General features: G+C 40.4%; 6 protein-coding genes, 1 non-coding gene and 1 pseudogene across 33 annotated transcripts in view; 4 read left to right on the top strand and 4 right to left on the bottom strand.

Annotated features, from left to right (window-relative positions):
• Positions 1–32483: 32483 nt before the first annotated feature.
• Positions 32484–148793, bottom strand: LMBRD1 (LMBR1 domain containing 1). 2 transcript variants are annotated; one of them, XM_067011390.1, is made up of 17 exons: positions 148483–148757; positions 143102–143293; positions 140983–141159; positions 133311–133371; positions 110071–110168; positions 107972–108039; positions 98008–98096; positions 95294–95367; positions 86121–86246; positions 81103–81255; positions 65923–65987; positions 65468–65570; positions 64819–64923; positions 62811–62960; positions 61124–61202; positions 33181–33272; positions 32484–33042 (listed from the first exon to the last, which is right to left on the bottom strand). In XM_067011390.1, exons 3-17 carry the CDS (start codon positions 141007–141009, stop codon positions 32926–32928), a joined length of 1407 nt encoding a protein of 468 aa, XP_066867491.1. In that variant the 5' UTR covers positions 141010–141159; positions 143102–143293; positions 148483–148757; the 3' UTR covers positions 32484–32925. The 2 variants fall into 2 exon arrangements, with proteins under 2 accessions (XP_066867491.1, XP_058939813.1); XM_059083830.2 differs by lacking the exon at positions 143102–143293 and having other exon boundaries at positions 148483–148793.
• A 13650-nt stretch (positions 148794–162443) lies between these two features.
• On the bottom strand, positions 162444–162515 carry TRNAE-UUC (transfer RNA glutamic acid (anticodon UUC)). Its single transcript has one exon. It is a non-coding gene; the product is annotated as a tRNA-Glu (tRNA).
• Positions 162516–226667: 64152 nt separating this feature from the next.
• On the top strand, positions 226668–590401 carry COL19A1 (collagen type XIX alpha 1 chain). 2 transcript variants are annotated; one of them, XM_067011388.1, is made up of 52 exons: positions 226684–226748; positions 238882–239008; positions 252225–252299; positions 253153–253252; positions 283250–283373; positions 285416–285691; positions 289556–289636; positions 294081–294206; positions 295269–295331; positions 303299–303352; positions 325688–325732; positions 328323–328367; positions 378137–378190; positions 387819–387872; positions 389794–389829; positions 429816–429869; positions 476470–476523; positions 495072–495125; positions 507777–507821; positions 513602–513664; positions 518816–518851; positions 519769–519804; positions 519896–519949; positions 520617–520670; positions 525606–525659; positions 526358–526447; positions 527218–527262; positions 527369–527446; positions 529016–529051; positions 529170–529223; positions 529325–529378; positions 530434–530475; positions 534532–534636; positions 534718–534771; positions 535020–535073; positions 540052–540105; positions 541952–542005; positions 544225–544269; positions 547462–547512; positions 547598–547642; positions 548081–548107; positions 551157–551210; positions 556519–556563; positions 559694–559738; positions 559842–559904; positions 564076–564111; positions 564247–564291; positions 567131–567301; positions 568995–569061; positions 579814–579942; positions 587499–587576; positions 587754–590401. In XM_067011388.1, exons 2-52 carry the CDS (start codon positions 238918–238920, stop codon positions 587879–587881), a joined length of 3477 nt encoding a protein of 1158 aa, XP_066867489.1. In that variant the 5' UTR covers positions 226684–226748; positions 238882–238917; the 3' UTR covers positions 587882–590401. The 2 variants fall into 2 exon arrangements, with proteins under 2 accessions (XP_066867490.1, XP_066867489.1); XM_067011389.1 differs by lacking the exon at positions 579814–579942 and having other exon boundaries at positions 226668–226748.
• A 4695-nt stretch (positions 590402–595096) lies between these two features.
• COL9A1 (collagen type IX alpha 1 chain) lies at positions 595097–701306 on the bottom strand. Of its 3 annotated transcripts, none has more exons than XM_059083832.2 (38): positions 701172–701306; positions 680193–680266; positions 678935–679012; positions 678671–678803; positions 671993–672389; positions 657878–657955; positions 657144–657164; positions 655695–655769; positions 655397–655432; positions 655199–655261; positions 648812–648865; positions 648512–648547; positions 646344–646367; positions 645924–645977; positions 644486–644539; positions 643808–643840; positions 643002–643058; positions 641545–641598; positions 637246–637299; positions 635862–635915; positions 633201–633254; positions 631748–631801; positions 631574–631627; positions 631397–631450; positions 630529–630582; positions 629456–629500; positions 628480–628533; positions 628322–628375; positions 620450–620503; positions 619766–619837; positions 619223–619258; positions 618483–618527; positions 616894–616926; positions 613639–613785; positions 613367–613421; positions 611724–611912; positions 605621–605698; positions 595097–597235 (listed from the first exon to the last, which is right to left on the bottom strand). In XM_059083832.2, exons 5-38 carry the CDS (start codon positions 672332–672334, stop codon positions 597039–597041), a joined length of 2418 nt encoding a protein of 805 aa, XP_058939815.2. In that variant the 5' UTR covers positions 672335–672389; positions 678671–678803; positions 678935–679012; positions 680193–680266; positions 701172–701306; the 3' UTR covers positions 595097–597038. The 3 variants fall into 3 exon arrangements, with proteins under 3 accessions (XP_058939815.2, XP_066867486.1, XP_066867487.1); XM_067011385.1 differs by lacking the exon at positions 701172–701306 and adding an exon at positions 680749–680907; XM_067011386.1 differs by lacking the exons at positions 657144–657164; positions 657878–657955; positions 671993–672389; ... (2 more) ...; positions 680193–680266; positions 701172–701306 and adding an exon at positions 657227–657423.
• A 66102-nt stretch (positions 701307–767408) lies between these two features.
• On the top strand, positions 767409–769793 carry LOC131768226 (glycine cleavage system H protein, mitochondrial-like; annotated as a pseudogene).
• Positions 769794–779183: 9390 nt separating this feature from the next.
• FAM135A (family with sequence similarity 135 member A) lies at positions 779184–901604 on the top strand. 15 transcript variants are annotated; one of them, XM_067011381.1, is made up of 23 exons: positions 779184–779474; positions 794376–794465; positions 795879–795994; positions 805427–805620; positions 812717–812796; positions 836158–836297; positions 836409–836479; positions 837910–838083; positions 840983–841109; positions 841715–841868; positions 845627–845704; positions 850184–850233; positions 856000–856155; positions 870498–870571; positions 871902–872056; positions 872862–874635; positions 876100–876266; positions 877387–877478; positions 877977–878074; positions 880357–880508; positions 882103–882213; positions 893696–893809; positions 900211–901603. In XM_067011381.1, exons 4-23 carry the CDS (start codon positions 805523–805525, stop codon positions 900414–900416), a joined length of 4071 nt encoding a protein of 1356 aa, XP_066867482.1. In that variant the 5' UTR covers positions 779184–779474; positions 794376–794465; positions 795879–795994; positions 805427–805522; the 3' UTR covers positions 900417–901603. The 15 variants fall into 15 exon arrangements, with proteins under 15 accessions (XP_066867482.1, XP_066867475.1, XP_066867483.1 ...); XM_067011374.1 differs by having other exon boundaries at positions 872274–874635; positions 900211–901596; XM_067011375.1 differs by lacking the exon at positions 805427–805620 and adding an exon at positions 785089–785162 and having other exon boundaries at positions 779402–779474; positions 872274–874635; positions 900211–901596.
• A 5079-nt stretch (positions 901605–906683) lies between these two features.
• On the top strand, positions 906684–1127536 carry SMAP1 (small ArfGAP 1). 8 transcript variants are annotated; one of them, XM_067011368.1, is made up of 12 exons: positions 906684–906800; positions 924711–924860; positions 1032103–1032236; positions 1050786–1050871; positions 1062099–1062174; positions 1077373–1077453; positions 1081671–1081751; positions 1102350–1102440; positions 1116420–1116547; positions 1122246–1122417; positions 1123323–1123630; positions 1125758–1127536. In XM_067011368.1, exons 1-12 carry the CDS (start codon positions 906737–906739, stop codon positions 1125899–1125901), a joined length of 1515 nt encoding a protein of 504 aa, XP_066867469.1. In that variant the 5' UTR covers positions 906684–906736; the 3' UTR covers positions 1125902–1127536. The 8 variants fall into 8 exon arrangements, with proteins under 8 accessions (XP_066867469.1, XP_066867472.1, XP_066867471.1 ...); XM_067011371.1 differs by lacking the exon at positions 924711–924860; XM_067011370.1 differs by lacking the exon at positions 1077373–1077453.
• B3GAT2 (beta-1,3-glucuronyltransferase 2) overlaps positions 1126754–1153433 on the bottom strand; it is a 185501-nt gene continuing 158821 nt past the window's right edge. The window contains exons 3-4 of one of the 2 annotated variants that reach the window (XM_059083838.2): positions 1127343–1127491; positions 1126754–1127262 (exon numbers count right to left, since the gene is read on the bottom strand). In XM_059083838.2, coding sequence (XP_058939821.1) covers positions 1127176–1127262; positions 1127343–1127491 — 236 coding nt within the window. In that variant the 3' untranslated portion in view covers positions 1126754–1127175. Of the gene's footprint in view, positions 1127492–1153433 lie in introns of both variants that reach the window. The other variant, XM_059083836.2, reaches the window with a different exon arrangement.

The following is a 1153433-nucleotide window of genomic DNA, read 5'->3' as shown; positions in this document are numbered from 1 at the left end:
AACTGCTCTGAAGACAATAAATCAGTATAGTGGTAGAGAGCACCCGCTGGGTGAAGGGATGCTACTTTCAACAGGCTGGTCAGAGAAGCCTCTTTGAATCCTACCTGATAGGAGGGACCTAGTTGTGAGAAGAACTGGAGAGAGAGCATTTCAAGCAAAAGGGAATGCAAGTACAAAGACCAGGAAGGAATGACATTTTCAAGGAAAGGAAAGAAAGCTATGGTAAGGAATGAAGTGGGAGAAGTGGGGAGGAGCAAAATCACCCAGAGTTTTCTAACTCTATAGTAACTATCAAGTCTATAAGAAAAGTCTGAGGTTCTCCTGCCACCAGTTTTTTGTTTTGTTTTGTTTTGTTTCTTTCTGGCTGTGTTGGGTCTTTGTTGCTGTGCGCGGGCTTTCTCTAGTTGTGGTGCACAGGCTTCTCATTATGGTGGCTTCTCTTGTTGCAGAGCACAGGGTCTAGGCGCAAGGGCTTCAGTAGTTGTGACACGTGGGCTCAGTAGTTATGGCACGCGGGCTCAGTAATTGTTGCTCACAGCCACTAGAGTGCAGGCTTCAGTAGATGTGGCACATGGGCTCAGTAGTTGAGGCTGGCGAGCTCTAGAGCACAGGCTCAGTAGTTGTGGCGCATGGGCTTAGTTGCTCCGTGGCATGTGGGATCTTCCCAGACCAGGGAATGAGCCCATGTCCCCTGCATTGGCAGGTGGATTCTTAACTGCTGTGCCACCAGTGAAGTCCTGCCATCAATTTTATACAGGAGATTAGTGGAAGAAATCCCCCTCGGAAGAACCCAGCTAAGGGGAGTGATCCAAGGGAGAGCCTGAGGACTCCGGGCAGGAAGAATCAGTGCTTTTTTCAAGGGCAGCAAAAATATTGTTTCTAGCTTCTTTTTTTTTTTTTTTTTTTTTTTTTTTTTTTTTTTTTTTTGCAGTACGGTGTCCCCTGCATCGGCAGGCAGAATCTCAACCACTGCGCCACCAGGGAAGCCCTGTTTCTAGCTTCTCATAGACCAGACTGATGATGCGGATTTGGAGGACAAGAGCAATGGTTTCCCCCAAGAGTATCACTCCATGGTCCTGAGAGTTCAATATGGGGCTTTGGGCATTTGGGAGGCAGAGAAAACCCTACAACTCATATGTTTTTCATCTTTTTTAAAAAAATTTGGATCTAAGATAGGTCGGAATCCAAATTTGAGAGAAGATGCATCCCGAGAGAGATTTTTTTCTGTGTCTAGTCCTATATCCAAATCTGCAATGCCTTTCTGATTAGATGTCTCAGCTGTAAATTCACTTCTCCTGTCCCCAAACTCAGTATCCAAGATGCAGAGATGCAGAAATGCAGTGACTTCCAACTGACCAGGAAGAGGGGAGATTTCAGGCTATAACTCTGGTCAAGAGAAATAAAGATGCTGCAAAAACTGAAAATGGTTGACCAAATCTTAATGAGCTCAGAAACTGGAAACTGATTTGAAAGCAAGAGCAAGTGGTCAAGGGCTAAAAGGGCCTGTGAGATTTCTGTTACTGGCACTGATTTTTATTCATTTACTGACATGTTTAGGGGGTGGAGAGGGCTTGTTCTAGTGGTCACATGTGTGGTACCTCTGGGCAATGGACAAGCTGCAGATGTTTGGGGTAACTTTTTAGATGTTTGGGATATTTTGAGAGTTATTTCTCAAGGGTCTTCTCCAAACCACAGAGGTATGTATCTTAGCTGTCTCCATTATGATGACCTACCAGTGCTGTTAAATCTCAACTGAGTCCTGATAGGACCCCCAGTTTCCTTTCTTTTGCCAAGACTTTGTTCAAGAATTTTTTTTTCCTCTCTGCCCTTTGCTTCACTTCCATTTTCTATTCACAAACTTTCACTCCTCTTTTTCAATTCATTCCCAAAGTGTGATGAACAACAGCCAATACTGTTCAAGCTTGGGCATAATTTAAGGAAGCTGCACATACTGGAATTTTGTACAGGAAAACCCACTCCTGTGAGGAAGGTAATTTTTAGCTCCTCACAAATTATAAGGTCAAACTTCCTCTAACAGACCTTCTTCCCCATTAATTCCGTGTTTAAGGATTCCTCAGTTTTGTGGAGTCTTGCCGTCCCATCTAAGCTGCCCTCTTCAGTGTACTTAAGTGCCAGAGGTTTCTGAATAACTTGTTGACACTTGATGTCTGTGATATTGTGCACCTCGATTTCGATGGGGCCCATTTGCTCGGGCCTAATGCAGTGACTCGCAAGGCAAGCTCCCCTGGGGTTGAGACAGGAGAGACTCTCTAGACATTGTTATTAATGAACAGGCTATCAATCACTTCCTTCCCATTCAGAGGTGTGTCACTCTTCGTTACTCAGCTCTTCAGACCTTTCTTGCTATTTTTCCCTTGCTTTTCATCACATCACATGCCTGTCATGTCTGCCCAACTAGGCGATTGCTTTTTGTTCTTAGCAGGTAATGGAGCTTAGTAGATTTGGTGAACCTGTATTTCACTGCTTAAATAATCTTTCCGGAAGGAAGGAGAGAGGAATCTAAATACCAAAATTGGATCTTGGTTAAAAACCTATTTAAATGAATTATCGGAATGTTGTTTATAAGTACAAATATAACTAAAAAGGGCTTGATCACCTTTGAATTACTTTGTTGAAAATTGCTCACTCTGAAGGTTTGACCCCTTTATTCACCGTTGAAATATACCTAAGAGATTATAAATGCAAACTGCAAAGATGTCATTTTGGGGCTTCCCTGGTGGCGCAGTGGTTGAGAATCCGCCTGCCGATGCAGGGGACACGGGTTCGTGCCCCGGTCTGGGAAGATCCCACGTGCCGCGGAGCGGCTGGGCCCGTGAGCCATGGCCGCTGAGCCTGCGCGTCCGGAGCCTGTGCTCCGCAACGGGAGAGGCCACAACAGTGAGAGGCCCGCGTACCGCAAAAAAAAAAAAAAAAAAAAAAAGATGTCATTTTGAACTATTCTGAACTATTTTTATCAGAATGGTTTCACAGCAGAAACTGGGGCCTAAGCTACGTTATAAACCAACCATGATTGGGAACAGTAGATAAATATTTTCTTTTCTTTATATATTTAGCCAAAGTAAATTTTCACATGTGGAGTTTATTTCCATAACAAGAACGAAGACCACATCATTAATCTCATTTCACATAAGTCACTGGACAGGAACATGTAACCCAGATGAATTTAGTTTCTTTTTAGCTCCAAGCTAAACACTTCAAAACAGCGTAGTTTTAATGAAAAAAAATGGAATATTCCTCAAGTGTTATCAGACAATCAGGACATCTAATAAAATAAACCCATATCTGCTTTGAAGAGATGTCAGGTAAGTGGATATTTTTCAGGTTCTGAGCAGTTTTTATTCATGGTAACTTGAGAACATCTACTGAGAAAATCTAGTTTCCAAAATAAGTTAATCCCCATATTTTGAAGAGGAGTTTTAGAAGGTAGAATTAAAGTAATAATAATAAAAATAGAAAGAACGTGTTGGAAATCACAGGATGCTAATTGTGATGTGGGAAACTGGCCCTACTTTACAAGAAGTTGGGCAATTTGAGGGATAGGCAACAAAAAGAATACAGTATTGTTTCTTCAAGGAGCAAATATCCCTTTCAAACACATTGGACTGTTAATATAAGCTCACAGATTTGTCATGTTATGCCAGTGTGTGTTTCTCAAAGGCAAATAAGAAAGCAAAGAAGGAAAAACTATAGATAGCTACATCTCAATTCATATGCATATATATATATATAAAACAAACTGCCAGATATTTCTCCAGCAAAGATGGGTTTATTTGGGATCAACAGAGAATTGCAGTTCGGGGTCTGCAACCATGGTGAGTCACATGCAAGTCCCCTCATGGCAAGGGGAAGAAGAACACCTTTATAGAGGGAAAGGAAGGTGGGAGGGCTGTCCATGGCTTTTCACTGGCTGAGTCCTTGCCAGGAAAGAAGAGGAGTCTTTCTCCTTCCTTTTGGGCTCTGCTATCTTCACAGGGTGTGAGAGCAACCCCTGCTGGTCTCCAGACTCTATTTCATGAGGTTTCTGTTTGTTTGTTTGTTTATGAAATAGTTCACACATAGATCATTTTCAGCAGAAACACAAAGCCCCACAGGTTAAATTCAAGATAGGGTGAGTAAACAGAAGAAAACCAATCTGGATCACTGAAAAATTTTGTAGCACTAAAATGGAACGAAACTGTGAGAGCTCAGAGATAAACATAACCCCAAATTAGATTTGCTGCAAGAAGATTTTAGAAAAGAGATAAAATCTATTCTCAAAGAGATAAAAAAGGACAGGACATCTATTAAAGAAGGACAGTCCAGAATAAAATAAAAAACAAAATGAAATCTGCAATAGACCAAATAAAATCACTGTTGGAAGCAGACAAGAGCTCGTTATTATGGGAAGCTGCTGTGTGATGGAGTGGAGAGAGAGTGAGATTTGGCGTCTGAGGATCTGGGATTAAAACTGCTTTGGTTATTTCCTCACTATGTGATCATGAGAAAATCACTCACCCTCTCTGAGCAGAAGTTTCTTCATATGTAAAATGAGGTTCATGGTACATTCTAGGCTAGTCAGAAACATCCCATTTACAACCCTGGGGGATATAATGGAAACGGTGCCCCTGGAGTTACAGATCACAGCATATGCTAAGTGTCTGCAATAAAATGATGTCACTGCATCTATTCCTAGCACATGGTAGGCAGTTCATACATGTTAATTCTACCTAAAATCATAGCAAAGCAGACCTCATGACAAAATGCTGAATCAGCAAGGTAGACAATGAAAGTGACAACCACATCCTTGTCACCAAAGGTATAAATGTTAATATTAAAACATCTGCAAAAAGATGACAATCAGGGATAATAGATCTAACCTGCAAATGACAGCATTTTCCAAAGAAGAACACAGGATGAATGCATGTGGACATTGGTATTTAAAAAATGTAAATTAAGAAGTTCCAAACATAAGTAAAATAGTAATTAAGCTTAGGAATAGGCATCACCGTGCCTCAGGTTTAAAAAAATAATGGCTAGGGCTTCCCTGGTGGCGCAGTGGTTGAGAATCCGCCTGCCGATGCAGGGGACACGGGTTCGTGCCCCGGTCTGGGAGGATCCCACGTGCCGCGGAGCGGCTGGGCCCGTGAGCCATGGCCGCTGAGCCTGCGCGTCCGGAGCCTGTGCTCCGCAACGGGAGAGGCCACAACAATGAGGCCCGCATACCACAAAAAAAAAAAATAATAATGGCTACAGGTAAAAACAATTTTGCAGGGACTTCCCTGGCAGTCCAGCTTTTAGGAATCCGTGCTTCCACTGCAGGGGGCACAGGTTCTATCCTTGGTCGGGGAACTAAGATCTCACATGCCACACGGTGCAGCCAAAAAAAAAAAAAAAAAAAAACTGTAAAAAAAATAATAGTAATTTTGCAAACATGCAGTTTGAAAAGTGTTATACTAAAGGGATAGAAAATAAAAATTCAGAGAAATATTTTTCCCCTCTGGATGAACCCAGGCCAGGACAAAAGAGTTACATCTGAAGAAATCTCGCTTATAAAGATTCATTCTTAAAAAGAATGAATCAAGGCGTTGCTTGTGTGGAAAGTCACCAAAATGACATTCCCAGATATGCAAATATATTCACCTTTTTAGAGGAGTCAGGTGAAGACATACTCCAGAACGCTAGATATGAAGATAAATTTCTGAATAGAGATGACACCATTAAAAATCTTAAAATTAGTGCTGATATATGTTAAGTTTAATGGAAAAATGGGACATATGAAGAATATTCCAAAGGATTAAAAAATATCCAGGACCCTGGGATCCCAGGAAGATAACGACCTGCTTTTCCAGCATCAATTTCAATCATTCTGCCCTATTTGAGCCAAATCGCTGTTGGTCCTGACAGGAAACCAAATCCAAGTAAAGCCATGGGCTCCGTGAAAGACATAAGGTGAGGTTAACCCCCTGGGACTAGGTCAGCACCTGGAGATCAGGCTGAGGATCACAGCCAGGCTGTTAGGAATCTCAGGTGGAAAGGAGACTTCCTGTGGAGACTTCCTGTCCCTGAGGATACCAACAAGAAGCTGGAATAATGGTCAGGTGCTCCTTGGCCTGGAGCCTGGGAGAGAAGAAAGAGACCAGAAAGCAGGGCGGCTTCCTCCAGGTGTCTTGGTTAAGAGACTGACAGCCTATCTGCTTCTGCACAGTTGGACCAGGTGGAGACAGATGTATGCCCCACCACTGGAGGAATTCCCAGAGAGCTGGCAAAGAAAAATAACATCACATAGGGCCCAGCAACCAGGAGAAATATATCAGTCAGGACAGAATGCTCAACAGCAAAGGAGGCACATGACAAAATGAATAAAGCAATAATAGGCACACGTAAGGATACTCAAGAGTGCAAGGAATAGTTTCTGGAGTTACCGAAAAACCACAATTTTTTTCAACTAAATATTTTTGGAGGAGAACTGAAAGAGAGGCTAATAGTTGTGATACTTGAATTACAGGCATGGACAATCAATGCAAGAAATATCTCAAGCCACGGTTTAAAATATAAGAAGATGGTGTATTGATTTCCTATTGCTGCTCTAACAAATTACCACATACCCAGTGGCTTAAAACAACACAGATTCATTATCTTGCGGTTCCAGACATCACAAGCCTAAACTAGGTCTCTAGCGCTGCTTTTCTTCAGGAGGCTCTGGGGGATGGGTTTCCTTCCTTTTCTAGATTCTAGAGTCACGTGCCCTCCTTGGCTCATGGTCCCTTGCTCTGCCTCCAAAGTCAGCAGCCAAGCATCCTCTCTCTGCTCTGACATCCTGCTTCCATGTAAAAAGGAAAAGCCCTATGAAAGGACCCTTGTGGTTACCTTGGCCCACCAGGATCATCCAGGATAATCTCCCGATGTTGAGATCCTTAATTATATCTGCAAGGTAACATATCCACAGGTTCCAGGGATTCGGAAGTAGACATCTTTGAGGGGAGGCATTGTCCAGAGTACCCCAAGTAGAATGATGGAAAAAATAAGAGTTGGATGATAGAGCCAGGATATGTAACATGAAAATCACTGTCATTTCAAGCAAGAGAAAAAAGAACACATGGAGCATAAACATTTGCTTAAACATGTACTAGGAAAAGAATTACCTAAAGTGAAGAAATCTTGAACCTGGAGCTTTAAATGACTTCATGAGTTCAGGCAGGATTAGTGGGAAAAGACACATCTAGGCATTCTCTGGTGTAATTTTCAAGCTCTTAGGACAAAGGGAAAAAAAATCAAACCTTTAAACAAAATAGCAAGTTATTTAGATAAAAGAAGACTCGTGTTAATATTGGACTTCTCATATATAACACTGGTAGTAGAAGAATGCAGTGGAATAAATCTAGACTCTGAGAGTCCACACCTTTCCTGTCACCAGTGTTACTGATGAAAATCTAATGATAAACTGAGACTTATTTTTCCCAGATAAACTATGGGAGACTAATGGGAGAAAAGTATTGCAATCCAAGAATCCTATACCCAGCCAAAAATTACTCACCAGCAAGCCAGAAAGATACTTATATACATGCAAAAATTTAGAGAGCATATCACATACCTGAGTGGAGAGAAATACTCTAGAAAGGACTTTATTCAAACTAAAAAATGGAGCAAAACGGAACGCTCAAAATGTGTGTCCCTGAGGAAGAAAGAAATAATGGAGAATGTGGATAAGTCTGAATGGCTTTATCTCTTAGACCTTCTGAAAAAATGCTTTTATTTTTATTTATTTATTAAAATTTGAACAGCACTTTTTAAAAAAAATTTATTATTTTTGGCTGTGTTGGGTCTTTGTTGCTGTGCGTGGGCTTTCTCTAGTTGCGGTGAGCTGGGGCTACTCTTCATTGTGGTGTGCAGGCTTCTCATTACAGTGGCTTCCCTTGTTGTGGAGCATGGGCTCTAGGAATGCAGGTTTCAGTAGTTGTAGCACAAGGGCTCAGTAGTTGTGGCACAGGGGCTCAGTAGTTGTGGCTTGCGGGCTCTAGAGCACAGACTCAATAGTAGTGGTGCATGGGCTTAGTTACTCCGTGGCATGTGGGATCTTCCCAGACCAGGGCTCGAACCCATGTCCCCTGTGTTGGCAGGCAGGTTCTTAACCACTGCGACACCAGGGAAGCCCAAAAATGCTTTTAAATATGTCATGTTAGTATATGTTGTATATATGACATTAAATCATATAGTATTAATGTTAAGGTTATTTAAATGTTAAATAAGTAACCTAAAACAAAGTCATTTCTGAAAAGGAAATTCAATGGAAATTTTAATTATGATCTAGAACTAAAATACTAAATTAATTCAGCAGAACCTAAGAATTCATACAGTGGAAAGGACACAGGAAAGTAAAAATTTTCTAAACGTCTCATGTAGTTAGTTGGGAGTGAGGTAGACAGACAAGAGAGGAGGAAAGTTAAGATGTTGTAAAGGTCTCATCTAATAAGAGTTGGGAGCAGGGAGAGATAGAACAAATGGGTGGGAAAATAGAACATCTTTTTAAAATATTTTTATTCAAGTATATTTGATTTACAGTGTTGCAGGTGTACAGCAAAGTGATTCAGATATATATATATTATATACATATATATACATAAATATATTATATATATATATACATATATATTATATATATATGCTTTTTCAGATTCTTTTCCATTATAGGTTATTACAAGATATTGAAGATAGTTCTCTGTGCTATACTGTAGGTCCTTGCTGTTTATTTTATATATAGTAGTTTGTATCTGCTAATCCCAAACTTCTAATTTACACCCCCATCCTTTCCCCTTTGGTAACCATAAGGTTATTTTATATGTCTGTGAGTCTCTTTCTGTTTTGTAAATAAGTTCATTTGTGTCATATTTTAGATTACACATATAAGCAATGTCATATGGTATTTGTCTTTCTCTTCCTGACTTACTTCACTTAGTCTGATAATCTCTAGGTCCATCCATGTTGCTGCAAACTGCATTATTTCATTCTTTTTATTTTCTTCTTTTATCTTTAAAAAAAAACAAGTTTCTTTTAGTTTCATTGATCTTTTCTTTGTCTCTGCTTCATTTATTTCTGCTCTGATCTTTATGATTTCTTTCCTTCTATTAACTTTGGGTTTCATTTATTCTTATTTCTCTTGTTGCTTTAGGTGTAAGGTTAGGTTGTTTGAGATTTTTCTTATTTCCTGAGGTAAGATTGTATGGCTATAAAATTCCTTCTTAGAACTGCTTTTGCTGCATCCCATAGGTTTGGGATTGTCCTGTTTTCATTTTCATTTATTGCTAGGCATTTTTTAATTTCCTCTTTGATTATTTCAGAGATCTATTGGTTGCTTAGTAGCATATTGTTTAGCCTCCACATGTTTGCGGTTTTTGCAGTTTTTTTCTTATAGTTGATTTTTAGTCTCATAGTGTTATGGTCAGAAAAGATGCTTGATATGATTTCAGTTTTCTTGAATTTACTGAGGCTCACTTTGTGGCCCAGCATATGATCTATCCTGGAGAATGTTCCATGTGCACTTGAAAAGAATGTGTATTCTGCTGTTTTCAGGTGGAATGTTCTCTCTATATGTTAATTAAGTCCATTTGGTCTAATGTGTCACTTAAGACCTGTGTTTCCTTATTTATTTTCTGAATGGATGATCTGTCCATTGATGTAAGTGGGGTGTTAAAGTCCCCCACTAAAATTGTGTTACTGTCGATTTCTCCTTCTATGTCTATTAGCATTTGCCTTATGTATTGAGGTGCTCCTATGTTGGGTGCATATATATTTACAATTGTTGTATCTTCTTGGATTGATGCCATGATCATTATGTAGCTTCCTTCTTTGTCTCTTGTAACAGTCTTTATTTTAAAGTCTATTTTTTCTGATATGAGTATTGCTACTCTGGTTTTCTTTTGATTTACATTTGCATGGAATATCTTTTTCCATCCTCTCACATCAGTCTGTATGTGTCTCTAGATCTGAAGTGGGTCTCTTGTAGGCAGCATATATATAGGTCTTGTTTTTTAATCCATTCAACTGGTCTGTGTCTTTTGCTTGGAGAATTTAGTCCATTTACATTTAAGGTAATTATACACATGTATGTTCTTATTGCCATTTTGTTAATTGTTTTGGATTCGTTTTTGTAAGTCTTTTTTTCCTTTTCTTTTCTTCTCTTCTCTTGTGACTTGATGGCTATCTGTAGTGTTATGTTTGGATTCCTTTTTCTTTTTGTGTATATATCTAATATAGATTTTTGGTTTCAGTTGACTATGAGTTTTTTGTATAGCATCTATACATATATGTAATTATTTTAAGAGGCTGATCTATTAATGTTTAATTTTATTTATTTATTTATGCCTGTGCCACGTGGCATGTGGGATCTTATTTTCCTGACCAGGGATTGGACCTTGGCCCTCAGCAGTGAAAGCACAGAGTCCTAAGCACTGGACTGCCAGGGAATTACCCTGATCTCCTAATTTTAAATGCATTTTAGATATCCTGCATTTGTACCCTCTTCCCCTCATGATATCTTATTTTACATCTTATTGTTTTGTGTATCCTTTAACTGCTTATTGTAGATACAGATGATTTTACTACTTTCGTCTTTTATCCTCTCTACTAGTTTTGTGTATGGATGATTTCCTACCTTTATTGTGTGTTTGCCTTTACTGATGAGCTTTTCCATTTTGTAATTTTAAAATTTCTAGTTGTGGCCTTTTCTTTTTTGTCCAGAGATATTCCTTTAGCACTTGTTGTAAAGCTGTTTGGTGGTACTGAATTCTTTTAGCTTTTGCTTGTCTCTAAAGCTTTTGATTTCTCCATTAAATCTGAACAAGAGCCTTGCTGGGTAGAGTATTCTTGGTTGTAGTTTTTTCTCTTTCATCACTTTAAATATATCATTCCACTCCCTTCTGGCCTACAGAGTTTCTGCTGAAAAAAATAGTTGATAGCATTATGGCAGTTCCAGAAAATAGCTGACAGCCTTATGGGAGTTCCTTTGTACAATATTTTTTGCTCTTCACTTGCTGCTTTTAGTATTCTCTCTTATTTAAATTTTGTCATTTTGATTACAATGTATCTTGGTGTGTTCTTCTTTGGGCTAATCCTGTATGGGACTCTGCCTTTCCTGGACTTGAGTGATGGTTTTCTTTCCCAGGTTTTGGGATTTTTCAGCTGTTAACTCTGCAAATATTTTCTCAGGCCCTTTCTCTTTCTTTTCTCCTTTTGGGACCCCTATAATGCAAATATTAGTGCAATAGATGTTGTCCCAGAGGTTTCTTAAACTGTCCTCATTTCTTTTTATTTATTTATTTTTCTGTTTAGCAGGAGTGATTTCCACTACTCTGTCTTCCAGCTCACTGATCAACTGCCTCAATTCGTCTACTACTGATTCCTTCTAGTGTATTTTTCTTTTTGGTTATTACATTCTTCATTTCTATTTGTTTGTTCTTTATATTTTCTAGCTCTTTGTTTAAAATGTCTAACTTCTTGCTCTGTGCATCCATCCTCCTCCTTTGAACATCTTTACAAAAATTGCTCTGAACTCTTTCTCAGTTAGATGGCATATCTGCACATCACTTAGTTTGTTTCTCAGGTTTTATCTGGTTCCTTTTTCTGTAACATATTCATCTGCTGCCTCATATAGTCTAATTTGGGGGGGGTGGTTTTTGTTTTTTTTGTTTTTTTGGTACTTTTATGTATGTGGTAGGTTAGTTGTGTTCCTGACCTTTGGAGAAGTGGCTGTCTGTATGAGGCATCCTGTTGTCCTGGCAGTGCACTCCCCTCTCATCACCCGAGGCTCCAGGTCTCTAGGGGTTCCCCCTAAGAGGGCTACATGTGTCCTTCTATTGTGACAGGCTACATGGGCAGTCTTGTCAGCTTGGTTTGTCTCTAGCCCCGTTGGTTGCCAGGCCCTGCCTTGTGCAGATGCTGCTGTTTAGTGGGGCCTGGTCACAAGGTAGCTGGTTGTGGCATCCTAGGGGATCCCTGAGGCTACTGCTGGTTCACTAGTGGGCAGAGTCATGGTCCTGAAGACTCTGGGGCTGTTGCCCACCACTGGCATGTGCAGCTAGATCCTGGGGTTAATGCCAGACTGCAGTCAGGCAGAGCTGGGTCCTGAATATATACATATAACCAAATCGCTTTGCTGTACACCTGAAACTAACACAACACTGTAAATCATCTATACTTCAATTTAAAAAAAAAATTTAAAAAAGAGATCAGAGACGGAAAAAAAGTGTGTAAAGAAAAATGATAAATCTAAATATATATTAATATAAAACAGAAAATAACAATAATAAAAAACAATAAAATAATATCCACTTTGTAGAATTTTTTTTAAAGGATATAGCTAGATTGCCTGTCAACGTTTGAATGTAACCTACAAACAGATGGGGCAACTAGAGTTGAAGCATTCTAAGGTACTTGATGTTTATGACAGAGGTTGACAAACTACGTCCTTTGGCTGAAAACTCATTTGCCTCCTATTTTCTTTATTTTGGAAAATAGAAATTTATTCTCTCTATTTTGGAGGCTAGAAATCCAAAATCAAGGAGTTAGCAGGGCCCCATTTCCTCTGAAGTTTCTAGGGAAGTATTCTTTCTTGTCTCTTCTCAGATTCTGATGATTGCCAGCAATTCTTGGAGTTCCTTTTTATGGAAAAACAAAGGACCAAAAATGTTTTTAAAAGAGGATCAAAGTGGAGAACTTACAGTACCTTACTTCAAGACTATTATAAAGTAATTAATACAGGGTAGTTTTGGCAAAAAATGGACAAATAGTTCAATAGAAAAGAATAGAGAATACAGAAATACATCCAAGCACCCAAAGGACAACTGATCTTTTGCAAAGATGCAAAGGCAAGTTTGTGGCAATAGGATAACCTTTTGAACAAATGGTACTGGAACAATTGAATATCCATATGCAAAATAAGGGACCTCAATCCATACCTTGTACCATATATAAAAATTAACTGGAAATGGATCATAAACTTGAATGTAACATCTCAAGTCATAAAACCCTTACAAGAAAACGTAGGAGAAATCTTGTGAAATTTGTTTAGACAAAGATTTCTTAGATATGACACAAAACATAAAAGAATTGTCCTATAAATGAGATTTCACCAAAATTATGAAGTACTGCTGATTACAAGACACTGAGAAGAAAATGAAAAGTCAAGCCACAGCCTGGGGGAAAATATCTGTCAATCTCATAAAGGACACATATCTAGAATATGTAAAGAATTCTCAGATGGCAAATAAAGACATTAAAATTTACATCATTAGTCATTAGGGAAAAAAATGAAAATCACCATCTAAGTATTAAAAATAGCTAAAACTGGAAAAGACTGACCACACCAAGTGCTGGTGAGAAAGCAGATGCAACTGGAGCTGTCATGTGCCACCCATGAGAATGAATTTGGTGCAGCCACTTTGGAAAACAGGTTGACTGCTCTTAAAAAGTTAAAGACAGTACAGAATGACCCTGCCATTCCACCACCAGCTGGAACTGAATGAAATGGCCACATACGTCCAAGTCAAATGAATCCGCTCACCCACACAAAGACGTGTACACAAATGTTCCTAGCAGTCTTATCAATGATAGGCAAAAATCAGACATGAAGTCACCACTAGGAACTTTCCAAGGAGATGGAAATGTTTCATGTCTTAATTGGGGTGTTGGTTACAGGAGTATGCATATTTATCAAGTCATTAAATTATATGCTTAAGTTCACAGAATGAACATTTTATTTTAAAAATAATTATAAACTTAAGAATAAACAAAAAGTTTTTTAAAAAGGAAATAAATCAGAGATATGTCAGATGATTTGCTGAGATCTGTACAACAAATAAGGACATAAGGAAAGCAAGACATAGAAACAGACATTTACTATCGCTTGTGAAACAAAGGTTTTAAAAAATTCTGTAGATTCATATAATTATTTAAATGTGGTATAAACATGATTATATAAGCTTGGAAAAATATAGGAGTGTATTGGGTTATCAGGTTTTTAATGTGGTGAGTAATTATATGGTTCACAGATTGCAGAGGTAGGGAAAGGTATAAGAAAGAGATGAAAGAGGGGAGAGAATCCAGAAAGAGAGAGAACGAGAGGGAGAGAAACTGAGAATTCACTAACTTGAGATCAGTACATTCATATGATCTCATGTATGCATTTACTATACACGGGCAGGGCTGCTACAGAGCCCACCCCAAGAAGGAACATTTCACATGAGTGGTTATATAATGCAGCAGAACTTCATATAGTTGTATACATGTAAAAACAAATTTGAAGACCTAGAAAAAAAAGAAATGAAATAAAATAAGAAGCTATTAATTCTATAATGATCCAATCCAATAAATTTTTAGTAGGAAGCTACTCCTAGTGGAAAGTATTTGTTTCTTACCTAACAATGAGGTATTTAAAATTTTATTTATGCCTTCTGAATTGGATCTAAATCTCCTAAAATATATCTTAAGCTTTTCTGATTCTTAGGCTTAAATATGATGCCTACCCAGAAATACAATAAAATGTCTCCATTTTCTTCATAGTGTAATGATGAGGTTAAGCTGGATTCAAAGCTTGAGTTTAAGGTAGTTTGTATAGAACCAATAGCTACAGTTGTTTTATTTTTTTAATTGAAGTAATAGTTGATTTATTGCAGCAAAGTGATTCAGTTATACATATATATACATTCTTTTTAAAAAATATTCTTTTCCATTATGGTTTATCATAGGATATTGAATATAGTTCTCTATGCTATACAGTAGGAACTTGTTTACCTATTCTATATCTAAAAGCTTACATCTGCTCAACCCAAACTCCCACTCCATCCCTCCCCCAACCCCCTCCCCCTTGGCAACCACCAGTCTGTTCTCTATGTCCGTGATTCTGTTTCTGTCTTTTTTGGTGTGTGTTTTTTAAAAATAAATTTATTTAGTTAGTTTTGGCTGTGTTGGGTCTTTGTTTCTGTGCGAGGGCTTTCTCCAGTTGCGGTGAGTGGGGGCCACTCTTCATCGCGGTGCGCGGACCTCTCACTGTCACGGCCTCTCCCATTGCGGAGCACAGGTTCCAGATGCTCAGGCTCAGTAGTTGTGGCTCACGGGCTTAGTTGCTCCGCGGCATGTGGGATCTTCCCAGACCAGGGCTCGAACCTGTGTCCCCTGCATTGGCAGGCAGATTCTTAACCACTGTGCCACCAGGGAAGCCCTGTTTCTGTTTTATAGATAGGTTCACTTGTGTCATATTTTAGATTCCGCATATAAAGCCATGGTTGCTTTGGAAAAGTAATAAAATGAAAGACTCAGCCTTTGTTCATAAAAAGGAATAAACATATTACATGTAGAGTATATGTCTGCATACGTAGGAAATATAAAATAATCTGCTATAAGAGCTATTAGAATTAGAGAAGTCATCTAACATAGGCTCTCCTAGTGATCTGAGCACCTCTCCATCCCATTTCTTCTCTGGAGCCCTCGATCAGGCAGGGCAGTCAAACTGGTCTAGGTGGCAGGTATATCCAAGGTGGCATGATCCCCAATGGAGCAGGCACAGAGATTGCTGTCTTTCTTTAGATTGAAGTCGAGCTGATGTACAAGGTTGTGTTAGTTTCTGCCGTACAGCAGAGTGATTCAGTTACACACATATATGCATATCCTTTTTCATGTTCTTTTCCATTATCATTTATTGCAGGATATTGAGCACAGTTCCCTGTGCTATACAGCAGGGTTTTGTTGTTTATCTGTTTTTTGTTTTGTTTTGGTTTTGGGTTTTGGTTTTGGTTTTTTTCTGCACTACGTGGGCCTCTCACTGTTGTGGCCTCTCCCGTTGCGGAGCACAGGCTCCGGACGCGCAGGTTCACAGGCCCAGCCGCTCCGTGGCACGTGGGATCCTCCCGGACCGGGGCACGAGCCCGCGTCCCCTGCATCGGCAGGTGGACTCGCAACCACTGCGCCACCAGGGAAGCCCTGTTTATCTGTTTTATATATAGTAGTGTGTATCAGCTAACCCCAAACTCCTAATCTATCCCTTTCCCCAACTACCCCTTTGGTAACCATAAGTTTGTTTTCTACATCTGTGAAAGTGATCATGTAAGTGATATCACATGGTATTTGTCTTTCTCTGTCTGACTTACTTCACTTAGTATAATCTCTAGGTCCATTCATGTTTTTGAAAATTTCATCTTTTTTATGGCTGAGTAACATTCCATTGTGTATATGCACCACATCTTCTTTATCCATTCCTCTGTTGATGGACATTTAGGTTGCTTCCATGTCTTGACTATTGTAAATACTGCTGCAATGGTGCCGCACCCACTGGGGTGCACGCATCTTTTCCAATAAGAGTTTTTCTCTTTTCCAGTTATATGCTCTGGAGTGGGATTGCCGGATCATATGACAACTCTGTTTTTAGTTTCTTGAGAAACCTCCATACTGTTCTCCATAGTGGCTGCACCAGTTTACATTCCCATCAACAGTGTAGGAGGGTTTTTCTTCTCCACACCCTCTCCAGTATTTGTTATTTTGAGACTTTTTGACGATGGCCACTCTGACTGGAATGAGGTAACACGTCATTGTAGTTTTGACTCACGTTGCTCTGATAAGGAATTGTTATCTTGATGCTTAAGACAGCTGATGTACAAGAGGTGGTTTGAGGCCTCATCTTCCTGTTATGAAACCAAAACTTGGGTCCACTGACCCACGTGCAGTAAAGCCAATCTGCTGACCCCGGGTCGTGGTGAAGGAAAGTGCAGCGTTTCTTGTACGGCACCAGACAAGGAGTCCAGGGAAGCTAATGCTCAAAAAGCCTGAACTCCCCGATGGGTTTCAGGGAAGCCTTTTTAAAGGCCAGGTGAGGGAGGGGAGTCCCAGGGTGTGTGATCCGTTTGTGCACAGTCCTCTGGTTGGTTGACGGTGAGGTAACAGGGTGGGGTCACAGGGGTTAAGATGACCAGTCCTCAGGCTCCAGTAGGTCTGGGGGCTACGCGCTCATGGTCTTCGAGTAGTTAATTTCTTCTGTTTCGTGGGGGTCTGTAAAACAGCTCAGGAATGTGTATCAGACTCTATTATCTAGGTATTTCAGGGAGGAGCTAAAGCAGAGGATATGGGGGAGGAGTTTGTCCTGGGAGGCCTGAAGGATCCTGCTCCATACATTTCTCCAGGACTCAGGCAGGTCAGAGCTCCTGTGGTTCTCAGAGCAGGCACAGGATGCAGGGAGGGGCTGAATTTGCTTGCTTGCTACCTCTGGTCTTATGGGGGCTTGTTGGATCATAACAGCCTTGGCTGAGGGGGAGCTAAGGGCAGGGACTGCATGGTGGGCTTAACTGCCCCCTTTCCTCGCGTGCTGGTAGCGAGTCCCTCTTTCCCAGAACTGGCAGTGATTGGTCAGCTCATTTACCACTGACCCACAAGGACAGACACTGCTGACAAGGACGGAGAGTCCAAAACCACCTGAATGTTGAGGGGACGTAGCCTGAGCAAGCGAGCAAAGCAAAATCAGAATACACTTAAGGGGGCAGGTAACCCGAAAAAGGAAGGCCAAATGGATCTCACGGAGCAGAACATTCCCTTTGAGGAAAAAGAGAAGACATAAAGGAATTAAAAATAAATCTTAAAGAGATGACATTAGAGCACAAAAATAGACTTGCTGGAAAAAATATGTGTACATAATTTAATTAAATGATTTTAATATATTTGCCATATGATCATTTAATTAAAAGCATATAATTATTATGTAACACATATGTATAATAAGTAGTTAAAATATCAATGGACAAACTAAAAAAAAGAAGATGGTCACAGCTGAGAACAGGGTTACCAATCAGGAAAATAAAAAATGGTCCAGAATACAGAGGAAAAACACAGAGAGCTGGAGGGTACAGAGTCCCCAAAAGATGCCACAAAGTTGCTCTTCTGCCTTGTCTCCCTAACTCAGTTCTTCATAACAGAAACTTCACAAAAAAATCCATATGTAAAAAGTAAACATTTAAAGATTTTTAAATCGAGTAAAATCATAACTAATTTCACCATACCAACCAAACTTTACACTTTTTCCAAAAGGGAAAACACAGTACAAGAATTGTGACATGAAAGGCTATTATCCAAGCTGGCAAGATTCTATTACTTTTTAAGTCAAACACACAACCTGACGCCGATATGTCCACCAGGCCTATCTCCCTGAAGAGCTTAAAACAAACTTTCGAAGACTCGAGTCTATAGTGAATTTCTGAAAACTAAGGTATATTTTCCCTAATGACCCTTTTCACTTTTAACTGGAGATGCTTTCCTTTCAAAACTGTTGTTTTCAAGTCTTAATAAGAATGAAAATACAAGATTGAACACTTGAGTAAAAAGTATGTTTTCGAAAAGTGGATTTGAGTAATACTTTGGGCATTATTTATAATAAAGCACAAATGACACTGAAACCAAATCACAAAGACTTGGGGCTTGAGGAACAAGAGAGAGAGAAACACAGAGGTCCCAGCACTGTTTGTAAGTTCTACAGGTAAAAGACAGAGCAGCTTTCTCCTCTCTGGTATGAAACAATCCATTTGTTGTCTGTAAATATTTATTTTCAAAATCTTAACATCATAAATCAAAGCCCAGCGTTAATATTTCCTAATCCTTTACTTTTGACAGGATGTTTACCTAAAGCTTTTGTACTTAAAAGGATCCTCACTCCTTCAATTTATTTGTAAAAATCCTGACTTCTTCCATGCTTCATTATCAGTGAAGTGGAATAGCTACAGTTGATATTCTGCCCAGAAAAAAAAAAAAGATCAGGAGTACCAATTACTAGCTTGTTGGGTACAGATGGGAGTATAAACAGAGGCCTACACACATGCTTCCCAAGGTGCGTCTAGAATGCCTGTTGATTGCTAGAAAATGCCATCCAGTGACTCACAAGCAGATAAAGAAATTTTTTGGAGTAAAGGTCATAAATTATGTATGGAGAAGCTGCCCAAGGATTTTGGCAACAATACTTACAGCCACCAACCCAAGGTGGACAGGAGCCTTGGTGATGAAGGCTGTTGATATTATTGGCCTCACACACTGTCAGAGTCATACAATCTGCTTTTCTGAAAGCTCCTGAGTAAGCCCGTTTATGAAATGAGACTTTCTCGAAGGTGTGAGAGGATTCTGTCTTGCAGGCTGTATTTGTCTCTGTAATCTCAGCATCTCCTGGAGTCTGGCACACGGTGAACATTCACATGTTTCTGACTGAAAGCGTGCTGCGTTTGTGAAGTCACCACGACTCATAATAATTGCTGCTCTCAGGCAAATAATGTCAAAGGAATGCTGCTATAAATGTAAAGAGAGATTTCTCTTGAAATGTTAACGTAGTCACAGCTATGTTACCTCCTCAGTATCTCTTAATTGCAGGTTGAATATGAGACTGCCTAAGTAAAAGGTCCCTATGCTCTCAGAAATCATATAACACGTAAAACAATTGCAAAAGTTTCCTTTCGCGTCTGCTGTGCCTTAATGCCTCAACATTCCCAACAGTGATGATTTTATCCAGGGAGGCGAGGGAACATGGCTGCATGAAATCAAGTAGCAAGCCATTATCCCAACTAAAAAGACAGAGAGGTGGTTGGAAGACTTCGTTCTGTTGGTAGGAACACCAGTGTACAAAGTAGTAGCAACTACCTCTCACTGAATGTCTACTACAAGCCAAGTGTCACCCTAGGCACTTAGTTGAGCTCTTTGGGTTGTTGTGTAAATGGCCACACACGCCTGGGAAGTCCTGGAGGGGGAGGGTAACTGAGGCTACAGACAGGGCATGCCCCCTTGATGCCACGCTATTTTATGGGGTCTTTTGGAAATTTCTATAGAGTTTATTTTTCTTTTCTCTGATGATTCTAAAAGTGCTTACTCTTATAAATATATGATATTTATATCTCGATTTCAAAAGGACAGTCAGGACAAAAATGTAACTTTGAAGTTGCTGTGATTTTTATGGAGTGAGAGCAAAGCTTGGCTTTTTTTTTTTTTTTGGTTTTCGATTACTTCATTTAAAAAATGTGTGGTAGGGAGACACGTTCACATCTAGGTTTAAAACGTGCTGAATTGTTGAGATGAGCTTTTCAATATTGTTTTAATATATGTTGGGGGAAAGTCTGGCTTTTGCATGTGAACAAGTTGGATCAGGGAAGAATGTTCAACAGCTACAAAGAAATTCAGGAGAAGGAGAGGATTAAATGGGACTTAGAAAAAAGTGAGAAATTGCTTTTACTGAGTAGAAAAGTGGAGTCATGCTGGGAAATGTGGAGCCTCCATGGTCAAAATTTCTTCTTTTTCTGTCAAACCAAAGGGAAGAGAAAGATAGTTTTGAAAGAGAGAAACGCACAATTCTCTGAGGAAATTACTTCAACAACTAAATAGGGAGAGGCTGAGGTAACAGACAGCTACCACGTCCAGAAGGGTTCCTGGAGGTCATTTGTCTTTGACAGTGTGAAACTGTATTTTACACTGAAAATTGGCACCTGAAGTAGCATAGATGAAAAATTAGAGGTTCCATTTTTAAAGCTTTAGGAAAAAGATGTAAGGCTGAGAAGGGTTAAAGGTAAAACAGAAAATTAATTCATTAAATTATGATATTTATATGCCTTTCAATTTTGCCATACTTATTTGCCCTGATCATAATATACTATGTAATTTTAATTCCAACTATTAAAAAAAAAATCATCGAATGGAAAAGTTCCTTGGATAGGAGTGTCAGGAGGGGGAAATTTCCCCCTCTACCTCTTTTAAACTCTTATGGCTGGATTAAGAATAAAATTGACACAAGACAGATTAACAGGAGAAAAAACAATTTAATTTTGTGTGCACGGGAGATAATAAAATGACACTCAGAGACTGACCAAAAGCAGGCAGCTTTTATACTTTTTAGACAAAGAAACAATAAACTTGGGAGGAATTGACAGGATAAAGAAACTTAGGCTTTGGATGCTTAATTAGTGAAGAATCTAAACAGAGTGTGGGCTTGGGATACTAAATTGAAGCAGCAAGGTTTCTTTATACAGGCTTCTCAGCCCAAATTCCCTGTCCCTGGTGACGAGTGTCCCTCTCCTTCCAGAAGCAGGAAGCGTACTTTTCACATGAGAGATTTATTTCCTGTTTTCAGGGAGACAAACAGGAGAGTCAGTGTCCCTTTTGCACTGGCCATTTCTTAAGTAGATTTAATTCAAAATAATCAATATACTACCGAGGCACATTTTAGGGCAGCCGGCCCTGGGCCCCAACAGGGGCTATGCTTTATACATCTTTGTAGGTCTCCACGTCTGCTCAGTCAGCCCACAGGAATAGTTGTGAAATGAATGGGGAGAGAAACCTGTGTTTTCAGTTTACTCCTTTGGGAAGCTTATCCATTTGAACTCTAGGGACAGAATCCACTGCCGAGGGCCAAACTCAGAAGCCTTCTCGGAGCATGTATTTGCAAATGCGTGACGCTATTGGATTGGAAGTGTGGCCACCTGGAGAATATACACCGCACCCAAAGCACTCAAATCCATTTTGGTTTGAAACCATGTGCCTTCTTAAGGCTTGTACGTATGTAGACTGGTCCTTGGTGATAATTGGCTGAGTGCCTGCTATGTTCTGAGTGCTTTGATAACAGGGTAGGCAATGCGAGCCCATTTTACAGATGAAGAAATAGGCTTACAGAAGTAAAATGAACTTGCCTAAATTCACCCAGCTACTAAGCACCTCAGGTCAGATTTTGATATAGGTCTTTCTTCTCTTTTTACTTTTATCACACTGCTGATGGAAGCAAGCTTGGTGGAGGTGTATGAGGAAACAGAAGCTTAGGTAATAAATGGCAAATTCTAGCCTCTAAAGTGACAAATGTTTCACTTAATTTTACTTTGTTTTTGAACTCCACAATGATGGTACGTGTACAATTTTTATTCACTCTGAAAGAGAAAAAAGCTTTACAAATTTTTTGAATTCACAATGTTCCCAGGAGGAACTGAAGAGAAATTCTCCACTCTGTACATTTAAGTAAACAGAAACACAAAAACCTAGAAGACAAAGAGTGGCTAGTCTTTTCCTAGCCACCCAGCAAGGGAGCCTGTGAGGGAGGAGAAACACAATGGCTGTGCTTCATAATTAGCGCTCTGACTATATAACTCACTGCTCCTTTGCTTGAAGTAATTGGGAGGTTTCACTCTTGCATTTCATTATTTGGAGTTTTGAAATACAATTTGAGAAAATGAGGTCTCTAAACAGAAAAAACAAAGACATTAATAGCCATGATTTACATTACAAAAGTTTACATCTCAAGGATATTTCCTCTCTAGGGTTTCTTACACTCTGAGCTCTCATAATATGATTAAATGTTTGTTTTTAATCTACCAGGTAATTAAAGTAGAGGTGGGATTACAGGAATATTTCTTAAATATAAAGTTTTTGGAGCCCTGTTTATTAAAGAGCATTATTAAATAAAGGAAAGCACCTTAGAAATAACAACAAAAATAGCTAATAAATATTGAGAATTTATCACCTAACAGACACTAAACTGAGCATTTTATACTGATTTTTTGTCTCCAGTAATCCCATGAAGGGGATAATATTATTATTCCAATTTTAGAAATGAAGAAACTGTGACACAGAGTGGAATAATCACTAGTAGAGTTGGCCCTCCATATCCAAGGGTCTCACATCCACAGATTCAACCAACCAGGGGTTAAAAATGTTCAGAAAGAAAATATTCCAGAAAGTTCCAAAAAAGCAAAAATTGAATTTCCAGTGCACTAGCAATTGTTTACATAGCATTTACAGTGTATTAGGTATTATAAGTAATCCAGAAATGATTTAAAGGAAATGGAAGGATGTGGGTAGGTTATATGCAAACATTCCACCATTTTACACATGGGACTTGAACATCCATAAATTTTGGTATCCACTGGGGGTGTCCTGGATCCAATCCCCTGCAGATATCAAGCGACAACTGTATTCACAATTTTCAACTCCGGAGTCACATTTATAATTCTCTTTGACCAAAAGAGAGAAACAGGACACAAATATTGGAAGTGGAAGGTAGCATAGACAAAATTTTGTCCATAATTTCTCCCACTGGGCTCCATATGAGAAGATACAGGACAAACAAATCCTTGATCAAATAAATTCAGAGACCACTCCATATTCTATTTATTATTTCTCTAGGTCAGTTACAACCTCTGAATTGCTTGAATTCTTTACAAGTTCATATCACCTTTAAGCTGAAAAAGTTATGTTTAATCATGAAAAAACTATGAAACAACATGCTAAAAGCATTTGAAGAAAATTCTTTTTCACATAGTTTACCAGTCCCCCTTCTGTAGTTTTATAAATTTTATGTCATTAGCCAACCTTTCTTTGTTTAGTAAAACTACCTTTAGCAAAATGATTTTTTTTTAATTGAAGTATATAGTTGACTTACAATGTTGTGTTAGTTTCAGGTGTACAGCAAAGTAATTCAGTTAAACATATGCATATTTTTTTCAGATTCTTTTCCATTATAGGTTATTACAAGATACTGAATATGGCTCCCTGTGCTATGTAGTAGGACCTTGTTGTTTACCTATATTATATATAGTAGTGTGTATCTGTTCATTGCAAGCTCCTAACTTATCTCCTCCCCCTCTCACTATCCTGTTTGGTAACCATAAGTTTGCTTTCTATGTCTGTGATACTATTTCTGTTTTATAAATTTGTTCATTTATATCATTTTTCTTAGATTCCACATATGTTATATCATATATTTGTCTTTGCCTGATTTACTTCACTTAATATGATAATCTCTAAGTCCATCTATGTTCCTGCAAATTGCATTATTTTATTCTTTTTTAGGGCTGAATAATATTCCATTGTATATACATACCATATCTTCTTAATCCATTCATCTGTCTATGGACACTTGGGTTGCTTCCATGTCTTGGCTATTGTAAATAATGCTGCTATGAACACTGGGGTGCCTGTATCTTTTCAAATTAGAGTTTTCTCCAGAATATGCCCAGGAGTGGGAGTGCTGGATCATAGGGTAACTCTATTTTTAGTTTTTTAAAAAAATAAATTCCATACCATTCTCCATAGTGGTTGCACCAATTTACATTTCCACCAACAGTGTGGTAGAGTTCCTTTTTCTCCACATCCTCTGCAGCATTTATTTCTTCTATATTTTTTAATGATGGCCATTCTGACTGGTGTGAGGTGATACCTCATGGTAGTTTTGATTTGCATTTCTCTAATACTAAGTGATACTGAGCATCTTTTTCATGTGCCTGTTGGCTAACAGTGTGTATTCTTTGGAAAAATGTATATTTAGGCCTTCTGTCCATTTTTTGATTGGGTTTTTTTTTTTGATGTTAAGCTGTATGAGCTATTTATATATATAGGAAATTAATCTGTTGTTTGTAGCATGATTTGCAAATATTTTCTCCCATTCTGTGGGTTGTCTTTTTGTTTTGTTTATGGTTTCCTTTGCTGTGCAAAAGCTTTTAGGTTTAATTAGGTCCCACTTCTTTATTTTTGCTTTTATTTTCATTACTCTAGGAGACGGATCCAGAAAAAAATTGTTGCAATTTATGTCAGAGTGTTCTGCCTCTAGCAGTTTTATGTACCCAGTCTTACAAACGTAAGTCTTTAATCCACGTTGTGTTTATTTTTCTGTATGGTGTTAGAGAATGTTGTAATTTCATGTTTTTACATGAAGCTGTCCAGTTTTCCCAGCACCATTACTGAAGAGACTATCTTTTCTCCATTGTATATTTTTGCCTCCTTTGTCATAGATTAATTGATCATAAGTGTGTGGGTTTATTTCTGGGCTTCCTATCCTGTTCCATTATCTATGTGTCTGTTTGTGCCAGTACCATACAGTTTTGATGACTAGCTTTATACTGTAGTCTGAAGTCAGCAAGCATGATTCCTCCAGCTCTGTTCTACTTTCTCAAGATTGTTTTAGTGATCTGGGGTCTTTGTGTTTCCATACAAATGAAAAATATTTTTGTTCTAGTTCTATGAAAAATGCCGTTGGTAATTTGATGGGAATTGCATTGAATCTGTAGACGGCCTTTGGTATTATAGTCATCTTAATAATATTGATTCTTCTAATCCAAGAACATGGTATATCAAACCATCTGTTTGTGTCATCTTCAAATTCTTTCATCAGTGACTTATAGTTTTTGGAGTACAGGTCTTTTGCCTCATTAGGTAGTTTTATTACTAGTTATTTTATTCTTTTTCATGAGTGGTAAATGAGATTTTTTCCTTAATTTCTCTTTCTGATAACAGAAATTGGCAGTTTATACAAATGCCACAGACTTCTGTATGTTAATTTTGTATCCAGTAACTTTAACAAGTTCATTGATGAGCTCTAGTATTTACCTGGTTGTGTCTTTAGGATTTTCTATGTATTGCATGACATTATCTGCAAACATTGACAGTTTTACTTCTTCTTTTCCAATTTGGATTCCTTTTATTTCTTTTTCTTGTCTGATTGCTGTGTCTAGGACTTCCAGAACTATGTTGAATAAAAGTGGTGAGTGTGGGCATCCTGTCTTGTTACAGATTTTAGCAAGAAGGCTTTCAGCTTTTCACCACTGATTATTATGTTGGCTGTGGGTTTGTCATAAATAGCTTTTATGATGTTGAGATATGTTCCCTCTATGCCTACTTTGGTAAGAGTTTCTATCATGAATGGATGTTGAATTTTATCAAATACTTTTTCTGCATCTATTGAGATGATCATGTGATTTTTGTCTTTTCTTTTGCTGACGTGGTGTATCACATTGATTGAATTGCATATGTTGAACCATCCTGTGACCCTGGGATGAATCTAACTTGCTTGTGGTATATTATCTGTTTTATGTGTTGTTGGATTCAGTTTACTAATACTTTGTTGAGAATTTTTGCATCTACATTCATCAAAGATATTGGCGTGTAATTTTCTTTCTTGGTAGTGTTTTTGTCTGGTTTTGGTATCAGGGTGATGGTGGCTTCATAGAATGTCTTTGGGAGTGTTCCTTCCTCCTCAATCTTTTGGAAGAGTTTGAGAAGGATTGGTATAAGTTCTTCTTTGTATTTTTGGTAGGATTGGTCTGTGAAGCCATCTGATCCTGGACTTTTGTTTGTAGGCATATGATTTTTTGTTTGTTTGTTTTTGTTTTTGGGGTTTTTTTTTTTACAGATTCTATTTCACCTCCAGTTATCGGTCTGTTCAAACTACTTTTTTTTTCCTTTATTCAGTTTTGGTGGAGCATATGTTTCTAGAAACTTGTCCATTTCTTCTAGGTTGTCTAATTTGTTGGCATATAATTGTTCATAATATTCTCTTTTGGTTTTAGGTATTTTTGTGGTATCGGTTGTTATTTCTCTTCTTTCATTCTTATTTTGTTTATTTGGGTCTTGTCTCTTTTCTCTTGGTGAGCCTGGCCAGAGGTTGTCAATTTTGTTTACGCTTTCAAAGAACCAGATCTGGATTTTACTGATTTTTTTCTATTAAAAAAAAAATCTCTATTTCTTCTCTGATTGTTATTATTTCCTTCCTTCTGATTTTAGGTTTTGTTTGTTCTTCTTTCTCTAATTCTTTTAGGTGGTAGGTTTGTTTATTTGAGGTTTTTCTTGTTTCTTGAAAAAGGCCTGTATGGCTATGAACTTCCCTCTAAGAACTGCTTTTGCTACATCCCATAGATTTTGTATGGTTGTTTTCATTGCCATTTGTCTCACGGTATTTTTAAATTTCCTCTTTGATGTCATTGTTTACCCATTGGTTTTTTAGTGGCATATTGTTTAGACTCCTTGTAATTGTTTTTTTCTTATTCCTTTCTCTGTCATTGATTTCTAGTTTCATGCAATTGTGGTCAGAAAAGATGCTTGAAATAATTTCTATCCTCTTAAATTTGTTGAGGCTTGTTTTGTGCTCTGTTATGTGCTCAATCTTAGAGAATGTTCTATGTACACTTGAAGAGAATGTGTATTCTGTTTTGGGGGGATGTAATGTGCTGAAAATATCAATTAAGTCTAGCTGTTCTATTAGATAATTTAGGATCTCTGTTCCTTTATTGATTTTCTGTCTAGAAGATCTGTCAATTGATGTGAGTGGGGTGTTAAAGTCTCCTACTATTATTGTATTCCTGTCAATTTCTTTATGTCTGCTAGTGTTTGTTTTATGTATTTGGGTGCATATATTTTAATGAGTGTAATATCCTCTTCTTCTATTGATCCTGTTATCATTATATATTGTCCTTCTTTATCTTTATGGCCTTTGTTTTAAAGTCTATTTTGTCTGATATGAGTATTGCGACCCCCGCTTTCTTGTCATTTCCATTTCCATGAAAGTTCTTTTTCTATTCTGATACTTTCAACCTGTGTGTGCTTTGCCCTAAAGTGGGTCTCATGTAGGCAGCATACTGTAGGCTCTAGTTTTTTTATCTGTCACTTTATGACTTTTGATTGGAACATTTAGTCCACTGACATTTAAAGTAATTATTGTATTTATTGTATACGTATTTATTGCCATTTTAAACCTTGTTTACCAGGTGACTTTGTATTCTTCTTCCTTTTTTTTTTTTTTGTTATTCCTATTGTGGTTTGATGATTTTTTTTTGTATTATGCTTGTTTTCTTCTTTTTGTGATTCTATTGCATGCCTTTGATTTCTGATTACTGTTTTTCAAGTATGTCAAGCCCTTCTTATATCTACTTGCTTTAGACTGGTAGTCATATAGGCTCAAACACATTCTAAAAAAAATCTACAGGTTCTTACTCTCCTCCCCCACATTTTATGACATCCTCTTTTACATCTTCGTGTTTATCCTTCTGCTGTTCATTGAGGTTATCATCACTTTAGCAAAAAGTTTTTTTTAATTTTTTAATCTGTGTACTGGCTTATTTAAGTGATTTACTTTCCAATTGTGATTTTTCTCTTTGCTATAGATTCTTGCTTCTTTTTTATTTAGAAAAGACCTTCCAAGATTTTTTTTAGGATAGGTTTAGTATTGCTGTATTCTTTTAGTTTTTGCTGGTCTGAGAAATTATTTGTCTCTTCTTCTATTCTAAGTGATAATCTTACTGGGTTGAGTATCCTAGGTTGCAGATTTTTTCCTTTCAGGACTCTGAATATATCATGCCACTCCCTTCTGGCCTGCAAAGTTTCTGTAGAGAAATCAGTTGGTAGCCTTATAGGGGTTCCCTTGCAATTAACTCTGTTTTTCTCTTTCTGCCTTTAGAATCCTCTCTTCATCTTTAAACTTTTGCTGTTTTGATTACAGTATGTCTTGGTGTTTGGGACCCTCTGTACGCCTTGTACTTGGACATGTTTCCTTCTTTAGGTTTGGGAAGTTTTCAGCCATGTCTTCAAATACATTTTTGAACCCCTTTTCTCTTTCTTCGCCTTCTGGGATCCCTATTATGCATAGATTGGCTCACTTTATATTATCCCATAGGTCTCTTGTATTGCTTTCATTTTTTTTTCCATTTGTCTTTCTTTCTGTTATTTTGATTGGATTTCCATTATTCTATCTTCCAGATCACTTATTCATTCTTCTGCATTATTCAATCTGCTATTCATTGCCTTTAGCTCAGCTTTTGTGTCAGAAATGAGTTTTCTAATTTTTCTAGGCTCTTTATAGTTTCTAGTTCCTTTTTACAGTAATTTGCATTTCTATCGATATATATATATATATATTTTGGCTGCACCACGTGGCTTGTGGGATCTTAGATCCCTGCATTGAACCTGGACCCTCAGTACTGAAAGCATGCAGAGGCCTAACCACTGGACCGCCAGGGAATTCCCTCAATAAACTTTAATTCCTTCTGTAGTTTCATAATCTTTTTAAAACTTGGTGTCTGAAGAGGTCTGTTTCATTGTTTGTTCTTTCAGGGGAATTTTCTTGATCTTTTAATTGGGAGTGGTTCCTCTGCTTCTTCATTTTACTTATACTTCTGATTCTATGAGTTTAGGAGAAACTGTGTTCTTGGAGGGTTGTTTTTATGAGGGAACATCCCTTTGTAGCCTGTGTGGTTTTAATATTTTTGGTGTGAGGGCTGTTTTTTGTATGGATGCCTGCCATGTCTTTCTTCAGTGTGTGCTGGCCGTTATCCCCTTGATAGGGGGTGTGACTGGTGTTGTGGTGACCAGAGCCTGCACTGAATGTTGAGTGGGGCCTCCTCTTTGTTCTGTGGCTGTCACTGCCCTATTGCAGGGCAGGGTCTGCTCCCTAGTTGTTGGAGCAGAAGCCACCAGATCCGTTTCTGAGCTGTGGTGTGAATAGGTGGATTGGAGCATGCCCACTGGGAGATGAGCCACTGAGTATTCCTTTGCTGGAGTTGTCCACCAGGGAGTGCGCTCTGTGGCATCACCTGAAACCTGTTGTGAGGGCTCACAAGTATGCTATTGTTGGCACTGCCCTTGGCCCTGGCTCAATTGTGGGAATGCTGGCAATCGTCCCTGGTGTCCCTCAGGTGCTCTGTTCACAAAGCCACCAGTGCAGATCCACTGAAGGTCAGGTACCAGGATCACAGCAGTCATGCACTTGGACCTGCCATGGGAACCATGGAGGCAGTCCAGACCCTGGCCCTGCCTCTGCATGCATGTCCCAACAGAGCCCACAGCTGCTAAGGCCAGACCTGACCCAGCTGTGGGAGTACCCATCGTCCACTTGGAAGTCCTGTAGGCACTGAGCTTACAAAGCGTGTGGTGGTGGCGTAAATCTGCAGAACACACGGCTGTGAGGGGAAGGCTCAGATTTCATCCCTGCTTCCTAAGTCATGCGGCCCCTGGAGAACAGCTCTGATTTCAACCCCACCTCTGTGTGTGGGCAATCTGCTGGCACTTACGAGCTCCCAGAGCTTGTAGAGGTGGCACCGAGCCAGTTGAGAGTGCACCAAGAAAGAGTCTGCTATGGAGGCCCCGCCCCTCCCTTCCCTCATGCATGTTAACAGTGGGGCTTCAATGGCAGCACCAGGACCACTGTGAGCACACAAAGAGTGAGGCTGCTATGGAGGCCCAGCCTCTCCCTTCATGCACCACTTAATGAAGGAGCTTCACTTCTATGGCAGGCCCAGGCTTCTTCCGTGTACAGCCCTGGCTGCAGCCATACCACACTCCAGCCCCTTCAAGCTGTCTCTGCACAGCCAACACCAGCCCTCTCCCTGGGTCTGTCCTCTAAGGTCCGAGTTTAGCACCCGGACCCACACCCAACAGCGAACAAGTCTCAGGCTGGCATGTGCAGGGCATGGCATGGACCATCTATGCAGCTCTCTTTCTGTTCTGCCTGCTGCCAACTTGCGGTTGTGCTCTCCTCCAAGCCTCTGAAGCTCCCTTTCTGTCCTGGCTGATCTCTCTGCCAGTGAAGGGGCTTCCCAGGATGTGGGAACTTCTGCTCTTTCACAGCTGCCACCTAGGGGCGCAGGTCCCATCCCAATTTCGTTTTTCTTTCGTCCTACCCAGTTATGTGGAGATCTTTCTTGCCATTTTGGGTGTCTGAGATATTCTGCCACCGTTCAGTAGGTATTCTGTGAGAACTGTCCACATGTATGAGTATTTTTGATGTATTTGTGGGAGGAGGTGAACTCCACATCCTGCTATTCCGGCATCTTCATTCTTCTCCCATAAAGCTTTGAATTAGCAAATTCACCTGCCAACTGAGTGCTTTCCAAGTGCAGGGAGCTGCTCTGGCACCAGGGTCGAAGTTGAATGACCAGATATGTGTTCAAGGACTTGCAGCCCAGAGGAAGCAGCCCTGAAGGTAACAGTCACAACACACTGTACAGGGAGCCACGTGAGCAGGGAAAAGACAGCACCTAACTGTGCCTAGGAGACTAGGGAGGGTAACTGACCAGATAACGTCATGGCTGAGATCTGAAGAGTAAGGATCCTCTTAGGAGACAAGAGGAGGGGAAGTGTGTCACAGGCAGAAGGGACAGGTCAGCAGAGTGGGGAGGGGAGAAATCAGAGCCGCTTGGATAATGGTGAGACATCTGTGGGGATGGCAGTGAAAACTGGATAGGTAGCTGGGACACACACCAGAACGGCCTTAGATGTCACATGAAAGTTATGAATTTCATTCTGAAATAATGGAAAGCTTTTCACAGTGAAGAAATGTCACCATCTGATTTGTGTTTTCACTGTCGAGGAAAGACCGAAAGGAGCTGGGACTCAGCAGAAAGCCCAGTGAGGAAATTAAGAAGCAGTGTGTGTTAGAAGGCTTGGGCTGCTATAACAAAATACCACAGACTGGGGGGCATAAACAACTGAAACCTATTTTCTCACAGTTCTGGAGGCTGGAAGTCCACGATCAAGGGGCCGGCAGGGTCGGGTTCTCCCAAGGCCTCTCTCCTTGGCCTGCAGGTCCTCACGTGGCCTCTTCTCTATGCACACACATCCCCGATGTCTCCACCTCTTCTTATAAGGGCACCCGTCATACTGGATTAGGGTGCCACCTAACTACCTCTTTAAAGACCCAATCTCCAGATATAGTCAGAGTCTCAGTTACTAGGGGTTAGGACTTCAATACGGAAATTTTTCTGTGGTGGCAGGGGGGGAACACAACTCAGTCCGTAACACAGTAAGAATGGAGAAGAGGGAAAATGGAAAGACAGTTAAGCAGAGATCAACATGGCCTGATTAGTGATGGGCCAGGTACACATAGGAGATAAGGAGGTCTGCTTGAGTTTTGGTTTTGGCAACCAGGTATGTGCTGGTGCTATCTGTCAAAAAAATGAATAAAGAAGGAGGCTTGGTATGACCAGAAAAATGAAGAGTTCAATTATCAACATGCTGCAACTGAAGTAGTAATTTCTAGTTAACAGGTAAGTATAAAAGTTTGGAAACTGAGGGTATATGAGATTGTCCAAAAAGAAAATGTGAAATAAGAACAGAAGGGAATGGAGTCTTGGTGAATAACATCAAAGGTGCCAAACATTAAGGGTGTGGAGGTCTATCCAGAGCGACAAAGAATGAGAGCAAAGTGACACAAAAATTAAGAGAGAGATGAACCGAATGGGAGATGGTTGTTAATTCCTAAGTCTTTTTCAGAAACTAAATGGTATTCTACTTCAAGGATCATAATATGTGCTTTTCATGAGTTCTAATTTTCCTGTGTTCGTAAACTAGGATCTCAGTATCCAGAATGCCTTCAAAATACCCTATCAATAGTATATAGCTTTCCCTATATCTTTTGCAAATTCTAAATCTTTAGAATGAGAAAATATCTTTAAAGCTAAAATATGATGTCATATATCTTAAACTGATCAGTACACTGATTTTTTTCGGGATTACTTACTCTTGACAATATTCCCATTTATGCTGGAATACAACTTTCGAGGTTATTTACAATGTATATGCCTTAAATACTGTAGAGGTGATAAGACATCTAATGGACTAATGTCTGAACGATATAATACATCTTGGCACACCAAGCAGCCTGAAATCTGTTCATGAAATCTATATCAACGGCGCTAGTGATTTAATGTAGAAAATAGAAAACAAGCTGCACAACGGAATAACATTTATCAGCTGTACTGTGAATATTATTTTTTCAACAGATACAGACACTTGAAAATTCCACAGTACTCCAGAGACCCAAAGGCACAGGATACAAGTGATTTATTATGTTTTTAAAAAGTGACCAAAGGGAATATTAATTCTGGAAGATTCTTAATCAATTCAACACTATTATACACTAGAGGAAAAAAAAATTTCCACAAACATTCCCTCACAAGGCCAGTAGTTTTATATTTACATAGTATTGTTATAGCAATTTAAAATGTTAATCTATGATACAATAATGTTACTTCAGGAAACATAAAAAATATAGTTTTTTTTTTTTAATAGCCATGCTCCCATTTTTGATGAAAGCTAGTCAGTTCATCCTAATGTTAGTTTGACACTTTACAAATGCACGAGAGATGCAGTCGGCTTAGTAAACCTGTATAACAGCAGCCATCAGACAGAGTAGACAGGGGGCTCCTCATCACTCAGGTCTGAGTCATCCTCATCTACCCCTTCAATGACCGACTTCTTCCCTTTACAGCAGGAGACAATCAACCCAATCACAAACACCTGCAAATGTAAACAAGCTGTATGTTATTTCTCAAACCTGAAGTCATCCAGAAAGCACCAAATTTAAAACCCAATAGCATTGCTGTGACACAAACAGGCCACCAGTGGTCACAGCATCCCTGGGACACCTGTACTTACCCCAAGAAAGGCCCAGTTACCAAAGTAGTAGGCGGCACTAAAGAACCAGAACTTGTGAAGGAACAGGTAGGTCCGGGTGACAGTACACTGATCTATAAAAACAAATAAAGGACTAGGGTAAAGTAGTTTCTCTCTTGAAATAGACTATTAATACTTGACCTAAAAGGTTATTAACCAAGACTAATTATCAGTGTTAAGAGACAGGATTGAAATCTAGGCCTATCTCCAAAGCCCACTCTTTCAATCACCTTAATATAAATTATCAACTAATATGACATATTTTTAAAAGTGAATGCCACCAATGTAACCCCAGCTCCTAGGTATAAAAAATTATATGGGCTAGTTTCAATTACTAGTGTAATTGAAATAGAAAAAGCATTTTAACCTGGAATGCCAGACACATCCTAAAACGAAATATACAAAGTTTTCCTGATGAAGAATGAAGAAAAGAAATGAAGAAAGTAATCACATGTGGTTAGCATTCTTTTCTAAGAATCCAACTGAGAGATTTTTTTGAGTTTTCTTTTCTTTTTAAGAATGCTATTGAAAAAATGGCTGCTGCTTAAAAAGAAATACAGAAAAATCATTATTTACTGATTTGCTTACTGTCTGAATTTTAGACAGCATTATAGCTTGAATTTAAAAAGAAATCCCTTACTTTTCTCCTTCAAAAAAAAAAAAAAAGTAACTTTTAAAGAGAAATTGGCAGACCAGTTACTTGGTATTTGTGTGAGACTCTGTACTATTTCACCCAAATACATTGTTTCCCTTAGTTTACAAAGTCCTTTATACATATATCTAGTAAAGGAAGTCTAAGGAAATACTTGTTTATGAAAACCACTTGTCCCATGGATTTCTGAAAAGTAGCATTAGGTTCTATTTTATCCCAACCCTCCCCCCGCTTCCCCTACAGTTCAGCACGTCCTTTGGGATGGCTCAATGCCCAGCTGGACAGACAGCCTCTGCTTCTGGCAGGAAAACATGCCATTTAACAGAGAAGCACCTTCCTCTCACAGGCAGGACAGCAATTTGATGCGGAGCCTCTAACCCCCAAGGGCCCCCTTCGTATTCCTTGTTCTCTTTCTTAGCACAAAAGTCTCAGAGGAATATTCCAAGCTTCCTAAGAAAACCCAAAAAGGTATCGGGCAGCAGGGGAGGGACAAATGTTTCTCTCCTGTCCTACAGCCCCTGGCCCCCCGGATCATGGCCTCACACCAGGCGCCAGAGCTCAGGCAGCAGAGACGCCTCCCTACAGAAAAAGCCACTCGTCAGCCACTCTGCCCCAGAGCAAATTCGCCCCTCGACCAACAGAAGGTGCTTCACAGTAATATAACGTACTCAATTTGCCACTTTTTCCACTGGATTGGCCTGAATATTCCCCAGTACCCATCAGAATACCTGGCATTCATATTCGGTATGACTGCTGAAAACCTCAACTTTTGAAAAAGGGGGTATTTTACTTTAAAATCCTATTGCTAAATAATACATTTTCTAATTTCTTTTGACTAAAATCTGACAAGATTCCAAGGACGTCAAAACAAGATGCTCTGAATGTGACTCGAAAATGAAAAGTATAACTTCAATGCCCAGCACGACAAAGCAAGTCCAGGCCCTGGTCTTGACAGACCTGGCGTCAGGTATCATTTGGTCACTTCTCTGCCATGTGAACGGGCAAGTCTGAACCACGAGACTCTGCTTGTCACCACACTTCCTGACAGGGTCACCCTGAAGACCAAACGAGGGTTGCAAAGTGGCAGTTAATGTCCACTTTCTTCTTCAAGATATACCAAGACCATGGTAAAGAATAAAAGTTTCAAGAGCTGCTCAAATGGTGCCAATAAAAACTCATCTTAAGAGTTTAGAAGGTTACGTGCACACTAGTAGTGAGGAAAATACTCGCTTCGGTATCAGTATCATGACTACTCTGTACATGTTCATTATTTTTCTGTCTCTACAGTCAAAACAGATACAAATGAATTTGGTGAAATTTAAATGTGTATAATTCAGTAAAAGGATACCAGCTGCACAGTAATATACCTTAAAATAAAAATAACCAATTTGAAATGAAGAACGGAAGGGGCTGTAAAAAATGCCTGTTCACAGTTATTTTAAAAACATCAACAGTATCTTTCATGGCTTAAGCATTACATGAGCTCTACTGCACAAGTACAAACCTGGTTTTTTAAAAAATAAATTTATTTATTTATTCATTTATTTATTTTTGGCTGAGTGGGGTCTTTGTTGCTGCGCAAGGGCTTTCTCTAGTTGCGGCGAGCGGGGGGTACTCTTCATTGCGATGCGTGGGCTTCTCATTGCAGTGGTTTCTCTTGATGCAGAGCACGGCCTCTAGGCGTGTGGGCTTCAGTAGTTGTGGCTCACGGGCTCCAGAGCGCAGGCTCAGTAGTTGTGGCGCACGGGCTTAGTTGCTCCGCGGCATGTGGGATCCTCCCAGACCGGGGCTCGAACCCGTGTCCCCTGCATTGGCAGGCGGATTCTAAACCACTGAGCCACCAGGGAAGCCCACAAACCTGTTTGTAAAGTTATTCAATCTTCTCAACATTGCTAATGCTCTGAACTTAAAAAATAAAAAGTTCTATGACTCATTTCCATACCTAAAGGTATTTGGGGGGTCAGAACTTGCGTGAACTAGAAATTTCAAGGCCAGAACAGGGATTAGAAGACAAAGGCTGAGCTGGCAAAAGCAGGTAGAACCAAATCACTTTTCCCAGGGGGTCTAATAATCCACTCAGTGACATTTTAAATTGGCTATACCGGCTGATTATTTTCCCCACCACAAAAAAAAAAAAATCCTAAATATTTTGCCGATCACGTTATTTTACATGTTTACCACTTTCAAAGGCTGGAGATTTGATGCAAGCCTTCTAAAATAAGAAAAAAATGTATGTTAGTGTTCTGCTTTGTTGTTGAAAAAGTATGTAACAGCTTTTATAGTTATCTTTATATGTATATATCATTATATTTATATGTGTATAAAGTGGCTGGCATATGTCCACAGAGGAATGTTAGTTAATAATCCCCATGCATATATTTTATGTTCGAGCAATAACTCCACATTGGATACACCATCCGCCACCTCCCAGATGCCCACCTGAATCATAGATATCTAGGAGATCTAGAGAGGTGTTTCTACTGCTATCTAAAAAAACTACAGTAAGTATTTCAAACTGGGTTTGGCCTTCAAAGTAAATGCGAATTCCTCAATTTAGGGAGTACATTCTAAAACCGGAATTGTTCAGGAGACTTCTGGCTGTTATTCCTCACAGGGACACATAAACTTCCAATTACACCAAAGAGTGCATGTTTACGATGAAAAACTAAAAACAGGGGTTCACACAAAAGGGCCATACAGTAAAGATCACGATTAAAGGAGCCAAGAAAGAACACCTGGAGCATATGAATAGAATCAAACTCCTGCCTCTACCCTCTCCCCCCATCTGTCCTCACTTATCATCAAACTAGATGAGTAACTACAAGAGAGTGCAAGTAAACCTCTGTTTCTCATGTAACAGCCGCCTTTATAAATATACCTGATAGATTTTATACTACTTATTTCTTGTTTCCTTTTAGACCACTGGTTATGTCATTGTTAATGTATGCTGACTGCCACTAACATAACTCTGCTCATTGACTACAATAAACAGCACCTTCTACTTTAAATATATTTTGAAAAACAATACTTAGAGCTGATTTAAGCCACCATTAGGTCATCACCATGTTACACCTTCACTTGAAATCAGCTTAGAATTAATTAACTCTATTTTTGTACTTTACTTATAAAACAAATCCTTATGTTACATGTGCATACAAAGAGAGGGCATTTGGGAAAATTCATGTACCACAGAGATTTTTAAAGCAATTTCTTTGTTTGACTAGTGACCAAAATACAGGGAGAAGACTGGACTATTTAGAACACCACTTCCTTCCTCATGGTTGCCCGTGATCACGCTAACTTCGGTTTCTGATTAGGGTCTTGCTACTATTGAACACCACAGACATACAAATCTTAACTGTAAACAGGCTAAGGATCTCAGGCTTTATTGTGATATGATTAGGAATTATTTATCAAATGGTTTTAACAAAACAAAGGGGATAATATGAGTGCACTGCAGGCTGGCAGAGGGAAATGAGAGTAGGAAGAGGTTCATCAAACCAGGAAACAAGGGTTCTCTGGTGGCACAGTGGTTGAGAGTCCGCCTGCCGATGCAGGGGACGCGGGTTCGTGCCCCGGTCCGGGAGGATCCCACATGCCGCGGAGCGGCTGGGCCCGTGAACCGTGGCCGCTGAGCCTGCACGTCCGGAGCCTGTGCTCCGCAACGGGAGAGGCCACAACAGTGAAAGGCCAGCGTACTGCAAAAAAACCCCCCAAAAACAGAACAAAAACACCCCCAAAAAACAAGCAAAAAATACCCAGGAAACAATCCAAGTGAAAACACAATCTGTCGGGATGAAAGGAAGGCTGGATCTGAGGTTCTGGGGAGTAAAATGCCAGTGAATAACTACTGTCAAATGGATTTACAGCATGTGAAATATATACGCACAAAAAGATTTGAGCAACTAGCAACATATATCCAAATAAGGGAGGGCAGAAAAAATTTAAATATGTAATAAAACCCAAAATTGTACGCTCATCTGAAACTTAACAAATGGCATACAGTTTAATAATGTTTTGTTAAATCTCACTGCAGGAGCTGGGCAAAAGGGAAAGAAGGAATTGGTGAACATCAAAAATCATAGAAATTCTAAAGGAAATTGATTTATTGTATTTTATGGATATATAAATTGTACCAGGCTAATAAAGATAGCACTTGCCACATGTTTTGTACTAAAGAGTAACTTTTTATAGTGACTCTTTTAAGAATCAGTATCATCTGTGTTGAGCTCTGATTACATTTTAGTAAGTTTAATGTATTTCAAAGATGCTAAAATATGTATTGCTCCTTTAAGAAAGAATGCACCTTATTTCATTTGTCTTGACCATATAAAAATTGGCTATATACAACTTATAAAGGAGAGTTTACAAAGGTAAGCATTAGCATAACATGTAGACACAATCTTAAACTGTATTAGTAAACTCTAAATTAATTAGATTTACTATTACTCTTAATTGTCCAAGACAGTAAAATATAAAACAACTGCTTTCTATTACTTTATCTTTTTCATAAAATGAGAGTAATTTAAGGGGTACAGCAGAAAATATTAGAGATAGAAAATTGAGATTTGGTTCTTGAGTCTGCCACTTATATTTACTGTGAGATTCTGGAATCATTTAACTTCTAAGTTATCAGTTTCTTTCTAAGTGTCATTGAGGTAATATCTACTTCTGATGGATAGTGATAAGATAAACTGAACTTCTGAGAATTAAATTAGAGAATTCTACATGTGCTTTAAAAAAAAAAAAAGGTTGATGTTTTAGGAGACAGCATCCTTAAGCAAGGATCTGTAAAAAGTGGTTGAGAAGTTTTACAAAATCACCTGGGCTGTCTTCAGAGTGGACTCCAAAGAACTGAGAAACCTTACAACCTAGTTAACTTCAGTGTACCGTCCTAGCTGAACTTTCATCAACACAATCAAAATGTCACCTAGAAAAAGAACTTCGACAGTAAGAGACTTTCTGGATCTCAAGCAAAACCCAAGAAAAATATGCTCTGATCAATACTTAATTTTCTGGTCTGCACGGCAACCTCACTTGACAACGGACACAATACATAAGGCTTTCTCAGCTGGATGATACCAGCCAATGTCAGTGAGGCCCTCTTCTAACTCCAGGCCCACCTAGAAACTATATGACTATAAATGTGGTTTTCCAGATTCCTTCCTCCATTGAGAATTCACTAGCCCTGAGCCTCTAGTTTCTTTAATGGTTATACTTCCTATGGTAAATTAATAAACTGCCATCTGGCCAAAACTTTGGTTTCCTCTCCACTTATCTGGAGTCAAATACAGATGCTGGAGATCAAGCAGGATTCTTAAATAATAATTCTATCTCCTCACTCTAACTTCAATATTGCTCTGCCCATTTGATGGGCAGAATTAAATCGAATGAGGCTATCAACACAGAGTTATTATTTGTCAGGTGAAAGATTATAAGTTTATAGTACTTAACCATGAAGGACTATTTTAACTTGCTGAACACAAAGCCTTCTGGTTCAAGAGGGTAGACTGAGCACAGTCATTTGTTTCCTGTCCTGTTTCCCAGGACCTCATTAAAGTTATGGAGCAGGAATAAAGCCAGGAGCAAACTTTAACAGTGAAGAGAATGGGTGGAAGGCCACCCGGTGATGGGAGACCTCAGCAATATTCTGGACGATGGAAAGCCACATTTGAAAGGTCTCCAGTTAAACAGCTGGTTTCCTTCTCATTTACTTTAAAATGTAACTTAAAATGTAACTTAAAATGTAACTCAGTCATAGAGTCCCCAGTGATGAGGCTTCCCAGGTTCCTGATACTTAAATACAAACTAGCATAAATATGAATGAATCATCAGATATATACAGAAAACGATCAGCAAGAGGGGAAAGAACAAGATAAACAGAAATGCTCCAAGATGAACTGAATTGTAATTTACTTAAAGGAAACAAGGAAACAATTAAGAAAAATGTTTAGTATCTTCACACATTGACAAAGATATTTCATCCATAAAACAAAGATGCTTGAAAAAGAAAAATGAGACACATAAAGTACCTCAAGGAAAGTACAAATTTGTTACATGAGATAAAAAATTCAGGGTATAGTTTGAAGATAAAGCTGAATACATATCCAAGAATCTAGAGCAGAATGGTAGGCTGAAAATACGAAATATGAGAGGAGACAGATGATGAACTGAAGATATCCAGCAACTAATGAACAAGAGCTCCCCAAGGGGAAAATGGAGAAAACAGAAACTATCAAGTTAACTTCAAAAGAAGAAACAGACTGGCGCTGGATTTCTCACCAGTCAAAAATGAAACACAGATGGTGCAATGCCTTTAAAATTCTAAAAGAAGTGAAGTCTTCCGTAGAATTCTAAGCACAAACCCATCAATTCTATCAATTGTGAGGATATAATACTTTTCAGATACACATTTTGCGCAAAGCATTTCTTTTCTTTAACTCTAGGTAAACTAAGAGCTTTGGGAAGGAAATCAAGAAAGAAGATACGGTTTCTAATGCAACAGAAGTCCAATGAACAGAAATTATAACATTAGAGCTGAACAGCACAATTAGAAAGCAATTAATCCAAAGAAAAGGGGTCAGTAGGTACTTAGAAGGAAGTAAATACAATGGGCTTCCTCGAACAGATAAAGTGAGCAAGAAGCGACAAGACACTAGGTAGATATCAATCTTATGATAGTTTAAGAACATTTTTTAACAAGAGAAAGAAAAAAAGGAACAAATTTAAAAAGTGGTTCAATTCTACAAATGCTGGTTGAACAAGGCAGAAAAATATACTCATATATATCTATGTTTTCTTATCCTCAAGGAGTTTACACGTTCCTATAAAAGGGTAGGACAGAGATAAGACACACAAATGACGATAGATTAAGACAGAGTAAGGTCATGTCATCAGAAGTATAAATGCTATGGGGATTCAAATGAAAAAAAAAAGAGGAATGGCACACGTGTTTGGAGATTCAAAAAAGAAGGTCAGGTTTGAAAGAAACCTTGTAAGATGGCCAGGATTCTGACTGACAAAGATGGGAGGAGATGAGTAGAAATTGGCTGTGACATTCCAAGAACAAACCGTTGAAAAGCAAAGGCGGAAAACATGGCCACGTTCAGGAAGTGTATGAAAAAAGGCTGGAAACATGCAGGACGGATTAAAGAGTGGAATCCTTCAATCCTCAGCTGAATTTATCAGATGGTACAGGGCAGCACTTAAGGTTCCTGGTGGAGGAATGACATTGTCAGAGGACTTGAGGACAGCGGTTTCCACAGTGTGGTTTCCAGACCAAAACCGTCAGAAAATTCTAGGGTCCCTCCTCAGATCCACTGAATCAAAACTTGTGCGATGTATTTCACAAGCGTTCCAAGTGATTCTGATGCACACGAAACTTCGATAACCACTGACTGCTTCAGAACAATTAGGCTAGCAGCACTGTGTAGCGTGGATCAGAGTGGAGCACTAATTAAAAGGCTCAGCAATTCGTGTGACATGTCATTTAGGTGAGATGTGAGGGTCACTATGGCAACAGGCTCTGCATCCCTTAGCAACTGATTAGCTGAAGAGAAAGTGAATGAAGATAACTGTGCATTGAAGAATGATGGTAGTAAAAGAAATAGTGAAGTAGGACATACGGTCCAAGACCTTATCTAATAGTTGGTACTTCCCCAATAATTATTCATTTTAAACATTTATATATATATAAAAGCACATTACCAAAGTAAGAAGGCTCTGTATATTATTTTCATATGGTTGATAAGTCTCATTTAGGACTACCCACAGATTAAGCTGACACGCTAACATCTTAATTTCGCTTTCTTCCTTGACCCCGCACACCACACCTCAACTACACACGTGCTTTCAGCCATAAGGGAAACCTAATGAAAAACTGTGCGGTAACCAAAGGGAGACGGAAGTTATCAGGTTCCTTATTAGTTCTCAGTTTATGATGGAATACCAAGAACAAAACAAAGTCAAACAGGTTCAAAGGGAAAAAAAGGACAGCCTTGAAAGTTGCAAATAGATGTTAAAAGAAAATTATTCTAGATATTATTAAATATAGAATATAAAATATTAAGCAATGTTTTCTAATTAAAACTCTAAAAACACAGACATAACCCCTTTCCTTTCTCTCTCATATGCTATACTCGACTCCTCAGCAAATCGCACTGGCTCTACCTTCAGAATCTATCCAGAATCTGACCACTTCCTGCCACTTCCACCACCACCAGAAGCTCTGCCTTGGATTCCTGCAAAAGTTCTCTCAACTTGCCTTTGCCCTTGGTTTATTATGGTCTATCTCAGGGGCTGGTAAACTTTACCCCCAAAGGATACATTTAGACCATTCCTTGTTTTTGTTAAGTTTTGCTGGAACACGGCCACGGCATCCGTGACGCACCGTGTACTGCAGCTTCTGTGCTGGTGGGGCAGAGCTGAGCAGTGTGGACCCTACTGTGGGTCCCACGGAGCCTAAAATATTGACTATCCGGTCCTTTAGAGAAAAAGGTTGCCAGGCCCCGGTCTACATATCACATCAAGTCATCTGCTCACACCCTTCTAGACTTTGCATCTGAGCATAAAACCTGAAGTCCTGAACCTTGATGACTTGCCCTTCCTCTTCCTCGTCCAGCCCCCCTCCCCCGCCCCACTCTGCACCTGCTGCCACCTTGGTCTGCAGGGCTTCTCCCCAGGAATCTCACTTCCTGAAGGTCGTTTTGCCCAGATGTCAGCTTCTCAGTAACGATTTCCTTTCTACTCTACTCTACTCAGCATTTCAAACCGTCCCTCCTCCTGTGCACCACTTACCCTCCTTGGGCACTTTATTTTTCTCCATAAAAATATGCTTACTCAGTAAGCTCCATGGGGACAGGAATGTTTGAGCTTTGTTCACTGTTGCGTCACTAGTACCTGGAATAGTGCCTGGCACATACTAGATATCAATATAAACATTTGTTACATGAAAAAGCAAGGAAGAATAGATAAGAAAAACTCAATGATCATGTGGAATCCTGGAAATTAAGACATTTATAAATTTATTTTAGAATTTCAAGACACACAGTCTTTGATTCTCAGTATTAGAAAAAATGATATGTCAATATCTTCCAAAGGTGTTCAAATTGCAAAGGCTGTTATTATTGTTGTATTCCTCAAATAAATAGGATAACTCTCTAAACAAGGCTATCAAAATTATCACAATTCTAGGTGACCTGACTTCCCCTCATCTTTAGACTAAATCTAACTGTCCTTAACTTTCCCATCCCCACCTCCAAATTTGCAGACTATAAGACAAAAACACCATATAGTGTTTTTTTTTAAAGGCCCCATGTGCTTGAGTCTGAGGGAAAGGGTTACATATATTGTCCTGAAGTGGATCTTCTTGTTACAAAATTCCAGAAAGCTAAAATTAATTAGCTTCACTTAACGTGGGGTAGGAGGTATTAAATTTAAAGTCCATATTCAAACCTGTCTTTTAAATCCACACAGAAAGAGTCTGGTACCATTTTCACTTAAATTACATTTATGGACCACCCACTTGGGCACACAGCACCACAGGAGACGTTAACAAATACTGTCACTGTCATCACAAAGCATCAGTGTCCCTTTTTAACCTCAGGCCATACAGCTAAGTTTCTAAGGAAATCTCCTTGACCAGCTTCATTTTCAGCCTCTTAAAATTGGCTTTCCTTAAAATGAGCTTTTTATTTATAACTGTATACCAAACATCAAATGTGAACTAGTGAAGCAACTCCTTTAATAAAACTAGTTTTAAACAGAAGTCTCTCCTGCAAAATACATTTTTCAATTAAAAAAAATTTTTATTTTATTTTTTTTTATTTTTAAATTTTGTTTACAGGCGAAAGTATTGGTAGGTAAAAAAAAGTCACCTGAATCCATTGTTAGTGATTATGTAAGTACTTGAGCACTACTCCTTAGTTACCTTGACTTATAAAATCTCCTGGAAGCTCAGAAGTTCAAGTAGAAAGAAATATTTCATATTCTGGGAAAAAGATGTTACCAAGAATTCGAGAAATACATTTTTTCAGGGAATTCCCTGGCGGTCTAGTGGTTAGGACTCTGTGCTTTCGCTGCTGAGAGTGCGGGTTCACTCCCTGGTTGGGGAACTAAGATCCCACAAAGCCCTGCGGCATGGTCAAAAGAAAAAAAATACATTTTTTTCAAAGTCTCAGTAACTATCCTCCCCACTGCTACCTTTCAACAAACTGGAAGGAAAAAAAGTCTTCTCTATAATCGATAGCTACTGGGCAGACACATGCCACTATCTGGTCTCTCACTGTTTTCATCCTTTAAAAGGCTTAACAGTGTTTTTTCGTTAGTTACAGAATAAAAGCTATTTATCAACAACAACAAAAAACAGTGAATATTTATTTCTTTATTCCACATCGTGTTTCCCGAAGGTACAGCCCGACTTTTTAATATATATTATATATATTATACATATATATATAATATATATATATATATATATATATATATATACACACACACACACATTTTTTCTTACTCAAGTAGAGCTGATTTACAAAGTTGGGTTAATTACTGCTGTACAGCAAAGCGATTCAGTTATGCATATATATATATATATACATTCTTTTCTTATATTCTTTTCCATTATGGTTTATCACAGGATATTGAATGTAGTTCCCTGTGCTGTACCGTAGGACCTTGTTGTTCAGCCATCCTGTGTGTGACAGTTTACATCTGCTAACCCCAAACTCCCACTCCATCCCTCCCCCACCCCCCTCCCCTTGGCAACCACAGGTCTGTTCTCTAGTCTGTGAGTCTGTTTCCGTTTCATAGATAAGTTCACTTGTGTCATATTTTAGATTCCACATGTAAGTGATATCATATGGTATTTGTCTTGCTATTTCTGATTTATCTTCACATAGTGTGATAATCTCTAAGTCCATCCATGTTGGTGCAAATGGCATTATTTCATTCTCTTTTATGGCTGAGGAGTATGCCATTGTATATATGTACCACATCTTCTTTATCCATTCATCTGTCGGTGGACATTTGGATTGTTTCCATGTCTTGGCTACTGTACACAGTGCTGCTATGAACATAGGGGTGCATGTATCTTTCTAAATTATAGTTTTATCTGAATATATGCCCAGGAGTGGGACTGCTGGATCATATGGTAATTCTATTTTTAGTTTTCTGAGGAACCTCCATACTGTTCTCCATAGTGGCTGCACCAGTTTATATTTCCACAAACAGTGTAGGAGGGTTCCCTTTCCTCCACATGCTCTCCAGCATTTGTTATTTGTAGACTTTTTAATGATGGTCATTCTGACCTGTGTGAGGTGGAACTTCCTTGTAGTTTTGATTTGCATTTCTCTAGTAATTAGCAACATTGAGAATCTTTTCATGGCCTGTATGTCTTCTTTGGAGAAATGTCTGTTTAGGTCTTCTGCCCATTTTTCAATTGGGTTGTTTTTTGTTGTTGTTGAATTGTATGAGCTGTTTGTGTATGTTGGAAAATAATTCCTTGTTGGTCGCATCATTTGCAGATATTTTCTCCCATTCTGCAGGCTGTCTTTTCGTTTTGTCTACGGTTTCCTTTGGTGAGCAAAATCTTGTAAGTTTGATTAGGTCCCATTTGTTTATTTTTGTTTTTATTTCTACTGCCTTAGGAGACTGACCTAAGAAAACACTGGTACAATTTATGCCAGAGAATGTATTGCCTATGATCTCTTCTAGGAGTTATATGGTATGTCTTTTGTTCAAGTATTTAAGCCATTTTGAGTTTTTGTGTTACGTGAGGGAATGTTCTAACTTCACTGATTTACATGCAGCTGTCCAGCTTTCCCAATACCACTTGATAAACAGACTGTCTTTTCTCCATTGTATGTTCCTGCTGAAGATTAACTGATCACAGGTGTGGTGGGTTTATTTCTGGGCTCTCTATTCTGCTCCACTGATCCATATTCTGTTTTTGTGCCAATACCACGCCATTTTGATTATTGTAGCTTTGTAGTATTGTCTGAAGTCTGGGAGGGTTACAGCTCCTGCTTTGTTCTTTCTCTTCAGGATTGCTTTGGCAATTCTGGGTCTTTTATGGTTCCATATAAATTTTAGGATTACTTGTTGTTTTACTTATGTGAAAAATGTCATGGGTAATTTGATAGGGATTGCATTAAATCTGTAGATTTCTTTGGGTAGTATGTCCATTTTAACATTATTAATTCTGCCAAGCATGGGATATCTTTCCATTTCTTTGAATCATCTTCAATTTCCTTTATTAATGTTTTATGGTTTTCACCACGTAAGTCTTTCACCTCCTTGGTCAGGTCTTCCTAAGTATTTTATTTTGGGGGATGTGATTTTTAAGGTATTGTTTGTTTACATTCCCTTTCTGATATTTCATTGTTAGTGTAAAGAAATGCAACCTATTTCTGTATGTTAATATTGTATACTGCTACCTTGCTATATTCATTTGTCAGTTCTAGTTGTTTTTGTGTGGAGTCTCTACGGTTTTCTAAATATAGTATCGTGTCATCTGCATATAATGACAACTTTACCTCTTACCTACCAATGTGAGTAACTTTTATTTCTTTTTTTTGTCTGATTGCTGTGGCTAGGACTTCCAATACTATGTTGAATAGAAGAGGTGACAGTGGGCATACCAGTCTTGTGCCAAATTTTCGTGGGAAGGCTTTCAGCATTTCACTGTTGAGCATTATTTTGGCTGTGAGTTTGTCATAAATAGTTTTTATTAGGTTGAGATATGTTCCCTCTATAACCACTTTGGTAAGAGTTTTTATCGTGAATGGATGTTGCATTTCTTTTCCTGCATCTACTGAGATGTTCATGTGGTTTCATCTTCTGTTTATGCAGTGTATCACATTGATTGATGTTAAGTATGCTGAACCATCCTTGTGAACTTGCAGACTGACTGCTACACAGTTTATGCACAAAAGCATAAAACATGAGATAATACATACATTCTTCCATCATCAAAAATATGGTAAATATTTTTCTGTCAAAACATATAAAGCTGTATCATTACCTTGTATGTAATGTTATTTCAAGTATCCTCATTGATGGGTAAATACCCAAGTTGTTTCTTTTTGTTTGCCATTTTTTTATTTAACCTTGGTGGGATGTGGAAACTGGTTAGTATTGGAGGAGCAAGAAAATGCAAATATGACTTCAAGATTTCCTTCTGAGTAAATAGTTTAGGGCACACAAAAGGCAGAGGACAACTCCTGCTACCCTATGAGATGAGGGTGACAGGTGGAAACTAAGTGGAAGAGGGAAGGAAAGGAGTTCAACCTTGGAATTGAGGTTTGAGGGGTTGGCAGGACATGCATTTTGGTATAGATAATCCAGATAGCGGTTAGAAGATAGGAATGGAAATCTAAGATTCTGAATTTATTGATTAAATTATTAATACCCCTTAAATTATCCAGAATAACTAGGCTTATTTATTGTCAACTGTCAAGTCTCCAAAACATGACTTAGAAAACCTCATTGATCTAGTAAAGCTACATTTATTAGACTAACTGCAGTGAGGGAGATCAAGGAGGGCAAAGGCAAACAGTATCTATAAGGTTTAAGGGGCTGGGTTGGACCACTTTAATCAAGGTCTTAGACACTGTGGGAAACAGGCTAGAATTGGGCTACGTTTGTGACATAGGTTTTGACGCAGTGAAATGAGAAAATCCGAAGCAAGTCTTCTTGGGCAATTCATCTTGGTAAGTAAGCTATTGGAGTTGTTTCACAGTAGGAATTGTCAACCATTTGTGTTTGTCCTCGGTGGTACTTAACTGGTACTTAACGCAGGGGCAGGGAAATGCGTCTGTGCCCAGAATTGTTGAGCATTAGCAACACAATGTTGGTGTCAGTTCCCCACATCTTATGGGATTAAAAAGCTTTTAAAACTTACAGAGCAGCATTTGGGAATGGTTTAAACTTTAGTCTACTATGAATTGTTAACAAGAGAGTGCCCTGGAATGGATAAGATGCTAGAGTTGGAGTACGTATGGAAAATATCCAGAGAGAAGGCACTAGGTTTCTGACACTATCATAAGGAGTGACTTTGACTAGAAAATCCTCCTGTTTCACTCACAGCTTTCTGAGCAAATGCTTAACATAAGAAAGTGTAAAAATTGCTCTATCTTTAAAAATAGGTGAGAAATTTATAGAAATATCTTAAATTGTTTAAGTAAGTTGGATTATATAACCAAACATAGAATACCATCTTTGCATGTAAATTGGTGGGTTATTTAAATATATGAAAAAATTCTTCAACAAGTTTTCAAGTATTATGTGCCCTTAGAGGTTTAATTTCTGAAGAGTTTTTATTATGTTCTTTGTGGATTTAAACTGTCCTTTTGCAGAGCCTCAAAAGGAAAAGATTCTGTAAACCTAGTCAAAGAATGACCCATTTTCCACAGCTTAATATTCCTATAATTAAACCAAGGTTTATTTGATGCTAGAAATTTATACCAGAAATGACAGGAAAATGTGAGAGACAAATTATTTTGTAGCAGATTCAAATCTAAAAGTAAACACAAAAGATCAACTCACTTGCACAAGAAAGTATACTTTTTAATCTAAATTGCTTAGGGAATTACCAGATAGCATACACTGTATTCACTAATTCTTATGTTCACAATATGTTCTGTCATTTTGTGGGGCAAAATTCATCATGTTGAACCACTGGGCATATCAATTTAAATTTTTTGGAATTTAAGAAAAATAATATATAGAAGTGTAAATTTTTAAAAGGATGCAAGTAATGTATAACTATATAAATAATGTAATTATAATACCCCCCAAATGGTAATTAGAAGTGGTTATCTTTAGTAATTCTGTATCGTGGCCTACATTTGATACTGTCAGTTTTAAAAATACTAGCCATCTGGTGGTGTACAGTGGTTCTCATGTGTTCTTTTCCCTCCCTTTTATCAGAAAACACTTATGTTTTCTGAACCATATATCATGTGATTTAACCTCTTAACAACAGAGCACTTTTTTTTTTTGCGGTACGCAGGCCTCTCACTGCTGCGGCCTCTCCCGTTGCAGAGCACAGGCTCCGGACGCGCAGGCCCAGGGGCCACAGTTCACAGGCCCAGCCACTCCGCGGCATGTGGGATCCTCCCGGACCGGGGCACGAACCCGTGTCCCCTGCATCGGCAGGCGGACTCTCAACCGCTGCGCCACCAGGGAAGCCCCAGAGCACTTTTTAATAGCTGGATGTTCTCTTACATAACCAGAGAACAGCTATTAAATTTAGGAATTTTAATAATGATTCTATTTTAAAAAATGTGCTGTACAGTCCATTCTTCGACATGTCATTTATCCCAGTGTATTTTTCACAGTGCATTTACCCTCTAGTGCAAGATCCAATCCAGGACCACGTATTCCATTGCGTTCTGGGGTCGGCTGACTACCCTGAACCTGTGAGTCCCTCAGCCTCTGGTCTTTGACAACGCTGACAGTTCTGAAGCACACAGCCAGTATGCCATGTTTGTCAGTCGTCAGTCTGGGTTTGTCTACTGTTTCCTCGGGATCTGGTTCTTGTTCCCCGTTCTTCCCAGGGTGTCACATCCTGAGGCACAGGCCGTGCTGCCCCTGGATGATGTTACTTTTGTTCACCCGGTACGGCGTGTGCCCATTTTCCTCTGAGATGTGCTATGACACCTACTACTTTTCCTCTTACAGCTAAGAAACAGTAAGTGGAGATGCCTCATTGTGGTTTTAATCTGCAGTTTTCTAAACAGAGTTTAATTTCAATTACTGTTATCTTCATTTTTAAACATTGTATTTGGTTCATTTACAAATCTGCTAGGGTTTCATTCATTCTTTTTTAATACTTTGTTGTTCCCTGCCAATATTTTGATCTGGTCTTATTCCTTTCATCATAGTTAGCTGTTCCATAATCTGTGTTGGTGATTCCAATATCAGGGCTTTGCAAGTCTCTTTCTGCTGTCTGCTATTTCTTCTAGCTCTCTTACATGGTGTTGTGATTCCTTGTGTGCTTGTATATTTGACTCTGATGTCTTCACTTGCACTCCTCTGTGGGAATTCCGTGAAGCCAAGAATTATGGTACTTTCCTCTAAGGAGGATTAAATTTACTTGCACCATGTGCCTACCGCACTGCCAGAAATTTCAATGAAACAAATTCACTCTGGTGATGTGCATTTGGCCTGCAAATCTCCAACGAGCTAGTCTGCGGCTACAATTTCTTAGGAATGTGATTCCTTCCTTCCTGTTCTTGACACTAAGGCCAACTTTGTTTTCGGTTTTCTGCAAGTAATATGTTTAACTTTACTTGTGGTTCACCCTCACACGATGTTGCCATCCTTAGGAGAGGGAGGGGCTTAGCTTTGTAAGAGGCTGCATTTCCTATGAGATGCCAACCACTCACGTGGGCCCTAGACCTTCACTGTCAAATATAATAGCCACTGGTAACATGGCTGAGACTGAAACTAGGGAACTGAATTTCTAATTGTATTTAATTTTAATTAATTTAATTTAAACTAAAAACTGAAGCAGTGTAAAATATTCTTTCATTAAACAACTTCAGTGCTTTGGTAGAACTATACTTCACTTTAACCAATATACGTTCTCATTTAGATAATGAAAATTTAGTGTTTGAATTAAGATGTTCCTTAAGTATAAAATACAAACCAGGTTTTGAGGACTTAGTATGAAAAAGGATATAATGTATGACACAGAGAAGACTCGTGGACACCTCCCTTGTTTACCTGGGACGAAGCCAGACCGCAGCCCTCTATACTCTGTCTCTCCTTCATGAAAGATCTGCTAAGCTGTTTGTCCCCACTGATCAATCAGAACAAAAGGTTTTGTTGATTTGACCTGAGTAACCTTTAGTTTGATTTCCCTCCCTCGCCAGGCCCCCAAAGGACCTCTTTCTGCCCTACCCTCAGCCTGAGCCAGCAGACAGCCCTCCCTAAGCCAGCCCTCCTGGCTGACCTCAGGAAAAACATCCCATGTCAGCCCACTCTTACAGCTGGTTCCTTCTGGCCTTGCTTACTCCTCCCTAGAAAAGAAAAGCCCTTTCATGCCTGGTCTCTGAAATGCCTGCAAATATCTCACAGTCAGCTCCTCTTTTTGCAGCATCCCCTCTTCCTACTGTAATAATCTGTTTAAATATGTCTCTCCTTTTGATTGCTTGAAATGGTTGATCACTCTTCCCTTGGCTTACAGGAAACTACCTTCACCTCATCTTCCTTCTTCTTAGTTCTCTGTTGCTGGTTGCTCTTCTTTCAGCGGGACGGCCACAGAGCTCCACCCTCGCACCTCTTCTCTGTTTGAGTTCACGTTCTAGGTGATCTCACATCCAGCCTCACAGCTTTCCTTCCCACCTGCCCCAGCCAGCCCGGAATAAACTTCTCCAGATCTCCAGACCCAACTCAACTGCCAACTCAAGATCTGTACTTGGATGTTCAACAAAGGACTCAACCCACAATATTCAAACCAGAACCCCATGTTCTCCCTCACTGCATGAATGAGGGAAACAGATCTGTGGAATTAAGAATATACTCAGGCTTCCCTGGTGGCGCAGTGGTTGAGAGTCGGCCTGCCGATGCGGGGGACACGGGTTCGTGCCCCGGTCCGGGAAGATCCCACATGCCACGGAGCGGCTGGGCCCGTGAGCCATGGCCTCTGGGCCTGCACGTCTGGAGCCTGTGCCCCGCAACGGGAGAGGCCACAGCAGTGAGAGACCCGTGTACCGCAAAAAAAAAAAAAAGAGAATATACTCACTTTGCAAAAAGAGTCAAGAGGCATTAGCCAACGGCAAGCTCCTGAATGTACTTCTGTATGGTATCATATTAAAAATTAGATTCATATACAACTTTCAGCAATATCCTCATGCTTTCAGTCCATGTGCCACTTATATGTGGGATTTTTAAGGCTATTTAGAAAGCATGGTAAAAATCCCAAACAAAAAACAAATTCAGAAAGGAGTTTTCTTCATAGTTAAATCTTTTCACTTAATTCTCTAATACTTCAGCCCATGCTACCCTAACTGAAATTGCATCCTCAAAGGTTTAAGATTGGCTAGTTGGTAAATATCTCTCTGAAGCATCCACACGAACGATCTCTGCACACAGCAGTATCTTGGATCCTGTAATGCTTTAGTATTCTGTTTATCTCTCATTGTCCAGACCCATGTTTCCTTCTCAAATAACCTAGATTTAAGCTCTTTGACCTCTGATTTTCTTTTGTATCGCCTGTGACTTTTATTTCCTCGTGACTTCAAATGACTGTCTCCATTATACTAAAAAAGCAGTAACACCCTTTTGTTTTTAAAATTAAAGGACAGATGATGCAAACAAAACACAAAAATGTGAAATGTAGAAAAAACGAGACTTGGAATCCAGACACTTCCATTATAGTCCCAAGTCTCATACTATCGACTTTTAACTTATCTCTTAGGGCCTTAGTAACTGTATCTGCAAAAAAGGGGTATTAAACCAGTTAGATGGATGGCTTCACTAAAGTTCCCTTTTTTTGCTTTAACATTCTAGTTTATATTTTAAAAATTGTTTACAACTTAAGTGTCTTTTTGTAGCCTGTATTTCCATTTCTATACTTCTAATACAGAAAACGAGCGGGAAAAGATTCTCTACCTCCAACTGACGTAATATCTTAGATAAAAGTTTGCAGAAGGATAGGTACTTGAGGTTCTGAGAAAACAAGTCAACCTGCTTTTATCATTGACAAAAGCAAAACAGCCTGGTAAACACGTTTTATTTACAGAGAATGTATTTTGAGTCACTCCTTGATAATCGGCTTGTTTACTCCAGAACTTAGTGTTCAACTACTTTCTAAAGTAAGATATCAGTGCACATTTACTTTATTGATTTTCCTCTAACATTATCTTTAGTTATTCAAAATAATTCTTACTTTTCTCTTTGTACTTAACATATGTAATTTTAGCCCTGCTTTAGCTCTTTAATTTTATTTATTTATTTATTTTTTTGGTGGTACGTGGGCCTCTCACTGTTGTGGCCTCTCCCGTTGCGGGGCACAGGCTCCGGACGCGCAGGCTCAGCGGCCATGGTTCACTGGCCCAGCCGCTCCACGGCACGTGGGATCCTCCCGGACCGGGGCACGAACCCGTGTCCCCTGCATCGGCAGGCGGACTCTCAACCACTGCGCCATCAGGGAAGCCCTAGCTCTTTAATTTTAAATGAGTTTTTTGTAATTCACGTAGTTTAAAGTTTAACACATCAGTTTCTATTTTAGCATCATCAGCTAACTCGAGTCATCTTAACCATTTGTCCTAGTAAAATTATATCCTAAAGCTAAAATCTAAAGCCATAGATCGTTTGATGATTTTTTAAGGCTGGCTATATATATTAACAAATATACTTAACCAGAATAATCCACAAAAATCCAGTTTGATTTATACAGATCATCCCATTTCCAGTTGCTTTAATGTCCAAATAAGACAACACAAGTTTACTCCAAGGAAAGATAAAGTAATTAAATAGGATGGCAGAAATAAGACTTTGGGTTCATAGATTTTAAAAAATGATCATTTGGAAATATATTATCTTGCTTCATCCCTTACTGTACTTCCCAAATAGTCAATGCTCCTGCCACAATTTATTTTTTCTGTAAGATGCCACGTAGATTTGTTTTTATGCCTTATTAATGCAGGTTCCTTCTCTGCTTGGAATAGCCTGCAGTTTTTTTGTTTGTTCATTTGGATTTAACTTATGCTTTGGGGCCCAGTTAAAAAGTTACACTGCAGAGAAAACCATTAGCCCCTTTTGCCTTCCCATAACATTTTGTCTATAATTTCATTATAGCTTGCTATTTACTTTTCTATTACAATTATTTATTTTCATATCCAAATCCATTAGGCTGTTTGCTTTCCAAAGGCAGGGACTGTGGTATATGTGTCTCCTCTGATGCTTTCTCTCCTTCCCAGAATCTACCCCAGTACTCTATTCTGTTTGACCACAAAGGGGCACTGATCATTCATCTTCCTATTGGGGCTCAAATATTTCTGTGTATTTATGTTACTCTTCATAATTCTGTGTCTGTTTTAACTATTTTATTCACACTGACATATAAGTTGTCTGTGTATTAATGCTTATTTGATTAAGCAGCAATTAAAGAACGTGAAACTAAGAATGTAAATAAAAGTCCTTTTGTCATATTAGCATATAAAATTTAAAACTTGATTTCTAATTTGTTCAGCTGACTCACTTTGAACTTATAAACAATGCATTACCTGTAAGGGTAAATTAAGTAATATTGTTTTAAGGTAACTTTGTGAACATAGTATGATAGGCATTCTTTATAAATCTGCTAAATCATCCTATTCTTTAAGGGATCATTTTAAACACAAAAACCCTTAACTATTTTTAGATGACTCTCAAACATTATAACATTTAATAAATGCCAGACCACCTCATATATGAATGCAATATTACTTAAGAAAAACAAGTCTATAAAATGCACTTAATAATGGTAAGAGATCAATATATGTATTTTTAGAAATCACTGCCTTAACATCTTTCTAGGGAGATTACCTTTCCTCAAAAATAATTTTAAGTATAACACTCTAAACTGTAATTTTTGTTTCATAATCTAAAAATCATTCTCCAAAATTCTGTTACTTGCAAAAGGGACATAACGAAGGTGACATCAAGTACCTTATGGGCTATTTCTATTACAGTATTATCTACTCTAGTCAGTGTGCCCACTAAAATGTCACAAGTAATAGTATTGCGTTTCTCCTCTGCATGCTGACGTTTCCTAGTGTGCAGTAAATGGACTCTGTCACCACACTTGACACCCTATCCCCACCCGTATGCATCAAATCTCACGTTCTAACCTGCTCCTTCATCTTTCTCCATCATTTCAAAAATTTTTTAACATTTAAAACTCAATAATTTTCATCTCCTTCTATATGAATTAGTAGGATTAATATCTTCTTTATGAGCAGCAGTCCCCAAAGCCATCTTAATTTTGAATCTGGGGGAGGAGAGTTCTCTTAGAGTCCCTCATCATTTTTATGTAACGTATTCTCTTAAAGACTCTACCCGCCACCCCAAATTCAATGGTCATATTTCTGCCATCCTCTTCCAAGTATGCACAGGCAGATTTGACATTCAGAGATTAGCTGGAGAACCAAAAAAATACTGGGAAAAATAAAGCCATAAACCTAAAGGGTCTGTTTTTGTACTGCAAGGTAAAATTTCAAAGAATAAGTCAACTAAAATGTTTTACAAAAACATTTGACAGTTCAAAGGAGGTCAATTTAGCCAGTGGTCCCCAACCTTTTTGGCACCAAGGACCGGTTTCGGGGAAGACAATTTTTCCATGGACTGGTGGGGGGGTGGTCTGGGGATGATTCAAGCGCGTTACATTTGTTGTGCACTTTATTTCTATTAGTATTACACTGTAATATATAATGAACTAATTATACAACGCACCATAATGCAGAATCAGTGGGAGCCCTGAGCTTGTTTTCCTGCAACTAGACGGTCCCATCCGGGGCTGATGGGAGACAGTGACACCCGACGTGTGTAGCTATGTCCAGTCTCCTCCGTGATCTCGTTTTGGTGGCTGTCACTGCAGAAAACCGTGCTTCACAGAGATGGGATGTTGGAAATGGAAGCAGGCTTTTCAGTGCTTTTGTGGCAACCTCAGGATATTCGGCCTTGACTTTCATCCAGAACGTATGGAGATTTGAAGTTGTCTCAAAAATACTTTTGAGGCCACCCTCATTTGTGACCTCAAGCAGTTGATCCTCTTCTAGCATGCACAAAGTCAATTCACCTGGCTTATTCACAAATGGTTCACGGATCTATTCCTTCCCAGTTCGGGGGTCTTCTGTGGTTGGGAAGTAATGCTCAAACTCTTCTGAAAGGTGAGATAGGTGATCACGCACCAGCTGGGAGCAAGAAGGCCCTGGCTCAGTCTTTCAAAACCTCCGCGAATGTTTGAAACATGTCAAAATTCCCGATGTTCGCTCATCGTCCCCATAATTCCAGTCTGGCTTTGAATGCAGCCACTTTATCTGCCGACTTGAACACAGCTGTCATTCTCCCCTGAAGTGACAGGTTGAGTTCGTTGAGCAGGTTGAATATATGTCACACAGGTAAGCAAGTTTTGCGACCCCTTCTGTGTCACTGAAATGTGCTGCCAGTGGTGACTGTTTTTCTAAAAGAAATCTCTGGAGAGGCTCTCGTAACTCATGAACTCTGGCCAGTGATCTACCTTTAGAAAGCCATCTCACTTCTGTGTATCAGAGAAGATGTGTGTGCTCTGCGTCCATCACCTCACAGAGCTGCGTGAACAGATGTGAGTTAAGGGCATGTACTTTAATGTGTTTGATAATTTTAATCACATCCTGCAAAATGTTGTTAAGTTCAGGTGACATTTTTCGGCTAGCCAGAAGTTCTCTGTGGATGACACAGTGTATGGACTCACATTCAGAAGCGACCTCTTTGACCCAAGGAGCGAAACCAGAAAGCCATCCAGTCATGGCAGCCACTCCACCCATGCATATACACCAACACAAAATGACCAATTCAGCTTTCCTGATACGTAATCATTCAAAGACTTGAAGAGCTCTGCAGCTGTGGTGTTGGTTGGTAACAAAAGTGCACATAACATATTCTCACGCACACTCTGCTGAAAAATATATCACACAAAAACAAGCATTGTTGCCTTGTCAACAGCAGTAGACTCGTCAACCTGGATTGTGTACTACGCTGACTCATTAATCCTCTCTAACTATTGTGCCTCAGTAGCCTCTGCTATTTCATCAACTCATCTAGTTATGGTGCTAGCCAAAAGAGAAACATGTGTCACCTTTTGAACTGCAGCTGCTCCTAAAAGTTCATGGCAAATGGCCTTAGCAGCTGGCAGGATCGACTCTTCACCCAATATAAAGGGCTTCTTAGCTTCAGCAATGCAGTCAGCCGCTAAGAATGACGCTCTCAGTGCAGACACATTTGATGAGGTGGTGGCCTTCAATAATTGCTTTTCTTTGTGTTCATGTTTTTTCCTTCTGAAAAACTCCAAAGGCTTGTCTTTTAATGCAGGGTGCTTGGTCTCCGTGTGGCGAAGCAGATTTGAAGGTTTCATGGCTTTGCTGGATGGCCAGTCACCACACATTATACAAAGCGGGCTTGGAGAATGTGACTCACCTGTTGCAATGAACCCGTAACTTAAGTAGGACTCTTGGTATTTTCTTTTAAATGCAGCTTTCTTTTTGTTGGCCGTCTTGAGTGTCTTCTGCCTCACCACTGGGTCTTTCCCCTCTTTCAAAGAAGCTCTCCAGCGACGTCTGTGTTTTACCCATTGTGCCCAGCGTTTATCTTGTGGGCTTACCGAAAACTGTGACTGAGACAAGGACGCAGTGCAGGAAGGAGGCGTGGATGGAAGTGGTAAACAAAATAATGGGCAGGCCAGGCACAGACTAAAATAAGTGTCGGATTCCAACTTAAAGCCCGCCACCAGATGCAGCTTGTCACTTGCCACTCACAGATCGGGTTTTGATACGAGTCTGCAAGCACTTGATTTATGATGGTCCCTGTGCAGTCAAACCTCTCTGCTAATGATCATCTGTATTTGCAGCCACGCCCTGGCTGGCGCTGGCATCACCGCCTCGGCTCCACCTCAGATCATCAGGCGTTAGATTCTCACAAGGAGCGCGCGACCTAGATCGCTCGAATGCACAGTTCACGGTAGGGTTCGCGCTCCTATGAGAATCTAATGCCGCCGCTGGTCTGACAGGAGGCGGAGTTCAGGCGGTTACGTGAGCCATGGGGAGCGGCTGTAAATACAGACGAACCTTCGCTCCACTTGCCTGCTGCTCGCCTCCTGCTGTGCGGCCCAGTTCCTAACGGGCCATGAACCAATACCAGTTCGTGGCCTGGGGGCTGGGGACCCCTGATTTAAGCCACTATAAATTAGACTGAAAAAGAAAAATACTGAATGTGATTCATAAAAAAGTTATGGCCAAGGGTATGATTTAACTAAACTTACTGATCTATAACATAAAAATTCACTCAGTTCAGCAATATAAGGGCATTTTAAAGCCCTTTACCAGTGCAACTTAGTTTTGAAATTTTGATGTTTTTCTGCTAAGGTTTCAATACTACTATAAGAATTTAAGAAACAGAACCTATTTTAGATCTTCAAGATCAGTGCCCTCTTAAAAAAAATTACAAATCAACTCAACAGTAATTTTTCATTCTACTTTCACTGAGCTAAAAATGACAACCCAAAGCATTTCAACTATCAACCCTACTGTGACGTGTGTATGTACATTTCAAAGTAAAAACCCTGGGACTAAACTCATTACAAAAGTAGGGCTGGAAAATCAAGTCACATTTATTTATAATAGAAACCTGTAATAGAATCTAAAGAAAGAATGGTTCTAATGAACCTAGGGGCAGGACAGGAATAAAGATGCAGACGTAGAGAATGGACTTGAGGACACGGGAAGGGGGAAGGGTAAGCTGGGACGAAGTGAGAGAGTGGCATGGACATACATATACTACCAAATGTAGAATAGATAGCTAGTGGGAAGCAGCCGCATAGCACAGGGAGATCAGCTTGGTGCTTTGTGACCACCTAGAGGGGTGGGATAGGGAGGGTGGGAGGGAGACGCAAGAGGGAGGAGATATGGGGATATATGTAAACATACAGCTGATTCACTTTGTTGTAGAGCAGAAACTAACACACCATTGTAAGGCAATTATACTCCAATAAAGATGTTAAAAAAAAAAAAGAAACCTTTTACTATTATTTCTTCTTCATGTCTGTTTTCCCATCTCATCTCTTGATTTATTCTTTTCTCCCAGCTTTAGTCTCTTCCCTTCTTTCCCTTACACCCTGGACTCTGCGGCAGGTCTCATTCTCTCACTCTTAGCTTGTCCTTGGCTTACCATTCTACTTCAGTCCTTCAACCCACCTTCCCAGACAGCCTAGGCAATGATGGAGAACGGTACCAGCTGTAGAGATTTGCTCAACAAAGATATAGAAAGATAACTTCATCCCTGGCCCTTGACACGCTCATCTATCACTAGCTTATCTTCAGTCAGGTCCTTTTTCTCCTCACCAGTCAAAACTTTTGCCGCTTTCTTCAGTTCTGTACCCAATGGCCCACACGGTTCTCAGCAGACAGCTGAACTTAAACTTCATGGCAAAATGAGACCATCATGTAGAACTTCCCGTTCACCCTAAGAAATTACTACTGAGTCCATATTGTTGCTTACTTCCTTGCTCTAGAGAAAGAGGTATCCCTCCTTCTACCTAAAGCATTCAGTCTCTGATGTTCTAAATACCATCTCCTCCAGAACTGGATGGTACTGGCCCATCACTCATCCTTTCTGTTATTTTTCTTCAACTGTTCCTGCTCCATTAATTCCATTCCAGCATCCCTGAAGTCTCTCCTCATTTAAAAAGAAAAAAACAAAGATTCTCCCCTGACCCCGCACGCCTGCTCTAGTTTCCATCCAATCCCTCTCAATCGCCACAAATAATTTCTGCGAAGAATATAAACTCAGTCACGGCTTTAGATCGCTTTTTATTCACTGCACTTGGCTTTCGCCTCCACTGCCTCTGTGCAGTCTCCTTCCCCACACCTGCTTCACCCGTCTGCCCCTGGGTAGCCATCCTCCTCCGAGCTCCGGTCTCCTCACTCCACACTCTACCTTCTGAGTTCATTATGTAAATATCCAAGTGCCCACGAAACCTCCGCCTCAAGGTCTGTGAGACATCTCAAGTCAACTAATCATTTCTTACATTTCTTCTGTAATCTTAGTATCCATTTTTAACTCAGCTTGCTGATACCAAAATCTACCCCCTTCCTCAGTAAGTGGAGGGCCATTCTAGAATATTCTGTGGCCTTGCCACTGCTTCAGACCCAAGCAAGCAGAAATCCTCTTGCTTCTCTCTGCATCTCACACCCTCCAGACCACTGTTTACTCCAGGCTCTCACCATCTCTCCTGCATGACTGCACACAGCCCCTGCCGGCAGCCTCTCCCAGCCGATTTCTACGCTCTGCTCTCAACTTTTCCAACCCGTTCTCTCTGTTATAATAAAGTTACTGAAAACAAACCAGATCACAGGTTCAACTTCCTTGCTTAGAACACTTCCAAGGCCTTCTGGGTCTTGAGTCCTAACTCTGCAATCCCATTTTCTCCCTCCCTCTAACCCACACCCCTCCAGAATCAAAACAACAAAACAGTAACAGTGCTTTACACTTGCTGGAACACAAAACTTTACAGTTGAAGCGAATTACGTTTGAGCATTTTGTTCCTCTGCCTAGAACAGCCTCCCCTTGATGCACGTACCAGGTAAATTCTTCATTCACCTTGAGAGGCAGCTCTGCTCTCCCTTTTCTGAAGCCGTGCTTTCTGAAGACCACCACCCCACAGTGATCTCCACGTAGAGCTCCTTACTTCTTCCACTGGGCTACCCCGGACTCTGTACCTATTCCTGTTACTCTACCACATTCCAGAGGTGACCCTGGTAAAAAACTCCAAATTTATCTTTTCCATAAAAGTACCCCTGAATGATTTATCAAGAAATATACTACATTTGCCATATTATTTTACCCTGAAATAAAAGCATTTTGAAGACAAATGTAGAAAATTTTTTTTGCGAATCCTGAAAGAATCCATTTAGGATCCTTAATCAGGACAGCATACTATAGTATTCAAAGGGAAAACATCTTAGCACACAGAAAACAGAAAACAAAAAAGATTGTCTCAAAATTCACAGAGGTTAAGAGCACAGGATCTCAGAGCTTTTGTCAGAATACACACGGAATACTTAGCACAGCGTCTGAAACACAATTACATGTTCTTAATAGTTAATCACTGTCATCATTAACATTATTATTATTAACTAAAGTAACTAGAGTTGGATGGATCAAAAGTTGTTCTAGGTCATAGGTACTTTTGGTCTCAGTCCTAAAAAGTGCAGATACCACCAAAACTCTCCCGAAATTTTTAAGAACAATGAAAAAAGACATTTAGAATGTTTCTCAATATACTAGTACACGTGATAAATAATAACTACGTTTTGTTCTTCAAAAATAACTACTTTGTAATGACACTTTCCCTAATGGAAATCATTAAATTACCAAGATATTCTACTGAAGAGACCAAGGTCTTCTTGCTAGAAGTTCCTTTGTCACCACATATTAAAACAAATGCATCAAATGATTAAGACACCAAAATGCAAGACACATCTTTTCTTACAGAGCTATAAGTTCTAAGATGGGTGATAAAAGCTACTTTACCTTCAGGGGCATCTGCATCACATCTCTTTGGTACAGGAAGGGTCAAATTGCCTTTACGGGCATCATAAGTTATATTGCTCTGAAAGATGAAAATATAGTTAAAATACAAATCGTATATTAATAAATATATTCTGATTAAAAAGTAATCACTTTATGAACTTTATACTGTTTTCTATTCAACTACATCTAGCTAATATTCTAAAATGTAAATTACATAAAATTGCAACTAGACAAAAAAGATTTAGGGTAAATTTAACATTAGGGCTTTCCGACAACAATCTTTAGGCCCTGTGTTGAACAACAGAGCTTCTGCCCAGAGAAACAGCCTACTTATTCTTCCACTGTGGAACAAGAATATCATTCATCCATGCAAAAGTATGACGTTATTTCATTCATTCATAGAAGAATGTTTTATAAGCACGACCTAGTGAACCAGGTGCAGGAGATAAGGCAAGAAGATAATAAAAGGTATAAGAAATGAAAAAAATGACTAAGGTGAACTTCTAGCACTGTTTCCCAAACTTGTGTCATTCGTTACCTCCACTATGATCGTGCCTTATCTTTGATCCACTGGCACTGTTACTTAGTATTTTTCAATGAACTAACTTTTCGATCCTTAGCAATATTATGGATGGTATTAAGGGTCTGATGTGCTTACTAGATTTTGTTTGTTTGTTCCTAATTACATATTAAAGTAAAGAAAGAATGGAGGAAGTACAGGATAAAGGAGTAACCCGGGCAGACTGGATTAATAATGAAAAACTCCATTAAAGTAAGGCTTGAACTGGGCCCTGAAACACAGATTTGATTTGACTTGTTAGAAGGTAGAGCAAGAGATATTTTAGGAAAAGGAAACTAAACAAAGGCTGAATTAGATATGGTCAAAATATTTTAAGCTGTCAAAATATTCAAACTAGCTCTCCAGGTAAAACTGGGAATCACAGCTGGCTTTTGAAAGATCAACACCAAGGAATCATTGTGACAGGTAAGAGGATCCCTGTCATATTAAGAGAAAGCATAGTTATGTACAAATAAAATAGTTATAAAGTCTCTCCTATGGGATTCATGGTACCAATGAGCAGACATAATTTTCTGCACACCAAAACTTTTTGGGGAGCCATATTAATAAACTTACTTAAAATATTATTTTAGAGTAAATATTAGGAGTTTTAGCAAAGTGCTGAGATACAGCTCAGTAGCTTGGCACCGTGGGATCCATTTAAGGAACTACTGTAATGAAATTCAGTGTTATTTTTATTTTTTATTATTTAATTTAATTTTATTTATTTTTTTTTGCGGTACGCGGGCCTCTCACTGTTTGTGGCCTCTCCCGTTGCGGAGCACAGGCTCCGGACACACAGGCTCAGCGGCCATGACTCACGGGCCCAGCCGCTCCGCGGCATGTGGGATCTTCCCGGACCGGGGCACGAACCTGTGTCCCCTGCATCGGCTGGCAGACTCTCAACCACTGCGCCACCAGGGAAGCCCTCAGTGTTAGTTTTTAAAAGAACTTGTATGAAACAAATATAAACATGCTGAAAAATGGAATGAAAAACTAGTTTTAGCAATATTAAGTTTAACCTGATGAGCTAATATTTTATGTTAGCTTTCACAAATTAGAATTTGATTTTAGATTTCACTATGTTTAAAATATCAACATAATGACTTTTTAAAAGTCTGCACTTACCTCTATTAGGTAGTTTTGGCTTCCGTACATAACATACTGGGGAGCAAGACTGTAGATCATGTAGCTAGTATGAAGGACAATAAGCAGAAGTATCATGCAGAGAAATAAGAGCGCCTGGGGCCTGGTTCTACCCCTTCTGATTTTATACAACTGGAACGAAAGAACACAGTGATGGCATTTCAGCAACATGTTTCATGTAAAGGGACTGAGTCCCACTCCTTTGTTAGGGGGTAATGAACACAGTTCAATCCACCATTTCTTTTTCCCAAAATAAATGCTAAGAATTCTTAATCTTTCTAGATAATTATAAGAATAACAAAGCTTTCCCTGTAAAGCTTTTAGGTTTAGATTCATGTTTATTTTAAAAACTCAAGACCTAGAGAATATATTTGTATTCACACAGTCTGTTTCAGAAAAATCTTCTAAACTTATTATGTAATAGCATCTGTTAGAAGTTCCTAGAGCTAAGAAGAACTGAGAACTACTTCTAATTCTATCTAAAGATTAGAGGAGTTTCAACTATAAGTATTAGTAATATATATGAATTTTATATAATATTACTTCCCAAGGACAGACATGTCACATGTTTTAAATACTCATTTGTATGAAATACAATATCCTCACGTTATACTCTACTATAAAATTATAATAGTTTATGGTAATTTATGTTCATCTGACTACAGCTATTTTCACATGTATCCATACAGGAGGGAAACTAAAACATGTGGTAACAGAAGGAGCCTGGTGATGGGCTTCATTTCAACGGCAGAGCACACTTTTATTCTAGCAACTAAAATAGCACCTCCCTGCTTTCTTACTAGATTGTAGTACAGTATAGAGGAATAGGACTCCAATACTGGATGGGATATGATCACCTAAAAATGTACATTTCCCAGCTTCCCTATGCCTAGTAGTGGCTGGTAGTGATAGAACATTAAATGTCAAAAGGAAAGCAGTCTGCTGGAAATTGCTGGGAAAGCCTTGCTTTTTGATATAGGTGTCACCACTTCTCCTAGCTACCTTTTCCTTACGGAACACGGACAGTATAAATGGGGTTGAAGCAGCCATATCACAATCAGGAGGGAGAAGCCAAGAGGAATCCAGAGATATTAGACTTGATTTTTGAGCTACTGAAGGAATGCTAGATTTTAGACATTTTCCACAGCAAGAAGTCTTTCGTTAGTTCAAGCCACTATTTAACTGAATTTTACCCACTGCTGGAAGTATGAAGACGATGTATCGCGTTTTAAAATTCTTAATTTATATCAAGATGACTCTAAGAAGAAAATAACCCTTTCTCCAAACATACAGTAGTCTTTCACTCCCAGTAGTAAGGGCCATCTTTTTTTTTTTTTTTGCGGTACGCGGGCCTCTCACTGCTGTGGCCTCTCCCGTTGCGGAGCACAGGCTCCGGACGCGCAGGCCCAGCGGCCATGGCCCACGGTCCCAGCCGCCCCGCGGCACGCGGGATCCTCCCGGACTGGGGCACGAACCCGCGACCCCCGCATCAGCAGGCGGACTCCCAACCACTGCGCCACCAGGGAAGCCCAAGGGCCATCTTTTGAGCTACTATGCATCCAGTTGTGCTTCAGTGTGTTTCCATGCAGCCTAACACTAAGGAAAATAATAGAACTTCTAGCCCAGGGCTTCTCAACCTCGGCACTACTGATGTTTTCGTCTGGATAAGTCTTTGCTGTGGGAGGCTGCCCCGTGCAATGCGAGGTGTTTAACTGAATCCCTGTACTCTAACCAACAGATGCCAGTAGTGCCTCCTAGTTATAACAACTGAAAACATCTCCAGACTTTGCCAAATGTATCCGGGAGGGCAAAATCATCCCTGTAGACGAAGAGCACTTTTATGTTAACATGAAGTGAAAAAGCTAGTATTTCCATTTTTGGTATCAAGATATTTACAACTTCTCTATTATAAGTCTAAGATAATTTGCAATAATGGAGATTATACACAAAATGATGACAAAATCAAAATGATATTGTAACATATACTCACTCTAATCCAAAAGAACCATATGCCAATATTTCGAATCCCCGCCATTGAAGTAAAAATAAAGTACATAATAATAATTGTTATAAGAATATAATCAAGAGGAAACACCTGAAAAAAGATAAAATTAAACTTAATACGCAAACAATAAGGGCTTTAGAAGTCATGTAAAATTAACTGAAAATTCATTGTTCACATTACGCAATGTTTAAAATAACAACCCTGATCAGGTTACTATGATAATGCAAAAAAACCCCCCCAAAACCTCCAAGAAACAATTACCAAACTATTACCAAATTGTTCAGTATCATTATCCTAAGAAAAATCCTATAACAAATTAAACTAAAAATGACATTTATATATGGAATAAAAGACTTCGTTAAAAAGTAAAAACGGGAAGTGCTTGGAAAAATTCACCGTAAGTCTTATAACGTATCCCCAAATCAAGTTATGTATAACATGAGAGTTCAGTAATACATCAATACAATAATTTTTAAAGCAACATATCAACATAGAAGTTATATGTAAATAAAAAGCCAAATCAGCAGAGGGCACAAGCATATACTTCCAAGTACTAATAGGTTTGTCAACATAATAATTTGACAGAGTGTGACAATGTTTGTTAGAGTATAAAACGGATGATTCTTTTACTTACTGTTTGTAGTAAAGGCAAAAGCATATTCAGTGGATTACTCAGGTTAGTTCCAAAAATTATGAAACCAGAATCTATTCCAGCTGAATGAAGAGCTTTATCCAAACTATAACAAAAAAATGTATAAAGAGTGAATTTATATATTGCACCACATTTTCAGTTACTTAAGAATATCATCATAACTTAAGCATGCAAACTCAATGGAGTCAAAGAAAACCATAGATAACAAATTAAACCTCACTTAAATATCTTACAGATATTGTTCAATTGATATAGAATAAAGAAGTACTGTCTATTATTGGGGCTTTTTAGTCATTCTTTGAGTTAATGCTATAGAACACTTCAAGTAAAATAGCTACTTAAGATGAACAGGCTACACTAATGGAATTCAGCGTGGAAAATGTATAATATCATAGGATGTGTGTAAGTGCTTTAGAAAATGTGTCTATTGTACTTACTTGGACAGGAAGAGAGAAATTATAAACAGCAATGCAACTAAGATGAAAAATATTCCCCAAATGATCTAAAAAGCAAAAAAAAAAAAAAAAAAAATTGTTAAAATATACTCCTGAAGTTGATATTAAAAGCACAAAACCATTATGCTCAATATGAGTTACTAGCATATGACAATGATCTGAAAAAAATGACCTAAGATAAATTTTAATTTAATATGTAATCATTTAGTATATAATCCTAGGCACGCATCATCTAAATTTTCATTATGAGACTATTTGAGAACAAAAACACAAAAGAGACAATGCATTTGAAAGTTTTCATTGGTAAGTAAACAAATGAGACTCTTTGCTACATCCAATAATAGGTTTATATTCAGTTATACTCAAATATAAAAAATTAACTGAAAACTACATTAAGACTAATACACATACACAAAAAACCCAAACCAAGAAACTCATCAGGTTATGTAAACCTGTTGTTAAAACAGAGAACCTGGAACATTTTCTCACAGAAGTAATGAGATACTATATAGCTGACCCTTGGACTACGCAGGGGTTAGAGGCACTGACCCTCTGCCCAGTCAAAAATCTGCATAGAACTTACAGTCGGCCCACTGCAATACCCACAGATTCAACCTACTGCGGATGGCATGGTCCTGCAATATGTACTACTGAAAATTATCCATGTGTAAGTGGACCTGAGCAGTTCAAACCATGCTGTTCACGGGTCAGCTGTGTATATCTTATAAATAAATTATACCACAGCCTAGAAAAATCTATATAACTGATAATATTCTTGAAATAGCGTACTAACAGCACTGAAGAAACTGTCAGAGAGAGAGAGTAGAACTCTCTCTGTGGAAGAATGTGGTAATAAGCATTGTACACTTCCTTGTACTCAAGTATGAAAGGAGCAACTAAGCCCGTGCACCACAACTACTGAGCCTGTTTTCTAGAGACCACGAGCCGCAACAAAGAGTAGCCCCTGCTCTCTGCAACTAGACAAAGCCTGCGCACAGCAACGAAGACCCAATGCAGCCAAAAATAAACAAATAAATAAATAAATTTATTTTTAAAAAAAATACGAGTATAGGCATCATTTGAAATAAAAACCCCTGCATGTATCCATTTTACATACGGGGTTTCACATGAGCATTCATTTATTTTTAAAAAGTTTCATTGCTAAATAAGTTTGAAGTGACTGCTTTATAGTAACAGAAGTTTATTAGTAAGCAGGTGAAGGAGCATACACAATCTTTTTCTACTAGGTTTGAGCACGGCACTTGATGCCTAAGTGAACTGGAGACAATATCCTTACACTGAGGAAACGTATTACTTCCCAGTAGCCTGTCAATAAGAAATAGCTTGTAGCATGAGGTAGTACAGCTGCCAACTACCAGTGAGCAGTAGAGGAATGTGACCCAGAGATAGCAGGAGGAATTAACATGCCCCTCCCCTGATCCCCATTTAGGGGGAGGAAAAGAAAAGAAAAGCCTTAACTGCTTTCCCAGTCTGTTGAGATGAATGACCCAGAGTTAGACTGTGTAATCACAGCTACTTACAAAACAAAGAAAACAATATTAAAAAGATAAATGTCTTATAAAGACCAAGGAAACTGTATATATTTATACATAAGAACTTAAGTTAGTACTTCCAGAGTCATGTCAGTGGTGACCACCCTGGCCTGACCTAAATGCTACATATTCCACACTAGCTATAGCGTCAGTTTTAAAATAAAAATTAAGCCAAAGAGATGACATCAGTAAAGGTAACAGAATAAGAACCTCTGAAAATCCTTTCCACCCTGAAAGCAATGAGAAAACTGGCATAAATGGTCAGAATCAACTTTTTCAACGCTCTGGAAATTAACCAGAGGCATGCAATAATCTAGGAGCATTTATTCAAGAAAAACGGCTGAATCTCAGCGAGGGCACAGAGCACTGTGGCATTCCGACTTGCTCTAGTACCAATCCCTCCTCTCTCGTGCATGGTAGATGGCCTGTAAAAGCCATAACCCTGGTAGCCACCTGCGAAAGCAGAAAGGGGCTGAAGTTCTTTCAGAGTCTCCTTCCCAGAGAACTGCCATTACTCGACCCACCTGGTAATGCCATGGAAGATCCCATTCGCAAGACTGTGTTTGGCCTGAATGGGAGTTCACACAGTGCAAAAATTCCTTTTCCGCAGGAGTGTCTCTCAAAAAATTACAGGCAGCCAATGAACTTCATGGCCACAAGAGCTAGTCAATATCAGGCAAAAAATAAACTAACTAAAAAGATTAAAATGGAAACCTAGGGAATGAGATGTCCATAGGTGCTCTGAAAAGTTTCCACACATTCCTGGTAATGAAGAAGGCCCTGTGCATGCTCAGGTAACACAGGGGAGGCCTAAATGTCCACTTGTGGTTGACCCTGAAGCTCTGTCTGCGTGAGCAGGAAGTACAGGCGAAGGCAGCACTGTAAGTGCCAGCCTGGGTGCTGAAGTCATGTCTCCACTCACACACAGCCCCTCAGCAAAGACTGGGAGACTTACTGGTTCTAGGTGTTTAAGAAAATCTTCGTCCAGTTATGAACTAAAGTAACCAAGCAGAAACTTGGGTGACTACACACAACAAAGGATACAGACTTTACAGAATTAATTCACAAGTCACTAAACAAACAACAACAAAGAGTAATAACAGCAAATCCAGGGGAGATTCTGATCTCCAGAGTTACCACATTATATTATTTAAAATTTCCCAGGTTTTAACCAAAAAAAGAAAAAAAAAATTAAAGAGACATGCAAAGCAGCAAGAAAGTATGACTAATAGAAGAAAAAAAATCAATAGGCACTGTCCTTGAGGAAGTCCTTGAGGATGCTGAACTTACTCGACAAAAACTTTAAAGCCACTATTTTAAATATGTTCAAGGAATTAAAGAAAAGCATGTCTTAAGAACTAAAACAAATTATGAGAAGAACAATTTCTCACCAAATACAGAATATCAACAAAGAAAGGGAAATTATAAAAAAAAGAAGTGCATTGAAATTCTCGAGATGAAAAATATAAAAACTGAAACAAAAATCTCACTAGGAAACAAAGTGAAAAGTTCATCAGATCTGATCAGTCAGGAGAAAAGAATCATTAAACTTGAAGATAAATCAATTGAGATGATCAAGTCTGAGGAACAGAATACAGCTCCTTGAGGTCACAGGGCTGAGGTCTTCATCTCTTTGCTGGTTATCAGCTGGGAGGCTCTCAGTTCCTTGAGGGCATTCATTTCCTGCATTCCTTTTCACATCCCCTCCATCCTCAAATCAGTAATGGCAGCTCAAGTCTTACATTCTGAATGTCTCTTTCTTACACTTTACTTTAGCACATCTCTCTGACTCTAGCCATGGAAGTTCTCTGCTTTTAAGAACTTGTGCTCCTAGGTTGGGCCCATCAAGATAATCCAGGGTCAGCTCCATATTTTAAAGTCTGTAACATTAATCGCATCTGCAAAGTCCCTTTTGACATTTCATGTATATTATACTCACAGGTTTCAGGGATTAGGACGTGGACATCACTGGGGGAAGACAGAGGCATTCTGTCTATCACAAAAAGTGATACTGATTCTTTGTTGGATTTAACGTTTTTTGGCATGAATCCTACTTTGTCTAATATAGCACGATCATTACCTGCTTTCTTATGGTTTCCATTTGCTCAGTATGTCTTTCAATACACATTTTTAGCCTTTGTGGATCACTGTTTTAGGATATAGTTATATCCTGCTTTCTGAGAAAATTAAACATTTTTCTTTTAATAGTGAGTAGGTCCATTCACATTTACTGATATGACTAACACATTTCATCTCAAAAATATCTTGTTGTTTGATAACTGTATGTATATTTCCCGTGTTTCTTTCTCTAGTTAATGTTAATTCCTTGCTCTTTGATTCTTAGTTCTTTGTTAAGAGGGTTTATATTTTTAGTCTAGTGTACTTAAATTTTCAAGTGCCCTTAGCCCCCATTTCCTTATTCATTTCTTTACTAAACAATTTATTAGTTTTTACGTGTCCAACTCCTACCTATTGCCTACACAGTAATCTATGAGAAATTCTACTTTTCCTTCTCTCCCTTCTTAATTACATTATTTCTATTCATCAGCACATATGTTTGTGCCTTATTCTCTGCCCTAGCCCACACCTTCTCTCCACAGACTTACAATATTACATGTTCACCACTTTTTCCCTTCGCTGATGTTTACATTCTCACCTCTTAATTGGTCAAAGCTTGGCAACGAGTGGATTTCTCAAAAGAGCTCATGGGTACAGAATTCCGTAACTGCTTTTCTAAAGGCTACTTTGGCTAAATATAAATTCCTTGGTTCTGCCAACTAAAAACTGGCACTTGCCATCTGCCTCTACAAGGACTAAGTCACAAACCACTGCAGTCGCTGACCTTCAACAAACCCTGAAAGGAGTTCAAGGTGGAGATCAGGAGTGAGGCCCTCTGTGCTCTGGGAAAAAACGGCAGAACAGACCTTCATTTAGTTAGATACTTTCCGAGATGTTATGAGCCCGATTCTTGCATCTCCTCGTATCTAGAAGCGCACTAATCATCAATGGTGATGTCTGCCCCTCGTGACCAGCAGCAAGCCTCTGCCTAAGTGTGTGCTTGACTGCACCTGCCCCCTTCACTAAGATCGTACAGAATACTGCCTTTCCCCCCGCCTCCTCCGAGCAGTTCCTCAGAGCTACCCAAGAGGCTGTCTCCAGGGCTACAGTCCGCATTTTGCCCCAAATGAAACTTAACTCACAACTCTCACGTTGTGTGTGTGTGGTTTTCTTCAGTCGACAGTTCATACATTTTCATTGAGGTTTTTTTGTTTGTTTTTAATGTTCCTCCATTCCTGCCTTGCTTTGTATGTTTTTTTAAAAAGTCTAACAATGTTGCCCTCATGAGTTGATATTTTTTTCTTAGAAATTTTGAGGATTTTTCTTTAATTTTGAAGTCAGTTTTACTAGAAAATTGCACATAAACTTTCCCAGGTACAACGTGTCTATTTCATGTTTATTCATGAAATAGAATATGTGATGCTCCAAAGACAATGGTGCCTCAAGGACAAAGGAAGACCCTGCCTGAAAAAGTGTCAGCACTACACCCCCTACCAGACTCTTACTCCCCCCACCCCCATGTTGCCATGGTTATGAAATTCCTAAGCCCACCTGGACGACACCCCCCTGGGCAATGGGACCTGTCCCAAATAAGGAAAGGCATCTATCTGCCCTGCCCCACTCCCACCCTATAGAAGGAAGGTATATGTGTCTCCACCAACCAGTAAACGCAATTTTCACCTCGGACCATTCCTTTGTTTTCTGGCTATAAAAACTGATCAACAGCACATGTTCGGGCTGGACTCTCCCAGCCTACTAGGAAGTCGGCCCTTTGTTCTGGCAGTGACCCTTCCCTCTAATAAATCCTGTCTTTACATTCTGCCTTGTGTCTAGAAATTCTTTTCCAACCCGTGCTTCGACCACGACAGAATATTCATGACACGTGGATTCAGGTCTATTTATTTTTCAGTGTTTTGCAGGAGATTATGCATTTCAATATTCTGCTAATTTGTTCTGTTTTGCTACTGCATGGAAACCACTACACACAGGTAGTTTTTCTTTCTCTTTCATTTCAACACTCTTTTTCTGATCCTTTTTACTTCATCTTGTTTTCCTTCTCTTGGTTATCTTTCTGGCTTTCTTCAAAGCCTCCCCTTACTGAATTTTATTTGATTCTATTCTCCTTTGGACACCTGTAATTTTGTTTTCATTTCTGAAATTAAGTGTATTTTCCTCCCATTTTCCCCTCTGAGTTCAACTCTCTTCATTTCTACCTGCTTTTTGGCCATTTCTGTTTTTGGTTTTTTAAATAGTAGTAAAATACAAATAACATAAAATTACCATCTTAACCACTCTTAAGTGTACAGTTTAGTTGTGTTAACTACATTCACGCTGTTGTGCAACCAATCTCCAGAATTATTTTCATCTTGCAAAACTGAAACTCTGTACCCATTAAACAACAACTCCCCATACCTGCCTGCCCCCAACCCCTGGAGACCACCATTCCACTTTCTGTCTCTGTGAATCTGACTGCTCTAGGTACCTCATATACAGTATTTGTCTTCCTGTGACTGGCTTATTTCACCTAATTTTGGGGGTTTAAGATCAACCTTAGGCCCACCTCCAAATCTTCTCTCTACCATGCAATTTTTCCCAGACTGTCTTTGCTTAACACAAAGTTTTGCAGTAAGAGCTGGAGAGAAAACTTGCTGGACTTGGGGATTTTTGTTGTTGTTGTTTTTTCTTTTTTTTTTTTTTTTAACATCTTTATTGGAGTATAATTGCTTTACAATGGTGTGTCAGTTTCTGCTCTACAACAAAGTGAATCAGCCATAGGGTTGATTCTCATTTGCAGACGTGGCACTTGCAAGCCCACTGCTCACTCAAACTTATTTATGACCTTAAAATCAATACATGTGGCTCTTGGCAGTCTTTTGCAGATACATGCAGAGCGGTAAAAATTCAAAGTCACCCGATGCTCAAGTTCCTAGCTGAGGCTGAACCAGGCCACACTCTGCTTTCTTGTTTCAGCTCTCACACTGTAAACAAGTACCCTGTAAGTGGTCTATTTAGTGCTACATTCTTTGCATATTTTGTGCTTTTTGTTGGTAACTTTCTTGTTTAAAATGGCCCCTAAGCATAGCGCTGAAGTGCCCTTTGGTTCCTAAGACTAAGAAGGCTATGATTACTGAGAAAACACATGTGTTAGTTTTGTTCAGGCATGAGTTATACTGCTGTTGGTCCTAAGTTCAATGTTAATGAATCGACATTATGTCAGTGGTTCTTAAACACAAACACATAACAAACAAGGTTATGTACTGATCAGTCACTGATATCCAAGACCCAGTCCAAGCCTGTCTATGCACTTGAGGCTGACTGCTACCACCAGTGTAAATAAAGATGGGGCAGGTCATTTACAAGTGGGTTTATGCTTACATGAACTTCAATATCCATACCATGATGTTACTGGTAAACAGGAGCAGAATTCTCCACACTAAAATATGCCTCTTTGGCATAAGAATTATTTTAAGCTATTTTTAAGAAACAGCAGAAACAAAAGCTCTGAAAACTGACAGTTACCCTTTTTAAAGAAATATTTACATTTATAAGGGATATCTCCATTTGTAAAGGTGGAAAAGGGTGATGACCAGATCTTTAGAATCTCTTATCAATGCAGAAGGCAACTACTTAAATCTCATCCTGTAAACAAGTATCTAGAAGAATAAAACACTTAGGGAGAAATTTAAACAAGGAGGCAAATGACTGATATACTCTACTTATATACAGTTCTGGGGGGTGGGAAATTTTGCCACCAGAAAATGTGTCCCTCTGGCATGAGAATTAATCTCAGCTAATTATTTTTAGGAAACAGAAGACTCAGAGTATTTCTTATTACCACCACACCCACCCCACTGCCCAGCTGCCTAAAGAATTGAGATAAAGGGCCTGTTCCCAGAATAGAGTTGTCACCAGAGATGTCTGCAAGGAATAAGGGCCAGGTGTGGGGGGAAACTTGGTAGGGCCTAGAGCTCAGAGTCCACTCTGTGTTCCTTTTTCTCTCCTGATCTAGCAAGCACTTGTCTACCAAACATTTGCTTTTCCATCTCCATGTGAGTTGCCTTCCTCCCCTTTGAAGTCTCAAACCACTACCTGCAACATCCTCCTTTGTCTTTAGCTGAAGGTGGTATTTAAGGAGAGGGTTTCGGCTGTTTGAGAAGGTTTCAGCTGTTTTGGCGAGTTATTCAGTTCTCCCGGGTCTCTCCCATGTGTACATGTTATCAAACTTTTGTTTGAATTTCTCCTGTTAATCTGTCTCTTGTCAATTTAATTCTTAGAGCAGACAGAAGAACCCAGAAGGGAAGAAGAAAATTTCTTCCTCCCCTACAACTGAAAACTATAAAACACTTCTGACAGAAATTAAAAGGAGCCATAAATAAATGGAAAGACATCCCATATTTATGGTTTGAAAGACTTAATACATTAAAAATGACAATACTACTGAAAATGATATACAGATTCAATGCAATCCCTATGAAAATCACAATGATGTTCTTTGCAGAAACAAGAAAATCCATCATGAAATTCATGTGGAATTTCAAGGAACCCTGAATAGCCAAAACAATCTTGAAAAAGAAGAACAAAGTTACAGGACTCACACTTACTTATTTCGAAATTTACTACAAAGCCACAGTGATCAAAACAGTATGGTGGGCTTCCCTGGTGGTGCAGTGGTTAATGCAGGGGACATGGGTTCGAGCACTGGTCCAGGAAGATCCCGCATGCTGCAGAGCAACTAAGCCTGTGCGCCACAACTACTGAAGCCCACGCACCTAGAGCCCATGCTCTGCAACAAGAGAAGCCACCGCAGCAAGAAGCCCTCGCACCACAATGATGAGCAGCCCCCGCTTGCTGCAACTAGAGAAAGCCCATGAGCAGCAACGAAGATCCAATGCAGCCAAATATTAAAAAAAAAAAAAAATATATATATATATATATATATATATGTATATATATAAAACAGTATGGTACTGGCCTAAAGACAGACATAAAGAATGAAATCAGACCCTTGTCCTTCACTATATATAAAAATTAAAACAGATCAAAGATCTAAATGTAAGAGCTAAAACTATTAAACTCTTAGGGAAAAAATCTTCATGGCATTGGATTGGGCAGTTATTTTTTGTATATGACACAAAAAACACAGGTAACAAAAGAAAAAATAAACTGGACATCATCAAAATTTTAAAAACTTTGTGTATCAAAGGACATTATCAACAGAATTGAGAAGACAAGCCAAGAATAGAATATTTACAAATCATGTATCTGATAAGGAGTAACATTCAGAATGATACTGAGCAAGGCCCTGTGGGTCTCCAGGGAACAAAGCCTTTCTGTGTCCCCCATTTCTCTGATTACAGGAAATAGGCTTCATTCAGCTTCCATGACCTTCCCCAACTTCCAACAGGCAGATTCAAGCAGTTGGTAATTAGGGAAGGGAGGGGATGGGAGACAAGGGAGAAACAAACAGTCAAGAGAAACAATAGTGCAGCCTTGGGGCAAGGTCCTGGTGCCCCAATCAATGGATACACACAAAGGTATCTGTCAGCTGTTCTGTAGATACTGAAACTCCCTCCAGGTGGGAGAAGTTAATGATTAATGATGGTATGCTGCCCACAAGCATGCAGACCCCAGGCCAGTTGGAACCTGAAGGCTGAAGATGCTGACTCCTGCTTATCTCACCACCAACCCATCAGAAGAATGCAAGCCCATCACTGCATTGATCCTTTTCACCTACCCCCAAGCAGGAGCCCTGACTATAAGACCTCTCCCTGTTCCCCAGGGAACACAGTGCTAGCCTGCTGTGTTCCCTCTTTGCCTGTCAAAAGATAAAGCTACTGTTTCTCTTTTCTCCAAAACTCTGTCTCTGAATTTCTAGTCAGCACCAGAGCACAGAGGGCCAATATTTCAGCAACAAGAATATTAAAAACAAACAAACAAAAAAACCCCCAATAAACATTTCTCCAAAGTAAAGATACAAAGCCAACAATCAAGTGAAAAGATGCTCAATGTCACTAATCATTAAGGAAATGAAAGTGAAAACCACAACGAGATATCACTTCCCAACAATAAGGTTGGCTATTATCAAAACAAAGGGAAATAAGTGTTGACAATGATATGGATAAACTGGAACGCTGTGCCTTACTGGTGGGCATGTAAAATGGTGCAGCCACTGTGGAAAACAATTTGTAGGTTCTTCAAAAAGTTATACCAGGACTGACACAAGACCTCGCAACTCCATTTCTAGGTATAGACTCAAAAGAACTGAAAGCAGGGACTCAAACAGATACTTGTATACCAGTTACCTTGGAAGCATTATTCACAATAGCCAGAAGTTGGAAATAACCCCAAATGTCCACCAACAGACGGATGAACAAAAAAGATGAATGGAAAAACAAAATTGATATTATTCAGCCTTAAAAAGGAATGGAATTTTGATACATCAAAAATATGGATGAACTTTGAAGACATTATGTGAAGTCAAATAAGCCAGACACAAAAGGACATATAATTCACTTATATGAGGTAACTAGAATAGGAAAATTCAGAGAGACGGAAAAGACAATAGAGGTCATTAGTGGATGTGAGCTGGGCAGGAGTGAAACAGGAGGGAACGGGGCAGGGCACAACCTTTCAAAGAATGACAAGAGCTATTGGATGTGTGACATAACCTGGTTAGAACCAACTAGGTTCAAGATGGCGGAAGATTCAAGTTCCAGTGGACAGTGAGCCTCATTATATGCTCAACGCTCAAGGTAATATATTAGCTAAATGACATATCCACAGGTGCCATGATGGTGCTGAGGCTGACCAAAAAAGGTCAACAAGTGGGCGGGGGCCCAATTCCTGGAAATCTCCACCCCTTCTCCAAGATAGTTGGAATAACCCTCCCACTCCTTTCCTTATGAAATTACCCAGCCCATAAAAACTAACCACGCCATACTTCAGGGCCTCTCACCTTCTGAGATGGCCCACACTCTGTCTGTGGAGTGTGTTTCTCCCAGGGCATGCTCACCTTTTAAGATGGACTGCATTCTGTCTACGGACTGTGTATCTCTCTAAATAAATGCACCTCTTACCTGTCACTTTGTCTCTCACTGAATTCTTTCTGCGACGAGACATCAAGAACCTGAGCTTCATTAGGTCCTGAGACCAGGTGTGTGATCTCAACTAAAAGACAGTGAGTTCAAGTCCCAGTCTGAGTCGTGTGGTTTCACGGGTATGGGGGGTGGAGGTGCAGAATGGAGAGTTACTGTTGCATGTTCTGTTTGGGAGGATGAAAGGTTCTGGAAATGGAGAGTGGTGACAGTTGCACAAGACTGTGCATGTAAGTAATGCCACACCAACAAATAGTTTAAATGGTAAATTGTATGTTAGGTATGTTTTACCACAATTTTTAAAAAAAGTCTGAAAAACTATGTGATATAATTATGGACATGAATTTATATCTCTTTATAAATATAAGAGGTATCAATATACAATAATAGGTGTACATATAGTAAAATCTCAAGTTTTATTTAAAACCTAATGGATCTGTAGGTTACCCAGGCCAATTAGTTGTACACACTCAAAGGATGCCCATCTGTCAGGGGCAAGTTTAATCAAGTGTCTAATGAAGGTTAGACTCTATGCTTAGAAATGTGCTCGGTATTATATACAAATGCTGTGTGAAGGACCCATTAACGTATTCTAATTAGATGCTTATTTTTATAAGTGTCTTCAACTCAAAACTAATTTTCTTCCTTGAGTTCCATGGCAGTATTCAAGAAGTTGAAAAATCCTATATATAGAACTATAACAATAGCAGCTGCAATTTTCTGAGCTGCTTACATCCAAAGGCACAGCATACATTATTTCATTTAATTCCCGTAACAAAAACAAGTACATAACTCCATTACATGAAGGAGAAAAATGAGGTGTAGCAAGGTGAAGTAACGAGAATGTATACGGCTGGTGAGGGGTAGAGCAAGGACTCAACCCTAAATGTATGTGACAGAAAAGCCATGCTCTGGACCCCTGTGCCTCTGACGTGAGACACATACGCTAGGCAGTCATGGAAGTGTGAAATCACATGATCAACTGCATCTCGGGGGGTGGGGGGTGGGGGGGAGCTACTCTTATGAAAAATAATTATAACATTTTCTTATAAAAAATGGCAGGTTGCGGTATAATTTAATACACTTTATAATAAAGCAAACATGGATTATATACAGCACCGAACACTTCTACCACCAAATTTTGAGACAGACATAACTTTAAAGAAATTCTGCACCAGGAGCTTCTCGGAGGTGTTCAGCGACCTCCAGCACGGCTGCGCAGTGCAGAGCAGGGGAGCGGCCCTGTCTGCCTGCTCCCACTAGGACCAGCGGGATGCTAATGTGTGAGACGCACAAAGACAGCGGCTTCCCACTTTCTGAGTTATAGCTGTGTAATAAACCGTTTTCATACTTCATGTGAGAAAAATTCATGTTAAAGCCTCAATTACGTAACAGTAAGTTTGCATCCTCAGATTTTTCCATCAGGCATGACTACTACTAACTAATCCTAAGTGTTTCCTATTATTCCTAACTTAAAACCAGATCATAGAAAGATAGGTAAGAATTCCAATCAGTATTTGAGAATATTGATTTATTTCTATAACAAAAGGGATAAATGGTAAACTGACGGTACTGGAAGTTTCAGTCCGTGAAATAAGGAGAAAAAAAATCGGAAATCTTATATTTGAAAGGAAGAAGTAAAACTGTCTTCTAGCACTGACATAATTATGCATATAAAAGTTCCTTGGGAATCTATAAGAAAGCTACTAGAACTAATAATTTAGCCAGGTTGCATGATACAAGGCCAATGTACAGAAATGAATTTCTACATACTAGCGATAATTGAGAACTGAAATTAAACAAAATAATGCATAATATTATAAATGTATACTTATAGATAAATTTATCAAAATACCTGCAAGACCTCTATACTGAGAACTACAAAACACTGCTGAGAGAAATTTACGATAAAATAAATAAATGGAAAGACATCACGTTCATGGATTAGAAGATTCAATAGTAAGATAACAATTCTCCCCAAATTTACCTACTGATTCAAAGTAATCCAAATAGAAATTCCACTGGGTGTTTTGTGGAGTTACGAGTCAATTCTAAATTTACATGGAAATGCAAAGGATCTAGCAGAGCCAATACAATATTGAAAAAGGAAAACAAAACTGAAGAACTGACACTGCTTGATTTCATGACTGATTATAAAGCTCTAGTAATCAAGTTTTAGCATAAGAACATATAGATCAACAGAACAGAAGAGAGTCCAGAAACAGACCCACACATATATACAATCAATTTGACAAAAGTACCAAGGAAATTCAATAAGCAAAGGATAGTCTTGTCAAAAAAAAAAAAAAAAAAAAAAGGTGCTGAAACAACTAGCTATCCATATGGAAAATAAAATAAACTCTGACCCCTAAGTCACATCATTTCACAAAATTAACTTAAAATGGACCACAAACCTAAAATATAAGAACTAAAACTATCATCTAGAAGAAACTCAGGAGAAAATGCTCTCTATAAAAACTTAAGAAACATCTCTTTGAATGAGAGTGTTGAGACAACATAAAAGCAAGGCATCAACTAGGGGACAACATTAAGAATACACAAATTTGACAAAGTACTTGATTCAGAATATACAAAGAAGTCTCATAACTCACTCATAAAACAAAAACCTAACTTTAAAAGTGGCCAGGGCTTCCCTGGTGGCGCAGTGGTTGAGAATCCGCCTGCCGATGCAGGGGACGCAGGTTCGTGCCCCGGTCCGGGAAGATCCCACATGCCGCCGAGCGGCTGGGCCCGTGAGCCATGGCCGCTGAGCCTGCGCGTCCGGAGCCTGTGCTCCGCAACGGGAGAGGCCACAACAGTGAGAGGCCCGCGTACCACAAAAAAAAAATAAAATAAAAATAAAAGTGGCCAAAGATTTAAACAGGCCTTTGAGAAAAGATAAACAAATGGCCAATAAGAATACAAAAAGATGCTTAATATCATTAGTCACCAGGGAAATGCAAATCAAAACCATGAGATAAGATTATACACCCATTAGAACAACTATCACAAACAGTTACAATATGAGTTGACAAGGATGTGATGCAACTGGAAATCTCATGCTGCTGTGGGAATGCAGAATGGTGCAACCACTTTGAAAAATACTTCACTTATTATAAGGTGAAATGTATATTAAACATTAGACCCAGCAATTCTACTCCTAGGCATTTACTCAAGAAACATGAATGAATGTGCAGATGTCTACACAAAGATTTGTACACAAATGTTCACATCAGCATTAATCATAACAGCCTCAAACTGGAATCAACTCGAATCCCCACTCACAGGTGAGTGGATAAACAAGTTGTGATACAGACACACTGGAATATTACTCAGCAAGAAGACAAAATGAACCACTGAAGAGAAATGCAGTAACATGGATGAAATCTCAAAAGCAGTGTGCTGAGCCAAAGAAGCCAGACAAAAGCCTATATATGCCATGACTCCACAGAACACATAAAAGTAAACCTCCATGACAGAAGGGCTTCAGTGGGTGGTTGGAGTCTGAGCTCAGTGGCACAGGGGAAGATATAAAGGAGCTTTCTGTAATGATGCAGATCTTCTGTACCTGCATTTGGCGAAATCAATCCGCACACTTAATAAAGTTGATTTGAAAGTCCCTCTAAACACAGGTACAGTGAAATGGCACAAAGCACTTTTAAAACAGGGCAGCTAATGTTAGCGACCAAGTTATAAATATTTATAAAGAAGCTATATAAACAGTTTAGAAGTTAAGGGGGAGCAGGGTTTTTTCATACCCTTGGTGCTATGAAGACAGTCACCTTGGGAAAAGGGACTGAGGTCAGTCTTAAGAAAGGTTTTAAAGTGATACACAGTAGATCTAACTGATTGTGGAATGTTTTTGAAGAAGTCTTTCAAAAGAGAAGCTTTTTAGGGTGAGCAGTCAGTGCATTTCCTCATTTCCTTTTGAATTATAAGAGAAAGACCACAGTCTGAAGAATTCAAGGCTAGCTAATGATGGTTCAAAAAATAAAGGGGGAAATTAATGGTTTTCCATCTTTAATAATACCTTTTTACATACTTTTAGGAACATGCCACCTCACAACGAAGCAAATTTTATTGAAAATTTCAGTCTGAATATTGATATCTGCCTATCTGAGAAAGGTCTAGTATGGGTCCCAGATCTCCTCCAGAAAAGTACAACCTTGTAAAACCAGGAGAATACCACACGACTTACCTGTATTTTAATTTAAATTCCCCAAACCCTCTGTTATAATACTTACATTACACATGAGTAAATGAAGCTCAGAGAGGTTACGTACCTTGCCCAAACTACCAAATATCAGAGCTGTGATTTAAAACCAGATTACTTTAACTGCAAAACCCATGCTCTTAAGTTCCACGCTGCAATGCCTCACAAGGAGAACTCAACCTCTCTGAGAGGTACTACAGAAACTTGGACGAGTGACAGCGTAATTTTGTAAAACTCCATTTACCTTCAGGGGACGCAGAGCACCACAGAATTTAGTCCACCAGCTATTTTCAATGAATTCTAAGTGCCTCTCTCTTTTCTTAAGTGTTCGTAACCTTTCTTCAAATTGTTTTAAGGCGCGTTTATCCCTTGCTGGCAAAGGCCGACCATCTTTGCTCTGCAAATAACAGAACCAAAATAAAAGTTTTTTTACCATTAAGGTCTTTATAAAGTACCCACCAGATTTAGCAGATCAGGTAACAAAATCTTTTTTAGGTTTGATTTGACTCCTTTGGCAAATTTACAAATTGGAAAAAAAAAAAAAAAAAAAAAAAAAAAGGAACCCAACAACTTCTATGTGACAATACACATCTCTGAACCAAGATCAGTGTCGAAATGTGATGTGAATGTGTGTACATTTAATGCTGAACTTCCTCTTGCTCCCTATTTTCCAAATACCGTATATGGTAAAGTTATGTGGAGACAGATAAATATTTTTAAAAACACCCTTTTTATGAGGCACTTTATGTTCTTTGCTCAATTATTCTCCTTCATCTCCAAATTCCTCACCCTATCCCTTATCTTAACATATTCGGTCCTACGCTCTCGTTTTGGTCAAGTGATTGTGTTACAATGTATCTGACAGTCCCTGATTCAAACACAGCAGAGTGATGCAGTTACTAGTATGTGGTGTGCACAGGGTTTTATAACAATTGCTAAGAACCAGCACTTTCTTATTCTCCGTTTACATTTGCAAATGAGTCCTGTTTTCTTTGGCTGACCTATCTGACAGATAATTCTCATCTATTTTCATCTGATACTTACTGTAACCAAGAGCAGTACCTTTCTGTGGTGTCTGAGTGACACTTTCCCACTTGAACTCCCCCCTGCCCATAAGTGTCTTCAGCTCGGTACAATAATAAACCACAATAACAAGACAACTGCTAAATGCTAAAAAGGTGAAATATAAATTTGTTTGCTTTTATTGGAAGGACCAAGAAAATATTTACATGGGACAATGTTTTTCTTTTCTTTTTTTTTTTTAAGTTTTCGGCCACGCCATGCGGCTTGTGGGATCTTAGTTTCCCAACCAGGGATTGAACCCCCAGGCCCTCAGCAGTGAAAGCGTTGCGTCCTAACTACTCGACTGCCAGGGAATTCCCGGGACATTTTTAAACTGTAAAAGCGTTAGATAATTAAGAGTGTTAAAATCCCTATCAGGGTTGAAATAGGATGCTGGGGGACACACCAGCACAGCCACAATGTGAAATAACGGAGACATGCAAACAGCCTGGATACCCTTTCATAAGGGGATGTACAGGGGGGTCACGACGATCTCTTTACACAACGGCAACTGCCATGCTCTTCCTCATCGTGTTGCTTCCCTAACTTTACATGCATAACAATCAACAGGACAGTCGTTCAACACAGGTTTCTAGACCCTAACCCAAGAGAACAGGACTTACTTAGGTCTCCGGTGGGGCCCGGAATTTGCATTTCTGCCAAATTCCCAGGAGATGCTGACGCTACTGGCCCAGAGACCATACTTTGCATACATGGGACTATTATTATCATTTAACTATCTTCACTGCTTTAGGTACACTGGTTATTATCAAATTGTATCCCCTAAAGAGGAACCTTACAGGAGGGTATTTTCTGAAGACCAGAGGAATAAGACACCTCCCTCCAGAAGACAGATCCAGGCCACGACACTTCAAGCGTGTGGTACTTTTATATCTTAACTGCACAATTTTCCTCAAAACTGCCATTCTAATATCAAAAGGATACCAACAAGGTAGATTTATTTCACTGCTGGTGTTCCCTACTTCAGGAAAAAAATTTTTTAGTAAGCTGATTTAAGGGTCCACTGAAAACACGCTCAAATTCTCTGCCCATTTGCAGAAGCATCAGTGGGATGAATGGAGGCCCACTCTGCTGCACCAACCGTCTAAACCGACGTACGAACAACTGTGGTCAGACAGACACCAGGAGAGACACCCAGCAGTCAACCAATTATTTCACTTGGGAAAAATAAAATGAAGTTACATAGCATATAAACAATATCCTTTGTTGGAAAAACAGTAAAACGTGAAAGCTGCCCTTCCCATGGTCCCCAAGGACCACCCCCTCTTCTGCGGTCATCGCTGCCACAGAGACTATGTACATCTATGTGTCCCTCTGTGTAAACACACTTATGGTTTTTGTTTTACGTTATAGCTAACATTTCCTGTGCCTTATTCTCCTTAAATCTTCCGAATAAAACGTTGAGGTTGATAACAGCATTTTGTTCATTTATTAGATGAGGAAAATAAGGCACAGATATTACCTGCATAATCAGGAGAGCCAGAATATAAACTGAGAAAGTCTAACTTAATTTCATAAGATACGTTCTCTAAGCTATATAAATCTACCTCATTCCTTTTCATCATTGCACAGCACATTATACCATGAGATTTTAATTTAACAAAGATCTTATTTTTGAATATTTAAATTATTTTCTTTTTTGAGGGGGCAGGGACATGAATATCCTTATTCACCTGGGTACAAGCACACACATACAATCCAGTAAGATAGGTTCCTAGGCATCTGTTGGATTAAAATTTAATTATTAAAAGGTACGTTGTTTGTGCATTTGTATGTACAGGCGCATGTGACATTCAGTTTTCTTTAAAAAGCTGTATATTTTATATTCCCTCAAACAGTATTCCTATCCCCAAATTCTTATCAACCCCTGACGAAGGTAAAAATTTTAAAGACTTCTAAAGGATAAAAAAATACTGAGTTGCTCTAATTACCAGCCAACATGGTTCAGCAGTAAAAGTCCCCCCATGTTCTGGAAAACTCCTCAGGTCCCACACAAACTGGGATCTTAGTCGACCTCCTCATTACTAGTGAGCTGAAGCATCATTTCATATTTTCACTGAAGAGTTTAATTTCTCCTTCAGTAAACTGTCTATTTAGGTCTTTTGTTCATTATTTCTATGTATTTCTTGTCTTTTTTTCTTCTTGACTTAAAGATGCCCAGCATATATCAGCTATATTGCAGATTATTTCCTCTCAAATTATTGTTGGTTCTTTAAATTCCTTTTTGGTGCCACTTTTTTTGGTACATAAATTTAAAAACATAAAAATTTAAAGCTCACCAGTTGCTCAATTTGCACTCGAGCTCTGAGTCTTATTTTAGAAAGGTTTTCTACATACCAAAATAAAATTTTACTTTCACTTTCTCCTAATGTTTTGTAAATGTTATACTGGATTTAAATGCTGAATTTGTTTAGTATATGGTAGGACGTTTATAAAGATTTCATTTTGGCGGCTTCCCTGGTGGCGCAGTGGTTGAGAGTCCGCCTGCCAATGCAGGGGACACGGGTTCGTGCCCTGGTCTGGGAAGATCCCACATGCCGCGGAGCGGCTGGGCCCGTGAGCCATGGCCGCTGGGCCTGCGTGTCCGGAACCTGTGCTCTGCAACGGGAGAGGCCAAAAAAGATTTTTTATCTTTTATAGACTGTATTGAATTTCCACCTAAACGTATGAAAACTGTCGTCTCTACAATATTGAACCTTCCCAAGTAGGAATGGATGAAGTTCTCCATTTATTTCAGTCTTCTATTACGTATTTCAATAAAGTTTGTAATTTCCACCAGGAAGATTCTGACATTTCTTATTATTTTATAGTTCACAGTTATCAGAAATGAGGTCATTTTCTATTACATCCTCTAACTGGTGAATGATCCTGTACATTTGTATCTGGACACCTTGATGAACTCTTGTTAGGTCTATTAATTTGCCAGTTGGCTCTTTTAGATTTTCTTGGTAGAGGCTATCTGCAAATAACAGAAGTTACTTCCCCTTTTCTCTCCTCTCCCTTCCACAGTTACCCCTATGTTCTTTTCTATCTGACTAGGAATAGGATATGAACATCCCTGTCGTATATGTGCCTTCAGTGAGACTGTTTCTTTCATTAGGTATGATGTGCATGGTAGGCTTCCTTTGCTAAACAGCTTATCTTCCAATTTGGTAAGAATTTTCTCTAAACATCGTTAACTACAAATTGACTCTTACCAAATACTCTTTGGCATCTATTAAGACGTTTATGTTTCTCATTTATTCTCAATATATTAAACTACTTTATTTTCTAACATATCATCCTCGCATTCCTGGGATAAACCTAATTTTATAATTATGAAATATTCTCTTATTACAGCACAGTTTTTGAATTGCTAACATTTTTATTTATATTAAATAATTTGCCTGTACTTTCATAAGAGAGCCCAGTCAACAGTTTTCTTTTTGGTGTGCTATTACCATCTGGTTTCTGCCTCAGGATTATGATAGTTTAATAGAATAATTCAGAAAAATTTCCATTTTTTCCTATGTTCTTAAATAAGATTTATCTGTTACTTGAAGGTGACAGAGGAAGAAAAACTTTATTGTGTTTTTGGAAGTACATTTAATTGGCAAGTGGTTACACATAATCTTATCTTCTTCAACTAGCACATAAAACTGTAACATAAGTGATACAGTGAAATCTGATATTACACATGGAATCAGCATACCTGGGAACTAGCAAGGTCTTCATCATATGTAAGCAGAAATTTTGTGTTTTAGTTGTTAGAACACTGATAAAAATTCTCATACTGTCAGTGTCCTACATTTCACAGAAGACAATTTTTAAAAAATATGGTTCTTTAAGGATACATTGAACAAAAACTCAAACAATGTCAAAATATGGGCTCACCAATGTCTAAGTGTCACAACACAGAGCAGCTCAAAGACAAAGTACTGGGGCTTCCCTGGTGGCGCAGTGGTTGAGAGTCCGCCTGCCAATGCAGGTGACACGGGTTCGTGCCCCGGTCTGGGAAGATCCCACGTGCCGCGGAGCGGCTGGGCCCGTGAGCCATGGCCGCTGAGCCTGCGCGTCCGCAGCCTGTGCTCCGCAACGGGAGAGGCCACAACAGTGAGAGGCCCGCGAACCGTCAAAAAAAAAAAAAAAAAAAGACAAAGTACTGTTATGCTCCCCGATTACAATAAAATATCAACTCACCTTTGATTTAATCGTTTGGATGTGCTGCTCCACTTCTTCAATGTCTTCCGTGTTTTCTAGACGTTCATAAGCAGCACTTCTGGTGCCTTTTATCAAATTTAAAGGTAATGCTGACATGCCATAGGCCTGAAAGAAACAAAAGTAAAACACGTTTTAATAATATTAGTTTATTTTTTTATTTTTTGGCTGCGCCATGAGGCTTGCGGGATCTTAGTTCCCCAACCAGGGATCAAACCTGGTCCCCTGGCAGTGAGAGCGCCAACTCCTATCCACTGAACCACCACGGAATTCCCTAGTAATACTATTTTAAACATATCATACAGAACTTTCAGGTAAAAAATGTCCTTTTAAGTAATAACAAAATGAGTAAGCAGTTGTGAAGGGGACAGTCACTGAAGAACAGGGTATATGGGAGTGAATCATGATTATATTGCCTCATAATTCTGTTTATTTCATATTTAGTTACATAGAGTTACGTCTGTAATACTATTCCTAGAAGAGATAATATCTACTTTTCAAAGGACAAGTGATAAAATTAATGTAAATATAATACTTTATCAAAGTAATAAGCCACAATTTCAGGCTAATCAGGGGTTAAGATAGTATGAATCACTAGAAATAATTATAAAATTATTTTCTATGGAAAAAACCAATTTTACCCAAGTGTATATAGCAAACCCTTAGTGAAATGTAAGTATTTTAATATACATGGTATTTGATTAGCATACCAATGATCTGTATGTAGTTTATTTGTAAGTTCTAAATATTTATAGTCTTTTCACTAAGTATTTTAAATATAATTCTTACAGGAAATTTTAAAATATTAATCGGCATTAAAAAGAAACATATTATATTACCCAATTCTATATTAGCCAGTCCCAAATGTGAAATTTTATTGTAACTATTAAAAACACTTAATGGCAACTGCCATGTGACCATCATTCAAAATCGTTACTGCCCTTAAATCCTTAGAAGCAAAACTGACAACTATGACGTCTTGGTTGCAGCAATGGGCTCTAAGGTAGATACAACATCACGTATTTAAATCTTTCCATTTTCTTCCTGAGAACACGGCCAAACCGCTTCAGCCAGCCTCCCTGAAGTTAGGTAGGGCCACGAGATTGAGTTCAAGCAATGCACGTGGGCAGGGGTGATGAACGCTACCTCTTAGGCTCAGCCCCCAACTCCAAAATATCCTGAGTGATCCTACATATTTTCTCTGACGCTCTCTGCCACCTGGCTGTCAACTCCCAGGATGACCTCAAATATGTTTAGTGTCGATTTTAATCACTTCAATATTCTCACTGAGTCTCCTTTAGACATTGATTAAATATTGATTAAACCACAATTCATATAGGGAAGCATAAATTCGGACACATCAGGGTTGTTTTTTAATTAAGGGAGAATAGGAACAAAGAACATGATGGAAATCCCAGAAATCAGCCAGTTCTATCAGGTAGTATATCAACTCTATATAGCATGTTGTATTTAGATAATTAAGTAGCTGAAATTATTACCCCATATGCAAATCCTTGCATTTTCTAAAGGAGAGATACTTAACATCTTGCATTTTAAATATTGTTAAACATAAGTGAACGTTCCCATGATTTCCCCATCATCTGAAAACAAAAACAACAAGGAGAGGTTGGGGAAAGGTTCTATTTGTATTAGAAGAAAATATAATTTGGACAGAGTAGAATAATTTTCTTTTAACTAACTAAATTCTTATCTAACTTATACTGCTAATGACCCTGGTAAAATATAAAAAGGAAAAACATAATCAGGTTTATTTTTTGAACAGTACATTTTATATCCTCAAAATACTGACAATGTAAAGAAAAAAGTGTATGGAAGCAAAGGTGTCCCAGAGATGGTTACCCTTCCCTCGCAGAGTGTCCTATCCCTATTATCACTCTGACCTATCTGTTGTTCTAGTAGTTCCACACCTTTGAAACGGTAATAAAAAAAAAAGTAACATAGCACTTTAAGACTCTGATGAGTATATACGGTACGACATGATGATTATTCACGGATTCTCCACCCTCACATATCATTTTACCACAAGTCCACGCTGCTTTTTACAACCAACTGCCGAGGCAACATTATTTTGCTAAACCCAGTTTACGCCCAAGTATATTTTCCTGTCTTTCCAACCACCTCCGAACTAGGCGTATTTTACCCCAAATCTTGCTATTCTGCTTGATGGATCTGGGTCTCGAAATATACTAACCTCAGGACTCAATACTATCGGGCTGGCCATAAAGTTCGCTCGGGTGTTTCCATGCGATGTGACGGAAACACCCGAAAGAACTTTTTGGCCAGCCCAATTATTTCCCAAGGAATCTGTACTCCAGTCAGTACTAAAAACGTGGCCACTGCTTGGAGTTTACCGTCAAAGACAAGGTCGTCTAAATTCTCCTCACTGGTCTCACTTTCTACAAATCCATCCTTCACACGGTTTCCAACGTGATGTTGCTCTAACCCTCAGGTCGGATTATGTCCTTCCTCTGATTAGCACCCACTGAGATTCCCCAGGACCAAGTGCTCTGGCGGGAGCCCCCAGGATTCTGCGTCGGGGCCATCAGGACCACACAGGAGACAAGAAGGCAGGGAGCCGGGGAGGGTCGGTCTGCTGCTGCTGCTGCTTTAGCCAGAGCCACACTACTCAGTTCACCTCTTTCTGTATGTATCAGAATTTCATGAATGACTGTTTGAAAATGTCACTCTACATTTTTTTTTTTTTTTTTTTTTCCCAATGAGAGGTACAATTACTAGTCTTGTGAATAGACGCCAGTATCTAACCCTGGCCTACGAAGCCCTTCGTGACCTGATCCCTACCACCCAACCTCATGCCTCGAAATGGTTCACACTGTTCCTCAGTCACTGCAGTTTCCGCATCCAGCCCTGTGTACGTGCAGTGCCTCATCTGGAACACCCACCTCTCACCCTACCTCATTAGCCCAGTCCAGTGCCCTTCAGGTCTCAGCTTAATTACACCGCATCTGAGAAACCTTCCTTGCTTCGTAAATGTGCCTTGTTTATAACTCAATTACGGTACAGAACACTGGACATTAACATTATATGTCTGCATGCCTGTTTTATCACTAGATCTGCCAAAAATCAGCTAATTAGAATCATGTGGAAAGTTCCTAACAATATAGATTTCTCAGCCAGACTAGTAATAACTGCAGTAGACTGTCTGGTATGTAAGGACTAGGTCTCAATTCTTCTTTTACCTACCCTTATTCCAAGAACAAACATGTGTTCGATTAATAAAATAACTTCTCTAAGAAAATAATATTCAAACAAAAAAATTTTTTTCAGTGCCCTTTATTCACATGAACTTATTTCCTTACATGGAATTTACACATTTATTCGAACAGTTAAACTGCATTCCTATAGCTTAAATAAATAGCTTAAAGTAAAAATTTTAGAAAATAAAATTATGTCCTTGGTAACACCTTGTGGTAACATGGGACCAGAATACAACATCTTTTTGTGAATTATTAATTGTCTGAAGAGAACAAGTAAAAGAAGGTAATCATTGTTTTGGTTACCTAGCTTTTAGCTTATTTTTGGATTACATGCTTAAATTTCAATGATTATCAGGAAATTTAAGTATAATATTTAGATTAAGATAAACTTGACATAACACAGTATACAAAATATTTAATCACTACAACTTTAAGATCTTTAAACAACAATATTTTGAATTTAACCTCAGATTTCTTTGAAAAAAATGTATGAAGGCTATCATTTTTCAGAAACACAAAACTTTTATTGCTGACTACTGCCCTCTAGTGAATTACCAGAAAATCAACAAGGCTAAAGAGATCATATCATTTTAAATGCTTCCACGTCAGCCACAATTGCTTCCAATTTTATTTGTTTCAACTTCCAAGAATAAATCACTACCTGTATTTTAAAAGCCAAATGTTTTGAAAGAATATATACAAACTACAAACATTTCTAATACCTTCTTGCCCCTATAAGAACAGCACTTTTCCCCGTACCTCTCTCTTCTGTGAAGGATGAGTTTCCAACCTATTAACCTTGGATTAGAAAGGTCAGCGCCAAGCACTGCCTGTAAACTGAATACATGTCCTGCATATACTTATAACACCTATTATTCAAGGACAAGGATGCTGTCACGACTAATGAAACAACTCACTTAACATGTATTCAGTGAAGATTTCCCTCTTAAATATTCATTGATTCTAAAATATACATATATTTTTTCACACTTAACATCCGTGAAATTTGGATGCATCTTACAAACACTGGCAGAAGTCATGACGTAGCTGTCATTACCTGCACATTCACAAATTTGGTCACAGCTGGTTACATTATAGTTACTTCTCCAGTGGAGTTACCTGCATTCTTGGTACAACTCTTGAGTTTAACTGCCACTTACCATGTCTTATAAGATAGTACTACCATTTGACATTGAAGCAAAAAGTTAATGTGTAAGGAAAGACAGAACAAAGGAGCAGGCAGTGAAGCAAAACGTAAGTGGAACAATGAGCCTGAGTCTATAGTTTCCTGCAAAGCAAGCGTCGAAGGCTTTATAAGCTTAAGAAAGGAAGATGCCCAAAGCAGAAGACATTTTGTACTTCGCTACTTAGGTAGCAAAAGAAGAAACAACAACAACACAACAACAAAAACAGCTTAAATTTACACAACAGGTGTGTCAGCAGCTTCAAAGAAAATCCCAGAGACAAGAATGGAGCACCCAAGAAAAGCCGTTAGCATCAATTCTCTTGATAGCATAAAACCACCCTGTAGAGTGAAACATGGACACGAACAGCCAATTCAAAAAAGTGATCCAGAAGACTCACATTCCAAATGTGAAGTTTTAAGAATACCTTTACAACTTATTTCACTTATATTTTCCTTATCTCGCATGCAGAAGATTGATATGACTTTTTTTTTCTTTTTTTACGTAGGTAAGGCTAAAACACTTCTCTCATTAATATAAAACAAAAACGATAAATGATTAGAGAGCATGGGCAGGGCCTTTTCCTTACAGTGGTGCATAAGGTGCATCTTTACAAATCAGGTCACAGACTCAACGAAGCATACGATCACACAGAAGGCTGAGAAATTTAATTTTTAAAGTGGAGCTCTGTCTTCAAAGATTATTGAGAACCACTGCTCTATTTATTTCTATTTTCAAATCCTTAATTTAGCACTCTAGTTTTCTTTAATACATCAGTCTACATTTACAGTAAATATTAGCATAAATATATATATAATTCATAAACTCCTCGAAGACATGTTCAATTTTTTTACTGATAAGTGTACATAATAAAAAATTCAGCAGTCGCTGTCTTTATAGGCACTTCAGTGCTCCATATGATACATTTTTTATGAAAATAGCACACTATTCAACATTTCCCCACTTGGTGGCACCAAAAAATTAAAATGTCTGCATAAATATTTGTGTCTAGAGGTTTTTTTGTTTGTTTGTTTTTAATTTAAAAAGTAGCAGGTTCCCTTTCAATTTAAGCTGAAAACAACAGGCAAGATAACATGTCATTTGACATTCTTCTCTTAACACTGAGCGCCCAATTATTTGGCTATTCCTTGAGATGTGGTACAGTGGATATAATCTTGGTAAAATTTAAATAATCAACTAGTTTCTAAACTAAACAACAACGCATACCTAAGAAATTCACATTCAACTGACACATACATTACAAAAACTTCTGTAGTCTCAATACTGATAGCTACAGATTCAATAACAGACATAATCTTACCTTTAATAATTAATTCCTTATACTCAGGGTCAAAGTACTCTAAGCATTAACTTCCCACTTTCAGTACATATTAAAATTAAACCTCTTCTATTCCCCATACGTTATCTATCATACCCTCATTCATGTTCTGCGCCAATTCTTGAGTTTTCCCTAACTACTTAGGAGAAAATTTTGCTTTCACAAGCAAATATGATAATTAGTACCATTAGCCACCTACCAATAATAAAACCACTTATCAATAAACAGCTGATATTCAACTAGTTTTTAATAAAGTCTGAATAAGTATTATTGGCCCATTTTTCGGATGGGGAAGCTAGGACTCAGAAATTACATTTTACATAAAGACTCACACTCACGGCTAGTCTTTCAGCTATGCATACCACGCTCCCCCCTCAACCAGGGTCTTCTCTATCCCACCCAGGTAGTAAAACTGGCGAGACTGTGGCTTGGTAGCAAAACATTCTTCCACCCGGTTCTGAGCACATTTTGTAGCGCTATTTAAATGATGTTTATCTGTCTATCCACACACCCAAGAGTAACACCATCCGACTGTGAATGTCTCTCTGACTTACTTATCTCTTCATAATCCACCTTCTCACTGACCACGACACAACTGCTGTTAACACCTGGTTTACTTTCACTGCGAGAGGAAAGCGGTGGAATCTGTAGCTTGAACCACATGAAACTGAATATTCCACAGTTTGAGCTCCTAGTGATTACTGACTGAGGGGCCAACAGATTCCAAGACTTCATGAATTGTTTAATTAAATCCTCACAACCTTATTAAATATTACTCCCACTTTAGATGGGAAAGTAGTTCAAGAGACCCATGGACTTAAAAGGGACCCACATTTAAGCCTCTCCCCCAAGGATCATAACGGTACTGCTCATGCTACTTAAAGAAAACACACACGGTAACTCCTAGGTAGGTAACCCCTAGGCAGTCTCACCTGGTGCCTATGACACTGGACCCTCCCCCTTGGGCTCAGGCCTTTGGTGGCCCCTCCTACCTACTCAGCATCGTGTCTCTCTGGTTCCCGCCATCAGGTCCTCTGATTGTTTTATCAGTGGACTTCAGCCCAGCCCTCTGCATTCTAGAAAAAGTAAAGCTCTTCTAAGACTATCTTAACTAAGTCAGTATGATTATTATATTTGGTTTCATTGCATAAATGATAATTTTCAGTTTCCATTTGAATATAAACTACATTAGTTTGAAATATTTATCTTTACAGTCTCGTTCCTACAGGGACGCTCTCTTTCAACGAGTTTTAATAATTTCACACATTTTTCCCACGCCCACTCATCGGCCCCAGGGCTTACTGAATTCAGACCCACCAGAGTAATACTGTTAAAATGATAGTCAGATCCTATTACTTTCCATTTAGAACCTTCCAGGAGCTTCTAGTCTCAGTCAGAATGAAATCCAAAATCCTAACCAGGGTCCATGAGGCGCTATACAACGTGCCCTCTGGCTACTTCGCACCCGCGCCCGCCACCCTCCCCAGTTACCTGAGCTCCCGCACGCCAGCGCTGCCTCCTGCTGCCTGTCCGAGCACAGCACAGGGCGCTCACCCCAGGACGTCTGCGCTCACCTCCCCTCGTGGCCGGCTGTCCTTCCCCCTCACTCAGGTCTCTGCCCAAAGGTCAGAGAAGCTACTCCCGACCTGTCACTACTGTCTGTCCCCCACACTGCGCTGTGTGAGCATCTTCACAGCATCCACCACTCGGCCGTCAGAAGACAATCCTCCGTGGGTCTCTCATTTCTGCACATCTGGCAAGCCAGGCACGAACTGCCCTTTTTTTTTTCTGTACCGCCTTTTCAAGAACGTTTGTGCAGCAAATAGCCTGGGAAGACAAAGACAGTGTTCCTCTGGAGCGAGAGCGGGCACGTTTCCGGTCCGTTAATGAAGAGCCAGCTTCCCTGCACTCCAAGGTCCTCAGCTTTGTGTCAGTCTCGATGGGTGGTCTTCACGTCGCCCCCTGGGAGTCGGGACTCAGAAAACGGGCGCAAGACAACGTGCTCCCACGGCTGCTGCCGCTGCTGTGCAACAGAAAGTTCTTCTCTGACCGGAAGTCTTGCATCTTTGACCAACATCCATGGAAGAGCAGCAGGCTACAAGCTACAAGCAGGGTAAACCTGCTGACCCTTCATGCTTCCTGAGGATGACCTTACATGTTGGTTTCCTCTTTCTCTGTTCATTTCTCCTGACTCATCATCTTTCATTGACTGTTATGTCCTCATCTCCCTACACTTCTCGAAGCACTTTTACAAAAAGCATCGTTTGACCTTCAAAAATCCCTAAGAGGCATTTTTTATTCCCATCTAATGGGGAAAACACTGAGCCAGGACGGGTAAAAGACAAACCCAAGATCAGCAATCAAATCAGTCACAGAACAGCAATGAGAGTCCAGGTCTAACTCCTAATGTGTTATTAACTTGTGAATGTTTCCTAAAAGACAATTCACATGTAGTATATATATTCTCTGAGATGGGAAGATAGTTACCCACCGATATATTCCTTGTGTAGTAATACATGAAAAAAGCAAAAATGGCAATGAATAATAAAACTGAATACTCAAGCACCTGAAAGATACTAAAATGCATGATTTTAGACTTCTTTTATTATACATTATGACACTTGAATGATTATGCAACAAAACCAGATTCTGCTGTCACACTAATAGCCCATTTCTTTTATGTTTAAAGGGAGACACGGGAACAATACCCCAAATGTTTTCTTTATAACCAGCATTTTTCATCTTTGCACCAATCAAGAATGCTCTAAACATAAACTCCATTAATCGGAAAAAGGTTCCATATAATTTAAAGCTTCTTGCACAACTCTCTTTTGGGAGGCAAGTAAGAAGCATTTTTACTGGCTTTTCCTCTATAATTTGAGCAAAAAACTCAAAAGGCACTCTGCATGCAAGTTTGTCAGGCTATTATAAGTCATATCGTACCATGCCCAGAGAGACCAGAAAAAAAAAAATCAAAGTCTCTTAGAGTATAAGATTAGATTCTTTATACTAGAGAAATATCAAGTGATGTAAAATATCTAATTTTAAAAGCCCTATATCCCCTTATAGTATAAATCTACTGAATCCATAACAGGTACTGATCTATGGTTCAGGGTTCTAATATGCTTATAAATCACTAAATCTATAATTGCATAGTATATAACCACTTCAAGGTTGACAAGTTATAAAGTTTCTTTCTGAATATTAAATTTCACAAATACAGATAACATGATTATGACCAAGTAGTTAAAAATCTACCCTCCTCTTAAGAAAAATGAAGAAAGCACTAGATATTAAAGAGGAAAACAGAGCTAAACTGAATATACCAATAAGGTAACAAAGTTGCATCATAAAGTGATTCTTTAATTTTAACTCAATTATTATCATTATACTTACTGTGTAGATTATAGCTGCCAACATTCCAATCAAGGTCAGAGAACTAATGGAAAATGACAAGGCAGCTAAACCATCTGCAAAAGAAGAAAAACACTGTTAAAAATGTACAGGTATTCAAATGTTTACATTCAACAAATCAACAGAAATATAAAAATTGGGTTTCTTACACATTCCAAAGGAATAAACCCAATATGCATTACCTCATTCTTGAAGTGCTAACTCCAAGTGGAAAGGAGTTTTCAAATAGCTCTTCATAAATGGATTTGTTAAAGATCTTTCAGACTAAGACTTTCTTTCTTCCACCTCTTAAAATTAAAGAGGGAAATTACTGCCTAATTATTGAGCCTAAAAAGAAATCAGCAAAATACTAGATGCTCAAAAGTTGGCCAAAAAAATGCCCTGGCCTTTCTCAAAGGCAGCCCTTGAGAAATAACATGATAGGAACGCCACTGACCTTGGCCCTGTCTACCCTCTCCACTCAAACTCCTAGTTCCTCTGTTCTTAAATTTCAAGTAAGTTTTTAAAACACAGCCTAGAACTAAAATCGTAAAGAGTTTACTTCCCTCTTTAACTTGAAAGGAGCTAGCATGCTCCCTTAGTGAGGGGGGGAGAAGCAAACAAACAGAAAATAGATTCAAACATAATACCAAAACAGGAATACTATGCTAACAAGTTAGATCTAGGAAACTTTTTAAAGGAGGGCCAATGAGTGAGTAGTGAGAGTGACACTTTCAAATAAACATACCAGATAATACAATGAAATATGCAAATTTGAATATTCTTAAATTGGAGTAATATTAATTGTTCTAGTTTTACTACAGGTTCTATTGGACCTGTATTGATCTAGTTTAAATGCAGGTACTGTGGAACCAAATATAATTTTTAAATTAATTTAATGTATAATATTAAATAATAATAGAATGACCCATCTAATTTTTTTTTATGTACAGCTTTTTTTTTAACATCTTTGAGTATAACTCAATAGTTATAGTTACACTATTTACAATAGTGTGTTAGTTTCTCCTTTACAACAAAGTGAATCAGTTATACATATACATATGTTCCCATATCTCTTCCCTCTTGTGTCACCCTCCCTATCCCACCCCTCTAGGTGGTCACAAAGCACAGAGGTGAACTCCCTGTGCTATCTTATTAAAACTCACATCTCAGTTTTAAAATATAACACTTAGAGAGAGCATATTATTAACAAGTTCAGAAACTATTCAAGACAAATTTTTAAGCCTTAATTTTATTAACTGTAATACTACATTTTATTAAATCAAAGACCATTGTGCTATTATTTTCTTGATCTTACTAGAAGTATCAACAGAAAGTACTCATACAACTAGGAGAGGTCTGCCATTTGGCTGATAGCAATTTTAAGGTACCTCCACTTATAAAATACATCACAAAATCAGAGATATGAAAAATGTATAAAAATATGCATCTTAGAATTGATAAAGTGGAGTGTTCTGCTAAGATATCTGGCTAATCAAAAAGTTGATATTACTAATAGTGATAAGCAAAATGTACTCTAAAATATGGTGTTTAAGATGTGAGGTTTTTTAAATGTTAAGACTAAGGAGATTACAGCAAGTACAGTAATGCTACCTATTATAATCACTGATTCAAGTTATGCTAACACTCAAAGACTAGCCAAACTTATAGAATAATGTTTAGGGCAGAAGAGTAGTTACTAAAGAGACCTAAAGGAGTTAACTGCAGGAAAAGAAGCAATTTATTTCTCAGCAACAGGCTCAGGTACATAAATCCTGACATGCAGTGTCAGTTTATGCCAGACCTGCTATCCATATTCTTGCTGGTATCAGCAAGATATGAATGGACCACAATTTACAAGATGAAATCTTAAGTGGAAAGCAAGAAAATTAAGAAGTCGTACAGCAAAGACTCCAAGACCTAATTTAACCATCATTTAATATTGTATCTGGGTAAAGAGAAAGTGCTGATCAAAGAATGTACAGTACCTAATAAAAAGAATAAATACAAAAGCAACACGAATTTTCAGCATGTTTATAAAATAAGTTCTCTAGCTTTCACATGAAATTCTCAGTAATAAAATACACAGTCTTATTTGATATCAGTTTCTAACACCAACTATATTTTTCAATGATTAAGCAACTTTCTTAAGCTAACTTCCTAAACCGGCTTTTTTGTTCCTCTCTAAAAACCAAGGTCATGTTGATTAAGAGAAGGAAAACTTAGATCTTTTGGTGAGGTAAATTTATAACAAACTATTATTTCATCCACATAAAACCTCTGTAATTTATATTCCACAAAAAGATTACTTAATCATGATCAAATAGCAATATAGGGTTCTCTCAGTTAAAAATTAAAAATAAACACCAATATATCTAACACATTTCTTTAACATATTATTCTACATTATCCTAAGTGAATTAAAGACCACATAGAAATTATAAGACCTTTACCGTTAAAATACTTTGAAGATTACATTGTCTTTTCAACATGGTAATTTTATGAAGAAGTCAAGAGACTGGGCTATAGAACAGCTAGACGGCTAGAAGTCTCAGTAACACAAAGTTCCTAATTTGTCTAACATCCTTTTAACCACAGGTTAAAAGAATTATGAAGTTAAATTTTTAACAGTGTAAAAACAGACTATTTATGAAAAAAGTTGCAGGAGTCATGAAATATGAATTATTATGGATTTTATTTTTTAAAAGAATGCTTACGACTACTTCCAAGTTCTTCAAACAGGAACTTCACCTTTTCCCACTCTGTAGAATTTTTGTTATCAGGAAGATTCAATGGAACAAAAGCACTATGAAGGAGAAAATAATTGTTTAATGGTTTTATGGACAAAATGTCAAATAAAAGGAAATGACTTGACACTCAATTTTTAGTAATTTTTTAAACCAAGATCAACTTTCCCCCCAAAAGAATTAGCAAATCAAATCTGCACCAAGTACAGAGAGGTGTGAGAAGTTGCTTATCTATGTGTTTACCATATCACAAATTTGTTTTAATGGCTTAATTACTGTATTCAGCATAATTAGTTTCCTTTGTAATCCTGTGTATTTTATTTTTTGCATTTAAAACTATTTTGAGAAGGAGCCGTAGGTTCAAGATGGTCAAAAAGGTCCACAGCACAAAACAGGTTAAGAATTCCTTTGTTAAATCAGGAGAACAGAATATAAATATTAAGTAATGATTTCACTATATTTATATGCATAAAAAAGAACAGAAAAGAAATACACCAGAATTAGCAGTAAATATCTCATTGTAGAATCAGGGGTGCTTTTTACCTTCTTCTTAGTATTTTCCTGTATCCTTCAAGATTCTACCTAATATACATAATGAAAGTAAGTAGTTTCTATTTATTTTTCAATCAACAGCTGAGAGAAAGACAGACAGACAGACAGAAAGGCGCTTTATTATCTAGCTCAGAAGCAAGAAGACAAGAGATTAAAGTAGAAGGCTCAGTATCCCTTACATTGTGTATATGGAGAATCAAACAGGAATGTTAAGAAGTAACTAATACCACCTCCTTTCCAACCTAATTTTAATTGTAAGCAAAGCAGTAACATCTACCCTTTTTTGTGATGAAGAAATACTGCATGAGCTCACCAATTATATTTAAGTACCTGTCCTGATAATGTAAGCAAGTAAAATAAAGTAATTATTCTAATTTTTTGAAATTTCAAAAACCTTTACTCCTTGGTACTACCAATACTTTTTATTCTTATAAAAAGATGAATCATCAGACATGTCATGAGATTATTTAAATTTCTAACTACTTGCACTGACATCAGTTTACTACACTCTTCTCAATCTTGGAGATTTACTTCTCACTACTTTTAGAAAGAAAAGTGATTACTCACAGGGATAGAGCAATAAATGTAAAGAGCTCATTATCTGCTGCCCTGGTTATAAAATCAAAAACAAGTAAATAAAAGCAGAGGGTAGAATCAAAAAACAAACTCTTGCATACTATATACTTCTATAATGATATTAACTTATACATCAGCATTTCAACAAAAAGATAAGTCAAGTTTTTCCCAGATATATATATATATATATTTTTTTTTAAGTATATTTTGAACTTGTTCATTGGAATAACCACTTCTGTGAATATGCGGAAAAACTTCTATGTTGTATAAAATAACATCTAAAGTCTATTAAAATAGAAATATGTGTCACAAATACGTAAAAATAGCGTTCCTACTTAGAACATTCAGTATCTATGTCAGTTTTAGGTAATCAGACGTTCTGTCCAGTGGTAGAAGAAAAGCAGTTAGCTCTCTCGATCTTGACACTTTCATGTTCTAGTGGCTGAGCAGGGCTCTTGAGCAGTTCAAATATTTAATGAAGAATAACACCAGAGGAAACTTGACATGACCAAAAACTTAAAAATAATAATAATAATAATAATAATGAAAGGTTAAATGGCCCAAACTACGGTCAGAACGACTTCAGGAAAATACCTATTCTGAAGCAATCCAGCAGAGCGCTAACATCTCAGCACTATTATTTAGGTACAACTAAATAATAGCAAAAGCACAAACCCAAAGCAGGTTCCGCAGCCACCTGGCCACCAGTGCTGCATAATCCAAGAAACAGACATAAAATTTCTTCTCGTAAGCTAAGAGTAACATCCATAAGCAGAGTTCAAACGAGTTACAACTAAGTACGTCTATATGTCCTGGGCAATAATACTCAAAAACATTTAACCACCAATACGGCAAAGGCACTAACCAATCAACGGACGCTGGCCTTGGTCCTGAAGACCCTGCTAAGCCAGGCTTTACCCCTTGACTGGGCTGAGGGTGAGGTAAGAGACTCAGGAAGGCGGAGCATTTCAACCTGTTAACAACCAGAAGGGCCCAAGCAATGTTCGTGGCCAAATACCAGCCCTGCAGACAAAGACCTGCCGGGAGCACCTCCTAACAGATGCAGAGGCTGCTTCAGCCAGACGAGCCTGGACCACAGCCAGAGTCATTTCGAAGGGGAGGCAGCAGTTGTAAGACTCTCAGGCCTTTACCAAATGGTGACGGTCCTCAAGTAACCGAGAGTGTAATGGGATCTGTGTGGTAGAAAGGTACAGACACTTTCTTCATCTCAGTCCCTCTCAAAAAACTGGATACACAGAACCTCAGCTTTCACAGACACACAATGCTAGATCAAGATACGAACCGGAATCTCCGTGAGATTATAAATTTCCCTTAGGCTCTTAATAGTAAAACTGCTTAGAAAAAATATTTTACATTCCATCTGAGTGAGTTAGCTTAATACAGATTATCTCTTCAGGAAGAGACAAAGGAAAGGCTAATGAATTTCAGTGGATATGGAACTGAAATGATGAATTCAGCAGAACTGAAAATAAGATTTTCACCTCCTACCCTCAAATGCCAAGTCCTATTTATCTTCCAAATAGCCTGTTTCTTCCCCTCTGCTCTCCGTAACTACTCTAGTTCAGGCCCTCACCTCTCACCTGAACTACGACAGTGGTCACTAAGTGGCCTTCCCAGCTACCATTTCTATTTCACTCCCTGACCAACTCCCAAATGCCCCCTTTGACGCATCCTTCAGAGTTAGAGCCAATTCACACGTATTTGCTTTCCCATCTTCACACACCAACACATACACATCTGCCCTGCCTTTCAGTTGCTCAGCAGGATAAAATGCAACGTCTTAAACACTGTAAGTAAGACCCAGAGTCCACCTGTGTGGCTAAGGTCATGGTCTGTCACTTGCCACCACAAACACTTGAAATGTCACATCTTCATTTTATTTTCTTGTACTGAGGGAGGGAGGATTTAAATTTACATTGTAGTTTTTATATCATTCTTTAACGATTCCATGCTAACTTCAGTCTCTCAGTTACCAAATGTCATAGACTCAACTGTAAGTTGAGTCCCTCCAAAACTACTATGTTGAAGCGCTGACCCCCAATGGGAACAGTACTTGGATACAGGGCCTTTCGTAAGGTAATTAAGATTAAATAAGGCCCTAAGGGTGAGGCTCTGATCCGATGGGATTGGTGTCCTTGTAAGAAGAGGAAGAGACACCGGTGCTCTCTCTCTCCGCTGCCATCAGAGAGGAAAAGCCATGTGAGGACACCGTGAGAAGGTGGCCGTCCACAAGCCAAGGAGAGAGCTCCCACCAGAAACCAAACTCACTGACACCTTGATTGTAGACTTTTAGCCTCCAGAACTGTGAGAAAACAAGTGTCCACTGTTTAAGCTAGCCAGCCTGTGGTATTTTGTTTAGGTAGCACAAGTAGACTAATACAGATTGTGGTACCATGAAGCGGGTTGCTGCTACTTTGTAACAAATACCTAAAACATGTGCATGTGACTTTGGTACTCAGTGATAGGGAGAGGCCTAAAGAGTTTTGAGGGTGCATGCCAGAAAAAGCCTAAGCTGCCTTGAAGGGGCTATTGATAAAAACGTGAATGCTAAAGGCAGTTCTGTTGAGGACTCAGAAAGAAAAGAGGAGCGCTCTAGAGAACACTTCTGTCATCTTGGAGAAGACATACATCACCATGAATGGAAAGCTGGTAGCAATACGGACACTAAAGGTCATTCTGGGGAACTCTCAGCTGGAAATGAGGAACATGTTAATGGAAACTGAAAAGAAAGGAGATCCTTATTAGAAAGCGACAGAGAGCTTGGTTGAATTGTTTTGTAGTGTTTTACGGAAGGCAGAACCTTTAAGAGATAAAATGGGATATTTATTTAGCTGAGGAGAATTCTAAGCAAAGTGCTGGAAGAAGCTGGTTGGTTTCTCCTTACCATTTATAGTAAAGAGAGAGAGCAGAGAGATAGGTTAAGCAAAAAGGAAGCAGCCTATCCATATTGCAAAAAACGAGAAAGGGTGTTCTAAGAGTGTGGCTGAACACCCATCTGACAAGGAGGTTAGCATAGGTGGAAACCATGGATTTAATCAGCTACCTCAGCAGAAGACAGGAAGAGAGGCAGGGTGACGCTAGCAGAGACACGGCCAACTTGAACTACGGGAAGAGAGATGAGACAAAATAAAGGAAGGCTATGAGACTCTGGGGACCCTACAGGACAGGCTGATGGTTATCTAGTCGAGAACAAGCTTTACCCATCAAGAGAACCCAAGAGTGACCCCAGAGGCAATTCAGTTATCACCAGGGCTGCCACTTCTACTGCCCCAAGGAGGCAAGGCTGTTTCCTCCTCAATTTTAGAGGACAGGGTACCCCCCCCCCCCCGACCGCTCCGCTCAGCTGGCTGCCAGGGAGCTGATGCAGAGTCAAGGGGGCAGGCGGGGCCGCTGCCTAGGGCCATGGCAGTGACCTGCCCCTCGGGGGCCTGCAGGGCACAGCGTCCATCCAAGATGCTTAGTCTTGAGCCTTAAGGTCTGAGGGAATTTGCCTTGCTAGGTTTTGAACACGCTTGGCTCCCATCACTTCTTCTTTCCGATTTCTCCCTTTTAGAATGGAAATGCCTATCCTATGCCTGTCCCACCTTGTATCTTGGAAGCACATAACTTGTCCAGTTGCACAGGTTCTCTGCTGGGGAAGAATTCTGACTCAGGTGGAATCAGTCCCACCCGTACCTGATCTAGATGATGTTAGATGAGACTTAGGACTCCGACTGGATGCTGAGTTAAGACTTTGGGGGCTTGTTGGGATGAAGTAAATGCATTTTTTTGTGTGTGAGAAGATCATGAATTTTGGGGGGCCAGAGAACAGAGTATAGACTGAACTTGCCCTCACAAAATTAATGCTGAAGCGCTAATGGGATGGTATTTGGATACAGGGCCTTCAGGGAGGTAATTAAAGTTGAATGAAGTCATAACGATGGGACCCTAGCCCAACGGGATTGGTGTCCCTACAAGAAGAAGAGGAGACCCTGGAGATACTCTCTCGCCTGCGAAGCAGAGGAAAGACCAGGTGAGGACACAGTGAGAATGACACCGTCCCTGAGCCAGGAGGAGAGTCCTCACCAGAAACCAAACTTGCCCACACCCTAATCAGGACTTCAAGCCTCTACAACTGTGAGAAGATAAACACCTGCTGTTCACGGCAGTGTGAGCAGACTAATACAGGTGACCCTTGGACAACACGGGGGTTAGTGGCACCAACCCTCCACGCGGTCAAAACTCTGAGCATCGACGTATACTCGGCCCCCCAGACATGGTCCCACCATGTCCACAGTTCCTCAGCATCCACAGTTCCACATCCACACACTCCACCAGTCATGTAGTACTGTAGGGTTTACTACTGAAAAACACCCACGCATAAGTGGACCCGCACAGTTCAAACCCATGTTGTTCAGGGGTGAAGCACACACTACACCTGCTGTTCGTCTTTTTTCTAGTCTGCTGACCAACTTCCACTCCAGCAAATTTTGATTCCAAGATTACTTCCTCTCATGTCTTACACCTCATTCTGCAAGGCAGAACCTGCTACTCTACCATCAACACCTGGCGTCTATCTCTTATTAGAGCCCTTAAATATTGTAACTCAGGTTATCTATTTGCATCTCTCCCCATGTGAACCTTGAGGACAAACATCACGACCCTCCAACCTTATTCCCAAGACTGTCCAACCCACAGGAGTTCCAAGTGTTAGCTGCGTGAATTAGTTAAACCGAGACCACGTTTTTGCCATAGAATTATCTACTGTTTTATCAGAAAAAAAGACATCACTTAACAAAAACTAGAAGTGTGGCACCTTCAAGAAAGTTTCAGGAAATGCAGTCAATCAGTTAACCTAAATGTACCTCATTCAAATACTCATACACGGTAATGAGAAGAACACTGCCCTAGATAGCCAAACACTACTTGTCTTTTAGTCACAAACTTCTGGCTTGTGAAATAGAGGAGTCCACACATTCTCCCCTACATCAGCGTCCTGGGCGGATGCCTTCACCTCAAATACGGAGGAGAAAATAAAGGCGATCAGAGAGGAACTCCTTCACCTGCCCCCCAAACCTAAGCACCCACCTGGAACTCTTCTAATTCTTATCCCTCTCAGAACCACGGAGGAAACGTCCCTCCCCCTGACCGGAGCCTCCCATTGCCTGAGTGCTTTGGACGCCCTTCCTGCTCTCTTGTTACCCCCCAACAGCCAACGCCATCAACTCCACCAAAAAAGGGCCCCGGTACTAAGAAAGGCAGGAGGCGACACAGGGAGTACCGCACAGCAGTCATTTAGCTTACTGCCCACGCTTTACACAAGATAGAGCTCATTTTCTTCGTTGGAAGTTGCCACTGGAAAAGAGCAGAGACTAAAACTTGCGTTTCCTAATGCCTGACCTGGGGGCTTACACTCCGAATCTCCTCCTGAGCGCTCCTAAGACCTACCCATGAACCAAGCTGAGCTTCTGATGTTCCTTCCCTCTCCAAACCGGCTCCTCCTTCAGATTTGCCTGTTGATGATAACGTCACCCTTCCCGTGTAGTAAAGAGTTCGGCCTTGCCCCAAAACGAGGCCTGACTTTTGCCCATGATTCTGGGATTGATGGGGGTGTCCGTGTTCAGGACAGGGGATGGCCACACCCAACCTTAGGTGGTGGCCAGAAAGACCAACATGTGGTTTAGGGTGGGGCTTTGGGCCAGTGGCATCAGTGGGGGCTGATATAACCAGGCGGGCCGTCAGTCACTCAGACACACCTGCATGAGAGGGTCTCAATAAAAACGCCAAGTACCAAGGCTCACATGAGCCTCCCTGGCTGGCAATACAAATATCCCCCCAGCTTTCTGAAGGTCCATTTTATACCGCTTCACTTTTACTAAAGGCCTACAATAGCACCTATTTTCAAAAGAAATCTGAAGGATCGTCACTTTTACGAAAAAGGCAAAAAGCGAAGACATCGTCAGCGCTGGTCCTGGACTGAGCTGCCACAGAGGCGGCGTGCAGTGCACCCAGGGCAAAGAGCGAGGCCCCGCCAAGCTCCCTGCCGGGGGCCACGCCCAGCATCTGAGCACCGGCCACCACGGCTCTGACCTTTGTCTGTGGGCATCTGTGCTTTACCCGATTTATCTTGCGCGTCCGTGAACCAGATGTGTCCTAAGGTAATTGCTTCTTCCCTTTTCAGCTCAGGAAAGCTTTCACAGGAACCGTCTACTTTTGGATGGCAGGGGAAACCTGTACTCCACGCACACTGTCATACATGGAAGCCAGAAGGGGAATGTGTCCCGAGGACTACACACGCTTCACATCTGGAATCTTCCCAGACTGTCCTATGCATCTCTTAAAAGGTTGATTTTAGTCTGTATTCTTTACCTGTAATAGATGGTAACCATGAATGTAACTGCTTTTGGTGAGTTCTGTGAGTCCTTCCAGAGAATTATCAAAGCTGAGGGTGGTTTTAGGAACTCCCCAAAGCTTGCGGTTGGCTTCAAAAGTGAGAGAAGTGCTCCTAGGACTCTGCAGCTGGGCTAACTCCAGGGGTATCCTCCATCCCTTTCTCTCTCGTACCCCCCATACCTGACCTACCAGAAGATCCTGCCGGCTCTCTCTCCAAAAGACAGGCAGGATCCAGTCACTGCTGCCGCCATCCTGTCTTGCCTGCGTTACTGAACAGACCTCGTGTCTCCTGCCTTACCCCCCGCAAAGCCAACCCTCAAAACACCACCCGGAGATCTCTGCAAAATGTCGCTCGTGTCACTCCACGACCAGAGCCCCAGAACTGCTTCCCGCTCCTCGAGAAGAGAGGCCAGAGTCCTGGCAACAGCCCCGGATGCCCCGCTCGGGTCGGCAGCTCCGGCCCCGCTGACCGCACCTTCAGCTACTCCCGCCTCCGCTCCAGCCACTCCTCCACTCCAGCCGCCCTGCTTTCCTCACTTTGTCTCGAACATGCCAGACGCTCTCCTGCTTCGGGGCTTTTTACCCGCTTTTGCTCTGACAACGACGCTCTTCCCTCCACGTGTTCACGGCTCCTGCACCTCCTTCAAGCATCTTCTCACCCTACCTTCTCAGCAGTGCCTTCCCCGAAAATGTCATGCCCCCAACACAAGCTATTTTCTTCGTCCGCTCCCCTAACCCCTACTGAACGTACGCTCTGTGAGAAGGAACTGTCCTTTCTATTAATCGCTGCTTCCCCAGCGCCTTGTACAGTATCTGGAACACATCAGGAGCACAGTAAGTATTTGGAAAATAAGTGAATATTTTATCATTCAAAATATCTGGTCAAACCGTCACTTCTCGTTATTAGTGGATTTACAAGGAGCTGTTTGCTTCACTTTTAATACACTGCTTCTAAATAAATAAATATCATGCAGACAAGCAGTTAAAGCTTATTAAAATCATACAAAATGTAAACTCTCTAGGACTGAAGATGATCTTCCATGCAAAGAACCCACAAACTTCAGAAGAAACTTCAGGAACCCTTTTGTCTGGGAAAGATATTCTGGCTGTTGTAAAGATATATGGTTTTACGGATAGGTTCTCAGCCATGTTCTAAATCAGGAGCTGGCCAGCTATCAACTGCCTGTGTCTGTAAAGTTTTCCTGGCACTCAGTCACATCCTTTGGTTTATGTATTGTCTGTGATTCGAGCTACAGGAAGAGAGCTGAGCAGTGCCACATGGACCCCTAGCCTGAAATATTTACTATCTACCCTTTAAGAAAAGTTTGCTGATCTCTATTTAGATTTACAGATAAGGGACCCGAACACTGACAAAGCAAACTCACCTAACTATATCTGGCTTAATTTAAAAAGGCAAAAAAGACTTTAAAAAATATATTTAAGAGCTAAAATAAATAGCAAAACCACTAAAATGTGTCTTTTCAGCAAGTACTCTCTTTCATAACATTATCAAGGCAAGAAAGGGACCTAAAAATATAGTTTGACTATAGAACATGTGCATTCTAAGAACTCCTAGAACTACAAAAAGTTACTGACCGATTTTATTCCCACCACAAACTGTATTTGATAATTTATTTTTATTTATTGAAAATTCTGAGACCAAATCACAAGCAGAAACTTTAAAAAACTTATTAGCACCTCATATATTTCCTAACATAAAAAACAAAATTATCAAGATCTATTTTAACAAAGATAAATGTCTTCCATTAAACAGGGACAAATGTTTTCCAAAAAGAAAACTTTAAATGTATAAAAAGTGTGCAAAATTTTATTGCCATTACTTTATAAAAACTTAAGGAAGAAGAATTAAGAATGAACTCATTGACAGAGTTTAATTCAAAGATTTAAAGACTGATGCATCAAATCTGAAAAGATATCCAGACAAGGATTTTTCATCAAAGTGTTGTTTATAAAAATGGAAAAACTGCTAACATCATAAGAATCAAAGTAGTCATAACTAGAAGATCAAATAAATTGTTGTATCCTAAGAAGGAAATGCAATACAGACAAAATTGATGGATATACATTCACTATACTGAAGAGATGTCAACCAGTGGATTACCAAGAATCCCATAAAATATAATCACATTTGTGTAAAATTATAACATGGAAGGTTATGTGGGAGAAGGGCCTTTCCGCACGTATTTGAGCATATAAAAAATGTCTAGACAGAACATTGTAGAAAAAAAGGTTAATTATGGTTACTGCTTGTTGGTGATGTAAAAGGTAGTTTGTTCTTTTTTTAAAGATTTTCTTAATCTTCTTTCCTAGACTTTTATGAATGAGTCCTTATTATTATTATTGTTAAAATAATGCTATTTCCATTTTCAGGAAAACAAAAATCAAGACTTACCCAACTAAAAGAAGTAGTGCACAAATCACAACAAATCCGAAAGTATACTTGAATGCTGTTTTAATTTGCTAGATGTCAAGGGAGAAAAAATATTCCATTTAGTAAGACTTTTAAAACATAAAATATTCTCAGCTATAGTGTAACAGCACTTTCATATCCTATGCACATTTATATTCAACTGTGTAAAGCTCCCCTTGTTGAAAAATAAATCTTAAAATTTAAAGAAAAACAATGTATATACCAGATCTTAAGTATCTATCAAACTACACTAGATTTTTAAAATCTTTTCAATCGTTAGACCTTGTGAAAAGCAGAACACCTAAAGCATAATTAACTCTCCAGTGGGAGAATTAATAGTAACTAACTTACTTTAATAAAATTACAATGTTTAATAAAATATTTCTCAAAACAGGGAGCATTCAGAATCCACAATGCCCCTACCCCAATTCACCAAAATGAGTTAAGTAATAATTAATAATTACAATAAATATTTAATTTACATATGTTTGTATGTATATATCATATATAAAACATATACTTATGTATACTTATTATATAAGATCCCACATGCCACGAGGCATGGCCAATAAATAAATAAATAAATCAATGTCACGAGACGGATGATGGTATCATTAAAAAAAAAAGTTAACTTTATGCTTTTATATGATGAATTCTTATTCACAAATACCTAAAGTAAAAGTAAGGAGGGTCAACCAAAAGGGATGGGGAAGATATGCTTTAGAAGAAGTGAAGAGAAGAGAAAGCATTTATATCTCATTCGGTTTTGAACAGTAAACTGGCGCCCAGACACTTTACCTTACATAACCTTGGGTTTTCAAATGTAGAGTTACATAGGATCTGCAAACAATAATTCGACTTTCTTTATAAATACTTCAGCATAGTATTTTTTTTCTCTAACAAATTGCACTGATTGCCACTCTGGGAATCATTTAAAATACTGTTGAAGTACTATGCTCATGATCTGAATGCAAATGCTTTAAGGTTTTAATAAACACGGCTATGCATAATGCTGGCTTTTGAGTGAATATATTTGTGTATTTAAATACAAAACAAAAACAAGGTGTAAAACAAATTCCTATAACTCAATAAAAAGACAAAAGAAACTTATTCCTTTTCTGCTGCTTTTTTCCCCTGAAATCAGAAATAGTGTTCGATTTTCGCAAATACCCTTCAACATACAATTTCTTCGAGGACCTATTAAATTACTATCTATTAACAGATGTGCTGATTCTAAACCACCAACGCAATCTAGAGATAGGCCCAACTCGGTTATACTGCATTAATGTACTTTTAAGATGCTCCTAAATTCTATCTGCTAATGTTTTAGTGAAGATTTTTATACCAAGACTTAAGTGACCTTGATCTGCAGTTTGGGGCGTGCACGTGTGCTCTACTAATCAGGTTTCTGTATTGGCGTTACCATGGACTAGTAAGACCAGTCTGCAAATGTTCCTCCTTTATGCCCTAGAACAGGGGTCAGCAAACTACATCCTGTGGGCCACACGCAGCCCCTTCCTACTTCACATCACACTCGCTGAGTCCTGTGTCTCTGGCTACTTTCACATTATGACCACAGGGCTGAGTGGCTGAGACAGAGTCTGTAAGGCCTACAAAGCCTAAGATATTTACAACCTGGCCTTTTACAGAAACAAGCCTGCTGACCCCTGCTCTAGAACTGCTCTAAAACAACAGTCACAAGTCCCGTGTGGTTCCTGAGCACCTGGGATATGGCTGGCTGGAACTGGAGTGTGCTGTAAGTGTAAAATGCACTCTAAATTTCAAAGACAGAGTGTGACAAAATGTAATGTCTCATTACTAACATGTTTTTGACTATTTGAAATAATGATGCTTGCGACATATTACATTAAATAAAATGTGTCATGAGAAATAATTTCAACTGCTCTTTCTACTTATTTTAATGTGGCTACTAGAAAATTTAAAATTTCACATGTGGATTACATTATATTTCTATTAGACAACACTGCTCTAGAATAAATTCAAAGTCACATCACTCTCTGAAAAAGAAGGAAATAATCTTTTTCCCCCTAAACTGAGACCTCTAAATTAAAGCTACTCACAGTGCATTTACCAGTATCATCATCATCCTTTTCTTCATAGTAGAAGTAGACAAAAGGGATCCAGAAGAACACACAGAATAATATAACAGAATATAAGGCTGTGGAAAGAAATAAGCTGAGTTAAGATAAAACACATGGACTTAATAACTGTTTCATATATATATATACACACACACACACACACACACACACACACACACACACACACACACACATACTCCCCATCTGATCCCTAGAACCGTAACTCTATAGGTATATGTAATATCCAAAATCAGCCTTTTCTGATCCCCATTCCAAGAAATCAACACCACTATTACGTAACAAATCATAATTCAAGTTAACTATGGGGCAATTTTTAGCAATAATCATGATAGTAACTGTGCCGATAAATTGTGGCAGCTAACATCTCAGGTCTCATTATGTACTCACCAGTGCTAAGAACTTTCTGTGAACCATCTCATTTAAATAAACTTTAACTTTTGTCTTCCTTCTACCTTAATACTGAGTACAGCTGACACATTTGCCAGTCACTCAAGTTAAAGAAACAACTATAACTGATACTGCATTTTTGATACAAATGATTTCCCTAATCTAAGTTTAAAATATGCAGTGTTATGAAACTGATCTTATAACAAATCAAGATAAAGTAAAAACAGTAAAACAGTAAAACCAGATTCAAAGTTAACTAACATGAATTTCTATTTATCTGCTTTAAAATAACATTAGATTTGAGATACTTTCAACCAGTAGTCAGTCAATCAAAATATTTCTTTTAATTCAATACAGAACTTAAAATTTGAACAGCAAAAGATACAGTATTTAAAGTAAAAACAACATAAATAACTTTTTGAGACTTAACAAACCTACCTAAGAAACCTGGCCTTAAAACCTCCTGTGTATTTACATTTATTTGCATATACATAAGTTCATGGAAAATAGTGACAACATAATTATATAAAGCAACCACAGGATGATAATCATTATACTCCTTTATTTTTAAAAAAGTATTTGTTAGTAATGTATAATAAACTCCAAATTACTTATTCTCTTGGAAGGAACAACTGTATGAGTTACAGAGTTTTTTTTTAAACATGATCTATATACCTGCTAGCACCATCTCATTTATCTGGAGGCCACTTATGAAACAGCCTCCACTAACTGCAACAGAGTTAAAAAAAAAAAAACTCAGAACAGGGCCCTAAATAACTGACAGAAAAATCAGAGTTAATTTATACTGACCAATCACAAAATGACTGTCAGCATACTGAATTTTGGCACTACAGATATTCAGTGAAATTTATGCAATCTTTTAATACTATGATAAACTAATAATGACAGTAAATCTTTAAGGGTAATGAATATTGGTGTTTCTACTACAAACCAGAGACAAGTCAGTATTAACATTTCTATTACAAATCTAAGAGCCAGTGGAAATAAACAAGTACTGAAAAAAGTAACAAAAATAAGTATTCTAAAAGCTTCAAAAAATTAAACACGGGCTTCCCTGGTGGCGCAGTGGTTGAGAGTCCGCCTGCATCGGTCCGGGAAGATCCCACATGCTGCGGAGCGGCTAGGCCCGTGAGCCATGGCCGCTGAGCCTGTGCGTCCGGAGCCTGTGCTCCGCAACTAGAGAGGCCACAGCAGTGAGAGGCCAGCGTACCGCAAAAAAAAAAAAAAAAAAAATTAAACACAAAGGGAAAGTACTATAGATCACCATACCAATATTATGATTGAAATAATCAAATAATCGTACAGAAGAGGAAAAACCCTAAATTAGGACAACAGAGTATAGTGGGCTGACAACCACATGCCAGAAACTTTGATGAACTGACAGACGCAGTAAGATTTGGCTTCAGCCTCACTACATCATTTGTGTCTACTACTTGGTGGCCTAGGACGTCACACAGCCAAAGAGCCTAATGACTATTTCATAAGCATTCCTGGTATTCCTGAACTTGTGTGATCAATGACCTTGTAAATGCCTAAGTTACCATTATAGTCATTTAGCATAACAAGGTATAAAATTAACTCCTATAAATAAAATACAAATAACCCACTTTTAAAAATAGACAAAAGACAGATACTTCATCACAGAAGATATACAAAATGGCCAAAAAGCACTTTTAACAGGTGCTCATCATCATTAGTCATCAGGAAGATGCAAACTAAACCTGTAATGAGATACTACAGACCCACTAGGATGGCTAAAATGAAACTGACAATACCAAGTGTTGTCAAAAATGCAGAACAACAGACATTCCCATACTTTGCTAGAGGGAGTATAAAACAGCACAACATTGTAGAAAACTGTTCAGTAGTTTCTTACCAAGTTAAACATATACCTACCATATGACTGAACAATTCTATTCCCCCGGCAATGAAGTGCAGCAACATATGCAAAGTCCTTCTGACCAGAGAAGGCTGCCTGAGTTGCAGAGTCCAGGACTCTTACTGGGGATTTAGAATATAGGCACATTTGCCTGAGTGACCAGCTATGATGACCAAATACAGACCCCAAGAAGGAAAGCAAGTATTCACCATAAATCACGCACACAAACAAGCTAAACAAGTTGGACTGTGTGGTTCCATGCCGTATTCAGCTGTACAGAACCATTTAGCAATTAGTAACATTAGGGAACACCCAAGGGCCAGATTCCCAGGTATTGGTCAAGTGTCAGCCACACAAGCAGGTCCTCCTGAAGATACGTGAGAATTAAACAATATCGGGTCTGATTCACAACAAAAAAGTTGACAGCCACATTACTAACAGTGATCAAAAACTGGAATGGACCCAAATGTCCACCACCAACAGGTGAACGGATACACTGAGTGGTACAGTCCCACAAATGACTACTATACAGCAATAAGAAAGACTAAACTATGAACACACGTGATGAGGATGAACCTCACAGACCGTAAACTGAATAAAAGCAGCACAGACACAAGAATACGTCTTCTATGGTTGAACTTGTGGAAGTTCGAGAACTAGCAAAACCGGTTTATTATGACCCAAACCAAAAACGTGGTTGGGCAGCTACTGACTATAAAGAGACATGAGGATGTACAGCAACCAAAAATCTCCTATGTTGCTGGTAGGAATATCCAGAAAAGACAATTTCTAGGAACCAACACGTGGAGGAAGGAAGGGGGGAAGACACAATTCTGAAGAGACTCTTAACATCCCCTCAGCCTGGCACTGCTCTAAGTCTTTGTTTCCCTGACACCACATTCTAAGCTACCTTCTGGTTATCTGACTGTTCTTTCTCAGTGTCCTTCAAAAAGATTTCTTCCTGTAGCCTGTAAATGTTAAACTGTGAAGAAGGAATTAAATTAACATTTTTATGTGTTTTGGATCAGTTCTAATGCCAAGTTGGACTTATATCAATAGATCTGTAAATGGAAAAAAAAATGCTGCTACCACTATCATCAAACAGAGACATTGCTTCATTTAAAGATCTACTTCAGCCTCACGGGCTTCCTCCCTGCATAGCCTGGGAGCGACAGCCCTCCCCTCGTACCTGACTGGGCCTCTGGGGTGAGGAGGTGCTACACGAAAGGAAATCTGAAGCACAGAGAGGTACACTGCCTGGTCAAAGATCACAGAACTACCGTGTGGCTGACAGGGTCTCTGCTCCGGCCGAGTGTCAAGTCTGAGCCTCTGAGGTGGGAGAGCCGAGTCCAGGACATTGGACCACTGGAGACCTCCCATCCCCATGTGATATCAATCAGCGAGAGTTCTCCCAGAGATCTCCATCTCAACGCTAAGACCCAGCTCCACTCAACGACCAGCAAGCTCCAGTACTGCACACCCCTTGCCAAACACCTAGCAAGTCAGGAACCCCACCCATTAGCAGAGAGGCTGCCTAAAATCATACTAAGTTCACAGACACCCCAAAACACACCACCAGACGCGGTCCTTCCCCCCAGAAAGACAAGATCCAGCCTCATCATCAGAACACAGGCACCAGTCCCCTCCACCTGGAAGCCTACACAACCCACTGAACCAACCTAAACCACTGGGGACAGACACCAAAAACAACAGAACTACGAACCTGCAGCCTGCGAAAAGGAGACCCCAAACACAGTAAGTTAAGCAAAATGAGAAGACAGAGAAATACACAGCAGATGAAGGAGCAAGGTAAAAACCCACCAGACCAAACAATGAAGAGGAAATAGGTAGCCTACCTGAGAAAGAATTCAGAGTAATGATAATAAGGATGATCCAAAATCTTGGAAAGACAATGGAGAAAATACAAGAAATGTTGAACAAGGACCTAGAAGAACTAAAGAGCAAACAAACAGTGATGAACAGCACAATAAATGAAATTTAAAATTCTCTAGAAAGAATCAATAGCAGAATAACTGAGGTAAAACAACGGATAAGTGACCTGGAAGAAAAAATAGTGGAAATAACTACTGCAGAGGAGAATAAAGAATAAAGAATGAAAAGAATTAAGTAGCATCTCAGAGACCTCTGGGACAACATTAAACACACCAACATTTGAATTACAAGGGTCCCAGAAGAAGAACAGAAAAAAAAAAGGGACTGAGAAAATATTTGAAGAGATTATATTGGAAGACTTCCCAAATATGGGAAAGGAAACAGTCAATCAACTCCAGGAAGCGCAGAGAGTCCCACAAAGGATAAAACCAAGGAGAAACACGCCAAGACACATAACAATCAAAGTATCAAGTATAAAATACAAAGAAAAATTATTAAAAGCAGCAAGGGAAAAACAACAAATACCATAACCCATAAGTTTAAGAGCCGATCTTTCAGCAGAAACTCTGCAGGCCAGAAGGGACTAACAGGACATATTTAAAGTGATGAAAGGGAAAAACCTACAACCAAGATTACTCGACCCAGCAAGGATCTCATTCAGATTTGACAGAGAAATTAAAACCTTTACAGACAAGCAAAAGCTAAGAGAATTCAGCACCACCAAACCAGCTTTACAACAAACGCTAAAGGCGCTTCTCTAGGAAAGAAACACAAGAGAAGGGAAAGACCTACAAAAACAAACCCCAAACAATTAAGAAAATGGTAATGGGAACATACATATCGATAGCTACCTTAAATGTAAGTGGATAAAATGACTCAATCAAAAGAAACAGACAGGCTGAATGTATACAAAAACAAGACCCATATATATGCTGTCTACAAGAGACCCACTTCAGATCTAGGGACACTCAGAGACTGAAAGTGAGGGGATGGAAAAAGATATTCCATGCAAATGGAAATCAAAAGACAGCTGGAGTAGCAATTCTAATATCAGACAAAATAAACTTTAAAACAAAGACTATTACAAGAGACAAAGAAGGACACTACATTATGATCAAGGGATCAACCCAAGAAGAAGATATAACAATTGTAAATACTTATGAACCCAACATAGGAGCACCTCAATACATAAGGCAAATGCTAACAGCCATAAAAGGGGAAACCGACAGTAACACAATAATAATAGGGGACTTTAACAACCCACTTGCACCAACAGACAGATCAACCAAAATGAAAATAAATAAGGAAACACAAGCTTTAAATGACACATTAAACAAGATGGATCTAGTTAATATTTATAGGACATTCCATCAAAAACAACAAAATACACTTTTTGCTCAAGTGCTCGTGGAACATTTCTCCAGGATAGATCATATCTTGGGTCACAAATCAAGCCTTGGAAAATTTAACAAAATTGAAATCATATCAAGTATCTTTTCAGACTACACTTCGAGACTAGATATCAATTATAGGAAATCTGTAAAAAATACAAACACATGGAGGCTAAACAATACTAAATAACCAAGAGATGAAAACCAACAAATGACAAAGAAACAAATGACAATGAATACATGACGACCCAAAACCTATGGGATGTAGCAAAAGCAGTTGTAACAGGGAAGTTTATAGCAATACAATCCTACCTCAAGAAACAAGAAACATCTCAAATAACCTAACCTCAGACCTAAAGCAATTAGAGAAAGAAGAACAAAAAAAACCCCAAAGTTAGCAGAAGGAAAGAAATCATAAAGATCAGATCAGAAATCAATGAAAAAGAAATGAAGGAAACGACAGCAAAGATCAATAAAACTAAAAGCTGGTTCTCTGAGAAGATAAACAAAATTGATAAACCATTAGCCAGACTCATCAAGAAAATAAGGGAGAAGACTCAAATCAACAGAATTAGAAATGCAAAAGGAAAAGTAACAACTGACACTGCAGAATACAAAGGATCATGAGAGATTACTAGAAGCAACTATATGCCAATAAAATGGACAACCTGGAAGAAGTGGACAAATTCTTAGAAAAGCACAACCTTCTGAGACTGAACCAGGAAGAAACAGAAAATATAAACAGACCAATCACAAGCACTGAAATTGAAACTGTGATTTAAAATCTTCCAACAAGGGCTTCCCTGGTGGCGCAGTGGTTGAGAATCCGCCTGCCGATGCAGGAGACACGGGTTCGTGCCCTGGTCCGGGAAGATCCCACATGCCGCGGAGCAACTAAGCCCGTGAGCCATGGCCGCTGAGCCTGTGCGTCCGGAACCTGTGCTCCGCAACGGGAGAGGCCACAACAGTGAGAGGCCCGCGTACCGCAAAAAAATAAAAATAAAAAAAAAAAAAAAAAAAAAAAAAAAAAAAAAAAAAAAAAATCTTCCAACAAACAAAAGCCCAGGACCAGATGGCTTCACAGGCAATTTTTATCAAACATTTAGAGGAGAGCTAACACCTATCCTTCTCAAACTCTTCCAAAATATAGTAGAGGGAGGAACACTCCCAAACTCATTCTACGAGGCCACCATCACCCTGATACCAAAACCAGACAAAGATGTCACAAAAAAAGAAAACTCCAGGCCAATATCACTGATGAACATAGATGCCAAAAATCCTCAACAAAATACTAGCAAACAGAATCCAACAGCACATGAAAAGGATCATACACCATGATCAAGTGGGGTTTATCCCAGGAACGCAAGGAGTCTTCAATATATGCAAATCAATCAATGTGATACACCATATTAACAAGTTGAAGGAGAAAAACCATATGATAATCTCAATAGATGCAGAAAAAGTTTTTGACAAACTTCAACACCCACTGATGATAAAAACTCTCCAGAAAGTAGGCACAGAGGGAACTTACCTCAACATAATGAAGGCCACATATGACAAATCCACAGCCAACATTGTTCTCAATGGTGAAACACTGAAACCATTTCCACTAAGATCAGAAAAAGACAAGGTTGCCCACTCTTACCATTATTAGTGAACACAGTTTTGGAAGTTTTAGCCACAGCAATCAGAGAAGAAAAAGAAATAAAAGGAATCCACATGGGAAAAGAAGAAGTAAAGCTGTCACTGTTTGCAGATGACATGATAGTATATGGAGAGAATCCTAAAGATGCTACTAGAAAACTATTAGGACTAATAAATGAATTAGGTAAAGTAGCAGGATACCAAATGAATGCACAGAAGTCTCTTGCATTCCTATACACTAATGATGAAAAATCTGAAAGAGAAATTGAGGAAACACTCCCAGTTACCATTGCAACAAAAAGAATAAAACACCTAGGAATAAACCTACCTAAGGAGACAAAAGACCTGTATGCAAAAAACTATAAGACACTGATGAAAGAAATTGAACATGATAGAGACAGATGGAGAGATATACCATGTTATTGAATTGGAAGAATCAACACTGTGAAAATGACTATACTACCCAAAGCAATCTACAGATTCAATGCAATCCCTATCAAACTACCAATGGCATTTTTCACAGAACTAGAACAAAAAATTTCACAATTTGTATGCAAACACAAAAGACCCTGAAGAGCCAAAGCAATCTGGAGGAAGAAAAACGGAGCTGGAGGAATCAGGCTCCCTGACTTCAGACTATACTACAAAGCTACAGTAAGCAAGAGAGTATGGTAGTGGCACAAAAACAGAAACATAGATCAGTGGAACAGGATAGAAAGCCCAGAGATAAACCCATGCACATATGGTCACTTTACCTTTGATAAAGGAGGCAAGAATATACAATGGAGAAAAGACAGCCTCTTCAATAAGTGGTGCTGGGAAAACTGGACAGCTACATGTAAAAGAATGAAATTAGAACACTCCCTTAACACCATACACAAAAATAAACCCAAAATGGATTAGAGACCTAAATGTAAGACTGGACCCTATAAAACTCTTAGAGGAAAACATAGGCAGAACACTCTATGACATAAATCACAGCAAGATCCTTTTTAACCCAGCTCCTAGAGAAATGGAAATAAAACAAATGCGACCTAATGAAACTTAAAAGCTTTTGAACAGCAAAGGAAACCATAAACAGGACCAAAAGACAACCCTCAGAATGGGAAAGAATATTTGCAAACGAAGCAACGGACAAAGGATTAATCTCCAAAATATACAAGGAGCTCACAGAGCTCAATATCAAAAGCACAAACAACCCAATTAAACAATGGGCAGAAGACCTAAATAGACATTTCACCAAAGACATACAGATGGCCAAGATGCACATGAAAAGATTCTCAACATCACTAACTATTAGAGAAATGCAAATCAAAACTACAAGGTATCACCTCACACCAGTCAGAATGGCCACCATCAAAAAACCCACAAACAATAAATACTGGAGAGGGTGTGGAGAAAAGGGAACCCTCTTGCACTGTTGGTGGGAATGTAAATTGATACAGCCACTATGGGGAACAGTATGAAGCTTCCTTAAAAAACTTCAAATAGAGCTACCATATGACCCAGCAATCCCACTACTGGGCATATACCCTGAGAAAACCATAATTCACAAAGAGACATGTACCACAATGTTCACTAGAGCACTATTTATAATAGCCAGGACATGGAAGCAATCTAAATGTCCATCAACAGATGAATGGATGAAGAAGATATGGCACATATATACAATGTCATATTACTCAGCCATAACAAGAAATGAAATTGAGTTATTTGTAGTGAGGTGGATGGACCTAGAGTCCGTCATACAGAGTGTAGTATGTCAGAAAGAGAAAAACAAATACCATATGCTAACACATACACATGGAATCTAAAAAAAGGAAAATGGCTCTGAGGAACCTAGGGGCAGGACAGGAATAAAACACAGACCTACTAGAGAATGGATTTGAGGACATGCGGAAGGGGAAGGGTAAGCTGGGACAAAGTGAGAGAGCGGCATGGACATATATACACTACCAAATGTAAAATAGATAGCCAGTGGGAAGCAGCCACATAGCACAGGGAGGTCAGCTCGGTGCTTTGTGACCACCTAGAGGGGTGGGATAGGGAGGGTGGGATCGAGATTCAAGACGGAGGGGATATGGAGATATATGTATACTTGTAGCTGATTCACTGTGTTATACAGCAGAAACTGACACAACAATGTAAAGCAATTATACTCCAATAAAGATGTTTAAAAAAGAAAAACACTGTTCCATGCAAAATAAATAAATAAAACTAATAAAATTCTACTTCAAACTGATAGCTATTTTCAAAGTAAAATTATTCTTAACTCCAACAGGGATGACACTCTTATATCCTGACGTCTTTATATTTACTTGTAAATGTTTTTGTTTAAAGACTGCTACCAGCAAGTAAAAGATAAACAGACTACTTGGTTTAATAGTCCCACTAACATCAAAGAAAACAGACTGATAAAAAAATTTTAAACCTCACCGTCCAAAAGAAAGGGGAAAAAAAGAAACAAAGAAACACACAAAAAAACAAAGAAAAATAAATAAGTTTTAAAAACCTCATGCCCAGAGAAACTGGCAAAAATTAAACTCATAAAACGAGTTCTTTTTTTAAAACAAAACTAACAAAAACAAGTGAACAGAAAGCCATCAACTCTCAAAAGGCCACAGACAAAAACTGTAGCAAAGAATACATGATAATTCTTATGATTTTTTAAATATATGCAATCTACCTTTTCCAAACTGTATCATTAATTATAACTCACATAAGAATTAACTTGGATAAATTAGACTTCTGAATTTTTAGACATTCTTTATCCCTCCCAACTACCAGTGAAAACACTAAAACAAAGAATAACTTAGTCAATATTACAGTAGTACAGTTAATCATTACAAAGCATTTTGTTTTAGAGGGTCAAAGTATAAAGATATTCTGTGAACTCTAAAAGCCTTCTAAAATTATCCCATTGTCCCAGCTGAAACAATCTGGGGTCAAGGCTACTAGCTGCATACACAATACTCATTTTCCTTTCAGCTCCCACTCCCTTTTTTGTCTTTCTCCCCTCCTTTGACTTTCTGCCTGAAATGGACACATCATAGCTTAAACTCCAGCTACTCTCTTGGACTTTGTGGTGACCTTAAAGTAGAAATCAGGTACTAAGGATGGAGAGCAGAGAGGAGAGGAGCTTAGGCCCCTCCGGATGCTGCCTTACCAGCCTTGGATAGCCTCTCTCCAGACTTATTTTAAGTAAGACTGAAAAACCACTATACTATTTAAGCCATGCATTTCCGATCTGTTCACAGCAGCCAGCTGTAATTCCTGAGGCAGAATTTTGTAGGAGAAATGTGGGACCCCAAACATTCACTCCTGAGCCATCCTGAGTCCCTGGTGGTGCTCGTGAGGGGTGAGTGGAATAGATTTGTTTTTGCCACCGAACATGGCAGCATCATGAGGTGCCACAGAGTCCCCTGGGTTCAAGATATACTTCTCCTTCCCTCCTTCCCCTAATAATCAGCACCAGTCCCTCCAGCTGATACAGTAACTATTAGGGCCTGTTCACTCAGTGGAATAAGGAGACCAAAATGGTCAGGTAGAAATCACACCTCCTAATTCAATGAAATCATTGTTTCATCCCTGCTGGTGAAGACGTGGCTTCCATACTCCATACTTTCATCCCATACTCCCACATGGCTGGTAAGAATTCGAAAACAGAGGAACTCAGCTGCACGGTGAAAAGCAAAAATTTTGTGAATGGTTCATTAGGAATATTAGTACAAAGTGCCATGCTCACTTCTACCCCTTAGTCACCAGTCACATGTAAACAGATGATGGGAGAAAAGAACCATATGGTAATGCTCAGTGGTTCACAGCATTCTCTAACACACAGAAAGAGCACTTCTTAATTCATTTTGGGAAGCTGGCAGAGCCTTGATACTCAAACCTGATGAGAGTAAGATAAAGGAAAATTACGGACCAGTTTCACCTCTGAATCAATTTTTAAAAGAATCCTAAACAAGACAGAAGCAATCAAATCCAGCAGAAGATTTTAAAACAAACCCCAAAAGCCACGGTTATGACCAGTCTGGGTTTATCCTAGGAATGCAAAGTTGGTTTAATAGCAATTTATCCAGGTAACACATCACTTGGAGGAACTAAAACCAAAAAACTTCATATGATTATCTCCCCTGACAAATGTATTCAATTCAACAAACATCTACTGAGTACTTTCCAGGCATCATTCTAGGGGGTCACAGACATGGTTAAATCAAAACTCAGAGTCCCCTACTCTCACATCGCTTAATTCTAGTGGGAAAAAGAGAGAATATTTAGAATCGCTGTATGAACTACTCAGAGTACATTAAAAAATTTCTTATATCAGTAAGGAAAACACAACCCAACTGCAAAAAGGCACTTGAAGCAGAAAACTGAAAAAGCCAATAAATCTTAAAAGACATGCAACTTCATTTCCAAATAAGTGAAATGCAGATTAGTGAACGATCATTTCACACTCAACAGACTGGCAAAAACTAAAAATACACGGCAATGTTCAAAGTTTAGGGTATAGAGCAACTAGAAGGCTATATCCTCCTAACAAGACTTAAACTGGTACATTTAGAAAAATGATGTCATTATTTAGACTGTTGAAGATGAACATAACTTACGACCCATCGACTCCATTATATGTATATATTTTGCACACATGCAACAAGAAACGTGTACAAACATGTTCACTGCACAATTTTTAATAGCAAAAAGTCCAAATGTCCAGACGGACCAACATGCAGTATATAGTCATACACAATGAAAATAAACTACGCTTTATGCAATAACATGTTTGAATCCCGCGAACGTGTGGTTGAATGAAAACAAGCAAGTAATTTCATATAAAGTTCAAAAAATGTAAAACTAAGGACAGAGGATGGTAACACTATAAGGCACACAAGGAATTAACACAGACAATTTAAGTAGTGGTTATTTCTAAGGGGGTTGGGGAGGAGATGGCGTCAGGGAAAGACACACACGGAACTTCAAAATGCTGACTTCAAACCTCAAACTTCGCATGCTTAATAAATACTGTGCAAGTATAAAAGTACTTTGCGTCGAGTAAATATCAAAACTGTCAACATTTGCAAGACAGCTGTGGTGGGCAGCCTCTAAAATGCTCCTGATGAGCCCAGCACTTCCAATATTCACGCCCTGCCTTTCAGTGTGGGCTGGACCAGTAAATCACTGCTGATAAGACAGTATGACGACAGTCAGGGAACAAGTTACTGAAAGACTGGTTTCCAGCTTGCTCGCAGGCCTGTTGTGAACTGCTTTATGGAAGGTGCATGTGGCCAGGAACCGACACTGCTGAGGACACACAGACAAGACCTGAGGCCGCCCATGCCCACAAGGGGGAGCTCGGGAGCCAGGTCCCCCCTGGCGGAGCCTTGAGACACTGCTTCTGGACTCCTGACCCACAGAAATGGTGACACAATGTTTGTTGTTTTCAACTGCTAAATTTGGGGGTCATTTGTTACGTGACAATAGATAACTAGTACCATTGCTGACAGTAGAGCAAAGTGATTGAAACACTGGTGCATGATCTGACAGTATAGAACTTGGAGAATAAAATCGTTTACAGGTTTTAATTTAGAATATGTCATCCGAAGAACAGTCATTTACCTTAAGGACCATTTTCACTGGTTGTTGCCTCTCTCTATGGTATTTATTTCAAGTTTTACACTGCAATGCCACTTTTATAACAAGAAATTGTTAAACTACATGGTCAGAGAAAAAGCTGAGCAATTTATAGTGTAATTCAGTTGCGTGGCAATTAATGATAACTAGACTGTTATCATTAACTGTTGACTCCAAAGCTATTCATAGAAATATTAGCTGAAATAACAGTACATAAAAAAGACATAATGCAAATTAGCATTACTACCTGACTATTCTTGGAAGCCATGTTGTGTGATATACAAAGAATCAAATTCCAATTTATAAACCTTAGTACTCCATAACTTTTCAGCCTCATTTTTTTTCCATCTGTAAATTAGGATAAGATTCCAACTCTAGAAAATAAAAAATCATAATAATGCAAGTCCCCTCAAGTTTTAAGTCATAATACTAACAGCTATACTGTGCTGACAGCCTGTCATATATCCAGCTCTGTGCTACACTCTTGACTTACGTTTGCCCATTGAATATTTCTCCCAACAACTTTGTAATACAATTTACACATCACAAGATGCACAAACTGTAGGTCTACAATTCAATGATTTTTAGTAAATGTATACAGTTGGGTAACTATCACCATGATTCATTTTTAGAACATTTCTGTTACCTCAGACAAGCTGCTCTGTGCCTGTTTGCAATTAATCGCACTCCAAACCCCAGTTTGAGGCAACCACTGATCTGCTTTCTGTCTCTAGAGATTTTGCCTTTTCTGGACATTTCATATAGATGTAATTATACAAGATGCAGTCTTTCGTCTCCAGCTTCTTTCACTAAGCACAGGGGTTGGGAGATTTTTTTCTGTAAAGGGTCAGATCATATTTTCAGCTTTGCAGCCTATACACCTCTGTCACAACCACTCAACTCTGATGTTACAGCATGAAAGTAGCCACAGACAACAGGTAAACAAATAGGTATCTAGATTTAGGGGCCCATGGGCCAAGCCACAATTTGCTGATCTCTGAGTCAGATTGCTGAACACACATCCCATTGTATGGACAGAACACATTTCACTTAAATATTCATCAGTTGTCAAACATGTGGATTCTTTCCAGTTCTGTGCTATTACGAAAAAAGCTGCTGTGGAATTTGCATACATCTTCATGTGGACATTATGTTCAGCTGGATCATACAGTAAGTTTAACTTTTTAGCAAAGTTGAAGACTGCTTTCCAACACAATGCACCACCCTGCATTCCCAACAGCAGCGTTTGAACTTTCCAGTTTCTCCGGATCTGTCAATACTTGGATAGTGTCTGGTTTTTACTACAGCCGTTACGGACTGAATGTTTCTTCACCCCAAAATGTACAGGTTAGAGCCCTAACCTCTAGTGTGATGGTATTTGGAGGTCGGAACTTTGGTAGGTAATTAGGTTTAGATGAAGTCATGAGTGGGACCCCCATGACATGATTTGGGTCCTCAGGATAAAGGGAAGAGAAGCCAGATCTCTCTCTCTCCCCGTCCCTCTGCCACGTGAGGACACAGCAAGAAGGCAGCCCTCTGCAAGCCAAGAGAGGAACTGAATCTGCTGACACCTTGATCTTACACTTCCCAGTCTCTACAACCATGAGAAATACGTGTCTGTTGTTTAAGCCACCCAGTCTGCGGTATTCTGTAACAGCAGCCTAAGCTGACACCATTCTGGTGGCTGTGTAGTAGCATCTCACCGGGGATTTAATCTACATTTCCCTAATGATTAACAATGTTGTACATCTTTTTATGTGCTTACAAGCGATTTAGAGATCGTTAATTTTTTAAAATAAATTTATGTATTTATTTTTGGCTGCGTTGGGTCTTTGTTGCTGCGCGTGGGCTTTCTCTAGTTGCAGTGCGTGGCTTCCCTGCTGCAGAGCACAGGCTCTAGGCTCGCAGGCTTCAGTAGTTGTGGCACATGGGCTCAGTAGTTGTGGTTGGTGGGCTCTAGAATGCAGGCTCAGTAGTTGCAGCGCACGGGCTTAGTTGCTCCGTGGCATCTTCCCGGACCAGGGCTCGAACCCATGTCCCCTGCATTGGCAGGCGGATGCTTAACCACCGTGCCACCAGGGAAGTCCCTAGAGATTATTACTGATGAAGGTTTGCTCAAATATTTTGCTCATTTTTTAACTGTTTGTATACTCAGTGATTGGTAAGAACTGTTTATACATTCTGAATACAAGCCCTTTATGAGATACATGATTTGCTAATATCTTCTCCTTGTCTGTGGCTTACCTTCATTTTTTAAATTACGTCTTTTGAAGGACAAAGTTTTTAATTTTGATAAAGTAGAATTTATCAAGGTTTCTCTCATGAATACAGCTTTTGTGTCATATCTAAGAACTCTCTCTATAACCCATCATGAACGTATGTCCTTGAATTTCTTCTAGAAGTTTTAAACTTTTATAGGTTAGGTCTCTGACTTTTGAGTTAATTTTTGTATATGTCGGGTAAGGCTCAACGTTGTTGGCTGTTATTGTGGAATGTGGTTATCCAATTTACCCGACAATTATTGAAACTGAAAAGGATGAAACTGAATGGCCACAGCTGTTTAAAATCAATTGATCATGAATGTAAGGGTTTTTCTCTAGTCTCTGAATTCTATGGCTCTATGTATCTATCCCTCTTCAATATCACACTGTCTTGTTTATTGTGTTTTATGGTAAGTTTTGAAATCTAATAGTATAATTCTCTAACATTAATCTTTTTCAAAATTGTTTTTGGCTGCTCTAGATCCTCTGCATTTCCATGTAAATTTCAGGAACCATTTGTCAATTTCTAAAAAAAAAAAGAAAAAAGAAAAACACTGTCAATTTGAGGGAAAATTGCTATAACTGCCATCCTTACAATATTATGTTTTCAAATCCATTAATAACAAACGTCTATTTATTTAGATCTTTAATTTCTATCAACAATATTTTGTTGTTTTCAGTGTGTAAGTCTTACACTTTTGTTAAATGTATTCTCAGGTGTTTCTTTTTTTCCTTCTGATGCTTTGTGAATGGAATCGTTTTCTTCATTTCATTTGAATTGTAGATTTCTAGTCTTCATATTAATCTTGCATCCTGTAGCCCTGCTAAACTTGTTTATTAGTTCTATTTGACTTTATATAATTCCTTGAGATTTTGCACCTATTGGATCTCATGTCAGCTGAGAAAATAAGAGTCTTAATTCTTCCTCTCCAGTTTATTTATCTATTTATCTATGGGCATGAGCAGCACTGGCGAGAGCACACATTCTTGCCTTGTTCCTAATCTTAGAGGAAAAGCATTCAGTCTTTCACCTGTCAGGAGTAGGTTATCCATAGATGCCCTTTACCAAGTTGAGGAAGCTCCCTTCTGTGACCAGACAGCTGAGAGTTTCTACCAGCAGTGGATTTTGTAAAATTCACGCTTTTTTTCGTATCTATTGAGATTTTGTATCTGTTGTGGGTTTTGTCCTTTATTCCATTAATATGGTATGTTACATGACTTGATTTTGGGATATTAAACCAGCCTTGCTTGCATTCTTGTCATGGTGCATAATATGTGATTTCTATTTCATTGATTTCCCTCTAACCTTTATTTCCTTTCTTGTGGTCGCTTAGAGTTCAGTTGGCTTTTCTTTTTCTAGTTCATAAGGCAGCAGTTTAGGCAACTGAGACGACTTTTTTTTGTTGTTTTTTATTTGGCTGCACCAGGTCTTAGTTGCGGCAGGCAGGATCCTTAGTTGCAGCATGCAAACTCTTAGCTGCTCCGCGGCATGTAGGATCTAGTTCCCTGACCAGGGATCGAACCGGGGTCCCCTGCATTGGGAGCGTGAAGTCTTATCCACTGTGCCACCAGGGAAGTCCCAACTGAGACTTCTTTTCTCAAGAGAAATTTAAAGCTGCAAGTCATCCCCTGAGCACTTCTTTAGCCGCACTTCATAAATTTTGGTATGTTGTATTTTTATCTTCATTCAGTTCAGAACATAACCAGGCTGAAGAGGGGAGAGCTGGTTAGAGGGGAGGCAACAGACCCAGTCTAAAACATTACACACGACCACTGTCCTTACCAGTTTGCAAGTACAAACAGTCTTGTATTTGGGTGATTTCCAAAGCACCGAAGTTGTTCTTCTGTAAGTCCTGTATTGCTTTTTTGAGGAGAGGCTCTGCCAACCTTCTTACTTGGCCATGTGTGAAGTCACACCCCAGATCATGCAACCTTAACAACATGGAAGTATCCATTATCCCTTCGCATTTACACAGCGTTATGGACTAACGGTGTCTCCCCAAAATTCATACACTGAAGTCTAATCTCCAATGAGCTGGGGTTTCAAGGTGGGAGGTAATTAGGTCATGAGAGTGGAGCCCTCATGAACGGGATTAGTGCTTGTAAGAAGGGACCCGAGAGCTTGCTCGCTCTCTCGCTCTCTCTCTCTCTCTCTGCCATGTCAGGACACAACAAGAAGACAGCCATCTGCAAACCAGGAAGCAGGTCCTCGCCAGACACCAGATCGTCAGCACCTTGATCTTGGACTTCTCAGCCTCCAGAACTCAGAGAAATAAATGTTTGCTGCTTAAACCACCTCGTCTACGATGTTTTTGTTACAGCAGTCCCAACTGACTAAAACAGCAGTGGGAACTGGTCAGATTCTGGATGAACTTTGTTTTTATTTTTGTTTTGCCGGACTGCAAGGCTTGCAGGATCTCAGTTCCCCAACCAGGGTTGAACCCGGGGCCACAGCGGTGAAAGCCCAAAATCCTAACCACTAGGCCACCAGGGAACTCCCAGATTATGGATAAATTCTGAAAGTCAAACACGAGAGAACGTACTGCCATATGTGATACACAGTGTGAAAAAACAGAGTCAAGGATGACTCCAAGGTTTCTGGCCTGAGCAGCTGTATTCTCCCGGTGGCTGTTCACTGAAACCCGCAGATTTATAGAGTATAACCGACTGAGGATCAGCTGCTCTAGAAATGTTAAGTTAAAGAAGTTAACTTCTCGGTAGAAGTTGACAAATGGACCACTGGACACAGGGATATGAAGTTCGAGAGACATCTGCCCGGCATTGACACCTACTCAGCACTAACACTCCTGCTACGACAAAGAGGCACCCCTCCAGTATCATCTCGCGGGTGGAGAAGTCAGAGAGAAGCTAAGCTGACCTCCAGGTCCCGTGGCACTCTTCACAAATTAGATACTGAGTTCCAAATGATTGTACAATTTTTCAGCAATTAACCAATAGGGAGTGAGGAGAAACTTCCTAAAAACTCTCTCAGGTGCTCTAAAATGCCTGGCATAGAAACTGGAGTTTGAAACCTTCTTGGTCCATCTTATTCTTCCTCAGTTCCATTACGTAACTCCTCTAAATACGCACACACTTTGGCAAAGCCTCCTATTTTCACTATAGAATTGCTTAACAGCAAAAAGTAAGAACGTACGAAATCTCTAATTATCTGGGATTATTTGAAAAAGAGTATCCATACAATGGAAAACAATGCAGTGTATCTCTCTCTATATATATATGCATACGCGTCTATCTATATGTATACGCAGACACATACACACACCACACACACATATATACAAGAGCCTCACAGCAGCAACATCCGAAATAGCCAAAAGCTGAACCACCCAGCTGATCATCAATACGAGGGTGGATAAACTATGGTTTGCTGTTACAATGGAATATTATACAGTAATGAGAATCAACAAAGTACTGTTACCCACAACAATACAGGTAAGTCTCAAATGTAATGCTGAGCACTAAAGAGGCCAAACAGAAAACAATACATAGTATATGACTCAAGTTATACGTAGACAAAAAATGACAGCCCGAAAAATCAGCATCAAGAGGAGGAAGCCTTGAACAATCCCTGCTCTTGGTTTGGGCTCTCCCCATCTCTACAACCTCTGCACTCACTACAAAATCAAAACAAGGGTTAGGAAAAATGATTAAATAAAAGGAAAATTCACTTAAAAGAAATTAAACCAAAGTAGATGGTGAAAGAATTAAAATGAAAAATTTCAAGAATAGTCAGAGAAAACAGAATAAACATTTACAATAGATTACAATAAATAAAAGGAAAGAATTTAAAGGTAAAAATAAATTCGAAATCAAAAATAGAGCTCAGATAAAAGGCTGAACATATACAGAAGAGATAAAAGATTTCATAAGAGGTCCAAATATGAGATTCAAACAGAAGTGAGAGCCGAAATGTCAAACAAGAGATGCTTTTTCAAAGAAATTTGAAGACACAGATGAAGAAATAAACAAAAACTTTCAAAACGAGAGAAAAAAAAAGTCCTTAATGTTTCTGGGGTGGGCACAACATCCTCAGATGAGGAAGTCTCCTCCTGTGTACTGGGCCCCCACGAGTACAGGGCAAAGGGGTAGAAACAAACTCTACCCTCTCAGCCTTCCACGAGCTCCAGGAAACTGTACCTTTGTAGGCAGCTTCAGTTAATGAAGACTGGTAATAACCAACCAACCTGGAGGTACCCAGCGGGTAGAAGCAGCTGGCCTCACTTTCACAAACTTTCCAGAAAAAACACCCAAAGTTCCATGAACGTAACAGAAGTTTCTTAAAAATGTCGTTTTGAGACCTTAGGATCAGCAAGACCCTTGCAGGGGATCCGCAATGTGAAGCTATTTTCATGACAATGTTAACATGTTGCTTCCCTTCCCACTAGCACTTACTATACTCTTCACCCTCCAAGCGCTCACCAGCGGGGGGCACTTTTATTCAGCAAAGTCCCTCTAAGCAGAAATAATTCTGAGATGTCCACCCTTGAGTGCACATCTTTTCAGTGTTCTGTGTTTGCAGAAGTACACATACAGTGTACCTGTGAGAAGCACCTGCGCTATTTCAATTGTGAGCTACACTAGGCACTTTTTTTCAAAGAATGTCATTTTTACTTGAAAGAACACGGACAGAAAAACTACAGCTATCCAGACTGGAGTATTAGGCAGATTCTCTCAAAAAAGGATAAAGTGAGTCTGTCACTTTAAAGAAAATAAGTAACAGTATTTGTTATGAATGATAAAAATTGAGGTCTCAAGAGAAAACCGGAATTTTTGGAAAACTTGAATCCAGCACCTGGAGTCTTACCTCCTTCCAATACATAAACACCTCTCTGATAAGAATAGTGGTGATATTAACTGAATGCCAAAGTAAATCAGAATCTCTGAGGATGTAATCTACATTCCGTACTATTTAAAGGGTCTCCAGATGATGTCTGAAGCGGCCCCAGGGGTTCAGGGCTGGCTAAGCATTCCCACAGGTAACAAATATCCCCAGAACAATTTATTAAAAGGCAGCTCACTTAACGGTAAGCAGCTCCAGCTTAGGAAATAATATCTACTCTGGGCTACATCACTCACTAACAAGGTGATCTTTAACATCTCTAGGTAAAATTTCTTCACCTGTAAAATGTAGAAAATACCTCTACAAAATGACGTTCATGAAGATCAAAGAAAGTGTTGAATATGAAAGCCCTGCACAATGCCTGGGAAGGTCAGACAACGAAAATGTGTCGATATGTTAGGAGAGACTAGATGAACTACAGAATCTCACACAAGGGAAGGGATAAAAATAGTGCTTCGGATTCTCTGGAGTCTGCTTAGTCGTCAGCAGGCAGAATCAGAGATGTAATATGTAATTAGATAACAGCCAGCATTTCTGGGAAACAGCTGGGCTTGAGGATGATAACCATCTCAGAAGCTATGGTTCCTAGCTGGAGGGCGTTATCTGAGTCAAAGTCAAAGGCCTAGCAGCCATAGCTAAAATGGATATAACTAACTTTATGACAACCATTAATATTGTTGAATTAAATCTTCTTGCTTCAATTCCATAGTCATCAAGAAATCTTCTATTCATAATTTGGCTTCTCATGCAGATTTCTTCCCTAGAACAGTGACTCAACTATCCTATCCCAAGGCAGTTATTATTTCTCACTACAACCCAAGTTATACAGAGGATCAAACCCTAAATCCCTAAGTCATCTTGTTTATAATGATTAATTTTCTCCCATGCATTTAAAATGATACTAGAAACACACTATCCTTGGGAGGATTAAGAAAAATAATCACAGATCACTTCCTGTAGGCTTAATTCTCTCTATGAAACCAACTGGAAAGACTGCTGAAATTAACATTCCAGGGTAGAAGTCTCTGTAACCTTGGTTACAATGGATCAATCCACTAGCCTCTAGGTTCATTGATAAGATAAGGTTCATAAACCTGGACTGCACTAAGATAAAAGCTGGCTTATCTTGTCACATGTTCTACAGCACAAATACACTGTAGTGTTACACAGGAGACAGGCCCCATCCCACAAAACTGGTTTTGAAGAAGTGATTTATATCCTGCCAATAAGTTTGTATTCTGCTTAATATACCGCCATTTCAAAAGTTTTCATTTAACAGGTCAAATCTAGATTTTATGATATGCATTTAATTTATTCATTAGAAATAATAAATTCTATATTAAAATACCATAAAAATATTTCTGAAATCTAAACCAAAGAAATGGAATTTCATAGGTCCTGTAGATTTTAGATCAGGAGACAAAACTTGGAGCCAAAGCAGCTAAGTTAAAATCCAATGAAACCCCTGAAAAATTTACCCCATCAACAGAAACTTCTATAGATTTTTTTTTCAGTGTTCTACTGAAATTTTATTCAACCTCTTGATTCATTGCTGGAAAAAAAAAATGACATCCCTTTCCTAACTCAGCACTTACACATTTTTATAAAAGCACGAGTCATATTTATTCAGAGACAATTTCGAAAACATTTAGGTGGTTATTATAAATAGCTTCTCGAATCCAACACTAGGGAAGGAAGAGAGAGGAAAGGAGAGAAGGAGGGGCCAATCCACCACCACCCCCGGATTAATCGGTTCTATAGAGTACAAAACACACCAATCCACCATGACCCCCAGGTTAAACTGGCTGATTCTGCAAACTCCCAGACAGTACACTCTACTAGTGCCAATACTTAGGAGAAATTTCTAGAAAACTGAGATTTTCAAAATCAAGAGTGCAAATGGGAAAGTGGTAACAAAGTTACCAAACAATGGTATCAGAGGAAGAGAGCCCAGATTTAAGGGAACTTGACTGAACCTCCACAAAGAAGGGCTGAAAGTGAAACAAAGTATGTAACAAAAGTTTCAGGAGGAACAGATGAGTTCTATACTACTTATTCATGGTGTTGAAACAGTCATCTCAGATGTGATATAAAAGGAAACCATAAACAAGACAAAAAGGCAACCCTCAGAATGGGAGAAAATATTTGCAAATGAAGCAACCAACAAGGGATTAACCTCCCATATATACAAACAGCTCATGCAGCTCAATATCAAAAAAACAAACAACCCTATCCAAAAATGGGTGGAAGACCTAAATAGACATTTCCCCGAAGAAGACATACAAATGGCCAAGAGGCACATGAAAAGATGCTCAACTTCACTAATTATTAGAGAAATGAAAATCAAAACTACGACATACCACTGCACACCAGTCAGAATGACCATATCAAAAAATCTACAAACAATAAATGCTGGAGAGGGTGTGGAGAAAAGGGAACCCTCCTACACTGTGGGAACATAAACTGGTACAGCCACTATGGAGAAGAGTATGGAAGTTCCTTAAAAAACTAAAAATAGAACTATATTATGAACCAGCAATCCCACTACTGGGCATATACCAAGAGAAAACCATAATTCCGAAAGATACATGCACCCCAGTGTTCACTGCAGCACTATTTACAATAGCCATGGAAGCAACCTAAACACCCATCGACAGATGAATGGATATGGTACCTATATATAATGGAACATTACTCAGCCATAAAGAGGAACGAAATTGGGTCATTTGTAGAGACGTGGATGGACCTAGAGACTGTCATACAGAGTGAAGTAAGTCAGAAAGAGAAAAACAAATACCGTCTATTAACGCACACATGTGGAATCTAGAAAAATGGTGCCGATGAACCTATTTGCAAAACAGAAATAGAGACACATAAGTAGAGAACAAATGTTATGGACTCCAAGGCGGGAAAGGGGGCTTGGGATGAATTGGGAGAAGGGGATTGACACATAAACAATAAAATTTATAAAACAGATAACTAAGGAGAACCTACTATATAGCACAGAACTCTACTCAATGCTCTGTGGTGACCTAAATGAGAAGGAAATCCAAAAAAGAGGGGACATATGTATACATACAGCTGATTCACTTTGCTGTACAGCAGAAACTAACACAACATTGTAAAGCAACTATACTCCAATTTAAAAAGAAAAGTCTATATGTAGCTTTATTCTACATTTTGGCGAGCAGCCCAGACAGGCAATGAAATGGAAATATACTTACTGTAGTAACCGTACAATACGGTGTCCTCGATCCGTCTGCTGACATTAGCGTTGGCCCAGTCCTAGGATCAAAAGGAAACAATAGAAATATTAATGAAACAGCCATTTGCTTAACAATTATACTTAAATTTTAATATGATTGAATATCACTTATAAATGTATCATCGACTCTGACAGGTATGGTCTGTGCCCTCAATAAGTGACAGACAGACAAGTAAACAGGCAATTTCAGCAGGTGAATCCTGAGCTAATGTGACGACATGGTTCTGGGGAAGCATGTGAAGGACAGGCAGCTACGGGCCAGGGCCACTACACTGGGGCTGGAACAACACAGTGGGAAGGAGGGAAGAGAATGAAGGAACATGCATGGAGACTTTGAAAAACCTGCAGGAAACAAAATACAGATTCACTCGAGCTTTTGGGAAGGGAAGAGAAAGCGGGTGGAATGAGGGAGGGAAAGGCGTTAGGTTTGAGGGTCTGTGAGTCACGCCAAGTATTCTGGCCTCTGTCCTCAAGGCAATGGAATACAGTGATGCAGTTTTGTGCAGAGTGACAGGTAAGATTTGTATTTTAGAAACAAGATATTTTCAAATACCTAAAAGAACAGTCAATATAAACTTCTTTGCATTCAACCCACATTTTCTTTAAATTAGTCATTTAAATTTAGTACTTTAAATTAGAAAATTAATTCTAATTTATCTTTTCAAATAAAAAAATCTATACATTAATGAAATAGAACTGGGGTATAACAGCAAGTCTTTTTGACTATCCTAATTGTATGCATATGCAAAATTAAGCCTGAAGCGTCAATGTGACTGGTCATTGCGATTAAGTACCAAGGCTCAAATTAGTATCCAGGTCAATTTTGTTCTATCAATACTTCAAGAACTCAAGTCAGTATCAACATCCCACTTACAAGGTCTCTTAAGGAAGAGTGGAAACATTTAACTCTCCTAAAATAATTCAGGTTTTTCCTTTTTTTTCCTTTTTCACCTACAAACACCTCTAGCAATGAATATCTATGAATTTCTAATTGACAAATGCCTAAAAGAACAAAAATGTGGAAACCCCAAATTTAGCACTACAAATGCAAACCTTGACACACAGCGCACAATGAAAAAAGTATTTTTCCGATAGCAATTAAGACTATGAAAAACTTAAGAGGACTTCCCCGGTGGTGCAGTGGTTAAGAGTCCATCTGCCAATGCAGGGGACAAGGGTTTGATCTCTGGTCCAGGAAGATCCCACATGCCGCAGAGTGCCATAATTACTGAGCCTGCACTCTAGAGCCCATGAGCCACAACTACTGAGCCCACGTGCCACAACTACTGAAGCCCGCGTGCCTAGAGCCCATGCTCCACAGCAAGAGAAGCCACCGCAATGAGAAGCCCACACACCACAACGAAGAGTGGCCCCCACTCGCCACAACTAGAGAAAGCCCGTGCAGCGAAGAAGACCCAACACAGCCAAAAATAAATAAATAAAAAACAAAAATAAATTTTTTTAAAAAGAAAAACTTAATGGCCTAAATTTTAAAATTATGTTAACTATATAAAGAAACAAATAATTACAGAATATAAAAAAGATCCAAATAAATGAAAAGTCACACGTTCCTACATGAAAAGACTGTAAATACCAAATCCCTCCAAATTAATCTATAAAAACTATATATTGCCTATCAAAATCCCAATAGTGGGGCTTCCCTGGTGGCGCAGTGGTTGAGAGTCCGCCTGCTCATGCAGGGGACACGGGTTCGTGCCCCGGTCCGGGAAGATCCCACGTGCCGCGGAGCGGCTGGGCCCGTGAGCCATGGCCGCTGAGCCTGCGCGTCCGGAGCCTGTGCTCCGCAACGGGAGACGCCACAACAGTGTGAGGCCCGCGTACAGCCAAAAAAAAAAAAGTCCCAATAGTGGGTAGAGTATTTTGCCATGCTGATTCTAAAAGTCATCTGAAACACATACAGGCGTATATGGATATCCATAAAGTACTTTTGAGTGCGGGTAAACAGAACAAGTTGCAACCAATAGTTTTAACAACATACTCAATCTTTGTCTAAAAAATGTAATGAAAGAAACACTGTACATATACTACAGAAAAATGGAAAGAACATTAAGCAGTGCTTACCACACAGGACTGGAAAAGCACTGGGAAGAATTCTAGCCAATGACTGGAAATTTCTTCATCAACGACTCAAGTATCCAAATGAATATACACACAACCAAAGCTTCTACTCTCCAAAGCTGTGTTTCTTTGGTGATTGTTTATACATCAAAACAGACATTTTAAAAGATTTTTCAAACTTGAAGATGTTTTGAAACAGAGGATAATTACATCTATCCTTATGCAAGCTCCCTACCAATTTCCAAGAGAACCCCACGAGGTATTAACGTACCCATTGAGGAGCACATAAAAGTTAAACTTCAAAATTGAAGAAGACCCCAACCTCAGAAAAAGATTAAATGTAGAAAGTCTGAAGGTAATTAAAGCCAAAGGTTCATTGAAATTTAGCATCTTTTACCCACCAACGTTCTTTAGTTTAACCAAATCTTGTGGCAGTTAGAGAGCATTACTGTTACTATTTTAAAGCAAAAATATGTGTAAAATATACAACATCACTCAAGTACTATTTGTGTATTTGGCTTTTATATACAGTCTTGCCTCCAAGGTATCTGATGTACTGTCAAAAGAGCTTAGTTTATGAAACTTCCTTCTTCTACATTTTGAGAAACGCTGTGCCCTTGATACATTTCACAAGCTACTGCCTCCCAAAGTAGAGACCGAAATGAACCTCAGAAGCCCCACAGGAACGTGAGACAAACAAGAACTAATACTAAGTAAAGAATACGAAGGAAGAACATTTTAGAAGACAGGAAAAGGATATAAAGTCCACAGAACAGAGGTAGCGGTTTGTGGATGTAAAACCCCCTCTCCCATTCTGCAAGATGACTTTCTGAAATGCTCGGTCCAATCCCAAACCACACTTGACTCTTCTTAATTTTACCAGATAACCACCTCACCTTAGACCAATGGTTCTCACTCAGGGGTGACTCCGCCCCCATGGACACCCGGCAACGTCCCGGAGACGCTGGAGGGTGGAGGCGGGCTCTGTATGCTACCGGCATCAAATGGCAGAGGCCAGGACCTGCTCAACACCTGCAATGCACAGGACGGCCCTCACAAGGGTCACCCAGCACAGAAGCCGATGGCTGACAAACACTGACGTAAAGGTCTCTCAAATCATGAGGACCAAAAAGAGCTACTCAATTCACTCCCAAATCCAGAACCGACGGCCATCTGTACTCGAATGCTAGCCCTCCCTTCTGCGGAGCACCCGCGCTATTTACAGCCAACACTTTCCCTTCGGGTTCCCACCCCTCTGCCTTTGCAGGGACACTGCACCTGCACTGATACCCTTTCTCTCCTCCCAGACACCTCTCCCACTCTACTGAACCCTAAAGTATACACGCTCTAGTAGTTTCCATGAAAGGACCCACCACCACCACAGATAAACACACCCCACCCCACCTCCTACGCCCCTGGAGGACAGAGGTTCCTGAAAAGCTGTCAGCATCCCTCGTCACTGCTCCCTCACCTTCCGGCCCACACTCAGCCACTGCCACCTAACTGCCCCGCAGCTCCATGGAAACCGCGCTTCCCCAAAGCCACCGTCGCTCCCCTCCCTCTCTCCCTCCATCTCTCAGCATCACTCTTCCTGAAACACATTCTTCTCCTGAGAAGCCCCCTCCTTCATTTTCCTTCCCGCCTCCCAGGCTGCAGCGCCTCCCCTTGGGCCAGCCTCCAGGTAACTAACGCAGCTCTCGAATCCAAGCCCATCCAAGCCTTCTCTGACCACTCGGTCTCCCCAGCTGCTGGACAGTGTGTAGCTCTAAATACCATGCACGTGCCGAGGACTTCCAGATACTTCTCTCCAACCATAAGGTTCCCCTGGAGCTTCAACTCCCCGCTCGACGCCGCACTTGAATACGTATGATAGGCACCTTGAAGGTAACTTGTCCAAACTACAGCTCTGTTTTCTACATCCCTCACTTGTCCGTGTGCACACACAGGTCTAATTATTCCCCCAGGCTGCCCTACGTCTCTAAGGTGTACTAGGCTGCAGTGCTTCGTTAATCTCGAGTTTTCATTTTCCTTCCACCCCCATATCTAATCCAGCAGCCAATCCAAGCAGTTCTAGCTCCAGAATCCACACCGCCTTTAATCACTTTTCTCCACTAGTACCCCTCTAACCCACACCACCTTTATTTTTTACCTTCGCGAACTTCCCATTGCCCTTGGAAATCTAAACCCATTAACAGGGCCTAGAAGTCACAAATAATCTGTCCCCACCTTCTTCTTCATCTCAGCTCCTACCACAGCACGGCCCCCAATGCCACACCCCGGCCAGCTGGGCCAAAGCATGTCTGCCTGAGGGCCTCTGTACCTGCTGCTTCTCCCTGAGGCGGCCCTCACTCAGTTCTCACCCCCAGGACGGCGGCAGCCTGGTCCTCCTCGGCCCGTCCTCCTGCCTCCACACCCACAGCCGAGCTGACCCTCACACCACTCTGTTCTGCACCCTCACAGAAGTCAGCACTAGGAAGCTAGCCTGTTTTGTTTGTTGACTGCTGGTCTGCTCGCACAGAATGTAAGCCCCCTGAGAGCAGCGGCCTCACTGGCTGTGCTCGTTAATCTCTAGCACCCACATCGCTGTCAGGCACACGTTACACACTTAGAAGATATTAACTGCATGAATATATTTAAGGTGTAGTGAAGAGCACAGAGTTCTAAGATAAAATTACCAGCATCTGAGAGTAGGAATGAGGCAGTAGTAGAGTTCAACCCAGACACCTCATAATTATGGGCCATAAAGAGACCAATCATTGACGGAGGGAAGGAAGAGTTGAACATTTTAGCTACCAAAACAAACGCTGCGATGCCATATCTTAACTACTGATTTTATTTTAATTTTACACACTGTATAAAATAAAGAATATTTGTTCACGTTAGTGGCCATTTCTGATTTTTATGATTGGTATACTCTGTGTATATCACTAGCTAAAGTTATTGGTCAACTAGACACTATAATAGAACACTTCTCGCTATACTTTAAGGTTTTCTTTTTTTTTCTTTAATCTATAAAGTTAATTATTTCACAAAAACTAGAAACAAAGAAATTATCTGGCTGAAATTATTCACAGTGTCATGTGTTTAAAAAAAGGTGAATGGAAACAGTTCAGACATTATTACAATATACCCTTGGCCAAAAGAAGGCAGAAACAGCTAGGAAGGCAAATAAGACAAAACAGAGAAAGTATGTTGACTGACTGCCTGCCACCCTCAGTTCCTAAGCCAAATGCTAGCAGTCCTTGATATCTCGAGTTTCCAAACAATTATACCTCATAAGGCAGGTCGCTAATCGGTTTAGAGGCTTCAATATTTGAGGTGGAAATGGAGAAAGACGATACTTATATTCATTTAGGAATAAATGCACGTTGTAAAACTTCGGATACAACGTAATTCATCATGGGAAACAACGTCAGCTTGCACATTCATCCTGACTCATATGGACGGAAGAGATTAAAGACACTGTGGACACTTCTACCCGAAGACAGCTAAATTTACAGCTGCAGGATGAAGTCTGAAAACTAATTCTTAAATACTTACTCTTGTCTTTCACTAAGCACCCCAAGAAAATTCACTAATAACATTTTGGAGAAAATACTCTCTACGGTTTACTGGGAAAGTGTCCTTTGAAAGTCTTTTCAGTTCTCCTTTGAGTGTTAGCACATGCCAGCTTCAAATGACAACTCTCATGAATTTCACTAGTCCCCCATCCAGCCCTCCCAGAAAAAGACAGAAAGGGAAACAAAGAATGTTTAAAATATCAAGAAAGGTATCCAAGTATTGGAAAAAAAAACTGGTACATTAGCTGTTTTTAGCTGAGTTAGCTAAAAACAAACAGAACTAAACAGAGACAACTAAGTAAATGAACAGTAGAAAAAAAAACCATACAATTGCTGAATAAATAATCCCTCAATAATGACAGAAAACATTTTTTTTAATTAGGGGAAAAAACACTAACATGGAATTTTTCCCTTCTAATTATTGGTGCACATTCAGATTTAGCAACCATAAAATAAGCACATTAACTACAGTTATACATTTTCTTCTCTTTTGGGCCATATTATTAATAAAATAAATGCCCTAAGTTTTTATGGGTAATACTTTTGCTTCTTTAGGTGGGTGAATTCCTTAAGTCTTGTTTAAACAAGTATAAATGCAATCTCACGAATTAAAAAAAAAAAAGGAAAACAAAAAACTAGTACCCAGAAAGTGACTACTAAATTAAGCATGGTCCCAGAACAACTACATAATCTCAGGGGAAGTTCATAATATCATGAAAATACTTACTTTAGAAATTTCAAGATGAAAACATAATCCCACAAAATCTAAACAAATCAAATATTCTAAATTTAAAACTTAAAAAATCTCCTACTCAAACAACAATTATACAAGGGATAACACTACCTCCCCACTGTATCAGATGGACAGATACAGATAGAGGTACAGATCCAGATCCCAGTGAGCAAGGAGCCTTGGAGCCAGACTGCAGAACTTCAAATCCCAGCAACAGCACTAACAAACCCCAAGACCCAAGATGGGTCACATCCCCTCTCTGAACCCTGGCGTCCTGCCCATAAAAACATGGATAACACTATCTACCTCACAGAGTTGTTGGGACACTAATGGCACGAAGACATGTAAACCATTTAGGAAAGAGTCTGACACATAGTAAATACTCAACAAACGTTAGTTACTATCTCTGTACAGTGTTCGGCACTTACTAAGTGGTCAATTGATACTCGCTAAACGAATGACTGACCTACAGAAAATAACTGTAGTTTTCACAGCAATCAGAATCTATCCAAACCTACCCACAAAAAATTATCAAATTATTTCAGCCCAGTTGGCCCAATTCAGGAACTTATTTTGCAACCATGCATTTACTGAGATAACTGAAATAATATTTCATTCAAATATTTAAGTACCTACTGCCTGTCAGACACTGGGCTCACAGAAACAAACAAGACACAGTTCCTGCCTCATAGAAGGTTACACTAATAAGAAATGTAAAAGTGACTTGCATAATTGAAAGGGAACTCAGAAATTTTCCAGTCCAACACCATGCATTTTTAAAATGAGGAACTTGAAGTCCAGAAAAGTTCAGTTTGGCCAAAGACACAAGTTAGACAGTGAGAATCAAGACTAGAACTCAGGTCCGATAATCCGCAGCCTACATCACAGTGACTCCATATGACACAGAGATGAAGACCCTAATCTGCCACTAACAAAATCCCCTCTAAATTATCTGTGTGCCGCATTGATGCGGACCAAGCCAAGGGAGCTGCAAGAGGCACAAAACTAACCCTATTATGATTACTTAGCACATTTTCCGATTAACAAAAGGCATTCTTCACACTTGGATCGTAGTAAGCCAGAGAACAGTCTGTTCCATGCAGTTGTCACATACTCGGCCTCTATGTGCATTTCCATTCCCGCTGATTCCCAGAGACGACAATAAAACACACCATACACTGCACTGCTAAACATTTCAGTAAATACTTAATTGCCAAGAATATGAAAGGAAAAAACTCCCATAGTATGATGATAATTACCTTAAATGTACCATTTTGGTTTTTCATGTAGGAAACCAAAAATATATCCACTGGTAGAAGTGCTGATGTGATCAGAGCAATCGCCAGAGAAAAGATCGCTGTTATGGTGGAGACAACTTCACTTTCCCGCTGACTTTGATATTTGCGAACATATACCCAGCAGAATGCCAAAATAGCCTGAAATAGAACAGAAAGAAATGTTTTGTTACTGCCCTACGTATTCTCTAAAACTGATTTTAAGTCTGTGTTTGGAAGTTCCCAACGGGAAACATTATGTCAAGTAGAGATTCTTCCGGATGTGCAAGCAACATCCACTACCCCTTATACATTTATTCAAGATTTACAACTTTCAAAGCTGAGTTCTTGAAAGCAGTACGACTTCACCTGGGTGCCCAGACACCAAAAAGAACAAGCAAAAGTTATCAATAACAGTGCTCACTGAACACAGTATAACCATTCGTGGTTTCACACAACATTACAGTTCTAACTAGCTCTGAATACTTTTCCCTATAGATCTCCCCAACCTAAAGAAGACATAACTAGAAGTTATTCTATCCTATTCTTACTGTTGAAGCAACACAGAATACCACTTGAATTAAAATTCACTTCTGTCCCATTATGACAGTTCAAGAGTACCATTCAACTCAAGATTAACTGCCAATAATCACCATGCAACTGACACATTATACTATAATTCGCATTTCAAAGGGCATTAAGTGAAGAAAAGTGAACACTGACAATGGATGCACGTGCACTGCAGGGAACTTTTCAGGGAAAACATACACTCGGAGGTACTGAGGTTGACATCTCAACGGGGTACTCTTAACAGGAATCAACATCTTCCTAGAAACTAACAGAGGGTATAGGACTGCACTCTCACAATCCTCTAACTTCCGATTCCAGCATCAGAATCCCCTGGAGGGCTGCTAAAGCACAGAGCCCCAGATCCAACTGGTCTGGAGAAGGTCCAGAAAACCTGTGTTTGTCACAAGCTCCCAGGTGAGACTGACGCTGGTCCAAGGACTACACTTCGAGAACCTCCGCCCTAATCCTAGGGGAAGCAGACAGATTCTGAATCAGTGAGTGATTCTCAAACTTGGCTGTGTTAGAAGCCCTTGGGTAAAAACTTAAATGCCTACCTGTACACCCACCTCGCTAACCACTTCGATCAGAGAGTGAGGCTCCTCCAGGCATCAGCGCTTCAAATGCCTGAGGATTCCAATCTGAGGTGAACCTGAAAACCAGGGTTTTAACTAAGCTCTATCAAAGCCCTGGGACACAGGCTTAGTTTTGGCCTGTCACGCTTTTCAACAGATTTAACTGTCACTGTAAGCAGACAGGGCAGGGCTTCCCTAGAGAAAGAGAACCAGGCTTGGCCTTCTTGACATAAGAGAAGCAACTTTTGGCCCAAGCCATTTAGTGATCTAAGACTGGCTACAGCGCACATGCTTGAATGGGTCTCAGTAATTAAAGATATTAAAGGAACAAAAGACTTACCAGGCGAGAGAAGTAACAACAGTAAAGATAATATATCAGTTGTAAACTCCCAATTCTGTTTCAATGGTGGTAAGGATTAGCCTGAAGCACTTTCTTGAGCTATTTTGCAGAAGTTAACCCCACCTCCCATGCTCAACCACTAGATCAACTGGAACCTAAGGGGTGATGATGTTGACCTTTTCTGACCCTACTGACTCCAATCAAATAAAGCTTGGACTCTGTGGACTTTGCCCCAATTCGATTCCTCTGCTCAAGCCCCTTAATAACATGCACACACCCTTAGCTTAAAACTCCCCCCATCTTGCTGTCGAGGAGACACTGCTTTGGGAAAGGTCCCCAGCGTTCTCCCCACTCCTGCTTTTTGGCTTGATTGTGTCTTTTGGTTCAACACCCATCAACAGGCAAATCCAGTTCTTCATGTAACGTTACTTCCCTTCTAGTTCAGGAACCAGAACTGACCTAAGCACCACCTAACTAGTTTCAGTTTCCAAATTCTCCAACCATAGTCAATATATAATCACAGTTCCATCATCGCAGAAAAATCCCCTTTGCCCCTCCAGAGTTAACCCGTCTCTCTACTCCCCAGCCCTCGACAACCACTCTCTGTTATCTGTCCCCATACCTTCTGCTTTTTCTAGAATGTCATCATGTCCTTATACAGTATGTCTTTTGAGTCTGGCTTCTTTTGCTTAGCATAATGAATCTGAAATCCATCCAAGTCGTTGCATGTAATTTCTTTACATTATTAGCATTTCAGTTGGTATCAGAAAAGCAGGAAAAAATAAGGTGAAAAGGAAAATGTGCTCCTGGGAACCTGGTTGTTGGAGAGAAAGAAAGGAGGAAAGGAAGGAAGGAAAGAAGGGAGGGAGGGAGGAAGGAAAGAAGAGAAAGAGAGAAAGAGAGGGAGGAAGGGAGGGGGGGAGAGAGAGAGAGAGAGGGAGAGAGAGAGAAAGAAAGAAAGAGAGAAAGAAAGAAAGAGAAAGAAAGGGAGAAAGAAAGCTTCGAAGGGAGAAAAAGGAGAGGGAGGGAGGGAGGGAGAGAGAGAAAGAAAGAAAGAAAGAAAGGAAGGGAGGGAGGGGGAGAGAGAGAAAGAAAGAAAGAAAGAGGGAGAAAGAAAGGGAGAGAGAACGAAGACCTTCATTCAAATTCTGGCTTAACAACTTACTAATTTCTTTTTGTTCTGGAAAATATTCTTTCATAAAATGTTACTTATATTAATATTTAATGGGTTTGTTTCTAAATTAATTGACAGATATTTAAAATATTCCCCAACTATTTTGGAAGTCACTGGAAGATGAGCCTTTTCTTTCTATCCTTAGCAGTACTTGACACAAAGTGCTCAATAACTTTTTTGTTGGACTTCAAGGAGACCTGCACTTTTACAGAGTTCAGAGCGACAGGTATTACTGCAAAGGAAGGAGTTTGCCAATTAACAAGCAGGGAAAGGGCAATGCAGGCAAAACAGTTAAGCTAGAGGTTCCCAAACTTTTTGGTCTCAAGATTCCTTTACAGTTTTAAAACAGAACCCCAAACAGTTGTTTACAGGTTAAATCTGTAACAGGGAAGAGCTAAATTGGACTCCAAGTTGGATCTGTTTCTTTGACTTTAACCTTTGCTTTTCGTTGCTTTTGTTATTATAACCATACCTCAGGGAACCCTGTCCACCTGTGAATGGCTGCAAGGAAAAAGAAACTAACACGTCCCCTCCCCAAGGCCGGCCATTCCAGGAAGTGTTTTGAGAGACTGATGGCCCTTTTACTTTACTTCCTCGAGGCCTCTCCCTCTCTGATTCTGCAAAAGAAACTGGCGTCCAGACCCCGCTAAGATGGTTTTTCAGAAACACTAGTCTGCCACCTTCTCGGTCTGCCGGCTTTCCGAGTGAAGTCGTATTCCTTGCCCTGATACCTCGTCTCGGGTTCACTGGCCTGTCGTGCAGCAAGCAGAGCGAGCTTGGACTCGTAACAAATCTATCAATAGTTACTACATTGTAAAATAAACCAAATGTCCTCAACTGTAAGATAGAAATAAGAACACCTCTTTCGTAGCAGGTTATTAAAACTGAATGAAGAGTTTAGCACAGTGCTACAAACAGCAGCAATTATTATGAAATGTCATATGAAATAACATCTTAGAGGATTTCATAAAAGAAACCAATACATAATTTTGCTAACAATTATAAGGAAAGGTTCAGAGCAGTCCCCAACCCCTCCCAAGAGATTGTGATTTCACCTGTCTGGGCATTAGGGCTTTCAATACTCCCCAGGTGGCTTTAATGAGCAATCAAGGTGGAGAAGCACCTGGGCAGAGGCAGGCACGAGAACAGATAAACTTTTGTTAAATGAACGCGCACACACACTGCCTGGGATCTTGTCGAACTGCAGATTCTGATTCGGTGGGGCTGGGGTCTTATATTTTGTATTTCTCATAAGTTCCCAGGTGATCCCCTCACTTTGAGAAACAAGAGTAAACCTGCTTTACAGAAGCGGAGACTCAATCTTGTACAGTGACGGGAACTGCAACTGGAGAGCTGGTGTAAACCAAATTACTGAGCATCTTGCAGGGGGAGGGGTCGGGGGAGGGGCTCAGATTGGTACAGTAAACGTAGTAGACAGTGAGATGATAGGCTTTGGAGGGGCCAAGTCTCACCTTTCCGTATGTGGCAGAAGAAAATGAAGTCCATCCTGTTTGCCCAAGGTTACAAAAGTAGTCCATCTCAGTGTTCTGACCCTTTAGAAGATGACTGGCAGCAGTGCTCAAAGTGTTAAGCCCCCAGACCCCTGGCAGCCCCACAACCCTTTCCGGGGATTGGCAGATTGCAACTAACCCCATAATAATACTAAGACGTCACCCGCCTTTGTCACTATGTTGATATATGCACTGATGGTGCAAAAGCCTTGGTGGGGAAAACTGCTGGCGATTTAAGCAAGAATTAAGACAATGGCACCAAACGTGCCAGTAGTAATCTTATTCTTTACCACCACACCACACTCACAGAAGGGGAAAAAAATTTTTTTTAAGACATTTAACTTAAAACTACAGTTGACAAGCAGTAAATGTTAACTTTATTAAACTTCAACACTTGCCTCTTTTAATACTCCTTGGGGAAAGGCATACTGGAAGTATGTACTCAACCTGCGATGGCTGGCTGTCCCCAGGAAAAGCACCTCAAGATTTAAGAGTCAAAAGCCAAACTAGGCACTATTTCCAAGAAACATCATTTTCACTTGAAAGCACAAGTGACTAACTATGGTCATGCAGACTTGGATATTTGGCAGATTTTGTCTAAATGAACAAAGGAAGCCGATCAGTTCAAGAAAAACAACTGACAGCATTTGTTACCAGTGATAAAATTCAAGCTTTCATATGAAAACCAGAATTTTGGAAAACCTGTATCCACGACTGTGAGCTTGACAATTCTCAATACTTATTTCTGAGACATTTCTTCTGACAAGATCAGTAGTGATACTGATGTGATATTTTGATTTATATAATGAAAGGTATCCATATTTGGAAGATCTGCATAACTCAGTGAACCAGTATTTTCTAAATGATCAAATGCATCACATTATAAAACCACGCATGGGGAAAGATCCATTCAAAGTACAACGTGGACTTTAATACAACGGAATAAAAGTTCATTGACAGGGTTTCAGAATCCGTATTTCATATTAAGAAGCTTCTACTTACTGAGTTTGGGTGTAGTATTACAGAACAAGGTCCACAATGACCTAAAAGATACTCTGCTTCCAACTACGTATCACTAAAACTTCATATACTTCAACCAAAACCATCTCTGAAAAGGCTGAATGCAGAAGCAGACATGAGAATTCAGCTCTCTTCTAATAATCCAGGGACTAAAGAGACTTGCACAAAATTAAACAATGGCCCTCATTACTAATTTCTTTTCCTACATCTAATTTCAGACCTTTAATTCCCTTCTCCTTTTTATCTTGTTCCCACTGTAAAATCACCAACTTAAATGCCTTCCCTTCATTATCTATCCAAAGTTTGCCTCAATTCCACTTTCTCCCAATACTGTTCTCTATTCTCTGAAGTCCTATTTAATTCATAAAACCATACTTTGGTTTTCAGTACTTAAAATAACCTTTTACAAGAATTTTTGTTTTCCCACCTATCTTCAGGCCCTCCTAAAGGTCACATTTTGTTTTGTTTGCATCCTCCTACAATTTACAGCACAACTGCTGTACCTTACATGTTTTTCACTGATAACTGCCAAGAGATTCCCCCCTGGACCTTGATACAGGTTACATGCTCCTTTGTTTTCCTCTATCAGGGAGGAAGAAATGTACCTTTCGTTCTTCAGATCTTCTGACTGGTCTAACAGTTAAACTGACATGAGATAGATCAACAGGAGAAAATCAAACAAACGCTTGAGAACATGTATACAGGGAAGATATCCAAGAAAACTTGCCAAAATGGCCAAAGCCCTCACCTTAAATACCACTTTCAGCTGTAGACAGAGGATCCTGGCTGGGGGTGGTTTGGGACTTCAAAAAGGAGGAAGGCAATTTACATGCAGACAGAAAAGCAAAAGGTTGGCAAACACACTTTTGCTGAGCCAGGCAGAGACAACAGGACAGAGGGGCTAGGATCTCTAGACCCAGCAGAGTACCACCACCACCACCACCACGCCTAGCCCACATCCTCTGCAGTTATCTCAGGTGATGACTCTATTTTGGGAACAAGCCCCTTTCCTAATTCTCCCAGCAGCTAAGACAGAGGTAAAAAAGAAAGATTTCCCGAGTCTTCTGTTTCTTACATATAATCAGCCTGAACTAACCATCAAGCCAGAGAGCCATTTTGGGGCGCCAAATTTTGCTCCCCTACAAAGTGGGGAGTGAATACGAGGGTATGGAAAAGCCAGTGAAGTCTCCAAGTACAGGCTTTGGAAACCACAGCCAACCTTCACGGTTTCCACTTTTCTCCAAGCAGAATAAAGTGTGTTCCGGGGTAAACGCATTATTACTTTCCGGGCGAGGGGTAAAGGCGACAAAAGAAGTCTTTTCAAGTTTTCGCACTTTGGAGGGGAGAGTAGTTTCCGCTGCAACACCTACTGGAAAAACAGACTATAACACAGAGGTTGCAGACACGGTAGTGGAATCAAGAAAGCGAAGTAAAATGAGACAAGTCTTTATTTCAACAAGTGAAGTAAACAGTTTTTTGGGTTGATTTTGTTGTTTTCCTAATGCAAAGTGGCAAAATACTTTGGGGCGGATAGTTGTCCTGTTGAAGCAACAACAGGATGGGCTGGAGACCGCGAGGGAAGAGTGAGACTGGGAAAGGGTACGAAGAGAAATAAACTGAATTCCCAAATAAAAGGGTTTTAATATGGGTTAGGGAAGTACAACATAGGCCATTTGGCCCATTAAGGCCCACGTTTTGCTCACTGGAGAAGCAGGAATCAGGGGGCTGGGAAGGAGGAACCTGAAGTCAGACAGGTGGGTACACAGACCCTGACGCTGGCAGTGACCGGGGCCCCAGTTCCGCCCTGCACAGGTTTTCGCCCATCAGAGACCGGGAAGGAAAACGAAACCCGGCGTCAGAACGAAAACCGCAAGTCACCAAGACAGGGTCTCACAATGAGGAGAGAAGACTGCAGACCCCCCATCCTAAGGGAAGGGACAAGGTGGACCACTCAGAGGGGCAGAGACACCCCCCTCCCGGGGCGACGACGCGGCGCCCACGGGACTCGCGCAGGCGGGCGCTCCCGGCTGCCAGGGCCCCTCCTCTCCCCGGGCCCCTATACCCAGGTGCGCCAGCGCGGAGTCCGGGTCAAGACGCAGCCACCAGCCGGGGGGACCACCCCGCGCGGGCAACGAGGGGCCGGCGCGCCCCTCCCCGCGGCCCTGCCCAGGGCCCCCGCAGCCCCCGCATGAGCGGGCGGGGCGGGGCGGGGCGAGGAGGGTCCAGGCCCCGGAGGCCAACAGCGGGGCTGCCCCCTCCCCCGTCCAGGCTCTGGGGAACTCCAAGCATCTCTCCTACCAGGAGCAGGAGGCCGAAGATGCACCAGCCGATCACCAGCTCGGCTGACGCCGCGCCCGTTGCCGCCGCCGCCATCTTCGCTTCCGGCCGGGACAGCCCCGGCGAAGGGGTGAAAGGGAGGGGAGAAGGGAGCGAGCGCAGGACGCGGCCCCGCGCACCCTAAAGGTTAAAGGGGCGGAGGGGCGGAGCGCCTGGTTGTCTAGGAGATCGGGCCCGCGAGCGGCCCCTGGCGACCAGCGGCCGGGAGCGGGGCGCGGCCGCGACGCCGTGACGTCACACGCTGCCGGCTGCGGGGCGGGGCGGAACTCTGAAGGGGCGTGATCTCCCGGCAACGTCACCTCTGTGGAATACTTAATTAGGTCCTGGCTGCTGAACCGGAAAAGGTAGGAGCCCACGCGCGCAGCAGCAGTTGTTTCTGCGGAGCCTGGCCGCCTTGGGGCCTTCCACTGCCGCTGTAAAGGAGGAGGCTCCCTAGTGTTCAAGGCAGAAGGCCTCCCCAGGTTGCAGGCATGGCGGACTATTAAGGGAACGTTTCCCAGCTGCCCAAATGACCTTCTGATTTGCTGGCACGGGGGCCCAGCCTGAGTAGCTGCTGGGCTGGACGCTGCCTTATCATGTGATGTTCTGGCCTTTATATTTAGATCTCTACATGCCTGTAAATTTCCATGATGACTTTATACCCTAAAGGTACTTGACTTTGTGAACATATCAGAATGAAATCGCAGCTTCTCGTGATGTTCATAAGTAAGTGAGCAAGGTACCGCCATAGGCCTATAGTGAAGCCCACGGAATGGTTCCGGGATGGCTTGCCTGGGTCCATGGAGCGTGGGTACTGTTAACCACTTAATTGAGCAAACGTATTTGTAGTCACAACACAACTTTATGGATGAAGCCCACATCTCTTGACAATGCATTATGTGGTTATGTTACCCCCGACCTGTTTCGGGCTGGAATCCTGCTGAAGGGAAGGGCAAATGAGGAGGGAAGAAGAAAATCGAGAAGAGAGTTTTACTGTGAATTGTACCATCCAAGGTGGTTTCCTGCTGTCTGAACTTGCGAGTGTTTGAATGTGACTTTTTCTCCTGTGGGCCATTCACTTATGGAGAGGCCTCTCTCCTATCGTTTCCAGTTTCCTCAAAGTGAATAGAGACATCTCTACTCCAACTAGCCACTTAGAATTCCCTCACCTGCTGCAGGGCATACTGTGGTCACTTAAACTTCTGCCTCTTCCTGCTAAGGTCTCCTAATCCTCTCCTGAAGGCCCGCTGGCTTGGAGGAGAGATTTTAAGACAACGGCAGGCCAGTTTTCCCCCTTCTCCAACACCACCCAAATCCCCTGTACACGACATGATCCGTATGGCTTGCACCAATAACCTTTGAGAGCGCAGGCCATTCCCAATGTAGCTGCCTTGTCCTAGTTCTAATATTAAAGCTATCAGCTCTTCTTGGATATCCCAGAGGGAGTCAGCCGAACTCCAGAGTTGGCTGAAGTTCTCCCACGCCTAAGTTGGGTACCAGTCCTCTCTCAGATGCAAGGGCCATATGTCAGATTTCCCAAATAGCTCCCTCGAGGCCTCCCTTACTAGGCTAGGGATTAGATGGCAACATGTCACCTCAGCCTTCCACACACACACCACTTCTTGGAGTTAGAGGTGGGAATTCATAGACCAACACCAATTTTCAGAGAAGAAATCTCTTCAATTTCTCTTCTCCCCCTCCAGTCCATTTATTACTATTTTATTTGGCTGAAGGGCCAAGAATTTAAACTCCTCTTTCATCCCTTTTTAACTCTGTATGTGAAGGAGAATTTATGGTTAGGAGGGGAGTTAAAGAATTAAAGATCATAATCTCCCTACCACTTTAAATTTTATGTGAAGTTGGTGATTTTTTTTCAAGACTAGAATGAACCATTTTTAATAGCTGATGTACTGGGTTGGCCAAAAGTTTCGTTCAGAAACTTTTCCAGAAGATGGCTCTAGTAGCACTTAGTTGTCCTTAACTTCATTCGAAACAATTTTGTTAGGTTGTATGTGACAGCTGTCACATCAGCATGCATTTTAAAAAAAGACATCAAAATTGGTAAATTTTTATGTAGCCATTTTAATATTGAATATGGAAGAAAAACAACATTTTCGGCAAATTATGCTTTATTATTTCAAGAAAGGTGAAAACACAACTGAAACACAAAAAACGATTTGTGCAGTGTATGGAGAAGGTGCTATGACTGATCGAACATGTCAAAAGTGGTTTGAGAAGTTTCGTGCTGGAGATTTCTCACTGGATGATGCTCCATGATCGGGTAGACCAGTTGAAGTTGATAGCGATCAAATCGAGACATTAATTGAGAACAAACAATATTATACCGCGCGGGAGACAGCCGACATACTCAAAATATACAAATCAATTGTTGAAAATCATTTGCACCAGCGTGGTTATGTTAATCGCTTTGACGTTTGGCTTCCATGTAAGTTAAGCAAAAAAAACCTTCTTGACCATATTTTCGCATGCGATTCTCTATTGAAACATAATGAAAAGTTTCCATTTTTAAAAGAAATGGTGATGGGCAATGAAAAGTGGACACTGCACGACAATGTGAAATGGAAGACATTGTGGGGCAAGGGAAATGAACCACCACCAACCACACCAAAGGCCGGTCTTCATCCAAAGAAGGTGATGTTGTGTATATGGTGGACTGGAAGGGAGTCCCCTATTATGAGCTCCTTCCAGAAAACCAAACGAATCATTCCAACAAGTACTGCTCCTAATTAGACCAACTGAAAGCAGCACTTGACGAAAAGCGTCCAGAATTAGTCAACAGAAAACGCATAATCTTCCATCAGGAAAGCACAAGACCACATGTTTCTTTGATAACCAGACAAAAACTGTTACAGCTTGGCTAGGAAGTTCTGATTCATCCACCGTATTCACCAGACATTGAACCTTCGGATTTCCATTTATCTCAGTCTTTACAAAATTCTCTTAATGGAAAAAATTTCAATTCCCTGGAAGACTGTAAAAGGCACCTGGAACAGTTCTTTGCTCAAAAAGATAAAAAGGTTTTGGAAGATGGAATTATGAAGTTGCATGAAAAATAACAGAATGTAGTGGAACAAAAGGGTGACTATGTTGTTCAATAAAGTTCTTGGTGAAAATGAAAAATGTGTCTTTTATTTTTACTTTAAAACCGAAGGCACTTCTTGGCCAACCCAATACCTTCCATTGAGTTAAGCTTATTTAATAAACTGGGTTCACTCTTTTGCTGACTCTGAACCCCTAAGTATTGGGGTAGCATTGGGCACTAGCTTGACTTTCAAGTTGGAAAAGCCTTGTAAACCTGTGTTGCTGATGAGAGAGTGACTAGTTACAAAGATTAGTGGTTTGAATCAGGAAGATTGGGAGAAAGGGAAAGGAGAAAGTGACTCACCTGAACAGGTAGAAAAGGGCACGTCAGCCCATCTCTCCATTCTTCCACCCGGTCAGGATGTACTATTCATTCAGCATATGATCAGACCAGCGAGGACTGAACACACTCTCCTGAATGATGTTCTTAAACCTAGGAAGCCTTACATTTCAGATCAGAGTTCTTCAATAAACATGGTTATTATTTTTAAAGAACTCTGGTTATTATTTTGAGTTGTTGATAATTACAAAAGGAATACATGCTCATTAATAAAATTCCAAACATGAATAATTTAGAAAGTGAAAAGGTCCTAATAAATGAACACAATCTTCCTCACCCCAAGATACTTGCCTTTAAGAGTTTCAAGGCTTCTTGTGTGTACATTGTAATATACTCCATGAGGATGTAAAAACCCAATAGACAGTCCTTTCCTGCTCTCCTGATGCTATAGATTGAATATTTGAATATGTGCTCCCCCGCCCCACATCCATATATTAAATTCTAAGACTCAAGGTGATGCTATTTGGAGGTAGGGCCTGTAGGAGGTGCTTATGTCAGGAGGGCGAAGCCCTCAGGAATGGTCAGTGCCCAACTCCAGAGAGCTCTTTAGCCCCTTCTGCTGTGTGGAGTTAAATGAGAACATAGCCCCAGCCAAACACTGAATCTGTCACCACTTTGATCTTGGACTTTCCAGCCTCCAGAACTGTAAGAAAAAATTTCTGCTGTCTCTAAGCCACCCAGTTCATGGTATTTTTGTCAAAGCAGCACAAATGGACTCAAGACACTTGAAATTACTGTAGAAGCCCTTGCCGTACCCCACACCCAACAAATCATGGGAAGGTACCAGGATTTCTGTGGATACTGTTCCATTTTAAGGTCAAAGAAATGGCCATGTGTAGCTCATCACTCCCAAGGGGTTTAATAAGAGGAGATGTTGCAGTAAAACATAGGCAGAGCCTCTTGACTATATGAAGAGGGCTAGAGGCCTTTGGAAGAAGGCAATGTGTGCAAGGGAGCAATTCTCCTTCCCCTCGTTCCTCTGTCTCCTGGATTTTGAATAGTCTTTCCCTAAAGCCAGTGGGATGAGATTACACAAGAGAATCACCCATCAGGTTGAAGGGTGTGACCTGAATTTTGGGAGAGGCCCGGCATCACTGCAGGTGCGGAGGGTGACTGACTCACAGGGGTGCCTGGTGCTGAGCTGCCATAAAGAGATTGCTGAGGAGCATCTTGGTGCAGAAAGAGTGTCTGTGAGCTTCTTCCCATCCACCCTCTGCCCTCAGACTAGCTCATTCAACTCACCCTGAAGGCTTTGGTGGACACCCCTGAGAACTACGCTCTGCCATGTGCTTATTTGTTTGGAAGGCTAAGGAGAGCTGCAACAACCTGCCCTGGTGGAGGCCTTCCAGAGAATTCTCTTGGCAAGACAGGAGCCCGTGGACAGCAGGAAGCTGGTGGAGTGGCCCAAGTGAGAAACCAGACCAGGCCGTGACAACCTATAGAACGGTTATCTTGACACCAAAACCAGACAAAGACAGAAGGAAAGAAGAAAACTACAGTGAACATAGATGCCAAAACTCTCAACAAAAGAGCTCATGAAGCACAAACCATCACTCCTCTCAGCCCAATCCCAATGGCACTCAGGAGCCTCCCCTCCTCGAGCTGGGGGGTGCGGGGTAGGTATGGGAAACAGGAGGCATGAGAATGGTTTCTCATTCATTCCCTTTACAAGGTCCTTTTGGAAAACCAAAGATAGGATTATGATCAAGTGACAAGTACTGTGATCAACAAGGTCCTACTGTACAGCACAAGGAACTATAGTCAATATCCTTAATAAACCATAACAGAAAAGAATCTGAAAAAGGATATATATGGATATATATATGTATTACTGAATCACTTTACTGTACACCAGAAACTAACACAACATTGTAAATTAACTATACCTCAATTTTTAAAAAAAATTAATGATGAAAACAAAACAAAACGAAAAAACATGTATTGTGAGGTAGAATTTATAGAAATAATCTTACATAGGAATTGGTAGAAAGAAGAAAAGAAAATTGAAAGTTTTTGGCCTCTCCCATTGCGGAGCACAGGCTCCGGACGCGCAGGCTCAACGGCCATGGCTCACGGGCCCAGCCGCTCTGCGGCATGTGGGATCCTCCCACACCGGGGCACGAACCCGCGTCCCCTGGATCGGCAGGCGGACTCTCAACCACTGCTCCACCGGGGAAGCCCCAAAAGTTTTAATTAAAAGGAAAGAAGAACAGGCTGGAAGAAAAATTTATTCCAATGGGACAGAAAGAAAAAAAGTAGGATATAGAAGCTTAACTTGGCCTAGAATTGAAGAGTAGAAGGGTGAATGAGTCAGAAACACATGAGGGTCATGGGCTGTGGAGGGGTCAGCAATGCCAAAGAGTCCCATCGCAATGACTGCAGACCTTAGGCCCAGCAGACAGTCAACCTACCCGCATAATGGTAACTGTACAGGTTGCTATGGCTTGCACCCTGAAATTACATTTAGACCGTAGCGATATCTAGTTATGTATCCAGGTTAACTGTGTGTATTACATCACTGGATTTTAACATGTCATGTTTCAAAAATAGCTGCTTTTTACACATCACTGCAAAAATTTTTATTACCTTGTTGGAAATTTAAAATATCAGACTGTCCTTCCAAATAAGGTGCTTGAAAACCCTCAAAATTTGTCTTCTTGTCATATTTTCTGTCCCTCTCTTGCTAACCGATAATCTTCCTTCTGACTGACAGATACTTCTCTGGCTATTTTAATACCTACAGTCAGGTTACAGTGAAACCTTTCTGGCCTCAGATCCCAGTGACTGTGCACATGTCTGTCCTGCTCCATTGCGTGCTGATTTAGAATTGATCTCTCTGTTGTCCTCTGTGTGGTGCCTACACGTAATCTTCCATCCAAAGGATTTAACAATGATCCAGGGGGAACTTTTCCGTGGACCTGAGGAAGTTTGATCAAGCCTTTTCCTCCCAATGCTAGGAATCTCCTTCCACTGTCATTCAACTGAATTGGTCATCGCAACCCTGAGAAGTTCTTTTCTTTGTGGAAGTGCTTACAGTGTGTTTATAAGGTAATTGGCACCTATGCTTGAGAGCCCATTTGGTTCTGCAAGAACATTTGCTCATTTGTATGTAAACCAGTGGGGGACCAGAGGTTTTTGCACAAGAGCCAATTCATGAAAAATTAAATGTCTATGCTCTCCGTTTCTTCATTTAAAATCAAAAGAGCTTTTCTTTGAGTCCCGAAGTATATGTTATACTCAAAAACATGGTTCACCTATTTCACTGTGTAGAAAACTGCCAAAAACGAAAATGACACTGAAATGTTAATACCTGAGTGTTTTTGATTTGTGGACACAGAGGCAATTTTCCAATTTCTCATTCTAAAATTAGACTGCACACAGTATCATAATGTGAATTGTGAAATTCACATTTCCATATTTCTGCAATTATAAACTCTTAATGGATACCATTTGTGTACTTCTCCTAATGGAACAAACATTCTCACATGAACTGGTGACCCAAGTTACTTTTCTTCTTAAGCTTTTTCTTCTGGCGATGCAAGAAATGATTTATTCATAGTGTAGACATGTTAAAATATCATGTAATATCAATACCTTCCAGTGTTTTTCATTGTGTCAATTCCCAAGCCTGGTGTTTATGTACTTTAAGGTATAAAAAATAAATTTAGTTATACAATTTAAACATAAAGTAATGTCAAAGTCAGTTTATGAGTGGAAATTACGATAAAAACCGATTTTAAATTTATGATATTTAAAAATGATCCATAGCACTGTCAATAATTTTAACAAAGGAAGCATGTATTTTTTCATTTGTAGCATATGTTGCTCCTTTTTCTAATAATAGGGCTCCTCTCCCGACTCCAGCATCTATTCTTTTCCATCATGGGATTCCATTTGCCTCATTTCTGGGCTTCTCAGATTATATTTGAAATCAGAGTGCTGTGTGCTTTTTGCCAAGAGATTTAATTTTACTAAGTAACCTTAACATTGGATTTAACAGTACATTTTAGACATTGTTAAACAGAAACCAATCTAAAAAAACTAATATTCTGTAGTTCAATCCTGTGAATAAAGCCATTTTTTTCCTAAATGAAAAGCACCTCCTACTTCATGACAGCATGGTCTCTTCACTGACGCCTAACTATTTTCATTGAAATATCGATGACGTACAATATTATGTTAGTTCAGGTGTACTACATAATGATTTGGCATTTGCATACATTATGAAATGATCACCACCATAAGTCTAGTATCCATCTGTCCCCATACAAAGTAATTACAATATAATTGACCATATCCCTTATGCTGTGTGTTACATCCCCGTGGCTTATTTATTTTAATCCCCTTAACCTATTTCACTCAATGCCCACACCCCTCCCCTCTGGCAACTACCCGTTTGTTCTCTGTATTTATGAGTCTGTTTTCATTTTGTTTTGTTTGTTTTTTTGTTTGTTTGAGGTTTTTTTTTTGTTTTTTTGTTTTTTTGTTTTTTTGCGGTACGTGGGTCTCTCGCTGTTGTGGCCTCTCCCGTTGCGGAGCACAGGCTCCGGACGTGCAGACTCAGCGGCCATGGCTCACGGGCCCAGCCGCTCTGCAGCATGTGGGATCCTCCCGGACTGGGGCACGAACCCGTGTCCCCTGCATCGGCATGCGGACTCTCAATCACTGCGCCACCAGGGAAGCCCATGTTTGAGTTTTAGATTCCACATATAAGTGAGATATTTGTCTTTCTCTGGTGGACTTATTTCACTTAGAATAACACCTTCTAGATTCATCCATGTTGTCGCTGATGATAAGATTTCATCCGTTTTATAGTTCCATTGTCTATATACACCACATCTTCTTTATCCATTCATCTGATGATGGACACAGGATGTTTACATATCTCGGCTATTGTAAACAATGCTATGAACATTAGAGTGCATATATCCTCTCAAATTAGTGTTTTTCTTTTCTTCAGGTAAATACCCAGAAGTGGAATTGCTGGATCATATGGCAGTTTTATTTTTCATTTTTTGAGGAACAGCCATACTGTTCTCCATAGTGGCTGCACCAAGCTACAATCTTCCCAACAGTGCATGTGTGTTCCATTTTCTCCACATAAGTGCCAACACCTATTTTTCTTACTTTTGGTAGTATATCATTGTGGTTTTGATTTGCATTTCTCTGATGATTAGGGATGTTGAGCATCTTTTCATGTGTCTGTTGACCGTCTGTGTGTCTTCTTTAGAAAAATGTCTATTCCAGTCCTCTGACCTTTTATTTAAGTGGGTTGTTTGCTTTGTTGATGTTGAGTTGTATGAGCTCTTTGTATGTTTTGGGTATTAACCCCTTATTGGATATATCATTTGCAAATATCTTCTCCCATTCATTAGGCTGCCTTTTCATTTTGTTGATAGTTTCATTCACTGTGCAAAAGCTTTTTAGTTTGATGTAGTCCCATTTGTTTATTTTTACTTTTGTTGCCCTTGCCTGAGGAGACATGACCAAAAAATATTGTTAAGACCCATGTCAAAGAGAGTACTGCCTGTTTTCTTTTAGGAGTTTTATGGTTTCAGGTCTTGCATTTAAGTTTTTAATCCATTTGAGTTTATTTTTGTATATGGTGTGAGAAAGTAGTCCACTTTGATTCTTTTGCATATAACTGTCCAGTTTTCCCAGCACTATTTATTGAAGTGCCTATCTTTTTCCACATTGTACATTCTTGCCTCCTTTGTCATAGATTAATTGACCATGATAAGGTGGATTTACCTCTGGGTTCTCTATCTTGTTCCATTGATCTATGTGTCTGTTTTTGTGCCAATACCATATTGTTTTGTTTACTGTAGATTTGTAGTATAGCATGAAATCAGGGGCCATGATACCTTCAGCTTCATTCTTCTCTCTCAAGAGTGTTTTGACTATTCAGGGTTTTTGTGTTTCCATACAAATTTTAGAATAATTTTTTTCTAGTTCTGTCAAAAATGTCATAGGTATTTTGATAGGAATTGCGTTGAATGTACATTGCCTTGGGTAGTATGAGCAATTTAACAATATTAATTCTTCCAATCCATGAGTACAGTATATCTTTCCATTTATTTGGGTCATCTTCAATTTCTTTTTTTAAAAATATTTAAAGTAAATTTAATTTATTTTTTATACAGCAGGTTCTTATTAGTCATCAGTTTTATACACATCAGTGTATACATGTCAATTCCAATCTCCCAATTCATCACACACCCCCCCACCCCCCACAGCTTTCCCCCCTTGGTGTCCATATGTTTGTTCTCTACATCTGTGTCTCAATTTCTGCCCTGCAAACAAGTACATCTGTACCACTTTTCTAGGTTCCACATATATGTATTAATATACAATATTTGTTTTTCTCTTTCTGACTTACCTCATTCTGTAGGACAGTCTCTAGATCCATCCACATCTCAACAAATGACCCAATTTCGTTCCTTTATATGGCTGAGTAATATTCCATTGTATATATGTACCACATTTTCTTTATCCATTCATCTGTCAAAGGGCATTTAGGTTGCTTCCATGACCTGGCTACTGTAAATAGAGCTGCAATGAACATTGGGGTACATATGTCTTTTTGAATTATGGTTTTCTCTGGGTATATGCCCAGTAGTGGGATTGCTGGATCATATGGTAATTCTATTTTTAGTTTTTTAAGGAACCTCCATACTGTTCTCCATAGTGGCTGTATCAATTTACATTCCCACCAACAATGCAAGAGGGCTCCCTTTTCTCCACACCTCTCCAGCATTTGTTGTTTGTAGATTTTCTGATGATGCCCATTCTAACCGGTGTGAGGTGATACCTCATTGTAGTTTTGATTTGCATTTCTCTAATAATTAGTGATGTGGAGCAGCTTTTCATGTGCTTCTTGGCTATCTGTATGTCTTCTTCGTAGAAATGTCTATTTAGGTCTTCTGCCCATTTTTGGATTGGGTTGTTTTTTTAATATTAATAAAAATATTAATTAAATTTTTTTTTTAATATTGAGCTGCATGAACTGTTTATATGTTTTGGAGATTAATCCTTTGTCTGTTGATTTGTTTGCAAATATTTTCTCCCATTCTGAGGGTTGCCTTTTCATCTTGTTTATGGCTTCCTTTGCTGTACAAAAGCTTTGAAATTTCCATTAAGTCCCATTTGTTTATTTTTGTTTTTATTTCCATTACTCTAGGATGTGCATCAAAAAGGATCTTGCTGTGATTTATGTCAAAGAGTGTTCTTCCTATGTTTTCCTCTAAGAGTTTTATAGTGTCCAGTCTTACATTTAGGTCTCTAATCCATTTTGAGTTTATTTTTGGTGTTAGGGAGTGTTCTAATTTCATACTTTTACATGCAGCTGTACAGTTTTCACAGCACCACGTGTTGAAGAGACTGTCTTTTCTCCATTGAATATCCTTGCCTCCTTTGTCATAGATTAGTAGTTGACCATAGGTGCGTGGGTTTATCTCTGGGTTTTCGATCCTGTTCCATTGATCTATATTTCTGTTTTTGTGCCAGTACCATATTTTCCTGATTACTGTAGCTTTGTAGTATAGTCTGAAGTCAGGGAGTCTGATTCATCCAGCTCCGTTTTTTACCCTCAAGACTGCTTTGGCTATTCGGGGTCTTTTGTGTCTCCATACAAATTTTAAGATTTCTTGTTCTAGTTCCGTAAAAAATGCCATTGGTAATTTGATAAGGATTGCATAGAATCTGTAGATTGCTTTGGGTAGTATAGGCATTTTCACAATATTGATTCTTCCAATCCAAGAACATGGTATATCTCTGCATCTGTTGGTATCATCTTTAATTTCTTTCATCAATGTCTTATAGTTTTCAGAGTACAAGTTTTTTCCCCCTTGGTTGGATTTATTCCTAGGTATTTTTAGTCTTTTTGATGAAATTGTAAATGGTATTATTTTCTTAATTTCTTTTTCAGATAGTTTTTTTTTTTTTTGAGTGTATAGAAACTTCACAGGTTTCTGTATACTAATTTTGTATCCTGCAACTTAACTGAATTCATTTATTAGTTCTAATAGTTTTAGTGGCACCTTTAGGATTTTATATGTATATTATCATGTCATTTGCAAACAGTGACAGTACTACGTCTTCCTCTCCGGTGTGTATTCCTTTTATTTCTTTTTCTTCTCTGATTGCTGTGGCTGGGACTTCCAAAACTATGTTGAATAAAAGTGGCAGGAATGGGCATCCTTGTCTTGTTCCTGATCTTAGAGGAAATGCTTTCAGATTTTCAACATTGAATATGATGTGACTATGGGCTTGTCATATATAGCCTTTATTGGGTTGAGGTATGTTCTCTCTACACCCACTTTTTTGAGAGTTTTTATTATAAATGAATATTGAATTTTGTCTAATGCCTTTTCTGTGTCTATTGAGATGATCATATGATTTTCATTCTTCAGTATGTTAACATGGTGTATTACATTGATTTGCAGATATTGAACCATCCATACATCCCTGGGATAAATGCCACTTGATCGTGGGGTATGATTCTTTTAATGTACTGTTGAATTTGGTTTGTTGATATTTTGCAGAGGATTTTTGCATCTATGTTCATCAGTGATATTGACCTGTAATTTTTCTGTTGTTATTCCTTTCTTCTTTTGCTTTCTTCCCTTTTTTATTTGGTGACTATATTTAGTGGTAAGTTTGGATTCCTTTCTCTTTTGTGTGTGTGTATCTTTTATAGGTTTTTGGTTTGAAATTTTCATGATGTTCTTATATAACAACCTATGAACATTTAACCCTTGAACAACATGGGTTTGAACTACACAGGTCCACTTACACATGGATTTTTCTCAATAAACATACAGTCGACCATCTGTATCTGCTGATGCAGAACCTGTGGATATAGAGGATCAACTGTAAGGGACTTGAGTATCTGTGGATCTTGGTAATGCAGTGGGTCCTGGAAACAATACCCCCATGGTCCCTAGGGACAGCTGTATGTATGCATGTGATAATTTTAAGTTGATGACCTCTTAAGTTTGAATGCATTCTAACAATTCTACATTTTACTCCCTCTCCAATGTTTAATGTTGTTGATATCATATCTTACATCTTTTTGTTTTGTGTATCCCTTAACTACTTATTGTGGATGTAGATGATTTTACTACTTTTGTCTTTTAACATTTCTATTAGCTTTATACATATTTGATCTACCTTAACTGTATGTTTGCCTTTACCAGAGATATTTTTTTCTCTCATACTTTTCATGTTTCTAATTGTGGCCTTTTCTTTTTTGCTTAGAGAAGTCCCTTTAACATTTTGCGTAAAACTGGTTTAGTGGTGCTGAATTCTTCTATCTTTTGCTTTTCTGTAAAACTCTTTCTTTCCTTCACATATGAATGATAACCTTGATGAGTATAATATTCTTAGTTGTAGCTGTTTTCCTTTTACCCCTTTGAATATATCATGCCACTCCCTTCTGTACTGAAAAATTTCTGCTGAGAAGTCATCTGATAGTCTTTATTTATTTATTTATTTTTTGTTACACTGGATCTTAGTTGCGGCATGCGTGCTCCTTAGTTGTGGCTTGCAGGCTCCTTAGTTGTGGCATGCATGTGGAATATAGTTCCTTGACAAGGGATTGAACCCACGTCCCCTGCATTATGAGGTGGATTCTTAACCACTGCACCACCAGAGAAGTCCTGTCATATTATAGTCTTGTGGGAGTTCCCTTATATATAACTAGCTGCTTTTTCTCTTCCTACTTTTAAGAGTCTCTCTTTAATTTTTGCCATTAGTTATAATGTGTTTTGTTGTGGACCTCTTTTTTTCTTTTTTTTTTGTGGTACTCGGGCCTCTCACTGTTGTGGCCTCTCCCACTGCGGAGCATAGGCTCCGGATGCGCAGGCCCAGTGGCCATGGCTTATGGGCCTAGCTGCTCCGCAGCATGTGGGATCTTCCCGGACCGGGGCACGAACCCCTATCCCTTGCATCGGCAGGCAGACTCTCAACCACTGTGCCACCAGGGAAGCCCTGTTGTGGACCTCTTTGAGTTCATCATTTTTGAGATTCTCTGTGCTTCCTGGACGTGAATTCTTTTTTTCCTTTCCCAAGTTAGGGAAGTTTTCAGCTATTATTTCTTCAAATAAATTCTCTGACCCTTTCTCTCTCTCTTCTCTTTCTGGGACGCCTATATGGGAATGTTAGTATTGCTGATGTTGTCCCAGTGATTTCTTAAATTATTTTCAGTTCTTTTTTTCCTATTTTCTTTTCTTCTGCTCAGCTTGGGTACTTTCTGCTACTCTGTCTTCTGGTTCACTGATCTGTTACTCTGCTATTATCTAATCTACTCTCAATTCCTCCTCATGTAGCTTTTATTTTAGTCATTGTATTTTTCAGCTCTGTTTGACTCTTCTTTATATTTTCTAACTCTTTGTTGAAATTCTTGCTGTGTTCATTCATTCTTCTCATGTGTTTGTTGATCGTCTTTATGGTCATTACCTTTTTTTTTTTTTGGCTGTGCTTCGAGGCTTTGGGATCTTAGTTCCCTGACCAGGGATTGAACCTGGGCCACAGCAGTGAAAGCACTGAGTCCTAACCACTGGACCACCAAGGAACTTCCAGTGGTCCTTACCTTGAACTCTTCATGAGGTAGATCGCTTATGTCCACTTTGTTTATTTTTCCTGAGGTTTTGTCTTGTTCCTTCATTTGGAACATTTTCCTCTATCTCCTCATTTTTGCTTAACTTTCTGTGTTTATTTCTATGCATTAGGTAGGTTGGTTCCATTTCCCAATCTTGAAGAAGTGGACTTATGTAGGAGACGTCCCATGGGCCCCAGCAGCACACTCCCCTCTGGTTACCAGATCAATAGGTTCTCAGAGTGCCCCCTATGTAGGCTGTGTGCCCCCTTCTGTTGTGGCATGGCTGACTACTGTAGGTAGTAGGTGATAGGTGGGGCTGGCCTCTGGCTTGATTGCCTACAAGGCCGTGCCTCCTTCTATGACTTTGGGTCTGCTGGAGGGTTGGACTCAATCCTGGCATGGCTGGCTGCATGGGCTGGGGGGGTTGGTGCCTGCCTGCTGGTGGATGGACCCCAGTCTCCACACAGCTTCCTGAATTGGCTGGTGCTGTCCCAGTAGTGAGTGGGTAAGCCCTGGTGTTATTAGGTTAGAGTGAGAATTCTAAAATAGTGCTTGGGGCTTCCCTGGTGGCGCAGTGGTTGAGAATCCGCCTGCCGATGCAGGGGTCACGGGTTCGTGCCCTGGTCCGGGAAGATCCCACATGCCACGGAGCAACTAAGCCCGTGAGCCATGGCCGCTAGGCCTGCGCGTCCGGAGCCTGTGCTCCGCAACGGGAGAGGCCACAGCAGTGAGAGGCCCGCATACCGCAAAAAAAAAAATAAAAAAAATAAAAAAAAAAATAAAATAGTGCTTGCCAGCACTGGTGTTATTGTGGTAAAGCTCCCCAAAATGAATGCTGCCAGGTCTCTGTCCCCAGAGGTAGTCCCAGTTGCCTCCTGCCTCAGCAAGAGGGTCTCTAAGATCAGCAAGTGGGTCTGACCCAGGGTCCTTTCAAATTACTGCCTCTGCACTGGGACCTGGAGCTTGTGAGATTTTGCATGTGCCCTTCAAGAGTAGGGTCTCTGTTTCCTAGAGCTCTGTGGCTCTCCTGAAAGCAAGCCCTGCTGTTTCTCAAAGCCTGACATTCTAGAGGCTCATCTCCCAGTGCAGGACCCTTGGATTGAGGAGGCTGATGTGGGGCTCAGACCCCTCCCTGGCTTGGGGAGCACTCCTGCATTTGTGATGTTCCTCCTCTTTGTGGTTCCCCAGCCCAGGAGTGTGGGACCTGACTAGACCATGTCTCTGACCCTCTTACCTGTCTCCTTCTTTATGTGTTGAATTGTGAAAAATCTTTTCTGCTAATCTTCAGATCATTCTCATTGAGAGTTGCTCTGTAATTAGCTGTAAATTTGGTATTCCTGAGGGAGGAGTGAAAATAAATAAAATAAAAGAAGTGTTTCACATCATGAAGGTAATGCTAAGTTTAATGTTTTATCCACCATTTGAAGTCATCCCAGGTCCAGGTAGAGGGTCTTCCTACTCTGCCATCTGGGCCACACCCCTCAACTCCTAAGTATTGATGTCAGTTATAACGCATACTTAAAATGCCTATTTCATTCATTTTGGAGGGAGCAAGTTTCCTGTTACCACTATACTCTGGACTGGCTGCATAATTTGCAGGACCCAGAGAAAAATAAAAATGAGGTGCTCTTTATTCTAAAAGCAAGACAAAAGTGCCTTTAAAGGCACTAAAGTAGAAAGGTTTTTTTGTTTCTTCCACTTCTCTCCTCTCCTAATGCATACTCTCCACTTCCCCATTGGACATCACTTTAAAAATTCAAAAATACATAAAGAAGATGTGGCACATATATACAATGGAATATTACTCAGCCATAAAAAGAAATGAAACTGAGTTATTGTAATGAGGTGGATAGATCTGGAGTCTGTCATACAGAGTGAAGTAAGTCAGAAGGAGAAAAACAAATATCGTATGCTAACACATATATATGGACTCTAAGGAAAAAAAAACGTCATGAAGAGATTAGTGGTAGGACGGGAATAAAACACAGACCTACTAGAGCATGGACTTGAGGATATGGGGAAGGGGAAGGGGAAGCGGTGACGATGTGAGAGAGTGGCAGGGACATATACACACTACCAAATGTAAATTAGATAGCTAGTGGGAAGCTGCCGCATAGCACAGGGAGATCACCTCTGTGCTTTGTGACCACCTAGAGGGGTGGGATAGGGAGGGTGGGAGGGAGGGTGATGCAAGAGGGAAGAGATATGGGAACATATGTATATGTATAACTGATTCACTTTGTTGTAAAGGAGAAACTAACACACTATTGTAAAACAGTTATACTCAAATAAAGATGTTAAAATAAATTTTTTAAAAAAATTCAAAAATACAATTTTTGAATCGAACTTCAAATAACTTAAAAGTATAAGTATTTATAATTGCAGAATACTAACAATAGGTCATTAGACCAAGCATGGTGTCATCCATATGATTACATTCCCATGAAGCTGACCCTTTAGCAGCATTTTGCTTGTCCATTCATCCACCTGGCAGAAGTTACAAGTCTCTCTCTATCAAAGCAGATTAACAGATAAAATACGTTGTTGGCGCTTCCCTGGTGGCACAGTGGTTGAGAGTCCGCCTGTCGATGCAAGGGACATGGGTTCGTGCCCCGGTCCGGGAAGATCCCACGTTCCGCGGAGCGGCTGGGCCCGTGAGCCATGGCCGCTGAGCCTGTGTGTCTGGAGCCTGTGCTCTGCAACGGGAGAGGCCACAACAGTGAGAGGCCCATGTACTGCAAAAAAAGCCAAAAAAACAAAAACTTTGTTGTCCTCTGGTAATCCTGTCCATCCAAACACAAGTCCAAGGACAAGTCGGTAGCTCCATGAATGGCCTCTCTTTGCCAGTAGTGTTTGGAGATCATTCCACTTTCTGCCTGCTATGGTCTGAAGGGCTGGTCCCGCCACAATGCACAAACTGGAAACTCAGTGCCCAATGAGGTAGTGTTAGGATGTGGTTGCCTTTGGGAGGTGGTTAGGTCATGATGGTGGAGCTCTCAAGAATGGAATAAGTGACCTTATGAAAGGGATCCCACAGAAAGAAACTTGTGCACTCTTGGTGGGATTATAAATTGGTGCAGCCTCAATGGAAAACGGTACAGAGGATGCCTCCCTCCAGAAATAAATATCAAAGTCCCATATGATCCAGCAATTCCACTTCTGGGAATATATCCAAAGGAAACAAAAACAGTAACTCAGAAAGGTATCTGCACCCCCATGTTCATAGCAGCACTATTTACAATAGCCAAGACATGGAAACAATCGCAATGTCCATCCGTGGATGAAGGGGTAAAGAAGTTGTGAGATTATACACACACACACACAAAATGGAATAAGGGACTTATTCAGCCATAAACAATGAGGAATTCCTACAATTTGTGACTACATGGATGGAGGTTGAAGGCATTTTGTTAAGACAGAAAAAGACAAATATGGTATAATCTCACTTATATGTGGAATCTTAAATAGAAAAAGAAATCAGACATCTTATTACCAGAGGCAAAGGGTGGGGAGAGGGAGAACTGAAGGGGGTTGTTAAAAGATACACATTTCCAGGTATAAGATAAATAAGTACTAAGGTTGTAATGTACAACATGATGACTGTAGTTAACAGTACTGTATGATATATAGGAAAGCTGTGAAGGGAGCAGACCCTAAAAGTTCTCATCACAAGGAGAACATTTGTATTCTTTTTTCTTTTCCTCTTTCTTTTCTTTTTGTTGTGTCTATATGAGATGATGGATGTCAGCTAAACCTATTGCAATAATCATTTCACAAGTCAAACCATCATACTGTATGCCTTAAACTTATACAGTGATGTATGTGAAATATTTCTCAGTAAAAGCGGGGGAAAAAAATCAAAAGACTTTACACACAAAAGAGATCCCACAGAGCCCCCTAGCCCCTTCCACCCTGTGAGGGTACAACAAGAAGTCTTCCACCCAGAAGGGGACACTCACCTGACCATGCTAGCACCCTGATCTAGGACATCCAGCCTCCCGAGCTTCAAGAATAAATGCTTAGGGCTTCCCTGGTGGTGCAGTGGTTGAGAATCCGCCTGCCGATGCAGGAGACACGGGTTCGTGCCCTGGTCCGGGAAGATCCCACATGCCGCGGAGCGGCTGGGCCCGTGAGCCATGGCCGCTGAGCCTGCGCGTCCGGAGCCTGTGCTCCGCAATGGGAGAGGCCACAACAGTGAGAGGCCCGCATACGGCAAAAAAAAAAAAAAAAAAAAAAAAGAATAAATGCTTATTGTTTATAAGCCACTCAGGTGGTGGTATTTGTTACAGCAGCCTGGGCGCCCTCATACCTCAATGGTGGCTCCAGGAACAAAGAGCAGAGATGGCACAGGTCTCTCTCCTGTGAGAGCTGCAGCTGGCTCTCCAGCATCTTCATTGGCAGCATTTCCAATCACATCTCATCAATTTTGCTACATGTCTACCCACACAAGCAAGGTATGCATTCCACTATGTGTAGGCATGATTATACACAAAGAAAGGGCCTCCATGTACAGGTCTTTTCATCCGCACCTGTGTATAGCCAGTCCTGGGTAAAACTTTGAGTATAACATACCAGAAAGAACACCAGCTTTGGAATCGAATAGCATACAGCCCAGGTGCAGCGGGCTCTTGCATACAAAACTAAAACCTTCAGAGGCTCCGTTTACCATTTGTGGTCTCGTACTGTGTTGCCTTTGTTAGACTGGAATTACACCTCCTCAAATCCCCTAACCTTCAGAGTTCCAGCTAGGGTCGGCCACAGAAGACAGTTTGCATAAGATTTGGAGGTCAGAAGTGAAATAACAGCTGTATTTCTTGCACTCTCAAGTTCAGTGCAAGGCACCAACTTGCCTCTGGAGGGACCTCCCCTACAGTCCAGTGGTTAAGACTCCGCCTTCCAATGCAGGGGACACGGGTTTGATCCCTGGTCGGGGAACTAAGATGGGACATGCTGCAAAGTGTGGCCAAAAATAAGAAAAGATATATACTGTGGATATTCTGTTTGGAGCATCTCCATCTCAAGATTACATATTTGAATTTGAATCTGAACTCATCATCTTCTCTCAGAACTCTGCTCCTTATTCTCAATGAGTTAATGGCATTACTATTCATTCATTCACAGATAATGCTATGATGAATAACCTTGTACATATGCTGTTATATATTTGTAGGAGTTAATTAATCTTCACAGTAAATTCCCAAAGTGGAACTTTTGGGGTCATAAAATATATTTATTTTTTGAAAAACTTTAATGTTTAAAGTTTCTCATATTTCTTGTTGAGTTTACGTCTCATCCATATGCAGTTTTCCTTAAATAATAACAAATTTCTCTCCAGAGGGAATTTACCATTTTGCACACCCACCAGCAATGAGAGTACTTTATCAACAGAATGAGCAGTCAAGCTTCTTTGAATGCTTACAAATCTAAGAAATATATCAATACAATTTTCATTAGCATTTCCCTTAGTATGACTGAGATTGAGCCTTCTTTTTATATGTTTAGAGTCATTATAATTTCTCTGAGATCTATTTGGGTTTTGCTTTGTTTTGATTGGTACCCATTTTCTATTGATTTTGGTCTTTTTTCCCTGTTAATTTTTGTTTTATTTAATTAATTTATTTATTTATATTTTTTGGCTACACCATGTGGCATGCAGGATCTTAGATCCTGACCAGGGATCAAACCTTCACCCTATGCTGTGGAAGCATGGAGTCTTAACCACTGGACTGCCAGGGAAGTCCCTAAATTTTTATTTTATAAAGGAGTATAATTGATTTAGGGAAGTCCCTAAATTTTTATTTTACATTGGAGTATAATTGATTAACAATGTTGTGTTACTTTCAGGTGTATAGCAAACATGTATATATTCTTTTTCAAGTTCTTTTCCCATTTATGTTATTACAGAATATTGAGCAGAGTTCCCTGTGCTGTACAGTAGGTCCTTGTTGATTATCTATTTTAAATATAACGGTGTGTACATGACAATCACAAACTCCCAATCTATCCCTTCCCCCACCCTTCCCACTGGTAACCATAAATTCATTTTCTAAGTCTGTGAGTCTGTTTCTGTTTTGTAAATAACAGATCTTTCGTTTTTTTGATTCCACATATAAGTGATATCATATGATATTTGTCTTTCTCTGTCTGACTTACTTCACTTAGGATGATAATCTCCAGGCCCACCCACATTGCTGCAAATGGCATTATTTCGTTCTTTTTAATGGCTGAGTAATATTCCATTGTATCCCCATTGATTTTTTAAATTGATATATAATTGACATATAAAATTGTATTAATTTTAGGAGTACAACATAATGATTTGATATTTAGGATATTGGCCAAACTGTAATATATGTAATACTTTTCTCTTCTTCAGGTCTGTTGGGTTTTTTCTTCTTTTTGGCCTTGCCTATTATGCTCTTTAGCCAAGTAAATTTTACAAAATATTATAGAGTTGCATTATCAGTCTTTTTTTTTTAAGAAAGTCAGAATTAAAAGGGTTTTGGCACACTCTGGTTATAAAAGAATTCCCCCATGTTTTTCCCTATTATTGGTACAGTTTTGGTTTTTACATTTACATCTCAGATCCCTTTGTAGTTTATTCTGGTATATGGTGTGAGATATAAGTTCAGTTTTACCTTTTTCCATGGCTATCAGCTGTCCAATATCAATTATTGAAAAGACCACTGTTTCCTTTGTGACTTGAGATGCCACCTTTTATCATATACTAAATTTTCTTGCATACCTGGGTCTATTTCTCTACTTAGTATTCTGTTGTACAGGTCAGTCTATTCTAATCAGCATCATATGTAATGTGTGTAACATGTAATGAAAGCAGCAATGGTAGTTCCCACTTGTTATGGTTTGAGCTGTGTCTTCCCAAGATTCTTATGTTGAAGTCCTAATCCCCAGGGGCTCAGAGTATGACCTTATAGGGATATAGGGACTTTACAGAGAAATCAAGTTAAAATGAAGTCATTAGTATCAGTCCTAATCCAATATAACTAGCGTATTTATAGAAATGAGAAATTTGGCCACAGAGGCATGCAAAGCGGGAAGGCGATGAGGAGAAGACGGTCATCTACAAGCCAAGGAAAGAGCCTGCCACAGATCCTTCCTTGCAGCCATCAGAAAGAACTCACCCTGCTGACACCTTGATTTTGGACTTCTACCCTCCAGACCTGAGACAATACATTTCTATTTTGTAAGCCATCCAGTCTGTGGTACTTTGTTACAATAGTCCTAGCAAACAAATACAGCCCTCATTGACCTCCTTCTGCAGGATTATTCTAGATATTCTTGCATATTTAATTTTCTATACAAATTTTAAAATCGAGAACTTAAAATTGACTTCAGAAAATAGAACTTGTTGGTAATTATATAGATATACAACATTTCTGTGTGTTCAGCTTTCAAGTCTACTCGATATTCTAGGAATGTTTAAAGTTTCTCATATTTCTTGATGAGTTTACATCTCAGTATTTTTATCTTTTTTGTCTTGATTATAATTTGGATTTTCTCTTACATTATATATTCTAACTGGTTATGGTGTGTGCATTTTAAGGCTATTTCTTAATTTTATACCTTCTTCATTAAAAATAATTTTAAAGTTTTCTCTATTTTTTCTAAGTTCTATAATAAATATCCCTCAATTATTAACTTCAAAGATTTTGTAGAATTGCCTTATGAAAAGAACACTATATTTTTTGTGGTAGTTTTTTTTTTTTTTTAACAAGTACTTGATCTCATGGTACATTATGTCTACCTTTAGTAGAGACAGCTAAAACAACTTCTCTATGCCATGGAAAATAGCATGTTAAAGCTTTCTATATAAACTGGTTTATGACCAATGCTGGTCATTTGCATTTTCCTTGAAAATTATCCATTAATCCATATTTTAAAAATTATTTGCAAAGTTATCTGCAAAGTAGCCTCATTTAAAAAAAATACCTCTCTTTCAGTGGTTATTTTCTCCTAGCTATTTTTATTTTGTGTTCTTGATATTTGTGTATTTTGCTGATTTTTTTTTTTTTTTTTTTGGCCTTGCTGCTCAGCTTGCAGGATATTTGTAACCTGGGCCACTAGCAGTGAAAGCACCAAGTCCAAACCACTTGACTGCCATGGAATTCCCTATTTTGCTGATTTTTAAAGAACCAATATTCTTTTTTATTTAACATCTTTATTGGAGTATGATTGCTTTACAATGTTGTGTTAGTTTCTGCTGTATAACAAAGTGAATCAGCTATACGTATACATATATCCCCATATCCCCTCCGTCTTGCGTCTCCCTCCCACCCTCCCTATCCCACCCCTCTAGGTGGACACAGAGCACCGAGCTGATCTCCCTGTGCTATGTGGCTGCTTCCCACTAGCTATCTATTTTACATTCGGTAGTGTATATACGTCCATGCCACTCTCTCCGTCCAGCTTCCCCTTCCCCTTCCCTGTGTCCTCAGGTCCGTTCTCTACGTCTGCGTCTTTATTCCTGTCCTGAACCTAGTTTCATCAGAACCTTTTTTTTTTTTTTAGATTCCATATATACGTGTTAGCATACGGTATTTTTTTTTTCTCTTTCTGACTTACTTCACTTTGTATGACAGACTCTATGTCCATCTACCGCACTACAAATAACTCAATTTCGTTTCCTTTTATGGATGAGTAATATTCCATTGTATATATGTACCACATCTTCTTTATCCATTCATCTGTCGATGGACACTTAGGTTGCTTCCATGTCCTGGCTATTGTAAATAGAGCTGCAGTGAACATTGTGGTACATGACTCTTTTTGAATTATGGTTTTATCAGGGTATATGCCCAGGAGTGGGATTGCTGCGTTGTATGGTAGTTCTATTTTTAGTTTTTTAAGGAACCTCCAATACTGTTCACTGTAGTTGCTGTATCAATTTACATTCCCACCGACAGTGCAAGAGGGTTCCCTTTTCTCCACACCCTCTCCAGCATTTTTTGTTTGTAGATATTTTTGATCATGGCCATTCTGACTGGTGTGAGGTGATACCTCACTGTAGTTTTGATTTGCATTTCTCTAATGATTAGCAATGGTGAGCATCCTTTCATGTGTTTGTTGGTAATCTGTATATCTTCTTTGGAGGAATGTCTATTTAGGTCTTCTGCCCATTTGGGGGTTGGGTTGTTTGTTTTTTTGGTATTGAGCTGCATGAACTGCTGGTATATTTTGGAGATTAATCCTTTGTCAGTTGCTTCATTTGCAAATATTTTCTCCCATTCTGAGGGTTGTCTTTTCATCTTGTTTATGGTTCCCTTTGCTGTGCAAAGGCTTTTAAGTTTCATTAGGTCCCATTTGTTTATTTTTGTTTTTCTTCCCATTTCTCTAGGAGGTGGGTCAAAAAGGATCTTGCTGTGATTTATGTCATAGAGTGTTCTGCCTATGTAAAGAACCAATATTTTGATTGATTATTAGTTTCATTGTTTTTCCATTTCATTAATTTTTGCTTTTACCTTTCTTGTTTATTTTTCTATGATATACTTTAAGATTATAATTTTTGCCTCAAACTGCTATTTTAATTGTACCTTAAAGATTCTTTTATGTAATACTTTCATTATTGTTTTAGAAATTTCTGTAGTTACATGTACATTTCCCCTTTCACTGGAGATTTTTCATTTTTATTGCTATATAACATCTATAGTACAGTGCACAAATTTTAAGTTTATATGTTGATGATTTTTTACTTAAGACGACCCCTTGTAACCACCACCCAGATTATGCTGCAGAATGTATATGGTGCCTCAAAAAGCTTCGATGGTCTCTACCAATCAGCAACCACCCATCTCCTCATCACTATGGTCATTATTAATCTAACCTCTGTCACCACAGGTTAATCTTGCCTATTTTTGACCTTATTATATGAAGACCCACAGAGTAAATATGGCCAGTAACATATGAAAGGATGCTCAGACTCTTTAGTAATCAGGGAAATACAAATTAAACCAACAATTGAGAAACTATTCACATCACCCAATGGGAAGCATCTTAGAGGCTGAAGAGTGAAGTGGTGGCAGGGACATGAAGCAGTGAATACTGTTGTAGAGGTATCTTGGGAAATACGACCATCTTGGAAAATAAAATGTCATTATTATGCAAAGTTAAACATGCACATATGATACAGCCCAGCACTGTAACTTTGAGACTTACATCTGAGAGACATTCCTGCATGTGTTCAAGGCACATTCCAGAATGTTTCAGCAGCATTTTAAAAATAATAACAACATTAATAATAATAACATTTGATGGAAACAACCCAATCTTTCTCCCCTCACACAGATATGTTGTAGAGCATTTATACAATGAAATAATACATGTGGTAATAAAAGTAAACTACGGTCGTGTGTCACTTTGAAAAGATCTCAATTTATGTTGGGCAAAAAAGCAAGTTATCAGAGAATACATACAGTATAATTCTGTCACTATAATACTTTAAAATGGGTAAGATTATGCAATATATTCTTTAGGGTTACAAATGTGGTAAAGCTGCCAAGAAAGCCAAGGCATGGTAAATATAAAAACAGTGGTTTCCTTTGTTGTGGAGAAAGAAAACTGTTGTGAGGGGTGGCACCCAGGAAGCTTCAACAGAGTTTCAAAGCTTTATCTCATAGGCTCAGGAATGTTGCAGTGCTAATTTTACTATCATTCTTTAAAATGTACTTAGACAATACACATACTCACCTACATCTGATATATTTCATAATTATAAAAAATATTAATAGTTTAAAAAAGACACAGCATCTACTGAAGTAATATTTACAAACAACTATGTGAACACATAAGTAACATTACCAGTTATGTTAGAAAAAGTGTCAAATATCAGATAAATATAAAGTGTTGTAAATCTTGGTATTACCTGTATTATTTGTGAAGAGAGTAAAAATATTCATGAACACTTTGAGAAGTAATACATAATTGTAATTTCTAGGATAATCTTGAAAAGGAAAAAACAGAGTATATAATTTTCAAACTAGTAGTAAGAAAAAAATGAAATGCTAAAAATAATTCAAAAGAACAAGAGGAGAGAAACATGGACCAGGCTACAAAAAAAAGGAGAAAATACGATGGAGGATTAAAGTCCAACTATTCTTTTTTGTACACAGGCCAAATGCTTCAGTAAAAGACAAATGTTGTCAGATTGGATTTTGTGTGTGTGTGTGTGTGTGTGTGTGTGCACGTGTGTGTGCAGTTTGTGGGATCTTGGTTCTCCCACCAGAGATTGAACCCGGGACCACAACTGTGAAAGTGCCAAGTCCTAATCACTGGACCACCATGGAATTCCCGGATTGTATTTTTAATTTTTTTTTTTTTTTTTTTTTTTCGGTACGCGGGCCTCTCACCGTTGTGGCCTCTCCCGTTGCGGAGCACAGGCTCCGGACGCGCAGGCTCAGCGGCCATGGCTCACGGGCCCAGCCGCTCCGCGGCATGTGGGATCTTCCCGGACCGGGGCACGAACCCGTGTCCCCCGCATCGGCAGGCGGACTCTCAACCACTGCGCCACCAGGGAAGCTCCGGATTGTATTTTTTAAATTCTAATTATATGCTCTTTACATCAGACATATATAAAAACTAAAGGTGCACATAGGTTTAAAGTGAAAAATGAAGAAAAAAAATCCATCAACAGGCACAATCTAAATGAAAGAGAGGTAGTAATACTGTAAACTTAATATGTAAAATGTATGCTTATATATATTTAATATCATTAATATTGTATATTAATATAAAAGGTAGACATTAATTCTAAAATATTTACTGAGGATAAGGAGAATAACTTCATAATGGTAAATGTTTAATATCTAAACAAGATATCAAATATTAAATTTGTATACACTTCATAGAGCTTAAAATTTATAAGTCAAAATTGGTAGAATCGCAAGAAGCTATAAACAGTATCTAAATAAATCATCAAATCTCTCTAAGAAATTCTTATAAAATGCAGGCAGAAAATCAATAAGGATACAGAAGTTTAAAGAATGTAGGAAACACACTTGAACAAATGGACACGTACAGAACATGGTGACCAATAAACACAAAATATATTTCTTTCGAAATACATAGGTAACATTCACAAAACTGTGTCTTCTGAGAACTTATAGCTTTCCATTCATCTCAAGAGGTGTTCGACTTTAACTCAGTGAAGAGGGTTCTAACTGCTACTGCAAGGTTTTGCCTGATGATTCCAACATTTAGATCATCTTGGAGTTTCCGTCTGTTGATTGTCTTTTCTCTTGAAAATGCAACATACTTTTGGGATGTCAAGTAATTTTTTACTTTATCCTGGACATTTTTAACATTAAGTTTGAAATTCTGGACCCTCTTAAAATTCTCTGAAGAATGTTGATTTTGTTTGTTTGTTGTTTTCACAGGTGATCGAAGTTCCAGCTCATCTTCTGTATTGTTGGAGGAGGTCACTGAGAGGGCGTGATCAGTGGTTGACCCTTGAGTTGGACCAGGTGATCAGAGGCTCCTCACCCCTCCCCCGTCCATAGGATGTGCATTCCACCCACCATTCCCATATTAGGAGCCGTTTCAAGGATGCAGCCTTGGGACAGAAATGTGGTGTTGAGACTCCCTGGATGATATATGTGATTGACCCCGCTCAGGCCTCTGTACAAACTTCTGCGATTCAGGCGGTGGGTGCAGAGTTCTACTGGTCTTAACAGCCGCCCAAGACAAGCGTTGGAAGTAAGTTCCCTTGCTCAGTAAACCTGCCACCTGCCCATCCGGGGTGGTCAGCTTCTTTCTTTGGTCTCTCCTTGCCCTCTGTGTACAGGCACCAGTTTCAGATTTCACCAGGAGGCTCCTGAGGTTGTAAACCAACACGGATGCAATGTAGGTTCAGTTGCAAAGCTCTGCCCCACATCTGAGCCACTCAGAGGCTAGTCTGGGATGTGAACGGTGGCTTAGCTCGTAATTTAGTTCTTAAAGCTCTTGTTACTCTTCTTTGGCTGTGCTCTGTACAAGCTCAGTTTGGGGGAACCTGCAAATGACATTAGTTAGCTCTCTACTCTCTGGAATTCGTCCCTTGCTCTCTGGCTCCCAGACATCCCTGGTTTTTCTGGGCAAAATATTTGGATTCTCTCAGAGTTTTAGTCCCCCGTGCTATTGTGCAACCTGTGTGTACCCTTGGTGTGAGGTTTCAAGGGAACAGAGAAAGGAAAATAACCAGGATGTTCACCCTCTGTTCTTTGCACCACAGGTGGCTTTCCTGCCCTTCACCCAGTTCCTCTATCCAGATTCTCAGGGTGCGTGGTACCTGCCATGAGCACAGGTGTATCGCTTCACAGTGACAGGAAGTTCATTGTCATCGATTCCTTAGTAACGGCAATTCAGTTCTGCAACTAGCGCTGGTCTCAGGAGACTTTGCTGGCCCTTAGGGTAGAAGGACTGTTTCTCTTGAAGTTTTTAGTTTTGCTTCCGCCTGATTCTGCCTGTCCCAGCATCAACACCAGGAGATAAGGGAGGAAAGAAAGAGAAAGAGAGAGCAAGGGAGGGAGGGAGGGAGGGAGAAGAAAACCAGAAAACTTATCTTCACTACCCCAGCCATTCCTCAGATGTTGTCTTTCTTCCCCAATCCGCTTGCCGTTCAGTATTCAAGTCGTTTCTGTAGTATTTTGTCCAGTGCCTGGTTCTAATCTATGAGAGATGCGAGTGCCAGCGGCTCCATCTGGCGGGCACTGGTGTCTGGCACAGGGTCCGAAATGACGCCTCCCTCCAGACTGTGCCACAGAACCCACGTTCCCGAGGACACCGTGCAAACACCACACCCAGAGCCTTCGGGAGCTGAGGGAGGTGTGCAGATTTAATGGCCCCCGAGAGCCAGGGCACTGGCTGAAGATGAGCAGCACTGATGGTTCCTGGAGGCCGACCACCTGCCCCTTCAGTGGCGCATCAGACAGCAGGTTCTGCAGGGAGAGTGAGTGCAGCCGATACCAACCCCTCGGCTCCGAGGTCACTCCGTTCTCCCAAGGCCACTTGTTCAAACAGGAGCCTCCACAGTTACGTGATCAAGGAGAGGTCTCCTGACCCCTACCTTATTAAATATGCACAAAGCCAAGCAGGAGAGTCTCATCTGGACTGTTAGGCCTGGTGCCTGCAAACTGCACCCAGCCCAGGCCTTGGGATAAGCAGAGCTCAGTGGTGTGTGCTCTCTGCTACTTCTTTATCGGTACGTTTCCCCCTAATAAGCCCTATTTTATGTCTGTACACATGGCTTGGGTGGTGTGTGTTTGTGACCGCTTTGCATAAAGCAGATTGAAGATAGTGATCTTTTCATCTTCTATGGAGAGCCTCCATGTTTCCTTTCTCTAATACTATTGCTAGGACTTTATAGACTTCAGCGTGCTCCCAAGTTCTGCCTGGTATCTAACCATCAGTCTTCCTGCTGAAGCTTCCTTAATTCTTTCTTGAATGACTCCAGTGGAAATCTTTGCTCATTATCAGAGGATGTATCTGCATACATCTGCATATTTCCAGAAATTGTCAAATCCCTTGACAGCCTCCTATCTGCAGGCTAAACTTCAGACAGATTTCTTAAAATACTTTGATATAAAACATGATCTCTTTTGGCATTTTCGCACTTCAGAACTCAATGTAATTAACTTACATGTGTTAACTTCTTTCAAATCAAGCCTTTTCTTTGCTAACATTGCATTGCCCTTTATTTATTATGCATATTAAGGAACCACTAGAATCATAAACACACGGAGCTATCAAAACGCTTCTGAAGGGAACTTAAAAATGTCACTTCTTGGGCTTCCCTGGTGGCGCAGTGGTTGGGAGTCCGCCTGTCGATGCAGGGAACGCGAGGTCGTGACCCGGTCTGGGAGGATCCCACATGCCGCAGAGCGGCTGGGCCCGTGAGCCATGGCCGCTGAGCCTGCGCGTCCGGAGCCTGTGCTCCGCAACGGGAGAGGCCACAACAGTGAGAAGCCCGCGTACCGCAAAAAAAATAAATAAATACATACATAAATAAATACTAAATAATTTAATTTTTGGAAGGAATTCAGATTCATTCTTGTTATAAATCAAGTATATATGCCTAAATTATTATAGTCAAGGCAGGAAAATCCAGGATACAAAAGCATAGCAAAAGTTTAAATATCTGTTTACCTCCTTGAAATGCAATGCAATGAATGTTATTTTTTGAATGTCACCTGTGTGGCAAGAAAATTACAAAGCAGTGCAGGGCATGGATAGGAACAGATGGAGTTTTTATTCTTAAGACCTTTATAGGGGCTTCCCTGGTGGCGCAGTGGTTGAGAATCCGCCTGCCGATGCAGGAGACACGGGTTCGTGCCCTGGTCCGGGAAGATCCCACATGCCGCGGAGCAACTAAGCCCGTGAGCCATGGCCGCTAGGCCTGCGTGTCCGGAGCCTGTGCTCCGCAACGGGAGAGGCCACAACAGTGAGAGGCCCGCATACCGCAAAAAAAAAAAATAAAATAAAAAAATAAAAAAGACCTTTATAGTATAAAGGTGAAAAGACAAGTATAAAAATAACATTAGACAGATTATGATAAGCATCAAAAGAAATGTAAGAATAGGAACGATAATTTAGAGGGTTCCCATTTCTCTTGTTAAACACATTCTTCTTGACACTGAAGCAATTGTGACTCAGAGAAGCTGAGGAACTTGCCAAGAAGGAAAGTCACGTATTTGTTGACTTATAGTAAATATATCTATTGACCTGTTCCCCTACCCTGAGCCTGGCATGTGGTATGCATACTTCTCAAAGAATGGGTAAGATTTCATAGATAGAGTTTGGAAGGAAGAGGGCATTCGGAAAGAGGGCGGAGCGTGAACAAGAGAAAGAGGCAAGAATGCACAGTCAATGCAAAGAGTTAATTTAGTCTGAATTTTGGACAATGATTCTAAAACTTTAGAATATGTAACAAGATTTTTAAACCTGAAAAGTCCAGGCCTGTACTCCTAGAGATTTAGCTTCCGTAAGTAGACTGGGCCCCAGCAATACAAATTTTGGCAAAACATCCAAGGATTTGAGTGCAAGTGCTACAGAGACATCATCACTCAATCTCTGGGATGAATGGTGGAAGATAAAGTCAAAAGTCAGGAAGAGGGGACCCGAAAAAACCAAAACACTAATTTGAAAAGATACACGTACCCCAATGTTCATTGCAGCACTATTTACAATAGCCAAGACATGGAAAGCAACCTAAGTGTCTATTGACAGCTAAATGGATAAAGGAGATGTGGTACCTATATACAAGGGAATATTACTCAGCCATAAAAAAGAATGAAATTTTGCCATTTGCAGCAACATGGATGGACCTGTAGAGTATTATGCTAAGTGAAATAAGTCAGACAAAGACAAATACTGTATGATATCACTTATATGTGGATTCCAAAAAATACAACAAACCAGTGAATATAACAAAAAAGGAGCAGACTTACAGATATAGAGAACAAACTAGTGGTTACCAGTGGGAATGGGGGGAAGGGGTGAAATAGGGGTAAGGGAGTAAGAGGTACAAATTATTAGGTGTAAAATAAGCTACAAGGATATATTGTACATGGGAAATATAGCTAATATTTTGTAATAACTGTAAATGGAAAGTAACCTTTAAAACTTGTATAAAAAGTTTAAAAGAATTTTTTTAAACAGTAGGATAAGGGGAGCTGTCAAGATGTCAGATGATTTTATGTTGAATTTGTAAACTATGAGGAGGCATTCAGAGTTATAAGTAGGAAAGTGACATGATTATCCCTATGCTTTTTTAAATTTATTTTTTTATATTTTTTATAGTTTGATTTGGTGCATCAGATGAAGGCACCAGAGGTAACTATAATAGGTGAAGAAGAGTAGCTGAACATTTCTTCAGCTTCTTTATCTTTTTTTTTTTAAGGCTATTTCTTTAATGAATTTATTTATTTATTTATTTTTGGCTGCACTGGGTCTTCATTGCCGTGCCAGGCTTTCTCTAGTTGCGGCGAGCAGGCACTATTCTTCGTCGCGGTGCGCAGGCTTCTTATTGCGGTGGCTTCTCTTGTTGCACAGCACAGGCTCTAGGCGCGCGGACTTCAGTAGTTGTGGCATGTGGGCTCGGTAGTTGTGGCGCATGGGCTTAGTTGCTCTGTGGCACGTGGGATCTTCCCGGACCAGGGCTCAACCCGTGTCCTCTGCATTCGCAGGCGGATTCACTGCACCACCAGGGAAGCCCCTTAGCCTTAATATTGTGATTTTTTAAAATTAATTTTTATTGGAGTATAGTTGCTTTACAATGTTGTGTTAGTTTCTGCTGTACATCAAAGTGAATCAGCTATACTTACACACATATCCCCTGTTTTTTGGATTTCCTTCCCATTTAGGTCACCACAGAGCATTGAGTAGAGTTCCCTGTGCTATACAGTAGGTTCTCATTAGTTATCTATTTTATACACAGAATCAATAGTGTATATATGTCAATCCCAATCTCCCAATTCATTCCAACCCCCCGCCTTGGTGTCCATACATTTGTTCTCTACGTCTATGTCTCTATTTCTGCTTTGCAAATAGGTTCATCTGTACCATTTTTCTAGATTCCACATATATGTGTTAATATACTATATTTGTTTTTCTCTTTCTGACTTACTTTATTCTGTATGACTGTCTCTAGGTCCATCTGTGTCTCTGCAAATGACCCAGTTTCATTCCTTTTTATGGCTGGGTAATATTCCATTGTATATATATATATATATATATATATATATATATATATATATATACACCACATCTTCTTTATCCATTCATCTGTTGATGAACATTTAGGTTGCTTCCATGTCCTGCCTATTGTAAATAGTGCTGCAATGAACATTAAGGTGTATGTGTCTTTTTGAATTATGGTTTTCTCTGGGTATATGCCCAGTAGTTGGATTGCTGGGTCATATGGTATTTCTATTTTTAGTTTTTTAAGGAACTTCCATACTGTTCTCCATAGTGGCTGCACCAATTTACATCCCCACCAACAGCGTAGGAGCGTTCCCTTTTCTCCACACCCTCTCCAGCGTTTTTTGTTTGTAGATATTTTGATGATGGCCATTCTGACTGGTGTGAAGTGATACTTCATTGTAGTTTTGATTTGCATATCCCTATGCTTTAAGAATCTGTGTTGCAACAATATGTAGCATGCCTTCTAGGTGGGAATCCAGTGGAAAACTATTGAAATAGTCTAAGCAAAATGAGCCTGAACTACAGAGTACCTTTAGAATAAACATGAAGAGGCAGATATATATATATACACACAAATTATTAAAGTAAAATGTATTATTGTAGGCAACATAGTCTACAACAAAGAAGTTTAAAAAAAGACCTGAGCTTTCATGATTAATGCATGGGAATATAGTATTAGTGATGGCATTTCTAACATTTTTTTCGCTGTAAAAGCAATTTTTTTTTTTAATGAGAAATGAAAGTCTGGGAGTAAAGAATAATTTTTGGAAATGTTAAGTTGGATATTCTATAAAGCTACCCAGGCATTCACACTGTAAATTTGGAGATTAGGAGAGGTCGGGGCTAGAAAAGAGAGTTGAGATTCATTCTCACAGAGGAGATGGTAGGAAACAGTAGATTAGACAAGACCATCAAAGCAGAGGGTTGGCCAGTAGGAAAAATGAAACCAAAGGACAGTTCCTGGGGGCAGGCCCACCTTTTAGGAGATTGGAAAGCAAGAGTAACAAAAGTTTCAGAAAGCCCCACGCACCAAAGATTCTGTATTCCAGATTCACTTCTCAAGATACATGTCTGCACATCAAAGCAAGAGGAGCAACTGGGTCACAAACCATCTACAGAAATAGAGAAGTTGCTATCAAGGTTCATTCTTATCAGAACCTGTAAAAAGAGAAAGCAGATATCCCCAGGTGGTCCTGTTTTCAGAGGAGGAATTTCATGATGTTGGAAAAACTGTTATCCATTATATCGCATCTAACAAGGAGAACACAGGGTGCCATGAAATGCAGGCCAAGGCAAGATAAAAACCTCAATTCCATCTGATTCTCCCCCATCAAATCCTACTTGACAGAACTAACTGTGATGAAGATGTGAAAATTTTGAAAAAATGGGAAAATATGGAGTTATTTGATGATTATATATACTTTTAAATTCATTGCATTAACTCTATCTTAGGCCTTGTGACCTAAGCTATATTTCCATGAAAAATTAAAAAATTAATATCCTTAATATTTGAGGACACTTACTAGTCAGAAAAAATGTTTCAACTTCATATCCAATGTGTAGCATCTTTCCAAACAAGTTACACTGTAAATATTTACACTATTACTCAATTGACATGTCATCATCTTTTCTATGGACCTATCAAGAAAGGTTTAAATCAAATACTTTGGCTCAGTTCAAGGTACACTGTACATTTGGTTCTTTATTTACCACCAGTCTAGAAACCCTATTTTTTTTTAAAGGAAATTATATTCTCTTGGTATATCTTATCTAAGTGACTCACTAATTCATTTCGTATTTACTACACAACTTTCCCAAAGTTCATAATTCCTCTATTTAATGACCCAAATGAACTTTTTTCCCCCAGGCAGCAAGGTCTACCTCTATTGTTTTTTCAAGATTTACTTTAAACATCTTTCTTTTTACAACTTTTTTTTTTGAGTTTTAGGTTCACAGCAAAATTGAGTGGAAAGTACAGAGATTTCCCATAAACTTCCTGTCCCCATGTGTATAGCGTCCCTCATTATCAACATCTCCCAGCAGATGGTACAATTTCATAATTTTACAATGAAGAACCTATACTGATATACCATTATCACTCAAAGTCCATAGTTTACATTAGAGTTCACTTTTGATGTTGTACGTCTTACAGATTTGGACAAAGCTATAATGACATGTACCCATTATTATGGTACCATACAGAGAATTTTCACTGCCCTAAAAATCCTCTGTGCTCTACCTATTCATCCCTCCCCCAACCCCCAAATCCTAATATTTTTACTGTCTCTATACTTTTTCCTTTTCCAAAATGTCAAATAGTTGGAATCATACAGTATGTAGCCTTTTCAGATTGCTTTCTTTCACTTAGTCATATATATTTCAGGTTCTTCCATGTCTTTTCATGGCTTGAGAGCTCATTTCCTTCTATCTGGATACTATTCCATTGTCTAGATGGACCACAGTTTATCCATTCACCTTCCAAAGGACATCTTGTTTTGACAATTATGAATAAAGTTTTGACAATTATGAATAAAACAGGTTTTTGGGTGGACAAAATTGTCATCTCCTTTGGGTAAATTCCAAGGGGCACAATTCCTGCATTGCTCATGGTAAGAGTATATTTAGTTTTGTAAGACTGCCAAACTTTCAGTGGTTGCACCATTTTGCATCCTACCAGCAATGAATGAGAGTTCCTGTTGCCCCACATCCTTGTCAGCACTTGGTGTTGTCAGTATTCTGAATTTTAGTGATTCTAATAGGTGTGTAGTGGTATCCACAGTTGTTTTAATTTGCATTTCCCTGGTGACATATGATGTGAAGCATATTTCCATATGCTCACTTGCCTTCTGTATATTTTTTGTGGTAAGGTGTCTGTTGAGGACTTTGACCAGTTTTTTTTTTTTTTTTTGGTAGTACGCGGGCCTCTCACTGTTGTAGCCTCTCCTGTTGTGGAGCACAGGCTCCAGACGCGCAGGCTCAGAGGCCATGGCTCGGCTCACAGGCCCAGCTGCTCCGTGGCATGTGGGATCTTTTCAGATCGGGGCACAAACCCGCATCCCCCGCATTGGCAGGCGGACTCTCAACCACTGCGCCACCAGGGAAGCCCTTGACCAGTTTTTAATTAGGCTGTTTGTCTTCTTATTGTCAAACTTTAAGAGTTGTGTATTTTGAATTACAGTTCTTTATGAGATGTGTCTTTTACAAATATTTTCTCCCAATATGTGGCTTGTCTTTTCATTCTCTTGATACCTCTATTTTTAAATCTACTTTAAAAATTTTTAAGTGATTTATCTATTTTTCTTTTTTGGAAATTGAGGCTGTACTTACTCACCTCTGTTCTTCTGCATCACTCCCGTTTCCCGTGATCTCTAAAACACGTTGACAAAGTCTCCAGGCTTTATCTCTGAGGTAGTTTTTCAAACCTTGTCTTGTTTTGTTTTCTTCAGTCATCTTGATGCCACACAATTTTAAAAATCAGTATCAATCTACCTCCTGAAGAGTCCATTTTTACAGCCGAGCCAGGGAATTTTGTCATCTGGGGCTTTGAAAATAGCCTTGCTTTCTGTATCAGGAATCTGATTGCACTGCCATAACTCCAGTGCTGTTCTGAGACTGTGTTATCAGTTACCTGTGGTAATATTAAATCTTTATATTCCCCGCTCAGCTTCCATACAGGTCTGGATTACCAGGCTGGGTTCCCACCTTCATATCTTGTATATTAACCTTAGGTGTTTTAGTTCTCTTGTTTTCTTAACTAATACAGCCTCTTGAGACGTCAGCTTGAACACAGCTAATTACTGTAAGCCCTCCTTCCCTAGGGAATGTCAAGGGGTGGGGATTCTGCTTACTTCTGAATTGGACAACTAACTTACTTTACCCTGCCTCTGAAATTAAATCTTCTGTGTCAACTTTGGCTGGAGCCTTCCCCGGGCCAACTTTGAACACTTATTCCTCTCCCTGGGGCTAATCTTGGTGGTCAGGTGGGCTTCCTCCAGTGTTCAAACCTTGAATACTCAAATTCAGCTTCCTACTCACTCCTTCCTCCTAAGTGCTCTGTCCCACCCTGCATTTTCAGAGACTGAAACCTGCCTTGTACCTTAACCCGCCTAATAAATGACTTAATTCACTTATCAGGACATGGATATTTGAACACAGGTAAAGGTTACATGTGTTCTTACTTCCTCACCTATGTTTGATTTAATTATTATTTAATGGTATCAGTTAACTTTCCAATGTAGGGAAACATAATGCAAAATTCATGTTAAAGGTCTTGTGAAAGGAGTTGACTTTAGTCAATATTAGTGCTTTATCAGGTACCCATCCCACTGTGAATTTCCTTGAAGAAAATACATGTCCAGGGAGCAAAGTCAGGCAAATGCATAAATTTGCTCCATAAATAAGGAGCAGAATTATCCTTGGCTAACTGCTTTGACCTTGTCATTCTCTTTATGTAAAAACTTTATGGTGCTGTTAGAAATAACGGTCCCTTCCATAGCCCTTTAATTCTTTACACCCTTCACTCTGCTCCAGAAGACTGGTCACTTAGTTCCCCAAAGCCTTGTCTTCAGTGGGTATTTCATCTCAATAACCTAGTAAATAATTTGATATTCTGAGTTCCTGAGGCTCCATCAATTAATATAAGCGAGATTTTCACTGCTCTCAATTCCAGCCAGGCCCTCCTATTCCCATGATGGATCGTGGTCTGCAACCATGTCTCCTCATTCACTCTGTCATTCAGCAAATGAAACAAACTCGGCTTGATGGAAGCAGAAAATGGTCTTGTTAAACGGATACAGGGTAACTCACCCAACTTCTTCATGCCTATACAACAAGGAACAGTGACTAAATCACAGCACAGAAATAGTCTGGTGAAAACCCCCACTGCTTCCTTGATTGTGCATTTAGCTGGGAGAGAGAGTATCTCATATTTTCAGCTTTTACAGTGGGAGGAGTTCAGCCTGGTGTGGTGAGAATTCCCCAAACATGGAAAAGGAATTCACGTGTTGGACGGCCAAAGAGAATAAAAATGTCCACAACATTATCTTCAGCTTATACTGTGGCAGACAAAAGAAACTATACTAGGTCTACAGTCTTTAAGAGTATACATTAGTATGCATATTAATTTTGAATTATTTATATCTTATAATTAATGGAAAACTCCATTTGTTGTATAAATTTATAACAGAACAAAATGAGAAAATGTGGTCTCTAGTTTTAAAACGACAGAGGAATGGGTCAAAAATATCGTAGAGATGATGTGGCAATTTGATCAATCTTTTCATCATTGTTAGGTCAGCCTAAATTCTGGACCCACTGAACATTCCAATCATTACAAGAGGAATATAAATCAAGGAAGGATTAAATTTCACTTGATAGATTTGACTTTTTCCATTAACGTCAATGTTTTGGGACTATTTTTTATGTTTGATTGAACTTATTTTCATGACAAATATAAATATAATATGGAAAATGTTTGATCAAATACCACAGCTTCATTCTAGATAAGTTCATTTGTATCTTTGATACAAATTCTGCATATAAGTGATATCATATGATATTTGGCTTTCTCTGTCTGACTTACTTCACTTAGTATGATAATCTCTAGGTCCATGCATGTTGCCTCAAATGGCATTATTTCATTCTTTTTAATGTCTGAGCACTAGTCCATTGTATATATGTACCACATCTTCTTTATCCATTCCTCTATTTATGGACATTTAGGTCACTTCCACATCTTGGTTATTGTGAAGAATGTTGCTATGAACATTGGGGTGCATGTATACTTTTGAACCAAGTTTTTCTCTGGATATATGTCCAAGAGTGAGATTGCTGAATCATATGGTAGCTCTATTTTTAGTTTTTTTAAAGGACCTCCATACTGTCTCCATAGTGGCTGCACCAATTTACATTTCCACCAACAGTGTAGGAGGGTTTCCTTTTCTCCACACCCTCTCCAGCATTTATTGTTTCTAGACTTTTTGAGGATGGCCATTCTGACCGGTGTGAGGTGATATCTCATTGTAGTTTTGATTTGCATTTCTCTAATAACTAGCAAGGTTGAACATATTTTCACGTGCCTCTTAGCCAACTCTATTCTAGGTGAAGGGAAAAAATAGAGCCAATGGGAAACTGATATTACAACTATGGGACTGTTGTATTTCTCAAGAGATGTGAGAGGCGTGTCAGCTCCTGCCAAGCCAGCACTCTACCCATTCTGTCAGCCCTGCCCTGCTGCTCAGGTCGGCCACTGTGTCGCATAAAACTCTAACTATTTCTTCCTTCCCGATTTTACCTCTTCCTCTTCCCACTGTCTGGTCGCTTTCCGATAGCAAGTCAACACTAAATGACAAGATTCCATATAACTGAAGACTTGACTGGTGATGTGGTTATAAAATTCACACAGTCATCACGGAACCTGCTTAGTTTCAAGATACCATTGGCAATTAATTGACATTTTTATTAATAGAATGTTGCTATCCCCGGGGAAATTTTGGATTAGAGAAAAGCTCCTTACAGCAATAACCAGACATGATCCAACTTACAAATACAAAGCAAGAGGAAGAAGTTCCTAAAACATAATACTTGCTTTAGGATTCTTTCTGGTGAGATGACATAAGCTTACTCGGCATGATCCCAAGAGACTCAGTCTTAGATAACTGATCAAAGCCCATGCCTTTGTGCCTTTGGTTCTAATGATGGATCTTTATTGTCTTATAGGACTGCTGCTGCAGTCCTTCCATAAAGATGATAATTTTTTCCCAAATTTCTTAGAGAAGCCTTAAAAAGCTTTGTATTTCGGGCTTCCCTGGTGGCGCAGTGGTTGAGAGTCCGCCTGCCGATGCAGGGGACGCGGGTTCGTGCCCCGGTCCGGGAAGATCCCACGTGCCGCGGAGCGGCTGGGCCCGTGAGCCATGGCCGCTGAGCCTGCGCGTCCGGAGCCTGTGCAAGTTTTGTATTTCTACTGATTCTGAGAAATACACTCTTTCGGAGCACTTATTACACAGGTGGGCTCTCGTATAGTTCCAAGTATCATTTTTGAATTTTCTATCTATACGAATAAAATTTTTAAATAATAATTTTTAGGCAGTTATGTGTTCAAAGACAGTTCCTGAATTGCAGGAAAGCATAAGAATAGAGCAATTCTATTTTGGAGAGAAGAATATTTACAAATTAAATTATCTTTTCCAAAACTGGACAATTCTTTGCAAAGGTAAGATATACGTGCATGCTTGTAAATCGGTTACAAATACTTTTAGTCCTTGACATTTCACATATTTGCTTTGGGTAACAAAAACTAACTTGCAAATAAAAATGTAACTATATCTGCAAATTTCATTCAGAGGTCCAAAGCATTCTGATTTTATTTTGACAAACTTGATCACTCCACAGTTTGTCCCTTACTAAATCTAGAGTTTTGTCCTATTTGGAAAGCCAGCGATTTGACCATTTTCCTCTTACCTGTCCCCCTGAATTTACTTCGGATCATTGTTATGTAGAATTCTTTTACCCAAAACGGACTCAGTAATACTTGCTTTGGGTTAGAACCCTAAGCAATATTTGGGAGAAGATGGGAAATATGATTTCCATGGAAACGAAAAATATGATATGATCTTGAAGGGTTGGCTTTAAATCAAGGCGATTATTTAAGAAAAACTGACCGAAGCGTTGAATCCTCTTTAGAGCACTGCGTGCTTGGGTCAGGAGGTGGGGAACCAATTCATCAGGGCTGTAGAAGCTGCTACACTGAGGAGGATTCATTTTGCCTCTCATCAGGATCAGTTTTACCTGATTGTTTCAGCTTCTGAGAAGCTTCAAAGCTGCGTAACTTGAACACTGGGACCTCACTTCGCCCCATATCCACTGAACCCCAGCACCAGGTCGTTAAATATTTTCCTGGAGTAACAAACACGTTTTTAACTCCAATAACAAAAAAATGACATCCGGAAGTTTCATTAATTGTATATAGAATAACTGAAGAATAGAAAGGATAAAGGTTAAAGTGGTCTCTCGCATAAAGCATGTTGTTCTGTCAGAGAAACAATCCTTCCCCTTTGATGAGTGATTTATTAAATATTGTTTAATTACTTAATTTATTTTATTTTTGGCTGCGTTGGGTCTTCGTTGCTGCACGCGGGCTTTCTCTAGTTGTGGCGAGCGGGGGCTACTCTTCGTTGTGGTGCGCGGGATTCTCACTGCAGTGACTTCTCTTGTTGCGGAGCATGGGCTCTAGACACACGGGCTTCAGTAGTTGTGGTGCACTGGCTCAGTAGTTGTGGCTCGCGGGCTCTAGAGCGCAGGCTCAGTAGTTGTGGCGCACCGGCTTAGTTGCTCTGCGGCATGTGGGATCTTCCTGGACCAGAGATCAAACCCATGTCCCCTGCATTGGCAGGTGGATTCTTAATCACTGGTGCCACCAGGGAAGCCAATGCTATATCAATTCAAACTATTATGGTTTTGAAGCACTGATTGTCATATTTTTTCCTATAGTAATCTTTCTTTTTGAAAGATTTTTGTCAGACTATAGATGATTAACCTCACTGTAGCTAATGGATATTTTTAAAGCTTATGAATGCCATGGTGAATTGCCAATACAAGGGACATTTTTTATAAATGGAATTCATCTTAGTTAAATCAACCTGTATTCTGATTCTTTAAAAAGAAATCCTTCTTTTAAAAAGATTTCTTCTTTTAAAAATCCTTCTTTTAAAATGACATTTAAAAAATGTCATTCCATTTCTTTAAATTATTTCCAACTAGTTACATATGCACAATAAACCCAAATGAATGAGATGCAAGAGGGAGAGGATATGGGGATATATGTATACATATAGCTGATTCACTTTGTTATACAGCAGAAACTAACACAACATTGTAAAGCAATTATACTCCAATAAAGATGTTAAACAAATACAATAAATATAATTTTTCACTTTCACATTTTTCAATAAAAATAATTGTTTCTTAAAAAAAAAAACTAATTGAGGAGTGTTTAAGTTGGCCTTAAAGTAATATATATTATTAGCCAAAATGAATTATGTAATCTCTAAGCCATGGAAAAATGAAGACAGCAAGAGCATTCTGTTTTAAAACATTTTCAGAGAACCATAACTTAATTTTTCATTCAAGATTAAAATATATGCTATTGAAACCAAAACTGCTGAGTTAAGTGAAATCTTGTTCTTTTTATAAAATATTGATTTAATTAAAAATTTGACTGTTTCTAAAATATGCTTAAGTTCATTATACACTAGATTACACTCACTGTAAATTTATGCAGCTTATCCATAAGCTGTGGAAAAAAACGTTCATATTGGAAGCACTGACATTGTCTAAAATACACATAAATCTTTGATATTATGACCTGTTTGGTATCATATTTACCTATGGATCATTTATTTTTTCCTTAGAAACTCTAGTATGTCAACAAACAGCTGTTGCAAAGCATGCTTATTTTTCTGAGCTGATAGGGAATCCATGGATGTAATTTAGAATTTTAATAATTAAAAAATTCAAAACACGAAAATGTTTCTCTGTCCCCACCCCCCAGAAAATTTATTTCACATGCCTTAGGGAAATCAGAAGACTCAGTTGCAGTTCTAGTAGCCAATACTAGATGGCGCTCTACAATTATCAGTGCTTCAAGTCAATTTCCAGGGGCTTACTGTTATTGGAATCAAGAGTTTAATTAAGGATGTATTTTATGACTTAATTAAGGATGAATTCAGGTTTGACCATCTCCTATTCTTCTTCTATAGACTATAGACTTTTTAAACTTTGTATTTAATTGTTTATTGAAGTGTAGTTGATTTACAATGTGGTGTTAGTTTCAGGTGTACAGCAAAGTGATCCAGTTACACATACATATACATCAAATTTTTTTCAGATTATTTTCCCTTATAGGTTATTACAAAATATTGAGTATAGTTCCCTCTATAGACTTTTTTAGAGAGTATGAGACACGCTTTCCTTCTGTTTATTGCCTTAGTTATTCTTTGCCCCACTTCTTAGTCCTTACTCAACACCTGTAAAATCATCAGACATATTGATAAAGAAATTAAGCCCTACAGTAATATTTAAGGGAAAAATCTGTGTTGCACAGCTAGCCAAACTCTTGGCTAGAATTAATGTTCTTGCCTTTGCAGTATCAAGACTAGCAACCTCCCTAACAAGAAGAGAAAGTATGGGCAGGAAGACCGAATTCATTTATGGGAAGGAGTTAGAAAAGTCAGGGTGAGACCTGGTTGCTGTTTCTTCCATCATCACAGTAGTTTTGACTCCCTTCCTGAATAACCTCAGTGTCCCCTGTCCTGCACCCCGAGGATCTGTTGTAGAAGCAGCAGAGGGACGGACTATGAAAAGCTCGCAGAGAAGCACGTTCTGTGTGCCAGACAATGAGCTAAGCTCTTGACATGTGTTTCCGTACTTATTTTTTGAAGCAATCCGAGGAAGTGGGAATGAATGATCTCTCCTTTACGTCTGAGGAATCTGGCGCTCGGGTGAACAACTCCCCACGGTCAATAAATGGCAGATCAAGGATTATCAGTGGGGTTTGCCACAACTGTAATTAAGGCATCCAAGAAAACTGGTAATTGTCTCTTTTCTAGACTCTGTCTACAGTGAGCATGCCACAATTCCAGGTCAATAGCGTGCAATGTACAATCCTATCTATTATCTCATTTAATAACCAACTCTGTTGCACTATGAATAGAAAGTGAAATTTCCAAGTTCAGATCGCCAGTAAGTGGCAATGCCAGATAAGAATATAAGTCCTCTGATAATTAATTTCTGTTTTAAGGTAAAACTTAAGTACATGAAAATGGTCAACTCATATATTTTTGCTGTTTGCTTTATTTCATATAATTGCCATAAACTATCTTGTTTCACAGTTTTGCTAATCAATGAGCAATCAATAATGTTTTTATGACCATAGAGTAATTCCCTAAGAATACAAATAGGACTCTTCATTAAATTGTTTTTCTTTGTTTTAATTGAAGTATAGTTGATTTACAATGTTGTGTTAGTTTCCATTTCAGGTGTACAGCAGAGTGATTCAGTTACACACACACACATACACACATATATATTCTTTTTTTTTTTTTTTTTTGCGGTACGCGGGCTCCTCACCGTTGTGGCCTCTCCCGTTGCGGAGCACAGGCTCCGGACGCGCAGGCTCAGCGGCCATGGCTCACGGGCCCAGCCGCTCCGCGGCACGTGGGATCCTCCCGGACCGGGGCACGAACCCGCGCCCCCTGCATCGGCAGGCAGGCTCCCAACCACTGCGCCACCAGGGAAGCCCCATATATATTCTTTTTAAGATTCTTTTCCTTTTTAGTTTATTACAAAATATTCAGTATAGTTCCTTGCGTAGTCCTTGCTGGTCTTCAATTAAATTTTAACAATTACCTACAATTATGTTTAATTATGCCAAATACACTATAAAGAATATAAATAGAAGACATGATTCCTTCCTTTATGTTCTTAATAAATTACTGGGTAAAACATATATAAAGATTTATTCAGTACACATTTATTTACTGACAGCTACATCCAAAATAAGTACTGCAAGTGGTCAGGGCCCCTGACCAAGAGGATTGTGGGACAGGACCCACCAGGTACCACCACAACCAGTCATGGGTGCGTTTGTCTGGACACAATTCTGGGGAAATCACTTACCATGTGGAAGAAATGCCATTGGCCTTGGGATGAGACTTTCATCTCCTGCCTGATTTAGAGGAAACCCATATCTGTATAAGGACCCTTAAAATGGCCCCTTCAGATGTCAAGCTGTGTTCCTTTTCCTCCTCAATCTTTCACCCACTTCTGCCTGGCTTGTCACGATTGCCTTGTATTTGGAGACTTGAAGAAAGTGTCTATCCTCAAAGTGTAAACCTTTATTGTTCATGTTGCATAGCTGAAAGTCTTGAGGTTCTCCACTGATTTCTGATTACTATTCACTTTCTGATTCATGATAATTCAGAAGCTTAGCAGCCAACCTCAATGTGACCTCAGTCATGCTCAGTGAGCCTTTTTCTGGTGGCTAATTATCAGGATGAACTCACTCCCAACCAACTTCCCTTTTCTAATTCTCAAATTTGACCCACGAAAATTAATTTTACTGTTGACATTTTGTAGGATTTCATTAGCTTTCCTCAACATTTGATCACACAAATTGTTTGATTACACGTCTGTCTCGTAAGTGGGAATGATGCCACTAAAATGAAAAGCTACGGTCATTGTGTAAGAGGTGAAACTTTTACTAGTTTCATTTCCTATGGTAGGTGCGGCTTTGATAGCCTGATGGATTGGGATCAATTTTACATGCGTGTATTACCAGCCCGGTCTGGACTTCATCCCCGAAGTCAGAGTCTGCAAACAGGCTGTCTAGTTCGGTCAGCATCACGTGTGGACATTTGATTTCTGACACCGAAACTCCTCAACTGTCTTGGTCAGTTTTTAGTCTTACAGATTACAAAGAGCTGTGACACATTTTATCCCCTTAAATCTTCACGACACCTCTGTGAGATTTTATTTTAGTTTGTAACCTCCAAACTACCCACGAGGAAATCAAGGGTCAGAAGAATAAAGGGACTTTTCCCAGGGTACACAGCCAGTGGGTCCCATGATACTGGGATTCACGATTAGGCCTGACTCTAAATCAAGTACAAATAGCTCATGTGTGTTTAGCACCTATTACGTGCCAGGTGGGACTCTAAGCACTTTACATGTACATATTAACTAATTTTAACCTCACAACAACCCTTTGAGGGAGGTACTATTTTTGTCCCCATTTCACAGATGAATAGACTGAGGCACAGAGAGGATAAGTGACTTCTCAAATTCCCACAGCTACTAAGGGACAGAACCTGGCTGCAAACTCGGGCTGAACTCTGCTGACTCTCTTTGTAGAGCACAACGGGTTTGATGACCTCTTTGGCATCTCACAGAGGTTTTCAGATTTAATAGGATAAAATATATCATGGCTCTTTGTAAGGAATCAAAGCTATCTTCTCCTCAGGAGAGCTGAGAAATTCAGGGTCAGAAAGGAAGTGTGCATATATTGTATTGGTGAGGCATGTCCCAGACAGGTAAAAGTATGAGTATAAGGCTATGTATTCAACAGAGAATATGTGCCGTCAGTAGCTTTCCCTGCATTTACCACCTTCCTATTTGGAATTTCCTCTAGATGGTTAAGGAATCAAGATCAGAAAGTTAAGGGCAGGAAACATAAATAATTTAGGTCATAGGTCCATTCCATGGCATTTTTATTCTACTCTACTCCTGTCTTTGTTTTTAAATTATCACCTTCTCATCAAGATTGGCTCTACAAGTTGCCTACTTGGAAATTCAAGAGGCTTATAATGAAACTTAAAGAAAAAACTTTTTTCCACTCAATTCCATAAAGCTTAAAGTTTCACCAAGAGATTCATTTTTCTCTTTATGTTAGAGGTTTTTCGTATCATCTCCCAAAACACTCGTGTGTCACTGCAACTTTTAACAATACTTTTGCATCAAGTTTTTTAGGATATTTAGTTCTGATCAACTCCATTATGAATTATTAGGTGGGTCCCACAGCAGAAAACTCATTTATTTTTGCCCTGGGTAAGGGGAATTGGGTGATTACCTGGTGAATCTGATCAATATAAACAACCAAAGTAGATAATAAAGGCTAAAATAACTTTAAAAAATTAAACTGTTATTGCTCAGTCTATCCAGATCCTTGTCTTTATTCAGCACTGAGTTTCTCTGTGGATGGAGCTTCACGGCTCTTAATAAACAGTCTCAGAGAAAGTGTCCCTTTTTCTCACTGTATTCTTGGAACACCTATGCTGTGCTTTGTCTGTATGTAAGCCGAGGACACAGAGGTTGCTTGGCTATTGTGTTTAGAAACTCCCAGCTGAGCCCACCAAGTCTCACCAGGCTGGTGAAACCCTTCAGTCCAAATTCACAGCTGACTGCATTTTCTTCCATTTCCTGACGCTATTTGCTCTGAAATACTTAGAACTTGAACTCAAAACTTTTTCGACAAGACACTGTATCTTAACAGTAGGCATTAATAAGATGTCGTTGTTACTGAGACACTGACCATAGATCATGCTTATACAATGAATTTGCAGTATAGAAAGTATCCTCCAAATACCATAGAAGGTTGGGCAAAGCAGATATAAGGAGTAAAAAGAAAAGACCCTTAGAAATCTCAGAACCATTAAAAGTATAAATCATAAGTAGATTTTCTTCCTAATCCCAGCAGTATACCCTAAAGGATAAAGATTTACAGTCCTTGTAATTTTATTTAGGGTACTGTAACTGCTATTTCTATTCTTAGCTAAATAAATGTGTTATTGTTTTTTCACTCTCACGAAACTATTTCCTTCAGTATCTTCTTGCTGGTAAATTCCACTTGTGTTTTAAGATTTAAAAGGCAAGAGAGATTTTTAAAGTTGCTTGCTTGTGCTGACTTTTAGAATTTTTTTCCATCGTGGTCATTTAATATTTCTTTTTGTTTATTTATCTTCTTCATGGATTTATTTTGCATTAACATTTTCTCATCCCCAGCACAAATCTCAAGTTCTCTTTGGCACTATAAGGAACTTAGCTGAGAACTTAAAAAGAACATACATGATTAAAACTATACTCACATTTGAAAAATTGCCCTGTCTCCTAGGGAAGATGATACGCAAATAGACGTGACGTAACTACCAGAATGGCATGGTGTCTCCTCCCTGGGACAAAAGGTGGGTCTCAAATGGTTCTCAAATCAGCAAGTTCTGCCTACTCCAGTTACTTAGGGTTGCATAAACTTCTGCAGTGAAGGGGAAAGGATTCCTCTCCCTGAGTACCCCTAGAAGCTCCTTACAAGTTAGAGCAAAACCTTAGCTCCTAGTGGTTTTCAAATGCCAGTGTGTACCAGGATCAGCCAGAGAGCTTGTTAAACCACCTAGTGCTGGACCCACACCCCAGAGCTTCTGATTCAGTAAGTCTGAGGTGAGGCAAGAGAATTTACATCTCTAATAAGGCCCAGGTGATTTTATTGCTGCTGATTTGGGGACCACGTGTCAAGAATCACTGCTTTCATACATGCAGAAAGGGCTATTTATTTACTTGCTTGCTCTTGATCAAAAAAATATATATATATATATATCCGAATAATATATATTTAAATTCTTGATTTTTTTTGCTTTTCTTGACGAGAAATCAAGATGCTAAAAGTGATAGAAAAGCAATTATAGATGATATCTCATTGTGGTTTTGATTCACACTTCCCCAGTGATTAATGATAGTGACCATCTTTTCATGTACCTGTGGGCCATTTGGACCTGTGGTTCTTTTTCTTTGGAAAAATGTCTATACAGTTCCTCTGTCCATTTAAAATGTTTGTTTGCTTGTTTGTTTTTGCTATTGAGTTGTATGAGTTTTTTATATATTTCGAATATTAACTACTTGTTGGATATACAATTTGTAAATATTTTCTCCCATTCTTACACTGTCTTTTCATTTTATGGATTATTTCTTTTGCTGTAGCTTTTCAGTTTGACGTAGTCCTATTTATAGATTTTTTGCTTTTGTTGCTTCTGCTTTTGGTGTCATATCCAAAAAAATCATTGCCAAGACCAATGTCAAGCAGCTGTTTCTTTATATTTTTGTCTAGAAGTTTTACAGTATCAAGGGTTACGTTTAAGTCTTTAATCCATTTCAAGTTAATTTTTGTGAGTGGTGTAAGAAAGGGGCCCAATTTCATTTTTCTGCATATGGTTATCCAGTTTTTCCACCGCCATTTGTTAGAGAGAATATCCTTTCCCCATTGAGTGTCCTTGGCTCCCTTGTCAAGTTTTAGTTCACCATATATGTAGGAGTTTATTTCTGGGCCTTTTATTCTGTTCCATTGGTCTATGTGTCTGTTTTTCTGCCAGTATCATACTGGTTTTTTGTTTGTTTGTTTGTTTTTTGTTTTTTTTTTTTTTTTGCGGTACGCGGGCCTCTCACTGTTGTGGCCTCTCCGGTTGCGGAGCACAGGCTCCGGACACGCAGGCTCAGCGGCCATGGCTCACGGGCCCAGCCGCTCCGCGGCACATGGGATCTTCCCGGACCGGGGCACGAACCCGTGTCCCCTGCATCGGCAGGCAGGCTCTCAACCACTGCGCCACCAGGGAAGCCCTATCATACTGTTTTAATTACTAGAGGTTTGTACTTTGAAATCAGCAAGTGTGATGCCTCTGACTTTATTCATCTTTCTCAGAATTGCTTTCGCTATTCAGTCTTTGTTGGTTCCATATAAATTTTAGGATTTTTTTTTCTATTTCTGTGAAAAATAGAATTTCAATTTTGATAGGGTTTGCACTGAATCTAGAGATGGCTTTGGGTAGACCAAATTTTAACAATATTACTTTTTCCAATTCATGAACACAGGATATCTTTCCATTTGTTCATGTCTTCTTCAATTTCTTTCACTAAAGTCCTCTAGTTTTCATTGTACAAATCTTTCATTTCCTTTGTCAAACTTGTCCCTAAGTATTTTGTTATTTTTGAAGCTGTTGTGAATGAGATTTTTAAAAATTTCTTCTCAGCTATTTCATTGTCAGTGTGTAGAAGCACAACTTATTTCTATATGTTGATTTTTTTTTTTTTTGTGGTACGCGGGCCTCTCACTGTTGTGGCCTCTCCCGTTGCGGAGCACAGGCTCCGGACGTGCAGGCTCAGCGGCCATGGCTCACGGGCCCAGCCGCTCCACGGCATGTGGGATCCTCCCGGACCGGGACACGAACCTGTGTCCCCTGCATCTGCAGGCGGACTCTCAAGCACTGCGTCACCAGGGAAGCCCTATATGTTGATTTTTACATTCTGCAATGTTACAGAATTCATTGATTAACCCCAGTGGGCTTTTTCACTTGCACATGACCTTCATTATTCCTTCTCTCTTTCATATCATTGTGATGGTCATTGTGTTTCCTTTCATACAGCCTACGGTTGTGGAATGATTGCTATATGCCATGCACATGTATCTTATAGGTGAAGAAACTGAGACAGAGAGGGATAAAGTAACACGCCCAATTCGTACAGCTAATAAGTGGCAGATGTGAGATGTGAACCCAAGTGTCTAACTCTGGAGTTTACCCTGAAACAATGTGCTATATTAACTTTCAATTTGTAAATGGCCACACAATTATTTAAAAGGCCTTTGAAATAGCTAGTGACACACATTTAGCTGTTGAAATAGCCAATTTTGAGAAATATTTTTGAGATTAATGGTTAGATCAGATTATACATGGTGAAAAAAATTTGTAGTTGCAGTCAGTTGCCAAAAGATCAAAACATGACATTTCTTGCAAGGCCCAAATCTCTAACAACTTTCCAGACTCATCTGCACTACAACCCACACTGCAGTTGACACCAGTCTGCTCATGAGCCCTGAAATGACGTTCAGCCTTTGCTTATGCTATATTTTAAGCCAGTTTTAAACTTTTCTCTCCTGCTCCCCAAAGGGAGAATTAATTGTTTCTTTTCTCAAGACTCACAGTGTGTTAGTTAACACTCAATCTTTCTCTTCTGAACCAGAAAGCCCTTTTGTCTATTCCTCTAGAATCTAAGCTCCCTGAGGGCAAAGTCAGACCTCACTCACAGCCGTGCCTCTCCCACTCCTGGCTGTGCCTGGCTCAGAACTGAGTCAATGCAAGCTGAAGTGTATACCACTGAATGATCCTAGATAAGAAATACCTTGCCTGTGGTCACTCAGCTATTTTGGTTTGGGGCTGAGACTTCAAAACCAGGCCCTCTGAATTCCCATGAGAGCTGAGGCCTTTCCACAAGGTCATTTTGGTGATACTGTGCTTGAAAACTCTCTATTACGTTGACACCTATTTTTACTAGGATGAATTCTTTCTTGTTTCTTCTGTGTGTTTGTTCTATTTCCATAATGTAAGCAGGCTGCCACATCCACTCTGTAGTTCTCTCTCTTTCTCTCTCTCTCTTGCATCCGCCAGGCTCTGAATTACTTAGATTTAAAACTGCTATTCACAGAACTACCTCCTCTCCAATCTCAGTTTTCTAAATATGTCCAAAGCATTCTTATCCTTCCATATGCTTGACTTTGAGGTCATGTACTTTGAACTTCTCCATATACCCTGAAAGCTCCTAGTCTTAGTCTTCTAGCTCACTTTTTTTCCTCAATTAGTCAGTAGTTCCATTAACAGGATGTCCTAGTACGTTTTTTCCATTCTAATTAAGAACCTGTGTTTAGAGGCATTTCAAAATCATTGACTACTAATTAATCCAAAATATTGTCACATCCTCTGATTGCTTTGATACATGAAAAGAAATGTAAAAAATATTGGACTAAGGTAAGTATTTCCAATAGAAATATCTACCTAGATTTCTAGGGTTGGACCTGAGAAACATTTTTATCATATCCTTTCTCACAGAGTCCATTTTTTTTCTGTAGTATCTTTCTCTCTTTACTATATGTGTCTTTTTATGCCTTTCAATCTTAAAAGAAAACTGCCAAAGTTGTCTTAATTCTCTTGATTGAATTTCTTCTCAGATTGTTTTTTCTTGATTTCCTCACTCTTATTTTTAATCATTTTCTATATTTTCATCTGTGAGTAGCAGATGTGGGTAGGCTCAGTTATGCTAAAGCAAGAATTAGTTACCAAAATATAATTACTCACCCTATGTTGGTATACTTGATTTAGGAAAGTAGATAATGATTATTTACAAGGCTCATGAGTCAATATTTATCTGGATTAAAATTTTAAAATTTTATATTACTGATAAAGATATAGATTCAGCATGCAGGACCCTTGTATAGTTGGAATCAGTGGAAAAGGGAAAATGGAAAAAGGTTAAAACATTAAAAAATAAGTAAGAAAAAAGGTTAAAGATCAGCATTCTTTAACAACTTACTCAATAAACAGGTGTTGAATCCATATTATTTGCAATCACTAAGGAAGATATAAAAACCTGAATGAAATCTGCCTTTCCAGAGCTCACAATGATATTAAATTTATTTATTACTGGCATCACATAGATGTGGAAGAAAAATATAGAGGATATTGATAGATTTTATTTTATTTTTTTTTTCTAATTTAACTCCATTATGGTCAGAGTATATACTCTAGCATTTCAATCTTTTCAAATTTTTTTTTTCTTTATTGGAGTATAATTGTTTTACAATAGTGTGTTAGTTTTTCCTTTACAACAAACTGAATCAGTCATACATATACATATGTTCCCACAATTGATAGATTTTAAACAGGACAGAAAAGATATTAAGTTCAGGGAGTTTTATCTTCTTATAGCTATAACACATTAGAATAGGGTATACATTTAGGAATGTTTGTCCCAAAGGTGTCTAGACAGTAGCCCTCTCAGAGGTTCATAGAACTTTTAGGTCAGGAAAAGCTCAGATATTATCGAGTCCGACCCTATCACTTTACCATTTAGGAAACTGAGACCCAGAGAGCTGAAATGCTTTATCCAATGTTGGTGACATGTAAGTGACAGAGGGAAGAGTGTAAACCTGGACTCTACATTTTTGTTCACCTTTCTATTTCTATTTCTAACCTTTGTTACCTATTCATTCCTTTTACAAATACTAAAATAGACCTGGGAATACAAAATATTGGGAATGCAAAGTAAACAAACTATTTTTTGTTCTCAAATTAGTTCTTGTGCAACAAACTAAAAAGGATGGGATAGAGGCGAGGGTGGAGGTGGCCAGCTGGGAAAGAGGCAGGAGAAGCCTGCTCAGAAGTGGTTGGTGAGACTGGATATGTTGCCTCTGGGGTTCACAGTTCCAGACATTTACAGGGCACTTCTGTCCTTAGTCTGTGCCATGCATGTCTTCCCAGTAAGTTCAACTTGAAAATTAATATTGAATTGTGAAATTAAAACAAATCTGGAGAGGGAGATGATGGTGGAATAGAAGGACTTGAGCTCATCTCCTCTAATGAAAACACTAAAATCACAACTAACTGCTGAACAACCAAAAAAGACTGGAAGCTGCTAAAAAAGTTATTCTACATACATACTAAGAAGACGTCACAGTGAAATGGTAAGAGAGGCACATTCGTGATGCAATCAAATTGTATGCCCTCTGGGTGGGTGACCCACAAACTGGAAACTAATTATATCACAGAGTTTCTCCCACAGGAGTAAGAGTTCTGAGCCCCACGTCAGGCTCTCCAACCTGGGGGTCTGGCATCGGGATGAGGAGTTCCTAGAGCATTTGGCTTTGAAAGCCAGTGGAGCTTGAATGCAGGAGCTCAACAGGACTGGAGGAAACAGAGACTCCACTCTTGGAGGGCGCACAAAGATTTCACACATTCTGGGACCAGGGAAAAGCAGCGACTCCATAGGACACTGGGACAGACCTACCTGCGGATAGTGGAGGGTCTCCTGGGGAAGCAGGGGTTAGCTGTGGCTCACTGTACAGGCAAGGACACAGGTGGTGGAAGACCCAGGGAATATTCATCAATGTGAGCTCTCCTGGAGGTCACCACATTGACATCAAGACCTGGACCCACCCAAACCCTGTAGCCTCCAGTGCTGGTACGCCTCAGCCCAAACAACCAACAGGGTGAGAACACAGCCCCACTCATCAGCAGACAGGCTGCATAAAGTCATCCTGAGTGCACAGCCACCTCTAAACACACCTCTTAACATGGCCCTGCCCACCAGAGGGACAAGACCCAGCCCCACGCACCAGTGGGCAGGCACCAGTCCCTCCCACCAGGAAGCCTGCACAGTCCCTGGGTCAACCTCACTCACTAGGGGCCAGACACAAGAAGCAAGAGAAACTACAAACCTACAGCTTGAGAAATGACAACCACAAACACAGAAATTTAGACAAAATGAGATGACAGAGTAATATGTTCCAGATGAAGGAAAAAGAAACAATCCTAAAGGAACAACTAAGTGAAGTGGACATAGGCAATCTGCATGAAAGAGATTCAGAGTAATGGTAGTAAAGATGATCCAAGATCTTGAAAAAAGAATGGAAGCACAGACTGAGAAGATACAAGAACTGTTTAATAAAGAGCTAGAAGTTTTAAAGAATAAACAAACAGAGATGAACAATACCATAACTGAAATGAAAAATACACTAGAAGGAATCAATAGCAGAGTAAATGAGGCAGAAGAATGAATAAGTGAGCTGGAAGACAGATTGGTAGAAATCACTGCTGCAGAACATAATAAAGAAAAATGACTGAAAAAAAAATGAGGACTGTCTTAGAGACTTTGGGGATAACACTAAAACACAAACATTTGCATTATAGTGGTCCCAAAAAGAGAAGAGAGAGAGAAAGAGACTGAGAAAATATTTGAAGAGATTATAGCTGAAAACTTACCTAACATGGGAAAGGAAACAGTTACCCAAGTGCAGGAAACAAAGAGAGTCCCATACAGGATAAACCCAAGGAGGAACATGCAAAGACACATAGTAATCAAACTGACAAAAATCAAAGACAGAGAGAAAATATTGAAAGCAACAAAGGAAAAGCAATAAGTAACATACAGGGGAATCCCCATAAGGTTATCAGCTGATTTTTCAGCAGAAATTCTGCAGGCCAGAAGGGAATGACACAGTATACTTAAACCCATGAAAGGGAAAAACCTACAACCAGGAATACTGTACCAAGCAAGGTTCTTGTTCAGATTCAACGGAGAAATCAAAAGATTTAGAGAAAAGCAAAAGCTAAGAGAATTCAGCACCACCAAACCAGCTTTACAATGAATACTAAAGGAACTTCTCTAGACAGAAAAGAAAAGGCCACAACTAGAAACAAGAAACTTACAAATGGGAGAGCTCACCAGTAAAGGTAGGAAATCATCCACCCACAAATATGATATCAAACCCAGCAATCATGAGAAGAGGAGAGTACAAATGCAGGATATTGGAAATGCATTTGAAATTAAAAGACCAGCAACTTAAAACAATCATATATATATAATATATATATAGACTGCTATGTCAAAACCTCATGGTAACTGCAAACCAAAAATCTACAATAGATACACACACAAAAAAAGAAAAAGCAATTCAAACCCAGCTCTACAGATAGTCATCAAATCACAAGGGAAGAGAACAAAAGAGGAAGGGAAGAAAAAAGACCTGCAAAAACAAATCCTAAACAATTAACAAACTATCAGTAAGAACATACATATCAATAATTATCTTAAATGTAAATAGATTAAATGCTCCAACCAAGACATAGACTGGCGGGATGGATACAAAAACAAGACCCATATATATGTTGTCTACAAGAGACCCACTTCAGATCTAGGTAAACATACAGACTGAAAGTGAGGGTATGAAAAAAGGTATTCCATGCACATGGAAATCAAAAGAAAGCTGGAGTAGCAATACTTACATCAGACAAAATAGACTTTAAAATAAAGACTGTTACAAGAGACAAAGAAGGACACTACATAATGATGAAGGGATCAATCTAAGAAAAGATATAACAAGTGTAAATATATGTGCACCCAACATAAGAACACCTCAATATATAACAAATGCTAAGAGCCATAAAAAGAGAAATCGACAGTAACACAATAATAATGAGGAACTTTAACACCCCACTTACATCAATGGACAGATCATCCGGACAGAAAATCAATAAGGAAATACAGGCCTTAGATGACACACTAGACCAGATGAACTTAATTCATATTTATAGAACATTCTATCTGAAAGCAGCAGAATACACATTCTTCTCAAGTGCATATGGAACATTCTTCAGAACAGATCACATGCTGTGCCACAAAGCAAACCTCTGTTAATTTAAGAAAACTGAAATCATATCAAGCATCTTTTTCGACCAAAACACTGAGATTAGAAATCAAGAGAAACTGAAAACAAAAGGAAAAAACTGTAAAAAACACAAACAAGGGATGGCTAAAAAATATGCTACCAATCAACAAATGCATCATTGAAGAAATCAAAGAGGAAATTAAAAAATACCTAGAGACAACTGAAAATGAAAACATGATGATCCAAAACCTTTGGGATGCTGTAAAAGCTGCTCTAAGAGGGAAGTTTATAGCACTACAACCTTACACAGGAAACAAGAAAAATCACCTAACATTACACTGAAAGCAACTAGAGAAAGAGGAACAAACAAAACCCAAAGTTAGTAGAATGAAAGAGATCATAAAGATCAAAGCAGAAATAAATAGAGATGAAGAAAACAATAGAAATGATCAATGGAATTAAAAGCTGGTTTTTCGAAAAGATAAACAAAATTGATAAACTTTTTTCAGACTCATCAAGAAAAAAAGCAAAAGAGCTCAAATCAATAAAATTAGAAATGAAAAAGGAGAAGTCACAACTGATACCACAGAAATACAAAGAATCATGAGAGACTACTAAAAGGAACTATATGCAAATAAGATTGCCAATCTAGAAGAAATGGACAAATTCTTAGATAGTTACAATCTTCCAAGACAGAACCATGAAGAAATAGCAAATATGAGCAGACCAATCACAAGTACTGAAAGTAAAACTGTGATTAAAAAACTTCCAGCAAACAAAATCCAGGACCAAATGGCTTCACAGTTAAATTCTATCAAACATTTATAGAAGAGTTAACACCTGTCCTTCTGAAACTATTTCAAAAAACTGCAGAGGAAGGAACACTTCCAAACTCATTCTATGAGGCCACCATCACCCTGATACCTAAGCCAGACAAAGATACCACAAAAAGAAAATTACAGGTCAATATCACAGATGAACATAGGTGCAAAAATCCTCAAGAAAATATTAACAAATGAAAGCCAACAATACATTAAAAGGATCATATACCATGATCAAGTGGGATTTATCCCAGGGATGCAAGGATTTTTCAATATCTGCAAATCAATCAGTGTGATACACCACATTAACAAACTGAAGTTAAAAACCATATGATCGCCTCAATAGATGCATTCAACACTCATTTATCATAAAAACTCTCCAGAAAGTGGGCATGGAGGAAACCTACCTCAACATAATGAAGGTTATATATGACAAACCAACATCTAACATCATACTCAACTGTTAAAAGCTGAAACCATTTCCTCTAAGATTAGGAACAAGACAAGGATGTCCACTCTCACCACTTCTATCCAAAATAGTTTTGGAAGTCCTAGCTACAGCAACCAGAGAAGAAAATGAAATAAAAGGAATCCACGTGGGTAAAAAGGAAGTAAAATTGTCACTGTTTGCAGATGACATGATACTATACATAGAAAATCCTAAAGATGCTACTTGAAAACTACTAGAGCTCATTAAAGAATTTGGTAAGGTTGCAGGATAAAAAATAAATACACAGAAATCTGTTGCATTTCCATACACTAACAATGAAAGATCAGAAAGAGAAATTAAGAAAACACTCCCATTCACCATCGCAATAAAAAAATAACATACTTAGGGTTAAACCTACCTAAAGATGCAAAATAGCTGTACTCTGAAAACTATAAGATGCTGATGAAAGAAATCAAAGATGACACAAACAGATGGAGAGGTATACCATGTTCTTGGATTGGAAGAATCAATATTGTGAAAATGACTATACTACCTAAAGCAATCTACAGATTCAATGCAATCCCTATCAAATTACCAATGGCATTTTTCACAGAACAAGAGCAAAAAAAGTTTAACTACTTTGTATGGAGACACAAAAGACACTGAAGAGCCAAAACAATCCTGAGAAAGAAAAACAGAGTTGGAGGAAACAGGCTCCTTGACTTCAAACTAAACTAAAAAGCTGCAGTAATCAAGACAATATGGTACTGGCATAAAAACAGAAATATTGGTCAATGGAACAGTATAGAAACCCAGAAATAAAACCACACACCTATGGTCAATTAATCTACGACAAGGGAGGCAAGAATATACAATGGAGAAAAGACAGTCTCTTCAATAAACAGTTCTGGGAAACCTGAACAGCTACATGTAAAAGAATGAAATTAGAACATTCTCTAACACCATACACAAAAATAAACTCAAAATGGATTAGAAACCTAAATGTAAGACTGGATACTATAAAACTCTTAGAGGAAAACCTAGGCAGAACACTCTGTGACATAAACAGCAACAATATCTTTTCGGATCCACTTTCGTGAGTAATGAAAATAAAAACAAAAGTAAACAAATCGTACCTAATTAAACTTAAAAGCTTTTGCACAGCAAAGTAAACCATGAAGAAAATGAAAAGACAACCCACAGAATGGGAGAAAATATTTGCAAACTAAGCAACTGACAGAAGATTAATCTCCAAAATAGACAAACAGCTCATGCAGCTCAATATCAAATAAACAAGCAACCCATTCAAAAAATGGGCAGAAGACCTAAATAGACATTTCTCCAAAGAAGATATACAGGTGGCCAACAGGCACATGAAAAGATGCTTAACATTACTAATTATTAGCAACATGTAAATCAAAACTATAATGAGGTATCACCTCACACTAGTCAGAATGGCCATCATCAAAAAATCTACAAACAATAAATGCTGGAGAGGGTGTGGAGAAAAGGGAACCCTCCTACACTGTTGGTGGGAATGTAAATTGGTACAACCACTATGAAGAACAGTATGAAGGTTCCTTAAGAAACTAAAAATAGAGCTACGATATGATCCAGCAATCCCACTCCTGGACATATATCCAGAGGAAAACATGGTTTGATAGGATATATGCACCCCAATGTTTATTGCAGCACTATTTGCAATAGCCAAGACGTGGAACAACCTAAATGTCCATCAACAGAGGAATGGTTAAAGAAGATGTGATACATATATACAATGGAATACTACTCAACCATAAAAAAGAATGAAATAATGCTATTTGCAGCAATATTGATGGATCTAGAGATTATCATACTGATGGAAGTAAGTCAGTGAAAGCCAAATATCATATGATATCACTTATATGTGGAATCTAAAAAGATGATATAAATGAACTTATTTACAAAACAGAAACAGACTTCACAGACTTGGAAAACAAACTTACGGTTATTAAAGGGGAAACGTGGGAAGGAGGGATACATTAGTAGTTTGGGAATGACATGTACACACTACTGTATATAAAATAGATAATCAACAAGTTCCTACTGTATAGCACAGGGAACTCTACTCAATATTCTGTAATAACCTATAAGGGAAAAGAATCTGAAAAAGAGTGAATATGTGTACACATATAACTGAATCACTTTGCTGTACACCTGAAACTAGGACAACATTGTAAATGAACTATACCCCAATATAAAATAAAAATTAATTTTAAAAAATAAATAAAAAGGATGCGATAACATTACAAAAGAAAGTAAACATAATACCAAGAGGGTACATAGGGAAGAGAGCAGTCGTGTCAGTGAGGGAGGATCCCCAGATCCCTGCTCTTAATGCATTGACAGAGAGCTTCCTGTAAGTCAAAGAGGTTTGGGTGACATCAGGAAAATTTCTGTAGACTGAAAAAAAAAAAAAAATTCTGTCAACAACATCTTAGACAAATAGATAAAGATTCTCACTTTACACTTCTGCTAAAAGTGCAGCCAAAGAAACAAGTTTTGCTTGAAATGTTTTACTTCATTTAACATTTTCACTTGGATATAAACCAATCGGGTAGATTTATTTTTATTAAAAGTTTCAGGATAGTGTTTAGAACACACACACCAAAAAACCCATACAACTAAAAATGCTATATTTTATTGTGTCTTCTAAATTTTTTCCTATTAAAGAAAGCTTAAAATTTGAGGTAGTATTAATTTTGCTGCATCAATAGCATATAACTTGTAAGTCACAAAGAGTGCTTTATGTCAATTATTCATGAAAAGAAAGTTCCAACTCTGACAGTTAATTTTTATTAAAGAAAGATACAAGGCTATTGTTGATCATAAATTGCCAACTGAATTACATGAAGTAAAAAGAAAGCAGTGTGTTTCTTTCTTAATGGATTCAGACATTCAGTGTTTAGTCCAAGTTTATATATATACTTCTTGAAATAATAAAAGACTGAGTTTCAAACTTGGTTTATTTTTATAAAGCTACTAGCTTTCTCATATTAAAATTTTGGTGATAGCATACTCAGTCTCCATTTCATTAAAACTTTGATTTCTTTGGTTAATTTCAATAATATAAATAGCAATAAGGAGCTATGAAAATTTCTCTTTTTTGTTCCTAACGAGACTACTCAGAATTGTTTTGCACAAAGCAGACTTTGAAAAGGTCAAGCATAACTAATTTTCAAAGCAGAGTGTACGTGGTTCAATACATAATGTACACGTTACAATTACATGGTGAATGCAAAAAAAATTTTGGTAATGATACACTATCTCCCCAACCCACTCTGACAAAAAACAAACCCCAAAGGTAGAAGGCATTGTCTATTTTTAAGATAAATATAATTATTTCTGAGATACTCCAGAACCCTAACATTTTGCTCATAGTTATGTCTATGATCTGGAAGGCCCACGTGTCTTTATGATGGTATTATTGAAAATGAAAATCTTGACTTCTGCAGAATCTGTAGAAACTCTAATATAGACAAAGGCCATTTTTATAATAGTTAAAAGTTGTTTCTGCTGTTAAAAGTTAATAAGTTTGGTCCATAGTCTTCTAGGAATATATAAAAATGCTCTAGAATAATATTTAAAATAATTTGTCAGCAAAATATTACTAAAGGCTTTCAAGTCATCCATCAGCCTGCAATCACGTATTTTAGGTATAATTTACATTTTACCATCATATTTAAAATATTGTAGTTAATTATTCCTGGCAATGTTGGAATTTCTCTCCCTAGACTTTCATTTACATTTGAAGTGGAAAAAATATTGCCTTTTGGCACTTGAAATGACACGGCTGGCAGAGGTTATTATGTAATTTCTGGTCAAATTGTTACTGCTTGCTTTTTTCTTTGTTTGTTTTTAATTGTTATACATGCACAGTTTGCAAGGCACTATTCTTTACCAAATTACAATGATATCTCTTGAGAGATAGTAAACAGAAACTCTACTTCTCTTACATGGAGCAACGGCATATAAAATATTTCCTTATAAATCTAAATTTAGTCCTCTGGAAAGAACTTAAACTATAAGAGAGGCAGATAAATTCTTGGCAATGGTGTGGTATAAAGTAGAAGCATTGCAGTTCTACATGATTCAGCAGGGTTTTTTGTTTATTTGTTTATGAGTAATAAAAATTTAAATTCAAATTGACTAAAACAGAAAAGGGAATTCATTGACTAACATCACGGAAAACTTGAGGGTTAGGTTCTGCTTTGGGGACTGCTAAATTCAGATGCTCAAGAGATCTCCCACTCATTTCCCAGATGTCATTTGCCTTGTCTTGGTTATAAACTTCAGGCAAGTCATCGACATAAGGTGGCCTCCAGAAGCGCTAAGCTCACTGTTAAAACTAGAGTTCTCTCCTCAATAGTTCCAATAAAAGTCCAGCTCTAGGTATCCTGGGGTGGCTTGGGCCACGCACACATCCTTGAAGGAAGGGAGGAGAAATACTCTCGCTGCGTCCGGGGCGGTCACAAAGCTGTCAGTTCCAGCCAAGCCACATAGACGGTCCATGAACAAGGGGTGGCTCCTAGGAGGAAAACCATACGATATTAGTGAAGAAAGATGCTAAATAGGAAAAATCAATAAATGTCTATCTTACTCTCAAAGGTAGGGCATTTTGGTCCACTTACTGCTTGATGACTTCTGCTGACCCATTGTCTTTTCCTAATAGGATACTTGATTTGAGTGTGAAATGACTAGCAGTAAGAATGTTGGTTCCTTCTGATTTTTATGGTCTCCGAATGAAAGACAGATAGAGCATCTGGAAGCAAGCTTACAAGGAATTATCTCTTGCTTCGGGTCAACGTGAAGGAAGCAAGGATTTGAAGTACCTTAATCCATTATTTTAAAGCATACCTTAAGCTCTATTATTGCAGTATTTCTAGAAAACCCTTTCCTTATTTTGTCATTGCATATGATACAAGTATAACCTATTTTTAAAACAAATTCCTGAGTTTTTTCCTTATTGGTAAGCTGGTTTTCTCTCCCAACATGAAGGCCGCCATTATGGTTCCAGGCAAAGAGGTAGAGGAAGGGAGAGGCCTTCTCTGGAAGGAAGAGGTTAGGATGTAGTGGAAGCCTGCCCCTTGGTCCAGGGCTGTGCGGGGAACTGGGGAGTCAAAGGCAGGACAGTGATCTCTAGTACCAGACTGGAGAGACCTAGTCAGCTGGAAGAAGCCAAAGGATCCTGAGTGAGCTGAGAGGGGATAGACGGGTTTATTAGCATTAGACACAGCAGGTGCAGAGCTGTGATTCATCTGGCGTGCGTAGTATGACTGTACTTGTTGTTTATAGCCAGCGTCTGTTTTCTTAGGTGTCCTTGCTGTGCCGGTTTTTAAAAAGATTTTACTATCACAATCAATAAATGACAATCAAACGTTCGTGGTTGGCCAATCAGTGCATATCCCAGGACCAGCGTGAGGCTGGCCCTCCCTCTCCCCCAATGCCATGCAGTGATTTACGCTTCCCTCCTACACATCCAAATGCCACCTTGAAGAGAAATAGGGGATGGAGGCATTGTTGCAGGGTTACTTTAGGATTATGCTAATAATCTGTCCAGATCATTGGATGCCCTAATATTTGAGTCAGATGGGGATAAATTTGGTATTTCAATCCTTCTTCCTAGTGAGTGAGTAGGTAGGGTCATGAAGATTAGATCAGTTACGGAGAAGTGGAGTTACATTTATATGCACATCCAAATTGTGGAATATATAAATTTGCAAGCCTGATGCACAAAAAAAGGAATTAGCTTTCGGACCAGTTAATTTCCCCATGGACATTTGCCTGGGATCTCTGTGTGATGTTAAAACCATAGAAGGCTAAACTTGAGCCTCATAAACCCTACTATGACCCAATTGAAGAATGATACCTTCATAATGAAAAGGAGCACTCAAAAACACCTTCAGATCACTGTCTAAAAGAAGAAAAAGATCCGCCTGCCGATGCAGGGGACACGGGTTCGTGCCCCGGTCCGGGAAGATCCCACATGCTGCAGAGCGGCTGGGACCGTGAGCCATGGCCGCTGGGCCTGCGCGTCCGGAGCCTGCGCTCCGCAATGGGAGAGGCCACAACAGTGAGAGGCCCGCGTACCACAAAAAAAAAAGAAGAAAAAGAAGGAAAATCTACTAGCCGTATGAGCGATTAGTTACCCTTTCTTCTCAGTAGATTTAGGAAGGCTTATAATTTTTTAAATAACTCAATTATTTTATAATGGAAATAGTAGTAGAGGCTAAAGAAGAAAGTAGAAAAAAATTTTAGCAGCTATAACAGACACAGAATCAATATCCTATTTATAGAAGATAGGTTGATCGATTGATCCATTGATCAATAGGCAGGTAATACATGAGGCACAAAAAACGCTAAAGTACATATTTACAAAGGAAAAGGATAAGGACAGAAAATGTACAAAAAAGGAAAAACAAAAAAAAATGTGGAAAATGTTTATTTTCAGTGAAGACGAATCATATAAATGATTTGTATAAATTAAAAAAGGACCCCTTCTCACTATTGAAGCAGCATGTTATATACTGCTGGTGATTTTGTAAGCTTTCTAGTAATTTTGCAGTATATATCAAGAGTCATGGGGCTTCCCTGCTGGCGCAGTGGTTGAGTCCGCCTGCCGATTCAGGGGACACGGGTTCGTGCCCCGGTCCGGGAGGATCCCACGTGCCGCAGAGCGGCTGGGCCCGTGAGCCGTGGCCGCTGAGCCTGTGCGTCCGGAGCCTGTGCTCTGCAACGAGAGAGGCCACAGCAGTGAGAGGCCCGCGTACCGCAAAAAAAAAAAAAAAAAAAAAAGAGAGTCATAAGAAGGTTGAAATTTGGGAACCAATAACCTAAGAAAATACATAACCTCAAATGTAGAAAACTCTAGATTCATAAACGTCTTCCTCATGGTTTTTAGCCCTAAAAAGATGAAACCACCTAAACATTCCAAAGTGGGAGAATGATTAACTACATCTAATCATAATCATCTGAATATTATGCAGGCTTTGTGAATACAGGTTATTAGAACCAAAACAAAATGTTAGTCTTCAGGCTTAAAGAATAAAATCCACTTAAAGATTTTAGGTATGTTATTATTATATCTAATAACAAGTATATATCGAAAATATGCTTATGTCAGAATAGTAGGAGTCTCAGGCATTATTTTTCTGTTTTCCAAATACACACTATGTAGTTCGGAATTTTTATTAATGGCTAAAACGTATAAAGAAAGAAAGCATCATTCTGGGTGAGAAAAACCCTGCCTACTTTCTTGACTGTGACAGTAATTGTGTTGCTGATGGATTTGAACATCTCTGGATTCTAGTTTTCTTCACTGCAGACATTATCCAGTGCAATCCATTTATTCCAGTCGTTCAAACTCCAAAATTCTGTGACCTACAGTTTATAAATAATGAGCATAAAAAGATAATTAGTTTCAGATTTCTTTCAAAATATTGTTGCCATTATGATATGGAAATGGACCATTACTATCCAGCAGGGGAGCTTCTAAAAAAGAATATAAATAATGCATTTTAAAAGTTTTTACATGCTTAAAATATTTCATGAGTTATGGAAAAGTTATAGAAAAAAGAGTCACTAAACAAAAGCATAAGATTAACTAATCAACACTCAACAAGATTTTCAACAGTATATATTTTGTGCAAAGCACTGTGTAGTAAAAAATATAGAGAAACTAATTAGAGAGAAAAAATTTTTAATGAAAAGTTACATTAAATAGAAAGCAAATTCACTCATTTTATGATTAACATTTTTTGGGGTTCTATTTTTAAATGTTTTTTTAATCATCAGTTAATGAGTATATTTTGCTATATTATATTGTAAAGTTGTGCTTTTATGTTTACTTTTACATCAGTAATCCGGTTGGAATTGAGTTTTTAAAAAAATATGGTGTCATGTAGGACATGCACCTTTGCATTATTTATTGAAAATAAATTGAAAAATTTTGGAATCTACTTGTTGATTGATACATACTTTAAAAATAACTTCTGATATTTTGATTGGTATAGCATTGAAAGGGATTAATCTGTGGGAAACTGGTACCTTTACAATAGCAAATTTACCAGATCACAAACATAGTAAATGCCTCCACTTACTTAGGTTTTTTTATTTTTTTAATGGTACGCGGGCTTCTCACTACCGTGGCCTCTCCCGCCGCGGAGCACAGGCTCCGGACGCGCAGGCTCAGCGGCCATGGCTCACGGGCCCAGCCGCTCCGCGGCATGTGGGATCCTCCCGGACCGGGGCACGAACCCGCGCCCCCCGCATCGGCAGGCGGACTCTCAACCACTGCGCCACCAGGGAAGCCCTATTTAGTTATTTTAAATGACCTCTATAATGCTTTATACTTTTCTGTGTAGAATTCACACAACCTTATTAAAATTATTCCTTTTATTTTGTTTTATTGCTGTTGTATATGATTTTTTAAAAAAGAAAATTTCATTTTCTAATTAAACATTGCTAGTAAAAAAAAAAAAAGAAATACAGATAAAGTGATAAAACTCAGCCTTTCTCTTGAAGGGTGACAAATGGTGATTGACTGAACATAGGAACCGAAAGAAGAGGGAGGAGTTAAGAAGTGAGAATCCCTACGCTCAACTGAGCAATTCCTGCATGTTAGATACTGTTCTGAATGTTCCATACATATTACGTCAGATAACACGTACAGTTTCTCTGTGAGGCAGGCATTTAGAGTGAGATTAGGTTCCCTACCTGAACGTGGCAAAGATGGAATCCAGACTCAGGTATGTCTGACCCCAAGGCCTTTAATCATTACACTATGATGCCCAAGCATCATAAGGACAAAAAAAGCATAAGGACAGAACAAATGTCTTTTCATAGGCAATTAAAAATATATGAACCTAGTTATAGACACATAGATAGATAGATGAAGATATATATATTAACATACCTAAAAGAGAGAACTATTCCTTGCTTCTGGATGTTTTTATTTTTTTCCTCTTCTTTGCTATTGATACTTTTCCTAAACTTGTAAGAAAGTATCCAATATCTTCCCCATCAATCCATAACCCACCTGCCAATGAGAGTGTTTAAAGATTTTATACAATTTGAGTTAGGGCTAGGTTCTTCATGTACTAGAAATAGATTTTTTTTTTTTTTTTTTTTTTTTGCAGTACATGGGCCTCTCACTGCTGTGGCCTCTCCCGTTGCGGAGCACAGGCTCCGGACGCGTAGGCTCAGCGGCCATGGCTCACGGGCCCAGCCACTCCGTGGCACGTGGGATCTTCCCGGACCGGGGCACGAACCCGCGTCCCCTGCATCGGCAAGTGGACTCTCAACCACTGCGCCACCAGGGAAGCCCTAGAAATAGATTTTTAAATATACAAATATACATATTACATATCCACAGCTACACATACAGAAGATGGGCCAGAAAATCTTTCATTTGTCTAGTAACTTAACAGACCATTGATTTCCAGAATTGGGAATAAATCTTCTTGCTTTATTTTTCATAAATTATTTTTTTGAATGACACTTCAGTGAGTGGATGCTGTATTGTTTGCCAAAAAAAATGCCCTCAGGAGAGCAAAGTTATTTCAGAAATCTCACTTTATGCCCGTAGCCCTGAAACTGACATCCTTTTATCACAAAGATGAGAAAGGAAAAGCCTAGAAAGAATTTAATAGGATAAACAGAGTAAGAGAGAGTCGAGCAGTTGCTTTTAACGTGTCCGCTGTTCTTCAGATGAGCACCTTTCTATTGCCAGCGTCTCCTGTCTAGGTTGGCTACACGCAGCAGTTAGAGGCAGCCCAGCTCTCAGACTCCACCCCCCACCTCCCTCCTCGTCCCTAGCATCTCTGGCAATTGTGGTTTTCTTGAATACATTAAACACATTCCTAACTCAGGACTCTTGCACAAACTTTTCCTTCTGCCTGAATGTCTCCAGTCTACCTGCTGTGTCTCCATAATTCACTCCCTTCCTTCTTTCAGGTTTCTGTTCAAATGTCACCGTTCCAGTGAGGCCTCTGACCCCTCTTTATAAAAGAGTAACACGCGCCCTGCCTTACCCTCAGCACCCACCCTGGCAATATCTCCTTCCTAGCTTTATTTTCTTCCATCCCATGTGTCACCATCTGACATATCTTAGTCACTAATTTCTGAAGTAACTATCCATCACTTCCCTTGGGATAGAAATCCTATGAGAGAAGAGAATTCATTTTGTTCACTTGTATCTCGACAGTGCCTCAGACGTGGTAGCACTCTATAAGTCTTTGTTGAATCAATGAGTATTGAATACACAATATTTTGTGAAGAATTTTCAAAGGTTTTCAATCCAGCTAAGCCATTAGGAGATAATTATTCACAGAAATTAAATCTAATCTTCCGGTTAGAACATAGCATTGGCCCATGAAAAATTGCTATGCATTCATCTCATCTCATCTAGAAGAATCCTTAAACATATCTGCAGCTGGTTAAACCAGAAGTATTGATGGAAATATTTGGAGCTATCTCCATCTCAATTAACTTTTCCATCACAATTCATGCAAGGAACATGGAATCTTATCTGTCTTGTTAATGGTTGTTTCCCAAGAAGTAAAAACAGTGTGAGAGGCTCAATAAATATTTTTTGTGTTAAAAAATATATTTATTAGAATATATATATGTGTGTGTTTTTATACATATATATTGTGTATTATCCTACAGTGTATAAAGCTCTAGGTCTTCAGAATCTCTTGATTATCTGATGAAGAAAGATTCTATTTTCTCTTGCATCTTCAAATAAAACACAAAGCCAAATGCTCCAACCTTGTAAATTACCAAGATACTAAGCGAAGCCAGCTGCAACTTGTCCCTTTTTATAAGAAGTCAATTTGGGCATGCATTCTCCTTAGCGTTACATAGCATTTGATCTCTCTAGGTCATACATCCATCTTTTAATCTATCTTTACGAGGACTCCTAAGGCCCAACATGCTTTCAACATTCTCTGAAGCTCACACACACGCACACGTATTCATTTTAAAATTCCATTATGATTACACAGCATGAGGCTACATATTGCAGGATTGAAGTTTTCTATTTTATTTATGAAAAGATACCTGTGATACTAATTAATTCATTTATATGGGGACCAATATAAAACCATGAAGAAATTGGACAACAGTATTAGGAAGTATAACCTTACCTTAAATATGTCACAAACAGATGTTGAAACAGGAGACTCAGTTTTGCTTAGAACACAGCACAAGTCACGCTCTGGTTAAAGGCGCTTCGAGAAGCACATTAACTCCTACAAGCATCCCGAGAGTTATTTTGGAACGAGAAGATACACAGCTCAGGCACTGAGGGAGCCTCAGGCCCTGAAGATAAGGTGGCCAATTAACACTGCCCTTAGGAAAGCTTACAGTGTTGCAGCAGTGATAGGGCTTTCACTGGGCCGTAGTTACATGGGTCCCAATCTGATTCCTAGGAATCAATCCTAAATATAAAGGATCTATATGTAAAGTCCTGTCCTTCTATCGACACTTTGTTTGTTTACTGTATGCGCTAAATATGGGGCTGTCCCACAGGCGTTTATACCCATTGTCTTGTTAAAATAGTCATAGAGCCTCCTTTCACTCTTGAAAATGTGCCTGCTTGGAAAGAAATGATCTGGGCGTCCTATTCAAACCCATCTGTGTAAAGTGAAAAGATTCCTTGTTATAGGCAGTATCTATCTGGAGTCTTCTTTGCAGACCATCATTAAGATGAAAGGAACAGAAAAACCTAAGAATTAATTTACTTTTGATCATTTAAAGAATACATCTTGCTGTTTGTCAATAATTTCGAAATTATGTTTTCACGTGCATATATAAATTAGATTAAATATGAATAATTTTTACTTTACATTCGATCTTGCTCATATGAACCTAATGGGACTCCAATTATTTTTTTTAATTACATGATACCAGTTTTTCATAACAGGGTTATTATTTCCTTCTTTGTTCCCAAAATAAATCCTCCAAAATATTGAAAGATTATTAAATAAAGGAGGAAATGTTAGGAAATCGCGTCCTACTGTTTTTTCCCACTGACCACAACATGACATGGTAGGGGTTCCTGTCCTTCTAAGATGACCAAGGGTGCTGTGTTGAGCAGTAGCCTGCCCTCAGCCACTCACATACTTAACTTCCCTGCTTCATTAGGGAATTATGTGAGTGTATGTGGTCATTTACATAGCCAAAAAAACAGATTCAAGATTTAAATCACTGGATTATTAAAATAGTGTTTTGCCAAGTCTTATGCAATGCAACCTAAACACTAGCTCAACACAGAATTTTTAAGTTTGATTTATTTCACCAAGTCCATAAAATACAGTGTTTAATTTTGCCTTTCACTGCTGCATATCTGCAAGTGTCTCTGCTGCACAATGATAATTAGGGTTCATGAAAAGAACACAGTCTGTTTCTGGGCTCTCTCTCTCTCTGGCACCCCCTCCTCTTCCCCACTGCCTCTTTTTCTTCTTTTTCCCTCAATTTCCCCAAGGTGGCTGGACAAGGGTCATCCAGGTCTATAGCAACTCCTGTCCAGGTTCAAGGACCAAAACAGCTACTAATGTAGTGGGGAAAATCTGGCTTCATGTGCAGAACTTGCTGCTTCAATCTGTTGAATCTTGGAGAAGCTCACGTGATTCTCGGTCGCCTCCTCCCACCCCTGGCCCCCTTCTCCCCGGCAATGTGACAGGGGATCGCTTAGGAGGGCTTATGCCCCTCCTCCGCACTCAAACACAAACTGCGACACACAGGGCTTGTCTGTCATTTATTACGTAGTTCTCCCTTTCCCCCTTTTGCCTAAAGGATGAGCTTTTGAAAACAAAGCAACTTTGCATTTAATTGTCTTGATTAAAATGAATATAGAAACATGATTGGTCCAAGTGATGTTTAAGGTCTCTTGTGTTCCTGAAATACAGGCTTGTTCTCTGTTTCTCTGTTTACCTCAGCCCCTACATCCAACCCTTCAGCAAGTCTTGTCAAGTTCACCTCTAAAACGTGCCTTGAATTTGTTTACTTCTTTCCTTTTACAACCACCATCCTCATCATAGCCACTGTCATCCTTTGCCTGGATACCACAGCCTCAGAACTGGTGTCTTCATTTCTACTCTCCCATTCTCCACGGGGAAGCCAGAGTGATCTTTGCAAAACAAAAATCAGTTCGTATCATTCCCATGCTCAAACCATTTTTACTGGGGCCTAAGAGGTCCTGAAGGACTTGGCCCTGGACCCCAGCATCTCTGACCACACCCTCTTTTGCCACCCGTGCCAGGCAAGAAGGCCTTTGTAAGTTCATGAACAGGCCCAGTTCTGCCCACCCAGAGCCTCTGCACGGGCTGCTCCTGTTTCTGATCTTTGCAGAGGTGGCATTCATGTCTCAGCTCTAATATCACCCCTTAGAGATGCTTTCTAGGGCTATCCCACCTATATTTGTCTTTTGCACTCTCGCCTAGTAATTTTTTTTTTTATCACATCACCTCCACATTATTATAGAGAGAGCAAACAGTTAAAAAAAAAAAAAAAGATGCCAAATTCCCAAGGCCAGGTGCAAAAGGAGAAAGGCCCTGGTCCCTTAGCTTCCCAGGTCCTTCTCAGTTTGAAGAAGGTTCACCCGGCTTGATAGTTTGTCACCAACAAAGCCGTGGGAGCTACAGAAGAAAGAAGGCTTCCTCTGCAAGAAAGAGAACAAAGAGCTACCAAATTGTTCCCCCTCACCTTATTGGGGTGCTGAGTAGATCTCCCTGGAGGTGTGGTGAGACTTTCTGAAGAAGATCCCAAGTGAGAGGGCCTGGGTTGGCTGAGTGAGGGACAGGGCCTGCAGAGCTGCAAGGGTAGATGGTTAGTGGCAGTTCTAGAGGCAACAAAGATCCAGGGGAAGATGTGGGATGTCGCCCTGGTGGGGCTGAGTGAATGAAGATGCCCTTTGTGCATCCTCCTAACCACGGAAAATTACCGGTGACCCACCTGCTTCGCCCTCTTATGGCGGTGCTCTTGGAAATGTGACTTGGAAGCTTCTCCCATCAAGGGATGGAACCTTGACTCTTATCTGGCTGTGTGACTTGCTTTGGCCAATAAAATATGGTAGAAGTGATGGAGGCCAGTTGTGGGTTTAAGCTCAAGAGGCTTTGCAGCTTCACTTGGTCCCAAACCCCTGCGACCTCCTGGATCAGGCCAGCCTGTTGGAGGGTGCACAGAGAGGAGAGATGACCTCTCCCAGCTGAAACACCTACTACCAGCCAATCTTCCTCTGACCCGCCGGCTGACGACAGACACAGGGGAGAGCCCAGCTGAGAGCAGTCACACCAAGCCCAGACAAATGAACTTCAATCAGCAGACCCGTGAGCAATGCCAATTGGTTATGCTTCCAGCTACTGATTTTGGGGAGCCATTATTATAGCTGAAGATACGTGGAGTAAAGAAGCTGAATACTGCTTGTGACCATTTGTGTCACCTACCGTGAGATTGTCATTCTGACAGAAACCACTGACATGAGACTGACCTTGATGGAGAAAACAGACCCTTCCATGGCTTCAGATAGTCCCTGTCTCCTGACGGAACGAGCATCCCTAGGTTGGGACCAAAACTGGGTGGTAGCACCCACAGCAGAACCAGCTGAGCAGTGATCTCGTTTAGGGAGAGGGTCATCACGAAGCATCTGTGTGGCAGCCCATGCAAGCAAGTCTTTAGAGACAAGATAGTGGGTTTTCACATGACTATCAAAACATTAGAAGTTATTGTGAGATTTTTATAAAAATAAAGAACTATCCTGTATAGGAAAAGAGAAAAAATATTCTGTAGAGCTTGGTTAACACCTGACGTGCTTGAAAATGAGTGTAGATTTATGAACTACCATTATTTCCTTCACTAGCTATGTTTTCTGACTTCTCATAATTACTTGAAAGGGGCTTTGAAAACATACGAGTTTACCTTCAAGATGGATAAAAATTATACTCCAATAAAGATGTTAAAAAAAAGAGGGATAAAAATGGGTTTATGGTAAAATAATTTGACAGCAAGAATGTCGAGTATCAGAAAAGCGGGGAGATCTGTCACCTTTGATAGGAAACAGAATCTAGTCAAATTCAACTTACTTTGTCTTAGTTGACTATGACTTTGCCTAGTTCACTATCTTGGAATTTCTTTTCAAGTCAGCATAGACTAAAGCGTGTTGCAACACAGCATCTGAATAAAGTAGTTTTAAGACCAACCAATTTAGTTCATGGTTTTCTCTTAGTTAAAATTGATTCTGGTCTTACAACAGAGACTTGTAGGTTTATTTCACATTGTCTTGTAAGGGGATTATGTTTTCACTATGTACCTTTGAGGACTCTGCTTTGTCTTGAGTTCCCCTTTAGCCTGTCTATTGGGTGATGTAGGGCTGCAAATAGGTGTTTGCAGAAGAAAAGTTGCCAGAGCAGAATGGCTGAGAGCCTGGGCTGTGGAATGAGACAGTATTGGGGTGCAAATACGGGCTCTGTCAGGGATTGGTTCAGAGCCTTAGTCCTAAGCTGTAAAAATAGGGCAATAGGGTTATTGAATGATTTTAGAAAGATAAAACACGTAAAGCACTTAGTACCCTTCCTAGCACATGATGACTTTTAAAATTAATTAATTAATTAATTTTCGCTGTGCTGGGTCTTAATTGTGGCTCACAGGATCTTCACTGAGGCATGCAAGCTTCTTAGTTGCAGCATGCGGACTTCTTAGTTGCGGCGTGCGAACTCTTAGTTGTGGCGTGCGAACTCTTAGTTGCGTCATGCATGCGGGATCTATTTCCCTGATCAGGGATTGAACCCAGGCCCCCTGCATTGGGAGCGTGGAGTCTTACCCACTAGACCACCAGGGAAGTCCCACACATGGTGATTATTTTTTAAAATTTATTTTGTTTTTGGCTGCATTGGGTCTTTGTTGCTGTGCGCGGGCTTTCTCTAGCTTCAGTGAGCCGGGGCTACTCTTCGTTGCGCTGTGCAGGCTTCTCATTGTGTTGGCTTCTCTTATTGTGGAGCACAGGCTCTAGGTGCACGGGCTTCAGTAGTTGTGGTGCACAGGCTCAGTAGTTGCGGCACACGGGCTTAGTTGCTCTGCGGCATGTGGGATCTCCCCGGACCAGGGATCGAACCCTTGTCCCCTGCATTGGCAGGCGGACTCTCAACCACTGCGTCACCAGGGAAGCCCACATGGTGATTTTTTAAAGAATCATAAGCTAAATAAATTCTAAATTGAAAATAAATATTCTAGAAAGAGGTTACAATGAAAAGAATCACAATTTTATAGACATAAATCTGACATAATGTTCTAGGCAACCTTCATTTATGACGTGCCAGCACTGAATTTTTTTTTTTTAGATGTATATAAGATTGGTTCTTTAAAAACATTCAGGAGTTAGTACGAAGTTTAATTAGAGATTCTTGTTCTAAGAATAATAAGAGATTAAACAGAGTTGTGTTCTCAATTTCAATAATGAACATTTCCCTTAGGTTTGGAAAAGGAGTGAAGAGGACATTTTCAACTAATAAGAATCTGTTGTCTTGATATGTTGCTGTCCTCAGAGCCTCTGCGCTGGGGTCTTTTACAGATGAGAGCAAGTTATCCTGTGATTATTTTGGCAATATGGTAATTTAATTTCCTTAGACATAAATACCAAACAAACCTACCATTTTTCCATACCAACTCTGAGATTCAGTCTATACAATGTCATTAGAAAATTGTCTGTCCTTAGTTACTTAACCCCCCAAGGCCTCATTTCAACAAATACTTGAAGATTATACTAAGAAAAAATAATTGAGTGTCTTAGATGCTCTGGGTATTCTTAAAAACGGAAAAGACACAGTTCCAGCCCTGAAGGAGTTTACAATTAAGTCAGGGCCAAATACAGAAATGTGTGTGAAACAAGGTGTCAAGTAGACTGTCATTAAAAAGTGCAAATTGCGCTCCACTGTACAGAGGCAGGGAGGGTCTGTTAGGTGGGAAGAGGCCAGGGAAGGAACTGTGTGGTAGAAAACACCTCAAATAAGCAGGATTTCAAGAGCCACCTGGCATTTCAGTTGGCGGCTACAACAAGAGAGTGTGAGAAAGCATTGGCTGTTCATTCTGTGGTCACAGGTCATTAGCTGGTTATGGCATCACGTGCATTTAAGGGAACTGAGGTGAGGGGTGGAGGTTACATGGTTTAGGGCCTCGAATTCCAGGGAAAGGATTTAGTTCAGTAGGAAACGAGACAATTCACTTTCCTCTTCTGAATAAGGGGAGAAGTGAGCTTGTTCCCTGTTGATTCTTTCAACAAATCTTTATTACAGAAATAGTAAACTCATCATTTCACATGTAATTATTTAGTGAAAGTGCCCACTAGGATGGTCTGATGATTTGTAAATATATTTATTGAGTCGACAAAAAATGGACCCTTGAACCATGTGTGTGTTGGGATGTGAGGGACTTAGGGGCACTGAACCTCTACGCCGTGGAAAATCAGAGTATAACTTTACAGTCAGCTCTCTGTGGTTCTGCAACCACGGATTCACCAAGTATGGGATTTTGTAGTACTGTAGTACGTATTTAGTGGGAAAAAAATCCATGTATAATTGGACCTACACAGTTCAAAGCCGTGTTATTCAAGGGTCAACTGAAGTTTGTTCACTGAAATCTTTTGATCCTGTTGCTTTCAAGTATGAATACAGTTTCCCCCTCTTTTGAACTCCCCCAGCATTTTATATCGACTTTGCTTATTACATTCTGTATTTTTATTTCAGATCGTCATTATACACATATACATCTCTTTCTTACCAAAGATTAAACTGCAGGAGGTGGGTCCCATGTCTAACCTATCTGTGTATACCCTACAGTGCTTAGTTTAAGAAGCGTTCAACAATACATATAAAATGATTAAACGGTTTAATTAGTATTTGCTTCCTAGAGAAACCGCTAGGCTAAGTTCAAATGTTTTAAGTTGCATCCTAATTTTTATCTGGAAGATTCCTTCTGGTAATCATTGAAAGGGGTGCCTGAAGGCCAATTTCTCAGTTCTCTTAAACCCACTGCTTTGTTAATTTTTTGGCGATATATAAAACACCATACTTGTTCATGTTTGTTGTACTTTTTATTACAACAGCAATACATGTTCACTGTAGAAAATTTATATATTACAGACAAGCAGAAGGAAGAAATCAGAATCTCCTATATCCTAACTCAGAAGTAACCACAGCTACTGTTTCAGAGGAGTTTATGAAGCGGACTCAACATGCATTTTTTTGTTTTGTTTTGTTTTTTTGGGTTTTTTTTTTAAACATCTTTATTGGAGTATAATTCCTTTACAAATGGTGTGTTAGTTTCTGCTTTATAACAAAGTGAAGCAGCTATACATATACATATATCCCCATATCTCCTCCCTCTTGTGTCTCCCTCCCACCCTCCCTATCCCACCCCTCTAGGTGGTCACAAAGCACCCAGCTGATCTCCCTGTGCTATGCGGCTGCTTCCCACTAGCTACCTATTTTACATTTGGTAGTGTATCTACGTCCATGCCACTCTCTCACTTTGTCCCAGCTTACCCTTCCCCCTCCCCGTGTCCTCAAGTCCATTCTCTACATCTGTGTCTTTATTCCTGTCCTGCCCTTAGGTTCTTCAGAACCATTTTTATTTTTTAGATTCCACATACACGTGTTAGCATATGTTATTTATTTTTCTCTTTCTGACTTACTTCACTCTGTATGACAGTCTCTAGATGCATCCACCTCACTCCAAATAACTCAATTTCATTTCTTTTTATGGCTGAGTAATATTCCATTGTATATATATATATGTACCACATCTTCTTTATCCATTCATCTGTCGATGGACACTTAGGTTGCTTCCATGTCCTGGCTATTGTAAATAGAGTTGCAGTGAACATTTTGGATGAATCTTTCTGAATTATGGTTTTCTCCGGGTATATACCCAGGAGTGGGATTGCTGGGTCGTATGATAATTCTATCTTTAGTTTTTCAAGGAACCTCCGTACTGTTCTCCACAGTGGCTGTATCAATTTACATTTCCACCAACAGTGCAAGAGGCTTCCATTTTCTCTACACCCTCTCTAGCTTTTATTGTTTGTAGATTTTTTTTTAATGATGGCCATTCTGACTGGTGTGAGGTGATAGCTCATTGTGATTTTGATTTGCATTTCTCTAATGATTAGTGATTCAACATGCATTTTTTAAAGTGTTTAATACTCTTGGCTAATTTGCCCTTTACAATGGGCAACTATTTGGTGTCCCTTCTTTTGATGTCAAGAATATTAATCCTGTCAAAGTGGGTGGAGGAAAAAATCACCCCTTTATCAATCTGCATTTCTTTGCATAGTAATTGAGTTGAATATTTTTTCATGTGTTCACTGACCATTTGTATTTCCTTTGTGAATTGCCTCTTTACATTTATGCCTATTTTTTTTTTAATTGGGATACATATCTCTCTCCTTTTTAAAAAAAATGATTTTTGAGAGCTGGGTGTGTAGTAATAAACATTTTCTCCAGTCAGGCGTTTGTCTTTTAACATATTTCCTTTCAGCGTCAGCAATCCCTAGGAAAAGGGTCTAATAAACCAAGTGAAAGTCAGATCCATGATCACCTCTTCCTCTCATTTCTAAGCTGAGTCAATGTCAGGAGCTAAATGTCTTCCAGGAATGGAAGCAAACATAGCAACCACCAGTGGAATATTATTTTCTCTATGAGGACAATTATTTTTTGAGACAATGGTAAAAATAGCATTTAAAAATTTTAAATGCCCTAACTTACTTTTGCCAATTACTGAACATTTTGAACTAACAGGACTACTTTCTTTTTACCCTTACTTGTACCATACGAATACGAGACACAGTACCGGCCTAAAAAGGAATAGAAAGGGAAGTACGTGCTCTCGATGACAAGTCAGAGTTGGTAACTACAGCTGACAGGGACGTCTGTTCCTCCTCTATGGATGCACTGAAGAATTTCCATGGGGTCTGTATGGGAGTCATGTATGCCTGTGCCCCTCCATTCAATAGAGAGTGAGCGCTCTTATGGCTTGTTAACTAAGAAGTTAGCTGGGGGCAATGCTGAAATTCTTTCTTCTTGGAAAATGGAAACTCTGAAGGGGAGAAAAAGTGAAAGAAATTACAAAAGGGAAAAGGTAAAGCAACATGGCTGGGAGTACAGAAGTACACGAAAACGAAGAAAAGGTAAAAGAAATTGCCATGTTAAAACAGAAGCGATTGAGAAGTGAGGCTTAGAAAACACGCATTCTTTAAATTTATTATGGGGCAATTATCAAAATATGGTTCAGTGTTAATTTCAATGTTTAAATTATGTAGGTGGGGCATTAAAAATACGGAACAGTTTTTTTTTAAATGCATTTCAAACGGAATTTAGCCCTCTTAAGGCATAAAAAATTCTAGTTAAACATGTCTCCCATGAGCCATAAATGTTGAAAACTGTCTTCGAAACCTTAAAAAAATTTTTTTGTCACACATGCGTACAGCTAAACTGGGCGTTAGAAGCCCTCCAAGCTGTTTGCCAGAATTCAAAGTCGTGTCACATTCCCCCGTAATTTTCAGATGTTCCTTCACCAGCGGTAGCTTCAGAAGCAAGTGGGAAAATGCATAGTTTATAACAGTATTGGGGTTAGAATTGGATAAAGGACCAAATCCCAGGGGTCTGAGAGTTCGCGATCATGAAGCCAGCCCACATTCGAACACTTTCCTGAAAGCAAAACACAGCGGGATCTACTGATCTGGAGATGCTGGCGTATCTGGGGACAAAGGAAGCAGCAGATAATAATTTTTAATTGTATTTCTTTATTTTTCACTTTCTCCCAAACTCTTATCTAATTCAATACTTTGAGTAGGAAAATGACCAATTCAAGAGAAACAAAAATATTACAGTGTTTGGCTGGTTCCAAAACCTCTTAAAGACTATGAAATTATTAAAATATTTATGAAAATAACACTAACATGAAGATTATTTACTTGTATTAAAGCACAAACTAGAAGCAAAATTGCAGGCTTCCTGTTAGGTAGTTTTAAAGGCTTATTTTAAATAGTACTAATTAAATGTCAATGTAAAGTTAATTGTCTACGGGAGAAATAAAACCCGGATGCTTTCATTTCAATTAAAAGGTAAAGTACAATTGCTTTGAGAGGAAAAAATATTCAAAGAGGGGTAATGCTATTTAAAAAATTAGAGAAAGGTCACCACAGTCTGACGCAGGTACGGGAACCCTGGTTTTCGGACGGCCATCTGAGCGACATGACTCGTGTAACATCCTCCCTCCTTGGCCTCTTTCCACAGTCAGCCAAAAACCAGTGATGCCAATCACAGGGGAAGAGAACACATCAGGAGGTTTTAAGTCCTGACATGTAAACACGGTTTGCATCACTATGGACGCAAGACTCTAAAACTACAGGGATTTGATCAGGATGAAAGACAGGTTTAAAAACTACCAGTCGACTCTTTCACAGTTTCACTTCAATGAAATGAGCTGTCTGCTAACAATTTTTTTTAACACTTAAAATTTTTTGCCAGCCTGAATTTTATTTCCTGATCTGTGAGCGCAGACATTTGTGAAGCCTATTGCTATGGCTTAAGATAACTTTTAAGCTTAATGATTTTCACCAGTATGGATCAATAGTATAATTTATCCTATTTCGCCAACTGTGGCAATACTGAACATTAAACCAAGTTACCTGTTTTCTAATGCCTGACTTACTTTTCCGAATTCTATAATGGATCTAGTTTTCTTTCAAATATATATATGTATATATGTCTATACAATATGTATATATACCTACAAGTATACGTACAAACCGCCTACATATACTCTCTCTACACACACGTGTCCCCACACACTGATCTGCAGTAAAATGTCACCTTCACAGGTTCTAAGGGATCCCAAAGCGTTCAAAACCCAGGATCTGCAGTACCAATCCACAGAAAGATATAATATTTAAAATCACAAAATAGTTTTGGGGACTCTGAGACAAAACCGTGTCACGCAAGCCTGTATGCATGAGCCTGACTAGAAGGCTGGCGGGCTCTGCTGACCAAATTCATCTAAACTGACAGAAAAGCGCAAACTGAAACGTAAATGATGTCCTTCCTTCTTTAGCTCAACTGTTAAAAAGCCAATTATCTCCCTGTGCGTGCTCGCCGCATGCAATACTTTGATGACACTTCGCAATCAGGAGTGAGAAACTCTGAAGCCTTTGCATCCACCCGTCCTTCTATCTGGGAACCAGCGAATAAAACAGAAACCCGAAAGGCATAACTCCTGGCTGTAGGGCAACGTGGCTGTAATGCAGGAAAACCTGGGCCTGAGTTGGCGGAGTCCTCGGTCCTCGCCGAGTGGGAGGGTCACACGGGGAGAGACTAATAAGGGCAGCGAGGCGTCCCCCGTCCCCACTCGCAGGGCGCTCAGTGCTCGCGCTGCTGCAGCCGCGCGCGGTCTCCGCTGCGCCTCCGAGGGCCCCGCGCGCGGCCAAGGTAAGTGCGCGACGCCGCGACCCTGCCCGTCGCCCGCTCCCTCGCACGCACGCGGCTCCGGGTGGCCGCTCGCGTTCGGGCTCCTTCGCGTGCATCCGCTTCTCCAGAAAATCTGAAAACGGCGCTCCCCTCGTGGGTGGGTTTGGGTGGATAAATAACGCACACGTGCAGTTGCGCATTCCCATAGGTAGCTTAACCCTGGTACCGGCAGCGTTTGGCACGATCTGGCCACTGGAGCACGCTGAGTAGACCGTAGGTCGTGTTCCTGTGTTCCCATAACGCAGGCTGCGGGCTGTACACTTTAGTTCTAGGTGGTTCTGCCGGCTCCGTGTGTTTGCAGAGCGGAACCAGGACCCCTGCCGATGCGGTGAGAACAGGCACCGAACACAGAGGAAACAAAGATCCCTGGGGTGGAATGCGCAAAACAAACCCACTCCATAGAAATTCAGGCCGTTGGCGCTTATATATTTTGATCCCTGTCTAGAAGCGAGGAGACAGTTACGGGACATAAATTGGGAGACGCGGGGTTGCGGCGCCTCCTCCCCTACCCGTTCGGACCCGAGGCTGCTTCTCCGAGCGCGGCTCCCGGGGGTGCGGCGCGGGCGGGGGTCCCGGGACTCGGCCTCCCCGGCCCCGCTCGTCCCGGCGCGCCCTGTCCTGCGCGCTGATCGCCCCGCAGCCGGAGCCGCGAGGCCGGGCCGAGCGCCGAGGTCCTCGCCGTCCCCTGCCGCTGCCAGATCCGCCGCGGCCGCGGGGAGGAGGCGGGCACTGCAGGGTCCCGGAGAAGTTTGTTGGCCCGGAATCAAGCCTGCCGCGGCCGCGGGCTCTCCAGCTCCTGCGGGGCGCGCGGCGTGGCAGCGAAAGCTGCCTCAAGCCGGTTACGGAGGGAGGGGGAGAAAAGCGAGGAGAGTCGGTGGGCAGACGAGCCGGTGGACTGGCAGGGCTGCAGCAGCCTCAGAGGCGCAGAGACGCGGATTGGGAGAGGGTGGGGAGGAGAAGAGTTCCAGAACGCAGGGCCAGCCAGCCTCAGGGCACAGCAGGCTGGAGGGGAAAAGGGGAGGACCTAGATTCCCGCAAACGCATAGCTGTAATCGAACCATCCCGGAACTGTAGCAGCTGGGCGACCTGAGCCACAGCTGGAGTCTGGGAAATGGGAGCTTAAAGGACATCATGGAGCTGCCTCCCCCTACCCCCGGTTCCAGGACGACTTGGTTCCATCTTCTGCTTGGAGGAGGAGGCCGAGGAGAAGCCAGATTCCCGGGAGGATGGTCCGGGCGCGCAAAAGGGTTTTGTATCTGTCTGTTAATGGAGCGGAGGAGATAAAACCTCTCCAACAGCCCCCTTCCCAGCCATCCCGACAAAAAAGAAAGAGAGGGAGAGAGCAATGGTGCTTCTTCTGCCCCGAAACAAGTGCCACTGTCATTCCTTAAGGGTTTTCATAAACCTCTTCAACTGAGTGACAGTCTTTCAGCATCTCCTTCTGGTCCGTGGGGAAAAAAAAACGGTGGGACCCTCTCTAAGTAGAGATCTTTGACATGTGCCTGCAGAAGAGGAGCAGAGATGTTTAGGTCTTCAGATGGTGCAAAACGTCCCTAAAACCCCTTCCTGAGGAATAGCTCTTCAGGATGGAAAAGAGGATGGTGATGCCCTGGGTGGAAAGTTCATTCTCTCCCTGGGTGTTAGGAAATGGAGAAAGTTACAGGCAGGTGCTTCTATGAGGTGTTGTGCAGCCTGATCTCTAGAACTGGTCAGGGATCTAAGTGGGGTTTCCTGAGAAAGGAGGGAGAAGGTGGGCGATAGAGCAGGGGAGAGAGCCTGAACCTGATTAAAAAAAAAAAAAAAAAAAGGTCAAAGAAAGAGCAAAAAAATGACGGAAAACCAAGTGTGATTATTTATTCTCACAGCTGGGACGTGATCTCTGTGCTTGAATCATCCTCATCCAAGGAAACCACCTAAAACAGATGGAAACCCGTGGTATTCTCCAGAAATAGAAAGTTCCCATCTACTTTCTGGTCCTTCAGTTTAATCTCTCCTGCTGCAATTTTAGTTCATTTTTTTTCCCCCAGCAGACAGCAATGCCCAGTGGGTACACAGAATGGATGGTTTAAAGGCAGGAGAAGATATGCAGATAGAGACCATGGTTGTTTGGCCAATTAGCAACGTAAATACAAGTTCAAGTGAAGAATGAAAAATTAGCAGGAATATGAGCTAGCAGAGCTGGAGAGATGCAATATATAACCTGGAGAGGATGCTGGAAAAAATATTTGGGGTGGGCCACGTTGAGGAGTATATCTTCAAGAGACAGAGAATAAGGAGGCTTAGCAGAACAGAGCAGGAGAGAGGACCTTCCAGCCAGAAGGCAAGGCACGTGTGGAGGCTTAGAGGTGGGCGTGAGCTGTCATGTGCCTGGTAAGTTGGAGAATCCAAGCTGGGGTGAAACCAGAGATGAGGAGATCAGATAGCACCTGCCCAGGAGAGATTGGAGAGGAGAGCTGAAGGGCCAGGGGCTCTATAGAGTGTGATTCTGCAGGCCACGAGTGAGGTAACCAGGTGAGGAAGTTGCACATCGAATTTGGAAATGATAGGAAGGTGGGAAATGCAAGCATGGTATAAAAAAAAAAAAAAAAAGTGGAACAATAGGCCTCTCTTATCCATGCAGAGGTTGTGAGGCGCAAAACGCCTCTGATCCGTCTCGGAGAGAAAGCAAAGATAATCCTGAGATTGCAAGGTTATTCGATCAGAACATTAGTAGAGGCTTCCAAATGGGAACATCAGGAAAAGTTGATAGATTAGGCAAAAAGACACAATATTGGTTTAAAATTTGAAGCGGCAGTGGGTCATTGATTAGAAATACCTGTGGGGGCCGAGCTAGAGAATTAAAATCTGACAAAATACAGGTCGGTCATGGTGATTGAAAGTGAGAATAGTATCCAGCAAGAAAGTTGATGGTGACAGCTGTCTCTTAGGGAAGTGAGTCAATAAAAGAAACAGGTTGTTGAGGGTGGAGACAGTTGATTAAACCTGATAAAGGGGAACCTAAGCCTGGTGACCCCCTGGGAAGTCGACACTAGTTTTGAAGTGACAGGAGAAATAACAGAACTTTGTGGAAATGTGATAGAGTTGATCAGTTTTAGAGAACTATAGACATTAAGAACCAGGAAGTATGCTTTTGGTAAAAGAAGAAAAGTTCAATAGTATTTTTTTGGTCTCACTAAATAACTGAAATTATGTTCCCTGAGGCTTCTTTTAGTAGTTTTTCCGCTATTTCTCTATAACTCTTCACTTCCTCCATATTTTTTTGTAATTGTTAAGTCCCCCCTATCTGAATCTATTACTTGGTTTCAACCTTTCATTTGCTCAATTTTAGTCCAAATAGGATTGCCTTAAGCTATATTCATCCTACAAATTGATCAAATGAGGATCTATTAAATGCCAAGTTGAAACAAAATGCAAATATCAGATACAACCTGTTTTCTCCAAGATATTCAGTATAGAGAGGACACAGGATGCATACAAGTTACTACAATGCAGTGTAGACCAAGCTGAAGCAGGGCTGGATCCTGAGCGCTGGCGGATCCCAAGGCAGTGAGTAATGAATTCTGAGAAGCGGCTTGCAGACTTCACAGAGGACACAGCATCTGAACTACATGTGGAGAGCAGATTCGATGGAAGAGAGTTGGAAGGGCATTCCAGCGTGCGCAGAAGCCTGGCATGTTTGGGGACTTGGGAAGAGTTTGATGGAGTAGAGTTTGTTTGGACATGACCCCGGTCAGATGAGTGGAGGCCCTGACGTAACACAGCCTTGAGTGCCTGCTGCCCTAAGGAGCGGCATGGAAAACACCAGGAGGCTTTGAGAAGGCAGAAAAGGAAAGCCAGGTCTGTGCTTTAGAAATAGAATTCCTGGGCAGTAGGGAGATGGAGCTCCAGGAGGAACTCCAGCTCCTGGAGGAGAGGAGATTATCGGAGTCAATCGCACTTTTCCAGATTCAAAATTGTAGGGAAGTGAACTAAGGCAGCTTTTGTGAGGATGGGGAAGTTGGTATGGATTCAAAACACATTTCAAAAGTAGATTTGACAGATTTTGAAAGAGATTTTATACGGGGGATGAAGAATGGATTCAAGATGATTTTGAAATTTCTAGCCTGGATTCCTAAGTTAAAGATGATGCCTGTAATTAAAAGATAAAAATCAAGAGGGGGGCTTCCCTGGTGGCGCAGTGGTTGAGAATCCGCCTGCCGATGCAGGGGACACGGGTTCGTGCCCTGGTCCGGGAAGATCCCACATGCCACGGAGCGGCTGGGCCCGTGAGCCGTGGCCGCTGAGCCTGCGCGTCCGGAGCCTGTGCTCCTCAACGGGAGAGGCCACAACAGTGAGAGGCCCGCATACCGCAAAAAAAAAAAAAAAAAAAAAATCGAGGTTTCTGCAGAATATAACAAGGGCAGAAACATTGCCGAAGCTGCAAAAGACCTTGCAGAATAACTTCAGTTTCATGACTACAGTCAATAGCAAAATTATAAAATAATGCTAGATGGAGTCTTAAGCTCTTGAGGATTTTTTTTTCCCGTCGTGGGCTCGGATTTTTAACTGCATGACTTTCTAGCCAATTGTTTACAATAGTTTATAGACTCTACTATAGCTTCACTAAAGATAGATTCTGAAGATTGGTAAAAGAACAGATGTGTAACACCTGTTGCTTTTGCTTATTTCCAAGATGTGTCACTTCATAACAGTATGGCCAGATTTCCTTGGTGGAGTTATGTACAGGCACATTGGAGGGCAGTCCAGAAGGTTTGATTTAAAAATCAACCCTCTACCCACTCACATGGCATTTCTTTTTCTAATGAATGTTCTGAAAACATGGGTTCTTTCAGCCATTCAACAACTCAAGCCTATTTTTTAAAGTCGACATGAGTTGCTCATTTAACAGCTTACATAAAGCGAATCAATGTTACCTTTCTATTTTCTCCTTTCACTTATCTTTTGCATGTTATTTTCTATTTGGTATTAGATCTAATGCTCTGCCCCTTTACCTAAGACCAAATTTCAGAGATGCAGGATGAGCATTGTTAACTATGTGATGGCATAGAGTAAAATTATTCATGTTCTGTAGGCAGATTTGGCTTGGTTTCCTTTGAGATGGCCCCTGACCATCTTATCTAGGCAGCCCCCATTCCGTCATTCTGTCTACTGATTCTGTGTCCCTTTGCTTCCTAGTGTCTGTCTCTAAAAGATGACGTATGTGTCTGTTCGTTTGCCATCTCCCTGACCAGAGTGACCCAGGGACTGTTTGGCTCACTGCTTTGGTGTCCACGGTGCACATAGTAGGACCACATCCTGTCGATGGGGTGAAAGATTAAGATTTCCCGATATTCCTTTCTGTGTCCTCTTTGTGGTCACTGTACACAAATATATAGTAATAAGAAAATTTTTAAAATCTATATCCTAATTCAAATATTCTCAGTTTTTATAGTTGCCATCTAAGATTTCAAGAACTGGATTAAAGAAGTTTAAAGGACAGTGGCTCTTTAAAATTCCCTAAGCCCAACCAGTCTCCACAGATATTCTGGTTGGCAAAGGATGGTGAGAGTAATAGGTCTCGGTAGAGGTCAGAGGCCAGCCTTCAGGCAGCCGACTTCTCTTTGCTGTTAAGACAATGAGAAACCAGCTGCAGGCAGGGCTGTCTGGATGACCTTAGAGGGTTCCTGGTCTCCAGGAGTGTTGTCTGCTCAAGACGGCCAGTGCTGGGCACACTCACGACTGTGACTTTCGTACTGGGAAGGAACTGTGGAGGGTCTGGCCCGAATCTTGTTGGAGATTAGCTGAAATTTGAAAAGGAAGCTTATAGGGATGTGATAGGTCTGTCCCACATCCTGATAGTAAACGTCATGGGGAAACAGCAGAGGATTTTTAGTCAAGCACACCTAAACTTGAACCGCAGGCTCTGCGATCCTCTCTATGAGCTTTAATGTCTCATGTCTGTACCAGGCAAGAAGGTCCCTGCTCTGGGCTCTACATTTTAGAAACGTCTTGCTCTGTCTGTGCACCTGCTCTCAGTGCGAAGAGTCCACAGAGGTAAGGGGACCTGCCCACCCAAAGCCAGAGCTTCTGAACTAGTGGGAATCCAAGATGCTGACATTCCCTGACCAAATGACCTTTAGTCATCTTGCAGGATCTGGACACCTCTTCCTTGGGTCCATCTTCCCAGGGACAGACCAAGCCACTGGTGTGAACGATCCTAAGTGCAAGGGGTGGTCAAGGAGAGATGTTTGCAGGTGCTGTGGACAAAGCTTGGGCTTACCGGCATGTTCCCACGTGTGTGAGTGAGGCCTCCTCCCCATGCTGCAGGTGGAACCAGGCATGGGAAACAGCAAGGGAGGAGCTTTGTCTAGGCCGGGGGCCACTGCATCCCTTGCAGCCTGCTCTGTTCCATTTTAAACGTGACCTTGGCTTTGAGGTCTTTGTGAAAGTTTATCTGTCAAGATGAAAGGAGAAAATATATACTTCTTATCAGTTTTATTAGCTTTATTTTTAACTTTTAAATATTTAGACATATGGAGTGCAGATCTCTTGCTCTGTACCCTGCTAACGTTAGGAGCAGGCATGCCTGCCTCTCCACTTATTATGAATATTAAATAAAATATCATATATAAAAGAAATTCTGCTTCAGAAAATGAGACCAACTATGTTGCCAGTAATCTCCATGTCCTTCTTAAAATGCATCAAGAGCCATCTTTGTATGAGTCTGGAAAAAAGTGATTTTGGGGCCCTAAGAAACCTCAGCATCTATATATATTGTCCTGAGGTTCTATATCAGTCACTCAGTTGGTAAAGTGTTGAAGGCTAAAGTGTAAATCTTACCTGGAAAGAACAACACAGTACACTGTGATAACACTGGCTTGGATTCATTTGTAAAACTACCTTGATAGTCACGAGCTGGGATATGAGGAGACAGGGGAGAAAACAGGCACGTTTCAATGAGGAAGGAGATTTTTGGATGGTGGACAAAGCCCAGAATTGAGAAATCCAGGGAGGGCACCACAGGTGGGTGGAGAACAGCTAGAAGCAGCCTGAGGACAGCAGGTATCCGGGAGCCGTGGGAATGATCTGGGAGAGAGGTTCAGGAAGACCTCAAGGGAAGTTTTGCCCTTGACACTTCTGTTGGGGTCAACCCTGAAATTGCCTGCAGTAGAGGGAAAATACCTGGGAAAGGTGTCTTTTTTTTTTTTTTTTTAACACAAACAAGACTTCATTTTGAGACCCTGTAAAAAGTGTTTTTCAGATATTCGTAGCTGTGTACATGTCTAATCAGGATTGAAACAACAGAAACTTCCAATAGCAAACACGTTTTTCGAAACATACCAAAAGAAACGCTGTACATTACAATGACCCTTAAAATATTATAAGATTCTGAAATGCCCAAAGAATTCTGAAAGATTAAACTATTGTCACTACAGATTCAAACCTAAGTAGACTTCACTGTGTCTCAAGATTTAAAAATTGGCAGTTTCCTCTCTTTCAATTCAAAGAATATTTACTGAGTCCTGCTTTTCCAGGTACTATGCCAGGCACCACGATACAGTGATGGACAAGACACACAGCGCCTGCCCTCAGGAGCTTAGAGTTGAGTGAGGGCCATAAACATGTGTACAGACAGAAAAGTCTGAGCTAGAGAAGAGCGGGGCCAGGGCGTCTATTGGTCAGGGAAGGGCTCTTCCACATAGTAACATTTACATGGAAAGACGCAGGATGAACAGGACCCAGCATGTTCCTGGATGAGGAAACAGCATATGCAAAAGCCCTGAGGCTGGAAGGAGTTCAGGGAATTTGAGGAATAGGACATCAGCAGGAGAGGTGGGTAGGAGCCAGTTTACTCTGGCCTTCTAGGCCATAGAAAGCCTTTTGGATTATATTCGAAGTTCAGTGGGAAACCATTAAAGGGTTAGAAATAGGGGGTGACATGATCCAACCTTGACTTTTTTTTTTTTTTTTTTTTTTTTTTTGTGGTATGCGGGCCTCACTGTTGTGGCCTCTCTCGTTGTGGAGCACAGGCTCCGGACGCTCAGGCTCAGCGGCCATGGCTCACGGGCCCAGCCGCTCCGCGGCATGTGGGATCTTCCCAGACCGGGGCACGAACCCGTGTCCCCTACATTGGCAGGTGGATTCTCAACCACTGCGCCACCAGGGAAGCCCCAACCTTGACTTTAAGGAAAGCTGTCTAGTGCTATGTAGAGTGTGAACTTGGTCAGGAGCCCATCGTGGATGGGGAATCAGTTAGGAAGTTTTGGAGGAGTCTACACCAGGACAACCCGAGCTAGGCTGGTGGCAGAGGAGTGGAGAGCAATGGTTAGTGGGTTTGAGATGTGTTTGGGGTAACACATGCGACTTGTTGATGGGGATGTGTGAGATGGTGGTACAGAAGGCGAAGGAATCCATACGATGCTTGGGTGTCTAGTTGGAGCACTTTGATGGGGGCTAGTCATGGCTACTGGGAAGGGTGCTAGAGGAGCAAGGTGTGGTTAAGAACCAAGCATTGGATTTGCATGAAGTGATAGATGTCTCTGTGACGTCTGAGAGGGAATAGTGGGTAGGCTGCTGGATGCAAAGTCTCAAGTTCGGAGACCAGGATTAGACTGGAGAGGTAAATTTTAGACCCATCATCTGACAGATACTGCTTAAAGCCGAGAGGATTGGTAAGATTACCTAAGAGACATTACAAAGAGAGAGGAGAGGAGGACCCACAGATCCCACCATTAAGAAATCAGGTAGAAAAAATATCTAAGTAGGGGAATTAGAAGGAAATACCGGAGAGTGTGAGGGCAGGGAGGCCAATGACAGTGAGGGTTTCAAGAAGGAGGGCGTGATCAGCTGTTGGAAATGCCACGGAGAGTTGAATTAGATGCAAAGAGAAAAGGATCCTTCTTTCAAGTTTTGCTGAACTTGGCTGGAGACATTTCAGTAGAATGGTGGCATGGCCATTCTTTTGTAACTAGAACATTTAGTCAACTAACCATAACATCAATTCTTCAAACATTTTGAGGAAATGAGTGTGAGATTAAGTACTTTTATCCTCTAAGGGACTCAAAGAAATAGTTGGGAAACCTCAAGTTTGAATTCATATGCTTATGGCTATATAGCTCTCTGGTTCTTTGTTGCTGAAACAGGGACCAAAGCTTCAATGAACATAAAGTTTGAGGATGCTTTGGCATTTCTCCATTGTTCAAACATCACTATCAATCTCAGGATGAATAGATAAATATAACTAAGTTTTTACTAATTATTTTTTATTAATATGTGGAGCAAACAATTATAATAGCAGATACTTTTTTGAACACTTACTCTATTCAGTGCCCTGTGCTATACTCTTTCCAGGTATTAAACAATTCATTGCTAGTATTATTCTCAATTTTCAGATGAATAAATGAAGTCTTGGTGAAATCATGTAACTCAGTCATAAGTGGTGGAACGTAGGCATGAAGTTTTAACCACTGGGCTATACTGCTAACTTATCAACTCATAAAAACCATTTTGGTTAAAGATGCAAACAATCAAGGATCTCTTTGAAAGTTAGATCCCTGTTTGTGAGTTCATTTATTTGAAATAGATTTAATTACTTTAACAGTTACCAACGGCCTTGAAATAACAGCTAGGATAAGTTTCCACAGTCGTATGAGGATTACGACCGTAGCTGGATGAGAGAGTTCAAAAGAAATAAGGCATAAAACCAGCTGTTTGATTTTTAGAACCACACATGTGGTTTTAATATTGCAATTTCTGCTTCTAGCTATTCATCCAGAAATATCTAAATCTTGAATTAATTAAAAAATGCTGATTTTAGGGTATTTGGCACATACAGAATATCAAAGATGGTGGCTTTAGTTTTTTCTAAACAGTGTCTATTGACAACCTCTAGGCTTTGGTGTGATGCATTCTTTCTTTGAATTATGGCAAAAAATAATATAATATTACTTGTATATTTAATACTCTTACAATAGCTAGTCTAATAATACTGCAATTGTTAAATACACAGAGAGGGCCATTTTATATTTTTACTTGCAGTTTGTTTCCACGTTAGTTACTTCAATATAAAAAATAAATTTAAGTAATTTAAGTTTTTCATTACTGGGATTCTTTTTAATAAATCTTTTATTGTAATACCTGCAAAGTAGTAATCTACATTCAGAAAGACAAATAATTATGGGAGGTAACAAACTGAAGTTAAAAATGATGCCAATGGCAGGCTCAGATGAGGTAGGCATTGGACATATCTGTTTTTTTCTTTAAATAGAAGGAAAGATTACTTTTCACGTGTGCAGTAATCACTCCAGTAGCAGTGACTATTCAATCCAGTAACAAACATAGTTAGGTTTATAGAAAATGTAATGATATAAGTTAAGCCAAAATATGTAACACTAATATTCAGAAGAGAAAATAGAATTGTGAATAATATAATTCTATTTTAAAAATACAAATCATTTTATATGACCAAAAGAATGGGCAACAAAAGAAAAAAAGAGAAATTAAACTACATAAAAATAAAAAAAATTCTGTGTAGCAAAGGACACAATTAACAGAGTGAAAAAACAACCCACAACATGAAAAAAAATGTTTGCAAATCATTATGTCTGATAAGGGGTTAATATCCAAAATATATAAAGAATTCCTACAGTGCAACAAAAACAAAACAAACAACCAGCTTTAAAAAATGGGCAAAAAAAGGGGACTTCTCTGGTGGTCCAATGGTTAAGACTCCGTGCTGCCAATGCAGGGGGCACAGGTTCAATCCCTGGTCAGGGAGCTAAGATCCCACATGCCGTGAGGCCAAAAAAAAAAAAAAAAAAATGGGCAAAGGATTTTGATAGACATTTGTCCAAAGAAGATATACAAATAGTTAAAAAAAGATGCTCAACATCACTAATCCTTAGGGAAATAAAAATCAAAACCAGAATGAGATACCATCTTACACCCATTAGGATGGCTGCTGTTAAAAAACAAACAAACAAACAAAGAAACAAAACAAAAAAATCAGAATAAAGAATCTTGACAAGGATTGGAGAAATTGGAACCATGGTGCATTGTTGGTGGGAATATAGAATGTTGCAGCTGCTATGGAAAACAGTATGGCGGTCCCTCAGAAAATTAAAAGTAGAATTAGCATATGACCCAGCAATTCCATAAGCATTGAAAGCAGGGACTTGAACGGATTTTTGTACATTCATGTTCATAGCATCATTATTCACAATAGCCAAAAGGTGGGAGCAAACAGTGTCCATCAATGGAGGAGGAATGGATGAACACAACGTGGCATGTATGTACAGTGGAATGTTATTCAGTCTTAAAAAGAAAGAAAATACTGACACATGCTACAGGATGGTTGAACCTCGAGGACATTATGACAGGCGAATAAAGTCACAAGAGAATAAATACAGTGTGACTCCACGTGCATGTGACCTAGAGCAGTCAAATTTGTAGAGATGGGAGACAGAAGGGTGGTTGCCAGGGGCTGGGGTGGGAGAAATGGGGAGTTACTGTTTAATAGATACAGAGTTTTAGTTTTGCAGGATGAAAAGTGACGGGTGGTGGTGGTGATTCTATAGCGTGAAGATACTGAATGCCACCGAGCTGTACACTTAAAAACGGTTAAGATGGTAAACTTTGTTATGCGTATTTTACCAGGATTAAAAATATATACAAATCTAATTGATTCACTTTGATGTAAAGGAGAAACTAACACACTATTGTAAAACAGTTATACTCCAATAAAGATGTTAAAAAAAGAAGAGTTTGGTACACTTTAAAAAATAATTTAAAAAAAAATATATATATATACAAATCATCGTAAGTAGCGTGGTTTTAAAAAAATTTAGAAGAAGAGAAATTTAAGTTATATGAGGCTGTATGGACATTGATAATTAATTAGGAACTAATCTGAAAATATTTTCAGAGGCTTTCATGCATAATAAGGTATATATTAATATATAACGTCTAATTGCATGTATAATCAGATATCCAATTATATAATTATATATATTGTAAAAATCTGTTGTGTTCTCTTTGGTGACGAAGATTTTCTGGAGATAATGATGAAGGGAACTGTATGCAATAAGCTCAATTCAGATATTTTGTTCTGTTGCAGGTCTGTGGCCACTGGATTCCATGGTTTTGAGGCGCCATGAGACCCGCTGGCTCTTGGAAGCTTTGGTTCTGGGCAGCGATGCTCCTGCTTCCTGCTTCCGCTTCCGTGGTGAGCAGGGACAAGCCAGGTATCCAGGCCACCTCTTGTCCAGTCTCCAAATGTTATTTATAGTCTTTACTTTAAAAAATTATTAAAAGAAATCTTATTAGGGTTGAAGAGTCCATAGATTAAATCTACTAGCACAAAATAGACAATAATTTATTGTTTTCCCCATTGACCTTCACATTGCACATCGAGAATGTCTAAAATTACATTTTTTTATATGTGTATTATATTAGTCTAAATAGGCTTTTCTTTCTCTCACTGATATTTACAAATATAAATATGTATGTACATCTCTGTGTGTGTCTATTTTTCCCTTTCCCCTTTAAATGAAGTTTTTCAAGTTATTCAAATTGTAAGTACAGAAACCCATCCCCAGTTAGGATTAACCAAGGACATAGCTAATGTTAATTATGAAAAAGTGAAAAACATAATAAGAAATAGAAAAGGAAATGTAGTTTAATTATATATCAATTTTGTAGTATCTCAGATGAGGCAAACAAAAGATTAACAGTCGTGAGAGCACTTTTTGAACTAAATAGATAATATTTATTTACAACTGTTCAGTTATCAACCTCATAAATATTTCCAAAGGACTTGAAGGCAATTTGAAACATTCACTTCCACCTCTGATTTTTTTTTTTTTTTTTTTTGCGGTACACGGGCCTCTCACTGTCGTGGCCTCTCCCGTTGCGGAGCACAGGCTCCGGACGCGCAGGCTCAGCGGCCATGGCTCACGGGCTCAGCTGCTCCACGGCATGTGGGATCTTCCCGGACCGGGGCATGAACCTGTGTCCCCTGCATCAGCAGGCGGACTCTCAACCACTGCGCCACCAGGGAAGCCCTCTGATTTTTAAAAATGATCCGGTGGCTAATTTGGAAGGCTTTTCTTGCACATTGAGTGAGTGTAAGTTACTGACCTCGATGTACTTTGCATTACAAAGTTGAACCGGACACATTGAAAAGCCGTTTGCTGAGCAAAGAGAAACTTCAACTCACCTTCTATGCAAAGGATCACATATGATATATTCTGACCACGGTCACATGTGATGATGTGTCCTGAGACTATGAGTCTTATTGTGCTTATTCTTTTGAATGTTTCTTTCAGAATTTTTGCTAAACAGGTATAAACTTACCCTAGTAGAGACTTTTGAGTTTGAAGCACTCATAAAATAAAAACAGTCTCTTATAAAGATATAACACATCTGAGTCTCTCAGAGTGTTTTGTAAGTCTTTATGATTTTTTACTAATTTGGCAGGAGGTACATTTCATAAAATAATCTACATGAAAGTTTGAATATTCTAACACTGTACAAATGACATCCTGTGGCTATCATACTTTTTTTGGGGGAAACACTTTTTTCAGAAAAATCGGGCATGACTCATGGCAAAAAGAAGTCCATAGGGCAGGGAGTTTATTCTGATAATGTTGCTACTCTTCTGAATTAAAAAATATATATATTTATTTTGGCTACGCCAGTTCTTAGTTACAGCATGCGGGCTCTTAGTTGTGGCATGCAGACTTCTTAGTTGAAGCATGCATGCGGGATCTAGTTCCCTGACCAGGGATCGAGTCCCAAGCCCCCTACATTGGGAGCGCAGAGTCTTACCCACCGTACCACCAGGGAAGTCCCTCTTCTGAATCTTTTTTATAGCTCTTCCTTTTAAGAGACATAGCAGGAAATGCAGTTTGCTACTTAATCAGAGGGGATAGGACTTTCTTGGTTCCCAAGGAGAATGAATCAGTTTCTAGGCACGTGCTAGTGTGTAATAAATAAATGTTCCTGATGATAATGATTTGAAAGATCTACATAAATGGTTTTCCAATTTTAGTGTGAGCAAGACTCATCTGGGATACTGATTCTGGAGTCCCCACTCCCAGAGATTCCTATGATGCGGGACAGCCTGGGGTGGGATTCAGTAATTTACATCTTTAACTAGCTCCCCAGGTGAATCTAATGCCGTGTGTTTGCGGAAAACAGAGGAACACTCACCTTTGGGATGATTAACTATTTCTTTTATTATTATTATTTTTTTCTGCGCTGGTTGTCTTGCACCTTACACTACCAGGTTGCATTTATTTATTTATTTAGACTTTAATAACTTTTTGGGGAGGGGTAAGAGCACTTAGCATGAGCTCCTCTCTGGTAACACATTTCTAGGTGTATAATACAGTACCGTTCGCTACAGATCTTGCAAACAGTACTGATCATCTTGCATAACTGAAACTTCTCCATCTTGGGATTCCCCTGAATGTTTTGCTCTTGTAACTTGGCTATCTCAATTCTTTAATCAGGTTATATTGTATGTAGGAAGACTGAAATGCATATATTCTGGCCAGTTTACCCTACCAAATTAATCTTTCTGAAATATTTTCCTAAGAGTGTGAATTCCAAATTAATTGGAACTCTCGTAAGATTCATGTAACCTGAAGCACTAAGGGACATTCCTAAAGAAAGAAAAAGGAGAGTTGTTTTTTATCGGGGCATTTGGTAGGAGATGCTTGTGAAACAGCCCATACTAAACGTGCCATGGAAATTGCTTAACTGCAAGTATCATTTGCTTTCATTGAAAATGTCAGCACAGCCCCATCATGAGTATTATTGAAGAGTATAATATTTCGGGCCTGGCCTGACAGGGGCTCTTCTCACGTCTTGTGTGTCTGATTCACAGCACAAAGTTCCCTTTTTAGTTTCCTCATGTGCAGACCTGCGCCTGTGGTCACTAACCATTTACCGGAGGGAAGTGATTACAGCCTAAAAATAAAATATAACAAATCTGAGGGAGAGGCTAGGGTTTCAGCTCTGGAGTCTGTGAAGTTGTCAACAATCTGCTGTTAAACTTAAATATACGAAGGATGAATCGAGTCTTTTAATTGCTTTACTTAACTCAATGGGGTGCCTAACGATTGCTTGCAATATTGGCCCAGTTGGGATGAAATTCAAGAGTAATATGGAGGGATTCGATAACACCTTTAATATTAAAATCTTGAAGCTTTTCAGAATTAGCTCTTCCATATTCTTTCATCAGTTTTACTATTATGTTGAGATTATGATGTAAGGCATGTTTGTATATTTTCACACTGTGGATAATTTGAATGTGGCCGTTTCAGTTTAGTTGTCAAAAGAGGGTGGGGAAGAGAGTTGTATTAATAAATATACATCACAGAGATCATCTCAAAACTTGCTTTAATTACTTTCTTAAAACTTTTCTCTATGATAGAAGCTTATGTCTCATAATGGTTCCTCTTTCTCCTGCATTTCCCTTAATCTGTTCTAAGGCAAAAGTACTGTTATCATCAAAAGTAATAAAAACAGAAAATGAGGTAAGAAAGACCATTAAAAAAAGCCAGACTCAATAAAGAGATAATAGAATGCCATCCCTTTCACTTATGGTAAAACTTCAGGGCTTCCCTGGTGGCGCAGTGGTTGAGAGTCTGCCTGCCAATGCAGGGGACGCGGGTTCGTGCCCCGGTCCGGGAAGATCCCACATGCCGCGGAGCGGCTGGGCCCGTGAGCCATGGCCGCTGAGCCTGCGCGTCCGGAGCCTGTGCTCCGCAACGGGAGAGGCCACAACAGTGAGAGGCCCGCGTACCGCAAAAAAAAAAAAAAAACCTTCAGGTTAAGTGTCTTGATGGAATTGACTATAAACTTAGGCCCCAAACTATACACATACACCGTTTTAAACTAGTTTTCTATTGATTATAAGGAAAAACTATTCTTCTGAAATTTGGCTTTTACTAATTGACACACGCTGCACTCTTAAACTCAAAGTAGAAGTATGCTATTATATAGAGAATTTTATTTTGTGTTTTGAAGAATTCGTCATGTTCAGTGTGGTACCAGGTAAGAGTCCTACTGCTGACAAATGTACTTTGTAACTCCTAAATTTTTAAAGTGCAGGAAAGCTTCACAAGTATTAAATAAAGATTATAGCTCCTAACCTGGTATACTCCTCTGGGTGAATGGTTTTGGATAAAAAATTAGCAGTGAAGTTTCTGTGACCCCTCGTTACCTCTTCGTTAAAATAGCTGTGTTCCCATTTTTTTCTCGTTTGGTCACTTTTCCATATTTTTTTGTTATATTCTGGTCCAATGTGCTAACCTCTTTTTTTTTTTTTTTTTTTTTTTTTTTTTGCGGTATGCGGGCCTCTCACTGTTGTGGCCTCTCCCATTGCGGAGCACAGGCTCCGGATGCGCAGGCCCGGCGGCCATGGCTCACGGGCTTAGTTGCTCCGCGGCATGTGGGATCTTCCCGGACCGGGGCACGAACCCGTGTCTCCTGCATCGGCAGGCGGATTCTCAACCACTGCGCCACCAGGGAAGCCCTGTGCTAACCTCTTATTGTTAACCTGTGTTTTTCTCCCAACCTAGGATACTCTGTAATCCTTCATCAGACATATTAGCAAAGTATGAAGTGTACAGGAGTCCCCAGGGCAACTAGTAACAATTAAATGAAAGGCCTCTGTCAATGGGAAGCCTGTCAGCCTTTAAAAAAAAAAGCAAAACAACTAAAGGCTGTTATTTTGATCCATTTATGAAAAGAAAACAAACTAGTTCTATGTCTGTGGTAAATTACTGCTCTTCAACTTCCCCAACCCTGATCTTGGACAAATGCTGTATCATGATCTTTGTCACTAAAGGTAAAGAAAACAATTTTCCTAATGCATGTTAGAAAACAAGAGTGATAGCTGTGAGAGTGGCCATCATCAAAACAAACACCAATAACAAATGCTGGAGAGGGTGTGGAGAAAAGGGAACCTCGTGCACTGTTGATGGGAATGTAAATTGGTGCAGTCACTGTGGAGCAGTGTATGGAGGTTCCTCAAAAAACAAAAAATAGAACTACTGCATGACCCAGCAATCCCACTCCTGGATATATATCCCCAAAGAAACAAAAACACTAATCTGAACAGATACATGCACCCCAGTGTTCACAGCAGCACTATTTACAATAGCCAAGATATGGAAGCAACCTAAGTGTCCATCAACAGATGAATGGACAAAGAAGATGTGGTACATATATACAATGGAATATTACTCGGCCATAAAAAAGAATGAAATTTTGCCATTTGCAGCAACATGGACAGACTTGGAGGGAGTTATGCTTAGTGAAAAAAGTCAGAGAAAGAAAAATACTGTAGGTTATCGCTTATATGTGGAACTAAATAATAAAATGAACTAGTGATATAAGAAAAAAGAAACAGACTCACAGATGTAGAGAACAAACTAGTGGTTACCAGTGGGGAGAGGAAAGGGGAGGGGCAGGATAGGGGTAGGGGATTAAGAGATACAAATTATTATGTATAAAATAAACCAGAAGGATATACTGTACAATACAGGGAATACAGCCAATATTTTATAATAACTATAAATGCACTATAACCTTTAAAATTTTTGAATCACTATGTTGTACACCTGAAACGTATAATATTGTACATCAAATATACCTCGATAAAAAAAAGAGTGATAAATAGAACTCCTGTGCAACTGGGCAGATTTAACTGTGATTTTACAGGTAATAATAATTCCATAATATGTTACATGGACTCCAGAGGATATGAAGAAATAGAAAAAATAAAGCAGGTGGAATGGACAAGACAGAGAAATATTGCAATTTCTCAGGAGATAGCTGTTGCCCTTCTTCCCTTCTGGCCTTACCTCCTGTGTAATGCCATCCATCCCTGTGGCTTTAAGTATGGTTTGTATGTCAATCACTCCCAAATTTACCTCACAGCCTGCCCCTCTTTTGCATTCCATGCCCGTATTTCCTAATGGCACCTCGAACTTGACATTTCTAACTCGGTCTCTTTTCCACCGCAGCTGACTTCACTCCTCGTCAAATCTCCTTTTCTTCCTCTAGTGGGATTCATTGAAGTAAACTCACCTATTACCCAGCTGAGCAAGGCAGCTGCCCCTCTTCTCTACGTTCAGTCTGTTATCACGTCCTGTTGATTATTTTTTTTTTACAAGAAAATTTTTTTTAATTCATTTTTTTTTGGCTGCCTTGGGTCTTTGTTTTGGGTGCTGGCTTTCTCTAGTTGCAGAGAGCGTGGGCTCCATGGCACGTGGGATCTTCCCAGACCAGGGCTCGAACCCGTGTCCCCTGCATTGGCAGGCGGATTCTTAACCACTGCGCCACCAGGGAAGTCCCCATCCTGTTCATTCTTGTATCTCAGTTCCTTCCCCCTTGTCCATCTTCAGTGTCACCTCTTTAAGTTACCACCTTATCTGGCCTCCAAGAGTAAGACCATGTGGGTGAGGTTGCCAGATGAAATACCGGCCGCCTAGTTAAGTTTGAAGTGGGACAAATAATGAAAACATTTTAGTATAAGTGTGCTCCATATATTGCATCAGAAATACGTATACTAAAAATATTTTTGTTCTTTATCTGACATTCAAATTTCATTGGGCACCTGTGTTTTTATTTGCTGTATTTGGCAATCCTACATGGTATGAAGGGAGGAGAGGCTGTTTCATGATTTAGAGGGTGGTCAAGGAAGGAGGACCTCATGTGGGGGCAGTTAAGCAGAGACAGGAAGGTAGTGAGAGAGTGAAGCAAGTGATCACCTGGAAAGAGCACATGCCAAGGCCCTGAGGCAGGGGCGTGCTCAGCGTGTAGGAGAAACGAGAAAGAGCAGGAGACTGGAGTCCAGTGAGTTAGGAGGAGGAGGAGACGGGGCACATGCTCCTCGGAAATGCATCTGTGCTTTATGTGTTGTCAGCACCTGATTTCTGAGCCTGCAAGCTCAAAGGGTAGACCTTGGACTCTGGTAAAATTCACCAGAGCAGTAGACACTGCCCTGTGAGACCTCTTGGGAGATGCTAAAACCTTGCCGTCTAGGACTACCAACGGCTAGGCTTCTGAATTTATATCTTTCAGTCACATATCTTCCCTAAAGACCTCTCAACAAGCCTTAATTCACAGGTAGTTTAATATTGTAATACTGAGTTATTCATGATGCATTTAAGTACAAATGTGTGGAAACGTGTACCTTAGCAAAGTTAAAATGTAAATTATATATCCACTAGACAAATGATATATTTCCTTTCTTTGTAATCAGTAAAGTGATATATTAATAGCTTAAGTAATGCTAAGAACCCTCTACAAATTGTAAAGGTGTAATAGATCATGTATACATTTATTTTTCAGGATGCCTCTAATTTTGACTTTTCCCTTTGTCTTTGTGGTATGCAAGGAATGTCTTCACTCCTGGTTTTTCCTAAGGCCAGAGGCCTCTGGGGCCACAGAGAGTGACTGGTCCATTTTCTGTATGGGCATAAGCAAAATACACACATCTTTTAGGTATTCAATCAGCAGGGAAAAAACGGAAAGTTAAAAAAAATGGATTTAACTGTTCTGGGCTTTTTAGCTATTTGAGAGGAGAAAGAAGGAATTGAACATGACTTCCGTGATTGAACTGAAGACTTTTATATATGAGTGGGTATAGAAAGACCAGAACAATGATAGGAAAAATATGTGTTAAAAGCCATGTGATCTAATCTCCAGACTAGGATGCTTAGCAGTATAATAGGAGGCCCAGTCAGCAGTTGAAAACAAGCATAAGGATTTAGTGATGAAGGGAACGAGTGATTTTTTTTTTTTTTGCGGTACGCAGGCCTCTCTCTGTTGTGGCCTCTCCCGTTGCGGAGCACAGGCTCCGGACGCGCAGGCTCAGCGGCCATGGCTCACGGGCCCAGCTGCTCCGCGGCACGTGGGATCCTCCCGGACCGGGGCACGAACCCGTGTCCCCGGCTTCGGCAGGTGGATTCTCAACCACTGCGCCACCAGGGAAGCCCCCCAAGTGATTTTTTTTTTTTTTTTTTTTTTTTTCGGTACGCGGGCCTCTCACTGTTGTGGCCTCTCCCATTGCGGAGCACAGGCTGCGGACGCGCAGGCTCAGCGGCCATGGCTCACGGGCCCAGCTGCTCCGCGGCACGTGGGATCCTCCCGGACCGGGGCACGAACCCGTGTCCCCGGCTTCGGCAGGCGGATTCTCAACCACTGCGCCACCAGGGAAGCCCCCCAAGTGATTTTTTTTAAGCATGTGTTTCAGGCTGAGACTGGGAACAAAGTATATTTCCACTAGAGAATGAGGAGAGTATCATAGGTACTCTATTATTTTGTTTAGAACATATTTTTGAGAAGGGTGTTCAGTATCGAGAGAAAAGCTGGACTATGGGAGACGAGTTGTATTTCAGCTTTGCTATTGAGTCACTATGTGATCTGGGGGAATATCACCTAAGTTCTCTTGAATGATTTGTTCTTAGGTCCTCAGGTTTTTAATTTTTAGAGGGAGAGAAGCGTAAAATGTATGTAATTTTTTGTAGATAATCTAGATAAAATCTAGATAATCTTCCCCAAATCTGACCTACTTGTCTTCTTTTCTGGTTCCTTTACCCCCTTTCAGTATCCTTCCAACCCTATAAGCTGCCCAGATCCTTCAAGCTAAGTCAGGAGGAAAGTGGGTCTGAAAAGCACTGACAGCATCTTAGCATGAATTTGTCAAAAACTTCTGCATTTATGTTTCAAAAGGTCTGTCGATTAAGGGCCTCTAAATAGTTCATCTTTTGCGGTGAAATTTTAGTAATTACTTTGAAAGGTTCCCAAGAGCCTTTGAAATGACACTGCTGCCTGGATTCTCCTCACTACCTGACAGGATGCTTGGATATTTGGGTCTTATCAGTAGTTCTTCAAGATAACACGCACATTTACGCAAAAAGTATGCTTTACTTTATATTAAAATGCAAGTGTCAATGCTTAGAGAAATTAACATATCCAACTTTTAATAGCCACTTCTACTGTGTTGTCATTTTTATGCAATGGACCATGAGACTCACGCATTCAGCTTATTGTGCCTTGAGCTTCCCCCAAAGAATTAACATTTAGTTGTTTTCTTAAACTTTAAATTGAAGTTGAATAAAATTGAGTTAAAATTGAATATATATATATTCTTTTTCAGATTCTTTTCCATTATAGGTTATTACAAGATTTTGAGCATAGCTCCCTGTGCTATATAGTAGGTCCTTGCTGTTTACCTATTATATATATAGTAGTGTGTATATGTTAATCCCAAACTTCTAATTTATCCCTCCCCCCATTTCCCCGTTGGTAACCATAAGCTCATTTTCGATGTCTGTGAGTCTATTTCTGTTTTGTAAATAAGTTCATTTGTATCATTTTTTAGATTCCACATATAAAGTGATATCATATTTGTCTTTGTCTGACTTACTTCACTTAAATTAACATTTAGTTTTCATTTGTTTTGTTCAGCTTTTCATAACAGAGCACATATTCTAGAGATATAAAGCTGTATTTGATTTTCATAAACTAAAGACTTTAGTGAAGAAATACTTTCACAAATATTGCTGGAAATGTTCAATTTTCTTCACTTCAAAGTGACAGGTTTATTACTTTGACATCATCATATATTCATTAGATCCTCAGAAGAATTTAAATAAGATATATACTGTTTCCAACTTGGCAATAAGCTAACATAGCTTCCTCTCATTACCGAAGTGTCACAGTAGGAAGTTCCTTCTGCAGTCTGGATATTTGCTTTGCCAATCATCTATTGGGGTTTCCCTATATGTGTTGTGAAGAATTTAAAGTTAACCTCATTTTCTACAGTCATATAGTTATTCAAAGCCATTGTAAAAAATTGATCAGAATTTTGGTGTTTTGTTTTGCAAAAATTATTCTTAGCTTAAAGTGTTTTCTCACAGACATGCTGTTTTGTATGACACACACCGAGGTCCACAAATCTTAGGTGCACAGCGTTATGAATTTTTGCATGTGTATTTACACATCTGTGAAACTGCCACTCAGATCCAAATATAGAACTTTCCATAACCCCAGAAGGCTTTCCTGTAACTACTCCCAGTTGACACCCCAGCAAGCTAGTCAGTACTCTGACATAGATCAGTCATGCAATCTCTTGAACTTCATATAAATGGAAATCTGCAGTTTGTGTTCTTTGGGGAATGGTATTTTTTTCCCACTTAACATTGTATCTCTGAGATCCATCCAGGTCATTGCATATAGCAGTAGTTCATTCTTTTTTCTATACTTTTTTTATTGTATTTACCACAATTTGTTCATTTATCCTCTTGTCAATGGACATTTGGGTTGTTTCTAGCTTTAGATTATTATGAGTTATGCTGCAAGGAAGATTCTCTTCTAAAAGAGCCATTTACACCATTTTTGGACTCATTTCTCTTGGGTCATTGAATTTCCAGGTCATAGAGTTCATGAATACTTAGCCTTAGGAAATGCTGCCAAACAATTTTCTAAAGTGGTGGTACTGATTTTCACTCCCACGAGCAACGTAGAGGAGTCTTCCTTTTGCTCCACTCCTCATCAGTATTTGATGCTGTCAGTTCTTTAATTTTTAGCCATTTAGTGGTATATCATTGTGGTTTTACTTTGCGTTTCCCTGATCACTAATGATGTTAAGCACTATTTCATATGCGGGTTGGCATTTTGGATATTCTCTTTTGTGAAGTGCTTAGTTCTTTGGCACATTTTCAAAATAGGGTTTTCAATCTTTTCCTCATTGATTTGTGAGAATTCTTTGTATGTTCTGGATACGGTGCTTTATTGGATATACGTATTGCAATAGTCTGTGGCTAGCCTTTTCACTCTTGTAATGTTGTCTTGTGATTATTAAGATTTTAATGAAGTCCAGTTTATCAACCTTTCGTGTTTTCTGCGTCCCTATCAAGAAATATTTGCTACCCTCTGTTCATGAAGATTTTATGCTTTTCTGTAGTTCGTTATTGTTTTACCTTTCATGTTTAGGTCTAAGATCATCTCTAATTTCTGTGCATGGTTTGAGGTAAGGGTTTCAGTCCAGTGTTTTTCTACATGGACATTCAGTTGATCCAGAATCACTGACTGAAAAGACCATTCTTTTCCCATCGAATTGCAGTGGCCCTTCTGTGGTAAATAAGGAGACCACATGTGCACAGGCCTGTGTTTGGACTCTCTGTCCAATCAATCTATTTATATGTGCACCAAAATCACGTTATAAAAATCCCTGGTGTCCAATAGTACATGTTCTCAGGCTCGTTCTTCTTCAGTTTTGCCTTAGCTGTTCTAGATTTTTTGGAGTTCACCTTAAATTTGAGAATCAGCCTGTCAGTTTTCACAGACACAGACACACACACACACACAACCTGTTGGGATTTTAATTGTTATTGCACTACATCTAGGTATAAAATTGAGAATTGACATCTTAACAATACCAAGTCTTCCGGTCTAAATACTTGGTTAATTCACTCAGTCATTTAGGACTTTAATTTCTCTCTGCAAAATTCTCTAGTTTTCAGTGCAGAGAACTTGATGAGATGCTTGGTTTTTATAAAGATGATGATGAACTCAGATAAAAAATGGGTATGATTTCAATTTTCTCAAAAAATGGGTAGTGTTTACAAAAGACCCAATTTTATTATTATTTAGGACCTGCAGTCATGTTAAGATTTCTGAGACGGGAATTTCCAAAGTAACTAAGTAATCTCTAAAATATTCAGTGCTATATATTTTAATTGTGTGGATTGCAGCTTTTAAATCTAAGTGGTAGCACTATCTATAATCCGATTTATTCTTCTGGTTAAATATATTAAGCTGATGCCCTGTCACCACCCTTGAACTCTTTGACACATTTGTTAAATGAAGGGCTGAGAAGCTGAGAAGTTGACCAGGAGAACTGATAGCTTCCACTTCCCATAGAGCAGGAGATCAGTTTGGTTTTCAGCAGTTTATCTCCTCTCTGTCATAAAAAGTTTGAGGTCATTATACCCAAACATGAATTTTAGACATTTTAGAAAATTAAGGTTGTGATTGCATGATGCCAAAATAGTTCATCAATTTAGCTTAAGAACTGTCCAGTTGTACAGTTGGCATATTATAAAAACTAGCTGCAATTTTGTCTGGATTGGCTATTAATTTCCTAGAATCTAGCCTGAATTAAATTTAAACAAACCCCAGATAATAAGAAATTAGTGTATGTATGTACATTACTATATTACTGTGTCGTGGTGCAGTGGATACATAAATTCACTGTAAGTGGAGGCAAACTTTATCTTTTGTTTCTTTGAACATCGTTAATTGCCTTAGCATATAATTAACACTTTCTCAATGATTTTTATCTCATTTATTTTTCATTATAGGACACTTTGGTATGGCAGCGGTCTTTGCTTTTGCTTTTTAGTTTTGTTTTAAAAACTTAGTTCAGGCTGCTCTAACAAGAATACCATAGGCTTGGAGGCTTAAACTACAAACGTTTATGTCACACAGTTCTGGAGGCTAAGAAGTCCGAGATCAGGCTGCCAGCCTGACCAAGTTCTGATGCGAACCCTCTTCCTGGTTTCCTCACAAGGCAGAGAGAGAGAGAAAGAGCTCCTGTTCCTCCACCCTCTTGTAAGGACATCCATCCCATCACCAGGGCTCCACCTCTATGGCCTCATCCAAACCTGATTACCTCCCAAAAGCCCCATCTCCAGATAGCACCACAGTGGGAATTAAGACCTCAGCACATGAATTTAGGGAGGGATACATTTAGTCCAGTGCAGTCTCCTCCTGCTCTAAAGTTTAATATCGGGCTTCCCTGGTGGCGCAGTGGTTGAGAGTCGGCCTGCCGATGCGGGGGACGTGGGTTCGTGCCCCGGTCCGGGAAGATCCCATATGCCGCGGAGCGGCTGGGCCCGTGAGCCATGGCCGCTGAGCCTGCGCGTCCGGAGCCTGTGCTCCGCAATGGGAGAGGCCACAGCGGTGAGAGGCCTGCGTACCGCAAAAAAATAAAAAATAATAAAAATAAAAATAAAGTTTCACTAATATCACTAATACCTAAACCTGAATCCAAGGTGTGTGAAAATAGTAGTAGGTCACTTCTTCTAACATTAGAATATACTTTGATTATGAAAATTTAACGATATTAAAGCTAGCTAATTTCCTAATGTCAAGTATAGAGCAACAATTAGAACATTAGAGCAAACAGTAGCTAACACTTGCAAGAGTTTCCTGTGTACCAGGGACTTCACATACATAACCACGTGTATCCCTCACGAACATACTGTGAGGTGGGTAATACTCTTATCCTTATTTTTTAAAAAAATTAGTAAAGCGGTTTAATTTCTTTCCATTTTATCTTACACTTCTGATTGTATTGTATGATTCAAATTTATTTGAAAAAAATGATAGACAATGTAGTGAAAATTCTCAATACCTTTTTTTTTTTAATAGAGAAACAATGTCCTATACTGAGGAAAGAGGGACACCAGTTTACGCCAGACTACAGAGATAGAGTTGAAGTTTCAGGTAAGCGTTACAGTTCTTCACAAAGAAACATTTTTGTGTAAAATTATCACCACCAAACACGTAGTGTATTGTAGGTGACTCCTTCACATTGTAATTTAAGATAACACAATACTAAAAAATTAAAAGCAAAGAAGTCAAAAAGAAGTACAAAAATTTCTGAGTGCAGAATTCTACATCATTTAACCTAGGACCACCAACAACTCAACCTCTCGGAGAACAAAAGTTATTTAAAATTTTAAAAGTTGTATCCATTGTAGAAAATTTGAAAAAAGAGAAGAAAATGTACAAGAAAGAAGATCTCACTACCCAAATACAGTCATGATTCCCTTTTTGTAACATTCTTACCTTTCTCTTTCTCTTTTTTCCTTTCATCCTCCATTTTCTCTCTCCACCCTTCCCCCACCCACATATGCACACGTAATCACAATACATATACTGCATTTGAAATTCGAGCATTTCCCCACATCAACATATATTTTTCTAAAGCACCATTTCTTTTAAAAGGCTGCTTAGATTTCAATTGAATGGCTGTAGTATTTTTTACTTAACTAATTTTCTGTCTTTAGCTATCAGAGCTGCTCCAATAAACTACTCTGATTACTTATTTAGAATAATTCCTAGGTCAAAGAAAATTAATACTTGAATCTTTGGACATATATTTCATCCTCCTGTATCCTAAACAGAGGAAAAATAAATCAAGAAATTTTGCTGATCCCATAAAGAGCAGATTTAATTTGAAATAAGTCAGTCTACAGATAAGGACTACAAAAAATCCTATTTAAAAGTCAGTATCTCTGTGAATTTACTAAATTTAATAAAACTGCTGGATTAAATCATTTGTCACATTTCACAGGTTTTGACCTAGGAGAGCGCTTTTCTCTGAGACGTGTGTTTTGTGAAGGTGATAAAACTTGTATAAAATTGGGAAGTTCACTTCTTATTAGAGACACCATGTAAGTAAAATAATAATTTTTCTTTACTTTTTAAAAAAATTATTTATTTTTATTTAATTAATTTATTTTGGGCTGTGTTGGGCCTTTGTTGCTGCGAGCGGGCTTTCTCTAGTTGCGGCGAGCAGGGGCTACTCTTTGTTGTGGTGCGCAGGCTTCTCACTGCGGTGGCTTCTCTTGTTGCGGAGAATGGGCTGTAGGTGCGTGGACTTCAGTAGTTGTGGCTCGCGGGCTCAGTAGTTGTGGCACACGGGCTTAGTTGCTCCGCGGCACATGAGATCTTCCTGGGCCAGGGATCAAACCCATGTCCCCTGCATTGGCAGGTGGTTTCTTAACCACTGCACCACCAGGTTAGCCCTTTCTTTACATTTTAATAATGCAACATAAACTACTTTCTAAAGAGATTCCAAATAATTTGTTTAAAAATAAAAAGTCTTGTCGACAGTAACACAATCACTTGAATGCTGTGGTAAATGTGTTGTTTGATTATTTGTGGTTTTTAGTAATCTTTACAAACTGATCTTGTTCTATAGCGTAAATTTACATGTATAGATAGCGGCATAATCTTTAGAGAAGAGTAAGTGAATTTGTTTTTGAAGAAATATTATTTATGTTTAAATAGACATAACCAAAATTAGATTTTTGAATGTAAATTTTAAACATAAGACACAATTTAGACTTAGAGACAAAAGAGTGATATTTATTATATTTATTTCCACATGCTTCATGAATATAGATAAGCTCCATGGTAAATTAAAATAAAAGAACTTAGCCCTTACTGTATATTCATTTTATATATTGTACAGAGTATATAGTAAAGAAAAGCTTTTTTTTTTGGTCTTGTTACTCATTTCATTTCAAAATGAATTTACTGAAGGTTTTTTTTTTAAATTGTTGGTTTGTTATCTTTACTATACTTTTTCTTCTGATAAATATGAGATTAAAAGGAATGACTTGCCATTTTAATACTGACAATTTGTCATCAATTATACAAGGCAATAATAATTCCCCATATGGTGGGCTATATGTAATTGGAGGATGGATCAATAGTAATTCAGAAAGCTTGAGTCATCAGGAAGGCAAATATAGCATATATGGTCCTGATATTCAGCCTTTGAGTCCAAGATGAACATTCCAGGGTGTGAATACACTGCAATGAATAAAGCATCAAATTCTGTTTGGTTTAATATGCAACACAGATGTTTTTGTGTGAAAACATGCATGGTTGTTTTCACTTCCTGATGGGTATTCTAATATTTAAGTTACCAGACAGGGTTGTTGAGAATCTCAGCACTGAATTTCTCAAAGGGAAATAGCATTAATTACCTCGTTGCCTATCCTCAGTTGCACAGTATGAACCAAGTTTCTAACTCCCTGAGCAAAGTTTCTTTTAAACTTCCTATTTTGTGATACTTTAGATACTTTTAGTTTAATGATATGGTTCCTTAAAAGTAAACTGCTCATTAATTGGTAAGAAATCAGAGGGCTAAGGAAGAGGGTAATTTGATACCAGGGGATGTAATGGGCGATTTGTCTGGTGGAGAACTTCACCAGATGTCACTGTACAGACCTATGCTATTGTGGGCGTCTTAAGCCTGAAGGTGGCTTCACTTGCAGGCATTAAACCCTCAGGGCTTGACAGCTTCCTATTTGGGTATTCATATGCAGCAAAGAAAAGTCAATATGTATCTCATCTATATTTCATATATATTGGTTTAGATGTTTCTTAACTACCAGTAGATAACTTTAATTAATGAATTTAAGCAAGGCAATAAATTCCCTTCCAAAAATTAAAACGCATTTTCTCTCTCGCCCTTTTCCTGATGATTTAAACCCCTCTAAGTCTGGCCAGGTGGCCAGAGTACTGGAGAGACAATCTTTGAAAATTCATTGAGCCTGTGTATAAGAAGACGTAGCCAATTTTAAGTAGCTACATTGGAAAACTTCCTGCCACATTTAGACATTGCCATTCTCTTTTGAATATGTGTGATAATAAATATTAGGTACTACTTGAAATTTATTTTCCAACCTCTGGCTCTAAATCACGGTGCAACTGCTGGGCAATTGCTGTGCATGAAGTCTCAAGCTCTGCCAGCAGAACCCGGTCCCTCCACTGCAGGAAACTGGAGGGCATCTGGTTAAGCTGACTAGCGAGTGTCAAGTAGCTTGGCTCAGCTCCACTTACATTTCGCTCCATGAGCCAAGGATGCTAGGATGCTTCTCTCACATGATGCCGTTCTGATTTTTCAATGAGACTGGAGTAAAGTTGCAGCTATTTATATATTTGTAAATGAGCCATCTTGTAGAATCAGCATGGGAAAAGGCAGATGCTAGTTTATATGGAAATTGGGACTCTTTCTGTGCCTGAGCTTGTTTTTATTGTTCTGGCATCTTCCAGGTGAGGTTTACGAGTGGTGAGATCTCATGAGTTGTTGGTCAGGTACTCACTGGGCAGACTTAGTGCCTTGAGCCTGGCTTAATGTGAGGACCCAAAGGCAGCTCTTGCAAGGGTCCTTCAGATAAACACTGTTGTACACAAAAAGGTGGCACAGGCTCAGGGAACATCTGACAAGGTTTCTATGTTTAGTTTTCTTTTCTTTTCATGTCCATTCTTTAGTATTCCTTAGGATAGGAAATGGTAAGTATTTGGGTGCTTTGAAAGATTCTGGGTGGCATGCTACCCAGTTTTCTAGAATTTTCTAACATCTCTTTAGAGGAAATTTTCTCAGCTTCTTGTATCTACAAGTATCTCTCGTTATGTGAAAGAAATAATTATTTCTCTACAGATTGAGAGCAATATCCCAGATGATCACACTCTGATTATCTTTAAATTGTCTTTTGGCAATTATCAGGGCAAAATGGTGAAGTTTTGAGAGAAAACATACGCAGAACATGCATATGGTATGGAGCACCTTATTTTCTTGGTATAACATAATTCTTATGTTTCATTGGTTGCTTGTATATAAACATGTTTTTAAATGAAAATGTGTTAGTAGTTGAATAAATAAATTTAAAATGTCACAGAAAAGTGAATTCCTGATTTATTATTGAATTCAAGGATGGTAAAGAGCCATCTCTCAGGTTCTATGTCTATCTGGAATACTGTGTTGAGAAGGCTTCTGAGGCCCTGTTGAGTTCAGCAGATTGGAGTGCTATGGCCCATTCGCGGAAAGAGGGGGGGAAGGGAGGGCTGTAGTCTGTAGTCTAGTCTGTAGCCTCTCTGGTTTAGGATGACACCTGTGACCGGGTGGCTTTTGCAGCTGAAGCAGTTCCCAAGAATGGGGGGAAGTGAGACTATGTGTGAAAAAATAATCAGCACAGATTACTAAGATTTTATGAGCTTGGATAGGGTAGCTAGAAACAGTGACATAGCTGATAGATATGGCCCTCTTTGCTTTTGTTACAAACAAATAAATCTCCAGGGAAGAGGAGTTGTCTCTCTGTCCCTTTCATTAAATTGGTGGTTGGAGCTCTTTAGTTTCATGGCTTTACATGGAAGAAAAGAGTTGGTAGAAGCCCTTTTCATTTGTGTTTTGCAATACATAATAATCCTCAGCAATCCTTCTAAACATTTAGAAGATGCATAGCGTTTTTTAGGAGACTTTAAAGTTCCCTTGGAAATATTCCAAAATATGGGCAAAGCTGTTGTGTGTATCACAGCATCCTCAGCCCTGGTCTTTGCTCCTGTTGAATGATTCACCCCGTGGGTATGTCTTTTCTACATGGACCTTCACACTACCTTCAGCTTTTTATTATTATAAATAACACTACAACATAGAGGAAAGTTGCTCCCTCTCTTTTTCTGGCCAGTTAAGACTCACCACTTACTCATCACCTCCTTTGTTTATTTTTCACGTGTCCGTTCATTCAGTAAACATTTGTTGAGCCAAAAAAATTCATAAGATTGATTTTTTTCAAAGTAGAATTACAAGTTCATTTTTAGAGATCTTGGTAATATACTTCTAGTTATGCTCCAACATTGTTTTATCCACCTCTTCTGCATATTACCCAATTTCTTTAGTAGCATTGGATATTATACTTAAACATTTTGTTATTAAATTTTGTGTTTTTAACTGAAAACTTGTAACAATTACAAATAAAAGTTGTGGCTTACTATATAAGTATTTTGTGGGTTCCCGGAATTTTCTGTTCCGCTTAGGGTGAATAAGAGGTAGCATTCAATAAGTCACTGAAATGAATTCAGTCTAGTCCAGAGCTCACCCTTCTATTCAACATTTACTGAGCTTCCTATGGACTGAGCACTTTATTAAGCTCTGGGATTTCACTGGTGGAAAAGTGTGGGTGTCATCTTGCCTTCCTGAAGCCAGCCGGAGAGATACACAGTGCAAGGGAAAGCTACACTTTGCTCTTGCCTTGACCCAAGAAGAAACTGAGCTGTGTCCCTCCTATCATTCGAGCGTAGGCTGCAAGACTCAAAGGCCACAGCTCCTCTCATAAAAGCTACACTTTCTGAGCACGTGGGCTCAGTAGTTGTGGCACGTGGGCTTCAGTAGTTGCGGCTTGCAGGCTCTGGAGCGCAGGCTCAGTAGTTGTGGTGCACAGGCTTAGTTGCTCTGTGGCACGTGGGATCTTCCCGGACCAGGGCTCCAACCCATGTCCCCTGCATTGGCAGGCGGATTCTTAACCACTGTGCCACCAGGGAAGCCCTAAAATTTTAAAATCATACAATTAAGCCAAGTTTCATTTTATTTTTTAACATTTATTTTATTGAAGTATAGTTGATTTACAATGTTGTGTTAACTTCTGCTGTACAGCAGAGTGATTCAATTTTACATATGTACATTCTTTTTCCATTATGGTTTATCACGGGATGTTGAATATAGTTCCCTGTGCTATACAGTAGGACCTTGTTGTTTATCTATTCTACATATAATAGTTTGCATCTGCTCACCCCAAACTCCCAACCCATCCCTCCCTCACCCCCTCCTCCTTGGCAACCACAAGTCTATTCTGTATGCCTGTGAGTCTGTTTCTGTTTTGTAGATATGTTCATTTGTGTCATATTTTAGATTCCACATATAAGTGATATCATATGGTATTTGTCTTTCTATTTCTGACTTCATTTAGTATGATAATCTCTAGGTCCATCCATGTTGCTGCAAATGGCATCATTTCATTCTTTTTTATTCAATTTAGCCAAACTTTATATATTAGATAGAAAAGAATTTTAAGAGTATTATACAGTTTTAAGAATGCACAGAAATATTTACTTCTCTATCACAAGAACCTCTCTTATATTTTTCTAGAAAATTAAGAGATGTTAATATGTTCCAATAATAAATCGCTTTAGGTTGAAATGGCTACTTGTTTGTTCATAACCACGGGCGTTCCCCTGGTGAAACCTGAAATTGGCCCCTGTACACAGAGGGCAAGGAGAGACTGAAGAAAGAGTCACAGCCCCCCAGATTGGTAGGTGGCAGGTTTACTGAGCAAGGGAATGTACATACAAGGCTTGTCTTGGGCACGGCAAGAGCAGTAAATCTCTGCACCCACCCGCCACAATCATAGAAGTTTATGTAGAGGCCTTAATGGGGGTCAGTCATGTACACTGTCCAGATGGTCTCAGCTACACATTACTCTCTCAAGGCTGCAACCTTGAAACAACTCCTACCGTGGAGTGGTGGGCAAAAAGTACATCCCAAGGACAGGGGAGGAGGTTTGGAATCTGTGGTTGCCCAGGTCCAGCTCACAGGTCAACCGGTGGGCAAATCCTCTCAATGACTTCCTCCAATACTTCTAAAATGTAACATAATATGAAATATTACCAGTTCAGTAGTTTCATTTAACAGTTTTGGAAACATTTAATATTATCAACAATTTTAAGCAAGTTGTGATTTTCCTCCTTCAGATTTCATATAATTCAGTATTTTGGAGGGAGAAGTAAAAAGTGTCAGTAATTGATCTTATGTGTATAGATTCTACAACATTCATATCTATGTTATTTTGTTTTATTTTATTTTGGAAACATCACTCAACCTATCTACCATCTTAACAAACGTTTACGTGAATAATATGTCATTGTTGACTGTAAGTGCAATGTTATACAGCAGATCTCTTTTTTATTATGGCTAATTACATGTAAATTATCTTCTCTTAAAATGTCCTGATGCCATTTACCTTGAGAGAAGTGAAGTACCAGTTAAGTCTACTACTTAGGAGTCATAATAATGCAGATGTCATCATAAAGTAATAAAATTAAGGCGTCCTATTTTGGTAATTACTCAGGTCAGCTTGACAGGCATTAATTAATCTACTTCTACCATTGGATTATATATTACATTTTTTTTCTCTCTTCGCTTGTCTTTTTATCCTATGAATCAAATCTCATAAGAGACAACAGAGGTTTTGCTTGGGTGCGGGTTATATGTATGCATCTGTGGAATGTGCACTGCAGGTTTCCAGAATATACAAAAGAAAGAAAGCATGGAGCCACATACTTCAGTCATCTTTAATCTTATTTGCCCCATAAAAATGCTATGAGGATTAATTAGCTATTGACCTTCAGCAAATGTGCTGCTTTTATAATGGTTGTAAACCTAAATTTAAGCATGACCTTAAATTTATGAATTAACCAGAGCATCAACTGTAGTAATATATGATGTTTCGTTATATTAGTGCTTAAGAATAGCTTTATAACAACTCTACAGATTTTCTTGTGGATTGACAGGACTCCATGTTTCATAAAATAGCATTGGATAGTCTAATCCGCATTCTCAGACACAGAATCAGATAGGAAGGGCTTCCCTGGTGGCGTGGTGGTTGAGAGTCCGCCTGCCGATGCAGGGGACGCGGGTTCGTGCCCCGGTCCGGGAAGATCCCACGTGCCGCGGAGCGGCTGGGCCCGTGAGCCATGGCCGCTGAGCCTGCGCGTCCGGAGCCTGTGCTCCGCAACGGGAGAGGCCACAACAGTGAGAGGCCCGCGTAACACACACACACACACAAACACACACACACACACACACACAAGAATCAGATAGGAAGATGCAATTATGATTTCACTGACAAACTTTGAAGTGTCTGTGAATCCAAGAAGAATAGTGTCACCTAATAAATCATTAATTTATTATCATTTCAATTCTTTCAACTTAGCCATCAAGGCTAATCAGAAAATAAGCATGGTAGCCATAAAGCTGCTTATGTGACTGTACGTGACTCACATCCGCTTGGTAATGCCTCGTCCATTGCCTCATTTTGGTCAGTACTACAACCAGCCCCCGACAATCACCCTTCTGTCTTCTGTGTATGTGATTTGACTCTTCTAGGGACCTCGTATATAAGTGGACCATACAATACTTGTCCTTCTGTGTCTGGCTTATTTCAGTTAGTACGCTTCTGCTCTTGTGTTCTAATCTCCTTGTCAGTGCACGCCACTCCGGCCTTTGCTGTGGGTTCCCTCCATGAAAACACTTCTTCCTGAGACCCAGCCAACCTCTGCCCAAGGCTGCTTACCCTCAGCCTTCAAGGCCAAAGTTGCTCTGTGTGTGTGGGCTTTGGAGGGTGGTGGCATGGGTTCAGTGACCCTCTAGCTATCCCGTGGATTCCAAAGCACTGCTGCTTGGGTACAGAGCCTCGCAGTGTAATTTTTTTTAATTTATTTTTTTGACTGCGCCATGAGGCTTGCAAGATCTTAGTTTCCTGACTAGGGATTGAACCCGGGCCACGGCAGTGAAAGTGCTGAGTCCTAACCACTGGACCGCCAGGGAATTCCCTCTCACAGTGTATTTAACAACTAACTCTTGGCACTCCTTCCTCTGTCGAGCTCTAAAGCCCGTCGATACGGATACGAGGCAATCCTCTCTACTATCTTCACAGACAATAGCTCTCTTCTGGTTTACCCATGATAAGAAAATAAAATTCCCTTTGCTTAGGAGAGATACGTAGGAAAAATTATTTCATGATATAGTCACCATTATTTCTAAGTTCAGCTTTGATGCCAATGAAAGAAGAAATTCTGACAAAGTATTTCGCTCAATTCCCAAATGACATTGAATACTCACTATGTGCCAGGCACTGAGGACTTAAGAATAAATAAAGATAGCGTCCTAGTTATTTCTGTCTGGGAATTATGGAATTTGTAGCAATCTTTAGATATGAGTTCTGATGGACTCTGGAAGAATGGACGAACCCTTCCAGGAACCAGGAAAAGCTTCACAGGGGATGTGAAAAAAGGCTTGAAGGATAAGCACAAATTTGCCAGGTGGTAGTTGGAGGGGGCACCTGGTGGTTTTCAAGGTCAATGTAATTTGCAGACTGGTGAGAAATCCCGTGTGGTTAGTAAACAGAGGGGAGAGACTGTCTGGTGGTGAAGGAAGCTGAAGGGGAAGCTGAGGTGCTGTTCTGAAAGGCCTTACGTGCCAAGCTAAGGGGTTAGAACTTTATTCATATAAAAAAGGAAAGTAAAAGGTGAAAGATTTCTGGGCTCCGAAGAGAAACCCAAGTGTATCAATTATACCACAAGAAAGCCATGTTCCAGAGTGTGAAGGTGTGGGAGCAATAACGTTCCATGCTAGAAAAAAAAAAGAAAAAAGAAAAAATTTTTAAAAGCTGAGTATATGCCATTGGGAAAATCACAGCTTTGGGTAGCGACCCGGGACTCCCAGGCCGACCCTGAAGCAGAAGCCAAGCCCCCAGACTCAGAAGGACACTTCACAATTCAGAGGACTTCTTGGGGGTGGAGCGGGTATTGACCCACGATTTTTTTTACCTTTTCTTTGGTGTGGGGGGGAAGACAGTGAAAAAACCTTTCTGAAGAGCAGCTTCTCTGGTCCATCCTCGATTTTTGTTATCAGAATGCCATCTAGTAGGAGGGCTCATTTTCAAGGGGAAGTCATTTACAGCATCACAATGAACAAATGCTAATCGTAACAGGCGTAAGATTATTAGAGAGCCATCCAAGCTTTGTTTTCCCATTAGCAACCTATGTGTCTGAATCCGCCCACAAACACAGAAAGGCTAAGATTTCAGAGTCTCTGTGACTGTGGAACTCAGACATCATCCCCCCAGCCCCCCACGGCGGCGGGGGGAAGGCATTTCAGACAAACCCTTCAGGCCCTGTGAGCCAAACTGCTTGTAATGTGACAGCTGATGGTGAATGTCAGCTGGGCAAGAAATGACTTACTATAAACTCCAAGCATCTCTCACTTCACTCTCAGGAAATGTAACTTGTATCAGATTTCTCTTCCTGGAAGATATTCAGCAAGTCAGGGGCCCCAGTGATACTTGTAAATACGGAAGTTCTTCATAAAGCCTGCCTCATGCTTATTTAGAATGGAAGAATTAATTTGGAAGCCAGTTCTTGATATTTAAAAATAGATTTTTTTCCATTTAGCCATTTCGTTTTTAAAGCAGAAAACGAAAGGTTGGTCTTGCTAAATATGATCTGGAAAACTCACTTTGGCTCTACCAAAATAGACTTTTAAAAAAAGGGCTTTGCTTCAAGGCTTGTGCTATGAGCTGGTGGAATTAGCCCTGGAATCACTGTAATTAGTAACTGAACTTTTTAAACATTTTGTTCTCTAAGTGTATATCACACTTGGTTTTGGGAACACCACTTACAAAAGGAAATTTCTCCAGAATAATTGTGTCATCTTGTTTTTCAGTCTCTAAGGACTGTAATAGTGAAAGTTTGTTCATCTTTGTTTTTTTCCTTTTTACATTGCACTCCTTGCCTCACTTTCCTTATTATTTAGTTAAGCAAAAGAACAGAAGAGAAACTGGTAGTCATGGATTTTTCTTTCTAATCCTCTCTTATTCTGTAGTTTGGTTTTGTTCTTTACTTTTCTATACATGAAACAGAGATATTACTTGCCACCTGACAAACTAAGGTTCTTTTAGGAACACTGAACAGATACATCCAATTGAACTTGTTGTACAATGAAATTGCCAATTGCTTAATATACTAAGGAGTAAACAAATTTGTGAGCTTCAGTATGGTCTTTATTTTTCTTGACACACTTCTAGGGCATAGTGGGGAAAAAATGAGATCCACTCCCTAATTCCATCTCCCCATAAAACAACTTTATCAATAAATACTTGCATGTGCTTACTTTAAAAGAGTGCATTACTATTATTTTTAAAAATTAATTAGTTTATTTTTTTGGCTGCATTGGGTCTTTGTTGCTGTGTGCAGGCATCTTATTGCAGTGGCTTCTCTTGTTGTGGAACACGTGTTCCAGGCACGTGGTTTCAGTAGTTGTGGCACATGGGCTCAATAGTTGTGGCTTGCAGGCTCAGTAGTTGTGGCGCAAGGGCTTAGTTGCTTCATGGTATGTGGGATCTTTCTAGACCAGGGTTCGAACCCGTGTCCCCTGCATTGGCAGGTGGATTCTTAACCACTGAGCCACGAGGGAAGTCCAAGAGTGCATTATTTTTAAGTTTTATGATTTTCCCTGGATTTTCCATGCTTGCAGTGCTCCCTATCTGGAAGGGAGTGTGGAAAAGCAGAGTTTATCCTCTTAAGGCAGTGCTTATAGGTTTCTCATTAATTGGACAGCCAGGAATGCCCATAATTTGTTCAGTTGCCATTGTTCTGTCCCTGAGAGACTAGACACCTCCCCTTCATTAAGGTAACTTGTGTATAGCTATGTTAGTCATGGATTCCACAGCTCAAGGGGTGAATGGAATGAAAGCTTCCACTGACCCCTGGGCCAGGGTCAGTGCTAAGGGTTCTCTTTCTTTCCATAATCACTTGAAAGAGTCACATTTATGATCATTATTTTCACATCTCAGGGAATTACCTGTCTTTTTAGTTAGGTAACCATTCTATTGCTGTTCTTCCTTCGGCATTAAAATCCCAACATATAACTTCTCACCAGTAGGATAGTAAAAACTGAGGCAGTTTTTATCAGAACACTTCATACTTTTCTTCACATTACATAGTTATTAGTATATACACTGTTCTCATATTTTTCACTACATCCCCCAAATTGTACTCATTTTAAAGGAAATGCTTGGTGAAAAATTCTATTTTTTTTTTCTCTAATAAGTGATCTCTAAGGAATACAGGGCAAATATTCCTGATTGGTTATTACCTTCTATAGCATACATTTCTTTCCTAAAACCCAACAGACTCTATCCCCATTTTAAAGATATTACTATGTGGTTTGTAATCCTTCCTGATCTGTGCTCAAAATATCATTAGAAGAAGGAACTGTAATAATCTACCCCTCAGGGCTACTGGTCACCTAGGATGTGCAAATGTCATCATGAATCCTTTGCTCAGAGCCCAAAATGTGGTTTACTGTTGTTGTTAATATTATAGTATGATGTTAAACATTTTAATTTTTCTTTTTTTTTTTTTTTTTTTTTTTTTTTTTTGTGGTACACGGGCCTCTCACTGTTGTGGCCTCTCCCGTTGAGGAGCACAGGCTCCGGACGCGCAGGCCCAGCGGCCATGGCTCACGGGCCCAGCCGCTCTGCAGCACGTGGGATCTTCCCTGACCGGGGCACGAACCTGTGTCCCCTGCATTAGCAGGTGGACTCTCAACCACTGCGCCACCAGGGAAGCCCTATTTTTTCATTTCTTGACGTTAATATTTTATATTTATTTACACCGACCCTGCCCCACCCAGTACTCAGAAAATAGTTTTTTCTCCCTTACAGTCCTAAAGCATTACTTTTAAGTCAGGTTAGTAACGATGAGGGAAACTTTATCTTCAGCCCAGAGGACACAAGCAATTTGATATACTGGAAAAATCTGACCTTGGAACTAAGAGTCCTGAGTTCAAGTCCCATCCTGACCTCTGTTATCTAACAGAGGCAGTTATTTCACTTCTGTGGCTTTAATTTCTCATTTATCCAGGGAGATGGTTTCTCAAAATCACTGTTAAGGTCCCTTTCAGCTTTAGGAGTGTAGGACTACAGGAAATTGTCATGTGTCAAAAGTTTCTTATAACGGAAACATCTCCAAGGATAGGGAGACTTCTGCTCAAAGACACTTTTGGAGAAATCTTCTTGGAGCAGAGACTCTATTTTGCTAGAGTCTGTAGAGATTTTAAACTTCTTTTTGAAAGTAAGAATACTGATTGTATTTGTTCCTGGAATTGTTTTGTGTCAAACGTTTTGATTAACCTGCTTTAGACTTGCATAGGGCTTGGTTTTTCCTTCTGCTTTTGTCATGATGAATGTGATGTAGCCCAGTCTCATAAGGCCTTGACTTTTAAGGCATTGTGCAAAGTGACACAGACTTCATACTGAATACAAGTGTTTGATATCTACCAGGACCGGTCATAGGCATCATCATGGATTTTCCATGAATGGAACACATTTTTATGAGCACCTCCTATATGCCAGGGACTGGTCTAGATGCTTGATTTAGAGCAACAAGTCTGGCAGAGCCCCTGTTGTCACGGAAATCACATTCTAGTGGTTGGGAACAGGCAATACATGTGTAAACGAATACATTTTTTTTTAAAGTTGGGTTTTTATAAACCTATGAAGGAAATAAAACAGAGCAAGTGTTGTATTACTATAGACCTTTCAGAGAAGGGACATTAGAGCTGAGACCTGAATAGCGAGGAGAAGCATCCATGTGACGACTCCTGGGAACAACCTTTCCAGGAGGGAATCAGGAAGTACAAAGGCCCAAGACCTCAATAGGATGAGGTGTTCAAGGAACAAAATTCAGGTCACTGCCACTGGAGCGTGGGTGCCACACAGAGACTGGAATAGGACACAATGTGGCAAACTAAGGCAGGGCTCACAGCACTAGGCCTTGTGAGCCGTGATCAGTGATGTGCATTTCATTCTAGGAGCCGCGGGGCCCTGTAGGAAGGTGATAAGTAAGGGAGAGACCTGGTCTGATTTTCACTTAAAAAGCTCACTCTCACCGCTGTGTGCAGGCTATACTTCAAGGGAGGGAAAAGAGGGAGAGCGATCAGGACATGTAACAAGAGTCCGGGGCGAGACGTGGCAGCTTGGGATGGGGAGTGAAGGTGGAGCTGGAGAGAAGTGGACAGAGTCGGCATGCATTTGGTGGTAGAAACGGTAAGACTTGCCGATGAGTTGGATGGGTTTGGAGTTCGTAAAGGAAAGGCAAGAATCAGGTATGACTTTTAGGTATTTGGCTGGAGCACCTGGGTGAATGGTCATGTCTTTTACTGAGATGTGGAATCCTTGTAAAGGGATGTGTTTGGTAGGAAGCAAAAAGTTCAATTTCAGGTATTTATTTAGACATGCCTTTAACATCCAAGTAGAGATGACAAGTAGGAATTTAGGTGTGTGAGTCCACAGTACAGGTAAGGTTTATCTTGGTTGCCTCTCCCCTCTTCACCTCCTTCTTTTTGGAACCTTCCTCCCAAACTTTCAGTGCCTTCACAGGACACATTTGCTGTCCAGGGCTCACAACAGTGGCATCTCATCTTGGTCTGCCTGACTTAGGGGTGCTTCCTGCACTGGACTTAGTCCTTTCCCCTGGGCCTTCCCCATTTAAACTTCCATGCTTTACAGCAATCCCCATAGATTCCCTGTTCTTTGCTCTCCAAGGAGAGAATTAATTATTAGACAATTTGTTAGGAATGCATGACTGGTTTCTAGGGACTATTTCAATGGTAACAGAGCTGGTGTTTATAAAATGCATTTTCCAGAGAGGAAGAAAGCTCTCTCATAGTAGAGTATTAAGCATTTTGGCTTGTCAGTGAAATACTTCATAGTTAGGGAGAATGTGATTATCTCTGAGTCCATACCACATATACAAAAGACAGTAGATGCAGAGTTCCATTGAGTATTTAATAACAAGTATACACACACAGAGTGATTAAATACTTCATCTTAGGCCATGATCTTTCCTGTAATATAGACATCATCATTTTATTTGTATTTTCTATTGCTTTTATTTATTTATTTATTTATTGGCTGTACCATGTGGCATGTGGGATCTTAGTTCCTTGACCAGGGATTGAACCCATGCCCCCTGCAGTGGAAGTGTGGATTCTTAACCACTGGACCACCAGGGAAATCCTTGTATTTTCTAATGAGTTTAAATAAATTCTGACCAGGCAAGTGTTTTTCGTTAGTCAAGTGGGAAAAAAGATCTAGAGAATGTAGTTATTCTGCTATTTAGACAAATACAATCCATTCTTAGAGTCCTATACAGTAAATCCCTTATGGTTAATAAGATGTTAATTTTTATCTGACTCCACGAATATAGTTACTAGTACTTTGTAATTAAATATTCTGTTTGAAGCATGTGGAGAAAGTATTGGAAAAAGTGTATTTACATTTGAAGTTTCTCATCTTCTCTTCATAGCTCGGTGACTTATTATGAAGGCTATAGGCTGGGACTTGTAGATTTTATGACTTATTTTTAACCTCCCATAGTAGCAAAAATAATGTTTTTAGTGTTACTTCTCCCTCATCTCTGTCCTTTAAAAATATACGGTTAATTTATAGATTGTTTTAAAGGTTAGGATTATTTATTCCTAAACTGAAAATAGTAGTGCTTTCAAAAAAAAAAAAAAAAGATCACTCCTACAATTTATGCTGATTGTATAAAAACCTCTTAATTTTAATACCAAGAGGGAAGCACTATAATGTAAAGATCTTTATGAAATTTTGTATTGAGGTCAAAGTCTCAGATCTGGGCATTCTTCCATAGCTGGTCATTATAAGGAGCCCCACTTTTGATCCTCTACCACTTCCTCTATAATTTTTTTTTTTTTTTTGCGGTACACGGGCCTCTCACTGTCGTGGCCTCTCCCGTTGCGGAGCACAGGCTCCAGACGCGCAGGCTCAGCGGCCACGGCTCACGGGCCCAGCTGCTCCGCGGCACGTGGGATCTTCCCAGACCGGGGCACGAACCCATGTCAGACGGACTCTCAACCACTGCACCACCAGGGAAGCCCCTCCTCTATAGTTTTATAGCATTTCCTTCTACTTTACGATTGAACTGAGGGTTGCTATACATAGAGAATATCAGAGAGCAGGTGAAAACTAAATTTTAGATTTTTCTTAACATTGAAATAAATTACGGGCTCAAAAGAGTCTAAAATTGTGAATTACAAGGCTTCAGAGACACTCCAGATTATATCTAGAACTCTCAGGCGGCTAGTGTAAGGAGGACTCCAGAGGCAGTAAGTTTTTTGGGCTCCTGTGGGTAATTTGGAATGACTTTATTTTGGCTCTCTATGACTTTTACTTAGTCATATTTTGTAAAAATTGTTTCTAGATTGAACATTTTGTTGATTTGGCATATCTCTCTTCTTACCTGTCCATGAATATTTAGGTGACTTTCATTAATGTGAAGAAAAGTAGACAATGGGAAATAAAGGATTAACTATCCTTATATTTCACTAAACTTTGAGCTCTTCAAATGTAGGTTAATATTAATTTCTGTGGATGAACTTCTCATTTACAGTCTTGAACTAGGTACAATGTGTATAAAATGGAGGGAAGGTAGGAAATATCCCATTGAGAATTTCTAGCCCAATATACCTATGAATGACTTTGGCAAGTAAGTCTCAACAGTATTTTTCTTAATGGGAGTGTCACTGAATAAGCAAAGGATAGAATTTCTTATAGGAAATTACACTCCATTCAAAAATATTCAAGCATGGATATCTTAGACACTGCAAGCTGTCATTTTATCTCTCTGGTAACAAACCAGTAATCCAATATGGTGTCTTTTATAATAGAAACTTTGGCAAGATGCAGAGAAATTATTCTGTGTCATGTTAAGTGTTTGTGCTTGTGTGATATAAACAAAAAACATAGTCTGTAAGAGTAGATATATTTTGTAATGTATTATTTTTAAAATATAAAATGTTTTCTTCAAAAATTACAGTCTAGGCAAGCAAAATCATTTTTGGCCTCGAAAGCAGAATATCAATTTCTGAAAGGGAAATATAGTAATTATAAGGATTTTCATCCATTATAAACTTAGACTAAGAAAAAATGATTTTTCTTTAAACATAACTAAATTTATTTCAATGTATTATTTTAAGACTATGTTTATTATAAACATTATTAATATTAATAACATTATTTTGTTTTATTATTTTTGTCACAGAAGAAACCTTTCATGGAATATAAAATATTTTCAATATTTGAGTTAGATTTTAAATTTTTAAAAATAATTATATTTAGTTTTATTTATGAAGTATTAAAGAATCATATCAAAATGTTTCATTTGCTGGATCACTCACTCCACTCATTTAACAAATACTTATAGACTGCCCTGTTGGGACTGTACTTGGGCTTTGTGGGTGGTACAAAGATAGATTAAAGGTTGTGTTTGTCTTCAAAGAGCTTGCAATCTCATGATGAAATGTGACAGGTACCTATATGACTATAATCCTAAGTAGAAAGTGAGGAAAAAGGTGTTTTCATTATTTTTTGCTTTGTAACAAACCACTGCAAAACTTAGTGGCTTAAAACAACAATTTATTATTTCTCATGATTTTCTGAGTTAGAAAAAGGCACAGGATTTATCCACATGGTTCTGCTTCATGAGATGTTCACTCAGGTCACTGAGTTGCATTAAGCTTGCAGTCAGGCTGAACTGCAAGATCCAGGAAGATATTACTGATGATGTCAGAAGGAATGGCAAAGTAAGAAGCCCAGAAAATGTACCCATCCATAAAAACAGTAAGAACACAGGATAAACGGTCAAAATCAATATTTCAGAACTCTGGAAATTAACCAAGGGCTTGCAACAATTAATGGGTGTTTATTCAAGAAAAAGACTGACTCTTGGTAAGAATAGCTAGCTTTGTGGCCTTTTAAACTTGTCCTATTCACATCCCTCTCTCTCCCACAATGATTGACTTGAAAACCAACAGCTCTATAATCACAAGTGCAAACTAGCAGCCTAGCAGCCATTGAAGGGAGGAGAATGGGTTTAGAGGTCAACAAAAACCCTATTTCTAGAAAGTTGTCATTATTTTACCTGACTGGTAGTTCCTTGGAAACCCCAACTCACAGAGCTTGTCTTTATTTGACCTGACTCAGCTCACTCAATAAGTACAGCCATTTTGCCCCTGGCATTTGTTGAAAATAATCAATAGTAATTGTTTAACATTGCAGCTACCCAAGACAGCAATTACAATGGGGACACATGAGAAGATGACCAAAAACATTTAAAAGGAAAAGTTGGGGGAGGAGATGTCCATAGAAAGCATTAGAAACCTCCAGTGTATTTGTGTGATCTACACCCATGTGTAGGCACAGGGACATGTGGAAACCCAGGAAACCTCCACAAAGGCCCTACGCTCATTGCCCTGGCCAACTGTGAAACTCTGCACAAGCAAAACGAGAAGGCTAAGGAGAGTTGTAAACTGCCTGCCTGAGCATTGAAGCCATTCTCCAACATGCACATAGTGTCTCAGCAGAGGCTTGGATGCTTATAGGTCAAAGGCACTTAACTGTTCAATCATTAACTGACCACTAAACTAACTGAGCAGAGACTCCAGTGGTCACACATGACAAAGAAAGCACACTTTACAAAATTAGTTCAGGAAAGTGATTAAGAAAACAAATAACGCAGCAACAATTATGATAAAAATAACAAACAGCAACAACAGCAAACCACTGAGGAATGGAGAATAATCTGATTCCCAGAGTTGCCACATTATATTATCTAAAATTTCTACTTTTCAATCAAAAAATTACAAGATGCAAAGAAACAAAGTATGGCCCCCATACAGAGAAAAGAGCAGTTAATAGAAACTGTTACTGAGGAAATCTAGTTATTGGACTTACTAGGTAAAGACTTTAAATCAGCTATTTAAATTATGTTCAAATAACGAAAGGAAGCTGTCTAATGGACTAAAGGAAATTATAAAAATGGAGTCTCACCTAAAAGAGCAAAGGATATACAATGGAGAAGGATAATCCCTTCAATAATTAGTGTTGAGAAAACAGGACAGCCACCTGCCAAAGAATGAAATGACCACTACCTCACTACATACACAAAAATCAACTCAAAGTGGATTAAAGACTTGAATATGAGACCTGAAACCATAAAATTTCTGGAGGAAAACACAGGCAGTATGTTCTTTGCCATTGGTCTTAGCAATAACTTTCTGGTTGTGTTTCTTCAGGGAAGGGGAACAAAAATTAAAATAAACAAATGGCAATCTGTATATCTTCTTTGGAAAAATGTCTGTTTAGGTCTTCTGCCCATTTTTGGATTGGGTTGTTTGTTTTTTGATATTGAGCTGCACGAGCTGCTTGTATATTTTAGAGATTAATCCTTTGTCACTTGCTTCATTTGCAAATATTTTCTCCCATTCTGAGGGTTGTCTTTTCGTCTTGTTTATGGATTCCTTTGCTGTGCAAAAGCTTTTAAGTTTCATTAGGTCCCATTTGTTTATTTTTGTTTTTCTTCCCATTTCTCTAGGAGGTGGGTCAAAAAGGATCTTGCTGTGATTTATGTCATAGAGTCTTCTGCCTATGTTTTCCTCTAAGAGTTTTATAGTGCCTGGCCTTACATTTAGGTCTTTAATCCATTTGGAGTTTATTTTTGTGTATGGTGTTAGGGAGTATTCTAATTTCATTCTTTTACATGTAGCCGTCCAGTTTGATTGCCAACAAACACGTGAAAGGATGCTCAACATCACTAATCGTTAGAGAAATGCAATCAAAACTACAATGAGGTATCACCCCACACTGGTCAGAATAGCCATCACCAAAAAATCTACAAACAATAAATGCTGGAGAGGGTGTGGAGAAAAGGGAACACTCTTGCACTGTTAATGGGAGTGTAAATTGATACAGTCACTATGGAGAATAGTATGGAGGTTCCTTGAAAAACTAAAAGTAGAACTACCATATGACCCGGCAATCCCACTACTGGGCATATACCGTGAGAAAACCATAATTCAAAAAGAGTCATGTACCACAATGTTCATTGCAGCTCTATTTACAATAGCCAGGACATGAAAGCAACCTAAGTGTCCATCGATAGATGAATGGATAAAGAAGATGTGGCACATATATACAATGGAATATTACTCAGCCATAAAAAGAAACGAAATTGAGTTATTTGCAGTGAGGTGGATGGACCTAGAGACTGTCATACAGAATGAAGTAAGTCAGAAAGAGAAAAACAAATATATGCTAACACATATATATATGGAATCTAAAAAAAAAAGAAAATGATCAGAAGAACCTAGGGGCAAGATGGGAATAAAGACACAGACCCACTAGAGAATGGACTTGAGGATACGGGCAGGGGGAAGGGTAAGCTGTGACAAAGTGAGAGAGTGGCATGGACATATATACACTACCAAACGTAAAATAGATAGCTAGTGGGAAGCAGCCGTATAGCACGGGGAGATCAGCTAGGTGGTTTGTGACCACCTTGAGGGGTGGGATAGGGAGGGTGGGAGGGAGATGCAAGAGGGAAAAGATATGGGAACATATGTAAATGTAAAACTGATTCACTTTGTTATAAAGCAGAAACTAACACACCATTGTAAAGCAATTATACTCCAATAAAGATGTTGAAAAAAAAAGGAAAATGTATTTGAAGAAATTATGGCTGAAAACTTCCCAAACCTAAAAAAGGAAACACATATTCAGATACAGAAAACACAGAGGATCCCAAACAAGATAAATCCAAACAGACTTTCACCAAGACATATTATAATAAAAATGGCAAAAGTTAAAGAGAGGATTCTAAAGGCAGCAAGAGAAAAACAAAGAGTTAATTACAGGGGAACCCTTCATAAGGCTATCAGCTGATTTCTCTACAAAAATGATGCAGGCCAGAAGGGAGTGGCAAGATATATTCAAAGTCCTGAAAGGGAAAAATCTGCAACCTAGGATACTACCCAGCAAGATTATCATTTAGAATAGAAGGAGAGAAAAAGAATTTCTCAGAAAAGCAAAAACTAAAAGAATACAGCAATACTAAACCTATCCTAAAGGAAATATAGAAAGGTCTTCTCTAAATAGAAAAGAAGTAAGAATCTATAGGAAAGAGAAAATCACAATTGGAAACTTAAATAAGCCAGTACACAGATTTTTAAAAAAACAAAAAACAAAAATTTATGGAAAAGTGATGATAACTACAGTGAACAGCAAAAAGGTGAACATGTAGATGCAAAAGAGGATATCAAAATCATAAAATGTAGGGGAGGAGAGTAAAAAAAATGTAGATTTTTTTTCTAGAATGTGTTTGAGTCTATATGACTACCACTCTAAAGCAAGTAGATATAGGAAGGGGTTGACATACGTGAAAAACAGGGCAACTGCAAATCAAAAACAGACAATAGAGTCACAAAAGATAAAAATAAGAGAACGTAAGCATAATACAAAAGAAAATCATCAAACCACAAAAGGAAAAACAAAAATAAAAAGAAAAGGACAAGAAGAAATATAAAATCAATGGCAAAACAAGGCTTAAAATGGAAATAAATGCATATCTATCAATAATTACCTTAAATGTCAATGGACTAAATGCTCCAATCAAAAGACACAGAATGGCAAGTTGGATTAAAAAACAAGAGCCTACAACATGCTGCCTACAAGAGACCCACTTTAAGGCAAAGGGCACATATAGGTTAAAAGTGAGGGGATGGAAAAAGATATTTCACGCAAGTGGAAATGACGAGAAACGGGGGTTGCAATAGTCATAGCAGGCCAAACAGACTTTAAAACAAAGGCTATAAAGAAAGATAAAGAACATTATATACTGCTAAAAGGATGAATACAGGAGAGGATATTACACTTGTCAACATATATGCACCCAATATAGGAGCACCCAGATACATAAAACAAATACTAAGACATAAAGGGAGAAATTGACAGGAACACAATAACAGTAGAAGACTTTAACACCACTCTCACATCAATGGACAGATCTTCAAGACAGAAAATCAATAAGGCAACAAAGATCCTAAATGATACAATAGAATAGTTAGACTTAATTGATATCTGCAGGACATTACATCCACAAAAAGCAGAATACACATTCTTTTTAAGTAGACATGAAACATTCTCTAGGATTGACCATATACTAGGGCACAAAACAAGCCTGAACAAATTTAAGAGTATAGAAATTATTTCAAGCATCTTTTCTGACCACAATTGCATGACAAGAAGTCAACCACAGAAAAAGAAACAAGAAAAAAACAATTGCATGGAGACTAAACAACATGCTGTTAAAAAAACAGTGGGTCAGTGATGAAATCAAAAAAGAAATTAAAATATACCTTCAGGCAAATAACAATGAAAACACAACCATACAAATTCTATGGCATGCAGCAAAAGCAGTTCTTAGAGGGAATTTCATAGTGATACAGGCCTTCTTTAAGAAACAAGAAAAATCTCAAATAAACAACCTAAACTACCACTTAAAAATCAGAAAAAGAAAAACAAACAAAACCTAAAGTCTGCAGAAAGAAGGAGGTAATAAAAATCAGAGAGGAAATAAATAGAGATTTAAAAATTAGGAAAAGTCAATAAAACCAAGAGCTGGTTCTTTGAAAACATAAGTAAAATTGACAGATCTCTGGCCAGGCTCACCAAGAAAAAGAGAGACAAGACCCAAATAAACAAAATAAGAAATGAAAGAGGAGAAATCACAACTGATACCACGGAAATACAAAAAAACATAAGGGAATACTATGAACAATTCTATACCAACACATTTGACAACCTAGAAGAAATTGAAAACTTTCTAGAAACATACAGCCCATCAAAACTGAATCAAGAAGAAATAGATAACTTGAACAGACAGATCACTAGAAATGAAATAGTATCTGTAATAAAAAAAACTCCCTACAAACAAAAGTCCAGCACCCAATGTCTTCACTGGGGAATTCTACCAAACATACAAAGGAGAACTTATACTGATCCTTCTCAAACTCTTCTGAAAGACTGAAGAGGAAGGAACACTCCCAAAGACATTCTATGAAGCCACCATCATCCTGATACCAAAACCAGACAAAAACATTACCAAAAAAGAAAATTACAGGCCAATATCTTTGATGATTATAGACTGAAAAGTTCTCAACAAAATATTAGCAAACTGAATCCAACAACACATAAAAAAGTTCATACACCATGACCAAGTTGGATTCACCCAAGGGTCACAAGGATGGTTCAACATATGCAAATCAGTCAATGGGATACACCACATCAACAAATGAGAGGACGAAAACCACAAGATCATCTCAATAGATGCAGAAAAAGCATTTGATAAAATTCAACATCCATTCATGATAAAAATCGCTATGAAAGTGAGTATAGAGGTAACATATCTCAGCATAATAAAAGCTATTTACAATAAACCCACAGCCAATATAATACTCAATGGTGAAAAGTTGAAAGCCTTCCTGATAAAATCTGGAACAAGACAAGCATGCCCACTCTCACTACTTCTCTTCAGCATAGTATTGGAAGTCCTAGCCACAGTAATCAGACAAGAAAAAGAAATAAAAGGTATTCAAATTGGTAGGGAAGAGGTAAAATTGTCACTATATGCAGATGATATAATAATATATATAGGAAACCCTAAAGACTCAACACAATAACTATTAGAACTGATAAATGAATTCATCAAGGTAGCAAGATACAAGATTAACATATAGAATTTGGTTGCATTTCTTTACACTAACAATGAAATATAAGAAAGGGAAAGTAAAAAAGCATTACCTTTTAAAATCGTACCCCCCAAAATAAAATACTTAGACATAAACCTCACCAAGGAAGTGAAAGACTTATATGCTGAGAACTACAAAATATTAATAAAGGAAATTACAGATGACTCAAAGAAATGGAAAGATATCCCATGCTCTTGGATTGGAAGAATTAATATTGTTAAAATGACCATACTATCCAAAGCAATCTACAGATTTAGTGTGATCCCTATTAAATTACCCATGACATGTTTCACAAAAATAGAAAACTTATCCTAAAATTTATATGGAACCATAAAAGACCCAGAGTTACCAAAGCAACTCTGAAGAAAGAGAACAAAGAAGGAGGCATAACCTTCCCGGACTTCAGACAATACTACAGCGCTACAGTAATCAAAACAGCATGGTACAGGCACGAAAACAGACATATGGATCAATGGAACCGAATAGAGAGTCCAGAAATAAACCTACACACCTACCGCCAATTAATCTTCAACAAAGGAGGCACAAATATACAATGAAGAAAAGAAAATCTCTTCAGCAAGTGGTGTTGGGAAAGCTGGACAACCACATGTAAATCAATGAAGTTAGGACACACCCTCACACTATACACAAAAATAAACTCAAAACGGCTTACAGGCCTAAATATAAGACAAGACACCATAAAACTCCTAGAAAAGAACATAGGCAAAACATTCTCTGAAATAAATCATACCAATGTTTTCTTAGGTCAGTCTCCCAAGGTAATGGAAATAAAAGCAAAAATAAACAAATGGGACCTAATCAAACTTATAAGCTTTCGCACAGCAAAGGAAACCATAAATAAAATGCAAAGACAACCTACAGACTGGGAGAAATTATTTGCAAATGATGCAACTGTCAAGGGCTTAATTTCTAAAATATACAAACAGCTCATACAACTCAATAAGAAGAAAGCAAACAACCCAATCAAAAAATGGGCAGAAGGCCTAAACAGAGATTTATCCAAAGAAGATATACAGATGGCCAATAGGCACCTGAAAAGATGCTCAACATCGCTAATTATTAGAGAATTGCAAATCAAAACTACAGTGAGGTACCACCCCACACCAGGCAGAATGGCCATCATTAAAAGTCTACAAGTAACAAATGCTGGAGAGGGGGTGGAGAAAAGGGAACCCTCTTACACTATTGGTGGGAATGTAAATTGATGCAGCCACTATGGAAAACAGTATGGAGGTTCCTCAAAAATCTAAAAATAGAGTTGCAATATAATCCAACAATCCCACCCAGACAAAACTATAATTCAAAAGGATACATGCATCCCTATGTTCATAGCAGTACTATTTACAATAGTCAAGACATAGAAACAACCTAAATGTTCATCAACAGATGAATGGATAAAGAAGATGTGGTATATATGTGTATAATGGAATATTACTGAGCCATCAAACAGAATGAAATAATGCCATTTTCAGCAACATGGATGGACCTAGAGATTATCATACTAATTGAAGTCAGAAAGAGAAAGACAAATACCATATGATATCACTTATATGTGGAATCTAAAATATGACACAAATCAATGTATCTATGAAATATAAATAGAATCACAGATATAGAGAACAGATTTGTGATTGCCAAGGGGAATGGGTGGTAGGGGAGGGAAGGACTGGGAGACTGGGACTAGCAGATGCAAACTATTATATATAGGATGGATAAACAACAAGGTCCTATTGTATACCACAGGGAACTACATTCAATATCCTGTGACAAACCATAATGGAAAAGACTATGAAAAAGAATATATATATATATATAAATATATATATATATATATACACACACACACATATGTATAACTGAATAACTTTACTGTACAGAAGAAATGAACACATTGTAAATCAAGTATACTTCAATAAAATTAAAAAAATAAAGATGGCAATGGAAAAAAATGTTACAAGGCTAAGCACAACATGGGGAATATAACCAATACCTTATAATAACTATAAAAGAAGTATAAGCTTTAAAAATTGTGAATCACTATATTGTACATCTGTAACATATAATATTGTACATCAACTATACTTCAATTAAAAAAATTTAAAAAGAGTGTCAATACATCAAGACAATAGAGCAATCACAAATATGTACCCCAAAACAAAGCCCCCAAATTCATGAAGCAAAAACTCACAGAATTGAAGGGAGAAGTAGACAATTCAACAGTAATAGTTGGAGAATTCAGTACCCCATTTTCAAAATAGATAGAACATTAGACAGAAGATCAGTAAGGAAATAGAAGACATGCACAAATCTACAAGCTATTTAGACCTAACAGACTGTAGAACATTCCACCTAACAACAGCAGAATACACATTCTTCTCAACTGCATGTGGAACATTCTCCAGGGTAGGCCATATGTTATGTCATAAAGCAAGTCTCAACAAATTTAAAAGGACTGAAACTTTCCTGCTGTTATAGGATTTTAAAAGCAGTCCCATTCCTAATACTAGGTTTTTCGTTCATAACCTTGAGTTCTAATTTTCCTCTCCTAACTGATTTTAAGAACTGATTAGGACAGGAATCTTCCTTTCTCCATCTTTGTAAGCCTCTGTGGGTATTCAGCAAATATTTGTGTAGATCCAGCTTTGCTAACTAGCAGTCACTGATTTGTTTGCTTTTGCACAGTGTTGGTCTGGACAGTGTTTATGAAAAATCTGAAATAGTTGCCAAAATTAAAACTCTAAACTTTTCAGATAAAAATCTGGGTATTTGGCTTGTCTTGAAAAATGGGATGAACTGGCAACCCTGGACCCACTTCGCCATACGGTTAAGAGTTGGCCGGAGCTAATTAGCAGCTGCTGCTGTAGATGGGCTGGGCTCTGCATTTCCCTTAGTCTACGTGTGTGTCCTCTACATGAGAATGGGTAACAGTGCTGTTATTAACTCACTTGCTCTATTTGTTTTTACTATAGAATTCTTAAGAGGAAAGTGAACATTTCTTACATGCACATTTCTATCCAAGACAGAAAAACTAAAGCTAGACTTATAGGGGGCCATGTATTATTTTTCTTTCGGTTTACAGAGTTTTTACATCCGAATTCAGCTCATTAATTGATTGCTTTAATAATATTTATTGAGTGGCTACCTGTGCAGGCACTGCTGTAGATGCTGGTGAATAGGATAGACAAAGAACCTTAGGAAGCTTACATTCCAGTTTCCTGGCTGGGACCTAGAGCCATGCGGTTGTGACTCTTGGTTTATATCAATGAAGACGGGATGTCTTCAGTGTTAAAACCTTCAGAAGGACCAAGGGGAGTGAGGATTTAGCAGAGGCCACGGGATGAAGTGACTGGGAATACTTTTATTTTACTTTACATTTTATATTATTTCATTTCATTTTATTTTATTTTGACTGCTTTTATCAGTTTTACCCACAGGACCTTAATAACAGATGAGCACAAGAGACATCTGTCATTGTGCTGATCAGAAGCCAGTAACAAAAACAGACATTTCCAAAGTCACCCTCTGGGTTCTTAAACATGGTGCCAGGTCTCTCCTGTCCTCACTCTGGGTGAGGTTTCCAAGTCTGGCGGCCATGCTGACCAGAGCTGAACCTACAGAGTGCCCCCTTTTATTCTTCCCACTGTCTTTGGGGGGGGTCTCTTCACCAACCTTACTGCTTACCAGTGACATCCCTGGAGTGTCTGTTAGAACAGGAGGTGGGCAGGGAGCTAAAGGCTGACCCAAGGGTTCCAGCCGCCCACTGACACCCAACAGTCACTACGTGGCTAAGGTGACCAGCACTGTTAAGTAGGCGTGAACAAGGCTCCCAGGGTGGCAGTGACACACCAGAACTTCTCGGAACCACCAGCAAATCACAGGGTACGCGGGACTGAATACCCCTAACGGCTTTCTATACTGGAAAGAATTCTGCATCGGAAGTCACAGGACCTGGCCCGCAGCCCAACTCACTCGCCATTAGCCATCTGGGTGATGGTGTCCCTGGGTGAGGAGTGAAGGGCCGGATGCAGAGGCCTCTGGATTCCAGCAGCACTGGTTCTGGGGAGATACTCCCCCTGGGATGGCATGGAGGTGGGAGGGGCTATGCGGGAGCACAGGTGGGGGAGGAGGAGCTCGGAGACAGTGGCTCAGGACACAGTCCTCTGGGGCTGGACTCCGGGGACAGTGGCCTGGGACACAGTCCTCTGGGGCTGGACTCTGGGGACAGTGGCCTGGGACACAGTCCTCTGGGGCTGGACACCAGGGACAGTGGCCCGGGACATAGTCCTCAGGGGCTGGACCCTGTGTCCCACTCGCGGATGGCCCGACCTGGCCCGGAGGTGTGGCGGGAGGAGACGGGCCTGGGTTTGGCCCCAGGAGATCCTGCAGGGCGACCGCGGGCACCATCCCTTGGACAGGATGCCGGCCCCGCTGAGGCCTGTCCCCTGCGAGCACGGTCTCTGCCCCCGTCAGCCCAGGCAGCCCCCGCACGACCACACCTGTCTGCGGCCCGGGCTCAGCGCCCCCTCCTCGTTCGGCGCAGAGTGTCCGAAAGGGCCTCCCCAGGACTTTCCAGCTCGGTCTTTGGACCGGCCTCCAGCTGCCCCGTCTACTCCGGCCTCTTCTGTGACCCGGTTACATCCTCCTGCAGAATTCAGTTCACTGTAGCCACCATGCCACCTGGTGGGTCACTTGAGCCCTCTGTCTAGATGATGATGACCATGGCCTGGCCCATAGCGGTTTCCACTCACCTTCTTCAAGAGGTACCCAAGGGGCCCTTCCCATCACCAAGTTTCGGCCTAAAATCTACGTCGGAACCCATTTGACAATTTTCCTACAAGTGGTCCAAAGGGGTTCCGAACTCGGGGACTTGTCTCGGCGCAGGCGCGCTTTGAGAGCCCCTAGTGTCGTGGGTTTTCTCCCTCGGGACAAGATTCAGGCTCATGAAGTACGGAAACCGAAAGAGAGGGAGGCCGTCTTTTTAGGGTGAGGGTGAAGAGTGACCGTCGGTACTTCAACATTCCAGATGCTCCAGAAATGATCGACCTTGCAGTGCTTGGCGGAGGGGGAGGGGGGAACTCCTGAAGTTTAAAAAGGGGTTATCTTTTCATTATTTTCCAACATCCTAATTAAAAGCAAAAGCCAAAAAAACTGACAAGCTTCCACAGCAGGGATATTGCCTGAATTCCGAAGGACACATTTTCTGATCTGCTCGCCATCCCCAGTATAAATCCCGCAGTTATTCATTATGGGTGGAAATCCCATTTGGAGATAAGGCCATCTGATTCTTGTATTAACTTCTTGACTGGGTAAGCTAGGTTGTTTTTGCCATCGTGGCTGTGGCCGCTGCCCGGGATCCTCCAACACTGCCCTGTGGCGTCTCCGGCGGCCGTTGCTGTTTCCCCTGCCGCCTACAGCGGCTCGCTCCTTTCTGGCGGAAACAGCGGCTCCCCTACCCCCGCCCCAGGCCCCGTCGCCAATTGGGTGAGGCCGCTCACGTGACGGCCCGCCTCGGGAAGAGGGGCGAACCGTGAGCGTCCTCGCGAGAGCGCACGGGACTGCTTTTAAAATGCAGGACGGCTCAGGGCGGAGGCCAGTGACAGTGTGACGTTCAGAGTCTTCATTTAAGAGACTTGGTGGAGGGCTTCCCTGGTGGCGCAGTGGTTGAGAGTCCGCCTGCCAATGGAGGAAACACGGGTTCGTGCCCCGGTCCGGGAGGATCCCACGTGCCGCGGAGCGGCTGGGCTCGTGAGCCATGGCCGCTGAGCCTGCGCGTCCGGGGCCTGTGCTCCGCAGCGGGAGAGGCCACAACAGTGAGAGGCCCGCGTACCACCAAAAAAAAAAAAAAAGAGAGACTTGGTGGATACCTGGAAGGGTAATATAATGCTGTAGCGAGGATGGAGGGAGTTTTGTCTGTTTTACAGCAGGGGAGAGGGTGAAGATATGCATACGTTTGTAAACCGAGATAAGAGGGGCGTCGGTGAGTGAGGGATTGGAGATGGAAATGGAGTTTTAGCCTCTAAAGTGCAAAAATGACTGTAGAGGGAGATGAAGCCACAGAGACAGACATAATACATTCTTAGAAGACGGGAAGCAGTGGGGTCACAGGCAGCAGAGAGGAGGAAGTTAGAACCTCGGAACCGCAGGGCGGGGTGTTGCTGGCACGTGGGCAGGGGTACCTCCCCGGGCACGGGAGAGGCTCATCCCGTGTGTGTGTGTGTGTGTGTGTGTGTGTGTGTGTGTGTGTGTGTACATGCGCACGTGCATGAGTTTAACCAACTAAGACCACCAGCATAGCTTTTTTTTTTTTTTTCATATTTGTTCCCGATTTCCCTACCACTTGTGACTTTTTCTCTAACACAAAATATAAAACCAAAGTTTCAGAATTCTCCATGAGTTTGGTCGTCAGTTTCAGTGGACCTTGGTGTAATATTCCCAGTGAGTAGTTACCATCTCAACGTATGATGTTTTATTTATATAAACAACTTCTGGCTATGTTAGTCCTTAAGAGAATTCTTACCTACTACTCCTCATGATTTTTGAAAAGAAAAGCAAGATTCCTGCCTTGCAGAGTTTTTACATACAATGCAGATAACTTCAAAAGTCAACTTGGAGGAATGTATCTCTCCATGTTTTCCAATGAAAGTCTAAATATGATTTATGTTCATGGTGAATTTTTTTCCCCAAGTTTCTTCATGGATCCCGTGAGACTAGTATTTCGAAACAAGGTTGAGGCAGAAGCATATTTGGGCTGTCTTTAGGCTTCTCTCTGCTACCTAGAAATAATTTACTTATTTTCTGTAAGAATAAAAAAATAAGCTAAAATGTCTTTATTATATTTAGTTTCAGTCCTAAATTGATACCTACTAGGAAATCAGAATTAGGAGTTCATTTTGCAAGGGTTTAATATGACAAAAGTTCTTTGGAAGTATACATTTGATTGCTAGCAGTGTTCTTGGAAATGCTCTGTACTTCTGTCTACCGATAAAGCCTAGGGGTACTATTTATTTCCTTTATAAATGTCTACTGTTTGCCAGACTGCAGTGAATTCTGAGATTCTGTTGGAACATCTTGTTCAGTAAATGAATATCGCCCCATAGTACTATAGTCTAGTCACTTGCTTTTACACACCTCAAGCTTTAACAACACCTTCCCGGGAAATTTTTTAAAAGGGAAAGAACAAGGATACAAATTCCATAGGTAAAAGTAGACGTGGATGCGTCCATGAATGCATTTGGTAGAATGCTATCAACATGCATAATGAATGCTAAATGTAGAATGCTATAAACATGCATAATGAATGCTAAATTCATTGAGAAAGTCTGACTAAGATGTTGTGTTGCAGAGACCTTCATACCAAGATTTTCTGTCCTTGCCTTCAGTTTTCCCACGATGGTTCTTTGTTTTTCTCCCACAGTAAGGTGTTTCCCAAAGGCCTTCCTGAGGAGTTTGCCATAGCAGCCGTGTTTCGGGTACGAAGAAGCACCAAAAAGGAACGGTGGTTTCTGTGGCAGGTTTTAAACCAGCAGAATATGCCACAGGTAAGGAACCAGAGAGATGTGCTGATCTGTGTCCTCTGGTGGGATTAGACCAGGTGAATCTTGGAACTGTGGGCATAAATTTGGGAGCAGACCTCATGCACGACTATTCTGTCTTTTAGAGGAATCATCCACAGGGAAATGCAAGTATTCTCAGAGTTAGAAGGATCTTGCTGAGATTTGTAATGGGAGAGCCTGGTGGGTGAGGCAAGATTAGTCTGTTTTCTGTTTTTGTTTTGTTTTTCTGTTTTTTTTCCTACTAGATTCCTATTTTTGTCTGAAGATCCTCTAACTACCCTTCCTTTACAACTGCTTCATTGACACCAAGACCATGTCACTGACGACTTCTTCATTTCCTATTATTTCTGATATTATACATCATTTTAAAGCTGTTCATTGTTTCCTCTGAAAATGTTAGTGAATTAAGAGATGAGATACAAATATTGATTCCATCAGTAAAAATAATTGAACACATGCTAGATGCTAGTTAGTGACAAAGATAAGAGACTGGCAAAGCGTGATTCCTTTTCTCAGGGAGCACGTAGGTCTGGGGATGCCATGTATGAGAACAGCCTACTGGAGCATGACCACAAGGTGACAAGTGTGGTGGCCGAGGACAGCTCGGAGTTGGGTGGGGACTGTGCGAGCATGGAAAGGATGGTTCCCCCAGATGGGGCACGAGAAGAGCAGGGGTCTAGGAATACTTGTGGGAGATGTGGCATTTGGGCAGAAAGGAGGGGACACAGGTGCTCCAGGGAGGGGAGGTAAACATCACAATTACTTATGGGCACCATCCATCTGTGTTTATTTCCATACATATCCATTGAAATGTTTTTCATTTCACTGGTCTTTTAATATGTTATTGTATAGTCACAGTATTAAGATGGAAATATGACTTGAACAGAAAGAACGTGTTCTCTATGAAAATGTGTTTTCTTTGCACCATGCAAATCATCAAAGGTTAAAGAAGTTGACCTCAGTTTCCATGCTAAGAGAAGTGATTGTTTCTTATTGTTTTAAAATTAGTAACATTTAATTCTTGAATCACTCATACAGAAATATATATATACTTAGATACACACACACACACACATACGCACACACACACACACACTCCTAGATGTCCTCTCAATAAAGGAGCATATTACATTCACCAGATATCCCGTATTTAAACCATTTTTGTAGCTGGATGTTTGCTGTTCGTATATGTTAACAAATGCAATGGACACAAGTATCATCTAAAACATTTTACTGAGTGCCTCAGTTCTGCTAACATGCAGCTTGAGTTATTTTTCAATTCTTTTATTTTATTTTTTTATTGGAGTATAATTGCTTTACAGTGTTGTGTTAGTTTCTGCTGTACAACAAAGTGAATCAGCTATATGTGTACATATATCCCCATATCTCCTCCCTCTTGAGCCTCCCTATCCCACCCCCGTAGGTGGTCACAAAGCAACTAGCTGATCTCCCTGTGTTATGTACCTGCTTCCCACTAGCTATCTATTTTACACATGGTAGTGTATATATGTCCATGCTACTCTCTCAATTCATCCCACCCTCCACTTCCCCCCTGTGTCTACAAGTTTGTTCTCTACGTCTGCGTCTCTTCCTGCCCTGCAAATAGGTTCATCTGTATCATCTTTCTAGATTCCATATATATGCGTTAATATTCGATATTTGTTTTTCTCTTTCTGACTTACTTCACTCTGTATGACAACCTTAAGTTTCTTCCACATCACTACAAATGACCCAATTTTGTTCCTTTTTATGGCTGAGTAATATTCCATTGTATATATGTGTCACATCTCCTTTATCCATTCATCTGTTGATGGGCACTTAGGTTGATTCCATGTCCTGGCTATTGTAAATAGTGCTGCAGTGAACATTGTGGTACATGTATCTTTTTGAATTATGCTTTTCTCAGGGTATATGCCCTGTAGTGGGATTGCTGGGTCATATGGTAGCACCTTGAGTTTTGATTTGTGTGCTTTAATAATTTTTAGAACTGAATTTCAAACATTTAAAGATCATTTGCATTTTTGCAGGTTTCTATAGTAGTTGATGGTGGAAAGAAGATGGTGGAATTTATGTTCCGAGCTGTGGAGGGAGATGTGTTGAACTACATTTTTAAAAATCGAGAACTCCGTCCTTTGTTTGATCGTCAGTGGCATAAACTTGGCTTCAGTATACAATCCCGGGCCATTTCGGTCTATATGGACTGTAACTTAGTTGCAAGCAGGCATATTGATGGAAAGGGCACTGTGGACTTCCACGGAAGGACTGTTATTGCGACCCGAGCTTCAGATGGCAAGCCTGTGGACGTGAGTTGTGAACTAGTAACATTTATAAATTAAAATGAAATATCTTATTAAAACCTTTTTCCTTTAATAACTGTATAAGATATTCCCTTCTCAACACTGTTTAAATTAATTTGCTATCAGATGTGTGAAGCATGGCTATGTATTTCCAACTATATTTTTACATATATTATTTTCTGTCTGTTTTCACCCATTTTTTTCTAGCCTGTGAATTTAAAAGAACTAGGTTATGGCTTAGAAAATAAGGTTATTAAAATTAAATGTTAGTAAAAATTGAAAATATTATACAAAAGTAAGCTTGGTCTAAGTTCTTATGTCTTGAATAGAAAGAACTGGAAAAAGATGAAATTTAAGTTAAATGGTTCTAGGTTATCTGGTGTTTTCATTCAAGAACAATAGGCTATTTATTCATCCTCAGAATCACAAGTGTTTGTATTGCAGACTATTTTTCATTAGCTTATAATGTTTTTTTAGAGTTCTGTTGGACTGAAACACAACAGTAGGTCATTTGGATGAGAACAATTGTCTAGTAAAACCCTTTCAGATGAAAAGTTTCTTTAAAAATTATATTTGATGCTCACATGGTACAGATTTATTATTAATTTCCCAAAGACCTATAATCTTTAAAAAGGGGGATATATCTAAATTTGATGACTTCACATTTTCTTATGGGTGGAATGTTGGGAAAACCCATAAAAATAATCTGAATGCAGGACACCAATAGGAATTGTTAACGCAAAGCCCTTAACAGTTCAGTTTTGTTTCAAAAGTACGGTTCTGTGCACATACATGTTTGGCCAGCATATTATTTCTAAAGGCCCCTGTGGAAGGCATCAGAGATAGATGGCAGATGGATAGATAGATATTATATATGTGTGTGATATTATATATGTATATATATTATATATGTATATATATATTATATATGTGTATATATATATACACATATATATATATCTCCAGTAAAATATTATTTTTAAACTGTCTTCTCTTAGACACAATGAACAAATCAGTGAGAATGTCATAACTAAGGTTCAGTGATGATTATCAAAATACCCCAGAGCAGGAGAAGCCAACTCTGGACATAAGACATCATGGCATCAGGGAGAGTGAGCTTGCTCGGGGATCAGACAGATGTGATTGTAAATCCTAGCTCATCCACTTAACTCTTATGATCTGCTAATTTATTTTGCTCACTCTTAATTTATCTGAGTCTCGGTATCCTAAATTATAAAATAATATTGGTAGACTCACTGGTTATAATTGCATAGCGTATGTGCCATAGTGCATACATAGTATGTGGTCAGTTTTCTGTGTATTCATTTATTTATTTAGGGCCAGACATGCCGTTTTACACTGTCATAAAAGAGTGGAAAACAACAACAAAATCTGCTCCTCTCTCAAAGATCTTTAAGGCTCAGTCTGTGTCAGAAAGATGGATCAAGTCTGTGTCAGTAAATGGTGGCTGCCAATAATAATCACAGTATTAATTGTAATGACAACAGTCCTAGACAGACCTTTCAGAAAGGTCTCTCCAGAGTCAAGGGAGGAAGTGGAGTCCAGCAGCTAAACCTCAGAGGTGTGACTTCCAGCAGTGGGTGGAGTGTAGCTAGACGGGAAGTGATCTTCAGGGAATTCTAGTAGCAGTAGTAGGGGTGGCGGTAGCCCTTGCTAGAGCACTGGTGTTGATTGGAATCTGATCTCCTGTAGGACTAGCAAGGGCAAATTGGGGAATGGCAAGAACCAAAGAACATTAGGATTAAGATATAAATTCACAACCTTTGAGGGAGAGATGACAATGAGAGAGGAGCAAGTTATTCCAAGAGTGGGGTCCTGGCTCCAAGCTCGCCTCTGAAGGTTAAGTGTTGTGTCCTGTGTCTCATTAACTTTTTACTCAAGGGGATAACCTGAGGCTGAAGAATATCTCTGTGAGTCCTGATGAAAAGCCACAATGGGAAAATTATAGTCTTACAACACTTTCATAGTTTAATGTGGAATCTTAGTTCACTTACAAAATAATATTAAAGCCATGTCACGATGATGGAGCTTTTAGAGGAGAGAGTCACTGTTTAAGTTAAACAAACAAATAAAATACATATTTTATTTTTTAAAGATTCTTGGTCCTACTAAAACTCTAAACTAATTTTTTATCATCTCCATACAAGCTCTGTGATTTATAAGATCTGTTGTAATGTGAAAATGTTTTGTTTATTCAGAACATTAAGTTATCAAAAAAAACCTTCTAATGATTAGGTTTTATTTTACATATACTACCCCTGTGCTTTCATGCAGAGAAATAGGTGAAAAAACTGATAGAAGGATTTTTTTTTTTAACAAATTCTGTGTGACAGGGTCAGTGCATTCTCATTCTAAAGCACTATGTCAGTGAAGGATTCTGAAGCAACTAATGAATTTAAAAAGCTTAATTAAACTAGGCTGATTGTAGTTTCAGTGTCATGGGTACTTTATTAGGTTCTAATCCATGAAAAATTGATCATCTAACTTCAGTTAAGTAAAATAATTCATATGAAGGCCCTAGCACAGTGGATGATACATAATAGAAATTCAGTATTTATTAACTATTTATATAACAGTGTTGATGATAAATTAGTTTTAGTTAAGGAGAATATTAATTAATTGGAGTCTCTACATTCTTCATTCTACATAATGGGTATGTTACTGCCTGGTGTTTCATTAGACTATGTAAGACAGTGTATTTAAACTTTATAAATAAAAGTTTACTTCAATAACCTTGCAAAAAGTTATAGAAGAGAAATCATTAAGTTTCATTTCATCTCAGAATTTTGCATTGGCTGCAAATCTTAGGCTGCTCATGAATCCAAAAGATGTCTGAAATTCTTAATGCTTTCTATGAGCTGAATTGATTTTGTTCATCTCAGTGTAGAGTAATAGTTACAGCTTTTCCCCTCCTTTCTTGCTTTTTTGGTGTTGGGTTAGATATTCAGAGCTAACCTCAGATATCTGCTTTCTATTATCATAAGATTATTATATTATTATAGTTGAGTCTTACTATAGAAAGTACTTACCTCAAAGAAATACATAATCTAGCGCTGTTATGTTAGGAGACAGAGAAAGATAGGGAAAGAGGAGAGAGAGAGAAAGAGAGAAAGGTGGGGAGGAGAAGGAGGGGAAGGAAAGAGGTTGTTCCTGATCTAAGTTATATGTCAAATCATCATAAGATTATTAATTAAATTATTAAATTTACAGCCACAAACTAATTTGAAGCAGCCTCTCTGTGCATCTGTCATATTGAAATTTTGTCAATAGTCTGTACCATTCACTTTCTCTGATGTGGTTGTTTGATCTTGCACTTGAAGACATGATTGTACTTTCCTGAAACTACTTTTAATTTCATGTCCAAATGCCAACAAATGTGGATTTGCTGAGCAAATAGAAGAATCAACTATTTTTGTAAAAATACTGTGAGTCTTGCTCAGGAGTATGCCGTGTAACATAAAATCCATAGGTATTAGACAGTATCTGTGAAAAATAGATAAAAGCTAAATACCTCTTTTTTTCTTATCATAGTGCATTACCTCTCTTTAATTAAATACTTCTTTTTGATGGTTTGAAACAAGGAGCAAAGATCTGCAATTGCTCTATTACTTGATTTCCTTTACATATAGATTTATTGCAACAGCCGAATCCATTTCTGTTTCTCAAATGGTCCATAAAATCATGAATCCTAAATTAAATAAAAACCAAAATTCTGCCAGTGATTTATTTGTAGAAATATTAGCTTCTTTTCTTCTTTCCAGTTAAATTACCATTGTTCTCAAATGCCTAAATGTGATTTTCAAAAAGAAAAAAAACTAATGATATATCTTATTACTAATTTTTTAATAGGTTGAAATTCACCAACTTCAAATCTACTGTAACTCGAACTTCATAGCTCAAGAAACGTGTTGTGAGATATCAGACCCTAAGGTAAGCTCAGTTTTTGGTGTGTCAAGACTGTGGGAGGCCAGTTGCCTGGGCTGTAGAGTCAAGTGTAGGGCAGCACTGAACGTCTTCGCTTGAAGCCAGGCGAGCAAACAGTTCCAAGCAAGAGACCCCTCATGGGGCTGTCCCATCGTCTCTTGTCACAATTTTAATCCCAGTGCTTCATCTTGAACTTCAGGAAAGATATGGCCTCACTTTGGACTCCACCTGAGTAAAAGAGAATTTATGCCTTTCTCGCTAAACGACGCTCTGATGGTAGCATCAGCATTTTCCAGTTACAGGGGTTTTACGTCTGTAATCATACATTATTCTCACTCACTTCCCTCTCCTAGCCGTCACCCTTCCTGGCCAGTTTTCCCTTGTGAGAGATTTTTTTGCTCAGCGGCCATGGCTCACGGGCCCAGCCGCTCTGCGGCATGTGGGATCTTCCCGGACCGGGGCACGAACCCGTGTCCCCTGCATCGGCAGGCGGATTCTCAACCACTGCGCCACCAGGGAAGCCCCCTTGTGAGAGATTTTTCACCTGCATCTTCCCCTCTCCTGTTACCACTGTGGTCCACCTTTATCTCGTGCCTGGATCGTCAAATTATTTTGTCATCCGCCTTCCCTGTCCCCACATAGCCAGAATAAGTCTCTGCATCACTGCTTTGTAGGTTCATTTACCTTCTTCCACTAAACATCTGTTATTCAGAAATACTGATCTCCTAGATATTGTGCTAAGGAACAAGGCTGGCCGATGTGAATAAAGCACATTCCAGGTCCTCTGCTCATCTCACCCTCAAAGCCTTTGGTTACTTCCTGTTTGCAACAAATTAGAAATTTAGTTTCTTAGTCTCTCATTCTTAATATTCTCAAACTAACTCCACAACTATTACTTTCTTGTACCAACCTTCCATTAAAAAAACCCCACTAAATTCAGTACTTTCTGTATCTCCTATTGCAATGGTCATATGTGTGTCTTATATTATTAGATATAGTTGTATTTGTTTTTAATTTATTCAGCTACCTTTTAAACTCATTGAGGGGAATTACACTTTTGTACCCTTCTTTTATGATTAGTTCTTTGTTTGTAAAAGATGTCAAAACATTGTTTCTTGACTTGTTGACTGGTGTTTGAAAGGGATTAATTCTGAAAAGTCTTACAAAAGAACATATGAAAAGTAAAAGGTGAAAATGTTATTCTTTGGGTCAGATTTCCCAGAAGTTTTAAACTTACCATTGAAAATTGTAAGAAGATTTATCCATAGTTTAGTAGTTCAAAAATATTTTCAACTTCTATCACTTACTCTGGGTAGTAGAATAATAATGTGATCAACTGACTCAAAGCATAGCTAAATCTGTAAAAATTATATGTTTTGCTAACGTAACTTGGTTTTATAAACCCTATCTCCAACCCAGTTTACGGCTCTCATTGCAAGAAAGCCAGCCAAATATCTTTCTATAAATATCTGAAAAGGTAATTTAGAATGCCAATCTACAGACTTGAAATACCTAGACTTCCTGGAGGCACACATTCAAATCTTGAAGATGTGAATTCTCCAGAAGTTTTTCTTTAGTTAATTATGCTCCTTTTATGTGAGAGCTTTTAAAATACGAATTTTCCCTGATTGAAAAGTAACAAAATGATGTTTTGAGGTACCTAAATATTATACCCTTGACCAGTAGTCACTCCAACTTGAATTATGAGAAAACTGTTTAAGGAAATAGGTGATGAATTCTATGGAGTGGTTTGATAATTAAAAGCGGTGACATGACCCCACACATCATGAAAAACAATTTAAAATCATGTTTGAAAAAGATTTGGTTTTAAGGAGTAGAAAATAAGGTAGGAAATCATCTCCAACCTTGGAAAAAAATAACAAAAGACTGCTTATTTTCCTGCTGACAAGTATTTGGGGGTGGACATCACCATTCTGTTAATCATTAACAGGAAATTGATATGTTCTATATTTACACATAATGGAAATATATATTTTGGAAGGTAAATAGTTATATAAAAGATACTTTAGTGCATCTGCTATAATTTTGGAATCAATTATATTTTTTGAAAAATATTTGAACTCAGCAAATTTTAATGTACTCGCTTAAAAATCAATTTTGTCCTGTAATTTCAAATCAGACATCCTTTCTGTTAATAATATTTTGTAGCATATTTCAAAAGTGAAATTTATTCAGGATAATCTACAAATATACTTCTTGGGCTTCCCTGGTGGCACAGTGGTTGAGAATCCGCCTGCCGATGCAGGGGACGCGGGTTCGTGCCCTGGTCCGGGAAGATCCCACGTGCCGCAGAGCGGCTGGGCCCGTGAGCCATGGCCGCTGAGCCTGCGCGTCCGGAGCCTGTGCTCCGCAACGGGAGAGGCCACAACAGTGAGAGGCCCACGTACCGCAAACAACAACAACAACAACAACAACAACAAAAACCTTCTTTGCTGCTATTAATTAGGGTTTCTCTTTCTGAAGCAGTCAGATTTCATAACTACAGACCTAGACAGAGAGAATGAAGAATAAATAGGAAGAGAGGATAAAATCAGCAACATTTGTTGAAAATAAAGGAGAAAAATGATTAAAATTTGAGGGCTAATTAACTAAATTTGTGTCATATCAAAACCAGAGGTTTTATGAAGCAGGGGATCCTTACTTGTACATCTTATGTTCTCTGTAGGCACTTTTTGGAAAGTGTGGGCAGTTTTATAGTGAAGGCTGAGACATGCTTTTAAAGTCTTAAAGTAGTGAATCAGTTATCCAGAGCAAAACTGTGAGCTCGGAATAGGTCTTGATTATCTAACTGAACCCATGGGGCACGGGGCAGGGACTGGCTGGAAAATCATATCAAATCATATGAGATAAATGTATCGTTTTGGTGATAATCTTGTGTGTTTCATTCTAATGTAATTTTTAGACTTGTGGACTTGGAAACTTACGACGATAACTAAACAGCTACTCATTAAATCTGCAGAGAGTAAATGTGATAGAACTAGTGGTAAAGACAGGAAACTAGTCCCAGTTTTTCTGGGAGCTATTTTTCTTCCCGTGTTTACTGTGCTCACAACATTAGAATGCTACACAGTTTTTCAAAATACTATTTTGTTTGAAAAGTTATGTATGTTTACTATATAAAATTTGGAAAATACAGCCAACTTCATAGAAGAAAATAAATATCAACCATGATCTCATCACAATAAATAACCACAGACAATATTTTAATTTTGTATCCTGACAGTATTTTTTCAGGCATATATAATTTGTAGTATATAAAGTAATATGTGAACGCTTCCCCCTAAAATGCAAATTCAAAGATACGAAATTACAGATTCATGAAACTGCAAATTCAGAGTTACAAACTGTGGTAAGGACTCTGGTAAATGATGTTTAGAGGAAAGGATGCATTTATCTTCTTCAGATGGCCATCTGGATTTATTTTTTGACAGAAAAAATGTTCATTGCTTTGTAACCAAATTTCACTTCATGTGGCCATCCCCACATGTTCTGAACACACTGGATAAGTTATAAAAGTCATCACTTGTCTGTTACAGTGGAGACTTTTGAATAAAGACCAATGGACTGGAATAAGATATACATACTTTGATTTAATACATACTGCCTTAGAGCATCTACTTTTACATGCTTTTATAATCATCTTCTTGAAGTAAACGATGTTTTAAAAGTTCAAATTACGTTCTTTTATTTTAAAATTTGTTCCCAAAACACATCTACCAATGTTATTTGTGTGAAGTATTTTATTGTAACAATTGTAATTCTTGTAAACGTTCGATATTACTGTACTTGTCATAAAGTCACCTATAATAGCTTTAGAATTTCTCATCAAAACCAACAATTTAATGCATTGCTAGTGTGTTGTCAGCGTAATAAAAATGAAGAGATTAGTGGTAGGACGGGAATAAAACACAGACCTACTAGAGCATGGACTTGAGGATATGGGGAGGGGGAAGGGTAAGTTGTGACGAAGAGAGAGAGTGGCATGGACATATATACACTACCAAATGTAGAATACATAGCTAGTGGGAAGCAGCCACATAGCACAGGGAGATCAGCTTGGTGCTTTGTGACCACCTAGAGGAGGGGTGGGGTGGGGAGGGTGGGAGGGAGGGAGATGCAAGAGGGAAGAGATATGGGAACGTATGTATATGTATAACTGCTTCACTTTGTTGTAAAGCAGAAACTAACACACCATTGTAAAACAGTTATACTCCAATAAAGATGTTAAAAAAACAAAAACAAAAATGTAGGGGGCTAGTGAAAGGGCAAAGTCATTATGGACTTTCACAGGTTGGTGTCAGCCTTTGGTTATTAGAAGGAAGTTCTTGAAAGAAACTCCAGTCATGTCTAGTTTGGTGAGAGTCAGGGCTGGGAATGTCGCAATGTTTGGAATTGACCCCATATCCTAAAGCCTCTTTCTGGATTTTAGTGCCCAGAGCAGCATGGCTTTGGAAGTACTGCAGCATCGTTGGTACCCGCTCATGCCAGTAGAGTGTCTGCATTTCTGCCAGCAAAGCAGGATCTTACAGACCAGTGCCAGTGCATTCCAAACAAGGTATGCTCCCTTTCACCCATGCCCACGGAAAAGCCATGCCACACAGTGAGCCAGGCCCTGCGGGTGTGGCCCTGACCTTGCCCTTTAGTGCTGGTTGAATCAGGTGCCTGGGCCTCTCAGTCGCTGGATGGGTTAAGAGAAGGGGGTTGGGGATAAGTTCTCCTGGATTTCAATCTGAAGAGTTCTGAGGCCATCTGACCTTCTTTCCTGGGTAGGAAGTAGAAGAAAATAAAGGGAGGAACCACCTGTACAACAACTAAGTACAAGGGCATAACACATGCCAGGAATAGGCTTCAATTCTTCGAATTCACAGATGAAGGAAACGCAGTGCCTGCCCTTCAACACATACCCAAAGATACTCTACGTAGTGTGGAGACCGTGTCTGTCCAGTATCCCAAATATCCACCCAGCTCTCCTTTCTGCAGTGAGTTGTACAGGAAGTGCAGAGGAGCTCTGCTATTGCCCAAAGAATTCGTTTTGCTTGCCCCTTCCTGGTCAGGAAGCCTGGGCCCGTTGGGCTACACAAACGTCTTTTGTGGATGTTAGTGGCACTCAGAGGCCTGAGTGATCTCTGGACGGCTTTCCTCTACACCAGTACAAAGGGAAGGGAAACCTGCCCCAGCTTCTAGAGCAGAAGGTCCCCGGCACCATGACTTGATGCATGCTTAGGCTTGGAGCATCCTGCACCACTTCCTTTCCTGGCTGGAGTAGTGGGGAGGAGGGTGAGGTGGGAGTTTAGAGGAAGCTTACATTTCCTCAAGTGAATAGCACTGCACAGGAAGCTCCGTGCGAAAGGCAGGTACGAGGTGCGGGGGGCGTGGAGGAGAGCGCATGTTCCAGCCCATGGAAGGTCTCGGGGAGGAGATGATGCTGGTAGGTGTTTAGAATAGTGGGTAGTGAGCCTTATGATGAGGGGAGAAGGGCCTCTCAGCGGAGGGACCTGCATCAGCTCCCAGGAAAGCAAAGCTTTGTCTTACTATTGTCAGCTTCTTATTTATAAACTATGTGTTTTTAGTTCAATGTGACAGAATATTGGATAACACAAAATTCATTTCTGTTCAGGGAGAAGCAGGATTACTGGGAGTTCCAGGCTCACCTGGACAGAAGGGGGACAAAGGAGAGCAGGTAAGACACCAGCCAACGCTGTCGGGACAAAAGAGGATTTGTCCAAAAGTGACTTCACAATTGTGTCCACCTCATTTTTCTGTGTCCCATACGAATGCACATATCTGTGAAAGGCTATCGAGGGCTGTATTTAAGCGCTGATCACTGAAATAAGGAAGACCATATCGGCATGTAAGTCTGCTTTTGCGTTCCGACTGGAAGCCTGGCCTAAAATGTACCTGTAAACCACAAACAAAATTGTGAAGCAAGAAAGTGTCTTTTAGTTGGGCTCTAGCCTTGTTTAGCATTTTCTTCTCCAAATACATGACGAACTCCTGTTTCTCTGTCTGCTGATAGGTCTCCACTGAAGATTCTTCCCCACCCTTTATTCATACAGCTCACCTTTGTTGAGCACCTGCTCTGTATAAGGCCTAGTGCTGGGTGTTAGAGCGGATCGAAGGAATAGGCTGTGTTCCAGGATTTTACATCTGGAAGGAGATAGAAGACCTTACAAGGCCACACCTGTTAGGTGCTGTAGGAGGGTTGCAGGGGCCCTGAGGTAACAGGCTTGGGGAGACTGGGGAGTGAGTTTGCTGGAGAAGATGGTGGGTGAGCTGGACATGTGCGAATCTGATTCTAGGCAGGATCCATGCTTAGAGACTTGCCTTTCCTTTCTCCCTGTCCTTCTCAAAATGGAACTGTCTATTCCCCACTCTTTGAGTCATGTCTTTTTATTAACCATTTTTTAAATTGAAATATAGTTAATTTACAGTGTTGTGTTAGCTTCAGGAGTACAGCAAAGTTATTCAGTGATATATATATATATATATATATAACTGAATCTATACTTATTTATTTATTTATTCTTTTTCAGATTCTTTTCAATTATAGATGATTACAAGACATTAAGTATAGTTCCCTGTGCTATACAGTAGGTCCTTGTTGGCTATCTGTTTTATATGTAGTAGTGTGTATATGTTAATACCAAACTCCTAATTTGTCTCCCCCTCCATCTCCCTCTGGTAACTATAAGTTTGTTTTCTATGAGTCACATCTTTTGTTAGCTAACTAGGTAGATTAATTCCTGCTAAGATTAGGAGTTGATTATGTTCTTACTATCTTTCCAAGGTAGAACAGATTTAAATTCTTTTCATGCCTTAACTTGGAAGTCCATGGTTCTAGATTATTTATATAATCTACATGGACTCCTTATTTTAAAAGGTAAGAGACTGAAGTTTGTGAAATGACTGATCCCTCAAAGTTGCACAGCAAGCTTCAGCCAAGCCATCCTTGGTCTTTTGACTCCCAAAGGAGGGTCCACCATTGTACCTTCCATGGGAACTTCTGGCATCTAAACAAGTGCTTGAGAAGAAATGTTTGGGTTTGGGATGGGCATTTATTTTTGCCCTTGAGATCACACTTGTTTATTTTTGCTTTTGTTATTTTTGCTTTTGGAGACATATTCAAAAAAATTATCACCAAGATGTATGTTGAGGGGCTTACCGCCTATGTTTTCTTCTAGGAGTTCTTTGGTTTCAGATGTTACGTTCAAGTCTTTAATCCATTTTGGGTTAATTTTTTGGTATGGTATAAGATAGTGGTCAAGTTTCATTCTTCTTTGCATGTGGCTCTGCAGTTTTCTCAGCACTATTTATTTATTTAAAAAATTTTATTTTTTATTGAAGTATAGTTGATTTACAGTGGTGTGTTAGTTTCAGGTGTACAGCAAAGTGATTCAGTTATCTATATATATTCTTTTTCAGATTCATTTCCCATATAGATTATTACAAAATATTGAGTATAGTTCCGCATGCTATACAGTAGGTCCTTGTTGGTTATCTGTTTTATATATAGTAGGGTGTATATATTAATCCCAAACTCTTAATTTATCACTCCCTCCTTTCCCCTTTGGTAACATAAGTTTGTTTTCTATGTCTGTGGGTCTATTTCTATATTGCATATAAGTTCATTTGTATCATTCTTTTTTAGATTCCATATATAAGCAATATCATATGATATTTGTCATTCTCTGATAATCTCTAGGTCCATCCATGTTGCTTCAAATGGCATTATTGCATTCTTTTTTATGGGTATTATTCCATTGTATATATGTACCACATCTTCTTTATCCATTCATCTGTCAATGGACATTTAGGTTGCTTCCATGTCTTGGCTATTGTAAATAGCCAACACTATTTATTGAAGAGGCTATCCTTTCCCCACTATATATTTTGACTCCTTTGTCATAAATTAATTGACCATATATGTGTGGGTTTATTTTTGGGTTCTCTGTTCTGTTCCATTGATCTGTGTGTCTGTTTTTATGCCAATACCACACTGTTTTAATTACTATAAATTTATAATATAGTTTGAAAAAAAGGTCCATCTATATGCTACCTATAAAATACTCACTTTATATGTAAGGACACACACAAACTGAAAGTGAAGGGATTCGAAAAGATAGTCCATGCAAATGGAAATCAAAAGAAAGCTGAGGGCTTCCCTGGTGGCGCAGTGGTTGAGAGTCCGCTTGCCGATGCAGGGGACACGGGTTTGTGCCCCGGTCCGGGAAGATCCGACATGTCACGGAGTGGCTGGGCCAGTGGGCCATGGCCACTGGGCCTGCATGTCTGGAGCCTGTGCTCCGCAATGGGAGAGGCCACAACAGTGAGAGGCCCATGTACCGCAAAAAAAAAAAAAACCCAAAAAACAAAAAAAAGAAAGCTGAGTAGCTATACTTATATCAGACAAAATAGATTTTAAACAAGGAGTGTAATAAGAGCCAAAGGTGGGTTTTATATAATGATAAAGGGGTCAGTCCAATAAGAGGATGTAACATTTGTAAGTATTTATGCACTTAACCCAGAAGTGCCTAAATATATAAAGCAAATATTAACACTCCTAAAGGGAGAAGTAGTCAGTAATACAATAATAATAGGAAACTTTAATACCCCACTACATCAAAGGATACATCATCCAGACAGAAAATCAATAAGGAAACACTAGCCTTAAGTGACAGATGAACCAGATGAACTTAAGAGATATATACAGAACATTCCCTCTGAAAGCAATAGAATATATTCTTCTCAAATATATATATGGAACATTTTCTAGAACAGACCATATTTTTAGGCCATGAACCAAGTCTTAATGAATTTAAAAGGATTTAAATTATATCAAGCATATTTTTCTGACCACAGTGGTATGAAACTAGAAATTAATTACACGAAGGAAACTGGAAAATTCACAGATGTAGAGATTAAACAACATGCTACTGGGCAACCAGTGGGTGAAAGAAGAAATCAAAAAACAAATTAAAAATTACCTTGAGACAAATGAAAATGGAAATATAACATACCAAAATTTGTGGGATGCAACAAAAGCAGTTTTAAGAGAGGAGTTCATAGAGATAAGTGCCCATCTCAAGAAACAATCAGAGGCTTGAATAAACAACCTAACTTTACACCTTAACGAACTAGCGAAAGAAGAACAAGTGAAGTCCAAAGTTAGTAGAAGGAAGGAAATAAAAATTGGAACAGAAATGAATGAAATAGAGACTAAAAATACAATGAAGAAGATCAGTGAAACTAAGAGCTGGTTTTCTGAAGAGAGAAACAAATTGACAAGCCTATAGCTAGCTAGACTCACCAAGAAAAAAAGAGAGGACTGAAATAAACAATAAAAAATGAAAGAGGGCGTGGTACAACTGATACCACAGAAATACAAAAGATCATAATTATTAGCAAATTTATTGTATGCCAAATCTATGAAATATACAAATGTATCTTAGAGTTATAATGTATTACATAATTTCCCATTTATGATACATTTAAAAAATAATAACATTTGTTTTAACTTCCAGACTACACAAAATTCATAATGGCAAGAGATTTTAGTGGCAAGGCAATGACAGCTGGGATAAAATAAATTGATAATCTGCAAAAGAAGGCAAATAATCACTATACTTCCTTTATTGTTTCAGTACATGCACCAGCATTTAATTAAACCAGCAAAATCCTTCATGTGCAAATACGACTTCAGATGACCATGGCCATGAATGTGATCAGCTTTTTTTAATAAACATGAATGTATTTTTCCTTTTGAGGAGTTGATGAGTACATTTCTGTTCTTTTTGTACTATGTGATCCTGCAACTTTAATGGGCAGTAAATAAAGATGGCTTTCCATCTGTGTTTGAGTCTTGTATATAAGTTTCATTATTAGAGCAGGTGCACAAAATAGTGCCTGCATAGTTTGACGATCAAAAGTCATTTTTGCTCTAAGGCATATTGAATAGTTGATTTTGTGAAATGATCAGAAGTGCAGTGTTACTAAGGCAACCAGATGTTGTTCTCAAGGTTTTTCTTTTGGTGTGTAAGACCAGTTGAGTATATTTAGGGGCTGTAGGACAGTATATTAGAAGGAGTATCTCTTTGGAGCCTGAATCATTTGGGATTGAATCCTGTCCACCTCTTACTTGCTTTGAAAATGATGCTTAATAACACTGAGTCAACAGCTTATTGTGAAGAAGGAATACTTAGTACCAGGAACTGGCACATAGTAGATACTTAGCAAATGTATGTTTCCTCTCCTTTTCTATCCACAGTGTAACTGTTCACGTGTTGAAGGAGAGGTAGAGGTACTCCTTTTAGATTGAGTTTAGGTTCATACGTGGTTTGATCAAAACAAAACGCATCTTCATTTTGTGAAATAATTCCTTAGAATTTTCAATTGATTAAATGTTTTAGGTTATAAAAACCTTGAGTTGTTATATGCCACTTGTAGTAAATGTAATAATTTAATAATAGTCATTTCTTCAAAAGTTCACTCAGTGATTTAAGTATTTCATTCAAATCTGTGTGTCTTTTGTTCCCAATCTTATTTGACAAGACTTCTTTTAGATATTGCTAGTTTTTGAAATTTAATTTTTCTCATTCTCATTTTTCTCATTTTACTTTTGGCCCAATGAGATAAAATGAGAAAAGTTTTGAGAATACAGTTCCCAAATCTCTTTCCAAATTATGTATTACTCATTACAGTATTTCTGAAGGTCTTAATGTTTTGAAAATCCATACTGTCATCTGTGGCAGCTTTATAAAGAGCAAATTTTACTTTATTTATGCCTGTACACTATGAGTTAGACAGCTGTTAGGAATAATCCTGTAAGAAAATCTTGTCCCACCTGGATCAAAACCCACCAATGGCTTCCTGTTTCCCTCAAGGTAACACTGAAGCTCTAACCACGGGCCACAAGGTTTCCCATAATGTGTAGAGCTGCTCTCTCTACCCCACTACCCCTCCCTATAGTGGCTGCTACACTCTCCCCTTGTTCATGTCTGTTCCAAGGTCTTTGCACCAGGCTACATAAACTTGGAATGTTCTTCTAGATACTCACATTTCTCTTTCCTTTACATCATTTAGGCTCTCTCTCATAAATCACTTTAAAATGGAAAGGCCTCTTCTGACATCTCTGTGTAAAAAGCATCCCTTCATTCCACCTCTATCTTCTTTCTTTTCTAGCACTTTTATTGTCACTTGACATGTTATCATTATACCTCTATTCATTCCCCCACTAGACTATGAGTTCTGTGAGTGCCATGCATAAAACAGCACATAATAGGAGCTAAAAATACGTTGAATGAATGGACATTCTACCACAAGGAAAGTCTAAGTCATCAACTCAGCTGTTTCTAGAACCTGTGAATTCTCTGCCCCAGTTGCCCAGTGGACCTTGCCAAGCAGGGCGAAGAGTCAGTTTGCAGAGGAGCTAGATGAGCTAAACCGTTAAGAACTGGTATATTATTCACTAATGTTCTACTACACTTTTTACTTTACAAACAAAAGCGTTTAAAAGAATTTACATAGTGACCTGATTAGTTTTAGCTTGATGTTACCCACTAGTTAATGATGAATCAGAAACATTTGGAGAAAAACCACAAGTTTTGGCATGACTTAGTGTTTATTTGCCTATTTTCTCATCTGCACTGTGATGCTTCATTAATCTGATTTACTGCTTCTCTTTTCCTCATAAAGCTTATGACCCCCTCTCATGGAGAAGGATAGTTTGAGATTCAACCACTGCTTATAAACACATAGCTGTGATGAATATTCTGTATCAGGCCACCCAATCAGACCATCCTAACCATGCCCTCTGTCCAAGACTAAACTCTGGATGACATTATTTGAAATAATAATTAATACTTTTCTTTCATTTAGACTCAATTATTGTAATTTTCTGAATCTTTTATTTCCCTTTTCTTAGCAAATGTGGTTAGCAGTCTAATTACTTAGCAACCACATTACTTTCTCAGTTCTTTAATACCCTTGCTAATACCTTCACCCACTTCAGAGTTGAAATTCCCTCAGTTTTATAAAATAGCAGCTCAATTTCAATGTTCCTGAACCTAAGGGGGAGTATGATCTGAGGTCTATTTGGGGAATAATTTTCCAGTTTAGTTTTGTATTATTACCTTCTATATCAAGTTAATTTCCCAAAAAGTGTAGGCTTTATGAAATGATTGCTTTGTAGGTATACTTTTAGAGAAAATAAAAATAATTTAACATGAAATGTTAACTTACTTGACTCTATAGTCAAAAACTTTGGTATTGTTTTTTTTCTACTACCCCTATTCTCTAATCTCACTGTATGGAAGTTTGCATTTTGAGTGGTCTAGTGTGTTAACCCAGAGATTACTAGTGAATTTCCCTTTTATTTTGTTTCCAATGTGACGTTATTCATGTGCCCGTTCTGAAGACACACCACACCAATAAAAAATAATTGAATCAAAATATGTTCATAATTTTTTAGAAGAAGGAATATTTTTCCCTTAGTAATAACCTCAAAGCAGCAAGATTTAATATTTATGGTTTTGAATTTTTGTCTATGTCAATATGAGAAATAAAGAATATTTCTTGAGTTTTTGATGATGGCCAATCTGACCGGTGTGAGATGATATCTCATTGTAGTTTTGATTTGCTCTGTGCTTTGTGACCACCTAGAGGGGTGGGATAGGGAGGGTGGGAGAGAGGGTGATGCAAGAGGGAAGAGATATGGGAACATATGTATATGTATAACTGATTCAGTTTATTGTAAAGGAAAAACTAACACACTATTGTAAAACAATTATACTCCAATAAAGATGTTAAAAAAAAAAAAAAAGAATATTTCTTCATCCTTTCTAATTCAATATTGAGCATATTGGATTAATTGACAGGTTCTTTTTTGTTTTTGTAATTTTACTCCATCTGATATAATCTCATCTAATCTATAGGAACTTGAAGTTGACATTTATTTGTATGCCTTAAATCTGAAATTAACATGTAATATCAGGGTAATAATGGTATTATATACTCATAGAATTCTAATGTGTTTATTAATCTCTACCAAGCATTAGTGATAGAGAAATTCATTCAGAAAGTTTACATTATTGTCCACTGTCTCAAGGATAAATTTATTAGACTGAATTTGTGAAAGAGCCATCAGGCAGATAAAGGTAGCCCATCAGCTTCACTGAGCAGATTTTTCCAGTTACATGGATGAGCAAGGAAACTGACAGAAGGATTGACCCAGCTTTGGAGTGTTTTCCTGGAGGATGTAATGGAAGGTCAGGCACACTAAATATAAAAATGTGGGTACCTTGGAGTCTGAAATTTCATGACTTATTTGAATTGAAAGTACCAGGTACTAGTTGAAGTAACAACAATAGAATCATTCCTTAACCTCTGATAAATATAAAAGAAATGAGAAAGCTGTACTGCATATGTCTGTGTGGAGAATGTCTAGTTTGAGTTTTGATTAGCATTCTGTTATTATTAACTTTCTGATAATTTATTAATTGTCAAAAGCATAGTTTAATGACTTGTGAATAATAGGAAGAAAGAACTTAACGGCACACACTTTGGTGTGAGCAAAAGCAATTCATCTATGACAACCTTAATACAATTAATACATGTTTGAAAAAACTCCTAATGAGCATTTCTATATTTCAGGGTGCAGTTGGTCTTAAAGGTGAATTGGGTGCTCCTGGAATTCCTGGGGAAAAGGTATGTGGATCTGATCCTTGATTAAGCTTTGTAGCTATTTTACCAGGTTGTATCAGAGAGGAAGGGAAAATACACGGAACAAGTCTGGTATTTCGGGGGGCGGGGGGCAGTCAGCAAACTGTGGCCCTGCAGGAGGGCTGCCAAAAATTCCTGCTCTGTGATTTAGTAAATCAGGTTTTACTGGAACACAGCCATGCTCATGTGTCTTCATAATGGCTAAGGCTGCTTTTGTGCTACACAGCAGTGTCTGGTAATTGTGGCAGAGATTCTAAAACATTTACTGTCTGGCCCTTTGCACAAAACACTTGCTTCAGAACATTAGTCATTATTCTAAGAGACCCAGGTCTTCTTAATTTCACTATTTTATGTTTGGTATTGTATCTTTCTTGTGGGGGAGGGTTACTTATTGATATGTTTTATCTTTTTTCTTTTTCTTTTTAAATTGAAGTCTAGTTGATTTACAGGGTTGTGTTAGTTTCAGCTGTACAGCAAAGTGATTCAGCTATACATATATATATATATATATATATATAAATCTATTCTTTCTCAGATTCTTTTCCCTTATAGTTTATTACAAGATATTGAATATAGTTCCCTGTGTTACACAGTAGGCCCTTGTTGTTTACCTATTTTATTTATAGTAGTGTGTATCTGTTAATCCCAAGCTCCTAATTTATCCCTCCTCCACTTTCCCCTTTGGTAACCGTAGGTCTGGTTTCTATGTCTGTGAGTCTGTTTCTGTTTTGTAGATAAGTTCATTTGTATCATTTTTTAAGATTCCACAAATAAGCCACCATATGATATAGGATCTTTTAATATGTATTTCACTGCAGACATAAATTAAATAAACATTTAAAAATATAGGGCTTCCCTGGTGGCACAGTGGTTGAGTGTCCACCTGCCGATGCAGGGGACACGGGTTCATGCCCCGGTCTGGGAAGATCCCACATGCCGCGGAGTGGCCTGGCCCGTGAGCCATGGCTGCTGAGCTTGCGCGTCCAGAGCCTGTGCTCCACAATGGGAGAGGCCACAACAGTGAGAGGCCCGCCTACCGCAATAAAAAAAAATAAAAATGTAGTACCACATGAAATATGATAAATAAAAATACAAGAAATATATTTCAGTCCATCAATAAAATGATTTTCACATTGTCTTCTCTAATACTGTAAAGATGATTCTAAATAGTGAATCCACTCACAAGAGGTTAGCATACTTATTCAGGAAACTTAAAAAAAATTGTTATATTTGTAAATTAGACTGTAATTATCTTGTCTTATGTTTCACTTAAATTGCTGAATTATTAGAGTTTCACATGTTGATGCTAAGAAAATTCTCTTCTTCACTAAAATAAATTTAACGTAAATTTCCGTAGCTGTTCTAGCTGCACTAATTATCAAGTGAGTCCATTTTGCCTCATTATCTAGAGGGTCATGACCCCTGTGGTTATGAAGCTATCATTGTCACGAGGAGAACTGAAGCTGAAGTGGTAGGAGGTTCAGAACTTATTTTCTGAGTCCTTCTTTAACGTGTCTCTGATATCTGACTGCTTCACTGATGTTGCTCTGTTTCTTTTAGAAATTATTCAGCCTGTTATGCAAATTCTTTACTCCTGTAAATGTTAGACTCAGTAAAACCCAACAGACTTTGTAAACAATGATACCTTGCTGCAAGCTAATGATTATTTGGGCTGCTGTCCTCTTGCTTAATCTTTCTGATGACATTAAACGAAGACAGTTCAATAAGTAAAAGTCCTTGAGACACTGTTTAAAGGTCTGATTCCTTCAAAATGCCGTTACCACAAGAGAATACTACTTAATCACCTAACTCTTGAAGAGATTGCCCAGTCCATATTTGCCTTATATATCCATTTCACCAATCTCTTCCTAAAATATATTATTCAGATTGTTTAGATTTCAGATCATTGGGATTTTTGTTTTTGCGGTACGCAGGCCTCTCACCATTGTGGCCTCTCCCGCAGCAGAGTACAGGCTCTGGACGCGCAGGCCCAGCGGCCACGGCCCACAGGCCCAGCCGCTCGGCAGCACGTGGGATCCTCCCAAACCGTGGCACCAACCCGTGTCCCCTGCATTGGCAGGCAGACTCTCAACCACTGCACTACCAGGGAAGCCCAGGTCATTGGGATTTAAAAAATTACTCGAATATGGGAACTCTTTTTTTCTTTGCCAAGTACAGAATCACTGGAGAACTTGGACTATAAAATAGATTATTAGACTTCTTTTTTTTTCTTCATGTATCTTATAGCTGAGTTATGCTTTTTTAAAAATCAAATCATACATATGATTATAGAAACAGTAAAATGCCAGGCAAAATAGAAAAGACAAATTGAGGAAAGATAATTACAACATACATACAAGAGAGGGATTACTTATACCACCATATGAACAAATCCTTTTTTTTTTAATATAGCAGGTTCTTATTAGTCATCCATTTTATACACATCAGTGTATACATGTCAATCCCAATCACCCGATTCAGCACACCCCCCCACCACCGCTTTCCCCCCTTGGTGTCCATACGTTTGTTCTCTACATCTGTGTCTCAATTTCTGCCCCCAAAACTGGTTCATCTGTACGATTTTTCGAGGTTCCACATATATGCGTTAATATACGGTATTTGTTTTTCTCTTTCTGACTTACTTTACTCTGTATGACAGTCTCTAGATCCATCCACGTCTACAAATGACCCAATTTTGTTCCCTTTTGTGGCTGAGTAATATTCCATTGTATACATGTACCATATCTTTATCAATTTGTCTGTCGATGGGCATTTAGGTTGCTTCCATGTCCTGGCTATTGTAAATAGTGCTGCAGTGAACATTGTGGTACATGACTCTTTTTGAATTATGGTTTTCTCTGGGTATATGCCCAGTAGTGGGATTGCTGGATCATATGGTAATTCTATTTTTAGTTTTTTAAGGAACCTCCATACTGTTCTCCATAGTGGCTGTATCAATTTACATTCCCACCAACAGTGCAAGAGGGTTCCCTGTTCTCCACACCCCTCCAGCATTTGTTGTTTGTAGATTTTCTGATGATGCCCATTCTAACTGGTGTGAGGTGATACCTCATTGTAGTTTTGATTTGCATTTCTCTAATAATTAGTGATGTTGACCAGCTTTTCATGTGCTCCTTGGTCATCTGTATGTCTTCTTTGGAGAAATGTCTATTTAGGTCTTCTGCCCATTTTTGGATCGGGATGTTTGTTTTTTTAATATTGAACTGCATGAGCTGTTTATATATTTTGGAGATTAATCCTTTGTCTGTTGATTCACTTGCAAATATTCTCTCCCATTCTGAGGGTTGTCTTTTCGTCTTGTTTATGGTTTCCCTTGCCATGCAAAAGCTTTGATGTTTCATTAGGTCCCATTTGTTTATTTTTGTTTTTATTTCCATTACTCTAGGAGGTGGAACAAAAAAGATCTTGCTGTGATTTATGTCAAAAAGTGTTCTTCCTATGTTTTCCTCTAAGGGTTTTATAGTGTCTGGTCTTACATTTAGGTCTCTAATCCATTGAGTTTATTTTTGTGTATGGTGTTAGGGAGTGTTCTAATTTCATTCTTTTACATGTAGCTGTCCAGTTTTCCCAGCACCACTTATTGAAGAGACTGTCTTTTCTCCATTGAATATCCTTGCCTCCTTTGTCATAGATTAGTTGACCATAGTTGCGTGGGTTTATCTCTGGGCTCTCTATCTTGTTCCATTGATGTATATTTCTGTTTTTGTGCCAGTACCATATTGTCTTAATTACGGTAGCTTTGTAGTATAGTCTGAAGTCAGGGAGTCTGATTCCTCCAGCTCTGTTTTTTTCCCTCAAGACTGCTTTGGCTATTCGGGGTCTTTTGTGTCTCCATATAAATTTTAAGATTTTTTGTTCTACTTCTGTAAAAAATGCCATTGGTAATTTGATAGGGATTGCATTGAATCTGTATATTGCTTTGGGTAGTATAGTCATTTTTACAATACTGATTCTTCCAATCAAACAACATGGTATATCTCTCCATCTGTTGGTATCATCTTTAATTTCTTTCATCAGTGTCTTATAGTTTTCTGCATACAGGTCTTTTGTCTCCCTAGGTAGGTTTATTCCTAGGTATTTTATTCTTTTTGTTGCAGTGGTATCATTCAGATTTTTCATCATTATTGTATAGGAATGCAGGAGATTTCTGTGCATTCATTTTGTATCCTGCTACTTTACCAGATTCATTGATGAGCTCTAGTAGTTTTCTGGTGGCATCTTTAGGATTCTCTATGTATAGTATCAAGTCATCTGCACACAGTGACAGTTTTACTTCTTCTTTTCCAATTCGTAGTCCTTTTATTTCTTTTTCTTCTCTGATTGCCGTGACGATGACTTCCAAAACTATGTTGAATAATAGTGGTGAGACTGGACATCATTGTCTTGTTCCTGATCTTAGAGGAAATGCTTTCAGCTTTTCTCCATTGACATTGATGTGTGCTGTGGGTTTGTCATATATGGCCTTTATTACGTTGAGGTAGGTTCCCTCTGTGCCCACTTTCTGGAGAGTTTTTATCATAAATGGGTGTTGAATTTTGTCAAAAGCGTTTTCTGCATCTACTGAGTTGATCATATGGTTTTTATTCTTCAGTGTGTTAATATGGTTTATCACATTGATTGATTTGCATATATTGAAGAATCCTTGCATCCCTGGGGTAAATCTCACTTGATCATGGTGTATGATCCTTTTAATGTGCTGATGGATTCTGTTTGCTTGTATTTTGTTGAAGATCTTTGCATCTATATTCATGAGTGATATTGGTCGGTAATTTTCTTTTTTTGTAGCATCTTTGTCTGGTTTTGCTATCAGGGTTATGGTGGCCTCATAGAATGAGTTTGAGAGTGTTCCTTCATCTGCAATTTTTTGGAAGAATTTGAGAAGGATGGGTGTTAGCTCTTCTCTAAATGTTTGATACAATTCACCTGTGAAGCCATCTGGTCCTGGACTTTTGTTTGTTGGAAGATTTTTAATCAGTTTCAATTTCATTACTTGTGATTCGTCTGTTCATATTTTCTATTTCTTCCGGGTTCAGTCTTGGAAGGTTATACCTTTCTAAGGACTTGTCCATTTCTTCCACACTGTCTATTTTATTGGCATAGAGTTGCTTGTAGTAGTCTCTTAGGATGCTTTATGTTTCTGCGGTGTCTGTTGTAACTTCTCTTTTTCATTTCTAATTTTATTGATTTGAGTCCTCTCCCTCTTTTTCTTGATGAGTCTGGTTAATGGTTTATCAATTTTGTTTGTCTTCTCAAAGAACCAGGTTTTAGTTTTATTGATCATTGCTACTGTTTTCTTTGTTTCTATTTCTGCTCGGATCTTTATCATTTCTTTCCTTCTGCTAACTTTGGGTTTTGTTTGTTTTTCTTTCTCTGGTTCCTTTAGGTGTAAGGTTATATTGTTTATTTGAGATTTTTCTTGTTTCTTGAGGTAGGCTTGTACTGCTATAAACTTCCCTCTTAGAATTGCTTTTGCTGCATCCCATAGGTTTTGGATCATCGTGGTTTCATTGTCATTTGTCTGTAGGTGTTTTTTGATTTCCTCTTTGATTTCTTCAGTGATCTGTTGGTATTTAGTAACGTACTGTTTAGCCTCCATGTGTTTGTGTTTTTTACATTTTTTTCCCTGTGATTGATTTTTAACTTCATAGTGTTGTGGGCAGAAAAGATGCTTGATATGATTTCAGTTTTCTTAAATTTACTATGGCTTGATTTGTGACCCAAGATGTGATCTATTCTGGAGAATGTTCTGTGTGTACTCGAGAAGAAAGTGTAATCTGCTGTTTTTGGATGGAATGTCTGATAAATATCAGTTAAATCTGTCTGGCCTGTTGTGTCATTTAAAGCTTCTGTTTCCTTATTTATTTTCACTTTGGATGATCTGTCCATTGATGCAAGTGAGGTGTTAAAGTCCCCCACTATTATTGTGTTACTGTCAATTTCCTCTTTCATAGCTGTTAGCAGTTGCCTTATGTATTGACGTGCTCTGATGTTGGGTGCATATGTATTTATTATTATTATATCTTCTTCTTGGATTGATCCCTTGATCATTATGTAGTGTCCTTCCTTGTCTCTTGTAACATTTTTTATTTTAAAGTCTATTTTATCTGATATGAGTATTGCTACTCCAGCTTTCTTTTGATTTCCATTTGCATGGAATATCTTTTTCCATCGCCTCAGTTTCAGTCTGTATGCGTCCCTAGGTCTGAAGTGGGTCTGACAGCATATATGTGGGTCTTGTTTTTGTGTCCATTCAGCAAGCCTGTGTCTTTTGGTTGGAGCATTTAATCCATTCACGTTTAAGGTAATTATCGATATGTATGTTCCTATGATCATTTTCTTAATTGTTTTGGGTTTGTTTTTGTAGGTCCTTTTATTCCCTTGTGTTTCCCACTTAGAGAAGTTCCATTAGCATTGTTGTAGAGCTTGTTTGGTGGTGCTGAATTCTCTTAGCTTTTGCTTGTCTGTAAAGCTTTTGATTTCTCCATCGAATCTGAATGAGATCCTTGCTGGGTAGAGTAATCTTGGTTGTAGGTTCTTCCCTTTTATCACTTTAAGTATATCATGCCACTCCCTTCTGGCTTGTAGTGTTTCTGCTGAGAAATCAGCTGTTACCCTTTTGGGAGTCCCCTTGTATGTTATTTGTCATTTTTCCCTTGCTGCTTTCAATAATTTTTCTTGGTTTTTAATTTTTGCCAGTTTGAGTACTATGTGTCTCGGCGTGTTTCTCCTTGGGTTTATCCTGTATGGGACTTGCTGCACTTCCTGGACTTCGGTGTCTATTTCCTTTCCCATGTTAGGGAAGTTTTCTACTATAGTCTCTTCAAATGTTTTCTTGGGTCCTTTCTTTCTCTCTTCTCCTTCTGGGACCCCTATAATGCGAATGTTGTTGCGTTTAATGTTGTCCCAGCGGTGTCTTAGGCTGTCTTCAGTTCTTTTCATTCTTTTTTCTCTATTCTGTTCCACAGCAGTGAATTCCACCATTCTGTCTTCCAGGTCACTTATCTGTTCTTCTGCCTTAGTTATTCTGCTATTGATTCTTTCTAGTGTAGTTTTCATTTCAGTTATTGTATTGTTCATCTCTTTTTGTTTGTTCTTTAATTCTTCTAGCTCTCTGTTAAACATTTTTTTGCACCTTCTCAATCTTTGCTTCCATTATTTTTCCGAGGTCCTGGATTATCTTCACTATCATTATTCTGAATTCTTTTTCTGGAAGGTTGCCTATCTCCACTTCATTTAGTTGTTTTCCTGGGGTTTTATCTTGTTCCTTTATCTGGTACATAGCCCTCTGCCTTTTCATCTTGTCTGTCTTTCTGTGAATGTCGTTTTTGTTCCACAGGCTGCAGGATTGTAGTTCTTCTTGCTTCTGCTGTCTGCCCTCTGGTCTAGACTTCTTTATTGTGGGGTGTAAAGTAAGATTTAATTGGGTTTACACAATGAATAAAGGGAAAGTGGATAAAATTCCCCTGTTATATTTTAAAACAGAATTTACTAAGATTGGTGTAAAATACTGTTAATTGGGGCTTCCCTGGTGGCAAAGTGGTTAAGAGTCCACCTGTCAATGCAGGAGACATGGGTTCGAGCCCTGGTCCGGGAAGTTGCTCCCATGTGCTGTGGAGCAACTAAGCCCATGCGCCGCAACTACTGAGCCTGTGTTCTAGAGCCCACGAGCCACAACTACTGAGCCTGCATGCCATAACTACTGAAGCCCGTGCACCTAGAGCCCCTGCTCAGCAACAAGAGAAGCCACCACAATGAAAAGCTGGAGCACCACAACAAAGAGTAGCCCTGGCTCCCTGCAACTAGAGAAAGCCCGCGCACAGCAACGAAGACCCAACACAGCCAATAAATAAAGAAAATGTCTAAAAAAAATACTGTTAATTGTATTCGGTGCAACAAGGTGACATCTCTTGTATCCTATTTGTGGAAACCAGGCATAAGGTACTGGCTGTGGAGGAGACTCTTAGCTCTGAAAAGGAGTTCTCAGCAGGTGGGACTCAGTACAGGAGCTAGAGAGTAATCAAGAGGCTCAACCGCTGCAGAAGTTGATCAAATCAAACTTTATCTAGGACCGTGAGAGTAAGAAAGAAGCAGGCTGGGAAGTTAAGCATGCAAGCCAAGAAATTCTCCGGAAAAAAATAGAGTTTCTTAGAAAAGCAAGGGCATTTTGATCTGAGTGAAGGAACTGGAGCAAGATGTGGTGTTCCAGGCAAACACAACTCAGAATTAAAGATGCTGTTGCATTTCCTAGAAGCCCAGATCTGTAGGAAGAATTTCATGAGATGATTCATCCAACACTCCACTTAAAGTAAAAGTGCAGTAGATATAAGGGAATATACTAGCTAGCAGTGAATCATTTGGATGCAGTAATTCTGGGAATGGAAAGCCTCAGCCCTTTGGGCTCATTTGGTCAAACTGGTGACAAGAGTGAGTCTCATAAGATCTGTGGAAGACACTGTCTCCAGGGAACTTAAAAGCTGAAATGTCCATCGACAGATCAATGGATAAAGAAGATGTGGCACATATATTCAATGGACTATTACTCAGCCATAAAAAGAAATGAAATTGAGTTATTTGTAGTGAGGTGGATGGACCTAGAGTCTTTCATACAGAGTGAAGTAAGTCAGAAAGAGAAAAACAAATACTATATGCTAACACATATATATGGAATGTTAAGAAAAATGGTTCTGATGAAACTCGGGACAGGATAGGAATAAAGACACAGATGTAGAGAATGGACTTGAGGACACGGGGAGGGGGAAGGGTAAGCTGGGACAAAGTGAGAGAGTGGCATGGACATAGATACACTACCAAATGTAAAATAGATATCCAGTGGGAAGTAGCTGCATAGCACAGGGGGATCAGCTTGGTGCTTTGTGACCACCTAGAGGGGTAGGATCGGGAGGGTTGGAGGGAGATGCAAGAGGGAAGGGATATGGGGATATATGTATATGTGTAGCTGATTCACTTTGTTATACAGCAGAAACTAACACACCATTGTAAAGCAATTATACTCCAATAAAGATGTTAAAAAAAAAAAAAAAAAGCTAACATGGTGAAGAGGAGGCCGTATCCATGGTACTCTAAAACCAACGCACACTGTCCTGGCAAACTCTCTCTCATGTTTCCCCAAGCAGTCTCCACAGGTTTAATTTACTTGAGTCGCTCTCAGAGAGCCTCACAGACAATCAGAGAATTTGTTCAGCTTCTTGTGGTGCTAACCATGGTATCAGGCTGCACTTAGCTCTTGGGTCCTGGTTTCAGGCATCTTCAGGGACCTTCCCAATATCTGTAGAATCACCAAGTCTTTGACCATATCCTCTCTTCAAGGGCACAGTCACTGGTGGTGCCAGGTCTGCTTCTAAGTTGTCCCTTTATTTAGCTGTTAAAGGTATATAACACTCATCAGTGAAGAAATGTCACCTCAAGAGTGTTTTTGTCACTTCTATAATCCACAGGTTACCATTTATTTAAAATATCTCTAATGAATATACACAAAATGAAAATAACAAGAAAGCTACTATGTTATTGCTTTATAAGTTTTAAATATTTGACTCCAATGAAGATACAAAAATTTTTTTTGTTTTTTAAATTTCAGATATTTTAAATTATAGTTGTAAAGATGGGCACTTATGTTTGGGGTACAGTACTTCCGTTATTTTATAATGAAAATAACAATTGATTTTTCTAATTTCCAAAGAAAAATTATTATTATTATTTTTTTTTCTGTGGTACATGGGCCTCTCACTGTTGTGGCCTCTCGTGTTGCGGAGCACAGGCTCCGGACGCGCAGGCTTAGCGGCCATGGCTCACGGGCCCAGCCGCTCCGTGGCATGTGGGATCTTCCCAGACCGGGGCACGAACCCATGTCCCCTGCATCGTCAGGCGGATTCTCAACCACTGTGCCACCAGGGAAGCGCAGAAAAATTATTCTTAAAGTGTTATGTATCCTCAGAGCCATGTCTCCCACAGGGTCTATTAATGCATCTCCCAGAGTATGCATACAGCATCCCCGAGCTTGGCCTGGATTCTGCTTCTCAACGGTTGTGATTCTTTGGGGTTCTTTTCTTAGAAGTACTTAAGAGTTCTGTTAAAAGACAAAATAAAAAGAGATGAATTTGCTCACTGAGAGCAAGAACATATGCAAAGTGCCATAGAACCTATATCTCAGGTATAGTATTCTCAAAGTGAAGTTTTCTTTTAAGGTTTAATATTTAAACTAGAAAACTGATTTATATGAATGGAGGGAAGCCTATTCTGAGCAGAGTAGAGTAGAATTTGTATATTAATTGCACTTTATACATACATACAATGTGATACAGTAATAAATTAAGTGATTTGCATATAAATCCCATTATCCTAAAATAAAGCTACACTTCGAAGTTTGGCAAGGTGATAGCAGTAAATTCTTTTAAGTCAAGGCACTGGACAAAGTATTAGTTTCTTGAGGTGGCATTTTTCTCCTGAGGCCCAGGAGACTTTATGCAATGTGGAATCATGGAGACTTTGAAGATGAAGAACTATAGCATTTAATTATGTTCTTTTGTAATTATAATACGCATCACCTTGTACAGACTTGCATAGGCCTTCTAACCTGATAGATATATAGCCTTAGTGCCAACACACCACAGAAAAATAACTGTCCCCTTTACGTGTACTCAGCACAGCTAGGATTTTGCCTAAGATATTTGGTAAGTTTTCTGTTCTGGGTTCAAATAAGAACATCTACTCTATGTAGCAAGTGTTCTTAGATATTAGTCACTGGTGACTTCTGGTCAGCTTGGTTGGACAGAAGCCACTGTCAGTCAAAACAAGCAAATTGGATGGTTAAGTTTCCAAGAGAACTGAGTGGCTTAATGCATGAGATCACACAAGGGCGTACACACATATGTCATACACATACACACATATGTCATACACATACACACACACACACACGTGTTCACAACTCACATCCACATGATATGCAGTGGGAAAATGAGATTGGGCCGCTGGAGCAAATCCTGCCTACTGTCCTACCTCCAGACTTCACACTCAAAGCATGCTTGCATTTGCTGCTTGAATATTGCAAATAAAACATTGCCTCACTCCCTGTTTCACTTGTGTATGTCATGTATCAGATATGTTTTTTGAGAAGTAGGGATAGTTTTTTAAAATAGGAATAACTATCTTCCAATCATCTTAATCCTAATAATGTGATAGAAAAAATTAAATAAATATAGAGCCTAATTTATGCTAAAACCAATTTTCTATCTGCTGAATTACCTAGGATTTGCCCTAAAGTGTTTATTTTAGTGGGAAATAATTTATTTATCAATAGATAAATTTATTTCACTTTTCGTGGGGTAGGTGTGCAGTTAAGTGATAGCCCTCAATATTCTGTCATTCAGTTACTAAATACCCAGAGTTACAAACATCTTGGGTTTGAATCCCAGCTCAAATCCTTGCTCTGTGTAATTTGGGACATGTCTCTTACAGTTTCTAAGTTTTCTTTTTATGAAATGGGAATTATATTGTACCTTCTAGTAGACAAAACTTCTAGTTTTGATGAAATAATTCATGAGATTGCCAGCTCAGTGCTTGATAAATAAATATTTGGTAAACAATAGATATAATTTTAAAAGAAAACAGTTTAATGATTCTATTATTCTAAACTCTAGCTTACTAAGAGACTAAACTAGAACTCATTTGAGGGAATTTATATGATTTATTCAAAATGTATTGAGTGGAAAAGTTAAAATAAAAGTCACATATCTTAGAAAACTTTGACTTCTTAAAACAAACTGGATATTAGGAATCTAATGAATTTTCAACCTAACCAAAAAATATGTGTACAAACTTTTACAATAATAATAATAGTGGCCATTTACTTTATAATTATTATGTGCTAAATACTATCAAGAGACTTCTTTACATTATTTCATTCATTCCCCACGGTATCTCTATGAGGTACGATTTATCATCACTGTTTCACAGGTGGAGAAACTTCCCCAGAGTTTCATTGCTAACTACTAGTGAAGTCAAGATTTGAATCTCTACCCACATGAACCCATGGCTCTGGCACCTTTACCGTATTACCTCGTCTGAAGCATCCCTCAAGTGCTCACATTTCCTTTGCAGACAGTTCTGAATTAGATGTTAAATTCATTTATCTGCAGGCTAGAGAGGGAACTGCACAGGGGACTTCCTTCCTTCCTACTTCAGGGAGGGCTGTGTCCCTTGTCGTGAAATCTGTGGACTCTTTTAAAGTCTGCCTATCCTTAGAGATAATTCTCCCAGCCTCAGAAAATTGTGTCCATCTCTTGAAAATCATCATCATATGTTTTTCACCAAATGAAAGGATTGTGTCTAGCTTTACTTTCTGAAATAAGTATTATGAAAACAATGCAGTTTTATATTATCTGGTTTCCAAATTCCAAAATTATATTTAAAATATGCTTCCAAACTTCCCAAACCTGACTCTCTGGAGATCCTGTCTGACCTCCAGGCAGGCCCATCATGGCCACACTGTCCAGATAAACCTTACCTCAGTGTCTAATCTAGAAACTTCTCTAATTTATGCTCTTCTCCAAATATGCTTTTGATATTATATATATGTGTAAATTTTATATTCATTTGATCAAATATATCTATAAATTGTATATTTACTTGATCAAAAATACAAGTGTTTCACCTAGTACTATGATGTTCTTTTTTAAAAAAAATCAAACTTCTAGAGGTAAAAAGCCACATGCATTAAGGCGCTTAAGAAGTATATCTGATAGTGTGGTGAGAGAGTTGCCAAGTTGCATGTCTTAAAAATAGCTGGGCTAACTGTCCTCATTAAGAGCTGCTTTGTGTACTGGGTCTTTTCACCATCAACCCTGAAGCCCCAGCTCTTTGCAGGAGGGTGAGACCAAACTGGACAGATCCATTGTTCCCTAGCTGTCTTTATATTTTTTTTCTGTTGGAAAATGAAATGACTGTGATGTTTGAATCTTGGTTTTCCCTTAAAAAGACATTTTATGAGAAGACTGCAGCTTCAGGAAATAAAGGCAGATGCTGTTAGAGTTTATGAAAGCGCAGACAAGGCCGGTAGCTGTTGTGAATTATAATGAACTCTGCAACAGCCCTGGTCCAGATGTAGCATTAATGCCTCAGATACTCCGAAACTTACAGGCATTTATTGAGAAAGCTAAAGAATTTTTTTTTTTGTCATTTGGCTTTCTCTCTGCATTATCTAGTTTCATCCAGATTGCCAGTGAAATTCAGAATTAAGATTAATTTCAGAGTTCTTCCCAAGATAAAAAAAATTAAAATATCTTGGTATGTGACAACTTATTGTCCAAATCGCAACACTAAATGAGGAGAAAAAAAAGTACAATACAGCTTCATTGTAAAAATGGGATATTTCCTTTCTGTGAAATTGTCAAGGTTTATAAAACAAGTATGAGCTCCATGTTAGGAGAAAATACCTCTTAAACAGAATCACACACATACTCCTGTATTTCAGAAAATCCTGCAGTGAATAAAGGTACAGTCAAATCTGGACATAGGATTGAACTTTTTATCATAACCAATTTCTATTCATGGTATAAATGACCACAAAGAAAACAGTTTTGTCAGCCTGCTTCTTGACCTCACTTACTAAAGTTATAAGAATGATACTTGAATTATCAGTGAAAAATGACTGCCTTTACCTGGAGTAAGTCTCATTTAATTGTCTTATCTATGGGCAGTATATTGATACAAGATAGCATTAAAATAAGCAGAAACCCGAGAAGGACAGAGGTAATAGAAGGATAGGAAAACGAAAAGGAGACTTGCTCACTCTGCAGTTGATTTTATTTCTTAATGGTTTCTTATCCCCTCCTAATGCCTTCCACTCGCACCCCAAGTGGAGCAGTTGGCAGAGAACACAACAGATGGATGACAGGCTCAGCACATGCAGTGGATCTGGCACCCCGGCACTCGACTTTTATTTGCTAAACGGTTAGCCAGATTTTAAGAAGCTAGTCTGCTAATGTTCCTATTTGGTTTAATGCACTGTGAGCATCTAGCACACAAATATTAAAATATTGCCATAAAAAAAGATCACACTGTTTCTCTGCATAGTTTAGTGGCTAATTATTTTAATCTTTAAAAAAAATTTTATTGCAGTAGAGTTGATTTACAATGTTGTGTTAATTTCTGCTGTACAGCAAAGTGATTCAATTACACATATATATACATTCTTTTTCATATTCTTTTCCATTATGGTTTATCACAGGATATTGAGTATAGTTCCCTGTGCTGTACAGTAGGACCTTGTTGTTTATCCATCCTATATACAGTAGTTTGCATCTGCTAATCCCAACCTCCCAGTCCTTCCCTCCCTCCCCCTCCTTCCCCCTCCCTCCCCCTTGGCAACCACAAGTCTGTTTTCTATGTCTGTGGATCTATGTCTGTTTTGTATATAAATTCATTTGTATCATTTTTTTAGATTCCACATATGTGATATTATATGATATTTATCTTTCACTCTCTGACTTACTTCACTTAGTATGATCATATCTAGGTCCATCCATGTTGCTGCAAATGGCATTATTTCATTCTCTTTTATGGCTGAGTAATATTCCAGTGTGTGTGTGTGTGTGTGTGTGTGTGTGCGCGCGCGCGCGCATGCATACACACACACACACACACACACACACATACCACATCTTCTTTATCCATTCATCTGTTGATGGACATCTAGGTTGCTTCCATGCCTTGGCGCTATTGTGAATAGTGCTGCTATGAAAATATGGGTGCATGTATCTTTTCTAATTATAGTTTTGTCCTAATTATTTTATTTCTGGTGTAGATTACTGAGATACTCAATAGGCAATTTAGAGGTGTAATTGATATTTTATATAGGTGTCTACAAGTTCAGATAATAGAATTTTCTTAATGTGGCTGTGTCTAAAGGAGCTTTTTCCAGCCTAGGCAGGGTTGTCATAGCCTGTGGAAGGTCACGCATGAACTAGTTGGGTAAGAGAAGAAGATTCGAGAGGATGACCACAGTCAGTATCTTTCTTTCCTCCCACCATCACTGCATTTGCACAGATCACTGACTTCACAGCTCAAGAAAAATTGCATCTATTTCATGAATTCTCCTTGACCACCAGGTAGACTTAGCAGCCCTGCACTCTTCTCGTGTAGCACTTTGTTTCCATTACCCACATAGTCTGTGTGTCTTGGTCCCCACTGTGACCTCCTGGAGAGCAAGGGCTGGGGATCCCTCTCACACCGTCACCCCAGCGCCTGGCACCTCCTTGGTTCTGCATAATGTTTGTTGAGCTGTTCAGAGCTCAAGTTAGTAGAGAAGAGAAACAGAGGATGATTGTTAGAAAACCATGCCGAGGGAGGATTGGAAAGGCCCCCAAAGGCTGCGAGGCTTCGGTCCAAATCTCCTGTACTATCTGCAGAAGCGCACTTCAGGGAATAGGAGGGCCAGAGACTCTCCCGTGTCTGGTGAAGCTGACAGGGGTGCTTCCGGGGGTGAAACAGAAATAGAGGGAAGAGTGTGCAGCCCCAGAACTGGCTTTCCATTTCCCTTGGAGACAACATGCTCTCCCTCCTCTCTCTAGCATAAATCTGTAGGTGATTTTGCTGCCTTGTCCTCCGTGCTAGGTTTGGAAATCTCCTGACTTTCTTACAACGTTGCTAAGGCATGTTCTTCCTCCAGACCTTCACAGCCATTTATCTCAGGTCTAAAGATAAGTAACCAATGGCTTCAGTGCATTGAAGCTCCAGGAGAAGTAATTGATACAGAGTAGAACTCTGAATTACTCAGCACGAGGAGTACTTCGGACCAGAAATAGTTTGCAGTTACTGGTGTCTCACTGTCTCCAAGTAGGAGCTTACTGATGACACCGTCCTTCTCTTTATATCTTCAATTATCTCGTGTTAGAATACTTGATACAGATGTCAGTTACTCCCCTCTAGATAGTTCAGTGGATGATTTACACTAACTGTCTTCTGTTTCCCTGCTACTTTTGTGAAGCTTCAAGTTTACTTAAAGACTGCCTTCCAGCTAGTCTCACAAGAAAGTGAAAAGCCCACACACTCATTCTTAACAGATCCACTTAAAGAAAACCGTACTGATGACATAGGAGCCTAGATTTTGTAATGGGGTCTTACAACATTGGCCAAGGCTCAATTCCCTAACTTTGCTGTAAGTGGAAAGAAACGTTTACGTCCCCAAACCATTTCAAAATTACTTGTTTTTTATTTGAATAACTCTGCGTATTTTGCACTCCAGTAATTTGAAAAAGGATTGTGAAAATATCCTCTTTGAAAGGAAAACTTAATGGTTTTAGTTGACTACAAGTTCAATGTATGCACAAGCAATTTAGCTTTAAAAAAGCAAGTTGGGGCTTCCCCGGTGGCGCAGTGATTGAGAGTCCGCCTGCCGATGCAGGGACACGGGTTCGTGCCCCAGTCTGGGAAGATCCCACATGCCGCGGAGCGGCTGGGCCCGTGAGCCATGGCCACTGAGCCTGCGCGTCCGGAGCCTGTGCTCCGCAGCGGGAGAGGCCACAATGGTGAGAGGCCCGCGTACCGCAAAAAAAAAAAAAAAAAAAAAAAAAAAGCAAGTTGTAGTAATGCAGGTATTGTATAGTATCCAGAACAAGGTGTGTGTGTGTGTGTGTGTGTGTGTGTGTGTGTATTTGTATGCCAGTCCTCGTCTCTGTGTGGTTGAGACCATATCTGGAGTGATGTGCTGAATTCTCAGTGCCACATTTTAAAGGACAGTGGAACAGTTACTATAATATTAAGGGACTCCAAACTATCATTTGAAAAATGATTGGATTACTGAGTGGGCTTGGTGGTGACACAAAGGGGTGTCATGTATAAGTCCCATATGATATTTGTCCTGTGTGAAATAAGACCAATGGGCAGAAATTTGGGAAAGGTTAATTTGGGTTCAGAAGGCATTGTTTCAATATCCATACATCAAATTGCTTTGTTTTGCTCTCCACAATGCAAATTCAACAGCAAACTAGCCTGACTTTAAGAAGCTTTCAATAGGGTCAGTGCCTTAGCAGGATTCTTTGGTGGAGCTGGTGGATACAAATGTATAAATGTACACCTGTCCCTGTATTTAAGAATACCCACCCTGCTTGTTTCCTAGGTGTGTGCCCTTGCATGTATTTGTGTGCACACAGATACACTCAGGTTAATAGTTCTTGAGAAAGTAGATGTTGGGTTAAGCTGCTACTAACTCCCCACGTTTATATTACTATGATTAAAACATGTATTGAGGGCTTCCCTGGTGGCGCAGTGGTTGAGAATCCGCCTGCCGATGCAGGGGACACGGGTTCGTGCCCCGGTCCGGGAAGATCCCACATGCTGCGGAGCAGCTGGGCCCGTGAGCCATGGCCGCTGAGCCTGCGCGTCCGGAGCCTGTGCGCCACAACGGGAGAGGCCACAACAGTGAGAGGCCCGTGTACCACAAAAAAAACCCAAACAAACAAACAAAAAAAAACCATGTATTGACCATGTACTGCCGATGGTGGGCTGGCTTTCTCTTCTTTGAAATGACCATAAGAATAAGTAATAATCGGGTCTCATTCATTTTTGTTTTAAATTTGCCTTATTCTGAGCATTCATGTGATAATATATCCCCATGTGTTAGCTGCATGAAGGATCCAGCAAATACAAAGAATTCAAAAAGTTTGAAGTTTTAAACCCTATGAAGTACATAGTTGTTTTACTTAACAATTTATTTATTGGAATGAAGTCCCAGAACATAGAAGGAGAAAGTACTCTTCCCTGAAATAAAAGGACTCTGATTGGACCATCAGAAAATATATAGGAGTTATATGCTTTATTTCCTGAAATACTTCGTTGAGTCGCTGGAATTTAGAACCATATAAAAATTAAATCCCGAAAGATTATGGCCTGAGTACAGCAGGACTGTTGTTGGAATTGTAGAGGTCAAGTTAGTGATATACAAAATCATAATCAGATTTACTTTTGGCTGCTTCCTTTATTGGTTTTCATGCTAGGATTCTGGCATTCCACTTCAGATATTTGTTCCAGCTATTTCACTCAAAACTCAATTTAAGTAAATTTACTCTTAATGAATATGAATTAATTAGTGGGAAAATATTATATACTTCCAAGTGTACAGTAAATTCAAACAGAAGATTGTGTTCCTGGGAAACTTGCTCTAAGTAAAATGATAGGTCAAATTACATTTTTAAATATGGAAACAGTGTTATAAATAGGATCTCAGACCTTTTTTTTAAACATCTTTATTGGAGTATAATTGCTTTACAATGGTGTGTTAGTTTCTGCTTTATAACACAGTGAATCAGCTATGCATATACATATATCCCCATATCTCCTCCCTTTTGCATCTCTCTCCCACCCTCCCTATCCCACCCCTCTAGGTGGTCACAAAGCACCGAGCTGATCTCCCTGTGCTATGTGGCTGCTTCCCACTAGCTATCTATTCTACATTTGGTAGTGTATATATGTCCATGCCACTCTCTCACTTTGTCCCAGCTTACCCTTCCCCCTCCCCATATCCTCAAGTCCATTCTCTACATCTGCAGGATCTCAGGCTTTTTAATCAAAGTCTGAATGCCTAACTTTTTAAAGAGAAAAAATCACCAAAACATAGTATATAACTTTCTGTTTTCCAGGCTTAGGTCTAGTTATAAGGGAATTTTCGTTTTCCTGCTTAATCTGCCTTTCTTTGCTTGGTCTTATTGGTACTAGATTTGCAAACTACAGCCCTAGGGAGTGTGATTCTTTATTAAATGTCTTTCAGACAACATGTATTTCCTGCATAAGAAAAGACATTGATTCCAATGTCAAAGAAATTAGGAAAACTAATAATTTATCTTGTATGCCTAGCTGTGCTTACTTCTGGGAAATGAGCAGTGATAAAAAGAAGGTAATTGAAATCCTTTGATCAGCTTTTCAGAAAGCCACCAGCTGCTCCTAAATCACACCTAAGTTTTCTCCAATTCTGGAAAGGTTTTTTTAGGTTGCTCTGTGAAGTTGAAGACACGCTTTGTATTACACTAATAACATGGCATCGATGCTATCAGCAGCAGTGTTAGATTTTACCCTGCTTTATATTACACATATTCGTACATTGCCCATCTGGAGCTTGAATTTGTAATACGAAAGGGATGCATGGAAAAACCTGTAATAGATGGAAAAACCTGTAATAGAAAGTATATGCCAGAGAAACAAATTTTGAAAGTTATAGTAGATACAGGAAACATTGATTATAATTTTCTTTCAATAATGGGCTAAAGGGCTTCCCTGGTGGCGCAGTGGTTGAGAATCCGCCTGCCAATGCAGGGGACGTGGGTTTGAGCCCTGGTCTGGGAAGATCCCACATGCCACGGAGCAACTGGGCCTGTGAGTCACAACTACTGAACCTGCGCATCTGGAGCCTGTGCTCCGCAACAAGAGAGGCCACGATAGTGAGGGGCCCGCGCACCGCGATGAAGAGTGGCCCCCGCTCGCCGCAAATAGAGAAAGCCCTCGCACAGAAACAAAGACCCAACACAGCAAAAATAAATAAATTAATTAATAAACGCCTACCCCCAACATCTTCTTTAAAAAAAAATAAAATAAAATAATGGGCTAACGTATTGATGGGAAGCCAAAAAAGAAGCTTCTTATTTCCTCCTGTGCTGAGACTGGCAGCACCGAGGGACAGCAAGAATGTAGAAAACCCAGCTAATGTCTGTTCATCCAGTAATTTTAGGCAGGCATTTATTTGTTGGGTAGAATTCAATTTGACCCCAAGCTGCATGGCCACCAGAGCTTTGAAACTGTGATTCAGAGTAAAGAAGGGCTCATTCTGTTGACATAAATTAGGCTTTAGATAAAGTCCTGACAGGAGAAACATAGTCTGTTAATCTGTTAAACAAAATTTTGCTCTTTAAGACTATTTTCTTCTTTAGTTGTTATGCTACTTAGTAGGTTTTTTTTTTTTTTTTGAGATATAATCAGAAACAAATATGCTAAGTTATCCCTCAGGGACTGGAAAAATGACAAATGATTTTACATGATTATAAGTTTCTGTGTCAGACATCTCTGGTAACTTTGAGAAAATCTGTGAGAAGAAAATAAATTGGTTTCTGAATACCAAAGTTACAGACTTTAAGCTACAAAAGTTTCCCAGCATCTCAAAATCTTTCATATGTTGTTGTGTCACGTGAAGCCAGCTCGTTTCCTGGAAGAGTAATCAGTGGTGTCCATTGGGCTATCATGGAGCTTAGAATTATGTTTACAAAACAAATTTTTGGTCAGGAAAGAGCAGAGACCAATTAACACTGGCCATAGGAAAACATTTTAATTGCAACACTCGTAAAACCAGTGTCCATTAAAGAGAGAAACATTCTTCCTGTCAAGGAAGAATGGTACCCAGTTGACAGTGCATCTGGGTGTGACCCTAACCTGATATGTGCCAGAGGTGGGCAATTAGGTGTGTCAGTCTTTGGAGCACATGACACATAGGAGTGAGCTGTGAGCAAAGAAAAAGGGAAGGAGCTACTGACATTTCTTTTTTCCAAAAAGTATTTTTGGCAGTGTAGACTGTGCCAGTGTACCTTACCAGATTATAAACCATATCGTGTTATCGTGTGTAACTTGTAATATGATGTAAAACATTATATTGGACCAACCAATGAAAATAATTCTGCTCTTCATGGACAAGTGGACATACTTCTGTGATGAGTAACAGCTCAGGTTCCATAGAATGTTCCCTGGTGTCAAAAACTTAATGTGCTTTGACTATCACTTTATTAAATGAAATGGGAAGTTTCTAATATATTTGTGGGATGCCTCAGGTCTAGAACTATAACAACTTTTTAAATGATGGAAATATATTTATTACATAGATAAGTACATTGTATTTTATTGATGCCTCAACACTTGGCCACAAAGTTTTGCCTTTAGTGTTTAGTATATTCTGTGATGATAGCAGTTACACTGTGAAGCACAGATAATTTAATCTAGTCAAAGAAAAGCCTTAGTCTTTAAAATATGTTGTGTATATAGCAGTACACTGCTGGCAGAAATGACTAAGCCTTTCCAAAAATGTATTAATTGATGAAACGATAATGATCTCTTTAGGCTTAAACAGAGCATATTATTGCTATTTTAAAATTTGAAGATATGATTTTTTTCTTCATATATTTGAATTTTATTTTAAAAACTCTAAGAAGTGATATCTAACTTCATTTTAGGTAATACTTTAAAAAAACCTGTTGTTTCATAAATGTTTGCTAGAAATAAAGCGGGTCAGTAGGATTGTTAGTTTATTTTGAGCTTTCTAAACCTGGAAACTGGGGAGCCCAAGTCACACCCTTGAAGCAGCAGAATTCCTGAGGCTCCACTGGGAACGTGCACACCCTCCCAGGAGTATCTCGTTCTAGCTTGTGTGCCATTTACAAACCAGACTCGTCAAAGAGATGGCCCATGAATTCCAGTAATGGAAACTGAGAGGCATCTGCTGAAAACCTTTGTACCCAACACTGGAACCAGATGGATGGAAAGAACTCAAAATTCTCCCGAGGAACTGTTTCAAGTAGAACGGCGTTGGGCACGTCTTCAAAACTGATCTAAAGGCAGTCAGCGGGAATGAGAAAGAAAGTAGATATGCTTTATATGTATATAAATATTTTAAATAAATAAATATATATAAATATAAATAAATAAATATATATATGTGTATATTTAGTTGTTAGATAAGAGGTCACTTACAAGCCAGAATGAAATCTTTTCCATGAGACAGTGCAGGTGGGTGATTAGGTGCACAGAGATGAAGTAGGTGAACTTGAATTCCAGGTATATCCTGATTGTGTATTCATCTGTAAGAAGATGGTCATAATAGTTGTATCTACCTGACAGGTTTGTTGCGAGAACAGTGCCTGGCCCATAGACAGCCGGTGTCAGAATTTAGTGTTATGTCCAGAGGTTTGAAAGAGAGAAAATAAAACAAAGGGCACTAAGTAGCACGTGGGAAAGCGCGGGCTGTGCAGTCTGAGAGGCCTCCATTCACATCTTAGGTGATGCTCCTAGTTGGTGACCTTGAGCGCGCTACTGAACCGCTCAGAGCCTCTATCTTCTTATTTTCTGAATGCAAGCACTAGTCCTGGAGTTGGGAGATGAGGGATGGGAGCAAAGCCCCCTGTACTTGACACACGCTCAGCATTAGGCTGCCTTTCCTCCCAGCCTAGAACAAGTTGTTAAAAAACACAAAAATTTCTTTATTCACTTGTTTTTTTTGTGGCTAACAAAATTTATTCTGTGTATTTCTTTTAGGGCGAAAATGGTTTACATGGAGCTCCAGGCTTACCTGGTCAAAAGGTAAAGAGATTTGTAATGTTTCCTATTAGTTAAGAACTTTAACATCTTGCAAGTTGAATGTGCACATAATATAGTGAAGATTTAGAAAGTGCGTTTGACGAAACTGAATTCCCTGAGTCAACCAGCACTTGAACTTCCTTTCCAAAGAGAACCCGCGGAAGCGATCCCTTCTCAAAGGACCTACTTTGGGAAGGAGTTTTATCAGAGACGTTTAGCCACATGCTTCTCCGGAGAAGTGGGCAATGATGCTTCATGGGGGCCCGAGGGGTGAGCACAGCTGCTCTGGGAATGTTTTCACTGTTGAGTCTAAAATGAAGACTGGAACAGGCTTTACTACCTTTGACGGTGTGTGGTTACTTCTTTTCCTTTTTGTATTTCCCAGATTGAGCTAAATATAATGGTTACAGTGATATAAAACATTAAATATTACAAAGATGCTACAACTAATCTCTTCAAAAAATGCTTTCAGAATGATATACTCATAATCAGTAGGGATTTTTGCATTGGCTAGGGTGCTTCTTTCTGGGCCTACAATCTTTCTCCTTAGCGAGGTAAACTTCATTTCACCCCTGTATTGTCCATGGGCTGATTTTTCCTCCTGGGAAGAAATATGATTGTAGATGACCAGCATTATTGGAAACACAGAGACCGGTTTATTCCAGTTTCCTGAAGGGACGGGGAGCCCCTTCAGGTGGCGCCAGCTGTCGTGATACCACCCAGAGAATCCCGCCACAGGGGAGAGCATTACTGCTACAATATTAGACGCCCACCAAAGCCAAGCGTATCATTTCTATGCACTGGAGAAGTTTTACGGATCTTAGCAACAGGAAGTCAGAAGTTACTATTGCATCTAGGTTTTGCTCTGTAGCAAAAAATTACCATTAAAAAGATATGCACGTATTTATAGTTACAGCTTTTGAAAAATCTTCCTTTACTTGCTTGATGAAGATACTAAGATTGAACTGGCAGTGATGAAATGGCAAGTTTCTGCATTTCTTCACAGCAGTTCTAGACAAAACCCATTGATACAGCGGGTGCTGCATCTGTGAGTTGAGCTGCCAGCCAAGGGATGTGTAGATTTATCTTCTGGGAAACAGTTTTGGACCTTCCAGCAGCTGTGTATGGTGGCTGCCTCATGCTGGCATCGAGGCCGATGTACTGCAGCGTTCAGCAGCTTTGTGTCAGCTTGAATTAACAGATCAAGTTAAAGTCTATATTTTAGGAAAAAATGATAGGGAAGAGATAGGCCACACATTCAGTGGCAAATATACCCAAATACTAACTTACTTTCTTTCCTGTACCTTTTTTGAAAGTAGATAAAGCAGAAGTAATTATTATTATTATTTTTAATTTTCTTTATTTTTTTGCTGCGTTGGGTCTTCATTGCTGCACGCAGGCTTTCTCAAGCTGCAGCAAGCAGGGGCTACTCTTCATTGCAGTGTGTGGGCTTCTCATTTCAGTGTCTTCTCTTGTTGCGGCGCACGGGCTGTAGAGTGCAGGCTCAGTAGTTGTGGTGCACGGGCTTAGTTGCTCCAAGGCATGTGAGGTCTTCCCTGGCCAGGGCTCGAACCTGTGTCCCCTGCATTGGCAGGCAGCTTCGTAACCACTGCGCCACCAGAAGCCCCAGAAGTAATGATTTAATCGGGTGTGTGTGTATGTGTCATCGGGTGTATGAGTATATGTATAATATACACATAGTAAAAAGCAGGCATTCCTTTTCTTACATACAAATTTTAATTACATTAAGTGTCACCTCGTTTGAAGCACTGCAGATAAAAACTGGAGATAAGAAACCCTCCATCCCTCGTCTCCGTTTACTGAGTGCTTCCTGTGGGTGGAGGGCTGGGTATGACCCACCCGCAGCATTCCCTTGCCGGCTACGCTGTTGTGAGTGCCTGATGTATATTTGCCGTTCAATGAATATTTGTTGATCATATGAATGAAACATCAGTACTCTAAATATCTGTGCAGAGTTAAGTGGGGAAATAAGCTTGTCAGATCAGAGAGGTTTTACTTGAAGAACAGGGGTTTATACCTCTCAGAATCAACATGGTGAGTGAGAGCCCACACCCGTTCTGTGCTGGAGAGGCGGGCCATCTGGGTGGGAAAGAGCCTGGCTCCGGTGTCAGAGCCAGAGCCTGAACGCTGGCCTCGTTCATGACACACCTCTCCCTGGGACAGTCTTCCGTGGAAGTCAGCTTGAGGAGGATGTTTCTACTGGATCTGGTGGAATAAATAGTGGTAGTAATAACAACAGTAATGGCTAAATGAGTCTGTGCCAGGCACACTATTTGATGCATTCAGTTCTCAAAACTCCTATGAGAAAGGTACTTTGGTTGCAGAAATTCTGATTTGGGGAGATTAAATTGCATTGCAAGTAGTGAAGCTATAGGTTTTACCCTAGAAAATTATTCCTTCAGTGTTTAGAAGTGTTTAAATTTTGTATAAGTTAATATTGGCTTCGCGCTTACATTTTTAAAATGGTTTTAATATATACAATTATAGATTTTTCAATATTAAAAACTATTATTATTACTTGTGTTAAAAGTAGTGTGCCTGTTATTATACACATCATATTCCTCTTCTACAGGGAGAGCAAGGTTTTGAAGGTAGCAAAGGAGAAATTGGTGGAAAGGTAAAGATCACTTTTCATACTCATTTGTAAAAATAGTGTTCTTGAAAATATTTTGAAGTAGAATATTTAACTTGTTTTTGTGCTTTCCATAAAAGCAATTCAGTGATTTTATAGAGATAATTTAAAATATGTGCTTCCCTTAAGGTAGACTTTCCATATCGATGACTGTCATAAATCTTTCTACACTTGTTTAGGTGGTAGTTATTTCTACATATTTCTAGTTAAATCATTCCATTGATACATAAGTAATTCAAACATTTATTAAGCATTATATTTTTGTGCTGTAACACCATTGATGTGCTCATGAAATGTCCAAGTCTAAATAAATGCTTTGTTTATATGTACACCTAGTTTATCAGTGGAATTTTTCCTGAGGAAATAAATAAGTAGAACTGATTGTAATAGTCAAGGTCCAACAGAAAAGGGATGGCACATTCAAATTGAATAGTGTGGAAGAGTTGAATAAAGGGAATGTTTAAAAGGCAGGGGCAACATTTAGGAAAACCGTAAGGATTGTGCAGTATTCCAGACTGGGTAATAGGGAACTCCTTAAACCCTGCCAGGTTACTGGTTACCAGACTTAGAGGTAAAGAAAGCCATGTGGAGAGGGCTGCAGGTTGCAGCTGAGAGAAGCTGGTAACCCCTCCATTCTAGCAGTCGTTTCACACATTCACAGCTTTGTACTCAAAGTGTAGAGGATAGAAGTGTCTTAGTCATCCAAAATTTCCCTTCACACAATCATTTGCATTCTTCTGCATTTCATATGTCTAGTTTTATTTTCAAATAGGACAAAAACAGCACCATTCCTTTGTTTCATAAACTGCCATGTAATTGGACAGCCAGAAGGGAGGCTGGAAAGGGGAAGAGATAATCTCAAATTAGAGTGTGTGGCCTGTGTTGAGTTTTCTGAGCAGTTATCAGTTATTTGCTTCTTCAGTAAGTATTTATAGATAGAATGAGCATCTATTATAATTATAAGACAAATTACACATGTAAGCTACTTGCTAATTACGTTTCCTCACAGAACAGTGAGGGGGAAGGAAGGATAGCCATATAATTATCGTATAATTGAAGAGAAGTCCATTGAGTGGTGACTGTTTTTGAAGTGGATCCTCCTTCCTAGGAGTCTCTTGAATATTTTTGCTTTAGAATAACCGGCATTGCAAGACCATGGATTTAAATAAATGCTTTACATATTCCTGTTTTATTAATGGTACTTTACCTGTAGGAATAAGTAAGAATAAGCAAGGAAAACAGGTATATTCTCTGTAATTTGAAGTCGCCATCTCACTAAAATCTTAGTGGCTATTTTGATATTTTAGATATACGGTTGGTATTGCTTAGTCATAAACAGATTCTCACAGGCTATGAGGTATTGAAAAACATTCAGTACATCTGGCTTCAAAGACTTCCCTTCTAATTCCTCGTATCTGTTAACTGTTGCCTTCAAATTGTCCATGTCACCAAGAGGTGAAACTATTTGTGGGGAATATGATTGAGTTATCAGGAAGAAATAAAGCACCAAGTAGAAAAGACAATGTCTTGAATGAGAATTACAACTGAAATGGTTTATAGTCAAATGTAAGATTCACATAACAACGCTTATGTTAAAAACATATCCTGCTTTGATTTTTATTTACCATATATGGGATGTTTGAGTTTCTTCAGTGTTACATGCTGTGTATTATGATACATGACCACACATATTTTTCCATAAGATAAATAGTTGATATCCAAGTATTCGTTTCTAGATTAGAAACTTTTTGTTTCTAGATTAAGCAAGAAACGTATGTGAGGCACTCATTTCTGTGTGACACCAGAATGAGATTCTTGGACTTCCTGCAACACAATATGTTTTCTGAATAAAGACAATCTCATTTGAATTTCAATTCTTTGTGGAAAACTGAATATATCGGGGAAATAAGACTCACCTTTCTTCTTTAATTACCTTAATGTGGCCTCTACTGTGTTTAAAATTTGACTGTTATAAATGACAAAATTCACTAGTTGCAAAATGAAATAATTCAGGAAGTTGCTGTTGTTCAGAGATATCATATCTACCAAAGCCACATGGCTACTGACCAAAAAAGTTTATCAACTGTCAAAGAGAAAATACCATATGATGGTTTTCAGGTGCTATTTCTATAATCCAGTATAAACCACGTAGAGAAATCTGCTTCTTTTCTTTATGGCTAGAAAACTAGCTTTCAGGCCAGCTTAACCCAAGCTGGACTATCACGGGGTTCCTCAGTGTATTGAAGATGCTGCCCTCAGTCCAGAAAAGAACCCATGGAACTTGAGCAAGTATAGAGGACCTCATTTGAAAGCATATTCCTGAGTCTGTCTATAGCAACTTATAACAGGGCAGAAACTCACGCCTCATTACCTAAGCAAACACAGTTCAGCCAAGTCAGTCCTAAAGTGAAAATTATTTGAAGGGGTGGTTCTTTCTCTCAAAGATTAGTTTCTGATGCTGGCAAGACTTTCCCAGAGGACAGCTCTCGTCAGGTTTGCCACGTTCTGGTTTATCTTAGGAATGACCTCGCCCCACTGACCTGTTACTGGCTGGAGCATCATTCAAGGATCCCTGGATCCCTGACAGCATAGCCCATGAGGCAGGAGAGGGGATGTCTATATTCTGGCTGAGGAATAGACCCCCAGCTGAGGTCTACATTCTGATTTCTCTGTTTCTATAGGAGTGGTCTTAAACATCCCCTCTTTGGGGGATTTTCCTTAGGTTCCTTCAGTATTACTGTAGATGTTATATGGCTACTACTAGCAGTAAACAAAATGAAGAGTTCACTCTTCTTTTTTTAAAAATTTATTTTATGGAAGTATAGTCGATTTACAATGTTGTGTTAGTTTTTGCTGTATAGCAAAGTGATTCAGTTATACATATATGTACAATCTTTTTCATATTCTTTTCCATTATGGTTTATTACAGGATGTTGAATATAGTTCCCTGTGCTATACAGTAGGACCTTGTTGTTTATCATCCCATATATAATAGTTTGCACCTGCTAACCCCAAACTCCTACTCCATCCCTCTCCCCAACCTTGGCAACCACAAATCTGTTCTCTGTGTTTGTGAGTCTGTTTCTATTTTGTAGATAAGTTCATTTCTGTCATATTTTAGATTCCACATATAAGTGATATATGATATTTGTCTTTCTCTGTCTGACTTACTTCACTCAGTATGATCATCTCTAGGTCCATCCATGTTGCTGCAAATGGCATTATTTCATTCTTTTTTATGGCTGAGTAGTATTCCACTGTATATATGTACCACATCTTCTTTATCCATTCATCTGTCGATGGACATTTAGGTTGCTTCCATGTCTTGGCTGTTGTAAATAGTGATGCTATGAACATAGGGGTGCATGTATCTTTTAGAATTATAGTTTTGTCCAGATATATGCCCAGGAGTGGGATTGTTGGGTCATAGGATAGTTCTATGTTTAATTTTTCGAGGACATTCCATTTTGTTTTCCCTAGTAGCTGCACCAATTTACATTCCCACCAACAGTGTAGGAGGGTTCCCTTTTCCCCACACCCCCTCCAGCATTTATTATTTGTAGATTTTTTAATGATGGCCATTCTGACTCGTGTGAGGTGGTGAAGAGTCCACTCTTGATGACAGTTATCCCCACTGTCAGCCTTCCTCGTAATGACATAGCCAAATCAACTCTTGTTACACGACCAAGGTAGATGCAAGAGCTAGGCTCTGAATATCACTTTAGAAAAAGGCCATCTGGCAGGGGTTCAATGAAGTGATTATCATTCCTAAACACTGAGCCCAGATCTTTACTTTAGATCTTTGTGAAAATAGGAGTATTACTTGGTTGCATTCATGAAAAGGAGCAAATAGAAAAGCAAATGTAAACATCTGCTTCATAATAGAATTCAATATTTTAAGTAATTGCTTCAGGTGATGTAATTTAGTTTGCTTTTAAAATTCTCATTCTTGTATGGTGTCAATCAAACCCTACCTGACTTAAAGTTTAAAAACTAATTTCTTCAGCATTACACTTGATTCTGCTGCACTTTACTGTTAACATATCATTTAATTGTGAGAGAGAAACATCCAGTGGCAACTGTTACTCTCGCCACAGTGTTCCTGACATTTTCTAGCTACAACGTTGTCGATTTTGGTTCATTCAAGAGTGACATTTAAGATAATATGGGCACACATGGCAGCAAATCTTTACTGGGATCTAAGATGTTTCAGCAACTGTGAAACTTTTCCATTTGATATTGCGATTATCTGGTCTCTTCGAGATCCCTTAAGTTTAATGAAAATAAAAGAGAACAATCAAATTGATTTTTGTCATGAACCATGTGGCTCCAGGAGATGTGGACAGTGTGCAACAGTTCACATGTTCTATAGTCTAGAGTGTTCATGGTTTAACAGTTTCTGACTTACGGGCATTACCTACTTTCATCATCTTGATCAATGATCTTTTCTTTCACCCTGAGTTAAACTAATAACAATAACCATAACCATAACACTTAACAAATGCATATGATTCCTGCTTTAATTTGTCTCTGAAAACTTTGGAAAACTGGTTGCTATAAATTTCCAGTGACTTGTGATTTTTATTGTCTTCTTACCAGAGTGTTGTCTAGGTCCTGAAATGCCATATATTTATTTAAATCAGAAAATTATATTTAAATATTTATTACTCTGGTTTTATAGATGTTGCAAATACTTTACCTGACAGAATCCACTGGAAAAACATCTAACTGATGCCTATTTGGTTGATTTATTTAACCACGTATTATTGTATTGTATTACTGCAATATAAGGTAGTATAATCTGTAATATAATTTTGTAGAAAATGTGATATTCAAATGAATAAAATTATTAAAATGTCTATTGTAATGTATGGTTAAGTACAAGTACGCTTTACTAATCCAAAACTATCTCGGTTATTTATAATTAAGGCATGCATCCGATCATTTGTATTTCTTAATTTTCAGATGACATAACTCAAATTTTCATTGGCCATCCTAGAATAAAATATACATTTAGGCTTAGTGTTGATTTTAAGAATGATGTGCAGGGCTTCCCTGGTGGCGCAGTGGTTGAGAATCCGCCTGCCGATGCAGGGGACACGGGTTCGTGCCCCGGTCTGGGAAGATCCCACATGCCGCGGAGCGGCTGGGCCCGTGAGCCATGGCCGCTCAGCCTGCGCGTCCGGAGCCTGTGCTCCGCAACGGGAGAGGCCACAACAGTGAGGCCCGCATACCACAAAAAAAAAAAAAAAAAAAAAAAGATGTGCAGCCTTTTGCCTTCTAGCATTAAATATCATGAGATTATAGTCAATAAGGCAATCAGTAGTAATCATTTGCTACTAGAAACAACAATCATGGCTTCAAATAAATCAAGACCTTTTACACTGGAAGATACTTTCACTTTTTGTTACTCAATTTTCCATCCAATTGTTGTTATGGTAATTGCACATAGAACTTGAGTTGAGAATTTGAAGGCATAGCTATGGTATTTTTGCCATTTAAAATTTTGTTGGAGAGTGAGAAAAAGCCTAAGTGAGTATGCCTATATAATATGCATAAATTATTCTTCAGAACCTTCTGGGGTAGCATCTTGGTCATTTGGCAGGGAACACGCATTCCTAGTTTCTGGAGAACCACTCCAAGGAGAGCCTAGACTTAACAATTCATTGTGGAACTGATGGTGACCTTTGTAGGGTAAATGGATTCACATTCCTGTGTCCTGTGTTCTAATCCAGCTCTGCCATGCCAGCTGTGTGAACCTGGACATGTTCCTTGCTGTCTTTACCTTACTCTCCTTTTCTATAAGATAAAGATAATTCATACTTATGGGATTTTTGTAGGAGTAAAACAAGTGCTTAGTAACTAAAAAGGTACTCAGTTAATGTTAATATCCCCAACAGCCAAAATGTGAAAAAAATATAAATATTGATATTTTGAGGAAAATAGATTTGATATAATTACTATGTCTAATTTTTTATTTGCCTAGTATTACTTCCTAATTTTACTTCTAAATAAGTAAGCAAAAGACGAGAGGATATATTAGTTAGCTACTGGCGTGTAACAAATCACCCCAAACTTCAGTGGCTTAACACACTCATTTGTCTAGCTTGTTCTCCTGTGGTTTAGCAGTTTAGACTGGGCTTATTAGCTCAGTGACTTTGCTCCCAGCTGGTCTTGTCTAGGTTTGCTCTGTATCTGTGCTCAGCTGGTGGGTTGGCTGAGGGTGGCTGGTCTAGGTCAGGCTCTGATGGACAGCATGTCTACTCAGATGGTCTCCCATCCTCCAACAATTATCCTGGTCCTGTTCTCAAGGTAACGGCAGGGGTCCAAAGAGAGCAGGCAGAAGCACATAAGGCCTCTTGAGGCCCCTGGTTCAGAGCCAGCATGCCATCAACTCTGCCACATTGTGTTGGCCAAAGCAAGTCCCAACCCCAGCCCTGATTCAAGGGGTTGGAAAACAGATGCCACCTCTTGATAGCGACAAAGTCGCATTGCAAGGGGTATGGCTACATAGGGGGGTGAAAAAACAGACCATTTTTGTAATAAATTGAACACAAATGAGATAAAATCACCTTATTTTAGTATAACAGTTGAACTCTACTTCAGAGCGAAAAGGGTCAATAGATTTAGCAACTTCATTTCCCTTCTCCTTCTCCCATGACTTGCATAGTAATCGTTAAAGTTATGTTTACATAGTGGGACTCGAGAAACTGGGTCAAAAGATATTTCCATATTTGAAATGGTAGAGATGCTTTATGTGTAGTAGGAGAATATTATAGAAAGATGAAATTCTCAATTAGAATGGGAAGGGAGAGATACAAGGTGACATATAGCTAAACCAAGGAATGACTTAGTACTTTTACATAGTCCCATGTGCTTATTAATTTTAGCTAAAGTAATACTGAGACCAGAACAACTGGGAAAAGCAGGTCAGAGTTGAAATGTATTTTTAGGATTTCACTATTAAAGCTTTCTTGGCAATTATGCTTAGCATTCAGAATGAATGCAAGAATGTTAAATACTGTTATTATAAATATAGCACTTTCCCATCATCACTTTAAAACAACTGTTGACATGTCACCTCACTTCCTGTGAATTCTCTCTTGGTTCCCCTTGTAGAATTTGCTGAACACATCAGCATGTTGGACAAGTGTTTCATTTACCCTGGTAACATGTAACACTCCTGCAACTTTTAGGAAGGGCTTACTTGTTTAATTTGACAGTTGACTTGAAAAATGAAGAGAACAGATGGAGTAGAATAATAACTATGATTTCAAAATACACAGCAGTTTATCTGTGGCCAATGCCAATTGGTATGGGAGCAACCGTGCCAACTTTCAATTAGCCGTGGTAGCAGGCAGCGGGGAAGTGTAATGGTAATCCCACAGCCAAGCTGGAGGCTTAACGTTAGTCTTCACTGACTGTGTGTCGTTTTCTTCATTCTTTACGGGGCTAGTGAATAACTCTAGATTATGTCAAATATGTTGCTACATCTTTTAATAGTGGTTATAGAAAAAGTGAAATGTCAAAAACAGAGACATGAAAAAGAGGAGAATAACCATCAAGGGCTGTACTATTTCATGGATATTAGTCTTTTAAAGTATTATTTTTAATAATTGCTTAATATTTCACTGTATGGATATATATTTTATTTGACCATTCCCTTGTTGGAAATTTAATTCCTTCTTATTTGTTTTAGTTTCTGTTTTTTTAAATGTTTTAGCTAGTACGCGTAATGCAGACTCAGCATACTTTGATAAGCATCTTTAAATATATCTCTTGTTCTTCCTTTAAACTAGATTTCTGGAATTAGAGTTATTGGGTTGATGATTATTGAGAGTTTTAAGATTCTTGATACATATACTCAAATTACTTTCTCCAAAGTTTTTTTTCAATCGGTTTATACATTCAGAAGTAGTGGTTGCATCCTTATTCCACCCTCACTACCTTTAAGTATTGTTTTTCAAATGTTTACAATTTTTAATCAATAAACATTATTTCCCTTTAAAATTTTATTTCTTTAATTTCTTTAACTACATCACATTAAACATTTATACACACAATTCTGTCATATATATTATAAATATTTTCACCTTAAGGTTTGTCTTTAATGTTTACTGTGAGTTGATATACAGAAATTCTAAATTTCTTTGTTGACAGTTGGTGTTTCTTTAATGATTTCCTTAATTCCTTCTGTATTTTGATATCCTGTGCTTTCAAGAAATCAGTTAAATATTCACTCACATTTTCTTCTAGTTTTGCTTTTACACATTGTAACCCTTTCTTCCACCTAAATGTATTTTGATGACTGATATGAGATGAAGATGAAACTTGACTTTTCCTTCAAAACTGTGTCTGATAATAATTTCCTTACATGTGTGTTCATGATGCTTTCTTTATCATATATTAATTCTTATATACTAAGATTATTTTAGCGGTATGTATTCTGTCTATTGATTACTGTATTGCTGCCACATTATTTTAATTATTTTAGCTCTTATAATACATTTTAACATCTAGCACTGGAAACACAGTTTCATTACTCTTCTTTTAAAATGTTTTCTTGCATACTTTTACCCACTTATAGTGCTACTTGCTACTTGTTTAAATTTGGATGGTTACCCACTCTTTGATTTCCTCATCCTTGAACCGAGAATAGTAATGATACTGATTTTATTGGGTTTGTGTCAAACTGAAATGATGTTGTCATCAAAGGATCCAAACCAGTGCCTGGCATAGAGTAAGATGTTGAAAAAGTGTTTGCTTTTATTTTTGTCTTCTTTATGAATTTAGTTTAGTTCTCCTAGTTCCAAAATATCAATATTACTGTTGGTATAACTACCAGTTGGTTTTATGTTGACTCTACACATTGCTTTGGGATAGAGCAGAGTGTGGCTGAGCCTCAGAGGAGTGGAGGCAGGAACTAGGACGCCTCTGCGTCCTCTCTTTTCTTCTCTGGCTACGTGATCTCTCTTTTCTGTGAAACCGCTCTGTTCTCTTGTGTTACGTCTTGACTCTCCTTGCTCGTCGGTAAACTTAGTATTAGATGGCCACACCCGAGTGGCAGCCTTGTCCCCAGCTTGCACACCTTCATAATCCCAATGCCAATAACACACTGCCATCACGAGGTGTCATACCCACATTCCGAGTATAGAGAATCTAGTTGACTCACCTCTGGCTCCATCACCTGAGTCTGGAAAGCCCTGCAGCCAACTCCGCTGACTTACAGAGAGTGCATGGGATTTATAAGAAGGGGTATGGGGGTGAGAAAAAAGAAAAAAAAAAAAAAGCAGCCGTAAATCTGTGAGTATTGCTGATATATGGGAAAGCTCTTGATTTTTGTACCTCCATTTAATATCTAGTCACTTTACACAATTCTTTTCTTGAATCTAGTTCCTAATTTTATGAATTCTGTTAGTTTTTCCATTGAAAGCGGTGAGCTGTATACAACAGTGTCATAGGAAATGTGCATCCTGGCTTCTTCATTCCAATTGTTTTAGCTCCCTTCATGTTTCACGTCTTGCTGTAGGGTGCCTACTAGGAGACTCTGCAGTAGTCAAGCAAGAGATGATTGCAGCTTGTAATTTTCCTGGAGGTCGAGAGAAGTGGCTAGATTTCAGATATAACTTGGAGATAGCACCAACTGATTTTAGTGATGTAGGTGTAAGAGAGAAGGTGGTGATAAGAGATAACTGTCACATTCTGGCCACTGTACATTGGAAGAGGAACAAATTAGGGTAGGGGTTTATACCATGAGTTGGAGGTGAGTGTGAGGCATCTAATTAGGTCTGAGCCTGGAGTTCAGAAAAAAAAGTCCGTACTCCAGTTACAAGTGAGGGGTGGTCGGCACATAGCAATGGGAGTGGGCGAGACTGCATAAGGAGAGGGGTTGGAAGTAGAAGGCCTGTGCCTGTGAACGGAGGAACTTAAACATTCAGAAGTTGAGTAGAGGAAGAAGAACGTAGAGAAGATGCATCTGGAGAAGTAGAGGGAAAATCAGTAGAATGTGTTGCCAAGTAGAAGAAAGTGAGTGTTTAAAAGTTCAAAATGTGCTTAGCAGTCAAATGAGATCACGATATCAGTAGCTAATATTTGTTGAATGTTTACTATGCTCGGCCATTTTTCTTCTATGAGCTTCATATGAATTACCTCCTTTAATCTCCCAATAACTCTCTGCTGTGATTATCCCCACTCTGTAGATGAGGAAACAGGGGCAGATGGTGAAAAAGTAAGAAGGAACACCAGAGCTCTAACTCACTGCCTCCCTAGATGAGCAAGTAAAATTGTTGCTATGGGTCACCAGTGACTTTGGCAAAGGTCATTTTGGTGGAATAATAAGGGTAGACATCAAGTGCAGTATGTTGAAGAGTGATGAACAAGTAAGGAGAGCAAGCACATAACCCTCTCAAGAGCCATCTGTGAGGGCTGAGGGGGCACAGCAATAGCCGAGGGGTGTGGATTGTAGAAGAAGAAACTTTAATGCACCAACATCCAAAGCAAGCTTGAGTCCTTGAGAGCAAAATCTTCTTGATTAAGGTAGAACCCCAAAGAATAGTACAGACCAAGCTCACTTACACAGAGAGCTGCAGATGTCTAACATTTCATAAGGAATGTCAGACTTATGCCAATGGTAATGTAATATTTAAGAAATTCCCATTAAAATCAAGAACAAGACAAGTGTATCACCATTATTATTTAACAGTGTTCTGAAATTTCCGGCCAGTGTCAAATTTTACTTCCAGATTATAGTTTGCATCTCTCTGTTTCTCTCCAGAGCCCCCAATACCACCAAGCTGTAATCATTTATTATCAACTCCTGACTAATCTTCCTGTTTTCGCTCTCTGTCTTCTCTCATCCATCCTCCAATTATAGAGCTGGATCTTTACAAAACTACTCATGGGCTCTTTGTGCTTGAAACGTGTAGTTGCTTCCCATTCAGTGAAAATCCCCAATCCCTGTAGTTGCCTCTCATCTCCCATTCACTCCCCTTCTCTCCTTTTGCCCCTGCCGCAGTTCCCTGATCTCGCCAGCCTGTCTTCTGCCTCAAAACTGTCCGTTGGTTCTGTTTGGAACACTCTTTCCCTTCTGTTGGCTAACCTCTATCTGCATCTACAAAGTCGTTTTCTCAGGGGAGGCTTTCTCCAATCAAATTCAGTTCCTTTTGGTTAATTTCTCATTGTACCGTTAATACTACACTTCACCTGTATACCACTTATCACAATTTATAATTATAAATTTACTGACATGGGGTTTTTTTTTTCTACTTCCCCCAGTAGAACAGTACCTTCCTAAGAGCAGGGACCGTATCTGTTTACGTCTTTATCTCAGACAACCAACATAATGCCAAGCACATAGAAGAATTCAATTGGTTAATTCAGTGCTGAAGGAGATTCGTGTAGACAAGGCTTAGTGTTTCTTTTCAACCTTCTGAAGTATTCAATAATTGTTATTTTGATTTATTCAACTCAGTCTCAACCCTGTTTTTTCAGATTCCGGCTATTGAATTTGTGAGGTGGAGTGAGAGATCAAACTTAGTTTCACATGTATGATCCTTGAAATTCTGTTTAATATGGTATTTGTCTTTAAAAGATGTCACTTATACGTGGAATCTAAAATGTGACACGGATGAACTTATCTATGAAATAGGAACAGACTCACAGATGTAGAGAACAGACTTGTGGTTGCCAAGGGGGGCGATAGGGGGAGGTATAGATTGGGAGTTTGGGGTTAGCAGATGCAAACTATAATATAGAGAACGGATAAATAACAAGTTCCTACTGTATAGGGCAGAGAACTGTAGTCAATATCCTGTGATAAACCATAAGGGAAAAGAATGTGTGTGTGTGTGTGTGTATATATATATATATATATATATATATATATATATATATATATATATAATATATATATATATAACTGAATCAGTTTTCTGTACACCAGAAGCTAACACAACATTGTAAATCAACTATACTTCAATAAAATAAATTTTAAAAAATAAATTTTGTTTCAAAAAAAGACAATATATAAAGCATATATTTAATAGTAAACTATATTTAATAGTATACTAAAATGTGCAGAGAAGTAATCGGTTAACATAGTTCCATTTTTCATTACTTGTGAAGGACCTTGCCTTTGGCAAGCCACTATTCAGTTCCTTACTCTAAAAAACAAAATAATACAGTTCTTTTAATACCAGATATTACACAATGTCTTTTTAACTTTGTGGTAGTTGTTAAGGGTCGTCTATTGAGTCTTGTGTCATAATTTTTAGTTGCAATTACAGTGGAATTTTTGGAACTATTGACAGCAGTAACCTTAGGTTGGTTTCGCATGGAAATTTATTCAGTAACTATTTTATGTAATTTAAGGACAAAGAAATATGGAAATTTGGGGCACATAATGAGAGATAAGTAGAAGAGTCACGATCCTCATTCACATGATGATTAAGACAACTTGACTTTGGATAGTTTTTCTCTTTAGTAGGGGCTGAGTATTCTCAAAGGGTGGTTTACAGTTTGTCTGAATTTTGCTCTTATTTTGACCTTTATTCCAGTCACTCTATTTCTTCATTCCAGGCTCCGGCGCTGTCTCGGGTGCCCACTCCTGTGCTTCAGTCCCTCTGCCTTGCTCAGGGTCACCCTCTGCTATAGACTTCGTCTCCTCCACTTTTTTCCACAGCCTCTTGGTAATCCCACCACCCCTCCAGCTTTCTCTCCCAGCTATTTTGCTTTCATCCCATCCAAGCCTAGTTCCCTTTCGAGTTACTTTCCTTCCGTTTTTATTTCAGGTAGCTCTGAGGAGGAAAGATAAATTTTAATATAAACATAAACATTCCTGAACAGGTGACTTGAGTATTTTGTGGACTCAATAACAAGGAAGAGATCTGTTATGCAGTTCCCCTCTCACATGAGAGCATTCCTGAATCAGACTGGGTTTTAAATTAAGAGGAAGGTAAAGGCAACCCTCACATTTGGTGACAGAGATTTTAGTGTATGAAAAAGATGTGGTTTTAAAAAATTATAAAAAGAAGTGGACTTAAAAATTTATCTGGGAATTGCTTCTGCTTCAGATAATCATCAAATACTCATTATATCTCACTGTCTTCACTAAATCTCAGTTAATAAATATACCTCACATAACCGCATCTCTTTGTTGGAGATGATTCCAGATGGTAGGAGAATCATTAATTCATGGTCACCAAATATTAGATGACAGGTGCATCATTTTTATTTAGAGCCCAGTGGCATGTGAGCTTCTTTCACAGTCAATGTAAAAGCAATTCACTGTATATTCATTGCTGAACAAGTGTCCCGCCAGACTTACATAGCAAAATTCCACTGCTCAGAAAACAGAGGTGTGATGCAGCTGCTGTCCTAGTGGACATTGTAGAAACAACTGCCTGTGTGACAAGTTATTGTCTGGACTTAGGATCGTCTATTGCTTCTTAGTTTAATATCTTAAAGAATTTATTTTGGGGTCTTATTTTGCTTGCTAATCTTCTCAATCTTCTTTAAGCCATAAAAGTAACTCCCATCACCTGTTCTAATAGCAACAGAGGATGAACGAGGCGAGACACAGAAAGCAATTAATATTGGCCTTGTCTTTTCTGCATTCTTCCTTGATGTTCTTCATGTTCTGCTGATCATGAGATCGATCATCGTACCATGAGATCAAAAATAATGACAAAATGGTAAAACACAAATGCTCTGGGCAAACATTTTGTGGAATGTTATTTCAAGTCCCCGCACTTGTCCAGCCCTGGGGCGGAGTGCGGTGATGCAGATGATGTCACCTGCCGTCTGTGTCCCAGGGCTCACTGGCGGTGGTCCTTTCTCCCACGTAAGGTTTACTTGTGTGTACAGATGATTCATGGCGTTGACGTCCCGGTGAAAATCGAGGGCTGAGTCACGCAGGAGCACCCAGGAGACAGAGGTCAAGCCCAGGCCCCTTCCTGTTAGAGGGAACTCAGGAGGCCCTCTCCGTTGACCCTCATCCGTTATTTGGATTTTGACAGCTTCCAGGCCCTGCTCACTAATGCTAATATCAGACAATTCTAAGTTCTTCATTTTAGGTCAAAATCTATTCCCTGTTATTTTGACCAGTTTATCCCAGTTTGACCAGTTTATCCCCTTGGGAAGAATACATTCTCGGCTTGTTCCTTCTTCAAGTGACTGACAAGCTTTTGGAGAGTTGGCAATGGCAGATGTCTTCTCCTGAACATTTGCACGTTAGGATCTCAGGTTTTTCTGTTGTGCCTCATGGATGCAGAGGCCCCTGCCGGTCCTCACAGCTTTGTCTTGTGATGCTACAGCTTATCAGGGTGCTGTTAGTGTGATGCTCACAAGTGGCCAAGATCTTCTGGTGTGTTTGAGGCGTGGATAATACAGGCGGTATAATAGAGTGGAGGGGGGTTTAGTGGGGCTGAGCCCTAATCCTGGCTCCAGCTTAGCTGATTGCATGGCTGTTTCAGAATCTCCATCTGTAAAAGGAGAGGGCAAGGCTAGATTACCTCTGGAAGCACAAATGTTCAGAGCTAGAATGAATCTCAAAATATAAAAGGTCTGTACTATTGTCAGGCAGTTGTTTCCTTGAATCAGAATGTAAGCGTTGACATTTATACGTGGCAGCTTTTATTGTGGGGTTTTTCCCCTAGTGTTTCTGCTTGGAAACTTTAACCCTTGAGTCTGACATCTGTTACAATAGTTACTTTTAAGCTTTCTAACAGCCACAAATTTTGTATATATAAATTCTGAGTCTTTGAGTAACTGATATAAATATTGAATAAGACAAGGCCTAGGGCACAGCTCTGTGGCACACCCTTGGAGAAATCTTTCTATGACAACTAAACATAAATGGATATAAAATTAGCATATTTAACCACTTACTTCACTGCAGTTTAAGCCGCATTTATCTAACACATGCTAAGACATTTTCTTAAATGCCTTACTGAGTGAAATAAACCAATCTCATAACATTTGTATGATTTTTGTTTTTTGACATGATGTACCTTCTTGATAATCATCTTATTCTTTACAAAGAGCATAAAACCAATTTGCTTAATAAGTAATTGTAGAATTTTTCCAAGGATCAATATTCAACTTGCTCATTACTCATGTGTATTCTTTAAATGAGGAAACATTGTTGGATCTCGGCCTTTTCTTCTCCGAGATTCTCAGAAATTCATGTTAGTGGCTAATTTCCATGAGCTCTTAGTTATCTGTGCTTAATCTGTCCTCTCCTATCTTAATGTCTGTCTTTGTCTCAAGGGTAGTTAACTAGAATCAATGAATTAAAAAGCCTTGAATTTATTTTCAAAGCAGTTTGGTGCCAACTAGAACCCAACTTGATACTGAAGTTTCCTTCTGAACGCATGCTAGGTTTTAGAACACGCTTGTTCAAGCATCCATTTACTTGAACATTTACTATCTACTCTGTACCAGACACTGTGCAGCACTAGTGTAACAGAGATGAAAGGGAAAACATTCTTTCAGACAGCATGTGTGAAGGGTTGGATGGTTTGTAAAGGATGCTGTGGAAAAGAAGAGGAGGGAGTGGAAACTCTGCCTGGCAGAGAGAAGTGAGCTGGGAAAGGGCTCCTTAGCGAGTCTTGAAGCATAAGTAGGAGTTCTCCAGAACAAGGGAGAAGCAAATGGAATAGTCCACTTATAAAGGCACGGCGTGAGACAAGCATGAGCTGTACGGGGAACCAGACGGAGTGGATTGTACAACAAAATGAAAAGCAGGGACCACCAGAGGGAAAAAGAAGGAAAGAACTTTCAAAAAACTGACTAAAGTACAGCTTCAGGCAGAGTACCCTTCAGGAGAACTGCCAGGAAGGAATAGCAAGAGGTTCCCTCTGAGCAGCCAGTCCAGCTCGCTCTCGCCTGGTAGGGGCACCACCTGACCCCCAAGCAAGCAGTCAGTAAGGTGGAGAACCTTGATATTCTGGAAGAATCATCCCACAAAAAAAACCCATCTGAAGGCCAGTGTTCCTATGAAAGACTCAGGCTGGCTTAAGTAAGACTTTTTAGTTCAGCCTTTTGCTTGGCATTTACTAGGAATTTCTGAAGCTCTCTATTTTCTTTATTCTTGCAGTTTATAGAAACTGAAAATTTTAGCCTAAGAGGGAGAATAGTTTTGAGCTGTAGTCTTGGTTTATTCTGCTAGTTGCTGTCCTAAGGCTACTTAATCTAAATTAGTTCATGCTTTATTCAATTAAAGAAAGAAAAGAGCATGAGATATAGCCACGTCTTTTATGAGTCAAATGAGATTTAGAATCTGATCATAAAGTCTAAGGGGTGAATTCCTGGCTTTATGTGGTAATAAATAGCCATGGTCATATTTATAGAAGAACCCAATTTACTGATTTGAATTCCAATCATTACTAGCCAGATGTTGAGTCTTTTCCTGTAATCTCCCTCCTCAAGTTGTCGCAAGAATTCTCAGGGATTCTGTGTGTGTTACCTCTGATCAGTGTGTGTGTCAGCAGTAGGCCTTGCTGCTGCCATTCCTGCTCTTTTGGTTCTCGAGAAGAAGAGGAAGAAATTCCAGGTCTAATTTGAGCTGGCACCTGCAGATTTTGCTGTATCTCCATTCACTTAGGTTGATTGCTGGTATCTATATATCTATAAAGAGAGAGTGAGAGACAGAGACAGAGACAGAAGACAGAGGGGGAGAGTCAGTTATCCAATAGACAGCTATTTTGTATGTTCATAGAATATTTAGAAAAAATTATGATTCCTTGGGAAAAAAATAAGTTTAAAAAGCAAACCTTTTGCAAGACACATTCCTAGATATAAACAATAATAAAGAAATCAGGAAATGAAGAAAAATACTCCTAAATATAACCCTTGAGCCAAAGAGTAAATAAAAGGGGAATTCATAGAAATTAATGAACAAGAAAATACTTTATATCAAAGTAAATGGAGCATGAAAAAGCTATACTGTGGGTGAAAAATATACAGTGCAAAACATGTTTAAGTATAAAGGAGAAAATATAAAAAGAAAGGGAATAAGTTTTTATCTCATATAATAATAGAGCAACAAATAAACCAAAATAAAATAGTAGAAGAGAATTAATAAGTATAGTCACTAAAATTGTTTAACAGAATTTTTTAATTGATGTATAGTTGACTTACAATATTACATTAGTTTCAGGTGTACAGCCTACTGGTTCAGTATTTTTACAGGTTATATGCCATTAAAAGTTATTACAGGACAATGGCTATAATTCCCTGTGCTATATAATATATCATTGTTGCTTATCTAATTTATAGATAGTAATTTTTATCTCTTAATCCCATACCCCTAACTGGCCCCTTCCCCCCTGCCCTCTCCCCACTGGTAACCACTAGTTTGCTCTCTATGTCTGTTAGTCTTCTGTTTTGCTGTATACATTCATTTATATTATATTTTAGATTCCACATATAAGTGATACCATAAAGTATTTGTCTTTCTCTGACTTATTTCACTAAGTATAATATCCTCTAGGACCGTCCCCACTGCTGCAAATGGCAGAATTTCATTCCAACAGAATTTTTTTAAAAAATTGTTGGGAGGGTGGGAGGGAGGGAGACGCAAGAGGGAAGAGATATGGGAACATATGTATATGTACAACTGATTCACTTGGTTGTAAAGCAGAAACTAACACACCATTGTAAAGCAATTACACTCCAATAAAGATGTTAAAATAAACTGTTAAAAGAATAAACAAATCCAAAATCTGGTTTAATAAAATGGCCAATAAAATAAATAAAATTCAGTTAAGGAAACAGAAAATAAAAATTAGAAATGAGACAAATTATAAAGTAGAAAGAAATTTATAAACATAAATTTGACCACAGATAATGTGTGGGCTAAAAGATTCCGAGAGACTGCTATGTGTGATTCTAAAGAAAGGATTTTGATGACCTAGAAAGTTGGATGATTTCCTCCCCAAAATGTAAAACATAGACAAAGAATCATTGGAAAATATGACTTCACTACTTATGTGGAAGAAATTGAAGAGATGATTCAAGGTCTACCACTGAATAAAGGACAAGGACTAAGTGGTTTCTCAGCAGGGTTTACCTAGCTCATGTTATTTAAAGTATTTTAAACCAAAGAAAAGATGGACAGCTTCTAAGATGTCAGCACAATTTTAATGCTAAGTCTAATAAAAAACAAAGAAAACTGTAAGCGAATTTTGTTAGTGAATATAGATATATTAAAAAAATAAAATATTAGTAAATAGAATTCAGCAGTTCAGCAAAAGGAAGTTCAATACTAGGAAGTCGAGGAAGATTCAAGTTAAGGGATTTTTATCATCATACTACATGACATCAACCATGTGAAGTGTAAAATTTTTGTGATCATATAGATAGATGCATAAGCTTTTGATAATACACGATAATACAATGAGCATTCATAATCAAATCTCCAAGGAAAACAGGAATTGATGGAATATTTTTACTAAAATCCAACCACAAATATTATTCTTAAAAAAGGCAAAACTGTGTTAGAAATTGTTAAATAAGCAAAATTAAGACCTAAGGAGGTAAAATTGCCATCACCATTGCATCACAAGAAAATTAAATAACTTGTATGAATTGGAAAAAAGAGGTAAACCTATACCTTTTTTTGGATTGCATACGTAGAAAGCCTAAGAGACTTTTGTAGGAAAAAATTTTCAATTTCTAAGAGATTTGAGGAATTGGGTTAGATATCAGAGATGTATTGAACTATAGATTTTCTTTATTAGCCATAAACATCTAGAAAGGTAAATAGGAAATATTCTATGAATATTGAATGTAAGTTATAAAAGCAATAAGAATTGGGGGAATTTTGAATAAGAAAGGAATATGGTGTATACAAAGAAAGTCAAAGCATATGAAGAAGATCTAAATGAATATACAAACCATTTCCTTAAAAGCTTCAATATTAAAAGTTCGGTAATTCAAAATCAATATGTAAATTTAATGCAATACAAATAAAAATGCTGAGCTGTTTTAAAATTTGTTTTGGAGTTGGATGAGATTGCTTAAAATTTATAGGGCCAAATAAATACCTGAAAAGAGTCAAAAATGTTTCAAGAACAATAGTAAAGGTTGACTTGCTTTGCCAGACATACCATCCTCTAAAGTAACCATAATAATATAAATGTTATAACATGTAGTATAACGATAGGTAGAACAAAACTGAGAATCTAGAAATTGACCCCTGAATTTATGAGAATTTAATAAATACTGTATTTCAATTCAGTGGAAATGGATGGATTATTCCATAGATGTTCTGGTACCACTGACTCTATACATATGAAAAATACCCTATACAAAAATAAATCCCAGATGGACAAAGGATTTATGTAAAAATCAAAACAAAACAATAAACATTTTGTATTTGTACAACTTAGGGACAAGGGTGTATCTAACCAAGATTTTAAACCCAGAAACGATAAAGTAAAAGGCAAATATATTAGACATAAAGATTAAACATTTCAATGGTGAAGGACTATAGTCAAAATCAATTAGAAAATGATGGTTCTGGTAATATTATAATGTAATTAACAGGCAGCCAGTTAACATTTGTACTTTTCAGAGAGTTTTAAAAAATGGACAAGAAAGGATGAACAGTTTAATTTTTTAAAGTGAACAAAATGTATGAACAGGTCGTTTAGTAAAGAGAAAACTCAAAATACTAACAAACATATAAAAGGCTCAGATACACCAGTAGGCAGTGATATGTAATTTAAAGCAATTATGAATTATGACTTTACACCATCAGCCTGACACCTGTTGCTGTATGTGATTCAAGGACAAAGCATTCCCATACATTGCTGGTGGGATGTTTAGAGCTACAGACTCTTGTGGAAAGCAATTTGGCAACATCTATTTAAAACAAAATTTTAATGCATAATCTTAAGACTCTGATCTATGTAAAGTAGATTGCATGCATGATGTTTATTGCAGCATAATTTGTGGAAAAGTGGAAACAGAATAGTCATTAACAGAAAAATACGAGCAAATTATGGTACATCTATGCTATAGAATATTATGGAACTATTGAAGAGAATAAAGTAGGACTATACTGGGTAATCTAAATTGGTTTATGGAAAGTAATGTTGGGGGAGAAAATAAAAATGCAGAAAAATGTATATAATGTAACCAATTTTTTTTCCTTTGTAACATCCTTTTATTTTATTTTATTTTTTTAACATCTTTATTGGAGTATAATTGCTTTACAGTGGTATGTTAGTTTATGCTTTATAACAAAGTGAATCAGTTATACATATACATATGCCCCCATATCTCTTCCCTTTTGCATCTCCCTCCCTCCCACCCTCCCTATCCCACCCTCTAGGTGGTCACAAAGCACCGAGCTGATCTCCCTGTGCTATGCGGCTGCTTCCCACTAGCTATCTATTTTATGTTTGGTAGTGTATATATGTCCATGCCACTCTCTCACTTTGTCCCAGCTTACCCTTCCTCCTCCCCGTATCCTCAAGTCCATTCTCTAGTAGGTCTGCATCTTTACTCCCGTCTTGCCCCTAGGTTCTTCTGACCATTGTTTTTTTCTTTTTTTTTTTTTAGATTCCATATATATGTGTGTTAGCATACGGTATTTGTTTTTCTCTTTCTGACTTACTTCACTATGACAGTCTCTAGGTCCATCCACCTCACTAAAGATAACTCAGTTTCGTTTCTTTCTATGGCTGAGTAATATTCCATTGTATATATGTGCCACATCTTCTTTATCCATTCATCTGTTGATGGACATGTAGGTTGCTTCCATGTCCTGGCTATTGTAAATAGAGCTGCAGTGAACATTTTGGTACATGACTCTTTCTGAATTATGGTTTTCTCAGGGTATATGCCATGTAGTGGGATTGCTGGGTCATATGGTAGTTCTATTTGTAGTTTTTAAGGAACCTCCATACTGTTCTCCATAGTGGCTGTATCAATTTACATTCCCACCGACAGTGCAAGAGTGTTCCCTTTTCTCCACACCCTTTCCAGCATTTATTGTTTCTAGATTTTTTGATGATGGCCATTCTGACCGGTGTGAGATGACATCTCATTGTAGTTTTGATTTGCATTTCTCTAATGATTAATGATGTCGAGCATTCTTTCATATGTTTGTTGGCAATCTGTATATCTTCTTTGGAGAAATGTCTATGTAGGTCTTCTGCCCATTTTTGGATTGAGTTGTTTGTTTTTTTGATATTGAGCTGCATGAGTTGCTTGTATATTTTGGAGATTAATCCTTTGTCAGTTGCTTCATTTGTAAATATTTTCTCCCATTCTGAGGGTTGTCTTTTCATCTTGTTTATGGTTTCCTTTGCTGTGCAAAAGCTTTGAAGTTTCATTAGGTCCCATTTGTTTATTTTTGGTTTTATTACCATTTCTCTAGGAGGTGGGTCAAAAAGGATCTTGCTGTGATTTATGTCATAGAGTCTTCTGCCTATGTTTTCCTCTAAGAGTTTGATGGTGTCTGGCCTTACATGTAGGTCTTTAATCCATTTTGTGTTTATTTTTGTGTATGGTGTTAGGGCGTGTTCAAATTTCATTCTTTTATATGTAGCTGTCCAGTTTTCCCAGCACCACTTATTGAAGAGGCTGTCTTTTCTCCACTGTATATTCTTGCCTCCTTTATCAAAGATAAGATGACCATATGTGTGTGGGTTTATCTCTGGGCTTTCTGTCCTGTTCCACTGATCTGTACTTCTGTTTTTGTGCCAGTACCATACTGTCTTGATTACTGTAGCAGCCAACATCGTCCTCAATGGTGAAAAACTGAAACCATTTCCACTAAGATCAGGAACAAGACAAGATTGCCCACTGTCACCATTATTATTCAACATAGTTTTGGAAGTTTTAGCCATAGCAATCAGAGAAGAAAAAGAAACAAAAGGAATCCAAATTGGTAAAGAAGAAGTAAAGCTGTCACTGTTTGCAGATGACATGATACTATACATAGAGAATCCTAAAGATGCTACCAGAAAACTACTAGATAGCTCATTAATGAATTTGGTAAAGTAGCAGGATGCAAAATTAATTCATAGAAATCTCTTGTGTTCCTATATACTAATTATGAAAAATCTGAAAGTGAAATTAAGAAAACACTTCCATTTACCATTGCAATAAAAAGAATAAAATATTTAGGAATAAACCTACCTAAGGAGACAAGAGGCCTGTATGCAGAAAATTATAAGACACTGATGAAAGAAAGTAAAGATGATACAAATAGATGGAGCGATATACCATGTTCTTGGATTGGAAGAATCAATATTGTGAAAATGACTCTACTACCCAAAGCAATCTACAGATTCAATGCAATCCATATCAAACTACCACTGGCATTATTCACAGAACTAGAACAAAAAATTTCACAGTTTGTATGGAAATACAAAAGACCCTGAATAGCCAAAGCAATCTTGAGAAAGAAAAATGGAGCTGGAGGAATCAGGCTCCCTGACTTCAGACTATAATATAACCAATTTTTAAAGCAAAAAAAAAAAAAAGAAATCCATAGTGTGTGTGTGACTCTGTGTGTGTGTGCATGTGTGTGTGTGCATGTGTCTGTGTGTGTGTGTGTGTATGTATCCATATCCAGCAGTGATTATATGAATCTGGAGAAAAAAATTGGAAGAATACCTACAAAGTTGATAACAAAGGTCTGGCATTCAGAGAAGGGGTTAAAAAAAAATGTATGGGAGAAAGTATGATTTATTCTTATGCTCATTACTTACATTATATATATTTATATTAAATTTTTTTCTATATGAAATATTTTGTATTTATGAATTTAATATATCATATTCATAAATTTTACATTCATAAGATATATTTATAAATATATTCATATACTATATAAATCCACAGATACATATATTCTTGAGAATGTATCAAATATTTTATAAGACAACATTTAAAAATCTAAAATATATATTTTATGTGATCGTGTTTAGGAATTTATGTAAAATTTCTGTAAGTTTTAGGTGATTTTTTTAATTTTAAAAAACAAGTACAAGAGAGATGGATTGAAGAATGAAACACATCTAGCTAACTGCTACAATAATACATAAATGAGATTGAACTAGGATTATGATAATGGTAATGGCAGGATCAGGCAGAGAAGGGGCAATTTAACAAGAATAAAGACGAAAATACAAGAAGAAAGAAGAGTGGGGGAAGGGAGGAAGGATTCTCTTCTGATCCATTGGTCTGTTTGTCTACCCTTGTACCAGTACAACACTGCCTAAATTACTGACATTTTATATTAAGTATTGCACTGAAAGCACCAGTAGTGTGAGTCCTTCAACTTGCTTATTAAGATTGTCTTGGGCGCACACATAGAGAATGGACTTGATGACACGGGGAGGGGGAAGGGTAAGCTGGGACAAAGTGAGAGAGTGGCATGGACATAGATACACTACCAAATGTAAAATAGATAGCTAGTGGGAAGCAGCCACATAGCACAGGGAGATCAGCTCTGTGCTTTGTGTCCACCTAGAGGGGTGGGATAGAGAGGGTGGGAGGGAGATGCAAGAGGGAAGGGATATGGGGATATATGTATACATATAGCTGATTCACTTTGTTATACAGCAGAAACTAACACAACATTGTAAAGCAGTTATACTCCAATAAAGCTGTTAAAAATAAAAAGATTGTCTTGTATAACCTAGGACCTTGGCATCTTCACATTAATTTTTAAATTGACATGTCAATTTCCACACTCTCATACATACAACCTGCTGAGGTTTTGACTTAGTTTTCTTTCAATCTATAGATTGTTTGGGAGGAGTTTACCTTTTGATAATAGAGTCATCAAATCTATGGTATATCTGTTTATTTAGGTTTTTCAAATCATCTCGTAGTAATTAATTTTCACTGTAGGCTTCTTACATAATTTTTATTATCACTAGGTATTTGATGTTTTTAATACTATTTTTGATAATTTTAGATTTTTAACTTCCAATTGATAGTTGCTAGAATATTGAAATACACTGAGCTTTGTTTATTGACCTTGTATCCAGCAACCTTGCTTAATTAACTAAATTCTATTCGTTTGTAGATTATTATATTGTGTGTGAATAAATAGTTCTATTTCTTCCATTCCAGTTCTTATTGCTTGGATTTCTTTTTCTTGTCATATTGTACTGGCTAGGACTTTTAGTACACTATTGAATAGAAGTGGTTATAGTGGACAACCTTGTCTTTTTTTCTGAATGCATGGGGAAATAATTCAATATTTTATCATTAAGTATGCTTTAGGTTTTTGTAGAGACCCTTTAGCATAATAAGGATATCAAGAATATAGTTTTCTGAGCTTATTCCTGAATACCCATTCAGATAGTTGATTTTTAGAATGTTTTTTCAGCAGCTGGTGAGATGATACTATGATTTTCCTTATTTTCTATTTCCTTCTTTTCTACACTGATTGATTTTTAAATGTTAAGCCAGACTTGGATTACTAGAATAAAACTCACTTGTTCATGATATATTATCCCATTTTGTATATCACTGGATTCAGTTAACTAATATGTTTTTTAGGATTTTTGAAGCAGTGTTTATGAAAACTTGAGAGTTTTTTCCTTGTAATTTCCCTGTCAGATTTTGGTATTAGATTTATGCTGGGTTCATAAAATGAGATGAAAACTGTGACCTCTATTTCTGTTCTCTGAAGGAGTATTTATACTATTTGTGTTAATTCTTCCTAAATGTTTCTAAGAATTCAACAGAAAAGCCAACAGGATCTGGAGGTTTCTTTGTGAAATACTAATTTATGGGTTTAGTTATTTTGTATTACTTAATTGCTTTGTTTTGCATGTCTCCTCAAAATTTGGAAAACTTTTGTTCCAGTGGTTATATTCGTAAACTATGATATCTATTTTTCCACTCAGTATCTATTGATTTCCTTCTCTGGAATGGCAGAACTAATATATTTCCACTTCCATCCCTGCCACTGTCTGACTTCAATGAATTATTATTTTTCTTAGTTTTTACATTGGTATTATTGATTTGCTTACTTCTGTTAATTTTTTAGCTTTAAAGACAGTTTTTAATACCTCATCACAAAAGGTAAAGGAATTATTACACCCACGTTACCATTCTCTTTCTATCTCTCTTCTTCTAATTTTTGTTAGATGTACAATTTAAACATTTTTCAACATGTATGTATAGTAATTACATGTTGTTCTTTAATCACAATTCATAATTTTTCTTTTTTTATTTCAGTCCTGCAGCTAAATGGAATCTGTGTTCATTGTTAGTCCTTTACCTACAGCTTCTGTATTCTTTCGGTTGGGTGATGTCTGTCTTCTAGTAGTTGCTTCTCAAAAAGTTTATGAAAAAACACATATGGAGTTTGTGGTGATAACCACAAATTTTCTTTTACTTTATACTTAAATGACAATTTAGTTGGGTTTATAGTTCTTGGGACACTCTTTGTTTCCTTGGAGGACATTTTAGCCATTGCTACTAACATTGAATTTTGAATGCTGCTGTGGAGTTATATGTGACCAGCCTAAATCCTTTTGTAGGAGATTGATAATTTTCTTCACTTTAAAGAAGGAGTAAATGCAAATACAGTAATCAAATGTGTAATATAAGGGCTTCATTTAAGAGCTGGTAGCATTTGAGGGAAATTGATTTTTTTAGACTTAATTCGGCTAAGTACAAAAAGTCTCCCTACCTGAGTAGTTGGGGTCAGAACATAAAGTATACCTCAGACATGTCTTTTAGGGAAGATATTTTTTTTTCCCTGGGCATTATAATACTTGAAAAAGAACTCCTCACTATTAAAATTTTGATAGTACAAGGTTAAAAGATATATTTAACCTGAGTTTTGCTGTGTAGGATTGTCTTGGAATCTTGAGCTTACTGATTCCACTTGTAGCCAGGTTTTAGCTTTCAGTGGAAGAGCCTCCAAGTGAATCAGTGGGGAAGGACTAAAGCCAAATATGTAGGCATGACAGTCACTGCTTTACTCCTTCCTCTGAGTAGAAACACCTTTCCGGATACCCATGGTTCGATGGTCCAGTGTGAGTTCAGCACTGTTAGAAAAGAAGAGGAGGATGAGAGGATATGCAGAGACTTTGCAGTTAGGTCGGTTGGAGAGAGAGCTTAATCAGAAAAACCCAGACCACTGGTAAGTGAGTGCAGACAGTGGAGAGTGGAGACAGAGGCCCTGGAGCCTGCATTCCCTTCACCATCACGGAACATCATCAAAAGTTCCTGAAACGTTTCTTTGTCCACAAAATTGTAAAAATTTACCTTATTTCAAAAACTTCACTCAAAAAAGTCACTTCTGGGAGTCTTTGAAAGTTCAGGCTATTTAAAAATGCATATTATTAATTTTACTGAGTTAATAGCCATTAGGGTCTAGCAGAGTGTATAATATATATCAGGGGAAATCTTAAAATGCATATTACCATAAAATGCATATTTAAGGAGCTTCTACTTACATAAATTGAATTTAATAGATTGTAACAACTAAAGTGGGACCATTAGGGTCTTTGGAAAACATAGTTCAGGGTCTTGTTAAAACATATATTCTCTTGGTGTCATATTCTACTTAGGGAATTTGCTTTAGTAACCTAGAGCTTGAATGTGTTTGTCTTGCTTAATTAAAAATAAAAATCGAAAAGTAGGTTTTTTTCAGTGAGTCTACTAAGTCAGGAAGAAAGCAAATTTTGCAATTACTTGAATTGTTTTTAGTTTCAAATCATGTACAGAGAAAAGTGTCATTTAAGAATAATAGCTGCCAGTAGAACTTTTTAATGACTTAAAAATTACTGTGTATAAAAAATCTTCCTTTTTGTGTCAGAAATGTGAAGGTATATGTGTTTCTGGTTAAGCTGAGGTTATTAATTGTTAGTTATCAACAGATATATTTAATGAAAAGCACTGAGTGTAAATTATATCCAGTGTTTTCCAGAATGTGGTCTGCAAACTGCCTACATCAGAATCTCCTAGGTGCTTAAAATGCCTGCTTCTGAGTCCCACCCTAGGGTTTTGCATTTTAATCAGCTCCCTCACGGATTCTTGCACACCAAGAAAACTTTGAGAGCAGTAGTAATTTTCATCTATAAACCTATAACGTAATCAAATCCTGGAGTCCTATCTAGACTGAACCCTGCTGTCTGGGTGTACACTCGGACAGCACGGTGTATGCTGTAACTCCTTAAACGTTCTTCAAGGAATACGTATCATGTTGACTGTTCAAAATCTAAAGGCATCACCCACTCAGGGCCTGGGGATGCTCAGTGATGGTAACTGACCCTCGCCTACAGCACAACACTGGACCCACCAACACCAAAACCACAACGAAACAAAATCCTCTGTCGTGTTGTCTCGTTGTCTTCCTTAAAAACGGAACTATATTAATAATGAATAACCCTATCTCTAAACGTTTTCACTATTTTCTCTTCTTTTAGAAGTACAAACAATAGCCTCTCGAGCCAATGAAAATTGCATTTATCTGTGGCCCAGTTACAAGGCTACATTGAAGGAAAATTCTTCATTTGCTGCTGAGAAGGATCAACTCTGATGGTTGAAATAAATTCGAAACGAATCTCACACTAATGGCTTAAAGTCCTTAAAAGGATTGCCTGGTTACTGGTTTCACTCACAGCAAAGTGGTTATAACACACAGAATCATCTAGAGGTGCTTATGTGCATGAGAAGTTTTCTAAAAGTTAGAGTTGCAAGCACCACCGTTGGTATCAAAGCTCTTCAGTTCATAGGCTTCCAGGACTTGGATGGAACAAAATGCCTCCCGGCGGTGCTTAGTGGCCTTGGGGGGGGCTTGGTTCTTGATTGTGGAGAAGGATTCCCAGCTGTGCTTACGTAGGAGCCCTCTGACTAATACTCTTCGTTCCCCTGTAGAGAACCCCTACCGGAATGTAGTTATTACTACCATAAAAGTGCCCTATAAAATCTTGTGAAGTCGTGGGCTTTCTTAGCCCAAGGTTGCAGTAAATGGAAAATGTGAAAAGTTTGAAATTAAGTATGAACATCAAGTTCTGACATGGGAAGAATAAACTGAATAAGTGAAAAATATGACAGGATAATTATTTGGATCTTTAAACCTTTAAACTAAATTATCTGACTCATAGGTTCTGGGAAACACTCAGAAGTGATATGCTGTTGGCCTTGCTGTTAGAAACAACTTTATTTTAGTTTTTAGTGTTTTTAACCTTAAATTAGAAATGATTTAAATGTGCAAAAGTATAGAGTTCTTACAGTTTTCTCTCATTCCTGTAGTTTCGCTCTCAACTGACTGCAGTCTTATTTGTGAGTGATTTGTTACATTAGAGACAGGTGAAGATGTACATCATTTCATCTACTTCTCCCACTGGCTGGACTTGACTAACAATTCAGTAGTGAATCCTGACAGGAACGGTTTTTGAGTAATAAAGGCCGGAGGATAAAGATCTAGATCCTCAGTCTAGAGCAGAGTTGTGTGTCTGAATGATTTGGAAAGGGTTCCTAGTCCTCCACTACAAATTTGCTTTGGGGATTTGGCCTTTCCCTATTAGTTTGTTCCCAGAGGAGACAGGAAGGAAAAAACCATCCTCACTACCAATAAATAAATGCTGTATTGGGATCATTTGGGAGAACAGAATTCTGATTATGAGAAGACTCCTAGCACCTCCCATATCTCCTCATGAATCAGACAAGAGAGTTTGCTTAGTCCTATGCTAGGTGATTTGGAGGAACTTTTTAAGATATATGTGTTATGGAGACATTCTCAGTGTCCATCAATAGATGAATGGATAAAGAAGATGTAATTAATACACATACACACACACACACACAATGGAATGGTTTCAGCCATAAAAAACAATGAAATTTTGCCATTTGCAGCAGCATGGGTGGACTTGGAGGATATTATCAGGCAGAGAAGACAAATACTGTATGATTTCACTTATATGGAATCTAAAAAAATACAACAAACTAGTGAAAAAAACAAAAAAGAAGCAGACTCACAGATGCAGAGAACAAACTAGTGGTTACCAGTGGGGAGAGGGAAGGATGGAGGGGCAGGATAGGGGTAGGAAAAATGATTATTATGGAATTATATGAAATCACGTGTGTGAAACTTTTGAAAACTATAAAACACTATATAATTTAAAGACTCATTCAATAAAAACAACTGAAGGAGAAAGACCCATGTGTTAAGAGACTCAGAACACTGCCGGAGACTCAAACCAGCCTACCTCCTGTCCCCCTCGGCAGACTCAATTTGTCGTCAGTTCAGCCATCACCCCTCACAAGGCTGATTCCCAAACCTGTGTCCTGCACCTGAGTTCTCTCCTGGAGTTTGCGTCACTTCCCAAACTACCCGAGACCTGTCCTCCTGGATGTCAGTGTCTCAAACGAAACCCACCCCCCTTCCCTCTTTCCTCTGCTGTCTGCTCCTCTTCCTCCACTTGCTCTTTCCTGCTTGTCGTGATGACCTCGCCATCCCCCTGAGCTTTGCATAGGCCCAAACCTGTAGTTTCTGTTAACTCTTATTTCTCTTTCTTCGGTTGCATCTCAGTTCTCGTAGCTGCCCTGCTTTTTCACTCCCGTGCCGTTGTCCCGCGTTCCCGTCCTCCTCTCCCTTGCTAGACTGCTGGGATAGCCTCCTAGCTGAATCCTACCTCTGACCTCTCCCCTCCCCAAAAGGTGTCCTACAGGCCTCGTCCTGTTCACTTCCAAAAAGCACAGTGCCCACCTTCTGCTCAGAAGGAGCCAGCGCCTCCGCCATGGCTCCACGGAGACGTCCTCGCCCCCTAGCTTACCCATCACGGACCTTCACGCCTAACCCTCCCCGTTGGCCGACTTCTTTTCATAGCATTGATCTTGTGCAGAATCCTGTGCTTCACTGAAACCAAGTAACTCGCTGGTCCTTCAGATTTGTGCCTTTACTTCTACCTTTTCCTTGTTCTGCAATAGCCTCCCCTCATTTCTGTTGATCTAGACTGTGCCTAGAACATGAGAACTTGCCCAGGAACTAGGGACAGAGTTAAATACAGACGAAAGTTGAAGAGCCTGAGCCCTAGAATGAAACTGCCAGGGTTCAAACCCTGGCTCTCCCACTTATTGGTGTGTCAAGATACTCTTTCTCTACCTCAAGTCTCCTCATCTAGAAAATGGAGGAAACAATAGTACCTAATGCATGGTGCTGTGGTGAAGTTTATTTATTTGAAGTTAAGGCTCTGAGAATCGTGTCTCATGCATGTAAGATCTTATATAAATGCTAGACACCAGTTGTGAATGAGTAGCTGTTTTCTTCATTTCTAGGGCTTTACCCTTGAAGCAAATTCTTATATAGGTATTAGAAAGTTTAATAATGAATATGTGTATATTACTTATCTCTATAATTGTGGGCATGAAAAATACACTTCACTTACCTTCAGGTAAAATAAAGAACTAGTGCTCAGGCATATTAAAGAAATTATTAAGGACAATTTCACACCAACACAAAAGTCAATAAAGGAGGCTTGTGAATACCTACGTGTGCATAGCTGACTTCGACTCCCGGCCGATCTTGTCTCCACTCGACCCCATCCGTGTTATTGTGGAAGTGATCCCTATTCATCTATGAACAGAAGTTCAGTATGTGTCTCCAAATAAGAAGAACTTTTTAAAAACATAACCACTATACCAATTTCACACTTAAAATTTTAAGCAGTAACTTCTTAACGTCATTCGGTAATCATATGGTGTTCATATTTCAAGAATGGTATAAAAATCGTAACTTTTTTTTTTTTTAAGATTTTGCTTTAGTCAGGATCCAAATAAAGGCTCACACGTTCCAGTTGGTTGCTGTGCTTTTAGGTGTGTTAATCTGTTATTTCCCCTCTATCTCTCTGTTATTTTGTTTGTTTTCATTATATTATTTGTTAAGGAAGCAGGGCTGTTCGTACCGAAGGGTTTGCCAGGGTGGATTTGATTACATCTCCGTGGTGTAATTTAATATGTTCCTCTCTCCTCTGTGTTCCCTTTAAATGGGGAGTTAGATAAGCCTTAGGTATGCTGTTCTGGGCACGATCGCTTCATAAGTGGTGTGGTATTCTTCTATCAGAAGGGACCTAATGTCCAGAAATCTCTCTTTTTGTGATGATAGCAGCCATTGATCATCAATACCTACACCCATTAATTCATTTAGGGTTGTAAAATGGTAATATTTTAATTTCCTCATCCCCTCTACATTTATTGGCTGGAATATTTCTATAGGGAAGAACCTCCCCTCATCTGCTCTCTGATTACTCAGTGGTATGGTTCACATAGGAAAGTCCTGCTAAATGCTTGATTCCTTCCATTTATATACCATTTTTCAAAATAATGAGTTGATTCTCTAGTATCTTACAGTGGTTACCCCTTATGTTTTATTTTGTTTTTGTTTTTGTTTTCAGTTTTGTGAACCTGTTTTTCTTCCATTGTAGTTGCCCTTATTGATTCTCAAATTGTCCTCTTCATGGTCAGTAGGAACCTCTCCAGTTAGCCTCCTAGTCCGTCTGATGTGAATCAGGCATCTTTGACAGCTTCCATGGATAACATGGTCCATGCCCCTGCGTATGATTTAAGTCCTAACCGCGCTGCAGGGCCGTAGTTTTTACCTCCAACCTGAAGGCTTCCTGCACGCATCCGCTTACAGTACTCACCCCACCACTGAAGCCCTGCAGCCTCAAAGTTGTAGGGTCTTTGCCAGTCTTCAGAGGCTGGTTTCCCCAGACGTCCACGTTCAGTCTTCACATCCCCAGTGGTTGGAAGAAGGCCTCACATCGGTCCAGATGAAATCGGTTTGTTTGATTACTTAATGTTGCTTTTGTTAAGTAGACTTAACGTTATGTAACCCTTCAAGAATTTAATGGGAATAATCTTGCGTGTTGTGGGGTTTGAGAATCAAGTAGTTTTCTGATCTTGTGTGTATTATTGGATGTGCTTTCTTCAGTCAAGATTCAATGAGTAAAATTAAACCACAAACTTTATAAAATATCAGCAAAATTATAAAAAACAATAGTACAGAAAACACCCATATATCTTTCACCTCATATGGTAGGTCATTTGTGTTCTCGTCCTCTCTCTCTCTTCATATCTATCTACCTACCTATCTATAAAATATACATATAATATATATCTCTATAAAATATGTATAACATATTTAATATCATATATTACATTATATAATATACATAATACATTACATATAATATATAGCTAATAGATTATGTGTTTTATATTATATATTTATACATAACATACATATTTGTATATTATACATATTTATATTATATAATAATATTTGCATATAGCTTTTTTCATATGATTTGATAATAAGTTACTTAAATCATGGCCTCTTAACTCTAAATATTTGATTGTGTATTTTCTAAGAATAGGGATATTCTCTTATATAACCACAGTACAAGTAACAGTTTCATAAGTTTACACTAATTTATTACATGTTTAGACTTTAAGAAAACTAAGTAACATTTACTGGCAGTTTGTAAGCACCTTTTGCCGGCAGCAGCTCAACATCATGCCAAGAGGTAGAAGATATTATTAGGTTGTTTGTTGATAAGGAAACAAGCTCAGAAAGGTTATAATTTTGCTGATGTTTAGTACTTTGCTCTTTATGTCTTGCTAACTCCAGTTAAATGAGACTTCCTAGAAAAGTTTATAGAAGATCTACTTCCAAAACAAGCCAAGAAGGGTTGCATCCTAGTCAGACCAAGATTAGGTTAGAGACAGCCATGGGAGCAGTGATTCATTGGTCTGGTTGAGATTTGCCTGTGATGAATGTGGAGGGTTTCCTTGTAGATCTGTCATTCTCACTGGATTCCCAGGAAGCAGCTGCAGTGGACTGAGCTGTCTCTCCCAGATGAGTGTAAAGTTTCAGCTCTTTTCCTCATCAGCAAAATGAAATGAAATGCAGCATTTTGAAAAGGCCTGTAATATTATTGCAGACATTGCTGTAATTTGGAAATTTTCATGCTAACACACAGATGATGTGGCAGTTTTGAGAATTCATTCTACTTGAATGCCAAATCAGTTTTAGAGACTGTCATTTAAAATGCCATTATTTTACTCAGAATTCTTCCTGATGATACTTCATTTGGGAGACATTTGTGGGAGACCCACTGTGTGCCTCCGCCCATGGGCATCTGAGACAAGACCGTTCAGTTTGGGCCCGTCTCCCATCCCACCCATCCTCATGTTCCGCCCAGGCTCTATCCACCTGATCACACATGACCTCATGCCTGGCTTCCCCAAAGATGCACCTCTTGGTGTGTCACATCACCCAGGATTATTCCCGCTGTGGTGCCTCCCTCCTCTTTATAATCAAATTCATTCATATTCCCCCCTCCCCCTCCCCCTCCCCCCCTGTCAGTCAATATGAGAATAACTTGTGTCTTCTTAATGGAATGGTCATTCCTAATGAAGTCACCACAATTTTAGGCACAGTGGGAAGGGTGGGCTGTGGCTTACCATCTTGTCATCATGATACACTGGGACCATTTCTACAGATACTTTACTGTCATAGTTAGTATCTGTAGAAGTCATGACAATGGTTCTTTGAACGTTTCCTTTGTTCCTGTACCACAGAATCAGTTTCTAAGAAACTTGGAAATTCAGAGGCTACATTAGCAAACATAAAACACCACTGCCTAGTAGTGGATTTTCCAAAGATTTAGCTTTCAAGAAGAGAGTCTTGAATTTAGACCTCATACAAACGTCAGTTGGGTGGCTTTCCTACCATAAGGCAACTTAATAATGGATGACTTAAGCTTGTGTAAAACCATGTGTTTGTTTAACCAGAATTATGCCATTGTTTTGTTAGTAAATCAAAGCATAGACCACTTCTTGCTATTTTGAACTCCAAGGACCATCTAGATTCTTTAATTATATTAACATTTTGTGTTTAAAATTATTTGAAATAGTGGACTGTCAACTAGACCTTGGAAATGGTTTGTGATACATCAGTGAGAGTGTTTCTTGAAAGAGGATTTGCTCTTCTTATATGAAATATGAACCAAATTAAATTTACAATATAATTATCAATAGATCTGCATTTTTAGTTATTAAAGGAAATTGATATAAGCTGATTTTATAAAAGTTATTTTGTTAGATTAAGTTCTTTCTCCTCCTTGGAGAGATAACATAATTAGGTTTGTGTGACAAATGCAGTTAGGTGAGTAATCTTGGCTCCTATCCATTTAGATAAAAGAATTTTGAACAATTTGTGACGTAACAAGTTTATCAAGACACAGACTCTTTTTGAGACTTTGAAAAGCAGGGGGTATTTGTCTCCGACTGCGAAGTTGTCTCAGCCTTTATCTCTATTCATTCTTAGAGCCCCAGGAAGTCATTATTTTAAAAGAATCTTGGGAATGTAATTCATAATGTAACACTTTCCATATACATTCTTTCATCTCAGCGTTGCAACAGTAGTATTCAGGTAGGTTTAGAAGTTATTTGCTTTTCCTAGTTAAAAACCCCAAAGCCAATAATGGTAAAGACTTTACCCAGCTGTAGGGACACGTGTAATTAGACTCAGGCCTCCTGTTTCCTAGCACCAGACTCACTTCACTAGATCACAATTGGAACATTAAGCTCTGGCTTGGCAGTTTCTGAGAATCTATCACGTTTCTCAGTATATATTTAGCTGCTAGAGACATAATCAGTCGCATCTTTATCATCCTCATTATCCCTAATAACAAAGCACTAAATTAGTACTGATTGTAAGCTATATTAAGATGGTAAGTCACAGATATCTTTAAGTTAGAAAAGCATTTCTTATTTGGAAAAGAAAAGTTCTTTTTTGTAACTGACTTTCATTAACTATATATATGTGAGTTAGTAGTGCAGTTGACCCTTGAACTGTGTGGGTCCACTTACTTGCAGAGTTTTCCAACAGTAAATACTACGGTACTATGCCATCTGTGGTTGGTTGAGTCCACAGAGGCGGAAACTCAGATATGGAGGAACAGCAGATACGGGGAGCCAACTCGAAGTTATACGTGGATTTCCCACTGCTCAGAGGATCGGTGCCCCTACCCCCTCGTTGTTCAAGAGTCAGGTGAATACTGCAGGTGTATTCTTTTAATTTTCAAATTTACAACATTTAGGCAAAGGGGTTTTGCTTAAAGTGATATTTCTTAACTTATTGATTCTTAATAGTGAATGGAAAACAAGATATTTTAATGGTTTAAATAACTGAAAAATTAATTATATTGAAAATTTATTTGAAACCTTTGAGCCCTAACAATTCACAAAAGAAGTGTGTTTTAATTGTTTCTGATCTCCTATATTGAGTAGATTTATCTCCATTTCAATAGACCAGATAATAACACAAATCAGAGAGTCCCCGTATTAAGTTTATTTTGTTAAAGGTTTACACTGATGCACACACACAGAGTTGACCCTTGAACAACTAACTCTAGGGGTTAAGGGTGCCGACTGTCTGTGCAGTTGAAAATTCTGGTATAAATTTATAGTCAGCCTTCTGTAGCTGCAGTTCCTCAGTCACAGATTCAACCAACCACAGATTTTGTAGTATTGTACATATTTACAATTGAAAAAAGTTTGCGTATAAGTGGACCCAGGCAGTTCAAACCTGTGCTGTTCAAGGTTATGCTATATGAAACACAAAATACATCTATAGGGTAGAAGGATGTAATTATTGATAATTACATTAAACATGATCTAAAAGTCATACAGAAATACAAATGACCTGGTATAGCCGATGGGAAAAAAAAAACTGAATGACTAAAACTACCTGGTTTCAACATTTATGATAAAGTAATTAAGAAAGTGTAGTGTTAGTGTAATGACCGACAAATAGACCAATGGCAAAGTATAGAATCCAAAACTAACTCCACGTATATATGTACAAGTTATTTTCAACACAGGTACAAAAACAATTCAGCAGGTAATGTGGACAGTTTTTTCAACAAAAACCTTTGGAACAATTAGATATTCATGTCAAAAAGGAAGAATTTCAATCCATATCGTCCATGTTATCTATTACATTTATCCATTTATTTATAAATAAGTTTCTAAACTCTTGGATATGACACTAAAAGTCCAATCCATAAGAGGTAAAGTTGTTACATTAGAGTTTATCAAAATTAAAACTGTCTCTTAGGGCTTCCCTGGTGGCGCAGTGGTTGGGAGTCCACCTGCCGATGCAGGGGACGCGGGTTCGTGCCCCGGTCCGGGAAGGTCCCACGTGCCGCGGAGCGGCTGGGCCCGTGAGCCATGGCCGCTGAGCCTGCGCGTCCGGAGCCTGTGCTCTGCAACGGGAGAGGCCACAACAGTGAGAGGCTCGCGTACCGCAAGAAAAAAAAAAAAAAAAAAAAAAAAAACTGTCTCTTAGACTCCGCTCAGAGAATGAAAAGACAAGCCACACACTGGAGAAAATCTTTGCAGATTACATATAAGATAAAGGGCTTTTATCCAAAATATATAAATAACACTAAACAATCCACATTTTAAAATGAATAAATGATTTGAGTAGAACACTCAAAAAATAAAGATCACAAATAAACACATGAAAAAATGCTCAACATAGTCACTAACGAAATGCAAAAACAAAAAACAAATTTTAAAAGACCACACAAATGTTTGTTATTTTAATTGTTGTGATGGTTTCATGGCTGTATACATACGTCAATATGTGCAGTATGTTAATTATACCTCAATCAAGATGTTAAAATTTTTTAAATTTAAAAATGCCTTGGGCTTCCCTGGTGGCGCAGTGGTTGAGAATCCGCTTGCCGATGCGGGGGATACGGGTTCGTGCCCCGGTACGGGAAGATCCCACATGCCGCGGAGCGGCTGGGCCCGTGAGCCATGGCCGCTGAGCCTGCGCGTCCGGAGCCTGTGCCCCGCAACGGGAGAGGCCACAACAGTGAGAGGCCCGCGTAACACCAAAAAAAAAAAAAAAAAAAAAAAAAATGCCTTGACAAAAATAAAAAGCCAAACCACATCCTGGGAGCAAATATTTGCGAATTGTATCTGATAAATGACTTGCATATGTAACATTCAAAGAACTTTTAAAACGCAGTAATAAGACAGGCAAACATTAAAAATGGGCAAAATATTTGAATGGTTACTTCATTAAAGAAGATATGTGAATGGCTAATTAGCACATGAAAAAAAATAGTTATTAAGAAAATGCAAGTCAAAACCACATGAGATAACTGTATGCACTGACTAGAATGGCTGTAATTAAAAAGACTGACAATACCAACTACTGGTGAGGAGTAGTCGTAATTTGACAGCTTTACACTGAGGATGGGAATGGCAGGTGATACAGGCTCTTTGGAAATTGGTTTGGAAGTTTCCTAAAAAGTTACACATACACTTAACCATGTGACCTGGCTATTATACTTTTAGGTATTTACCCAAGAGAAGTAAAAACCATGTCCACACAAAGCCGTTTATGCCATTGTCCATAGCAGAATTATTTAGAATAGCTAAAAATGGGAAACTGGTGAGAGGATAAACAAAATGTGATATATGCATACAAAGAACACTACTCAGAAATAAGAAATGTACTGCTTATCTACGTAGCAGCAGAATTATGCTGTGTCAAAGAAGCCAGACCAAAAAATAAAAAACCTCCATATTGTATTGTTCTATTTGTATGAAATTGCTCGAAAAAAAGCAAAGATACAGACAAAAAGCACATCAGTGGTTGTCTGGGCTGTAGCTGTGGTGGGCAGCTGACTACAAATGGGTACAAGGGAACTTTTCCGGGTGAGGGTATTTTAATGCTGAATTGTGGTGGTGATGGCACAACTATATAAATTTACCAAAATTCAGTGAACTGAGCATGTCAATATTATTATACCTTAATAAATCTGTTAAAAAGATATTTAGGCTGAGAGTAGAAATTTGGGGCTCATCAGCATATAGATAGATGGTGACTCTAGCTATAAAAGTAGAGATGATACCGGGAGAGTCTGCTGAAAAGGAAAACAAGAAGCTGTTTTCTCTAGATCCCTGTGGAAGAGCAACATTTAGACGATGCAGCAAAAAAAGAAAACGAGGAAATGCGGCTACTGAAGTAGAATAAAAACCAAACAAATATGGTGTCTCAGCAAGCAGTTATTTCTAGGAGGGTGTGGTCAAAAAGATAGCAAATGCTACCGATGGGTCAAAGGAGAAAAAAGACTGTACAGCGTCTGATGGTCACCTGAGACCTTGGCGTGAGCGGTTTTTGAGTGACAGGGAGGGTCCAAGTCAATCTGGAGTGGCCTGCAAAGTGAATGAGAAGTAACAGAATGCAGACAAGAAGTATCAGAGCCTGTTTCCAAAGCTGATCTGAAAATAGAAGGAGCAGACGAGGCAGAGACAACAGGAGAGGGAAGTGAGAGGTTTTGTTTCGATAGACGATTCAACCACCTCTTTCAGTGGGAGCAGGGGGTGAAACAGAGGGTGAAGCAGTTCTTCCATGCTTTAGAATAGAGGACAGGGCAGTATGGATGTAGGTGAATTCGTAGATTTCAAGGCATTAAGGGAAGGTTGGTGTGACAGCATCTGTTTTCTCCGTGGGAACCACGCTCACCCGAGGGTAGGAGCAGGAGCCTTAATGCCGAGGGTTTGAAGGAAACAGTCTTGTAAGGACCTAGAATGAGGTTAGTGATCATGATTTTATAATGGCATTATCGGCCCAGTTATGTGACTTTCTCTAGGATTGGTCAGCAGCTGAGGAACAAGAGAGGAGGTGGACAGTTGTTGGACTCCTTGAGGTTGGCTCCGTCAGAGAGACAGAAGAACAAGTGTGTTCAGAGCAGTGGTAAAAGAGTGGATGAAGTAAGAATGTGGACAAAAATGAAGACACTGGGGTCTGAGGGACACTGTTTTCACTTGGGTTCTCTTGACTTAGAAGCAGGTAGTTTATTTAACAGGGGTCTCAAGAAGCAGGAGTAAAGGGATGGGGAAAATCTAATAAAAAAAGGCACATTTTTGGCCGCTTATCATTGTAGGCAACTGAGGCTGAGATGTGCTGGGGATCCCTGAGGAACCCTGTAGAATGTGCTTTACAGTTGTCTCTCTATAGGACAGGAAGCTGACACATTAATCCATCAACTCCAGTTACCCTTTAGTGGAGGATTGCTTCAAGGGCTCTTGAATTCCCCCCACCCGCTTAGATGTTGACAGTATCTAAGAGTTCATAGGAACTGAACACAGCTTCAGCTGAGAGTTGAGCCTAGTGCATGTGGTACAAGGTAAATTACACCAAGTGAAGGAAAGTCCCTATGAGGTCAAAGTAACAGCAAATAACTTGGGATAGTAGGAGGAGTTCTTTGGGTGTGTGAAAGTTATATATGTCCTCGGAGCTACTGATGTCTCATCAGTAAAAGGGGATGAGAACATGCAACTCACAGAGTTACTGCTACAAGTATCATGAGCCCTTTCTATGTAAAGTGCGCTGCACAGAGCCTGGCATATAGTAAAGCACACAGACTAGAAGCCAGTGTATTATTGCTACTATCTATTGAAATATCAGTAATGTTAGTAACTACCTGCATTGTGGATAATAATAGATTAATCCAAACTCTGTAAAAGAGTTTCACTGCTTACCTGAACACAATATTTTGCATACCAAGGCATTGTGATTTTGTTTTGAAAGGTATTAAATTTTGGTATAGTTTTTTAAAACCATTTTTTAATGAAGTATAGTTAATTTACAGTATTGTGTTAGCTTCAGGTATACAGTAAAGTGATTCAGTTATATATACATTCTTTTTCAGATTCTTTTCCATCATAGGTTATTACAAGACATTGAATATAGTTCCCTGTGCTATACAGTAGGTCCTTGTGGTTTATCTGTTTTATGCATAATAGTGTGTATATGTTAATCCCAAACTCCTAATGTATCTATTCCCGGTATCCACCCCCTTCCCCTCTGGTAACTGTAAGTTTGTTTTCTATGTCTGTGAATCTGTTTCTGTTTTATAAATAAATTCATTTGTATCATTTTTTTAAATTCCACATATAAGTGATATCATATGATATTTGTCTCTCTCTGTCTGACTTACTTCACTTATTATGATAATCTAGGTCCATCCATGTTGCTGCAAATGGCATTATTTCATAAATTTTGCTATAGTTTTGAAAATAGTTTCATTAAAGAATGGGTATGGGAAAAATCTTAAATGTAATCTGATTTCCATTTATCCTCTTTCCTTTGGTTGGGATTGCATTTAAGTTTTGTCAGACTAGAATGATTGTATTTTCAAAGAAATCTCCAGAGATGTTCTACTGATTTTGTTTTTGAATCTTCTGCATTTGAATTTATCCAAACACTGAGAAACAATCTAAATGCAACTACTCTCTAACAACCTCTGATGTCAAATAATTTTCTTTAATTCTGGCTTATTAATGCTGTAGTTTTATTTTCAATCATTTTCTTCTCAATGGACAAAAAAGGAACAGCTGGTTACTATTGTCAACTTTGTTTGGGATTTATTAAGTATGCAATGCTTGAATATCTTTTTTTTTCTGTCTGGATATAGAACTGCTTTCAAAGAATGATAGAATTTACAATAACGAAGCTTTAGAGCTCACCTAGTCCCAGCATATAACCTGATGAATTAATACAAGTTAAAATATTAGTAATTGTCATCTAACATTTCTTTTGTATTCCTCGTGGGTAATTGCCTGATGTGTCCTTTGCTCAATCACCAGTTGGTATATTATTCTTTTTCTTACGAATGATAAAACCTCTGTGTATTAATGATGTTAACCATTAAGCCACCATATGATGCTTTTTTTTTTCCGATTTTGTGACTTGCCCTTTAGTTTATATTTTTGCCTTACAAGTTTATAATTGGTATTTTGTCAAATATATTATTTTTTATGAATTTCTTTTTTTTGTTTCTATACTTAGAGACACCTTACTCACCATGAGTTCTAAGCTATGTTTCACTTATATTTTCTTCTGCTCCTTTAACATTTTTATTTTTAAGTGGGCTATGTAACCCATCCAGAATTCACTTTAATGCAAGATTGCACTTACTCCTAATAAAGTCCATGTTGTTTATGTAGCATATTGTTTCAGTCTAACATTTCATATCATGAATATGAAATGAAATGTTCATAATATATATCAGTGGTTCTCAGCTGAAGACAGTTTTGCCCTCTGGGAAATTTGGCAATATCTGGAGATATTTTAATATTGGAGATATTTTATTTGTTAAGACTGAAGGTAGGTAGGGTGCAGGAGAGGCTGGCTACTGGCCTTTAGTGAATAGAGTCCAGGATGATGCTAAACATCCTATAATGTACAGGAGAGCCCTCGCAAGGAGAATTGTCAGTGATGCCAAGAGTAAGAGATATTGATAGGAGAGAGGAGAGAGAGAGAGAGAGAGGGAAGGAGGGAGGGAGGGAGGGAGGGAGAGGGAGGGAGGGAGAGAGAGAGAGAGATTGATTGGGAGGTCCTCTGCCAGTTACAAGCTCATCATTTGTTTCCTAGTCTGAGGGGCATTGTCAGAGACTTTGCCTCCTGATTTGCAGAAAACCAGATTTCTACATTGTATTTTTGCTTATCACCAGTCTGTTTTAAAAACAAATGAGCTTAATAGTTTTAGAGCACAGATTGTGGAGCCATAGTGCCTGGGTTGAATCAGGATCCTGCCCCTTTTAAATTGTGTGACATTGGGCAAGTTACTTAACCTCTCTGTCTTCAGTTCCCTTATCTGTAAAATAAGGGTAATAATCGTATCTTTACCCCAGATTGTCATAGATTGCAGGATGCTTAAAGCAGTGATTGGCACATAGTAAACATTATAGAAGGGTTGGTGACAGTGATAATAATAAAGTAAATGACTTTTTTTTAATGAACCTTATTTGATCACCATGGCCTCTACTTCTTATATTAAAAGTAATACTTTTTAAAATTGACTGCAGATTTTTGCCACTGATCAATTTGAAGTGGCATGTTTCTTCTTTAGCCATCGGCCACATTTCTTATGCCCTTGCCATGCCGCATAAACCCCATCAGACTACCAGCTCTGTTCTCTATATTGTTATTATTATTTAACTTTTATAACTGACAAGTTGCAGGTTTCCTTGTAGGTACATATCTCTTTAATATTTAGAGTTGCTTATGCCTTCTGTCTATGAGAACCATTAATTTTGAGTAAAGATTGTATTCATTTTTAGTTACATTCTGAAAGTCAATGATGATATCTATGGAATTATATTTGTCTTCTTGTGTCAAAGAATTCAGTTTATTCTATTAACTTGTGCAGAATACATTTTATATTGATATCTAGACACTGTTTTTTTGGATCCCCTTACTAGATATTTTCTTCTGGGTATTTCTGAACCTCTTAATTTCTATTTTGCTTTCGTCATATATGCCACTCTCTGGATTAGTACGGTCCAGTGGAATTTTCTGTGGTGATGTAAATATTCTGTCCCGCACAGTCCAATATAGTCGGGCACTACTGAGCACTTGAAATGTGGCTAGGGAAACTGAAAAACTGAATTTTAAATTTTATTAAATAGCCATGTGTAGCCAGTGGCTACGAGCCTGGAGAGCCTAGCTCTGCAGCATCTCCTTACCCTCCATTTCCAGTTTAACATCTTCAGTTTCATTATATCTTTAATGTATTTCACTGAATATGTTTGTGTGGCCTTTTGTTTATCCTATATATTATATATATTTCTTGTATTACAAGTAGTCAAACTATTTTTACTTCATTTCCTGTGTTTTCAATATGGTAATAATGCATAGTCTTAGATGATTGCGTAGGGGTAGAGAACTTTTCCCTTCTTCCCTTCTAGGTTCTTTGACTGGTCTAATAATTAAACTGACATACGATAGACTAACAGGAGAAAAAGAAAGTTTTAGTACCAGAGCCCCATAAAAATGTGACACCCAAAGGCAGTCAGGCAGTTGAGGCTTATCTGCCATCAGACCTAAGGAGTGGGATGGGCCAGGCTTGGAAGGGGAGGAAGGCAACTCACAGAAGGGTGAGAAGGGCATATGTGTGGTAATCAGATGTTTGCCTGTCATGTAGACAATTCTTTAGATACAGAGTCATCTCTGGTAATAGTTCTGTTTCTGGGCCAAGCCCCCTATTAAATTCTTTTAGGCAATGAAGGGAGAGGGAAAAAAGCTATTTCTGAGTCTTCTGGGGCTTAATTGCCTTTAGCTCAATGCAGTCCACATGCCAAAGTGGCACATTTTGGGGTGGTTTGTGCTGCTGGCACTTAATTGGGACTGTACATGTGTATTTCTACTTGTAAAATATTTAAAATATTATCTCTTAGAACCAGGTGCTTGCTTTTCTTTTTCTTTTTTTTAATTGAAGTATAATTGATTTATAGTATTATGTTAGTTTCAGGTGTACAGCATAGTGATTCAATATTTTTATAGATTATACTCCATTTAAAGTCATTACAAAATAATGGCTGTATATCTCTGTGCTGTATAATATATCTTTGTAGTTATTTTGTTCTATACATAGTAGTTGGTACCTCTTAATCCCATAGCCCTATGGTGACCTTACTTCCTCTCTCTCTCTCTCCACTGATAACCATTCGTTTGTTTTCTAGTTCTGTTTTGTTATATTCATTCGTTTTATTTTTTTAGATTCCACATATAGGTGATAACATATAGTATTTGTCTTTCATCTGACTTATTTAACTAAGTGTAATGCCCTCCAGACCTCTCCATATTGCTGCAAATGGCAAAATGTCATTCTTTTTATGGCTGAGTAGTATTCCAGTGTGTGTGTGTGTGTGTGTGTGTGTGTGTGTGTGTGTGTGTACACCACATCTTCTATATCTGTTCATCTGTTCATGGACACTTACGTTGCTTCCATATCTCGGCTATTGCAAATAATGCTGTGAACATTGGGGTGTGTGCATCTTTTCAAATTAGTGTTTTTGTTTTCTTTAGATATATGCCCAGGAGTGGAATTGCTGGCTCATATGGTAGTTCTATTTTTAGTTTTTTGAGGAACCTCCATACAGTCACTGTTTTTCACAGTGACTGCACCAATTTACATTCCCACCAACAGTGTACAAGGGCTCCCTTTTCTTCACATCCTTGCCAACCTTTATTATTTGTGGTCTTTCAGATGATAGCTCTTCTCACAGGTGTGAGGTGATATCTCATTGTAGTTTTGATTTGCATTTCTCTAACATCTTTTCGTTGAAAGATGAACATCTTTTCATTGCCTGTTGGCCATCTGTGTGTCTTCTTTGGAAAAATGTCTATTCAGGTCTTCTGTCCATTTTTTAATTGGGTTGTTTTTTTATTTGATATTAAGTTATATGAACTGTTTATGTATTTTGGATATTAACTCCTTATCAGTCATATCATTTGCAAATATTTTCTCCCATTCATTATGTTGTTGTTTTGTCTTTGTTGCTGTACAAAAGTTTTTAAGTTTAATTAGTTCCAATTAGTTTACTCTTGCTTTTGTTTCCTTTGCCTTAGGAGACAGATCCATACAGATATTGTTATTATTTATGTAACTGATCTGCCTATGTTTTCTTCTAGGAGTTTTATGATTTCCAGGGTTACATTTAGGTCTTTAATCCATTTTGAGTTTATTTTTCTATACGATGTGGGAGGAATGTTCTAACTTTATTCTTTTACATATACAATAGCTGTCCAGGTTTCCCAGCATCACTTATTGAAAAGACTGTCTTTTCTCCATTGTATATTCCTGCCTCCTTTGTCATAGATTAATTAACTATCAGTTAGTGGGTTTGTTTCTGGGCTTTTTGTCCTGTTCCATTGATCTATGTGTCTGTTTTTGTGGCATTGCCATGCTGTTTTGATTACTGTAGCTTTGTAGTATAGTCTGAAGTCAGGGAATGTGATATGTGTAGCTTTTTTTTTTTGGAAGCTTTCTTTGGCAATTTGGGGTCTTTTCTGATTCCATATAAATTTGGGGGTTAGGTGTTCTAGTTCTGTGAAAAATATCCTGGGTATTTTGATAGGGATTGCATTGAATCTGTAGATTGTCTTGGGTAGTATGGTCATTTTAACAATATTAACTTTACCAATCCATGAACATGGTATATCTTTCCATCTGTTTATGTCATCTTCAATTTCTTTCATCAGTGTTTTATAGTTTTCAGAGTACAGATCTTTTACCTCCTTAGTTATATTTATTCCTAGGTATTCTAGTCTTTCTGATGCACCTGTAAATGAGATTGTTTCCTTAATTTCTTTTTCTGATAGTTCGTTGTTAGTGTATAGAAATGCAACAGATTTCTGTGTATTAATTTTGTATCCTGAAATTTTACTGAATTCATTGATGAGATCTAGTAGTTTTTTGGTGGTGTCTTTAGGGTTTTCTACGTATAGTATCAGGTCATGTGCAAACAGTGACAGTTTTACTTCTTCCTTTCCAATTAGGATGATTTTATTTCTTTTTCTGTCTGATTGCTTTGGGTAGGACTTCCGATACTACTTGAATAAAAGTCGTGATAGAAGACATCCTTGGCTTTTTCCTTATCTTAGAGGAAATGTTTTCAGCTTTTCACTGTTGAGTATGATTTGAGCTGTGGACCTATTATATATGGCCTTCATTATGTTGAAGTATGTTCCCTCTGTTCCCACTTTGTGGAGAGTTTTTGTCATAAATGGATGTTGAATTTGAAAATTTTTTTCTGCATCTATTAAGATGATTATATGATTTCTATTCTTCAATTTGTTAATGTGGTGTGTCACACTGATTTGCAAATACTGAACCATCCTTGCATCTGCGATAAATCCCACTTGATCATGATGTATGATCCTTTTGATCTATGGTTGGATTCAGTTTGCTAATATTTTGTTGAGGATTTTTGCATCAGTGATACTGGCCTGTAGTTTTCTTTCTTTTTTGTGATATCTTTATCTGGTGATGCTAGCTTTATAGAATGAGTTTGGAAGTATTCCTTCCTCTACAAGTTTTTGGACTAGTTTGAGAAGGATAGATGTTACCTCTTCTCTAAATGCTTGGTAGCATTCACCTGTGAAGATATTTGGTCCTGGACTTGAGTTTTGTTTTGTTTTGTTACTTATTCAATTTCATTACTGGTAACTGGTCTGTTCATATTTTCTATTTCTTCCAGGTTCAGTCTTGGGAGATTATACACATTTCTTGGAATTTGTCCATTTCTTCTAGGTTTTCCATTGTATTGGCATATAGTTGTTCATAGTAATCTTTTATGATCCTTTTTATATTTCTGTAGTGTTGGTTGTAACTTTTCCTTTTCCATTTCTGATTTTATTGATTTAGACCCTCCCTCTTTTTTTTTATGAGTCTGGCCAAAGGTTTATCAATTTTGTTTATCTTTTCAAAGAACCAGCTCTTATTTCATTGATATTTTCTATTGTTTTTTATTCTCTATTTCATTTATTTCTCCTCTGATCTTTATGATTTATTTTCTTCTACTAATTTTGGATTTTGGTCAGTTTTCTTTTCCCAGTTCCTTTAGGTATAAGGTTAGGTTGTTTATTTAAGCTTTTTCTTATTTCTTGAGGTAGGCTTGTATCACTTTAAACTTCCCCATTAGAACTGCTTTTGATGCATCCCATAGATTTTTGGATTGTTGTGTTTTCATTTTCATTTGTCGCCATGTATCTTTTCATTTCTTCTTTGATTTCTTCAGTGATTCATTGGTTGTTTAGTAGCATATTGTTTCTCTTCTATGTGTTTGTGGTTTCTTTGTATTTTTTTCTTGTAGTTAATTTCTAGTCTCAGACTATTGTCATCAGAAAAGATGCTTGATATAATTTCAATATTCTTAAAATTGTTGAGACTTGTTTTGTGGCCTAGAATGTGATTTATCTTGGAGAATGTTCTATGTGCACTTGAAAATAATGTGTATTCCTTTTCTTGGTGAATGGAATGTCCTGAATATATCTGTTTAATTCATCTGATCTAATGTGTCATTTAAGGCCAGTGTTTCCTCCTTGATTTTCTGTCTGGGTGATCTGCCCATGGATATAAGTGGGTGTTAATGTCCCCTACTATTATTGTGTTAGTTACAATTCTCCCTCTATGTCTGTTAATATTTGTTTTACGTATATAGGTGTTCCTATGTTGAGTTCATATATATTTACAATTGTTATATCTTCTTCTTTGCTTGATCCCTTGATCATTAAGTTATGTCCTTCTTTGTCTCTTGTTTACAGCTTTAAAGTCTGTTTTGTCTGAAAAATTATTGCCACCCCAGCTTTCCTTTTTGTTAATTGAAGTATAGTTGATTTACAATATTATATTAGTTTCAGGTGTACAACATAGTGATTCCTATTCTCCTTAAAGTTATTACAAAACAATAGCTATATTTCCCTGTACTGTACACTATATTCTTGTTGCTTTTCTGTTTTACCCATAGTAGTTTGTATCTCTTAATCCCATACCCTTGTCTTGCCCACTGGCAGGCAGGTCCAGGTCTTGGGGTCTCTAGGTGCAGAGCCCAGGCGTCCCAGAGTGGGCCAGTTCCTGACACAGCTGGCTTTAGGGTCTGGGGTGTCCTGAAGCTTGTTTCAGCCTGCTGGTGAGTGGGGTCAGATCCTGGGGCAGCTGACTGAGTGTCCCATGGTGTCTCACAGCTGGTGTTGGCCTGCTGGTGAGTGGGGTTGGATCCCAGGGTGTCCTGTAACTGGTCTGCCCACTGGTGGGTGAGGCTGGTCCTGAAGCTAGAGCAGGCTGGCTAGTAGGCGGGGCCAGGCCCCAGGTCTCTGGCTGCAGGGCCCTGGGAGCCCCAGGTCTAGCGCCTGCACACTGGTGTGTGGAGCTGGATCTTCAGCCCTCTGGTGGGCAGGGATGTGTCCAGGGGTAGCTGTGGGCTCAGGGGGTCTTAAGGCAGCCTGCTTGCTGGTGAGCTTTGCCCCCACCCAGTTAGTTGTTTGTCCTGAGACGTCCCAGCACTGGCAACTGCAGGCTGTTGAGCCAGTGTGGGTATGGGTCCTGGGGCTAATAAGCTAGAAGGAGGATTCCACAATTGTGCTTCCCAGTGCCAGTGTCAACACGGTAGAATGAGCTCCTCCAAATGGCTGCTGCCGGTGTCTGTGTCCCCAGGGTGAGCTCCACTTGCCTTCTTCTCCTCTGGGAGACTCTTCAAGGTCAGCAGGTAGGTCTGACCCAGGGTCCTTTCAAGTTACTGCTTCTGTCCTGGGTCCCAGACCATGTGAGATTTTGTGTGCACCCTTTAAGAGTGGAGTCTCTATTTGCCAAAGCCCCCATGGCTCTCCCCGCAGTGATCCCCACTGGCCTTCAAAGCCAAATGTTCTGGGGCTCGTCTGCCCAGTGCAGGACCACCAGGCTGGGGAGCCCAATGGGGGGCTCAGAGCCCTTGCTCCTTGGGGAGAATCTCTGCAATTGTAAGTATTCTCCCATTTGTGGGTCACTTACCCAGGGGTATGGTCTGGGTCTCCACCCCTTCTATCTGTCCTGTTGTGGTTCCTTCTTTATGTCTTAGTTGTAGAAGATCCTTTCTGCTAGTCTTCATTGGTAGCTGCTCTGTAAATAGCTGTAAATTTGTTGCACCCAGGAGAGGAGGTGAGCTCAGATTCCTACCCCACCATCTTGGCCCAGGAGGTGCTTGCGTTTCTTTTTTTGCAAATAAAAATAATACTGTTTATTGCCTTAAAAAATGAAGAGCAAAGGAATATATAAAGAAGGGAATAAAATCACCCTAGTGGCACAAAGCAGAGGTAACTACTACTACTACTATTGCTACTATACACACACAGAGTGATGTGTGACCCACTTGGAACTTGAATGAGTTCTTTCTACACATAATATGTTCTTTTATTTTTAAACACTTTACAAATTATACAAATAATACATGCTTATTGTTTAAAAATTGAAAAACACTGAAGAGTATACTGAAGGAAATAAAATCATCCATAGTCACTGCATGCATAGATTATTTTTATTTTTCTGATTTGTTTTCTTCCAGTAGCGTTTCTAAGACCCATAGGTAGATTTATACACAGGTAGGTAGGTGGATGTTCAGGTAGACAAGCATTTTTAAAAATTTTTTTGAATTATACTATAGCTATGCAGGGTGTACCAATAAAAGTATATACCTTTCAGATAGTAATCAGACAAAAATATATGCAGCTATGAGATGTGTCATCAACAATGGTATTAGTGGCCATTCTGAACATTTGTAACTTTACAGTAATAAAAATAGATGTTGATTAACATTAATTCACTAAATTTGGTAATCAAATACTTGTATCTTACTTTTTTATATTGTGAGAGCTTTCTTATAGTATAAAATAAAATTCATAAACATAATTTTAATGGTTGCAGCTTATTCCACTGTATCTATATACCATAATTTATCTACCCAGTTCCCTATTATTGGATATTTAGTATGTTTCTCTTTTTACTACTATAAATAGCATTGCACTTACATCTTACTGCCTAAAACTTTTTATCTCTGATTATTTCCTTAGGATACATTCTTAGCAAAATCACTGGGCCCAATGACATGAGCAGATTTAAGACCCTTGATATATATTGCCAAATTGCCCTCCAGGAAATTCTTTGTTGGTTCTAGAAAAAAAAAAATCCTTGTTCTATTTATACTCTTTAATCATTTTTATGCAGCTTATTTTGAACCTTTAAACTTCTCTTGGTTTTAGGACTCAGAATTGTTTTTTAATAAATGTTTCTTTCAAGGGATTAGAGAAGTAATCATGTTGTTATAAATAGCCAAAGGACCCAACTCCCTTGTTTTTTTCTTAGTAAAGGTTTTCAGATGTAACATTTTTCATTGTATAAATTGTTTCTTTCTAGGGTGCACAAGGAGAAAAAGGAGATCCAGGTTTGGCCGGAGTGAATGGGCAAGATGTAAGCCTAACTTCTTTTTTTCTAACATTGTGTTAACATTTTGCCGCTGAGATATGCTAACTATCTAATGCTGTTGAGACTTGACTATGCATGGAAGAACTAGCCACAGTCATTGCGAAGTCAAGAATCAAGGTCGTTTTTTACGTGGCTCAGTGGAGCCCCAGTATTTTTTTTTTTAAAGGCCACTGACTTTATTGATTTAAAAAACTTTACAGAGACAGTGAGTATCCTGCCCAAAAGAGGGCCAAAGAGCATGAAACAGATTGGGTCGGGGGAACGATGTGGTCCTCGGCCAGCTTCTGGTGCTAAAGAAACATGAGGACCTTCTTAGGAAACGGCTGAGGGACACGTGCGGCACCAGTATTTTTAGTTTTGTAATGACCAGGTAGTTCCCTGGCTTTAGATGCCTCGAACGTGTACTCACCCTTCACAGCCCTTTCTTCCTTGCTATTTCTGGCTTGCATTTCTTCCGTCTTCCTCTCTCTTTCTTTTTTCTTCTTGCCTGTATTCTGCTGTGACCTGTGTTCTTACCCAGGTTACTTTTCATTTTACCCCCAGTCTCCATCTACTGAGGGGTCTGCAGAGGTCGATCTCAGTGATGAGAAGAAAGTGCAGAAGGGAGGGGAACCATGTGTGTCTGTGTCGCTCCCCGTCCGTTGCACCTATTCCCCAACCTCAGGGCTCCTGTCCTTGTCCCAGGGAACATCCTTGAGTCCTCCCCTGCCCCCGACCCCCGACCCCCGCCCAGGACAGCTGTACCCCCGGAGCTGCACTTGGGTTCTTATGATGGAGTTCGGAGGACAGACCACATCTGGGCTTCCCTCTAAATGTAGATTACTCCCCCTTCAGGACATCAGATGTACCGTTTACTGTAGATATACTAACTTTACTAAGGCAGGTATCCACAATGAAAATTATTATTTTGTCACAGTTTCCGTTATTCATTTGCATAAAAGTGTTTCAGAAAGGTGCTGAAGGACCATACTACTTACTTTCTGGATAAACGAATAAGGAAGCTAGATCCAGTTCCCTAATGCCCTAGAGGTGCTATGAAATCCATCGGGTCTGCAGCAGGTGGTTGCACCCAGTGGGAAGGGAGGCTTTTGTTCTTTCTCTCATACTCCTTATGAGAGCAAAGACCATTTCTTGGAGTTGCTAGTACTTAGTAGATGTTTGGAGTAAGTTCTCAATAATTAGTTGCTAAATTTTCATGTTAAAACTTGAGAGATTATTATAATAGTCTAAAATATAAGTAATTAGAACCTAAACTAGGAAAACAGAGGTGAAAGGGAGTGCACAGTGATATTGCAGAGGTAATATACATGCAACTTGGTGCTTGATTGCAGTGAAAACTCAAAAAGAGCCCAAGGTTTTGACCATTCATCATAGGAAGGATATTATCTCATGATATATGTAGGAGTGTTGCGAGAGATTAACTACAGCATTGCAAAAGATAACCAAGCTGCATGCATGCCACTCCCCGAGATACAGGAGCAAAACAGGGATTTTTATTTTATTTTATTTTATTTGCCGCACCTCACGGCATGTGGGATCCTAGTTCCCCAACCAGGGATCGAACCCGTGCCCCCTGCAGTGGAAGCACGGTTTCTCAACCACTGGACCACCAGGGAATTCCCAAAACAAAGATTTTTAGAAGTTCATTAAGATAGTGTTAGAATTGAAATAGAGAAAGGATTTATCCAAACACTCGAGTAAAACTGGAAGGAGATTTGAGGGGTTGGAGCCTGAAATATAGTCACATTAACTTAGAGATTTGGAAACTTTTCTTATGGTGTCTGAAAGTAAGGTGATTTGGCTTTCTAGAATGAATCAGTTTGTACACCCATGGATGTGAGTGCCTTCTCCTTGCCCAGATCTAAAGACCGTCTTGCTGAGAGAGCCCCCAGCCTAGTGGGCAGCGTGACCTTTCCTCTTTGACAAGGGTCTGGGAAGAGTCTTTCACAGCCCCCCCACCCACGGGTGTGTTATTCCTTTAGCACCACCACTGTCTCACATAGCTCATTAGGTACATGATAAAGTGTGACAAAGCACATTAAGTTTTCTCACTTGGTTACTTAATTAATATTCCTTCCCTTAATTTTGCCAAAGGTATTCAGAGGTCATGACTAAGGAGAAATAAGAAAAAGTAATGAAAGTTCTCTTTTTACCCCTCTACTCTTACTAGGGGTAAAGAATCACATGCTCTGTTATTTATTCCATCGGTGGTGGTTTTAATATTGTGCCATAGTCCAGAAAACTGTTTTCATGATGAATTTGAAATTCAGTCTTTACCCCAACTTTATGGGGTAGAGGTGCAAGGGGTGATAGCATCCCTATTTTTAGAGGCAAGAAATAAGAGCTTATGAAATTAAGAAATTTTCTTTTAGAAAATGGTAAAATCAGCCTTTATCCCTTGTTGTTTGACTGAAAAGTCTCTTAATTTTCCCACTAAGTCATGCCGCATTTCTCATTGTCTATTTTTCAATGGTAAAATAATCTGACTCCATGAACCAAAATCATTCAGCATTCATGACAGTTTGCTCTGCCTTTCTTTTTTTTTTTTTTTTTTTTTTTTGTGGTACGTGGGCCTCTCACTGCTGTGGCCTCTCCCTTTGCAGGGCACAGGCTCCAGACGCGCAGGCTCAGTGGCCACGGCTCACAGGCCCAGCCGCTCCGCGGCATGTGGGATCCTCCCGGACTGGGGCACGAACCCACGTCCTCAGCTTCACACATTCTAGTTTATAATTAAGTGATTTTGACTGTGACCTACTATGAGATGCATTCAACAATGGCACCCTAAAACAGACTTGAGGGGGAATCTGAGAAAGTTGTTACCATGATCTTCGAAGCCAGACCACCTGGGCTCAAGTCCCAGCTCTACCACTGTCCAGCTGGCATACTAATTAGTACATTATTTATTGTCTCCGTACCTGTTTCTTCATCTGCACAATAGGATGATAATATTAATAACACTAACTCATAGTCTTTTTTTATGATTAAAGGAGTCATCATACATAAAGCATTTAGGTCAGTGCCTTGCATACAGTAAGAGCTATATAAACATTTGCTATTATTAGAAACTTAAATAAAGCACATTTTCTCTAATATAGAGATAGGTAGATAGATAGATCTTTTTATTTGTTTTTTGTGGGGTTATGTAATCTTGGAAAAGTAGATTTCAATTATTTAGTCTTCTCCTTTGCATCTCTGTTATTGTCTTTCAAACAACTCTTATCAGAATTACAGCATCTGATGTTTCTAAAATGGTCACGTTAATCTCCTTACACCAATGCAATCTGTATACTGAATACAAAAATACTGAAATCACAGATCCGCGGTATCGCCTGGCGACAGCTGTGGTGCCATTGCTAGGGAACAAGATGCAGTGGGTGGAAGATGGTGAAAATAATGAATAAATGGGTTAAAAATTTTAACAAATAACATTACCTTGTATCAAATGATGTTTAAAGATGCTACATACCACCAGTAAGTAGGTCATCCAATAAAAGTTAATTCGTGGTCTACCTGCTTTTATAATTTTAGTTGTGATACTGTCCTTCAGCTTTCAGCTTGCTTTTTTTTTTTTTTTTTTTTTTTGCGGTACGCGGGCCTCTCACCGCTGTGGTCTCTCCCGCTGCGGAGCACAGGCTCCGGACGCGCAGGCTCAGCGGCCATGGCTCACGGGCCCAGCCGCTCCATGGCATGTGGGATCTTCCCGGGCCGGGGCACGAACCCGCGTCCCCTGCATCGGCAGGCGGACTCTCAACCACTGCGCCACCAGGGAAGCCAAAAAAATTTTTTATTAAGATATAGTTGATTCACAATGTTGTGTTAGCTTTAGGTGTACAGCAAAGTGAGCCATATATATAGATAGATAGATGATAGATAGATATAGATATAGATATTCTTTTCTAGATTCATTTCTATTATAGGTTATTACAAGATATTGAGTATAGTTTCCTGTGCTATACAGTAGGTCCTTGTTGGCTATCTATTTTATATTTAGTGGTGGTATATTTTAATCCCAAACTTCTAATTTATTACTTCCCCCCTTCCCCTTTGGTAACTGTAAGTTTGTTTTCTATGTCTGTGAGTCTGTTTCTGGTTTGTAAATAAGTTCATTTTGCATTTGGATAAGAGTGCCTGTCTCTCATAACATACAGAGCCCACTACTGTGATTTTTGAGCATCTTTATATACACAGATTTTATTAAGAACCTTGATAATAGATGCCCATCTTATTCAGTATTAAATTCAGAGTCTGTTCCATTTTATTCTCACTCACTTATGGTGAGTGCTGTGTCTTTTTCTCCCTAGTAATCAATATCCATTGATAGCAACACTAATGTCACATGAGGAGAAAAATTGCACTTGAGGAAAGCATTACTGATCTACTTCTTGGAGTGTATTATGATGCCATGGCCTTAACAACATAGTACTTGATCACAGGAGGACATGAGCTCCATTGTCCCACGTCACTGGCCAATAAAAGTAGAAGCTCGATGAGTGCAGTACTTCCCAATTGCATTTTATTCTATGTGAGTTAAAGAACAGGTGTTACATATCCATCAAACTGAGTACAGAACTGGACAGAACAATTAACTAGCCCTTAGACTTGGGCTTGAAAAGTAAAAGCAACATTTATTAAGTGTCTGCGCTGTGCTAAGTAATTTTACAACATGTGAGTCTCAGAACAACTCTTCAAGACAACTATTTTTTATTTTTTTTGTTGAAATATATTTGATTTACGATGTGATAATTACTGCTATACAACAAATTGATTCAGTTATACATATATATATATATATATATACACACACTATCTTTTTTATATGTATTCTTTTCCATATGGTTTATCATAGGATATTCAATATAGTTCTCTGTGCTATACAGTAGGACCTTGTTTTTTATCCATTCCATATATAAAAGCTTACATCTGCTAACCCCAACCTCCCATTCCCTCCCTCTCCCAAACCCCTCCCCATTGACCACCACCAGTCTGTTCTCTGTGTCCTTGATTCTATTTCACAGATAGGTTCATTTGCATCATATTTTAGATTCCACATAGGAGCACTATCATATGATGTTTGTCTTTGTCTGGTTTACTTCACCTAGTATGATAATCTCTAGGTTCATCCATGTAGCTGCAGATGGCATTATTTCATTCTTTTTTATGGCTGAGTAATATTCCATTGTATACATGTACCACTTCTTTTTTTTTAACATCTTTATTGGAGTATAATTGCTTTACAATGGTGTGTTAGTTTCTGCTTTATAACAAAGCAAATCAGTTATACACATACACATGTTCCCATATCTTCCCTCTTGTGTCTCCCTCCCTCCCACCCTCCCTATCCCACGCCTCTAGGTGGTCACAAAGCACTGAGCTGATCTCCCTGTGCTATGCGGCTGCTTCCTACCAGCTATCTATTCCATGCTTGGTAGTGTATATATGTCCATGCCACTCTCTCACTTTGTCACAGCTTACCCTTCCCCCTACCCGTGTCCTCAAGTCCATGCTGTAGTCAGTCTGTGTCTCCATTCCCGTCCTACCCCTAGGATCTTCATGACATTTTTTTTTTCTTAGATTCCATATATATGTGTTAGCACACAGTATTTGTTTTTCTCTTTCTGACTTACTTCACTCTGTATGACAGACTCTAGGTCCATCCACCTCACTACAAATAACTCAATTTCGTTTCTTTTTATGGCTGGTAATATTCCATTGTATATATGTGCCTCAGCTTTTTTTTTTTTTTTGCTGTACTTGAGCCTCTTACAGTTGTGGCCTCTCCCGTTGTGGAGCAAGGCTCTGGAGATGCAGGCCCAGTGGCCATGGCTCACAGGCCCAGCCACTCTGCAGCATGTGGGATCCTCCTGGACCGGGACATGAACGCGTGTCCCCTGCATCAGCAGGCAGACTCTCAACCACTGTGCCAGCAGAGAAGCCCTGTGCCACATCTTCTTTATCCATTCATCCGATGATGGATACTTAGGTTGCTTCCATCTCCTGGCTATTGTAAATAGAGCTGCAATGAACATTTTGGTACATGACTCTTTTTGAATTATGGTTTTCTCAGGGTATATGCCCAGTAGTAGGATTGCTGGGTCGTATGGTAGTTCTATTTGTAGTTTTTGAAGGAACCTCCATACTGTTCTCCATAGTGGCTGTATCAATTTACATTCCCACCAACAGTGCAAGAGTGTTCCCTTTTTTGCACACCCTCTCCAGCATTTATTGTTTCTAGATTTTTTGATGATGGCCATTCTGACCAGTGTGAGATGATATCTCATTGTAGTTTTGATATGCATTTCTCTAATAATTAGTGATGTTGAGCATCCTTTCATGTGTTTGTTGGCAATCTGTATATCTTCTTTGGAGAAATGTCTATGTAGGTCTTCTGCCGATTTTTGGATTGGGTTGTTTGTTTTTTTGATATTGAGCTGCATGAGCTGCTTGTAAATTTTGGAGATTAATTCTTTGTCAGTTGCTTCATTTGCAAATATTTTCTCCTGTTCTGAGGGTTTTTAAAAATGGTAAAGAAGGCTTTTAATTGAAGATTATCCCAATTTGAGTATTGCAATAGGGAAGAGAGATTGGGCTCAACTCTGAATACAAGGATGAGTGGGGATTTATGGCCAAGGAACAGAGAGATATGGTCAGTGAGTGGAATAGCCAGTCGCTTAAGCCAAATACACATCAGCCTTGGTACCTCCCTTTCCCTGGCCCTACACCAGCGTTTCTTCAAGTCCATCCGCACCCTCAGCCATCTTGCTCTCTTGCCTGCATTGCTGTGAGACCCCCTTTTCTGCTTCTGCTCTTGCTGTGTACAATCTACTTCCATGTTGCAGCTAAAACTATCTTTTTTTGGAAACATAGTCAAATCATGCCATTTCTAGGCTAAAACCCTAAATGGCTTCCCCTTGCACTTAAAACAAAACCCATCCTTCTCTCCATGGCCTACAGTTCTCTATGTGCTCTGACCCTTGACTAACCTTGACCTCACCTCCTGCTCTTTCCCCCTTACCTGCTCATGACACTCCTTCCACCTAGAGGGCTTTTGTGCTTGCTGTTGCCTCACCCACGGGTCCCTCCGCTTGCCCCAACACTTTTTTCCAGGATCACTGCATGACTGGATCCTGTGAAACAAACATCCCCTCTACCCCGAGGCCGTTTTCCACCACTACCCTCACTGAAATAGCAGCCTCTGCCCCGCACCCATCACATTCAGCCCGTGGACCTGTTCATTGTCAGTCACCCTCCTCTATAACGTGAATTCCATTGGGTCAGGAATCCTGACTTTGTTATTGAAAAAGTTATAATGATACTTGTTAAAATGGTAAAGAAGGTTTTTTATTCAAGATTATTGCAGTATGAGTATTGCAATAGGAAAGAGAGATTGGGCTCAACTCTGAATGCAACAAGGAAGAGTGGGAATTTATAGCAAAGGAGTTAGAGCGACGTAGTCAGCGAATGGAATATTACTAAGAGCAGACATCAAGGCTGGGGGATTTTCTCTAAACTGCCTTAACACGATTCTTGCTAAAGGCACACCAAAGACTTATGCATCGAAGAGGGCGATGAGGGACTTGATCAGATATCAGGGCTGGGGAATTCTTTCTAAACTGACTGAACAAGATTCTTGCTAAAACTGGGCCAAGCAAGCCAAGGACAGACAGGATGGGGCCGAAGTTGAGGCCTGGCTCAAGTTTCGTTAAGGAGGGAGTCTTTGTCAACTTCCTGTTCTTTCTTGTGTCTCTCAATAACACTCTCTAGTACAAATAAAGTATAATATATTATATTTTAAAATCTAATATTACAATTTCAAGACAAAGGTAAGTATACTATACTTTCTTATGGTCACATTTTAAAAAGTAAAAATAAACAGGTGAAACTAATTTTAATAATATATCTTATTTAATTCCATATCCACAATGTTATCTTTTCAATACATAATCAACAGAAAAATCAGAAAAATTATTAATGAGCTACTGTACATTCTTTTTTGTACCAAATATCGAAAACCCAATGGTATTGCACACTCACTGCACATTTCCATTCAGACTAGCCACCTAGTCTGGGTGAAAAGCTACATGAGGCCCAGGGCCACCTATTGGGCAGTACAGATCTGACAACTGTAGGGGTGACTGCACAAAGGGTATCCAGCAAATGTCTACTGAATAAATGCATGAGCGAACTAAGAATAAACCGTAATCACAGAAATAGCCATTTTCTTTCCACAAGTGTTCAGAATATGTTGATGCCAAGTTTCACTCCAGAGGCATGTATAAATAGAGTATGTGTTGCTTGATTTGGGAAAGAATGGGTATTTTAAATAATAAGGAGAATATCACATCTCAGATATGATTTAATTTTTCACTCATCCTTGTTCTATAAATATGTGGAGGTAATGATAGAAGGAACATAGCTATGAATTTTATCCACAAAGTTGTTTATGCACCACAAAGGTGTTTGTTTTAACCAATGATTGAATAGATGTTTTCACCCATTAAATTTTTTTCTTAAAGTATAAGGCTACAGTTTTCACATATTCTTTGTAACAAGATTATTTAAAATATCTCATTTACTTTTGTTCCTTTAAATTCATCCTCAGCTTCTACATCGAGTAGCTACAGTGATGGCATTTGGCATTGTTTATTCACTACAAAATGTCAGAGCAGTAAGAGCTGGATGCCTCAGCTAGGAACAGGAAGATGCTTGGATTTACTGTGCATTCTGTGGCTTCAGAATATTTCTTTTTTCCATTATTGTTCTTCCCTCACCCAATGTGTTAAATTAAGGATGAGAAAAGATATTTTTTCCTATTTACCATACAGTTGGGACGTGTCTATTTAATTTTCTTTCTGTTTACACTATGAATACATTCAACTGTAGCACTGATCTCCTCCAGTGAAATCTATTGTGTTCCTGACAGCTGTCATTTCTGAATCAGATCAACCAAATACCTACTGAAACACCCAAGAGTCCAGAAGACTCATGAATATATTTATCTGATATGCTGTCTATGTCTTATATAGTTTTATTTGATAGCTTTATAAATCCAGGTAAAAAAAGAAATAGGAGTTAGAGAACTAAACCAGACTTTAAAACAGGAGAGAGATTGCATTTTAGCTCCAGCTTTGTGAGGGATGGGAAAAGAATACATCCTTCATCCCTTTCCCCCCCACACACTATTAGATTTCTCGATAGAGATGAAAAAATGTTTTTGATTTAAATCTTGAATTTGGGGGGCAAGCTTTATAAAGGCCAAATCAATGCTAAATCAGAGGTATTTACAACATCTACAAATTTAAGCCAAAGTGGATACTTAGAAGCTCATATAGATCTAAATGATGTTCTCCCAGATGGTGAATTAATGTAATTTTAGCAGGAAGCAAAGTTGCACAAATATGCAGTATTGCGGCCTCACACTGATTTAATGTATCTGTACCCACCACAGCGCAGATGTTGTACATCATTTTAGAGCCAGTTTTTCTATACTACACACTGAAAATGGGATTTGAGAGTTCAGTAAATTATGATTTATTTTGCGACCAATGACTTGTTAGAAATTCAAGCTTTCTGTGAACTGTATATGGAAATCACATTAGCTGTGTTCTTTGCACAGGGTTTGAAAGGTGACGTGGGTCCTCATGGTCCACCCGGCCCCAAAGGAGAAAAGGTACCGTATTCACCCAGGAAAGTGCCAATCTTTTCTTAAGAAAACCCTGAGAACCTATGAAGTGACTTTTCATTGACACTGTTTAACTGCCATAAGTTAATTTTGTTAAAATTCACCAAAGGCTATTATGTTAAAAGCATCTGAACAAGAAGAAAAGCCTTTTGGTTCATTTAACTAGTTTGAGGAGATTAAATGCACAATTGCGAGTCAGCATTAATTTGTGTTTATAAGATTTCCCTTTTCTCTCCCTTGCTTAACAGCATTAAGTATTGCATCACCAAATTAGTAGCCATGTCCTGTACTAGGGACCTTTGCCAATAGCACTGAGCTGCTACCACGATGGTGAAGCAGGCGGCCTTTGGGGGGAAGGAGGCTAACTGTGCATCTCAGTCTTAATCTAAATGCCCCATTTCCTAACACCCTTTCTCATATGTCATTTTATAGTGGCCTATTGGCAGGGACCTTGAAAAGAGAATTAAAAGATAGTAAAAGCAAAAGTTGTTTTGAGTAAGGTCCTTGGATGATACTAGTTTGATGACAATTGTACGTGTAGACGTTTTGCACTGTATTTTGTTCTCCATTCTCAGCACATTTAGAAATCTTTGTCTACCTTCAATATTTACCTCTACATTAAAATTGACTTTGCAAATTGGTCCCCAATGACTGATTTAAGCTACATCAATGTTCTTTAACAGCTATCGGTTATTTTTATTCAGGTGTTCCCAAAATAATGATTACACAAGGCTAAGTCCTCACTTTTGAGGTGATAATGTTCGATCAAAAAAGAGAACGTCATAGAGATACTCCCAACACGAGAATACAGCATGCCAGTGCCCCATGCCACATGGTGTTGGTTCCACCGTGTCCATTTGAAGGGGGATTATGGCAGTGATGCTTGACATTTTTTTAAGCAGTGACTTTATTCAGTTCACCAAAGGCACTTTATTTGTCTGCAAAATGAGGGGTTTTGATGAGATGGAGGGTCCCTAAGAGTCTGTCAAATTTAACGTTCTAACACTTACCTTTTAAAAAAAACTTAATTTCTTTTATTGAGGTGCAGTTAATTTACAATATTATATTAGTTTCAGTTGTACAGCATAGTGATTCAAAATTTTTATAGATTATACTCCATTTAAAGTTATTGTAAAATATTGGCTACATTCCCTGTGCTGAACAGTATATCCTTGTAGCTTATTTATTTCATGCCTAGTAGTTTGTACTTCTTAATCCTTTACCTCTATCTTGCCTTTCTCATTGATGCTTGATCTTAATGACTAAGAGTTCTCATGAAATAAATAGGGATGCCGATACAATAAAGCATATAGGTGACATATTTATAAATTGGAAAATGATAAACTTTCAGGTTAACCATATTTTTTAGATTTTGAATAGTTTGTCAGTATATCCACCTGGTAATTTGTATTCACATAGGTCAGCAAAGCAACGTTAGTATTTAAAAATACATGAATATAGGCAAAGCCTCATACAACTGTTGGCAAGTGCAAGGCCAGTTCAGCAAAGCTTTCAAAGAGGCAGTGGGGCTGCTTCTCGCAGCTGGAAGGCATGAAGTGGGGAGACCCACTTATTATTTCTGCTGCTCCCTTGGCAAGTAACCATATTTGAAGAGATATTCTTTCTAATTTTGGATTCGTAGACAAAAGAATGGAAACTAGATTATTTTAGCTTTTCAAAACAAGTTCTGCCTCTGCAGAAAGCATGGGGATGCACAAGGCGATATTTATATCATGAGAGCTAAAAGCACATGATCAGTTTTTCACTGTGCAGAGACCTTTATCAAGGTAAAATTCTCCTTTTCTTCCAGATTTATCTAGATATTGCTTCGATCCATTCAGAAAATTTATAAACAACATGAGCAAAAAGGGACTGTTGGTAATTGCAGCTTTTCTTTCATCTATTTTAGGGAGATCTGGGACCTCCAGGACCACCAGCCTTAACTGTAAGTATTCTTGAAATCAGAATTCAAAACTGAAATACGTTAAACCTGTTTATTATTCACATTACATCATGATTAAACCAGAATTTAAGCCACTGGATATTTTGAGAACTGAAAGTGACTTGAGTAGATCTAGGCAAACCTCCAGATTTTAAAGATGGGGCATCTGCCCACAACACTGAAGGGCTTAACCCGAGGTCATGCAGGTAGTTCTAGAAAAGCCTGGAAGCAGTACCTAACCTAAGCAATTTTCTCCACCCTCCATGTGGTTCATAATTTTGCCCCTTAAAAGTTTGATTGTACATCCTTAACATGACATTTAAAGTTACTGGAAGCAGAGACAGTTCTGTTTACTCTAAAAACTGTAAAAGAACAAAATAAACTCTAATCACCCAATGTATACATATAGCTACGTATTTAAACTGTTACATTCTCCAAAACCTGTTCAAGACTGTCGTTTTTTCCTATGTGAGTTGCTTCTAAGATTTGCACATGATAAAATGGAAGTATTTCAGAAACAGATTTATGAGAAAAGTTTATAATGTGCGCATAATGGGATTGTTCTCAATTAAATGGTTCATCACTTATTAAACATTTAATCATACGTATGTAATGCTTTTATATTTGGATACAATTTGCTGTTACTGATTTTCTTCATCGTCCATTAGGGTTTCTCATTTAACTTAAAGATTTGGTCTGAGAATGACACTAAGCCTAATGGAAAAGAGGAAAGGCTTTTAAATAAGATCATGTGTAGCCTGAGGTCTCTTGAATTTTATGTTGCTATCATCTAATGACATAAATTAAGAATTTAAATCATCAGTTTTCCGAGACCTGTCGTGATCATAGAAGGTTAGGTGTAAAGAAGTCTTCTAGCGTCTGGATGGGGGTCTTCCAGTGGAGCAGCACAGGACTCACAAAGGCTGTGTGACTTGGATAACATTCCTATTTATCTTTGTACTTGAAAATGTCATTATGAACACTATGTTAATAATGTCTTACACAGATCATCTTTGCAATGCTCACTTGAAGGGCAAATATTCTTCATAATTGGAAAATCTAAGGAACCAAACAAATGACTTCCTTAGGACTATCCAAGTTCAATTCACAGTGGAATTTTCTGTTTGAAGCTTTGATTTTCAAGACGGAAATAAAAACTATTTGAGAGGAGACCTTAAATGCATATTATTCAATTTTTATAATTTGTGGAGTTTATTTCTTAAATTATTTGATAGTGATTTCGAGTTAAGCCTGCTCATTTTATGTAAATCACATGCTTGCTTTTCTTCAACTGAGTTATGTGTTCAATCATTCCACGTAGTTATCTGATTACCTAGTTGTTTTCAACTTGTGTTTGAAGACCAAAATGCAATCTCTATCTGTATCATTTCACCCGATAAGCAAATTTGACCCCTCAGCCAGAATATTATATTGGACTATATCTATCTTGTGGATTTTTAGTGGCAGCTGACATCTTTCTGCCCGGTAGCACCTTGTAGATGTCTCTTTGCACTATTCATCTGGCAGACACCAAAGGAGTACAAGCTGAGTTTTACACTTATCTAAAGATATGAGAGAGACGCTAAAGCAGGAGGTCAAGATGGCAGATTAGGAGGACGTGGAGCTCACCTCCCCCCACAAACACATCAAAAATACATCTACATGTGGAATAATTCTCACAGAAAACCAGCTGAAAGCCAGCAGAACATCTCTTATACAGCCAAAGCTGGAAGAAAGATTCCTGCATAACTGGGTAGGACAAAAAAAAAAAAAAAAAAAAAGGTATTGGGACAGGACCGGTGCCCCTGGGAAGGAGCTGTGAAAGAGGAAAGGCCCGCATGGGCAGCCTCTCACCCTTGGAAACCCTTCACTAGCTGGGAGGTCCATCAGGACAGATGGAGGAGCCGGAGGGGGCCTGGATTCTGCCCATGAGGAGTCTGTGTGTGCTGGCTCGTTAGCAGTCAGGGCACAGAGAGACTGGCAGTGATGGTTGCCACCTTACCGACTTCCCAGCCTGAAACGCACTTTGGGTGGAGCTGCCAGTACACAGAGGAGGTAGGAGCTGAAACTTGGGCTTCTGTGGACGAGCCCTGGGGGAGGACTCGGTCTAGCTGTGCATAGACAGACCCCAGGACCTGGAGTGTAGTCCAGGCGTAACCTCAGAGCCTGTTGTTAGTGCACACATGGCAGGGTGTGCGCCCACCATAGGGACCCTCCACTATTAGGCTGCCCACGTGGGGCACTGCTCCATTGGCAGGCTTTGTGCGTGCACACGCTGTGGGGCTGGGGCTGACACCTGAGCCCATAATCAGCACTCCCACAGTGGGGGCAGGTGGGAGGTGGGCCGTGCAGCAGCAGACTTCATTGGTGTGCACACCAGTGGGGGCCACCTTCCACAGAATCGTACATCTCCAGCAGACAGGCCCTGGCGAGAAGTGTGCAGAGGTTCCTTTCCCAGCAGGAGTGCTCCAGTTCCACCCACCTCACACAAAGCTTGGAGCTGGAATCTGGGGGGAGAGGCCCTGGGAGAGCCCTACCACAGAGGAGGCCTAGGTCTCAGGTGGCAGCACACCACTTCAGTTCCTGCAGCTACAATGCCCTGATCCCCAGGGCCAGCCTTACACTAGGTCTGGGACAAACACAACCGAGAAAGGGATATGACCTTGGGCTGCTTCTGAGCAGAACTGTGGATGCCTGAATAGGTGGTACATAGGTTCACTGACCACATGGGCCTCTCTTGCTTCAGCACTCACCTCCTTGGGACAGAGCACACACTTAAGGGCAGCAGAGCCTTATCAAACCCAACCTTCAGGGCTTCTACTGAAACAACTGGGGAGCAGACCCCACCCCCAACAGGGTTGTGACAGCCAAGGAGCAAAGAGGAGGCCCCGCCCAACATGCAGGGCAGGAATTGGACACCACGACACCAGTCATACCCTCTATCAAGGGGATAACAGCCATCACACTCTTGAGGAAAGATGTGGTAGGCATCCATTATAAAAACAGCCCTCACAGCAAAAATATTAGACTTACATAGTCTACAAAGGGATGCTCCGACATAAAAACAGCCCTCCAAGACCACAGTAGATAACTGTTTCTCCTAACTTCATAGAGTCAGAGAAATATAAGTAAAATGAAGAAACAGAGGAGCTACTCTCAATAAAAAGAACAAGTGAAATCCCCTAAAAAACAATTAATGAAACATACCTCTTCAGTCTACTAGACCTCTGAGTTCAAAAAGGAGGGAATTAAAATGCAAAAGGAATTATGAAAGATTTTCAATAGAAATGCAGATCACTGTAACAAGGAACTAGAAACTATAAAGAAGAAACAATCAAAATTAGACAACTCAATTGCTGAGATAAAAAATGAGCTAAAAGCAGACTGCATAATTCAGAAGAACAAATTAGTGATTTGGAAGATAGAATAATGGAAATCACCCAATCAGAACAGCAGACAGAAAGACAAATGAAAAAACAAATGAGGGCTTCCCTGGTGGCACAGTGGTTAAGAATCCACCTGCCAATGTAGGGGACATGGGCTCGAGCCCTGGTCCAGGAAGATCCCACATGCCACGGAGCAACTAAGCCCTTGCGCCACAACTACTGAGCCTGTGCTCTAGAGCCCACAAGGCACAACTACTGAGCCCACGTTCCACAACTACTGAAACCCACACGCCTAGAGCCCGTGCTCCACAACAAGAGAAGCCACTGTAACGAGAAGCCCGCACACCACAATGAAGAGTACCCCAGTCCACCGCAACTAGAGAAAGCCCACGCACAGCGATGAATACCCAATGCAGCCAAAAATAAATAAAATAAATAAATTTTTTTTAAATGAAAGAAACATATGAGATCTATAGGATTATATGAAGTGTGCTAACCTACACGTAATAGGAGTTCCAGAAGGAAAAAAAAGAGAAATGGATCAAAAATGTATTTGAAGAAATTATGTCTGAACACTTCCCAAACCTAAATAAAGAAAGATATTCAGGTACAGGGAGCACAGAGGGTTCTGAACAAGATGAACCCAAACAGACCCACATCAAGACATCATAATTAAAATGGCAAACGTTAAAGAGAGGATTCTAAAGTCAGCAAGAGAAAAAGAGTCAGTTACAAGGGAACCCTCATAGGCTGATTTCTCTACAGAAACTTTGCAGGCCAGAAGGGAGTGGCAATATATATTCAAAGTCCTGAAAGGGGAAAACCTGTAACCTAGGATACTCTACCCAGCAATATTATCATTTAAAATAGAAGGAGAAACAAATAATTTCTCTGACAGAAACTAAAAGAATACAGCAATACTAAAGCTAACCTAAAAGAAATATTGAAAGATCTTCTCTAAATAGAAAAGAAGCAAGAATCTATAGGAAAGGGAAAAACACAATAGGAAAGGCCAATATATAAAGTGATTAAACATCACTTAAATAAGCCAGTGCAAAGATAAAGAAACAATAAAAATATGTTGTTAAAGCAATTATTACTAAAATTAACAGCAAAAAGATAAATATGAAGATGTAAAATAGGACATCAAAATCACAAAATGCAGAAGAGGGGAGTAAAAAAAATGTATATATTTTTTAGAATGTGTCTGAACTTACATGACTATCAGTCTAAAGCAAGCAGATATAGTTCTGGGTTAACATACTTGAAAACCGGAGTAACCACAAATCAAAAACATACAACAGATTCACAAAAACCAAAAAGAAAGGAACTCAAGCATAATACAAAAGAAAACCATCAAACCACAAAAGGAAAACCAAAAAGAAAGGAACAAAGAAGAACTACAAAATCAGCTGGAAAATAAGGTTTAAAATGGTAATAAATACATCTTATCAATAATTATTTTAAATGTCAATGGACTAAATGCGCCAATTAAAAGACATTGAGGACTTCCCTGGTGGTGCAGTGGTTGAGTCTGCCTGCTGATGCAGGGGACACGGGTTCGTGCCCCGGTCCGGGAAGATCCCCCATGCCGTGGAGTGGCTGGTCCCATGAGCCATGGCCACTGAGCCTGTGCGTCCAGAGCCTGTGCTCCGCAATGGGAGAGACCTGCGTACCACAAAAAAAAAAAAAAAAAAAGACGTTGAGTGGCAGATTGGATAAAAAAACACAAGAATCTATAATATGCTGCTACAGAAGACTGACTTTAGGGTGAAAGACGCACATAGATTGAAAGCAAGGGGGTGGAAAAAGATATTTCATGCAAATGAAAACAACAAAAAAGCAGGGGTAGCAATACTCATATCAGACAAAATAGACTTTAAAACAAAGTCTATAACAAAGGACAAAGAATGGCATTAGATATTGATAAGGGGGTCAATACAAGAAGAAGATATTATACTCATTAACATATATGCACCCAATATAGGAGCATCTAAATGTATAAAACAAATGCTAATAGACATAAAAGGAGAAATTGACAGGAATACAATAATAGTGGCATACTTTAACACCATATTGACATCAAGGGACCAATCTTCCATACAGGAAATCAGTAAGGCAACAGAGATCCTAAATGACACAACAGAACAGTTGGACTTAATTGATATCTACAGGAAACTACATCCAAAAACCCCAGAATACACATTCTTTTCAAACGCGCATGGAACATTCTCTAGGATAGACCACATACTAAGACACAAAACAAGCCTCAACACATTTAAGAGGATAGAAGTTATTTCAAGCATCTTTTCTCACCACAATGGTAAGAAACTAGTAATCAACCACAGAAAGAAAAACAGGAAAAAAAAAATTACATGGGAACTAATCAGTCATGCTATTAAAAAAACAATGGGTCAATGATAAAATCAAAGAGGAAATCAGAAAATACTTTGAGACAAACAACAACGAAAACATAGCCTTACAAAAATCTATGGGATGGGGACAAATGTATATGTATAACTGATTAACTTTGTTATAAAGCAGAAACTAACATCATTGTAAAGCAATTATACTCCAATAAAGATGTTAAAAAAAAATCTATGGGATGCAGCAAAGGCAGTTTTAATAGGGAAGTCTGTAGTGATACAGGCCTTCTTCAAGAAACAAGAAAAACATCAAATAAACAACCTAACCTATCACCTAAAAGAATTAGAAAAAGAACAAACAAAACCCAAAATCAGCAGAAGGAAGGAAATAATAAAGATCAGAAGGGAAATAAATAAAATTGAGATTAAAAACAATTAAAAAATCAATAAAACTAAGAGCTGGTTTTTTGAAAGGATAAATAAAATTGACAAACCTCTATCCAGGTTCACCAAGAAGGAAAGAGAGAGGACCCAAGTAAGCAAAATGAGAAATGAAAGAGGACAGATAACTACCAATACCACAGAAATACAAAACATCATAAGAGAATACAATGAACAGTTATATACCAACAGATTGGACAACCTGGAAGAAATGAACAAGTTTCTAGAAACATATAGCCTGCCAAAACTGAGTCAAGAAGAAACAGATCATTTGAACAGACTGATTACTAGAAGTGAAATAGAATCTGTAATTAAAAAAAAACAAAACAAAACTCCCTGTAAACAAAAGCCCAGGACCAGATGGCTCACTGGGGAATTCTACCAAATATACAAATAAGAATTTATATCTATCCTTCATAAACTATTCCAAAAGAATGAAGATGAGGGATCACTCCCAAAGTCATTCTATGAAGCCATTATCACCCTGAAACCAAAATTAGAGAAAGACACTGCAAAAAAAGAAAATTATGGAGGAATATCCTTGATGAATATAGATGCAAAAATCCTCAACAGAATATTAGCAAATGAATCTAACAGTACATGAAAAGGATCATACACCATGATCAAGTTGGATTCATTCCAGGGTCACAAGGATGGTTCAACATACTCAAATCAACCAGTTGAGTTACATCACATCAACAAAAGAGAAGACAAAAACCGCATGATCATCTCAATAGACACAGAAAAAGCATTTGATAAAATTCAATGTTCATTCATGATAAAAACTCTCACAAAAGTGGGTATAGAGGAAACATATCTCAGCATAATAAGAGCCATTTATGACAAACCAACTATTGAGAGGTTTTATTTTTAAAACAACTGGCTATAAGTTATAGCCAACTTATAACTTATTGGTGAAAAGCTGAAACCCTTCCTGTTAATTTCCAGAACAAGCAAGGATGCCCACTCTTACTACTTCTATTTAACATAGAATTGGAAGACTTAGCCACAGCAGTCAGACAAAAAAAAGAAATAAAGGTATCCAAGTTGGAAGGGAAGAAATTAAATTGTCATTATATGTAGATGACATGATACTCTATATAGAAAACCCTAAAGACTTCATGCAAAAACTATTAGAATTAATAAAAGAATTCAGCAAGGCTGCAGGATACAAGATTAATATACAGAAATATATTGCATTTCTTTATGCTAACAATGAAATACCAGAAAGAGAAAGGAAAAAAAACCCCCAAAATCCCATTTAAAATCACATCAAAAAATAAAAATAAAATATTTAGATATAAACCTAACTAAGGAGGTGAAGGACCTATACAGTGAAAGCTATAAGACATTGATAAAGGAAATTGAAGATGATTCAAAGAAATGGAAAGATATCTATTTCTCTTGGACTAAAAGAATTAGTATTGTTAAGATGGCCATACTACCCAAAGCAATATATGAATTTAATGCAATCCCTATCAAATTACCCATGACATTTTTCACAGAACTAAAACAAATAATCCTAAAATTCATATGGAGCCACAAAAGGCCCAGAATTGCCAGAGCAATCCTGAGGAAAAATAATAAAACTGGAGGCCTAAGCCTCCCAGACTTCAGATAATACTACAAAGCTTCAGTAATCAAAACATCATGGTATTGGCACAAAAGCAGACATATAGGCAAATGGAACAGAATAAAGAACCCAGAAATAAAACCACACACCTACAGTCAGTCTACAAAAAAGGAGGCAAGAATATACAACGGAGAAAAGACAGTCTGAAACTAAAATCAATAAAAATAGAAAAGCTGGAAAATTAAAAAATATGTGGAAATTAAGCAACACACTCCTGAACAGCCAGTGGGTCAAAAATTAAGTCAAAAGGGAAATATAAAAATATCTTAAATGAAAATGGAAACAAAACGTACCAAAATTTATGGGATGCAGCAAAGGCAATTCTGAGAGATGTTTATAGCTATAAATGCCTACGTTAAGAAAAAGAAAGGTCTCAAGTAAACAACCTAACTTTACACCTAAATGTACTAGGAAAGGAAGAACAAACAAAGTCCAAAGTTAGCAGAATCAAAAAAATAACAATGATCAGAGCAGGGATAAATGAAATGGAGACCAGGAAAACAATAGAAAAGATCAATTAAACTAAGAGCTGAGTTTTGACAAACTTTTAGCTAGAGTAACTAAGAAAAAAGAGAAAAGACTAAATAAATAAAATCAGAAATAAAAGAGGAGACATTACAAATAATATAATAGAAATACAAAGGATCATAAGAGAGTACTATGAATAATTATACACCAACAAATCAGACAGCCTAGGAGAAATGGATAAATTCCTACCAAGACTGAATCATGAAGAGATAGAAAATTTGAATGGACTAATAATGAGTGAAAAAATTGTATCAGTAATAAAAACCTCTCAATAAAGAAAAGTCCAGGACCAGATATTTCACTGGCGAATTATACCAGACATTTAAAGAATTCCACTTCTTCTCAAACTGTTCCAAAAAATGTAAGAGGAAACACTTCCAAACTCCTAACATGAAGCAAGCATTACCCTGATACCAAAGCCAGATAGGGACACTATAAGAAAACTCCAGACCAATATCCGGGATGATTATAAATGCAGAAATTTTCAAAAAACTACTAGCAAATCGAATTCAACATCATATTTAAAGGATTATACACTGTGATCCCTGCAATGCAAGGATGTTTCAACACTCAAAAATCAAATAGTGTGATATACCACATTAATAAAATGAAAGTCGAAAATCATATGATCATCTCAATAGATAAAGAAACAGCATTTGATACAATTCAACAACCTTTCATGATAAAAACTCTCAACAAATTGGCTATAGAAGGAACATACCTCAACATAATAAAGGGCATGTATGACAAGCCCAGAGCAAACATCATACTCAACAGTGGAAGGTTGAAAGCTTTTCCTCTAAGATCAGGAACAAGACAAGTGTGCCCACTCTTCCCGCTCTTATTCAACATAGTACTGGAAGTCTTAGCCAGAGAAATTAGGGAAGAAAAAAGAAATAAAATGCATTCAAATCAGAAAGGAAAAAGTAAAATTGTCTTTATTTGCAGATGTCAAGATCTTACATATAGAAAAATATAAAGACTCCACCAAAAAACTGTTAGGAATAATCAACAAATTCAGTAAAGCTGCAGGATACAAAATCAACACACAGAAATCAGTTTCATTTCTATACACTAACAAATATCTGAAAAAGAAATAAAGAAATCAATCCTGTTCACAATAGCATCAACAACAATAACATTTTAGGAATAAATTTAACCAAAGAAGGAAGAAGATATGTGCAGTGAAAACTATAAGACTTTGGTGAAAGACATGGAAGAAAACACAAACAAATAGAAATATATGCTGTGTTCATGGATTGGAAGAAATAATATTGTTAAAATTTTCATACTACCCAAAACCATCTATAGATTCAGTGCAATCCCTATCAAAATTCTAATGGCATTTTTTTACAGAAATAGAAAAGAACTCCTAACATTCTTATGAAATCATGAAAGACCCTAAAGAGCCAAAGCAATCCTGATAAGGAAGAACAAAGCTGGAGGCATCACACTTCTTGACCTCTTAACTATATTACAAAGTTGTATTAATCAAAACAGTATGGTACTGTCACATAAATAGACACATACACCACTGGAACATAACTGGGAGCCCAGAAATAAATCCATGCATATACAGTCAACTAATATTTGATGAGGGAACCAACAACACTCACTGGAGAAAATACAGTCTCTTCAATAAATGATTTGGGGGAAAACTGGATAATCACATGCCAAAGACTGAATTGGACCCCTGTCTTACACCACTCACAAAAATTAACTTGAAATGATTTAAAGACTTAAATGTAAGAAGAGCTGAAACTATAAAACTCCTAGAAGAAAACATAAGGAAAATCTACTTGACATGGGTCTTGGCAATGAATTTTTGGCTATGACTCCATAAGTACAGCAACAAAAGAAAAAATAAAAATGTGGGACTACATCAAACTCAAAAGTTTCTGTACAGCAAAAGAAACAGTCGACAAAATGAAAAGGCAACTATGGAATGGGAGAAATATTTACAACCGTATATCTGACAAAGGGTTAATATACAAAATATATTAGGAACTCATTTAACTCAACAGCAAAAAGCCCAAATTAATCACATTTTAAAATGAGCAAAGGACCTGAATAGATATTTTCCCAAAGAAGACATTCATTTCGCCAACAGGTACATGAAAAGACGTTCAACATTGCCAGTCATCAGGAAAATGCAAATCAAAACCACAGTGAGATATCACCTCACCCCTGTCAGAAGGACTATTATCAAAAAGACAAGAGATAACAAGTGTTGGTGAGGATGTGGAGAAAAGGGAGCCCTGTGCCCTGTTGGTGGGAATGTAAATTGGTGCAGCCTCTATGGAAAACAGTATGGAGGATCCTTAAAAAAATTAAAAATATGACTACCGTATGATTTAGCAATCCGAATTCTGAGTATATATCCCAAAGAAATGCAGTCAGTACAGTTGACCCTTGAACAACCCAGGTTTGAATTGCATGAATTCCCATTTATATGTGAATTCACTATACGAGCCATGGTTGGTAGAATCCAAGGATATGGAACCATGGATACTGAGGGTCGGCTGTAAAGTTATACACTGATATTTGACTGCAGTCCTAACCCCTGTGTTGTTAAAGTGTCAACTGTATTTCAAAGGAATATCTGCATTGCCATGCTCATTGCAGCACTATTCACAATAGCCAGACATGGAAACAACCTAACAAGTGTCCATCAAGGGATGAATGGATAAAGAACATGGAGATACACACACACACACACACACACACACACACACTTACAAAATTATTCAGCCATAAAAAGAAAGAAATCCTGTCACTTGTGACAGTATGAATGGTCCTTCAGAGCATTATACTAAATGAAATAAGTCAGAAGGACGAATACTATATGTTCCCACTTGTATGCAGAAGATAAAAAAGCTGAATTCATAGAAACAGATAGTAGAATAGTGGTTGGGAGGGGTGGAGGGTGGGGGAAATAGGGAAATGTTGGTCAAAATGTACAAACTTCTAGTTTTATGATGAATAAGTTCTGGAGCTCTAATATACAGCATGGTGACTCTAGTTAACAATGTTGTATTATATACTTGAAAGTGGGTAAAAGACTAGATCTTAAATGTTATCACCACACGTGCAAAAGAAGGGTGTCTGTGTGAGATGATGGAGCTATTAACTAACCTTATTGTGGTAATCATTTCACTGTAGATACGCATCTCAAATCATCACATTGTGCACCTTAAACTTACACAGTGTGATATGTCAATTATATCCCAGTAAATCTGGGGGGAAAAGTGAGTTACTTATGAATTTGAAATGTCTCTTCTGTTGGTATTTATAACTTACAAAGAAAATACGTATTTATGTGAGTTAAAACCAACACTGAATAAGGAAAACTTATTATAATATTCAAACTTGTTTGATCAAAATATAGTTTATTCTAAGAGCATAATGCAAATTTATGTTAAAAATAGATTCTGATAAATTATGCTGAAATCACCAAGATTTTGACCTAATAATCCTCTGTTAAAGGTAGTATTTTTTGGTTTATTCATGTTATTTGAATTATGACATTTTACCTTAGCTTTTTCTTTACATTTAAATATTAGATATAAACCCTTACATTTAAATAATCAGGTATAATAAGTACATTTTCTTTATTCTTCATCATTTGTTGTTAAAATCTTAATTTTGTGTAAATGTATTACGTCTTTATATATATAACTTTAAAAAATTGTTGTGTATGTTTTATATCCTTACTATTACCAACTCTCCTCCACTAGATAATATACTACTGTTTTTTCAGTAAAGTTTTGCTGAAGCTCCAGAAGCAAGGCAGCGACTGTTACTGAAATGAAGCAGTCGGCTGACACCTCTGTCTCCTTCCTTCTTGTCTCTTCTGGCCTTTGCACCTCATGTCAGAAGCGACAGGTGAAGGAAGGTGCAGCACTGCTACTTCAGTGTATCCACTTATTTTAGTTCCCAGGAAAATGCCTGTGTGGCTCTGGCCATGTCCCTTTGGGGAGTCATTAAATTCTCACCCAGATGGCACCAAATGTTTACACAGAAGCCAAAGGTTAAGTCAATCAACAGCAGAAGTGTCTTAGGCATGCTCACTAAATGATACTTTAAATGCAGTCCTGGGGCCCAGATAAATCCAGCTTATGTGAGTTATAGGCATGGGGAGGGGGGCGCAGGCTTCACCCTATAAAAACTACCTTAAATACCAAAAGTAACTGAGAGACAGTCTCAGCTGGTCATTTATAGATCAAATGAGACAAATTAACAGATGGCCCTAATGCACAAGAGATCATATAGTATTCACCTAAGGGGAGCCTTGAAATAAGGCTTTTTTCTAAATTAGTGTGTGCAAGATACAAAATCAGTTCAGTAGGTGACCTGCTCCCTTCCCTAGCTTCTCCTTCCCTTTTACCTACTTTTACTTATTCGAATGCCAATTATATATTAGACACTAGAAATCTGGGGACACAGAAATACTCATTGTCACTGCCCTCTTGGGACCTATTTGGTTTAAGAAAAAGCAACCATATGGTTAAAGCTGATCATTTTATAAACTGATTGTTTGCAATTAATATACAAATAGTGTACAAGTATTGGTACACAACAGAACAGTAGTTCTGTTGGCCCTACACAAAAACATTATTTCAGAGAAAATCTTTTTTTTACTAGAATTCTCATGCTGTAATTTAAACAGTTATTTACTTTGAATACCTTTAAATCACAGCCTCAACTACTAAATGATGCTTTCTTATTAAAATTGCTAAGGAACTAAAACTTATTCTTTTTAGGTGAATGAAGTAGAAAAATTCTTGTTAAATGCCCATAGAACATAATTTTTCTTTCTGTTCTTATCAGAATAAATACATGTTCTATGGCATTTATAAATTATACATATTTATATTTACCTATTAAAATATGTACTATAGCGTAGTAATTGACAGGCAATTCAATTTAAGATTATTTCGAATTCCTTACATTTCAAAATCTGTTATTTATGTGGTCTTTCTATGGATTGCCTGAATTTGAATTAATAATATTAATCTAGTAAAGTTACATAATTCGTAGTTAATTCTTATTAACTTTCTGAAACTGGTGATCCAGGCCAATATTGGGATTTTTAGGGTACTAGTGGATCAGGAGAAAGAAGGCAGTTGAAATATTTTTTTTAATTAATGCTTTTTTAAATTTGTGGGCAAAAGGCTTACATAAATAAGTTAGTTGATTTAAAATAGAGGGTGTTTCTGTACTATAAATCTGTTTTTATTGACTGTGCAGAAATGTAGGGGAGTTGATGCTTAAGGCCCTAGGAAGATTTATGTTTAGCCTCGGAGAAGATTTATGTTTTGGAAAAACCTACCTCAGCTCATTTGACAAGGAGGTGATTTATGTATTTTTCATTAGATGAATGGTTTGAGAATAGCTCCTTCTGCGCTGCTGTTTATAGTTTGCTTCTGTTTCAAAAGACATTTCAAATTGTTTTCACCAAAATTCTAAATTATACATTTTAACACTCAACAGTAAAACTTTCTTTCCTAAAAGTGCTATACACTGGCAATTTAGAACTGTTATGAAAGAGCTATTTTATTTCAAGTTGAGATGCTCAGCAACCTAGAAAAATACCTTAAAATGTATCTCAAATGCCATTCGAAAATTATAAAATGGATAAGACTTTTGAAAAATTATATGCAGAAAAACATGTACTTAAGTCATAAATCTACACAAATTAGTTTAATTCAATACTACTCTGTTTAAACATTTAAAAAAATGTGGTAGAAACTTTACATTGATCTATAAAGTGGTATTTTAAAATGATTGTTCTCTAAAAGGATTTGAATTATATTCATTACAGTGAACGATTCCATTGATTTTAGCAAACAAAAAATCCATGCATTATAGCTTAAGAGTTATGCAGACCCTGGATCCAGACAGTAGCTTTGAACCTCACCATGTTACTTGAATTTTCTGTGCCCTAGTTTCATCCTCTAAAAATGAGATAATATTTCTTGTTGCATAGTGTTGCAGTGATGATTAGATTAAATGGTATATGTAAAATCTTCTGAATAATGACTGGCTCTTAGTAAGTACTATTTAACTTTTAGCAGGTATTCTTATCACTATTATATTACTATTCAGTGGCAAAAATATCAATAGGAATGAACATCAATGGGAATGAGGCCTTTATGAAGTACTTGCTGAGAAATGTTCAAAGAGAACTTTTGTATAGTCGTCTTTATGGGTAGAATTCTTTCATCTTGAGAAAACTAGTAAATGTAAACTAAATTAAACTATTTTCTTTTTTACCTCTAGTATAACCTCCATGAGGACAGAGCCTTGTCTAACTTATATACAACTGTAACCCCAGAGACTAAAAGTACTTGGTGCAGTGTAGGGACCCAATAAATATTTCCTCTTCATAGGTAGAGGAAACAAATATTTTTCATCGACAGACATATTATGAAAACAAAATATCACCAAATCCTACAGTTAAAATATCTATAGGAAAATATAAAATCACCAACTTGAACATCATAATGAAGAGTAGATTCTCTCTTTCCAGCCGAAGCTAATTACTTTAGGGCAGGGATTCTCCTTCTCCCATGTTGAAATTTTTCAATTTCAGAATGGCGGTTCTGATATCACTTATTGTCCCTGATTTTTTTTTTAATTCAGTTTGAGAAACATGTTGTTTGTGGGCAATTGGAATTATCGCCTTAGTTGAAGAATCCTACCTTCTGTTCACTATACTGCAGACATGAACAGAAGCTTTATATATTCTAGTCCATTATTAAAGTCAACTTTTGAGAAGTAAAGAAACACTGGATGTGGAGCCTAGAAACCCTAATCTATCCTGAAAGGTGCAATTGTTTTTGTTTAATTATTTACTTGTTTGTTTATTTTACCTTGGGCATGTCACTTACTAATATTTAGGGATTTTAAAGGTCATTTCCCACTCCAGAATTCTATTATGTCCTCTTTTACATTTCCTAAGGGATTCTCATTTGTTTAGCTACATATGATCTACTATCTATCCCTGTAATAATGTTTTTCTTTAAATCCTATTTTGTCACATTATTTTTAAAAGGATACAGACTAAATATGAAGAGTAGTTTAGTCAAGTCAGATATATCCTCAGTGTGGAGAAAGGGTTTGACTTGCCAGTCTCAAGAACTATGAAAGTTATGAAATTTTACCCTACTTGCAAGGTAACAGTTTCATGGGTCCTGGCAGTAGAAATGAGACTCCTGGGTCAGAGACAAAGGTATTACGGCTCATGGCATCAGGCAGCATGAGCTTCGTGTTTGCATGGGTTGTCCTTGCAGCCAGGCTTCAGGAGTAGGTGCTGCACATGCAGCAGGTTTGTGTCACAATGGAGGAACTCAAGCTTAGGGAATCCAAATCCTCTGTAATGGACTGCAAGAAAACTGGCCCTTTGCCTCAGAGGAAGGGCTTTCCTATACAAACATCCTTAAAAAGATAGTTCAGAATGAAAGGGCAATTAGTACTTCCCTCACAAGATACACAGAAACATGCAAGACCCATGGGAAGACCCATAGTCTCCCCAAAACAGCCACTCCTCTTGCTCTACTGTCTGAGTTTCTGGCAAATTTTCCTATGAGTGTGCCACTCATTCAGCCTCTTGGATTGACCTCACCAAAAGAGGCTGGGACCAAACTTTCAATCTGTCTCAGATAGCATTTAACAAGGGCTACTATTAACAGGACTCCAAGCAAATAGATGAGGCCAACCTGTAGTGTTGATCTCAACCATGTTCCCCAGAATCCCACACTCAACCAGCTAAGCAAATCCCCTGTAGCATCCAAGTCTATCTTAGGAGACCAGATGATTTTCCCAAGTTTCTGAACTGACCTTTCCCCTTGACTTGAAGAATCAATTCAGGTACATCAGGCAGGACACACACATTTTTAATAAAACTTACAGAGACTCATTGTGTGTGTCACTTTAGCTGGGCGGGCTGTCATAAGGGTGCTGAGTGATCAGTGTCCTAAACCAAGTGGCCATTATCTTTCTGATCTAGAACCACATCAAGCCAACAAGAGCGTCTAGGTGGCTGAGCCAGAATTAAATCTGAATTCTCTAGGTCGCCTTCTGGTTAGGCCACCACCTGAAGGGTGAAAAGGTAGTTCAGAACATAGAGCGGTTAGCATCTCACTCACAACACAAGCAGAAATGCACAAGCTTCATGGAGAGTTTTCTCCAACAACCAGCCCTGGTGTATTGCATCTTTTTTTAGGCAAGTCCTGGCAGATGATTGCTCTTTTATTTACCACAGCACTGATAACTGTATAGCTGACTCCTCCAGCTTCTGACCAGTTCTAATCCCTAGATGCCTTTTGGGGCTTTGCTGTTCTTAACTTCCCTTCAGTCTATGCTGTTGGCTTTTCATTCTGTTTTTTTAATAGCGTGCCATCCTGTTTCACAACCACTCTCAGTTTCCCAGTATAATATATTCTGGAAAGTTTAATATCTTCATATATCAAAAATGTTGCGGGTCTTAAATATGATACGATTTACCCGAAACACAATTTATGGATTAAGATTATGTGTATTCAAATAAATCTTATGCTCCAAATAATTCTTTGGAAGTAAAAGTAGAATGTATTAGAAGTAGAACAGGGTTTTGGGGTCAGACGTACTTAAGTTTAGAGCTCAGGTCCCTCACTTATTTGCAGTGTTATCTCTAGGAAGTTTTTTTTTTCTCATCTATAAAAGGGCGAAATTATATTTCTTAGGGATGTTAGAATTAAATAAAATCACTTAAAGTGGCTAGTGGAATTCCTGGTGAAAGATCAGGTACTCTTCCTAATTTATGATTGTCAGTGTGTGGAGGTCATCAAAGCATTTGTTGAAATGATGCTGAAATATTGCACTCGCACATCTGCCTTTTGGTTCTGTGCAAACAGGAGAGTCTTTTTCTATCCTGTTCACCTTGTCCTTTTACTTACTATAGTTTGCTTGTTACAGCTTTATATTAGTATATCGACTCAAATTATCTTGATTTGTTCACTTGATACACTAGTTACTCTTTATCAGAAGCTTGAAAATAACTTCTTTCGTGCTCCATTTCATTGAAATATTAAGAAAACATTAATTATAATTAACTTTCATGCCAACTTTCTATCTAGTGTTTGATTGGTAGTTTGAAAATTAAGGGGTTTGTTCCTGGCTTTGATAGTTTCACAATCTGGTTATTTAGAAGACACATCATGTTACTAACCCAGAAGATTAAAAAGTGGCATGGGAACAACATCCTGGGGGGTTTATGTGACACATCACAACTAATCTCGATGTTGCTTGCACTGAATTGGAGTTACACTGACACAGCCTTAATTAATTCACGCTATAAAATAAATGTGATTAGGTAAGGTAAGTGTTTGACCCCATTTCTAAAAGGTTGTGTTTTAAACAGTATTTATATATAGACTGATTCGTCTATTGAATTGCAGTATAATTTCCACAGAGTTAGCTCTCAAATGTATTTAAATACTCAGATTCTAATATTTTTCAAGGATAAGTCTTTTTTGTCAATATAAAAACTGCTAGCACACATTTTCTCATTTAACATTCACAAAAAAACCAATAAATAGACAATGCAACTACTTTACTCATTAGTGCACAAATTACTAAAATGCACCATATACTAATTCTTAATTCCCAGGGAGTTCTCACTGATTTTCTGAATTAAGAATTAACCATTCAATATTACAGCAACCACCCTGGTATTTTTCAAGTGTTCTGCAGAAATAACAAGGCTTGTTTAATCTGTAAAGGCCACTCCTTTGTTTTGTCATCAGTAAGTACAAAGTTGAATCTAAAGACAAAGTGATGATTAAAGAAAGGATGTAAACAGAGTTCATAGAAAAGAAAGAATAAGATCACTTTTAAACATATTAAAAGACATCTAAATTCACTTATAATAAATGTAAACTAAAATGGCTCTGAGGTACTACTTTTCACTTGCAAGATTGGCAATGCTCTCAATTCTTTTGGATATATATTCAGAAGTATGATTTCTGGATCATATGATAATTCTATTTCTAATTTTTCTAGTAACCTTTATACTGTTTTTCATAGCAGCTGCACCATTTTATATTCCCACCAACAGTGTACAAGGGTTCCAATTTTTCTACATTTTTGCTAACACTTGTTATTTTTTTAAAACAGTAGTCATTCTAACAGGTTTGAGGTGATATCTCATTGTGGTTTTTCACCTGCATTTCCCTGATGTTTGATGATGTTAAGGATCTTTTCATATGTCTGTGACAAAATTACCAAGATATGGAAACAACCTAAATGTCCATTGATGGATACATGGATAAAAAATGTGGTATATTTATAAAATGGAATATTATTCAGCCTTAGAAAAAGAAGGAAACCCTGCCCTATGCAGCAACATGAATGAACCTGAAGGACATTAACTAAGTGAGATAAGCCGGTCACAAAAGGACAAATACTGCATGATTCCACTTGTATCTAGTCAAGCTTATAGAAACAGAAAGTAGAATAGTGATTGCCAGGAGCTGGGAGTAGGGGAAATTACGGAGCTGCTGTAAAAACTATAAAGTTTCTGTTATACAGGATTAATAAGGTCTAAAGGTCTACTGGAAAACTTTATGCTTATAGTTAACAATACTATATTGTGCAATTAAAAATTTGTTAAGAGGGTAGACCTCATGTTAAAAATTCTCACCACAATAAGAAAAATAGATAAGCAAAAGTCTAAAAGTTTGACAGTATAGTACATGGGCAAAAATGTAGAGAAACACACTCATACATTCTGAGGGAAAAATGCCTAGATACAATCTCTGTGGAGGATAATTTGATACTGTCTATCAGTATTTCATTTCTTTGCACCAGAAAATATAGCTAGAGATATTGTCACTCGTTTATGAAATTATGCACATACAAGGCTAAAATTTTAGCATTGTTTGAAATAGTAAAAGAATGGAAACAATCTCGGTGCCAATTGCAGGTGAATGATGAATGGAGTTGTAGTATTATTCTTATTTTAAAAATAGAAAATGTTCACTTTTTTATGACTGCGTAACTATTACTTTTTGCAGACCCAAGTGGTGTACTTTCCTTTATTGAATAGGTTTGTTGTTATTGTTGTTTTGTTTTGTGGTGTTTCTCATTGTCTTTCTGTTTTCCCTGCAGTTATCTTCCATGTTTTTCAAATTCTCTCACTGAGTCACTTATGCTGGGGGAGTACCTTTCAGACCTCTTACTCCATCCTTTAATACAAGCTTTCTAAGCCAACTACAAATTTCTAATTCTGTGACTCCCTTTATTTTTTGTCTTGGGTTGATTCCAGTGCTTCTTTTCTTTGTCATCTCCTTTCTTGGTTTTATTCTTTCCTCTATGTGAACACATCCTCAAGCAAATTATTAAGAAAATGTGAAAAGGAGGTAAATTTTTCGAGAGTGTACATATCTAAAAATGTTTCTGACACATGCCTCTTAGAGAGCCTCATCCACCAGAGGGCAGACAGCAGAAGAAAGAAGAACTACAATCCTGCAGCCTGTGGAAGGAAAACCACATTCACAGAAAGATAGACAAAATGAAAAGGCAGAGGACTTTGTACCAGATGAAGGAACAAGATAAAACCCCAGAAAAACAACTAAATGAAATGGAGATAGGAAACCTTCCAGGAAAAGAACTCAGAATAATGATAGTGAAGATGATCCAGGACCTCCGAAAAAGAATGGGGGCAAAGATCTAGAAGAGGCAATAAATGTTTAACAAAGACCTAGAAAATTAAAGAACAAACACCTAGATGAATTACAGAACAAACACAGATGAACTAAACACAGTAACTAAAATGAAAAATACACTAGAAGGAATCAATAGCAGAATAACTGAGGCAGAAGAACGGATAAGTGACCTGGAAGACAGAATGGTGGAATTCACTGCCATGGAACAGAATAAAGAGAATAGGAAAAGAAATGAAGCCAGCCTAAGAGACCTCTGGGACACCATTAACCACAACAACATTCGGATTATAGGGGTCCCAGAAGGAGAAGACAGAAAGGACCCGAGAAAATATTTTAAGAGATTATAGTTGAAATATTCCCTAACATGGGAAAAGAAATAGCCACCCAAGTCCAGGAAGCACAGACAGTCCCAGGCAAGATAAACCCAAGGAGAAACACGCCAAGACACATAGTAATCAAATTGACAAAAATTAAAGACAAAGAAAAATTATTGAAAGAAACAAGGAAAAAAATGGCAAATAATATACAAGGAAATGCCCATAAGGTTAACAGCTGATTTCTCAGCAGAAACTCTGCAAACCAGGACGGCGTGACATGATATATTCAAAGTGCTGAAAGGGAAGAATCTACAACCAAGATTACTCTACCTGGCAAGGATCTCATTCAGATTCGACAGAGAAATCAAAAGCTTTACAGCCAAGCAAAAGCTAAGAGAATTCAGCAACACCAAACCAGCTCTACAACAAATGCTAAAGGAACTTCTGTAAGTGGGAAACAGAAGGAAAGGACCTACAAAAACAAAACCATAACAATTTAGAAAATGGTAATAGGAACATACATATTGATAATTACCTTAAACGTCAATGTACTGAATACTCCAACCAAAAGACACAACTCGCTGAATGGATACAAAAACAAGACCCATATATATGCTGTCTACAAGAGACCCACTTCAGACCTAGGGACACATACAGACTGAAATTGAGGGGATGGGAAAAGATATTCCATGCAAATGGAAATCAAAAGAAAGCTGGAGTAGCAATACTCATATCAGATAAAATAGACTTTAAAATAAAGAATGTTACAAGAGACAAGGAAGGACGCTACATAATGATCAAGGGATCAATCCAAGAAGAAGATACAACAATTATAAATATCTGTGTACCCAACATAGGAGCACCTCAATACATAAGGCAACTGCTAACAGCTCTAAAAGAGCAAATTGACAATAACACAATAATAGTGGGGGACATTTAACACCTCACTTACACCAATGGACAGAACATCCAGACAGAAAATTAATAAGGAAACACAAGCTTTAAATGACACAATAGACCAGATAGATTTAACTGATATTTATAGGACGTTCCATCCAAAAACAGCTGATTACACTTTCTTCTCAAGTGCGCATGGAACATTCTCCAGGATAGATCACATCTTGGGTCACAAATCAAAGCTCAGTAAATTTAAGAAAACTGAAATCATATCAAGCATCTTTTCTGACCACAACACTATGAGATTAGAAATCAATTACAGCGGAGCCAAGATATCACTGAAGAAATCAATGATGAAATCACAAAATACCTAGACACAAATTACAATCAAAACATGATGATCCAAAACCTATGGGATGCAGCAGAAGCAGTTCTAAGAGGGAAGTTTATAGCAGTACAAGCCTACCTCAAGAAACAAGTAAAATCTCAAATAAACAATCTAACCTTACACCTAAAGGAACTAGAGAAAGAAGAACAAACAAAACCCAAAGTTAGCAGAAGGAAAGAAATCATAAAAATCAGAGCAGAATTGAATGAAATACAAACAAAACAGTAACAAAGATCAATAAAACTAAAAGCTGGTTCTTTGAGAAGATAAACAAAACTGATAAACCATTAGCCAGACTCATCAAGAAAAAGAGGGAGAGGACTCAAATCAATAAAATTAGAAATGAAAAAGGAGAAGATACAATGGACACCACAGGAATACAAAGCATCCTAAGACACTACTGCAAGCAACTCTCTGCCAATAAAATGGACAACCTTGAAGAAATGCACAAATTCTTAGAGAGGTATAACCTTCCAAGAATGAACCAGGAAGAAATAGAAAATATGAACTGACCAATCACAAGTAATGAAACTGAAACTGTGATTTAAAATCTTCCAACAAACAAAAGTCCAGGTGGCTTCACAGGTGAATTGTATCAAATACTTAGAGAAGAGCTAACACGCATTCTTCTCAAACTCTTCCAAAAAATTGCAGAGGAAGGAACACTCCCAAACTCATTCTTTGAGGCCACTATCACCCTGTTACCAAAACCAGACAAAGATACTACTTAAAAGAAAATTACAGACCAATTTCACTGATGAATATAGATGCAAAAATCCTCAGCAAAATAGTAGCAGACAGACTCCAGCAACACATTAAAAGGCTCATACACCATGATCAAGTGGGATTTATCCCAGGGATGTAAGGATTCTTCAATATATGCAAATCAATCAATGTGATACACCATATTAAACTGAAGAATAAAAACCATATGATCATCTCAATAGATGCAGAAAAAGCTTTTGACAAAATTCAACACCCATGTATGATAAAAACCCTCCAGAAAGTGGGCAGAGAGGGAACCACCTCAACATAATAAAGGCCATATATGACAAACCCACAGCAAACATCATTCTCAGTGGTGAAAAACTGAAAGCATTTCCTCTAAGATCAGGAACAAGACAATGATGTCCACTCTCACCACTATTATTCAAAATAGTTTTGGAAGTCCTAGCCATGACAATCAGAGAAGAAAAAGAAATAAAAAGAATACAAATTCGAAAAGAAGAAGTAAAACTGTCACTGTTTGCAGATGACATGAAACAGTGCATAGAGAATCCTAAAGATACCACCAGAAAACTACTAGAGCTCGTCAATGAATCTGGTAAAGTAGCAGGATACAAAATGAATGCACAGAAATCTCTTGCATTCCTATACACCAATGATGAAAAATCTGAATGAGAAATTAAGGAAACACTCCCATTTACCATTGCAACAAAAAGAATAAAATACCTAGGAATAAACCTACCTAAGGAGGTAAAAGACCTGTACTCAGAAAAGTATAAGACACTGATGACAGAAATCAAAGATGACACTAACAGATGGAGAGAGTTCTTGATTGTTCTTGGATTGGAAGAATCAGTATTGTGAAAATGACTATACTACCCAAAGCAATCTACAGATTCAATGCAATCCCTATTAAATTGCTAGTGGCATTTTTTACGGAACTAGAATAAAAAATCTTAAAATTTGTATGGAGACACAAAAGACCCTATATAGCCAAAGCAGTCTTGAGGGAAAAAAACGGAGCTGGAGGAATCAGATTTCCTGAATTCAGACTATACTACAAAGGTACAGTAATCAAGACAATATGGTACTGGCACAAAAACAGAAATATAGATCAATGGAACAGAATAAAAAGCCCAGAGATAAACCGATGCACCTATAGTCAACTAAGGCAAGGATACACAATGGAGAAAAGACAGTCTCTTCAATAAGTGGTGCTTCAAAAACTATACAGCTACATGTAAAAGAATGAAATTAAAAAACTCCCCAACACCATACACAAAAATAAACTCAAAATGTATTAGAGACCTAAATGTAAGACCAGACACTATAAAACTCTCAGAGGAAAACATAGGAAGAACACTCTTTCACATAAATCACAGCAAGATTTTTTTTGATCCACCCCTAGAGTAATGGAAATAAAAACAAAAATAAACAAATGGGACCTAATGAAACTTCAACGTTTTTGCAAAGCAAAGTAAACTACAAACAAGACAAAAAGACACCCCTCAGAATGGGAGAAAATATTTGCAGACGAATCAACAGACAAAGGATTAATCTCCAAAATATATAAACAGCTCATGCAGCTCAATATTAAAAAAACAAACAACCCAATTCAAAAATGGGCAGAAGAACTAAATAGACATTTCTCCAAAGAAGACATACAGATGGCCAAGAGGCATATGGAAAGCTGCTCAACATCACTAACTATTAGAGAAATGCAAATCAAAATACAGTGAGGTATCACCTCACACCAGTTAGAATGGGCATCATCAGAAAATCTACAAACAACAAATGTTGGAGAGGTTGTGGAGAGAAGGGAACCCTCTTGGCACTGTGGGAATGTAAATTGATACAGCCACTATGGAGAACGGTATGGAGGTTCCTTAAAAAGCTAAAAATAGAATTACCATATGACTCAGCAATCTCACTACTGGGCATATACCCAGAGAAAAACATAATTTAAAAAGACACATGCACCCCAATGTTCATTGCAGCTCTATTTACAGTAGCCAGGTCATGGAAGCAACCTAAATGCCCATTGACAGATGAATGGATAAAGAAGACGTGGTACATATATACAATGGAATATTACTCATCCATAAAAAGGAGCGGAATTGGGTCATTTGTAGAGACGTGGATGGATCTAGAGACTGTCATAGAGTGAATTAAGAAAGAGAAAAACAAATATCGCATATTAACGCATATATGTGGAACCTAGAAAAATGGTACAGATGAACCGGTTTGCAGGGCAGAAATAGAGACACAGATGTAGAGAACAAATGTATGGACACCAAGGGGGGAAAGTGGCGGGGAGGGGGATGTTGGTGTTGGGATGAACTGGGAGATTCGGATTGACATGGATACACTAATACGTATAAAATATATAACTAATAAGAACCTGCTGTATAAAAATTAAATAAAATTCAAGAAAAAGAAAAAAATGGAAACAAACCAACCCTGGAACTGAAGATTAATTGTACTTTTAACAGTCAAGATGACACTAGTCAGACCGCTGATGACCAATTTCAAGTGACTGTCAGAGCTGACTGTGCTGTACTGCATGTAGCCCCCTCCCTTCACCTATAAAAGCTCTTATCCCCGGATTGTCACAGGAGTGGGATGGGGGGGGAGTTGCCCTTTGGACAGGCATCCGCCTCCTCCACCCCCATCCCTGGTTGCCAGCATCCAAAACAAAGCAAGGGTTCCTTTCCACCAAAAAAATAAATATAAAAATGTTTCTATTCTACTCTCACATTTGATTGGTAGCTTGTCTTGGTATAGAATTCTAGGTTCAAAACTCTTTCCATCAGAATTATAATGGTTTTGCATCATTGTCTTTTAGCATCAGTGTTGCTCCTGAGAAATCTAATGCCTTATGAATTCTAGAGAAAGCAAGGATTCTAGTACCTGATTAATTCACCATTCTTCTCCCGAAATTCTTCATTCAGGGAAACAGAGGGGAGCTACATTTTTTTTCCATTCCCTTTCCGGTTGGGTTAGAATTACCCTTGCATTTGCTTCTTCCTCTGTGCCATGTGATTCATAGTTAAACTTTATGATCTATGGGAACATCTCCCGATATACGGTGATAAGGTATTTGACATTTAGAAACACTTTTCTGTTAATAAAGCCTAATTTCCAGCCCCCTGTCTGTGTCTGTGCTGACTCTTCCGTTGCCTTTACACTTTTGCTATTATTATCTTAATCTTCCTGAGGAAAATGGATACCTCTGACAGGTAGAAAGAGGCCAGTAGAAAGAGGTTAAAAAGTGAAAAGTCTTCAATATATATTTTTAATATTTTTAAAAATGTTTTTATTACCATATGGAGCATTTCCCCCCCTTGGAAGTTTGGTTTTCACCACCTTACTCAATTTTCACTCACTTAACCTGATACTGTATAAACCGTCTTCAGTTATCTGATTAAATACCTAGGTCTCTCACGTGGTGTGTGAATACCTCTGTTCCGATTTACATTTTAATCCTAAGGTTACTAGCTTGTTTCCTTCCGTCTGGTTGCATAGCCCAAATACACACATTATTAATGCTGTTACATTTGGAATTACATCTCTATCAGGTTGTCCATTCTTCAGAAGACAGTGGAAGAGGTTTAAAGACAACCTATGTATAGATTATCCCTCATTCTGCAGTGGAACCATGTTCCACTGACCTATGGCAAAGCCAATCCAAAATACAGACTGTTATGATGATCAGACTAATCATTAAAACTGAAACAATCATATTCTCCTTCACATAAGTCATTAAGACAGATGATACAAATGGATTTGACAGACCGTGGCCCAAAGATTTTTTACTTGTCGGCAGAGCCTGGAGTTAACTGAAATCAAACTATTTCATTTATTAAGTTTGGGTCGACAATAAGCAAATCTACGTAAAGATTTTCATAGTCAAGAATAATTACAAATATGAAATTGCTTAAGACAAATAAATGAAAGTGAGTCAAGAATAATTGCCAAATAGGAAACTACATTATTTTAGGTGATATAAGCATTTTAAATAATTTGATTGGATCTATTTCTTTGTAATTAATGGTTTACATAGATACTTGAATCACTGCAGTTCATGTTGTTTTTTTAAAAGTAAGTATTTGGGCTTCCCTGGTGGCGCAGTGGTTGAGAATCCGCCTGCCGATGCAGGAGACACGGGTTCGTGCCCCGGTCCGGGAAGATCCCACATGCCGCGGAGCAACTAAGCCCGTGAGCCATGGCCGCTAGGCCTGCGCGTCCGGAGCCTGTGCTCCGCAACGGGAGAGGCCACAACAGTGAGAGGCCCGCATACCGCAAAAAAAAAAATAAATAAAAAAAATAAAAAATAAAAAAAATAAAAGTAAGTATTTAATCCTCATCAGTGTGAGATAAAGACAGAAACTTATATTTCTTCTTCTGATGAAGGGCAAAGTCCTCCAGATAGAGGTGTAGCATCGATTCTGCAGTACTACCACGTAAGAATTTTAAATAACTTGGATTATTTTGGTATCAAGTGGGATTTGTGGATGAAGAATATAGGTTTCTAAACTGGAATTTCTGTAGCTATGGCAATTAATATTCTTACTACAGCAGAAGTACCGGGAAAAGTGTAAAGAATCAGAATCTTAGCAGCCATTCGTCCATTCAGCACCTACTAAATGCAGTCCATTTTGCTAGATAAGATGCAAAGGGGAACGAAACTGAGGATATATATAACTTGTGAAGTGGAATGCCTCATCATAGGAGGAAAAGTCATTGTTAGAGGAAACTTTGTGGGACTTATGGATGTCCCACAGCGTTCTAGAGTCACAGACTGTGTTCTGTTATTTAATTTACAATATTTCTAGTTTTATTGGTTAAATCAATGGTGACTGAGAACACGCTATTTCAGAAGCTATATAATAAAAAGAAATGTGATTTCTGAGTTCAGAAAACATAGAAAAAGATTAGTATTAAAATTTATCCCTGCACCCACAAGGAACAATCATAATTCATTATGTCTCATGTCTAAAATACTGCCAGGGCTTTTGAGTGAAGTTGTTAAATTTTGAAAGCACTATGAATGACCTCTATTTTTTAAATTGTTGAAAGTAAGATAAAATTGTCCATCCAATTATGGGACTTGTTTACTGTAACTGAGAATGATTGAAACATTCCTGTTCACACAAATATTTCATAGACTTTTCTTTCTGGTGACAGCTCTTCTTATCCTCTTGTCAGTGTTACTGCAAAGGTTTGCAAGGGCTTTTTTAGTGTATGGAAGAGATTCTATTGTTTTTTATTTCAAAAACATCTATTTCTTAGTGTGTGATGACAACTGCTTATGATAAAATGATAGGCTTTTTATGTATGGCATAGAATTTCTTTTCCAGATACTTACACCCCCTAAGGGAAATTACTTCTTGCATCCTGACAATTTTGTGAAATAATATAAAACTGGTCACTCCTTTAATTTCTCATCATAAATATTCTTAAATGCCGCTTCTCAGAACTAACATGAAAATCGCTTCCCATAACTGTGGACTATATGTCTGTTATATTTTTTACTTATTTGTTTTTTTGTGTTTTGTTCTGATACCTCCAACTTATAAAATTTGTTCGATTTGTTCTCATGTTAAAGGCATGAAATTTTCTATAAAGACAGATAAACTTTTCTGTCTTAATTTTCTACATGCTATTTGAAACACAGAAAACGCCCTAGTGGTATTCTAAGAATTTATGCAGATTCTGCTTAATCTTATGTTTCAAGCCTATGAAGCATATTCTAAAGCAATAATCATAACACTTAAAATACACTTACTTGCATAACATTTTTGCTATAGTGGGTTTTAGGGATCATATGTTCTGCAACATTCCTGGCAAGGGAGTACAAAGGATACTTCAAAGTGAAACTTCCATCTTTTACTTCAGTTCCTTTCTTTGAGAAGTTATGAATATATCTTGCCTTCATTTCACAAATGAAAATGTGTTCAAATGCAATTAATCTACCCTATTAACTCTACTAAACATCTGCTGTATTTGTTAGACACTTCAAAACCTTGCTCTGAACCAGTTAATTCTAAGTAATTTCTCAGATAAATATTTACATGGGCTTCCATGATGATAAGCTCTCGCCTGTCTTAAACAATCAGCAGATTGTCCAGAGAGAGCTGTGTGCAGTGTAACACACTGTAATAGCGATCCACTGGGACTTAAAATGGTTTAGCTGGCTGGGACTATTTTTTGCATATTTTTATCCTAGCTAAAAGGGGTAACAGCCTTAGGAATTCCTTTCCTTGTCAATGTTTTTAATGTCCAGAAATCTGTGCTCCGCAACGGGAGAGGCTGCAATGATGAGAGGCCCGCGCACTGCGATGAAGAGTGGCCCGCGCTTGCCGCAACTAGAGAGGGCCCTCGCACAGAAACGAAGACCCAACAAACCATAAATAAATAAATAAATAAATTAGTTAATTAAATAAAAATGAATGCTTGTATAGACGTATGCAGATTTTTACATCGTGAATATCCTAAATACATTCTTAAGCTTCTCTTTCAGAAAAGCAATAAATCTTCATGTTTGTGAAATTTTAGGAATAAAACAATTTAGAGTTATTTTCATAGCAGCAGAAGTAGATGGAAAAAGAAGAAAAAATGGTTTTAGGCATTATTCTTCACCACATTAAACTGAATAAGAAAATAATGCACAGATTATGCAAAGATGTCATGTGCACAAAGATACTTAAGTATGATTCTCTAACTAGAAAAATGGTATAAACCTGTGAAACATCAAATAGTGGTCAAAGATTTAAGTAAGTTCCATAATGGAGATGATGTCAAAAATGGTAGATGATTAATTGTTTTTCATTTGCGCTTTCACAGACTTTAGGGTTTTTTTCTTTACTGAAATATAACATATATACAGAGAAGTATGTATCACAAGTTGTAGTTCAAAGGAGTTTTTACAAATTTAATATATCCACTTTACCAACATATAGATCAAGAATCAGAGCAATTGAACACCACCGTGATACCAAAATCCAGATCAAGAATCAGGACAAACTCTCCTGGTTTTTCGATTCTGTATTACAATAAGAGTAGATGATTAATTCTTCAATGAACTGTAAGGCAATTTTACTCTTAGACATCAGGGAGTGGAATGATCACTTTAGATGAGAAATACAGACAAAACTGAAAGTCCACCAATGTGGTATTTAAGTCCAAGGCCAAGTTTTGAAAATAAGTATAATTACATGTAGACCAGAAACCTTTTCCTACCACTACCACCGCTCAGTATTATTCTATCTCCGTTTAGTTCCTTATGAGCCAACTTTGTAAGTACTTATCGAGTCTCTTCTGTAAGTGTGGTAAAGGATAGAAAAAAAGGATTCTTTATTCTTTAGAACTCATAATCAACTGAGAGGATGAGTAAAGCACACACATATGGCATTTACAGGTCAGAGTAGGAAGGAATTACGGGAAGTGTTCTGACACAAAATGCTGGGCTCTACCCAAGTTTAATTTGAGGAACATCAGCCTAGGTATATCTACAATTTTTATGCTAAGTGGTAGCTTAATCCATTGTTTGACTTTACTAAATGAGAGGAGTAGTTAGCTGGAGAATTGTAAATAATGTATCATCCCGAAATTTTAACTTATTTCTGGAAAAAATATGATTTTTCCACAGTTGGTTGACCTGTGTTTTACTCATGACAATATTGATATCATTTTTCTTTGTAAATGTCAACTAGTAATATTCAATAAAGTCAGATCAAAAATATTCTGAATATTAATGTAATATAGCTAGGATTAAAACCTGGTCATGGATAATTCAAATAGTGAATAATCCATTGGAGATTAAGAATAATCCCACTTTTTCATCAAATTCCTTTCTGGGTCCCAGATTTAGCAAAGGGGTGGAGGAGGATTATTCAGAATCATGACCGTACAGGAGGCAGATTAGTGGATTTATGTGTGTGAGTCTATCATATCTTACTTTTGGACTTTTCACACAAAAGGTTCTCATAAATTTTTTTTGAATCCATCAAATACATTCCAAATCAAGTTTAATATTTTCATCTTATGTACGCTCTTGCTATATAATTTCTCCAACTAGTAAAGAGAATGGAATTTTGATTACATGTGGCTCAGAACTAATTGTACTCCCTTGATGAATGTTTGGTGTGTGTAAGTTTCAGTAGCTCGTGTTTAAAAACACTGAAAGAACTGTCAACATTTGGATGAATATCAAAAATGTTAATGTATAAATTTGACTATTCATGAAATGAAAATAGTTTCCTAAGGGTAAAGGGGAAGAGTTTAATCTAGAGCCAAGATTGTGTCAATCTTATTAAAAATGACACAACTCCCTGTAATTACCTTGTAATTAATATTTGGTATATTTGGATTTCAAAATTTATTTTTCTTATACACGTTAGGAATTTACCATCCTAAAGTTGACCTAATTAGCCAACTTTCCTTGGTTATATAGCATTTGGCAGGTGTTTTTGGTAAAAACAAACAGAACTGATCACCTTTTTCATTTCCTGGTTTTTATTCCTACTTAAATCAATAAAACATAGGTTCTACATGCCCCTGTAACATTAAAGTGTTCCAAAAATAGGTAAAAGAAATTAATAAATACATATATTTTATGAATATTTTGTGGAGAAAGACTCAGAAAGATTTGGGGAACACTGAGGATGGGTGATACATACAGGATTTCTTGTACTAATGCTTTTTCAAAATTACTTATAGTAGTTTACACTAAATTCTTACAATTTTAATCAAAGGAAAGCTGTCTGAGTGAAAAATTAAAGTTTATAACATTTTTATCTATTCTAAATAAAATTAGATGGTGAACTTAATGTTATGACATTTATGAAAATTTAGTTTCTATGAAAAACCAAAAAAATGTATTCATAAATAATTATAGGTCATCACAAACACACCTGTTGTTTTAGTTTAAAGGTGGTCATGACTTTTAAAGGAAACACAGTATTAAAAAAAATCCTAATTTTCTAAAATTAGGTAATAAAAGAATGTTTCTCCTGGAATGAAGGTGAATTCAGATATGTTTGAATAGCTTTCTCATATTCCAAAGCGTTTAAGGCATTTAATATATAGTAGGTTGACCATACATATTTTTTTAAACATCTTTATTGGAGTATATTGCTTTACAATGGTGTGTTAGTTTCTGCTTTATAACAAAGTGAATCCGCTCTACATATACGTATATCCCCATATCTCTTCCCTCTTGCATCTCCCTTCCTCCCACCCTCCCAGTCCTACCCCTCTAGGTGATCACAAAGCACCGAACTGATCTCCCTGTGCTATGCAGCTGTTTCCCACCAGCTATCTATTTTACATTTGCTAGTGTATATATGTCCATGCCACTCTCTCACTTTGTCCCAGCTTACCTTTCCCCCTCCCCATATCCTCAAGTCCATTCTCTAGTAGGTCTGCGTCTTTATTCCCATCTTGCCCCTAGGTTCTTCATGACCATTATTTTTTTAGATTCCATATATATATGTGTTAGCATACGGTATTTGTTTTTCTCTTTCTGACTTACTTCACTCTGTATGACAGACTCTAGCTCCATCCACCTCACTACAAATAACTCAATTTCGTTTCTTTTTATGGCTGAGTAATCCTCCTGTATTAAGATGTGTGCCACGTCTTTATCCATTCATCTGTCGATGGACACTTAGGTTGTTTCCGTGTCCTGGCTATTGTCAGTAGAGCTGCAATGAACATTGTGGTACATGACAAAATCTTTTTCAATTATGGTTTTCTCAGGGTATATGCCCAGTAGTGGGATTGCTGGGTCATATGGTAGTTCTATTTTTAGTTTTTGAAGGAACCTCCATACTGTTCTCCATAGTGGCTGTATCAATTTACATTCCCACCAACAGTGCAAGATGGTTCCCTTTTCTCCACACACTCTCCAGCATTTATTGTTTGTAGATTTTTTGGTGATGGCCATTCTGACCAGTGTGAGATGATATCTCTTTGTAGTTGCATTTCTCTAATGATTAATGATGCTAAGCATTCTTTCATGTGTTTGTTGGCAGTCTGTGTATCTTCTTTGGATAAATATCTATTTAGGTCTTCTGCCCATTTTTGGACTGGGTTGTTTGTTTTTTGCTATTGAGCTGCATGAGCTGCTTGTAAATTTTGGAGATTAATCCTTTGTCAGTTGCTTTGTTTGCAAATATTTTCTCCCATTCTGAGGGTTGTCTTTTCGTCTTATTTATGGTTTCCTTTCCTGTACAAAAGCTTTTAAGATTCATTAGGTCCCATTTGTTTATTTTTGGTTTTATTTCCATTCCTCTAGCAGGTGGGTTAAAAAGGATCTTGCTCTGATTTATGTCATAGAGTGTTCTGCCTATGTTTTCCTCTAAGAGTTTAATAGTGTCTAGCCTTACATTTAGGTCTTTAATCCATTTTGAGTTTATTTTTGTGTATGGTGTTAGGGAGTGTTCTAATTTCATTCTTTTACATGTAGCTGTCCAGTTTTCCCAGCACCACTTATCGAAGAGGCTGTCTTCACTGTATATTCTTGTCTCCTTTATCAAAGATAAGGTGACCATATGTGCATGGGTTTATCTCTGGGCTTTCTATCCTGTTCCATTGATCTATATTTCTGTTTTTTTTGCCAGTACCATACTGTCTTGATTACTGTAGCTTTGTAGTGTAGTCTGAAGTCCAGGAGCCTGATTCCTCCAGCTCCGTTGTTCTGTTCTTTCTCAAGATTGCTTTGGCTATTCGGGGTCTTTTGTGTTTCCATAGTAATGTGAATTTTTTTGTTCTAGCTCTGTGAAAAATGCCAGTGGTAGTTTGATAGGGATTTCATTGAATCTGTAGATAGCTTTGGGTAGTAGAGTCATTTTCACAATGTTGATTCTTCCAATCCAAGAACATGGTATATCTCTCCATCTCTTTGTATCATCATTAATTTCTTTCCTCAGTGTCTTATAATTTTCTGCATACAGGTCTTTTGTCTCCTTAGGTAGTTTTATTCCTAGATATTTTATTCTTTTTGTTGCAATGGTAAATGGGAGTGTTTTCTTAATTTCACTTTCAGATTTTTCACTTTTCAGATTTTAGTGTATACAAGAGATTTCTGTGCATTAATTTTGTATCCTGCTACTTTACCAAATTCATTGCTTAGCTCTAGTTGTTTTCTGGGAGCATCTTCATGATTTTCTGTGTATAGTATCATTTCATCTGCAAACAGGGACAGCTTTACTTCTTTTCTGATTTGGATTCCTTTTATTTCTTTTTCTTCTCTGATTGCTGTGGCCAAAACTTCCAAACCTATGTTGAATAATAGTGGTGAGAGTGGACAACCGTGTCTTGTTCCTGATCTTAGAGGAAATGTTTTCAGTTTTTCACCATTGAGAATGACGTTGACTGTGGGTTTGTCATATATGACCTTTATTATGTTGAGGTAAGTTCCCTCTATGCCTACTTTCTGGAGGGTTTTTATCATAAATGGGTGTTGAATTTTGTCAAAAGATTTCTCTGCATCTATTGAGATGATCATATGGTTTTCTCCTTCAGTTTATTAATATGATTTATCACATTGATTGAGTTGCGTATACTGAAGAATCCCCGCACTCCTGGGATTAACCCCACTTGATCATGGTGTATGATCCTTTTAATGTACTGTTGGATTCTGTTTGCTAGTATTTTGCTGAGGATTTTTGCATCTATGTTCATCAGTGATATTGGCCTGTAGTTTTCTTTCTTTGTGACATCTTTGTCTGGTTTTGGTATCAGGGTGATGGTGGGTGCATTTCTAAGAATTTGTCCATTTCTTCCAGGTTGTCCATTTTATTGGCATATAGTTGCTTGTAGTAATCTCTCATGATCCTTTGTATTTCTGCAGTGTCAGTTTTTACTTCTTTTTCATTTCTAATTCTATTGATTTGAGTCTTTCCCATTTTTTCTTGATGAGTCTGGCTGATGGTTTATCAATTTTGTTTATCTTCTCAAAGAACCAGCCTTTATTGATCTTTACTATAGTTTCTTTCTTTTCTTTTTCATTTATTTCTGATCTGATCTTTATGATTTATTTCCTTCTGCTAACTTCGGGATTTTTTTGTTCTTCTTTCTCTAATTGCTTCAGGGGTAAGGTTAGGTTGTTTATTTGAGATGTTTCTTCTTTCTTAATTAAGAGAGCATTGTATTGCTATAAACTTCCCTCTTAGAACTGCTTTTGTTGCATCCCATAGGTTTTGGGTCATTGTGTTTTCATTGTCATTTGTTTCTAGGTATTTTTTGATTTCCTCTTTGATTTCTTCAATGATCTCTTGGTTAGTAAGTAGTTTTTTGTTTAGCTTCCATGTGTTTGTATTTTTTACAGATTTCTTTTCCTGTAATTGATATCTAGTCTTATAGTGCTGTGATTGGAAAAGATACTTGATACGATTTCAATTTTCTTAAATTTACCAAGGCTTGATATGTGACCCAAGATATGATCTATCCTGGAGAATGTTCCGTGAGCACTTGAGAAGAAACACAATTCTGTTGTTTTTGGATGGACTGTCCTATAAATATCAAGTCTATCTTGTTTAATGTGTCTTTTAAAGCTTGTGTTTCCTTATTTATTTTCATAATTGGATGATCTGTCCATTTGTGAAAGCGGGGTGTTCAAGTCACCTACTATGATTGTATTACTGTTGATTTCCCCTTTTATGGCTGTTGGTATTTGCCTTATGTATTGAGGCGCTCCTGTGTTGGGTGCATAAATATTTACAATTGTTATATCTTCTTCTTGGATTGATCCCTTGATCGTTATGTAGTGTCCTTCCTTGTCTCTTGTAACATTCTTTGTTTTAAAGTCTATTTTGTCTGATATGAGAATTGCTACTCCAGCTTTCTTCTGATTTCCGTTTGCATGGAATATCTTTTTCCATCCCCTTACTTTCAGTCTGTATGTGTCCCTAGCTCTGAAGTGGGTCTCTTGTAGCCAGCATATATACGGGTCTTGTTTTTGTATCCATTTAACCAGTCTGTGTCTTTTGGTTGGAGCATTTAATCCATTTACATTTTAGGTAATTATCGATATGTATGTTCCTATTGCCATTTTCTTACTTGTTTTGGGTTTGTTATTGTAGGTCTTTTTCTTCTCTTGTGTTTCCTGCCTAGAGAAGTTTCTTTAGCATTTCTTTTAAAGCTGGTTTCGTGGTGCTGAATTCTCTTAGCTTTTGCTTGTCTGGAAAGGTTGTAATTTCTCTGTCAATTCTGAATGAGATCCTTGCTGGGTAGAGTAATCTTGGTTGTAGGTTTTTCCCCCTTCATCACGTTAAATATTTCCTGCCACTCCCTTCTGGCTTGCAAAGTTTCTGCTGAAAGATCAGCTGTTAACCTTATGGGGATTCCCTTGTATGTTATTTGTTATTTTTCCCTTGCTGCTTTTAATATTTTTTCGTTGTATTTAATTGTTGATAGTTTGATTAATATGTGTCTTGGCGTGTTTCTCCTTGGATTTATCCTGTATGGGACTCTGTGTGCTTCCTGGACTTGATTATCTACTTTCTCATATTAGGGAAATTTTCAACTATATTCTCTTCAAATATTTTCTCAGTCCCTTTCTTTTTCTCTTCTTCTTCTGGGACCCCTATAATTCGAATGTTGGTGCGTTTAATGTTGTCCCAGATGTCTCTGAGACTGTCCTCAATTCTTTTCATTCTTTTTTCTTTCTTCTGCTCTGCAGTAGTTATTTCTACTATTTCATCTTCAAGGTTACTTATCCGTTCTTCTACCTCAGTTATTTTGCTATTGACCCCTTCTAGAGAAGTTTTAATTTCATTTATTGTGTTGTTCATCACTGTTTGTTTGCTCTTTCGTTCTTCTAGGTCCTTGTTAAATGTTTCTTGTATTTTCTCCACTCTATTTCCAAGATTTTGCATCATCTTTACTGTCATTATTCTCAATTCTTTTTCAGGTAGACTGCCTATTTCCTCTTCATTTGTTAGGTCAGGTGGGTTTTTACCTTGCTCCTTCATCTGCTGTGTGTTTCTCTGTCTTCTCATTTTGCTTAACTTACTGTGTTTGGGGTCTCCTTTTCACAGGCTGCAAGTTCGTAGTTCCTGTTGTTTTTGGTGTCTGCCTCCAATGGCTAAGGTTGGTTCAGTGGGTTGTGTATGCTTCCTGGTGGAGGGGACTAGTGTCTCTGTGTTCTGGTGGATGAGGCTGGATCTTGTCTTTCTTGTGAGCAGGTCCACGTCTGGTGGTGTGTTTTGGGGTGTCTGTGGCCTTATTATGATTTTAGGCAGCCTCTCTGCTAATGGTTGGGGTGTGTTCCTGTCTTGCTAATTGTTTGGCTTAGGGTGTCCAGCACTGTAGCTTGCTGGTCGTTGAGTGGAGCTGGGTCTTGGCAATGAGATGGAGATCTCTGGGAGATTTTTGCCATTTGATGTTATGTGGAGCTGGGAGGTCTCTAGTGGACCAGTGTCCTGAAGTTGGCTCTCTGACCTCAGAGGCACAGGCCTGACACCTGGCTAGAGTACCAAGAGCCTGTCATCCACAAGGCTCAGAATCAAAGGGAGAAAAAAAAGAAAGAGAGAAAGAAGAAGATAAAATAAAGTTATTAAAAGAAAAAATAAATGATAATTATTTTTTAAAAATTGTTTAGAAAAAAAGAAAGAGTGCAACCAAACCAAAAAATAAATCTACCAATGATAACAAGCACTGAAAACTATACTAAAAAAAGAAAAATAAACAGGACAGACAGAACTCTAGGACACATGATAAAAGCAAAGCTACACAGACAAAAATCACACACAGAAGCATAGACCTACACACTCACAAAAAGAGAAAAAGGGAAATATATATATATCTTTGCTCCCAAAGTCTACCTCCTCAATTTGGGATGATTACTTGTCTATTCAGGTATTCCAGAGATGCAGGTACGTCAAGTTGATGGTGGAGCTTTAATCCGCTGCTCCTAAGGCTGCTGGGAGAGACCTCCCCCTCTCTTCTTTGTTGGTACAGCTCCCGGGGTTCAGCTTTGGATTTGGCCCCGCCTCTGCACGTAGGTCGCCTGAGGGCGTCTGCTCTTCGCTCAGACAGGACGGGGTTAAAGGAGCCGCTGATTCGGAGGCTCTGGCTCACTCAGGCGGGGGTAGGGGGGGAGGGAGGGGCACGGATGTGGGGCAAGTCTGCAGCAGCAGAGGCCGGCGTGATATTGCACCAACCTGAGGTGCGCCATGCATTCTCCCAGGGAAGCTGTCCCTGGATCCCGGGACCCCAGCAGTGGTGGGCTGCACAGGCTCCCAGGAGGGGAGGTGTGGAGAGTGACCTGGGCTCGCACACAGGCTTCTTGGTGGCAGCAGCAGTGGCCTAGCGTCTCACACCCGTCTCTGGGGTCCTCGCTGATAGCCGCGGCTCGTGCCCGTCTCTGGAGCTCCTTTAAGCTCCGCTCTGAATCCCCTCTCCTCGCGCACCAGGAAGCAAAGAGGGAAGAAAATGTCTCTTGTCTGTTAGGCAGGTCCAGACTTTTTCCCGGACTCCCTCCCGGCCAGCCGTGGCGCACTAGCCCCTTCAGGCTGTGTTCACGCCTCCAACCCCAGTCCTCTCCCTGCGATCCGACCGAAGCCCGAGGCTCAGCTCCCAGCCCCCACCCACCCCAGCGGTGAGCAGACAAGCCCCTCGGGCTGGTGAGTGCTGGACGGCACCCATCCTCTGTGCGGGAATCTCTCCGCTTTGCCCTTCGCACCCTGTGGCTGCGCTCTCCTCTGTGGCTCCGAAGCTTCCCCCTCCACCACCCGCAGTCTCCGCCCGCGAAGGGGCTTCTGGTGTGTGGAAACCTTTCCTCCTTCACAGCTCCCTCCCACTGGCAGGTCCTGTCCCTATTCTTTTGTCTCTGTTTTTTCTTTTTTCTTGTGCCCTACCCAGGTACGTGGGGAGTTTCTTGCCTTTTGGGAGGTCTGAGGTCTTCTGCCAGCGTTCAGTGGGTGTTCTGTAGTTGTTCCACGTGTAGATGTATTTCTGATGTATCTGTGGGGAGGAAGGTGATCTCCGCGTCTTACTCTTCTGCCATCTTGAACCATACATATTTTTAAAACCCTTTGAACAGTACTGGCTTTACCAAAAAGCTTTTTTTTTTTTAAAGTGAATTGATTTCCCATTATGATTTTTCTTTTTACTCAGACATTAACAGGCACCTAAGTGTTGAATAAGACACTGATTCCACCTGTTATCCTTAGAGCCTGGTGAATCATTACCTGAATAATCTTCTAAATAACCTTATGATAAGTACTTTAAAGAACAAGTACAAGGCACCCTACGACTGATGAAACAAGACATTCATCTCTTCAGTGGACAAACAGAGGAGGTCACGCTGGGTTTTCGGGTTTGGCTGTGCTGTGTAGGATGGAGAGGTCCATGTCTAGTGTCACCAAGGAGGCTGTCATAGATGAGCAGAAGAGGGGTGATGGAGTAGAAGGATGAAGGGAGATGATAGGTGGATGCAGATCTATGGTGGAGCTACAGCAATTGGACTTGATGACTGGATGTGAAAGAGGAGTGAGAGAGGCAGGTACGGAGGACGAGTTATAGATTCCTGGCAGGAGCCCTAGCAGGATGGTGCGTGGGCTTACAGAGCTGGGAGGTGCTGGAAGAGGACCCAGTTTTGGTGGGAGGGTCCTAGATGTGGTGTCACTGTGCTAAATTCAAATGCTGGTGAGAGAGCGGAGTGGGCGTGTCAGGCAGGCAGTTGGCTGTGTGGACCTGCAACTCAGAGATAAACTGAGTTATAAATCTTGGCAGCATTGGCCTGGAGAATCCAAAGCCCATGGTATACGAGACCATGGTGGGAGAGTGTAGACTGGGAAGAAAACGGGCCTAAACCCTCACACTGAAAGGTTGAACATGGAAGGAGGAAGCAGCAGGGGAGACTAAGAAGCTTTCAGAGAGGTAACAACTAGCAATCAATGCCAGAGACTTTAAAGTCAGCAGTGTCATCATTTTGCTTTTCATGCTGAGTGAGAATTCCTGTGTAATAGTAACTGTCTGTGAGAACCAGGGGATTGGCTTTCAGATTTGTGTACCTGGGATTTCCTGGGCCTTTGGTATAACTGAAAAAAAAAAAAAAAGGTTATTTTTTCTACCACTTGACAATGTTATGAGAAAGTATTAAATAATGTCTATGATGCTAAAAATTAACTGTTAGGAGTAGATGAATGTTGAAGCCAACATCATAACTAGGTGGATAGTCACAGAAATAGTCACAGAGCCACTGTCAACCAAAAATGCCATTGCATTTATAGAGTTTAAATATATGAAGCAGTATTTTTTTCTGCCTGCAAATATTGTTACCATTTATTGATGGCAGTTTGATAAAACATGGTTCCAATCATATGGGAGTCAGCACTGGGGGTGAACACTGAGCCTCACACGTGGTTAGGAATCACCTTTTTTTTCTTTTCTGGTGTTAACTCCAAAGATAAATCAGTCAAAGGACAATTCATCGTTATTAATGTATTAGGAAGCCTAGGCTTGGAAGAGTTCGAATCACTTTAAAAGTTTTCTATAATCAATAAAATAGGTATTAATTTTCACAACATTCTTTGCAAGACAGGTATACTTGAAACAATCTATTGATATGTGTTGTTTTTCCTCCTAGGGCTCCCTGGGGATCCAAGGCCCCCAAGGTCCACCTGGAAAAGAGGGTCAGAGGGTAAGTAAACACAGAACGACTGGCAGGCATTACTAACTCAGGAGTTACTTATTTCTGAACACTTATAAAAATAAAATGAAAATACAGCAAGCAGATGGGCGTGAGGAGAATATCAACTACCTGAAAGCCGAAATTTGAGATTTGAGATTTTGACAGCGCTTTTACAATCCAGAAAATTCTATATATTTTCCAGATTGGCAGCACAAATGTGGAAATACAATTTGGGTGAAGTGAATTAACCATAATTTGATCTGGAGCACGTTGGTCCTGTTTTGGGGTTTTTGAGTTAAGCTCATCTTTGCAGAGTTAAGTTTGATGGGTTATATTTGTGGAGTTCTAGCCTGTTCATGAATTCTGTAAAGACTGTGGATATTAACTACATTCTTTAGCCAAATTAAATTGTTGACATCAGTGACTGTTTGTAGTTACTTTCCTGCCTTTGAGATAAAGTATGTAGTACGTGGATACATTGTACTTGCCGTGGGAGTATAGCAATCACCTTCCAGGGCAGTTAGGCTTACTGGCTCCCCCTAAAAGGAACCCCTGCAGTGACAGGTAACTTGGTCAGCTCTGCATGAACACTTTCTGCAAGGGGGCACCCCATTCTTGTCGCTAATTGTTATTAACTGTTTTCAAATCATGTTAAAGTCGCCAAACATTTTATGTGTGCTTTCTTATATGAGTAGTATTTTGAACTTTTGTTACTTTATGGATGAGAGTTGTGTGACTCACAGAGTGTAGATGACTTGCCTAAAGTCATAGAACTACTAAAAAGTCGAGCCAGGACTTGAATTTGGGGCTTCTGGCTTTGGATGACATATTCTCTTTTACTGCCCCAGTCTGTTAACCCCAAATCTCTTTTCAGTCATTTAAATTTATTATTCTCAGTTCTGCCCACTGGACCAGATGGTGTCTAAGTTTTCTCAGAACATTTCTATGTCCAGTTTTTATTCCCAGTGGCTATTTCAGTGAACAAAAAAAGGCTTAATAAGTTTTGATGGCTAAGAAAATAAAAGGGAAAATGTTGTGAATAATAGCTAACATTTATCAGCTGCCTACAATGTGCTAAATGATTCGTATTTCACTTATTTCTCACAATAGCTCTGTGAAGTAAGTTCTACTATAGCCCTCACAGAGAAAACTGAGTTTGAACACTTTGCTAGTAAGTGGACTATGCTGATATTTTAAAATTATTTACAAAATAGTCACATTTGGGTTCTAGTCTCAACACCTATGTGTACAATTATAGTTTCCCCTTTTAGCTCAGCTCTCCAGCCCCTCTCTATCCAAGAGTTCATTAATCCACATGATCAATGTTTTAAATAGTCTTGGGGAAACATAGACGATTACTTCCCTAGATCTGTGTTTTTGAGGCTGCCTTAAGCGTTTTCACCCACTGAGGGCAGAGGACTAGATGAAATGATCATGTGAAGTTAATTTCCAAGCTTATTTTGTTTTCTCACAGTAATGACCAAGATGTCTGTTGTATCTAGGATCATGTTTCTGAATTAATTTCTGTCTGCAGCATGCAGGGAACATTTTCCTTCTAGTTAATTACCCCTTCCTGGAAACTGAGTGATAAATTATACTCCCTAGTTAATATCCAAAATACATAAGGAACTCATGCAACTCAATAGCAAAAAAACCCGATAACCCCATTTAGAAATGGGCAAAGGACCTGAATAGACACTTCTCAAAAGAAGATGTACACATGGACAACAGGTTTATGAAAAGGCAGCTAATCATCAAGGAAATGCAAATCAAAACCACAGTGAGCTATCACCTCACACCAGCTAGAATGGCTAGTATCAGAAAGACAAGAGATAAGAAGTGTTGGCCAGGGTGTGGGGAATGGGGAACCCTCGTGCACTGTTGGTGGGAATGTAAACTGGTACAGCCAGTGTGGAAAAGAGTATGGAGTTCCTCCAAAAAAGTAAAAATAGAACTACCTTATGACCCAGCACTCCCACTTCTGGGTGTATATCTAAAGGGAGGAAATCAGTATTTCGAAGAGATATGCGTACTCCCGTGATATGGAAACAACCTAAAGGTCTATTGACAGATGAATGGATAAAGAAGATGTGATTACACACACACACACACACACACACACACACACACACACACACACACAGAGTGGAATATTATTCAGCCTTAATAAAGAAGGAGATCTTGCCACTTGTGATAACCTGGAGGAACCTGGAGGACTTTATACTACATGAAAGAAGCCAGACACAGAAAGACAAATATGCCTTTGCATGTGGAATCTGAGAATGTAAAATTCATAGAAACAGAGAGTAGGCTGGTGGTTACTGGAGGCTGGGGGGAGAAGGGGGTAAGAGAAGATGTCAGTCAAGGAATACGATTTTTAGTTATACAAGATGGATAAGTTCTGGGGACTTAATATACAACAATGAGACTGTAGTTAATATTGTGTTGTATACTTGAAATTGGCTAAAAGGGTAGATCTTACGTGTTTTCACCACACAAAAATGTAACTATTTGTGAGGTGATGGATATGTTAATTAGCTTGATTGTGGTGACTTTCAAAATGTGTAAGTATATCAGATCAAGTTGTATACCTTAAATATATAAAATTTTAATTGTCAGCAATAACTCAGTAAAGTACAATGATAAGTAGGTTTTTAATTTCAACTCCAAAAAAATCCCTAAGTGGTTTGAGGTGGAAATTATGGAGTGAGGGGGGTGAAGCTAGGCAGTATGTGTGAATTCTTCCCCCTGTGGCAGAGCTTTTTTTTGTTTGTTTAAATTTTGTGTGGTAAGAACATTTAATATGAGATCATCTCCCTTAACGAATTTTAAGCATACAAGGAAATTGTACTTCTGACTTGTACTGACATGTGGTCAATTCAAGGTGCCTCCTCCTTTATTTTAATGAAAATTTCTTCCCCGTCAGATCTTCATCCATCCTGCGATTGTGCAGTTGCCTTTCTTTATCACAGAGTAGGAGTTGACCCTTGTGATTGTTAAATTTCATCTTCTGGATTTTAGTTTCTAATACCATTCTATTGTGGTTTTTCCAGTGAAATAGCTCCCAGATTTACATCACCTTAAATTTTGATAAGCCTACCCGTTGAGTCTTCATTCATATCACTAATAAATCCTGAGCAGAACAGGGCCTGAAAACTCTTGAGTAACACCAGCAAAGCTGCCATCTATTCTACCATTGATAATTCGTGTGACATGATACAAGTCATGTACAAATACATTCAGGCTCTCCCTCCTTCCAACCCACATTTCTTAATTTGGCTTGTAAGATAATTATGAGAGTCTTTGTAAGACTAGCTGAAATGAAAAATATCCAGATGAGGCTCTTTGAAAATAGTGATGCTTCAAATTGAAATTGTACCCTAGCGAAGCTTACACTTCAGAAGAAGGTGAGTTAAAGAATAAATTAAACTTATGTACTCTTCATGACGATTTTGGAGGAACGTATTCAAATTGTAAAGTTCAACCACTATATTATGCACATTTACTCCATTTATAAATATGTATAGTTCAGATAATTTTATATTACTTTTATTCTAACTTATCAACGAGTAACAGTGTCAGAAACTAAGGAATGTAATAGAATTTTGTAGATAATGTTAGGCAACCTTTATCATTATTACTACTGCTCTTTCACAAATGCCATATTTATAGAGGAGAGCGTTTAGATCAGGTATTATTGATGTTATACACATTTACAAATGATTATTTCCAAATGTACTCAGGGATTTATTCTGCTTTTTCAGCTACTTAAAAGTGAAGCAGATTAAAGAAAAACATATTTACATGTAGACCCATCTTAGTGCCACCATTTCTTCTCTGCTCAAGAGTTAGGCAGCACTCACCTCCTTTGGACATGCAAACGTGCATGTATATGCATGTGTGTGTGCATACATACAGACACACACACACACACACTGAAAGCTAAGACCTGTAATTTTTCATTTCACTGAACTTTGCAATAGAAAACAACAGAAAAATCTAGGAATTTAAAATTCTTTTCTATTGACCCATTGTCAAGAAAACTCATATTTTGATTACATGTGTTTGATCAGGAATGAATTGACTATCACTAAGTTGATTGAAATGAAATATAAAATATGTGCAAGTTTATACACCGTACTCCTAGGCATAATGTCTTTAAGTAGAAGAAATCATTGATTTGTTGGTTTTCCTCAATGATTAAATAGAGACTAGCCTGTATTTTACAAGTATCTCTCTATTATGGTGAGTTTCAAACATAATTGTCACATATAAGCATACCAAACATTATAGTAAATGTTAATAATACTAATAATACTACTGTTATTTTATTAAGGCTTAAATAAATATGATAAATATAAAAATTTTTTCTCTTTAACTCTTTGTGTAGAGTTTTCTATAAGCACAATAAGAACATTATTTTTTCCCAAGTACCACACCAAAATTCTCTTTGAAATTTTCATTAGTTGACTTTATTCTCTTTATTGTCTTGTAAGCTACTAAATTTTAGATAAGTATTCATTTCATAAAACATAGTAGTAGTATGCTTCTTGTACTTAAAAGCTGCTGTATATCTGAGATTTGTGACCTTTTTTTTTTTTTCTTAACCTCCTTATTTCTTATTTGAATCTCATATGCCATTGTTTTTTCCATTTGTTATCTTTTTGAAGTCCTACAAGTGAAACATTTGGCTGGCATATTTTGGGATCTCACATCCTTTACAGATGAACACAATTTTAAAAATTCAGCTAATGTTGAATATTGACCCTGAGCCGCGGTGAGAGTGTGTCAGGGAGCAGTAAGGGAAAGCAGCATGGGAACCACCTGCCTGGACACCAAGGGGATGCCCAGCCCACGATGGCAGAGAAAGACCAGGAGGGGGACCGGGATACGGCAGGGCCAGGAAGTCAACAGAAGAGCGTTTCAAGATGCATGGAGGGTTCAACAGCATTAAAATTTGGAACAAATTTGGGGGAGAGATACTGGATAAAAGGAGAGGTGGCTGGAATTGGTACCAGCTGAGAGAGAAGTTTTAGTTGAATAAATAAATGGGAGAACGTTAGAAACAAAAATTGCAAGAAAAGATGTGAGGGAATTAGGGGGTGAATTTTGAGGAAGGAGAGGCAGCAATGGGGAGTCTGGGAGAGAGAGAAGGACAGGAATTGGATGTGAGCCCAAGAAGGTGTCTTGATGAAAAGTGGAATATTTCAGACAGCTGAACATGTTCGTGGAAGTTTACATGAGACGTCTCAAAAGAACTGGCGTTTATAAAAATCCCCTCTAAGATGGAGATTCCTTATAGGATTTCCTAATATTCCTAATACCCAAAACATAAAAAATAAGTATCATTTTAATGTAACCTTGGATTTCTCCTTTATAGTCACGTTAAAGTGCATGTCTGAACAATCTCAGGGCCTTTTGTCAAAGTCCCTCTGGGTCTCTGAAAGAACATTTATTGGTGAATGAATCAGCTAGTGACTGCCCCGACCAGAAGTTCATTCGGCTGGACCAAGATGACACCACACTCTTTCATTCTTTGTTGCTGGATCATAATTTTGATCCTGAATAGAAATTTTATGTTTTAAATGCCTTACAAGCCACCCCATGTCTTTTATTTTAATTAATTTTTATTGGAGTATAGTTGCTTTACAATATTGTGTTAGTTTCTACTCTACAGCAAAATGAATCAGCTATACATATACATATATCCCCTCCTTTTTGGATTTCCTTCCCATTCAGGTCACCACAGTGCGTTAAGTTGAGTTCCCTGTGCTATACAGTAGGTTCTCATTAGTTATCTATTTTATACATCGTATCAATAGTGTATATGTGTCAATCCCAATCTCCCAGTTCCTCCCACCTCCCCCTTGGTATCTGTACAGTTTTTTCTCTATGTCTGTGTCTTTGTTTCTGCCTTGCAAATAAGGTCATGTATACCATTTTTCTGGATACCACATGTATGCCTTTAAATACAATATTTGTCTTTCTCTTTCTGACTGACTTCACTCTGTATGACACTCTCTAGGTCCATCCACGTCTCTACAAATGATGCAATCTCATCCCTTTTAATGGTTGAGTAAAATATTCCATTGTTTATATGTGCCACATCTTCTTTGTCCATTCCTCTGTTGATGAATATTTAGATTGCTTCCATGTACTGGCTACTGTAAATAGTGCTGCTATGTCAATTTAGCTTCTCTGCCTGTGCTTGTCCTTTTTTTTTTTTTATCATTTTTATTCCTTCCAGGCAGCCATCTATTTAATTGCCTCCTTTTAACATTTTTGTGCAGATTCTACTTTTTTTTACTCTCCCTTGAAGTGCTTTCTCCAAGCCACCCTGAATCCTGCGTCTGGGGTCAGGGTTCCTTGTGTCCTAAACAGCATGGAGAACTCACCCTACTTAGAGCGTGTCCCATCAGGGTGTGAACTTCCACACCAGCCCAGACTTGATGGCAAAGGAACTGAGTCATATTTCCTTCACGAGGGGGGCGTCTGATGGTCAGTCCTGCAGAGGCACAGAGGACAGGGCAGGCCATGTGTCTGCTGGCTTCTTAGTGTGTAAGCAACATAGGGGATTATGTGGAGGCGATTCAGATCCCCTGGATTTAAACCCCAGCCTCACCACCTCTTAGCTTTGTGATCTTGGGCAAGTTCCTCAGCCTCTCTGCCCCTCAGTTTCCTCTCTTAGAAGATGGAGATTCTAATAACCCCTACCTACCTGGCAGAGTTGTTGTAAGGGGCATGCCAGGTAAGGGTTAGCTGTTGTCATAATTCTCACCTGCAGCCTGCTGATCTGAAGCTGTGTGCAGATGGGAAAGTAAGTATGTGAACTCAGAGTATTAGGACTTGATTAAAGAGAATGTCTAATTGGTCAAGAAAAACTACTGAAAGTAAAATGACTGCTTTACCTACCACTCCATTGAACTCATTTTATTTAACTTCTACTTGAATTCTTACTTTATCTGCATGTCCATGCTCATGTTCTAATGCCCCAGAAGCTTTATGAAGCCCAATGTTTATCCAGTTTCACAATAAACTTAAGTATATTAACAAGTTTGGAAATGTCGAGTAGATTAAGTCGTTTTCCTTGAAGAAGCAGAGATGAGTGTCCTCATTGTGGAGTAGCTAAGACCTTAATGTTTGTTTTGTGAATGCTGATTGTGTATAAATTCACTAAGGCATTCATGGAAAAACAACTTGTTCTTCTTTTGGCTTGTTTGTTTCTGCACTGGTTTATATGCATTATCTAAGGGGACACAAGTAACAAATTATGTTCTCGTAATTAGTAAGTTATATCCATCTCCTTAGGAAAAAAGACATCAAAATCACTGCTTCTGTGAAATCAATGCACACCATAGGACTCATCCAAGTAAAATTTTCCTTAAGCTGAATTGTTTTTATGCGGCTTGATGTATTTTTCAAGTGAAATTATGCCATTATGGCCTCGCCATGACCAGTGGCAGCTTAAATAGAACACATACGAAGCCAGTAAAGCAAGTCAGAACTGCCTCGCAGTGTGTAAACACAAGCATCTCTTCTTACTTAGGAGGTGCTGACTTCAGAGCTGTAGAATGACCTCAGAGTTTCAATGAAGTGAGTTCAGGGCCTGGTAGAAACCACTATGATTTTCTGTAGTTGTAATTCCACTATTTTACATGTGCTTGAACATGGGAGAGGAGACTTACAAAGAATGAATAGTGATGAACTTTCAGTTTCGGGAAGTAATTTGGTTAGATGCACATTAAGGTGAGAGGAGAATATAAGATTGTCTTCTTATCTTTATGTGTTGAAACCGACAGTGCCCTTTAGAATGCATAGTGAGTGTATCCATAATTCTGCTCAGTCCCCAAATCAGTGCGTGGTATCCTTGTACCAAGAATTAGTATTGCTAAGAGAAAAAAGTCAGCACATTATTTTAAATAATAGTTTTAACCCTGGTCCCATGTAGAACATAAATATGGAGGGAAAGCATCTTTTTTGCTTGGGATCCATGTATAAATATGTAAACATACATGTTGTAAATAGCAACTTAGAGGTTTTGCATTCTGTAACTAGTGGTTTGTGTTTATTGCATGTCTTAAACTCCCTGGCATTCAGGTGACATCTTTTTCCACTAACTTCCTGTGATATTTCCTGAGGATTTCTTCTTAAGGATTAGAGAGTCTCGGAGAAATACCATCCATCTTTGACGCCATCTGCCATTTAGATGGGAAACTGGGAAAGTGTGCACCCTGTTTAGGTCCAGAGAGCTATGCTGCTTTCCCCCGACGCCTTTTGTGATTGTGCAAAACCAACATGAGACTCAGAGGACAGAAATAATCAAATCTCCATACCTGACTCCTGTATGCAGAGTTCTGTACCTGAGTTGGGGAACTGTTACTATTATTTCAGTACCTGATATTGCCAGCTTTGCCTTTATTTGGCTTTCTTTCTAGAAACTCACTTATCATTTAGGATTATCTAGTTATCCACAGTTTATCTATAAGACTATTAAAAATAACACTTATAAAAGGTCAGTATTACATAATTGAGAAAACACTGAGTTAAATTAACCACTTAGTGAGAAAAATATACTGTGGTATAATTTCTATGATATAATCATATGTTGTTTTATGTTTTTTATTGAAGTGTAGTTGATTTACAATATTATATCAGTTTCAGGTGTACGATATAGTGATTGGATGTTTTTATAGATTGTACTCCATTTAAGTTATTACAAAATAGGGCTGTATTCCCCTGTGCTGTACAATATATCCTTGTTGCTTATTATTTTATACATTATAGTTTGTATCCCTTAATCCCCTACCCCAATCTTGTGGTTCCCCCATCCCTTTCCCCACTGGTAACCACTAGTTTGTTCTCTATACCTGTGAGTCTGTTTGTTTTGTTATACTCATTCGTTTGTTTTATTTTTTAGATTCCACATATGAGCGGTAACATACAATATTTGTCTTTCTCTGTCCTACTTATTTCACTAAGCATAATAATCTCTAGGCCCATCTATGTTGCTGCAAATGGCAGAATTTCATTCATTTTTATTCCTCAGTAATTCCAATGTATATATATATATACCACACCTTCTTTATCTATTCATCTGTTGATGGACACTTAGGTTGCTTCCATATCTCGGTTATTGTAAATAATGCTGCTATGAACATTGAGTTGCATGTATCTCTTCAAATTAGTGTTTTCATTTTCTTTGGATGTATACCCAGGAATGGAATTGTAGGATCATATGGTAGTTCTATTTTTGGTTTTTTGAGGAACCTCCATACTGTTTTCCACAGTGGCTGCACCAATTTACATTTCCACTGACAGCCTACAAGGGCTCCCTTTTCTCCACATCCTCACCAACATTTATTATTTGTGATCTTTTAGATGACAGCTATTCTCACAGGTGTGAGGCGATGTTTATTTGATTTGCATTTCTCCAGTGACTGTAACGTTGAGCATCTTTTCATGTGCCTGTTGGCCATCCATATGCCTTGTTTAGAAAAATATCTATTCAGGTCTTTTGCCCACTTTTTAATTGAGTTGTTTGGATTTTTTTGATATTTAGTTGTATGAGCTGTATTTATATTTTGGATATTAACCCCTTATCAGTCATATCATTTGCAAATATTTTCTCCCATTCAGTAGGTTGTCTTTTTGTTTTGTCTATGGTTTTATTTGATGTGCCAAAGCTTTTACGTTTAATTAGGTCCAATTTGTTTACTTTTGATTTTGTTTCCTTTGCCTTAGGAGATAGATCCAAAAAATATTGCTATAATTTATGTCAAAAGAGTATTCTGCTGTTCTCTTCCAGAAGTTTTATGGTCTCCAGGCTTACATTTAGGTCTTTAATACATTTTGAGCTTAATTTTGTGTCTGGTATGAGAAAATGTTCTGATGTCATTCTTTTACATGCAGCTGTCCCGTTTTCCCAGCAACACTTTTTGGAAAGACAGTCTTTTATCCATTGCATAGTCTTGCCTCCATTGTCATTGATTAATTGACCATAAGTGTGTGGGTTTATTTCTGGGTTCTCTATTCTGTTCCATTGATCTATGTGTTTGTTTTTGTGCCAGTACCATACTGTTTTGATGACTGTAGCTTTATAGTAGAGTGTGAAGTCAAGGAGTGTGGTACCTCCAGCTTTGTTCTTTTTCCTCAAAATTGCTTTGTCAATTAGGGGTCTTTTGTGGGTCAATATAAATTTTAGGATTATTTGTTCTAATTCTGTGAAAAATGTCACAGATATTTTGATAGGGATTACATTAAATCTATAGATTGTTTTGGGTAGTATGGACATTTAAGCAATATTAATTCTTCCAGTTAAAGAACATGGAATATCTTCCATTTCTTGCTATCTTTTTCTGCATCTATTGAAACCAACATGCGATTTTTATTCTACAATTTGTTAATATGGTGTATCACATTGATTTGTGGATATTGAACTATCCTTGCTCCCTTGGAATAAATCACACTTGAGCATAGTGTAGAGTATTCATAGTGATTCTTTTTATATATTGTGGAATTGGTTTGCTAATATTTTGTTCAGGATTTTTGCATCTATAGTCATCAGAGATATTGGCATGTTATTTTCTTTTTTTGTAGTGTCTTTGTCTGGTTTTGATATCAGAGTAATGGTGGGCTCATAGAATGAATCTGGGAGTGTTCCCTCCTCTTCAGTTTTTTGCAGTAGTTGGAGAAAGATAGGTATTAGCTCTTCTTTGTATGTTTGGTAGAATTCCCATGTGAAGCCATCCAGTCCTGGACTTTTGTTTGCTGGGAGATTTTTTTATTACAAATTCAATCTCACTACTAGTGATCAGTCTGTTCACATTGTCTATTTCTTCCTTATTCAGTCTTTGAAGGTTGTGTGTTTCTAGAAATTTGTCCATTTCTTCTAGGTTGTCCAATCTGTTGGCACATAACTGTAGTATTCTCAAGAATTTTTGTGTCTCTATGATATCAGTTGTTATTTCTCTTTTTTTATTTCTTATTTCATTTATTTGAGTCTTCTCTTTCTTTTTGATGAGCCTGGTTAAAGTTTTATTGATTTTGATTATTTTAAAAGAAGAAAAATAGCCCTTGGTCTCTTAGAATTTTTCTGTTGATTGTTGGTCCCTATTTTATTTATTTCCTGTTTGATCTTTATTATTTCCATCCTTCTTCTGACTTTGGGAAGAAGTTTGTTCTTCTTTTTCTAATTCCTTTAGATGGTGGATTAGGTTGTTTATTTGAGACTTTTCTTATTTCTTGAGGTAGGCCTGTATTTCATCCCATAGATTTTGGAGTGTTGTGTTTCCATTTTCATTTGCCTTGAGGTATTTTCTTATTTCCTTTTTGATTTCTTCATTGACCCACTGCTTTTTCTTAGTAGCATGTTGTTTAGTCTCCACTTGTTTGTGTTTCTCCAATATTTCTTCCTGTAATTGATTTCTAGTTTCATACCATTGTGGTCACAAAAATATTCTTGTTATAATTTCTGTCCTTTAAATGTATTTAGATTTGTTTTGTAGCCTAGCATGTGATCTATCCTAGAGAAGTTTCATGTGCACTTGAGAAGAATGTGTACTCTTCTGCTTTTGGACGGTATGTCCTCTAGATATCTATAAATCCATTTGGTCTGTTGTGGACCATGGCTGCCTTATTGACTTTATGTCTGGATGATCTGTCCATTGATATAAGTAGGATATTAAAGTCCTCTACTATTATTGTATTTTTGTCAATGTCTCCCTTTATGTCAGTTAATATTTGCTTTATATATTTAAGTGCTCCTGTTTTGGTTGCCTGTATATTAACACGTGTGATATCCTCTTCTTGTATTGATCCCTTTATCATTATATAATATCCTTGTTTTTTGTTATAGACTTCACTTTAAAGTCTATTTTATCTGATATGACTCTTGCTATCCTCACTTTCTTGTCATTTCCATTTTCATGAAATATCTTTTTCCATCCCCTCATTTTCAGTCTGTGTTTTTCTCTCTGAAGTAAGTCTCTTATAAGCACCATATAGATGGGTCTTGTTTTTCATCTAACCAGCCACCCGATGACTTTACTGGATCATTTAGTGCATTGACATTTAAAGTGCCTATTGGTAGGTATGTACTTATTGCCATTCTGTTATTTGTTTTCTCGTTGTTTTTGTACTTCTCTCTGTTCTTTTCTTCTTTTAGTTTTTTCTCTTGTGGTTTGATAATTTTCTTCAGTGGTATGCTTGTGTTCCTTTCTTTCTAGTTTTTGTGTATCTATTGTAGGTCCCTTTGTTTGTTTGTTTGTTTCATGGGATTTTTAACCCTCAGTCTTTCCCCAGAGTAAAAGGGAAAGTAGAGATGGTCCTTCCCAAAGTTCAGTTGCTGTAGGCAGCACCTTTCAGTGTTTTCCCTAGGGATTCCTCACCCTGGGTCTTCCCTGGAGGGCTGGAGGGCAAGGAGTGCAGAGAGGATGCTCCCTTAACTTAACTTAGCTGTGGGCAGCTCCTCCTAGCTGGTTTCAAGGGATTTCTCACCCAGGGTAGAGATGATGGGGGTTTCCCTTGCACCTTCCTCCCCATCCCAGTCCTTGTTAGGATATGAGGGTGGGATGACGGGTGCTCTGGGAATCTGGGGTTTGCCTCCCCAGAGCTGCGGTGGGTACAGACAAAGAGATGGTGGCAGGTGGGGGGCTTGGGCCTGGCACCGGATGCAGGGTGCAGGCTGCAGGGCTCAGGTTGTAGGTTCTTTTTTGTTTTTAATTATAAGCTTTTTCCTTTATTAATTTATATATCAACATTATTTAACATATGCCACAACATACCCAGTATTAACACACTTGCAAAATGGGCTTTTGGAGGCATGAAAAATATTTAATAAGATTGTAGACACACTTCTCATTCTGACAGTTTGCATGCATATAGTTGTGCAATAAACTGCTAAAGGTTTGTTTTACAAAAATTACCCTAATTACTATTTTAAGTATATATATATATTTTTTTAGATGTTGGGGGTAGGAATTTATTAATTAATTTATTTATTTTTGCTGTGTTGGGTCTTCGTTTCTGTGCGAGGGCTTTCTCTAGTTGCGGCAAGGGGGGCCACTCTTCATCGCAGTGTGTGGACCTCTCACTATCGTGGCCTCTCTTGTTGCAGAGCACAGGCTCCAGACGCGGAGGCTCGGTAGTTGTGGCTCACGGGCCTAGTTGCTCCGCAGCATGTGGGATCCTCCCAGACCAGGGCTCGAACCCATGTCCCCTGCATTAGCAGGCAGATTCTCAACCACTGCACCACCAGGGAAGCCCTCAAGTATTTTAAAATATTGCCTATACTATATAATTCCATAGAATATCTTGAAATTATATGTTGTAGGTTCTTGATTTGTGGTCACCATGTGGTTCACATATGTTGACCTATAACGAATCTACTTATTTTACACTGATACACATTTAAGTTTAAACACATTCTAATGACATTTTTTACTCCTCTTTCCCATGTTTTGTGTTTTTTATGTTATATTTTACATCTTAATATCTATCCCTTAACTGTTAGTTAGCTACAGTTGATTTTACAATTTTTGTCTTTTAATCTTCATACTTGTTTACTTAAGTGGTTGATCCATAGCCTTTACCATATATTTGTCTTTACCAGTGAGTTTTTCCTTTCTTCTAAATTCTCACTTTTTGTAGTAGTCTTTTCTTTTCCACTTAGAGCAGACCCTTTAACATTTCTTGTAGGGTCAGTTTAGTATTGATGAACTTTTTTAGTTTTTTTGCTTGTTTGAGAAGCTCTTTATCTCTCATGTAATTCTGAATAATAACCTTGCTGGGTAGGGCATCCTAGACTGTAGGTTTTTCTGTTTCAGAACTTTAAATATATCATGAAACTCTCTTCTTGTCTGAAAACTTTCTGCAGAAAAATCAACTGATAGCCTTATGGTTGTTCCCTGTGACTCTTTGTTTCTTTCTTGTTGCCTTTAAAATTCTCTTTATCTTTAACTTTTGCCATTTTAATTATATGGCTTGGTGTGGGTCTCTGGATTCATCTTGTTAGGGCCTCTCTGTGCTTCCTGTGCCTAAAAAATCTCTTTCCTTCTTCAGCTTTGGGAAGTTTTCAGCTATCATATCAGCAAATATATTTTGACCACCTTTTCTCTCTCTCTTCTTCTGGGACCCCTATAATGTGAATGTTAGTATGTTTGATATTGTCCCATAGCTCTCTTAAACTGTTCTTTTTAAAATTCGTGTTTCTTTTTGCTCTTCTATTTGGATGATGTTCATTATTCTGTCTTCTAGATCACTTATGTGTTCTTCCATATCACCTAATCTGCTATTCATTCCTTCTAGTGTGTTTTTCATTTCAGTTATTGAGTTATTTGCTTCTGTCTGATTCTTTATTATATTTTCTAGTTCCTTGTTAAAATTTTAACTGTGTTCACCCCTTATTTTCTCTAATTCAGTTAGCATTTTTACTACTAATTCTTTGAATTCTTTATCTGGTAAGTTTTAAATTTCTGTTTTGTTATTTCTTTTTTTTAGGGGTCTTCTCTTCCTCGTTCAATTGAGACAAATTCCTCTATCTTCTCATTTTGCTTAACTTTGTCTGTCTCTATGAAATGAGATGAAACAGTTACCTATGGTGGTCTTGAAGGGATGCTCTTATGTGGGAGTGTCCCTATACGATCTGCATGTACTTGTGGCTTTGGTGGGATTGCTGGATTGATGTGAACAGAAGTCACATCTTTCCTGAGGGTGTGCTGACAGCCATCATATTGGTAGGAGGAGGCACTAGAGCTGGAGGGGCTGCAACCAGAACCAGGTTTGAGCCTGTGCTTCCACTCTGCTCAGTGGCCATCACTGCCCTACAGGGGTGGGTCAGGTCTCAAGTTGCTGGAGCAGAAGCCCTGAGGTTTGGGTCTGAGTTGGCTCTGTTCCCTTCAAGTGTGTGCTCTCCTGCCCCAGCACTGGCATCCCCACCCCAGAGGGGAGCTGTGTTGGAGCAAGAGGGCCTGGGATGGGCACTCAGCATGGGTCATGGTGGGGTCCATGGTGGTCCCCCCATGGTCAGAGACCCAGACTACTTCTGATGCCCTGCTGGTGCAGGTGTAATGATGGTGGCCTCTGTCCCGCTCAGAGGTCGCTTCGGGTCTGAGCCACTTCTGTGCCTCACAGCCAAGCCCTCACACTGGTGTGGGTCTGTGTCATGAAGCACGTAGGGCTGGAGCTTTCACTTGGCTCCGTCTGGGCATGCAAGCTGGGGCAGTCATGGGAAACTGGGCAGCCACCCATGCATTTTCAATTCACCCTCTGCACCCTGCTTCAGGAGCAAGCAAGCATGTACGCACTCCTCCTGAGCAGAGTCCAGGCTTCCGACTGCACTCCTGTCAGTCCCGCTGGCCCTCCAGCCAGCCAAGGGGGCTTGTCTCCCGCTCGTGGGACACCGAGACTGGGGCGGTCGGTCTACAGCTCTCACCACTCACTCCCCGGGAGGGTCTCCATCTTGTAATCCCCGTCCTCTTCTGTGTCACCTTTCTGGGCACAGATCCCGACCTGATCACTTCTCTTCCATTCCTAACCAATTCTGTGTGACTCTTTCTCACAGCCTTGGTTGTACAGGAGTCTTTCTGCCAGTTTCCAGTGAGAATTATTCCACATGTAGATGTATTTTTGATGTGTCTGTCGGGGGAGGTGAGTTCCATGTCTTCCTACTCTGCCATCTTGATCTCCTCCCCAGTGACAGTTTATTTTGCATTCTTACTCTCGTCATATGAGGTACCATTTCTACTAGGAATATAAAGCTTTCAAACATTGTAAGTATCTGTGATATTATGTATCACATATATGAATTACACGCATTTGTCATCTGACTTTATTCAGTTTCTTTTTTATGTGCTCTGGGTGCTATATGTTGTATATGTGTAGAAATAAGTAAATATAAAGTCATTTATGTCTTCCATCACATTGGTCCCTATTTCAGAGATTAAGTGAGAAATCAGCATTGAATGTAAAAATTTCATAGTCTTTGTCCCTTTGTCATGTGATACTTTTCTCGGAGCAATAGTATATCATTCAGTACTTTGCATATTAACTTCTTGTGCTTGTCGTAACTCATGAGGCCCCAAATAGCATGGGATTTCTTATTAAGCACGTGACTTCACCATCAACTCCTTCACATAATAAGGTATGACTTAACATTTGTGAGATTTCTTAATAACATTTTGGAGTTCTTGTCCGTTAGATGTTGTTCAAGATATAGAATCGGAGAACTTTGAAAAAGATTTTAAGGAATGACATTGGCCTGTTTTATCTGAAAATGTGTACTTCACCGTTTTCTCCTAGTATCCTGCCACCCAGGTACTCCTGCCCACTCTAGCGGGTGTCTCCAAAACTGCCTCAAATAGAGTGGCTGCAGCAATGGAGTAGGCAGGAAGAAGGAAAAGAGGCTAATATATGTTAATGTCAAACAGATGTCTCCAAGGGAATAGTTGTGTGGCCAGGAAAAGAATCCCCTGCTTTTGCCTTACACTAGGACTGGTAGGAAAGATAAATCAGTGGAACAAGCTGTTGGGAGACAACTTGTAGCTCAGTCTAATTAAAATCCGGTAAAAAAGAGACACAGTAGAGATGTAGCCCTGTCTTAGTGAGACCAGGCCACCCCTTAGATAAAGTTAAATATCACAGCTGGTTAATGACAGTGAACCTGTGGTCCAGTGTGGTGAACTTCACTCTAATTAGAGAGTCTCTGCAGTGCCCTTGAAGCAGAAGACACAAAGTGCCCTGGGGAGCCTGCATCAAGAATGAGATTGTAACCAGTGGTTTTGTTCCAGTAATACATATATAGATCATTAAACCACAACGAGCTGAGGTTCTTATTCATTTAGTGAAGGGTCAAATGACACTATTTGTATTGTAGCAACGTGGTTTTATAAGCTATCTCTGTTATTTGGATTAGTAAAGAGGAAATGTTTTATACATTCCAAATAAGATCCTGCTCTAAAAGGCTTATTTATTTATGCGATTACACCCAAGAGCTGGTCTCTGCTGTGGAAGAAGATCACCATCTCATGGGGACTTCTCCAAACTGGAGGCACTCAGAAACTGAGTCCCGGAGAGACTGGGAGCCACTTCAGATGAATGGGTCTGGGGGGCGGGCCCATTTCAGGGACATCAAATTGTCACATTTTAGAGCTGAAAGGAGGCTGTTGTGTCATTCCAGTCCACCAATTAAGGAAACTGAGGGTCAGAAATGTTTAGCAGTTCTCCAAGTCTTGACAGCTATTAACCTCTTTTAACTATTCTGTGTAAGAAGAACCCACTGTCTGTTTGGTTGCCTCATGCCAAAATCCAGATTTGCATGTTGAGAATTTAACCAAAGCCACTTTATTTCTCTAATTAAGGCCATACGTAATGAGGGACAAATGTAGATAGGTATAGTTGGTCCTTTCGTGGTCTCCACACGTTGTAAAACCTGCACATTCTGCCCCTGAGTCCTGCTTATCTTGCAGCAGGGATTGGGAACCTGCACTGCCTGGTCAGTGAAGTCACAGCTGCTCTTTTCCAGCTGTAGGGTCAGATTAATTTGTGACTGCAGGGAAATCACTCAAGATTCTAATCTGTTTCATCACAATGTAGCCCTCAGTTATATTATGGGATTAAGCCAGAAGCACTTTGAATGGACTCTGGCGACCAGTGTTCACTGAAAGAGTCTTATAAGTATTACCTGCTCAGCCACAGAAACACTCAAAGAGAATGGAAAAGGAGGAGGCACTTTCTGCCAGGGTGGCAACGTGCTAATGCTCCCGCATCAGAATCTTTCTTCAGAACATCACACTGAACCCCTTAGCAGCTACTTGGTATGTTTACCATTGGAAAAGTCAAGTACAAAGTAAATTATCCATTTGAGACACAGTGAATATATATGTGGGTGGCAGCCGAAACCAAGAATTAATCACAAGTTATTAATCAATTTGGGAAATACAAACTTACACGTTTTTCAGAAATGCAAAACATTTGGAATATGAAACATTTTTATGGCGTAATGACTTGAAAGTCAGCAAATTATGTTCCTAATAAATAATATAAGACTTCATCTTTGTAAAATTCCATAGTATTTTCAGTTACTTTAGATGATAGTATGGAATTCTCAAAGTAAGTTTAACTTTATGGCACATTAGTTATTTTCAATATGTTATATTTCAATTCTTGGGGGAGAGCAGAGCTATAGCAAAATAAATGTGGTGTAACAGTCCTAAGAAAAGTTGGAAATTTCTCTTTTTTGGGATATAAGTAGACTACACAGTACTCATTTCTAAATTTCTTGAAGCAGTTGTATTCAGAGTAGCTCTTGAATTCTGCAGAAATAGCTTAGACCCTACTTTTCCTCATTTTCCTTTAAAAGCAGTAAACTTTTGATTGGATTTTTCCATGAATTGTTATAGATACATTTAACACTTCTAATATGTTCAGCACAAACATATACATACATGTATGTGTATATATCTGTGTAGGTGTTATCATTGTGCTTTTCAAATTCATAACTACATACAACATATGCTGGGACCACTATACTGTGTTCTTTGTGACTTGTGGTTCTGAAATCACTAAACAGTGCACACCTTGAACAAGGATTGTTATTTGTATTTGTATCATCAGAGATGTTTACAGTGTGTCTATGAGATAATGATAAAGAATATCTAAAAATATATTTAGTGCCTTGATTGTACATACAATTTGATATTATAAACATGTATAATTTATACACATTCAATAATAATGATAATATATTTTTATTCAATAATAATAATGTTTTAATAAAATTAACCCTAGAAATGTAATGAAAAGAGCTAAATACCACTGAAGGAAACACTTACACTTTTCTGCCATACTGAAGGCTGTCACTTCAACTCCCCATTGGCCATGTGTTTCTACAATGTTCCAATTTTTTGCAGAAACATTTCAATAACATACATTAACATTGTGTTTAAATTTAAATTAAACATTTCAATTGTGCACTTATTCAATTGTGTTCATAGTTTATCTTCAGAAGAATTTGAGGGTCTTATAAATCCAATCAAACCAAAATCTGTACACTGAGAGGAGAAGACAAGCAATAATTAATAAAAAGTAGGAAAAAGATGAAAATAAGGGGAAAGACCTATATTGAGGGAAGCAACTACATTTGAACAAAAACCTGAGAGATCTGAGAGTCTATTTATTTATTCAAGAAACCTCTGAGTGCCTGTTTTGTGTTGAGGTACCATAGAAGGTGGCTTAGGTCAGGTTTCCCCAAAAGCAGCATCTAAGATGGGATTCCTGTGCATGTGATTTTCAGAAGGAATCTGTAAGAGAGTGAGGAAAGCAGGAAAAGGAAGAGTGCAGGCAAAAATGTGGTTTCACAAGACTATTCTCAGCATTATTTCACGAGGCACTCCGGAGCACCACAGAATCTGTCCTTTGCTGGGGTTAGGGGCCACATTTTGATACCCACCAACCACACAAGGTGGGGAAGTGGGCAGTAACTTCTCAGGTATCTCTAGGCAAGTCAACTCCTATAGAGTGAAGCAAACCTCTGGAAAAGGCACAGGCAGAAGCCATTAGAAGCTGACACCCATGGCAGCTGGATACCAAGCCTGGCACCAACAGCACCTGCACCAGAGATGAAATAAAAAGACCATTCTCATCACCAGTGCAGAATCCTCAAGGGCTTTTGAGCAGAAATGAAGACATGATGAAGAGTTTGATAATAGTGATCTCACCATGAGAGTGAGAGAGACAGAGACCTGGAGACAAAGAGAGAGAGTGTGTGTTTTATGTTGAAACAGATGATAGAACTATTCCTTTAGGCTGAGCTGAGGTGCCAGGCACCACCATTTTGCACTAGGAACTCTGGTCTGAAGCACCAGGTGCAAGGCCTCTAGGCTACACCTTAAGAGCAAATGAAACTAGATGAAGCACGAAGGAAAAGGGGCAAAAAAGGACATGCCTAATGTTTCATAAAGACCTGTCTTGGGATTGGCTAGCAAGATGGCAGAGTAGAAGGATATGAGCTCACTCCTTCTTACAAAAACACCAAAATCACAACTAACCTCTGAACAACCATCGACAAAAAAAAACCCACACTGGAACCAACCAAAAAAGATACCCTACATCCAAAGACAAAGAAGAAGCCACAGTGAGACAGTAGGAGGGGCGCACCCCACGATAAAATCAAATCCCATACCCGCCAGTGGGCAACCCACAAACTGGAAAATAATTATACCACAGAAGTTCTCCCACAAGAGTGAAAGTTCTGAGTCCCACGTCAGGGTCCCCAGCCTGGGAGTCTAGCAATGGGAGGAGGAGCCCCCAGAGAATTTGGCTTTGAAGGCCAGCTGTGTTTGATCGCAGGAATTCCACAGGATGGGGGAAAAAGAAACTCTACTCTTGGAGGGTGCACACAAGGTCCTATGTGTACCAGGACCCAGGGAAAAAAGCAGTGACCTCATAAGAGGCCAGGCCAGACTTAGTATTGGAGGGTCTCCTGAGAGGCGGAGGTGGCTGTGGCTCACTGTGGGAACAAAGACACTGGTGGTGGTAATTCTGGGGAGCAGTCATTGGCATGAGCCCTCCTGGAGGCCACCATTTCCTCCAAAAGATGTGGTCCCACCCTACAGCCTGTAGCCTGCTGGGCTGCCTCAGGCCAAACAACCAACAGGACAGGAACACAGCCCACCCACCAGCAGACAGGCTACTTAAAGTCTTCCTGAGCATGGCCCTGCCCACCACAGGGACAGTACCCAGCTCCACCCACTAGTGTGCAGGAACACATCCCTCCCACCAGGAAGCCTGCACAAGCTTCTTAGATAGCCTCGTCCACCAGAGGGCAGACAGCAGAAGCAAGAACTACAGTCAGTCCTGCAGCCCGTGGAATGAAAACTGCAATCACAGAAAGTTAGACAAAATGAGACGGCAGAGGAACGTGTTCCAAATGAAGGAACAAGATAAAACCCTAGAAGAACAACTAAGTGAAGTGCAGATAGGCAACCTACCTGAAAAAGAATTCAGAATAATGATAGTGAAGATGATCCAAAATCTCAGAAAAAGAGTGGAGGCAGAGATCAAGAAGATGCAAGAAATGTTTAACAAAGACCTAGAAGAACTAAAGATCAAATGAACAGAGATGAACAATACAATAGCTGAAATAAAAAATACACCAGAAGGAATCAATAGCAGAGGAACTAAGCAGAACGGATAAGTGATCTGGAAGACAGAGTGGTGGAAACCACTGCTGTGGGACAGAATAAAGAAAAAAAAGAATGAAAAGAAATGAAGACAGTCTAAGAGACCTCTGGGACAACATTAAACAACAGCATTTGCATTATAGGAGTCCCAGAAGGAGAAGAGAGAGAAAAAGGACCTGAGAAAATATTTGAAGAGATAATAGCTGAAAAATTACCTAACATGGGAAAGGAAACTGTCACCCAAGTCCAGGAAGCACTGAGAGTCCCAGGCAGGATAAACCCAAGGAGGAACATGCCGAGACACATAGTAATCAAACTGACAAAAATTAAAGACAAAGAAAAAGTATTAAAAGCAACAAGGGAAAAGTAACAACCCTAACCCTAGCCCTAGCCTTAGCCCTAGCCCTAGCCCTAACCCTAACCTTAACCCTAACATACAAGGGAACTCCCATAAGATTATCAGCTGATTTCTCAGCAGAAACTGCAGGCCAGAAGGGAGTGGCATGATATATTTGAAGTGGTGAAAGGGAAGAACCTACAACCAAGAATACTCTACCCAGCAAGGCTCTCATTCAAATTTGATGGAGAAATCCAAAGCTTTACAGACAAGCAAAAGCTAAGAGAATTCAGCACCACCAGACCAGCTTTGCAGCAAATGCTGAAGGAACTTCTCTAAGTGGAAAAGAAAAGGCCAGTACTAGAAACAAGAAAATTATGAATGGAAAAGCTCATCAGTAAAGGCAAACATAAAATATAGGTAGGAAATCATCTGCACATAAACATAATATCAAAACCGGCAATTCTGAGAAGAGGATAGAACTATTCTTTTAGTCTAATCAACAAGTAATAAAAGGCTAAACTCAGATCATGCTTGTAAAAACAAGTGCTATGACCAGGTGGGACAACAGACATCAAGGAGAGAGGATGAGCAGAAACAAGGCAATGGATTTGTGCATCAGAGTGTTTACTGAAGTACCAAATCTGGAGTGGTGGTAGACCAAAGTAGAAAACACCGGAGGGAAACATTCTTTTGTAGATGAGTCAGTTTGAAGCCTAAAGCATTAGAGCTACGGAAAGGCTGTGAAAATGGAAATGCACCAGCCACTTAAAACTTGAATCAAGATCATAAGAAAAAGGACAGAGTTTACTGTTAGAAAGTCATCAATGTATGGGTGATAAATGAAGCCATCAGAGTGGGTAGCATGACCAAGGGGGAGACTAGGGAGGAAAGAACTGAGGGTAGACTTTGAAATTAGGGTTAGCCTCCATGTAAGAACGGGTGGCTAGGTGAATGAGAGAGTTAAAAGTGTAAGAGAAATAGAACTAGAGGAAAGTTTTGAAGGAGACTGGAGATGATCACCTGATGGGAAGTGCTTCCAACGCATCAGGGCAGATGAGGGCTGAGGAAAAGCCATTGGTGCCCTTGGATGACGCTGGTTTCTAAGACTGGCTGTGCTGTGAAGACATAGACGTGACTTTTCACAGGTCTTGGGAGTGTAGTAGGTATTGAGAAAGTCAGCGTGGGGAGGTGTCAACTGAAAAAAAACACACAACCTAAAACTTATGTTTTTTTGGGTGACCTTACTAAGGACTACAGCCTGGGAGACAGCCTCTCAGATAGCTCTGAGGAACTGCTCCAAAGAGGTAAGGGAGGAATCAAGATATTAGGAGTTTTTGTTCAAAAAAATAATGTAGTCCAACATCAAAAGATTACTGCTAATTACAAAAAACAGACATATCAAGCTAATGATTTTAGGGCTTTTCTGTGTATGGGAAGATGCAAAAATCTGGGCTCATTGAAATTACTCCTAAGGTATGCATCGTAACTACCTACGGCCAGTATCCAATACAGAATGTTTCCTGTTTTTCTCTATCCTGAATTCCCCTCAGGGCTACAGTGGCTGATGGCTTGATGGAGGGCAACATTTGTGGTTTATTGCAATAGAGATGACATTCTTTGTCCACAGGATCATGGACTGTTCTTTTCAGAAGCTGAGCTGTAAAGAGAGATGGCGTAAGATCACATTTGGAGAGGTCAAGAAAAAGATTTTTTTAATTGAGTACATTTGCAAACTGAGGCAAAGAAGTCAATAAATAGGGAGAAACTGAAGTTGCAAGCAACATAGATTATTACTTATAGTAATAAGCAATCCAGAAGTACCAGAGGAGGTTGAAAGATAAGACACAAGATGAGAACGTATGGGAAGAGAGGAGGGGCAGGGACACTCACTTTGTGGGACAAGTAGGAATCAAGGCATTATGTGTCTCTTATAGAAAGGATTTTCCAGTGTACATATAATTTCATGAGACTTCTGCTGTGTATAAGAGGCAAGGGTCTCAAGACTGTTCATTGTTTTCAGGCCACAGAGATTTACACCTACTACTTCCTTCTTCCATGAACAGCAAGCCCAATTCAGTCAAGTAAAAGCAGAGAGAAATATAGAAGTTAGAGGAAGCCAAACTAAATTAGGTGTTGGGTGGGCAGGGCATTAGGAGAAAAAAAGGTCTATTGTAATTTCAGAGTTTTGCTAGATTCCTCAAGCAGCTGGTGAAATGCAGGCATCTCGTTTTACTCCTATCCATGCCTCTTTTCCGTTGTAAATTACCAGTGATATCTTAAGAGAACATTTCTGTTATCAGCCATTTGTCTGAATTCATTTATTTTGTTTTATAAATCCATTTTGCTAGAATACAATCCTAACTTCTTGGAAAACTTTGTTTTATTGATATAAGTTAAATGATGTCAGAGTAAAATATCACCAAAATTAAATTGTTCTTATTTTTATTGCTTTTGGCAGTTTTCACTTTTTATATCTCTGTGCACATTCTGGAAACTGTCATTCTTTTTTTTTAAAATTTTGCAAATGATATAAAATTTCTGAAGCATGCTAATTAAGTATAATTCCCAATCTAGGAAATGTCAAGGGTATGGTTTACCATATAAGTAGTTCTGCCTGTGTCTTTTTATCAAGAAATCCTTGTGGTTATACCTATAAATATTTGTATACTATCCTGCTAACTTTCTATGGGCTTAAAATCTTTTTCATTGGGAGCTGATGGAAATGAATATGGTGTATTTCTCTGCAGTTGTTGGCATAGCGATAGAACCTCTCCAAGGTAAAACAAGAGATGGCATAAAAATTACTAATTCAAAAGAAGTTATACTTCTAACTTAATATTGAAAATGTTGCCCTACTCCCTTTCTCTTTTATTTTGTCAAAATTGCATGACAGGAGTATGTCTAATATACTTTTATTAGGTAATGTCTATATAAGAAAAACTAAAACAAAAAAAGAAAAAGGCGAATTACCCCACAGCATTTAGTGGGACGAGGCTTTATTTTAAATCTTTTCTTGTTAAGACTTACAACATTCCTAATCATCTGCCTTATGCTCCATCTCCATACTCCTTCTTTATATCTTGCTATTCAATTTTAAATCTAATTACCTATAAGGAGTTTTCTCAAAAACAATTTATTTGCTTTCTTTTTCTACCACATCATTTCCAACAGATAGACACATTTTCTAGCAATAACATAATTACAAAGTTGAACAAATCTGTGAAACTTTCTCAGATCTTATTACCGTTCATGTTCAGATTTTGGAAGTCTTCCCCTGAAAAACCAAATTAGAACACTCTTGGAAAATATTCTGTGACTTAGAATTGTTTTACTTAACCTCAGTTTGATTCTCTTACAAAAATGTCAGCATCATCACTTTCTAGAGACGTTGTAATGAGCTAAATCAACACTAAGACAGATGATTAATTAGGTGGGGAAGAGTCAGCCAGTGAAACAAAGACTGTCATGGTCCATGTGCCTACAGCATCCCTGGGAGATCTGTGTGATAGAGAAAGAGGAAAGGAGACAAAGCTAGATAAAATAGACCCTACCTTATCTGTATTTTCCTCAAAACTAGCCTTGTGTTTGCTTTCTTTTAAAGCATAGACTACTGTCCACCTAGTTAAAAGGACCTAAAAGAAAGGAGAAGAATTGAAAAAGTTTTCCTTATAAAAGAGATAAGCATTAATAAACCATAGATGCTGTGTAATATGATGCTACTCAAATGTGGTGCTCGAAGTGTTACTGGACCATGATAAGCACAGAAATTGAAAATATGTGTTTAGAAACTTTTATAACAATTTAACAAGCATGTGGTTGTTGGACTTATCCAGTAGAGCAGGCTATGGATGAGTTGGTGTGTTGAACAAACACGCAGAGTCATAAGGGTGCTAGCTGCCTACAAGTCATGAACAGTAGGGTCACACTACAACACGAGGCATTTTAAGGTTAGCTTGTCAATTATAATCCACAAAAATCTGAGAAACCCAAATCATTTACTTTCTATTATAAGTTTTTATTATTTTAACTTTAAATTAAGGAAGTAAAATTTATATTATTCATTTTTAAGCCTAATGAACTAATGGCAAAACAAGCTTCATGGGTTTTTTTGGACATATGTTTTCAGTAGAAACAAACTACCTGATGTCCATGGAAGTGATTGCGAATAAACGAAGACCAAAAGAATGATACTAGTTTTACTGGGAAGTATGATCACTCATATACTGAGTTCAGCTAATTGAAGGTGAAGTATTAAATCATTGCACGTTCTGTGCAGACGTGGACTGGCTAATGAAGCAGTGAAATCATCAAGACATAAGCAACATTTACACAGGAAACAAAAATAAATTCAAAACCAAAACAATTTTGAAAGCATGAACACTGACTTAAAAGGCGATGGAAGCAAAGTTCAGTAACTCATATTTAAACCTTAGTGTTTTGAAGATGTCTTTTAAAGTAGTACTTTAGATTTCTGAGGCTGGAAAATAAACATGCAATTGCAAAGGCACTAGTGAAAGATGACGTCAAAGATACTTGCGTGGAAATATTGAATGAATATGTGACAATGATTCCATTGCTTGACATATTTAAAAAACAAGCTAATACCAACTCAGAGAGCAAACAAAACTAGCAAAACATTTTTGCTGCATCTTGACAAATGCACAGGTAATGCCCATGTTGCAATTGTTTTGGTAAATGTGCAATTATAGATGATAGTAATATTAGGAAGAATTTTTTTCTTCTGCTTCTTTGCCCACAAATATAGCTAACTGTGAGCTGTTAAAAAAACAAACAAACCGGGCTTCCCTGGTGGCGCAGTGGTTGAGAGTCTGCCTGTCGATGCAGGGGACACAGGATCGTGCCCCGGTCCGGGAAGATCCCACATGCCGTGAAGTGGCTGGGCCCGTGAGCCATGGCCACTGAGCCTGCGTGTCCGGAGCCTGTGCTCTGCAATGGGAGAGGCCACAACAGTGAGAGGCCCGCGTACCACAAAAAAAAACAACAAAAAGAACAAACCTATGAACATAGTCATTGAACTATGCAAAAACATTGTCAACCAACATGGTTTGGAGTTCAATTTTTGTACAGGAATATGTTCTGATGGTGAAGCTGCAATGGTAGGGAACCATTTTGGAGCAGTTTTCCAGCTTAGGGAGCTTACACCAGACTGTAAACCAACACTCTGCTTCTTTCATTGAGAAAGTCTTGCTAGCAAAGTAATGTCAGCTGAACTACATGATAGGCTTAATGACATGGTAAAAATTGTGAATTTGTAAAGATTAATACGCCAAATGTGAGATTTAAAATTTTTGAGATAATGTGGAAAACGGCCAAAACAACGATTATCGCATAGTGAGGTACTTTGATAGTTTTCAAGGAGAAAAACTTAGGAATGTTAAAATTAGGGAATCAAATCACTGTTTCTGCAAGTTAAAAAACTAATCACTAGTTACCAGAGAAATGCAAATCAAAACCAAAACCAAAATGATGTATCACGTCACACCTGTTAGAATGGCTGTTATCAAAAGACAAGGGATAACAAGTGTTGGAGGGGATATGGAGAAATGGAAACCCTCGTTCACTTGTGGCAGGAATGTAAAGTGTTGCAGCCGCTATGGAGAACAAAATGGAGGTTCCTCAAAAAGAATTAAAAGTAAAAGTGCCCTATGATCCAACAATTCCACTTCTGGGTATATATCCAAAGGAAATGACAACAGGATCTCAAAGAGATATATGTATCCCATGTTCACTGCAGCACTATTCACAATAGCCAAGACATGATAATAATCCAAGTGTCCGTCAATGAATTAATACATAAAGAAGATATTTTATAGATATAGATGTATCACACATACAATGGAATATTATTCAGCCTTGAGAAAGAAGGAAATTCTGCTGTTTGGGACAACATGGATGGGCTTAAGGGTATTGTGCTAAGTGAAATAAGTCAGAGAGAGAAAGATATATCCATATATCATTTATAAACCATATATCACTTATATGTGGAATTTAAAACAGTCACACTCATAGAAACAGAGACTAGAATGGTGATTACCAGGGACTGTGAGATGGGGGAAATTGGGAGAAGAAAAAAAACCCAAAAAGAAACCAGTTTCTTCTCACCTTTTTAAAAATGTAATTTGGACAATTTGACAGACAGATATGCTTTGTGTCTCATATCTTCAGTATTTTTAATAATAAATGATATCAATACTTCCATGTAAAGAAAGAATGCAATTTGTTTTCCAGTGGCCAAAAAGATGTGAAGAGTAAAAACTGAAGTTTCTACAGATTGTTACAATATATTCCCATAGTTTCACAACAATTATCAAAGAAGTTATGATTTTGATTTTCTTCTGAGTTTGCTGAAGCCAGTTTGAAAGGTCTTAGTCCATTCCTTTCAACATACCTGTGTTAAACTGATTTCTATACTGAAAGTCATTCAAGCAAAAATGAAGCAGTATAGATAAAGTTGTGCACTACAAGTGCTACTGAGCCCAAGCCCACACAGCTCGCCACACAACAGGCCAGTAAATCGAGAGACTGGTTGTTGGGGCAAAGAATAGCGACTTTATTTGGAAAGCCAGCAGACCAAGAGGATGGTGGACTAATGTCCCAAAGAACCATCTTCCCCAAGTTAGAATTCAGGCTTTTTTTCATAATAAAAGGGATGGAGAGGTATGGTTGGTTGCTGTAAACTTCTTGGTGCAAGAATTCTTTGTTCTTGTAGCTGTCCACATAAGTCTGGTCATAGTATTTCCATAAACCTCCAACAAGACAAATGTTATTCTCTGATCTGCAACCTTTAAAGGTCAGAGCCTTGAGAATGGGTTCTCCTGTACATTTCAGGCTATAGGCAACATTCTTAATTTGTAGCAAAAGCAATAGAATACAGGGTTAAAGAAAAAGAGACAAAGCCAATATGGAATCAGATTTGCCCTTCCCTATTACAATTCCTCAATGTCAAAGATCCTGTGGGAAAAGGGGCAATTTACATAAGTAGCACCGTTGTCAATTCAACCTAGGTTAGATATGTTAACAAGCAAGAAGCAAGCTCATTTTTTTACATTAAAAACTTTAAATACTGATATAATAGTGTTTATTTGTTCAGAGAGTGTATATAGATATTTAATATGTGGAATCACTATTTCACTCATAACTTTTTGTTTTATTATAACTGCAAAACAACAAAAAGTTCCAAGTATAAGAGTGAATCTTTTTTTATCAGCATATATACTGACTTTCAACAGTTTGTACAGTTTTGTACTTTGTTCCTTTTCCCCTACATTGTTAGTTTGATATTTATTAAAGTGTAATTTTATGTCTATTGAATCCAATAGTAAACATTAGGACTTGTACTCTCTATGTTCTTATCTCTTTTTTCCTAGTAATTCAGTTTTATTGTAGTTTATAAAAGTACCAGTCTACAACAAATTGAAAATTTAAAAATCATTCCTCCACCACGGACTTAGAGAACCACTGACTTACTGAGTTACATTGACTACAGGCAAAAACTATAACAGACACTTTATTACCAGCAGAGAGAACTTATTTTATTTAAGTAATGCTAATTAAGCTTGTAAAAATAGTTTAGGCTTGGGCTTCCCTGGTGGTGCAGTGGTTGAGAGTCCGCCTGCCAGTGCAGGGGACGCGGGTTCGTGCCCCGGTCCGGGAAGATCCCACGTGCCGCGGAGCGGCTGGGCCGGTGAGCCATGGCCGCTGATCCTGCGCGTCCAGAGCCTGTGCTCTGCAACGGGAGAGGCCACGGCAGTGAGAGGCCCGCGTACCGCAAAAAAAAAAAAAAAAAAAAAAAAAAGTTTAGCCTTGTAATAATTACGAGAAATGTGCATTTAGCCAGGTCAACTCTAGGAATTAACTATGAAAATATGCAATGAGTTCTCAGCTATGCAGTTATGCTAGCAGCTGTATTGTATATAAAGTACGGAAGGGTAATGTGTTTTACCGCCTGCTCTGCTTTATTCCTGATGCCTAAATTAGTTCTCCTGGAATCTCTGTGCAGGTCAAGACAACTAGTGGGGCTAAAAGTGACTTTGTAAATGGAGTCTTTTTGTAAACGGAGTCTCTGAGAAACCATTCTAAGAGGAAAGTGCCTTCCTCTCTCGCTCTTGGTTTTCTCCCCGGGAGGAAGATAAAATGGAAGTTAATGGGAAAGTGTGACCAGTAGTCTGAGTTACCTTTTTAAGATCTGAACATCCATTTTACACAATATGATGGATATAGGTGTATAGATAGGCAAACAAGAAGATACAGTTGAAAGTAGCCCAGTCATGGTCTGTGAAGAGAACTAACTTTCATGCCCAGCTTAGGCTCATGCTGACCAGCTTTCTTTGGGTAAGATGATGCCTAATTTTGACGTGGCTAAAGCTGACTTGATCACAAAACTGCCAGATTTGGGACCATCTCATCAATTGTTGGTGCTATATTATAGTGATAACAATAATATATGCACTATTGTAGCAATAAAAATAATAATATGTATGGTAATTCTGTATTACCCTGTTTTCTCACAACATCCTCCTGTATTAAGGATTATTCTCTCCACTTTTCAGATGAGGACGTGAGGCTTAAAGAAGTTAAAGATGATTTGTTCAGGATCACAGAGCAAGAAATTTTTAGAGTCAGCTTCTAACAGAAGTCTGTTGCCAAACCCTGGTCCCACAATAGCCGTTTTTCAGACTTTGTGTCATGATCCATTAGCAGGTCAGAAATTGGCTTAATGGATCACAATCTTTTTTTTTTTTTTTTAAAGAATTAGACAAATACTACAGAATATACAAAACAGTTTAACCAATCTTGAGGAAAGTGGGTGGTGTCAGAAGCTATTCTGCCTGTTTTCTCTGCCCAGCCCTCCTCAGTCTGCGGCTGCCTTGCTTCGCTCCCTCCCAGCCCCTTCACCTTCCCTGCTCTCCCTGTCTACAACTCGTGCACGTGAACGTTAGCTGGTGGGGGAGATGCTTCTCCTGCTGTAGAGTGGCCTGGGTGGTGGTAGTCAAGGCCACCCACAAACCCAGCCAGTGGAAGGAGGGCCATTTATCATTTGATTGGTTAATGTCTCATATGGGGATCTGGTTCCTTGAACTTTGTATTAAAAAAATGTTAAACTCTGCATCACCTTATCAGTGAAAACCCCTGGAGGTCACAAGTTCTGGAGTGATGCAGGTTCCTGGGTAAACCCTGGCTCTGTGACCCAGGGAACGCTACCCACCTTCTCTGAGCCTCTGTCTCCTCAGTTATACAATGGAAATGATGCTAAGGATGCCTATCCCAAAACGATGAGTAGAAGAATATGTGTGTAAACAACCAGTTCAGGGCCTGTCACACAACAAGGGCTCAATGACCACTATTTATAATATCATACTTACAAAATGAATTTCCAAGTCTTTGAGCATAACAAAATCCACTAGCACTAAAGCCACGGAAACCATGTAGTGGTTCTTCTAGAATCCCAGAGACTTTTGTGGATTTGTCACCTAGCATAGTTTTGCCCTGAAGAAAGGAACCAGTCACCAGGTGTTCAGGGGCTGAAGTCCAGCCTGTGACCCACTAACCAACTGTGTGTCCAGTGCAGGGCTGCAGCCACCAGGAGGAAGGGTGCCTTTTTCTCATTTGCCCAGAAGCACTGGATCAGCCACTGATGGCCCATCTTCTGGGTCATCAACGTCAGCACCATTGTGTGGGAGCTAGAAGTGCCATTCAGTGGACTTTTCCATTTAATAAAGTGCTAGATGAATATATTTTCACTGTAATGGGTCCCCCCAAATATTTGGTATTCTAGAACAGCTGTGAGAGGTTCTTTGTTATACAGATGCCATACTATCAAGCAGCACCTCAGGGCTGAACTATTTATAACATAGGTCAACAGAGTATTTTTTGAAGTCTTTTATGGACTGCAGATGTTTCAAAAGGATTCTTCATTCTTTCTCCTCCCATTCCTTGATGTTATGAAATATGACAGAAGGCTTTTTTTAAGGTCACCGTATATCTAGCTTATTGAAAATGGATACTCTATTTCAAAGATCTAAGAAACTGATACTTGGGATCAGTAGACCCAGATTTAATTTCGGCTTGCTCAGTTTACATTTTAAACTCCATTTAAAACTATTTTTCATTATCGTGCTGTTACAGAGACCACTAATGTTTTGTGTAACCGGAAGTCTTTTTATCCCCAACTAGGTGTTATGAAATTTAGCTGCGTAAATTGAAATATTGGAAGTGAGTTAAGCTATTGAAACACTCATTGTATGTTAATAACGGAATTGACATTTTACAGGATAAAGGTTTTCCACAAGAGAAAAATGAAATGGTGCTAAATTCCTGGATTCCTTGGGCCGTTGGTTCTGTTCTTGGGTGAAAGACTTGAGCAACACTAAACCCCAATACAGAAAACCTGAAAAAAGCAATGGAGAGTGCCTTATAATAAAATAAATAGCATTACGTTTTTTGTACTTCTGTATTTTGCTACTTTGGAAATATTTTTATTTGGAAATGTTATCTACACACACACACACACACACACACACACACACACACACACACTCAGACATTCCCGACAAGGATAAATCTTAAAAACATAATATTGAGTACAAAAAAATGTGTTAAAGGATACATGCAAAAAATAATTTTTACAACTTTCAAAATACTGGGCACTACTTAGTTATTCATATATATAAATTTATGTGTATATATGTGTATGGGGGGGGGGGTGTTTATTGAGCACATGAACCAGAAGGGTGACATCCAATTCGTGAGAGTAGTTACACCTCAGGAGGAGTGAGGGAAACGACTAGAAGAAAGGACTCCCATTTAATCTGTAACATTTTATTTATTTTAAAAAAGACTTGAAGAAAATATTGCAAAATACTACCAGTTGTTAATTCTGTGCTGTGGGAAAATAATCATTTGTTATGTTACTCTTTTTATAGACCTGCATTTTTAAAAAGTTTTCAGCAAAATAATTTCTAAGTGCTAATGGAATTTTTGTCTTGTGTTCTCTACATCAACACTAACAAAAATAACAATTAAAAACATCACCAGATCCTAAAGAACTTTTGAGACATAATTAATCCCACAGTTTTGGTGTTGATCCTTGTCTAAAAGTACAGTAATGAATGAGATCACACTGTTTTCCTCATTAGTACAGGCTCTTCATTTGCCTGGTACCTTTTCAAAGCGTTATACTTAATTCCGTTTTAATTGTTAGCTCAGGCCAAAAATTAGAACAAATACTTCTTGAGCACCTACGATTTGCCAGGCATTATTGTAGCCACTGGAGATAGCCAATGAAAACAATAGACTGGGACTCAGCAAACGATGGCCCTTAGGCCAAATCTGGTCCATGTGTTTTTGTAAATAAAGTTTTATTGGAACACATCCATGCTCATTTGCTTACATATTGTCTATGACTATTTTACAACAACAGAGTATTGTGCCAGCCTGAAATATTTACTCTCTTACCCTTTACAGGAAAACTTGGCCAACCCCTGCGATAGACAAAAACCTCTACCCTCATGGAGCTTACAATCTTATACAAAGACAGACAGTAACAAAATAAATGTCTTAGAATGGTTGGTGGTGATACACGCAACTGAGAATAAGAAAGCAGGGGAAGGGGTTAGGGAGTGTTGTGAGGAAGTCAGAGAAAGCCATGTTGCCAGGATGACCTGGGAGCAAGGATCTAAGAGGTGAGGGACCAGCTCTGTGGAAATCTGGGGCAAGCAGACAGTGCCAAGGCCTGAGGTGGAAAGTTCAAGGAGCCGCAGGAAGCTGTGTGGCTGGACGAATGTGAGAGCAGCAGATGTGTAGCAGAGCCCTGCAGGCCGTGGTGAGGAGCTGGGCTTTTGCTCTTAGTAAGGGCCCTAGTTTGTCCTTTGTAAAATCTAGAATATTAATTTCATTCCAAGACTGAGGCCAGAGCTATGGATACCACATTTTTAGGCAAAATATTATTAACATTTGAAAATTTCAGTTCTAACCCTACTGGCCGTCCTGCCAATTCTGACCAGGGTTCAGAGAAGAGAACAGGCTAGCTGATGGCTGGATATTATTACTATTTGAAAAACATTTCTGCAGGCATAGCTTACCCATGAGTCAGCCAGGCTGAAATATTAGTGTCAGACAGCACATTCTATGTAAAGTTTTGGTTTAGGCCAGGAGGGTAACCTCAAAGTACTAAATTTCAAAATGAGTATTTGGGATGTACTTTTTCTTGGTATTTGCCAAAAATGTAATTTATCCACTAGCTCTATAACTGAATGTGTTGGACCGCCTTCCCCGTGTCCCCTTGCAGTGTAACCTCTCCGGGAAAGCTTGGAACCTTCTGTCCAGAAGGATGGGTGGGCACCGATGGAGAACTTGCTCAATGCCAGGCGCCATCCCCCTGCCTTCAAGAAAGTTTATGGGGAAAGCTCTTTTAAAACTTCGGTATTTCTCTTAAAGTAAATATTTCTCAGGTGCTCATATATTCCAGCCCATTGTTTTTAGGCAGGTATGTTTTTAGTCCTTTTTTTAAAAAAAATAATAATAAATGATTAAGGGTGAGAGATGATATAACTGGCTCAGGTTTGCTTAGCTGATAAATACAAGAGACGGTACTAATGTGGCCAGGTCTCTCCCTTCTTAGTACAGTGCACTTTCCCATTCTGTTTTTATTGTTAATCAATGATCAATTATTTTGTCGTAAATATATGAGTTAAAAATCTATATTCACCTCAACCTTTGCATAGAAAAAGCATGACCATGGGCAAGTACACCACATAATTAAAGTATTGCCAAAATAGAAATATCAGTTTTGGCCAAGTTTAATGCAACCCCCAGCTCTTGAAAATAGTTATGAGCTCTTGTTCTCTTTTCTTGAATGTCTTTAAGCAGCCTTAATTTTTTGTGTGGAGAAAATCTGGTAGAGAGGAAAGAAGAGAAATTAATACTAGACTAAAAGCCCCCCAAACCTCCAAAGGCAGGATCTGTGTCTAATTTTCTCTTTAATCTCCAATATTCATATAGTAAGCACTTAATAAATGCAGCAGCGCTTATCATTGACGCGAGGTTATCTGTTTACCGAATTTCCCACTCATGTATGTTCTTCTGGAAGTTGATTTCTCATTTTGGTACCAAACAGATCTGTAATTTTGATTGCTTTCAACATTAGCTCTTGTAGTTTTAGTTATCAGTGTTTCTGAAGGGTTTAAATTAAGGTTCTGTCTTCAGAAACCCAGACATCCAAATGAACGTACAACTATTACCAAATAATTTTATGTTTAGAATCATTTGCACACATGATTGGATTTTCTCTTTGCCTCTGAAGGTCTTGACATCAAATAGACCCCACCTCCTATGTTCTCTCCTTTAAATGGGCTTAACTCTTGTTTCTTCAATATGATTTTCGCCAAATAATCATCAGGTAAAAATACTTTATTATATGTAAGGAAAAGATAATGACATAACTACTTTGATTTATACTTTTTACCCCAGCTTTTGATTTCTCAGCCATGATCTAACATTGAGAGTTTTTTTGCTTTCATTAGCTTCCCAGAGTGTCCTCATTTGTAAAGTCACTGGGACCTGTGGCCGTCTGTTACTTTCAGACATCTTTATAGCTGTGATTCTATATTTTAAAAGATGTTCAAGCTATGGCATCCTTTCGCAGTAAAGACTCTAAAGTTATTAATTAATCATAATATTAAAAAGATTATAAACTGCATTTGCATATTTCTGTGTACATTAATTTAAACATCCTTTTTTTCCCCTTGCAAGGTCTTTTGCTTTAGTGAGGCCAACCAACTGACAGACTGCTCATTAATCATACATATTAACAGGAGTAGTTAAAGCTTTAAAGTCTAACTCACCATTCTGTCTACAGGGACTAGTCCTTGTTTTCTAAATGTGATAACATACACTTCAGACACTGCTAATTAGGTCTTTCCCTTGAAAATTCATCCTGACATGTTTCAAGAACATTTTTTTCCCTTGAGTACAAGTTCATTAAATTATTAATATCTTTATATAAGTCTCACAGGATTACTTAAACAATGCAGCGTTCTCTATCTGAAAATCATTGTTCACAGTGAAGGATGAAATAGATCTCGTTTCCTTCTACCTTTTTTTCAGTCAAAAACAATGGACTGGGTAAATGTCAGAGAATAAGAGATATTATATTCAGTAACATAAGATGTTAAAGGAAGGTAAAAAATACTTCGTACTTATACATGGAAATGGGTATTAGAGTTCTCCAGAAAAACGAAATGAAAGCATCAGGACATGTATACAGAGAGACAGAGAGAATTGGCTCACACAGTTGTAGAGTCTTGGTAAATCCAGAAATCTGTAGAGTAGTCTGGCAGACTGGAGACCCAGTGAGGAGTTGCAATTCAAGTCCAAAGGCCGTCTGCTGGCAGAGTTCCTTCCTGCCTTGGGGAGGTCAGTCTTTGTTCCATTCAGGCCTTGGGCGGATGGGTGAGACCCACACACCTTACGGATGGCAGCCTACTTTGGCTCAGAATCCACCATCTAAACGCTAATCTCATCCAAAAGCCACCTTTACAGAAACATTCAGAAAAATGGTTGGCCAAATATCTGGGCACCACATAAACTTAACCGTCACAAAATGCTATACAGATAATCAACTCCCGATTATCTGCACAAATGGAAGGAAATGTTCCCGCAAGCGACCTAAATCAGATAACCTACAGTCAGTTCTGTTGAGCCTCCGAATTACATGATCAGTTGGTAGCAGATTTACCCTAGTGGCTGTTCATCCGCACAGGCAAGTGTTTAGGTCAACCTCACGATGTGGCCCCTTTACGACAACTCCCAATGGTTTCCCAACACAATCAAAGGAAGAAAACACAAAGCCCTCACCGCGGTCTTCAAGGCTCAGCTAATCTGCCCTGCCTGCGCCCCATCCACGGCTTGCTCTTCTCCAGCCACCCAGGGCTTTTTCTCACTGTTCCCTCCGCTGGATGCCCTCTCTCGGCCCTTGCACGGCCCACAGACTCGCTTGGTTCAGGTGTCTGCTGAGACCTCCCCTGATTTTTCTATCTGCAACGGCACGCCACCCTATCTAACTCTGTATCCCTTTACCCTGCTTTACTTTTTATGATTCTTGTTGCTATCCAGAATTTATATCTCTACTCATGTAGTTATCAGGTACGCAATCAGTCTGTAACAGGGTGACACAGCCAAGTTACCAGAGTTCAAGTCCCAGCTCTGCTGCTTAACTGGAAGTGTGACCTCGGGCAAGCTGCTCCATCACTCAGTTGCCTCGTCTGTAAAACAGGGCTACCTCAAAGATATTACGAGGACTTTGAGGATCTAATGAATACATAGATGTAAATTGCTTTGAACGGTGTCTGGCAGAGAGAAAGGACCAGGTGCTATCTATTACTATCATTGTCCACACTAGAATATAAGCTCTATGAGGACAGAATGGATTCAAGGTATTTCCAGAGCACAGAGAAGGATCTGGCCCACAGTAAGGCCTCATTAAATGTTTGTTGAATGAATTAATGAAGGAATCTGGGCACATGCCAGCTGAGAATGGGAAATACGTTCCACAAAAGCACAGTGAAGAGGTGGTGGGTTGTTGGGCTGCAGGCCTAGAAGGCCTGCATTTGCCTAGCTTTAAGACCGAAGAAAGAGCCCGGAGTCAGCAACAGAGACATCAGTGGTTTCATGGATGGGGGCGCTTACACGTCTGAAGGAAGGTCCTGGAGCGATTGCAAGTTATAGGGGAGTTGACGTCAGGTGGGCTCATCGGTTACCAGGGAAACCAGCAGAGGGGCACAGGCCCCTCACCACCCCTTTGACAAGGACAGTCACTCACTGGGGCCTGGGGCAAGTACGTAGGAAGGTCAGTCCTGTGAGTAGGTGTTGGTTAGGCTTTATGGACGTCTGTATAGGGATGGATGGATATACATACTGTGTAGCAGGGCGCTCGGGATAAGATGTAGCTGGGGTTTCTGCCTGAAGGATACTTCTCTAAAGGGGACTGAGAAGTCAAAGGAGAACATAAAAAGAATCCAGCAAATGACCCACAGCTGGGGTTGGCAGGGCCAACTGAGGTACCAGCTTTCCCAAGACACCCTAACCTTATTCTGGGAAAAGGTTGGAGCTGAAGGAGAAAGAGACTGTGGGAAAGCAGCTGAAAGAGGTCAGACTCAGAGTTCCTCTTACCCAGTCACACTAGCAAGTGACCTTGGGTGTCAGGTTTAAGGAAATGAAAAGAGTATTCAAGTCAAGAAAAAACATACCCAGTATTTATATAGTGGCATGTCCACAAGCATTCCGTTTTTGAAGGTCAGCAATACAGAATTCCAATACTTAAGTCCATCATGAAAGCACAGGAGTGGCAGGCTGGGAAATGCCTTCCAAGCCCAGTTGCTTGAAAGGTTGGCAATAAGTATCAGAGGACAAAAGGACCAAAGAGGACACACATCTGTATGGGGGCACGAGTGTCCAGGGAAGCTGTCCCTGTTTGAGGGGACTCTTCAGGGTCTAGCACCCCAAAGGCTGAAAGCTTTGGGAGGCAACTTAATTCTCACCTTCCCTCCCCGGAACTTCTGAGTTTACCTACAGCCAAATGAGCAGCACTCTCCAAATAGCTGTCGTGAATAGCTGTCCCTCCTCTTCTACCCTGAAAGCAAGACCCAGGCCTTAGTCATTCATATATTTTCCCCTAGAACAGTATGTAAAACGCACACAGTACATTTCTGCTGAATAAATTTACTCATTTTTTGATAGGGTTTGAAGTTGGCATTTAAATATCCAAATGCAATTTAATCCATTAAATTTTAAGTTGATGGATTGAGAATTATGCACTGAAAATTCTTCTGTATCAAAATCGGGTGACCTTCATGCTTGCATCTTACGGATCCTTGGGAATTCTCTTTGTTTATGGGCAGTTACTGAATAGCTGCAAAATGTATTCCTATGTATTTATTTGGTGCTACTCAATTCAGCCCTTCTCACTGAAACTGCAGTTCTGAAATTCCACCCCTTGAGGGTACATTTCATACGTTAAAGTGCGTGACTCAAAAATACTGAAAATGCACTTCTATAAATTTACCTTCATTGAAATCAAGATATAAAATGTCATTGATGATCTCTTTGTTCCAGTGTTGACTGGTAAGGCTGAATTCCTTCTTATACACTGCCTCAAGCTCTGACCCGTCTGAAATTTGTTGAGGAACCTCATCACGTTGTTTTCGTGTTAGCATTTCTTTTAAATAAGACACTAGCAGTTTATGTGCATTATTTGTCCCTCTACGTGTTGATTTCATCTACTCTCTTAAGCCTAAAAATGTAACAGTTTCCTTAATAAAAACGAAAGATGCTTGAGGCCTTATGCGTGCTTGGAGATGGGGACCCCAGGGCATGGGCATAGTTCTCGGACAAGGAAGGCCGAGTCCGAGCCCGATTCTCCTCTTCCAGCCTGCAAGCCTCCCCCTGCGAGCTTCCAAATACGGAGGGAGCATCCACCCTCTCACTGCCGCACAAAGATGTTAAAATGTATCACAGATGGTCAGGAAGCAGCGAAGCCATGCCCCACCGTGCCCCACCCATGAGCCGAGATGAAGCAAGTGCATTGGCTGAGATCGGCAATGGCGGGCATAGAAAACGGGGCCCGCAACTGGGACAGAGAGAGTTGGTGGTTTGGCAAGACGGTCGCGAGTCCAGTCTACGTGGAAGGTTGTGGCTGTCCTGCCGGCACAAGGCAAAGCCAAGCAGCCATCAGGGGAGCAGGTGAGAACTAGGAAGACCTGAATTCCCAAGGGCAAAGTCTTCAGACGATGGGACATTTAAAAATCTGGCTTGGGGCTTCCCTGGTGGCGCAGTGGTTGAGAGTCCGCCTGCCGATGCAGGGGACGCGGGTTCGTGCCCCGGTCCGGGAAGATCCCACGTGCCGCGTAGCGTCTGGGCCCGTGAGCCGTGGCCGCTGCGCCTGCGCGTCCGGAGCCTGTGCTCCGGCAACGGGAGAGGCCACAACAGTGAGAGGCCCGCGTACCGCAAAAAAATAAAAAATAAATAAAATAAAATAAAAAATAAAAATCTGGCTTGGTGGTGAGAAAACAAGAGAAACTGAGCAATTAGAGCAGCAAAGTAACTGAAATCGTGAATGACCAGGATGTGCCCCCCCACCAAGGAAACCTTAGTCCTGAGGATTATGGGTTTTAAGATCAGACACACTTGGGGTTAAATTTTAGCCCCACCAGTTAAGAGCAGAGTGATTTGGAGCTCGATGTTTAATCTTCCGTTCTCTGTAAAATGGGAACGGTATCACTCGCCCACAGTAGTTTTGAGCAGATTAAATGAAATAGTGTAAGTCCATGCTTAGCACTCAGTGCTTGGCCCATGGCGAGCATTTGATCAATGGTAGCCATTTTAATAATCATTTGTCATAGACTTTTATGTTTCTTGGTACATGCACAGCTTGGGGCACACAAGGAAAAGTTGATTTGGGGTTCATCCAGTCAGAAGGGACTTAAGAGGTCAGAGCCTAACTGCACTTATCTTCATGACCCAATTGGTGCCACCATGATAACTTCGCAGGGACGCTCAACGGTGACTGTAGACGGGGCTGACCACAGACCAGACCATTTGCCCCAGTCCAGTGTTTCGATGAAATGTTATCATTTATTCAGATTATCATTTATTCAGTTACAGCTGAGAGGGTTTAGTTAATATTGTCACATTTCTAACTTGTTTTGAAAAGCCACATTCGTTACTGGTAGAGTCCATCCAGAGGGGAAAAAAGGAAGGGAACAGAGAGATGGGGAAACTGCGACGTGATTTAGAAATTTTAAGATCCCAGCCTACATGAGAAAAGCAGTATCGGGAATGGCGTCACAATATGGATTCAGCTTTCCTTAGCTCTAAACCTATTTCAGATTCTTTGTTCGTGCTGAATGACATCGTCTTCCCGTGTCCTTACAAGAGCCCTGAAATAAGGAGACCATCACGACTAGCCTCATTGCTGTCTTAGATGTATTTTTAAAGATGTGAAGAAATAAAATTCACTTAAGACGCTGTGCATGCCTCATGCAAGTATTCCGTTCCCAGTTTTTCACGTAGCGTTGATTTCAAAATGTGCTAACTTTTTACATCAGTCATTAATCTTATTTCCGTTCACAATGTAAAAAAAGAAAACTAAACCTCCCAGATGGTCTGTAATGTTTTCCTGTGTAATTAACACCTACCCCACAGTTGTGGGTGCGAGTCAAGGCCCTGTCTCCTCTTCCTCGACATTTCCTTGGTGCCTTGTTCAGGCGGAGTTGATGGCTAAGACTGTGCTAAATACACACATGAGAACAGGGGAATTCTGGAGAGGAGCCAGCTGCACTGGAAGACCTGGCAATTTAGAGAGATGGCTTACACACGTGTCTCCTCTGTGGGCTTGGGGTCTGCACACCACCCTTTATTTCAGTACGATTACTACTGTAACTTCTCCTCCTCCTCCTCCTCCTCATGAACAACAAAAACCATCTGTCACATAAGTGCCAGTCGTCCATTATTTGCATTCTTCCCTTCTTAATGCTCCTGGATGGTCAAGTGTTTATAAATCGAGTGGCTAATTTAAGATACACGTGCTCTTACACTGCAAGTCATCCTGGAAGCATCAGGTTATTTTTACTGTTGAAAATTTGTAAATGTCATTTATTTAAATAGGCCTTGGTGTTTTTGTTGTTTTTTTTTTTCCTTCCTGACAGTATTGACCCTCTGTGGTCTTGTACACAGCAAATGCAGATGGATGAAGTCATTTGATAATTCAAATCAAATCATTCCATTGTGGAAATCTCCTGGTTTCATTTTTTAAAAAATTTTTATTGGAGTATAACAAACATTCAGAAAAATGTATGTATCCTAAGGAGACCACTTGTTGATTTTTCGCAAATCAAGAACGCGCTCGTAACCTGCACACAGTTCAAGAAACAGAACATCAGCATCTTAGTCTGATGCTCTCGGTCGCTCCCCACACCCACGTCGGTGACCTGTTGCAACTTCTAACAGCTTAGCTTAGTATTGCCTGCTTTTATTCCTTATATAAATTGATCAACGTTGTGTTTACACAGTTTAACCATATTGTTGCGTATAGTTGTATTCCATTCATTTGCATTGTTATATAGTATTCCACTGTATGAATAATCTACAATTTACTTTTTCTATTTCTACTCTTAATGGGCACCTTGATTGTTGTTTTAGATAAAAAATCCCCTATGTAAGGTTGATGGATACGTTTTTTAACTGATGCACAGCACAGATTTTAGAAGGTTTTCTTGATATGTTATCAACATTTTTAAATGGAAAAAAATGGATAATTGGACAAAGGATGGTAGAAGGGCAGGGAGAAAAGGAACTAACATTTATTATTCCCACTGTGTCAGATATTATAGAAGGAGTGTTATTGTTGTTGTTTTTAATTGTGGAGAAAAACACGTAGCATAAAATTTACCATCTTAACCATTTTCAAGTGTACAGTTCATTAGTGTTAAGCATAGTCGCATTGTTGTGAAAAGATCTCCAGAACTTTTTCATCTTGTAAAACTAAAACTCTGTTCCCATTAAATAACTTCCTCTACCCTCTGGCCACCAGCATTCTACCTTCTGTTTCTATAAATCTGGCTACTCTAAGTACCTCATATAAGTGAAATCATATGGTATTTGTCTTCTCCTGACTTATTTCACTGTGCCTATTTCATTAGCATGATGTCATCAAGGTTTATCCATTTTGTAGCATGTAACAGAATGTCCTTCCTTTTCAAAACTGAATAATATTCCATTGTATGTACCACATTTTGTTGATCTACTCATCTGTTAATGGACGTTTGGATTGGTTCTACCTCTTGGCTATTCTGAATAGTGCTGCTTATGAACACAGGCATGCAGATATCTCTTCACGACCCTGTTTTCAATTCCTTTGCCTATAGACCCAGAAATGGGATTTCTGGATCACATGGTCACTCTGCTTTTCATTATTTTAAAAATCTGCGCAGTGTTTTCCATAGCAGTCGCTCCATTTTACAATCTCGCCAGCAGTGCGCAAGCATTCCAGTTTCTCCAGATCCTCCCCAACGCTTATTTTGTTTCTTGAAACTAGCCATCCTAATGGGTGTGTGCGGGGTAGGAATTTTACACATGATCTCTTGTTAAATTCTTAACAAACAGGCTTCAATGTGTAAGTACCAGTTTTACAGCAAGGACATCTTGACACAAGAACCTTCCATAAAAGAAAAGGCTGGAATTCCAATCCAGGTGGTCCTGAAGTTGACAATGGGGTTTTTATTCTTAAAGTTCCACACAGTCACCAAGCCAACCCAGCTCTTTTGGTTTACAAGATTAAGGGCTATACAAGATTGCCTGCCTTGAAATATGAAATAACAGGTTGAGGTTTAGAACAGGAGTTCTCACAGTGTGGTCTCAAGGCCAGTAGCATCACTACTGCTGGGAACTTGTTATAAATGTGAGTTCTCTGGTCCCACTCTGGACCTGCTTAGTCAGAAACTCTGGAAGTGGGGAGAGCAATGTGTTTCAGCCAGGTCTCCCAAGGATGCTGATGTGTGACCGGGTTAGAGCACCACTGGGCTGAAATCATCCGACAAATACCTAAATTGCTGTCTGATAACCTTTACAACTGTTGCCAAACAGGAAACGTACGTGATGAGCGCTTTGAGGTTTCCAGGGCAACCTGATGTGGTAAATCTGCATTTTATGCTTCATACTTCAATTTTCAGAAGAGTATTGGATTAGCCCAGTTGTAATGCTGCTGAAACCATCCATTTGGAGATTCAGCCAAACTCCAACTGATCAGAGTTGCTTCCGAACAAATGGCCACCTGGGACCAGGCATCCTAGCCAGGATGGCCGCACCCAGCTCAGCATTTATCTGTTACTTGCTGGGATTTTCATCCCAACCCACATCCGAGTGCCCACTTGTTGTCGCACTTTACAGTGGGTCTAGAATGAAGGGCCTGAAATAAGAGGAGACAGAAGTGGAAACAAACACACAAAAACAGTCCCTCTGTCGACGTCAGGAGGGTATTTTCTGGCCCTCCCAGGCACAGCCCCAGCCCCAGAGGATGGAATCGAAAAAAGCCTAATTCATCGAAGCAGAGACAATGTTGGCTGCCAAAAGCCGAGGAAGGGGGAGACGAGGAGATGCCGGTCAAAGTACACAGACTTCCAGTTAGAAGATGATTACATTTGGGGATCTAATGTACAGCATGGTGACTATAGTTAACAGTATTGTGTTTATACTTGAAAGTTGCTGAGAGAGTAGGGTTTAAATGTTCTCAACACACACACACACAAATGGTCATTATGTAGGCTGATGGAGGTATTCACTAACTTTATTCCTAACATATAAGTGTATGAAGGCATCACTTGTACACATGAAACTTACACAATGTTACATGCCAATTATATCTCAATAAAGCTGAAAGAGAAAAAAGTATTCAAATCTGCTTCAGGATGTTACTAGAAATTCAAGGCTAGAAACCACATTTGCACTGAAAATACGTGCTGGCTGAAGTTATCTGTGTACAGTATGTTCCAATAATTTGACGATCTTCAAAAACATCTTACCTGCAGGTCAACTGTTAGCAAGGAGGCGTAAAGACAATCAGCGTTCCCCTGTGCTCTTGCAGAGACACGTCGGTACACTCTTGACAGTCGCAAGGCTTTGAATGATGATGTAAATCAGCAGAGATGTGCAAGAACTTGGAAGCCTGCCCATACCATACTGAATCATGACATGACATGACAATGTTATGTTACAATATCTGAGACTTGGTTTATCTTAAACATTAACTCTGTGATAAACGTTGATCAATAACCTCATTTTCTCCACTTCCTGCCCAAATCAATATATATGTCTCCTTTAAGGAAAGGAGACTGCACACAAAGTTTATCCTATGGTTTTAACTTACCTCAACCTAAAAGAAAGAACCAATCACCTACTCCAACGTCACTGATTTTGTTTCTTTGTGCTCTTGTAAATGAGTAAATTACGGTGCTTCCACTTTCCAAGTAAACGTTTTATCATTGATTAATCCTCAGAGGCTGATTGACTTGCATTTACTAAAAGGCCCAATATATTGATTTTCAGAATGTGTAAACTGCAAAACAAGAAAATTATGTCCATGTGTGTAACTTTTATTTAGTATACAGAATATTAAATTATATATTCATTCCAATCTTGCAACCCCCCAAAGGAATTCCAAGGTTCAGATCTCTAAAACAGAAGGTACATGAAAATACTAGTAATTATATTTCTGGTTTTGATGAAATTTAAAAAAAATCTGTTCTGTAGTTGTTAGCCAGGATTTTTTATGAATACAGCTGCTATTTTTATGTGGAGTCCTTGACAGTAGGTACTTAACTTGCCTTCAGCAACTAATGGAAGCATTTCCCACCCAATCACAGTGTCGCATTTGTTTACCTACCTTCCAAACCTTACTCTGCTGCTTCAGTGGCTATTGCATTTCCTACCCCACCCCAAGACTAGATGAAGACCAGAAAGTCAAGCGAATGTTGCCTGACTCTTTCAGAGCAAGAAAATCCGTCAGTGAAATGGGCCTTTCCGTGTTTATGCTTACCATTCTCCCCAAAAAGAGTTGAAAGATCAGCCTAATACTTTTACCTTTTAAGTAACAACAAGCCTTAATATGTATTAACATACTACCAATATGGTAATAAAATAAAGTTATTAGTAACAATGAAATAGAATTAGAAAACCTGCTCAGAAATGCTTCTCATTCAAAATGTGTGCTATCCATACCTAGGCTTGCTTCCTTCTATGATAAAGGGAAAAAAATAATGAAGAAAATAAATGTATAATAAGTAAGTGTTTTTTAAATGATATAGTTACACAGTGTCATTCTGGCTCTTGCAATTGGAATTTAGCAAGTTGTGAACTTGGGGAGTTAACATTCACTTACAATAATGAAGATTAATAAGCAAGGAGTGAACATTGTATTTCACTTATAAAACAGCTTAATCATCCAAAGGGAAGAAAAGAGCTAGTTAATGTGCTTTTCACAACATATATAATTATAATATGGCTTACGGAAGTGCTTTTCAAACGTTAGTGAGTATGAGTATTACCTGAAGGGGTTTTTATTTTTTATTTTTATTTTATTTTTATTTTTTATTTTTTTCCGGTACACGGGCCTCTCACTGTTGTGGCCTCTCGCGTTGCGGAGCACAGGCTCCGGACGCACAGGCTCAGCGGCCATGGCTCACGGGCCCAGCCGCTTCGCGGCATGTGGGATCTTCCCGGACCGGGGCACGAACCCGCGTCCCCTGCATCGGCAGGCGGTCTGTCAACCACTGCGCCACCAGGGAAGCCCTGAAGGGGGTTTTTAAATGCAGATTCATGGATCCCTTCCCCAGAGATTCTAAACCAGCAAGTACAGGATGGAGCCCAGAAACATGTATTTCTAATACCTGATAGCACTCTCAGGAAACTCCTATAAAGTTGGAATTCAGGGCTTCCCTGGTGGCGTAGTGGTTGAGAGTCCGCCTGCGGATGCAGGGGGCACGGGTTCGTGCCCCGGTCCGGGAGGATCCCACGTGCCGCGGAGCGGCTGGGCCCGTGAGCCGTGGCCGCTGAGCCTGTGCGTCCGGAGCCTGTGCTCCGCAACGGGAGAGGCCACAGCAGTGAGAGGCCCGCGGAGAAAAAAAAAAATTGGAATTCAGATCACTCTTTGAGAAATACGAATTTAAGATGATAAATGCATTTATTATTGCACCTGAACCCACTGAATTATCAGCTTAAATGCCCATCTTAGCCCATCTTTCAGATACTTTATATTACTTTGCTAGAGTACCAAAGTAGACAGCCTTTAAAGGGCTGCTAATAAGAGTCACAGTTTATTCACTCCGGGCACTGTTTTTCTCATCTTGGCTGTTAAAAGTTGTCTCATAGCTTTTTGACTTCACAGGTCTTTAAAGGTCATGTGGACCTGGAATTGTTTTTTAACTTTTAGTTAATTTTTAGTCTTTAAAATTGCCATTTAATATTGTCTCATCTTAAAATAAAATGGAATCACGGTAGCTGTTGTCTGTTTCTCTTTGGTTTCTAGGGAAGACGAGGAAAACCAGGACCTCCAGGAAAACCAGGGCCTCCAGGACCACCTGTGAGTAGACAGCAGGGTATTTCATCAGTTCCTCTGTATTGCTGTGTGTCCATCTAAGGGTTATCTGAATCCCCTGTAGATAACAATTTCCATCTTTCCACTGTTTAACATGGCTGTGCTCCCCTACACCTCCCACCACCACCAGCCAAGAGATCAGGGAGGCTGGTGGCCGGCTGCCCCTCCTGCCCACTTCATTGCTGGACAGGAGCAAGTGTACTGCCTGCATGGGCGCCCCAAGCCAAGTCCCAGGTCAGCAAATCCTGTGCTGAACCCACCTGAGCCCCATCTCCTCAATTTCTTAACATCCAGGCTGGTGGTCAGTCAGACATCTGGGGAAGCATGCCTACTTTTCTTGACACAGCTCTTTTGCTAGTAGAATTTCATAGAATATTGTTGCTAAAGAGAGCCATAAAGATCGTGTAGCCAATTAGCTGATCTCCTTCTTTATCCCAAGCTTCTAGAGGAAGTGTGCGATTTCTTGTGGTTCTGCTAACTGTTCAACCCACTAGAGTCTGGTTTATGTCCAAGCTACTCCGCTGGCCCTGCATTCTCTATGATCACAATATCTCTGAGTCACGAGATTCCCTGAGTCCCTTTCCGGCTTCACCTTATTTCACTGCCATATAGGAACTGACGCTGTTGACTGTTCCATCCTTGGAACTCTCTATTCTCTTGGTTCATTGACGCTGATTGTTTTCTCCTACCTTTGAGGCCATCCTTTTTGTCTCCTTCCATAAAGCTCTTCCTCCTTCTCTTATTTATATGTTGTATGGTTTAAAGAATCCCAGTCTTCTATTTCCACCCAGACATTCCTCCTGAGTTCCAGGCTCCTACACTCCACGGCCTGCTCAGTACCTCCACTTGGAGGTCTCTTACGTACTACAAATATAGCCTGTCCAAAACTAAACTCTAAAAATGACCCTAGATTTTTTTTTTCTCTGTCTCATCCTCCACATCCAAATAGTTCCTAAATCATGTCACTTCTACTTCCCATTAGCTCATACCACTGCCTTATTTAGGCCCTTGTCAATTTGTATCTGTATTTTCATAGCCTTCTCCCAGCTGCCTCTACTTCTACAAGTGGGGTAATATTTCTAAATCATAACTGTGATCACGTAGCTCTTTGGTTGAAAACTCTTTAATAACTTCCCTTTCCTTCCAGATGGATTCCATATCTTCTACAACCATTCTGGTCCCTTCAGAGTTTGTCCTTTTCCTATCTTTGTCTGTCCTCCTCTGTGCCCTTTCTTCTTTTGCAACGTGTAGTGTCATCATCCTTTACGATCTCAAAATGCCGCACGTTGCGGATGTTCTCCCCAAGGCCCAGGTGAGCTTCCCCACCTGCAGGACTCAGCTCAGACCCCAGGTCTCTCACGAAGCACTTGCCTGTGCTCTCAGCACAGCACGAGAGGTGTCATCCTCCGCAATCCTATGAGCTTATGCCTCCTGCAGACAGAGCACATTGTTTTGTGACTCCTGTTTTCCTTGTCTTTCTGACCACTGCCCTGTGAATATTTTTTGAACCTCTATTTTATCATCATTGTCTAGCAAAGTTTCTGGCATGTGGCATGTAATTATTAATTATTTAGTGAATGAGTCAACAAATGAATACATTTCATAGTTGAGAAAATGAAGACGGGAAAATAAGTGACTTTTTAAAGGCTTAGAACCACCTGCACCACCACTAGAGGGCTCTAGACTGAGCTCCTTAGGAGTTACTTAGGGTGTGGCCACATGCCAAAGGTGAACAGGATTGCTACTCTGTCAATGATTTCATTTCATCCATTTAGCTGTTCAAGTAAATTGTTCTCCTAGCAATATACTGGTGTCAGTTGATACTGGTTATGAAACAGCTGGGGGGGAATATGGCATATATTGGGCATCCTGGAATCCAGTCTTTAAAGGAATCAGCTCTGTTGATTTTTATCCCAAATTTTCTGGCAAAAGAGAGAACTCATTGTAGGATTTTCAGTAATTGTCTCGTGCTAGAAACAAGAAAAGCTGGTACAAGCTAACAGGCAAGATTAGACTTTCCTATAGTTTTCTAAATGCATGATGCTGCTTTCAAGACAAGATAATTGTTGTCTCAGAGGAGGAATTTGAATGATGAAGGCCTTTATGACAGGCTTGCCAAATGTCTAGGAGAGAAGAGGATTACACCACATCCTGGCATGAGTCCTCAGCTATAGATCAAATGAGTTTACTGAAGAATTTAGAAGATTAAGAAATATGCGACCATATGAAAGAGTTTATAATATTCAATTCCACAGGTTTTGATTTTAAGCAGTCAGGGAGAGGGAGGTACTTATATTATTTCAAGTATTAGATTTAGAATTTAAACTCAACTATGGGTCTGATACACAGTGTTCATTAAATCCTGAGTACACGGTATTTAAAAGAAAAGTGGTTTATTATCTTTTGTAATATAATAAAATACCAATTTCTTAGACTACCAAAAAAAGGGGCGAAATTCTATGCAAAAAAGAAAAGGTTTTTATTCATAGGTCAGCTCTTGTTTAAAAAGAATTATTAGACTATATCATCAGCTCCTTTTTGTATAAGAATTGTGGTTTATGGAAACTCTTTGTCTTTTTGATTCTGGGATGACTCCTCTAGTGAATTAAATATCTTTTGTCTGATACAAGTATTATCAAAACTCTTTCTTGGGGTACATTTTTCATCAGCTTTTGTATTTTTTGAAGTTATTCACATAATAGATGACATGCATACCACCATACTGCAAAAAGTCCTGTGAAGCACCTTGTCATTCTTACAGGAATTCGTTAAGGGAAGCATTGAAAAGAAAGGTGAAATACCTGTCTCCCCACATTCTTCTATGCCACCTTCATGTTTAATTTCCCTAAACATAATGTACTTTAACAAGAGGACTGTTATTTCCCAAATGGTGAGAAATGAACAGAGTTCTTCAAGATCAGTCCTTTCAAGATCATATTAACTGGGCTTCCCTGGTGGCGCAGTGGTTGAGAATCCGCCTGCGGATGCAGGAGACACGGGTTCGTGCCCTGGTCCGGGAAGATCCCACATGCCGCGGAGCAACTAAGCCCGTGAGCCATGGCCGCTGAGCCTGTGCGTCCGGAGCCTGTGCTCCGCAACGGGAGAGGCCACAACAGTGAGAGGCCCGCGTACCGCAAAAAAAAAAAAAAAAAAAAAAAAAAAAAAAAAAAAAAAGATCATATTAACTAACATTTTAAGAAAATGAGCTTATACAAAAATCAACCTGCTCCTAATTCACATCATTTAATAGTTTCACAAACTATTAAACATTTATTTAAGGCCTACTATGTGCCTGACACTGTTGGGAGCTAGGCTTGCACAAATGAATACAATGTGGTCCTTGCCCTTCAAGTATTTAAGTTTAACTCACAGAAAATGTGAACAGAGGAAGAAAACTTAGAAAAGATCATGTCGGGGTGGTTTTCTTCTGGAATTGACAACTGAAGCCTGAAGGTTGAGCCTTAAAAACAAGGAGGAATTCCTGCTCATCATGACACATAGATGAGCCCGGAGGACGCTATGCTGAGTGAAAGAAGCCAGTTCACCGACAGCCAAAGACTGCGTGGCTCCGCTTTTTGAGATTTCTGAAATGGTCAGACTTACGGAAGCAGAGAACATATAGGGGCGGGAGTACTGGGGAGTGTTACTCAACAGGTATAAAGTTTCAGTTAGGCAGGATGATTACATCCCAGAGATCTGCGCTACGACATAGTGCCTATAGGTAGCCATGCAGTATTGTGCATTTCAAAACCTGTTAAGAGGGTAGATTTCATGTTAGGTGTTCTTACCACACATACGCACACACTAAGGGACCCAAGGAAAGTCTGGGAGGTGCTGGGTATGTCAGTTACCTTGGTTGTGGTGATGAGATCACAGGTGTTTGCATCTGTCCAAACTCATCACATAGTACACATTAAATACGTGCAGTTCTTTGTGTCTCACTTATACCTCAATAAAGCTGTTTCTATAAAAGTTGAGAAGGTCTGTCCAGTAAAGCAAATAGAGGGGAAGCAGAGAGAGCAAGCTAGGAGCTGCTGACAGAGGAAAGCAGCCTGAACAAAAAGCACGAGTGCTGAGCCCCGGGCAGTGGGGCAGGCGGCGGCCAGGCAGCTCTGACCGCAGCACTGACAGGTCGGGTCCAGCCCGGGCAGCGTCCTGGCACCAACTGCTCTGAGCTCCACATGTGCCGAGAAGCCAGGACAATCTGTGAAGAGCTCGGAGTGGAGAGTCCCGGGGCCAGATTTCCTGGCAGGTCTCTCTAGTGGCACAGTAGCTGGATTGCTGAGGGAGAGTAAGACCCATTGCAGCTATCATAGTATTTACTAGTCATTTGTATTTTATTACAACTGACACAGAGCTTAAGAGACGTCCCCCTTTACTTGTGGGCATTTTTAGATCAGAATGTTGTTGTTTCTCATTTATTTGTCTTCTTCCACTTTGTACCTTATGTGAGATGAGCCCTCCCCCCTTCACAACAGGAAGGAAGGTAACAAGAGAAAGAAGGAAGGGTTGGTAGGCACCAAGATCCTTCCGACTGAGATTGGGAGGTAGTGTCTGACTCACCCCACTGGCTGGCGTCTGAGATTCCTAAAGCGTGTGGTAAAATGTCTTATGACAACGTGAGCTATAAAAACATACTAATTTTCTCTCTTATCAAGCAATAATCAAATAATACATGATGTCCCTCAAATGAGTGAATAGTATAGTATATAATTTTCCTATATACGTTTGAGCAATTAGGCTTCAGAAAAGTTAAGGGAAAATTTTTTTTATTGATTTACTCTGACCGGTGGGATTGTCTGAAAAGAACCAAGGAATAGGAGTTTTTAGGAGGCGTGGATCCTTTGATAACAGCATACTTTGCTCAGTTTCTTCAAGAAAATGTTCTCCCCTCCGGGGCTTTGGAGATGTTCCCTACATCAAAGGTGTAGTGTTGTTATTCTGGGGAGTGTCAATGAAGATTTTTTAAAAATAGAAGAGGGCTTCCCTGGTGGCGCAGCGGTTGAGAGTCCGCCTGCCGATGCAGGAGACGCGGGTTCGTGCCCCGGTCCGGGAGGATCCCACATGCCGCGGAGCGGCTGGGCCCGTGAGCCGTGGCCGCTGAGCCTGCGCGTCCGGAGCCTGTGCTCCGCAGCGGGAGAGGCCACAACAGTGAGAGGCCCGCGTATCGCAAAAAAAAAAATTAAAAAAAATAAAAATAAAAGAAAGAAATCTCTAATGGCCTGAAGCAACTCAAATAATTAAAACATTTTAGCCAACCATTCTATTTGTGATTGTTCTGAAGCCAAATTTGTATTTTCTCACTTTCTTAAGAAACATTTGTACCAAAAAGATTAGTTGTTTACAAAGAATAATTTCCCTCAACTTCGTGTGTGTGTGGAGGGACGATCTTTTTCACCCTGAGAGAGTACATTCTCTAGGGGAAGGAATCTAATGAAGGAATATTTACTAAAAGTCGATCTTTGAACTAATGTTATTAGATTTTCTTTATGAATTACTGTTTCATCAACGTCATATATATTACTCCAATTTAGCTTCCCATACTTAAGAGCAATTTTTCCTCTCTTTGAGGAAGGTTTAGTTGAAACCTAGACACATGTAATCTGCATACATAAAATTATCCTTATTGAGATGCTGGTAATTGAGGGGCAACTCACCGGTTCACAGAGCTGGTCACAACCCGCCATGATGAACGCACTTTTTATAAAGTATTTGTCCAGTTTCCTGTTAATAAGCAGAGCTGATCTTACCTATTCAAAGGGAAAAGCTCCCAATCCCCCCAAGTAACTTCTGTCATCTTGTTTTGAATGAGTATTCTTCACTGGAGGGAAACCATTAAGTAGCAATGTCTTGGACGGATGATACCTGCAAATACACTAAGATTATTATTTTTTAAATTATTTGTTTATTTATTTATTTTTTGCTGCATTGGGTCTTCGTTGCTGCACGCAGGCTTTCTCTAGTTGCGGTGAGCAGGGGCTACTCTTCGTTGTGGTGCATGGGCTTCTCACTGCAGTGGCTTCTCTTGTTGCAGAGCACGGGCTTTAGGCACGCAGGCTCAGCAGTTGTGGCTCACGGGCTCAGTAGTTGTGGCTCTTGGCCTCTAGAGCGCAGGCTCTGTAGTTGCGGCGCACGGGCTTAGTTGCTCCACGGCATGTGGGGTCTTCCCGGACCAGAGCTCAAACCTGTGTCCCCTGCATTGGCAGGCGGATTCTTACCCACTGCGCCACCAGGGAAGCCCCTAGGATTATGATTGAGAGCAGTTTTTAGAGAGGAAGTAGGAGAGCATTAAGCCTCTCCCTGGGGAAGGAAATAGCATTAACTCCTGCAGAAACATATTCCAAAGGGAGAGAAATGGACCGGGGGAGATGATTACAGCACTAGCTCTGTGTTAGGTGCTCCAGTGCCAGCGCATATGTAATCCTCAAACTATCATGAGAAGTAGAAATGCTGCTCATTTTATAATGGGGTAAAGGATGCTTAGAAGCATCGAGTAACTTGCCCAGGATCACACAAGTATAAGCAGGGGTTGTAGACTTGAGACCCAGGAATGGACCGCTAAACCCACCTTCATTCTCTCACTCACTCTCCAGTAAAAATTTCTTTGTCTTTCAAGCCTTCCAATTATCTGAGTAGCATAAAGGAATGGAAAAATAGTGGCCTCGTGTTGGGATGATGAGGCTTCGAGAGTCTCGAGACTTGAAATGACTTAGTTTATTTCAGAGTATTCCAGGTTTTCATTTCTTTAGAAGGGAGAGCAGAGCAGCTGGCAATGAGGCAGAACAGAAGAGTTTAACTAATGAGCCATTAAAGGCGGCATGTCTTAGCCCACCCCTTTGACACTTGCTTCACTTCTCATTCATCATCCCTGTAAACGTGTTTATTAAAAACCACATTAATTGGAAAATGTGTCATTATTCCTTTCTGTTGCAGGCAGGGCCCTTGATTTCCTTTCTTTTTTTTCCTCTGGCATTGTTTTTGTGCATTGTTTCATTATTGCAGTAAGAGAATTGAGCAGTGGCTCACATGTGTCACAGAAATTCACATAATTTGTAACGTGGAACAGGAGCTCCCTCTACTGTTTCCAGCGGAAAAGCTCTAGGAGAAGAAATGACACTTCAGCCCTGGGGAGGCTGTCCAGGGTCTGGAGATTGTTCAGTGTTTGAGGCTAAGTTATAAATCGACATGACTTTCAAAGTTTATTTTCAGGATTTTGTTGCATCTTATGCTTATCCTGTATTTTGAATACAAATACTAGCTCATCCACAGTCATTTTCAACGTCAACTTGATGCCCTCTAGAAGTGAAAGCCCTCAGCTGTCTCCAAAATGCTGACTTATTGTAACACGCTGATAAAACTCTACAGCGTGAGTTTTTGTGGGAGCCGACTCTGGTGGAATTTACGCTTCTTTTCTAAAGCAACCATAAGATTGAAAACATATACAACCGTGTGGTTTCCATTTTCATTTCAATTTCAGTGTAGAACTTCTTTCACCTTTAACGCATGAGTCATTGCTCAGTCCTGAAGGTTATGGTTACAGAGCAGGGTACATAGTTAAAAGAGTGAATTTAGCATGTGAGATTGAATTCATTTATCCAACACATACTTACCTCGATCACCTAGCATGAGTTAATGACTATTACAGACCTTGAGTATACGGTGGTTTATAAAAAAAAAAAAAACACACAAATTCAAGCTAAGGTCTCTACCTTCAGTAACTTACACTCTATCGTGTGTGTGTGTGGGGTGAGGGACCGATGGTGAAGAGGCAGTTCCATAGGTAGACAAAACAATTTCAGCTTAATATGCAGTGCTGCAGGGGAATAAACTGGGTAGTGCGAGAGTGGTTTGGAAGGAAGAGTTGTTGCCCTAGTTAAGGTGGTCCAGGTGGCATCTCTGAGCATCTAGGTGACATTACTTGAGAAGGAGCCAGCCGTGTGAGACCCAGAGCCAGAACTTTCCAACCAGAAAGATCAGGAAGTGCAAAGGGCCTGAGGTGGGAGGGAGGTTGCTGGATTCAGTAAACAGAAAGGAGCTAGGAGAAGAACAGTGCCAGGGGAGGCTTTGGAGCTGAGTGGCTTAGCCTTATGAGCGTGGAATCGGGGAGCGGGAGGGGCGGAGAATAAGTGGCAGGGAAAATAATCAACTGGTCACATCTCCCTTTTCTAGGTCTTTGGCTGTGTTTTTGTCTCAGGCAGTTAGATTTTTATTTTGATGTGATGAAATTATTATTCCTAAGGATAATTCTAAAGGCAACATCATTGTAGCATATCGTTTTTAGTCTTTGCATGGACAGGGAACAGACTTGTTTGCTGAGAAAACAAGGAAACAAAGCTTTGACAGTTGCCCATTTCACTTCAGCCCAGCCTGAATCCAGGGGACACCATGTTTTTCCTTGGAGATGGAGAATCTCATCACATACAAGTCGTTCTCTCTTCCCCACAGCTACACCTGAGGCTTCCTTTCTGATAGGCTGCAGGTTGAGATGAGCAGTTATAACTGTGAAAGTCTATGCTCTGGAAACGCCATGGAACTAATGCCTTCCCGCATCTGTGCCCTGTTATCCATCACGATCCTCAGCTTTTCCGCCTTCATCTCCAGCCTTATTTCCTAGGCCCTGAGGACCCACGGTGCAAAGTTAATGTTAGCAGGGCCCACCCCTAAGGGAACTCAGTCCCCAAGACGCATTTTGGACTGCTCAATAAAGTGGATGACAAAAATGTCCAATTAAAACATTTGACGTCTTGCTAAAATACTCTGTGTGACTATATGCATTTTGAGGGCCATCCTGTCTCAGTGGGAATCCAGTTCATAAACATCCATCTCCAAGCCTTGAATTGATCAGGGTTTTCTGTTTCTCAGTTTTCCTTTCAGCAAAGAACTTTAGTCTCTTTGGTCTATTAACGGATAAAGGCCATGTACTGTACTGATATCTTTGGAGGAAAAGAACCTAACCATTTATCTGTGTCAATGGGAATAGTAATTTTATTCATAATAAAAATAAGATGACTTCCTCAGAGTTAAAAATAAAGATACCTAAGACCTATAAAATGGAGGCATGGCCAGTTAATCATTTTTATTGCCACCTGTCCCCCACTGGGGCCATGGTCCCAGACAAAAACAGCTGTTGCCAACATTACTAACATTCCAGTGTCACCTTGTGTGGCCACAGAATCCGTAGACATGCATGTGAGGCAGCTGGGGTCTCAGGTGGAGAATGTGAAAACCAGCACTTGGGTTCCACCCCCTAATTACTTCTCTTTTTTTCCTCCCAATGAGAAGCAGCAGTGAGACATTATTAGCCGCTTTCTGACTGCCTGAGTTTTTTACTAATTATAGATACGCTTGGGAAGAAAAGGATTTTATGTTCTTACAGCCACTGACTCCTTTTCTTCATTTTGGGTCATGTTATTGAAACCAACTATCAAGACTTCTGAATGACAGACCTTGTGTATAGCAACGATGGGACAGAATCTTTGAAATCCTTGATATATGGTCACCAAACTTGTTATTGGGCCAGTGCATAGATTAGATACTGTTTCTTTGTGGGAGGTAAACAGTAAGGTTTTAATAAATCTGATTGGCCTTTGAGAAATATTCAAAAAGGGAGACTTGTTTCCTAAATAATCTTATAATTTGTATTTGATGATATAGTTTACAAAAGTATCTCCATACGGCATTTAATTTTACCACTGTATAACTCTGTGAAACAGGCAAGAAAAGCTTATCTCCATTTTAACAATAAGGAAAGTCTGGGCCTTCAGAAGTTAGGGGCTTAGCTAAATCTATTCAGTCAGCTTTTCTCTTCACAGCAGCTACAACCTGGTAGGAAATTGTTTCCATCAAAGGAGAGACTAAAAGAAGTTATGTGAGTAGAGAAGCAACAAGTTTTCAGCATTATCCAGGGGACCTGAAACATAAGAGGAAATTCTGTAGAAAGTAAGCCTGGAAGGAGCTTCAGTTATATCTGTAATTTCATTAAAAAGTAAAGAGGTCTAAAGTAAATATGGCAGATGGTTAGGACCTGACAACATTGGATTGTGGATTCATGGAGATTTATCATATTATAGTCGATACTTTTCAGCATGCTTGAAATATTCCAAATTCCTTTGATGAAACAGGAAAAGCATCCTGTAGGATGGGCTGAGGTTAATATCACTAATTACTCCTTCAGTGGCCTAGAGTGTCAGCATCTTCTCTTTTGCGGAATGGGGCAAAGTGCTTTAAAAATGAAATCATTCAGTATGTTTTTCTAGAACTTCCCTGAGTGTAGCCTCTGTAACCGTGCGGTTCAGTTGAGCCAAGAAATGTCATTTGCATATTTATCATGAGTATGACCCACAGATCAGAAAGAAACCTCGCTGTTAGACATTTGAGTTGAAAGTGGAGGCTGCTATCACCACAAAATAAAGCCTCACTTTGCTTTTGTCCAGAATGTCCCCAACCATTCGAGTTGTGTACATGCCCTTGGCCTCTACCTAGCTTGGCAGCGTGTAAGCCAGTGCCATCAGCCTGGCTGTCTTAAGTCTCTGCGCTTTGCCTGGAAATCACGTTTTCTCTGCCTAGGAAGCACTGTGATCCTACCAACATTTGTTTTTCTAAACTTTTTTATTTTGTATTGGAGCGTAGTTGATTAACAGTGTTGTGTTAGTTTCAGGTGTCCAGCAAAGCGATTCAGTTATACGTGTACATGTATCTATTCTTTTTTAGGTTCTTTTCCCATTTAGGTTGTTACATACTATTGAGCACAGACGTAGAGAAGAACTTATGGTTACAGGGGTGGGCGGAGGAAATGGTGAGGGGAAGGGATAGTTAGGGAGTTTGGGATGGACATGTACCAACACTTTTAAAGAGAGTGAATGTTATCAGTTCCATAAGTGGAATCTCGAAGCACTGATAGGTGCAGGCTGTGGAAGCCAGCCTCCCTTCAGATTTGAGAGGCGTATTGAGAGATTCCTGAGGTCAGACAGGGGGAGTGCAGGCTCAGCTGTGCCCCAGGAATGGTTTCTGCTGATGGTGGACTTCGGGCGATGCCACTGGATACTGATCATTTGTTTCACAATCTCCATCCTTACGCATTCTCATGTCCCGGTGGCTTTAATCACCTCATGCAGGGTCAGCGATGTGGCTTCTGTGGGGAGGCGAGCCCCACTTGAGCCTCCTGCTTCTCCTTATATTACAGGACGCTGACACATAACGTTTTTGCTTTTGCAGGACATACGGAGGGGCAATGAGTATGAAACATTTTATGGATGGATAAGCAGAATCACAGCATTAGGGGAGGAATCATTTTCTTCTAACTATCATATGCCATGGAAATCAGTCATCAGTGTCCCAGCAAGGCACTCTATCAAGAATGCAATGGGCTTTATAACCAATTAGACGGATTTGTTTCATGGTACCAGGGAAAATAAGCTCCTTTAAAAATGATTTTTTTTTTTCTCCCTTGGAAAGTAAAGTGTTAAAAACTTCTGAGCCTCACAGCATAGTTTAGAAAATCTGCTTTTATGAAATGGATTAATTACACCCATTGAATGCATTCACTGTCACAGCCTCATTCTCCCACTCCTGTTCCAAAATGACAAGTGAAACCAGGGGCTGTGTAATTTTGGAAAACAATCAGGTCACATATTGAGTATTTTGCTTATTCATACAACCATAAACTGCCTCTGCTTGAGTTCCCTCAATTACACAGCTCAGTGTGCAGGCCAGAAGAGACAAGCCCAGCTCAAGTGAGCAATTCTGCAATACACAGAGGGATGCGTTTGAAAAATGTCCAAAGTGGCAGATGTGAAAAAATTCTCATTCAAGACCCAGAAGCTGCTTTCGCTGCAGCCCTTCACCTGTTGATCGCGCTGTTTCCGAACTTCTGAACCAGGGTTGCTGGCAATCTCTCAGACGCAGACACTTAGGAGCTACTGATCTTTCAAAGTATAGTGCAGGTATATGCCACTGGGGTGGGGCAAGGGGGACCTGGCTGAGACGAGAGAAGATCACTGCTGCTCAGAATTGCCAGAGATTCACCAAGAATACACGCTGGCTGCTTGCTTCTAACGCAACTGCTCTTACCTTTTTTAGGGGAAGTCCCCAGAAGATTCCCTTGACCAATGCTTGAACCAGTGTATTGCTGTATCACTTAAATCCTTCAGATCCCACATGGCAATGCACAAATCTCTCTTCCACCAGAACGCAATGGCACAACTGCAGTTTGGTTTGAAGGGTATTTCATCTTCTTACTAAGTGTGACTACTTTCCCATGACTGCTCCCCCGCTGCAATTTCATGCTCCTAGGAATTTCAGCCCATCAAAATGACCCCTAAGCAATCTGACTCTCTTGTCTCTAGTCTTCTTCCCACCAACTCTGACCATTTTTGTGTTTGTTTTTCTTCTACCATCTCATAAATGCCAAGCCTCTACCCCTCATTTGGTGTCATTTGAACTTCAAAAGTTACTTAAGATGCTGATCAAGATTGCCAACTTCTTTCCTTTTCCCCCTCAGAAGTCTCCCTCCTCTCACCTCTCTCGAACCCAAGCCCTCCTTGATTTTAACATTTCTTGTATCTGCCTGTGGTTCCTCTCTCTTATCCTCACCCTCCTCCCATTCTGGTCACTTTCCTCTTGATCTCTTCTTGTCCAGTCTTTGAAAAGGTACATCTACACTGTGTCCCAGAGCGCCCTGTGCTCGACCCTTGTGGATTCTGTCTCTCATTAATAGATCTGCTGTCTTTTACCTTTGAATGCCCTACTTGATGTTTTTAACCAGCTTTAAGATGATTGATTTTTGTGGGGCTTTTTTTTGGGTTTTTTTGTTGTTGTTGTTGCGGTACGCGGGCCTCTCGCTATTGTGGCCTCTCCCGTTGCGGAGCACAGGCTCCAGCGGCCGTGGCTCACGGGCCCAGCCGCTCCGCGGCACGTGGGATCCTCCCGGACCGGGGCACGAATCCGTGTTCCCTGCATCGGCGGGCGGATTCTCAACCACTGCGCCACCAGGGAAGCCTGATATTTGTTTTTTTTTTTTCTCTATCTGTCGTCCCTCTCACTGTGAGGCAGATAAAGGAAAGAGTTAAAATATCAAAGATACAGTGTCAGGCCAACTTGGGTTGAAATCTAGCTGTTGTCTGCTTGTTGTATGACCTTGGGTAAGAGAGTAAACTTTTTGTTGTAAGTAAAATAAGGATAATGCCTACCTCGTTGGATTGCTGTAAAAGTAAAATGCAGTAACATATGTACCTGCCACACAGTTATTACCTTCCAAGGGTTACTATTGTTATTTATTAATATTATTCTCTTTATCCCATTTTATCATCCTCTTCCATCTACTCATTATGCTTTACTTTCTTTCCCAGGATTTAATCCAGGACCTCCCATTGCTAAAGCAAAAGTGTTGATACCTTTCCAAGTTCTTTGATTATCATCCTCCTATAGCTTTTTCCTCTGAGACCCACTTTTTATAATCAAAGTTCGTCGTTAAGACTTAACTGCATTTCTCAGAGCCTCATGCCAGAAAGTGAGTGCCGAAGGCCGGGGGGGCTGCGGAGCCAGTCTTCAGGATCGGCACCCCCCCCTTTTCTGTACCCTCTCTTCCCTCGGTGCTGTCTTCTCCTGTCCCACCTGCCACATAGCATCCTGTTACGTCTCCCCTTTTTTGTCCAACTTGCTCTCAGGAAATACTTACTGAATGATCCATAAGAATATATTCAAGTGGAACAACTCTTATACTTGGTTCTACCTTTGTTTATTGCGTGATTTGGGGGCAAATCTATCAGTTTTTCCCTGTCAGATGGAGAACATAATCATACCCATCTCACATAGTCTCGAGGAGAATCAAATAAGATGATGTGTTTTGCAGTCACATTACCCTGCCACCTAAGAAAATATAAGTGAAAATGTATTTAGAATTATGCTGAGCTGTATGAATATGAAACATCAGTATTACATCTCTCAAGAACACTTGCATTCGAGCTGGTGATAAAACCCAACACCAAATAAACCAGTCTTTCTTTATGAAGTTTTAGGCAGGCATAAACCAGAAGGTGGGTGAGACATTTTCAGAAATAAGAGCCCCTTCCCAGGAACCTTAAATTTCACCTAATACGTGCTACCTGGCCCACATCCCCACTGTAATCCCAAAAAGGAGAGTTTGGGGTCTCTGTGTTGAAATATAACCACAGTATAAACACTTAATAAATCCCCTCCTTGCTTCAGAAATCATATTTTGCAATTTGAGGGTCTTCAACAATTTTGGGGGGGGCGGGGTTGGAGTGCTGGTATCTCCTTAGCCACTAAAAATCTGTAGCAGAAACATTCTCTGAAAAACAATCTATTCTAAAATTACAACCGTTTAAGTTAATTAAATCCCAAGAGACAATGAAAAAATTCATTTAGAGCAAATATTTAAGATAAATAAAAGGATCTGTGTTTAAAAGAAAAAGGAATTGATTTCCCAAGTATTTTCTAAAGAGTACTATTGATTTTTCTCTCAGAATTGGAGGCAACTTTCCATGTTGTAATTCTGGTCAAAAATCCATCCATAAGCTCTTTTCTACTAACTGGAGCTCACTGCAGCTTTGTTTTCAATTATTTAGCCAGATTCGCAGATTAATCTGCCTCTGTTGGCCCTGTATTCTGTGAGTTTGGAAGCAGCAAGACCCCTGCTCAGTTTGCTACCGTTCCTAACTGAAATCAAAACGAACAAGCAAGAAGTTGGCTATACCCTCAAAATTGTTCTTGCAAAAGAGTCTATTGAATTCAGCAAATACTGGGATGGGGGTACTATATGTTATGATAAGATAAAAAAGATTGAAACTCCTGTCTTCAAGGAGTTTTCATTCCAACTGGAAAGATAGACATGTACTCAAACCACCATAAATCAGTATAAATGTGCTTCACTAAGCTATATATAATGTTATAGATGGAATATATATATATATATATATAAGAGAAGAACTCATTCTGACATTAACCTTCCCAGCAATTACTGTATTATTGAAATATGCCACATCTTACCATTCCTATGAATGAGGTTAGGCTTCCTAATAATTTTTTTTAATATAAGAAAAATAATTACTGGTCTTTGCCTTTTCTACTAGCCATCAGAAAGTTAGAAATATTTCTTGGAAATTAGCCCAAATGACTTTTCAATACCAAACTTTCTATCTCTTCTTATAGCAAAGCCGTTTTTCAGCGTGTTTTGAAAAACGTTGATTCGTGCCACTTTCTTCATAGAGGTTTTTGGTATTTCAAAGGTTGTTAGCAAAGTTAATTGGAAACCCATGGGGCCAGAAGGCAGTTGTGAACAACCTGAAAATATGTATTTGTGAATCCTGAGAGGAGCCCCTAATGAGAGAGCTCCTAATGAAGCGTGTTGGGGGGTGGAGACGAGTGATACCCAGATGACGCAGGGAGGTTCAGTCAGCAGTTATGGGGAGCTGAAGGGTGCTTGCAGAGAAGAGGGAGGAAGACAGTTCAGGAGGGCAGGCCAGAGCGGGAGCACAGTGGCCCAGGAACCACGGAGCCCTCGATTCAGAACATCAAGGGTGCGCTAAAGCTGACCCAAAGGCCCAGCCCTGACGGGACACGGAGCTCGCAGCAACGACCAGGGAAGGGAAACAAGGCAAAAGTGGGTTCTTCGGGCTTCCCTCGTGGCGCAGTGGTTGAGAATCCGCCTGCCGATGCAGGGGACGCGGGTTCGTGCCCCGGTCCGGGAAGATCCCACGTGCCGCGGAGCAACTAAGCCCGTGAGCCACGGCCGCTGAGCCTGCGCGTCCGGAGCCTGTGCTCCGCCAACGGGAGAGGCCACAGCAGTGAGAGGCCCGCATACTGCAAAAAAAAGAAAAAAAGTGGGTTCTTCAAGCTCTGCATACCGTATGAACTGGCTGAAAAGTGAAAGGGCAGCCAAGACCAGGACCGAAGAAGCTTTAACACAGAACTCTTCCCATCCCTTAAGCGTTGGGAATCTGTAGCCCAAAATGAAATCTAAGGAGCTGATAATGCAAACAGTTGATCATTTTCACACTAGCATCTGATGACGCTGGTGGCAGACAGGATATTTCTCTGCCTTCCACCTCTAGCAAGATTTTAGCCAAAAAAAAAAAAACCTTTTAAAATGCTTTAAACTATTACCAAGCATATATGTTCCCAAGTTGAATGTATTTTTAATTCCCTTCATGACACCAGGCATAGTTCTTTGCAGTAGGAGACAACATCAGGGCCTCTCCCCACACCAGGCTGATGGACCGCTCCGGTAACTACACACGAGCACAGCTGGGTTATGAACAGGTGTGTCTCCCCAGAGCTCGTGAGCATTTTAAAGCTGTTGTGTAATCGTCTACTTATCCCATTAACTCGGGCGCCCTGTGTCTCCCAATCCAACACAGATAGAGCAAAGCCGTGGTATCTGTGTGGCTGCTGCAGGTCACCGACAGGAGCAGGATATTGGGACAGTTTTCCTTTCCATAAGCATAATTTTTAAAATTCCTGCAAAAATTATTTTAGGCTGAGAATCGGCTTTTAAGTTACAAGAGTTGAGCAATTAAGAAGTGAGTTTGGGGCCAGGCTGCCTCCATTAAATATTAGCCCTGCCACTTACCAGGGGTGTGACCTTGGGCCAGTTAACTATTGCAAACGCTCATTTTTCTGTATCTTTGAATTGGAAATAATGATGGTACATACTTCATGGTGTCATTTCAGAGATGAAATGAGTTAGTCTATTTGAAACCCTCGGTGTAATGCCTGGCACACATTACACACTACGTGAATGTGTGCCACTATTATTTGATGGATTCTTCTGTGCTAGTTGACAGACGTTATTAATTGATCTGCTGTATTCAGGAGCCCCACTTGTTAAGCCTTTCCCTTTTACCTAAGACGAATGTGTCTGAAGCCAAATGTACCTACCACATCATTAGTCTTTGATATAATTGACCTTATGATCAATACACATTCACCATTCACCCAACGCCTGGTATGCAGATACCCCTAAGCTACCGTTGATGCTACTACATACGGTATCTAAGATTTCTCCTTGCCTTGTTAAAAAGGATCCTCCATACACATTGATCCTTCCTTGTTGCAGAAGAAGCAATGTGCATGGAGTCTTATGTCTCCTGAGTTTCAAGAATGAGATCCTAACTTGTACCTTCTTGGCCGGAAACTTTGCGAAACAACCCCCAACTCAGTAATTGCTTTCCTCTTCGCTTCAACTACCTGACCTGGAATACGTCACACAAAGCTGGCTGATAGAAGAAGAACCTGAAAAATACATAGCGCCTTGAGGATTCTTTTCTGACATTAGCTCTGTTTTGATCCCAGCAAGGTAACAGCATCATTTGTCTTTGAAACCACAGTCAGCTCCGTTCCTCACAAGGCCCAGTATTTTCTCACGAGTTATATCAGCCTCCTTTCATCCATCACGACATCTTTCTGTCCTCAGCATTTAATGGCACAAAGTAAAGCCTTCATGTTAGATCTTCTGTCACAGGCCGTTCCTAAGAAACACCGTCATAAATGTTGACCAACATTAATCTTTTCAAGATAACCTAAGGTGTTACCTATATCAGTGAGTGCAGCTAGCAGATGCTCCTTAAAATGTTTCTTCACTTTCCAAAGCTTTCGTTCCCTTTTTAAAATAATAATCTTTGTATAATAGTGACTTTGGTTGGCTGAATCATGATCTTTCAGTGTCTTATCTTCTGAGAACTTTGCTTCTGTAACATTTTCTCTCTTCCTAGGAGCTCTCGAGGTGCGGATGAAATAAGCAGTCCCTTTTCTGAGATAGCTGAATCTATTTTGGCTGAACTACCTAAATTAAAATCATGTTAATCTTTGCATTTTCTTACACCCCTTTCCCCAAAATTTAATCCCTGAAAAACTCAGAGAACGCTTCTCTTCCTCTCTTCCTGGAAGTTTTAGGGACAGACAAATGTCTTTACTTCCTTCCTATCCACCCAAAGCTCAGCATGGTGCTTTGTGAATATTTCCACATCATCTGAAAACTACATGTTTTTAAATGTCTTAAGCCCAAGGTTATATAGCAGATATCTATTTCGGGCCTGAAAGTCCATGGGAAGCCCATTTTCACCCAACTAATTCAAATAAGTAAAGCAATACCAAAAAAATATTTTTCCCTTATTTGTTAAGGTAATAACACGTGGGCATACACTTCCATAATTCATTGATAAAAGCCCTGTAAGAAGTGTCAAACATAAACTGAAGCTCTTCAGCCTCTTCCCTTGAGGAGTTTTATGGGTAAGATTCCTTTTAATAAGGAATATGCCGATGGCTGACCTTTTAGTAAAATGTTATGTGTTCCCAGTTAGGACCTTTCTTCGGATTCATGCAGGATTTAACCTAGAAATACGTTTAAGAACCAGATAAGCTAATGTCTGTGTGATTCTCTATTAATTAGAATACTTGACGGAACAGACACTTCCTTCTTCTTACCTGTGAGATTTTAGGAGTTCTTAGATACATTATTTTAATACATATTGTTTTGGTAAATGTTTACGTATGTCTTTGATTTGTTTCTAATACAGGGACCTCCTGGAATGCAAGGAATGCAACAGACTCTTGATGGATATTATCACAAGGTATGGCTTCTTTCACTCACATCATGTATACAGAGATTTTATGTGATGATATTTTTGAAAAATAAAATAAACTTAATTGCTAACTGCTCAGACTTTGAAACATAATCACATATACTTAACATCTTTCCATAATGAAAATGTTTCCGAAAAAGTATTTTGATCAGCATCTTTTTACAAAACCAGGTTTTATCTTTATTTAGTTATTTATTTTTAAATTAATGTATTTATTTTTGTCTGGGTTGGGTCTTCGTTGCTGCGCACGGGCTTTCTCTAGTTGCGGCGAGCGGGAGCTTCTCTTCGTTGTGGTGCGCGGGCTTCTCATTGCCGTGGCTTCTCTTGTTGCGGAGCACGGGCTGTAGGCCCATGCAGGCTTCGGTAGCTGTGGTTCGCGGGCTCCAGGCATGCGGGCTTCAGAAGTTGTGGTGCACGGGCTCAGTTGCTCCGTGGCATGTGGGATCCTCCCGGACCAGGGCTCGAACCCGTGTCCCCTGCATTGGCAGGTGGATGCTTAAGCACTGCGCCACCAGGGATGTCCCTATCTTTACTTTTAAAAAGTTTATTTCAAAGTTTGCAAAATTTCATACGAAAAATTAACGTAAAAAACATGTTTCACCGTTGATAGCGTCATATATGTGGTATCCCTGAGGGCAGAAAGAGATGATTTGCTACCTTAGAGCTCTGGGTAGTGCAACAGGTGATAGGTTTCTTACCAAACTAACAGGTGCTACACTAAAATCTCAAGCAAAGGTTTACATGCTATGGGTCAAGACTGAAGTCTCCCACCTCTCAGGAAGGGGCCACTTTAACTTCACCAAGATTTTTAATTACCATTGGTTTGGATGGCATATGACAGGGAAGGATCTGACGGCCAAAAGGCAAGACAGTTTTGCCCCCAATTCTACAAGGAAGCACAGCAGACGGAGAAGAATGGGTGTGGGCAACCGAGTGTGACCCAGAGACCTAAGTGAGACCGTTGGTTGGCTCACCACTCAGCACATATTTGGGGTCTGATCGCTTTGTGGGGGGCATTCTGGCCACTGAGTCGGATCCCTTATTACATCATAGTTTATCACTGATAAGCTGCAAATTTGGAGAAACTCCCTTTTATGTCTGTCCTGTGTTCTTTTGTGTGTGTGTGTGTGTGTGTGTGTGTGTGTGTGTGTGTGTGGTACGCGGGCCTCTCACTGTTGCAGCCTCTCCCGTTGCGGAGCACAGGCTCTGGACGCGCAGGCTCAGCGGCCATGGCTCACGGGCCCAGCCGCTCCACGGCACATGGGATCCTCCCGGACCGGGGCACGAACCCGTGTCCCCTGCATCGGTGGGCGGACTCTCAACAACTGCGCCACCAGGGAAGCCCTGTCCTGTGTTCTTGGTCTCCCTTTCTTTAGATTCCTCTGGCTGCTGTTGTTCCTCTGTTTAAAAACCCAAAGAAACACTCTGTGCCTGTGCCAGCAGAGGCCTTGAAGGCAGCAGGTGCACAGAAAATGACAAGCTAATTAATTCAAAATCCCAATTCTTCCATCAGATTAAGTTCAATGTGAAGACATGGATCGTTTGTGGCTGATAAATTTAAAATCAAAAGTGTGGAAAGTCTCTTCCACTTCCTGCATAATCCTATCTTAACTTTTCTCATTTCCTTCAATTTTCCAGGGAATATTGTATTAGGAGGAACGTATGAGGTATATTTTATGATCCTTTAGTAAACATTTTCTGTATAGATCTCTCTGTACTAGCTTTTTCACAACCGTAAGTCTTGGCCCACATGAGAAAAAGTAAGAGAAGCATATCTAAAATTACTCAATTAAAATACACTGCATTTCTGTAATGACATCTACTGGTACAAAATAGGATTAACTATAAATGCTTCAAAATAATGAGAATGAGTTGGCTCTGATGTAGCAGTGTCAGCTAAAAAAAACTTAAAGAGTATTGTGTATTACCACCACCCTTGCTATAAAATTTACCAAGTTGCTACTCAGCTACTTTGATATTTGCCATCCTTTGCAAAACTTTTAATGCTCATCTCTTTACAAGTCTCTCAACATTACTTCTGTATATAGTTTATCTTACCAACGAGTCAGTTTTCCCTTAAATGAAGATATATAGTGCATTTATATTTTAGAATCTGAAGTTGAGAACATAAATTTTTTACTTTAAGGTTATATTTCCCTAAAAATGAGGCTGACTGGAGAAGGTGAGTGGAGAGTCTTGCTAACAGGAAACCAGTTCTCTGAATTTAGCTGTTGACGCACCTAAAAGAACTCCAGCTATTGTTACTACCATTGTTACTACAGGATTGAGGCTCACGGGTGGTTAGTCCACCTGGGCTCAGAAGGTGACTTCAGAATTGGAGCAGAACTGGGTAAAGAGGGGAGACCATAGCTTCTCTTCCCCAGATGAAACACCATCCCCAGTTAACATCAGAAGGCTTTAGACCCACCTGGGAATTCATGGAAGGTAACTTTCCAAATACTTGACTCTGTTTCCTTCTGAGAATAGTTAGGGCTGTTCCATGGAGGTCCCACCAGGATGGATGGAGCGGGTAGGGCCCACCTTCTCAGCACCTACACTGAGCACCTTTCTGGGTTGTAACTGCCACCTCTTCACCCTCGGCTTCACAAAAGAAAGGGCCAAGTGTGCCATGGTGAATGAAATGCCTGTTTTCACTTGGCCGTGTCCCCAGCAGGTCACCCCCACCGGTTTGGGGTGCTGAGCTTGCTTCAATTTGCAGTTCATCGCATGCCTGATTGTCTGGCTGTCGCAAATAAGCATGGGGGGGGGGGCTGAGTGAAACTTTCCTGGAGAGTAAATAATGGACCATGTATTGAAACATATAAAGTGACATTCCAAGGTTAAAATAATCTTCCCGTTTAAATTGGCATTGATTTATGTAATGTCTGCACTCAAGTCCTGGGCCTCGGCACCTCAGCTGGCAGCAGCTCAGCCGTCCTGCAGCCTGGATTCTGCGGAAGCAGCTGCCCCTGGAGAATGAGTGGCGGGGCCACTCATACACCTCCCCTCCCCTTCCTCTCCTGAAAGAGCTCCTGGCTCATTCCCTCATCCCAGGAATCCTCAAAGCAAAGGAATTGCCTTCGGCCCCTGTACAAGAGTTGATTGTTTTCCCCTACACTTTTGCTTGTCATCAGAGGAAGAAGCTCAGGCAAAAGAAGCCCTCTCCTCTCACAGCACAAATCAGAAAGAGAATTGGGGAAGGAAAAAAAGGAAGTGAGGAAAAGAGAGACTAAGGAGGGAGGTCAAGACAGTTATTAAAGTATGTTTCTATGTATTTTGCATGCCCACTTGAGGATGCAAAGAATGAAAGGTAGATTCCCCTCTCCATCACAAAAATAGTTTGCAGAACAGCTGCTCCCATTCTGCAAGACTGGTTGCAAAGAAGCAACAATGCTTAGCATATTCTTCCCCTCAAGGAAAACCTGCTCACAATCCAGCAAATTGCTCTGCATTGTCTCCAGCTCTGGGGGTTTTAATACAAATTTGATAGGTTCTGTCAACTGCTAAAGCCTTCAGATCCAGAGCTCCTTAAAACAATCTAGATGGGAAAGGAAAAAAAAAAAAAAAGCATTCTCTGTGGAGGCCAGGTACTTGCAGGTTTTACATTTCATATTGGTTTTTAAAGATCCACGTGGAAAATGTGAAGTTGGTTATCTTAACATCACCACCCTCAGTGCAATTTGCAGAGAATCAGTCAGTCTCATCTGTTGGAGATTGATTCTGTGTCTCCCTGCAACCCGTTCCAGTGTTCACTTCTCCAAATTGTTGATCCAAAAAAAACAATATGCTAGCAAAATAATCTGTTTTTCCTTTCAAGTATCAAACCACAACTTCATTTTCATATGCACAGACTAGAAAGGGCAGAAAACATTTCTCCAGGATCAAATACTCAAGGTCTTTCCAAGCAGTGAGTTAAACCCAAAGATAGCACAGAAAGTGAAGGCCTCCTTGGAAACACTGGAGGCAACCCTTCTGGGCCTGGAAGATTTAGAAATAAAATTTAAGTCCTAACTTCCTGTCTCCCCCTCCCAGTACCCCAGGATCCACTAGCTTTGGAAAACGTCATGGATTTAAGCACAGACATATGGATTTTTGGATTTTAGGAGTATTGCAGAGAAACCTGAAACTCACCTGGGCCCGGACCCTCCCCTCTGTGGCCCACCACACTCGGAGCTGGTGAAATGTGTTCCTGCGAGGACCTGAGGCGCTGGACTTAGTGCCAGCCTTGGGCCTTCTTTCCAAGTGAGCACAGCCCTCTTAGGCCACATGTTCTATTTAACTTACTAGGGCTACTGTAATGAAGCAAACTGAGTGGCTTAACTCCCAGAAATGTGTTATCTCACAGCTCCGGAGGTGTTGACAGGGCCACACTGTCTCTGGAGCTGCCGGGAGGGGTGTGTTTCAGGCCTCACTCCCAGCTCCTGGTGGCTCCTTGGCTTGTAGTACCTCCAGCTTTGTTCTTCTTTCTCAAAATGACTTTGGCTATTCAGAGTCTTTTATGGTTCCATATAAATTTTAGGATTATCTGTTCTAGTTCTGTGAAAAGCTGTAATCGATATTTTGATAGAGGTTGCATTAAATCTGTAGATTGCTTTGGGTCGTATGGCCATTTTAACAATATTAATTCTTCTAGTCCATGAATATGGGATATCTTTCCATTTCTTTGTATCATCTTCATTTCCTGAATATTGTTTTAAAGTTTTCAGAGCATGGATCATTCACCTTCTCAGTTAAGTATATACCTAGGTATTTTATTCTTTATGATTTGATTTTAAATGGGATTGTTTTCTTGCTTTCTCTTTCAGATAGTTCATTATTAGTGTATAGAAAAGCAACAGATTTTTGTATGTTTATCTCACATCCTGCAACTTTACTGAATTTGTTTATTAGTTCAAATAGTTTTTTGATGGAGACTTTGAGGTTTTCTATATATAGTATCAAGTCATCTGCCAAAAGTGACAGGTTTACTTCTCTCCTTCCCATTTGGGTGCCTTTTATTTCTTTTTTCATGTCTGATTACTGTGGCTAGGACTTCCAATACTATATTAAATAGAAGTGCATACACTTCTATTTAAAAAAAAAAAAAATGGGCATACACGTTTTCTTCCTGATTTTAGAAGAAAGGCTTTCAGGTTTTCACTGATGAATAAGATGTTAGCTATAGGTTTGTCATAAATGTCATTTATTATGTCAAGATATGTTTCCTCTATACCAACTTTGATGAGAATTTTTATCATGAATGGATGTTGAATTTTGTCAAATGCTTTTTCTTTGTCTGTTGAGATTACCCTGTGATTTTTATCCTTCCCTTTGTTAATGTGGTGTATCACATTGGTTGATTTGTGGGTATTGAACCATCCTTACATCCCTGTAATAAATACACTTGATCATAGTGTGTGATCCCTTTTATATATTGTTGAATTCAGTTTACTAATATTTTGTTGAGGATTTTTGCATCTATGTCCATCCGAGATATTTTCTTTTTTTGTAGTTTCTTCATCTGGTTTTGGCATCAGAGTAATGGTGGCTTTGTAGAATGAATTTTGGAGTGTCCCCTCCTCTTCAAATTTTCGGAATAGTTTGAGAAAGATAGGTATTAGCTCTTCTTAATATGTTTGGTAGAATTCCTCTGTGAATCTTTCTGATCCTGGACTTTTATTTGCTTGGAGCTTTTTTTTTTTTAATTACAAATTCAATTTTGCTGCTAGTGATTGATCTGTTCAGTTAGTCTCTTTCTTCCTTATTCGGTCTTGGAAGATTGTATTTTACTAGAAATTTGTCCATCTCTTCTAGGTTGTCCAATTTGTTGGCCTATAACTGTTTGTAGTATTATCTTTAAATGTTTTGTATCTCTGTGGTATCAGTTTTTATTTCTCCTCTTTCATTTCTTATTTTATTTGAGTCATCTCTCTTTTTTTCCTTGATGAGCCTCACTAAAGGCTTATCAACTTTGTTTATCTTTTACAACAACCAGCTCTTGGTTTCATTGATCTTTTCTATTTTTTGTCTCTATTTTATTTATTTCCTCTATGATATTTATTATTTCCTCCCTTCTGCTGTTTTTCTTTTTAATTATTCCTTTAGATGAGAAGTTAAGGTTTTTATTTGAAGGTTTTTTTGTTTGTTCGTTTCTTGAGGTAGGCCTGTATCACTATGAACTTCCCTCTTAGGACTGCTTTTACTACATCCTATAGATTTTGGAAAGTTGTGTTTTTATTTTATTTATTTCTTGTCTCAAGGAAATTTCTGATTTCCTCTTTGATTTCAGCATTGATCCATTGATTTTTTTAGTAGCATGTTGTTTAGTCTCCACGTGTTTGTGTTTTTCCCATTTTTCTTCCTGTAATTAATTTCTAGTCTCATACCATTGTAGTTGGAATAAATACTTGATATATTTTCTATCCTGTTAAATTTATTCAGACTTGTTTTGTGGCCTAGCATGTGATCTATCCCAAAGAACAGTCCATGTGCACTTGAAAAGAATGTTTCCTTTGCTCTTTTTGGATGGAACGTCTTATAGATATTAAGTCCAACTAGTCTAGTGTGTCATTTAAGACTACTGTTTCCTTATTGATTTCCTTTCTGGATGATCTGTCCATTGAAGTAAGTGGGGTGTTAAAGTCCCCTACTGTTATTGTACAGCAAGCCCCCTATACACGAACCTTCAAGTTGTGCACGTTCAAAGATGCAAACGTGCTTTCGCATGTCCGATCAGGTAAGTTAGTTCACATGTCTGGCATACATTGTCATGTGCATGCATCCTCTACGAGTGGTTGAGCTTTTGTGTACTTTACTGTTAAGTATTGTATAGGGTACAATAGTACAGTATCTTTATTTCAAGCCCAGCATGTACGGAAGCAAGCGTAAAAGCAGCGGTATATAGCTGATTGTGCTAGTTGGGTACGTAGGCTAACTTTGTTGGACTTACAAACAAACTGGATTTACCAATATGCTCTTGGAGCAGAACTCGTTCATATGTAGGGGACTTACTTTACTGTCAATTTCTCCCTTCCTGTCTGCTAATATTTGCTTTATATATTTAGGTGCTTCTGTATTAGGTGCATATATGTTAACGAGTATAGTATCCTCTTCTTGCATTGATCCATTCATCATTATATAATGCCCTTCTTTGTCTTTTGTTATTGACTTTGTTTTAAAGTCATTTTGTCTAATATGAGTATTGCTGCCCCTACTTTCCTGTCACTTCTATTTGCATGAAATATCTTTTTCCATCCCCTCACTTTCAGTTTGAAGTGAGTCTCTTGTAAGCATCATATAGATGGGTCTTGTTTTGTTTATCCAATCAGCCACCCTGTTTCTTCTGACTGGAACATTTAGTCCATTGACATTTAAAGTGAACTAAGAGGTATGTACTTACTGCTGTTTTGTTACTTGTTTTCTGGTTGTTTTTGTAATTCTTCTCTGTTCTTTTGTTATTGTAGTTTCTTCCCTTGTGGTTTGATGGGTTTTTTTTTTTAGTGGTATGTTTGTGTTCCTTTCTCTCTAGTTTTTTGTGTATCTATTTTAGGTTTTTGATTTGTTGTTACATATATGTTGACCTTTAAGTATTTCTACTTGTTTTAAACTGATAGTTGTTTAAGTTCAATCACATTCTAAAAGATCTGCATTTTTAAATTCTCCCACCACATTTTGTGTTTTTAAGGTCATATTTTCCATCTTCATGTTTATTCCTTCACTATTTATTGTAGCTGATTTTACAATTCTTTTCTTTTAATCTTTGTACTAGCTTATTTAAGTTGTTGATTCACAGCCATTACTATATATTTACCTTTACTGGTGGGATTTTTCCTTTCCTGTAGATTCTTCCTTCTTACTGTAGCCTTTTGTTTTCCACCTAGAGATGACCCTTTAACATTTCTTTTAGGGTAAGTTTAGTATTGATGAACTATTTTAGTTTTTTCTTGTCTGAGAAGTTCTTTATCTCTCCTTCAATTCTAAATGATAACCGTGCTGGGTAGATTATTCTAGATTATAGGTTTTTCACTTTCAGCACTTTCCCTTTTGGCCTGCAAAGTTTCTGCAGTAAAATCAGTTGATAGCCTTATGGGGGTTGCCTTGTATATGATTCTTTGTTTTTCTCTTGCTACCTTTAGAATTCTCTCTTTAACTTCTGCCATTTTAATTATGATATGTCTTGGTGTGTGTCTGTTTGGGTTCATCCTGTTTGGGACCCTCTGTGCTTCCTGCATCTGGATATTTTTTCCTTTTTCAGCCATAATTTCATCAAATACATTTTTTTCACTACTTTCTCTCTCTCTTCTTCTTCTGTGTTCCCTATAATATGAATGTTGGTATGCTTGATGTTGTCTCAGAGGTCCCTTAAGCTGTTCTCACTTTTTAGAATTTATTTTTCTTTTTGCTTCTCTGGATGATTTTCCTAGTCTATCTTCCAGATTACTTATATGTTCTTCTGTATCACCTAGTCTGCTGTTCATTCTTTCTAGTGTGTTTCTTTTTTACTCATTTATTGTATTCTTCAGTTCTGACTCATTCTTTTCTGTATTTTCTAGTTCCTTGTTAAAATTCTCACTGTGTTCATCTATTCTTTTCTCTAATTCAGTTATTATTCTTACTACTAATGCTTTGAATTCTTTATCTGATAAATTACTTATTTCTATTTAATTACTTGTCTTTTCAGGGATTTTCTTTTGTTTCATTTGAACCAAATTCCTCTGTCTTCTCATTTTGCTAACTTTCTCTGTTAGGTGAACCAGTTACCTATATGGTCTTGAAGGGGTGTCCTTTTGTGGGAGCTTCCCTCTACAGTCTGCATGTGCCCAGTGGCTTTGCGGGGAGAGCTGGATCCGACCTGAGCCTGAGGCACGTCTTCCTCCAGGGTGTGCTGGCCGCTCGTACCTTGGTAGGAAGTGGGGCTGGAGATGGAGGCACTAGAGCTGGAGCCAGGTGTGATTCAGGGCTTCTCCTCTGCTTAGTGACCATCACCGCCCCACTGGGGAGTGGGGGCGGTTTCCCAGTTGCTGGAGCAGAAGCCACGAGGGTCAGGTCCAAGATGGCTCTGTTCCCTCTATGAGTGTGCTTTCCCCTCTTCCACCACCACCACCCTTGCCCCAGAGGGGAGCAGTATTGGAGCAAGAGGGCCTGGAGTGGTTGCTCAGTGCGGGTCGAGGTGCGGGCTGTGGTGTTCCTGGCGCCGTTAGAGTTCTGGGCAGCCCCCAATCTGCTGCCTCCAGGGGTGACAGCAGTGGCCACTGTCCCCCCACTCAGATGCTGTGCCAGGTCTAAGGCAGCTCCATCGCCCCACAGCTGCACACCCCCCTTGGCCATGGCAGTCCTTGCTCTAGTGTGGAGCTGCACCATGGAGCCAGCAGGCTGGTCCAGGTGCTCAGCTTGGGCTGGGGAACCTGCAGGCCTGGCCGCAGGTAACCAGCCAGAGTCCCGGGTAGTGTTCATCTGCTTCCCTCTGCCTCGTTTTGGGAGTAAGCGAGTGTGTGCACACGCTTCACAAGCAGACTCTAGGTTTCTCAGGGCCACTGGTTTGCAAACCAGCTAGGGGGACTCATCGTCCTGATGTCTGACCCCAGGGCTGGGGCACCCAAAATGTGGTTCAAACCACTGGCTTCCCGGGGAGGATCTCTGAGGCCGTGTAATCCCCTTTCTCTTCTGTGTCCCCCGCTGTGGGTGCAAGTCCCAACCTGGCCGCTTCTCTTACCTTCCTGCCAGATTCTGTGCGGGTCCTTCTCGTAGTCTTGATTGTGTAAGAGTCTCTCTTCAGAGTCTCCTGTTTGTTTTCAGTAAGAGTTGCTCCACATGTGGATGTATTGCCAGCGTGTTCGTGGGGGGAGGTGAGCTCCGCGTCCTCCTACTCTGCCACCTTGATCTCCCCAGAATTCCTGAAATGTGCAGGCTGAGTGGCACACACAACAGCCCTCACCACTGCACCGCAGAAGCTTTTCAACAGACACACTCGAGGGGGTACATCTATTATAGCTACTCAAAAGGTTTATGAGAGCCACTCAGATAACATGGCAGCGAGGCACAAAATGACCTCGTAAAATTAGAATAACATCTGAGGCGGAACCGTGGGTTCCAGAAACGCAAGGAGGACGTCTCATTACTTCTCTAGGGCCAAGTAATTATCTGGTACAGTTAACTTGGAGAGAGCGGAGAGGAGAATCTCACATGTCAATAAATAAATGCAACTGAAGTTCCAGTTTGCCTCTGCCTTGAGTACGGTTAGCCCAAGAGTGGAGAGCACCTACAGAGGCCACTGTGGGTCGTGGATTAGATGAGTGTCCTGACCTAGCTACAGAGTGAAGCAAACAAGTGGCACGCTGGTAGGCAGTGAATACCATGTTGTTTCTCCGGATAGGAAAGCCTCCAGAAAAATCAAGAGTTTAGAACAGTAGGGCACATGGATAGAATAATACGACTCGGTGCTGCAGAGGCACCTCCTCATCCCTGGAGCATCTCTGATGCCCTTTAGGTTGGCGGGGTTCAGAGGAGGAGGGGAACCTACACCAAGGTGCTACACTGTGAGATGCTCTCAGCAAATGTACTTTGGGTGCTCTTCTGCTCTGCAAGCCAAGAGCATGGGGCCTCCCAATGCAGAGCCCACCTCTGGACAACTTGTGTCTTAGACCAAGCATATTCCACCTTCCCCACACGTCACGGCACAGGCAGAGCTAGGCAGAGACTCTGACGGGTTCTGCACAGTCATTGGCTCCAGGCCCAGGTGGTAGTATTTTCAGGAAATTCCTAGAGTTTCTGTGTTTCTGTGCAGATTGCATTCAGACACCCTACCATTTTCTAACTGCTCATTCTTGCAATGAGCAGTCTTGGAGTGTTCTACCTCATTTTCAAATATGTCCCTGTAAGAATTATTTATAGCTCGGGATTTTGAGACGACCATTTTTATTCTCAATTTAGACATCTCGGACCAAAGTGAAGTAGGAAAAATGAGAGAATATCACAAGACCAGTAATAACAGCAGTTATAAACTATTTATTTTTAATTGGAGTAGCGTGAGTAACATGGAGGCACATTTAAAATGTTCAGCTGTAGCAACAGTGATCTGAACCAGTGCCCCTGTGTATTTGTGTTGTTTAAACATTTCTGTACTTTGAGTTTTCTCTACCAACATATGTATTTTTAATTTAAGAAAAACGTTAAAGGGAAAAAAAAACACGTAAGTCAGAATCATTGGCATATTTATTCAACAAATACTTGTTGAGTGCTTCCTGTACGTTAGGTAGGGCACTAGGCATGGGGCGGCCATTCAGTTCCAGGCCATCATGGACCTCACATGCCGATGCAAGAGGTGCAAGAATTTTTAAACAAACACAACATTTTAAATGTTAGTATTATGAAGGAGAAACACCATGTCCAATGGGAACCTATGAGGGGAACCTGTCTGGAGACCCACAGGAGGCATTTTATCTCAGTAGTTGAGCCCTGAGGGTTGAGAGTTTGCTAACTGGACAGAGAGGGCAGGACAGGGTGGGGAGGGATGGGAAGGATCTCGGTCCTTTTGAAGAGCTGAGAGAAGACCTTAATGTGACTCTGCTAAGGTTTTGAAGAAAGGAGGTCAGAATGTCGTGTAAAGATCACCCTCTGACCTTCTATAGAGAAGAATGGAGTCGAACGGAGAGAAGAGATTTGGGGACAGAGGCAACCAGACCGGGTGACATTGTCCTCGAGGAACAGAGGAGGGCAGAGTTAACAATGGCCCCCAGATGGAAGAAGAAAGAGCTCTACAGACGGGAGAGGATGAATTCAGACTTTCTTTCCTTGATTTTTTTCAATTATACAATGAAATTACCACTCATTTTAACAAGTCAAACTGCAGAGATATATTAGGAAGAAGTTAATTCTCATTCTCCCCCTTCTGGACTAACAAATGTTAACAATGTGATATTCTCATCTTTCTCACTTATATTGCCTGTATGTGTTGTATTTTTTAATTCCGTTTTGAACTTGTCAAATATAAATGTCTTCTAGAATATACGAGTGATATGTCAAGTAGAAAATTAGATATAGGGGTCAGAACCCAGAAGGGAGACGTGTGCTGGATTTACACATTTGTCTTTCTTGGTGTAGCTGTGGGGTAGATAAGAGTATCTGGGACCAAATGTTGAGTCACAACAAGAGAGCTGGACCCAGTCCTGAGGAGGTGCAACCTTGACCAGTTAGGAGATGGTGTGGGAGGAGAGGGCACAGAGACAGGAGGAAGCAGGAGAATGTGTGGGATACAAGTCACGACGTGCCAAGTGCAGCCAAGAGGGCAGTGAATGGAATGTCCATTACACTGAGCAACAAGGATATCAGTGCTCGCGTCAGACAGTCCCATCGGTGGAGTGGGTGGGCACCGAGTGAGGCTGCCGGGCGTTCATTTGAAGTATTGCTAATTCACCCCTGGAGACGTGTATTTCTCCAGCGTCACCTCCTGGGGGGATGTCACAGCAAGGATGGGTAGGGTCTCAATAGTCAGAGCTTTTCAAGAATATTTGACAGAACGTGGGAGAGGCAAACGGGATTAAAATGATATCTATAAAAAGCTGTTACTGTGCTGTTATCTCACTATTTCTGTGTTTAATTAGGGACTGAATGTGTTAAAAATAAATGGATTTTTGTCTTTTGATTTGTGTTATGTTTACCTAGGGACACCTTGGTGAGCATGGAGCTGGTGGCCCAAAAGGAGAGAAGGTAATCAAATTTCCGAAGTGAGTAAACACATCTCACACCAACTCACACCCATTCACGTGTCAGCACAGTCCCGGGGCCCCGCGGGCTCCAGGTCTGCCTGCAGGGGGCACGGGCCTCCCTGGCCTCCAAGAGAAGGCCCTGAGTAGCTGACTACAGGAAGGGAACAAACACATCCACATCGAGGGGGCATAGCTGTCCCAGGGAAATGAGATTAGGACACACGTTTCGGTTTTTAATCAGATGTTTCATGGATGCATGTAGACGGCAAAAACAATCTGAAAGGCCCTTTGACACGATGCCTGAGGCTCGCTATTTTTGTGTTTTCTTAAGTGTCCAAACCTAAGCTGTCATGGGAGCATTTGGGGGTGGAGTTTTATCATGAACAGTCTCGGTTTAACCAAATAATTATTTCAAAACAGCTTTACAATTAAAATACTGACGAATTCCCACTGCCTTCTCATCACCGTCATTCACGGGTTTAATTATATTAGCTGTGAAGATGACACATGCCCTTGCCTGGTCAAAAAGATGTTTCACTCCTTCCTGTTTGATCCTGCACTTGGGGTGACCTCGCATTCAGTGGGAACGTGCCATTGTCAAGAAAAAAAAAAATGCAGGAAGGATACTCAATGTTTTATAATAACCTATAAGAGAAAAGAATCAGAAAAAATAGATATATATGTATATAAAATGGAATCACTTTGCTGTACACCTGAAACTAACACAACATTGTAAATCAACTGTACTTCAGTTTAAAAAAGGGGGGAATAGGGCTTCCCTGGTGGCGCAGTGGTTGAGAGTCCGCCTGCCGATGCAGGGGACGCGGGTTCGTGCCCCGGTCCGGGAAGATCCCACGTGCCGCGGAGCGGCTGGGCCCGTGAGCCGTGGCCGCTGAGCCTGCGCGTCCGGGGCCTGTGCTCCGCAATGGGAGAGGCCACAACAGTGAGAGGCCCACGTACTGCCCCCCCCAAAAAAAAGGGGGGGGGGAATAATGCACATTAAGTCCACAGACAGAGGCAAGTAGGTTGGAAATACTCTGTGGGAACGTGGCCTGGGGGTTCTCTCTTCATTCATTCACCCAGTAAAAAATTCTCATGATTGAGGGCAGGGTATTTCGACATGAATCCAAGAAAATATGACTTCTGTGCCTTATAAATCAGTGCAGCCAATCTATTCACAAGATCATACCTCAGTCACCAGAAAAAACTGCTAAAAGTCTCAAAAGAAAGTAGGGGCTTCTTATAGATTGACCATTGAAAATGAAATTTCCTGCAAATAAATAAACAAATAAAACCTTGACATTCTTAAAAAGGCATCCCAGAAATTGATTATACAGCAATAATGTCATTTATGTGTCTTGGATTGTACTGCTAGTACATTAGCATTATTTCCTGTAACCAAATAGCTCACGGAATTCCTACACCACCATAAGGAACACATTATATTTTAAGTAATTACTGCTGGACACATGCAGACTGAGGAGAAAAAAAAAGAAAGCCACGAAGCTTGTCACTTAGGACAGCTGAGCAAAGAGAGTTGTGGCACTTTTAAAGTATTTAAATGATGATTCATTTCTTGCAACAAAACAGCTGGCCCCGGTTTTGCTATGTTCACTAGGAAACATATGTTACTTAGGAATTCTTAAGACCTCAATGATGAGAAATTTGATTCTGTCAAACAGGTGTATTTCAAACCCTAACGACCCTTTCTATGGCTCAAAATCTTTTCTAATTGCTTCAGAATCTTATGTGGAATTAGAAAAAGCCAGTGGCATGACTGTTCCCTCATGATACATGACTGTATCCCTTTCCTGCCCAAAGAAATAACCCAGAAGAGTCTACAGAGAACTTGATACAAATGCCCATATGAAATGATTTGTAAGAATTCTAATTAAAAGGAGAAAGACTCTGCCAGTAAATAATGCACAGGATAAACTCAAAAACATAAGCACCTCATTTGCTAGAAGAGTAGAATCACCTCTACCTATACACACTCACTTAGTACCTGGGCGGAATCTATACTTTTGTTCTTAAAATTACAATGCTGCTCATGGGTCACTGTAGGGAGAATTTAAAGCTCCTTCAAGCTGCTCTTTCAGATCTTTGCTTGAACCTGTGGTGGACCCTGGTGGTTCAGCACTCCAACTGCACGTTGGAATGCCCTGAGGGCTTTTAGAAAGTACCAGTCCTCAGGTTCCATCTCCAGAGACTGATGTGGGGCAGAGCCCATGTCTATGGTGGATCTGGGGCGGCAGAGGAGGTGTGAGGTGGGGTGGTCCCTACTGCTGTTATTTAAAAGAGCTCCACCCTGGCAGCCAGGGTGGAGAACCATTGAGTGCTAAAAAGATCCTGGGCTTTGGTATCAAAAGCTGATTGTGCCATTAACAACTCTGTCTCCTTGGGAAAGACACTTGTTTTCTCTGAGCGTCAGTTTCCTCATTTGTGAAATGGACACAATCACATCTACACAGAGAATTGACAGCAGGATTGAAATCAAATGAGATGAGATGAACTTGCCCAAAGCACAATACCTGACACATATTAAGCCCTCACTAATGCTTTGCACCTTCCTATCCATCCACTCCAAACTTTCTTTATTCTCATAAGGTGTCGTTTATCTCTTTTTGATATTAACAGTTACTTGTTACCATCCTGAACACCCGGTCTTGATCATCTTTGCTCCTCCCCATAACGATGAGACTCAATTTATCCTGTAGAATAAAAGATTGAGCCGGAAGTACAGTTTCAACCCATAAGTGACTTATTGCTGTATCATACATCACTTCTCAACACACCGGCTGGCAGAGTAGAATCACAAAACCAGCCAACCATTTGGAACCCAGCCTTCCAGTGAAGCACCTGAACAGATGCAAACAGCAGTAAGACGAACACACAAATCACTCCTAGGTTAGCAGCCAAATCCTGTGTCAAGAACACTGGGATACAGGAAGAAACACCAAGGAACACTACCGGCTTTTAATGGTAAATGCGATGGAGACCACGATATCCATGTAGACAGTCTACCAGGACCGAAATGACGACCTGAGACTGATGGGATCTGGTGAGGGGATGATGCTGTGTTTGCAGGTCAGTCGGGGAGAACTGCTCCTTCATAGAGACGGTGGAATAGGTGACAGAATATCTAAGGACTCCTGAGAAATCAGCGGTGTCTTTTAGGGCAGTTGTCAGAGCAAAAAGATGGAGGCTCAACACCACCAGACCTTTCCAATAGCATCCAAGGTGTCAAATTAGATGACAGCCTTTCCTGAAGCTAAGTAAATTCATCACTTGTCTTTCAGCTCATAGCCACAGTGATAAATCACTGGACACCCATTCTGACTATGAAAAACAACATATGTGTCTGTGCTTCAGGTGTGAAATGCTTTTGCTTGTAGAGTTTTATATAAGGGAACTGATCCCTAAGATTTCCTCCAATACCAGACACCCCTTCGTACCAATCAGAGATGGACCAAAGCCTCTGTTGGGTCCTTCCTCTGCATTTCAATGAAGACTTGTATACATTGCTTCAAATACTTAGCAGCTGTGACCATAGTTACTCTTACTCCAAGTATATTCCCCTCCCCTTACCTTTGGTATTGAGCAGATGTGACTTTTTTAGTAATTTCTAGACCCTTTCCTTGATTTCTACATTTACTTTATGCAACTTACTAGGCATAAGTTTTTCTATGACACCTATGCACTGGGGCTTTTAGCACCTATCAAATGGGTAATAGGAAGGTCACTCTGTAGAGCCTAACACTTGCACAAGGCCAATTGTTTATTTATTCTTTCAAACCAACAGCAATCAGCCCCTTAAATGTCTCCACCAATTTCTTCCTCTTTGTACTATGGATAGAATTCAAAATCTGTAGAAAAAAATGGCTTCTCCTACAATATGGTAAGTGCAAAACTGATGGTACATTATATGTTTGGATGGTACACTATAAAGGAAAATACTTGTGTTAATAAAATCAAGATTACATTTACAAAATATATTCCACAAATCTAGACACCTCCTTAATAAAAACATGGCTTTGTCTGTCCATTATATATGACAGGCTCCCTCATCCCCTAGTCTAAAATCACAAGATACTGATTAGGATAGAAATGTAGAAATAAAACAGTGGTTTAGGGCTGTAATAAACTAGTACTTGAAATATGGGTAGATTGTTGTATGAGGATTCAAAATAAACACGTAGGGGCTTCTCTGGTGGCGCAGTGGTTGGGAGTCCGCCTGCAGATGCAGGGGATGCGGGTTCATGCCCCGGTCTGGGAGGATCCCACGTGCCGCGGAGCGGCTGGGCCCGTGAGCCATGGCCGCTGAGCCTGCGCGTCACGGGAGAGAGGCCACGACAGTGAGAGGCCCGCATACCACAAAAAAAAAAAAACACGTAAACATATCCACACGGGACAGGTATAAAGATGTTCATTGCAGCCTTGTTTATAATAGAGAAAAGCTAGAGGCAACCAAATACCCATCAGTAGGGCTTTAGATGAACCCCAATACATTAACACAATAGAATGCTATCTGAGGGTTCAATGAATGAGCTAGATCTAAATATATCTATTAATAGAGGATGGATATTAAAAACCACATTGAGTGGGGGAAAACGTCACAGAATATTATATACAAGATCAAACAATGGCTTCTATAGAATTTGTTTTAAATATCCAAAAAAACATATTATTTATGGTTCCACATATGCAGTAAAAGTGCAAAAATATACACTGAAAACATAAGTACTAAATTCATGACAGTGGCTCTCTCTGGGACAGGAAGAGAGAGAGAATTTGAAACTTCTTAGATTATAAATTTTTTTTCTTTCTTCCATCTTGGGTGTGTGGTCCATGGAGGTTTGACATATTCAACTTTATGTGTTTTGTATTTTTTTCAAAAAAAAGACAAGATGGTCAAAAAAGGCATATGCTTGGAAGTGCAATGGTGAACAATTGTTTTGCAGAAATGCTCCTGAGATTGGAAAATAATCAACATTACATAACTTCTAGTGGCTGCATTTAATTTAACAACTGCCTGGTATTCGGGAATGTTGGTTAACACTTAAATGGAAGCACAATGCTGGAACATCCCTGAAGTCTAATTAACGATACGTTTCCTTGCCACAAGTATTATTTCTAAATTTTATTTTCTCAAACTTCCCTTTATATGTCACATACAAATCCCTTCTCAAGATTTTTGACCAGAACCTCTTAGGCATTTCTAAGTTGCTACTGTCCCTACATCAACAAGAATGCCTTCTTTGTCCACAGCTGAACATTTAAGTGGTGATATAAGTGCTGGAAACTGGAGAGATGCGTTTTTCTTCCTGTGACTCCTCACCCCTCCACTTCCCCCAACCTGAAAAAAAGAAGCATCTGAAATATAATGGGTCTGGATTATTGTGTCAGTTAAATTATCTCATATCTTTGAAACCACAAAAATTCTTTTTTTTTTTTTGCAAAAACAAAATACAGCAGAGCGAAATTATAATTTTTTCCTCTAAATGTTCTTTCTTTGAAAAATAATTGACTTTTGTTTCACATTAATTTTAAAGATCCTATTGAATATTATGGATTTCTAAAAGACCTAAAGGCATCGTGGAGCACTGACAAACACAAAATTATGCGAATAGCCTAACTGGATTCAGAACTTCACATTGCCTCTTGGGGGATAATAGATAATTTCCGTGGTTAGAAAGGGCACAGGCAATGCTCTGACCCTGACAGTCACAACAGGACTCACCTGGCCTCCTGCAAAAACTTTCTTCTGCTTTTTCTTGAAAGGGTGAAATTGGACCACCAGGATTTCCAGGCTCTATTGGCCCTAAAGGTGAAAAAGGAGAATCTGTAAGTATTTTAGCTTTGAGAGCAGAGGAAGAATATCCAAAAGATAGAATTAAAAATATATTTCTTAATCAGCCCCCATTCCATGCACATTGGTTGCCCCTGCCACAGGGAACAATAGATCAGATATTTGAGCATGTACTCTAGTCAAGGTACTAAGTTCTTTACATGTATTACCTCACTTAGTTCATTTTTTTAAAAAATCACCCCCATTCTTCAGATGAGGAAAGTGAGGCACAGAGAGGTTAAGTAACTTCTGTAAGTTCACACAGCTAGGAAGTATTGAAACCATGAATCACTCCTAGGTAGGCGGATTCCAGAACCCAGGGTTTAAAAATCACTAAGCTGCCATGCTATAACTAAACTTAATAGCTAAAATGAATAATAAAAGCATCTTTGGGCTTCCCTGGTGGCACAGTGGTTAAGAATCCACCTGCCAATGCAGGGGATATGGGTTCGAGCCCTGGTCCAGGAAGATCCCACATGCCACGAAGCAACTAAGCCCATGCACCATAACTACCGAGCCTGCGCTCTAGAGCCCGTGAGCCACAACTACTGAAGCCCGCGTGCCACAACTACTGAGCCCATGTGCCTTGAGCCCGTGCTCCGCAACAAGAGAGGCCACTGCAATGAGAGGCCCGTGCACCGCAACAAACAGTAGCCCCCGCTCGCCACAACTAGAGAAAGCCCGTGTGCAGCAACAGACCCAATGGCAGCCAAAAATAAATTAATTTTTTTTTAAATGAAGCATCTTTGGCAATGACAGTTATTTTTCATGCAGCTTTAGAATCAGTGCTGCCACTCATGTACCCCGAAGTTCTCCTACTTCAGGAATCATGCTTGCCCTCAGTATTCCAGCCAGGCCAGTAACAGCCCTTCCTGGGACTCTCTGGGAAATCTCACGTGTCCCACAAATCCAGCCCGGTGTCTGCTGCCCTCTCCATCTGCCCACTCACTCCTGATACTCCACACTTGTGGGCACGTCTTCCACCTCTTACCTACCTCTCTGGGTCCCCACTGTCTCCCCTCCATGCTGGAACACTGACACCTTCTCCTAATTCCACGTGACCCAGAACAGACCAGTCCCTAAGATTTCCTACAGTTCTGCTGGGATAGCTGGGACTTGTAGAGCAGAAGAGAGAAATCTGAATGGGTTAGAGCAGTGCTTCTCATACTAAGTGTGAACTTAAATTACCTGAAGATCATTTTGAAATGCTAATCCTCGTTCAGCACGTCTGGCTGGGGCTTTTTACCGAACCCACTTTCAGCTGCTGACGGCTCATAAGCCAATAATTCGAGAGGCAAATGTCAGCAGGAAGGAAAGATGCTTTAATCAGACAAGCCAGCCATCTGGGAAGACTTGTGTCAAGAGACCAACTCCAAGGATTCTGCTCAGCCATGACAGTTTTTAGAGGGAGAAATGGGGGAAGAATCTCAGTGAATCGTTGAGGCAGGAGGTTGGGTTCTGCGTCTTTCTCCACTGTGTGCAGAGTGGCTGACTCTTTCTTCAGATGTTATCTTGCCCACGTGATCTGCCTGCAGGAGAGTTAGTCATTTTTTAACTGCTTCATTCTTCATTCTTACTTCTTTTCATCTAGGAAAAGAATCAACAGGTTAGACAAGGCATGGGGTGCATTCAGGAGAGCACAAGTCAGGAGTTAGTTTCTATTGCTTAGTGATCTCATTTTTATATTTAGGTCCTTTTAAGTTTAGAAGGGAACAGAAATGGGCAAACAGGAAAGGGACAAAAGAGCTGCCTTCAGCATGAGTGGCTGTATTTCTTGAAGTCCCAGGCCATGCTCCTGCTGTGGGTCTCTAGACCATGCTTTGAGTAGCAAGTGCTGGAGGATGTCACAGTTCCTAAGGGTTTCCCTGTGGTTCTCCATCCTGCCACCGAGACCCAGCCCCCTGAGACTACCTTTAGCCCCGTCTACCTTACCCAGGAGAAACCAGCTTCTTTTCCTCTCAGTTCTTCTCCTTGTCAGTTCCCTCTTAATCCCTGAATGATCCCACACCCCTTACACATCTTTGCCTGCCTTTCTCCTCACCCTCCCCCACAGGGAAAAACACCGATTTTACCTTATTAGCAGAGCAGTTTAGCTCTTTGTGATCTCAACCTCTTTAATACAGAGCAGGACCTGGATTTAACTCTGCATCATAACCAGAAGTCCCAAACAGAAGAATAGCCTTCATCCAAATCTGAATTTGGAGCCTGAATGGTACTTTAAAATGGCAGTTTGTTCCCGTTACAGGAAATTTAGAACATGCCTAGGTTAGACATCAGAGCTAAAATATCGTCTAGTTGAACCCCAGGATTTTATAGTTAAGGAAAAAGAGGCTCTAAAATGTAAATGACTTGCCCCAGATGGTAGCCATTGGAACTAGGACGAAATATCAGGTCTCTAGATAACCAGGCTTCTGATTTTGGTTCTTTTTTCTTTTACAAGCAGTTAGTTTAGTCAGTGTGGCTTGACAGAGGTTCTAGATAAGCAGTGTGCTATAATCAGAAACAAGCAGTTACAAAAGCAATGTTGCCCCTTGCCCACATCTAATTAACTTCATCTCCTATCTTAAAAATCAAATTGATTTTTAGAATTAAGACTGAAAAGCAAAAATATAAAGCCCTAATCTAATATATAGAAAGTATCCAATAATAAGAGATGTCATGATGTTGGATAGATATGAGTCATATTAGTTAGAGTAGGTAGGTTATGCCAAGTAACAAATTAGCCCTGAAATATCTATGGTTTTAACCCAAGAAAGGTTTTCTCTCGCTCGTGCTGCCTGCCCAGCGTGGTTGAGAGGAGTCGGTGTCCTGCTCCACACGACCCTCAGTAACCAGCCACCAGGCTGATTAGCACATGGGAGCTACACCATCTGATAGGTGCAACGTTCTCAGCCACCACTGCCAGGGAAGCGGGACTGGAGGGTGATGAATGGGCTCCTTCAGGTGACACGCATTTCATGGTCAGAACTAACTGCCTGGCCTCACATAACTGCAGGGAGCTTGGAAACGTCAGGGAGAAGGTGGAGGCCCACAGTCCCCACCCAGGTCATGGGACACGAGGCTTGTTCAGTAGCCACTACCCTCCCCACAGCGACCTGAAGGTCAAGCCCCTAAGAGGACTTTTTTTTTTTTTTTTTTTTTTTTTTGCGGTATGCGGGCCTCTCACTGTTGCGGCCTCTCCCGTTGCGGAGCACAGGCTCCGGACGCACAGGCCCAGCGGCCATGGCTCACGGGCTTAGCTGCTCCGCGGCATGTGGGATCTTCCCGGACCAGGGCACGAACCCGTGTCTCCTGCATCGGCAAGCGGACTCTCAACCACTGCGCCACCAGGGAAGCCCTAAGAGGACTTTTGAGAGCAGCACTGCCTACCACAGCGGTTCTCACACATGCCCTTGACTTGCAGATGCAAAAGAAAATTACTGAAATTACGAAATTACCAGAAATGTATGATATCCATCTTATTGTCAATTCACTCCATTCAAATAATAATTACATTTCAAATAAGATGAAACAGACTGAGCAAGCAAAGCCTGGGATGGAAGTCAGGCTGCCTGGGCTTAAATCATCAATAACCTCTTACTGATTATGTGACCTTGAGGAGATGACTTAATTCCTCTGGGCCTCAGATTTCCCCGTCTATAAATGAGTGTACTCATAGTACCTGCCCTGTTGACACAAGAGGTTAACTGTGTTAGCGTCTATAAAGTGATCAAAACAGGTGTAAGTGTTTTATTCAATAAATGTCAGCTATTATTGTTCTATCTGTAAAACTTTAAATTCCCTAATTTAATAAACTTTTGTTCGACACCAATAGTGTACCCCAGAGGTGCTATGATAGTCAAGATGAATTATATCTCCACATTCACAGAGTTTATAGGCAAGATAAACAAGGGAACATACAGTGGGTGAATGCTGTTTTAGGGGAAGTAACTCAGTTACTCAGAAGCTTTCTGAGTCTCTTTCCTCATTCCTGAAATGGGACAATATCTCCCTCATAGCCCTGTAGTGAAAGTTAAATGACATCATGATACATACCTTCAAGAACAGAAGTTAATAAGGGGAAGCCTCCCCGTGTGTGTGTGTTTGTGTGTGTGTGTGTGTGTGTGTGTGTGTGTGTTAAGGATGGGTTGTGGTGTTAATAACACAGTGACAACAGGGAGAGTGTTACTTAATAAGGGACATTCCTTCAAAGCTTCTGTCTCTCCCCAGAACCTTCATACCTAGACCCAACAAGAACTAGTATCGGTTCCACAGACTTGTACTGTTACTTCACCCAGTAATTAACTGCTTCAAGCCATTTTCATTAAAAGAAAAATGAAAATTAGTAAAGTATTTTTAAAATAATTATTTTGCATTTTTAAACACTAATTTAAACTCTGTATTTTTTTTTCTTTTTTTTTTTTTTTTTTTTTTAATGGTACGCGGGCCTCTCACTGCTGTGGCCTCTCCCATTGCGGAGCACAGGCTGTGGACACGCAGGCCCAGCGGCCATGGCTCGCAGGCCCAGCCGCTCCGCGGCACGTGGGATCTTTGCGGACCGGGGCACGAACCTGCGTCCCCTGCGTCGGCAGGCGGACTCCCAACCACTGCACCACCAGGGAAGCCCTAAACTCTGTATTTTTAAGCACCAACTTAAGTAACTGGAAAAATTCAAATGACTGTCCTTCCACTGATCACTCTGGCGTCTTCACATTCATTCTGCCTCTGATTGGATGTATGTGTGTGTGTGTCTGTGTGTGTGTGTTGTGTGTGTGTGTTGTATGTGTGTTGTGTCTGTGTGTTGTGTGTGTGTTGTGTGGTGTGTGTGTGTGTGTGTGTGTGTGTGTGTGTGTGTGACCATCTTCTATGTGAACCATGGAAGAGGAAGCTTTGGCCTTGGACAGCATCATAATTTGTTAACCGCTCAGGATTCTCAAAATAACATTGAAATGATTAACTTACTGTTCATTTGGAAATATGAAAGGGTTTTAAAATTCATTTTCATATGGTCCTTCTAAGCTGCATAGGCACACAATGTGACATTCTGGATCACTGCATGTTTGCAATGGAGTCTGAGTTAGGCCTGCAGGATTTATCCACATCCAGGTTTGGAGAGATTATTTCTAAAAGTGTTTGTAAATGATTCTGTTTTCCACCCATTTTCCTAGGGGGAACCCTTTACAAAAGGTGAAAAGGGAGATAGAGTAAGTAGATGTTTTATCACTGTCTTGGGTTTTCTACTTCATTGATTGCTTTCTCTCTGATTTCTAGTATGTTTACTTTGGAGTCTGATACATTTGATAAGGTCAGCTCCTTGAGCATTTTACTTTTTCCTCTGTGAATTTTGACTCCTTTATTTTGATAAATGAGAAATTTTAAACCTTGTTAAGTGTTATCATGTGATGACACTTCAACATTGGCTTTGGGTAGTGTATATTTTCTTTAACCCATTACTATTTGTGACTGGACATGAACGTGATGAAAGGTATACACTGAGGATATTTAAAATACAAAATTAATATGTAAGATACAGATTTTTTTCAAAAATTTTGTTAATGATACAAATTGGACTTATCAAACAAGAAAGGATCAATGATAAGTCATGGAAAATAAGAGAAGCAAACTCATTATAGCCAATATTATCCTCTTTTGTGTAACCTTAATTTTTGTGTGTTTTTTTTTGTTCCATTAAATACATACACCTGAAAGTAGAATCTCCATGACATATCAACTTAAACTCTACTCTTCATTTTCACCCTCATCTGCAGTTTTAGTTCTCTTGAGATACAAGATGAACTGGCGGCAAATTAAAACAATGTCAGCTAAGTAGGGAACTCAGTGACCGCTAATGGACCATGATGGTTAAAGTGTCAAAAGTGACATTTGGGAAAAAAAACTGTTACAGAGAAGAAAGAAAAATAGGATATTATTGTTTATGTATTAGCAGTAACTATTTTAAATCATATTTTGGAATGACCCCTCCTTGACTTCATCATGTCTTCCATAATTTTCCCCTTTATTGTATGTCAGCTAGTGGGGAAGTAGGTGAATTGCAGCATTAGAGATGCTCCTCTCCATCCATGTTTAAACATTACATTTATGGTCCTTATTTCATTTACAGGGAGAACCTGGAATAACAGGATCACAGGGAATAAAGGTAGTCCCCTGACACCCTTCCCTTGCATCTCCAACGTAATGAGATTGTGAGAAAGTAACCATTTCACTTTCCTTCCCACCCATATGTTTAGGGCGAGCCTGGAGATCCTTGTCCGCCTGGTGTAGTAGGAAGCTCAGGACTAAAGGTATATAAGAAATAACTGAGACGAATGAGGATATTATTTTGAAGTTATAGCCATTTCTGTGTAAAACAAGGAACTCTGATGGACCACTCATTTTCATCACAAATGTCTCAGACTTTATCATGTTTCCATGGTGATCTCCCCGTCTCCCCGATCCCCACATTGGCCGCATTTATTACATACATGGTAACTGCCTTTTGGAGCACAATGGGATTTTTCAGCTCCCTTCAGACCATATTCACAGTAGCACCCTAAAAGCTTTAAGAGTAAACAGTGTGAGCCACATGTATAACCCTGAGCTGTATTCTCAAAGAGAACAGGATTCAGGATTCAATTTCCTAAGCCAAAATTACGCAGCCCATGCAGGACTCTACAGGAGCATCCCAAAGAAGACCAGCTGTTGGGAGGTGCTGGAGAGATTCGTGTGATATGCCCCCACCAGTGGGTAAGGCAAGTTATCCAGGCCTCACCTACTGGTGAGAACAGACTCATTTAAATGACATCTTGAAACTGTCTTTGTAGGCCCAAAGCACATTTCAGTGTTATAGATAGAGGAGGCTGGATGGTGGAAAGTCGATCTTTCTATAGATAAAGGTCACACCATGTTTCACATATATTCAGGTACAATATAATTTTTATCAAATTAAAGTGCATATCACCTTCAATTTAGGGTCAGCAAGGACCCGCAGGCCCTATGGGACCCAGAGGACCACCAGGAGATACTGTATGTATAATAGATGCATGTGTCTGTGATATTTGGAAATTAAATTGAGACGAAACCATGTTTTAAAGAACATCAACATCTGTTCATGTGACTGAGCTATACTACATTTTCCAAAGGCCAGGGTCATTTCTACCAGTAAAACTGAGCACACCTAATGTCAGGGGCTATTGAGAACATTAGTATCTTTATATAGTCATACGAGGTCCTTTTGCATATTAGCCTAACAAATCAGTCTTTGAAACCCAAGTTAGCATTTCCATTACACATCATTATACATGGCTTTTGGTTCAATTCTCCATCCAAGTAAGATACTTCCAAAGCTTCTGTTGTTGTATTCTTGCAACATTCTCCAAAAAGGGCAAGTCTTTTGGCTGAAAATACTTATATAATGCAGTTGGAGAAAGGTCCTCTGGTTGCATTAAACCTAGCTTTACTGGGCTCACAATTCTCTCTCTCTCTCTCACACACACACACAAACACATACACACCCTCACACCATTTAAATGTACTTTTTTCTTTTTTTAATTGAAATAGTTGATTTACAATATTATATTAGTTTCAGGTGTACGTTATGGTAATTCAATATTTTTATAGATTATATACCACTTAAAGTTATTACAAAATAATGGCTATTTTTCCTGTGTTGTACAATGTATCCTACTTGCTTACTTATTCTATACACAGTAGTTTGCACTTCTTAATTCCCTTACCCCTATCTCCTCCCCCCTTCCCTTTCCCTCACTGGTAACCACTAGTTTGTTCTCTATATCTGTGTGTCTGTTATATATTGTTATGTTCAATCATTTTGTTTTATTTTTTATATTCTACATATACGTGATAACATACAGTATTTGTCTTTCTCCATCTGACATATTTCATAAAGCACAGTACCCTCTAGGTCAAGCCACACTGTTGCAAATGGCAGAATTTCATTCTTTCTTATGGCTGAGTAGCATTCCATTGTGTATGTATATGACATCTTCTTTATCCATTCATCTGTTGATGGACAGTTAGGTTGCTTCCATATCTTGGCAACTATAAATAATGCTGCTAAGAACATTGGGGTGCATGTATCTTTTTGAATTACTGTTTTCATTTCTTTTGAATATATAACCAAGCATGGGATTGCTGGATCACTAGGTAACTCTATTTTCAGTTTTTTGAGGAACCTCCATAATGATTTCTCTAGTGGCTGCACCCATTTACATTCCCACCAACAGTGCGCTAGGGTTCCTTTTTTGCCACATCCTTTCCAACACTTGTTATTTGTAGAATTTTTGATGATAGCCATTCTGACAGGTAAGAGGTGATACCTCATTGTGGTTTCGATTTGCATTTCCCTGATGATTGATGATGTTGAGCATCTTTTCATGTGCTTGTTGGCCATCTGTATGTCTTCTTTGGAAAAATGTCTATTCAGGTCTTCTGCCCATTTCTTAAATGAGGTTGTTTGTTTTTCTTAATATTGAGTTTTATGAGCTGTTTATATGTTTTTGATATTAATTCTTTATCAGTCATATCATTTGCAAATATTTCCTCCTATTCAGTAGATTGTCTTTTCATTTTGTCAATGGTTTCCCTTGCTGTGCAAAAGCTTTTAAGTTTAGTTAGGCCCCATTTGTTTATTTTTGCTCTTGTTCCCTTTGCCTTAGGAAACAGATCCAAATATATTGCTACAATTTATGTCAGAGTGTTCTGCCTATTTTTTCTTTTAGGAGTTTTATGGTTTCAGGTCTTACCTTTAGGTTTTTAATTCAGTTTGAGTTTATTTTTGTATATGGTGTGAGAAAATGTTCTAACTTATTGTTTTACATGTAGCTGTCTAGTTTTTCCCAGCACCACTTATTGAAGAGATGGTCTTTTCTCCACTGTATATTCTTGTTTTCTTTGCCATAGGTTAATTGACCAATAATTGGTTTATTTCTGAGCTATCTGTTCGGTTCCATTGAGCTATGTGTCTGTTTTTGTGCCGGTACCATACTGTTTTGATTACTGTAGCTCTGTAATATAATCTGAAGTCCAATCTCCAGCTTTGTTCTTTTTTCTCAAGATTGCTTTGGCAATGTGATGTCTTTTGTGGTCCCATATAAATTTTAGGATTATTTATCCTAGTTCTGTGAAAAATGCATTGGGCAATGCATTAAATCTGTAGATTGCTTTGGGTTGTATGGACATTTTAACAGTATTAATCCTTTCAATCCATGAACACAGGGTATCTTTCCATTTCTTTATATCTTCTTCAATTTCCTTCATCAGTGTTTTATAGTTTTTAGACTGTGGATTTTTCACCTCATTGGTTAAGTTTATTCCTGGGTATTTTATTCTTTTTCATTTGATTTTATATGGGATTGTTTTCTTGCTTTCTCTTTTGGATAGTTTCATTATTAGTGTATAGAAAAGCAACAGATTTCTGTATATTAATCTCATATCCTGCAACTTTACTGAATTCATTTATTACATCTAATAGTTTTTTGGTGGAGTCTTTACAGCTTTCTATATATAGTATCATGGCATCTGCAAATAGTGACAATTTTACTGCTTTCCTTCCAATTTGGATGCCTTTTATTTCCTTCTCTTGTCTGGTTGTTGTGGCTAGGACTTCCAATACTGTGTTAAATAGAACTGGTGAGAGTGGGCATATGTGTTTTCTTCCTGATTTTAGAGGAAAGGCTTTCAGCTTTTTACCACTGAGTATGATGTTAGCTTTGAGTTTGTCATAAATGGTGTTTATGATGTTGAAATATGTTCCCTCTGTACCAACTTGGATGAGCATTTATCATGAGTGGATGTTTAAGTTTGTGAATTGCTTTTTCTGCATGTTTTGAGATTATCATAGTTTTTACCCTTCCTTTTGTAAATGTAGTGCATCACACAGATTGATTTGCAGATATTGAACCATCCTTACATCCCTGGAATAAATACCACTTGATTGTGGTGTATGATCCCTGTTATAAATTCTTGAATTCAGTTTGCTAACATTTTGTTGAGGATTTTTGCCTCTATATTCATCAGAGATATTGGCCTGTAATTTTCTTTTTATGTAATGTCTTTGTCTGGTTTTGGTATCAGAGTAATGGTGGCCCTATAGAATGAATTTGGGAGTGTTCCCTCCTCTTCAACTTTTTGGAATAGTATGAGGAGGAAAGGCATTAGCTCTTCATTATATGTTTGGTAGAATTCACCTGTGAAGCTCTCCAGTCCTGGACTTTTGCTTGCTGTAGGGTTTTTTTTAATTGCAAATTCAATTTCACTACTAGTGACTAGCCTGTTCAGATTGTCTATTACTTTCTGATTCAGTGTTGGAAAGTTTTATGTTTCTAAAAATTTGTCCACTTCTATGTTGTCCAATTTTTTGGCATATAACTAGTATTCTTTTATGATTTTTTGCATCTCTGTGGTAATGGTTGTCATTTTTCCTCTTTCATTTCTTATTTGGTTTATGTGTATTCTCTCTTTTTCTTGATAAGCTCTCACTAAAGGCTTATAAATTTTGTTTATCTTTTCAAAAAACATAGCTCTTTGTTCCATTGATCTTATCTACTGTTTGGGGGTTTGGGGATCTTTATTTTATTTAACATTTCCTCTCTGATCTTTGTCATTTCCTTCCTTCTTCAAACTTTCAGTTTTGTTTGTTCTTCGTTTTCTAATTCCTTTACATGGGAGGTTAGGTTGTTTATTTGAGGTTTTTTTCTGGTTTGTTGAGTTAGGCCTATACCACCATAAACTTAGAACTGCTTTTGCTGTATCCCATAGATTTTGGGATACAGCAAAGTTGTGTTTCCATTTTCATTTGTCTTGAGGTGTTTTCTGATTTCCTCTTGATTTCTTCATTTACACATTGGTTTTTTTAGTAACATGTTGTTTAGTCTCCACAATTTTGTGTTTATCCCATTTTACTTCCTGTAATTGATTTCTAGTTTCATACTATTTTGGTTGGAAAAAAATGCTTGATATAATTTCTGTTCTCTTATATTTGTTGAGACTTGTTTTGTGGCCTAGCATGTGTTCTATCCTGGAGAACGTTCCATGTGCACTTGAAAAGAATGTGTACTCTTCTGTTTTTTGATTGAATAAATGCACTTTCCTATCCATTCCGCCATGTCAGTTTTGTGTTCTTTGGACAATCTCCCTAGCCTTCTGACATCTTGGGAGCCAAAACCTCACTATCAATCCTCACTTGAGCAAAACGAGAAAAGTGCTTGACCATCACTTCTTGACACTGATCTCTATCTGGCCATGATTTGAGTACCCTCCATGCAACTGTTAGAATCTCCTTTTCCCATCACCTTGGGAGCAGTCCCATGACTTCTTGCTCTGTTCTCCATGCTTCCTGACTGAGCCTCCAGGGGTTCATCTTTCAGCACGTTTGGTCACTTGGTACTTTGAACATTAACTTCATGAAGCAAATCTTTTTGTTGCACCCCCAACCCATTTAGTGAACCATTGCAGGTGTACCTAATGGAGAGATCTTACAAAAAGAAACAATGCTGGTGGCACAGGTGGAACCACAAGATGCCCAAGAAATGATGTTAAGTGATAGTGGCTAGAGCTAAAATAGAGAATAAAGTAAAAGAGCCTTTCTTGCCAAATCATAGTAAAAGCATATTTTCTATTTACCCCATTGTCTTTCTGAGTCATAGTGTGATGCCACCAACAGCCATTCTTCCATGCCTTTTGGCAGTAATATCGATGGGGCATTTAGTTCAGATCTCCCTTATTTAGTTTCTTTCTCATTACATTCAGGTTACCTCACTTGAAACAACAAGCCACATATTTTCATTAAGGTTTTTCTCTCTCCAGCAGACCAAAATCTACACATTCCCATGTAGTTTACATGTTAAAATTCTGTTCTCCTGACAAAGACTCACAGATAGAAATGTTATTACAGTGAGAGATTTTCTAATTGCTCTCTCCCTTTTATTCCGAATTTTCTAGGGATTGCCAGGAGAACACGGTATCCCAGGAAAGCAAGGCATTAAGGGAGAAAAGGTATAGCTTCCATTTCACTCACTTTGTATATTAAGTAGCTGGGTAGGAGGAAGAGACAGAGGATCATAAGGACACTGAGGGAGTGAAAGGACAGGACAGGGCAGCTGGGATTGTGCAGGAGATAGATGTTCACATAAACTATGGCATGAGTGTCATCCTTGGACACTGTGGCAGCCCGGGTTCTGGCACTGAAAATGCAATGTGACAAAATGAACTGCCTTAGAGATGAAGATCTCAGGGCTCAAAACACCTGTTTCAGGCTCAGCTAACAACTCAGGTATAGACCTAAGAAGTCTCAATCTCTCAGGACCTGTTTCTTGATGTCTACATCGAAATAGTATTTTAGTACTGAACCATTACTTGGGAATAACTTGAAGAAAACATAAAGGTCATCTAAAGAACTGTATGAATAGATTTTTGTACTTTTTGCATATCTATCTATACACGTACACACATTTCATGATACTGTAAACCTACTGTAACATAGCTCACCGCAAGATCTAGGTGCACTTAAGATAACAGAACAGTGTCCGCGTGGATTGGACACTCAGTACATATAGTGGAATGGCTGAGTGAATGGGTGAGAGAATGCAGTGTGACTGGCTATGATGACAACTTAATACTATGGAAAGTGCTGCCTCTACACGTCCCACCGTGAACCTGAGTGATGAAGTGAGAATCTTACCTTGTTTCCTCAGGGAGACCCAGGTGGCATTATAGGCCCTCCTGGACTTCCAGGTCCAAAAGGTGAGGCTGGCCCTCCAGGAAAAACCCTGCCAGGGGAACCAGTAAGTACCAATCCTTTTACCAATATTTCCTTTGAAAGTTGATTAATTACTGTTTGTGTGTTCCCAGTTTCAGATCACAGGCATGGGAATGTTTAGGTCTGCAGAAAAAGAAGTATTTATCTTATTCTTTAGATCAGGGGTCTAATCTTTTTGGAAATTTGATGCAAGCAAAGGGCTCTCATCTGAAGAAAATGCACATACACGCACCATTTTTCATACAATTTTGGGAGATTCATAGGCACCCCTGAAGCTTCTGCAGGGACTATTTAGGGATCTGTGAAGCCTAGTAAGGTATGATAGTTTTAAACCATAAACCTTCCTTGGACAATATCTTAAAACAGAAGAACTGCCTGAAATTTCCCTTCTAGAGGCTCTGCATATATAGCCATAGGTGGTCATCTTTAAAAAATGTCCTTGTGGCCTGGGCTAATCCCAGGACATAGAAAACTGGATAGCTGGAAAATCCAACCCATATGCCTGTTGCATCTGCCTTTTTTTCTCATCCCCTTTGACCTTTTATATGAATAGTAATAAATAGTTCTCAATATCAGATGCCTCATTTTAAAGATGAAAACATCTTATATTTTAAAGTAACTACACAAAATCTATAGCCTAGTGAAATTTGTATTCCCTCTTCCTTACTATTTTACAGAAAAGATTTATTCAAAAAAGATGAAGAGCAATGAAATATTTTTGAGTTATGACTTCTAAGATATAATTAAACTTTTTAGGAAAAGAAATGTACTCACTTCCTTTTCTTTTTCTTTTAGGGATTAGATGGAAATCCTGGAGCACCTGGTCCGCGAGGGCCAAAGGTAAAAATATCATAGATAATTTTTAAAGAATTAATAATTAACGAAACGTAACTGGAAAATCCACGCCCCTTGAGCCTCACACTAACAGGAACATCTAATTGCACAGGGAGAAAGAGGACTGCCAGGTATCCACGGCTCCCCAGGTGACATAGGCCCCCCAGGGATAGGAATTCCTGGCCGAACTGTAAGTGAAATTCAATCAAGTTTTTGAAACCCTGTTGATCCAATGTTGTGAAATAAAATCCAGCAACAAATTTGAATGTGGAGAAAAGAGTGAAATGGTCAGAGGAGATACAAAAAATGCTAGTCAGAGAGCAAGAATTAATGGGCATTTGGGTTATATCCTAAGCACAGAAGGTACCCACTGTTTATTGACTTACAGATGCTAATCACACATACACTGATTTTGAATTAGAAGGAGTTACTTAACACTTTATTCCTCCATTCTATATATGTAAAAGTACAAATGAGTGTAAGTTTATGAGAATGCCCAATATTAGGTTATTATATATTACTGTTTGTTTTTAATTAGAATAAAATGAAAAGTTACTTTTCAAGTGAATGGAGTGCCTATAAATGAGATGATATCAAAAATCTCTATGTAATATCTTAGAGAAGAGAGAATAGAGATAGCTTTTGATAGTTAAGACAAATAATAGAAAGTTTTTTGACGTGTTTTAGCTATAAGGGTAATAATGATAATAAATGACCATTGCATGCATACTTGTGGACTAAATAGCAGTAAGAGATAAAACTTCTTATTTACTATGAAAAAAGATAAAAGATTTTGGGACAAGAAAAGTGAAATAGATGGTTATCCTAAAGACATTAATTTGGGGATTGGCCTTGAAATGAAATTATCGTGAGAGGTAAAAGAAGATGCAAATAGTGAATGGTTATATTGTGTGTGGCTGGTGTTTGATTTTCCAGGGTGGGAATATAAAGACCACTGGAGATGGGAGATTAAACAAAGTAAAAAAGTAGGTCAGGAAATTATTAGGGGAGTGAAGGAGGTTGCAGCAAAAAATAAACCAACAAACCAAAAATAACTTAGGCACACAGTATAAAGAGAAAGGAAGCAGAAGGTAGCTTTGACACTATGAATATTTCTTTAAAAGTAAGCAGGGAAAAGGCAGTGAGCAGGTAGTGAAGTCAGATGCTGAGACCCCAGCTCTCTACTCACCCAGGTGGTCAGTCAGTTCCTCATCCAGGGGTCCATGGTCATGAGATGGGGATGGATCTGTCATCGTTAGGTTCACTGATCATCTCCCAGCCTCGTTTCAGTTACCCCCCAATTCCAGTTTTCTAACATAGAAAAGAATAACTGAAGTTTCATCTCCAGTTCCCATCCCTGAACACTGGTTCTGGCAATTTCTTCAGAGAAATGACTCCCAGTAAAAAGCAGGAGGGAAAGGGAGCCCCAAGCCCGTTACCCTGTGGCCGGCCAGTGTCTAGCAGACAGGACTTGGGCGTGTTGTTTGTGCGCCCGTGAGGGGGCAGGGACCGATGGCGGGCTCGGGGGCGGCCCAGGCGTCTGAACACGGTTACGGTGGCGCTTCCAGCACTGCATCTGGTCAGGCGTTCACCTGCCATCCAGAACTCCTGGCCAGCTTTGCAGAGAGTTTTCACAGTGTGCAGGGTGGCAAGCCCTGTTGTCCACTGTGTAAATTACAGTACCTGGCCCTTTATGCCACTTGGGTAATCTCTGGACCTTCCCAGCAGAATTCTGATCACTGAATCTCCTTCCATTCAGGGCTCCCAAGGCCCAGCTGGAGAGCCAGGGATTCAGGTAAGCTACTTAACCAAGTTATCTGGCACAGCAAATCCATCTTGCTGACTGGGGGGGTGGGATGGGGGCAATTACTAAAAGACTATCCTTGTAAGTAACTATTTTCCCCCTTTTCCAGGGTCCTCGAGGTCTCCCTGGGTTGCCAGGAGCTCCAGGGACCCCAGGGAATGATGTAAGGACAGTTTTTAACCTACTTCCCCTCTCCCCCGCACCTGTTTTCATCTGAACCTGTGCCGAGGTGCAAAGATTTGAACATGCTGCTTCTGTTTTCAGGGAGCTCCTGGGAGGGATGGAAAGCCAGGTCTGCCAGGCCCTCCAGGTGACCCGGTATGTTGACAGACTGTGCCTGATTTATGTATCTTTAATGCACCCAGAAGCCAAACAGCCTACCAAGCAAGTTTTGCTGTCCAAACTAATTAGAATGCTCAGTGACTGCTTAGTGATTTTGTTTATCCCCACTTTTTTGTAGAGGGGAAAAAAATTCAATCTACATCAGCATTTTTGTGTATGTGATGAATACTTATTTCCTGAGGGTATAATTCAGTTGTACACTTTTTGCCGCAAGCTGAACCTTGGTGTATAATGTCTCAATCCCATGGAAAATTGAGTTAAAATACATAGCCACAGATTCTATTCTTTCTAATGCTAGTGACTAAATGAATTTCAGTTTTCTAAATGAAAGTTTGCAGGTGAGTTTCCCACAATATGGTACATATCTATTGATTCAGTGGCTTTAAGAATGCTGAAATGGTTAAATTACAAAACTGGCTTAAGTAGGCTTTTCAGAACAGGTTTAGGCACTAAATGGGTGTTCCAAAGTTTTATTTTAGGTTAAACCTTGCTTTGAGTGACAGTGAAATCCCTTTAAATAGCCTCCAAATTGGCAGCTATAATTTAAGAAGCCATATGGTGGTATATGACATTGTATTAAGAATTTTGTATAATAAAACCCAAATCTAGCCTCTCGGTTCTGAGTCTCACAAATCCTCCTACACCGTATGAGCCTTGTGTGCCATTATAAGTCACGTGCAGAGGGGTACCTTGGCCTTTAACTCCCTCGCTGGGTGAATCATGTGTGTATGTGTATTGACTGGGAACCTTGAAAGCATTACTGGGGTTTATGGTGTCTCTCTGAAAGGGCGCTTTAAGACACGAGGCCAAAGCACCGCCCGAGTCCTGTGTCTGTTTCTGGATAGGTAACATCATGTTGGCCAACCATCCTGATGTGGAGGCTCTTCTAAGCCCGACTGTTTGTCACCATGGCGACAAATCTCAGCTGGCCTGGTCTTTTGAGGGAAAATATCTGCAATCATTATGTTTGTATTGTATGCCTGTATATGTATAATTACATGTATTGAGGGTTTTTTTCTCTTTATCCACAGATTGCACTTCCTCTCTTGGGAGACATTGGGGCCTTGTTCAAGGTACTCTGTGGCTATGTAAGAAATTTTGTGTTAATTTCCGGGAAAAATCAGAAAGGAAATCTTTACGAGAATTTGAGTTCATTGCTTAGCCTGAATTAAAATTCAATTTCTTAATGGCAGAACATCTTTCAGAGAGAAAAAGGAACATGTATATCTGTATATGTTTAGTGCCACTTATACTAATTCCCTACTCTCTTCTCTACCAGGCTCTCATTTTGGGTGTGAAGGAGCAGGGGGCCAGGGGAGGAGGTGGTAGTTCTGAGATGAGCTGCGGGAGAGGAACGGTGTCATTAGCACCCTTGAGTAGATGTTCTCTCTCTGGAACAATAGCTTTCTCTTAATGGTGTTTACCCACCCAGGCTCATCACTGTGAAACCCAGTCCTTCTCAGGGTATCTGCCCTGGCCAGTCCAGGATGGAAAGCAATGCTGCTCAATAAACAGCTAGCTTGCAAGGCTGAGCTTTCATGTCAGGGGATTTTACAAAGTGAGTTACAAAATTCCATAGCTGACAATTGCCCGAACACCTGTGACTCTGTTAAATAAAAATGATCTCTCCCTATTATCCACCTCACAGGGAATTAATCTTGCTACCATTTTTTTTTTCTCTAATACTTTCCTCTATTTTATTTGTAAAACAGTTGGGGGGAGGTTGATAATGGGACAGCTGGAGGTTGTGTATTTACATGTTTCTTTGTGGAATGCTAAGACTGAACCCAAGTGAAAGTCTGTCCCTGTATATTCCACTCAAACCTCATGTGTCGTATCTGCCAATGTATGAATGGACAGTATATTTGTACACACACACACACACACGAGCTATGTGTGTGTATATGTGATCTATTTTATATTCCCAGCATTTAGCCCAATGGTTCCTGCAACGACTTACTCAGTAGTAGGCAGGCAGGAATATTTGTCGAATTGAATTCACAAGACTAGAATTCTAGTAAATATATTTGTCAGGTGATAAAGGTTTTGAGAATAGTATATGAATATAAATGTAAATGTAGATATAAATATAAATATATAGAGGGGGGGTTTAAGACTTTCAAAAGCCAACATTTTCTCATAAGTCAGAAAAAGTATTTAAGGGGGCTTCAGGAGGATCTTATGTTTATTGAGTTATGATTACATACCAGGCAACACACTGCTTTACTTATATCATCTCACTTAATCTGCACAAGAATCCTGTGAGTTCAGGCTGTGGAGTTTCGCATTCTGTACATGAGAGACCTAAATTCTGAGGAGTTACTTTAAGTGCTTTACTCAGAGTCACACAGCCAGCAAGTGCGACATTAACACAGGAGTGCAGGCCCTCAGGCAGTGAGCCTCGTGTTCTTTACGAGGGCAGTGATGTGGGAAATGGCGGGATTGTAGGCGTTATATCATTCCAGAGCAGTTCGGGTTCTTTGAGGATCAAACTAAACTATTGCCTATACCGATGGGGTGGTGGGGCAGCTCGCACTACAGACAAAGAGACTGTAAACAGGCTCTGACCGGGAGAAGAACCAGGGCTCCGACGGCCTCAGACACGCAAGTAGTCAACCGTTTCACCAGGGCAGCATCCCCTTAATAAACGCGCTTTGCCGCGGTCCAGACCCAGCATCACCTCATGGAGGTTCTGAGTCTCAGGGGAGCCAGTTGGCAGGAGGTGGGCAGGACCCTTGACTGACAGTCCCAGCGAGCTGTATTCAGCAGAAGAGAAGCATGTAGTTCCCCAAAGCATATGGCGATTTTAATCCTAATCCTGTCACCCAGTACATTAACTGTCCCACTCTGTCTTAAAGTCTTTGGCGGACTTGATCGTCCTGCTCTCTGTTTTCAAAAGCTGTGTTTGAATCACGTGTTGAAAAGGACTGACGTATTTCCCAGCCCGCATGAGGTTCACCTCCAAAGACCTTCCTCCAGGGTAATCTTGTGTATCACTCCTTCTCTGGACGAGATCGTGTGTTAGCTGATGACTGATGCGTCTTTATCCTCTCCATGAGAAAAATCTTAAAAGATATTTTTTCAAGAACCTTAATGAAATCCACTTTTCCTTCATTTACCATCCAAGTAACCCTAACCTAAAGAAGATGAGGTCAGTTTGAAATGACTCTAGAAAATCCTATTGACTTGTAATTATTTCCATTTTTTATGTTTTATTAAAACAATCATGAAACTACCACAACATTGTAAATCAACTATACTTCAATAAAAATCAAATGAATAATCCATCCTAAAAGGTTACTTATATACAAAGTAGAACTAGACCCACAGACATGGAAAGCAAACTTATGGTTACCAAAGGGGAAACGGGGGAAGGGATGAATTAGTTTGGGATCAACATATGAACACTACTGTATGCAATAGATAACCAACAAAGACTTACTGTAGCACAGGGAACTGTGCTCAATATTTTGCAATAATCTATAAGGGAAAATAATCTGAAAAAAAAGATATATATGTATGTATAACTGAATCACTTTGCCATTTACCTGAAATTAACACAACATTGTGAATCAACTATACTTCAATTAAAAAACAATCAATTGAATAATCCATTCTAAAATGTTACTATATATTGATATGCCATGTTATAATGTCTACAGATACAGTAGACATTCTTTATACTTTTTGAAATACGGAAAGCTTTTTGGTTCTCTGAAGTCCTCAAGCATCTCTACCTTCGCAGTTTTTCAGATTTAGTAGGGGTGGTTCTACAATTATGTATGTGTTTCTTAACTCCTGTACCAGCACATTAGCTCAGTGGAATGATCCCAGTGGTAAAATTAGTTTGGGAAACTGCACATTCCAACTCCTTCTCATGTATTCCAGCTCTGAGAAGGACAACCATAAAGAGAACTGTTCTGACCCAGCATTTTTTAGGCAAATTGCCTCAGAACCTTTTCAATATCATACAAGGGGCTTCCCTGGTGGCGCAGTGGTTGAGAATCCGCCTGCCGATGCAGGGGACGCGGGTTCATGCCCCGGTCCGGGAAGATCCCACGTGCCGCGGAGCGGCTGGGCCCGTGAGCCACGGCCACTGAGCCTGCGCGTCCGGAGCCTGTGCTCTGCAACAGGAGAGGCCACAACAGTGAGAGGCCCGCGTACCGCAAAAAACAAAACAAAACAAAAATATATCAAACAAAATTAGTCTTCCATGGAGCACATGTTTGGAAATCAAACTTGTGCTGATATACACTGGGTCAAAAATATTGAGCTTCATGGGCTTCCTTGCCAGCTTCCCAGGCAAGCTTCCGTTCCCTCTTCATGCTTAAGGATTCTTCCCTTTGGTTAAAAGGATGGAAGAATTGAGGCTTAGACTGTCCTCCCTTTGGTCGGTTGTTAAATCTAAACTGTCTCCCCCACTCAGTAGTCCCTATCTTATGCCTTTCCTGATCATATTTTCATAACAGTTTATTTAAAAGTAAGCCTCTGTAGGCTTTATGTGATAAGAAGTTTATCTTGTAAGGTCAGATACCTAAATTGAAGCCTTTGCAGATCAGCTAAAGAGTACAGAGAAGGCAATGGAAAGGTGATTCCACTTACATTTCTGCACTTGGATTTGACTTAGAAGTCAAGTCCCAGTCACTCAAATTAACTGTTGCCCACATGAGTGTTTCCCCTAACAAATAAAAGGTTAGTGAGCTGTGTTTAGGGTCCTCCAACTGATTGGGCTCTCAAAAGGGGAAATCCTTTCTTCCCGGTTTTTTCTTTCTTCCTTTCTTCCTTCCTTCCTACCTTCCTTCCTTCCATCCTTTCTTTCTTTCTTATGCTTTATGCTATTGGTTTTGTGAGCTCTGTAATCTTGCTGGTTATTCCAAACTTTATTGTCACCTCCCTTTTTAAACATGCTGCTAAGCAATTGAAACTCTGTGCTCTTGACTTACGAGTTTATCCTTTAAAATGGTTTTTGCCTCCCCCCAAAGTAGTCTTTCAAACTGAATAAATGAAGTTGCTGAAAGTAGAGTGACATAGCAATGGCTGTCACTCAGCTCTCACCGAAGTTCAAATAGAAGTTCAAATCCAATCAGTGAATAATGAATGTCCAGTGACCTTATCTCTATCTTCATTAGAACTTCTGTGGCAACTGCCAAGCCAGTGTCCCTGGGCTGAAAGGCAGCAAAGGAGAAGAAGCAGGTACTGGTGAGCCTGGACAGTTTGATTCTGTAGCCCAGAAGGTAAGAAGGGGGCTAAGTGTTGGTGGACCCTGGAGGTGACACATGGCGCCTTCTCTCAGCTGTGACTGCTCTGTCCTCTAGGGCGATGTAGGGCCACGGGGTCCTCCAGGAGTCCCAGGCAGAGAGGGACCCAAGGTAAGGAAGTCTCTCCTGTGTGCAACCTTTAATTAAGGGTAAAAAAAAGAAATACATTTTAAAATACAGTCCTTTTTCTAAAAATATTTTGGAAAAGTGGTGTAAAAGCCATTTGCAGATGTCATTATTTTTTTTCCCCCCGATTCTGTCCAAATGACATGCCCCAAGTGTCCTGAGAAGAGATATGTTCATTTTCCCAAAAGATGACAAAATGACTGAGTGTACTAACTAAAGTATTGTGTCTCTAGGGGAGCAAAGGAGAGCGAGGCTACCCGGGGATACCTGGGGAGAAAGGCAATGAGGTAAAAGGCTCTTCTCTGATCCTACTGATCTCCTCTGATCCTCAACAGCCCTACTGTTGATTCTTTCCATGTGACACAACAAAAGGACATCAACTTTCCTATATCTCATGTTTGATGCTAAACAAATAGAAACAAAGACAGGTCTTTTCCAAATGTTAACACATTTTAAATAATACGTTGATGCTTATTCTCAGTGATCCAGTTTTTGAGACAAGGGAATTCAAACACAAAGTTAACATATTAGTTACTACGTTTCTGTTTTCTCCTAGCAGGTAACAATTCCAGCTCTCTCAAGAGAAAAGCAAGAGGAAAGAGGAAAATGAGATTTACTGAAAAGAATCCCAGAGTAGCTCATAGAATTGAAGGGATAGTTAGCAACCAGCCTAGGGATAGGGCAGCTCCAGAGCTCAGCAGAACCTCCCTGGGCTGCTGCTGTAACGTGACTCAGTTTCAGTGACCTCGGTTTGTTTGTATCTCTGCTCAACTTTCAAACTCTTGGGAGGAAGAAAAAAAAACAAACAAACTATCAAATGGGTCTGCTTGGACTGGTTTCAGTCAGCTGCCCGCCCTCCCACTAAGCTTCAAAGTCAAATGTGCTCTTGAGATGGTGGCATAATTTTCTAACTCTCGGCCACACTGGTGCTCGGGGTAGCATTTCTTTCCTGCATAATTCCCATTCGCTCTTAGAAAAACCAATTAGGATGATGAATTCTTGTGCGTTTAAACCGTTTTGATACTAATAATTCTTAATGAAAGTAAGCAAGCCATCTGGCATATATTAACCTTGATGTTAGTGCAGAAAATCAAAATGATATAAAGTAGATCTTTTTTTTGAGTTGGAGTTATATATTTCACATTATAAATTATCATCGTGTTATTTTTTTTTAATTAACGTGGATTCTATTCAAGAAGACTGGGAGGATTGGCTTGTTTTTCTTCCAAGTTAGAAATTGAGGAACAAAGAAATACAACATTTCTTTTCATCTGTAAATAAAACAGTAAAGGCATTTTATTTTCTAAATAAGGAAGAGTTATGGAGCTTTTGCATCTTCATGCTCCACAGAAAGTTGCACTAAAGTTCAAGCACAGTGTCTGATTTTAATAGTCGAACAGCTTTTAACTGCCTAGACTCAAGAAGTAGGCTTTAAAGGCAATTGAGAATGTAATAACAAAAAGATCAGGAAATAATTGGAATTCGGGTTTTTTCATAAGTGACTCTAAATCAAATTTATTAGAAGTTAACTTTTATTGATTCTTCAGAAGCCTTAGCACTCCTGGTGAACTGAAATCCCTCCTTCATTCCTTCACTATTTTAGTGTGCTTTTCCCTAAGTACACCTTGTTGACTCTTTAACACAGTGTACACAGACTTTGCACAAGACACGTAGACAATTCCAGCTAGTTCAGGAGGAGATTCTTCACTGTTTCTTCACATCACATGAATAGTATGAATAAACCTGAAGTAACATACTAGCTCAGTTGGGCCTTTGGGGGGTAACGGGGCGTTCGTTGCAGCGTGTCCCTCTCAGGCAGGTGGGAAATATTGAATATTATCTTGTCTTCTACTTGGACTCAGATATTCCCTGAAATTTTAATTTGTTGATTTGTTTAAGTGAATGAAACTTTGCCCAAGAACATATGTATTTCTAGCTGGCCAATAAACTATACTATTTTAATATGCATATAATATCTAATCATACAAAATCTAAGATGTCTGTTCTACCCTTAGTGGAAAAGATGCAGGACACTCTGTCTCTTTGAGGAATTCCCAATTATTATTTAATTATTATCCAATGGTCGATTAAATCCATTTGGGAACTTAAAGAGAGGAGTTGCCTTTCGGTTTATTGCTCTTACAAAAGTGACATTATTGGCTTCCCTGGTGGCGCAGTGGTTGAGAGTCCGCCTGCCGATGCAGGGGACGCGGGTTCGTGCCCCGCTCCGGGAAGATCCCACGTGCCGCGGAGCGGCTGGGCCCGTGAGCCATGGCCGCTGAGCCTGCGCGTCCGGAGCCTGTGCTCCGCGACGGGAGAGGCCACAACAGTGAGAGGCCCGCGTACCGCAAAAAAAAAAAAAAAGTGACATTATCCTCAACGGTTTTTACAGATGTTGCTTCACAATGCAAGGTAGCTAATTAGCAGATGCTGATAGAAAACAGACTTACCTCTCATAGTCAGAGGGAATTCTTGCTTGGAATACAGGTCTTTCTACAATATTTTAGAATAATAATTGATAGGACATGAAAAATATTGTCAGCCATAAGTTGTAGCAGTGGAAAAATAAATATTCTTGGTAGCAACTGAGGTAGGACTTGCAAAATCAAAATACCAGAATAGGGAAAGAACTTAGCTCTAATGATCCTTGACTATGCAGTAAATTTTAATTTGTATTTTAGTTTGGTACAATATGCTAAATTGACTGTCCTACTCTTTAATAGGTATTTGTCTTCTTTAGTGACCTTTCTTGTCTTATAAAATTACCTGCTTGCTCCTTTATACATACATAGTAACTTTTACCCTTATTACAGAATTTCAGCTTGTTCAGAGAAAGATGGCTGAGAATGATTTTTTTAAATTTATGGACTGAGGTTTACTTTAAAGTTTAATGTAGTCTTCAAAGGTTAATGAATCCCAATCTTATAAACTGGACTACCTAAAGACTCACTCAGCATCTCTAGACTGATTCGGTGTTGAGACTAAAAGTAGCAAAAAAAAAAAAATAAAGAATACATATGAACACACATATCTTATACACGTACATACAGAGAGAATTTTATGGAAATGTGGGTGTTTTGAGATAAAGCCATTTGTGCCACAGCATTTATCATCTCCAGACATTTAGAGATCCATTCCCAAAGGAAATTTGTTTCCTTTCCACTTATAACCCCGTAAACAAGTCAATGGTGGGGGAATAAAGAGAGTCAATACAACATGCCAATGTGTACCGCCCACAAATGCCCATGGGCACATGCGTGCATATGTGCGTGCACACACGCACCCACCCACTGAGCATGGCCAGTGAGGATGATACCATCTTGAAGAAAGTATATGTCCACATTAACACAAGTATACATAAGATTTTACCCAAGACTCTTGTTACATGAGGAATTTCTACACATTCAAGGAGAGCCTTTCCAGCATTTCTTCACCTCCCATCACATGGAAAAACCTGAAGGAATATATGATCCCATTAGGCATTAGATGGACAGACCTGGCAGAGCTTGGTCCTTAATCCCATTAATGCAAAGAACCTTGATCCTGTAGAACTTTGTTCCTCTAGAGCTCCCATAGATAACGATGTAGCAATTTTACCATGGTCACTTCGCCTGGTATTTATAATATGTATAAAATTAGCATATTTCATCGCAGTAAAGGGTAAAGGAATTTATTATAACAATGAACGGTTCGGCACTATAAAAGGATTACTCAGTAAAGAAAATTCAATCCTGAAAAAGTGGAACCGTTCAAAATAGAACTTGACACGTCATATGGTTATCTGAAATAATAAATGGGTATTTAAAAGTATATTTTTCCCATTGTAGAAGTCATCTGAGTTCCTTATAGAAAATTTGAGAAATACACAAAAGCACTAAAAAGACAAAAGTTATTCCTATTTGTACTTCTCCGACTGTTGGTAAAAGTCATATTATTGGCCACAATTCCAAAGTTCAAATGCCTCTGAAAACCTGGGAAATTTTTCCCAAGTTTGCAGCAAATTTATTTGGCAGCAAAATCTGACCTGACGTCATATGGAGCTAGTCTATTTATCCCACTTGGTGAGACTATCATATGTTTTGCTATAGAAATATTTGTGTGTTTATTAGCAGGTGCTGCCTCAGGTGCCATGGGAGTGTTACGTACTATCCAGTACGAGCACTGTGTTCCCTTTGAAACAAACCTGAAAACTCAGAACCCTGAAACACACCTGGCACTAAAGTTTCCAGATAAGGCATTATGAGCCTCTATCAGTCTCATAGTTAATGAAATGCATTTCTAACTTTTTAATAATTTGGACCTTACTCTATGTAACATTTTGTAACGTTTCCTTTGTTATTCAATAGCTTTTGAAACATGATTTTAACAGTTGCAAAACATTTCATATTATGTATTTTTGTGTGTGGTACGCGGGCCTCTCACTGCTGTGGCCTCTCCCGTTGCGGAGCACAGGCTCCGGACGCGCAGGCTCAGCGGCCATGGCTCACGGGCCCAGCCGCTCTGTGGCACGTGGGATCTTCCCAGACCGGGGCACAAACCTGTATCCCCCACACCGGCAGGCGGACTCTCAACCACTGCGCCACCAGGGAAGCCCCATGTTATGGATTTTATGTAACTTATTTAACTAATATTCTTTTGCTGACTTACTTGGTAAAGGAACAAATTAATTACATGAGTTATCAGTTAATCTTACCAATTCTTCCTTGAATATATAAATGTATCCAGTATAATTAGCATGATGCTACAAATCTTAGGCGGGGCCTAAGAAGCTATCTCTTCACTTTTACGCTTAAGCCATTAAGGGTTCTAAATTTAAATTCACCTATGAGCTGTATTTCTTACAATGAACTGGCCGGCTAAACTAAATACTGTATCATAAAACAGAGTCCGTTGTTCCACCAGCTGAAAGAAGCATTAGTGTAACCATGTATTGCTTTGATGGCATTCTGCTCATCTGAAATTTATATTTTCATGCTTTAGCAGTGCCGGCTTCTCAAAGATGCTATCGTCAATGGAGGGGCTCTGTGAGATCAGAAATGTTCTATGAATCACCAACACATTAAATTCTGTTTGTAACAAATTCCATGCCGTGGCATTTTAGCTTGCCATCCTTACTCTTAGAAAACGGGTGTTTGCAGATGACAAATGTGTTTCTTGATTAGCCAGCAAAGATGGGTAGTTTTCAATCGTCAAAATATTTGATGAACTAAAATGCTTTGTTTCCAATGATATAACAGATTTTATGGTAGGAACTATCTCTTTTAGGGTCTTCAAGGCGTTCCGGGACTTCCAGGTGCTCCTGGCCCGACTGGACCCCCTGTAAGTATTTGCTAAAATAGTTTCACTCACAATTCATATCTGCTGGTATGATGCAAAGTGAACTCACATTCTTTATTGCTTTTTTGTTCTCTGTCCCTCTGTGTGGATTATGCAGCTATTGCTGGGGAAAGTAGCATCCAACATCTCAGATTTTTGTTAGTATTCCTTAAGGCCGCTGGGGGTTGTGGGGACTTGTCATGAAAATTCTACCAGACCAGAAAGCAGTCTGTGATGAAGCAAGTCTATTTGAATAGACGTTGGATGTAGAGGAGCGTTATCTGTCTTTAGCTATAATTTTTCTGGCATTAACCTTAGGGAAAGATATTCTGATGGTTACACCCTTACATTTTTAAGCGCCATAAACTAAGAATTTATTCTCTAGACAGAAAAAAAAAAATGGGTCAAGGATTATCAGATTCAATTTACTTTTATTCCTGTTTCTGACTTAAAATACACTCTATTTTTTTTTTTTTTTTTTTGCGGTACGCGGGCCTCTCACTGCTGTGGCCTCTCCCGTTGCGGAGCACAGGCTCCGGACGCGCAGGCCCAGCGGCCACGGCTCACGGGCTTAGTTGCTCCGCGGCACGTGGGATCTTCCCGGACCAGGGCACGAACCCGTGTCCCCTGCATCGGCAGGCGGATTCTCAACCACTGCGCCACCAGGGAAGCCCTACAGTCTACTTTAGTCGGCACTTTTTTCCGCTGTCTCTCTCAAACACAGCATCAGGGCCTTTTAGTCTTCAGTTACCCTGTTTGCTGAAAACAATCTTTTTTCCTTTCCCACCTGCTAAACCCAGTCCCTCATTAAAGCAGAGCTCAAATCTAGGGTTGCCAGTTAAATTACAGGACATGAGGCTCAATTTGAATTTCATGTAAATAAATACTTTCATAGCATGTTTGTCCCAAATATTGTATTTTTATTTGCTAAATCTAGCAACCCTACTCAAGCCTCAATTTTTCCAGCTCTTTCCTTCTTAGAGTGCCTAGGCAAATGGTATGTAGGAATGTAATCGTGTTCTTTCATGTTTTCAATCATGGGTTTGCCATAATGAAAATGTTACCTTTTGTGCTTTCACCACAGTTATATAGAACAAACCTGGCTCTAAATTGTACACCAAAGTTAAAAGTTAAGAGAGAGAGTTGTGAAAGGAGCCATGGAAATGATAGCTAACTCTATTCTCAAAGAAGATTTTAAACTAAATTTTATTTTCCATTGGTAAAATGCAGATCGCATAACTCACCTTGTTAAGTCTGCTCTGTGAAGTATTTAAATATTGGTCACCACCAAAATTATAGCTCATTTAGGAAGGCATAATGCTATGTAACTTGCCATTTAAACAGCAAGGCTAAATTCTTAAATGTATTAAATGGTTCCAATTAAGGTCATTAAATGTGGTTGGCCAAGGTGAAAAAGCGACCACAGAGGGCTTCCCTGGTGGCGCCGTGGTTGAGAATCCGCCTGCCGATGCAGGGGACACGGGTTCGTGCCCTGGTCCGGGAAGATCCCACGTGCCGCGGAGCGGCTGGGCCCGTGAGCCATGGCCGCTGAGCCTGCGCGTCCGGAGCCTGTGCTCCACAATGGGAGAGGCCACAACAGTGAGAGGCCCGCGTACCACAAAAAAAAAAAAAAAAAAAAAAAAAGCAACCACAGATACAAACTTTATCCTTCCAAGGGCTTATCAGCAGGATACAGCTGCTGTATCAGCCTGAAGAAATATAAGCTTATAGGACTGATTTAATTAGGATCAAATGACCTTCAAAATGTATCAGTTTGAGCAACCAACTTCCAAGACCCTTGGCCGTTTAGTTGTTGTTTCTGTAACAAACTTAGTTTTGTGTTTCACAGGGCTTGTTGGGGAGAACGGGACATCCTGGGCCCTCAGGAACAAAGGGTGACAAGGTACAGAGGGAAAACCTGACTTACTGTCCAGACTGGGGCTGGGGGTAGGGGCAAGGTGAGTTCTGCTTACAGAGAAATCCATAAGATCAAGCAAAGCCTCAAAGTGTTATAGGAGTGAGGTCAGGGAAGTGGGCTTGGAAAGACATAGGTCCCAAAATTGGTCTGAAGATAAGAGATATGTTCCCAGGGGAGAGGATGAATGGCACATAGGTGCCACACAGCAAACGTCCAAGCTGGACCCAGGGCCCTGGGCGTCCACTGTGGGGGAGGATGGGGCGAGGGTCGCCTCCCGATGAGGTGCAGGAAAGTAGTTTGTGTCTGGAAGTCCAGCCGCAGGTGCCAAGGCTCCCGACAGCAGGCTAGCCCTCAGAACCAGGGTTCCAGTCAGGGACGTGCTTGCTGAGAAAATCTGCAAGTTCTGTCCGTAGAGGGTCGTAGGGGGGATCCGCGAAAGAACCAGCACAGCTCGCTTCCTGGGGAGTCCGGTTGACAGGACAGATGGGCTGCTGTGGTCAGCAGGGAGAGCCAGCAAAAGAGGAGTCTCAGCAGGAAGTTCCCACAGTTACCCAATTTAGGGTCTAAAGCGTCACCCACAGTGCGATAGAGCCAGCACGTGAGTCACACGGGCTGACTCTTCAGATGAGAGAAATTTAAGCATCCGGAGTCCATGTGAGCTACTCAAGTGGCTTCCACCCCAAAATGGGGGTAGAAGTGGGGCCTAATGGCATCACGGAGCCAAGGAGTACCCCCAAACTGAGAGGCGACAACGCGCTTACTCTGCACCATCTCAGCACGGCTTTTCTGATAGCATCCCAGGGAGCTTGCCCAACTCCACCAGCCTTTTTGATCTATTCTCGATGGAAATTATTCAGTCAGAGATTTGCCTTTTGAAGTTAATGGGCGTTCCACACTGAGATGAGCTTTGGGGCACAATCGAGAATGAAAATATGGCTGTTAATTGTGCCGGAAAAAAAAAAAGTCCTTTCAATAGGCGCATATTTTCCTTGTTTGTTGTCATGAGAAGCACAACATGATTCTCTGAAGGACACAGCCAGCAGAGCCCCGAGTGTCTTAGAGAGAGAGCCGCCGTCAGCAGTTCGGGAAAAGAGACCGTATACTCATGGCCACTCCTTCTCAGGCAGATACATTGCAAGAAAAACTTTACGGTTGGTTTTTATTGATAAAGATACAATCAAGAGGTTTCTATGATTCTTTGGTTACTAAAAAAATGGGGAGATTGGAATAAAATCCTTCATCAAATTTATGAAAGTAGACTAAAATCCCTCCAAATTCTTGGGCATTTTAAAGTAGGAATTTTACTCTCTCTGGATTCTTTTTTAATTAACCATTTCTTGCCATCGCCCCCGATATTGAAGGACTCAAAAGATTTTATGAGGCTATTATTCTAAAAAAAAAAAAAAAAAGCAGTTACAGGAAAAACTGGTTAAAGGCACCAAAAGGAGTATCAAGTATCAATCACACCTCTGTTTATCAAGGACCAATAAGCATCCTACGTTTTATCAAAATATAGATGAAATCCCATTTTTCAAGTTTCCACTTGAATGCGTTTCTCACACATTTCATTTTCAGCCTGCTTTGCCTGGAAGCAGAATGTCTGAGGCTGTTTACATTGTAAAGAACATTTCCCTTATACAACATTGTACCACGGTCACTTCTGCTCAGTGGGACATGCCTGATATTCACTTAGGCTGTGAAAGAAGCTCTTCCTCCTGCAGACACACACAGGTTGTGATTTTCTACTTTAGTCAAAGCACGTGGATGCCCTCTCTGGTTCCCAAAAGAGGAAGGTGGTGGAGGTGAAGCTAGGAGCGAGGGTCTGACCCAAAGAAACGTGTCCCTGAGCTGCCCCAGCCTTCAGGAACTGTGCTCTGCACCCCCATGTGGGGAGAGTTCCCCCAGCTGCACTCGAAGTCCAGGCCCTGGTCACCTGCTTGTCTGGCTCCACCTAAAAATAAGCTTCATCCCTGGCGCTCACACCGTGCGGATCTGAATGCCTGTGGGAAAAGGCATTTACCTTTCCCGTGGTCTAGTCATGTCAGTTCTCCAGGTGAAGGGAAAAGCCCCGCTGAATAAGACTTTGCAAAATGACAAGTCATATTGACTTCGGAATGTGGCTCTCTGAGCAAGTGCAACTGGGTTCATAAACCTGGAGTAGAAATGTCTGAGCCGTTGATGTTGGTCTGTGTACCCCCTTGCAGGGCAGCGAGGGACCCCCTGGGAGACCCGGACCACCTGGACCACCTGTGAGTTGTTTCAGGCTTAAAACATAAATTCATGCTTTTACTTAAGACTTGCGTAGACAACAAGGTCCTATTGTATAGCACGGGGAACTATATTCCATATCCTGTAATAAACCATGATGGAAAAGAAAAGAAAAAAGGATTTTACTTTTTTTGTTTGTTTTCTTGTTGTTGTTTTTTTAAATAGACTTTATTTTTTTTTTTTGGATGATTTTTTATGTTTGCAGGAAAATTTCACAGAAAAATACAAAGAGTTCCCATATGGTCCTGCCACACACACGCAGTCTCCCTTATCATTCATATCTTACATTAGTGTGGAATTGTACTCTTTAAAAGTATAAACCTTATGGTATGTGAATTTTATCTCAGCTTAAAAACCAAAAACATATGCATAAAGATCCTTCTAACTCTGATATAATGATTTTTCAGTGGCATGTAAAACAAAATTATTATTATGCAGTATATGTTGAGAAATATTATTTGTCACATTAAGTATCCAGGTAATATAATTTCTTGCTTAGAGTAGAATTTTTTACAGTTGAGGAGCTGATATTGATACATTATTATTAACTAAGCTCTGTAGTTGACCTTGGGGTTTACTTTTTCGGTTATATGGTCCATTCGTTTTGATAAGTGCATAATCTCGTGTATCCACCATTACAGTACCATACAGAACAGTTTCACTGCCCTGAAAACGTCCTGTGCTACACTTGTTCATCGCTCACCTCCCTGTCCCTTAAACCGCTAGAAACTGTTGCTCTTTTTACTATCTCTATACTTCTGCCTTTTTCAGAATGTCCTGTAGTTGAAATCAAAAAGAAAGCTTTTTTGATTCAGAGGTCAGACTACGTTTAGATACCCTCAAGGATAAAAGTCATCTGAGTTTTATGTATAAATGTGAATGACAGCCAGGGTGGCTTAGGGGAGCCCTGATTCTCGCATTAGCTCAGCCCCGAGGCACACTGCTCGGATTTGCAGACTGTGGGCCTCCCTGCTGTGGACTCAGTTCAGGTGGGTGTGCACCCCGACTCTCCACTTCCTGCCTGGGGGACCCTGGGAAAGTCATTTAACCTCAATGAGCCTCATTCACAGAAAAGAGAGGGGCTGTAAAAAGACACCCCTTCCGGCAGTGTGAGTTGGTAGAAAAATTGTGTTGTGCTGTGTGTGTTCATTACTATCCGTGATGCCCGGAGATGCAAGGAAATTCTATTTATATGGCGCCTAGTGAACGAAATGGACAAGGGCCACCGCTGCTTTCGCGCTAGGGATTGAGACAGGCGTGCACATCGTCGGGAGGCTGGGGAGGACAGGGGCCTCTCTCCGGAGCAAGTCTGCCCTCAAGTGGGGTCTCGCTCAAACAGCATCACAGAGTCGGTCCAGCCAAGCGTTCTTTCCCACCTGCCTCAGAGGGAGAGGTGAAGAAGCCAGACTCCCCCAGAAGGGGCAGAATTCATCCATGACTTTGTGGGGTTTTTTGGAGAAAAACAATCAGAAGTTTAATAACCTGTGTGCTTCCTGTACGCAAGGGAGACATCCAGGAAAACTGAGTAATGCCCTGAAATGGCCCAAGTCCTCACCTTAAGCACCATCCTCATGTAAAAACAAGAGAAAGGAAGGGGATGGCTGCTGCGCAGTTTCACGTCTCAGCTTTCTCCACTGATAAGAGTTTCCTGAGATGCTGAAGACAGCAAAGATACATCTCTAGTCTGCATGCAATCGCACGTTTGCACACATCAGTGAATACACTGGCACTCTGTTTCCCTAAACGTGCTCTTCATTTTTGTTTTACTTACCTTCTCCCTTGACAAGGAAGCAGGGAAGGCAGCATTCGAGGCTCAAACACTAAAATACCCTCCCTCCCCAGTGGACAGAACAGCAAAATACAACATGAGCTCTCAAAAGGGACCTCTGTTTTACGATGGATTAAGAAATCTCCCTTGCCCCCCCCACCCCGATTCTCCAAAACTATTTATTCTTCAAAACAAATTAAATGTTGTCTTTTCTGTGAAGCACCCGCCTGCGGGCCTGAAAATCTCAGACAAAAGTATCCTTCCCCCTCCAGGACTAAATACAGTAGACATTCAGCAGTTGTCCAATGAACGAGTGAAATACTGAAGGAATAAATGAACAGAGCATTTTTCCTTCCTTCACAAGTGTTTGGAGGATGCATGCACTGACCACCATGGTCCAAAAACGGCAATGATGGCTCTTCAGTTTTGCAGCTGAAACGTGGAAATCAGAATAAAGGAAAACGGAGGTTATGATTCTATGGGAATTTTTTAAAAGAAGGCTAGGGGTTTCCCTGGTGGCGCAGTGGTTGAGAGTCTGCCTGCCGATGCAGGAGACACGGGTTCGTGCCCCGGTCTGGGAAGATCCCACGTGCCGCGGAGCGGCTGGGCCCGTGAGCCGTGGCCGCTGAGCCTGCACGTCCGGAGCCTGTGCTCCGCAAAGGGAGAGGCCACAACAGTGAGAGGCCCACATACCACCAAAAAAAAAAAAAGAAGGCTAGAAGATCCTAACTAAAATTTTCATATGCAAATTTTTCCTGAATGCCAAAATGTATGATTTTGAAAGCCTCTCAGATGAGTTCTCTTTAAGAGTTAGTTACTCTGGGACTTCGCATTCACAGGTCAATTTATTAGGAAGTTCCTGTTCCCTGTTGTTCTAAAGAATATCTTTTTGTAGAAACATCCATGCAGGGTTCTGAGTAACATCATCTCCCCCATTTCCCTTAATTTTCTATTTAGTATGAAGAGAGTGTGGAAAAAAATTACCTTTCAGTAGCCAAATTGTTCCCTGTTCACATCTCCATCAGCACTCCTGTGTTATGGCCTGGAGGTCAGCAGGCTGTAAACGGTTAGCATAAATTGGCAGTTCAGAAACTGAATTTTAACGAGCAAATAATACTTTCCTCTGAACGCGTTAGTGTCTCATCTGTGAAGCCGGCACATTCATCACAGCCCCACCAAAAGTGTGTGCACGTCCTCCAGGAGGAGCTCACGTGCCTTCTGGTTTTTTTTCTTCTACATTTGCTTTAGAAGAACCAAAAATGGGAACATCATAATTTTTACCCATAACATTAAACTCAAGTTTCTAAAATAGAGTAGGAAAAATAGCATTTGGTGAAACAACAAAAGGTAGAGATGCTCACTATTAACTTCAAAGGGTAACTCCATGTTTCATTTCTTTTCTAAGGGTGTACCATTCAATGAAGGAAGTGCAATGAGCAGTTTATATAAAATCCAGGTATTTACTTTTCTAATTACGTAAAATCACTTCCTGGCTATGGGTTCCTACAATCTCTTCTCACCTTTGTCTTTTTCTTTTGAAGGGAGGTGTGAATGCTCCCAGTTATCCAGGGCCACCTGGCCCCCCTGTGAGTACAGCTGTTTGTATTTTAGCTGAGCGGCCTCTCTCTCACACACACACACACACACACACACAGACCTCCTAAGTTCACTGAAAAGTATGTGTTACAAATATAAACAAAATTTTTTCTGCAGGAGGAGATAAATGAAACCAATTATAGTAACATTGGGAAAATGTACACAGTCAAAATAAAGGCAAACAGCACTCTGTGTAGTGGTGTCCCTTTTTGGAAATCTGAGAACTAAATCAATGTCCAGGCAATCACTGTCATGGGAGTTTCCATCAAGTTCCATGTCCTCATCTTATCATGCTCCAAATCCAAATCCGAAACAAAACCTGCAGATATTTTTATGTGTATTAAAGCACATTGGATAAAAATTCTTCACAGTTTGTAATTTTGCTTCGGTCGTTATTTTCAAGATGACTTCTCACATTTTTCTTACAGGGCCCCAAAGGTGATCCTGGCCCAGTGGTATGTATATGCCCGTGTTTTGTGTCATTTAGAAAGTCAGTCTTTATTCAAGTTTGAAAGAAGACCTTCAGGAGAGATGCCTGCCTTCTGAGATGTCCCTTGGGGAAACGGAGGGAGCGGGCACCTCCTCATTTCAGGCTGCCTCGGTCCTGATGTGTCCCTGCCCTCGACGCTCTTCTATCTGTGCGATTTTTTAAAAATCACCCGGGGCTGGAGGAAGATGCATATAAAGCTCCAGAGAAATAGGACACTTTCTTGCAATAGGACTATTTTGATGATTGATTCCACGTTGAGTAGATCATGGGAGAAAACTCTTTATTGGAAAGAAATCCCTTAATAGGTCTGTCATCTCCCCCACCGACAGCTACAACAAGACAGGGACGGTTCTTTTGCTTTGACTGTCTTAGGCAGTTGTTCTGGAGGCGATGCGGTGCGCTGTCATAACCCCGCTTATTAGGAGCGATGTTTCAGGAGGTTAACCCTCAGCCTGGGAAGAGATCCTGCGCTCCAGCCTTCCGAAGGATGATGATTGTTAAGTATCCTTCTCAGCCGTGGAGCAGCACTGTAAAAGTTCTGCCAGATGCCATCCGATTCCCTTTATTCCTTGGCAGATTTTCCTGTCATGTCCTTTTCAGGCATGTGTCCTGTCCTTCATATTTCCTTCCTACGTCCTTTAACCTTTGGGTATATACTTGAAACTCAGATGTATCTGAGACTGAAATAAACTTTCAAACCAGTTTCCATTGCCGTGGGAAGAAATTGCAGGCCCTTTCGTTACAGTGGAGTTTGGTAAAACTAGATGAATACAAATTTAAACAAGCAAAAGAAGAGCCATAAAAAGCAATCTTTTTACATCTAAGTAGATTTTCAAAGGAGATGCATGAAAGAGCTTATTTTCTGTTATTGGGCAATATATATTAAAAGCCAATAGGTTTTCCCCTATGAAATGCCCAGGTTGTAGCATTTTCCGAACCCCAAATATGTCATTTAGAAGTTTCCATTGTTTCATTACTCATGCTGTGCTTTCTTCATCTGTAACGTTTTTTAATGCTTTCACCTCCCCCCGCATATCCTTCATTTCAATTTGAATCTTCTTTCATCTTCTTGATAAAAATTTCCTCCTGGTCTTTCCTTCTCATACTCACACACACAAGCTTCCCCTCTGAATCATTCAAAGACACGTAGGCTTCTCGCTGACTTTTCTGGAACACCCAAGTTTTTAAATTAGTAACTGTAGATTAAGGTGAGAAACCTTTTTAGAAAGTATTATAATAAAGGATAAATTATAATCACTTGGATTCGAAAGTGCGTGGCAACAAAAGTGTAGACAGCATTGAGTAGAATTTGAAGAGATTAGGCTTCAAAATTTTTTAGCTGCAACAGAGAATAAAGAATAAAAGCTAAGTGGACAACGTTCCTTGCTTTTAGAGACGTGAATTAAGTGGGTGAAGCACAAAAACAGAAATGTGGAATCATGCAATTAACTACTGAGTAAGCCTTCAGGTTTATCTTAGATAAGACTTTACGTTATTCCTTTGGGCTCCATGTCACCACCACCGGCAACTCATTTCCGACCAGTTGCCCCGAATAGAACTACTACCTCATAGCATAGAGATAGATAAGCCAGGAATGGTGGAGTCACAGGTCACAGAGCAGAAAATGGAAAAAAGTCCCATCGGGGCAGGTGTGGGGAGATATACTCTTCCAGCATCCTTCAAATCCCAGGACACCAGATCCCTACCACTGTTTCTAATCTTCTCAGTGAACCTTTACAGATAAAAATGACCCTTAATTGAATTTATTATCTTCTGAGGCACTCCATTTCATTCCCTTGGTATTCAATTTATAATTGGCTTTCCATTAAATATTTATTATCAGCTACTTTCAAACAAATATCGATTGATTGGCTGAGCACTGTCCAACCAATTCCTCTGTCCTAAGGATAGCTGAGAATATAAACAAAGAAATTCAAAGAGCCTATTTCCTTTGTCAGTAACCCAGAGCCTCTATTACAGAGCTTCATGCAGAATAGAATCTGAACATCCTTTTTTTCCTGATTGACAGGTTACCTATTCGTAGTTGTTTAAAAAGGCTTTTGAAGCAAAGAAAGGATCAAATGATATGCTTCCTCATTAAGCATCCCGTGATAAGGACAATATCATAAATCAAAATGGAAGTTAGAGTGTTGGTAATATTTTTGGAGCAGATTAGAATTAGACATGCAAAAATACATTTACAGAGAATTACAGAGAATGACCTTGGGAAGCTACCTTTTCTATGTGATTATGTTGAAAACATCCAGTGTCTTAAGAAAATATTTGCAGTTAACATTAATTCATTAACAAGGAGTTATCACTTTATCTCTCTTAATTTAAAACCCCTAATGTTTATTGTTCAAAGTGGGCAGCTTCCTTCACCCTGACCTTTCTAAATGGGTTCCTTGAGGACCTACAGGCTCCAGTCAGCTGGGACCAGACACCAGCATATGTAACAGATTTTTTTTTTAGCAGAAACGCTTACCTGTCTCCTCTCAGTGAGCCATCATAAATAACTGCTCCTGGGCTGTCCTCTGAAGCATCCACAATTCACGTCCAGCTCCAGGAAGTATTGAGGGATGATAAACTTTGCTTTGAGAGCTCCATCTTCATCCACTCTTAAAGACTGCAGTCTTGTTTTCTGATAATCCAGAAGGCTTAGCTACCTTATACATTGGCAAAGTTTATTAAAGCCCAGTCTTTCCTTCTAATTCTTACTGAAATTGGAGTTATCACTGACTAGAGGGATTCATTCAGAGCAGATTCTTCATCAGGATAAAAACAATTAGAAAAGATACTCATACTTCTCCCGGGAATAGCTTTATTTTCAAACTCTTTCCAAATATCAAATGCAAGAATACAGGTGCTTGAATATAGAGCGTACTATTTACTTGCTAAATTACCAATTGATATTTGAGGGAGTATTTTTTAGGCAAGAAAACTTTGCTTTTGAAGTCAATGCTTAAAAAACCTTTTGACCATTGCTTCTGTGTTCTTATGTTCTTATTTAACAGGGGGAACCTGGTGCGATGGGCTTGCCAGGATTAGAAGGCTTTCCTGGCGTGAAGGTAAGTGCAGCCGTTAGCCGTGTGATCACTGATTCAACATTCAAAAATGTTTATGGGGCTTCCCTGGTGGCGCAGTGGTTGAGAATCCGCCTGCCGATGCAGGGGACGCGGGTTCGTGCCCCGGTCCGGGAAGATCCCACATGCCGCGGAGCGGCTGGGCCCGTGAGCCGTGGCCGCTGAGCCTGCGCGTCCGGAGCCTGTGCTCCGCAACGGGAGAGGCCACAACAGTGAGAGGCCCGCATACTGAAAAAAAAAAAAAATGTTTATGGAGCACCTCCTGTTGGACCAAGAACTGTTTTAGGTTTGGGGATGTATAAAGGAACAAAAGAGACAAAAATTAATGTTCTAAGAAGGTCACAGAGAAACTAAAAGGATAAACACAAGTAACTAAATAATGTTGTTGGTAAGAAAAAGTAGAGGCAGGTTAAGGGCATCAGGAGTGCAGAAGGCAAGGGTATCATTTTAAGTCGGATGGTCTGAGAAAGCAAGAACAGAGCAAAGACTTGGAAGAGGTCGGGGGCAGTTAGCCAAGCCCCCTCAAGCCAGAACAAAGAATGTTCCAGGCAAGATGAGTAAGTTCTAGAGATGTAGTGTATAGCAAGGTGACACCAGGTCACCGTGCTAAACTGTACGCTTGAAATTTGCTAAGCGTTTTCACCACACACACACATGCACACACACACACGGTGACCTGTGTGAGGTGATAGGGATGTGAATTAGTTTGATTGCAGTGATCATTTCACGATGTATACGTATATGAAACCATCATGTTGTACACTTTAAATATACACAACTTAAAAAAAAAATTTTTTAAGAAGAAAAAACAGCAGGTCTAAATGCCCGGAGACAGAGCATTCCTGGTACATCCAAGGAGACCCGGGGAGTGAACGAGGGGGTACGGTAGGAGACGAGGTCAGAGAGGTGGGGTGGCGGTTAGGAGCAGCTCCGCCACGTTGAGGTCAGTGCTACTCACTGGCCAGTGGAGGACCAGTGCCAGCCTGCAGACTCGTTATGGATTCTGGGGCAAGGTAAGCACAGAGATGGGGAGAAAGCGTTTAAACAACTTGTCTGGCAACTTGACTTTCGAGGTTGCCATGATATCCACACATGTGACCGGTGGGCTCTCCTTGGATCAAGTCGTATTAGAAAATAAATAAGTCAATACACTGCTCCTTCACCACAGGTAGTTTGAGAAGCACTAATTAATAAAGAGGCTCACCAGCCACTGTAAGGACTTTATCCTCCACTCTGAGGGAATACGGAGCCAGCGGTGGTTTCTGAGTAGTAGAGTGATGGGGCCCACAGCTGGAGAGTAAGGACGGGGCAGGGAGAACACCGTTCCTGTAGACGGGGGAGTGATGTCGGCTCAGAAAAGAGCAGAAACGGTGGCGGTCCTGAGGAGCAGATAGGTTGTGGACGTGCTGTGAAGGCAGAGAGACGGGACTGGTGGGATATGGGTCTGAGAGAAGAGTCCAGGACGGCTCCATGGTGTTGACCTGAGCAACTGGCGTGCCAGGGCGCCATCAACAGAAATGAGGAAACAGACAGACAGACAGTGATCCGGAGTATAATTTTGGACATGGGACTGAGTTTGGAAGCGTCTATTAGACAGCAAATTGGGGGTATTGAATGGGCAGTACAATAGGAAAGTATGGAGTTTAAAAAAGAGTCTAAGGGAATTCCCTGGCAGTCCAGTGGTTAAGAATCCACACTTCCACTGCAGAGGGCATGGGTTCGATCCCTGGTCGGGGAACTAACACCCCGCATGCTGCGTGGTGCAGCCAAAAAATTAATAATAATAATAAAGAGTCTAAGTGGAGAAACAGATTGCTTGTCTAAGCATATAGATGCCGCCTGAAAGTCAGGAGGCTGGATAAGATCACAAAGAGAATGACAGTAGATTTTTTTAAAAGAGAAGAGGATCAGTCAACTATACTCCAATAAAAATTAATTTAAAAGACAAAAAATGAAAAACAAAAGAATGTTGTTTATTCACTCCAAAAAATGGAAGAGGGTCAAGGGCTGAGCCCCGAGGCCCTCCAACATTAAGATCAGGAAGGAAAGGGGGGATGAGCAAGGGAGACTGAGGAGGAGTGACCAGGGAAATAGGAGGAAATGTTGGCTTGCTGGAAATCAAGCAAAGATCACGTAGCAAGAAGAGAGAGTGAAAATCTGTCTCAAGTCCTACAGATAGGTCAAGTAGGATGGGGTCAAGTAGGACGGCAAAGTACTGACATTGGATTCAGCAATATAGAGGTCACGTATCACCAGAGGAACGATTACTGTTTCACTGTGTTGGTAGGAGCAATTGCTGGACTTGAATGGGTTTAAGAGAGAATGACAAAACAAGATTTAGAGACAGCAAATACAGTTTAAACAGTGCTTAAGGAGTTTTGCTGCAAAGGAAAGTAAAGAAATGGGCCAGCAGCTGCCGGAGGAGATAGGGCAAGGTTTGCTAAAATGAACTTTGAGACACAGAAGTAGCAGACTGTTCCTGCGCCGAATAAAGGGGTGGTGGATGACAAGATAGGAGGAGAGGGGAGAACTGCTGGAATGAGATCCTTAAATAGCTAAGAGGAAAGGGGACCTAGAGCATGCATGCAGGGTTTGGCTTCAGAGAGAAGCACGGATAGTTCATCTATGGTAACCGCTGGGAAATCAGAGAATAGGGGCACAGATGCTGGTGTGTGGGCACGTGAATTGGTTGGAGTCTCTAGAGGTTCTTTTCTGATTGCTTCAGTTTTCTCAGAGATGGAGGAGTCCAGGTCATCATCTGAGAGTGTGGTAGAGAGAAGAGGTTGGAGATTTAAGGAGAAGGTCTTCTCAGAGAGAGGGAAAATCCAGGGACCCCAGAGCGTGATGGCTGAGCAGACCCCCCTAGAGCAGGGCTCCCCAACCCCCGGGCCTCGGCTGGTCCGTGGCCTGTTAGGAACGGGGCAGCACAGCAGGAGGTGAGCGGCAGGCGAGCAAGTGAAGCTTCGTCTGTATTTACGGCCGCTCCCCATGGCTCGTAGTACCGCCTGAGCTCCGCCTCCTGTCTGCATTATGGTGAGCTGTATAATTATTTCATTAGATATTACAATGTAATAATAATAGAAATAAAGTGCACGATAAATGTAATGTGCTCAGATCATCCTGAAACCATCCCCCCTCTCCCAGCCCCGTCTGTGGAAAAATTGTCTTCCACAAAACCGGTCCCTGGTGCCAAAAAGGTTGGGGACCGCTGCCCTTGAGGTTCATGGTCATGAACTGAAGTGAGATTATGTACCATGTACATACGCTCGGGCAAAGGCACAGAACAGGAGGGGAGCTGGCTTTAAACAAGGCTCCGGTTTTGACAAGTGAGTGCGAGAAGCAAGAATGGGCCAGGAAGCCAATAGTATACACAAGGGGGCGATTATAACAAGTGACTGTGGAATTTAGACTAGAATAAACAAGGAGGAGGGGCCATCTAGGCTATGAAGGGTAATGAAAATTTTGTATCATGGATGGATTAGAGATCTTGGTGACATCAAAAGTTTTGGGGGTTCAGGGTACTCAAGGGAGTGATTTAGAATGATGGAAGATGGTGGTCCAAGGTTGGGATGCATGCAGTGGAGGTTATGGAGAGATATAGTTATTGTTTTTGACAAGGTCTCAGGTATAACTATGGAAATAAGAGGCCATACCGTTAGGGGAGAGTGGTTCAAAGAACTGTGAGACCCGATTGTTGGAAGGACCATCTTATCAGAGAGGAGCCCTCTTAACATTCACCTTTATCAGATATGCAAATGTTTCCATTGAATGAAAAGCTCCAGTATATTCATTTCCAGGGTAAAAATCCTGTAATTAAAAAAGTGCAGAGTGGAACTGACAAGGATTCCCTGTTTACATCCTTCATCCATTTTTCTACTAGTTCTTTTTTTTTGACACTGTAGCTATGCTTTATATATTAAAGATACTACTTCTATCTTATATGGTAGAGGCTTTATCCTGGTTGGTCCTTGCCTTTCATTTTTATGTTTAATCTTATTCTATATGTAAATATAACTTTTATGTGGTCAAATGTAAAACTGTTTTCCTTTATGATTTCTTATTTTGCTTTTAGGCACTAAATGACTTTCGTTCTCATTCTCAAGCAAAATCAGATAATATGACTTGATTTTCTTCTAGTTCTTATTAATTCATTTTATTTTTATATAATCTATATGGAATTTATATGGAGTATAATGCAAAGAAGGGAATCAGATTTTTTCAAAGAAATTATTCAGTTATTAGCACGATTTGTTGAATAATACAGCCCTTTCTTTACTAAAATTCTATTATAAATGTTGGTTTGTTTCTGAGGTTTCTGTTATATTGCATTGATATACTGCTTAATCTTGGCCCAGTATTCCATTATTTCAATTATAGCTTTATTGTATGTTGAAATACGATATTGCTAACCTCTTTATTATTCTTTTTATTTTTTCTCTTATCCTCGAATATATTTATTATCCCAAGTGAACTGTACTATCATTTGATCAAGCCGCAATTTGTAAAAATTGCATTAATTTATAAATTAGTTTGGGTGGTAATGACACCTTTATAGCACTGTCAGGCCCTCCAAGAACAAAACAAAACATCTCTCTCCATTTAATCAAGTCTTCTTTTATGTCCCTTAGGGAACTTAGGAAGTTTTTAAATGTAGATTCTGCTCAACAAAAATTGCCATTTTATTACCCCATATATAATCAGAAGTATTTTTAGCCTTGTCGGCTTTATCTAAAATACCACATTGCCTTTGGAAAAAGGGTTGAGTCAGTCCACTGTTCAGAGCAATTCCAGGGCTCTTCTTATTGGCCTAAAGAGGAGAAGCTACAAAATCCCCAGTTCTAAACACATTTATTCTAACCTACATCCAATGAGACAAGTACAGCAAAAGCTTTTTAGAAGACATTCAGTGCGCTTAGCTTTTAAGTATTAGTAATGAAATACTTTTGAATATGTGGAATTAAACTATTGACTGATTTTACCTGTAAGTATGTATGGGGTTCTGTTTAAAAGAATAGGTCACAGAAATGATACCATGAATGCTCGTTTTCATTAAGATTATTTGCTTTGGTTTTATGGGGGGGGGGAGAAAGAGAGAGAGAACTTTAGTACGTTTCCATTGGCTGCAATTTTCATTTTGTTCTTTTCCTATCTGGCCTCTAGCTTCACCTAGCTGATACGGGTAACATGTATAAGTTCCAAAGAGAAGCTTTACCAAATCCAAATTATTATTTGAGCATTAATTTCATTGGTGGAGATTTTATAGATATCATTATAAATAGTACATTTTTTCCAGGGAGATCGAGGCCCGGCAGGTCCCCCTGGAGTGGCAGGAATCTCGGTGAGTCCAGATTCTCTCACGTTGGTTTCACGGGCACCAACCATCAGAAGGTCTGGGAGCGCGCGGTGACTCCTTAAGCCTCCGGTTTAAAAAGCAGAACCATCCGTCCCTCTCCCACCTCAAGAAGGCTCCTTTCTTTATTTTCATCTTTTAAAATTTTTTCTTTGTTTTTTTCTCCCCAACTCACTTTCACATGGGAAGGGGAAGCCCAGTTACCTGTGTCGATGCATTAAGATAGCACAGCTCTGAGAAGTTTCTTGGGTTTCTCTATTCCTGTCATAGTTCAAGGTTTCTTGATCCTCAAAAGGCAAAGTTCGGGCTTCCCTGGTGGCGCAGTGGTTGAGAATCCTCCTGCCGATGCAGGGGACACGGATTCGTGCCGCGGTCCGGGAAGATCCCACATGCCGCGGAGCGGCTGGGCCCGTGAGCCATGGCCGCTGAGCCTGCACATCTGGAGCCTGCGCTCCGCAAAGGGAGAGACCACAACAGTGAGAGGCCCGCATACAGGAAAAAAAAAAAAAGGCAAAGTTCGCATCCTCAGGCATGTGCTTCAGGATCTTCTTATTAAGCTGCCATCTGCCTGAGTTTTCGCTCAGCCAGGTGTTATTAGCAGAGCTTTATTGCTGCTAATGTTTCCTCGTAAATTAGCCCTTCCAGCCTCTCAATCATTTTTGTTGCTCTCTGGTGTCTAATGTTTTAATCTCATTGAGGTCTTTCCAGATGCATAGGAAGTGCTCCAGGAAAGGTTAAAATCATTTCCCTGAGCCCTAGGGATCATTCTGGTCTCCATTCATGAGGCTCTAATTAAAACTTTGTGGTCAGGCTTGATGAATAAGAGCCCACTTATCCTGGCTAGGTGCCCCTGCAGGGTGGGCCAGGGTAGGAAAGTCAAGGCACACCGTGTGCTTCAGTCACAGGAACATGGGGAAGATAAGAAAGGGCCCTACCATCTGCACCCAGCACCATCCAGACCCTCCTACCACCACCACCCCAGCACCCCCATCCTTCAAAAGGAGGGTAGCCACTCCATTTAGTTGCTAAATCTAACAACAAAAAAATAAAAACCCATCCATAGCAAAGCATCCTGTATGAAGGATAACATCCCCTTAATTAGCTGCTTTAGATCAAGTGAAGTATTAGTGTGATTGTAAAAGTAACGTGAAAATATTTTCTTTAGCAAGCACTACAGAATTTTTGGTACACGAAAGCGTTCTTGAAAACTGGCTGACACTTATTCCCCTGCTCCCTGCCTTCCCCTGCTCACCACCGCTCCTAGAAACGTATTTGCAACTGTCTGTGGAATTGCCCTGAGTCCTCTACCACCTGCCTCTCAGGGTGCCTTCACAGCCTGTTTTTGTTTCCACCGGGTATAATGAAGTGTAAGGCCACACAGCGCTCACTCAGCTGGGACTATAAATTGCTTGCAGCCATTACCCTAAACTGAGCCTACCTTCAAAGAAGAAATACTGGCAGCCGTTGAAAGTATTGAAAAAATAAGTGACAGGATCAAGAGACGATCCAAATGAAGAATTCCAAGGCTGTTTTGAAGGATGCAGCATGATTGAAATCAGAGGCTAGCCTGCCACTTGCTGGGATGTCGAAGCTGTAATACATTTACCTAAAATGCAGCTTTCCTACCTCATCATTAAGAAGATTAACTGACAACGACAGAAATAGGGAAGGGTAAAAATTTTGCACGCTGCAAATATACAACTGGGTAGTTAAGAGTGCAACTCTCTTTTTTATAACCGGACCTTACTGTGGCTCGGAAAATGAAATAGTTCAAAGATTCTGGCAATAGTGACAGGTACACAACAGTGTGAATGTACTTAACGCCACTGAATCGTACACATAAAATGGTTAAAATGGCAGATTTCACGTTATGTATATTTCACCACAGTAAAAAACTTTTAAGGTGATGGTTCTGGTTGCAGCAGGGATGTGTCTACCTGCTCAGCACATCACAGGCCTCCACTGAGAGAGCCAAGCGGCGCGGTCCTGCTCCTCCTGGAACAGAGCTGTCTGTTTCCACCTGGTGTACTCAGGCCCTCCAGGGCCTTCCCCAGGGCTCTTCAGGACAGCGTGTGGGCAGAGAGGGCAGCATGCCCTCCCCAGGGCCTCCGAGGTCCCCGCCAGCACTACCCGGCCCTTGGGATCTTCGTCTGGAGCTGCAGGCCCAGGCACCCTGCGCCCCTGAGTCCACGCCGAGACCCTCTGGGACACTGGCTTTCTCAGCCCTAACACATCCCCCGACTCAGGTCCGAGGGATTCCAGGCGGTCCTGCACGCACGCTGTGGGGGCCCGGATGCCATCTCGGGGCCCTGTGCCTGCCTCGCCTCGCTACTCAGCTGTAGCCGCCCTGCCAGGCGGTCTGCTCCCAGAGTTCCATACAGCAAGTGGGGAAAAGGGCCTCCCTCTCCATTCCCTTGCAACCTCCCGGGACTTCCATGGTCTCAGTCCCACACCTGCATCTCCAAGCACGTGAGGTTCAAGGTGCAGGCGGCGGCTCCTCCTCAAAGGCAGGATCCTTAGGCCTGGCCTGGGCGCTGTGTCCGCTGCCGTCTCTGCTGGTCCATCTTCCTCTCTCACCCCTCCTGTGGTCTCTGTAGCCCACGGTTTCTCTGGCCTCAGTGTTCCAGGCTGTGGTAGGCTGGATCACACCAACCTTGTCCTCTCCTTTCAAACAAAACGGCCTTTCAAATCAACCATGCTCCTTTTCAGGCTATCTCACTATGAACGGAAACACCTTCTCGTGAAAATCAAAATCTAGGAAGGACTTCTTTGACCCACCGTGCCCTCCCTCCTCCCCCCTAAAGTAAAGAAGATCTGCCCATCAGGAGGGATTTCCAGAAATGAGATCCACTGCTGGCTTAATATTTTCAAAATGCTTATCCTCCCTCCCGTGCCACCCACGCATACGTGCACTGAGGGACTGCCCCACCCCCATCCCCCCCGTCGACCCGCCGTAGTCAGTGCAGTGTGGTTCCCGGGACTCGGGCCGGTAGGGATGCCGGCTCGGTGTAGAGCCGCGCCTGCAGCACAGGTGGTACACGCACAGGTCGGGGAGGGAAGCGCGTGGCCTTGTTCAGTAACTTGGCTCCTAACATTTCCCCTTGGCTTGATTTCCCAGGGGAAACCCGGAGCCGCAGGCCCTCGAGGAATTCCAGGAGAGCCGGTCAGTTGCCCATTCCTTACTTAGCCGTTGTCCTCGTGTCGTACTGCACGCGGTTTGAAAGCTCTGCTTGGCAGCTCATGTTTGTCTGTGGCCACGTCTACAGGGTGAGAGAGGGCCTGTTGGAGACATAGGTTTCCCTGGACCAGAAGGACCCTCAGGAAAGCCCGTAAGTCCTTTATCTGTTATTCGCCAGTTTAAGAAATGTTCTAAGCATTGCCTCTTTTACCTCTCTCTTCAGAAAGTCTGAGACTGGAGTTAAGTAGTTTCCAAGTAAGTAAGAGCAGGTCTGCAAATGGCTTTTGGGGGTGTGGTTCTCACTGAGTGCCCAGTTCCCCGTGAGTATCTCTATGTCTTAAACCACAGTGAGAACAGTGAGGTCTTTTGTTTTAAATGTCAGGAAATTAGACTCATTATTCCTCAGGTCTCGTTGTTCTCAGCGGAGCTAAAACACGAAATGGCCTGTCGTATCCTGAAATATGAAGACTCGCAGATGTAACACCTGTGTGTTAAGCTAGAGAGAAGAAAAGCTCTTGTATCAGATTCCCTCCTTTACCTGTGGGCCTTGTTCTTACACGTTCATACATCACTGCTGTCAAAGACATCATCCCCTCCTGTCCTAAAAGAGCTCTTGGCTACTGATATATAATATTGATGTGACATTGTAACAACCATTCCTACTAATTCAGTTCAATTCCACATATTCTCAGCTCATACCTGCCGTTTGCTGAGGATGTGCTGGGCCCCGAGGGAGGGGGTATAAAGAGGAATAGACGTACCTCACTCTCGGGTGTGCTTTTTATAGAAGTCTCTGTTCCCTTTGCTTGTTTCTGCGCCGTGGGGTGGGTGGGAATGGGGTGCTGTTAGGAGAAGTGGGGCTGAAGGTGACCGCGCAGCGCAGAGTTCACGAGGCTGCTCAGAATCTGTGAAACCACAGCGTAAGGGCATTCCCTGGCCACAGCCTCCCCAGAGAAGGCAACGTGAACACACGGGAAGTGTATGCAATTTAGAGTCAGGAAGACCTGGGTTTGAGTTATGACTCAAAGGGTTCGCGAGTCACTTAAGCAACGTGACATATGGTAAGACGTCCAGTGCCTGCCGCGGGAGAAGCCCCATTCATATTAAGTCTCATTCCCTCCCTCCCCTCCCTCCTTTTTACCAGCTCCCTATCCCAGCCCCTGTAAGCCACTCACAAACGCTTGCCGTCCAGTTCCCAGGGGATTATGCAAAAAGCACTCTGTTCATTCAGCAAATACTTCTTGAGCGCCTACTACATGCCAAGCACTGGGGGCTTTCAGCTCATCGGATTTACATTCTAGTACAGGGACACAGACAGCAAACAGATAGACGCACACAATTTCAGGGAGAAGAGGATCTGAGCAGGGTGAAGCCCTAGAGTAGAATTTAAATAGGGCAGTCAAGAAAGGCCCACCACTTGAGCAAACCCTGCATGATGGGAGAGCTTAAGCCATGGGGAGGTCAGGAGGGCGGGGAGGGGGGGAGACCTTGTTCCAAGCAAAAGGAATGGCTAGTAGAGCCTACTGTGCTGAAGGAAGGGAAGAAGGCCTGAAGGCAGGAGTGAGCTGAGCTAAAGGAGAGAGGCAAAGATACGGAGGGAGAGGCAGGCGGTGGCGGACCACAAGGAAGTTCTAAGCCAGGAATGGAGGGTGGGTTTCGTGTGAAGTCTGATGGAGACCCACTGGAGCATCTGTGGCAGGGAAGGAAAATGACTGGCCTGCATTTTAAGGAGTGCTCTGAGTACTGTGCGGAGGGCAGGCCATAGCGAGCAGAGCTCCGGAGCATGGGCAGAACCCCGTGAGAAATACAGATGGTGGGGAGAGATTTCAGATGTGCACTGGAGGGAGAGCCAGCAACACTTGCTGATGGGTCAGACAGATGCAGAGTGTGAGCAAGAGACCAATCAGAGCCGTGGTTTGGGGTCTGAGCATCGGGGTCAGGGTGGTATGTTTGGTGAGATGGGTGGGTTTGGGAGGAAAAACTGAGTTCTCTGTTGTAAATCTTCATGTTGAAGCACTAGTAGACATCCAAGTGGATTTCTAGTCAAGTAAGCAGTGTATATGTGCGTCTGGAATCAATGGAGAGACGAGGACTGGAGAGACTGATTTGGGTATTTCAACCTGAGCCTGGATGCAGTGGGGTCACTGCGAACTAGGAAGAGAACAGGGCTGTTAGGAGAGGATATGGCAGAAAGACGGAGAAGGTGCAGCCAGTGAGATGTGACGAAAACCAGGCGAAGGCGGTTTCCTGGATGTGGAGGGAGGTACGTGTTTAAGAGAAACGAGAGGAAAACGTACAGAAAAGTAACAAAGGAGCTGACAATTCTCCCCCACGTTTGGAAATGTGGACCTCATTGCGGGGAGAGTACGGCACGGTAGGATCTTGATAAGAATGACCCCGATGAGAGGGGACATTTGAAGATGCAAGAGAGTGGACTTAGAGTAAGGAGAGAAGACTCCCAAGTGGAAACTGGTGTTAACAAGGAACAGGGCGGAGCCTCCTTCTCACGGGGAGGGGGCGGGCGGAAGTCCGAGTACGCATGCGCACAGGTGCGTGGCTCCGGCGGCGGGGATGTGAGCGGGTCCTCTGCTGCTGTTTTCTCAGTGAAGGACGGAAGTCATCAGTTGACCATGAGGAGTGGGCTGGTGATGCTGGAGGTTTCGTGAGACAGGAAAATATGTGCAAGTACTTCTGGAAAGGAGTCAAGTCAGGAAATACAGAAGGATGGCTGGTAATGCAGAGGGGCTGCCTGGGAGCTGCTGCCATACGTGTAGATCAGAACACCTGAGCGAGGGGAACCCTTCTTCTTCACCCACAGTCAGCTGCTCAGACGCAGGTGTGCAGCAGAGGGAAAGCTGGTTATACTTTCCAAGTTAGAAAAAAGAATAGGGTTCTTGCAGATAAGCGAGACGAGGGGGATAGAGGTAAGTCCACTGAGGTTTTTGTAAAAATTTCTGAAAGCAGAACTCACCGCCGCCCCCACCCCCGCCGCACCATGGAGAACAAGTTAGTAACACCTTCATAGAAAAGAGAACACACATGAGACTCATTGACGAATTACAAGAGACAAAAAATTATGTGTAGCTTTATTCATTTTCTTGTATTGTTACCAAAAACATGAATTATATTTTTACACCAGATTTATCTTCTTTTATTCAAGTAACACAGTTGTTTCTTTCACATCCTCTCCTTCATCAGCTTTATCCTTTTTTGCTTGTGTTTCTGGATGACATAAATCCTTTGAACCTGAGGCTTTGGGCAATGTGGTCTTAGTTAAAGTGCTCTAGATAATTCCCAGGCTGTTGAGGAAGGCCAGGGGACTCTGGTTGGGTTCCCAACTGTGGCAGGTGTTAGTGTGATTTACAGCAGTGAAAACACAGACTTTTCTGCAGGTCCATCCTTGCAGACTGCACCCCAGCACAGAGTCTCCCAGGCTTTTCAGAGGAGCAAGTCCATGCACCTGCCTGCTGGCTAAGAAATCATTGCCTCACCTTGATCTCCCTCTTCAAATCAAATCTCAGAAACGTACCTGCTGTCTCACTCTCAGTATTTGATGTGACCCCAGGTGCTTTCCCTTCTGACACCTTCCAGTCGGTGGTTCTCCCAGGCTTATAAATCTGCAAGCAGGACTGGGCTTTATTACCACCTCCAGAACTGCCATGTAAGGTTTGGGAAACTTCCAGTTTACTAAGAAAAAGCCACTATTTAATACTCTCAGAAAACATTACAGATTTCTCACTGTCCTTTCGTATTTTCTAACTGAAAAATAACAATCGTTCTCTGGCTGACAGTTTATTTCATAGTGGCATCTGGCTCTGGCCATGTTATGAGATTTCTCAAGCAGCAACGGAGACCACTTACTGAGAATGACTCTCTTTGGTAGGAAAGTTGTTAGAAGGGAACGATAAATGCCATACACCAGCCAACCAGTGCCATGGGGAACCTTCTTATTTCTCAGAATGTACCTAATGGAATAAGTAAGGAAAATAACCCTGTTGACTATTTACAGTGAGCTAGGCATTTTCTGTTATTTCCTTAACTCCTTAGTTTTAAGGCCATTATTTTATCCTGACTTTATAAGTGGAGAAGCTGACGCTATTAAGGTTAAGTAAATTGCCTGAAGTAAATGGAACTTGCAAGTGACAGCGTCAGAGTTTAAACTTGGGGCTGACTCTGTCGATTTTGTTTTCCATTTCACCACACGACCTCACCAAAATCTCAGTAGAAATATGATAAAGTCCTTGAAACTTTACCCTTTTGTTGCATTTAATTATGTCTGTTAATGCAGAATGAGAAATATTGATCATTTTTTGTCTTTACAGGGAATAAATGGGAAAGATGGATTACCAGGTGTGCAGGTATGGAAAATACTATTGAAAAGAAATGTTCTGATGCAAAACTACATCCAGATTGCCTGCCAGAGTTCCTGATCCAGCAGCTTGATGAGAAATCTTGGCACACAGTGATTTTTAGTGCTGACATTTGTTTTTCAGGGCATCATGGGTAAGCCTGGAGAGAGAGGGCCCAAAGGCGAACGGGTATGTACATTCCTACCGTGATTGTTATTTAAGTCTGTCTCCACAACTGCCCACTCATTTGAGTTACAGTTATGTTCGTAGACCCCCTCGAAATCTCTGCGTATGAAAAGGCTAGGGTGTATGTGATCCAAGGTCTCTGCCAGGCATAAACTGGGACCATTCAGGGAAACAGCAGCAGGGCGTATGGCAGATACCCCTACCTGGTTTGCCTTTATTCACAGCTAAGTCTGGTTTGCTGTTCCAGTTTGGAAAGCGTCTATCAGCCTCCTGTCTCAGACACATGTCCCTACTGTAACTATCACCCGTGTGTTCTTTACCTGAAGTAGTGTCTCTCCACCTCAGCCCTGTTACTATCTGGGGCAGATAATTCTTTGTCATAGGTGCCTGTCCTGTGCTTTGGAGAATGATTAGCGGCATCCCTGGCCTCTACCCGCTAGACACTGTACAACCAGCCTCCCTCCAAAAATGTCTCCTTGCAACTCCAAATGCCTCCCTGGGAGCAGAGGTGTTGCCAGGACCCCCTGAGCTGGGAGAATAATACCAGGCTGAGGAAGGGGGGTGGTGAGGAGAAGGAGAAAGACAAAGGGGAAATGAACATATAGAGCTACTAGTAATGCCAGTGACGGCGTACACTTTCATTTTCATTGTTTTGCTTGTTGAGGTCATTGTTGCAGCTTCCCATTCTTTTCTCTAAGGAACCTTAGCATTTTCTGCTGGAATTGGATTCCTTCCATGGCAACAGGTTCCTTGAGCATCGTTACTCAGAGGGGTTCTAGCGAGGGCTTCCCGCGCGCGTGTGTGTGCGCGTGCGCGCGCGCACCTGCACACACGTTCTTGTGTACTGGTGTCTAGTTTACTTATTACCCAAATAATCCATGCTAACTGAAGGAAACACAAAAATAGAGATAATATAAAGAAAAATGAAAAAAAAGCCTACCTTATCCCACTACACAGAGATAAGCACTATAGATATTTTGGACATATTTCCATCTCACTGTTATACATCATATACACATTTGCTAAATGCATCAGTACAAGTGAATACATACTTTTCAAAAAATTGCTTCATACTGTTTTGTAAGTGAATTCTTTCACCTAATATATGACGACCATCTTTCCAGGTCAGTAAATCTAGATCCACATGGACATTTTAGTGGCTATATGTTATTCCACTGTTTGGATATACCTTTTTCAAGGTATTTGGAAAATACCTTGCCCCCTTTTCCTGGGTATTTAGGTTCTTTCTAATTTTCATGATAAAAAACCTTACTGTAATGAACATCCGTGCACCTAAACTATAAATAATTTTAATCGTGTTTATTTTGCACATGCTCAAAGTGTGATAGTAGTTCTTTTATTTCTTTTTTTTTTAAATCGTACTCATCTCCGATATTTCTCCACATGCAAGCTGGGTTGATATACTTGTATGAGACATATTTTTATAACCAAGACAGTAGAATTGAAGTTAGGTCCAACTGTTTTTCTTCTTTCTACATGGCTTCTTTCTGTATCTCTTCATTTGTGATCAAATAGATCTTTGTAATTGTTCGTTCATTTTTATTATTTTTTAAATCAGGAGAAATAGAGTTTGGACTTCTGCAGAATAGTCACAAATAAAAGAATAATACAGTGAAATACGGGGCAGGTCAGTGCACCATTCTTTCATATTCAGGGTGAACATCACCTCCTGGAACTGTGGAACTGAATATTTGAAATATGGTACTGAAACACCTGCTAACACACACACACGTATTCTTTTTTTTTTTTTTTTTTTTTTTTTTTGTGGTACGCGGGCCTCTCACTGTTGTGGCCTCTCCCGTTGCGGAGCACAGGCTCCGGACGCGCAGGCTCAGCGGCCATGGCTCACGGGCCCAGCCGCTCCGCGGCACGTGGGATCTTCCCGGACCGGGGCACGAACCCGCGTCCCCTGCATCGGCAGGCGGACTCTCAACCACTGCGCCACCAGGGAAGCCCCACACACGTATTCTTTCATCCATATTCTCCCTCTCTCCCTCTCTCTCACCCCCTCCCTCTTTCATACTCTCATGCACAAACACATACAGTAGTAGACACCTTGCAGGATCAAAGTCTCCATTAAAGAAACTTCTTCTCAGATTCAGGCACATCTAATTTATTATGGCATCTTAATCAATGAATTCTCTTAGAGTTTATTTACATTATTGAATGAATGACCTCAGTGATGATTCTCCACCTCAGTCACCTACTTTGAACCTTCCCAGAGGCTCCCTTTCTCACCTTCCTGAGTCTTTAAGACACACTGCACACGCATACACTCACACACACACATACACGCGTGTGCGTGTGAAACACAAGCACAGAAACCAACCCATAGAAACTATTAAAGACCAAACATACGGGAAAAAGCAGAAAAAAGGAAAAACACACGATTAAGGAGAGATTTTGAGTGTCCTGAAGCTTTTCCGAGTGAAAACGTTCAGTGATGAAATCTTCCTTCCTTATTGAAAAGGAGACCCAGGCCTGAAGTGACAGCCGCTGTTGACTTTCAAAAGTGTCATCATTCTAGACTGGCACCCGGGTACAAGTAACATCGTCACTAACTTTGTACTGAGTGCTTTCCACGTGTCGGCTCGTTCTAGGCACTTTACCTGAGTTAGCTCACTTCTCAGCATCGCCTGGTCAGTGGATACTCTTAACCCCACTTTAGGGAGAGGAAGCAGGGTGGAGCGAGTTCAATTCACTTGCCCCAGGCCTCACAGCTAGTACGTGCCAGCATGAATCCAGAACCTCTGCTTTCAACCACAGCTAACGTGGTTCCAGAAGAGATCATTCTTATTCATTTTTTTTTTTTCCTTTACAGGGTGATCAGGGAATTCCGGGAGACAGAGGCCCACAAGGCGAACGCGGAAAACCAGGCCTTCCAGGCATAAAGGGAGCCATAGGTCCTATGGGGCCCCCAGGAAATAAGGGCTCCCCGGGATCCCCGGGGCACCAAGGCCTTCCAGGCCACCCAGGCCTCCCCGGCTCCCCGGTAAGTGGGCGAGGAACTCTTGGCTGGGACTGACCACGTGTCCCTTTTACAAGAGCGGTCATAAACCTTTCGAGATTAATATAATGAACCTAAGCTGGCCTCTCCAAGGGTGGCAATAGTGTCATTTATTTCAAGTTACGTGTGGGCTGCCCCTCTTAGTAGTCACTAAACGTCCCTCAGTAGATCCTCACAGCTAACCTGGGAGGACAGGTGACCTGTGCATCCACCTCGACGAATGCAGAAGCCGAGCGCCGACCTGTCCAACGTCACCGTTATCTAGTGGGTCAGACCCAGGCCTGACCGACTCCAAGCCCACGCTCTTCAATACTATCCCTCACGTCCCCTTACGCGACGCAGAAGACGCACATCTGCTTCATGTTAACACTGCATTTGGTTGACTATCAGAACAACAGAACTGCCCTGGATGGTGCTTTGAAGTGGAAACCTGTTAGGCCAAGAAAGAGTGTTTGGCTAAGGAAGCCCATGTCTTTTTGAGCAGCCTCAGGAGGCTGGTGGATGGCCATTCCGCAGAGGAGCCGGATCTGAAAATATCCACATCAGGAGGAAAGGGGAGCCCTAGCGTGAGGCCAGGGGCTTAAGGACATGCCGTCCTCAGATAATCAGCCAGTTCCAGAGATTGGGCCGAATTGGGCATTCCCACCATATTCTTGAGTTTACCCACTCTCCCTGCTCTCTGCTTGAATAAAGCCTATACAGTGAGCTCTCAGTGCTGTGTCAGTACGTGGTATTAGATGCCTTCATTCAAGTCCATTTGCCCCATAAACAGTGAAAATAAAATATTGACATTGGAACTGTTCTGTCCTACAGAAGTCATCACTTTATGAGCCCATCATATCGTCTTTAATGCCACACATATACCCCTGGATAGTAACCACCAAATACAAAGAAGAGTAACAACATACTTTGAGACCCTAACCATCATGAAAAATAATAGCTCCCTTTTAAAAACGTCAAGGTATTATAGTAAAACGTTACTGTTATAAATGTGAGATACCATTATAAATGTTAGGTTCTTTGTCGAATTTATGTAGATTTATTTGTCAAGGGGTTAAAAATTCAACTGGCGTCATTTACCTACTCCGCTTTACCAGATCCTGCAGCATTTTCTATTAAGGAAAGAAAACTGCGTAATACAAGTATGCTTACAATGCGCAGATTACAAAGAAACTTAACCATGAAATGGGTAAGACTTCGTAAGTTTTATCCCATGAACAAAACGTGTTAACGAATCATTCACCGTACTTGGAGTTCTCTTCCTTTGAAGATAACATAATAAAATCAGTTAGATATTGACTTTACCAGTGTCCAGGGATTAGTTACAGGTTAAAAATGTGCCTGGGGTGGTCCCATCATAACACTGGTTTAAGTTACTTCAGAAAATGAAGTAATAGGAAATGTCTTTCCTAATCGTGTGAAACCTAATAGGAAGTGTGTCCATATCGCTGGTTTTGGTGCCGGCCCACAGCTTTTAAAGCACTATAGTTATGCACTTCTTCCCAGCGTTTGATCAAAACAAAAGATATTTATTGCCTAATGGGGTCAATTGCCAAAAGTATTTTGCTTGATTGATGGATCTCTACAGATGTTTCAAGCATGCACGCCAACCCAGCATTTCTGTTCTTTATTCACGTGTGCTAGGTTCTGCATTAACAGGCCTTCTTTCCCTCTTTAGGCTGATGTGGTTTCATTTGAAGAAATAAAGAAGTACATTAATCAAGAGGTTCTGAGGATTTTTGAAGGTGAGATTTGCATAATACACATTTCTGAAGTTTTCCCCCCTTCCCCCCTCCCCTCAGCTGTAGGGAGTCCCTCCAGCAACGTTCTCCAAAGATGGTAGTGCAGCTGCAGCAAGCTAAGAATCATGTTTCCTTTTGGGGGTGGGGGGGGCAAGGTGAGGGGAGAGAATACATTTCTAAATGGTTTTTTAAAATCAAAATAATATTGCATGACATGGGAAACGATCAGAAATTCAAATCTGTGTCCACAAATAGAGTTTCATTGGAGTGCAGTCCTACTCCTTCCTTTATGTATTTTCTCTGGTTGCTTTCATGCTAGACAGGAGGACTGAGTATGTGACAGGGACCATATAGCCTGTAAATCCTTAAATATGTACTACATGACCCTTCGCAGAGAAAGTTTTCTGACGCCTGATGTAGATACTTTAATAATGCAGCCTAAGATAGCATTCCTTAAAAAAAAGTCTCCATATCACACTGTCGATTCATTTTGAGTTTTCAATTAACTAACGACCCTCTATGTTCCTTATATGAACTTTTAAAAATCAGGGGTTTGGGCTTCCCTGGTGATGCAGTGGTTGAGGGTCCACCTGCCGATGCAGGGGACGCGGGTTCGTGCCCCGGTCCGGGAAGATCCCACATGCCACGGAGCGGCTGGGCCCGTGAGCCATGGCCACTGGGCCTGCGCGTCCAGGGCCTGTGCTCCATAATGGGAGAGGCCACAACAGTGAGAGGCCCGCGTACCACAAAAAAAAAAAAAAAAAATCGGGTTTCTCATTATGCACTGCGTTCATTTTTACAACGTTAAGTGTGTGGTTTTATGTTTCTTCTTATTCAATTTCAAGTGATTGGTGTGCCAACATCATTCTCACCTGAAAATATCTTTTGGAATCTTGTCTCACAGGGCAGGTTGGCTGACCCTCATAACTTTGTGTCATCTCTAAATTTTCTAGGCATGTCATCGTTCTAACTGTTGCTAGAAATGATGAGTAAGGAGGGTTAGGTCTAAATGCCAGTGCATTCCTACCGCTCACTCGTAAATCATCTATTAATCTATGGGATTAGCGAGTTCTGAATCCATATAGTTGTCTTAAAATCCACTCTACATTTCTTCATTTAGTCACAAGGATATTGCATGATTAATCAAAGGGTTTGCTAAACTCAAGATCACGTCCCTCAGCTGTGAGCTTATAAGGTGGGAATTATTTGTCTTGAGAAAATAAATCTCCATTGGCTCGTGGTTCCCGCTTCTTTTGCAAAGCATCCTTCCTTCGCTAAGCTAAAAATGCGTTGTTGAATTTGCAAACAGTAAGATTACAAAATGCCCCAATTTCTCTTAAATCTTTCACTGCCAACATGGAGCTAGCCTCTCTCCAGGAAGCCCTGAATATTTTAAGCAGTAGTTAGATTTACAGACCAAAACCTCGGTGCTTGAGGGCACATTATCTTATTTCACGTGAGCATTAGAGAGAGAGAACAGATTAGCCCAGGGAATTTTGGTAGCTTCAGTGACAAAACAGAAAAAACTGTTTTTTTCAAAGGTCATGAATTCATGCTGTTGGTTTCACTTCACATTGATCTCTGCGAAGTATCTTTACCTTGCTCTGACATGATAGTTTATTAATACAATTGTCTGCTCTTTTTTTTTTTTTTTTGAGCTACCGGTTTTCTCTTTGTAATTTTAATTTTGCCCTTACATTTCAGAATCTCCTTTTATCATGTCCGTGATCTCTTATCTCAGGCAGCTTTAACGTGGAGCTTCACTTTCTTAAAATACTTTACATAAAAACACAGAGTAAATAGTTCCCTAGTTAATTAGTCTAAGTTTTTAAAGGCTGCTTAAGGAGGTCAGAAAATATAGCCAGGCACTCTCAGAAAAACGTGACGTGTGGAGATACAGGAGGTGCCCGCGTTGCAAGTCCCGGGGACACTGGATAAAGGCAGAGCCCTGGTGGCCTGCCCAGCAGGGGAGGAGATGTGGCCCCCTCTGCAGGGGAGGCTCCACACTGCCCTCTCAGGCCACCAGGAGGGTCCTCCCAGGAAGGGCTGTCGGCCTCCTGAGGACGGAGGTCACGGAAGCTGGGCCACTCACCACCCATCTGTCCCACCCCCTCTCCCAGTCTCTCCCAGTCTCTCCCAGTCTCTCCCAGCCTGGTGAGACCCAGTAGAGTGGCCAGCGCCCCCCACAGAGGCCCCAGATGTCTTGGCATCAAGACAATATTCTCAAGTGGCCCCAAAGCAAATTTTTTTCCTGAGACTTCCAGATGCGGAGACTCCACATGGGATCCCCCCCTTCTCTTTTAATCTCTGTTGGCCCCAGCCCTACAAAACTGTCTTCTCCTGAACAAAGTTGTACCTGGAACCCAGGATTTAGTTATTCGGCACTTTAGTTCATTTGTCCCAAGAATATCTCAGTTCAGTCCGTGTCATCTTCCAGTTCAAAGTCACCTTTTCTGTTGCCGCTGAACATTTATAAAAGAGAAGAACAACACCCTCCATTTTCACAAATCTTAGGGCTCCAAGGTCACAGTTCTCCTTTTCAGAAAGCTTTCTCCGTAAAAGCCAAGGTGAATTCTCACGTGTTAAAACAGGTCGGGGCTCCAGCAGAGCAGCCCCCGTCTGCCTCGCTCTGGCTGAACCACTTCACAGAGAGCTGTGTCCGTGGCGGCCGATCACCTCTGCTCCACTCACCCCTGCAAGTCCTCAGCCTCGAGAGAGATCCTCTCTGCTCAGCAGCTGTGGGTCGTCTGCGGGGCCCAGGGGCGCCCTGCTCCCCCCGCGTCATCATCCCCGACATCCAGACCATAGCAAAGCCCTAGGCCAGGCCCCACAACTCAGGCTCTCCTCGTGGAGGCTTCCAACCCTTTGGGGATTCCCAGGTGGCCCCGCTGACATAGCACTCCCGCAGATCGCACCCTTTGGACTGTCCCCCAGGCCACCGAGCCCTCTTGCAACATCCTGATGCCCCGTCCCAAGCCCCGCATGGGGGAAGAAGATGGTTCTCCACCCATCCCACGTCTGGGTTTCCGGCAGATTCAACGCACAGACACACACCCAATCTAAAGTTGCGTTCGATTCTTGATTTGATTGGCCAAGAGCTCCAATCCTTGTGCACGCAAGGTGGCCACACAGAAAGGGGACAGAAGCTGTGCGTCTCAGCTTAGCCCCTTTTTGTTTTATGACGGCTCTGCAGCTGCCCATACAAATGAGGGTCTTGCCAGATCTGAGAAGCTTAATTCTTGCTGTGACACCCACCACCCTATTATATTTGGGGGTTTATATCACCCTGCAGGCAGGATTTACCAACCTGGGCAGGCATGTGGACAAACGTCTGGCCCTCTGGGTTCTTGTGACAAACTTGGAAGTGACAAGGCCATACCCACATCTGTGGGAGGACTGGGGCTGTGTCCCTGAGCAATGCTTCTGCCTCTAGATTGCCAGGGCCAGGAAAGCCCCTCACCTATGTTTTCTCCATTTTTCATACATAATTTCATCCACATATGTGTGATATGTATTATCCTGTCCTCTTGTTTCCAGGATGCAACATCTCTACAATGAAGATATTAATTTATATATGTATTTGTATACACATATTTGTATATGTACAGCCTTCTCATGGATACACATCATTGGAGACGTAGATAGTTTTTAAAAATAGTTTCCACATCATACATAGTCTCTATCTCTTCCAATCTGCTTCTTTCTGTTTGTTTGGGTCTATCTTCAGCTTAGAGGGTTTCCTCAGTGCCAGTCATCCTTGGCCATGTGCTCATACAAAAGCATGGGTGGCGCAGTGGTTGAGAGTCCGCCTGCCGATGCAGGGGACGCGGGTTCGTGCCCCGGTCCGGGAGGATCCCACGTGCCGCGGAGCAGCTGGGCCCGTGAGCCGTGGCCGCTGGGCCTGCGCGTCCGGAGCCTGTGCTCCGCAACAGGAGAGGCCGCGGCAGTGAGAGGCCCGCGTACAGCAAAAAAAAAAAAAAAAAAAAAGCATGGGTTCTAAAAAACTGCTGGAAATTTAGTAGTGAATGGTGGCCTTGCCAACCATGAGCTTTACTGTAGGATAATCTGGCTGGTTTTTTGTTTTTTTGTTTTTTTGTTTTTTTAATTAAGGGACCCTCAACTTCACTGTCTTGAAGTCTTTCCTTGTATTCTGGTCAGATTCCCCAAAGGAAACACTTGCATTTCCTGCCGGGTTGCCAGCATTTGGGGAGCCAGGTAGGAGGATAGGGCAGTGGTGGCCTCAGCTCCAAGAAGGCAATGCCCATTTCTTCTCCTTGTTTTCAGTAGGGAAGCCTGAGTCTCAACACAGTCTGGGGTCCCCAGTGCAGAGATGGCCTATTTACCCTTTTCAGATGATAAACCTGCCGCCTTTTGCCGGGATTAGGAAGGGGCAAATCGCCAGCTACGCAGAGCGGAGAAAGGGATTTCTGAGATCGTTTCTTAAACAGGCTTTCATCCAGCCCCCCTTATCTTAGTTCCCCTCCTTCAGCCCCACTTCCAGATGTAACTCCTGACCGTTTTAAGGATTTTGTGATTTAACACAGGCCGTTTCTCAGCTCCTGGTGTAAAGATTTGGTTTTCTTGAGTCTCAGTCATCCACACTCTGCCACCTGGTTCTCAGCCTCCAAAGGTTAATGTCCTCTCCTGTCACATTCTCCCATTCTTGTGGTTTTATGCCTTTAAAAGTAACTTACCATTGTTTTGCAGTGATTCAGGCAAGAGTTAAAGCAGATGCATGTGTTCAATCTACCATCCTTACTCATAATAACATTTCAAAGCAACAAAGGTGACGAAGAATTGAGCCAGGGTTAAACGTAGCAATAACAACCCCTGGACCATGATGTGCCACGAAATGAATGTGAAGCCACCAAAGACGCTGTTGAATTACCAGTTAGAACGAAACTAGAAAATCATTCTCAAGGCAGGAAAGGAAATTACTCTTCTGATATTTTTGCCCGTTAAGAGATAACTGTATCTAATTTTTGCTTCCACATTTAAGAGATGTATGGAAAAACCCCGGAACATTGGAACCAAAAAGCGATTTACAGAACAGATTACCAAGCCTATGAGTAAAAGTGATTTAACCTGAAGGCTAAGAGGTAACAATATTATCAAGTAGATGACTGATTTCCCAAGGGAAATACTCATTAACTACTCTCTGTTTTCCGTAAGGGGGTAACAAAAGGAAATAAGTTGAAACTATACCAAGAAAATGGGCAATTAAACATTTGAAGGGGCATTAGGAGAAAAAAGTGAATTTCTCTCTTTGAAAATATTTACAAATTCTGTGAAATAGAAGGTAGACATGGGTCACATGACATCCTTCCTTCTCCGTATAATGTACTTTATTATCACATTAATATTAATGTCTGCATGATATTAACAAGCCCATTCTCCGAGGAAGGCCAGCCATTGGTGTCGTTTGTTAGAATGACTGCTACGGGTTTGCCTTGGCAGATGGCCTGTGTGAGTTTGGTTTATGCAAGCTCCTATCCAAACTCTTCAATTTCCTGCCTCATTAGAAAGCATAGCCAAAAACAGTTTAATTGACCAAAGATCCCTGAAAACAGAGGAAGTGCAATTAAGAATACAAGTCTTTACAATTTATTTACCAGCTCAGAAACATATTATTTAAAATTATAGAGCATTGGAGTATGGTTCAGAGGAGGTAATTACCCTATGCTAAATAACTGTTTTTGAGTGTATCTTAAAGCTAGATAATTTACAGCTAGAAGTAATTATTAAAAAGAACTTTCTGTTTTGCTAAAAATATTTAAAAGCACCCAAAGCAAATTACTTACAAATTCAATTCCTACATTAAAGAGGAAAAACTAGTGCTATGAATATTTGTGTTTAGACATTGAAGATATACAAAGAGGTACGTTTCAAATTAAGAAAAATTGTACTGAAACATATATCTATCTTTTAAGTGCAAAGCAACAAATAATATGCAGTTTCAAACTGTGATCACTGAATTTCATATTTTTTTATAAAACACCCAGTTTACAATGTAATGTAAAGATATTCTATCTAAATTCAATGTGATGATTTGCAAAACTATATCTATTAATTGCAAATTTGTTTTATCTGTTGTTACTGGAAACAAATGTAGTAACATCAACCAAACATGGCCCAGGTGGGAAGTCAGGTAATAAAAAGTTTTACTGGAAAGCCGGTGACTTAATGTCACTCTTAGGGATGACTCATCAGACCTTCATTCGCCTTCATCATCACTGTCAGTCAATCCGCATCAGAGATTCTGGTCCTGTGGGTACCGGCATGTTTCCATTCGGCTTGCTTTGTGATTTCAGAATGTGAGTGTAGGGTGATTACTGTTTTGTTAATTACAGCTAATACTCCACATTTGTTGGGGCTTTTCCCTTAATGATTCTATTTGAAAAGAATTTTGGTTTTATTTCCTAAACAGTGTAGGGACCTACATTTTTTTAAACAAAATTTTTATTGAAAGCCCATTGAAAAATAGGTTTTACTCAGTAGTAATTTGCTCTTTATCAAAAATTTGGGGCTTCCCCGGTGGCACAGTGGTTGAGAGTCCGCCTGCTGATGCAGGGGGCACGGGTTCGTGCCCCGGTCCGGGAGGATCCCACGTGCCGCGGAGCGGCTGGGCCCGTGAGCCATGGCTGCTGAGCCTGAGCGTCCGGAGCCTGTGCTCCGCAACGGGAGAGGCCACAGCAGTGAGAGGCCCGCGTACCACAAAAAAATAATAAAAAAAAAAAGCCACAGCAGTTTCATAAAACTCACCAACATAAAATGCAAAAGAAAAAAAAATTTGTAAAACATACACATCCTGTTTAAGGGAAAAGTGTCTTTAAAGTTCAACTAAATGAATTAAACTGAGCAAAGAGACTGGAGAAAATTGAGGTAATTCTTCACAAGGTCTATATGATTTGGCCCTTGTTTTTTCTAACTGGCAGCTATAGATGCTAATATGTTACTCTCATTTGGTTCTTAGTTGCAGAATAAACACTAATTTAATCAGTAAAACATTTTTCTAGAAGATTTGTCTGCACCAAACCTATGCTGAATTTTTCACATGAAAGGGTCATTTCTTACCACTTACTAGCTATATCTTTGAAAAATTGTTTGTTTTACAAGTGAAATCATTTGAATTTGCTTTTTAAAGAAAATATGTGAAAAGAAAAAAATGTGGTTACTTTTTTTTGTCGTGGCAAGGATATGCCTTCCTCCAGTTTTCTATTTTACATCTAGTTATGTATATATTAGATTTGTTAAATATGAGCTATGTAAAAGATAAACAAAACAAGCAAGTTTAAATACAGAATCCATGATACATTGTATTTATCATGGACTTGGAGTGAATTTGCATTAATGACTAGCAAAATTAATTCCATATAGTGGCAAAATATTGAAAATGCTTTTGAGATGAAAGTTAACTGAACAACAGTCTATGTGGGATTAATAACTAAGAATTCTACAATAATAAGTGTAACCGTACATTTGAGTATTCAAAAAAGTAATTCTGAGAATAATTATATAACAGATTTCTAGTCATAAAATAAAGCTTATTGGCAGTTAATCTTTATAGTGCACAGCGCTTATAAAAACATGGATAATAGTTCTTATTGAATATTGAAATGATTATCTCTCTCTGCTCTCTCCATGATTTTTTTTTAACATCTTTATTGGAGTATAATTGCTTTACAATGGTGTGTTAGTTTCTGCTTTATAACGAAGTGAATCAGCTATATGTATTCATATATCCCCATATCCCCTCCGTCTTGCATCTCCCTCCCACCCTCCTTATCTCACCCCTCTAGGTGGTCACAAGGCACCGAGCTGATCTCCCTGTGCTATGCGGCTGCTTCCCACTAGCTATCTGTTTTACATTTGGTAGCGTATGTATGTCCATGCCACTCTCTCACTTCGTCCCAGCTTACCCTTCCCCCTCCCCCTGTCCTCAAGTCCATTCTCTACATCTGCCTCTTTATTACTGTCCTGCCCCTAGGTTCTCCAGAACCTGGTTTTTTTCTAGATTCCATATATATGTGTTAGCATACGGTATTTGTTTTTCTCTTTCTGACTTACTTCACTCTGTATGACAGACTCTAGGTCCATCCACCTCACTACGGATAACTCAATTTGGTTTCTTTTTTGGCTGAGTAATTCTCCATGATTTCTGAACGAGTACTTAATGCAGAAAATGTTAAAGGCCCAATGCAAAGCCGTGCTTAGAGAGAATATTTAATTTAGTTAATAATATGGCTTGTTTAGGAATTTTAGGGTGAAAATTTTTACTTATATTTTCATATTTACATTTTTTGGTGTTCATTTTCCAGGCCCTTTAAATGTTATGAGTTATTAATGCACCAATGTCCTACGATGTAGTCACTTTTTTGTTGACCCTAAGCACTGACATTTGTAGGACACGCTCACGGCCAGACAGCTGAGCTCACCCAAGGTAGAACTCTTACACAGTCCTGCCTCCCTTCCCTGGACTTTGTCTTTAGGACCCAGATGAACAGGCTTGGGCTCCAGGCAGCCTGGTGGATGAACAAAGGGCAGATGACAGTGATGTGTCCTTCAGAAGATTTAGGACGTATTCAGTTCATAAAGGTCACATCACTCAACACTGACAAAAGATTTTTAAATGTTCTGGATAGTTTGTCAACTTCCTGTAACTTGTGTGTTCTTAGTTTCAGCGTTTTCTCGAGGTTCACAGAAATGTAGAGACTTTGCTGCTTTCACTCGGTCTGCAGTTGGCGTTCCCTGGGCGCACGCTGCTTGGCACCAATGCTGCGTTTGTCCCTTTGGCCAAATGAGACATCCTTCCTACTAAAACCTTGGCTGAATGATGGAACTAACTGGAAATCAAACCAAAAGAAAAAAGAATAATATTGAGGGTGTATAATAGAACATTTTCTTTAAAATAGAATAAATAAATAAAATAATTAATTAATTAATTAATAATAATAATAAATAAAATAAAATAGAATAAATAAATAAAATATAATAGAACATTTTCTTTAAAAAGCATAAGTTAGTTTCTGACAAAGCAAAGTATTAGCCCAGTATAGAAATTAAACAGTGCCATGAAATCATAATGAATATGAAGCCAGTGACCATCTTTTCAATAAATAAACCTATCAATAATGCAGTTTTGTTCAAGGATATAAAGTGTCACATACCATATGAGTTATCTATTGCTGCATAAGAAAATATCTCAAAACTTTAGTGGCTTCAAACAAAAGTGTTTATTATCGCGCATTTTCTGTGGGTCAGGGACTTAAAGGGTCGCTTACTTGTGTGGTTCTGTCTCAGCGTCTGTCATGAAGTTGCTTTCAGGGTGTCAGCCAGAGCTGACGTCCTCTGAGGGCTCAGCTGGGGCGGGAAGACCCACCTCCAGGCTCACTCACGTGGCTGTTGGCAGGTGGCTTCAGCTCACTCCCATGTGGGTCTCTTCATGCCCTCTTCATGTCTCTTCAGCTGCCCTGTTGGCAGCTGGCTTCCCCCCAGAATGAGAATCTAAGAGAGTAAGCAGCCAGGAAGCCATGAGGCTTTTATGACTTAGTGTCCCCTCTTGCCTTTTTTCTATTCATTAGAAGTGAAAGGAAGTTCAGCCCACACTCCAGAATAGGGGGATTAGGCTCCACCTAATGCCATTTGGAAGGGAGTGTCAAAGACCTTGTCACCATATTTTAAACCACCACACGCACATTCACAACACTGCTGGAAAGTGGTTTAAATGTATCATAACAACCATTTTTTAATATGAACCTGAATTCTCTCCACAGGTCATTACCAGAGGTTAATTAGGCTCTAGGACAGCGGTCCCCAACCTTTTTGGCACCAGGGACCGGTTCCACAGACGGGGCGGAGGGTTTGGGGATGATTCAAGTGCATTACATTTATTGTTCACTTTATTTCTATTATTACACTGTAATACGTAATGAACTAATTATACAACTCACCATAATGCAGAATCAGTGGGGTCCCTGAGCTTGTTTTCCTGCAACTAGATGGTCCCATCTGGGGGCGATGGGGACAGTGACCCCCGACGTGTGTTGCTTATGTCCAGTCTACTCCGTAAGATGCAGCTTGTCACTTGCCACTCACAGATCGGGTTTTGATACGAGTCTGCAAGCAGTTGATTTATGATGGTCCCTGTGCAGTCAAACCTCTCTGCTAATGATAATCTGTATTTGCAGCCACTCCCCAGCGCTGGCATCACCGCCTCGGCTCCACCTCAGATCATCAGGCGTTAGATTCTCACAAGGAGCGCGCGACCTAGATCGCTCGAATGCACAGTTCACGGTGGGGTTCGCGCTCCTATGAGAATCTAATGCCGCAGTTGATCTGACAGGAGGCGGAGCTCAGGCGGTTATGCGAGCCATGGGGAGCGGCCGTAAATACAGATGAAGCTTCACTTGCTGGCCCGCCGCTCGCCTCCTGCTGTGCGGCCCGGTTCCTAACGGGCCACGGACCCCTGCTCTAGGGTGTTGTCTGCTAGAATGGCGACGTCTCTGAAGCACTGAAGGTTCTCAATCCTCTGATCAACACAACTCATCTGCATCCATATTGAAACAACTTTGTACAATCTGTTTTACTTGAACAATCAAAAAAATCTCTCCACGATCAGACCAGTTGGTAAATTAGATGTGTTTAAATTGAAAACCAAGTACTTTTTTGTTGAATTTTATGTAAAGATATTTGAAAACTTTTGACATAAAAAGTATTTCCATAACATGCATATTATTTTCCCTTTCATCAATGAAGAGAGGATGGCTGTGTTCCTGTCCCAGCTCAAGCTACCAGCAGCAATGCTGGCTGCTCAAGCTCATGGGAGGCCTGGTCCACCAGGAAAGGATGGGTTACCTGGGCCACCAGGAGACCCTGGGCCCCAAGGTACGTCTTTGAGGACAATATTTGTTTACCAACTCTTTAACTCTCAGTATTTATAACATGCTAATCACAGTTAAGGCAAAAATTATATATGTTAATATACATTACAAATATATATTAGTATACATTAAAAGTATGTATATTAGATTATATATAATATATATGCTTGGTATGTATTTTATAAATTTATATATACATGTGCATATATAATGATTTAATATAGGATATCTTGTTAATATTTGATATTCTAGAAATAAATTTTTAACTATTATTCATTCCAGTTTAAACCTGACTGATAATTATCTGCTAATCTAAATGTATTTAATAACAATACTTATTATGATAACAGCAATAATATGCTTATTTATCATTATTATCTGCAAATTTCTAGTTGTTTATGCCTTTCTGTTAATGTAAGTAGACAACAAGAATCTTAGTATCTTAGTATCTTAAAGAAACTGAGGAAAAAGTCTTAAGACCTGCTACTATAACTAGTGATTTGGGTCCGAAATATATTTTTGAGAAATTTTAGAATCCTTTTTCTTCTTCTGCAAAAGTTGTGGATGGTAACTTCTGAATTTAAAAAAAAAAAAAATTCTCATGTTGTTTCTACATTTTTCAAAGCAAGACTTAAATTGACAAAAAACAATTTGCTCCACTGATAACTTGATAAGAGACATGATCTTAAACGTAGCTTGGCTGAATTCAGCCGGCAAGAGCATTTTCTAGAAATGTGATTGACAGTCAGCAGAGGGGCCAAGGGGACCCTGGTTTAGAAGATTCACAGCTCTGACAAGGAAGCATTAGATCCAGTGAGTACGTACTGCGAGAGGTAAGGCCAGAGACACTGCTTTTCGAGGAACTCAAGGGCTCTCCTTGAAATAATCAAAAGCTTGTGTAAAGGAGAAAGACAAAGATGCTAATTTGGAAAGATGCATGCACCCCAGGGTTCATAGCAGCACTATTTACAGTAGCCAAGACATGGAAGCAACCTAAGTGTCCATCAACAGATGAATGGATGAAGGAGAAAAGAGAAAGTTAACACCAATATCACATAGGAATACAGTTCAAACTACTATATATGCGGAGAGTTATTTCCCTTTCACTAGTTCACTTTCCTTCCTGTGGCTTCTCTATTTTCTGTAGGAAGGGCCCGAAGGTGGTTGCCATGTCCTCCCTCCCCTGAAAGAGGCACAGCTTGCCCCGGTCGTGGGGTTTGTTAGGATCCTAACTTCTCACTGAGACTGACAAGCCTTCTGGTTTAGCTAGCACCGTGTACAACAACGGCAGTGAATCACTCCAGTTTGCCTGAACTGTCTTTTCTACCTAGTTTCTCTTAGGTCACAGAGTTTTGGCAGGAATTGGAAGCAAGTGTAGAATCAGGTGTAGCCTCGAGTGTGTACCATTGTGTAAAGGGTGGTTAATTACCATCTTCTGCTAGTTGGGTCTGTTGTGAATTCAGAGTATAGGAGACGGGAAGGAAGACCTTGATGGCCCATATGAAGATGTTTGTTGCCTCAAACCACGTGAAGAACCAGGACTGTTACCACCAACAGGAGAAAGACCTTGGACAGATGCTTCACACAGTGACCATCTGAGGGGACGAGAGCAACGCATGGTCAGGATAGCAAGGAACACCCTTCCGGAACTAGAGTCACCCGTCCACACAAACCCCTGTCCCGGGCGCCCTCCCATGCAGGGAAGGCCCATCTGCAAGGCTCTCGGGCAGAGGCAGTGCCAGGTCGGCAGTGTTCGTGCAGCTTTTGGAAGCAAGACCTCTGTTCTCCACTCGTTGGCCTTCACTTCCGCAAAAGATATCTATGGCTTTTATCTGCTGTGCTGCCGAGAGGAGACCTTATCTACTGTTTCCACTCCTGACGGGGCTTAGGATCCAGTTCTTTTTTTAAGGGGTTTTTTTCTCTCTTCTTTTACGTTGAAGTATAGTTGATTTAGAACGTTGTGTTAGTTGCAGGTGTACAGCAAAGTAAGTACACCCGAGTGTACAAAGTGAGTACACAGCAAACCTTCTCATACAGGTTATCACAGAATATTGAGTAGAGTTCCCTGTGCTGTACAATGGAACCTTGCTGGTTATCTGTCTTGTACGTAGTAGTGTGTGTCTGTTCATCCTAAGCTCCTGATTTATGCCTCCCCCAGCCTTTCCCCTTTGGTAACCAAAAGTTTGTCGTCTATGTCTGTGAGTCTATTTCTGTTTTGTAGGTAAGTTCGTTTGTATCATTTCTTTTTAGATTCCACACGTAAGTGGTATCATATGGTATCTGTCTTTCTCTGTTTGACTGACTTCACTTAGTGTGATGATCTCTAGGTCTAACCATGTAGCTGCAGATGGCATTATTTCATTCTCTTTTATGGCTGAGCAACATTCCATTGTATATATAATCGGAAAGACTTCCCCATATGATTTCCAACATTTTTAAAAAGAACGTTTAGTAAAGTTAACAAGACTCTCGTCACCAGAGGGTTCTGACAACAGACATATCTTGATTATAACTCAGGTGGCTCCTTAAGGTTTGCATATCTCCTTTTCAGGATTTGTTACATGCCAGAAATGCAGCCAAAAAATAAAACTCGTGAAATATGGGATTCGTTTTTAAGAAATATTTGCCTGTAGTCATGCTGTATTGATAGTCCTGTCTAAAGACACCAGGAAATCTTACTGTAGAAAAGAAAAGGCCTGCTGGTCGATTTTTGGTGCCTCGCCAGCGGTTGACAGGAACTGAAGGGTTTTTCTCTGACAGACAGACAGATACGAAGTGCTCAGAAGATGCAGTTATGCATGTAACTTCAAAGCTTTGCTCTGCTTGATTTAAAAGTTTTCTCAAAAAGGAAAAGATATGCATATAAAACTGTTACCCTTTCCATGAGGGATGATTAAAAACATGCTGTTACCTTAGTGACCATGAAACCTTAGGTGCTGTCGGCTGAATTAGCCCTCTACCTGACACAGCGTGCCTGAGTTTGAGGAAAGGCTGCAGTGAGAAGCCCAGCGCAGAAAGGGAAACGGAATGTGGGCCCTGAACGTAACGCCGTGTGTTCTGGCAACTCAAAAATTCCGTTTGATGGTGGCTCTTCAGAAATTTCTAAAAGGGACTTGTTTTTTTTTTTCCAGTGTTTTTCAGGAAAGAAATCCATTTGCATTTGAAATGAAGTGGTTTGGTTTGAAACATGCACTATGGAATGAGTCCTTTATTATCTTATTATCTTTAGGGAAGGACACAAGTTTAAAGGGGTTTCACAAAGATTCCTACGCTTACCTGAGAAGCAGGAGACATAGAGAGAGCAGTGAGAACTTGACGTGAGACTGCAGGCATACCTCGGAGATACTGCGGGGTCGGTCCCAGGCCACGAAGCAAACATTGCAGTAAAGCGTATCACGAGAATTTTCTGGTTTCTCAGTGCATGTGAAAGTTATGCCTACGCTATTCTGTAGTCTGTTAAGCATGCAGTCGTTTTATGTCTAAAAAGAACAATGTAATTCAAAATGACTTCATCGCTGAAAACTGCTAACCATCATCTGAGCCCTCAGTGCGTCGTGATCTTTTTCGGCAGGTCTTGCCTCCATGCTGAGGGCCGCTGACTCATCAGGGTGGGGGCTTCTGAAGGCTGGGGGCCTGTAGCAATTTCTTAAAATGAGACAACAAAGAAGTCCGCTGCACCCGACGGACTCTGAATTCCTTTCACAAACAGTTTCTCTGTAGCACGCAATGCTGTTCCATAGCATTTGACCCCCAGTAGAATTTCTTTCCAAGTTGGAGTCAGTCCTCTCAAATCCTGTTGCTGCTTTTTTATCTAAGTTTACGTCGTATTCTAAATCCTCTGTCGTCATTTCAACAGTCTTCACAGCATCTTCCCCAGGAGTGGATTCCGTCTCAAGAGACCACTTTCCCTGCTCAGGCGTAAGAAGCGACTCCTCATCTGTTAAAAGTTTTATCACGAGATGGCAGCAGTTCAGTCACATCTTTAGCCTCCACTTCGAGTTCTAGCTCTCCTGCTGTTTCCACCACATGGGGAAAAACTTTCCTCCACTGAAGTCTGAACCCCTCCAAGTCAGCCAGGAGGGTTGGAATCAACTTCTTCCAAAAGCTCCTGTTAACGTTGCTATTTGGACCTCTTCCCATGACTCAGGAATGTTCTTACTGGCATCTAGGAGAGTGAATCCTTTCCGGAAGGCCCTCAGTAGACTCTTCCTAGATCCATCAGCTGAATCACCACCTACTGCTGCTGTAGCCTTACAGAATGTATTTTCTAAATAATAAGACTTGAAAGTCAGAATGACTCCTTGATCCGTGGGCTGCACAATGGATGTAGTGTTAGCAGGCACGAAAACGGCGTGAATCTTGCTGAACGTTTCTGTCAGATCTCTTGGGTGACCAGGTACACTGTCAATGAAGCAATAGTCTGGAAGGAATCTTTTTTTCTGCGCAACAGGTCTCAGCAGTGGGCTTAAAATATTCAGTAAACCATGTTGTAAACAGATGTGCTGTCATTCAGCCTTTGTGCTTCCATTTGTAGAACCCTAACAAATATAATAATCGTGAAAAAATTTGAAATATGGCACCAATAGTCTTGCCTGACACAGGGTTGCTACAAACCTTCAATTTGTAAAAACTTCAGTATCTGTGAAGTGCGGTGGAACCAGGTCTGCCTCTATTAGAAGTTAACAATCCAACTTGAAAGGGGAGGTACTGCTCCTACCAAGATTCTGATAATGAAACTTGTGGACCCTCTTTCAGCACCTCATCTTCCTGCAGTGAGAATAGATGCCAGTACGATTCGGAGTTGGGTCACCTCGTTTGCGTTTTTCCTAAATTCCCCAAAGGGCAATTGTTGCTGCCTTTTTTTTTTTTTTTAATTCAAAAGCATTTCCAGACAGTTTTAGATTTTAACCATCCTTTGGGTTTCTGATTATCGCCTTCCCATTGTGCACTGGGGGGAGTGCTTTCCTTGGTGTCCTTCGTTCCCAGCCCCCAAGAGTGGGAGTTGCTTTGGGGGACAGCAGCGCCATCCAGGGCTGCCCACTGGGTCGGACAGGAGCAACTTTGGGGGTGAGGTGCTGGCCGGGGGCAGGCAGGTTGGGCAGAGGCATGCTGGGGTGGGGTGCACCGTGCTAGCTGAGTGGCCAGACAGCGACAGGATGCTACCCGTGAGCACCTGGCCAAGAAGGTGGAAGGAGAGAAAACGTGGCGCCCACCAGCACTTCTGTGCTCGGAGAAGTTCCCGCTAGATCCCGCCCCTCTGGCACATGCTCTAAAACTAGTCAATGAAGCACTTTTCTCAGACAACCCAGGTGCTTTTCAAGCTGCTGCCTCTGTGCTGGGACTCAAAGAAAGTGAGTTTGCACATGAGCCCCTCAAGAGTGGGGTCTTGGTTTCCCACAGCCCTCGGGCTCTCCTGGACGTAAGCCCTGCTGGTTTCCGAAGCCAGATGTATGGGGACTCGTCTTCTCAGTGCAGGTCCCCCAGGCTGGCGAGCCTGACATGGGCTCTCTCGGACCCCTCGCCCCTCGGGGGGACCTTCACAGTGGTGACATCCCTCCCCCTGTGGGTCAGCACGGCAGGGGAGTAGCTTCTAACGAGACCACTTCTCTGCCCCTCCTACCCATCCTGATCTAGCCTTTTCTTTATGTGTTCCATTGTGGAAAATCTGTCCTGCTGTCTTCAGGTCATTCTCAGAGGTAGTTGTTTCATTTGTGATTGTAGTTCTGGTGTGTCCGTGGGAAGAGGTGAGCTCAGGGTTTTCTAGTTCACCTTGCTCAGGAACCTTGAAAGAACTTGATTTAAACTTCTTCCAAACACGTGCTGATTTTCCACCTCTGTGAAAAACCCTCAGGAATAGGTACCATACTTGAAAGCCTTATCCATTTCAGAAAGAACGCTGCACACCAAGTAGATGTGGGGTTACTAGGAGAAAACAGACCCAGCCATTCTATCCCACATCAATTTTGGAGGGGTGGCATTCGGAATGATGGTTCTTACTTTTGAACTTCTAAAGTTCAGCTGTTATTGGTTTGTAATGAAAGAAACCACCTGTTATGTATAAGCCAGTGGCCCGTAGAGTAGTTGACGTGACTGATAGAGATTTGACCCCCTCAGGTTTGTTAGCAGTAGGGGCCTTAGGAAAGGGGAGGCATGTGTGTGTCGGTATGGTGACGGGTTCAGTGGCCAATTAGCAGGCCAGACACTGTGGAAGGCTTGCAGACAGCTTGTAAGGTTCCACATGGACAGTCATCCTCCCAAATGCCACTAACACTCTTTTTCTGACCTCATTTCTCCAGCATTCATGTAAATGCCCTGATTTACAACTTTAGAAGGAAATCCCTTGTGTTGAAATGGAAATAAAGTCTAACACCTTAAAAGTTCCCGCAAGCATGGGCTTCCCTGGTGGCGCAGTGGTTGAGAATCCGCCTGCTGATGCAGGAGACACGGGTTCGTGCCCTGGTCCGGGAAGATCCCACATGCCGCGGAGCAACTAAGCCCGTGAGCCATGGCCGCTAGGCCTGCGTGTCCGGAGCCTGTGCTCCGCAACGGAAAAGGCCACAACAGTGAGAGGCCCGCATACCGCAAAAAAAAAAAAAAAAAAAAAAAAAAAAAAAGTTCCCGCAAGCACAGTTCTTCAATGATGAGAATCTCTAGACGCTTTGGATTAGGGCACTGCTGTTGTTTTATATTTTTTCCTGCATAAGCTACACTGATATCAAACTCTCATCCTGCACCTAGGGGCCAAGAAAACACATGTCTGTTTGCAGATAGACCAGCCTTTTAGTCTTTTCCAAATTTCAAGAGAGGCCTACCCTAAAGGGTGAAAAGCTTAATTCTAGAAAATGGGGATGTTGTTATTGACCTTATTAGCATTCCTATCTGAAGTGTTGTTTTGAAAAAAATTACGTATAGCTGATTCACTTCGTTATAAAGCAGAAACTAACACACCACTGTAAAGCAGTTATACTCCAATAAAGATGTTAAAAATAATAATAATAAGACCCTGGACTTCCCTGGTGGCGCAGTGGTAAAGAAGCCACCTGCCAGTGCAGGGGACACGGGTTTGATCCCTGGTCCAGGAAGATCCCACATGCCGCGGAGCAGCTAAGCCCTCGCTGAGATGACTTGAGAGCCACCTTAACGAGGTGTCTGTTATAGCAGAAGCTGGGTTGAACTATTAAATATACCTCAGGTGGTAAATCTTATTTTACTGCAGAAATGTTTAAATATAGATTTGGAAGGGTGCTTTCAAATGACCCTAAGTCCAAACATTTCTCCTTACTGTTCACGTTTGTTAAATGAAAGTCACTTACATAAAAGGAATCCTGGTGATATTTTAAACTTGAATATGTATCTATTTAGTGTTCACTCCACTGTTCTCTCTAGGATCTAGGATTGCATTGAATCTCTGTAACACAGTTTTCAGATATAAATGTGTGAAGATATCCCACTGGGTGGATTTTCAATATACACCTCAGAATATTTCCTGAATGTATATCAGTGTGTTGCCAGAGAACACGCTTACTTTTTTGTCTCTCTTTTTGTATATCTCTCGTTTAGGCTACCGAGGACAGAAGGGAGAAAGAGGGGAGCCAGGAATGGGGCTTCCAGGGAGCCCAGGTCTTCCTGGGACCTCAGGTAATAGTGGTATTATCTTCACAACGTGAGCAAACCTCCCAAAATAGGAGCCATGCCTGCTCTCCGACGGCCCTTAGGTACCGCTGCGGGTGACACTGAATGACCCACGTTGGCTGGAGGGAGGGAGGAAGAGCCATATGTTGACCTGCGTTCTGATGGGGTCTTTTATTTCATTAGCTCCGGGCCTGCCAGGCTCACCCGGTGCCCCAGGGCCCCAGGGCCCCCCAGGACCCAGTGGAAGGTGTAACCCAGGAGACTGCCTGTATCCCGTCTCTCACGTCCGTCAGCAGACAGGTGGGAAATGACCGTACCTGAGGAAGACCTGACTTCCAGCCCTCCCTCCTTGCTGTTGGAGCTTTCTTAATACTGTCAGACCCTCATGATTCATGGGTGACTTTTTTTTTTTTATTGATGTAGGCCAGACCTTAAAAGCAAAAATTGGAATCCTATTCCTATAGTAATGGTGACATCAGCCTTTTTCAGAATTTTTCCAACTTCATTCCATATGTCTTGTTTCACCATTATTAGGATTTTTATTCAGAGTTTTCCATGAAATATGCAAGCAAATCATATCATTAGTTCTTCTTCGAGAGGAAATGACATCTTCTTATTTAGCAGACTGATGGTGATGTACCTTTTATAATCTCATCAACTTGTATTTGGCCTTTGATTTCTGAATTTTACAGTTTGACTTATCTGAAAGTTTTCTTGGTGTTTAAATTTACTATCATTGCTAAATATCTCATCACCTTTTTTGATATAGTGCATTGCTCCTGCTGAATGTTTTTTGACTACTTTTTATAGCTTAAGAATTCTTAGACCATCCTGTATCCATTCTACTTATGCAGAGAAATAGATAGGCAGTAAGACCTTCACTTCATAACTTATATTTTGGAAGAAAACCCAGGCGGCTGTTTTATCAGGGAGCCCAAAATTCCTACCATAGCCAACTGCTGAAATGATTTTGTCGATTCTGTGTCATGAGCTCCATTCAAAGCAATCCCACCGGCATGAGTATGTCCTGCATAAGAAGGGAGGAGAGAAGTCAAAGCCCAGCACTGTGGCTCCTTCACTGAGTTCCTCATTCGGGAAACAGAAAGCTGTTTTCCCTCGGAGGTATCTGGCGGCGAAGGCGCCATGCTGTCTTTGGTACCTTCGAAGCTGAAAGGGCCTCGCAAGGTCTTTGGGCCCCTGTATCCATTATCCTTCTGACCTCATCACTCTCAGAGCTTAAGAACCAGCCATCGGAACAAAGGATGGGGCTTGTAGCGACTGGAAGAGAAGCCCCCTTGACCTAGAAGATGAATGTGTGGTGTCAGCAGATGCACATTGCCAAGCCCAGAAGCTCGGATGGAGAACGATGTTTCTCAGAAGCTGCAGCAAGAGGTGCAGGGCAGAGAAGGAAAGCCATGAGACCCAACGTGCAACCAGCACCGAGACCAAAGAGTCCACGCGCTTCAGGGAAACCAGGCACTGCCCAGACCGCGTCCTCTGACCAGGAACGAAAACATGCGATTGCCAACCACAGGGCTAAACGGTTCTTCTGTTGCCTGGCTCTACATTATTTTGAGAAACTGTTGGTTGAAACCAGTGGATTTCCTAGGGCACTGAGCGCGAGGGTATTGCTGAAGTCTAAGTGGTGGGTCCCAGGGATGCTGAGAGCAGGCACCCAGAGCCCTCCGGCTGCAGACGTCCCATCCCGAGGCCGTCGGGGCAAGCTAGGGAAAGCTGTGAGCAGGGTCTTGTGGGGAGCGTTGCTGCATGAAGGCGGCTTTGTTCACATGCACCCAGGGTTTGAACTGGGTTCCACTGTAGACTGATGAACTGCTGGTCAGGTACTGTCTACGTGGCTGTGCGTACATGCAGCCTTTTCATTATTTCATGTTGAATGATGCTGTATATTTCACTTCCAAGTTTATTTATTTTCTTTTCCAAGGTCATTTTATTTATTTCAAGTGTTGTTAACTTTAAATTGATTTTCTTCATTTTCTTTCCTGTGCAATACCTACAATGGTGCTGTTTTAGACTTAACACAATCAGAATATACATACACATTTTCTTAGTAAAATGATCACTTATCCCCCCCAAAAAAAATGTACAGAGATCTAAAATCTGGTGCTATGTGTATATCTTGAGCTTTTAATTTGTTGAATTTTCTGAAAGCTTTACAACTGCTCTGCCACTTATTAATTTACTTGAATTTGTCATAAAGCTCAACATTTTATATGTTTTCAAAGATTATTTTTTCAAATTAGTTAATAGTTTGGTTATCCTTTTGCCTCTTTGCTAATCCGAAAGTATTTATTTTCGCATTTTACTGTTTTCATGAACTTTTTTGCTAATGGTGATCAATGTATTTTTGTTTTCTTTGAGTCGATCCCTTCGCAGACATAAGAAGACTCGGTTCCCTTTCTTGTTTTATAAATTCTGCTTATTTTAATTCCAGAGAATATGTCATGTATCCTTTCTTACAAATGGTATATTTAGGAACCTTTCTTGTTCTAAATTCCATTAAGGCTGGGCTGGTTTATTCCTGTTTCAAGAATCTGGATTTATTCAGCTCATTTGAGGAGCTGGTGCATATTACAAAGTAGAGCTGTCACAATGACACAGGCTCTTTTTTAACAACCGACACACGTGACTCAGTTGACCTGGGGCGTAACCAGGGGAACAGGCCGTGTCACGTGGAGCGAGCCTCTGCTCAGCCACCTGTGTGCACCGTCTTATCTCTGTACACGAGATGCGGCCAAAAGCAGCAAGAAAGCCTGAGTCCAGCTAACACAACACCAAATAAAGCGGAGAGTTGGCAGCTTGCCTGATTCTTTAAAAAAAAAAGAAAGTGGATAATTAAGGCCCCCAAGTCGGGTGTGAAAATTTCCCCTAACTGGCTTGGTGGCTGCCAATTCTCTTGTATTGTTTTTGTTTTTTCCATTCCAAAACCTTTGTTTACTTGCAGACAGACATCAGTAATGTCCGCAGCAGGGAAGAAGAATGACCACGTTTCCTGAATTATCTCTTGTTTGGACTCCAGACAACATAAGTGTTTAAATACAAAATAATTTTGGCCATGATGGCTGTTAAAAATTAAAATTGTGTTTACCCTATATAAGTATGTTTGATTTCCAGTCTAACATTTTGTACCAAGATCAGTGAAACTGTCAGATAGAAATCCTTCTATGCAAAGAGCAAAATATGACTTCAATTAATATTTATGGCCCTTGCAACCTAAAAGAAAAAGGAAGAATAATTCATGAGTTTGTTCACTGTTCTTTCCTACTGAAGACATTAACCATTTTTTCATAACCATAACAGAAACACAGCCAGTCTTAACCTTTGAAATTTTTCACCTCATGATCAAAGTAATTAATGACTTTAAAGTATTGATAATCCCATATGCTTATTTCTATGTTTCATGATATTGTTGAAACTTTAAAATTGTAGTCACTTTTATTATAGAACTTCAGTAATTATCTTAAGACGTGTTATCTGTAAAAGATGCCATTTGATGTTTGGGTTATAAAATAATTTTTTATGAATATGTGTTAGGAGCTAAATAAGATTTAGCTTTTCTGCAGTCTTTCTCATCTGCTGAGAACCTGTGATATACCTCCTTTTGTCCACAAGGTGGTGTTTAAACCAATTTGTATCAGAAGAACTGAATAGACTTGCAGAAATACAAATCTAGAAAGTTTAGTGGACAGCAACTCAATCAGAACCTTTGCTTTTGCACTTATTCTTTTTCACTTGTGTAAATAATTTCTTGTTAATTTATGTTTTGTTATCTTGTTTTGTTAATTTATATTTTTCTTCAAGTATCTTTATGAAGCAGGCACAATACCCCTTGATTTGTTGGCTGTTTCAATTTTATTTCATCAGGGGATTTATATGCCTAGTTAACTTGCAGATTTACGATTTGTAACTTTACTTTGTACGCTACCCTCATATTTTAGTGATTAACATGAAAACCCTTGAGGAATCATCTTACCTTCTAAACAGAATAGAAAGTCTCTTTTGGCAAATAAAAAGAATTTGGATTATCACAAGAAGTAGACCATTTACAGAATTAGACAACATCCAAATCTCCATATTGTGCAGAGTACTTAAAATTTTACAATTAGATTTGTATAATTATCTTTTTCTAGAAGTGTATCACTATTTACAAAAGTAAGATGAGGAACACTATTTTTCAAAATACCATTTAAATTTTCCTGACACTGGTAATAATATCCTGATACTGAGAACCTCCAGGTTAAGTTATATGCTTAAGTTTTTTCCAGTGAAGTCTCAGAATAGTTTTGCAGTTTTGTTCACTGCTCTCGCTTTTAAATTATTTTTCACATTTGTCCGTGTCCACCTTCTTAAGACACACAAGTGTTTATTGTCACTGCTTCCCGTGTTCTTTCCCAATACTCTAGTGTGGAGGGTCAGACCCCTTTTTATACCCCCCTCTCTCTCTCTCACGGGTTACACGGCCTTCCGAGAGGAGGAGGTGCAGACAGAATTGAATTTGTGTCTTTTATGCCTATTACTTCAAAGCAACTTAGCCCATTGAATTGTATTCATTCATTAGTTGCCCGGTAACGGTAGCATTAATGACATTAAATGTGTTTACTAGCAGTCTTGATAGCTTCAGTTTTATTGTGCGGTATAGCTGGAGCTGTAACGCAAGCATTTCACTCAGCAAAATCACGCCAGGGTAACTGGTCAAGCTCATTAAATTGAATGGAGAACCAGGTGAGCACAGAGAACTCATCCAGGGAAGCAGACCCAGAATAGCAAAAACTTACCTCGAAGATAAGGCAGGCTTATAAAACCAATCTAAGTCTAAGAAAATCTAAATGGAAAAAAATGTCGTGTTCAGAGCCAGCAGTGAGTGATACAGGTTACAACTCAAAAGAGTTACTTACTTGCTTCACGAATTTGTCAAAAGAGAATACTAATAAAGTAGGAGATTTCACTAAGCTTGGGGGTAGTTCAGTAAGCTTTGAGTTTATTAGAAGGGTGTGTGTCGCTTGCCGTTTATAAGCATATGGGTATAAAGATGCTAATTAGGTGACAACTTTTTATCTGGTTGTATTATTTAAAGTACATTTTAGGGCAAAATATTTTTCGGTGTATTAATGTATTTAAATTCAGATTGTCTTGTGGCATATTTTATAACTATTTATTTTTAAGAGAAGCTTTAGGATGCATTTTTTGCCCATTTTGTTGGTTCTTTATCTTACCTCATCAGGCTCTTGAATTCAACATACTGACGTGAAGTGGAAGTGGAAGCGCTAGTTTTTTTTGCTAGATCCCGCGTGGATGTAATGCTTTGAGGCCCAGATTCCTGTATGTTCATGATGCATAATGAGCTTGTCCCTTACTTATCTCAGCAATAAAGGATTTGACCCTAAATCGGGGAATTCCGAGGTGCCGTTGTTAACAGCCTCTGTTCTTTGGCTGAAGGCTCACATCTCCGTCTTCCTGACGGGTCTCGACTACAGGGCACGAGGAACCAGCAGATGGGCGTGTTGCAGGGTTTGGCTTGACACCACGCTGGTAATTACACCTAACGTTTGTCACATGAATCAATGCTTAGGTCGTAGTAATTAAGTTTATAGCCCATCTCCAGGGCAGCTCATAAAATGCTTGGTCTAATGATTTCGGATGAGAATTAAGAGCAGAAATAAAGGTCAGGGAGTAGCCAGGCCTTTGTGACTTTTGTCCCACAAAGGGATCTCCTCGCTAAATCACGTGGGCTTGAGCAAGACAAGAAATGTCACAGTTAACTTTTCTCGGAAACGTAAGCTCTTCCATCATGAGTGACAGGCCAATAGGCGACAAAAGGTTAAATACACAGCATGTTTCCTTAGCTGAGATGAATCACATGAAAACATGCCAGTGGATTTAGATGTCCGCTTGGACTGGGAAAAGATTTATGTACTTCTTAACTGTCCTCACCGTCAGGTCCCCTTATGACATAGTATATAAATTGACCGTGTGCTCTCTAAGAAGATATCTTCAAATCTTTTCATACAAGAATTTTCAACTTGGAGGTCAGAGACAATTTCAGATAAATCTTTTTAAAAGAGTTAGTTTCTTGGAGCCAGTTTCCATCATTTGTTCTCTCGCTAGGTATTCTTAGAAAACTTGGCGCCAAGAGCAAGATGTGAAGGCATCGTTACGGGGAAAGTTAGCATGGACTCCCATTTATTACGATTAAAAATAGAATCAGTCAGCATCCTCTTTCTGATAACCAGGTCTAACAAATACATTACAGTTCCTCTAGTTAATCATTTAAAGAGCATTTGGGCATGTGTATTTATAGTCATACATTCTTATGGTAGACCAATTTTGATTTAATATTTACCGAGCCATATGCATTAATACTGCCATGTCCTAGATCACAGGCTCACTAACAAAGACTCCGTACACCACTGAAAAGTATCTATTTTACTCTAGGAAAAAAACAAAGCGACTTGACCTATATTTATTGAACACAAATTTTCTTCTTCTACAAAGATATTTTAAATAATTTACATCCATTCCCTGTTTGTAAACAGCAGGATTACTAGTTGGCTAGTATTTTTTTTTTCTTAATATTGCTTTTTCACACCTTTTGCCAGGGCTCCCAGAAAAATGTTTAAAAGCAAGTTTCTTGATATTTGGTGTGACTTTATGTATTTCTAGTCCTCTTCCCCCTATATTGATCTATTTTTAAACCCAGAGATGTTGGATATCAAAGAGGCTGCAATAGCCAAAAAATTAAATACTACACTCAGAGGTGATCTTCTAAAGCAGGGATTTACATTCAGCTTATTTTAGGCTGCAAGTAAATCAGATTTTATTTCTGACGTTTAAGAATAGCAGTATTCGTTTAGTCAGCTAGTTTGAAGTATTGTGTCCATAAATAATCAAATCAATCATGAAACTGATGTGACTACTCATTGATACTCTTCTGCTAGACAAAGTCAATTATCCCAAACCATGCCAGGCAGTTGATGTGCTCAGTCCCCCTGGGAAGTGATGGCCATAGTTTTTAACCAACCTGTCGGATCTTTGGGATGAAAATCAGATCACGATGCCATAGAAGCACTGACAGGAAAAAAATCATTTGCCCTTGAGTAAGGGACACGCCCATCTCTAACCGCCTGTAATTATTCACACACTCTTCTCAGCAACTCTGACACTTCATCCAACTTTGAAAAGTATCCCAAAGGTTTTGAAGATTTCTGTTTTGCTAGAGAGAGAGATTTGGTCTAATTCAGTATTCATCAACTCTCTTTCACGGAGAGGCTTGGTGAGACGCTTTTCTTTGCAATTTCTCAGTCAAGTATTTACTGCTTCTGTAAACTATTTGACCGAACTGGATTTCCAGTGGATTCTTCCCACCGTCTGGAATGTGCTCATTTTTGCCCAATCTCTCTGTAAGTGGTTGTTTCCAGTCTTGCTGTATCTGTGGAGCTTGCTGTACCGCCTTTTGTATATCAAGTTTGGAAAACAGTTGATTCAACTTTTCTTTGAAATTTTATTTTTTTAAAATTTTCTTATGAATCTGAAAGTATAGAACTGAGAAACATATTTATTTGGTTATCTAATTTTTCTTTTGTTGCATTTGACTATGTTACTCCAGTTAAAATAAAACCACCGTGGTGAAAAGACGAGGCAACTTCTTTGCATTTATTTGATTATATGCCACAGTACCTGAAAAGGTTTGCCATTCATATGAAGACAATTTTAAGTAGTTATGACAGATGTCTCTGCTTCCAACGATTCTCTCTTCCCCAAGAAGGAAGACCATCCTTCCCAGGGTGTAAACGGCCCTGATCTGTTGCAGCCAAGTTGGAATTATCTCCCCTTAAACACAATCCATATGAGAAGCACAGAACTAGATGCCGCGAGCAGTTTTAAAGAATCCCAAGTACAGACTATATAATGATTGATTTCACCAAACGAATCAGGCTAAAGTTTTTAAATGTAGAGAAAGTACACCTGAGGGGAAAAAAAATGGCATCAAAAGTCCTATTGGGGCTCACTCCCCTTGACGTGAGAGAACTGAGTTCCATAAACTAAAAAGATATTGGCTGTTTGGAGCTGTTTGGAGCACAGTTTGGAGCCTGGGACAAGTCAGTCGTATGCACTGTGACATAAAATGAATATATTAAGTCTGATCGATAGTTAACATAGATGTTGATAAAACAGCAGGCCAATGTGATTATGTAAGTGGTAATAAAGTGCTTGAGTGGTCAGGCAATACCTATCTTACCGGTAAGAATACAGTGCTTCAGCTGAGCTGCCTTTATAAGAAAAACGGCAAAACACACATCATTTTGCATCAGTGAAGTTCTAAATAGGAGGGTGCTAACGCACCACTGAAATGAAGTCAGTGGTTCCACTCCTAGAAACCAAGCAAGGCTAGGCTTAGGGGCCCCGTGAAATCTCTGACATAGCACGCAAGCAGATTTGCGCACATGCATTTGTGCACTCTTCAGGAAATGCACTCTTCGCGGGTAGGGGTTCATAGTTTTCATTTCATTTCGAAAAGGTCCGTGAAGCCCTCCCCATCTCCCCCCACTCCCCCACCAAACACATACATACAAACAACTCTGACACAAAACACCCTCTGGGGAACAGTAAGGGCGTTTTAATTTCTCTGTAGAACAATTCACTAACATTAGAAACATAAGCCTACGGAAATGAGGAAAGTTTTAAGTATCTAAATAATCTCAGTGACTTTTCTTCATGGAACATGACTATAAAGAAAACATGGCAAGAGATCAAGCAACCGTATTTATTGCTTCTTTGGTACAACCAGAGACGTTACCTCGAACCTTTAAAATAAATAATCTCAGCGATAAAACTTACGAATGGCAGGATATTAAGATTCCTTCTTTGCTTTCACACAGAAGAGCCCCAAATATCAGCGGGTTTGGGATACAGTACAGTTCAACACAAATTCACGCTGCCGCCGAGAACCCACACGTGCAGCATGGAAAGCGCTGCAAGCGGCACGGCGCCCCCGGCCCTCCCGAGGGCACCAGTTCTACGGACGGTATGGGGTTTCTTCGTAACCAGCCTGGTAATCATAGAGCTGAAACTATCATCGGAGAACAAGCTCTCAAAAAAAACCGAAACTAACTGCTGCAACTGAGGTAAACCAAACAGCTGTTTTTGTTTATTGGCTCAGTGGCCCACGACAGAACACACACGGAAGTTCAAGGTCCTGGGGACAGGACTGTCAGTTCACTTCAAGGGAAGGTTTTATTTGTTTGTTTCATGGATGACTCTGTGGCTCCTCTCCAAGGAGAAGGAAAGCGGCTTTACTGAATAGCACCATTGTTCTAAACCTGATGGTCAGGTGGGACTTCTATCAATAGAATAACATGGAATGTCATGCACCGTCACCTGTGCCCTGGCTTCCGGGGGTGTTTCTCCTCCAACCCCTTCGCCAGGCATGGTCTGTGCAGACAGCGTGCTGCACTAGGCCTTTGACGGATCTGGACCTTTGCTGTTAAATGCCCGCTGCCCGGCCTGTAAGGTGCAGGAGGCTGGCTCGCAGAACCCAGGAGGGCCAGGAGGGCCCGGGGGGCCGGGTACACCAGGGATGCCTGCCACCCCGGGGGGGCCTCGCCCACCATCCCGGCCGTTCCTCCCGTAGCTGGCAGGACCCGGGTCACCTGAAACACACACAAGATGCACACGTGAGCAGGAGTCCCCTCATGGCTAGAGACCGAGCGGGCACTGGACCCTCCACCCTGCCCGTTGCCCGGCAGCGTGCACAGAGGCCCTTAACCAACGCTTTTAGAAATGACAGAGGATGATGAAAGCCGATGATGATGATGATGATGATGATGATATAATAAAATTCCTTCACTGCAGTTGGGTTGCTTCAAAGTTAAAAGTGTTCGGAGACCTCACATCCCTCCCCCCTATTTCCATCGGAGGAGCTGAACTGCACGGTGTGGTAGCCTCTCTGCACAGACACCTACCGAGCCTGGGAACGTGGCCATGTCAAATCGGGGATGGACCGAAAGTGCCAAACACATCTGGACTTCGATTTTTTAATAATTCACTCATAACTTTTGTACTTATTACACGATGAAATTATAATATTTTGGACACTGGGTTAAATAATTATTAAATCATACTTTAAGTATACATATTAAATATTCTTAAAATGAATCTCACCTGATTCTTTGGACTTTTCTAACGTGGCTACTAGCAGATTTTAAATCATACACTCAACTCATGTGGCTCAGGATGGGTTGCTTTGAATAGCACTCCGCTAGCAGCTGCCCTTATTTCTGGTGGGTCCTCAATTTCCAGGCAGGGAGATGTACAGCTCGGCGATGGGAAGATGCAGACAGACAGGTGGCTGCAAGTCCTAGCTCTGCCATTTATGAGTCAGGTGACGTCAGCAAGGCACTCACCTCCCCGTCTCTTCCTCTACAGGACGGATGATGCCTGCCTGATAATTAAATTCCGAGCCTGAATGCACCCGATAAACGACTATTAGAATGCTACTGAGTCATGTCTCTTAGAAGACTGTGCAATGCACCCTGCAAAGCTCCCGGAAATTCCTCTCATCAGGGGCTTTACCCCAGCTGGAACTACACAGTGTCCTAGGTTCCTTGTGGGGGGGGGGGGTGTCGCTTTCTTGTGTCAAGTCCAGAGGTTGTTTGGTTCTCCCACGAACCAGTGAGGCACGGCGGCACGGGTCCCGTAACCGAGAGACATTTCTGCGGAGCACTGACCATCACACCAGCAGTGCTGTCATACTGTTACTGCAAAGGTGGCAATAAGACAGCCGTGGAAAAGGAACTGTCTGTGCCAGGGTAACACGGTCTTACGCAGATCCTCTCGTGTCAACTGTTTTCACTTGGCTGTTCAAATACACATTTACTTAGGTTTACTTCCTTTCCTTCTTTCCTGGTGGTTTTTAGTTTTCTTCTCCTATTTTAGTGGCCTTATTACATGCATTTTCTGTTGGTCTCATTACAGTGATCTGGTCTTATTAAGCTGTCTTATTATGTAGCCCACATACTTTTAGAAGGGAACTAGGTGAGAGATCCTGCTTTAGATATCACACCTCATTTTTCCTGCTTTGTTTACAATTAGCTCCACACAAAGCAACATTACAGGACAAAACATTACTAAGTTTTCAGAGAATCATTATCTTTGATTCTATACATCTCAAGGCTGTAGACAAGCAGATGTAAGTAATTTCCCTTCATTTATCCCATGAGCTTTCATTTGACTATAATAAGTTGTGATGAAGCAGATGATTCTGTGTTTCCCTCTCAAGACAAGGCACCTGAGAAAGTCCCACCCTAATCCACAGCACCCATCAACAAGGCTCCAGCAGAACCGTGCCTTTAGCAGAGCCTGTTCAGATCTCCTGGCGCTGGCACAGTTGAAGGTTAAGTTGATCTTTTAAGGATTAAAAAGATAGGTCAGATATAAATGCATTTAGAAGCGGATTTTCATGCACCCTATCAGCAGAGCTCCCAGTGAGACATACCAGGATGGCTTAACAAAAATCAAATCAAGATGAAGAGGAGAAAACGCCCAAAGGCAAGGTGGCACACGCAGAGGCCACAGAGGCGGGAGGGTAGGCTGGGACGGGCAGCTCCTGTGTTGCAAGCACTGTCATCAGGACACAGCATGGCCGTTAGTTTCCATGTTGCCCCAGCCGCTCTGGCACTACAAGGGCACAGGTGTGGGCGGCGACAGAAGCCACCTGGCCTGCAGAGCTCAAAGAATATGGTCCTTTACCCAAGAAGTTTTGCCGACTCCTGATGTAGTAAAGAAACTGCCCTGGATTAAGAAATTCGCCCTCTGTCTTCACGGGAGACCACAGACGTCACGGAAGCTGTAGCACATCAGGGTTATGGAGACAGCAGGAAGGGCTGAGGCACGCGGTGACCTGGAGAGTGGACGCCGGCATGTCCCCGCTGCCACGGCGAACACGGGCCAGGGCTGCCAGACCTCTGGTCACTTCAAGGGCAACTCAGAAGCTGAGTTTTTAAATAAATAGCTCTCAGTTTTTAGCCACTTTTTTAACGTGTGTAACGCCAGCCTCCTGCCTAAGACCTAAAATTTCAGGGAGTTTATTTTCTACTACACAAACAATACGACAAAGCAGAAGGGGGCTGCCCCGGTGGCGCAGTGGTTGAGAGTCCACCCTGCCGATGCGGGGGACGCGGGTTCGCGCCCCGGTCCGGGAAGATCCCACGTGCCGCGGAGCGGCTGGGCCCGTGAGCCATGGCCGCTGCGCCTGCGCGTCCGGAGCCTGTGCCCCGCAACGGGAGAGGCCACAGCAGTGAGAGGCCCGCGTACCGCAAAAAAAAAAACAGAAGGAAAACTTTTTTTCAAGTTGAGTTCCCCCATTTTAACACAATCCAGGAGAGGGTGTTTTCAATGACTGAGTTTATTCCAGATTCCTGCTTATCCTCCAAGGAAAGAGTTGATGAAACCGTCCTGTCTCCCGTGGATTTACTCGAAGAAAAGCACATCGAGTCCAGGTCTTCCTCTGGCAAACACAGCAAGTTGCCCTTCGGAGCGCTGGGCAAGTCACCATAATCCCTCCAGCACACCGTTTACCCTGGGCCTCCCACTTTCCCGGTGTGTAAACTGAGAGACTGAAGGTAAAGTCACTGTCCAGAGTCACACGGTCACGTGGCTAGAAAGCGCTGGAGTTAGAAACGAGGGCCCTGGACCCGTCCTCCATCCTAACTGTGCTTCCGCACCTACCAATTCGCCAACTCTGACGAGGCGCGTGCATGAGTGCGTGTGTGTGTGTGTGTGTGTGTGTGCGGCTTAATTCACTGAGCCTGAATTGACTGAGAGGCAGAAAGAGACACGACAGCCACGCATCACTGACGATTCTTCTGCAACTCTAACTATCACAGGTGACTAAAGCTATTTTTCTGAGGTTTCACCCTGTAAAAATGGCCAGAGAAGAAAACCAGCCTTCCCGTAACAGCTTAGGAGTTTCTGGTGAGCCCTGACGCTGGGCGTTTACCCTCCAAGGTGCTCTTAGACTATTATGTGGGAGCCAAATTTGGGGGTGACACCAAGGCATTCAGGAAGTCCAGAAGCTGCATTAGCAAATATTTATAAACCACTTTTCAGCTCTTATGAGGAAGAGAAAGCACGGATCTGACGTGTTCTCATCCCGCTTTGCCCACCTCATGGGTGTGTTGGCTACAGCAACTGCCTAATGATTACACAGTTTCCTGAAATTTCAAGGACCTGTAAAATGTCATTGCCCAACTTTTCATGATTTTTTTTTTTTTTTAACCAACGCCTGTGCCATCCTCTGAGCTGACAGGAGAGGGCAGTCGCGTTACACTGACAGAGACGCATCCTGGCTGGAACATTCTTCGGGACCTAATAAATAATACCTGCTACGAAACAGAAGCCGGGGCTGCTCATGGCAGGCTTCAAAGCCAAAACGAAAGCTGGAAATAATTTGCCGCATTAAATGGGGAATTTCTTCCATTTCTCACCTCGTACCGCGCTAACCTTTGTGGCGTCTGACAAAGCACGTACGTGTACGGATGTGGCGTGTAAAGTGGCCCGTTTACATAAGATGCCCGCGACCGAACACAACAGTGGAAACAGGAGGGCGGTGGGAATGGAGGACCAATGACTACTGCTACACAGAAGCCTAAAACGGGTGTGGCCCTTGCACTCGGGGACCTTTTCCACCCGGTATTCACAAATGAAGCTCACCCATCTGCAAACTTTGCACAAGAAACCTGGCATGATGGCATAAGTTAGCACTAACCTCTCGGGCACGTTCACACACGACCGTCACTTAACGTCCTCCTTCCCCCGGCGCATTCGGATGCACAAGCCCCGCTCCCAAGTCTTTCCTCTTCCAATCCCCGGGGCGCCGAGGAACCAGTCCCCAGTGGACCGGGCAGGCACAAAGTTACCGGCGACGAGACAGCCCCATCACACAACCCACCGAAGGCCTCTGGTGAGAGACGGGAGGTAGGGGCAGGGATGGGGTCTAAGGTCCCAGGGGCCTCGCCTGATGCGGTCCCCACAGCTCCGTGCGAGAGGCAGAAAGAGAATCGTGCCGAAGTCAGATGCCAGGATGGCGAGGCAGACCCAGCACACACCCGGCCCACCAGTCCATCATTTCGTCCACGGCGTGAACCTGGACGTGTGAACACCGGCCTCTGTCACTTCCTACACCTGGGAGACCTCTGTCAGGGCCTGTGCCCTTTGTAAGTCTGTATTTCTTCAAAGACAGAAGGAAGAAAAATCATCGTGATAGTAATGAGCTAAAACTGCAGAATGTTTGCCGTACGCCAGGCACTAACCCAAGTGCTTTCCGTGTATTAACACATCCACAGACCCTCCCAGATGAGTCCGTAGGGCAGGTAGGGTGATAACCCCCCAATGTGCAGGGGAGAAGCTGAGCACACAGAGGTGGCATTGCTGAAAACGAGTGACACAGCAGAACCTACCCCAGGGCAGCCTCGCTCCGGAGCCCGTCCTTCTTACACACCTGCCCTGCCGGCTTCTGGCCGCAGGCGAGAAGCACGTCGGATGACTTAGGTCTACGTTTGGACAGCAGAGCACTAAAGCCAAAATGACGGTCCACGTCATGGTCGTAATAACAACCCGTGGTCCGTATTAGGCGAGGTACCATCACAAACCCAAAGGGCACATAATACTTAACACTGAACAAGCTGAGAGAAGGAGGGGACACGGAGAACTAAAACAGTCCAGGAAGAATAAAGCGATCCTGACAACGGATAGATCACGAAGGCATTAGTTACCTTTTTCCAAGGATATCGGATGTGTTAGCACCAAGAATGACCAAAGGATCTTCTTTCCAACCAGGAGGATTCCCGTCCCAAATCCAACAATCGGGACAACAAAAGGGGTCCCAGCATCTCCTGTCCTGCAGGCTCCTTCCTTTACATAAGACGCGTATTTACCCAGAAGGTTTCGGACAAGTTCCTGAACACAGCCCTGGTGAAGGTCCCCCCAGGTCCTGAAGTCCTCGTAAGGTCACGTTTGTGAGAGACCAGAAGTCACATTCCTAATCACATTCCAAGCTCTACGGGGGAAATGAAGAATGGCCCGGCCTCTCAGTGGATAATGAACTAATGGCATGAATTACTGTGACCCAGCACTTCGCACTTGTGATTTGGAGTTGAAGCAGATTTCACGGAGGGACGGTCCGAGATGTCAGAGGTGGTGCCGGCTGACAGACGAGTAGCATCTTCTTACTGAGAGCCAGGGGAGAAGCCACAGGGGCCGAACTAGGGTCCACCTCTGACCTTCATCTATCTCAAAACGCCAAAAGTGCATTTGTTACGTTAATAATAGTACCAATAACTAACATTTCTTGAGCACCCACTATAGCCAGAAACTGCCCTAAGCACTCTACATGGATTGATTTTTCTGTAATTCTCAGAACGAGGCTCTCCGGGACATGTGATCATTGACTATTATCAGTCTTTCGTAAGTGGGGAAACGGGCCCTGGGCAGTCAAGAAGTTGCCCGATGTCATAAAGCTAGTAAGTGACAGGATTTGAGCCCAGGTGGCTGATATATGGAACCCACACTCCCAAGAGCCCACTCTCAGAGGACTCACTTTAGAGGCGGAATGGCCGTAAAAGCTCTTGTTCCGGCACTTGATGGATTTGGGAAACTGTCATCTGAGTACGTTCGGGCGTAGACAAGGGGATGTGAGCTGACCCAAAACCAAAGCCCCAGCTCAGCTGGTGCCTCAAGGAGGCTGATAAATATGGACCCTTGGAGCCCGTGTGGTAAAGCACTGAGGAAATTGCACGCTTCAGAAAGCTAGCCTTAATTTTCTCAAGAATAATCCGTAACTCCGATTTTTCACTAAATAATGTCAAATATCCTCTCAATGAAAATGTAACAAAAGCACAGAAAAAGAAAGACCAGATTCCCAAGTGGTACCAGGAAGCGAGGGGCAAGGGCTGGCAAACGGCAGAAAGGAAAAGGAAACGGAAAAGGGCAGGTTTCAGGGTCCTGAACTGGGGAAGCCCACAAAGCTTTTTAAGAAATCAGATTTAAGTATTAATTCCAAGACCAGCTGCAACAAATTGAACCATTGTCCTAAGGGATATGCAATGAGGGCCAGGCAGAGATGCCAGAGACGCCTTGTCCTACCTTACCACTCGCCCGCACAGACGACAGGTGTGCTGAAAAGCAAACCGGTGGAGCCCCCCTGGGGCAGAGCAAGGGCCCAGGAGCACCAGGCAAGCCCGAGGTGAGGCACAGCGCGCCCCCCCGTGGCAGCCCGGGACACTGCACAAATCTAAGCTGGTCTTTCTGGATCTTCTTTTTAAACTCAAAATGGGGTTTATCAGATTTTTTTAAAATAAGAGTCACCAGAAATGACCATGTATTTTTGATAAAGGAAAATCGTGCTAATAGCGCAAGTTTCTGATCCAAGAACTGTTCTTTGTCAACCAAATGCACAAAGGAGAAATTGTCAGTCTCTCCTATAAATACATAGATAACTAAGTAAATGGTAACGATATTTTATCAGCTTTCAAACCTCCTATTCCTACCACTGATAAAGGAGAAGAGCACTCGGTAAATTCTGTTTTCTTTTTCTCTCTTCTAGACATCCATCAATGAATCCAGACTTTATTGTTTACTAAAATCTTCTTGTCTTGGTCCCATCGAACTCCAACCAGGTTTTCTGTCCTTCTGCAATCATAAAGGCTTCCTTTTCCAATCACAAAACAGCCCGTGAGTCACCGTTTTAGAAAGGCAGCGTTTGAGCTATCTCCAAATGTATTCGTTCGTATTTTTAAAAAATTCTTTTAAATGAGAAAGCCAAACCCAGGAGCAATGCGATGGATAATTGGAAAGCAATGAGGCTTCAGGCTACAATTATAGCCGCAATCGGCTATGTACACCTCCGGCAGAATTTAAAAAACGATCATTTCTTTTGCTAGATTTCCCTCAACCAACTTTTCCAGATCCATCGTGGGAGTGTGGGTCACCCGCCTGCACAAGCCCCCCTCCCCGGACTGGTCTCCCCGGAGCTTTGGGGCCCTTCCTGAGCCCTGGCCCAGCAGTGATCAGAGCGTTTGCTGGGAGACTGCAGGCCATTCGTGCTCCTCAACTGAACTGGCTTTTGGCCCGCGAGGCTGCTTCTGTGGCTGGGCCTGGCAGTCATTCGCAACGTGCAGCAGCCTGGACTCCGGCCACAGAGTAGCCAGTGTGGAGAGAGAACAGACGGCCAGTGAGAGGACCTGGGCTCTCACACAGAGGCCACTTTGTCACCTCGGTCGACCCAGCTGGGACGCATCCTCGGGCATGACTTTCGTGAGTAGGAATGTTTCAGGTTTATTTATTTGGGGAATGTGGGCCTCTGGAGGGTCTGGATGTTTGAAGGAGAAGCTTTTAGAATAAGATGTCAGTTACTCTGCGTGCCTCACGAATAGCTGAAGACGTGGACTCGCTTTCCTGCTCCTCTGACTTTTTTCAAAGAAAAGAAGAGGGAACTCTCAGCTGGGCTAGAAGTGGACAGGACCCCATTCATTCAGAATTTTATAACGAGTGCATTGTGGTTGGACCTTGACACTAGTATTTTTTTTTTTTTTTGTGGTACGCGGGCCTCTCACTGTTGTGGCCCCTCCCGTTGCGGAGCACAGGCTCCGGACGCGCAGGCGCAGCGGCCATGGCTCACGGGCCCAGCCGCTCCGCGGCACGTGGGATCCTCCCGGACCGGGGCACGAACCCGTGTCCCTTGCATCGGCAGGCGGACTCTCAACCACTGCGCCACCGGGGAAGCCCTGACACTATTTTTTAAAGTATTTATTCAAGAAAGTAATATTTCAAGCCCTGGCATGTATTTTCTCTCAAAGAATACAGACGTGATTTATAGACTGTTTAACTCTTCATTAAAGTTGGTCCTGAAAGACCGACACCAGCCATTATCGCACATCACATGATAAGCAAAGGTAAACAAAGAGCAATTCTTTAAAATGTGATCCAATTCAGACCACCCACCGGCTACCAAGTTCCCACCTCATCCTGGTCATTCTTACCTGGGAGACCTGAAGTCCCGGGCAAACCTTTGGGACCTCTTCCTGGGGGGCCACGATCACCTCTTTCCCCCATGTCACCTGCGTTTCATTAGAGAAATGTTATTTTTCTATATGTCTATAAAAATAAAGTTCCATATTTTTAAACTTAAAGCAAAGCCTACATTCAGAAACCAAAAAGTAGGAAGTTGCCACAATGTAGGTCATAGTAAGTATGTGGCAAGGCAAAAATCAAGTTAACCGGAACATATGTATATGTATAACTGATTCACTTTGTTGTAAAGGAGAAACTAACACACTATTGTAAAACAGTTATACTCAAATAAAGATGTTAAAAAAAAATTTTTTTAATTAAAAAAAATTTTTTTAAATAAAAAATGTTTTAAGAAATCAAGTTAATTATATTAAGAGATCGAAAGGGGAAAAAAATCAAATGATCACATCTGTAGATTCTGGAAAGATATTTGACAATTAAACATGCATCCCTGATAACAACAGTCAATAAAGTAAGACTCAGGCTATTTCCTTAACATAAGGTGTATCCGTCTCAGCCCTGAAGCTGGCACAAAGCTTAACAAGAAACACAAAGAGCAGCTTCACTATAGTCAGAACATTACAAAGGTGCCCACTTTATCATTATTATTTATTATTTGGTTTGAGCCATCCCTAGTTTCAGATGATATGACTGCTTATCTTAAACCCTAGAAAATCAACTCAAAATCTACTAAAAGCAATAAGAGGATTCAGTAAAGTAGCAAGGTACAAAATACATGGCAATCAATCATTTTCATATATACAAACAACCATCAGTGATAAGATGTAGTGAACAAAGATCCCACTTGTAATAGCAACTAAATGATCAAATAACTAGGAAAATAAGTTTGATCAGAAACATGCAGATCCAACATGAAAACAGATCCCATTTGTAATAGCAACTAACTTACTAAATAACTAGGAATAAGTTTCATCAGAAATATGCAAATCCAACATGAAAAAACAATTGAACAGAAGACCGAAAACAATCTAAATATCCATTAAAGGGTTAAGTACACTATGCTACTTCCACAGAGCAGAATACCATGCACAGGTGAAGAAGAACCAGGAAGGTCTTTGAAATGATCCCCAAGACATTGTTAAGTGCAAAAAGCAAGGCCCAGATCACTTACTAAAGGACAGCATGATTTGTTGCTAAAAGGATGTAGGGAAAATAAATATATTCATAGATCCTTTACAGCATCACTGGTAAGGGTATGTAGGAAACTAGTAATAGCGATTCCCTAATGAGAAGGATAAAGGAAACCAGACAGATGGGAGACAGGGGTGGGAGAGACACTCTTCACTAAATATCTTTTTAGACATTTTAATTTCTTGAACAACGTAAATTTAGTATCACCAAAAATAAATTAATGAAGTTTCAAAATTTAAAGTGTGTTGTCATCAGTGCCTCCATTTCACTTCTCATTATTTATAGGGAATGTACTTCGGATTGCAACCAACCATGTGTGTTTGCAAGACAGTTGATTGAATTCAGGGATTCAGCGGCCACAGAACAAAGTTACATGAATTACCGTGGCCCTGCAGAGACCAAACTTAGAAACTTGGCCTCATTAACAAGACGACCTAATACCTTAGTTAGCTGGTCCTAAATGACCTATGCTGCTCCTAGTACAAGACCAGTTCTACTATCCCATTAGTATAGTAGTATATTAATATTTTACTACATTGTTACAAGATGCAATAGCATCTTGCAACAAATTCTATACATAATCCCTTTTTCCAAATATTCGCTCCAACCTCACTGAATACCGACAGGTTTGTCACAATTTAAAAAGCAAAGTCAAAAGTGCACAACAAAAATAGGAAGAATATCTGTACAACCATCTGTGCATTTGTCAAATAGTCAGAAATCTCTAATTGTGACATGAATGTTTAAAAGTTACCATACTTTAACTTTAGCTGTGAATGTCCTTGTGTGAACATTTTTGTGGTGAATCAACTACATTTTGAAAACAATTTAAATTTTACAAGTACCGTGAAAGGATGTACAGCTCAGCTTGAACTCATACATAAACTACTTGTTTCTTACACCTCATCGGCAATATGGCCTTACTGTGTTAGGAAGATATGACAATTAGCATTTTTAAAACGAACAGCTTAAGCCCTCTTGTTAACTTAGCAATTTAAATATGTCATCTGGTAATTTTTGAGGCTGGCAGTGAGAATGTGCCACATTTTCTGAAGACACGAGATGAAGATTATGAATTAAAATGCAACTTTCACAGCGATAGTGACAGCTAAGTACGCTCTAGCATGAAGCCGCACCAACTTCAAAATGTTGTCTGCAAGGAATAAGACCACGGTCTCTTTAAAAGGACTGTTTTCTATATCAATATATGTTACCAAACTTATAGGAAAAGATGGAAATAATGGGCGAAGTGATGTGAAATTTCCGGAGAGATATGAAAACTCTTCAGGGAAAAAATGGTAAATTCTAGAACTGAAAAATACAAGATCTGAAAGTAAAAATTCATTGGATGGGATTGCCAGCATATTTGGACACTGCAGAATAAAGGGAATACAGACAGCATGGTGACAATACTAAACAGCACTGTATGATACACAGAATAACATTTTCTCCAAATTTAAAAAAAAAAAAATGACCCCTGTCTTAGCTTTGAAACTGGTTTTTGGTGATCGGTCACGGGAGAACACGTTTTAGACGAGCCCCGGGACAGAGCCACACTGCAACCTGCAGCAGCCGTCGTGTGTCGGCTCTGCTACCCCCGGGGTTAATCTACTTTTTCAAACACTGGTCACGCCTTCCTTCCAGACATAAGGAACCTGGCTCAGGGAACGAAAGTCCACCTTTGTGAGCCTATTGTCAGAAAAGACATATAAAAAGCTTGTAAAATAAGCTTTGGATAAGGTATGAAGGGAATAGGCAGTTTGAATCAAAAAAATAGCTCTTTACGAACAGAGCTGGGGAAACTAGAGGAATTCTCATTGCTCCAAAACTGCTATCGATCTCATCTGTTTGGAAGCTATAACTGATGCTCCACCTACAGGAGAGCAGATTAACACTGGAAAAGGTGAGTCTCTGATACGCCCGGTGTACTTTCCCAAGCCTTCGTTAACACTGGGACACGTCTGCTTGACCCCCCCACTAAAAGATCTAAAAATACACACAGCCTTCCTCAAAGGGACTTAAAATTAACAAACCATGAACATTTTAAAAGAGTATTTATGACATGAAAGACTGACTTAATCCTAAGTAAAGTGGACCCAGGGCCAGTCAGGTGCCTTCCGTGTTTCTGCTCAAGCATCACACGAAATGAACACACAGCTCTAATGCGTTTGTGTAAGTGTGTGCAAATCATGTCGGTGAAAACCAAAAAATACACAAACATGATGGAAGCTTTCAGTACCGTCTGAGGCTTTTTTCTACTAGCTCCTGTTAAAAATGTTCCACTGTGTTTTTCAAAGTAACTTTTTAGGAAGAAAACAGTGGTTTGATTAAGACATAGCCTGAACTGTTAAAAGCTTTAGTAAAACTTATTTGTTTTAAGAAAACTTATCTACCTAGGAATTTCTCTGGAAAAAGACCCTCAAAGCAACTCTATGGCAAACCAAGACTTCCACCACCATCCCTTCTTTGTTAAGCAGGAAAACAAAAAAGCAACAGGTGACAATGAAACACGTCTCTTCTCTGATTGGTGGAACAGTTAAGTTTCAAATGGTGGAGTGTTTATTCTCAAGGAAAATTTGTTTTACTACCTTTTACTAATGTATGTGGTGGACAAGAAAGGTCAAGTCCAATTACCTAAAACCATACATCTCCAAATGTATGACAGCATCAACTGAAATAGAAAATCTGATTATTCCTTTCTGCCCACACCCCAAATCTTAAGAAGTAGAACTCAGAGGAGATGCTGCTTTAAAGGAACCCAATGCCAAGAAAGGTATGGAGGAGGGCGGGGAGAGAAAGTTCTTTAGAAAAAAGAGAAGAACTACCTCACTTCTGGATTATAGGCTATGTCATAAACACCGCAGAAAAAAACAGGAGGAAGTCCCTTGTAACATCGAACTCTGCTTGATGAATGAACTTAGCGCCAGAGACATTTCCCAGGTTCCAAGTATAGAAATGTATTTTTCTTCCCTTCAAAATAAGGTTCACTGCTGGAGTCAACCCAGCGCAACCCAGACACAATTCCACACTGCAATTCCCAGCTTCCCAGAACATGTCCAGATCATGTCACCTTTGTTTCCAGAGCTTCTCAGCCCTGACTGCTTGTTCAGATAAACTGGGGAATATTTTCAAAGCCTGGGGCCTAGACCCAGTCAATCAAAATCTCTGGGCACGGGACCCAGACATGAGCAGCTTTTAAAACTCCTTGGGTCAGTCCCGCGTGGAGCCCAGGCTGGAGAAGGCAGCCCTCAGCAGGCTCTGCTGGTGGAGCAAGTACGCAGACATTTTCCTGTCTTAGGAAATAAGATGGGACTTCAGGAATGGGCTCTTACTAACTCAAGGTTAAGATCGGCCCCAAATACGGAGACTTCCTTTTGGGCGGAGAAAACAGGGCTGTGATCCGCTTTAGCCCTACGCGGTGGTCCTTCCCTGGGAAGGCGGGACCTTGCCTGTAGGGTAACTTGTACATTTCCACTGCGGGTCCCTCTCCAGAGTTGCTGACTCAGGGGGTCTCTGGTAATGCTGATGCTGCAGGTACCCCTCTTTTGGAACCGCTGTACTTCAGTTCACTTTAGTGAACTCACCAAGGCAGAGGAGTCATCCGTGGGCTGGGGCGCAACAGGGCAAGCTCGGCCAGCAGTCCGCCCACAGCACGGAGCTCCCTAGAATGGTTTACAGAGCGAACGGGGCCTGACCACAGGGAGAGCACCTCCACTATGGATTCCTGAACGCAAGCTCAAAGCAGGACCAAGATGAATGAATGGCTAAGGGGTTCTTTCAGAGAAGAGGTCCAGTTCTCTTTAAGGTGAACTCGGAACTCTCTCCATATGATTTTGTCCAACCTCCAAGAACATGGAAATCGTGCCAGGTTTACAGGAGGCCTCAATTAGGGCTCTTGTTGTTTTTTTTTTTTTTAAACACACAGCTCTGCACATGCCAAAAAAAAAAAGTAATTAACAACACTGTTCCAGCTGAGGGTGACATGAGCCAAACACATCAGCCATTCATCTACAGATCCCGAAAGGCATCTTGCTTGACCTCTGACCATTAGCACCATAATATTTATCCCTAATTGGAGCACCACTGCCAAAAAGACAAAAGCCCCTCTCTTGTTTTTGATGCCACGTTTTCCTGAAGTTCCCCCAGAGAGCTGTCAGTCATTCATCATGATGCAGAAACTCTGCACTTTTAGTCCCTTCTGTCGATTATCCCAGGCCCACTGGCCCCCATGCTGACATACTCACCTCATCTAGCAAACACCATCAGAGGCGGCCAGCCCTTCTGCAAATCCTGCAGAACACCTAACACACTCACAATCCTGCTTTCCTACAAAATACTGGTTTCCAGGGCTTAACTTGCTTTAAATAAAAGGAGAAGAAACAAACTCCCTCACACCCTCTCACATGTTAAATAAGGAATAAACGTGTACCTCAGAGCCAAAAAAAAACCAGCAAAACTGATATCCAGTGTCACTCTTTAAAAGAAGAGGGAGGCGGCTTTGACTCATGCTGTGATTTTTCTGATGTCCTGCTAACAAATTTTGTTACTTGAAGTAACAGATAACATTCAAGGGCCAGTTGTCATCTTAGAAGAGCTCTACACACAAAAAACCGAAACCAAAACTTTAAAGATCCTTTACCAGATCCTGTAAAGTTTATCTTGAACTATGATTAAAGCAGTGTAACTGTAAAAGATCAGTACCAAAAGTCAAGGGACCTTAATTCCGGTATTGGGTCTACTGTCGTCACACACCAAGGTCAAGAAAATATCAAACGATAGTTTCCTCATCTTTACCGTCACCACAGTAAAAGAGAACCACCCATCTTCTTGTCTCATAGACACCTAGCACTTTAGGACAAGTGAATTCATCTGCAAAAAGCCAGTGTGTGTTCCTAGTTCCACGTGGACAAAATGTCTTACCTTTTGCTCCCCTCAAACCAAGAGCCCCTGGGGGGCCCTTCATGCCTGGGAGGCCTCGAAGTCCCATCTGGCCTGGGAAACCGTTCTCTCCAGGGGGGCCCGGGGCACCAGGGGGGCCAGGCCGCCCGGGGAGGCCCGAGGCTCCGGAGTCTGGACGCTTGAGACTTGCAGCCATCTCAGCAAAATGCTCTGAAAGATAATAAACACAACAGTCCAGGGAAGTCGGAAATATGAAAGTGACTCGAATGAAAAAGGAACTATTTCAAGCGCCTTTTTTCTAAACGTGTCACCAGAGCTTCAAAACTGCTGGTGAGGCCTGAATAAAGCTGGGTCATTTTCCGCGGGCTTTCTGCCAGGAAGTTTCACTGGTGCTGCTTTGTTCAACCGTTCCTGGATGGATCTGGCCCTGCTGCTCTGAGACAAGCGGATAAAAGACCTTAAACTTCAGGGCTGAATGGTGTCCAAAGAGATGAGTGTGTCACCTGAACCTGGCTGGTTACCTGAAAACCCAGGACGAAAAGAAAGTGAGCTTCTCAACACAGGAAGAAGTGGACATCCAGAAGCTTCTCAAAGGCAAGGACACTGTCCAGAATTAGTACTGAGATACCATTTGAGACCTAGGCTCATGTTTTTAGCTTGACGATATTAAGTAATATGAAATACTCTGAGGATTCATGACTTTCTATTAATTCTCCTTCTCAAAAGTTTTTTCATGCTTGGAAGAGACACCTGACATTAAAGAAAGCCTGCTTCTTAGGAATGGTCACTGCCTGTCTTAAAAATTCATAAGTGTGTAGGCTCTTTCAGGAAGCATTAAATAGATTAAGAAACATCCACTAAAACCATGGAGAACAAGAACATTTTCCCATTAAAATAGGGGAAATATTTTAGTGTAATTTTTTTTTAATTTAGGGTGTGAAGGAGAAAATGAATTGGAAACACATTTCTCAACAAGATTTTTAAATTGTTCAAATGCAGGTATCCTAAGTTGGCCTTATTTAAGTAAGAGTTAACATAAAGTCATAATTTTCTCAACACTTAATGTTTAAAACGGAAATATCCTTTCAAGATAAGATGTCTGTGATATTGGTTTTCAAACATAGAGGGGACCATTTCATTCTGAAAAACTCTATGATTTCTACCAGACAAATTCTACTATCTCCTGAACATACAAAAGATGAGTGTTTCTTCATGACAGAATTGGTTCCACCCAGAATCAAATAATAAATAGCAATCTCCATAGGCTTCTTATGGGCAGAAGTCTGCCAGTTACTTCTCATATAATCTATAGAGAGAGCCTAGGTCAGTGCCAGGTACACACCAAGTGGTAGGATATTAAGAGAGGAAAGAGCCTGAGAATTTGTGTTCCAAAGGGGGGGGGGGAAAGTGTCTGTATCTGCGTGTGTGTGTGTGTGTGTGTGTGTGTGTGTGTACGTGCATGCTTTCTTGTAAATTAACCCCATTGGCAAAAAAAAGAAAAGAAAAAAAAAATCCAGGCGAGCCCAGAAAGTTAATATTTTTCCTTGAGGCTATAAGCTATTGCACATGGTGACAAATTGTATAAAACAGACGTGAAATTACTATTATTCAAAATGCCCCGCCTTTAAAGCACACAAAACGTCAAGTGGCGATGATTTATTTACCTTGTATGACTCTCATGCAAACCTGCTTAATGTGCTGATCGGTTGGTGCTCTGCCCTGGGACAGAAAAGACAAAAGCCAGTTTGTACACGGAACCACAAAGGGGACATTGTTCAATGGGAAACCGACAGGCTGGGCAAGGAACCAGGTGGCTGGAACCAGAAGAGCTGGCCCCACGCTGCCGAGGAGCTGAGGTCTGGTCCTACCCCCCACGCGCTCCCTGCCCTGGGATGCAGTCTCCAAAGGGGAACCCCAGGGGCTGCCCAGCACTCACGGGGGGGCCCTGGATCCCAGGCAGGCCGGTGGCGCCCTGTTCTCCCTGCACGCCTCGCGGGCCAGGTGGTCCTCGTGGCCCTTCCTCCCCAGGAAGCCCCCGGCTCCCTTCGGGTCCCCTCAAGCCAGGCTCCCCGGGTTTACCTGCCTGGAACACAAGGGCACACCGTAAGTCCAGGCTAGACACAAGGAATGCGTCTGCTTCATGTTGATACAAGCGCTGCCGTGAAACTGTGGGTTTACTTACGCTGTCTCCCAAGACGTGTTTGCTCAGAGCTTACAAAGCCTAAAGGTAAACACACGTAATGCCACACAGCAGCTCTCCAATCTCTTAGAATTCCAGCTCAAGTAAATGTTTTGAAGATCTTTCTTTGGGGTATAGTTATTATTTCAAAATGTTAATGGGAATAATATATTTTAAAACCACATTCTTCACACTTTAAGTCACTTCTAAGAGCACGTTAATTTTTAATAAAACGTGTTAACCTTTGCTGGCCACAGAAAGGTCACTGAGTTCACAAGACATGGCACATTCTATATCACCAATATAGAAAGCATAAAACAAAGATATTTCCAAGAACGTAAGTTATTTAGCCTTTATAACATTCTTTGGAGAGTCTGAAGAAGCCAGATGTATCCAGGAATTATAAAATACTAACATAAAACTAAATCAATGCAATTAAAATGCCAGAACAAAAAGAGTGAGTCCATAGTTTATCTAAGTATTGAGGAAGTTAAAAATCTAAACATTAAGGATGTTAAAAATAAACCAATTATTTCCTTAGCGCAAAAGCAGATACCAATTACATTTTTCTTCTGAAAGCAGACCACTAAAAGCATCTATAAAAGTCCTCATCTACAAAAACTGCTTTGAAGAGAGACTAAATTAATTCACTTTTTCTTAAACTACCTCTGGTGGAATTTGTGGCAAAGTAGTTTCAGTGGACTGTTGTTTTCAAAATAAAAACGAGAAGAGAAAAGCACAGGAGACGTTGAGGGAACACCACTGCTCAAGATCTGAATGTTCATCAAGCAGCTCAATCCTGCTTCTTTTTCATGTGCAACATTTATCCAGGAAAAGCCAACTTGCTCAAAAGCTCAAATGTTTTAAACTGAAGAAATAAAGGTGATAAAGCAAGGCTTTCACCAGACACATCTGAAGAAAGCTCACGGAGTGTGCTTTATACAAAAAAAAAATTGATACTCCTCTTAGTCAACCTGTCGAAGTTGCCTCTATGAAGAAATTATGGCTTAAAAGATTTCCAGAGTCAGGGTCAAGGGGGAAAGCTAAGGATGTGCTATGGAACGAAGGCTAGGGAACTGTCCGGGTGACTGGTATGCAAGACCACAGCAACTTGGAAAAAAAACCCCGGAACTAGAAGCCAAAATGAATTCAGAATGCACTAAAGAGCTGGTGGAAAACAAAGGAGGCCAAATCAGAGTGTATTACCTTGCTGGCAACATCTGAATTTTTGCTAGAACAAGGAGCAGGGCATTTTTGATGACGAGATCAAGGGCCAACGTGGCCAGGACGTCACAAGGGCCCTGGGTCTTGGGGAAAGAATTCCTCACTTGAGGAGGCATACGCTGATGTAGAAACCAGGGTGCAGACCTCACCCACTAACCAGCTTTGTCTCGCTGAAATCACTGAGAAAAGGAAAAGCTCTTCTCTTAGTAACTCTTTCCCCTGATTCTGGGACGGTGCACTTCAATTTCATCTTTCTTGCTTGGGTAATGTCAGGAAAGACAGGGGTAGGAAGGGAGGTGATGGATCAAGAGCTAATTCCTAGTATTATATCCAAATTTAAATGAAATTAACTCATTTGCACACCTGCATTGTTCATCCACTTTTTTCTTTTATAACTTGAATTCTCACCTTTGAACGTTACTGATTAGTTCTAGACAGTGAAGGAGGATTTCCACTGTCAAATTCTATCAAGGTTCACTCTTTACATTGTTCTCAGTCCTGAACGATTTCTGTCAAAGACTCTTAGGCATAAAGATGTTATTTGAAGCTTGAGACTGTCACGTGGTGTCTAGAGGCAGTATGTAAACAGGTAAGACAATATAATGTAATAATTTCCATCTCAGTGTTGTGCGAAGAGTCCAGGGCAGGGCACTGTAACCAGGGCTGGGTGGGTCCTCCCGGAGAAAGCTGAGCTGAGGATGGGGCTAAAAGCTTAGGTAGGAGGTACTATTCTAAGGAAAGAGAAAGAGTGTCCTGAACTAGGAGAAGAGTACAAGGCATTAAACAGCATATGCCAAGTAAAAAGAACCACAGACAGATGACGTCCCAGAGAGGCTGGAGATGAGGCTGGTGAGGCTCTGATCACTTCATCGAAAGCTTTGCATACATTTGCCAAGAGGCTGAATTATTCTATAAAATGTTATTCTTTAAAAAAAAAAAAAAAAAAAGTTATTCTTAAAGGGTTTTAAGCAGAGGAGGAATAGAGAGTGGGCTTCATCTTTTCATCTAGATGACACTGGCTGTCAAGAGGATAACACATTGGACCAGGACAGAGAGAAGTCAGGGGAGGGGATTCCAGTAACAAGAAAACTTGGAGATGAATGGAAACTGGTGATAGATGCACTTGAGATTGACGTCTGAGCTTCCTCCTTTCTGCTTGTATTATCTTAAATTTCTTATTTTATTATATGTGCGTTCCTTTCAAATTAGCAAGCCATTCTAGATTTGCTATTAATCGATTCTATAAGTCTGAATACATCTAATCTCTAAGGGCATCAGTTTAGTTTCTGTAAAATGATAAATTGAATGAGATGGTTATTTTCTCGCTCTAATAATTATCTGTATTTTCTTAGGTATCGTGCCTATATCTTACTTCCCCAACGAGAACACACAGAAGATTAAGAAAATTACTGAAATATTTGCAATGCTATGACTGACGATGAAATTCACTTATGTTCTTGTCACTGCAATGCACAGGTCGGTTCTTATAAAATAAATCATTTGTGGAAGAAATTATGACGTATATTCAGTGAGCCACTTTAATATGAAAAAAAAGAAAGACTTCCTTTAGAGTGATTAGGTCAAAAGGCAGATCTATTTACACTGTTGTGAGGTTTTTTCTTTGGACTAATCCACTACTTAAAGAATAAATTTAGATGTTAATTTCCTTAAAGGTAAGTCCTTTTAGAATTGAATTTTCTAGAATGATTTCATAAAGCAGAGCATTGCATTTTCTATAGCTTTATTCATATTTTTATTTTTTATACCGTTACTGTTCATTATACTTACAGATCCCTTTGGGCCAGGTAATCCTATATCTCCCTAAATCAATAAAACAAAATTATATTAGAACAATGTTTACTAAAAATTCCAAAAAGGTTATCATGCTGCCAAACTCAATAGAAAACCATGAACAGAAGAACTATGACACCACAGAAAAAAATCAGATTCACAATTTGGATACTGGTCCCAGTTCCGCTACTTGACTTCAGGACCCAGTGTAAATTTTGTAACCTCCCAGCCTTTGGCTAACTTGTCTGTTAAATAACAGGGTTGAATCACAGCTCTCCAAGGCTGCATTCAGATTTAAAATGCTAGGTGTGGAGAACGGAAATGTGCAAGTCAAAAGACATTAAGTTAGCATGCTGGTATAAAACATAATAGACATTTAAACCAGATGACTTCATTTCTGAAACTCTAACAATATTTTTAAATTCATTCCCAAAAGTCTATCAAACCAAATACGCATGCTCTTCTGCTTAAAAAAAAAAACCTTGACTATCTCCCACCACTAGTTCTAGGTATGAATTCAGCTCATCTTAGCACGTCAGTGCATGTCTGCTACAAAACAGGATGACTTAAAACATCCCCTTAAGGACCTCCCTGAGGGTCCAGTGGTTAAGACTCCGCGCTTCCAATGCAGAGGGCGCGGGTTCGATCCCTTGTAGGGGAGCTAAGATCCCGCAAGCTGCGCAGTGTGGCCAAAAAGAAATAAACAAAAATTTAAAAAGAAATCAATTAAAAACGAAAACATCCTCTTAGCTTATAAATTGAACAGTTCCAACAGAAAATAAAATTGAAGTCACCCTTTTTCTAATTTACTTAACAGTTAGGAAGCTTTGCCTCATTCAGATGTTAACTGAAATCCTAAAACTCTGAGTAAAACACTAGCAGCATTTTCTCCTGTACTAAAAGCTCTCTGAAACTATTTTCTGAGAATTCCATCACACACACACACACACACACACACACCCCAAAGGACCAAGCGTAAGTTTCCACACGAGGTCCTGTTCGATCGTGTCGTAACCAGAAGGATGGACCAGCAGACCCAGCAGCGAGCGCTGTGGGGGCGATGACTTGCTCTCCTCCTCCCCGCCTCCCTGGAGATTTGGCAGAGGACGCCCCTGGAGTTGGGATCACTTCTTTGGCGGGTCTTAGACTCCAAAAGGCCGTGGAGAATACCCACGGTCGAACTTGGGAGCCTCAACTCTCTATAACTACAATAATCTATAATACAAACTATAACAAAGCTTTAATTTTGTCTCCATGATGGGTACTATTCATAGACTTGTCTACAGGCATGTAAGAATCACCTTGAATGTCTAGGCGGAAAACCTCAAGAAAACATGCCCTCCAAAGGGAACGCTTTGTCCTGCCAACACTTAAGGCCACATCTATCAATGCTGGCGTGTTTCCCCTCCACTTTACTTGATCTTGGGTGCGATTCTCGGGGGTTGTGTTTTAGCTTATGTTACCTTTAAAGAAGTCAGCAAGGATAGCAAGGTCAGAGAAAAGAAAAAGTATGTATGTTTCTAATACAGTTCAAAAATCAGTGAGTCTCCATCAATAACCAGAAAAAAAAAAAAAATGTGTCTTACGAGTTCACCCCTCTCTCCCAGTTCTCCCTCTTCACCAGAGGCACCCTAAAAATTAAAAGTCACATTTTTAAAATTCTTAGTTCCTTGGCTCAATTGTAACCCGTCAACACTGAGAAGCATTCAGAAGTCCCTGCAGTGCTCCCAAGATCATGCAGAAAGACGACACGATCTCAGTGGTTTGCCTATCCAGCTGTCAGGCGCTTGTCCAACCCAGAAAACAGCCCAGAGAAGAGCCAGAAGGTGAAGTTGAGTTTCTGCTAAAGTTAAGGATTAATGACTATATCCAGCAATTTTATAATTAGGTAATACTTAAAAAGGGCTCTTACAGTTGAGAAAACAAAAAACAAACAAACAAACAAACAAAAACCACCAGGGCAAGGACTAACTCTAATTCACATGCATTGTTTATTTGCTAAGGTCTTGGTAAAGAAAAAACAAAACATTATGATGAGGCTATGGAAGGCCTCAACAGACTGGAGTAAACCGATCTGCTGCGTAAGAGAGACGGGGCCATTCTTTTCAAAGGAAGGACAATGTGTATTCTTGAAGGCAGAGCCATCATTCGCGCCGGCTTAGTAAAATGGTAGACGAGGCCACAGACCAAATTAAACCCTGCGTTTCACGCACTATGAAGTACGCTGAGCCTCCACATTGTACCCACACCGCAGATCAGCCAGTGCCCCCTGCTGGTAAATCACATTAATGCACATTAAGCGCTGCGTTCCACACATGGCACCTACCTGTTCACCCTTCGGACCAGGTTCACCAACTACACCCTGTAATGAATAAAATATACTTTTTCAGTGTTTTGAGGTTTTCAACTATATAATTTCAAACGAGCCAACTCCCCTTATTGGGCTGGTGAATAGGAACAGGTATGACTAATCCCATCGCCTCACCACCTAGCAAAAGTCGGGTCAGACCTGGAGAAACTGACAATTGTCTGAAGAAAATCACTGGCAACCTGAAGTGTCCTCTGAGCACATCCATGTAAAAGGTGACATCCAGGACTGGAAGTTTAGAACTAAATAGGATGTGTGATTACAGCTGAAATTTTTACTTTACTCAGCTTTTATTTTTCCCTTCTGATAAATTACTATATTAATATCGATTTTTTTGGTTTCCTAATCTCAACTCTCAGTAATTGAAGATACCTTTTTTGATAGCTCTCTATGGTAATTTCTAGAAAAATTCTCCACGGGGCCAAAAGCAATCTTGGTTTCTCAACATAGTAGAAATCACCCTTCCAAATAAGGAACTTTCTGGACGGCTCAGTATCTTACCCTGTCACCTTTCATTCCAGGAAGTCCAGGGGGGCCAGGCAAGCCAGGGAGGCCAGGGCTGCCGAGAGAACCCTGAAAGACAAACACAGAGTCCCCAGAACCACTGCTACCGCAACACTGAAAGCACATAAGCCAGACGCAACCTTGGGTGTGTGGACCCCTGTCTAGAATACATGTGCTGTGTTGGTTTAACTCTGCTTCTCAAATTTGTCACTCTCCCAACTCCCAGGAGAAGAGAGCCAGTGCCCCCCCCCCGACTCCATCCCACCTCTGAGGTCCTCAGTTCCAGGGCTAGCCCCCCCCTTCCCGACAGTGGGCTCTTTGAGCTGAGTCCCCACCTCGCTGGCTGTGTACACAAGCACGGCTGGAGAAGTAAAAGGCGGCATTCACGCACTTGCTCTCCAAGTCCAAGAACAACCAGGAGCCAAATGTAGCACTTTGTACCTCTCCCAGTTTTCAAATAAATGCTGCAAACCCCACTGATTAAAATACCCTTTAAGGGTCTCCTAGATTTAATTTGAAATTCTTCATTTACACTTTCACACATTCACATAGGAATAGAAATCAAGTAAGGATGATGCAATCACCTTTTGTAAGTTATTTTTCTCTCCTTGCTTCTTCTAAAAAATTTATTGTGTTTCGTATGAAGCAAATAAACTGCCAGGGACTAGAACTCGTACTTACCAGTTTACCTGGTAGTCCTGGGGGTCCTACTGGTCCTCCTTCACCTCTGCCGCCCTAGAAACACAGAAACATGATGGTCAACCAGTTGGCCGAAATGCGAATGTTTCATCGCTATTTCAATGAAGTAACACGCTACCTAGGTTTTTGTTTAAATATAAAGGTCACCAAAGTATTCTCCCCATCTTCAACTGAAGGCAGAGACCTTTATATTAAATTCCTGCAGCCTCGTCAGTGTTCATCCCGAGTTCTCACAGTGCTAATGCTGTTTGTGGTGAATACAGACTGTTTGTCTACAAGACATGGCAATTAGGAATTTTCAGCATCTACTTCACCATCCAAATTAGATGATGGTGATTTGTGTACATGCTTTATCCTCTCATTTAGACTACATGTTCTTGAGGTATAGGTACAGTAAAATTTTGAATTCCGCATAAATGTGTAAAACACAGAGTAAATTTCAGGTCTACAGTACATTTTAAAGCAGTATCTGGCAAATGATCTTGAACCTCGAAAGAGTGAAAAAGACACAGGACTTTTTTTTGAAGAGATGTTCGCCTTCAAATTACTACTATAACTTCAAAAAGGCATAAGTAGTAGAAATTTATAAAGTTTCTGAAAAATTCTTTGTTCTACTCGTTCTAAACATGTCTTAAGAGATTAAACAGACTTTGGACACCAAAAGCAACACCCTCATTTCATTTTGTGAGCCAATATCAATTTTTTTATTTGAAAACCCTAAGCCCTTTGAGAAAAGGAAACACCATGAACTCTTCGATTTCTTTCTCTGAGAATTTCACACACTTTTATGCAGTCTGACAAAAGCGTGTTTCATTTCTAACGCAACTTCAACTAAGCTGAACACTGAGGTTGCTGGATAAATAATCACATTTCCTGGATGGTGAACACAAAATAGTCTTTTGAGTTTGTTTTTCTTTAAAATGGCATGACAACTTCATATTAATGTTTAGTATTTATAAGTGCTTCTGATAAGATTATCCTGATCTGACCCACATGTTATTCATTCATCTATAAAAAGAACCAAATGTCAAGATCTATAAACCTTCTGCATTTTCCGTTGCTCTAAAGGACTGAGAAATGCATGCCAAATTACAAGTCTCTAGCTATAGTTTCATGGCAGTTGTTTCATATGACTTACAGGTGATTTAAACAAAATACTCTTAAATGCTTTTCAAAAACTTTTATATAAATGTTCTAATGCATGAGTTTGAATAATACATTGGTATGTAACCCTTGTGAGCAGCTTGGAAGCCAGAAGCAGTGCCCCATGTGGACGGATGTCAGAAGGATATATTGATAAGTCAGGTGAAAACCAGCCCTTACGATAGATTCTTCCATGTGTCTCTACACATAAAGATTGGGTTTCACCCCATTAATATGACCCAGGACTTCAAAGTTCAAGATAGGTTTTCTTCAGTACATCTGCTCTGCTGGCATTTTCAAATATTTCTGAACTGCATCCTGACTGAGATCCTAAATGCCATTGAGATAAAATGACTTTAATTCACAGAACGATTAACAGTCACTGGTGGGAAGCATAATTAATCGTGTCAGACAGGGAAGGCAACGTTCTCGATACAACCTCAAGTATTCATTTCTAAATAAATGAACCACTATGCCATCTTATCCAAAACAATGATTAATATACTCTTTTCCTCTTCCACAAAACAAAAGGCTAAATGAAAATAAAGGACTGTATAACCTTTCATTTACTTTTGGAGAGATTATCTTTTCAGTCAAAGACAAAGATTTTCTCTGCTGGAATCTTATTTTCTCTGTCTTTCATGAGCTCTTCTTATTCAGCTCAGAAGTCTTTTCCAAGCCCCGGCAGCCCTTGGCAATACCTACAAACAGCTCAGAACCCAGTCTAGGCAGTCTGCTCTGCTGACCTATGAGCCATGACAGGGCAACACACGTAGGACCAGGGGAGGGATGTGTGAAACACACGTAGGACCAGGGGAGGGATGTGTGAAATTACGGGCATTCACTTTTCTGTCCCTGCACAAATAGACAGCGTGTGGGTCCTCATTTTTATTTCACATCTAGCTTATAAATCCTTGGCTATTCTGAACTTAGGTATTTCTATAGAAATCATCCCACTGTGCAAAAAGGTAATGTTTTATTTTCACAATGACCAAACAGCTACCAAAACAAAAAAAAGTTAGGGCAAGATTTTCTCATGGCCATTCTTATGATTTCTATGTGTTCTAAAAACATGCATATTCTTCCTCTAAGTTCTTTAATTTCACCTGTAACTGAGATGAACATGAACAATTGAGATATAAATAGTAATCTCTAAAAAAAAACACAGGTTAAACTAAATACATCCTGCAGGGAGCAATTCACCCTAACCTGGTAACAACAAGAGTGCTAAAAAGAAATGATAAATCTCTTCTGCTTCAACAGCTATGGTGAAACCACATTCTCAGATGTGGGCCACGGAGGCTGGTGGGGAAATGGCTCTTCTGTCCCGTGGCTGACATTTACAAACCTCTTGACAAAAGTTATGGGTTTCAGGCTTCCCTGGTGGCGCAGTGGTTGAGAATCTGCCTGCCAATGCGGGGGACACGGGTTCGAGCCCTCGTCTGGTTGGATCCCACACGCCGCGGAGCAACTGGGCCCGTGCGCCACAACTGCTGAGCCTGCGCGTCTGGAGCCCGTGCTCCGCAACAAGAGAGGCCGCGACGGTGAGAGGCCCGCGCACCGCGATGAAGGGTGGCCCCCGCTCGCCGCAACTAGAGAAAGCCCTCGCCCAGAAACGAAGACCCAACACGGCCAAAATTAATTAATTAATTAAAAAATTAAAAAAGGAAAAAAGTTATGGGTTTTAACAAGAGGATTGGAAGGAACCAGAAAAAAAGGCAACATCCTACCACTGAAAATGTGAAGACCATAAGAAAATGCTCCATTTTTCTCTTGGGTGCTCTGTGCCACCATATTTATCTCCAACATGTTAAGTAAGACACATCTTCCCATTCATCCCTATCTAAGAAGCCAATCAAGGCTTAAAGAAAAAAAAAAAAAGATGCAGACACTCTACCAATGATTCCGAACCCTGGCTGTGTGTCAGAATCCCCTGAGGAGGTTTTAGAAATATATTTCACTGGTGTCTTCACCACCCCACCTCCTCTTTCCCCTCCGCATTCCACCCCTCTCCCTCCAGGTCCTGATTCTGTAGGGCTGGGGTAAGACCCAGGAAACTGCTGGGGCTTATGTTCTGTTCCTTTGTCTTCCCCAGCTTTACCTAGATTCTTGTTAAATGCTCACTGAGAAAGTTCCATAAATACTAAAATTTGCTAAATGTGTTTTGTGCCATTAGAATTTGCCAAGCTAACTTCAAATAAAAACATGCAGCGGAACCTTGACTTTGGAGGCATTAGGGCCAGGTCTGAAGTTCGGCTCTGCCACGCACACCAGCCGACTCCAGGCAGGCAACTCAACCCCTCTGTGCCTCGGTCTCCTCATCTGTAAAACGGGCTTTGGGGAGGGTTGAATAGATACACGAAGTACTCAGAACAACGTCCAGCTCACAGTAAGCAGCACAGATGTTGCTAGTCATTATGTTTATCCAAGGAATAAAGACATCGGTCAAAAGGATGGTTTTTAATCAAATGTTCCATCAAATGTTCTTTTCGCTTCAAATCTTCCAAATTTCTTTAAAAGCATGAGTTATGCTTGGAAAAAACAAGTCTCTAGTCCTCATTTCTCGAGTTTCTGTCAGATCACTGAGAAGCTGCCTTTTTTATAAACAAATTCTAGGAGCTATTTTGTAAAACTCATTTTAATAAATACAAATACTTCAATATGGAAGTGTCCCTTTCCAAATGGAACTGTCAGACTTCTAAAATACCACCGAAAAATGCATTTTATTATACTTGGGTTGTCATCATTATTTTACCAAAAAAACTGGATTTTACTCCACTGTGCTCTAGACCGTGATGGTTGCTGTATTTGCCTGATAACCCAAAATGCTAACTAGCTGAAGAACGAACATTATCCTTAGTAGCTTGCCAGTTTCAGAACTGGGAAATTATAAATCACTATACTCAGTCTGTAGTATACACTAAATGCCTCTTTCTGACAAAAAGGATGTTCAACCCAGAAGATGAGTTATGATTGCTAAAGATGGCTGCTTTTACAAACCCATTTTCATATTAGCATTGGCAGATCATATTAGTCTTACTACAGGGATAATTTTTGATGTGGACCATTTTTTTTTTTTTTTTTTTTTTTTTGCGGTACGCGGGCCTCTCACTGTTGTGGCCTCTCCCGCTGCGGAGCACAGGCTCCGGACGCACAGGCTCAGCGGCCATGGCTCACGGGCCCAGCTGCTCCGCGGCATGTGGGATCTTCCCGGACCGGGGCACGAACCCGTGTCTCCTGCATCGGCAGGTGGATTCTCAACCACTGCGCCACCAGGGAAGCCCTACAGGGATAATTTTTAGGCTTGCCACAGAAATATTTTTTAAGATTTGTTCAATATTACAACATTGTGTATTTTGTACTTCTCTCCAGTGTAGGTTTGAATATCCCCTCACACAGAAGCAGATGACAATCTGTTTACACTATAACCATCACAGCTGCTTCACAAAGTGTCGACGGGGTGAATATTCCAGAGTCCGACGGGGCAAGAAGGCAGCTTAGGTCACTCAACAGCACATCATGTGGGACCTCTGTGTGGAAGCTGTTGGTGACGGGGCCAGGGTAGAAGACTTCAAGAGAGAGGAGACAGGCTTCCACACTCCACGAGTGTAGAGTCTTCAGAAAACTGGGGGTAGATCGGTGTGGCACTCACCCCAGGTGAAATCACGAGAGCAGAGCAAACATAACACGCTCACCAAAAGCCCTGGAACGTTCTGGGAAGCCTGGAAGAGGAAGACGGACCAGGATCGACTACACGGTAGGACCAGACCAGAGGCCCCAGCCACCTGCTGCCTCTAAACCAGGAGTCACCCAGACGCACGTGTAAACCCAGGGGAACGTGAGAAAGACCGGAAGCACAAGCCCAGTGGTAAAGACACGTGCCCAAACGTAATCCCTAGAGATGCCGAAACTCCAGTATCTTTTGCCGTGGCACTGGCGAAAGCTGATGGAACGATGGTGAGGAAAGGGTTAGAAGAGCACTTTAATTTCAAAGACAAGACTTCAGTTAAGCTTGATTCTTTCACAGGACACGTTAGAAATAGGTTTCATGCCTTCTACCCAGCTTCTCAATTTAAGATTTGCAGGAAGAATGGGTCAGACTTGTGGGGAATAGGTGACAATGTGGGAATTTACCCAGGAAATGAATTTAATGATGAAAAATGAAAGAACACATGTATCTTTCAGTAAGTACATTTGGTGTAAAAACTCTGATACAGAACTATAACATTTATAACCACACGATTCTCTTCTGAAAAATGTATAGTAGCTGAGAAGTCAATTATGAACAGAATCAGCAGAGCAAGATTTACTGTACCTCCCATCCAATGCACTTCAAGGAATATTTATGGAGCACGACCTTACAGCAGGCCCCGAGGAAAGAGATGTAGGGAACACAAATGCGGATCAGACATGTTCCCGACTTCCTGCAGTTTCCACACCACAGGGCAAAAAGGCACCAAGGGTTACGGGTTCCGAATAAGGGGAGATCACTTCTCCCTGGGGGGTAGGGCGTCATCAGAGATGGCTACATGGCAGAATTAACACTTCAGTTGTATCTAGGAGAGCACATGGGATGTCCAGTCAGAGAAATAGAGGAAAAAGCCATCTCAGTTGCAGGGCATCACAAAGAAAACAGGCAGGCTGAGAAGTGCAGAGAGTGTTTGGGAATTAGCATGAAGTCTAGCTTGGCTGGAACACAGGCTCTAAGCAAGGCAGAAATGGGAAGTAAAACTAGGGGATAAACACAGCTTAGCATTTCAGACCTTCCTTTATTGTCAGTGGAAATCCACTGAAGACTTTTAAATGAAGAAGAGAAATGAGGCTGAATGCCGCCGTACTTTGCAAAGACCAATACGGAGGCACGTGCAGACTTGGAGCCCTACCGTTCCCCAGGCATTTACGTTTGTCACCAGGGCTGCGGGGACACGGCTGGAGTTCTAGATGCAGGACACCCTGCGATGGGCAAGAGTCCTGGAGAACGGAGAGCTATCCCAGCCAGAATACCAAGAGTACCTTGGTATTGCGAGCTGCAGTAGAAGGAAAGAGGGGAGCAGGGAAGGCAAATCAGGAAATGACTGTAATAACCAAGCACCCGTGCGGCTTGCCTGCATTCCGTGCCACGTCGGTCCTGCCATCAGCAGGGGGACCTACAACTGTACTGCTTTCTGCTCTATAACGTGAGCACGAGATGAAATCGTCAATTTTCTCAAAGCTCCAGAGCCCTTCCTCCACACCGTTCAGTCTTTCTGTTGCTTTAGAAACATGACCCAGCTTTGACCTCACTGCTTTGACAGTCAACTGAGGGGAAGTATTTTAATTAGAAATTCACAGACTCCCAGCCAGAGAGGAGAAAAGGATAAGTGAGGCGTGAGGAGTAGCTAGCTTCACTGGCTGCAGAGAAACGTCTGGACACCGCCTGGTACAGCTCAGCTGACGAGCATCTGTGCGATGTGGAAAAACCCTACCCTCCATTCTCATATCGCAAGACACCTGGGATATTTCACTTTTCCGAAGCGTGAAAATCCTCACTCAACATACTCGAGAGATGCTCTTTAGAAAGTAACAATGATATTTGGGAACGTTTCTGTGTTCTCACTTGGAGTTCTTTGTGCTACCCAGCAGGCTTTGAAAATAAGAACTTAAAATCAAGACCAGGGAGAATTTTTTTAAGTTAACTTTGAGCGCCCATCATGTTTCATTTCCAAATCAGTTTCTCTCTAAGGGTTAATATGTATCTAGTGAGAAAATATACATAGCTATATTTGCTGCAAAATAGACACATTTACAAATTCACACTAAAAGAAGTCGGGCAGGTTCTCAAAAGATTAAAATAGAGTTATCACATGACCAAGCAATTCCCCTCGTAGGTATGTACTCAAGAGAAATGGAACAAGTCAACACAAAAACTTGTAGAAAAATGTCCACAGCAGAATTAATCATAATGGCCAAAAGGTGGAAACAACCCCCAGGCCCATCGATACATGAATGGGTGAGTAAAATGTGGTACGTCCATACAATTGAATACTATTTGGCAATAAAAAGGAATGAAGGACTGATACATGGTACAGCATACAAGAACCTTGAAACATTATGCTAAGTGAGAGAAGCCAATCATTAAAAAACCCACATACTGCATGATTCCATTTATATGAAATTTCCAGAATGGGCAAATCTATAGAAAGTGGATGAGTGGTTTCCTAGGTTTGAGAGGACTCGGAGGGAAATGCTGAATTGCAAGTGGATCTAGAGTTTCTTTTTGAGGTGATGAACACGTTTTAAAGTGGACTGTGGGGGTGGTTGCACAATTCTGCAAATGTACTAAAACTCAGTGGACTGTATACTTTAAATGGGTGAATTATATAGTATATGAATTATACCTCAATAAAGTTGTTTTTTTTTTAATCACACTAAAATACTTCCTTCATCGTGGGACGAGAGCAGAAAGGGTCAGCATTTTTTTTTTAAATACTTCATTTTTGTTTCTACTTTCTAGGGGGAAAAAAGCATATTGTATATCTAAATAGCATTCCTGTTCCATTGTTTATCTGGATTATCACACGTTAAAACGTCAGAAGGCATTCTTGGATGAGTTAATGGATGAATGAATAAAGGAAGGAAGGAAGGGAGGAAGGGAGGGAGAGGAGGGAAGGAATACCCAGCAGAGCCCAGGGAAGGCACTTTGGGAGGGGTCTACAGAAAAGGAATACTCACAGGGAAGCCCCGAGGTCCTCGGGGTCCCACCTCTCCTGGTGGCCCCTGGCGGCCCTGTTATGAGGAAGGCAAGGAGAGAAAAAGTTAAACTCCCTAATCCTTTGCTTAGTGATTACAACAGGTTACAAGGTATGAAAAGGTAACCTATGGCAACTTACTGGTTTGCCTGAATTCCCCAGCTGACCAGGCTTCCCTGGAGGACCTGTGTTACCCTGAAGGTAAAATACAACATTTAGAGTAATTCAGGCAGTAAATAAGCATAACAATCAACCCGTCTTACCCAGACTGGGTATTTCTTTCACTTAAATAGCATTACTTTCCTGATTTTACATTGAGATGTAAACTCTCTTTCTTGGTGGGTACATCAAAGTTCTTCAGATTTAGGTTAGGATACTGTTTTGTCACTTCCAGAAGCATAATAAAGATGTCAAAAATGTTTAAAAGCGAAGGTCAGATGTCAAAAAATGAAGGTCTTGAGACAGACAAGAAGAATAAGAGAGGATTTTTCTTTCCTTACAATATTAATTATATATGTCCACCATCAGTTGTCCGTGGTCCACTTTACTAGGGAACATCTCTGCTCAAGACTCCACGAGCCACCACGATCGGAGGGCTGGAGCCATGTGCTAATAGTAATCAATTTCTACGTTATTCACAGTTCATCTAGTTTATTTAACGTAAGGCTGTATTTTATCCCTTTCACTTTTTCTTTCAACTACTGTTCTTAAGTGCTAGAATATAAGCACTTAAAACTGATCATTATGTGAACAAAATGCTTAATATGTTTTAGTTTAAGATAAATCATCTTAATAATACGCACTGACAATTTCTATGGCTTAATATCGTCCTCATAGTAAACCGTAAAGAGCAACAAAACTTTCTCGGTTTTACACTGGCAAAGGATGACTCTTTCAAGAAGGTAGTCTGGTCAGCAACGCTTTGTCAAAGAACTACTTCTGCAGCTGGGAAAGAGATTAGCTTCTGAAGCCTTAAGGCCTTTTTGATTTCTCCTTAAGCTCAAGCATAAAATAAATAAAAGGTAGGTTGGAAATATATAAAATGATAAATAAAATATATTAGTAAAAGAATAAAGAAACAGAGAAAAATATTAATTACAAAGTTTTCAACTTTTACCTTTTCACCGGCAACACCCTTTGCGCCAGGAATTCCAGGTACACCCTGAAAGAATGCGCACAGAACTCAGGTTTAATCACCTCCTCTGAGAATCCGTGAGATGCCAAGCCCACTGCATGCTGCCGAGGGGCTGGGGGCACCGTGACAACCTCAAAGCTTTGGAGGGAGATTCTTCCTAGTTCCCCAGTTTGAACAGTTACAGAGCTACCCACAGTGTAGAAGGCAACTTCACTGTACCGGGCTTGTTATCTCTGAATACCCTTACGGCAAATTCTAGCTCTAAACTAAAGTTACTTTTCAAGGATGAACTTCCAAATTAGAATCCTATTTTCAGATCAACAGGAGCTCTTCCTGGCATGATCTCATGTATGGAATACAAAGCAAGGACCTATCAAAAACTCTAAGCCTTAAACAGAAAAACAGAACGGCAGAAGAATGCAGGGTCTAAGGCTTGGTGCTACTGGGAGGCCTGATTTCTCTGATTATTTTAAAGCGGCAGATATCATAATAAACCGAGGGCAGTCCTCATCATTACCAAGTATCCCTTTTAACTTGAAATAATTGCCTCCGAAGAGCCAAGAATACACGTGGTAGAACCCACATGAACTTCCAGCCACATTTAATGCAGGAAAACACCAATCTGAATAATTCAGAAGAGCACACGATCAAAAAATGAAATCTTATTATCGCACATTGTTCCCTGAACATACGCTCAACCTCTTATGGCTCAACGCTGGTACAAGAGCTTCAGAACTGGGTGAAAGTAGGAGGAAGTATAAAGCCTGGACCACAGCTCGGGGTTAGTGAAACGATATGAGGAAGATTTAGTGAACTAAAGAGAGAGGAGGGAGGCAACATACACAGTTAAAGCTTAGTGTGGTTATCAGAGAAACAACTAGTCATTCAGAGAAAAAGTACAAAAATGCAAATGTAAAACTGTAAAACTATAAAATTAAAGCATCATTTCTTCTCCAGAACTTATCAAATTACATACATAACATGTTTCTCCCCCAAGGGCATATCTTCAAAATATGTATATAAACCAATCAACATTTAAATACTCAAATACTTACAGGTAACCCCTGCAACCCTGCTTCACCAGGAGGTCCAGGTTTCCCTAGTTCACCCTGAAAAAAATTTTTGTTGCATCTGTATGAACTGCTGTCCTTCTTTTAAGAAAAGGAAAGACCAAGATCTTCTAAGTAAAAGGACTATCTGCACAGCTGACCTTACGTGCACTTTCACAGCACGACCCAGTTCAGGGCGGGGAGACGGGACAGGACTTAGGACAGACGTGCAATCAAAACACGTAATTTCCTTCCGCCTACTTTCATCAACGGGGCAATTTTACCGACTTTCCGAAACCAAGCAAACAAACATGCTATTCTAATAATTTTTTTTTTTTTTATTGAAGTGTGGTTGCTTTAGAATGTTGTGTTAATTTCTGCTGTACAGCAAAGTGACTCAGTTATACACACAGATACATTCTTTTCATTATTCTTTTCCATTATGGTTTATCCCAGGACACTGGATATAGTTCCTTGTGCTATACAGTAGGACCTTGTTGTTGTTTATCCATCCTATATATAATAGTTTGCATTTGCTAATCCCAAACTCCCGATCCTTCCCTCCCCACCCCCCTCCCCCTCGGCAACCACAAGTCTGTCCTCTATGTCTGTGAGCCTGTTTTGTGTTTTGCAGATAGGTTCATTTGTGCCGTGTTTTAGATTCCACTTGTAATTGATATCATATGGTATTTGTCTTTCTCTTTCTGACTTCTAATAAGTACCTTGAACTGACACTTGATTAAAAAATTAGAAGGAGGAAAAAAGCCAAAACCAGCTCAATAAATGTCCCAGTGACGTAGTAATGGAAACCCAGTGCCTGGCGGGCCCCTGGCAGGGACGACCCCACCACCCTTAGACTAAATCACACAGCTACCTTTGTTCCCGGCATTCCAGGTATCCCGTCCCGGCCATCCACACCTGGCAAGCCCTAAAGACGCACAAAGAAACACACTGTCTCTTAGAAACACATTCTTCTTTCCTTCATCACTTTCTAAAGTTGTATTACCATAATCACTTTGAAAAATGGGCTTGATGACCACAGCTCACGTACCGTGTTGCCCTTGGGCCCAGGGACACCAGGAATTCCTCGAGAACCTTGAGCCCCCTGCAGGGTAGAAGGGAGAAGACAGACCAGACACAACCAATTACCACGTGTACTAAGGCCACATCCAAGAGATCAGCACAACCTCCATGCTCGCAGCGATTAACACGAGTTCGAACTCACTCTGTCTCCCTTGGGACCTGTTTCTCCTAGAGGTCCTTGCCGTCCTTGATCACCCTGTATGAAAATAAAATTGCGTTTATGTAAGCGAAAGTAACTTACTGATAGACTTTTGAAATCATAAAACACCATCTATGTTACCTTACTATTGCTCTTTCATCCCCATGGCTTTGCTCTATCATGGATGCCTCAAGAAATCTTTTTATAAAAAACTATATTGTCCTAAAAATTGATATTACCATAAAGATAATTGAGACTTACATGTCTATTGATTTCAGTGTAAAGGCATAATGCTTCTGTGTTTTTTGCAGGGGTAAGTATAATAAAATTAAGGTCCACACTGCAGGTAACCTTGACATCAGTAACTGTATCTACACACCCTCTGGCCTCATTGACTACCGTGGTGGGTTGAGGTTTGGACGAGTTGCCAACCTTTACTCCATATCACTTACTCCCCCAGTCAATAATAATGATTTCTGTCAAAATTACCCAGCTAATGTTGATATATGGTACAGGCGGTAATAGATGAGAAGAGGTGTCTCCCTAAAATATAGCTTTTGTTGAACTGCTTAACTGCTCTAAAACCTCAAATGGCTTCCTGTTGCTACTGGATCACTTCGGATCGCCCAGATTGGCATTAAACACTCTCCATAATGTGCTTCTACCTTATCTATTCAAATTCATCTTCTCCAGAGGAGCTCTCCACACCAGGCCGTGCCAGCCCTAAGGCAGCACACACCCTCATCACCCCAACAGGGCTTCTTCCAGCCTTTTGCTTCCTGCCCTCCCCTCCCAGCACGGCTTTGCAGGCCCTCCTCCTTCCTGTCAGGTCCGCTTGGTGCATTACCTCCGCCCCGTGCTCTGGAGCTTGACCTTAAAATGTTATCCTTCAGTTACATTCTGTCCTTCCCACCTGGACCTTGATAGTTGGAAATCCTATTTTACTTATACCTTTTCTTCTCTTCAGTGTGGCATGAGAGCTATCAACGAACAGCTTTTTGGTTTATTTACTTCCAAAACAGGTGTGAGGCAGTCCACAGTGACACGTGTGCACATGGCCGTCAGAATGTCAAATAATGAGATCAGAAATCACAGGAGAGAAAAAGGGACAGAACTACCCAAGAACTTAAAGTGAGAGAGTTTCTGTGACTCTAAGCATCCTAGCAACCAAAGAAAGAGGAAAACACAGCAAGCCTAAAAACTTAACCATCTGACTATACTTGTGAGAAAAACAAAACCCATATCAAGTCAGAAGAACATTTCTCTGTACAAAAGGGAGATGCTTGTCTTAATTTTAAAATTTTAAATAAATATAGGAACTATTGCCCACTCTTCCACCTTATTCACATGCAAAGACACTTGCACACACACACACATACATATAGGAAAAAAAATCTATCATTGATCATTGCTAAAAAAATCTATCGGTGGATCCCATGAAAGGAAAACTACTCACAGGTGCACCAGGGATACCTTGTGGCCCAGGTTCTCCATCTAAGCCCCGAGCGCCCTGGAAATAAACGAGACAAAGAAATGAACTTGAGATCAGCCATGTATGCTGAAGGGCACGCCAGTCTTTCTAAAGAACTTCAATAGCCAGATAAAAAGGAGGTTTTGTGTTTTGTAATATATACTCTATTCATCAGTGAACCCGAGGAGTATTTAATCAGAAACCTCAGATGTTAGAACACTGGTTTACACTCTCTCATCCCACCCGAAGTACCTACAACCCAATCTTTGAGACCACCCTGAATATTATAAGCTAACAAACACTGCGTCCATTCCTGACTGCTGATATGAGCTACCTGTTTAGAGAACTTGGCAAGCCTATTGGAAAAGGTTTGGCCATCACACTCCACGGTTCTCAGGGTCCCTACAGGAATTCATTGATGGTGAAGATCAAGGGGCCCCCCGAATAGTAGCTGCTGTGGACTCCGCAGCCACCACACCAGTGGGAGGGCTTTCTGGGACTCGAGATCCCCACCCAGACCTGGAATCAGGAGCCCAGCCACGTGATTCAGAGGAACGAATTGTAATGAGGATTTAAGCATCCCCTCTTCCATCCTGGATAGATGGTAGGTTCAGTACGTGTAAAGCAACTGATCTATTTTCTCCACAACGGATTTACCCTGCCGAGTGATGATGGCTAAAAACTACAGAGCTTTATAAATCTAATCATCACGAAACTCTCTGTCTTTGTTATCTATTGTACATATCGCCTCCCTATTTTCATTATAAGAATCAAACTGTGATTTGAAAACAAAAATATGGGGTTTTTGGTGCTCTCTACCTATGCTGCGTGACAAGACACACACCCCTGTTTAAAACATTTTCTCATCTACCAGGGGAACGAGAAGGCAGATGGGTGCCTGAAGTGAACAAGCCGTCTCCTAAAGAACAGGCTTGAGAGGAGGAGATGATCAAAGAAATGGAAAACAGTCACAAGGGTATTGGGTAGATGTCAGGCCAAGAAAACCTGGTGGACAGTGTCTGCAGTAAGAATTAAAAATTAGAAAATCTTTGCTAGATGGTTCAGACATGGGTAGAATCGAAGAAAGAAGCAGAGGCACCACAGAGCCTTGAAAGTCTTTGATCTCTAAAACTAGAATACAGCAGAGGGCATTCTCCATCCACCAGTGAAGAAGAGGTTTGGGAGACCTGAAAAAGCCCTTGGATTCACCCCTCACGTTGCCTGGTGGAAGCAGAGCCAGCCTTCGAGTTATAGAAATGGCTTGGATGCTGCTCCTCTCTCTCCTTTTCTCCCTTTCTCTCTCTCTCTCTCTCCCTTTCTTTCTCTCTCTCTCTCTCTCTCTCTCACTGCCGTTCAGCAGCAGCTCAGACCCAAACTGCTGTTACTAGGTAACCACTCCGCAGGTCTGAATTCACCAGAAGAGCTTTTATCTTTTTATTGAAAACAATTTGACAAAAATCAGAGGAAATGTGAAATTTTGAAAACTGCCAAGTAGCAAAATACCTCAAATAAAGAGCATGTCAAGAACAGCAATTGGTTTCAAAGTGAGGGTCACATATTTTAGGAAGTGATTTAAACCCAGAAAAAGCAAAGGCCTGGGTATCAGCAACTTCCAAATAAATGGGATTTATTATTTAATAACAAAAGAGTACACACAGAATGTTACTTAAGGAAACATGAATACAGAAATGCAAAATATGTTTTTAAAAATAGTGTTTTTAGAAAAGAAACAGAATTCTATAGGAAACAGAAGAGGCAGACCGGCACAATGAGAAAACCTAGAGAGACAGAGAAAGTGGCTGAAAAAATGAAATTGATGGAATTACTCATGAAGCAATTCCTTCAATCCACAAAAATGTGCATCTCATTTTTAAAAAGGTTGAATTTCATTTACTGAGCACCTACAATGTGCCCGTTATCCCTGTCTGGTTGCTAATGAAAGACCCTGTGCTTCTGTGCAGAACAACATGAATTAGCCTCAGACGTTCTGCAGAGGATGAGGCGAGGGTCAGGAGGGGTGGTGGGCAAAGAGCCCCGTTTTTAATTTTCTGGAGCCTACAAATGGGCTTTCCTAACAAACTTTCTACAAAGTGCTGACCATTTCCTTAACATCTGAGAGAAGCAAGACACGCCCCCTCCACTCATACACACACACACACACACACACACACACACACACACGCACAACAGCAAGAAAAATATTTCTGAGCTCATCATGAACGTTCAAGCTTGCGTTGTTATTGCTTCTTCTATTCACTCAGAAAGCAATCCCTGCCCTGTCCTCCCCACCAAGTGCAACGCCTCCATCTTTCTCAGCTCCACCTCTCCATCCTCCTCTGCTTTGGCCTGGTACTCCAGGTACTGTGTCAGTGTTATCAGTGTCAACTACTGACAAAGAAAAGAGATTAAACATAACAGCCCCGCTTACTCCTATTTACCCAAAATAATTTAAAATATATAATAATAACAAGTATCCTGTGTATGACTCATTTCTTTCATCTACGTTTATAACAGAAAGTAAGAACCCAACCAAACATCTACGAAGCCCCAAATAAGAAATAAAAAGTGATGTTGTTGAAGATCAGAAGGTACTTGAAATGGCCCCAAACTTAAACATTTATGCATTTTGGTAGTGTGTCATCTTACTTTTTCCCCTTTGGCCCCAGCTATGCCAGTGATACCTCTCAAACCTTGAGCTCCCTGGAAATGTAAAAAAGAGAAGTCAATTCTTTTAGTTGAAGCACACATTCTTTGATGTCATCACAAAAGCTGATCCAGAAGAAGGATGTTATCATAACCAAAGGTTAACACTGAGAAAAAGTGACACTGTATTGCAGACAAACCTTCCTGGTTTAGAAGAAAAATCCAAACGGAATTCTTCTGATGGTAAAAACCCTTTTTAAAAATTCCAAAGACTTACACAGTTCTGGAATCAGAACAATGACTGATGGCAAAGAAGTAAGTATCATTAGCATCAGAGAATCATGACAAAGCATTTGACTTTTAACGCACACAGAATACACTGCCCCTTTTGCCTCCTTCATGGTTTGGAACTTGGTTACGAGTCACATGATCGTGATTTTAAACCTTGGACTAATTTTTTCCCACCAGTGTGTGCCATCCAAGGCAATAGGTCCCCAGGCAGCCCACAAAAGCTTCTTCCTATAGGCGTAGCTGGGGTCTCCATCATTCACTTGCCATCACTCTACGTTACACTGTTTCTACGATGAAAGGCATTCTGAATTCCAATTGGGGGCAGGAGGAGCCCATCTCCTCCCTTCTCGGGCACAGGAGTGGGTAATCCTCAAAACGAGGGTGCAGGGTGTCGATCCTAGGATCCCCTTCAACTCTGAATGTTGTCATTCTTGACTGTCTGGACCCACGGGAGCAGGGCTCCAGAAACAGATGCTGTAGAGACGCTCCCTGGGAAGCAGGGGCGGGCAGACGCCCCATCAGGAAAGCGGGGTAGCCACTTCCGGGCAACTTGCTAACTGTCCACAATGGCTTAGGATAAAGGAGCTCTAGGCCAGTCATTTCCCTGTGCTCTCACTGGAGAAAAGGGGGCATCTCCATGCCAACTGTTTGTTTTACATCCAGGTCAGTCCCAGTTCTCTGTACATCAGTCAGGAATGGCCTGAAATACACACGGGCACCGTGATCCAGCTCAGGACACACAGTGAGATCTGGCCAAATCAGATTAAAGCTGCTCATTCTAGTGGGGCTTATTTTCTGACTCTGAAGGTAATTCAGAAGGAATTCCAGAAATCTTTGGGTCAATAGCAGAGACATGAGAATGACATGTATCGTCTCCCGAGCTCGTGCATAAGTGTTCCAAAAAGCATACTTTTTTACAAATCTTGCATTCCTTAACAGATGCTGTATATTTAAAAAATGAAAACCTGTGAAGTTTACAGAAATATTTTGGCATATCCTCTCCCAAACCCCAGAAGTTCAGCAAGCAGTAATGATATCCTCCAAAGACCACCGGGGTCCAGCAACATAGGTAAATATGTTTCTAAAAATACTTCACCGGAGGTCCTTGAGCTCCAACCTCTCCTAGTCCGCCCTGGTCTCCTTCTTCACCCTGAAAAACCACAGAGAGAAAGGCACCAAATGCTAATCCAGCACAAGGACACTGAAATGGGCTCGGTCTAACTTGGCACGTGGTAAGTTCATCTGGCATCTCCTGAATTAGTCTACTATACTTTCTTAAGTTGTTTTATATGAGTAGTCCATATTAATTGCAGAACATTCAGAAAATACAGAGATGTACATAAATAAAGTCATCCAAATCCCACCTTTCCACTATAAACACCAGTACCATTTTGGATGCTATCCTTTCAAAGCTTTTCTAAAGAGAGAGAGAAGAGGGGACGGGGAAGGGGGGGGGAGGGAGGGAAGGAGGGAGGTAGGGAGGGGGGGAGAGAGAGAGAGAGAGAGAGAGAGAGAGAGAGAGAGAGAGAGAGAGAGAGAGAGAGAGGGAGTGTATGCATTCATGTTCTAAGTATGTGCGTTGTGGGTGTATCATTAAGAAAGTGTGATCACACCATGCAAACTTTTCCTTAAACCATAATATTTTTAATTATGATTTTCATTTTAACTTTTTCATTATAGCTTTTGTACCATGTACAGTTTTTTCTTTAACTTGGACTTAAATTGAAATCTGTCTTTTCTTCCATGGCTTCTACCTTTGATGTTGCTCAGAAAAGCCTTCTCTGACACCCCCAAAATATATAAATACTCATCTGTATTTTTCTTCTAGTAATTTTATAGTTAATGTCTTACATAGAAATTTTTAATTATCAGTAGTTTATTTTTATATAAATATAGAGTAGAGATCTTTTTTTTTTCCTGATAACTGGCACTCTATCCACTATCATTTATTGAATAATAGATTCTCTCCACCCAGGCTGAAAAATGTATCTTTAATGTATGTTAAATTGATAAATATACTTGTTTCTGGACTTCCTTCCTATTCAGCTATACTGGTCTGCTGTATGATGTTGTCAACACCACAACATTTTAACTATCGAAATTCTATAACACACTTTAATCTCAGGTTGGGAGAATTCCTTTACCTTTATTTTTCATTTATAGTTACTCTTATTTTCAGATTTTCTTAAATGTTTACCCTTCCACATGAACTTTGGAATTGTTGGGCGGATCTTCACAAAAACACTGCTTGTTTTGTATTAGGACTTCATTATATTAATAGATTATAGAGAGAGAGTTAGAATCTTCACAATACTGAGTCTTTCCATCTCAGAACTCAGTGTGTCTTCATACTTAGTCAAAACGTTTTCTTTTTCTTTCCACTAATAAAGTTTTGTTCTTTTCATTTTGTTGAAAACTTCTTAAGTTTGTTCTAAAGTATTTTGACTACCTGGTGGCTATTGCCAATGGAATCTTCTTCCATTATGTTTTTTAACTAATTATTGGTTTAACTTTTTGATACTAATTTTATAATCTCTGATATACTTTAAAATGTTAGGATATTCTAAACAGAAATCCAAATACTGTTTCTTACAGAAAGATTATTTTATGGACTCTGGGAAAAAAGTTATTTTCTCTCTGACAAAGGTTTTACTTTCACAATAGATATACTGTTCTACATTTTCTATGGTAATGAATAACTTAAATTGTGAAGTCCATCATGAGAAACATTTTTAGTTTTTGATATTTGCTCATAATGGTAGATTAAAATCCAGTTCTATTGTTTATTACTTGTTTCAATTCACCCATTTCCTTACTCCACATGCTATACTTTATACAGAGATTTTTGCACACAAACACACACACACCCACAAAGAAATACAAAAAATTTAGTAGCAGTGTTAATATAGAACATTTGGGCGTCTAATGCAAAGAACTAGGCTATGCCTAAATAATTTACACTTGATTTTTGAATGAACTCTGAGAGTCTTACATAATGGATCTTTGTCTCATATTTATATTCAGATTACATTCCATCAGAACGTAAGACTGACAGTGGAGGGAGGTGGTCCTAATGGGAAAGCCAGTGAATAAGCTATTTATGGAGCGGATAATCAACACATGTGTATGATTAAATACTACTTGTATTTCCCCATGTAAGTACAAAAACAACAGCGATTGTAATTTTTCATTAGCAGATTTTGGGGTATTTTCCCATAGATTCTTGATAAACCTGGGAGTAATGTATTTGATTGAAATAGTTCACCGGCAGATGAATAGCACACAATAACTAATCAATAACCACCAAGCTAAATGACAAATTTAGGAATAGCAATTTATTACTGTTTTACTGAAAGATTTTTGACTATTCATTCTTACCTTTATAAACAATTTTTAAAATCTTCATTAATTAATTTGTAGAGTAAACTCAAGGCAGAACTGTGAATCTGAAAGCAAACTTCAGGCCCCTAGTCTCATCATTCTTCATCTTTCTGCTTTCAGTTTACAGTTAAAAGCACCTATTAGCCCTTTCAAGTTTCATTGTTCAAGGAGCTATCTTATCTTCATAGGTCGACTTTCAAAGACACCACTGAAAGTTTTAAGTGACATAAACGTGTGAAATAAATTAAAGGAGTTTTCAAAAACTTTTAATGAAAATTTTGGCCAGTTACCTAACACACCAAAAAATTTGCAGGTTCCCTAATGAAGACCAAACCAAAATTGAAAGTCCAGATAACTAACCTGTATAGGTCTCAAAAATGCTAGTTTCGTGGGAGAGTGGAGACACACTCTGACAGGTCCACTCCCAAATCCCATGGGATGGGGAAGTGGAAGTTCCCCCAAAGAAAAGAGGTCACCCCAAAAAAGAGAAAGGGATGCAGGGCATCAAAAATAGCAGAAGTCTACTAAATCTGCTTTATTATACATATTACCTCCTGAATATCTGGTGTGATTTAATATTCCTACACACTTGTTTTAGAGGTTAGATGATATTCTATTATATGGATATGTCATACTTAATTTAGCCATACTGGACATTTTTTCATTTCTGCGCCCTTAGCGCTTAGAATAAACCCTGGCACATAGTGGGTACTTAATAAATACTTGTGGGTTTTTTTTTTTTAAATTACAAATTGAAAAATTCAATGGAGGAATGAGCACACAGAGAAATTTCCAAAGTACTTGATTTTTTTTTCTATTTTCTCCAATTTGGCATCAAGAACCCAGCTGTTATATGCCAGATAAATAAAATGACTTAACTATTCAGAGCCTAAGTAATAAAAGACTTTTTAAATGAATGTTCATACTATAATAAGGTACAGGAAATTGGCGTATTTATCCTCATTATCTGAGATTGTTCAACAGCTTTACCTAAGGAGTTCAAGAATATTAATGCCTGGGAATTCCCTGGCGGTCCAGTGGTTAGGACTCCGTGCTTCCACCGCCTAGGGCCCAGGTTCGATCCCTGGCCGGGGCAATAAGATCCTGCAAGCCCTGCGGCACGGCCAAAAAAAAAAAAGGAATATTAATGCCTGCCTGAAGGTATTAATAAATTGCCTCTCAAGCTCTTAACTTCTAAAGAAAAAGACTTCTGCCACCCAATAAAGGTGTAGAAGGACATAGTCAACAAAGTCTAGAAGACCCACATTGATAAGAACAGTCTGACTTTGTAAAATACTATGGAATGAACCGGAACTACAATTCTACCGTGCAAGAAGTCAAATTCTTAGTTACTCTAAAGCGATTTCAGCCTGGCGGACGAAAAGAAAAGGCCAACAGGTCACCTTGCTTTAAATTTCAGCCTTGGTTTTTCTGCAGGACATGCCAGCCCCGATGCAAGTTGTGCTGTGGATTTCAGTTTCTACCCAGAAAAGAATATAAGTGCCAATTGCTAACTTCCAGATTACTCAAAATCTAAGTGACACTGAAATTAGGTCAGAAACAAACATAAATTATTTCAGAACTTAAGATGAGAAGCTATGAGCCAATTACCAACTTCCCTGTTTGCTAGTCTCAGCAACACTTGTCATAAAATTTTACTCCTGTCATAAAATTTTGTTTAGCTAGAATAAACAAATGCTAGAATAGCATTTGACTATCAAAACCATCAAGGAAAAGAGCTGAGTGTGACTGATTTGAAAAGGAAAGCAAGGGGTAGCAATACAGGAAAGAATGAAAGTGTATGGTGCTTTCTTTGTTCTTTTTTTTTGTAACTGAACAAGTTAGAATATGATGCTTAATCAGAATATTGAAGCATCTACTGAGAACTTGTTAATCATCCCTGGAACAGGAAGGGTAAAAGGGTATGCTTTTATTATCCCTTATAATTCTTTATAATGAAAGTGATCACGACCTCCTAATCACCATTTTCCCACTAAATATTCATTGTCCTTACCTTGTGACCTTGTCTTCCAGGTTCACCAATCTCTCCTTTAGCCCCTTTATGACCCTAACAAATGCAAAAGTACGTAAGTGCAGAAATAAATAAGTAGACAAACAAACAAACGTGTTGAGTTTGGCAAAGAAAGTGGTCAGAAGGCTCATAAAATGACCTTGCTCCCCCCAAATCTATGTCCATGTGCTGCTAAGAGAAAGGTTATGTCAGAGAAATGACAGCCTTAGAAGACCTTAATAACACCATGTGGGCTACATGACCACAGTATATAATAAATATCAGTTTCAGTTAATAGACAAACTGTTCGAGAATAGCAAACATCCCGTTACCTAGTTCAGCCACTGGGCAATGACTCACTGCCAGCTGGTCCCTAATCCTGCCCCCTCAGCTCCCTCCCACAGCTGGGCGAAAGGCATGGAGTCTTCTCCAGCATCAGTAACTCGCTCTCCAGAGGTTACGGCTGACCCACCCAACGGGCTACTCCCTGCTCTCTAGAGGCTCCCCTGAAAACCCTCTGCTTCCTCTGTGCCCGTCTCCTTCCTGGAAGCACAAGAAGGGCTTCCCCAGACACAGGACTTTCTGCTTCTTCTTGTACACAGTTTAAGTGCAGGTGACAAGCTACAAGCAGCAGCCCGTGAAGGTTGCAGAGCGGAAATCCTCATCTTTCACTGTCAAGCCACCTGTTCTAAGCATATGTGTGCTTCGGGTCAGGGACATGGGGCAAATGTGAAACAAACATTCTGAAATTAAGTCTGTCACAGCTTCCGTCCTCAGAACCTTTCTTATACCAAGGGTGCAAGTCTCTGTGAAAAACAAGACACCAAGCCAGGCCCAAGTCTTCTGCAGTTATGGGAACCCACCAAAGCTAACCTCCACGAAAATCACCGTGGGAAACCCAGGGCCTCGGAGCCTTTCAGGTCTTTGGCAGAACTTCCCTGGTCTGGACTAGAGAGAGAGAGCCATTTAACCCCAGCTTTTGGTATTTATTCTCTTATTTTTATGGGCAATTTTGAAGTAGTTATGATGGCAGGGTGAGAGAGAAACACTTTTGGAAAGTCTCTTTTCTGCTCTATTTTGCACAGTTTTTCCAATTCTTTTTAGCTAAAACAGTTTCACATACATTATGTGTACCGTGCCTGGCCCCCATCTCTCATCACTGGAGCAAACTTCTGAACCTTCATTTGGTGTTATAGGGCCCCAGCATCCAATACATTTCACTGGTATTTCTTCCCTGAACAGCACTGAATAATCAAGCATCTGTGTCTGTCAGGGTACCAGCGGGAATCTCCAGGACTGTATAAGGACCACAGAACAAGCGACACAGACTTGCCTAATCCATCAAAGTGGGCACTCCACACCAGAAAGGCCAGTGCTTCAAGGAAAGGCTCTACTTTTCCCGTGGATAATACTCTTGAAAACAGAAAATACAGGACACAGCATGGAAATTATTCTCTTACCCTCATGCCTGGCAGGCCTGGATATCCAGAGCGAGCCGGTGGACAGGAATTGGGACACTGCCAGAGAGACAGACAGACAGTCTACTTTATGACAAAATGGTACATCTTTTAGGATTCCAGCTACAGAACCCCAATTCAATGATATTCATTAAATAACTCTGACTACCCCCTTTCCTTTTTTATTCTTTTATTTTTAAACTCGGAAATATTCTTAGCTTACAGAAAAGTACAGAGAACATAACAAACCCTTTCCCCACATATCCGCCACCCAGATTTAATGGATGTTACTATTTTGCCATATTTACTTCAGATTTAACTTGTTAAAGAAATAAAATGATTGCAGGCAGGCCACTGTCCCAGGACCTGACCTTTGTCCCCTCCCACCTGCCCCCCACTCCAACAGCTCTGTCCTGAGGGTCACGTCCCCCCAAAACAAATGGACCAAAATTGCATTTCGTGCAGTTTTCCTACATCGTTTGAATATTAGTCTATAAGTAAAACAAGTCTCAGAGGGGATTGTTTGACTTCTATCTTCTAACATTGGGGTGCTCTGGTGAAAAAGCATGTCTTAGTCATAAAGTAAAAAGATTATGGAAAAAAAGATATTTCTATAATGAAAAACGGTTTTTCTGAGTGTACACAAGCGACCAGTTCACCAGTCCGGCCGACAGCTCTGCTATCTGAGTAAAGTAAAAGACAGAAATACAACATATTCCAGTGAGGTCATTTTAAAGAGAATTCACCTTTTAAAGAGAATTCCTGGTCTTTGACCTAAACTGTACTTTGTTCAAAGGAAAACGTCTTACCAATGGATCTCCATCATGAAAGCCAATTGTTCCCTAAAGTAAAGAAAATACTAAAGTTAAGAACATAGTGAAACATTTTAATTCAAACTACTAATAACAGAAAGTTCATTGGACAAAAATACAATCAATGTATTTGTTCAATAACCTATACAGAATAAATAGCATATAATACGCTAACATTCTAAAAACTTGACTTGGCCTATTCTGTTTGGAGAAAACTAAATTGCAGTAGATTACTTCTTTCAGGGGATTGAAGGGAAATAAAATGAGAGAACAGAAAATATGCAGAACTCTAAATCATAAATTAAAAATAAGGATAATCTCCTAATTAACTACATTTTTTAAAGTACTTAACTGTGTAAATCCTTTGTAAAAACTAGTTCCTTTGAAAATGTTCCCTTTATATGTCCAAGTTTTGAACATTTGAGAAATCACAAGCCTCAAAGCACTTCAAATACAATGAGTAAACCATTCCCTGTGAAAACCAACTTTTAAATTATTGTGATTTCTCTACTATTCTGGCCTAAAAGGACCATGCTCTGAATGAGTGAAAAAAATCATAGCCATTCTGGAATTTTAGGACAATGACTTGATTTAAAGATACTTCCATTTTTGGTTCTTAGGTTTCTTTAATCCCAACTCTCAGACGCAGAGAAATTCAAGCTGCAAATAACTTACGCTGGGTCCCGGGGGACCAGGGGGGCCCGGTGGTCCTCTTCTCCCAGGGTCACCCTAAGTTATTTGAAAATTGTGACACAGTAGTTATACACATGTCAAAACACAGTGCATAAAACTGGTGAGGCATGAGAAACTGACATTCCTAGAAACGTGCACAGCTCATCCTGCATGGACCTGCCACCAAAATCGATGGGGGACCCACAATCCAACTAACTCCACAAAACCAGAAGAATAAAGGAGCTCCGGTCTCACCAAAGTAATAAGACAAGGCAGAAGGAGACTTGGGGGAAAAAGCCAGTTCTTCTCTATAGGATGATCACTTTATCTACTCTGCAAACAAACTGGAAACGCTACGTATTTCTCTACTTGATTTTCAGGGGAACCAGAACAGCCAACAAAGTGGAAACGCTACGTACTTCTCTAGTTGATTTTCAGGGGAACCAGAACAGCCAACAAAGTGGAAACGCTACGTATTTCTCTAGTTGATTTTCAGGGGAACCAGAACAGCCAATGCTGCTAGTGCTGTCCAGCTAACAGCAGCAGCAAGGAAGGCGCTTGCACCTGCCTGAAGCTGCAGCAGAAAAGGTCGTCACCTCTGCAGGGCCAGCCACCCCTGAGGCTCTTCACCCAGAAGCTATCACTCGGTCTGTCACTGCACGCTCTTGCAATTGGGACAGAAGATCAAGATGGCTAAATTCAAATAAGCCACATTCCGATGAAAATGGATTCCAGTTAGACTTAATATCCAGAGTTCCCTCCTGGCACATCTTTTCCTTCCTAATATTCTATCATAAGAAGTCAAAAGCATCTGACAATCAATTTTACAATCATTTCATATTCATTCATCATTCACTAAATAAATTTGTCAAACAGTAGCACCTACAGACTCTCAGTGGATTTACTATTATCTATCGTTCAGATAACGTCAGTGATTCAACTTTTTTTGAATATTTATTGAATATTAACATCAAACACATGACCAGCAATTTCTTCCATGAAGCTCAGCTCTTTACTGACTAAAGTTAAGTTCTGTCAGTTCGATTATGATTTCATGATCCTAACATAAGTGTACATGGTAGTAATTTTAGACTATTCACTTCATTTCCTGCAGAGAGACTAATACAAAAGACAATGGACCCCAATCCTGGCTGAGAGTCTGTAAAACGAAGGTGACACTTCTCTACTTGATCACTAATTCTAGAAGCTGGGAAGAAAAGTTTAGCTGAAAACTTTGGGGAAAAAATTTAAATCACTCTACAAAAATGCGGGAGCATTATTACCCTGGTCTTCATCAATATTATAAACTGGAATGAAATTCATCTGCCATTCCTTGGATTTGCAGGGGGAAGCATACAGTTAGGGCAATGTGCCTTCCCTAGTAACATCTTCAGTTAAATCAGCAAACGTCTATCGATGCGCGGTGTGTGTGTTTACTCACAATTGGTCCAACACGGCCAAGCTCTCCAGGGAGTCCTGCTCCCCCAGGAGGACCCTGCAGGCAACAAATTAAAGGGACACGGTGATTCACGGATGTTTTTACAATCTATGACAAGTGATATCAAATACGATAAACTGACTTAGAATTACGTATCTGTGCTAGCTTTGGTTTCCAACGAGACGACTCATTTGACCAAATTTTAATTACTTAAATAGAAATTAATTAAATTAACAGAAATTCCTTAAATTCATAAAATACTTCTGGCAGAATAGGGACACTGTCACAGTAGCCCCCTAAGATCATTCAGGTAGGACACTATAAACGCCACTGGGTACAGTGTTAGCTGGAGAGTAGGGTTGGGGTCTGAGAAATGGGCCATTTTTGTAGACTATGTAAAACAAACCAAGAGATAATACTTACAGGAGGTCCAGGAATACCACGGCCCTAAAAGATTAAAATAAAAGTTGTTACGGTACGTGACCCATACTTAGTGTAAATACAGACACAGAAATAACTCAGTTCAAAAATAAACAATAAAGTTTATCACTAAATAAACATAAGATGCTCATTCTACAGAAAGGACTGGGTAAAGAAAAGCAAACACGGCTCTACTTCTAAAGGAAGAAATTTGTTTCAGCTCCTCAAATATTCTTTTGATGTCTAAACTAACCAGTAATATTTTTTCCAAACTTTTTTTTAAAGAAAACCAAAATCCCGTTACTCACAAAGAGGCACAACCAGACTTTTTCATATTCGTTTCCATTGTAGGTTATTACAAGATATTGAATATAGTTCCCTGTGCTATACAGTAGGGCCTTGTTGATTTGCTATTTTGTATGTAGTAGTTTGTATATGCTAATCCCAAACTCCTAATTTATCCCCCTTTAGTAACCATAAGTTTGTTTTCTATGTCTGTGGGCCTATTTCCGTTTTGTAAATGAGTTCATTTGTATCATGTTGTAAATTCTGCATATAAGTGATATCACTTGTCGTGCTTTATAAGAAACCTACATTAAAAGCAATACAATACTGCTTTAAAGTTTATAATGTGATATTTGGAAGTTCCCCAAACTTCCTCTCCCTCGTTTAGGAGAGAACTTCCTAAAGTTCTCTCCCTTTAGCACAGAGAGGAGGGGGAGAAGAAAAGGGTTTAGAAACACACCGTTCGACAGGTAGGGCTATATGTCCAGACACCAAATCCAGTAGATACTGAAAATGAAAACGGTGTCACTCATGAAATCACCTCCAGTGGATCCTAATTTAGTATGCTGAATTTTATTTTAGAGCTGGTCACCCCATCTCACACTCCTTTACATTTTCTATCTCTGAGCAACACTGAACTGCGTGTAATCAAGGGTTGAAACCACGCCTTCCGCAGCCTCGCAGCTTCAATTCCAAGCACAGGGCCTAGTACGTAAGAAGCTCTAATTCTATGCTTGTTGAACTAAATAAAACTGAGCATCAGCTACCTAGAGCCCCTATTCTCTCTGTGCTTTCCAGGGTCAGTCTCCCGGCCTTGGGTTTCCTCTCCTCTGTTGGCTTGAATCCCTTGTATTCATAACTGTCTCTGATACCATATTCCTGATAGCTTATACTTCCAGACCTCCTTTTCTAAAATACCCTTATATGAAGCACCCAGTGGAATCAGTGTACATCCTCTGATAATGATATTATTATTTCTAATTATTTAGGCAGCCACAACAAGCATGAATTTCACATGAACAGTATGTTTTCATGATAAGTGGGACTTCTTTAAGCCATTCTTTGAAAAATTACTTCCATTTGAACATTTTAATATGTGGATCAATTTGGGGAATAAATGTTCTGCTTGGCAATACCAAAGTAATCAATAAGTTATTTCATTATCAGAGACCTAGAGGTTTGATAAATTTCACTAAATCTAAAAAAAAAAAAAAAGGCATCTCTGTAAGATGTTGAGCTCTGAGCTGAAAATATGGGAGAAAAGCCAGCAAGATATTCACTTCTGCAATGGAAAAGTTGACAAACACTGAAATAAGGCAAAGAAAACAGCGAGAATAGAATACAAGGAGGAAAAATACAGATTCATGACAAGAACAAAAGAGGAATGTAGAGCAAAATAGAAAAAAAGATAGCAGCCCGAGAACCCAGTTCTCTTGTAGACTGAAATAACACAAGTCTGCCAGATTGTGCAATGTAGAAAAGGACTTGCCAGGGAACCAGGTGGGTGATAATATTTGACATATCTGACAGGCAATATTTCATCAGAGATAAAACCAGTTGTGAAGAAAGTGGCGTGATGCCCAGGTCTAAACACTGAATACTTAGATTTGCTGTTGTCATGCAAGAAACATTTTCCATCAGTGGGGACAGAGAGGGGGATGTCTACTGGGAAACGCCACCTGCAAACAGATGTATGTATTTTACACCATACATTCAAATTGCTCTAAAATTTCTCTACTCATAGTCAGAATGCTTATCATAGCAGATAAGTCATAAACTCCTTTGTGATGTGTATTATGTAGAGAACTACATTGAAAAATTTCACAGTGGCAGAATTTTACCTAAAGATAGGAGATTATCAACCACGTCACTTTACATTTACTTACTGGAAATCCACGAGGTCCCGGCACGCCAGGTTCTCCCTAAAAATAAAAATAGCTCCATTGTACTTAGCTTTTAGTAGCATGAATATGTAAGTATGCAAACTGCGTAAATATTGAGATCATTACAACACTCCATCTTGGTGTTTCAGATGTAATTTAATTCAACTGAAACACGATTTTAGTTGAACAAGTGTACTTCAGTTACTTCACAACTAATCTGTTAGTTGATTTGGAAACACCACAATGAAATTATGCTTCCACACTTAATGAATACCAGCAATTAACACCAGGTGGCTAACTTACTTTCTGTCCTCTCGGTCCAACAGAGCCAGGAGATCCATTAGGTCCCGTTAATCCCTAATAAAGCAAGATGATGTTAGAACTAATACAGCATCCTTAGGCAAACCACTAAGTGGATAATTTTACTTAATTTGTTAATTATATACAGGATGGTTACCTATGTATGGTACAAATATTTGTAAAGAAATACCTTTGCATATTCTCTCTCAAAGCTAATGTTTAAGATCTGCCTGTTAATTACTTTCTGTTGATAAATTCTATCCTATTCCTAATTTTCTGCTAAATGCATTGTTTATCACAGGGCTCAATAATTTAGTACTTTTGTCTCTGCTTTGAAAAATGCAAAATAATAGTTACAGTGTTCTAACAGGTAAGTCTGATAGGACAATAGGTCTTGGCTCTGCCGTTTAGCCATATTTATGTACCTCCTTTATTTCGTTTATAAAACAAAACTACTGTATGTCTCTGTAGCTTTTGAATAACGTCTTGAGAGTTAAAATGTTCCTTCAATAGTAATTAAAACTAATCAATCTCATTATTGCCTTAGAGCCGTCTAAAGCTCTCTAGTCATCTTAGCAATGACGACTGCTTATGGAATACGTTAACTTTTAAATCTGAATCACTTGAGAGCATGTATGTTTCTAGGTTATCTCCCTTAGTACAACAGCTATTATTAAGTATACATTTTCATGTGTGCCACTCAGTATGTAGAATTTAAGTCAGTTACCGAAAATTAGTAGGGAAAATGACAGTGTTTGGAAGTGATGCTTTAATAACTGCTTTAGCTTTACATATGATGGTTATAAATGTGTGTCACAGTAATTGACTCAATAGATATCAAAGCATGATAACACTACATGTACATCCAAATTTCCACATCAGGTAAAGATGCATTTTTATCTTTTTAATTTTTTATTTACTTTTAGATGTTATCATTTATAATGTAATCTTGAAGGGAACACCTTGCTAAAGACACATATGTGAATGTGTATCTATAAATATATACATACATATATGTACATATACATATATGCATGCATATATAATATAAATACCTTATAAAACCTATACATATATGCATGCATATATAATATAAATACCTTATAAAACCTATACATTATCAAGATTTTGAAAAAGACTAAAATGATATTAATTGAGGGATGGATTCCTTGAAAATATGAAAGCCCTACTTAAAAATAATCACCAAAATCCATATTTAATCTGTCATAGTCTGCATAAATATCAATAAAATGCATTCATGTAGCTTATATAGAAAACTATTTCACTGATCACCACTTTTACATTTCTCTACATCAATTAATTTCCCTCATAACTCCAAAGAGTGAATCAAAGGAAGTAGAAAAGAATGAGTTGAAAATGTTAATTACTGGAAATTTACCAAAGAATAAAGTTATTAAACGCACAGGGAAGAGTTTCTGGCAGACTGAGATTTTCAGTCTCCCCAGTAGGACTGTAACGCTGTAACTTGGGAACAGGTCCAGGCATCTTAGTTGCTGAGCACCCATGGTAATGGAATGTTGGCTTTTGTATTTCAGCAAACAAACCATTCCTGCAGGGGCACTCTGGTAACACATATGGCACGTGGGTTTTATAAGCCTCAGGGCATGTCTGACGAATGGGACGTCTAATGTCCACTCTATGCATATACCCTCCAAGACCAATCCTGGTCCATTCCCCCCCACACACAGCCAGCTAACCATCTTCACTCAGTGATTGAAATAACTGACAAGGTTGGAGGACAGTAGCTACTGTATATGGTAGAACTTCAGCTCCATAATAGGGAAGCAGAATGGCTGGATACCCTGAAGGCTGCTTCCAGTCACTTCTTATTTATACTGTCTTCCATAAGACATGATAAACTATGTCTAATCACTAGGAAGCTCTTTGAATTAATGAAAATATATCCTGGTGTCTGATGATCCAGTGAACTCCTTTATGAAACAGCCATGTAGAAAAGCATAAGCCCCGTGAGGACAGGACCGCATCCATTACAATCCTAGCACATGGTGCCGACATCTACCACACACTCAGTACACGACTACTGAATAAATTAAATTGCGGTAGCCTGTTGGGTGGAGGGGTTTCACACCTGTCCTTCCACATCATCTTTACTTTGGGTTCAAATTCCAACTCTGGCACTTAACTCCTGTACAACCATGGGCAAGTAGCTCAACTGTATGTAGCCTCGGTTTCCGGAGGTAAAATAGGTATAATGTCGAGATCTACCTCATATGGTAATTTTGAACATTCATTGGGATATTACACACAGGGTGTTTACAACAGTGCCTGGCAGAGCAGACACGGAGTTAATGTTAGCCGTTCTTATTATCATTATTGTGTGGTCAGACTACACTAGATGCTAAGGAAGAGTTCACATGAAGTGATGTTTCCTGCCCTCTGGGAGCTTAAAACCTCATTCAGAAGCGGTTCTGCACATAAACAAGCACAAAAATCTAGGTACTAACCACGGGCACTGTGCTTCACAGGCGCCCTCACATTTTTTTGGCTGCCTGACTATTTCCACTTGCACTGACCTTTCCGAGTAGTTTCTTTATGACTCACTATCCTAAAGTAACATCTATCAGGGATGATATGTTGTATACATTCAGAGGATGTTCTAACCTCTTTCCTGGAAAAAGTAGCATGGCTTAACTATAATTCCTGTACTTCATTCTAATTCCTCTTCTCTGTATCTGAGATGGATGCTATACGCATGGAAAAAAAAATACTACTCTACAGAGCTCACTGAGCATGCCACAGCAAAAGTGCCTATGAGAATATAAGTTATAACTGATAACAGTACAGTTGTCCTTTGGGAGCAGAGCTTACAGCCAAGCTCTGACCTCTTTAATCTTACATGGCTATAAGGGAAAAGAATCAACTTACTAAAGTCTTAGCAGGAAAGGAGGGATTTTATATGTATGTACATAAATCTCCTACAATTTACATTTACAGATGCACGCATACAACTCCAACTGCAATCATTCTTATTTGTCAAAGAAATGACAAGAGGAAAATATTGCCAGTGGCAGAAAGAATTGCTTTCATATGAATGCTTACGAAGATAAAGTTCTATATGGGATGATATTGAAGCCAACTGTGTTCTGAAATTTCCTGCTGCTGCCTGACAGAGCACACCAGCCAACAACAGTAATTTCCTTCCAACATTCCACCCACTCAGCTCAAAAGACCCAACACATAATCCTACAAGACTAGCTGCCATGACTCGTTTACCTTTTCTGTCAAAAATCCACTTGATTCAGGATAATTACTTTTAAGCCATGTTCCTTTCAGATCCTTCCAAACATCACCTGATTAACCATTTGTTAACATTACCAAAAAATACAGCTTTGCAATGAACCAAGGTTGGAGGGTTCAGGTCCCACCACCACACTTAGGTTCACCTACCAAGAAAGGTAACTTACGCTTTCCCACTTACTTAGCTCTCAAGCCCAGAGACAAACAGCAAACTCTGATCCAGTTTCTGGTATTTCATTAGTCTCAAGGTCTATTCTCAATTTAGGGTAAAAGCTCTGTTTAAAATGTCAAATGTGTCAAAGAGTGGAATAAAAAAACTTTTCAGGTCAGGATCTTGTAAGTTGTATGTGGCTCCGTTTCAAAATTTGGTGAACATGAAATTTATACCAGTACTTACAAGTAATTATAAAATATCCATTAAAATATTTTTACTATCCATTGAATTTTTAATATCATATTTCTTGGTTGCTAATTCAGATAACAAAAATTCACTATCATTCTTTCTCTCCCTATTTTCTCCAAATATTCATCTATTTAAGAACCTCATTCATATCTGCATGAGGCAAAGCTATCTGGAAAGAAAGTGACTCTAAAAATCAAGAAATCTGGTTTCTTTCATCACCTTAGCCACTGAATAACTCTGGGCCCCTGGGGAAACTACTTGTCCTCATAATTATTCAGTGTCCTTATCTGTGAAGAATATTAGCCAAATCTACTTTCCAGCTTATTGTAAAGTTAAAGGAAATAATGTTTGTGACTGCATTTGAAAAGAAAGGTCTACTCAAATGCAAACTAGTATAGTTAATTTTTTGCTCAGTTCTAAAAATGCCCAAAATACTGGCACATACACGAATTTCTTACTTTATCTCTCCTTCCTTTCTCTCTTTCTTTTTCTCTTGCTTTCCTTTGCAATCCCAGAAGACTGATTCAATGCCCTCACCAGTTTCTCCCTGAGGACCTTCCAGGGTCAAAGTTCTATGATACAAGAAACCTTACTATTTTACACTTTTTAACTTTGGAAATCTGCACTGTGGTACTGCAACTATAGACAAAGAAAAAAAAAAAACTATTTGTAAGTGTTATTTACATAGTACTTCTGAAGATTTTGAAGACCTTTTATTTATTTATCCCAAGTTTCTGTTCAAGTGTGGAAATTACTTTATAAAGCAAAACCAGGCATTGTCTTTACTCTTCTTTATAAGTAAAGAAGAATTTGTTGCGCCTGCTACAGAAGCACCATGAAACTGGGACACAGATAATTCTAGTCCTGTCTGAAATTATGGCAACTCAATAGTGAGACAAGACTTCAGGCCATTGGTTTATGCTTCAACCACCACAAAAATCAATAATAATGATAGTCATTTAATCATCAATTTTCTTTTCACATAAAACAAGGTCCACGTTTCAAAGGAATGCAGAAATAAATCCAACCTATACTGGGCTACCGGTTTACTTAGTGGCCTTGTATTTATCAGACTTTTTTTGTTATAATGTGTCATAAGTAATTCACGGAGTTTCAAAGAAAAGCTTGATAGCCAACAAGTTATATAATTTCGGTTTGTATTATACTAATATTAGGCTGATATTCACTTCGTATTATACAAATATTAGTCCCTGGGAACCTCATGCACTGCCACTCTGCATACCTAGAAACTTCAAACTAGGGCTTTTGAAGCATAAAACAAAGTCAATATCTCCTAAGGCAATGAACAGCATAGACAAATATTTTCATTATGCTAATCTTGATAAAGAAAGCACATCTTAATAACCACTAACATCCAGCTGGGTGGTTTTTCTTTTTCTCAAAATGAAGGCTCTGTCTTAAGCTCCAGTCAGAACTTCTGGGAATCTATAATCATAGGTTTTCGGTTGCTTTTTTTTTTTTTTTTTTTTTTTTTGTGATACGCGGGCCTCTCACTGTTGTGGCCTCTCCCGCTGCGGAGCACAGGCTCCGGACGCGCAGGCTCAGCGGCCACGGCTCACGGGCCCAGCCGCTCCGCGGCACGTAGGATCTTCCCGGACCGGGGCACGAACCCGCGTCCCCTGCATCGGCAGGCGGATTCTCAACCACTGCGCCACCAGGGAAGCCCTCGGTTGCTTTTTTTGATTTAGAAAAGTCCTTAGTTCAGGGAAACCACATGAAATGGTAACCTGAAGGATAACTTGAGGAACCCAGGCTTGTCTGTTCTCTGAGAGCAGGTGCCGGATCTTACTTCACTTCGTATCCAGCGGCAAAGTCAAGGAGTGGCCTTCAGTGAGACCTCAATAAATATTAGTCCAGTGTACGGACAGAGAAGCCGAGAGGACTGAAGTCCTTTTACTCTTAAGAAATGTTACGTAGTGTTAGGTTTAGGGGGAGGTTTAGGGGGAAGCAGGTGTGCTGGTGGGTAGGTTGGGGAGAGGCTGCTGCTTCCCGGCCTTCAAGCAACCCTAGTCAGCTTATTTCTGTCATTGATGTCAGCCAAGAAAACACCCGTGGAAAGACAGTAGACTAGTTTTGAATTTCCTGTGCCACCTGTACTGACCAGTTCCCTGACCCAGCCCTGTTCCCACCCCTCCCCCCTCACTTCAGACCCTCCCCTCAAGAGCATCTTTCTCTTCTCTTTTCCTTGGGATTTAGGAGGAGAACCCCAAGAACCTTCCCCTGCAGGTTCCTTTTCTAAATGCATTTAGGGGGTGCCGGAAAGCAAGGGCAGAGACGGCTTGCTGGGAAGCCCCTGCAGAGGCCAGTCTCATTCCTCCTCCCCAGCAACGGGTGAGCAGGGGAGTGGACGGTTAGAGGCAGGAACCGGTACCCACCTATGTTTTCCGAGAGCAGGAAATGCCAGCGCTGCGTGCTCTCCCCAGGGAGCTGCGCGGAGCCTCCACCCTCGCAGACCCACGCGCAGAAACTGCCACGTCCGTGCCAACCCCGCGCGCAAAGCCAAGTTCAGGGCCACAACCCTGCTGCAGCTGGGACCACGGTCACCCCCTCCCTGTAGCCTGCGCCTCTCTACACGCACACAAGCGCACACGCACGCACGCACGCACGCACACACGCACGCACGCACGCACGCACGCACGCACGCACGCCGTGGGCCCGGCTGCGCGCCCTCAGTTCCCACTACTCACGTCTGCGCCCGGCGTGCCAGGCTTGCCTGGAGCTCCTGGCTTTCCCGGCTCTCCTGGGGGGCCCTGGGCAGGCAGGGCGCGAGGCAGGGAGAGAAAAAAGGAGAGAAAAGGGGGCAAAGTTGAGACTCTTCTGACGCACGTGGCTGCAGACCACGTCGGAAAGAAGGAAGTGGAGGGCCAAGGCGCTGATCCACTTACCGGGGGGCCTGGGGGACCCTTCGGACCTCGGTCACCCTGGAGGACAGGAGGAAAGGGAGAGCAGTCCGTGAGAGGGGGGCGCTGGGCACCCCTCCGGGAGAATCCCTCACAAATCGGGGACGGGGACGGGCTAAATGGTGCTGGTACATGACCAACCGGGGCCACAGGACACGTGACCTCCCCCCTCCGAAATTCCCAGACTTCCAGGCTCACCCACGTCCCATCCTGCCTTTGGGGGGGGGGGGCTTCGGACACTCTCAAAGAACCCACCCGAGCCGCTGGGGAAGGTGACACTTACGTCGATGCCGTCGATGCCCGGAACTCCAGGGGGGCCCGGCGGCCCCGGAGGACCCTGCTCACCCGGGGGCCCCCTCTGACAAGAGAGCGCACACGGGTTAGTGGAGCACGTGGGGCAAGGACGCGAAACTGGGCACGAGAGCCCGAGGCCCCGGGCGCGGTAAAGACACTGCCCTGCAGAGGCCGAGGTTTGAACCCAACATAACACGCGGGGATCGAACTCCCAAGGGAACTCCTTCCCCTCTTCAAGGTCCTCAATGAGGCTGACAGTGAGGTTAGAGCACAATCCAGGCCCCCAGGATGGAGTCCTCACGTCTACAGAGCATTCAACCGAAGGGGGCTTGTGAGGAACAGGGGGCCTCTTCCTCAAGGGATTCGATCTTGAAGATGGTGGTCACTGAACACCTCGATTTAATCGATGATTGCGGGTCAGCGTTTTGGCCAAAGTGGAACAGGTAGGAGCAGAGGCGCTCCAGCCCAGATCAATTAGTGTCATTCTGTAGACCTTCCTGTGTTTTGAGGAGAAAGCTGAGGGAATCCTCTCAGGGAAAGACAAGGGAGAATGGGGCGGAGCAGCGGTGGAACCCAGCGAGCGCCTGGCCTCCTTTCAGATCCGCCTGCGGCGATTCTCTTGCAGGAGGTCTGGGCACCTCGCTTCAAAAACACCCCAAATTTCAGGCTGACCCTAGGGTGTGACCCCTTTTATCGGCTGCAAACAGCTCAGCTTTGATGGTGTTAGAAGGAAGGCTGGCCTCTGCAATAGTTTGCACACGTTGCTTAGGGAATGTGAGATTTTTTTTTCTCTCTCTCTCTTCTAAATTTAAAAAAAGAAAGAAAGAAAAAAGCTTCTTTCATCAAGGAAAACTTGGTTTTTCTAAACTCCGGGGACCAGACAGGTTACAATGGGGTCTTTGTAAGTGAAACCTCAAACGGCGCTGGCTGCCCTGCCCCCGCCGGGTCCTGTCCTGGGGCGGAGGGAGGAGACGCCGAGCCTTCGGGAAGCTGCCGAAATTTCGAGGCCAGTCCGGGCCGTGGGTCCACCCCGACCGGCGGGAACACCGGGCGGGATGCAAAGTTTGCTGGAACCCCGCCTACTCCCGCAGGGCTGCCCCGGACCGCGCCAGGAGGGGGAGGGGTGGGGGGAGGGGATAGAAGGGGAAGGGAGGGGAAGGGGAGAGGAGGGGGAGGGGAGGGAAGGGGAGAGGAGGGGGAGGGGAGGGAAGGGGGGAGGAGCAGTCAGGCTGAAAATTAAACCCCGGCCTCCAGCCTCCGCCTGAGCCTGCAGTATGGGGGCCCGGTGGGCGAGGGGGCGCCCTTTCCGGGACCGTAGGGGTCACCTAGGGCCCCCGCCTCCCACCGTGCTCGCCGCAGGATGCGCGGGGCCCGGCAGCCCACGGGATGCTCGGCACCTTCCCCGCGGCTCCCCCGACGACTGCGCCCCCTGGCTTACCAGGTCGGTGGTCTGGCTGGGCTGGAGAAGAAAAGATGGGGAGACAGTGGGAAGGCGTCCCCCTAAACCCGCGCGCAACTTACTTGAGCCGCGCACAGGCAGAGCCCCGACAGCAGCAGTCCCAGCCCGAGGGCCCCGCGGTCCCGCGCCGTCCAGGCCATCCCCGCCGCGCGCCGCTAATCCCCGGGCCCGCCCTCCACGCGCGCACAGTGGCGCTTGTCCCCACAAAGAGCGCCCCCAGACAGAGAGGCGTAAGTTCCTCCTGTTTGTGAGTGGCCCCGGAGAGGGTCCTGGGGATTGGAGGAGAGCTTGCGGGGCCGGGAGGACGGATAGAATGACAACAGTCCCTTTTAACTCCTTCCCCGCGGCCGCTCAGGACGGTTCTGCCCGCGCCCCTCCCGCCCCAGGGCAGCATCCTTCTGTCCTAGGAGCCAAAGCGATGGCCTGCGTGCCACTAAGGGCTGCAACCGGCAGTGTTCTTGCGGAGATATGTGCGAGGGGAGGAGGGAGGGTCGTAAGCCACCCAAGGTAGAAACAGACACCCCCGCCCCAAGGTGGTTTCTACCCGCCCAGCTGTGGGTGGGACCGGTGCTTCCTTACTGTCTATCTGGTCTGTGCTGCAAAGCCTGGATTCTTTAGAGAAAGAGAGTGGGGAGGGGGGGGTTTTGAGGAGGTGGCGAGAGCTACGCTGGGTGGAAGTGGCCTTTGCAGGTGGTCCAGGGACTCACTGTTACCCTGGTTGGCAGCTCGTGGCAAGTTTCTCTCCTGGGTCGCAGTGGGTCACAATGGATCAGCATCCACTGAAGTTCAAACTGGGGAAAGACAGCAGCCAGTCAGTTCAGTTTTGGTTTTTTGTTTGTTTGTTTTGTTTTTTTGCGGTACGCGGGCCTCTCACTGTTGTGGCCTCTCCCGTTGCGGAGCACAGGCTACGGACGCTCAGGCTCAGTGGCCATGGCTCACGGGCCCAGCCGCTCCGCGGCATGCGGGATCCTCCCGGACCAGGACACGAACCCACGTCCCCTGCATCAGCAGGCGGACTCAACCACTGCGCCACTAGGGAAGCCCAGTTCAGGTCTTTTTGGAGCACAGAAGCAGGTCGTTTAAAAAGGAGACGAGTTTGTAAGTGTGCTCCAATTGTTAAGTGTCTGGTCACCCACTTGAACTGGTTGATCTCAGTGGACCGGGACCCTTGTTCCTGAATACCATTTTTCCCCACTCTTGTTCCTGAATACATTTTCCAATGGAAATGGGCTGCAAACCCTTCCCACTTTTCTCCTATCATTGTATGTAGATGACTTTAGCTCTGCATTGCTCCAGCACAGCCCTAGGCAGGAAACCCACCACTGGCACTGACTTTCTATTTCTGTCCTCACCACAACGTTCAAGAGGTAGATTCTGTTAAAATGAGTCTCAGAGAGAACAGGAAACTGTCCTAGGCACAAGCCAATAAGTGTCAGAGTCTGGATGGGATCCCAGAGGACATATGCACTAACACTTCACACGCGAAAAGATTAGAAACAGAGGCAGCACCAGGAATAAAGTAGAGAAAGGAAAATTGGGTCCTGGGAGAATATGCGTGCTAGACATTTGCCACGGAGTATCACAGCTTAAAATGGAAATAGGAAGGTCTGAAAGTGGAGGGAATGAGAGAAATTTAGGACTCAGGAAAAAACAAGATAATAAAAAATATTTCAGTTTAACTAATTCAGTGGTTGTAGAGATATAAAATTCCTAGACAATTGAAAGTCAGGTGTGTCTTGACAACTTCTTACCTTTTAGCAGGTGTTAAGGGAGAAAGAAGAGCAGAACAGGAGAGAAACAGAACAAAGGAAGAGTGGCCAGTTCTGAATCTGAAAGCCTCAGGTGAGAAGGTAAAAAAGAAAACGTTCCCCACAGGAAGCCTGCCACCACGTGCCACTCTGGCCCCTCTTCAATGAGGAAGTTCCTTGTCAGGCATTTCTATTTGGATCCATGTTTCTTGGTCATTTGATTCTCCTGGCATTATGCAAATGTCCAGTTCCCAAATCTAAACATAATGTCATCTAAATATAAAGTAACTTAATGTAAGGTAATCTCTTTTCTTTCATCCAACGGGGATTTGCACTCCATCCCTCCTGCCAAAATGACTCCATCTACTGGATCTAGAATTAAGTTAGACACATTTTTCCCATTGTTACAGAAGCATCCAGAGTTGAAGTTACTGGATGGAAGATCAGAGTTGGAAGGAATGAAAGATGAAGTCCTTTCCTTCTCCCCGCAGAGGAAGGGAAAGTTAACCAAAATGTAACCAAGTTTACATTTTATAAAGGGGTGAAAATAAGACATCAAGCTTTGACATTCCTGCATTGGTGCCCCTTCTCACATGATGCTAACTGCCCTGGAATTCTCCTCTTCCTCTATTTTTCTTGTTCCCCTCAAACCTGCTATGCCTTCTCTCCAGAAAATGTGGACACTGGTAAAACGAATTAAATGAGATGAAAAGAAAGTGAGCAGCTAAATCAAGACATATTTTAGGATGGAAAGTATGCTGATCTGTGTGTTCTTGGTGTGAACTATTTAACAATCGCGTATTGACATCCTACAAAAGAACTGCTTTCCACACCACACAATAGCTTGCAGCTAAGGAAATCACTTTAATCAAACACTTTGTTTTTCATCAGAATAGTCTTGTTTGCTTGGGAGAGATTTTATCTTGATTCTGTTCCAACCTGCAGAGGAAATTGTAAAAGGAAGATGAAAGAATGGAACAACCTTTTCCTTAATGACTACTAAATACCTGGCATGCCCCCAACATCTCTTGGAGGCCAGTCACACATGGGTAAAGGGGCTCAGAGGGGTTAAATCATGTGCCAGGTCACACAGCTAGTAAACGTCAGAGCTGGCATTCCAAATGTTCCTGACTCTAAAATAAGGACTTTCTCTGCTATCCCAGTCAGCCTCCTTGGAGAATGCAACATCTCTCCAGAATAAATCATGATTTTCTAAGCAGGTAACCCACGCATGTGGTGATTGAACATTTGTATTAAAGATGAATAGAAAAGAAAACAGACCTAGAAATTAAAACTACATAAACTTATTTCCTACATGTACTAGAAAACTTCAGAACTAGACTAATAAATTTTAAATTTTCATAAGAATTCAAAACTTAACCTACTTGCATGCTTGTTATAGAAATAGATCCAGAAGCAAAGTTTCTACTGTTCCTCCCAAAACTGGCAGCTGTTTCTATATGCAGTTACATATTCATGTGTATGACAAAATATCACATAGGAAATGTGATTTTTTTTCCTCAATGACCAGATAAAAGTTTTACCAGAATAAGAAAATTACCTCCCTAACTCTCAAAATAAAAGAGACCACTCATACAATGTTATTCACTAAGTCCTTTGTGAACTGGTATCAAACTAGGCATGCATTGTATGTGGGTGATTCTTTGATTCTCAAAAATAATGCATGCCTTGAGAAATTTTAATTATATGGCTAACCAGGAAACCTATATCCTTTGTTTAGATAGTTCATTAAAGTTACTTATTGCAAATGCAAATTAACTCGTTAAGCTATTTTCTCAAAAATGTAATTCTGTCTGGATAAATGGGTACACCTGTATAAGTACGTGGGATGCAGTTGTGGTGCAGGATAAGGGGGAATTGAATGGAATTGACCTGTGAATACAGGCTGGGTTGTGACAGTGTCACCCAGATCAGAGGTTTCTGAACACATCTGTGCTTCCACATAAACACCACCTATGCACTAATAATCATCTATACAACATATAGATTTGGGGGCATACAATATGAATTCCAATTTCCATGCTAATTATTTTGAAGGAAGATTGGCCGAGTTCCCTGGTAAAAGTCACTCTCATTATACATCTAAAATGCTGCTTTCCACACATCTCTCATTTTCATACCTGGAATCATTCTTCACTTTGAATACCCATGGACAAAACATATGTGACTAATGTTTTAATTTAGTCTGTCAGCAAACATTTTTCAAGTCCCAATATAAGCCAAGCACTAAGGAAATATTCTATGGGAACCAGATATTCTCCTCCCCATAATGGGCTTACAGTATGTGACACACAAAAAAATACAAGTAGAGAAATAAAAAGTAAAAAGTTTTTTTTAATCTGTTAAGCAGAACATAAAAGGCCCTAGGACAATCCATATTTCTCAATGTAAAATACCTCTGCATTGTTTCAAGGCAAACTGAGTTGCGTGAGTGTAAGGTGTCTTACATCTGCCTAGATTCATCATTATTCAATTCTTTTCAGTAGGACTCTGAGGTATAATTCTATCCCCTAAGCTAGAGTAGGGTCCAGCTGACAACACATTAAACCAAGGAATTGTGGCCCCCAACTGTCTACTCTTTTAATAGGGCTAGAGATTTCTACTTACTTTGCTAGGTTATTGGTAAATATTAATAAGGTACTTAAGCCATTCAGAAGAACTAAACAAAAACTAATAGCAGACAACTACCTTTTCCCCGAGAGAGAATTTTAATGACAAACTATGGAACTTGATTCTATATTAAGGAGAATAGCACAAGGCTTAATTTTTTGCAAACTGAATTATGATTAAATTTTATATACATTGCCTAAAAACTAGCTCTTCAAAGATAAATTCTTTAATAGGAGAGGTGATTCATTAAGCTTTCTGTCTAGTCACTAGCAACAAAGATTTAAACAAATACTTGAATTCACAGATCTCATGCTTCTTTTCAGTTTATGATGATTCAGAAATTCCCCTAACTTTGTGTAGACTAGGCCATGCAGTTCCAGACTTAGTGCTAAGAATGTGGTTAAATATGAGTGGGCAACACTCATCCAAATCACACCAAAGGCAGAGGCAGAATGGTGAAAGGGGAAAGCAGTGGACTTGGAGTTAGCAGACTGGCAACTAGTCATTTACTCATTTTTTAAGTGAGCATGTCTTTATATAGCACATTCATGTACTTCAAGAAAGACAGTATGGAAGACACAAAAATGTTTAGTGTATAGGACAGTATCTAAGCTGAAAAATGTTTTTGAAAATAAATACAACAGCAGTTGAGATGAGAAAGCTATATTTCTGGCTAAGGTCATCAACAAGGGGATCATATAACATGGAATACATAAGGAGGGACCTGAAGGCATTTAAGGTTTTCATAAGCGGAGATGGGGAGGTTGAAGGATAGAGTTCTGAAGAGAGGAGGTGACAATAACACCAACAAATTGAACCTAGAACAAGTTTCCAGAAACATACAGACTGCCAAGACCAGGTCAGGAAGAAACAGATAATTTGAACAAACTGATCACTAGAAGTGAAATAAAATCTGTAATTTTTAAAAAAATCCTTACAAACAAAAGTCCAGGACCAGATGTCTTCACTGGGGAATTCTACCAAACACACAAAGAAGAACTTATACCTATCTTTCTCAAACTATTCCCCAAAATTGAAGAGGAGGGAACACTCCCAAATTCATTCTATGAGGCCACCATCACCCTGATACCAAAACCAGACAAAGACACTACGAAAAAAGAAAATTACCTGCCAATATCTTTGATGAATATAGATGCAAAAATCCTCAACAAAATATTAACAAACCAAATCCAATAATACATAAAAAGAATCAGACACCATGATCAAGTTGGAGTCATTCCAGTGCCACAAGGATGGTTCAACATACACAAATCAATCAATGTGATACACTACATTAAGAAAACAAAGGATAAAAATCACATGATCATCTCAACAGATGCAGAAAAAGCATTTGACAAAATTCAGCATCCATTCATGATAAAAATGCTCCCCAAGCTGGGTATAGAGGGAACATATCGCAACATACTAAAGGCCACTTATGACAAACCACAGCCAACATAATACTCAACAGTGAAAAGCTGAAAGCCTTCCTGATAAATTCAGGAGCAAGACAAGGATGTCCACTCTCACCACTTTTATTCAACATAGTATTGTAAGTCCTAGCCACAGCAATCAAACAAGAAAAAGAAATAAAGCGTATCTAATTTGGAAGGGAAGAGGTAAAACTGTCACTATTTGCAGAGGACATGATACTCTGTATAGAGAACTATAAAGTCTCTACACAAAACTATTAGAACTAATAAATGAATTCAGCGATGTAGCAGGATACAAGATTAATATACAGAAATCTGTTGTGTTTCTTTACACTGATAATGAAATATCAGAAAGAGAAAAAGAAATCCTGTTTAAAATTGCATCAAAAGAATAAAATACCGAAGAATAAACTTAGCCAAGATGGTGAAAGATCTATACTCTGAAAACTATAAAACATTGATGAAGGAAATTGAAGATAATACAAAGAAATGGAAAGACATCCCATGCTCTTGGATTGGGAGAATTAATATTGTTAAGACGGCCATAATACCCAAAGCAATCTACATATTTAATGCATTCCCTATCAAAATACCCATCACATTTTTCACAGCACTAAAACAATCCTAAAATTTATATGGAACCATAAAAGACACAGAATTGCCAAGTCAGTCTTGAGAAAAAAGAACAAAGTTGGAGATATAACCCTTCCAAACTTCAGACTATACTACAAAGCTACAGTAATCAAAACAGTGTGGTACAGTATCAGCACAAAAACAGACACATAGCTCAATGGAACAGAATAGAGAGCCCAGAAATAAACCAATTAATGGTCAATTAATCTATGACAAGGAAAGCAAGAATATACAGTAGAGAAAAGACAGTCTCTTCAACAAGTGATGCTGGGGAAGCTGGACAGCTACATGTAAATCAGTGAAATTAGAACACACCCTCACACCATACACAAAAATAGCCTCAGAATGGCTTAAAGACCTAAATATAAGGCTTGATACCATGAAGCTCCTAGAAGAGAACATAGGCAAAACATTCTTTGACATAAATCATAACAGTATTTTCTCAGAACAGTCTCCCAAGGCAAAAGAAATAAAAGCAAAAATAAACAAATGGGACCTAATCAAACTTAAAACCTTTTGCACAGCAAAGGAAACCATCAACAAAACGAAAAGACAACCTACAGAATGGGAAAGAACATTGTCAAGGAATGCAACTGACAAGGGACTGATATGCAAAATATACAAACAGTTCATATAACTCAATACAGTATGGAAAAACAAACAATGCAATTGAAAAATGGGCAGAAGACCTAAATAGGCATTTTTCCAAATAAGACATACAGATGGCCAATAAGCACATGAAAAGAAGCTCAATATCACTAATTATTAGAGGAAATGCAAATCAAAACTACAATGAGCTATCACCTCACACTGGTCAGAATGGCTACCATCAAAAAGTCTACAAGTAATATATGCTGGAGAGGGTGTGGAGAAAAGGGAACCCTCCTACACTGTTGGTGGGAATGTAAACTGATGCAGCCACTAAGGAAAACAGTATGGAGGTTCCTTTAAAAAACAAAAATAAAACCTACCATATGATCCAGCAATCCCACTCCTAGGTATATATCCAAAAAAAACATGAAAACCCTAATTTGAAAAATCACATGCACCTCAATGTTCCTAGCAGCACTATTTACAATAGACAAGACATGGAAGCAACCTAAATGTCCATCAACAGATGACTAGACAAAGAAATATGGTACATATATACAATGGAATATCACTCAGTCTTTAAAAAAATTTGCCACTTGAAGCAATATGGATGGACCTAGAGATTGTCATACTAACTGAAGTTAGCCAGACAGAGACAGACAAATATATATTATATGACATAACTCTTATGTGGAATCTAAAAAATAATACAAATGAAGCTATATACAAAACAGAAACAGACTCAAAGACATAGAAAACAAACTTATGATTACCAGAGGGGAGAAGGAGGAAAGGAGGCACAAATTAGGAGTATGGGATTAACAGATACAAACTACTATACATAAAATAGATAAGTAAAAAGTATTTACTGTGTAGCACAGGGAACTATACCCAATATCTTACAATAACCTACAATGGAATATAATCTGAAAAAAGACTGAATCATCATTACGTTGTACACCTGAAACTAATGCAATATTGCAAATCAACTACACTTCCAAAAAGAAAAAAAGGATCTCCTCTTAAGGTGCTCCTAAATGCTCTGTCCTTATCTCCCCCTCCAATATACTGTCAAAACTCAGCCAAAGAGATGTTTTAAAAAAAGAAGAGAACATGTTGTTTATCTAGCCCAACTATCTGATAGCATCCTATCTCACACATGGCAGGAAAGCCAGGGTGCTGACCGTGTCTCTCACCTTCACATCATGGTCCCTCTCCAGCCTCAGAGCCTGCTTCTCTCCATCTCATCACAGTTACACTGGTCTCCATGCTTTCCTCAAAGACAGCCGACAACACTAACACAGTCCCTTTAACTCACTCTCTCTTTGTGGAATCCTCCTGCCCCAGATAGTATATACGTGCTAATTCCTCCAACTCCTTCATGTTTTTGTTTTTGTTTTTTCTCAGGGAGGCTCTCTCTCCAGGTACTCCAATTGTCTTCTTTTTTCTCTACAGCAGTTATGACCACCTGGCATACTATAAACGTATTCATTTACTCATCTGTGTTCATCGCCTCTCCCTAGAAGGAATGTAAGCCCCATTGCAGCTTTAATGTCTGCCTATAACTTAGCAGATGTTTAGTAAATAGTTACTGAGTGTTAATAAATGAATACATAGAAATGGATAAGAAATATAATGAAGAAAGTATTGATAGTATTTGCCTTCTTGTTTGATTACAACTTAGGGCAAGCCCCTTTCCCTGTCTGGGTTTTAATTTCTTCATGTATAAACTGAGAGGTTGGAACTACATAGACTTAGTTTCCTATAGCTCTGAAAGCCCATGATTCTATGGACACCATGTTGTAACCAAAGAAACTAACCATATAGAAATGAATGTGAAGAGAAGGAAAAATGCTGTGGAATGAATCTCTTGCTTTCTAGTCACCCAGTCTACATAACAAAGATTCTTTATGATCTTAGTCTGTATACATTTTAGGAAAAATAGAATACTAATAACAATGATATTTTTTCATTGCCAACAGTCTGGGCACAGCTGAGGCCAATAAAAGTTTTCCTACTTTCTATTTTCCATTAAAAGCAAGTTTGGCCATCATTTAGTTTTCACTCTGGTTGTCCTTAGCACCTCCCGCCATCATGGCTCCTCCTGTGATAGCAGCTCTATTTTCTGTGCTCTTCTTGTTTTATTGCCACTGAGTGCAAGATCCAGTGGATGTAGCAAGCTAGGTTTTATCTCTGAAAGACTGACAGTCAACGTTCAAAAATAACCTGATCAGGGCTTCCCTGGTGGCGCAGTGGTTGAGAGTCCACCTGCCGATGCAGGGGACGCGGGTTCGCGCCCCTGTCCGGGAGGGCCCCACGTGCCGCGGAGCGGCTGGGCCCGTGGGCCATGGCCACTGAGCCTGCGCGTCCAGAGCCTGTGCTCCACAGCGGGAGAGGCCACGACGGTGAGAGGCCCGCGTATCGCAAAAAAAAAAAAAAAATAAAATAAAAATAATAACCTGATCAAATCACACTAAAGTGTTATAAAAAGTATTTTCTATGGATATGTACAGATAACACTACCATTTCTTTCATATTTATTTAATACTTCCAAGTGAAAGAGTATTGTAAAAAGCACTTGTCAAAAGCAACATAATAAGCAAACAGTAGTTTAGATATTTTGCACAGTAGATATGCATTTCTTAAATCACGGAAAACATAACTTTCCTATACTATTTCTCAAATACCAGAAATAATATTAATCACAACCTCATAATTTATCTTTCCCATGTTATCATTCATGAAACTTTCTTTGTACACTGGGGAGTTAGTATGACTTAATTCTGTGGGATAGAGAGAAAGACATAACTTCTCCATCCTGGGTTTTGCTGGTTCTTTCTATAATATTTGCTTTCACATTTTCTCTGAATTTAACAAAAATAACATAGAGCAACACAGTTGAAATATAATTTTTAAAAGCATTATATCTATCTGATTAATCATGTTCTACCTTGGTTTATTCAGAATATGAATAGGTAAAAAGATAAACGGTTTTCCTCTTGCACTGTTGGTGGGAATGTAAATTGATACAGCCACTGTGGAGAACAGTATGGAGGTTCCTTAAAAAACTGAAAATAGAATTACTATATGACCCAGCAATCCCACTACTGGGCATATACCCAGAGAAAACCATAATTCAAAAAGACACATGCACCCCAATGTTCATTGCAGTACTGTTTACAATAGCCAGGACATGGAAGCAACCTAAATGCTAATCAACAGACAAATGAATAAAGAAGATGTGGTACATATATGCAATGGAATATTACTCAGCCATAAAGAGGAACAAAATTGGGTCATTTGTAGACACATGGATGGACCTAGAGACTGTCATACAGAGTGAAGTAAGTCAGAAAGAGAAAAACAAATATCGTATATTAACACATATATGTGAAATCTAGAAAAATGGTACAGATGAACCAGTTTGCAAGGCGGAAACAGAGACACAGATGTAGAGAACAAACGTATGGACACTAAGGGGGGAAAGCGGGGGTGGTGATGGGATAAATTGGGAGATTGGAATTGACATGTATATTCTAATACGTATAAAATGGATAACGAATAAGAGCCTGCTGTATAAAAATAAAATAAAATAAAATTCAAATGTAAAAAAAAGATAAAAGGTTTGAATCATGTATTTGTAAAGCCATATGTGCTTTCATCCTCCCTCAAACAAGCCCAAACCCTTAATGTACATCCCTGAAAAGGTAGAAAGCTAACTTTGTTTTCTAACGGAGCCGTACCAAATAACTCGCCGGGGCAACCACGTTGCCAACAAACAATAAAGAACCTGCCATAAAATAACGTTTTTTATGGTATACTGCCAAGAAACTGAGCTTTGCCGTGGAATAAATGGCACCAGCCTAAAATATGGGCACAAAGGCAAATAGAAAATATGGAATTTATTGCTTTGAAGTCAAGCTATGTATTACAGCAGTACTTTGGGGAAAATATAAATACTCTGAGCCCACTAAATAACCACGAACGATGCGAAGGTGTTTGAGTTGTACAGCATGGGAGCAGCTGTTCTGCAAATGTCATGTAAACCTCTTGAAATTGGTTTCCTTCCTTTTCCAATTTAGAAAAGGGAAAGAGACAAAAGATTGGCTAGATCCAGAGGAATCACAAACAAGCACAATATAAATGAGTCTCTTAGTGTTAGTGTTCCATCAAATGTTGTTTTCCACTGCATTTTTATTATGCGGTTCCTAGGGTTACCTTTTGACATCTGGTAATACCTTTAAAGGGGGTGTTTGCTTTACTAAGGAAAAGCAAGTGCTGATCCTGAAAAAAGTATTTAATTAATGTGGAGTGCCAAAGATTAGAATGAATCTGATTTCATGAAGAAAAGTAGAAAAATACACTGTTACTTGTTGCTTTCATGCTAGCAGCACATTTCATTTTAATCTAAAATTTCTCACAAGTAATACTGAATACTTGCTGTCTCCAAATCAAGAGAAAAGTGCCCTATCAGTATATGTCTTCTACCACTCAGAATACACAGATTCCACTGTTCACCACTTTGTAAGTCTTCCAAGAGACAGTCACTTCAGTAATTGATGGCAAGTTGAGATTTCAGCCAAAGTGAGATGATAGGCTACAAAATAAAAACAAGGGCACAGGGACAACCCATGGGCATTTGGGTTTGTCTGGGGACTTGTATGAGTACTTGACTATTCTTAGTCTAGAAAAGTAAGGAGCAGTGTCAGAAAACTAATAAAGCTAGAAAAGGGAAGAATTCACAGACATGGGAATTCCCAAATGAGAGTTCCTTTTCCTAAAATGCTGGACTTTATCTTCTCCTGGGTAACTCTCCTCTCCCCCTAGGATTCCTCTCAAAGGCCACCTCGCACAGGAAACCTCCTTGGTCTTCACTCCCATGCCTCCCTGCCCCCATCTGAGTGAGGAGCCTTTTCCCTGTGCCTCCCTCCACTTTCCTGGTCCTTATCGTGTTAAATTGTCATCGTTTACTTATCTCAACCACTCACCCTCCCAGGAACTGGGAGAACAAGACCTGTGACTTGTTTAATTCTGTACACCCAGTATAGGGGCAAAAATTGAAAGCTCACTAGGGACTTCCCTGGTGGTCTGGTGGTTAAGACTCTGCCCTCCCAATGCAGGGGGCACGGGTTTGATCCCTGGCTGGGGAACTAAGATCCCACATGCCCTGTGGTGCAGCCAAAAAGTAAATAAAAAACAAAAACAAAAGCTCGCTAAGTGAATAACAAGTAGGACCAATGTCTGAGGACATGTTTTATACTGCACAGTTTTCCTTCTTTTAAAAAAATTTATTTTATTTTGTCCTGCCAAGTAAATTCTGAAAAATCTACACAAATCACAAATATTTTCCAAAATGAGAATGATGAGATCCTTTATAAGAAAAGATATGTGGTTATTACATATGTTTCTATTTTTCTCAAAGGAAAGTTAGTTGACATAGACAAAATAAGGTAGATTAGAAATTTTATGACTAACACTTCTTACAAGCCAAGAAACCTACATGAAGCCATGTCTTCAACTGAAAATAGAGAGAATCCAATCTATGTTTGCTCTCTTATGAAATTGTTGAAAGGATAAAGTAAGTTAATGGGAATAAAAGTATTTTTAAAACTTTACATTGGTATATTAGGGGTATTAAGATGCTAAAATGCATAAATGGGATTTAATTACATAGAGTTTTCTATTTCTTTGTCTTATACAGGGTAAAAGTGGAGGAATATGTATTGGTGACAAGTTTGAGTTTGACATTGTCACAGTCTGTCCTTGGACGTAAGTAGGATATTTTTGGACCTATAACCTTGATCTATTTTAGTTATTGTTACCACCCCCAACCACATCATCAAATACAGAACTTTAACGACACGTTAGACTCAAGTCTGTTTTGTGTTTCCTTGTGGTAGAGTCAGAATTCAGTACAAAAGAAAAAAATCGTTCATGCCTGTCCCAAATACTTTTAGCATGGACAGTGTGCTGACTTTGAAAAGCTCCTTGGTGGAACAAAAGTGAAATGTAACACCAGCTGCCGGCATCTTAGTTGCATTCCTGCACACGGCAGAATAAAATCGAAGATAACTGGTCCCAACTGGTCTCCACTGTGATGTGAGACTACACTTGGCAGATAACCTACAGTCAGCTGTAACATGATTGGCTAGACTATAATATAATGAAGTAATATTGAGACTTTACTGCTCTGACCATCAGTCAAATTAATAGCATCCTAGCATGCAGAATTCACAATTATAATGACTTGAAATGTTTTTCAAGAGCAATGAATTAGTAAATCAATTATACAAGTACTTGACTGATATCCATCACAGTGAGGACATACCCTAAGGTCTCCTTCCCTCACCTATGGTCCAGAAGTGACACAGACATGGCAGAGGTTGTGTTGTCTGAAAGCCACCCCAGTGCCATTGCGAAGATCTTGCTGCACAAAATGGCACAACGATGGTCCCATTTGCTTTCTAATCCAGCCACCTGAGGTGTGATAACTCATTATTTGGAGAAATACTTTCTCAAGTGTCTACAAGTCAGAGCAGTAATGTGGCAGTTAAAAATTGCTTCCTGTCCATCACAGAATATAGAAATTTCACACTATCCTTCACACTAACCACACTTCTTCCCTTGAAAATAAGTTAGTTGAACAATTCCATTACTGAGATGCCTGATAACCTTTCTTTCTTTGGACAAGTGCACAGGAATCATTCAAAATCATTGTGTCACCTCTGCTACACTCCATGATATGAGTTCTGTGACTACAATTTAACAGCTCTGTACGAGAGACAGAAGTGGGGAGGGGGAATCAATAGTTTATTTATTGAGCTCTAAATTCTTTTGTTTTTTCCAACAGATCACTTGCCCTGTAAGGTATAGTTTTTAAATTCCCGTAAAAATATTATGAAATATCCTTTTAAAGGATAGCTCAGTGAAAGTTTAACGATTGAAAATGATAGAAATATATGGTAGTAGTTGGCACAATTATTGTGTCATCATACAATTCCTTACCTTTATATCCATGGTTCTCTACAGCAAAATCACGAACAAAGCTCTAAAATCCTTTACTTTCATAATATGTCATGCGAGACCTACTTCTAAATAAAGAAATACTGTGCCGTCTACATGATTTTCATTCTTGTGGGTCAGATACCATACAGCTTCCTAACCTTGCCTCTCACCTGCCCTCACCAACCCCCGTCACACACACTCACTCACATTTTCACGTACACATTTCATCCAAACCAGCCAGGCTCCAGATCTTTGAATGTGTCTACTTACTCTCTTACTCCTTTTTCCTTTAATGCTCTTTCTCTCAGCCAGAATATACTTTCTGCTCTTTTTACCAATTCAAATCCTTCCATTTCAAGGTTCCATTGATTCTGAGAAGCATGGGATTCTCGACTAACTGAATCCACCACTCATCTTAACCTTACTTTGAATAAGCTCATTGGTTATTTATAAGCAATATGTACCACACAAGTATGGGTTTCTTTCAAGTTGCCTCAAAGGATTCTGGGTGCTCCAGGTGGGCATGTAGCATCTCCCAAGTAGACCTCAGGCTCCTCAGGATGAGGAAACATCTACTCAACTTTCTCTGATTCCCCATTCCGTCTGGCAAGTGTTCTGCTCAAAAGAGGCACTGAAGGCATTTTGCAAAACCGCTTGAATGACTTTTAAAGATGAATAACTGTCCACTGTTAAAGATATTCGGGTGATTTTTAAAGATGTCTGAGGTATTAATTTTCACCAGTCTGGGTTTGTTTTAATCTCCCACAGTGTACGGTTGTATACTTACCGGAACAGAAACTTGAGGATTATCCACAAGTTTTCCCAGCACAGCAAAGCCATCGACATCGATTTGGCCTCTTGGCTTTATAGGTAAGGACTCCATCCTGTTGCAGTCAACAAAAAGAGTCGCACTGCTCCTTTCCACGCCAATCATGATCTTATGCCACTGGGAATCAAACAAGGAGGGCAAATTCGAAAAGGTCACGGTTTGGAGACTTCCGTCCAGTCCCTTGTACGAAAATGCAACAGATTTCGTTTCGCCATTAATCTTCATGCCAACTTGCTCCTTCCCGGAGGAATCCTGGATCTGCCAAACGCTCCAGTTCTTTTCAAGTGTGCTTCCAGTCATCCGAAAAGTGGTTAGAAAGGAGTATTCTTCAGGCAGCCCACGGGGATATAATTGCCTGAGTAAAATTTTAAGACAGTAAATAGAAACCTTGTTTTCTGTGCCCAAGCATATTACCATATTTCCTAATTATGCTGTTTTAGATTCTAGACCTACAGAAAGGCTCCAGTGTGAAAAAGCATGTACAAGTTGTTCTTTCATGACTGTTCATAAAGACCTTCACTGAACTTCATTCGTGAACATTAATGTTTCATCTTAAAATACACATTAAAAACAATCCTCCCTCATAGCTAAGGAGCGTTCCCAAAATGTCACATAATCCCAATAGTATTACTATGTATGCTACCTAAAGAGCTACTATTCAGCGATTCCACCTCAAAAAACACATTCCACCAAAAACACATTCTTGCAAAGTTCTGGGCAACATCCTTCCACAAATGAGAGAAGAGATCATTTAGAATCCAAAGCAGCTCTACCAGTTTAGGACACCCTTTAATTAAAGCAGGTTCTTGACATTTTATTTTAAGGTAATATGTTAGGATTTTTTGTTATTTCCATAATTGCTTGGATTTTCCCCTCCCCAGGGATAACGTAGACTCATAAGTATTTTGAGAATCGGTCACTTGCAGACATGAGAAGCCCCCTCACACTGAGCGTGTCTGTCTTTTCCAAGGACTTCAGAGTGTGTTAAAGTAGCAGCTCGTTGCTTGTCACTGGACATGTGACAAGGGAAAGGTGACCAGTTATTAATTCTCTACTCCAACCCAGTTAAATCTGTATCATGGCCACTTCCTTTACTGCTCTAAATGGCTGCATAAGACTTCCTTGTCCCTCCTGCATCCCCCATCTCTGTGGAGGTAGCCATCTGGATCTGCACCAGCTACCTGGGTCTTCTGTTGAAGGCAAGGGGCTAAAAGCTGAAGACCGAACTTTTAAAAATCAAGACATAGTAAATGGAAACATCACCGTTACATCTTTACCTTCAAGGGCTTGAAGGTCGTTTCCTTCTACCTTCCTCCTTATAAGCATAGAAAAATTCCTAAGCAAAGGAGAAATCCTAGATGCCAATTAATTTTGTTTGAACAGTTATGGACCAGTATCCAAAGTCCCAAATAACCTTCCTTCAGACTCCTGTTTTATAGCCCTCTTCTTGTGTAAAGAAGAAAAGGCAAGAAGAAATAGCTAAGTGGATACTGGTTTAATTTCTTACAGACTAATATGAATAACATAAAAATGCATTGTATTAGCATACGCACTGTGCCCGTTACATTAAAATATATTGTTGGGGTTGAAAAGTTCTAAACCAAAAATTTCCTCAGCCCCCGATGTTTAACTGTCATAGTTAGCTGTCAACTGTGTCAACAAATGTCACTGCTTTGTTAGTTTTATAAAAATAACAAAAATGTGAAAGCTTCATCTGAGTATTCTTTTATCATCCAAGTACTTCTTTAGCCATTATTTTCTAATATGACTTTAGTTTTTATTTATAACAGTGGATGAATTCAATTTTCAGTTCATATTTTTAATTGATTACTGGTGATGTTTATTATTCTTATTGCAAATCTTTCAATTTGCTAAATATATTTTGTCTGTCAAGTGTACAGGAGGTTTAAATATGTACATTTTAGAAGATTCAGTTTGGAACTAAAGAAGAAAAAAATGTAGGCAAGAACTATTTACTATCTTATTTTCCCAGAAAAAGGATGTATAACATATCTATTTTGATATTTGTTTTTAATATAGATTCTGTTTGTCATGTTTCCTTTGACCTTAGATTTCTCAGATTACACCTACTCCAGAAGTTCTTCTAGAGAAGAAACTAAGGTTCACTAATGACAGTATAAGACATTGCCTACTTTAAATTAATATTAATATGTTAGAATTGATAATACTAGATCCATACACATATCCTTAAAATATTCATGCCCTTTGATCCAGTACTTTTCATTTTGGAAACTTAAGAAAGGAATCACAAAATGGTGAAACAGCTTTATTTACAAAACATGTACTGCATCATTTGTAATAACAAAAGTTGGAAATAATGTAAATGTTCAACAAAATAGTAATTGTAAACAGTGAAAAAAAAGATATTGCCTACTGTGTAATTGTAAAACCTTATGGAAGTTTATACATCTCATTTAACCAACCTTGATTAATTTGGAGCTAGGAGATAACTTAAAAGTCTTATTCTATGGTGAAATTTGGCAGGTGTCCATTTAATTTATAAAATTTTTAAAATTATTCTTTCCAATCAATGACCTGAATTTAACTAGATACTTAGAGAGTTTTAGGGGGCTCCCAAGATAGTTATTGTTGACGTGTGAGTTTTTCCAAGAAGGAAGATAATCCTAATATTTCATCTCCTCTTCCTTAAAGCATTAATTTTCTAGGCTTTTAAAAACTTATCTGTGTAAAAAAAATAATAATAATAATAAATATTTAAAAATAAAAAAACTTATCTGTGTCACCTATATCTTTGTTTAAAGATGTACTGAGCAAGGCTGCAGAATTTCATCAGTCTCTAGGAAGAACAAGCCTAGGTGTTTTGATCCTAGAAGTCACAGTAACTTCTCATGACTCCTTTGCAAAGACATTATGAGGTTAACAGAGGGATCTCTCCCAATTTGAGCTTCATCCAATCTCCCCTGCTAGGTGAACGAAGTGATTGTGTTGAAGGTAGGATATGACAAAACGTCTTCATTTACTTCTGACTTGGTCACATAATGCCAAAAACTTTTTTTAAATGGGAGGTGGTTGAGGTTGCTGGAAGAATGATTCATGATAAACATGTGGCTAAGTCAAGAGCACTCATCTCTCTTTCTCCATATATATGAGTATAATATGTGTGTTTGTGTGTCTACACAAATGTCTTCAGGATTATCGTGCTATTTAAACATGTGGCTAAGTCAAGAGCACTCATCTCTCTTTCTCCATATATATGAGTATAATATGTGTGTTTGTGTGTCTACACAAATGTCTTCAGGATTATCGTGCTATTTAAACATGTGGCTAAGTCAAGAGCACTCATCTCTCTTTCTCCATATATATGAGTATAATATGTGTGTTTGTGTGTCTACACAAATGTCTTCAGGATTATCGTGCTATTTAAACATGTGGCTAAGTCAAGAGCACTCATCTCTCTTTCTCCATATATATGAGTATAATATGTGTGTTTGTGTGTCTACACAAATGTCTTCAGGATTATCGTGCTATTTAAACATGTGGCTAAGTCAAGAGCACTCATCTCTCTTTCTCCATATATATGAGTATAATATGTGTGTTTGTGTGTCTACACAAATGTCTTCAGGATTATCGTGCTATTAATCTTTCGAACTAGGTTAATGCAGTAAGAGGGAAGAGGAGAATGGTAAGAGGAAAAACATGGTGAGAAGAGAAAATTCCTTTTAGTGTTCAAATTAATCAAATATATGTGTGTGTGTATTTGTGTACACCTAAGGCCATTTAAAAGTCCTCATAAGCTTAAGTTATAGAGCAGTCAGTCCCATTTTCTTTTTTGAACAACTGAGATTCTTTTCTGGCAACTATGCTCTACACATCGATAAGTCAACTTGACAGGATACATAATTTAAAAGAAGCTGAATCTATAAATGATTTATTTCATTATGTTATATTCTGCACAGAATACCTTAAAAGGAGAACCACAGGGTTGGAATAAAAGATAAGAAATCTTTGAACCTTGGAACATTTGTTTATGACCTTAACCCAAAGAAAAGCTAAGGATTGTTACTGCAAACAAACATAATATATTTGAAGTACAAGTTGAGATTGTGACACTCTTATGCCTAAAAAAAAGAATAAAAAGCACCAAAAGTATGTGGCTCCTAATATTTTTTAAAAACTGAAAACATAAATAAGGATGAATCGTGACTCTATCACATTAGCTCCATATGCCATACTCTCCCTCCCAAAAAGATCCTGCTAATAGTTTCTTTCCCTCCTTCGGAGCCTATATTCTCCTGCACAGATTCCCTTAAAAACCAAAACAGTCTACTGCATGCATGGTTTGAGAGCAGTTCTGGCCCCTGCCTTTCTTGAGTGAATAGGACTTGGAGGGCAGCTCAAAAAGAAAGAATCCACTAAGGTGAAAACACCCCCATCTGCAGCTCTCCTAGTGCTCTCCACCACTTACAATAAACATTTCACCAATACCCATTTCCAGGCTCTATTCATCACCTCCGCGTGTTAACATTTTCTCCTCATGGCAACCCAATGGCATCATTATTATTACTCCTAGTTTTAAACTGAGGGAACAGAATCAAAGACAGTCTAAGCAACTTGCCCAAAGGACTCCACCTTTCTCAGCCCTCTGGCTCTCCTCTTTCCTTTTTTATTTCTTTCTGCTACTCTCTTCTTCTATTCCTTCCTCCTTCTTTCTTCATATCTTAATAAGCCTTGCCAGTAAAACAAGAGCCTTTAGTCTTTGTGGGAGCAAGGAGTCAAGGAGACAGAAAATATGGGACTTTGGTAAAAATGTCCTGTGACATTTTCACCTATGAAAAATATTTCATGATCGCTCTAGGCACTTAGAGAAAAACAACAACAAAGATGAGCAGGAGGTAGGAAGGCTTCAGGGCCTCAAGTTTATCAACCTCTGAACTTAGAGTCAATGACAGTCCAGATTGTACCTTAAATTACAGAGAAGAAAGGTCAACATTGAGGGTCTTGTGTCATGTTTAATTATCTTATTGAAGGAAGAAAAACCAAAGTATTCTAAAGCTTATTTAAGAACATATCTAGCACATGAAAAGAAAATATAAGAAAAAAGTCAATGGCTGCTATCATGCCTTTAATCTTTCCAAATGTGACTGGTTTCCAGGGTCAGTATGAGATAGTGGTTAGAAGCACAGCTTCTGAAATGATTCTGCCTGGGTTTCAGTCCTGCCAGCACCTCCTAACCCTGTGGCCTTATGCAAGTAACAAACTTTCTGCCCTCAGTTTTCTCCTCCATGAAGTGTGGATAATAATGTCCCCACCACAAAATTGTAATGAAGATGTGAATTAGTAAATCTATAAAAAGAGCTTATACAGTACACTATTTTGTTTTATAAAATATAGTATGTTCCAAACATGAATTTCTATCTGCAATCTGGCACTATATCAGAATATTCTAATTTTAACAAAATTTTCATATTATAAACATTTAGGATTTCATATCCTTTTACTGCTCTTATATATCATTATTTACCTTTACATCTTAATCTCTATCAAAGCCCTAATTTTCTCATTCATATACCAAAGGAATCTTAATTACATTTTTTTACAGTGGCCTAAAACATTCCATCAACATCATCATCATCATCATCACATTTAAGGCTTTTAGGTGACATAAAACTGAAAACCCTGAAGCTCATTTCCAACAATGGCATGATTCAAAACTTACACATGCACTAAACCACCTCAGTTATAATAATTTAAAGACGAAAAGGCTTAGTTCCAGAGAAGGAGATGCAGGATTCTTAAAGTACTATCACTACCATTGTTTCTGTTATCATTATTCTAGTTTTGCTTTTGTTTGGTTCCTGCCAGGAGCCAGGCACTAGATGTGTGGATCTATTTCAGCACCAGGATGCTTGAACAGCGCCATCGTGAGCCGTCTAACCGCTCAGCGGTTTCTAGTTAAATTTATGGGGAGGAGATATGGGGATATACGTATATGTATATGTATAGCTGATTCACTTTGTTATAAAGCAGAAACTAACACACCATTCTAAAGCAATTATACTCCAATAAAGATGTTTTAAAAAAAATTATGCTTAACCTCTGGCACTTTTCACAGAGGGTCCTTTCAGGCAAAACCAGACAAATTTTAGAAAAACAGAGAGCTAAGTAATAAGAACATGTCCTGAATCAATATATAATAGTCTCAGCGATCCTTTTTTCCTGAAATGGAAAGTAAATTACACACTGCAAACATGAAGAGCATTCACATATTCAGGTACTAAAGTTAAGTAGGTAAATAAATTCCTTCATCTTTAAATAAAATCATGATCCAAGAAACACTGAGCAGGAGAAGACTCTCAACACTGATTAGATTTTTTTTTTTTTTTTTTTTTTTTTTTTGCGGTACGCGGGCCTCTCACCGCTGTGGCCTCTCCCGATGCGGAGCACAGGCTCCGGACGCGCAGGCTCAGCGGCCACGGCTCACGGGCCCAGCCGCTCCGTGGCATGTGGGATCTTCCCGGACCAGGGCACGAACCCGCGTCCCCTGCATTGGCAGGCGGACTCTCAACCACTGCGCCACCAGGGAAGCCCGTAGATTTTTATTTTTTAAGTTGCTCTTGAGGCAGATAATTAGATCAAGTATTTTTTTTACATTACCTGGTTGGAATCCTGAAGTCTACCTTATCTCCCAGTTTGTAAGCCACTTGTAACGCAGTCGATCCCACTATCCTCTGGACAGCGCTTCTGGATGCTGCTTTATCTATCTGGAACTGAGAAATCAAGTCAAACCCTACGGAAAGAAAACACAAAATAAAAGTCTAAAATTAGATTGGTTTCATTCCTTTCCACAACCTTCCCCAATAAAACCCAAAAGGTTGATAGAAAACATGCATTGTCAATATGATATACACTGATACTCACCTGGTAAATCATCTTGTCCAATCCTGACCTTTGGACAGAGTTCATTTTCACCATTAGAATTTGAATTAACAGGGAACCCTGCAAAAGAGATAACATGTCATCCTACCTCAACCCCTACAAGGATCATGGGGATATATCAATAATAATGAGCTAAGCAAATGTTTAAAGTACAAAGTTATACTAAACATACTAAACTATGCTATATTTACTTACAAGTAGTGTATTTGGCTTTAACTCTATGACTCTATGATTCTAATTTATTCATCTTCAACCCATCCTGAAAGTGAGGCAAGGCACAAAGTTGCTTTAATAATTTGCGTTGGGAAAATGTTCCCTTTGAGGAAGTTCAGAATTTGTTCTTTTTGGAACCAGAGCTGCACGATATTCTGAATGGCACCGTGTCAGAAAACTGTTTGGAAAACTTCTGGTGGTTTGGGCTAGAAGATATTCCTTTAACACCACAAATTTTAGAAACCCTAAGAGAATCCAGAGCCAATTCAATGGGACTTCTGAAAAGAGAAGTTCTTAAGAATCTTTGTCGAGTTGAGGATGTCTTAGGATTCATTAACCCTAAACAAAATACAGAGGATGCACTTAACTCCATAAATTTATTCTAAGAGATCAAATAAGTGTTCCAACCAGACTATTTACCAGCATCTTAGAATAAGGAAGAGTAACGAGACAAAATGAATTAAACCCTCAATCACAAGAAGGATGAGAAATCCTAGAATGAAATTGGATGCTCCTTAAACAAGCGAAAGGTTGTTTGGGTAGCGGGGGACAGTTTTTTCAACAACACAGAAGACTTCTTGTAACTGTCCAACCCCGGTGCCCTACTGAGCCTCACCTGGTGACACACACGTCCTAGATTTCAGAAAAAGCATTTTCCAGTTACACAGCTTTGGCCTGGCCATTTCAGTACATCAAACATACTCTTTATATGTCCCCTGACCCCAGATTATTGGCTTCCATCCATCCATCCATCCATCCATCATTACCAATCACCATCTGAACGAGGTAGGCGCTGGGCGAGGCACTGGAGCACACAGATTAGGTTTCCTGCCCAGCTGTGATCACAGCCAGGACTTTTCCATATGCAACACTGAACACGGAAAACAAGCTAGAAAGCACACCCACAGTCAAGGCAGGGTTGAAGGAGGAGGGTGTGAAGGGCCCCGGATGCCTCGCTCAGCCACAGCCCTGCTCGATCCTTTCCAGAACGAGTAACATTTTGAAATCTAGAAACCGTGGCCCTTACTTGGGCGACGCTTGACAGTTGCAGATGCCCAAGTTCCCACAAAGCTGCATACGAAGAGGAGGACTGGGATTTTCCTGAAGAGGAGAGAAGAAAAATGACTCAAACAGGAGCCCCTCCACTCGGGGACTACTTCACTCTTTTAAATATGGCACACCTGATGAATGCGAGTGACCAGCCCTCAGTCTAGCTTACTTTTTCCATTTTCTTTCTTAAATCCGATTAAGAGATTTAATGAGTTCTCACATTTCTGTCTCACTTTCTCCATAGCTACCCGTCTCACTATTTCTACACCCATATCCTTGTCTCTGTTTTCGTTTATCTTCCCTTTTTCTGCATCTCCATTTGGGTGGCTGTCTCTTTCTCCCTCTTTCTCTGTCTCTCTCCTGTCTCTCATTTTTGCACTTCTCTGTCTCCCTCCATCATCTGTCTCTCCGTCTCTCTGCTCGCCCCTCTCCCCTCCCCCACTCCCCTCCTACCACCGCTGCAAAAACACAGACCTTGGGTTCCAAGGGTCCCCGGCCCAGTCTCCCCACCCTTTTCCGCGTCAAGGTCTTACCAGAAGTTCTTCATTTTCCCAACTGGTTTTCCTTTGTTGCCAACAATCCCAATGGAGAAGGGGTTGTGGGGAGTCAGTGCTCCCCCAAGGCCCCTGCAGTGCCACCCCAGGCCAGCCTTGGTCCCTCCGGCCCCTGCGAGGGCTTAGAGCAAAGGGAGTGAACCGGAGGCACCTGGTGACACTTTAAGCCAAAGCAGAGGGAAGGGGTGGGAAGAGGCCACCCTGTAAGGCCAGGCCTAGCCAGGGGTGTGGCCCCAAAGCTAACAACGTTACACTGAAGGACGGACTAGCAAGGGAACGTTTGCTGAAAAGAAAAAAAAAAAAAAAAAAAATCAGGATGTGGAGAAATTGACCAGAAAACTCCAGGCAAGCTGCTATAGGAATACAGTGGAAGCTTTGAGAACTGCTCTAGGAATACACTGCAAGCTTTTGGAGGTCTGGGGGTAAAGAGGGGCTCCCTGGAAGGAGGGATGTGGGAATTCACAGGGGCCCTGCTGCCCAGCCAACCTAGGTTTGAATCCCGGTTTGTTCTGAAGCTCTCCAGTTGTTGTCCTCAGGCAAAGCAGTCAGTCTGTCTGTAACTGAGTTGCCTTAACTGCGATTACAAGTTGAACATAGTTACCCCCAAACAGTTGTTAAAGAATTAAACAAAATAGCAGAGCCTCCCACCTGGCTTTTGAAAACCGTCATTATTCCCCGTAATGTCATTGTAGCTAACACTTCACCACGTGTACCCCTCTATTGAAAGTACTTGACACCTGATAACGTTTAATTCTCATTTCACTATAAGGTAAGATTAAAATGATCTCTGTGCTAGAAATGAGACAACTGGAGCACAGCAAACGAAGGAACTTGTAACTTCAAAGTTGCACAGCTAATTCACTCAATACGCCGCAAGCTCTCTGGACTTGATGGCTGGAAATCTTGATAAAATGTAACATCAAGCCCAGGTCTTATTTCTTCTTAAACTCTACAGTTAACAGCACCCGAGCTGAGCAGAATATCTTTGGAAATCAGCAACAGATTATGCTCTAAAAACAAGTTGAGTTCCAGTTACAAGGAGCACAGACCTGGAGAAAGAGATCTGTATCAGCCCCGTGTCACACATACCCACCCTCTCCCAGAACCCGAGCAGCTTCAGAGCCAGCCCCCGTGCCACCCATTCAGGAAGGTTCAGCCCCGGATCAGGGACTTTCAGGGTCGGAGGATCCAACGATCCTAATAAGTCCATGGTATCTAGCATGAAGTTGTTTTGCTTCCTGGACGTTTCTTTAATTTTTAAATGAATTAAACTTGCTATTTCACTGCAAACTAAGCAGCGTTGCTTCTTATGTTTTGTTTGGTCCCCACCCTCCGCAAAAAAAAAAAAAAAAAAAAAAAATCCTTTCCTCTTTTGCCCCCCTCAGCTCGCTGGGGGGTTTGACCTGACGAGTTGAGAGCTAGGCAAACTCCACTGTCCATTTGTCCCCCATCGACCTATCTGGTGGACTCCTGTCTCCCCCCAGCATTGGGACATCCATTCCCTCACGTTGTCTGGAGCTTTCCACACGGCCCTGGCATTCTTCTTCCATCTACCAAAGTTGCAGTTTCCTAGGGCAGACATTTTGGCTGAGTCACAGAACTACAGAGGGTCTTAGCTTATTCTTATAAGTCAGCCAGGGCTTATCTTACATAAACGGAGCAGTGTATTAGCCCAAAGAACTGACCCTCTAGTGGGTAGGACATCAGAGGAGAAATTGTGCATCTGGGGACCTCCTGACATCCTGAAATCACACAGGGTAAGCCAGCCCTAGCTCCACAGGGAAAAGGGCCTTTTCCAAAGGGACCCTCTCCACTGAAGTTCTCTATTTGCAATACAGATCCTCTAATATTAATACTCTGGGAAAGAAGAGGCAGACTTCCCTATGGAATTAAGTGTTCGAGAAATCCTTTTGTTAAGTGTTTTAGAGATCTCACCTCTGCTTTTGCCTTCTCCCCCCTCCCACTTTGAAGAATCCTCTACAGCTAGGATCTGAAGATAAGTGAGGGGGAAACTTTAATAAAAGATAAAAGAATAGAGAAGAAAATGGGTTTGTTTTTAAGTAGTTTGGCTTCTTTGCAGCTTGGCAGTTTTATTTAAGGTGGTAAAGAGCAAGCAACAACTCTATTAAAGAAGAATGTAAATCCAGAGAAAACGGGATATTTTTATCTCACACGCATATTTAGGACAGTTTTTCTCCTCCTCCCACCTCCATGTTCTCTTAATCGTATTTCCTCATATGACATTAGAGTCTCACAGGGAACAGTGCAAACCCCAAGTTATTCCTGTCTGGGTCAGGTTGCATCCTAAAATCATAGGCACACAAGATTTTTTATCATTAACTCTGTTCCCTCACCTTACTTAACAGTTCTGATCCTGAAAAACCATGTAGAAATGAAATCTGGTCAATCATATCAGACTGTAAATGCATCGACAGCTTGATATTTTAAATGATCCATTTTGTAAATAGAAGTATTCGATACAGAGTAACTGTGTTTTTACCCTTCTTTACTCCCTCCCCACCCAGACACACTGTCCTCTACACAACATAATTATACACTAACATTTTCCTTTCTATAAACCCAGAATTTTGGGCTTCCTTGGTGGCTCAGTGGTTGAGAATCCGCCTGCCGATGCAGGGGACACGGGTTCGTGCCCCGGTCCGGGAAGATCCCACATGCCGCGGAGCGGCTGGACCCGTGAGCCATGGCCGCTGAGCCTGCGCGTCCAGAGCCTGTGCTCCACAACGGGAGAGGCCACAACAGTGAGAGGCCCACGTACCACAAAAAAAAAAAGAATTTTATTTATTTACAGTTTAAATCAGGGAACATCGTCACAAATAATCATCTGCCTTGACCAACTGCTTTCTTTTACTCAGTTTACTCAGTCATTCAACAAACACTTCTTGAATCACTATGTATCCCAAGTATATGCCACTTCTACCAAGGGCTAGGATTGAAGAGACAAAAGGATGAATAAACACAACCTTGCCCTGAGGAAGCCCATGGCCCAGTGGGGAATCCAATACAAAAATGACTGCAAAATAGCGAGTGAAAGAGGCTGCAGCATCACTGAAAACAAGTATGAACTCAGTCCAGGAGCCCTGGGAAATTTTTCATTTAAAACACCTTTTTTTTTTTTTTTAAATTGAAGTAAAATCGGCATGTAACATTACAGAAGTTTCAGGCGCACAGCTTTATAATTTGGCGTCTGTATACACTACAACATGAGCAACACTGAAGGTCTAGTTACCATCCATCACCACACAATTGATCCTTCACCCATTTGGCTGACCCCCGAACCCACTACCCCGTTGGTAACCTCTAATTTGGTCTCCGTATCTACGAGTTCGTTTTTGTTCTGTTTTCTTTGTTCATTTGTTCGTTTCTTTTAGATTGCACATATGAGTGAAATTGTACAGTATTTGTCTTTTTCCTTCTCTCTGTGTGTGTGTTTGTATATATATATATATATATACAATGGAATATATATATCACATCTTCTTTATCCATCAATCCATTGATGGACATGGGTTATTTTCATATCTTGACTATTGTAAATAATGCTGCAACAAACATAGGGGCACATATATATTTTTGAATTAGTGGCTCCACCAACAGTATTAGAGGGTTCCCGTTTCTCCACATCCTTGACAACACTTGTTACTTCTTGTCTTTGAGAATAGCCATTCTAACAGGTGCGAGGTGATATTTCATCGTGGTTTTGATATGCATCTCCCTAATAATTAGTGATGTTGAATAACTGTTCATGTGTCTGTTGGCCATTTGTATGTATTCTTTGAGAAACGTCTCTTCAGATCCTCTGCCTATTTTTTTAATCAGGTTGTTTGGGTTTTTATTGTTCAGTTCTATGAGATCCTGAGATATTTTGTACATTAAGCCCTTATCAGATATTTGATTCGCAAATATCTTCTTCCATTCAGTAAGTTACTTTTTAATTTTGATGATGGATTCCTTCACTGTGCAGAAGCTTTTGTGTCTGACACAGTCCCATTTGTTTACTTTTGCTTTTGTTTCCCTTTTGCTTTTGGAGTCAGATCCACAAAAACGTCACTAAGTCTGATGTCAAGGAGCTTATTCTTCTAGGAATTTTATGGTTTCAGGTCTTACATTCAAATCTTTAATTCATTTTGAGGTAATTTTTGTGGGTGGTGTAAGACAGGGGTCCAGTCTCATTCTTTGCATGTTGCTGTCCAGTTTTCTCAACACCATTTATTTAAGAGACTGTCCTTTCTCCATTTTATGTCCTTGGATCCTCTGTCGTAAGTTAACTGTACATATATGTGTCCATATATTTAATGGCAATAACATACTCTTTGATTACTATAGCTGTATAGCAAAATCTCAAATCAAGGAGCATGATAACACCAATTTTATTCTTATTGTCAAGATTGCTTTCTTTGGCTTTTGGGGATCTTTTGTGGCTCCGTACACATTTTATAATTATTTGTTCTAGTCCTGGGAAAAGTGCCATTGGAATCTTAATGGGGATTGCATTGGCTTTGTAGATTGCTTTGGGTAGTATGGATATTTTCACAATACTAATTCTTCCAACTCAGGGGCATGAAATATAGTTCCATTTATTTGTGTCTTCTATTTCTTTCATCAGAGTCTTATAGTTTTCAGTGTATAGGTGTTTCACCTCTTTGGTTAAATTTCTCCCTAGGTATTCTTTGTTTGTTTGGTTTTGATTGAACTGTAAATGGAATTGCTTTCTTGATTTCTTTTCTGATACCTTCTTATTAGAGTATAGAAACTCCACAGATTTCTGTGTATTGATTTTGTGTCCTGCAACTTTACTGACTTCATTTATCAGTTCTAATAGTTTCTCAGTGCAGTATTTAGGATTTTCTATATATAGTATCATGTCATCTGCAAATAGTGATGGTTTTACTTCTTTCTTTCCAGTTAGGATGCTTTTTGTTTGCCTAAATAAGGCTTCTGATATTATGTTAAATAAAAGTGGCAAGAGTATGCATCCTTGTCTTGTTCTTGATCTTAGTGGAAAAGCTTTCAGCTTTCACTGTTGAGCATGTTAGCTGTGGGTTTGTAATAGATAGCCTTTATTATATGTTGAGATATGTTCCCTCTATACTCACTTTTTTCCCCTCCATACCCACCTTGTTGAGAGTTTTTATCATAAATGGATGTAGGATTTTGACAAACGCTTTTTCTGCATCTACTGAGATGATAGTATGACTTTTATCCCTTGCTTTGTTAATATGGTATGTCACGTTGACTGATTTGCAAATGTTGAACCATCTTTGCATGCCACTTGATCATGATGTATGATCCTTTTAGTGTATTGTTGAATTTGACTTGCTAATATTTTGTCGACAATATGTGCATCTGTATTCATCAAGGATATTGGCCTGTAATTTTCTTTTTTTGTGGTATCCTTGTCTGATTTTGGTATCAGGGTAATGCTGACCTCATAAAATGAGTTTGGAAGCATTCTCTCCTCCTCAATTTTCTGGAAGAATTTGAGAAGGATGGGTATTAAATCTTCTTTGAATGTTTGGTACAATTCGCCAGTGAAGACATTTAGTCCTGGACTTTGGTTTACTGGAAGATTTTAGATTACTGATTCAATGTACTTACTAGTAATCAGTTTATTCCAATTTCTTTTTCTTCATGATGCAATCTTGGCAGATTGTACATTTCTAGGAATTTATCCATTTCTTCTAGATTGTCCAATTTGTTGTCTTATAATTGTTTATAGTAGTCTCTTATGTTCCTTTCTATTTCTGTGGTATCAGTTGTAACTTCTCATCTTTCACTTCTCATTTTATTTGAGGAGTCTCTCTTTTCTATTAATTTGTCTAGCTAAAGGTTTGCCAATTCTGTTTATCATCTAAAAGAACCAGCTTTTAGCTTTATTGACCTTTTCTACTGTCTTTTTAGTCTCTATTTCATTTATTTCTGCTGTGATCTTTATTATTTCCTTCCTTCTACTAACTTTGGCATTCATTTGTTCTTTTTCTAGATCCTTTAAGTGTAAAGTTAGATTGTTTATATGAGATCTTTTCTTGTTTCCTGAGATAGGCCTGCATTGCTATGAACTTCCCTCTTAGAATCACTTATACTGCATCCAGGAACCATAAGTTTAGTTCTGGAACTCTTTCACTTGGTAAATACTTATTGGTGACTTCTCTACCATGAACCCTGAATGGACCTCAGCTCATAAATATGGCAGAACAAGACCAGGTCCCTGCCCCATGGAGCTTACATGCTTCTGGGGAGACAGATACTAAATACGTTTATAAGAAGAAACAGGATAATTTCAGTTGGAACTATTATTTTTTAAAAAATACAAAAAAGGATAAAGTGTGCTAGAGGAAGGGAAGGGTGGGTTTAGAGGCTGATCTAGACTGAGCTGTCAGAGAAGGCTTATCTGAGATGGTAAATTTTAACTCAGACAAGAGAGAATGAGGAGGTAAGACTGATGGGTGGAACTTTAGAAAAGGACTGGGTGGGGAAGTAGAAGTTTGAGTAACTGAGTACATGGTGATTCTTTTAAAATGACAGTTAGAAGGACCATGGGGGAGGAGATGAGTAGGGGATCTTGAAAATCTTTGAAAGAGTTTGGACTTCATTCTGGCTGTTAAGCAAATGAGTGAAGAGTTTGAGGCCAAGAATGACTTTTCAGATGTGTCTTCAGAAAGATGGTTCTGGCATTTCTGGAAAGATGGATTGAATGGATTTGATAAATAAGCATACATACTACTGAAACAAAAGTTTCAGAAAATAGTACTTACCCATTAAGTGTGGTGCACTCTATTTTCTGTTTTATTCTATTACATTTTCTAGTGATGTGATCAGCCCAATAAATTGATTTCAGGACCACCTAATATGTTGCAACCCATGGTTTGAAAAATATTGGGTTAGAATATAGCTGCACTAGAAATGCCCAGAGGTAGCTTTCTTCTTATTTCACAGTACAGGGCACAATAGTTGAGATGCCCCATAAAACTCATGAATGGTAGAACAAGTTCCTTGCTTTTAACACGACTGTATTTTTTAGAAAGTATTCTTTTGAAGTTCCCATTAACTTATAGCATTAATTAAAGATGCCACGACTCCCATTATTAATTACATTATAGAGTAAAGCAAAGAAGAGGCACTTTAAAAACTAGCTTCCTAATAGTATCTAGGCTTAAGTTTTCTTCCCTCTCTCTTGTCTTTAAAAATAAAAGACCCAAAATGCCTAAGGGCACATGTCAGTTGTGTGAGGATGCCACAAATCAGATACAGCAAGGGCCTGAAATTTATCATAGAAATCTGGCTGAGAAGCTGATTAACAATCAGAGAGTAGCTAAAACTAGGACTCCCACAGTTTTGCATTGGGTTCAGTTTTTACTGTAAAGAAATTTCACCACAATCAAAGTCTATTTTGAATCTGCTTATTTTGGTTCTATACTTGTAATTGTAGCCTAATCATATATAGCAAGCACATAGAGCCCCATGATGACAGCCATTTCTCTCTGAAATCACTCACAGATAAATGTGTCCTTGCCATAGACCATTAAGACAACAATGTGTTATTTAACATAAACCCCATCCCTACCCCAAGCCTTTCAGTGTGTTACTTTTGTTTCCTCTAAAATATGAGACCTTTCCTTTCCCCAAGAAAGAGAAAAATCAATTCTCCTCCACCATATGTGGGCTTCCAACACATATTGCTACATCTGCTGCCTTGTGGATCTTCAGTTTGTAGCAGCTGATACATGTCCTGAGCCTCTTTTTCTACTTCCAAGAAACTTCACATTCTGGTACCTCAGCATGTTTTTCTACATACTGTAATCTCCTTTTCTAATAGTTGTTCCCAAAGCTACACCAGAACCACTTGGATGGCTTCTTAAAAACACATCAAGGGCTCCACCCACCAGAGTTTCTGATTCAGAAGATTTCAGGTGGACCTGAGAATGTACATTTCTAGCAAGCTCCCAGGTGCCACTGGTTCTACTGGTCAAGAAAGGCTGCTCGTAAAAGTAACGGTTTCAGCTCCATGAAGATACCCCTCCTTTTTACAGCTGATATTGACTGTAGCACTTAATAAGTGTTTGCAGGATAAATTTTTAAAATAATTATCAGTTGAACTCATAAGACCTACAGGAACTTTCATGATCATGAAAAAAAACTGTACTAATTTCCTTACTGGATATGTATTAAAGAAATGTACTTGAAATTAAATGAAGTACAGGAAACCAAGCCTTCCCTTCTGTACCGTTATCAACTATCAACCAAAAACTAGAAAGTGCGTTCCTGAATTCCATGTTACCCTTTATCAATATATATAGAAAGATCCTTGATTCTGAATTGTTCTTTCTCTTTTATGAAAGAAGCCTTAAATAAACATTGTTTAATGTTGCATCCCAAGAAATTTTGTATGGATTCACTAGCTTCCACACTCTGGGAAAATGCTTTGTCTGCACTAGATGGCAGTGTAATCCTGAAATTTGAAGCCTAAGCTAAGGCATCGGACTAGAATCTGATTTCCAGTCTTTAAGTAGACAACTTTGATTTTATGAAAATATTCCATTCGTGGTTATTCTCCATATGTATATATTGGAGTATTATAATTGATTCCATTTTGGGGTTGTTCTCAGAATAAATGCGCAAATACAATGCACTCTGATTGTTCAGAAAGTCTTTTGAAGGAGAAAGACATTAAATGACCAATTAAATTTAACTCTTCCTCAAGAGGTGAGCCAGCCATCCACTCTGTCCCCCTCACCACCACCAAACTGAGTCTTACAACTAAGCAGGCCAGCCCCAAGGTTAAGAGTATGGGCTCTGAAACCAAACTAGTTAGGTTCAACTCAGCACTACCCCCTTCTAGCTGGGAAACCCCGAAGAGTTCGCTAATCTCCCTGTGACTCAGTTTCCTCTTGTGTCGATATGAATAATAAAAGCATTCACCTTATAGGTATATTTTAAGGGTTAAACCGGAGTTTAACATGGTGCCTGGAACTCAATAAATTTCAGCTACAAATGTTTTTGTTACTGTAACTCACTCTCCTAAACGTAATTCTCCCACTCAGTCCCACTCTGCTGGGGCAGGCGGTGGCTAATTGAGATCTCCTTAGAAAAGCTTTCTCTGTGTGGGTTGTACTGTTGTGCTAGAAGCTGAAAACTCCCAGGCAATATACAACTACTGGAAAACCCACCTACAGCTATCAAAGTAAACCAATACTCACATCTTTGGCTGTTTGCTACACTTTTACGATTCTTCCTCCTACAAAACTGCCCTTAATAAGCCCTGTAAGCTCCGTTCAGCATCAATAAAACCTTCTCTTTCATAATGCTGTGTGGTTCCTGGAGAACATCTATCATGATAATCTCCTTTGTATCTAGCAACAAGCCAACAAGATAGATGTGACCATCCTGTTTTCCTGGCGAAGAAGGAAGACAGCTGCCTAAGTTCATGGTGACAACAGAGGTGCCCAAGTCCACTGACTGAATCTGGAACAGATACAACAATGAAACTGCTGCTTACTGTATACATATATATCTCTATCTATATCTGTATATAATCGGTTTCTTCATTTTAGAAGTAATATGTGCTCATTATAGAAAAGTAGAAAATATAGACATAGAGAACGAAAAAAGAAAAAAACCACTCAGTGAGACAACTCACTATTACCATTTTAGGATATTTTCTCCAGTTCCTTTTCTATGCACACGTTGCGATCATATTCTACATAGTTTCACAACCTCTGTAAATACACGCCACGAAGAACATAGCATTTTCTTTCCCCAAATTTAAATGCAATGATGTGGCATGTACAGAATAGAAAGCAAAGCCCGGGTGTAAGAACTTAGCCCTGAAGTCAAGATTACACCTTTTAATTCTAACTGCTGTAACCTCTAAAGAACAACGGTACAGAAAGGACCATTGAGTAACTGGGGCAGATTCTTCCAGCAGCTCATGGTTTTTGAAAGACATTCCTTGTCTCACCCAAAGCCATGTGGGACCATAAACTCACAACCAACTCACTAACCACAAAGCAGCAGAGGTGTGGCAGGCATTCCAGAGGCAGCAGGGCCACCACAGGGGAGCCATGCCTCCTGCCATTCCTGCATTTCAAATATCCCTGGAGCCATGACTGATGCCAGGAATAGCAAGGCCAACTGACACATGGGCAGGTGATAAAGAGTCTTTGTCCTTAAGGGCTGACCTTAGAGCCTGCGCAAGCTGAAAGGGCTCTAGCATTAGCACAGTGATTCCAGGCAGCCGTCTGTCCAGAATGCACCAGCAGGAGTGGACACGTGGGCAGGGAGTACAGAGATGCTGACAGAGGTCCAGGATCGGGACCACTGGTGTCATCGCAGTCTGTCTGGACCAAGGGCTTCTCCCAGGCTTCCAGGGCTTTTTCTAGATGTGCAAAATAAGGAGGATATGGGAGAAGGGATCCCTCTACCATGCCAAGAACTGCTTCATGCTGTAAAAAGACGCCATCCCGGGGCTTCCCTGGTGGCGCAGTGGTTGGGAGTCCGCCTGCCGATGCAGGGGACGCGGGTTCGTGCCCCGGTCCAGGAGGATCCCACGTGCCGCGGGGTGGCTGGGCCCGTGAGCCGTGGCCGCTGAGCCTGCGCGTCCGGAGCCTGTGCTCCGCAACGGGAGAGGCCACAGCAGTGAGAGAACCATGTACTGCAAAAAAAAAAAAAAAAAAAAAAAAAAAAAAAAAAGACGCCATCCCCTTCAATCTGCACAACTCACTGCCATTTTATAGGGGAGGTGAGTGAGGCTCAAAGATGTTAGAAAACTTGCGAAGGGACACAGATGGCATGCCAAACCTTAGTTTGGTTTATCTGACACCAAAGCCAATGTTCTTCCTATAATTTGTTGTTTCTGAGTCCACACACACACACACACACACACACACACACACTCACACACACGCACAGTAAGCTTAAGTACATTTTCCATCTCACTGTGCATCTAATCCTTCACGATTATTTTCCTTTCTTCATAAACCCCCAAGCTTACAGGGTAGTATAATTATTTCTGTTTCCCTTATTTGTCCACATTTTAAAAAGCAGAAATAGAGTCTATATTGGAAATTTTTAAAATGAATAAATAAACCCCAAGCTAAGAACTCCTTCAAGAGCTGATCAGATTTGCCCTTGTACAGGTCAACAACTTGGTGCCCTAATTGAGTGAGCTGTGTCCAAAGGTTTACTTCACTGGTGCTTTGCTAAAAACTACAAAAAATAGTAGTAACAGTCTTTTCTATATTTTCATGTGGTTCTATTCATATTAAAATTTGTCTCAAATTTTAAACTCTCACAGGTTAGGGACCTCGATTATTTATAATCTCTCTTCCTTTATGACCTACTGCAGCCAGCGTTTGTATATTCTTCAGCACTCAGAATTTCAAGCAACACCATATTTAAAGCACAGTGCTGGGTACTAAGGAAATTTTCAGAGCCAAATAACACTTTATCTGCGCTCAAGGAAGAAGCACACACACACACACACACACACACACACACACACACACACACACACATCCCAAAGCTGTGAAGCACGCTTTGGCCTAAAAGGACCCTTGAATGAAAACAAGTAGAACCACAAAGTTTCTAGAGACAGAAAGTTAAAACTAACTGATACTGTCTAGAAAGATTCAAGAGCATTTCACAGAGGAAGTGACATTTTAACATGACCTTGAGGAACGAATCCGATTTTACAGGCAGAGAAGGGCAGAAAGGATGACAAGGCAGTTGGAATAAGGAGAACAAAACCTCAGAGGCGTCATGATGCAAGGCATGTATTTAGTTATGTCAAAGGTATGACTTCACTGTTTGAAAATATTATTTGTGTGTCATTAGGAACCCAGGGGTTGAGAAAACTAGTCATTAAGCCACACTTGGTAAATAAATAAATAAGGGCTCTAACAATGTTTATTACTGTCTTCTATTAAGCTGCCTATCACATTCATATTTTGTCCCTGCAAAACAAATCAGCAATCCATTTGCTGTCATGGAAAAGGTAGAAGTAAGAGTTTCAATGGTAGGCTGGCACAGTTCCAGGAGGAACTTTTTGTTGTCTGCAAAGGCTTCTCAGTTTGAGAATTTCATCAAGACAAAAGGAATATCAGGTGCCTGGTGCCAGGAGCCAGGGTAAAGGAGGCATGATGTCTTCACTAGGACGCACAAGTTATTTGCCACCCCTTAAATTACAACTTATTTTTTCCCTTTAATATCAGTATTAGGCTACGAAGGCCGCTTTAAGTCAGGGGCTAGGAAGGGTCGATGGCATCACCAGTTAGCAATGCTTTCATTTCCTTGGGGGAAGGCAAATCAGTAAATAAAGATCTACATTACTTAAAAAAATAACAGTCCAAGAGAATCCTGGGTACATACTAAGCGATGGCTTCAGCCTGCAAGAGTGAAGGCACACAGCCAAGAACGGGAGATGCGCTGTGTGCAGGGAAAAGATCTGAAATTGAAGTTGCTCTGAATGGTGAAATAAGCTCTGGAGTGAAGCTCAAACTGGAGACGGGGGAAAAGCCAGAGCGCAGCCAGAGCAACCCACATGGAAATCGGCATGCCCATGGCGGATTTCCTAAAACCTATTCAGTCAAGCAGAACAGAATAATAAAGAAGCAACAAAAGGATAAATGACCCAGAATTATTGGCCTCTCCAAGCAGAACTTGCTACAGCGCGTTGGTTTCAGGAGCAGATGTGGAGAAACTGCAGCCCCACCAGGCTTTCATCACTGTAGATGCTCTTATAAGCTTTGTCATCTGACAGGATACTGTTGAAAGCCAGAAGAACGTGTAAAACATTATTCAAGAATCACCGGAGGGCTTCCAGAGGGCTTCCCTGGTGGCGCAGTGGTTGAGGGTCTGCCTGCCGGTGCGGGGGACGCGGGTTCGTGCCCCGGTCCGGGAGGATCCCACGTGCCGCGGAGCGGCTGGGCCCGTGAGCCGTGGCCGCTGAGCCTGCGCGTCCGGAGCCTGTGCTCCGCAACGGGAGAGGCCCGCAACGGGAAAGGCCCTCATACCGCATTAAAAAAAAAAAAAAAAAAAAAAAGAATCACAGGACTCTCTTGGTACAATATTGGGAAATGTCATTTGGCTACAGATTTGTACCATAATAAACTTGTCCATAAATACACACTATAAACACAGATGGCAAGAAATAAATAACTTTGATGATACATCCAGAGGTTAAATGATAGATCCTTGGTGTGTGTTATTGTGAGACGTTATTTTAAAAGAAAATCCACGAAGTTAGGTGACCCTCACTGGACTATAAATAACCGTGAAAAGAGGGGTTTTTTCAAAAGAAATTGAAAGATTATAAAAAGCCTCAGGGTTTTGCTGTGTTGCCCACAAAGCCCCCCATATTCATTTCTATCGTTCTGTGTCCAGTCACACTGGCAACAAACTCAGCTGTAACTTGTATACCTGCCATTCATGCATTTCCTTTAAAAATAAATGTTTCCTGCCAAGCCTAAGTACCGCTGTTTTCTCAAATGAGAAATAGTGAAAGTAATCTTAATACAAGATTTTTCCCTTCGGGGACTATAGCCTTCCTCTGAGCGCCTTTCTATGGCACCCTTCCCAGCCCTTCTCTGCAAGCCCCAACCCTTCCACGAAGCTCCTCCCACCCTGAACCTCCAGCCGGGTGTTCTGCATTCTTTTTTTTTTTGAGGGTTTTTTATTTTTATCTTTTTCTAAAATCTTTATTGGAGTATAATTGCTTTACAGTGGTGTGTTAGTTTCTGCTTTATAACAAAGTGAATCAGCTATACATGTACATATATCCCCATATCTCCTCCCTCTTGTATCTCCTTCCCTCCCACCCCTCTAGGAGGTCACAAAGCACCGAGCTGATCTCCCTGTGCTATGCAGCTGCTTCCCATTAGCTAACTATTTTACATTTGGTAGTGTATATGTCCATGCCACTCTCTCACTTTGTTACAGCTTACCCTTCCCCCTCCACGTGTCCTCAAGTCCATTCTCTAGTAGGTCTGTGTCTTTATTGCTGTTCTGCCCCTAGGTTCGTCATAACCTTTTTATATTTTTTTTAGATTCCATATATATGTGTTAGCATATGGTATTTGATTTTCTCTTTCTGACTTACTTCATTCTGTATGAAGACTCTAGGTCCATCCAGCTCACTACAAATAACTCAGTTTCATTCGTTTTTATGGCTGAGTAATATTCCATTGTATATGTGTGCCACTTCTTCTTTATCCATTCATCTGTCGATGGACACATAGGTTGCTTCCATGTCCTGGCTATTGTAAATAGTGCTGCAATGAACATTGTGGTACATGAAGCTTTATCAATTATGCTTTTCTCAGGGTATATGCCCAGTAGTGGGATTGCTGGGTCATATGCTAGTTCTATTTTAGTTTTTTAAGGAACCTCCATACTATTCTCCATAGTGGCTGTATCAATTTACATTCCCACCAACGGTGCAAGAGGGTTCCCTTTTCACCGCACCCTCTCCAGCATTTATTGTTTGTCGATTTTTTGATGATGGCCATTCTGACGAGTGTGAGGTGATACCTCATTGTAGTTTTGATTTGCATTTCTCTAATGATTAATGATGTTGAGCATTCTTTCATGTGTTTGTTGGCAATCTGTATATCTTCTTTGGAGAAATGTCTATTTAGGCCTTCTGCCCATTTTTGGATTGGGTTGTTTGTTTTTTTGATATTGAGCTGCATTAGCTGCTTGTAAATTTTGGAGATTAATCCTTTGTCAGTTGCTTCATTTGCAAATATTTTCTCCCATTCTGAGGGCTGTCTTTTCAACTTGTTTATGATTTCCTTTGCTGTGCAAAAGCTTTTAAGCTTCATTAGGTCCCATTTGTTTATTTTTGTTTGTATTTCCATTTCTGTAGGAGGTGGGTCAAAAAGGATCTTGCTGTGATTTATGTCATAGAGTGATCTGCCATATGTTTTCCTCTCAGAGTTTTAAAGTGTCTGGCCTTACAGTTAGCTCTTTAATCCATTTTCAGTTTATTATTGTATATGGTGTTAGGGACTGTTCTAATTTCATTCTTTTACATGTAGCTGTCCAGTTTTCCCAGCACCACTTATTGAAGAGGCTGTCCTTTCTCCACTGTATATTCTTGCCTCCTTTATCAAAGATAAGGTAACCATATGTGTCTGGGTTTATCTCCAGGCTTTCTATCCTGTTCCATTGATCTATATTTGTTTTTGTGCCAGTATCATACTGTCTTGATTACTGTGGCTTTGTACTATAGTCTGAAGTCCAGCAGCCTGATTCCTACAGCTCCATTTTTCTTTCTCAAGATTGCTTTGGCTATTTGGGGTCTTTTCTGTTTCCATACAAATAGTGAAATTTTTTGTTCTAGTTCTGTGAAAAATGCCATTTGTAGTTTGATAGGGAGTGCATTGAATCTGTAGATTACTTTGGGTAGTAGAGTTATTTTCACAATGTTGATTCTTCCAACCCAAGAACATGGTATCTCTCCTTCTATTTGTATCATCTTTAATTTCTTTCATCAGTGTCTTATAGTTTTCTGCATACAGCTCTTTTGTCTCCTTAGGTAGGTTTTTTCCTAGGTATTTTATTCTTTTTGTTGCAATGGTAAATGGGAGTGTTTCCTTAATTTCTCTTTCAGATTTTTCAACATTAGTGTATAGGAATGCAAGAGATTTCTGTGCATTAATTTTGTATCCTGCTACTTTACCAAATTCACTGATTACTCTAGTAGTCTTCTGGTAGCATCTTTAGGATTCTCTATGTATAGTATTATGTCATCTGCAAACAGTGACAGCTTTACTTCTTCTTTTCCCATGTGGATTCCTTTTATTTCTTTTTCTTCTCTAATTGCTGTGGCTAAAACTTCCAAAACAATGTTGAATAATAGTGGTGAGAGTGGGCAAACTTCTCTTGTTCCTGATCTTAGTGGAAATGTTTTCAGTTTTTCACCATTGAGGGCCATGTTGGCTGTGGGCTTGTCGTATACGGCCTTTATTATGTTGTGGTAAGTTCTCTCTATGCCTACGTTCTGGGGGGTTTTTAATCATAAATTGGTGTTGAATTTTGTCTAAAGTTTTTCTGCATCTATTGAGATGATCATATGGTTTTTATTCTTCAATTTTTTAATACAGTGTATCACATAGATCGATTTGTGTATATTGAAGAATCCTAACGTTCCTGGGATAAACCCCACTTGATCATGGTGTATGATCCTTTTAATGAGCTGTTGGATTCTGTTTGCTAATATTTTGTTGAGGATTTTTGCATCTATGTTCATCAGTGATATTGGCCTATAGTTTTCTTTCTTTGTGACGTCTTTGTCTGGTTTCTGTATCAGGGTGATGGTGTCCTCATAGAATGAGTTTAGGAGTGTTCCTCCCTCTGCTATATTTTGGAAGAGTTTGAGAAGGATAGGTGTTAGCTCTTCCCTAAATGTTTGATAGAATTCACCTGTGAAGCCATCTGGTCCTGGGCTTGTTTGTTGGAAGATTTTTAATCAAAGATTCCATTTCAGTGCTTGTGATTGGTCTGTTTATATTTTCTATTTCTTCCTGGTTCAGTCTCGGAAGGTTGTGCTTTTCTAAGAATGTGTCCATTTCTTCCAGGTTGTCCATTTTATTGGCATATAGTTGCTTATAGTAATCTCTCATGATCCTTTGTATTTCTGCAGTGTCAGTTGTTACTGCTTCGTTTTCATTACTAATTCTATTGATTTGAGTCTTCTTCCTTTTTTTCTTGATGAGTCTAGATAATGTTTTATCAATTTTGTTTATCTTCTCAAAGAACCAGCTTTTAGTTTTATTGATCTTTGCTATTGTTTCCTTCATTTCTTTTTCATTTATTTCTGATCTGATCTTTATTATTTCTTTCCTTCTGCTAACTTTGGGGGATTTTTGTTCTTCTTTCTCTAATTGCTTTAGGTATAAGGTTAGGTTGTTTATTTGAGACTTTTCTAGTTTCTTAAGGTAAGATTGTATTGCTATAAACTTCCCTCTTAGAACTGCTTTTGCTGCATCCCATAGGTTTTGGGTCATCATGTTTTCATTGTCATTTGCTTCTAGGTATTTTTTAATTTCCTCTTTGATTTCTTCAGTGATCTCTTGGTTATTAAGTAGTGTATTGTTTAGCCTCCATGTGTTTGTATTTTTTACAGATTTTTTCCTGTAATTGATATCTAGTCTCATAGCATTGTGGTCAGAAAAGATGCTTGATACAATTTCAATTTTCTTAAACTTAGCAAGGCTTGATTTGTGACCCAAGATATGATCTATCCTGGAGATTGTTCCATGAGCACTTGAGAAGATAGTGTATTCTGTTGTTTTTGTATGGAGTGTCCTATAAATATTAAGTCCACCTTGTTTAATGTATCATTTAAAGCTTGTGTTTCCTTATTTATTTTCATTTTGGATGATCTGTCCATTTGGTGAAAGTGGGGTGTTAAAGTCGCCTATGATGATTGTGTTACTGTCGATTTCCCCTTTTATGGCTGTTAGCATTTGCCTTATGTATTGAGGTGCTCCTATGTTGGGTGCATAAATGTTTACAATTGTTATATCTTCTACTTGGATTCATCCCTTGATCATTATGTAGTGTCCTTCTTTGTCTCTTGTAATACTCTTTGTTTTAAAGTCTATTTTTTCTGATATTAGAATTGCTACTCCAGCTGTCTTTTGATTTCCATTTGCATGGAATATCTTTTTCCATCCCATCACTTTCAGTCTGTATGTGTCCCTAGGTGTGAAGTGGGTCTCTTGTAGCCAGCATATATACGGGTCTTGTTTTTGTATCCATTCAGCCAGTCTATGTATTTTGGTTGGAGCATTTAATCTATTTACATTTAAGGTAATTATCAATATGTATGTTCTTATTACCATTTTCTTAATTGTTTTGGGTTTGTTATTGTAGGTCTTTTCCTTCTCTTGTGTTTCCTGCCTAGACAAATTCCTTTAGCATTTGTTGTAAAGCTTGTTTGGTGGTGCTGAATTCTCTTAGCTTTTGCTTGTCTGTTAAGATTTTAATTTCTCCGTCGAATCTGAACAAGATCCTTGCTGGGTAGAGTAATCTTGGTTGTAGGTTTTTCCCTTTCATCACTTTAAATATATCCTTCCACTCCCTTCTGGCTTGCAGAGTTTCTGCTGAAAGATCAGCTGTTAACCTTATGGGGATTCCCTTGTTATGTTATTTGTTTCTTTTCCCTTGCTGCTTTTAATATTTTTTCTTTGTATTTAAATTTTAATAGTTTGATTAATAAGTGTCTTGGCATGTTTCTCCTTGGATTTATCCTCTATGTGACTCTCTGCGCTTCCTGGACTTGATTAATATTTCCTTTCCCATATTAGGGAAGTTTTTGACTATAATCTCTTCCAATATTTTCTCAGTCCCTTTCTTCTTCTCTTCTTCTTCTGGGACCCCTATAATTCGAATGTTGGTGCATTTAATGTTGTCCCAGAGGTCTCTGAGACTGTCCTCAATTCTTTTCATTCCTTTTTCTTTATTCTGCTTTGCAGTAGTTATTTCCACTATTTTATCTTCCAGGTCACTTATCTGTTCTTCTGCCTCAGTTATTCTGCTATTGATTCCTTCTGGAGAAGTTTTAATTTCATTTATTGTGCTGTTCATCATTGTTTGCTCTTTCATTCTTCTAGGTCCTTGTTAAACGTTTCTTGTGCTTTCTCCATTCTATTTCCAAGATTTTGGATATCTTTACTATCATTACTCTGAATTCTTTTCCATGTAGACTGCCTATTTCCTCTTCATTTGTTAGGTCTGGTGGGTTTTTGCCTTGCTCCTTCATCTACTGTATGTTTCTCTGTCTTCTCATTTTGCTTGACTTACTGTGTTTGGGGTCTCCTTCTCACAGGCTGCAGGTTCGTAGTTCCCGTTGTTTTTGTTGTCTGCCCCCACTGGCTAAGGTTGGTTCAGTGGGTTGTGTAGGCTTCTTGATGGAGGGGACTAGTGCCTGTGTTCTGGTGGATGAGGCTGGATCTTGTCTTTCTGGTGGGCAGTTCCGTATCCAGTGGTGTGTTTTGGGGTGTCTGTGACCTTATTATGATTTTAGGCAGCCTTTCTGCTAGTCAGTGGGGTTGTGTTCCTGTCTTGCTAGTTGTTTGACATAGGGTGTCCAGCACTGTAGCTTGCTGGTCGTTGAGTGTAGCTGGGTCTTGGCATTGAGATGGAGATCTCTGGGAGATTTATGCCATTTGCTATTACATGGAGCTGGGAGGTCTCTTGTGGACCAATGTCCTGAGCTCGGCTCTCCCACCTCAGAGGCACAGGCCTGACACCCGGCCGGAGCACCAAGACCCTGTCATCCAGACGGAAAAAGAGAAAAAGGAAAAAAATATATATATATATCATTGCTCCCAAAGTCCACCTCCTCAATTTGGGATGATTCTTTGTCTACTCAGGTATTCCACAGATGCAGGTACATCAAGTTGATTGTGGAGCTTTAATCTGCTGCTCCTGAGGCTGCTGGGAGAGATTTCCCTTTCTCTTCTTTGTTCGCACAGCTCCCGGGGCTCAGCTTTGGATTTGGCTCCGCCTCTGCGCGTAGGTCGCCTGAAGGCGTCTGCTCTTCGCTCAGACATGACGGGGTTAAAGGAGCCGCTGATTCGGGGGCTCTGGCTCACTCAGGGCGGGGGGAGGGAGGGGCACAGAGGCGGGGCGAGTCTGCGGCGGCGGCAGAGGCCGGCGTGACGTAGCACGAGCCTGAGGCGCGCCGTGCGTTCTCCCGGGGAAGCTGTCCCTGGATCCCGGGACCCTGGCAGTGGCGGGCTGCACAGGCTTCCGGGAGGGGAGGTGTGGAGAGTGACCTGTGCTCGCACAGAGGCTTCTTGGTCTCACACCCGTCTCTGGGGTCCGCGCTGATAGCCGCAGCTCGCACCCGTCTCTGGAGCTCCTTTAAGCGGCGCGCTTAATCCCCTCTCCTCGCGCACCAGGAAACAAAGAGGCAAGAAAAAGTCTCTTGCCTCTTTGGCAGCTCCAGACTTTTTCCCGGACTCCCTCCCGGCCGGCCGTGGTGCACTAACCCCTTCAGGCTGTGTTCACGCCGCCAACCCCAGTCCTCTCCCGGCTTCCGACCGAAGCCCGAGCCTCAGCTCCCAGCCCCGCCCGCCCCGGCGGGTGAGCAGACAAGCCTCTCGGGCTGGTGAGTACTGGTCGGCACCGATCCTCTGCGGGAATCTCTCCGCTTTGCCCTCCGCACCCCTGTGGCTGCGCTCTCCTCCGCAGCTCTGAAGCTTCCCCCACCCTCCGCCTCCCGCAGTCTCCGCCCGCGAAGGGGCTCCTAGTGTGTGGGAACCTTTCCTGCTTCACAGCTCCCTCCCACTGGTGCAGGCCCCGTCCCTATTCTTTGTCTCTGTTTATTCTTTTTTCTCTTGCCCTACCCAGGTCCGTGGGGAGTTTCTTGCCTTTTGGGAGGTCTGAGGTCTTCTGCCAGTGTTCGGTGGGTGTTCTGTAGGAGTTGTTCCACATGTAGATGTATTTCTGATGTATGTGTGGGGAGGAAGGTGATCTCCGCGTCTTACTCTTCCGCCATCTTGAAGGTCTCCTCGAGGGTTTTTAAAATTGAAGTATAGTTGATTTACCATGTTGTATTACTTTCTGCTTGCAGCAAAGTGATTCAGCTTTACATATACACATATATACATTATTTTTTAATATTCTTTTCCATTAGAGTTTATCATAGGATATTGAACACAGTTCCCAGTGCTATACAGTAGGTCCTTATTGTTTATCCATTCTATATATAATAGTTTACATCTGCTCACTCCAACTCTCAGTCTGTCCCTTTCCACCCACCCCCACTTGGCAACCACAAGTCGATTCTCTATGTCTGTGACTCTGTTTCTGTTTCATAGATAGGTTAATTTGTGTCACATTTTAGATTCCACAGATAAGTATTATCATAGGATATTTGTCTTTCTCTGTCTGGCTTACTTCACTTAGTATGATAATTTCTTGCTGCATCCATGTTGCTGCAAATGGAATTATTTCATTCTTTTTTCATGGCTGAGTAGTATTCCATTCTATATATGTACCACATCTTCTTTATCCATTCCTCTGTTGATGGACATTTAGGTTGTTTCTGTGTTCTGCATTCTGATTGCTCGTGGGAAAAGCTATTTGCATGGAATGATGTCACTTTCCATTCCCCAGGCAGGAGGATATAGTGCAGAAGGCAGGGACTTCTAAAATCAGGAGACTTGGCCTTGAGCCCCCCTCGTTCCACCAGTGGTGTCCTTAATTGGTCTTTATAAAAATGTATTATTATTTATTTATTTTTGGCTACATTGGGTCTTTGTTGCTCCCTGTGGGTTTTCTCTAGCTGCAGCGAGTGGGGGCTACTCTTCATTGCAATGCATGGGTTTCTCATTGTGGTGGCTTCTCTTGTTGCAGAGCACAGGCTCTAGGCATGCGAGCTTCAGTAGTTGTGGCACACAGGCTTCAGTAGTTATGGCTTGCATGCTCTAGAGCACAGGCTCAGTAGTTGTGGTGCAGGAGCTTAGTTGCTCCACAGCATGTGGGATCTTCCTGGACCAGGGCTCGAACCTGTGTCCCCTGCATTGGCAGGCAAATTCTTAACCACTGCACCACCAGGGAAGTCCCCTTCATTGGTCTTAAAATCACTGAGTTGGTTTCCTTTTCTGTCCAGTGGGGACCCCCTTAGAAATTCACTGTGAGACCCAAGCTTATCCACGTAAGAGAGCTTTGTAAAGTGTCAAGTAACCTACAAAGGCAATTATTGTTTCGGAAGTATTTAGGGAGTACCTATGATGTGCAGGATCACGGTTTCGCATAGTAATCACAACTGAAGAAGGCAAACTCCCAACTCTCAAAAACCTTAAAATGTAGCAGAGAAGTGAAGACATACATACCCTTACAGAGTAGCAGATAGTAAGTTCCCTAAGCAATACCCCATGACTTCAACTCAATTTGACAAATATCCATGAAACAGGCTCTTGAGCTCCAAAAGTAAACACAGTGGGTCACTGTCACCTGTCTGGCAGGAAGGACAGAGAAACAGTGATGGTGTCAGTACAATCAGATGGTGATAAATCCCGTAAAGAAAGAGCTTACTGGGAATGTGTTAGGTCTGTGTAGAAAGGCAGCTAGAGAGGCTCAAGCCTAGATGTCCATGGGTAAAGTCTGCAGGAGATGGCAGAGTGTGAAATCTGTTTCCAAACACTGGACTTCTATTTCCAGAAAAGGTGAAAAGGTCCAGACGTGGCATTGGATGGACCAGCTCAGTAAGGCAGCCAGCTGGATGCTGGGGGTGGGAGTGGAGGTGACCACGGAGACTCAGCTGTTCTGGGAAAGCGTGAGGGTGGGTTCGCACCACCTCCAGCAGAAGCCTGATCACCACGAGGGGAAGAGAATGGTGCCGACAGAGTCAGGGAACCAGGGATGGGAAAACAGGGACGTTGGTTCCGGGAAGACAGAATCTACGAGACGGGTTTCTTGTTTGTTTCTTTTTTATTTTTATTTTTTTAATTTTTTTTTTTTTTTTTTTTTTTTGCGGTACGCGGGCCTCTCACTGTTGTGGCGTCTTCCGTTGCAGAGCACAGGCTCCGGACGTGCAGGCTCAGCGGCCATGGCTCACGGGCCCAGCTGCTCCGCGGCATGTGGGATCTTCCCAGACCGGGGCACGAACCCGAGTCCCCTGCATCGGCAGGCAGATTCTCAACCACTGCGCCACCAGGGAAGCCCTCTTTTTTAAATCATAACTTTAAAATAGCAATTTTATCTGGGCTCTCTTCTAAGCATTTCATCTATAGTGATTCATTTAATCACACAGCAACCGAGAGCGGTAGTCGCAGTTATTCCCACTGGAGGGATGAGGAAACTGACATGAGGAGAGTTTGACCACATTTGTGGGCTGAGAAGAGGGAACCAGCACCTATAGGGAGAGCAAAGATGCTATCTGAACTCAAAGGAGGGACTGCTCAGGGATTACGGATGATCGGTATTGTCCTTTCCACATTTTTATACTCCTAACTTCTCTACCATAGGCATTATCATCTTTGTAATCAGAAAACTAAACCATACAAAAATGGGCAATCATGGCTTCCCTGGTGGTGCAGCGCTTAAGAATCTACCTGCCAATGCAGGGGACATGGGTTTGAGCCCCAGTCCAGGAAGATCCCACATGCCGCGGAGCAACTAAGCCCATGCACCACAGCTACCGAGCCTGTGCTCTAGAGCCCACGAGCCACAACTACTGAGCTCCCATGCCACAACTACTGAAGCCCGCATGCCTAGAGCCCATGCTCCGCAACAGGAGAAGCCACTGCAATGAGAAGCCCACACACTGCAATGAAGAGTTGCCCCCGCTCGCCGCAACTAGAGAAAAGCCCGCGTGCAGCAACAAAGACCCAACGAAGCCAAAAATACATAAATTGTTTTTAATGGACGATCATGTTAGTGATTAATATTGTCTTTAAATTTGTCCTTATGTCTTCTATGTAAAAATAAGCTTTCCAATAAGAGAGTTAGCATCCTGAGGGTAGGAACGGTCCCTTATTTCTCCTTTCCTGCCACTGTCTGCACCTGAGGTGCGCTCATATGTGTGTGTGTGTGTGTCTGTGTGTGTGTGGCTTTTAAAGGGAACAAAATCAAACCCAACCAAACCGAGACCCTTGTTAATAAAGCCTCAAATTTAGCTTTCCACACCCTAACTACCCTGTGTTGCTGTCCTTGAGTACCTTTAGTATGTGCTTTAATTCTTTTTCCTTCCCCTTCCGTTATCTCATCTCCCACCACCACTACTTAAGGACCTAGGATACAGGCATCCTCTTCTGGGGCCGGCTGGCCAGATGGCAGATATGTCCTGCCATTGGCTCTCACTGTCTTATGTTGGGGATTCACAACTTTCCCCTGTTACATCACCCAGATATCTGAGTAATAATCTGAGCATACTGTCATTTTTGTTTCTTTGTCATTTTCATTATCTGAGCTATACATTAAATTGCAGTCTTTTACATTCAACCTTAACGTAACTTTCCTTCAATGTATAGATTTTCTTAAGTTTGTGGTTGCTGCTGATATTGTTGTTTTTCTAAGGAAGAGAAAGCAAAAATGCCATTTTTCCTATATTTTGATATTTTTTCTTCTCCTTCCCTCTTACCCAACCCATCCCAGAAGTTCATGCTTCTCTTCCTCCTATGAAAACTGTTCCCCTTGGTTTCCTCACTGCTATACATTAAAATTTCAAGGGAGGAAGCCTGCACTCCTAGGTCCATTCATGGGGATCACTTCCTCCCAAGTTCAATGCAGGTCCTGTGGGGCTTTGTCGGGGAAGAAGACAGTCATGGGTGAGGAAGAAAGGTAAGTATCAGCCTGTCTCCATGCACTGGGCTGTGTGGACCTGCGTTCAGCACATTCACAAAAGATGGGGAGGTTGTAAGTGTGATCTGCTTCCCACTTCTTTCAGAAGTGCAAGTGAGAGGGGTCCCAGGATGAGAGTGAAAAGAGAACTCCCTGAAACAGAAAGCTGGTTCTACTCGATACAAAAGAATGTGTTTATATATATATATATATATATATATATATATATAAAAACTGAAACACTTAACTGTACAGCAGAAATTAACACAATATTGTAAATCAACTATACTTCAATTAAAATAAAGGATTTTTTTTTAAAAGCTGTCACACAGGGCTTCCCTGGTGGCGCAGTGGTTGGGAGTCCGCCTGCCGATGCAGGGGACGCGGGTTCGTGCCCCGGTCCGGGAGGATCCCACGTGCCGCAGAGCGGCTGGGCCTGTGAGCCATGGCCGCTGAGCCTGCGCGTCCGGAGCCTGTGCTCCGCAGTGGGAGAGGACACAGCGGTAAGAGGCCCGCGTACCGCAAAAAAAAAAAAAAAAAAAAAGCTGTCACACAATGCCTGAAACTCCAGACCTATTTGTCCTCTGAAATTTTGATCCATTAGAGACATTATAGGTGTGTGAAACAGTATATTAAAATGACTTGGTGTTTGGATCTACTCAAGCAGATCTGGGTAGAGCAGACTTAATTTTGTTCAGAGGTTCAGATGTAATTGGGATGGATTTAATTGCCTGGGGGTCAGTATTTTCTTCAATCCCTCTCCTCACATCCTCCACGTCCACCCCCAATGATTCTAACATGTAGTCAGGTTGGGAACCACTGCTATAGAGCCAGTCCATAAACCTAAAAGTTTTAGGGGTGGTTGAACATCTACGTATCCTCATTGGATCTTGAAATACATTCTAGATCTATTTTCTTTTTAATTAGATAAGATTACATCTGAGGTGACAGTCAAAGCTCTTCACCAGGGCTTCCCTGGTGGCGCAGTGGTTGAGAGTCCGCCTGCCGATGCAGGGGACGCGGGTTCGTGCCCGGGTCCGGAAAGATCCCACATGCCGCGGAGCGGCTGGGGCCGTGAGCCGTGGCCGCTGAGCCTGCGCGTCCGGAGCCTGTGCTCCGCAACGGGAGAGGCCACAACAGTGAGAGGCCTGCGTACCGCAAAAAAAAAAAAAAAAAAAAAAAAAAAAAAAAAAAAAAAAGCTCTTCACCAAATTATCTCTTCTTTACTACAAACATGCACAGAAATATTAAACTAAAACATCACCTCCAGGGCTGCTCAGGGACTAACCAAGAAATTTGACCTAGTTATCTTTACAGCAGCTGCATGTGACATCGCTAAACTTGCTAAGAGACAGCAAAGTCATTTGGGAGGGAATGTTTCCATGTTAATATGACTTTGATCCAAGAAAGCAAAGAAGCATATTCTGCTGAAAGTAATTAGAAGATGTGGCACTTTTAAAAAAACATCTAGTCAAAGAGATTATAAAACTCTGGTCCTGGACGTCAGGATATATGCAAGCTTTGGGATGTGGAGAGCCATTCCTTGCTTCAATTCCTAGTTTCCAAGTCTGGAATAGAGCAATATTCAGGTGCTCTAAATACAGTCTGTTCATATTTAAAATAAGAGAACCTTTCACCTCTCAGTGACTCGTGAAAACTGAAGAAGTGCACCCCGATGTAGAGGGCAGAAACTGCGAGAAACCATGCTTCAGAGTTTTAACTACGAACAGCAGCAGCCGTGGTCTCTCCTCAGTTCGTTCCTGGTTGGTTTCATTTTCAAGTTAGGCAATTAGACTGAGACCTTTTCCTCAAGGGGCAAGAACTTTTTTCCTGCAACTCACAGAGGGCAGTGAAACACGATTCTCCTGACCCTCAATTTGAGTGGCTCCTTGTCTTATGAAACTTCTAGGCTCAGGTTCATGTCACCCACGCGCACACTGTCTTTGCAAAGAATCCACAGTGCATCCTCAATAATATATAAACCGAAAATCTAGGGTGACCAACTCATCCCAGTTTGCCCAGGACTTTCCCGGTTTTAGAAAACCTGGCGTCCTGGGAGCCACTCTCCCATCCCGGTCCTAAGCAGATCAGGGTGATTGGTTACCCTAAAAACAACCAGAATCAGAATCCAGCCCAGAGGGGACTTGGAGCTGTTGGAGCCATCCTTGGGGCCAGCCGTTCCTTCCTGATAATGGTCAGCAGTACCGGGTCGACTGATCCACCAGCCCCACCCCCCACCCCCTCACCACATGGGACCTGCCACCATTCTCTGTATGTGTAATCTGGAATCCTGCCAGCAATGTGGAGGATAATTGTCCTTACCCCAATATTAGAATATAAAGAAATAGAGGCTCTGATAAATTAAGTGAGCTGACCACGACCACACTGGTGGTACCTGGTAGGGCAGAAGCCCATCACCAATAATGCATCTGAAGAACTACACAGAGAAGATTTCATAAGAGCTAAGGCAAAGCTAAGTAATAAAACATGGAGGAAGAGTGGAAATGACAAGCAGAATATCAGACTCTCTATGAATTCAATCAAATGTGAGGCATAAACAAGACAACCCGAAGCTAATTGATGGATTACAAATCGCCCAAAGTCAAATTCATAAGCTTCTTTATAATATCCTCCCAAGTATTCAAATAAATACCGTGACCTTAGGCAAAAAAGGATTTTCTATTCATATGTATGAAATATTTTGTTCCTAATTATTTCTCCTTAGAGTGAATAATAATGTCTAGCATAAATATGATTTGTTGCTTAAATTTTTGTATTTTAATTTATCCTATATGTTTACAAGGAAAAATAGGATCATAAAGTTGCTATATAAGAACTGTTAACAGGGGCAAAAAAACTGTTGATTTATAATTTACATCTTAGCTGTGTGTATTTGTTCTCAGCATATATTTCAATATGTGCTGATGTAAATCAGCACATATTTTTAGACCAACATAATTGCAAAGATATACCTAAAGCAATTCATGTCTGCTGTTTTTTTCTTGACATTCCTTTATACTCCTAATTTTCCCTATATGTCAGTCCTATTATCTGCCTCCTTATACTGTATCTTTGGAAGAGCACAAACCCAAGGAGATGGCCTTGTACTAGTACTTCTAGTAGCTACACGTAGAGGAAAGGAGCTGACACCCATCAGTTGTAAGGAGAGTCTCAATGATGTGCGACGGTCCATGGCAGGGTACCCACGTGAATCTCTCAATAGAATGACAGAGAGGCAGACTTCCTGGTGCTGCTCTTTAATTAATTGTTTTTAATGTGTGCTCCTATGTTATACCATCTTAAGGGTTGTCCAGCAGCTTAAAAAAAATTAAAATACTCTTAACAGTGGTCAGACAACTAGATTTACAAGTGGCAGAATCAACAACCAGACCTAACATTGTCTGGGTCTCAATAATTTCCAAAGTCTCCTGTGTTATGGGTGACCAAACACCTGTGACATCTGGAAAAGTTTAATAAAATGTCTTTAGGATACCATTTCCATCCATCTTTAGGGTATCTTTTTCTCTGAGAAATCTTGAACATAGCACATTTCAGCACTTCCCACAAAGATCTTTTTTTTGAGGCATAGTTCATTTACAATGTTGTATTACTTTCAAGTATACAGCAAAGTGGTTCAGCTTTATAGATAAATATATATATATATATACACACACACATTTATATGTATGTATTCTTTTCCAGATTCTTTTCCATTATAGGTTATACAAGATATTGAATATAGTGCCCTGTGCTATACAGTAGCCCCTTATTTTTATCAATTTTATATATAGTAGTGTGTATCTGTTCATTCCAAACTCCTAATTTATCTCTCCCACCCCCTTTCCACTTTGGTAACGATAAGTTTGTTTTCTATGTCCATGAGTCTATTTCTGTTTTATAAATGAGTTTGTTTGGATCATTTTTTAAGAGATCTTTTACTGAGGAAACCCTGCAGAGCCTTTATGTTGGCATGGAAATGAGAGCCCATCAAAATGTTAAACTCTATCAAAAACGGACTCAGGTACTTCAAGCTTTTACCAACTGGCCATGATAGAGCAGAACAGATATAACGTAGCCTCTCTGGATTAGATGCTCTCTAATCTAATGTAGGATGTGTAGGCAGGGAAGGTGGCTCCCTTCGGACTTTATGTGTAAATTAAATGGATTATGCCATGGACTCACTTTTGGGGCCCCCCTGTCGCCCACAGTTGACAAGTTGAAAACTTAATCCCTGACGTGATGGTATTAGGTGGTGGGGCCTTTGGGAGGGGATCAGTCGTGAGCGTGGAGCCCTCACGGTAAGGATGGTGTTCGTGAACAAGAGGACCAGAGAGCTCCCTGGTCTCTTGCACCACAGGAGGTCACAGCAAGACTACACTCCGTGAAGCAGGAATTAGGTTCTCACCAGACATCGAATCTCCTGGCACCTTGACCTTGGACTTCCCAGACTCCAGAATGGTAAGGAATAAATTTCTATTGCTTGTAAACCACCCAGTCTGTGGTAACTTGTTATTGCAGTTTAAACTGACCAAGACAGGCTCTCACAGCATCTTTTTTTTTTTTTTTTAACATCTTTATTGGAGTAGAGTTGCTTTACAATGGTGTGTTAGTTTCTGCTGTAGAACAAAGTGAATCAGCTATACGTATACATATATCCCCATATCTCTTCCCTCTTGCATCTCCCTCTTTCTATTTGTGAGTGAGAAGAGTCCGGGCTGGGAACTCTTTAACCAGCTAATGAGGAACATAAGGGAATCAAGAGTGGGAGAAAAAGATTTCGTTCCTTTTACTTTAAATTAAGTACTATATGGACTTACCATAATCTAATAGTGTTGCCAGATTTTCTTTAAAAAAAATTCTTGGGGCTTCCCTGGTGGCGCAGTGGTTGAGAGTCCGCCTGCCGATGCGGGGGACGCGGGTTCGAGCCCTGGTCCGGGAAGATCCCACATGCCACGGAGCAACTGAGCCCGTGCGCCACAACTACTGAGCCTGCGCTCTAGAGCCCGCGAGCCGCAACTACTGAGCCCTCGAGCCACAACTACCGAAGCCCACGTGCCTAGAGCCCGTGCTCCGCAACAAGAGAAGCCACCACAAAGAGAAACCCGCGCACTGCAAAGAAGAGTAGCCCCCGCTCGCCACAACTAGAGAAAGCTCGCGTGCAGCAACGAAGACCCAACGCAGCCAAAAATAAATAAATAAAAAATAAATAAATAAGTTTAAATAATAATTTAAAAAAAAATTCTTATAACTGCTTCATCTGCACTATCAGAGGAAAAAATGGAAAAGAATAATCTGGAATAAAAGCAAATCAAATTTTATAATTGTAATACCTGTAAACTCCTGAAAGTTTAATGGTTGTATTTTTTTAACAACCAACCATGTAGAGGAAAATTTTATATTTATCATATTGCCTGATAAATATGCAGGTGACTTCCTTCTTTGGTTATATTCTGTTTCATCATCAATGGGAAAAAAGTAACATGCAAGCTTAGTCACTAAACTCATGAAAAACAGATGGACATTCTGAATAGTGCCACAACTTGAACCATAAAAAGAGAGAGACCCCTAAAATAAGTAAATAATGCTTTTGCTCAAAAACTCAAATCAAAGGTTAAAAGCTTGGCACTGTTTCCAAATACAAATTCAGTGCAAGCCAGTACACATGTGTAATTATAAATTCCAGGTCATGTTCCCTATTTACCTATGCTCCGCTCTTTTCTGCACCAATCACTAGACATTAGCAAGACAAGACTGAGGACAAATGGACAAGTTAATTGACAATGCCATTAGAATTGGGGAGAGAACTGAAATAACTCTCAAGCTAATTGTTGAGTGGGGAAGTTGGCTTTTACAGTTTCTGTTTTGCAGAAATCTTAGGACAAATGGACAAGTTAATTGACAATGCCATTAGAATTGGGGAGAGAACTGAAATAACTCTCAAGCTAATTGTTGAGTGGGGAAGTTGGCTTTTACAGTTTCTGTTTTGCAGAAATCTTTACACACATCTTTTTATCCCCAGAAATTCGACATTGTGTGAAGCTGTACTGACGTGCGGTAGGGGAGATGATCTGGAAAAATTCTGGATGTTTCGGAATTCTCACCAGTAGCAAAACAAGCCAAAACCAGGTTGAAAGATTCCCAAAAGCATCTTATAATCTGCTAGCAGCAAACTGTGAGTCACACCTATTTTTTGATCCTCTGCAAGAGTGCAAAACAGGAAATAATTTTAGAATGTAATAATGTTTCTTTCCAGTTACTTAGAGAGATTTGACTTTAAATTCCGGTCTTTCTCAGTTGTCACATAAATATTAGGTTGGCCAAAACGTCTGTTCGGGTTTTTCTGTAACATCTTATGGAAAAACCCGAACAAACGTTTTGGCCAACCCAATACCTTCTCCGCATCCTGCATATTAGCTGTGTCATAGCAATCTCCTAGGAGGGACTCATCAAACAAAGTGCCACACCCAGGCAAGTCATATGACAGCAGCCAAATCTAAGGAAACCTGGAAAAACTCAAACCCAATTCTAAGTAGGTGTCAGTATCCATGTGAGATGATAGTGGCCACCGATGACAAAAATTATGCAATCTAAACAAAATGACAAAATGACTATATAGGGATCCCACATAAATGTACAAACATGACAAAAAAGATTAAAACTAGGCACCATTATTAAATACAAAATCCAGTTATTGATACATGTGTGCAACTAGAGATTATATCTCTCCATCCTTTATGCTAGAGACATTGGGAAACAGGGCAGCAAGAGATGCCAGAGACCTAGTCCAAAGGGTCAAGGGCTCTTCCCCTCCAGCTGCCCCTACAGTGAAGAGAGCATGGAGAGGCTGAGGCCCTGTTTGTTGATGGCTTAGGTGACAGTAGTATCTTTTAAAGTATCTCAGGGCTCAAGCTGAAGATGGTGAAGAGCATTTCCAAACCATATTGACTGCTGAGAGCTGTCAAGGGTCTAAACTTCTTCCCTCCTTGCAAGCTAATAAGACAGGCTGCCGTGTATTTACCAGTGCTGGCAGAAGCCGTGAGATTCCTGGGCCAGAGGCAAAGGACAGGTTACCATTCATAGCTGTAGCCAGAGGGTCAACATTTGTGTCAGGGCCCTGAACTCCAGTTCCCACAGGGGATGCGAAGGCCCGGTGATGTCTGCACGTGGAGTGGGGCTTGTTGCAGGAGAGCTTAGGAAACCCCAATCTTTTAGAATGGGAAGTCAGCCTGGCAGAGCTTGTCTCGGAGGGAGACATACCTATTAGACTGGAGAGTAAACAGACTTGACCTTCCTCCACGCAGAGACACCGTCTCTACCTGCTCAGCACAGCACCATCCTCCTCAGAAACTGCATTCACCACCCCAGTCCCAAATTGCCCCATGTTTTTCCTTTTGTTCCCCAGTGGCTTCTCCATATTGAATCTAGCCCTTGCTTTTGCTCTGGTGTCTGAACTATTGACTCCCAGCCCCAGCTCTTAGAATCACCTCTGGCTTTTTGTGTCTAGCTCATACCCCCAGCAAGATGATCTCACAAGTACCCTACCACTGACAGCTTCCTTACCTCGCTGGTACTGGCACTTAAGCACTGCCCTGGTAAGGAGCCCCTCTCCTCTCACAGAGCACATACTGGCCACGAAATTGCTTATTTCTAGGGCTGGGTAGGATGGACAACCTATAGGTGACTGGATAACGGGGTTCAGCCTGCTCTAGCTTTTTTTTTTTTTCTTTTAATGAGCTTTCTAGGGAAGGAGGAGACATCTCATGCATATGCAATTTTAGTTAATGCTATTTGGAATAGTCTTTCAGTCTGTAAATCCCATATGTTGCCATAGAAACAAGTCTCCATCTGAAATGCATCCAGTCAATTCTGAAATTATCATTCAGAGCACTGCTATAAACTGGAACAAATCCAACAGGTACCCAGCATATCAGTATTTAGGCAGTAAGCTGCATTGTCTCATTTTCAAGTCAAAAAATGAAGAGAGAAGAACCCAACTTGGATATCCATAAAAATTCAAACATATTCAAAGTAAGAACATTTCTTCTTGATTATTTTACTCTTGAAGCAGCATTAAAATAGAGCTATGTACACCATTCAGAAAAGACAAGGTATGTTTCAAATGACTAAACAGAATGAAGTGTGGGGAAAAGGGTTCGTTTAAACAGCTTTATTCTTCTTAGCAAAGGAAACTGTACATTTATTTACTGGAAGAACTCCAATTTTTAGAGTGAAATTTTAATACTCTCTTGCACCTATTGTCTCCTTGAAAATATTTTAACCACTTCACATTCCCAAATGGAAAATTATTAGGAGTTATGTAGCCCATGGGAAGAGAGTCACAGATCTGAAATAAGGATCCAAAATTTCCAGAATTTAGGGGCAAGATCGGAAATTTTTCCCATATGGAATTTGTGATAAAAAGAATAAACATAAAATTAATTCAACGGGGGCTTCCCTGGTGGCGCAGTGGTTGAGAGTCCGCCTGCCGATGCAGGGGACGCGGGTTCGTGCCCCGGTCCGGGAGGATCCCACGTGCCGCGGAGCGGCTGGGCCCGTGAGCCGTGGCCGCTGAGCCTGCGCGTCCGGAGCCTGTGCTCCGCAACGGGAGAGGCCACAACAGTGAGAGGCCCGCGTACCGCAAAAAAAAAAAAAAAATCACATTAAAAAAAATTAATTAAATGATCCATCAATTAAATTAATCTACTCCAAATGATGATAAGCTCACGTATTGGCAGTAAAACTTAAGTGCTTTCAAAATCTGTTCCTGGAGTTCACATTATTGGACTAAGATTTCATCAGGAAAACACTGGTATACAGTCTGTAGAGAAGCACTGTTCTAGGGAATTTTCTGCAGTGATGGAAGGAAGCTGTAAGCAGTGCTGTCCAGGATGGTAGCTGCGGCCACATACGGCTATTGGGCACTTGAATGGGGCTAGTGTGACTACAGAGCTGAACTTTAAAAAAAAATGTTAGTTAATTTAAATTTGAATTGTGACACGTGCCTAGCGGCAACCGTAATGAACAGCACACATTTATATCTTAATAGTCAGAGTTAATATTCAGAGTTGGAGTCATACTGACAAGGTTCAAACTCTGGCTTCGCTATTTATTTTGTTACTTTTCTCTCCCCGATTGTTGGGTTGATGTGAAGATTCAGGGTGTTACATGACATGCTATATAAATCTTAGCAATTGCGTTCTTTTAGTTTATTTTTATTGAAATATAGTTGATTTACAATGTTGTGTTAGTTTCAGGTGTACAGCAAAGTGATTCAGTTACACACACACACACACACACACACACATATTCCTTTTCAGATTATTTTCCCTTATAACTTATTACAAGATATTTTGTATAGTTCCCTGTGCTATACAGTAGGTCCTTGTTGGTTATCTATTTTATGTATAGTAGAGTGTATATGTTAATCCCAAAATCATTCCAAAAAATGATACAAATGACCTTATTTACAAAACAGAAATAGACTCACAGACAAAGAAAACAAACTTATGGTTACCAAAGGGGATGGGGGCAGGGAGAGATATATTAGGAGTTTGAGATTACCAACGGTTATTATTATATCACAATTTGGCAATTTTCTAGCCTTATGGTCAAGTTACCTAACCTCGAATACATGAATCATTTCATTCGCAAAACAGGGTTAATAATACTTCTTCATGGGGTTGTTCTGAGGATTAAATGAGATAATGCATTAAAGTGCTTTGCACACACTCACTGCTTGGAAGCACTCAATACGTGTCAGATGTTATTATTCAATTATGATTGAAGTCATACTTTAATAAGAGATTTTTATAACTTGTAGAAAATACTGGAGAAACCAGGGTGAAGTTATAATGATTTGTACTGGGTGAGCCAATAACAGGGAGCTAAATCAAATTTGTTCATCATCAAATGTAAGACTTTAAAGCTGGAATGATTCCACCAAGATTCAAAAGACACATGAGATTCATCTCAACACAGTCTGCCAACTCTTCTTTTTCATAGTTGCAGCCCCATTGGCAGAGGAAAAATGTATATTGTATATTTTTTATTATATATATTTATATTATATATTTTATATATGTATACTCTATATTATATATGTCTATTATATATATGTATATGTATAGAATATGTATTCCCTTCATCTTTCCTAGTACGGTGTTATTCTTTCCTTATTTTCAGTACCTGGAAACACAGGAAAGGTAGGTAGAAGAAATATATCACTTCAGGAAATTCTGCTTCAAATTATTTCAAGATGTGTAGCACCCGTCAATGACATTCCCAGCTCTAAAAACAACATATTTATAGCCATGACTTTGCACACCTCAAAAGATTTCTTAACATGATGTTCAAATAAACCAGTAACTCCCACACACATCAACTCTCTCCATTTATATCTTAACTACAGTACCAAATGATAAAACAGCGAAAATTTAAGAATTTAGAGAAATTGTTAACACGTTTTTAAAAAATGTTTCTTCAAATGTTTCAGAACTATGTGAAGTCTGGAAAATCTGAGTAGGAATGCTGCAAGTCGTGCCTTAAAACAGTTTTACCTTATAAATGGACCTGGTGTGCCCTTCTCATCATTTTTCTGGCATCTCGACAGCAGACAAGGAAAGTTCTTGTTTGTCCGGCAGCCTCCTTGGCAAAGTCTAAGTAGGTCAGGGCAAGAAGCAAAAAGCCTTTCTTTCAGTGAGAAATTAGCAACTTTATATTTAAGACGACTTTGACCATACCGTTGCCTAAAAGCAAACACGTAGCAGAGCCCTCGCTCCCAGATGTGTGCTCACAGATCCTAAAGGCACAACAGACCTTCAGTGTGGGAACTGCAGATTTCCCGGAATATTTTGTACTCTGCTAATCACAGTTTGCAAAATTGCAATGCGATGTCAAAGGCATGGCAGCTTGGGGTTATCCTCGGCGGTGGCTGCCCCCTGAATGAGCAGTTAATTGTAATTCAGGCTCCACCTCTGGCAGACAAGGTAATCTGGCTTTGGGTAATTTTCAGGTACAGATTGGAGTAAGAGGACAAAGGTATGAGGGTTGGAATTCAATTTAGAGGCAGCAGGAAGATGATGTGAGTCTGACTTTCCAAGTCCTCCCAGATTGGACTACAGCGTCTCAAGCTGTCTCTCGGGAGACAGGGATCACATCTGTGCTGTGTGTCCTTTCGCAGGGACGATGCTTCTACTGATCTGAACCTTTAACTGACACCAGTGTCTGATGATGACCGTTCTGACAGTGACATGTAAATGCTTGATTGTGTTCACATGAGTAATACAGATGATACATGGCATCTCTCCACTCCCTGAGCTCCAGCTGGAACTGCCCTGCTCTGCCCAAAGCCTTCCCAAGGAGGTTGCTGATTCGGGGGTAACTATATTCCCAAGGCCTCCTCTGCCTCGGCTTCCTGCATCCACAGATGTGTCTCTACTTCACTAGGCATCAATTTGGACAGAAAATACAAACCTTTCATCAATTTCCACCCTCCACCCCCCCAAAAAAAGGCTCATTTACAGAGAACATTCACATGGTTAGTAGAAGGGGGCAGCGTGGACTCATCTGAGACAAGAGCCCCTGAAAAATCAATGGCCATAAATGTAGGTAAGCAAAAAGATAGACTCTCTCCCACTCCCTAACCCCGAACCACACCGTCTCAGGTGATCACGGCCCAATGCAGAAAAGTTACTTCCACATAAGACTAAATGGTGTTCTGGGATGGAGTTCAAATACAGTATTCCAAAAGTAAGTCCAAGCATACATAAGTATTAAGGACTACATCTTTAAGAAAAACATAAATGAGAAAAATGGCCAATAAGCCCCCCCACACACACACCTGCATAACTTGATTACCACACCTCAGTCTTTATTTCACCACTAAAAACAAAAGAGAAAAGAAACCTTTCAGTAATTACTGTGGCCCAAGTCCAAATTCTTGATAATTGGAAAATTTCTTTAAATTTAAGATTTAGTTTCATGATTTAAACGCATTGTGTGAAGTACTTGATTCTGGCTTGTTGCCAATTTTAAATTGCTTTTCTTTCCCCCTATGTAAGGGATTTGGAAAGAATCCCATTTAGAAAACAAGCCATCAGGGCAGGGAAAGGAGTATTAACTCACTAAAGTCACTATATATACTTAAGAGAGCCTGTAGCCTTGATTTAAGTGCTAAGCTAAATATGGTATCTCATCACACTTCTGTGCTTGGAGCCAACGCCGCAGAAAAGCAAACTGACATGAATGAGGTTCTTTGATTAATTTTCTAGTACAAGACAGTTTAAACATCACACTGGCTGTGTAATTTAAATTAAGCAGATGGAGATGGCAAAGTCCTTAAAAAGATTCCTGTACACTCTTCCAGGATTAAGAAGTCTCCTGTTTAAGTACCAGAGCCTATCTTAATATGAGTTACTTGTGGATATCGGCTATTGAGCTGCCAGATCAGAGGGGGTGTGATTCATGTGACCCAGATGAAAGATTCTACTGCAGAAAAAATAAATATACAACAACAACAATAACCATATTGTTACTCTGATCAGTGGTGTTATCTCTTATGGCTCTGTGTTCTAACCAGGTAAGCTTCTATCGGACACCCTAACAGGAGTTCTCCCAGTAGATGGTTTCAGGGAATTTGATGCTATTTGTTTATGACCCATCCCCTACTCCCACACTCGTGAGGATGTCTGCAAGATGAGACAGCATGCCTGGACCCTTACCATGGAGCTAAATCAATATACTGAGTTACCGTGACATAGCAGAGTTCAGTGTTGCTCTGTGAAGCCAACCTATTTCTCTGCTCTCACACTGTCTCACTCCTGATCAGACTTGTTCGTGATGACTAAAGATACAGGCCTTATTTTTTTCTACTTGGGCTACCTTGCTGCCTACGTTTGCCTTCCTGGTTCAAACCAGAAGGGCTTTTCTGGGTTTCTCGGGGTTCTGAGCAGCTGCTCAGTACCTCCAGCCTCCAGCCTGTGCCTACGTGGTTGCTGTGACACCGGTGGTCCATACGATGCTGGATGCACTCCAACTTCTTCCTGTGGCTCCCAGGAGCTGTGTCCTCTTCAGTTTCCATCTCTCCTCTCTTACTCCCATCTGTGAGTTGGTAGAGATATGGGGTTGCACTCTGTAGGAGTGCAGTGTTCACACTCTGTAGTGTTCCCAGAACAATGTTACTCTATGTGGCAAAATGGGAGGCATAATCACTTTGTCAATGTGACCCTGGTTATGGACATTAAAAATAGCCATAGTATCCCGGTTTATTCAGCTGGGCCCAATATATTATCAAGCAAAATGCTTAAAAGTAGGAGAGGGAGATGGAAGGGTTAATCAGAGATGCAGCAGAAAAGAAGGCAGGAAAGATGAGGCAAAAGGAGAAGTCAGGGCTTCCCTGGTGGCGCAGTGGTTGAGAATCCGCCTGCCGATGCAGGAGACACGGGTTCGTGCCCTGGTCCGGGAGGATCCCACATGCCGCGGAGCAACTAAGCCCGTGAGCCATGGCCGCTGGGCCTGCGCGTCCGGAGCCTGTGCTCCGCAACGGGAGAGGCCACAACAGTGAGAGGCCCGCATACCACAAAAAAAAAAAAGGAGAAGTCACAGGGAATAAGTATGAGAATGCCTGGACCACCATTGCTGCTTTCAGGATGGAGAAAGAGGCCACAGCCAGGGATGCAGATTGGACCACCATTGCTGCTTTAAGGATGGAGAAAGAGGCCACAAGCCAGGGATGCAGGCAGCCTCCAGAAGCAGAGAACAACCACTAGCCAACAACCTGCTTGGAAATGAGGAACTCAGTGCTGTACCACATGGAGCTGAATTCTGCCAAAGACCCAAAGGAGCGTGGAGGTGGATTCTCCCTCCAGGTAACATCCTAGGCTGACTGGCACCTTGATTTCAGCCTGTGGCACCTACAGCAGGGAAACCAGCTGAGACTTCCAGGCTTCAGACCTACGTAACTGTAAAATAATAACTCTGTTCTATTTGAAACTGCTGAGTTTGTGATAATATTCTGGTAATAATAGGCAACTAATACACATTCACTGACACAGTCAGATTTAACTTATTATAAGAATACGATCCAAAAAAAAAAAAAAAAAAGAATATGATCCTCTCTGCTTTTCTAATAGTGTAGTGCCTCAATACCTTCAAGGAGCTTAAAATCCAAAAATCATTTTAAATGACCTTGCCTTTCACAGAAGTAATTTCAAAAATTTGTTTTGTGCCTTTTGCCGACAGCTAGAATGTTCTCTATTATTTTGCTGCTGCTTTTTGGAAGAATTGGTTTAAAGATTCAAGATCTAAAATGTACTTCTCCAAAATTAGCAAAAATCACAAGACAGTAGTACTCTTGTGAATTTCTCCCCTGAGTCTTAGGTGGTGAGTTTGAGTTCCAGAAAATCAAAGTGGTGTGTTGGAGGAGAGCTCTCAGCAAGATCCAGAGGCATGAATTCCTGTCCTAGCTCTGATACGAAACAGCTAGGCAGCCTCTTGGAAATCAGTTTGCCTCTCTGGATCTCGTTTCTTTCCTCTAGAATAAAAGGGGTGGGAAATCAGGGAGGCTTCCTTGATGAAGAGCTGCTCGGTTGGGATCTGCAGGCCTGATAGATGTCAGTGAGGTACGAGAAACGGGCAGATGCTGGGAGAAGAGTGGTTCAGCAGGCTCAGCCTGTCATGTTCTGTATGCCACGTGCTACAGTTATCGGTCTCCTGATGAACTCAGTGACCAAAACACAGAGCCCAAACAGTCCATAATGGGCTTAGAAGAATTCACACCACTTGCAGGCAGTGTTACCTCTAAGAAGGTTTATCTGGAAAGACTGAGGGCTGAGAGAGTCTTATAAAGTAGAGTTTAAGGGCATGGAACTTTTGGTCACACCTCCTAAATCGAGCCCTGGCTCTGCCACTTATTAGCTGCGTGTTTTCTCTAGATCCCTCAGTTTCCTCATCTGTAAAATGTGTATATGTGTGCAAATGCTGCTCAGCAGAGATCTTGACACATTATATAAATTAGCAAGCACTACACCAATGTTTATCAATATTATTGCTATGGACTGAATTGTGTACCCACCCACCCCCAGCCAAAATTCATACACTGAGGCCCTAACCCCCGTTGTGATAGTATATGGAGATGAGGCCTTCAAAGGTAGTTGGGTTCACATGAGGTCATGAGGGTGGAGCCCTCTTGATGGAATTAGTGTCCTTCAAGTAGAGACACCAAAGAGCTTGCTCTCTGTGTCCAGCCTGTGAGCACAGAGCAAGAAGGCGGCCCCCTACAAGCCAGGAAGAAAGCTTTCACTAGAACCCAGCCATGCTGGCACCCTGATCTCAGACCTCCAGCCTCCAGAACTGTGAGAAAATAAACTTATGTTGTGAAGTCTATGGTATTTTGTTATGGCAACCTGAGCTGACTAAGACAATTATTAAGGAAGAACTTCAGTTTTTGCTCTGTAACTGCTATTTTATGTAACTTTCCTTTAAGAATATATTAATGTATTTTTATTATTTAAATGAACTAAAAGCAAATCAAGGGGGATAAAAGCCCTATAGCCCATTTACAGTGATAGTTTCAGTTATCTCTTAGACTCAGAAGCATACCAGATGCAGGTTGAACGAGCCATCAATGAAAGACATCAACTGTCCGTTTCATCAGTACTCACGCTCAATTTGGAAGACGTCTCATTGATCCACTCATCTACTTTAAAGTGATGCAATTAACAAGTATTGTAATGAAAAGACCCTTCAGAACAGTGTCAAAAATTCAAGACAGCACTAAAATGTGGCTCTTCTGATGACATTTAGAAACATATATAAAGTTCAGCAATTACTTAAAAGGATGACTACGGAAAAGAAATGTTCATAAAATTCACGAAATTCAGACCTTGGAAATTATCTGTAGAACTGCTCATATAATATTAGAGAAGATACTTAAAGAGAAATTGTAAGTTGGTAAATTAAATGCCTCTTTTAAAAAGGACAACTATACACCTGTTATCAAAATATAATTTAAAATGTAATCATTGCTGTCTTGGTGCTTACAATTCAGTGGGTTAGAAAGGTATTTTTAAATAATCAAATAAATTAGTGTACAACTACAAACAATAATATGGATTTCATTTTTCTATACTCTCCTAGGGGTCCCCAACCCCCAGGATCTAATGCCTGATGATCTGAGGTGGAGCTGATATAATAATAATAGAAATAAAGTGCACAGTAAAGGTAATGTGCTTGAATCATTCCGAAACCAACCCTCCACCCCCAGCCTGTGAAAAAATTGTCTTCCACGAAACCGATCCCTGGTGCCAAAAAGGTTGGCAATTTGTCCATAGTACTTTTTAGTTATTGCTATTAATCTTGCTTGCTTAGACCCTAAATCAGCCTTTCTATCCCCTCTATGTACATAAAGAGCTATATACACGATGAGGAAATTATTATATAAGGCACAAAGCACTGGCCTGAAAATCAGCTGGGTCCCAGCTCTACCACTAACCAAGTGAACTTTCAGAGTTCTTTAGACTGTAAAATTAGGTGGTTCCATAGATATCCCGGTAGGGTTCTTTCAATTTTAAAATCATGTGATAAGTATCTTTCCAATCACAACATTTATATTCCAACAATTTATTGTTTCATAACAAATAAAGGCTGTGTCCTCCAGAAGGCAAAGGGACTTGAAAATATTCATGTAGAAAGAATTCACACAAATAAGTAATAAGCAAAATTGTAAGAACACAATAGGCTCGGCTTTAAGCAACATAATAACGAGTGTTCAGTATAATCAATAATGGACAGGTTTAGTTGTGACCAGAGGATGGTTGACCTGTGTGATGTTAACATCTTTCTCTGGAGGTCTTTAAAGACAAAGCAGTTGCAGCGGGATGGCTTAGGAAGCAAGAGGCCTGGGATTACATGTCAGGCACATCCCAGCCCTCTGGATATTATCTGAGATATTTTCTTCAGAACTCAAGAATTTTTTTCTATAAAGGAAGAGCTCTTTTTAATTATGCATGGACATAGACTTTATTAATCAAACTCTATCTTTGAATCATAATTCATGCCTAAATCCCTAGAAGTTAAGAACATGTATAAGAATTTATGAGAATTTGAAAATTCCACACAAAGGTCATTGCAAAGACATTAAATGGCATTAGCTTTGTTTAAATGGGATATACTTTATGATTAGGGTTGATTCACACCCTCTGCAATACTCCAGGGGAATTAAACACGTTAATTATGAGAGTTTCACATTGCTCTTAGTGGAAAGGTATTCAGCAAACTTCAATTATTTTTCGAGGATGTACCTTTGAATTTAGTTTAAAATTTGATTAAATTCCCTTTTCTGTTATCTAAACTGATGTAAAGTCAGTGTTTAAGCTTATTCAAAAACAAAAGAATATCTTTATTAGCTTTTGGTTTCTTCATGTAGCCCACATTTAATAATAAAGCATTGCATAGTTTTATTTATATCTGATGACATTATTCTCCAAACCAAACACAGGTTTTATATTGGACAGTCTTGAACCCAGTATGATACAAACATTAACCAGTTTATTTTTTCCTGGTCATTGTTTTCAAATACACTGTGTCAAATCTTTCTTTCCTGACCCTTAATAACATCTCAGGCAGAACCCATAGCTTTCTGGTGACTTCGAATATTAAAACATCCAGTCCAGTATAGGCCAGTTTAAAAGTTCAGATCTTATAGCACAGGGAACTATATTCAATATCCTGTGATAAACCATAATGGAAAAGAATATGAAGAATAATGTGTATATATGCAAAGCTGAATCACTTTGCTGTGCAGCAGAAATTAACACAACATTGTAAATCTGCTATACTTCAATAAAATAAATTTTCAATCTTATATTCAATTTAGTATGCACGACCTCACCTTCCAAAGCACTGCCAGGTGCAGCCTGAGGGCCATGGCATGTACCCAGGTCGTGATCTGCTTTTTTCTCTCCTTCAAAGACGTGCAACAGAAACATGGTGTTGAGGAACTGGGGATACACCATGCCCGTCAGCACTCATGGAATATCCACGTGCTGCTCAAGGTTTCCCAGCCCTCCTGCATCAGGACCATGACTAGCTCTCACCAGCAGAACCTAAGGAGAATGGAGGTGTCTCTGCCAGCCTGGACAGGTATAATCAAGGGTCTCTTCCCTTCACGTGTGCTCTCTCCCTTGGCTGTGGCTGAAAGCAAAGCCCTGGACGCTAATACGGCCCCGTGGAACTGGTTGTAACTGAGGTCTCTGGGTTAGACGCGGGAGAGACTGGGAGAGACGCGCCTGCCCAGCCTGCATCAGACTGTGCGGTGGATGGATGCCGATCTCCGTTTTGCTAAAGCCACGGAGAGTTCCCACATATTTCTTATCACAGCATCACCTCTCCTGCATCCACCTCCCGGTCTATCTTTAACGCAAAGATAGACCGGGAGGTGGGGCAAAAGAGGAGGTTACACTGCCTCTGACCCAAACAAAGAGGGGGGAAGAGAGGGTGATTGCATGAAAAGATAGTGAGCCCATGGGAGCCCATGGGAGCTTGTTTGTACCCAAGCGAGAAGGAGCCAAGAAAGAGAGACACTGGCAACGTAAAGAAGACAGGGGGAAATGGAGGGGCCAGTCTTCATGAAAAGAAATGAAAGACTGAGATTCAAGACACCAACGAAGAGATAAGCCTTGGAAGGAATGTTTGCTCAAAGACTGGAGCAAAGGAAAGTAAGATGGGAGAAGAAACAAAGAAATTAGAAGGGAAAGAAAAGTTGCAGAAAACCTAATAATAGCAAAATGGATCACTTTTCCCCATCTTCTGATAGAGACATAAGGAATTTCCAAAGGACTGGGCTTGTGTTAATCTTCTCTCACATACTTAAATGTATTTAGCTTCATCCCTGCAGACTACACTTAATACCTAGTCTTCATTCACTCTAAGCCTGATGTCTTCGAAATCTTACATGCTTTTCATGAATTTTCGGGCGGTCACTCATGCGCCATGGCCACTAGCAATATCATACATTTAGATCGGGAGCTGCAGGGATAGGAGAGAGTTTACCAAAGTGACTCAATGGAAGCACAGGACCGCTATTCACGGGTTTTACAGGCAGACATCTTGTTTGAATTGAACACCAAACATAAGAAAAAGGTACATTTCATTTTTAAAAAAATGGTTGGAAAAATGTAATTTACAGAAAAAATGTGTTCTCCTTTATATTTAAGAGACAAGAATAAAGGGAGGGAGGGAGGGAGGGAGGGAGGGAGGGAGGGAGGGAGAGAGGGAGGGAGGGAGGGTTGCCAGTTCTAAAATTCTGGAAAGTTGTCTGACACCGTTCCCTTCTATTTCTGCTCTCTCCCACGAAGCCCTTAAACCAACAGTGTCCAAGTCAGCAGATAATCGGGCACGCAAACCTACTGCTCCCAACCAATGAGTCAACAGATTTGGAAATACTAATTTATTTCACGTGTGCCAGTATCACTCTTTAAAAACAAGGGATGGTTATTGCATCAATTGTCTCATCTTTAAGGATCTTTTTTCAAGAGCACAGAATCATTGTTAGATCGGGTTTCTCCATACAAGTGATAGGAGAGCCCCTCCGTTCTTCCTTTCCTGCATCTCCTTCTTCATCCGCAGGGCATCGCACTCTGTCTCAGCCCCTCCTCTCCTTATACCCACACCCTCCAGCTCTCCAGTTCCCAGCTTTCTGTCCACCCTGAACCTCTCCTTGAATCATCTTCATCTCGTCTTTCCAGACCTCAAAGCTTTCAGTGCCTCTCCCATTGTGTGTTACAGGGCCTATTTTGTGGCGCTCATGGATGGGCTTCAATGGGATTTTTGAAGGCATTGAAATTCTGTGCTAACTTTTGTATGCTGTGCGTTATTTTGCTGGTAAAAATATCGCGTGTTTTCACATCCTCCTAGAGGCCCTAAACAAGGTTGAGAACCACCAGTCTAGAGGGAAAAATCCAAACATGACATGCAAGAAATGAGACCAAGTCTGCATCCTAAGTAGGATCTTCTGCTAGGTCAGTTCTCCTCACCGTATTCGTTCATGTATTCATTCAGTAAACATTCGCTGAGCACTTCTATGTTCCAGACATGACGATAGGTACTGAGGACACATAAGTAGTGAAAGAAGAGTTTCTTCCCTAAAGAATTTCCAAGCTCTCCTCACAACTCCCTGCTCAGGCGGGTAGGGAGTTAGGCCTGTGGCCAGGCTTGGAATTTCAGGAATTGGAGCAAGGTATGGATGTGGGATAACAGAAATGGCCCTTGGGGTCAGGAACAAAAGGGATGCCATCAAATCTGAAGGGGGGTGCTGGGCAGAGAGGTAAAGATCAAGCGGCAGCTGAATCCAAAGATCAGCCAATCTAAACAGAGCAAAGGAACTCAAGAGGATGACACAGGAGAGGGACCAAGAGAGACAGACCCTGAAGGACCCGCACTTGCCGCCAGGTTTCCTACACATCCTCCAGCTGTGCCAGGGAGAGCGCTGTCAGGACCCTGAGAAACAGCAAAATGGGGTGCCGAAGTGCTCTGAGAGCCGTGGAGGGCCTTCCAGCGGTGGGCACACACGAGCTGACCCTTTAAAGAGGAGCAGGATGCTGTCAGGTGGACAGACAGGAAGGCAGGACATTCCATAAAGAACATTAAATACAAAGCCCAGAGATCTGACACAGCGTGTTTGGGAGAATGAAAAGTGCTTTAGTACAAATAGAGGTTTGGAGAAAATAATTTAGAGATGATGACTGATAACCCAAAGTATATTGATAGGCGACATTGCAAAAGAAAATCAGATTTGTAATTCAGAATGCAAGAGCAGGGATAATTAGAGTTTGCTCGACCAAGCCTCTTTATTTTGCAAAGAAACTCAGGTTTGCAGGGGCTGGGGGACGGGAGGCATCTGTCTCACCCAGGTTAACTAAACGGCATCCTTGTCTGCTGGTCCCAGCTTTGCTGTTGCTTCTGCGACGCACAGCACAGCTCTTTGACCTGATCCAAACAATTTGGCCTCACGCTCAAAGTGGGGTGTTCAGAAAAAAACCATCCATGCCTGCAAGGTTAGAGGGTAGGTGAGAAAGAGGTAATCTTTCACTTTTGTGGATTATAATACTGAGCAGCTTTGGAGATTCTAATAAGAAACAAAGTAGAGAAGACCTGACAGGGGCGCCGCGATCCCGGCATCCCTGCCTGGACCAGCCTTGAGTCTGGCGCCTGGGCAGTGGCGTGCTGACAGCCCTTGAAGCGTCAGCGTTCAGGGCGAGAAGGCGGGAGGCTCATCTGCAAAGTCTTCCAACTGCTGTGTTGTGACTATTCCCTTCATGGCCAGTTTCAAGCTACCGACGCGATGTAACTGAGATGCTGACAGTCGGTCTCAGGAGCCAGGACAAGCTGGTTCAAACACAGCACCACGGGTAGACCTCGATAAGCCCCTAATGAACCCATTCACAGCCAGCCAACCACCACCTGCGGGCCACCAAACTCCTTGGCTTCAGTCAGTGATTGAGCCAGGGCTGCGCGTTCTTGGCAGATAGTCAAACAGCGTATCTATCTCGCTAGCAAGTGCTGCGCTTCCTGGAAGAATAGAAAGAGGCTAAACCCTGCCTTCCTGGCACGAGAGCACAAGCTCGATCACGACCTTGAACTTGACCTCGGTCCTCTCCATGGTGTGCCCATCACACTCCAGGAACCACAGTGACCAAAACGTCGGCCAAAACAGAGTTGGGAAATCGCCCCCTTACAAATTTTCAAACAGTCTCCGTGGAAGTTACAGGGTTTCCACTGCTCCTGGAGTACTTACATTGTCCTGAAATTAACAGCAGGGAAATCAAGTTGCGATCAGGCAGAGGGAGTTCAGTGGCCGTCAGGCGGAAATCAAGGTCAAGTGTGACACCTGGGGACAGTCCCGAGCCATGGGGGGCCATAGGGAAGCGTGGTGACACTCACCAGCCACGGTTAATATCACTGCTGGCCTTGTGCCCCGAATGTGGCTGAATGTGGCTAACAGGCTCCGGGCAAAGCACTGCAGCCTGGCGTCTCTTATGACCTGGGCTACGATTTCACAGCCACGCTAAAGGGGGTATTTGAAAGGTTCTTTAAGGAAAGGCCTCCTAGGGCTAGGGGATGGTGCAGGGGCGTCCCCTACAGGCTTCACCACTTAGCCAGCCCAGCTGGAGCTTCTGTATAAGGGCGTGAGCCCTCCTCCCAGCTTCTCCCTGCATTCCTGGCTCCTAAATTGACTTTGATTCAACCAGGCCACCCCGCGGCCCTCTGCTGCCCCCTCCTGTCGCCAAGTGGTACTGACTCCAGCGGCCCCATCCTTTGGACCAGAATCCAAGGTCACCCAAAATCTGTTCTTTCCCTTCTGACTTCTGCATGTGCCTGTGAACTGTTGACAGCTCTTTCCACTTTGTACTCTGGCTTCACAGACAACTACCTCTCCTGGCTTCTTTCATAACATCTCTGTTGACAGTCCTTTCCTGAATTTCGTCTTCTTCTGTATTAATAATGAGCATCTTCAAAGAGACAGTTCAAGGATATCTGCTTCTTTCCCCGTATAGTCAGTCTTGGGGAAAGCCATTCCCTTACAGATTTTCAAAGAGCAGCCTCAATGGAAGTTGTAGATTTCCATTACAAGACCTATGCTACGTTTTCTCTCCACCCTGCATTGTTCATTCTCTCTCTTTTCACAAACTTTATTTATAGATTTCTGGGCTGGAGTTAATTGTTTAGCTGGTTGTCTGGCCCTGGCACTCGAATGACAACAAGAGTATAAGATTCAGGCTTTCAGGGACAAATTGTGTAGATCTTTCTGAGAAGATTAAAGCTTTTCTTCCCATGTGCAAATTCAGCACACTTCTGCTGGAAATTCATCAGCACTAGAAAAATGATGGTTAATCAGACCCAAAGAAGAGGCAAATGTGTGCACAAACCAAGACAATAGGGTTTTGGTTCACGTACATCTCGCGAACCACTCAATGGCAGAAAAATAATGCACTATTTATGTGGTTTTCACTAGCCTCTGCATCCCCTCCCCTGTTCAACCCCATTACAAAGGAACAACTTTATAATTTACACACACATGCACATGCTAATTGTTCTATTTTCTAAAGAGGTGGAAAGATTTGCAGTATGCCAGTGTCAGTTCCAAACAGGATAATCTATTGAGGATTAAGTTCTAAGCTTATCCTCTCTAAGTTCAGCCATAATAATGAGATTTGGGTTCATTTGAATATAAAATGCTACAGCTGAGTATCTGGAAGCAGGATTTATTAAAATCCTTACCCAGGTAATTACTGAATGTGCTGCCTACATGTCTGACATGATTTTCCTTAAAAAAGTTAACATTTGCCCAGAAATGAACTAAAATGACTCCACAGTGTAAACAAATGACCTCATTTCTATTTTAAATAATTGACTTTATTTTACTTTTTAAACTAACCTTGGGCATCTTCCACTTTTAATAAAGTATTTTTCTGTCATTGAATAAAATTAGCTGATCTAAATCAAACTTTATGCCGCCAATTTTATAAGAGCAGTCCACTCTGAAGTAAGCATACCTTATCACGAGTAATAAAATATACTTATTATAAAATAGCTTTTAAAAAGCTTCATTATAATAATGCCAATAAAGACATTACCAGCAATGAATTTTACATATCCTAAAGAATGAGATATCCTATTTTTGACTTTTAACCTGACAAACATCTTACAAATAACCCATGATATAGAGATCCATCACTATCACATGTGGGGAAATATGTTCAATCAATTAAAGCTAAATTTAAAATAGTGAACATAACCCACATTTAATATGTGTATATATATCAGAACTTAAGAAATTAACTTGAACGTAGTTAATACAAAACCTGACAAAAACTAACACATTCTTCAATTACCTTTGTTTACAGTGCAAATAGAAATGTCTTTGTAAAACTCAGTCAGCCTCAATTATAAGTGGTTAAAACCTAGTAATAAATTAGTATGTCTTGAAGTCCCAGGTTTTGTATTGAAGGCAGTTAACATCAAAAAATAAAAGACTGATAAAGTCATAAAAATTTTGTGCAAACAATAGCTTAGTACTTTGAACTAAAGGGTAAACATAAAGACTAGTCATTAGTTTGCCGATGGTTCTTAACAGTCCTTGGGCATCCACCAAAGTTGGTGCGCTCAGAGCTGTGTAGGAATCCAGTATTTCTTCAATATTGCCACTAGATGGCAGAGACTTGGAGACTCAGCTTTGGTCTAAAAGCAGTTTAAACAAAATGAAACACAAAACCCTATGGGAGACATGGACCTTCAAGATGGCAAAGGAATAAGAGGTGGAGAACACCTTCCTCCCCATAAATACATCAGAAATACATCTACATGTGGAACAACTCCTAGAGAACAGCTACTGAATGCTGGCAGAAGACCTCAGACTTCCCAAAAGATATATATTTTTTCTTCCTTTTTCTCTTTTTCTGAGTGTGTATGTGTATGCTTCTTTGTGTGATGTTATCTGTATAGCTTTCCTTTTACCATTTTTCCTAGGGTTCTGTCTGTCCATTTGTTTTCTTTTTACTTTTTATATTTTTAATAATTAAAAAAAAATTTATCTTAAAAACTTTATTTTATTATTATTTTTTCTTTATTTTTTTCTCCCTTTTCTTCTGAGCCGTGTGGCTGACAGGGTCTTTGTACTCCAGCCAAGTGTCATGCCTGTGACTCTGAGGTGGGAGAGCCAAGTTCAGGACACTGGTCCACCAGAGACCTCCCGGCTCCACGTAATATCAAACGGCGAAAGCTCTCCCAGAGATCTCCAGCTCAATGCTAAGACCCAGCTCCAGTCAACGACCAGCAAGCTACAGTGCTGGACACCCTATGCCAAACAACTAGCCACACAGGAACACTGCCCCACCCATTAGCAGAGAGGCTGCCTAAAATCATAATAAAGTCACAGACACCCCAAAACACACCACCGGATGCGGTCCTGCCCACCAGAAAGACAAGATCCAGCCTCATCCACCAGAACACAGGCACCAGCTCCCACCACCAGGAAGCCTACAAAACCCACTCACCCAACCTCACCCACTGGGGACAGGCACCAAAAACAACAGGAACTATGAACCTGAAGCCTGCGGAAAGGAGACCCCAAACACAGTAAATTAAGTAAAATGAGAAGACAGAGAAACATGCAGCAGATGAAAGAGCAAGGTAAAAACCCACCAGAGAAGAAAAATGAAGGGAAAATAGGCAGTCCACCTGAAAAATAATTCAAAGTAATGATAGTAAAGATGATCCAAAATCTTGGAAATAGAATGGAGAAAATACAAGAAACATTTAATAAGAACCTAAAAGAGCTAAAGAGCAAACAAACAATGATGAACAACACAATAAATGAAATTAAAACTTCTCTAGAAGGAATCAATACCAGAATAACTGAGGCAGAACAGATAAGTGACCTGGAAGATAAAATAGTGGAAATAACTACCTCAGAGTAGAATTTTAAAAAAGAATGAAAAGAATTGAGGACAGTCTCAAAGACCTCTGGGACAACATTAAATGCACAAACATTCAAATTATAGGGGTCCCAGAGAAAGAAGAGAAAAAGAAAGGGACTGAGGGCTTCCCTGGTGGCACAGTGGTTGAGAATCCGCCTGCCGATGCAGGGGACACGGGTTCGTGCCCCGGTCTGGGAAGATCCCACATGCCGCGGAGTGGCTGGGCCCCTGAGCCATGGCCGCTGAGCCTGCGCGTCCGGAGCCTGTGCTCCGCAACGGGAGAGGCCACAACAGTGAGAGGCCCGCGTACCCCCCCCCCCCAAAAAAAAAGAAAGGGACTGAGAAAATATTTGAAGAGATTATAGTCAAAAACTTCCCTAATATGGGAAAGGAAATATTAATCAAGTCCAGGAAGCACAGAGAGTCACATAGAGGATAAATCCAAAGAGAAACATGCCAAGACACTTATTAATCAAACTATCAAAATTTAAATGCAAAGGAAAAATATTAAAAGCAGCAAGGGAAAAGCAACAAATAACATACAAGGAAATCCCCATAAGGTTAACAGCTGATCTTTCAGCAGAAACTCTGCAAGTCAGAAGGGAGAGGCAGGACATATCTAAAGTGATGAAAGAGAAATAACTACAATCAGGAGTACTCTACCCAGCAAGGACATCATTCAGATTCAACGGGGAAATTAAAACCTTTACAGACAAGCAAAAGCTAAGAGAATTCAACACCACCAAACGAGCTTTACAACAAAGGCTAAAGGAACTTGTCTGGGCAGGAAACACAAGAGAAGGAAAAGACCTACAATAACAAACCCAAAACAATTAAGAAAATGGTAATAGGAACATACATGTCGATAACTACCTTAAATGTAAATGGATTAAATGCTCCAACCAAAAGACATAGACTGGCTGAATGGATACAAAAACAAGACCCATATATATGCTGTCTACAAGACACCCACTTCAGACCTAGGGACACATACAGACTGAAAGTGATGGGATGGAAGAAGATATTGCATGCAAATGGAAATGAAAAGAGAGCTGGAGTAGCAATTCTCATATCAGACAAAATAAACTTTAAAACAAAGACTATTACAAGAGACAAAGAAGGACACTACATAATGATCAAAGGATCAATCCAAGAAGAAGATATAACAATAGTAAAAATTTATGCACCCAACATAGGAGCACTCAATACATAAATGCTAACAGCCATAAAAGGGGAAATTGACAGTAACACAATCATCATAAGTGACTTTAACACCCCACTTTCACCAATGGACAGATCATCCAAAATGAAAATAAATAAGGAAACACAAGCTTTAAATGATACATTAAACAAGATGGCCTTAATTGATAATTTATAGGACATTCCATGCAAAAACAACAGAATACATTTTCTTCTCAAGTGCTCATGGAACATTCTCTGGGATAGATCATATCTCGGGTCACAAATCAAGCCTTGGTAAATTTAAGAAAATTGAAATCATATCAAGTATCTTTTCTGACCACAATGCTTTGAGACTAGATATCAATTACAGGAAAAAATCTGTAAAAAATACAAACACATGGAGGGTAAACAATACACTACTAAATAACCAAGAGATCACTGAAGAAATCAAAGATGAAATTTAAAAATACCTAGAAATATATAACAATGAAAACACGACAACCCCAAACCTATGGTATGCAGCAAAAGCAGTTCTAAGAGGGAAGTTTATAGCAATACAATCCTACCTTAAGAAACAAGAAACATATCAAATAAAGAACCTAACCTTACATCTAAAGCAACTGGAGAAAAAAGAACCAAAAAAAACACAATTAGCAGAAGGAAACAAATCATAAAGATCAGATCAGAAATAAATGAAAAACAAATGAAGGAAACGATAGCAAAGATCAATAAAACTATAGCTGGTTCTTTGAGAAAATAAACAAAACTGATAAACCATTAGCTAGATTCATCAAGAAAAAAAGGGAGAAGACTTGAATCAATAGAATTAGAAATGAAAAAGGAGAAGTAAGAAGTGACACTGCAAAAATGCAAAGGATCATGAGAGACTACTACAAGTAACTATATGCCAATAAAATGGACAACCTGGAAGAAATGGACACATTCTTAGAAAAGCACAACTTTCCAAGACTGAACCAGGAAGAAATAGAAAATATAAACAGAATAATCATAAGCACTGAAATAGAAACTTTGATTAAAAATCTTCCAACAAACAAAAGCCCAGGACCAGATGGCTTCACAGGAGAATTCTATCAAACATTTAGAGAAGACCTAACACCTATCTTTCTCAAACTCTTCCAAAATATATCAGAAGGAAGAACACTCCCAAACTCATTCTACGAGGACACCATCACCCTGATACCAAAACCAGACAAAGATGTCACAAAGAAAGAAAACTACAGGCCAATATCACTGATGAACATAGATGGGAAAATCCTCAACAAAATACTAGCAAACAGAATCCAACAGCACATTAAAAGGATCATACACCATGATCAAGTGGAGTTTATCCCAGGAATGCAAGGAATCTTCAATATACACAAATCAATCACTGTGATAAACCTTATTAACAAATTGAAGGAGAAAAACCATATGATCATCTCAATAGATGCAGAAAAACTTTAGACAAAATTCAACACCAATTTATGATTAAAAACCCCCCAGAAAGTAGGCATAGAGAGAACTTACCACAACATAATAAAGGCCATATATGACAAGCCCACAGCCAACATGGCCCTCAATGGTGAAAAACTGAAAACATTTCCACTAAGATCAGGAACAAGAGAAGTTTGCCCACTCTCACCACTATTATTCGACATTGTTTTGGAAGTTTTAGCTACAGCAATTAGAGAAGAAAAAGAAATAAAAGGAATCCACATGGGAAAAGAAGTGGTAAAGCTGTCACTGTTTGCAGATGACATAATACTATACATAGAGAATCCTAAAGATGCTACCAGAAGACTACTAGAGCTAATCAATGACTTTGGTAAAGTAGCAGGATACAAAATTAATGCACAGAAATATCTTGCATTCCTATACACTACTGATGAAAAATCTGAAAGAGAAATTAAGGAAACACTCCCATTTACGACTGCAAGAAAAAAATAAAATACCTAGGAATAAAGCTACCTAGGGAGACAAAAGACCTGTATGCAGAAAACTATAAAACATTGATGAAAGAAATTAAAGATGATACAAACAGATGGAGAGAGATACCATCTTCTTGGGTTGGAAGAATCAACATTGTGAAAATGACAGTACTACCCAAAGATATCTACAGATTCAAGGCAATCCCTATCAAACTACCACTGGCATTTTTCACAGAACTAGAACGAAAAATTTCACAATTTGTATGGGAACACAAAAGACCCCAAATAGCCAAAGCAATCTTGAGAGAGAAAAACGGAGCTGTAGGAATCAGGATCCCGGACTTCAGACTATACTACAAAGCCATAATAATCAAGACAGTATGGTACTGGCACGAAAACAGAAATATAGATCAGTGGTACAGGATCGAAAACCCAGAGATAAACCCATGCACATATGGTCACCTTATTTTTGATAAAGGAGGCAAGAATATATAATGGAGAAAAGACATCCTCTCCAATAAGTGGTGCTGGGAAAACTGACAGCTACATGTAAAAGAATGAAATTAGAACACTCCCTAACACCATACGCAAAAATAAACTCAAAATGGATTAAAGACCTAACTGTAAGGCCAGACACTATAAAACACTTAGAGGAAAGCATAGGCAGAACACTCTATGACATAAATCACAGCGAGATACTTTTTGACCCACCTCCTACAGAAATGGAAATAAAAACAAAAATAAACAAATGGGACCTAATGAAACTTAAAAGTTTTTGCACAGCAAAGGAAACCATAAACAAGACAAACTTCAGAATGGGAGAAAATATTTGCAAATGAAGCAACTGTCAAAGGATTAATCTCCAAAATTTACAAGCAGCTCAATATCAAAAAAACAAACAACCCAATCTAAAAGTGGGCAGAAGACTTAAATAGACATTTCTCTAAAGAATATATACAGATTGCCAACATGAAAGAATGCTCAACATCACTAATCATTAGAGAAATGCAAATCAAAACTACAATGAGGTATCACCTCACACCCGTCAAAATGGCCATCATCAAAAAATCGACAAACAATAAATGCTGGAGAGGGTGTGGAGAAAAGGGAACCCTCTTGCACTGTTGGTGGGAATGTAAATTGATACTGCCACTATGGAGAACAGTATGGAGCTTCCTCAAAAAACTAAAAATAGAACTACCATACAACCCAGTAATTGCACTACTGGGCATATACCCTGAGAAAAGCATAATTGAAAAAGCTTCATGTACCACAATATTCATTGCAGCACTATTTACAATAGCCAGGATGTGGAAGCAACCTAAGTGTCCATCAGAAGAAGAATGGGTAGAGAAGATGTGGCACGGGCTTCCCTGGTGGTGCAGTGGTTGGGAGTCCACCTGCTGATGCAGGGGACACAGGTTCGTGTCCCAGTCCGGGAAGATCCCACATGCCGTGGAACGCCTAGGCCCGTGAGCCATGGCCACTGAGTCTGCACGTCTGGAGCCTGTAATCCACAATGGGGGAGGCCACAACAGTGAGAGGCCCACGTACTGCAAAAAAAAAAAAAAAAAAAAAAAAAGATGTGGCACATATATACAGTGGAATATTACTCAGCCATAAAAAAGAAATGAAATTGAGTTATTTGTAATGAGTTGGATGGGCCTAGAGTCTGTCATACAGAGTGAAGTAAGTCAAAAAGAGAAAAGCAAATACCATATGCTAATACATATATATGGAATCTAAAAAAAATGGTTCTGAAGAATCTAGGAGCTGGACAGGAAGAAAGGCGCAGATGTAGAGAATGGACTTGAGGACACGGGGAGGGGTAAGGGTAAGCTGGGACGAACTGAGAGAGGGGCATGGACTTATATATACTACCAAATGTAAAATAGATAGCTAGTGGGAAGCAGCCACATAGCACAGGGAGATGAGCTCGGTGCTTTGTGACCACCTAGCGGGAGGGATAGGGAGGGTGGGAGGGAGACGCAAGAGGGAGGCAATACGGGGGTATATGTATACGTATAGCGGATTCACTTTGTTATAAAGCAGAAATTAACACATGATTGTAAAGCAATTATACTCCAATAAAGGTGTTTAAAAAAAAAACCCCAAACACTAATAGAGTTAAATTTGATCAGAAGTGTATACACTTTTAGTTTTTTATTCAAATGTGAAGTTTAATTCACTTCTGAATGCTTCCTTATCTGATAGGAGTGAAAACGATAGTTACTTCATAAAGCAGTTTTAAGAATTAAATTAACCAATGTAGATAAAGAGATTAACACAATACCTGGCACACAATAAATGATCAATAAATGGTAGCTTTTATTAATGGTTAATGTTCATTGCGATTTTCTGATTGGGATTTGAATTTTATTTTTTTTTATCATTTACCAGTTTGTAACTTTCCATACTATAGTGAAGCCTACGCTTTTTTAAATAAAAAATTTAACTTTTAAGGTATATTTTGAAAACACTGTTATACATCCATTGAATTAAAAAGTAAAATATAATGTGTAAAATAAAATAAAATAATTCCAAGTGGTTAAATTTAGTCAAAATAAAAGAATATTCTATCACCTCTTCAAAAAAAAAAATCCCTATGGTAATGGTAGGCATAGAGAAAAGGTGTTTATAATACTTTGGGTCAAAGAATCAAAGAATGAATAAGGAGTCTTTCTTTATACCAGATTCAGTTTTCCCATATGAACATTTAGGATACTAGAATTTTATAATTTGGCACACATAGGACAAGTGAAAAAACTTGGTGGTGAAAGAGAAAAATATTGTCCCTAAAATTTGTCTATTTTTAACTATGATAAATATTACAACAGAATAGCAATAAGCGAGAACTACGGAGGTTAAAGCCTATGGTTCTCCCCTCTACCCACTTTGGAATGAACTCAGATGAAAATATATCTGCCAACTATTAGCAACTTACACTTACAGATTAGTAAATTAGTTGAATTTAAATTGAAGCCATCTGGTGGCATATTGAACGACTTAAATGTCTTTACGTGTAGCTCTTTATTTATAAATCCCAATGGTAATTTTCACTCCAAACAACATTTTGTAAGAGCTTATTGAGATAAAACTCACATACCGTACAATTCAACCATTTACTCTGTATAATTCAATATTTTCCAGTATAGTCACAAAGTTACACAGCCATCGCCATATTCTAATTTAAGAGAATTTTGTCCCCCTTAAAAGAAACCCCGTAGCCATGGATCGTCAATACACATCCTCTCTGCCATCCCCCACTCAGCAAGCACGAATCTACTTCATGTTTCCGTGGATTTGCCTGTTCTGGATATTTCATATACATGGAATCACACAATATGTGGTCTTTTGAGATTGGCTACATAAATGTAGCATAATGTTTTCAAGACTCATCCATGTTGTAGCAGCTATCAGAACTTCATTCTTTTCTATTTATTTTTGAAAATATAAACTATTTTATATACTGCATTGATAATATTATGTAACAATAATACATAGCACATTTTCTTTATCCATTCATCAGTTGATGGACATTGGGTTGTTTCCACCTATTGGCTCTTCTGAATAATGCTGCTATGAACATTGGTATACAACTATCTGTTTGAGTCTATGTTTTCAAATGTGGGGGTTTATACCTAGGGGTGGAATTCCTGGATTATATAATTCTACGTTTAACCTTCTGAGGAAATCCCAAAGTGTTTTCCACAGTGGCTGCACCATTTTATATTCCCACTAGCAATACACAAATGTTCCAAGTGCTATATTCTAGAGGTTGGTTTTGTTTGTTTGTTTGTTTATTATGGCCAGCCCAGAATGGTAGGAGGTGAAGTCTGGAAATAGGTTGCCGTCGGGTCGTGCAGCCTCTTGTCAGCCGTGGTAAGAAGTGTGGGTATCAGTCTAACGGCAGTGAGAGTACCTCACAGGATTAAACGAAGTGGTATTTCGTTGTGACTTTTTTTTTTTTTTTTTTTTTTTTTTTGCGGTATGCGGGCCTCTCACTGTTGTGGCCTCTCCCGTTGCGGAGCGCAGGCTCCGGACACGCAGGCCCAGCGGCCACGGCTCACGGGCCCAGCCGCTCCGCGGCACGTGGGATCCTCCCGGACCGGGGCACGAACCCGCGACCCCCGCATCGGCAGGCGGACTCTCAATCACTGCGCCACCAGGGAAGCCCTCGTTGTGACTTTTGTTGTGTTCCCCTAGTGCCTAATGATGTTAAGCATCTTTTCATGTGTTTATAGGCCGATTATGTACTTTCTTTAGAGAAATCTCTATTCAAATTCTTTGCCTATTAGTAATCGGGTTATTTTCCTTTTTATTATTGAGTTCTATGAGTTCTTCATATATTCTGGATATTTCTCCCTTATCTGATATATAGTTTGCAAATATTTTTTTCCATACTGAGGGTTGTCGTTTCACTTTCTTAATGGCACCCGTTGCAGCACAAACGTTTTTGTATTTTTAATGTGGTTTAATTTTCCGTTTTTTCTTTTGTCACTTTTGCTTTTGGTGTCATATCTAAGAAGCCATTGTCTAACGCAAAGTCACAGAGATTTAATCCTACGTTTTCCTCTAAGAGTTTGGTCGCGTAGGTCTTACATTAAGTTGATGACCCATTTTGAATGAACTTTTATATGTGTGAAGTATGAGCCCAACCTCATTCTTTTGCATGTGAATATCCAGTTGTCTCAGCACCATCTGTTGAAGACACTATTATTGCCCAATTGTTGAACTGTCCTGGTCCAAGTAACATATTATACCTTAAATAATCTGTATGCGTTTGAAAGCAAAATTAAGATATATTGCTCCAGATGCTTTACTGAAGCTCAAACAGAGGTTATTCACTTATACATTTCAAATGAACCGGTGATTTCAACATAGCACCATGCTTAGCCTCGAAAGACACTCACATTCTTTTGACAAATTAATGAATAAACATACAAACATCTTTGTCATTTTCTATTTTCAGAAACCAATTTATGTATCTCCTCCTTCCTTTTGACTTTGTACATTTTACTTACAAATTATAAAATTTTCAAATTGTTTAAGACATGACATTGTTAAATTCACCAAGTTCTTACTTGTATCTATTTATTTTGCCTCTTGAGAAAGGTGTTACTATAAAGAAACTTGTTTAGAAGACTACCTATATTGAAACAGCACCTGACTTTAAGTTTGCTTGAAATTTTATTTTTATTTCTTACAAGTGCTATTTCTCAAACTTGACCCCAATCTGCTAGTAGCAACTGCAGATGACACACAAAATGCCTTATGAACTTACTCAATAAAAAATGACATACAGTGTGATGAGGACAATTACCATCCAACACTGAGCATTGGAACAGGCATTTTTACATATGTTAAGCCACTGGCCTGCGGTGGCAAAGTTAGTAAGCTACTGGACTTGGATTCAAATCTAGATCTGTCTGACTCCAGGGACAATTTGCTGGCCTCTTTATTGTGTCCTTTGGAGATAGCAGTGATTGTGTTAAATTTCCCAATGAACAATTTAATACTTGTGTCTCTAGACATATAGACAGAATTTAGATTTATAATGGTTAACACTGAGGAGGCCCAGGGACACATAAAACTTTTTATTTCAAAATGTATGCTCCGACCAATACTGTAATACAAATATAACTATAAGAAACATAACAGAATGTGAAACATGACAAAATTTATTCATTTATTCTTCCTTTTATTCACTCATTCAGCAAATACTTAGAGAGAGTGATGATTATACTCTAGACGTTATCCCCGGCACTAAAGATACATCCATAAACAACACAAAATTCCTGCACTCGTGGACCTTCCTTCCAGTGGATAGATACAGATAAGAAATACAAGCAACTAAAAATAAAATAAGCTCATTTTTGATGGTGAAAAAAAGCTATAAAGAAAATTCAAAAGGAACATGAAATGAAGAGTTAGAAGGGAGAAGGGCTATCTTGGCTCGGAGAGTTGGAAAAGGTCTCTATGTGAAGACGACATTTGCCAAAAAAGATGAGAGGGTGCCAACCATGCCAAGATCTGGGAAGGGAGGGCTCCAGGCAGGAGGAGCAAACAAAGCAAGTGAAAGCACATGGAGATGAGAGTAATCTTAGCGGCTACAGGAAGACGTAGACGGCTCAGGGGATGGGAAAGAGCAGATGGGAACGCATGGTAGGAGGTGAAGTCTGGAAATAGGTTGTCATCGGGTCGTGCAGGCTCTTGTCAGCTGTGGTAAGAAGTGTGGGTATCAGTCTAACGGCAGTGAGCGTACCTCACAGGATTAAAAAGCAAATAAATAGTGTGGCCAGTGGATATGGTAGAAGTGGTCAGATTCAGGGCATAGTTGAGAGGTAGAACCAGAAGATCTTGCTAAAGTTTCACCTGTACAGGTAACAGAAAGAAAAGAGTTATTCATTCATGAAACAAGGTCTCGAATTGTAAAATATAATTCATACTTGTATTTTTGTAAGACAAGAGAAAAAAAGTAAATTTCCCAACAGAATTGAAATTTAAAGAAAAACTCTGTTCCCCTCTTTCCTCCTCTGGAGAATGTTACCATCACCACACATCCAATTGTGCATTCCAACAATTCTAATCACACCATGTGATTCTAGGTATAGGACATTGTTCCACGAAAAATGAAAAGAATGAACTATTTTGCCGTATTCACTGAAGGGCTTTTCCTTTCAATAACTGTGTGTACTCCTAGTGGCTGACATGTCTGGGGGTACCTACTCCAGCCTCAGCCTTTGTCTCTACAAACTAATCTTACCTATAATCCCACCCAAGGAGCCAGCCTAGATGGCCATGCTTGTACCGTGTAATTTCATTCCCTTCCCCCAAGACCGCAGGTGACTGGGCCAAGATTGCCCAGGGCTGACTAAGTTATTGGCAGATCAAAGGGTTGACAGAACAAAGACAGAGCCCAGTGACTTCTGTAGCTCTAGGGGAGTGGAAACTGGAGGTAGCAGGCTGGGGCAAGGGTGGGGCTGGGGAGTGGGGGAGGCGAGACCTGTATGGAGGCAGGAGAAAGTGGCAGACCGGAAAGCAGAATCAAGAGAGCATGCAGGGCTTCCCTGGTGGCGCAGTGGTTGCGAGTCCGCCTGCCGATGCAGGGGTCGCGGGTTTGTGCCCCGGTCCGGGAGGATCCCACGTGCCGCGGAGCGGCTGGGCCCGTGAGCCGTGGCCACTGAGCCTGCGCGTCCGGAGCCTGTGCTCCGCAATGGGAGAGGCCGCAACAGTGAGAGGCCCGCGTACCTCAAAAAAAAAAAAAAAAAGAGAGCATGCAGACTCAGAATTTGAGAAGTCCGATCCTTTGGGTGGGTATCTTGCAACCAAAATTCCAGGCTGAGACACTTCTCTGCTCCATTTAAAATATGATGCCATTTACATCTACTAGGCTTTATTTAACTTTTATTAAGAACAAATCTACTGCAAGTCCTGGCTGTAGGCTGGCCACGGGGGAATACTGTTGACAACTGGCCTGTCTTTTTCATTTCAGTGAAACAATAATTCTGTCTCAGTATGACTCTTTCAAGACAGCTTCAGACCGCCAAGGTCCTAAAACCCTCGGTGGTTCTGAGAAAGGGAAGAAGGTTAGAAATTACAACTCCCTTTTCCAGAAACCCTAACAGATATTCCAGGCCACTTAAAACTTCTGTGACGGCCACCAAACTAACAGCAAAAACCGCAAGAGAAGGCATTTTTTCTGGCCAACTTGATTTGATCCAGCCCTCATTTGCTAGTTGAGATTAGAATATGTTGGGTGATAAGATTTTGTATATGAGAGTTACAAGCGCGTTATCACGTTGTGCTCTATCGTGGGGCCAAAATAAGAAGAAAACGTGAAGGGCTAGCATTCTAAATGTGTGGGAACCTGATAAGGAAAAGGAAGTCTGCAATGTGTGTCCACAGATAAATTTCACCAAGTGTAGCAAAACTCAAATAATAAATATTCTGGGCACCAAAAGATCTAAAATAGAAACAAGGACAATATGATGTATTTTTAGCTGTATATTCCCACACGGACTATATTCCCAAGTATTATATATTCTACACATATATGTCTACACATTCATAAAGAAAGCACTGCAAAAAGACACACCCACCGATGAGAGCAGTGATTGCCTCTGGGGAAGACTTCGGGGAACGAGAGTCGTGGGAGGAAACTTGGGCTTTAGCTATAACGTCTGAGTTTGTTTTTTACAACAAGAGTATATTTGTGAATTGCTTATATAATTAAACATACTTTTAACTGCTTGACGAAAATATGAAGAAAGGCTTGAAAAGGAAAAAAAAAAAAAAACAGGAAAAACTACATGGTAAGAAACTGTGCTTCATGCAGCAGAGCAACTAAGCCCACGAGCCACAACTATTGAGCCCACGTGCCGCAACTTCTGAAGCCTACGTGCCTAAAGCCCGTGCTCCGCAACAAGAGAAGCCACCACAATGAGAAGCCCACGCACCGCAACGAAGAGTAACCCCGCTCGCCGCAACTAGAGAAAGCCCGCGTGCAGCAATAGACCCAGTGCAGCCAAAAATAAATGAATAAGTTAATTAATTAAAAATAAATAAAAAAGAAACCGTGCTAATGTGAAAATAGTTGCAAAAGACAAGGGTGTGATGCTGCCCTGTTTACCAACCCGTAATCTATGGAAATCGCGGCTAAAGGTTAACACACCCACACAACCAAATTCTGACGCAAAACGTCTGCAGGTCCCCACCGTCCACTGTTTCACTGAATTGGGGAGGAATAAGATGTATCTAAATCCGCTACGTGGGCAAGCTGCATCAATAGAGAATGCTAGGTTCCAGGACAGTTTACGTTCTCAACAAAAGATGGACTGTCTGAGCTCTTTCTCACTGATCTTGTTAAAATCTAAAAAAATGTGCCTGTCAGAAAGTTGGTGGTTGACATATACATACTAATATGTATAAAATAGGTAACTAATAAGAACCTGCTGTATAAAAAAATAAATAAAATTAAATTTAAAAAAAAAAAAAAGAAAGTTGGTGAGAGCTTAGCTGCAGTGGTAGTACTGATAAGGAACCCTCACTTCAAACCCAGAAAGTCTACTGCAGTAAGTTAGCGGTGGACAAACAGGAAACAACAAATGGCAGATGATCTGTTACATTACTGTTATCAAATATGAAATCATTATCCGCCTTGTCATTGCTTAATCGTTTCAAACCACCTGAAGTTACTCAATACGTAACTGAAATTTCTAACCTTACACCAAAAATTTCCCCAACCATTTATCAGAATACGAATCACAATTTCAAACCATTCTTTTTTTAAAAAAGAAAAGATAAGAAAAAAGAATAGTGAGAAATGTACTTACTTGTGTGCCAGATATCTCAACGTTTTCCAAAAGCATGAGCTAATCTAAAAATGTTCTAGAAGCACAAGATGAAGTCACACTTTCTCCATGTACCTTACAGACATCTTGCCAGCCTTATTGAAGGTGTTCAGAAGGAAAATCTGATTATGATTTTCGTGAGAAAATCAAAGGTCACTCTGAAAACATGCATGAAATGTTAGGGAAATCTTCAGAATGTCTAGGAGGAGAAATATAAAAAGAAATTTCCCTTGGAATTCTTTTTTTTCTGTTTTTGAGGGGAAGAAAACACAAATAAATAATTGAAGACAACAATTTTTTAAATACACGCTTTTATTCGATGTGCTTTTGTGTACACCACGGAAGCACTGTAAATAGGGTGATGAACTTCCAATTGACTTTTCATGATTGATATCAGCTTTGCGCGCTGTGTTCTTTTAGACTGCCCCATGGGCCCCAAACCACACATATGCACAATAGCAGAGACACTTAGGAGGCACTGCAGCTTCCAAAACAAGTAGGGCTGGCTAACTGCACTGTGTCAGAACTGAACCCACGACCCTGGGATCCTCAAGGCTATAATCAAAAGAGCTGATAAATCAACCAATAACTGCTCAGATAAAAGCCATTTTCAAAAATAATGATGAGATGAACAGTATTTCAGAAAATAAAAGTATATGATTGAAGACTCAGAAACCAAATAGCAGAGTATAAAATCAAATTTTGCTTTCAAATCATGTCCAAAATGCTTTTTGTTTGTTGTTTTTAAACCTCAGATAGCTTTTGGTGCAATAATTTTAAATGTGTTTTTTAAACCTAAAGTTTTATTTATGTGGATTTTAAAAGTCTAAGCTTTCAAAAAGTAATCTGTATCAAAATAGGTTTTTAAGACTCTGTGAGTTAAGAATTCATTGCTATGGGATCTTGAATGAGCTACTGATCAGAAAGGATTGGGTAAGCTAAGGTAGGGGCAAGTTAGTAATGAATAAACTAGTAAGTTAGTAAACTAATAACTTTTCTGCTGAAACAGAAAATTAAAAGCAACCACAAAGTTCAACACGAAAGACCAGCAATATTGGGCTGCATAAATAATGGTTCTGTCCCTCAGTAGATCCCCGTCAACACAGGTGCCTGGAAAACCAGGACTGAGGAACTGTGACGGAACTCTGATGGTTAATTTTATGTGCTGTGACATGTAATTTTACGGTTAATTTTTGGCGAGGCCGTGGCACTCAGATATTTGGTCCGGTGCCAGTCTGGACATTGCTGAGAAGGTATTTTTTGATGATATTCACATTTAAATCAGTAGACTTAAGAGTTAAGCCGTTTATCCTCTGGTTGTGTGTGGGCCTCATGTGACCAGTTGAAGGCCTCGAGAAGACAGACTGAGGCTCCCCAGAAGCAGATGTAATTCTGTCTGCAGTCTGTCTTGAGAACCAAGCTGCACCACCAGCTCTTGCCTGGGTTTCCAGCCCACCCTGCAGCTTTGGACTTGCCAGCTTCTACAATCACAGGAGCCAATTCCTGCAACTCTCTCTCTCTTTATTAATCTATGCTTTATATATGTAGGTACATAAAAGAACCAAAGAGAAACACTTTCTCTCCTGCCTTAGCAGGTTTTCCCACTAAAAAAAGACATAAAGACAAATATCTGTCCTATGATTACTTATATTTTTTAATTTTTTAAACATCTTTATTGGAGTATAATTGCTTTACAATGGTGTGTTAGTTTCTGCTTTACAACAAAGTGAATCAGTTATACATATACATATATCCCCATATCTCCTCCCTCTTGCGTCTCCCTCCCTCCCTCCCTATCCCACCCCTCTAGGTGGTCACAAAGCACCGAGCTGATTTCCCTGTGCTATGCGGCTGCTTCCCACTAGCTATCCACCCTATGTTTGGTAGTGTATATATGTCCATGCCACACTCTCACTTCATCGCAGCTTACTTTTAAATATGTGCATTTCCATGAAAAGAATGAAGGCGAAGACTTTGCATTCATTTACACAACAAATGTTTACAGAGCACCCACTACACCCTGCACTGTCCCGGTTCCCATGGGGACGCAGCAGAGAACAAAAGAGACTCAACCACAGCCCTCGCAGAGTTTATCATCCAGTGACAAGATACACATCATAGAAAAATAAATACATGCTAACGGATTCAATGGTATTAGCGCCAAGAAGAAAAATAGAGCAGGAAAGGGAGATGGGGAAGAGGGTTGCTGTTTTATAGTGATCAGGGTGGGCCAAGAGGGTATCAGTGGAGGAGAAATACCAGGCGAGGGAACAGCAGGTGTAAATGTCCGAGGTGGGGGTGTGCCCGGTGTGTCCACAGAGCAAGGAGGCCAGTATGGCTGGTCATCCAGGCAGAGGAGAACAGAAGACAAAGCCTTTCCCTGAGTAAGGTGAGAAGCCAGTAGAAGGTTTTGAGCAAAGGAGTGAGATGATCAGACGTGATTTTGGACAATTACTCTGGCTGCTCTATGGAGAGTAGATTATGGAGGGACAAGCCTGGACTAAGGGAGACCTTGAAGACATTATACTTCAGGCAGGAAAGGATGGTGGCTAGAGTCATTGGGTAGGAGATATGCAATCCATCAGCACATGGGCGGCAGAATTCCACATTAGAGCTGCTCTTCTTTGGGAACATCAAGGTCTGAAGGCTATAGCTGATTATGGCACAGAGGGGTGACCAGTGCTTATGCATGAGCCCAAGTAAACGTTCTTGGAAGTTCCTGAGTGGAGGACGGGAAGGAGGACCTATCGGAGACTTTGCAACCACAATGACCCCTTCATAATCACAGCTAAACTATCCAGTGTTCATGGCTGTGGAGAAAGGATGTGGGACAAAGGGGACATAGTGTCTCTGCAGTCTAGCAAAGGGGGCAATGGCTTCTCTAGTCTGTGTCTAGAATTATCCCAGGGAGGCAACATGTTGGCTGTTTTCACATTCAGTTGCAGGGCACAGACATCCTTATAACACAGAGGGATACAACAGATTCTCTTGGCTTAATGGCAACAGATGCTAGGATCACCCACCTTAATCTCCTTATCCGGATTCCATGCTCCACTAACAGCCGGATGCATAGTTTACTAATTACTAGAGTTCCCACACTACTGATCATGTACTTTACAGCTTGCTTGATAGCTATGTTTTTCATTGGAAATTAACGAATCGGCTCAAAGTTACAATTTAGTGAATGCCATGAGTCTAACTGATGTGGATCCATCCTCTTGAATCTGAATGCTTAGAAAAGTTCAGGGTTGTGTGTCTTGCTACACTGAGGAACAGACTCTGAATCCCTGGCAATGCTGCCCTGAGAATTTGAGCATAAACGGTAGGGTGATTTGAGTCGTCCTTTGATGAGGGAATAGGAGTTTGCTGGGTGAAGAATTCAGGAGGAAAGCTGAAAGAATGAAACATGCAAAACCACAGGGGCAAGAAAGGGAGCATTGTGTTCACATAGTTGTTTAACATCCACAAGCAGAGGCTGAGCATTTGAGCGATGTTGAGATACGTCTGGAAAAGTTGTTTGGGGTCAGATTATCCCTCAAATGCCGTAATGAGAAGTTTGGATTCTCTCCTAAGGCCAGGGAGAGTGAAAGCTATCTGTGAGCAGAACAGGAAAACAGAGAAGTATACAGTTGTTTTAGAAAATGTCTCTGGTGATGGTGTGGATAGGATGGACTGGACAGGAGAGAAACGGGATGTACTGGGATGTATGAGGAAGAGTTTCCACAGGAAATGACATGGACCCGAACGAAGGCCAGGGCGATGGGTACAGAACGGAAGCAGAACCAGCAGACAACACAAAACGAACCACACATGAATATTAATAGAGAAGCGCAGGTAGCTTTAGCTGAGTCAAATAATTAGACGGCAAGATCGTTAACTGAGATAAGGAAGGGAGATGGACAAGCAGGTTTTGGAGGGGAATTTTTTTTTTTTTTTTTTTTTTTTTGCGGTACGCGGGCCTCTCACTGTTGTGGCCTCTCCCTTCGCGGAGCACAGGCTCCGGACGCGCAGGCTCAGCAGCCATGACTCAGGGGCCCAGCCGCTCGGCGGCACGTGGGATCCTCCCGGACTGGGCCACGAACCCGCGCCCCCTGCATCGGCAGGCGGGCTCTCAACCACTGCGCCACCAGGGAAGCCCTGGAGGGGAATATATTGAGTTCAGTTTTGAACATGTTGATTTTGAGATGTTTATGAGTCATCCAAGTGGAGAGGTCCAGAAGGCAATGGAAACATAGGTCTGTGGTTCAGGAGAGCTGTGTGGGCAAAGCTGTAACTTTGGCGTATGCTGTAGGTGACAAGCAAAGTCCTAGAAGTTGATCATTTAGAATATAAATTAGAATTTGGCAGTGTGAGGAAAGAGTCAAATGAATAGAATGGCAGATTAATCTAGAATGCCAGGTACCTCATGTGATTGTCCATTCAAAAAACTCCAGGGGGAGAGATCTTAAAAGTTCTCATCACACACGCGTAAATCTGTAACTATGTGAGTTGATGGATGTACTTGACTTATTGCAATAATCATTTCACAACATATACAAATACCAAATCATGATGTTGTACACCTGAAACTAATATAAAGTTCCATGTCAATTGTATCTCAATAAAAAGTAAACAAATAAATAATAAAGTTTCTCTCTGCACACCAAAAAAGTAAAAACCCAAACACTTCAGTGGTTGCTCATTCTTTCTTACACCCTCTTCAGCCTGATATTTGATGCTTGACTAGGATAGGTCAGTCTCATCCTTTCCATCCTATAACCACCTCCCATCTGCTTCAGCCGAGATGGACTTCTCACTGTTCTACATGCCAAGCCATTAGGCTGACTGGTTTACCATCTGCCTTCTCTCAGGTAATCAACCCCACCTGTCCTTCAAGGTCAAGTTAATTTCCAAGACCTCTATGAAAACTGAGGAAGAAGAAGTTTCCTATTTACTTCAAACAGCAATGTCTTGTTTTTACAGTAACATAGCAGCTCCTGGAGTCAAGGTTTACAGCTTTCTGCTGAATATGTGAACAATTGCTATATGACAGGTTTTGGTCCCAGCTTTGCAATTCAAGCACTAGAGAAAAATACGTGGGGAGCTTTTTGAAATTACCCACACTCCTAGAGATTCTGTTAGCACTTCCTTTGGGGGCTACCGCCCCTGCCTGAGAATCTCTGGCTTGTGAGTCTTCTCACAGATGGATACGCCACTTGCCTCAGGTGTGGGTTTGAGAATCACTGCAGAGCATGTGGGGTGGGAAAAGGCAGACCTTTGATAATACCTCAGGTTGGTTATCCTCAGAGAAAAAGTGAATCCCCCAAATGAGAGCAATTAATCGGGTGACTCCAGTTCCGCAGAAAATAAAGACTAACCCCCCAAAAGTATTAAATAATATAAGGAAAATTTTTCCCCCAAATAGTCACACAAAAATTTGAAAAATATCTAAGAAATGCAATATCAAAGTGAAAATAAGCCAGCAGCCTGTCTCCAATCTGTTGGGTGATATATTTAGCATATTTTATAATTAAATAAGCTGACTTGAAAGTTGTTTTGAAAGTCTAAACTACTTAGTTTTCCTCATAAGACTGCATGGCACTCTGTTTCTTCCTCATCAGCAATCATATTGATGAGGCTGTGTCCTCCAGAGAGGCGAGCTGTATTTCCTGCTACCCTGTGTTAATAGCTCTCAATGATACGGATACAGTTTCACTGGGGCAGTCATTTTTTTATTCAGTTTATGAACACCAAACAGTCCCAAGCTGTTCTGACGACTAATAATGGCTCTGTTCAATCAGAGCCAGGATAGCCAGTATTTATTTAGCATCTTAAATTTTAATGTCCTTGTGCTTATTTTTATTAACAAAAGCAAACAGAGCTCTTTGAAATCAGTAGGCAGTTGGCTCTGAGGAAAGATACTAAGGTACCAAAAGTTCAAATTCTAACCCAGAATTTTAAAATCAGAGGAGACTTGGGCCATTCCTTCCGTTGTTTTTTTTTTGTAAACATCTTTATTGGAGTATAATTGCTTTACAATGGTGTGTTAGTTTCTGCTTTACAACGAAGTGAGTCAGCTATACATATGCATATATCCCCATATCTCCTCCCTCTTGCGTCTCCCTCCCTCCCACCCTCCCTACCCCACCCCTCTAGGTGGTCACAAAGCTCCGAGCTGATCTCCCTGTGCTGTGCGGCTGCTTCCCACTAGCTATGCACCTTACTCCTTCCGTTGTTGACTCTCACTTTGGGTGCGCAACAGAATCACATCCCCAAGCTGGAAAGTTCTCCTGAGTTCCCCGAAGCTGCAACTGAAACAGAACTCGGGATGATCCTTGAGCTCCAGTGTGAAACTTACTGACCAACCCCCTCACTTCCACGTGATGAAACTGAGCCCCAGGGAGGTTAAAGGACTTCCTCAAGGTCCCATACCTGGATAAGGACAGCCAAGGGAAGAACTGATGTAGCCTCACTCTCAGCTCTGGGCTCTCCACCTCCCGCCCGTCTAGACTGCCCTCCTCCTAGGTCCCCAGGGCCGGAACCGTCACCTCTCTAGGGCTTCCAAGAAGGGACATTCACAGATAGTTCTCTGCAGGTGCCGTGGACCAGAAGGAAGTTACCTCTGTGACAATAGCAAGAGAAAGGCTGTCACCTTAAGGGGAGGACAAATGACACGGGCACCAACGGGACATTAAGGCCAAGTGCCAAGGGCTTGGTGAGACAGACAGAGGCCCCTCTGAAATGGCAAGTGCACTCATGGACTCAACGTGAATAAAATCATAAAACGTAAAAACAATCCATTTTGAGTTTATTTTTGTATATGGTGTTAGAGATTGTTCTAATTTCAGAATTTTACATGTAGCTGTCCAGTATTACTCAGCCATAAAAAAGAATGAAATCATGCCATTTGCAGCAACATGGATGGACCTAGAGATGATCATATTAAGTGAATAAGTCAGACAGAGAAAGAGAAATATCATATGATATCACGTATATGTGGAATCTCAAATAGGACACACATGAACTTATTTCCAAAACAGAAATAGACTCACGGACATAGAAAACAAAGTGGAAAGGGGGAGAGGGATAAATTAGGAGTTTGGGATTAACATATACACACTAGTATATATAAAATAGATAACTAACAAGGACTTACTGTATAGCTCAGGGAACTAGACTCAATATTTTGTAATACTCTATAAGGGAAAAGAATCTGAAAAAGCATATATATATATATATATATATATATATATATATATATACACAGATGTATATATGAAAAGTATATATATGTATATACATGTATACATATTTATGTATACATGTATATACATATATATATGAAAAATATATATATATTTCAATCGAAAAACGAAAGTAAATTTAAAAATAAATAAAAGCAAAATTTGTGCTCCTGGTAACAAAATCTCAGAAAGGCCCGAACTTACTTATCTTTCTGAATTTCAGTTTCTTATCTGTAAAAAACAGTACGTTAAACCTACACACTATGCAGAATTATCAAGAATATAGCGATATTATTTGAACAGTGCTTCAGGCAGTCCTGGCACACGGTAGACTCTCAATAAATGTTATAATTCTTTAAAATATTATTATGTGGTGGGAGGGCCAGGGAGATTACAATTACAAACATACCAGAGTAGAATTATTGATCACCGGAGCGCTGTACAAATTACAACGCATGGCAGATAGAGGGTATTAGAAAGATTTAGGAGTTTTAAGAGATCACCTGTGTATAATAACACGAATGGAGCTCATGGAATATAATGTCGAACAAAAGAAGTAATGCTGAACAAAAACAGCCACAACCCCAAATATATTGCTTGGGAAGGCGTAGTCAGGAGGCAGAGCTAGAAAGCAAAGCAAGGAATTAACCCAAACACCGGGATAGTCGCTCCCACGAAAGGGTACAGGGTGAGGGCGTTGCCATGAGGAAAGGCACTCGGGGGCTTCTGGGGTGCTGGCTGTGTTCTAGTTCTTGACCTGGGAGGTGGTTACATCGCTGTTCCCTTTAAAACTTTTAAGGCTCTTTTTGTGTTCTGTGTCTATGTATATATGTTATATTTCACAATAAATTTTTTCAAAGATTTTTCAGAAGCCCGAGGGAGGTACTGGAGGTTCCTGCTGTAGGTGCTGGGTTGCCTTTCCACGTGGACTGCTAAGATTACAGAGTCCAGCTGGGCTGCGGGTTCGTATAAATATTTGTCTGTGTACCAGCCCAGACGACTCACACCAGGGAGGTGCTGGGGTGTTTAATTGCAAGGCACTTGACGGGAGGTTGCCAGGACCCATTCAACACTAAATATAGAGCCCATCTAATTCCATAGGACTTACAAGTTTAGTGCTGATGATAGTACAATAGTCATCTTTGCTTCTTCCAACCATGTTTTCAGCCATAGTTTTCAAGGTTCCCAACCAAATATGGAGAAATAATGTATGTCCTAAAGGAGAAGGTAAGTAATTGTCTGAGTTTTACAAGGGCAAAGGCTTCATTTTGCCACCTAAAAAAATATTTCTGCATTTATTTTGTTTTAGGTGTGATTAGCCAGGAACTAAACTAAAACTTTAACTAAGACGTTAGAGGATGAAATTATAGTCAATGGCTGTGGTTTATCATTTCATTATTTGAGTTGATTCGCACAGTTTTGACACCTAGAAAAGACGGCTTTGGATGGTGTACCCGTGTGTGCTGTTTTAAGTTACAGAATACTTAAAAACTTAAAAACAATTTGGTATCAGAGTTGGAGACAACTGCTTCCACGAAACTGAATTCTTAAAATGTTTTTAATTTCCTGTGATTTAATATCTGAAGGCAGAAAATGGACCTAACTTATTAACATGCTACTTCAAAATTAATTATTTGGAATTACTTTAGTGAAGTATGCCAGACAAACAAGAGAGTACAATTTATATGTACAGTTTAAAAAATAATAATGAAACAAACACCCAAGTACCCACCACACAACTTACGAAATAGAACATAATCAAAATCTCTGTTCCCTTTCTCTTCCATGAGAGGCAAACACTATTTTGAATTTCGTGAATATCACTCCCTGCTTTTCTCTGCAATTTTACCACATGTATGTGGTACATATAATTATGCATATCGTTTAGTTTGACATATTTTTAAGCAATAAATAAATGAAGTCATGTAGCAGCATTGTTCAATAAATTTTCTTTATTCAGCATTACATTTTTTTAGATTTACCATGTTGACAAATGTATCTGTACCTCATTTTCAATGTTCTATATTCAATTCTATGAGTATATACCATAAAGTACTCATTCTTAAATTCATATAAAAGGTATTTGGGCTGTTTCCAGTTTAAGGGTTTTATCTGTTACCAAAAATGATGCTATAAACATTCTTAGACATGCTTTTTCCCTTGTGCAAATTTCTCACTAATGAATATCTGGCAGTGGAATTCCTAGATCATAGGTATTCATATCTTTATTCATATCTTTAATTCGAGCAGATACTGCCAAATTGTTTTTCCAAAGTGGCTGTGCACTTTACCTTCTTAAATGTCTGAATTTGCTTTTCACTCCCACTTACTCAGTTACAAACAACACAGCAGTAGTAAGTTTCCCTTGTAGATTCTCTTGGTTACAAGCATTGGACGCAAACTCTGAAAAGTGACTAAGACTCACATAACCACTCTATAGAAAGGGCAAAGGTAGGGTTGCCCTTGGGTGTGACAGGAAGCGGAAATTTGAATGCCATCAGGACTTTCCCTCTAGCTCTCATTTCTGCCCTGCAGTGACTGCCAGCTCTTTGTTCTCCCAGAGCGGCTTCTCCTCTGAGGAAGCGACACTGTTGTCTGTAATTCCAGATTCCCTTCCTTCCAACGTCTCAGCTCCAGATTGAAAGATCTTAAGCAGAGCTATGACTGCGCAGCCTGGGGTGCAAGCCCATTCCTTAGATTGGTGACCCCTGGGACCAGCTGGCAAGGCCCACTGATGGGCTCACAGGACCACTTAGGTAGCAAACAGTTAGGAGCCTTTTTCCCAGAGAAGACGGCTGAGACAGCGAGCTGATGACAGATGTAAAACGTAGAGAATGACCATAATTGGATGGTGGCTGAATAAAAGAAATCTGAGCCAAATCTTACATGACGTAAAGTATGACACCTGGAGACCAGAGCACACAGAGGATGTCACACCCGAGGAGCCTGGCTCTTCCACAGTGAGAGGCCAAGGAAGGTGTATCTCTCTCTCTCCAGGTGCCCGGCTTCACCTGTGGAGGCGTCGCAGGTGGCAGGTATGGGGAGGGAAGGGACCTGGCAGCCAGAGCATATCTTCGTGGACTGAACCTCACCTGAAAGGACTGTTCAGCTTTAGGACCGGAGTAAGTTTTAGATGTAATAGACTTGAAATGGGAATGTTTTTCCTACTAATCAGAAGCTGTGGTGGGAGCCTGCATGGCTTTGAAGCTCCTGCTTCTGTTTTCTGGCTCAGGCGGTGCCGACACAGCCCTCCTCTCAGTTCCTTCTGGCTGCAGGTCCCCCGGTCTGCGCTTGGCCCCCTCTCTACCTCGGCTTAGGTGTCGCAGAGCCTGACCATCGGGATGGCACGTGGTGTCAGCACCCTCGCACGTGGGGATGAAAAGACCAGCTGTATGAGATGCGACCAGGGTCCAGCCGATATTCCCTCACGCTTGCACTTTCCATGGACGCCATTCTGACTCCACCGGCCCACTTGGTTTCTTGGCTGAAAACTTCCTCTGGCCACCAGTGGCTACTCACGAGTACACGACAGGCTGGAAATGCCAGGCAATTAAGGTTCTTCGGGAGCAGCCCCAAACCATTGACTGTCTGGGAGACAGTGGATAAAGACCCCAGCTCCTCTGCCTCTGGTGTGGAGTCACCTGAGATATGTGCTCTAACGTACTCTCCACAGTCCCCAGCAGGGTGAGACCCCAGTTGCCCACGTGGCAACTTGTGTGACGGCACAGCTGTGAAATAATAGAAAATCTATGTAGTGCAAGTCCCCTACGTACGATCGAGTTCCGTTCCGAGAACACGTTCGTAGGTCCAATTTGTTCGTAAGTCCAACTCATTTAGCTTAGGTACCCAACTAACACAATCGGCTATATAGCAGCGTACTGTAATAGGTTTATAATACTTTCCACACAAATAGTACACAAAAAACAAACACAAAAAATAAACATTTTAAATCTTACAGTACAGTACCTTGAAAAGTACAGTACAGTACCAGCTACGTCACTGCTGTTTTTATGCCTGCTTCCGGACAGCCTGGGCTTGAAATAAAGATACCGTACTACTGTACTCTATACGGTACTGTACAGTAAAGTACACAAAAGCACAACCACTTGTAGAGGATGCACGCACGTGACAATGTACATCAGACACATGAACTAACTTTTGTGATTGGACACACAACTGCACATTCGCATCTTTGAAAGTTCGTGACTCGATGGTTCGTATGTAGGGGACTTGCTGTATTGGTCTCTGCCCCTGGTTCCTGACGTAGGGCTCCTGAAACCCTTGTAATCTCCTGGGTGACAGGAGTGTCTTTTGTTCCAATGAGGCAACACTGAGTGAGCCCCTGGATGGCTCCTGGATGGGGTCTGGTCACCAGAAAGAACAAGCCATGATCAGAAGCTTGGAATTTCAGCCATAGCGCCACATTCTCTTGAGAAGGGAGAAGGGCTGAACATGGACTTGATGATCAGCCATGCCCACCTGATGAAGCCTCCATAAAAATCCCAACAGTAGGGGGTTTGGGGGGCTTGCAGGTTGGTGAACACATCCACGGAGTGGGGGTGTGGGTAAGGCAGCCCAGCTCCAAGGGGACAGACGTCCTATGCTCAGGACGCTCCCAGTTATCTCTTTAATCGACTGCTCACCTGTACCTTTTTTGTTTGTTTGTTTGTTTTCGGTACGCGGGCCTCTCACTGTTGCGGCCTCTCCCGTTGCGGAGCACAGGCTCCGGACGCGCAGGCGCAGCGGCCACGGCTCACGGGCCCAGCCGCTCGGCGGCACATGGGATCTTCCCCGACCGCGGCGCGAACCCGCGTCCCCTGCATCGGCAGGCGGATCCTCAACCACTGAGCCACCGGGGAAGCCCTCACCTGTATCTTTTATCACATCCTTTAAACTAGTAAACGTACGTGGTTCCCTCAGTTCTGTGAGCTGCTCCAGCAAGTTAATGGGACCCGAGCGGGGGGTCATGGGAGCCCCCGATCGGCAGCCACATCAGACAGAAGTGGTGGGTACCCTGAGGACCTGCTCCTTGTTTTTTTTTTAAAGATGACCTACAATTACCTCTAATTCCACCAGACCTTTAAATATATATGCATCACATATTTAGTATGGGGAAAACTCACTGTGACTTGGAGAAGGTAAAACTGTAAGGTTGGACGTTCAAATTAAAAAAGCAAATAATATTACATACATACAAATAAATTATATAGTGCTTCCTTCTTGCCAGGCACTGGTGTGATCCTATATTTTATGTGTATTAATTAACATATATAATTCATCCTCAAAAAATCTTTTGAGGTAGGTAGTATTATTCTCTCTTACAAGTGACACAACTGAGGCACACAGAACTTAAGTAACTTTCCCAAGGTCATACAGCTCGGAAACGGTAGAGCCAGGAAGTTGTTTTTGTTTTGTTTTGGCCACGCCGTGTGGCACGTGGGATCTTAGTTCCCTGACCAAGGATGGAACCCGTGCCCCCTGCAGTGGAAGCGCGGAGCCCTAACCACCGGACTGCCAGGGAAGTCCCCGGATCTGCTCCTTGCGATTGGCACCTGAAGAGGGCTGGAAAGTCTCGTGGGACTGGGGGGGGGGGGTCCTGACACCATCCCCATTAGACAATGTCAGAATTCAGTTAAATTGTAAGACACCCAGCTGGTGCCCGGAGAATTGCTTGTGCATGGAAAGGATCCCACGCTTTTGGTGACCAGAAGTGTCAGAGTGAAGTGTTTGTTGCTAGGAGTGAAGGAAACACACAGGAGGACTGTAGGTTATTCCAGCAAGGCCCCCTTATTGGCTTTCTTCCTTTACGTTTAACTTCTCCACTAACCTACTGGTGTTTCCTAGGAACACGTCCCAAATAAATCCTCCCGTTCCCAAATCCTCTCCTTGGCTCTGCCTCTGAAGGGCCACAAATTAAGACAACAGGGAAACACAACCTAAGAGCCTCTAAAAACGTGACTGTGCTGTATCTGCATTGCTGTGGCCGTGCCCCAGATTTCTGCAGCAGGGTCTGAGGTAAGCTCCTCTCAGAATCCCAAGCGGGAAGCAGAAGCGAGAGCCCTCGACCCCTTCACCCTCGTTGTTATCCTCGAGTAATCAGTGCAAAGTTAGGACACATGCTTCCTGAATCTCTTCCCTCTCTGGCTTCTCTCTCCTCCTTTCCTTGCTGGAACACAGGTAACTTTTTCTAGGACATTTCCTATATCATATCTTCTTTCTACTGTGGGAAAGCAGGCCTCCTGCTTATATACTACAAAGGTTTTGATTACCACTGGCTGAAGGGGTACCCTTCTTAAACTCCATGAGAAATCTGTGTGCTAGGTCATCCTGGTTTAGCCCTCGGTATGTTAAAGGGGAAAGACTGAGCAATTTATAAAATGCTCTCTCAAAGCTGGTTGTCTACACTTATTTTTTCATTTCAGAAACTTTCACCTGTTTTTATCCTTCATTCTTTCTGAAACATCCATTTCCCTGATGGAAACATAGATACTGAGGAAAAATAGGGAGGAAAGAAACAAACAAAAGTCAAATGAAGAATACAGAATTTCAGGACCTTTCCTAGCAAGATAGGTCAATTTCAAACAAATAGTTCTCCCAATATTCAAAGAAACTAAAAGCAAGTTTCCCTTCCTGAAAACATGAGCCTGAAAAACTAACATGTGATCAAAAAAGAGATGAAGAGAGAACTGGAGATGAAAATTGAGTTTATGGAGCTCAGGAATGAATAGAAGAATAAAATGAAACTGTTACAGACGTGAACCTGCCATTAGACCCAACAAAAAGTAAAATAGATGTGGATAAAAGCATAGTCAGTTACGAAGAGAATAGGCTTGGGGAAATAACGAAATGAAATGACAAAGAACAAAGAGATAAAATAAGAAAGAAGATGACAAATAGGGAGAACCTACAAATAATCGTTATCCTAGAAGAAAAGAGCACACGATATAGGGGGAAAAAAATCAAATGTATAGCTGAATAAATGTTACCTGAAATAAAGACTCAAATCCATAGATTACAAAGACATAGCTTAGCCAACACTCCAGAAAATCTGACTAGGCCTGATTAATCAGACACATCCCAGAAAATGGATTTGGGGAGGGAAGTTGTAGTAAGTTACACAGGCAAGAAATAAGGAAGCACACGAACAAAGTCAGCTGAAACAAGAAAGAATAGGAGGAAATGAATTCAGGATATTGAGGATCCTGACATGTTAGAAGACAGCAGATCATGGCTGTTGAAAGGCTGGCTCTGTAGTTAGACCCCAGCCCTACCCTATTACCCCGTGTCCTGACAAATTATTTAGCCTCTCTGTGCCTCAGCTTTCTTACCTTTAAAATGGTGATAGTAATAGCCATAACACATAATACAGTGAGACTGAAGACTGAGATGATACACTAAATCCTCTTAGAAAAATGCCCAGCCCATACGAAGCACTATTAATTATTACTAAAGCCAACAGAGCTTGGTAATTTTCTGAAGGTGGAGAGTCAGAGAGAGAAGGGAGAAACAAAGGTGATTCCTAGGCTTCAAGACTGGACAGTCATAGCCCCATTCATTATCAAGGAGAATAGAGAAGAGAAGATTATAAAAAAATGTCCCCAATTATGGATTCATTTTGAACATTTTGTGACGGAAGCATCTTTGGACCGAGCTGTGCCGTGGGCAGCACCTGGGGCTCTCAGGAGAGCAGTCAGGGCTGGGGCAGATGCAGACATCTTTAGTGTGAGCTTGAAGCCAGGGGAGTGGGTAAGATCTCCTTTGTGATACACACAGGAGAGAAGGAAGGGGGTGAGGGTTGAACTGCAGAACATCCTCACTTAGGGGCTGGGCAGAGGGCTAAGGTCTGTGACAAGGGACCAGGGGCATAGTTGGAGCAAAGCCACCAGGGCTTTGGAGAGCCTGCGTTCCGGAGCACGGATCAATGGTTAGCCTCTGTCAAAAGGAGGACACTCCTCCCACGAGAGAGAAAGAAAACTGTAAGGATGTGTGTGGGAGCAGATAAGTCTGTAGACTCTAGTTGGTAAAGCTGAAGAGAGTTCCCATCTGGTGCTTCAATTTTGTCTATGAAGTAAGAGCAAGGCCACCAAAGTGGCCTTCCTGTAGCCAAATACAGGAAGTCAGTGCAGGACCGAGGGTTAGGATCAGTTAATGACAGGAGGGTGGCCAGAGGTGCCCCTTCTCAAAAAAAAAAAAAAAAAAAAAAAAGCCTCATCGAGGACCCAGCAGCTATGGAATGAAAAGTATGAACTATAGTACTGCAACTAAAAAAATTTTTCACCAAGGTTTATTCTCAGCAATTTTTCCAGTGTTCTGAATGTAGAAACAAGATCCAGGATGGAGAATTTGAGGTAAGGTGGGCATGCAAAATTTGCTACATGGCTACTTTTACCATAAAACAAAGTATAAAATAACTGAAGTCCATTTCAAGATTTACCTGGCACCGTAGTATTGGCTTAGGATACAAAATACCTGTATCCCACCTCACGTTCCTATTGTCTATTGAAAGGATTTTAATCATTTAGTAAAATCACTCATGGCATACAATGAAAAGTATTTCCTAGAATTTTTTAAAACTAATGAGAAGGAAGCTTGAATATGCTGATTAACATGGAAGCTAGTTATTGGGAAAGGAAAGATTATTGTTTTAAAACCCTTTTGGTTACTCTAAAAGATTCCCAAACTGATAGTATAACATGCTATATAAAGTACAAGGCTTAGTCATAGAAACATCAGTCTCAGACCTGGGTTTTCATACTTAGTATAAATGTCTGGAGGATTTTTTAGCCTCCACCTGAATGGTTTAAAACTCCCAGAAGGCTCACTACACAGCATAAAAAGACATCTTAGAAATAATTACTTCAAGTTGTTTATGCAGACAAGCTCATTTCTGTTCGCCTTCAGCATTCAGTAGCTTGTTGTAAATTGGTTGGAGTGCAATTAGGAAATCTCTTCAATGATCATTTCAAATATATAATTTATTAAATACTTTAAACATCATTCACAAAACAACATTAGGGCATAAGATTGACAGTAAAGCTCCCTCATCAATAGAACCATTACTTTCCTTCTTTCCAAGGAGTCAGTCGTCAATACAAAAAAAACATGTTAAAGAAATGGGTCAGTGAATGAGACGTTAAGACGATTTGTTGAAGGATAATGAATCAAACTGAGGGAAACAAAAAAAAAGTGAGAATAAAGATTACCGATAAGTGGATTAATGCAAGTAAAAGTAAGGTGCATTTTATCAACAAACTTATAAGGCAAATTCTGCGGGATAAACAAACTCTCAACAACAAGTACATGAAACAAGAGCTGCGTCTGGACACGAGTTTCAGATCCATGTCCACTAGCTCATGAGGCAGCAGCGGGCTGCCGACCAGGGAGAACCCCAAACTGAAGAACCCCTTCAGGTGCTTCCTCCTCATTTCCTCCCTTATTTGATGTTATATCTGAAAACAAATCAGGTCAATGAAAAACAGTGAAAGGCCACGTTGGGAAAGAGTTCCTGATAAGACAACAGAGGTGTTCGTGTGTCTAGAAGAAGAAAAGGGAAATACAGGTCCTGAAAAGAGCTGGACTGGGAAGATAATAACTTAGTGAGAAATGATGGAGAAAGACGCTTAGCCCTCAACACGGTGGTGTTGTTTGTGTAGCATGTGATGACTTCTGGGAGCCTCTCGCTGCAGACCACCTGGGTTAGATACGGGTGTACATGATTTTTGGAATCGTGTTCTAAGTGGATATCATATCACAAAAAACCAAGGGCTCTCCGATAACTTATCACATATGTGACATCTCTACTCATTATCGGGGGAGAAACTCTGATTTGACTAAAGTGAAATATGAAACATGACTCTTTTTATTCTACATGAGCCCGTTCCTCCTTACTAATTAGGTTTTCCTAATTACCAACACTTGTGTTTCTGAAACCTATGCAATCAATCCTTTGCCAGTTCCTTCCTACTATTATTTGAATTTAAGAAAGTTCCAGTGCAAAGACAATTTAGGTTACAATTATATTTGGAGATGAGAGTACTGAAAATCTATGAGTACTTCTGAAAACCTGGCAAATGGTTGGCTCTCAGTTGCTTTCACTGCTTTATTTGATGCCTAGTCAACTCACTGGGTGCCCACAACTCCCTTTCTATTTATTCTCAACTTCTATTATACAAACTATTTTAATAAATTGTTTAGCCTCTATTGTTCTAAGTTCTTGGATTTTTTCACATCACAATTCTCCAGTTTCCAGTGTGTTATTTCCTGTTATGAAAGGATTCAAAGTGGTTTGTTTTTTATTGTTGTTTTTTCAAGAGAGGGAGGCTCGCCAGTGGTACTTGGGGATATTTCGCAATGCTAGTTCCTTCCCGTATACACACACACACACACACACACGCACTCACGAACACTGGCCGTAGGTAAGAAGTTGCCAAATTTCTCAGATCTTCAAACCGCTCTTTCTGGCTCTTTTCTCCTCCTTGTGGAAGCATGTCCTGCTCTTGAATTGTCCCGCATCCTGGATTCTCCTCTCTTCCTTACAAACCGCCTGCCACGGGTCTCAGCTCATCGTGTTCCTGGGTGACGGAGGTCCACTTCTGCAAGAATGCACACACTGGGTGGCAAAGCAAAGGGAAGAAGCAGGCTGGCCCCTCAGCTGGCAGCCTCAGTCTTTCTGGGACACCAGGGCTTCTCCTTCCTACAAGTTGCATCCTGTCTGTAGACAGACTGGCCCAACAAGGTTGTATCTGTTGCAGAGAAACTTGCCCCAGAGGCTGTGTTGGAGCAGAGGGGTGTGGGGAAGAGGAGAGGTGAAATAGGAAAGTGGATTCTCAAAAAAGAGTTTGAATCCAGCCCATCAAAATCCTACATATACTCAGTCAAGGAAACCCTCGTGATTTTTTTTCCTGATGTTTTGTTCTAGAAGAGAGCAATATTCGCATATTCTAGGAAAGAAAAACTTGACTTTAGTAAAATATCACTAAGTGAGAGGTACATGGTTATGGTATAGGACTAAATGTTATGTTATTGAAAAAAACGTTATTTCGAAGTTATCTCATACACTTAGGTTTAATGAAGTCTTAAATACGTAGAAGTATTACAGGCACATATTAAAGAAGTATGAAGTAGGTGGCTAGGTGAAGTTGAAAAACAGGCATGCAAATATTTCAGATTGCTCATTCCTTGCATACGTCTGGTTTTATGTGTGAGAGTGTTTGTCTCCCTATTCAGAATACAGGGGCTTTTTTGTCATTTATTTATTTTTTAAAATTGAAGTCTAGTTGATTTACAATGTTGTGTTAGTTTCAGCTGTACAGCAAAGTGATTCAGTTATATACGTATATATATATTTTTTCTTTTTCAGATTCTTTTCCCTTATAGGTTATTACAAAAGATTAAGTAGAGTGCTATACAGTAGGACCTTGTAGAATACAGTGACTTTTAATAGTATTTGTGGAATCACTTTTTTTCTAGCCTGTGGAATAATTTATTGTGGAACAGCTGAAAAGGTGCTCTAATTTACTAACACTTCAAAGCATTGTTTATTTTCTCAGGGAAAGAGCTAGAAAGATTTGTTCCAAATTCAAAATGTCACCCTGGTAGCTTAATATTCAAAAATGAGTAACTGCAAGGAGTTACCAGTGATATTTTCAAATTCATATTCTGGCTTTATGTACATGACTGGGTTGTTTTTTATTTTTATTTTTTTGGCAAAACCATAGCAAGTATACCAAAGTGAGCTAAGAGTCTTCATTCAAAAATGATTTCCCAAATAATTTCTGAACCATATGGCAAAATTTTGATACAGATGACTCAATTTGCAGTCATGTTTCATTATTATTAACAGTGAAACCAATGAGAGAGCTAGGCTTTACACACAAATTAATACCTTATAAATATGAACTTACATCAGACAATATAGATATCATCTTAAAGTACTCTTACTCTTCGAAAAATAAAATTAAAAAAAGATCAGAGATTAAGGGAAGAAACAGATTGAGTGACACTATATGCCAGCCAGACGCTGGGCTGGATGCTTCACATACCTTAGGTTATTTAACAGTATAGTTATATAGGAAATTTTTTAAGTTGCGGAAGTTTTCTTTTTCTACGCCAGCATAACACTCTTTACAAATTTTATTTTATTGAAGTACACTTGATTTACAATGTTCTGTTAATTTCTACTGTACAGCAAAGTGATTCAGTTATACATATATATATTCTCTTTCATATTCTTTTCCATTATAGCTTATCACAGGATATTGAATACAGTTCACTGTGCTATACAGCAGGATGTGTTGTTTATCCATTCTATATATACTAGTTTGCATCTGCTGTTACCAAACTCCCAATCCCTCCCTCCCCTGCCCTTGGCAACCACAGTCTGTTCTCTATGTTTGAGTCTGTTTTTCTTTCATAGTTAAGTTCATTTATGTCACATTTTACTTTATTTTTTAAAATTTAATTCTTTTTATTTTATTTATTTTTGGCTGTGTTGGGTCTTCGTTGCTGCATGCAGGCTTTCTCTAGCTGCAGTGAGTAGGGGCTACTCTTCGTTGCGGTGCGCAAGCTTCTCATTGCAGTGGCTTCTCTTGTTGCAGAGCACAGGCTCTAGGCGTGCAGGCTTCAGTAGTTGTGGCTCATGGGCTCAGTAGTCGTGGCTCGCGGGCTCTAGAGCGCAGGCTCAGTGGTGTGGCACACGGGCTTAGTTGCTCTGCGGCGTGTGGGATCTTCCCGGACCAGGGCTCAAACCTGTGTCCCCTGAATAGGCAGGCCGATTCTTAACCACTGCACCACCAGGGAAACCCCTGTGTCATATTTTAGATTCCACATATAAGTGATATAATATGATATTTGTTTTTCTCTGTCTAGCTTACTTCACTTAGTACGATAATCTCCAAGTCCATCCATGCTGCTGCAAATGGCATTATTTCATTCTTTTTTATGGCTCAGTAATATTCCATTGTGTATATACCCCACATCTTCTTTATCCACTTATCTGTCAATGGACACTTAGGTTGCTTCCATGTCTTGGCTATTATAAAAGTGCTGCTATGAACATCGGGGTGCACGTATCATTTTGAATTAGAGTTTTGTCTGGATATATGCCCAGCAGTGGGATTGCTGGATCATATGCAAGCCAGCATAACTCTTGACTACTCACAACGTTCATAATGCAGAGATCATTTGCTCTGCCCTATGTTTCTGTTGCACAAGATTTTCTCTTTTTTAAGTCCTATTTCTTGAATCATCAGCTGCCTCAGGCTTGGTGTGGAGCAGTCTCTGAAGGACTGGGCTAGTACGTCGACTCACCTTTCAAAATATTTCCAGTACAGGTCACTCTTTCAGCGTCCCAGGTGCCTAATGAGTCATGCTCCTCTCTGCAGCCAACCAGACAGGATATCAAAGTCTCCTTTATCTCTCTGGGTGGATACAGAGTCATTAAGCTTAAACATGCCCTTTGCCAATAGACTTGAGGGTTGGGTTTAGTTATTAACTTGGTGAGCCTCCACCCAGCTAACTATTCCAGGAAATAATTTGGTGAGTCAGGTGCTTTTACATTCATATTTCAGCAAACCCGTCATCTTTCCTGAGCACTGTGGCTGCAGGCTGAATGTCCCAGAAAGCTGTCCATCTTGACACAAGCTCCGTGCCTAACAGGCGGAAAGGTACATTGTCAACAGAATTATTTTTGTTTTCTTTTAATCAGCATTGCCTTCTTTGTGATAAAAGGTCAGTAAGCATTTGTTCACCTCAGCTTTGATGAGGCTGTGAGCTGTTACCATGAAGCACGGAGCAGCATCTCAACTTAGGAGGTGTGGAAGTGGGGATGGGAAGTGAGAGTCTATGATGCAGTGGGACGGAAACCTGAGAAGTTCCTCCTCTGCCTGGAAGAAAGGCAGCACTGGGGGTATCTGCCTCTCTTCCCACTCTGAGCGAAGACTAGACTCCCTGGTATGTTTCCCTTATGGCAGCATATGGTGTGCCAGTGCCAAGTGAGACAGCTCCAGGGACACCTCTCCCTTCAGCCAGACACAACACCTGATCCAGAGGAAGAGCTGTAGGAAGGAAGGAGGAAGAGGGTGTGAGGGGGCACAGCAGAGTGGGCACCTTCCGTTCGCCATCAGAGCAAATGCGCTCAGCGCTCCCCTGCTTGGGACCTGAGGATGCTGGTAATTCGTACAACACCATAAACAGGACTTAACTTCCTAAATGTAAAGACATAAGGGAAGTTTAATCGTCTGTATGAAAAAGTTCTCCTGAAATCAAATGAGCTGATTTTGTATTCAATACTTCCTGGGCAGTAGGTGCTTGCACCGTGCATACTTTTGCTACCAACAAAGCTCACGGCAAGTCCAGAAAGTTGCCACTGTTTCACCATTTTACAGATGAAAAACTTGCGAAAGTAACTTGCCCAGAGTTCCATAGCTGAGCCAACATTTAAAGCAAAGTTTTGTTTGTTTCGAAGACCCAGAACTATTGACAAGCATATTATACTGCCTGTATAGTAACTGATTAAATAAAACTAACATGACCAGCATGTATCCTGCATATCTAAGCTTACAGTGAATTTGTATTATATATATAATAACTTATTTTGATGTAAAAATTTTACCATTAAAAGAAACTCACAAAATGATGTTTCAAAGTAAACGTTCTGCGACAATGAGAAACAACGCTAACAAAACATGGGTAAAATTCATAATATAGGCAGCATCAAGATTCAGTTCAAACAAAAGCTTTACAGACAAGCAAAAGCTAAAAGAGTTCAGCACCACCAAACCAGCTTTACAACAAATGTTAAAGGAACTTCTATAGGTGAAAAAAAAAAGGCTACAACTAGAAACAAGGAAATTACAAAGTGAAAAAGCTCACCGGTAAAGACAACATATAGTAAAGGTGGGAAATCATCCACACACAAAGCTAGCAGAGAGATTAAAAGACAAGCAGTAAAATCATCTGTATCCACCATAAGCAGTTAAGGGATACACAAAACAATGAGATGTACAATATGATATCAAAAACAGTAATTGGGCTTCCCTGGTGGCGCAGTGGTTTCGAGCCCGCCTGCCGATGCAGGGGACACGGGTTCGTGCCCCGGTCCGGGAGGATCCCACATGCCGCGGAGCGGCTGGGCCCGTGAGCCATGGCCGCTGAGCCTGCGCGTCCGGAGCCTGTGCTCCGCAACGGGAGAGGCCACAGCAGTGACGAGGCCCGCGTTCCGAAAACAAACAAAAAAACAGTAATTGTGAGGGAAGAAGAGTACATAATGCAGGGTTGTTTTTTTTTTTTTGTGGTACGCTGGCCTCTCACTGTTGTGGCTTCTCCCACTGCGGAGCACAGGCTCCGGACGCGCCAGCAGCCACGGCTCACGGGCCCAGCCGCTCCGTGGCATGTGGGATCTTCCCGGACCAGGGCACGAACCCGTGGTGTCCCCTGCATCGGCAGGTGGACTCTCAACGACTGCGCCACCAGGGAAGCCCCAAATGCAGGGTTTTAAAAATGCATTTGAAATTAAGAGATGCAACTTAAAACAATCACGTATACATATGGATGGCAATACAAAAACCTCATGGTAACTACAAACCAAACCACTGAAAGTCACAAAGGAAAAAAAAGGATTCAGATTTGACAAAGATGGGTTGTGAAGTCTCAGGCATTCTTTGTACTTCTCTCTATATTTTTATATAAGTGTGAAATATTTTATATGGAAATATATTTATAAAAGACAGATCACTACCCATCTGGCAGAACTTCTGGCCATTATTTTCACCTTGATGATGCCCGAGGTGACCTTATGCATGGGCTCACAGGCATTACCAAAAATAATAAAAAGAAAAGCTGTGAGCTAAAAGCCTATCTTAAGCAAATTTTTCTGGGAAAATATGAAAAGACTATGGCCAGATTATTTTAGTGATAAATTCTTCTCAAAACCCATGTGATATAATATACTTTTTTAAAAAGGCTTCTAAATTTATTTTACAAATTTAGTAGAAACCTGATACCCATAAATGACAAATGCAAAGGAAAGGAGGGAGGGGCACAGAGGAATAAGGGAGACAGTAAGAGAGAGAAAAAAGGAGAAAAAATTCAACACAATATCCTTTATCAATACAGATGGAGAAAACGTTAAATGAAATTCTGCCAAATGAAACTCAAAAATATATTAAAAGAAAAATCAAGCTCCACCAGGGAAATTTTACTCTCATGGAGTGGAAGGAAAGTTGAACATAGGTGGCTAGGCATACAACACATGTCATCTATAGGTCAAAGGAGAACACTTAAATAGATATCAAAAGGGTACCTAATAAATCTAACACCAAGTCTTGATTTTTTCAACACCCACAGCAAACTAAGAGTAGATGGCTATTTCTCAAATTTGATAAAAAATATTTTCTATTGTATTAGTTAAGGGAGTACTTACTATTGGCTGCAACAGATAAACCCTGAAATCTCTGCAGTTTAATAAAATATGTTTATTCCTTATTCCTAGGAGGTCCAGCCAGTGGCAGTGTCAAGGAGGTGAGGAGAGTGTGGCCTAAGGAGGGTAATGTGTGATGTACTGTCCACGTGGTCACTAAGGGCCTCTGTCACCTTGAGTACGTGACCTCTAAGGCTACCCTGAGAACTGATGTCTAACCAGCAGACAGGGAGAGGGAGAAAATCACACATGGGAAACTTTTGATATGGGTTGAGTCAGGAGGTGGTACCCATCACTTCCACTAATATCCTGCTAATAGAACTTAGTCACATGGTTGCTTCTACTATGGAAGTGGTGCCTCACCTGAGTCTATCCTCCTGGGCATCACACAGTTGTCCACTCCTCTTCCCACACAGACTATTTACCCCTTCACAAGAGAAACAGTCCAAAATCCCATTCAGTCACTGTATCCAACTCAGGATCAAGGATCTCCAAGTGATGGTCTGCTCCATCTGGTAAGGATGTTGCCTAAGAGTCCAGACACCTATGAACAAAAATGATAAATTATCTTCCTGTCTTCCTCCCCTAAATACACACATGCACACATCACTACATAAAAAAGGCGTCCTGCTTCTTATATACAACTAATTTTGTCTTCTATCCTCAATCCTATTGTTTTGGTTCTTTCACCACGATAAAGGAATCTTCCTGCTGAAAAGAACAAAGAACAAACAAATGCAAAGCTCATGTCTGAACAACAACTGGATCTTTACTGGGTGACAAGTGGTAATTCTTATCTCTCTGGAAAAGCCACCTAAAGCAGCATTACTTAAACACTCCCCCGACTCCATTTGACCCAGGCATGCTTTTGCTCTTTCTGCCAGTATTATTTCCACCCCTGATTCAGACTTTAGAAGTCTTGCTGAGAAATCTGCGCTTGACCCTAGAGAGCTACCAAAGAATTTTAATCACAAGTTTGATAACAATGAAATTTGCATTTAGAAAAGTCACTGGGGGATGTGGAGCATGGCTTGAAGGGGCATCAACTGAAAGCTGAAGACATTCAGAGTAAACTGAAAAAAAGAAAAAGAAAAAGAGATAGAAGAAGGAAAAGAAGAAGGGCCAGTTGGGGGCCTTGTGATTATCAGTGAAATAAATAACAGTTTTAGACAAATGACTCAAGGGACCGTGAACATATCAGCTCAGGAATGTCAAAGCTCTTTTATTTGCCTTGTGGAGATAAAGGAGAAGATGGGCTTAATAACAGTATCTTCATCACATTTAAAAATCATCAATTAAAAATTTTATGCTCTCTGCCTACATGTAAGAAAGGCAGATTATTCATTTGTTTACAAAGGATTCATTAGCTGATTTCAAGCAGGACTACCTTTATTGCCCTAGCATTGTGCTGTGTCTAGCAGATCTAAAAATAAAATATTAACTCTTTAAGGATTAAAAATAGGTGAGTTCTATTTCAAATTTTTTCAGAGGCCCATTATTTTAAATTAAATATTATCTTGGTATGCTTTCTTAATGAGTTGTTTCATGAATGAGATAAAGTATGTGATAGCGTATATATAAAGCACAACATGGGACTTCCCTGGCGATCCAGTGGTTAAGACTCCATGCTTCCAATGCAGGGGGCACGGGTTCGATCCCCCATCAGGGAAATAAGATCCCGCATGCTGTGGGGACCAGCCAAAAAACCAAAACCAAAATTCTTAATTTTTTTTTTTTTTGGCGGTACGCGGGCCTCTCACTGTTGTGGCCTCTCCCGTTGCAGAGCACAGACTCCGGACGCGCCACGGGCCCAGCCGCTCCGCGGCACGCGGGATCCTCCCGGACCAGGGCACGAACCAGCGTCCCCTGCATCGGCAGGTGGACTCTCAACCACTGCGCCACCAGGGAAGCCCCCAAATTCTTAATTTTAAAAAGTTAAAAAAAAAAAAAAAAAAAAAACATTCACTGAAGCCTGCTTTGTGCAAGTCACCGTGCCAGAGAGAAAGAAGAACAAGACCTGTTTCCTACCTTAAAGGAACTTTTAAAGTCAGGTAAAACTCAATGGAAGATTAATATCTTCCTGTGCCAGGACACTACGTATGAAGTGTTTGTGATTACCCCCTAAATACAATCACTTTAGCCCCCCAAAATTCAGATTCCAAAGTGAGGGTCTGTAAATCATGGAGCAGATCAAAATAGGTCCCAAATCTGACTATTAATTGCCCTCCTGCTTAATGAGATATCCTGAGAACATCAAAGCCAGAACAAAAGGAATGGAAGCACCAAGCTAAATAGAGCTGACAAGGCTACTTCTGCAGGAGAAACGCAGACCAATGGAGACTGTGATATTAGTATCCTGCTCACAATACGAAGAGATCACCCAGGGCCAGGGCTGGTTATGTGGCTTGTCCAGATTCACACCATTAGTGACAGCACGAGAGTTGGAATCCAGTTTTCCAGATTATTAGTGCAATAATAGTCTTCCCATCTTACCATATCAAGAGGTAGAGGAATAGTCCTCCCTAGACAAAGCTAAATAGTAAATATTTTCTGCATGAAGACATAGGCTGGGCGAACACGGCGCTGCGAGTGGCGCGGAGCGTGCGGGCCGCGGTCTGCAGCCTGCGCGCCATCTCTGCGCCCAACGCGCACTGCCCGCCGCGGCCCTGGGGACTGCGGGCGGGCGCCGTCCGGGCGCTGCGCATCGGCCCCGTTCTGCCGTCGGGTCGTAAATTCACAGACAAACATGAATGGGTAACAACAGAAAACGGTGTTGGAACAGTGGGAATCAGCAATTTTGCACAGGAAGCTTTGGGAGATGTTGTTTACTGTAGTCTGCCTGTAGCTGGGACAAAATTGAACAAACGAGGAATTTGGTGCTTTGGAAAGTGTGAAAGCTGCTAGTGAACTCTATTCTCCTCTGTCAGGAGAAGTAACTGAAATTAATGAAGCTCTAGCAGAAAATCCAGGACTTGTCAACAAATCTTGTTATGAAGATGGTTGGCTGATCAAGATGAAACTCAGTAACGCTTCAGAACTAGATGAACTAATGAGTGAAGAAGCATATGAGAAATACATAAAATCTATTGAGGAGTGAAAATGGAACCCCTAAATAAACTAGTTTGAAACAAGTTAATCTAGCGTAGTTGTCTTAAATTAGTGGTGGATAGATTTTTAAAAAGCAACTTTTAGCAAAAGAAACTACTTGCATTGCAACAATGTTACCTGAAGAAAATACCCCTTAACTTCCTAATGATTTCACGTAAACACTATGCATCTTTTTCACAACACCCTGTGATTTTTAGGCCAGTCTCCAGTTATAATACTCAGAATTCCTGAAATTATCTGTGGTAAAACTAGTTAGAAAAATTATGTAATTCAAGGATAATATTGTTATCTTAACCTTATATAATACTGTAACTTGCTTACAGCCATCCCTGGATTTGGGTCAAAATACTCAATGAACTTGCCACTGGAAATAAATGACAGTGGAGAAAAGTTTGCTAGTTGTATAGTGTCCAGTGAAGAACATTACTATCTTAATTTTGCAATATACTGTGTTTGCTGGTGCTATTTTTATACAGCGAAGCGACAGCCTTGAAGGAAAATAAGAAACAGTTTAATAATAAAATATTCAACTTCTTAAAAAAAAAAAAAGACATAGGCTGGCTCAAACCTTGGCTCAAACCTTTTCTACTTTATGCAAGTATCTTTGGGAAAAAAGAGATTCAGAAAGAGTACCTTCAATCTTTAATCCCTTCTACTTTCCTATGTTGATGGTATGGTAAGGAAAATCTAAAGTAAAAATTACCTGGGAAACTGGTTCCCCTTATTTTACTAAGAGGCTAGAAAACCCTAGGTCCTTGTCTTAGTCTGTTTGTGCTGTTATAACAAAATACCATAAACTGGGTGACTTATAAACAACATAAAATTATTTCTCGTAGTTCTAGAAGGTGGAAATCTAAAATTAAGTCATCATCAGATTTGACATCTGGCGAGGGCCCACTTCCTGGTTCATTGATGGCATCTTTTCACTGTGCGCTCTCATAGCAGAAGGGACAAGGTAGCTTTCTTGGGCTACTTTTATAAGGGCACTAATCCTATTCATGAGGGCAGAGCCCACATGACCTAAGCACCTCCCAAAGTCCCCACCTCCTAATACCAGCACCTTCAGGGCTGGATTTCAACATATAAATTTTGGAGAGGACACAGACATTCTACCATAGCAGTTGTATAGTACAGCATCTAGAAAAAGTGGAAGGAATCTCAGGCAGGGGTAAGAAAGTGAACCCAAGTGCCAACACTGAAATACGACCAGTTTAGCTAAAATAAAGGCTAAGTTGGAAAGGTAGGTAAGTTCTAACTTGTGAAAGGTGCTTAAGAAAAATCTAATGAACATCTGCTCAGGCCAGAATGGAGTACCAAGGACTGGATTTACTACTCCTCTGGCCACCCACCATTTCCTGTATAAAGCAACTAGAAGAATTTTTTTTTTTTTTTTTTTTTTTTTTTTTTTGGTACGCGGGCCTCTCACTGTTGTGGCCTCTCCCGTTGCGGAGCACAGGCTCCGGACGCGCAGGCTCAGCGGCCACGGCTCACGGGCCCAGCCGCTCCGCGGCACGTGGGATCCTCCCGGACCGGGGCACGAACCCGTATTCCCTGCATCGGCAGGCGGACTCTCAACCACTGAGCCACCAGGGAAGCCCTACCCTCAAATATTTTGAAACTAAATACTATACTTTTAAATATCCCATGGGTTAAAGATGGAATGAAATGGGAGATTAGAAAGTATTTTTAACAGAATGAAAATGAAAACAAACTCAATCAAAATTTGTGGGATAAAGCTAAGGCAGTATTTAGAGGGGAAAAATCATACTACTAAACACCTATACAGAAAAGAAAAAAAGTTCTCAAATTATACATTTTCAATTAAGAAACTAGAATAAGAACAGAGTTCAGAAATAGACATACATATATCAACACGATTTTTCAACGAAGGTGTGAAGGCAATTCCATGGATAAAGAATAGTCTTTTTGAGTCAAGTACCACAGTGTTCATTGCAGCTCTATTTACAATAGTCAGGACATGGAAGCAACCTAAGTATCCATCAACAGATGAATGGATAAAGAAGATGTGGCACATATATACAATGGAATATTACTCAGCCATAAAAAGAAATGAAACTGAGTTATTTGTAATGAGGTGGATAGACGTGGAATCTGTCATACAGAGTGAAGTAAGTCAGAAGGATAAAAACAAATACCGTATGCTAACACATATATATGGAATCTAAAAAAAAAAAAATGTCATGAAGAGATTAGTGGTAGGATGGGAATAAAATACAGACCTACTAGAGCATGGACTTGAGGATATGGGGAGGGGGAAGGGTAAGCTGTGACAATGTGAGAGAGTGGCAGGGACATATACACACTACCAAATGTAAATTAGATAGCTAGTGGGAAGCAGCCACATAGCACAGGGAGTTCACCTCTGTGCTTTGTGACCACCTGGAGGGGTGGGATAGGGAGGGTTGGAGGGAGGGTGACAAAAGAGGGAAGAGTTATGGGAACATATGTATATGTATAACTGATTCACTTTGTTGTAAAGGAGAAACTAACACACTATTGTAAAACAGTTATACTCAAATAAAGATATTAAAAAAAAAAAAACCCATAGCATAATGTGTGAAAGATTTAAACAAACACTTCACCAAAGTTACATGATGCCAAAAACCTCATGACAAACATGCTCCCTCCAGACATTAGTTATAAGAGAAATGTACATTAAAACCACAGTAAGATATCATTATATACTTATTAGGATACTAGCATTAAAAAGATTGACCATACCATGTTGAGGAGGATGTAAAGTAACTGAAACTTTCAAACACTGCTTGTGGGAATGTAAATTAGTACAATCAGTGGGAAAACAGTTTGACTGTTTCTTCAAAAATTAAACATACACCTACCATATGACCCATTCATTCCATTCCTGGGTATTATCCAAGAGAAATGAAAGTATTGATATATGTCCATACAAGTACATGTAAAAACATTCATTGCAGCTTTGTTTGTAATAGTCCAAAACTGGATCACGCCACCACCACCACCAGTTTGTACATTGATGCCCTTAACCCCCAGCAAGACTGTATTTGGAGACAGGACTTTTAGGAGGTATTTAAGGTTAAATGAGGTCAAAAGGGTGGGACCCTAGTCCAATAGGATTAGTGGTCTTGTATGAAGAGGAAGAGATCCCTCTTTCTCTCTCCACCATGTAAGGACACAACAAGAAGGCAGCCTTCTGCAAGCTAAGAACAAAGCTCTCACCAGGAACTAAACAGGCCAGCACCTTGATCTTGGACTTCCCAGCCTCCAGAACTGTAGGAATTCAATTTCTGTTGTCTAAGCCACCCAGTCTATGGTGTTTTGTTATGGCAGCCAGAGCTGACTAATCCAGTGTACTACTACTGAATAGTAAAAAGCAGTGAATTATTGGTATGTGCAACAACATGGGTGAATCTCAAAATAATTGTGCTGAGTGAAAGAAGTCAGACAAAAGAGTAGGCATTGTATGATTGATTCCATTCATATAAAATTCTAGAAAATGAAATCTATCCTATAGTGAAATAAAGTAGTTTGGTGCTTGCCTAAGGATAGGCATGAGTAGGGAAGGGGACAGGATACAGGGTTACAAAGAGGCTCAAGGAAACTTCTCATGCTCGTGAATATGTTCATTATCTTGATTATGGTGATGATTTTACAAGCATCAACGTACCAAATTGTACATGGTAAATAAGTGCAGTTTTTGTCAACTGTATCTCAATAAACTATTTTTAAAACCTAATAAAGTTTTGCTTTAGCACTTGTAAAATTTTCACCTACAAATTTCAATCTTGACAATACACTATTTATACGATCATTTTAAACCAGCGAAAAATCAGTAGAAGATATTTTTTACAGGAGTAACTTAATAAAATCCTCTGTCAGCTTTTAATTCCTACATTCTACATGGTGATAAAGCAAGAAAAAAAAGCAACTGCCAAGAACATTTTCCCTTAACTTGTAAAAGCAAGTACAAAGGCATATGTTCTCTTAAAGGAGTTTCTACAAATAGAATCACCCAAAAGCTAGCTATTTTCTCATCTCCCAGATCACTTTAAACTACTTTTTTTCTGAATAATTCGAAAATAGTGGTAGCTTTTAAAAACAATGGAAATAATGAATGAAATTCATATTTCCTAATACAAAGAAGCTTTTATTTTCAATACCCGAGACAAATTTGGCCAGCTGTTACACATTTCAAATAAATCTAAGGATAAATAAATTTGGTAGTTACCCAAGAAAAAAATAAAACATAATGACAACTATAATACTGAAAAATGATTTTATTGTAGTTTTTTTTTTTTCTATTGCATTCCCATCAATGTTTCCAATGAAGAAACTAAGACGTGGAAAGAAGAGTTTTCCACTGAAGACATTTTAAACATATGAAGTTAATTTTGCATACTCTATGGTCTGCAAATTGACATGGGAGTTTAGAATTGTATCTGTTGCTTTTCAAGAGGAAATTAAACACTAATTATGGACACATTATAAGTTCTATTCATCTCTTAATCTTCCATGACTTCTCATTATTCCTGCCAGTGCCAGGAATAATCAGAAATGTCTACCTTTTTTTTTTTTTTTTGTAAAAGATCTTTGTAATAATTTCACAACATTCTCGTGAAGCAGCTTCTTATTATGATACCCAACTTACAGATCAGGAAGCTAGAAAAGAAAGTTATGCAAAGGTATAAGGTCACAGATATTAGAAAACTGTTTTGATTTTTTGATTATGTGTTCAATCCATAAAGTTGCAAATACAGCTGTGAGATTCTGGGCTTAGGTAAATGGGAGGGTAGGAGGGTCATTAACAGACACTAGAAGGTTGGTAGGGAGATGGAGCTGTGTGTGATGGGGAAAGGAGAGCAGGATGAGTCTGGGATGTGTTGAGTAACAGGAGTCGACAGGATACCTCAGTGACAGGGCCTGATATGAAGCAGAAAGAAGTTTTGTGACTGGAGTTAAGGATCAGGACTTGAGATAAAAATGCGTGAGTCATTAGAAGAGTGAGATATTTGCCCTAATATGTTTGCTATCACAGATCAAATGCCAACTAGTATAAATATCTTTTTAAAAATCATGTTACGCTTCTAGCATATGAGGAAGAGAAGAATTCAGAAATCATTTCATTACTGTCACATGATGCTAGATAATTATACTTCACAGGAATGATTCAGTGAGATGGTGGTGGGGGGACACCTTCTGTCTGACAGATTCTCTCTGAGTGATCCAAGCAGACACTCTGTCTTTAGGAAATCCAGATAATCGGAGCTACAACCAAGGAGTCACTGTTTACCCCTTTCACACTGTACAGCAAACGCTTGTTTGTATTTTAATCGATTATGTAGCTATCAAGGTTTTCTTTTCTGTAATATCATCTTTAAAGTCTGTGTACATTAAAAAAACTATCATTTAACATAGATTCAAACCTCTTTTTCTTTAATACATTTGCTAGCTTTGAACTTAGAAGAATATACTATATAAAGTCTTCTTTCACTCCCCTCACCAAAAGCCCAGCTCTCCGAGTTTCCCTCTCAGAAGCAATCAACATTATCAGTTTAAAAAGCAAGAGAGAAAGAAAGAAGGAAAGGAAGGAAGGAAGGAAGAAAACTTTTTTTTTTGAGGGTTTGCTATTACATTACAGGGAAGAAAAACTTGGTAATTGAGTTTTATATTGTGATTCCTCCAGAATGACCATGGCTATTAAGTCATGAAATAATGTTATGACATTAAGTTGTGAAGTAATACATTTGTCCTTCTGGTTTGTAGTTGTTACTAAACCATGAAGGAAGTCCTGTAATGAAACTGTTTTTTTGCCCCATCTCATATTTGTTAAGATTATATAACATTTAAAAAAAACTTACCTTGAATACCGTGGGCACTTTCCCAAATGTCTGCAAATGATTAAATCAAGACAACAGTGACTGTCCCAGAAGGAATACTCCAGTTAAGAGAATACTACAGTAAAGTTAGAAGGGTTTAGTAAAGATTCAAATACGTTCTATGCCAAAGTGAAATCATGTAAACCATAGATAGTAAACCACAGGATAGAAAAGATTCCAACTTTGCATCCTTTGAGCATGCATGGCTTGGATAGAAAATGACACATATAACATAAAACTTAGTTTAAACGTTAAGTGGGTTAAACGTGACACAAAAATGTTAATTAGCAGCATAGAGGCTGACTCAAAACCTTGGGAGATAAATGGGAAGTAAATTTAGAGTCACACATTTTCTAAAAGACTTTAGATACCATACAATCTGTTTCTCTTGTTATGAGAGAAACTGAGACCTAGAGAAGGTAGGATTACACAGATTACACAGACTCTTCAGATTACACAGTGTATTGCAGATCTAGAACTTGAACCAGGTAAACTGACGCCTAGATCAACGCATTCTGCACTCTAATAGTCTGTATGTCAGGAGATATCATAGTTTTTCTAATTTTAAGAGAGTATTCTGTATTCTTCTATTGACAAATCATTTCCAGGAAGACTTATCTAAACCTCTAGGTTAGTTAGAAGGGAGCTCCTTTTCTGGACTCCTAAGCAACCTTCTGCCTACCCCAATTTTAACTCCTTGGTACAACTTTTTGACTTTTGAGGTGCCTGTCTCCCCTTACTAGACTGTAAACTCCCTGAGAGTTAGGAGTGACTCTTAAACCTCCCGTACCCTAGTAACTAGCACAGTGCTTGGCATACGTTGACTAGGTAATGAAAATACTAAATTGATCTTTCCTTGAAATCCTTCAAATGCTCACCATGATCTGATCTTTGCCTGGTTCTCTAGCATCACACCCCCAAATTGTGGCACCAATTGCTTAGTCTTAGTTCTGTGCAAAGATCAGTTTCTTGTTGCGTGGTTTTGTTCAAGCAATCTTTTCCCCCTCTATTCCTCCTCCCCCCTCCCCACCCCCATACACACATATATTCCACTCCATTAACTCTCTGGAATCATTTCCTCCTGGAAGTCTTTCTTGACTCATGACCTCTCCCAACCTAAATTGGATTAATCCTCTTCTGAGCTCCAGTAGTTCCCTGTGCACACATCTCTGCACTACACATATCACATCATAAAGCAGTTATGTAAACACTCCAACCAAGTTCTGTTTTATTCATGTTGGTATCCTCCAAGATTAGTATATTCTCTGGCACATAGATGTTTTAAAAATGTGATTTGAACAAAAAGAATACATTAATAGGGAAGGAATCTTGGCACAGGGTGAATTTTAGGGAAGACATAGATATAGAACTGCAAACTATTGTATATTCAGGACATTTTCCTAAGAGATCCAGAGCTAAAAAAAAAAAAAGAAGAAAAGAAAAACAATAGGAAAAGGCCTTCAGTTGTGAGTCTACAACTCAAATCGCAAAACAAAAAAACCTTAACATGTAAGGATAGTAAAATGCTATTTGGCCATTTTTTAAAAAGACAGAGATTAGGAACCAGGAAAGCAAGCCATTCATGCAAATGCTAATATACTGGTTATCATAGGGTAACAAGGCACTTACAGTCATGTTAACAAGACATAGTAACACAAAGAAACACCAGAGGTTAAATTATATTAAAAACCTGTCCCCAAAATGGTGTAGGCCAGGGGTCCCCAACTCTTGGGCCACAGACTGGCACCGGTCCGTGACCTGTTAGTAACCAGGCCACACAGCAGGAGGTGAGCAGCGGGCCAGCAAGTGAAGCTGCATCTGTATTTACAGCCGCTCCCCATGGCTCGCATAACCGCCTGAGCTCCGCCTCCTGTCAGATCAACTGCGGCATTAGATTCTCATAGGAGCGCGAACCCTACCGTGAACTGTGCATTCGAGCGAGCTAGGTCGCGCGCTCCTTGTGAGAATCTAACGCCTGATGATCTGAGGTGGAGCCGAGGCGGTGATGCCAGTGCTGGGGCGTGGCTGCAGATACAGATGATCATTAGCAGAGGTTTGACTGCACAGGGACCATCATAAATCAACTGCTTGCAGACTCATATCAAAACCCGATCTGTGAGTGGCAAGTGACAAGCTGCATCTTACGGAGTAGACTGGACATAAGCAACACACGTCGGGGGTCACTGTCCCCATCGCCCCCAGATGGGACCATCTAGTTGCAGGAAAACAAGCTCAGGGCTCCCACTGATTCTGCATTATGGTGAGTTGTATAATTAGTTCATTACGTATTACAGTGTAATAATAGAAATAAAGTGAACAATAAATGTAATGCACTTGAATCATCCCGAAACCCTCCACCCAGGTCTGTGGAAAAATTGTCTTCCAGAAAACTGGTCCCTGGTGCTAAAAAGGTTGGGGACTGCTGGTCTAAGCTACAAGGCATCGGTTTTATCCCCAAATCAGTGCACAAAGCTTTTTCTTTCCAATTCATTTTTATTGTGGTAAAATATACATAAAATTTACCATGTTAACCACTTTTTTTGTTGAAGTATAGTTGACTTATAATGTGTTAGTTTCAGGTGCACAGCAAAGTGATTCAGATTTTTATATATATATATATATATATTTTTCAGATTCTTTTCCTTTACAGGTTATTATAAAATATTGACTATAATTCCCTGTGCTATACAGTAGGTCCTTACTGCTTATCTGTTTTATATATATATAGTAGTGTATATATGCTGATCCCAAACTCCTAATTTATCTCTCCCCCAGCCCCATTTTAAGCACTTTTAAAAGTGCAGTTCAGTGCTATTAAGCACACTCATATTGTTATACACCCTCACCACTATCCACCCCCCTCAGTTGTAAAACACCCGCCGCAGCCGCAACTTCCTTCTTTTCAACTTTGCTTTTGTAACACACTGAGCTTTCCGCACCACAAAAGGTTCTTCTGGGTTAGGTTCAGAAACTGGGGTGAGTGAAGTAGATCACTTAAGGATTATCCTTCACGGGCTCCGTTCATGGAACCTAAGGGGTACATTCACTTCGTCCTCCAGCCCTTTTCGGCATCAGTAACCGAGCAGTAACCATAGCAACACGGACACCTCCCCCCTCAAACGCAGCAACCGAGTCTCCAACGGCAGCTGTCCCTTCCCTTCCTGCTGCGCAGAGTGAGCAGCGCGGGGACCCGGCTCTTCATCCCGGACCGCAGGCAGGAGGTGAGAAAGAGAGAAGAACGAAGGACGCTGTGAGAAATACAGCTCAAGTCCCCGGATCCCCTTTCCTCGCCAGCCGCTGGGTGCCTACCGCAAGGCATTCACCCTTCTCACACCCGCAGTTGGGCAGTTCCAAGATGCTCGCGCTTTTTATTGACGCAAACCTCCCGTTCTCGCGGGAGCTTGGGAGAGGGAGCCCAATAGGGCGGACGGAGCTCTCGAAATCTCAGTCGGCGATGGAGCTGGAGCGGCTGCCAGGGCGCTCGGAGCACGCGGGGGGCGGGGCGCAGGCCTGAGGGGCGGGGCCTCGCTTGGAGAGGGGAGGGCGGACGGGGGCGGGGCCGCGCGGCGGGACCTGTGGCTCCCAGGTAGCGCAGCCGGCCGGGCTCCCTCGGGACCGGGCGACTGCGCATGCTCGCTGGCCGCGCTGGGCCGCTCGTCGGGCGGCGTTGACGAGCCGGCTCCTCCGCGGCGGAGGTTGTGGTGCTACGATGGCTGTGTGAGGGGCCCGCGGCGGGATGGTGCTGACCCGGGCGGGGCCGCCTTCTTGCAGCGACACCACGGGCTCTTTCGTCCGACGGGCGGCGGCGGAGGCCGAGCCGGGCGAGAGGTGAGCCGCCGACGTCCTCCCGTCCCAGCTCGCGACCCCCGCGACCCCCTCCTTGTCCTTCCCGCGGGCCCGGTGGGAAGCGGCCTCCTCTGCGCCCGGTCCGCCCTCGCCGCTCTGGCCCTCACCGGCCGCTCGGGTGGGAGCCGGCGCCGGGCGGCTGAAGGTCGGCAGGGACGGCGGTGCGGACGCGCTCGGGGTGCGGAGCCGCTGTCGCCGTGCCCTCACTCCTGCCCCCACCCACCCGGTGCCCCCGGCCCCCCGGCCTCGGCCCCCGCCCCGCACTTCTCCTGCCCGCCCCCCGTGCGCCCCCGCCTGCCCTTCGCCCTCTGCGCATCCTTGCGCCTCGCTCCCGCCCGTGACCCCTCGCGGATCCGCTCTTCATCCCCGGTGGTCCCCCGTGGGAGGCGGGGTACCCCTTGCGCGCCTGGACTTCTCTCCCCCTCCCCCCGTGCATCCCTGGGCCGGCTCTTCCCTTACCGGCCAGGCTTCCTTACTCCGCCGCCTCTGTCGTTGCTCCCTTGGCCCTCTGCTCTTCCCATCAACCGCCTTCGGTACTTCACCTTCTCTCTCTCGTGTGAGTTTCCGACGGTGTGTTTGTCTTTAGCATCGCTCTGTGCTGGAGTTCGTTCTGCGCCCCTCTCGCTGCCTGAATCCTTCCCTCTCGGTCCCTACTTCATTGCTTCCGTTTGACGGCCCCTGTCCTCCAGTCTTTCTCCATCCTGATCCTCTACTCTCTAATCTTGATATTTTTTTTCTCTAAAACTTTCTTTTTTTCTGTTTGCATAGGTCGAGCCTCTTAATGCCAATCCGTTTTACTTCTTATTAAATCTCTGAAGAATTCTAGTCTCTTTTACTTTCTACCTAAACCAGGTATCCAATCAGTATACTTAGTTCAGTTGACAATTAAATAAAATCTCTTCCTTTTCTTTCTTCACTGACTGGAAGTATCACCAAAAGAGTGACAGTAGCAATAACCTGTTACACTTACTGATAGTAGCTTTAATTTTTAAGAATTGTGTTTGCCTGAGTCAAGAGAAGCCACTTGAGGACAAGAGTTGATGAAAATATAAAGGCTGACCTCCAAACATAAGGTTAAACTTTGGAGATCTTATTGTCCTTCGGGAAATACAGTTGTCCAAGAACTAGTCTTAAATGAAATTTAACAAATTAAAAAAAATAAAATTAGTTATTAATTTGATATTTTATACATTTGCTATTGCAACTGATTGCATCGTTTTTGTGATGGTCTCTGTAATAAACGCATGGTTTTTACTAACTTACAGAATTAGTGTCCTTACTAAAGGACTAACTTTTTGAATTGGGTAAAAGAACTTTCTAAACAGTTGTGGAGGTTTTTTCCTCCACTTCATGGTGATCAAGATTTGGCTTACAAAAAACTTCTCTATGTAAATAATGTAGGATCTTATTTTGAAGGCGCGTGCGGAAGCAGTCACTCTCGGTGAAGTTTGTATTTATTCTAGGGCCGAATTATGTATTTCATTATGGAATCTCAAAGCAGTCCACAAACAGTAAATTCTTCCTTACGTTGTCTGTGTCAGGTAGGAATTAAAATTTTCTGTTTCTGTTGTACAGAAGGGAAGCACCAAGACAAAAAATGTGTAGTCCCTTATTTGAAGTTATATGAGAGGTAAAAGTAGAAGGAGACACTGTTTAGGGTCTGAGATGGTGAAACCACATTTCTTTTGGACGAACCAGCAGTTATTGTGTATGGTAGGAGGTGATAAACTCCTCAGCTTTTAAGATTTTAAAAATGATTTTTCCAATGCAAATAGAGATAAGTGCTGCTTCTGAAGGAAGTCTTCCCATCTTTCAAAGGCAAGTCTTTCTTTTTCTAGGTAGCTATTCATTAAAAAAGTAAATTCTTAAAAATTCCTCTTGGTATTTATAGTGAGTTGATTCTGTGCTCTTAGAAATTAAAATAAAGATTCATGGTGGACAGCGGGCACAGGGCTAGAAATCAGAAGATCTGCACTCTTCTGATGAGTCATAGCATTAGTATGTAGAAATCACTTAACCTCTATACCTCGGATGTGTCTCCCTGTAATACGTGGGGTAGAGAGGTGGCTGGCTACCCACTAATCTTTCAAAAGCAAAGTAAGCCCTAATCATTTAAACATGCTTAGGGCCACCACAGGCAAAAATTGCAATATAAACTCTTAATTTTTATCTCTTTTAGACTATGTCGTAAGTATAATTGAATGCTTAAATCCCAGATCACTACAATTTAGATGTTTTTTTAAAATTTCAGACTTATGTGAAAAGTTTAGTAGCATGTGCCATGAACTGTGGACTAGTTTAGTGTTCATATGCAGTGAAACAGCCATTGCAGCATTCAGTATGTTTGCTGAATATGTAAAGTTAGGTTTACATAAACTGAAAAAGTAAAGTTAACAGGATTTTGGTTACATAAATTTCTGTTGTCTTATATTTTATCTTTGCTGTGATGTAGACCCTTGAGAATGGAGGTTTTTTAGGGGATAGAAAGGGCAAGGATTTCCTTTGCTTTGATTCAAAGTATAAAAAAACCGTTTGAAAAGTAAGTAAGAAAAAACTGCTTAAAAGTGAGTTTTGTGATATGTTCATTGTGTGTTTAAATAAATGGATGGAGATGGGAGTGTGTAGATCTGAAGTGAGTAGTGTATCGTTTGTTTTTTTTCCTTGAGTTGTCAGGAAGAAGGTTTAGAAATGAATATGAGTAAGAAGCAGAGTGGTAATACAGAAAAAAGTGTTCCTAATGGACCCAGGGGATTTTCAGAAAAATCAGAGCGCAGGTTGTTTGGCAGGTCTAGATTTTTCAGGGAAATAGAGTGGAACGACTTCACAGTGAGTTTTACCATTTTATTTTCAAAGATTGCCACTTTTAACAGGTTCATACTTGGTTATCAATGATGTGCTAAATTTAATAACAATTAACCTCTTTTTTCTTAATGGAAATATAAAAGTGTCAGGTCCTTTTGACTTAGGAATTATAAATATTATTTCCATTTGAGAAAACTGAGGCTTAGAGAGTCTGAATTAGAATCCAGGTTACCTGGATCTGTTACCAAAGCTAACGGTATACTGAAGAAAGCAGGAAAGCAGAAGCTGTTAAGAAAACATTGTTAGTTTCTTGGAATATTTTTTAGAGAGAGGATTGTGCTTTCTGTTCTGATTCTGAGTTCTCTGTTGAGATAACTAGTAAGATGAAATATATTCAGAATGTTGGGCGGATCCCTGAACTAGGTAATAGATAATGATTGTGGTTCTTTCTGAATTTCTCTTTATGTTAAAAGGAGTAACTAGTTTTGGTACTTTGGGCTATTCTGGGATTTTTAAGATATATAATAACATGATATATTCAAAGGCGTTCTCTATTATGTTACTGGCAGGTTTGTTTTGTGGCATATACAACTGAAAAGTTTATATGAACTGCTCTTAATAAATTAAATCCGATTTTCCATGTAATGTCAAAAGTTTCTTTTACCAAGTGTCCCATAATGAGCAAGAAAAGTTGTTTCTCAGTTTCTTTCCTTCATTCATGTAGTAAGTCAATCATTGAAATACTCTCAGAAGTTACTGACATTCTTTCTACATTATGTTTAAAAATTATTTTTTCTATGGATTTTCTATCATATTAATACAGTTATCCAAAATTAGCAATGTTCTAAGAGTGCTTCTTAATCTAAGTGTGAGTTCTAAGATGAGTAATAATAGTATATTTCTCTTTTATTAGACACAACTGCTTAAACCCAAATTTTTAAGAAATCAGAAGATAGCAATGCCTTTAAACCAGATTTTGTATTTGTGGGTGTGAGGAATTTGAAGATTTCATGATTTGGGAATAATGTTGATTACATGGAAAATTGAATGTAGTTAATTTATCAAGTGTAATTTTTTCATCAATATTGCATTCTGATTTCAGGTTTTCTTGTAGTAGGGGCATATTTATCTCATGGCTTGATGACTACTGAATCTATTTCCTAAAACAAGGTGTAGACATTAGAATTATACAAGTTTAAATATAGGCCATGAAGTTTGACACTTTTGAGGTATTTGTCCTCTTTTCATTATTTTCTAACTGTGTGACCTCGGATAAGTTATGTAAACTTTTTACTCCTTAGTTTCTTCACCTGTAAAATGGAGTAATAATAGCTCTTTCAGATTTTTATGAGAATTAGATGCAGTAATAAAAGCTACTGGTATAAGAGTAAGTAATCCAAAAAGTTTTGAGTGTTCATATTTGGTTTGTATTTGATATTGCCATTTGGTCTATATTTGGTATCAACAGGGACACGTATAGCTTTTCAAAATATAATTTGTCTATCAAGCTATTTTGCTTATCTTTCCTTTGGAGGATTTTCCTCCTACCCTCTCCCCAGAAGAGAAGAACTCAGTACTCTATTCTCTTCTTAAAAATGTCTATAATTAGTGCATATGGTATGTGGCCCTCAGGAGTTCGTTCTGATGAGTGATGAGTAGCAGCAAAATGTTCTAGGCTGGTGATTTTCCTCACTTTACATGTCCCCTTCACTCTAGTGGTTCTCTTAAGCGCATCTTCGTTGAGAATCACATTTTAAGATGAGAGATGTCACCGATGAAAGGGTGTTGTGTGTGTGAATAATTGTGGCGGCAAGAAGAAGGTTAGACGCTGTCTGAGTGGTGGTGAGCCTCGGAGTCAAGAGTGCCGGGCGGCTTGGCTCTTGTCGAGTAGGGTATAATCCAGGGACTTAGCATGCTCAGCCCCTGAAATAGGGAGCTTCCAGAGCTGGGCAGGGTGTCGAGGCCTCAGCCAGCCCTAAAGGGAACTGAATGTCAATCAAGAAACAAGACCACAGGCCAGATATTGAGACTGAACCAAGCAACGCAGACTTGACCGGCTTAGGTGGCCAGAATTACACCAGAAAGCAGGGTGAGAGGCGCAAGACTAGTACAGGTGTCACCGGCTGGTTGTTTTCAGTTTATGGCTGTCTGGCTTGAATTGGTCAAGATTAGCTCAAGGACTGTGAGGGCCAGACCCTTGTGGACTGGAGTTCTCCTGTGCCCTAGGTGAGTGGTCCTTGGGAAAGGTGGCGCTGAGCATACTTTCGCCAAGAGATGCATCTTCCTACTCTCCTTGGTTTGCTACAGAACTTGAGTGTTACAGGAGTCTTTTATTATTCTCAAGGTTATGAGACAGCATTCTGAAGGCTTCCTGTTTATTCATGGGAGAAGGCCTCCCAAATGGACTCAAAATTGACTAACTAGTATTAAATGGATTGAGTTAACCTCCTTCTAGATCTAGAGGATTTCTTTGTTACCATCGTATTCCTACTTAACAAACTTGAATTTAACTGTACATGTTTGATGCCCTCCCCTACACTGGTCCCAGATCCCAAATGTCAGTCTCAGTCCCCAGATATCTGTCATGGTGTGAGTCCCTCATCTGGTTGGGCTTGCATTTGATGTTCCTTCATTTGGTATCAGTTCCTATGTGTCTATCATAATGTGAGCATCTCACTATACTGAGTGTGAACATTTAAAGATGAATAGATTTTTGTACACTATGGACCCTCAGTGCAAGTTTACTACATTATCTAGCGTTCATCTGAAGAACCAGTGATTTTTTTTTCTAAAGCCAGAAGAAAAAGTGAATGTGCTTTATTCATTGAGAAATGATGTACTGATTGCCAACATGGAGCCTTTCTAAGGGTAAGTTGGTCCATACGTATTTTTTACCTTATGTGGTATCTTTAGACCTAACATCTGCATACAATTGGGCACCATTATTTGGACGGTCAGTATTACAGGCTCTGAACCCATTTGTCCCATGGCTGCTGACTTGGGAATGGAATTCAGAAGCTGGAGCCGTTGGCTCCATAATTGATAAAAGTGGTGCCTTTATTTCTTAGGTTGACAAAAGGAGTGTCTGGAATCTCCAGTTTATTCAGCTTCTTACCCTCGGCCTTAGGAGAAAGAATATCCTCAGAACATCTATTTTGGGCTCATAGTTCAAGAGTCAAGACTGTTAGCTCTTTGATTTCTGAGAAAGGAACTCATCATCGCCTGTGGTCTCTAGTCTTTTTTAAGGAACCTCTGAACTAACTGTGCCTCTTAGTTTCGGATATTTCTGTGTCCTCTTTTAGGTTTCTGAAACACTCAGGAGTTCAGGCTAAGCTCAAAATGTTTAGCTATTGTTTCAGGATGGGTATTGGTGGTGCAGGAGCATCTCCCACATTTTTCCAGGTATCCACGCCCAGACTCCTCTTTGCAGATACCGGAGGCCTCAGCTGATCCGATGGGATCACAGAATCCCTGAGAATCCCTGGTCTTGGAAGCTAGGCACAGTGTTTATGCACCCAGCACTGTTTCTGGGGCAGTTACTGTGCACTCTAGTGATTAAGGAGTTGGCTTGGCATTCCTAGACTAAGCTCCAGTAGAAATATGTGAGATACGTGTAATTAGACATGTCCTAGGAGCTACATTTTAAAAAATAAAAACAAACTGATAAAATTAATTTGTATAGTATATTTTATTTAATCCAACATATCCAAAATATTATTTCAAGATGTGATCAATATAAAAAACACATTAATGAGACATTTACATTCTTTTTCTGTACTAAGTCTTTGAAACCCAGTATGTGCTTTACATTTACAGTATATCTCAGTACACTCATCTTTAGCACTTAAAGTAAAATACAGCCCTATCAAAACAATAAAGTTATGTTTAATGAAAAAATGTCTACACTGCTTCAGTGTTTGGATGTAAATGTAAACGAATTAAAAATTTTAAATTCAGTTCCTTGGTTCACACTAGTCGCATTTCTGTTGTTCAGTAGCCATTGTGGCTGCTGGCCGCCATGTGGGATGTAGCGACTCTTGAGGGCCAAGGCCGTCTTCCAGTCTGGTAGGTGACCGCATTCCTCTGGGAGTGCCTTTCCCTGAGGTGTTACAGGGGATTGTCGGGTTTGACTGTCAGAGAAATCCCTCTTCAGACCTAAGAGCCTTTGTGCATACGTTTCTCACTTAGTATCAGGGGAAGTTCCTGTTTGAGGTTCCCCTGTGGTGTCTTTGGATTGAGGTTTGTAGTTTACGCAGCTCAGTTCTTTCTTAGGGACCTAGGAAATGGCCCAGGCAGGGACTCTTCTTGAACAGACCTCTCAAGTTATTCTGTTTAGGCTACTTTGCCAGGGCCAGGAGAGCAGAGTGGACAGTCTCAGGTAAGCCAGGGTTCCCATAGCTTCAGAGGCCCAGATGAAAGTGACAGATATGAGCTGTCTAGCAGACTGTGCAAGAGGCCATGAAGCTCACAGCTTCCAGTGGTGCAGGGAGTTCCTGGCAGTGGAGAGTCTCCCAGGCAGGTCTGGGTAAAAGGAAAGGCTTCCTCTCTTCAATTTCTTTCCTCCTTGAGAGAGGACAGGCCAGGATTTCCCTCTTTCATGAAAGATTCTTTACCTGATGAACTGAGTGGCATGAGAATCTGTAGAAGTCAGACATTGCAAACTTTGAATGAATTTGTCCTGTAGAGGAATTTGATTTTCACTATACAGGTTTTGTTCTGTTTGTGTTTGTTTGTTTGTTTTTGTTGTTTTAATTTAATTTAATTTAATTTATTTTTGGCTGCGTTGGGTCTTCGTTGTTGTGCATGGGCTTTCTCTAGTTGCAACGAGCAGGGGCTACTCTTCATTGCAGTGAGCAGGCCTCTCATTGCGGTGGCTTCTCTTGTTGCAGAGCATGGGGTCTCGGCACGCGGGCTCAGTAGTTGTGGCACAAGGGCTTCAGTAGTTGTGGCACAAGGGCTTCAGTAGTTGTGGCTCGCAGGCTCTAGAGTGCAGGCTCAGTAGTTGTGGCACACGGGCTTAGTTGCTCCACAGCATGTGGGATCTTCCCGGACCAGGGCTCAAACCCATGTCCCCTGCATTGGCAGGCGGATTCTTAACCACTGCGCCAGCAGGGAAGCCCCTGTGTTTGTTTTTTAACTAGCTGGCAACATCAAAAATTTAGGAGAAATTTAGGTGAAAACCTTTAGGAAAAACATTTTCAATATCTTATTGGAAATTTAGAAGCCTCTGATGGTGCTGGGCCAGCAAGGATTGTGTGGACCTTAGTAGCAGTTACTCCCTATGATGGGAAGAGCGGTTTATGAGGAGAGGGTCCCCCTGGACTCTGAGAGTGCTCTGAATTTTTCTTTCCTTTGTTTTTTGCCTACTCTCCGTTTCCTTTAGTCTCTTCTCCTTTGAATTTTTTTCTTCTACCAACATATAAAAACAAAAATAATTCTTTTTTGTTCTTTGTGGGGGGAATGAAAAATAGATTTATCAGTATTACTGTGTATATATCTGTACATGTATGTTTCTACTTAGGGAATAATCAGTAAAAAGGGGTGAATTGAGGAAAATTAGGCATCAACAAAAAAACAAAAAGCACAGCAGGATATGAGACGAAAAGTGAAGGAAATTGCTAACAGATCTTGGACTTACACTGGTAAAGGAATTTTATCATAAAAGTTTATTCATGCAAGACTGTTTTCAGTACATCAGTGTAATGATTCCTTTCTTCAAGTCGGTTGGGTTTAAATAGGAGAAAAATACTAATAGTTGATATTTATGGAACATTTAAAGCTAATTTATTAAGTGTTCCTTAAAATCTTAAATTAAGTGCCTGCCGTGTGGCAGGCAGTGGGGTACAGCTGTGAACAGAGTAGTCAGAATTTCCTGCCTTCATGAAGCTTACATTTTCCTGGGGAGAATAAAGACTACTAAGTAGAATCTTTGGTTTGTTAAATGGAGATTAGTGCTGAGGAGAAAAAATAAAGGAGGAAAGAGATAGGGTGTGTCAGGAGAGAGAGTCCTGTTTTAGAGGGTGTGGCCCGGAAAAACCTATTTGAGAAGTTAACGTTTGAATCAAGGCTAGGAGGAGTAGAGTGAGTCCTTTGGATATTCTGGAGGGAAGGTGTTCCCGGAAACCACTGCAAATGCCCTGAAGCAGGAATCTCTTTGGTGTGCGTGGGGAATAGCAAGGAAACCACGTGACTGGAGTGGGTGTACTGGAAGGAGATGAGAACAGAGAAGTGATGGAAGATCCAGATTCTGTAAGGTTGTCATACAAGCCATTGTAAGGCACTACTGCTGAACGTGGTGGGAGGCCGTTTGGGGTTTGAATCAGAACAAAGAGAGACAATTTGAATTATTTTCAAATAATATATGGCATTATATAGCATTTTATATTATTATTGTATATAATTATATAACATAATTATTAATCAATATATGTAATACATAATATGAAGGATCATCTGCCTTCCTCTTTGAAAATAGCATGGGGGGGGATGTATTACTTAGGGTATAGGTTAGGTACAGTTGCTGTAATAAAGAGTTATAAGACATAAAAGTCTGAACAGTCTAGATAAGTTCGACATCTGTGCTCTATGAAACCATTCAGGAATCCAGAATCTTTCCATCTTTCTGTTTACCATTCTTCAGGTTTTGTCCTAATCTGTGTGGTGAATACTGGGTCACTATTAATAAGGTATTCTGGCCTGTAAAAAAAGGGAAGCAGTGAAGTCCAGGGCAAAGAATTTCCTTTTAAACAAATGAGGCAGACGTTGCATATATTACTTCAGTTTGCAGTCCACAGAAAGGATCGATTGGCCACACTTGCCTCAAGGGTGGTTGGGAAACGTAGTCTCAGGCTGGGTGACCATAGAGCAGTGAGGAAGAGGAAAACAGAAATGACAAGTAGTTGACCACAGTCTTGCAGTTTGGCACCAAATATCCATGTGTATCCTTCATCCTACCTATTGAAAACACTCCAGCTCCCTTCCCCAGGAGACAACCCAGGTGCAATCCTCTTGTTGCACTAATCCAACTAAGCGATCAGTACTTCCTGTCAGATCCGCAAGTCCAGTGACCTGTAGACAAAACACAGTTATTTGTTCCTCCCTTACCTCTCCTACATACACTGAACATATCATGGTGAATCAGAAACAGGAAAAGAATAATAAAATTTTCCATTTGGGTAAGTAAACAATGAGAGACACATAGAGGTCTCTGGTTGAGAGTAATGCTGGGCAGTAATGGTATAGCATCTGTTATCCTTAGTTCTGCTTTCTGGTAAGAATGCCTATATTCATTACACTCTGACCCCAGTCTTTGCTGTCTGGGTGTTTCTTCCTTACGTTAACCTCCATGACCACATCTGAAGTTGGTATTGAAAATTTCCCAACTTTGGAGGGTATATAGCTTTCATAGTCAGTTTCCTGCTACTGCAGGCTTGCTATCCTGCAAGTGACATGGTCACAGGTGTTTGTAGGTTAGCTTATAATTTCTCTGACAAATACAATTCTCTCAAAAATATAGTAGGATTCTTTTATGTCTGTCTCCATTCCGTTCTGGTGCCAATGACTATAGCAAAACTGTTTCCTGGTGTAGTTCTTAAGCCTGCCTTACTTACTGCTGTCTGTGTGCTGACCACTTTATCTCATTCTAATGGCCACTGTCTTGAAGCCGTCTGAAACAGCAGGCAGTGGGGCGTGGGATGGCAGCACCCTAAAATATAATCTTAGCCGCAGCAGTAGATTCCTTTATTTCATCAAGAAGTCTTAAAAGTTCTCCGAAAAATGCCATTGGTAATTTGATAGGGATTGCATTAAATCTGTAGATTGCCTTGGGTAGTGTGGTCATTTTAACAGTATTGATTTGTCCAATCCAAGAACAAGGTGTATCTTTCCATCTGTTTGTGTTGACTTCAGTTTCTTTTGTCAGCATCTTATAGTTTTCTGAGTGCAGGTCTTTTGCCTCCTTAGGTAGGTTTATTCCTAGGCATTTTATTCTGTTTGAAGTGATGGTAAATGGGATTGTTTCCTTAATTTCTCTTTCTGATAGTTAATTGTTAGTCTGTAGAAATGCAACAGATTTCTGTATATTAATTTTGTATCCTGCAACTTTACTGAATTCATTGATGAGCTCTAGTAGTTTTCTGGTAGCATCTTTAGTGTTCTCTAGAACAAAAAATTTTAAGACTTGTGTGGAAACACAAAAGACCCCAAATATGCAAAACAATCTTGAGAAAGAAGAGCAGAGCTGGAGGAATCACACTCCCTGACTTCATACTATACTACAGTGCTACAGTAATCAAAACAGTATGGTACTGGCACAAAAACAGACACATAGATGGATGGAACAGGATAGAAAGCCCATAAATAAACCCCACACTCTTATGGTCAATTCATCTATGACAAAAGAGGGAATATACAGGGGAGAAAAGACAGTCTCTTTAATAAGTGGTGCTGTGAAAACTGGACAACTGCATGTAAAAAAAATGAAATTGGAACATTCTCTAACACCATATACATTTAGGATTAAAGACCTAAATGTAAGACTGAATGCTATAAAACTCCTAGAGGAAAATGTAGGCAGAACACTCTTGGACATAAATCATAGCAATATTTTTTAGATCCATCTCCTAGAGTAATAGAAATAAAAGCAAAAATAAACAAATGGGACCTAATCAAACAAGAAGTTTCTGCACAGTAAAGGAAACCATAAAAAAAAAAAAGAAAAAAAAAGGCAGTCTACAAAATGGGAGAAAATATTTGCAAATGATGCAACTGGCAAGGGCTTAATTTCCAAAATATACAGCTCATACAACTCAACAACAAAAAAACAAACAACTCAATCGAAAAATGGGCAGAAGACCTAAGTAGACATTGCTCCAAACAAGACATTGCAGATGGCCAATAGACACATGAAAAGATGCTCAACATTGCCAATTATTAGAGAAATGCAAACCAAAACCTCAATGAGGTACCACCTTGTACTGGTCAGAATGACCATCATTAAAAATCTGCAAATAACAAATGCTGGAGAGGGTGTGGAGAAAAGGGAACCCTCCTCACTGTTGGTGGGAATGTAAGTTGATGCAGCCACTATGGAAAACAGTATGGAGGTTCCTCAGAAAACTAAAAATAGAATTACCATATGATCCAGCAATCCCACTCCTGGGAATATATCTGGAGAAAACCATCATTTGAAAAGGTACATGTACCCCTATATTCATAGCAGCACTGTTTACAGTAGCCAAAATATGGAAATGACCTAAATATCCATTGACAGATGAATGAATAAAGAAGATGTGGTATGTATATACAGTGAAATACTACTCAGCCATAAAAAATGAATGAAATAATGCCATTTGCAGCAACATGGATGGACCTAGAGATTATCATGTTAAATGAAGTAAGTGAGACAGAGGAAGAAAAATATCATATGGTATCACTTATATGTGGAATCTAAAAAAATGTTACAAGTGAACTTATTTACAAAACAGAAATAGGCTCACAGACATAGAAAACAAGTTTATGGTTACCAAAGGGGAAAGAGGGGGGAGGGATAAATTAGGTTGGGATTAGGAGATACAAAAACTGCTATATATAACATAGATAAACAGCAAGGACCTATTGTATAGCACAGGGAACTATGTTCAATGTCTTGTAATAAAGTATAGCGGAAAAGAGTCTGAAAAAGAATATATATATGTAACTGAATCACTTTGCTGTACACCTGAAGCTAATACAACATTGTAAATCAACTATGCACCAATAAAAATTTGTTTGTTTTGAAAAATAGAGTCTTAATAGACGTCTTTGAGAAAAGTACTAATCATCTTATCTCCTGATAATGCAGGTACTAAGGACTCACATCTCTATATTTCCTTCCATCTTACCTTGCAAACTGCCCAGTTCTTGCCTGAGTAAATGCAGCAAAGAACCACTGACACACACAAATATTGTGGTTCTTTTCATCTACTTTCCCTGAAGTTCTGGGCTTTTTATGGGCACCAAGTTCTGTAAGTTAGTGTAGGCAACAGTTTATGGAATGTTTTGCTCCATTATAACCAGGGTCACCATTATTCTAGTAGTATCTGTTTTCCTGTTGCCTGCTACCCAGTGACTTAGCCAGTGCCACATATTTTAGGATTTTGTGGCAGTACTCTAATTTTGGTATTAATTTTTGGGTTAAGGAAAAGGCTGCTGTAAAGGGATCCAAAAGTAAAATGGCTTAAATGAGAAAAAAGTTTGTTTCTTGCCCAGATAACAGGCCTACTAATTTAGGTGGTAGGGCTGCTATATTCCATGAAGGAAATGAAGACACTAGACGGGTAGCTACCAGAATGTTGGATCTGGGGCTCAGATCCTCAGCCTTGTTTTAACCATTGTGCAGTACTTATATATATTTATCTCTTCCTGGTGGCTATTGAGCGCTTTGAGGTGTTGGGAACTTAGCTGTGCCTTGATCTCTTGCATTTCCTAGCTTATAGTAAGTGTTCAATAAATGTTCAAATGAATGAATACCTGTTTTATATCTGAGTAAGTTAAGGCATAGAGACCTAAGCAAGCTTGAGTCACAGGGCTGGAACATGATCTGAACCCTGCACACAAGAATATATGTACAGGAGAAGCTGTCTTAGAGAGGAGGCTACTTCCATGAAATGGGGCATATCTTATATAAAGTAGTATCATTTTGATCTCCTTAGGAATAGTTACTGTAAAAATCCTTTGATATGATTATTAAGGTTTAAAATAACAGTTATGGAAGGTGGTAAAGTCTATATCTGTATGATGGAGAGAAGAAAAAACTGTATGAAGAAGAGAGAATGTGGTCTTTATTCTAACATTTTTAGTACCTAAATAATTATACCAAGGGCAAAGGACTTTTTTTAAATTTAAGCAATAAATATTTGGAGTGTGAAAAAACTATCCATAGCATATCCAGGCAACCTTTTTCGTCAAAATATTTTAAATAGCTCATAGCAGACGTGTGTATGTATATACACACACATTTCACATATCTGTGTGTGGATGTGTGTGAAGTTTCAGAAATCACTCCACCAAGGGAAATACATATTTTTTAAATTAATTTTTATAGGAGTATAGTTGCTTTACGATGTTGTGTTAATTTCTACTGTACAGCAAAATGAATCAACTATATATATATATATATATATATATATATATATATATATGTATATCCCCTCCCTTTCGGACTTCCTTCCCATTTAGGTCATCACAGCACATTAAGAAGAGTTCCCTGTGCTGTACAGTAGGTTCTCATTAATTATTTATTTTATACATAGTATCAATAGTGTATATGTGTCAATCCCAATCTCCCAGTTCCTCCCACCCCCGCCTTTCCCCCCTTGGTGTCCATACATTTGTTCTCTACATCTGTGTCTCTATTTCTGTTTTGCAAACCGGTTCATCTATACCATTTTTCTAGATTCCACATATATGCATTAATATACGATATTTGTTTTTCTCTTTCTGACTTACTTTACTCTGTATGACAGTCTCCATCCACGTCTCTAAAAGTGACCCAATTTTGTTCCTTTTATGACCCAGCAATCCCACTACTGGACATATACCCAGAGAAAACCATAATTAAAAAAGATATATGCACCCCAGTGTTCATAGCAGCACTATTTACAATAGCCAGGACATGGAAGCAACCTAAATGTCCATCGACAGAGGAATGGATAAAGAAGATGTGGTATATATATACAATGGAATATTACTCTGGAATTACATAATTTAAAATGGTGAATTTACATCTTAAAAATTAATACGCTTATACTGTTTTGGGTATTCATGAAGATTGTTTCTAACTCACTGAACTCAGAAAGCACTCCTTTATTATTGTACTTTGAAGTATATACAAGTGAAGCATAACAAAGATATAATAGTTTATATTTATATGTGAAACTTTGAATGAAAACATCTCTAAAACTTATTCCTAAGCCTTATGGAGGATATGGATCTTTTAGATAAGTTGAAAGTACTAAGTAACTAACAAAGCATAGGTTTCCTGAAAATGGACATTTTTATGTCTGCTATTTTGTTTGAGATGTTATTTTTTCTTTCTCATAGGGGGAACAATATTTTTTTAGCAAGCATCAGTAACTGGAAATACAACATTGGTTATTTAATGATATTAAAATGAAGTTTTGATCAGCAGAGGTAAGAATATGGCATTTAATTCATAATAGATCAAAATACTTGCCAGATTTTTATGAAGAACTATTTTAAGAACTGTGAAGGGTCTGAGAATTTATCCCACTTGCAAAGTAACAAGTTAGCCTGCTGCAGCGCCATGGATGTGGGCAGGAGACATGAGGTTCCTGGATCAGAGAAAATGATAGTTTATATGCATGGCAATAGCAGTGGCTACAGTATGAGGTCCCCTGCGTAAGAGTAGCTTGAGTTATGGAGAGGACCCCTGAACTGAGGAACCCAGATCTTTTATGATGGACAATGAGCCTGCTGACTTATGCCTCAGGGGAGACTTTATCACATGGCACAGTAAATAGATCTGCCCTTAATTCCAGTATGAGACACTGTCTCTGACTCCTAAGACTGTTTGCTAAACATATGTCCTTGAAAAATAGTCCAGAATAAAGACAGTCAGTGTCTCTGCTTGCAAGACGTGCAGAAACACAAGACTCTCAGAATTGTCTTTCAACACTCTCTTACTCCAAACTGCTTTTTAAAGCATGTGTCACTGATAAGGATAATTGTAATAATGCTTTTTTGAAATAGTGTGAAGATGGAAACCACTGAAATACCCAACAGCAGGAGATTTCTTAAATTATAACATTCACAATATAATAGTTATTAACTAGGTATTCATCAAAAAAGTGAAATACACAGGTTATAAAATGTACATGTAGTTTGATCCTACTTTTATAGAAATTGTACACATGTACACACGTAGGAAGAATATATACCAAAGTATGTATTTCATTGGATAGAATTGTGAATGTTTTTTTCTTTGTTTGCTTGTCTATTTTTTTTAACCTCTTGAAAATGAACACTTTAGGCTTTTGTAATGAGGGAAAATTTTTTTTTTGAAATTTAAAAATGAACAGTCAGTTAAGAACTTCACCTGACAGAGAAAAAGCTTCATGAATTTAAATGGGAATTAAAGAATGTTAATTCTTTTGTTTTGACTCTGAAGTTGCCTTTCTATGCAATGTAGAACTAGAAGAGAATAATTAGGTAGCTTAATTTTTTCTTCAAAAGTTACTGTTTTATTTACGATAAAGTCAGAAGTTACTTTTAGCATTTTGCTATGTTATTTATTATCACATAGTTGTCACGAAGGGAAACAAATCTTAGAAAATGCATTCTAACAGGGCATATCTTCTAGAGTAGTGCTATTTAGTAAGTATTTCATTAGTAAGTGTATTTAGTGAGTATAGATTCTGGTGCTACATAGTCTGGTCAGGCTAACTTAGGAGCACTGTATTAATTAGCTTCATTTTCATTTCCTGCCTATGTGTCATACTCTGAAATATGTTTAATATTAGTGATTTTGTAAGTTGGCATTTTTATTGTGCTTCTCATGATTTTTTTTTCCCTTCTTTAACCAAGGTGCTGTTACCAGATTTGTCTTCTGAGTATAAATTAAAAATGACTGAAGTTCAAGCAATGGTAGAATTCTCCGTGGAGCTAAACAAGTTCTACAATGTGGATTTATTTCAGAGAGGGTTTGTATTTTAATGTGAAAATTATATATTTTGCATAAGATAAATTGTACAGTTTTCATTTAAATTTAATTATATATTTTAGTTCCACCATATATAAGGAAAACAATGAGCTATGTTCAACTATTTTCTCAGAGAAATTTTATTTCTAAATGTATATTTGAGTATATTCACATGGATTTAATGATAATGCTGGATATATTTAACGTGTGTTTTATGAATTTGTATTGAGCATTGAGAGGATTTTAATAAAAATGTTTAAGATCTAATTTCTGCTTTTTAAAAGCTAACAGTGTGGGGGGAAAATAAAACATATATACACAAAGCACAAAATGTTGTAGGAACACAAAATATTGACTCCTCAAATGGTATATATAGAAAATGCTCCAGGAATCAGAAGAGAAAGATATCTTTCTGGGCTCGTACGTTAGGAAAAGCATAATGGAGGGATAGGATCAAGGTATGGATAAGATTGATAGGCAGAGGATAAGGTGAAAGACCCTCTTAGTAGGAGAGTGCATCATGAATCAAGTCTCGGAAACAGGGAAGAACAGGTTATTTTAAAGAGTAGTAGGAGGTTGGATATTCTCTAGTAGAATTGTGAAAAGATAGTAAAGAGAGGAGAGGTTATGTTTGTGAAGATGTCTGGAGGGATTTGGGTAGCCGTTGATGGTTGCCCAGGAAGGATGAAATTGTCACTGTTATTACAATCGGCACTTACTGACATGATGAAGAGCGTGGTGATGTTAGATGGATGGTCGTGTAGAAGAAAGAGGCTCAGGGAGCAGTGTGGAGGTGCTCACGATGTCTCAACATACAAACCTGAATTCCTGTGCTGGCAGTGGTAGCGGTGGGGCTGTGACCAACCGGGGTAGGATGAGAGAAATCTTCTGTTTGTCTGTCTGTCTTGGCTTTGCCATCTTGTTGGAAAAAACAGACAGCTGTGCTCTGCTCTGCTCCACGTGGTCTCTCAGGACTTGTTCTCATGGCAGAGGCAGGAGTCCAAGAAAGAGAGCAGAAGTTGCAGGATCCCTTGTATTGGCACACTTGTTTCCTCACTGCATTCTGCTGGCTAAGCAAGTTACAAGGCCAGGCCAGGTCTGGGTTGGTGGCTCTTTGGCCAGTGAAACGCACTGTAAGACTTTGGGGATTCTGTATGTCTGATATAGTCCATTCCATGCTCTGAAACCCACACCCACGATTGTTTATTGAGACACGACTACTCTCTCAATGAATCACTACTATCTGGAGGTCAGAATTCTGTGGGATCACGCCCTTTAACTTCCTAAGAGCCTTTTTGTCAAGCTGAGAATGTCTGCTTAGGCACTGCCCTTAACTCCTTTTGAGATCTAAGAAAGGGATTTACAGCCACTCCCTTGATTAGATCTTTGTAAGCAGTTTTATTTTCCTCCCCAGGAAGTCTTGGTTCCTCTAGATTCTGCTTGTAAAATGATCAGGTCTTTCTTTAGCTCATCTCTTTCTTACAAAACCTTACTACCCTTGCTAGGAGCAACCAGGTGACGTTTCCAACATTCTGCCAGGAAGTTCGCTTGCTCGAGTCCAAAAGTTTCTTAGGTACAGTGTCTGACTTCTTCTGAGTTACTGTTTGAAAGCATACTGACCAAAAGTTTATCACTACAAAACATGCGTCACTGTTTTTTAAGTCTCCTATAGTTTCCGCATTATTTTTCTTGCCTCTGTAACTGTAACTAACCATTACTTTGGTCGCAGAGTCAGTGCCACATATTTTAAGTTTTGTAAATAATGCAGCTGACAACAAACACAAAGCCTCAGTGGCATCACAGCAGTAAGCATTTATTTTTGCTCACAAATCTGTGGATCAGCTGAACGGTTCTGCTGATCTGGGCTGGCCTGGTTCACCTTGGCTGGGCTCGTGAATTCACAGTCAGCTGGCAGGGTGCTACCTGGTGCAGAATGGCTCCACCTGGGCGCACTCAGCTCTGCTTTATCATCTCTCATCCTCCAGCTTATTCTCATAGAGGAGGCAGGGGTCCAAAGAGAGAGAAAGAAACTGTACAAGAAGACGTCTTAAGACCTAGGCTTGGAACTAGCTTACTGTTATCTCTGCCACATTGTACTGCCCAAAACAAGCCATAAGGCCAGCCCGGATTCAAGGGATGGGGAACTACACTCCACTTTTTAATGGGAGTCTCATTGCGAGAGTGTGGATACAGGGGTGGAGGAAGAAATTGAGGACATTTTAAAGTCAGTTTACCACACACTTTAGCATCTTTTGGTTTTTGTTATTAATTTCTGTGAGGTATTTTGGGGAACAAAGAGTAGGATTTAATGAGTGACTCCATGTGGAGGATGATGCAGAGACAGAAAAAGCATTAAAAAATATGTGTGTGGAGGGTGAATTTACATGATCTCTAGGATTACCTTGAAATAGCTCAGCAAAGAAAACAATGAATATCTGAATCAAATACGGCAAAACCTTTTTCACAGATGAGAAATGGGCAGTGCGATATGGGTGCACTGTTCTACTTTTTGCAAATGTAGAATTTTTAAAAAGAAGAAATTTTAAAAGATAATGCTGAAGTTTCAAATCATACTGACTTGGACAATATTAGTGATATTGAAATAAGCAATGAAGTTGAAGGGGGCCATGGTGTGGGACTCAGAATTGGTTATTTCCATATGTTGAGTTTGAGGCAAGCTACCAAGTGGAGATAGTTCATAAATAATTGGAGGTTTGGAACTGGAGGTAAGGACTGAGTGAACTGTTGTTCCATTTTAGTGTCAGCCGTCGTAAACATAGCATGTATGATTGCTGCTTTCCTTAATTTTCTGTTATTCTACAATCTAGTTTCCACATCCATTGAGGACTTTTGAAGAATATAGTTATGTTACCGATCTTTCTAAAATCGAATAATTAGAGGCTCCTTGTCTTTAGATATATTGCTTGACTTGTTTATTTGTAGGAATATTTTCAAGGATATAATTTACTCTTTTCTATTCTGATTTATCAGTTCCTGCCTTTTAAACCTTTTCTTTATGCTTCTTATTGAGTCTTTACTACCTTTGCCATAAGCAAGTTAATTTAGAGCTTGTGTTTGGCTGTTATGTTAAATGACTGTCAGCTTTGATAGATAAACAGGTAAATTTATCTAAATTTATATTTAAATGTTAGGAAATAGACTATATCCCTTCCAATTTATTTTCTGATTTATGAAATGATTGTTTAGGAGACTGAGATGAGAAACTTACAAATTCAGGTAATGAAATGCAGGCAGAACTCAGAGAGACTGCACATTCAGCTCCTGACCACTGCAGTAAAGTGGGTATTGCAGTAGTTACATGAAGTTTTTGGTTGCTCGGTGCATATGAAAGTGACGTTTATACTAAACCGTAGTCTGTTAAGTGTGCAATAGCATTATGTCTAAAAACACAATGTACATACCTTAAGTAAAAAATACCTTAATGCTAGAAAACGCAACAGTAACGTCAAAGATCAGCAATCATAGATCACCATAGCAAACATAATAACAGTGAGAATGAAACAAATGAAATAAAATTACCAAGATGTGACGCAGAGACACGAAGTGAGCAAAGGCTGCTGGGGAAAATGTCACCGATCAGCTTGCTCAGCACAGCGTTGCCACAGACCTTCAGTTTGCAAAGAAACACATTATGTGCGAGGTGTAATAAAGTGAAGTGTAATAAAACGAGGTCTGCCTGTAGTCCTGTGCAGTATTTTACTTCAGTGTTTTTAGAATAACATCAATAAATATCTTACTGAATAGCACTAGAGTCATGGCCCAGCAAGAGCTAAATGGAGGTGGGGTATGAGGAGGCACTTCCTGTGCATGTTGGGTGACGGTCCTTGTCCTGCGCGCCCACAGGGCTTAGTGTTTAATATTGCCACCGTTGTTGTTACACGATAAGGAACCGACTAGGCAGGGCCTGAGCTGGAGGCAGGCGCAGAAGAGAGAGAACATGTGGCATCTGAGTAGGTCTGTTTTTACTATAATTACGTTGTTTTTCCCTAACTGTGAACCAATATCCCAGATACTAACAATCTAAAGAAAAACTAGCTGTATTTTCATTTTAACCTATTCTGTCTTTTTATAAGTATGGTAGATTGTAAACTCTGAAAAGAAAATTGAGACTCTACAGCATTGATTATAAATTTGATGTTATTAAATGGTATGTGGGCCTATGTCTTATGTAAATGAGAGATATAAGAACTCAGTATAACTTGTTTTGAGTTGTTTATTATACTAGAAGTACATGATTACAAGTTGGTGGACTTCCCAATTGACTCTATTCAAAATTCATTTATCAAGAGGGCTCCAAAGGGGGAGGAGAGATCGCCTTTTAAATATACAGGGAAAAATGTTATTTAAACACCTGTTCTCAACAGCATAAAGGATAAGAGCGTGGGATTAAATTGAAGCTGTAGCAATTTCAGTTAGGTATTAAACTGGAGGGGAAATTTCCTCTCTTTGGAGACCATTGAAAAATTATGAGAACATCTTTTTCTGGAATTCTTTAGGATATTGCTATTGAGTACTCATCTGCATACAATTTGTTACTAATTCAAGAAGAGGTGAGGCACTTTTGCCAGAATGTAGATTAATGCACTGCTTTCTTCAGTGAGAAACTTGCTAGGAAGAAAAAAAAAAAAGACTAGCTAAAACAGTGTGTTCTGAGATGGAGTCGGTTTGCTTTATTTCACTGCAGGTTGGTAACATGTCACAGAGATGCGCCAGTGTATGTACCACAGTTTAAAGAACACGGCTTTAGAATATCAGTGAATGACTTCTAGAATGGAGTTGAGTTTAATTCATTTCAGAAGGAAGCAAATGGACTAACGTTAGGTATTCTCAAATATTTAGAAAGTGTGGGAACTTGGGCAAAGTGTTGTATGTTTTAACATTCTTTTGTAAAGCAAGTGAAATGTTATCAGTTTGATTTGTTTCCATGTGTGTTTGGGACAGTCAGCAATCCAGCATACTGCTGATAATAAAACAAGTAATGAGGGAAACGGCCATGGGGTGTAAGTTGAAACGATGTTAGTAGTACACTGTTATTTTTTATTTTCTTTCACATGTGGTTTCCCATAAAACAGTTTAATTACATACCTGTAGCTACAACTGCTTTCCCTAGTCAGTCCTAGCACCATTCCCTTGTCATATGATTTGGAAATAAAGAAGATCAAGGATATGGACTTAGAAATTGTTTTCTTAAATTTCAGTAACATCACAAAACCGTGGAGCTGAAATCCTCTTAGGAAAGGCCTGTAGAACCCTAGAAACCAGGTTCTATACTACAGTCTTTAAAGGCTGTGAACAAAACAATCTTAAATCCCTTCCATTTATGATTCTGAGGTTGTTAAACTCATGCAAAGTTGATAGTTTGATTTAAAAATGATTGTCAGCCAAAAGTCAGAAAATTTCATGCTGATTTTTGGATTATTGACATTGATTACAACCTTGGAAAACATGATCCCTTCCTTGTCTATAATGTGTATATGTTGTATAAAGTTCACAAATTGAGGACTTCTGATTAAGTGGTGCTGATTGGACTCACAGGAAACCACCTCAAGTTTTCTTCAAGGCCTTCAAAACTGTCTAAAATTGTCTCTTTCTTCAGTAAGGTATAAGAACTGAGAATACTAGCTAAGAAGTTCATCACTTTCTCAGGTTTAAATGAATCAACCATTCTCTGTAGTCAGAAAAGTTAGTTTTCTCACAGCAATTTACATCAATTATTAAACTACTTCTAAATCTTTAGATTTCTCTCATTATTGTGTCCTACCTCATTTTTAAAAATCGATGCCATAGTATAGGTCTGCCATTTGTGGCCTGTGTGAGATAGGATGTCTGCATCCTTTGAAGGATCATAATGATGGAGCATAACAGTCAATGATGGAGCTGATACTGACTGAGTATACCAGCAGTTAGCCAGTACTGGCCTCGAACGCATCTGTGTTTGAAGTGTAAATATATAGAAGAAATCAAATTAGGAACTGTAAGAAGAACTATAGAAAACAGAAAAAAATAGTTTAATATAAATGTTGTCAATTAAGTAGAAGAAAATCTTTCCATTAAAGGACAGTTGTTATGAGGAAGTGTCTACTCGAAAATCAAAGCATAAATGATGTGACTTCAAGGCAATGCAAACACCAATGGGAAGAGAAACATGAAACTTATGAATTTGTGTACTTGTTAACAAAGTGTACAATAATGTGTTTCCATATAATGCAAATATGTAATTTAAGGAACAATTTGCGTAAAGATGAATTTTTTATGGGTCAAATATTACTTAACCCAGGAACTATCTGTATGGATTTTATGAGAGTTCCACCTGTAAATAACAAGATGCTCTCAAAGAGGTAACCAGTAAATTTGGCTAGATAATAAACAATAAGAATAGGTCTTTCCTGATCTTAATAAAGACTTTTTGAGACAGCAAGTGAGCTCATTGTTTTCTTGACAAAATTAAATAATGGATTTTAAAAGTTAACATTGGGGTAAAAAGTTTATATTTCAAAAATTAAAGAGTTCTGTTAAGTATCCAGTTTCAAAAAATTTTACCTAAAAGGAAATAAGAATCTGCTCTGAAGCTTTTTTCCTAAAATTACTCATGATCCTACAATAACTCCACAGCCTCTTCGGAGCTTTGCAGGGAAGATGTAGTGACCCAAGTAGTCTGTCTTTTGTAACAGCAGGAAGATATTCTAAGAAAATACAGAGTCTTAGAAAATATACTCTTTACTTACTCTTTTTGAATAAATTATTTGTGATATGTTCTTGAACAACAGGAAAGGGAGTAGAAATTTAGAACTCTAAATTAAGGAAGTTGTAATAGGAGATTAGCTTTGAAACTTATTGAAATGATAGAAATAAGTCAAAATAATAAATATATTTACAAAATTAAATCTTAGAGTTTTAAAAAACTATGTCCATTTCAAATAGATTAGTGAGTTGGTTCTCCAGATTTATTAATAAAATATGGAAAAGGAGAATGACGGTGGGGGAAATAATTGTTAAATTCTGCATCCTTCATAAATGAAAAGCAAAATTTTAAAAAATGTCTTTCTGTAAAAACCTATACCTATATACTAATGTTTTTGAAAAACGTATTTGCTTTCTCATGGAATTAGAGATTATATGTGGTTATTACAAAAAAAAAAAAGCAAGTTAACCAGAGTTGACATAGCAAATGAAGGAATGGAAAAAGTAAGCAACATCAAAAACAAAAAATATAGAATAAGATGACAAGTACAAACATTAAAATTATTGTGACCATAAAATTCAAATAGTTTTAAGTTTTCTGGTTTAAAGGCAGACTTTTGGATTTTAAATCCAATAATTTTCTGTTTATAACAGACATACCCCATATTTTAAGAACAGATGCCTACAAATTAAAAATGCTGATTTGGTGAATTGAAGCTTTTATCATTATGAAAAGACTTCTTTATCCTAATAATGCTGTTTGCTTTTAACTCTGTTTTGTCTAATATTAATATTGTGACATCAGCTTTCTTTTGGTTAAAATTTTCAGTGTACCTTTTACCATTCTTTTATTTGCAGACTTTCTCTATCCTTGTATTTTCAATTTTTCTGTTGTAAACAACGTACAGTGGGATTTATCTTTTTCATTCTCTAGGGCACTCTGTGTTTTAACTGGAGCATTTGGTCCATTTATATTTAATGTAATTGCTGATATATTTTTGTTTATATCCATTATCTTATATTTTGTGCTTTCTATGTACCCTCTTCTTTTTTGCTTCCTGTGCATCTCTTTTTTTTTTTTTTTTTTTTTCATGTTCTGATTTCGGCCAAGATCTTCAGGTTTATTCTTTGAGAGAGATTTTCCTTGTGTTTGGCCTTTTGGGAAATACCAGTCTAGGACCCACTTTTGTTTCTTTAAGGAAAAGTTTAAAACTTATGAAAGTATGGCAAACACATATATACCTATGATCTAGCCAACAATTATTGAAGTTTTTTCTCCTTATTTCACCTATTACCCTCCTCCCCAATCTTTTTTTAGTATCTCTAATACAGGAAGACTTTTGTTTTAAAAAACCTGCACAACCATTATTGTACTTAAAGAAATGTTTAAAATAATTTCTTGGCATCAAATAAAACAATGTTCTCATTTCTTCAGTCATCTTATAAATATGTTTTTATAGTTTGTTTGAATCAGTATCCCTGCAAAATTTACAGGTTGTATTTGGGTGTTATATCTCTTAGATTTTTTTAAAATTTGTAATTACTAGTTTGATCCAAAAGCTTGATTAAATTCTGATAGTTTTTGAGAAGAGTCCTTCATAGCTGATGCTGTATCCTTCCTGTTACATTATATTTGGGGACATAAAATGTCTGCCTCTTTTCATGAGATTGACTCAGGTATTGTCAGTCTGATGCATCCAGTTCTCCATCACTTAATTGATGGTACCTATTCATAACTTTTGTCCAGAGTCATTATTTTATTTTACTAGGGCTTACAAAATGGTGATATTCTATTATTCCTTCTACATTTATTAGCTATAATTCAGTGAAGAAGAATTTTGCCTCATTAACTGTTTGGTTACTCTGAAATACAATTTATACAGGAAAGACATGGCAAATGTTTTATTCTTTTCCTTATTTACTAGTTTTCAGAATATTGTGTTGTTGCTCTGGCATCTTTCAAATATCATCAGTTTTTATTTAGTACAGATATATCTCAGATATATTATGAGTTCAGTTCCAGACCATCACGATAAAGTGAGTATCACAATAAATAAGTTCACAGGAATTTTTTGGTTTCCCAGAGCATGTAAAAGTTATGTTTATACTTAAAAAAGTAAATGTGCAATAGGATTTTGTCTAAAAAAAATGCACGTACCTTAATTTAAAAATACTTTATCACGAAAAATTGCTAACCATCGGGCTTCCCTGGTTGCGCAGTGGTTGAGAGTCCGCCTGCCGATGCGGGGGACGCAGGTTCGTGCCCCGGTCTGGGAAGATCCCACATGCCGCGGAGCGGCTGGGCCCATGAGCCATGGCCGCTGAGCCTATGCGTCCGGAGCCTGTGCTCCGCAGCTGGAGAGGCCACAACAGTGAGAGGCCCGCGTACCGCCAAAAAAAAAAGAGCTAACCATCATGTGAGCCTTCAGTGAGTTGTAATCTTTTGGCTGGTGGAGGGTCTTTCTTCAGTGTTGATGGCTGCTGAGTGATCAGGATGGTGATTGCTGAGGGTAGGGGTGGTAATGTGACAAAATATGACAATGAAGTTTGCTGTTGCTGCATTGATTGGCTCTTCCTTTCACGAACCATTTCTCTGTAGCCTGCAGCACTGTTTGGTATCATTTTATCCACAGTAGAACTTCTTTCAAAATTGTAGTTAATCCTTTCAGACCCTGTCCCTGCTTTATCAACTAAGTTTAATATTCTAAATCCTTTGCTGTCATTTCAACAGTCTTCACAGCATCTTCCCCAACAGTAGATTCCATCTCAAGAGACCACTTTCTCTGCTCATCCATAAGAAGCACCTCCTCATCCATTCAAGTTTGTCATGAGATTGCAGCAATCCAGTCACATCTCAGTCTCCACTTCTAATTCTGGTTCTCCTGCCGTTTCCACCACACCTGCAGTGACTTCCTCCACTGACGAGTGAGTCCCTCCAAGTCATCCAGGAGGGTTGGAATCAACTTCTTCTGAACCCCTTTTAATGTTGATATTTGGACCTCTTCCCGTGAATCATGAATATTCTTAATGGCATCTAGAATGATGAAGTCTCTCTGGAAGGTTTTCAATTGACTGCCCAGATTGACCAGAGGCGTCACTGTCTCTGGAAGCTATAGCCTTATGAAATGTATTTCTTAAATCATAAGACTTGGGAGTGGAAATGACTCCTTGATCCGTGGGCTGCAGAATGGATGTTCTATTACGAGGCATGAAAACAACACGAATCTCGTTGTCCATCTCCACCCGAGCTCTGGGGTGACCAGGCGCATTGTCAACGAGCAGTCACATTTTGAAAGGATTTTTTTTTTTCTTAGCAGTAGGTCTCGACAGTGGGCTTAAAATATTCAGTAAGCCATGCTGTAAACAGACGTACTGTCATCCAGGCTTTGTTGCTCCATTTAGAGAGCACCGGCAGAGGAGATTTAGCCCTACGATTTTCACAATGGTGAGTGAGCATTGGCTTCAAGTTAAGTCACCAGCTGCATCAGCCCTAACAAGAGAGTCAGCCTGTCCTTTGAAGCTTTGAAGCCCGGCATTGACTTCTCTCTAGCTCTGCAAGTCCTAGATGGCATCTTCTAATAGAACACTATTTTGCCTACATTGAAAATCTTTTGTTCAGTGCAGCCACCTTCACGAATTGTCTTAGCCAGATCTTCTGGATAACTTGCTGCAGCTTCTCCATCAGCACTTGCTGCTTCCCCTTGCACTTTGTTGTTATGGAGACGGCTTCTTTCCTTAAACCTCATGGACCAGCCTCTGCTGGCTTCAGACTTTGCTTCTGCAGCTTCCTCATCTCTCTCAGCCTTCAGAGAGTTAAAGAGAGTTAGGGCCTTGCTCTGGATTAGACTTTGGCTCAAGGGAATGTTGTGGCTGGTTTGATCTTCTCTCCAGGCCATTGAAACTTTCTCCATATCAGCACTAAGGTTGTTTTGCTTTCTTATCATTCATGTGTTCACTGGAGCAGCACTTTTAATTTCCTTCAAGGCTTTCCCTTTATATCCACAATGTGGCTACCTGTTTGGCACGGGAGGCCTAGTTTTCTGCCTCAGCTTTGAACATGCCTTCCTTACTAAGCTTAATTGTTTCTAGCTTTTGATTTAAAGTGACAAACAACCAACTCTTCCTTTAACTTCAACACTTAGAGGCCATTGTAGGTTTATTAATTGGCCTAATTTCAATATCGTGTGTCTCAGAGAACGGGGAGGCCCGAGGGGAGGGAGAGAGATGGGGGAATGGCTGGTCGGCAGAGCGGTCAGAACACACACAACATTTATTAAGTTCACTGTCTTATATGAGTGGTTTGTGGGGCCCCAAAACAACTACAAGAGTAGCATCAAAGATCACTGATCGCAGATCACCATAACACATGTAATAATAATGAAAAAGTTTGAAATACTGTGAGAATTACCAAAATGTGACACTGAGACACGAAGTGAGCGAATGCTATTGAGAAAATCATGCCAATAGACTTGCTTGACACAGGGTTGCTAGACACCTTCATCTTGTAACAAACAAAATTTTGGGTTAGCCAAAAAGTGCCTTCGGTTTTTAAGTAAAAGTAAAAGACGTATTTTTCATTTTCACCAAGAACTTTATTGAGCAACACATTCACCGTTTTGTTCCACTATCTTCTGCCATTTATCAGGCAAATTCATAATTCCATCTTCCCAAAACTTTTTATCTTTTTGAGCAAAGAACTCTTCTAGATGCCTTTTACAGTCTTCCAGGGAATTGAAACTTTTTCCATTAAGAGAATTCTGTAAAGACCGAAATTGATGGAAATCTAAAGGTGCAATGTCTGGTGAATACAGGGGATGAATCAGAACTTCCCAGCCAAGCTATAACAGTTTTTGCCTGGTCATCAAAGAAACATGCGGTCTTGTGTTATCCTGATGGAAGATTATGCGTTTTCTGTTGACTAATTCTGGACGCTTTTCGTCAAGTGCTGCTTTCACTTGGTCTAACTGGGAGCAGTACTTGTTGGAATTAATCGTTTGGTTTTCCGGAAGGAGCCCCTTCCAATCCCACCATATACACACCATCACCTTCTTTGGATGAAGACCGGCCTTTGATGTGGTTGTTGGTGGTTTATTTTGCTTGCCCTCTGCTCTCTTCCATTCCACATTGTCGTGCAGTATCCACTTTTCGTCGCCCATCACAATATGTTTTAAAAATGGAATATTTTCATTACATTTAAGTAGAGAATTGCATGCAGAAATATGGTCAAGGAGGTTTTTTCGCTTAACTCATGTGGAACCCAAAGATCAAAGCCATTAACGTAACCAAGCTGGTGCACATGATTTTCAGCGCCTGATTTGGATATTTTGAGTATGTCGGCTGTCTCCCGCGTGGTGTAACATTGGTTGTTCTCAATTAATGTCTCGATTTGATTGCTGTCAACTTCAACTGGTCAACCAACCGTGGAGCATCATCCAGCGAGAAATCTCCAACACGAAAGTTTGCAAACCACTTTTGACATATTCTATCAGTTACAGCACCTTCTCCATTCACTGCATAAATCTTTTTGTGCGTTTCAGTTGCATTTTTACCTTTCTTGAAATAATAAAGCACAATATGCTGAAAATGTTGCTTTTTTTTCTTCCATCTTCAATATTAAAAAGGCTGCACAAAAATTCACCAATTTTGATAAGTCTTTTTTTAAATGCATGCTGATATGACAGCTGTCACATACAATCTAATAAAATTGTTTTGAATGAAGTTAAAGACAACCAAGGGCTACTAGAGCCATCTTATGGGAAAAAACTGAACGAACCTTTTGGCCACCCCAATACCTTCAAATAAAGTGTGATAAAAACAAGTTATGCCTATACCAATACCAATATGAACTCATGGATTTTTAATGTATCTGATGGTAATTCTGCATCATTAGTCTTCTTGATGTTCAGAGAGAGCCTTGTAGGTTGATTTCTGTGAACTTCTCATGGAGTGATCCTGGCAGTATTTTAGAGCTTCTGTGTTTCCTACTGTGACTAGCTTTTCCAGATTCTAGTATATTCCCTGCTCTAGATTTGGAATCAGCCAACGGGCTCTAGTTCCTCATAGTAGGAAATAGTGTTTAGAGGTCGTAATATACATGTTAAAGATACACATTTTTCTTGAGTCGTTGCTTCTAGGCCTTCTCAGTTGACAGAGGTAGAAAATACATTTTTTTAAGAAAAGTACATGATAAATTTTTACTATTTTCCTATTCTAATTTTAGATTACAAGGATTTTACTTTTAAAATTTTATATTTATCTCTTCATTTACACTGAAAATCTTGCTTCCTAATAACATGATTACTTAACTTGCTTTATTCATGTGTGTGCAAATATGTCTAAGATAATTTCAAAATAATAGTAGCACCACCAACAAGACTATAAATGTTTAAAACTTCTTTGGGGTTCTCTTTTATTATAGGATATATCCCATGAGGAATAGGCACTTAAAGTACTATGTTTTAAAAATCACTTGAAAGAACTTTGTGAAATTGCAGTTAAGAAGGTACACATTAACTTCAGTTGTTTTAGGGTGGTTTAGGGGATTGCTTTTTTTAAATTTAATTTATTTTGTTATTATATAAAAATATTTTGTGGTTCCAAAAATCAAAACTCTGAAGTACAAACATTGAGAGAGGCCTTGTTTTCATCCCGGTCCCTTCTTCTGACCCCCATTCCCCCACCTATAGGTAACCATTTTATTTTTAATTAGTTTTGTGTATATCCTTACCTTTTATTACTTTTTTTTTTTTTTTTTTTTTTTTTTTTTTTGCGGTATGCGGGCCTCTCACTGTTGTGGCCTCCGTTGCGGAGCACAGGCTCCGGACGCGCAGGCTCAGCGGCCATGGCTCACGGGCCCAGCCGCTCCGCGGCACGTGGGATCCTCCTGGACCAGGGCACGAACCCGCGTCACCTGCAACGGCAGGCGGACTCTCGACCACTGCGCCACCACGGAAGCCCATTGCTTTTTTTAAAAGGCAAAATATATATATAATCATATCCTTTCTTCTTACACAAAGGTAGCATAGTACACAGGTTCCATGCTTGCTTTTGTTGGTAAAAAATGTATCTTAGAGGTCACTCCTTTGCAGTATGTAGAGATACACTAAATATATATATATGTGTATATAGATATACTAAAATATATGTATAAAAGATTACTTTTTATAACCATGTGGTACTGCATTATATAGTTGCACCATAGTTTATTCAGCCAGTCCATTGATGATGGACATTTTGCTCTTATCTTGAGTTTTCCTGTTGCAGTTAAGGCTGCAATGAATAGCCTTGTGCTACCTCATTGAATATTTTTGCTAAAGTATCTTTGGGAAATAGTCTTAAAAGTGGGATGCTAGGCCAAAGAGTAAATGTCTATGTGTTTTTGCTCCTTATTGCTAAATTCCCCTCCATATGGCATTGCACAGTTTTACCTCACCAGCAGTACAGAAGAATTCCTTTTTGCCCAGAACCTCACCAGCAGAGTATTTTGTCAAACTGCTGGTTTTCTTTCGATGTGACAGATGAGAAAGGATAGCCCATTATAGTTTTGATTTGTAGTTTTTAAAATTGTAAGTAAGATTGAAAATTTTTTCATGTATTTAAGAGACATTTGCAGTTCCTTTCTGGTGAACTGTTTATTTTCTTTTTCAGTTTTTAAGGTTAATTGGCTTTTTTCTTCTCAATTTTTAGATGCTCTTTATGTATTAGGAATATAACCCAGGCTTTTAAAGCCGAAAGTAAGGTTTGTCAGAATGGATCAGCAGATGCCTGCAGGACAAAAGCAGCTTCATTGCGTTGTCTACCTGACTGATTTTGTTTGATAATTCCATTCTATTTTGTTACTTCAATAATTTTATAAAGATATATTTTTATACTTTATTTGGCTGTTTTAGTTGTTTTTTTAGCAAGAAGTTTTTCTGAATAACCTAGCTCACCACAGCCCTTAGGAAGGGAAGTATTTTATCCTTTGCTTTTAAAATTTTATCTCTCATTTGATATTTTACGTAAAAAAAGTTAACATATGCACATTTGAAAGTTTTGTTCAGTTTTGAAGATTTATACCTTTAAAGTACCATGAATTTTAATTTAAAAAATATATTTTCAGTCATAATAGACTGCTTTTATAACTGCAAAGTGAACATCGCTTAAAATAATGTAGGTAATTACTTCAGTGGTTTGTCTTTCTTGTATCTCTAGAACTTAGCCCAGTGGCTAACACATAGGTGGGTCCTCATTAATCATGAATTAGTGGTACGTGTATGTATATGTATACACACACACATTTATTTATTTTTTAATATGTTGAACCGTATGTTTTAGGCGCTTTTTTTTCATTTATTTATTTTTTGCTTCATTGGGTCTTTGTTGTTGCACGCGGGCTTTCTCTAGTTGCAGCAAGCGGGGGCTAATCTTTGTTGCAGTGCATGGGCTTCTAATTGCGGTAGCTTCTCATTGCGGAGCACAGGCTCTAGGCACGTGGGCTGCAGTAGTTGTGGTATGCGGGCTCAGTAGTTGTGGCTCATGGACTCTAGAGCACAGCCTCAGTAGTTGTGGCACACGGGCTTAGGTGCTCTGCGACATGTGAGATCTTCCCAGACCAGGGGTTGAACCCATGTCCCCTACATTGGCAGGCGGATTCTTAACCACTGCGCCACCAAGGAAGTCCTACATGCACATTTAAATCCAGGGAATTTTAAATTAGGATACTCTAACAGTATACAGTAAATGCAGAGTGTTGTTTAAATGTCTCTGAATTTATGTGTGCAAATCATTTTATTTGGATTGAGGGTGTACACTTACAAATAGGACATAGTTCTTGTGCTTAAGAAGTTTAAAATGAAATGTCTATCAGTTGCCTAATACCACATACCTGAATATTTTTAAATAGCAATATTTCACTTAATCTTTAATTAAAATTAAAACTTTGCTCTCCTTTGGTCCCAAGGCTCCTGCTGTTTCCACTTTGATTTTTCTTCTCAGTCATCTCACGTCTTCAAGGTCATCTCATCTTAATCTCAACTAAGCATCTATCTCTGTGGAGTTTTGCCATGTCTCTTTAAGGCCAAATTGTGATTTTAAAGGTTCTAAATTTAATTGACTACTGTTTCATTCACTCTTTAATTCGGGCTTTGTGATCTGACCATATGTTCTCTTCAAGGCCACACCTTCCTAGAAATAATAGTAATAAATATATATTTTAATCTTTGTATTATTTACAAATGTAATATTTAAACTATCATCTAGGAAATTATTAAAGAAAAATAAAGACTAAATATTCAGCTCCCTAGAGTCCATCTAAAGTCATCCTTGATTTATCATCTTCATTTAGCTTTTAGTAACCCTTTGTGTGTGTGTGTGTGTGTGTGTGTGTACAAAGATACATGTATCCTCCATTACATACACAAACTAGTAGTGTAATGATGTTAAAACACAAACATATTATAATACTTTTATCTCATAATTTTTTCTGTTTAAACTGATATTGTTAATGACTGGCAGATTTTTTTAAATATATATTTTTTCTTAATTTTGTAGAATAAATAAGCAAGTAAAAGTGTATAAACTAAACAGAATAGTTATGACCTCAAAAAAATACTGAATTCTTTAAACCAAATATATATCTTATAGTATGAAACTAATTTTTTAAAAAACCATCTACTATTAATCCTGTATTTTCTCAAAGTTATGCTTAAGAATAATTTATTATCTTTTAAAAGAAAAAAATGAATAAATCAAATAAAGCAGTGAAACTCTTAGAATCGTTAGTTAACTCCTATGGTTACTATGCATTCTCTCATTTAAAGTAAGATTGTTTTTCTCGTCTGTCTTTACACACGCCTGTTTCCCTTTGGGTTTTATGCCATGCTAGTATTTGATCTGTGTGTGGATCTGATAACACTGTTTTCCACCAGCAGTAAATACTGTGGGAGACTGATAGAAGCAGACCAACTTTATTTTTTAATACATATATTGCGGCATTGCATATTTTTAAACGTTTTGAAGTGACTTGTCTCTTTTGCTTTAGTTTTTACCAGATTCGTGCATCTATGAAAATTCCACCAAGAGTTCCCCACAGAGTAGAAGCTAGTTTGTTACATGCAGCAGGTAAGCCAAGGAATATTTTCAACTTTTTAAAAAAAATGTGAAGCAACATTATAATGACCAATAATAACTTTTCATAATTATTTTTATCTTTTAATTACAAATATAAGATGCCAAAGAGCATCATTCTCATACCTCTTATAAAAAATATATTTGAGGCCTCAGTAAAACAGGCTTGATTATAGGTTCCTTGTCTCCCTCTTAGGTTTCTTACGATGAGTGAATAAAAGAAAGTGTGTGAGATTTCCATGAAACCAAACATAAGTAGGGGTGGTATCATTTATATCATGTAATATATAATTTTAACAAATACACAGTGAATGTGGACACATAATTTGACAATGATCACAAAGGTTTTATGATAAAGTTTTATAGTATGCGTTTTGAGAATATTTTTCAACTACTTTTTTTTTTCTGGTTGATTACTCTAATTAGAAAACAAAGGGCCAGAAAGCATAAAATAGACATGTTATAGCAGCTCTTTTATTACTCATATTCTGAGGAGATATACCAGCATTAAAGGATTGGAGCCAAAACTGGTGGCCCTGACATAATCATTGGGCATTTTTTCAGCTTTCTTGATACAGTATACTCTGTTTCAGTCTAAGCAGTTAGAAAATGAAATGGTTAATGAAACATACTAGAGAGTTATCATATATTTCTAATATGAATTACTAGTTTTCAAAGCATCATAAAATAATAAGTATACCTAACATTAAAGCTATGTTGAACACAGTTCAGTTCAGTTTTGAAATTTAAAAATATATTCTGGGAATTTGAAGTGTTGAGGATTATCTTTCTTAGCATACTATGGGTACCAAAATGCTGGTTAATGTTAAAGTTTAGTTAATTGTACGTAATGGAGAGTTTACTCTTTCTGAAGACTGTCAAAATGCTCAGGGAGGCCTATTGCTTATGACCAAAAATATGTACCTTTTTTCTTTTCAAAATTAATTTTCTTCTTGGCCTGGTGTACATGTTGGAGTATACATTTATTATCAATAAGTCCTTTGTAAGTCTACTTTCTAGGAAACAGGTAAAACAACTAATGTTACAGGACAGATTGGTACTGCCTTTTTGACCTTCCTTAATCAGCAGACTATATCTCCTCAAGTTGCCAGTTGGAAAATACTGTAGAAAAACTTCTTTTTTCTGGACTACCTTTTTATTTATATATATTTTCAGCTTTATAGAGGAATAATTGACAAATATTTTATATATTTAAAGTGTACAATGTGATTTGTTATACACATACATTGTACAATACATATACATATGTGATTTGTTATACAGGTACAATGTGAAAAAATTGCCATGGTCAAGATAATTAGCACATCTATCACTTCACATAGTTAGTTGTTTTGTGTGTTTGTGGGAAAGAAGGCTTAAGATTTATTCTTAACAGATTTCAAGTATACAGTACTTTATTACTAACTATAGTCATCATGCTGTGCATTAGATCTGCAGAACTTATTTTTCTTATAACTAAATGTTTGTACCCTTTGACCTACATCTCCCCATTTCTCCCACACCCAGCCCCTGGCAACTACCATTCTACTGTCTGTTTCTATGAAACTGACTTTTTTGTTTTGTTTCCACATGTAAGTGATAACATCCGGTATTTGTCTTTCTGTGTCTGACTTATTTCATGCAGCTTAGTGCCCTCCAGGTTCATCCATGTTGCTGCAGGTGACAGGATTTCCATCTTTTTTTATGGCTGGATAGTATTCCATTGTTTAAAGAAACACTGAATTTTCTTTATCCATTCATCCACTGACAGACACTTGGGCTATTTCCACATCTTGGCTATTGTGAATGATGCTGCAATGAAAATGGGAGTGCAGAATTTTCTTTTAGATACTGATTTCATTTCTTTCAAATATATATTCAGGAGTGGGATTGCTGGATCATTTGGAAGTTCTGTTTTCAATTTTTTGAGGCTCCTCCATACTGTTTGCCATAGTGACTGCACTAATTTACATTCTCCCCAACAGTGCGCAAGTGTTCCCTTTTCTCCATATCCTGGCCAACATTTGTTATCTCTTGACATTTTGATAATAGCTATTCTGACAGATGTGAAGTGGTATCTCTTTGTGCTTTTGATTTGCGTTTCCCTGATGATTAGTGATGTTGAGCACCATTTCATGTATATGTTGGCCATTCGTATGTCTTCTTTGCCAAAAAATGTCTATTTGGTTCCTCTGCCTATTCTAAAATCGGATTTTTTTTTTTGCTATTGAGTTGTTTGGTTCTTTATATATTTTGGATATTATCCCCTATCAGTTATATGATTGGCAAATATTTTCTCCCAGTCAGTAGGTTGCTTTATCTTTTGTTGGTGGTGTCCTCTGCTGTGCAGAAGCCTTGTAGTTTAATGTAGTCCCACCTGTCTATTTTTGCCTTTGCTTTGGTGTCAAATCCAAATAATCATTGCCAAGACCAATGTCAAGGAGCTTTTCCCCTTTGTTTTCTTCTAGGAGCTTTGTGGTTTCAGGTCTCAAATTTAAGTCTAATCCATTTTGAGTTAATTTTTGTGAGTGATATAAAATAGGGGTCCAGTTTGATTCTTTTGCATGTGAATGTCCAGTTTTCCCAGCACCACTTTTTGAAGAGACTTTCTTCTCCTTATTATGTGTTCTTGGTGCCTTGTCAGGTATTAGCTGACCATGTGTGGTGGGCTGATTTCTGGGCTCTCTTTTTTGTGCCATTGATCTATGTGCCTGTTTTTATGCCAGTACCATACTGTTTTGATTACTATAGCCTTGCAATATAGTTTGAAATCAAGAAGTGTGATGCCTCCAGCTTTGTTCTTTCATTCTCAAGATTGCTCTGGCTACTCAGGAACTTTTGTGGTCTCATACAAATTTTAGGATAATTTTTTCTATTTCTGTGAAAAATACCATTGGAATTTTGATAGAGATTATATTGAATTTGTAGATCACTTCAGGTAGTCTGGATATTTTAGCAATATTCATTCTTCCAATCCAAGAACACAGGTTATCTTTCCATTTATTTGGGTCTTCTTCAGTTTCTTTCCTCAGTGTCTTATAGTTTTCAGTGTACAGGTCTTTCATCTCCTCTGGTTAAATTTATTCCTAAGTATTTTATTGCTTTTGATGCTATTGTAAATGGGATTTTCTTCTTGATTTCTCTTTCAGGTCCATTGTTAGTGTATAGAAATGCAACTGATTTTTATATGTTGTTTCTGTGTCCTGCACCTTTATTAAATTCATTGATTAATTGTAACAGCTTTTTGGTGGAGACTTTAGGGTTTTTATGTATAAGATCATGTCATCTGCATACAGAGATGATTTTAATTCTTCCTTTAAATTCTTTAATTTAATTAAAGAATTAAATTCCTTTAATTCTTCCTATTTGGATGCCTTTAATTTCCTTTTTTTGCCAGTTTGTTGTGGCTAGGACTTCTAGTACTGTGTTGAACAGGAGTGGTAAGAGTGGTCATCCCTTTCTTGTTCCTGACTTGAGAGGAACACTTTGAACTTTTTACCGCTGAGGATGTGTTAGCTGTGGGCTTATCATAAATGGCCTTTATTATGTTGAGGTACATTCCTTCTGTACCTAATTTATTGAGAGTTTTTATCATGAAAGTATGTTGAGTTTTGTCAAATTATTTTTCTGCATCTGTTGAGATGATCATATGATTTTTATCCTTCATTCTTATCTTCATTTCATTAATGTGGTATATCATGTTTATTGATTTGCATATGTCAAACCATCCTTGCATCCCAGGGATAAATCCCACTTGATCATAGGGTATGATCCTTTTAATGTGCTCTTGAATTTGGTTTGCTAGTATTTTGTTGAGGATTTTTGCATCTATGTTCATCAGAGCTATGGTACACAAAGATATCGGCACTTTTACAAGTGCAGTGGCCCTGAATGAACTGTGAGACGTGCTGCTTTTCCTACCCAAGACCATCCCCAGCTTGGTTACCTTTTATGTGTGTCCTGTTCCACAGCTTCTGAACTATCCTCTGAAACCTCCCTGGGAATGTAAATCTGGCATCCCAATTGTATTTCCTGCCAGTATACCGCAGAATAGCCTATGGTGTTGAATGTTTAAGGTTGTATGAAAATTATAGAGAATAATGGTTGGTGGAATGTCATGACTTATTAGAGGCTCACAGGTATAGTGGATCCAAAATAATGTTCAGGTGAGTTTCCTCACCAGCAATCTGAAAAACAAAGAGCAAAGAAAGGCAGCCAGTTTATTCCAATCTAAGAGGTATTGGTTCTTTTCTCTTTTTATGTCTTTCCTGCCCCAAGATTTGTTTCATTTTAAAATGATATTTAAGAGTTCCTGGAGTATATGTACCTTTTTAGTATTAGTAAATTTTTTAGGAAAAAGTATCCTTCCAAAATTTTTCTGCATCCAGAAATTACTCCTATGTATTTGGCTGACTTTGTTTTAATAAATATATATCACTGATTTCTAGACTCATCCTTGCTAACAACATTAATATGTGCAAGTCTCTTTTCACTTCTGTTCCTTAACAGTTCACATTTCCTTCCAAGGGCTTGAATTTTCTCTGTACTTTTTGTTACATACCCTATTTTTCTTCTAATTTAGATTTGTGTTTCCATCTCAAGACCTTTTCTTTCCAGCTCTATATTTTACCATATATCCTACACCGTGTGTATATTTCTGGAAAACTTAAGAAGAGAAAAAAATGATGATTTTGTCTGTGAGTTGCAGTAGGCAGGTTAGATGGTTTGGGAATTAGATGGTGTTATACAGCTTATTGCAACATGTTTAAATTATTTCCAGCACAAGATTGTGCTGACAGTGAGAGGCTTGAGTCAGGACCTAGCTGTCATCTTATAATAACATCAGTCATGAGAGACAGTGAGTATTTATGGGGCTGCTGAAAACGGAATAATAACAGTGCATTCAGAGATTTCTCCAACAGAGAAGTCATTGCCAGTTCTGGGAAGCTGGCCCCAGTTTGAAATGTTAGAAGACTATGTACAATTTTGATAAAAAGTCAAGAACAACTAGCCATTTCTAATAATGATATTAGTTTTTAAAAAGAAGCGTATACTGTTTTATTTGATTTTTCGTATCTCTCCGTCCCTTTTCTCTGAAAAAAAATTTTATGCAAATAATACCAGCAAAGAGTTAAAAGATCCATTAGTCCAGAAAGATTAGTAGTGAAAACCATAGCTCCTTCTCTGGATGCATCTGCTTTTAACTGTTTCTGTAGTCCTGATGGTTTCCCCTACATGGACATTCCACGTCCTGTGACAATTTATGTCACACCACTTCCTCCCTCTCCCCCTATTTTTTAAGAGATACTATTATTCTCACATTTCTCTTTGATCATTACAGGAGCTTCAAATGAAATATTTAAAGCTGTTTCTTATTTCAGCACATATGACAGACCCCTCATTTTTTAAAGTAAGGATGTAAACAATCTTACCTCTTTTTTCAAATTTTTTCTTTCCCTCCACTTCCCAACCTGTTGGACATATCCTTTGTTTTATATTATCAAGATTCATATTCGGATTTGTAACTGTAGTTAAATCTTGTGTTTTTTGTCTATGGGTTTATTCCAACTGTTGAAAACAAGTAAACAGCATTTACATTTTCATGGTAACACAAGAGGGAAAGGGTTTATAAAATTGAAATGACTATCCAACATAAAGAAGTAGGATCTTAAGTTTCTGGCAAGACAAGGCAGATCTAGTTCCCGTTTTGGTATTGATCTGGATCACCTATGAGATCGACATAGCTATAGGTATATCTTAGGTATTTTAGTAGTTGTGGAGTCAAAGGTGCAGCTTTGTCGTGGTTAACAAAGTAGTTTCTTGGAATCAGGATACCAGCTTCCTTTTATGTTACCGTGGAAAACTCACTTAACCTCTGCGAGCTTCAGTTTCTCATCTGTGAAATGTGTAACCTGCTTTACAGTAAGTGAAAGTTCATAGCAAACTGTAAAGGGCCATATACATGTAGGATATTGTTATTGGGCTTCTAGTAATACAAGAAAGAATAAGAAGCAGTCAAGTTTGACTCATTTACTATGCCATTTGTGAACCATTTAATGTTGTAAAGAGCTGAAACTTAATAATTGGATGTTTTCCTATGATTTATATAATTTCTTTTATGCAGCATAGTAACGAAGCACATAGGATAACATCTCATGTTAATAAGTAAATCTAAAATTTTTTTTAAAAATCAGTAAAACCATTTCTTGGACAAGAAGCATGAACCACGATGACCAAGGGTAAGAGGGGAAAACGGAAGGGAGGAAGAGACCTCAGAAAAGTCCCTGGACTTTATAACTTATTATAGAAATCTGGGTACCTGGGCTTCCATTTCTATTCGTATAAAGCTAGCTTAATCTTCACAGAGTATTTGAATTTAGACATAACTAGTTTCAAGTCTTGCTCTGCTCTTTACTAGCTTTATCGTCTTAAACAAATTATTCAGTTTCTCTGAGCCTTTCCTAATATTCAGTTTCTCTGAGCCTTTCCTAATCAGTGAAATGGAAATAATCCCTGTTTTTTTTTGTGTGTTTTTTGAAAATTAAATGAGAAAATTGGGTCAAGAGGCCGGGAGTAGTGCTCAGTAAATATTGGGTACTTTGTCCCGGCTTCCCGTTCTATCTTAACTGCCGCAGATGTTAAAGAGCTGGAGTAAGGTGACCTCTAGGATCTCAGCACCTGCTTGATGTAAGGAGAGGCAGTCCCGGAAGAGGGGTCTACTGGAGCTGTTTGTGTGCCTCTCCTTCTCCATGTTTAAGGGTTGGCCTTCCTTGTACACAGGAGAGCTGATTGATATGGTGTGCCCTCTTCAGCACCTCCTCTGGGTCTTTTCTTCCTCGGTGAGACAGCTCTTCCCCTCTAGTGTGGGGTTCTGTAGTAAGTGTAAGAGTGAACTGCAGGTATGTCTTTGAACTAGTTTATCAGTGTGGCGTAGAAGACCAAGCACAGGCTTTGCAGCAAACAGCAGTGGCATTTATTTCCTGGGCAACTTAGTTATGTTATCAGAGGCTTGGTATCTATAAAATGGATATATTAATACCTGCCCTATAAGATTGCCTAACGGATTAATAACAATATACGTAAAGCATAGTCCTGGCACATAGTAAGTGCTCTATAGCTGGTAGCTAGTAGTAGTAGTGAGAAGCAATAAATAAGTAATAAGTAGTAATTAAAAGTCAGCTATTTTTCCTTTTTTATTGAATCAATTTGGCATTTTTATTGAATAATGTAACACTGTATAAATTTAACACTGTGTACAATGTATTACTTTGATACATTTGTATATTGTACTGTGATTGCCATTGTAGTGATATTTATCACATTACCTAATTATAGTACAGTGTTGTTGTCTTTATTCATTATGCTATGCATTAGATCTCTATGACTTATTTATACTATTGCAAGCTCATACCCTTAAGCTACATCAGTGTTATCTTCCCACCCCCCCATACCAGGGGATGGGGGGCGGGAAGATAAGATTGTTCTTATTTTACTCTCTGTTCATTATGAGTTTGACTTTTTTTTAGGATTCCACATATAAATGATATCATACATACTGTCTTTCTCTAACTTACTTCACTTAGCGTAATGTGCTCAATCAAGATCCATCCATATTGTCGCAAATGGCAGGATGTCCTCCTTTCTTGTGGCCGAATAATATTCCATTGTGTATATATACACCACACCTTTTTTATCCTTTCATCTGTTGATGGGCACTGAGATTGTTCCCACGTCTTAGGTATTGTGAATGATGCTGCAGTAAACACGGGAGTGCATGTATCTCTTCAAAATCCCATTTCCGTTGCCTTTGGGTATATACCCAGAAGTGGAATTGCTGGATTGTATGGCAGATTTGTTTTTAGTTTTTTGAGGAACCTCCATATTGTTTTCCACAGTGGTCAGACCAACTTACACTCCCATCCACATCGTGTGAGGGTTCCTTTTTCTCCACACCCTCGCCAGCACTGTTGTCTCTTTTCTTCTTGAGGACGGTCATTCTGACAGGTGTGAGGTGATAGGTAATTGTGGGTTTGTTTTGCATTTCCCTGATGATTAACTTTGCTGAGCATCTTTTTATGTGACTGTTGGCCATTTTAGTGTCCTCTTTGGAAAAAAAATCTATTTCGTTCTTCTGTAAGACTGCTGTTTATGGGGAGAAAGAAAGAGAAATTGCCCAAAATTCAAGCAATAATATGCATGGGAAGTCTTATTACTAAAAAAGTATATTCTCCACTTTGATAATAGCTTCACAACTAGATAAACATTTGGACTAATAAGAACTCAAACCTGGTTGAACCAAAAGGAAATTTCCAGCTATTTGTGTTTGACCAGGGTTTTTCTAAGGCTGTCTATTCTGGGTAAGATTCCTTGTGCATATATGTATTGCATTCTTTTTCCTACCTACCACCACCCAGTGCTTTTATACAGGTGGTACTGGTTAAAAGAAAAAGGGGGCTTCCCTGGTGACACAGTGGTTAAGAATCCACCTGACAATGCAGGGAACACGCTTCGAGCCCTGGTCTGGGAGGATCCCACATGAGGCGGAGCAACTAAGCCCGTGCACCACAACTACCGAGCTCATGTGCCTAGAGCCCATGCTCTGCAGCAAGAGAAGCCACCGCAATGAGAAGCCCATGCACCGCAGTGAAGAGTAGGCCCTGCTCGCAGCAACTAGAGAAAGCCCGTGAGCAGCAACAAAGACCCAACACAGCCAAAAAATAAAATAATAAATAGATAAATACATACATAAATTCTAAAAAAAGAAAAGAAAAAGGGGAGACTTCCCTGGTGGCGCAGTGGTTAAGAATCTGCCTGCCAATGTAGGGGACACGAGTTCAAGCCCTGGTCCGGGAAGATCCCACCTGCTGCGGAGCAACTAAGCCCGTGTGCCACAACTACTGAGCCTGCTCTCTAGAGCCCACGAGCCACAACTACTGAGCCCGTGAGCCACAACTGCTGAAGCCCACATGCCTAGAGCCCGTGCTCCGCAACAAGAGAAACCACTGCGATGAGAAGCCCGCGCACGCAACGAATAGTAGCTACCCCTCGCCGCAACTAGAAAAAGCCTGCGTGCAGCAACGAAGACCCAATGCAGCCAAAAATTAAAATTAATTAATTAATTAATTAAAAAATAAATAAAAGAAAAAGGGAAGTCTGGAAATAGGGTTTAGGTATCAGGAAGAGTTGGCCCAGGTGCTTTGCCTTGGCAGTGGCTAACTGGCCACTTGTAATGAAGCATCAGTATTTTGCAGTGCTGCTAGAAGAACCATCTCTTTCTCCCCTGTTAGTTGTTTCCTTAAGCTCTGCCCAGACGACCAACCTTTCCGGGCCTTCCTTTGACAGACACTGAAATGTTTTGATAGATTTTTCTGAACTGTGAAGATTTTTCATGACTTGACCCCCATCCTACATGTCTGACTTTATATCCCACTGTTGTCCCTGTGGATTCGCTGGGCTCTAACCTCCCTCGTATTCTGTGCACATTCCTCCCCTTACTGTCTCCTTTGTTAGCCCGTAGATGCCTCCCATAGGCACTGAGAAGTTTCTTCTGCCATGTTGTCACAGCGCTTTCTATAGACTTCTTTCAGCTCTTAGCATCTTACCACATTTTTTCCAATTCAGAAATGGAATTCTAATGCAAACAAACAACAAGAATCATTAAAGAAAAATGCTTTTAAAAATGAGGAAAGTTTAAAGAAATATATAGCTAGAGACAATTCGTATTATGTCACTAATCCATTACTGTTATCAGGAACTGAATAATTTCAACAACTGTGAATGGAAAACTCACCCAAAAGTTAGCTCTTGCAGTAAACTGTTGCATACATAGATTATGAAACTTGAGTCCATTTGTCATCACAAGCCTCCACTTCCTTTCCCTGGATTCAGCGCTTTCTTCTGTCACTGCCATTTGTTGTCTTTTTACCTGGCCGAAGAGACAGTGATAATTACAGTGCCATTTGCTTTGGCCTCCGGAAATAAGGAATTAGGAGATTATCACATTGTACTGCAATTATTTGCTTGAATGTTTCTATCCAAACTAGACTGGGAACTCTGAAAACAAGGGCAGTGTTCTTATTTATGTTCATATCTCTTAGTTCTCGATATTTTAGCAGCAAATTATGATTGAATGCTCACTTGTTCACAGAATAAGTGAGAGATACCAATGCTAGCTGTTTAACCAAAAGAAATGGAAATGCAGAAAGATGGTGATAGGAATAAAATCTAAATTATCATGATTTAATGGAAGTATTTGTAGGCCTCTATCACAAGTCTCTCAAAGTGTAGGTTTGATGTTTGGGTTAGCAGATGACTGATAGGCAAAGTGAAAATAGAGTCATTTCAACAAGGAAATAGGGCACTAAATTAAGAAGTTAGATGAAAGTTCAGTTCTTCAATAGATACTTGCTGAGTGCCTATTATGTGTAAGACATGGTCCTCACTCATAAATCAAAGCAATGAAACATGTTTATGTGGTTCCTAACCTCATGGATGGAGGTTATCATCAAATAAGTGTTAAAAAGCAGGAAGGCTTTCCGACTCAAGACAGTAAACTGAGTACACACATATGTCTGGGTCTTCTTGTTTCCAAGACTCCTTGGTAATAGCAATGGAGGAGTGTAAGAAGGAATAACAAAAATATTTCAGTGAATTTTGAAGGACAGAGAGCAGAAGTAGGAGCTGAACTACCTTTTCGGGACACTTTCCCCGCAAGCGTGCAGATGGGAATAGCAGATGAAGGAAAGTGAGAAGCGGGCCTGGAAACAGGGATAAATTAAAGGTCTGTAATCAGGTCAGCTGGGCACCCCAGGCCCAGTGCAGAATGTCAGGAAATTAACGTTAATCTTAGGACGAAAACCTCAAGGCTTCTCTCTAAATAAATTGCCATGGGTTACTAACACTCCAGAGTAAAGCACTCTTTTTTTTTTTTTTGGTAAAAAACACATAACATGAAATTTCCCCTTAACAAACTTTTAAGTGTTGTGTTGCTAACTGTATGCACATTGTTGTTTGACAGACTCTGTGCGTTGAACATGGTATACCGAGAACTCCTTATTTACCCCAGCTCCCGGCCCCTAGCAACCACTCTTGTACTTACCGCTTCCGTGAGTGACGATTTGAGATCCCTCGTGTAGGTGGAATCACGCAGTATTCGTCTGGCCTATTGCACTTAGCATAAGTCCTCATGGTTCATCCATGTGGTAGCATATGACAGGATTTCCTTCTTTTTAAATTTTTAATTAGATTAATTAATTTATTATTTATTTTTGGTTGCATTGGGTTGGTTGCTGTGCGCGGGCTTTCTCTAGTTGCGGTGAGCAGGGGCTACTCTTCTTTGCCGTGCGTGGGCTTCTCATTGTAGTGGCTTCTGTTGTCGCGGAGCACGGGCTCTAGGCACGCAGGCTTCAGTAGTTGTGGCTCATGGGCTTAGTTGCTCCGTGGCATGTGGGATCTTCCTGGACCAGGGCTGGAACCCGTGTCCCCTGCATTGGCAGGCAGGTTCTTAACCACTGCACCACCAGGGAAGCCCACCTCCTTCTTTTTTAAGGCTGAAAATATTCCAGCTAATATCTCATTTTCTTTATCCATTCCTCCGCTGATGAACATTTATGCTTCTGTGAACAGCACAGTGTAGATATATGTCTTCAAGACCCTGTTTTCAAATCGTTTGTATAAATATCCAGAAGTGGGATTGCTAGATCATATGGCAGTTTTCTTTTAATTTTTTGAGGAACCTCCATACTGCTTTCCATGGTAGCTACATCATTTACATTCCCACCAACAGTGCACACAAGTTCCAGTTTCTCTGCAAGTGCTGACTGTGTACCTAATACCATATGAAGTAAGAAATAAATGAAGTTTCTTTTTAAAAATTTTTTGAATTTTATTTTATTTTTTTATACACCAGGTTCTTATTAGTCATCCATTTTATACACATCAGAGTATGCAGGTCAATCACAATCTCCCAATTCACACACCACCATCCCCACCCTCCGCCGCTTTCCTCCCTTGGTGTCCACACATCTATTCTCTACATCTGTGTCCCAACTTCTGCCCTGCAAACTGGTTGATCTGTACCATTGTTCTGGGTTCCACATATATGCTTTAATATACAATATTTGTTTTTCTCTTTCTGACTTACTTCACTCTGTATGACAGTCTCTAGATCCATCCTCGTCTCAACAAATGACCTAATTTCGTTCCTTTTTATGGCTGAGTAATAATTGTATATATGTACCACATCTTCTTTATCCATTCGTCTGTCGATGGACATTTAGCTTGCTTCCATGACCTGGCTATTGCAAATAGTGCTGCAACGAACATTGGGGTGCATGTGACTTTTTGAATTATGGTTTTCTCTGGGTATATGCCCAGTAGTGGGATTGCTGGATCATATGGTAATTCTATTTTTAGTATTTTAAGGAACCTTCATACTGTTCTCCATAGTGGCTGTTATCAACTTACATTCGCACCAACAGTGCAAGAGGGTTCCCTTTTCTCCACACCCTCTCCAGCATTTGTTGTTTGTAGATTTTCTTATGATGCCCATTCTAACTGGTGTGAGGTGATACCTCATTGTAGTTTTGATTTGCATTCCTCTAATAATTAGTGATGTTGAGCAGCTTTTCATGTGCTTCTTGGCCATCTGTATGTCTTCTTTGGAGAAATGTCTATTTAGGTCTTCTGCCCATTTTTGGATTGGGTTGTTTGTTTCTTTAATATTGAGCTGTACGAGCTGTTTATATATTTTGGATATTAATCCTTTGTCCATTGATTCATTTGCAAATATTTTCTCCCATTCTGAGGGTTGTCTTTTCCTCTTGTTTATGGTTTCCTTTGCTGTGCAAAAGCTTTTAAGTTTCATTAGGTCCCATTTGTTTATTTTTGTTTTTATTTCCATTATTCTAAGAGGTGGATCAAAAAAGATCTTGCTGTGATTTATGACAAGGAGTGTTCTTCCTATGTTTTCCTCTAAGAGTTTTATAGTGTCCTTACATTTAGGTAAAGTCTTACATTTAGGTCTCTAATCCATTTTGTGTTTATTTTTATGTATGGTGTTAGGGAGTGTTCTACTTTCATTCTTTTATATGTAGCTGTCCAGTTTCCCCAGCACCATGTACTGAAGAGACTGTCTTTTCTCCATTGTATATCCTTGCCTCCTTTGTCATAGATTAGTTGACCATAGGTGTGTGGGTTTATCTCTGGGCTCTCTATGTTGTTCCATTGACCTATGTTTCTGTTTTTATGCCAGTACCATATTGTCTTGATTACTGTAGCTTTGTAGTATAGTCTGAAGTCAGGGAGTCTGATTCCTCCCACTCCTTTTTTTTCCCTCAAGACCGCTTTGGCTATTCGGGGTCTTTGGTGTCTCCATACAAATTTTAAGATTTTTTTGTTCTAGTTCTATAAAAAATGCCATTGGTAATTTGATAGGGATTGCATTGAATCTGTAGATTGCTTTGGGTAGTATAATCATTTTCACAATATTGATTCTTCCAATCCAAGAACATGGTATATCTCTCCATCTGTTGGTATCATCTTTAATTTCTTTCATCAATGTCTTATAGTTTCCTGCATACAGGTCTTTTGTCTCCCTAGGTAGGTTTCTTCCAAGGTATTTTATTCTTTTTGTTGCAGTGGTAAATGGGAGTGTTTCCTTAATTTCTCTTTCAGATTTTTCATCATTAGTCTATAGGAATGCCAGAGATTTCTGTGCATTAATTTTGTATCCTGCAACTTTACCAAATTCATTGATGAGCTCTAGTAGTTTTCTGGTGGCATTTTTAGGATTCTCTATGTATAGTATTATGTCATCTGCAAACAGTGACAGTTTTACTTCTTCTTTTCCAATTTGTATTCCTTTTATTTCTTTTTCTTCTCTGATTGCCGTGGCTAGGACTTCCAAAACTATGTTGAATAATAGTGGCGAGAGTGGACATCCCTGTCTTGTTCCTGATCTTAGAGGAAATGCTTTCAGTTTTTCACCATTGAGAATGATGTTTGCTGTGGGTTTGTTGTATATGTCCTTTGTTATTGTTGAGGTAGGTTCCCAATGCCCACTTTCTGTAGAGTTTTTATCATAAATGGGTGTTGACTTTTGTCAAAAGCTTTTTCTGCATCTATTGAGATGATCATATGGTTTTTATTCTTCAGTTTGTTAATATGGTGTATCACATTGATTGATTTGCGTATATTGAAGAATCCTTGCATCCCTGGGATAAATCCCACTTGATCATGGTGTATGATCCTTTTAATGTGTTGTTGGATTCTGTTTGCTAGTATTTTGTTGAGGATTTTTGCATTTATATTCATGAGTGATATTGGTCTGTAATTTTCTTTTTTTTGTAGTATCTTTGTCTGGTTTTGGATTCAGGGTGATGGTGGCCTCATAGAATGAGTTTGGGAGTGTTCCTCCCTCTGCTATATTTCGGGAGAGTTTCAGAAGGATGGGTGTTAGCTCTTCTCTAAATGTTTGATAGAATTCACCTGTGAAGCCATCTAGTCCTGACTTTAGTTTGTTGGAAGATTTTAAATCATAGTTTCAATTTCATTACTTGTGATTGGTCTGTGCATATTTTCTGTTTCTTCCTGGTTCAGTCTTGGAAGGTTATACCTTTCTAAGAATTTGTCCGTTTCTTGCAGGTTGTCCGTTTTATTGGCATAGAGTTGCTTGTAGTAGTCTCTTAGGATGCTTTGTATTTCTGTGGTGTCTGTTGTAACTTCTCCTTTTTCATTTCTAATTTTATTGATTTGAGTCCTCTCCCTCTTTTTCTTGATGAGTCTGGCTGATGGTTTATCAATTTTGTTTATCTTCTCAAAGAACAAGCTTTTCGTTTTATCGATCTTTGCTATTGTTTTCTTTGTTTCTATTTCATTTATTTCTGCTCTGATCTTTATGATTTCTTTCCTTCTGCTACCTTTGGGTTTTGTTTGTTCTTCTTTCTCTAGTTCCTTTAGGTTAGATTTTTTTTTTTGAGATTTTTCTTGTTTCCTGAGGTAAGCTTGTATAGCTATAAACTTCCCTCTTAGAACTGCTTTTGCTGCATTGCATAGGCTTTGGATCGTCACGTTTTCATTGTCATTTGTCTCTAGGTATTTTTTGATTTCCTCTTTGATTTCTTCAGTGATCTCTTGGTTGTTTAGTAATGTATTGTTTATCCTCCATGTGTTTGTGTTTTTTACGTTTTTTTACATGTAATTCATTTCTAATCTCATAGCATTGTGGTCAGAAAAGATGCTTGATATGATTTCAATTTTCTTAAATTTACTGAGGCTTGATTTGTGACCCAAGATGTGATCTATCCTGGAGAATGTTCTGTGCACACTTGAGAAGAAAGTGTAATCTGCTGTTTTGGGATGGAATCTCCTATAAATATCAATTAAATCTATCTGCTCTATTGTGTCATTTAAGCCTTCTGTTTCCTTATTTATTTTCATTTTGGATGATTTGTCCATTGATACAAGTGAGGTGTTAACGTCCCCCACTATTATTATGTTACTGTCGATTTCCTCTCTTATAGCTGTTAGCAGTTGCTAACAAGAAGTTTCTGCTCCTTCCTCCTGAAATTCTCCTCCCTTCTGTCTTCTTTTGACTAACTTTTTCATGGTATTTCAACTCAAATGCTATATTGTCAACAAAGCCTTTCCTGACTCTGCAGACAAAGTTCACCCTCATGAGATGCCACAGCACTCTGTCCTTCTCTGTCATACTTAGTGCAGATGGAATTTACAGAATTAGATGAGGGCAGAGAAGGTGGTTTTTTGGTTTGTTTTGTTTTGGTCTGGTGTACTTAGCTTAGAACAATGCATGACATAGATAATGCAATAAGCATTTAAAATTTTATTGTGCGGGGCTTCCCTGGTGGCTCAGTGGTTGAGAATCTGCCTGCTAATGCAGGGGACACGGGTTCGAGCCCTGGTCCGGGAGTATCCCACATGCCGTGGAGCAACTGGGCCCGTGAGCCACAACTACTGAGCCTGCGTGTCTGGAGCCTATGCTCCGCAACAAGAGAGGCCGCGACGGAGAGAGGCCCGCGCACCGCGATGAAGAGTGGCCCCCGCTTGCCACAATCAGAGAAAGCCCTCGTACAGAAACAAAGACCCAACACAGCAAAAATAAATAAATTAATTAATAAACTCCTACCCCCAACATCTTTTAAAATAAAATAAAATAAAATAAAATTTTATTGTGAAATGTATCAGACATTTTTGAAGATAATGTAAAACATTATTTTATTAAGTGATAAACACCCAGGTACCCAACCCTTCATTTAAGAAGCAGAATATTATTAGTACCATAAAAGGACCCTGTGTAACCCTCCTGACTTTTGTGTCAGTCATTCTTTTGTTTTGCTTATAGTTTCATTACCTATGAGTATACGCCAAGGAAGTGTCTGGTTGAGTTTGGAAAAACTGAGTAGCAAGCACAAGCCCAGCTGTGAGGGAAAGCTGCTCCCATGAGAAAGCTGAGCAGTCCCTGGGTTATGGTATGCTTCTGTGCACTGAAATGGTTCAGGATCCCTTAGGGGAGTTAATGGGCAAGGTCAGGAGTGACTTGTGTGCATCCCCACTTCCAGGCTGCAGTGTGATGGAATATTTTGTGAGTTCACACATCCAGAGCTCCTGCCAAGGTCGTAGTGTGATGGAGTCTTGTGTGAACTCATGCATCCAGGGCTCCTGCCAAGGTTGCGGCGTGGTGAAGTATTAGATAGCCAACGTGTGGAATAGGCTGGTTTACATCTACACTTACCGTTCAGTTTTCCTTCCTTCAACTCTCAGGAGTAGGGCAAAGCAGAAAACGTCTGTGAGGGGAAAAGGCTGCCCTCATATGATCTAGGCTATAGGGCAGAAACTTTCTTAGTCCACCCTCAAGCAAATCAAGTGCTGAAAGGAATCTGGCCAAGCTTTTAATCTGTCCTTAGGTTGAAAAATGGCACCATGGCAACACAGGTCTTTCAGATGATAGACCTCAGCGTAGCTGTCTGTTGAGCACACGAATCCAATCTTGATCAGTCACCTCTGTATCTAAGACAGAGGACCTCTTTGGATTCTTCCTTCACGTCTTCCTAGGGATTCCCTCTACCTTCCTTGTGCATTGGATGTTGTTTCCTAACACCTATTTTGTCTCTTGGTTTACTCTCTCATTTTGGTGGAGCCTGTTCTCCATTATCTGGATGGGGAAAGTGGTGTAGGAAATAAATATCTCTGAAACCTTTAGTGTGTAAAAATGTCTTTATTCTGCTCTTACACTTGTTTAGCTAAGTATGGAATTCTAGGTTGGAACTCTTTCCTTCAGAATTTTGAGAATATTGCTCCATTGGCTTTTGGGTTGCAGCATTGCTGTTCAGAGTTTCAGAGCTTTTCTCGTTGCTAGCTAGGGTATCCACCTGTGTCACTCCATGTGACTTGGGGGAGTGAGAACAAGGGCAACTGACGTGAACTTGAAACTCTGACCCCAGAGTCTCCTGTCTCTTGCCAGCATCCATGACACTGTGGCCAGCTAGCTTATTGGCTTGCAAATAGGGTTAGATCTTATGCTCTTTACAGTTCTTGAAATGACAGAGAAGACTCTAGCCTGTTTCCTTCTTGGAGATAAGACTGTTTTAACTGCCAGCATTCTGGGAACCCAGTAGAGGAAGAGCTCTGTGCACCTCGGCGTTCAGGGTTCAGAACGCCTCTGCTTATACCTTCATGCTCTCAGCTTTGCCAGGTGACTTCCCGTTCAGAGGGCCTCTGTTCTGTCCTCTCTGGGGAACAAACCTCCAGACTCCTCATGTGAAGGAGGCCTGTAGCAGGGAGAGGACGTGGGGATCTGGTCCTTGCTGAGAGGTCCCCTTCTCAATGAAGCATTGCCTGACTTTTCTGTTTAAAACCGCTACCTTTCTCACCCTCTTTCCTCTCTTTATCTTTCTCCATAGCACTTATTACCTTTAGACATACTGTATCATTTTTCTTATTTACTGTCTTTATTCTCTATCACCCTTCCCATTAGTATGTAAGCTCCAAAAGGTCAGAGATTTTTATCTCTTTAATTTTACTCTTTATCTCTAACACCTAGAAAGTGTCTATTATGTGCCTATTTATAGACTATCTGCTATAATAATAGCTGTTGTCATAGCTATTCAATAAATATTTGTTGACTGGATGAGTGAATGAACGACTGGGAGCTTTTGCCCTTGGCTTCTGGTTTGAGAATAAAACTTGATAAGTTTATTTTCTTTAAGTCATTGGTACATCTTTTTAAAAGCTTTAAATATTGATGTTAATTGAGGGCATAGGTGACTCTCACAGCAGGTTAATTATTGTCATTGCAAAGCAATTTAGGATAATTTGTTTTGTGTACAATTTCTTATCATGTGCTTTAGAACCCTGTTTTGGGCACTCCTAACTGCAGTGTTCTTTGTTTCTGTTAGAGCATTTCTATCACTCTCAGTCAGTAGATACTGGATATGCGTAGTTTGTAGGTAGAGCTAATGGGATTTGCTAAGGACTGGATGTGGGGCATAGAAGACAGAAAGGTTAATAAAGATTGAATTTGGGGGTTTCCCTGGTGGCACAGTGGTTAAGAATCCGCCTGCCAATGCAGGAGACATGGGTTCGAGCCCTGGTCCAGGAAGATCCCACATGCCACGGAGCAGCTAAGCCCGTGCGCCACAACTACTGAGCCTGCGCTCTAGAGCCTGCGAGCCACAACTGCTGAAGCCCACGCACCTAGAGCTCGTGCTCCGCAACAAGAGAAGCCACTGCAATGAGAAGCACGCACACCGCAACGAAGAGTAGCCCCCACTCGCCGCAACTAGAGAAAGCCCGTGCACAGCAACGAAGACCCAATGCAGCCAAAAATAAAGAAAATAAATTTAAAAACAAAAAACAAAAAAACCCCACTATGCTATGCTTCTTCTTGGATAAGAAAAACACAGCAAAGAAAATGATTACAAGGGCATGGCCTGTGCGGTAGGGACAAAGCCAGGAGAGTGAGACGTCCAGGGAGCCAAGTAACCTGGTTATGTTTATCTTCTTATGAAATAAGAACCAAACTGCTCAGTTGAGACTGAAGGCTAGGTTTGAGCAGAGAAAATAACCTGTGAAACAGTGATGTAGGAATGTGGAGAGGGAATGGATTCAGAAAACCTCGTGTGATTGCTCGGCAGCACCGAGGGCCTGTTCAAGCTTAGTGGTCGTGGATTTGAAGTCTGGTCCGTCTGAAGAGCTGTGTATTCTTCCCGGCTCCATTAACCTTGTGGATACAAGTATGGATTAGGCAGAGAGGTAGGTTTACAAAGGTTGAGATTTCTCCGGGCAGATATGACAAAGCAAGAGTAGTATGTGTGTCCTTAACAGGACTTGTGCAAGGGTGGGTGATGACGTGAACCGTAGAGGTTGAGGTGGGTAAGGAGGGAAGTGGGGGCTTGAGGGGAGGCAGGGGGCGGTGAAGAGGAGTAGGATCCAGTGGGGTCAGAGGATTGTTGAACTGGTGGTCTTAGAATGAACTGGAAAGAAAAGCGGGCATGTGAGGGGATGTCGATTGGAATTTAAGTTACAGAGGGATCGCGGTCATTGGTCATGTAAAAGTCTAGGGGACGACGCAGGAGTGGGAGCCAGGAGGGCTGCAAGGCGAGAGCCCTGCGGGTGGGGAGGGAAGGAATTGGGGAGGTTTCTCACCCACAGTGATGGCTGCAGTCGTTGGGGAGGAAGTAACCTTGAATTAAGAGATACAGCCTTCAAGAAGTAAGGGCTTCCAGGGCTCTGTAGGGACTACAGACAGGAGTAAGGTGCCAAGTGGTACTGTGTGACGACGTGGCATTCAAAGGTGGTGGAGGTGGCCGGAGAGAGGAGACAGAGGGTGTCTGTAAGCACTAGCGGGCAGCACAGGAGCTGCAGGCCGCATGGGAGGAGGAGCGTGGAAGGGAAGCAGCCCCGCGGAAGAGCTGTAGCCTTACTGGTGCTCTCTGAGGCGGCAGGTTCTAATTTTGCATTATCTGGGTGCATTAAAAATTTACTTTCCATTGAGGAGAATTTCTTCCTCTTCTCTGTAATTTACAGAAGTTAAGTTTCTGATACTTGATTTCCCTTCATATATGCGTGAAGGGAAATGTTGTAAGTACGATACAAAGAACTTTCTTCCTGGACTGTTTAAGAGTAATTTGCCAACACGATGCTCCATCATCCCCAAACACTTTAGTGGGTGTTTCCTCCAAACAAGAGTATTGTCCTACATAACCCAAAGGAATCATCAAATTACAAAGCTAACATTGATACATTACTGCCCCTTTATCCTCAGACCCTTTGAAGTTTTGCTAGTTTTCCCCATAAAGTCCTTTGCAGCAAATGATCCAGTTCAGAATCATGCCTCGTAATAAGTGCTATGCCTCTTCAGTCCCCTTCGTTCTGGAATAGTTCCTCAGTCTGTCCTTGAGTCTCATGACCATAATGCCTTTGAAGACTGTAACCCTGATAGTTTGTAGAATGTCCTTCAGTTCTCATTGGTCTGTGATTTCCTCATGGTGTGTGACAGACAGGACTATCTCAGCAGCACTGCTGTGCTCATCTCATATATCTTACTAGGTGGCACATGACTTCTGTGTGTCCCATTAATGTGATGTTAACTTGCATCATTTAAGTCTCTGTCAGACTTCACTGTAAAGTCACTCTCTTTTTCCCTTCAGACTTCTGGTATGTATGTATGTATTTACATCAGTGTGGATTTATGAATTTCTCTGTTATTCAGTGCATGTTAATCCATTTCTGTCATCATTTACTTTGACGCTCAGTTTATCCCCGCTGTGACCAGGGAAACCTCTTCAAGCTGGCTTCTCTGTCCTTTTGATGTGTCCCCTCATTCTCCTGGCACTTACTTGCTTTCTGGTATGAAAAGATGGTCCAGATGGATCTTGTTCTGTGTGTGTCCCAGCTCTGGAGTCAACCATTTCTGCAAAGCCTTGGTTCTTCTTCGTGGAGAATTGGATTAGAAAACAGTACTGGGGGCTGTGTTCTCAGGCCCTGTGAGTGGACAGAGCTAGTGAGTACATGTATATACATATATATTTACACATACGTGAATACATTTACATGTATTCATGTAAATGTATTTACATCTGTTTTTACACCTGTTTTTCTTTATCTAAACATGTAGTAAAAACCACGAGTTCACGAGTACTTCTACTTTTAGTCCAGTGTAGTCCAAAACCGCAGGATTCGTTTTATATTTGTATCTCCTTTCCATATGTGGACCTTCTTTCCCTGAAAGGTCTCAGTAGGGCATCTGGCTCTCCTGACCCTTGGTGTGTTTTCTCACTTGATCAGCCCCTTTCATAACCAGCTCCTGTCACTGCCTCCCTCCCTCACGATGCATCCATCCACCTCGGCCTTCAGCACCTCCTGCAGCCCACGTAGCTGCGCAACACCCTCCTCGCCCCACCCGCACTTGCTCAGCCCTCCTGCCAGGCGCTCCGCCTGCAGGGACACTCTCCTCCCGTCACTCGGGCTCCACTGCAGTGTATTGGGCTTCTGCTGCCCACAGCCACCTTCACGCCCCGGGAGAAGTTTCTCTCCTCCCTTTGGGACTCCTGCACCCTGTACCAGGCTGCCCCTCTGCCAGGACCCCCTCCTCCCCCACAGCCTTAGGTCCCTCCCATGCAGCTGCCCCCTCATCTCGCTTGGGCTCCCAGTATCGTGTTCTCCCTGGATTGCCCTCGGCACCTGCACAGGCTCAGACCTCAGGCCACCCCAGCAGGGATACCCGCCTTACGCCAGGTGGACTGCAGTATCTCATTCTGGGCTCCCTGACCACGGAGATGCCCACTGTGCAGAGTCTCTAGATTAAACATCTGCAGGTTCTTGGACTCCTTTTCCCATCATGTTATTTCTGGAGCATCGAGTAATAAGACAGCAGGTGTGCTGTTGGGATGACCTGACGCCCAGCAACCCAGAGGTGGGCCACGCTTTGCAGGTAGAGGACACAGTGTTCTGTGATGCTGCTGTCACCTCAGACACCAGCTGCAACTTGAGCATCCATAGGCTACCCTTGCTTCTGATCACATGGCTGCAAACTGGGAGTTACTAATTACCCCTCAGGTTCAGTAGTTCACGAGAACAACTCACAGAACTCAGGAAAGCACTCTACTTATTATTCAAGTTTTATTACAGCAAAGGGATACAAATCAGAGCCATCCAAAAGAACAGATGCACAGCGCCAGGTCGGGGAGGGTCCCAGATTTGTGAAGTCCTTTGTTATCCCCCCAAGGGGTCAGGATGCATTACCCACCCAGCAAAATCTATGTATGACAATGTAGAGAGTATTACCAACCAGAGAAGCTACCCCAAGCCTGAGTGTCCAGAGTTTTTAATTGGTGTTTCATTACATAGACGCGATTGATTGAATCATGACCCACATGGCTCAGTCTCCAACCCCTTCCGCTGCCCTGAAGGTTGGGCTTACAGCATGTGGCTCAAAACCCCAACTTTCCAATCACATGGTTGGTCTCACTGGTGTGGCCAGCCCCCATCCTGAGTCATCTCCTTACCATAAACTGTCTGGGCCACCATGAATAACAGAGACACTCCTGTCATTGGGAAATTCTAAGGATTTAGAGGCTAACTCTCAGGAATTAGGGACAAAAGCCAACCAAATTCTTTATTCCAAGAGTTTAGAAGTTACTTCCCAGCCAGCAGGACAAAAGCCAACCAGATTCTTCACTAGGCAGCTGTGGAAGACTAAATTGCTTTCTTCTATGGTATACAGATCAATTGTTCACTCTTAAAATATCTACCTTGAGATTTCTCATTTACCTTCTCAGATTAAGTTGTATAAGAGTTCTGTAATGGTTATAAGGTACTTATTTACTCATTTTTAAAACAATTTTTTAAATATTTATTTATTTATTTACTTTTGGCTGCATTGGGTCTTCATTGCTGCGTGTGGGCTTTTCTCTCATTGCAGCGAGCGGGAGCTGCTCTTCGTTGCGGTGTGCAGGCTTCTCATTGCGGTGGCTTCTTTTGTTGTAGAGCACGGGCTTCAGTAGTTGTGGCTCGTGGGCTCAGCAGCTGTGCTTCGCGGACTCTAGAGCGCAGTCTCAGTAGTTGTGGCACACGGGCTTAGTTGCTCTGCGGCATGTGGGATCTTCCCAGACCAGGGCTCAAACCTGTGTCTCCTGCATTGGCAGGCGGATTCTTAACCCCTGTGCCACCAGGGAAGCCATATTTATTCATTTTTTAATCATAGTAATTAATAAACTTTCAGAAATGTTCTAATATTGCTATATAAAATAATGGCATTGGAGTAATATAATCAAATGTATAGTAAAGTAAAAGTATAATTGTATTGTGTTTTTCCTTTTACCTGTCTTTCTGTTTTAGGTATGACTTTAGCCTTTCCAGCTTCAGTTCATGATTCTCTGATTTGCAGTAAAACATTTCAAATTCTATATAAAAATGAGGAAGTTGTTTTAAATGATGTGATGATCTTCAAAGTTAAAATGTTGTTGGATGAAAAAAAGGTAAACAGTTCTTCATATATATTTCGATAAATATTTTTTGTAAAGCCTCAAGGCATATTTCTAACTTTCTATAAAATATTCAAAAGGCAGCTCAGTGTAATTTCTCTTCAGATTGAAGAAACCCTTGAGGAAATGAATTTTCTGTTATCCTTGGATCTGCACTTCACAGATGGAGATTATTCGTAAGTAGGCTAATCAAACAATTAAAAATCTTAAGTTACTCATGACTGTTATCTGTCTGTATTAGAGTCCCCATTTTCTTCTTACAACCCAGCCTACCCGCTTCTTTATTTTAGACTCCTTCTCCCTTCTGGGAGAGTCTCATGGGAATGGTTAGGCCTACTTTTTGTGCCCCTGCTGATTCCATGAGCTCCAGGTAGCAAAGTCAGACAACTTGAAGAAACATGAAACAATTGCCTAGACTCTAGAAATTGCACGGTTGATACAGTACCAGTGCCTTGAGGCCTTTAAACACAACCAAGCTCTATTCCACTGCATCACTGGCTTATCTTTCTTGGTGGCATGAGTGATGCCACCTTCAGGTGGGACTCTCTTGATATTCAGAGGGTTATCAAGACTGATGACTCTTAGACTTAACGGTTGTTTCCAGAGTCCATGAAGAAGTTTTAGGACTGGCTACCCTGAACTTGTCCACACATCTGGACATATAGTCATACATTTTAGGGACAAACTGTGCTTGTATTCATTTAAAACAAGCATCAGAGTTCCATTTGACTATTTTACTTTCATGGGTTTTTTTTTCATTTCAAATGTACCTATAGAAATACTTCTTGAAAATTGTATATAAATTCAGACTACATGTGGGATAAATGTCTAAGCCGTTACAATTCTCAAAGGGCTGCTTGTGAGCTGTCCTCTTTACTGCCGTGGAGGAATCAGAATTTTCTACGTGTGGCTACTGCTCCTCTGTAATACTTGTTTATTGCAGGGAATTCCTTGAGGGATTCTTTTTTCAACCAAGTCAGTTCTATAAATGGAGTAAGCTGAAATGAGTAAATACTTAATTAGCTGTAGGTATTTATAATTACCTATGTATTGGTTAAAAATAGATATATATTTGGACATTTTCATGGAATTGTTTCAATTTTTGTATGTGTAAATCTAATGACAGATTAAATATCTGTAATAAAATACATACCAATTATTGATACTTGCTTATTTTTGAGCAACACTTAATAACAAAATTTTGTACCATAAAAACAATTTTAAACACCTTTTGGGATTTATCACAATAGGATTTGACCTACACTGTACTGCAGCTTTATTATAAACAGTATTCCCTATGGAGTAAAATTTTAAGATGAGAGTATTTCCTAAAGTACCAAAAAGGACTTGTTTTGTAGGGGCATTAGTGAAAAACAGTCCATTAACATGGAAACTGTAAGTACAGCTAGAAAACTAGAAGTAAGATCTGGTTATTTTCTTATTGTTAGATTTCATATTACTGTCTAATGCAAATGTGATGCTTTAAAAATTATTCTCATTCTGTTTTTAAAAAATAAGTAATTAAAGGTTTTGATAGTTTAAACTATGCTACTAAATGTTGGCCTTTACTAAATTTTCGTACTAATAAGCAAATGTGTTTTTATAGGGCAGATGATCTGAACACCTTGCAGCTAATAAGCAGCCGAACATTGAAGCTGCACTTTAGCCTCCAAAGAGGCCTCCATCACCATGTCAATGTCATGTTTGATTACTTCCACCTTTCTGTTGTGTCTGTGACAGTCCATGCTTCCTTGGTTGCACTACACCAGCCACTAATAAGGTAAATGTAACCACTTCCCTGCTCCTTAATTACATAGTGTCTTTTATTTTTGTAATGAAAACATATACTTTGATAAAGATAACTGAAATAGGAATTTCTAAAGTCACATTTATTTAATAAATACTTTCATTTTTATACTAAAGTATTAATAAAATATAAGAGCATGGGAACATTAGATTGATGACTTTTTTCTTACAAAAATATGGAGCATTCTTTGTCAAATAAACTGACCAAGAAAAGTAATGCAATATGGAAATAACCATACAGCATTGTTTAGTCTGCACCTCTGTTTTTATTCAATGCTGACTGTAACTATTCATTCTCTGGGAAAATGTATTCATTTTTTCATAGTTTTTGTGTCTTTTCTCTAGACTAATTTATCTTCTTAAATCTATATAGTAATTCTTATTTTCGAAGTTATTAACCAATTTTATGGATCTTTACTAAATAAGCCATTTTAAACTATATCATGTTAGCCTAAAGGTACATAATATTCTGGATCATAATAAATTCATTGGGATAATTGTTTTTTCTGCTCACTTCCATGGGGAGACAGATTGTCTTTCATTAATGTAAGAATACAGTTCAAGCTCTTTAGTTCTTACAGTAAGACATCATCCTTGTGGCATGGGTAACAGATAGACACTTTTAAATCAGTAACTTATGTGAAAAGGCTCCAAACTGACTTGACTTCTGAACTACTTAACAATTTCTGATGCAAATTTTATTCCAGCAACTGATGTTAGGGATGATGCTTAAGGGTTATGATGTTAAACTGACTTACCAGAAAACTAAGTAGGTGATTTTGTAGAATTACCTACTTCAGAATTTATAGAAAACCAAGACAATTTAACATATTTTCCCCAAGTAACAGCCTGTTGCATGTCTTTATGTTGCTGTAAAAATTGTGAGCCCCACTTCCCCTGTGTTGTCCCATGATGTCTTTAGAGCATAGGGCCAGGAAGAAGTCTGTTTCTCCTGATGGCCTGCTTTGCATTCCTTATTCTGTAGTAAGATCTGGAACTAGTTGTTTTGCCATTTTTGTCTTTCCTGTTAGACCTTTGAGAGCTTGTTCTCAGTTGCTGTAACTTTTGTAGACAGGAAAATGTTCCTATCATTATATATAATAAACTTACTCAAAACAATTTTAGATGTTGATTAAATAAATTAATATTTAACAGCATGATAACTCAATGAGACTTCTTTGACAGGAAAGTATGTTTTTTTGAAATATAACTTACGAATAAGTAGTATACAATATTACTTTTATATGAATAGCCTGTTAGATTAAAAACTTGTTTATAAAATACATTCCTGTAGTTTTCCGAATTTCTTAGTTTTGTAATTTCAGTAAGAATCCCTAACGAAGCTATTTCAAGCATTCCTTTTTCTTTATAACAATGGCTTTGTTTCTTTTTGGAAGAAATGCACAAGCAGTCCCTAGCGGTTAGCTCGGGTTATCAGGTTATCAGTGCTGCTCTCTAATCGCTGAGTACGGAGAGCTCGTCCCGGTGACTCAGTGTGCGATTCCTCCTGCGGTACTGCAGCTCTTGCACAGACTGGTGGGGAGAGGCGGCTCATCTCCTAGAGACCGTTCACTGCAAGGAGAGGACATTTTTGGCTCAGAATCAGAAGCCGAGAGGACTAGCTGTCGGCTCTGGTTGGTGACGGGAGAAGAGACTGAGGCGCCTGCGACAACTGGGGCTGCTGCTTTTTCCGTCACTGCCCTGGGCTCTGATGTCCCCTCTCTCGCTGCTAGAGCTGTGCCCTTCTTTGCCTGTAAAGGAGAGGGTCGGGAAGGAAAGCAAGGCAAGGGGAAGGAAGGCTTTTTGCTGGTGGCACGCTGGTAGAGGGGTCCTGTTAACGGTACTGTTCCTCACTATTTATGCTTCTATCAATGCAGGGTTTCTCCTGAAGTTTTGTTAGAGCTGGACTTTTTAGTCCTCTAAACTAGAGAAAAAATTTTTAGTTTACAATATTACATTTTTAACCATTATTATTATTATTTTAATTAATTTATTTTTATTTTTGCCTGCGTTGGGTCTTTGGTGGTGTGCGCGGGCTTTCTCTAGTTGCCGCGAGCGGGGGGCTACTCTTCATTGTGGCGTGTGGGCTTCTCATCGTGGTGGCTTCTCTTGTTGCAGAGCATGGTCTCTAGACATGCGGGCTTCAGTAGTTGTGGTGTGTGGGCTCAGTAGTTGTGGCTCGCGGGCTCTAGAGCGCAGGCTCAGTAGTTGTGGCTCACAGGCTTAGTTGCTCTGCGACATGTGCGATCTTCCTGGACCAGGGCTTGAACCCGTGTTCCCTGCATTGGCGGGCAGATTCTTAACCACTGTGCCACCAGGGAAGTCCCTAAATATTATATTTATATAAAACAATTTCAATGATCAACCCAACTGTAGACATTAAATCAATTATTTAAAGTAACTGAGGTTAGGATTTTTCTTTGCTTGTTTTTTGCGTAACTTGTTTCTTATATTTGGTTTTTTTAAGTACAGCTCCTTTGACTCAATTTTAATACCATGGCAAGTGGTATTTACTAATGACTTGCGACACCCTCGTTGCTAGGATCTAGATATTTCATTTTTGCAAAGCAAATTCATTTTGCAAATGAAGGCTGCTCTCTGCTTATGGTACATTTGATTTACTTTCCTGTCTTTTCCCTTTTGCCAAAGTGCCAACCAGTCAAATGCTTTGGCCTTCTTATAGTTAGCCAGTACTTTATCTCAAATTCTTAAAGGAAAAATTGTAAAGTTACTTTAAGAAGAGTTTAGAAATCATAGCCTTGCAAAGCCCTTGCTTTTTATTCTGTCCCTCTAAGACTTTCTTTTGTGAACATTTAACTTTACACTCTAAATAGACTCTTACGACAATAATAATGTGATGCTTGTTCCCCCAGCTTTCCTCGCCCTGTGAAGACTACTTGGTTAAACAGAAATGCACCAGCACAAAACAAAGATTCTGTGATTCCTACTCTTGAAAGTGTGGTCTTTGGTATTAACTACACAAAACAGTTATCACCAGACGTAAGAACTGATATGTTTATAAATCCTCTTTTCTCTCTTACTTTGAATGAAATTTGTTTTAACTGTTATGTTTGTGAATGTGATCGTTCTTTTGTTAATTATTTGAGCTCAACAACTTACAGATCGAATTAAATATGATCTTAACAAATTGGTTGGTTCCAGTTGTTTTTTTGAAAACGAACCTGATACTTCAAGATTTTACAAGACTTAATGGATAGAGATCTTTGACAACCGGGGCCTTTTTTTAACTTAGTACTTACTGTCTCCCCCTGCTCCCTTCACACAACTGGTAGAATCTTTGCAAAGGCGCTTGTAAAGAGTCACTGCCAGAGTTGAGACCCAGCTTGCAGCAGTATGAGTACAGCCACTACTCCCCTGAAAGAAAAGGGGGCTCAGACGACAAAAGTGGAGTACCACTCAGTCGAAGTTTCCTGTGTTTAAATTACTTGTGTGAACGAGAACAACTCCCTAAGATATTGCTAGATTTCTTATCCGTTTTAGAATTAACTGTGATTTGTAAATCCTTTTATTTTTCTAAGCTTCAAGGGTGCTATTTTTAGACTCTTGGTTACTAACAGTGTGTCCCAAATCGACTCCTTGTTTAGGGCTTCAGCTTCGTCATTGCAGACTCCTTCCTGCGTCACGCCTACCGTTTCCATTACACCCTCTGCGCCACCCTCCTGCTGGCCTTCAAGGGGCTGCACAGCTACTTCATTACGGTAACGGAAGAGCTTCCCTCTTGTCAGAAACTAGAACTGGGTATGTTGAAAGTAGCCAGACCTCTGCTTTAGTTCAAGGCACTCTCTTCATTCTCATATTGCTAGTTATCAGCTTGGCCATAGTTTCTATACTAAAACTAGGTTTATGTGCTTCACTTTTGCTTCTCTCTCAACTTCATCTTTTTCAATCTTTGATAATTACTTTCTGAAATTTAAAAAACTGTATGATATTGAGAAATAACTTCTTGGTGCTAAGTTTGAAATGAGTCTTTTGGTAGATTTTTTTGAACGGTATGTCAATATTACTACTTCTCTTAGAATACAAGCAGAAAGCTTACTAGAAAACAAATCTAATTATCCATAGAATTATTAGATAGGGAAAAGAAATTAGATAGATTAGGTAAGATAAATTAAATCCATACTTCCAAATATTTAACAGTCTAACCAGATTGTAGGTACTTGGGACCTTTTTTTAAAATATGTTTGGTTTTAAGTGATCTCAGATCTTATTTCTTTTATTTCATTTCAGAAAATAATAACATTACTCAGTTTTAACATTCTGAAAAATTTAAAAATAATTTTAAGACACCAGTCTTCAGTTTTTGTCTGACATTAATATCTGCATGTATATTGTAATACATAATAAAAAATCATATTGCCTTGATTTTGTATACCACTTGTAGTTTGCAAAATACATATTTCACTTTGCAGAAGATAAATTATTGAGATTTGCAAAAATGCTTTTATTCAGACATGTTATGAAAGTTTTATAAGCTTTTACTTTCAAATATCAGCTAATAGCTCATCATAAAAAGCACATTTTAATTATCTCTTTAGAATAAATTATTTTCATTATTACATACTTGAATAAATCGGAAATTACTTTTTAAATTTTACTGAAGTTAATCACTGTTCATATTTAGTTCTTTGTTCCTCAAGGATCTCAGTCTTTTAACAATATTGATGCACTATCAAAAATAGTTACTGAAAATAATTCTTGGGTTTGAGACTAATTAGCCCGTTTTTATAACTGCCTATCTTGAGATACAAAAGAATTGTAAGAAAGTGATCTGTACCTCACTGAAGTTCAGCTGTGAGAACAGGCTGGCTGTTGTACCTCTGCCTGTCAGCAGATGCTCCCACGGGTTGGATTAATTTCGTTATCAGTCAGTTCAGTGCACACTTTTCCTGACTTGGCTAGAAACAGCTATCATTCAGTTGACTATTTAGAATGCTTAATTCAAGGATCCCAATGTATCCCCAGTTTTACAAGCAGTAGGAAAATGTTTGTTCTTTTTTGCTCATGTATTCTTCCTCAAGTCAAAAATGGTAGTACGGAAAACTTTTGATTACTGTTCTCTGGAATATTCTTTTTCCTTGCTGTTTCATGCACTTAGACTCTTCTATTTCCCTTAGGAAAATCCTTTAAGAGACCACTGCCTCAAATGTAACCTTTAAAAAATTCTTTTTTTTTTTTTTGAAAATGAAACGAAAAGAATTGTTTGAAAATGAAAGAATTGTTTGTAGAATAGAACTAATTTAAGCTATCACTAATCCTTAATTAATGGAAAAATTATGCTTCACATATTTTTTAATTTGGTTCTTTGGGATTCAAACACATTTTCTTAGGAGAATTATATGATAAATTTTGGTTAATTTAGGTTTAATGGTCAGACCACAAAACTATTAAACCATAATGTTAATGAAGGGCGATACCATGTTACTGAAAAGTAGTGGTATGACACAGAAGCCATGTGTAATGGCATTTCTGTAGGAGGATCTGTCAGTAGTTTGGATGTTGAATTCGTGGAGGCATCATCGTGTAGTGCTCAGGCCTGCATGTGCATGTGTGCACCATTGCTGTCGCTTACTACCTGTAAGTAACTGGGACTGTTTGTGCAAACTGGTTTCCATTCTAAGGGCAGGAGGATTGAAGGGGTCCAGATGTGCTGAATGCATCAGGAAGGAAAGAGGAGGGCATCCAGAAAGCAGAAGGTGTGAGGAAGCTCCACAAGGAAAACTGGTTAACAGAGGAATTCCTTCGGGCTGAGCAAAGTGCTGAGGAAAGAGCAGGCCTCTTCTAGGTCTTTGAAGAGCTTTGACATCCCCTTTCCCTTAATAAGGAGTCAGTTCAGCACTGAGAGAGACAGGAGAGACTCCCACAGCTGGGTGGGGTTCTTGTGGGTTAGTACAGAGAGCCCTGTGTGAGGTGGGCCTGTCCATGCTGCGTGCACGGAATTTTCAAAGAGTTTTAACATGTAATGTTTCCGAATGGAAAAACACTTGAACCACATTTTAACTTATAAAACAATATTTCTGTACAAAAGGAAATATTGTTTAAAGGAAACAAGCATCTCTTTTCAAAGGCAAAGATTTATTTCAAATAGCTGAGACAGTATTAGCACTAATTTATCTAACTTCAGTATGATAATTCATTTATTTATAAGGTTTTTAACTTTGGGGTAAGGATGGCTTTTATGGCACATATATATTACTTTGGGCTTATGAATATAATGTAGAAAATATCATAATTAAAAGAGCCCTTATGTTTAATTTCAGGAGTCAGTTACTAAATGAATATCAATTTTATTCCAAATTATTTGCTTAAAATATTTTATCAGAAAATAAAATTCTAAAGCAAACCCCTAGACTTCAGTTTCAAATAAGTAAATAATAGTGGGAGAATAAAATTATTAGTACCTTACACATGGTGTTTACTCAAAATATATTTGTTGAATGGATGAATGAATGAAATCGCACAATACAGTTTTTGTTGATAATTGAAAAGTACATAGACATCAGCACATACTTTATAGTAGTTTCCTAGGGATTTTTAAATTCAAGATTCATCTTCAGTAAATATTTATCAGTGATACTTTGTGTTATTCTTAAACTTTTCATTATTTATATTTTCTATTTATTGTAAATTTTAGTTTATTCTTGAATGCATATTCTAGGAAAACATCTCAAAATATTATTAACTATTCAAGATAAAACTATTGCATATTCTGAACTATTAACATTATTTTTATCGTAGCAAAATTAGATTGTAGGCACCAGATAATATTTCTGTAAAACACTGTTGACTAAACATCATTATTTTCACCAGTTTTAGTAAGTTTTTAAAGTAGTTCTTGATTAAAGGATGTATTCTATTTCCTTCCACTATTTAGCACTTTTCTTGAGTTTTCAAATATGTATATATTTAAAAGTCTTAAATTCCACCATGGTGTGAGGAGTGTATCTAAACTCTATTCCCTTTTAAAAATAATGCCTTGAATTCTGTTCTGCTTGTGTCTTTTTCTTTTCTCGTAGATGAATGATGTACATTTTTTTTGATGACGTACAGTTAAATGTTGGTTTGGTGCAAGGAACTCTTACTGAAAATGGGTGTCAGGAATTCTGGAATCTAGGCTTTACCAAGTCATGTAACCTTTTGGGGCCCTGGTCTCTACACTTGTAAAGGCAAGGGGTTGACCTCGCTGATCTCTAAGACCCCTGCCAACTCTAAAATTCTCAGTTTAAGAAATTAAAACATAAATATAATATTGGATTATGAAATGTTGAGTGGCACATTCACTTAAGTAGAAAAAAGAACAAAGCAACATAAATGTGAATGTACATCATTTGTAATTCTAATAAGCTAATTAACTAACTGAAAGATTTTGCTTTAGTGTTCTCATCTAACTGCACTATCCGATCAATACTAAAACTATTAATAACAAATTGGAAAATTCTAATAAATTTTATTGTTAAAGGAGTATAGTAACTAGTGCTGTGTGCAATCCTTGTAACTAGCCAAGGCCAACATGCAGGTCCTTTATGAGCGCCTCCTCAGAAGAAAACAGCCACCACCCCAGAAAGACACCTGTCTAGGTACGTTTACAAATAGGTTAAGTAAATAATCCCTTTTAATTAGCAGGAAACTTTGCTTTAAATTAGTGTCAAATTTCATAAATATGTATTTCTTAATATTGTATGTTCCTACCACCCTTATTTAAGAACTTACTATTAGAATCAATTTGGTTTGTAGATAAGCTTTGGTTAATTTGTAATTAATTTTAATCTTGAAGTTTTTATTTAAAACTGGAAATGTTAAATGCAAAGATTTCTTTGGCTTTTAACATATTCATTTTAGAGTTCCTACACTTTTTGGAAACCATGTTCATTGCCAGAATTTGTTGGTTTAATGGTAATGCCTTCAATTTGTTCAAAGTCAGTTTGTCTTTGGGTAGGGCTAATGATAATAAAATGTGGTTTAAAAACTGAAGCTAATTTCATGCATTACAGAAGTAAAGAGAGAAGCATCTTTAGTATCTGGCTTTGTTTTTTGAGTCAATTTATATTTATTTTTTATTGTTCTAAGTTTAAAAAGCAAAATACAGTAATATCAAGTCACCACTATCCAGATATGTTACACATTTGAAAGGAAATATTGTGATCTCATTATTTTATTGATATATTTCCCTATATATTGTAAACTTTTGTTCTTGAATAGCAATAGTACTTAATTTATTATCTTTCCATAAGTATATTGAAAGTTTTTACTTGGTGTTGAATAGACCATCACTATTACATTTTTTTTAAAAGTTACAAAAAGCTGTAGAAATAAAAAATAAAATTAAATCACAGCATTTGTTTCTCAGTTTTCAGAAGTATGGACAAAAGGAAATTAAAGAGCCAACATTTTTTTCCACATTTCTCAAATGAAAACTAGCCCAGAAATACTTAAATTGGGTCAGTTTTCACTAAAACTGTGAAGTGAGAAACTTATCTTGTTATCAGGAAGGAAAAAAGAAAGGTTGAAGATTTATTTATGATCATTATTTTAGAATATAATTTTATATTCTCATAAAGTAACTTAACTATAAAATTTAAGAATTCATGGTATGAAATTATGGTCATTTATGACATGTTTTAGTGTTCATTTTAGCAATAAAAATATACTTCTCATTAACTATTGTATTGTCAGCCTATCAATTTAGATGTGAGCACGCTAAATAATTTTAAAAAACGCTGCTCATATAATAAGACCTATATAAAGAAGGGCCCAGTATTTGGTTGGGTGGGAAAAGACTTGATTCAAAACTAAAACATAGTGAAGTTAGTTAAATAACACTTTTTTTGAGATATCTTTCATCCTTAACTCCTAGCAGTGTATTGGCATTATCTGAACTATGCTATGAATATCTGTTGAATGAATGAGTAGATGAGAGGGTGGATTTAGATTTAGAAGATAAATATAAGATATGTTTACCTTTCGACCTAGCAACTCCATTTTTGTTCATCTGTAGCACGGAATGGAGTACTCGTATGTAACAGTATATGTACACCCACGTTGATCACAGTATTCTTAGTGGCAAAACACTGGAAACAAAGATAAATGCCCATCATTCAGCAAAGAATGGACTTTGAGGTACCCACACCAAGGGATATTACACAGCCATTTGAAAAAAAGTGCTTTAGGGCTGCATATCCCATTTACATGGAGTACTGCTGAGGGAAAAAAAGCAAATTGCAGCAGGTTTGTAAAATACACCCATTTTTGGAAAACAGTGACTCCAGATCTCATATATGTATATATTTGAAAATATGGAAGGATGTGTTCAAAGCTGCCACCTTCAATTAGCAGGAGGAGCCAAGGTAAGTAGGGAGCTCCCTGGTGGCCTAGTGGTTAGGATTCCAGGCTTTCGCTGCCATGGCCCGGGTTCAGTCCCCGGTTGGGGAACTGAGATCACACCACATGGCATGCATGGCACGGCCGAAAAGAAAAATAACCTGTATACATTTCTATAAAGTTGTATAAATAGATATATAGGCATTTTTAAAAGAAAAATTAATTAAACTCAGTTAAAATCCTAAATGATGTTGAAATCATTTCATCTCAAAGGTTTTGAAGTTAAGTTTTGCATTTAAGCATCCCTGAAGGTGTTTGCATTGGAGTAGCTCTCACGAACTATAATGCAAATGGACCAGTTTCTGCACTTAGGCTCTTGTATGTAAAGATGAGAAAAGTGTATCAAAACTCTAAAAAGTTTATTTTCATTTTTAAAAAATTCATAGGTAAGATATGTAACCTACTAAGACCAATTCTGCTGATTTTCTTCTATCAAAGGAAAACATCATGAATGATGTGAAAACAGATGTTGGCATATGGAAGTTATTTTAATACAGGGTCTGCTAGATTTTTTCTTTTTTGGGGGAAAACCTAACATTAGAAGCCACTGATTTACCTGACGGTGAAATGATTTTTGAAATCTCAGCAGATTTCTTTAGTGACCAGTGGGTTATTTATATATTTTGTGAATTCCAAAACATTTGTGTGTCCTCCTGGTTTTAGTTACCAACAGCGTTTGTTGTTCCCATCGTAGCTTGGTTGTGTTCAGCACATCAGTGTAACTGCTTATTTTATCAAATTTAAATGTTTATCATTCTTCTTATCAAGTAGTAAACATTCAGTATACCTTACAAGACAGTGAGCTGATGAATGAATTCAGGGATGTCACAGAATGTATTCTTGCTTTTGTGTGAGAATGACCAGTTAAACTCCCTTACAGCAGCAAGATTATGGAATGTTGTGTGCTGACGCTATCCTGTTAGAGTTCTCTTAGGAGAACTCATTTTAGTTTGATTTCTGAAGAAAAACTGAGTATATCTAAACATGATATTTCAGGTTTTAGCGAAATGTCTTCCCTGCAAAAAGTAACTAATAAGTCTTCTGTTAGTTTCTGTACTCCTTTGTAAATATTACCATTTTGATTGTAAATTAATCTGCACCCCCCCCCTTTGTAAATGGTTGTAGCATACATTAAATAAGTCAGGATTATATGGGAAAAAATCGCCTTGGTTTTAGACTGTCTGATAGAAAACTGAATTTATTAAACTAAAATAGAAACTTACGTTTTGTCGAAAAGGATTTTGTCATTCATTTTCATTAAACAGCTTATATTCCAGGCATGCTTTATATATGTTTTGGTTATAAAAATTACTGTGACTTGAACTATAGCTACAGTAAAAAGCGAAGCTTTTGTAAAAAGTGAAGCATGTACGGGCTTCCCTGGTGGCGCAGTGATTGAGAGTCCGCCTGCCGATGCAGGGGACGCGGGTTCGTGCCCCGGTCCGGGAGGATTCCACATGCCGCGGAGCGGCTGGGCCCGTGAGCCGTGGCCGCTGAGCCTGCGCGTCCAGAGCCTGTGCTCCGCAACGGGAGAGGCCACAAGAGTGAGAGGCCGGTGTACCGCAAAAAAAAAGTGAAGCGTGTACATATGTAATACGAAATACTAAGATCACTGGAATTTATAATATGTGAAATGCAATAAAACCTTAGTTGTATGTTTTATCTTTTCTGTGATGCAATTGTGCAAGTTACTTGAGGTATATAGTCAGTAGTTCCTTGACAGTGTTCGCCTCTTATGAGAACAGTTACCCGCTGCTTAATACAGGCATACCTCACTTTATTGCACTTCACGGATACTGTGTTTTCCACAAATTGAAGATTTATGGCAACCCTACGGCAAGCAAGTCTGTTGGCAGCATTTTTCCCAACAGCATTTGCTCACTTTGTGTCTCTGTGTCACATTTTGGTAGTTCTCTCAATATTTCAAGCTTTTTCATTATTATCATAATTTTATTATATTGATCTGTGATCAGTGATTTTTTATGTTACTATTGCAAAAGATTACAGCTGGGCTTCCCTGGTGGTGCAGTGGTTGAGAATCCGCCTGCCGATTGCAGGGGACACGGGTTCGTGCCCCAGTCCGGGAAGATCCCATATGCCGTGGAGCTGCTGGGCCCGTGAGCCATGGCCGCTGAGCCTGCGTGTCCGGAGCCTGTGCTCCACAACAGTGAGAGGCCCACGTACCACAAAAAAAAAAAAAAAAAAAAAAAAGATTACAATTCACTGAAGGCTCAGATGATGGTTGGCATTTTTTTAGCAATAAAATATTTTTAAATTAAGGTATGTACATTGTTTTTTAGACATAATGCTATTATTGCACACTTAATAGACTACAGTATAGTGTAAATGTAACTTTTATATGCACTGGGAAACCAGAAAATTCATGTAATTAGCTTTATTGCAGTCTTCACTCTTTTGCAGTGGTCTGGAACCGAACTGCAATATTTTCGAGGTATGCCTGTAATCAGAACATAGAATTTACTAATTATCACATTACCTGCATGATTAATGTGTTTAGAAAAATATATTACATTGAAATTTAACTTGTTTAATACAGTCCGGTTATTTTGCAACCTTCTGGTTTTTTAAAGGTAATTTAATTTATTTCTGTAATTTCAAAAACAGTTTACAGATCTAACATTGAGATACTTCCTCCAATTACTCTTTACTCCTTTCAGAGGAAATGGATGTGGAAGCGCGACTTACTGAATTATGTGAAGAAGTCAAGGTACTTGCATTTTTAAAATTCACATTACCAAGTTATTTAAGTGGATTCTGTTTTCTAAGTATTTTATTGAAGAAAATATTATTAATTTATCCTTTCTAAAATGCAAAGATAAAATTGTTGATCTAGGTAGAAACACAACTTAGTGGATCAGACATTTGACTTGAACGTGAAGTTAAATTAACTTTAAAATGTATATTATTGTGCATATAAATGAAATAGCAAAGACAATTAACTGATCAGAAGTGTCCCTTTTCTCTTATTAGTTCAATCAAAGAATTTCTGGAAAAATATTTTTAAGCATTACTTAAACGTACATAGTTTTGTAAAGTGATATTGTTTAGAAATGAAAGTTTGTTTTATTTCAAGAGATCAGTTTGTCTCAGACCATCTTTCCACTAGTTCATTCTTGCAATTAAATTGAATAGATTTTTATTTTTCCTTTTTCTTCCCCATGGTACTAAATGTTTTGACTATTTTAGGATCCCTATGTATTTCACTCTTGTTTAGCTACGTTAATGGAAGAAATCGAAGACATGAATCAAACAAAAATATATTGACTTCGGGTTGTATTTCTGTATGTAAATTTAAATGAGGACTTGACCCTTTTGAAAGTATCTACCTTCTCCTTATAAAATTATACATAGTCAGGATAGATAATTTCGTATACTATCCTAGAGGCTTTCCCCATGGTTCAAGTAAGATAAGTGTTTTCTTTAAAAAATCACTAATGTCATTATAATAGTTGCCCCCAAAGAATTATATATGCTTAGAAATAATCTTAATAAGATGTTTGTGATTAATATGGAAAAAAATATCTACAGTGTTTCACTGACATATTAAAGGAAATTTGGATGAATAAACATTATGATACTCCCAGATGGAAAGGTGAATGATCTCTGAAAGATCCAGTTTTTCTCAAGTTAGTAATATTAATGCGTCTATATCAAAATCCTGTTGGAAATTTTAAACTTATGTTAAAGATCACTTAAAGAAAGGTAAGGATGACTAAGAAAAACTTTTGAAGAATAATAATAATATAGAGGGACTTGCCCAAGTAGATGCTAACATATATATATATATAAAACTACAGTTATGGAAATAGAGTGGGACTTCTCTAAAAGACTAGAAAGACAAATCAATGAAACTAAATAGCACTGAAACAGTCACTAAATATGTTTAAGAATTGAATATATGATAAAATATCACAAACATTGGGTTACATAGTGTGGTAAAATACCATACTATAGAAGAAAATTCTAAATGGACTTGAAGAGTTAAATGTCCAGAAAAATTTGGAAGATAAATTTACATATACATGTATATATAAATAATCTGATCTTAGGATATAAAATAACTTTTTCAGAGTAATAGTATAAAAGACAAAATAAAGTATTGATTTGAAACTTTTTTAAAACAAAATGAAGGGCTTCCCTGGTGGCGCGGTGGTTGAGAGTCCGCCTGCCGGTGCAGGGGACGTGGGTTTGTGCCCCGGTCTGGGAGGATCCCACGTGCCACGGAGCGACTGGGCCCGTGAGCCATGGCCGCTGAGCCTGCGCGTCCAGAGCCTGTGCTTCGCAACGGGAGAGGCCACAGCAGTGGGAGGCCCGCATACCGCAAAAAAAAAAAAAAAAAAGGCAATGAAACATAAATATAGTTGAAAGATAGCAATAAACTGGAAGAAAATATTTGCAATACCTAAAAGTGCCAAATGATTAATACTCACAATATATAAAGAGGTCCTATGTATCGCTTTCAAAACACCCCCCAGGAAAAAGGGATATGCATAGAGGCAATGTACAAAACACAGTTCTTAGCAGAACAGGTTAGCTACATAGGTGACACTAAGTCTTACTGAAAACCAGGGAAATGCAGATTTAAACAATAAAAGGGTTTTTTGAGCATGAAATTTGCAAAAATGAAAGTGACTGCTGATCTGCATTGTTGATAAGAGTGTAGGGAAACTAATATCTGCCTATGCTGTTGGTGAGGGTAGAAATTGGTACATTTTTTAGGTCACTTCATCAGTCTACTCTGAAAACATCTATTAAAAACACATGCTCTGCCACAAAACAGTTTTTATTTAGGAATCTGTCCCGCAGAATTGCTAATACATTTCAACAGACATAAAGAATTATCAATTCCCATGTAGTCATTTGAAACGATTAGGCAAGTCTCTATGCATTGACAAGGATTCTTTAATTCAAGATATATATATTCATCTATGATGCAAGGTACTGTTTTCATGCTGAAAAGCTCTCTAGGATATATTAATTGAAAAAATAGGGACTTCCCTGGCGGTCCAGTGGTTAAGACTTCACCTTCCAATCAATACAGGGTATTCATGTTAGATCCCTGATCCGGGAGCTAAGATCCCACATGCCTCAGGGCCAAAAAACCAAAATGTAAAACAGAAACAATGTTGTAACAAATTCAGTAAAGACTTTAAAAAAAATGGTCCACGTCAAAAATCTTTAAAAGAAAAAAAAAAAAAAAAGTTGGAAAAATGAGTATGATTTTTATATTAATAAAAGCTCTGTATGTATTTGATCATATTTGTGTGATTAGATTACATATAAAATATTTGAAAGGATATATATACACACATACATATACATTTCAAACTGTTAACAAAAATACAGAAAACAGTAGCATGAAGGATGGGGCTGTGAAGGAAAAGTTTTATTCTTTACTCTATATCCATCTGTACTAAGTGTTAAAACATAATACATATGTATTCAAATATTACTAATAAATTTTTATGTACTTGTATTTAATTTCAGTATTTAAATGGACATCATAAAATTTAACGTAAACTAGGGTAAACTTTGACAGCAGGTAGAATACACAAGAGGTGGAATAATGAGAGGTCTTACAAAGAGGTCTTACAAATAGATAAGAAAACCTGTTATTCCCCATTTTTCATATTAGTATAGGTTAGACACCAAATTACAAAAACTGCTAATAAGTATGTGAAAAATATTTAATCTAATTATCAAAGAAACAAAAATTTAAATATTCTGATGTCATTTTTAACCTAGCTGTGATTTTTTAATAACAACGTAATGCTTATTGAGATGTGGTGAGATACAGATTCTCGTACCTCGTAGATCTTTCTCAGAGATTAGTTTGGCAGTATGTATCCAAAGCCAAAAAGAGTATTCCTTCTCAATTTATACCAAATAAACAAAGATTCATATGTAGTGTAACTTATAATATTGTAAAACATTAACCTAAATAAATCGCCAACAGTAGGACAATGATTAAAGAAATCATGGGACACTCATAATCTAAAAATGTTGTACAACCTTAAAAATGTTGCTTTCAACAAACGTTTGATGATGTAGGGAAATGCTCATACTGTGTTATCCAGTGAAAATGGCATAAAGCTATATATGATTCTGGTTTTTTTCCTCTCTATAACTAAAAAAAATTGAAGGCTATAAACTAAAATGAACTTTATTTTTTTCTTTTTTGCTTTCCCCCATTTTCCAAGTCTATTAAAGTAAGCACCATTTTGTAATCAAACAAGGTCAGTGAATGCTATGAATAGGACAAAATAATGAATGTTATTTGGAAAATATATATAAATTTAAGGTCTTATTATTTGTACATTTATACATATAAAAGATCTTGTCAAACTTAATTCTGATTTCCTTTTTAATATAAAAAAGAAATGATTATTATTTATATTTTGACACTTACTGTAAAGAGTTATATAAACCAAAGGAGTAATTTGTTTATACCTGAAGGGATGCTTTTCCCAATAATGAAAATACTAAAAGTCCTTTCTCAGAAGCTTGGTGCCATGACCCCTGAGAAATACAATTAATAAATACAAGGTATCTAGATAACCTTGCTCTCTGGAGGAGAATTAGTTCTACTTGTGTGTAGATTATACTAGGTGTAGCATTGCTTGCCTTACGTAGTGCTATTAAATTACTGTCAAATAGTCTTCTTTTCCTAACTCCATTAAATTCATTCTTGAAACAATACATCAGGTTTCACCTTCTTTATAGTACCTTTTAATCTTTTGTGTGTTCTTAGGAGACATGAAAAACTTGTTAGCTTCATTTCTAATAACACTTATAAACCATTTCCTGGGGCAGAACACCTCTGTAGAATTTCTTTGTATGTTGATGAATCAGTACTTATCATCTGTTGACTCTATTAGCTTCCATTCCAGAATTCTGGAATTTGTCAGCATTTTCTGAGTTTGTCCTCGTATTCTGGGAGCTTTTTCCTTATCTGAGGCCTGTAATTCCTTATTCATTTATTCGTCCAGTAAGTATTTATTGAGTGACTGCTGTGTACCGGTAACCAGAGTCACAAAAGTGAATAAGACACGATCCCTTCCTTTCTTACTAATGTTGCTGAGTTTTTAAAGTGTTCTCTTAGCTAAGAAGATAAATGGAAGCTTGGTTTGGGATGGGGAAGAAAAGCCTGCTGGATTGCAGACTTCAAAAAGAAGCCAATACAAACAGAGAAAGAGGGTCATATGTGATAAGCAACATTTGGGAGTTTTGTTTGTTTTTAGAAAGGGAGGGTGCAGTGCAGTTTGAGACACGTCTAACTGTCCAAGTACAGTCATCCAGTAGATGCTGGATCTAGAGCTCAGGGAGATGTGATCCAGAGCCATAAGTGAGGCCATCATTGGTGTGTAGGCGGGAATGGCTGTCAGCTTCTATCTGAGCAGACAACTTCTTCAGTCTCTACGGTAGGAAAATGAGATCAGCACCCATGTATGTATTTAAAGGAGATTTCTTAGTGTTACTAGTAATTAAAGACAGACTTTTGCATCAAGATACTACCTCCCTGAAGACTGACTGCTGCCTTAGTGTATTGAAGAAAAGCCTGTCCTCATGATAAGAATGCTTGGCCAACAAGAAACATCATTCTGATTTATAGTCCTTTGTTATTCTTTGTTTAGAAGTTCTTATTTTATCAATTCAAGAAAACCAAATGCCTTTTAGAAGATTCTGCATCTCATTCAGTACTCTTAACTTCCATCATCAGTTTAGGTGAATATTTAAATAAAGAGGATAATTTAATACCACTATTAGAGTACTCATAATATTATATTGTAATCGTTTACCCACTTTTTCTTTCCTCATTAGACTGTGAATTTTTCATATTAATCTTTGTGTCTGTAGAATGTAGGCCCTAGCATGTAAAATGTGCCCAGTAAATACTGGGTGAGTGAATTGTTAGAAAAGAGAAGGAAAGAAGTGTTCAACAGCTCTATGAAAGGATTCCCACAAGCAAAATAAAATCTAGAAGCACAGGTGTGAGGGCAAAGCAGTATTTTAGAGAGTGTCTCAGTCCTTTCTGAGGAGTTACGGATCTTTTAAGTACTTTACTTAGCTGATGGGGAAAAAAAATCAGATTTTAAGATTTCATCATCTTTCAAAATTTTTATAACTTTCATCATGATTTGTACATTGTGTTTAAAATTCCCAGTATTTTAGTGTTTGAATTTGATCATGTTCTATAGAATCCTGGTTTGTAGCTTTAGACTGATGTTATTTCAGTAACAAGATACCTCTGGTATTGAAATATTGGTTAAACGGTCGAAAAGTGCTGAAGTAACTATCAGATAGAAAAAAGCTATGGGTCAGTTGGTCTCTCTCTACACACACATGCAAGCGCGCACACACACATTTTTTAAAACTAAAAATTTGCCTTTGTATTAATATTCTCAGTAATATATATAGATGTGTTATGGTAATTCTCAGAGAGCAGTAAAGGTTTTTTTCCTTGTCATTTCAGAAAATAGAGAATCCTGATGAACTGGCAGAACTTATAAATATGAATCTCGCACAACTTTGCTCACTTCTAATGGCTTTATGGGGACAGTTTCTGGAAGTTATAACACTACATGAAGAGCTAAGACTATTATTAGCACAAGAGCACCATACTTTGAGGGTAAGTTTTATAAAAGTGATGTTAGAGCATTTTAATGAGTACAGTAAGTCCCCTACATGCGAATCTTCAGGTTGTGAACTTCGAAAGATGTGAACACATGTTCACGTGTCCAGTCACGTAAGTTAGTTCGCATGTCTGGCTACATTGTCTCGTGCGTGCATCCTCTACAAGTGGTTGTGCTTTTGTGTATTTTACTGTACTGTACTGTATAGAATACAGTAGTATATAGTATCTTTATTTCAAGCGTAGGATGTCCGGAAGCAAGTGTAAAAGCAGCGGTGATGTAGCTGGTACTGCTAAGAAGCGCCAGCTGTTGTACTGCACTACTGTACTTTTCAAGGTACTGTACTGTAATATCAAAAATGTTTTCTTTATTTTTTGTGTTTGTTTTTTATGTACTATTTGTGTGAAAAGTACTATAAACCTATTACAGTACAGTACCATATAGCTGATTGTGTTAGTTGGGTACTTAGGCTAACCTTGTTGGACTTACGAACAAATTGGACTTACGAACACACTCTCGGAACAGAACTTGTTCGTATGTGGGGGACTTACTGTGTCACTTTCTATTTCTCCCTTCAGATCTGTTAGTATTTGCTTAATATATTCATGTGTTCCGGTGTTGGGAACATATATATTTACAGTTGGGAACTCCCTGGCAGTCCAGTAGTTAGGACTTGGCGCTTTCACTGCAGTGACCTGGGTTCAATGCCTGGTCAGGGAACTAATATGCCACAAGGTGCATGGCGCAGCCAAAAATAAATCAATAAATAAATTAGGTCAAGTTGATTGATACGGTTGTTTAATCAATATTCTGGATTAACTTTTTTTTCCTGTATCAGTATTTTAAAGGCATACCTTTATCATCCATCCTCCGTAATCTCGGATGAGAAATCACTTGTCATTTATATTGTTGCTTCCCTCCAGCTGCTGTTACAATTTTCTCCTTATCTTTGGTTTGCAGCAATTTGACTCTGATGGTGCCTTGTTGTAGTTTTCTTTATATTGCTTGTAGTTTATATATTTTCTTTATATTTATCTAAATATATATTTATATATGTTCTTGGTATTTATCTTTATTTATCTCATGATTTTCCAAGATCCTCATATCTGCAGGGTGATATTTTTATCAAAAATTTTATCAAAATTTTAGCCATTAGAACTACAGAATTTTTCTGCCCCAGTTTTCTCCTCTACTCCCTCTCTCTCTGGCACTCTGATTTCACTTATGTTTGATATTATTTTGTTTCTTAGTAGTTTTTCTCTGTGCTCTTCAGAGTGAATAATTTCTGTTGTTCCATCTTTGAATTCACTAACTCATTTCTATAGTGTCTAGTCTGCTCTAAATCTTATCTAGTAAAATTTTCATTTCAGATATATACTTTTTTTTTTTTTTTTTTTTGCGGTACACGGGCCTCTCACTGTTGTGGCCTCTCCTGCTGCGGAGCACAGGCTCCAGACGCGCAGGCTCAGCGGCCATGGCTCACGGGCCCAGCCGCTCCGCGTCACGTGGGATCTTCCAGGACCGGGGCACGAACCCGAGTCCCCTGCATCGGCAGGCGGACTCTCAACCACTGCGCCACCAGGAAAACCCCCAGATATATACTTTTTACTTCCAAAATTTGCCTTTGGTTCTTTTCTTTTTTTAATCATTTCATTTTTCTGCTAAGGTTCCTCATCTCTTCATTCATTATGACCAGCTTTTCCCAGTCTTTGGCCAGTTTATACTTACGGCTTGAAAGTACTTGCCTGAACTTCTGGTTTCTGATCCAGCTTTAAGAGGCTTGGACTTCATCACTCCCTTTCTAACAAGAAAAGGCTGAACAAACCAAATATCAACACATCTTTTTAGGTCCATTAGAGAACCGAGGCCACAGGATAAACTCCTGACCCCCAAACTGGAGAGATGGCTAGCCAGTTACAGAGAATCACATCTTACCAAAGCAGAAACCAACCCATGAACAAAAGTCACCAGGAGCCAGTACCAGAAGAGCAAAACTTAAACTGTAATTGATGAATTTCTGGAGGCCTCAGTGTGAACAAGCTTGAGTTAATAACTCCAGGAGGGCCCAGTCTTAGGGGACACCCACACTTCTATGAGCTTTAGCTCCAAGAACCCTACCCGGTTCACATAGTTCAAATCAGAGAAATCCCCTCATGCAGGGAGAGGGGGAAATAGCCATTTGTAAATACATCCAGAGCATTCTGTCCTTCTTAACAAGACCTTCCTCCTCAGAAAGTGTCTTCCAGCTGATCTGGGGGAGACCCAGCTCCAGCCCTCTCTAGCCTTTCACTTGGGGGAAGGAAAATACCCAACTTATACATTATTAGGGATTTGCAAATTAAAGCAACAGTGAGATACCATGCACACTTGTAAGAATGACTAAAATTGAAAACACTGACAGCACTAAATATTGGTGAAGATACGGAGCAACAGGAACTCTCATTCATTGCTGTTGGGAAGACAAAATGATACAACCACTTTGGAAGACAGTTTGACAGTTTCATATAAATCTAAACATACTCTTACATAATCCAGCTACCATGCTCTTTGGTATTTACCCAAATTAGTTAAAAACTTAGGTCTGCACAAAAACCTGCACTCAGATATTTACAGCAACTTTTTTTTAATAATTGCCAAAACTTCGATGTCCTTCATCAGGTGAATGGTTAAACAAACTGTTATGTATTTACACAATGGAATATTTTTCAGTAATAAAAAGAAATAAGCTATCAAACCATGAAAAGACATAGAGAAATCTTAAAAATATATCATTGCTAAATGAAAGAAGCCAATCTGAAGAATTACCTACTATATGATTCCAATTCTGTGACATTCTGGAAAAGGAAAAACTATAAATAAATAATCAGTGGTCGCCAGGGGCTCAGGGGGATTGGGAGAGAGTCTAGTGGGTGGAGCATAGGAGATTTTTAGGGCAGTAAAACTGTTCTCTATGATATCATAATGGTGGATACATGTCACTATACATTTGTCAAAGCCCATACAATTCACAACAACAAGGGTGAACCTTAATGTAAATGATGGACTTCAGTTAATAATAATGTATCAATATTGGTTCGTCAGTTATAACAAATGCATCACCATAATACAAGATGTAAATAATAGGAGAAACTTGGGGGCTTGGGGTATAATTGGAACTCCCTATACTTTTTGATCAATTTTTCTCTAAACCTAAAACTGCTCTGAAAAACTTAGTCTATTAATTAGACTAATTGCCTGCTAATTCTAACACCTAGATAGATTATCTTGGAGTCTACTTGTACTGACTGCTTTTATCTCTTGGTTGTAAGTTACATCTTCCAGCTTCTTTGCATGTCTAGTTGATGTTCCTCAGTGCTTGAAACAGTTGCTCATGTATCTTGTGCAGTTTTGTAAGTTGTTTTCAGTAGAGTCAGTCCAATACTAGTTTCTCTGTCATGGTCTGAGTAGATGTTAAATAGTGCTTTTCAACCATGGCTGTACATTAGAATCACGTAGGGAACTTCAAAACTTACCAGTGCTGAATGGGGCCCAGGCATGGGTAACTTTAAAAAAATTCTCCAAGTGATTAACAGGGTTAGACTTTTCCCTGAATAAGAGCATTCTACTAGGGGGAGTGGGAACTGAAATCTGTCCTGTCCTCCCTGGAGGCAGGTTGTATCTGCCTGTGGAAGGAGCACCTTCTTGTTTTTGTTTCTGTTTTTTTCCATTATGGTTTATCACAGGATATTGAATATAGTTTCCTGGGCTATACAGTAGGACCTTGTTGTTTATCTGTTCTATATATACTAGTTTGCATCTGCAAATCCCAAACTCCCACTCCTTCCCTCCCCCAATGCCCTCCCGCCTGGCAACCACAAGTCTGTTCTCTAGTCTGTGAGTCTGTTTGTGTTTCATAGATAAGTTCATTTGTGTCCTATTTTAGATTCCACCTATAAGTGATATCATATGATATTTGTCTTTCTCTGTCTCACTTACTTCACTTCGTATGATCATCTCCAGGTCCATCCATGTTGCTGCAAATGGCATTATTTCATTCTTTTTTACAGCTGAGTAGTATTCCATTGTATATATGTACCACATCTTCTTCACACATTCATCTGTCAGTAGACATTTAGGTTGCTTCCATGTCTTGGCTATTGTGAATAGTGCTGCAATGAACATTGAGGTGCATGTATCCTTTTGAATTAGAGTTTTCTCCAGATATATGCGCAGGAGTGGGATTGCTGGATTATATGGTAGTTCTGTTTTTAGTTTTTTGAGGAATCTCCATTCTTTTCTGAAGGAGCACCTATTTGAATTTGTCCTTTAAAGCTTCCATATGGATCAGCAGGACCCTGGATTCTAATGTGTAGCCACTAGCTTCTCCTAACAAGGGTGGAGGGTCAGGAATTCTTATTAACTTTTACGGAGATTTTAAGATCATAACGTTTTCAAGTGTATTGATGCTTTCTGTGCTCTAGAAGAGGGGAAGAGTTAGAAATAAATTGTATAGCCATCCTTTCCCACTTAAAGGTTTCTTTACAATGATGCATTATCTATTCAAAACATTACGCAGTTTGCATTTTTAAGAACTCATCTCTAAAACTACTTCATCTAATATTCCTTCAGTACAACTGTATCAATGAACCTTAATATATTAAGCTATATCTTTTTTAATAAAGTAGAAGTACTTTCTGAGAACATACTGTTTATTTATAATATTTAGTTTGATGCTATTTATTTCCTATTTTGCAAGGTTTAGGCAGACTTCCATTGTTAGTGTAATTATTAACATAAAATGTATTATAGCTTTTATGTGTATATACAAAAAACTTGCCCAGCATTTTCAGGAAATAAGTCTACCCAAAAGTGAATTTTGTTATCATCCAATATGTGCTTTTTAAAGGGCTGATATTTTCCTTAAATTCTTTTTGACCATTTTAAATGAAAACTTTCTAGTGTGCTTCATGGTTGCTTACCTTCTGAAGCAGACTATATAGAATCTAATTTAGCCCTTTCAAAGTGACTTAGTTATCATTATGAATCTTGTGTAAAGTGTTCTGCTTTAATAGTACACTGGTGTCCTGTGCTCTCAAAAATGTCTGGATAGTAGATCCTCCACTAGAGAGGCCCAAGTTATATTAATTTTTTTACTTATTTTATCTGCTTTTTGTGGGAATTTTCTAGGTTTTCTTTAAGGGGGGCCTTTTTGTTTCAGCATCAAGTTCTCATTTCCTTTTCCTAGTATACTTACGTATACTTAATGCCTATATATACTATGTATACTCTAATTCTCCTTTTCCCTTGGTTTCATTTGCTCTTTATAATGTACTGTGGATTGAGAAACCAAATAACTTAAACCAGTAGGGGTTGTGTGTAATAGTAAGCATAAATCAGGTTTGTATAAAAACAACTCAAAGAACATTTGTTCAGATAGCCTCATCCACCAGAGGACAGACAGCAGAGGCAAGAAGAACTACAATCCTTCAGCCTGTGGAACAAAAACCACATTCACAGAAAGATAGACAAGATGAAAAGGCAGAGGGCAATGTACCAGATGAAGGAACAAGGTAAAACCCCAGAAAAACAAATGAAGTGGAGATAGGCAACCTTCCAAATAAAGATTTCAGAATAAAGATAGTGAAGATGATCCAGGACCTCAGAAAAAGAATGGAGGCAAAGATTGAGAAGATGCAAGAAATATTTAACAGAGACCTAGAAGAATTAAACAACAAACACCTAGAAGAATTAAAGGACAAACAAACAGAGGTGAACAATACAATAACTGAAATGAAAAATACACTAGGAGAAATCAGTAGCAGAATAACTGAGGCAGAAGAATGGATAAGTGACCCAGAAGACAGAATGGTGGACTTCACTGCCATGGAACAGAATAAAGAAAAAAGAATGAAAAGAAATGAAGACAGCCTAAGAGACCTCTGGGACAACATTAAACGCAAAAACATTCGCATTATAGGGGTATCAGAAGGAGAAGAGCAAGAGCAAGTCCCTGAGAAAATATTTGAAGCGATTATAGTGGAAAACTTCCCTAACATGGGAAAGGAAATAGCCACCCAAGTCCAGGAAGCACAGAGAGTCCCAGGAGTGATAAACCCAAGGAGAAACACACCGAGACACACAGTACTCAAGCAGACAAAAATTAAAGACAAAGAAAAATTATTGAAAGCAACAAGGGAAAAATGACAAATAACATACAAGGGAACTCCCATAAGGTTAACAGCTGATTTCTCAGCAGAAACTCTACAAGCCAGAAGGGAGTGGCATGATATACTTAAAGTGATGAAAGGGAGGAACCTACAACCAAGATTACTCTGCCCAGCAAGGATCTCCTTCAGATTCGATGGAGAAATCAAAAGCTTTACAGAGGAAGCAGAAGCTAAGAGAATTCAACACCACCAAACCAGCTGTACAACAAATGCTAAGAAACTTCTCTAAGTGGGGAACACAAGAGAAGAAAAGGACCTACAAAAACAAACCGATAACAATTAAGAAAATGGTAATAGGAACATACATATTGATAATTACCTTAAATGCAGATGGATTAAATGCCCCAACCAAAAGACACAGGCTCACTGAATGGATGCAAAAACAAGACCCATATATATGCTGTCTACAAGAGACCCACTTCAGACCTAGGGCCACATACAGACTGAAAGTGAGGGGATGGAAAAATATATTCCATGCAAATGGAAATCAAAAGAAAGCTGGAGTAGCGATACTCATATCAGATAAAATAGACTTTAAAATAAAGGATGTTACAAGAGACAAGGAAGGACACTACCTAATGATCAGGGATCAATTCAAGAAGAAGATGTAACAATTATAAATATATATGCATCCAACATAGGAGCACATCAATACATAAGGCAACTGCTAACAGCTCTAAAAGAGGAAATCGACAGTAACACAATAATAGTGGGGGACTTTAACATCTCACTTACACCAATGGACAGATCCTCCATAATGAAAGCAAATAAGGAAACACAAGCTTTAAATGACACAATAGACCAGATAGATTTAATTGATATTTATAGGACATTCCATCCCCAAACAGCAGATTACACTTTCTTCTCAAGCGCGCACAGAACATTCTCCAGGATAGATCACATCTTGGGTCACAAATCAAGCCTCGGTAAATTTAAGAAAATTGAAATCATATCAAGCATCTTTTCCGACCACAATGCTATGAGATTAAAAATCAATTACAGAGAAAGAAACATAAAAAACACAAACACATGGAGGCTAAACAATACATTACTAAATAACCAAAAGAGCACTGAGGAAATCAAAAAATGCTTAGAGACAAATGACAACAAAAACACAATGATCCAAAGCCTATGCGATGCAGCAAAAGCAGTTCTAAGAGGGAAGTTTATAGCTATACAAGCCTACCTCAGGAAGCAAGAAAAATCTCATAAACAATCTAACCCTACACCTAAAGGAACTAGAGAAAGAAGAACAAACAAAACCCAAAGGTAGCAGAAGGAAAGAAATCATAAAGATCAGAGCAGAAATAAATGAAATAGAAACAAAGAAAACAATAGCAAAGATCGATAAAACAAAAAGCTTGTTCTTTGAGAAGATAAACAAAATTGATAAACCATCAGCCAGACTCATCAAGAAAAAGAGGGAGAGGACTCATATCAATAAAATTAGAAATGAAAAAGGAGAAGTTACAACAGACACCACAGAAATACAAAGCATCCTAAGAGACTACTACAAGCAACTCTATGCCAATAAAATGGACAAACTGGAAGAAATGGACAAATTCTTAGAAAGGTATAACCTTCCAAGACTGAACCAGGAAGAAATAGAAAATATGAACAGACCAAACACAAGTAATGAAATTGAAACTGTGATTAAAAATCTTCCAATAAACAGAAGTGCAGGACCAGATGGCTTCACAGGTGAATTCTATCAAACATTTAAAGAAGAGCTAACATCCATCCTTCTCAAACTCTTCCAAAATATAGCAGAGGGAGGAACACTCCCAAACTCATTTCTATGAGGCCTCTGTGAGGCCACCATCACCCTAATACCAAAACCAGACAAAGATAACTACAAAAAAAGAAAATTACAGACCAATATCACTGATGAATATAGATGCAAAAATCCTCAACAAAATACTAGCAAACAGAATCCAACAGCACATTAAAAGGATCATACACCATGATCAAGTGGGATTTATCCTGGGGATGCAAGGATTCTTCAATATACACAAATCAATCAGTGTGGTACACCATATTAACAAAGTGAGGAATAAAAACCATATGATCATCTCAGTAGTTGCAGAAAAAGCTTTTCACAAAGATAGAAAGTCTCCAGAAAGTGGGCCTAGAGGGAACCTACCACAACATAATAAAGGCCATATACGACAAACCCACAGGAAACATTATTCTCAATGGTGAAAAACTGAAAGCATTTCCGCTAAGATCAGGAGGAAAACAGGGATGTCCACTCTCACCACTGTTATTCAACATAGTTTTGGAAGTCCTAGCCACGGCAACCAGAGAAGAAAAAGAAATAAAAGGAATACAAATTGGAAAAGAGGAAGTAAAACTGTCACTATTTGCAGATACATAGAGAATCCTAAAGGTGCCACCAGAAAACTGCTAGAGCTAATAATTGAATTCAGTAAAGTTGCAGGATACAAAATTAATGCACAGAAATCTCTGGCATTCCTATAGACTAATGATGAAAGATCTGAAAGAGAAATTAAGGAAACACTCCCATTTACCATTGCAGCAGAAAGAATAAAATACCTAGGAAGAAACCTACCTAGGGAGACAAAAGACCTGTATGCAGAAAACTATAAGATACAGATGAAAGAAATCAAAGATGACACGAACAGATGGAGAGATATAACATGTTCTTGGATTGGAAGAATCAATATTGTGAAAATGACTATATTACCCAAAGCAATCTGCAGATTCAGTGCAATCCCTATCAAATTACCAATGGCAGTTTTTACAGAACTAGAACAAAAAAATCTTAAACTTTGTCTGGAGACACAAAAGACCCCCAATAGCCAAAGCAGTCTTGAGGGAAAAAAATGGAGCTGTAGGAATCAGACTCCCTGACTTCAGACTATACTGCAAAGCTACAGTAATCAAGACAATATGGTACTGGCACAAAAACAGAAATATAGATCAATGGAACAGGATAGAAAGCCCAGAGATAAACCCACGCACCTATGGTCAATTAATCTATGACAAAGGAGGCAAGGATATTCAATGGAGAAAAGACAGTCTCTTCAGTAAGTGGTGTTGGGAACAGTGGACAGCTACATGTAAAAGAATGAAATTAGAACACTCCCTAACACCATACACAAAAATAAACTCAAAATGGATTAAATACCTAAATGTGAGACTGGACACTATAAAACTCTCAGAGGAAAACATAGGAAGAACACTCTGACATAAATCACAGCAAGATCTTTTTTAATCCACCTCCTAGAGTAATGGAAATAAAAACAAAAATAAACAAATGGGACCTAATGAAACTTAAAAGCTTTTGCAAAGCAAAAGAAACTACAAACAAGATGAAAAGACAACCCTCAGAACGGGAGAAAATGTTTGCAAACAAATCAACAAAGGATTAATCTCCAGAATATATAAATAGCTCCTGCAGCTCAATATTAAAAAAAACAAACAACCCAATCCAAAAATGAGCAGAAGACCTAAGTAGACATTTCTCCAAAGAAGACATACAGATGGCCAAGAAGCTCATGAAAAGCTGCTCAACATCACTAATTGTTAGAGGAATGCAAATCAAAACTACAATGAGGTATCACCTCACACCAGTTAGAATGGGCATCATCAGAAAATCTGCAGACGACAGTAGCTGGAGAGGGTGTGGAGAAAAGGGAACCCTCTTGCACTGTTGGTGGGCATGTAAGTTGATACAGCCAGTATGGAGAACAGTATGGAGGTGCCTTAAAAATCTAAAAATAGAATTACCATATGACCCAGCAGTCCCACTACTGAGCATATACCCAGAGAAAACCATAATTCAAAAAGACACATGCACCCCAATATTCTTGCAGCACTATTTACAATAGCCAGGTCATGGAAGCAAGCTAAATGTCCATCGACAGACAAATGGATAAAGAACATGTGGTACATATATACAATGGAATATTACCCAGCCATAAAAGGGAATGAAATAGTGCCATTTGCAGAGCCGTGGATGGACATAGAGACTGCCATACAGAGTGAAGTAAGTCAGAAAGAGAAAAACACATATCGTACATTAACACATATATGTGGAACCTAGAAAAATGATATAGATGAACCAGTTCACAGGGCAGAAATAGAGACACATGTAGAGAACAAATGTACATACACCAAGTTGGGAAAGTGGTGGGGCAGGGGTGTGGGATGAACTGGGAGATTGGGATTGACATGTATACACTAATAGGTATAAAACGGATAACTAATAAGAACCTGCTGTATAAAAAAATAAATTAAATAAAATTCAAAAATTCAAAAAAGGAAACATTTGTTCAGTGAACACTTGTGAGGTGCCTTCTTTCTTCAAGGCAACATAGATAATATATCACATATTTAGACTCTGCACTACAGATTAGAATCTAACCTGGATGAGCATGTATAAAATTATTGTAGTAAATATTATAATATGTGATTAATATATTAAATTATAATAAATATAGTTATATTAATAATTATGTATTAAAATTATTATAGTAAGCATTGCTTAGCAATTTAAACAACATATTAGGGTGAACATAGATAAACGAACATTTAACTCTTTAAAGCACTATAAACACCCATTTTGAACCCTTAAAGCCTTTTTTTTAACGGCCTAGTTAAATTTTGAATAGTTGATATTGCCAAATAAGTAGATTCTTTAAAATTAGGGTACATACTCAAAACTTGTCTTGCAGATATATACATATGTGTATATATATATATATATATATATATATATATATATACCAAACTATTAATATCTGTTACTCATATCCTGAGTTTGTAAATTTGACATTTTTTTCTATGCATGCCTTTTGCCCAGAATTAAGCTGTGCTGCCGTCAGGTGGCAGTGATGCCTTAGTTATGGCCTCACAGTGCTGTTGCCAGCCGTCTTCCTCGCGGGTTGCCACTGCCCGGAAATCAGGGCAGGAGAAAGTTCAGACAGAGAACCTCGTCTGGGAGCAGAGAGGAAAGGAAAGACTTTATGATAACAGGGAGTCTTAATGCAGAAGGGAAGGGATCGGTGGTTGGAGCACAAGTCTTGACCCTTTTCTCAAGTCTTTATTTGAATCCCACGTGTATCACAGCCCAGCTATGTTGTCTTGCCTCACTTGTTAAATGAAGATGTATGCACTTCATAGAGTTTTTATAATGGTTCAAATCAAAGAATGAAACTTAAGTGCTTAGCACGGAGCCTGGTAGGGAGGATGCTGTCCAGAAATGATGGTTCTTATTGTAGGGGTCAGGGAAGGACGGGGAGGCAGGCCCAGCTGCAGCTGCAGGAATCCAGATGACTTCAGGCTGCATTTCTTTACACTTTCCAGCCCTCGGGGAAAATACCTCTAACAGACAGACAGACAGGCAGGCGGGCAGATAAGTTTTCCTCATGTCTCCCTTAGTGTTGGAGAGGAAGAAGGGGCCGTCAGCAACATTTGAAGGTGAAGACAGTTGCGTCCTTCCCACAGACGTTTCGTTGCCCCCTGTCGACTTGTCCCTCTGAAGACCTGGTCTCACCAACTCAGGGAGATAAGCTTAGGAAGTCAGAAACTCAACTGGCTATAACTTGATGACAAATAAAACGTTTCTCCAATTCACTGTACATTTTTTTTTTTTTTGGTTGCATTGGGTCTTCATTGCTGCGCCCAGACTTTTCTCTAGTTGTGGTGAGCGGGGGCTACTCTTCATTGCGGTGCGTGGGCTGCTTCTTGTGGTGGCTTCTCTTGTTGCGGAGCACGGGCTCTCGGTGCGCGGGCTTCAGTAGTTGTGGCACGTGGGCTCAGTAGTTGTGGCTCGTGGGCTCTAGAACGCAGGCTCAGTAGCTGTGGTGCACGGGCTTAGTTGCTCCGCAGCAGGTGGGAACTTCCCGGACCAGGGCTGGAACCAGTGTCCGCTGCATTGGCAGGAAGATTCTTAACCACTGCGCCACCAGGGAAGCCCTGAGAAGTGTACAAGTTTGTTTAATATAAGTTTTATGTGACAAGGTAGCCTTCATAAGGAAATGAAGACCCAAAGAAACAGACCTGAGTATTTTATGATAGGCTTGATAAAGAGTTGACAGTTCATGAAGGAATATGATAGGTTAAGGAATATGAAGTAATTGTAGTAAACCGAGGGAATTTTTTAGCAAGGCCTGTTTGTAGGCTTCTTCTTGGCATTCCTTTGTTTTGGGAGATAAGAATGGACGTTCCATTCCTCTGGGTATAGTGAGGGCACCTCTCACATGAGGGTTTTATGACCTGTTTTAGGGGAGAAGGTTGGTGAGGAGGTCACAGTGATTTTCCTGCTCTTCCTTTTCTTAAATTTCTTCACCTTAAGATATTCAATGTGCCAAGGTGCCATAATTTGGGGTAGCATGTCCAGAACCCCATCACCATCAGCCTCCCCTCTCTTTTTTAAAATACAAGGGGGAGGGGCTTCCCTGGTGGCGCAGTGGTTGAGAGTCCGCCTGCCAATGCAGGGGATATGGGTTCGTGCCCCGGTCCGGGAAGATCCCACGTGCCGCGTAGCGGCTGGGCCCGTGAGCCATGGCCGCTGAGCCTGCACGTCCGGAGCCTGTGCTCTGCAACGGGAGATACCACAACAGTGAGAGACCCGCATACAGCAAAACAAACAAACAAACAAACAAACAAGGGGGAGCATACAATACATAATTTTCTGCATTTGGCTTTTAAAATATTTGACTCTTTTTTGAATATGTATTATTTTGTTTGTTTGTGTTGGGTCTTTGCTGCTGCCCACAGGCTTTCTCTAGTTGCGGTGAGCGGGGGCTACTCTTCGTTGCGGTGAGTGGGCATCTCATTGCAGTGGCTTCTCTTATTGTGGAGCACCGGCTCTAGGCGTGCAGGTTTCAGTAGTTGCAGCACGTTGACTCAGTAGTTGGGGCACATGGGCCCTAGAGCGTGCAGGCTTCAGTAGTTGTGGCGCCTGGGCTCAGTAGTTGCAGCGTGAGGGCTCTAGGCCATGTGGGCTTCAGTAGTTGTGGCACGGGCTTCAGTAGTTGTGGCTCGCGGGCTCTAGAGCGCAGGCTCAGTAGTTGTGGCACACGGGCTTAGTTGCTCTGTGGCATGTGGGATCTTCCCAGACCAGGGCTCGAACCCGTGTCCCCTGCATTGGCAGGTGGATTCTTAACCACTGCGCCACCAGGGAAGCCCCTCATTGTACATTTAAAACCAAAGACCCCTAAGTTGTATTTCCCTTTAGAAAAAAATCTTAGGTGTAATATAATTGCAAGATGTAATATCATTTCTCTCTCCTCCACATGCCCTTCAAACAAAATATCTTTTCCATCCCCTTACTGTTGCTTCAGTTGCTCCAGTAGCTGACAAAGCCTTTTCCTACATAGTTAGAAATGAAAGGGTCAGAATACAAATATGATGGAAGAAATATTCAACTAGATTCAACCAGTATTTACCAAGTACTTGCTTCTGTAACATACTAAGACATACTTTGGGGGGATAGCAAAGATCATCCAAAAAACAATTCCTACTCTAAAGAACATTACACATTAGGAGGGGAGACAGTTCACATATACAGTTATTTTAAGAAAAAATGTGAATGCTACAGTGGTAATTGTAATAGCTTATATTTATAGACACTTTCCAGATTAAAACTGCTGTCAAATACATTATCTTGTTTATTCTTTTCAATAACCCCCTATGAAGAATAAGTATTAAGTGTAATTGAAAAAGAGTCATCGAGGCTCCAAGGTGAAATGCCGAAGGTCACAGAGCCAGCGAGTCCACCATCAGCTCAGCTGGTGTGTACTGGGATGCCTGGCACCCAGCACCGGGGAGTGCTAGCTGACCCACCATTCTTCTGTGCGCTGGGTGCTGTGCTTGGTGTGGGGATGTAGTGGTAAATAAGACAGACAGAATCACCATCTTCAAGGAGGATGAATGGTGGATCCATAATGTAATAAAACAAAATTTCTTACCTACATTCTATTCTTATTTTAACTCTTGCAGTAAGTGCCAAAGTACAGTGCTTTGGCGACCCTGAGGAGGGAGAGTAATTCTCACAGGGGTGGTTATGGAGGGCCTCGCAAAGGGGGTTTCTTTCCCTGCCACCCAGTTCCTGACTTTTTAAATGTGCCATGTTATTCATACCCCCTTTTGGAATTTTCCAGGTGCGCAGATTTTCTGAGGCATTCTTTTGTTTTGAACATCCAAGAGAAGCTGCCATTGCATACCAGGAACTTCAGTGAGTAGCATAAATCCAAAATTTAAACGATTCTATTTCCTTTTACATAAGATATCATCTCAGAATTTATCAGTGACAGAATATACAATATTTACAGTGAAAGACATTAGGACAATTTGAAGTTTAGTCAAATTGCGTTAAATCTTATGCATTACTTCACTAAAGACCCCTCCCTTACATAAAGAAGTATACTGCGCCGTTACCCCTCCCCACACAGATCTACCCCACCCTTGGGGGTCCCACGCAGCCCTGGCTCCAGCCTTTCATTTGGCCATCTTGTTGTATTTTTATCTTCACAGGTCAGAATCTCTTACATTTATCATTATGTATTACATATTTTCACAGGTAGTCTGACTGGCGCTTCCTGCTGTTATGTAAAAGATTTACAATTCAAACATCCTGAGTGGATGCCTTCCACTTTCCCTACTGAGTACATTTAGATCTGGTTTTCTTTGGCTTTAAAGAATATTTTGAGGACATTATGTTGAGTGAAAGAAGTCAGACATAAAAGAGTAAAGAATATATGACTCTGTTTATATGAAGTTCTGGAACACGTAAGACTAAGGTGAAGAAAGTCAGAAGAGTGGTTTTCTTGGTGTCTACTTGGGCTGGGAGCTTGCCTGGAAAGACGTGAGAGTACTCTCTGGACAGGTGGAAAATGTTCTGTATCGCGTGTCAGTTTGTCAGAATTGTGCAGCCGAGATTTGTTTGTTTCAGTGCATGCAAAATATATGCCCCAACGGACAAGTGTAAATAATCATAGGGTGTGTGGGCAGGCAGTGAGTGGAGGTACAGACAAAGCAGGAAGGGAAAACGTTTGTTCATGGGGCTTATGGTGCTGTTCTGTGTGTACTTTGATTTGTTTCAAATTTTCCATAAGAAAGTTTTTTTAAAAGAACTATTTTGCATTAGAGAGTTATGTACCTTTTTTAAAATAGCTGTTAATTGTATTCATCAATGCGCGTTAACTTTTTTTTTCAACATTATCATCAAATCGTTAGCAGGCATTTGAGCTTTTGGTCTTTCTCCTCTATGCTATTCTCAGCTAATTAGGATGTTCAGACATTAAGCACAGATGACTCACTTTGAAATAACATTTAAAAGTATAGAAGAGTATAACAGAAATTAAATAATTTATCAATAAACCAAAATTTTATTAGTCAGTAATTTTTGTCAACAAACCATAATTTTCATCGTACCAGTTTTTATCTCTGACCAAGGAGCTCTTTCGTAAGGCGGTTGTCTTGAGGAGGGGTGGTCCCGGAGAGACGATGAGGTGAAATTGGTGAGATTGTCTAGATTGCAGTCTGACGCGCGACATGTTTTTCAGTGCTCAGAGTCACCTCCAGATGTGCACCGCTCTCAAAAACACTTCCTTCTGCGGCTCTCTCCCACCTCTGCCCATTGAGTGTAGTGAATTAGATGGAGATCTCAATTCATTACCTGTGATCTTTGAAGACAGGTATTTAGATGCAGTTACTGAAGGTAAGTGTAATCTAACTAAAATATGGAAGCTGTGTGTGTCATTTTCAGTATATTCTGTCTAATATACATAAAGCCATTCCTTAATGTGGGGCTGTTTCCCCCCTCCAGTTTTATTTATTTTTGAGGATATTAGAAAGTTATAGTCAGAGAAAGTAGTCTTAATCATGAGTTCTTATACCTCGTTTTAAACCTGAATTTCTTTTTCTTTGGATAAAAGACTTAGATGCACCCTGGATGGGAATTCAGAGTCTTCAGAGATCAGAGTCCAGTAGAATGGATAAATGTGAGACTGAAGAAAGCTCTCTAGCTGGACTTTCCAGCCCAGAGTTGAAAGTCAGACCTGCTGGGGCCTCCAGTTTTTGGTCTACAGAAAGTGAAAAGCAGCTAACAAAGTCTCTAAAAGGAAAGAATGAAGAATCAAATAAATCCAAGGTTAAGGTTACTAAGCTCATGAAAACAATGAAACCTGAAAACACAAAAAAATTAATAAAACAGAGCTCTAAGGATTCTGTGGTTTTGGTAGGCTACAAATGTTTGAAAAGTACAGCATCAAATGATCTCTTTAAAAGCTTTGAAGGCAATCCTTCACATAGTCAGAAGGAAGGTCTGGACACCACAATATGTGGATATAATTTTGACCTAAAGACCTACATCAGACAGACAAGTCAAAAGGAAGCTAGCTATTTGCCAGCTAATACAGAGAGAACTGAACAAAAGTCTCCAGATATTGAAAATATGCAACCAGACCTGTTTGATCCTTTGAACTCTGGCAGCCTAAATCTTTGTGCAAATTTGTACATTTCAGGTAAACTTGATATCTCCCAGGACGATAGTGAAATTGCACAAGTGGAACACAGTGTGGCATCCAGAAGTTCATCAGATGATTGCCACGATCATCAAACTGCCCCCACTTCGGGAGTTAGGACAATTGAAGTGAAGCCCTCCAATAAAGACCCTTTCAGTGGAGAGAAAATAACTGTTAAAATAGGACCTTGGACAGAGCTTCGACAAGATGAAATATTTGTGGATAGTTTACAACTACCCAACTTTGAGTCCTTAGAATCTAACGGTAAATCTAAATCTATAGAACTAACACTTGAAAAGGAAGCTTTGCAGGAAGCAAAGTGTCGTTCTGTTGGAGAATCATCGGCTAAGCTAAGAAGTAATCCACCTGCTTCTTCTACAAGAGAATATCATGTTGTAGTGAGTGGAGACTCAATTAAGTTACCAGATGTTAGTGCCACGTGTGCCTCGTCTCGGTTCTCAGATTCAGGTGTGGAAAGTGAACCAAGCTCTGTTGCAACACATCCAAACCCTGACCTAGTCTTTGAAACTGCACAAGGGCAAGGTCTTTACAATAACGAAAGGTTATTTCCTCAGCTTTTGATGAAGCCGGATCATAATGTAAAGTTTTCAGTAGGCAGCCACTGTACTGAGAGCACAAGTGCTTTCAGTGAGATCCAGTCATCCTTAACGTCCATAAACTCTCTGCCTTCTGACGATGAGCTGTCACCTGATGAAAATCCTAAGAAATCTGCTGTACCTGAATGCCACCTAAGCGATAGCAGAACCGTGTTGAATCTAGGAACAATTGATGTGCCAAAATGTGACGATAGGAAAAAGTCAAGTATTATCTTGCAACAGCAGAGTGTCGTGCTTTCAGGGCATTTGGACAATGAAAGGATAGCAATACATTCCTTAAATTCAAGCACTAAAGACCCTTTACAATTTGTTTTTTCAGACGAAGGTACTTCCAGTGATGTGAAAAGTAGTTGCAGCTCCAAACCTAACTTGGACACTGTGTGTAAAGACTCCCAGAGTCCTGATAAATCTAGTGACCCTGCAGGGACCGCAGTTCCGTTAAGTTCAGGACTGGTTTGTTCAGGCACCCCTTGTGTCGTTTCAGGTTCCATTTCTACCAGGACAGACGTCAGTGAAGATAGAACTGTGAAAAGAAAAAATAGCGATGCGTTAAATCTCAAACAAATGTATTCAGAAGCCCCTACAGTTAAAGATGAAACTCACCTGGGTACAGGTGACCCTTTTTCAGTCAGTCCTGATATGGTAAAGCAAGGGCTTGTGGAAAATTATTTTGGCTGTCAAAGCAGTACAGATAATTCTGACACATGTACTGTTAGCTACAGCAATTCAGTTAGCCCTCCGAAGGAAACTTCTGAAAAAGAAATTAGTCCTCTTCAGCAGGAACAGGGTAAAGAAGAGGAGGAAGAAGAGCAGGACCAGCGAATGGTTCAAAATGGGTATTATGAGGAGACAGATGACGCAACTCTGGATGGAACAGCACATGCTCACTGTACAGACCGGGGTGCCCTAGAAGAAGAAAGATTTATCAAATCTGAAAACATTAGCAGTGACTATCTGAGGGATGGTATAACTATGCCTACTGTCTGTACTTCCGGCTGTCTGTCCTTCCCATCTGCACCACGAGAGTCTCCTTGTAGTGTTAAGTATTCTTCTAAGAGTAAATGTGATGCCATTACAAAGCAGCCAAGCAGCGCTTCTTACAACTTCACCTCTTCACTGTCCTGGTATGAAAATTCACCAAAACCTCAAATACAAGCGTAAGTAATGGAGCACAATAGCACGTGCTACTAAAGAGAGAGAGAGAGAACATATATGTATATTTCTCTGGCAACATACATATTTCACGTTCTCTGGTTTCTGTAATACGGAAAGTGCTTCTTCGATTAGCTGTCTGAAATGGAGAAGTGAACTCAGTATGCTCTTTGACAGACAGGCCTGCAGTTCCCTCTATGATTGTCCTGTTCTGTAGGCTCGACTTGCCTGATACACATTTTCCATTGGCAGCTTTATGGTAGAAGTATGGAATAATTGAGGTTAAAACCCTTTTTTTCCCATCAATACCTCATCTCTCCCCTGGTTAACTCCCAGACAAAAGTTAGGTTTTATATCTAGCAAATAAGGACAATATTAGATAATTGCTAGAAACTTCCTAAAGCCTACCAGACTTAGATTGCCTCAGCTAAGTCAGTGTTTCCAGAATTGGGATTTCATGGACCAGTAAAAAAAAAATCCAGAAAATTTTGAGCATGGCATAGATTTACTAGCATGGCACTGGTTTTCTACTACCTTATTCCAGATGGAATTATAATCCCTGGAATAAAATGTCTGGGCATACCTACTATAGGTTTTTTAAGTTCCCGGATCATTCTGATGTATACACGTAAGTAAGGTCCATGGTGCCTATACCTAGTGAACCCAGCAAGGTGAGGACAGCCCATTGAAGATTTGTAATGTGCTAGGAAGCTGAAGGTTGCACCACCTCCTGGTACCTCAGACTCTTCTGAGTCATTAGTGAAAGCAGGGGTCTGTATTCTTCACCCAGTGTGCCCTGCTCTGTTTCGTGTTCAGCAGCCTCTTGGAGTTTTATCAGTCCAAATGATCTAATGTTACAATAGTGAGTAATTTTTGATGTTCTCAGTCCCCAAGTTGATTAGATACGTCGCTTATTCTATCAGTAAAAGAGTGTATGCCACCAATTTTATTTAATCACATCCCCTTCTTAGTTCTGTTCCTTCTTATTGGTATTTTTAGAGAAAAATACAAATAACCTCATCTACTAAATACTCTACCTGCCATTCTCACTGCTACACTGTGTAGAATATCTCCTTCTTTTCCTTTTATATAAGATTAAAAAGGGGCAAAGAGGGTAAGATTTGATCACAGGATCAGCATCAGACTGTCCTCTCTGCAGTGCTTCTCCCGTCTTTTCTATGCATACAGTATAAAATTCAGTAGAAAGCATAACTCCATTCCCAGTGTCTTCTGAGTGGATTTAAAAGAATATTTTTAAGTGATGTCAGGCTTTAAATACTCATTGTATTTGATCAGAATAGTAAAAAAAATTACTCTCTGATTTCTAAATCATTTAGGTGAGCCCACATATTTTCATTATTTTAAAATCTAATATTTCTGGGTTTCCTCTTCCGCAGTTCTCTAAATGCAGCAGATAAAACTGAATATAATACTTAGTAATGAGTGTCTTTTACACTATTTTGCTTCAGTTTCCTTCAGGCGAAAGAAGAATTGAAACACCTTAAGCTCCCCGGGTTCATGTACAGCGATGTTCCTCTTCTGGCATCCTCAGTACCCTATTTTTGTGTGGAGGAGGAGGAGGAGGACCGTTCCGAAGACGGAGTCCATCTCATTGTCTGTGTGCACGGCCTGGACGGTAGGTAACGTCTGTGCGTGTAACCCGTAGCAACTCAATCTTTTCTCTTCCTAGTAGATCTCATTTAGTTTTATTTATTAATCTTTGACCTGAAAAAAGATTTCTAAATTGCTGATATTAATTAAATCTTAAATACTCTCTAAAACAGAGATGTGCTTAATTTTGCTGAGTATAATATTATATTTCTTTGTAAAGTAAATTTTCCATGGAATTGACATCCACGTGCCAACATTTTATTTATTTTAACTTCGGATTTTTCTGTCTTCTCTCTTTTTATTATTTTTGTCAGCTGTCACCTCGTGGCAATCATTTTGTCTCCCTTTGATCATCTTTCTGCTTCCCTTTTAGCTTGCTGCTTTAAACCTTATGGACAAGAAAAATCAATACCTAAGAATTAAAGATTCACTGATTAATCAGGGTATAACTTAAATTCTTAATACCTTGTTTTACTGCTGTGGTTTTGAGACAGCTGCTTTGGTTACTCTACAGCCTATTTTTCTTGGTTAGGAACTATGTTAGAAGACACCAAGTGTCTCTGGACTAGCAGAGTATTACTGTGTTATAAGGTGATTCTGTAGCAACAAATTGACAAAAGATTTTATGGATCATAAAAATGCTAAACACAGGTCTGAGCTAGTAAAATCTTATGAAATTGGAGATTTTTCTTTAAGAAAAACAAAACTGTGACTCTTAAGAAATAAAATATCTCTAATACTAACCTCTTTCCCCCCACTAATAAAATTTTCAAAGAATTATCCTCCAAGAAAGCCCTCTTGGCCCAGTAGAATCTCTGGTAAATTCCTCTTTGAAATCTTCCAGAAACACACTATCCCATGTTATAGGGAGGGAGACAGACACACCTGGGGGTGGGGAGGTGGTGGCGAGAGCATCGATGCGACCAGACCTCTGAAGAGACCGGCTGTTGGAGGCCATTGCCAGCTGATGGAAATCCGCTGTGAAATAGACACTGAGGATTCCGGATCCCAGGGCCTTGTCTCTTCACAGCTGGCATAAGCCTTACGCTTGTCCCCAAGAAGTGTAACAGAGTATGAGGGTGCGCATTGTACCTTTCGCTTTATCTTGTCCCTTAGGTATAACTTTCATTTTCTTCATTTTCTAGGTAACAGTGCAGATCTCCGGTTAGTAAAAACTTACATTGAACTTGGACTCCCTGGGGAAAGAATTGATTTTCTTATGTCTGAGAGAAATCAGGTACAGATAGCTGTGTTTTCAGTGGAAGCACACATTTCTCTACCAGTTTCTACCTAAATATTTGCTGACTACAAAATGCCTGTAGTAGTAGAAATAATTTTTCTGAATTCTATGAAGTTTAACAATTAATGCGTAGCCTAAGGAAGTAGAAGTAATTTACAGTTTGATTTATCAGCTTTTTACATGTGCAAAATTCCTAGCATTTCACATTCTGTGCAAATATTTTAATTAAACCATTATAAATAACCTTATGGTCAGTGTTGATAGTGGACTAAACGATTATCTAAATGAAGTGTTAAGAACAGTGAGCTTTTTTTTCCTTAGAAATTCACTACTTGTTCATTTTAATATAATGAATATTACATTCACTAACTTCTTTAAAAACCACTGGTCTTCAACCATATTTTCAATACCTAAATTAAAAATAATGTTTATATTCAGTGTTTTATGTAATTACACATATTCAGTATATAATGTATCTATTTCGCTTTTGTTTAGAATGATACTTTCGCTGATTTTGATAGCATGACTGATCGCCTTCTGGATGAGATAATACAATATATTCAGATATATAGTCTAACAGTCTCAAAAATAAGGTAACTTCTATAATATTATATAAATTGTTTTTATATCTTTATGAATTATAGAAAAATCACACAGAATTTCTGGTAATTTTGTTGTCCTATTCTGAAACATAGGATACCACAACTCTAAAGCGAATAAAAATAAAACGATTTTAGGGAAAGACCACATATTATAGAATTCTGTTTATATGAATTGTCCAGAATTGGCAAAATTATAGAGATAGAGATAGATCAATGACTGCTTAGGGCCGGGGGAGAGGGGAGATGGTGGGGCGGGGGCGGTGATAGCTAAAGAATGTAGGGTTGGACTTCCCTGGTGGTGCACTGGTTAAGCATCCGCCTACCAATGCAGTGGACATGGGTTCGAGCCCTGGTCCGGGAAGATCCCACACACCACGGAGCAACTAAGCCTGTGCACCACAACTACTGAGCCTGTGCTCTAGAGCCCACCAGCTGCAACTATCGAGCCCACGTGCCACAACTACTGAAACCTGCGCGCCTAGAGCCATGCTCCGCAACAAGAGAATCCACCGCAATGAGAAGCCCGCGCACCGCAACAAAGAGTAGCCCCCGCTCGCCACAACTAGAGAAAGCCTGCGCGCAGCAACGAAGACCCAACGTGGCCAAAAATAAATAAATAAATAAATTTATTTTTTTTAAAAAAAGAATGTAGGGTTCCTTTTTAAGGTGGTGAAATATTCTAAAATTTCTTGTAGTGATGGCTGCACTACTCCGTAAATACAATAGAAAGCGTTGAATTGTACACCTTAAACGTCTGAATTGTATGGTATGTGAATGATATCTCAGTAAAGCTGTTACCAAAAAGAAAGGTTATAGGGAAATGGATATACATAAAAAAATGAAACTGTGAAAATACTTTCAATGTGTCATGACTATACTTTGAGAGTCAGCTTTCCACAAGCAGGAGATGATTATCAAATCAATATGTCTTATTATTTAATCACAGATGTTGTGAATAGACATGGGGGAGAGAAAAGCATTTGTTTCTTCTAGTCTGGTAAGAATTAAAGAAAAAGTCAAAACTAATCTTCTTGCCTCAAAAAGAATAGTGTAAACTGATGAGTTTCACATCCCAGCTGGGTTAGAGGAGGAAGCTGGCTCTTTATACTCTAGGCTTTTGTAGAGTTTGCTTCCTCTTCCAAGTACAGAGTAGGGACAAAGAACAGAGAGAGCAGGTTTTTATTTGAAGTCACTGTTTAAAAACATTTCTGTTAAAATATGGTGAGAGATGCAAGTATGTGGAGGGTGGAGAGAGATTGTTTTCTTGTTCTAGTCATTCTCTTCATTTATGGATTTTTCATCTGTTTACTAAATTTTCTATAGTCATCTTGTATATTCCTTTTATTAATTTGTTATTTTATGATGAGAAAATAAATCTGTTGTTTCAGTTCTTTTATTCATCCACCAAAGTATGCCCTCTTCTAGATTAGATGGTCAGTTATAATCAACCATTATCCAAAAGCTTGATTTGGTTGATTGAGGACTGTTCGTTATCAAACTTTACTTCACAGCTTCAGGAAGTTTGCAGCATCTCACTAGTTACATCTGTAAACTAGTTATGTCTGTAAACTAGTTATATCTGTAAACCACTTTTAAGACCGCTTTCAGGCTTTCTTCTTTCACTGTTAATTGTCCCGAGGGGTTCATATACTGTCTATCGTAAAATAATGGTAGGCAAAAAGACTCTTTTGATTTAAAGTATTCCTTAATAAAGGTGAAGTGCTTTATAAGTATTAGTTATTCTTTTGGTATAATTTTAGACTTACAGTCAGAAAATCCACATTTTTTTTCCTGTGGCTTGAAAGTACTTAGAGAACTCCCCACCTTGGAGTGTGGACCAGAGGACAAGAGAGATGGGGATATAATGTCTCCTAAATCATGCTTATACGTATAACTTCATTATTTTGTTTTAAATCATGACTTAACAGGTAAATAATTGGTGTGTGTACCTAAAGATGCAAATTTATCATCTAGTCAATATATTAGCGCTTTTAAAATGTATTTCTTTCTAAGCAATTACGAACTAGTAGTAAAAATTTTCTGATAAGTAGTATCCTATTTCTATAGAGTAAGTGTATAAACTATATAATAGTAGGAATTTTCTGCTACTTTCTCACATTTTTTGCTTCAAAATGTAAGTTATGTCATTTCAGAGTATCAAACCATAGTTTTAAAACATATCAGAACATTTTAAATGCTTAGTATTTCACATCTATGTATGTATTTTTTTAAACTACTACTATGGGAGAAATGTCATTTTGTTTCTCTTATAGCTTTATTGGACATTCGTTGGGCAATTTAATAATCCGTTCAGTGCTTACAAGGCCACGGTTTAAATATTACCTTGACAAACTTCATACGTTTCTATCACTCTCTGGACCTCACCTTGGTACACTCTACAACAGCAGTGCTCTTGTTAATACAGGTAAGAAGTTTTATTGTCCAGTACAAAAATTATGGCATGGAGAGAAGATTTAAATACAAATTTAATATTTTCTAGTGTTTATTTTAGAGCAAATTTGTCATGTACTTGGAATTTCATGAAACAAAAGATGTATCTATTTTTCTATTTTGTCATGCACATGAAATAAGCTGACAAAACTCATTTCAGAAAATGATGTCATATTGAGATATTTGTCAAGTCACAAGAGCATTTTTTCCCTTTTTATCATTAAACTGTTTAAATATTTTCAGTAAATGTTAGTCTTATAAACAGGCTATTTTGTTGTTCCATTAGTTGAGCAGATAACAAATATCTATGCTTAATACATTTTAAAGTTATAAAATATTTTATATAGAACATTAACTCTCATTTTGGTTTTATAGTGATAAAGGGATATTATGAGAAAATAAATTCTAAACTTTTAAAAGAAATTAAAGTAAAAATTAAGACCCCAATTTTGATTAGAATAAATATTCTCATTAAGGAGGATCTGATACTTGATTTGCCCTTTATTTGGCTTTGTTTTTCCCTTAGAATTTTAAAATGGCTTTTATAGTTTAGTTAATTGATTCCCATTGTAAGAATTAGATTTCATTCTGACTTTTTTTCATTGAGCCTTGAAACTCTTATTTCCATTTTCTCTTCTACTTCTTTCATTGACAAATAAACCATACCATTTTCCTTTGTATCCCATTTCAAATGGTGGTATTCAAAATCTAGCTAGTTGTAGATTTTTACAGTTTCAAAAAGAGGGCATGAGAAAAATGAAATCCATAAATAGTACAAAATAGAACCCAGTATGAATCGGATGCAGTACTTTGAATTTCTTTCTTTTGAATTTCTTTCTTCACTACTTTTCCCCAGATAGACTTTCAATTGGCAGCTTTAATCAGTTAAAGGGTTTTTTTCCCCTCTTTTCCTCCCCTGTTCACCTCAGTAATAGAATCAACAAAAGTAGAAATGAATAGTCTACAGTCTTGAAAACCAGCTCCAGAGTGATTGAGGTTTCACTTAAGGGGAAGATGCACTTAAATACGGGTAACTGGTAATATAAAGAAATACAATTAAATATGATACTTAAATTATATTCAGCTGTTACTAGAAAACATTATCCAATTGCTCATCCTCAGAGTTGGTCCTTATCCAGTTAGTCTCCCATGACTGACCTGTGATTGTCTGTAAAGGCTCCGTGCTCAGGCATGTGGATCTACTACTGTGTTTAAAGTTTACTCCCCCTCTGCTTCATTATAATTTGAACAAGTATATCTAAAGGTGTAATTTTCCCAAATGTGTTCTTCATAGACCATTACCTATTTCATTACCTAATGAGGTAGAAATAAATAACAAGCCCTCTGTCAACCACCATCGTTAACCTCTGTGTGTCTGTATGTTTATATTTGTCATCAGAAAGTGGACATATTTTGCAAATATATTTTTTATTTGCCAACAAAATGCTAATTTGGGAGATGTATTTTGAAGTGAAATATATATATTAAAATGAATAACATTGGCATATGGTACTATATAGTTCCAGTTTATAACTCTCACATATCACATACCATTTATAACTCTCTAGGTCTGTGGTTTATGCAGAAATGGAAAAAATCAGGTTCTCTTTTGCAACTGACATGTCGAGATCATTCAGACCCTCGCCAGACTTTCTTATACAAGCTTAGTAATAAAGCTGGTAAGTATATAGAAACAGTTTTGAAAACACTCACTTGAAAACCTTTTTAAAAATAAACCTTTAACAAATCAGTTATCAACATGTCTTTCTGGTGATTAAAAAACTAATCAGTCGGTTGTTATTTCTTTTTTTTTTTTTTTTTTTTGCGGTACGCGGGCCTCTCGCTGTTGTGGCCTCTCCCGTTGTGGAGCACAGGCTCCGGACGCGCAGGCCCAGCGGCCATGGCTCATGGGCCCAGTCGCTCTGCAGCATGTGGGATCTTCCCAGACCGTGTCACGAACCCGTGTCCCCTGCATTGGCATGCGGACTCTCAACCACTGCACCACCAGGGAAGCCTGGTTGTAATTTCTTAATAGTGAAATAGACTCACAGTTAAAACTAAGCAACTGATAGCATGGTTTAATTTTTTTTACGTGATTGTATTTATTTTTTGTGAGCTGCACAGCTACTTTGAAGTTATCCTAAAAATTTTGGCCTTTATAATTCATACCAGCTATAAGTTAAGTTTTTGATCTAGGACTCTGCATGTCCTAGCCCTCCTGTCCTAGCTGCCCCCAGCCCCAGTCCTCAGCCTTTGTTTTAAACTGCCACATTTTTTTTAACTTTGCTATTATAAGCATTTCTGGAAAATGTCAGAAACGAAACCATTAATAGTTATTCCTTCTTCAGATTTTCACCACCGGATGGATCTTGTTACTCATCTCTCATTAACCAGTTAGTAAATGTATTCCCCATCGTGCATGTGTATCCTAGGCTTTTACTCCCGGAAGTCCCCAGCTGGTCCTTGGCCATGCATTCTCACGCTCTGTAAGTGACCTCACCTGTGACCTTTCCTCTCTCCTGGACTCATCCTCACACTCACAGATTCCCGGCACGTTCCTTCCACTGTGTCCTTTGAGGTCTCCACTTGAGGAGAAGAGACTGCCCTCATCTGTACCTTCCTCAAAGAATGTGATCGCCACTTCCTGCTGAAAGTGGACCCATAACTGAAAGCCGGCTATTCCCCAGCCCGCCCCCGCCTGCCCACTCCCCCCGCTGTGGAGCAGAGGGTGGCACACTTTTTTGCTGAAGGGCTGGATAGTAAACATGTTGGCTTGTGGGCCATAGGATCTCAGTTGTAACCACTCAACATACCACTGTAGCCCAAAACCAGCTATAGACAACCCATGAGCTAGTGAGTGTGGCTGCATTTCAAAAAAACTTTATTTACCCCCCCCCCAAAAAGGCAGCAGTCCAGACCACACAGGCCTGCCATAGAAGCAGCTGGATTTCTTGATTCCTCGGTTACTGAGGCCCACCTACAGCAGGAGCCCGTCCTCTTGCTTTCCATCCCTCCCAGTCGTGACTCCTCCACCACGACGTGAAACTGCTTCCTTTGAGCCTCAGCCTTCTCGTCTTCTTCAATATATTGCTCTCCTGGGCCCTCCTTGCATCTTCAGTGAGAACTTTGACAAGAGTTCATCGACAAATATTTATTACACAGTTATGCTTAGGAAAAGATATATATATATTTTTTAATTGTACGATTTTTTTTAAATTTATTTATTTTACTTTTGGCTGCATTGGATCTTCGTCGCCACTTGCAGGCTTTCTCTAGTTGTGCAAGCGGGGGCTACTCTTTGTTTTGGTGCATGGGCTTCTCATTGCAGTGGCTTTTCTTGTTGTGGAGCACGGGCTCTAGGTGCACGGGCTTTAGTAGTTGTGGCACGTGGGCTCAGTAGTTGTGGCTCTTGGTCTCTAGGGCGCAGGGTCAATAGTTGTGGCTCACGGGCTTAGTTGCTCTGTGGCATGTGAGATCTTCCCGGACCAGGGCTCAAACCCGTGTCCTCTGCATTGGCAGGCGGATTCTTAACCACTGCGCCACCAGGGAAGCCCGGAAAAGATATTTTTCTTGAATCTTAATATACTTAATCCTAGCATCATTTTTGGTAATTTGATGAGCCAACCCTTTAGATAATTCACCAAGCATCACAGAGCCTTTCTCAACTCTGGTAACCTTCCCTTCCACTCCACTGTGAACCCTTACCCATGGCTACACTCCACCCAGAAATTTCAACCAATATTCCACTCTGTCACTGTAATAGCCTGTCCTTTCTCTCTCACTCCCTCATTCTCGCCTGCTTTCTACACTCAGTTAAGATCCCTACTCCATCTTCTTAAGATGACCCTGTGCCTCAGAGTTTCATCCCCTTCCCGACCCGTCTCAGACTCTGTGAATTATGCCTTTCATCATTCATACACTGTCACCCTTGCCTTTCTATCATAGCCAACTAGCAAGCCTGTACTACCGCTTCTTCACCTAGCCTGTTGAGCTCTGCCGCAAAGGACACGCAGACGTGCACATCACTACTGCTGTAGATCCGTGGCTTCCCTGTCTGGTTATGTCTTTGTAGCTTTCTACTCATTCCTTGCAAAGTTTCTCACCTCTTTTCCTCAGACTTAAACTACCACTGCTGCCTGCGCTTCCACAAATGGCTCTGTTTCCTGTTCTGTCTGTGAAAGTCAAGGCCGTCAAGCAAGGACTTTCCTACTTCCTTCTGTTGGCCTACAAGCATTAGCATACCTAGACCTGTGTGTGCAGCCGCCTAGAGAGTATATTTACTTAGACGTCTCGTGGGTGCCTCCAGTGCAGTGTATTCAGACACCTCCTCTTTCCCCTCAGACTGACTTCTCTGCCCTCTGCCCAGGCGGAAACTTAGACGTTGTTCTTGACTTCTCTTTCTCCCTTTCCCCACGTCTGCTGAGTTACCACGCCCTGAAACGTCCAGCCTGCTTGGCAGCTGGTAGAGCCTCCCTGTCCTTCCTTTGTGACTGCCTTAGTCCAGCCGTCATCACTTTCACTTAGATTATCGCTGTGGCCTCCAAACTGGTTACCCTGCCTCCTGTACGCCCCCCTTCTCCTCTGTCTCACTTCCTCATTGGATGAAATGATTTTCTAAAAATTAAATCAGACCGTATTGGTCCTGTTCAGAAATCCTCCAGAGTTACCTTATAGTTTTCAGGATGAAGTGTAGAGTCCGTGGCTCAGGGCATCAAGTCCTGTATAACCTGGCTGCTGGTTCTTTCATGTGCTCCGTACCCCCCTCTTTGCACACGGGCATCCTCTGCTGTAGTCACGTCTCACGTGTGGTGCTCCCTCGCCTTCACCATGCTGCTTCTGCCACCATTCCTCCCCGTGCATTTGCCCATCTTTGTAGCACTGATTCTCTTCGTCTTCTAAAATGACACTCCAGCACCACCTGCTCTCCAGAGCTTTCCTTGATGCCCTATCTGATTCGGTGCTCCTCTGCTGTCAGAGTCCCAGCACGTGCCTCCATGTCCCAAATCTCATGTCTCAGGACTGACCACAGTAATGAATTCCACTCCTCGTTTGCCTGCTACGTATCTGTGCTTATGCTTCAAGCTAAATGTGTCTAGCATTGATAGTTTCTTCTTTTGCTACCTCTTCTTTTTGACCTTTTGTAAATGTTACTCTGTCCTCTAGATTACTTGGTTTGAAACACCTCAGTGTCATCCTTGATTGACCCCACTTCTTTTCTTTGCATACCACATCCCAAGAATGTTAATGTCGTCTCTGAACTGCTGTAACATTCTATATGAACCTCTTTTATCGTAGTCATTATAGCTTATCTCATGTCAGTCATCTTTATGTATCTCAGCCTTTTTTCCTGAAGTGGGATCTGTCATGACAACCCTTTCCCACCCTCCCACATACCCTCAGCATTACAGTAGTTCTTCCTAGTAGGCGTTGGCTGTCAACCCATTGAATCAACGAGTGATCTGTTCAATATTATGTTCGGGATCCAAAAGCAGGTCAAATATTGTACGGTAAGCTGAAAATCAAACCCATATATTTATCTGGTGAAGGCTGAAGTAGCTTGAACTTGTAAACTTAAGCCCTGGCCTTTTAAATCCATTTTTCATCTTCATTCTTCTCACCATGTCTTCCATCCTGCTCTTGAAACATTTGATACGAACACTAGACAGATTTAGTCACTGAATACAGCCAACTTCATTTGAGTCTTGTTTTAACCTTTTCAAGATTCTGCCTTAAATAGTGCTGTCAGTATGAGAAAGAGAATTGGGAAGGGTTATTTCATGTGTCGTCTCTTATTCGAATCCGTGAAAGAGAAGTTCTTTTGTAGGTGGAGTTTTGTGATTTTGTTTCTAAGGGTACAAAGTAACAGCAGCAAGGTATTTACAGTACACAGAAATACATACTTGATTCACAAAACCACAAGATATTCCTACAAAATCAAATACATCACATAGTTCTCATGTGAGAAAAACTTACCCTGATTAGAACCATTATGTGTAGCTATGTGTATAGCATTGTGTGTAGCTATGGAGTTTGTACTGCTGCTGCTGACAGGATAGGAAATGTATGAAAGGCAAAGCTGAATGTGAGTACTCCCTGGGGCCTGTGTATTTACACTGCACTTTCCAAAGTGAGATTTAATTAGCAGTAGTGCTAATAGCAACAAAAAATAAAAACACTAAAGAAAGCATAACTATAAAATTTTACTGTAAAAATTCTATAATTCATGGCATTTCCCAACTGACTGAACAGATACTTGTATCACTAAGTTTATAATTATTAGTAGATATGAGTAGGTCTCTTGTACTTGAGTTATTTTTTAAGGATTAGTTAAAACTTTTCCTTACAAGTTATTAATTTATTATTTGCCTTTTAATGCATGGCAGGACTTTCATCTCCCCCCCGGCTGTACCAGTGTAGCACTGTTTAAGAGACAAACTTTGAAGGCACACATAGATACTAGTTTTAGCTGAAACACTGACAAAGGTTACTTGATCTAAATATTAAGTAATTCTGTTTCTTCATTGGTAAAATGGGAATAATAGTATCTTCCTCACAAGACCATTAAAGGTTGAATGAGATAATTCATGTGAAATGATTATGGTCTGAATAGCATGAAACTCAGTAAATATTTGTTGGTAAAAATAGCTCTAAATGAAGAGGTGCCTGAACTAAAATAGTGTTAGTATTATAGATGATAGAAATTTGCTTTCACGTTAACATCATAAATCTATTTTAGGAGATTTTTTTTAGCAGAACTGTCAATGTTACTAGCTATAAAAATTGTTCAAATGACTTATTAAAATTGTTTTTGTGTTTTAAGATTTCTACTTGTAGCTAGAAATGAATTTATTAGTGTACACCTGAATTGAATTAGTATTATTATGGAACATAGCGTGAAAGCATACTCTGTTTTCTAATAATAACTAGTACATTAAATAATAACTAAAATATGGAAATAAATAATAGCCAACACACAAGGCACATACCGTATTCCAGGTGCCACCCAAGCATGTCATACACGGGGGTGTGTTTAACCTTATGAAGTAGGAGCCCCATTGCCCCACTTTGCAGGTGAGGACACAGATGCCCAGAGTGGCCAGATGCCTCCTCAGCCCAGAAACTAGTACCACAGCCATCATGCGTGGTCAGACCAGGTCGCGTTAAGCCAGTGATGTATACCTTCAAGAACTTGAGAAGGTTTTCCTAATTGTAGTTTTAAATGTTAACAAATATTCATTAATTGATTTTAAAATTAAAATATTGTCACGGGAGTTGGAACAGGTCTCTCTGAGCTATGTTTTTTTCCTTTTTTTTTAATCATCTAAAGAATTACGAGAAATGAGTAGTCAATTCCTAGGAAACTGCTACACCTGTATATATACATAAAATTCTTTATTCACAAAGTAGAAATATATGGGTTCACATCAGACACATAAGTAAATAAAATAGGAAAACATAGAGCAGTGTTTACTTAACCAATTTACGTAGCCAGTATGCTAGTCTCAGGTATTTGTAAACAATCAAGAGCCCTAGAGATAACTGTTCTTTTATATTTTACTCTGCTAAAGCTATAAAGTCTTTGATGCCCTGATCCAATTATTGCATCTGTTTCTTCTGAATGGCCAAATTCCTATTCTCTTGAGAAAGCTTAAAATCCAGCCTTCTACCCTCTTCCCTTGTGTATTTAAGGAAAGCCTCCCCTGTGGATCTTCATTTTGAAACAGTCTTTTTCTCTGCAACATATCATTGGTTAATAGTGTTCCTTAATCAAAAGCTATTCATTATTTTAAAATTAAGGAAGGATTTAAAAGCCTAAAATAATTTGAGTGATTTCTAAAGCAATTAAGAAATGTTATCTTTTTGTAAAAATCAGGTATTTATTAAGTGTGAATTGCCTTTGTTGTTTTGTGAACACAATAGATATTGTAGAGGGCTACAGAAATGTTACGTTTAAAAGGAAATTATCTTTTTTGATGAAGGCATTACAATTATAAACAATGATTAAATTTTTTTAAATTTTTATTGCAGTCTAGTTGATTTACAGTGTTGTGTTAGTTTCAGGTGTACACCAAAGTGAATCAGATATATACATATACATATATCCACTCTTTTTTTAGATTCTTTTCCCATATAGGCCATTACAGGGTATTGAGTAGAGTTCCCTGTGCTCTACAGTAGATCCTTATTAGTTATCTATTTTCTACATAGTAGTGTGCACATGTCAATCCACATCTCCCAATTCATCCCTCCCCCGCTTCCCCCCAGTAACCCTAAGTTTGTTTTCTACATCTGTAACTCTGTTTCTGCTTTGTAGATAAGTTCATTTGTACCCTTTTTTTAGATGCCACATATGAGCAATATCATGTCATAACAATGATTGAATTTTATAGCAGCTTTTAACTAAAACCCTATAGCATCCTACAGATTGCTGATAGAATATATCAATAATTTACACAATATAATTGCAGCATGCTAGCATGTCCTCATTGACTATCAAGGGAAAGAAAGATGAAGGAACCTAGAGCAATGTGGAAGGTAAACGGTATACTGTATCTAGATGAGGTGACAGCAGTGCTCAGTAGCCAAGATTACAAAGAGAGAAGGCTCGGGGGCTCTCCTGCATTCCATGATGAGGGCTCAAAAAGAGCCAAAGAACAACCTTCCCATTGCTAGAATTTCAAGAACAAAATATCCTTATTTTTAAGATCTTCCTAAAAACATCTTCTTAGAATCTCTTTACCAGCTGTTGAATTCTGACAAATAAAATATAACAGTTAAAGAAGTCTCCTGCTGTGCTACTATGGTACAAGATACTCTTTTCTTCCAGCAGATTACAGAGGTGTTTAATAATAGGTATCACTTGATTTGTAATTAACGTTTGTATTTTGTTTCTGAAAGTGTAGGAAAGCAGCAGCAGCGGCTTACATTATTTTAGGAAGCAAATTCTTTCAAACGTATTTAAAATAAATGAGTAAAAATAAGAATAGTTTAATATTGAGTAGACTGTGTCCATTTAGAAAGCACAGGGTTTCTCGGCCTCAGCACTTTGACATTCTGGGCTGGATATTCTTTGTTGTCAGGCTCTGTCCTGTGCGTTGTAGGATATTTAGCAGCATCCCTGGCCGCTACCCGCTAAATGCCAGTAGAGCACGCACCCATCAGCATCTCACATGCTCCATCCCCTGCTTGTGAGAAACAGTGTTATCTCCAGACACTGACAAATGTTCCCTGGAGTGCAAAGCCACCAGTTCAGAACTGCTATTTTTGCCAGTTCCAGAAAGTAACCAGAGATGAGTCAATATGAATTGCTTTAAAACTCATTAAATTTTTCAGAAAAAAAAAAAAGACAGCCAAAAATATCAGGAAGGGCTTCCCTGGTTGGCGCAGTGGTTGAGAATCCGCCTGCCGATGCGGGGGACGCGGGTTCGTGCCCCGGTCCGAGAGGATCTCACATGCCGCGGAGCAGCTGGGCCCGTGAGCCATGGCCGCTGAGCCTGCGCGTCCGGAGCCTGTGCTCCGCAACGGGAGAGGCCACAACAGTGAGAGGCCCGCGTACCGCAAAAAAAAAAAAAAATCAGGAAGATTAAGATAATGAAGGTGAAAGTTACCATTACAATGTTCGTTCATATGTAAACCACGTAACTATGCAGTCCAGAAAAATATTGAACATTTAATCTTTTTCTTGGCAATCCTGAAAAATAACTAAAATATTTAGAAACTTTTCCTGTTAAACTGTCTCATGCAATAAATGGGGAAATCGTGTTACTTTCCCAAGTTAGAGGTAACCTTTCAACCGAGAATGAGTCACCTTGGGCTTAGTGAAGTGTTAACCCGAAGGCCAGCGGACGAGACCATTTCTGAGCAGGTAGAATCAGTGCAGGTGCAGAGAGGATGAACCTACAGTACAAGGCTCCCCCAAATACACACCTCAGACATTGTCATCAGCTGGACTTCAGCTCGGATGAAGTGCTGCCATGATTCCCAGCAGCACTGCGCCTCGGGCGCTACCATGTTTCTCTCTGAGTTTCTGCCCTCTCCAGCCAGCACTGCTACACAGGAATGGAAACCAGAAGACTCAGAAAAGGGTCAAAGTCTGTTTAACTTGGTTCTTGGCTAATACAAAAAGCAAACCTTCCATACAGAAGCACAGTACCAGTAATGATACATTGTTGTTGAAAAAGTATTATTAAAGTAATTACTAAGTTTAAAATACGTTTTTAAAGTACAGTGCTATCTTGGGAGTCACGTTAAAAATAATGACAATATCGTGTATCTATGTCAGCGTCAGAATCTGGGATTGTATCTATTTTATCATCACGGAGTCTGAGAGTTAAAGGGTTTCCTGGACGTCCCCTCCCCTCCTCTCCCGTGTGTGCGTCCTCTCCACCCAGCTGCCTGAACCCGGGGAGACACGGGTACTCCTCTCCAGGGTCTTGGCCTAAAGCAGTGATTCTCAGCCTGAGTGCCATTCCTCTGTAGACGCACAGCAGGATCTCTGCGAAGAGCAATTATTTTGAAAAGCATATTTAATTTTTAATGTAATTAATGACTATTACTCTTATAATGTAAACTAGAAATAGAGCGGTGCCGAGAAATGGGGGTGGGGTGGGGAGGTAATTGGAGGGGAGAATAAAGCCCAAGGACAGATTCATTGAGGGATTGATTTTTTTTAAGATGGTTAGTATAGTACTGTAATATTTTCCATCCTGATAAGAATGATCCATCCAGAAGAGAAAATTGTTGTTGCGAGAGAAGGATGGGACGGCAACCAGAGGCATGTCCTTAAGCAGACAGGAAGGAGGAGCGGGACCTGGTGCACTAGTGAAAGGACCAGCCTGAGGCGGGGGGGGGGGGGGGGGGTCAGAGCGAGAAGGTACAGATGCGGGAGGCGGGTTTGGTGTTAAGGTAGAGTCTGCGGAAGCCCCTTCCGACGCTTTCGTGTGCCCAGTGAGACAGGAAGGCCATAAGGTGAGAGAGAGGGGGACGTAGAAGATGCTGGTGGTTTCCGGAGAAGTACAGAGGTGACCATTACTGAGCAAGGCTGCCACCGGCTGTGCAGTGTCCTTCATGTCGATGTGATGGGGGTGATGCCCCTGGAGACGTGCAGTGTGGTCGCCTTTATGGAGGACACACATGCACACCTTTCAGATAAAAGAAGAAGCCAACTGTGCTGTTACATGGCTGGTCTCATGCAGTTCGGGCTAAAACTGCATTTAACGGCATCATACTTAGAGATTCAGAAAGTACAGTACCTAAAATAACTGGGTTAGAAGTGAAGGTGATGTACCATACGACCGTGGCTTTCACATTTTTGGCTTGTTTACCCCTCGAAAGAATTTTGGAAAAGTTTGTGTCCCCTTGTATAATTTTATGGTGACACCTAAAATTGTTTTCTGTCATTTTCAGTAGTTGCAAAGGATATATTTTCTTGCATATGAGGTAGTATATTTGTACTATATTCAGCTGGAGTCACAGACTTAGCTCATTTAATTTATGGAAAATATGTGCCATAAAATCTAACTGGCACAACCATTTCTTATTGTCAAACAGTCAGTAGCATTAGACTTACTTTTTGGAAGAGGAAGACTTCGTTCATATTTTGCTTGGTTCTCCCACAGATTTTATACCCCAGGGTCGTATACCATAAGAAGGTCTGAAATAGATTGGAGAAATGTCTTTGTCTTGTAAAGTAGGAGAAGGAAAAGTCATTTGTAGAAAAGTGCTCATATGAAGTTGGGATCTGGACATCAATTTTCTTAAAGCTGTAAATGCCCATCTACACCATGGAGGGTCTTACATTACCCCTGGGGGTCAGTGTGTACCAGTTCACAGACCTCTGCTCTAGGACACACAGACGTTTCCCAAAGTAGCACCAATGAAGACTGTCATCAAGTGATGCCAAAAGGGGCTGCCTTTGTCTCGTGAAATGTGAAAATGAAGGGGAAAAAAGAATCAGTTTTTCTTAATCTTTCTAAAATATTTTAAACATGTTTGTTCAACTGAGTTAATTCCTGTTATAGACATTCTGTTATTTCACTTATATCTCTAGAATTTTATATATTCAAGTGGCCACAAAGTAGTATCTTCTTCTTGGGAAAAGGAGGGATACCTTATATTTGACACAGAGGGTATATACTGTTTCACCTGGCTATGTGTCAGTCTAAACTCTTCCCATCGTTAGGATCCTTAAGTTCCCAGGAAGACAGGGAGCTTCTACAAAGGCTTCCTATATTCTGGATTCACAGTAGTCCCCACAATTGGCCTGTCTCTAAGTCTGAATTTCAGTGCACATAGAATATCAAAGTTTTATTCTGGAACATTCCAGAACAAAATTCTCTGTACTGCACACCCAGTTCTAATGTGTCACCATTATTGATTTGTATCTTATTTAATTATCATGTAAATTTTTGATTTTGTATATACTAGTCTGAGCCAAATAGTACATTACTGTAATTAGAACATTACTGCTATTAAAGAGGTCAAGAATGTGGTTTCAGTACTTAAATGAGTTATTTAGCAAAGCATCCCAAGGACACAAGTCCTAAATTCATGTAGTTTACTGAAAGATAAAAAAAAAAAAAATTAAAATAGACCTGACAAAAGTCTGTTGGATGGATCACAAAAATTCATTATTTTTATTGGAAAAATCAAAGTGTTTATCCTCTTGACATCATGCTTAAATAAGGAGAAAATATAAGTAACATTAGGCAAGAGTCAAGTGAAAACTTAAAGTAAAAAGTCAGCTTTAAAGGATTTAAATAGGGTGTTTTGTTTGTTTTTATGGAAGTATGTATGTTTCTTTGGGGAATAATGCTAAATATTGATGAATATCCTTTGGAAAGTAAAAGCGTCATGAAATACTTGTTATAGAATGTTTAGCCCACCATATCCAGTCTCCCCCTAACCCCCAGACCACAATCCTTGGCCTCACTCAGTACAAACACACATCTCTCGTATCAGCACGTAAACTACGTATAAGGAAGCTGGGGATTTGGGTAGAGAATGTATAGAAATTTGCAGAAAGAATTCATCAGTTATTTAAAAAGGCATAAACTTATTACTACCAAGGAAATAAAGTTTATGATCACTTAATAGGATGCTAATAAGTTACTTCCAATCTGGTTGATTATTGCACCGTAACTCAGTATTTTTTCTTCACAGGGCTTCACTATTTCAAAAATGTTGTACTAGTGGGCTCTCTGCAGGACCGCTACGTTCCTTATCATTCTGCCCGCATTGAAATGTGCAAGACAGCTTTAAAGGACAAACAGTCAGGTAACAAAGTAAATTAGAAGTATTTCAAAGAGCAGTGTCTACACATGAGTTTCTCCCGAAGTTTTCTTGCAGTTGTCTTCTCCCTTCTTTTTATTGTCCTCTTTCCTTTGACTTCCTTTTACACCCGCTGATAGTAACAGCTGTCCTTCCTCCATCTTTCTTCCTTTCTTTTCTTTTGCTGTGTAAGATGTTTTGGCCAATGACACAGTAGTTGTTCTTTTGAAATCTTTTTTTTCATCTAATTACCAATGCTCCTCCGTTTTATTGCCTCAAAAGTAATCCATGCTTTAATTTCCTCCAGACTATTGGAATTGGTGGCTGCAGTAATGGTCATGCTGCATGTTCGGCTGTACTTTACTTTTTTTTTTTTTAATCTAATATATTTATTTTTGGCTGCATTGGGTCTTTGTTGCTGCGTGTGGGCTTTCTCTAGTTGTGGTGAGCGGGGGGCTACTCTCCCTCGTGATGCACATGCCTCTCATTGCAGTGGCTTCTCTTTTTGTGGAGCACCAGCTCTAGGTGCACAGGCTTCAGTAGTTGTGGCACGCGGGCTCTAGACCGCAGTCTCCGTAGTTGTGGCGCACGGGCTTAGCTGCTCCGCGGCATGTGGGATCTTCCCAGACCAGGGCTCGAACCCGTGTCCCCTGCCTTGGCAGGCAGACTCTTACCCACTGCGCCACCAGGGAAGCCCCTGTACTTTACTTTTAGTCAAAGATGGTAGCAAGCGGACTCATCAAGAAATGAAAGAGGAATAGTTACAATGTCTGACACCACAAAAATACAAGTATCATAAGAGATCACTAGTCATCAGTTCCCATATGTAATGCAAGGAAATGTAGACAGCCAGCTTCCTGGGCAGGCTGTTCCGGCTGGATTCCCAGGGTATCCCACTTTCAGCCCACTTCAGATGCTGTGGTGGCAACAGATGTATACGCATCAGTATTATATGCAATATCAAGCTGCAGTTCCAGCTCAGGCCACATCAAATGCCAACCCAGCCCAGCCTGCTGCTTCACAGCCTCTAAATGTGGCACATGTTCCTGGAGAAGAACCCTCACCAGCTCCAAACCTAGTGGCCCAAGAAAATCGACCTATGGATGAGAATGTTCAGGTGAATGCACAGGGAGGTCCAGTGCTAAACGAAGAAGACTTCAGTCGAGACTGGCTAGACTGGATGTACACATTCTCACGAGCTGCCGTTCTCCCTAGCATTGTGTACTTCTATTCCTCTTTTAGTCGGTATTGTGCCGGCTGCAAAGGAGGGTCTGAATTTAGGAAAGTGTTTTCAATAACAGTGCAGTTTCAAAGCATTTATTACTTTGTTTTCATCATCATGTATAGAGGTTTTTTTTTTTTCCTTAAGCTTCTCACTCATATGAATATTTTAAGCACAAATGGACTACTAAATGTGTGATTTTTTTTTAAGACCTTAACAGAACATAGCGTAATAATATTGGTCTTCCAGGTTTTATGAATTTCAATTATGTATATTATACCAAGACAGACCTGTTTGTGTGTCTTCTTTAGAGAGCTGCTTCACATATAAATGTCTCTAGCTAATATCTCAGCCCTTCAATGTATAATTTGAATAAATATATCTATTTTCTGTGAATTATCCTGAAAGTTTTAAACAGAATGACCTCATAGTTTTTAACAAAGAATATTATTTACCTAAAATGTGCTAGTAACATCTTGCCCAGCCATAAAGCAATAAACCTCTCAATAATCTTAATTTTGACATTTGAATAAATGGAAATTTTCGATTTTAAGGGCATGTATCCCATCAATTGGAATTAGTACCTTAAAAAAAAAGTCAGCTCTTCAATGGAATTAATAGTGATATAAAATGTTTGATATATGCAGTACTTTTATAAAATAAGATTCTGGAAATTGCTCCCTGTAATTTTTTAAAATAAAAGGTCAATTATGAAAAGAACATTTAAAAACAGCAATAAAATGGACAACCTAGAAGAAATTAATACATTTCTAGAAATGTAAAATCTCCATAGACTGAATCAGGAAGAAATAGAAAATATGAACATATGATTACCAGTAATGAAATTTAATCAGAAAAAAAAAAAACCCTCCCAACAAACAAAAGTGCAGGACCACACAGATTCACTAGTGAATTCTACCAAAAATTTGAAGAGAGATAACAACTATCCTCAAACTATTCTAAAAAATTGAAGATGAAGAAAAACTTACATTATTCTACAATGCCAGCATCACCCTGATACCAAAACCAAACAAAGGTACCACAAAAAAAGAAAATTATAAGCCAGTATCATTGATGAACATAGAAGCAAAAATCCTCAACAAAATATTAGCAAACCAAATTCAACAATGCATTATAGGGATCATACACCAAAAGTGGGATTTATCCCAGAGATGCAAGGATGGTTCAGTATCTGCAAATCAGTTGATGTGATACACCACACTAACAACACAAAGGATAAAAATCACATGATCATCTCAATAGATGCTGAAAGGGACTTTCCGGGTGGTCCAGTGGCTAAGATTCCACGCTTCCAATGCAGGGGGCCTGGGTTTGATCCCTGGTGAGGGAACTAGATCCCACATGGCCAAAACTAAGAGTTTGCATGCTGCAACTGAAGATCCCACGTGCTGCAACTGAAGATCTCGCACGCCGTAACTAAGATCCAGCACGGCCAAATAAATAAAAATAAATATTTTTTTTAAAATAGATGCCAAAAAAGCATTTGACAAAATTCAACATCCATTCATGATAAAAACTCTCATCACAGTGGGTATAGATGGAACCTACCTCAATATAATAGAGGCCATTTATGACAAACCCATAGCTAACTTCATACTCAACAGTGAAAAGCTGAAAGCATTTTCTCTAAGATCAGGAACAAACCAAGGGTGTCCACTATCATTACTTTTATTCAAATAGCATTGGAAGTCCTACCCACAGCAATCAGACAGAAAAATAGATAAAAGTCATCCAAATTGGAATGGGAGAGGTAAAACTGTCACTGTTTGCAGATGGCATGATACTATTTGCTTTTCTATGTGCTAATAATGAACTATGATAAAGAGAAAGCAAAAAGAGAATCCTGTTTAAAATCACATCAAAACCAATAAAATACCTAGGGAATAAACTTAACCAAGGAGATGAAAAAGACCTATACTCTGAAAACTGTGAAACATTGATGAAGGAAATTGAAGATGATACAAAGAAATGAAAAGATATCCATGTTCATGGATTGGGAAAATTAATATTGTTAAAATGTCCATACTCCCCAAGGCAATTTACAGGTTCAGAGCAATCCTTATCAATATACCAGTAGCATTTTTCACAGAACTAGAACAAATAATCCTAAAATTTATATGGAACCAAAAAATATCCCAAATAGCCAAAGCAATCTTGAGAAAAAAAGAAATCTGGACAATCACACGCCCTGACTTCAGACTATACTATAAAACTTCAGTCATCAAAACAGCATGGTACTGGCACAGAAACAGCCACATAGATCAATGGAACAGAATAAAGACCCCAGAAATAAACCCACGCACTCCTGGTCAATTAATCGATGACAAAAGAGGCAAAAACACACAATGGGGAAAAGATAGTCTCTTCAATAAGTGGTGCTGGGAAAACTGGGCAACTACATGTAAAAAGATGAAATTAGAACATTTTCTCACACCATATAAAAAATTAGACTCAAAATGTATTAAAGACCTAAATATAATACCAGAAGCCATAAAGCTCTTACAAGAAAACATAGGCAGAACACTCTTTGGCATAAGTCATAACAATATTTATATCTGTCTCCTCAGGCAATGGAAACAAAAGCAAAATTAAACAAATGGGACCTAAATAAAGTTTTCAGTGTGAAAGCTTTTGCACAGCAAAGCAAAGGAAACCATCAACAAAACAAAAAGACAACCTACTGCATGGGAGAAAATATTTGCAAATGATACGACCAGTAAGCCAAAATATGTAAACAGTTCATGCAACTCAACATCAAAAAAAACGAACAAACAGATTATAAAATGGGCGGAAGACCTAAATAGACATTTTTCCAAAGAAGATATACAGAGGCTAGCAGGCACATGAAAAGCTGCTCAACATCACTAATCATCAGGGAAATGCAAATCAAGATCACAATAGCAAATACTGGTGAGAATGTGGAGAAAAGGGAACCCTCGTACATTTGTAGTGGGAATGTAAACTGGTGCAGCCATTGTGGAAAACAGTATGGAGTTTCAAAAATTTTTTTAAATTATAGAACTACCATATGATCCAACAATTGCATTTCTGGGCATATAGCCAAAGAAAATACTAATTCCAAAACTTATGTGCACTCCAGTATTCATAGCAGCATTGTTTATAGTAGCCAAGACATCAGAGCAACCTGAGTGTCCACCAGCTGATGAATGGACAAAGAAGATGTGTATCCACATAATAGAATACTACTCAGCCATAAAAGAGAATGGAATATTGCCATTTGCAGCAACATGGATGGACCTGGAGGGCATTATGCTTAGTGAAATAAGTCAGACAGAGAAAGACAAATACTGTATGATATCCCTTATAGGTGGAATCTAAAAAATAAAGCAAACGGAGCTTCCCTGGTGGCACAGTGGTTGAGAATCCGCCTGCCAATGCAGGGGACATGGGTTTGTGCCCCGGTCCGGGAAGATCCCACATGCCGTGGAGCGGCTGGGCCCATGAGCCATGGCCGCTGAGCCTGCGCATCCGGAGCCTGTGCTCCGCAACGGAAGAGGCCACAACAGTGAGAGGCCGCATACCACAAAAAAATAAATAAATAAAATAAAAATTAAAAATAATAATAATAAAAAAGCAAACGAACAAATATAATGAAACAGACTCACAGATACAGAGAACAAACTAGTGGTTCCCAGGGGGAAGAGGGATGGGGGAGGGGCAGGATAGGGGGAGGAGATTAAGGGATACAAACTACAGGGACTTCCCTGGTGGCACAGTGGTTAAGAACCCGCATGCCAATGCAGGGGACACAGGTTCGATCCCTGGTCTGGGAAGATCCCGCATGCTGTGGAGCAACTAAGCCCGTGCGCCACAACTGCTAAGCCTGTGCTCTAGAGCCCGCAAGCCACAACTACTGAGCCCACGCACCACAACTGTTGAAGCCCTCTTGCCTAGAGCCCGTGCTCCGCAACATGAGAAGCCTGTGCACTGCATCAAAGAGTAGCCCTCGCTCACCACAACTAGAGAAAGCCTGCTTACAGCCACAAAGACCCAATGCGGCCAAAAATAAATAAAATTTTTAAAAAAGAAGAGATACAAACTACTATGCATAAAATAAATAAGCTATAAGGATATATTGTACAGCACAGGGAATAGAGCCAATATTTTATAATAACTTTAAATGGAGTATAATCTATAAAAATATTGAATCGATATGTTTGTACACCTGAAACTAATATACTATTGTAAATCAACTATACTTCAATTAAAAAAAGAAATAATTTTTAAAAACCGTTTTTTATGAAATCTATATGATATTGATCCCTCTTTTAAACACCTCTCTCTTCTTTCTCTAATTATGCTTCTGTATATTATTCACTTCTCATCATTCCTCAAGGCTACATCCTGCCTCTCCCCTGAAATTTAATACCTGCCTCCCTAAAATTCACGTTTGATGGATATGTGTTAGCACTCATCTGTTAGTAATATAGTAATGCATGAGCATTAAAAACTGTTCTGCCCCTTTTAAGGCAGTTTGTGCTTCTATGTGTATATGTATGTAACCTTTACCTTTTGTGCTTTGCATGCCCTTAATAAATCATTGTAAGAATTAACCAAAAAGAGGGAGAGAAGAGCACAACTTTGAAATTAAAAGCAAAACTAACCATTAAATAAACCTGCAGGCCAAAAAAAAAAGATTCTCAATTTGACCTTTGAGCCAAACTCACATTGTTCTTCTGATTATGGGAAGTTGCTGTTCTTTCTCAAGATAATTTCGAAATATGTGGAATAACGTTGGCTGCTGTGGAAACTTTTTTATTTGCTCTTGACTCAAGTTTTAAATTTTGCCTTATCAGAATGTCTCAGTATGGCTCCTTTACTTTCATAATGAGTCATAGTTGACTTAAGGTTGAAAAAAAGTATTTACTCTGTTATATTCATTGCTTTTAATTAAAAATATCAAGTTGGCAAGAATAATGTATGATAAATTTATTTTACTTGACTAGATAAATAATGTGATTATATTTTCTCTAAAACAGTCTCAAAAGTGATATTCAAGGAAAAAAAAACCTTTTAAAAGACAGTTTTCTGCTTTAAACGGAAATAATGTAACTAAATTTTATAAATTATATAAAAGTTGGCATAGAATTTTTTTTCATTTCTTCTTGTGAACCTATTTTCCTTTTTTCTATTTGTTCCATAGGACAGATCTATTCAGAAATGATCCACAACTTGCTTCGCCCAGTTCTGCAAAGCAAAGATTGTAACTTGGTTCGATATAATGTCATCAATGCATTGCCCAATACAGCTGATTCACTCATTGGGAGAGCTGCACATATAGCTGTTCTGGATTCGGAAATATTTTTAGAGAAATTCTTTCTGGTTGCCGCCCTCAAGTATTTCCATTAGGATTAAATGCATTGGTAGACTTGACAATTACCTCATTCAACAGTGATTCAGATAATGTATTATATTAAACTGTAGATGCTGATAAGTTCTAAGAAATATTTATACCTTTTTTATGGAAGATAATTTATATCATCCATGTTTAGAGCTTTTTAAACATCAACTTTACTTTCTAGGTAATGTGGCTGTGCAATATTTTTTTAATTTTATCTTTTTACTTTTCTATTACTTTTTCATATATTTTGCTACATAAGTATTTCAGTGAAACTTTAAGCCCATATGTATGTCTGATTATTATTGGCTTTCCACAATCCTCACATCAGACACATTGTATTAGAGGCCATTATTGCTAGAATAGCATGGGATTTTAAATTTTCTAGTATTGGGGTATTATTTAGTTAATCATAAATTTTACTTTTAACATTTTACTATGTTTTAACTGGAAATAAACTTATGGCTGCTAAAATATATTTTTTGAAATCAACTCTTTTGCCCTCTCAAATCGGGTAGTTCATATGTGACAATATTATAAACATTTTCTATAAAAGAGTCATTACTGTTGCTTGTAAACATATGTCATGCCTATTAAAATATATTTTCTACTGGTGATTTCAACATTATTTCTCATATTGACTTTTATTACTGGAACTTTTCATGTTCATGTTAGCAGCATCTAGAGATTTTTGAATGTTTGAATGCCCTCTGCCTTGGTTTGGTTGGAATTTTGCTAAATTTGGAAATGTTGCTTGAACTTTCTGACTACATTTCTTTAACTTTTTTCATGGACTTCCTTGTATGTACATAATAAGTAAATGTTGAAATTTATGAACTACTTTTATGAATTTAGATAATTTTTAAATATTGTTAAAATTTGTTGAACTAAAGAGTAATGTAAATAAAATAATTCATGTTTCAAATGGAACAAAAGAATTAACTTTACATGTTTGGTGATACAGATGCAAATGTTTTGATATATGGAGATGTAAAGTCTTTGGACTTTATTCAAGGTGCTGAATAGCATTAAATTCACTATTTTCCTTTCCTGTTTTACTTGTGAAAAATATAATGCACTAAGGATAGATAGGCTTTCGTAAGTGTGTATTGTACAGTTGATGCATGTTTGTTTTTAGCATTGTGTTATTGCCTCTGCTGCTAATAAACGAACAAATGACTATCTGGAGGGAAAGCTCGAACACTTGCTTATTTTCAGAATACTAGAGGCATATTTTTATTTTTGCCATACACACGTTTCATCTGCACATTCCTTGGTCCTGAGTTTGAAATACCATACTTTTTTTCTTTTATTTCCTTCTTTTAACTAAAAAAAGAAGTTCAACTTATTCTAAGTTTGAATAATCTTCCAGATTTATCAAAGTATTCATTCTTATTCATAATCATATTCTTTTTAAGGGAAAACTGCTCTTGTGATCATAGTAGGTTGATTGGTTGTTGGTTGCTTTAATAGTTTTAAAAGCACATCAGTGATTATGGTTTCAAGTCTAACAGATTTAACTTCTGATTTACCAGGGAAACTGTCATATGCTATTCACCTCCAAATTCAGAGTGCAGGGGTGGGGTGGGATTCTGAGGGAGAGGGGCAATGATCGTAACTGACCCTTAGGGAATAAATCTCATTGAAGTATATACCAGTAAGAATTCTGGGTTGCAGACAACGAAAACCATTGTGTTTAACTTGAGCAGAAAAAGAATTTATTGGAAGAATATAGGTAGCTCACAGAATTGACGGGAAACGCTGGAGAACCACTCTTGGAAAACTGGTGGAAACCGAGGAAGCTAGACTACGACCAAAATTACAGGCACGTTCTTCCAACTCCAGGGGAGCCGGAGGCTTACGTATGTTTCTGCCAGCAGGGATGCCTCTGAAAACTGGATCCCAGACATCCACGTAACTTCCATCATTCATTCCAGATTCAAAGTCTGGTGAGATCATACGACTGACAGGCTTAGTCTCGTGCCAGCACCCCGGCTGTCAGGCACCCAAGACAGTGAGTACATCGGACTTTGTCAGCTTCCCCAGCAGAAGGTGGGACTGTTTCTCCTGCCAGAACTCACTAAACCTGTGCAATGGGTTTGATGACTGAACACCAAATAGAAACACACATCAGAGGTCTACTACAGTCCATCTCTTTGCCTTTCCAACATCACAAATAACATATTCACACATGTTTTAAATGCTTCGTCCTGACATACTGCTATTATCTACCCCATCCAGTTTCAAGTCCAGGATTTCAGTGTTATGTCCATTTCTCGTCTGGTTTTGTAATGATCTTGCCTCAGTGGTGTGCAGCCCACAGACAAAACTGTGACTTCATCACACGCACCCCTGCCTCGCCAATATACAAGGAGAGAAAATAAATTATTAACTACATAAGCACACGCATGAGCCAGTGAGGAAGAAACTACAGCTAGAGCAGCGCTTTGCAAGTTTCCTTGGTGAACTTCAGGGCCCCAGGACAGACCAACTGAAGCAGAATCTGCAGGGTAGGATGTAGGGAGCAGCGTGTTTTATGTCCCAAAGCTCTGATTTCAAACCAAAACAAAACTACGGCAAATAGAGCCCTCAGTTCTGCCACTGGCCATTAAGCTAGATGGCTGTGACCTGTCACCAGTGCCACCTATTCCCTGTCTTCTCTGCTCAACCAGCACCTCAGCCAATCAGATTTCTTTACCTTTTGTGTGACCCAAGGATCTGAGGCTTGGGTGGCCTTGCCTCTATATGGTTGCAATAGTCTTTGCTTAATGTTTACAATTCAACATGGTGTGAGAGGTTATTCCAGGAGACGAGGTCCCCCAAGTTCTAGACAGAGTCCTCTCCCCACTCCCTTTTCCCCCGTGGCCATCAGGGCCCATCGCTACAGCTAGCACCTTAATAACCACTTCTTCTAACTCCTTACCTAGGGGCATGAGCTACAAATGGCCAGGAGGCAATCCCAACTTCCAGTTCAGAGAAAACACTATCTACCCCCTTATACCCGACTCTGGGTACAAAAATTAGCATACCAGCAGAACCTGGAATCGTGCAGATGGATGGAAAGCAGCGAAGGATCTCAGGTTGTATCTACTTGTCTTGCTTGCAGTCTTGCTGCAGTTTCATGGATGCCTGGAGACAGGAGACTCCCAGGTCAGAGACAAGAGACCTTACTACAGCAAAGTCGTGGCCAAACGGTCAGCACATTCACGCCAGCTCCTAGAGCCTCATTTCCCACAGTGATGCTGCGGGCCAAGTGAGGTGTGTACACGCGATGCAGGACCAGGGCCAAGCAGTTTGGATTGCATTACAGGAGAAGAGTCCAGAGCCAAGGGCCAAGCCATTTTTGAACAAGCAGCACACAAGCCAGTTCTTTCCCCCAGGAGAGCAGCAGTTAAATGGTAGCAATGCTCTGGTTGCCTTGACCTATTTAGATGCCCATATGACCAGATACAGAAACTGCCCAGTATCAGTTGGGATACCCGGCAATGATATGCAGGGATGCTCGGGACCCATGGCAGACTGTGTCCCCCCATGATGGAAAGCAAAATACATGGGCAGAGGGTGTGAGACGTCACAACAAGAGGCCAATCCTCTCTGCTACTCTTTGGAGCCTGTTATTCTGTCAACAGGAGAGCTATCACTGAACACTGTTAACTCATTTGGAGCATATGCCAAATCCTTTAGGACAGCATCCCAGAGCATTTTCTCACCTGGTTCCAAGAGTAAACCTTTAACAGGGCTGTCCTACAAGACCAGCTGCTTCTGATCTGATGGGATACGTCGTGAGACTGGTTTATCCCACAGGCATCTGTATCCACAGGAAACAATGTTGGATGGGATGCTACATAAAGTGTATGGAACACAAGGTATTCAGTAAGTCCACAGGTGAAGTGTTAAAGGAAGCATAGGTCAGGGAAAGCAATCCAAACCCAGAATAATTGTCTATTCCTATAGAACACATTGCTATCTCCTTCATTATAGTAGAGTCCCTTGTAACCAAAGCTGCCACCAGGCTATTCCATACTATATCAGGGATCGATCGATCGGGTTGGGCACTGCAAGTAGTGGTGCTAGCCCATCAGTCTTGGCAGGGGGGAAACTGTGGTAACACATGCACGTCTCCATGCCACCATGGCTCCCTTGTTAGGGGGCCACTGAGCAAACACAGCTGGGGTGAGGGGAGGAGGCTAAGCGACGCCTGCAGGATGGTCATGGTGGTCAGTAGCCTCTAAAATGTCTGTCAGTGATCCCCACCTGCTGGCATTCACCCCCGGTGTAATCCCCTCCCGTGGAGGTGAGCTGGATCTGCTAATTCATTCACTTCTTTTTTTTTTTTTTTTTTTTTTTGCGGTACGCGGGCCTCTCACTGCTGTGGCCTCTCCCGCTGCGGAGCACAGGCTCCAGACGCGCAGGCTCAGCGGCCATGGGCTCACGGGCCCAGCCGCTCCGCGGCACGTGGGATCTTCCCAGACCAGGGCTCGAACCCATGTCCCCTGCATCGGCCTGCGGACTCTCAACCACTGCGCCACCAGGGAAGCCCTCATTCACTTCTAATGACAGAGTTCAGCAAAAGTGATGGGCTGTCACCCCTGAGGTTAGATTACAGAAGGACTGTGGCTTCCATCTCGAGCAGTCTCCCTTGTTCTCCTGCTTGTTCATTCCGTGGACACCCAGCTGCCATGTTGTGAAATGACCTTTGGAGAAGCCCACGCAGCATGGCACTGAGGGAGGCCTTCAGTCCAAAAGCCACAGGGAACTAAATCCTGCCAGTAATCATGTGCGTGAGCTCGGAAGCTGATCTTCCCCTAGTCAAGCCTCCATGCGAGACAGGAGTCCCGGCTCACAGCTTGACTGCAACCTCATTTAACACCTAGAGCCAGAGGCACCCTGGCTCCTGGATTTCGGACGCACAAAAACTGCGAGAGAATAGATGTTTATTGTTTTAAGCCCCAAAATGTTAGTATAATATGTTAGACAGAAGTAGATAACGTGCAGTAATCTTGTTCTGATTAAGAGCCCTTTTGCCATGGGAGTCTTCTTTTGAGCACTCAATGGGACCCAAATGTTCTCATGCTTTGGGGTCATTTGGAGAGGTCCTAATTCCAAAAAAAACCTATTCCAAAACCTTTACATTTTCCCAGTCCCTGACCACTTGATTTCAGTGCCCGTGAATTGATGTAGATCTTTATCTCAAGCTATATCTCCTTCCAGGCAAAGAGTATAAGATAAAGTTCTGCCCTCTGGGAGGATATTTTTTCTCTCTGCTGTTCCCCGAGGGCCTCTGTTAAATGTAGCTCGAAATGCCAAAGCAGTCATTTGCCAGCTGGTCAGTATATCGAGCAAAGCCCTCTGTAATCCAGCTTTGAATTTTTTCCTCTGTCAGCTGGTCACAAGGAACTCATCACTAAGCTGTAGATATGAACTAAGGGTGAAAAGTGTGTATGTATGTAAGCTACCGAGCTACTTGCTAATGAAAGCTGCTTGGGTTTTGGCTCTGGCCGCGTTCCGAATATACCACTGCCTCCTGGTGAAAGGAGTCCTTATCTAGGGGGACCAGATTATTCCGGTTCGTGATGAGAAACTCAAATTGTATAGCCACCTGATATTACTCGGTCAGACATCACCAGGGCCCGAGGGCTGGCCAAGAACTTTCCTAAAAAAGAAAAAAAGGAAGGAATGAAGGAAGAAAAACAAAAAACCAGAAGGACTGCAGTGTGATTCTGTGCAGACTTTCCACAGGTCCCATGAAGCCTCCTGACCTGCCACCCGTGCTCCGAACACGGCAGGAGCCGCTGGAACCGGAGGGCGGATGCGCAGCGCTCCTTCCCAGCAGCTGGACCAGATGACAGCCTCTGCTCTGGGCTGCACCCAAACGTCATCTTCCAGGCCACCTGGTCAGTGGGTCAGAGTTCACTGAACAAGCAGAAAGGTAAAACAATAAAGACGGAGAACTGAGGGGGAAAGAAGCCTATTGCACAGGCAAAAGAGTAGAAGGTGCCCACTCTTTGTGGACTGGAACAGCGAGCTTCCAAGAGACCTTCGCCTCAGATTGAGAGGAACAAACGGAAGCATTCCCTCATCCAACTTCAGCCATGATTTGAGGTTTTCATCAACACGAGGTTCACGGTAGTTTGGGTTGTTCTTCACGAGAAGGCCGAGCCGCTCCACTTTTTCCTGCAGACAGCCTGGTGCTGGAGCGCGGGTTCCCAGCGCTGGCTACGGAGGCCCCGCCCGCCCCGCGCGAGGCCCCGCCCACCAGCGGAGGCCCCTCCCCTCCCGCGGGGCGTGCCGGGAAGATCCGGCTGTTGCGGGCGCCGCGGGAGCGGGCGTCATGTTTGTGCCGGGTTTCGCCTCGTTGCTGGGCCACATCCCGGCCACAGCGTGGAGAGCGGCAAGTAAGGCGCCCGGCCCCGAGGCCGAGGTCGCGGGCGGGGTCGCGAAGGCACGGGTGCCTCGGGAAACGCGTCCGGCGGGGCAGCGGCGTGTCGCGGGCTCGGGGGCCCCGGGCCTGCCGAGTCTTCGTCCGGCACGGCCACCGCGCTCGTCCCCGGCAGGTCCTTCCCGCCCGAGCTGAGGGCGGGACCGGAGCTGGACAGTCGCTGGGCCCCGCTGGCTGGACGCCTCCTTCCCGGCGGCCACCGCGATGGCCACGAAGCGGGGCGGGCGTCCGGAGAGTCCTGGGGGGTTCGCAGGGCGTGCTGCATCTGGTGCGCGTGGAGAGTGTGGAAAAGCGGGCCCTGCAGCAGTGGAGTCACCACTTGCTTATTTAGTTTATTTACAGCGAAGACGATCTCTGGCAGTCTTCAGTACTAAAAGTGGAAAAGTGCAGAATTTTGGAAAAGTGGGCCGAAGGCAAATAAGTATAATAAAAACTAGGTGAAGCCAGGAATTGTTCCTGAGAAAGTATGCATGTTTTCAGTAAAAACCAATCTTTTGTAAAACCCGTTTTTGCTGGAAGACTTTCTCGAAATATTACAGCCTTAACCCACAGAGTATTCTAAGCCTAGTTTTAATTTAGGACATCCTGGAGAAATTGTGTTAAGTTGAAGACAATTCCGCCCCTCCTCCTGATGGGCCCCGGATTTCTATAAAGTTTGTTTTCCTTTCTGTAATCATCTCTCCCCAGACAGACTACCTGTTAGTTGTAAAAATTTTAAATGAGCCAGAAATGAATAATATATAAAGTAAAAGTCCCATACTATCCAAACCTCGAGGTAATAACTGGGTAAAGCTCCGTTGTGTGTTCATTCAATATACCTTTTTCACTGATGTTCAGAACTGAAGAATGAAGTGTTTCATACCAAAAGTGTACATAACACGTGTGAGTTATGAAGCAAAGCCAACGTTTATGAATCCGTTCTCCAGTTTAAGAAATAGAATATTTCCATTACCAAGCGGCTACCTGCTTCCTAAGATGCAGTAGTGTAACTGCAAGCTTTTGATCTTTATAGAAAGGGCTTCATGCCGTTTGTATTTATTTTACTTGCTTTTTTCAAGTAACAGGTTTGAGATTCATCCATGTTGATATGTGATGCTGTAATTATTCATTGAGTTATGAGAGTGTATCATACGTTTTTCCTTTCCTCTTCTCAGTGGACATTGTGTAACTCTAGAAGCACCAGGATTGACTGCTACACATCTTGTGTATATTGTAGGGCTACTTGCACAAGGAGTTGAATTCCTGGAATATGTGGCCTAGGCCTGTTCAGTTTTACAATATGATGGCAAGCTGTAAAGGCATTTTCCATTCCTACTGGCTATTTATACTTCTACCAGCAGTATTAGAGTTCCTGTTGCTCCACGTACCTGCCAACATTGGATAGCATCAGAAAATTTAATTTTTGTCTGCCTATAGGGTGTTGAAATGGTATTTCATTACGATTTTGCATTTCTCTGATTAGAGAAGTTAAACATCTTTTTGAAAGTTTTTCGCTTGTTTTGATGAAATATCTCTTCATTTTCTTATTGGGTTGTTTGTCTTTCTTATTTATATTCTTTACGTGTATTTGACCACTGTACCTTTTTTACTTATGTAAATGGAAAATAGCTCTGTTTGAGGGTGGAGGGAATGAAAAGTGCTTGCTGAAGTGAGACGGCATCTTGTGACTGAAAAACACGGCAGGCAGGTTCATACAATCGGTGAATCAGTTTATCATAGGGTAGCTTAACCTGTAGAGGCTGAGAGCAGGCGGACAACCATCAGGAGGAATTAACAGCCGCGCTGCAAACCGGGAAGGGGGCCATTGGGACAGTTTTATGGTTGACCTAGACTATGGAGGTATGTGCTTGGAAACAGGAAGTGCGTTCCTAAGATTTATGAGTGGGTAACTGGTCTTGTGGGTGCCCCGGATATGTCAGCGAAGATTTTCCTCATTGTTTGGGGACTAACAGAGTATAGAGGCCACCTGATCCGAATGATTATTAAACAATGTCGATTAACTGCTAAGCCCTTGACAACAGAGAGTGATTTACTTCGCAGTACAGTCCTGGGTAGGGTCAGCAGAAAGCCTACACGGGCCCAAGATGGCCTCACTTATGCTAACGGGCATACAAGCTCAAGCTCAGTTTGTGGGCTGCTTTTGTTACTCTTATGGTGTCTTTGTAAGAATTATCTTCAGCAGTAGACAGAATAAAATAATGGATCTGATTGTACAGTCACACAGATTCAAAGCAAAGGTGTCTTTTGATAAACAGGTATTCATAATTTTATTATAATTTTGTCTTGATCTTTTTGTTTATTGTCTGTGCTTTGTGGTCTTTCTTAAAGCCTTCCCTACACTAAGGTCATAGAGATATTCTTCTGTATTTTCTCCTCAGAGGTCTATAGTTTGGCTTTTTACATTTAAGCCTTTATTCTACCAGGAATTGATTTTCGTTTATGGTGTGAGGCAGGAAACCAATTTCATTTTCTTCCCATGTCAGTAACCAGTTGTCCCAGGTCCATATATTGGACCTTTCCCCCCTGATGTAACGCAGCTGTCATAAATCAAGTTTACATATGCATATGCAGGTGAGTTTATTTCTTGGCTCTCTTCAGTTCCATTGATCTGTTTGTCTCTTCCTGTGATGTAACACCTATCTTAATAACCATGCCTTTGTAACAACTCTTTATGTTTAGTAGGGTAAGTCCTTTCATCTTGTTTTTCAGAAGTGTCTTGGCTATTCTTGGATATCTGCTTTCCATATAAAATCCTTAAAAAAAAAAAAAAAAAGGCCCTGTTGGGATTTGGTTACAACTGCTTGATATTTTTTAAGACTGTCATTTTCTGATTGCTGCTTATGTATAGAAACACAGTTCACTTATTTATTGATTCTGTGTCCAGTAACCTGGCTAAATTACTTTATTAATTTAAATAATTTATTTGCATATTTTGGTGGGGCGGTGCTAGGTAGACAAAAATATTGCCTGCAAATAATGAAAATCTAGTTCTCCCTTTCCAATCTTTATATCTTTTTCTTTTCTCTTGTTTTTCTGTCCTTGCTCAGATTTCCAGTACCATGTTGAGTAAAAGTGGTGATAGGCGTACTTGTTCATAATTGGAAAGGAAATATGTTCATATTTCATCATGTAATATTAGCTGTAGGTGTGCCCTTTATTAGGTTAACGAAGTCCCTTGCCATTTCTGGAAGGATTTGGGGGGTTTTTTGTTTATGTAGTTGTCTGTTTTTTAAGACAGAATAAATGTTGAAATTTACTAATTCATTTTTCTTCATCTTGTTTGTTAATTCATTTTTCTCCTTTAATATGGTGGGTTGGTGAATTATAAATTTTTCTAGTGCTGAATGACTCTTGCATTTCTAGAAAATATTTAGATTGATCAGGTTGATTATATTATTAATATAGTGTTGGGTTTGGTATGCTAATATTTTGTTTAGAAGTTGGCCTGTAATTTTCCTGTCTTGCAATTTCCTTTTCTGGTTTTGAACTTGAAGTTATTCTATCCTCTTACAATGAATTCAAGAGTCTTCTCATCCTTTTCTCTTCTATATTAGATTTTTTTTTTAACATTGAAATATTCCGTTCCTTGAGTGTCTGCTACAATTTGCCTACAAAACTGTCTAGATCTGCCCTTTTCTTTGAGGGAAGATTTTAAATTATTGGTTATTTTTGTAATGATTATTGTGGTATTTATCAGATTTTCTCTTATAAAGTCTTTTTTGATAAGTTAAATTTTTTGAGAAAATTGTTCATTTTGTATACTTTAAATATATAGGCATAAAGTTCCTGGTTTGGGGTTTTTAAAAAACTTTTGTTGTATGTAGCTATGTACTCCTCTTTTACTCATATTATTTATTTTGCCTTCTCTTGGTTTTTTGGGGTGTTTTTGTTTTTGTTGTTGTCATTTTCATATTAGCTTTACCAAAGACTTCACGGTAGTTTTAGTCTTTTAAGAGAACCAACTTTTGGTTTTGTTGATCCTTTTAATGTCTTTTATTTATGTTATTATTTTCTTCTCTTATTGTTGTTATTTTCTTTCCATTTTCTGTGGGTTCCCCCCCTTTTTTTTTTTTTTTTTTTTTGGTACGCGGGCCTCTCACTGTCGTGGCCTCTCCCGTTGCAGAGCACAGGCTCCGGACGCGCAGGCTCAGCGGCCATGGCTCACGGGCCCAGCCGCTCCGCGGCATGTGGGATCTTCCCGGACCCGGGCACGAACCCGTGTTCCCTGCATCGGCAGGCGGATTCTCAACCACTGCGCCACCAGGGAAGCCCCCCCCTTTTTTTTAGAAGATGTGGAAATGGTGCATCTCACATGTCTTAGCTCAGGCTGCAATAACAAAGTACTATAGACTGGGCGGCTTAAACATCAAACATTTGTTTTTCACAGGTCTGGAGGCTGGAAAGTCCAAGATCAAGGTGCCAGCACATCTGGTCTCTGGTGTGAGCCTGCTTTCTGGTTCGCAGATGGCTGTCTTCTTGTTGCATCCTCATGTGGCAGAGAGCAGAAGGCCCCTGCAAGCTCTCATAGCCTTTCTTGTAAGGGCACTAATTCACCATGAGGGCTCCACCCTCATGATCTACTTGCCTTCCAAAGGCCCCATCTCCTAATATCATCACATCAGGGGTTAGAATTTCAGCATATGAATTTGGGGGGTGGGGGGTTGGGCACAAACCTTCCATCCATAACATTGGTCCTTTTTTTTTTTGAACCATAGTAATGGTTCTCTTCATATAAACAGCATACGGCTAGATTTTGGTGAGTTTTTATTTTGAAGTCCGACAGCATACCTTTTAACTGGAGAGTTCAATACATTTACAATTACAGTTACTGATAAAATTGGCTTTATTTCTACCATCTTATTTTTCACACCTTCTATTTGTCATACTTTGAATTCAGTGTTTGCTTTTTTCATTTGTTTCCTCTGCTGGAAAAACAGGAAAAAAATAAAGATACACACTGCTTTTTATTGGTTACCCTTGAAATCTAAATGCATGCTTAAGGAAGTCGAAAGTTAATTAATATCTTTATTCTCCTAAACAGTACAAAGCTTAAAAATGCTTTGAATTGACTCCCCCTCCACCTCTGTTGTTCAGCCTTTTAGGGGTGTGTGTGTGTGTTGTGTATATGTTAGGGTGGAACTGTGTAGTAACACAAATCAACACTGTTATTACACTTTTATACAGTCAACATATAAAACTTTAATCTTCTATTTTATCTCTCACTTTTTTGATCACTTTCTTTTTATAAATTTATTTTCTTTGTGATGAGAACTCTTAGGATTTACTCTTTTAACAACTTTTAAAATTTTTATTTATTTATTTATTTATTTTTGGTGCATTGGGTCTTCATTGCTGCATGTGGGCTTTCTCTAGTTGCATTGAGCGGGGGCTTCTCTTTATTGTGGTGCCTGGGCTTCTCATTGCGGTGGCTTCTCTTGTTGCAGAGCATGGGCTCTAGGCACGTGGGCTCTAGAGTGTGGGCTCAGTAGTTGCGGCGCAACTACTGGGCTTAGTTGCTCTGCAGCATGTGGGATCTTCCCAGACCAGAGCTCAAACCTGTGGCCCCTGCATTGGCAAGTGGTTTCTCAACCACTGAACCAACAAGGAAGTCCTTGGATCAGTTTCTGAAAGTACATTGTTTAGAAGTTCCCTTTGGTGACAGTCCTGTGATAAAGTTCTGTGGTTTTTAAAAAATATATATTTTATTTTTAATCTGAAAATATGGTTTGTTTTATTTCTCTCTTGTTCTTGAAAGGTAGTTTCAGTGGCAGCATCATTTTCTCACAGCTCTATCTCTTCTGTCTTTCATTATAGCTATTGGGAAGTCATCTGTCTAATTTTTGTTCCTTTACTAGTAATATGTCTTTTATCTGACTGCTTTTTTAGATCTTCCTTTAACATTGGGTTCTTCATTTTACTTTGTGTTCACGTGATTATTTTTGTTTTTCTTTTTAATATAATTTTATTTATTTTTTATACAGCAGGCTCTTATTAGTTATCTATTTTATACATACTAGTGTATATATGTCAATCCCAATCTCCTGATTCATCCCACCACCACCACCACCACCACCCCCGCCACTTCCCCCACTTGGTGTCCGTACGTTTGTTCTGTACATCTGTGTCTCTATTTCTGCCCTGCAAACTGGTTGATCTGTACCATTTTTCTAGGTTCCACATATATGCGTTAATGTACGATATTTGTTTTTCTCTTTCCGACTTACTTCACTCTGTATGACAGTCTCTTGATCCATCCATGTCTCTACAAATGGCCCAATTTCGTTCCCTTTTATGCCTGAGTAATATTCCATCGTATATATGTACCACATCTTCTTTCTCCATTTGTTTGTCGATGGGCATATAGGTTGCTTCTATGACCTGGCTACCGTAAATAGTGCTACAGTGAACATTGGGGTGCAGGTGTCTTTTTGAATTATGGTTTTCTCTGGGTATATGCCCAGTAGTGGGATTGCTGGGTCATATGGTAATTCTATTTTTAGTTTTGTAAGGAACCTCCATACTGTTCTCCATAGTGGCTGTATCAATTTACATGCCCACCAACAGTGCAAGAGGATTCCCTTTTCTCCACACCCTCTCCAGCATTTGTTGTTTGTAGATTTTCTGATGATGCCCATTCTGACTGGTGTGAGGTGATATCTCATTGTAGTTTTGATTTGCATTCCTCTAATAATTAGTGATGTTGAGCAGCTTTTCATGTGCTTCTTGGCCATCTGTACATCTTCTTTGGAGAAATGTCTATTTAGGTTTTCTGCCCATTTTTTGATTGCGTTGTTTGTTTCTTTAATATTGAGCTGCATGAGCTGTTTATATATTTTGGAGATTAATCCTTTGTCCGTTGATTCATTTGCAAATATTTTCTCCCATTCCGAGGGTTGTCTTTTCATCTTGTTTGTAGATTCCTTTGCTTTGCAAAAGCTTTGAAGTTTCATTAGGTCCCATTTGTTTATTTTTGTTTTTATTTCCATTACTCTAGGAGGTGGATCAAAAAGATCTTACTGTGAGTTATGTCAGAGTGTTCTTCCTGTGTTTTCTTCTAAGAGTTTTAGAGTGTCTCACCTTACATTTAGATCTTTAATCCATTTTGAGTTTATTTTTGTGTATGGTATTGGGGAGTGTTCTAATTTCATGCCTTTACATTTGGCTGTCCAGTTTTCCCAGCACCGCTATTGAAGAGACTGTCTTTTCTCCATTGTATATCCTTGCCTCCTTTGTCATAGATTAGTTGGCCATAGGTACGTAGGTTTATCTCTGGGCTTTCTATCCTGTTCCATTGATTTATATTTCTGTTTTTCTGCTAGTACCATATTGTCTTGATTACTGTAGCTTTGTAGTATAGTCTGAAGTCAGGGAGTCTGATTTCTCCAGCTCCATTTTTTTTCCCTCAAGATTGCTTTGGCTATTGGGGGTCTTTTGTGTCTCCATACAAATTTTAAGATTTTTTGTTCCAGTTCTGTAAAAACTGCCACTGGTAATTTGATAGGGATTGCATTGAATCTGTAGATTGCTTTGGGTAGTATGGTCATTTTCACAATATTGATTCTTTCAGTCCAAGAACATGGCGTATCTCTCCATCTGTTTGTGTCATCTTTGATTTCTTTCATCAGTGTCTTATAGTTTTCTGAGTACAGGTCGTTTACCTCCTTTGGTAGGTTTATTCCTAGGTATTTCATTCTTTTTGTTGCAATGGTGAATGGGATTGTTTCCTTAATTTCTCTTTCTGATCTTTTGTTCTTAGTGTATAGGAATGCAAGAGATTTCTGTGCATTAAATTTGTATCCTGCAACTTTACCAAATTCAATGGTTAGCTCTAGTAGTTTTCTGGTGACATCTTTAGGATTCTCTATGTATAGTATCATGTCATCTGCAAACAGTGATAGTTTTACTTCTTCTTTTCCAATTTGTATTCCGTTTATTTCTTTTTCTTCTCTGATTGCCGTGGCTAGGACTTCCAAAACTGTGTTGAATGTTAGTGGCAAGAATGGACGTCCTTGTCTTGTTCCTGATCTTAGAGGAAATGCTTTCAATTTTACACCATTGAGAATGATGTTTGCTGTGGGTTTGTCATATATGGCTTTTATTATGTTGATGTAGATTCCCTCTGTGCCTACTTTCTGGAGAGTTTTTATCATAAATGGGTGTTGACTTTTGTCAAAAGCTTTTTCTGCATCTATTGAGATGATCATATGGTTTTTATTCTTCAGTTTGTTAATATGGTGTATCACATTGATTGATTCATGTATATTAAAGAATCCTTGCATCCCTGGGATAAATCCCACTTGATCATGGTGTATGATCCTTTTAATGTGTTGTTGGATTCTGTTTGCTAGTATTTTGTTGAGGATTTTTGCATCTATATTCATCAGTGATATTGGTCTGTAATTTTTTTTGTAGTATCTTTGTCTGGTTTTGGTATCAGGGTGATGGTGGCCTCATAGAATGAATTTGGGAGTGTTCCTTCCTCTGCAATTGTTTGGAAGAGTCTGAGAAGGACGGGTGTTAGCTCTTCTCTGAACATTTGATAGAATTCACCTAAGAAGCCATCTGGTCCTGGACTTTTGTTTGTTGGAAGATTTTTAATCACAGTGTCAGTTTCATTACTTGTGATTGGTCTGTTCATATTTTCTATTTCTTCCTTGTTCAGTCTTTGAAGGTTATACCTGTCTAAGAATTTGTCCATTTCTTCCAGGTTGTCCATTTAATTGGCATAGAGTTGCTTGTAGTAGTCTCTTAGAATGCTTTGCATTTCTGTGGTGTCTGTTGTAACTTCTTTTTCATTTCTAATTTTATTGATTTGAGTCCTCTCTCTCTTTTCTTGATGAATGTGTGTAAAGGTTTATTAATTTTGTTTATCTTCTCATGGAACCAGCTTTTAGTTTTATTGATCTTTGCTGTTGTTTTCTTTACTTCTATTTCATTTATTTCTGCTCTGATCTTTATGATTTCTTTTCCTTCTACTAACTTTGGGTTTTGTTCTTCTTTCTCTAGTTCCTTTAGGTGTAAGTTTAGATTGTTTATTTGAGATGTTTCTTGTTTCCTGAGGTAGGCTTGTATTGCTGTAAACTTCCCTCTTAGAACTGCTTTTGTTGCACCCCTTAGGTTTCGCATCGTTGTGTTTTCATTTTCATTTGTCTCTAGGTATTTTTTGATTTCTTCAGTGATCTCTTGGTTATTTAATAACATATTGTTTAGCCTCCATGTGTTTGTGTTTTTTATGTGTTTTTCCCTGTAATTGATTTCTGATCTCATAGTGTTGTGGTGGGAAAAGATGCTTGATATGATTTCAATTTTCTTAAATTTAAAATCTTGATTTGTGACCCAGGATGTGATCTATGCAGGAGAATGGTCCATGTGCACTTGAGAAGAAAGTGTAATCTGCTGTTTTGGGATGGAATGTCCTATAAATATCAGTTAAATCTATCTGGTATTGTGTCATTTAAAGCTTGTGTTTCCTTATTTATTTTCATTATGGATGATCTGTCCATTGGTGTAAGTGAGGTGTTAAAGTCCCCCACTATTTTTTGTGTTACTGTCGATTTCCTCTTTTATAGCTGTTAGCAGTTGCCTTATGTGTTGATGTGTTCCTATGTTGTGTGCATATATATTTATAATATATAATTGTTGTGTTTTCTTCTGGGATTGATCCCTTGATCATTAGGTAGTGTCCTTTCTTGTCTCTTTAACATTCTTTATTTTAAAGTCTATTTTATTTGATAGGAGTATCGCTACTCCAGCTTTCTTTTGATTTCCATTTGCATGGAATATCTTTTTCCAGCCCCTCACTTTCAGTCTGTATGTGTCCCTAGGTCTGAAGTGGGTCTCTTGTAGACAGCATATATGTGGGATTTGTTTTTGTATCCATTCAGCAAGCCTGTGTTTTTGGTTGGAGCATTTAATCCATTCATGTTTAAGGTAATTATCGATATGTATGTTCCTATTACCATTTTCTTAATTGTTATGAGGGGTTTTTTCTGTAGGTCCTTTTCTTCTCTCGTGTTTCCCACTTAGAGAAGTTTGTTTAGCATTTGTTGTAGAGCTGGTTTCGTTGTGCTGAATTCTTTTAGGTTTTGCTTGTCTGTAAATATTGGATTCTTCATTTTACTTTGTGTCCACGTGTTTTTTTGTTTTTCTTTTTAATATAATTTTATTTATTTTTAATTTTTTATACAGCAGACTCTTATTAGTTATCTATTTCATACATACATGTTTGTTTGTTCTTTAATTCTTCTAGGTCTTTGTTAAAATTTCTTGCATCTTCTCGATCTTTGCCTCCATTCTTTTTCCACAGTCCTGGTTCATCTTCACTATTATTATTCTGAATTCTTTTTTTTTTTTTTTGGTGGTACGCGGGCCTCTCACTGCTGTGGCCTCTCCCCTTGTGGAGCACAGGCTCCGGACGTGCAGGTTCAGTGGCCACGGCTCACGGGCCCAGCCGCTCCACGGCATGTGGGATCTTCCCAGGCCGGGGCACGAACCGGTGTCCCCTGCATCGGCAGGCGGATTCTCAACCGCTGCGCCACCAGGGAAGCCCCTGAATTCTTTTTCCTAGGTTACCTATTTCCCCTCCATTAAGCTGTTTTTCTGGGGTTTTATCTTGTTCCTTCATCTGGTACAATGTCTTCTGCCTTTTCATTTTGTCTATCTTATGTTAATGTGGTTTTCCTTCCACAGGATGCAGAATTGTATTTCTTCTTGCTTCTCTGTTTTTTTTTTTTTTGGCGGGGGGCGGGGTTGTTGTTTTTTAATTTGCAATTATCTGTGCTTCCTACATCTGAAGATTCCTGTCTGTTGGACATCTCCTGGTCTTTCCATTATCTCCTTCTGGAACTATGATTAAAGAAATATTTGTTAGGTATCGTTTTATTCTCCAGATATTTTGACATTTCTTTTATTATTTTCATCTCTTTGTATCTATGCTTTTTTAGGTATAATTTCTTTAGAACTTTATTCCAGGTCACAGATTCTCTTTTCAGCTGTATGTATTCTGCTATTTAGCCCTTTTATTGAGCTTTAAATTTAAATTGTTGTTTTTCTAAATTTCTGTGTGTGTTTTTTCTTTTTTTTTTTTTTTTTTTTTGCGGTACGCGGGCCTCTCACTGTTGTGGCCTCTCATGTTGTGGAGCACAGGCTCGGACGCGCAGGCTCAGCGGCCATGGCTCATGGGCCTAGCTGCTCCACAGCATGTGAGATCTTCCCGGACCTGGGCACAAACCCGTGTCCCCTGCATTGGCAGGCGGGCTCTCAACCACTGTGCCACCAGGGAAGCCCTGTGTGTGTGTTTTTAATGTTGGTCTAGTCAGTGTTCACAGTCTCTTACTCCTTTCTCTGTTTGGCTCCTTTTTTATTTCCTTAAACACATTAAGTTATTTCTTTTTTTTTTTTTTTTTTTTTTTTTGTGGTACATGGGCCTCTTACTGCTGTGGCCTCTCCCATTGCAGAGCACAGGCTCTGGACGCGCAGGTTCAGCGGCCATTGCTCACGGGCCCAGCCGCTCTGTGGCATGTGGGATCTTCCTGGACCGGGGCACGAACCTGCGTCCCCTGCATCAGCAGGCAGACTCTCAACCACTGCGCCACCAGGGAAGCCCAAAGTAGCTATTTCTGATTTCAGTCATTTCAACATATAGATCTTTATGATCTTGCTTATGATAGCTTGTTTCCTTGAATGTTTTACTGGGATTGCCTCTGCGAGACTTCCATAAGACATGGGTTGAGAGAGGATCTGTCCTCAGAGGATTTGCTTCCGCTTTTGCCATGTGTCTGACAGCACTTCAACTTTAGACTTGGATCCACTTTATAGTGAGATGCTCCCATGGGTCTTTGGACCAGTGTGGTCAGCTAGTAGCTTAAAGTATCACGAGGTCTTTCTTTTTTACATCTCCAGTCAGAATGAAGGTTGAGTTGGACACTTTTTCTTCCGTAACTGTTCTCTTTGTTGACTAGACGTTGTCTTCTAGTTCCTTGCTCTTTGACCAGCAACTTGAGCATCACCTTGTAGCTTGTTAAAAAGCAGAATCTCAGGTCCTACCAAACCTACTCAGAATCTGCATTTTAACAAGATCTCCCCCAGGTGGTTTATGTGCACATTTTAAAATCTTCCAAATCACTCTTTTCTCAGTGCATGAGCCTCCCTGAGTCATGGCCTCTAATAGGCTTTTTGTTTTGCTCAGGCTCATAAGACAATGCTCTCCCTGCTGTACTGAGAGCTGTGTTACTGAGAGCTGTGTACCGTAACCTCTGGGGGAGAAAGACGCAGGTTATGTAGCAGCTTAAGTGTTCGTTTATCTTATAGGACTGCTTTGACAGTTTATCATTATTTACTTCCTTAAAGGTTCTTCCTCTGATTTAGAAGTGTTTTTTTTTTTTTTTTACCTTTTTAGATATTTTAGGGCTATAGGGTTTTGACATCTCTCTATCAAATTGCCACAACAGAAGTTTTGAAAAGTTGTTTTTATATTTTAGTGGTGATTCACTCTTTTTCCTTTGCTTTTATTAGTTCTTCTTTTAGAGTGTCCTCTTCTTGCCTATAATGTACTTTTTTTTTAACTCTATATACCAGCATTTTATTGACTGTACAATGTTCTATTAAGATATTGATATAGTACTGTAAATTTTGAACATGTAGGTTGTTTCCAGTTTTCTGTACATACTAATGATGTTATAATGTTCTTGTCTGTGCATATCTGTATATTTGCCTGATATTTTCTGAGAGTGAGTTCCCAGCAACCTGTAATGTACTTGTAAACACAATTCTGAATAGGCTCTGGATAAGGCCAAACCACCCCCTTGAAAAAGAAGACATGGGCTTTATGTTGCATTTCCCTGTTTCTCCAAAGGAGCGCAGTATCCCATCTGATCTTGTACTGTGCAGAAATGAGGGAAATTCTTTTCCTCTGCATTTTGACACATGCTTACCTAACTACAAAAATAGATCTGTTCATGGTTCCATGGTCTCAGAATCCCTTGAGAAAACTGGTCTTTCGGCTTTTCCTTGTTACCTTTCTTTGTGTAGATAAAGTTCCTTCAGAACTACCCAAAGCCAGACTGAGGGACCAGTTTCTCAAACTTATACTTTGCTACTCTTCTTTCTTTCCCCAAGGTACACTCATGTTTCTGTTCTTTACCCAAAACCCTTGTGCACGTTGACTTCTGTGTCCCACAGTTAGGTTCATGTTATTAATACACTCAGCCTGTGCACATTAAGACATACGCATTGCTTCATTTCTCTGAACTACCCTACAAGGTAGGAGATATATCCCTATTTTTCAGATTGGAAAACAGACTCAGTGAGATACAGAAACCTTCTTTGCATCATATTGCTATTAAGTGGTATGGGTGGCACTGGGACCCAAGTGTGACTCTGGTGCCCTTAGTTTGTGTTTTCTACTCCTCCATTGTATTACTTAAGAGGAGGGCCTAGCTGCTCTGACAGTCCTACTGATGGGACAGAAATCAGGATCTTTTCATCTTGTTACTTCACCATCTGTAAAGCAATGCCAATAGTCAACCCATACACACTAGTAGCATTTTACTAGTTATTTACAGCCTGTGTCAGTTCCGATTGGTTGGACATATATTATGATTGAGCAGTGTTTATATCATACAAGTTGTTAAATATTTTAAATATCACTTGGCCCTGGGTTTTGTCCTCATCTGCAAGGTTACAGCTGGGTCACTGCCATGTCCACATTACAGCCTGAGGGAATGGAAAAAGAAATCTAGGGCAGTTGGTTTGTTGCAAAATTGAGGCGACCTAAAATTTGCACGCGCCATTTCTAGCCACAGCCCACTGGCCATAACTTGGACATGTGGCTTCGTGGCTGCAGGGAAGGCTGGGAAATGTGATCTCTAAGCGATTGCCCTGGTGCTTGGCTTGATCACAAGCCAGGCGGGAGTGGGCATCCTAGAACTTGGTGGAAGAAGGGAAAGTGGCTACTTGTGACACTTAGCAGTCTCTACCACATCTGCCTAATGTCACTTTTCCAAAAATGACTGTGTTCATACTGAGCAGAATTACTGTAAAATACAGTTATACACATCTCATCAGTTCATTGTGAGGTTTAAATAAGGTGACGTATTTTCAGCCCCTAGCGCAGTGGCTGGCACACAGGAAGCAACTAAAACATAAAATTACTTTTCTTATTTACAGTTCATATATCTGCATGATTTAAGAAGCAAAATTTTTAGCATCAGATTTTGTCTACATTATAATTGACAGCCAGGGATTTTGTGCCATTTTCCTGATTTTTCATAAATGCTTATGAATTTCTACAGATTTGAAACATACCAAGGTTACTTTTTACACTGAATATCATTTCAAGTTTCCAATACAGGGATTTTTTTTTAACTTGTTAAAACAGCCAAACCTAAAAGAAGAATTACTAATTTAATTGTGTTGAGTCAAGGCTGAGTGCACAGTAGCAATGGCTACTGGTCTCTATTAAGTATTTGCTGAATTTTAGGCTTCAAAGTAAGTTATTTAAAGTACAATAAAATAGATTTAATTAGTAACCAAATGCAGAAACTACTTATTAGCCAGAGTAGATGTAAAATCTGTCTACGTTTAGAATCTGTTTGTTAAAATTCTCCTTTCTGTATATCTGTATTAATTATTACTAAACTGTCATGACTTAGTAAACAACATTTAATGCTTTACAAATTGCTAATAGATTTGTTGATGGATAGAAAGTTGGACATCATATGATGGATAGAAGTTCCTGTTGTGGAGGCTGGCTGAACTTGCTGAATTGGGATATAATATTGTCAACTTCTACAGAATCCTGTATTTTGGATAGCAAATGACTGATACAAACCCTGTGATTTGGGACCAAGAATGTCTTTCAGTTGTGCAAGGTTTATATTCACCATCATTTTCAATATAATATTTTTCTAAGTAGTCAACCACAAATAAACAACAGATTATTATATGAAATATATTAGTACAATCAGAAGCTCATATTTCTGTTACCCATATAATTTCTTTGTTTAAAAAATAAGTTTATTTTTTTAATTTTTATTTTTGGCTGTGTTGGGTCTTCGTTGCTGCACGCAGGGCTTTCTCTACTTGCTGTGAGCGGGGGCTACTCTTTGTTGCGGTTCACTGGCTTCTCATTGCGGTGGCTTCTTTTGTTGCAGAGCATGAGCTCTAGGTGTTTGGGCTTCAGTAGTTCAGGCATGCGGGCTCAGTAGTTGTGGCTTGCGGGCCCTAGAGCACAGGCTCAGTAGTTGTGGTGCATGGGCTTAGTTGCTCCACGGCATGTGGGATCTTCCTGGTCCCGTGCTCAAACCCATGCCCCCTGCATTGGCAGGTGGATTCTTAACCACTGCACCACCAGGGAAGCCCTCATATAGTTTCTTAATAAAAATAAATGCTGCTTTACAAGATATTTTTTTGCAGGTTTTTCTCTTTTGATTTTTAGTGAATGCTTAACTAAGTATTATTATGAGGACATAATTAAAAGTAAAATATGCCCTTAAATATTGAAGTGGAAGTTTGAAGGCAAAATGGTCTGTAGTCTAACTCAATAAATACATTAAAATTTTAGGTGTTTTTATTTTAATATGTATAGAAATTTTTATTGATTCAAAGATTATTCTCAGCCAATTATTTAGATGGGAGAAGTCTATATTCTGTAAGTTGTTGTAGCTTTTTAAATACATTCAGTTGTATATTTATTTTCTTAATCCTTGAATTTTGTTGGGTGAAGACTAATCTGCATTACAATTGGACATTCAGACAATCAACAATGTTGCTAGACACTGAGATATATGCAGTGGACGTTCAAATTAACAGCCTGATGTACTATTTTGAAATTGTTAATGCAGTTTGTATGTAATGTTAACTTTATGTAATCTTACAAACAAATCTTACTGTAAATTCCAAATTGGCTATGGAGAGTGCATATATATATATATATATATATATATATATATATATATATACACACACGGAGACATATATACATACAAACAAATACTTGTGCACATATATTTGTGTGTGTGTGTATAATTTTTTTAAAGTGGGGGGTAGGGTGATGTAGTCATTGCTGGAATATGAATAAAATACATGTAGTGAAAGAAAATTCTAACTACATGTAATGCTATCAGGAGCTTCCAGATAATTCTGTAATAATAATAATAATAGATACAGCCTGTCATTATGCTAAGTGCTTTGCCTGAATTGTCCTGTTTAATCTATTTAGTAACCTCATGAGGTAGATACTGTTATATTCAATTTAGAGAAGAAGAAATGGATTTAGAAAAGGTAAATAACTTAACAAAGGTCAAACAACTAGTATTTGTTTTAGTTTCTTATTGCCGGTGTAAAAAATTACCACAGACTTAGTGGCTTAAAAATCCTTATAGTTCTGGAGGTGAGAAGTCTGAAATGGGTCTCTCTGTGCTGAAACCAAGGTGTTAGGGTTGTGTTTCTTCTGGGAGCTCTAGGGGAGAATCTGTTTCCTCCCTTTTCCAGCTTCCAGAGGCTGCCCAAGTTCCTGGACTTGGTGGCCCTTTCCTCCATCTTTAGAGCCAGCAACATCATCAGGTCTGTCTCTCAATGCCACCTCTCTGGCTCTCTCTTCCGGTTCTCTCTTCCCCTTTAAAGGGTGACAGTGACTGTGATGACAGTGGACCCACCCAGATAATCCAGGACAGTCTGCCTAGTTCAGGGTCATCTGATGAGCAACTTCAGTTCCATCTCTTACCTAATTCTTCTTCACCATGTGACCTAGCCGTCACATAGTTTCCAGATATTAGGTTCTCACCCTCTTTGGGGGCCATTACTGTACCAGCTACAGTGGTGTGACCAGAACTGGTACCCACCTCTGTCTGCCTCTAAAGCTCTTCCTTCAGGAAGTTGAAGACCCCAACCCTGAGGTCATTTTTCAGAGTGGTTTTGCCCTTATTGGATAACTTTCATAATACTGAAAGCTTACCTTTCTCATTGTAACCTAGAAAGTGAGCTCATTTATAAATTGCAGGTGCAATACATTTTAAGATGTTTAATTGGCAGAAAAAGAGGGCCATGATTAGGACTTAAATATAAGAATACTAAATACAGTGCCTTGTGACTTATAGAGATTTAAATACTAAATATTGTCACTGAAAAGTTCCTACTACTTAGTTACTCTTAATGATCTGATTCCTGGTATTTTTGGCATTGCTTCAGACAGGAATCCGTATTTAATTTAATTTAATTAATTTATTTAATTTTTAAAAAATAAATTTATTTTATTATTTATTTTTCACCTTGTTGAGTCTTCATTGCTGTGTGCAGGCATTCTCTAGTTGCAGTGAGCAGGGGCTACTCTTTGTTACAGTGTGCGGGCTTCTCATCATGGTGGCTTCTCGTTGAGGAGCACAGGCTCTAGGCGCGCAGGCTATAGTAGTTGTGGTGCGTGGGCTCAGTAGTTGTGGCTCGTGGTCTCTAGAGCGCAGGCTCAGTAGTTGTGACGCATGGGCTTAGTTGCTCCGCGGCATGTGGCATCTTCCTGGACCAGGCTCGAACCCGTGTCCCCTGTATTGGCAGGCAGATTCTTAACAACTGTGCCACCAGGGAAGTCCCAGGAATCCGCATTTTGTATCTGTTTTTTCAATTTTGATAATGGTTAACTAACTCATTTCAAAGCTTTTCTTTTCAAACTGATAGTATTGGTTGCCTCCAAGGAAGGGAACTGGCTGTCTGAAAGACAGGAGCAGAGGGAAGGGTTGGCACTGTGTGTCCTTCTGCACTTTTTAATTTTGATAACTGTACATGTGTAAGCTTAACACAAGTAAGTAAAAGTATTACATTTTGAAGTAGAATAAATGAACAGCTCCTATTTTTTTCACTGTCTTCACTCTGCTAGGATCACCCATTCTGTGTCATTCTTTGAGGAAAATAAGTTCTCAAGGAGAAAAATCCAAACCCATCAAACAACCCCTTAAGAAGCCAAAGTTACCAGAAGGTCGTTTTGATGCACCAGAAGATTCCAATTTAGAGAAAGAACCACTGACAAGTGAGTAGAGTAAAGTTCCTCTCTTAATTTTTGGTCTCAAAGAAAGTGTTTCAGTCATTTAGAAGCAAATGAAAGGAAGGAAGCATGTTATTGCTTATAATTCTTCATTGACAGTAATCAAGAATATTTCAACAATGAATAAAATTACCATACAGTAAGTCCTCTATATACAAACGAGTTCTGTTCTGAGAGCACATTTGTAAGTCCAATTTGTTCGTAAGTCCAACAGAGTCAGCCTAGGTACCCAACTAACACCATCAGCTGTATAGTACTGTACTGTAATAGGTTCATAATACTTTTCACACAAATAATACATGAAAAACAAAGAAACACAAAAAACAAAGAAAACATTTTTAATCTTACAGTACAGTCCCTGGAAAAGTACAGTAGTGCAGTACACAACTGGCATACAGGGGCTGGCATTGAGTGAACAGGCAAGAAGAGTTACTGACTGGAAGAGAGGAGGGGGGAGACGGTAGAGCTGAAGGGTCATCAGCAACAGAAGACGGAGGGCAAGCTGCACTTTCATTCACCCCTGATGTTGATGGAATGCACGTTCGTATCTTTGAAAGTTCGCAACGAGAAGGTTCGTATGTAGGGGACTTACTGAATTGACTGTCAATATGTATGGGTTTAAAAAAAAGATTTCCTGGGCTTCCCTGGTGGCGCAGTGGTTGGGAGTCTGCTTGCCGATGCAGGGGACACGGGTTCATGCCCCGGTCCGGGAAGATCCCACATGCCGTGGAGCGGCTGGGTCCGTGAGCCATGGCCTCTGAGCCTGTGTGTCTGGAGCCTGCTCTCCGCAACGGGAGAGGCCACAACAGTGAGAGGCCCGCGTACCGCAAAAAAAAAAAAAAAAAAAAAGATTTCCAGGCCCCTGGCAGTGATTGATTATGTTTGATTAATTTATTTATTACACCCCATTATTCACATGGCAAAATATATGAATTAAGATGCAAATAACAGAAAACTACTTGAACAGACTTAAGCAGAAGGTAGGGTATGTTGTTATTAAGGTACAGGGAACAAGTGAGGCTCCCTAGGTCAGTAATGCTGCTGGGCCTTAGAGGAAGACTGGGACCTCAGGACTAAACACTGTATGGAAACCAGGGTGTTCTTCCTTCTCTTGTCTTTGGTGCCTACTCTTTATTGTTTTCTGTCTCCATACTCCCTTCTGAGTCCACTGGGAAGAAAGTAACTGCTCCTAGCAGCTCCTCAGTTCAAGAGAACAACAAGACTTCAATATACACTTTCTTAGTCCTGATTTCAAATTCCTTAAGAAGAGAGCTCATTGGCCTACCTTGGATCAGATGTCCATAGCTAAATCAACCATGGCCAGTGGCCTGGGTCACAGGTGAAAATGTGGTTGTTCTCACTGTAACCACATGGCTGGGGGAAGAGAGGGGATGATTTGGAGAATAAAGAGGTTTTGGTGGGGGGGAGGGATGATAGACTAAATGTTATTTTGTATTCAGTATATATAAAATGTGTTTCATGTCTTAAAGCTTTTTTTTCTTAAGTACTACTTTATTTTCATGCTGTATCCTTTTGTACCTTTGAATTGTGGAAAATGTGCAAATATTAGCTATTCAAAAAATAGCATTTCATACAGCATAAATGTAAACATACCACTTTGAACCTTGGCAAGGCTGCCCTGCTTTGTCTGGTTTTTCCAGTCTCATGAGCGCTAACCCATCTATGAAATGAAGCATCCTAGGCAAGAAGATACCAGTAGAGGATACAGGGACCTGTGTCTGGAATTCTTCCTAGAATATAAAAGCTTTTGGGGTTTGCTCATTCATTAAATATTTCAGATTATAGCACTCTACCAAGCCCAATCTCATAACCACATCAACCAGCCAAGATGATGGAGGCTTTTAAAAAGTTGCCATTAATCTAGAGGTAAAATTTTACTTCAAAGATTTTAGGTGAGCATAAAAATCTGAGAGGAAATATTTCCTTAAAATGTCTCACACAAAAGCAGCAGTCTCAGAAATAAACACTCATGTATATGCTTAATTGATTTTTGACAAGGTTGCCAATACCATTCAATGGGGAAAAGGACAGTCTTTTCAATAAGTGGTGCTGAGAAAACTGGATATCCACATGTAAAAGAATGAAATTGGATCCCTTACCTTACACCATATTCAAAAACTAACTCTAAATATGTCAAAGACCTAAACTTAACAGGGAAGACTATAAAACTCTTAGAAGAAAATTGGGCAGACTCTTCATGTCCCTGGATTTGACAATGATTTCATGCATATGACACTAAAAGCACAAGCAACAAATGTAAAAATAGATAAATAAGACATCAACAAAATTAAGAAATTTTGTTCATCTGAGAACATTATCAAGAAAGTGAGAAAAACAACCTACAGAATGGGGGAAAATATTTGTAAATCATATATTTGAAAAGAATTTATAGCCAGAATAAAGAACTCCTACAATTCAACAACAACGAAAACAACCCAATTCAAAAATGGGCAAAGGACTCAGACATTTCTTCAAAGAAGAGTGACCAACATGCATTTGAAAAGATGCTCAATGTCACTAATCATTAAGGAAATACAAATCAAAACCATGGTGACACACCACTTCACACCAACTCGAATGTCTGTAATTTAAGAAAAACTGGAAAATAACAAGTGATGGTGACAACGTGGAGAAATTGGAACCACACGTGTTTCTGGAGGGAATGTAAAATGATGTAACTGCTGTGGAAAACAGTTTGGCGATTTCCCAAGAAGTAAAATATAGAACTACCATGTGACTTAGCAACTCTAGGTATAAATCCAAAATAATTGAAAACAGAGACTAGAACAGATATCTGCACAGCCATGCCTTTTTCACAGTAACCAAAAGATAGATACAACTTAGATGTCCACTGATGGATGAATGGATAAACAAAGTGTGATATGTACACGTAGTGAAGTACTATTCAGTCATAAAAAGGAATGGCATCTTGATGTATGCTACAATGTAGATGGACCTTGAAACGTTATGCTTAGTGAAATAAGACAGTCACAGAAGGACAAATATTATATGATTCCACCTATATCAGGTACCCAGAGTAGGCAAATTCATAGAGATAGGAGGTAGATTAGAGGTCATCAAGGTCTAGAGGGAAGGGGAAAGGAAATGTTTTTATTTAATGGGTACAGAATTTACACTGGGGATGATGAAAAAGTTTGGGGTATAGTGTAATGGTTACACAGCATTGTGAGTATTTAATGCCATTGAATTGTACACTTATAAATGGTTAAAATGATAAATATTATATATATTTAATACAAAGAAAAAAGAACACATATTTCAAAAGGTAATAATCATCTATCTGACACAAGGCTAGGCATCCATCTTAATTTTCAAGCTACTGAAGTTTTTGTTGAAGATACATTACCAAATCCAGCAGATGCTTTGCAATCCTCATTTTATCTGAACTATCCACAGCCTTTGACAGTATTAACTACTGCTTCTGGAAATGTTCTGTTTTGGTTTCGGTTTTGCTTTCTTCAGTTTCTCATCCTATTTCTTCAATCATTTCTTCCTGGGCTCTTTTAAGCTCCTTTGCATCTGCCCAACTCTCAAATGTATGTATATGCCAAGCCTTTGTCCTGAGCCCCCTAAGCATTCCTAGAAGAGCTCATATCTTCTTGAGATTATCTGAAATATCACGTATGTGTTGATGATTCACACATTTATACCTCTAGTCAGACCTCTCTCCTGAGCTGCTCCTGTCTACAACTGCAACATCTTTGTTTGCATATTCCAGGTACATCTCAAATTATTACGTCTAAAACTAAACTCATCCTTTTCTCATTGTTCCCTCCCACCAGCCCTACCCCAATCCTCTTCCTTCTGAATTCCCAGTCTACCCCATCTACCAAGTCATCCAAGCCTGAAATCTGGGGATAATCCTTCACTGCTGCCTCTTCCTGTGTCCTGGATCCAATCACTAACCAAGTCTTGTTGGTTCTACCTTCTTAACATCTCTCAAATTCATCTCCTTTTATCCATCCTATTAATAAAGCCTAAATTCAAGCTGTCTCTAGTTCTGTTGGTCTCCTAACAAGTCTGTAATTCTTCCTTGTTGTCTTCCTTCTAATGTAGTCTCCCTGCCTCTACTACATACTTTGTTCTAAGAAAAAAATTATAGGTTACCTTTGCAGAGAGTAGTTTCTGTTACTAAGATGATATGCTTGTTTGCTACTAAGCACCCCATTTGATGCAAAGATGAGTAAGGAAAGGAAAATGGAATATCTGCGTAACTATGAACAGGACATTGTGTGGTAAATGATGTGAGAGATACACAGAAAGAGGTTAGAGAGAGGTAGACAATAGAGAGAACATTTGAGTTGGGGTTTAAAGGATCAATGAAATAGTAATGAGTAGATAAGGAGTTGTGGGGAGATGTTTCCAAAAAAGAGAGAAAGGAATGATCAGAAAGAAAGAGGCCGGGAACTTGACACATGTAAGACTTAGCCATTTCGTAAAGTGTGTATAGTGGATTAATGGAAAATAAGGCCAGAAAAGTAGATTCATTTCAAATCTGAGAGGGCCTGAAGTATATGGGCTTTTTGCAGTGTACAGTGAGGAAAACACTGAAAGTTCTCAGATGGAAATTGTTTAATGGGCTTTCTTAAAGTATAATCTGCATGTAATAAAATTTACGCATTTAAAAATTCACCCATTTTAAGTGAACAGTTCAGTGAATTTTAACAAATGACTACAGTCATGGAACCAATACAAAGTATAACAGTTCTATCTCTCGAAGACTCCCCATGCCTCTTTTTAAAAAATTAATTAATTTATTCATTTGTTAGTTCATTCTTGGCTGCGTTGGGTCTTCATTGCTGAGTGCGGGCTTTCTCTAGCTGCGGCGAGTGAGGGCTACTCTTTGTTGTGCTGCGCGGGCTTCTCTTATTGCAGTGGCTTCTCTCGTTGTGGAGCATGGACTCTAGGCGTGCAGCCTCAGTAGTTGTGGCACATGGGCTCAGTAGTTGTGGCTTACGGGCTCTAGAGCGCAGGCTCAGTAGTTGCGGCTTACAGGCTCTAGAGCGCAGGCTCAGTAGTTGTGGCGCATGGGCTTAGTTGCTCTGTGGCATGTGGGATCTTCCTGGACCAGGGCTTGAACCTGTGTCCCTTGCATTGGCAGAAGGATCCTTAACCACTCTGCCACCAGGGAAGCCCATGCCTCTTTATATTTAGTCTCATTTTCACATCCCCCTGGCAACCATTGATCTCTTCTCTGTCACTATAGTTTTGCCTTTTTTTAGGATTTTAACTGAATTAAATCATACAGTACCTAGTCATTTGTGTCTGGCTTCTTTCCCTTAATATGGTATGGAGGTGAGATTCTGTTTTAGAAATAATAATTCAGCTTTCTATGCAGGTTAGGCTGGAGTCATGGGAGTCAGAAAACAGAGATTAATTAGAAATATTGCATTTGTCTAGAATGAGACTCAGAGCATGATTCAGGGTTGAAGTAGTGGGAATAAAAAGTTTTAGAAAACTACAGGATATAATGAGGGTGAAGATTAGGTTAAACACACATGAGGAAGAGGGCGATGGAGGGATGGATAGGAGGTTGTGGTCAGAAAGAAGAGAGCTCAAGAGTGTGGGATTTGGAGAAGGAACATATGCAAGAAATAATAAAACCCTAATGGATGGCAGAAATGGGGATAAAGATTGCTAGGGAAGAGGATCGAGGACATTTGTGGCCCCAGCATGTGGTGTTCTTAATGTGGGTTTGATATTAAGGGCAATGGGAAGAGAGATGAAACTACCTGCCCAAGACGGTAGAAGAGTCTTTGAGTTTCTTACAAGACTGGAGAAAAGCACTGGAGAGGTGAAGTTTGGAATTCAGAAGAGGAAGGGCTGTAGTGGTGCGGTGGTGGAACGAGAGGCCGGGAGCAGCAGTGAGCAGCAGGGACATCTTGACCCTCTCCTTCTTCCCTCCTGCTGCGGGTTGAATTGTGCCCCTAAAATCCGTATGTTGAAACCCTAACCCCCAGTGTGATGGTATTTGGAGTTGAAGGCCTTTGGGAGATAATTAGGTTTAAGTGAGGTCATGAGGGTGGGGCCCCATGATGGAATTAGTACTCTTATAAGAAGGGACAGCAGAGGCCTTGCTGTCTTTTTCTCCCTGCCACGTGAGGACACAATGAGAAGGGACCATCTGTGAGCCAGGAAGAGTCCTCACCAGAGCCCAACCATGCTGGCACCCTGATCTCAGAATCCCAGCCTCCAGAACTGTAAGAAAATTAATTTCTGTTGTTTAAACCACCCAGTTTCTTATGGTAGCCCAAGCTGACTAAGACACCAGTGAGCCCCAGAGATATGGGAGAAGAAAAGCTTCCGCTAGAGAGGCTTTCAGATGAAGTCAAAGCAAGGAGTCCTTTAGAAACAGAATAATGCTGAGGGTGGGGATAGTTTATTCACAGTGGAGATAGAATTTTGAAATGAATAAATGTTTGAAATTTTTCAAGGTAAATTCCATGTCTGCTTTCTTTTGCTGACATGATTTTGGTGATGTTCATTTAGTTTTCTAAAGAGACGCAGTTTGGAGAGATTGATCAAGATGGTGGAGTAAGAGGATGTGGAGCTCACCTCCCCCCATGAACATATTAAAATACATCTACATATGGAACAATTTCACTGGAAACTAGCAGAAAACCCTGGTACAACCAAGACTGTAAAAAAATATCCACACATAATTGGGTAGGAAGGGAAGAAAAGTGATCAGGTCAGGACCTGTGCCCCAGAGAGGGGACTAAGAAGACAAGGGAGAATACATGGTGGAGACCCACCATGTGTAGTGAGTGCTGAGAACCACAGGTTGGGTGCCCTAGTGCTGGCATCCTCCACAGGGGAGATGAGCCCCCTTGGCTGGTGGGAGGGCAGCTGGGACCGCCAGGAGGGCAGAGGGACACCTGGCTCCGCTTGTGAGGAGGCCGCACGCAGGCTTGGCCCAGAGGTGGTGCAGAGAGGTCTGCTCCAGCAGCTGCCAAGTCCTGCGGCTGCCTCATCATGCGCCCCAGCCCCAAGCCAAGCCAACTCTCTGGTCCCACTCGTTCCATTCTGGGGCAGCCACTACCAGGAAGAAGTCTCAGCCGTGGGACACAGAGGTGACCCAGTCCCGGGGTGGAGCCTGGGAGGAGTAGCGGCAGCCATTGTCGGCACTTACTCACGTGGCACAGCAGAAGCAGCCCAGACCTCTGACAGCAGCCGGCCTGCCACAGGTCACTCCTGGTACACGCCAAGAGTCCAAACGGGCCCCCGTAGCTCTGCAGTGTGGCTCTACAGCCAGATGGAGGTGACAGGGGCTGGGGGGTCAGCTGAGAGGGTCAAAGTGGACTTGTACCAAGGCTGCATCTGAGTGGAGCATGGGAAGCAAATATGTGCACCTGAATAGGCAGTGAATCAGACAGCTCAGACCTCTGAGGCTGACATGAGCGGAGAGCCCACATAGGCCCCACTCACTTCAGCACTTCCTGCTCTGGGGCAAGGAGAGAGGAAAAGACCCACTTAAAGGGAACAGAGCCAGCTCATGTCTGACCCTCAGGGCTTCTGCTCCAGCAACCTGGGATCAGACCCCACCCCTGATAGGGCAATTACAGCCACCTGGCAGAGGGGAAGTCCTGCCCTGCACCTGGCTCCAGCTCTAGCCCCTCCACCAGCAGGCCCACCTCCTGCCAAGGAGATAGCTATCAGCACACCCTGAGGAAAGACATGATTTGCGTCCATATCAAATTCAGCTCTCCCACAAAAGGCACTGGGCACACGCAGTCTGTATAGGGACACTCCTACATAAGAACACTCCTTCAAAGTAACTTTCACCTAAATTCACAGAGGCAGGAAAAGTTAAGCAAAATGAAAAGGCAGAGGAACTTCTCTCAATTGAAAGAGCAATAGAAAACCTCTGAAAAAACTACCAATGAAACAGTTGACTAAAGAATTCAAAGCATTGGTTATAAGAATGTTAACTGAATTAGGGGAAAGAATACATCTACACAGCAATGTTTTTAACAAGGAACTAGAAAATATATAAAAAAAAAAACCAATCAGAAATGAATAATTCAATAGTCGAAGTAAAAAACACACTAGAAGGAATGAATAGCTGGCTAAGTGACACAGAAGAATGCATAAGTGTTCTGGAAGATAGAATAATGCACATCACCCCATCAGAACAGCAAAAAGAAAGGCAGTTTTTAAAAATGAAAACAGTCTAAGAGATCTTTGGGATAACATAAGGGGCCCAGAAGGAGGAGAGAGAGAGAGAAGGGAATTGAAAATGTATTTGAGGAAATTGTGACTGAAAACGTTCACAATCTGAAGAAAGAAACAGATATCGAGGTACAGGAAGAGGGTCCAAACAAGATGAACCCAAACAGATGCACACCAAGACATATCATAATTAAAATGGCAAAAGTTAGAATTCTGAAGGCAGCAAGAGAAAAACAAAGCATCATACACAAGGGAATCCCTATAAGTCTGTCACCTGATTTCTCTGCAGAAACTTTACAGGCCAGAAGGGAGCAGCACGATATATTCAAAGTCCTGAAAGGGAAAACCTGCCACCTAGGGTACTCTACTCAGCAAGATTATCATTAAAATAGAAGGAGTGATAAAGGACGTCTCAGATAAGCAAAAGCTAAGAGTTCATCAATACTAAACTTACCCTAAAAGAAATGTTGAAGGGACTTCTCTGAGTGGAAAAGAAGTAAGCTGTAAGAGAGGGGAAAGCCTGATAGGGAAGGCAAATATATAGTAAGGACTGAGGATCAGCCACTTAAATAAGCCAGTGCAAAGATTAAAAACAAAAAATTGTAAAAGCATTTGGTTAACTGTTGCCTGCAGTGACCTGGGACATAGACCCCACATACCTGATGAACTTGTAGCTGTAAGGGAAGGGCTGGAAAACAGAACCTTAATAATATCTGTTGGTTGTTACTGACTATTTGGCAAGGAATTAAAAAGAGAGATGAACTTAAAAAAATTGTAGAAGCAGCTATAACTACAATAAACAAGAGATAAACATGAAGATCTAAAATATGACATCAAAAACATAAAATGTAGGGGAGCGGCGTAAAAAACAGATCTTTTCAAATGCATCTGAACTTAAATGACTATCAGTTCAAAACAAGTAGATATAGTTACAGGTCAACATATATGAATCTCATGGTAATCACAAATCAAAACTACAGTAGATGAAACTAAAAAGAATACAAGCATACTACTAAAGAAAATCATCAAACCACAAGAGAAGAAACGAAAAGAAGAAATGAACAAAGAAATAGAAAAACAACCAGGAAACATAAAATGGCATTAAGTACATACCTATCAATAATTACTTTAAATGTCAAAGGACTAAATACTCGAATCAAAAGACATAGGGTGATGAGGCCCTTCTATTTGCTGCCTACAAGAGACTCACTTCAGAGCTAAAGACACAGACAAAGTGAGGGGATGGAAAAACTTATTTCATGCAAACAGAAATGACAGGAAAGTGGGGGTAGCAATACTCATCAGATAAAGTAGACTTTAAACAAAGACTGTAACAAAAGACAGAGAAGGGCATTATATAATGGTAAAGGGATCAAGACAAGAAGAGGATGTTATCATTAACATAAATACTTGATACAGGAGCACCTAAATATATAAAGCAAATACTAACAGACAAAAAGGGAGAAATTCACAATAATAGCAGGGCACTTTAACACCACACTTGCATTAATGGGCAAATCATCCAGACAAAATCAATAAGGCAACACTGGTCTTAAATGACACAACAGACTTCTTGGACTTAACAGATATGTATAGAACATTACATCCAAAAACAGCAGAATACACATTATATTCAAGTGCACATGGAACAGTCTCCAGGATAGATCACATGATAGGCCGTAAAACAAGTCTCAAAAAATGTGAGAAGATAGAAATTATATCAAGTAATTTTTCTGACAGTAACAGTATGAAACTAGAAATCAATTACAAAAAGAAAAATGGGAAAAGAACATACAGAGACTAAAACAACATGCTACTGAAAAACCAATGGGTGAATGAAGAAATCAAAGAGGAAATCAGAAAATACCTCAAGACCAAAGAAAATGGAAATTCAATACTCCAAAATCTACGGGGTGCAGCAAAAGTAGTTCTAAGAAGGGAGTTTATAACAGTACAGGCCTTTCTCAAGAAAGAAGAAAAATCACAAGTAAACAACCTAACCTGCCACTTAAAAGAATTAGAAAAGGAAGAGCAAAGCCCAAAGTCGGCGATAGGAAAGAGATAAAGATCAGAGGGGAAATAAAATAGAGATTAACAAAACAATAGAAAAGATCAATGAAACCAAGAGCTGGTTTTTTGAAAAGATGAACAAAATTGGTAAACATTTAGCAAGGATCACCAAGAAGAAAAGAGAGAAGACCCAAATAAAATAAACGAAAGAGGAGAATAACAACAAAAACCACAGAGATACAAAAATCATAAGAGAACACTACTAACAGTTATATGTCAATGAATTGGACAACCTAGAAGAAATGGATAAATTTCTAGAAACATACAACCTGTCAAGACTGAATCAAGAAGAAGTAGACAACTTGAACAGACTGATCACTAGTAGTAAAATTGAATCTGTAATTTAAAAACTCCCAGCAAACAAAAGTCCAGGACCAGACAGCTTCAAAGGAGAATTCTACCAAACATATAAAGAAGAGCTAATGCCTAACCACCTCAAACTATTCCAAAAAATTGAAGAGGATGCAACACTCTCAAATTCATTCTACAAGGTCATCAATAATTACCGATACCAAAACCACACAGAGTACAAAAAAAGAAAATTACAGGTCAATATCATTGATGAATATAGATTCTAAAATCCTCAACAGGGGCTTCCCTGGTGGCACAGTGGTTGAGAATCTGTCTGCCAATGCAGGGGACACAGGTTTGAGCCCTGGTCTGGGAAGATCCCTCATGCCGCGGAGCAACTAGACCCATGAGCCACATCTACTGAGCCTGCGCGTCTGGAGCCTGTGCTCCGCAACAAGAGAGGCCACAACAGTGAGAGGCCTGCGCACCATGATGAAGAGTGGCCCCCACTTACCACAACTAGAGAAAGCCCTCGCACAGCAACAAAGACCCAACACAGTCAAAAATAATAAATAAATAAATATTTTTTAAAATAATAAAAATTTAAAAATAAAAATCCTCAACAGAATATTAGCAAACTGAATCCAAAAATATATTAAAAAGATTATATATGATGATCAGTTTGGATTTATTCCAGGGACACAAAGATTGTTCAGTATTTGCAAATTAGTTAATGTGATACACCACATTAACAAAAGGAAGCATAGAAACCAACTGATGATCTCAGCAGATGCAGAAAAACCATTTGACAAAATTCATTATCCATTCATTATAAAACTATCACTGAAGTGGGTATAGAGGGAACATATCTCAACATAATAAAGGCTATTTATGACAAATCCACAGCTAACATCATATTCAGCAGTAAAAGCTGAAAGCCTTTCTTCTAACTCAGGAACAAGACAGGGATGCTCACTCTTTGCCCCTTCTATTTAACATAGTTTTGGAAGTTCTAGCTGCAGCAATCAGACAAGGAAGATAAATAGGTATGCAAATGTAAAGGGAAGAAGTAAAACTCATTATTTGCAGATCCGTGATACTATATATAGAAAACCCTAACATCTCCACCAAAAAACTATTAGCACTAATAAAAGAATTCTGTAAAATTGCATACAAGATTAATATACAGAAATATGTTTCCTTTACATACACTAATAATGAACTACCAGAAAGATAAAGTAAAAAAAAAAAATCCCCATTAAAATCACACCAAAAAGAATACAATACCTAGGAATAAACTTAAAGGTGAAAGATCTGTACTCTGAAAACTATGAAACAATGATAAAGGAAATTGAAGATGATAAAAGAAATGGAAGGATATCCTGTGCTCTTGGATTGGAAGAATTAATATTGTTAAAATGGCCATACTACCCAAAGCAATCTCTAGATTAAATGCAATCCCTATCAAAATACTCATGACATTTTTCACAGAACTAGAACAAATAATCCTAACATTCATATAGAACCACAAAAGTCCCCAAATTGCCAAAACAATCTGGAGGAAAAGGAACAAATCTGGAGGTGTCAAGCGCCCAGACTTCAGACTATACTACAAAGCTACAGTAACCAAAACAGCATGGTACCGGCACAAAAACATACACATAGATTAATGGAACACAATAGAGATCCCAGAAGTAAACCCATGAACCTTTGGTCAATTAATCTACAACAAAGGCAGCAAGAATATACAATGGAAGAGGACAATCTCTTCAGTAAGTTGTGTGGCGAAAACTGGACAGCTACATGTAGAAGAATGAGAACATTTCCTCACACCATATACAAAAATAAACTCAATGGACTAAATATCTAAATGTAAGACTTGAAGCCATAGAACTCATAGAAGAGAACATAGGCAGAACACTCTTTGACATAAATTGAAGCAATGTTTTTTTGGATCTGTCTCCTAAGACAAAAGAAATAAACAGATGGGACCTAATTAAACTTAAAAACTCTTGCACAGCTAAGGAACCGTGGACAAAATGAAAAGACAACCTGTGAATGAGAGAAAATATTTGCAAACGATATGACCAACACAGGGTTAATATCCAAAATATATAAACAGCTCATACAACTCAATATAAAAAAAACAATCCAATCAAAAAATGGGCAGAAGACCTGAATAGACATTTTCCCAAAGAAGACATACACATGGCCAACAGGCACATGAAAAAATGCTCAACATCACTAATTATTAGAGAATTTCAAATCAAAACTACAGTGGGGTACCACCTCACACTGGTCAGAATGGCCATCATCAAAAAGTCAACAAATAATAAATGCTAGAGAGGGTGTGGAGAAAAGGGAACCCTCCTACACTGTTGGTGGGAATGTAAATTGGTGCATCCAATATGGAAAACATTATGGAGCTTCCTCAGAAAACTGAAAATAGAACTACCATATGACCCAGCAATTCCACTACTATGTATATATCCAAAGAAAATGAAAACACTAATTTGAAGAGATACGTGCTCCCCAGCGTTCATAGCAGCATTATTAACAATAGTCAAGATATGGAAGCAACTTAAGTGACCAACAGATGAATGGATAAAGAAGATACACACACACACACACACACACACACACACACACACACACACACACACACACACACACACACACACACACACACTGGAATGAATATTACTCAGTCTTTAAAAAGAATGAAATCTGCCATTTGCAACAGCATGGATAGACCTCGAGAATATTATGCTTAGTGAAAAAATCAGAGAAAGACAAATATTCTGTCACATGTGGAACCTAAAAAATAAACAGTGTATATAGCAAAATAGTAACAGACTCACAGTATAGAAAACTAACTAGTAGTTCCCAGTGGGGAGAGGGAAGGGGGGGCCAAGATAGGGGTATGGGATTAAGAGGTACAAACTACTGTGTATAAATTGGATAAGCAACAGTGATATATAGTGATATATATCACAGGGATATATTATATATATATATATATATATATAGCACAGGGAATTATTGCCTTTATCTTGTAATACCTTTTCCTGGAGTATAATCTGTAAAAATAACTGAATCACTGTGCTATACACCTGAAACGAATACAATATTGTAAATCACCTATACTTCAAAGAAAATGAATGAGTGATTAGACATTGTTTAAGAATTGGGATTCTTTCTAATAGCTGGTTCCTCTCCTGATCTTCCTGTGTACAGATCAGTACAGTGTATGTGCTAAGAGCAAGACTGCAGCCAGAATGTGTGAGTTCAAACTCAGTTTCATCACTTAGTCTCGTCTTCCTCATCTGTAAAATGGAAACAATAATTGTTCCTGTCCCAAAGGATTATTATGAGGGTTAAATGAATTAATATGTATAAAGTCCTCGGAATTGGGCCTGACTCAAAACAGATATTCCTATTATGAACATACACTGTTAACAATAATAACAGCTGTTATGCCCATAAATGGCAGTTTCAGGGAACCAGTTGCTGAAGCCAAAACTGTATGATGAGGAAAATTAATACTCATAGCTAAAATTATTTGAGCATTCTTAATGTAGCTGGCACTGTGCTAGACCTTTTACATGTGTTTCTTTTTTTATTTTTCAAGATAGTAAGGCAGGTATGATTGTTATACCCACTTCACTGTTAAGAAAAATAAGGCATTGAATCAAAGTAATCTTCAAAGTAATCTTGTTTCAAAACCTTCCAAACCCTGTGGATTTGTACTGTGTATTCTCTGCACCCCTTTCCTTCTGTTCTAACCCAGCCACTCCTCAGATGAGGGCCTGAGAGTCCTCTGAGAATTCTAAGTCACTAATGCAGGAAATAAAGTAGATTGGATATGAAGATTGGATGCTAGGGGAGAGGAACCACTCTCTGGGGAGAGTTTGTTTAAGGACTGCATAGTAGTAGCCTCATCAGTAGCATGCAGCCTATTAACTGTCAGCTCTGCAACCTCATCTGCAGAATTGACCATAATGCTTTTCCCATCTCCATTGACTGCTTTTTTTTTTTTACATCTCTGTCTTTCTTCAGAATTTCCAGATGATATTAATCCTGTTACCAAAGAAAGAGGTGGACCCAGGGGCCCAGAACCTACCCGATATGGAGATTGGGAACGAAAAGGACGCTGTATTGATTTTTAAGCCACATATTCGTTAACTTCAGTATCACTTTCTGATTGTGTACATCTGAATTAACTTATTTTTGATTATTTTCTTTCTGTATACCCTTTAAGTCATCTAATTTCTATAATGTGTTTTAAAATGTATATGATAGCTTTGGAAGAAAATGTGTTTTTATAAATCAGGAAAGAGGAAATATTAGCACATTAATTTTAATTTAAATGTTTTGGAATATTTAAGTGATGATTAGAGCTGCAAAGTTTTATTTCATCTTGTTTTAGTTAATCAGTTGTTTATAAGTACAAATGTAAATTTAAAAACTTTTTTTTTAAATGATTTTATTGCCATGTGCTAGGTAATAGTGACTTTTTAAATGTGAGTTAAGTAATGCATTATAGTTTGGTAAGGCCACAGTAACAGCAGAAAAGCTTTAACTCTGGAGCCAGATTACTTGGGTTCAAATCCCAGCTCCACTACTTAGTAGCTTATGTGACCTTGGGTAAGTTATTTAACTTCTCTGTGCTTCAGTGTCCTTATGTGTAAATTGGAGATAATACTAGTTCCACCTCATAGGACAGTTGAGAAGATTAAATGAGTGAATACATGTAAACCACCTGGAGCAGTGCATACTAGAAGAGCTGGAAGTAGTTGCCTCTGGAGGCGAGTTGGGTGGACAGGGACTGCGGTTTCTCATTAGATGCTCTCTTTCTTAAAATAAATGAATATATTAGGTACTATTTTAAGAATTTATACAAGTTCATTGGGGAAATTTAGAAAACAGTATAAAGAAGAAAACAAAAATTGTCTATAAAACCTCTACACCTGATTACCCTTTGACATATTGTCCTTCTGTAATCTAAGTAAGTATACATGTTTTTTTATATGTTATTCCTAACAATTTCGTAGTGAAAATGATGTTTCACTATTTGAATCTTTACTTTATTAATCACAAGTGATATTAAACACTCTTCTCTATGTTTAGCAGCCTTTTGTGTCTTCTTTTAATTGCTTTTTCTTATCTTTTGCTCATTTTCTGTTGGATATTGGTCTTTTGTTATCAATTTGTATGAGACTTTTGCTTTTCACTTGTGCTTATTTATGTTGAAATTTTTCTTATTTTTGTGGCGTCAGTTTTTTAAATCTTTGTATAACGTGGTCTCTGTGACCTTAATGTACTAATATCCCTTCACAAGTTCCTTGGTGGTTCCTGTCCATGATGAAGTCTTAAGTTCTGTGTCCTTCCTGTTCTGGCCCTTTACATCTGTTCAGGCCCCTCCTTCCCAGTCAAGCCCCACTACTCACAGCCTCTTAGACAGGCTTTTCATTGCCTCCATGTATTGGTAGATAAACATGCCTTTTCCCTGAAATGCCCTCTTCTTTACTCTCTGCCTAGAAAACACCTATTAAGCTGTACCTCACTTCCTTGACTATCTTTCCTCTGTCATTTCCACATTCAACTATTGCAGACATACTAACTTGTTTTAGAATTAATTTTCAATTCTGCGTTCTCCATTAGTCTGTGGGCTTCCCTATCTGTCTTATATTCCTGATTTGTTTCATTCAGTTGTGTACCCCCAATTGCAGCGTGGTGCTGGGCATTTAATAAACACTCAACAAACGTAGGCTCAGTTTCGAATCATCCAGCAGAACTCCACAATGGCCCCCGGGATTCCCTCTCCGTGGCGTGCCTGTGAATATGATGAGATAGTCATTCCCTTGATTAGGTTACATTATATGGCAACGATGATGGAATAGTCATTCTGGGGCTCAAGTTACCTGTGTAAGAATCCACTGTAGCCAACTGGAGGAAGGTTCTCCTGCTGGAGCCTCAGATGAGATCCCAGCTCCAGCTGACACCTTGATTTCAGCCTGGTGAGACCCTGAACAAGGACCCAACTACCCAGTACCCAGACTCCGGACCCAAGGAAGCTGTGGATAATGTTTGTTGTTTTAAGCCACTGGGTTTGCGGTAATGTCTTATGCAGCAACAGGAAACGGTTACAGTATTCGAGCTCCTATTACTAGGGCATTGACCTTGAATCTCAGGAGCAGTGACTAGGCTGGTTTTAAGACCTTGCAGTTTGATTAAGTGGATCGTTGTCTTCATTGTTTGTACACAAAATTCCTCTCAGACCTGCTTTGCCAAACTGTTGCCCTGTCTTTCTTAAGAGAAACGAAGACCTACTACCTTGCAGGCATTCTTCCCTGTGCCACCTCCCTAGTGATCAACAACTAAGTTTGGTTCCTGCTCGCAGGTTCCCTCTTGGCATCTTCTGTCTGCACATGATACCACTCCTGCTACTTTATGGCGAGTCTCTTTCCCTGTGGGACTGCATGTGTGTGAACTACACCTATTTATTGTGACATTTTTGAGTGCAGTGTCAAGCCTGCTGGACTGACCTTCCTTCAACACCTGCAGCCTGGTCTCATTCAGTGCCCAGAAGCTGGGATTGTTTCCTTCTCACAATGTCCCCTGTAATAAGTTTCCTGGCCCGGTATTCTAGAATTGGGCCAGTTGGGTCCTTCAGGGGAGATAAAATAATCCTAAAGCAACCTTAAATTGCTATAAAAATGCCCCAAATTCTTTTAGGAATTTAAAGAGTAATGCATTTTTTCTTTAAACCACCCAAAATACTAAAAGATTTGGAATCTTCTGAGGTTTCTAATGTTGATAAGAGACAAGTAGCAAAAAGTTCCACTTGGGTTGCAGGGGCATGGGATTAGAAAAGGTAGGCGGCGGTTAAGGAAGACGAAGTGGGGCAGGTCGAGCCAGGGTGCAGCCCAAGGGGAGACAGGAGGGCTGGGAGGCTTTAACCCAGAAACAAGGTTGGTCACAAAACGTCTCAGACCGGTCCTGGTCTTAGCGAAATTTTTATAAGGATGTAAGCTGAGCCACAAGGCACTGCCCTCATGTCCTGCACATGAACCAAGAACTTCAGGCTATGTAAGGCTGACCCCATGTACTTTATAGAACCATTAAATTCTCTTAAACTGCCCACATTATTTACATTTAATCTTTATTGAGGAAATCTAAAGAGAATTACTAGAAATGGGGATCGGCTTCAGCAAGAGCCAAAATAACAGAACAAAACTCTTTACCACGTTCAGATACTTTGCAAAATTTATATGAGTAATTAAAATGTAAAAGGCAAGAAGAATTTCAGACAAGAATAACGTTGACATTTTCAGACGCTCTGCTGAAGCGAAGCTCCTCTCCTGGCACCGAGCAGGCTGGCTTGCATGATCAGCAGTGAGGGGTGAGCTGCTGAGGACGGCCTGCCAGGCACCCCCGCCCCACCTGCTTGGTCCCTCCGCCGCAGGCCGGCAGGCAGGCCTTGTCACCACTCAGGTCGGGTCACCAAAAAGATGCTTGCTTAGGCGTGAGATGTCATAGCTGTTTCAGTCATTGAAAGGCAAGATAGTTCCCGTTTTTCTTCACAATGGACATACTAGATAAATCTTTCAGGGCACACTCAGAACCAGTTCAAGACCTACATATCATGGTTTAATTTAAGAGCTCTCCTGAAATTTGCTTTCCCCCTGTCTTTCCACACTACACTGTCCGATACTCCTCACATTCGAGTCACTCCCGAAGGCCCCCAGGGTCCTTACTGGTCACAGTTAAAGGTATTAAGGGGGAGTTAGCATGTGTAACTCATTAGAAGGTGTTAATTACTTTTTAAATTTTATTTATTTAGTTTTGGCTGCGTTGGGTCTTCGTTGCTGCGCAAGGGCTTTCTCTAGTTGTGTCGAGCAGGGGCTATTGGTTGCGGTGCGTGGGCTTCTCATTGCTGTGGCTTCTCTTGTTGCTGAGCACGGGTCTAGGCACAGGGGCTGTAGTAGTTGTAGCTCGCGCGCTCTAGAGCGCAGGCTCAGTAGCTGTGGTGCACGGGCTTAGTGGCTCCGCGGCATGTGGGATCTTCCCGGACCAGGGCTCGAACCCATGTTCCCTTCATTGGCAGGTGCCAATGAAGGCATCTTAACCACTGCGCCACCAGGCAAGTCCTGGTGTTATTTACTTTTCACGCATTCATTGCCACTGGGCATTAAGCAGTACCCTGTGGAAAGTGACCAGACATGTCATCTTTGTTACTGTTGCTTAAGCTCTTATGGAAGTTTTCAAAATACACAAAAGTAGAAGGAATAATACGATGTGTTCCCCATGTACTCATCGCCCAAGTTTAACAGTTGTTGATATTTATCAGCAGTTATTCATTTTGCTTCATTATCCCCTTACACTTTTTCTCCCCTCTGAGATATTTTATGGCAGACAACTTCAGACTGAATGTGTAGTTTTTATAATAGAGGAGTTAAGCAGGTTTCAGAGGATTTCAGAGAATGGGTCCCTGGCTGCGCAGCCAATCTAGCTGGGGGGTGACACGGGGGTATCAGCGTGAAGGAGGCATGAGCCCAGGGCTAGGGTAGCAAAAAATCGATGGATGTTTTTAAATACATCTTTTCTGAGAAAGAAACAATTGATCTTGACTGCAAACCAAAAAAATGGTCTTGTTCTTTTAAGGTTTTGTTTCACCTGCAGTATAGGAAGATTGTGCTCATATTCACTTCATGATATTTATTTTAGACGCAACGCTTAAAATTACACTGGGTTTAAGCATCCTGTTGTAAGCATGATGATAGCCCATTGTTTCTCTGTTTTATAGCCTGCTCTTCAAGACCATGGACAATGATTTCACAGATTTTAGAAAATAGATTAAAAAGTTTCATCATCGCTTACATTCAGGAAACTTATTATGGGTTCACTTCTCTTCGATTACATAGTATATTTCCATCTCTCTTCCTTTGGGAAAGTGGCAGTTAAAGTCTTTGGGGCTGTTGTGTCACTTACGGGAGGCTCTGTTTCCAAATAAATCCTCGGCACGCGTCGCTCAGGATGGTCCCCCGTCTGCCTTTGAATGTGAGTGTAACCGGGCGAATGCGTCCGTCGCGCGGGCGTGTCCGGCAGAGGGGGCGTGTCCAGCGTCCTGCGGGGCTCAGTCCTGGGTGCAGAGGCGTCCTCCCTGCCGTGGCCCACAGCCCGCCCGCGCCTCCGGCGCCCGCCCGCCCCCTGGGGGACGCTGAGGGCGCGGCGGGCCGGGGCGCCGACCTCCTGCACCTCGGCGTCCTTAGCCCTCCGTGGCTCGAGCGGGCCTCTCTGAGGGCGCGGGTGGCTGAGGCTGTGGTCGGGACGGCCCAGGACGGGGGCAGCAGCGCGCTGACGTCATCAGTGGCTCAGGGAAAACCCCTGGGCTCTGTTCTCAGCTTACTGTTTCCCTTCACTGTGGTGGCCTCGCCAGGCTAGCAAGGCGAGGCCAGGACTGTGTTCTTAGGGTCCTTTTCGGCTCTTTGAGGGGGACTCAACCCGACCACCTCTGAAGGAGAGGGGAGGAGCGCGCCCGCTTTGGCTTCAGTTAGTACATCGCCGTGCCCAGCCCCGAGCTGGAGCTGCGGCCCGAGGAAGCACTCCCACGGGGATGCAGGGAGGACAGCAGACGAAATGCCGCACCCACAGTCTGGAAAGCTGCATTTGTCTCTTCGGGCGGCCATAACAAGCAGCACGAACTGCCTTAAAACAATAGGATTTTTTTTTTTGACGGGGGGAGCGGGGAGGGTACGCTGGGAGCACAGGATTTCTGCTCTCCAGTTCTGCAGACTGGAAGCCTGAAGTCCAGGTGTCAGCAGAGCCACCCTCCCTCAGAGACGCAGGCGCGCACCCTCCCTTGCCTCTTTCCAGCAGCTGCTGGCACGCCGGCAGCCCTTGGCCGCCCTTGCTTCGCAGGTTCACGACTCCAGCCTCTGCCTCCGTGGCCACCTAGCGTTCTCTTTGTGTGTCTCTGGTTTCACAAGGCCATCTTCTTGTAAGGGCACCAGTTATGTTGGATTAGGGGCCCACCCTCCTCCAGGACGACCTCATCTGGACAAATGACACCTTTTTTCCAAATAAGCGCACAATCTGAGGTACCAGGGGTTAGGACGTCACCGTGTCATTTTTGGGGAAACACATTTCACCCGTAAGAAGAGCACAAGGTGCCTGTACCGACCTGGTGCAAAGGAGGAGCCTGCGGCCTTGGACTAGGCTCGGTGAGCCGGAGGCCTGCCCTCGGCATCAGCCGGCTGAGGACCAGAGGCTCCGCCCAACTGCCTAGGCTGTGCGCATCTAGAGACACTCACACAGCTCAGGACACTTGCACAACCCCACTGCACACCTCCCACGGCAGAGGACTGTGCTTGCATTTCCGGGGGGCAGGCTCGGGGGTGCGTGGAGACACCGCCCTCGAGTGCCGGGGAGCGGGGGGCGGTCCGGACCCTCGCCCTGGACGTGCGCGTTCTCAGCGCTCCCGGGCCGTCCCCACCCGCCGCCACTTCCTTTCACCGCCTGCTTCTCTCCATTCTCTCACTCACTGTCCACGGTTGCCGGTGTTCTACCTTTAGCATACTCTCCTTTGATTTTGCCGTTCGAAACTTTTATGGCTTCTGTACACATAGACAGAAAAAAAACAGAGTCACTTCCTGGTCAAAGGTGCCACCTCTTCCTGGTCAGCAGGCTTAGTAATAAAACATGTTGCAGTGACAGTTTTTCTTTAATACACCCTATATAAAATGTGTAGGAAGAACCCGCTCCCCTGCCAGACGCTATAAGCAGCAGGGGAGGAGTAGAAAAACATCCCTCAGAGTGAGCCCCGGGAGGTTGAGAATATGGGAGGCTGGATGTTTTTTTCTTCCAGTTACATAAAAATCACAGAAATGCCCCATTTCTGCTCAAATTCATTTGAGATATCACTGCTCTGATTTTTCCTCAGTTGAAACACTAAAATCTGTCTGCGGTTTTTTAAATCGCATAAATAGCAACCTCCCACTCAGAGACAAAATGGAAACCTCTGTACCCTGTTCTCTAATCAAAGCATCTTCACCCAGTGGCACAGAGGGAAAAAAAAAATCCAAGAAATAAGGTACATCGGGCAAACTATATTTATGAAATCATAAAAATATTATGTAAAAGCATTTTAGTTATATTTGATAATACAGCTAATTATCAACAAAATTGCTAAACCACTTGATCTATTGAATACTTTTAAAAAGTTCTTTAAAACAATGAGAAGATATGGCTGTAGGAAATTGCCCTGCACCTTCTCTTAGTAGAAATCATTAAGGCGGTTTTAGCTATCTGAATGCAGGATCATTTTACAAAGAGGAAGTCTATGTTATAGTTATACAATTTCACACAGATAAAATTTTTCTTCGGGGCTGTGCGTGTTGGTGATCCATTGCCTGAATTACACCTGGAGCAGCCCAGGGAAAATGACGGATTCACTGACTCATTCCTCTAAAGCTTTATCAGCCGTAGCCTATTAAACTGTCAAGGAGGCCAGTGGGAACCAGAGGACGATGCCGGATTCTGTTGAACTGAGGGCAGTGCCTTGAGCCTGCTGTCGCAGGTGGAACCAGCAGGGCGCAGATGGCGTCTCTTAGGAATGGGACTCTGGGTCTGAGGAAGGGTGTGGGTGAAGGTAAGATGCTTGTCTTGGAATCACGGCTGTTAGATCCTGACCACAGGCTGTCGATCTCACTTGGAGCTGATCTCGGTTGCAGCCTTGTCAGCAGAGGTGCAGAGCCTATAGTGAGAGCACGGTCTGAGGTCTCCCTGCTGCTCAGAAGCTCCAGGGCCAGGACTGAGGTGCCCTCACCCCCCAGTCAGTGCTCAGACCTCCTCCCCCCTCAACCCCGCTGCCGTTCTTGAAACCGACTTTCAAATGTCACTAACTTAGAAGAGCAGGTTTCCGATTTGAATTTGTTTTATTGGAGGAGTCTACAGTAGATCGTTAATGTAATATTTTCCTCCACATTTAGCCATTTCAGAGATTAACATATGGCATAGATGAAACTGAGAGTCCAGCAGATACTTTCCTAACTTTAGAAATGGGTTGCTAACCTCCATTTCAAAATTCTCAGGAAACCTACTTGCTTCCTCAACTGCTTAGAGGACTTTAAAGGGAGGCCCTCAAGCACAGTGTTCCCTGCCCACCTGCCTGAGTCTGCTGTCCTGGCCTTCAGCATCTGGGTGACACTCAGCACTTCCGCCACCCTTTGCGGCAGCAGCGGTGGCTGTCAGCCTGAATTCATCGCCCGCACACCCATCACCCTGGCTGGCAGCGTGTGTCACTCTAACGCCAGGAAGCACAGGCATCGCCAGTCTAGTGGCCTAGTTACATGTCATTTCCATCTAGTTTATCAGTCACTTCTTGGCTTTGAAAGTATGGATACAAACTAAATTACATTTTGGTAATTGTTTTTTATGAAACCATCCATTTTCCTTTATTTCTTTAACTGTCATTACTACTAAGCAAAACAGAAACAAAGAACGCGGTCCTCGTAACATTTTGTTAGGTCAAACCAAGTTGTTAACAGGGTGAAGAGTCAGTATACAGAATATTCAGTGAAAATCACACGAAGCCACTCTAAAAAATGTCTTTGCTTTTATGTGGAATCTAGAAAAATGGTACAGATGAACTTATTTGCAAAGCAGAAACAGAGACACAGATGTAGAGAACAAACTTACAGATAGCAAACGGGGCGGGGTGGGGGTGTAGGATGGACTGGGAGATTGGGACTGACACATATACACTACTATATATAAAATAGACAACTAATGAGAACCTACTGTACAGCACAGGGAACTCTACTCAGTGCTCTGTGGTGACCTAAATGGCAAAGGAAATCCAAAATAGAGGAGACATACGGATACGTAGAGCCGATCCACTTTGTTATACAGCAGAAGCTAACACACCGTTGTAAAGCGACCGTCCTCCAGTAAAAATGTTAGAAAATGTCATTGCTGCCAAGCCACGTGTGGTTCGCATTCCTGAGAACTGGTAGCTGGTGAGAGGGGAGGACCAGCCCTCCTTCCCCCTGGTGATTTTGATGGTGACTGGGCAGTTGCAAACCTTTCCACTCCTCCCTTCAGCCTCGGGGCGGCCACCCCAAGGGAGGAAGGGCTGGGAGCGTGAGGGTCGCGGCGTGGCCTGAGACGCTGCGGTTGGGACAGCGCCTTCGAGCTTCCCCACGCCGGCCGCCCGTCCCGCAGTGGTGACCGAGAAGGCGGACAGACTCTCCGTGGCGCGCGCACGGAGGCCCCCGGGAGCCTCCGCCCCGCCCGCGTCGCAGGCGCCACGCGCTGCCCCGGACGCCACGCGCTGCCCCGGGCGCAGGCTGGAGGGCGCGGCCCAGGTGCGCGGCGGTGGGGAGCTCGCCCCGTGGCCCGGCCCGCGGCTGCCTGCGCTCCCTCCCCGGGGCACCCCAGCTCCCCGTCGGAGCTCAGAACAGGACCCTGCCCGTGCGTGATACAGCCGAGACGGCCAAGGCCCACAAGGACCGGTAGCAGATTAAGTCGTTTATATTCATACTGATGATGTTCCTTCCGCAAGCTCTCTGCCTCAGAGGCGCTTGCGAAGCCACGGTGACTGAAGGCGAACAGGCGCCACACGTGAGGCCTCCCTCCGGTTCCTGCAGCCAGGAGCCCAGGCTCGTCGCATGCCTGGGAGATGAGATTTCTGATCGAGGTGGACCGTCTGTCTTAAGGAAATAAGTAACCTGATGTCGGAGCATCGTAGAACTTGGCCCCTGGCTCAGAGAGGGTGAGCATGGAAGCACAGGACCTCGGCGGTCTCCCACCCTCCAGCGGGAGGATAAAGGGGCACAACCCACCAAAGCAGCCTCCCTAGGGCCACTCAGCCGTCCTTCCTCAGGGGTCCATGGCCGGGCCAGAGGGCTGACCTCTACCAGCCGGGGAAGCCTTGTCCACCAGCAAGCTGCTGGCCCGTCCACCTTCCAGGGGGCTTTCGGACATTGGCCTGGGTTCTAGCTTACGGATTTTTTCCTGTGATTGTGAAGTAGCCCTTTCCAAGTGAAAGATTGACGTATTTATTTATCTGCAGAACTGATACGAAGAACGCCTTGCTGTTTCTGCACACGGTTTGGAAACTATGCTTTCACTAGCGTTCGTTAAGATGTTGTGAAGGTTCTCAAATTTGAACGGCAAATTACCAGTCCAAACCAGCACATTCATTAACTCCAAGCAGAATTAAATCTCAGTTTGTGAGAGTGGTAACATTAGCTTGAAAACAGGATACGCTAAAATTATAAAAATAAAAATAGACTGTTAGGGCTTCCTGGTGGTGCAGTGGTTGAGAATCCGCCTGCCAATGCAGGGGACACGGGTTCGTGCCCCGGTCTGGGAAGATCCCACATGCCGCGGAGCGGCTGGGCCCGTGAGCCATGGCCGCTGAGCCTGCGCGTCCGGAGCCTGTGCTCCGCAACGGGGGAGGCCACAACAGTGAGAGGCCCGCATATCACAAAAAAAAAAAAAAAAAAAAAAAAAGACTGTTACTTTTACTTGGTCTGTACACATTTTCTTAGAGTTACAAAAAGGAATCCATAGGATAATTCTCCCTGCTAGCGATATACATATGTATGCATATGTAATGCTCTCAAGCCAGCTTGGATAGATTTTTAAATGTTGTATATATTCATATATGTGTGTGTGTATGTTATATGTTATTTTCCTAGCTGAGCAGGGAATTATTCTTGGAGAAAAGGCTGGGACAGGGAAAGAACAAGACGAGCCTGGAAAATCTAGTTTTGTCAGAAAGTAAGGCTGTGTTCAAAGACTAGTAAAGAGAAGAACACAGGCGCCAGCTTCAAAACAAAGGTCTCCCACTGGCCAGATGGAAACATTTTGAGGATAAATGGTGATCCGTGTTATGCTGTGGCAAAATACACTGTTGCCTTGGAGAACTGGGAAGGCAGATGCTGTGTCTCTGGACTTGCGATTTTAGGGGAAGGGATTGGTTAATATTTGCCGCATTTCACAAATCACCACAAAATGGATGGGTTCAGGGACGACTGGCTACTTCATAAGCAGGAAGAAAAGGGAACAGACAATCCAGAAATTCAGAACTCGTAGCACTGAGAGAGGCAGCTGCTACTCAACTGCAAATAATAAAAGATGAAAATGAGAGAAGTACTAAGTTTGCAGCAAGGATTAGACCAAGGATATGGCTGTCAAACGCATGGCTTATATCTCTAGATGGATAAAATGGCACCCAGTAATTTCTTTCACTTGGAAAGAAGGGCTCAGGAAAAACAGACTGAAGAGAGTGGCTCTCTAGAACTCCCCAGTGTTAACCTTGTACCACAGCGACCTTATCATATTCACTCTCTGCTATCTCTCTCTTTCCCCATAAGTGCACGCGCAAGCACACACACGTATCGCTGTTGCACTTGCTGTACCCTTTGAGAGAGTAAATTGCAGATACGATGCCTGTTATCCCGAATACTTTAGCATTAATCTGTGAAAACCCACAGCTAACATCATACTCATGGTCAAAGACCGAGTGCTTTCCCCCTAAGATCAGGAATAAGACCAGCATGTCAGCTCTGCCCCTTCTATTCTGTATCGCCCCGGAAGTTCTAGACAGGGCAACTAAGCAAGAAAAAGAGATAAAAGTCATCCAACTTGGAAAGTAAGACAGAGAGTTATCTCTGTTTGCTGAGGATATGATCATGTACATGGAAAATCTGAAGGAATCTACTAAAAAACTATGAGAACTAATGAACAAGTCCAGCAAGGTTGAAGGCTACAGGATCAATATACAAAAATCAATTGTATTTTTATGTTAGCAATGAACAAACCAAAATGACATCAAGGAAACACCTTTATTTACAATAGCATCAAAGAGAATAGAGTACTCAGGAATAAATTTTTGAAAGGAAGTGAAAACTGCTCTGAGAACTGCAAAACATTGTTGATAGAAACTGAGAAAGACCTCAACAAATGGAAAGACATCCCCATTCATGCACTGGAAGACTTAATGCTTTCAATGTGGCAATACTCCCCAAATTGATCTATAGGTTCGATACAAACTCTCTCAAAATATCATCTGTCTTTTTTTTTTTTTTTTTTTTCTCACTGTTGTGGCCTCTCCCTTTGCGGAGCACAGGCTCCGGACGCGCAGGCCCAGCGGCCATGGCTCACGGGCCCAGCCGCTCCGCGGCATGTGGGATCCTCCCGGACTGGGGCACGAACCCGTGTCCCCTGCATCAGCAGGCGGACTCTCAACCACTGCGCCACCAGGGAAGCCCCATCTGTCTTTTTTTAATAAGTTGACAAGCTGATTGCAAAATCCCAGTGGAAATGCAAGAGACCCAGACAAGCCAAAGCAACTAAAAATAAGACAAAACAAAGTCGGAGGATCCATGCTTCCTGATTTCAAAACTTACTAAAAGCTGCAGTAATCAAGACTGTGGTACTGGCATAAGGATAGACATATAGATCAAAGGGATAGAATTAAGAGATCAGAAATAACCCTCACATGGTCAACTGATTTCTGACAATGATAGCAAGACAATTCAGTGGAGAAAGAATCATTTTCAAGAAATGGTGCTGGGACAACTGGATATCCACACGCGAAAGAATAAAGTTGTACCTGTTCCTTATAACGTATACAGAAAATTAACTCAAAATTGATCACAGACCTAAATGTAAGAGCTAAAACCATTAAAGCTCTTAGAAGAAAGCCTAGGAGTACATCTTCACGACCTTGGGTTAGGCAATGAATGGTTTCTTAGATATGACACCAAAAGAAAAGCTGGACTTCATCAAAATTTAAAACTTTTGTGTTTCAAAGGAAAACATCATGGAAGTAAATGACATCCACAGAATGGGAAAAAATATTCGGAATGCATATATCTGGCAAAGGACTTATGTCCAAAATATATAAGGAACAACTTAACTCAATAATAAAAATACAGGGAGCCCTGGTCCGGGAAGATCGCACATGCCGCGGAACAACTAAGCCCGTGCACCACAACTACTGAGCCTGCGCTCTAGAGCCTGTGAGCCACGACTACTGAGCCTGCGTGCCACAACTACTGAAGCCCGCGCGCCAAGAGCCCGTGTTCCGCCACAAGAGAAGCCACTGCAGTGAGAAGCCCGCACACCGCAACGAAGAGTAGCCCCTGCTCGACGCAACTAGAGAAAGCCCACGTGCGGCAATGAAGACCCAATGCAGCCAAAAATAATAAATAAATCAATTAATTAATTTTTAAAAATCACTGTTTAAAAAACTTTACAATAGTAATAATAAAAATACAAATAGGCAAAGGATCTTAATGCACGTTTCTCCAAAGAACATATACAAATGACCAATGAGGATGTGGAGAGATGCTCAACATCATTGACCATTACGGAAATGCAAATCAAAACCACAGTGAGACGCCACTTCACATATACTGTGATGGCTATAATAAAAAGTAGACAATAGCAAGTGTTGGAGAGGATGTGGAGAAATTGCAAACCTCATACACTGCTGTAGGAATGTAAAATGGTGGAGCTGCTTTGAAAAAATGTTCCTCAAAATAGTAAACAGTTTAACATAATTACCGTATGACCCAGCAACTGAAATGAAAGCATGTCACACAAAAACCTCTAAATAAATAGCCATAGCAGCATTCTTCATAACATAATTGTTATATTTTAGATTTCTGCTAATTAGGCTAGCAAGCATGGCACTTTAGTTTGCTCTTAACTGATTTCTAAGCAGGTAGAGCATTTCTATGTTTATCACTGTTTATTTGTTTTGTTTTGTTTTCTCCATGTCTTTTGCCCAGACTTTCATTTTATTTCTGTTGAGGCATCTTTTTCTTATTGATCTGTATGTGAAGCAGATCTTACTAAAAAATGAGCCGCGTTTGACATGATGGGTGGGGAGGTCTGAGATTCAGGGATCCACTTCAATACTTGGCCCAGAATTAATGGTGAAAAATCATGAACAAATAAGGATATCTGCTCTCACTTCTATTTAACAATTTAAATAGTGGGCACAACTGCCCCCAAAAGTGGGAGCAACCCAAATATCCAATTTGATGAATGGATAGATATACCACGGTAGATACAGAAGTACTGATACCTGCTACAGCATGGATGAACCCTGAAAACACTATCCTACAAGAAAGAAGCCAGTAACAGAAGGTCACATGTTGTAGGGTTCCATTTATATGAAATGTCCAGAATAAAATCTACAGAGACAAACATCAGTGTTTAAGGCTAGAAGGGAGATTGGGGTGGTGGGGAGAATGAGGAGTATGTGCTATTGGGTCTCTTCTGGGGGCGATGGAAATGTTCTAAATTGATTCTGATGATGGTGGTACAACTCTGTGACTATAAGTGACTGAACACCATTTAATTGTTTACATTAAAGGGTAAATTGTATGGTCGTGACTTATATCTTAAGCTGGGTTTTTAAAAAATATGTGTTTATTAAAGTGAAAAATTTCTTTAAATACTGAAGTTTCCAACCAATTACAGAGTTTAAGACCTGTTGGCATTTCTTTTTTATTTTTACAGAGGGTAAAAGACTGTGTTCAAAATTACCTGGATTCATTTATTTTTTTCTCTGAAGTTATGATGTTTATTTGAAATACAACAAGGTTAATTTGTTTCTGTTTATATTCAATTTTAGAGTTGTATCCAAATCCTTACTGATGTAATTTTAGTTTTGAATATTTAAAACTTTTATGTTTCCAGAACAAAAACTATACATGTTATACCCAGAAAAGTGTTGTTCCCTCTCTTATTCTTTCATTGTTCCCACCCAAGTTCCATGCATCATCATGATCAATGTCATTAGTTTCTTGTTATCTTTCCTGAGTTTTTTTTTGGGAGAAGATTTTTGAGAAGCAAGGAAGTAAAACATGAAGCAGTAAAAACTGAAAACATAACAAAGTTGGATGATAGAACTAAAGTAAAATGGATAGACTCGCTTATTAAAGGATAATAATATCAATTTCGGACTTCCCTGGTGGCACAGTGGTTAAGAATCCGCCTGCCAATGCAGGGACATGGGTTCAAGCCCTGGTCCGGGAAGATCCCACATGAGGCAGGGAAACTAGGCCATTGCACCACTATTACTGAGCCCGCGCTCTAGAGCCCGCGAGCCACAACTACTGAAGCCCACGCACCTAGAGCCGGTGCTCCGCTACAAGAGAAGCCACCGCAACGAGAAGCCCGTGCACCGCAACGAAGATCCAAGGCAGCAAAATATAAATAAATAAATTAATTAATTAATTTTAAAAAATCAGTTGAGATTACAAAGCAAAACCTAAAACTAAGCACCGAACAGGACACACACATTAAAAAAGCGACTCAATTTGAAAGTAAAAGAATGGTCAAAGATATATCAAACAAATTCACACAAAAAGAAAATAGAGATCCCAATACTATTATCAGACAAGATCGAATTTATAGAAAAAACCTTTAAACTAGACAAAGAAGGTGACGTTACAATAATAAAAGGGTCCCCTGAAAATATTTGCATGCACATTGGCCCAGCAATTCCGCCTTTATTTAAGATGTATGTAAGGTTATGACTGTGTTATTGTTATAATAGCAAAAGGCTGAATATAGTCCGCTACCCCCAAATTTTGTCATTAGGACTGGTTGAATGAATTGTACTGTGGAATACTGTGTAGTCCTGCTAAATGACAGCCTCCAGGATATGCTGTTAAGTGAAAAACGCAGGACACAGGACAGTGTGTGCAGCTCACTTGCTCCCGTCTGTGGTCATGATCTGTGCCTGGACGGCCTCGGCCTGGGCTGCGGGGTGTCTGTCATTGCTCTGTGGAGGAGGAGTGGGGAATGGAGCTCGAGGGGAGGAGGTGTTAAAAATGTTTTTTTTTTCTTTCAAATATTGAAATAGGGTAAGAAAATGCAAATGGGCGAAGAAAGTATACAAGTATACCTGTAAATAAGAAGGCATATACCTTCTTACCGTATTTGAATTCTTACCGTATATGCATGTATTACCTTTTCAATTAAAAAGAGCCCATTTTAAAAGACTTAAAAGATGAAAATCCCTTCCAGACCCCAAATTCTATTATATCATCATTATGCATTATACCGTTCAGTAGAGAATCGTCAGGAATCCACTGTGAATTGAGGTATGACCATTAGAAAATGGTTGTTCATGTGATTTGAGACTTAGGTACTGCTGCGTATTTTGTAAACCACGTGTTTAATTTTGTTGCCAGAGGTTTAGACATCAGAATGTACCATAGGATAAGTCTGGTTATTTCTTTGCAAGACGAAGTGGATCGTCTGCAAAGGCGAGCATCTTGAAGCCTGTGGGAGAGTTTTAGAGGCATGCCCCCTTCCTCAGCGCAGAGAAGGCATCGAGGTGGAGTAGAAAGTCCCTTGCTGTTTGTTTCAGGCTGTTTGAATCCCGGCTGACCGCTTCCTTTCCGTGTGATCTTGAGCAACTCACCTTGTCTCCTGCAATCTAAGATTCCTCCTACGGAATGGGGGGCTGTTACTTCTGCCCCACTGGTCTCCTGAGGGTTTGCAGGGAACCAGTGAGGGATGGATAAGGAGAGACTGATCACGTCTAAGGGGTTATTTATCACGGCCACTGCTCAGCACCTGTAGGGCACGTTGAAAACACCCCCAAAAGGAATAGCCCGATACTCAGCTGTCAGCTTTCTGGAGTCAAGAAGACAGCCCCCGGGGACCGGCTGGCTCAGAACACGTGGGGACAGCTGGTCACTGACGTGTGTAAGTTGAAACTGTCCTGACACGTGCGGGGCGACTTCAGGGCCGCGGGGCAGAAACACTCAGGCTAAGATCGGAGGAACAGAAAGGACAGTGACCTCAGAGGCTCACCGCTGTCACGGCAACCCCCCCCCACGCCATCTTGCTTTGGGGAAATTGCCATTTCAAAGGCGGGTAAAGACGAGCGGGGATCAAAGGGCAATGTTAATAACTCAGAACCCAGATTAAGGGTCAGGAGGGCCCTTTCCACACGTGAGCCCAAAGGAGAGGAATGAAGGGGAGTTTTCTTCCATCAGGTAAGGACTGCGGGTGGATCAGAGTCGGCCCGGCCCGGTTCCCGAGGGCCCCGCTCAGAGGCAGGAAGGGGGACACACGTGTGCCTTCCCGTGCAGTTGGCAGGCGGGCACTCACACACACCCGCGTGTCTCCAAAGAGGACCCAAAGCTGTTATGCATTACCGAGGTATTAGTATGGCAAAAGGTATTGCTTAATAATTCAGCACATGCATTAAGAACGGTCTACGAGTCATTTATTGGAAAGAACAAGCCCAGTTTCAAATGGTAATTTTATTACCATTTTATCCCGAAGGTTATCATTTGTCTTTTTTTTTTTTTTTTTTTTTTTTTTTTTTTTTTTTTTTGCGGTACGCGGGCCTCTCACTGTTGTGGCCTCTCCCGTTGCGGAGCACAGGCTCCGGACGCGCAGGCTCAGCGGCCACGGCTCACGGGCTTAGTTGCTCCGCGGCATATGGGATCTTCCCGGACCAGGGCACGAACCCGTGTCTCCTGCATCGGCAGGCGGATTCTCAACCACTGCGCCACCAGGGAAGCCCATCATTTGTCTTTTTTATACTTTCTTTTATGTCCGATTTAATATTCTTATGAGACAACTTGAATAATGAATCATAAGATATGTCTTAATTATTTTTGACCTTTCTGAGTTTTCTCACTTCTCTGGTGTTCCTATAACAGAATTTCATCAGCAACAAGAAATTAAACAGAGGTTTAAAAAGGGATGTTTCTTGTGTGATGCAGGCTCAGGAAGACTTACTAGAAAAGGAACTTGTGTTAAAAAGAAAGTGGGGACTGGATATTAGTGGCTGATGAGCTTAGTACGCACCACAGAATGATAGATGCTTCAAAAAAAACCAAACGGCAAAATAAACTTAGGTTCCATTTGTGGAAATAAAGCGCTCGGAGCACAGGAAAGTAGTAGTTCTGTTTTCTGCTGATCAAACCACAACCGAGATAAAGAGCTCAATCTGGGGGAACACCATCTAGGAGGGATACGGAGGAGGGCCTCCAGGACAGGGAGAACGTGGCAACAGCCACGGGCGGAAGCACGGAAGGCACGGGGCGGATGAGCCTGAGGAAGAGAACGAGAGAGGAGCACAGGACAGCGGTTTGAACTTAGACAGGGAGCCGCCAAGGGGAAGAAAGTGTAAACTTGGGTTCTGTTCATCCACAGGACTAGGGTCCCTATGCAGAAATCAGAGGGAGGCACGTCATGGGGTAAATTATCTAAAATTATGTTCTCGCAAGTAGATCTCTCTGAAAATGGAAAGTGCTGTCTTGGAGAGTAGCCGGTTCCCGACACTGAGGTGCAAGATGAAGGGACATCTGGGGCTTCCCTGGCGGCACAGCGGTCAAGAATCCGCCAGCCAATGCAGGGGACACAGGTTCGAGCCCTGGTCCGGGAAGATCCCACACTCCACGGAGCAACTAAGCCCGTGTGCCACAACTACTGAGCCTGCGCTCTAGAGCCCACGAGCCACAACTACTGAGCCCGCATGCCATAACTACTGAGCCTGCGCTCTAGAGCCCGCGAGCCACAACTACTGAGCCCGCATGCCACAACTACTGAAGACCGCGCACCTAGAGCCCGTGCTCCGCAACAAGAGAAGCCACCGCAATGAGAATCCCGTGCACCACAACAAAGAGTAGCCCCTGCTCTCCGCAACTAGAGAAAGCCCGCGTGCATCAACGAAGACCCAAAGCAGCCAAAAATAAATAAATTAAAAAAAAAAAAAAAAAAGATGAAGGGACGTCTGTCAGGCTCACTGGGAGCAGCGCCTTCTAATGGAAGGAGACTCGTGCAGGGTGGAAACGTCCTAGGTCCATCCTGCCGAGCCCCGAGCCCCTACCACAGGGGCAAGAGCCCTAGAAACAGACTGGTGTGACTGAGGGACTGAATTATTTTGTTGTAAGTAATTGTAATGTAAACAGCCCTATGAGGGTAGAGGGGACCACACTGGAAAGTGCAGCCGGAGAGTCTAGAAGAAATCCCCGCGTTGAGCTGGAATGTGGACTAAACCACCCTAAGGGTTCCGATCTGACCTCCCAATGCTTCCCTCACCCCACTCCACTAACACGAATTGGCTCGTGTCTCCTTGAACCCGACGTGCTATTCTCATGTTGGTGAAGGTTTTGTCTGCGTGGAACACCCTCCTCCAGCGAGGTCTGCTTTTCCTCATCCTTCCTCACATTCTCAGTGACTCTTCTTCTGGAAGACCTCTCCCCCACCCCCAACACTTAACGTCTCCTGAGTCTGGGAAGTTTATCTCTTAGTGAGGGCATCATGCAATGTTCCAACCATCCGTTGACATCTCCCGCTCACCCCGTAGCTGGAGACTCTTAAGGGGAGGGCAGCTTCGTGTCTGCAGCATCTTGGGCTCCCATAGCTGTGCCGCTGAGCAGAGATGGTGCGTGAACATGCCTGATACGCCACCAAACACACGTATTTACAAAATGACACCCCGAAATCTCCATGTAAGGGGGGATGTTACAACTTATCAATTACAGGTAAGGTTAAAGAAGTCGAGTTAATAAAATAACTTGTCCAAGAGAGAACAAACTTGTGGTTGCCAAGGGGGAGGTGGGTGGGGGAGGGACGGAGCGGGAGGCTGGGGTGAGCAGATGTGAGCTATTATGTATAGAAGACAACAAGGTCCTACTGTACAGCACAGGGAACTACATTCAATGTCCTGTGACAAACCATAATGGAAAAGAATATAAAAAAAGAATGTATATATATGTATAACTGAATCACTTTGCAGTACAGCAGAAATTAACAACATTGTAAATCAACTATACTTCAAAAAATATTGATCAAATAATATGTCCAATATCATGCAAAGAAAAGTAAGTAGAAGACATCGGCACATGATCGTATTTTAGCGCTCATCTCACTGCCTCATTCCTGAATATTGCCATGTCAAGTTAAATACAGTTACTTTGGAAGAATTTTAATTAAAGCTCTTAGAGCCACGAGGGAGCTCAAAGATAGTTCCTGTCTTTTCGCAGTGAGATCCAAAAAGGCTAAATAAATTTCCCAAGTTTATTCAGCTAGGAAGTGTCATAGTTGGCTTTAAAAGCAGATCTCCTATCTCTTAAGAAGGTATGCGTCTGATATAGTAGCTGTTATTTAAAAATTGAATGTGTTCAAATTTTCCTGATTCCAAAATACTACTTGTGTTTTTACAGAAACATTGGAAAATACAGGGAAAAAAATAGAAAAGTAAGAGAATAATGATCATCTATAATTTCCAGATGCAAAGGTTCAATCATTCCTTCCTTCTGTCAACACCCACCACCAAAGACCACCAGGAACACAGCTGAAGTTGAAATAAGTCGAGCTTATGACTCATGGCTGTGAGCGGGGCCATACGCCACGGAGAATCACGGGGCTTCTCAATAAGAGAGTGTTAGAGAGAGTGTATAGCGCCTTGGTTGAGTGATGCGGGGGACAGGCTAAGCACGGGGAGAAGGGGTTTCGCTCTAGACTGGTTCTTGTCGGAAAGCAAGACAGTTCTGTGATTGGGTATCTCAAGTCTTTATCTATAAGGAGGGCAGGCTAGAAGAAGGATAAAGTTGTAATTTGTAAAGAAGCAGGCACTCACTTTGTCCAAGAGAGGGGCATTCGGGGGCAGCTCATTGATCTTCTGTCTGTCCTTAGACAAAATTATGAAGTGGTCTTACTTGTCCCATCTTATCGTGATCTCAGAGTAAGCTTGCCTGAGGCTGGTGTTCTCTGAGATGCTTTTTGTCTGATTGGAATATAACACAGCCCAACCGTGTCAGGCGAGCTCTGAATGTCAGGGTGCTGCTTCGTGTCTTTCTTTCTCAATTCAGCTCTTCATGCAATAGACATTGATTGAGTACTTACTTGTAACTCAGATAAATGAGTCAGAATGTAGCGAACAGAGCCGGGTCCCTGTTCTCCTGGGGATTATATTCTAATGTGGGGACTTAACTAAGCAAACAAATAAATACATAAACCAAGGTCAGGTCGTGCTGACCTTCAGGGTCAAATGCCAGGAAGAAACCTAAAGCAAGGGAGGAAGGCCCAGTGGTAGAGGTTCTGTTTTGGGGAATCCCCACTTTGGGGCTGATCTGAGCAGAGATCTGAATGAAAAGAGGGAGTAAACCCTGAAAGGTCTGAGGGAAAAGAATTCCAAGCAGAAGAACAGCAAGTGAAAGTCCCTGGTGGGGAGAGTATGCGTGTTTACGTCTGAAGAACAGCCAGGGGGCCAGCGGGGTGGCGAGGAGTGACGAGGGGTCTGTGGTAGGAGCGAAGATCCCAAGGAGGGGCCGGGAAGGAGGTCAGATCATGTGGGGCTTTAAAGCAATGATGATGCATTTGGACGTTATTCTAACTGCGATGGAACTCACTGGAGGGTTCCGGGCAGGCCACGGACGTGACCTTGCTTACATTTTTTTTTTTTTTTTTTTTCGGTACGTGGGCCTCTCACTGTTGCGGCCTCTCGCGTTGCGGAGCACAGGCTCCGGACGCGCAGGCTCAGCGGCCACGGCTCACGGGCCCAGCCGCTCTGTGGCATGTGGGATCTTCCCGGACCGGGGCACGAACCCGTGTCCCCTGCATCGGCAGGCAGACTCTCAGCCACGGCGCCACCAGGGAAATCCCTTGCTTACATTTTTAAAGGATCATTCTTGTTGCTGACAAGGGGAGAATACCTGTGGGAGGGCAGCGGAGGAGAGGCGTGATGTAAGCTGGGAGACCAATTAAAATACAACCAGTGTGTCCAGATGCGAGATGACGCACCGTTCAATAGGGCAGCCGCATGTTCCATATAGCGACAGAGCGCCTGAACTGTAGTTGGTCCAAAGTGAGATGTGCTTTAAGCATAAAACACATGTGCGATCTGGAAGACAGCTGAAAAATGATGTAAAGTATCTCTTTTATAATGTTTATATTTATTACGCATTGAAATAAAAATTTGGATATGTATGGTTAAATAAAATATATAAATAAATTGATTTCACTTGCTTCTTTTTTTATCGTGTTCATATGTATTGCAAAAATGAGTTTTCGGGCTTCCCGGGTGGCGCAGTGGTTGAGAGTCCGCCTGCCGATGCAGGGGACGCGGGTTCGTGCCCCGGTCCGGGAAGATCCCACGTGCCGCGGAGCGGCTGGGCCCGTGAGCCGTGGCCGCTGCGCCTGCGCGTCCGGAGCCTGTGCTCCGCAACGGGAGAGGCCACGGCGGTGAGAGGCCTGCGTACCGCAAAAAAAATGAGTTTTCTACTTTTTCATTTTTAATTTTTTTATCTTTTAAATTTTTGTCATCATATAGTTGATTTATAATGTTGTGTTAGTTTCTGCTGTACAGCAAAGTGACTCAGCCATACGTATACATATATCCACCCTTTTTAAGATTCTTTTCCATACAGGCCATTACAGAGTATTGAGTAGAGTTCCCTGTGCTGTACAGTAGGTTCTTATTAGTTATCTATTTTATATATAGCGGTGTGTGTATGTCAATCCCAGTCTCCCAATTCATCTTTTTCCCCTTCCCCCCCGGTAACTATAAGTTTGTTTTCCACATTTGTGATCACTTACTTCTTTTTCGCTTCTTTATATGACTGCTAGAAAATGTAGAAATATGCCTGAGGCTCGCATTATCTTTCTATTGGAGAGCAGTGGTCTGCAGTGATGGGGTGAAGGTGCTGAGGAAAGGTCAGATAAGTGATGTATTCCCAAGGTAACGTTGGCCTTGTTTGCTGATAAACTGGGTGTGAGAGAAAGAAGGGAACCCAGGATGAGTCCAGCGTTTGACCTGAGCATCCGGGTGAATGGAGGTGCCACTTACCCATCGAGGGGGTGTTGCAGCATGAGCAGGTTTGGGGGGCAGGGAATCAGGGTTCCACTGTGGACATAACTGAGTTTGAGGCGTCTACTAGCACCCCCAGTGGAGATGGGTAGCAGGCAGTCCAAGGGGAGGATGCAGATGGGGTACAAGTTTGCAAGTCGTAGGCCTAGAGATGATACTTAAGTCAGGCACCAGGTGAGGTCACCACAGAAATGAGGATGATGGCGGAAAGGAGCCGTCTAAGGGCTGCGCCTAGAGGATCCGTGGGGAGAAGCCCACGGGAGCGGGACATCCCGGAAGTCACGCGAAGAAGGCGTGTGAAGACCGCGGGCGCGATGCGCTCCATCAGACGCCGCCGGGAGCCTCGGTACGAGGCGCGCTGGGTTGAACACGTGGATGAGACCGCCGCCAGCCCTCTGGGGGGTGAGTCCGGGCGGGGGTGAGTGCAGAGAGGCGGGCGGTGAGGAGGAGGGCGCAGTGATGCCAGGACGCCCTGGAGTTCCGAGCGGAGGAGCTCGCGCGGCGGCCGAAGGGCGGGCACGAGGCCGGGCGCGCGGGGCTGGGTCCGGGCCGCGTGCAAAGGCCGCCTTGCGGAGCGGCGCGCGGGGCTGCCGGCCGGCGCACGGGCGGGCGGAGGGCGCAGCGCGCGCGGCTGGGGCGCGGGCGTCTGCAGGTCCTCTGCAGGCGTCTTTAGTGTTCGCGGGGCAGCGAGAAGCGGGCCATCTGCTGAGCTAACATGGGAGGCGGAGCTGAGAAACAGCCCCCTTGGAGAGCGGGAGAGATGTCCTGAGGGGAGGTTTCAGCCCCCGGTCACTGTCACGCTGTGAGTCCTTCCACGAAAGGCAGAGACTGCAGCACCCTTCCGAGGCTCCGGCCTCCGGGTCCCTGCTCTCCGCTGGTCCAGCGGCCTTTTCCTCCGCTTACCCGCGTCACACCCCAGACCCTAGATACCCCGGGTCGTCATGTACGTGGTAACATTTGCATCAAGCTGCCGCGCCGCCGGGACTTCCATTTCAAGCCCTCCACTTTCCAGCCACCGCCTTCCAGCTTCAGCTTATTTCCTCCAGTGCCCGAGTCCCGGCCTGCCTTCTCTCGGCCCCTGCAAGCCCTTCACTGGCCCTCACTCCGCTCCTGTGTCAGCCCCTGCCTTTCATTTTCCTTCTCTTCTTTTCTTTCACTATACAATACATGCCGTACTTCCTCCCATCTTAATAAACACCATTTTTTTTTTAATCCAACTGCCTCCACTGCTGTGCTTTCTCTCTTTCCCTGTGTAGGAAAAAAAAAAAAAAATCTTAAAAGAGTTGCCCTGCATTCACTGCGGCCAAGTCTTTTGCTCACATTTTCTCTGGAACTCTCTCTACTCAGTCTTCCCTTACCACCCACTATAATTCCAGACTGCAACGTCTAATGATTTATTCTCAGTCCCCATTTCACTCCATCTATCGGGGTTTCATCTTATCTCATCCTTGTCTTCACTCGACTTCCAGAACATTCAAGTTTTCTGATTTTCTTCTATCTCACTTCTGAACATCAGAGAGCTCAGGCCTTGAACGTCTCCTTTTTAATCTCCACTCATTCCCTCGGTGATCTGATTCAGCCTGGTGGCCTTAAATGCTTCTGACTCCCAGCTTTTGGCTTTGACGCAGCTCTGTCTTCTGAATTCCAAGCTTATCTATAACTTCCTGCCCCACCTCCTGCTGGAGTGTTTAATTGCATCTCAGATTTGGCCTATCCCAGACCATGCAGGCTTCCTCAGCCATGGTTGATGGCAGCTCCACCTTCCCAGTTGTTCAGGCCAGAAGCCTCAAGTCATCCTTGAGTGCCCTCGGTCTCACGTCCCACATCCGATGTGTTAGAAAACCTGCCCATCTCTACCATGCTGGGCCACCCCCGGGTCTTCCCTGACTTCCCCAAAGTGCATGGCTTCATATCTCGTGCCCTGTTGGTCTGTGATACACTATTTGATAAGCCCTGAGCGTGTGGAGGAAAATAAGGGTGTAAGGGAACACGGAGAAGCTTTCTAAGCAAAAGAAGATAAAAGTGGGAAAGAATAAACAGACCTATTTGGAGGACCGAGAGGAGTTCAACACAGCCAGAGCACGGAATGTACAGGACGAGGCTGGAGAAACGCACAGTGGCCAGACCACAGAAGGCCTCCTGTTATTAGCGAGAGAGTGTGACCCGAGTTTTGCAGGCAATGAGGCATCCTTGAAAAGTCATCAGTAAGGGAGACGTAGGCAGACGTGTGTTGGAAAAATCACTCTGACAGCAGAGTGGAAGGTAAGGAAGGCAGGACACACACCTGGAACAGGGGTTGGGCAAAAGGAGGACCAGGACCCAGAGTAAGGCAGACCCTGCGAAACAGAGAGAGAAGATAAAGCCAAGAAACTGGAGAAATGCAGCATCGATTAGGTGCAACGCTGAGCCTGGGGAAAGGGGAGTCCAGGTGATTCAGTGTCCTGCTGTGCGTGGGTCTGGATGGCGGATGGGGCAGGAGTGGGAAACGTAGAGCAGGGGCGATGAGTTTCTACCAGGCAGACTGTGCCAGGTCCAGGGACAGCCCGCTGAAGATGGCCAGGAAGTTGTGCATTTTATGGGTCAGGAGGGCTGGAGAGAGGCTTGGGCTGAGGAGTTATTTGAACCCGCCCCCCTTTGCTCCGGCCTGAGTGCTGCAATTGCTCAGCAGTGGTGCCTAAGGGAGAAGAAAAACCCTCGCAGGTGATACTAGGGACGTGTGGAGGGAAGGAGCCCCTGGGGGGTCAGAGGGCTGGAGGGAAGATGGGAACCAAGGCGGGGTGGTGTCTCGGAAATTAGGAGAGGACCTTCCAGAAGGGGAGTGATCGTCAATAAGGCGAGGGTTGTCTCAGTCAGCTCAGGCTGCTGTAACTAACACCACGGACTGGGGGCTTTGTCAACAGACGTCTAGTCCTCAGTTCTGGAGGCTGGGAAGGCCAAGATCCAGGTGCTGGTGGACTTGCTTCCTGATGAGAGACCTCTGACTGGCCTGCAAACACTTGCCTTCTCGATTTGTCCTCACATGGCAGAGACAGACAGAGACAGAGTGCAAGCGAGCTCTGGTTTCTCTTCTGCTTCGTAGGAGAACACTAACCCCAGCATCGAAACCCAGTCACTTCCCAAAGGCCTCACCTCTGAACACCATCACGTTGGGAGGTGCAGCTCGAACATAAGAATTTGTGGGAGACAACATTCAGTCCATCAGAGAGATTAAAGGGTTTTTTTTTTTTTATGGCAGTCAAGAAGCATTCGGTGGCCTTGGTCACAACAAACTTGGGTGAAGTTGTGAGTGTAGAAATCTGATGGCAGATCAAGGCAAAGGTCAGAAGACCAAGACACCGATCTCGGTCCAGCGCTCCGGTACCTGCAGGGAACGAGAAATGTGGGCATGTATTTCTCCACAGAGCTGTTTGGAGATGGGGAGATTTGAGCATGCTCACAGGCATCTAGGAGGTCTCAGCAAAGAACAATATTTAAATTTAGAATATTTAAATTTATTTAAATTAAAAATATTTAAATTTATTTAAATTAAATTTAAATATTAAAAATAAATTTAAAAGTGCTGGAGAGAAAGGAGATGCCTAATCGAGAAGGTCTTTCAGTAACAGGAGAGAGGAAGAAGAGCTGGACAGAAAACAGGTTGCTTCTGCTGGGATTAGGGAGGAAGGAAGGCTGGACAGAGACAGTAAACATGGAGGTGGGAGCAGGGCCAGCTTCAGGGGTCTGTGGCTTTGCATCGGCGTCACGCTCACCAGGAGCCGTAGGCTTGTCCACTTTCAAATTCTTTTTTCTTTTCTTTTTTTATGTTTGGAAGAATCATTAGTATTCAGATTTTAAATTTTGATTTCAAAGCCATTTGTAGTGAGAATAGAGTTTTTGCTTTTCCAAAGTCAGAATATTAAACCACATCGTTGACGGCTTTATTTATTTATTTATTTTTATTATTAATTTTTACTGGAGTACGGTTGCTTTACAATGTTGTGTTAGTTTCTGCTGTACAACAAAGTGAATCAGCCATATGTATATATGTATCCCCTGTTTTTGGATTTCCTTCCCATTTAGGTCACCACACAGCACTGAGTGGAGTTCCCTGTGCTGTATAGTAGGTTCTCATTAGTCAAATTCTTCATAACGTTCTCTTTGAACTTGCGTCTCGTGTGTGGAGTCCAGCAGGACCATGAAGCACGCACACGAACAGAGAAGGGATGCCTGGCGGCCGTGTGCGCACGCTCAAGTTCAAGCCCACAGACGTGACAGGCAGCAGCGATCCACTGATTTGCATTAAAGCCCATTGGGGAGTTATTGGATTATTTCTAGGAGTTCAGAATTTCTGGGTTGGAAAACTACTGCAGCACTGCCAAGCACATTTCCATGGTATAAATTTACATTTACAATTAAATTCAGACTTAACACAGAACTGATTTGTATGAAGGGTTAAAACTTTTTAGAAAAATTGTCCCACAAGAATCACCAGCTCTAGATGTACTAAAATTTACATTTCAAAATAATTTGTCAGAAATTTATCTCAATGTTGTCATAGCTTATAAAATACTCTTTTTTAAATTGAGGTATAGTTGATTTACAATGTTGTGTTAATTACTGCTGTACAGCAAAGTGATTCAGTCATATATATATATATATATATGTATGTATGTATGTATACACACACATTCGTTTTTTATATTCTTTTCCATTATGGTTTATCACAGGACATTGAATAGAGTTCCCTGTGCTGTACAGTAGAACCTTGTTGTCTATCCATTCTATGTATAAAAGCTCACATCTGCTCACCCCAACCTCCCAATCCATCCCTCCCCAACGCCCTCCCCCTTCTCTATGTCCGTGATTCTGTTTCTGTTTTGTGGATGGGTTCATTAGTGTCCTATTTTAGATTCCACATATAAGTGATATCATATGGTATTTGTCTTTCTCTTTCTGACTGACTTCAGTATGATCATCTCTAGGTCCATCCATGTTGCTGCAAATGGCATTATTTCATTCTTTTTTAAGGACAAGTAGTATTCTGTTGTATATAGGCACCACATCTTCTTCACGCATTCATCTGTCGGTGGACACTTAGGTTGCTTCCATGTCTTGGCTATTGTGAATAGTGCTGCTATGGACACAGGGGTGCATGTATCTTTTTGAATTAGAGTTTTGTCTGGATATAGGCCCACGAGTGGGATTGTTGGATCGTATGGTAGTTCTGTTTTTAGTTTTTAAGGAACCTCCATACTGTCCTCCATAGTGACTGTATCAATTTACATTCCCACCAACAGCGCAAGAGGGTTCCCTTTTCTCCACACCCTCTCCAGCATTTGTTATTTGTAGACTTTTTAATGATGGCCATTCTGACTGGTGTGAGGTGATACCTCATTGCAGTTTTGATTTGCATTTCTCTGATAATTAGTGATGTTGAGCATCTTTTCACCATCTGTTAAAATGCTCTTAAGAGCTAATAGTTACATCAGCAAAAGGATCCTTCTCAAAATGAAGAATTAGCAAAAGTTAATTTGCAATCTTGCATTTGAAAAGAGCGACTGATGTTGCTTTCAATTATAGCAATTGAAAATGAAGCTGCTGAGGGCAGAAACAGAGACACAGATGTAGAGCACAAACGTATGGACACCAAGGGGGGAAAGCGGGTGTGTGTGTGTGTATGATGAATTGGGCGATTGGGATTGACGTGTATACACTAATGTGTATAAAATGGATGACGAGTAAGAACCTGCTGTATAAAAAAAAAAAAAAGAAAATTCAAAAAAAGAAAATGAAGATGCTGAAAGTAAAAATTGTGCCCACCTAGTAAATGAACTTGTGGCAAAGTAAGCCAGAACAATCTTGTGATTAGAATGTCACGTTAATAAAATATTGTCATGTATTATATACAGTTATGATACCAAAGATATTATTTTTTGCAATTTAAGTTTATGTTTTTATTCACCCGTCACTATTACTCCTAATATATATTGTCATTCATAAAATATTTTTAAAGGAAAAAGCTTTATATTTTAGTGCCTGTAACTGCACTTCTTTTCTTGCTTTCCATAATTAGGGGCCCTGCATTTTCATTTTGTATCGAGTCCTACAAATCATGTCGCTGAACCTGGGTATATGAGGATGGTATGATGAGGGAGTCCAGGCCTCATATACTTGGTTTCTTTTTTTTCCTTCTGAAAAGTTAGAGGCAAGAAAATGGGGCTTGTGGGGGAATAGACGCAGGGTGGATTCTGAGTGTTGGCGCCAGGGAGAGTTTTAAAGGTTTAAAATGTCAGTTGGAGAATCAGTAAGGGAATGGAGCACTTTCTCCAAGGGCTTTCAAATACTTTCAATATGATAATTTCTGTAAGTTTTTTTTTTTTTTTTTTTTTTTTACTACAGCTATACTATTCATTTTACAGTCAGTCATAAAGAAAATTACATTTGGGAATTATCCTATTCCTGCCAAAACATTTGCTGGGTTTCATACCATGTTGTAAAAAGTGGAATACAATTAGCTTGACTCGATATGAGTCAAGCTAATTGTATTCCGTGTAAATCCGTGCTGTGCTAGGGTCTCATCTGCTGTAGATGACAGAGAATCGGTGTAAAAGTGTGGTGTACACTGTAAAGCCTTTTTAAAGGTACTATAGTCGTTACATTTAGTTTTAGTAAATGATCTCTAAAATGTGAATTTTAAAAATGTATTTTTGTTTGTGAAAGTAGAATTTTCCAAATTATAAAATTGGCATATGCTCTTTGTTGAAAATTTGAAAATTTTGTCACATAGAGAAACAGATGACTCACAGGTCCTTCTTTCAAAGCTGTTATCATTTTGATATGTGTTCTTAGAGATTTTTCCTAGCAAATGAATTAGAATGCACTTGTGATCATATACTTACGTGTTATATAAATTCTTCATAAAAATCATTTTAATATTTATATGATCGCCCCTGTGTTGCTCTGTCACACATGATTTATCCATTTACCTGTGGTGGGGCATTTAGGTTGTTTTCAACTTTTTTTTGTAATTCTATATAACTACCTGAAGATTCCTCATTAAAGTTCATTGCAATTAAAATATTTCTAAAACTAAACTAAATTTAATTATATTCCATTTCTCTGCCTGTCGCTCATTTTCCCCCCTTTTTAACAAACACAGAAAAATGTGACCCACTTACCTATTTGAATCTTAGTTACTAAGACCACTGTGCGTAAAAAAAAATTATTCTTGGAAGGTGAAAAAACACTAAGGCCAACCTCACAGGAAATTACCTTTATGAACTTATTTTCTGTTATACGGCCTCTCAATTGAAATGCCTGAGAATTTCTTAGCAGGGAAGAAAGGCAAAGATTCAGGTATTGCATGATAGGTGAATTACTTAATCAGTGCGGGAGGGAACACAGGCTGGAGACAGGCTGAGGGTCCCTGACAGATATAATAAGCTTTCTGTCATCTCCAAACTATTTAAATGTAAATAGGTCATTTGGAAGCACATTTAGATTTTCCCAAATGACCACGCTAACTAGGAATGTTTCTCTCTCTCTCTCTCTCTCTCTCTCTCTCTCTCTCTCTCTCTCTCTCTCTCTCTCTCTCTCTCTATTCAGCTCAGTCTAACCATACTGGCTGTTCCAGGAAATTTATTTTGTGGTCAGCAGACCTGAAAGAGTTTGCAAACGCCCTGCTCGTATTTGGGATTAGTTTACTGTACAACAGGAATTTGGCTGATCAGAGCTTCAGATTCGTCTGAAGACAATTCTATGTTGCGTGCCTCCCTGAGATGCCTGCTCTCTCACCAGGGCCCGCGTGAAAATAGCTTGGTGGAGTAAACTTATTTTTGTCTTTTTCTTGCCATGAGTTTCCCACAGAAGAGCTGCCCTTTTCTAAAATGAGGTCGACTAGCCATTTATGAGGTTTGACAAGGGACTAATTGGTACTGGAAGTTGATTGGGAGCGTATCTATTTTTATGTTAAAAATCACATACCAAGGAGCACTTGTTTGGCGGCTGGCTTGTCAGACGACTTTCCCCGACCACGGCGTTACCTTGTGGCTGCTGCGTAGGGACACGAGTCGTTATCGCCGCTGGCCAGTGTCACCCAGCTACATGATCTGACACGGTTTTACAGGCAGAGGCAAGACGGCACAGGAACCCTGCCCTCTTGTTTTCACAGATGTGTCTTCCTTAATTTTTCAAGTTAGAGGCTAGAACCAAAATGCATTTGCAGGGGCTTCCCTGGTGGCGCAGTGGTTGAGAGTCTGCCTGCCGGTGCAGGAGACACGGGTTCGTGCCCTGGTCCGGGAGGATCCCGCATGCCGCGGAGCGACTGAGCCCGTGAGCCGTGGACGCTGGGCCTGCGCGTCCGGAGCCTGTGCTCCGCAGCGGGAGAGGCCACAACAGTGAGAGGCCCGCATACCGCAAAAAAAAAAAAAAAAAAATGCATTTGCAGGCCTTTCCTTTGAGGATTGAGCACCATGAAGGCAGGAGCCACTTAAGGAGGGTTCATGCGGAAACCCAGACGAGGATTAGATGTTGCTGTAGGACTGTAGGAGGGGAGGGGGAGTGTTACAGGCCGAGAGAATAAAACGAACGAACACGTGACAGCTGGAAAGAGCCTGAAAGACGGGTGAAATCAGCCAGACAGAGGAGGCGGGAGGAGTCTCCAGCAGAGGTCGTAGCAAGGGTGAAGCACAAGTCGTATCCCCGGTGAGAACTCCTTTAGACTGGCCTTGGTGGGAAAGAGGGCGTCGTTATAGGTTCCTCGGGATAGTACCATGAACCCAGCTGCACAAGGCAGAAATCTCATTCTCCCCCTCGCCCCAGCTTTGAGATATAATTAACAATTTAAAATTGTGTATATTTACGGGTCCAACTAGATGATTTGCTCTATGTATACATTGTGAAATACGCACCGTAATCTCATTAACCTATCCATCACCTCACGTAGTTCCCAATTTCTCTCTTCCTCTCCTTCGTTTCTGTGCTGATCGCATTGAAGTTCTACCTGCTTAGCAGATTTCAAATAGACAGCACAGTGCCCGTAGCTAGAATCTCATTGTTGCAGGTTACGTCTCCAGAACGTGCTCACTGCAGGGTCGTTCTCGATCCCTTCTTCTCCCGTCCTGCCCGCTGTCCGTCGCCAGGTCTCGTTGATTTCACCTTCTCAGTGCTTCTCCAGTCCACGCACCGCTGACCATCTGCACAGCCACCAGTCATCACCATCGCGTCCAGACCTGCGCCAAGGATGCCTGACTGCTGCCCCTGCCTCCAGTCTGCTGCCTCCCCTGCTGCCAGGAGCAGTTGTTTCTCAGACAGAAGTCCGATCACGTCAGTCCTGGGTTTGAAACACTCCGATAATTTCCTATAGCTCTTGGGATGAAGGCTGAAATGACACTCGCGGCCAGAAAGGCTGCGTCAATCTGAGCTCTCCAAGAAGCAGCTGCTAAAGATGGGATTAGACGTGAAAGACGTTTACTGGGGAGAATGCCTGTGAAGAGTAAAGGGGGGCTTTCCTGGTGGCGCAGTGGTTGAGAGTCCGCCTGCCGATGCAGGGGACGCGGGTTCGTGCCCCGGTCCGGGAGGATCCCACGTGCCGCGGAGCGGCTGGGCCCGTGAGCCGTGGCCGCTGAGCCTGCACGTCCGGAGCCTGTGCTCCGCAACGGGAGAGGCCACAACGGTGAGAGGCCCACGTATCGGGGGAAAAAAAAAAAAAAAAAAAAAAAAAGAGTAAAGGGGAGGGTGATTGGGGCTGCCACTTATGGGCTCACACTCTCCACATGTCTTTCGTTACGTCCCGGAACAATGGCTGTTCCATGTTTCCAACCCCTCCCCAACACAGACACCCGTCTACGCCTATTAATCTTTTCTAAAAGTTTATTTTATTCAATTTATTTATTTTATTCAAATCTGCCGGCTTCTGCTGCACAGCAAAGTGACTCAGTTATACATGCATACACTCTGTTTGCAAATATTCCTTCCCATTGTGGTTCACCACAGCGTGTTGAATAGAGTTCCCTGTGCTCTACAGTAGGGCCTTGTTGTTTGTGCATCCAATAGATACTAGCTTACATCCGCTAACCCCAAACTCCCAGTCCCTCCCTCCCACGACCCCCTCCCCCTTGGCAACCGCAAGTCTGTCCTCTAGTCTGTGAGTCTGTTTTCTGTTCCATAGGTAAGTTCATTTGTGTCCTGTTTTAGATTCCACGTATAAGTGACATCGCGTGGTATTTGGCTCTCTCTGTTTGACTTCCTTCACTGAGTATGATCATCTCTGGGTCCACCCATGTTGCTGCAAATGTGTGCCGATTAACCTTTTAGCTGTCAGCTCAGTTCTGGCTTTGCTTGGAGGTTTCCATGACGGGGGCCAAATGTCCCTTTTTCATGCCCTCATAGCACTATGCTCCTGTCCTTCATAGCATTATTTGTGTCACTATTTGATTATTGTCTGTCTTCTCCGCTAGACTGTGAGGTACTTAAGAACAGAAAGCGTATCTTTTTTACTCGGGGATATGTCTCTAGTGCCTAGTGTATAGTTCATGCTCAAAATAGTTTTGTGGAATGAATGAAGAATGAATGGATGGATGGAAAAAAGGACGCTCAGTGTACCTGCTGGTACCTTGGGCACTTTTGGTCTTTTCGGCTACTTCATCTGCCTGGAGCTGATGAAAAGTTGATGACGCTGCCCTTTGATGTGATGTCTGCAGAGTCTAAGAAAATGGCATTGGGTGAATTAGGGTCAGGGAAAGAATGGAAACAAAGAGGCCCGTCTGAGTGCGAGGGGCTGATGAGCCAAATCACGGGAGACATTTTTTCGAAAGAAATGAAGTGCATAGGTCATTTATCGGACATTTCACTTACCTGGAATGGATCAAAGGTGCCTCTGAGGTCTGGAGCCAGGTGACCGGGCTAACGGAGATGCCAGCTCAGAGGCGGGGAGGCGGACGGCAGCTCAGAGGCGGGGAGGCGGGAGGCAGGGCCCGAATCTGAAGACACAGATTTCTCCACGCAGCCAGGCTCTCCCAGTGGACATGGTCAGTGGGCACTTGGAGATGTAGAATGCAGCTGGTGGGAGAGGCCTGAAGCCCTCGGAGGGTCCCCTCTACCGAGAAGCCAGCCACGGCCGCTGGGTTGCAGAGTCTGGGGGGTCTGGGTTGGGCGAGGGGGTAGGGCAGCTCGCCCACACGTGCACCTGGGGTGGGGTGGGGGAGCAGGGAGATGCCCGAGAGGCAGCACCATGGAGAGAAGGAAACGTTGTTTTGGCCTCTAATTAACTGAGCAAACAGTCAGAGGAGCTCCCAGTGCAAAGTGTCCAGGCCGAGATGTAAATTCTGGGTGGGAGCTGATTGGATGGAAGCTAGGGCTCCAGAGGAGATGGAAGGTTTGAAGAGGGTGATGGAAAAGAGACCCTGGAAAATTCTCTGAGCCCCTCGGGAGTGGCTTTCAAGGTCTGTAGCTCTGGCCACGAGCCAGGGTAGGACTTTTGTGCTAGCGCCTCAGAGTAGAAGTGCTGAGAGCAGGGTTTCTAGGAAGGAGAGGGGGAAATTCTCAGCACAGAATCAAGAATAATGGGAACAAATGAAACCAAATTATGCTCCGTATGGTATAAAGTCCCCCAATACCCTTTTTTTCAATACTCTTTCTATTGAGATATAATTTATGTATAATAAAATGTAAAGCTCTTAGGGATATAGTTGAATGAGTGTTGACAACACCTGTGTATATAACCACATACACCACCACCCTGATTAAGATACAAAACATTTACATCACCCCAGAAACTCCTACCTGTGCCCCTACCCCTGCTCCCTCCCCAGACAACTATGGTTCTGATTTCTATTGCCTTATATTCATTTTGTCTGATCTAGAACTTCAAATAAATGGAACCATACAGGGACTTCCCTGGTGGCGTAGTGGTAAAGAATCCGCCTGCCAATGCAGAGGACACGGGTTCGAGCCCTGGTCTGGGAAGATCCCACATGCCGCGGAGCAACAAAGCCCGCGAGCCACAACTACTGAGCTCGCGCACCTAGAGCCTGTGCTCCGCAACAAGAGAAGCCACCGCAATGAGAAGCCCACCTACCACAACGAAGAGTAGCCCCCGCTCGCCGCAACTAGAGAAGGCCCGCGCGCGGCAACGAAGCCCCAATGCAGCCATAGATAAATAAATAAATTTATTTTTTAAAAAAATGGAATCATACAGTTTTACCCTCTGTGTCGGGCTCATTTAGTCTGCATTCAGGTTTTGAGATTCACCCATGTTTTGTGCACAGTAATTGCTGAGTAGTATTCCATTGCATAAATATACTATTCTTTGTTTATCCAGTCCCTTGTTTAGGGACAGGTATGTTGTTTCCAGGTGTGGGTATCATAAATTAAGCTTTATGAACATTCTTATGTAAGTCGTTGAGCAAATATATTTTTTCATTTCTCTTGGAGTGAAATTGCTGGGTCACAAGAGAAGTATATGTTTATCTGACAAATAGTTCTTAAAAATGGCTATAACATCCCATACTCCCACTAGCAATACAGGACCACTTGCTTCACAACCTACTTATTTACATTCCCTTAATGACTAGTGATGTGAACACTTTTTCACGTGTTTATTGGTCATTCATGTATCTTCTTTTTGACACGTCTCTTTAAGTCTTCTGCCATTTTTTTTTTTTTTTTTTTTGTGGTACGCGGGCGTCTCACTGCTGTGGCCTCTCCCGTTGCGGAGCACAGGCTCCGGACGCGCAGGCTCAGCGGCCATGGCTCACGGGCCCAGCCGCTCCGCGGCATGTGGGATCTTCCCGGACCGGGGCACGAACCCGTGTCCCCTGCATCGGCAGGCGGACTCTCAACCACTGCGCCACCAGGGAAGCCCCTTCTGCCATTTTTAATGGATTGTTTGTCATTTTACTGTTGATTTGCAGGAGTTTCTTATATAGTCAGAATATCATGTATTTCTTTGTATTTCTCATGTATTTCTTTGTATTTCTCCAAATCTATAGCTTGCCTCTTTCTTTTCTTTTTTTTTTTTTTTTTTTTTTTGGTTTTATTTTGTGTGTGTGCTAGGCGGGCCTCTCACTGTTGTGGCCTCTCCCGTTGCGGAGCACAGGCTCCGGACGCGCAGGCTCAGCGGCCGTGGCTCACGGGCCCAGCCGCTCTGCGGCACGTGGGATCTTCCCGGACCGGGGCACGAACCCGTGTCCCCTGCCTGCATCGGCAGGCGGATTCTCAACCACTGCGCCACCAGGGAAGCCCTATTTTCTTTTTTAAAATATATTTTTCAAATTTTATATTCCCTTTTTCCAGCTTTTTGAAATATAACTCGACATGCAATGTTCACCATAAACATTGTGTAAGTTTAATGTGTACAGTGCCCTTTCATTTTCTTAATGGTGTCTCTGAAGAGAAGAACTTCTAAATTTTAATGAACTCAGATTTTCGATTTTTTTTTCCTTTATGCTCAGTGCATCTTGTGTCCTAAGAAATTTCTGCCTCTCCTAAGGTGGTAAAGGATAAATAATATTGTAAGACAATTAAAAATAAACCTATGCCTATTTCCTTTCCCTTCGTCCTAAAAAATGATGCTACTTTTAGTTTTAAATTACTGAGATTATACACACCATTTTGGTAAGAAGGTCAAGAAGGAGAACAACAGAAAATTTCGTGTATAAAATGTTTCACTCCACCAAGGTTACCAAACCTCAAAGGCCTGGAAGAAAAGGAATGGGTTCCTTTAAAGACTGGGGGGTGGGGGAGGGATAGATTAGTAGTTTGGGATTGACATATACACACTACTATATTTAAAATAGGTAACCAACAAGGACCTACTGTATAGCACATGGAACTCTGCTCAATAATCTGTAATAACCTAAACGGGAAAATAACTTGAAAAAGAATAGATACATATATATGTATAAATGAATCACTTTGCTGTACACCTGAAACTATCACAACATTGTTTTTTTAAAAAAAATATTTATTTATTTGGCTGCGCTGGGTCTTAGTTGCAGCACAGGGGATCTTCGTTGCCATGTGTGGGACCTTTAGTTGCAGTATGCAAACTCTTAGTTGTGGCATGTGGGATCTAGTTCCCTGACCAGGGATGGAATCCGGGCGCCCTGCACTGGGAGTGCGGAGTCTTAGCCACTGGATCACCAGGGAAGTCCCTGCAACATTGTTAATCAAGTAAGTATACTCCAATATAGAATAAAAAATTTTAAAAAGTAAATAAAGGCTAGGAAAAGAAGCTGAGTTCTCCAAGAACACGCCCCCTCCATTTCCACCAAATGGTACGCGGCTCATTATCAGTAATTTTGGTGCTCCACATAAATCAGTTTTAGTTTGACTTTTTATATCTAACAAACAAAAGAGGAACGCATTGGCAGACTTACTGGGGCAGTCAAGGAATCCACAGGAAAGCTACAGAGCCAGTCTCCAGAAAGGACAGGGGTTACGCAGCTGTGAGGATGCCAGAAGCAGGATCAAACAGGTGAACAGAACTCTGCAGGGGTGATCCACCCCCAGCTGTCTCTATCTTTGGGGTACTCCTCTCCAGCTCAACTTATAAGAGGAAAGTATCTGAATGGCCTAATTTAGTCACATGCCCTCGGGAGGTACAGGGACCTTGGCTGACAGCCCCTCCTTCAAAACTGGATTCAGTAGCGGAAGGGGAGGGCTTCCCTGGTGGCACAGTGGTTAAGAATCCGCCTGCCAATGCAGGGGACACGGGTCCAAGCCCTGGTGTGGGAAGATCCCACGTGCCGCGGAGCAACTAAGCCTGTGTGGCACAACTACTGAGCCTGCGCTCTAGAGCCCACGAGCCACAACTACTGAGCCTGCGAGCCACAACTACTGAAGCCCTTGCTCCTAGAGCCCGTGCTCCGCAACAAGAGAAGCCACCGCAATGAGAAGCCTGTGCACCGCAACGAAGAGTAGCCCCCACTCGCCGCAACTAGAGAAAAGCGCGTGCACAGCATCGAAGACCCAATGCGGCCAAAAATAAATAAATTTATTTTAAAGAAAAATAGCGGAAGGGGATAGTTCCCCCGAGGAAAATCGGGGCACTTCTCCAGGCAGAGGTGGGGCTGGATTCTGGGAGGGCAAAACCAATAAATGCCCAGAACACCTTAACAAAGGTGGAACACACAGCTTTCGACTTGTGTTTGTGTCTCCTGCTTAACAAGATGGCATTGCCTTTATTCACTTATCTTTGAGTCTTCCCTCAAATAACAGGCCTGGTTGGGTTGTATTATATTACTGCCAAGGCCAACATGTGAAAGCAGAGTACCTGACTACAGCTCATCCCAGACCAGCTTTGCTGTTATTCTTGTGATTGTTTTAAATCTTAAAGTTGACCATGCGTTTCTGATTACTTAAAATTGTTCTTCCTAAGTTGAAATGCAGAAACTCTGTAAAATCTAATATTAAGTGGGGAAAAGGGAAAACACTAAATAAAACTTGATCAGGACTGGAAGCGGATTAAGAGTAATATAAACATGTTTTTGTGTAATGGATTCCCTCTTTTCAAAGTTGCTTAAAAAGTTATGTTTCGGGCTTCCCTGGTGGCGCAGTGGTTGAAAATCCGCCTGCCGATGCAGGAGACACGGGTTCGTGCCCCGGTCCGGGAAGATCCCACATGCCGCGGAGCAACTAAGCCCGTGAGCCATGGCCGCTGGGCCTGCGCGTCCGGAGCCTGTGCTCCGCAACGGGAGAGGCCACAACAGTGAGAGGCCCGCATACCGCAAAAAAAAAAAAAAAAAAAAAAAGTTATGTTTCTTGGGACCTCCCTGGTGGTCCAGTGGGTAAGACTCCAAGCTCCCAATGTAGGGGATCCGGGTTCGATCCCTGGTTGGGGAACTAGATCCCACATATGTGCCACAACTGAGAGCCCTCATGCCGCAACTAAAAGATCCTGTGTGCTGCAACTAAGACCTGGCGCAGCCTAAATAAATAAATAAAATATTTTTTTAAAGACTTGAGAAAAAGTTATATTTCTTTTTTTTTTGCTCAGCGGCCATGGTTCACAGGCCCAGCCGCTCCGCGGCATGTGGGATCCTCCCGGACCAGGGCACGAACCCGTGTCTCCTGCATCGGCAGGCAGACTCTCAACCACTGCGCCACCAGGGAAGCCCTATATATATATATATATATACATATATATATATATATATATGTATATATATATATATATGTGTGTGTGTGTGTGTGTGTGTGTGTATAACTGAGTCACTTTGCTGTACACCTGAAATTAACACAACATTGTAAATCAACTACAGTTCAATTAAAAAAAGAAGAATTTGGAAATTGTGCTTTCCCACCTTGAGCAGTGCGATGCTGTGGGTTCTTGTGTAACAGACACTCGCTCAATCCCGCACCTTTGGGAACAACTCCCTTCTGGAGGCGGGTGGGAGGGAGCGTCTGGAAGTCACACACCTGCGGCACAGACCACACTCGGTGCACCGAGGAGAGTCCACTGGCCCCTCGACGTCGATGGAGAGTGCACCACATACCAGGTGGGCGATTGCAGGAACCCCAGACATGCCGATGTAACTGATGTAACGCTGGAAACGAAACAAAAATAATTAAAATCTGGGTCTTTCCTGGGTTTCCTCTCTTTGTGGGTGTCTATGTTGTGTTTGCTTATGTATCGCCGTGTGTGTGCGCGTGCACACGCCTGTGCGCGTGCGCGTGCGTGTGTGTGTTCCTCTGGCCTCAGTACACTTGGCCTCTCTTTTTAACTATCATCGTTGCTGGATCTAACTTTGTTCTACTGGTTTCCATCCTGGGGGACGGGGACGGGAGTGTGTTGTGCAGCTTCTGAAGAGAGCAGGGCCTTAACGCCAGAAAGGACTGGAACACACATGCCAGTTATGCTACTTAATAGCGAGGCAACTTTCATCCAAGTACTCAGCATCTCTGAGCCCCATTTTCTGGGCTGGTCGGTGAGAATTCCGTTTTTCCTTCTCGGTGCGTGGCAGGCTTGCGCCGTTGGTCCCCCTGGGATTAGGAGGGGCCACGCGCTTGCTTTGGCCAGTGAGTTGAGAGTGCGAGCAGACATGTCATTCCTGGGGAGGAGCCTGTAAGCCATCGCCGTCTTGCCTTTTCCCCGAAAGATGGCAGAGTTGTCTGGTCCCTGAGTGAGTCCAGCGCCCACCAACCCAAGTCACACGTGGCATCACCATGTTGTTTGCAGCCACTGGGATTTGGGGGTTATGTATTGCTCGGCGTGAATTCGCCCATCCTGGCTGATGTTTCCCAGTACGAATAGTGAGATGGTAAGATTTACCGCCAGGGTTGGTGTGGGGATTATCAGTGCCCAGTGGCTCTTACTACTCTTATCCTCGTCCTCACGGCTCTTAGCAGACGCTCCACCCGCACCTCACGTGTGGCTCCCTGTCGTCCATGGCGCTCCGGCCGGATTCACTTCCCCACCCTGCCACTTTCCCTCTTTTACTGTGGAACACTGGCTCCACTGTGTTCAGACCCTCTAGATTGCTCCTCATCTCTTTCCTCCAACGGGAAACAGAATTTTAGAGCTGAAAGGGACCTCCGCTCTCTAAGAATCTGCAGACACAAACCCTCAACCTCACTCCCCAGCCACCAAGCATCCACAGACACCCTGACATCCTAGACCCCATCGTCGGTACCCCTTCTGTCCCTCCCTGAGAGTTCTCATAGACACTGTCCTCTTCAGCTGTCGGCATCTATTTCCTAAGGACGCCTGATCACCTCTGGCCCCAAGGAGCCCGTGGTCACTCGGCTGCTCCCACACTCAGCTCGGACACCTCCCTTCCTGCACCCTCCACGGTTCATGCATGCTAGCACTGCTTCCTACCCATGTACCTACATCTTCTTCTTTCTTTTCCCTTCTAACCATCTCCACCCCTACCTCAACAGTTTGTCGAAACACCAGACACTCACAGCCCCCTGGGAAGCCTCAGCAGGCCATTTCTCTTCTCTTGTTCCTGGCTAACGGCCAGTTAAGCAGGAAAACAGTGAACGGTACAGACCTGCGACTACATGCTGTGTGTGTTGCCTGAAACTGAAATAAGTGACTTTTCCGGAGCAGCTGGCTTTCGTGTGCACCCTTACTTCTCAGAAACCCCTCCTTGCGTGGCCTCTGGTTCTCTTCCTGGCCACACTTCACCTCTCTCTTCAACGGTTCACTGTTCTCTGTCCACTCATTTAGTTGGCCATCCCTAGCGTTTTGTCCTTGGGACTCGTTTTTTTAAAAAAAAATTAATTTATTTATTATTTATTTATTTATTTTTGGCTGCGTTGGGTCTTCGTTGCTGCGCGCAGGCTTTCTCTAGTTGCAGAGAGCGCGGGCTTCTCATTGCGGTGGCTTCTCTGGTTGTGGAGCACAGGCTCTAGGCGTGCGGCTCAGTAGTTGTGGCACGTGGGCTCAGTAGTTGTGGCTCGCGGGCTCTAGAGAGCAGGCTCGGTAGCTGTGGCGCACGGGCTTAGTTGCTCTACGGCATGTGGGATCTTCCCGGAGTAGGGATCGAACCTGTGTCCCCTGCACTGGCAGGTAGATTCTTAAACACTGCTCCACAAAGGAAGTCCCGGGACTCTTTTGGCTACACTCTTTCTCCCAAGGGATCTCATCTACCCTTTGGCTCCTACGACCATTTAAATGCAGATGACGCCCAATGACCAGCGCCAGCTTCTCTTTAGACAGAGCTCCAGAAGTAGCTATGCGGAGTCCCATTAGACCTAGGGACACCTTAAACTGAACACGCCCTCAAGCAAATAACTTTTCTCCTCCGACCCCAAATCTGTGCTGTCCCTTCTATTTTGAGCTGGCTTACGGCATTACCGTGTACCTGTCTCCCGACTTAGAAACCTCGGTGTTTTCCTCACCTCCTTCCTCTCGACCCCTACAAACAGCTGCCAAATCTTGCTACTTCTAATTTTAAAGTACCATTTGATTCTGTCTCTCCCAAACTCTATGCTACTGGCTTAAAATAAGCTCAGCATATCTTCTTTGGACTGTTTTTGCAACCCGGTCTGTAATCTGTTGTCCTGATAACATTTTCCCCCATCCACGTTCTCTAGCTTGCCACTGTTGTTACAGAAAACAAAGCTAATCAGGTCTCAGTGTAAATGCTTCCGGAGGCTCTGTATGCCCAGAGGGAAAAATTCCAACTATGTCGTTTGACTACAAAGCTCTTAACCTCCTGGCTCATCTTCTTCACCTTGATTTGTTTCATGCATTCACATGCTAGGTTCCTGTCCCTCCCAGGCCCACCACTTCCAGCACAGACGTTGCACTTTCAGAAGTCCATATATATTTTGTTTCGAACGGTCCCCTTTCCTCCTCTCTACCCCTATTCACTTGAAAACTTCCTACATCTGTTAAAACCAAGTTTAAGCATCACATACTTGGTGAAGCCTTCCCCAGTTCTTCCAATTCCTCTCCTGCTGTTCTGCCCCTTTGGCTCCCAGGGCACTTTAGATTTGCTGCAGACTACTACTTCATTCTTCTATTCACGTTTGTCTCTCACCCTAGATAGACTGTAAGCATCTGATGATCAGAGAACTGGAAAAAAGTTGTTTAATAAATGTTGATATGTGAACGCAGAGTTGTTTTTGGTACCAGTCTCTTCTTTTCTTTTCTGTTCTTCTTACTACATCTGTAAAAGGCAATCAACCTGAAGTCAGATTTTTCATGCCTCTGGGCTCACCAGCTAGAGCAGGGCTGTCCGATCATATAGCCATGAGCCTCATGTGGCCACTAAACCCTGAAGTACAGCTAGTCCAAGTTGAAAGAAGCTGTTAAGTGTAGAATACACACTGGATTTTGAAGACAATATGAAAAAGAGAATGCAAAAATATCTCACTAATAATTTTTTAAATTACTCACATGTTGAAATGATAGTATTTTGGATACACTGGAATAAATAAAATGTACTATTAAAATTAATGTCACCTGTTCCGTTTTCTGTCTTTAAAGTGGCTACTAGAATATTTGAAAGTACATATGTGGCATGCATCATATTTCTATTAGACATTTTTGTACCCCTTCAATCCATCATGTAGATCATTTCTTGGTGGTAAGCCTTTTTTTTTTTCTTCTTTCTTTTCTGAATCCTTGCAGTGGGGGAATTTTCTGAGGGAAAAGACACTAAAAAATAATGTTTGTTAACTGCTTACTGCTGGACTGACTTTCCCAAAACACCCTCCCCCCTTTTTCTCCACGCTACTCTCCTAGTTGAAGAATCTACAGCTTTTCTATTGTGAACTGCATCGAGGCCAGTTTGCTTTGTGTGGGGTGGTAAGCTTCCTTCAATCCTGCTGCACCTGACTTAGCCAGCCTCGTCTCTCACTTATCTTAAGTAGCACCCCGTCCTCGCACCTGTTTTCCAAGCTACTTGAAGTCGCTGTGTCTCTGCACCTGCTGCTCTTGTGCAGAATCTCCCTCCCTGGACCCCTTCTAAATCAAGCCAGCCTTCAAGACGTGGATCCTAACTTCTACCTCCCACATGAGTGTTTTTCTGTTTATTGGCACTCACCCTGATGTCCTCCTAGTTACTATTTGTTAGAGCCATGCAGTTTAAGCTGGAATTTGTTCATTTACTCGGCATCCACACTGCCATCACCATTCAATGTAATTCCACAAACATTTTTCTGTGCCAGAAATGGGGCTAGGTGAGCACTGGGGTGGGGGGTGGTGGCACCTTTCTGCAGGGCCTGGGCTAGGAACTGGCCGTATAATGCACAGATTCCTGCCCAGGGCCTTTCTTAGCGTCTGCCCCACAAGACCCAGGCAAGACCCATGTTTATTCTGATTTCATAAGCCCCATGTTAGAAATTGCTAATAAGCCACAACACGCCAAAACATTCAAAGTTCCTCACCCAGGGTTCATATCCCATGGGCCTGAACTGGGCAGCTCTGGACTCCAACCAAGAGTGTCTTCTTTCCCTAAAGGTCACTGTTGATCCAGCTTCTCCTTAAAGCGACACGGCCCAGGGCCCTTGGTTCCACGGCCACGCTCCCTCCCCTCCCTGTGGGAGGAAGGCCTTACTGCTTTGGGTCTGAACCTCAGCTCCTGCACGGAGCAGCTCGTAACCTGGCCACGTGCCCTCACTCCTCCGGGCCTCATGGTCCTCGTCTGCACCACGAGGAAAACACTATCAAGAGGGCTGTTAAAAAGATTAGACGACTTAACAGTTCGCGGCACAGACTGATCGTCAATCAACGCTGGCCCTAAATACACGTCACATCCCCTACAACGTAAGAGGCGATTTTGTCTATTGATTCCATGCGGGTCTCTAGCTTCTAGGTCGGCGCCTGTTTCCAAAGTGCCCGTGAAGAAACGTTGAATGAAAGAATCCACCCGATCACTTATTACTTCTGCCTTTCCAATGTCGTGCCGCAAGAGCAGAGGCAAGGAAGCACATGGAAAGGTCTTTCTTTAGCGGGTCGGACCCGACGCCCCCAGCGATAACCGTATCTGCAAAGCGGGGAAGCCCATCGCGGGCAGCGCGCCGCATCTTCCCAGCACAACGTGGGCGAAAGCCTGGAGCGGAAGCACCCGGCTGGCCGGGAGGCCCGGCGCATGCGCAGAGCGCCGGCGCCACTCCTTCCTTCCGGCGGCGCCGCCCGGAAGCCTCGGCCCCGACTCCTCCCCCTCGCCGGCTCGGCGGTGCGTGCGGAGCCGGCCGGGCGAGGAGGCGGGATAACGTCGGCGCGGTCGCCGCTGCCGCCGCCCCTCCTCCTGTTCCAGCCGCCGTCGCCGCCGCCGCCGCTTCACGGCCGAGTTCTCGCGGCCCCGGCGGCGCCCGGCGTGTCCAGCTGCGCGGCCCCCACCCGCGTCCGCCCCGCCGCCGCGATGGCGACTCGCTCATGCCGGGAGAAGGCGCAGAAGCTGAACGAGCAGCACCAGCTCATCCTGTCCAAGCTGCTGAGGGAGGAGGACAACAAGTACTGCGCCGACTGCGAGGCTAAAGGTAGCGCGGCGTGACCTTCGGGGCGGGGGCGGGGCCCCTCAGCGACACCCCGGCGTCCCGGGCACGGCCCGAGCGGGCGGCCGGGCAGGTGCCTCCGCGGGTGGGGCCGCCGGGCGGGCCGCGTCCTGCGCTCGGGCTGCGGCGCTGGGCGCCCGGGGCAGGGCTGACGGTGCGGTGGTCGGAGCGCACTGAGTACGGCAGCCGGGGCGGGCGATGAGCGTCGGCATTCATCCGTAGTGTGTTCTAGTCTGGCTTTTAGCCGGAACCAGGAAGAATTTCGTTATGTGAGTCTCTTGGACGCTGGGCTTCTGTTCCTGAAGCCTTTAATTCGATTCTCTCCGACACTTAGTTGGGGGGAGTATATATGTGGACACTGGTTTGTGTGCCCCTTAAACGTTGAAGGTGCAGTTTCAAGATCCAGAGACGAGAAGAACCTAATTTTAGTTTGTTCAGTCGGAGGGCTTCTGCCTCAGTCTTTGAAATAGAGGCGCTATTTTTGGCCTGTATGTTTTGGCTTTGGAGATGTGATGTATATTTAATGTCTTATAAGTAATCTCACGGGAAAAATGTTTCAGAGTTTTAAAAAAACCAAACGTGTCCTACGGCTTGGCAGTAAAATCTTGCTTATTTGTAGGTTTGGTTGGTTTGGTGAGAGATCGGGGGTTCTCCAGAGCAGCAGCCAGCCTTTGGGAACGTCATTTAAGATTTCTGCACTGTTTGACCTAGACCTTTCCTGAAGCTTTCCTGTAGCTTTCCTGATCTTCCTCAATAGTGTACAAATAAGTCACGTCTCCGTGGGCAGGTAATGTTTGATGAGACAGCCACACAGCATCGGCAGGTTCCTCTACTACAGCTCCTGGGCTACTCGGAGGTCCTGTGGCTAGACTGTGTAACTGGACCATTTGATGAGCACTTTTCAATATCATAGTAGGTCGATTGGGCCAACCTTATATTTACCTTTCAGGTGATGAGTTGGAAACGCCTGACTATTGCACTAGTATTTGTTTACCTGATATTGATTATGTGTGTGGTTTTCGGGGAACACTGTTCGGTACTGAGGCTCAGTTGCTCACTTACCACTGCACTAGTAAAACCTTGGAAAATGGGCCTTTAAAAGGCCCGAAAAAGGAAGGAGCTGAGGTTTTATAGTATGCATTTTGAGTAATAAGTAGCATAGTTAGATAGAGATGCTAGTAAGCATTACATCTCTTCATTAAAAATTGAATAAGTTTCAGTAGTTACCTTCCTTTATGTATAGAAATCATTCAAAAATATTTTTTGTTCGAGTTTCTTGCCGCCAAAAGGTATTTTGTAAAATCAGATTTTCACTAATGCTTCCTAAAATAATTTATAGGTTTAAAAAAAGCCATTATTTACCACATGTTGACGTTTCCATTTACTCTTTTTGGGGTGGGAGAAGGAGAATCAGGTGCTTCTCAAATCAGGACCAAAACGTTACTTCTTCTGACCGGAGGTATTAGGGAGCATTAGTTTTGCTCACTAGTCGCGTTGCCGCTGAGGTCAGTGATACGTATTGAATAGATGTCTTTTTTATTTTGGTTTTGTGTGGTCTTCTGTTTGTGGGTTTGTTTGTGTTTGAGAAGTGGAGAAGGTGGGAGAGAAGAGAGTAGCACCAGGCGCTCCAGGATGTGCCCTGAAAGGCGTGACCACCACGGTCATGATTTAGAAAGGTCACCACTTTTTCCTGTTGCTGATAGATCTAGAATTGTGTTAAAATGATCTAAATTGTTTCACTGTTTTATCTTGATCCTTCAGGGGAAAACAAATTACAGTTCAAACCACTTGTTGGTTGAATGAGACTTGATTTCATAGTCGTCATAATTTAAAAAAATTGACATGATTGGGCGGTTGCTATGAGTAAATATATTTTGTAAAGTTTTTGAGTCTTTGGTATGATCCGGCTCCATTAGGGAGCTCGCTTAGTGGAATTCTTGACTTATTACATGATTTTTGGATCCATTATTATGTATGCCAGGTGACACAGTAAATGTAGGTAGTAGAATTATGATTATATGTACTTTTAAAAGACATGCTAAAGGTCTTATTTTACAGCTTAGTTATTATAAAGCGATTCCATACGGTATATATGAACTGATGTTTTCCTCACTGCCTAATAAACTACATCAAGCTTTTCATATACTTCGAAGCTACTTCCTAGTTAATTCAATTTTCTTTCTTAAAAAGAATGCTTCCTCCACTGCTCTTTGTACCAGAGCTAAAGTTTAGGGCTAGAGATCGCCCTTTTCTGTTGCCTTTTACTAACCGGCAGGAGCCTGTCGTTTGGGTTGCGCAATTTTCTTACTGCGTCCCCAGCGTGTGCTTCCCCGTTGGATAGTATTTGCGAGGTGAGGAAGGAGAAAAGGATGGCATAGGTGCCAGTTTCCTGCTCTTGGTCCTACTCTTAGCAAATCTGTTGAGAGACTGGAGAATAAGGACAGGTAGATGGTACCGCCCTTCCTCTCCCTGGCCTCGTTTGGGGCTCTGTGGGAGTTTGAAAGCAGTTCTGTTGCTTACCGGTTGGTGGCACTTTATGGAGCAGTGAGGATTTGGAGCCAGCCCCTTGGCGACTTCAAAGTTTACTTTTCAGTGTTTAAAGTTTCGTCTGTGGTTAATGCTAGCTGTGATTCTGAGCACGTATGGGTTGGCATGAAAATGTGTCTACGTTTTGGGGGGTCAGAAGCAGAAGGTGTTTGAACCCTAGAGACTGCCTGGTGTGGAGAGGTTAAGCTCTTGGCCCAGATCTCCCACTCATTTCTTCACTCCAGACATCTTGACTTGAGGACACACTGCTGCGCGCTGTATTGGATTAGAGGACTGAACATGTTTCTAAGACCTGAAGGAGCTGGTTTAGTGGGGCTGCATTTTTGCTCATGAATAATTCCAAACCAGCGTGCTCAGTGTTAGAATAGTGGTCGTGAGGAGTGCCGCCCTCTCCACTTACTTTGGGTTGCTCTTCTCCTTGCACCCTGACTTTTGTGCCTCGGTTGTCTTCACAGCTCCTAGAATGCTGTCTCAGGGCCTTTGCACATGATGTTTCTTCTGCCCAGGAAGCTCTCTAACAAGCTTTTACCTGGTCAGTTTACCTATCTTCCAGTTTCTGCTTAAGTGTCTCTTTAAGGGAAAGGATTCTCCCTGATCTTCTGGGTTAGGCGAGGCTTCCCGCTTATACATGTGAGACGCACCCTGAGTCCTTTATTACACTTACCACAATTATAATTAAACATTATTTGGGTAGTTATTGGGAAATCAGGGGTTGGATTATAGCTGAAGAGGGAAGAGACCTCGTCTGTCATGTTTTGCCTTGTAGGCCCAGCCCTTGGCACAGTGGGTGACATATAGTAGTTCACGCGACTCAGCGAATATCTTTTGAAAGAGCGGATGTGAATGAGCACAGAGCTGCGGGCAGGCAGTAGGTGTGCGGACGCGATGCACATCTGGGCATGAGGAGCGGCCTGCCTGGAAAGACTCCCAGAAGCAGCCTCCTTTGAGCCCGGCTCTGAGCGTGGGGTGGAGAAGAAATTAAAGGGCACAGTCAGGTGTGTAAAACAGCATGAGAGGTTTCCGTACGACCCTTTTTTAGGTAAAGTGTTTTTACGCATGCTCACATTTGGTGGTGGCAGGTCAGAGCAAGAGCTGGAGTGGTGAGAGTTGGCTGGCAAGTCAGCTGGTTGTAACAGTGGTCCCGGCAAGAGTGTAAGAGGACCTGAGCTCTCTTAATGTGAATGTACCGTAAGTCAGACCACAGGGCAGGAAACAGAACCACCATAGCTGTCATATAATTTCTATTAAGGAATAGGCTGCTCACAGCATCGTTGAAAGGGCTGGAGGAACAAAAGTCAGGGAGCCACTACTGGACTTATGGTTTCAGGGGCACACGCTGTTGCTCCTGCCACCACTGCCCTCCCTGGCTTCTCCTCCCGGAACTGCTCGGAGAACCAGGACTGAGGCTGCTGCGGCCAGTGTCTGTTAGACGTTTTTGTCGGTTGCCCCGACTGTAGAAAGACGGCCTCTGCTGCGCTTGTGCCTTCCATGTGCAGACCACTGGCCGACCTCACTGATGTCCAGTCCCTTGCCTTCACGGGAGCCTTTTAGCTTTCTAGCCTCTTCACAGGTTAGAAACGTGAAGTGGAGGTTGTGAGACCCAGTCCTAGAGTCCACTGGGGGTAGCTGAGGACGGGGAACGTTTTTCATTAAGTGTTTGATACTTAAGAGTTCTTATATAAACCTATTTTAAAGTAATTCTTATTAAAAAGTAAGGTTCACCTTGAGGTGTTTATGATGATGTTGATGCTTGTAGGATAAATTCTTGTAAACAGAAGTCTGTGATTATAGTTCATCTAAAGAGACCTGCCAATCTAAAAGTTCCCCCAGAATGCTATACTTCAGTCTTATGGGTCCGTTCATATAATTATGTAGATTCCCGAGGTTTCCTTGATGATTATGTGCAGAGTTCTGGTGTTGGAGCTGCGATGGAAACCACGGGTCTCTCTGACTCATCAGTTTATAACTTTGACTGCATGTGGTCCCCTGCTTTTTTCCTCCCAATACTACTTCTTTGTCTTTTTCTTTTTTTAAGATTAAAATGTTCTTTCACTACTTGATTTCATTAATTAAGTAAATTTACATCTCCTTAATTCTTGCTGTACAAGATACGTATATCGCCCTTACTGACCTGTACAGACTTGAACCCATGCTTTCTATAAGGCAGGGGCAGATATCTGATATTGTACTTGTATATTGACTACACTCTAAACTCAAGCCTCTTCCTGCTGCTGCTGCTGCTAGTGTTTTCCCTGGATAGAATCAACTCATTTTTCTCTACATTTCTCAACAGAAGATCAAAGAAACTTGGAGGCCATTTTGTTTAAGTTGGAGTTACTATCGAAAGTGTTGCCTGCCTTACATTCTGACCACTTTAAATTAAAGAGTTGATTTAACACACTTAAATTTTGTTGATAAGTCTGTATTTTCTGGTCACTGCAAAGATTAAGCATCATGTCAGGTACTGTCAGGCATGCTAAAAAGTTTTGCACGTGGCACACAAAGTAGTTAGGGATCTCAATAGATACGAAACAATGATCAGTTAAATACTAATCTATTTGTAGATTATAGGTTCAATAAAAATTTAGTATGGGGAGAACTCACTGTGACTTGGAGAAGGTAAAACTGTAAGGTTGGAAGTTCAAATTAAAAAAGCAAATAATATTACGTATATACAAGTAAATTATATAGTGCTTCCTTCTTGCCAGGCACTGGTGTGATCATATATTTTACACGTATTAATTAACATATATAGTTAATCCTCAAAACAGTCTTTTGAGGTAGGTAATATTATTCTATTTTACAAATGAGGAAACTGAGGCACACAGAACTTAAGTAACTTTCCCAAGGTCATACAGCTCGGAAGTGGTAGAGCCAGGAAGTTTTTTTTTTTTTTCTTTTTGGCTGCCCCGTGTGGCAGGCCTGTGGGGTCTTAGTTCCCCGACCAAGGATTGAACCCGTGCCCCATGCAGTGGAAGCGCAGAGTCCTAAGCATTGGACTGCCAGGGAAGTCCCAGGAATTTTTTCATTAAAATTTTTTTGGTGACTACCATATATTTCAAGCAATTTTCTAGGAGCTGGGAATGAATCAAGGAGCAGGGAGATGAGGTCCATTTTAAAGGATCTGTTGGTCTGTTGGAAGCAGGACTGATTGCAAGGTCGGCCCCTGGCTGGCATCGGGCCGGGGGGTGGGGGTGGGTTTGGATTTGGGAAGGCTCTTACCACCCTAAGTGATAAGCCAGTCACTGTGTCTGAACTCTTCATACAAATAGTGTGGTTTATGCTGAACACCTGCCTTCCTTTTGGGAGTCTGGAAATTGCATGTGTGGTAGGCAAGCCCTTGGGCAAAATCCTAGGCATGGAGTCTCTGGTGAGCTTCCCTGGTTGGTGACACTTCACACCTGTTGTGAGAACTCATTGCTGAGAAGCATATTCAGTGCAGCTCTACTGGAAGGGAACCACCTGCACGTCTGTGCCTGATTTCTCCCCAACTTCTCTCCTTGTACCTTTTCCTTTTGCCATCACGCTTGGTGGCCTTCTGCTGTAATAAATCACAGCCATGAATACAACTGTTCATAGAGTCTTGTGAGTCCTCTTAGTGAATTACCAAACCTGAGGGTGGTCTTGGGAACCTCCCAATATAGTTGGTAGTGTGTATTTTCCTCCAGTATGTTAGGAGACCATGTTGGCGTCTCAGCTTATCTCAGTTTGCTCTAGAGCCCAGCCTGGGGGTGCAGCCCAGAGGAGCAGGTGTGAGCATTAGGGGAAATTCTGACTTTACTGGGATGAGATAGAGGTGGGAATCTGGACTGTAGAGTCAAGACTTTGAACCCAGGAGATCTAGCTCCAGAGTGTGTGTTGTTAACTGTATGTTCCCTGCTTGAAAGAAAACATATGCTTTTGTAGTTGAAATTCTTGATAGAAGAGGTTATTTTGGGGAAGAGATTACCACCTTCAAGCTGACTTAAGGTATTTCTCAGAGAGATTATTGCCAAATGTATGCAAATGTGGACAGTGTTTAGTAAAGCCAGATGTGAGTCTAACAAGCTTTGCCTCTAACTTGCTTGGTGACCCTGTCCTTGTTGAGCCTTACTGCAAAGATTTATTTCATCTCCCTCGTGGTCTGTGTTATTTCCTGAATTCCCTACCTGTGGTCACTTCTATATCAGTATTTACTATTATTGTTAATTTAAAAAATTCTGTTATTGAGGGTGTATAATTATTATTGAGGGTATGAAATAGTTTGGGGTCTTTATTGAACTTTGGATCATGATCAAACCTTCATACTGTTTAAAAACTTTTCACTGATGACTTAGGTCTTGCTGAGCAAATTTACTTGGTATTAGTTTTAAATATCTCAAGGCATATCATGTAACCAACAGGAATATTCCTCACTGGTTGCGAGGTCCTGTTGTGTGAAGCGTTTTCATTTTAATGCTTGGAGTAGAGTAACATCAAAGAAATACCCCCTCTTTCAGTCAGTTACTAAAGCCAAGACATGCTTTCATTCATCATTTTAAAGAAAAGACCTATAGGTATATTACATTTTCAATTACTTGTGTACATTTATTAACATCAATATTTTTTGCCTAAGGTGTTAGGTGGAGTTTTGTTAACTCTGAATGGTATTTAGCTCTAGTATCATATAGAAATGATTTTTTTGAAAAATGTTTACTTAAAACAGAGCTTTAGATGAGGTGCTGTTGGAAATATGTGCTAATTTCTTGTTCACATGTATTTTGAGTGGTGAACGTGAGGACTTTGAGGGTCCAGAGGGGAGAGAATTATAAGCTTTCTAGTAATCTTCTTATTCTCTTCGACATCCTCCTCTCCCCAACAACTTTTGGTCTTCGTTTTATAAGAGATCCAAGTGATTGCTTCTAAGAGTGATTGATGACAGACCTTCAGATGTCTGCCGTTGATCTTTTATAAAGAGTGCGTTTCAAGGACCAATGATCCTCTTGAACTCAAACTTAAAAAGAAAATAAAAGGAATTTAAAAAATTGTAGCAAATCGTATTTAGGATAGCTTTATCTTCCAATGTAAGAAAATCTATAAAAAATTATGGTTTAGTCTGGACTTTTTCTTAAAAAATTGAAGTATAGTCGGTTTACAGTATTGTGTTAGTTTCAGGTGTACAGCAGTGATTCAGTTATACATATGTATATTTTTTCAGATTATTTTCCACTATAGGTTATTACAAGGTGTTGAATTTAATTCTTGTGCTATACAGTAAATCCTTGTTGCTTATCCATTTTATGTAAAGTGGTTTGTATCTGTTAATCCTATAATTCTAACTTGTCTCTCCCCCACCCTTTGGTGACCATATGCTTGTTTTCTGTGTTTGTGAGTCTGTTTCTGTTTTGTATGTTGATTCATGTGTGCTACTTTTTATATTTTAATTATTATTTTATTTTTTGGCCTCACCGCACAGCTTGTTGGATCTTAGTTCCCCAACCAGGGATTGAACCTGTGTCCTCGACATTGAAAGTGTGAGTCCTAACCACTGGACCACCAGGAAATTCCCAATTTGTGTTATTTTTCAGATTCCCCATGTAAGTGATGTTATATATTTGTCCTTGTCTGACTCACTTCACTAAGTGTAATCTCTAGGTCCATCCATGTTGCTGCAAGTGGCAATATTTCATTCTTTTTTTGGCTGAGTAATATGGTCTAGATTTTTTTTTTAGTTCATGCATTTCTACTCTTGAAAGTTGCTTTTAGTGTAGGGTGGTGATGGTGCATGGTACCAAAAAACTAGCAGAAGTATGTTTATTGAAGTGAAATGATCATTCCTGGTATATTAATTTCCTGTTGCTGATATTACAAATTATCACAAACTTAGTGACTTAAAGCAACACAAATTTATCATCTTACAGTTCTGGAGGTTAGAGTACAGATGAGTCTTACTGAGCTAAAATCATAGGTGTTTCTTCTGGAGGCTGTAGGGGAGAATCTATTTTCCCATCTTTTCCAGCTTCTAGAGGCCACCTGAGATGTTTGCCTCCTGACGCCTTTTCTCCACCTTCAGGGTGTCATCTTCAGATCCTTTCTCTCTGCCTCTCTGCTTCCGTCATTGCTGTGATTACGTTGACTTTACCTAGATAATTCAGGAGAACACCAGTGTCCTTAATTATTCCTGCAAAGTTTCTTTTGCCGTGGAAGGTAACATATTTACAGATCCAGGTATTGGACATCGTTGGGGCCATTATTCTGTTCACCACAAGTGAATTTGTGATAAAGTTGTATATTGAACCTAGATTTTTATAATAGGTACTGCTCTGGATGTACCTCAGAGGGCGTAGGGTGATGAAGTGAGTACAGTTTAAATTAGCCATTCTCACAAATTATTCTTAAAAATCTCATATGCACACGAGTCATTTAACAAACTCTTTGCAACATGACCATTCATATAGAAAATCCTTAGAAGTTTTTTAAAAAGGTATTAGAACCAGTAATTGAGTTATCAAGGTTGCAGGAATCAAGGTGATTATAGAAAAATTAACTATTTCTGTATACCAGCAACAAACAATTGGTAAGTTGAAATAAAACTTACCATTTGCAATTGTAGAAAAATATGAAAATGTAGTGATAAATTTAACAAAATATATGCAAGACTTGTATGCTGAAAACTACCACAGATTGCTGGGAGAAATTAAAGAATACCTAAAGAAATGGAGAGATGTACCATGTTTATGGATTAGAAGACACTATCTTTTTAAGATTTTAGTTCTCTCCACGTTAATTTGTAGATTCAGTATGATCCCAGTAAAAATCTCAGAGGCTTTTTTTGGTAGAAATTGACAAGTTGATTCTAAAATTTATAATGAAATGCAAAGGTGACCCCCCAAATCTGAACAATTTTGAAAAAGCAAAAGAACATTGGGTTTCTTACACAACCTGTCTTCAACAATTAATATAAAGCTACTGGGCTTCCATAGTGGCGCAGTGGTTAAGAATTCCCTTGCCAATGCAGGGGACATGGGTTTGAGCCCTGGTCCGAGGAGATCCCTCATGCCGTGGAGCAGCTAAGCCCATGCGCCACAACTACTGAGCCTGCACTCTAGAGCCTGGGAGCCACAACTACTGAATTCACACACCACAACTACTGAAGCCTGCGTGCCTAGAGCCCGTGCTCCACAACAAGAGAAGCCACTGCAGTGAGAAGCCCGCACACCTCAACGAAGAGTTACCCCCGCTTGCCGCAACTAGAGAAAGCCCGCACGCAGCAACGAAGACCGAACACAGCCAAAAATAAATAAATAAATTAAAAAATGTACATATATATATATATATATATATAAAGCTACTGTAATCAAGACAGTGGTATTGGTCTAAGGAGAGACATAGATCAATGGAACACAATAGTCAAGAAATAGAGTCACATATAAGGTCAGCTGATTTTTAACAGAATTGCCAAGGTAAATTCAGTAGGGAAAGGATAATCTTTTATACAACAACAGAATATTCCTCGACCTTTAACTCGTACTGTGCTTGAAAATTAACTTGAAAGGAGTAATAAAAGTTGCTGAGATCTTGGGTTAGGCAAAGATCTCTTGGATAGGATACAAAAGCACAATCCATAAAGATAGAATTGAGAAAATGAACTTCATAAAAATTAAAAACTTTTGCTTTTCAAAAGACACTGTTAAAATGAAAGAGAAAATCATAAACTGCAGAAAATATTATATCTGATAAGGACTCTTATTTAGAATAAGAAAAAATTTATACTAGAATGTTCATAGCAGCTTTAATTCATAATAGCCAAACACTGGAAACAATCCAAATGTCCATCAGTTGTTAAATGCATGAACAAACTATGGTACATCCATACAATGAAATAATACTTTGCAATATAAAGAAACAAACTAGTGGTACAGTCAGTAATGTGGATTGATCTTAAAAACGTTATGCTTAGCGAGGAATCCATACACAAAAGACTCCATGATATATGATTCCAATTACATGGACTTCTAGAAAGGTAAAACTTATAGAAGATAGATCAGGGGTTGCCAGGGATTGGGGGTGAGGGAGTGTAGCTCATTTTACTTTTCAAAAGTAAAATGCTGTACCAGTATATTGTTTTATTCATTTGGCGATATAACAGTTGCTGTAGATTATATAGCAGGTTCTAAATTACTTTATTTAAGTCTGTACAACATATACACTCTTGAAGTAATTTTCCTCTTCCATGGTCTGAGTAAAGATTTTGCAAAAGTAGTACTCTTCTTGATCCTGGCTTAAAGGGTAAAGGATCCTTGATTGGTGCACCCCCCCTCCCCCATTTTCAAGTCTATCAGAATACTAATGAGTACTTAAAAATAGTTTGGAAATTATTGGTTTAACCTTTTGTTTTTTCTTGGGAAGTCGTGTTATTCATACACAGCTCTGAAGTTCCTTATGGCACCTTTAGAACGTCAGCCTTTTGGTGCCCCCGGGGTGCACGGTTTTCTGTTAGGCACTGTGACAGTCTGTAGGGGTGTGATGAAAGTACAGCGTATAGATAAGTTCGCCAGAATCGTCACCAAAAGAGCGCCACTTAGTACTGTGAACTCTGAGGAGCTGCGCGGTGTTTTCCTTCTGTGATGTTGGAATTTATCTGTCGTGAGACCGGTGGCCCACTTCCTAAGAGATCATTATTTGAAGGAAATTCAAATCATAATAAGCAACCTGGGACCCTTGGGAGTCTTCAGTTTCTAAGGTTCTCTCCCAGCTTAGTCAACTACTTGAAGGCAGGTCTATGCCTACATATCTGTTCCTGCTCCAGAAGGTAGTTAAGTTGGATTGTGTCTTTATTAGTTGTGTGTCTGCTGCAGTTTCTTGAAATTTGTTGAAAAAATTAAAATTTACTTGTTATGTGGTTGTACATGTAAGGAATTTCCCTATCATAGATTCCCTGATTTTAATGGCTTTCTGTTGTACTCTGCAAAAATAAGTTATTGCTCTATTAATGTGCCCTTTCAGCATCTAGAGTTTGTAATCAGAGAGGGGTTTTCCTTAAGTTTATGGCTTTTCTTAATAATCCTTTGCTGCTGTTGAGTAAAATTCTATTTTTTATCTCAATGGAGATGGCTTAGTCCACTGCAGCGCAGGGGCTCATGACAGTAAAAGACATAAATTGGAATATAGGCATCTCAGAGCCGAACTGTGCCCTCCATTTGATGGCAGACCACGGGGCATGAACTTGATAATAGCGAGCTGTGCCTGCCAGTCTTACGAGTATGAAGAAGTCACATCCTACATAGGCGCTTAGATCCCAAAATCAGCTTTAACTGAGCTTTACACCCCCTCAAAGAACAGTGTGTATGATTTTATGTCTGTAACCCTGTATAGTTATTCTTATGAAAACTAAAATCTCAGTACGTTAGAAGAGTTAGACTTTCATTAAAGGAAAGAAGAGGGAAAATTTCTGCATTTTAAACTGTTCTACTTAAAGTTAAATATCACGTTTCCTAGTTGTGAGTGGGGCATAGGTGGATATTCCTCAGTTGTTTCTCCTTGATGGTGACGTTTCCTGTATACCATTTTCATATTAAACTTGTATAATCTTAATAAAAATGTTGATAAGTTGATAGGATTATCCATGATGGTTTTTGCATGACATAATGCCTATGAAGCATTTATACAGTCTGATATATATATAAGTAGTCAGTAAATGTTGGATGTGAATCCACAAACAACCTTGCTTTTTGAACAGCAGTTGAAAGGAGTGTGATTGGAGATAAACTGAAATGTGTGTAATTAAAGTCAGGTTCCTGAAATCTCTTAATTCTTAAGAGATTAAGAGATCTGTTGTCTGCCAGAGTGAGTTTTGAAGATAAAGAGAGAGCAGGTGCAGTCCTGTGTACAACTTCACTGAACATTTCAACCACATCCATTTTACTAGGTATTTAAAGAGGAATCAAACACGGTACCTTCTCTCGAGGTGCAAAATTGTTCTGTTACTGTGCTTGACCAGAGCACTTAGCCATGTCAGTTCTCTCTCCCATGAACTGAGAGTCTTTTCCTGCGTTCATGTAAGTGCTTTGTGCGATTCCACAGCAATCCCAAGGGCATGAGAATTCCCACATTAGACACGGGAGCCCTGCCTTGGTGCCAGGATTCTGACTGAACTCTGACGAGACCCTCCAGGCTCCTGCTTCTCATGTGAGCTGTTAGTCTTGGTGTGCTGGAGTAGACCGTGAGGGATTTTAAGAAACTGCTTAACCCCCTCCGATGCCCTGCTGGAGCCCTTTCCATGCCTGCTTCCTGTGGACTTCTTGTGCCCACCTGCTGGATCCTTCCTGGGACCTTCAGGAGGAAGGAAGGTGGGCTAAGCCTCCTCAGAGCCCCCTGAGGCGAGGCTTAAAGGGCTCCTGGTTTCCAGGGGTAGGAGTCTGGTGGGGGGGGGCGGATGGTAATCTAGTGGTAGGAAGGTTGACAATCTGTATTTGTTTCATTTCATATTTTGTTTTATTTTATCTCATTTCACCGTATTTTATTTCATGATTCAGTAAGAAAACTGTACTGATGCTCTCTATTCCCACCTGGAAGGATTTCAGAGTAATTCAGATGTGGGAATGAAAACTTGGGTGCCAGAGGGAGACATTTTGCAACACACATTTAAAAAGACATGGCAGTCTTGTTAACATATTGATATAAATGCTGAAGAGATTGTCATAGACGCACAGTTTTAAAGTGCCCTTTATAGCTGAATTTTAAAAATAAAGCAAAAAATACTTTTTGTTTTCTTTTTCCTCCCAATTACTTTTTAAGAGAATTGTCCGAGATTTCAGATGTAAGAAAACTGCTTCTTTCTCCTGATTTTGGCTAAGTTTTATTGTTGTGAAAATTTTCTGCATTGTATTTATTTTAACATGTTTATAGATGTAATCGATTACTTCAGAAGGATTAACTTTTTTTTTTTTTTTTTTTGCGGTACGCGGGCCTCTCACTGTTGTGGCCTCTCCCGTTGCGGAGCACAGGCTCCGGACGCGCAGCCTCAGCGGCCACGGCTCACGGGCCCAGCCGCTCCGCGGCATGTGGGATCTTCCCGGACCGGGGCACGAACCCGTGTCCCCTGCATCGGCAGGCGGACTCTCAACCACTGCGCCACCAGGGAAGCCCAGAAGGGTTAACTTTTTGATGTGGTTATTATAGGAAGTAAAAAAAAAGATAAATTCTATTGAAATATTTGATACAGATACTTTCTCTTCTTTGTAACGTGGTCTCCTCTTCTGTTTTCATTAAATTATTATTTTTATATGTAAAGGTCACTAGTCTATTGCTGCTGTTACTTCCCCCGCATTGTCACATTCAAATAAATATTTTTTCCCTGTGGAAATTGTGCTCAACTGTTGTACAGAAGCAGTTTTCCCTCTCATTGACTGAAAATTAGTTATTTGGAATTTTTCAGTGGAGACAGCGGTTTCACTTCCGTAGATAAGACAAGGCTATCAGGTGGTTGCCTTCTTAATTGGGCTTTTATCTCTTGTCCCACATTTAGGCAGTTACGCTTTTGGTTGTTTTTAACTTATTTGTTAAAGTATGCCTGTAAACAACAGGAAACAAGTAAGTGGTTTTTATCGAAAATAAATGTTTTTCTAGTTTTCAAAAAATAGTGGAGGGGACTTCTGGATTCGGGTGTGGCTTCGAGACTGGAAGGAGGTTGAGGTGTCACTCCATCCTAACAGCAAGGAAAAGCTGAGCCGGCTGAACAATCAACAGCTCTGCTTAGGTCCGTCAGAAAAATGAGGTCACAGGGCAAACTGCTGTCCCCCAACTTGCAGAGACCAGTGAACACAGAGAATCACAACTTCCATCACAGCTCTGGGAGCCAGGACTGGGCTGGGAAAACGCAAACTGCAATAGATGAATTGCTGGAGGCTCCCTCTGGGGGGACTCAGGAGGGCCACACATGTTTGCGAGCTCAACCTCAAGGGGCTCAACGCAGTGCCTTGCGGGAGAGAAGCTCCTGGTGCTTCTGGCAGGAGGAGGGGAGAAGGAACCATTTTGAAATGCACCAGAGCAGTCTGTTCTTTTTAGCAGGGTAGAGTCCCTGGAAGAAACTATTTCAATAGAGCTTAACTGACCGGGGGGAGAAGGAAGGGAAGTACCTAACTCCAGGCAGCTCTAGCCTTTCCAGTGATAGAAGGGAAATCCCAACTCCTGCCTAATCTAGCCGTCCTGTCCACCCGAAGGAAGCGGGGTGGGGGCCGGGGGGGAGAAAGGTTTGTGAAGTTCCCAGTAACAGAGGCAGAGACTCACTGGCAAACTGAAACCTAGTCACGGGGCTATAGCACGCTCCGCTCCCCAGCCCCTCACCACCACATTGCTGAGGCCTATTTACAGCATTTTTTTTTAACCCAGGACAGCATGTCCGGCCGTCAGGTAAAAGCTACAAGGCATACTAGAAGGCAAAAAAATCGTTGGCGTTCTTAAATTTCATAGTGTAACTGTTACCAGGTATTCGAAGTATGGTGATAGTCTGCAGCCCACACCTTGTGGGCTGTAATCGGAAAAATGTAATCGGAAAAACCTGGAAAAATATTTTCATATGTTTAAACGAATGTATAAAACATGTATATATTACTTAGTATGTAATGGCTAAACTTACTATATGTTCAGATTGAATAAGCTTATTTATTCACATCAGATCTACACTAAATTCTTTTAGTCTAAAAGTTTTTATAGAGGGAGAGTATCAGTCCCAAACAATACTTACTGATACGCCACAGCTGAGTAACAGATCTTTAGACCAGTATATCACTCAGCTGAGCTTTAATGTTTATGGTACACCTTGAATATTTATATACCAGTTATTTTTAGAATTCACACAAAGTAAGGAGCATTATACTGATCAGAAGACACTTCATATATGTATGTGTCCCCTGAAAATATTTAAAGTGGAGGTTGTAATTATTATTTATGTTAAGCCTGGGTTTAACACCTCTTTACCAAGTCAGTGGTAAGGAAAAAGTTGGGAGTGGGGCTCTTCTAAGTTAAAAGGCACTATACTTTTTGAAAAAGTCCTTTACAAAAAAAATTTGTTTGGAGGCACAGTTTTGGGAAGTAGAATATGTACTGAGTATTAGAGGACATTGAGAACTTACTGTTAATTTGGTAGGTGTGGTCATTGTGGTTATGGGGAGAAAACATATTTTTTAAAGCTTCATACTGAAGTATTTAGGGGGGTGATGTCTTTTGCCTGAAATTACTTTAAGAAGCTTCAACACACACAAAAGATGAAGATGGCAAAATATTAACAATTGTTGAATCTGGGCAGTGGGTATGTGGGTGTTCACCATACTATTCTTTGTGTATTTCTGTTTTGAAAAATTTTGATAATAAAAGTTAGGAAAACATTCTAGTTTTTGTGCCTAAGGAATAAACTCAAACAAGCCATCAGCAAATAAGGAGGACCCTTCTGGACTTAAAAAATGTTCAGTTCACCTTGTTGTGCCTTTTTTTTTTTTCTTTTCAGTTAGAAGACTATATTAATCATCTAGTCTTGACTGACAGTATGTATCTGGACATTTATGTAATCTGCTACCGATTGACTGTTTTTCAACATCCTGTCAACTATTCTGAACATGCTGGGAGTCTATGTGAACATACCAAGAGAACAAAAGAAATTTTAAAAAAACCCTTCAAATAAACTATTATTACAAAGACAGAGTGATTAAGGAGTAAAAAAATTAGCTGTTGGCTCTTTATGGTAGACCCTACTCATTTAAGGATGCTGGATCAGAAAAAGGATTATCATGGAGCTGTTTAAGTACTGACTAGCTGTTGTTAATAAAGTGTTTGAAAATGTAGTGATGAGTGTGGTACCAATTTCTCTTCTTCCTTATCATGTTTTTTAAGAACACAATGAAAAGAACGGCAGCAAACCATGAAAATACACCAGAACCTCTAATGCTGATCCCTAACTTATATTTTAGCCAGGAGTTACTTAAAGAAGTATTGGGAAGCAGCCGTATAGCACCTGGGAGATCAGCTTGGTGCTTTGTGACCACCTAGAGGGGTGGGATAGGGAGGGTGGGAGGGAGGGAGACGCAAGAGGGAGGAAATATGGGGATATATGTATATGTATAGCTGATTCACTTTGTTGTAAAGCAGAAACTAACACAGTATTGTGACGCAATTATATTCCAATAGAGATGTATTTTTAAAAGTATTCATTTCACATGTATTTTCTGAGAACCTCTGGTGCATAAGGCACGGCTGCTCATTGCCATACAAATTGATGTTGTATAAGGCGCTAATGAATCCTGACCCCAGAGCTGTCTGTATTTAAGACTTTCCATCAAAGGAACTAGAGTTAACCTAAGTAAAACAGCATTGAACGTTGTTGTTGTTTGTTTGATCAGAAGAGGAGGGAAGCTTGCCCCCCACAGGCCTCAGTTATTGAATCGCTTCGCTTCCGTTTGTATTCTCTCCCTTGCGGGTCTCATATGGTCTCTTGCTTTTAATTATCGACTGTGAGTGGATGACTTCCTGATACATGTGTTTGTTCAGACTAAAGACTTGATCTCATCCCAGGACTCCGTACTCATATATCCAGTGCGTGGGTTGCTCATCCAGGGGCTCGAAATTAACATGGCTTAACTTAATTCTTCATCTTCCTCCTCCAGGCCTGCTCCTTGGACAGTCTTCCCATCTTCCTGTGCCCTTTCGCTCGGCCCCCAAACTTTGGAATTTTCCCCTTGTGAACTGCAGTAGTCTCCCAATTGGTCTCCCAGCTTTATTTTTGCCTCTATGGCCGGTTCTAACCCAGCTGCCAGAATGACCTTTAAAAAGTCAAGTTAAGTAGTTAGATCATGTCATTGCTGTACCCGAAACCCTCCATTATTTTTGTCAGTCAGAGTAAAAAGCCGAAGCCCTTAGAGCAGTGCACAGCGCCCTCCCTGCTCCTGAACATACTTACTACCCAGGCTTCTGTCGCCGCGCCTTCACACTTGATCTCCTCTCTCCCTGGAGTGTTCTTCTTCCAGATGTGCATATGGCCTGGCCTCCGCTCCTAGGTTAGGTTAGGTCCTCACTCATTGTGTACTTAATTTTGTTTAAAATTTGCCTCCCTTTCTAGAGTGTAGGAAGTCAGGGATTTTTGTCGTGCTTGGTAAATATTTGTTGAATGAATAAATGTCCGAGGAGGGGGAGAAGCATGCTCGGCACGAGAACGACGTATGCTGCCAGTTTAAGACGTTGTTTATGAAACCCGAATAACCACGATACAAGCAGTATCTGAAAAGCTAATTTATCTCAGTGGTTCTTGGAAGTATTTCATGCAGTATATTAAGTGTTTGATGAGGGTCACTGTGACTTTGGTGATTCTCTTTCTGGAAAATAAGACCTCACTCAATCTTTTTCTAACTTTTTCTTTTTTAGCTTATGTAAAACTTTGTTTAGTCAGATTTATAAAAGCCACTGGTTTTGAATACTAGAATCATATATTCTTTTTGTATGTTTAAGTTGAGGTTGTTTTAGTAGGGCTTCAGCTCTGAAAACAGAACGCTCCGGGTGTGTTGGCAGAAGTGCTTTACTATAGGAAATTAGGTGCTTGTGAAAGGCCCAGGAGGGGTGAAAGAGCCGGTCCCAGATCTCAGAAGGGCTGACCTGCCAGGGGGCCGCCAGCCCGGAGGCTGTCCCTGGACTGTTCAGTGTGAGAAAGCCCCAAGTTAGCTGTGACGTGGGACTAGAAAGCTGCAGCTGCCCTGGTACCCCTACAGGCCGGTACTGGGATGTGGGGGGTTCCCGTCATCCCTCAGAACCGCTGCTTCTCACCCAAGACTCAGCTGGAGACTAGACATTCTACCTTCCGCTTGTCTTGCAGAAGACAGCCAGGAAGGCAGGAAGATCGTCTCTACCTCACTTTTGCCTTCAAGTACTGCATGAGTGCATCCAGCTGGTAGAAATTAACTCTCCTTCGGAAGTCTAACTACAAGGGAACGTGAGAAGTAGAGCTTTTTGAGCTTTCCGTCCTCCGGCACCCCAGAAATCGGGAGGGGTGGGCGGTTGTGTGAACAGATCAGTGTTGTCCCATGGCTCTGTCTTAGCTGGCGTCAGAGTGAGCCGAAGAGCACCCACAGCCTGACCCGGGAAGCTAGAAGGTCCCCGGGCAGCCCGCTTTGTGGCTCTGCGCCTCCGGGCCCCTGGGGCGGGGCTGCTCTTGCCTGCTCTCCCCTTCCTAACCACTTGCCTGCCGTGTTCGTTTGCTTGCCGGTGCCTCAGCAGCTCCTCAGTCTGTCTGACCTGCTCTTTGGCTTCCTCTACGTGGTTGTCTCTTTCTTTGGGTCATAAGGGGGCTGCAGGAACAGCAGGTGGGGTTCCTTCTCTAAGGCCAAGAGCGGGCAAGCTCTCCAAGAAGGAAGCGTGGCATATATAGTTAACACGTGAACACAAGACTAGTTGCCGACCGGGGGCGTGGTTAGCTCTGGACGGGAGAAGAAGGTCGGGACGAACGTTGAGCGTTGAGGAGGAGCGAGAGCGAGAGGGTCTGCAGTGTGAGGGGTCAGCTCGGTGAAGTCTTTCGCCGAGAGTGAGGGTAGGGGGTACTGGAGGAGATTTGAGGGTGTTCTCCGCCCAGAATACTTGCTAATAGTAAGTATCTTAAGAGTATCGATAATTCAAAAGTAGTTTAAACTGATCTGGCCCCTCGGTGATGGGTACTTACTTTCTAGCTCCTGTGGTTGCAGACAGCCCTGCCGCCAGAGCTTTGTGTGCGCGCGGAGCTTCCTGAGAGCAGATCTGGGCTTCGGAAGGTGCCCCTGGGATCGCTGCAGGGGACCGCCTGCCCTGTGTGTACCGCCAGGCCTCCCCGCCAGCGGGCCCCCAGCCTGCCACTGGGTATTCGTGTTCTTGAGAAGTTTCAGTAAATGGAGTTGATGCAAGCGGTGTATTGCATTTGTTGACACTCTTAAATCGAACATTTTTAATATGCTATTGGTCATTTCTAGTCTTTTATGATCCGCTCCTTCATTTGGAGGTGGGGATGGCTGTCATTTTTACATTTTTCTCATGACCAGTCGTTGGGTCATTCCAGGAACATTCATTCCTCTGAGTTTGGTGCCAGCCACGCCATTTACCCCTAGATCAGCGGTCCCCAACCTTTTCGGCACCAGGGACCGGTTTCGTGGAAGACAACTTTTCCATGGCCAGCGCAGCGGCTGGTGGGCGGAGGGGAGGGATGGTTCAGGCGGTAATGCGAGTGACGGGGAGCGGCAGGTGAAGCTTCAATCCGCCTGCCCGCCTCTCACCTGCTCTGCAGCCCGGGTCCTAACAGGCTACACCGGTGCCGCCTGCGCCCAGGGGTTGGGGACCCCTGCCCTAGACGCTCTCGGCCTGTGAATAAGTGACGGTCGAGCACTTTGCACAGATTTTCAGTCTCTGAAAAGTCTATGTTTTTTTGTAACTATGAGATTGTAAAAAGTTTAGAGATAGAAGAGACCTGTCAGGTACCTGGTCTGATCTCCTGTTAGAGATTAATTAACTAATTAATAGGTGAAATGCCTTGCTCCAAGCTGTGACAGTGAGAGGATGTGGCAGTGAACCACATTTTCTGCTTTGTGAGGCCAAAGCAGCAGATGTTCTTCCAGACAACTGGAATGTGTTACTGCCGTTGACCTTCACAGAAGGTATCTCTCAGCTTTTCACTTTTTAAATTCTCCTTAAATTTAGCCGTTGTACAAAATGAGAGGGGAGGTAAATTCTGGGTTTTTGTGCTTAACCAAACTGTATCTGTGTAATGGCAGAATATTAAGAAAAAATTGAATGAGGAATGATTACATATTAAGTATTTACTTACCCAAGTTTATTTAAACGTAGATTTGGCAATAGCTGTAATACAAACATGCTTTAAAACTTGGAATGCTGTTTTTTAGTGTCTGCTGTGTTCACTGAAAGCACATGTCATCTCATGAAATAGTGTCAAGAATAGTTTAGTGTCAAGAATAGTTTAAATAGTGTCAAGAATAGTTTAAAAAAGAGATAGTTGTAAATACTGAATATCTTTCTGCTTGAGAGAGAAATTTTGCAAACAAAAAGTACTAGAATATTTATTTAATACGTAAACAAAATAAAGGAAAACTGTAATGTGCTTTCTCAAATGATACTCAATTACCTGAACAAAGTGAGAAATAGGTTTGACAAGGCTTAAACTTTAGGGCAGTCAGGTGAAACAAACATTATTGATTCTTAAAATTAAGCTTCATTTTATTTTCTCCTTTTATCTTATATCATCCTGATGACCAGCGTACTCTTAAATGATTACCACAGTTTAAATTCTTTGCCAGCGTAAATCAACATTTGGAAAATGGCACAGGAATGCTGTATTTGTAGATTTTGTTCTCTAAAGAATCTTCTTAGTTTTATAGAGTCTTTATGGATGTTTTGAATTTATTTACATATTTATTCTTCCCAAGTTTAAGGAGGTAAATATAATAAAACATAATGTAGTTATATATTTCCTAACTTTTGCTCTGCTGTTACCCTTGAGAGGCTTCCTAGTTCAGTAGCTCAAAGCATGGGCTTTGAAGGCGGAAGCTGTGTTGAAATCAGCTCTCCCATTGTTGCCTCTGGAGTTCCTTTTCTTTTTTCTCCCCTCCTCTCCCCTTCCCTTTCCCTCCCTCCCTCCCTCTCTCCCTTCCTCGCCTCTTCCCCTCCCCTCCCTCCTTCCTTCCTGACGGTGGGAGTGTGGTATTTAAACTTTTAAGCCTCAGTGTCACTACATGTAAAACGGTGATCCCTGTGTCACAGGATTGTGAGGGTTAACTGAGCTTGTGAAGTGGTGTCCTGCACAAAGTAAGGGTTTGATAATTTATCAGGTCTTTGTTTTGGTTTTTTTTAGCACTCCTAGTTATTTTACTACTTTGAAGGAAGCATTTGTGAATTATGTTTTGTCTGGTAATCAATGAAATTGAGCAAATCCTGAGACTACTCCCACTCAAGAGTACTTTATGGAAGGCTCAGGAGAAGAAGGCAGTTACCTTTCTCTCTCTCTCTCTTTTTTTTTTTTGCCCTTTATCTGCTGGTCCCTTAGAGCAGACATTAGCGAGAGGCGTAGGACAGAAGCCCTCCTTGCCCTGCCTTGCCCCGCAGGAGCCTTCCCTCTAAGGAGACAGGAAGGTCGAAAGCACAGCGAGTAGGGCCAGCCTTGGAGAGGGAGTTGGGGAAGGAAGGGGGGAGCAGGCTTGGAGGAGGAGAGCGGCCGTCACTCTGGGGAGGAGGAGCTGGGAGCGGCTCGGGCGTCCACTTAGTGCACCGGCCTTTCACGTTCCAGGCGCCAGGCGGAAGGCTAGGGAGGGGCTCGGGGGTCGTTGGGCACCGGAGGCCTGCCCCAGCCACTCCCAGCCGAGGGGCTTGCAGGGCGGGGGCGGGGTCGAGGGCGTGGCCGCAGGGAGGAGGCGGGAGGGAGGTGGAGTCGCCGGGAGCTGGGGTCTGTGCTGGCTGCTGGGAGAAGCCTTGGGAGAGGGGCGGCCCGAGGCCTGGTGGTGCGGAGGGAGGGCGGGGGTGCCAGGGGCGGTGGGCTGGTGGACGGGAAGCCTCTCGGGCTCTGCGGGAGTGTGGTGGAGCAAAGCCCAGCCGCCCTGGAGTCGGCAGTGACTGGGCGGGTCTCAGTGTGCCGGCGTCTCTCTGGTGGTCCTCATGCACACCTGGGCCGCTTCTTAGCAGCTTTGTCGAATGCCATTGTTTGTTTTGTTTTCCGCTTATCGTTTATTTTTGAATCGAATGCTTTATTTTCCTGTGGATTCTGACAGCGTCTACACTGTGAGGAAAATTGTTTAGAATTTATTTTGCAACCCATGGAAAAGTGTTAATATGTAAGTAAATGACGTTGAAATTAAGGCTTGGTTGACATTTTATTTGCCAGGGTTATTTTGTTTTGTTTGATGAATTATAGTTAACTCTTAAACTGATAAAATTGACAAAACTTTTCTGGGGAGACCTGTTAGTTTATTTTTGAAAAATATACGTTTCTTTTAGCACATTTCCTCTTTTACTTCAGGAAGTACAGTCCTTTTTGTGTAAGTGAATATAGTAGTAGTGTCTTTGGATTTTGGACATTTGGACTTCTCAGACATTTGAAATTGGCATAGAGTGTGTGGTGTTCGTGACGTCTCTCTGCCCTCTGCTGGTCAAAATGTACTATTGCTCTTAACTCTGTAGCTTCAGTCATTCCTTTGAATGAAATAATAACCTGTAATATCAAGAGTGGCCAAAAAATCAAATTTGGGGGAAGAAACCTTTATTGTTTGAAAGGACCGTATTCTCCTTAGGGAAATCCTGCACGATGAATGGTTCTGCCCCAGAGGCCGATAGTGCTGTGGGTGAGAAATATAACTGTCTACTACACTGATGATTATTTTTATATTGTGTGTGTTCGTATTCTTTTCTGAACTTTTCTGTAAGTTCTAGATCTGCTCTGTCCAGTGTGGTTGGCCACTAGCCATATGCTGTTTAAGCGAACTTAAATGTTCACTTCCTTACTCCCACTAGTCACATAATCAAGGCCTGAAAGCCACACATATGGCTAATAGCTACTGTGTTGGACAATGCAGATTAAAGAATATTTTCATATCTCAGAAAGTTCAGTTGACAGTGCTGTTATGATTTTAATTTTTTTTTTTTCTTGCGGTACGCGGGCCTCTCACTGTTGTGGCCTCTCCCGTTGCGGAGCACAGGCTCCGGACACGCAGGCTCAGCGGCCATGGCTCAGGGGCCCAGCCGCTCCGCGGCAGGTGGGATCCTCCCTGACCGGGCACGAACCCGCGCCCCCTGCATCGGCAGGCGGACTCTCAACCACTGCGCCACCAGGGAAGCCCTGATTTTTAAATTTAAATAACAAGGATTATCATTTTCATGAAGTAATCATTGTTCTTACATTTACAACAAATTTCTTTCTTTGGCATGTACCCTTTTCACATGAAAACAGTTTAAACTGAGGGAATATGTTTAGTAGGATTTTAGTTTATTAAGATTTTTTTTTGTACCATGTAATTTACTGCTTTTATTGCCAAATGATTACGGTACGGTTTTCTCAATGTACAGCATTGAGCATTTCTAGTGTTTTCTTAATCTGTTTTGAAGATTAAAGTTAAAGTTAAAAATATTGGCCATCTTTCTCTGTGCCATTTAATTGAGGTGATAGCTGCTTTCTCCTTTTGGTGTGTGTTTGGGATGGAATGAAAGATATAAATCAGAGCATATGTAGAGAAACTAAGACTTTGTGACATTGTGAGTCATACTTAATATATGTTGGTTGTTTAAAAAGAATACATTTTACCCAGATTCCTCTAATGGCAACATTTTGCAAAACTACAGTATCACAACTAGGATATTGACATTGATACGATTTCCAATTTTACCGTGATTTCTATAGTTTTACTTGTATTCGTGTGTGCGTGCGCACATGTTTTCCGTACAGTTCCAGCACCACCAGGATCTCTCGTGTTGCCCTTTTATAGCCACACACGCCTTCCTCCCATCCCCCCTGCCCCCTCCCATCCCTGCTTCTGGCAACCACGAATCTGTTTTCCACTTGTAAAATTCTTTTTTAAATTTCAACTGTTATGAATCTTTAATGATTATAAAAATGGCTTTAATTTTTTTTTTGACAAAGAAAGTACCTTTTTCTTTTTAACATCTTTATTGGAGTATAATTGCTTTACAATGGTGTGTTAGTTTCTGCTTTATAACAGAGTGAATCAGCTATACATACACATATATCCCCATATCTCCTCCCTCCTGCGTCTCCCTCCCACCCTCCCTATCCCACCCCTCTAGGTGGTCACAGAGCACCGAGCTGATCTCCCTGTGTTATGTGGCTGCTTCCGACTAGCTGTCTATTTTACATATGGTTCCACTTGTAAAATTTCGTCATTTAAAAAATGTTATATAAATAGGAACGTCTGATACTTTGGTATTGGCTTTATTTGCTCAGTATAATTCTTGGGAGATTCACCCAGGTTGTTACATGTATTAATAGTTTTCTGTTTTATTAAGGAGTAGAATTGGGACTTCCCTGGTGGCTGGCTCAGTGGTTAAGAATCCACGTGCCAATATAGGGGACACGGGTTTGAGCCCTGGTCCGGGAAGATCCCACGTGCCATGGAGTAACTAAGCCCGTGTACCACAATTACCGAGCCTGCGCTCTAGAGTCCACAAGCCACAACTCCTGAGCTCGTGTGCCACCACTACTGAGCCGCGCACCTAGAGCCCATGCTCCGTGACAAGAGAAGCCACTACAATGAGAAGCCGCTACGAAGAGTAGCCCCCACTCGCCACAACTAGAGAAAGCCTGAGTGCAGCAGCGAAGACTCAACGCAGCCAAAAATAAACAAATAAATAAAATTTTTTTAAAAGGAGTGGAATCTTATGGTATGTATGTCCTACAGTTTGTGTAATCATTCACTCGTTGAAGGAACTCTGGGCTGTTCTAGTTTTTGACTATTACAAATAACGCTCTACATTTGTGTAAGTTTCCATTTATCTGGTGAGAGCCCAGTAGTGTAGTTGCTTTGTTGTGGTACGCCGGCTTCTCATTGCGGTGGCTTCTCTTGTTGCGGAGCACGGACTCTAGGTGTGCGGGCTCAGTAGTTGTGGCTCACGGGCTTAGTTGCTCCGTGGCATGTGGGATCTTCCCGGACCAGGGCTCGAACCCGTGTCCCCTGCATTGGCAGGCGGATTCTTAACCACTGCACCACCAGCGAAGTCCTCTTTAATATATTTTTAAGTGTTGTCTAATCTCTCAATTCTCCCCAGTGTGTTTTTTTATCTCAGGTGTTGTAGTTTGCATCTGTAGTAGTCACATATACATACATACATATATATATATATATATATATATTCCCCCCCCCAATCCCATTCCATGCCTCTACTTGTTCAGTCTTTTCTGTAACTTCTTGGACACATGAAAGTCACAGGTGATAATAATGTCTTTGTCTACTAATCTTATCATTATGTAATTTTGGGGCCAGTTTCAATTGATTGACTTTTCTCCTCTCTATAGATAGTATTTTCCTGCTTCTGACATGCCTGGTAATTTTTTATTGGATGCTAGATATTGTGAATTTTGCTTGTTCTGGATTTTTTTTGTGTTTCTATAAATATGCTTGAGGGTTTTTTTTTCTTTTGATGCAGTTATTTGGAAATAGTCTGACCCTTTCAGATCTTGCTTGTAAGCTTTGTTAGGTGAAACTAGAGCAGCATTTACTCTAGAGTTAGTTTTCCCCGCTAATAAGGTTCTGAATTCCACATCTGATGCTCCATGAGTGATGAGGTTCTCTGGTCTGGCTGATGGGCACAGACACGATTCTTGACTGTTTTGAGCTTTATGAGTATTCCCTCTCGTTGTTTTGGGTGGTACTTTCCCCGTCTTCTGTGGTTTCCTCGTACTTGCAGGTGAATCGTACTTGGTTGTGTACCTGAAGGTGACCTTTCACAGAACAGGCGCTCTCTGTGTGCAACGTTCCTCTCCTGCACTCTGCCTTAGGAAATCTAGCCGTTTGGTCTCTGTGGACTCCTGGCTCCATCGTAGGGAGACCACCGGGCTGCCCCTCGGTTTATCTTCCCGGTGCATGGTGCGGACTTTGCTCAGGCAGGAAGTGCTTTCTCTTCCGTCTCTTCAGGAATATTGTCTTATATAGTTTGTTTGGTTTTTAAGGATTTTTAAGTCAATAGGGTAAACTCAGTGTCTGTTCCTTCATGTTGGCTAGAAACGTGGAACTCAGTATAATATTTTAGTAGAAAAGGGGCACGAAAAGAAAATTACTTTTGAAACTTATGTTTCTTTTTACCGAAACCCTAAGTTTTCCTAGGCTCCTTGGAGAGAATAGTTACGTTGAATTTTCTCCGAACATTTGTTTTCATGTAATACTCAGAGCTCCCGGCCCAGCACAGGGGAGGTGGCGGGGCTGCCGGTGTCACTGCTGCTCTGCTGCCCTGTTTCAGTTCCAGGCCTGCCTCTGCTGACCTGGTGGGTGCAGCAGTCCCAGCCACTAGGTCCGTCCTCCCCGTCCTCTACAGGGTGACTTTGTTTGCAGAGGACATCTCCTATGGCAAGCTCTTCAGATATAAATTTGATGTTACTTTGCTGACTGACGTCACAGATGTTTTTCAAGTCAAATTAAAACATTTGATTATGGTCTGCAGCATATTATTACATATTTCATGTTTCAGAGATCATCACATTCTTTTTTGTACCGTTGAAAACATCTGTTTATGTAATTATAGCTTTCTATTCTCAAACAGGTAGAGAATTTGGCTTAGTCTTTGCATTGAGTCTTCACGCTAAAAATGAAAACAAGACTAGTATGTTCCACAGTGATGTTTGTTGACGTTGTGATTTATCAGTGTTTCACTGGTTTATTACTGATGCCGAAGACACGAAGTGGGCGCAATCAGCCATCTCCGTTATTCGTGAACGTGAGAGACAAAAAAGTAGTTGAACTTTGTAGCTGATTTAGAATATCATGTTAGCCAACAGTTTCTGCTTTCCCCATATCAAGGCTTTTTTTTTTTAAAGCCATAGTTTTAATATATAAAATATATATGTCAAAAATATGAAGACACTAATTATTTAAATTCATTTTTTCACGTAATGTTGAACGTTGGTGTTAATTGAGCCAGCATCTGAAGAGGTGAAGAAAAAGCAACTTACTTTTAGTTAATGTGTAGTTAACAGATAATTGTAAACTCTGAATAATCGAGTATTCATTACGCTTTTTCTTAAGCTGTGGTTTCATTCATTTCACTGGCCTGTTCATAACTGTTCAGTGAGTCCTTGTTGCTAATAGCATAAAATCAAATTTGGGAGTCCAGACCCTTTGCAGTGTCTTCCGCCTGTATTTTCACTTATGCTATTATCCTTCGTGTTTTGTTAGAAGCTACTGACCAGAGATGCTCTGTGCCCTCACTCTACGTGTGTGTGGTTTTTAATCCTACTGGAATTTCCTCATGGTCTTCGTGCTTGTTACTCTCTCCGTCCGGAGCCCTTTCCACAGATATCGCCTGCCTCCTTGCTTTGGGGCTCTGCTCGAATGCCACTTCAGTGTTGTGTTCCCTGACCATTGTATTTAAAGTTGCACCCCAGCTTTTTTTCTAAGCACTTGCTACTCTCTTGCTACTCCCACTTAATTTTCTTTTCTCCATAGCCTTTATCACAATCTGAGATCCTAAATATTTTATAACTTGTTTGTGTCTCTCTCTTGCTCCACTGGAACCTGTAGCTCATGAGGGCAGGGACTTCCATGTGTTGTATTTCCCTTCTGGATCCCCACCATCTAGAAAGTTCTTGGCACATAATAAGCATTCAGCACACTTTTGATGACGGTGAGTCAATGAATGAGTGAATGAACGATTAACCTTCTAAGTCTTCTCTGCCCATCTGACCCTCACCCGTCTCCCCTGGCCCACTTGGGGCCCCACCGCATTCAGGAAGCTGCCTTTGAATGAAACTGCCGCCTGCTGCTTCAGCTCGTCCTGATCTGTTCCTCCTTTGAACTCGTGGCATTTTCATATTAGTAGAAGAGAGAATTTTCTGGTAGATATAATTGTGTGTGGTTTGCATAGGCTGCAAGATGGTAACATTCTATTACTTGAAATGTTTAAGGAGTGACAGGATGGCCTTGTCAGTAAAGGGGACTAGACTTGACATGTATAGTTCCTTCTGTGCTAGGTGCTGTAATTTCAAGGGACCCTAAAAAGTGTAGATGAAGTCACCCTATTTGATAGTTTTGGAAACTGACGTTTAGAGGGGTCACACAATTTGTCTGAAGTTCATAGCTGTTTAAGTGTCTTGGCTATTCAGACTCGGGTGTTTCTCTGTAGAAGAGCTGTTATGCTGCCTTCATTGACTAACTACTTCATGAACCGAAGGTCCACTACGTTTGTGTGAAGTGTGGCAGTTTGGCATGTTTACCAAGGAATGAAGGCCTGAATGGAGAAGAGTGACGCCTCTTGGTTAGGGAGAGAAAAAAGTTAAAAAGTTCTGGATAATGGTGTAATTAGAAACACCCAAAGGGAAACAGAGGCACCAAACCTTACCATTCTGTTCAGATCTTGGCCTGGTGACAGATCAAGATTTTGATTTCTTTAAGAAAACATTTATTGTTGGGGCTTATTGCTTTGGTTTTTATCTTTATGTGATCCAAGTGACCTTACTTAAAAATTAAAATGAAATATCTTAACTATGAAGCCAGTCTTCAGAGGGGTAATACCTAGCATGCATGCTTAATTGGGTTATATATTAATGAAAAATTAATACTTACCAAGAGCTTACTTTGTGTCAGATACTGTGTTTCATGAAGATTATCTCATTTGATGTTTTCCACAACCATTATTGTCAGCTTTCTATTTTCAGCACCATTTCACAGATAGGGAAGCCAAAGCTTAGGGAGGGGTCCAAACTCACACAATAAAATGGTGGAGTCAGCAGTGGCTCAAACTTTTTGTCTCGGAGATACGTTGAGAAAAAAACATTTTACATGGTGAGTCAGTACATACGTACGTGTGACTGAAAGAACTGTTTCGTGGGTAGTGACTCTTACAGTAATGTCACACACTCTGTTCTGTTCTGTATTGTTATGTTTAACCCAGAATAGATATAACACATAATGGGCTGTTACCTGCAGTCTGAAAAATCTCTGTTCTTGACAACTATGTTGTGTATACTCCCTGATTTTATAAAATAGTTATCCACTTCTGGCTTCTTTACTTTGTTCTTTCATGCCTGCACCCTCTTTCTTATAACATGTATTCTGGCAGCAGAAACAAAAAAATTAAGTCTTGTAGTACTAAAAAAAGTCTTTTTCCCAAGTGCACTTTAATTTTAAGTTAAAACTAGTGAGCTAATTCCTTGTTTTTAGTGAAGATCATGTTTACTGATAACACGTTTTGAACTTGCCTTTCCTCATGGTTTCACGTGGACCAGGCAGACCATGTTAAACTGTTTATTTATTTATAAGTTATTATATTTTTGGCTGTGTTGGGTCTTCGTTGCTGCTCACGGGCTTTCTCTAGTTGTGTGGAGCGGGGGCTCCTCTTTGTTGCGGTGTGCGGGCTTCTCATTGAGGTGACTTCTCTTGTCACGGAGCACGGGCTCTAGGCGCGCGGGCTTCAGTAGTTGTGGCGCGCGGGCTCAGTAGTTGTGGTGCACGGGCTTAGTTACTCAGCAGCATGTGGGATCTTCCCGGACCAGGGCTCCAACCCGTGTCCCCTGCCTTGGCAGGTGGATTCTTAACCGCTTCACCACCAGGGAAGCCCCCAGACCATGTTAAACTGTTGCTGAGAGAAACTGTTGTCTGGCTGCTCGGTGGAGGATCTGGTAAATCACTGTAGGTTCTGTTTAAAAATAGAGGTTTAAGTGGGTTCATGTATTGGTCAGATTGTACTGACACTTAACTCTATTTGCTTTTCTGTACACTTGAAATATTTTCATAATTAAAATTAAAAAAAATTGTATAACCCTACTTGTGTTTAATAAATGCCTTTGTATTAATAAACAAATGGAAAAAAGTTTTAAAATCTTTTTCGTGCCGCCAGATGGCGCCCACTGTTAATCAAGATTAAGATGCCCACTCGGTTTTCTGAATAATTTTATGTTGCAAGTATTGTTAGAATTTTGGCATGAATGTATAAACTAGTAATAATGGACTCCAGAATTCAGGAATGAGAGAAGAAGTTGAATAATTGAGTTGCTAATGTATAGGCATAGGGTATATTCACTAAACCAGTGTTTAGTATAGTTTCTGGAATTTAATCATTGGGAATTAGAATAATATTAGAATAAAATAAAAGATTATGAATCTGGCAGTTTGTATTTTGCCAAAAATATTTGTCTTTCCCTGTTCTGAGTTTTCCTGTGATCTTACCAATAGTTGGTTTTTATCAGGTACTTCTGACATTAATAATTTCTTTTGTAATAAGTTAAGTTTTGATACCATTAGAGTAACTTTATTCTAGTTATATTGTACTGGAATTTAGATTTATCGGATTTCATTATACTTTTATCACATAAACATGCAACATTTTGAGCTTGATTTTAATTTGACAAAATTAATAAACTTCTTTTCATCTGTGACTGTGCCCAGTTGTGGCCACTCTCTAGAATTTTCATGAATTATCTATAACGGAGCATATGATTTATTGGTAACAAAAGGATATTGAACTTAAATTAGTAATACCAAGTAAAAATTTATATTAAACATTTTTTAAGTTAAAAGGAATGATAGGTGAATTTTTTCCAGTTGTATTGTGATATAGTTGACATACACTGCTGTGTAAGTTTAGTTGCACAACACAATGATTTGTCTTACATATATTGAGAAATGATTACAATAGTAAGTTTAGTTAACATCTGTCATCTCACATAGATACAAAATATATGTACATATATATGTTTTTCTTTGTCATGAGAACTCTTAGGACCTACTCGTCAGCAACTTTCGTTTCATACTGTATTAACTTTAGTCATCATTGTTCAACACTACATCCCTAGTACTTATTTATCTTACAACTGGAAGTTTGTACCTTTTGACCACATTCATCTCTTTTAGTGTTGTTTATTGGGAAAGAAGAAGTTACATGACTTGCCACGTGCTGACTTTCACAGCACAGATTTTGTAAAAGAAATGACTGAAGCAGGGTCTTTTATTATTACTCCCTCCTCTCCACAAACTCTCTTTCTAGTATTTCTGTTTTTTCTTGGTGAGTGCTACCAGGCTAAATCAATATACAATCTCCTCCCATTTCAATTTAAATTTGTTTGTTCAGTGGTAACTGGCCACATCAATATATATAGCCTTACTTCAGTTTTAAACTTGTAAGGAGATTCTTGAATCTAGGTTGGTTCCCATGGCCTCATTTGCTTTTTGCCCCTAGGCCCAGACTAGCCTTGTACTTCTGATAACTATGATCCATTTTTCTTAGTAGTAGTCTTCTCACAAGGCTTCTGAGTTAGAGAATTTCCTAATTTTGTCTCTGCTGTGGAATGTGTACATAAATCTTTTTGAGGTTTTCAGAAAGTTTATACTGAAACTTTAGAAAGAAACAGAAGAATTAACAAAACTGGAAGATAAAACCCAAAATGTAATAATTAAGTGGTTAGGAGAAATCTTAAAAATATTTTGTTGTTAATAGAAGTGGATCTACCAAAGATGGGGCTAGGGAAGTAGGTGAGGCAGAAGTGCCTTGCAGGTGATGCTTAGGGGAGTTAAACTTTATCTGATGGGTTCATAAATGTGAGAGGTATCGTTTGGAGCCAGGAAGCTGCCAGGAAGCAGTTTCTGAGGTTGCTGTAGTAACGTGTCTCTCGGTGGTAGCTGGTGAGCTCCTGAACAGGGGCAGCGGCCCAGCTGGAATGCGATTAAAGTCATGGATCTGAAAAACAATTAAAACTAAAGTGGGGAGTTCCCTGGTGGACTGGTGGTTAGGATTCTGGGCTGTCACTGCCGTGGCCCGAGTTTAGTCCCTGGTTAGGGAAGATCCCGCAAGCTGTGCAGTGTAGCCAAAACAAACCTGAAAATAATGAAGACGTTTGTTTGATTGAATGGTTATGGACGATGAGAGAGAGGGGTGAGAGTGGCTTCTTTATTTCTCAGGTCATTAGGTGGATAGAGCTGGGGGAGCTGGGAAGAGCTGGGGTGGGGTGGGGACAGCCACGGGGAGGGAGGGGCTAAGTGGACAGGTGAGCTCCATATTGGACATGATGCTCTGGTGTATCCAGGTTGGTTATTAAGAATCTGACGCTTACAGAAGAGATCAGTTCTAGAGAGACACCACATCTCCTCAGTTCTAAAAAGTACTTTCTTGTGTTCTTGAGAAGTGTCTCGTAATTAATGTGTACGTTTAATGTGCTATTTCTCCTTAAAAAGATTATTTTATATCATATACTCATTGAAATAGCAGGACTAAGGAAATTGTGGATTTTGGAGCCAAAATCATGACCTCTAACAGTAGTAGATGAAATTAGCAAGGAGAGGTGTTGGATACTGAGTGCTTTCATATGTATTTTGCCATTCGAGTTCGTAGCGATCTTTTGAATATGGGAGATGGTGGTATTTTTATTTTCAGAGAAGAAACTGATGTTCAGAGAAGTTGTGTAAATACAGGGATAACTTTTTTCTTAATTTTTATTATTATGGTTGTCTGTTGAATGGTCATGCACAAGTATTCTACTATTTTCATTTATTATTCTTTTCTCCAAATGAAAGCATATAATGAAATGAAGGCAACTGTTAGTGCAGTACTCTCCACCATCCTTTATCTAGTAGTCTTCAAGTGTTAACGTTTTACCACACTGCTCTCTTTTTTTCCTGTATAAACAAACATGTTATTTTTTGAGACTAAGTTATAGACAAAATTCTCCTATACCCTTAACTTCAGTGTTTATCTTCTAAAAACAAGGAATTTTCTTAACCATAGTACAGTTATCAAAATCAGGAAATTATTGTTGGTACAGTTCTGTTACTTAATCCATAGACCTTACTCAGATTTCATCAACTGTCCTGATAATGTCAGGGATAAATTTTTGATTTGTCAGGATCAACAAATACAAATGCAGGACAGTGTCACATAAATAAGCAAAGCTTTGGGTTGTAATCAGAGCGTTTGTAAACACAGCCAGCTTTCTTAAGATAATTAATGGACACTGGCCTCTGTGAGCGTGTTTGTCTGCCCTGTACCTTGCGGTTAGACTTGAAATTTTGGAAAGAGTGGGGGTGGATTACCTTTTTGGTTTGCCGTGCAACAGCCCCTTCCAATGCCTGAGAGGAAAACAGCGCATTCTTTGGCGGAATTCTTGTGTTATTTTTCTTACTTAGCTGTATCTTTTTCTCTTCTTGTCTTTCTTTTATACTTACGAAGCATGTGCTGGGCACTGAAATAAAATGCCGGAAGTATATTTATATATATGTACTGATTGTGCTGATTCATTCCTAGAGACTATAAGTAGATTGTTTCCGAATCAACCATTTAAAACTACTTCATAGTACGTGTTTTATTACTGTATTTGATGTAGGGATGTAAAAGTGTCCCTTCGTAGACAGTGTAAAAAACAAACACACAAACCACCTTGGTATTTCTTAGACACACCTTCAGCACCTCTTAAGGTGTGCCTCAAAGTAGGCCTTGAACTTGGGGAGCATCTCCTCCTCCTCAGTCCTTTGTGCATGTGGTCCCCTTGCCTCCATTACCTGCCCACCTGGCTTCATGGTTTGTTCCCCTGCCTCCTCCAGGTCTTTGGTCAAATACAACTTCTCCTGACCAAACGGCAGTGACCTTCCCCTGCCCTTTTCCACGTGTACTCCCTGTCCATTTCTCTTTTATTTTTGTCCCTAATGTCTACTGCCATTGACACACTGTTACTTTCACATGTTTGTTTGTTGAGTACCCCTTCTCACTGGAGTATAAACTCCAGGAATGCAGGAGTTTATCTGTTTTGTTCACCACTGAATCCCCAGAGCCTTGAACAGTAGTGCCTTGAAATGATAGGCATGCAGTAAGTACTTGTTGGATAAATGCATGTCCTGCTCCTCTGAGTGTGAGTGTAAGAGACATAAGAAAAGGCACTTCTGAGGGAATTATTTAAATATTACAACTTAAATGCCATCTTTCTGAATAGAAAGGTTTTTAAAATTTCTTTATTCTAGAGCTTTTCTTTCAACAGCTTTATTTTCTGTTATATTATTGGTTTGTTTCTGTATAAGATTCTTACCAAACTAAGGTACTGAAGAATGATAACTGCAGCGTGTTAAAGGCCGTTTCTTATTTATTTATTTTTCTTTATTTTTGGCTGCATTGGGTCTTTGTTGCTGCACACGGGCTCTCTCTAGTTGTGGTGAGCGGGGGCTACTCTTCGTTGCGGTGCGCGGGCTTCTCATTGCGGTGGCTTCTCTTGTTGTGGAGCATGGGCTCTAGATGTGCGGGCTTCAGTAGTTGTGGCACATGAGCTCAGTAGTTGTGGCTCGTGGGCTCTAGAGCGCAGGCTCAGTAGTTGTGGCGCATGGGCTTAGTGCTCTGCAGCCTGTGGGATCTTCCCGGACCAGGGCTTGAACCTGTCTCCCCTGCATTGGCAGGCAGATTCTTAACCATTGCTCCACCAGGGAAGCCCAGGTCGTTTCTTTTTTGGAAAAAATAAAACAAAAATCGCCCCTCCCCTTTTAAAACTATTTAATGTCAATGAGAAGAAATTAATTACCTAAGGAGAAAGTTGCTGTGAGCTCATTTTTAAGTGATCACAATCGCTTGGCCTGTATTAATGCTTCATATTCTAGCCTACAGAAAATGATTGATTAAAATAGCACGTGGAACCTGTCTTCTAATCAGCATTGTAGTGACTCTCTGAATCTTGAAAAGTTGTGCACAAACTCTTGTCAGATGTTATCCCTACCTGTTGTTGTTGCATTACTGATGCCACTTTACAGAAAAATATGAATATGAGGTAGATCAACCGTAGACAAGTAGGTCATACCAAAATGTTACTTTCAGATTTTTTTAAAAAGGATATTTTAAAAAACATTTTATTTCCTTCCTAGTAAAATATTGTATGTTAAAATATTTAGTATTTAAAAAAATAAACTAAAAAGGAAAGCATTGGCAGAACACTTTTTTTTTTTTTTTTTTTTTTTTTTTGTGGTATGCGGGCCTCACTGTTGTGGCCTCTCCCGTTGCGGAGCACAGGCTCCGGACGCACAGGCTCAGCGGCCATGGCTCACGGGCCCAGCCGCTCCGCGGCATGTGGGATCTTCCCGGACCGGGGCACGAACCCGTGTCCCCTGCATCGGCAGGCGGATTCTCAACCACTGCGCCACCAGGGAAGCCCCAGAACACTCTTTGACATAAATCACAGCAATATATGTTTTAGATCTGTCTTCTAAAAAAGTAAAGGAAATAAAAACAAAAATAAACAAATGGGACCTAATTAGACTTAAAAGCTTTTGCATAGCAAAGGAAACCATCAACGAAAAGAAAAGACAACCTACTGAATGGGAGAAGATATTTGCAAATGATATGACTGATAAGGGGTTTATATCCAACATATGTAAACAATTCATACAATTCCACATCAAAAAAACAAACAACCCAATTAGAAAATGGGCAGAAGAACTGAAAAGACATTCTTCTAAAGAGGAAATGCAGATGGGACTTCCCTGGTGCAGTGGTTAAGAATCTGCCTGCCAACACAGGGGACACGGGTTCAATCCCTGGTCCGGGAGGATTCCACATGCCGTGGAGCAACTAAGCCCTTGCGCTACAACTACTGAGCCTGCGCTCCAGAGCCCGCGAGCCACAACTGCTGAAGCCTGCACGCCTAGAGCCTGTGCTCCACAACAAGAGGAGCCACTGCAATGAGAAGCCCGTGCACTGCAATGAAGAGTACTCCGCAACTAGAGAAAGCCTGCTCACAGTAACGAAGACCCAAAATAGCCAAAAATAAATAAATAAATAAATAGATTAATTAATAATAATAAAAAAGAAATGCAGATGCCCAGCAGACACATGAAAAGACGCTCTACATCGCTAATCAGCAGAGAAATGCAAATCAAAACCACAATGAGATATCACCTCACACCTGTCAGAATGGCCATCATCAAAAAGAACAAAAATAACAAATGTTGGTGAGGATGTAGAAAAAAGGGAACCCTTGTACAGTGTTGGTGGGAATGTATTGGGTTGGCCAAAAAGTGCCTTCGGTTTTTAAGTAAAAATAAAAGACACATTTCTCATTTTCACCAAGAACTGTATTGAACAACATATTCACCCATTTTCCACTACCTTCTGTCAATTTTCAGACAACTTCATAATTCCATCTTCCCAAAACTTAAAATTTTTGAGCAAAGAACCGTTCCAGGTGCCTTTTACAGTCTTCCAGGGAATTGAAATTTTCCATTAAGAGAATTTTGTAAAGACTGAAATAAATGGAAATCCAAAGGTGCAGTGTCTGGCGGATGAATCAGAACTTCCTAGCCAAGCTGTAACAGTTTTTGCCTGGTCATCAAAGAAACTTGGAGTCTTGCGTTATCCTGACGGAAGATTATGCATTTTCTGTTGAGTAATTCTGGACGCTTTTCATCAAGTGCTGCTTTCAGTTGGTCTAACTGGGAGCAGTACTTGTTGGAATTAATTGTTTGGTTTTCTGAAAGGAGCTCATAATAGGGGACTCCCTTCCAGTCCCACCATATACACAACATCACCTTCTTTGGATGAAGACCGGCCTTTGATGTGGTTGGTGGTGGTTCATTTCACTTGCCCCACGATCTCTTCCATTCCACATCGTTGTATAGTTTCCAGTTTTCATCGCCTGTCACAATTTGTTTTAAAAATGGAACGTTTTCATTACGTTTAAGTAGAGAATTGCACGCAGAAATACAGTCATGAAGGTTTTTTTCACTTAACTTACGTGGAACCCAAACATCAAAGCAATTAATATACCCAAGCTGGTGCAAATGATTTTCAGCGCCTGATTTGGCTATTTTGAGTATGTCGGCTGTCTCCCGCATGGTGTAACATTCCTTGTGCTCAGTTAATGTCTCCATTTGATCGCTGTCAACTTCAACTGGTCTCCCCAACCGTGGAGCATCGTCCAGTGAGAAATCTGCAGCATAAAACTTCACAGGCCACTTTTGACACGTTCAGTCATCACAGCACCTTTTCCATACACTGCACAAATCTTTTTTGTGTGTTTTGGTTGCGTTTTTACCTTTCTTGAAATTATAAAGCATAATGTGCTGTAAATGTTGCTTTTTTTCTTTCATCTTCAATATTAAAATGGTTCCACAAAAATTTTTTTTTTTTTTGGCGGTACGCAGGCCTCTCACTGTTGTGGCCTCTCCCGTTGCGGAGCACAGGCTCTGGACGTGCAGGCTCAGCGGCCATGGCTCACGGGCCCAGCTGCTCCGTGGCATGTGGGATCTTCCCGGACCGGGTCACGAACCCATGTCCCGTGCATCGGCAGGCGGATTCTCAACCACTGCGCCACCCGGGAAGCCCTGGAAGGGAATATTGTTTGGAAGGATGGAATTATAGTAGGGGATGCAGGGTATTCACAAGTTGAGTCTGGCAGCTGCCCATGGCATACTCTTGGCTCTCTCTCCCGCTTTCTAGCATTTTTCCTTTGTTTTGGCCCAATACTTCTCAGTCCTGAAAATGGGGTGGTAATATTATGTACCTCATATGTTTATTAGGATTAAATCAGGCAGGGTTCCTGGAAATACAATGAATAATGTCTTGCATGTTCAGTAAGATGTTAGTTTCCTCTAAAAATACTTCCCTGCATGTTTTGGCAGCAGTAACTCCGGTGGTACAAGGTCTTAGGTATCATTTGTAAGCTAGAGACTGCCTACGGTTTTATACCAGACGATGTGCTGGGTACAGAGCATGCAAAGATCAATAAAATGAAGTCTCTATGCTCAAAGAGATCACTGTGTCACAGAAAAGATAGCTAAAACAGTTAACTGTAAATCACTGTGATAAATGTTATTTTTAAAGTTTTGGGGGAATTGGAGAAGGCTTTATGGAAGGATTAAGTCTTGACAGGAAGTTACAATAGCAGTTAGTGATATGTTCTTTGTTTCTCATAAAAAATTCAAAGAAGCTTTTCTGTTTGCTAGTCTGTCATGGTAATCAGAAACTTAAGAGAAGTTTCTTCTCAGAAGAGCATGCAACTTCATCTTATTTCTCAAATGGTATGAGATCTATAAGGAAAGTATAATGAATTCTCAGTAAAATTCCTGTTCTTTTTTTTTAGATATATAGTATATTTTTACATTATTTAGATATATGATGGTTTATCATTCAGGAATCCTCACTCTTTCTACTTTTTGTGCCTAAAACTGTCTTTAATCTCTCTCTGAAAGCTAGTAGTCACTTGTACTATATAAAGTTTAGGTGCATATATATATCACAACCTAAAAAAAAATCAAATCAGTATTTAAATAAAGAAACTTAGCAGAAATCAGGTGCTGTGGTATTGTATTTTTTGGCTGCAGCATTACAGCACACCTGAAGCTCTTCAAGGTGGTAGGGCCACTGTGTATTTTACCTAGAATGTACCTTGTCCTTATACCTTGTCCACACCTTATCTGTTGTAACTGGACTTACATTTTAGTGACCACCTGAATTGCCACTGTCTCTGCAAAGCCTTTACTAATATCCCCGCCCTACATTCATCTTTTCCTCTCTTGTGTTTCCACATCCTTTGCATTTAACACTGTAACCACTGAATGACTTGTTAGAGTGCAAGCTCCATGAAGGCAGGATCTGTACTTTGTTTCCTTCATTTAATACTTTGGTGAAACTAGACACTTAGTACATATTTGGTGATTTAAATTGAGTCTAGAAAACTAAGGTTTGATGAAAATGTGCTTTATTATTCGTAAACACCTCTTCTTATAGTTTTGGCTCTGAAGTAAGGAATAAATCTCTGGTACGTTCTTATGACTACTTCCAACATGCGAATATACTGCACATTGAATTAGGTAGATTACAGGCTTAGCTGTTGTAACAAAAAGACCCCCAAATACTGTGGCTTCAACAGGATAGAAGTTTGTTTCTTCACATTAGTCTGGAGATGAACTAGTAGTTCTGTCCTCTTCACCATGAGGCTTGCATATCTGGATCCAAGGTAGCAGGTTCACTTCTTACCATCTTCTCAGCTCATGGGAAAGGGGACGAGGCAAGGGGAACAGGCCCAGGATGGATAATGGCAGCACACATCATTTCAGCTCCCATTCCACTGGCCAGGACTTGGTCACGTGACCACGCTTTGCTGCCAGGGGGCTGAGAAATGGAGTCTCTGTCTGGGCAGCCATGTCTGTAGCTAAAACTTGGGGGCTTTTTTTTTTAAATGAAAAGGAAGAATGGCAAAAGGATATTATTAAAAAGAACAGTTTGTGCCTCATAGGTTTTGCCTGTGCTTCCATTTTTAAATAAACAGATGGATTGCTTCAGGTATTAAAGAACTTGTGTATTTGACCAAGTCATCAGACGTGGCAGATTTTTTACTGTGCTGCCTGCTGCTTTATCTAGACCTTACACTAGGTGATGCAGGCCATAGAGAGCCTTCCTGGTGAGAACTTTACCATTTACTTTAGTAGACATGACTAAGTGCAAATGAAGAAACAGCAGGTACTTGCTGTGTGTTGTGTGAGAGAAGCTGTCATGGGCTATAGACATTTATAGGAAGGGGGGATGGAGGTATGGAGTCATACGGAAAGGCTTTTTGGAGAATCTGGGACTCTGGTTAGGCCTTGAAGATGAGGTAGGATTTGTGTGGTCACAAGCGGAACATCCTAGGCAAGGGAGATGGTGTGCAGGAGAGTTTCAAGACTGGATGACTGAGTTGTATTCTAGGGAAAGCAATGAGTCTTCTGACTAACCAGTTGGCTCCCCGAGTGTGTAATTTGGAGTAGTGCAAAATAAAGTTGATTTATGAAGGATCAAGATTATAGATGTGGGAAAGGTTTGGAGTTGGACACTGACGTGGAGAAAGAGTTTAACTTGGTATTGGGGTTCCGATTAGGTAAATTCCTGCCCCTCCACCTGGTAACGGCATTTCGAATTAATGAATTCAGTCCCTCTTTCCCTGCCTACTCTCCACGAGGTCACGTACGCCGTCTCAGTTAACACATCCACACATTCTGTCCTAGCCCCATTCTTCTGGACTTCTCTGAAATGTTTGACACTTTGACCATCTTTTTTTTTTTTTTTTAAACTCAGGCCTTCTCTGGTTTTTGCACGGCTCTTCGTTTTCTCCATAAGACTTAGTATTCTTCTTTTTTTGCTCTTTTTGTTCTTGGGGCTGCAGGTGTCCTCTTGAAGGCAGTGCTTATAGATACGTCCAGTTTGAGCTTTAGTCTTCTATTCCTGGTTGCTTGCTGGACATTTTCATCTCGATGCGTCACTGTTATTTAAAGCACTCAACAGATTTCCTGCAAAGCTTTGTGACTCTGCAAGGACCTCTATGCTTTAGATCCCTTTAGGCTTTAAAGCAGAACTGCAGGCATCTGGGGCTGTGCCTTCTCCCTATCACTGTGTCACTAAGTCTTGTCAGTTCTTCCTGGTGATTCTCACGTTTGTTCATTTCCATTCTTCCTGTTGCCATATTTATCAGTCTTTGAACAGGGTGTGTTTGGACTGTGAGTGGTCCTTGAGGATTCACTGATGATGAATATGAATCAAGGTGCCATAACATCACTGAGGCCAGATAGTACCTTCTGTTCTGTTACTGGAGCTTTGCTTTCGTGTGGTTGAGATGATCAGCTGACTCATACTAGTTGAGTTGGTGTTAGCTTATTTGTGTTGTGTTTAGTGAGATGGTGATATGGATAACTTAATATTACCCAATATTTGAATTCTCAGTAAACTTTTGACTTCTTTTCCTCAGCAGATTTGATTCTTAGTTTGTTAAAATAAATTTTCACAGCTTAAGTCACACACTCAATAAGAATAATGAAAGCAGATCAAGAAGTGTGCAGAGTGCCTGAGATGAAGACTGTCAAGCATAATCTAGAGTTAGAGGGTGAGGTCAGCATCGTGGCAGCAGGAGACACCCGCTTTGTCTCCCCCGCTCCGTCTACAACCATTAAAACGCCTGTAACTCAACATTAGGTCCACCGCCTAGCACCCCAGATGAGGGGGGTTCCACACATCTGTCCATGTAAAGGTGACTGGACTGGAACACACAGAGGAGGCTGAACCGGGGCACAGCTGAGGCAGTGCTTGCGAGCCCGGACCCATAGTCATGGCGGCTGAGCCTGAAGCCCCAGAGAACCCAGTAGAAGCAGAGAAGGCCGTGCATACGCCTGACCACTCGGCTGCAGCAGTGCCCATGGTCACGGGGAGCCGGGAAGCAGTGGAGGGGGATTGCGGCCCTGGTCCTCCAGTCATGGTGGCGCCCCTGACTCGGCGGCCTGTGCATACCTGACAACCCCATGGACCTGGCTGCCTCCTAAACCCTCCCCTGTGGCAGCAGAGCTTGCAAGCCAGGAGACCCTGGACGGACGAGGTGGGGATGCCACCATCCCAGTGCCGTAGGTGGCAACCCAGTACAGCAGCACCGGGAGCATCAGGGCACCAGCGACCCTGGAGTCAAGAGCAGCATCACGGAGGGCACCAGGGACACCTCTGACAGGGGTGGTGGAAGGTGGAAAGTGCAGAGCCTCCTACGTGATCAGAGGCAGCGCAGGTAAGAGAAACCAAACACTGGGGCCCTAGCGCCACCTTCTGGAAAACAAAAGAAAGGCCTCTAATTACCAACCAGTTGAATCATTAGAATCAAGTTGGAAAAAAGCTTTACTTTAAAGAAGAGAGGTGTTTGCTAGTTCAGATACACTGGCAGAGGAACACCTTATCAGGTGACATGAAAAACCATAGTAACATGGCATCAGAAAAAGAAAATGACGGATCTCCAGAAACCAAACTTAAAGTCATGGAATATTGCAGTCTGACTGATAGAGAATTCAGAATAGCTGTCATGAAGAAACTCAACAAGCTATAAGCCAGAAAGGCAGTTCAGTGAGCTCAGGAATAAAATTAATGAACAGGAGGATTACTTTACCACAGAGAGTGAAATGCTACAAAAGAACCAAACAGAAATTCTGGAGTTGAAGAGCTCAATAAAGGAGATGAAGAACACATTAGAAGACACTGGAAACAGAGCAGAGCAGGTGGAAGAGAGAATTAGCAAGCTCGCAGACAGAGAAATAGCAGTGATGCAGGTGGAAGAGGACGGAGAAATAAGATCTAAACAAAATGGAGAATCTGAGAGTGCTGTCCGACTCATTTAGGAAGGGCAGCGTTAGGGTGATGGGTGTCCCAGAGGGAGAGGAGTGGGGCAGGGGAGCAGAGAGCTTATTTAAAGAAATAATAGCTGTGGGACTTCCCTGGTGGTCTGGTGGCTAAGACTCTGCACTCCCAGTGCAGGGGGCCCAGGTTCGATCCCTGGTCAGGGAACTAGATCCCACAGGCCGCAACTAAGAGCCCATGTGCTGCAACTAAGAGTTCGCATGCCGCAGCTAAAAGATCCCGCATGCCGCAACGAAGATCCCACCCATGTGCTGCAACCGGTGCAGCCAAATAAATAAATAAATTTTTTTTTTTAAAGAAATAATAGCTGAGAACGTCCCAGACCTGGGGAGGGAACTGGATATACAAGCCCAGGAAGCTAACAGAACCCTAACTGTCTCAATGCAAAAAGACCTTTTCCAAGACACATTATATTAAAACTATCAAAAGTCAATGACAAAGAAAGAATTTTAAAGCAGCCAGGGAAAAAGGATGGTCACCTGCAAAGGAACCCCCATTAGGCTACCAGTAGATTTCTCAGCAGAAACTCCACAGGCCAAGAGAGGGGAGTGAAATTTTGAGAATACCAAAAGAGAAGAACTGTCAGCCAAGAATGCTCTGTCAAGGAAAGTTACCCTTCAGATATGAAGGAGAGATAAAGGCTCTCCCAGACAGACAGAAGCTACCTTATAAGACATGTTGGAAGGAGCTCTTCTACCTGAAGTGAAAAGGCAAAAGTACACAAACTTTGAGTAAGGTGGTAAATAGAATCAGAAAATTGTGACTCTATATCAGAATAGGTTGTTAAACATTTAATTACAGCATAAAGACTAAAGGAAAAGAAAGCATTAAAAATAACTATAGCTACATCAATTTGGTAACAAAATCACAACACAAAAAGGGATAATTTGAGGTAACAAACAACATAAAATGGGAAGAGGAAAAGGACAGAAACCATATAGGCAAATGAAGATAGATGCTGTCAGCAGAAAAGGGACTGTTTTATCTGTGAGACATTTTATACAAAAAATAATCTGGAATCCTGCTATTCTGAATGTGGTCTGTGGTGGCAGCACAGGCATCTTGGGCTGCTTGTCAGGATTGCAGAGTCTCAGGCACCGCCCAGGGCTACCAGATTAGAACCTGCATTTTCCTCACATCCCCAGGAATGTGCATGCGCTGGGAGACACCGATCTAGAACTGACCGTGCAGTTCTTTTCTTTTTCTTAGTGGGAGACTTAGCTGCTAAAATAGTTAAACCCTCCAGCTGTTTATCTATTTCTGTTTTTCTGTATTTGTCTTTTTGTTCACCTTAGATTTTTAGGTGAACTTCAGGGGAGACCGTTGTAAGTCTTGTGAACGATGGAGGGTAGCTGGGGGAGGCGGCTGGAGCTGCAGGGGTCACCGAAGTCACCTGGAGCAGGCAGCATGTGGCTGAGTGAGCTGGCCTGCCGCAGCCTGGAGAAGAACATTCGTTCGGAGCGGAAGGGCAACACGTGCAGAGGCGGGAACGCAGGAGAGGGCATGTGTGAGTGGGAGTGCTGTGGTGAACTTGCAAGAGGACAGCGGGCCTTTGCCGCGGGGTCTGGGCCTGTCCCTTTGCTGCTGTGTGAGGTGTTTCGCTGTGCAGCCTCTGCTGTCAGCTCCTGAAAGTTTCCCGTTACTCTAATGCCCTGTCCTTCAGCTCTCCCAGACTCCCCTACCATCCTTCACCTTGTTTAGCCTTTGCCAAGATGTGTTTTGGTATATTCTGTGCCAGGGGCCTCTGAGGCAGCCTTTAAACTTCATTTCAAGCTCTCTGTGAGACCTGCATGCCTTCCAGCAGACTTGTCTCCGTAGCTGGGGTCCTCCTTGCCCCTTATGTGTATCTTACGTTGTGCTAAAATTGATTACAGACGTAACGCTCAACCACGTTGATGTGTGCAGCCTGTTCATTTTCACTGTTGTGTGATATTCCATGTATGGAGATACTCATACTGTTGAACGTTTTTAAGGTATTGTCAATCTTTTTAGAAATCATGCTGCTATAAATATTCTGGTTACCTGGCTTCTTGAGTATATATATGAGGTTTTTAAAAAATAACTTTATTAATTTTTGGCTGTGTTGGGTCTCCGTTGCTGCACGCGGGCTTTCTGTAGTTGTGGCGAGCGGGGGCTACTCTTCAGTGAGGTGCGTGGGCTTCTCATTGTGGTGGCTTCCCTTGTTGCAGAGCACGGGCTCTAGGTGCGTGAGTTTCAATAGTTGTAGCACGTGGGCTCAGTAGCAGCATGAGGGCCCCAGAGCGTGCAGGCCTCAGCAGTTGCAGCGCGTGGGCTCAGTAGTTGTGGCTCGCGGGCTAGAGTTGTGGCCGCACGGGCTTAGTTGCTCCGTGGCATGTGGAATCTTCCCGGACCAGGGCTCAAACCTGTGTCCCCTGCATTGGCAGGCAGATTCTTAACTGCTGTGCTACCAGGGAGGTCCCGAGTATATGTATGAGTTTGTTTGTAGTGTTTTCAGCCTTATTTGACTGTGATCCAGAGAAACAACATTTTATAACGTGACCTGATTTCTGTATATATATAGGTATGTCAACTGATTTTTTTAAAGAAGTTTAACAGTTACATTTACCCTTTGTGTGATGCACTCATATCTTTTTTCCTTCTAAAAATAAATACTTGTTGAGATTAAGTTAATGAATTGTGACCTGCTGTTTAAAATATTGCTGTAGGGTGTGTTGTGTATATGTGTCAGCACGTGTGTGTGTGTAAGAGAGGGAGAGAGAGAATAGATTGTTTGGTGGAAGGGTTTATTCATCTAGAACTTGATTACATGTCACCAAATTGTTTTTTAAATGGTTATACCTGTTTATATTGGTGTGGCCTCCCGAGTCTGGGAACTTAGTTTTTTATCATGTGTCCATGGTCTTTTAAAGCATTTACTTGGCACAGAATTGGTAAGTACTTATTGAATAGTTTGGTGAAAGAAAATGAGGATTTCATACCTGTAACTGCATGACTGCCATGTTAAGCAACTACTGTTTTATCAAGCCAGCTTTAGGTAAGCTCACAAGGCTAATTTTATAGAGTGGATAACCCATTTGTAATTTCGGTTAGGCTTTTAAACGTCTATTTTTAGGGGTTCTTGACTATACTGTTCAGTTATGATAGTTATGTTCCAAAGAAAGATACATTGACAAAATTACATTATTATTTCAATTGGTAAAAAGTGATTGGGGCTAAAGTTTCCCGTAAGTGATAACAAGTTTTTTTTCCCCCTTGCAGGAATCAATAAAATGGTTTTCATAGCCTTAAATTTGTAAGACCTAAATAAACATCATCTGACATTTAATTATTTCTAGCTTTTGCTCAATAGTAATATAGCCATTTAAAAATTTTTGCTAGCATTATTCTTGTACAAGGCTTTTTTACATTTCTTTTCTACATTTCTTTTACCTTTCTTTTGTTGTTATAAAAATGCCCCACTGTATTGGGTGCTACAGCTTTTTTACCTGCATGGACAGTCATATCCCATTATGCAAGTTCATTCAGCCGTAGCGTTCACATCAGGAAAATCATGCTGTATAAAAAAGTCTCCATTTGTATTTGGCTGAGGTTGTAGCAGATTATTCTGAGGGGAATCATTCTATTTTAAGAACAATGAAGCCCCACTTGGAGCGTGTTGAAAATCTTTGTTTTCTCCTCATGCTCTGGACCCACTGCCTGAGAGGAAAAGTTAAGATACAGTTGTTTTACAAACCAGTGTAGGAACTTCTCTAGAGAAAGAAAAGTATTGTATTTTGATTACCGAAATTTCTTAACATGACAGTAACTTGCACTTAAGTAGTGCTTTAAAAATTTAAAAATTCCATACGTGTCTCACCTAAGTACAGAGAGCAGCCATTCTAATTCCATTTAACAGATGGGAGCTCAGTTTGTTACTTAGTCCAGGGTAATTTATGCAGCTCAGAGGTGGCTGAGTACATGGGCAGTGCTGGTCTGTTGACCTCTCACTCATTTTGACACTGTCGACAGTCAAACGTATTTAAATAGAGCGTGTCCCAGATGTTTGTCAGTTTATAGGTGTCACTTAAATTTAAAAGCAGGATATTGTGGCATAAATCGTATATGCGTAACCTCTTTCCTAAGGAGTTTGGGGGGAATGTGTTTAGTTTTACTTGGGGTTGAAATTATTGGCCTCAGTGGTATTTTGTAGATTCACTCTCACTTTTAGATAAAAAGTATGTACTTAAACAGAAACCTAAATTTTTTAAAAACTTAGTTTTTATTGATACCTCTTACTGTATTTTTTTCATAATCAAGTGATTTATAGAAATCTGTTATATATAAGCTTCTGAATATTTGATATAATTTCCAGATAGTACTTTTATTTTCTATTTTACTTTAATTGTATGAGCAATATGTGAAGATAATCATAAGAGCATTTAAAATTATCAAGAAATAATACAGAGGGCTTCCCGGGTGGCGCAGTGGTTGAGAGTCCGCCTGCCGATTCAGGGGACACGGGTTCGTGACCCGGTCCGGGAAGATCCCACGTGCCGCGGAGCGGCTGGGCCCGTGAGCCGTGACCGCTGAGCCTGCGCGTCCGGAGCCTGTGCTCCGCAACGGGAGAGGCCACAACAGTGAGAGGCCCGCGTACCGCAAAAAAAAAAAAAAAAAAAAAAAAAAGAAAGAAAGAAAGAAAAAAGTAATACATTTAAAGATATGAAGAATAGTACAGCTGAGGCTTGTATACTTAGGTGAGTTTCCCTACAGTGTTTTTCAGAGTTTTTTGACCATGACCCAAAGAGCTAACATTTTATAACACACCTTAGTTCATCTATAACTTTTCTTAATCTCAGGGTTCTGAGATTTATTCATGTTGATACAAGGCTTCTTGAGGCAGTCCTTGTTGTTTCTCATCCTACAATCAGTGTTAATGGATTAAAAAATCCACCCCCCAGTGTGTTGATTGCAAAATGGAAGTTGTTGTAATTTTCAAGGGCATTTCCTCCTAATTACCAGTGAGGGTGTGCATGTTTTTATGTGTTTATTGGCTGTACATTTCTTCTGTGAATTACTCATTCATATCTTTTTGACCATTTTTCTGTTTAGGTTGGTTGTCTGTTTCCTACTAATTTGTTTCATTTTTTAAAACCTCTTTGATTTTTACTTGTTGTTAATCTTTTAAGCAATACCCTACACATTTAATAAAGGACTTACTTTTTACTGTGGGATATTACTACTCCTGGTTCAAATATGGTGAGTGAGTAAACTGTTCACATATAGTAGTTTTAAATTCTTAGACAGATATGGGGGGAAGCTGCTAGGAAAGGAAAATTAGTAAACTCATTAAGGTTCTTGAAGGTTGATTTATAACCTTTCAGCACAGCCAAGACACACGTCTTCTTAGCAAGCTGCTGCTGTGCCATTTGAAAATTTGAACGTGTGGATTCTGTAACCCTCCATTACAATTGTATAAAGAACCAGAATGCTTCTCATATGCTGTTACATTTTATTTTATTTTTTAATACTAGCTTTTCTCTGTTTCTTCTCCATAATTAGGTCCTCGATGGGCTTCCTGGAATATTGGTGTGTTTATTTGCATCAGATGTGCTGGCATCCATAGGAATCTTGGGGTTCATATATCCAGGGTCAAGTCAGTCAACCTAGACCAATGGACACCGGAACAGATCCAGGTAAACATTTCCCTACCGAGAAATTATTGAAAATATTTAAAATGGATTTATAATCTTTAATCCTTCTTGCACCTAAGGATTAACATTGAAAAGTAGTATATTGAATGAAATATGGAATATGCCACATACAAAATTCGAGTGTTATCTGAATTGTCAGTTCACAGATTTTTTTTTCTTGGTTCTATAGTAAAGTCAGTTTTTAATCTGTTTTTACCTAAAATGTTGATTCTGAAGTATTTAAAAAATAAATTTCTTTTCCTTGTGCTGATGAAATTTGCAGCTATAATTCCGTAGTCTGTTTTGCTTTGCTGTCAGTAGAGGGCGCTTGGGTAAAGACGAAGAACGGACCACCTCTTCCTGCGGGCCAACTGGAAGGCCTTCCCTTCTGTGCAGGGGTGGGTGTTCTCCATAGCCAGATAGGGCCAAGGAGTCAGAAGACTGCCCAGTTAGCAGATGTTCTCGTGACTGATTTGGGCTTGTTTCGAGCGGTTTAGCTTTTTAGAGATAAATTTGTAATTTTAAGGGCTTGCCCTTTTTCCAGTGTGACAGTATTAAATTCTCAAAATCATACTTGCTAGTCCTTAAGGTTAATTGCTAACGTAAAAATGATTATTTCTACTGGTTTTATTTTATAGTTCACGGTGAAATTACATAACTTTTTCTTATGACCTTTTCAAATTACTTTTAGTCAGCATGAAGCCTAAATATACAGGTATATGTAGTTGAACTTCAGTGATACACACACAAACCTCACAATCATAAAAGAACAAAAATAACATAAAAATTGGCATGGGTGGGGTGGGGTGAGGGTGAAAAGAATAGAAAAGAATGCTGGGAGGGAGTGGTCATTAAAAAACGATACATAGACTTGGTTAAAGAAAGTAAAATTTCTATACTGAAGACATATTTATGCCAAAGGAAGTTCCAGATGTAGCAAAGATTTAAATATTTAAAAAAATTAAACCTCAAAAATACTCAAAGGAAGAAAAAATAGAATAGAGATTTTTCAGGCCATAAAGTCAAGCATAATTTACTTAGTTTAGTCTTAGACTAGTTTTTGAACATTTTGCTGGCTAGAGCATAAAAGGAAATATGAAACTTTGTGTATTTTCGAGATCCTTGATAAAATTTACTTGTTAATCAAGGAAGCAGAGCTTTTTGAACATTTTCTATGAGGCAGTGTTCTTAGTAACATCTCTGTAGTAGCTGTGGTGACAGATTTCATGACATTGTTTAAGTTGTCTTCAAGAAAGCGTGTAGCTTGAAAGTGTAACTTGGTGTTTGTAATGGATTATGGAGGTACAGAACATTCAAGACCCAGTGTATTGCCTTTTTAATGGTTCATTTCAAACTAAGGAGAAAACGTGTAATCCCTGGACAATTAAATTCTCCAGAAATATTATTTTTCTCAACTAGGCTGCTGAAAGGAGTTGAGTAGCAGGTTATTTGAAGTAGGCAGCTGTTCTTTTTTAATAGTTTAGAGCATAACTTCCCAAACAGAGGGCTGTAGTTCACTGGTTTTCTGTGGGATTGGTTATAGGTACAAAGCAAGATCCTATATTAGTAAATGTGTAAGGATTTTGAAAGCAATTATTAAGTAATATACAGTCTTTGGAATTGTGTTTGAACACATTTGCATGGTTCCAACTGTCAGCTTCTTCAAATAAGAATTACTCCTTTTGAATGCAAGATTTTTTTTTTTTCCCCCTACGTGGGCCTCTCACTGTTGCGGCCTCTCCCGTTGCGGAGCGCAGGCTCCGGACGTGCAGGCTCAGCATCCATGGCTCACGGGCCCAGCCGCTCCGTGGCATGTGGGATCTTCCCGGACTGGGGCACGAACCTGTGTCCCCTGCATCGGCAGGCGGACTCCCAACCACTGCACCACCAGGGAAGCCCCGAATGCAAGATTTTTGTTGAGTACTTCTCACAGAGGATGCTCTCTGTGTGGCTTCGTAAGCCATGGGGCTCCTCCTGCAGGTGAGGAGGGTAAAGGTAGGGTGCACTATTGCAAAATCAAATTGAAGAGACAATGAAGTATCACTTTAAAGAAGAGCAGGGAAGCCTAACCACATGGACAGATCTTGTGGGGGGGCTTGTCGACTCTTTTCAGGCAAAGCCAGAGTTGTTCTTCGGAAGCTGGCCCTGGACTGCTGTGCAGTGAAGAGGAAGAAGCGGTTGGCCGAGCCCCCAGGCTCCACACTGTGGAGCACAGGGGTTGTCTTAAGGCCGCTGGTTCTAGAGAGGCCGCAGAGCAAAGTGATTGAGAAAGTTGTCTCTGGAGCCAGATGGCCAGGTAGGCCTGGGCGGTGCTGACAGGATGCCCAAGCACGGGTGCCTGAGCGCCTTTGTCTGCGAGGTGGGGTGGCAACTGTCCCCCTGCAGGGGCCGTGAGGACCAGCTAAGTTAGCATGGGTAAAGTATCTACACTGGTGCCTGGCACGCTTTTTATTGAGGGTTAGTTGATTTACAGTGTTGTGCTCTTTTTAGACGGCACATCTTTTTTTTTTTTTTTTTTTGCGGTACGCGGGCCTCTCACTGTTGTGGCCTCTCCCGTTGCGGAGCACAGGCTCCGGACGCGCAGGCTCAGCGGCCATGGCTCATGCGTGTCCCCTGCATCGGCAGGCGGACTCCCAACCACTGCGCCACCAGGGAAGCCCTAGAGGGGCACGTCTTGAACGCTCAGTAACGTTGACTTGTCAGTTATCAGTAGGATTAGTCCTTCTGTTCACTGTGCAAACCGTCACTATTGCTGCTTTGAGTATCTTTCTGATCTTAAGCATTTAGCTTCCCTAGTGAATCTGCTGTGATGAATTGGTTGCTAACTGAACTACTGAGTAAACAAACAAATGGACCCATTGTGTGGTATTACTGAGTATAGAAGAGTTACTTTTTGAGAATATCTGTGAGAAATAATTCACGTTTAGTGGTATTGGATGGTAAGGCATTCAGAGATGAGTGGTTAGGTAGTGGCATCTGTTGTCTGTTGAGGTCACTCCTTATGCAGCTTTAAGCAGATCCTATTTCCTGTGGTGGTAGGTGTGTTCCTTACAATCCTGTTCTATCCACCCTTGGCACTATTTATTTATTTACATTAAAAAATGAGGTATAAAGTGAGTTTTACGTACCTTGGCAGATAGATGTCTTTACAGTCCACCTGTATCCTCGGGAGGCTGGTTCCAGGACCCCCACGGACACCGAAATCCGTGGATGCTCACGTCCTTTACCTGAAATGGTGGAGTTCCTGGGCACGGGGCCGCGCATGGGCAGAACTGACTGTGTGCGTCAGCAGGACCCCGGTACAGAATCTCTGAGCGCGTCCATCACTAGGGAGAGGTTTCTTGTGTCCATTTCTAGTCAGGACCCCCAGGGGCAGCCGGTGCACTGTTTTCTGTTCCCTTAGGTTGCTGTGCGTTGGAACTTTTGTCTTTCGGAGTGCGTTCTTATTAACTGAGTCTGGGCTCAGATCGGGGAAAGTGAAGATCGCAGTGTGATTTAGTGTTCCAGATCCTTACGATGTAAGAATTTATTTAGCGTAGAAACTGCTTGGGCGATACTTGCTCGTAGAGTAAGAGAAATGCTTTCACTGCGTGTGGTCAGTTCTGCTCTGGGTCTCCCCCGCACCACCCGGACATGTCATGGGGATCGTGTCTCTCATTTTCAAAGATGATACTTCGTTTTGGTTTTATTTATTTATTTTCTGTATTTTATAAGTAAATGTGGAAACATCTAATCTCTGTGCCCCATCACCCTGTTGAATAAAAGTGGTTTTTGTTAACATACTAAGTGTTGCCTCAGGACTTCTTATCAACTGATATTACATATACATCATATTTATGTCAATTATTTATATATGTGTTTGTGTGGCAGTCACTGTTTAGGGCATCTGTCATGTTATAGCTGTGTTAGTATTGCTGTATGCTTACTTTTAAAAGAAAATAATTTATCTACCAAAACATTCATATTTTCATAGAATGGAAATAGAGTTATTCACCTTAAATTTTAATAAAACAGTTTTTTTAATCGTGGTTCATACATTAAATGTCTTTGATCTTGGGTTTATTGTTGGGTACTTCTCAAATTGTTGGAAAGGATCAATATTTCAATAGTTTTATAAAATACTATAGCTTTTCTTTTAAATTTTTTGCTGGTTCATCAACTCCACGTCTTGATTACCATTTTCCCCCATTATTTAAAAATTCTTAATTATTCATTTTTCAGTGTCTGTATTGAAGGAGTTAAAATAAAGAATACAGTAAACAAGGTCGTACTGTATAGCACAGGGAACTATATTCAATATCCTGCAAGAGACCGTAGTGGAAAAGAACATGAAAAAAATTATATATATATATGTATAACTGAATCACTCACTTTGCTGTGCACCAGAGAGTAACACAACACTGTAAATCAGCTGTACTTCAATAAAAAAGATAAATTTTTAAAAAAAGAAATGGGGATTAAAAAAAATGAAGAGTAAAGTTTCTTAGCTCACTTTGTAGATAGTCATGTAAATTGTGTTGTCCAATAAAACACCTTAGTGAGACTTTGTCTATAGTGGAAAGTATACTCCGTATAATTGGTGTTTAAATTGATAACTTTTGGACCACTTTTAACATTTTATGTATCTATAAATCGTAATCGTCTCTCACACGCTCTTTGTTTTACTACTTACTAGTGTCATTTATTAATATGGTACTTGGTATTTTTTTGGAAACACCCACACAACTAAAATGTATTCATGTATAAAATATATCCAGTCTCCCTAGGCATAGTGGACTCGCCTTCAACATTTGGTAGGCATTTTCCCTTCCGTGTCTTTATAGCTTTACCATTTGTGCTTTAGCTTTGGACTACACTTTGGACTAGGAGGGGTATTTGAACCCAGCTCTCCTCACATCGTCGTTTACTGTTACAACAGAAGAACAGAAGCTCTCCTTTCATTTTCTGTCCACCCATCCTCTGAATGTTTCCGACCTGACTTCCAGCTGTTTGTTCTCGAGTTCTAGGGGCAGGGTGGAGGAAGGTGGTGGGTGCCGGTTTCTCTGCCTTTATTTTCATTCTCAGCCTTCCTTCCTGCTTGTCCACCTAATTAAAAAAAATATGTTCATTTGGAGACATCTTTAAACTCTTTCCTCCTCTTTGAAACACGCTGCCTCACTGCCGCCTTTCATAAAAGTTTCCCTTGTACCCTCTGACCCCCAGCAAACAGCCCTCGACTCTGTCGTGCTCCTTTTCTCGCCGGTTTGCTTGTTCGCCAGTTAGCGTTTACCGGGCACTCATGGTGGCTGGCCACGGTCCTCCAGCGACTAGCTCTCACCGTCCTTTAGCAGCCGAGTTTCTTGAGTAAGGTCTTTACCTGCTCTTTCATTTCTTTCCCTGACTTCTGTCTCTGCTAGCTCATTTTTGTTCCCGTCGCTCTGCTGAGTTTGCGCAGCTCGCAAAGAGCACAGTCACTCGCGTGGTGCGGCCACGCCCAGCTCTCCGCCCACCTCCGCCCACCTCCGCCCACCTCCGCCATGGACTCCCTGCTTCCCTGACTCGCCGCACTGCCTCCTTGAAGCTTTTTCTTTAAAGTTACCATCCTCCTCTTTTGTTTTGTTTCGTTATTTAGTCGCTGTATTTTTTTCCTGTTTCTTTTCTGCTTTTCCCTCCTGCTGGAGACTTTATACAGTTTTGTCTTTAGCCTTTTTACTCTTTTGTCTTTCCCCATGTGGAAAACTCAGTTACTCTTGTGGGTTCAGCCAGTATTTTTCTGGTTTTCCCTCTCTTTACAGTAGTGACTTCTATAGAGTTTCAGTTCTTCTTTTAGATCGTATGCTCGAAACCTTTGGTATTCATGGATTCATCATGCCTTAAGAAACCTTGGATATCCTTGGCATGAAGTAATCGGTAATTTTCCCAAGCGTGTTAGGTGAGGCTGCAGTTAAGTTAGCCCATTAGGTTGATTCCAAGGCACTGGAATTTCAACATGGTTTTACATTATCTACTCATATTTGTATATTGAAGAACTCTTGTGAAGTAATTGAAAACCTTGTTGCTTTGTGAAAAATGTTTTGCATAAAACATAGAAAGCAACGATAATGCTAATGCAACGATAGAAGTTAAAGGAATAGATGTTACCAGGCATGGATTTTTTTTTTTTTTTGCTAGATAACATGGTGCATTTGAGTAGAATAAAGAACAGAATATCAGAATTAACAGCTGCTCTTTAACAGTATTAACGGAACTTCTAGATGTTTCATACGGAAACAGGAAAAAAGGGTTTATGAAATTGTTTCAGTGTTTCATTATGGAAAATCTTGCCCACAGTCATGGTAATTGTGTATATTCTTAAATATTAAGATTGCTGGATGTCTATTTACCTGTAGCTTGGTACATCTAAAATTTAAATAATCATCTGGCTTTCTTTCCTGTGCCTTTGTATTCCATCAGTTCTTAATTTTTTCGTTGTTTCTGTTGCTTTCCATTTTTCCCCCTTTTCTCCGCATGTTCCAATATACTTGTAAAATTCCAAAAATACGGCAACCATAGGGAGTCTAACTTAAGCTAGTGTGTGGAAGTTCTGAGGTAACGTGTGCAGGTACTAGAAGGCAGTATTTCAGCATTTCAAGCCACGCCAAACCGAAATTATTGCCTTGGGGAGGAGTCAGTTTACCATCACTGGATGGTTTGTGCAGAGGCTGGCCAAGCACCTGGAGGTGTGTAGCTGGGGTTCAAGCATTGGATGGCAGGTGGGGAGCAGTTTGGACAACTGAAGTCTCTTCCGTGCTTGAGATTCTTTGATTGTATGCCTAGTCTTCTTTGGTTACCACAGCAGTTCAAAATACATTTTCATTATCTGTGTTAGAATAAAGACGGTGTATCACAGTTAGAGATGTGATTCAACTTTTTCCGAAAGTCAAATTCCACCCCAGAGGATAAAAATGTTCTGAACTCTTCAGTAATTCAAAAGAATGTGACAAGATTATTGGGTTAAGTCTGAAAGACGGGTTCTGAAAATGTTTTGGACAAACTTTTTTGCTCTTCATATTTTCTTTCAGAAAGAGAAAATCACTAGCTAAATAAACAGGTATAGATTTCTATGATAACCTTGTCATTCCCGGAAAAACCTACTGTAAGGTAACTTGGTGTAGCCTTTAGTTTAATTTGGCAATAGATTTGTCATAGCATTGACCTGCTTGTCTTAATTTAAACTTTTGATTTTTCTTAGGAAAGGATTTTTCTTAAGCAAGCTACTAACATCATGGATTTCTGGCTAATCTTCATCAGTAAGCTTTGCTGTATTCTGTCACCTCAGCTTGAATTGCTAATCAGGCCAAATCAGGGAGACAGGCAAAAGGGACTTGATAGTTACTTTAACTACTTTGTAGGTAGGAAAGCATCTGAAGTGACAGGTACTTTTTATGTTGTGGTCATGTTGTGTGCGTCCTCAGTGGTAAAATTGGGGTGTAAAAGATGTAAGAGGTTGGCGATGAAAGTGGCTGAACACACTGAAGAAGTTTTCTCCTCTTCCGCCTTCTGACATAGTATGTTTGGGATGGAGTTATGATAAATTCTGTCTCTAGAAGCGTACTAATTTTGTGAAATGAGACGGCTTGCGGTCGATGTTATGTTCAGCCTCCTGTGAGCTCCCCTGCCGTCTTTACAAATGGAAACTGGGAACTAGAGTGTTGTTAGGCAGTCAGAACTTAAACTTTGCGTGAATCATGCGGTTGTGCAGGTTTGTTTTACTTAGAACAGGATCCAGGGATGTATCACATTGATCCTTTCTCCGGGCCTGGTGTTAGCTCTTGGTGAGTAATTAAATTGTCAGTTCATTGTAAAAAAAATAAAGGCGTATGGCACCATTTTAAGTCTTTAGGTGCAGGTGAGATAAGTTATTATGTTTTCCTGGGAGTTCTGCAGAGGAGAAAGATGCATTAAATAAAACATTATTGGGCTTCCCTGGTGGCGCAGTGGTTGAGAGTCCGCCTGCTGATGCAGGAGACACGGGTTCGTGCCCCGGTCCGGGAGGATCCCACGTGCCGCGGAGTGTCTGGGCCCGTGAGCCTTGGCCGCTGAGCCTGCGCGTCCGGAGCCTGTGCTCCGCAATGGGAGAAAGGCCACAACAGTGAGAGGCCCGCGTACCGCAAAAAAAATAAATAAATAAAAATAAAATAAAATAAAACATTATTAACAGTAAACTTACCTGTGTTTTTAAATGAGGCTACTAGCACATGTAAAACACTGTAATTGGCTCATTATCTTTCTGTTTCCCAGCGGTGGTGTAGATGTGTCGAGGTCATCTGGAGCCACTGCAGCCCTCTTTTTGCTTGATGTTTGCATGATCTGTCTTCTTTCGTGCTTTTGTGTTTGACCTGTGTCAGTCTTGAAATATAAGAGGTTTCTTTTAGACAGGAAATGCCTGCATGTGGTGTGCTCTTCCACTATGTAGTTTCAAATGTTTTATTTCAGTGACTTTTTAAAAACTAGTTTTTTAGTATCGTGTTTCCTTGTTTGAATTTCCTTTTTCAGTGACTCTCTTACCTGGCTGTTGGGTCTTCATTGCCTGACTCTATTATTTGTCACTTTCTCTTTGATCCTTTTCATTACTTTTTTTTTTTTCATTAAAATGTTTTTCTTCTTTTGCCTCTCCAGTTTTCTTAGACCATTGTTTGCTGTGTTCATTTGTTCTGGTCATCTATTTAATTTCATATTCATTTCTGAAATATTTTTTCTTTTATTTCTGATTCTTTTCCTGAGTTCTCGTTTTAATTCTGCATGTTTTTAATTTCTGATTTAGTTGTTCTTTCATAACACCATGTCCTTGAACTCATTTTACATATTCTTTCGTATTTTGTATTTATGTCTTTTAGCTTGTTCTGAATTAGTAGGCTACCGTTTTCATCTGTTTCCTGGGTGTATTTGTTCTTGTGTGGCTTCACTGTCAGAGACGTTCTTCCACGTCTTATTCTACTTTTCTGATAACTTTGTATGAGACTTGACCTTGATTGTTTTCAATCAAGATGATCTGTTGATCATCTTTATATGACATTGGTTTTTCATTACTTTTAAAAGGAACTCATATTCAAGATAGCTTTTCTAACTGCACAAACCTCTCTCTTCTGTTGTTTTCACATGATGTTTAAAAAGTAAAAGCACTTGTTTTCTGAGATGATTGCTCTGTTCCCTTCTCCCATTTTTATCTGGACCTTCTCATCCTTTATCTCCATTATTCCTGTCCTGCTCCGTTTTGAATCATTTCCCAGGAGTTTCTTTCTGCTCAGTGTAGGGCCCTGTCCTGGAAGGGAGATGTGGTTCCTCATGGGAGCGCCTCCCCATTCCCAGCTTCTTGCACTTCTTTGCTCTTCGGGTGGGTAAAATCCCTTTCGGCTTCATCTGCCTTCTTCATGTTGCTTCACAGCACTTTCCAGTTTGTATTTCTTCACTGTCTTAGTGTTCTGTTCTCAGAACCACCTGGCACCTCATTAGCTGCAGGCAGGTCCAGTGGTCCTTATGCCTGATGGCATCTCGGGATTTGTGGGGATCCTCCATCACCAAATTTCGGTGTGAATATTGTGCATGGGTGTTGGTGTTTTTAATCTAGTATTACTTTCTTTTTTTTTTGTAAGGATCTTCTCAGAGCTTCAGAAACTGTCACTGCTGTTACAGAATTCCCATGACAAGTAATATTTAATAGAATAAAATTGTCATTTAAAAAGCTAATTTGAAGCACTCCATGATTTAACCACATTTGACCTGTATGTGTTAGAACATTGTTTAACCTCTCAAGATTTTGACCCTTTGATAAATCTCCATAGTGCCTCATATAACCAGACACATAATAAGCTTTCAGTACACAATTCTCGGTACACACTTATTCAAGAGACCCCTGGTCAAACAACTTTTTTCTTATTTTGTGGGAGGACTTGTTATAATTTCATGAAGCTGATGAAATTTCTCAAATTGTGGCCTCATGTACACACTTAACTTTTTTTTTTTTTTAAATTGTGTATCCATTTTACAGATTTTCTGCAATGGCCCACTCTCAAACTGCTTAGAGGAAGTTTTTGTATTTCTTTTAGGTATTTTTGTATTTTATTTATTTATTTGTTTATTTATTTATACAGCAGGTTCGTATTAGTCATCAGTTTTACACACATCAGTGTATACATGTCAGTCCCAATCGCCCGATTCATCCCACCACCACCACCCTGCTGCTTTCCCCGCTTGGTGTCCATACGTTTGTTCTCTACATCTGTCTCTCAATTTCTGCCCTGCAAACCAGTTGACTGAGATTCAACTTATGCCAGCTCCTTGCCAGGATCGTTAAATGTGTCCTCAAAGAAGCAGAGCAAGGTGGCAGCACAGTGCTGAGTTTATCTATTACCTGATGTGCAGAGTGAGGTGAAGAAAGAAATGTGATACTGTCTGTAGCAAAATTTAATCTGTGAAGTTCACTAGGATGTTTGCATTTTAAACAATCCATTGGGGGAAAAGGTCACATTTATTTTGAATCTGAATGTGCGCCATTGTGATTTTTCTCTTGATTTTATTAATTGTTTTTGAGGTTAAACTTTTAAAAATATCAGTAATGCTTTTTAGAGTTCCCTTTTCCTAGTGACTGGCTATAGTTCTTGGCTCAAGTCACTCATTAACCCTATTAATCCCTTACTGTTTAGGTGGGACTGAGAGTGTAACCAAAGAAATCACAAGCTACTTGAAGATAGGGCTTCTATCCCATAGGGAGAGCTCTGTTGGGTAGGAAGTTGTTGAGTGGCAGTGAATGTAGAATACCTGTGTGAGTGGATCATCTGGGAACACAATTATTGTTAATTTCATTGCACCCAGTATCTTAGAGGCGAGGTTGCTTCTCTTCCTGCTTTGTGTGAATGTAAAATGATCGAGAATAGTAGGTGTGGTCAGAGCCCTGGCCTGGGACTCTGTAGACCTGGGCTCTGGGTTAGGCTTTGTTGGCTAAATGACGGGCTATCTTCAGCAAGTTACTTAGTAGTGGCTCCTTTTTTTCCCTTTAAAAAAAAAATACCCTCAGTGTCTAATGATAACATAAGTTCTAAACATATCTTTTAAATGTCTCATTACCTTTTTGACAGTGACCTTTATTTATTAATTTCTAAAAGCATGCAGCAGTGTGCAGGGGGCCTTCTAGGCAGAAAGATAGAAAACATAGGTCGTATTTGAGAAAGTAAGGTAGTTATTGGGTGCAGTTGTATGTGCATAGGGGGTGAAGGTGGAAGTTGCGGGCAGGGGCTGGTTTGGCCTGATGCTGTGAGGGATGGGGGATGGGGAGAACGACAGCCTACGAGCTCTTACCGTGTTCTCAGTTGAAGAGCAACACCTAACGTTATGTTCCTTTTAAGAACATAAATCCGAGGGGCTTGTTCCTGCAGTGGCCTAGGCAGTGGGTGACTAGATCTTCAGCTAACGTAGTGGCAATGAGGTTGATTAACGGGGTAAACCTACGAAAGTATTAAAGTTAGAATCACTAAGACTTCTGACAGAAGGGGCAAGAGTCCAGATGACTCCTGAGCTGGGCCTTAAACACCTAGGACGAAAGTAGTGGTTTATCCCTGGACTTCAAATGGTGTGAATTTCATAGTAAGTAGAGATGACAGAAGACTGTAATGTGAAACTTTTCCAGTTTTGTCATAACCATGTTTAATTTTATTGCTTAAAAAGAAAAGAATTCATTCTCTGAATTTGTAGCAACTAGCCAATGCTGCAACTTATGAATCAAGATCTGAGAATATCTAGAAATTGTGAAAAATAGGAAAACTGGTACCTCTCATTCCACATCATCATTTACCAATTTTAATTTTTAAATACGTGTGGTTTACTTACTTTGTTCTTAAAAACAACAGTTAAAACAGAAAGAGATCAACTCCCCTAAAACACAATTTTATGAAAACTGAAGGAATGGACCCTGTATTAAATATTTCCAAGGAGCTCCTGAGACCAAAAACAGTGGACCTTCTTTTCCAGCAGCTGGAACCCAAAAGATCTTGAAACCAGTCCTGAAAAGCTTGCTCCTATGCAAGAAATCCTGGTGGCTTTTGAGAGGAAGATAGAGAACTATTCTGGAAAATTTCAAGTGGTAGTAGAGGTGAGTCACTGACATGAAGAATTACCAGGGACTACAATTTCTCTTTTTAATTATGAGGTTTTAAAATACACACACACAGGGCTTCCCTGGTGGCGCAGTGGTTGAGAATCCACCTGCCGATGCAGGGGACGCGGGTTCGTGCCCCGGTCCGGGAAGATCCCACGTGCCGCGGAGCGGCTGGGCCCGTGAGCCATGGCCGCTGAGCCTGTGCGTCCGGAGCCTGTGCTCCGCAACGGGAGAGGCCACAGCAGTGAGAGGCCTGCGTACCGCAAAAAAAAAAAAAAAAAAAAAACACACACACACACACACGTTCAGCTACACACACACACGTTCAGCTACACACACACACACACACACACACACACACACACACACACGTTCAGCTAAGGCAGTTTGAGATTGTAGTCTTTGTGTTCCAGAGATTTTAAAGAATAGAAAATAGAGCAAGTAGTGCTCCCTCTCCTGCACAAAACCAATACATTGAAATCTTAAGAAGCAAAAACTAATAGTGGAAATTTCAATGATGTCATCTTCAGCAACAGTAATGAAGGTAATGGAACTGGGGAAACACCTGGCATGTAAATGCCATATTTATATTTTGAATGTATTTTGACTGTAAGATATTCTTGGAGGATGGGATTTGTTAAATGTTTTAATTTTATTTGATCATAACGTCTCTGACCGTCAGGAGACCCTGTTCTCTTAGTGGAGGTGGAGGGCCCTAGTGAGAGGAGGTCTCCTTGCTCTGAGTCACATGCTGCTTGGATCCCTGGCTAAGCTCCCTCTGGATGTATTTTATTTAGGAACAGTGCGGGATTAATGAAGCCCCCCTCTAGCTATTTTATTGTGTTGGGGAGTGGGAAACATATGGACATGGTACAAGCATCAAAGGGTACAGAAGGTGTAAAATGGGTGCTCTCACTCCCATTTTTGTCCCTCAGTCATCCAGTTTCCCTCTGTAGGAACAACCTGATTTTTCAGTTTCTTGTATATTCTTCCTGAAATGTTTTATGCATATATACAAACATACAGGTGATACACATTTTTAGCTATTTTCTTTTCTTTTTTTTTTTTTTTTTTTCTTGAGGTATGCGGGCCTCTCACTGTTGTGGCCTCTCCCATTGCGGAGCACAGGCTGCGGACGTGCAGGCTCAGCGGCCATGGTTCACAGGCCCAGCCGCTCCGCGGCATGTGGGATCTTCCCGGACCAGGGCACGAACCCGTGTCTCCTGCATCGGCAGGCAGATTCTCAACCACTGCGCCACCAGGGAAGCCCTAGCTATTTTCATATACTTACACAACAATCTTTTGACCTGGGAGTAAGAGTCTTCTCTCCCCCACCCCCATCTATTTCTCAGAAAATGGGTAGAAGTGTTTTAATTTACATAGTTTTTTTACCTTTTTTCCTCCAGATTTAGCATAGACCTGTAGTGTATTTCCATGACATGCTAATTTGTAAGATTCTATTGATTATTTTGGTGTTTTGCATTTTTGCCATTGAGAATTTAGAAGATCTAATTGCCACATTGTAACCTAGTCATTTGCAACAAAGCAATGAGTAATCTCAGTTCTTTGTTTTGTAGCTGTTATTCTTTTTTTCCACTTATTTAAAAATAGCCAGTAAACCACAAAGGGCAAATCAGTATACACATAAAAATTTATTAAAACTATGCAGATAGCTTCCTAAAACAATCCATTAGTGTCGGTTTTAGTTTGCTCATAGATGGTTGTTGCCGAGAGAGAGAGAAAGTACAGGACACGCTCCTGGGACACTTGGGGTAGGTGCTGAGCAAAGGGGAGGGTGCACAAGGTGAAGGAGAGGGGAGGCCCAGGCGCCTGGTTCCTAAACACAGACCCTGGCCCTGGGCTGGCCTGCGCTGGGCGTGTGTGGGCTGTAGGACAAATAGGAGCAGCCGTGCCTGGGAGTGGTGGTGTCATGTAGTGAGATTCCACATCCCAGGATTTTGGAAGATTAAAGAAGAAAAAATGTGACAAATTTTATTCTCAGGAGAATGAATCATTGAGTTGGAACTTGAGGTGGCCTGTCATTTATCTTGTCTTTTATTATTTCCTGATATTGACAGTGACTTAAACTTGGGCACACTTTGTTTCTGTATGTTCTTGTTGCCTTTTATCTTTGCTTTCATTTCATGGCCCTTTTTGCAGTAAAACTTTTTGTGTACCATGTTTTTCCACTGGAGATGCCCCATTGACATAAAACAATGCTTTTTTTTTTTTTTTTAACATACACAGCAGTGTTACATAAAGATAAAATTTCCTATTACATTTGTTTGCTTATTGATTATGCCTTTTAAAAATCTATTCCCACTTTTTTTTTTTTTTTTTTAGTTTTTGGGTATGTTTATTAAATTACACAGTCCAGTAACTAAATGCCAATTAAAACTTTAAATTGACAACCTCAGTTCTCTTCAGTCTCTGTAAAACATTAAAAAGTTTAGAACTCTTTTAGAATATAAGTTTTATTGTTTTTTAGTGCAAAAACTGGGACTGGGTGATATGTTGTCTACTTAGAAAGTTTCAGAAATAGAAATGCTTCATCTACAGTAGATTGTGATGACAATGTGTTTAGCCCATAGAGGCTTTTCAGCATTTTGATTCAAACAGTATTTTTAAAAATTGAATCTGAAGGGATGTGTGAGGCTTTGGGCAACTGTTATTCTGTGTACTGCATTGTGGGGGAGAAACTGAAAGCACTCAAGGTTATGAGGACAAGTGCTTTTAATAGTGGGCTTCGGGATTCTTAAGTGTGTCCTGTTATACCATTTCTGGGTGAAGCCTTCCTTTGCGGTTATAATGGTGGTGGTTTTGGATGAAGATCGTTCATCAAAAAGTACAATATAAAATTCATCTTTCTAGGACCATATAAAGTATGAAGGCATAGTAAATAACATTAATTTTTAAATATGTCCTGCCTGAATGGCATTTGTCATAACTGCGGAGTACACATTTCACTTATTCTTCAATATATTAATATATTTTTCTTAAAGTAAAAATGAATGTTGACTTTGTATTTCATATATTCTCACAATGGTTTGTTTGTCAAGAATATCAATACATTTCTGCTCACTGGATGCTTGGCTTGTTTTTAAAAAATCAATTTTGAGATGAAGTATAGTTTACTATGTAAATAAATGTCTATTTTAAAATATTTTAAAAACTCTGTAACTGATTCCTTGAATTACCCAGCAGGGAAACCTCTTTGTGCTTGTTTCCTCATCTGTAAAATGAAAACTGAGCGTCTAAACAAAGAACCTGGTGTTCGTGAGCCCTGTGTGATATGGTCCCCAGTTCCATTGGCTGCAGCCTGAGGTGTCTAGACTGCCAGTGGCCGATGTTGGTTCTGTCAGGAGTTAAATTCTAGTGGAGACTCTTGGGCCTGTTACTTAAAATCTTGCAGCTTCAGTTTCCTTTCCTGTCAAATTAGGGTAATAATATCTAAATCAGGATTTTAAAAACTTTGAAATGGCATATATAAAAGCAATTTATGTATTATAATATGTATGCAATTTATATATTATATATAATACATCTAATTTATAATACTATATTATTTATATATATTAATAAGATATAGAGGCTAATGCTTGTTATTGTAGCTGTTAGGCTGTTTCATTATTTTCTTCTGCCAATTACCAGAATTTGCTCTTAAGTCCAATAGAATAAATTTTCACGTGTTCTGTAGGGCCCTTGCCTGTAGTGTCTTGACACTCTGAGGACAGCTAGTTTGTACCACATTCCTATCACCTCCCCGGAATGCCAGCTCCTGTTGTTTTTTTCTCCTCACTCTAATCATCTCCAGTGGCTGAACCAGTTTCATCTCCACTAATCCTTTCATTGCAGACTTTCCTTCCACCCTACTCTGTTCTACTTTTTATTTATTTATTTATTTATTTATTTATGGTTGTGTTGGGTCTTCGTTTCTGTGCGAGGGCTTTCTCTAGTTGTGGCAAGCGGGGGCCACTCTTTGTCGCGGTGCACGGGCCTCTCACTATCGCGGCCTCTCTTGTTGCGGAGCACAGGCTCCAGACGCGCAGGCTCAGTTATTGTGGCTCACGGGCCCAGTTGCTCTGTGGCATGTGGGATCTTCCCACACCAGGGCTTGAACCCGTGTCCCCTGCATTGGCAGGCGGATTCTTAACCACTGCGCCACCAGGGAAGTGCAGAACTTTCTAAAAGTTCTACGTTTTAGAAACTTAGAAATTATTTGAGCTTACTAGTGTCTTCCTTCTCCTTACAAAATGATCTCCCTACATCTGTGCTGTTATTGAATCCTTGTTTCCCCAGTCCCAGCTAACAGAGACACCCATGCACGCGAGCACCTGCGTCGAGTCGCGTTTTGGCGGTGGTCTCCTGTAGAAATGGCTCATGTTTCACATCACTTTTCCCCTTCAGATTTTATGCCTTTTTTTCCTCCTGTCTAACTGTGATGGATAGCATTCCTAGAACAAAATTAAATAATTTGGTGTAATGTACATGTATGCCTTGTTCTTAATTTTTTATTTTGCCAAAATAAAATATTAATGACCTATATTAAAGAGAATATTTATATAAAATGTATAGAGTCATATTTATTGAATATAAAATAATATCACTGATTGTAAGAAACACCACCTGCATTTTATGGACTAATTAGAAAACATGATCACTTACAAGACACGGTCGGCTATAAGATGCATTTCTACTTCATGAATGTTATAGTATGAAGAAAAATGTAACTTTGGATCAATAAGATATGCCAGGTATAGCACATACTGTTCTTAGTCTTACTAAATTTTCTGTTAAAATTTTTATGTACTCTTGTTTGTGTGTTAGAAACTTCAAGTTTTCTTATTTTTGTAGTTTCTGTGAGCTGTATCTAAGTTACTTTTTGCTTCATTGCATATATTATGCACACTTTCTCTTGGTCTCGTTCTTTCCAAATGTTTGATGCCTTTATGATGGCGTGAGTTGGTCGTCTCTGCTCCTGAATTCCCACGTGCCCCCGCACAAAGGTGCGGCGTCACCGAATGCTTGTGATGGAAAACAGTCTTCCTTTTTTCAGGAAGGGTTAGCTGTCCTGAAAGTCTCCCCGCTCTTCTCCCCACTCAGGATTGTTCCCTAGCCCTCGTCACTCTGACTGACTCCGTGCCACTGTGCCTCATGACACGGAGGGGAGCCCTCGGCCTACCCTCTTCGCTCCAGAGCTAAATAGCAGAACCTTTTCTTGTTTTTCACCTTACTATCCCTTAATGTTTCCCAGCCCTTTATTACTTCACTTTCTCATTATCTCTAGAGGAATGTCTTAGACATCTCATTTACCCTGAAAGAATTCTTATGTTGAGGTTGGGTGGTGTAGGTATCCAGAAATAGGTTTACATTAGTATCTTGCATAACTTAGAACTCTCAGTTGGGAGAAAAGTCACTGTATTTTTTTATCTGAAGGAAGATGCTTCTGTATCCCCTTGAGGGCTACAACTCAAGGATGACATCTAGTGATCTGTTAAGCCTGGATTGTCTTCTTGGGGACGTGGCGGGGGTGTGTTTAGGAAATCAGGGGAAAAAGAAATTATAAAAGCACATCTTTCAACCAGTTAAAACATTTTAAGGAACTTAAGCTCCATAAAAATGATGTAAAATAGTGATAGAGTAATGTTTTGTTTGTAAATGTTAGTTCAGTTTCTAATGTAATAGAATATCATGGAAGTACTCTTTGGTTAGTCCTTACTCATAGATGATCCAGAAACTTAATTTAATAATCATTTCAACCAGTTTAATTATCTTATGCCTCCTTAGCAGTGGTTCGTACTGTTGGGGTTGATGGATTTTAGGGAGAGTCCTGTGAACTCCTGAACTTGTATATAAAATTTGGCCGTTAGGCACAGTTTTTTGGTAGCGAGAGGAGTGTCCATAGCTGTTGGCAGAATCTTAAAGAGATTAATAACCCCAAAGAAGTGAATCCACTTCGGTTGTGTTTGTTCTAGGGCGGCCCTGTTTCTGCCTAACTGCTCTCCATTGTGGCCTTGATTGTAAATCATGAAAACCTCAGAGTATTTTGAAGCTCAAAACAAAGAAAATTTGATCTTGAATTATTGGCCTTAGAAATGGCAGTGTTGTTCAAGTGGTGCATTTAAAACAATAGTAATACCACGAACTGCCAGGGAATCCACTTTTAGGAAGTAGTGAGTGTAAGTGAAGGTAGTATTGTAGTCACAGAAAAAGACGTTAGAAAACTGCAGATCCACGTATATTGAAGATGTGTGAAGGATTAAAACTATGCTTCTGTTTTGAACTTAAATAATTAATTTCATAGTTGTGATTTAAATTATCTTTCTAAAGAATATGTATTGGAAATGATAAATGTCTGGTGTTCATATGTATGTGTGTGTAGGAATTCTTTTTAATGTTTATATGAGTAATGAAAATATGTGATTTTTTTTTTTTTATTATAGTGCATGCAAGATATGGGAAATACTAAAGCAAGACTACTATATGAAGCCAATCTTCCAGAGAACTTTCGAAGACCACAGACAGATCAGTATCCTTTAACATTTCTTAATTGTGGGGTTTAAAAGAATCAGCTCATTTTTATAGTTCATATTTTAACTTTGTATTGAATATTTAGGAAGATGTGACCTTTGTCATACTGTTGTTCATGAAAAATAGAAATTGATTTGCCCTGAGCTGTGCTTTGTTATGGTAAGTTTTTAATAGGAATCTGGTAATACATGGTCTATATAGTATTTTTATTTTATTTTTTTTGGTGGTACACGAGCCTCTCACTGCTGTGGCCTCTCCCACTGCGGAGCACAGGCTCTGGATGTGCAGGCTCAGCGGCCATGGCCCACGGGCCCAGCCGCTCCGCGGCACGTGGGATCCTCCCGGACCGGGGCACGAACCCGTGTCCCCTGCATCGGCAGGCGTACTCCCAACCATTGAGCCACCAGGGAAGCCCTATATAGTATTTTTATGTAATTATTATTAAGTATAAAATATTATAACTGATTCCTCTTGATTGATCTCCAGTTCTTGATTGGAGCATATAGGTTGTTTATTACTTTAGACTATTATTAGAGATTTGATTTGTGAGCATCTTATTTTTTGAAAAATCATTTCCAGAGAAGTTTCCTTTGAATATTTATTTATTTATTTGGCTGCATTGGGTCTTTGTTGCAGCACTTGGGCTTCTCTCTAGTTGTGGCATGCGGGCTCTAGAGTGCACGGGCTCAGTAGTTGCAGCGCGTGGGCTCTCTAGTTGTGGCGCGTGGGCTTAGTTGCCCCATAGCATGTGGGATCTTAGTTGCCTGACCAGGGATCGTACCCGTGTCCCCTGCATTGGAAGGCGGATTCTCAACCACTGGACCACCCGGGAAGTCCCTGGAGGAATTTCCTTTGATCACCTTTATCTGGTTATTATGTGTATGTGAAGCAGTTTACAGACAAATCCCATACTTGGTGGACGTGGATGGCAGCAGGGATGAGGGGTCATGTCACTGCTGACCTTCCGTGGGTCACAGGCTGCGTGGCTCTGTCTGCTTTCATATCTAATCTAATGAATGAGGGGAATATTTTCTCACAGGCATTTTAGTGAGGATTTTTTTTCACATGTTAAAGAGAAATCGTTTGATTTTATAGGATTCCTCGAACTCATATTGAAGTTTGAGAAAAAGCTCATCAGAATAAGATTATCTAATTGACTGTAGGTATATGTGATTTTATCCAAAGGTGATTTTTGTGATTTTGACAATATAGTGTAGTTTCTTAAAGATCAGTTGTGTACTGGACTCTCCTGGTGATACAGTGGTTAAGAATCTGCCTTCCAATGCAGGGGACATGGGTTCGATCCCTGGTCGGGAACCAGGATACCACGTGCTGGGGTGGGGTGGGGCAACTAGGCCCGCGTGCCGCAACTGCTGAGCCCGCACACCACAACTAGAGAGCCTGTGTGCCGCAACTACCGAGCCCGCGCGCCACAACTACCGAGCCTGCGCACCACAACTAGAGAGCCTGTGCGCCACAACTACCAAGCCCGTGCACCACAACTAGAGAGCCTGTGCACCACAACTACCGAGCCCGTGTGCCACTAGAGAGCCTTGCACCACAACTACCGAGCCTGTGTGCCACAACTAGAGAGCCTATGTCCCACAACTACTCAGCCTGCGTGCTATGCAGCCCTCACACCACAACTAGAGAGCCCGCACACCACAACTACTGAGCCCACGTGCCACAACTTGATAGAAGCCCACATGCCACAAGGAAGAGCAGAGCTCACGCACCACAACGAAAGATCCCACGTGCCTCAACTAAGACCTGACACAGTCAAGTAAATAAATATTAAAAAATAATTATGTGTAGCTTAAGAAAAAACAAAAAAGAACAGTTGTGTACTACCCATGTGTATACTAAAACAGTTTGTGTGATCAAACAATGAAAAAAATTAATCTTTTCTCAGAGATACCTGCCATTATATATATTTTTTCATATTTGTATAGAAACCTTTTGGGTTATATTCAAGAAGTTATTATTTTTCCTGTTCTGTTTCTGCTTCCTCCACCTCCTTCCCACACATTTAGCAGTCTGATATCCCAGGCTATTTTTATTATAGCAAGATCCTAGGGTAGGAGTGGGTGGTACATTTCAGGCATAGAAAATTGTGTGAGCAGAAGTATGAAGGTGTGAGGACACTTGACATTTTAAAGTTTTGATATGACAAGATTTAAGTTGCGTGGGCCAGTGGCAGAAGAAGCTCATTTTTCCAGATTGTGAAGGGTTTTCAGTACCATATAGAGCAGCATATAGGTAGCATATAGAGCAGTACCTCATTTCATTGGCCCAAAGGATTGAAGGATTGGAAAAGCCATGAAGAGTTTTGAGGCAGGAGAAACATTAGAAATATTAGCTTCTACCACAAGGAAGATGAGTTGGAGAAGGTTGTGGAGTCACAGAGGGCATGTAGAATACTAGTACAGCCCTAAGGGGAGCAGTGATGAAGAGATGAATTACGTAGGAGACTTGAGAACAGGCAGGAGGGAACTGGGGAGATTGGAAGGGAACTGGGAAGGCAGGAGCAGTTGGATTAGGTTAAGATTGCCTTTATTTCCAGGGAAGACACTGCGATGACCCCAAGTTCCCTAGCTTGGCAAAGGTTCTGTGAGTGAGGTAAACTTCATCGGGGAAGGAATTCAGTACCCAATGAAGGGGTAAGGGTTACAAGTTGAAGACAGTGAGTCATCACTTTGGGCAGGATGAGGTATCTGTGGGACACATGCATGGAGATGCCCATCTAGAATCTGGAAACAGGAGTCTGGACCCTAAAAGAAAGCAGGAAATGCAGTGTAGACTGGACAGTCACTTAGCATGTACATGATAGAAAAATGCTTGCTAAAGTTGTGTTTACCTAGGGCAGTGGTTCTGTATTCTTTTTTAAAATAAATTTATTTATTTATTTTTGGCCTTGGGTCTTCGCTGCTGCACGCAGGCTTTCTCATTGTGGAAAGAGGGGGCTACTCTTCACTGCAGTGCACGGGTACTCTTCTCATTGCAGTGGCTTCTTGTTGTGGAGCGTGGGCTCTAGGCAGGCGGGCTTCAGTAGTTGTGGCACGTGGGCTCAGTAGTTGTGGCTTGCGGGCTCTAGAGCGCAGGCTCAGTAGTTGTGGCGCACGGGCTGAGTTGCTCCGCGGCATGTGGGATCTTCCCAGACCAGGGCTCGAATCCGTGTCCCCTGCATTGGCAGGCGGATTCTTAACCACTGCGCCACCAGAGAAGTCCCTGGTCCTGTATTCTTTTTTGGGGTTTTATTGAGAATCTTGGGAATGCTGTTTTCCTCCTCCTCTGGGAAGTGAGGTGTGGGGCAGAATCCTGAGGAAGAGAGCATGGTGGAAGGAGATACCACAGAGCAAGCAAACTGTGTTCCAGGTGGTTGTTACCACTGCTCACTAGTTGTATTAAGTTATTCCTTTTTCTGCTTCCCACCCCCAAGCCTGAGTTAACATATAAAATCCCTCAGATTGAAGAATCTCCCTTCTCTGGAAGTTTGTGTGTATGTGTATGTTTGTGTGTGTGGGGGGGGGTTGGTTTGGTTTGAATTGGGATTTTGGGACTTCTCTTGAACGTGGAGGGTCAATTACTTGAGGTTCTTGAGATTTGGGGTAATGTCCTTTTTGTGATATCTGGTGGATGAATGTGGCTTCCAAGGTATTTAATTCATCCCCATGATGCCGTGTTGCTTTGACAAAGCCCTGAAGGTATTCAGGGGAGGACAGGACCTCGGTGTCCTCTTACACTGACCTCTTCTGTGTACCGTTTGGTACACATTGGTAGGAATTCTGTTTCTTAAGTAATCACCGTCCATTTTATGGTGAACCTAATAGAAGTGAAGGATTAGTGAGATGGTGAGTTCTTTTTTCTCGTGTTTTTTGCTATGTCCTTAAATGTTTGATCCTTATCTAAACATTTCAGGAGAGATGAGATTTTTGTAGTGAATTGATTGGTGTCTGTCATTAGTAAGTCCTTGACCTTTGACACAGTGAGGGTGTGGCATTGGAAACAACTGCAGTAGCTTTCCTGCTCAGCGAGGGTTTGCTGTGTGCCAAGCCCTGAGTTTGGCACTTTATGTACATTAGCTTTCTAAATTTTCAGAGCAGCTCAGATAGAGCACAGTATTTTTATTCTTGGCAGGCGAGAGGGTAGGGTTCTCAAAGAGCTGTTAAGAAACCTCCCAAAGCCTCCAGACTTTCCGTCGTGTGTAAGGACACTTGGATATTATTATACTTAATGATGATAGTCTGAGTAAAATCAGTGTTGTCACATTTGAGTCCTGGTGGGTGGCTTTTAAAAATAGATAGGCTTGTAGTTTGGGACTCTTTGCAGCTAAGACCATAAGATCTAGGTGAAAATGTCAGTTTTTGAGTACCTGGTATGATTCAGGTCAGGCTCTTAGATAATGTGTGTCTTTGCTACTGTTAGCTCAAGCATGTGTGTTTGATTTTTCAAACTAAATGTTACTTGTAAAGCATTTGCAAATTATGGTCATGTTCATATGAGGTGTTGACCTCTTGCTGTTTACAGAAAGATAACCTGAGGTTGTCAGAAACCAAAGAGGGATTTTGTCCAAAGACATTTGAGATAGATGACTACTAATGATAAGAGTATAAGATGGCATCTCTTGGACCATGAGACCAGCTTCTGTGAAATCGAATGTAATACTATAGTCTTCAAAAATGTTTTTTCCAAAAAAAATGCTTCTGAAGAACCTAGGGGCAGGACAGGAATAAAGACACAGACGTGGAGAATGGACTTGAGGACACGGGGAGGGGGAAGGGTAAGCTGGGACGAAGTGAGAGAGTGGCATGGACATACATACACTACCAAACATAAAATAGATAGCTAGTGGGAAGCAGCCGCATAGCACAGGGAGATCAGCTCGGTGCTTTGTGACCACCTAGAGGGGTGGGATAGGGAGGGAGGGAGGGAGACGCAAGAGGGAGGGGACATGGGAATATATGTATATGTATAGTTGATTCACTTCGTTATAAAGCGGAAACCAACACACCATTGTAAAGCAATTATACTCCAACAAAGATGTTAAAAATGTTTTTTACCTTAGTTATTACAGCTATGTCACTTTCATCCCTTCTTTTAATTATGAAACACTGTGATTTGAAGCTATTATTAGGGAGACTAGTAAGCAAACCAGTCCCCTTTTTTTCTTTATTTCATCAATCATTCTAAAGCTTCAGTGCTCTTTGAGAAGCCTAACATCTCTGCGCTTCTACTGAGTTTTAAATATAGTTGTCTCATCCTTAGAGGCAAGTAAAACTCACATAATATGGGATCTCACTGCATTCTTAACAAGATTTGTTACTTTTTAAAAGCTTTGCAATTTACAAAAGTTAGGCAGAAGCTACTGTGAAAGTGTAATTTCTCATGTGGCGTGTGGTTAATTCTACGCCGCATGTACCAGTACATGACAAGTGATGAGGCTTTACATTAAAGCTTTTCATTAGGATCTTTCGTCTTATCTGAAAACTTTAATTACCTCAGTTCCATGAGTTCTGGTGTGCACCAGAGCTAATCAGCGGTGCTTCTCCTTGGAGGTTTTGAAAATTTTACTGCTATCCGTGTTGTGTGTCTGGAACTGGAACATTTTGTTCTTGGATAGATAGATATTAATTTGTATTTTAAGTGGCATCTTTAAAGAAAGGAAAAATCTTAAAATACAAATAAATACATGTGAAAAGATAAAGCACACAGTGATGTGAACATTTTTCTGGACTTCTGTAGTGCTTGCTGTCTGTTAGTTTTCAGGATTGGGCAAGTGAAGGGTGCCGTGCTGAATGTTTTGTGACCAAAGGCGTGGGGGGGTATTCTGGGGTATTTCGTTGTTTGTTGTTTGTACTAAATCTCAAATCAGCCACCTAAACTTGCGTTGTCGTTGGTATATTCCTTACCTTGATTTGCTGAAAATATTACTGTTCTATTTCTTTTTGGGGGGAGGAGTTGTATTATTGATCTCTGTCAGTAATAAGCCCTTTTGTCTCAGATGGCACCTAGATGCTGGAAAGTGAAGATAAGTATTCCCTGATCTTCAAACGTATTGGCTCTTTTGTTGCTGCTTCTCACTTGCTCATCTGTTTAAAGTTGACTATAGGTGTCTAAGCCCTGACTCAGCAGTTTTCTTTTTCCTCCTCTGCTGTGGGCTGTGTGTTTAAAGGAGCTGCCTGTCGGAGCAGGGCGATTGATAATAAGAGCCGAGGGTTAAACAGTAGCCACTCTGCCCCCCTCTGCTCTTAGGTCTTTCCGCACATGAGCATGTTTAATCCTGCGAGGTGAGTCTTGGTGTTATCGCCATTTTAAAGGTGAGGAAGCTGACACCAAGTTATACAAAAATAAAAGCTAACTTCATTCATTGAATGCTTACTGTTTTTTAGGTACTGTGCTGAGGGCTTTATCTATATTATCCCCCAAATTGTCAACAACTTGGTAAGATATGGAGTATTATTGTCGTTTTCACTCTTGGTACCAGAAATGAGGGTGTGCATTGGAGACCATCTTCTTTGAGAATTAGTGCTATAGTCAGCATATAATGCAAAATTATTGTCAAATTTCCCTTGAAAATCCCTTACATTGTCTACAGTGGCAGTTTGCAGACACAGAGACCCTCTGTAAATCCACCTGGGCTGTTCCTGGCCAACTAGAGTTGGAATAGAATTCAAGCATCAGTGACTACAGGCCCATGAGCCAACTCCTGTTTTTGTAAATAAAGTTTTATTAGAACATATCCATACCCATCCATTTATCAGTTTTCTATGGCTACTTTGGAGCTACAAATGCAGAAGTGAGTAGTTGCAACATAGACCAACTGACCCACAGAACCTAAAATATTTACTATATGGCCCTTTAAGAAAAAGTTTGCTGACCCCGGGAATAAATCAGCATTTCTTTAGGTGAATTAACAGTGAAGAATTGGCTTGCTTTTGGGACATTTTACAAAAATACATGAGGACCATGTGATACATTCTTGGCCTAAGAGGCCGTGTAGGGCCTGAGAGCATCCAGGGATGTGGCATGTTCCCTGAATCACAGTTCTTCTCAGGTGACTCCACTGAGCTTTAAAAGTTCACTTTGTGATGTGCTTTGTTTTTTAAAAAGCAATGTTTTATGTTAATAATGAGGAATATCCTAGTACGTTGTCCTGTCTTGATGCTTTAATTTTTTTATGTCCTTGAAAAACAGATCAACTTTCATCTCAGAAGTTTTTAAAATTACTTACTGCTTAGATAATTTCTGACAGGTTTTTTTTAAAAAAAAATCATAAACAGTTACCAGACTCAGCTATATTTGAATTATTTATTTAAAATACACTAAGTATAAATTAAGATTTCACAGATATCTGTCATTTCTGAAAATTCACACAACATATCATTTCATCAGATGTTAGTATTGTTTTTCACTTCAAAAGATTGTATACTTAAAATGTTTGCCTTTTTCAAATTCAGTATTTATAAAACCATCATAGTTTTCAATATTTTAGTTTCACAGTGGTGGTTAAATTATTTTATATACTTTATTTTTAATCTTAATGATTAGTTTCCTAAAACTAAATTTTGGTTATAACAATCTTTCCTTTGTCATGAACATTTCATAAATGAGAGTATTAAAATCTTTCCAAGCTTTAATATGTAGTATACTTGAGGGACTTCCCTGGTGGTCCAGTGGCTAAGACCCCATGCTCCCAATGCAGGGGACGCGGGTTCGATCTCTGGTCCGGGAACTAGATCCCACATGCATGCCACAACTAAGAGTGCACATGCTGCACCTAAGATCCTGCATGCTGCAACTAAGACCCAGCGCAGCCAAAATAAATAAATAAATAAATATTTTTAAAAAATGTAGTACACTTTAAACAATATCCAAAATAGACTGTTGTTTTATCATTAAGGAGAAAAATATCAGTGTTGTTCACCTCCCAGATATTTAAACATAAAAATTATACTTTAAGAATTTAGGGGCTTCCCTGGTGGCGCAGTGGTTGAGAATCTGCCTGCCAATGCAGGGGACATGGGTTCGAGCCCTGGTCTGGGAAGATCCCACATGCCATGGAGCAACTAGGCCCATGAGCCACAACTACTGAGCCTGCGCGTCTGGAGCCTGTGCTCTGCAACAAGAGAGGCCGTAATAATGAGAGGCCAGCGCACTGCGATGAAGAGTGGTCCCCGCTTGCCACAACTAGAGAAAACTCTTGCACAGAAACGAAGACCCAACACAGTAAAAATAAATAAATAAATTAAAAAAAAGAATTTAGATTTCCAAAATTTTCTTAGTTAAGAAATAATTATATGCATATTATATGTAATATTTATATCTAGAAATAAATATAATTACTGTTTTAAAAATAGTATACAATTTTTAAAGAGAGTAAACATATTTCCTATCATCTAGAGTGGAAATGACATCAGTCTAAGTAAATTCTATTTTCTCTTCCCAGTTGTGGTGGTAAATAGTTGTCTCTGCAGTGAAAGTTGCTCAGTATGCAACATTTCACACACCTCATCCAAAGGGCCTGTTTTTTTTTTTTGCGGTATGCGGGCCTCTCACTGCTGTGGCCTCTCCCGTTGCGGAGCACAGGCTCCGGACGCGCAGGCACAGCGGCCATGGCTCACGGGCCCAGCCGCTCCGCGGCACGTGGGATCTTCCCGGACCGGGGCACGAACCCGTGTCCCCTTCATCGGCAGGCGGATTCTCAACCACGGCGCCACCAGGGAAACCCTGAAGGGCCTGTTTTTTTGATTGTTTCATTTTTTCCTGTTAGAAAAATAGAATAATGTAATATTGAACATGGATTTACAGTCATGTGCGAACTTAACATTTAGCTTATTTACATGTGAAATAGCTGGAATAAATAACATTCTTGCATTTTATGAAAATCTTGGGGTGTTTTGGTAATTTCTTGGTACTGGATGCCAAAATGTTCACATAGCTAAATAAATAATCAGCCTCTGACAGCTCTGGGGCCTTTCACTTGAAAGGGTCTCCAAGGCTACCTTGAAAATAAAAGGCACTCTCCACATTTGACCTTCTTCTCTAGATTTGAAAGCATTTATTATCATTAGCAGTAATAAATGATTCACAAATGAACCTGTGATGACCAGTAACATTCTGAAAAATGTGGAAGTCAGACATTCTGGTTTCAAATCATCACAACTCTTCCTTCCTTGTACTGTAGAATCCCAGAGAACTTCTTAAACTTTCTTTGCTTGGTTTTAGTTGTAAAATGGCACCTACCTCGTAGTTTACGAGGACAAAAGGAGATAAAGTACCTTTCACATACTCAGTTTATAAAAATCCATCTTTAAAAACAGCTTTCAATTATTCAGCTTACTTAATAAATTGAACGTTTAGATTTTCTATCTTACTTGCCCTCTCTGGCCCCCTTGGAGTGCTTTCTTTTAATACCCACTGTCTAGTGGTCTGTCAACTCTTTCTATTACGTATGGCCTCAACTGTCAATTTAAAGAGCTTTTATTAATTTCTAATAAGGAGCTTTTGACTGAAAATGTATTGTTTTACTGCTTCAGGTAACTTTTCTTTGAACAGGATGTCTTAACCTGGGGATCCACAGAGAGACTGTATTTCAGTGTAATTCATTTCCTTTGTAATTCTACGTATTTTATTTTATGCATTTATTTTTTTAAGGTTTTTTTTAAAGTGCATTCTTTTTTTAAAAAAATTTATATTTTGGCTGCATTGGGTCTTCGTTGCTGTGTGTGAGCTTTCTCTAGTTGTGGCGAGCGGGGGCTACTCTTCGTTGTGGTGTGTGGGCTTCTCATTGTGGTGACTTCTCTTGTTGCGGAGCATGGGCTCTAGGCATGCTGGCTTCAGTAGTTGCAGCACATGGGCTCAGTAGTTGTGGCTCGCGGGCTCCAGAGCACAGGCTCAGTAGTTGTGGCTCACGGGCTTAGTTGCTCCGTGGCATGTGGGATCTTCCTGGACCAGGGCTTAAACCCGTGTCCCCTTCATTGGCAGGCAGAATCTTAACCACTGCACCACCAAGGAAGTCCCTTTTTTTAAGGCTTTTTTTTTGTTTTTATTAAGTCAGTGCCCAATTTATACTATTTTATGCATTTAAAAGAACTATCTCCACAGGCTTTACTTGACTATCAAAGAGGTTCATGGTACTAAAAAATTAAAAAGTTAAGAATCCCTGATGGAAGAAGTCCCATTTTAGTAGAATATGATAAAGCCATGGTTGTTGGACTGCTAAGAGAAGTCATCTCTGTAAAATAACTCAGGGCTATTGGATCCCACCAGAAATGACTCACCTATCAACAGGTAGAGCTGGTCCCCCCAACTTCAGAAAATTGAATAGTTCTCACTTTGGTTTTAGCTTCTTGACTTCTCCATTTCTAGAAGCTTTGCAGGAAAAAAAATAGCCACTGTTCTTCTAATATACAGAGAATCATCTCTGATACAATCAGAGACAGCCATGTATGGTGGAAGGGACATAAGTACTGAAATCACAATTGTTTAATCTTTCCAAGTTGCTGATTCTTCATCTATGATGTGGAAATTATAATATGCACATTACTGTGTTGAGGAAGGATTAAAGGAAAAAACTATGGACAGGGACTTCCCTGGTGGCGCAGTGGTTAAGAGTCCGCCTGCCAATGCAGGGGACACGGGTTTGAGCCCTGGTCCGGGAAGATCCCACATGCCGCAGAGCAGTTAAGCCCGTGCACCACAGCTACTGAAGCCCACGCACCTAGAGCCCGTGCTCCACAATGAAGAGAAGCCCCCACTCGCTGCAACTAGAGAAAGCCCTCACGCAGCAACGAAGACCCAGCACAGCCAAAAACAAAAAAATAAAAAAAAACTATGGACAGCTCACAGCACACAGTGTCTGGTACGCCGTGGTTACTGCATGGGCGTTAGTTTCTTTACTTACAGTGAGAATCCAAAATGAACATTAAGTGAATTTAGAGCTGAGTCAGGGTGTAGAGGGTTGTGGAGTGTGGTGGAATTGAGAAACGTGGTTACTTTTCTTTTCAGAATCAGGTTGAGTGGGGAAAATTTCCTGAAAGAGATAGACTCTTTGGCAGAAAGAAAAGTAGGTTGCAGAATTTAGTTGCAGAAATAGTGTGTGAGTAAAATACAGACTGGAGAGTAGGAAAATTGAATTTAAAGTCCAGGCTTTGTGGAGACGAATGAATAAAGGGGAGTGTACATGTCACTGAACTCATGCTTTTCCTTAAGTTGTCTGTTTTCAGAGCAGTGGAATTTTTCATCAGAGATAAATATGAAAAGAAGAAATACTATGATAAAAATGCTATCGCTATTACAAATGTAAGTAAAATCTTCATCTCTATTGCCAATTGATGCTTGTTGAGTAGATCTGGAACTTTTAACATATGATATAGCTCTGTTTATTTATGGTAAAAAAGTGCTAGTTACATACTTAAAAAATTTGAATGTTGGAAGTTTTTCTCACATAATGTTAATGAGCTTTCACAAAGCAGAACCCTTGATTCAGAAAGGAGCATATTCTATGTAAGAGTCTAATAACTGCTTAAATGGCATTTAATTAAGTTAACTTTATGAAATTTGCAAAAAGATAAAGTCACTAATTGAAAAATGGAGGAGAGAAAATTATTTTTACTAGATTCAGGAAATGAACGAAAAAGGAAAATCTGTCTTCTTTTAAGGGCTTTGGTGTATCTGTCCAGATATAAGTTTATTAAAACATAGCATTTTAATTGGTTATTATCAAGTATTATCAAGTAATAGTTGAGACCTTACTGAAGTGATCAAATATGTTATATCACTGATCCTTTTTAAGTTTTTCTTTTCTGATTAAATTTTCCTATCCCAGTTAAATGCTGTTTAAGGCGAATTATCTTTATTGCTGCAGTCATTTTTTAAGTCTTTGATTCCTGGATTAATAATAAAGCTATAAGCCAGTTAATTGTGTGGCTAAGTCATCTGTCAGGCAATTTAGAGACAATAATTTCCTTTCATTTTGCATATAAGCTGGTTTTCCTTTTCAGTCCATATGGAGAAGCAGTATACTAAAAAATTCAACCAAATACTAACGAAGTAAGGATATTGTAATATATGGTCTCTGACCATTAAAAAAAATCTTTTAAAACAATGTTTAAAGTATGATTAATGTATATTTTGGAGCAAAGGTACCCTTGATAGAGTTTAGGCTGCATTTACGGTGGGTGTAGGAGAGGAAATCAATCTCTTGAAAGATTAGTAAAAATTGACAATATTGAGGGTGATGAAATTAAGTTTACTTACAGCATTGTGGAGGAAAAAGGACAAACTTTAAAGCATAAGTAATATATTTTCATATGAAATTTTAAGAAATCATTTTAAAATACAGGTTGTGTAAACCAGGGGTGGGAATTTTGGTGGCCATCTTAGAATTCTCCTGCCACTGGGATGCAGAATGAGTCTGCCCTCCCCGGTATTCCTTAACGAATGAGTGATAGGGGACATTTGAAAAACTGAGTACAGAAATCGTCCCGTCTGTCCGCCCTCACTCCCCGTACGTAGTGGTGCAACACACAGCTGGCAACACTGATCAGGTGAGTTCTTAGGAGATCTAGCAGGTGTCGAGCGGATGAGGTGGAGCTCTGCCATATTGTTTGCCCTTTTCCAGCAGCAGCTTTTTTCTCTGTTCCCCTCTCCCCCTCACCCTTCCTCTTCTCCCCTCTCCCCCGCCTCTTCTTTCCCTCCCCCCACCCTCTCCCTTCCCCTATCACGTACTTCCATCCTCATGTGATTCATTTGCTATTATAATCATCAAAAAGAAAATCTGTTGCACCAGGAAAATGTATAGGTAACCGTAACTATTTAATCCTTACCCCCGACTGGCTCAGTTTTGTCTTGGAAAAACAGCTAATAGTTGTTGGGAGTTGGTAGCTTTAAAATGAGCACTCACTTGTTCTTGTTTCAGTTTATCTTACATATTTCTTGCCTCCTTTGCCACTTCTTATCCCTCACAAGTAACCTCTTGAATCAGTTTGAGTACATGCTTGAGTTTGCATCACACAAAGGTTTTAATTCTCCAGTCTGAATTTCACAGGAAATTACTATTCCAATCAGTTGCCATATAATTGAGTATCATATAAAAGTTTAAAAACAGGAAAACTTTCACTATTTTTGTTTTATATGTGTGTATGTATATATGTATATACACACATATATGTATAAAGACTAGTATTTAGTACAACAGAAGTAAAATTAAATCCATTATTTCAACTTAGAAATTGTGGAAACAATGTTTCTGTACTGTATTATAATAAAAGAGCTAGCACTAGTAATTTCATTAAGCTCTGTTTACAGTTAACTGGTGATTATATAATTCATTAAGATAAATGAGGAATAATTTTAAGACAGTGTGAATTGCAATACACTTTAAGATGTCCTTCCTGATATAGGGATGAGAAACTTAGACGATGAATGATCAGGTGGTGATTTAAGATTACCCTGAAATAGCAGATTCAAGTTGGGCTTTTGTTGTTGTTAGTTCTTTTTGTTACAATTTTAGTTTCCTCTTCTGTGGTATAGGGGTGATCATGGTATCTACTTTTGATAGTATTCTTATGGGACTTAAATAAGGTAGGGCCTGCTGTGTTCCTGTTGAGTGCCTGGCACATGAGTGCTTAATAAATAGAAGCTACTGGGAGGGACACCTTGGCGGGGAGGGAGGAAGGGGCAGGAGCAAAGGAGTCCAAGCGCAGGGGTGGGGTGAGGGTTAGAAATGGGGACACGCAGACGCAACCGTGAGGCTGTATCTCATTGGCACAATTGACTTGAGTTCTGTTGGATTAATACTGCCACATTTTAGTCAGCCCTTTTAAAATTATGGGCTGCCAGGCGACGGATGTGGCAATTAAAGGACTTCTATTTGAAATTTCTCCAGAATTCTGCATTTCTTAGTGACTTATCCAATGATTTTATTTATTTTTTAATTTTTTTAACATCTTTATTGGAGTATAACTGTTCTACAATAGTGTGTTAGTTTTTCCTTTACAACAAAGTGAATCAGTTATACATATACATATGTTCCCATATCTCTTCCCTCTTGCATCACCCTCTCTCCCACTCTCCGTATCCCACCCCTCTAGGTGGTCACAAAGCACCGAGCTGATCTCCCTGTGCTATAGGGCTGCTTCCCACTAGCTATCTATTTTACATTTGGTAGTGTATATATGTCCATGCCACTCTCTCACTTCGTCCCAGCTTACCCTTCCCCCTCCCCATATCCTCAAGTCCATGCTCTAGTAGGTCTGTGTTTTATTCCCATCTTACCACTAATCTCTTCATGACATTTTTTTTTTCTTAGAGTCCATATATATGTGTTAGCATACGGTATTTGTTTTTCTCCTTCTGACTTATTCACTCTGTATGACAGACTCCAGGTCTATCCACCTCATTGCAAATAACTCAGTTTCATTTCTTTTTATGGCTGAGTAATATTCCATTGTATGTATGTGCCACATCTTCTTTATCCATTCATCTGTCGATGGACACTTAGGTTGCTTCCATGTCCTGGCTATCGTAAATAGAACTGCAATGAACATTTTGGTACATGACTCTTTTTGAATTATGGTTTTCTCAGGGTATATGCCCAGTAGTGGGATTGCTGGGTCGTATGGTAGTTCTATTTTTAGTTTTTTAAGGAACCCCCATACTGTTCTCCATAGTGGCTGTATCAATTTACATTCCCACCAGCAGTGCAAGAGGGCTCCCTTTTCTCCACACCATCTCCAGCATTTATTGTTTCGAGAGTTTTTGATGATGGCCAGTCTGACCGGTGTGAGATGATATCTCATTGTAGTTTTGATTTGCATTTCTCTAATGATGTTGAGCATTCTTTGATGTGTTTGTTGGCAATCTGTATATCTTCTTTGGAGAAATGTCTATTTAGTTCTTCTGCCCATTTTTGGATTGGGTTGTTTTTTTGTTATTGAGCTGCATGAGTTGCTTATAAATTTTGGATATTAATCCTTTGTCAGTTACTTCATTTGCAAATGTTTTCTCCCATTCTGAGGGTTGTCTCCCATTCTGAGGTTGTCTGGTTTATGGTATCCTTTGCTGTGCAAAAGCTTTTAAGTTTCATTAGGTGCCGTTTGTTTATTTTTGTTTTTATTTCCATTTCTCTAGGAGATGGGTCAAAAAGGATCTTGCTGTGATTTATGTCATAGAGTGTTATGCTTATGTTTTCCTCTAAGAGTTTGATAGTGTCTGGCCTTACATTTAGGTCTTTAACCCATTTTGAGTTTATTTTTGTGTGCGGTGTTAGGGATTGTTCTAATTTCATACTTCTACAGGTAGCTGTCCAGTTTTCCCAGCACCACTTATTGAAGAGGCTGTCTTTTCTCCACTGTATATCCTTCCCTCCTTTATCAAAGATAAGGTGACCATATGTGTGTGGGTTTCTCTCTGGGCTTTCTATCCTGTTCCATTGATCTATGTTTCTGTTTTTGTGCCAGTACCATACTGTCTTGATTACTGTAGCCTTGTAGTATAGTCTGAAGTCAGGGAGCCTAATTCCTCCAGCTCCATTTTTCGCTCTCAAGATTGCTTTGCACAGGGAGATCACCTCTGTGCTTTGTGACCACCTAGAGGGGTGGGATAGGGAGGGTGGGAGAGAGGGTGACGCAAGAGGGAAGAGATATGGGAACATATGTATATGTATAACTGATTCACTTTGTTGTAAAGGAAAAACTAACACACTATTGTAAAACAGTTATACTCTAATAAAGATGTTAAAATAAAAATGATTGCTTTGGCTATTCGGGGTCTTTTGTGTTTCCATACAAATTGTGAAATTTTTTATTCTAGTTCTGTAAAAAATGCCAGTGATAATTTGATAGGGATTGCATTGAATCTGTAGATTGCTTTGGGTAGTAGAGTCATTTTCACAATGTTGATTCTTCCAATCCAAGAACATGGTATATTTCTCCACCTATTTGTATCATCTTTAATTTCTTTCATCAGTGTCTTATAGTTTTCTGCATACAAGTCTTTTGTCTCCTTAGGTAGGTTTATTCCTAGATATTTTATTCTTCTTGTTGCAGTGGTAAATGGGAGTGTTTTCTTAATTTCACTCTCAGATTTTTCATCATTAGTGTATAAGAATGCCAGAGATTTCTGTGCATTAATTTTGTATGCTGCTACTCTACCAAATTCATTGATTAGCTCTAGTAGTTTTCTGGTAGCATCCTTAGGATTCTCTGTGTATAGTATCATGTCATCTGCAAACAGTGACAGCTTTACTTCTTCTTTCCAATTTGGATTCCTTTTATTTCTTTTTTTTTCTCTGATTGCTGTGGCTAGAACTTCCAAAACTATGTTGAATAAGAGTGGTGAGAGTGGGCAACGTTGTCTTGTTCCTGATCTTAGTGGAAATGGTTTCAGTTTTTCACCATTGAGAACGATGCTGGCTGTGGGTTTGTCATATATGGCCTTTATTATGTTGAGGGAAGTTCCCTGTATGCCTACTTTCTGCAGGGTTTTTATCATAAATGGGTGTTGAATTTTGTCAAAAGCTTTCTCTGCATCTATTGAGATGATCATATGGCTTTTCTCCTTCAGTTTTGTTGATATGGTGTATCACGTTGATTGATTTGCGTATATTGAAGAATACTTGCATTCCTGGAATAAACACCACTTGATCATGGTGTATGATCCTTTTAATGCGCTGTTGGATTCTGTTTGCTAATATTTTGTTGAGGATTTTTGCATCTATGTTCATCAGTGATATTGGCCTGTAGTTTTCTTTCTTTGTGACGTCTTTGTCTGGTTTTGGTATCAGGGTGATGGTGGCCTCATAGAATGAGTTTGGGAGTGTTCCTCCCTCTGCTATCTTTTGGAAGAGTTTGAGAAGGATAGCTGTTAGCTCTTCTCTAAATGTTTGATAGAATTTGCCTGTGAAGCCATCTGGTCCTAGGCTTTTGTTTGTTGGAAGATTTTTAATCACAGTTTCAATTTCAGTGCTTGTGATTGGTCTGTTCATATTTTCTATTTCTTCCTGGTTCAGTCTCGGCAGGTTGTGCATTTCTAAGAATTTGTCCATTTCTTCCAGGTTGTCCATTTTCTTGGCATGCAGTTGCTTGTAGTAATCTCTGATAATCTTTTTTATTTCTGCAGTGTCAGTTGTTACATCTCCTTTTTCATTTCTAATTCTATTGATTTGAGTCTTCTCCCTTTTATTCTTGATGAGTCTGGCTAATGGTTTATCAATTTTATTTATCTTCTCAAAGAACCAGCTTTTAGTTTTATTGATCTTTGCTATCGTTTCCTTCATTTATTTCTGATCTGATCTTTATGATTTCTTTCCTTCTGCTAAATTTGGGGGTTTTTTGTTCTTCTTTCTCTAATTGTTTTAAGTGCAAAGTTAGGTTTTTTATTCGTGATGTTTCCTGTTTCTTAAGGTATGATTGTATTGCTATAAACTTGCCTCTTAGAACTGCTTTTGCTGTATCCCATAGGTTTTGGGTCGTCGTGTCTCCATTGTCATTTGTTTTTAAGTATTTTTTGATTTCCTCTTTGATTTCTTCAGTGATCACTTTGTTATTAAGTAGTGTATTGTTTAGCCTCCATGTGTTTGTATTTTTTACAGATCTTTTCCTGTAATTGATATCTAGTCTCATAACGTTGTGGTCGGAAAAGATACTTGATACGATTTCAGTTTTCTTAAATTTGCCAAGGCTAGATTTGTGACCCAATATATGATCGATCCTGGAGAATGTTGCATGAGCACTTGAGAAAAATGTGTATTCTGTTGTTTTTGGATGGAATGTCCTATAAATATCAATTAAGTCCATCTTGTATAATGTATCATTTAAAGCTTGTGTTTCCTTATTTATTTTCATTTTGGATGATCTGTCCATTGGTGAAAGTGGGGTGATAAAGTCCCCTACTATAATTGTGTTACTGTCGATTTCCCCTTTTATGGCTGTTAGTATTTGCCTTATGTATTGAGGTGCTCGTATGTTGGGTGCATAAATATTTACAATTGTTATATCTTCTTCATGGATCGATCCCTTGATCATTATGTAGTGTCCTTCTTTGTCTCTTGTAATAGTTTTTATTTTAAAGTCTATTATGTCTGATATGAGAATTGCTACTCCAGCTTTCTTCTGATTTCCATTTGCATGGAATATCTTTTTCCATCCCCTTACTTTCAGTCTGTATGTGTCCCTAGGTCTGAAGTGGGTCTCTTGTAGACAGCATATATATGGGTCTTGTTTTTGTATCCATTCAGCCAGTCTGTGTCTTTTGGTGGGAGCATTTAATCCATTTACATTTAAGGTAATTATCGATACGTATGTTCCTATTACCATTTACTTAATTGTTTTGGGTTGTTCTTGTAGGTCTTTTCCTTCTCTTGTGTTTCTTGCCTAGAGAAGTTCCTTTAGGCTTTGTTGTAGAGCTGGTTTGGTGGTGCTGAACTCTCTCAGCTTTTGCTTGTCTGTAAAGGTTTTAATTTTTTCATCAAATCTGAATGAGATCCTTGCTAGGTAGAGTAATCTTGGTTGTAGGGTTTTTTCCTTCATCACTTTAAATATGTCCTGCCACTCCCTTCTGGCTTGTAGAGTTTCTGCTGAAAGATCAAATGTTAACCTTATGGGGATTCCCTTGTGTGTTATTTGTTGTTTTTCCCTTGCTGCTTTTAATATGTTTTCTTTGTATTTAATTTTTGACAGTTTGATTATTATGTGTCTTGGTGTGTTTATCCTTGGGTTTATCTTGTATGGGACTCTCTGTGCTTCCTGGACTTGATTGACTATTTCCTTTCCTATATTAGGGAAGTTTTCAACTATAATCTCTTCAAATATTTTCTCAGTCCCTTTCTTTTTCTCTTCTTCTGGGACTCCTATAATTCGAATGTTGGTGTGTTTAATGTTGTCCCAGAGGTCTCTGAGACTGTCCTCAATTCTTTTCATTCTTTTTTCTTTTTTTTTTCTTTTTTTTTTTTTTTTGCGGTATGCGGGCCTCTCACTGTTGTGGCCTCTCCCGTTGCGGAGCACAGGCTCCGGACACGCAGGCCTAGCGGCCATGGCTCACGGGCTTAGTTGTTCCGCGGCATGTGGGATCTTCCCGGACCAGGGCACGAACCCGTGTCTCCTGCATCGGCAGGCGGATTCTCAACCACTGCGCCACCAGGGAAGCCCTCATTCTTTTTTCTTTCTTCTGCTCTGCAGTAGTTATTTCCACTGCTTTATCTTCCAGGTCACTTATCCGTCCTTCTGCCTCAGTTATTCTGCTATTGATCCCATCTAGAGTATTTTTCATTTCATTTATTGTGTTGCTCATCGTTGCTTGCTTCCTCTTTATTTCTTCTAGGTCCTTGTTAACTGTTTCTTGCAATTTGTCTATTCTATTTCCAAGATTTTGAATCCTCTTTACTATGATTATTCTGAATTCTTTTTCAGGTAGACTGCCTATTTCCTCTTCATTTGTTAGGTCTGGTGTGTTTTTATCTTGCTCCTTCATCTGTTGTGTGTTTTTCTGTCTTCTCATTTCGCTTATCTTACTGTTTGGGGTCTCCTTTTTGCAGGCTGCAGGTTCGTAGTTCCCGTTGTTTTTGGTGGCTGTCCCCAGTGGCTAAGGTTGGTTCAGTGGGTTGAGTAGGTTCCCTGGTTGGGGGGACTAGTGCCTCAGTTCTGGTGGATGAGGCTGGATCTTGTCTTTCTGTTTGGCAGGTCCACGTCTGGTGTTGTTTTGGGGGATGTTGGTAGCCTTATTACAATTTTAGGCAGCCTCTCTGCTAATGGATGGGGCTGTAGACGTGTCTTGCTCTTTGTTGGGGATAGGGTATCCAGCACTGTTCGGTGCTGGTCCTTGAGTGAAGCTGGGTCTTGGTGTTGAGATGGAGGTCTCTGGGAGATTTTCGCCATTTGATATATTTTTTTTTTTTTTTTTTTTTTTTGTGGTACGCGGGCCTCTCACTGTTGTGGCCTCTCCCATTGCGGAGCGCAGGCTCTGCGGCCATGGCTCACGGGCCCAGCCGCTCTGCGGCATGTGGGATCTTCCCGGACCGGGGCACGAACCCGTGTCCCCTGCATCGGTCGCCGTTTGATATTGTGTGGAACTGGGAGGCCTTTTGTGGACCAGTGTCCTGAGGTTGTTTCTCCCACCTCAGAGACACAGCCCTTGTGCCTGACTGGGGCGCCAAGAGCCTTTAATCCACACGGCTCAAAAAATTTGTATTACAAAAAACAAAAACGGGTCGGTCTAACCCTAGGACAAATGGTGAAAGCAAAGCTATACAGACAAAATCTCACACAGCAGCACACACATACACACTCACAAAAAGAAAAAAGGGGAAGATAATAGTATATCTTGCTCCCAAAGTCCACCTCCTCAACTTGGAATGAGTCGTTGTCTATTCAGGTTTTCCCCAGATGCAGGGCACTTCAAGTTGGTTGTGAAGCTTTAATCTGCTGCTTCTGAGGCTGCTGGGAGAGACCTCCCCCTTTCCTCTTTGTTCGCACAGCTCCTGGGGTTCAGCTTTGGACTTGGTCCCGCCTCTGCGTGTAGGTTGTCCGAGGGCGTCTGCCCTTCGCTCAGACAGGACGGGGTTAAAGGAGCAGCTGATTCGCGGGCTCTGGCTCACTCAGGCCAGGGGGAGGGAGGGGCATGGATGCGGGCCGAGCCCGCGGCGGCAGAGGCCGGCGTGATACTGCACCGGCCCGAGGCGTGCCGCGCGCTCTCCCGGGGAAGCTGTACCTGGATCCCGGGACCCTGGCAGTGGTGGGCTGCACAGGCTCCTGGGAGGGCCGGTGTGGAGAGTGACCTGTGCTCGCACACAGGCCTCTTGGTGGCGGCAGCAGCAACCCTAGCGTCCCATACCTGTCTCTACTGTCCGTGTCAACAGCTGCGGCTCATGCCCGTTTCTGGAGCTCCTTTACGCAGTGCTCTTAATCCCCTCTCCTCGCGCCCGAGGAAGCAAAGAGGGAAGAAAAGGTCTCTTGCCTCTTCGGCAGCTCCAGACTTCAACCGGACTCCCTCCCGGCCAGCGGTGGCGCACCAACCCCCTTCAGGCTGTGTTCACGCTGCCAACCCCAGTCCTCTCTCTGGGATCCGACTGAAGCCAGAGCCTCAGCTCCCGGCCCCGCCCAGCTGGCGAGTGCTGGTCGGCACCGATCCTCTGCGGGAATCTCTCCGCTTTGCCCTCCGCACCCTGTGGCTGCGCTCTCCTCCGCGGCTCCGAAGCTTCCACCCAGCCACCCACAGTCTCCGCCCGCGAAGGGGCTTCTAGTGTGTGGAAACCTTTCCTCCTTCACGGCTCCCTCCCACTGGTGCAGGTCCCGTCCCCATTCTTTGTCTCTGTTTATACTTTTTTCTTTTGCCCTACCCAGGTACGTGGGGACTTTCTTGCCTTTTGGGAGGTCTGAGGTCTTCTGCCAGCGTTCGGTGGGTGTTCTATAGGAGAAGTTCCACATGTAGATGTATTTCTGATGTCTCTGTGAGGAGGAAGGAGATCTCCGCATCTTACTCTTCTGCCATCTTGAAGCTCCTCTCCAATGATTTTAAAGTTAGCATATTAAAATTCAGGCTTCTTCTACATATCTGGTGGCTATGGTTACTTAGTTAAGCTTGTCAAAAAGTCTTTTAACTCCTACTGATGAGTTTAATTGATGGTTTCTTTTGTATGCTTTAGTTCAGTAAATGTATTTTCAGCTCTTGTACCTAACACATACCATGGAAGGTAATTTACTTTGGAAATTATATTTTTTAAATGATTTCTCAACTCCTGAAAAAGTTAAGCTTCACAGCATATTGAAAGGTCATGAGACAGCCCATTTGAGAACTGCTGTGATAAAATCTTCACTTGGAAAATATATTCAAGAATTTCCAAAATGGGTTTGAAGTTATGCAATTAATCCATAAGGTATTTTTCAGCATTTTGGAGCACCAGGTTTTTATTATCACATTATTCTGTCAAAAAGGGTGAGAGAGTAAAAAGAAAACATCATCAAGAAAATAATGTGATCTTTTCTTGAAAAGATAGATGAGCATTTTGCCTTACTACCTTCAAATAATCATACTGGTATTTTTAGAATATTTGATACTTTTTCACCTTATCCTGGGACGTGGTAGTTGGAAACCTATTTTACCAGATCAGTTTTCGTTTTGCAATAGGTGCGTTTGTACATTTGGATTGCTCTGGGAGTTTCTTCGGTGGTGGCCTAGAGAAGAACCTCTGGTCTTAAGAGTAATTGAAGGGAGGATGTTAGCTCCTCTTCCCGAAGGAGATCTTTACTGGGTTCCCACCGCGTGTTCTTTCATGGCTGGGGGTGGGGGAGAGAAGGGTGGGGGATAGAGGGACAGTCAAGCATGACGACTGCCTTTTCCAGCGTCACCAATTCCCCGCGCCGTTTTCAAGGTCAAAGTCTTGTCCCCTCTATCTATAAAAGTACTGGAATCCAGTGAAATGGAATTATCATCTAGTTACAAAATAAATTCTGAATTTGACAGTGAGTGTATTGGGTTGGCCAAAAAGTGCGTTCAGTTTTTAAGTAAAAATAAAAGACACATTTTTCATTTTCACCAAGAACTTTATTGAACAATATATTCACCCTTTTGTTCCACTACCTTCTGCCATTTTTCAGGCAACTTCATAATTTCATGTTCCCAAAACTTTTTATCTTTTTGAGCAAAGGACTGTTCCAGTGGCCTCTCACAGTCTTCCAAGGGAATTGATTTTTTCCATTAAGAGAATTTTGTAGAGAACAAAATAAATGGAAATCTGAAGGTTCATTGTCTGATGAATACGGTGGATGAATCAGAACTTCCTAGCCAAGCTGTAACAGTTTTTGCCTGGTCATCAAAGAAACATGTGGTCTTGTGTTATCCTGGTGGAAGATTATGCGTTTTCTGTTGACTAATTCTGGATGCTTTTCATCGAGTGCTGCTTTCAGTTGGTCTCGTTGGGAGCCATTGGAATTAACCTTTTGATTTTCCGGAAGGAGCTCATAATAGAGGACTCCCTTCCAATCCCACCATATACACAGCATCACCTTCTTTGGATGAAGGCCAGCCTTTGATGTGCTTGGCGGTGGTTCATTTCCCTTGCCCCACACTCTCTTCCGTTCCACATGATTGTACAGTATCCACTTTTTATCGCCCATCACAATTTGTTTAATAAATGGAACATTTTCATTACGTTTCAGTAGGGAATGGCATGCTTAAATATGGTCAAGAAGCTTTCCTTCCATTAACTTACGTGGAACCCAAGCATCAAAGTGATGAACGTAACCAAGCTGGTGCACGTGATTTTCAGCGCTTGATTTGGATATTTGGAGTATGTCCGTTGTCTCCCGCGTGGTGTAATGTCGGTTGCTCACAATTAATGTCTCCATTTGATCGCTGTCAACTTCAACTGGTCAACCCGACCGTGGAGCATCGTCCAGCGAGAAATCTCCAGCATGAAACTTCACAAACCACTTTGACACGTTGGATCAGTCATAGCACCTTCTCCATACACTGCACAGATCTTTTTTGTGTTTCAGTTGCGTTTTCACCTTTCTTGAAATAATAAAGCATAATGTGCCGAAAATGATGCTTTTTTCTTCCATCTTCAACATTAAAATAGTTACGCAGAAATTCACCTATTTTGATGTTTTTTTAAACGCACACTGATGTGACAGCTGTCACAGAACAGTCTAACAAAATTGTTTTGAATGAAGTTAAAGACAACTAAGTGCTACAAGAGCCATCTTGCAGAAAAAACTGAATGAATCTTTTGGCCAACCCAATAGATAACTTAGATGAGATTTCAGAGTAGTGTGTGAGCAAGCGAGTGCACTTTCAGAGGACAGTGAGAACTGCTGACGTGGAGCCCCCTTTTGCTTGTGCCTCTGAGATGCTCTCATCCTCCTGTTTCCTTTCCGTCAATTAAAAAGAAATTTATTGAGACCTGTTGAATGTCACCTGCTGGAGGTGGTGAACAGAATAGAAACAACGTCTGTCTCAGAGAACTTCAGATGAACAAAGAATACCGACAAGGAGTCGCCTCTGTACTGGACATCACGTGATCACGTCTGCCAGTGGGAAGTGTTGTAGGAGACTGGAGGATGAAGGGACACTTCCTGGAGGAGGCCGTGTCAGGACGGGTGGGACCTGCTGGGAGCATGGATGCTTCCAGCAGAGGAAGCGGCAGGAGCAGAGACCCTTGGAGGCTGGGGCGGGGACTGGGGCGCTGGCACCAGAGGAGCCGCGTGTGGCTAGATGCCTGGTCGCAGGTCAGGGAAGGAGGGGGCAGGCAGAGGGCCTGTGGTCTAGTTAGGGCTTTAGACTCTGGCCTTGTATAATGTGTGTGAACTGTTCAAGCCTCCTGGGTAGGGCTAGGTGGTGATCACCTTTGCATCTGCTTTCGTCGCAGTTTGCAGAAGAGCAAGACTTGGGCAAGGAGACCCGTGAGGAGTGCTAATCCAGGTGCTGGAGGACGGTGGGTTCCTGCTGGTGGTTAGTGCAGGCGTGGTGGGCAGCACTTTGGAGAGATTTGGAAGGAGCGCACGAGCGCCTGGTTCTTCTTGCCTCTGCGTTTTTTTCTTTCCTCCTCCCACCTGCCTTTTGCTTCTCCCCCATCTCTCTGTTCTGTCGTGTGTCTTGCTTCCAGCCGAAGCAGGACGTGTAGACTCTAGTTCTTCATTCCTTGCTCGCATGATGGAGCTTACCGTGCTCATCGACTTTTAAAAAAATCAGTGTTACTGAGGTAGGATTTACATACAATAAAAGGCAGACAGTTTAAGTTATCGTTCAATGCGTTTTGGAAAATAAATACTCTATGTAACCACGACCACAGTTGATTGGCATGTAGACCCTTTCCTTCTCTCCAGAAGGTTGCTTTGTGCCCCTGGCCTCCCACCCCTGGCCCAGGTAGCTGCTGATCTGCTCTTTATCACGGTAGATGGTACTTGACTGCTGGAGCTTCATATGAATGGTATCATACCCTGTTTACTCTTTGGTGTCTGGGTTCTTTCAGCATGCTTCTGAAATTCACCCCCGATTTCATGTGTACTATTAGACCATCCCTTTTTTATTGGCTGATAGTAGTGTGATTTATGGGTACGCCAGTCTGTTCACATTCACCTGTGGATTTGTCCATTGACTTTTCAGATGTGTTTCCTACCGAACAAGCATCTCTGTTTTTTCCTAGCTGGAACGTAGTATTAATGCTTTTTTAGTTTTGCATTAAAATGTTTTGTTAAATGACTGATATTTATTGAATAGCTCTGTGTTGCTCCTTCTGAATTTTAAAAGTGGCCAAATCAGTTTATCATCCTCTGGAAAGGAGAACAAGCACTTTTACGTGAGTTATGTTGAATTAGTGACTCTCGACGTATTAAGTGTCCCTATTCCTCTCTTACATTTTTATGTTCAGCTTTTACATGAATTTGGGCAAAAAAGGTCTTTATGATACAGGTTATTAAACAGTGTGCCAGGGGAAAACGCCCCTAAGGATTATGGGCTTGGGTGGTGAGTCAAGAATTGCAGCTGTAACTAACTCAGCAACAAGCAGATTTGAATGAGGACTTGTCATCTCACACTGTTATTTTGACATTGCATGATAACCTTTCTATAATCGCACCTTTTATTTTTAAAGATTCCTCGTAGGCACTGTTGGTATGATAGGGCAATATAGAGATGTCAGTTTTACGGCTCCAAAGATCTACTATGTATTTTGTAAATGTATTTCAGTTTTATTTTGGCAGTAAAGAGGGCAGGAAGATAACGCTTACATTAAAGTAAACTACGCATGTAGGAATTGGGTAGGAAGATGTGTGGAAAGGCTTTTAGATGAAATTGTCTCCATGTATAAGTTGCCTCTGCTGCATATGTAACTGTCTCATAGTGCTTTGGGGTAATTCCGCCAGTGCGGCCCTGGAGATGGTGTCTGTGCGCACGGAGCTTAAAGAAGGAAGTGTAGGAGTGGCTTCACGATAAGTCTTGTCTGCTGCTCAGCTGTTATGCTCCATTAATCCACTCTTTCTTCTCCCATCCTTCTTTCTGTTTTCTTGAACAGTTGATCAAAACTTGAGTTGACTTTTACTGTTTCAGCTCTGTGTTATTTTCCATTCTTGAAGCAGTTGCGGTCAGTAAGAACGAGAACTCCCTCGTGCTCTCTGGCCACTTGGAATGGTGTGTCTTCACGCTTCAGAGCCTGAGCACTTCGGCAGTAACGCTGATGGAAGGAGGACCGCCAGAGACGCTTAATTGTTTTTCACATACTTTGCGGGGGGATGATCTTGTCTGAGTGCATTTTATATTTTATGTCATAGTGAAATCCATTTTAAATCATATGCTCTTGTATAGTAAATACTTTTACTTATAGAAATTCCACACGGAAATATTTAGAAAGCAAGACTTTTTTCTTGATGCATTATTTTCATTTAACATACTTCTGGGTGCTTCTGTATCTCTGAAATACACGAGTGTGTGTTTCTTTCCTGTGCCTATAATTCTGATTATCTTCTTTTTGTTTTTTTCTCCTGACCTTCCATCTGCATTCCACAGATTTCCTCCTCTGATGCTCCTCTTCAGCCTTTGGTATCCTCTCCTTCTCTACAAGCTGCTGTTGAGAAGAACAAATTGGAGGTATGGTAGTGTTTTAGCTAACCTCATTCCATAGCGCTTGGTGGTAAATGTGCCATCGTTTGGGATGTGCTGTAATAGTTGTTTATGTTTTGAATGGTCTCCAGTATTAAAAATGTTAAATACAACAAGAACACTTTTCTATGCCACAGGTAGGATCACAGGGTTTTAATCGGCGTTTAATTTCAGAATGACTATTTTATTGTTACCATAGATATATCTCAACATTTAATAAGCAATTAGTTTTTTGTTGTTTCCATTACCACCTTACGCTTAAAGGAGCTTTTCTATAGTTGCTCTTGAATTCTTTGATTTATTAGGAAGATTTTTGGTTAAAAATGTTTTCTTTCTATGATTCTGTTATTATAAGCACTCGAAGAAAGTTAATGTCAAGTTTCTCTCTTTAAACAATAGCATCCATCACATGGATAAAATGTAGGTGTGTGGAATCATCCGCGATAATTGCTGGAGTGTGTGGGGTGGGGTGGTTGGGGTGCGCGGTACCACCAGTGTGGATTTTTAAAGTCGTCCCTACCGGTATTTGAAGGTTTTAATTTTTTTGACTGTTTATCTTTTTGTTGTTTTCATCCTGACCTTAGTGAATTAGTTTGAGACATCCTTTCAACTCACCTGTTTCTGTGTCTCCTCCTTGATAAATGGTGTGCTTGATGTGGGGGATACAAAGGTAAACAAGGTGTGTCTCCCTGCCCTGCAGCAGCTTCCATCTAACAGAGGAAAAAGAGGACTTTACAGGGGTTCCTAGCGCGGCAGAACGTGTGCTGTGACTGCCGTACGCCCACGGCGCTGCTCGGAGCGCAGCAGGCGTCCTTCTGGTGCGCCTTACGCTTTTCATAAACGTTAGTTGTGAGGACTAGGACACGGTGCAGGCAGAGAAAGCATCCTGTGGAGGAAAGCCTGTGGCCAGAGCAGGGTGATTGGGGATTTGCGGGGAGAAAGGCGTGGCTGGGACACGCGTGGGACGGGGAGAGAAGTGGAGAGGAGTCTTTCTGTGAACCTGCTGGCGCGTTTGGCCTCTGTCTTGAAGGCCCTGGCACTTTAATGAGTGTCATGGGAGGAAGGAGCATCCCGATCGGCTCCTCAGGCCATAGCGCTCTGCTTCACTGTCTCTGGAGAGCCAGCTTCGCGCTGATGGGTGTGGAAAGGCCTGAGGACCTCTCGCGCTGGTCCACGAATAAATGGTGGGAGGGATGCTAAAGTGGAGACAGAGGGAGTGAAAGGGAAGAGCGCAGCTGTCAGAGATTTCGAGAAGGTCGAGTCTGTGGAGTTTGTGACGAGTGGGCTGTGGAGGTGCTTTGGGAGCCTTGATGACTCCCGGCTTCAGGCCTGAGCACCTCAGTGGATGGCGGCGCTGTCCAGTGAGAAGGGATCCAAGCTGAGGAGGAGGAGCAGGTGTGAGGAGAGAACAGGGAGGGGGCGGGATTAAAAGTTGGGTATGTTGAGTGTGAGGTGACGGTGGGACATCTGGGTGTCTGGTCGGGGGTTGGATGTACAGGTCTGTAGGCCAGAGGAGAGATCCGGGTCGGAGAAGTGGGGAGGGGGGCGGCAGCCCGGGGAGAGCCATGAGAGTGGAAAGCTGGGTACACTGAAGAGTTAGCAGAGCAAGGGGAGGTCCCCAGGAGACAGTGGGGGACAGTTTGGAGCAAGAAGGACATGGTGGCAGGTGAACAGGCGTTAGTGGCCAGAGTATTGCAGGGGTCAGCAGGCAGGCCCAGAGAAGAAGCACCGCAGGAGGGCGGAGGTGGCCGCGAGGAGGTGGAAGGGTGGCAGCGACACCTGGTTCAGAGGGTGGAAACCCTCAGTTTCCATGTCTGTGCTGTGTGGTGCCTGCCACCAGGTCCTAGGAAGCAGGGGTCTGATCCAACCGAGCATTAATCATCGTGCCTGATAGCGTTTAGACGCTGGGGCGCCCCACAGGACAGGCCGCTAGAATGTCTCTTCGTGCTTTCTTTTTCTTACCCTTTTAAAATTTCTATTTTTATGTATGTTTTATAATGTGTATACTATAGTGCTATATGTGCTTTATAAATACATACATACATGTGGTAGAGTATATATGCTCCCAACTTTTTAAGATATGAGTGCATAAAAAATTTTAGAGACCGTATCTTTAATTAAATCACTCAAGTGTAGTTTGATTATAATGGACCCAAGATGTACTTCTCCCTGTCTTGTAGGACGTGAACATTTATTCCAGTTTTCTTTTTCAAGAGGTCTCCTGTTTCACTATATCATTTGGATATATAGTAACCAAGTTTCAGGAACTACTGTTTTACAATACCAAACAACCACTGTGTTTTATTCTTGATGAGAAAATAGTTTAAAACAACTTAGTTTCTCACGGTACTCTTTGATCTTTCAGCAGCTTTGGATTCTAAAGATGGGGGTCATCTGTTGGTCAAACTGTATGGTCTGCGTTTAGAGCCCACGTTTTTAACGTTACTTCAAAGCCTGTGTTCTAAAACCGCTGCTGGCATCAGTGGATTACAGCCATATTTTGACAGCTGAAATTCCAGTGTTCAAGAGCATCTCCCTCTGTTAAACATAGCTAACTAATTTAATTTATTGTTGGTGATTTCAGATGTGCCCACCAATCATAGCGATTAGAAAGACCGGCTTCTCCCCCATCTCATGACGGTGACTTCCTTGAGAAATAACAGAGCTCTGAGCAGTAACAGAGCCGTTCACCCCAGCATAGTAGTGAGAATGATCCATCACATTGCCTTCCTCCCTAAACTTGACTAATATCTGGAAAACATTTTGCAATATATGAAGGATTTTTGCACATCTCGTTTATTCTTCACTTACACAGTGGCGGTGATACTGCTTACCTCCTACGGTTGTTGTGAGGATTTAAATGAGTCACATGGTGTCTGGCGCATGGGAAGGGCCCAGTAAGCGTTAGCTGTCCCCATGGGGAAGAAAAACTGCATAGACGGCAGCGCCCCGCTGGGCGGCAGGGAGCGAGCACCGAGCGAGAGTCTGGGCCCCGCAGTCTCTCGGCCCTACTGCAATTAGCTCTGGGTGTTACTTTCCTGAGATTTTGTTTCTCCATTTGTAAAATGACAATAATGACTTTTTTCCCAGACATCACTGTAAAAATTAAGTTAGACAGTAAGGTGCTTATCACAGTGCCTTGCCCATAAGGCAATTATATTTCTTACGTTATGGCCTAGGAATTGCCGGTGTTGGCTTTCTTGATTTACAAATAACAAAAATTCTACTCTTGAGAGAGGTGGTGTCAAACACCCTTTTAAAGGCACAGGTGCAAATGTGACCTCTAGGCATTTTGACTAAGTTTCATGTGTTTATTATTCTGCCTTTTCTAGGTTCACCAGTTTATCTTTCATGTTTGCTGCCAGGAAACTAGGTCAGCACTCAGTTGCAGTTATCACCCAGTTCTAGGTTTCTAGGCATCTTTTCCCTCTACATGCCTTACAAATGCTCTTTGTTTAATCTTTACTTCATTTTCCTTTTTTTGGCATCTTTATGGACCTTTAGTTTTTATTATTATATCCTATTTCAACCTTCTTGGAAATTGTGAACGTTATAATACCGTTATAGTTTATCTAGACTGGGTTGGATTAAATATGCCAACTAGTCAGCTGGCTCTGGTCCCCAAGCACTATCTCCAGCATTCTTTTCATGAGAAAATTGTTGTAGTTGCACTTTTAAAAATCACAACGCTGTGGTAACAGACTGAAAATGTTTTGTGTTATTTTAAAAAATTAAAGTGTTTTTACCCTTTTCTCCTCATGTTTACATGTTGTAATTGGTCTTCATCTGTGTGATAAAGAATTCTGTTCCATCAGTTAGTTTGCTTTTTCTTTGTTTTCAAATTTCAACTTTATGGTTGCTGTTAGAAAGCCTGACCTTATGTAAAGATGCAGTGAGAATTTATTGAATAGAGGTCTCATTTCTTTAAAACAAACTCTAAAATGTCAAAGAAGTTCTAAATTGTCTCACTTCTGTATTAATTTCTTTTTTTAGAAAAGTTATGCTTTATTGTGTTATCAACATACTCAATGAGAGTATGAATTTGCTATGCTTACTTTTATATCTCGGTATCACTGTATATTGTCATCACTGAATATTTATTTGTACCCTTTTCAAATGTTGACTCAAACTAATAAAATAAAAATGTGTTAAGAGCTAACATTTTTTAAAAAGTAAACTTATCAAAACTTTCGGCTATGTTTTAGAAAGAAAAAGAAAAAAAAAAGGAAGAGAAAAAGAGAGAAAAGGAGCCAGAAAAGCCTGCGAAACCTCTTACAACTGAAAAGGTAAAATTTCTTCTTCTTTTTTTTTTTAATCTACAAAGATTACGACCTTATTTGTATAGTTATATATGAATGACTTTGGGGGTATTCATGATACGCAAATAATCATTCTTTCAACAAGTATTTGTGGCATGAGTGCTGTGTGCTAAGCATGTCCATCTAGCTTGTCCTGTATGATTTGTAATTGGCTACATACGTGTGGGTATAGACTCATGTGAGTTCCTCAAGGGCAAGTATTATTCCTGACATAAAGAAGTGGTGGTTATAGCTTCATGCACAATCAGACTTCAGCAGAAGTTGAGAGGATGCAGAGACATACCTGCAGGGGCCTTGAGAAAAGACTCCATGCTGAAGGTAGCACTTGAGCTGGGTTTTGAAGTGGAGGTAGGAAGGATTAAAGTGTGACGTAGGAAGGATTAAAGTGTGACGTAGGAGTGTATCCTGTGGAGAGAACGTTGAGGACATGGAAACTGGAAATAGACAAAGTATGTTTTAGAAAAATAAGTGAGTAGTGGAGTTTGAAGGAAGATCTATGTCTGTGTATAGAAAGTGGTGAAAAATAAGACCAGAATGGTAGATTGAGCTCAAATTGTAGGAGACTTTAAGGTCCAGATTGATTCTTTTTTGAAGGAAAGGCTGTGGGCAGCATTTAATTCAGAAACGTTCTACTGGAAGATTATTTTGCAGTGATAAGCAGGATAGAAGTGATCCGACCTACTAGAGGTAGAGAGAACATTAGATTTCTGTCAAGCGCTTGGTTCACTAATCATGGTGGCTTGCCTTGAATGCATTTCCTCGTACAATAATGGAAGCACAGTAAGGGAATTGTCAGTAAAGGGAGCATCCTTGATTTTAATTGTTGAAATTTTAATAATCAACTTTATGGAGGCATCAGTTACATACCACAAAGTGCATCCATTTAAAGTGTACGAGTCAGTATTTACGGTTCTTTTCCCATCATGGTTATTAGAACAGTCTCTACCTTCAGAGAGTTATAAACATGCCTTCTGCATTTAAGACGTGCTAAGTATCCCAAGACTCCTTAGTCCTTTATGTAGCAACCAAACACATCCACCATCTGCCCCTTCACCTCCCTCCTGGCAGTCACCCCCGATTCTTCATACCGGGCAGACTTGTCTGTTGCCCCCTGAGCACACTTGCCATCCCTGTGGTCACTGAACTGCCCGGCCAAGGATGTCCTTTCCTCTGCCCACCTCTTATCTAGGTTTACTCATTCCTCCTTGTCCATCAAGCCCCTCTAAACACCCCAACTAGATAGGCTCTCTCCCTTCCTCAAAATTCTGGTGACATTGTCGTACATTTGATTTTATTATTTCCTGCCTCATATTATTGTTTAATTGTATTGTTAGATATATTTCTTTGTCTAACACAAATGCATCCATGTTGATGTTCTGTTTCCTGAGATTACGTATCAATCGGGTGGGGACTGATAAGTCTTAGGTTTCTTTGTATTTCTGACAGTTTCTTGTGTGTATCACATGTTTAGGATAAATACATGTACATTGATTTGTTGATGTTTTCCATCTCATAATTCCTGTTAATGTTTTGATCCCAAGGTCATGCAGAACAATTAATAAACTGCAATTTATTTCTGATTAATCTGTTAAATACTGAAGGCTTGCTAAGTGGAATTCTTTGAGATATTTTTTGAAGTACTTTTCAGTTACTTACTTATTTTGAATGTCACTAATTGTTTTGACGATTGTTTACTGAATTAGATTCTTACCTTTCACCAAATTAAATTTAGATGTTAAATATTATAAAACTTTTTAAAAGGAGTGATTAAGTTGGTAATTATAACCTGATTACTTAAATAGCTTTAATTCTGCTCTAGAAACTTTCTCTTCAGCATGCATCAGTAAGAAGCTGTAAGTGAAATCTCTTATAATTTCCTATTTGATTATAAAGGAATTTAAAAATCACTAGTAGGTTTTATCTTTTGTTTCCAAAAGTTGGAAATATCAGAGTTTATATAATGCTTTACTGTTGTACTTGGCAAGATGTAAAATTTAACCACTTTTAAAACATATTTATTTTTTCTCTTAAAAAATATTTACTATCAAAATATAGTGAGCATTTGATGTAGTGACCGTGTGTGTTTCATGGTCTTGCATGTAAACACTTGCTTTCTGTTGCCTGCTGTGGATTGGGGCCTCCAGGGTTACCTGGGAACAGTCTCTGGATTGGGAGCTTGAGAAGAGCAGTTCAGGGCTTGTGAACAGTGAGGGATCCAGCACTTTTCCGTTACCATTTCCCTTTGGTCCTTAGGTTTTGTGTGTTTTTTTTGTTTTGTCTTTTAAAATAAATTTATTTGGTTGCACTGGTTCTTAGTTGTGGCAGGCGGGCTCCTTAGTTGCAGCACACAGGCTCAGTTGCTGCGCAGCATCTGGGATCTTCCTAGACCAGGGATCGAACTCATGTTCCCTGCATTGGAAGACGGATTCTTTATCCGCTGCGCCACCGCGGAAGTCCAGTACTTAGGTTTTAATTAAACCCAGTTCACACTTCATCTGTTATTCTTGCTCACCCTGCAGAGGTCAGGACTCCTGTTGCCATGGTGGGAACCTTGCTGAAGGAAAAATCACCCAGAGGGAAAAGCTTTAGTTCCTGTCAGAATTTCATGGTCAGGATATTGTAGGTCATATAAGGAGGAAGATACATTTACAAGCGTAACAGTGGGGAAACTGAAAGACCAATAGCACAAGCAAGCTTTACTTTGTTCACATTAGGCGTTTTCCTTTGTGTTCTCTCTGAGCTGATATTTTCAGGGGGCATGTATAATCTGGAGGAGAAATTAGCAGTAATAGCAGTGAAAATCACAGCAGTAGGAGTCAGAATATCATTCTCATAGGTAAGTAAGAGTGGCTCTATTGGCTGTCTGGTATATGCCAGGAGCTGGGCTGGTGTACAGCTTGCATGCACACTTGGGCGTGTACACTTACTTGTGAAGTGACCAGCCGTGTATTTACCACCTAGTCAGGAAACAGAACATGGCCAGCTCCCCAGAAGCTGCCCTCCCCAGCTCTTCCCAATTAAATCACTTCTCTTCTCCCCAGAGATAATCATTTCCTTGCATTTTAGAAATAGATTTACCTTCTCTGTGTGTGTTTCTAAATAATAGAAATATTACTTAGAAAATACTGTTTTTCTCTATTTTTTGAACAAATGAAATGATGCCACGAATATTCTTTTGTGTTTTGCTTTTTTCAGTCAGCATTGTTTTTGTAAGGGTTAATCATGTTCTATATAGATATAGTTTACTTAGTTAATTGTTGTTTAGTATTCCATTATTTACATGTTCCTTACTTTATGTATCCCATCGTTGATAAACACTTGGATTATATCCAGGCTTTAGCTGTTATAAATAGTGCTGCTTTGAATACTTTTGTACATGCACCTAAGCATGTATTTCTTTAGGATGTACTTAGGAGTGGCCTTGTTGGGTCACAAAGTATCTGTATCTTGAATTTTACTACATCATGTCAAACTATTTTCCAACCTGTATACCAAATGTATTCTGGTCACACTACATTCTTTACAACATTTGGTATTGTCAGAGGTATTATTATTTGCAGTCTGATGGGTATATAAGGATATCTCATTGTATTTTACATGTCCATTTCTTATGCCCCTGTCATATGTTTATTGCCCATTTGGAATCTCCCTTTGGGAGTTCTGACTCAGATCTCTTGCCTGTTGTTAAATTGGATTGCTTACCTTTCCCTTACTGATTTGTAACAATCTGCACACACTTACATACTCACTTTGGATCATACTCACTTACTTAATTTTATTGCTCTTTTTATTTCTGGTTTGTGAATCAGTGATAAAGGGCATCCTTGTCTTATTCCTGACATCAGAGGGAAAGCTGTATGTGTTATCTTCATTCTTTACAAAAACTACAGTTATTGTTGGAGGTGAAGGAACCAAGAATCAGGGAGAATATATGATTTGCCTAATGTCACCTAGTTTAGTTAGAGAATTTATGGAGTCTGGTTTGGAAAAATAGATTTTATTTCTTTTTTGAAGGCTAAACTCCATCTCATGTCTCTTTATGTGTTTAAAAGAATGATGCTTGACGGGTGTTATTTTTTCCTAGGACACTTGTTCTGAGTCCACTTACAATTAAAGCCGCCGAGTCCACTTAAAGTTTGGTTCTTGACACACAGCAGTGAGTCAATAAATGATTACTTACAAGGATGTTAATTGGGGGGTTGGAAGGAAGGAACCTTACCTCTCTTATTTTATAAAAAAGTTAACTAAATCCCAGAAGGACTCTGAGGCACTGAAAAGTGACTTGCTCGGTGCTGACAGTTGGTGACAACTCAGGGGTTTGAACCCATGTCTTCTTCTGATTTAAGTCCCACGTTGTGTGTATGTGTGTTTTGATTTGACATATATGTCTTCAGTTTCCTTTCTTGATGCAATTTTTAGTCCTTTTGTACATTCTACATCATTTTATAATGAACAGTCCAGAGCTCCCTAAAAAAGAAGAGTGTGTTTCTGTACAACGCCACCCCATACTGTCCTAACTAGTGAATTCCTAATTTTTACTGATTTGTCAGCATCCAGTAGGGACTTCTTCCTTCTGTAAATACACTTGATTTCCCTGAGCAGTCTACCACTTTGCTTAAATTATATTTTGTACCTAGGTCTCCCTAAGGTTTACCTTTTGTGTTGTGTGAGCATCTGTTGCTAGCGGGGTTAGCTGGAACCAGGCTTACTTTCTTTTCTGAGAGGAGAAAGGTAAAACCTAAAAATTTAATGAAGCAAGTGATTAATAGGGCAGATGCTTTTGACACTTAAATAGATGTCTCTCTGCTGTCCTTTAGATATTCCGCTGGAAAATTGTGTATAAATTTGACTTTTTCTAAAATATTCTGTCATACGTTTGACATTTCTAGTTCACTTAGTTTAGATTTATCTACTAGGCTATCTCCCAAGTAGCCAGTGATCTATAAATATGTTTATGTAGATGAGAAGTACTCTATTAAAGGAATGTACGTGAGTTCTCTTTCAGTTTATGTGAGCAGATCTTGATTTCTCCTTTGGGAGGTTCTGAGTTTTATAGTTTTTCTTTTCTTAAAGATGTGCCTATCAAAGCATGGAAAATGGACAAATAGTCAGTTTTGGGGATGGGGAAGTTCAACCCTTTTAAGGTAATAAACACAGTAGTAGTTCTGGTTTTATTGCTATTTATTATAATACGGCTTGTTACAATATGGGTTATTATGTTTTAAGTTCTGAAACTTCAGAATTATATGCCAAGAAACCTTTAATGTAGGGGTCAGCAAACATTTTTCTGTAAAGAACCGGAGAGTAGATATTTTAGGCCATCAGGTGTCTTTCACAACTCTCACGGCTCGCTCTTTGTGGCACAGAAGCAGTAAACGAGTGTGTTCCGATGAAGTTTTATTTGCAACACCAGGCGGCCGAGTTTGCTGAGGACTGTCCCCCTCACGCCTCGCCACAGCTGAGAATCGGTTGCAGTGGGAGAAGCAGGGTCAGGAGGGGAGCCAGGTTCAAGCCTTGGTCTGTGTTCACTGTTGTCTTGGCAAAGTCAGTTAACTGCCCAGATCCGCTTTTTCCTCACATACTAAATGACAAGCTTTGCCTAGATGACCTCTAGAGATCCTTATGGTAATAAATAGTTTCAAATTTAGAATTACTTATTACACCTACTGAATATAGGGACAGATTCCTAAAATCATCTGACTGTATCCTTAAAGATGGCTTTTACAACTTCACAGAGTTGGTTTTTATTCAGCGAATTCTCTTTATCATTTCAAACTGGTTTTTCACTCACCTTAGTTGCTATTGTATTTTAATCAGCTAGTTTTCCTATTAAAACACAAAGCCTAAATTAGGAAAAGAGTATTCAGTTCTTCCTAAGGCAAGCTACTTCTGTATTTACATAGAACATGTATGTGTGTGTGTGTGTGTGTGTATGTATGTATTCAGAAAAACTGGCTTTAAGGTAGTAGATATTTCTGTTTAGGTGTCTATCTGTACAGGTGTTACTGCATCATTGGTTTTATATGTAATGTGTGCATTAACGGGATAATTTAGATTATTCTATCAAAGTAGCGATTTTATATTTTCATAGACTTTCTTAAAATCTCTCTGAGATAATTATAATGAGAGATTAGGACATGACTATGCACCTGTCTTGGAATATTTTTATGTTTTTATGAGTTAAAATTCTTCTAACATTCACTTATTATTTATTTATTATGCACCTGTCTTGGAATATTTTTATGTTTTTATGAGTTAAAATTCTTCTAACATTCACTTATTATTTATTTATTAAGTATTACATATTCTGTGTAGGAAAAAATAAAATATACAAACAGGCCAAACATTAAAAACATATGTAACTTTTCATAATCCCTCTACATAAGGATGACTGTCTTAAACCTTTTGTGGTTTAACTTTCTATGCTTGTGGGCACATGTGTGTATTGTTACCAGTCTCTAGTATGTGCCTTGGTGGAATTCTTTACTTTAAAGAGATTTCTGTGAATGGCATGTGGTTCCCCAACTATGTGATGTAATATTTTTTAAGTGTTTTTTGTGTAGATACTTGCCACTAGCTTCTTGAAGTTTATGAGAGAAAGTCAATTCACGACGTGTATCAGTGTAAAATAAAAAGTTCCAGGAGGGAAAGCGGAGGAGCAGTGATGCTGTGGGAAGGAGATGGCCCTACTTTGGATCATACTCTCTGTCATCGAAAAGTGATCTCAATATATGACAAGTATTCAAATCTTTAAGAAGAGGATATAGATAAATAGTGATTGTTTGTAACTAGTTGGGAAAAAACAAAAACAACCAGCAGAGTTGCTTTTTTGAACAAACCTTTATGTTAATAAAACTTTAAAAAGTACATTTTTACTTGATAAATATAAATGGTCTACCTTCCAATATAAGCAAAAGGTACAACTGCAAATCTCTTGAATTTGAAATTTCAATATAGCCATATAAATGTAAGCAACCAGTTGTAAATCAAATAAATTGTTCTTAGTAAACCATTAAAATGAAATTAAGTGGCTCATTGCCAGATGCTGAATTGATAGGTTATGTTGTTTAACAGTCTGACAGAGACACTTACAGCAGCCACCAAGCTCTCAGTGTAATTTAGGCTAAATAAACACTTCATGTGATGCTTGTATGCATTTGACGATAAGATATTTCCAGTAATTAATGCTTTTGTAGAAATCATGGAAACACATGGTCTAGGTGAGTAAGCAGGTCAGATGTCTTACAGAGCATTTTTATAAGTGGGTTTCGAAGGTTCTTTGTATTTTCCACGAATCATTTCATTTCTCGCTAAAAACCTGACACTGGAGATTAGTTTGATAATACTCTTTGTAGATTAAAAGTAATACATTCAACGTTACTGTGCTTTAGGCTTAGCAAGCATTTTGGTCCTGCTCTGTGGTCCACGTTTTATTAGGACATAGATTGCTAGTTCTTGTTGACAGCTTGCTTTCTTTAGCTGTGAGGTTTCTTTTTTTAAGTAAGTCTTTTCTCTCTGAGAAAGAAAAGATCACAGCGCTCCTCATAAGGAAAAAGAAATCATATGTCCTGTCCGGTAAATTTATAGTTTTTCATTCTTTAACCAGGAGACTGAGTACATAGAGACCTAGTGGATTTTTTAGTAGCTTCTCTCTTCTACAACCCGTAACGCCCAAACCATGTTTATTTTAAGAAGTTAAAAAGCATGCATAAAGCAAAAAGAAGAAAAATCACCATAGATCTAACGACTTAGAAGAATTATCACTAACTTTTTTTTTTAAAAATAAATTTATTTATTTATCTTCGGCTGCATTGGGTCTTCGTTGCTGTGCACAGGCTTTCCCCAGTTGCAGTGAGCAGGGGCCACTCCTCCTTGCGGTGCGCGGGCTTCTCACTGCACGGCCCCTCCCATTGCGGAACACAGGCTCTAGGCGCGTGGGCTTCAGTCGTTGTGGCTCGTGGGCTCCAGAGCACAGGCTCAGCAGTCGTGGTGCACGGGCCCAGCCGCTCCGCGGTATGTGGGATCCTCCCGGACCGGGGCACGAACCCGCGTCCCCTGCATCAGCAGGCAGACTCCCAACCACTGCGCCACCAGGGAAGCCCAGCCCTCCTCTCTTGACTGTGTAAAGTGTGCTGTAGGACCAGTGGGTGCTGCTGTGCCAGCTCCTGCGGTATTCTGCGTGGCATGAGTGTAAGGCTGATAAAAGTAACCACAAGAGGGAGTTGATCTGACAGTCTGGCTGCCTTTCAGTAGATTAAATGCCACTGATGTTCTGTATCCAGGGCAGAGGTATGTTGAAAGATTTCTGGGAGGAAATATTTGGATTGAATGTAGCAACTGGTAGGATGCCTGCAGTGTACAAGGCAGCTAAAGTGTTGGAAGGGACTTAAAAATGAAGACAGAGCTTACCCTCAAGAATCTTAAAAGTCAGAAAAACCAAGTGATTGAAAGGGGATGACAGGAAAAATCACTTTAGCAAAGGCTGTTATAGGGCAGCTGGGGAGGTACAGAGTGTGGAGGCTCAGAGAAGTGAAAGAGAACACGTGGGGTTGTTAAAGTCTTCATGGAGGTGTTTACACTTGACGTGAGCTTAGAAAAACTGTCAGGAAGGAGCACGGGGCAGTAGGCAGGTGCCTGGCGTGGGGAAGTGTAGTCTGGCAGTAAGGCCGAGTTCAGTTTGATTAGAGAGGAGCACAGTGGTGGGGGTAAGACAGCAGAGGTGACCCTGAGAGAACCTTAAGTTTCCGGATACACGCTAGGTCGCTGGTTTTGAGTAGGGAAGTGCATTGATCTGCACGATGGTTTCGTAGGACGACGCCCTGGTTGCAGGAGATGTATTGATGGCAGGAGAGGCCGTAGCCTGTGCTCCAGGCCACAAGAGACAGTGAGGGCCTGGCGAAGACTGCTGGCCGGAGGCTGTCGTCATCTGCTTCCTGAGGAAGAACGACTGACAGACTTTTTAGTTGTAGTACATTTTACTCGGCTCTTTAATGAATAGCCTTGTCAGACTCTCACGGGTTGTTGTCTCAGATTCACTCAACAAATACTTATTAAGCGATCACTGTATGCACAGTACCAGGGGTACGGTAAGAAACAAAACCCAAATTCCTGCCTTCATATTAGAATGTATACAGACTCGTTTCACATGCATGTAAGGTTCTTTACCGATACAATACATTGGTGTGCTGTTTGGTAATTCCCACCACCACCTTTCCGTTAGCCAAACGCCTGAAAAGTCACGATGATGCCGGCTCTGTTATCATCTCCTGAAAGGTAGACTTTAAACGTATAGCATTGGTAAAGACTTGAACGGTCTAGTCATCTGATTTTAATGACGAATGTGCATTTACTTAGTTTTCAAGGAGTTTTAGCAGATGTCTCTTTCAGGTATCTTGATGATTTACAGACATTGCATTGAGTGTAACAGAGCCTCCCAATTCCATCTCTCCCCCAGCCGGTAGCTGGGTGTTAGTGACAGGATCCCTGAAGCAGTAGTTCTAACACTGGGTGAGACTCCTTCCACCCCAGGTTATTGTGACTCAGCAGACCCGGGGGCCCCCCGCATGCTGTGTGTTAACACACAGACTCTAGTGGAGGTGAAATGCAGCGGGAAGGGGCGGTAGGTAGCGTTTACTCTGCTTCTCAACCGTCCATCCTGCCAAAGGCAAACTTCAGTGACTGCTGAGTAGAGGAGACTAGTCCAGGGTCCCTGTTTTTCTTACTACACCGTAGGTTCTTGTTTCTGTGGCGTTGTCAGCTTTAAATGTGTGGAACTGATAGAAGGGGAAGCGCTCCTTTTTTCATCACTGATTTGAAAACATCTTCTTGGTTTCTGCTAATCTTCTGATCCCTGGAGTTATCAGCAGGGGCCTGAGGTGCAGAAAGCCCCACTGACAGCAGAGCAAGGGTCCGCGCAGGCGCCAAGCAAGGGCGTGGGAGACCAACCTCAGGGCCGCTCCCGCTGGGTCTTTGAGTTGGGGGTGTTTTTAAAGCGGAAGAACGAAGAGGCTTGGATTAGCCGTTGTCTTGTGACGTTGCTTATGTTGAGGGTCAGGGTGTCTGGTTTGTGATTCTCTGGCCAGGTGGTCCACGGCCTGCTTGGGGGCCTGTTAGTGCGTCTTGCCTTGGAGAAACAGCCTGACTTTGTATGTTAGGGACGAGCTCTACAACAGCAGTGTTAGTCCTTAGTGAGGTTGTTGTCGGCTGAAAAAAATGCACAACCTGAGAGCTGTGAATTATTTGGGGCAAAATGCGGACTGTAGCCCTGGAGACAGCCTCTTGGGTAGCTCTGAGGAACTGCTCGGAGGAGGCGGGGGGAAAGGCAGTATTCTGTACGATCTTAGTGAAGGGGGCACGTGCAGTCAAGCACACACTTAGGCAGAGGCTTGCTGCTGGTCACGAGGGGCGACGTCACCATTGATGATTAGTGCGCTTCTAGATACGAGGAGATGCAAGAATCGGGCTCATAACATCTCGGAAAATATCTAACTAAATGAAGGTCTGTTCTGCCGTTTTTTCCCAGAGCACAGAGGGCCTCACTCCTGATCTCCACCTTGAACTCCTTTCAGGGAGTGTTGAAGGTCAGCGGCTGCAGTGGCTAGTGACCTTTTTTAAATGACAAACAGTCTAGGTGCTTGACTTACTGAGAGCATTCTTTGTTTCTTCTTTGTTCTTTTTTATTATTCCCTTTGTAACGGTTGTATTTCTAATTTCTCAAAGTTGTTCACAAAGTGTTTTTTTAAATTTTTATTTAATATTGGAGTATAGTTGATTAGCTGTTCACAGAGTTTAAAACCTCTTTGACTCCATCTCTTTGTTGATTTGTAAAGAAAGAGAGGTCAGAAAATGAATTTAATATTTATTTTTCGCTGCCTGGCTACTTTGAGTTCCCTGAAAACCAAGTAGAAGCCAATAAGATCCATAGGGAGTAAAGTGTTCCCTTGAAACCCGTTTTGGAAGAGCCAGGGATGCTGAGAATTGTCTTTGAAGCAAAAGTGTTTGTAATTACATTATAAAATCTGAAAAAAAAAAATTGCCAGGGTAAATTGTTATAATTTAGGCATAAATTATATAGGCATTTAAGCATAAAATTGCCTTTATTACAAGATCATAAATCTTTGGGATTTGTTTCTCAAAGTATACATTATCTGTAAGTGTAAATTTATTCCAGATATTTAAAGTTTCATTTTATGAAACTTTACTTGGAAAATGTCAAATGTATACACACCTGTTACTCAGCTTCAACAGTTATCAAATCATACCTACCTAATCTTGTGTCAGCTATACCTTTACTCTTTCTACCCTTATTATTTTGGGGATTTTTTTTTTTTAATCGAAGTAGAGTTGACTCACATTGTTGTGTTTGTTTCCGCTGTACAGCAAAGTGACTCAGTTGCACATATATATATATACACACACACATTCCTTTTCATATTCTTTTCCATTATGGTTTATCACAGGGTATTGAATGTCGTTCCCTGTGCTGTACAGTAGGACCTTGTTGTTTAGCCATCTTGTGTGTAATAGTTTGCATCTGCTCACCCCAAACTCCTACTCCATCCCTTCCCCACCCCCCTCCCCTTGGCAACCACAGGTCTATTCTCTAGTCTGTGAGTCTGTTCTATTTGTGTCATATTTTAGATTCCACCTGTAAGTGATATCACATAATATTTGTCTTTCTCTGTCTGACTGACTTCACTTAGTATGATAATCCCTAGGTCCATCCTGTTGCTGTAATGGCATTATTTCATTTTTTTAAAATGGCTGAGTAATATTCCATTGTATATATGTACCACATCTCCTTTATCCATTCATCTGTCGATGGACATTTAGGTTGCTTCCATGTCTTGGCTATTGTGAATAGTGCTGCTATGAACATAGGGGTGCATGTATCTTTTTGAATTATAGTTTTGTCTGGATATATGCCCAGGAGTGGGATTGCTGGATCATATTGTAACTATTTTTAGTTTCTTGAGAAACCTCCATACTGTTCTCCATAGTGGCTGCACCAGTTTACATTCCCACCAACAGTGTAGGAGGCTTCCCTTTTCTCCACACCCTCTCCAGCATTTACTGTTTGTAGACGTTGTAATGATGGCCATTCTGACCACTGTGAAGTGGTACCTCATTTCTACCCTTACTGTTTTGAAATAAGTCCCAGAAATTGTCATTTCATCCATAAATATTTCATGATATATCTCTAAAAGACAGGGTCTCTTAAAAAGAATAAAAGGCCATTATCCATGTATACTAAAAAAAAAAATACAGTGATCCATTATTCCTCATCAAGTACCCTATAAAGGATTCATATTTCCGGTTACCTTACACGAGTCACGAGCTTTCCCCCAGTTTGTTAGTGTGCGGCAGGCTACAGATCGGGTTGGCTTGTCCTTTAAGCCTCTTAGCCTAGCGGCCCCTCCCTCACCTCTGTTTTCCTGTAACTCACTTGTGGAGGGAGGGGTCTTCTCCCTGTTGTCCCTTTGTCCTTCGGATTCCCATTTGATTTATTGTTTCATTTTACGTGGACTCTGGTGTTATTATTTCTCCATCAAGAGGCACGTAACGTCTGGCTGTTTCTCATTCTGTCTATTAGCCTGTTCACCTCAGTACCTGTTTCTTTTTTTTTAACATCTTTATTGGAGTATAATTGCTTTACAGTGGTGTGTTAGTTTCTGCTTTATAACAAAGTGAGTCAGTTATACGTATACATATATCCCCATATCCCCTCCCTCTTGCGTCTCCCTCCCATCCTCCCTATCCCACCCCTCTAGGGGGTCACAAAGCACCGAGCTGATCTCCCTGTGCTATGTATCTGCTTCCCACTAGCTATCTATTTTACGTTTGGTAGTGTGTATATGTCCATGCCACTCTCTCACTTGGTCCCACCTTACCCTTCCGCCTCCTGTTCCCTCAAGTCCATTCTCTGTGTCTGCATCTTTATTCCTCTCCTGCCTCTAGGTTCATCAGAACCATTTTTTTTTTTTTTTTTAGTTTCCATATATATGTGTTAGCATACGGTATTTGTTTTTCTCTTCCTGTCAGTACCTGTTTCTAGCAAGTCATCAGGCCCTGCAAAATGGTGATTTCCTAATTCTGTTATTTCTTTTTTAGTAGTTGAAATATTTCTACTAGTTTGGGTTACGTGGTAGTTCATATAGGAGAGGCAGCTTGATTCTTGCCCTAATCGACCAGTTTTCAAAATAATAAATTGATTCATTAGCATCCTCTCATTGTGTCCAGTTAGGGTTTGGGGCGGGGGGTCTCACTGTATATTCATGGATTTAAACAGGTATGGTATGTTTGCAACCTTCCGTTGCAGTTATTATCCTTTGATGGAAAACCTCTTCATGTTGGCTCCTGTATCTGTGATACAACTGTAGTCGTATGATAATGTCCTTGATACCTGGTATGGTAATTGTTTTAAGCTCATCTTCTACGTTGCCTGCCCCGGACCTGTGTCCATTTTACTAGGGAGCCCTGGTGCCTTTTAATGGAAGAGGATGTTTTATTACAGTGTAGGTCCTGAGGCTGCTTGGTGTCACTCCAGATATAACATAGTCTCTCAGGTTTAAGTTGTTTACTCCTTGCACCTGTCGTTTTCTAGAAAACAGTTGCTAGTAGTGGTAGCAAATCAGGAACAGATTGTGGGTTTGAGTTTACTGTGTTCTTAGTTGAAAAGATGTGTCTCCCTCAACTGAACGGCCAGCAGTGACCTGGCTGCACTGCGACCCGGCTCCTCGAGAGCCTGGCAGCACGTGCTTCCCTGCATCCCGTTTCTCCCTCGTTCTCACTACCCCCGTCGCTAAATCCTATTTTAAAATATGCTAGTACATTAAAAATGGGGAGGGTACCTGCAAATCTTGCGTACAGTGAAAGCCCATTGCTGTGGTTTTCACGGTATCCCTTTTGCCACGTGTTTTGTTTGTATTTGCAAACAAAACAATAGAGGAATTTTGTAATAGGGATTCCTTTTAGGACTTGGCGTCCAGGGGTTAGTCTTGGCGGTGGGGGTAGGGTGCTGAGGCAGAGTCTGTTTCAGACCTACTTCCATCAGCCCTCTTGCGTCCTTCCCGGCTTCCTAACCGTCTTTGTCTTTCTTTCAGAGGCGCATAGCAAGATGATAGCAACCTTATTTTGTTAAGTGCCCTCGAGCCTGAAAGATAAAGGAACCAGCCGAAGTTGTAGTAGCTTTTTATTTTTATTTTTTTCGGTACGCGGGCCTCTCACTGCTGTGGCCTCTCCCGTTGCGGAGCACAGGCTCCGGACGCGCAGGCTCAGCGGCCATGGCTCACGGGCCCAGCCGCTCCGCTGCACGTGGGATCTTCCCGAATCGGGGCACGAACCCGTGTCGGCTGCATCGGCAGGCAGACTCTCAACCACTGTGCCACCAGGGAAGCCCTGTAGTAGCATTTTAATACTTATCATTATTAAAGTAACTGGGATGATAAAGAGTGTATAGATGGTGGCAGAAAACCATATTTCAGGTTCTGTTACAGGCTTAGAGTAAATTGGAAACATTCTTTTTTTCTCCATGGAATTTCTAAAATGATTTTGCAATCATTTAAAGCTTTACTGGAAGTGAGGCAATAAAAAGGGAAGAAATCCAATTTATGTGCAAAGCGTTCATTTCCTCTTTAAGGAAAGAAAGGAAAACTCTGGTCAGTAAGTATGTATTCGTTGCAGTCCCTCACAGTAAATGAAAAGTGTCCTTAAATAGGAAATAAGAGAAATATTTCCTCAATAAATGCTCTGATGAAGGGTAGTCTTACGAAGTTAAAGCCTGTGCTTAAGAATGTTGCAGCAAGGTGGAAGGACCAGCAGTTAGATTTGATGGGTCATTGCAGGTAATAAAAAGAGTCCAGGCTTCCTGAGGGCTTAACTCTGCCAGCATTGTTCTGAGCCCTCAGTGTGTGTTATGTCACAGTCCTCAGAGCTTCTCCATGAGCTTGACATCAACATTCGTATCCTCCTTTACTGCTGAGAACCTGAGAGAGGCAGCTTTGGTAATTTATTCATGGTCACACAGCTATTGAGTAGCCAGGCTGAGGTTTGAGTCTGAACGTCCTGCCTTCAGAGTATTTGCTCTTAACTACGGCTCCTCAGTGTGTTACTGTTACAACCAAAGCAGAGAAAGAAGGGGGGATGGTCAGGGGATTACCTGAGTGTCTACTGAGTGCTGTGCGTTGTGCAGCATCTCGTGTGTGCTAACTAATTCTCACAAAAACCCTACGTCGGCATCATGCAGTCATCACACTAGGAGAAACGTAAGATTCAGAGAGTGAGATAGATTTACCCAGGGGCCCACAGTGGTCGAGCAGCTCTTTCTAAAAAGGAGGCCACTGATAGGGAGTTATGTCTTCCTGTGAACGTCTGTCGTAGATTAACTTAAACAACTGTTAATACCCATCAGGGAGTAGCGAGCTGTTTTATCGGAGGCCCACAGCTTCTAATGCGAGTGTTCCTGGAGTGATTCAGCACTCCATCTCTGCTAAATAATGGCAGTATGGTACCTGAAAAGAATATGGACTTCAGAGTCAGAAAGACCTCAGTGTTTATTATTAAAATTTAAGTTTAAAATGGTATTAGAAGTCATAGTTGATAAATATTTTTGGGTGGGTCACTCGCCTGCCCAATTCCAAAGATGCACCCAAATCATTCAGCAGATGCATAAGCAGTGCCTGCACTGTGATGGACACGGGGGTGGGGTCTTGGGGGCAACAGTGAACAAATCAGACAAAAATCCCTGCCCTTTAGAGCTCACAGTCTAGTCACGTGTATTTAGTTGCTTTTCCTGATCTTTTCAGGGGCACTTTCTTCCTGTCGTTCAGATTTTACTTTAAACAACACCTTAGGCGGAGGGCTACCCTGAACGCCTAATTCAAAGTAGTCCTGAGTCATTCTTGATTATGATGCCCTTTTTTTACCTTACCCTAGGGCACTTAACACCGTCTGCTGTTTTATTTGTGGTCGTTCTTTTCATGGTCGGTTTCTCCCCTCTGCACCTCCTCCCCCCATCCCCAAAATGCAAACTGTAGAATGTCAGTGCCTTGGACACTGCCAAGCATGTATGTGATGGCTTAATTATCGAAAGAATGACTCTCGGTGGAGTCAGCGTTCTTTGTGGAGAATGATGGTGGCAGAAATGATCCTCTCTATGACGTGCCGGTGCTGGTGGGGAGGTTGCACGTGAAGCTGACACAGTCTAGGGGAGTGGAGGGAGCTGAGGGAAGGGTCATTGCAAGTTCGGACAGGAGAAGAGTTTAGTTCCTGGCTGTCGACTTTGCCTGTACTGCAGACGGCTCGCTGTCAGGTCACTTTCCTAGACAGGGTGAGTGTTGAATGAACAGAGGCGACACGCGTGGTTAAACACGTAACACAACCACTGAGCCTGCAGGGGGTATATAAACAGCTTGGTGCTCAGGGTACTTTTCTCTCCAACTGACACGTTTAATAACCCACCGTAGAGAAATTTTTTTTTTAATAGGGAAAAAAGATAAAACCACCTTTATAATACTGGAAAGTATTTAGCCAAACTGTGGAAGGTTTTTTTTTTTTTTTTGTGGTACGCGGGCCTCTCACTGTTGCGGAGCACAGGCTCCGGACGTGCAGGCTCAGCGGCCATGGCTCACAACGGGCCCAGCCGCTCCGCGGCACGTGGGATCCTCCTGGGTCAGGGCACGAACCCGCGTCCCCTGCATCGGCAGGCGGATTCTCAACCATTGCGCCACCAGGGTAGCCCTATACCTTAATTTAAAAATACTTTATTGCCAAAAGAAAGCTAACCATCATCGGGGCCTTCAGCAGGCCGTAGTCTTTTTGCAGGTGGAGGGTCCTGCCCCGTGCTGGTGGCTGATCAGGGCGCTGGCTGCCGAAGGTGGGGCGGCTGCGGCAGTTTCTTAAAGTGAGGCAGTGATGATGTTTGCCGCGTGGATTGACGCTTCCTTTCGGGAACGGTTTCTCTGTTGCATATGATGCTGTTCGATAGCATTTTACCCACGGTAGAATTTTTTTCAGAATTGGAGTTGTTTCTCTCAAACCTTTGTGCTGCTTTATCAACTAAGTTTATGTCATATTCTGAATCCTTTGTTGTCATCCAATTATCTTCACAACATCCTCACCAGGAGTAGATTCCATCCCAAGAAACACTTTTCTTTGCTTCTCTGTAAGAAGCAACTCCTCATCTGTGAGAGTTTTATCCTGAGACTGCAGCAATTTAGTTATTGGGTTGGCCAAAAAGTGCCTTCGGTTTTTAAGTAAAAATAAAGGGCACATTTTTCATTTTCACCAAGAACTTTAATGAACAGCATAGTCACCCTTTTGTTCCACTACCTTCTGCCATTTTTCAGGCAACTTCATAATTCCGTCTTCCCAAAACTTTTTATCGTTTTGAGCAAAGAACTGGTCCAGGTGCCTTTTACAGTCTTCCAGGGGATTGAAATTTTTTCCATTAAGATAATTTTGTAAAGACCGAAATAACTGGAAATCCGAAGGTTCAGTGTCTGGTGACTACGGCAGTGGGGGATCAGAACTTCCCAGTCAAGCTGTAACAGTTTTTGCCTGGTCATAAAAGAAATATGCGGTCTTGTGTTATCCTGATAGAAGATTGTACATTTTCTGTTGACTAAATCTGGATGCATTTCGTTGAGTGCTGCTTTCACTTGGTCTAATTGGGAGCAGTACTTGTTGGAATTAATGGTTTGGTTTTCCGGAAGGAGCTCATAATAGAGGACTCCTTTCCAATCCCACCATATACACAGCATCACCTTCTTTGGATGAAGACCGGCCTTTGATGTGCTTGGCGGTGGTTCATTTCCCTTGACCCACACTCTCTTCCGTTCCACATGATTGTACAGTATCCACTTTTTATTGCCCATCACAATTTGTTTAAAAAATGGAACATTTTCATTACGTTTCGGTAGGGAATGGCATGCGGAAATATGGTCAAGAAGCTTTTCTTCCATTAACTTACGTGGAACCCAAGCATCAAAGTGATGAACATAACCAAGCTGGTGCACGTGATTTTCAGCGCTTGATTTGGATATTTGGAGTATGTCCGCTGTCTCCCGCGTGGCGTAATGTCGGTTGCTCACAATTAATGTCTCCATTTGATCGCTGTCAACTTCAACTGGTCAACCCGACCGTGGAGCATCGTCCAGCGAGAAATCTCCAGCACGAAACTTCTCAAACCACCTTTGACACGTTGGATCAGTCACAGCACCTTCTCCATACACTGCACAGATCTTTTTTTGTGTTTCAGTTGCATTTTTACCTTTCTTGAAATAATAAAGCATAATTTAAAATTTGACATCTTTGATGTCTTTTTAAAAAATGCACGCTGATATGACAGCTGTCACATACAGTCTAACAAAATTGTTTCAAATGAAGTTAAAGACAACTGAGTCCTACTAGAGACATCTTACGGAAAAAACTGAATGAACGTTTTGGCCAACACCATACATCTTCAGGCTCCACTTCTAATTTTAGTTCTCATGCTGTTTTCACCACATCTGCAGTTCCTTCCTCCATGAAGTCTTGAACCCCCCTCCAAGCCATCCATGAGGGTTGGAATCATCTCCTTCCAAACTCCTGTTAATGTTGATGTTTGGACCTCTTCCCATGAATCACGAATGTTCTTGATGGCACCTAGAATGATGAATCCTTTCCAGGTTTTCAAACGACTTTGCTCAGATCCATCAGAGGAATCACTATCTCACGGGCCCAGACACTCCGCGGCACGTGGGATCTTCCCGGACCGGGGCAAGACCCCGCGTCCCCTGCATCAGCAGGCGGACTCTCAACCACTGCGCCACCGGGGAAGCCCCAAAATGTATTTCTTAAATCATAAGACTTGGGAGTGGAAATGACTCCTTGATCCGTGGGCTGCAGAATGGATGTTCTATTACCAGGCATGAAAACAACATGAATCTCGTTGTCCATCTGCACCCGAGCTCTGGGGTGACCAGGCGCATTGTCAACGAGCAGTCACCTTTTGAAAGGAAACTTGTTTTCTGAGCAGTACATGGCTTAAAACATTCAGTAAACCATGTTGTAAACAGATGTGCTGTCATGCAGGCTTTCTGTTCCATGTATAGAGCACAGGCAGCATAGATTGAGGATAATTCTTAAGGGCCCTAGGATTTTTGGAACGGTAGATGAGCATTGGCTTCCACTTAAAGTCGCCAGCTGCATTAGCTCCTAACAGGAGAGTCAGCCTGCCCTTTGAAGCTTTACAGCCTCGCAGTGACTTCTCCTCTCTAGCTATGAAAGTCCTAGATGGCGTCTTCTTCCAGTAGAAGGCTGTTTCGTCTGCATGAAAATCTGTTGTTTAGTGCAGCCACCTTCACAGATTGTCTTAGCCAGATCTTCTGGATAACTTGCTGCTGCTTCCCCTTGCACTTTGTTGTTATGGAGACGGCTCCTTTCCTTACAACTCATGGACCAGTCTTGGCCAGCTTCAGACTTTCCTTCTGCAGCTTCCTCACCTGTCTCAGCCTTCAGAGAATTGAAGGGAGGAGGTCAGGCTTTGCTCTGGATTAGACTTTGGCTTAAGGGAATGTTGTGGCTGGTTTGATCTTCTCTCCAGATCATTGAAACTTTCTCCATATCAGCACTAAGACTGTTCGCTTTTAACTTCCTTCAAGAACTTTTGTTCTGCCTTCACAACTTGGCTGTTTGGTGCAGAAAGCCTACTTTTGGCCAGTCTGGCCTTTTAACGTGCCTTCCTCACTAAGCTTAATCATTTCTAGCTTTTGATTTAAAGTGAGGGACATGCGACTGTTCCTTTTCTTGAACACTTAGAGAGACCCCTGTAGGGTTACTCATTGGCCCAATTTCTGTATTGTGTCTCAGGGACTAGGGAGGCCCAGGGAGAGGGAGGGAGATGTAGGAATGGCCGCTGGACGGAGCAGTCAGAACACAACAACATTTATTGATTAAGTTTGCAGTCTTTTATGGGTGTGTTTCGTGGCTCCCCCATAACAATTACAGAGTAACAGCAAAGATCACTGATCACTGTAGCAAATATGAAAAGTTTGAAATATTGTGAGAATTGCCAAATGTGACACAGAAACAAAAGTGAGCAAATGCTGTTGGAAGAATGCTCCACTCAGGTCGCCACCGAGTTTCGATTTGTAAGCAGCGTGAAACGTGTGAAGCACAGCAAAGGGGAGAGCAGTAAAACGAGGTCTGCCTGCACATCAGACCCGTTAGTGCCCGCGGCCTCTGCTCTGCTCGCGAGGACCCCGGGGCCTGCCCGGCAGCAGGAGCGAGCGGGTGTAATACTGTGACGGGTGCGGTGTTCGTGTGGAGGATCTACATGCTTAGGAACAGTTACATGGAGATTGAATTTCTGCGTTCACTATTTGGGGGCCTCATGTGTCCGGTTTATCAGTTCAAGTTCAATGATTGTGTTTAAGTTTATGATTATAAATGCTCCAGGCTTTATCACACTATGCTTCTTCATAGGCTACATTACACTAAATTTATCAGAACTATGCCTAATTGGGGCTTAAAAGTCTTGTTCAGTTTATTTGAAAAAAATAATAAATCTGATTATTTACTTTAAAGCTACAGAAGAAAGAAGATCAGCAATTGGAGCCTAAAAAAAGTACCAGCCCTAAAAACGCTGCAGAGCTCACTGTTGACCTTTTAGGACTCGGTAAGTAATAAAAAATACAAGTCATCATTAATTAGAGTTACAAAATAATGGAAACATTTACTTGAAACGAATATAATAGCTTTATTGTCAGTGTGCCAAAAGATACCTGTTAATTGAATTTGAAAGCGATATGATTAGTTTTTTGAGTTCCCACCAAAAGGGAAATCTTTAACGAGGGAGCTGGTGTCTGTCAGCAGTGCCTTCATGGAAATACAAGAAATGAGTTCCTTGGGGAGAGAGGATATCAAAGTACTCTTCAAAGGCTTGGTGGACTGTGACATCTCAGCATTTGAAATGAAGAGTAGATTGTCCGTCTCCCCACACGCCTTTTCTTTATTTAGTTTTGTTGGAAGGGGGTCCCTTAGCAAAATAATTATGGTGTAGCCTTATAACGTGCTATTTTAAAGGACACTTTAATTTTGGTTAGCTGAAGCAACATGCTTTATACCTAGATCTAGTGGCTAGATTCATGTTATGTGTCTGATGACACTAAGAATGTCTGTGCTCATTTTAATGTCATGTTTATTCTCGTGGCTGACAGATAAATGTTGTCTGCCTGGTGAGTAAACAGACTTCCATTCAAGGAGTGCTTGTACTGTCCTTATCTATAAATACTGTCAGCTCTTTTTACATTTTTCTCCTCTTCCTTTTAAAATAGCTTGATAAGTGGTTATTTTTAGTAATGTCTGAGACTTCAGCAGTAATTAATTTAGAAATTTTTTTTAGTTTAGGGAAAGATTAATAACAGGAAAACAGTGAAAGATAGTTGGAAGGTAGAGTCGACCTTCATACACTGCTTTTCTAAAAATTGATCTTTGTTCTTATTGAGAAAATTATTTTCTGTCTTAAGAATTACAGCTGAATGTTTTTGTCTTACTTAGGAAACTGGTGTATCATGCAGATATACTCCCTATAGATAAACATCTTCTATGGTGGTGAAAATAAGTGGTATATCAGAAATATAAAAATAGAGCTCAGTCCAGGGGCTCTAAATATAATTGTGTTGAATACTAGTTCCTATAATTTCTGTATTTTATTTCCTTTGCTATAAATGAGAAAAAAGACTTACTGCTACAGTACGGAAAGATCCTACTAGGGCTCCACGCGCCTTTGTCTTGGCGGCAGCATTTCCTTTCCGGCGGTGAGTGCCTGGTTATCAGTCCATAACTTAAGAAACGTTAAGAGCTGAGCCAGGCCTGGCCCTTACCCTACAGACTCGCTCACTGACCCCGCAGCTCCTCCTGAAGTGTCTGCCGTGTGTCCGGGCGCCGTTGTAGGCACTGGGGAGAGAGCTGTGAGAGAAGACAGACGAAAGTACCTGACTCCTGTCCGGGGAAACAGTGAAGAGATAGTTAAGTAAAATACATCGTGGGTCATGTTTGCTGAGTGCTGTAGCTAAAAGAGAACAAAAGCAGCCGTGTGATATTAAGTAGGGTTGGGGGGGCCCCCTGAGTTACCGTCAGAAGGAAGGCCTGAGGAGGCTGGGGCTCCCTGGCCGTGCAGAGGGGCCAGGGCAGGTGCAGTGGCCCTGCGGCAGCCCCGCCAGGAGTGGGCAGGACCGGGAGGAGGGCCACTAGCGTGGCTGGTTGCGAGTGACCCTGTGACCTGACTTCGGCTGCTACTCTGAGTGTCCTGGAAATGCGTTGGAGGATTCAAGCAAAGAAGTACCTCATCCGACTTGGGTTTTTCAGGAGCCCTTATGGCTACCCTGTTGAGAATAGGATAGCAAGGCGAGGCTGCAGGCCGGTGACGCAGGTGGGAGGGGGTGGTGGCCACGGGAGTTGCGAGAAGTAGCCGGTTCTGGGCCTGGTTTGAGAGAGAGAGCCAGTGGGGTTTGCTGCCCGGTGGAAGTTGCAGGGTGTCTCCCTTGGGGAGTGACCCTGTGGGACAGGCGGGCCTGCCGGACGGTCCCCAGGAGACAGGGGGCGGGACTGGCCTCGGGTGCCCAGCCCGTGGCGCGGTGGTGCCGCGTGGTCGCAAGCCTGGAGCTCGACCCGTGACCTCGGCAAACGCTTGTTCCTCTTGCTCTCAGCTTGTGGGCCAGCGCGGGCGTCTCTGCCTTCCAGCCGTTCATCGTCACACGGTATCTCCGTTTGTCGAGCTCCCGTCAGCGTGTCCCTGCCTTCCACCGCCCAGTCTCAGAGTCCCTGGGTTTTAGGGTTTGGGGACGGCAGCACCCCTCTTCTGGTGTCAGCGTCTGGAGGAGTCAGCCGCGCTGGTGCGGTACCACTGCTGTCTTTTTAGATGGGGGAGAGCGTCAGGAACCCGTATCCTTAGGGGAGAACCAAGGGCCGCTTAGGGCAGGAAGGAGCGGGAGTGTTTGAGGGAGAGGTTAAGGGCGTGGAGAGGGGTTTGTGGGTGATAGACAGTTCTGGATCATGCGCTGGAACAGCTCCAGAGGTGGCAGGGCGGGCGATGGGGTCAGGAAGAGGGATCGGGGGTTGTGCCGGTGGAGTCTTAGTGGCAGGAGACCGGGAGCCTTACCCAGAGCACATTACAGCCACAGCTCTTCCCTCCTGCTGGTAGTCAGTAACCTAAGTTCCTTCAGAAGGTATCTTCAGACTTGCAGAGGACAGCACGCCTAAACAACGATTGATTGTTGGTGTCTCCCTCGGGCAGCAGACTGTTTCTGCTGCCCGAGGTGAGCGCGGCGCTCTGGTTTTCCCCTGCAAAGTGAGACACGGTGGGGAGGAGGGGCAGGTGCCTTGCAGTCTGATTTATGGTCGTGCAGAAAAGATGGCGTATCCCCATGTGAATGAGACCAGAACAGGCGTAAACTGAAAACATTTGCAGAAAATACAGAGAGAATCCCCACAGGGTTAGTTCAGTTTCACAGCCACGGCGGGCCAGGAATCCCAGGGTTACTGTGGGCATTCAGGATCACATTTAGTAGACTCCTGTAGCGTAAGAGTCAAGATCATTTTTTAGAAATTCGAACTTCCCTTTAAACGGCTCACTTTTCCAGATCTACTCCCCATCCCAAGGTCAAACATAAAATGCTGTCTGTATACTTTTTTTTTTTTTTTTTTTTTTTGCGGTACGCGGGCCTCTCACTGTTGGGGCCTCTCCCGTTGCGGAGCACAGGCTCCGGACACGCAGGCTCAGCAGCCACGGCTCACGGGCCCAGCCACTCCGCGGCACATGGGATCTTCCCGGACCGGGGCACGAACCCGTGTCCCCTGCATCGGCATGCGGACTCTCAACCACTGCACCACCAGGGAAGCCCTGTCTGTATACTTTTTAGCAGCAAGGGTCAGCAAAATTTTTTCTGAAAAGGGCCAAATGTTTTTAGCTTTGCAGGCCTTCCTCAGCGCTGCCCTGTGATGGGCACGTAGTGTACACGAGTGTGTGGGCGGTGACCGAGGCTGAGCTCTGCTGGACTTGAAGATGTGCTCCTGATCGTACCTCCAAGGGTGACTTCGTCTTTGGGTGTTAACTCACATTGGAAGCTTGTAGAAGTACTATTTATTCAGTGCTTTACTGTCTGATATCAGAAGTGGGGTCAGCTACTTGGTTATTACCTGCCCTCTGAACTAGGAAATAACCAAGATCTTAGGGCCCCTCTTGACTGAGGCCCAGAATGAACAAGCCCTGGATGCCCCAGACACAGACCCGCTTGCCTAGGATATGTCCCGGCTGTGTGAGAAGAGAATTGAAACTGGCTTCCAGGGCCTGTGGGGTGGTGCTTGCCGCGCCCCTACACCTGTCCGTCCTTTGGTGATTAGGACTTAGTTTTCACATGATAAAAACTGACAGACTGCTTAGCACTTGGTTGGGACAATCCCCCAGGCTTTTTTTTTTCTCCCATCTGAGATTAGAGTCTTCAGAGGTGAGCACGGGCGCTGAGTGTAAGGCTTGAGCAGCCTCGTAAACTGCAGGCTTCAGCTCAGTCTCCCCAGAGGTGGGGAGCCCTCCGCGCGTGTCCGTCCTCAGCCCTCGTTCCGTGTGCTCACCGCTGGCCGCCTGCTCCCTGCTCAGCAGGCTTTGACCACAGGCCCGTTGGGCACGGGGCAGCGTGTGTGTGTGTGTGTGTGTGTGTGTGTGTGTGTGTGTGTGTGTGTGTCGGGGACCTTGGGTGTGTGTCGGGGACCTCGGGTGTGTGTGTGTGTGTGTGTGTGTGTGTGTGTGTCGGGGACCTCGGAAGAGCTCACAGAGAGTCGAGTGTGAGCTCGGTGATGAAAATCATACTGAACTATAGAGATGTATTTAGATAGAGGCGTCCTCAGTTTTTTCTTAATTAAAAAGCTCAAAGGAACATACAGTACAGCTTAGGGCAAGTTTTAAAGTCTTCACTTCATGCCTGTGTTTCAGGAAATAAAAGCATTAGCTTATCACAGTAGCCAAGTTCATGTGGGTTGACAATGCTAGTTAAACGTGGTTTTTAGTAAATAACCAGCTTAATTATCTAGTAATATATATTCCAGTTTTATATAATGAGAGGGAATATATTACTTTTTTTCCCTCTAAAGTTTTTTGTTTTTATAAGATTTTCTGGACAGAAACAAACTAAAGGATAAAACACCCACAGAAAACACTCTGGTTACCTTTAAAGCAGAAAATTCCTGCAGGGAGATGTCTGTTTTTCAAAGGTCATACGCTGTAAAGTGAAGCAAGCTTGTGACTGGGCGGACTGAACGAATGCCAGCCGTGGCCCAGCCCTGGACCCGCGTGCGGCCCGGCGCTGTATACTCGGTGGATCCGGGGGTCGGGGTAGTTGTGTGCCACCCCTGCTTTCCAGGGAGGGAGGAAGAGGGCCGGTCTGTCTAGCGTGAGTGCCCAAAGTAATTTTGTAGTCTGTTAGGCTTTTCAACTACAGCTTAAAACCCGATAAAAATGTTTATTTATTTTTTCTGCTGCCAAGAGTATGGTCTGCGAACGATTATAGACTGTTATTACCCTTTCAAAAAGGTGGTCTCGGGAATTGGTGGTAGTTTTGTGTGATCACACCTGTGGAGGGAGAGCAGGCAGGTGGGGCCTGCGTCGCTGGGGGAGACGCGGTGGCCGGCAGCTCCCCGCGTGGCCCCAAGTTCGGGCTGGGAGGCAGCCGAGGGCGACAGGCGGGCCAGTGGAAGAACCAGCACTGCAACCCGGGGACGAGGGCGCGGCCCTGCCAGACCTGGGCCGAGAGCAAGAGGGCATCTTCGCGGGCCTCCGGGGACCGTGCCGGCGGCAGGAAGCAGGCGGGCGACGCTCAGGTGTTGAAGGAGCGAACACGGCTGTGGATGCGGCGCCTTGTGACTGCAGGTGGCTGAGCGCCTGAGCGTGGCTGAGACGGGCGGCGTCTGAGGATCGTAGCGGGCGAGCAGTTTGGGGGGGCGGCACGGGGGCCGCTGAGGTTGGGAGCCGGGCTCCTCTTTCCTGCCCCCTGTCCCGTCCCCCACGGAGCCCTGGCTCTAAGCTCAGGCCCCAGCTCCCCGGCCTCAGGACCACGTCCAAACTTTGGTGGTTTCCCTGCAGCGGTTGCTTTTCTCAGAGTCTCCCAGAAGATCCCCCAGCAGAGTTCTCAGGGACCCGCCGGGCCAGGATTGAATTCCGTGGCCTCTCTCCAGGACGGGCGAGGCCTCTGCAGTGGAGACGGCTCTGCCGGCAGGAAGCCTCTGTGCAGCACCTGGCCCAGGTGTGTGTCAGCCTGCGACGGCCCTTCAACGAGGAGCGTACTGTACACACACGCGCGCGCACACACACACACACACACACACACACGGCACGCACACACCTTTGCCCCTTTTCCTTCTCCCGCCCCCCCTTCTTTTTTTTTTTTTAAACAGACAAGGACACTGAAGCTGACAGAAGTTGGTTTCCAAGGCTCGGCTTCTGGACAACAGAACCGGGTTCAAACCCAGGTCTCCCTGACTTCACAGTCCAGTCTCGGCTCGTAGGTGAACCGCAGCAAGATGTTTGACTCAAGTAGTAATTAAATTGTCATCTTGTTACTTTAAGAAACACTGAAATAGTGTCTGCCATGTGCCAGCCACTGTTTTGATTTTTACAGACATTTAGTCATTGGATCTTTGCAACAGCCCTGAAATTGGTGAACTAGCGTTGCTTTCATTTTACGAATGAAGAAACTGAGGCACAGAGAGGTTAAGTAAGTTGCCCAAAGTCACACCGTTGGTAGATTACAGAAGCTGACCCGTGTTCTTAACTGTTACACTGTGTTGAGCTCTGATAGGAAATGAAATTCCGAGACTGCCAGCTAACACTGTGTCACATAAGACAGACATTAGGCCCATTTGTCCAGGGGACAGCTGGCAGCATCATGGCACAGGGGAGCCCTGGAGTTAGAGGCGGGCTGGGCCTGGGCTCTGGCGTCTTCACCGGGAAGTGAACGCAAGAGCCTCTCCGTGGTTATTGGCCAGAGTGTAAACGAGTGGATAGTGTGACATAGGCAGCACGGTACTGTGCACAGAGGGGGGAGCACATGTCTCTGTGGGGACTTGTCGGGGGCGGGAGGTGCCGGGGAGAGCGGTGGCTGCGGAGAGAGCTGACCTGCCCTATACGGTCTGGCTTCATACTTGCAGAGTTCTTGTCTCTTGAGGCCGTAAAGTGGTACAGAAGTGTTTGAGATATATATCTTATATACATACGAAAGCTGTATATTTATATAATTTTTAAAGAGCAATCAGTTCTATGAGATTTACTTCTGAAACCGCTTCTCAGCAGTTTCAGACGCTCTCGGTCAGCGTGTGTGTCCCCTGAGAGGTGGTGGCACTGCGGACCCCTCTCAGCGCTGTCGTACCCGTACACAGGGCACCCCCTGCCCCGAAGTCCCCCAGCTTGCGGGGACCTGCGGCAGGAGGGGCTTGGGAAGGAAGGGGTAAACAGGGCAGGAGGTTCACAGCAACTGTTAAGGCTACTCAGTCATTTCAGCAGGTTAACCTAAAGGCCACCTACTTAGCAGTAAAAATAGTTCAGTAAAAATTAAGAATAAATAATTCCACTTGACTCTCAGCCATCTTTTTTTAAGCTTTTGAAGACAGTTTGAAGCTTGAAAATTTTAATATGCTTCAAATGAACGTCTGTGACTTGAGTTTACAAGGTAACACACGTGGGAGTTTATTTCATTTCATAAGGCAAGTGTGTGTTTTAATACAAAAGAATTCCAAGTAACATTTTTATTAAGGAAAAGGCTTTAAATGGTTTCTTGAGTAGAAAATGAAAAGGGCTCTTTGAGTAACACGAAAACGTACAAAGCTTTAAGAAGAAGGAGTTTTGCCGTTAAGGAGAGCATCACTGCATCTCATGGAAGCAGGCGTCTTTCTTTGATCAGTGCTGTTTCCACTTCAGATTCGCTCCTTCTCAGGATGACGCCTCACTAGTTACAGGTGAAGAATTAGATTTGGCAGCTTTCATTGTAACCAGGGTGTGCTCAAGGCTGAGTGTTCACAGCCAGTCAAGAGCAATAATGAAAAACATAACATCCACTTACTTACCATGTTCCTCTCTGCCTTACGCTACATTAGTAATACACACAATCTCATGCTGCTCTTTGACATTTTTTATCATTTGTGCAAATTATGACCAGCTAATGCCTCTGACATTCCAGTAAAGGATGAATTCAATTAATATTTACTGAGCACCAGCCAAGTTCATGGGACTCCGGTAAATACGAGAGAACACGGCTCCATTTGTGTCTGGTAGTACAAGTGGGGATGCGTCCACGTGCAGTCGGGAAATGAGAAGACAGAGGACTGTTGCTCGGGGAAGAGTGGGATTGTGGAAGAGAGATGGTTATGAAAATTCAGCGTGAAACCTGGCATAATGCCCAAACTCACCGTTTACGTTTTATTTCCCTCCACTCAGAGGTTACTTTTCTTGCCGCTGCTAGGCAGAGGAGGGGCAGGTGACCTTTTCATGCTGTGGAAACTGACATCAGGCAAAATCTCATGTGTCCTGGGGGTCATCTTCAGCGGGAGCGGGAGCTGGGAAGGGCGAGCGGGCCCCAGATACACGAGCTCCTCGTGCCTCCCCTTTGTAAAGTATCTTGTGATTTAAAGCCTGTCTGCTTCTTGTGCAGCAGACAGCTTCGGACGACCGACGGGTCATGAGCCGTCGCGTGTATGTGTGTGTGTGTGTGGGGGGGGTGTGTATGTGTGGGGTGTGGGGTGTGTGTGTGTGGTATGTGTGATGTGTGTGTGTGTGTGTGGTGTGTGGGTGTGTGTGTGTGTGTGGTGTGTGTGTGGTGTGGTGTGTGTGTGTGGTGTGTGTGTGGTGTGTGTGTGGTGTGTGTGTGTGGTGTGTGTGTGTGTGTGTGGTGTGGGGTGTGTGTGGGGTGTGTGTGTGTGTGTGGTGTGTGGTGTGTTTGGCTGTGGCTGCAGCGGTGCTCCCAGCTGTGAGCAGAGTGGTGCTAGAGGACAGGGTTCTGATAGAGAGAAGTGCAGCTTCACTGCCGTGGTCGCCTGGAGTAGGGATTCCAGCTGGGATGCAGTTGCGCTACCGAGCTGGCCGGTCGTGTGGCACTGAGGCCGTGAGACGAGGCAGGGGGATGGCGGGGGTATGGGCAGCAGTGGTTGCAGGGTCTTCCAGGAGAACGTGGACTCAGAGGGGGAGGTTTCCAGGGAGGAAGGGTCAGCGAGGGCCAGATGTGGGGGAGTGGAGAGGGCAGAGACGAAGAGGGGTTTGTAACCAGACCACTGGTTCTTTTCAGAACCAGTGTCATTATTTCCCTTCTTCTCCCGACAGAAGGAGGATCGCCCCCCAGACTGTCGTTTTTCCCCATGGCTCTGCTGTCCCCAAGAAACCCTCTGGTGATCTGTGTTCTGAAACATTTCAATGCACCAGTATTTGTGGAGCATTTGCTCTGTGCCAGCGCTGATTGAGGAGACAGCTGCGCCCTCATTCTGAGAGAGGATGGGGGGACAGGGCCTAGGCAGTGTGGTGCAAGTGTGAGCACGTGGGGCGTGCCCGTCACAGTGTGTTCACACGCCGACAAAAACCAAAAGTGACATTACTGGTAGTAAGGCACCTGGGAAGGCTGCCACCTTGCAGCCCCTGGATTTGGGAGGGAGGAGTTGGGAGGCTGCCTGCCCCCCCCCCCGGGGGGGGTGGCGCATGGGGAGGGGGTGGGGCCTCGTGCACTCAGCAGGGAGCTGGGGCCCAGGACAGTGACCCAGCTGGGTGGTGCAGCCAGCCCCACCCTCTGTGCCCTCTTCTTGGCAGGCGGGGCAGCTGCCCCGGGAACTGTTTTCACCTTGGACGGGGTAGGGGCACTGCTTCTGTTTGGGGGAACCAGGAAAGGCTGCTCAGAATGGTTATAGCAGTTGAGTTTTCCAGCTGTACCACCAGACTTCTGTTGAAATCCTAGTCTTACTGTGTCAAAATCTCTGGAGGTGATGGGGGCGTTAAACTGAGACACTTATATAGAGCTTGATCAGAGTACCCGGCAACAGAACTTAAAAATGTTAGTATTAATAGTGGGTTATTAAAAATCCAAACTGTTCTATTCTTATTTCCTTTTAGTTTATACATGGTATCATTCAAAGGCATTTGGAATGGGCCAAGAAGAAGACACTAAATGTTGTTTTAAGTACTTTGTTTACTTTTACTCATTTGGATTTTTGCTGTCAGGTGAGTTCTGGTATAGCCACGATTAATAGAATCGACAGCTACATGGAAGGTTTCTAGATGATAGAAATGGCCTTCATGACGTTGTGATATTTGAAATGCTACCTTCTTTCTAAGCATCTGCCAGTGTCATGATGTGAAGTAGGCCAGTAACTGCGCGCTGGGTCTGTTCGTGTGAGATGTAGCACTGATTTTTAACAACTTTCTTTCTTTGGCTCAAAACGTTTAAGCTTTTCTTGTGAATTTCTGGTACGTGTGCAGTATAAAACAGTCATCTACCAGCTCGGTTTTCAGATCAAACATTAGTCTGAAATCTTAAGGTAATGTAGAAAGAAAATAGTTGCCCACAAGCAGCTAATTGTAGGCTTGATGCCTTGCCTTTAAAATGGAAATTCCTTCCCTGTTTTACTGCATTGTCCTAATTTCTTGTTCGCTCATTGCTTCATTATCGTTCTTTCTGGTGTCGTTGCCGCGAAGTTTCTGCCGTTGGCCTCAGGCTGTTCTTGTACTCGGGCACTCGCATTGTTTGTTGTCCACTGGCGACTGTTTCTGCATGTTGATGAGGGGGGCTGCCCCCCCGCTCCCCCGCCCCTGCAGCCGGGCGACGAGCCCGTGCGCACCGGGAGGTGCTGTGCGTGGGGGTCCTGACACGCTGTCTGCACAGACGGCCCCTCCCGCCCTGGAGGCGCTGTGTGGCCTGGCCCTGGGCTCCCCAGCCCCTGGAAGGGGAGGTTTCCATTGGTCTGGGTGTCTGTACACTCAAAATGTAGCCCATGTGGATTTAATTATTTTTCTTACATTATTGTGCTAATGTAAACATTTACACTGTTTAAACCATTTAATTTGAATGACTCTTTCTAAATTTTTAAATGTTTATCTGAAAAACTGCTTTTAACATCTTGGTATTCTATGGCTTTTGTGGCTTCTGAGCTTCTATTTGATCGGAGAGGACTGTGCCGCTAGGGAACCGTTGATGGAGAGGCCGCGTTGAGCTGCAGTGGTTGTGACGGGGCTGCCCGTGTCCCTCCCGCCCGCGGCCCAAGTGCCCCTCTGTGGCCGCACCGGCCGGGCCCCTCACTGTATCCTGAGGAGATGCTGGGCCTGGCAGGAGGATGGGGGGGGGGGTGTGTGTGTGTGGAGACAGGCTGGCGCGGAGTGTGTTCTGAACTGTTGACGCCACTGCCTCTCTAACTTTGTACTAATAATTATTAACTATGTAAGGGTTGGTTTTTAATGTTCAGACTTTTAAGTGGTTTCTTTATCTATAGCTGTAACTACATGACTTTTGTGCAATGTGGCTTAAAGAAAAGAGCATGCACTAGTCAGGGCTCAGACGACTTCGTTCTAGTACAAGTTTTGCTGCTTCACTAGGGAAGCGACATTGAGTCTTTAATCTCTCTGTGCCCCGGTTTCTGTAACTGGGGGTGATGGAAGGAGATGCCTTCTCATCCTCCATGGAGACAGAAATGATAACATGGAAATGTTCTTTTAAAAAGTCCAGGAAGGGCTTCCCTAGTGGCGTGGTGGTTGCGAGTCCGCCTGCCGACGCAGGGAACACGGGTTCGTGCCCTGGTCTGGGAAGATCCCACATGCTGCGGAGCGGCTGGGCCCGTGAGCCATGGCCGCTGAGCCTGCGTGTCCGGAGCCTGTGCTCCGCAACGGGAGAGGCCACAGCAGTGAGAGGCCCGCGTACTGCAAAAAAAAAAAAAAAAAAAAAGTCCAGGAAGCAGCTGATTTTTATAGTGATGGTAATGATTACTAGCCTTCCCCTGTCCTTTTTAAATACTGAAAATAAAAAACACGAGTTTTGAAACGAATTGAAACAGTCCTTGGTAGAGAATGTGTTTTATCACGCCAAATGTAGTAAGTCAAATTAGCAGACATTGAAATCCAGGGGGAAAACTTGTTGGGAATTTGTGTACTGATTTTGCAAGGGCGAGACGTTTTCCTGTAAGTTAAGGATTTGTTTTTTGACAATTCTGTGAATGCTTAGCTTTTTTAGTAACAAGGAGAATTGATGGGAGTTTCAATCCGTCATATTAGGGGATCGTGTGGGGAAAAGACTGGGGAACTTTGAACAGACTTAAAAGACTGTACTACGTTGAACAGACTTAAAATTTCTGAAGCATGTTCAGTTTATAAATACAAATACATTATTGGCCTGTAGTCGATGAGCCTCTTGGTTCTCACACAGTGCATCCTGAGCTCACTGATGTTGTATAAGCTAATTGACATGTCCTGGGGCAAAAAATAGGTTGATACCTTATTCCCCAATTCACCAAAAACAATAATAGTGGTAATAATAATAAGTTAATGATAGCGTTTTCTCATGTTTAAGGTTTTTTTAAATATAAACTTATCCTAATTGTTAGTGTTTGCTATTACTTGAAACAGCAAAAAGTTTTAACTGAAAAACTGGAAATAGTTACTTACGCTCATTTTTACTTTTGTTCCTCTTGGTTGTGGTTTATTTTGGAGGACATGTGCTTCTGTTTGTGAGTTTAAGTTGCATGAAATACAGTTGTATTTTCTGCTAATAAAGTGCTTCCATGTTCATGTGATAGAATGAACATGTCTGTTTGATGAGGTTATTCACCTGTCCTCAGCTCTGCAGCTGCAGGACCACTGACTCACATGGCAGTGTTACATGAGCTTCTTTACTGAGTTGCGGATGGCACAGAGATGTTCCTTTAGTTGTGTTTCTAATCTAGAATACCCTGTCCTTCTAAAATATTTTATTTCTGGTTCATATTACCTGACGTACTACACATCAGGTAAATGGAACGTGGAATGGGCTGGAAAACATAAAATAGTACCTGAAAGAAGTCTAACTTCAGAATGAATGTTGCCACTTTGAATGAGTTAGAAATGGAAAAAAATTACTTTCATGTATAAGTCATATTTGAATTCTTTAATGCCATGGTTGTGTGTTAGCTTAAAATTCTGTATATTATAAATTAGTAATAATCTACTCATTGTTTTATTGCTTCACCTTTAAATTGTCCATAGTGCTTATAGAGGTATAACGTGTAACGCATAAACGTATGTGCTGAGTATATTTTTTTTATGGCTCTGATAATGTTATAACATGGAAAATTATTGAAAAATATTTGCAGTTGGTTTCTTCCAAACTAACCTTTCATGGGTTTCACACACACATTTATAAATTAAGTAGTAAAGAATATTTTACTGTGACCATTTATTCATTGCAATTAATGATAATTTGTTTCACTGAAGCTCAAACAGGGAAATAAAAGATACTAATTTCTATAGTTATACCTCAAGAAAGAGAAGAAATCTGTGAGTTTCTGTGGGTTGTGATAGAAATACCTAGTACGTGGTAGATCTTCTGTTAAATCTGTCCAGTATCCGAGGATCTACCCTGTGCAAGACGTCCATCCCTCTCCTTGTCGAAGACGTCTTAGAAGATGCCTCATTTGCCTTTGAGGAGTGTATGGTTCATCAGAGGGATCAAGTGAGGCTGTAAGCTGTAAAGTGAGAGCTCGATTAGGATGTAAGTCCTCGGAGATTGGAGTTGTGATGTTCTGAACTGTTCCTTGGGTCGTGACCACAGAAAACTGAGCTGTGTGAGCTGTCCTGCTCCCTGAAACCCCGTGCTTGCAAGCTCTCTGCACTGCCCCCAACCCGGCCCCCCACCCGACACTTGTGAGTTCTGGACTGACGTCAGGGGGAGATGAGAACTCTGAGGGTGAGCCGGAGGCTGACCTGGGGTGTCGGCGCTGCCCGGCGGCTCGGTGCACCCAACACTGAAGGTGGCCGCACTTGAATACAGAAAGGGCCTATTTCAGTGTGTTGTGGATACTGCCTATGGAATCAGTGTATAGTGTATGTTTGTTTTCTTTCTGTCCAGTATTTTTCCTTACGTAACTTTAAAATTTAACATTCCAGACATTTTAAATCATTAAAATTTATTTCCATGGTAGGTAAACATGATACGAAGTAATATTGGAGACACACACACGTGCATATTTATGGAGAGGCAGGCAGCCTTCGTAGGGACATGGTATCGCGTCCCAGCGTAGCCAGTGACTGCAGTGGTGGTGCCGGTCTCATAAGGGTATGGGGTTAAATGAGTTAATATATGTAGAGTACTCAGAACAGTACCTTACATGTAAGAAGCATCAGGACACAGAATAATGGCAATAGTATAATACCGTTTGTTAAAAAGGGGTTTGCATATATACTTAGAAACCGGTGGGTAAAGAATATTTCTTCAAGAACAAAACTGGGAATGGTTTCTTTGGGAGAGAGGAGAGAGCCTGGGGTACAAGGAGGGCATACATTTTGTTGTTAGCTTTTTGAACTTTTAACCATATATTTTTAGAATAAAGCCATGTTTCAAGTAATTTTAGAGATTCTAGAATCTTTAAGACAAGAATCTACGTTCTTTTCAGACGGCCCTGCCGAGGTGCCAGTGACTAATGGGAACACAGCCACGGGACAGGCCTTGAACGATGATCTGGACATCTTTGGACCGATGATTTCTAATCCCTTACCCGCGACTGTCCTGCCGCCAGCTCCGGTATGTGTTAAGAGCATGGTTTTACACTGTGTATTTTCTTTTTGGAAAGTTTCAATTTTGAATTGTTTCTAACTTGAAAGCCTCTAAATCTTTAGGCCAGGAGTTGGCAAACTAAGCCTGCAGCTTGTTTTTGCAAATAAAGTGTGATTGGAGACGGCCACTCCGTTTACTTACATGCTGTCTGTGGCCGCTTTCACACTGCAAAAAGCAAGTTGAGTAGTTGCAGCAGATAGTCTATGACCCACAAAGCCTAAGTAAGAATCACTGTCTGAAGTTTGCTAACTCTTGCTCTAGGCAAACGGTGTTTAGAATGAGTAAGTTGGACTCGGACTGTTTCAGCCTTGCCTGCGATCCATAAGGTTACTTACTTCAGAGGTTTTTGAACTGTTTGGTGTGTGAACATGGACTAGACGCCCGTAGTTTTTTTCTTGTGCTCTGTCGAGCCAGCCCAGGACAGTGTTTCCTTCTGGGTGCAGGAAAGCCGAGAACAAGAAATTCTAGCAAACTCAGTACGCATATGCCTTTTTATGAAGACACATTGTTTCTTAGCCTTAAAACCTGCCTTTTTTTATTTTAATGATTTTTTAAAAAATTATTTAGAACGTAATATTAACAATAAAGATTTTTTAAAAGTATCAGTGGTAAAGAAATTTTGACTTGCCTTCTTAACATTACATGGAATTTCTTTTTTTTTTTTCTTTTTTGCCTTTATTCTTTTTCTTAAAAATTGAAGTCTAGTTGATTTACAATGCTGTGTTAGGTTCAGGTGTACAGCAAAGTGATTCAGCTATACATATATGTTCTTTTTCAGATTCGTTTCCCTTATATGTTATCACAAAATATTGAGTATAGTTCCCTGTGCTATATAGTAGGTTTAGGTCCTTGTTGGTTAACTATTTTTATATACAGTAGTGTGTATATGTTAATCCCAAACTCCTAATTTATCCTTCCCCCTCTTCCCCTTTGGTAACCATAACTTTGTTTTCTATGTCTGTGAATCTATTTCTGTTTTGTAAGTAAGTTCATTTGTGTCGTATTTTATTGATTGATTGATTGATTGATTGCCACACCACGCAGCATGTGTGGGACCTTACAGGGATCGAACCCGCACCCCCCCTGCAGTGGAAGCGAGGACTCTTAACCACTGGACCACCAGGGAAGTCCCTGTGTCATATTTTAGATTCCACATACAAGTGATATCATATCATATTTGTCTTTCTCTGACTTACTTCACTCAGTATGTAATCCCTAGGTCCATCCATGTTGCTGCAAATGGCGTTGTTTGATTCTTTTTATGGCTGAGTAATATTCCATTGTATATATGTACCACATCTTCTTTATTCATTCCTCCGTTGATGAATGTTTAGGTTGCTTCCATGTCCTGGCTATTGTAAACAGTGCTGCTATGAACATTGGGGTGCATGTGTCTTTTTGAATTATGGTTTTCTCAGGGTATATGCTCAGTAGTGGGATTGCTGGGTCATATGGTAGTTCTATTTTTAGTTTTTTGAGGAACCTCCATACTGTTCTCCATCGTGCCTGCACCAATTTACATTCCCACCAACAGTGCAAGAGGGTTCCCTTTTCTCTACACCCTCTCCAGCATTTATTGTTTGTAGAGTTTTATGATGATGGCCATTCTGACCGGTGTGAGGTGATACCTCATTGTAGTTTTGATTTTCATTTCTCTAATAATTAGCGATGTTGAGCATCTTTTCATGTGCTTTTTAGCCATCTGTATGTCTTTGGAGAAATGTCCATTTAGATCTGCCCATTTTTGGATTGGGTTGTTTGTTTTTTTGTTATTGAGCTGCATGAGCTGTTCGTATATTTTGGAGATTAATCCCTTGTCAGTCACATCTTTTTGTTAAATATTTCAAATATTTTTTCAGCTTTATTGAGGTATAATTGAAAAATAAAATTATATGTTTAAAATATATTAACGTAATGTGTTGATATATGTATTCATTGTGAAAAGATTCCTACCACCAAGTTAATTAACACATCTATCATCTCACAAATTTACCTTTTTGTGTGGGTGATAATGCTTAAAATCTACTCTCATTGAATTTCATTTATACAATACAGTATAATCAACTATAGCTACCATGTTCTGCATTAGATCCTCAGATCTTACATCTTATAACTGAAAATGTGTACCTGCCTCCCAGCCCTTGGCAAACACCATTCTGCTCTGTTTCTATGGGTTTGCCTTTTTTTTTTTTTTTTTTTTTTAAGATTTCACATATAAGTGATACCGTGCAGTATTTGTCTTTAAGGTGAGATATTAATATATAACTTTCAGGGACATAGGTTACTCTTAAGCATACAACTTAAGATTCTGTTTTAAATTTATAAATAAGCAACTAGTTTGTTGTAGTGAAGTATAATTTTTGAGGTAAAATATTTCTCTTTCTCTAGAAAACCTGAGCCAGATGGGAATTGTTTGGATGGAAAGTTCTAAGAAAGAACCAATGTCTTACTAAGAAGACGAATTACATATATTTTTATTATATATATTTATTGTCATTATGATAGTCATTGTATAATTAACACTGGAATTGAGCAAATAGATTTCTGAGGAATCATTAGTTTAAGTGGAGCTTTATCAAAAGTATCTGCAGCATTACTGTTTATTTTCAGAAAAGATAGCTTTATTTTATGGCTTTGCCTCTTCTTCCCCCAACACGTAAAAAGAGGAACTAAGTGTTGCTAGTATTGTTTCAGTTAACGTTAATTACCTTGTGAATGTGTGCAGGTGTGGGTATGCGTGTGGTAGTAAAAGAAAAAGTCTAATGCTAACATTTTGGGTGTGGAAAGAAGTATTTGGGACACTTGACAGTCCGAGCATGAAAAGCAGCTTCTTTTGGTCTAGCGTTTTAGCGGGGCCGTTCGGCCGGCCCGCCTTCCTTAGACTCCACTGCAGGACGGGAACCGCTCTGCAGCTGCTCGCGCGTTAGACCCCACGGCCGGCGAGCCGAGGCCCGGTGAGCTCTGTGCAGTCAGAGCAGCGAGCGGGACAGTGTGGACCTCAGCCCCCCTCTGTGCATTTGCAGCTCCTGCTCCCGCCCCAGGGCTGCCCTGGCCTTCGCGCGGGGCGTCTGACCGAGAGGAAACAGGGCGGCCCTTCAGAATCACACCTCATTCTTTTTCTGGAGTGTTTTTGGACCAAAATTGTGTCAGTTTTATGGAGCCCTCTAAAATAATTTGGTGGACAGAATTATCTTTCCTCCAAACTACATGTAAAGACTCTAATCCAGACATGTTGTCAAAATAATGTCTTTGAAAATTGGAGGAAGGAGAGAGAAGGTGGGTTAAAGCACACGTTTTACACATACACACTGTACATAGTTTACTAATTTGGTGGCTTTTTATGTTGTGAAATTGAATTGGACCCCACTAGGAATTACTCGGAACCCTGCTTCTTTCAGTCCTGATTTTCTGAGTGTGGTGCAAATTCTGGTTGAAGATTTCCCCTCACGTGAATATGAGCTGGATTGATGTGACCGTCTGCTTTCCTGTCTGGCTGTGCAGTCTTCCCTGAGGGGCTGGGAACGCTCAGCTGCCCCGAGAGGACGCACGGACTGGGGTTTGAGGGGCGTCGTTCCAGTGTCCCTCAAGGTGACACGTAGAAGCTCTCCCTTTCCTGTTCTGTGCATAATATCCACATCCCCACAGCATCTAGACTCACACAGGTGCTGTGGCCTGTCCTCGGTTTGGCCCCGGATCCCAGATGGCCAGAGAGCCTTTGGCTGGGGATCCTGCGGCCCCCGGAAAGTGCACACGTACCGGCAGCAGCGGTTCTCCTTTTACCTTGGAGTGGTCCTGCCAGCACGTGGGGCGCCCCCATCACCCACCCCGTAACTGGCCGTTCGAGCACCTGCTAGCCAGGCTGCCTGGCGTGGCTGTGCTTAGATAACTGTGTCCCTGTGGAGGCAGGCGTTCATCAGAAGAAACTCGCGTCTGGAGCACGGGGCTGCTCTAGCCTGAGCTGGAATAATAGTAGCTTTCCCAAGCACTTCGGGTTTTCTCACACGTCTGTGTCCTCGGGGAACAGACCCCAGGGTTTTGAGCAGGTTCTTAGATTGAACGGAAACTAAACGTGATGGAGGATCATTTCGTGAGGCGTGGTTGCTTTGTCATCTAGCAACATTAACGGCAACACTGCCATCTGCCGAGCGCTCCTGAGGTCGTCAGGCACGGCTGTAAGGGAGCTCCTCCCAGGCCCAGAGGAGGGCGTGGGAAGGCGGAGTGACAGGTCCAAGGGCACCGGGGCGAGCCTGCAGGCTGGCCGCAGGGCCCACGCTCTCGGCCTCTGCCTTCTGTTGCTTCACTGGTACGTCAGATATATTTGATTCAAGCCCACTGTTGTTATTTGAATTCCATCATGTCCGGTTTCTTACACATTTCAGATCTTTTGCAAAATTATGTGGCTTTTTTTCCTGTCTTAAAATTCTTGCTTAATGTCATAATAGATTCAAAATATTGTTCTGCTTAAGTTAGCTTGTGAGCATAATGCTTGGATGCTAATTTATTGAAAGGTTTTTTAGCCAAGGCATTAAATGTTTGATTTTTTAAAAATTCAAGCCAAATCATGTACACTATGATTTAACTTCTACTTGCTGCTCACCTCATTCTATAGTTTGAGAAGACTCTTATCCAGTTTTGTTTTGGTTTTTTGCGGTACGCTGGCCTGTCACTGCTGTGGCCTCTCCCGTTGCGGAGCACAGGCTCCGGACGCGCAGGCTCAGCGGCCATGGCTCACGGGCCCAGCTGCTCCGCGGCATGTGGGATCCTCCCGGACCGGGGCACGAACCCATGTCCCCCGCATCGGCAGGTGGACTCGCAACCACTGCGCCACCAGGGAAGCCCTTATCCAGTGTTTACTAGTCTTCATAGACCTCTTTGAAACTCTTCATATCTAAGTCAATTCCCTATATGCAAATGTGATTGAATATTTGGTGACTGCAGAGATCATTAAGGTGAGGTGTCAGTTGTGACTGTGTAATACTGTCTGTGTGCAAGGTATAGGAGATGAAGTGAAATTCTTTGTTTTGTATTGCAATATCCACATGCTTGTCTGTATTCATGTTCTTACCCCTGTCTACAAGCGGAATGCAAGGTGTTAGGGGAGAGTGCAGGTGGTCGCAGTTTTGCTGGACCTCATATCTGGGTAGACTGGAAGCATTCTAATGTTATGGTTTAAACGGATTAGATTAGGTTCATAAAAATATCGCGACGGTGCTTTTGAGAAACAAAACCTTTCCCCCCCGTCAGCCACTGCGGGCCCCTCTTGCAGTCGGCTGTAGTCGTGAGATGTTCTTCATTCCAAGGGGTAGCAGCCCTTGGCGGCAGTGATGGCTGCAGGAGACGCGCGAGCGCCTCCCGGGAGTGCCGGTCCTCAGGCAGCGCCACGCGCCCGTTGTTGAAGCCACCGCGGTCAGGGCGTGATGGGCAGGGCTCAGCGTCAGAGAGGTTCTGTCTACTCCTTTTACATCAACGGATTCAAAACAGGAAATGTTCCTCTATCCTGCATGTAGGTTTTGCATGGGCTTCTCAGTGATTCCCTTTAGTGTCACCATGTTACCTTCTACAGTTGTTTAGTTTCTAATTTCATAACTTCATTTGGATTTCAAGGAATGGATGAGCTGTGTTTTATCATGCAGAATTCGACAGCCTGTTTTGGTATCTGTCTCAGGGGACGTCCTCTGTACCAGCAGTTGCCGCTCTGTCTGCAGTGACATCTGGGGATCTGGATCTATTCACTGAGCAAGCTACTAAGGCAGAAGAGGTGGCCAAGAAACAGCTCTCCAAAGACTCCATCTTATCTCTGTATGGCACAGGGACCGTCCAGCAGCAGAGCGCTCCTGGTAATGCACTTGAAATCTGCTGTCAGTGAATTGCAGTGACGGCCCTAGAAGTGTACTCTTTGTGCTTATGTAATGTCAATTATATTTCTTCCTCGTTTTTCCTGTGTAATGAGTGCTTTTGTTGCCGTTTACACAACTACAAAACTGAAATGAAAGCAGCATTAGGATTCGAATGCACAAAACTTTATTCATTTAGGATTAACAGGCTGGTCTCATGTCACTTAATGTTTCACAAGCCTTATAGGACAGGGATTATCTTTGAAGAATTACTTAAATTTGATTTGCCTGAAGTTTATAGCTCTGTACAGTATGGTATTCTTTCTGCAAGTAAACAATAAGTCTGAAATATCACATGAAATCAAAAAAAGCTTTGAGGTTTCTTTTTTTAAAATATAATCAAAAAGAAATACTAGCACGGTAAAGATTTTTGTTTGCACAGTTCTAATCTGTCATTTCCTCTAAAATAATGGGCTGCATTTCACATAAGAGCTGAAATTATATGACATCTCAGCTGCTTCCATTAAAACCAGAGACAGTCCACTCTGACTTGTTTACTTGGTAATGAGAGACCAGTGGTGCAAATCAGCAGAAACACAGTCTCATGCTATATAATTTGGTCCTCACAATGGATATTTTTATGTAGCTATTGCACAGGATTTATTTATCCTAGTTAAGTTTGCTCAGGCTCTAACTGATTTGTCTGCTTCCTGGAAGTAACCAGCTCCGAGGGTGTAGGTGTGAGCTGGTTTGAGCACTAGGGGCAGCCAGACCAGAATTAAAGTCTTTGCCGTGGGTAGTTCAGAAAGATGGCGCTCCTGTTTCTGTGCTGACAGAGGTGAGTTGCAGCGGTATGCGGTGACCCTGTTCTCTTCATTTGTTTTCTCTGCTTGGTCCTTCTGTTGCAGGTGTGTTTATGGGACCCACAAATATACCGTTTCCCTCACAAGCACCGGCTGCATTTCAAGGCTTCCCGTCCATGGGCGGGCCCGGGCCTGCAGCTCCTGGCCTTGCGGGAAGCGTGATGGGGCCGAGCGCGGGCGTGATGGTGGGCGTGCGCCTGCCCAACGGCTTCATGGGAAACGCACAGACTGGGGTGATGCCACTTCCGCAGAGTGTGGTCGGCCCCCCAGGAGGGATGGTGGGACACGTGGGTGGAGCCCAGAGTAAGTTTGGCCTGCCGCCAGCTCAGCAGCCCCCATGGAACCTCTCCCAGGTAGGGTCCTTTCTCTCCAACTTCTCCAAAATCAGAGAAACGAGATCTTGTTTTCTATATGGTTTTATTTGTTTTTAATAAATAAAACAGAAAGAATTGAGTAGGGATAATGTTATAAAAGGTAAAAACTGTCTAATCAAATAGACAAATGAGCTGTCATTGTTCCTATATTTAGAATATTCTGTAGAGAATGTTAAGCATTTTTTCATTTCTGGTTATAACACAGCTGTAATGGTGAATGTCCCTCATTTGTTTGTAACAGCTAGAAATTATCTTGGGCATCTTTTGAAATTAGCACCGAGCTTTAAACCCAGCCCCCTGGTGGGGTTGTTTGTACGGACCACTTAGACCAACCTATTTTCACTAATAATTCTGGGGGCTCTTGGTAACTTTCACAAATTAGAAAACAATCCAGCCTCATGTTCTCAAAGTACTGCTTTTGAGAGATCTAGGCTGTGTGTGGATTTATAAAAAATCTTTTTGTTCAAATACATTTGTAAAGTTGTATTTTCTTCTTACTTATAGTCAACGTTTATGTTTAAAAAGAATATACACTAGTTCAAGAATTCCCATAAGATATGAACCAGTCCATATTTGTGTCCTACATCCCCTCATATTACAAAATCCTATTTCTGCCTCAGTTAGTTTAGAGCCAGGAGATGACATTTTAGTATTACTTCTTTCAAATCCATTCTGACTTTCCTCTGGCTTCACAGACAGAGGCCTCAGACGTAGGTTCGTGGTCCCACTCTTCTTCCTGGTACACTTCCTTATTTGATGTTCCTCTGGTATTTTGATGCCCTTGACATCTGTTCTTGTCAGCATTCAGGGAACAGTATATAGCAGTTGCTAACCGACATTAGCAAAATCACTGTATATCGCATGAATGTTCCAAGTTATTTTTTACTATTACCATTTAAAGGAATATCTATATGACATTGGTCTGTGCACTCTGGGAATCTCAAAAATTGTTAAGTGTCAAATGTCAGTAATAGCTTTCGTGCAGCCGGTAATGCTGAAGCAGACCCAGCTCAGGCTAGGGTGCCTGCTGAACCAGTAAGGACATGGCCCACCTTACTCCGGGCACGCCGAAGGGGCTGCTCTTCTCCAGCTCTCTCTTGGTGGGGTCTACTGGCCATGACAGGTACTAAACATCCTTTAGTACCTAGGAAGAAGTGACCTGCCCCTCCAGACACTATGCCTCATCAGTGATGTGGTATTACGGTTTTTGAGGAACTAAGAACTGCAAACGGTTGAACTTTATTAATACAATCCAACCCTGAGTGTAGGTTTTGAATCCACTGTACTTAGTGGTAAATCTCCTTGCCTTTCCTTCACTTACCATCAGTCTTAGAAGTGAGAGCACCACAGGGGAGGGTTAGGAGGCTTATGTACACACGACTCCAGTCTGGAAGAAAAGTACATGTAATCTTACACCTTTTGTCATATAATAGGCGTTTATATGGTTGGCTATAGCAAAAGAAAAATATGTTTTATGACTTTTTAATATTTAGAAAGTATACAGAGCTACTTAAGACTTGAGTAAAGGCAGAACAATTGCCAATCATATACAATTCATAATTTTGGAGTAGTTTACTTTCAGACATTTCCTTAGTCCTGAGTAGTTAAAGTATAGTTGAAAGTATATCCTAGAAAAGTATATAGTTGAAAGTATATGCTAGTATAGTTGAAAGTTTGAATAGCAGACTCATGGCACATCCAGATAGGAATTCAGAGATTGCTTTGGTACTTTTTCCAGTTGTGGTTAATCTTTGGGGGACAAGAAATTGAGCCCAGAAAATGAATAAATATAAAATGATTTGAGACCACTTTATAGACAGGGCTGAAAAGCGGAAGGAAATAGCAACCAAGAAGGGAACACGGTAGCTATTTGCTTTCTGCGGAGAATGCATCGTGTGGTCGTCTGCTTTTACCCCAGGGCTCGGACAGCTTTTCACATGGATGAAAAATGCTAGGAGTTGCTATTAGGCGTCCGTGTCTCTCCGAGTAAATCAACTTCGAGTAAAGGCCTGCTTCTACTAAAATAGGCTGGCCATTAAAAATGTGTAGCAGTGGCTGAAGAAACCAGGCCTGAAAAGTGAAGGGTGCCTTTTTGTGTGTTCACAGGTGAACCAGCAGATGGCTGGCCTGAGCCTGGGGGGCGCAAGCTCCGCGGCGGGCTTCAGCCAGCCCCCCAGCACCACCGCGGGGGCCGCGGGGTGGTCGGGGGCCTCGTCAGGTCAGACGCTCAGCACGCAGCTGTGGAAGTGACCCTGCAGCACGGCGCACCGCGCTCCCCCCCGCCCCGCCCCCGACATTCCTGCGGAGATGCAGCCGGGTTCCCCTGTTCATTCGTGTACATACTATTGTTTTCTTTTTTTCCCCATTTGTTCATATTAAGAATTATCTGATTGACCGTGTTGGTCTGTACTGATGGATTAAATTTGCTGTGGTGAAAAGCAGGTTGAGAAACCATTTCATGTCGAGGGCAGCTTTTGCCCACATTTCCCAGGATTTCATAGACACAGTATCTGGGAAGCTGCTCAGTCAACGTGCATAATCAGTTTCCCTCTCGATGAAATTATAGCTCTTATGTTTGTTTGCATATAAGGGAAGTAGCTATCATGTTTGTTAGTAATACCTCTAACAGTATGAACCCCACCCCCAGATTAGCCAGTAATCCTGTAGGAAGGTACTGTATGCTCAAATGTTTAATCATATAAATAGAGTGTCATTGTATCACTGAGCACTGTTTTCTAGTGTATCCAGATTCTTTTATGTCATCATTCACGTCACTGTGCCGTTGCTATGATGTGCTTAACCGGGAACGTGGTTAGAAAAAGGAAGATAAACCTGGATGATACTACAAAATTAGTTGTTTAACGAATGTTTGAAGAAGTCAGATTTTACCTGCCTCCCTTGTAATTGGGATCTCTTCCTATGTACACATAGTGCTAACAAACAGGAGACCTTTCTCTGCACTAGATGCAAACAGGGTAACTAAACAAGCCACTTCAACCCTTGAAGGCGTATCCAGGTTTATGACAGTAATTGTGTTTACATTTTATGGTGCCTAGTACTGACAGATGTCATATCCCTGTATTAAACAGATGAATCCATAGACCTTTTTTTGTGGGTTTTATTTCCTGTGATGTATACTGCCACCAGTCTTACAAACGTTACTTCACGTTGCAGAGTCACAAATTGGGAATGTGTTGTTGACAGAATACTTGTCATCTGTTTGTTTTGAAAACCTGTTCAGTGCTACCAATTAAGTATAAGGCCAAATGGGAAAGTATGTAACAAGATTCTCAGAATGGTACTAGCCTACGCGCCATTAGCTGTGCTGTACGGAGACCCTTCGGGTTCGTTGTAAGGGAGCATGCAGAACAAATGGAGGCAAGAGCGGAGGTCTCTGCCCGCGCTCGGCTTCCGGACACCACCGCCCCGTAAGCAGGTGCCCGTCGGGAGGAGAGCAGAGGAAACGGCCCCCGGGGGCCCGCAGCCCTACCCGCGCGCCCGCCAGAGCACCAGCTGCGGCTCCGTCACACCTCGATCGTCACCGTGTCCAGGTGGTACTTGGGCTCGTTGGCTAGGTTCACCTTCTCGGTCCGAGTGTGCCACACGAGGACCTGCGGGGAGGAGACCTGATGGGTAGCCACGCTCTCCAGGGACACACAGCAAGGTCAAGCAGCACGAGTGAAATGAATACCTTGGTGCAGTTACTTGCTTTCGGTTCCAGCTCTTCGACAGTCGTGATCTGCTTTAGGAAGTCAGATTCCTGCATCCCGGGCTGGGACCCACGACGCTTAAATACAGCTTTGGGGTTGGACAAGATGACTTGAAGGCTTACAGCGAATCCTTTGTGAAAGTTAAAAAAAAAAAAAAAAAGTCTTTAAAGTAAAATACTGGTGTACTTCTCTTTTTTTCTATATAATCTTGGTCACATCAAAACCCGTTTTTTTCAGTATCTACCGTGGGCCAAGTCTTGGTTCACAGAGTTGAACAGGAGTGTTGCCTGCATCATCACAGTCTCAGAAGGACAGCCCGCCTTTGCAACAGAGCACGTCCGCCGCCCTGATCGAGGCTGTGTGTGGAGGGGCGGCTTCTGGACCCTACGTAGCCTGTTGATGACAAAGGGTGCACGTCGCAGAGGCCGTCACAGCCCCCGCACGTTTGGCCTCTGGGAGCAACTAGAACCCGATACGCCGGAAACGCACACAGACTCGCCCTGCCTGTCCCCGGGGAGGAGGCCGCCCTGCTTTCCTGCCTGTCCTCTGACATCTCCGTGTGTTCCTACCAAAGCCAGCGCTGCTCTGATGGACCCTGAGGTTAGAAGACGAAGGAATACAAGTCCGGTCAGTTAGCTGGGAAATGAATATAGTCATTTGGTATAAATTTCCAATTCGATTCAATCTGAAAAGCGGGGCGTGGGGGGGCTGGAAATCAGTGCAGGAGATGATATCGGGCCATTTGGCAAATTTGGTTTTTGTAGTTCATTTTTCAAGGAAACAAATGAGTGTCAATTTCCTTAAATGGTTTAGTGTTACGAAAAATCATTACTCTTTAGTCTGTAGTTTAACAAACTGTGTTACAGGCTTAGCCATCAAGCGCTCCACAAGCCGTCTCTGGAAGCAGCTGTCACAGCCGTCCTAATTGTTGTGAAAGTCTGCACCCCGCCCTCTGCTCTTCACGACGCAGCTGACGCTATAAAGCCAGGCACCCTTCCAGAGTCAGGAGGATCAGTCTCCTTCTTAGCAACTTTTTGCCCTTCCCTACATTTAACTGAGCTGATTCATGCTGCTTTGTGCAAACGCATAGTTAGCAAAGGTAGTATCAAATGATTCCAGTCAGTCGCGGGGAGCTGTGAGCAGAGCAGAGCCAGCATCCCCTTAACTTCGCCCGATGCGGGACTGCAGACCCACGCTCCCGTCCCTGCTGCCCCCGGGGGGAGAACGCACCACGAAGCTGCCTACAGACGCAGGTGGGTAACCGCAGGTGCTGCAGAGCGTTGACCCGAGGCCTGGCCCGGGATCTCTACCAGTCCTGGCGGGGCAGCGCGTCCCGGCAGAATTCGGAGTCGGCACCTCCGTTTTCTCGTGGGTCCTTGCATCTGAGAACCGGCCAAGTCACTCAGCCTCTCTCAATTCTGAAACTCCCCCGTTTCCTCACCTGTAAGGGTGGCGTGACACCCCCTCCCCTCACGTCTGATGTGAAATTAGTGAACAGAAAGACTTCACTAATTGCAAAGCTCTGTTCAGAGGACCCCGAGATAGATAAATGCCAATACCATTGTAAATACTATCACGAGGGGAGAGGGATCAGCCACCGCTTACGGCTGGAGAACAGTGTTGATGGCAAGAGGCTCAGGAAGGTTCCAGGCCACCTGCGTTTGACCCCACTTGGCTAACAAGTCTGAATGAAGCCTTCCTCGGATGTGGCTTCAACAGCCCCGGGCCCCAACAGGAAGTCAAAGGTTCAAATTAACACAAAAAAAGTGACTTCTGCTAGGTAAACACTACCCAGCCGTAAAAAAGAATGAAATAATGCCATTTGCAGCAACATGGATGGACTTGGAGATGATCATATTGAGTGAAGTAAGTCAGACAAAGACAACCATATGATACCACTTATATGTGGAATCTAAAAAATGATACAAGTGAACTTAACTTACAAAACAGAAATAGACTCACAGACATAGAAAACAAACGGTTACCAAAGGGGAAGGGGAGGGGAGGGATAAATTAGGAGTTTGGGATTAAAATACACACACACAGTAGATATAAAATAGATAAACAAGGAACTGCTATACAGCACAGGGAACTATACTTGGTATCTTGTAATAAGCTATAATGGAAGAGAATGTAAAGAAGACTATATAAATATATAACAATCACTAAAAAAATTATGTAAGTTTCATGTGTACAACATTATATTTCAACTTCTGTATACACTACAGTATGCTCATCACCAAAAGCTGACCCTCTTTACCCATCTGGCCTTCCCTCTACCTACTTTCCCCTCTGGTAACCACTACTCTTTTCTATCTATCTGTGTGTTTGGTTGGTTTGGTTTGGTTCATTTGTTTGTTTTTAGAGTCCACAGGAGTGAAGTCATACCATATTTGTCTTTCTCTGACTCATTTCACTTAGCATAATGGCCCTCAAGGTCCATCCCATGTTTTCACAAATGGCAGGATTTCATCTTTGTTTGTTTGTTTCTGTTTTTCTTATGTCTGAGTCCACTGTATATACATACCACACCATCTTTATCCATTTCTCCACTGAGGGGCACTTAGGCTAGTCCTATATCTTGCCTATTGTAAATAATGCTGCAATGAACATAAGGGTGCATGTACCTTTTCAAATTAGGGTTTTCATATTCCTTGGATAAATATTCAGAAGTAGAATAGCTAGAAAATTAACTCTTCTTAAATTTTTTAAGGAATCTCCATACCATTTTCCAAAGTGGCTGCACCAATTTACATTCCCACCAACAGTCTACGAGGGTTGCCCTTTCTCCACATCCTCTCCATCACTTGTTTTCCTTGCCCTTTTGATGGTAGCCATTCTAGTGGACGTGAGGTGATATCTCATTGTGGATTTGATTTGCATTTCCCTAATAATTAGTGATATTGAACATCTTTTCATGTGCCTGTTGGCCATCTGTATGTCTACTTTGGAAAAGTATTCAGGATGTTTGGTTTTTTGTTCTTGAGTTGTATGTGTTCTTTATATATTTTGGATATTAGTGCCTTATCAGATGTATGATTTACAAATAGCATCTCCCATTTGGTGGGTAGTCTTTTGGTTTTGTTGATAGTTTCCTTCACTGTGCAGAAACTTTCTCGTTTGATGTAGTCCCAATTGTTTATTTGTGCTTTTGTTTCCCTTGCCTGAGGACACACATCCAGTAAGATATTGCTGAGGTTGATGAAAAAATATACTGCCTATGGTTCCACCTAAAAGTTTTGTAGTTTCAGATCTTACATTCAAGTCTTTAATCCATTTGGGGTTGGTTAATTTTGTGTATGATGTAAGATAATGGTCATTCTTTTGCCTGTGACTGTCTAGTTTTCCCAACACCATTTATTGAAGAGACTATCCCTTCTCCATTGCATGTTCTTTGCTCCTCTGTCATATATTAACTGTCCATATACATGTGGGGTTATTTCTGGGGTCTCAGTTGTGTGCCATTTATCTGTGTGTCTGTTTTTCTGCCAATACTATGTTGTTTGGATTACTATAGCTTTGTAGTATAATTTGAAATCAGGGAGTGTAATACCTCCAGCTTCATTTTTTTTAATCACTTTTTTTTTTTTGGCTATTTGGGGTCTTTTGTATATCCATATAAATTTCAGGATTTTTAGTTCTATTTCTGTGAAAAATGTCATTGGAATTTTGATAGGGATTGCATTGAATATGTAGATTGCACTAGGTGATATGGACATTTTAACAATGTTAATTTTTCCAATCCATGAGCATGGATTAACTCCACTTCTTTGCATCTTCTTCAATTTCTTTCATCAATGTCTTATAGTTTTCAGTATACAGGTCTTTCACCTCCTTGGTTAAATTTATTCCTAGGTATTTTATTCTTTTTGTTAAAATTATAAATGGCATTTCTTAATTTCTCTTCCTGATAATTCGTTGTTAGTGTATGGAAACACAACAGATTTCTGTACACTAATTTTGTACCCTGCAGCTTTACTGTATTCATTTATGACTGTTTTTTGGTGGAGACTGTAGGGTTTTATATGTATAATATCATGTCATCTGTAAATAGTGACCGTTTTACTTCTTCCTTTCCAGTTTGCATGCCTTTTATATATTTCTCTTGACTGCTCTGGCCAGGACTTCCAATACTATGTTAATAAGAGTGGTGAGAGTGGGCATCCTTGTCTTGTCTTGATCTTAGAGTGATAGCTTTCAGTTTTTCACAGTTGAATATGACGTTAGCTGTGGGTTTGCCATGTATAGCCTTTATGTTGATATATGTTCCTTCTATACCCATTTTGAGTTTTTTCCATGAATGGGTGTTGAATTTTGTCAAATGCTTTTTCTGCATCTATTGAGGTGATTATATGATTTTTATTTTTCATTTTGTTAATGTGGTGTATCATGTTGATTGATTTGCAGATGTTGAACCATCCTTGCATCCTTGGAATAAATCCCACTTGATCATGATGTATGATCCTTTTAATGTATTGTATTCAGTTTGCTAATATTTTGTTGAGGATTTTTGCATCTATGTTCATCAGAGATACAGGCCTGTAATTTTCTTTTTTGTGTGTTTGTCTGGTTTGGTATCAGGGTAATGTTGGCTTCATTATTATTAAGTTATGAAACATTCCTCCCTCTTCAAGTTTTTTGGGAAGAATTTGAGAAGCATAGGTATTAACTATTCTTCAAAATTTTGGTAGAATTTCTTCTTTTTAGATTTAGTTGTCTGTCCTCTTCTACCTACATCATTTCTATTTTTCTGTCTGCGAGCTTGTAAATTCTCTCTTCCATCCGATCTGCTCTGTTTCCAGTGCCTTCTAATGTGTTCTCTTCATCTCCTTTATTGGGTTCTTCAGCTCCAGAATTTTTGTTTTGTTCTTTTTTAGAGTTTCAATCTCTTTGGTAAATTATTCCTTCTGTCGTTCATTTTATTCCTGAGCTCAGTAAACTGCCTTTCTGAGTTTTCTTGCCACTCACTGACATGACAGCTCATGACAGCTGTTTTGAATTCTCTATCAGTTAGATGGCAGTATTCCGTGACTTTAAATTTGGTTTCCAGAGATTTGTCGTTTCCTTTTTGTGATGCTGAGTTACCATAGTTTTTTTTACGGTGCTTGATGAGTTGTTCCTTTGCTGGTGCATTTAAAGTAGCAAACACCTTTCTTATTTAGGTAAAGCCCTAAAAAACTTGATTCTAACAATTCAACAGGATAGAAATTAGAGGCTTTTCTTTTGTTTTTCAGTAGGCGGCGCTACAGCACAAGTTTTTGGTTTCTCTTACTTAGGCTGCCTCTGGCTATATTTGAGAGTCAGCACTTTACCCCCTCCACTGCCCCTGCCAGAGGTGTCACCTGGTGCCCTTGTTCTTGCTGCTTGTGTCTCTGGGGTTGCTGGTGCCTTGCTGTTGCCAGTATCACTGCTGTCACTGGCATCACAGCTTGGGGCCCTGGGATGGTGGGTGCCTGCACTTCGTCCAGAGTTGCTGAGGTCAGGGGCTCTACAGCCATGAGGGGAGACAGCAGGTGGTGGGGGAGCTGGGGCTGTGGCCTCTGCCACATAAGGGATTGTTGGGCTGCTGCTGCTTCTGCTGCGGGGGCTGGGGGCAGAGTCGCAGGTGCCTCCATGGTGGGGGGATGGGGTCGCAGGTTCCGCTGCCACTGCTGCCTGGTTTCCTGTGGCCAAGGGCGCTGCTTCACCAGGAATCTGGATTCGTATGCACAGCCTCCCCTGCTGCTACCGGGTTCTTTGGGGCTGCAGGCTCACCTGCCACACTCCCAGGGTCAGGATCACAGGCTCTGCCTTGGCTGTCTGCTCCAGGCCACCCACGTTTAGATGTATAGATGTGTGGAGATCGCTGGCATCCTGGCACATTGGGCAGAGGAAAGCTTGTAGATTGAAGGGAGAGACAAAGGGAGCATCTCATGCTGCCGTGATGCTGACATCAGGCACTAAACACTTTTATTAGGTAAGAAGAAAGGTCTCAGCTCAATGAACTAATCACTCACATTTGTACACTAGAAAAAGAAGAGTAAATACAAGCCAAAAGTGAATAGAGAAAAGGTCCTGATAAATACGATCTGAAATTACTGAAATAGAAGTAGAAAACAATAGAGAAAATCAGTGAAATCAGAACTGTGTCCTTTGTGGGGGGGGGGGTGGTGAATAAAATTGATTGATATCTACTTTTACTTATCAGGAAAAGAGAAGACACAAATTACCAGGAATGAAAGAGGAGTATCAATACAGATTCTACAAACATCAAAATGATAATAAAAGCATATTATGAACAACCTGATGGAAGTAAATTTCATAACTTAGAGAAAAATGGACAAATTCCTTAAAAGATACAGGCCATCAAGCTCACTCATGAAAATTAGATAATCTGAATAGCCCTGGATCAATGAAAGAAATTAAGTTTATAGTTAAAATATTCCCACCAAAACAAACAAAAAACAAAGGTAAAAAAAGACCTTCCAGGCCTAGAGAGCTTCATTGGTGATTTCTAACAAATGTTTAAGTAAGAAATCATACAACTTTTCCAGAGTACAGAAAAGGTGGGAATACTTTTCAAGTTCTCTGAGGCCAGTAGTGCCCTGAAGCCAAAATCAAACAGAAACATTACAAGAAAACTACAGACCAGCAACCCGCATGAACACAAACAGAAAAATTCTTAAAGTTCTAACAAATTGAATCCAGAAATTAAAAAGACAACAAATCATGACCAAGTGAGGCTTATTTCGTGACTGCAGTGTTGGCTTAACCTTTCACAATCAATGTAATTCACCAAATTAAGAGGCTTTTTAAAAAGAAAGAAAAAAACCCCACACCTGATTATCTCAATAGGTGAAGAAAATGCACTTGACAAAATCTAACATCTAAACATGATTTTAGGAAAGCCTGTCAGGTCTTCTCTGGTGGTGCAGTGGTAAAGAATCCGCCTGCCAATGCAGGGGACACGGGTTTGATCCCTGGTCCAGGAAGATCCCACATGCCACAGAGCAACTAAGCCCGTGTGCCACAACTACCGAGCCTGCAATCTAGAGCCCGCGAGCCACAGCTACTGAGCCCGTGTGCCACAACTACTGAAGCCCAGGCGCCTAGAGCCTGTGCTCCACAAGAGAAGCCATCGTAATGAGAAGCCTGCGCAGCACAACGAAGAGTAGCCCCCGCTCCCCACAACTAGAGAAAGCCCGTGGGCAGCAACGAAGACCCAACACAGCCAAAAATAAATAAATAAATAAATTAATTAATTAATTAAAAATTTAAAAAATGAAAAGCCTCTCAGCAAACTAAGAATAGAAGTGAACTTCCTCAACTTGATAAAGTACATCTACAAAAAACCTACTGCCAACAGTATACTTAATGGTGAAATATTGGGTGTTAATTAAACCACTGAAGATTGAATGAAGCAGGATGTCTGCTCTCAACCTTTATTCAGCAATCCTAGCCTTTGCAATAAGGCATAAAAAGAAAAGAAAGAAAGAAAAGGCAGACAAATTGGAAAGGAAAAAGCAAAGTCTAGTAAACCTCTTCTTCCCCATTCAGCCATGTTAACAGAATCACTAGTGCTTATCAGTTCCTTCTACTGTGTATCAACTTAGTCTCCCCTGCATATACTTGTCTCTCTAGCACATGCTCTCTTTTCTAACTACACATAATCTAATTTCAGCAAGGTTCTTACAGATCGAAACTACTTCCATTTCCCAAAAGATAGTTTTGGGCAACAATTCCTTTATTGTCTGGTCACAAGCAAGATACTAATGGCTTTTTTACTTGAACAGTCACTCTGACTAGTTGTACTAGAACAGTGGGCTCTTGACACACTTCTGCTGTTGCCAGGAAGTATCAAGTACTTTCAAAAGTCTCTCTCTCTCTCCACTTTAAACAAGAAGAAAAGATTCCAAGTTCCCAATTAAAATGTATAACACACAATAGTCTCGGGGAACTTGTTGGAGAAAGATATGTGTCCAACACCTTCTCTCCTCTTTTCTCTAATTGTTTCTGTGGTCAATGCTCCTGTCATCTCTCTTCCCAGCAAAGCATACACTGTCTTTTGGAGTGTCATGTGGGCATATGTGTGTGTGAGAATCTTCCCTACCCTCCTTTACTGAGATATAATTCATCTGTTGAAAAATGCCATTTTTAAAGGATATGAATTTAGTGGCTTTTGGTATAACTCTGGGCACCATTTTTGGTAAAGACTATTCTTTCTCTACTGAATGGTCTTGGCACCCATGGCAAAAACCCTTGACCATAAATGAAGGGTTTCTTTCTGGACAATCAATTCTATTCCACTGCTTCATATGCTTATCTTTATGCAGTGCCACACTGTCTATTACTTCAGCTTTATAGTAAATTTTCAAATCAGGAAGTGTAAGTCTTCCAACTTTGTTCTTTTTCAAGATCATTTTGGCCATTGAATCCCTTGCTTTCCCATATGAATTTTAAGATCACCATGTAAATTTGGCTGCAAATACAGCAGCCAAAATTTTGATAGGAATTGCATTGAACCTGTAGATAAATTTGGGGAACATTGCCATTTTGGTAATATTAATAAATCTTCCCCATAACATTAAGTCTTCTAATCCATGAACGTAACATGTCTCTCCACTTATTTGGTTCTTCATTAATTTCTCTCAGTAATGTTTTACAGTTTCCAGTGTACAAGTCTAATACTTTCTCTATTAAATTTATTACTATTTTATTATTTATGACACTGTTGTGAATGAAATTGTTTTTAAATTTCATTTTCAGATTGTTCATTGCTGGTGTACAGAAATAAAACTGATGTACATATACTGATCTCGCATCCTGCAAACTTGATAAATTCATTTATAGCACTATTGGTTGTGTGTGTGCATGTGTGTGTATGCATGCACGTGTGTGTATTTCTGAGGATTTACTATGTAAGAGACCATTTTACTGTGTAAAAGATCTTCCTTTCTAACTTAGATGCCTTGTATTAATTTTTTTCACCTAATTTCCCTGTAATTTATAGTACAATGGAGAATACAAGTGTCAAGAGGGGTCATCCTTGTCCTATTCTTCATTTGAGGGGAAAAACTTTCACTTTTCAACTCTTAAGTATGATGTTAGCTGTGGGTTTTTCGTAGATGCTGTTTATCAAGTTGAGAAAGTTCCTTTCCATTTCCCAGTATTGATCTTCTAGTGTTTTGATAATGAAAGAATGTTGAATTTTGTCAGGTGATTTTTTTGCATCTCTTGATTTATGTGGCTTTTGTGCTTTATTCTACTGACATGTTAAATTTATTGACTTTTGTATATGAACTAACCATGCACTCCAGGGATAAATTCCATCTGGTCATGGTGTACAATCCTTTTTTATATGTTGCTGGATTAACTTTACTAGTACTTTGTTTAGGAATTTTGCATCCATATTCATAAGGGATATTAGTTGATAGGTTTTTCCTTTGTGCTGCGTGGTTTTTGAATCAGGGTAACACTGGCCTCATAGAATGACTTCAAATGTGTTCCTGCCCTTCTATCTTTTTGGAAGTGTTTGTAAAGGATTTTTCTTAAATCCTCTTTAAATGTTTGGTAGAATTTACCAGTGAAGCCATCTAGAACTGGGCTTTTCTCTGTGAGAAGTTTTGATTACTAATTCAGTTTATTTCTTATAGGCTTATTCAGATTTTCTATTTCCTTTTGAGTCATTTTTAATAGCCTTTTGATGAATTTGTCCATGTCATCAAGGTTATCTAATTTGTTTGCATACTATTTTTCATGGTTTTCTCTTATAATAAAAAAAAAAGTCTGTTCCTGTTTTCATCCCTGAATCTTGTATTAATATGAGGCTTCTCTTCCATTTCTTGGTCAGTCTAACTAAAGATTTCTCAATTTTGTTGATGCATTTAAGGAACAAACTTTTGGTTTCGTTGATATGCTCAACTGTTCTTCTATTCTCTATATCAGTTATTTTTTCTCTAATTTTATTTCCTTCCTGCTGCTTATTTGGGGTTTAGTTTGCTCTTCTGTCTCTAGTTTCTTATGGTAAATGATTAGGTAATTTGTTTGAGATCTTTCTTCTTTTTAATAGAGGCATTTGGAGCTATAAAATTTCCTGTAAGCACTCCATAGGTTTTAGTATGTTTGTTTACATTTTCATTCACCTCAAAGTATTTTCCAATTTCCCTTGTGATTTCTTGTTATTTGGGAATATGCTGTTTAATTTCCACATACTTGTGAATTCCACAGACTCCTTTCTGGTATTGATTTCTAATTTCACTCCAGTGCGGCCCAAGAACATACTTTGAACACTTTCAATTATTTTAAATTTATTAAGACTTGTTTTATGGCTTAACATAGTACTTATTTTATGGTCTCTCCTAGAGAATGTTCAATTGTGCATTTGAAAAGAATGTGTAATCTGCTGTTGTTGGGTGAAGTGTTCTATAGACGTCTTAGGTCTAGTAAGTTTATAGTGCTTTTCAAGGCTTCTATTCCAGTTGACCTTCCATCTTATTGTTCTATTACTGAAAGTGGAATGTTGATGTTTACAACTATTATATTTGAATGTCTAGTTCTCCCTTCAGTTGTTGTTTACCTTTATGTATTTTGGGTCTCCATTTTAAAATGTGTACACATTTATAATTGTTCTATCTTCTTGATAGATTGACTCTTTTTTTTTTAGGCTGTGTTAGATCTTCATTGCTGCATGTGGGCTTTGTCTAGTTGCGGCGAGTGAGGGCTACTCTTCGTTGCAGTGCACAGGCTTCTCATTGCGGAGCAAGGGCTCTACGTATGGGGGCTTTAGTAGTTGTGACATGTGGGCTCAGTAGTTGTGGCTCTCAGGCTCTAGAGCACAGGCTCAGTAGTTGTGGTGCACAGGCTTAGTTGCTTTGCGGGATGTGGGATCTTCCTGGACCAGGGATCAAACCTGTGTCCCCTGCATTGGCAGGCAGATTCTTAATCACTGAACTGTCAATAGGGAAGTCCCTATTGACACTTTTATCATTATAAAACAACCTTTTTAGTGTTTGGTAACAACTTTTGTCTTAAAGCCTATTTTTTCTGGTATTCATATAGCCACTCCAACTCTTTTTTTGGGGGGAGGGGGTTCTGTTTAGATATGTCTTCCATTCCTTTGCTTTCAACCTACTTGTGTCTTTTAATCTAAAATTTTTGCCTTGTATATAGGATATAGCTGGATCATATTTTTCTACACATCTGTCCATCTGCTTTTTGATTGGATTGGTTAATCCATTCACATGTAATGTAATTACTGATAAATTAAGATTTACATCTTCCAGTTTACGATTTGTTTTCTATGTCTCTAATATATTTTCATTCCTCTATTTCTCCATTACTGTCTTCTGCTGCATTAAATAGGTATTTCCTAGTGTACAATTTTGCTATCTATCATTCTTTTACAATAGTTTTTGGAATTATTTACTTAGAAGTTGCCCTGGGGATTCCAATTAGTATTTTAACCTCTAACAATCTAGTTCAGATTAGTACAAACTTAATTTCATTAGTATACAAAAATTTTGCTCCTACATAACTCCATTCTTTCCCCTCCTCCTTTGTGCTGTTGTCATACAAATTACATCCATAAACATTGTGTGTCTCTCAACCCAGGTTTCTAATGATCATTTTATGCAGTTTCCTTTTAAATCAGAGAAAGAAAAAAGAGTTACAGGTAAAAATTATACTGTCTTTTGAATTTATAGATAGAGTAACGTTTACTGGTTCTTTTATTTGTTCATGTGGATTAGAGTTACTGTCTAATGTCCTTTCATTTTGGCCTAAAAGACTCCCTTTAGTATTTCTTGTAGGTCATCTTCACTAGCAATTAATTTTCATGGCATTTGTATGTTGGGAATATCTTAATTTCTCCTTCAATTTTGAGGGATAATTTTGCTAGATATAGAATTCTTGTTTGACAGTTTTTCCTCCAGTATTTTGAATATGTCTAACCACTGCCTTCTGGCTTCCATGGTTCCCGTGAGAAATCAGCTGTTAATCTTTATTGAAGATCCTTTACACAATAGGTCACTTCACTTTTGCTGCTATCAGGATTCTCTTCAGCATTGTCTTTCAATAGTTTGATTATGATGTATGATGTACTCTTTGAGTTTATCTTACTTAGAGTCCATTAAGCTTCTTGGATGTGTACATTAATGCTTTTCATACAAATTTGGGAAGACCACTTTTTCTTCAGATGTTCTAGTCCTTTCCTTCTCTTTCTCTCGGACTCGTAGTATGCATATATTTGTACCCTGGACCCATAGGTCTCTGAGGCTCTGTTCATTTTTCTTCATTCTTTTCTCTGCATCAGTCATCCCAGTTGACCTATCTTTAGAATACACTGATTCTTTGGTCTGCTCAAATCTCTTTGACCCTCCTAGGGAATTTTTCATCTCTGTTACTGAACTTTTCAACTCTGGCATTTCTACTTGGTTCTTTTTAATTTTTTAAATTTAATTAATTTAATTTTTACTTCTTTATATCCCCTATTTGATGAGACAACACTCTCATATTTTCCTTTAGTTATTTAGACATGGTTTCCTTTGGTTGATTAGATATATTTAAAACAGCTGCTTTAAAGTCTTTGTCTAGTAAGTCCAATGTCTGGACTTTCTCAGGGACAGTTTCTATTACTTGTGTATTGGCCATGCTTGTTTCTTTTTCATGTCTTGTAACTTCTTGTTGAAAATTGAACATTTTACATAATAGAATGTGGCAACTCTGGACATCAGATATTCTCACCCCTCTACTACAGGTGTTGCTCTATGTTGTTGTTGCTTGTTGTTATTGTTACTGTTTGTGACTTTCTTGAACTAACTCTGTAAAGTCTGTGTTCTTTGCTGTGTGTGGCCACTGAAATCTCTGCTCAGTCAGCTTACAGGTCAGTTAAATATTGGACATATGTTTCCTTAAATTCCTGGAACCAAAGAGGCTCTCAGTCTTTGCCAAGGGGCTCCGTGTGCATGTTGGGCCTGTGTTCAACACTCAGCCAAGCAGTCTACAACTCTGCCTTAACCTTCACCACTTCCTGCTTGCACAGAGTCTTGATCAGCCGGAGAGGAGAACTCAGGGCCTTGAAACATTTTTCTTAAGCACATGCACAACTCTGGACATGCACACAGACCTAAGCATACACATGGCCTTCTAGAATTCCAATAATATGTCAGAGCTTTTCAAAGCCTCTTATGGAATAAAATATCCCAACTTTTTCTTTAAATGTTTTGCTCAGCTTAATGTTTGCCACAACTATAGTCATTGCCTCATGGAGCTGTGATGGTAAACAATCAATATTTTGTTTTTATTTGTTTTTGTTTATTTTGGTTTTTTGGTTTTGTTGTTTTGGGATTTTTGTGTTTGATTTTTGATTTTGAAAAAATGTCCCCAGAGAAAATGCTGTTTGCCTTGGGTGAGCTCTGAGTGAGGTCAGAAAAAGACAAGCTTTGTGAAAGGAATTTTCTAGAGGACTGTTATGTCAAATAATGGCAATTTTCTTAGAGCAGATCTCTGAATGAGTTCCAACCTTGCTCTTTCCTCCCAGTGAATGCTAGGGTCCGTAGCTGTTGATTGTCACCATGACTGTGGGGCTCTTCATTGTCAAGGTTACCATGGCACTGGGAAGAATGGGTGGGAATAGGGAAAGTTGAAACAATGCAATACTCACTGTTTTACAAAGGTAATAGCCATTTTTCTGGAATAAACACTCTCCAGATTGATGTACACCTTGGATTAGTTTCCATAGTCCTGAAGAAGTTGATTTTGACAATTCTTGCAGTATTCTCGTTGCTTTTAAATAGAACAGGCTCTTCAAAGATCCCTACTCTGCCAATACCAATGAGGGCACTGCCTTTCTTTTTACAAACCCCCAGTCCCATTATAATCCTTTGATGTAGATAAGCATGGAAGGAGCTGCTACAGTTACATAGGGCATGAAGGTTAAAAATGAACAACTGCCGAGGAATCAAAAAATACCTCGAGACAAATGAAAATACAACATACCAAAATTTATGAGATATAGCAAAAGAAGTTCTAAGAGGCAAGTTCATACATATAAATACCTACATCAAGAAATTTAAAAAGATCTCAAACAATCTAACTTTATACCTCAAGAGAATAGGAAAAGTACAAATAAAGCCAAAAATTAGTAGATGGAAGCAAATAACAAAGATCAAAGCAAAAATCAATGAAACAGAGACTTAAAAAAAAAAAGAAACCAAGACCTGGTTTTTTGAAAAGATAAACATAATTGACAAACCTTTATAGCTAGACTCACCAAGTAAAAAATGAGAAAGGACTCAAAATCAGAAATGAAAGGAGATACTACAACTGATAACACAGAAGTACAAAGGATCATAAGAGACTACTGTGAATAGATATACACCAACAAATTGGACAACCTAGAAGAAATGGATAAAGTCCTAAAAACATACAATCTACTACAACTGAATCATGAAGAAATAGAAAACATGAACAGACCAATTTCTAGTAGAAGATTGAATCAGTAATCAAACACCTCCCAACAAACAAAAGTCCAGGACCAGAGAGTTTCAGTGGTGACTTCTAGAAAACATTTCCAAAGAATTAATACCAATCCTTCTCAAGCTATTCCAAAAATAACAGAAGAAGGACCACTTCCAAACTTATTTTATGAGGCCAATATTACCCTGATACTATAACCAGACAAGGATACCATAAGAAATGAAAATTGTAGGCCAATATCCCTGATGAACATAGGTGCAAAAATCCTCAACAAAATATTAGCAAATTGAATTCAACAATAAATTAAATGAATTATACACCATGATCTAGTGGGATTTATTCTGAGGATGCAAGGATGATTCAATATCTGAAAATCAATCAGTGTGATCCACCACATTAACAAAATGAAAGATAAAAATCATATGATCATCACAGTAGATGCCAAAAAGGCTTTTTAACAAAATTCAACATCCATTTATGATAAAAACTCTCAACAAAGTATATATAGACAGAATGTACCTCAACATAATAAAGGCTATATATGACAAGCCCACAGCTAATATCATACTCAATGGTGAGAAGTTGAAAGTTTTCCTCTAAGATCAGGAACAAGACAAGGCTGCCACTTTTATTCAATATAGCATTGGAAGTCCTAGCCAGAGCAATCAGGCAAGAAAAAGAAATAAAAGGCATGCAAATTGTAAAGGAAGAAGTAAAACTGTCACTATTTGCTGATGACGTGGTATTACATATAGAAAACCCTAAAGACGCCACCAAAAAATTGTTCGAACTAATAAACAAATTCAGTAAATTGCAGGATACAAAGTCAATACACAGAAATCTGTTGCATTTCTATATACTAATGACAGACTATCAGAAGTAGAAATTAAGAAAACAATTCCATTTACAATTGCATCAAAGAGAATAAAATACTGAGGAAGAAACTTAACAAAGAAAGTGGGGCAGAGGGAGGGATAAATTAGGAGTTTGGGATTAACATGTACACACTACTATATATAAAACAGACAACCAACAAGGACCTACTGTATAGCACAGGGAACTATACTCAATATTTTGTAATAGCCTATAAAGGAAAAGAATCTAAAAAAAAAGATATATATGTATGTATAATAATCATTTTGCTGTACAACCGAAACTAACATGCATTGTAAGTTGACTATACATCAATTTAAAAAAAAAGAAATTTAACCAAGAAGGTAAAATACACCCTTAAAACTATTAAGACATTGATGAAAGAAATTGAAAACAATACAAATGGAAAGATATTTCATGCTTATGAATTAGAAGAATTAATGTTGTTAAAATTTCCATTCTACCAAAAGCAATCTATAGAGTCAATACAATCCCTATCAAAATTACAAAGGCATTTTTCTCAGAAACAGAGCAACAATCCTAAAATTTGTATAAAACCACATGACCCTAAATAGCCAAAACAATCTTGAGAAAGAAGAACAAAGCAGGAGGCATTACACTCCCTGATTGCAAACTATATTACAAAGCTATAGTAATCAAAACAGTATGGTATTGGCATAAAAACAGACACACAGATCAATGAAAAAGATCAGAGAGCACCGAAATAAATCCACACATATATGGTCAATTAATTTACAACAAAGGAGCCAAGAATATACAATGAGAAGAGGACAGTCTCTTCAATAAATTGTGCTGGCAAAATGGACAGCCACAGGCAAAAGAATGAAACGGGACCATTCTCTTACATCATACACAAAAATTAACTCAAAATTGATTAAAGATTCTAACATAAGACCTGAAACCATAAAACTCCTAGTGATCATAAACATAGGTGGTAAGCGCCTTGACATCAGTCTTGGCAATGATATTTTAGATCTGACACCAAAAGCAAAGGCAACAAATAAAAAAATAACCAAGTGGGACTACATCAAACTAAGAAGCTTCTTCACAGCAAAAGAAACCATCAGCAAAATGAAAAGGCAAATCATATATCCTATAAAGGGTTAATATCCAAAATATATAAAGAATTGAAAGCAAAAAACAATCTGATTTTTAAAACGAGCAGAGGGGACGGCTTAAAGATGGTGGAAGAGTAAGACGTGGAGATCTCCTTCCTCCTCACAGAGACATCAGAAATACATCTACACGTGGAACTTCTCCTATAGAACACCCACCGAACGCTGGCAGAAGACCTCAGACCTCCAAAAAGGCAAGAAACTCCCCACATATCTGGGTAGGGCAAAAGAAAAAAGAATAAACAGGGACAAAAGAATAGGGACGGGACCTACGCCAGTGGGAGGGAGCTGTGAAGGAGGAAAGACTCCCACACACTAGAGGCCCCTTTGCGGGCGGAGACTGCGGGCGCCGGAGGGGGAAGCTCCGGAGCCGCGGAGGATAGCTCAGCCACAGGGGTGCGGAGGGCAAAGCGGAGAGATTCCCGCAGAGGATCGGTGCCGACCGGCACTCACCAGCCTGAGAGGCTTGTCTGCTCACCTGCCGGGGCCGGTGGGGCCGGGAGCTGAGGCTCGGGCTTCAGTCGGATCCCAGGGAAAGGTCTGGAGTTGGCAGGGTGAAGACAGCTTGAAGGGGGCTAGTGCGCCACGGATGGCCGGGATGGAGTTCGGGAGAAGTCTGGAGCTGCCAAAGAGGCAAGAGACCTTTTCCTCCCTCTTTGCTGCCTGGGCGCGAGGAGAGGGGATTAAGTGCGCCGCTTAAAGGAGCCCCAGAAGTGGGCGTGGAGCTGCCGAAGAGACAAGAGACGTTTTCTTGCCTCTTTGCTTCCTCGGGTGTGAGGTGAGGGGATTAAGAGCACCGCGTAGAGGAACTCCAGAAACGGGCGCGAGCCGCGGCTGTCGGCACGGACAGTAGAGACGGGTGTGGGACGCTAAGGTTGCTGCTGCCACCACCAAGAGGCCTGTGTGTGAGCACAGGTCACTCTCCACACCGGCCCTCCCGGGAGCCCGTGCAGTCCGCCACTGCCGGGGTCCCGGGATCCAGGGACAGCTTCCCCGGGAGAACGCACAGTGCGCCTTGGGCCTGTGCAGCGTCACGTCGGCCTCTGCCGCCACGGACTCGCCCCGCTCCCGTGCCACTCCCTCCCCCCAGCCTGAGTGAGCTGGAGCCCCCGAATCAACTGCTCCTTTAACATCGTCCTGTCTGAGCGAAGGGCAGTCGCCCTCGGACAACCTACACGCAGAGGCGGGACCAAGTCCAAAGCTGAACCCCAGGAGCTGTGCGAACAGAGAGGAGAGGGGGAGGTCTCTCCCAGAAGCCTCAGAAGCGGTGGATTAAAGCTCCACAATCAACTTTAAGTGCCCTGCATCTGTTGAAAACCTGAATAGACAACGAATCATCCCAAGTTGAGGAGGTGGACTTTGGGAGCAAGATATACTATTATTTTCCCCTTTTTTTTCTTTTTGTGAGTGTGTATGTGTGTGCTGCTGTGTGAGATTTTGTCTGTATAGCTTTGCTTTCACCATTTGTCCTAGGGTTAGACCGACCCATTTTTCTGTTTTTTTTTTTTTTAAAGGAAATTTTTCTTCTTAATAATTATTTTTTATTTTAATAACTATACTTTATACTACTCTGTCTTCTCCCTTTCTTTCTTCCTTTCTTCCTTCCTTTCTTCCCTCCTTCCCTCCTTTCTTCCTTCCTTCCCCCCTTCTTTCCTCCCTTCCTCTCTTCCTTCCTCCCTTTCTTCCTCTGCACCTTCCTTCCTTCCTTTCTTGCTTCCTTCCTTCCTTTCTTCCTTCCCTCCCTCCCTCCTTCCTTCCTTCCTTTTCTTTCCTTCCTATTTATTCTACCTTTTATTTTGAGCCGTGTGGATTAAAGGTTCTTGGCGCCCCAGCCAGCCACCAGGGCGGTGTCCCTGAGGTGGGAGAACCAACCTCAAGACACTAGTCCACAAGAGACCTCCCAGCTCCACGTAATATCAGACGGCGAAAATCTCCCAGAGATCTCCATCTCAACACCAAGACCCAGCTTCACTCAAGGACCAGCAAAGAACAGTGCTGGACACCCTATGCCCAACAAAGAGCAAGACAGGTCTACAGCTCCATCCATTAGCAGAGAGGCTGCCTAAAATCATAATAAGGTTACCAACATCCCCAAACACACCACCAGACGAGGACCTGCCCACCAGAAAGACAAGATCCAGCCTCATCCACCAGAACAGAGGCACCAGTCCCCCCAACCAGGGAATCTACTCAACCCACTGAACCAACCTTAGCCACTGGGGACAGCCACCAAAAACAACAGGAACTACGAACCTGCAGCGTGCAAAAAGGAGACCCCAAACACAGTAAGATAAGTGAAATGAGAAGACAGAAAAACACACAACAGATGAAGGAGCAAGATAAAAACACACCAGACCTAACAGATGAAGAGGTAATAGCCAATCTACCTGAAAGAGAATTTAGAATAATGATGGTGAAGATGATGCAAAATCTTGGAAATAGAATAGACAATTTGCAAGAAACAGTTAACAGGGACCTAGAAGAAATAAAGAGGAAGCAAGAAACGATGAGCAACACAATAAATGAAATAAAAAATACTCTAGATGGGATCAATAGCAGAATAACTGAGGCAGAAGGACGGATAAGTGACCTGGAAGATAAAATAGTGGAAATAACTACTGCAGAACAGAAGAAAGAAAAAAGAAAGAAAAGAACTGAGGACAGTCTCAGAGACCTCTGGGACAACATTAAATGCACCAACATTCGAATTATAGGGGTCCCAGAAGAAGAAGAGAAAAAGAAAGGGACTGAGAAAATATTTGAAGATTATAGTTGAAAACTTCCCTAATATAGGAAAGGAAATAGTCAATCAAGTCCAGGAAGCACAGAGAGTTCCATACAGGATAAACCCAAAGAGAAACACGCCAAGACACATAATAATCAAACTGTCAAAAATTAAATACAAAGAAAACATAATAATCAAACTGTCAAAAATTAAATACAAAGAAAACATATTAAAAGCAGCAAGGGAAAAACAACAAATAACACACAAGGGAATCCCCATAAGATTAACATCTGATCTTTCAGCAGAAACTCTACAAGCCAGAAGGGAGTGGCAGGACATATTTAAAGTGATGAAGGAAAAAAACCTACAACCAAGATTACTCTACCCAGCAAGGATCTCATTCAGATTTGATGGAGAAATTAAAACCTTTACAGACAAGCAAAAGCTGAGAGAGTTCAGCACCACCAAACCAGCTCTACAACAAAGGCTAAAGGAACTTCTCTAGGCAAGAAACACAAGAGAAGGAAAAGACCTACAAGAACAACCTGAAACAATTAAGTAAATGGTAATAGGGACATACATATCGATAATTACCTTAAATGTAAATGGATTAAATGCTCCCACCAAAAGACACAGACTGGCTGAATGGATACAAAAACAAGACCCATATATATGCTGTCTACAAGAGACCCACTTCAGACCTAGGGACACATACAGACTGAAAGTAAGGGGATGGAAAAAGATATTCCATGCAAATGGAAATCAGAAGAAAGCTGGAGTAGCAATTCTCATATCACAGAAATAGACTTTCAAATAAAGACTGTTACAAGAGACAAAGAAGGACACTACATAATGATCAAGGGATCGATCCATGAAGAAGATATAACAATTGTAAATATTTATGCACCCAATATAGGAGCACCTCAATACATAAGGCAAATACTAACAGCCTTAAAAGGGGAAATCGACAGTAACACAATTATAATGGGGGACTTTAACACCCCACTTTCACCAATGGACAGGTCATCCAAAATGAAAATAAATAAGGAAACACAAGCTTTAAATGATACATTACACAAGATGGACTTAATTGATATTTATAGGACATTCCATCCAAAAACAACAGAATACACATTTTTCTCAAGTGCTCATGGAACATTCTCCAGGATCGATCATATATTGGGTCACAAATCTAGCCTTGGCAAATTTAAGAAAACTGAAATCGTATCAAGTATCTTTTCCGACCACAACGCTATGAAACTAGATATCAATTACAGGAAAAGATCTGTAAAAAATACAAACACATGGAGGCTAAACAATACACTACTTAATAACGAAGTGATCACTGTAGAAATCAAAGAGGAAATCAAAAAATACTTAGAAACAAATGACAATGGAGACACGACGACCCAAAACCTATGGGATACAGCAAAAGCAGTTCTAAGAGGCAAGTTTATAGCAATACAATCATACCTTAAGAAACAGGAAACATCTCGAATAAACAACCTAACTTTGCACTTAAAGCAATTAGAGAAAGAAGAACAAAAATCCCCCAAATTTAGCAGAAGAAAAGAAATCATAAAGATCAGATCAGAAATAAATGAAAAAGAAGTGAAGGAAACAATAGCAAAGATCAATAAAACTAAAAGCTGGTTCTTTGAGAAGATAAATAAAATTGATAAACCATTAGCCAGACTCATCAAGAATAAAAAGGAGAAGACTCAAATCAATAGAATTAGAAATGAAAAAGGAGATGTAACAACTGACACTGCAGAAATACAAAAGATTATTAGAGATTACTACAAGCAACTGTATGCCAAGAAAATGGACAACTTGGAAGAAATGGACAAATTCTTAGAAATGCACAACCTGCCGAGACTGAACCAGGAAGAAATAGAAAATATGAACAGACCAATCACAAGCACTGAAATTGAAACTGTGATTAAAAATCTTCCAGCAAACAAAAGCCCAGGGCCAGATGGCTTCACAGGCGAATTCTATCAAACATTTAGAGAAGAGCTAACACCTATCCTTCTCAAACTCTTCCAACAGATAGCAGAGGGAGGAACACTCCCAAACTCATTCTATGAGGCCAACATCACCCTGATACCAAAACCAGACAAAGACGTCACAAAGAAAGAAAACTACAGGCCAATATAACTGATGAACATAGATGCAAAAATCCTCAACAAAATATTAGCAAACAGACTCCAACAGCACATTAAAAGGATCATACACCATGATCAAGTGGGGTTTATCCCAGGAATGCAAGTATTCTTCAATATACGCAAATCAATCAACGTGATACACCATATCAACAAACTGAAGGAGAAAAACCATATGATCATCTCAATAGATGCAGAGAAAGCTTTTGACAAAATTCAACACTCATTTATGATAAAAATCTTGCAGAAAGTAGGCATACAGGGAACTTTCCTCAACATAATAAAGGCCATATATGACAAACCCACAGCTAGCATCGTTCTCAATGGTGAAAAACTGAAACCATTTCCACTAAGATCAGGAACAAGACAAGGTTGCCCACTCTCACCACTCTTATTCAACATAGTTTTGGAAGTTCTAGCCACAGCAATCAGAGAAGAAAATGAAATAAAAGGAATCCAAATAGGAAAAGAAGAAGTAAAGCTGTCACTGCAGATGACATGATACTATACATAGAGAATCCTAAGGTTGCTACCAGAAAACTACTAGAGCTAATCAATGAATTTGGTAAAGTTGCAGGATACAAAATTAATGCACAGAAATCTCTGGCATTCTTATACACTAATGATGAAAAATCTGAGAGTGAAATTAAGAAAACACTACCATTTACCACTGCAACAAAAAGAATAAAATATCTAGGAATAAACCTACCTAAGGAGACAAAAGACTTGTATGCAGAAAACTGTAAGACACTGATGAAAGAAATTAAAGATGATACAAATAGGTGGAGAAATATACCATGTTCCTGGATTGGAAGAATCAACATTGTGAAAATGACTATACTACCCAAAGCAATCTACCGATTCAATGCAATCCCTATCAAATTACCACTGGCATTTTTTACAGAACTAGAACAAAAAATTTCACAATTTCTATGGAAACACAAAAGACCCCGAATAGCCAAAGCAATCTTGAGAATGAGAAATGGAGCTGGAGGAATTAGGCTTCCTGACTTCAGACTCTACTACAAGGCTACAGTAATCAAGACAGTATGGTACTGGCACAAAAACAGAAATATAGATCAATGGAACAGGATAGAGAGCCCAGAGATAAACCCACACACATATGGTCACCTTATCTTTGATAAAGGAGGGAAGGATATACAGTGGAGAAAAGACAGCCTCTTCAATAAGTGGTGCTGGGAAAACTGGACAGCTACATGTAAAAGTATGAAATTAGAACAATCCCTAACACCACACACAAAAATAAACTCAAAATGGGTTAAAGACCTAAATGTAAGGCCAGACACTGTCAAACTCTTAGAGGAAAACATAGGCAGAACACTCTGACATAAATCACAGCAAGATCCTTTTTGATCCATCTCCTAGAGAAATGGAAATAAAAACACAAATAAACAAATGGGACCTAATGAAACTTAAAAGCTTTTGCACAGCAAAGGATACCATAAACAAGACCAAAAGACAACCCTCAGAATGGGAGAAAATATTTGCAAATGAAGCAACTGACAAAGGATTAATTTCCAAAATTTATAAGCAACTCATGCAGCTCAATAACAAAAAAACAAGCAACCCAATCCAAAAATGGGCAGAAGAACTAAATAGACATTTCTCCAAAGAAGATATACAGATTGCTAACAAACACATGAAAGAATGCTCAACCTCATTAATCATTAGAGAAATGCAAATCAAAACTACAATGAGATATCATCTCACACTGGTCAGATTGGCCATCATCAAAAACTCTAGAAACAATAAATGCTGGAGAGGGTGTGGAGAAAAGGGAACCCTCTTGCACTGTTGGTGGGAATGTAAATTGATACAGCCGCTGTGGAGAACAGTATGGAGGTTCCTTAAAAAACTACAAATAGAACTACCATACGACCCAGCAATCCCACTACTGGGCATACACCCTGAGAAAACCATAATTCAGAAAGACTCATGTACCAAAATGTTCATTGCAGCTCTATTTACAATAGCCAGGACATGGAAGCAACCTAAGTGTCCATCAACAGATGAATGGATAAAGAAGATGTGGCACATATATACAATGGAATATTACTCAGCCATAAAAAGAAATGAAACTGAGTTATTTATAATGAGGTGGATGGACCTGGAGTCTGTCATACAGAGTGAAGTAAGTCAGAAGGAGAAAAACAAATACCGTATGCTAACACATATATATGGACTCTAAGGGAAAAAAATGTCATGAAGAGATTAGTGGTAGGACGGGAATAAAACACAGACTTACTCGAGCATGGACTTGAGGATATGGGGAGGGGGAAGGGTGGGCTGAGACGAAGTGAGAGAGTGGCAGGGACATATACACACTATCAAATGTAAATTAGATAGCTAGTGGGAAGCTGCTGCATAGCACAGGGAGATCACCTCTGTGCTTTGTGACCACCTAGAGGGGTGGGATAGGGAGGGTGGGAGAGAGGGTGATGCAAGAGGGAAGAGATATGGGAACACATGTATATGTATAACTGATTCAGTTTGTTGTAAAGGAAAAACTAACACACTATTGTAAAACAATTATACTCCAATAAAGATGTTAAAAAAAAAAAAAAAAGATCTCACTTCATCTACTACTCTCCTCCCCTCCCATCACTTTAATGTTTTCCAACATTTGCTTCTGTAGCATCTCTAATCTTACTCTCACTGGTTCCTTCCCCTTCTCCAACCAAGATTTTCAGGGATTGATTACACTGAAATAATCTTTCCTTGAAATGGTTGCTCCTTAAACTCTAATCACTTATTTATTCACTCAACAAGTATTATGTACTTGTAATATCCTAGGTACTATTTTAGGGGTGAAAGTGCCGGCCCCTACACTCATGGAGCATTCTAGGGGCAGGGTAAGGAGGAACGTTAAGTGGTGGAGACCACAAACCAGTCAGCAAGCAAAACCATTTCTGATTGTGAAGGAAATAATCAGGGAGCAAAAACAGGTAGTGACTTGAAGAAGGTGGAAGCGGCTGGTTTAATGTCAATGGAAAGGGAACCATTTGATTTGGGATTTGAATGAGGAGGAGACCACTATACCTGAGTATCTGTGGACAGAAGGTTCCCGGTGGAGGAAACAGCAAATGCCAAGACAAGAATGAGCTTAAGGTCTTAGAGGAATGGAAGGAACAGTGGGATGGTGGAGTCTGAGAATAAAAAGCAAGACAAAGAAGTGAGGAGATGGGTTTGAAAGGTAGGCAGGGACCAAATCATGTAGGGCCTTGATTGGTGCTGCAGTCAGTGAGCAATGAGAAGCTCACGATGAAGCAAATTTAAGCTACAGTGTGTTCAGTTTTCAAATTTCAATCTAAAAAAAAAGGTATTTATTATTGTACATTAAAATCATCTCTGGAGCTTACAAAAGGTCCTCATGCTCAAGTATCCTTTCCTAAGATTTTTTTAAACTTGAGATGTAACTCCTATACCATAAAGCTTACCATTTTAAAGTGTATAATCCAGTGGTTTTCAGTACGTTCACAAAGTTGTGCAAGTATCACCACTATCTAATTTCTGAATATTTTTATCACCCCCAAAAGAAACTCCAGGTAGTTAATCCACGTTTACCACTCCCTGCAGCCCCTGGAAAACATTAACCTATTTTGTCTCTATGGATTTGACTATTGTAAACATTTCATATAAACAGAATCATATAGTAAAAAAAAAAAAAAAAAAAAAACCGAGCAGAGGATCTGAATAGATATTTTTCCAAAGAATACATACAGATGGCCAACAGGTACATGAATAGGTGTTCAATATCACTAATCATCAGGGAAATGCAAATTGAAACCACAATGAGATACCACCTTACACCTGTTAGAATGTCTTATTATCAAAAAGACAAGAAATAACAAGTATTGATGAGGATGTGGAGAAAAGGGAACCCTGTGCACTGCCGCTGGGAATGTAAATTGGTGCAGCCAGTATGGAAAACGGTATGAAGGTTCCTCAAAAATTTAAAAATAGAACTACCATATGATCTAGCAATTCTGCTTCTGGGTATTTATCACAAGAAAATGCAAACATTAATTCACAAAGTTTCACGCACCCCAATGTTCATAGCAGCACTATTTACAACAGTTAAGATGTTGTAAGATGTGGTGTACGTATATACATATAATGGAATATCATTCAACCACTACAAAAAAGGAAACTTGCTTTTTGCAACAACGCGGATGGACATTGAGGGCATTATGCTTAGTGTAACAAGGCAGGGAAAGACAAATACTATATGATCTCATGATTCTCATATATGTGAGTTCTAAAAAAACCCCCCAGGGCTTCCCTGGTGGCGCAGTGGTTGAGAATCCGCCTGCCGATGCAGGGGACACGGGTTCGTGCCCTGGTCCGGGAAGATCCCACATGCCGCGGAGCAACTAAGCCCGTGAGCCATGGCCGCTGAGCCTGTGCGTCCGGAGCCTGTGCTCCGCAACGGGAGAGGCCACAACAGTGAGAGGCCCGCATACCGCAAAAAAAAAAAAAAAAAAAACCCCAAACCAAAAAAAACCCAAAATCAAACTCAAAGAAACAGAGAACACGTTGGTGGTTCAGAAGTGGGAGATAGAGGGTGGCTAAATGGGTAAAGGTGGTCAAAAGGTATAAACTTCCAGTTACACAATAAGCCCTGAGGAGGTAATGTACAGCATGATGACTATAGTTAATAATACTCTTATCATATATTTAAAAGTTGCTAAGAGAGTA

This window comes from Kogia breviceps, chromosome 13, assembly GCF_026419965.1.
Source record: "Kogia breviceps isolate mKogBre1 chromosome 13, mKogBre1 haplotype 1, whole genome shotgun sequence".
Taxonomy (NCBI): Eukaryota; Metazoa; Chordata; class Mammalia; order Artiodactyla; family Physeteridae; genus Kogia; species Kogia breviceps.
This window is presented reverse-complemented; position numbering and strand designations above follow the sequence as displayed.

Bases quoted from the DNA above. Each gene is read 5' to 3' on its own strand.
- COL19A1 (XM_067011388.1), top strand. From the start codon at position 238,918: ATGAGACCCGCTGGCTCTTGGAAGCTTTGGTTCTGGGCAGCGATGCTC. The intron at 289,637-294,080 runs GTAAGCTCAGTT...TCTGGATTTTAG, and splicing joins GTGAGATATCAGACCCTAAG to TGCCCAGAGCAGCATGGCTT. The intron at 547,513-547,597 runs GTATTTACTTTT...TTTCTTTTGAAG, and splicing joins GCAGTTTATATAAAATCCAG to GGAGGTGTGAATGCTCCCAG.
- SMAP1 (XM_067011368.1), top strand. From the start codon at position 906,737: ATGTTTGTGCCGGGTTTCGCCTCGTTGCTGGGCCACATCCCGGCCACA. The intron at 906,801-924,710 runs GTAAGGCGCCCG...TCACTCTGCTAG, and splicing joins CACAGCGTGGAGAGCGGCAA to GATCACCCATTCTGTGTCAT. The intron at 1,032,237-1,050,785 runs GTAAACATTTCC...TTTTTATTATAG, and splicing joins GGACACCGGAACAGATCCAG to TGCATGCAAGATATGGGAAA.
- FAM135A (XM_067011374.1), top strand. From the start codon at position 805,523: ATGAGATTGCAGCAATCCAGTCACATCTCAGTCTCCACTTCTAATTCT. The intron at 836,480-837,909 runs GTAAGTAGGCTA...GTGTTTTTATAG, and splicing joins TTCACAGATGGAGATTATTC to GGCAGATGATCTGAACACCT. The intron at 870,572-871,901 runs GTGAGTAGCATA...CATGTTTTTCAG, and splicing joins ATTGCATACCAGGAACTTCA to TGCTCAGAGTCACCTCCAGA.
- LMBRD1 (XM_059083830.2), bottom strand. From the start codon at position 148,557: ATGGCGGCGGCGGCAACGGGCGCGGCGTCAGCCGAGCTGGTGATCGGC. The intron at 65,988-81,102 runs GTAAATGGAGTT...TTTGCTTTTTAG, and splicing joins GTGCTCTGCGTCCCCTGAAG to ATCATTTGGGGAATATTTTT. The intron at 65,571-65,922 runs GTAAGTACAATA...TTTTTGTTATAG, and splicing joins ATTTCTCTCTTCCTGTCCAA to TTTGGATAAAGCTCTTCATT.
- COL9A1 (XM_067011385.1), bottom strand. The intron at 646,368-648,511 runs GTAAGTAAATGT...TTAATCTTTTAG, and splicing joins CGGGACCTCGTGGATTTCCA to GGCCGTGGTATTCCTGGACC. The intron at 619,259-619,765 runs GTAAGATACTGA...TATTCATTACAG, and splicing joins CTGGAATGAAAGGTGACAGG to GGTGTAGTTGGTGAACCTGG.